This window comes from Budorcas taxicolor, chromosome 4, assembly GCF_023091745.1.
Source record: "Budorcas taxicolor isolate Tak-1 chromosome 4, Takin1.1, whole genome shotgun sequence".
NCBI classification, from domain to species: domain Eukaryota; kingdom Metazoa; phylum Chordata; class Mammalia; order Artiodactyla; family Bovidae; genus Budorcas; species Budorcas taxicolor.
Genome location: NC_068913.1, coordinates 61,556,527 through 62,709,944, shown reverse-complemented (window position 1 = coordinate 62,709,944; position 1,153,418 = coordinate 61,556,527). Strand labels below are relative to the sequence as shown.

The window sequence follows — 1,153,418 nt, the reverse complement described above, 5'->3', positions numbered from 1 at the left end:
GGAGGTAAGAACCTTTTAAAAATAGCAAATGCATATTAGTTTGAAGCTATGGCTGCCGTCAAATAAGACATGTGGACATGGGGGATATTGTGTGAGATTTGGGGGTTAAATGTTTTATTTAGAAGACTTAATCACATGGTTTATGTTTACTGAGTTACTATAGATGCTGTGTGATGCACATTTCCATGGAATACAGGCTTTTAAAAATAACTATTTTTGCTATATAGCTTACAGGCTCCTCAAATATACCTGGCAAATTACTTCTTTCTGCTCCTGTAATAAGAATAACTGTAAATTTGAAGACCCCTTATGTAAGAAAAGTAAACCTCACCAAGCTGCTATGGACTAATACTTTGCTTGCCGAAATTCTTGTCTTTTTTTTTCATATCCGTATATGACGGTGTCTAGAAACCCATTATGAGAATCACTTGAAAAACTGTTAAGTCATGTGTTACCTTTAAAAGCCTAATGCCTTTTTTTTTTCAATTATTAAAGATTATAAATGTAAACTACAGGCTCAACTTTAAGTACACTTTCAATTTCTTCTTTGAATTGTTGGTTATTGATGGCCTCATTTATAAACACTAAATTCTGTCACTTCCTGTCATTTTATTTTGTATTCATTCAAATGTGTTTTTTCTTGTGTATATTATAAAACTATATTTTATGATCTCCTACCTAAATAAATACTTGCAAATGACTTAAGGAATTAGCTGTTTAAGAAGTACTATTGACTTGTGCTGTACAACTACTCTGCATTCTAGGCTGTAGGCTCCCTCAAGGAATTGTACTGACTTCGTGAGGATATTTCACCATCTTTTTACCTCTAGCCCAGTGCTTAGCCCATTGTGTGTTCTTAGAGTCCCTGTTGAGTGAGGAGGTGACTGAAGGATCCATTTCTGAGTCAGTTTTCATAGAATATGGTACTTGGATGCACATCTGAGGAGATGGAGGATGAAAATATTTACAACATATTTGATAATCCAAGAAGTAATATACAAAATATATAAAAAGCTTCTTTGATTGGCTATCATCATTTGAACATTTACTATGTATCAGGAGATATTCTTGGTGTTTCACATACATTATCTCGTATAATCTTCATGTGACTGTATGAAATAGGCATTGAATGAGGAAACTAGAACTTAGGTAAGGCAACATGCTTGATAGCAAGTGGCAAGCCAGGATTTGAACCCAGAATCCACATACTTTATTATTACACTGTGATGTTTCTCGAGTTAATAAGAAAAAATTTATCCTAAAAAGGAGTCAAATATCACTAGTAGAAAATGCACACACATACACACACACAAATCCAAAGAACCAACAAAATATAAAAATGATACTAATAAGCAAAAACACAAATTTAAATGGCAGTGGGTTATTGGCCCTCAGATTGTTGGAATAGTCAGTGTTGCTAAGAAACCTGTACTCTTGGTGAGAATGGAAACTGCTACAACCTTCTTGGATGACAGCTTGGCATCCTCCAGTAATCTCTATGCTAACACACAGGATCAGTATGTCAGATCATACTTCATGCATCAGAGATCTTATCCACATAGAGCTTTATTCGTAATTTCAAGAACACAAGTGATCAAGGCACTGGCTAAGCAAGAAATCTGAAAAATCCTGCATACCTCCTGGACCTTTCATTCCTGCTTTGAACAAGTAATAGATAAGATCGCTCATGAGATTTGTGAGACATGAAGCACAGCAGGGAGCCTAGAGGCAAGGCAACATGTCCATTTTGTGCCCTATATAGTTATATAGCTGGTGTGACTCTCAGAAGTCTTGCCTCATGAATCCATAAATTCTGTTTACCATAAGCAATTCTTAACCAGCCACATCCTACTAAGAGCATTCCATAGATAAGAGATCTAGCAAATATCTTTAGTCTTACCAGTCAGGAGGTCATTTTCAGCCCATTTGCAAGAAATTTATGTGTCACCTGCCTTCTTTCTTTCCCAGAACCCCAGATACTTTAACTCCTTCCTCCCCACTCTCTTCAGGTGAACTTTCAGGTGAGCAGACACATAAAAGGATGATCCTTACTATACTGTTTTTAAAGAGGAAAAATAGAGATAAAAAGGGAAGAAAATTGGAAATAGCAGGAAATCATGGCACACCCTTTCTACAAGAAGAAAAGGAAACCATGTATATGTATATTGATATAACTTTTCAGAACATCTTATGGGGAAAAAGGGTATGCCCTGCAACATGAAACTGTATATGTAACATACAAATACACAAATACCCAGATGAAAGTGGGGAAGGAACCGCACCAAATTTTATATGGAAAAGTGCAATGGAAAGAGGTTGGGAGTAGTTAGTGCAGGATGGAGAAATGCTTTGACTTTCGACTCTATTTCTAGAATATTTGATTTATTTACAATGAAAATATTTTCATTTTGTTCATGTTCATGCACTTGTAAACACTTTAAAATTTAAACTCAGAATGAAACTTTGAGTGGAAGACTGAGTAAAAACCACAGGGTATTGGATTGAGAAGGGAAAGGCACAATGAGACAGTAGTTTGGTGGGGAAATGTTGAGGAAAGATATTTGTTACTACACTGATGGGGAAGAGTCAAAGGTGAGGGAAGACCTGAGGGTAGTGGTAAAAAGGAATTTAAGAGATGGAGGAGGATGAATTTGTGAAGCAGGATGAAGGGTGACAGAACCTAGATGATAAGCGGAGTTTAGTCCCCATCCCAGCAGTCAGCATGTTCATGGGAACTTTGTGACTAAGTAATGAAGAATTGGAGCACCCAAACTACACAGTCATGTAGGACTGGACATGACTTTGAAGTGATCTGTAGGTTTTACTCCTCTTTCATGAAATATGCTGGCTACTGGGAGCCACGTGAAGGCTGAGGCAACTGCAATGTGGAAAATTCCACAACTGTTTCAACATGAAGCTGGAGCATGACTAACTATGGCAGAGTCTCTAAACCCTAACAGTTTATATCATAAAAAGAGTCTGAACCCTAAAAGCATGTATGCCCCTCTCCCATTTTCAAGGACCACCAGCAGGCCCTGCCACTACTTCTAACTCCTTCATTTTCTCTTTTTTTTACATAGGCTTTACAAAGATGTTTGTTTCATGGAATTTAAGCTGCTCATTTTGTCAGATGAAAAATTAGAGGTGAACAATAGCTTACATTTCTAAAACAGATAATCAGTTCTATTCCCCTAGTTCCATAAAAACAATGTAAATACGAGTGATTTATACATCTTGCTGGGGAATTCACATAATGCTGGGGAATTCACATAATGCTGGGGAATTCCCTGATCCTTAGGCTTCCTCTCCTTCCAGTTACTCTGATCTGTTTTGATCACTGGCCACAGGAGTGGAGTGGCGTTGGGAGTCTGTGGTTATTTGATATGGTCATTTGTTTTATTGCTTGCCCTTTCAGTTCACTCTCATTTCTCCAAACATAGAATCAAAGTTTGAGATTTAAGCCCTTAAACCTGTAGGAATCCCTGTCGGCTTTTTGCATAGGCATTACTCAGGTTCTGAATGGTAGTGAGTCTGGTGTGGAAGGTGCCCAAAGCCAACTAACTACTCCCATAGAGACAGCAACCCAGAAGTGCTGGTCCTGCCCTCACGAGGAATCACCTGGCGTTGCTGTCGCCGTCTCGGCTGTGTCCACGGGTCCATGGAATTAGATCCCAGAAAGGCAGTTCCAACTTTAAATTGCTAAAACCTTTTGGCAATGGGCTAATTGCTTTAAAAATGGGGAGAAAATAGTAGATCCACTTTAAAGATCTTGCAAGTGGAGAATCTGCAAAGATTCCAATAAAAGTTAACTGAAAAAACTGATTGACATGGGTTACTAAGGACTAACTAGGAAAATGTCAGTAATCAGATCTCAGTAAAACCAGGACGATCAGTTTATAGTTCCCTTAGTTTTCAGATTGTCACAAGTGTCGTTAATCAAACCAAAAAACTAAAATAAAAAATAAATGTGGGAGCCATAGGGATAAATGCAACCTCATCTGTGGCGAGGGAGCAGATTGGTTACACTGGGGTTCCCAGGTGTGGAGCAAGTGCCCTGTGGGAGACTGGCCTGAGGAGGGCAGCAGTCAGTGATGCTGAAGCCAACAGGAAGACATTCCTTCTCCATTGCCTGCTCCTGACTGTTCCAAGAGGGAGTCTCAGTTTGGGTCTGTGTGCTTGGATTACTATTCTTAACTAATGTCCCTAACAGAGAATCGGAGGACTCAGGTCACACACCCTTTATCTGGTAAACTGGCTCAGTCCCTCCCTGGGTTGTATTATTATTGTCTTATATATTGTATTAATACAATATAATACAATACAATATATTTTATTATTTATTTCACAGTTGCCTGTCATTTACAGCAACTGCTAGTAGCTTTGCTTTTTTAGAGCTAACTCCTGTTTTGTTAAAAGCAGAGATAGGAGAGCCACCTGAGTTGCAGAATGGCTGCAGAAAGGATTTGTTATTTTGCCTTGAGAGTCCAGGAAAATGGCTGTTTGAATTGTCCCTTTTATTTTAGTTTTGGGAGGTTTTTACACACCAGGAAAATGACATAGACTCTACTGATAACAGTAAGTGTGTCTTGTTAAAGCTGTTCAAGCGTTGAAGTCTCAGCTCCCTAGCAGGCCCTTGCATGGGTGGTGGTGGGACCATGCTTTTTTCTGTAGTGTTTGGCTGGGATAGGGTAATTGTTGTCTAAAAGTTTTCTCTCGCCAGACTGTCTTTTCTGGTCCTTCAGCTAGAGAGAGAACTGGTTTTTCTTGGGCTTTTCTTGCTGCCATTGGCCCCTCTGGGTTGCCAGCTTCTCCAGCACCCAGTTCAGAATATACAAAAGTCCAGAGAACTCACCATCATGTTGTTCTTTGGGTCTCGAGTTCTCCAGAAGGGCTTCCCTTTTCTTTTCACCTCTCAGAGCCTCCTGGTGTTTGTTTTACATACAATGCCCAGGGCTTTGACTGTACTTACAGGGTGGAATAGGAAGAAATGTATCTATTCCATCTTGGTTCCACTGAGAGTTTTAGCAGTCTGTAATTTCCAGAGTTCTCAGGCACTTCAAGTGGGCTTTAATTATGTTAATTTAAACAATCCTTTCTATTATGGAATAACTTTTTTCTTTGATTAATTCTATTAAGAAGTGTCCCAAAAAACTGATGAAGTTTTTAAATCACAGGCAATTTTGATAGATTCAAGTGAGTTTCAATATCTTTTCATGTGTTTGTTAGTCCTGTGCATTGCTTCATTTGTGAATTCCGTATTTACACTGTTTGCCCACATTTCAGTTATCCTTATTATTTGATTTGTAAATTTATATGTTAGGGAGGTTAATGTTTGTTTATATGTAGCTGCAGGAGAAGGTAATGGCACCCCACTCCAGTACTCCTGCCTGGAAAATCCCATGGACGGAGGCGCCTGGTAGGCTGTAGTCCGTGGGGTTGCTGAGGGTCGGACACGACTGAGCAACTTCACTTTGACTTTTCACTTTCATGCGTTGGAGAAGGAAATGGCAACCCACTCCAGTTTTCTTGCGGGGAGAATCCCAGGGACGGGGGAGCCTGGTGGGCTGCCGTCCGCGGGGTTGCACAGAGTCGGACACGACTGCAGCGACTCAGCAGCAGCATATGCAGCTGCATCGACACTCGGTTCCTTTACTAGCTGAGCATTCTTCAGCTACAAATTGAATATTTTAGTACCTACAACATAATCTATTGGGAGCATTAAATAAGACAATAGATACTAAGGCCTCAGACCAGTAAAAAGGCAAAGGAAATTCCTAATAAGTGGCAGTGATTGTTTATTGTGGAATTAGCTGCCCAAGAAGGTCTAGACAGAGGCAGATGTAAATCTGGTTAGGCTAGCTGCCTTCCCAACACCAAGATTTCTGTTCTTGTCAGAACAGAAGTTAGAAGTTGCTGGGAATTTAAAGATGTCTAGAAATTCTCTTGGCAACAAATAACATTTTACAGCATTTATTGAAGTTTTGTCATAGAGAAAATAATGGTAATGATACAGTTTTAGAATCGCCTCCACTCAATATAACATCTCTTTCTTGTTTTTTTTTTTTTAAGACTTCCTTGAGAAGTTAAAACAACTTTTACTTTTATAAAAGTGGAAAATGGACTGAATCTGCTTTCTTCCACAAGTTAGATTTTCATGTGAGTGAAGTCATTTAAAAAATATGTACTTCATTACTCAGCCGTTAAAAAGAATTCATTTGAATCAGTTCTGATGAGATGGATCAAACTGGAGCCCATTATACAGAGTGAAGTAAGCCAGAAAGAAAAACACCAATACAGTATACTAACACATATATATGGAATTTAGAAAGATGGCAATGACGACCCTGTATGCAAGACAGCAAAAAAGACACAGATGTGTATAACGGACTTTTGTACTCAGAGGGAGTGGGAGAGGGTGGGATGATTTGGGAGAATGGCATTGTAACATGTATACTATCATGTAAGAATCGAATCGCCAGTCTATGTCCGACGCAGGATAACAGCATGCCTGGGGCTGGTGCACGGTGATGATCCAGAGAGATGTTATGGGGAGGGAGGTGGGAGGGGGGTTCATGTTTGGGAACGCATGTACACCCATAGTGGATCCATGTCAATGTATGGCAAAACCAATACAGTATTGTAAAGTAAAATAAGGTAAAAATAAAAATTAAAAAAAAAAATATGTACTTCACAAGATTCAGAGGTTTAGGTATAGTAAATGAGGTTTAACAAAGCAGGAGACTCCAGACTGGTAAAATGAAAACTTAGATGGCATAGTAATCTTATGGGATTACTTAGATGCTCCATATTACCTGTTATTTTGCTCAGTTCTTGGAAGTGTTATTAGCCCCCTGGGACTGATAGGCAAGTTTCAATTTGCTTGACTCCACCTCCCACAGTGCATTTAAAATAACATTGTAGAGAGAACATCTTCCCATCTCCTAGTTACAAATTGTTGTGGAAATTTGTAATGTAATCTTAAAATAATATGAAGCCCCTAACACTGTAGTGTAAGTCAAAGCTCAGTGTTAAAGCTGATGAGAGTCACCATAGCTTTAATTGTCCCAGTGAAATGAAAACATTTAGAAATGTAGGAAATCTTACATAAGAAATCTTCTGAGAATAAAAACCAAAGGAAAAACAAACTGATCAAATCATTTATCTGCTTTTTGGCTAGTCTGTTGAGAAAGGAATAGAGTAATGGAAGAAAACACCTTGGCACAGAACACCAAGTTAGGAAAGAAAAGAAAGAAACTTAAGTGTAAACTACTTTTCTATAGCCTACTTTTATGCTTGCGTGCTCTGCGCAGTTGCTTTAGTCATGTCCAACTCTTTGTGACCCCATGGACTGTAGCCCACCAGGTTCCTCTCTCCATGGGATTCGCCAGGCAAGAATACTGGAGTGGGTTGCCATCCCCTCCTTTAGCAGATCTTCCCAACCCAGGATCAAACCCGCTGTCTCCTTCATCTCCTGTATTGCATGTAGACTCTTTACCACTGAGCCACTGGGGATTTTTTTCGAACTACTTTTTTACTCTGAGCCTCTGGCTTCCTGGTTTGTGAAGCGGAAACAAAACTCTGAAGGTTTTATGATGTAAAAATCCTTTATGAAGCTTGACCTTGGGGCATGCAGCTTCAGCCCCTTAATGGAAACTTACTGATCCTTAAGTGAGGTGATGATCACACGGAACATGGTGTGTGATACACAGTTGGTGCTCGATATATGTCTACCAAATGAACTGCATTAAACCAATTAAAATCAATTGCTAATTTTTAAAATTTATTTTTAATTGGAGGATAATTTGCTTTACAATATTGTGTTGGTTTCTGCCATATATATGAGTCAGCCATAGGAATACATCTATCCCCTTCCTCTAGAAGCTCCCTCCCACCTGCCACCCCTTTAGATTGTCACACAGCAACAGATTTGAGCTCCCTATGTCATACAGCAAATTCCCACTGGCTGTCTATTTTACATAAGGTGATATTTATGTTTCAAAGCTATTCTCTCAGTTCATCCCACCCTCTCCTCCCCCTACTGTGTCCACAAGTCTGTTCTATGTCAGTGTCTCCATTGCTGCCCTGCAAATCAGTCCATCAGTACCATCTTTCTAGATTCCATATATATGCATTAATATACAATATTTGTTTTTCTCTTTCTGACTTACTTCATTCTGTATAATAGGCTCTAGGTTCATCCACCTCACTAGAACTGACTCAAATGTGTTTCTTTTTATGGCCAAGTAATATTCCATTGTATATATTTACCACAACCTCTTTATCCATTCATATATGGTCTGGCATAAATCACACTTATATAATTCTCCTATAAAATTAGCAGGTAACATTAGGAGATCTTAGGGTGTTCACACAGAATTCTAGCATGCAAAGTTTAAAAAACTGTATTTTAGCAGTAGCCCAGAGTTTCTTTGGGATAGCAAATGTCCTTGTTTTGGAAAATGCCTTGAAAGGTATGACAGAGACTGTAGTGATCCCCTCTTTATGTAGTGATAGAGCTCAAAGAATGGCATGTAGCTGCTCAGAATAAAGACTACATTTCCCAGCTGCCCCTGAAGGTTATAGTGGCCATGAGACTGAGTTCTGGCCAATGTGATGTAAGTGTAACTTTTGTTGCAGCTCTGGGGAATATTCTTCTGGAGACACTTGGCTTGTGTCCTTTGTACTTCAATGTTCCATCCTTCTTCTAGCTGCCAGCATCATACAGCTTGAGAAATAAAGCCAGACCCTAGGGTGCAGAGCCACCTGGGAGCAGAAAGGTGCTCCATCTGTTTGTAACAGTGGTAACTACTGTTATGATCTGAACCTCATGTCTTGTTGAGGCTTGGAATACATTTTCTCTTTTGCCCACAGTCTTCTCTTGAGATTTTCTCTTCAAACCTGCCTTCTGTCATTCCTCCTGCCCACCTGGCAGACAGTTTTCCATGATTCTCTTGCATTTCTGCACAACTTGTACTTCCCTTGCAAATTAGTTCTAGACTGTCTTCCCTCAGATGTTGTATAGTGGAAATCCTTGGAAGAAAAAGTATCTGCCTCTGGAGCAAAGAACAGGTTTGTTTACAATCTTGGAAGATAGAGATAGTGTCTTTCTTGAGCACAAAAGTCAGACATACTGATCATTATAAAAGATGCACTTTTCTTAAGTGCAGGGTTCCTCTCCTGTAATGCAACCAAGAGGATGCGCAGGTGTCATCTGGTCCTCTTTGCATTGTCCTGCAGGAACTGGGGCTTAGGTAACTGGCACAAATGCTGTTACTCTGATTACTGTTATTGCTGTAAGTAATACAGTCCTTTATCCATAATCCAGGGCTGTCTTCTGTCAGCACCCATGAATCTGTGGCTGGCTAACTGGTTAGATTGCAAGTAGAATAAAAATCTCAGACCATTGGTCTGTCTGAGTTTGTCTGATCTGCTTTATGTTTCTAAACCCCAACCTGGGGTAAATACAGAGATGCAGGGAACAAAAAAAAGCAATCCAGGTTGTCAGAAGCAATGCTCATCAAGCACTGAGTGAAGGACAGACATTTTTAATGCGGCCTTTGGAACATGTGCTTCTGGCTCAAGCACTTGTACTAATTGTGTTTCCATTTCTGCCATCTGCCTGTTTCGATGGGCATGATGAGAAAATGCAGTGGGAAATTTACTGTTGTATACTTTGCTGTGATATTTCAAGGATACATACTACAACATTGTGTAGTGTCCTTTTTAGGAAAGCCCACGGGAGAAATTTGTCTCAGGTATTAGGAAAAGCTGCATTTCTGTTGAACAGCTGTGGTATGTTTGTCCTATGGACACTATAAATCTTGTAACTGATTGTGTATCTCAGCACCTTGGAAGAATGGAGCCAAATTTGTGGCTCAGCTTTTAGAATTAATTGAGGTCAGAGAGTATGCATTTGATATACTAAGTTTATTCCAGGTTGTTTTCCTCAATCTTTCCTTCATTTATTTATTTTTATTTTGTTGCAGTATGCCAGGTTTTCAATTTTTATTTTCAAATTTTAAGGGCCTGGAATTTCTACAAAGTTTGTTATAAGACCAGCACATCCTGTTTCCCCCCTTCTCCTCCCTCTGGCTCTTACATCCTATCTCTTCCTCTCCTGTGGGTTAAATCCTGGTTTTGGTGAAGCATCTGCGAAAGATGCTGGAAGGTACATTCATGAGAAGTAACTTGTCTGATGTCATTGGTTTACCATCATACTTCACTGGTAATTAGACTAGTTATAGAATTCTAGGCTAAAAATATATTTTCCTTGGATTTTGAGGACTTTGGTCCATTGCCTTCTAGTTTCCAGCAGTTCAGCTGTGAAGTCCAAAACCATTCTGATTTTAATCCCTTGCTGTGACTTGTTTTTTCTCTCTGGAAGCTTTGTTGGGTTTTCTCTCTATTTCCAGTTTTCTGAAATTTCAGGAAAGTGATGAGCCTTTGTGGACTCTTTTTCCATTCACTGTGCTGAGATTTTGTAATGTGAGAATTCATGTCTTTCAAATGAAGAGCATTTTTCTTTTTTTTTAATTTTTATTTTATATTGGTATATAATTGATTAACAATATTGTGTTAGTTTGAGGTATACAACAAAATGATTCAATTATATATATGTATACATGTATATAATGTATACACGCATACATTATACGTGTAATGTATAAAGGCAATGGCACCCCACTCCAGTACTCTTGCCTGGAAAATCCCATGGATGGAGGAGCCTGGAAGGCTGCAGTCCATGGGGTCACTGAGGGTCAGATACGACTGAGCGACTTCCCTTTCACTTTTCACTTTCATGCGTTGGAGAAGGAAATGGCAACCCACTCCAGTGTTCTTGCCTGGAGAATCCCCGGGACGGGGGAGCCTGGTGGGCTGCCATCTATGGGGTCGCACAGAGTCGGACACGACTGAAGCGACTCAGCAGCAGCAGCAGCATACATGTATCTGTTCTTTTTCAAATTCTTTTCCCATTTAGGTTATTACAGAATATTGAGCAGAGTTCCCTCAATAGACGAATAAGAATACCTTTATTGAAGATGACAACCCAAAGACTTGGATTACTCTTCTAGGCTCTTGTTGCCACCACTGTGGCTGAAGCAAAAGTGAAGCACATTGTAATTGTGTTAAAAGTTAAGATAACATCCATGGCCATATCTTCCAAATCTCAGGTATCCAACACACCGGCATCTACCAACAATATCTAAGTATTATTCGTTACCTCCACTCTTTACTTGTGGAAGTGTCTCCTTCCTGGAAAATGTACACTCAATCTTTGCACACATGTAAAGTTTTGAAAATCACTATCAAAATGATTTGAAATCATTTTGTCAAAGTCAATGTAGGCATAGACCATTAGTGAAAATTCAGATATTTGCTGTAAACAATCTGTTGTTCAGATTCACTCTTCCCCTGGCCTTTAACAGTTAACTTTTAAAATTTTCAAAAATACAGAAAAATTGAAAGAATGTCACAATGAATTTTACTCATAACCCTACCAAGGAGATTCAATAGTTGTTAACATTTTGGTTTATCTCTACTTATATATATTTAAAGCTAAATCTATATCTAGATCTTTTTTTGTTTTTGCTCACCATTTGAGTGAGTTTGCAGACATCAGTTTTTTACTCTACATGTTCTATATTTCCAAACTATGTTTTACGTGGTCATGAGAGGGCCAAAGGCACATTTCATAAGTGTTTTTAGCCCAAGAGTGTGTGGCTTGGAGGCAGGTCTTCAGCCTTGGTGTGGGTCAGGTGAAGAAAGAATACAAAGAAGCAGTGTTACAAAGTCAACTGCAAGGGTATCTGTATTTTGTTGGCCCCAAATAGGGAAATGTTTCCTTTGTTCCTAAAATAATGAAAACTTAAACTAAACCAAATCAGTTCAAAAGCATCTGAGCCTTAATGTTGACTCATATATTTCTGGAAAGATTTTGTTTAGGCAGGTGACAAACTTGTCTTGGTTTGTCCAAAACTTACTTGGTTTTAGCATTAAAATACTAGGAAAGCTTTGTGGTGACCTAAACGGGAAGAAAATCCAAGAAAGAGGGGTATATGTATATGTGCAACTGATTCATTTTGCTCTATGGAAGAAACTAACATAATATTGCAACTATACTCCAATTTAAAAAAAAAATCCTGGGAGAGCCCTCTGTCGCAGACAAAACTGGGTGGCCAGTTACCCTACATAAAATTATTTTCTGAAGTCAGGCAAGTTGGTTCCTCCAGTTCCATTCTTCTTTCTCAAGATTGCTTTGGCTATTCGAGGTTTTTTGTATTTCCATACAAGTCTTGAAATTATTTGTTCTAGTTCTGTGAAAAATACCGCTGGTAGCTTGATAGGGATTGCATTGAATCTGTAGATTGCTTTGGGTAGTATACTCATTTTCACTATATTGATTCTTCCAATCCATGAACATGGTATATTTCTCCATCTATTAGTGTCCTCTTTGATTTCTTTCATCAGTGTTTTATAGTTTTCTATATATAGGTCTTTAGTTTCTTTAGGTAGATATATTCCTAAGTATTTTATTCTTTTTATTGCAATGGTGAATGAAATTGTTTCCTTAATTTCTTTTTCTACTTTCTCATTATTAGTGTATAGGAATGCAAGGGATTTCTGTGTGTTGATTTTATATCCTGCAATTTTACTATATTCATTGATTAGCTCTAGTAATTTTCTGATGGAGTCTTCAGGGTTTTCTAGGTAGAGGATCATGTCATCTGCAAACAGTGAGAGTTTTACTTCTTCTTTTCCAATTTGGATTCCTTTTATTTCTTTTTCTGCTCTGCTTTTTAGCTGTGGCTAAAACTTCCAGAACTATGTTGAATAGTAGCGGTGAAAGTGGGCACCCTTGTCTTGTTCCTGACTTTAGGGGAAATGCTTTCAGTTTTTCACCATTGAGGATAATATTTGCTGTGGGTTTGTCATATATAGCTTTTATTATGTTGAGGTATGTTCCTTCTATTCCTGCTCTCTGGAGAGTTTTTATCATAAATGGATGTTGAATTTTGTCAAAGGCCTTCTCTGCATCTATTGAGATAATCATATGGCTTTTGTCAGGCTCTACTACAAAGCCACAGTCATCAAGACAGTATGGTACTGGCACAAAGACAGAAATATAGATCAATGGAACAAAATAGAAAGCCCAGAGATAAATCCACACACCTATGGACACCTTATCTTTGACAAAGGAGGCAAGAATATACAATGGAGTAAAGACAATCTCTTTAACAAGTGGTGCTGGGAAAACTGGTCAACCACTTGTAAAAGAATGAAACTAGATCACTTTCTAACACCACGCACAAAAATAAACTCAAAATGGATTAAAGATCTAAACGTAAGACCAGAAACTATAAAACTCCTAGAGGAGAACATAGGCAAAACACTCTCCGACATAAATCACAGCAGGATCCTCTATGATCCTCTTCCCAGAATACTGGAAATAAAAGCAAAAATAAACAAATGGGATCTAATTAAAATTAAAAGCTTCTGCACAACAAAGGAAAATATAAGCAAGGTGAAAAGACAGCCTTCTGAATGGGAGAAAATAATAGCAAATGAAGCAACTGACAAACAACTAATCTCAAAAATATACAAGCAACTTATGCAGCTCAATTCCAGAAAAATAAACGACCCAATCAAAAAATGGGCCAAAGAAATAAATAGACATTTCTCCAAAGAAGACAGATGGATGGCTAACAAACATATGAAAAGATGCTCAACATCTTTTCAACATCCATTTATGATAAAAACGTCACTCATTATTAGAGAAATGCAAATCAAGACCACAATGAGGTACCACTTCACACCAGTCAGAATGGCTGCGATCCGAAAGTCTACAAGCAATAAATGCTGGAGAGGGTGTGGAGAAAAGGGAACCCTCTTACACTGTTGGTGGGAATGCAAACTAGTACAGCCACTATGGAGAACAGTGTGGAGATTCCTTAAAAAATTGCAAATAGAACTGCCTTATGACCCAGCAATCCCACTGCTGGGCATACACACCGAGGAAACCAGAATAGAAAGAGACACATGTACCCCAATGTTCATTGCAGCACTATTTATAATAGCCAGGACATGGAAACAACCTAGATGTCCATCAGCAGATGAATGGATAAGAAAGCTGTGGTACATATACACAATGGAGTATTACTCAGCTATTAAAAAGAATACATTTGAATCAGTTCTAATGAGATGGATGAAACTGGAGCCGATTATACAGAGTGAAGTAAGCCAGAAAGAAAAACACCAATACAGTATACTAACACATATATATGGAATTTAGAAATGGTAATGATGACCCTGTATGCAAGACAGCAAAAGAGACACAGATGTGTAGAGCAGACTTTTAGACTCTGTGGGAGAGGGAGAGGGTGGGATGTTTTGGGAGAATGGCATTGAAACATGTATACTATCATGTAAGAAACGAATCACCAGTCTATGTTTGATGCAGGATACAGGATGCTTGGGGCTGGTGGACGGGGATGATCCGGAGGGATGATGTGGGGTGGGAGGTGGGAGGGGGGTTCATGTTTGGGAGCTCATGTACACCCTTGGCGGATTCATGTCAATGTATGCCAAAACCAATATAGTATTGTAAAGTAAAAAAAGTAAAAATAAAAATTAAAAAAAAAGAAAAAGACATTAATATGAAAAATAATAATAATAATTTTCTGACTTCACCTCCCTACTAAAAAGAGTTGGCATTTTCTTGATTTACTTAACAAACCCTTACTGGACAGCCATTGGAGTAGGCCCCAGGCTAGATCTGGCCATGTATTGTTGACTGTGAAATGGTCTTTGCTTTGCCAGGATTTGACACTGTCCATGGGTCGCAGAGTTGGACACGACTGAGCGACTTCACTCACTCACTCACTGTATTGGTGACTCAGTGGTTAAGAATCTGTCAGGGGGAGTGTGTAATTTCTTGGTTCTGTCTTGTCACAACACAAATTTAAGGGACGGACCAGTGTTACAGCTCTGTATCACAGCTCAGTTTTATTTAGAAAGCAAAGGAAAATACATCCTTGAGGCATGACATCAGGCCAACCCAAAGGGTGTAAAGAGAAGAGAAGGCACTGCCCCCCCCCCCAGATTCAACTTTGGCTCCTCTTTTTATTTGCTTTTTCTCCTTCCCCTGAGTCTGCCCTATGTAAATTGGGCTAGCCAGGAGGGCTGTTTGTTTTACCTGACCTGACGCTTTCACTCCCGTCCTGAGACCTTCCTTTGTTCTATTTTCATGGGCTTTTCCCTTCTTTGTCTTTTAGCCACTGCCATTCTGGACTTCTTTTTCCTATTCTGCTGCTGCTACTGCTAAGTCACCTCAGTCATGTCCGACTCTGTTTGACCCCATAGATGGCAGCCCACCAGGCTTCCCCGTCCCTGGGATTCTCCAGGCAAGAACACTGGAGTGGGTTGCCATTTCCTTCTCCAATGCATGAAAGGGAAAAGTGAAAGTCAAGTTGCTCAGTCATGTCCGACTCTGTGTGACCCCATAGACGGCAGCCCACCAGGCTTCCCCGTCCCTGGGATTCTCCAGGCAAGAACACTGGAGTGGGTTGCCATTTCCTTCTCCAAAGCATGAAAGTGAAAAGTGAAAGTCAAGTTGCTCAGTCGTGTCTGACTCTTAGCAACCCCATGGACTGCGCCCTACCAGGCTCTTCCATCCATGGGATTTTCCAGGCAAGAGTCCTGGAGTGGGGTGCCTTTGCCTTCTCCAATGCATGAAAGTGAAAAATGAAAGGGAAACGCTCAGTCGGGTCCGACTCTTCGCGATCCCTTGGACTGCAGCCTACCAGGCTCCTCCGTCCATGGGATTTTCCAGGCAAGAATACTAGAGTGGGGTGTCATTGCCTTTTCCATTTCCTATTCTAACTACCTAACAAATCCACCTGCCAGTGCAGGAGATGCATTTGATGAGCAGTTCGATCCTGGCTGGGGAAGATCCCCTGGAGAAGGAAATGGCAACCCACTCCAGTATTCTTGTCTAGAAAATTCCCTGGACAAAGAAGGCTGGTGGGCTACAGTCCATGGGGTTGCAAAGAGTAGAACACAACTGAGCGACTATTACTATAACACTATATTGTGTTTGCCATGGGTAGTTAAAGACAAAGCTTTGCGTTTTGAAAGTGAAATTTCTTTTCTGTTTTGGAGTTGCAGGTAGAAGAAAGTAACCATGAGAATGGTTTTACAGAGAGAATGATCTGGATAGTTCAACACACTTTGTGCAATTGTAGGGGGATTTAGCTGTTTTAACTTTACATTTCCACTCATGGTTCCCTAACACAAAAAAGTTAGTGAGGAAGATAAACTTGTGGCCACAGTCTCTTGTTGTCTCCTGAAAGCCTTCAAGATATTAAGTTACTCAGTGCCCTTTGGGGTAAAAGCAGAAGGTTTTTCACAACCCAACAGTCCATTTGTGGAAAAGAAGAAAAAAAGCTGATGGCAGATTCCTGGCAGGTTGTGCTTATGGCTTAGAATGAGTGTCTCTGTCCCTGAAGAAGGTGACAGTATCACAAGTGCCAGATTCTAGGCTTTATAGCCTGGTAGCTTTGAGCTTCTTTACTAAAGGGTTGAGAAATGGAATATTTCCTGCCATATCAGTAAACAAAGATGTCACAGTCATCTGCAATTGCGGCCCTCCAGTGTGAGCTGGTGAGCCCTGAGGAAATGCAGGAAAGAAAAAAGTACCTACCGTTGAGTAGCTATCAGACTGCAGCCACTCCCTATGTTCAGACCTGAGGAAACTTAGGAAGTGAAAATACAGGATACTGGCCCCAGGTAGCTGAGATGCATATCAAAGAAATGATTTCTGTGAGCCCAGACTCTTGCATCTTCCTGTAAGTAGAAAAGTGTTAAATTCCTTACCTTGGGTTATCTGGTTTTCTTTAATTAACAATAATCTTTTGATGTTCCTATCTGCCCTTTGTTGCAACAACCTATACATCCTAGCTCCCCTCTTGCCTTCTCAGAGAAGTTTCTCAGAGCTATCTGAAATGCTGTCTCCCAGGCGGCAGTCCTCATTTGCCCCAAGTAAAACTTGCAACTCTGGTGTTGGACATTTTTTTCAACAGGGTACTACTTCTGAGATATGAAAATGTTGGCAGCCACCATGTCTTATTATTTTAAAATACGGAGTGCTGTCTGATCACCATAAGGCCAGGTGTTGGGTTTCTTCATGCCTGTATTTCCAGCTCCTTCCCAGCACTTGGTTGGGAGGAGAATCTCACTGAAGTTGTTGTTTCAAATAGATTTGGATGAAAAAGGGAAAAAAAAGAATTCAGATCATTTTACTAAATATAAAGTGTAATTGTCAAAACATAAGGTGCAAACATTTTAAAGGATAGCCCGATTGTGAACTGGAGATATTGTGGGGAGTAGATGATGTTAATGGTGAATTCACCTTCTGTTCCATTTGATTAGGTTCTGTCTTCCCAGGTGGCACTAGTGGTAAAGAGTCACTGGGTTGAGAAGATACCCTGGAGGAAGTCATGGTAACCCACTCTAGTATTCTTGTCTGGAGAATCCCATGGACAGAGTAGCCTGATGGGCTAGAGTCCATGAGGTTGCAAAGAGAAGGACATGACTGAAGTGACTTAGCACACGCACACTATTGAAAACACTTAAGATACAAAGGTTACTGTTTTCTTGTTTAACTAAACAAACAAAACTCCCAAGTAAAAATTTGAAGAGCCTAAAGATGCCCATTTTTACCTGCATAGGGCTATTGTGCATCCCACTTCTGAGGATGAAAGGCCAATTCTGTGATTCAGTTCTCAAATTCAAACCTTTGAGGAATCCTATTACCAGCTCCCCTTCATGGAAACCAGCAGTCTTTGTTACAAAAGCTATCAGTAAACTCTCACTTGGAAACAAAGATATTCACTCACTGAGACTGTTTCATATTGTTTGACTCTGCGAGCTATTATTATTCCTTGTGGACCAGGCAATACTATTATTCCTACTTAACAGATGAGGAAGCTGAGTCTCAAGGAGCTTATGTGATTTGCTGAAGATCATGCAGCTAGTAAGTGACAGAATCTAAGTGTTCTAGTTCCACATCAGTGGTCATTCCATCAAGTTTCTCCTATTTACACTGGAGACATGAAGACTGATAATCTATAATTTTCAAGAAGAAAATATCATGATTCATATAAAATGAACATATGTCAGTGATTTTCTGTAACTCACTAATTCATGGGAAAACTGGTAAGACACTAAAACCAGATGAAAGAGCACTCAGGAATAAGATATTTAGAGACTGTATTTGGAAAGACTGCTGTGTTAGATAAAAAACTGGTTAATATCCAGCAGGACAATAAGTTATTCCCTTTGATGTTATCTGTTCTAATAAACATAAACTATTTACATCTCCACTGAACAAAATCTTAGAAATTAAACTTTGTTCCCAAAGATTTGTGAAATAGCCTAATTAATAGGAAGTCAAGCTCAGCATGACACTATAAGAGCACTCTATAATCTTTTCTGCCTGTTACAAGTTTCAAATGATTTCAGATGGTCTTTCAAATGTGACTTTTGGTTGAATTTGACAGATAACATAAGAAAAAAGGAAGAAGATATTTGTGCCACTCTCCTTACACATTGTAGAGTTTCTTTTCTTATGCCATTACTTTTGTTGATATATGATACATTACTATTGTTGACAAGTAATATACATACCAGTTCAGAACCTGCAGGAAATTTGTCATCATCTTTATTGTGTAAAGATAAAGCTTTGTAAAGCCATCACATGTATTAGGAAAACTGACTTGACACACTGTATGGAGAAGGCAATGGCAACCCACTCCATTTTCCAGTACTCTTGCCTGGAAAATCCCATGGATGGAGGAGCCTGGTAGGCTGGAGTCCATGGGGTCGCTAGGAGTTGGACACGACTGAGCGACTTCACGTTCACTTTTCACTTTAATGGGTTGGAGAAGGAAATGGCAACCCACTCCAGTGTTCTTGCCTGGAGAATCCCAGGGATGAGGGAGCCTGGTGGGCTGCTGTCTCTGGGGTTGCACAGAGTTGGACACGACTGAAGCGACTTAGCAGTAGCAGCAGCATGATTACTACCAAAAACATCTACTGTTCTTGTGGTGGTGGTGGTTTAGTCGCTAAGTCATGTCTGACTTCTTGTGACCACATGGACTATAGCCCACCAGGCTCCTCTCTGTCCATGGGATTTCCCAGGCAAGAATACTGGAGTGGGTTGTGATTTCCTTCTCCAGGGGATCTTCCCCACCCAGGGATCACACCTGGGTCTTCTGTACTGCAGGCTGATTCTTTGACTGAGCCACCAAGTGCTCTTGTAGTAACTCACTAATTTTCTAGAATGTCCTACAATTCTAAGGACAAAGTGGATCTTTTCCTTTATTCAACAAATAGTATTTATCTGGTTATATTTCTCTGGTATAGTGGAAAGACAGGTCAGAGTTGGACTATCTGTCTGGTGCCAGTTATGTTAACTTGCTTGAACTTTAGTTTCATTATCTGTAAACTGGCAATAATGTTAAACCATGTGTATTCCTAAGTTTAAAAGCATTAATAAATGTTCTTTATATCTGTGCCATAAGCAGCGAAATATGTAACCGAAATATAACTGGATCATTTTGATTTTTAGATATCCTGCTATTTCCTGGGAAGATTCTCTTGGGGGATGTGACTCCTTTGACCAACTAGCCACAACCGATGAAGGCCCATCCATTTAACTGCCCCTTAAAGTTATAAGTTAACTTATAAAAGCTGATATGGTGTTGAGTGTACATGTGTACGTGTGTGTTTGACCTGATAGAAGATAACCCCAAACGTTATGTTGTTGTTGCTCTAAAGGAAGTTAATCAATTTTATATCTAACCTGACATTCTCATTTTTGCTTTCATTTTCTCACTATTATAGTCTTATTTCTCAAATGCTTTTCTTGCCCGCTCTTTTGTCTCTCTGTTGACATCCTCATTAAGTAGTTAAGTAAAGCTTTGTTTTATGTTTTCTAATTGTAAGAGAAAAAGGTCTTTTTAATTAGTTTGAGAATTAAGCTTTTAACAAACTAAACAGAAACAAACAAAAACCTCCAAGCAACCCAAACTTGGTTCCAGAATCTTTGAAGAACAATGGAAACTGTCGCTGAATATTCCCAGAGACAGGGTAGAGGGGATTATCATGCCAAATTGTCAAAATGTGCCCTGTAAGTTTCTCTGACTCCTTCAGGTCCCAGATGCATAATTACCTACCTAAATTCTGTTTGTCCCTCTCCCAAATCAGTGTCTTGCAGTCCCCGCACAGTCCCCAGGCTCTGCTCTTGTCACCTCTCCTCTCCTCTGGCAGACACACCCTAAGGTAACTCCCATGCAATGACATGGACTTGTTTGACCTTCTCCTTGAGTGAGGGTGGGAGGAACCTCTGACTTCTTTCTAAGCAGTAGAATATGGTTGATGTGATGAGATGTATTCCTGTGGTCTCATTACCTAAGACTATTTTAGCAGATTGGAAGGAGAGTCTCCTACTGGCCTCAGAGAAGCCAGATGCTATTATGTGAACTGTCTCTGAAGAGAGCTGTGTGGCAGAAAACGGCAGAGTCCTCTGTGAGCTGAAGACCTCCATCCTATCACCATAAGGAATGCAATTCTGCCAACATCCATGTGAGCTCAAAAAAGGACCCCAGATTTCAGGAAGGAAGCTGACCAGCTCTCAGTGCAGCTGGGTGAGACCCTGAACCAGCTAAGCCAGCCTATACTTGATCCTTTGTGAGTAGATCAAGTGAGATAAATCCAGAATGAGATAATAAATGGGTGAGCTTTCAAGCTGCTTAGTTTGGATTAATTTGTTACACAGCAAAACCCTCGAGCTCTCTTGGCTTTTTTTTTTTTTTTTTCAGACAAAACCCTCTCTTTCCCTTGGTTTCTTTCATTTGCATTCCTATAAATCTTCTCCTCAGGAAAACTAAAGGATATTCCTTAGCACCACACTCCTGAGAAGCCAGCCAGGGAGTGTGTGTGTGTGTGTGTGTGTGTGTATGCATGCATCAAAAACAGACCAAAAGTCTCACTCCACTATCTGATTATATTAATTTGCTCATCCCCCTGGCAAAATCTATTGACTAATAACTATCCAGATGCCAGTAGGCTGCTCTCCAGTATGTGTGTGCATTTCTGCTTCCACAAGCAAATGGAAAAAGAGTCAATGTTGTTTGTTCCCAAATCTGATCATGCCAGTTGTAAATGTTATTGTAAATGACATAGTTAAATATTACATAAACTGAAAGAGGGAGAGGGGAATTTTTTTTTCCTATGAGAACTATAAGTTCTATAAAGAACTACTATCATATTAAGCAGAAAAGATGAAAGTAAGAGAAATCTAGGATAGTACTCTGAGATGACTTTACAAGTGTCTCTAAATTCTGATTCTTTTTAGGGACCTGAACATTGCATATTGGTTGTTTATGTAAGGCAGAAGCCCTATAGCTCATTCTGCACACTTCTGCTCAAATGAAAGGCCTTGTCCTCACAATACCCTGGATGAATGAAAATGAATATTTGAGATGTGTGTGTAATCTTTTATAATGCTTTCCCACTATAATTGACTTTTTCAATTATTTGATTGTGTTAGATAAAAGGGCTCCTTCTGAATTTTAATTTTTAACATTTTTTCTGCTGTCACAATAAGACTACATACAAGAAATTGTAAGTAAAGGAATGTTTTGAGCTTACTGGCTGAAAATATTTTAAGAAAAATCTAAGGCCTTGTCATAAAGCGAATTCTTGGATTCTACTGTTTATCTTAGAATAGCAGCAAAAATAGCTGAAAAGTTAAATGATAGGTTTGACAACAAAACAGGAAAGTTATCTCTAGGTGGTAGCTCTTGATATGTTTTCAAATGAATAACATAATGTGGTTGAAAGATACTGTTATTGCTGACCTTGACAAAGGATCAATGGCTGTTGGGAATTAATTTATAAAAGGTAAATAACAAAGGACTCCCAGAGAGGACTTCCTCTGCCCTTCCTTCTTTCCTGATTCTTAGCTCTACAGTTTATAACCCATGTTTATCTTAAGGTATAATGAGATGCCAGACTTATTCCTGATGGTCAGTACAAGAATACAGAATGATCATATCCCTGGAACTAAAAATCCAGACAGTTGGTTTACCAGTGGGATAGACTAATTGAAACTGTGGTATTGATTTCACTTTTGCTTTGGTTTTATATAAAGAAGAGCTTGTGACTATTGCTAAGAGCATAAGAATCTGATTTTGGACACTGCCTGAAAGGTTGCCTGTATTTCTTTTCTGTCCTTGGGCAGGCCTTTGGAGAAGACAAATACCTTTCTTAGCCGAGGGAGTATTCAAAGTCCTGCTCCAGAATCTGCTAGGATAAGAGTCTCTTAGGAGGCAGGACATGAGCATAGTAGAAGATTTGCTTCTTTATGAAGACTCCTGAAAGTGGCTTTCCAGACAATAGGCTCCTTCTTGGGCTCCAGGCTCCAGACACCTGCCTCTTCTTGCCCTGGTCCACATCCAAACATGCACTTCCTCTGTCAGGCCAAGGGCACATGTCCACTCAGAACCTGCACCTCCCCTCTTGGGCCATGCTCCTGGCTTCTAGGTCCTTAGAAATTCCTACCCAAATGGCCAGAGTAGGCTTCAGGGGGCTGTATGGCTCTTTGCTGGGTCATCCTCTCAGAGGTCAACCATGATGATATGCTTCCTTGACCCTGAGGGGTGGCTGTTTAGAGGGTGACATGAATAGGGACTGGAGGTGCGGGTGTCTACATGTGTGAATGCATGGCCCCCTGAGTGTGGGACTCAGGGATTGAGAGGGAAGAGGTCAGCCACAGGCCAGAGATTGCTCACCAAGTTGTGTGGTATAACTGAGCAACCCATGATTTCTAAATTCAACCTGGAAGTTATGGTCCTTTGAATATTTTTCACGACATTAAAATAGAACATATATACTTTATTTAGCAGCTTGTGAGCTTAATTTATAAGTTTTACATATACTTTTCTATAAATGTTATGTAAGTCTTCACTGTCCTTTGTCCCACACTCTGTGTATAGTTGCACTGCTGGTAAAAATACAAATTAGTGCAACCCCTATAGAGCAAGCCGGCAATATCTGTTGAAATAAGGAGACACAGCTTTGGGAAATGTTCCTGGTGTTCTCCGTACTTTCTGCAAGTAATAAATCCTTCCTTCTCCCCTCTCCAAAAGAATCTATCAAAATTATGTGTATACTCTATGGCTTGGAGCTTGTCAGGTGGCTCAGTGGTAAAGAATCCACCTGCCAATTCAGGAGATGCAGGAGATGGGGTGTTTGATCTCTGTTTGGGAAGATTCCTTGCAGGAGGAAATGGTCACCCACTCTAGTATTCTTGGCTGAAGAATCCCATGGACACAGGAGACTGGCAGGCTACAGTCCATAGTGTTACAAACAGTCAGATGCAACTGAGCATGTGTGTACCCTATGGCCCAGAAATTTCACTCCTGGGAATTGCACAGATGAGTCTGTACAACTGCAAAATAAAATATACACAATGCAATTTTGAAATAACAATTGAAAACAACACATGTTCATCAGTGAGTGGTGGTTAAATAAGGTAGGGTACATCGATACAATGGTACAATGAAATATCACCATCCTGCGTGCATGCTCAGTCGTGTTCAATTCTTTGTGACCCATGGACTATAACCTGCCAAGCTCCTCTGTCCATGGAATTTTCCAGGCCGGAATACTGGAGAGGGTAACTGTTCCCTTCTCCAGGGGATCTTCCCAACCCATATCTCCTGCTGTGGCAGCCTAATGCTTTACCACTGAGCCACCTGGGAAGCCTTACAATGGAATATCATGCAGCAGTAAAAGATGTTCAAGTTTTCCACGAACTGATGTGGAAAGATGTTCAGCATTTATCACTAAATATAAGAGCAAGCTGCATAGAGGAGAGGGTGTGGATTCGTATTTGCTTATACTTGCAAAAAGGAAGATTGGAAAAAATGAATAGAAATTATTATTTGTGTGTATTTGGGGATGAAAACAAGATTCTTTACCTTTGTATATTATTTTTATTTTTCATCTCCATGAATGTATTATCTATTACAAATAAAGGTAGATTTTTTTCCCCCTGGAGAAGGAAATGGCAACCCACTCCAGTATTCTTGCCTGGAGAATCCCATGGACAGAGGAGCCTTGCAGGCTACAGCCCATGGGGTCCGCAAGAGTCAGACATGACTTAGTGACTAAACCATATGTTTTTCATTTTTATTTTAAAAATAAAATATTATTTATATTTATTTTTATAAAAGTTAATGAATAAAATATTTCCCATTTTTATTTCTAAAAGGAAGAAATGTATATATATTATAAAAGAAAATTGAGGTCCAGACTGTGGTTTGAGCTCTGGAACTCTTAGTGAAATGGGCATCTGTGTAAGTTGAGGCAGGCGGCTGTGCTGCTTCGGAGCGATATCTGTCCTCACTTGGGTCCCAGGCAGGTGGGGCCTCGTGGCTGCACCTTGACTGCACTGTACCCTCACTGTTCACCTCAGTCCAGGGACCCTCCTCCCTGGCATCCTGCTTCTGGCTTCTCCCTACCCAGGGGCTCAAGCACAGTTTCCTCAGGAGACCGGAAGAGGAGCCTCTGAGCAGCTTCTGCTCAACCTGGGGCCTGGTTATCCCCTCCAATGGGGTGCGGGTGCATGAGTGTGAGCTCAGTCGCGTCTGACTTTTGGTGACCCCGTGGGCTATAGCCCTCCAGGCTCTCTGTCCTTGGGATTCTCCAGGCAAGAGTACTGGAGTGTTTGCCATTTCCTCCTCCAGGGGATCTTCCTGACCCAGGGATTGAACCCGCATCTCCTGTGACTCCTGCATTGGCAGGCAGATTGTTTACAGCTTGAGTGAGATTGGGTGCCAACAAAAAGCTCTGAGGAAACAAATAGTCTCCTTCATTAGGATTCTTCTGTGGCAGCAAACATTGAGCTTCTAAAAGCCTCTTCACAGCCTTTTTGTCTGTGAACATGGACTTAAAGAACTCCCTGTTTCCAAGAAAACCATTGTTGAGGGGAGTCAGCTACTTCTGTTTGGCACCCACGGGCCCAGAAGGGGCCTCTGAAGTTCTGAGGGAAGTGGGAGGAGCCAGACTCTGTGTCCAGGAGGCCTGGGTCTCCAGCCACTGCCCTGGTGGCAGCTCCCAGCCCAGGCCTCTGGGGAGTTTTGCCTCCCTAACCTAGGCAGAGACTGCTGGAACCAGCACATGGGGAGACATTGAGGCCCAGAAACTCAGGACACAGGACAACGACCAGATTCTCTAAGAGATGCTGACTCCCTTCTCCCTACGACTCAAAGACACATGGGGTGGAGGTGGGGGGGTTGGTCAATAGGAGCATGCTTGGTCTGATGAATTCCCTTCTACCCAGGGTCCTATGAGTTTCCCTGCTCCGAGGGGAGAAGGGGACCTGAGCCTCTCTGGTTAAGTGCCTCAGAGGAGAAGTTAGAGGTTTTATTATTTTTAAAAAATAAATGTATTTATTTTAATTGGAGGATAATTACAAAGTTAGAGTTTTAACAGGGATGCTGGTGTGGAGAGTTGTTACTATTGCTCTAAGTGAGAGTAACACTGGCCAGCGGCAGGAGCTTTTTAATGCTGTTTTGGACATTGAAATATTGTGTGTTTTATTCTACATGCTATTTGTTGTTTTCTCCTTAGTTCCTCCCATCCTTCTTTATTGTCTCAAAAATGTACCAAGAGCAGGGGTTTAACAGACTGCAGCCTCTTGTCTGCTCAAGGGGAACTGGGTGCAGTGATGTGGACCCAGGACTTGGCTTTGATGCACTCATGACAGGGCTCCTGTTTCTCAGGGTCCAGCTTCTCAGCTGTTGTGTTTGGCTTGAGAGACTGCATACACAAAACAGACAATGAGCAGACTACACATAAGAATAGAACTCTGCCCCATGGTCTGCAGCAACCAGCCAAGAAAACCCGCTCATTATCTATAATAAGCAGCCTAGGAAGCAAGTTTGCTATCTGGATTTGTAGAAAGTGGAGCCATATCTCTAGTAACTGTTCCAGGAAGCCAAACAGTAACCTCTCTAACAATCAACCCCAGATGGTCAAGACTTGATTAACAACTGACAGCTTCCCTAACTTCTGTCTCCAATTCCAATGTAGGACCAACCTGAGAAAGCTAAACATGTACTCCTAACCAATTGCAGGTAGGATGCTGTGCTTCTAGGTTGCCTGCCAAAGCTTCCCCATGCCAACCACCTCGAATCAGGGCACTCCTGAAGCCTTCCCCTTTTCCCACCATAAAACTTCCCCACTCCTCAGTCTGTCTTTGAGTCTCAGCCAACGCAAGTGGAAGACGGTGGCTGACTCCTTTGCTATAGCAATTCTTGAGTAAATTGTCTTTGCCTGTTTCTCATTTGGGTAGCCTTTGTTTATTTCCATGACTGCCACAATTTTCCAAATCTCTCTAATTCTCACATCTAACCCAAAGGCAACACACGAATGCTAAGAAAGATGACTGAAAATATTTATGTCTTTATTATTTACTTGATACACGCAAATACTTTTTGAAGTTTTCTGAGGTGGAGTGAAAGGATTAAAAGTATTTGAATGTTGGGAACCTGCAAGTATATACACGTGAGCATGTATTTTGAGTCTTATAAAATAGTTCCTTATAAAGCTTTTTTATGTATGTTTTCTTGTAATGTATATATAACAATAGAGCTTTCCTAGTGGCTTGGACAGTAAAGAATCTGCCTGCAATGCAGGAGACCTGGGTTTGATCCATGGGTGGGGAAGATCCCTTGGAGAAGGAAATGGCAAGCCATGCCAGTATTCTTGCCTGGGAAATCCCATGGGCAGAGGAGCCTGGTGGGCTACAGTCCATGAGGTCACAATGAGTCGATATGACTGAGTGACTAACACTTTCACTTTCAAACATGACAATATCTCAGTTTATTAGAGTGAATTTACAGAGTTGATTATAGAAATTTTGGAAGGAGTTCAGCACTGGAGGAAGTAACACTGACTTAATCATATAACCTCTTTCAGTCTAAGGATTGAATTTGTAGCAGCTGAAAGTGGTACACGAATACGTTTGTAGCTTTGAGTTTCACCAGAGGATGGCGCCCATACTTCTCTGATAGGTTTTGCCAAGTTGGTTTGGCATCCTTTCAAGCCGTATCCGAGAGACATTTTAGAGACTGGTTACCTACACTGTTAACCAAATTAAGGCCTTTATTATTAATTCAGTTAAAATGAGTGTAAGTGTATAACATCTTCAGAACAATTTATGCCAAAGAATTAAGCAGGCTGAGATGAATGGAAAGTTACTTATTTCCTGTAACTGTACTCACACTTTATATTTAATTTATACAACTTTTAAAAACCAATTTCTACAAGTCAGATCTTTTAACATTTTCATTTTCTTGCCATCTGCTGCTTTGTAAACCAGCCATTTAATATGAAAACTTGCTCAGAAGCTGTACTTTTAATGCACTTACTAGCTCATCAGGTGATATCTCTAACTGAGCTGTTTGCTCCTCAATTGGGAGGCAGAGTGCAAGTTGCTGGTCTGTTTTCTCAGCTTTCCTGGCAGACTTGAGCCAAAAGTATGGTCATCTTGTTTTCTCTTTCTTGATCCCCTCATTTGTTCAGTGGTGTCTTCTGAACAGGAGTGACCTAACTTTTCCTCCTTAAAGCTGTACCCTGGATACTCAAGGGCTGTCTGGAGGTAGCAGAAGCCTGTGCTCAGAAACCGTGCTTCGCTCTTGAACATGACCCCAACCTCACTTATATCGTACATAGATTTGCTTAGTTCTCAATCGTGTCTGACTCTTTGCAACTCTATGGACTGTAACCCACTAGGCTCCTCTGTCCGTGAGGATTCTCCAGTCAAGAATACTGGAGTGGATTGCTATGCCCTCCTCCAGGGGATCTTCCCAACCTAGGGATCAAACCTGGGTCTCCCGCACTGCAGGCAGATTCTTTACCATCTGAGTGCATCAGGGAAGCACTTATGTAATAGAATCCACTCACATAAAGCAACCACAATCAGCTCACATAAAGTCTTTCAACGTAAGTTAAATCCATACATAGAAGGTCTTGCTGTGCCATGACGTAGGACTAGGGACTCTATAAAGTACTAATAAAATGAAGATGTCAGATAGGTTCACAATCCCATTTGTGAAATTCTTAGCACCAGATGTGCTTTGGGATTCAGAATATTTTGAATTTATAAAGTTAATCTGGTGTGTAAACCACATATTATATAATACTCCAGAAGGGTCTAGGGCAACACCCCCTACTCAGAACAGTAATACTTCTGCAGAGAAACATGAATGTTCTCATTAAGTGGGATGAAGACTAAATGGCCTCGGGTCAGGTCAGCCTTCGCTCCCCAATAGGTTAGGAAAAGCTTTTGGTTATTTGTGGATTTGAGGAATGTAGATACAAGTGTTGTGGAGTTTTATTAGGTGTTTTCCATGTGCTATTTCATTTAAATCTCAAAGATGTTCTGTGTTAACTGCAAGAATCTGAGAATGCAATTTAATTTAATTTAATGCAATATTAAATGCAAGAATCTGAGACCCAGGAATCGGAGGGTCAGAGTGGTTAAATAACTTTCCCCAGATCACACAGCAGAGTCAACGTTGTCAAATTTTGGCTTTACTCCAAAAGGCAAAATGTTGCATTGTCTCCCACAGTTTAAAATTTTGAATATTCTAAAATGCTTTAGCTTCCTTGCCAATTTTGAGTTTTCCACCCATATTTTGTGCTAATCTTTATTTTCTTTGGAGTCTGTGACAGAGAATATGATGGCCCAGTGAACTATTCCACCATGATGGAGAGAAGTAAAGCCCCTCTCTGGCATCTTCAAGGAGCAGCCTTGTTTGGCTGGGAAGCAAACAGGGCTGCAGCACTGAAAAGCAAACAGTCAAAGCTGCAAATGTCAGATTTTCCAGTGATTAGACATTTCCCTTGTGGTCTTGGTCCACACAGCTACTCAGCTTTGACATCATCTGCAGTATAAACCCAGGATGTAATTAATGCCTTGCACTTTTCTTTGGCAACTGTTTCACCAGCCTGGCCTCCCATAAAGGGATTCTGCTTCTTTGAATGGGGACTGCTAGAAGTCATTTGGCTTAATAAAGTTGTCAGCTGGCCAGGGAGGAAGTTTGGCTTTATTCTGTACCTTTTCTCAGGATGGGAATGAATTAAGATAATTGTGTTTTAAAATTATGCTTTCAAGGTAATTCATGAGCCATGTTTTTTTTTTGCATCCTAATTATCCTTTTTCTCTTTTCCCTTATGTCTTTCCTTCTTCCAAGTTATGATCCCATTTATACTCTAAAGTTTAGGAGCTTACAGTCTTTTTTTTTCTTCTAATATTTCTTTCTTATAATTAAACCAATAGCTTAGCAATTGCATAAACACAAAAAACTCTTTATATGTCTGTAAAAATATTACAATTCACAATTAACTGTGAAATATTTGAATGGATTCTTCCAGTGACCTTTTATAGACTCTCAAGATTTGTTAGAAAAATGATTCATCGATAGATGTACATATAACTATATGTTATCCTTAAGGTATTAAAAAATCCTCCTTGACATTTTTATAAAGATTAATAGCAGTTATAGGTATCAGTGGATTCACTAGCTTCCCACCGGTGTGTAAAATTTACATACAACGATGTATGGAACAGACTTTTGGACTCTGTGGGAGAGGGAGAGGGTGGGATGATTTGGGAGAATGGCATTGAAACATGTATAATATCATGTAAGAAATGAATCGCCAGTCTAGGTTTGATGCAGAATACAGGATGCTTGGGGCTGGTGCAGTGGGATGACCCAGAGAGATGGTATGGGGAGGGAGGTGGGAAGGGGGTTCAGGATTGGGAACTCATGTACACCCATGGCGGATTCACATTGATGTATGGCAAAACCAATACAGTATTGTAAAGTAAAATAAAGTAAAAAAAAATTACATACAACAAAGCGCACAAATCACGTACTTTATTGTTTTTTATGTTGTATTTAAAATATATTACAATTTTATTTGTCAATTATTTCTCGATAAAGCTGATCCACTACAATAGGACACAACTTCAAACATGTTTGGATGGCTGTTATTTAAAACAAATAAAAATGGAAATTAACAAGTGTTGGTTGAAGACGTGGAGAAATTGGAAGCTTTGTGCACAGCTAGAAGAAATGTAAATTATTGCTATTGCAGTTACAGTGAAAAATAGTTCAGTGGCTCCTCAAAAAGTTAAATACAGAATTATCATATGATCCAGAAATTCTCCACTCCAAAGAATATACTCAAAAGTATTGAAAACAGAGACTCAGACAGATACTAGTAGGCCAATGTTCCTAGTAGTATTATTCACAATAACCAAAAGGTGGAAGCAACCCAAGTGTACATCAGCAGATGAACAGATTAGCAAAATGTGGTACATGCATACAGGCTGAATATTTTTAGCTCTAAAAAGGGATAAAATTCTGATACATGATATAACATGGATGAACCTTGAAAACATGATGCTAAGTGAAATAAGCCAGACACAGAAGGACAAATATTGCATGGTTATAATAAGTACCTAGAATAGGCAAATTCTGAGACAAAAAGTAGAATGAAGGTTACTGGGACTAGGGGAAGGAGGAAATGGGGACTTATTTTTCAATTAGTACAGAGTTTGAGTTTGGGATGATGAAAAATTTCCTAGAAATGGATAGTAGTGATGGTTGCAGACATCATGAATGTACTTATTGCCACTGAATTATACACTTAAAAGTGGTTAAAATGAACCAATACAATATTGTAAAGCAATTATCCTCTAATTAATAATAAATATTAAAAAGTTAAAATTGAAAATATATATTATTAAACAGAATAAAAATGAGAAGGGCAAAAAGAAGAACACTTCTAATTATTTCAACTAAAAATATACTTAGGGCTTTATTACATATATTCTTACTGAGTTATAATTACATATAAAATCATATTAGTTTCAGTTTACAATATGATTCATATATGTATATATCATAGGTGACATATAGACCACAGTAAGTCTAGTTAACATCTATCACCATATCTAGTTGCAGTTTTTTCTTGTGATGAGGACTTTTAAGATCTACTCTTTTAACAACTTCAAGTATACAATGTAGTATTAACTATAGTCAGCAGGCTGCACTTTCCAAAATGTGATATAGCTGGTATCATATAATACATACCCTTTTTTTCTTGTTTCTTTTTTTTTTTTTTTTTGGCTTGTGAGATCTTGGTTCCCCAACCAGGGATTGAACCTGGGCACTGGCAGTTAAACCACAGAATCCTAAAGCCTCTGTGTAGCTTTTTTGGCAGGGCATTTATCCTATTTGGTGTACTCTGGGATTCTTAGATCTGAACTTTGATGTCCAACCACTGGACTGCTAGGGAATTCCAATATGTATCCTTTTCAGATTAGCTTCTTTCACTTAGTAAAATACATTGAAGTTTCTTCCATGTCTCTTCATGGCTCAATAGCTCATTTTTTAAAGCACTGAATAATATTCCATTGTTTAGTTGTATCACACGGCTAATTTATCTATTCATCTACTGTAGGACATCTTGACTGTTTCCAAGTTCTGGCAATGATGAATAAAGTTGCTATAAACATCCATGTGCAAGTTCTTGTGTGGACCTAAGTTTTCAACTCTTTTGGGAAAATGCCAGGAAGTGTGCTTGCTGGATTGTATCATAGGGTATGTTTGGTTGTTTAGTTTTGTAAGAAACTGCCTGTCTTCTCATATAGCTGTATTATTTCATATTCCCAGCAGCAGGGATGAATGAGAGTTCCTGTTACTCCACGTCCTCACCAACATTGGGTGTTGTCAGTATTTTGGATTTTTGTCATTTAGGTTTTTGATGATAACATGTTGTTTTAATTTGCTGTTCCCTAATGACATATGTTGTTGAGAATCTTTTCATATGCTCACTTACAATTTGGGTATCTTCTTAATTGAAATGTTTAGATTTTTGGTTCATTTTTTAATTTTTTTTCTTATTGTCAGGTTTTAAGAATTATTTGTATATTTTGGATCACAGTCCTGTATCAGATATATATTTTGTAAATAGTTTCCTCCAGTCTATAACATGTATTCTAATTCTCTTGACAGTGTCATTGAGCAAACATTTTAAATTTTAATGAAGTCCAGCTTATCAATGGTTTTTTTCATGGATTGTGTCTTTGGTGTTGAATCTAAAAAGTCTTGTCAAATGCACGGTCGTCCAGGTTTTCTCCTATTTATGCTTTATAGTTTTGTGTTTTATGTTTAGATCTATGACCCATTTTGAATTAATTTTTGTGACTGTGTAAGGTTTGTGTCTAGATTCATTTTTTTGCGTGTGGGTATCCAGTTATTCCAGTACCATTTGCTGTCATTTTCCACTGTCGTCTTTCAGAATTTTTTATCTCCTATTTTCTGCAATTTGAAAATGATGTGACTCTGTGTAGCTTTTTCAGCACAGGGCATTTATCCTATTTGGTATACTCTGAGATTCTTAAATCTGAGCTTTGTTGTCTGACATTAATTTGGGGTAAATTCTTAGTCACTGGGCTTCCCTGGTGGCTCAGATAGTAAAGCGTCTGCCTGCAATGTGGGAGACCCAGGTTTGATTCCCAGGTTGGGAAGATCCTCTGGAGAAGGAGATGGCAACCCACTCCAGTACTCTTGCCTGGAAGAACCTGGTAGGCTACAGTCCATGGGGTCACAAAAGTCAGACACGACTGAGTGACTTCACTTTCTTTCTTTTCTTTCTTAGTCATTATTGTTTCAAATATTTCTTCTTTTTTTTCTCTTTCCTCTCCTGGTATTCCTATTATATGTATATTATACCTTTTATACTTGCCTTACAGTTCTTATATATTCTGTTCTTTTGTTCCCCATCTTTTTTTCTTTAGCCTTTATTTTAAAATTACAGCTATTTTAAATTTCCAGTTTGGTAATTTCAACGTTCTTGTCATATCTGAATTTTGCATGATGCTTGCTCTGTCTTTTTAAACTGTGGGTTTCTTTTTGTTTTTGCCTTAATTAAGTCTTCTAATTTTTTGTTGAAATCCAGACACAATGTACTCTGTACTAGTTTCCTTGTTGTGAGATGTGATTCTCTGTATCTGCCTGTCTCTCCAACTTTGGGTGGAGTGGTTTGCTCTGTGACCTCAATTTTCTGATAGATCTAAGAGGTTTTTAGTTTGTTCGGCTTTTTACTTGTTATTAGGATGGAGTGACAACTTACGAACTCATTATACGCCAGACCAGAAACCAGAAGTCTCTCAGGGCAGTTTCATTTTGTATTTATCCAATTATGATCGAAATTGGACATACTTTCCTATTTTCCTCTGCATAAGGGGCATTTGATCCTTCTGTAAACTTTTCCACTCATTCTCTGCCAAGTTCAAATTTGAATGATCTTTTTCCTTCTCTATTTTTAAGAATTCTCCATATGTTGGGAAGATGACTAGCTCTTTGTGAAATGAATTGAATTCCCTCACCTACATTTTTCTATTTGTCTTTTGACTCTACTTGTGGTTTGTGTGCGTGCTAAGTTGCTTCAGTTGTGTTGGACTCTTTGCGACCCTATGGACAATAGCCTGTCAGGCTCCTCTGTCCATGGGATTCTCTAGGAAAGAATACTGGAGTGGGTTGCCGTGCCCTCCTCCAGGAAATCTTCCCGACCCAGGGATTGAACCTGCGCCTCTTATGTCTCCTGCATTGGCGGGCAGTTTCTTTGCACTAGCGCCACCTGGGAAGCCCACTTATGGTATATTTTTGCCTTATAAAACATTTTACTTTTAAAGAAGTAAATTTATAAATGTGTCAGTGTTTCTAGTATGGATTCTAAAAGATTTTGAAATGCATGAAAATAAAGAAGAATTATTTACTGTTATTATTCCAAACACCATCTTCCACAGCCACTTCTGTCTCCCAAGGGAGTGGCATTCTTTCTCTTCAAAGTAGATTTTTTGGTAATCTCCCTAATGAATCCTGTATTGTGAAAAGATAGACCTCAGAGGAGTAAGGTGAAGAGAGGAGAAATAATCTGCTCTGCACAATGAAGTAAAAATTGATACATTTCCAGGAATACCTCAAATAGGGAGCTGAGAACCTCAAGGGAGGAGCTGAGAACTGACCAAGATGCTAGGTGGCCGGTGAGCCTGGAGCAGGAGACCAGTGGAGGATTTCCAGGTGGCAAGGGTGTTGTTGCAAGGCGGGGTGGGGTGTGTGCAGTTTTATGTCCCTGCTATGCTGCGCTACAGTGTAACCCCTGCATTACTTCCAGCCGCAAAGTGAGCATAGACAAGCCAAAATGAAGAGAGTGGGGTGAAGTGGGAGCAAGAGAGCAGAGGCCCCAAACAAACTTTCAGAGAGGCAGATAAGAGGCTGAAGCCAGGGTGACTCAGGAGTTACTCAGGAGACAAATTCTTTCCCCTAAATAGCCTAGAGCGATCATTTGCCAAACTTGGTTATACATTAGAATCACTAGCAGGAGGTTTTCAGAATCACAAACTCCTGGATTTCACCCAGACCAATTAAATGAGAGGCTCTGTAGGTGGGACCCAAGCTTCAGGAGGCTTTAGAAAGTTCCCCAGGTGATTCTGACATACAACCAGGGTTGAAAACCGCTGTTCTAGGTCACTGCTTCCCAAACTATTTCAAGTATGCAAATAAATCATCTAAGAATAGTTATAATTCAATTACGAATCATTAGCAGGTGGCCCAAGATCTTGCATTTTTAACAGGCTTCTGGTTGATGCTGATGACGCTGGTCTGAGGACCATATTTCGAGTAGCAGGGGATGGAGGTAATTGACATGTGGGTTACTGGTAATGCTCAGTTGCCTTCCAGGGGGTTCTAATTTACCCTGAGTTGAGACTGCTAATTTTCCTATATCCATCTTCCCTTCTCTCCTGATAGTAAACTCCTTATTTTCAGTTGCACACTTGGCTAGATGGAATTTTTAGCTTTTAGCTGTCTTTAGAGCTGGGTGGTCACGTGACTAACGCTTGGCATACTAAGCTACGAGTAGAAGTTATCTTCCAGAGAGGAGATGTGGCTGATCCTCTTCTCACCCTTCTTCCCGCTGGCCCAGGAGCAGTTCAGGCAGCAGCTGCTCAGGAAACCTTTCTGAACTGAGTGGAAGCTACATGCTGAAGATGGCAGTGAAAATAGAGAAGGAGTCTGGGCACCTGGCAACACAGAGTCTCGTTCCAGCCTGGTGCCACCTACCACTGCAAGTCACTTATGTGAGAAATAACCTTCTTTAAGCAGATGCAGGGTTTGGACATCCTGGCTCTTTTGTATATTTTAAAAATTTATTTAGCTGCACCGGGTCTTGGTTGTGGCATGTGGGATCCAGTTCCCTAACCAGGGAATGAACCTGGGCCCCCTGCGTTGGTAGCATGGAGTCTTAGCCACTGGACCACCAGAGAATCCCCCTAACCTTCTCTCTTTTTAAAGCATTATTCTTTGGGGTTTCACTCATAAGCAACTGAACCTTGTCCTAGAGATAATTATGCCTTCTGGCAGATTGTGTGTCTGTTCTGTATCTTCCCATCCGTGACAAAGACAAGGTGAGCTGGATCTTGAAGAACAAGCAGGAGTGTTCGTGAGAGAAAGGCCGGAAGGCTGAGGAGAGAGCAGATTGAAAGACATGGAATTGCGAGAGGGCTTGGCCTGAGTTCGCTTCACTGTTGCTGTAGAACAGCCCCCTGGAAAACTCAGAGGCTTGAAATGAAAAGATATCCCATGATTCTGTGGGTTGGCTGGGCTCCATGCAGTCTTGCCTGGGAATGCCTGTCCAGCTGCATCCAGCTGGTGGAGGGCTGGTCTAGGAAGTCCAGGAAATCCTCTTTCACACCTGTGAGGCCTTGGTGTGGGCTGGGGCACCTTGGATCTTCTCCCTGTGACCTCTCTCTTCCACATGGTGTCTCATCCCCCAGGGCCTCCCGCGTAGCAGCATAACCTCGACCATGCAAGGCGATTCTGAGACCTGAGAGGTAAAAGTGGTAGCTTGTCCTCCATAGTGTTAGGCCTGAGTGTGATCGGCCCACCTGCACCTCCTCCTCTGGGCTGGGCTGGCTTGCAGTGGTGGGGATAGGGGTTATGTCTCTGTGGAAGGAGTGGCAGGGAGGGCAGCTGGTGGAGACTTACCCACTGCCTGCGCTTGTAGTGACAAATTCCCTGTGGCTGGGATGTAGGCTAAAAGAAACAGGCAGGAAAAGAGTGAGCCTGTAGAGGCCCAGGCTGTGTCTGTTGATGAGTTCTGGCTTCCTTCATATACAAAGCAGACTCCAGCCTGTGTGGTGGCCAAACCACACCCTGGCTAGAGAGACAATGAGAGCAAGTGTTGATCAACCACTCGCCATGTTGTGCAAGCATTATCTTTCACAATAAAGGTGGACTTACCTCGTGGCTAACAGCACGGAGCCTGGAGCCAGATGGCCTGGCTTCAGAGTCCTGATTCATCATATATTAGCTGTGCAATCTCAATCTAGTTACTTAATTACCCTCTGTTTCTGTTTCCCTCTCTAAAAAAATGGATAATCATGGCAGACCTACCTTATAACATTGTAAGGATTAAGTGAGATAATACATGTCACATTGCCCTCTGTATGCATCTGCTCTTGTCCTTAATGTTCTCAATAATGCTGGGAAACAGGTGTTAATGCTCTCGTTCAGAAGAGAAGTAACTGAGGGGCCAGAATCTTAAGTAAGATTCAAACCCAGACAAGTGATTCCAAAACCTGTTGCTTCCTGAAATTCGCGCTGGTTGTGTTTTGATGTGTCCCGCAGCTCCAGGAGACAGCAGAATGGTGTTTTGTCCTTATCATGGAGTTACACGAGCCTGGAGTCTCCACTTACCTCAGCAGCCTTCCTCAATGTGCAGGCTCGGGCTGATGTTTGCAGAGGTACAGTGTGGAGATCACTGTGAAAATACTAACACCTGGGTCTTTTTTCTGATCCTGTGCCAAGTGTGCATCTCAGAGGGCAGAGTCCTCAGGGGTAGACTGAAAGTCTCCCGGGTTGGAAGCTGCTTTGAGCATGGGCCACCACAGAAGCCCTTGGTGCACCCACTCGCCCATCTTTCTGCTGCAGTTTATTGACTGCAGCTTCGTGAACCCGTGAGTTACATTTGCAGCGCTCTGAGGCTGAAAGGGTTCCTATAAATGGTCCACGTAATTAAGTATAAACAAAGCAGCCAGCCGGGAGCACAATGCCCAAAGAAATCCTTAGCAAACCTCATTGTGTTCTCTTTATTTCTCCTCTCCGTTTCTATCCATCCAAGAGCTTCAAAAGTGTAATCTTCTTTAATGACAGATTCATGATGGTGAGGCTCTTATTTTTTGGTACTGCAGTTTTAAGAAGTGACCCAGAAACAAGCTTTTAAAGCAAGCTTTTAAACCCACCCCCAACTCCTTTACCCCAAGCAAAGGACCCGATTAAAAGAGCCCTGGCTTATGTGAATATTTATGCTAGGCCCTCTACCAGATCAGATTTGAGGAGTTCATCCCACTAAGCAAACGCAGGTTCTGTACTCAGATTTAGTAAGAACACTGACATGTTAATAGCATATTGATGCATTCATTTATCAGGAAATCTATACATTTGTCTCAGGGCCTAGGAGAAGTGCTGCCTTAGTCATTTTTAGTTCTACCAGGAAAGCTTTTGTTGCAATGAGAGGAATTCCAAAGACATCCTGCTTTACTCAAGAGATGAGGAGTGGGGGTTCTAGTCTAAATACACCTGGGAAATTCTCTATTGATACTGCTGGTGAGTGTGTTAGAAGTTAATTCCTTTTAATAGCATCTTCCAAGGTGTTTCTATAGAGCATGATGACCACAGAGTGTTAATAGCTCTCCTTTGCGGAGAAGGGGCTCTAGGTAAAAAAGTTGGGTAAATGATGAGCTAAACAGAGCTTTTTACTGTAGAACTTTCACCCTGTGACTTCCCAGGAAGCAGATAAATTCTGCTGTGCTCCCAGACATTTTAGACTGTGGAGTTCTTCTCAAAGCAGAACATCCCAGAACATACAACTTTCTGTGTATCATGCAGCCCCTTGGCAGGCTGGGGAAGCTGGAGATCCCTTCTCAGAATCTAAATCTTGTTTTAATTGCAAACACAAAGGATTACAAAAAGAAACCCTTCATATCGAAATGAAAGTATCACAGTACTAAAAATATTTTGAAATATTTTAAAATGAGCATCCGTTATTGGGGTATAGCTGACTCACAATGTTGTGGTAGTTTCAGATGAACAGTGAAGGGACTCAGCCTTGCATATGCATGTACCCATTCTTCCCATACGTGCTTCTTTTACAGTGGATCTAATAACAACCGGTGTTTCAAAGTACTGATGGCCATAAATGATATTTCAAGATATGGTCATTCCTCCTTATTCACAAATTCTGGATCTGTAAATTCACATACTGGCTAAAATTTATTTGTAACCTCCCAATTAACACTCACGACACTTTTGTGGTCATTCGAGCAGTGAGAAATTTCCATCACCTAACCTGCATGTTCCCATGCTGAGATCGAAAAAGGCAGGACTTTGACTTCTTGCTTCAGTTCTCACAATGAAAACAAGAGTCCTTTCTACAATGTGTTTACTGCCTCATTTTGGTCACGTTTATGCTTTCCGTCGGTGATTCCACTGTTTAAAATGGTCCCTGAGTGCAGAGCCCAAGTGCTACATTGCGTGCTTAAGTGCAGGAGACCAAGATGTGCCTTATGAAGAAAACAGATCGGTAATTAAGCTTCATTCAGATGTGAGCTCTAGGGCTGTTGGCTGTGAGTTCAATGTCAGTCAATCAACTATAAATTTAAAAAGGTGTCTTTAAAGAAAACCCACACATTAAAAAAAAGATTATATATTGATTGACCATGATCCTGTGACCAGATTCTCACAAGTATGTAATCCTGTATTTCCCCTAGGACCAGTGGTTCAGCATTTGCTAATTTAGCATCCAAGGTGACTATAGAACATAACTGTCCTGAGTAATGAAAATTGATTGCATCTGCAACAAAGTGATATGAAAATATTTGTGATAGACTGCTAACAATACAGCTATAAACATACAGTGTTTTGTTGCCCCATTCATAATTAAAGGAAATGGTGAATTTTACCCAGAGAGTACTACAGACATTTTTCCCATTCAAGTTTAAAGGCCCTCTTAATTCTGGAAGAGAGTGGTTCCCACAGACTGCAGTTCAGAAATCATTCTCTTGTGAGACTAACTCAGGGAGAGGGTGGAGTGGCATAGCTGCTGCAAATTCCTGGGGGCTCTGGTCCCATTATGTGTGTGCATGCTAAGCCACTTCAATGGTGTCCAACTATTTGCAATCCTATGGATTGTAGCCTGCCAGGCTCCACTGTCCATGGGATTCCTCAGGCAAGAGTCCTGGAGTGGGTTGCCATGCCCTCCTCCAGGGGATCTTCCCTACCCAGGGATTGAACCCACATCTCTTATATTTCCTGCATTGTTGTGTATCAATACAAATCTTAGATAAGATTGTTTAAATTGATTTGCCCTTGCTTGGGGTCTGATTTTATTTTTCCACGAGAGCCTGAACCCCAAAGTCTCTACCAAATGAAAAATGCCCAGAAAGTGAGGATAGAAGTTCTTGATAATTATTTATGTGGAAAATGAACCAAATTTCAGTAGCAAAGGGTGAGAGAAGTCTTTAATCTGAGCAAAGGAGAAACAAATGACAATATAGTATTGGGGTGTTTAGATGAAGATCATGCCTCCCCACCACGGGGGCCCAGAAAGGAAAACATTCGCTGTGTTGATTGCTTTTCTTTTTTACCTTTCTCACCAAAAGGAGTGTGATTCAATGGGACTAACTCAAATGTGGCAGAAAAATGCTCCTTTTTTCACCTAAATAGCAAGATATAAGGAAGTGTATCCTGGAGAGCAACTCTAATATCTCATTCATCCTTTCACTTAGTAGCACTTATCGAGCACTTCTTCATGGACAGGTATTGTTGTAGGGCTGTGTGTACAGAGTGAACCTGACTGGCCAGGTTCTCATCTCGTGGAGCTTCAGTTCAGGTTCAGGTGCTTGTCTCTAGGAGGTCACTCCAGGATGGGGGAAGGGCATGGAGAGGGGTGCCAGCCACCCCAATAAAGGCGGTGCCTCTCAGAGGGCAGCACCCACATACTACGATTCTGAAACACTGGAGGCTGACAGTAGCAGCCCCAGGGGACACCAGATAGACCTGTCCCCCATGGCGCCACGATCAATTCTGGACACTCAGAGGTCATCAGAAGCACACACAGCACCTCACAAGGACAGGAGAGCCCCACGCCAGAGAGAAAGCCACAGCTGGATCTCAGAGAAAGAACATGTCTGGATTAGAGCATATAGAGCACGCCCTAAGTGGACACGCCTCCCTCTGGACTCCCAATCCAGGGGAGTGGACCTGACTTGGGAGTCCAGTTTTTGTGGAGACAGTAGTGATACCTAGTATTTCTTTTGTGCAGTATTTGTGAGGAAGGAGTACCATCTTCTCCCATCCTTTGGCTTCTTGGTGCTGTGCCCAGGAAGGAGGCCAGGGCTCAGAACCCAGGGGCCTCCATTCTCCCATCTGAACTGGTTCACATGGAGATTGAGAAAGATGGAACTTGTTAAATAATCTCTAAGGTGGGAGTTCAGTCTCTAAGAGAATTTAAACAGGAAAAAGGAGCAAGGACAAAGATGACATCTGGGGTGGGAGACAGGAGGTGATCAGACTCAGGACAATCCTCCCTGGGAACCCCCTCCCTGGATCCTCTAAGTCTCCCTAGACCCTCTTCTAGTTTACCCCGATAAAAGAACTCTATTCCTTCAGGGCCTTCTGGAAAAAGATCAAGGCCTAAAATGAATTCTCCATGCCCCCAACAACAGCAAAAGCAATATAAGATGATCAACTTCACTGGTACTCTGGGAAATAAAAATTAGAATAGCAATGAAGTAACTTGGAAGCATTTTAAACAGAGGGGATTGAATAGAATTCTTTCTAAAGGAATACGGAATTTTAGTGCAGTGTTCTCTGGGTATATTTTGAGACTGAATGATTTAGATTTCAGATTAAAATAAACAATAACAAAACAACACGAGTGTTGGTATTTTAGTGCTTAGAAGTAAGATGAAATGTTGAACCATCAGAACCAGGAGGAGACAGGTATACCAGGTGTCCACAGCCCAACACCTCACATCTTTAATCTATTCTCCAAGTTCCCTTGTAGCTCAGTGGGTAAAGAATCTGCCTGCAATGCAGGAGTCTGCCTGCAATGCAGGAGACCTGGGTTCAATTCCTGGGTCCTGAAGATTCCCTGGAGAAGGAAATGGCAACCCACTCCAGTTTTCTTGCCTGGAAAATCTCATGGACAGAGGAGCCTGGTGGGCTCCAGTCCATGGGGTTGCAAGAGTCGGACACGACTTAGCAACTAAACCACCACCACAGCCCAACACTTCACATCTTTATTCTCCAAGTTTGTATTTCCTGCTTCAAACAAGCAGCCTCCTGAGGGCTTGTTGGTCACCTGTTGATCCACCTCCTGAGGACATGTGCTGGTCATTCTGAGCCAAGGATCCTACTCAGGTGACAGAAATTAATGGGTTGACAATAGTTTAAGTGTGTTGGCCCTCCAAACTGAAGCTCACACAAACCTGGCAGATTAATCTTGTGAGCAGAGATGGATTTACCATAAGTCTAAGAAAGATTAAGTTTTAGAGTTTCTTCCAAAGCCCTGGAAGGGGCCCCAACAATGAGTTCACAGGGTCCTGTGCTTTGTAAAACTGGCAAAAGTAAGATATTTTAAACACATTTCCTCTCTGTCACAATTTCCCTTTTATCTGGTGGCTCTGGAAAAGCCATGGGAATTTTCGGGAAGTTGAAATGGAGATACATTTAGGTTGCACTATGTATGTGGTTAGCTTTTATTTCTGTGCAGGTTACTGCCAGCCATCCTGGGGCAGGAAGGACTTCCAGGTACGCTCCTACTGTCCACCAGCATGGAGACAACGTGCAGGGCTAGCAGTCAGATCACAGGAGGAGAAAGTGTACCACAGCTCCTGGCACGGGAAGTATGGGGATCACGGAGGAGAAATGTGTGAAATGTACAAACTGGGAGCTAGTCTGGGGTAAGGTCTTCCAGTCATGGATACAATGACTGCAAGATGTGGTTCATGCTGGTGCCTGGACAGAAGAGAAGTATCTCCCTATCAGGAATAAATAATTAAAAATAGTAAAGTAATAAAGCATACACAATTATACACATACTGTCATTATAATTTCATCTTTATTAAGACAAAAATTTGGGTGCAGGCGGTTTATTTGGGGAGTGATCCCACAAGCAAGGAGAGTGACACAAGGAAGGAAGAAGAGTCATGTAAGGCGATGCTCCTGTGAGCAGAGGAGGCTGATTCTGTTGAGACCCCCTGAGAAGCACACAGAATATATCCCCAAACTGAGCACTAATCGAAGAGGCTGGAGCCTTTATTCACCGGCCCCTGAGAACCCTGGCCAGAACTGGCCCACTCTTTGGGCTGTGCCAAGCAAGCTCCTAAGGGCAGAATGTAGAAAGGCAGGCCTGCCCTGAGGTGGAATGCTGGTGGCACACAGACACTGACCCCCATATCCATCAGCGCCGGGAAAGTAACACATGGATGAGAGGATGTGCAACAGAATTTATCAAAATTCTTGTATGTGTGCTTATATGAACACAAAGCTTTACCAGCACTACCAATAGGGTGTGTGTCTTTAATGACTCCTCCACAAAAGAAATTTGATCGAGGTCTTCCCATTTTGAAAACAATCCTAGAAATTTACACAGCTTTACCAGTGATGAGTTGTGTAGCTGAAAGAAACTCATCTAAACTATCAATAATAAGAAAAAAAAATTTCTATCTATAAACAACCATATTACAAAAGCATTATTATAGGAAGAAGTAATCAGATTATGTAGCCAAAGAATGTAAGAAAATCTTTTAAAGAAAGAAAAGTTGTCATTTTTTTCCCTAGACTTTGTGGAGCTTATATTTGTTAACTTCTAAAAATTTGTAACTTGTGATTTCTTCTCTCATTCTAAATAAGTATTTAAATTGTACCTAATTTTGTGTTTGTGACAAGCGGCCCCTATAACCGTTTGTTGAATGAGTTTACCCAGGTTGCTGCCTCCCCAGAAGCACATGTCCTTGGGGCCTCAGTGCCCCCCTTGGTCTCCAAACACCTCCTCAATCTGGGGATTGAATGGATTCTCCTTTCCCAGGACGTGAGGCCACTGGTGCTGCATCTTCTTCCAGAAGAGATCTGCCAACAGCTGTGAAACCACCTGCAAGCAAGAACCCAAAGGAAAAGGAAAAGGGGGATTATACCAAAGTAAAGAACTTATCGGCAAGATTTACTCTATTCTTTGAGTGGTGGGCAGACCTTAGGCTGGCTCCCAAGGATTCCTACCTTTGAGTCTTCGTATGATCCCCTTCCTTTGATGTGGGTGGAACCTATCACCTGGTTCTAAGCAACAGCGCACAGTAAAGGATGTCCTTTCAGTGACTGTCGCGTTATCTATGACTCTGCTTTGCTGGCAGATTTGCTCTCAAGACCCTCCTTGCTGGGCTGATGAAGTTAGAAGGCATGTTGGGAAGCCACATGGCAGGGAGCAGAGGGTGGCCTCTAGCTCACATCTAGTAAGAAGTTGGGTCTTCAGTCCTACAGCCACAAGGAAATAAATTCTGCCAACAACCCAAGTGGGTATGGCTACAAATCTTCCCCAGTTGTCTCCAAGTGAGAACACAGATGTTAGTCTGTGAAATCCTAAGAAGGGAGCCCAGTGAAACTGTGCCAGCACTTCTGACCCACAGAAACTGAACCAAGTATGTATTGTTTTAAGCTGCTACCTTTGTGGAAATTTGTATTTGGTAAAAGACAGCAAATATACTTTCTCAGAAAGCCATTTATTCACTTACCTGTGGACAGCTAACACTTACTACAGGCCTAAGGCTTTGGTTTTGGAGATAAACAGGATGAATCCTTCCTTCAAGGAACTCCCAGCCTAGTGAGGGACTAAGACTTGCAGAATGATGCTACCAAAGCCACAGGGAGGGCGGAGAGGGGTGCTCACACCTGGAAGGGGAAGAGGTGGCAACTCTGTTGGGTGGGAGCAAAGGCTAGGTCCTCTCTGAAGAGTGTGATAGCTGAGCTGAATTTTCAAGGAGGAATTCACCAGATGGATCCAGAAGGAAGTAGTGTACATGATGGAGGGTGCAGCACACCCAAAAGCTCAGAGGCACAGAAGAGAATGGCCCGTGGGAGGGGACCCAGGGGTGCCTGGGACTTGAGGCTGAATGGGTACCCTGGCAGGCTGTGGGCATGAAGAGTGTGGCTGGAGTGCCAGGTTGAGGAATGTAGTGGCTCAACTCCCAGGTCTGTCCCTGCTGTCCCAGCCCAATGCCCACTCGCTGGTTCCATTGTTGTATGTCCCTTTATTCACCATGTCACCGGGACCCATTCTTGGTGTTCAGTCCTCTGGCTTGTCATTAACGTGTCTTTGATGAGGAGTCTTTCTCTGCAGATAATGCCTTCATTTAGCAAATGGGGCTTGGACAAGCCTTCAGGCCCCAGATGGCTACATCTCCCTGGGGTTGGGTAGGGGGTGGTTAAAGCTGAATGAATAGAGGAATGTGATTGCTGAAGGCTTCAGAGGGGAACATATTGTTCAGCGCGGATGCTCAGTGATGTCCCTGACTTATTCAGAAGCACATGGACATTGTCTTCAAAGGGCACATCCTGTTCATCTTGCCAGTAAGTAGTGCTGCCAGCTCCCTGTGGATGTGGGCAGCCCTCTTCTACTCTCTGGGCTGAAATTCTCTCGTTTGCAAAATGAGTGAATGATCTAATGACTTATCTGGGTCTAAATTGTGCAAAAGATTTTAGCACGTAGAAAAAAACTAGAACTGGTTGAGTCGATATATTAAACATCCTTGGTATTTTAATACATTCTGAGCCTTCTGAGGTGGATCCCAAATTCCATCCATCCACCAATGTAACCTTGATTATTTCTGTGTGGTGTCTAACACACACCCACCCCACCTGCCACTACCACGTACTACATGAACAACACACACACACACACACACACACACACACACACACACACTCAGACCTAAAGAGGCTGTCAGGCCAGCAGGATTACTGGAAGATCTGACCATCTCTCACATACTAAAGCAGTCAGTGTTTTTTCAAAAGAGAGGACTGGTTTCAGACTGTTTTTCCTGCCGCTTCTCAACCAAATAGCCTCCTTCTAGTTCTGTGGAAAATTACGGGTTCTTATTTTTTGATTTTTGCATTTTACCTTGATATACCTAAGCAGTCTTCCTAATAATTATGTGGTACCAAAGTATTTGTGGTCATTTATTTCCCAGTCTGAATTAATAAGGGAGGAGATGGGGATGAGGATAAGCAGAGGAAAGCTACCAGGAGAGAACTCAGATCTGAGTACGGGTAGCTGTTTGGTTTGAAAGCAATTAGTCGGCTGTCACTCTAGTGGAGATTAAAACATTCATGGGTGTGCACCGCTGATATTTTGGACCTAAAAGGAAAGCAGCATCATTATTATTAAACTAGACGCTTGTGATAAAATCACCCACTATAATTATTCATTTGTCTGAGAAACGTGTACTGAGCACCTACTATGAGCTTCTTAAAACCAACCTTCTCTGGTAACTCCCATGATACACTGTTCAGGACAAGGCTCAGCTATCCTTTTTACCCCGGGTGAGCTGGTCCTTGAACACAAATATCTTTTGTGCCTCCCTATTCACAATTTAAAATATTAATGCAATACCTATTCAGTTGAGAAAAAATTTAAAAGACAGTTAAGCAAAAAGGAAAACAGGATACAACGCATCTTAATTGAATAGAGAGTCACTGTCAGCACTGAAACTTTCTGAGCCACACACATGCACACACACACATACATATACTGGATCCCTCTATAAATATTTTAAAATCTGCTCTTTTTGAGAAATAATTAACACACAGTAAAATTAACTCTTTTTGGTAAACAGTTCCATGAGTGTTGACAAATGCATTCAGTTGAGTCATCATCCCACCAATCTTTAATCTGCTTTTATTAATTTGCTCTATATTACAAACCTATTTCCATGTCACTGAAAGCAGATCTCTATCATTTTTATTCATGGCACTATACTCCATCAGATAGATGTAAACTAATTTATTTCACTGATAGAGATTCTTGCCACACATCTCCCTAACATCTGCCCTCAGGACAGGGGCAGAGACAGTTTCCTGCTGCCGGTGCGTACATCTGCAGCCCAGGGTGGGTTCACAGGCTGCCTCATTCACTACCCCTGCTAGACACGTGCACGGAATGAAACTGGTCCAGCAGAAAGCTAGGGGACGTAGGGTCCTGGGTAAGTGGAATGTGGTGGTGAACAGGGTCGGGCTCTTCCTTGTCTCTTCCTCGGCAGTGGCCCAGCTGCCTGTGCTCTCGCAGGGCCCCAGCTGCAGAGTCCAGACGGTTGCCACCAGGGCGCTGCTGCTCTTGTCCAGGTGCCCCTCGGTTCCAGCAGTGCGGCCCTTACTCTGGGTAAGTCCGTACCACATGGGCACTGGTGCCGATCTGCAGGCCCCTCTGCAGCCCCAGTGCTTAGGTGGGGCACTGTCACCCACTCATCTGCCTGCTGCAGAAGCCCGCAGGGTAGCAAAACCACGCGATGGTTGTTGGCCCACTGCAACGTTTCCTCTTTGAAACTCTCACAGAAGGGGTGACCAAGCAGGGTAACTTAACCTCCCATTGTTTTATGTATTTAGGTGAGCAGCTTTCTCAGTTTTTACTTGTAGCCTTTGCTCTCCCTAGGATGCGGGCATGAGTCCATGGAGAGGGGAGTTGGAGGGTGGGGACTGGTGCTGTTTCTTGATTCAGTCCTTGGTGACAGCCATCATGTGGTTTTTAGCATTGTTCTCCCTTCTGATGACAAGTTAACATTGAGCCACATTTCTTTGCCTAACCATATTTGTACTTATGATGAGTTCTTCCCCAGGCAGTACTAGTCCTTCAGGCAAATATACCATGCCAAATTCAGCCCACATGCTCATGATCTGCTCCCATATGCAGGCATGATAGAAGCCCAGCAGTGGTCATAGCTGGACATCATCTAAGATTCCTCCACACTCCCACTTCAGAAGATATTTGTATAGACTTTGTTACAAAAATGGAACTCTTTAGTAAGACAACCATAAAAACAAACCCCAAACAGTAACTACCTTTTTGTAATATAAATATATACTTTTAATTTATTTATTTTTTAATTGAAGGATAATTACTTTACAGAATTTTGTTGTTTCCTTTTTGTAATATTTTTAAAGAAGAATTTCTTGCAATTCAGAGCAAGATTATATAGACTTCACCAACAATTTATGACCAACCTTTTAAATTGCTAAATTTAACACTGAGGTTCTACCAGACCAAAATGAAAAATCTCTGAATTTATTTTTTCTGTAGGAAGAACACATCCAGTCTATCTTGGTAAGATTGATTTTAAATGCCTGCAGGGAAGCCCTCACCACAGGGAAGGCACGGTTTTATTTCTCTGGCCTCTTAATCTGCTCAGAAACACAATCTATTGGACCTGGTTGCTTTTGTTCCCAATTAATTTTAAATTTGTAAGCTTACAATGTGATAGTGGTGTGAGATGTATTCTAAAACATTTAAGGAAAAATGTAAGTTTCCAGCTGCAGCCCGTCTGTGCTGACTCAGTGTGTCACCACTCAAACCACTGCTGCCAGCTGGTGTATAAAGCAAACTGACCAAACATGGCCCTTCATTCCTGGGTGACCAGCCTAAATGACCGCTATTGGAGGGTTTCCTGGCCAGAAGGCCCTTTCTCTTCTCTTTCCCCACTGCCAGCAGAGATGCCTTCTTTGAGGGACTCCACAAGTCTGCCATGGACCTGGAGTCCCAGGGACTTACTTGTTGAGACAAATAAAGATCTAGAGGCTATTAAACTTATTTAAAGCCAACCTACTGATTATATATATAGATGTTTGCTTCCAGCAGTGTAAATGGATCAGGGCTCAAGAAAGAAGAGGGAGTTGGTGTCATGGAGATTCACTGCCTGCAGGGAGAATTTGAAGAGGTTGGTTTGAGTTGCTCCTTGCCTGATAAGAGATGAGGCTGTTTTGCAGAGACTTTGTTGGATGGAGTTTCTAAAGGCAGGAGGTGTCAGGAATGTTTAACTAGAGAGTCTCAGCATAGCCAAGAAAACTGGACTTGGTATGTTTGTGATTCTTTCAACATTTCCTGTTTACTATTGTCTGATTTTAGACTCAGAGATGTTTTGAGTGCCTTTTCAGATATTTAACTTTGCAAAGATTTTAAAAGGTAGACGTTGAACATATAGAATTGCTGCACCTTCCACAGGCCACAAATCTAGGTCTTAGGTCTTTACCATGATGTTTCTTTTCTAGGACAAACTTTCTTTGCATTTTGTCAGTAGTTTGACTGCTATTCCCAACTCTCTGCTACATCAGCTGTCTCCGGAGGCATCTAGTGATCTCCCAGGTCTTCCTTCCAGTGGGTCCTGCTGGGAGGGCCAACAGTTCCTGCTTCATGGCAGTCACACCTGTGTAGTCCCTCTCCTTTGAGTGTGGTGGAACTTGACACTTGCTTTTAACTTCTAGGATATGGCAAAGGTGATGGAACGTTACTCTGAGATTAGGTTGTGTACCACTGTGACTTCTGTCTTGCTGGCAGATACTCTCTGTTGCTGTTTTGTACTCGCTGATGAAACAGGTCACTCAGGTGGCCTCTGAGCAATAGCCAGCTAGGAACTGTTGCTAGCAACATTTTAGTTCCACAAGCCTCAAGGAACTAAATTCTGCATATGAACTTGGAGGCAGATCCAAGTTAAGCTTTCAAATGACACCCAGCCCTGGCAGACACCTTGATGGCAACCTGGGAGAGACAGGGGAGCAGGATACCCAGTTAACCCATGTTGCCTAGATTCCTGGCCACAGAAAATGCCAGATAAGTAATGTGCATGGTTTTAAAATCATTTGGTATGCAACAGTAGACAACTAAAACACCTTCTCAATCTTAATCCTGTTTGATCTTTAATTTTTCTTCATAATTTGATCCCTTGGGCCAACCTCATCCCTGCCAGTGTCTCTTACTCTCAACTAGAAGCAGGTGATTCCCAAATCTGTGTCTCCAGGCCAGACCCCTCTCCTGAGATCAGAACTCATAAACTTGATCTAGTGACTGGATATAATGCAGGTACCCCAAATTTAGAATGTTCCAATCTTCTCCTGACAAAATGTGGTCCACTGCAGAAGGGAATGGCAAACCACTTCAGTATTCTTCCATTGAGAACCCTGTGAACAGTATGCAAAGGCAAAAAGATAGGACACTGAAAGATGAACTCCCCAGGTGGGTAGGTGCCAAATATGCTACTGGAGATCAGTAGAGAAATAACTTCAGATAGAATGAAGGGACAGAGCCAAAGCAAAAATAACACCCAGTTGTGGATGGGACTGGTGATAGAAGCAAGGTCTGACGCTGTAAAGAGCAGTATTGCATAAAAACCTGGAATGTTAGGTCCATGAATCAAGGCAAATTGGGAGTGGTCAAACAGGAGATGGCAAGAGTGCACATTCTAGGAATCAGCAAACTAAAATGGACTGGAATGGGTTAATTTAACTCAGGTGACCATTATATACTGTGGGCAGGAATCCCTTAAGAAGAAATGGAGTAGCCATCATAGTCAACAAGAGGGTCCGAAATGCAGTACTTGGATGCAATCTCAAAAACGACAGAATGATCTCTGTTCGTTTCCAAGGTAGACCATTCAATATTATGGTAATCCAAGTCTATGCCCCAACCAGTAATGCTGAAGAAGCTGAAGTAGAACAGTTTTATGAAGACCTACAAGACCTTTTAGAACTAACACCCAAAAAAGATGTCCTTTTCATTATAGGGGACTGGAATGCAAAAGTAGGGAGTCAAGAAACACCTGGAGTAACAGGCAAATTTGGCCTTGGAGTACAGAAAGAAGCAGGGCAAAGGCTAATAGAGTTTTGCCAAGAGAATACACTGGTCATAGCAAACACCCTCGTCCAACAACATAAGAGAAGACTCTACACATGGACATCACCAGATGGTCAACACCAAAATCAGATTGATTATATTCTTTGCAGCCAAAGATGGAGAAGCTCTATACAGTCAGCAAAAACAAGACCAGGGGCTGACTGTGGCTCAGATCGTGAACTCCTTATTGCCAATTTCAGACTTAAATTGGAGAAACTAAGGAAAACCACTAGACCATTCAGGTATGACCTAAATCAAATCCCTTACAATTATACAGTGGAAGTGAGAAATAGATTTAAGGGACTAGATCTGATAGACAGCGTGCCTGATGAACTATGGAATGAGGTTCGTGACATTGTACAGGAGACATCAAGACCATCCCCATGGATAAGAAATGCAAAAAAGCAAAATGGCTGTCTGGGGAGGCCTTACAAATAGCTGTGAAAAGAAGAGAAGCAAAAAGCAAAGGAGAGAAGGAAAGATACACCCATTTGAATGCAGAGTTCCAAAGAATAGCAAGGAGAGATTAAAAAAAAAGCCTTCCTCAATGATCAGTGCAAAGAAATAGAGGAAAACAATAGAATGGGAAAGACTACAGATCTCTTCAAGATAATTAGAGATACCAAGGGAATATTTGATGCAAAGATGGGCTCAATAAAGGAAAGACATGGCATGGACCTAACAGAAGCAGAAGATATTAAGAAGAGGTGGCAAGAATACACAGAAGAACTGTACAAAAAAGATCTTCATGACCCAGATAATCACGATGGTGTGATCACTCATCTAGAGCCAGACATCCTAAAATGTGAAGTCAAGTGGGCCTTAGGAAGCATCACTATGAACAAAGCTAGTGGAGGTGATGGAATTCTGGTGGAGCTATTTCAAATCCTAAAAGATGATGCTGTGAAAGTGCTACACTCATTATGCCAGCAAATTTGGAAAACTCAGCAGTGGACACAGGACTGGAAAAGGTCAGTTTTCATTCCAGTCCCAAAGAAAGGCAATGTCAAAGAATGCTCAAACTACTACACAATTGCACTCATCTCACACGCTAGGAAAGTAATGCTCAAAATTCTCCAAGCCAGGCTTCAGCAATATGTGAACCGTGAACTTCCAGATGTTCAAGCTGGCTTTAGAAAAGGCAGAGGAACCGGAGATCAAACTGCCAACATTCACTGGATTATCAAAAAAGCAAGAGAGTGCCAGAAAGACATCTATTTCTGCTTTATTGACTATGCCAAAGCCTTTGACTGTGTGGATCACAATAAACTGTGGACAATTCTGAAAGAGATGGGAATACCAGACTATCTGACCTGCCTCTTGAGAAACCTATATGCAGGTCAGGAAATAACAGTTAGAACTGGACATGAAACAATAGACTGGTTCCAAATAGGAAAAGGAGTACGTCAAGGTTGTATATTGTCACCCTGCTTATTTAACTTATATGCAGAGTACATCATGAGAAACGCTGGGCTGGATGAAGCACATGCTGGAATTAAGATTGCCAGGAGAAATATCAATAACCTCAGATATGCAGATGACACCACCCTTATGGCAGAAAATGAAGAGCTAAAGAGCCTCTTGATGAAAGTGAAAGAGGAGAGTGAAAAAGTTGGCTTAAAGCTCAAAATTCAGAAAACTAAGATCATGGCATCTGGCCGCATCACTTCATGGGAAATAGATGGGGAAACAGTGGAAACAGTGGATGACTTTTTTTGGGGGGTCTTAAATCTCTGCAGATTGTGATTGCCACCATGAAATTAAAAGATGTATACTCCTTGGAAGGAAAGTTATGACCAAACTAGATAGCATATTAAAAAACAGAAACATTACTTTGCCAACAAAGGTCCGTCTAGTCAAGGCTATGGTTTTTCCAGTGATCATGTATGGATGTGAGAGTTGGACTATAAAGAAAACTGAGTGCCAAAGAATTGATGCTTTTGAAGTGTGGTGTTGGAGAAGACTCTTGAGAGTCCCTTGGACTTGAAGGAGGTCCAACCAGTCCATCCTAAAGGAGATCAGTCCTGGGTGTTCTTTGGAAGGACTGATGCTGAAGCTGAAACTCCAATACTTTGGCCACCTGATGCGAAGAATTGACTCATTGGAAAAGACCCTGATGCTAGGAAAGATTGAGGGCAGGAGAAGGGGACGACAGAGGTTGAGATGGTTGAAGGCATCACTGACTCAATGCACATGAGTTTGGGTAAACTCTGGGAGTTGGTGATAAATAGGGAGGCCTGGCTGCTGTGGTCCATGTGATCACAAAGAGCTGGACACAAGAAGCGACTGAACTGAACTAAATCTTCTCCTTTTTTTAAGTTCCTTGACTTGGTATTTTCACCTCTCTTCATCCAGGTGTCTAATTTTGTGAGTCATCTCCTTCCTACTCATGAAATCCATCAATCAGCAGGTCTGGCATTATACTTTTCTAGTCCCATTACCCCCTTAAAATGAAGAAGGTATTTCTTAAATTTCTGTTCTACATTTTGGAAATGAGATAAAGAAGTGATTATTAGTATATCAGGCTTTTTTAAAAATATTTGCTTACTTTCACTTAGATGGTGAATACAATGTGGCTCAAAAATTAATATCTACCATAAATTTGAACTTTTCAACAAAATCTGTGTTTATACTTAATTACACTTGTCTCTCTGAGAGAACTGGAACAGTTGAATCAATAGTGATTATACACTGTCCCCCTCTGCTTCTCCAGCAGGGTTTTAGAAAAAAATAGGCCAATAAAATAAAGCCTGCTCCCCTCTTGGTGGTGAGGGGCCAGTAGCAACTGTCTTGCTCAGATGTACAGGAACTGGTGAGGGGCACTGGACAAAGGTTCGTGGCTACTCTTTTGGTTGGTATTATGTCTGCGCCATCAACATGAGGTCCTGCAACTCAGCCTTGACCAACTAGCTCTTTCAAGATGGAAAAGGGGTGGATTCCTCTAGCTTCCCCATGGTCTGGAAGAATACATTCACATGGCTTCTGCTATAGGGCACGCCACTGGGAGGAGGGTATATAGGGACCTTCAGAGGCTCCCTTAAAGGCTTCAAGTCACAACCGTGTCCTGATGCTGCTCACATCTGTATCTCCAGCTCAGATCCCTTCCTGAGCTTGCTGCAGAGACATCCTATAGGATCTTTAAACTTTTACTAACTTTCACTAATGCCTCCTCAAACCACCCTATCCTCCTAAAGGTGTTCTTGATCTCAGCAGGCAATGGAATCATCTATCCAATTTCCCAATTCACAAAAGAAGTGTCATGCTTAGCATCTCTTTCTCCTTCACCTTTACATCCAATAAACAACCATGTTCTGTTGATTTAACTGTCCGAATCACTCCAATAGAGGCTTTCTCTCTCCCACTCTCACTACCTCTCAGGGACCACACTCTCCCACACAAAAGCATCCTCCAAACAGGTCTCCCTCCCTCTGGACAAAACCATTCTCCATGCTGCCACCTCAGGTATCTTTTTAGAGCACAAAGTGAAAGAAGTGAAAGTGTTAGTAACTTAGTTATATCTGATTCTTTGCACAACCCCATAGACTGTAGCCTGCCAGGCTCTTCTGTCCATGGGATTCTCCAGGCAAGAATACTGGAGCAGACTGTCATGCCCTTCTCCAGGGGATCTTCCCGACCCAGGGACTGAACCCAGGTCTTCCACATTGCAGGCAGATTCTTTACCATGTGAGCCAGGAGGGAAGCCCTAAGTCTGGGTATTTTTCCTGCTTGCTGAAAAAACCTTCAATGGCTCCCCATTCTCCATAGCTGAAAGGTCAAATCCCATACAGACCCTATGTGATCTGTCCCTAAATCTCTCTCTTGATCCCTCTCTCTTCGCTCCACTCTGTGTCTCAGCCACACTGAAACACTTTTATTTCCTCCAATGTGCTGTGCTTTCTTTTGTATTCAGGTCCTTGCCCTTGCACTTCTTTGGCTCAAAACATTTTCTGCAGCCCCTTCCCTCTTCCTGTCACTTGACAAGTTTATGGTCTTAATTCTGAGTTCCCGCCTCCAAAAGTTTTTTCTCATATCCCTTTGCTCCATCCCATCTCCCATAATGCTCCCTTAGCATCTGTGCTAGCAAATTAGAGGCATTGACTACTTTACATTTAATTATCTGTTTACTTCTCATTCTCCCACTCTATCCTATAATCTTCTTAACAGGCAGGGATAGTTTCTTGTTCATACTTGACTTCTCACTGTATTTGATACTGGATAGGCACTCAGTAAACATTCTTGGATGGCAATTTGCCATCTAGACTGTTCAGCTCAACATACAGGATAAGTAGGCGGGCTTTAGGGATGTCTCTCCATTGTCATCCACTTTAGTCATAGCTCCGCCCACTGTGGCCCACTCTATCACCCACTCCCAGCATGTGAATGAATTTCTCAGGAATGACTTAAGGTTATAGCACACACTGATTTTCAGCTTTTGACTCTGTTCACAACAATCAGTTATTGGTGAAACTGTTTGAGTGCAAGAAAGAGCCCCAGTCTGACAGAACTTGAACCCTAATGCTATTTTAAGTCAGGGACACAGTACTCTTTTGATAGATCAGACAGATATACAACAAAGCTGTCTTTGACCCTCTTCTTTTTAGTTTGTTCCTCATTACTCCCTATCTGACCATCTCCTCTCGTCCCTGTTCTCTGTAGAATCAGAGGGTAAAATTCTGTGATGTACAAAGAATGATAAGAACGACTACCTCATTACTGCCAGAAAGCAGGTCTCCACGTGAGCTATTCTAAAACCAGACATCATTGAGGGGAGGGGCAAACTCTAATATTTAGGCAGCTTCTAGCCAATGATTCTCTTGGATCAACATATCCAGGTGAAACACAGGAAACTTAGATATTCTGAAGTGCATTACTTAGATTTTTTGGGTTGTTGCTATTTAACACATGGGCGTTTAATATTCACTTTAAAATTTACCCAGCATCTATGGGACTTCATTGTCCATCTATCTGGTGATGGAGTGGCAGTCTTCCTTTTCTTTTGAGATAACTCTTAGCCCTGCCCATGGGTACTCAGGGGACCTAGAACTCGAGGGAAGGACAGCGTGGTTCTCTTCAAGCTTCTGAGGCGATGATCAGGCCTCCCTGTGGCCTGACTCACCAAAATGTAACAAGTGGCAGCGCTACCCCGCCCCTGGTTCTTTTGCTAATTTCTATATAAAGAGATATTATGAAGAAGTCCAGTATATAGAACAGATAAAAGAGGAACTTCCTGGGCAACGGCCAGAATAATGGACAGAATGAGGACAGGAGGGGACAGCATCCCACCTTCCAGCTCTCCTTGCTCTGTGAAGAGACCAGAGCAGAACTACTTTCCAGAATTGTCCCTTGGAATCCTAGATGGGGAACAGCTTTTACTGCAGGATATTGTCAAGGACATTGTTCTCCTCTCATACAATTCTCCTCATTTTCTAGAATGATCTGTAGAAGAAATTTCTCACAGGACTCATTTCCAGGAATCCTTCTGATTTTTTTTTCTGAGTACTTATTTTTTTTTATCTTTTGAAGGCCATGGCTTATGCCTCTCTTTGCATCAGCCCCTTGGAAAGCCTGGAGCTGATTTTGTGGGTCCTTGCAGGGAGTACCTTAGGAATTTCTGGGACAAATCATGAATTGTAAACATTAAGTCAGGAATCCAGGCATCATTTCTATCTCATTTTCCTTTTACTCTGATTTTTACTTTATTCTTTAAAATGAATATTAAATTATGTTTATCTTCTATCTTACACATGCATGTACATCACTTCAAACTTTCTGGAATAAAACAGGATAAAAATGAACATATGGATGCATTAATTATAATGAAAAAAATAACAACTTTCAGCAACCATCACATGACTGCTCTTACCTCATTAGGGTGAAATCCATCCACGGGTTCGATGAGCTGCCAGGGCTGCCCACCTTTCTTTTGCCACTCCTCCGTGACTGCAGGGCAGACACACACAGAATTAGAGACAGGCTTTTCCGAGCAGTGGTCAACACCCAGAATAAGGGGTGTGAAGGATGCTCCCCTCCTGGGCTGATGTTTACCCAGCCACATCTGCCTCTGAGTCATTGTTTCAGTTTGGGGGTTTTCTAAACAGAAGTGATCTTTCCATTGTATCATTTTCCCCCTTTAACTCAAGAAGAAAAACGTGTGATAGTGTTGGATGAATGTGGTTTGTAGAATAAGAGGGGTGGGAGGGAAGGGTGAGCTGTAAAATATTCAAGACTGATTTAAGTCCATCTCATTTCTCAGTGACCAGAACAGAATTTCAGAAACAAGAGGAAACTATTAAACTAACCTTTCCTTTCATGGGTTGCCATTTCCAGACACTGCCTGCATATATCAAGCCATCATCATTAAAACTCACATAGTTCTCAGAAATAAAATTACATAAAATGATCTCAACATCACATGTAGAGTGAGGATAGCTACAGAGAAAACAGTATGAGCCTTAAAATGATGAGCAGCAATAAAACTGTTCTTCAACAGGGGTGAAACCCAGGAATGTCAGCTGCCCCAAGGCAACAGCACAACGAACTCTACATTGTGATATCATATTGTCAATAAGGATTTCTCAAGGAAATTTCAAATCCCCAGAAAACCTCCAGAGAGAAAACTGTGAGACCTACCGTTCCTAGCGTAGCCCACCATGTCCTTACTTCCCTGGTGTCCTGAGAAGGGAGTGGGCACAGCTGTGATTCCCCCCACTCCTCCCTCCTCGTGCGTATGTGTTCAGTCACCTGGTTGTGTCTGACTCTTTGCAACCCGTGGACTGTAGCTCATCAGGTCCTCTGTTCATGGGGATTGTCCAGGCAAGAATACTCGAGTGGGTTGCCATTTCCTACTCCATCTTCCCTCTTCACTTCGCAAAAACTCAAGGGCAGGGATCTGCGCCCTCTTGCCCCACCCCCAGCTTTTTATCTCCCTTTGCCCCAAGGGAAGAATGAAAACTCTATTAGGGGCTCTGATTGGACAAGAGAAGCTGGACTTCCCTGGAGCTGAATCAATACTATGCTGCTTTTGTAATTAGTTCTAATATCACGCCAGGCCATCTATACTTACAGTCCAACCCCTGTCCCCAGAGGGGCTGCAGATACTGCTGCGCTTCTCAGAGCACAGGAGACATCCCTGCTGGTGGTTTGGAGTCTTACACTGGATTACCAGTTCCTGTCGGCTTTTCCCCTGCCTGAATGGCCACCACTGAGCCACTCTGTTATACTTTGTGTTTTACTGGGTTTTATTGGAGGGTTCTAGAAGAAACAGCTATTGGAAAATGGCCTTTGCATTTGTTGTGACACTCAAATCAAGGACATTGTCCACGGTGTCCTCCATATGTGGTCCCAAGGGAGAGACTGCTTCATGCTGGTAAATGATGTATCTCTCTGAAGGAATAGTATATATCTGATCTTCTGATAGGAAGCTTAGAGTTGCAATGATGCTGAAACCACACTAACCCTTATGAAGACTTATTCTGCTGAACCAGCTTGCAGACCTCAACAGTTTCTTGCATTTGGCCACAGGTACCCTGTGAAAGACAGAGCCTTGGGCCAGCTTGCCTGGCTCCAGCTTCAGTCTGCCTGGCTGTTCTGGTTTTCAGGCATGACCTTGGAATCATATTTTCTGCTTCACGTTAAATTCTGGCTGCTGCACCTGAACCTCTGGACCTGAAACTGAAGCACCTGTGGGGCTATGCTGGCCTCCTGGGTGCATGATGCTGTTCCAGCCCAGCTCTGCTCATCTGGCTTCCCTGCTGCGAGTTCCTAGTGTTTGGTTCAGGCTGTTCCTTCTCCCCTTTGATTGACCAGGAGACGATAGGCCACTTTCCTACTAACTTTTTTGGGGGGTCCTACTTTTCTACTTCAGAATTTTACGCTGATTCTCTGAGTCACTGCCAATCTGAACATCTAACCAATTACCCTTAATGGAGCACCAGGCATTTGGAAGGGTTTCTTCAAAGTCAGTGTCACCCATTACTGAGCCCCCTCCATACTTTTTGCTCTTCTGTATGGTCAGCCTTATCCCTGTCTTGCAGTCCCAAGAGTTTCTAAAACAAAAATCAATAATGATGCAGAAAGGTCCAGCCCAGGTTGAGACATCAGCCTCCCAGGTTATCTGTCGCAGGAGAGGTGACCTCGCTTCTATGCTACTTGTGCTCTTTCACCTCACCCAGGTTCTCAATGAGCTTTTCCATCCTTTCTCTTGCTTCTCCCTTTATTTTTAGTTTGGTTTCCCTTATGCCGAACAAGTGTGAAAAAGAAGAGAAAGAGAGAAAGAATCTCTATCCAGTGTTAAGTAATTCCTGGTCCATGTTAGGCAATGGGAAGCAAGCCCCAGTGAAGACCTCGGACAGCCTGCTGAAAAGCTGTAGGGTTGGATGAATAAGACATGAAGATTGTATTAACAAGATGGACAGCAAGGCATGGGTGTGACCTGGATACATCCTCTGATCCAGCGGAAGCAGGAAGTTCCTTACAGTATTTTCTGGCTCTCCTTGTTTGCAGAGAAGGTTAATCAACAAATTCAATCTAAACGTGTGCCTTTACTGGCTAAGAGAACATTCAGAAGGGAATTAGAGTGATCTAGAAAGCTGGAAAATCCACAGTGGAAAGCAAATTTGAGCCCACAGTGGAAAGCAAATTTGAGCCCATAAGTGAAACAAATTTGAGCCTATAAGTTTAAGCCAAGATGGTGTTCCTGGAGAGAAATGTTTACTGAGAGCCTCATGTTATAAATACCAGACTTCTTATACCCATGTTTCTCTCTCTAGTGTGATTGAATGCTAGTCTTAACCAAGCTTAAAGTTGGTCTAGGCTGTTTCCATTTTGATTTGAATTTCATGTGCATTCAGTTCAGTTCAGTTCAGTTGCTCAGTCGTGTCTGACTGTTTGCGACCTCATGAATCACAGCACACCAGGCCTCCCTGTCCATCACCAACTCCCAGAGTTCACTCAGACTCATGTCCATCGAGTCGGTGATGCCATCCAGCCATCTAATCCTCTGTCGTCCCCTTCTGCTCCTGCCCTCAATCCCTCCCAGCATCAAACTCCCCTCCAAGGAGTCAACTCTTCGCATGAGGTGGCCAAAGTACTGGAGTTTCAGCTTTAGCATCATTCCTTCCAAAGATGTCCCAGGGCTGATCTCCTTCAGAATGGACTACTTGGATCTCCTTGCAGTCCAAGGGACTCTCAAGAGTCTTCTCCAACTAACTACTAAATGAAAAACTATTTCCCTTAGAGGAAGGGAGAGGTGGTGATGGATATTATACTTCAGGGAACAAATTCAGTCATCAGAATTAATGACTGTTTTTTAAATGAAAAGGAATGGTCATTCCTTCTACTCCCTTGGAGGCTTGATCTCATGATGTAGGATCATTTTCTCACATGATGGTTCTGTCTTTGAGGGTTACCAGTCACTAAGTATCTGTAGACACCAGAATTACAACACTTAGAGGAAGAGTCAGTAACTCACAGGCAAGAGTTTAAGGTTTCCCCTGTGTTATGACCAGACAGAGTTAGATAGAATGACCCTTTTTAGTTTGTTTATCTCAGGGTAAAATTTTGCTCTTTAGAATAAATACAATTGTAGACAGTGGTCTGTATTTCTTCCTGACTGATTTTGGCACGGGATGTCCAAGCAGGGTATTATGGTAAATTGGTCAGTTTTCTTCCTGCCTTGGACCATAATTAAAAATAGGTATACGAATTCCAATTTGTTCTTTGGAACAGCTGATTTAAAGCTCTTGAATCAGCATGAAGGATCTCTTGGGATATGGTATGTACTGTATTTTCTTTCTTGGTAAAGTAAAAACTTTGCCAATAACCAGTTTTTCAGCGATGCAATAGAAATCACAGGAGAAGACTCATAGAACATTTGCTAGCTCCTTGATAAACAGCAATATTAGCAGACACTTAAAGAGAAATCTGAATTCTGGTCAGATTTCATGGTTATTGGTCATTTTACAAACACACATGGGGGAACAAGTTTTATTCTAATTGAGTTGTCTTAGAAGCTGAGGGCAGCTGGTAGAATATTTAAAGTGTCAATGAAAAAATGGCCTTGTCAGTCAAGTGGCATTTTCCTTCCCCCATTTGGGAGGTGTGGTAGAGATGAAGAAAAAGGACATCACCTGCTCAAGCTGGCATTTCCTGAAAGGAGAAAAAAAATTACTGCTTCTGTTTAGCTCATAACCAGTTGGAGGATGAGTCAGCGAGAGACAGAAAAAGTCTTTGAGGTGAGCAATCATCTTTTAGAGCTGGACTGAGGCTGTCAGAGTGGAGAACAGACAGGTCTCATGTCTACCCTCGAGGGACAGGGACCCTCAACAGTCATTTGCTCTGTCTCAAGGTGTAAAATTGTGAATTACATATGAAAGTAACATTTGTGATGCTCAAATGCAGTATAGAAATGAGAGCAGAGATTTTCATGGGACTACTGAGACTGCAGACTTAATAAATGACTCCATCGAGTTTCCCAGGAGGTACAGTGGTAAAGAAACTACCTGCCAAGGCAGGAGACACCAGAGATGTGAGTTTGATCCCTGGATTGGGAAGATTCCTCCAGAGGAGGGCATGGCAACCCATTCCAGCATTTTTGCCTGGAAAACTCCATGGACAGAGAAGCCTGGTGGGCTATAGTCCACGGGGTCGCAAAGAGTTGGACATGACTGAGTGTGTGTGTTGGAGGCTATTCATGGAGATGGATCTAGAGTGGATGCGCCCTCTGCCTGCCCTGGAAAAATGCTAAAGTCTCAAGGCAGGCATTCTTTTTGGAGTAGTCTAACACTGGGCGTAGGTGAAGATGTCAGCATAGACGTTCTGAAAAGAAGATAGAGATTCCAGCTCTTTCAGAAGTGCACGTGCTGGCACATAGCTATTAAATGTGGGATGCTGTGTTGGATGTTTCCAGAGGCAGGTCCCAGGGTACCATTTCCTCTGTCACCCCTCTCCCTCCCACTGGGTCTTCTCTAGTGGAGACTAACCTCATATGGAGAAGGCAAAGAAATCCCTGTACCAAAACTGGACCTTCAATATCAGGGAATTGAAAAATTTCAGGAAATTCCTTGGACTACTGATGAGAATTGACAAACAAGGAGAGATACCTGGGAGGTTTCTCAGTAAGGTGATCAATCACCATGTTGATGCAGCATGTTCAGTTTAACTGAAACTTTAAAATTGCATTTACTGCTGCTCTGAGGATAAGAATGTGCTGAGGAACCTCTGCTTCCAAGCATGTGGAATGCTGGTAAGGATGGGGTCTGGGAGGAAGCTCTTTTCTCTATATCTTTCATGAAGAGAAGGACTGTTTTGTTTTGTTAACTATATTCCCAGCACCTGTACAGCACATAGGAGGGCTTAGTAAAAATATGATGATTAAGTGACTAAGTTCTTAATCTTGGAGCATTATCAGAGCCCCACTGATTAAGTTTTAATGAGTGTATGGATCATCTGTGGATTATGTCCAGATGCAGACAGATTCTGATTAGGCAGGTCCTAATTAGGAGTGGGGCCTAGGGCTCTGCATTTGCTGTATGGAGCCTGTTCATTCTGAGCTGTGTATTAAGTGGCCACGGTATGAGCAAATGGTGCTCTTTCCTAGGTGCTGGTTATGTTCTAGGCATGGCATTTAGGAGGATTATACGTTATTTCAGAGAAGGCAATGGCAACCCACTCCAGTACTCTTGCCTGGGAAATCCCATGGACAGAGGAGCCTGGTAGGCTGCAGTCCATGGGGTCGCGAAGAGTCGGACACGACTGAAGGACTTCACTTCACTTTTCACTTTCATGTATTAGAGAAGGAAATGGCAACCCACTCCAGTGTTCTTGCCTGGAGAATCCCAGGGACGGGAGCCTAGTGGGCTGCCGTCTATGGGGTCGCACAGAGTCGGACAGGACTGACATGAGTTAGCAGTAGCAGCAGCAGACATTATTTCACACAATCATCACAAAGACTTGTTATGTAGATACAGTATCTCTGTTTCCAGGTCTGGAAAGGAGAGTTTGAAAATGTTCAGGGAATTTCCAACAGTCCCCAAAATAACAAATGACAGAGCTAGAGATTACTGTGGAAATGGGAAAGTCTCTAGTGAAAGCTAGGCATTATTATATTTTTAAAACCTTTATCTACATTCAGGGTTGGTGATGATCAAAGATTGCTTAGTGGTACATTTGTTTTCACCAGGAATTCATTAATGAGGCTTTAACTCTGCATTTTAATGAGAGGTTATTTATCAAAATGTCTCTCCCCATGAGGGAAATATGTATCACCTAGGCAGGAAATCTAGTTAAGAGAGATCAGTCTTGTTGAAAAGATGTTCAGAATTGAAGTACTAGAGTCTACAATGCAAAACGTGTCAGCTAATGCAATATTTGATAATTCATGATGGCCATCTGCTTCATCCCAGACGCTGGGGCTGGGGGAGCTGGGGGTGGGGAGATAGAGATGATAAACTCCTTATGAGAAATTGTCCATCCTTTGCACATACTGCAAAGCTTTTCGTTAGCATCATCTCAGCTGGCAGTCAAACAACAGAGCCTTTTGTCTCATATAACAATTACTTAGAAATGAAAATGGGACTGGAAGGATTAAAGTCAATAGATAATAATTTTTCGGAGTCAAGATGTAAAGGATAAATCCAGTAATCATGCTTGCTTTTTTGTGACCACTCATCAGTGACCCCAGTGTTTGGAGAGAGTGCTAGAAAAGCAGCAGCAATGTTCTTTCCAGAAAGCTGGGATATGGTTTGTCCATTTTGCCATAGGCATCTGAAGTCCCTCCCTTTGAGACTCTTCTTTGTTTCATCATGTGAGGGGGCTGCGAATCTGCCTTGCTTTGAGTCTTTAGGGAATCCAGTGCCCATGAGAAGAGACATGGGCTTATCCCTCAGGCCTGTCACACTCATCCTTAGCCCATTCATAAGCAGGGCATTACTAAACTGTCAAGAATAAGTAAGATGATTTCACTGACCTATTGGCTCCCAGCCCAGAGCTGTTTCTGACTGGTCACTGGCTCTTTTGCTGCAGGGATTCTAAAATAATGATGAAATAAGGAAGTGATGCTAAGCTTCCACCTTTCCAGAGAGAGTCTCATACTTTATTTCTTCCAATACTCAGAGCTATTAATGTGTCAGGATGGGCAACAGTGACCCTGTCCACACTACTGCCTGTTCGCTTGTAAACAAACACCTCGCCCAGGCAGGCTCTGAACGGTGGCTGCTGCTTTTGTCTTGTGTCAATACCTAAACCAAGCAAAACTTACTTTCTTGGAAGTCAAAATCTAAGTAGAAAAGGTCGAAGTTCGTAAATTTCTGGCTGGTTGCAATTTTTTTCAGCGTTTTGGAGAGTTGTTCTGCTCTCTGAATGCAAAGGAAACAGGGAGAATTTCATGAAACCTAGACTTGGGCTTTAGGGAGATAATTCAGGCAGAACAAAGAAATCAATAGTTCCCACTCCCACCCCCACTGCAAGTCATCAGCAGAGAGCAGCTCTGCATATTAAATTCTGTTCATGCACAAATGGCCAACGAACGAATGTACAAAACTGTTAAGATTCATTAGGAACCAAATCAGTGCAAATTAAAGTAATAAGATACCATTTTCTCCCCATGGTATTGTCAAGGAAAAGATGAACAATCGTGATAATAAAGAGTATTGCCATGGGATATGTGATTGAGAATGTCAATTTGTTTAACCTTTCTAGAGAACAATTTGGTGATACGGATCAGACCTGGTGTACTCTTTGGCCCAATAATTTTCTAGGAATTTATCTTAAGAAAACAGACATGCCACACAAAGACATACATTTTTATATATAAAAATGTTCATCACAATGCTATATATCATAGTGGAAAATTAGAAACAACTCAAATGTCCAACACCAAGAGATGAAATAAACCATGGTATGTTCATGTACTCTGTATTCTAAAATGATTACAAAATTACGATGTGGAGGAATAATTATGAACATTAGAAGGTATAAAACAATGCGTGTGTTCTGATACTATGCAGGCAAAGTCCCCAAAATAACTAGATATGAAAGTAATACTGGAAAGATATACATATTAATTTTGGGTGGTGAGATTTTGAGTGATTTTTGTTAATGTTTTTTGTATTGTTTTACATTCCAAATTTTTAAAAAATTGAAACATATTTCCCTTGTAAAAACTTTTAAATAAATTCCTTACAAAGAGATTATTTACCATCTGTGAAAGAAATGTGGGAACCTTTCTCAGAGAAGAAAGGAAGGCTCTGGGGCATCTGGTCCTCCCTTGCCTTGGCAGACTTCCAGCTCTGTGTATACCTACCCTTGCTCATTTCTCTGACTCTACAAATATGTCTAGGACAAGCTTTCACAGACATCTCTGTGTGTGCGTACATGCATAACGTGCATCCAAGAGAGAGGCACACAAAGAGAAACTGGCAAGATGACAGGCTCAGTGAGGCAGAGTGGGGAGACAGGGCACCCCACGTTCTCTTGGCTCCTCAAGCATCCAAGAGTTTGAATTTGTCTTTTTCTAATTCACCAGCTTGGAGGCCATTGCCCTGCCAAAACCCCATCCCCAATGAAAGTCCTTCAGCAAACACGGAGAGAATGCTCAAAGATGGGATTAAAGGACCCACGACAGCCCTACCTCTGAAGTGAGAGTCCGCAGAGTCTTGTTGGAAGACATCCAGCTGCGGCAGGGGCTGACCTGAGAGCAGGAAAACACTTTGAATACGAAAGAATGGTGCGGGTCATGGGAACAGGCCCTTGGAAGGAGTCAGCGTGAGCTCACCTGGAGACAGTTCAGGAAGGAGTAGAAATGCGCGTAGGTCACGTCCTTGTTGAGCTGGCCTGGAAAACAAAGGGATCTGGCCTGTGGCATGCACTCAGAGATACAGCAGCCAACTAGGGACCCTGATGGGTGATCCTGCCTCCCTTGAAGATGGCTGGTGTCCCCAGGGATCTTCCCGGGTTTTGCACTTGGTATTGCTCTTGAGGAAGCCTAGGATTTCTTTCTTTCTGAGCTCCCTAGACTTTGAGACCCAGAGTTGGGGAGAAGCCCTAAGGAGTTCACTCCCATCTTGAGCTCTTATCATGGGCTAGGGCAGGACTCCGGGGAGAGGGATACAGGGCACCATATGGACCAGAACACCACTAACGAAGGACTTGGCAGAGCAGCGGGTTTCTCCTGGCAATAATATCAAACATGGGGCCCAGGGAGCATGCAGGGTGTAGTTGACCAAATCCTCCTTTTGTGTTTATGAAACACTGACGTTTGACCCAATTAAATAAATAAATATTCCAATTACGAGAGGACAATTGAGTGTCTGAAGGTCTGATGATGCTCTGTTTTATAGTTTGGTGAACTGAAGTTTTCCACAAGTGCTTGGGCAGCCATTGAATGGGAGCAGCTAATATGTTATAGCCCTTCATGGCCCACCAGTTCTCTTACTTGAGCCCTCATTAATAGACAGGCTCTGTTTTTGGTGCAAGTTAAAGAAGTACATAAGAATAAAGTGATAAGCACCAAATGCAAGCTCATGCAGAGTCTTTCCAAATATCAACTCTAGACCCAGAATCTGGGGGCATAATTCATTTTCTCTTCACACCTCCCACCCCTGGCCCTTCCACCATATCCCCCACTCCCCACCTGCTCCCCCCCTACTTCACCCCAGAGGCAATTCAACTTTCATGCTGCAGCTGGGACACAAAATCCAGGCTCTCCCGCATTTCAGGGGTGAATGACTGATGTCTTATCCATTAACACTTCTCTCACGCCCAAAAAAATAAAGGAAAATAATAGGGCCTATCTCGGAGCGAAGAGAAAGATTGAAGGTGATAGAACACAGTCTTATTTTTCACTTATACCTCAGATCAGTTAGACTGAAAGATAGATTCAATTTTCTTGTCGTAGAGGAAAAATATATTATGTCTCTGTGTGGGTGAGTGAATCCCAGGACTGGAAAACCGCAGGCTTATTATCGCCATTAAAGTCACAGTGACACGCAGGGCCTTCTCTGTGCTCCAAAGGTGTCTGCGTTTTCACATTTTAGATGAATCCCAAGCTACTGGGTCTTGTCTTCACTTTCATTTTATAGACTCCCCATGGAGCTCTCAGCCCCCATCTTTCTCCAAGACCCTGCTCTCCATCACTGAGTCTGCTTCCCTCTGTGTGTGTGTGTGTGTGTGTGTGCACGTGCGTGTACTTTTGCAATTTGCCTCCTTCTGTGTGTGTCCCTGCCTGTCTCAGCCTAGCCCAGCTGCAAGGACTGACACCTCCAACCTGCATCTCCACCCTCAACTCTCCACCGCCCGGAGGCCTTGGCTCTTGCTGATCCAGCCCCTGAGTGCCAGCCTTCCCTCTGCAATCTTGTTTCTCTGTTGGTACGGGGGCCATGTAACAAACCTTGGAGGGCTTGGCTGGGGCCCTGACAACCTGCTTGGCCCTGACTCTCACCTGGTGGCCTCTCTCTCTCTTTCCCCTGTCTGGTGGCTGAAGTCTCTTCAACCTGCCAGAAGTGGCACCTCATGTCTGGCCATAAGAAACATTTCTACACCCTCTTCTCCCTCATCTGAAAGACTGGACTTCACTGATATCCACAGGGACTGGGGTTTATCCTGCTCCTGGGTGCTGGAGAAGTCATCTGCTGTCTCCCCTGTGGGGGCTAAGCTGATCCATAGCCTTGCTGCTTCCCAGATTACTCCCCTCTTCCTACTATGCTACTGCGGAGGTCCCAGCACACGTTAGGATTAGACCACAAGGCATATCCTCCTCTGCCTCATCTCCCAGTCCCTGTTCCTTCCCCTCTATCTCCTGGCTATTCTGGTTCTGTCTCTAATCAGATCAGGTTGACGGAGAGGAAGTTCTTAGGTGAGTAGGTAGGTCTGTGGATGGGATAAGGGCACATTAACTGTAGTTAGAAGATAAATGGGAGAGATGTAATAGGTTGGTTTCCCCTCTTTCTGGTATTTCTGCCTATTAAAGGTTAGGGTGTCTGGGTCTGTTCATATGAAAGGCTGACTGAGAGTGCTTGTGATGGGCTTATGGTTGAAAGATGGGGAAGAATGAAAATGGTTCTTATGCTTTTTTCCACTGATTGAAACTGTCAGTTTGTTATTCACTCTTTCTTTTTATGTATTACTTTTTATCCCTGTTACTTTAATGGTATTTTTCCATATCGAGGAGCCCTGGTATAAAGACTGATCCTACCTAAACGTCGTACCTACATGCAAAGAGGTTGTCTCTACAACTCCTTGTAGAAAGTAAATCTGATGAAGAAAGGTGGTCATGAATGCCCAGGAGAGGGACAAGAGGGCTGTCTCACAATAGTGGAACAATCTGTGTGTGTGTGTGTGTGTGTGTGTGTATGTGTGTGTGTGTGTGTGTGTGTGTGTATAAGGGCTGGGAGCCCATGGGTTGGCCCAGTGGATACCCTATACTCCCTTTTAAGATCAAAGGGTATCTTCCACCCCAGCTGCTATAGCAGCAGCTCATGTCTCAGTTATGTGTAAGTTTTTTATGGCAGTTTTTGGAGTGCATTTAATGTTGGGACCATAACTGAAATTTTGGTACTAATAAAAGCTTGGTACTAATAAATAAAAACAAAAGTTGGTGCTAATAAAGGCCTAGTACCAACAAAGATCAGCCACACCTTCACAAAGTACCATCTAAGTGTGTTAAAACTTTGTACAACATTAATTTAAACAGAGATGAAGCTAGTAAGAAAACGGAAGGTGGGGTATTTTAAAATGTACTAGGTTTCAGTTTAAGAATAACTGAGGCAAAATGAAGTTATTGCCAATGTTTTATGGCAGAAGCCCTTCAATGAAGGCCATATGGCAGACTTACTTGTAGCCAGCACTCCCAGATTTCTTGACCACAGTCTAACCCTTTGGGTAGCTCCCAGAATGCTTGTACAAATGTCGTTGGCCCCAGGGTAATTTTACTGTCAGGATCTGTATAATCTTTTCCCCAGTGTAGTTGTCTTTTCCCTCTCCTTAGAGGACAAGAACTTTACCTTAGTATCATCTTTAGATAATTAATATCTCAGACATATTAACAGAAAGATTGCCTTCCTCATAGGCTGTGCCTGAGAGGACACATTCCTGGTCAAGTATAAACTTTCTCAAAAGATCTATGCAAGTACAATCCTAATGTGTGAGACCTACTTTCTCACCAGGAATTCTAATTGCTAGTAGAGATTGTGGGGCTGTCACAGCCCTTGGCAGCCAGGCAGTTACTGGGTGGTGATTCGCAAACAAGGCTAAGAGGAATGATGCTAAGGAGGGTGTCCTAGCTCCTTCTTCCCTGGTGGGAGTTAGCTAGACACCCATTCTTGTTCTGGGCCTCCACTGGCTGCTGATCTGATGCTGTGGCATTTAACCTCTTTCCTGAATAGATGGGCTGAATTCCCACTTGTACTATTGAGGCAGCAGAGAATGTAATCACTGACCTAGGGCTTCTTCCCCAATCCCTTTTGCTCCCTGGCCTCTTTCTTAATCCTTAAGGGGCGGCTAAAGTCAAATCTACAGATTATCATCATCATCATGTTTCTTGGCTCAAAGGCAGAAATAAATGGAAACCCCCTCTTAATTTCTTGTACAACCCTGAGCACTATGACCCGGGAATCAGACTCAGGTGTTTGGCTATTGATTAAGATGAGATTCACCCTAACCTGGGCAGAGCAACCAAGCCTTGAGACTGACCCAGCATTAACCTGTTTCACTGCTGGTTCCTGTCTTGCGGGAACAAAGATCCAAAGATTGGAGGTGGAGCAGAAACAGAATGGAAAAGATGTGAAGGCAGCAGCCCCCTACTCAACTGTGTCGTCTTATGTGAGTTAGGAGCCTGCCAGAGGAGGAATGAGGATGCTGGGTAAATCCCACCTCCTTCCCCAGTCTGCCTAGGAAGGACCCTGATGCTTCTTGAGGAATTCAACACTTATTTCCCATAGCAACCAGACAGCAGGGATAATTTAAGATATGAATAATAACTGAAAAACATTAGAAATTTTAGGTGATTTCAACTTTCTCCCTAATTGGATCCCTCTCCCCCGCCCCAATGCACCAAACTAGAGTTGTTTATAGAACACACTTGTTCCACCTTTTGCTTTTGTGCTGTGAAATGCCAGTCTAGATCAGCGGCTGGAGGGAGGCTGTTTGAGGATAAGACAAAGCCTGCTGCTGCTGCTAAGTCGCTTCAGTCGTGTCCGACTCTGTGCGACCCCATAGACGGCAGCCCGCCAGGCTCCCCTGTCCCTGGGATTCTCCAGGCAAGAACACTGGAGTGGGTTGCCATTTCTTTCTCCAATGCATGAAAGTGAAAATTGAAAGTGAAGTTGCTCAGTTGTAGCCAACTCTTTGTGACCCCATGGACTGCAGCCCACCAGGCTCCTCTGTCCATGGGATTTTCCAGGCAAGAGTACTGGAGTGGGGTGCCATTGCCTTCTCAAGACAAAGGCTAGAGCTGGGTTTCTCAGCCTTGGTACTGTTGACATTCCTGGTTGTGAAGGGGCTGTCCTGTGCATTGTAGGATGTTTAGGAACATCCTTGGATTCTAACCCTTGGATACCAGTAGCACTCTGTATCTCCAGGTGTGATATGATAATGCGTGGGATTGGCTGGGTAGTCCCTGGATGAGAACCACTGGCTGAGAAAATCCTCCAAGTGATTGAGTTCCTGATCAATCTCCTTTTTCCTTTCCTTGCTCTCTTCCAAATTACGTGGAGTCATTTTTAAATACTATGATTGAGTCAAGGGAATTGCATGGCATATCTGAAAAAACCTATGGATACAGTCTAACTGCAGTTCATGGAAAGGGAATAGGATCTGAAGTCAGAAAACCCAAAGTCAAGTCCCTACTGGTGTGATGGAGTAAATTGGGAGCACGTTTTCCCTGCCTCCAAGTTCCCTTCCTTAAGCATTTCTTAGCATGGGTGAAATCTAGGAATCTGAAAACATCTGTTGTGCCATGCTTAGTCACTCAATCATGTTCAACTCTTTGCAACCCAATGGACTGTAGCCCACCAGGCTCCTCTATCCATGGGGATTCTCCAGGTAAGACTACTGGAGTGGGTTGCCATGCCCTCCTCCAGGGGATCTTCCGAACCCAGGGATCAAACCCAGGTCTCCTGCATTGCAGGCAAATTCTTTACCATCTGTGCCACCAGGGAATCTGAAAACATTTGTTAGGGGAACTGAAATTTTCATCCCCAATGGCTCAAAGAGATATTCTCAGCCCAAGTGGTTGTCCTTTACATGTCCAAGGCAGCCCAGAATGGAGTAAAGTTCACTGGGAAATCACACAATCATTTCTTAAGGGTGTGGTCGAAGCCATGTGAACAGGTGGAACATGCTTTACTTATGAGAGGCTAAATCTTAGACAATAATAACATTCATAGTACATTTCATAACTGAAGAAGAAAATGACATTAGTCCATTGGTAGGGAGTGTGGTGTGTGGATATCTCCTATCGTCCCCCAGTAAGGGAAACTCAGTGAAGGGATCAGAGTCCTTTGAGAGCTGGTTAAAGGGTCCCTGCTCTTTTCTTGTGTGGGGAGGGGTGGAACTTGCTGAGGGAGGTGGTAGAGAGGTTGGATTAAACAGGAGCTGCAGGAAGAGGCCACAAGAGGACAGGGATGTTACGGATGCAAGGGAAAGCTCTCTCCTCCACCCACTATGGAGGATACAAAGGAAGGAGTTTTGGGTCATCCCTCTCTGAATTGCTTATCTGACCCACAAGAAAGTGCTTGCACCTCCAGGGTTGGTCTAAGGAGGCAGACCTGGCAATACCAGGGAAGGGACAGTCTCTTTCCATGAGAGACTGGCACAGGTGCTGTCAATATGAGGCTGAGATGATGGTCCCCAGGCCTCTCCTTGGAGAAGGCAATGGCACCCCTCTCCAGCACTCTTGCCTGGAAAATCCCATGGACAGAGGAGCCTGGTGGGCTGCAGTCCATGGGGTCGCTAAGAGTCGGACATGACTGAGTGACTTCCCTTTCACTTTTTACTTTCATGCATTGGAGAAGGAAATGGCAACCCACTCCAGTGTTCTTGCCTGGAGAATCCCAGGGACGGCAGAGCCTGGCGGGCTGCCATCTCTGGAGTCGCACAGAGTTGGACATGACTGAAGCGACTTAGCAGCAGCAGCAGCAGCAGGCCTCTCCTTGTAGATGCCTCTCTGAGAGGCCTGAGACCAGCGCTTCCCATCTGCCCTTTGTTTAATTTTCTCTAGTAACACTCAGCCTTTTCCGACTTTTGGAATCTTTTTCCCATTGTAACCTAAGCCTATGCTGGCTGAGATTTTTGACTATAATGTTCACTTCTGGTGTCTTGAATAGCACATGGCATACAATGAGTATTTTTTTAAAGAACATTCTTCCCTGAAACACAAAAAGAACCCTGCTACACCCAGGTTACATATACAATAAGCTGTGCAACATTTGGCAAGCTACGTAACCTTTCTGAGCCTTAGTTTTTTTCATCAATCAAGTGGAATTAATAGAAACATTTATCTTACAAAATTGTTTTAAGGATCTGCAATGGCAGCTCTTCCCAAGGTGAATTACTACTACTTTCACAGTCTTTGTAAAGCGTCTGGAATGCTACATGTGCTATTAGAAATTTCCTGGAACTTTAAAGCATTTCAGAGCCAAGGACTCCAAGAATGTAGAAGCAGGGACCAAAGCTTCTGGAAGACTGTGTTCTATAGAACTCCCAACTGGTCACTAGAGTACACAGAAAGTAAAAGTGAAAGTCACTCAGTTGTGTCTGACTCTTTGTGACCCCATGGACTATATTGTCCATGGAGTTCTCCAGGCCAGAATACTGGAGTGGGTAGCCTCTCCCTTCTCCAGGGGATCTTCCCAACCCAGGGATTGAACCCAGGTCTCCCACATTGTACGCAGATTCTTTACCAGCTGAACCATCAAGGAATCCCAGGAACACTGGAATGGGTAGCCTATCCCGTCTCCAGCAGATCTTCCTGACCCAGGAATTGAACCAGGGTCTCCTGCATTGCAGGTGGATTCCTTGTCAGCTGAGCTACCAGGGAAGATTCAGGGTGCACAGAATCCATTAGAATTCTGGCCACCAGGGGGCACTCACCACTGAGGTCTAGAGAAATCCTTTCTTTGGACTTGTGTGTCCCCTTTCTGTCTCTTGTTTGGACTTTGTTGGCTTGCTCTGTGTTCTGTATCTCACCTTCAGCGAAGGAGTTTCCTTATTTAAACTCGTACCTTTCAATTTGTCCAAATTCTATACTAACTGTGTCTGCCCTGTCTGACTTTGATATGGTTCTGGCCACCTTTGGATACTGACCTTTAGATCTTGTACCTGGGTACTCTCTCCTTGATTTGTTCTGGTGACATTTTAGGTGTATTCTTATATAATTGAGCTACATATATTTGAACTATGAATACACTGACATTGTTAAAGAGCAAAAGAATCTCTGATACCAAGAGGATGATATCTGTCATGCAAATGATCCCAGAGAAATCTTCCATCTGGTAAGCCATATAAAATAACATGACTGCCGTTTGGCAGGTGGGAATTTAGATACTGCAGAGTCTGCATGACCTTGGAGTACAATTTCTCAGGAGTGGTCATTTCTGGGAGAGGATCAATATGCCTGTTGGCAAAAGAAACAGAAAATATCTTAGTAGGCTATAAGGATAAATGCATGCAAATACACTTCCCTGCCCCTGACACACACACTCTCTCTCACACACACACTGATTATTTATTTGCAAAATATTTCTGACTTTGGGACTCCCTTGTGATTAGGAGGGCCACTGACAGGTCTGGCCTACGCGTTGTGAGCAGAAATGACATTTGCCATGTTTGGTTGTATGAGAGCCTCTGGGATGTCCTTTCTCTTTGCCACGGGCCTGAACAATGTTCTAGAAGGCAGCTGCTCCACCAATGAGTACTGGAACAGAGCTCCATGGTGATCCCTGATGGACAATGTAGTGTGAGTGAGTAAATATTTATTGTTATGCTATTAAGATTTTAGGGGCTGTTTGTTCCTGCAGTATAATGTCACTGACTCTGACTATTGCACACAGTTAATGGAATCAAAGAAGCCTGGTACTGCTTATTATTTTTTGGTGCTTTGAGATCTGCAACTTGGCCTTTAAAATTTTTCATCTATGCCATAGTCAGGGAAACAGACTTTCACTGCAAAATGAAGTGACATTATGTGTGCACACTACATCCTTCCTTTCTGCACTAAACGTGAACTTTCATGAATTTCCTGATCGGCTGCTATTCCAGGCTGCACCCCTGCAACAATATCTGTCAGCAGACAATTCAGATTTTCATCACTGCCTTTCTCTATGGTAGTGCTCGTGCTATACAGAGGAAATTTAAAATTTTATTCTTATCTTTTTGTTCCATAAAAGTTAGTGAAAACAGAAAATGAAAGTACTGAAAGTAGTTATAAGAGCATGGTCCTAAAATCAAAGAATTTAAGACAAAGATGTAAATCGTAAGTGAATTAAAAGTAGCAAATCTTTAGCTTCAATCAGACATTTATTGAATTTCATTTGTCTTGGAAAAGAGCAAAGAACAAAGATAAGAAATATAAAAAATACTAGAAATAAATCATTGAAAATCTCATTTAAATCTCCCTTCTTTTCTTTGTTTATCTCTCTCTCTCTCTTTTTTTTTTTTTTTGTTATGTTTAAAAGGCAAGGTACAAATAGGGATTCTAGAACATTTTTTGGATTTAATATATAAGCCTACTATTATTCATTTTTTGCACAACTGAGTTTTGTACAAGCCCTAAGTACACATCAGATTTGACTTAAGACACTAACCTGCATTAACCTGGGAGAGAATATAGAATTTTCTGATTTTCATCTACTCTTTTGGCTTTAAACTGCCTGTTGTTAATCTAAATGGAATCATGTTCTCTAAATTCTTGAAATTTCAGATTTACCTAATGATCCTGTCTATGGATTGAATAGCATCCCTCAGACTGTGACCTCATTTGAAAACAGGGTCTCTGCAGATACAATCAATTGAGATGAGATCATACTGGATTAGGATGAGCCTTAAATACAATCATTAGGGTTTTTTAAGAAGAGGAGAGACACAGATGTAGGGAAGAAGGCCATGTGATGCTGGAAGTGGAGACTGGAGTGATGCTGCCACAAGCCAAGGAATGTTGAGGATTGCAGGGAGCCACCAGAAGGATGAAAAGACAAAGAAGGACTTTCCATGGGCACTTCAAAAGGAACCTGGCCCTTCCCACACATTGATTTTGGACCTTTGTCCTCCAGCACTGTGACAGAATGTCTCCTTTGTTTGAAGTTACCCAGGCTGAGGTATTTTGTCACTGCCACCCTAAGGCGTTGAATGCAGATTCTAAGCCAGAAAAAGTAAGTTCATGACTCACAGGTTGGACCAGACATAAGAGACATGGAAAGAGGGAATAGAAAGAAGTCCTGGGAGGGAGGGGGGAGGGGGGTTCAGGATGGGGAACACGTGTATACCTGTGGTGGATTCATGTTGATGTATGGCAAAACCAATACAATTTTGTAAAGTAATTAACCTCCAATTAAAATAAATAAATTTATATTAAAAAAAGAAAAACTAAAAAAAAAAAAAAAAAAGTCCCTGGGGTATTCACTATTGTCACTTTTAAGGGATCTGCTCCTAAATGGATATCAGTGGTGTCATTTTGGAAGGAATTTTTCAAAATGTATCAAAATTTGAAGTTGGCTTAACTATTAACCTTGGTTGACATTTCTCTTTTGGGAAATTGTCCTTTAATAACGTTTTCACAAATGTGCAAAAATGTACATACAAATATTGCAGCATTTCTTGGAATAGAATTAAATTGGAATAAACTAAAAAGTCTGGCTACCTAAATTATAGTACACCCATGCAGCCATTCAAAGGAATGAAGTAACTAGATAAAGGTGATGGTTGCACAACATTCTGAATGTACTCAATGCTACTGAATCATTCACTTTAAAATGGTTAATTTTACAGTATGTGAATTTCATTGCAATAAAACAAAATTTTTAAAAAGAATAATCTAAATGTATTAACATGGGAAAGACTGCTGAAAAGTATTGTTGATCAAAAAGAACAAATTGCAGAGCACTAAGCATAATACTATTTCATTTCAATGAATATTAATCACCCTGTAAGTTAGAATTTGAATAGAAAAAAAAAAATCTGGATGCAAATACAGGAAGCTGTCTCTATTGGTTAGCTCAGAGCAGGCTCGTGGGGGCTGGTAGGGAGTGACTCTGGCATAACTCTCCCTTCCTAAACCCTGTATTATTTGAACTTCTTACAACAGATGTTATTTTGTGATCAGAGAAACAATCCAAATGAAAGGGGTCTTCATATTATTTTATTCTTTCTAAAATAAGAGATAAAACTAAGTTTTGATGGGAGGGGCAGAAAACATTGTCATCTTATGTCATTTCCGCTCTACCTATTTCTCTTAGCCAAATAAAACTTTCGCACTGTTGCTATCCCAAGGGTGGCAGGCTGACCATCGTGTGAGGGTCACATGGGCCAGTTTGTGACAAGCATCATGTCCCCATCCAGAGGAAAAGGTGGAGCAAGTCTGATGTTTGGGGCGTTTGTTGCGGTTGGTGTATATGCTTCTACACTAGGTAATGAGTTCCCTGGACTTTGTGATAAAGAGATAGGAGGAAAGGGGAAAAGATGCCCATTTTACAAAACCCCAGCATGTAGAATAAAATTCTATATTTATGGTTTTTATTACTTTGGGAAAAATTATATGGTTTTAAGAACAAAAAGGCTCTGTAACCTACAAAAAAAAGTACTCAGAAGGATTTGAGAATAGGTTGCCTACCTACTAGGGGAAAAAGACTGGTAACCAGGCTTGATTTGCAGATGTCCAACAGCACTAGAAGGACCCCAGTGTGTGGAGGGGATTTGGGCTGCCCTCTGGGCTTGTTCAGACCCGGATAATCCACCCAGAGTAACCAGGTTTTACCTTCACTGTGTGTCTGGAGTGCAACAGCAGGGGTGAAACAAAGCAAGTTGGAGTCTGTGTCCTGTCTTCTGTCAATGGTAAAGCTAGCATGCACACCTATTAACTTTTGCCTTGGCAGCTCAGGTTTTGTTTTTTCTGCTGATACAACAGCAGTTTGGCACAGAGCAGTTATGCTGAGCTAAGCCTCTCCTACCACCTAAAAGCAAGATGAGTTAAGAGGGAGGAAAGTCTCCCAAACTCCCTCCTTAATGATTCTTTTTGAGTCAGAGACACAACCCTGATGATAAACAAAGAATCTCAGCTAATTTGTATTATGAAAGTAAGCAAGCTTAACCAAAATGGTTTGGAGTCAGAACAGAAGCCATGATGCTTCTGGAGAAGCATCATGAGACTGCTGGAGCAGTCTCCAGTCATCTTTGCTACATCATGTACACCTAGACAATTTACATGTGTGCATTGCTAGGTATGCCCTGCCGTGAGCATAGCAAGCTCAGGCAAGTTCAGAAGGGTCTGAGTGGCAGATGGTGGGTCACCTCTTCTGAATGCCATACAAGGTCTCTATGACTCTGTATCTGAAAAATTCTCAATGCCATTTTTACCTGTGTACTCTTTCTCCCCTCACTGCAGATGGTGACTGCAGCCATGAAATAAAAAGACGCTTACTCCTTGGAAGAAAAGTTATGACCAACCTAGATAGCATATTCAAAAGCAGAGATGTTACTTTGCCAACAAAGGTCCATCTAGTCAAGGCTATGGTTTTCCCAGTGGTCATGTATGGATGTGAGAGTTGGACTGTGAAGAAGGCTGAGCGCCGAAGAATTGATGCTTTTGAACTGTGGTGTTGGAGAAAACTCGAGAGTCCCTTGGACTGCAAGGAGATCCAACCAGTCCATTCTGAAGGAGATCAGCCCTGGGATTTCTTTGGAAGGAATGATGCTAAAGCTGAAACTCCAGTACTTTGGCCACCTCATGTGAAGAGTTGACTCATTGGAAAAGACTCTGATGCTGGGAGGGATTGGGGGCAGGAGGAGAAGGGGATGACAGAGGATGAGATGGCTGGATGGCATCACTGACTTGATGGATGCGTCTGAGTGAACTCCGGGAGTTGGTGATGGACAGGGAGGCCTGGCGTGCTATGATTCATGGGGTCGCAAAGAGTCAGACATGACTGAGCGACTGAACTGAACTGAGTACTAGCATTTTAGTGATCAAAGAGTTCCAGCGGTTTGCGGAACACCTCCCAGGCCTTGTGGGCATGCTAAGTCACTTTAGCCATGTCTCACTCTTTGCGATGCTATGGTCTGTAGCCCGCCAGACTCCTCTGTCCATGGGATTCTCCAGGCAAGAATACTGGAGTGGGTTGCCATGCTCTTCTCCAGGGGATCTTCCCATCCCAGGGATCGAACTCGCATCTCAGGTCTCCTACACTGGCAGGCGGATTCTTTACCACTAGCGCCACCTGTTGTCAAAGACTGACTGGACTGAGCTGAAACTTTTAACCTCTTCCCCAGGATGCTCTGGAGCCCATGTCAGATCCATTTTGCCATCCTGGGTTTGCCTGCCACCGCGGTGCCTGCATCCTTCCCCACCCACTGGTGAGCTCACACCAGTCACTCGTGGAGAGGTAAGGGGTTGCGGGGACAGAGCTTAGGGGAGAAATATGAAAACCAGATTGAGAGACATGACGCTCATGCCAAGAAAATAATGAAAGAGAAAATGGTGCCCAGCACATGCTCTCACACGTCAGGACCACAGGGGCGGGCTTGGAACAGATGATGAGCCTTGCCTTTGGGGTGGCTCAGACTCTGTCTTCATCCTAATGAATTGTGCCCGATCATGCAAAATAAGCCTCATGACTTGGGTGCAGGGCCAGCCACCATCATTTCATTAGCCTGGCAGGTGTTTCAGCCAGATTGCACCTGGTTGGTGGCAGGTGTGCCCCTTCTTGAGGAAGAAGGCAAACAGATTCTGTAGAAAACATTGCCCAGAATCAGAGCAAGAGCCCAGAGACTTGTTGTGGTTGAGTGTTCAGATTTCACCCACAGCTAGCTTTTGTGCTTTTGAAACATCCAGGTAAGAGAGGGCTTCCCAGGTGCTAGTGGTAAAGAATCTACCTGCCAATACAGGGGATGCCAGGGACACAGTTTCAGTCCCTGGGTCAGGAAGATCCCCTGGAGTAGGGAATGGCAACCTGCTCCAGTATTCTTGCCTGGAAAATTGAGGCAGCCCTTTTCTCCAGGCCCACCAGTTGTAACCACATTACTGACTTACCACCCAAACTCTTTGAAGAGGCCTCTTGACATTGACGGAGAATGGGGTGGGGACTCACTGGGCCCACATTACCTGATGCGTAGAGGTCCTAGGGCCCTTAAAAGAGTATGTGGTCTGGAACATCCTGGCTGGTTGAGAAACTCCTTGGCCACCCCACTTCCACTGAGGAGGCTGGGAGAGAAAATTCCTCTGAGCAGGAGTTCTTTCCCTTCCCTTCTCTATTGGTTTTCTACCCTTGATTGGATGGAATGGATTGTTTTCTGGCAGCTGAACTCCTAGGAGTCTGTTATCTATCAGCACCTTGGCTGCTTCGTCTTAATGCAGTGCTGACCAGCTGTCCTGGATGACATCTGAAACAATGGCACTGCAGAAAAATGCTTGGGAGCTGGTGACACAGACAACCTCTGTAGGGTGGCCTTGGCTCTCTCCATTAGGTAAAAGATATTTAGTTTATAATTTCTAGGTCCACTCTAAAACATGGAACTAAATCCATTTCTGTGGCTAGTGTTATGTGCTTATATATATATGTAGCTCTCTCTCTATATATATATATTTATCACATTTCCAGTAATTATGATATTCTTTTCAGTGATGTCATGTTGGGATACTGGGGAAGGTTTGTAATCACCCTTTATGAACTGAGGCTCTTGAGGCCACTCTCATTTCTCAGTACTCCTATTGCTACCTAGCTGCTGTAGTTCACTCATACTGGCCCTATTTCCAGGAATTTTTTCTGTATCACTCACATTCTGCAGTTTTTGAAGGCAATGATAGCAAAAGCCCAAGTAACCTGGGTTAGTTTAAGCCCAATCAAATAGAGTTACAATGACAAAGCTAAGTTTGTCTATTTTACCTTTTTTCTCAAATTCCTGATGCTAAAAGCTATTTTCCAATCCTGACCTTCATTCATTTAACAAGTACTTATTACCTACAAGAGTTTAAATAATAGAGAAAGAAGCAGAGAACTAGCATCTTCGTTTAAAAAAAAGAAAGAAAAGAAAAAAGTCGAGCAAATATCCTAGAAGTTTTTTCAGGACGAACTTATTATGCAATTTGTTGCTGGCTTGAGCTTTTTATGAAATCACTTTGCTCATTTGGGGTAATCTCTTCCACCTTGATGTTCTGGCAGATGGGAAGCATAGTTGCCATCTGTCTTTATTTTTCTAACCCCTCCACAGGACGTTGCAAAATGGGCACCATAGGGACACCCCACACAGCCAACTCCATTCTTTCACCCAAATGCTTGCTGTTTATTTGCCCAGACCCCCTGGGGGGAAAAAGGCTGGCATAGGTCTCTGGCTGATGTCTACCTGCCCTTTAGCTCCTTGGAAAAGGAAGAGCAGGGCCAGGCTGGAGGGACCTTTGCGTGTGCAGCTTCTGCTGAAAACATGCAGTTTCAGGGATTTGGGGCTCTTGAACTAAAAGTCTTTCTGCAGGTGTTTTTTTGACTCAGTATAACCAGCTTGTTCTCTGTCCCCTCCCGGGGGATAGGATCCAGAGATTGGAGGGGCACTGGCTGATCTGACCATAGGTTTTGTTCTTTGATGGGACTAGGGGCTGACGCTCCTTGCTTTACCTTTATAAGCTCTTTGAGGTCAGGGATGGTGGCCTCTTTGCTACTGTATCCTAGAGCCAGGCACAGAGCTTGGCACATCATAAGTGGTCAATACATACTTTTAAAAGCATGTGCATGAAAGAAAGCAAATGAGACAAGTATGGACTGTAGAAACAACACAGAATTTAGCCAGAGAACCTTGTTGGGCTCTCATCTTTGCTCCTCACTATGGAAGTAAGTTTCTTAATAACCTTGCTGAACGGTTTCCTCATTTGTTAAAAGGCACAATAGCACTTGCCTCTTAGGGCTGCTGTGGGGATGAGATGATGCAGAGAGTGTTGTGGCTCTTGGCTCATGGAAGGTTTTGGGGGTGTTTGCTATTTACTGGAGAGTACCAGGTGGCTCATCACAGAGCTAACTTGGGTCCCCAGAAGGTGGCCTTGGCAGACTTGGGATTCTAGGGAGAGTGGTAAACCAGCCTAGGGGCTGCCAAGGCAGGGCACATGAGTATCTCTGGGTTGCAGCATGGAATCTCCTGCCCTGAACTCACTTCACTGATTAGGTCTACACCTCCTTCACCAGAAGGGTTCTGAGGCTCTCATGGAGGTATCCATGAGGGCAAACACAATTTCATAATATTCAACCATGTTTTTAGCACAAACTTAAAAAGCTCTTGGTGAGCGAAGTATAGAAAAACAAAAGGTGGGCAGTGATCAGGGTGGCCTGCTTCTAGTACCTCTTGGGTTTGAGTCCAGCTCTGCCATCCGTCACTAATTGGACGAGTCATGTCACCTCTCTTGGCTTTGCTTTTAGGTTTTCCAAAATGATGCGTGGGTGGCTATTGGGGAGTTGTTTTAGATCTGATCTCACCTTTTTTTTTTCTTTTTGGCCATGATCACAGGACAGATGGCATTCACATGTGCGGCATATTCTTAGGGGTATGCACAGACTTTGAGAAGCCTTCCAAAATGTTGTGGGGGAACGAAGGCATTCAACATTTTGAAATCACTACTGATATTAGCAGTTTAGCAAAACCACTTTCTTACTATGGGCGATGGGCACAAATAGGATTGGCTGTGAATCATGTGTAGGTTTCTTTGCAAAGCTCTAAGTCTATGCTATCTCAGCCACACGAGTAAGTAAATCAGAAGATGAGTGAGGAAGCTGTTCTTATGGGATAGCTGTGATTTTGCTTTATTTCAAAAGTCACGCTTCTCAGTCTTGGATTTTTGGCTAGCAGTAGCATATTTTTTGTGATGTAATTCAGAGTTGATCATGACACACCCATTTGTTGTGAAGCAGAGCAAAGAATTAATGGGATCAGATATTTTTCAAAGGGTCTTTCAGATTTATAGGTTGATTCTATTGAGTTGACATGTGTCCAGGACTTGTTAAGATAGGGAAGTAGGCTACTATAATGGAGTGGAGATGAGGGGAAGCTCAAAGAACCTTCCAAACATTTTTAGTAACTCACCCACTGCAGACATCATTTCCAATCATGGCATATATGACAATGGCTGGATAATCCAACAGCTGGTTCCTAGATAAACTGAGAAGCCATAGATGGAATTTGAATATCGAACACTTGGAAACCTAGCTTTGGAACCAACCAACATGTGAAAGAATCTTCAAATGGCCATCCTCTGGGTAACTTTTTGCCTTTTTTCTTTCATTCTAGTGTCTCCATTCCTACTTCCCCTCTTCTCTATAATCTTTAACCCACTTCTCCATTAGGAAAAGACCACATAAATACATACCTACATTTAGAGTAGGCTGAAGTCTCCAGTAGGGGGACACGCTACCATCTTTCACAGTAGTTGTCATCAGTAAACCCAGATCAGTTTCCTGAGGCACTTACGTCCAGATGTGTAGGACTTTATGACATTACGACAGCTGTGGACATAGCCAACTTTGAAAAATCAAGGGTTTCTCAAGCTTCCTATTTTGGACACCCCAGGCCTTGCTAATGAATTTTAAGTCAAATATGAGCCAAAACTTGTTTTCTCATTCATAAAGCAGGAATAAGAAACAGTCTTTTTTTGGTCTCGTTCAGATACTTGGGCCAGACCGAAGTTTTATCCACTTTGTATACATTTTTATGATCCTTTTGAAAGTATACATGTAAATTAACCACATCCTGTGGTCACTGGCCCAAGAAGTGAAAATTTCCCACTGTTTGGAAAGTGACTAACAAGTTATGGATGTTCAGTATAAGTGGCTACTGGATAGTAACAGAGAGGTTTTTTTTTATAATTTTTCAAAATAGAAACCCAACCTAAAAACAACTTATATCCCTCCCTTTTCCACTTACCTTTCTATAAATCTCCCCAGGTTTTGGGAGGATGCACCTGAATAGTTAAAATTGAGAAAATAATTAAAGTTAGTAAATTCAAGTCAGCACTATCAGTATGAAAATTTGACTGATTGACGGAAATCATGGAAGAACCATCATTGTATGGTCAAAGGTCATCCAAACCATCATACTGATGGGAATGACTTCATCCTACAACTTTCTTAATGGGCCTTCTGTTTACTTGGCATTATATTAACATAATCCTAACATTTTTGGATTCACAGGTTTCAAGACATTTACTGAGCATGAATGGGTACACTTTCTAATAGATGTGAGAAAAAAGTACAAATCTATCAGCAGAGACAGAAACTATTCAAAGATTAAAGAATGCGTTAGGGAATGAGTTCAGTTCAGTTCAGTCACTCAGTCGTGTCCAACTCTTTGTGACCCCGTGAATCACAGCACACCAGGCCTCCCTGTGTATCACCAACTCCCGGAGTTCACTCAGACTCACTTCCATCAAGTCAGTGATGCCATCTCATCCAGCCATCTCATCCTCTGTCATCCCCTTCTCCTCCTGCCCCCAATCCCTCCCAGCATCAGAGTCTTTTCCAATGAGTCAACTCTTCGCATGAGGTGGCCAAAGTGCTGGAGTTTCAGCTTTAGCATCATTCCTTCCAAAGAAATCCCAGGGCTGATCTCCTTCAGAATGGACTGGTTGGATCTCCTTGCAGTCCAAGGGACTCTCAAGAGTCTTCTCCAACACCACAGTTCAAAAGCATCAATTCTTCGGTGCTCAGCCTTCTTCACAGTCCAACTCTCACATCCATACATGACCACAGGAAAAACCATAGCCTTGACTAGACGGACCTTAGTCGGCAAAGTAATGTCTCTGCTTTTGAATATGCTATCTAGGTTGATCATAACTTTTCTTCTAAGGAGTAAGAGGGACAGTAAAAAGGATTATTCAAGAACTGCACATCTCCCTGGAAACCCCATTTAATAGCCTGCTGGTGTTCCCGCTCATTCCTGAGACTCCTCCTAACTGGCTGGCCTGTGCGAGTCAGATTGTAGAGCTGATGTATTTAAGCTCCCGTAGTGACACATATGACTTCCTTCCCCTACTCTAGGCACCACCAATAATGAATCTCTTATATGAAAATTGTATTCATTGAATATTCTTTTTATTGTCAACACTCTGTTAAACACTTATTGATTCATTTCGGCCTTAGCACCACAGTACGAGGTAGCATTGTGTGTGTGTGTGTGTGCGCGCGCGCGTGTGTGTGCCCACGTGGGCGTGTGTACTTGTCTCTTGCATCTTTCATATTGGCAGGCAAATTCTTTACCACTGTGCCAGCTTGGAAGCCCTAGGCATAGTAGGTCTCCATTTTATAGAGGGGGAAACTGAGGCTCACTTAAAGTGACTTTCCCAATGCCACACAGCTAATCATTTGGAGAGTTGCACTCCAAAGTCTGTCCCTTCTGTAAGGCTGAGCTCTGGCTCCCTGTGTGACACGGCTTCTCTAGACTGGGTGCTAGAAAGAGTTCACTGTTTCAAATAAGTTCACTGTTTCTTTGTCTGTTGGAAGAGAGTCTGCAGTAATTAGCGAGTAATCCTCAGGTAGGTGGTACAATTCAAGTGGCAAGGGAGATTTTCCTGTAACTTCTAGCCTTGGAAGCTTGGGGAGAAAGCCAGTGGGTTTCTTGTGGAAACAAATGGGCCAAAGGGCAGTGCACAGCTATTAGGAGCTAACTAGCCCATGTCCCCTCGAAATTGTGTGACCATGCAGGGTAGGCCTCCTTTTCCACATACAACTAGATGCAAGCTATATGTGCAGCATTGACGTTCTCTTGGCTGATTCAGGAATATTAGCATAATAAACGAACATTGCTTTATTTCCCCTCTCATTGTGGTAAAATATACAACACATAAACATAACCATTTTAATCCTTTTTGAGTGTGCAATTCAGTGGCATTAAATACATTTACGTTGTTATGCAACCATCATCACTATCCTTTTCTAGAATTTTCCCATCATACCAAATAGAAGCAGTCTCTGATAACACCACTCTACCTTCTGTTGGTATATATTGAACTATTCTGGGTACCTCAGATAGGTGGAATCATACCTTATTCATCTTTTTGTGTTGGACTTATTTCACTTAGCATGATGTTCTCAAAAGGCCTCCATTTGTAGCCTGTGTTAGAATTTCCTTACTTTTAAAGACTGAATAATTTTCCATTGTATGCACATCCCACATTTTGTTTATCCATTCATCTGCCAATGGGCATTCAAGTTGCTTCTACTATTTGGTTATTATGAATATGCTGCCTATGAACATCGGTGTGCAAATATCTGTTTAGGTTCATTTAGGTTATTGAAATCATTGGACCATATGGCAATGCTACATTTAATTTATTTTAGGAATCGTCATACACTCTTTGCTTCCTTTTTGTGGTGGGGCTTCCCTGATAGCTCAGCTGGTAAAGAATCCACCTGCAATGCGGGAGACCTGGGTTCTATCCCTGGGTTGGGAAGATCCCCTGGAGAAGGGAAAGGCTGCCCACTCCAGTATTCTGGCCTGGAGAATTCCATGGAGTATATAGTCCATGGGGTCGCAAAGAGTCGGACACCACTGAGCGACTCTCAGTTCAGGGTAGTATTAAATATGCACACAGACATGCAAATTAGGGGCCGTCAGCTCACCTTAGCATGGAAGCATTCATTCACCCTGTCCATTCATTTGTTGAGAACCTGCCATATGCCCGACACATAGTAGGGAATTAACAGGTGAGCTGGACACAGCCTATACACCCGAGGATTACCATCTATGGGGGCAGACACATAACTGAGCACTAGAGTAAGGTTGAGTGCAGATCCAAACCAGAAAACTCAATGTGATTTGAGCCTATTATCTCTGCTCAGAGAAGGTGCCAGGTTTTACAGCACTGAGTCCTAAACATAGACTCAAAGTACTTCTGGGTGTGAGGTTGTTCTCTTTTGCTCTCAAGAGGGAAGATAAGAAGGACAGCCACTGGGAGCCTACAGTGGCTGACTCATCTCATCAGCTGGGCCCTTCATTCAGTGCCAGCTCCAGGACTCTCAACTTCCCATTTTCAGTAAGATAATAAATCAAGAGGTGTTTAATTCTCACTCTTTGATTTTTCTCTTAATGAGAAATGAAAACTCAAGCCATGAGTGGGAAAAAAAATAAAGGGCCAGGTCAGAGATTGTCAATAATTTCCCTCATTATCCAGAGTACAACTGGGAACTGAGGTGCAGAGTACCCACAGAGCTTGAGGAAAATGTTAATGAAAACCTGTCATGGCATGCCATATGGAAAGCCCCTCCCTGGGCCCGCATCCTCTGATCTCTCTGCTGCCAAGACAAAGATGGCAGGCCAATGGCAAAGGCTTGAGGTGGATTTAAAAGCAGCAATCACAAACATCCACCCAAGGAGAGAGGAAGTATGTATACTTCTTTATCCAAATGTTTATTTTTTTCTGGTGGGTGTTTGCAATAGGAGCAAAGTCTTTGCTCCAAAGTTGTTACACTTCCATGATTTCCATTTTCTTTTGGAAACCTCAGTTTTATGGGATTACATAAAGAGTTTACATAATTCCCATGTTACTTTCTCTTCTGAGCCCCTCTTTTCTGTAGTCTTGCTACACTTTCACCAGCCACATCATCATTTGGTATCTCTCTCCCTCCCAAGCTCTATTTTCTCTCTTCTCCTGTACGTAGACTTCCTCCAGGCTGCTGATTTTGTTGCTGCTACTGCTACTATTACAGAAAATACTTAGTAAAGCAGTTGGAGCTGAAAAATGTGAGCGGGAGAGAAAGATAGCTCCTAGCCTGTGGAATGTGGCAAAACAAGAGCAGCTTTCAAAGAACTGGAGATGCCCTTAAGAGGCCCCTACCTGGTCTCTACAGTGATAGATCAGAGAAATGGAAAAGTTCTGGCTATGAAATAGGGACATTTAATTTATTTGTCAAGGTAGTCCAATGGAGAATCTACCTATCATCAAGAAAGGAAAGAACAGGGTCCTTATTGGCCACAAGTCTGAATTATGGCTCATCTTTTTTAAATAAGGCACTGTACATTGCAAGTAAAGAAGGGTTTCCCATAATGTCAGTGTTGGTTTTCCTTTCATGAGTAAATTTCAGCTTACAGTTTCGCTGGTGGATCAGTGTTGATTATAGCAGCAAGTGCTTCATATTCTGGACATTCAAATCAACTGGTAAGACTCTCTTAACGGTCTTTAAATAATCTGTAATTTTTAAATTGTGTGCTTGGCCAGATACTTTTGGATTTTGTGGGAAAAGTCCAGGATGGGATGATTTGAGAAAATAGCATTGAAACATGTATATTACCACATGTGAAATAGATGACCAGTCCAAGTTTGATGCATGAAACAGGACACTCAAAGTCAAGCTGGTGCACTGGGGCAACCCAGAGGGATGTGATGGGGAGGGAAGTGGGGGGAGGGGTTCGGGACGGGGCACACATGTACACCCCTGGCTGATTTATGTCAATGTGTGGCAAAAACCACCACATTTTTCTAAAGTAATTAGCTTCCAATTAAAATAAATAAAAGCAAAAGATCTAGTTCTTATATGAGAACCTATAAAAAAGGACGGTAAGGTGCATTTTACAACCTCACTATACAGATTTTTTGTCAGATAGGTCCAACATTTTGGCATTGACATCTGTTAGTTTTCTTTTCCCCTGCAAGTTGAGATTTTTCTGGTTCCTTATGTGCTGAGTAATTTTGGAGTTTATCCTTGGCATCTTGGATATTAAAAGACTCTGAGCCTTGTACTTTTGTCTTCTTAGGCAATCCACTCAGGTTCAGGAGGCAAGTTCTACCCAGCCTTCTGGGAGGTTATGATTTCAATGTCCATTCCCCTCTCAAAGCCTCTGTAGTATTACTCTGATTAATCTCAGGTCTGTGCCACTGAGTGGGACCTAGACAACAGTCTTTGTCGAAGTTGAGTTCTCAGAGTCCTTGGTATGCAGTTAAGGATCAGATCTGTGCATGTTCAGCTCAGGATTAAGCCCAGGAGTTCATACACTACTTTATGAGGTTGCTTTCCCAAGTTCCTTCCACTCTAGAAGCTCCTTGGTCCTCTCTGGTTCCTTGGGCTCTCCTCCATCGTCCCAAAGCCCCAGTTTCCACTCCCCTACTCTCATGTACACTTCTCAGAGATTAACTCATTATGCTGCTGCTGCTAAGTCGCTTCAGTCGTGTCCGACTCTGCGTGACCCCATAGACAGCAGCCCACCAAGCTCCACGGTCCCTGAGATTTTCCAGGCAAGAACACTGGAGTGTGTTGCCATTTCCTTTTCCAATGCATGAGGATCTCATAATAAGAGGACAGAGTGAGAAAATGAGCAACAGGGGATTCGCCTTACCCTTCTGGGACTACAACTCTTGTCATTAGAGAGGCTGTCCCTGGTGGCTCAGATGGTAAAGAATCTGCCTGCAGTGCAAGAGATGTGGGTTTGATCCCTGGGTTGGGAAGATCCTCTGGAGAAGAGAATGGCAACCCACTCCAGTATTCTTGTCTGGAGAATTCCATGGACAGAGGATCCTGTCGGGCTACAGTCCATGGGGTCGAGTCGGACACAACTGAGCGACTAACTGCCCTCACTACCACCGAGAATTCTAGGCACCTCCTCACTGCTGCCCTGACACTGAGAAGAAACTCCCTTCCCACTTCTAGAGTGAGAACTAGAGGGTTTCTTCTAACTCAATCAGTTCATGCCACTCTTCACTTCTGGATTTTGGGCAGTATTGGGTCTAGTTTGGAAGATATCAGAGAACAACAAAATGCCAACACCACTGCTGGTTTGGCTGTACTCCTGATTCTGGTTTTCTTCTTCGGTATACTTTCCCAGAGTCCTCCAACATCTTTTCCATACATTCTGTCTAGGTTTTATGGCTGCATTTCTTGGGACAGACAGGGTGGAGTGTGCTTACTCCATTATACCCAGAACCAGAAACCTGAATGCATTATAGAGAGTATAAATAGTTCATGAAAAATGTGGTGTTGTACAAAGACCTAAAATAAATTTAATAATGTCATTTAACTTTAATTAAATTTTAAATAATGCATATTTTGCTTATAAATTTAGGAAGCATTTTGAAGAGCACAATTTGTATAATCTAGTTTAAAAAAATCAGCGATAAGAAATTTAAATTCTTTCTTTTCTCTAAAAGTGTTGCTTGTAATAAGCAGAAATATTCAAACTAATACATTGACCTCCAACTCAAAATAGTAGATACTTAATAATTGTTTGTTGTGACAGTTTCTGATGGTGTTTCTACTACTGAAAATGCTTTCAAATTCACAAGTGTGGTTCTGAATTTCTGTGACAAACTAGATAAATGATTCCACAAAACATGTATTTTTAGAAGAATATAATAACCTCCCCAGAGTGGCTCTAATCTACCTGCTAGTCTCAAAACTTGACATAGCTTCACAAGTATCCTTCAGCTATGCTACACTTCTCTCTCCTTTTTCCCCAAAGATACTATGTCCTTGGAGCATCTATGCACCGAGTCACCATCTCCCCCATGGTTTTTGGATTTCTTTTTTTTTTTTTTTCTGCAAAGCTCTCTGCTCAAATGTATCTTCTCTGAAGATTTCCTCTCCTCCAGGCAGAGCTAAGTGGCTCCCACCTTCAGAAGGCCTCAACCTCCCTCTATTTTAGTGTCATTTTATAAGAACCCTAATTGTTTCCATCTTGTCTCTCTTTTCTGCTTACTCATGATCTCCTTTATGTCTTGTTCACCTTTCTGTTTCTAGCACCTACTGCAATATTGGAGAGGAAACAGAGAGAGTGGTGGGGCAAAATCCAATGGAGCATGAGAGGAAGGGAAGTAAAAGAGAAGAGAAGACCCGTGGTAAAAGGCACAGCCTAAGATGCTTTGAAACTGACAAAAAATCCAGCAAGTTCATTTCTAAACACAAGTAGCAGTGAACTTTCCCTGTGATGGCCTTCATCTTGAGCCCTAAACAAAAGGGATTGATTGAAAAGAGACCCCTTAGGACTTCAGGAACACTTGCCACGCACAGTTACATATAAAAGTGTAAGATATGCTTCTGAATCTGTCCTTTGCAGGTGTGCTGATTCAAGAAGTACGGAATGAAAATCTTGACCTAACAGAAGAATCTCAAGCATACGCTCATCACTCTTCGTATTATAATTGTTGTCAGTTATGCTGCCCCACTTTGATGTTTGCATGGGACAAGCAGAAGCCAGAAAGGGCTGTGTAGATAAATCCTAAGAAATAGTCCCACTGGAATCAGAATATCTCCATTCTTTAATGATTCTTTGAAATTCCAGAAAGTATTAAAAATTGGAATGATGTCCTCTAATAAATGGAGGAAAATGTATCCCTCTGTATGACATATGTCAGACTAAAATAGAAACTTTTGAAATCACTCTTTCAAAAGTTTCTATTATAGTTAAGTGCTGTATCTTGGAAGTATTTTTGGTCTTTGAGAGAAATAACAAGTTTTGATGCCTGCAGTCCTATAGTATATCTGTGTGCATTTGCCTTTTAGATCAAGCATCTCAAAAATCGGTATTAAAATCTTTGCTTGTTGTTGTGATCACACTAGATAATAGCTCCTAAACAGAAATGTCCTAGTTGTTTTATTATAAATAATTTCTGTTATTTCCTCTCAACATCTTGGGTTGAGACCAAATATTCCACCCAGTGCATGGGTTCATCAAATATTTACTGAGGGCCTATTTCTGTTTGGCAAAGGTGACTTCTTTGCTTCTTTCAATACTCTGTGGCTTTAAAAATTGTCTTAAAATTTTCACTTTGAAATGATTTCTAAAAAGTTGAAATAATTTCTGTAAGTTAGAATGCTAAACAAAAAGTTACAAAAATAGAACAAAGGATTTGCACATACCCTTTCATCCAGATCCCTAAATGGGAAATGTGAGCATATTTCATAATCATAGTACAGTGATGGAAATCAGGAAATTCACATTGGTTCAATACTATTGACTACTCTACAGACCTCATTCAAATTTCACTAATTGCCCCACTGATGGCCAGGGCCAGCATCCAATTCAGGATTACATGTTCCATTTACTTTCATGTTTGTCTTTTTTTTTTTTTTTATGTCTGTTTTGCCTCCTTTTAATCTGTGGTGATTCCTTAGTCTTTCTTTGTCTTTCACAACCTTGACACTTTTGAAGGGTGCTGGCCAATTATTTTATACAATATCCTTCATTTGGGGTTTGTCTTATGTTTCTTCATGATTTAATTCAGATTATAACCAAATACTACAGTAGCAGTAGACTGCAGTAGACTACAGTAGCAGTTGCTCAGTTAAAGTAAAAACTTTTTTCCTTCTAATACAGAGGTTTGGAGGAGGGGCTGGGAGGGTATATAAATAATAAGCCCTTGTATATATAATTGAATTCAGCTAAGCCTGAATTAATACTTCATTTGTAGTTTTTCTCTTAATCCTTCTTTTACTTTTTCCTGGTCTCCATCCCTTTCTGAGAGGACCACTTTTGACAAAGAAAGCTGACACAGAATGCTGGGTCAAGGTATCTAATTCTGACATTCACCTGGCCTCCAAGGCAGGTATTGGTGTCCCAGCAAGTAAGATGGTGGCTTTAGAGACTAGAATTCAAAAGCGGGACAGTATGGCCTGGTGGGGGGACTGGACAGACATGCTGGCATGCCCAGTAGGATACAGGCACAGTTTTCAGCTCTAACAAGCTAATGGACCATGGGCAAGTTACTTCTCCCCGCTCCCTTTCACTCTGATTCTGCTCCAAGCCCTCCTCTTTGGAGAGGTGTCTACCTTAGAATTGCATCCTCACCCCATCACTACCCAGCTTTCTCTTCTCCTCCCCACTCCACCCATTCAGCCTTCCTAAGACCCTATCCTGTAGATGGTCTGAATGTGAATTCCACATGCAGCCCTGAATTTTGCCCCCCTGTTTTAGTTTCTCCAGGTCTGTCAGATTCTCTCCCATTCTCCATATGGTTTAACTAAAGGCTAAACAGGGGAACCATCAAGATGAATTCTTTTTATTTTTTTTTGGAGGTGTGGGGGCTGGGGGCTGGGTAGAGAAGCCAAGAAGTTCAAGATTGAATCTGGTTTGTGAGAAGGGGCTTGGGGGTGGGTTGGGTTGGGTAGATGAGTCTGTAAACACATGCACTTTGGCAAATGTTAACATTCTCCACTTTTCATATCTGTATGTTTGCAGTCAGTCCCTTGTGCCCCACTCTCCCACTGAGTGGGTTAACATATGGGTGTACAGAGAGAGGCAATCTCTCACTGTATGGATGGGCCCCTCAAGAAAACACACTCTTCAGCACTTTTGACTTTCTGAAAACAAAACAACCCCAAACAGGTGTTTACACCAGCTTTGCTAAACTTGCAAAAATAAAATGAAGGAGGTTGGCGGCAGAAAAAGACATTTTATTTCAAGCTAGTAAAGTCCCGTTTGCAAACTGTAAAGAGATCCTCAGTGCAGCCCCTAAGCCGGTCAGGTGCCCTCCTCGGCAGGCTGTGGCCATGGAGATTTAGGGCTGGGATTTGCTTGTTTCTTAAAGCAGAAGAGTCTTGTTTATTTTGGAAGGTGATGCCTTATGAATTTTTATTTACTTTAAAATACATACTGATATTGAATACCATGTTAACATTTGTTTTTCTTCTACCCTTTATTTTAGATGGAGTGTAATCTTGTCACTCAGAGTTTTTGCCCACCATGGAGGTATTCAGGTTGGCAAAAGATTAGTGTGTGTGTGCTTTTCCTCTCTTCAAAGGTTAAATGTAACCCCTGAGAGTTATTAGTTTAAAAAAAGCATGTTGGGTTGACAGGTACCTACTACATGCAGCAGAGTCTGAGCTCAGGGTTGCGGGTGCATATCCTCAGTGTCAGAGGGGGAAGCCAGACTTGGAGCAAATGACTCAGCTATAAGCGAGGAGATGCAGACACAGAGGCAGGGACAAAGGGCTTCAGTGAGGGTTGAATAAAAGCTAGTATTTATTTTTTAAATCATACAATCATTTTTAGATGAACTTTTTTCCCCCTTTATTTTTGGTTTTTATTTGTTGGCTGCACCGTGCAGCATGTGGGGTCTTAGTTCCTTGATCAGGCATTGAACCTTTGACCCTGCATTGGAAGTGCAGAGTTTTAACCACTGGGCCATCAGGGAAGTTCCCAAAGCTAGTATTTATTCAGTCCTCCCTGAGCACCAGGCCTGAGTCCCAGTGATGGGGTCCCAAAGACTAGAACATGCAGCATGGGTGTAGGAGGTGGTTTCGGGGTCCATGTTTGCTGTGTCCACCTTCGCAACTGAATACTGACTGGCATCCATGCTTAGAGCTCTAGTCTCTGATGGGTGATCATCACTAGAGAAAAGGTGAAACCCCTCATCTGCTTCTGCTCCTTCCAACATGTTCTAGGCCTTCCAGCTCAACCAGCTAAGGCTTGTTCTTCAGTCCCTTCCAGCCATGGCTTCTGTCTCTTGCCCCACCCATCTCAGTGTGGGGGTCCTCCACTGCCCCACCCTCAGCACTTTCTTTCTTGCCTTAACCCTTCCCTTGCCTGCTGTCTCCTCCAGCCTCTCTAGGGAGGCTGTATCCACCTTCCATTCCCCAGGGCTCCCTCTGCAGTTCCCTCATTTCTCCTCTACCCTTCATCCCAGCTCCTCTCTGTCAGGCTTAGACCTGCTGTCTATCAGTCTCCATCACTTCCCACTCCTATCCCTAGCCCGGCTTTTTCCTCCCAGAAGAAGCTCCCTTCTTTCTGCCAGATTCTCCAGGTGGGGCCGGCTGCCCCTCACCCATCTCCATTACCTTCCTGCTTGCCACTGTTTCCATGGGCCAGAAAACTCAATGCTAGATGCCCCTCTTTTTGCCCTTGAGCTCTGAAAGCCTTTTTGTCATGAACATGTGTCTTTTAAATTTATTTTTGTTTTTTCATATCTGCTTACTTTATAAAAAGTGTTATATTGAAAAAGTGACTGATTTTTTAAAATGCTGAGTAAATAATAGGCCAGGTGATGAAGTTAGCAACAATAATGAATGATCAAGAAGCAATGTATTTTCTCATTCAACCTTACCACAGCCTAGTGAAGTTCAAGTGTGGACTGCTATCACCCCACTTTGCAAAGGGAGCCTCATTTGGGTTTTGTGATGAATTCCTTCATGTCACACAACATAGTTTAAGGAATTGGCTTTACTGGGGAAAGGCAAACTTACAAGGCTGGGTTTGTCCCCTGAACTCCATCATCCTACTGAATTTAGGTGCAGCCTTTCCCCCAGGAGGATGGGGTGAAGAACCCCACTGCAGCTGGCTTGTTGTCTAGGCAACCAAGAATGAGATGCTGGTATCACCTTTGGCAGTTGTGCTCATCGAACCATGATTCCCATTTTGTAGATGCAGAAATAGACCAGAGAAATTTAATAATTTGTCCAAGTTACACACCAGTTCCAGCGCCTAAATTCAAAACCAGTCTATTTTTTACACAAAGGAAAAAGATTCTATGAAGCAACAAGGAGGGGAAGACCTCTGCTCTCTGTTCTCTGGGCTTTACTTTGTATCTCTGAGAAGTAAGGTGCTATTCTGTGAGGACCCAGACCACTCCACACCCTACACTGACCCCCACCCAACTCCTATGTTGTTCTGGAAGCTGTAAGGGGTGCTGCAACCCCTCCCCTTTGATGACTGTAAAGAAGGCTTAGCAGGAATCTTGGTGTGCCTAACTAACCCCCAGTGCCAGAGAATGAGTACCCAAATTAAAATGACTTCAACAGTTTACATTTTAAAATGCCATAAAATTGCTGACAATGGTTCATGGTAGAGGTATCTATAGAAAGTTTTGAGATCTTGTATATAAACATCAAAAGGAAAATAGGAGCTGTTTCTTTGATTCTCATTATGCAATTTTTAAGAAATGCTTTCATATTTCATTCAACTCTTTCTTCCCTTTTTCCTCTTTCTCTCTCACTGGTTCTGAAAAATAAGTGTATCCATAAGTATGCAGGCTGTAGAAAGCTGACTCTTTCTATATCTAATAAAAACCTTGGGGAGTAATTGAAATAACTCGGCTCCGGTAGTCAGGTTACATGCTGCATAATATCAAAGGAAAAACCCATATTGAGGAAAGCAGCAGAAAACAGGAAGAGGAGCTGGAGAATAAAGCCAGAACATTAAATAATGAGTAACTATGAGAAACTTTAAAATTTTTTAAAAAAATTACATCCTTAGAAAAATAGTCAAGAAGCATTTTCAAAGAACTTATACTAGACAGGGTGTATGCTCTGTGTATTTCTAAGGATTGTGAATTTAAAGAAAAGAAAGGAAATACCACCCCCCCCATCCTGCAACTCCACCCCAGCATCTATTCATTAGATAAAAGTCTGACAGAAGCCATGGGTTTCAATCAAATTTTGACACGCATGTTTTTTTATGATTAGGCTCTCCTCCCATATCCTTTCTCTCTTTTTATCTCCACAATCTGAATTTTAAAGAAATGCTGTCAAGACAGTGTACCACAAAAGGAGAGATGTCTACTATAAATTGTACCAAGTACTTTTCAGAGAATTTTACTTTGGTCTTTTTGATTTTACAAAAGATGGCTGCATTCATTGTGGGTACAAAGTGATGTGGAGACGACATGCCTGGGTCTTGTGAGAGAGAGATGCTGGTGTTGCAGGCACACGGGGAGAGCACAGCTTCCAGCTTGTGTTTCTGGCCAAATCCTGTTCCTTATTCTGCAGCTAACATGTACCCTTAGCAGGGGACCTTGGACAAGTCCTTTATTTTGCTCGGTTTCCTTCTAGATTTTTATTGTTGTTGTTGTTATTTCTATATAAAACCAAAATCTTTGGGAAACAGGTTAAAAAAAAAAAAGAAAAAACAATCACCCATAATTTATCAAACATTATGATTTTGGTGTATTTTCTTATGTGCAGCTATTTGTTTTTCTTTTCTTTTAAAAATATAGTAGAAATTAAAGCAATATCCAATTTTACATCCTGAATTTTCTTTTGGCAGTGTTTTTCTTTCTAAATAAAAATATATGGGGACTTCCCTGGTGGCCTAGTGGTTAAGAATCCACCTTGCAATGCAGGGGACATGGGTTCCATCCCTGGTCAGGGAACTAAGATCCCATGTGCCACAGAGCAATTAAGCCTGTGAGCCAAAACTAGAGAGACTGCACACCAAAATGAAGATCCTGCATGAGACAAGGAAGATCCTAGGTGCTACAAATAAGACTTGAAGCAGTCAAATAAAAATTTTAAAAGTACAAATGGGAAGCAATGGCTTCCTAGTTGGTCTAAAAAAAATATATTGTTTTAAGGCTCATTTTCTAGAGCTGCATAATATTCCATGTGGGTGTTTTTGTTCTTTGATTTTTACAGTCTCTGTTGACAGAACTTTTGACAACACTGGAGCTGTTTGAATATCTCACTGAAGGAAAAAGAGAGGTCAACAAGCGGCCAGTGTTCACTTTATGTCTATGATGATCCTTGGCCAGATTTATTGACAACTTCAATAAACTATTGAGCATGTCCATACACAGAGAGACAAAGCTGATCTCTTTCTGCAGGATAGTCTCAGATGATAGACTGGTGACTGTATCATCTTTGCTGGTGTCTCAGTGGAGTGAGACAAGCTGGGTACAAATTCTGGATCTTAACTTCTTATTGATGGGATCTGAACAAAATTTTGGCTTCTCTACACCTGTTTTCTCAGCTGTAACAATGTGGATATCATTCAGTTCAGTTCAGTTCAGTTGCTCAGTCGTGTCCGACTCTTTGCGACCCCATGAACTGCAGCATGCCAGGCCTCCCTGTCTATCACCAACTGCTGGATCCTACCCAAACTCATGTCCATTGAGTCGTTGATGCCATCCGACCATCTCATCCTCTGTCATCCCCTTCTCCTCCTGCCCTTAATCTTTCCCAGCATCCGGGTCTCTTCAAATGAGTCAGCTCTTTGCATCAGGTGGCCAAAGTTTCAGCTTCAACATCAGTCCTTCCAATGAACACCCAGGACTGATCTCCCTTAGGATGGACTGGTTGGATCTCCTTGCAGTCCAAGGGACTCTGAAGAGTCTTCTCCAATATCACAGTTCAAAAGCTTCAATTCTTCGGCGCTCAGCTTTCTTTATAGTCCAACTCTCACATCCATACATGACTACCATAGCCTTGACTAGACGGACCTTTGTTGGCAAAGTAATGTCTCTGCTTTTGAATATGCTATCTAGGTTGGTCATAACTTTCCTTCCAAGGAGTAAGCGTCTTTTAATTTCATGGCTGCAGTCACCATCTGCAGTGATTTTGGAGCCCCAGAAAATAAAGTCTGCCACTGTTTCCACTATTTCCTCATCTATTTGCCATGATCTTAGTTTTTTGAATGTTGAGTTTTAAGCCAACTTTTTCACTCTCTTCTTTCACTTTCATTGAGAGGCTCTTTAGTTCTTCTTAAGTTTCTACCATAAGGGTGGTGTCATCTGCGTATCTGAGGTTATTACTATTTCTCCCAGCAATCTTGATTCCAGCTTGTGCTTCTTCCAGCCCAGTATTTCTCATGATGTACTCTGCATATAAGTTAAATAAGCAGGGTGACAATATACAGCCTTGACGTACTTCTTTCCCTATTTGGAACCAGTCTGTTGTTCCACGTCCAGTTCTAATTGTTGCTTCCTGACCTGCACACAGGTTTCTTAAGAGACAGGTCAGGTGGTCTGGTATTCCCATCTCCCATAGAATTTTCCGGTTCATTGGGATCCACACAGTCAAAGGCTTTGGCATAGTCAATAAAGCAGAAATAGATGTTTTTCTGGAATTCTCTTGCTTTTTCAATGATCCAGTGGATGTTGGCAATTTGATCTCTGGTTCTGCCTTTTGAGACAGACTTCCCTTGTGGCTCAGATGGTAAAGCGTCTGCCTGCAATACGGGAGACCCAGGTTTGATCCCTGGGTTGGGAAGATCTCCTGGAGAGGGAAATGGCAACCCACTCCAGGATTCCTGCCTGGAGAATCCCAGGGATGGAGAAGCCTGGTAGGCTACAGTCCATGGGGTCGCAAAGAGTCAGACACGACTGAGCGACTGTCTTTGCTAAAACCAGCTTGAATATCTGAAAGTTCACGGTTCACGTATTGCTGAAGCCTGGCTTGGAGAATTTCAAGCATTACTTTACTAGCGTGTGAGATGAGTGCAATTGTGCGGTAGTTTGAGAATTCTTTGGCATTGCCTTTCATTGGGATTGGAATGAAAACTGACCTTTTCTAGTCCTATGGCCACTGCTGAGTTTTCCAAATTTGCTGACATATTGAGTTCAGCACTTTCACAGCTGATCTGAAATAGCTCAACTGGGATTCCATCACCTCCACTAGCTTTGTTCATAGTGATGCTTCCTAAGTCCTCCTTGACTTCACATTCCAGGATGTCTAGCTCTAGGTGAGTGATCACACCATCGTGATTATCTGGGTCATGAAGATCTTTTTTGTACAGGTCTTCTGTGTATTCTTGCCACCTCTTCTTAATATCTTCTGCTTCTGTCAGGTCCAGGTGGATATCATTAAAGATCCTAAATTCTGAGAAATGTATTTTAACACATCTGATACTGGGTTGAGAGCTGTAATCTGTATGTTGTTGTTTAGTCCCTAAGTCATGTTGAACTCTTTGTGACCCCTCATGGGCTATAGCCTGCCAGATTCTTCTATTCATGGGATTTTCCAGGCAAGAATGCTGGAATGGTTTGCCATTTCCTTCTCCAGTGGAGCTTCCTGATCCAGGGATCGAACCTGCGCCTCCTGCATTGGCAGGCAGATTCTTTACCGCTGAGCCACTAGGGAAGTCTCTGTCATTTTCACCGCCTTAACACTCCACAGAGCTAACACAATCAGTGGTATCTTAGAATTGAAGAAATACAATGTGATGTGAAATAATATAGTATAATATGTTATATATAGCAAATACTTGCAAGAACAATTAAGTGAAATATTTTACATAAATTGTTATTAGCATTCGGTAAGAGATTAACACCAGCTATTATTTCATCAGTAAGAAAAGAGCTATGTTGTCCTTACAAGAGAACATTTGTTCTGTGTAGAATATATATTATAAAAATGTTATTTGTAGGTCATATACTTAGATAAAACTTGTACTGCTTGGGAAATTCTGTAATACTCTTGTTGATTAGAGATGGCACAGGGATGGCAAATAGGTTTAACTTTCCGTGCCAAGTCTAATTTGTTGATGGTGTCTGTCAGATGAGCTGTACTGTGAGAATCACTGAGGTGGAATCTGAGTGCATCAGACAAGAGTGCCAAGGTGTATTAGGAATATTTTCCCCAGGCTTTGGAAGATGGAGTGGGAACACACACACTAAATGTTTGCCATCTTTGCATTATTGTCAGAAAACATTACTTGGCAGCTCATTAGGCAGTAGCCAGGCCATGGTGTCATTGGAAGGAATGATGTTGAAGCTGAAACTCCAGTACTTTGGCTACCTGATGCACAGAACTGACTCGTTGGAAAAGACCCTGATGCTGGGAAAGATTGAAGGCAGGAGGAGAAGGGGATGACAGAGGATGAGATGGTTGGATGGCATCACCATCTCAATGGACATTAGTCTGAGGAAGCTTTGGGAGTTGGTGATGGACAGGGAAGCCTGGAGTGCTGCAGTTCAGCACCATGTCTGGGTCACAAAGGGTTGGACACGAGTGAACGACTGAACTGAACTGAACTGAAGGCCACGGTTTATCAATCAGGAGTTTCGTCAAAATTGTGTGGCTACGGACTGAATCTGGGTCCAAGGTGGGAGGTGAGAACCATACAGGGAAGAAGCAAACCCGGAAGACACAGATGTCTGGGACACACGGGAAGTGGATGGAGACCTGGAAGTCATGACGACACTCTGAGAACAGTTCCTTTTTTTTTTTTTTTTAACTGTTTAAAGGTAATTCTTTATTAGCATTTTGGTATATATTCTCACAGGCTTCTACAATGCATACAGAATATAAACTAATAAGTTTATTACACATTATCTTATTAATAATCATGAATTATTTAGCATCCATTATTCTACTCAGAGTTCTAAGGGAAGCTCTACCCAGATTACTTGGGATCCTCAAAATTTGGAAATGTTTTGACTTTCTTGTTCATCCTCTTCTTATGTGCTCTATCAGTCTCATTCTTTTTTTTCCTAAGTTAATGGCTGCATATATATTTTTCTTTTGTTTGTTTGTTTGTTTGTTTTTACAATACTGTTTTGCCATACATTGACATGAATCCGCCACGGGTGTACATGAGTTCCCAATCCTGAACCCCCCTCCCACCTCCCACCCCATATCATCTCTCTGGATCATCCCCATGCACCAGCCCCAAGCATCCTGTATCCTGTATCGAACATAGACTGGCGATTCGTTTCTTACATGATAGTATACATGTTTCAATGCCATTCTCCCAAATCATCCCACCCTCTCCCTCTCCCACAGAGTCCAAAAGTCCGTTCTATATATGTGTCTCTTTTGCTGTCTTGCATACAGGGTCATCATTACCATCTTTCTAAATTCCATATATATGTGTTAGTATACTGTATTGGTGTTTTTCTTTCTGGCTTACTTCACTCTGTATAATCGGCTCCAGTTTCATCCATCTCATTATTCAAATGTATTCAAATGTATTCTTTTTAATGGCTGAGTAATACTCCATTGTATATATGTACCACAGCTTTCTTATCCATTCATCTGCTGGTGGACATCTAGGTTGCTTCCATGTCCTGGCTATTATAAACAGTACTGCGATGAACATTGGGGTACATGTGTCTCAATTCTGGTTCCCTTGGTGTGTATGCCCAGCAGTGGGATTGCTGGGTCATAAGGCAGTTCTATTTGCAATTTTTTAAGGAATCTCCACACTGTTCTCCATAGTGGCTGTACTAGTTTGCATTCCCACCAACAGTGTAAGAGGGTTCCCTTTTCTCCACACCCTCTCCAGCATTTATTGCTTGTAGACTTTTGGATCGCAGCCATTCTGACTGGTGTGAAATGGTACCTCATTGTGGTCTTGATTTGCATTTCTCTGATAATGAGTGATGTTGAGCGTCTTTTCAAACACATGAAAACAGTTCATTTTTAAAATGGCTTTTGGGGATTTCAGCCACAAACTCTTAGCTATTTTTCTTAAAACCCCAAGCCGAGTAGAAATGTGGGTGATGCTGCACCATAGGGAAAGCAGAGTCTTTGCAATGACCTGGATTTCAATCAGCCCTTGTTCTGCTAATGCTCACTTAGTTCTGGCCTCCTGAACCTTGATGTCCTCACTTTGGCCTTTCTAGAACTTTGCTGTTGGATGACTGAGAGGCCCTTGTAGTCTCTGCCTTGACTGCATCTTGTCTCGTTCTCTTGTGCTGTGGGTGAAAGGCTTTGAACCCAAGGCCCCCTCTCAGAAAAGGCAATGGTATTAGAAAGGGAATTTGTTCATCTTAGTCTTGTTATCTAATTCTCTGCTCTTGGGTACTTATGAAATAAAACCAATTGTTACAGGCACATTGGTGAAGATTTAAATGGAACACTACATACCATTTTTTGAAATATTCTGATAGTCCCTGTGATTGCAGCGGTTTCTTTTCCGTAAACGAAGGTAAATAGAATTTTCTTTAATTCTGAAACAAACATATATGTGTATATTTAATTTCAGGACATTTACATGATAGAGTTCAAAGAAGCATGTTTTTATTGTGATTTTTTAAAATGTGAAAATGAACTCAGAAAATCAAATCTCTGCAGACACATTTTCTCTAAATTGTCAATACATTACTAGGAATTGTTACAAGAACAGTTCTACAAAATGGGTTGCATTGATGTGATAAGTTCAAACTTCTTTTTTTTAATGACGACTTCCAATCATCCCTTTCTAACCTTTCAACCAAGAGCTGTTTCAAATCTCTTGAGGAATTGATCATTTTTACCAGCTTGATTATTTTAAACCTGACCATGTTTCCTTTCTGCTTTTGGTTGTTGTGAAGCTCTGGCAGACACTCTTGTCTTTCAGATTCCTTTCTTTCCCTTCTTCCATTTTACTTTTCAATTTATTTTAATTTAATTAAAAAAATTTTTTTTTAGCTGTGCCATGTGGTACATGGGATCCCAGTTCCCCAACCAGGGGTCAAACCTGTGTCCCGTACATTGGGAGCAGGGAGTCTTAACAGGCCCACCAGGGGAGTTCCCCCCACCCTCATCCGTTTTAATAGAAATTTTAGTAGGACTCATGTCTGCCCCCCGAGCGATGATGGCTTTACTCATCTTTACCTGCAGCTAGGAGCGGCCACCTCACTAAGCTTTGGACCATGAGTGGAATTCTCCAGTGATGGCTTCTGGGAATGCATCTCAGGAAACAATTGTCTGGTGACCTTGCTCAGTCCTTTTTCTCCATTCTGCTGTCAACAATAGGATGGCTGCCATTTTGGACTATGGGGATAAGTTCTACACTGAGAAGGCAGAGGGGTGAGAATTGAGCTCCCATATCAGACCTGGACTGCATATGTGAGAGAAATAAACTCCTTTGTTATCTTATTTAAATTCTCAGGCATTGAGTTTTTCTGTTACTTATAGCTGAATCTATTGGGTTAGCCAAAGAGTTTGTTTGGGTTTTTCCATAATCTCTTACTTAACATTCAGTAATACTAATGGACACAGATCTTAGAGAGGAATTTTCAACCAGTAGCAGGCTATAACTGCACATGTTTTAAGTCACTTCCTTGGCTCCTCTTTGCCCCATCTTTGATTTTCTATCTTCTTTTGCCAAATTTTAATTTAATTTAAATGCAATTTAATGTTATGTTCTCCATACTTTCATAGGCTTCCTAAAATCCTTTTTGAAACCAGGCCAGGTATAAACTAAGGAATAATAATTAAACTCAGACATTTTCAATTATCTTCTCAAGTGTATTTTATCTTCTCTTCATTAAAATAGACTTCCTGTCTCACAACCTTACATAAATCATTATTTATTTTTAAGTGTTATATAAATTTCACTCATTGTATTAGAGTGCTTACCAACTGTCTCAGTGCTTCAGACAGGTAAGCATGTATCAGGTTTGGGATACACATTTGTATCCCAAGTGTGTACATATTTGGAATGCACTGCAAGTAGTGTTCTTTCTGAAGTCTAAGAGAACTAATGATAATAGAAAACAAACTTGTGGTTACCAAAGGAGAAAAGGGAAGGGGGGAATAAAATAGGGGTTTAGTATTAACACATACACACTACTGTATGTAAAACAGATAATGAAAAAGGACCTAGAGTACAGCCCAGGGGACCATACCCAATACACTATATTCAATATTCTGCAATAATTTATAAGGGAAAAGAATCTGAAAAATAATATGTATATATCTGAATAACTTTGCTCTACACGTGAAGTTAATACAACATTGTAATCAACTGTACTTCACTTCCCTGGTGGCTCAGACTGTAAAGCATCTGTCTACAATGTGGGAGACCTGGTTTCAATCCCTGGGTCGGGAAGCTCCCTGGAGAAGGAAAAGGCAACCCACTCCTGTACTCTTGCCTAGAAAATCCCATGGATGGAGGAGCCTGGTGTCCATGGGGTCGCAAAGAGTAGGACACGACTGAGCGATTTCACTTTCACTTTCATACTTCAATAAAGTATGTAAAACTCCAAATCCGCGCCCCACCCCACTCCCTAAATCTTAATGGCCTGTATGTGTCAGTCCTGTTCTACTCTTTGCAATCCCATAGATTATAGCCCGCCAGGCTTCTCTGTCCATGGGAATTCTCCAGGCAAGAATATTGGAGTGGATTGCCATGCCCTCCCTCCAGTGGATTTTCTTGACCAGCGTTTCCTGGTCGATCAAGGATTTCCTGCATTGCAGGCGGATTCTTTACCATCTGAGCCACCAGGGAAGCCCCGAATTATAATAATATTTCTTAATGTTAATGGAAGACCAAGGTCTCTGAGCAATACTTTAATTATAGGATTTTTGCTCTGTGGTAGAGTTTTGAGGTAAGTGACTTATTTTACTTTTTAATATCAAAGCGACCCATGCATACACTTTTCAAAATCAATTTATTTTACCTGAGTGATATTTATTGACCTTATTATGTTCTATGTTCTGTATGTTCTACAATTGCACTCATCTCACACGCTAGTAAAGTAACGCTCAAAAGTCTCCAAGCCAGGCTTCAGCAATACGTGAACCGTGAACTTTCAGATATTCAAGCTGGTTTTAGAAAAGGCAGAGGAACCAGAGATCAAATTGCCAACATCCTCTGGATCATTGAAAAAGCAAGAGAGTTCCAGAAAAACATCTATTTCTGCTTTATTGACTATGCCAAAGCCTTTGTGCCAAAGCCTTTGACTGATCACAATAAACTGTGGAAAATTCTGAAAGAGATGGGAATACCAGACCACCTGACCTGCCTCTTGAGAAACCTATATACAGGTCAGGAAGCAACAGTTAGAACTGGACATGGAACAACAGACTGGTTCCAAATAGAAAAAGGAGTACGTCGAGGCTGTATATTGTCACCCTGCTTATTTAACTTCTATGCAGAGTACATCACGAGAATGTTGGCCTGGAAGAAACACAAGCTGGAATTAAGATTGCTGGGGGAAATATCAATAACCTCAGATATGCAGATGACACCACCCTTATGACAGAAAGTGAAGAAGAACTAAAAAGCCTCTTGATGAAAGTGAAAGAGGAGAGTGAAAAAGTTGGCTTAAAGCTCAACATTCAGAAAGCTAAGTTCATGGCATCTGGTCTCATCACTTCATGGGAAGTAGATGGAGAAACAGTGGAAGTAGATGGAGAAACATTGGAAGCAGTGTCAGACTTTATTTTTTGGGGCTCCAAAATCACTGCAGATGGTGACTACAGCCATGAAATTAAAAGATGCTTACTCCTTGGAAGAAAAGTTATGACCAAGGTAAATAACATATTAAAAAGCAGAGATATAACTTTGCCAACAAAGGTCCATCTAGTCAAGGCTATGGTTTTTCCAGTGGTCACGTATGGATGTGAGAGTTGGACTGTGAAGAAAGCTGAGCACTAGAAAACTGATGCTTTTGAAGTGTGGTGTTGGAGAAGACTCTTGAGAGTCCCTTGGACTGCAAGGAGATCCAACCAGTCCATCCTAAAGGAGATCAGTCCTGGGTGTTCATTGGAAGGACTGATGCTGAAGCTGAAACTCCAGTACTTTGGCCACCTCATGCGAAGAGCTGACTCATTGGAAAAGACTCTGATGCTGGGAGGGATGGGGGCAGGAGGAGAAGGGGATGACAGGATGAGATGGCTGGATGGCATCACCAACTCGATGGACATGAGTTTGAGTGAACTCCGGGAGATGGTGATGGACAGGGAGGCCTGGCGTGCTGCAATTCATGGGGTTGCAAAGAGTCAGACATAACTGAGCGACTGAACTGAACTGATTATGTTCTATGCACTGTTCTAGGCATCTGGATTATACTGGCAAGTGAAAAAGACGAAGACCCCTGCCCCTGTATCACTGACATCCTGGGAGGGGAAAAAAAACCCCACTAAACATCACGCATAAGCAAATTATAGAGGATGCTAGAAGACAGTAATTGCTATTAAAAAAAAAAGAGGAGACATGGGAACTAGGATCAGAGTTGTCAGAGCAAGAACTATTGAAAAAGTGAATGTGAGCAAAGACTTGAAGTTGTGGAACAAAATAGTTGAATTATTTATCTCTACAAGCCTTGCAGTGATACACAGCAATCTCACATTCCTCATCCTGCCTGTTTCTCCATTTTGAGAGGCAATTAATTTCAACCTTATTTGGCTGAGCTTTTAAAATATTTTTTAAATTATTTATTTAGTTTTGGTTGCGCTGGGTCTTTGTAACTGTGTTCAGACTTTCCCTAGTTGCAGCCAGTGGGGCCTACTCTTTGCTGTGGAGCAGAGGCTCTAAGCACATGAGCTTCAGTAGTTTTGGCTCCGCGGGCTCTGTAGTTGTGGCACAGAGGCTTAGTTGCTCCGTGATGTGTGGAATCTTCCCAGAAGAGGGATTGAACCCATGTGGCCTGCATTGGCAGGTGGATTCTTATCCACTGTACCACCAGGGAAGTCCCTAGCTGAGTATTTTTGTATTTTCTTCCTTATTTCTAAATAAAATACTTCCAAGGCTACTCCTTGACTTTTAGTCTTTGGCATTATCTACTCACATCCCACTATCAAGAAGCGTCAGCTATTTACAGCGGATCTATGGTTTTTTCTTCTCTTCACAGCTCTTTTATTTCCCTGGAGTTAATAGCTGCTTTTGTTTCTCTGCTTAATGTTCTGAAGTATTTAACATCAATTTACCCTTAAACCTTTTTATAAATATTTGATCTCCTTTCAATATGCTCTGATATATCATATAGTTTAGTAATTGCATCTTCTTGTGGAATTCTCTCCTGAAACCTCTTGACCTGCTTAATCTGGACTTGTTACTCTCTCAGCCTGGGGTGCAGCAATGTCCTGGGAGCTCCCTTCTTCATCCTCCTGGGGGTTTTCTTCACCTCTTTCTGATTTATTGGATATCTCATTTCCTGGAAGGCCACATTTTTCTTATTTTTGATGAAGCATACTTTTAAATATTATGTTTGAAGGATGTGTGGGAAGTAAAATTATTATTAGCATTTGCATATCTGAAACTGTTTTTACTTTTTGACTTGGTGAGGTATAGGGTGGTGAGGTATTGTTGGTGAGGTGGAAGGTGGGCCCAGAATCACAGCCTGTCACACCATAAGTACAAACACAAATAGGGTTAATAGGACTTACTGGGGAAAAAATTCAAATAGAGAAGAAGCAGTGTTCATTTGGTTTCTGAACTCTCATTATCTCATAAAAAGCTGTCTCCAACAGTATATAGCTAGACTAGCACATCTATATATTTTTAGAGAAAGAAAACTCTTGAGTATATAAGTCATTATGTAATTGTAATAATAATAGATTTCTGGGATAGGTAATTGGTTTGTTAAAAAGGAGGAGTCCCTTGGCGTCTTGCTAAGCTACCAATAGGAAGAAGGAAATGGGCTTCTAGGACCATCAGAGTTTGCTCACTGGCCAATGTGGTGGATTTAAGAATGGCTTCATATCTTTGGCAATCCTACCCTTAAATCTTGGCTGTTGTGTTACTTCTTTCACCAATAAGATGTGGTGGAAGTGACACTGTGCCAGTTCTGGCTTGGCTTTTAAGATTCTTGGCAACTCTGGTCTCTTAGAGCCCTGGTCCACCATCTGAGAAGTCTATCTTTCTGGAGACGTCATGAAAAAAAGCCTTATAGCGGAAGCAACCAAGATGTCCTTCAATAGGTGAATAGACAAATGAACCAGGTCTATCCATACGATAGACTATTAGTCACAGTACAAAGAAGTGAGCTATCATGGCATGAAAAGCCAGAGATAACTCAAGTGCATACTGAAAAGTAAGAGAAGCCAATCTGAAAAGGCTATATACTGCATAATTCCAACTACGTGACATTCTAGAAAAGGCAAAATATAGAGACAGTAAAAAAAAAAAAAAAAAAGGTGGTTTCCAGGGGTTATGAGGAGAGAGGGGAAGATTAACAGGTAGAGCACAGGGGCTTTTTAGGGCTGTGAAACTAATCTGTATAATATTGTAATGGTGAATATATGTCATTACACATTTGTCAAAACTCATAGGAAGCACAGCACAAAGAGAAAACCCTAATATGAACTATGGAGTTCAGTTAATAATACTGTATCAATGTTGACTCTTAATTTATAACAAATGTACCATACTAATGCAAGTTGTTAATAATAGGGGGAATTGAGAAGATGAGGCATACATGGGAACTCTCAGTACTTTCTGCTCAATTTTTTCTGTAAACCTAAAATTGCTCAAAAAATTAAAATCTATTAAAAAAAAAAAAAAAAGCCCTACCTGGAAAGGAAGAGAGGCCCAGCTATATCCAGCTTTCTGGTCACCCCTTCTCAGGCACTCCTTTACATGAATGAAGCCATCTTGGACGCTCCAGCCCAGCACCAAGTGAATACCGTCAAGTGTCTATGGTTAGTGCCACATGGAGAGGAAGAATTGGCCAGTCAAATTCTGCCTGAATTCCTGAATTTCTCACAGTGCCAAACTGTGGGATATAATAATGACTTGTTTTAAGCCACTGAAGTTTGGAGTACTTTGTTACACAACAACAGATACCCAGAAAGGATGCTTATAGCATTCTAGGTTAATTTCATTTTCCCTCAGAAGTTTGAAGGAATCAGTTCATTGGCTCCTGGCCTCCTAGTGTTGTCTGAAGTTATTCTGTTACTCTCAATCCTTTAAGAATCTGGGTAATGTCCATTCTAAGTGTTCTGAAGCATCATGATGATAGGCTTGGCGTGGTTTTATTTTCATTCAGTGTTAGACATTTGATGGACCCTTTCAACCTGGAAATTCATGTCACTCAGTTCTGAGATATGTTCTTGAATTATTCCACTGATGATTTTTTTCCTTTCTTAGAACTCCTGTTATTTAGGTGTCGGGTCACCTAGTCTGGTTCTCTGATTTTTCCTAGTTTTTCTGTCCTATTTTGTATCTCTTCGTCTTCTACTCTATTTTCTGGATAATATCCTCAACTTGATTTTTTTCAATACATCTATGAAAATCTTGAGAGTCCCTTGGACTGCAAGGAGATCCAACCAGTCCATTCTGAAGGAGACCAGCCCTGGGATTTCTTTGGAGGAAATGATGCTGAAGCTGAAACTCCAGTACTTTGGCCGCCTCATGTGAAGAGTTGACTCATTGAAAAAGACTCTGATGCTGCGAGGGATTAGGGGCAGGAGGAGAAGGGGATGACAGAGGATGAGATGGCTGGATGGCATCACTGACTCGATGGACGTGAGTCTGAGTGAACTCCGGGAGATGGTGATGGACAGGGAGGCCTGGCGTGCTGCGATTCATGGGGTCGCAAAGAGTCGGACACGACTGAGCGACTGAACTGAACTGAACTGATGGAAATCTTCCTATGTCACTGGTATAATTTATCTTTTTTTGTTACCTGAATTAATATCTCCTCTTGTCTTTTTGAAGATATTCACTTAAATTACTTTTATAAGTGGGATATTGTTGTTGCTGTTCAGTCACCAAATCAGGTCTGACTCTAATTAGAGTTAAAAATTGTTTTTTTGGAACATAGTTTCTGTCTTCTTGGAGTTATTTTTTTCTTTATTTTATGTTGTTTTTTACATTTGAAGTTTTTCTAATATATCTGATGATCTTGGGTTGTTGGCTTATGTTTAAAAGTGGAAATTAGTTGAAATCTTAAAAGTGGATTGGAAAGTAGGCCTTCTGGGTGTGGCTTGCTACCTATGGTCCTTGCTAGTGGGTGAGCTGGCTGGGTCTTTTTCTTGGACTGCTGTCAGAGTCTTGGGGGCTCCTTCCTCTTGGGATGTGCAGGTTCCCCAGAGAAGGGTCTTCTAGTCTCTGGGTTGCCAGCTTTCTGGGGCTAGCAGTGGGTAGACCTTAGATTCAGCATGCTTGTGTTTTCATAGGGTGTTCCTTACCACACTTTGTCTAGTGTCTCCCAGTCCAGAAGCTCTTGATCTTGGCATCCCCAGAGAATAAACCCTAGTCTCATTCAGAATAAGGGAAGGGAAGCTTCTTATCTGAGGATCTTACTACTTCTTCAGTAATCTTCCAACTACCACTTGCTTTTAGCCTCACTTTCATTTCTAGAACTACTATATTTAGCCAGTTCCCAAGCCCTTTGGGATTCTGCAGTGTAGACTGATTAACTTCTCAGTCTTCCATCCTCCTAGCTTAGGAGGCAACTTTCCTGAATCGACTAAGTCAGTTACCACTTGTCCTTGTGTTTCTGGCTTTCAACATTTTGTGATTGGCTCTTTCTGTTCTCTTTGTCCTTGTGGACAAATTCATTTTCTGTCATTTTACTGGGGTTCCTCAGGGGAGAGAAGTAAATGCTTTGTTCAATCTGCTATTCTACCCAGAAGCCTGAAATGAATACTTTATCCACTGCACCATTTATGGCCTCTGCATTGACTATTTTATTATATTTCAAAAAAGCAGATGGGAAATGCACATTAGATCTGAGTTCAATGCTAAAATAAGTTCACAGTCAATAAAGAGGGGTTATTTTCCTTTGGGAAAGTAATTGTTACCAATATTTAGCCAGAAATATATTTTTGACATCAAAAATCATTTCTAAAAATAGAATTTATGTACCAAAATACTGTTTTGCTCTTGACCTGCTCATGGAGAGTAAATACTGTGGATATTAATAATATAGGTACAGAAAGAATATAGACTTCTTTACCAATAGCTGAATAGTTCCATTACTATTTCTGACCACAATTACTATTTCTGAATTTTGGAGATGAGGTTTTGTACTAAGTACTAGAAACTATTTCACCTAGTCAAAGACTATTTTCTTTCATTCTCATTCTCAATACATAATCTCCCTTATAAATTTTAGGAATTTAATTTCTCATGCAGTGCTCAGGGATTCTAAGAAGACAGAAGGATCAATACAATATGTTGAGAAGCCTATAATACAATATTTGAGATGCCTACAAATTGAAAAGATTGCTTAATAGAAAGTTATTTATGTACAGGGTCAGTGTAACTTGAATGAATAGGCTAAGCTGAGGATACCATCCATAGTAAGGTTAACTGTGATCACCATTCTGGTTTCACAACCCCCCCCCCCCCCCCCCCCGCCCCCCGCCGTTTGCTCTCCCCTCTCTTCTTGGACTCAAGTTTCCCATATGATCTTTATTTCTCTATTTTTCCTCTGTTCTACCCAGTCCAACAGAGGAAAACCCAGTACAATGGGTTAGTAGAAGAGGTGACAGCTTCAGTTCTGCAATTGAGGAGTGCGGAGGAGGAGTGTGGAGAAGCTGTGCTTAAAAGTTTTTTTTTACACCTTCCACACTGTCTAAGAAAGGCGTGTCCTTAACATCCAGAGTAGGCTTGAAAGTTCACCATATTGAAGTCCCAGTTTTATCAGACCCATCTATTGTAGGGCCTGGGAAGTACAGCCATTTCACTGATACACTAGTCAGATTTTGATTTCTAATACCAACATTCAGAACAGATAAATCTCAGATCTACTAGTGGCTTTTCCCAACATGGGTCCAGAAAACACGCAAAAACCCACTTTATCTAGGAACCTTCTAAGGACCACCACCCCTATTCCATTTCACTATGACTGAAAGAAAAACACAACAAGAGAAAGAGTAAAACCAAGAATAAGCCTCAAGAATAATGCAGACAAATGGGTGGCTTTAAAACTGAAAAACGGTCACATCCTTTGTTGACTCAGAGCAGAACCCATTTGGAGAGAGGCAACAAAAACAGTTTCCCAAAGGGCTTAGCATATCAGAGGTTTTGGGGATAAACCAAGGATAATGTTATTGAAGCAACAGAGATGTATCAAATCCTTATGAAGATTCTGAATCTATTTCTGAACTCTCATCAGGAGCACAGTCAGTTTGGGTACAAATTCTGAGATACTATCAAGCTGAATATCAGGGAGTAAGTCTCACACAAAAACACTGGTGTTTGGAAGGCTAGCAACAGGGTGCTGCTGCTGCTGCTAAGTCGCCTCAATTGTGTCCGACTTTGCTAAGTCGCTTCAGTTGTGTCCGACTCTGTGTGACCCCAGAGACAGCAGCCTACCAGGCTCCCCCGTCCCTGAGATTCTCCAGGCAAGAACAGTGGAGTGGGTTGCCATTTCCTTCTCCAATGCATGAAAGTGAAAAGTGAAACTGAAGTCACTCAGTCGTGCCCAACTCTTAGTGACCCCATGGACCGCTGCCCACCAGGCTCCTCCATCCATGGGATTTTCCAGGCAAGAGTACTGGAGTGGGGTGCTATTGCCTTCTCCGAGCAACAGCGTGAGGGAGAGATAAATGGTAACATTTGATGTGAAGGATTAGGACAGGGGAGTATACAGGGATGAAGGTGGATAACTTAGAGACTACACAGACTTTATTCAGGGACCTCTACGACTAGGAAGTTTTAAGAAAAGGGTGAATAATTTTCTTTCCAAGTGGTTGAAGGTCAGGCCAGCATGGGGCCAGGGAGATAGATTAAAGAATTTTTAAAATTCCTTCTAGTTCTTTGATACTAGCCACAGCCCAGAGCCCTGTATAAGCCTTAATTCACTGCATCACAGAAGAACCAAGGTTTCAGCCTCAGAGAGAGATAAACATGTAGAATATGACTCATTGTGTATTCAGAGAGTCTGGCAATGGGCTAATTATGCAGGGGGAGTTTGCAGGGGTGAGGATGATTGCAGAGGAGGTCCTAGGAGTTCAGACTTGAAAAGATTAGCAAGACAGCATGATAGATTTTGAATCTGGAGCGGCAAAATAGTACAGGGAAATAGACTTCATGGGCATCATGTTCAATAATTCATGAGCTGCTATACTCACACGAAGCTTCTTACCTGTTAACTTTCCACTAAGATTCCTTTCTCTGACCTTCTCTGAGCTGGCAGCATTATAACTCTCTCCATCCTTATGTTTGCAGCCTCAGATATGACTGGGCCACTGTATCAGGGTAAACATTAAACTGTGATAAAACTGGGGGATTTAAGCCTGTGGATATTTATAAGTCCGAAAAGATCACTTGTGGCATAGAAGAAGATTGTTTTAGTAATCTCAACAGTGTTTCTCAAAGGATGCTCTGTACAACACTAGTTTCTTGAGATGTATCTTTCTCATAAAACATACACACATTACATAGCTCTGTGGTCAAATTAGTTTAGGAAATGTTTCATATTATACCTTGGAGCTAAGCAAAGCTTTTGGGGCTTATTGAAGGCTCTGATAAACCTTACACTGATTAAACTTGTTTTCCTTTATTTAAATCAGCATTTCCAAAACTTATTTGACCTAGGAATCTTCTTAAAAATGTGTATAATACCTTTTAACATCTTGTGGAACTAGTGCTTCACAGAACAGGTTTTGAAGAACATTGATGAATTATCTCTGTGATCTATATTTGAGCATTATGGCATGGCCTAAAATCTCAAGTTCAGTCAGCTACAAGAATCCTACTAGAAAAATTTGGAGGTTGTACATATACTTTGATCAATCTAGACTGCAGTCAAATTATATCATTCCAGACAAAAATTCACATCAATGGTTAATTTCTTCAAATAGCAGATCTTTCCTTTGTTTTCTTCTTTCTACTTGACCACTGAATGGATAATTTTACTTTAAACTTATTTTCTCCAATTTGTTGACTGCAGTTATTTTAATATTGTGATGACTTTTTGCTAATTTCTTGTAGAACATATTTATTTTAGAACACACTTAGAAATCCAAGGGCTTAAGTTACACTGATTTATTTTTATATGCATCCCGTTATGCAGCTGGTGATTCAATTCATGCTGTTTATACTCCTCCTCCCTTGTCCCTGGCGTTTTCCCTAAAATGTTAATTCCTGCAAATCTGATTTGATTTAGGCAATCTGAGAAATTGCAAGGGAAGGAGGTTTGTAGATTGTACCACACTCTGCAAACGTAAAGTAATGTCATTATGAACTTACTCAGTGATTCTTATTACTGAATACCAACCACAGCACCACACAAGGTGCCAGGGGTTCGGGCTTCAGAGAGAAGTCAAGCCTGATCCCTGTACTGGAGATGCAGAGTCTGGTGTGGGGTGGGTGGAGTGGTGAGACAGTGAGTAAACACTCATGACAAGTGAGATGAAATTGGTATTGAAGGAGCAAAACAGGAGCACAGGAGAGAATCATAGAGTCAGATGGGGGTTAGTATGAAGATGCTGTCCAAGAAATTGACTCCTAACTTTGGTTGGTGAAGTAGGAACGAGAGTAACTAGATACGACAAAGATGAGGCTTAAATGCCTGTGAAAAATATTCAAACTCACCCGTAATCAAGAGGTTACATATGAGAACATATGTAATAAAATAAAATGCAATTATAAAACAATATGCAATAAAATACTTTTTGTTAGATTGGAAAAAATTAAGAAAATGGGCAATATTCAGTACTGACAAAGGTGTGGGGCAACAAGTATTCTTATGCAATATTTTGGGGAATCTAAATTGGTGCAGCCCTTTTGGAAAGATTATAATAAATGAAAAATGTATACCTTCTGATCCAGCAACTTATTTCCTAAAGACATTCTCACATGTAGTCATAAAAAGAACCATAGGAAATTCATTAGAGAACTAACGAAATTTGTGAGGACTTGGAATTAAGTTGACTGACCGTCAACAGGAGAATGAAACAACCATACTATGAAATATCATGCAGAACTGCATCAGAATGGAAAATGCTTCAGGAAGTATTATGGAAGCATTAACTTATAGTCTGTTATGCACAGTATGATGTCATTTATGCGAAAACCCCAACAAAGCATTTATTTCTTTATGTACAAACACATAGAAAGAGTCTGTTAGGGAACCACACTAAATTGATAACAGGGCTTCCTTCTGGGAATGGGAATGAAATTAGGGGAGGGCTTTGATTTTTTTATTACATACCTCAGTATTTTTTGTAAAATAAAAATGTGTTCATGGTTTGAATAAATAAATTAAAAAATAAGTAGGGTTAAAGGGGACATTGTCTCAGCGCAGAGATTGGTCAGAACAAGGCAGGAAGAGTCCTGGGCTAGGAGTCAGTCTCCTCAGATGGCCCCTCCTGCCCCACGCCGTGCCTCCAGCGCCTGCACTCCGTCCTTCCTGCCTTGTCTCCTAGCTGTTCCCGCCTCTGTCTGCCTTTCTCCCTCTTTTGGCTCTTTCTATCTCTACAAGCATGTGGCAGGATTTCTCATCTAAAAATGTCTCTCTTAGCTCTTATTTCCTATGAGCTATCACCTCACTTCTCTGCTCCCTTTGATAGTAAAACCTGTTTAGAGTCGTGTATGTTCACCTGCACTTACTTCATTACGACTTGAACCTATTCTCTCCCATCAGACTTCCATCTCTGCCCCACGAAATGTGTCTGGTCAGAGTGTCACCAAGATCACCATCTGGACACTCAGTGGTTCTTCTCAGGGCTCATCTTCCTCTCCTTCTCCCAGCATCTAGCTTCTGGGCACTTCTCCTTCGGATATATTTTCTTCACTTGGCATCCAGAACACTAACTGTTTCTAGTTTCCTTTCCCTTTTAGGGTGGTTCCTTCTCTTCCCTAACCTCTACCTGATGGCATCCCCAAGCCACTGTCTTCAGCCACATTTCTTTTTCACACTCATTCCCTGTAACAACAGGTCTCAAATTTTTGCTCTCAGGACCACTTTATGTTCTTCAAATTATTGAGAAAATCAGAGAGCTTTTGTGTATGTGAGTTATAGCTGTCAATATTTATATACTGGAAATTAAAACTTAGAAATTTAAAAGATAGTTTAATTATTCATCATTTAAAATAATAAATCCATTACATATTAACATAAATGAAACATTTGTTTTCTTTTTTTTTTTTTTTTTAACATTTGTTTTCTAAGAACATTTTTTTTCCCCAACTCCTCCCCCAATTAGTGGGAAGAAAGGCATCATTTTACCATTTGGCTAATGTCTTTAATGTCTGACAATAGAAGACAACAGGGTTCTCAAATCTGCTTCTGCATTTGTCTGTTGCGATGTGTTCTTTTAAGGGAACTATATGAAGGAAAGCTTGTCTTAAATATACATTTAGGTGGAAAAGGGAGTAAAATTTTAATATCCTTTTTAGATAACAATCAATTGCCTTCTTTGATTCTATACCAAAACTCAGCAAGTAGTTATCTCTTAAAAGGCTGATTAATTGCAATCAGTTCAGTTCAGTTCAGTCGCTCAGTCGTGTCCGACTCTTTGTGACCCCATGAATCGCAGCACGCCAGGCCTCCCTGTCCATCACCATCTCCCGGAGTTCACTCAGACTCACGTCCATCGAGTCAGTGATGCCATCCAGCCATCTCATCCTCTGTCGTCCCCTTCTCCTCCTGCCCCAATCCCTCCCAGCATCAGAGTCTTTTCCAATGAGTCAGCTCTTCTCATGAGGTGGCCAAAGTGCTGGAGTTTCAGCTTTAGCATCAGTCCTTCCAAAGAAATCCCAGGGGTGATCTCCTTCAGAATGGACTGGTTGGATCTCCCTGTAGTCCAGGGGACTCTCAAGAGTCTTCTCCAACACCACAGTTCAAAAGCATCAATTCTTCGGCGCTCAGCTTTCCTCACAGTCCAACTCTCATGTCCATACATGACTACTGGAAAAACCACAGCCTTGACTAGACGGACCTTAGTTGGCAAAGTAACATCTCTGCTTTTCAATATGCTATCTAGGTTGGTCATAACTTTTCTTCCAAGGAGTAAACGTCTTTTAATTTCATGGCTGCAGTCACCAGCTACAGTGATTTTGGAGCCCCAAAAATAAAGTCTGCCATTGTTTCCACTGTTTCCCCATCTATTTCCTATGAAGTGATGAGACTAGATGCCATGATCTTATTTTTCTGAATGTTGAGCTTTAAGCCAACTTTTTCACTCTCCTCTTTCACTTTCATCAAGAGGCTCTTTAGTTCCTCTTCACTTTCTGCCATAAGGGTGATGTCATCTGCATATCTGAAGTTATTGATATTTCTCCCGGCAATCTTAATTCCAGCTTTTGTTTCTTCCAGCCCAGCGTTTCTCATGATGTACTCTGCATAGAAGTTAAATAAGCAGGGTGACAATATACAGCCTTGACGTACTCCTTTTCCTATTTGGAACCAGTCTGTTGTTCTATGACCAGTTCTAACTGTTGCTTCCTGACCTGCATATAGGTTTCTTAAGAGGCAGGTCAGGTGGTCTGGTATTCCCATCTCTTTCAGAATTCTCCCCAGTTTATTGTGATCAACACAGTCAGAGGCTTTGGCATAGTCAATAAAGCAGAAATAGATGTCTTTCTGGCACTCTCTTGCTTTTTTGATAATCCAGTGGATGTTGGCAATTTGATCTCTGGTTCCTCTGCCTTTTCTAAAGCCAGCTTGAACACCTGGAAGTTCACGGTTCACATATTGCTGAAGCCTGGCTTGGAGAATTTTGAGCATTACTTTACTAGCGTGTGAGATGAGTGCAATTGTGCAGTAGTTAGAGCATTCTTTGGCATTGCCTTTCTTTGGGATTGGAATGAAAACTGACCTTTTCCAGTCGTGTGGCCACTGCTGAGTTTTCCAAATTTGCTGGCATAGTGAGTGTAGCACTTTCACAGCATCATCTTTCAGGATTTGAAACAGCTCAACTGGAATTCCATCACCTCTACTAGCTTTGTTCGTAGTGATGCTTTGTAAGGCCCACTTGACTTCACATTTTAGGATGTCTGGCTCTAGGTGAGTGATCACACCATTGTGATTATCTGGGCCATGAAGATCTTTTTTGTACAGTTCTTCTGTGTATTCTTGCCACCATTAGTTGCCATATGGAATCTGAAATGGACTTTTTGCACCATGTTACATTCAAATGATCTAGCTTGTCCTTTGAATGGCATGATTTCCTATATCAAACATTAGTCATTTAGAAAATATTTGTTCACTGAGTTATGCAGATTTTCCAAATGTTGATACAATGTATGATGTTGTTGTTCTTGTTCAGTCACTAAGTTACGTCTGATTCTTTGTGACCCTGTGCAGCATACCAGGCTTCCCTGTCTTTCACTATCTCCAGAGTTTGCTCAAGTTCATGTCCATTGAGTCAGTGATGCCATCCAACTATCTCATCCTCTGTCTCCCCCTTCTCTTCTTGCCCTCAGTCTTTCCCAACATCAGGGTCTTTTCCAAAGAGTCAGCTTTTCCCATCAAGTGGCCAAAGTATTGGAGCTTCAGCTTCAGCATCAGTCCTTCCAATGAATATTCAGGGTTGATTTCCTTTAGGACTGACTGGTTTGATATCCTTGCTTTCCAAGGGACACTCAAGAGTCATCTCCAGCACCACAATTCGAAAGCATCAATTCTTCAGGACTCAGCCTTCTTTATGGTCTAACTCTCACATCCACACACAACACCTTATGACACAATATTGAAAACTCATACTTGTTGCTAGCACCATGTATAGGACTCGGAGTAATAGGAAGTTGTCAAGTTCATAGCAGAAGATACAGTTTTTCAAAAATTCTAAATTTTCTCTGAAAGCTCAAATTTTATGGTTGGCAACCAACACTGTCAGTTGTTTCCCTTGAAGTGACAAGGTCATTTCATTCATTGTAGATTATAATACCTGCCATATATCCAAGTCTAAATAACTATAATTTGTTTTCCAGTCTTTTTCAATAAAAGGTGTTCCATGAAAAACTGACTAATTCAGTTTTCAACTCCCTCACACAAGTGCTTTTCTTTAGGCCAAACATCATGTTTTGTTATGCAGCAGAAGTGCTCTATGCATATTTCTGTTCCATCAGATGACATTCTTAAAAATCATGTACTTACTTTAATAAAATTAATATTTTTTTTCCTATTTTATAGGTGACATTTTCAAGGGCAGATGTCCCCTCTCTTTTAATCTAGGAGGTGTGGAGGTGAAGACCACTATGATTATTAATATGGCTTTAGTGCAATTTTGATTTATGCTCATATGTCAGCAGTCTTACTCACCATTGCTTTTTTACCTCAGTTAAATGGCTACACAGGCAAAAGACAACTACTGTCTTAGCATTGTTGTTCTTATCCTGTGGATCCCCTGAAAGGGTCTTAGAGACCCACCCTCAGAGGTTCATGGACCACACCTAGAAAATCCCTCATGGAGTCTATCTCCTACTCCAGTTGGCCTCACACAACCTCAGATTACCACCTCTCTGGCTAATTATTTGTTTTGCAAAGTATAATTATAAGACGGCTAATCATTTGCAATTATATCACATATAATTTTTGAATAATGGATTTAATAAGGTTATTAAGCCCATTAGTGCCTCGTATGTACATGTCTTCTTTTTTTTTTCCAAACAGGAAATTAGGTTAGCAAATCTTAGCTTCAAATCCCATCTCTCCAATTTTATGTTTTTAATGCCCCAAGTGACTTGATTTGGAGTTATACACTGCTTTTCAAAATTGTTCTCTCATATAATGTCTATTGGATTGGAGAGAATAGATAACCTTTAACACTCAGATTCTAGGACACTTCTCATCAAAGATGTGTGTTTAAATGTCCTTGAATAGCATTACTGTGCCATTTATAACAATGGCTTTGTCTATTTCTTTCTATGTGTTTGCCTTGTTTCTGGCCCAAATAGCAAATTTAAGTCAGAAGAAGATGGAGCAACAGCTACTCTAGAAAATTCCATCTACTTTGCACCAATTTATGTTGGCCCACTGGCCTCACTCTTATCTCTCTAGCTTGATATGGTAACTTTGGTCATTGCTTTTGGTTCTTTTTGCTTTTGTGACTTTTTAAATTTATTTTTGGCTGTACTGGGTCTTCATTGCTGCGCTTGGGCTTTCTCTAGTTTGGGCAGGCGGGGGTTACTCTCTAGCTGCTGTGTGGGGACTTCTCATTGTGGTGGTTTTTCTTGCAGAGCACAGGCTCCAGGGCATGCAGGCTTCAGTGGCTCATGGGCTCACTCTGTGGCATGTGGGATCTTCCTGGCTCAGGGATTGAACCTGTGTCTTCTGCACTGACAGATTCTTGTCCACTGAGCCACTAGGGAGGCCCTGGCTTTCATAACTTTTTAAGGCTAACAGCAGTTTCTTACTTTTTAAAAAAAAAGTTGTGATTGTTGCCTTGCTCTTCCTTCCAGCTGGTTCTGCCTCCCAGCTTTGAAGAACTTCTTTATCATTTAGCCCTGGCAGGCAGAACTTCTTTGACTTCTGGCCTCACTTTCAGAAGGGGAGTTGGTTAACCATAAATGCTCACGTTAGATGTGTTGGGTTCAGGTGATTATTTCTGTTAAGGATTTGGAGTCACCTATTTCCCTCTCTGGCTGTTGCTTGGAGAAAATAGTATGCATAAAAGATAATAATGGAGAACCACTTTAATTAATAGCTGGTCAAACACCTAATGCAGGGCTTACTATGCATGAGCTCGACTTCTGTTGCACAGTAACCCTGGCCCTACAGAAATTTGGTTCTTAGAACATTTCAGACTCTGACCCACAAAATTAGTCATGAGCCACAGTTAGCTAAGGGTTGGAAAAAAGCATAGGAGGTGGCAAGAAGGAGGAGCATCTCTCCCCAGCAGTTTTCCTAATGGTTCTAATGCAAGCAGCAGCTAAAGAAGGACACGGACTCAAAAGTCATGTTGCCCTAACAGCAACCAAACTTGAATAACAGAGAGAACTTCAGAGATCAGCAGGTGCAATGCCCCTTCATCACATAAATGAAGTCCAGGAATGCTAAGTGTTCTACCTGCAGCCACACAGAACCAGCACTCTTTCATCTGTAAACACAGACTTCTTCCTACTCTACCATATGGACTCACAGTGCTCTGGAATTTTAGATGCTGCTTTTTCTGACACACATTACCATTTAAGTTAAAGATGTACAACATAATGATTTGACTTACATCTATCATGAAACGATTATCACAATAACTTTGGTAAACATCTATCATCTCTATGTGCTCAGTTGCTTAGTCATTTTGGACTCTTTGCCTATGGACCGTAGCCGCCAGGCTCTCTGTCCATGGGATTTTCCAGGCAAGAATACTGGAGTGGGTTTCTATTTCCTCCTCCAGGGGATCTTCCTAGCCCATGGATCAAACCAATGTCTCCTGTGTCTCCTGCATTGGCAGGCAGATTCTTTACCACTGCACCAACCGGGAAGCGCCATCATCTCTTATAGATACAACATAAAATATTACTTTCCTTGTGATGAGAACACTTAGGGTTTACTGTCTTGACAACTGTCATATATAGTGTATAATAGGTAACTCCAGTACTTTGGCCACCTCATGCGAAGAGTTGACTCATTGGAAAAGATGCTGGGAGGGATTGGGGGCAAAAGGAGAAGGGGATGACAGAGGATGAGATGGTTGGATGGCATTACTGACTCGATGGACATGAGTTTGTGTGAACTCCGGGAGTTGGTGATGGACAGGGAGGCCTGGCGTGCTGCCATTCATGGGGCTGCAAAGAGTCGGACACGACTGAGCGACTGAACTGAACTGAACTGAGTGCTAATTATATTTATGATTTTGTATATTATGTCCCTAGTAATTATTTATCTTATAACTGTAAGTTTGTACCTTTGTACCTTTTGCCTGTTTTCATCCAATTCCTCCTCTTCCTATCATCTGGTAACCACAAATCTGATCTTTTTCTATGAGTTTTTTTTTGAAATATAATTGAATATAACACTGTGTTAGTTCCTGATACACAACATAGTGATTCAATATTTTTATGCATTTCTAAATGATCACCATAAGTCTAGTTACCATCTATCATCGTACAAAGTGATTACGTAATTATTGACTATATTTTCCTCACTGTACACTTCACTCCTGAGACTCACTTAGTTTGCACCTGGAAGTTTGTATCTCTTAATATCCCTCATCTATTAATACATTGCTTTTAAGCAAGAAGTTCTTCCTTCCTGAAGTTTTGGTATTGTTTTATATCCTTCTATACGGGTTACTGGGCCTTGGCTTCTTTAACTGAAATAGGACTTTCCTGTTACATTCGTTGCATTTTAAAGTGTTCTGAACACAAATAACTATTTTTAATCTTTAAAAAATGGTTTTTTCTTCTTGCTTCTAGAGTTCTCCTGTTGTCAGGCTCCCAGCCCCTAAGCTGCCAGCCTCGTTTTTTGTTTTTGCCTTCAACCTACTCAGTTTCTTTCAGAAAGCACATAGTTTTAAGGGATATTACTTTTTGAATTTTCTGAAGCCTGAGAGTCAAGAGAACAGATTTTATTAATGTTGATTCAACTGAGTGATGTAAAGATTTATAAAACTAAGTTGTTATGTTGTCTTTAAATGCATGCATGTAATTTCAATTAGAGTTACTTTCATCTCATAAAGGAGACATTACATTTTGAGTAGGTGGGGGGTTTGACAGAATAAAGAAAGGAAAACAACCACCTTCTCTTCCAAATGACATTTTTTTGCTTTCAAAGGTACATTTTCAAAATAACACTGTGAACATCCAAAGGGTGAGGCAAGAGGTACTTTCCAGAGATCCAGTTGAATAGAGAAATCCATAAATTTCATCCTATATTGATAAGCATTTGGACCCAAAGGAACATTTGCTCAAAATGCCTGAAGCAGCTGCCACATCTCTCACAAACACTGCTTCTAAGTCAATGTTCTACTTATTCTTTTGGTTCTGCCAGAAGAGGATCCTCATTCTAACGCCAATCTCTCTTTAGTGATTTTTACACACTTCATAACCCTTTGTTCTTTAAAGGAGACTGGCCTAGCATAGGTTATCTGAAGGAATAATTTGCAATCCTTTCATGGATCCCAGCCTTGTCGTCATTCAAAGGGGCTCGCATAACTCAGTGGAGCTATGAGCCATGATATGCAGGGCCACACAAGGCTAAAGTTCATAGTGAAGAGTTCTGACAAAATGGGTCCACCAGAGGAGAATATACCAACCCACTCCACTATGTTTTTGCCACGAGAACCCCATGAACAGTATGATTCTCAAAATCCTTCAAGCTAGGTTTGTTTCAGCAATACATGGACTGAAAACTTCCAGATGTACAAGCTATGTTTAGGAAAGGCAGAGGAGCCAGAGATCAAATTGCCAACATTTGTTGGATCATGGAGAAAGCAAGGGAATTCCAGAAAAACATCTCTTTCTGCTGCATTGATTACACTAAAGCCTTTGACTGTGTGTGTGAATCACAACAAACTGTGGAAAATTCTTAAAGAGATGGCAATACCAGACCACCTTCCCTGTCTCCTGAGAAACCGGTATGCAGGTCAAGAAGTAACAGTTAGAATCAGCCATGGAACAATTGATTGGTTCAAATTGGGAGAGGAAGACATCAAGGCTGTATATTGTAACCTTGCTTATTTAACTTAGATGCAGAGTACATCATGTAAAATGCTGAACTGGATGAATCACGGCTGGAATCAAGATTGCTGAGAGAAATATCAACAACCTCAGATATGCAGATGAAACCACCCTAATGGCAAAAAGTAAAGAAGGACTAAAGAGTCTCTTGATGAGGGTGAAAGGGGAGAGTGAAAAATCTGGCTTAAAACACAACAATAAAGAGACTAATGAAAGGTTGTTGCTGAACCACAAAAGACGCTGGGATTCTTGGCATCCAGAGGAGAAGAATTCAATCTGGGGCCAGAGACGAGGCTTGATTGCTCAGAGCTTTTGTGTAATAAAGTTTTATTAAAGTATATAAGAGATAGAGAAAGTTTCTGACATAGACATCAGAAGGGGCAGAAAGAGTGCCGCCTCACTAGTGTTAGCAATGGAGTTATATACTTTTTAATTAGTTATTACAGTGAATCAAAAGAATGTCTGGAGGTTATAAGTTCAGTTCAGTCGCTCAGTTGTGTCTGACTCTTTGCTAAGTCACTTCAGTCGTGTTCAACTCTGTGCGACACCATAGACAGCAGCCCCCAAGACTCCCCCATCCCTGGGATTCTCCAGGCAAGAACACTGGAGTGGGTTGCCATTTCCTTCTCCAATGCATGAAAGTGAAAAGTGAAAGTGAAGTCGCTCAGTCGTGTCCGACTCTTCACAACCCCATGGACTACAGCCAACCAGGCTCATCCGTCCATGGGATTTTCCAGGCAAGAGTACTGGAGTGGGTTGCCATTGCCTTCTCTGGTCCGACTCTTTGTGACCCCATGAATCGCAAAATGCCAGGCCTCCCTGTCCATCACCAACTCCCGGAGTTCACTCAGACTTATGTCCATTGAGTGAGTGATGCCATCCAGCCATCTTATCCTCTGTCGTCCCCTTTTCCTCCTGCCCCCAATCCCTCCAAGCATCAGAGTCTTTTCCAATGAGTCAACTCTTTGCATGAGGTGGCCAAAGTACTGGAGTTTCAGCTTCAGCATCATTCCTTCCAAAGAAATCCCAGGGCTGATCTCCTTCAGAATGGACTGGCTGGATCTCCTTGCAGTCCAAGGGACTTTCAGGAGTCTTCTCCAACACCACAGTTCAAAAGCATCAATTCTTAGGCGCTCAGCCTTCTTCACAGTCCAACTCTCATGTCCATACATGACCACTGGAAAAACCATAGCCTTGACTAGACGGACCCTAGTCGGCAAAGTAATGTCTCTGCTTTTCAATATGCTATCTAGGTTGGTCATAACTTTTCTTCCAAGGAGTAAGCATCTTTTAATTTCATGGCTGCAATCACCATCTGCAGTGATTTTGGAGCCCCCAAAAATAAAGTCTGACACTGTTTCCACTGTTTCCCCATCTATTTCCCATGAAGTGATGGGACCAGATGCCATGATCTTCGTTTTCTGAATGCTGAGCTTTAAGCCAACTTTTTTGCTTTCCTCTTTCACTTTCATCAAGAGGCTCTTTAGTTCCTCTTCACTTTCTGCCATGAGTGGTGTCATCTGCATATTTGAGGTTATTGATATTTCTCCCATGCCTAAGGTAAGAGAAACCCAAGTAAGATGGCAGGTGTTGCAAGAGGGCATCAGAGGGCAGACACACTGAAACCATGCTCACAGAAAACTAGTCAATCTAATCACACTAGGACCACAGCCTTGTCTAACTCAATGGAACTAAGCCATGCCCGCAGCACAACCCAAGCCGGGCTTGTCATGGTGGAGAGGTCTGACAGAATGTGGTCCATTGGAGAAGGGAATGGCAAACCACTTCAGGATTCTTGCCTTGAGAACCCCATGAACAGTATGAAAAGGCAAAATGATAGGATACTGAAAGAGGAACTCCCTAGGTCAGTAGGTGCCCAATATGCTACTGGAGATCAGTGGAAAAATAACTGCAGAAAGAATGAAGGGATGGAGCCAAAGCAAAAACAATACCCAGTTGTGGATGTGACTGGTGATAGAAGCAAGGTCTGATGCTGTAAAGAGCAATATTGCATAGGAACCTGGAATGTCAGGTCCATGAATCAAGGCAAATTGGTAGTGGTCAAACAAGAGATGGCAAGAGTGAACGTCAACATTCTAGGAATCAGTGAACTAAAATGGACTGGAATGGGTTAATATAACTCAGATGACCATTATATCTATTACTGCGGGCAGGAATCCCTCAGAAGAAATGGAGTAGCCATCATGGTCAACAAAAGAGTCCAAAATGCAGTACTTGGATGCAATCTCAAAAATGACAGAATGATCTCTGTTCATTTCCAAGGCAAACCATTTAATATCACAGTAATCCAAGTCTATGCCCCAACCAGTTATGGTGAAGAAGCTGAAGTTGAACAGTTCTATGAAGACCTACAAGACCTTTTAGAATTAACATTCAAAAAAGATGTCCTTTTCATTAGAGGGGACTGGAATGCAAAAGTAGGAAGTCAAGAAACACCTGGAGTAACAGGCAAATTTGGCCTTGGAATGCGGAATGAAGCAGGGCAAAGACTAGTAAGAGTTTTGCCAAGAAAATGCACTGGTCATGGCAAACACCCTCTTCCAACAACACAAGAGAAGACTCTACACATGGACATCACCAGATGGTCAACACCGAAATCAGATTGATTATATTCTATGCAGCAAAAGATGGAGAAGCTCTATACAATCAACAAAAACAAGACCAGGAGCTGACTGTGGCTCAGATCATGAACTCCTTATTACCAAATTCAGACTCAAATTGAAGAAAATAGGGAAAACCACTAGACCATTCAGGTATGACCTAAATCAAATCCCTTATGATTATACAGTGGAAGTGAGAAATATATTTAAGGGCCTAGATCTGATAGATAGAGTGCCTAATGAACTATGGAGGTTATAAAGACCTTACTAGACTCACACCCATAATTTACATTTTAAGATAACAGGATTAGCCAGGTTTTTTTTTTCCAGAAACTGTCCTCAAGCAAAATACATTATTGTTATATAATCCTAAGGAATGTAGAGGAAAAAAAGGTTTGTCCTTTCCTCCACCTTGAGAATTCCAGACCCCTCTTTCCTTGGGGACCCCTGGACTTCTTATCAACCTGCCTAGGAATTGACTCTCTCACTAAGATGATGGCATCTGGTCCCATCACTTCATGGCAAATAGTGGAAGCAGTGACAGATTTTATTTTCTTGGGCACCAAAATCACCGTGGATGATGACTATAGCCATGAAATTAAAAGATGCTTGCTCCTTGGAAGAAAAGCTATGACAGACTTAGGCAGTGTATTGAAAAGCAGAGACATCATTTTGCCAATGAAAGTACATACAGTCAAAGCAATGTGTTTTCTATTAGTACTCATAGCTGTGATTCATAAAGAAGACTGAGTGTCAAAGAACTGATGCTTTTGAATTATGGTACTGGAGAAGACTCTTGAGGATCCCTTAGACAGCAAGGATATCAAACCAGTCTATCCTAATGGAAATCAACCCTGAATATTCTTAGGAAGGACTGATGCTGAAGCTGAAGTTCCAATATTTTGGCCACCTGATGTGAAAAGCCAACTCAATGGAGAAGACCCTGATGCTGGGAATGATTGAAGGCAAAAGGAGAAGGGGGCAGTAAAGGATAGAATGGCTAGATAGTGTCACTGACTCAATGGACATAAATTTGAGCAAACTTTGGTAGATAGTGGAGGACAAAAGAGCCTGGTGTGCTGCAGTTCATGGGGTCACAAAGAGTCAGACGTGACTTAGCTTTTAAACAACAACAAAAATAATTTGCATGACAGTATATGAGGTGGTTTAACAGAAGCTACTGCTGCAAGGGACATACTGAATGGTAACACCCTGGGACCATCATGCTGCTGCTATGTTTTTGCTTAATAGGGATCCACTGCAACTCTTATTCCAGATAGAGAATTCTGTTTTCTATCAAAAGGAGTTAAATATATTCTTTGTCATTGTAGCTATATGGTAGAAAACACAGAAACAGGTGGCAACTAGACACGAAGAGAAAGACAACCAGATAGCTTGAAGTGAAGTGAAGTCGCTCAGTCGTGTCCGACTCTTTGCAACCCCATGGACTGTAGCCTACCAGGCTTCTCTGTCCATGGAATTTTCCAGGCAAGAGTACTGGAGTGGGTTGCCATTTCCTTGGGCCCCCACAAATATAGAGAGAAAAAACCTCACAGGGCAGGTGGCCAACCAGCCAGGGTGTGCACCTTCTTGGAAATAAAGCTGATAAGGACAGTGCTTAGAGTCAACGTAGAGCAAGTTCTGTGAACAGAGTGTGTTTTGTAAATAGCAACATACAGCCTAATACAAGAAGGTGCTAGGTCAGCATAGACTAGCTCAGGATAGAGATGATTTTCACATAGGCCACAGCTAGATGGTTCCTTCCTTTGTGTCATGCAGTCAGAATCTCTCTGCAAAGCCTTTATAAGAATTATAAGCCATTTGTGTCTGAAGACTCACAACTTTTTCTCTCCCTTTTACCTCTCTGACTTTCTAAGGAGGATCTGTCTGCCTGCTGGGTTCTGACAGGACGATGGGTGGAAACTGCAATAGGATTGGGAACTAGTGGGATTTCATATTGATCAGAGAGAAACCCCCTGGTCTGAGGACAGAATAGATGCAGAAAGGAAGGGGGGCACTGGCTGTTCCCAGGCCCCGAGTCAACACCCAGGGATACAGAGCATGCTGGGTCTGTGTGACACTTAAGACTTGCCATGCATCATGTCTACTTTCAACTTCAGAGCATAAGGGCCAGAATGATTCTAGGACTTTGAGACTTGCCTATTATCTTTAAAATGTTCATGTATGTATATGAGTGTAAATAAGAAAGTCAACTTTGTCTCTTGAGTTAGAAAAATTCAGTGGTGTGCTAGAGTCTTTTTTATCAGAGGTCAGCTCTAGAGCCCCTGAGCAGGAGTGCTCTTTCCTTGCCAGCACAGATAGAATTTAATTTGCATGATACTCCATCACAAGGCAGACCCTATGTCAATGGTGGGTTTGTTGTGTCACTTGTGTTCCGGAAGCAATTTCTAATGATTCTCATTTTAACATCTTGGGAACAAAGCCCATCTCCTATTGTTTCTTACATAGACACATTGACATGTTTGAAGGTGTGCAGACATACATACCTGGTGGTGGAGTACAGAAATCCAGTAGTACCTGATAGCTGGGGCCAGTCAAGCTCGTTGGTAAGAGCTATTGGTAAATTGAAGAAGGATTTCTAAAGGAAAAACAAAGTAGTAATTATCAAAATGGTCACTAGCTTTCAACAGGGAGTAAGGTTGTCTATTGCTCAGGCATTGCCCTCTGCCTCTTTCTCTCTCTCTCTCTCTCTCTCTCACTTTGTTAATCTCTTTAAGGGACTTTGCATTTAAAGCATATGCCTCTTAAGGTTAACCATCATCAGAAAATTCACAGAGATCAGCATCCACTTAAACTGGCTTCCATTCAGCTCCTGTGAAGGATGTAGAAGCATGGCATCTCATACTCATCCCTCATTTGAGAGAGATGCTTCAGCACATGGGTAAACTTTCAACTAGTTAATTTCTGAGATTTTCTCCATTTTTAAGGTGGGGTAATCAGAAAATTGATCGTCTGAAAACTAATAATACTCAAGCCTCCAGCAAAAATGCCTTCCCTGAGTTCACAGCTATGCCTTCAGTTATTAGGATGGTGTCTCCTGACATCCTTGGGTGGGTGGGGGTTCTTAGACACCTTTGCAAAATCTTACGGTTCCTTTTCTCATGAAGATACACATATATTCAACATGGCTTGTGATTTTGAGGGCTTCACAGAACTCCTGCAACTCTTGCACAGCTTCCTGTTCAGGAACTCCTGACATGGAATTCTAATTCTAATTTAAATTAGAATTCCTTTGAACCACATTCTATGACTTGTGCAAAATCACAAAAGAAAGTTGCTAGCTATGTCTCCTGATTGTTCCTTAGTATAGATGATATCCGGGATAAACCCCTCCTCTGGTCTAATTCCTAGAAAAAGCTCATCTAGAATAATGTGTTTGGAATAGGCTTACCAGATTTAGCAAATAAAAATGCAAGTGCTCAGTTAAATTTGAATTCTATAAACAAAATGTGGTATACATATTCAATAGGATACTACTGAATCTTAAAGCGAAAGTGAAAGCGTTAGTTGCTCAGTCTGACTGATGACCGCATGAAATGTAGCCTGCCTTTGTCTATGGAATTCTCCAGGCAAGGATACTGGGGTGGCTAGCCATTCCCTTCCCCAAGGGATCTTCCTGATCCAGGGATCCAACCTGGGTCTTCTGCATTGTAAGCAGATTCTTTACCATCTGAGCCACCAGGGAACCCCATTCAATCTTAAAGAAGGAAATTCTGACACATGCTACAACATGGATGGATCTTGAGGAAATTATGCTAAGTAAAAGAAGTCAGTTTATAAAAAAAAAAAAAACAACTCTTGCATAATTCTATTTATATGAGGTATCCTGTGTGTGTGCACAGTTGCTAACCAGGGATTGAATATGAGGTATTCAATTCAGTTCAGTTCAGCCACTCAGTCGTGTCCGACTCTTTGCGACCCCATGAATCGCAGCACACCAGGCCTCCCTGTGCATCACCAACTCCCGGAGTTCACACAAACGCATGTGCATCGAGTCACTGATGCCATCCAGGCATCTCATCCTCTGTCATCCCCTTCTCCTCCTGCCCCCAATCTCACCCAGCATCAGGGTCTTTTCCTGAGGTATTAGGGGTAGTCAAACTCATAGAGACAGAAAGTAGAACGGTGATTGCCAGGGATTAAGGGAAGGGGAAGTGGGAATCGCTGTTTAATGAATATAGAGTTTCAGTTTTTGCAAAATGAAAAGTTACAGAGGTTGGTTGTACAACAATGTGAATATACTTAACACTACACTACTGAGTGACTGAACTGAACTGACAAAATTGTTTAAAATGGTTAAGATGATAAATTCTATGTTATGTGTATTTTACCACAATTAAAAAAATGAATATGAAAGAAACTGAATTTAAGTTAAACAGGGAATAATTTTTAGTATAATTATGTCTTGGGCAATATTTGGAACATACTTACACTTAAAAAATAATTCGTTGCATATCTAAATTCAAATTTAACTGAGTGTCCTGTATTTTACCTGGGAATCCCCATTTGGATAAAATCTCTAGTCCAGTATGACTCAGTTCAGTTCAGTTCAGTCACTCAGTTGTGTCCCACTCTTTGTGACCCCATGAACTGTAGCACGCCAGGCCTCCCTGTCCATCACCAACTCCCGGAGTTCACCCAAACTCATGTGCGTCGAGTCGGTGATGCCATCCAGCCATCTCATCCTCTGTTGTCCGCTTTTCTTCCTGCCCCCAATCCCTCCCAGCATCAGAGTCTTTTCCAATGAGTCAACTCTTCGCATGAGGTAGCCTAAGTATTGGAATTTCAGCCTCAGCATCAGTCCTTCCAATGAACACCCAAGGCTGGTCTCCTTTAGGATGGACTGGTTGAATCTCCTTGCAGTCCAAGGGACTCTCAAGACCACTCTCCAACACCACACTTCAAAAGCATCAATTCTTCTGCGCTCAGCTTTCTTCACAGTCCAACTCTCACATGCATACATGACCACTGGAAAAACTATAGCCTTGACTAGATGGACCTTTGTTGGCAAAGTACTGTCTCTGCTTTTTAATATACTATCTAGGTTGGTCATAACGTTCCTTCCAAGGAGTAAGCATCTTTTAATTTCATGGCTGCAATCACCATCTGCAGTGATATTGGAGCCCCAAAAAATAAAGTCTGACACTGTTTCCACTGCTACCCCGTCTATTTCCCATGAAGTGATGGGACCAGATGCCATGATCTTCGTTTTCTGAATGTTGAGCTTTAAGCCAACTTCTTCACTCTCCTCTTTCACTTTCATCAAGAGGCTTTTTAGTTCCTCTTCACTTTCTGCCATAAGAGTGGTGTCATCTGCATATCTGAGGTTATTGACATTTCTCCCAGCAATCTTGATTCCAGCTTGTGCTTCTTCCAGCCCAGCATTTCTCATGATGTACTCTGAGTAGAAGTTAAATAAGCAGGCTGACAATATACAGCCTTGACATACTCCTTTTCCTATTTGGAAGCAGTCTGTTGTTCCATGTCCAGTTCTAACTGTTGCTTCCTGACCTGCATATAGGTTTCTCAAGAGGCAGGTCAGGTGGTCTGGTATTAGGGGTTCTTATAAGAAGAGGAAGAAGAGACATGGGTACTGGATGAAGGCCATGTGATGATGAAGGCAGAGACTGGAGTGATGCTTTCACAAGCCAAGGAATACCAAGGATTGCCAGTGGTCACCAGAAGCTAGAAAAGAGGCACAGGACAGATTCTCTCTCAGATCCCTTAGGAGGAATGATCCTGCTAATATCCTGATCTCCAACTTCTAGCCTACAGAAGTATGAGAATAAATTTCTGTGGTTTTAAGCCACCCAATTTGTGGTGCTGTACTGTGGTAGCCCTAGGAAATGATGACACGGCTGGACATTTTGCTTATAGTTTTCATGAGGGTCCAAGATATAAACCCTTCTCAAAGTAAGTCATGTAGTAACTATATTCACACAGTGGTTATCCCATGGTGTCCTTCACTTTTCCCCGTGGTTCTGTGAACTTCCTTCACTCCCCTTTCCTCAGTCATCTCCTCCTTGCACATGCCAATCCCAAGTTCCCCAGCATTATTATTATTCTGAGTGAGATTTCCAGCACAAGTGGAAGCTGGAAGGGGGTGGGAGGTGGTTGGGAAGGATGGCTTCTTGGAATAAAACTGTATTGGTTATGTTTAGCAGTGCCAAAGGAGCAGACACTAACTCATGGAGGCTCCCAGTAAGTCTCCACAGTCGATGGAATTCCAGCAACTGATACTTTGTCCCCTCTTGGCAGGAAGCCCCCACCACTTTCTGCTCTAAACTCCACCATTACCATGACTCAGCTACTCTCTCTTTTAGTTTCTGTTTCTCCTGACACTAAAATAAAATTCTTTCTCTGCTTTTTCATCTTATTTTTACCCTAGGTCTTTCTGCTTATAATATATGTTTGCTGTAGGATTTGAGAATATTCAGTTCTACTGGAAAAGACAAGAAAAACAAATAGAGTGGATGAAACTCATAAGATGTGTTAAGATAGTGAGGAAGCAAGTGGTTTGTGAAATGCAGGCAGAATTTATGAGCTGTGCTAAGTAAGTTAGCAGCCTGTAAAAACACATTAAAACTCTAAGAATGACACAATACACCCCCACATTACTCTATCACCATTTCTTCAGTCATCTGCACAATGAAAACCCCAGATTTTGAAAACTGAGTATGGAACTGAACTTCTGATTCTGGGTGGGTCTGCTTTCCCTTTAGAAGAAGATGGTAGGCAAGAACTCTTCAAACATAGGGTGGTATGTCTGCTATCCTCTACAACCTGGAAGAATAATTTCAAGGATGGTAGTTCTGAAGTGTGCTAGTAGAGTAGGGGAGGGAGTCTGTTCTTGGAATCAGGAGATCTGATTTTGATGTCTGACTCTACAAATTCAGTACAATTTCATGGTTTGGATATGACATACTGCAAATGGGTTCCATACTCCATGCAGCTCCCATTCTCAATCAGAGGTGGGTAAAAAAAATTTTATCCTCCTGGTTGAGGCAGAAAAGATGTTGAGAAAGGGGTAGGACTGGTGAGGAAATGGCCAGCAAACCTATCTTGAGAAGGGAGGATGGTCTCCAATCCCCAGTATTATCCCAGTTGTTCTCTCTGGATCAACCTGAAAAAAAATGGTCTCAACTACCTTGGAGAATCCTGGACTCTGCTGCTCTCCAGGAAGCCCTCCCTCACCAGTCCTGGAATTATCCCCATCAGGAGTGGACAGCGGCTGGTGCTGAACTGGCACTGGGATCAGGGTGGATATGTGTGCATCCCACAGCTGGAGCCCTGAAAAGCCCAGGAAGGTCACCTGTATAGGCATATCCTGGTTACTTGATTAACCTTGAAATAATGCAAATCTGTGTTTTCCTGGTGTAATATTTCAGACTTCATTTACGGTGTTATGGCAAGGCTTTACTACTACTAGCTGTGCAAAAATAAGGAAAATATAGCTTTACTAGTGTTCCAGTTCTGATATCACTGACTATTCTCCTATGTACTTCAACAAGACTGTTGGGAGGATCAAGACAGCATCATATTTAGAGGATGGATCACCTACCATCTCTCTTTCCAAGTGGGTTGTTTCTGGTTTTAAGAAGAATAAAGTTTATTGCCAGAAATAATAGAAAATATTTGAGCAGACAAATGGAAACCTCACATATTTTTTTCTTCCTTAGTAAATTTGGTAGATAAAAATGAAAAGTAACAGCCATTAATAGCAAAGGTTTTATAGACCCTAGCATAAAGAGAATGTTTAAGTCATATCACATTAAACACTAAAAGCCTTATTCACGCAACATTATACTCAAGATATTTCAGGCATTTAAGGCAGGAAAAATGCAAATTAAGATCTCCCTCATCAACTCTTGCTTATTCCGCTGGAGCATTATGTTCTCAGGAAACTCATCTTAAGTGTACCTTAAATGCACATACGTGGAAAGACTTAATATTTACCAAGAAAAAATTTCCAAACTTGTAAACAGCACCAGAAACTCAGTGAGTATTAAATCAACTACTGCAGTGCTTCAAATTTTCTTCTGACTTTATCAATGACATAAAAATGTTTTATATCATAACTGGCAGGTGTATAGCATTTTTGTATAATATTTTCACTTAACATTACTTTGTGTGTATTTCCATACTCTGAGAAACCTCACTGGTTCTCATTTTAATTAATTTTAGTATGTATAATACTTTGGGTTTGGGAATATTTTAAGCCCTAGCTTCAATAAGCAACTTATATTTTCATTTCATAAAGCCACCTTATGTGCAAGAAAGAGAATAATGGCATCCATCACCCATACATCTGGTTCTGCCTGCCTTTCAATGACAAAGGGAATGTTCTTGCTACCTTTATTTTACTGTTTACATTTGAGCCCTCCCCATCCAGCAAGGCTTTGCACAGTGTATTCTTTAAAAACAAAACAAAACAAAACAAAAAACTCTTAACTGAGTTAGACCTAAATTAACTATTTTTGAAAAGTACAAAATCACTTGGAGAAATCAAAGTAGCTAACTGTTATTGGAAAAAGATACCAAAGATATATCATCAACAGTTAAGTCTTTTTAAAAATTTATTTCCCAGGAACTAAACTCTCAAAGAAAACAAGTTTGTTGTTGGTCTTTTCATAATGGAGTGAGAGTCTCAAGACCTGGGAATCAGAGACAACAGCTCTATCTGTTTAGCATTTGAGACTATGGGGCTCCCGGTCCTGTTTGGTCTGCCGTTCTTTCATCTGTCCTGCAGGTGGCATAGGTGAGGTTTTCCCCTTGCTTTACGCCTTTCAATCCCACCGTGCTACTGAACTGCTTCCTGCCTTCTCAGGAAGGTCCTTCCTCACTGCCCCTCCTTTGCACGTTCCCCCCCCCCCCCCCCCCCCCCCACAACCCTAGTGGCTTTTTCTTACAGGAATACCGAATCTATGAAACTTTACGGGTCTTCCTTGACTCGCTCACACACTTTCTTCTTCTGGTCCCATTCTTTAGGCTTTGCTTTGTGCGTAAATCTGAGAAACGGAATATTTCCTGCCATACCAGTAAACAGGGATTTCACAGTCATCAGTTACTGCAGCTCTCCTTTGCGAGCAGGTGAGCCCTGAGGAAACTCAGGAAGGACTAGAATACCTGCCATCTAGCAACCATCAGACTACAACCACTCCCTCAGGTGAGCCCTGAGGAAACGCAGGATGTGAAAACACAGGATACAGCCCCAGATAGCTGAGGCGCATGTCAAAACAAAGATTTTAGAGAGCCCAGACCCTTACATCTTCCCATACATAGAAAAGTGCTAAATTCCTTAACTTGGAATATCTGGTTTTCTTTAACTAACAATAATCTTATGATGTTCTGACTACCGGCTCTTTGCTGCAAAGCTCCTCTGTATACTCGTTCCTGCCTTTCCTCCTTGGAGCAGTTTCTCAGAGCTATCTGAAATGCTGTCTCTCATTTTGCCCCAAATAAAATTTAACTTGCAACTCTCACACTTTGCATTTTTAAAAGTCAACAAACCCTATAAATGAATGTACACCCATTTTTGGTGCTTGAATGTGCTGTTTCCCAGATAACTTTTGCATTTTAAACCAGAGTGGGAAAGGGAACAAATCTCAAGTTCTCCTTACGTGCCAGGCACTGAGACAGGAAACTTATGAAAATTGTTCAACCTCATGGAACCACTCTGCGAGGCAGGGATTAGTTTTTCTTCCTCTCTTTCTCCTCTCTCTATTCCACACATGCTTTTTGAACAACTACCATTATCAGATGCTGAAGATTACCTCTTAAAATGAACAAGTACCCAGGTCTCATATGAATAGCAGTGAATTAAGTAACCATGCTTTATCCCAATCAAAGATACTGAAAAAGGGCCTCTTAAATGGCACCCCCCGCCCCCATCACTGGTTCCAGTCTGAGGGAGATTTCTGTATTTTCTGTTAGTCAATGAATCCCTTACACTGGGCAGTAGGGCCCAGAAAAACTACTGTGAACAGAATTTAGAGGGAGTTTGGACAACTGCCAAATCACAGAGCTGGTAAATAGTAGGGGCTGGGATTTGAACCCAGGTTCTGGTGGAACAGGGGCTTCCCTGATAGCTCAGTTGGTAAAGAATCTGCCTGCAATTCAGGAGACTCTGGTTCTATTACTAGGTTGGGAAGATCCGCTGGAGAAGGGACAGGCTACCCACTCCAGTATTATTGGGTTTCCCTCGTGGCTCAGCTGATAAAGAATCCACCTGCAATGGGGGAGACCTGGGTTTGATACCTGGGTTGGGAAGATCCCCTAGGGAAGGGAAAGGCTACCCACTCCAGTATTCTGGCCTGCAGAATTCCATGGACATGGCTTTTCACAGCCTTCTTGTATCTGGTCCTTTCGTTTTTTTTTTTAAGCTGCCAGATCTTCTAGAATCACAGCATTGGCTAGCTGGATTTGTTGGAAATGAAGCTTCCTGCTGAGGAATGGTCTCTCAGACACTGTTTCAGGTAAAAAGTTGAGAAATCTATACATAACTCTAGAGTTGCCTCCTCTGTCTCTTTTATGGAAGGCATGCATACCTTATGAAGAATGCAGAATGAGTATTTTGCAGATAAATACTGTAATTATATGTGTACCCTACATAGACACCTCTGTAAACACTCTATTCACATTCCCAGGGCCTGTTCTGGCCTGACGCAGGCCGAGGAAAGGCAGCCACAGGGAAAGAACAGGGCATTCTGCTGCTCTGGAGGTTTATCTTCCAGAGGGACCTGACAGATGAAGTTGTGGGGGAACAAGGAGAGGACATTTCATTGGGTTTCTGCCTCTGTAGTTGCAGGCGTTAACCAGAGCAAGCAGCACTGTTCGTTCAGTGAATGCTTTTATATAGACAACTTCAAGAATGTAGTGTAGCTTTGAGTTAGATTGGCGAACTTTAGAATTTCATGTGCAGTGGGATAAGTCTATTGTCAAAGTCCCTGTGGTCCTATCATTCATTAAATAGTAGAGAGAGAGAGACAAAAAAGAGAGAGAGAGATTGAGAAACACAGCAAGTGCCAGCCTGGCATTCTGCCTAGAGGGGCTCAGAAAATAAATACTTCCCAGCTGGGTAACCTGGAAGACTTTGCTTAGCTCCTCTGTATCTCAGTCCCTTGTCTATAGAATGGACAAATAACAGCACCTATATCACTGGAAGGTTGAGAGGATTAGAAAAGATAATCTACACCTAAAGTTTAGAATTGTAAATGCTCAATAAAAGTTAGCTGTTAGTAGTATTGATAAGAAAGAAGGTCAGGGTAATAGAAAGGATACCTATTCCACATGTGGATATTTAGAGAAGGAATCTTAAAAGAAGTGTTATCCAATGTAAGCCCTGTAAGGTTAGTAAGAGGAAGCCAGTCAAAGAGGGGTAGGGGAAAAAGAGTTTAAACATTAGCTATGCCATATGCTTCAGGTGGCTTGGTGGTAAAGAATCTGCCTGCTAAGCAGGAGGTGCAGGTTTGATCCCTGGGTTGAGAAGATCCCCTGGAGAAGGAAATGGCTAAACCAACTCCAATATTCTTACCTGGAAAATCCTATGGACAAAGGAACTTGGTGGGCTACAGTCCATGGGGTTGCAAAGAGTTGGACCCAACTTAGCAACTAAACAACAACAATGTCATATGGAAAAATCACAAAGCTAAATTCATCATATTATATACACAGAAGACCAGTAAACCACCCTCCCCAACCAACCCCAAACACCAAGTTTGCCAGTTTCTTACTGCTATGTAGCAAATTACCTCTAAATTCAGCAGCCTATAACATACTATATACAAGGAGATCAGTAACAATAATTTCTCTGCTCCTGGGATGACATCTATTCAATGAACATTTAAACTTTAACTTGAGCTAAATAAGTGATTTTCAGGGAGGAGGTATAGCATTTCATCTTTAACCCTATGCCAGTCCAGAAATTTAGGGGGGCAGTGAAGATATAGTCAAACATAGAATTCTAGCAAATATGACCAGTAAATATAAAGAGGACAGTATGGCAGGCAACAATTTTTCATCATTTTGCCTGAAAATAGCTCTTTTATTTTTTAATTTTTATCTCATCAGCTCCTTGTAGTCTTTTCCTTTTCCCTTTTCTATTAATTACTGTTTAAGCTCTAACCCCATGATTGATTTATTCAATGAATGAATGGAGGGATGTGTTTATCTAAGTGCTGCATATCCAGTGAAAATGCATTGTGTAGCTGGACTTTTCACACAGAATTAAATTCTTTCCATCACCATTTTGTAACTTCCCTGGTGGCTCAGTTGGTAGAGAGTCTGCTTGTAATCCACGAGATTCGGATTTGATCCCTGGTTGAGAAGATCCCCTGGAGAAGGAAATGGCAACCCACTCCAGTATTCTTGCCTGGAGAATTCCATGGACAGAGGAGCCTGGTGGGCTATAGTCCATGGAGTTGCAAAGAGTCGGACATGACTGAGTGACTAACTTACACTTTCACTTTCATCATCATTTCCAGAGGGACTGGAGAACTATATCCAAATTCATAACAGTGAGAAAACAAGAGGTCAAAATGTCATGTTCTTACACAAAGATAATTGCAAATCAATTTTTGTGGGGCCAATGAAAAAAATTCTTTCACAAACAGAAAAAATAACTCCTCTAAGGGCCAGGAACAGATAACAATGAATGAATATCGTAAAAGTCCAGTCTTCAGATACCATCACTGGATTTTCTAAAGGTTTGGTCATTTCTGAAGCAGTTAGGCTGCCATTTGTCTGGGGTGGGGTAGTTTTCCTCTTTCGAGAGGCAACATCCAGCCTTAGATTCTAGAAGAAGCCCAAAGTCCACAGTCAAATTGCAGAGGTGAGGAGAGGGAAAGCCGTTACTTGGGCACCTAACGAGCAGGCTTGAGCTGCGCTCTCCATCCCACTAGCTCAGTCACAAAAGTGCTCTCATTTTCATTCTCTCCCCTGTTTCACCTTTGCCCAAGAAGCTGTCACACAACCTCTCTCTTTCTATCTTTCCAACTTAAGTCAGTGCTGCGGCCAGGGTCCCTGCCTCCTCACACTCCCCCACCATCTTCAGCAGTGTATCCCAGAATCTCATGGGGAGCTTCTTTAAAACATGGATTTTGTTCAGGTAGGTTTGTGCTGGGGCCCTAGAATCCTTATTTTTCAAAAGTGCCCTAAATGGCTGCAGTCACTAGCCAGATTTCGGAAAGGCTGCTCTACAGGTTGCTACAGTTATTCGACACCATCCTCACGTGGCACCACCCACTGCCCCAGCCTCTTCTCCTGGTCCTCTCTCCCACCAGTCAACCACCTGCAGCCCCTTGGACCTCAGGGCTTGTCACAAGCTCTTCCTTCTCCTTCCTCCTTTAACCAGTTGTTGTTATTGGTCAAGCATTAGCTAAATCCTGACGTTCTTGACTGCTCTGACCTTCCTTTGTGAGGTACCCTCCTCCAGCTCTCATCACTCCTTATTATATGAGAGGAAAGTATGTTTCCATTGTAAATCACTAATTTGGAGATTCTTTCACAGTAGCTGAGCCTATACCCTGCTTGATTAATAAGTAATCTTTTAAGAAGGGATGACCTACCCTTCCTTTTTTTTCTGGCTAATATGTTATCAATGTGAAATCATGACCTCCTTGGTTCTTTTTTTAATTGAATTATAGTCAGCTTGCACTGTGCTAGTTTCTGGTGTATAGCAAAGTGATTTAGTTGTATATACATATTACATGCATATACATATTATTTTTCAGATGCTTTTTCATAATAGGCTTTTACAAGATATTCAATATAGCTCTCTGTGCTATGGGCTTCCCAGTGGGGCCAGTGGTAAAGGACTCATCTACCAATGCAGGAGACTTAAGAGACCTGGGTTCAGTCTCTCAGTTAGGAAGATCCCCTGGAGAAGGGCCTGGCAACCCACTCCAAAGGAGGATCCCATGGACAGAGGAGTCTGGCAGGCTACGTGTCCAAAGGGCAAAGAGTCAGACACGACTGAAGTGACTTAGCACGTACCCTGTGCTATGCACTAGGTCCTTGTTGTTTATATATTTTATATATGGTAGTGTTTATATGTTACTCCCAAACTCCTACTAAATTTATCCCCTTTGGTAAACATAAGTCCATCTTCTATGTCTGTGAGTCTATTTGTATTTTGTAAATACAACATTTTTTAGACTCCACATATAACTGATAGCATATGACATTTGTCTTTGACTTACTTCACTTAGTATAACAATCTTTGGTGCATCCATGTTGGTGCAAATGGCATTATTTCATTCTTTTTAATGGCTGAGTAATAGTCCATTGTGTATATTTACTCTTTGGTTCTTCTTGATCTACTTTCCTTTGGATTATTTATCAGCTAGGCTTTAAATTCTTGGTGATACCATCTTCACTTTCTGCTTCTAGAATCTTTGAAACTTGTATTTAATTTTTTTCTTTTTCTTTTTAACACTGAAAACATTTTGTATTGGGGTATAGCCAATTAACCAGAGAAGGCAATGGCAACCCACTCCAGTACTCTTGCCTGGAAAATCCCATGGACAGAGGAGCCTGGTAGGCTGCAGTCCATAGGGTCGCTAAGAGTCAGACATGACTGAGCAACTTGACTTTCACTTTTCACTTTCATGCATTGGAGAAGGAAATGGCAACCCACTCCAATATTCTTGCCTGGAGAATCCCAGGGACTGGGGGAGGCTGGTGGGCTGCCGCCTATGGGGTCACACAGAGTTGGACACGACTGAAGCGACTTAGCTGCAGCAGCAGCAGCATAGCCAATTAACAACGTTGTGATAGTTTCAGATGAACAGAGAAGGGACTCAGCCATACATAAATATGTCCCCATTCTCTCCCAAGTCCCTCTCCCATCCAGGCTGACACATAACATTGAGCAGAGTTCCATGTGCGAAACAATAGGTCTTTATTGGTTATTCATTTTAAATATAGCAGTGTGTACACGACCTTCCCAAAGTCCCTAATTATTCCTCCAATGCACCAGCAACCATGAGTTCATTTTCTGTGAGTCTCTTTCTGTTTTGTAAGTAAGTTCATTTGTATCGTTTCTTTTTAGATTCCATATATAAGGGATGTCATATGATATTTCTCCTTCTCTATCTGACTTACTTCACTCAGTATGACACTTTCTATGGACCTTGTATTTCATAATGCTCCCCATAATTCTCTAGAATAGATGGTTTAGCTCCTACCTCTGACCAATCCTCCAGTCATTGCCTTAAGTAGGAAATCCCCAGAAAATCACACAGAAGCCAGACTTGACTCCCAGCCCTTGGCAAGGACTGGGCTGGGTAATCCCCAGGAGAGGCATGGAGGGAACTATTTGAAGGAACCAGTGAATGAATGGTATATAGCGATCAATTCCAACCACTCAGAATTATTTTTAAATGCTAGAATTGTCTTCTTCCCCCATGCCAATGGATTTGAGATTCTAAGTGTTTCCTCTATGAAGCATCACTACCATGAACCCTATTTTATGGCCAAGAAACTTGAGGGAGAGTGAAGCAAAATGGAAGATATAATGAGCTGGAGGGCAAGGATTGTTCTCTGGTCTTAGCAACACACTGGATTGCACAGGTGTTTCCTGACTCATGCTGCCTCTCTCTGTGGAGGTCTCTATCGAACATGCCGGGGGAGCAGGCATGTGGGCTGAGTAATTATAAATGCCTTTCAGAAGTATGGAGCTTAAAATAATTTCCTCTTGTAGTTTTTCAAAACAACCACTGTTTGTGTCTTTTTAATCCTTACAGAAGGCATAGCGGGCTAAGATCATCAATGATTTCAGAGGCATGAGTCTGCAAGAAAACCTGACTTTGCTGTCACGTAAGAGACACAGATGCTCACCTTGAGCAGGAAGAAAGGGGCACTGAATTGATCAGGACTGAAAGCAACAGCCCGTCTGCCCTGTGCCCATAAACGGGGAGAGGGAACAGAAGAACATTCTTTCTCATGTGGCCTGATTGCTGTTGGAGAAAAGGATTAGCCATGGTACACAGAACTCTCTTTTCCTGACAGAATAAATGAGAAATAACTAGGATTGGGGCTTCATTCCTCATTGTTTAGCATCTTTAATCCATCAGCTTTTAAGATGTCTGAGGAGCAGAAAATGTAATTTTATCCAGTTTTATTAGACAACAGCTTTCCTCATCTGAAAAAATAATTTTAAAAGTACTCTAACTCTTAATAGTTCTGGAGTCGACATGAAGTTAGTGGAGGTAGAATTTCCATATTTTATTATGCACCATGAAAATCAGCCTTTATGCTTAATGGAAGCTTTATGCTCACTGATAAATCAAGAGAGCGAAGGCAGGGCTGGGTAGTGAGAGGCAGGGTGAGAGCTCAGATACCGGCTCTCTTGTCTGTGGGCTAATAAAGGGTAGACTAGCTTGATTTACAAAATCATCTCCAAGAGAGGAAAGAAGTGCAGAGGGGCTTGAAAGACTGGAGCTGCTTTGCTCTCGGGTGAATATGCATTTTCTGCAGCCAGATTAAGGATTCATTTTGTCCTTGACACAGCACGAAATTCAATCTGCACATACTTACCCTACAGACAACAGCCTGCCAGGGGTTGTGCGAAGATTTTATAATAGTACAGGCAACAGTCTTCGCCAGCAAAATAAACATTTGGGAAATTGTATTTCGAAATCATTTCTTCTTCTTCTCTCCCCACCAATCCCCAGCCCGTCATGCAATTCTGGCTCAGTGAAACACAGCATTTAATATTTTGGAAATAATTTTCAAGCAGATGGGGGAAGAGGCAGGAGGGCAGCTTCTATTACTAGCCTTGATGATCTCTCTACCTTCCCTACTTTGTCAACAAAACAACTCAAGCAGTGATTGTTTTTCCTTTGAAAGAAAATAAAATAAGACAGCATGAAAGTGTTCTCAGATTTGCTCTCTGTTTGCTTCTGAAATCTTTCTACGCTGAGGTCTTCTGTGTGATATGGAAAGCTCATTTTGAACCTGACTGCTGAGGACATCTTGGAGAGATGCTAAGGTGTGTATGTGTTTGTTTTCTTTTTTTTTTTAAAGAGGAAGAGGGCAGGGTTTTCTGTCTCTGGCAGAGTGAGCCTTAGAACCCTTTGTTTCTGTGTAACAACGAGGGTGATTCTTCACACTCTCTTTATTGAACTATAAATATCTTTCCAGATGAACACTCTCCTAATCTAATTAGCTGTAAACAGGCCTCCTGGGTGCCACACTGCTTTACTAGGGGATGGCATGAGCAGGAGGGGAGAGGGACTAGTGCAAGAAAGATGTCCATGACTGTGAGTCTTTTTGATGGGCACAGTTGGGATGGGTGATGCATCTGCAGAAGACTTTTCTGTCTTATAGGGAGACAGAAGCAAATAAATCGACTAGTCTCCTAAAGGGCAGAATGGCCTACTATGAACAATGAAAGCTTGTTTTTCTACAGCATTTAACTGCTCTTCCCAGAATATGACTTACTAGTTAGTATAGCAAAGGAATGGCATCAAGCACGCTGGGGGATCCTGACGGGTCTTGGCTGATTAATAGGCATCCCCACTGTCAGACCCTGAGAAAGGCCACAGAGCCAAATGTTCACTTTGGAAGAGGTGATCCCACTATGGTTCCTGGTGGGACACCAGATCATGAGGGATTACAGGGTGGGGTTAGGGGTCAGTGGGTACTTTCAAGTTTCACAGTCAGTGGTACAGAATCCAAACTCAGAACCTCTGTCTGTGCAGAAGGTTGGAGAAAGGTCGCACAGCTTCATTTTTAAAGACAGCTTTCAGTTGTTCACCCTTTTCATGCCATTTTGGAAAGGATTCCTAAAGAAAGTTGAGGTGATGATCTGGCCTTTGGTGAATAGCAGCCAGTGGTGAGGGGGGAAGGGTGGGCTCCCTGGGTGAGGCAGGTCCTAGGTTAATAAGAACCTGAATAAATGAGGCTCCACTGGGTCGAGGTTATGCCGACCACCAGCCAGGCCTCCAGTTCCATGGGACCCACAAGGTTGAATAATCACTACTCGCCTCTGACAGCTGTTTCCTGCCAATCATCCAGCCTTGAGCCAACAGATATGATTTCTGTTGTACTTCAGCCTCTTCGGACATCCCTGATTTCTGGTGCCCAGTGTTGGCTGGAATGGATTTCAGACTTGTTCTGAAAGGGTTTGAGTCACCTGTACTCAACTTAACACCAATGGCTTCTGGGCTCCAAGCCCACTCCGCTATTCTCTGCTCTGTGCTATGGGGCTGGACTCTGCAAACTACTCTTCCCAGACTCCTCTGCATCTCCCTGCCAATGAGAGGTGCAGGTGGGAGATGGACAAGAAGGTCAGGAGAAGGAGAGGAGGAACTATTTTCCGGCATTTAGCTGAGGTCAGCATTCTTCAGCAGCCTCTAGCCTCCAGCCTCCTTTGCTGCTTCCGTCTCCTCTCTGCACTCCTCAGTGGTTCAGAGGCAGCTGGTCCACGTGGCTTCAGCAGTGAAAGTACAGGCTGTGCAGTAGTCCAAGCACTAGTTGCACCCCTCCCTCTGGATTCTGGTAATAACTCTTCCTCCTGTTGTCCTTTAGCTCTGGAATCAGCAGTTGCTTCTTGCCATGATTTAGTTCAGTTCAGTTCAGTCACTCAGTTGTGTCTGACTCTTTGCGACCCCATGAATCGCAGCACGCCAGGCCTCCTTGTGCATCACCAACTCCCGGAGTTCACTCATACTCACGTCCATCAACTCGGTGAAGCCATCCAGACATCTCATCCTCTGTTGTCCCCTTCTCCTCCTGCCCCGAATCCCTCCCAGCATCAGAGTCTTTTCCAATGAGTCAACTCTTTGCATGAGGTGGCCAAAGTATTGGAGTTTCAGCTTCAGTATCAGTCCTTCTAAAGAACAGGACTGATCTCCTTTAGAATGGACTGGTTGGATCTCCTTGCAGTCCAAGGGACTCTCAAGAGTCTTCTCCAATACCACAGTTCAAAAGCATCAATTCTTCGGTGCTCAGCTTTCTTCAGAATCCAACTCTCACATGCATACATGACTACTGGAAAAACCATAGCCTTGACTAGATGGACCTTTGTTGGCAAAGTAACGTCTCTGCTTTTGAATATGCTATCTAGGTTGGTCACAACTTTCCTTCTAAGGAGTAAGCATCTTTTAATTTCATGGCTGCGATCACCATCTGCAGTAATATTGGAGCCAAAAAATAAATAAATAAATAAAATAAAGTCTGACACTGTTTCTACTGTTTCCCCATCTATTTCCCATGAAGTGATGGGACCAGATGCCATGATCTTAGTTTTCTGAATGTTGAGCTTTAAGCCAACTTTTTCACTCTCTTCTTTCACTTTCATCAAGAGGCTTTTTAGTTCCTCTTCACTTTCTGCCATAAGGGTGGTGTCATCTGCTTATCTGAGGTTATTGATATTTCTCCCAGCAATCTTGATTCCAGCTTGTGTTTCTTCCAGTCCAGCGTTTCTCGTGATGTACTCTGCATAGAAGTTAAATAAGCAGGGTGACAATATACAGCCTTGACATACTCCTTTTCCTATTTGGAACCAGTCTGTTGTTCCATGTCCAGTTCTAACTGCTGCTTCCTGACCTGCATACAGATTTCTCAAGAGGCAGGTCAGGTGGTCTGGTATTCCCATCTCTTTCAGAATTTTCCACAGTTTATTGTGATCCACACAGTCAAAGGCTTTGGGATAGTCAATAAAACAGATGTTTTTCTGGAATTCTCTTGCTTTTTCGATGATCCAGCAGATGTTGGCAATTTGATCTGTCTGATAATTTTAGCATCCCCCCCTTTTGTTCTATGGGGCTTCCCTTGTGGCTCAGCTGGTAAAGAATCTGCCTGGAATGCGAGAGACCTGGGTTTAATCCCTGGGTTGGGAAGATCCCCTGGAGAAGGGAAAGGCTACCCACTCTAGTATTCTGGCCTGGAGAATTCCATGGACTATATAGTCCATGGGGTCACAAAGAGCTGGTCTTGACCAAGCGACTTTCACTAACTCATTTTTGTTCTAAAGTCGGTATAATCAGTTCCCTGTATTAAATCCATCAGTGTAGCCAGTATCTTGTATTAAATCTCCTTTGTTGGAATGCTTTCATTTTCTTGACTGACCCCTGATAAATGTTGATTCTGACACTGACAAGAAACCCAGTTTAAAAGGGTTCCACTTGTTGAATTAGCAAAAGGTTGGAGGCTTTCTCCCTTTGTGGTGACATCACTAAAAGAGAACCCATGGGCAGGGTGAGGACTGAGGACAGTCAGATGGGCAGAGATGCTCTCCTGGGGAACTTCACACTCTCTAACATCCTCCAGAAATATTCAGGTTGAGAGATGAGCCTACACCATGCTGATGGCTTACCCATTTTGCCCTACAATGGTCTGTCTTAGAGTGCTTCTTCCTTGGCATTTCTACATGTGAAGAATTTTGAAAACTACACTGCAGTACTCTACAATCACATCTTTCTTTTATAAATCCTCAAAGTTGGACAGTGGAGGCAGTGGGAAAATGGCAGTGGTTCTCAAGTATAGTCTGAGGACCTGTGGGGAATCACTGAAACCCTCAGAAAGTATTCATGAGATCACTATTATTATCACAATAGTAAGACTTGATTTTGGAGAAGGCAATGGCACCCCACTCCAGTACTCTTGCCTGGAAAATTTCATGGACTGAGGAGCCTGGTGGGCTACAGTCCATGGGGTCGCAAAGAGTCGAACACGACTGAGCAACTTCACTTTTACTTTTCACTTTCACGCATTGGAGAAGGAAATGGTAACCCACTCCAGTGTTCTTGCCTGGAGAATCTCAGGGACGGGGGAGCCTGGTGGGCTGCCGTCTATGGGATCGCACAGAGTCGGACACGACTGAAGTGACTTAGCAGCAGCAAGACTTGATTTACCTTTTTCATTTTAATTCACTCATAAGGGTACAATGAGATTTCAAGAGGTTACATACATGGATACAGAAACAGATGGTAGGCAGAAGCAGATATTTCAGAAATTCAGCAGAATTTCAGTTCAGTTCAGTTGCTCAGTCATATCCGACTCTTTGCTATTCCATGAACTGTAGCATGCTGGGCTTCCCTGTCCATCACCAACTCCTGGAGCTTGCCCAAACTCATGTCCATTGAGTCAGTGATGCCATCCAACCATCTCATCCTCTGTCATCCCCTTCTTCTCTTGCCTTCAATCTTTACCAGCATCAGGGTCTTTTCCAGTGAGTCAGTTCTTCCCAACAGGTGGCCAAATTACTGGAGTTTCAGCTTCAGCATCAGTCCTTCCAATGAATATTCAGGACTGATTTCCTTTAAGATTGACTGGTTTGATCTTTCTGTTCAAGGGACTCTCAAGAGTCTTCTCCAACACCACAGCTCAAAAGCATCAATTCTTTGGCACTTGGCTTTCTTTATGGTCCAAATCTCACATCCATACATGACTACTGGAAAAACCATAGCTTTGACTAGACAGACCTTTGTTAGCAAAGTAATGTCTCTGCTTTTTAACATGCTATCTAGGTTTGTCATAGCTTTTCTTCCAAGGAGCAAGCGTCTTTTAATTTAGCTGTCTTTTATTCAGATATCAAGGAGATTCACAAAAGTAGAAAAGAGTGCTATTATTCTAATTTAACTTTTGTTTTGGAAAATAAAGTTATTTATTATAAAAATATGTTATTTATGTTAATATGTTTCTTATTTCTACTTTCTAGTGAATTAATAAATCCTGGTGTGGAGTTGGTACATTTTCTTCACTTTTACTAATCACTTAAGTTTCATGCTCCAGCCCCTGGTCATCTGGAGTTTAGTCCCCACATGGATGTCAAATCCAGGGAAATCATTTCCAAGATTTTCAATGGCCCAGGCTGGTTCTCCCTTCTGGGGGCGGGGGGAGGAGGGAGTCCATGTCCTTGCCCCAGGACACATACTCTTCCTGTCCTGATGCTTCAGTCACCACCCTTACATTACTCACAAGAGTGTCAGATTCCAGCTTTTTTGACCCCAGTTTTAGGAGACACCTGTCCAAGTCACTTAGTGGCCTCCCATAGTGAGGGGAAGCATCACACCCTTCCCCCATGGGGACAGCTGAGCCCCGATGCCATGCTGACACTAGCCAGCCTCAAGCTACAGGTTGCAGAAATAGTTTTCCCTCTCTTCTTCTGTGGATGCTGCTGCAGGCCTTCTAATATTTGACTGTGGAAGGTGGGAATAGTTGACCCACATTATCTTGGGATCTCAGTTGAAAGTTAGGTAGAAATAACTAGTCCAATTTTTAACATCTGTCATAAAATCATCCTGAATTTCTAATGAAATATCTCTCATTATTTATATATTATACATGAAGAAATTAAAGTTCAGAGAAAATATTAAGAATTAAAGGTAAGTGACCAAGCCAGGATTTGAACTCTGGTATGTCCAAAATTGAGGGGGGCATGACAACCCATTTCAGTAATCTTGTCTTTAGAATTCCATGGATGGATAAGATATAGCCTGTAGTGTTGCACTTTATGCATATTGTCAAGTTGCTTTCAGAGAAGTTCTAGCAACTTAAGCTCTCATTAGTGATGAATGAACATGTCCCTTTCACCATATTCTTGCTAAAAGTAGGCCTTCATCACTTTTTAACCTTGCCTATTTATCAGACAACAGATGATATCTCATTGCTGTTTTAACTTGTTTTTCTTTGATTACTACTGAAGATGAAACTGTTTTTATATTTATTGGTCATGTTCTTGATCATTAAAAAATTAAATTTTTTTTCCATATTGATATGCAGGAACTCTATTATTAGAGGATTTAAATCTTGTCATATGCTATAAATACTGCTCTAGTTTTTCACTTATTCAATTTTATGAATTTTTTGACATTGCACACATTTGAAGATTTTATGTAATTAAACCTAGTAATACTTTTGTTGGCCTTCCCTTTGTAATATCATGCTCAGAGAAATTGGAATACTTCCTAAAATATTTTTTTCACGAAGGTATAAATCTATTATGTTCTCTGAATCTTTGGATGACAGTGAATATGTTTCTGTGACTCTCATACAGGAACAGTTGGAGCATTTTTGACACACCATCCTCAAAATGCTGTAGAAGCTATTCCACTATTTTCCGAAATTTACTGTTGAGAGAGAAGTCTGATACCAAAAAGACTTTTGTCTCCTCTTATGTCCCCAGTTATTTGTAAGAGCAGAATGACTGCAAGATTATTCTTTATACTTGGAATAAAAAAGAAAAGCCAGACACGATGAGGAGAGTCTGTTTTACACTTTCTGGAGTTCAGTGGGTTTTGGATTAAAGGATTTCTTCAACTAAAGAAAATTATCTTTCTTTTTAGTTTGGTCACCACTTCTCTGTCTGATGTATTCTCTTCTTCTGGGTTTCCTAGTCAATCTCCAGGACCTGTCCTATATGCCTCTTATATGAGTTTCAGAATTTCCCCAGTGGGCTGACTGTTTTTCTCACCCAGTTTGTTTCGTGTTGTCCAACTTGCTTGTCAGTATGGCCATCGCATTTTTACATCAGGCAATTATTGTTTCACCTAAAGTAGTCTTCCCTGATCTCAGACTCTTTCTTTTTCACGAGTGCTGTCTCCTCAAATTATTACTGAGAATCTGATTTAATATCTTACAAAATTCACTTTCCTGTTGCAAGCTGTTGAAAGAGCTCTCCTCTTTGGAGATCATGAACATTTTTTCTATATTCAAATGTTTCTCTGTTTTCTCATCCTTATGAGGGAGTGCTGTGTTTGCCCAGTTTTGGAAACTGGAAGAGGCCCAGTTAGAGAGTGTTCAGGTTCATGTCTGATTTCTTCAGTGTGCAAAAAGGGATCAAGGAAGGATCGATCATTTCTGTAGTTTAATTTCTCTGGATCAGCAGTCCCATTTTCTAGAAGGTTGAAGAAGGAACCGCATCCCAAGGTGGTCATGTGACAAGCACTTCCCCACTGTGCCCACACTCCTTCCCACCTGTCAGGGGCGCCATCCTCCTTCTCTAATGGACAAGATGGTCTTGTGAGACTGTTGTTCTTATCACATTGTTTGAACTGGACTGAACTGAAATGGCAGCGGATTGTGCTGAGAAGGGAAATTAGCACCTGTTTGGAACTGGCATTACATTTATAGAGAGCAAGGGGGAAACAAACACAAAGGCCAGCACACTGGGGATGATTACTGCCAAAATTACTTACCAAAGACATCTGCGAAGCTGTGATCCAGTCAGGAGGGATGTGGAAATGAGCCCCAGCTGAGTCCCCCAGCAAAATGACTCCCCTGGGCTGTGAACCTAGGGGGCACAATTTATTTGCATTATTTATGCACTCAAGTAGTTTGGAGCCTCCAGGTTAGGTAGTTAGGTGAACACATACCCTGGTGTGTATTCCATGCATGGAGCATCATATCAGTGATACATTGCCACTTTTTGAGTGTTGGAGGATGAGGGGCATAGCATTTAGGAGCTGAATGAAATTTCTAGGCCACTGAAACTGCCAACTAAGCTGTAGAGATGCAGGTGTGTTTCCTAGCTCCGCATAAAACAAACTGCTGTGCAACCTCTTAAGTGAATGATGGATGAATAAAAACATCAGAAGTTTATCTGAACTCAGAAATATGCCCAGATTTTGGTCCTGAAAATTGCTTTTTTGGAAAGCATACCCATTTCTATTATAATTCACTTTAGGAATTAGTGATATCATGGAGCAATTTTGATTTTTCAAACATGTTATGGATTTTTAAAGTCCTGAATCTGTAAAGGCAAAAGTGCCGAATGGACAATTATGGCTGATCGATGGAGAAATGGAGAAATAAAGTCACTGTGCAGCCTTGTAAATCTGAGATTACAAATCACTTAATCTGATTCTGAGGAATTCACCCATGGGTGGTGCGTGTAACTCTTCCAAAATTCTTAAAGTCCTGAAAGAATCAAGTGATTCCTCCCAGAGTCAGAGAGGAGAGCCTCCTTTCCCCACCTACAAACCCCCTGAATCAAGCCAAGGATGGTCCAGGCTTCCTCTAGTGCTCCCTATCTCAGGACTCCGGGACAGCTAGCATTTGGCTATGCAGCTGGGGACTGAGAAGGCCCAGGACACTGAAGAGGGGATGGGACTTAGGGAATCCAAGAGACTTCCCATAGTGAACCCAGAGCCTCACACCATGGTTTCACTTAGATGCTTATTTATTCATTTATTTGTTAATGCATTCTTTTATTCATGCAACAGCATTTCTAAATGGTATGACATATATTGGGTCCTTACATTTTCTACCTCTATCCTACTCCCCTGACAGCTTAGAGACAGTTAGACTTTAAGTTGATTGAGGACAAGGACTATATCATGTCTGCCCATGAAAACTCAGAGCCACGTATAGTCCTTGATGCATAATAGGAATGAGTATTCATGAAATATCCTGTTGAGTGAATGAAATATTTTTAAATGTTAGGAAAAATCACTGCAGAGTTCCAAAGAATAGCAAGAAGAGAGAAGAAAGCCTTCTTCAGTGATCAATGAAAAGAAATAGAGGAAAACAACAGAACGGGAAAGACTAGAGATCTCTTCAAGAAAATTAGAGATACCAAGGGAACATTTCATGCAAGGATGGGCTCGATAAAGGACAGAAATGGTATGGACCTAACAGAAGCAGAAGATATTAAGAAGAGGTGGCAAGAATACACGGAAGAACTGTACAAAAAAGATCTTCACGACCCAGATAATCAGGATGATGTGATCACTAATCTAGAGCCAGACATCTTGGAAAGTGAAGTCAAGTGGGCCTTAGAAAGCATCACTACAAACAAAGCTAGTGGAGGTGACGGAATTCCAGTTGAGCTGTTTCAAATCCTGAAAGATAATGCTGTGAAAATGCTGCACTCAATATGCCAGCAAATCTGGAAAACTCAGCAGTGGCCACAGGACTGGAAAAGGTCAGTTTTCATTCCAATCCCAAAGAAAGGCAATGCCAAAGAATGCTCAAACTACTGCACAATTGCACTCATCTCACATGCTAGTAAAGCAATGCTCAAAATTCTCCAAGCCAGGCTTCAGCAATATGTGAACCGTGAACTCCCTGATGTTCAAGCTGGTTTTAGAAAAGGCAGAGGAACCAGAGATCAAATTGCCAACATCTGCTGGATCATGGAAAAAGCAAGAGAGTTCCAGAAAAACGTCTATTTCTGCTTTATTGACTATGCCAAAGCCTCTGACTGTGTGGATCACAATAAACTGTGGAAAATTCTGAAAGAGATGGGAATACCAGACCACCTGACCTGCCTCTTGAGAAACCTGTATGCAGGTCAGGAAGCAACAGTTAGAACTGGACCTGGAACAACAGACTGGTTCCAAATAGGAAAAGGAGTACGTCAAGGCTGTATATTGTCACCCTGCTTATTTAACTTCTATGCAGAGTACATCATGAGAAATGCTGGACTGGAAGAAACACAAGCTGGAATCAAGACTGCCGGGAGAAATATCAATAACCTCAGATATGCAGATGACACCACCTTTATGGCAGAAAGTGAAGAAGAACTAAAGAGCCTCTTGATGAAAGTGAAAGAGGAAAGCAAAAAAGTTGGCTTAAAGCTCAACATTCAGAAAACGAAGATCATGGCATCCAGTCCCATCACTTCATGGGAAATAGATGGGCAAAGAGTGGAAACAGTGTCAGACTTTATTTTTTTGGGCTCCAAAATCACTGCAGATGGTGATTGCAGCCATGAAATTAAAAGACGCTTACTGCTTGGAAGAAAAGTTATGATCAACCTAGATAGCATATTTAAAATTAGAGACATTACTTTGCCGACTAAGGTCCGTCTAGTCAAGGCTATGGTTTTTCCTGTGGTCATGTATGGATGTGAGAATTGGACTGTGAAGAAAGCTGAGCGGCGAAGAATTGATGCTTTTGAACTGTGGTGTTGGAGAAGACTCTTGAGAGTCCCTTGGACTGCAAGGAGATCCAACCAGTCCATCCTAAAGGAGATCAGCCCTGGGATTTCTTTAGAAGGAATGATGCTAAAGCTGAAACTCCAGTACTTTGGCCACCTCATGCGAAGACTTGACTCATTGGAAAAGACTCTGATGCTGGGCGGAATTGGGGGCAGGGAGAGAAGGGGACGACCGAGGATGAGATGGCTAGATGGCATCACGGACTTGATGGACTGAGTCTGAGTGAACTCTGGGAGATGGTGACGAACAGGGAGGCCAGGCGTGCTGCGATTCATGGGGTTACAAAGAGTCGGACACGACTGAGTGACTGAACTGAACTGAAACAAAAATAGCGATTCTACCGTAGGGTCTTGTTTGAGGCTCTTTGGGCATCAGCAGTACCATGTTTTCAGTACTATGTGGTTGGTATTAGTAAGTTTCTCCTAAGAGTACTGGTGGGTTTCCCTAGCGGCGCAGTGGTAAAGAAACCACCTGCCAGTGCGAGAGGTGTGAGGAATGCGGTTCAGCCCCTGTGTTGCGGAGAGCCCCTGGAGGAGGAAATTAAACCACTCCAGTACTATTGCCTGGGAAATCCCATGGACAGAGAAGCCTGGCAGGCTACAGTCCATGGGGTCTCCAAAGAGCAGGACATGACTTAGCAACCAAACAAAGAGTACAAAGACTACTGGTGGCCCAGGTGTCAGTGGCATTTGGGCATACAGAACACAGAGCATTTGTTCAAGTGTTTTTGGGAACTCTCAGCAGTTATAGTTTGGCGGCCTCCCTCAAGTTACCCACATACAAGCCTTTAACCCATTTGACACAAGGGACTCTGTCAGTACCAGCCCAGATGTCTGACCTTATGGTGTATTGAGAAGGACACAGAGCAGATTGAAAATTATCACCTCCAATTATTTTTTTATTTGGAGAAGTGCTGGATTTCAGTTACCATGGTATCTATTTTACAGCCTTTAAGAAAAAACTGAATTTTATATTTGTGTATAGTTGATTAATAATGTGTTATCTTCAGTTGTACAACAAAGTGATTCAGTTACGCATATACAAGTATCTAGTGTTTTTCAAATTTGTTTCCCAATTAGGTTGTTACGTAATATTCAGCAGAGTTCCCTGTGCTATACACTAGGTCCTTGTTGGCTACCCATTTTAAAAGTAGTAGTGCGCACATGTCCATCCGAAACTCCCTAACTATCCCTCTAATAACTTTCCAGTCACCCAATAAAGGAATCAGTTAAACTCAGTTTTTCTTTGTCTAGATTCTGCCTCATTTCTATAATCTTTTTCATATATTTTTCTAATTTGTCATGAAAACAAATGTAAACTGGTCAACATTATGCTGTAGCACCAGGCATTTCCTCGTTTGTCTGTTTGATTCAATTTGACTCAGACTAGAAAAGAATATTCTATTAGGATAAGTACACCGACTTTTACCATTCATACCTTCACAGAATTTCTTCTCGTATGGGATTCCATCTTTTGGATCAACACCCTTTAAGAGAGAAATAATGAGATTAGCAGTTTGCTTTTAAATTTATGAGACACAAGTACAGAATCCTCCCCAGATGGCTTTTAAAGCACAAAGGCAAATCAGTAGATAAAATCCTTTAAAGTCTCTTGAGCCCTTAATCCAAGGTAGCAACATTTTAGGCTTTCAGGACTTGGGGGCAGGAATAAGAAGAATCCAAAAACTGGACCATCTTGTTCAGAAGAATGCAGGGCAGGGCTCTGAGTGCTGGAAGTGTCACTGGAGGGAGCACTGAGGGTCCAGTCAGTGCTGGGACACAGGGTCAGAGTGGGTTCAGCGGTCTCTGAACTGGAGCGCTAAGTATCCTGACTTCTCCAGTGCCTAAGGAGCGATGCTTCTAGAGCAGTGATTCTCAACAGGTCTGGTTTTAAGGCAGCCCCCTACCCGCCCCTGCCCTGCAACCATCCCCAAGGGACTTTGGCAATGTCCGGAGACATCTTTGGTTGTTACAGCGTGGGGAGGGGGGAGCTACAGGCCTTTATGGGGAGAGGCCTGAGATGCCGCTGATCATCCTACATTTTGCAAGGCAGCCCAGACCATAAGACATCATCCCAAATGCTGATACAGTGAGACCGAGAAACCCGTAAGTGAGGTTGAGCTTGTGAGTTGGACAGGGTTACCATCGCTGAGGGCACTTCCTAACACTGAATGCTAAGTCTGTGCATTAGTAGAGTAACTGGTCCTTGGAAGGTTCAAGCAGAGTCTGGATAACCCTAAGGAAAAGTTAATACACATATGTAGTTATGTTTTTTCCTTTGTTTTGCTTGTCAAACTCTGGTCTGGAGAGCACTGGCATTCCACTAGATAGTAATAGTATTAACAGTATTCTAGGAAGAGCCTGATGGTCAGAGATATATTGGAAACAGTGTGTTCACTCTCTTGGTCTTGGGGGCTCCCAGTGTGCAATAAAACATTAAAGATGCTGAGAAATTCGGAAGTAAAGAAAACTGTTTAGGCTTACTTGACCCAGTACTTTCGAAACCTGGGTATAGCACCCCTCCTCCTGTATCTTTTAACCTCCCACTCGACAGCAGAGTTCCTAGACACAGTTAGGAAAATGTTGGACTTGGTGGTTACAAAATCTTCTCTGAGTTCAAGATGATTTTGTGATTCTGGGAGTCATTTTTCCTCTATGGAAAGGGATAGGTGTGAAGGTCATGTGTCTTTTTCCAATTAACTGATGATGAACTCTGAGTCTTGGCTCTCTGGGCTCCTGGTGGATTTCCACTGGTATAGCACAGTCTCTTACTGGCCTTCTGTATGTAGGAGGGGTCACATGTCAGAGGAAGGGATGGGGTCATGGAACCAAGATAGGAGCTTCACATACTAATAACCTCCGTGTCATCCAACAGGACAGCTGAGCTTGACTCTATCAGAACAAGAGCTGCCTTAGGGGTCCTGACATCTCCATACCTTAAGACTAGGGGTGATGTCTTCCCCTCCTCATGAGATGGCAATTTGACTAATGATAGGGTGGTTGGGGTGGGCTATACGAGGTACAATCTGTCTGGCTCTCCATCTCCCAGAAACAATAGACCATCAGTGTCCTGGAGAGAAGAAACTACAGAAACTTTCTCCTCTTCATCCAAGCAGACAAATTAGGCAGCCATTCAGAGGCAATTTATCTTGAAGCTGGGGAAACTTAAACTTCAAGGCCCCTTGCTTGTATGATTCCTGCCTGTGTGAGTGCTGGGAGCAGCTGGGAGCTGTTTTAGGTGGAGAGTGTTTTAGGTGGAGAGGAGTCTGGCTGCAGTCAGAACAATGTTTCCACTTAAGCACTCCTGGTAAATTGGAAAAGAGATCTCAAAAGAAAGGGACCTGAATTTCCAAGACTCCAGGAATTTGTTAAGATTTCTTTTATCATTCTAGTTATCATACGTTTATACTTGATTTTGTATTTGGTATACTTTTTCTTTTATGCTGCTGCTGCTGCTGCTAAGCTGCTTCAGACGTGTCCAACTTTGTGCGACCCCATAGATGGCAGCTCACCAGGCTCCCCCATCCCTGGGATTATCCAGGCAAGGACACTGGAGTGGGTGAGAACCCCTCAAATCCTATAAGTTCAAGACCTCACAAAATTTAGATTTGCTGCCATTGCTGTCCTCAGATAAGTGTTTGGCTTCTCTCCTTCCTTCCCTTTTCTCTACTGGAAGCTACTAATCTATTATTCATAAGGAACCAGGGTAGCAGCATAGATGCTTCGGGATGTAGGTAGTGGGGAAACTACAGGTAATTTCCACTCTGCCTGGCTAGCTTTATGAAACAGGACAAAAAATGGCTGCAATGAAATGGTGACAGCATGTGGTTTGCTCCACCAGCTGTTTGGGTTGCTGTAAAAACTTTGCTAACACCACGATTCATTTAATTTCACACTGTTTCAGACAGAACCAAGGGGTTAGATGTGAGTGACCTTAAACAAGACTTACAGTAGCTGTGACTGAGAGAGCCTCAGCTCTCATTACATCATTGACACTTTTCACGTGTGATTGGATTCTATGCCTCTCTTTCAAACAGCAGAAAAAGAGTTGCCTTAGCCTACCATCTTATCTTCTTCCTTAGGTCTGACTAAGCAAACAGGCAATGGGCTTGTGAAGAGGGCAGAAAGCCAGAGAAGAGGGTTAAGTCTGAATTTAGTTGCTTACCCAAATGCCATTACAGTTGGAATCTTGATATGAGTCCCAGTTGTCTGGCCTACAGAGAGGACAGCCACATTAGTCTTCAGCGTGCATGTATCACTCTGAATGTCAGCTTCACAAATGAAAGAATGAATGAATGAGTGCTACACCAAGTGTCACCAACAGCCAACAGGTTCTTCAAGGGAAAATGCCACACGCCATTGTGTGTTGTGGCCCACAGAACCCCCACTCAGCCTCTTTGTCATTCTCTTGGCTTTGGGTGTTTGCTGGGAGCTGGGGACCAAATGCAGCCTTTTCATAACTGACTATGTTCGTGGGTGGTATTGTTGGGTAATGGTGCTGATGAGCGTAATGAACACATCTGTAGTCTATTTTCTTCAGACAGGCGATACCATTAAAGTTACGCCTCTAAAGTCCCAAACATCTGGTTAATGCTTCAGCACTGTAGTCACAGCTAAGATGAAGGCTGGCATATCCAGTTTGAGTTCTGAGATGGGATTGGCTGCACATCAGCCTGGGACTAAAATGAAACTCGCACTCCACTCCCCGCAGCCCTTGCCTTATTCTTGGTGGAAAAGGGCTGCCCTTTCTGGGCCCAGGGCTGCCTGTAGAGCTCGAGCAGGAGGAGGGATAAACATCCACAAGAACCTGTCTACTCACTTGTTCCTTCCACTAGACTGTAAACTCGTATTTCTGTTTGTTTACCACACAGCATGATGCAGAGTGCTTGGCAATGCTCCATGAGCATTTTGGGGGGCAATAAAATGAACAATTACTGTTTTTTTTTCATTGAGTTTTACTTCAGTGAGGACACGGAAGTCCCTTCTCTCTGTTAGCACGAATCCCCTAGGCTGGAGGAGATAATTATGCCTCCTGCCTCCTTTTCAGAAGGTAATTTTCAAAATCAGTGATGAGCAGAGACCATTACCTTCTGCCTGGGTATGCCATCTTGTTGCTGTCGTTGCAATCTCTCCCTCGCCAGTGAAAGCCCCGCAGTGTCTGGAAGTGAAGAGCACACATAGGAAGGGTCAGTTCTGCTTTGATGCTGTCCACGGTGAAGGCCAGTCAGAGCTGTCAGAGGGGTAGTGACATCTGCGGTTTCAAATTCAAATATAGTCTGGGAACACCAGAGATCACTAGGAAAATTAAAATGAATATGCTAAGACCTCCCAAGTGAGGTGAAGTATAATATGGTGCCAGGGCCAATCACAGGTGTAGCATGCACACACCACGTGTGTGTGTGTGTGTGTGCTGTTGTGTATGTGCCAATATGTGAAAGTATGGGGGTGCATCTGTGTGAATTTGTAAATACGTGAGCATGTGTGCATTCACATGGTTATGCAAATGCATGTTTCACACATGTGTGTCTGTGTGTACATGTGTGTTCATGTGTATGTGTCTATGTGTACTTCCACACACAGCAGGGCCATCCAACTCCCTGAACTTTCTCTATTAATCATCAACCTTCTCAGGCCCCAAAGCAATTGGTTTATTTTGTCCAACGATTAATAATTTTACTGAATAATTAAAAACTCTAGCCAAACTGGTTATTTGCATGGATTTATTGTATTTTGACATGTCTGATTCAAAAGGATCAAGAGCCATGATGATGTCAAACAATGCTTTTATTTCTCAAATTGCCAGGTAGAGTATCTGAGATCCCATCAACTTTGGAAAGTTTGTGACATCTGTTACTTGCTTGTTGAATTTCACAGAGAATATTATGATATCCTAACTGTTCTAAATCAAACATGTGCACACAAACACATATACACTTTTAAAAAGTAAGTTAAAATATATTTAAGAATTTTGAAAATAATTCATGACGTTTTCAAGATAACTGTTATCCCCATGGAGAATTCCAGCTGGGAATGACTTCAGGAAATGAAAACAGTCTAGGCCTAAGATCCACTTTGATGGTCCATGTGGAGATAGCATAAAGGTATAGAAACATTATAAAATGGTGTATTACCAAATTAATAATACATTCAAATGGCATTCAATCTTGTCTTATTAAAGGAAAGAAATTTATAGGAAGCAATGCAATATTTACTGAACATCTGGTTACTCTTAACAATACTTACTGGGAAATCACTATATTTGTCTGAATCGGCATCACTGAATGGCACAGAATTTTGTATAGCTCTAGAAGAAAGAAAATGAAACACCTGTGAGCTAAGAAAAAAGAAAGTGTGTTTGTGAAAATAAATACAGACATGTTTAGATATGACTGTGTTGATTTTACTTAACAAAACCCCACTCTAAAAATAAAATTAAGGGCCTAAATAAAAATTTTAAAAGTAAAGATAAAATTGAGTACCAGCCCAAATTTACTTATTTCTGTTTGCCACTCAACAGAACGATTTTCTCTCTGACATTTTTCTTGGCCTATATGGGTAAGTAAAATATAATGAACTCAGGTTTTAGAGGGCATGGGATATGGCTGTTGAGGTTCTCAGGAAAGCAGACTGCATTTTTGGGCCAGTCAATGAGCTTAGTACTAGAGATTTTACACATTTTACACATTCTGGGACAAAAGTCTTTTCTTAAGAGTCTCCTCTTTTAAATCACTGCATCTGAGAACTGTTAGGCATTTGGTTGTCAATCCCCTTCAAGAACCGGGTGTAACTGATGTGACTGATGATCGAGCAATTAATGCCAAAAACTAGATACCTCCTTTGAACGAGGATTTCCCTTAAATCTTTACCACCAGACTCTCCCCAGCTTCCAAATGCCAAACATTGTTTTCCCTTTAGGAGAATCACTTACAGAGTAGCAGGCAAGTGCCATCATACGGCAGAGTGAGGTTACTCTTGGAGCTTAGAATGTAGAGAGAGTAACACGCTCCCTTATAGGTTTTAGTAAATGGTCTTCTGAATCAAGAGCTTCTCAGCAGTTCTGAGAGTCTCAAGGCTAGCGAATTCAGCCAGAGCCAGCATGGAGCCTAACTGCTGGTGTAGAAACTGTCTTAAGAGCTCTGGGATGGTGGAGCCACTGGAAGTCTACTTTATAGATCTCTTGGGAGATGACATCCCCTGTAAAAATAGGTAGCGTTCTCCTATGTATGTATTTGACCTCTTGGATAGCTGTTTTAGGCTCCTAGTTGAGAAAAGGAGGAAAGACACAGAGCAAGAGAAAGAATAAGAGGAAGAGGGGGAGGGAGAGGGATGGGTTAGGTAGGAGAGAGAGGATGAACAAACCCAAACAGCCATATTATCAATCTGAGAAAAAGCACTGGGTAAAAGGTCTCTCTCAATGATGTCAAAACTATCTCCTTCTACCTTTGCCACCTTAGGGGTGAGAGTTTGTCCTTGAAGGAAGGAACAATGAGTTGTTTCTAAAATTGGAACACTTGGTCATTAAACTAACCTTTACTTGTTTATTTTAAAGGCTCAAAGTAGCTAACCAAAACCATACATTCTAGACATGCATAGGTAGATTGGCCATCCTAAATCTCATAAGTTGTAATTTACATAAACTCCACAATCCCTTATTCATAGCCTGCATATCCAAACAGTCCTGAAAACCAAGAGTGGTTTCTTATTTTCAATGTTGAAGCTAATTTATTTGGTGGCAAAATTTGACCTAAAGCAATCTAAGGCAATTCATAACCTGCTGCTGCTAAGTCACTTCAGTCATGTCCGACTCTGTGCGACTCCATAGACGGCAGCCCACCAGGCTCCCCCATCCCTGGGATTCTCCAGGCAAGAACACTGGAGTGGGTTGCCATTTCTTTCTCCAATGCATGAAAGTGAAAAGTGAAAGTGAAGTCGCTCATAGCCTATACCCTACTTAATATGACTATCCATATATTTCACTGCTGAAATATAAATGTGTTTAATCAGGAGTGCTAAGAGTGTAAGTGAGTGTGGTGAATTATAGTATATGCATGATATGTCACTTTCTTAAAATCTGGGAAATTCTGAATTCCAAATTACATCTGGCTCCAAGGTTTTGGACAAAGTATTGTTGACTTTTACCATCATTGCTTCTGCAAAACTGTATAAAATATGATACATTGTGTATCCTTATAGGTGCCCGGTTGTATGCCAAAATATTCATTCATTCATTCCATAGCTATTTTTGAAGTCCCTACCATGTGCCAGACATCATATTAGATATTAAGGATGAGTATTAGATACATTTCCTATGCTAGAAGAGCTCAGTGATGGGTGGGGAAAACAATGCATTAATAGATAGGTACAGTGCTATGGAGAAAATTCTCTAAGAGAGTTGTGCACGCAGAGGGAAGACATTTCCCTCTCTACAGGGAAGGAGACAATCTTAAGGTGAAAGTTAAAGGATTAGAAAGTATTTTCAAAGCAAGTAATTGGGTGACAGGCATTGAGGTAGGAAGGAAAAATATGGGAAGCCCTTTAACATAGCTCTAGGTTCTGAAATTAGACTCCTTGGATTTGAATCCCAGGTCTGCTGTACATAACCTTAAGGCAAATTATTTCATCATTTTTACATCTGTTGGCTCATTTGTAAATGGGGTCAATGTCAGTACCTGCTTCCTTGGACTGTTGCAAAGACTAAATGAGTTGTTACATGTGAAGTGAGGAAGACCTTTGCCAAGCATGTGATGAGTATTCACAAAATATTAGCTCTTTTCTTTATTATGCACAGTGCTAACAGCTATCCCAAGGGTGGCTTCTAGGACTGGGCAAACAGGCCTAAGCTGTCTGCTCTTATGACATTTTGGTTTCTGGATATATCCCCAATTCAACCCATGGGTTCTCTTCAGATTTTCAGGTTCCCAGCCATACAATGTCCAATCCAGTTATGCATGTCTATTATTTTTAGATATTTTTACCATAAATTTCTTTGCTGTAAGTACCTTCACAGCAAACAAAACATTCTCACTGTGTAGCTAATTGGCCATAAGACAATTTTGCCATAAAAGGTAAAATGACTGGTTGATAGTTTGTTTTGATATGTATCATACGAAAATCATGACAAATGATGATGATTTGCCCCAACAGCCAGTTTCTTATTTCTAAACACATTACAGTAGAGGAGAAAGAGCCTGAGGGCCTGAAAAAGTGCAAGTTTGAACTCACATTTCCCATAAACCTCTGGAATGTTTATCAACAGACATGTGACCAGATGCCAGGATCACACAACAGTATAGAGGCTTTCATAACAGAATACAAATGTGTGTGTGCTCAGAGGTGTCCGACTCTTGCAGCCCCATGGACTGTAGCCCACCAGGCTCTTTTCTAGGCAAAAACATAGGAATGAGATGCAATACAAAGCTTGGGTATAAATATGCATCCTAATATTTGGAAATTGATACTTCCTCTAACAAAGGAAGAAATTTTAGCAAAAAGAAAAACTGTGATGCCGAATGAGGAGGCGAATCAATGTATAAAGCACTAAGAATGAAAGACCTGGAAGACAAGTGCTCAGGTACAAGTCACAAAATAAGGTCAGTCATCTGCACAGTAGTGCCATTAAATCTACGCACCCTTTAAAGGGACTTCCGTGGTGGCTCAGATGGTAAAGCATCTGCCTACAATGTGGGAGACCTGGGTTCAATCCTTGGATTGGGAAGATCTCCTGGAGTAGAAAATGGCAACCCCCTCCAGTACTCTTGCCTGGAAAATCCCATGGACAGAAGAAACTGGTAGGCTACAGTCCATGGGGTTGCAAAGAGTTGGACATGACTGACTTTCACTTTTCACCCTTTAAATATATTCAGATATTTTGTATTTAGTAATAAAGTCTCTTTAATTTTGTAATTAGCCTCATGGCTAATTAGTTATATGGTGAAACTAATGTTTGTGGCAGCAAAGATGTTTAAAACAGGAAACTTATAGTGAAAATACCTAGAACTCCAGTTGGCTGGTGCAGCTAATCACCTGTTTGCTGCTCCTGCCCTTTGCCTGGGGTCTAGCTGACAAGCTTGACCCAGTGAGCAATTGTGACTGCAGCTGAATGTTATTCATTACATAATATTGAGCTATTCAAGCTCAAAATGCCTAAAACTATGTCATGAAACTGGGGCATTACAACAAAAGAAAACTAGGGAAAATAAAGTCTCCATGAGTATCTGCCTCACATTTGAATCCCAGGCAGCAGTGCAGGCTCAGAGTGGCTCTGTTTCTTCAGCACATGGATGTGTTACATGCATCTCTGTAAGATGCAATGAAAGCAGAGAAAACCATGGAAAGATCCATCCTGACATAGTTACATGGCTCACCGTGTGGCGGAGATAGGGACGGAGGTGCGTGGCAAGAGCAGGGCAGAAGCAAGAAGGAACAAATGAGAAAAGCCGAGAACGATGAATTAAAAATGTGATTAACATAGCATATGATAGCCTGTGTGAATTTATGTGAAATAATAAATAGGTGGGCTTGAGCATTTGGAAATTCAATAAAAAGAATAAATTATCGATATTAAGAGGGGACCCTCCTGACTCACCATTGCTGCAATTAAAAAAAAAAATTGGGCAGTGTATAGGCACTGTGAATTCTGATCAGAACAAAACAACAAAATCCTTGGTTGCCCCATGGTAGTAGCCTAGTATCCTACACATTTGTGTCTATTAAATTAGTGTTTTTTCTTTGTTTATTCATTTGTTTCTTCACTGAGTCCCTACTGAGGTCAAGCACTGTGGTAGCGACCAGGGCTAAAAAGTTTACCAAGAAATGGTATCCTCACTCTCAAAAGCTGTTGGTAGGTGTGGGAGACTGGTGGGGAAGCAGCCAGGGAAGAACAGGGTGCAGGATCAGGTGCCAGGGAGCATGGGGGCACCGAGGAGGCTAGCTACGTGGTCGAAGACAGGCTGGGAGCTGGAAAACTTCCCATGGGTGGAGATGCCACCATTGCATTTTGAAGGCATTAAAACAAACAAGGGGGCACAGAGAGAGGCAAGGAGCAGGAAAGACGTTCTTATTGGCGGGGATTTTACGGAAGGGATAATGCAGTAGAAGACACGTAGGTCTTTCTCTTCTACCTGTTGACTGTTGCTGGATCAGGCGTTAAATGAACTAGAACCAACCTGTTCATCTGAAAGTGGGGCTCAGGGTCAAGGGACAGACAGTGTAGTGGTTCTGGGTCCAAATGTCATGTGTATCCATGACTAGTTCTGTGGGTTTGGGAAAATAACTTTACATCTTTAAAAAGGGGGACAAAAATGGGGTCTGCTAACAGGACTGCATTTACAAGAGTTCCCGGTAAAGAGACAGTACTGGGTTATTCTTCTTTGTCATTATTATCACTGAGCCACAGGTTATTTGAAGAATAAATGAGGTTGCATGTAAATGTGATTTATAAACCAAACAGCACTGAATAAATTGTGACCTGGTATGAATTATACTAGAAGCACAATGGTTTTTAGAAGATGAAAAACATATTGCTTTTGCTTTTTCATAAAAAGAATTTCCCTTTTAAATTGGGCCTGATAAATCTCTGGCCACAGATGCTCTTGAATTCAGTGTTTCAAAGGTGGTTCAATTGCAGAGATGTCGTTTTGGTCCTGCAGGCCCACGTTTGACACAGAAAATGTAATGATGATTTCAGCAAGGAGGAGACAGGAGTCTCAATTCAACAAGAGCTAGGCATGATGAAATGATCAGGGGCCTGGGGACCTCGGGACCTGGCTGTCTATCAGCCCCCCAGCATCTTCTTTCATGTCTGATATTCCCCCTCCACTCCTCATATCCTGATGCTGTCCGCCTCCACCTCTATTCATGAAAAGCAGTGTTGATAACTGTTTCTGGGATCTAGGCCAGCACTTCGCACAGCTGGCTTACAGGAACTCATGTGGGCAGATGAACCAGGAAAAGTTTTTAAACTAAGAGGTTGTGAATGTGGGTCAGAAGCACAGCCTTCTCCTCTCCTGAGATACTTTCAAAGCTATTCAGTGGCTTTAGCTTCTATGAAGCTGATGAGATGAAGGATGGAGGAACATAGGAAAAGTGCCTCTGTTGTGGGCTCAACTGTGTTCACCAAAGAGAGCTGTTGAGGTTCTAACCCCGGGTCCCTGTGAATGGGAACTGACTTGGAAAGAGGATGTTTGCAGATGTTGTTAAGTTAGGATGAGGTTATTAGTTCAGTTCAGTTCAGTCACTCAGTCTTTGTCTCCCCATGGACCTTCAGCACGCCAGGCTTCCCTGTCCATCACCAGTTCCCAGAACTTGCTAAACTCATGTTAATCAAGTCGATGATGCCATCCAGCCATCTCATCCTCTGTTATTCCCTTCTCCTCCTACCTTCAGTCTTTCCCAGAATCAGGGTCTTTTCCAATGAATCAGTTCTTCAAATCAGGTGGCCAAAGTGTTGGAGCTTCACCTTCAGCATCAGTCCTTCCAATGAATATTCAGGACTTATTTCCTTTAGGAGGTCATTAGGATGGTCCCTACATTACCAGATGGCCAACATTGAAACCAGATTGATTATATTCATTGCAGCCAAAGATGGAAAACCTCTATACAGTCAGCAAAAACAAGACTGGGAGCTGAATGTGGCTCAGATCATGAACTCCTTATTGCCAATTTAAGACTTAAATTGAAGAAAGTGGGGAAAACCACTAGACCATTCAGGGATGACCTGAATCAAATCCCTTACAATTAACAGTGGAAGTAAGAAATAGATTTAAGGGACTAGATCTGATAGACAGAGTGCCTGATGAACTATGGACAGAGGTTCATGACAGTGTACAGGAGACAGGGATCAAGACCATCCCCAAGAAAAACAAATGCAAAATAGCTGTCTAAGGAGGCCTTACAAACAGCTGTGAAAAGAAGAGAAGGGAAGAGCAAAGGAGAAAAGGGAAGATATATCCATTTGAATGCGGAGTTCCAACCAATAGCAAGGGGAGATAAGAAAGCCTTCCTTAGCTATCAATGCAAAGAAATAGAGGAAAACAACAGAATGGGAAAGACTAGAGATTTCTTCAAGAAAATTAGAGATACCAAGGGAACATTTCATGCAAAGATGGGTTCAATAAAGGACAGAAATGGTATGGACCTAACAGAAGCTGAAGATATTAAGAAGAGGTGGCAAGAATACACAGAAGAACTGCACAAAAAAGATCTTCATGACCCAGATAATCATGATGGTGTGATCACTCACCTAGAGCCAGACATCTTGGAAAGTGAAGTCAAGTGGGCCTTAGGAACCATCACTACGAACAAAGGTAGTGGAGGTGATGGAATTCCAGTGGAGCTGTCTAAAAGATGATGCTGTGAAAGTGCTGCACTCAATTTGTCAGCAAATTTGGAAAACTCAGCAGTGGCCACAGGACTGGAAAAGGTCAGTTTTCATTCCAATCCAAAGAAAGGCAATGCCAAAGAATGCTCAAACTACTACATAATTGCACTCATCTCACATGCTAGTAAAGTAATGCTCAAAATTCTCCAAGCCAGGCTTCAGCAATATGTGAACCATGAACTTCCAGATGTTCAAGCTGGTTTTAGAAAAGGCAGAGAAACCAGAGATCAAATTGCCAACATCTGCTGGATCATCAAAAAAGCAAGAGAGTTCCAGGAAAACGTCTATTTCTGCTTTATTGACTATGCCAAAGCCTTTGACTGTGTGGATCACAATAAACTGTGGAAAATTCTGAAAGAGATGGGAATACCAGACCACCTGACCTGCCTCTTGAGAAACCTATATACAGGTCAGGAAGCAACAGTTAGAACTTGACATGGAACGACAGACTGGTTCCAAATAGGAAAAGGAGTACGTCAAAGCTGTATATTGTCACCCTACATATTAACTTCTATGCAGAGTACATCATGAGAAATGCTGGGCTGGATGAAGCACAAGCTGGAATTAAGATTGCCAGGAGAAATATCAGTAACCTCATCGCAGATGACACCACCCTTATGGCAGAAAATGAAGAAGAACTAAAGAGCTTCTTGATGAAAGAGAAAGAGGAGAGTGAAAAAGTTGGCTTAAAGCTCAACATTCAGAAAACTACGATCATGGCATCTGGTCCCATCACTTTATGGCAAATAGAAGGAGAAATGGTGGAAACAGTGGTTGACTTCTCTTTCGGGGGCTCCAATATCACTGCAGATGGTGATTGCAGCCATGAAATTAAAAGACGCTTTTACTTCTTGGAAGGAAAGTTATGATCAACCTAGATAGCATATTCAAAAGCAGAGACATTACTTTGCCAACAAAGGTCCGTCTAGTCAAGGCTATGGTTTTTCCTGTGGTCATGTATGGATGTGAGAGTTGGACCAAAAGAAAGCTGAGTGCCGAAGAACTGATGCTTTTGAACTGTGGTGTTGGAGAGGACTCTTGAGAGTCCCTTGGACTTCAAGGAGATCCAACCAGTCCATCCTAAAGGAGATCAGTCCTAGGTATTCATTGGAAGGACTGAGGCTGAACCTGAAACTCCAATACTTTGGCCATCTGATGCAAAGAGCTGACTCATTTGAAAAGACCCTGATGCTGGAAAAGACTGAGGGCAGGAGGAGAAGGGGACGACAGAGGATGAGATGGTTGGATGGCATCATCAACTCAATGGAGATGAGTTTGGGTAAACTCAAGGAGTTGGTGATGGACAGGGAGGCCTGGCGTGCTGCAGTTCATGTAGTCACAAAGAATTGGACACGACTGAGCAACTGAACTGAACTGAATTAATCCAACACGACTGGTTATAAAAGGAAAAGACAGACGCACAGGGAAGCTGTCCATGCACGAAGAGGAAGGCAGAGATGGACTGATGCAGCTGCAAGCTCAGGGTTGCCAAGGATGGAGAGCCACTGCCAGAAGCTAAGAGCTAAGGAGGATTCCACCCAGGGTCTCTGAGGGAATATCAGTGGGACTAGAGTCTCAGAGGGACCTTGCCCACACATTGCTTTCAAATTTTCAACCTCCAGAACTGGGAGAGAATGCATTTCTATTGTTCTAAGGTACCCAGGTTGGGGTATTTTAGTACAGCAGCCCTAAGAAATGAATATAACCTCTCAGTTCAGGTATAAGTTCTGACTCTCTCATCTCTGGAGAGTTCTCCCCTCTATCCCTTCACAGCGAGAGCCAGGCTGGACCAGAATGCACTCAAGTGATAGGAACTGCCTGCAGGAGAGTGAGAATGAAAGCAACAGGGGCCCGGGCAGATGGCATGGTCTCAGTGAATATGTTACAGAGAAGGAATATTATTTTGAGTCATTAAAGCATTATCTGTACATGTAGCATCTGTGGTCTGGCTCCAGAACTAGAATGTGAGCACTCGGGAGGACACAGTTAAGCAGGAGCCTCGGAACCTGCCATGTTCCCCCACCAGGGCTCATCCAAGAGTCTGCATCTTTAAAACCTCCCAAATGGCTCTATAGCTTGAGTTGAGACATGGGAAAAACTGAGGTTCGGAGACATGAAGCGGCCGAAGTTCTCAAATCTGGCTCAAGACACAGCACTGCAGAGGAGTCCAAAAGGGGATGTTTCCAGAGAACAAGCGTGGTCCAATATACCTGGGGGTGTGTGTTGGGTCCTTGTGGCTGGGAGAAGTTACCTTTTTTTAAAACTTTTTGGCTACACCACGTGGCAGGTGGAATCATAGTTCCCCAACCAAGGATCAAACCCATGCCCTCAGCAGTGGAAGCAGAGGCTTAACCATGGGAAAGAAATCCTGGAAAAATTACCTCTGTAAGACTCAGTTTCCTTATCTTCAAAATGGGAATAGTGATGGAATTATGAGAATTCTGTGCAGAAATGCAGTGAAAGTTCAGTATCTGGCCCTGGGAATAGTGGCCGTACAGTGGCAGGCAGCAGCCCTGCCCCAGTGACAAGGGAAGGAGCTGGGTGGAAGGAGACCTATGCTATTTTGCCTCAGTCCAACGTGCCTCTCAGGATACTGTTCCGTCTTTCAATATTCTGGACAGTAGTTGCTATGACACCCAGCACAATCTTAGAGTGAGCTGGAGCATGGGATTTTAAACTGAGACAGGAGGGCTTGGGAACTCTGGACAGTATCCCTGCATTTGGCACCCTGTTCATAAATATTAGCACTAAGGTTTTTAGGTAATAGGTTGCGCTCTTGAAAACAGAGGTCCTTTTCTAGCCTCATGAGTGCCTTGCACTAAAGATGCTCAAAGAGTCCTCATCATAATGGGTGGCTGACCTCGTCCGGATCTTACACAGCAAGGAGGGGCTGTCCTGCTCCGGTGTGAGCAGGCAGGCTGTGTTCCAGCCCAGGACTGTTAGTCAGGCTTGGAGGGTCAAAGATGCTGGTATTCAGTATACTTCCAAAATGATTTGTTCTAAGCTAATTTGTCTTCTAGTTTCTATACAAGTCATGAGCAAGAAACACTTTCACCTTCAGAAAGATGCCTTTTAACTTGAAGATTATTTTCATCATTAGAAAACAGAAACCACTAAAGATGCTTTCCCCTGTTAGTGCTCAGGAGGGAGCATTCATATACATACAGTTTAATCTTCTGACAGATCTTGGCCAAAAATGGGAGTGAACAAATATCAGAACCACTTCTGGAGTACTTCTGGAGAGAAAAGCAAAAACAGAAAGAGTTATTTATTTCAAGGAATGGTTCTCCAGTTTCTAAAGGTACATCCTCTCTTCTTGGCTCCACATTTTGAATTTCTGGAATCTTCTTTCTCCTGAATCTGGGCCATATTACTTAACTCAATTTACCCCTTGTTCCTGTCCCCACACTTCAAATTCATTGCACCTGTGTGCTGGCTCCTGAGCTTGAAGGTCTCCCTTTCCCCAGCCAGCTAGTCCCATCCTCTTGTCTTTTCCAGCTCTTCCCAAAAGAAGAGGCCCATCTTGGTCCATTCTACTCAGACAGCATTCTTCTCCTCACTATCTTCAGTGGCTTTAAAAAAGGATTTGGAAAATAAAGACTGTTTTCAAATAAGATAATTCCATCCTGTTAAGAGATAAAATAAAGACTAACAGGAGAGATGGCTTAGGAAGAAGGAAGGCCCCTTCCCTGGGGCATGGAGGGGTTGAAGGGGTGCAGATGAAGCCCCCAGAGTTTCCTGAACAAAGGGATTTCAGACAGCAGTTTACATAAGACTCTAGCTGGGGGATAAATTAAACACCCTGGCTTTCTTTTTTTTAATTAAACAGTGCTTTTAGACGTATTGCAGTTCCTATGATGCTTTTCACAGACAAAAGGAAAAACAACTGGGTAGAAAAAGTCAGGAACTGGCATTTATCAACAAAGAGAGAAAGGGAGACAGGTATCTCCTGCTTTTTTAACGTTTACTTCACGCCACCTTGATTCGATGAAAGACCTACGTTAGTATCTATTTTCATGAACTGAAAGAAATCCGAAGAGGAGTTTTCACTTTCATAAAAACTAGGAAAAAAAAAAAGTGAAAAGCAAAAATAGTGTTCATCATCTGTTCTGCAGGAGCGAGAGTGGAGCCAGTGAGTAACCCCGAGTACTGAGAGGGGCCCCGCCCAGCTCCTTCCCCAGAAACCACGCTGAACACCTCAGTATCAGGCAGCCATAGCTTTGAACCATGTCTGTGAGCTTTTGTGCTTGATCTCCACTTATTGTGTGCATCTGTTAGCAAGATGAGTCCTAAGGTAGCTGCTGCTTAGCCTTAGGAAAGACTTCATAGGAATGGTCTACTTTTGGATAGCGGGGAAGCATGTGGTAATTCTCACCAACCTAGAGAGTCCTTCAGGTGGCTGTGAGTGCTACTAACAGTTGTCAGTATTCTGACCCTAGCAAAGGCAGACAAGTAACCTTTTCTGGCTACAAATGAGATGTTTAAGGATCTTTGTGATCTTTGTACAACTTTCTAGAATGAGGAACAATTCTGACTAGTGCCCTCAACTAAATGCAAGAGGTGGAAACAGAAGAGGCTGTCCTTGTCATCATGGAGCTTACTGTCTAGTGGAGCACAGGGGTGGATAATCCCAGCTCTTAGCATGCTCTGTGAGGGCTGCCATGGTCCAGGCATTAATATGGCTTTCTAGGAACTGGAGGAGGAGGCAGGCGAGAAAGGAAGAGACAGATGCTCCACGCTTTTCAACTCAAAGGCAGTTTGCAGACTTGGCTACAAATGTAATTCGTGGGCTCCACCACAATCTACTGACTCAGAAAGCCTGGGGAAGGCCTGGAAATTTGTGTTTTCATAGCTCCAAGTCATTCTGATGCTCACTAAGGTTTGAGAACCGCTGCTCTAGACTCTGGCTGAAGAAAGTGTGATCACAAAGCAGAAGCATTGGATGTCATCCAGGAACTTTAGGACTAAGAGCCTCTGGCCACACAGTTGACCTGTTGAATCAGAATCTGTATTTTAAAAATGTCCCAGGTAGCTGGAGTCCACACCAAAGCCAGAATAGCAGAGGAAGCACCTGGCACAGGGCTGTGGGCATATGAGTGGGACTGGCATCTTGCAGGACATTTCAACCTGGCTGGAGCATAAGGAGCCAGGAGAATGCAGTGGACATGGAAGGAAGGACACATTAGGATGAGCCTGGAAGGCTGCATCATGTTCTGTCTTGAGGGCAGTGGGGAATCCTGGGAGAGATCACATTGCATTTCAGAAAGACATCTCCGGAGGAGACATGAAAGCCTGGAGGAAGCAAGAAGGGACAGAGAAACCCATTGGCAGATAAAGACTCTAAGGCCTGGTCCTGGGCTTTCTAACCTCAGCACTATTGCCATTCAGGGTTGAATAATTATTTGTTGTGGGCTGTCCTGTGCATTGTAGGCTATTTAGCAGTGTATCTGGCATCTAGCCGCTTAGTCAGTAGCCCCCAAATGTCTCCAATTGTTGCCAAATGTCCCCAGGAGAGGTGATGGGGGACAGCTTTGCCTGTGGTTGGGAACCACTGATGGAAGGCGGGAGGAGGGGGATCGGGGTACAGAGACGGGATGTTTGGAGAACTGGTAACTGAGTGAGCTGGGCAGTGTAGACATACTGTGAAACACACTCCGGCATGCAATTATACCATAACATGGGTGCCAATTGGTAGAGACACATTCTAAGATCCAGAGTCAGGTTGCATTTGAAAGTTTGAGTCACTTCTTTTTATATTTACTTTGTCTGAAGGCCTTGGTCTAATTAACCTAATGGCAATGCAGATTTTAACACAGATGATAACCAATACATCAAACATTTTATAAGGACAGGCTGATAATTACTACACAGGAGATACAATGGAATAAAATGCACAGCTGTTCACTGTCGAAATTCAGCCTGAAGACTGCAGCTGTCTTTGACATTCCTTGTGCAGAAATTGAATCTAGGATATAGGCAGAAGGTGATGTAACTTGTCCAGGGATCCCCAGAACTCCTTCTGTTAAGACAGATGTTTTGATCATCCAGCCTTCTCATCACATGGTATGGGAAGGACTAACGTCTTCTTACAAACTTGCAAAGGGAATTTAGATGGACACAGAGCACACTGCAGAGACCCTCACTTGCATATTTGACAGCACCTTCCTTTCAGTTCAAACCTTACTAGACAGAGGCAGAATGGGGACTGTTATTATCTCAGAGATGGATTTAAAACAGCACATCTGGCTGTATGTAATCCCATCTAAAATGAAAGTCCCAAATCTGGGCTGTCCTGGGGCATAGGATTCAGGCAGCATTTCATTTTTCCCATCTATTTAGCCAACTTCTATTTGCATCTGGAGCTTTGCACACCCCATGATGTTAAATGAATACAGAACAATAAGCAGAGGTTAAATAAATGAGAATGTGGTGACTGGGGTAAATAGAGGCTCAAAGGGGGAGCATAACTTCTCTTCTGCATTGAAGGCAGATTCTTTACCATCTGAGCGACCAGAGAAGCCCCCTTCTGTACATAACCAACTTAAAATTGAATTTCTGAGTGATATAGTACTTTTAGACCATTGTCATATATTATTTTACTTGAATTTGTATGTGTGCTAAATTGCTTCAGTCATGTCTGACTCTTTGTAGCCCTATGGACCATAGCCTGCCAGGCCTCTCTGTCCATGGGATTTCCCAGGCAAGAATACTGGAGTGGGTTGCCATTTCTTCCTCCAGGGGATCTTCCCAACCCAAGGATTGAAGCTGTGTCTCCAGCTTGGCAGGTAGCTTCTTTACCACTGAGTCACCTGGGAAGCCCAGGGTGAGTCTGAACAGTGGCAATTTTTAAAGTCTTTCCAGATGGTTCTATTGAATAAGTAGGTTTACCATCAGGGACATCGGGTTCAGCTGTACAGATTGTACACTGCACAATTTTAATAGTCATACAGCCTGTGATGTGAATGGTGCTTCCTGAAATTCAGTACTGAGGAGGTCTGGTTGAAAGCTATTGTAATGGTGGAAAGGTTAGAAACTGGGCAGAAGCTAAACCTGGACTTAAATGATGAGTTTCTCAATTACAAGCTATGTGGAATGAGGAAATTACTTAACCTATCTGATTCTTAGTTTTCTTATCTGTAAAATGGGGTTGATAACAAAAATATGCTAGCTCCTTTTAGGCATTTTTGTGAGGACAAACTGAGGACATAACTCAAGTATTCTAAACATTTAGATGCTCAGTATCTGCCAAATCCACAAAGACCTCCCCCTCCACCCCCCGACCTGCCTCCCCAGCCACAACACTTAACTCTTCCCCAGTCTGGATTTTCTGACAGGTTATGCTGAAATGATATGCAACCTACTGTGTGTTTCTCTGCATTTTGGCTAGGTCTACAGTTACATCAGCCATCACAATGGAATTAATTGCAGGCAATATCCTCTGAGCAGTTTTTAAAAGATTCTTATTTGCATTTCCTGATTATTTTTTCTTTGATAGCTTTTATTCAGAGAGTAAATAAATTGGAGGATATTTTTGAGGAGCTTTTTTTTATTGTTGAATTGTTCAGTTGACTTTTTTTTTTTTGGCTTCTTGCAAGGCATGATTGGAATCCTGCCCCATGAATTATGCTGGCAATTTTGGTGACAGAAATGAAAAATTGTAAAGTCCTAATTAGCCTTTGAGTCAATGCCAAGGCAGTTTGTGCTAGTGAAGTAAACAAGGCTCTGAGAATAAATTTGTAGATGCATATTGAGAAGAATTAAAAGAAAAATGGTATTATTCTCCAGTCTGTTTAGAATTCTGAAGGTGGTGGTCAAGGTTTCATGTGAAGCTTCAATTTCTTGTTCAATGTCTTAAGCGGATTAATTGAACCAGTTACGGTTGGCCTTTAATTACTCACTGAATTAAGTAATAATTGACGATGCAGGCATTATGATTGCTTAATCGATTGTGTAGAAATGTCTTCGTGCTATCATTCAACATGTATCAGACTTGTACATCAAAACCCATGTGCCCCCCTCAAGTAGGGTTGCCAAATAAAATATTGTGCTGGACATACTTATACTAAAAACTATTCATTATTTATTTGAAATTCAAATTTAATCTTCCGTTTTTATTTGCTAAATCTGGCAGGCTGAGCCACAAGGAATTTTCCTCCCCTTTATTTCCATGTTGCCAAATCAATACTACTTTGAATGTATTGCATCAGGTGAAGGATAAGCTGGGCCAGCAGGGAGAAGCCAAGGATGAGGGCCATGTCCTCTCATCTCTGATGAATGTTTCCTTCCTGCCAGAACTGCTTAGCATCAGGGGAGACACTTCTTCAAAGGTTTACCTTTCTGCTTCCTTTTCATCTGGGGCTGAATGACCACCAGGGCCCAAGTCAAATACTTGACTTAATGATAACCAGTTTGAACTAAGCATTCTGTCTGTTGAATAAAACTATGATTGCAAAAAGGAAAAATTAGGAGAAAAGAATAATAATGGTGATGATTTTAGCTAGCATCTGTTGAGTGCTTGATATGTCCCAGGTATGATACTAGGCACTTTACACACATGGGCTCTCTTAGGTCCTGATACCTAGCTTTGAGAAAGGAATGCTGTCATTGTCCCTATCTCACTGATAGGGGAACTGAGGCTCAGCCTAGATCACATATTTAGAAAGTGATGGAGCAGGCGGTTACAGTCTCCTCCAATATCATCTGCTGGAGGGCAGCAATTCTCAACAGTGAGCGCCAGAGGATATGGCCAGACAATGCCAGAAGACATTTTTGCTTGTGGTGACTATGGGGGAGGCAGGTAGCATCTAGCGGATAGAGGACAGGGATACTGCTAACATCCTACAATGCCCTGGCAGAACCCACAACTAAGGATTATCCAGCTCCAGCTGAAGGTGAGAAATGCAGCTGTAGAGAGAAGGGAGGAGAGAAAGGAGAAAAAAAGAGGATGGGGCTCATATTCCTACGTCAGTCCCAATTCAGCTGTGGAGTGCTGTGGGCCTGTGTCAGGAGTAGCCCCTGGCCTTCGGAGTGGGAGAGCAGAGGCCAGAGGGAGGTGAATGTGCCAAGGACAATGCTGGCATTCTGCCTGTCAGTTGCTTACCAGAGCTGGAGATTTCTTGACAATCTGTCTGGCCTTCTCAAGTGTAAATGTCCATGCCTCCTATAAAAATAAAGTTAGACAATATTACAACTTGTATCCCATCTTTTCTTTTTCTGGGTTTCCAAAGTTAGGTTTTTTGTTTGTCACTTAGCAATAAATGCATTATTCTATAGCTTTCTGATAAAATAACTTATAGGAAAGCAATTTCATGTTAATAACTCTCTTTAATAAGGGATTTGCTTTGTGCCAGATGCTATGCTAACTGCTTTGCAAATATTATGTTATTTAATCTTCACAGCATCTCTGAGAGATATGACCTTTTTACAGATGAAGAAATTGAGATGCATAAAAGCTAAGAAATTGGCTGTAGATCTCAGAGCCAGTGTCCAAAAGAGACACCATCTGAACCTTTGTCTTCTTGCCTGCTATGCCAAGCTCAGTGACTTGTCTTTGAGTCTGAAAGCCCCAGTGCAGGAGGTGCAAATTTCTGTTATGATTTCCTTTTTGGCGGCCCTTGTTAGCTTAAAGTTCATTCTCCACAACATTGAGGGTGGTGTTCTTCTGCCTTAATTATGGGTCCCCTGTTTCTCTGCTTTGGAAATATCCCTTTGAATTTGAGGCCCATCTCAAGCATCTATAGGGTCTAGCACAGTTTCTAATCCATTGTAAGTGCTCAATAGATACAGAAATAAAAGTGAAAGAAAACATTTATGATATTGTGCCAAGCAAAGAAAAAATAGGTTATCAGATTTTGCACATACAGAAAATAGGTTATCAGATTTTGCACATACAGAAAAGAAAAAAATCCTGCAAATGTGTGCGTGTGTGTGCTCAATCGACTCTTTGAAGCCCTGTGGACTGTAGCCCACCAGGCCCCTCTGTTCATGGAATTTTCCAGGCAAGAATACTGGACTGGGTTGTCATTTCCTACTCCAGGGGATCTTCCGGACCCAGGGATCGAACTTGCATCTCCTGTGTCTCCTGCATTGGCAGGCAGATTCTTTGCCACCATACCACCTGGGAAGGCCCTTGCAAAGAAATATGCCATAATAATCGTTGGTGATAACTTTTTCCTAAATTTTCAATAATGAGCACAAATTCAACAATAAATGCTTAAAAAAAAAAAAAGAACTCAATACACATTGCCCTGTTGCTTATTAAAAATGATCTGTTCCCAGTACAGGGATGTGGTGAGGACCCTGAGATCTGGGGGCGAATGGACACTCCTGTCTCCTGAAATTCCCATTCTGGAAAGGAGGCACCAGGAACAGGTACAGTAAGCACAGTAAGTGGAAGTGAGATGAAGCAGAGAGAAGGTGCTGGCAACATCTTTTTAGGAAGGGCCATTTGGATCCCCTTGAGAGAACTGATCTGATTTTAACCCAGCTCAGTTCTCTAGGGAGACCAATGTTTAGTGAGGAATAAACACAAGGAAGAAAAAGGAGGAGAAGAAGTGACAAGGGTTTTACCAAGTACCTTCTGACCCCTTAGTGCTGGGCATAATTGCTGCTTCTGGGTCCCCCCTAGAACGCTGAGGGCAGATGTGTATGGTCTTGGCTTGACAAGAGCAGCACTGTCTCCCACAGTTAAAGTGCAATGCCATCATAAGAGAAATCATGGTGCTTTTAAAAGATGCTTTGGGTAAAGCTAAATCCTATGTATTGGAAAATAGTCACCGTAGGATATAGTGGAACACAGATATAATAACAGACTGCAAATTCCACCCAAAGGTCAGACATGCCACTATTTGATAAAAAAATTAAAAGCAGAGGAGTTCCCTCCATTTGTCTTCCTACATAACAGGAATGGCCTCAAAGCCCCATTTGTCCTTTTCTCTTAACTCTTCTGTCTTCCACTGGAATTATTTATGCATTTACTACCTCCAGTGGGCAGTCAAGTCCTCAGGAACAGCTTCTTTCAAACCTTGCTCCATTTGTGAATGAATTTATGTCATTAAATTTGGGAGTGAGGAGCAGTTTGTCCTAATAAACTTTTAGAAAAGATCAAGAGTAGATCAGTGAGCTTCTCCCCACCCCTAAACCCCCTCATAAATGCCTGCTCCTTGACAATAAAAAAATTTCATGTCTAAAAGCATCATTTTATGTCCCAGGGGGCTTCTTCCTTTGTGGGAGCTTGTCACTGCTGTCAAAGTGTGATGTGAAGAAAAGGCATTTTCTGTAATTTTCAAATCTACTGCTGCTATAATTGATAGCAGAGAACTTGATCACTAAAAGTTATTCCCTGTAGAAACTCATGTCTAATAATACTATGTTTCTTTATTTCCTTTACTCCTGAGTGTACCAGAATTCAACTCTTTAACATCACAGAACCTGAGAAGGACCAGTCTGTGACTGTGTCCTGTCTAATTCATACTCCTGAAATGTTGAGGTACATTATATTGAGATCTGGAGCATCCCGTGTGTACCGTATTCTCTGCATGTTTCCCCATCCTTGTCAATATAGTGCAGTGTGCTTTGGCTGCAACATCTGAATGTTTGGGAAATGCCTTTCCAAATGGTACTCCTTACCCTAAAGTGGCTCAACCCCTTGCATATGCTAATATGTACAATGGCTCTCCCAGCAGGGAATTTAGTTTACAGACTTCCCAAACTTTTAAAACTTAACAACAACTTTCTTTTCTAGCACACTCATTAACATCTCCCAGAGTGGGAGTAAAAGCAAGGCTTTCTGTGTCAAACATGTCTCATTTGAATCTGAACAGAGTAACTTACTGGGTCTGCAACTTGGGACAAGTTATTTATCTACGCTAAGCCTCGGTTACCTCATCTATAAAATAAGGATAATAGTAATTACTACTTAACACTTTCTACATTGTAGTCTTACCAGTTTGCTGTCATTCTTCTCTCCCAGGATACAAAACCCTTGATGAGAAGGATTATGTGTATCCCTAATATATAACTCATGGCACGACACAGATACTTTAGAAGAGCTTGTGGAACGAATGAATGAATGATTGCACATAGAAATGACTGGTTGAATGAATATTTCTTTTTTCTTTCATTATCAATCATATGCTTGTGACTACACTTGTCCCTGGGTTACATGAATTTCCACACAGGTGGAAAGGTGCTAGGCATACAGAGCTAGCACTCTTCCAACCATGTGATCCTTCACATTAAATCATCCACATGCCATAGGAGCTAAATTTGCCATTCCCCTGAGCCTTGGTGATATTATCTGGCTTGTGTTAAAATTTCAGACATAATTTATTCTTGGAAAACAGCTTGACAATGGTGGGAAATGTGCTGGAATTCAGAGACTTGGACCACGTGCTCTGTTTGCAGACTGCCATGGTTTAATGATATAACCTCCAAATCTCTGTTATCTGTAAAATTGGATGTAAAGACTCAAAGACATCTGTTAAAGCTATTTGTTTGCTTGTCTTAAAGACAGGCAAAGGGGGCAAATTGTAATCAACATGAAAATGAAGATAATTGTTCTTACCTTGGTAGCATTTTCCACTGTTGGTGAAAAAAAACCTAGCATTTTTAAGCCATTGTTTCTAAAGAACGAGGACCACGCTTCTATCTTCTGGAAAACTACAACTTCGCAACTGTAATCAGTGATTGGAGAGAAAGTTGGGGAATCGATTGTGAGCCAGATATAAAACTCTCCTGGCTGGAAGCCCTAATGATGTTTCTGACTCACTGAGAGCAATCATCTGAGCATAAGCAGATTCTCCATCAACAATGAGGGGCTTGGTTCTGGAAATACTCATTTGATCCTGCAATTTGTTATGGTCAAATCTTTTCAATTTCTCATTACTTTCTCCCTTTAATTGCGGTGTTTCCTTATTCCAGTTTCAAATCTCCTTCAGAGTCTCATGAGTGAATTGCAGAGGAAGCCATTACATGGGCTCACAGAGATATAAGCCCTCACTCTTGAAGCTTATAGTCCAAAGAACCATGGATATATATATTGCATTTTTTTACTCAAGGACTTAGAAAATTCCAAGGACAACATGACATGGCTCCCTAGCAGTCTAAAAAAGGGGAAAGGCCAACCCTTTGCTTGATCATCAGAGCACACAGTAGTATATACCCATGGAAGCATTGCTTATATAAGTTTGTAACAAATAGTAGCCTGTCCAACTGGAATTTTCTGGTTTATTACATTATCTGCATTCCACTGTAACCTATAGTGGCTATTTTCCAACATGTAGGATTTAGCTCTCCCAAAGTCCAGTTTGATTTTGATGTTCCTACATTTCCCAGTTTTATGACTCTGGAATATGTGAAAAAAATCACATCAGGTTATGTCATTTTCTTCTTCTGGGGACCAAAAGGTAGGGGGGGTGGTACGGAAATAGAGAGAGAGAGAAAGAAAGAAGAAAAAACTGTGAAAGTAACTGAAAAACACCACCACTTTTGAATGCATTCCCTTATGCTGTTAAATATCTTTGCTTCATACACATTTTACCATTAGCTAAATTTCCTCTTTTTCTTCTTCTGGGTCAATTTTGCATTGTGGACCTATTAGTATCATTTGTACATTTAGTCACACAGTCTCTATCCTTTTTCTCCAGGAAATACCTTTAAAAAAAAGTCTTATTTTAAATAACACTATTCCCACCCCACAACTTTTCCTGTCATTTCCTGCAGTTTCCAGAGAGAAATACGTTCCTTGCCTCTGGTCTCTAGCAGCTATACACATTCCTTGGCTGATGGCCGCCTCCCTCTGATCAATGCATTTGTTATCACAGTCTTCTCCCATGCTGATCCTCCTGCCTTTCTCTTATAAGGAACTTTGTGATTACATGGGGTTCATCCAGATAATCCCAGATAATCTCTCCATTTCTAGATCCTTAATTTAATCATACTTGCAAAGTCTTTTTTGATTCTGAGGATTAGGATATGGACACCTATGGGGAGGCCATTATTCTGTATACCATACTGCTCACTCAACAAATGTTTATTGAGAAATTAATATATGCAGTGAAATGTGCTGGGCTCTGGGGAAGTCACAAAGAATTTAAAAACTAAATCAGCCAGATTATCTGCTTTCATGGAGCTTACACCTTAACAGAAGGGGCAGACATTAAATCACAATTTTACAGTTATTTATCTTATTGTACAACTGTTTCATTACAATTATAATTTCTAGAAGCATGGCGAGCCATGAAAGGAGAGAAATCCTAGAGGACCTAACTTGGGGCATCAAGGAAAACTTCTTAGAAGAAATGATTTCTGATCTGAGCTCTGATGTGGGTGATTAATTAGGTGAAGATGAGGGCCAAGAGTGGAAGCTGAGAGACTAGTTATTAAAACTTTAAAACTCAAAGTATCTTTTAGAACTGTTCAAATTCACTAGGGTCATTAGCTTTCCTTGAGCTAAGGGAAGAAAGCATATTCTCAAGAGAGATACAGTTGCCATTATTTTTAAACTTCTCAAAAGCAGGCAAGAAAGGTTTACAAATTTGAATAGCATTTAAGTACCTTCCTTGGAATTATTTGATTTCTTCTCCTTATCAGAAGTCAAGGGTAACATTTGCATTATTAGTGCTGTCCACTGAGGATTCTTGAGATCTCCAAGAGTTTAATGACCTCCAAATAAGACTTAAAATTTAAGTCTGAGTAGACATATTCTCCAAGCTTCCAAATGTGGGCTTAAACTAAAATGCAGCTTGGAGTGTCTATCAAATCCTTTGAAATGCTGGGCAAAATGACTGAATAGCAGACTGTACATTCGAGAATGGTGTTAAATGCTATTCTCAGTTCTGTTAGAGTTTTAAACCTTCAAGTCTTCGGGGAGTGATTTAATTTAGTGGTCTCTGATATTTACAGCCTTTCTATTTCTGTGATAATTTCTTGTCTAATGATCTTCAAAGAGTATTGTGGAGGCAAAATACATGAGGTCGATGGAATCTCATTTAATTTTTACTTTTTTAATTATGAGAAAAGGATCATCATTTCTCCCTATATTTTTGGCCCTTTGATCTTTCTCCATAAGCCATTTTTAAAATTCTTGCCTTGCTCTGGTTTTGTGTGTGTGTGTGTGTGCGTGTGTGTGTGTAAGAGCTGTTTGAATCATGGAGAAAATAATTCATAGTGTGGCATATTACAAAAATGCTTTCCCAGTTTGCTATTTGTCTTCTGACTTTGTATATGTCAGGTTTTTCACCAGTTACATGCATTCACATTTCCCTTTGTGACTTTGGGATCACAAATTACAAATAAAATTACTTAGGTTTTTCTTCTTTCCATTCTTTATGACTCAACCTTTAATTCATTTGGAATTTATTTTGCCATAAAGAATAGACAAGTATCCACCTTAAATTTTATTCCTAAATGGCTAGTCTTTAATCCCACCCATTTACTGAATACGCCAGTGTTTTGTCACTGATTTGAAATGCTATTTTTTTAAATCAAAAACAAAAATCTCAAATGCATTTGAGTTTATTTTTAGACACTATATTCTGTTCCAATTTAAGCTTTTAGGCTGACTTTTCTGCATCTAGATGGCTATATTCCCCTGTAATTTATCTCATTGCTTATAGTTTCCCGAGATGTTTAAAGAGGAACTTTAGAAACACTGTCAAATAAACAACTCCACAACTGACAATTTACTTGAATTTTGATTTCTCATCTATAAAATTGGGATAATGGAATAACTGCAATTGTATGAGAGGATTTTCAATGATGTATGATAAGTACTTAGTCCAGCTTTTGGTGTGTTATAGTCATTCAAATTGTGGTTGTCAATTACCTTTCATTTTTCATCCCCTAATGTGTACCTATCATACAGTAGGGGCTTAGTAAATGTATATTATGAGAATAACAGAATGACTGTCCATGACTTGAAAGTCTATCAGTGTCAGTCAAGACTTTTTCACCCTAGTACTGAGAGTTGGACTATAAATAAAACTGAGCGCCGAAGAATTGATGCTTTGGAACTGTGGTGTTGGAGAAGACTCTTGAGAGTCCCTTGGACTGCAAGGAGATCCAACCAGTCCATCCTAAAGGAGATCAGTCCTGGGTGTTCATCGGAAGACTGATGCTAAAGCTGAAACTCCAATACTTTGGACACCTGATGTGAAGAGCTGACTCATTGGAAAAGACTCTGATGCTGGGAGGGATTGGGGGCAGGAGGAGAAGGGGACAACAGAGGATGAGATGTCTGGATGGCATCACTGACTCAATGGACATGGGTTTGGGTGGACTCTGGGAGTTGGTAATGGACAGGGAGGCCTGGTGTGCTGCGATTCATGGGGTTGCAAAGAGTTGGACGTGACTGACTGAACTGAACTGAACTGAACCATTCCTGGCCTCAGGTATCAAAGATATGTTTGTCTTACAGGGATGGCATTAATTTATTAAGTGAGGTAATTTGGAAAACTTTATTAGGTCTTCCAGAATATTAAGGTGCACAAAAACTGTTCTTGGATGTATGTTCTCTTCAAAAATAACATTTAATTTTCTAATAATTTGCCAAGTCAAAGTTGAAGAACAGCTATTACTCAAGAAGGAAATTTCCTTAACCTAAAACTCCGATGATCACACAATTGACTCCTTTTTTTATTTAATAATTTGTTTTCTTCTAGACCTGGATTTGTAAGAAAATACTCACATACTATACAGAATTCAGGTGGAGAACAGAAGAAGAGCAAGCTGGGTAGGTTGACTAAACAACCGAAGGAGAAGAGAAGCTTGATTTTATTCAATTTAGTTCAGGTTTTGAGCTACTAGTTTGCTAGAGTTGCCTGTGGTAGTAGTAATGGAGGCACCAATGTAACAATGATGACAGAGGAAGTAATTTCCTTTCCTTGTTTGACATAGAAATTCTGCTAAACTGAGAATACTTTCAGTTTTATTTTATATGTACCTGACATAAAAAAGTCAAGTCATAACAACACAGATAGATTAAAGAAATTTACCCAAACACACACACACACACACACACACCCCATGTCGAAAAAAAAATGGAGCTCAGGATCAGAGATTACTTTTATTGAATAAGAACAAAGGATTAACTGCTGGTTACTAGAAAACATTTTGGTTTTAAATAGGAGAGACTGTAAACTCCACCCTCTTGTCAATTTGATTTTAGAGCTCACTCATGGATTCATTTTATTTTTTTTTAATGTCACCATTTATTGAGCATCTTCTTGATTCCAAGAACTGTGGTAGCCTCTGTTCTGTAGCAGCCTTTGGAGGTATATTCTTATGCTTCCAAAACTCATTCAAGTTGAGGCTCCTATTATACTGAACTCTAGGTTGTTACAAGAGGAGAATAACACAGAGATGCATTTCTGGGGGATAATTATGTTCTTGTTCAGAAAGGAGGAGTGGAAAGGACAGAATGGATGCCCATGATGAGTCATCTGGAAGATTAGTGACAGGAAAGCCCAAGTCTAGATACACATTCTTTAAAAAAAAATTAAAAAAAACTTTATTGCTAAAAAATGGGATCAAGGCATCTTAAGGATTAAGATTAAGACCATCTTAAGGATTGGTCTGTTAAAGAGATAAAGAAGAAAACTCACTGGAAGTATAGACACTAGCTAGTGTTGGGAAGGAATGTAGCAAGAAGAAGAATTACAAAGGCATTACTGTCCTATTTCATAGAAAGAACTGGGTTCAAATGTAATCCATTCATTCAATGCACATTTATTGGGCAGTGTGCCAACCTCCTAAACCCAGAACAAGCAGTGCGGAGAGAGAACTGGCTCAAGTGTAGTCCCAGCCTGACAATTATAGTCCAGCTGTCAATCTCATAGCTTCAGACACATAAACTAACATACAAGCTGGAAACTGCAATTCTAGCTGTTAGGATATAGCTGTTAGTATCACGGGGACAATGAAGAACAGAATATAATCCTCACTGGAGTAGGAGCATAGGTGTCCAATGGTTTCTTGAAGAAGGTGACGGCTGAACTAACTAGATCTTAAAAGATGACTCAGGGAAAGGGCATTACAGGTGCAGGGGAAAATAGAACAAGGTTGGGAGGTGAGAACAAGCAGGATGTGATGGGAATGATAAGTGCTGAGCTGCTGCAGAGAAGTGGATGAACCAGTTACTCCACGAACAAGGCTGGGGAGGTAAGGACAGGCTAGTTTATGGAACTCAGGCTTTGTCTTGACCTTGATGGATGGCTGTGAGGGATTCAAGCAAGAAAGGGAGCATGTCAGATTTGCATTTTGAAAACATCACTTGGGTGCCTGGATTTGAGGGTTTCAAGGTGGGAGGTGGAGATATCAATCACAAAGCTGCTGCAGGACTCTACCCTAGAATGATTTCAGTTGCTAAATCGTGTCCAGTTCTTTGTGACTCCATGGACTACAGCATGTCAAACTTCCCTGTCTTTCAGTATCTCTTGGAGCTTGCTCAAACTCATGTCCATTGAGTCAAAGATGCCATCTAACCATCACTCATCCTCTACTGCCCCCTTCTCCTTCTGCCCTCAATCTTTCCCAGCATCAGGGTCTCTTCCAATCTTTGCATCAGATGGCCAAAGAAATGATAAGTCCCTGAATGAGGCAGGCAGAATTGAGGATGAAGAAGGGGAATAGACTAGAAAGAACCATTTAGAAGGGTGAAGGCTGGTGTCAAAACTGAAATATGCAATATGGGAAGAATAGCTGATGTGGGGAAAAGGTAATAGTCCAGTTTCTAACATGTTATGTTCAAGCTGTCTTTGGGACCTACAAAAGAAGATATTTATCTGGCAACTGCATGCAGTGGCTGAAGCTCTGAGGAAAGTCTTGAACTTTGTGAGGCTTAATAACAAGAGCAAATGTTTTGTATGCTTATGATGATCAGTCACTATTCTAAGAATTTTCACACATGCCAGTTTGTGTAGTCTTCACATTAGCCCTTAGAGGTAGGCTCTACTCTATTCCTCATTTAACATATGAAAAAACACAAGGCAGTTAAATGATATATCTCAAATCACTTAGCAAGAACATGGTGGGGCCAGGGTCACTGATCCCCGCAGGATGGCATTGGGCAGTCTGTGCTTAACTGTCAGGCTGTCCTGACTATAATTACTCAGAGAGAAAGCCCAGAGTGAGCAGAGTCCTGGCTGGGTGGGTCCTGGTGCTTAGGAAGGGAAGGGTAGCCTCAAGGAGATAGAGCAGTGCAAGGAGAACCAGGAAAGAGCAGAGAAGTTTCTGGAAGGATGTGGCAAGCAGTGTTAAATACAGGATAATGGGCAAGAATGATCTTGGATTTGATGTTTAGGAAGTCATCAGTGGCCTTAAGGAGAAGTGTTTCATTAGAGTGATGGGGCTAGAGGCCAAGCTGCAATAACTTGAGAAACAAATGGGAGAACAAAAGCTCTCCTCCTTTAAAAGATAGCTGGAAGTTGCTGCTGCTCCTAACTAACACTTATTAATGCTTATTATAAGCAAAGAAAGCACCATCCTAAAACTCAATCTCCTGCCCCACTATAAAATGCATATACACACTTACAGGTATATATGTATATACATACACCTGGAGATATATATTAAATTGTTAAATATTCACAACTACCCTATAAAGCCTGAGTATTATGTCCACTTTACAGATGAAGAAACTGAGGCCCAGAGCAATTGAGCAATTTGTTTAAGGAGAGATAGAGTGTAAGAAATGCAGCCAGGTTTTGAGCCCAGGTGGTCTATCTCTAAGATCTGTGCTCATAACCACAATATTGAACTACCCCTCAGTTAGAGGAAGGAAAAAATTAGATAGTGGCTGGAGAAGAATGGGAGTGAGTCCTGGGGTTTATTTTTATATTAATTTTTGGAATGGGAGCAACCTGAGCTGGTTAATAGGTATCTTCCTTTCCCTCCTTGGGTGTAGACAACTTCAGTGCCATTTAGCACAATTAGCAAACTGTTATGAGAAAATCCATAAAAAAGGAGTAAACTCTAAATATATTGTTTCTAAAACCTTCAGTTCCCTCAGCCCTTCTAAGAGGTCTTAGCAGTGGGGGTTTGGAGACTTAAAGCCCATAAACAGAGTTTGTTAATGAATCCATGAGAAAAGGGGCAGAAGTCAAGGAACCAAGGATGAGGCTGGGGGTAAATGGAGACATGTGACTTTGGGTGTCTGGGAAACTAACTACCAGATGACAAAGAAAAGGCCAGCAGCAGGAGGAGAAACGATATTTTCAGGCTTGTTGATGGCAGCTTTCAGGCTTGGACCAACAGTTTTTACCCTTTGAAAGGTCAGGGCACGGTCAGGATGAAGGGTCAGGGCAAGGTCAGGATGAAAGGTCAGGGAAAGGTCAGGCATGTTGAGGCATGCCCGGGCATGTCGGGACATGTCCCAGCAGAGGGCACTGCAGACAAGCCCCGGAGACGGGCCGGCAACCAAGCCGACCAATCAGGAGCCGACACGGAGCCCTTGGACACCAATCACCGCTGAGCCCGCGTTTTCTTCCTTATATGGGAGCCCCGGCCCGGGCTATAAAACCCTTCCCCACCCCCTCACACCTCGCAGACTCCACAGACTCCTTTTCCCCCTGCAGACTCCCTTTACCCCGCTGACTCCCTTTGCTTCGCAGACCCCCCTCGCTCCCTTGCTTACCCGCCCCCGGGAGTTCTGCCCGAGAGCGACCGCCCAATAAAAGGCCCTGATCAACGGTCCATAGGGGTGGTTCCTTCTTCCCGCGGCATTTCTTACACCCTTCAATGCTCATTGGAAGTTTTGTAGAAGTGCAGCTGCTCAAATCACACCCCCGAAGTACTGAACCAGATGCCCTTGGGTGGGACCCCACACGTATTTCTAAAAACTGCTTCATGTTCTAAAATCAGCTAAACCTTTTATACTCTGGTATGTTCCACTGAGACCAGATAAACCCTTGCAAGGGAGGAAGTAAAGCAAATATATGTTCAGAAAGGCCCTTTCCATCTTGTCTTTCATGTAACAAAACTTATAAAGCACCTACTATGTGTCAGGCATTGCACAGCCCTGGAAACATGATGGTGAATGGAAACAACATGGTTCCTATCCTCAAGTGCTATGAAAGAAACAAAGTGCTGTGTGAGAGCACATAGAAGACCTTCAGATGGAGTGTGAGGAGGGACATTTCAACAGAAAGCTGAAGGAGGAGAAGTAGCTGACTGTGCAGAGAACTGGAAGGGTTCTAATCCAAGTACCCAAAAGCAAGGGCTCTGAGGCGGATGTAACCAGAAGCCTGCATATGTAGTCAACACCTGCTGCACCGTGGAGGTAGCCATCTCCACTCCTTTCCAGGGAGAGCCCAGCCCTGCTCTGCTGAGCTTTCTGTTCCTCTTTGCACCCTCTGTTAGAACACTTGTCTCTTCATCAGAGTTTGTTTACAAGTCTGCCTCCCTTGTAGAATCACTATTTGCATCGTGACTGCCTGCCTCATTTACTGGAATACTGTCCTACATAATTCTCTCTCTATAAATATTTGCTGCCTAGGGGAAAAAAAAAATCATTCTGTAAAAGCTACAGGACTATAGGCAAGTCTTTTGATCCTCCAGGTCTCAGTGGACTTATCTATAAAACGGAGGAATCATATTTGTCCTGCAGATTTGTGATGGTTAAAAGAGATAGCTTACTCAATGTGCCTTGCAGTGGGGCTAGCACACAGTAAGTGCTCAAGAAATGTTTGTTGAGGTGTGGCTGGCTATGTGAATGACTGACCAAATGATTTAACCGGTAAGGAGAAAGTTGGGATCCTTGGGCAAGATACTTAGAACTTAAGCTCTTCATAATATTTCCATTAAAACTAAAACCAAGAGATGTTTACTTTCTGATATTGAGAACTGGCTACTTTGAATGTGCTTCATAATCTCTGCCAAACACACATGTGCTGAAGTGAAGAGTTGCAGGTCTGAAGTTCGAAGCCCCAGGTTAAGTTCAGGTTCTACTCACTAGGTATGAAACCTAGGTCAAGCCCTTAAGCCTCAACTCCAAAATATGTTTAATAACTATATCTATAAAATAGAGTTTGGCCCTGTGATACTATCTAAAGTTGGAGACATCAGTACACACACACACACACACACACACACACACACACACACACACACACTCACACACACACACACACAGATGGATAGATTCATAGGCCACATACATACATACTTTACTAAATTCTCCACCAGGAGGATCTAGAAGCAATGTCATTCCAGCAACAACTTGAATACCCAGCAACTAGATCTTGGTTTCTAAACACCATTTTCCAATAAAAGGAACCAAGTCATCTTAGAAAATGGTGAATTTTAGTGTTGGGGCAGAAAAAATACAAAATGACAATACAATATTCATCTGGCATTACCAGAAAGTAAGGACGTTTGAAAGGAAAAGAGGAAAAAATGAAAGAAGGAAGAAAAGCAAAGGAAAAAAAAAAAAAAAGAAATGGCACTGTGTTGAAAAGAACACAGGGCAATCTGAAAGAAATCCTAGTGGCCAACACTGAAAAAAATCCGAGCAAGAAAATAAGTAACAATACTGGATTATAACTCAAGTATAAAATACTTATATACAAGTCTATATTGACATAAGTGAATAACTGAACAAATAAGTAGGAAAGAAGAGACACATCTTTGCAGAAGAATTTCAAATAATGTATGTAGATAGATACTCCCTTCTCCAGGAGGAAAGCTTGGAGCCCCATTCCGTTAGATTTAGTGACTCAGTTCTAAAGAATAAAGAAAAGAAAAAGGTAAAGATAGTGACTTTCCAGTGAGGAAACCTGGTAATGCCACCTTAGCCGACTGATCAAGTTTAATATCCCCCTGAATATAGCATGGGTATCATGTATCCCTGATAAAATGTGATGACCAGGGCACTTAGCCTCTGTAGTTTTCCTTCCAAAAACCTGTAAGTCTCTCTACTCAAAATAAAGACATCAGACAAATCCCAATTCGAGGGACACTATATGAATATACTTAATCAGTACTCTGAGAACTGTCAAGGTCATGAAAAACAAGGAAATAGTGAGAACCCGTCACAGACTAGAGGAAACTAACGGAGCACTAAGTGCAACATGTGTCTTGGATTAGATCTTAGAACAGAGAAAAGGACATTAGCAAATTTATAAAAAAGGCCAAAACCAAATCAAGTCTAAACTAGTAATGACTGATAGTCATGTGTGCACGTATGCTCTGTCACGTCCGATTCTTTGTGACTATATCCACCAGCTTCTCTGTGCACGGGATTTCCCAGGCAAGGATACTGGAGTGGATTGCCATTTCCTCCCCCAGCGGATCTTCCCAATCCAGGGATTGAACCCATGTCCCTTATGTCTCCTGCGTTGGCAAGCAAATTCTTTACCACTGAGACACCTGGTAAGAAACAGTCATGTGACTACTGATTAAGGACTAGTGCATGACAATTACAAGGAAAATGTGGCTTCTTTAGTTTTGACTAAGTAATGTTAAAATGTTATCATTATGGGAAACTGAACTTGGGTGAAGGTGTACTCTCCATGGTATGGTATGATATTTTTACAACTTTTGGTAGATCTGAAAGCATTCCAAAATAAAAAGCTTATTAAAAATAGTTTGGGGGTGATTAGATGATAATGTATCTAAAAGCTTTTTGTGAGCTCACAGAGCTGAGCATATCATTATGAATGGAAAGGTGCTGTCCATTGTAGGATGAAATTTAGTGCATAATAAATCTTAGAAAATGTCAAATTTCCTGCTCATCTATAATTTTTTTCCTAAACTCTACTACCTTCCATTAAAAAGATTCCAGATATTTTATTAAGATCAGATATTTTCTTAATAAACTTAATGTTTAAAAAATATAAATTCCTGAGGTCAGCTTGTTTATTCCTCAATTGAACAAGAATTTGTCCTGTGTCACTATGGACCGTAGTGCTCCAGGCTCGTCTGTCCGTGGGATTCTCCAGGTAAGAATACTGGAGTAAGTTGCCAAGCCCTCTTCCAGGGGATCTTCCCGACCCAGGGATTGAACCCACACTCCTGTGTCTCTTGCATTAGGGCTCCCCAGGCGGTGCTAGTGATAAAGAACCCACCTATCAGTGCAGGAGACATAAGAGACACAGGTTCCATCCCTGGGTCAGTAAGATCCCCTGGAGGAGGGTATGGCAATCCTCTCCAGTATTCTTGCCATGGACAGAGGACCTGGCAGGCTATAGTCCATAGAGTCACGAAGAGTCAGACACAATTGAGGTAGGGCTTCCCTTGTAGCTCAGTCGGTAAAGAATCTGCCTGCAGTGCAGGAGACCCAGGTTCGATCCCTGGGTTGGGCAGATCCTCTTGAGGAGGAAATTGAAACCCACTCCAGTATCCTTGCCTGGAAAATCTCATGGACAGAGGAGCCTGGTGGGCTGCAGTCCGTGGGGTCGCAAAGAGTCGGGCACGACTGAGTGACTAACACTTAGTACACATTGGTAGGCAGGTTCTTTACCAGTGGCGCCACCTGGGAAGCCCATCACGTTCTCATAAAAAGTGCTAACCTACTCCTTCCGAATCTGCTTATGTCAGCTTCCTTGTTGTTTGGATTCCAGGGAAGCACAGATTTCTTGTGCGTGCCCACAGGCCCACACACTCAGCACTGGAGAGTTATGGTGGTTTCCTGCAGAAATTGGATCAGAGTGCTGTGAAGTAAGTCTTGAGCACGCCTTAGAGGTGCTGGTAGATGCAGCCTGTTCCTCCAGCCCAGGGGTGGTGAAGAAAGGGATCTGTTCAAAACCACCGGGTCTGTTTGGGGATCTCAGAGTTAGGGGACCAGGAGGGAGCAGCATAAAACTGACGAGGCTCCAGGCTGCACCTGGCCCAGTCGAAGCATGAGCACATGCACTGTAATTCTCTGACCCAAAAATGAGAGGTTCAAAGCCAAAGGGCCCACATGGAGGAACCACATCTGGTTTTCAGCTGGCGAGCTGTGGTATCAGCATCACGCTTAGGCACATGCACGCAGAGACACACAGCAGCAGTAGGCAGGGCCTTGCTTGGTGTGTGAACGCGAGGAGGGATGATATAAATAATCCCCCTAAAGTAGGTGACACAAAACCATCTGGGTGGTCTTTACAACACAGCCTGCAGGTTTCCTTTTCCTCACCTCTTCCCCCCTCTCTTGTTTCTCCTTGTCTTGTCCTCGTCTCCCCTCCATTCTCCTCTTCTCACTCCATTCTCCTGTGCCCACTGAACACTGCAGATTATTTCTTGCTTCAATTAATTATGGATGGAATTGTCGTTTTGGAGCACACAATAGAAAAGAATATAAACATGTGGCTGAAGGACTGGCAAGAAGTGGGCTGAAATTTCAATTTCACTGCAGATGATGTAGGTTCAGGGGATCCCTACAAGCTGTTCTACCTTTCGCTTTTGCCCCCACTAAAGTCAGAGGTCCATTTTTCTACACTGTGGAGCTCCCCCTGCAAGCCCCTGGAGCAGAGAGATTTCTTCCCTCCACTCTGTAAAATGTGTTTCACAGGGACAATGGCTTGCATCACACTACATTTTACCAGCATCTGAAACACACACAAAGCAAGACCTCAAGTGTGTAGAGTCCTCAAGTGAGGAACTAGCTGGCCCAGGAGCAGTGGTTTGACTCAAAATACCAGTACCCCAGGAGAATCAGTGAAGCACAGAGCGCAGTGGGAAGAACTTGGGCTCAACGACAAACAGACTCAGGGCTGAAGCTTCTCATTGCCATTTACTAGCTGTGAAACTGGGAAAAACTCATCTTCTAGTCTCCGTTTCCTCATCTGTAAGATACATATACTCCCCCAAGAGCATTGCTAAATGAGATCACCCATTTACAGTGCAGTGCCTGGCACATTCACTCATGTATCAAGCATGTGCCTGGCATGACGGAGGGGACAAAGATGGGCAAGATGCAGAACCGCTGCCTGATCTATTTACACGCTAACAAGGAAACCTATGTACATGTAACATCTTCCTATCTCTGTGCCTCCCTTTCCTCGTCTGCAATGTGTGGCCGACAGCCCCACCTACTTCTTAAGGTTAATTATGTGTGAAGCATTTAGGACAGCACCAGCACATGGCAGTACTCAAAAAGCACTTCATGCCGATGACTGAGAGGACAGTGAGCATTCTGTCGAGAGGATTAGGAGTTATTTCACAGAGGAAGTGGCAGTGAGATGAGCTAGAAGGATGGGCTTGACGTTGATGGGTCATTCTAGGCAGAAGGGATTATTAAGAACAAAGGTGCAGGGAAGGTGGGAAGGTTGAGGCAACAAATATTTCTTTGTTATGTATAAAGCATTGTCCTACACATTGGGTATACAGTGTAAAGAAGATAGAATCTGACCTCCTGGAGGTTATAGCCTACTGGGAGAGGCACACAGACAATCACACAGGTGTGTCATTCAAAACAAAGCAACTTCAAAGAAAGAAAAAACAGGAGCTCTGACAACAGGAACGTGTAAAAGGATCCAGGGTAGGCTTCCTCAAGCTTCAGGCAAAGGTATTGGGGTGGGGTGACAAGATCATATCTATTTATAGAAAGACATTTCTGGCATCCATGTGCAAAATTTATTGGCAAGAGGGCAAGATTTGGTTGGACTAGAAGGGGGTATGTAGCAGGAGTAACATCAAAAGATGATTGTGTGACTACTTCATACAACGATACTGTTACTCATAATAACATGGATGAATCTCACAGACAAAAGAAGCCAGACACAAAGAAGAATATATCATATTATTCCATTCACATGAAATTCATGAGTAGATCTTCATACAAATAAACTACTCTGTGATGGATTTCAGAGTAGTGGCTGTCATGGGGGGTGTTATTGACTGGGAAAGGCTTCTAGGGGGCTGGAAATTATACCTGTATCTTTACTACTAATTCACACTCGCTTTGCAGGTTAATTTTTGTATCATGAGAAAGAAAGGAAGGTCTGATATGTACCATTTAAAAAATACATACTCAAAATGTAATATTGAGGGGGAAAAGTAAAATAAAATATTGTAGATACAACAGTATCATAACTCTCAAAGAAGTTAATATAATTTATTTAATACTAAAAGGAAAGCATTCAATATTTTAACATTGGTTATTTCTGGTGGTGGGATTTCAGTTAACTGCTATAAGGAGACACCCCGAGGGGATTTTCAAGAAACACTGACATAAAGGTTAAGAGATCAACCAGCCTCTCTGAATGAAGGACAGGGACATGAATCTCAGTTCTGGTCCTTCCCAGAGGAGTGAGTTTCAAGTTCCATAACCTTTCTAACTATCAATTTCCTCATTCTTAGAAAAGGGGTCATCCAAGGGTGCCTCCATGCTAGGGGTATTTGGGAGATTAAAGAGGACGAAGAATAAGCACAGTGAGTGCTCAGTAAATACCTGTTACTGCTATTAAATGAAATCGTGGAGGCAGATAGATGACTGTCCACATTGCACCAACTGCTCCTCTTTTCTGGGTCATCTGTACAGCTGGAGGTTGGCAATGCGGATTTGAGGAGGAAACTGATCATTTCTGAGATGAAATCCTCTAACTTCCTCTTACCCAGAAAGGATGGTCAAAATGTTCCCGAATTGGGTATTGGAAAGAGGTGGTGTGCTCGCTTCAGCAGCACATATACTAAAATTGGAACGATACAGAGAAGATTAGCATGGCCCCTGCACAAGGATGACACGCAAATTCGTGAAGCGTTCCATATTAAAAAAAAAAAAAAAAAGAAAAGAGGTGGTGATGGGAGGACAAGGAAATGCTATTTTGAGTATAAATTCTACAGAGTATAAAAGTAAAGAATGCCATTTTAAATGGGATAAAGTTGAACATTTTGTGACTATGTATAGCTATGAGTGTGAAAATATATAAAATGATGTTATTTAAGGAAATCATGAAAACCCATATCACTTGTCTTTGTACATAGAGACGTTTCTTCTGTACATTATCAAATAGTGAATATTGTAATATCATATTTGCATGCTATTTGAATACATGGAAAATTTTTAATTAAAATTAACAAACTCTTCCAGACATCAATGGAGCCAACAGCTTCTCAGGTAGAATTAACGGAAATTTAACTAGCAGTTTAAGTCAATCATCAAGGTAGCATGAAATGCACATGTACCCCAGATATTTACAACTCTATCTCTCTGCTCAAGGAACAGGCTTATGATATTTAATATTTATTGTTTAGTCACTCAGTTGTGTCCGACTCTTTGTGACCGCATGGATTGCAGCACGCCAGGTTCCCTGTTCTTCACTATCTTCCAGAGTTTCCTCAAACTCATGTCCATTGAGTCGATGATGCCATCCAACCATCTCATCCCCTGTCACCTTCTTCTCCTCATGCTGTCAGTCTTTTCCAGCATCAGGGTCTTTTCCAGTGAATCACAGCAGGTGGCCAAAGTATTGGAGTTTCAGCCTCAGCATCAATCCTTTAAATGAATATTCAGGGTCGATTTCCTTTAGGATTGACTGGTTTGATCTCCTTGCAGTCCAAGGGACTCTCAAGAGTCTTCTCCAGCACCACAGTTTAAAAGCATCAATTCTTTGGTGCTCAGGCTTCTTTATGGTCCAACTTTCACATCTGTACATGACTACTGGAAAAACCATAGCTTTGACTAGACAGACTTTTGTTGGCACAGTAATGTCTCTGCTTTTTAATATGCTGTCTAGGTTAGTCATAGTTTTTCTTCCAAAGAGCAAACATCTTTTACTTTCATGGCTGCAGGCTCCATCCAAATTAATTTTGGAGCCCAGGAAAATAAAGTCTTGTCACTGTTCCCATTTTTTCCCCATCTATATGCCATGAAGTGATGGGACTGGATGACATGATCTTCATTTTTTGAATGTTTTAAGCCAACTTTTTCACTCTCCTCTTTCACCTTCATCAAGAGGCTCTTTAGTTCCTCTTCACTTTTTGCCATAAAGGTGGTTTCATCTGCGTATCTGAGGTTATTTATATTTCTCCCGTCAATCTTGATTCCAGCCTGTGCTTCATCCAGCCCAGCATTTCTCATGATGTGCTCTGCATATGAGTTAAATAAGAGGGTGACAACATACAGCCTTGACGTATTCTTGACATACTTGACCCAATTTTGAACCAGTCCATTGTTCCATGTCTGGTTCTGTTTATTCTTGACCTGTATACAGGTTTCTCAGGAGGCTGGTAATGTGATCTGATAGTCCCATCTCCTTAAGAATCTTCCGCAGTTTGTGGTGATCCACACAGTCAAAAACTTTAGGGTAATGAAGCAGAAGTAGATGTTTACTGGAATTCTCTTGCTTTTTCTATGATCCAAGGGATGTTGGTAATTTGGTCTTTGATTCCTCTGCCTTTCCTAAGTCCAACTTGTACATCTGGAAGTTCTTCATTCACGTATTGTTGAAGCCTAGCTTAAGGATATTGTATTACCTTGCTAGCTTGTGAAACGAGTGCAATTGTGCAGTAGTTTGAACATTCTTTGGCATTGCCCTTCTTTCGGATTGGAATGAAAACTGACCTTTTCCAGTCCTGTGGCCACTGCTGAGTTTTCCAAATTTGCTGAGAAATTGAGTGCAGCACTTTAACAGCATCATCTTTTAGGATCATGATATTTAATATTTCAAGTCAACAAAACCATGCCAAGGCCAAAAATGTATTAAACTGGCCTTTTTTTCAATAAGAATAAAAAGGGAATGACAAGTTATCAGAAGCCTGTTTTGTTATACACAGAAAGACTACAATTATGGGAAAGGGGGCATAAAATTTTGTTTTATTTTATTTTCATAGGAAGTTTCTTAAAATCATTATTTTGATTCCTAACCGGATCTAATCTTATACTTTCATTCATAGCATGGGTAAGGCTTCCCAGGTGGCCCTAGTGGTAAAGAGTCTGCCTGCCACTGCAAGAGATGCAGGAGATGCAGGTTTGATCTCTGGGTCAGGAAGATCCACTGGAGTAGGAAATGGACAGTGGAGCCTCATGGGCTACAGTTCATGGAACTGCAAAGAGTCAGATATGACTAAGCACACAGCATTAGCAGGAAATTGTGTCAACACTTGCCTGTCTCTGTCTGCATTCCAAAAAATTTTGTCCAACAGAATATAGTGCACACAGGGTATCCTGAACAGCTATCTCTGAATAATAATAATATTGGTAATAATTATATTAGCTACCATTTTATTAATACTTATTTACACAGCTGGTATTGCACTAAGCATTTTATATGTATTAATTTACCTACTTCCCCCAACAAATGTTGTAGGGAGGTATTGGTGGCTTAGATGGTAAAGCATCTGCCTACAATGTGGAAGAACCAGGTTCGATCCCTGGGTTGGGAAGATCTCCTGGAGAAGGAAATGGCAACCCACTCCAGTATTCTTGCCTGGAGAATCCCACAGACGGAGGAGCATGGTAGGCTACAGTCCATTGGGTCACAAAAAGTCGGACACAACTGAGTGAGCTTCACAGTGAGAAGGGAACCAAATGCCTGAGTTTTCCCAGGATGTGGGATTTCCATTGCTGATACCAGAAATGTCCTGGGCAAAATACATGAATTGGTCACTCTATAAAAGTAACTTGCTTGAATTTTAAGGGGTACAGAGGGATTTAACCTCTCCTCACCTGGTGGGCTGCCATCTATGGGGTCGCACAGAATCGGACACGACTGAAGCGAATTAGCAGCAGCAGCAGCAGCAGCAGCAACTTGGCTGGCCAGATTTCCTATGTACTGCCCGCCCAAATCTAGATTACAGTCCAAAATAAACAGCAAAGACATTCTTTGGCAGCATGGGAGAGGCATCTAAGTTAAACTTTGGGAATATTATTCTGGGTGATGTAATGGAAAATGTCATTTTGCAGGTCCCTGTCCCAAACCATGGAGCCAGTGAAGCTGAACCTCCCTTTACAACATGTCCAAAGGGCTTGCATGTCATTGTGATCTGACATTCAGAATGAAAAACCACTCACCTTGGGAAGGGGATAGAGGTGACACAAGGGTTGGCCAGGATCCTGTTTACAAAACTCCAGGGTGTGACATACCACATCAGCATTCATATCTGCTCTGAATCTGGAGGGAAATAGGGTAAAACAAAGGCTATTTAAAAGCTCTCAGGCATTAGAAAACAGAAGTAATTTCAAAAGAAGGTAAAACCCCGGAATGGATTCTGGCATGGCCTTTGAGTCCAGTCCTCTGTAGCTGCTGGATCATAACAATTTCCTGCCACTAGCATTCTACTTTTACATTAAGGTCCCGGGGGCCGGGAGAGAGGGGCTAAGAGCACTGAGCTGTAAGCCAGTCTCTTGCATGGGCACTGGAATGCTTTTCTGGAAAATCCATAAATAAAATTGAGATAGGAGAAATGGACAGGGGTGTAATTTGATGGGAAAAATATTTTAAAGTCTGCTGAGCTTTATAGCAAAAAATATCTTTATGATATGGCCTTAAACACCTGAAATCATTTTCTTAGGTGTAATCAAAGCACCTCTTTTCCTTTTAAAGTAAATTTATTTTTTACCTTCGACTTTTTCCCTGGGGATGGTGTAAGCATAGTGTTCTTCAAGCATTTTGGTTTCTGTTTAGGTTTGAAGGGGCTAAAACAAATCTTCCGTATTCAGTTTCTACCTGCCATTCCCAACACACTTCTTAAACCAAGAAAATGAATAAAAAAGAGTTAAATGATACCATAAAAAAGAATGAAATAATGCCATTTGCTGCAACATGGATGGACCTAAAGATTATCATAAGTGAAGTAAGTCAGACAAAGACAAATATTATATGATATTACTTATATGTAGAATATAAAAAATAGTTCAAATGAACTTATATACAAAATAGAAATAGACTCATAGATATAGAAAACAGACTTAAGGTTACCAAAGGGGAAGGGGGGAGGGATAAATTAGGAATATGGGATTAACAGATGCAGACTAACAACCAAAATAGATAAATAACAAGGTTTTACTGTGTAGCACAGGGAACTATATTCAATATCTTGCAATAAACTATAATGGAAAATAAAAAAAAAGAAATATATGTATGACCAAATCACTTTGTTGTGCCCTTGAAACTTAGACAATATTATAAATCAACTATACTTCAATAAAAAATAAAAAAAAAAATTAAAGGTCACTAATATAGGTGAAAACATAGGCTAAGATCATGGCTTCCAAATTTCATTGCAGCTGAATGAGACTAACAATGTGACCGGCAAGATGGCTTTTCCGCCTTTTGTGAGAACCTGAGTTAAGAGGGCAAAGTGAGATTATCATGAATCATCCACTTGGCCCCAGGGTTTCTGCATGGGAGGTGGAGGGGAAGGTAACCAACGTAAAGGTGGCTAAGCAGTGGGACAAGCTGTTTGTGACACACAAGGTCCATTACCAAAGTAATATCTACCCAGGGTCAGTAAATCAGGAGAGGGTGACTGTTTTCACACATCTGTTCTCGATTTAATGGTTCATTTATTTAACTGATGACTGCTGTCTTTGTGGGAATCTGGTATTTAGTGGACTCAGAAGGGTGATAAATAGGGCTCTGTTTAATTTTTTTTTTTTTTTAACCTAAGGCCAATATCCCATCTGTGGCAATTCAGAACCACAAGAGCCAACTCATCATATGGTGTCCACCTACTCTTTTTCCCCTGCAAATAGAACACAATTTCAAGTAAATGAACTTGAATATGAGAATGAAGATGGGGGCCCCTCATTCAGACTGGTGTTCTCTGAACTGAAAAATAGGAGAGGGAGGCTGGGCGTGTGGAATCCCTTCCAAATCCTCTAAGACCAGAGTTTTATCATCAGTTCAGTTCAGTTCAGTTCAGTCGCTCAGTCGTGTCCAACTCTTTGCAACCCCATGAATTGCAGCATGCCAGGCCTCCCTGTCCATCACCAACTCCCAGAGTTCACTCAGACTCACGTCCATCGAGTCCTTGATGCCATCCAGCCATCTCATCCTCTGTCGTTCCCTTCTCCTCCTGCCCCCAATCCCTCCCAGCATCAAAGTCTTTTCCAATGAGTCAACTCTTAGCATGAGGTGGCCAAAGTACTGGAGCTTCAGCTTTAGCATCATTCCTTCCAAAGAAATCCCAGGGCTGATCTCCTTCAGAATGGACTGGCTGGATCTCCTTGCAGTCCAAGGGACTCTCAAGAGTCTTCTCCAACACCACAGTTCCAAAGCATCAGTTCTTAGGCGCTCAGCCTTCTTCACAGTCCAACTCTCACATCCATACATGACCACAGGAAAAACCATAGCCTTGACTAGACAGACCTTAGTCGGCAAAGTAATGTCTCTGCTTTTGAATATACTATCTAGGTTGGTCATAACTTTTCTTCAAAGGAGTAAGCATCTTTTAATTTCATGGCTGCAATCACCATCTGCAGTGATTTTGGAGCCCAAAAAAATAAAGTCTGACACTGTTTCTACTGTTTCCCCATCTATTTCCCATGAAGTGATGGGACCGGATGCCATGATCTTCGTTTTCTGAATGTTGAGCTTTAAGCCAACTTTTTCACTCTCCTCTTTCACTTTCATCAAGAGGCTTTTTAGCTCCTCTTCATAAGGGTGGTGTCACCTGCATATCTGAGGTTATTGATATTTTTCCTGGCAATCTTGATTCCAGCTTGTGTTTCTTCCAGTCCAGCATTTCTCATGATGTACTCTGCATATAAGTTAAATAAGCAGGGTGACAATATACAGTCTTGACGTACTTCTTTTCCTATTTGGAACCAGTCTGTTGTTCCATGTCCAGTTCTAACTGTTGCTTCCTGACCTGCATACAGATTTCTCAAGAGTTACAAAGAATAGCAAGAAGAGATAAGAAAGCCTTCTTCAGTGATCAATGAAAAGAAATAGAGGAAAACAACAGAATGGGAAAGACTAGAGATCTCTTCAAGAAAATTAGAGATACCAAGGGAACATTTCATGCAAAGATGGGCTCGATAAAGGACAGAAATGGTATGGACCTAACAGAAGCAGAAGATATTAAGAAGAGGTGGCAAGAATATACGGAAGAACTGTACAAAAAAGATCTTCAAGACCCAGATAATCATGATGATGTGATCACTAATCTAGAGCCAGACATCCTGGAATGTGAAGTCAGGTGGGCCTTAGGTAAGCATCACTACAAACAAAGCTAGTGGAGGTGATGGAATTCCAGTTGAGCTGTTTCAAATCCTGAAAGATGATGCTGTGAAAGTGCTACACTCACTATGCCAGCAAATTTGGAATACTCAGCAGTTGCCACAGGACTGGAAAAGGTCAGTTTTCATTCCAATTCCAAAGAAAGGCAATGCCAAAGAATGCTCAAACTACTACACAATTGCACTCGTCTCACACGCTAGTAAAGCAATGCTCAAAATTCTCCAAGCCAGGCTTCAGCAATATGTGAACCGTGAACTCCATGATGCTCAAGCTGGTTTTTAGAAAACGCAGAGGAATCAAAGATCAAATTGCCAACATCTGCTGGACCATGGAAAAAGCAAGAGAATTCCTGAAAAACATCTATTTCTGCTTTATTGACTATGCCAAAGCCTTTGACTGTGTGGATCACAATAAACTGTTTTATCATCAGAAAGATTGAAAGTAAGAAGCACTCCTTTGGACAAGAATAGAAAATGCTGAGCCTCATATGTCCAGACAAGTGTAACACGACAAGGATGTGCAAGTTGGAAAGAAATGGCAAAGTAGCATGTGTGCTCTTGACCAACCTTAGGACAAAGGGCCTAGGCTACACAAATTTTGTGAAATCCTTAGGAAATCTCCAAATTTCCTACCAGGGGCTTCCCTGGTAGCTCAGCTGATAAAGAATCCACTTGCAATGCACGAGACCCTGGTTTGATTCCTGGGTCGGGAAGATCCACTGGAGAAGGGACAGGCTATGCACTCTGGTATTCTTGGGCTTCCCTGGTGGCTCAGGTGGTAAAGAATCTACCTGCTATGTAGGCGACCTGGGTTCAATCCCTGGGTTGGAAGATCCCCTGGAGAAGGGAAAGGCTCCCCGCTCCAGTATTCTGGCCTGGATAATTCCATGGGGTTGCAAAGAGTTGGACATGACTGAGCAACTTTTCCTTTCACTTAGGAAATCTCTAAACGTGTAATAACTATTCCCACCCAACATTGCTTTCTCTTTTCCAGAGCAACAAATAAGACCAAATGGTCACATTTCAATTTATATCCTTTTACGACCTTTACAGGAGTGAGTCTTGTGGGCAGGAAACTTCAACACATTCGGCAGAGCTAATTAACAAATTTAATTAGGATCATGGTAGAATGAAGTCAATGCTGATGATTGTTCATCATCATCATAACTCAGAAGAAGGGAGCAAGGTCAGGGTTAAGTTTGGACAGACAGGTAGAGTGATAGCCTATGGCAGAGAGCAAGGACAGGACCTTTCACACATGAAAGCTCTCAAATTTAAACCTTTGACATCACTTCCAAAGGAGGATTTATGCATTAATATGTAGTCACAGAGACACAGTCATAGCATTGAAAAAAGATCTTCCTCAGATGACTTAACACTTTTATCCCACTTCTGGACTACACTCTTTAGAGTGTACTATGAATTTAATCATTTATAGAAATCTTGTAGTTGTCTTTTTTCTTATTTACTCTTATTGAATTATAGCTGATTTACAATGTTGTTAATCCCTGTTATATAGCAAAGCGATTTTCTTATATATCTATCTATCTATATATATATATATATATATGCTGTTTTTTAATTATTGTTTTCCAATTAGGTTTATACTAGGATTTTTTTTTAATTGGAGGATAATTGCTTTACAATGGCATGTTAGTTTCTGCTGTACAACAATGTGAATCAGCTGTTAAGTATACATATATCACCTCCCTCTTGAGCCTCGCTCCCACCCCCTTGCCATTGTCCTGTGAATGGCTCAGTTGTAATACTTTATATTTTTGTCCATTAAAAATACATTAATTACACTTAAAGTGTATCAAAATTGTTATAAACTCTGTTTTGCATTTTTCTTCTAAACATGTTAGTAGTTTAGGCCTCTCCTGATCTCTGAGAGCTCTTATGTTGCAATATAGGAATTTATGATTGAGAGCATAGATACTATGAAGCAAGGGAGATGAGCAGAAGACCAGCATCAGGTTTGATATGGCAATATTTGGCACAGTGGATGTCAAAACAAGGAGGACTGGGCACATGGTTGCTGGCTGGGCCAGGTTGCTCCTGGAAGTAGCCCCACCCTCTCTGACCTGGGTTCTTGGGGGAATGAATGCCTGAGTGCTAAAGTGCCCCACTTCCTAACAATATCTTGTGGTTTGCCAGTGGGTAGGAAATGTAATTGCTGAATAATTAGTCCATGAATCACTGAGAATTGACTGGTGTGAAATAATGAGGAGAGATGCCCTCTGGGTTAGGAAACACATTTAATATTGGAAGCCTGAAATTTAGGTAAAACTAAATTATAAGACTGTCATGTTCAGGGTCTACATCAACCCAGAACTTCATGTGATTGATTAAAACAAGCTGTAAGAAGAGGCCACCATAGGAAGAGAAATTTCTATCAGCAAACAACTAATATGAGTCCTGAAAAATTACTCACAAAAAAAAACTAACAGTGGATGTAACCACAAAGAGGGATTGCTTATTACATCCATCTTTCTTCAAAGTGGCTTATCCCATGCTAGTGAGTATTAGCCATCTTATAACTTTGAGTCATCTCAAAGAAAAAACTTTCCTCCTTTCCCTATCACCTACTCTTTCAATGGCTTGCTGGGCTCCCTCTCTCAACTCTCTGTGTCCATTTGTAGCTATTGGGGGTGGGGACTGTCTCTTGTACAGTCCATACCTATAGTGCTAGTGCAAAGTCTGTCCTCCCTTTGATCCCATGCTTACCTGGCTCTGGCACTCAGCACCCTCCAGCCAGCTATAGAATAACAATGGATGTCCCAGTGAACACAGGCCACTTCCCTATTACTCCCAGCACACTTGGTAGCTCATCTCTGATATCCTTTTTTAGATATCTGTGTGTACTGCCCTTTTTGGCATCTGTGACTCTCTGGTTCTCTAATCCAGGTCCAAGAAAACCTCTCTGGCCAAGCTGATGTTTCCCCAGTGCACCTGGCTCAGACTAGGTGTGTAAACAGATTCACTCTAGGCTAATTTTTTTTCTTTTTTTATATGTTCAAGTAATTTTCTTTGGAGCAGTCTAGTCAGAGTTCATCTGTGGTGATAATTTTGTTTTTAAAAAGAATTAATCAATTTAACAAATATTTACCAAAGAGTTTCTATGCTTAAGTATTGCCCCAAGCCCTGGAGTTACAGGCTTCCCTGGTGGCTCAGATGATAAAGCATCTGTCTGCAATGCAGGAGACCTCGGTTTGATCCCTGGGTTGGGAAGATCCCCTAAAGAAGGAAATGGCAATCCACTCCAGTACTCTTGCTTGGAAAATCCCATGGACAGAGAAGCCTGGTAGGCTATAGTCCATGGGGTTGCAGAGTCGGACACGACTGAGCGACTTCTCTTTCTGGAGATACAAAGATCCCTCCTTCCTTCTGTATATTCAGTGTTTTGCTTAAGTATTAATATTTTGCTTAAGATGAAAAAATGTAGTCTTCGTTCTCAGAAGTCTTTCAATCTCGTTAGCAACTCAGAAAAGTAAATGGAGAATTACACTACAAACAGATGCGAAAAGCACACAGGGGTTTGCATAGGAAAGGAAGAATTTGTGTGAGTGTGTGTGTGTGTGTGTGTGTGTATGTGTGTGTGTTGGAGGTATCTATCTTAGCCTGGGGCGAGTCAGGGAAACTTCCAGAGGAAGTGACCCTGGAGCTAAGAGCCAAAGAAGTAGGAGATGAGGGAACATTTCATGCAAAAGTCCCGAAGCAAAAACCTTCTGGTGTGTGTGTGGAAAATTACAACTGTTTTGGACCGTGGTATGCTAGAGAAGAGTCAGGGATGAGTCTGAACATGTTCTCAGAGATCAGGTCATAAAGAACTTCATGCAGGGGGCTAAGGAATCCTGTAAAGTGTGTAAAAAATTTTATGTTGGAGATTGCCATAGTTAGTTTTGCATTAAGAAGCTATTTGACCAGCTAGAATGTGGATTATGGACTTGCAGGGCAATGGGGGATCCAGCAGGCCTGGAGTCCTGTTAGGAGGCAGTGGCGGTAAAAGAGATATGAGCTAAGAAGATGGGAATCCCTGCCTTCTAAACACTCCCAGTCCAGGGTCCCTGAAAAATCACTGACCACAGTAGAGTGAGATTAACATACATAGAGGCAGGGGCACAGCATGATGGAGCACTGATTGTCCCTTTGGTCTGTATTGGTTTAAATTTCTTTTGTCTTTAGAAATCTTTAACTGCAGGCTACCCTGCTGTGGGGGTAGTTTCTCTGAGCAACTCTGCTCTGAAGCCAATGGCATATAAAAGAGGAACCATGTAAGAATGTTCACAGCAGCACTTTCTTCACAAGAGAGAAAACCAGAAAACAAGCCAAACACCCCTCAATGGGAGAGTGAGGGAATAGACTCTTGTAGAGACACAGTGGGATATCCTATGTACTCAGAGTGCATGAACTACAGCACTGCCACAAACCTATGGATGAATCTTAGACATACAATTTTAAGTGGCAGGCCCCCAAAGATTATGAATGATGTGATACTCTCTTCGTAAAGAAATAACTAAAATTTTAAAATATGCTTTAAAGGAATATGAAAGTGAAAGTGAAGTCGCTTAGTCGTGTCCGACTCTTTGAGACTCCATGGACTGTAGCCTACCAAGCTCCTCTGTCCATGGAATTTTCCAGGCAATAGTACTGGAGTGGATTGTCATTTCCTTCTCCAGCGGATCTTCCCGACCCAGGGATCGAACCCAGGTCTCCCACGGTGTAGACAGATGCTTTACCGTGTGAGCCACCAGGGAAGTCCTTAGAAAATAATTATAATAGATTTTAATAATTACTTATATATTATTTTATGATTATAATGTATTATATTAATAAAATATACATATATAAAAAACTATACCAAAAGGAAAATAAGAGCATGGACTTTATTACTTGGGTGGAGAAAATCATGAGAATAAAGAGAGAGACCCTGTGGTTAGGGTAAGTTATTGTCAAGGTCCAGACTTTGCTTTGGGTGGTAGTTCAGTTCAGTTCAGTTGCTCAGTCATGTCTGACTCTTTGAGACCCCATAAATCGCAGCATGCCAGGCCTCCGTGTCCATCACCAACTCCTGGAGTTCACTCAAACTCACGTCCATCGAGTCTGTGATGCCATCCAGTCATCTCATTCTCTGTCGTCCCCTTTTCATCCTGCCCCCAATCCCTCCCAGCATCAGAGTCTTTTCCACTGAGTCAACTCTTCGCATGAGGTGGCCAAAGTACTGGAGTTTCAGCTTTAGCATCATTCCTTCCAATAACACCCAAGGCTGATCTCCTTTAGAATGGACTGGTTGGATCTCCTTGCAATCCAAGGGACTCTCAAGAGTCTTCTCCAACACCACAGTTCCAAAGCATCAATTCTTAGGCGCTCAGTTTTCTTCACAGTCCAACTCTCACATCCATACATGACCACAGGAAAAACCATGGCCTTGACTAGATGGACTTTAGTCAGCAAAGTAATGTCTCTGCTTTTGAATATGCTATCTAGGTTGGTCATAACTTTTCTTCAAAGGAGTAAGCGTCTTTTAATTTCATGGCTGCAGTCACCATCTGCAGTGATTTTGGAGCCCCCCAAAATAAAGTCTGACACTGTTTCCACTGTTTCCCCATCTATTTCCCATGAAGTGATGGGACCAGATGCCACGATCTTCATTTTCTGAATGTTGAGCTTTAAGCCAACTTTTTCACTCTCCTCTTTCACTTTCATCAAGAGGCTCTTTAGTTCCTCTTCACTTTCTGCCATAAGGGTGGTGTCATCTGCGTATCTGAGGTTATTGTTATCTCTCCTGGCAATCTTGATTCCAGCTTGTGCTTCATCCAGCCCAGCATTTCTCATGATGTACTTTGCATATAAGTTAAATAAGCAGGGTGACAATATACAGCCTTGATGTACTTCTTTTCCTATTTGGAACCAGTCTGTTGTTCCATGTCCAGTTCTAACTGTTGCTTCCTGACCTGCATACAGATTTCTCAAGAGGCAGGTCAGGTGGTCTGGTATTCCCATCTCTTGAAGAATTTTCCATAGTTTATTGGGGGCTAATGACATTATTCAGAATAACTAGGTAAATAACTAGATAAGAAATACAAGAAAGCCAAGTTTGGATTCTTGATGAGAAAGTGCCATGAACAGGAATGTGATGTGTCTGATTCAGTGTCCTGAGCTCAAAAAAGAAAGAAAGGTAGAAGAAAGGAAGCAGACAGAAAATGACAATGGCACACATACAGGATCCTAAGGGGCAGGGGAGAAGGCCAGGAAACCAGCAAGTGGGAGGCAAGAAGAGAAGAATCTGAGAAGCGTATGGCCTGAGAATGAGGAGGGAGTGTGGGGAAAGCTCAAGAGAAGGGGGCAGACATCCAGTCCCAGCCTCTAGGATCTCCTCCTTTATTGGCATTATTGGTCAAAATTCTTCCGAATGGCTCTTGCAGAGAAACTGAGCCAAGTTGCCACACAGTATTTGAAGGGAGCCTTTGCCTAGGATGACGATCTGAGTCAGGTTTGAATTTTCCACTATTAACTAGAACCAGATAGGACTTATGCCCATGTACAGTAAGTACATCTGGCTGGAAATGGAGCCAGCCATCTCCCAGTTTTCTCCTCTCCTCTCACCATGTCCCAGCAACTGAATCAGGTGAATGTATCAGCATACTCACAGTTTTATGATGTCTGGTCCAAATATATGTACCACTAAATAGCAAGTGGTCTTCAAGAACAGTTTTTCTAAGAAAGATAAAGCAGGGGAAATAGATTATTATGATGAGTTTAACACATGAGTCAATAATGATCTTTACTAGGAACTGAAGCTGAGTGCTTAATTTATCATTAATTCGAGTGATTAATTATAAAGATTTGGGAGAAATGTTACAGTTATTGTATCCATGAAAATATCATTTCCAGCTCTGATTTATATAAATGCTACTTTGCTTACTGTACATGCTAAAGAATGCTAATTTTTGATAAAAAATACAGTTAAATTCCATAGTCTCATTTTCTTTTGTGTAGCAGGGAACATCTGAATGGTGGTGAGGATCTCATCTGTTGATGACAGAAACGGGATTTGCTTGAAAGTAAATAATCTGAAGTATTACTTTGTTGAAAATATTCTTCTCTGGTATTCATTTGGTGGGGGTGGGGAGGGGAAGACTTGACTTTGACTATTTAGCTTTTGCTGTTGGTATCCCAGATATAAAAAGATACTAACAGTCACAGGTGTCTCTGCATTGCCATCTACAAGAGAGAACACACACATGTAGACACACAGAAACCCACGACCTAAACAGTCTCCTTCCTCCTGCTTCCCCTGTTAGGAAAGCACAGGAAGGCTTTGTGGATCAATCTGTTTGCACAATGAAACCTGTTAACTCTCTGGTCCTGTTTCTCTGCTTTGTCAGCTTCTGTGGAACCCTCGTAATTCCAAGGAGGACTTTAGCAAGGTTAGGACAGATGGACTGTCCAGGAACAGATGGGAAACCCTCCCTGGGAATTTTTCTTGTCATGTTTACCTCAAACTGGGCTACCAGTTATTTGGGGAGTAGGGTAGTGGAGCAACAAGATAAATATGGGAACTCTCCCTAGCACTCTTGAGGGTGAAAGTATTCATCGCTTTTTCATGTTCCACTCTTTGTGACAGCATGGACTGCAGCCCACCAGGCTCCTCTGTCTTATGGAACTCTCCAAGCAAGAATCCTGGAGTGGGAGTGCTGGAAAGAGGGCCAGCACTCTTGAAAAGTGAAAGTCACTCAGTTGTGTCTGACTCCTTATGACCCCATCGACTGTAGCCTGCCAGGCTCCTCTGTCCATAGAATTTCCCAGGCAAGAATACTGGAGTGGGTAGTCTATCCCTTCTCCAGGGCATATTCCCAACCCAGGAATTGAACTGGAGTCTCCTGCATTGCAGGCAGATTCTTAATGGTAAATAATCATAAGGGAAGCCCAATGTAAATACTACTTTCATATTAAAATAGTTTCATGGGACTTTTTTTTTTTTGTGATAAAGCACAAGACTTCAAACTCATTATGCTTTTTAAGTAGGAACTTAAAACCAATCACACATTACTATTGACCTTATAGAAATAAAAAGAATGATAAGGAAATACTATGACACCTGCATGGCAGCAAATTAGATAATTTAGAAGAAATGGACAAATTCCTGGAAAGACAAACTGCTGAAACTGACTTAAGAATAAATAGATAATCTTAATAGAGATATAACAAGAGATTTAACTAGTAATCAAAAATGTCCCATAAAGGAAAGCCCAGGGCCAGATAGCTTCACTGGTGAATTGTACCAAACATTTTCAAAATGCAACTGACTAGATATTCTCCAAAGAAGTTACACAAATAGCTAATAAGCACATGAAAAGATGGTCAACATCATTAGCTATTAGAGGAAAATGTTAAAAACCACAATGAGATGCCACTTCACACCCACTATGATATGCTAGAATAAAAATAAAGATAAGCACAAGAAATGATGAGGCTGTGAAGAAATTAGAATCTTCATATTCTGCTGGTAGGAATATAAAATAGTACAGCCACTTTGGTAAACAGTCTGACAGGTCCTCAAAAGGTTAAGTATAGGGTTACTATGTGAGCCAACAAGCCCACTGCTGGCATACACCCAAAAGAATACAAACAGTTCCACACAAAAACTTACACATGGATGTTCATAGTGGAATTATCTTTATACAAAATCAAATAAGTGGAAACAATTCAATCCAAATGTCCATTAGTGACTGAATGGATGAAAAAAACAGTCTATCTATGCACAACAAAATAGTATTCAGCTATAAAGAGTAATGACTTTCTGATACATGGTACAACATGGATGAATATTAATTATGCTAAATGAAAGAAACGTATTTCTGTGATTGCATTTATATGAAATGACCACAATAGGCAAATTCATAGAGACAGAAAGTCAATTTGTAGTTGCTTAGGTCTGGAAGGAATGGATGGTTAGGAGTGGGCAGCTGAGGTGGGTAGAGGTCCTTGTTGATATAATGAAAATATTCTTAAATATATGGTGGTGATGGACGTACAACTCCATTCAGCTGGTAGAGAATCTGCCTGCAATGCATGAGGCCCTGTTTCGATTCCTGGGTCAGGAAGATCCCCTGGAAAAGGGATAGGCTACCCACTCCAGTGTTCTCGGGCTTCCCTGGTGGCTCAGATGGTAAAGAATGCACCTGTGGTGCAGGAGACATGCGTTCAGTCCTTGGGTTGGGAAGATCCCCTGGAGAAGAGAATGGCTATCCACTCCAGTATTCTTGCCTGGAGAATTCCATGGACAGAGGAGCCTGGCAGGCTCATGGGGTTGCAGAGTCAGACACAACTGAGTGAGTTAATTATTAATTGAAGTATACACTTTAAATGCATGTATAATTGAACTAAATCTCAATACTAGTGCTATAAAATAAAAACAGCACCCCCGTGAGTGTTCCTTGTTAGGGGTCCTAAGGAACTTTGATGCTCCAGAACTTAGAGACTTGGGTTTCAGCACTGGGTAACTGGCTTTGACCTTGGTCAGGTTGATTTCCCTTCTGGGTTTCAGTTTCCTCATCTGAAAAATGTAGGAGTAGGATTCAGTTCCCTTCACCATGTTGTCCTGGAAGTTTGGAGGATTATATAACTGACATTCAAAATTACATGGACTTGTAAAGCACTTTGGAAATGAGTTTCCACTGTTGTTCGTGTAGAACTAGTTTAGCCAAGAGCAGAGCAATTTAAAAATTGACACCAGGTGTTCTTTGATACACTTGCGGTGTTGCCTGAAAGGCAGAGAACAATTTTCTTCTTTCTGGTAAAATAAGAGATGCTTCCACGCGCATGTGTGTGTGTGTATGTGTGTATTTTTCCTAGAATCTTGCTTTGCTCAAGTTGAAGTGAGTGGCAGCAAGACTTTCCTAATCCTCTGTGCAGGGCCAACAATCAGTTTCCTCAAATTCTGTGATGGTTAAGAATGAGAGGCTACTGTAGAAATGGCTAATGTGGGAGACGAGCTGGATTTCTGAGAGCTAAACTCTAGACAGACCTAGAAGACTACAGAGCAGAGATAGGTAAAGTCTCCAGAAAAAGCCTGATTGGGCCCAGTCAGCCATAATTAGACGATAACCTGTTACTGCTACCACTGAACAAAAGATTGACACTAACATAGTGCTAGTAATCTATCTGATGTAAAAAGTCTACAGTTAAATTGTGCTTGTGACCAGGAAAGTACAAGAGCATTTGGTTTCTACAGAATGAAAAGGACTTGAAACAGCATACCGATAAAAAGGTATGGCCACTTCCAAGGGCAAAGGAAGGTTAAAAAAGGAACAATTGACAGTCATCATATGTTAAGTGTATCCATATGTATGGGTGTGAATAAAACCTAGAACATTTCAGGTAGTAAGTCACCTTTAGGTTTACCATCACTTCTTTTTTCATAAGAAACTTTTGAGGGAGTGGTTTTTTCACCCTCATTCTATGAGAAGAAACTTTGAGAACTGAAGGCTTCCTCAAGGGTAGAGTGGTTCAGTAAGAGATTAAAATCTTTTATTCCAAAAGCCCAAGTTATTTGCAGTATGCATTTCAATGTATTTAGGACATTTTTTGATGCCTCATCTACCTCAGTTATGGCAAGTATATACCAACTTACTAATTAGAAATTTAAAACACAGTGAGTTGACCACCAAGATAGTTCTGTGGCTGTGTGTTCTAAGGCTGCATGTAGATTTTCAGAGCCTACAGAATGCGAGGAGAGTTGCCTTTCTCATTTTAAGTTGACATCAGTTTTTAACTATCATACTCCACAGAGATAAGATTTCTGCACAGGTGACCCAAGAAAGTGAAGTTCTAGCAAGACACTGAGGGCATAGGAGTCTGCTGACCCCTAGTGAGAATGATTCTATTAATCATTTTTCCATTAACAATTCTGAGATTCTTCCAAGGTGTCTACTAATGAGAGCCAGAGGCAAAAGCAGCGGGTGAAACTGAAGGTCAGAAATATTTTGCACGATTCGAAAAAACTGTCTTCCCAGGCACAGGAAAGGCCAACATGATTTACTGGGTGATTATTCTCAAGAATGTTGCTGCATGCTTTTTTCTGCTAAGGTTATGTTTTATAAACTTATTTAGCTTTGAAGGTAAAAGCAGTATTACTTAAAAGTAATTTTAAAAATCTTAACTGTTGCTGTGCATAATTTGACTTCCCCTCTCTCCCATTCTCCTGGCTCTCCAGAGAGAAGGCAACACTGGGTGTACTCAGGCAGTGTGGATGTTTTCATATTTCATAAACAAAGCAGTCCTATGATGTCTTCTAGAAGGAGAAATCTTTAGCCAATGGTCAGACTGTCACTAGGAGAAGGCAATGGCACCCCACTCCAGTACTCTTGCCTGGAAAATCCCATGGACGGAGGAGCCTGGCAGGCTGCAGTCCACGGGGTCGCACGGAGTTGGACACGACTGAGGCAACTTAGCAGCAGCAGCAGCAGCAGACTGTCACTGTCACCCTACACAATTTGCATGACTGTTCTATATGTTTTTCCGCCTCCACAAAATGGAAACAGTAACGTCCACTCTACCTTCCTGTCTGTCACGTAAAAGAGCCTTTAATCTGAGCTGAGCACTTTATTTCCATCCAGACATAAATGTTAATTAATAAAATGAAAATACTCCCAAGTAGGCTTATGAATTCTTTGAAAATCTCCTCTAATTGAAAGGTAGCCCACTACTGAAAACAGAAATACCTCCTTTGCTTCCCTTTGGTGATGTGCCAGCTACTATTTTACTGGAATCTGACTTTCAGCCTCTCATTTTACCTGAACAAAAATTTTTTGTTAAGAGTCAGAAGGAGCCAAGATGGAACCTTGAATACCAGCAATTTTGGTTCATGCATTTCTATGTTTTGCTGGTACATTATAACAGGATCATCTGAGAAACAGGATTTTTACTCATGCTTTCACCTTTGAACAACAAAATTTTGCCAAAAAAGAGAAAATCAAACTCAAGGCACAAATGGTGATATCTATCAGTGTGGTCTACTACACAGAAATGAAAACTAGTCAAAACAAGTCTTGATAATTATGACTATTTATTTTTTTCCTTGTAAAATGATAATAACATTTTCTTCTTCTTCCTCTAATTCAGAGATGTGAGAATACAAGGTAAAGTTTATAATAGATGCTGAATGTCCAACAATAAGGGGATGGATAAATAAAATAAGGGACATTTATATGGTGAAGGACTGTAGAATAACTTAGAGGCTCGACCTAAGTCTATGTATATCTTGACATGTATAGATCCAAAAACATACTGTTGAGTGAAAAACAGAAGTTTCAGAGTGGTATATACAGTAACTATTGATGTAAAAATGAGATCCCCACAAGGGAGGATTCTGGAAAGATGGTGGTGGAGGCAGTAGAGTTTTGGTATTTCACTGAATCTGAATTAAAATAATAATAATAATAATAATAAAGCTTCTGAATAGGAAAACCAAAACACTATGAACATTAGTTACAGCAAAACTAGATATCTCCATGAGTCCCCAAATACAATTAAGGCAACAAAAAAACCACTCACAACTGTGAGACTTGGGGGTTATCAAGTGTGGGAGAAAGTAAAGGGATGCAAGGGATAAATAGATGAATCGCCAAAGCAGCCTGGATACTGATGACAAAGTATGGTGGGCCAGTTAAGAATATCAGCTGAAAGTGGGAAAGGCGGGGATGAGGTTTAGCCCACTTCTGTAGCAGATGAGTACAGAAGACTCAGGGTTAGAAGGACAAAGGCATTTGAGTGGTGAGGTATCTCTGAATTCTAGAAATTCATCTACCAGAGCTCCCTTCCAGGATAAGGCACACACTAAGGAGAAATTAGCTGGATAGAAGCAAAACAAAGAGAAAATCCAGATAAAAGTGGGCAGGAAGATAGAATCAGAAAATCTCAACATGCAAGCAGCCATGTGTTTATTTTTTAACACCAACAAAAACAACAGAGGAAGGAATTCTGTGCATTTGCTGTCCTGAACCACTTCTCTTTCTAAGAGTTTTGGAAAAATAATTTCACATAAAAATGAGCAACAGAAATGTATCTAGGTCAACTCCCATACAAAGTTATTATAAGAAGAAAAAAAAAATAAGGAACAGAATCACATCCTTGCAGATAGCAAAAGCATGCCAGAAAATTGTGCCAAAAAGAGGATTAAAACATAACGGGATTTTAAAATGAGTGAGAAGTATTAATAAAATGATACAAGACATGAAAGAACAACAGAAATCAGAACTGAAGAAACTCAGAAATGGAATAAAAGAATTCAGGGAAGAACACAAAATTATAAAAGAAATGACATCCATATTAGAATGAATGTGAGAAGAAAGGCATACAATAGCTCACATTGTAAGAGAAATAGAAGATGAAAAAGAGGAAAGCTTTCAAGATAAAAAAAGATAAATGAAGTGATTAAGGAGTATTCATCATATATTAATGTATATATATGGAATCTATAAAGATGGTACTGATAACCTATTTGCAGAGCAGCAATGGAGACACAGACGTAGAGAAAGACTTGTGGACACAGGTGGAAAAAGAGAGGGTGGGATGAATAGAGAGAGCAGTATTGAAATATACACATTATTGTATATAAAATAGGTAGCTGGTACGAATCTGCTGTATGACACAGGGAGCTCAAACCTGCTCTGCTTACCTAGGGGGTGAGATGGGGTGGAAGGTTCAAGAAGGAGAGGACATATGTATGCCCATGGCTGATTCTTGTTGATGTATGGCAGAAACCAACACAATATTGTAAAGCAATTATCCTCCAATTAAAAACATATAAATTTCTTGGCCTTAAAGCCATCTTTTAAGAAACCTCCATGTCACGAGAATGAAGTGGAGGAAGAAGTGAACGCACAAGCTGAAGCACAAAAGAATGATGAGGCAGAGGTCCAAGTAAACCTGTATAGCCATGGAAACCACAGAAGCAGAAACAAGGGAAGTTGGAGGCCAGTGATGCTGGTACAAGTTGTTGGATGGCATGCCTACTGTCTAGAACTTATCTCAATGGACCTGGAACATTCATGGCTATTCTGATCACCTTGACCACCTTTGAGAGACCCATCTTGCTTATGTCAAAGGAGTCCCTTTTGGCCCTTTGCCCTGGACCTGTGATTTTTGGACTGAATTGTGGCTGAATGTAACATGTATACAATAAATCATCTCTTTTGCTGTCTTAGCTGTAGAAAAAAAAATTGTTAAATTATTCATTCAAGAGATAGGCAAAATCATTAATACAGGCATACTGTAAATCCCTGAAGAAGAAAGCCAAATCAAGAAAACTGAGCAAATACTAAAAAATTTGTGAGATTTAAAAAAAAAATGCATTTGAAGCCACACATTGAGAGAGCATACCGTGTGCTTGAGAACATCAATATACAACAACTGACACCAAGATAAAGTCTAGTTAGATGACTAAATTATATAAAAATGAAAAAAAAATCATTTGAATTAGGTAAAAACAGTAAATGACTTATAAGAAAAGGAAAATCAGATTATGATTAAACTTTTAATAACATATTTAAGACACTTAGGGAAAGAAATTACGTGCCAAGGATTTTTATATCTGGAAAAACACCGACTTTCAAGTATAAAGGACAAGCCAGCTTGTTATTAACATGCAAGAATTCAGGGACTATTGTTCCCATGAGTCCTTTCTGAGGAATGAATTTTAGACAGTAACTCGACTAGAGAGACATCTGCGTAAGGGCTGGTGGTGAACATCAGTCTTATAGTTGCTGATGGAACTAAAACTAAATGAGGGTGTAAAGGGAATGTATATATTGTATGTAATGGCTGTATGCTAAAATAATGCAGTACAATGATTGAAAAGTGTAGAGATGTGGGGAAAACACACATTGAATATAACATTGTTATATTCAAATAATAATTTAACTGCTCTCAAAGATTATAAAATATATTAATAATAGTAGAATTAAGATTGACATCTTGAACCTCTTGTATGAGAAAAGGAGGACAGGTAAATGAGTAATCATGAGATATTTTAATTTAATCAATCCCCTTGTCCATGAGAGTTAGAACTTCAACTGTGGAAAGAAGATACAGATATGAGACAGAAGATGCAAAGAAAAAATCCTGCAGTCCTGAATTTGAATTTAAAGTGACAGGATAAACTCATTAGATGTTTTATCTTAAAATAATATACGTAAATATATATATATGTATGTTTTCTATCACTGTCAACAGAAGTCTAGAAAGAATGACCGACTCAGTAGCAATGAGATTCCTATGCACTCAGACCTTGCGGTCTTAGTACTATTTCCCACTAAAAGAAACCAGAGCATCTAAGAGAAATGACTGATTTCAAGCCTTGGCTTGGAAATGTACAAGACAGACTAGTACAGCTGTCATACCAGTTGGTGAGGAAGCATTCAAAGATTATGTAGACTTATATCAAAAGGATGTAGGAGTCAGCTTACAGAGGTTCCCACTGGTCAAAGATGAGACAAATTTGAGCTTCAAAAGGATAATAACTGAAGTAGACTGAAACTCATCAACTGCATATAAATTCATGGGTTCATAATGATACTGTAAAGGAAACCTAGGGACAATATTTTGCCAACTAAGGTCCGTCTAGTCAAGGCTATGGTTTTTCCAGTGGTCATGTATGGATGAGAGAGTTGGACTCTAAACAAAGCTGAGTGCCAAAGAATTGATGCTTTTGAACTGTGGTGTTGGAGAAGACTCTTGAGAGTCCCTTGGACTTCAAGGAGATCGAACTAGTCCATCCTAAAAGAGATCAGTCCTGAATATTCATTGGAAGGACTGATGCTGAAACTTCAATATTTTGGCCACCTGATGAGAAGAACTGACTCATTTGGAAAGACCCTGATGCTGGGAAAGATTGAAGGCAGGAGGAGAAGGGGATGACAGAGGATGAGACGGTTGGATGGCATCATCGACTCAATGGACATGAGTCTGAGTCCATTGTAAATGAGCTATGGAATCTGCCCTGTAGTTTCTGCATTTTGCTGGTGATGGACAGGGAGGCTTGGCATGCTGCAGTCCACAGGGTCGTAGAGTTGGACATGACTGAGGGACTGAACCAAACTGAACTGAATTGAACTGAACTGACTAAACGACTAGTTTGGGATGATACCACAAGGGCAATAAATTATTTCTCTACCTGGCAAGTAGAGAGAAAGAATCAAGCATTTACCCTGCCTTTCTTAGAATAAATAGTACCATTAGTAACTGTGGAGAAAAAATACATGCAAGAATTCAGGGAATATTGTTCCCATGAGTCCTTTCTAAGGAACGAACTTCAGACAGTAACTCAACTATCTAATGGAGAAGGCAATGGCACCCCACTCCAGTACTCTTGGCTGGAAAATCCCATGGACAGAGGAGCCTGGTAGGCTGCAGTCCATGGGATCGCTGGGAGTTGGACACGACTGAGTGACTTCACTTTCACTTTTCACTTTCATGCATTTGGAGAAGGAAATGGCAACCCACTCCAGTGTTCTTGCCTGGAGAATCCCAGGGACAGGAGAGCGTGGTGGGCTGCTGTCTATGGGGTTGCACAGAGTCAGACATTACTGAAGCAACTTAGCAGCAGCAGCAGCAGCAGTAGCAACTATCTAAAAACATCTCTAAACGATAATGATGACAAGGGAAACTGACTTTAAAAATTTTCAGCTACTAAAGGAAATATAATTGATATATTAGAACAGTACTATTTTGTAACCTCCAATGAAGTAACAGATTTAGTCATAGAGCATCAACAGCGCAAATATCAAAAAAACAAAACAAGAGGAAAACACTTATGGCCTCCTGATGAAAGAAAATACCATCATTTATAGCCTTGCTGAAGAAATCAAACTGGAGTCTGGTCAAGCCTCAGATCTAGCTGCCATTTTCAGGAAATACAGACACAGAGAAACACATTCAATCCTACCACAGGGGTGCCACCAACAAAATGCAGAAACTACAGGGCAGATTCCATAGCTCATTTACAAGGAAAAGGAAGGGATGTAAAAGAAACTGGTAGATTAAAATGGGACTTAAAAGACACATCAAAAATTTAAAAACTGGACAAAACTATGGTGTCTGGAGATACCCAGTAGGATGATTAAGTTATAAAGCAATATAAGAAGATGATTATAGTAACAGGCAGATTTTTTTTTTTTTTTAGGGAGGAGGAGTTTTTGATGGGATGGAGCATGTGGATGGGACTTTTGGAGTAGCCACCAGTGTGTTCCTTTTTGAACATAGCCTTGTTCCTTTGGACTATGTTTACAAAGATGTTCACCTTTCAATAGCTGATAAAACTATACATTTATTTTGTGTGGTTTTCTGCATTTGTTTCCTTTTACCAGGAAAAGATTTTAAAATTACCCATAGATAATACTACACATCAGACAATGAAGTGAATGTAAAAGTATAAAATTCGACAAAGCTAATATCCATCAAGTTCACATGAATGGTTCTCTCTAGAGAGGTAGAAGGAAAATGGAACTGGGATCAGGGGAGGCCAAAGTGCCTTCTAGTTTATTTGTCACATTCTAATTCCATGAAAGAAAGATGATGCAATTATGTCAAAATGTTAGCAGTAGTCAGACTGGGACATTGCAAGCACATGTATTTGTGTATTATCTTCTCTTAGTTTTTATTTTTAAATACAAAAATGAGCTTATGAGTGTACATTGTGACTGTAAGCAATAAATTTTCTAAAAGTGCATTGATGCCATTGACACAGCATTTGTTAAGTCAAAGATAAAACTGTCTTGAGTCCAACTATCTTACTTAAAAATAATAATGTAGGCATCTTTGGAGAATTAGTTCCTTAACATAAAGTGAATGAAAATTTGACTCTCAATGAAGTTTACTCATTGTGACTGTACATCTAAGAATATTCTAATATAAGGGAAATAGAATCAATATTTTCATTCTGATGAAATTTAAAACAACTATAAAATTTGCTTAAGGGCTTCCCAAGTGGCTCAATGGTAGACTATCCACTTGCTAATGCAGGAGACGTGGGTTCAATCCCTGGATCAGGAAGATACCCTGGAGAAGGAAATGGCAACCCACTCCAGCATCCTTGCCTGGGAAATCCCATGGACAGAGGAGTCTGGTTGGCTACAGTCCATGGGGTCGCAAAAGAGCCAAACACAATTTAGCAACTAAACAACAAGAGCACACAATTTGTTTAAACCACAGATCATTTCCTTCTTTTGCAGGATGTGTAAGGGATTTTATTGAGATCCAATTCATATCAATGGAGTGTTCCCAGATTATTTTCCAGTTTGGAATTTTAAGATCCATTATCTTTTCAGACTAAATAAAGCTCTGTGTTACAAGGGATGTATGTGCATTTGAGAATGTGTATGTGGTTAAATTAACATAAATCATTGAAAATTATTTATTATTGATTTTTTTGCCTTCCTGGTACTTAAGGTCATGATCACTAGGTGGGCAAATCATTATAAATGATTCATAAAAAGATAGGCCATTTGACATTTTACTCCCTAAATGTCCACAGCAATCTCATTCTGCTATGATGGAAAATGAATGTCTGGGGAAAAAATGCCTAGAGTGTTCTTTTGTGTGTTTCTTTTAATTCCTATGATCCCCATAAGAATATCAACTCACAGAAAGAACACAGTCAGATTCTCCTCTGTAAACTCATGTAGGGTATAAATTCACTCATGATGGCTCATGAGTGAGAAAAGAATCAGACCCATAGCCAAGTGACCCTTTTTACATTACCAGGCAAGTAGCTGCACAGTCTCTCCATTGAGATTTGGACCGTCGAGTTATGAACTTGAGTGAGCTGTTCAATCATAGACACCACCAGCACACACCCTGCAGGGAGCAGAAGAGATGTCAGCTATGTCACATGGAAAGCTTCTCTAGAGACTGGAAGAAGAAAGGGAGATATATGTGTGTCCTTAACACAAACTTTTCCAAAACAGAGAAATTTTCTTTGCCATGATTTTTATAATTGACCACATGAATGAGTGAGCTGAGTTTTTAGTGAAACATGGTAAGAAAACTGTGACTTTGGGGGTCAGAAAGACAGGTTATCAGCTGACTTTTGTCACTTTTAAGCTATGTGACTTCAGGGAAGTAACTGAATCTTGCTTTATTTCCATTTCATTTTGATCATATGGGGGAAAGAGGTGCCATTTATAGGAGTTGTGTATAGAAAACAGCCAGCCAGCACTGAGGACAGGCTCACTGGACACTGGCCTTTGCTGTCTGCTCTCCCTCCCTTCTGTAGTAGACAGCTTCACTGTGAGTAGGATCATTCCCACCTTACACATGCTCAGCTTATGACCTAGGCTCAGATTTTTAATTGCAGAAAATCAGTGGAAATTGCCCAACATTTGAGTCAGAAGACCTGGGACTGAGTCCTGCCCTTGAATCTTGCTCTTATCATGTATCCTTTCTAAGCCTTGGCTTCCTCACTGCAAAGTAGTTAAGTTTCCTGTAGGGCTGCTATGATGATTAAATGAGATAATAGTACAAATGAAGATGGCTTTGAAATCAAAACACTATTGTAAAATATTATTTTACCTCCCAGCTATAAAACACTCTGCTTGAAAGCATGTACCAATACAATAGGTGTCTAGAAGGAACCTTGGATTAAATTAAGAATATATTTCTCAAGCTACCTTGATGTATGATAATGGTTAAGGCTCAGAATTGCTAGGCTAACACCCCTAGAAGGTTCTGTCACCAGCCTAAATTGCCAGGGAAGACCAAACTTTCTTTGCCCAAAGGGAGGGGACTCTCTTCTATACACAAGGGGTTGGTTGTTCAAAGATCAGTAATTCTGAGAAGAAACTGTTCAGCTTCACTGAGATAAGAGGAGTGGCATCTATTAGCAGATGCTGGTTTCCAAGGAGGCAAAAGAAGGACTACATCTAAAATAAAGAAGTTCCAGCGTGGCTGGCCCAGCAATCAGCTCACTATTATCCATCTGCTCAAGAAGCTAGGGACCCAAGTTCACATGCAGTGTCATTAAAACCAAATTCCCACTAGGAGTCCTTGAGGGAAAGTGGCTGATAACAGATGTGAGTAGTACAACTGGGCTTCTCTAGACAGAAAGAAATTAAACCTCCCATAGAATGAGAGATTGCCAACAAAGGAGAGACTTCCACCTTTCTAGACGTTGCAACACCTGATCAAGCTTTGGCCTCCCTTGTTCTGTACCCTTTGGCAAAGCTGGGCTCACCAAGTCTGAGATACTTCAACCTTGATAACCACAGTCTTACTGCTCTGGGAGCATCTTCCTCTGGGGCATTCAACTTCAATTACCAAGGTGGATTAAGTGTGCTTTAACCTAATCCATGCATTGAGGGCTTTATTACATTGCAGTAAATTCAGTAGCTGATACTTATTAGCACTTTACAGTCTTAAAAACATTTTCATATATATTTTGTTTTATTTTTACCAATAACTTTTCAAGAAAGGGGGCTTTTCTGGTGACTCAGATGGTGAATCTGCCTGCAATGTGGGAGACTGGGGTTCAATCCCTGGGTTGGGAAGATCCCCTGGAGAAGGGAATGGCTACCCACTCCTGTATTCTTGCCTGGAGAATGCCATGGACAGAGGAGCCTGGTGGGCTACAGCCCACGGGATCACAAAAAGTCAGACACAACTGAGCAACTATCACTTTTTCAAAAGATGGATGCAATGCAATCTCATTTCAGAATATTTTAAAAATATACAGCAGTATTAAAAAGATAAACATCACTTAAATCATCCAGAGATAAACAAGTTTCACTTTTAAACACAAAATATATATAATATACGTGCTTTTTTAACATTTATAATGCACTTTTCAATCTTGATTTATGTCTCTGCTAATCACTTGTTAAGTTAGGTGGAGCTAAATACATTTTAATAACTGCAATTTAAAATAATTATAAGTAATTATATTGCAATATAATGAGGATACAGTGTGGTATAGTTGAAAAGGGAGAAGCTTTGAAATAAAAAATAAGCTTTTTTAAAAAACCAAGTTCAAATACTGGATTAGTCACTTAAAATGGTGTAACTTTGAACAAGTTACCTAACCTTCTGGAACTTATTAAGAGTTTACAAAGAAGACATACAGATGGCTAACAAACACATGAAAAGATGCTCCACATCACTCATTATCAGAGAAATGCAAATCAAAACCACAGTGAGATACCATCTCACGCCAGTCAGAATGGCTGCTATTAAAATGTCTACAAACAATAAATGCTGGAGAGGGTATGGAAAAAAGGGGACCCTCTTACACTGTTGGTGGGAAGGCAAACTAGTATAGCCACTATGGAGAACAGTGTGGAGATTCCTTAAAAAACTGGAAATAGAATTGCCTTATGACCCAGCAATCCCACTGCTGGGCATACACACCGAGGAAACCAGAACTGAAAGAGACACATGTACCCCAGTGTTCATCGCAGCACTGTTTACAATAGCCAGGACATGGAAGCAACCTAGATGTCCATCAGCAGACAAATGAATAAGAAAGCTGTGGTACATATACACAATGGAGTATTACTCAGGTATTAAAAAGAACACATTTGAGTCAGTTCTAATGAAGTGGATGAAACTGGAGCCTATTATATAGAGTGAAGTAAGTCAGAAAGAAAAACATCAATACAGTATATTAGTGCATATATATGGAATTTAGAAAGATGGTAATGACACCCCAATATGCAAGACAGCAAAAGAGACACAGATACAAAGAACAGACTTTTGGACTCCATAGGAGAAGGTGAGGGTGGGATGATTTGAAAGAAGAGCACTGAAACATGTATATTACCATATGTGAAACAGATGACCAGTCCCAGTTCGATGCATGAGCCAGGGCGCTCCAAGCCAGTGCACTGGGCCAACCCAGAGGGCGGGATGGGGAGGCAGGTGGGGGGAGGTCTGGGACAAGGGGACACATGTACACCTGTGGCTGATTCACGTCAACCTACAGCAAAAACCACCTCAATATTGGGAAGTAATTAGCCTCTAATAAAAAAAAAAAGGGTTTACAGTTAGAGTGTAAGTTCCTTGTGGGTAGGATTGGGGTCTTCCTATTTCTAGCTTTGAGTACCTGGCTGGGAGGAAGGAGATAAGAGATGTTGGCTGACTTGAAGCAAACTGACTAGAGAGCCACCTGAGGGACAATTCAGTTGTCACTTGGTGGAGACCTCCATAGAAAAGGGTTAGTGAATGCAACTGACTTTGTGTTCTAGCTCAGTCATCTCACGGATGACATTGCTTACTCTTTGTTCCATGTCATTACAGGACATGGCTCCACTTCTCATCTCGCTGTGCAACAACCAGCAACCTCTCTTAAGTCAACCAGCAGATTCTATAGCAAACAGTCACAACACACAGCTCAGGATCAAAGAAGAACGCAGTAGAGGTTGGGTTGAGCTCTTGCATAGCAGTCACTTCATAGAGTCTCATCAAGGAGCTGTGGCATTTGTCACCCAGAGTGGACTTGAAACACACAGGTACATACCTGTTTGTTTTCATCCTTGGCATGGAAGGATAAATGCATAGAGAATTATGCTGCTTGAGACCAACCTGCTTCTTTGTCCTTACAGAGGTGAGGTTTCCTTTTACTCAGAGCAGTCCCAACAAGGGCTGATGACTTTCATGGCTCCTTAGCATTACTCACTTATATAGGAAATCATTAGATAGTGCCACTTGGGAAGTCCTAAATAAAAAGGAACCCCCTCCCCCCCAAATTTCACTGTCTCTAAAGATTGGGTATATCTTGCCACTATCGCCACTCTGCCTAGTGAAGAGTTGTTAGGATCAAAAGAACTCTGCAGAAAAGCAGGTAATGGGGCTTGAAATATGTAAACGCCCATGCTGGGCTCAGCTTTGATTTGAGTCCCACTCACTTGGACATCCCCGCCCATTTCCACTGAGCTCAACTCCCCTTGGGTTGTTAATTTAGGGTCTGCAGTGAGGTGTGTCCTGAATCCTTTAGTAACAAGAATAGAGAAATTGACTTTGCTATAGTTTCTAATAAGAGGTTTCACTGTCTTGACAGGCTGAAAAAATGTTTTCCCTTGGAGAAATGCATGAGCAGAGTAATTCTTCCCATTATAGACTATTCTCTGGCTGCTAATAAAAAGGCCTGGGTTTGCTGAAGCAAGTTTGTCCAAGCTACTATTCATTTAAGAAGTGATGAGAGTGGGTGAGAACTACATGTTTTGCTCAGTGGTCACCATCTGAAATCTTCCATATGGAAAATCTATTCTCACCTGGCAACTGAAAATAATGAGTATAATAGAAACAGACACCCCTGACATTGTAAGAAAAGAAGCAAATAGGTTAGAATAAAAACACCTGCCACAAGAATCTGCTTCTAGACACACATCTCAGGTAGACTGCAGACTGTACCATGGAATCTTTTTGAAATGAAACAGAACTCTTAAAACTCTAATTATAATCATATCTGTGCTGGCTGGAGATGCGGCCAACTGCAGAGAGAGGTCTGTTAGATTTCCCATTTGTCTGAAGCCTGCACTTCATCAAGAAGCCTTGAAAGCACCTGGCAGTTGTCAGAACCAGAGTCAGCATGACAACACTTCCTTTTTGACCCTGAGTTGGGGCATAAATAATTCATTACATGGCTAGAATATTCTTTGCAGATTTCAAAGAGTTTTGCATACATTTTCATCTCATTTAAACTTCACAAAACTTGACTCATCACTGTAGAAATTATTGCTCTCATTGTACAGACCAGAAGTCAGAGGCTCAGAGAAGTTAGGTCCTTGCCAAGAATATAGCTAGTGAGCAAGGGAACTGAGACTGGAACCCAGTATGTAGTCGGAGTCCCTTCTGGATGCCAGGCACCATGCTGAGCTGTGAGTACACGCTGAGAACAAACTGATATGGTTCCTGCCCTCTCAGAGATTATACTCCATTAGGGAAAAGTGATCATAAACAAATAGGCATGCATGCACTTATAAATAATTTTAGGTCTAATGAAGAAAAGGAACAGGGTGAAGTAACAGAAGGCAATGAGAACGAAGATGGTGTAAAACTTAGCTAGAGCTGATAGAGAGAGAAGGCTTCTCTGAAGAACACACACACACAAAGGCTAATATAATAGAAAGGAGCAAACAGTTTGATGGACCAGGAAGGCTTTGTAGGCAGGAGAAGCTGATACCCACTTGATGGCAATGAGACTGGGAAAACCTGGCATTAGGAGATGAGGTGCAGACATAGGTAAAGGTCAGGACTGTGGGTTTTGTAGATGGCAAAAGAGGTAAGGATTCAACTTGAGAGGAATGGGGAGCTGTGAATAGGTTTTGAGGATAGGATTGTTTCCATTTGATCTGTGTCTTAAAAATATCATGCTGGCTGTCCTGAGGAGGAAGGTTTTTACAGGGCAAATATGGGGGCAGAGGGCTGAAGAAGGAGGCTATTTTGGGCCTGGGAAGAGATGATGGTTTATTGGATAGAGTAATGAGTGGGAGTGGAGGAAAATAGACAGATCTGGGATCTACTGTGGAAGTTGACCCAAGGGGATTTATTAATGAACTGATGAGAAATGTGAGGAAGGTAGAATCAAGGATGACTCTTTCATTTCTGGTTTGGGTACCAGAGAAGTGTAGAACACAGGTTTTAGAGTCACAGCCCACTTGGATTTTTGTCCTTGCATCCCTGTTGGACCAGCATGACATTTTCAAGTTCATTTCCCATATGGCCTATCTCCCCCAGCCTGGTGCCCCTCCGCAAATGCCTAAATTCTGTTCTCAGATTTTCCTAATAGGGTGGGAGCACAGGATATAGTTTTTTATATGTTGTAATTCTAACCAACAACCTTTATCCCCAGACTTTCTCACTTTGGTGAAAAGGAAATAAGAAAGAAAGGTAGGAAAACAATCACTTAAAATGATCCTACAGCCAGCCTTGTTTCCCTAAGATATTGTTTACCAAGCCAGATAGGGTAGCACACAGCCCAGCTGTGAATACTACACTTGCACCTTTTTTGTCTGCTTTCTTCTCTCAGTCTGGACATGGATAGGGAGAGAGGGTAGGAGAGGAAAAGAGAGAGGAGGGGAGGAAAGAGAAGGGAGAAGCCATGGTACAGTAGAGAGTGAAGAATTTGGGGCTCAGACAGACCTGGATTCAAATCTTGCTTCTATCACTTATGAGTTGTTATATTTGGTGGGATTGTTAACCTCTCTGAACCCAGATTTTTGGTACCCACAGAACAGAATAATAAAGCCCCCTTGTGTGGTATACATTAAAAATGGTCACAGACATTTTACACTTCCTCCCATGAAGAGGTGATGTCTATTTTCCAGCCCTTTGAATCTGGCCTTGTGACCTTGCTTTGATCAGTAGAATGTAGAAGTGACAGCTTTTCAGATCCAACTCTAGACCCCAAGGGCCTTGCATCTTCCATTTTTCCCATTTAGAATTTCACAGCCATGAGCTTGAGCTAGTCTGCTGGAGAGGCCACATGAAGGGAATGTCCAGTAATAGTCTGCCAACTACCAGGTTTGGGAATGTGTGTGTGTGTTAGTTGCTATGAGGCCATTCTAAATATCCAGCTCATCATTCTACCATCTACCAACTGAGTGCAGCAGCAGTAGTGAGCCTACCTAAGACCAGCTCAAGGGCCACTGAACAATGCCCAGTGTAAAAATGCCAACCCACAGGATTGCGAGCTAATAAATGATTACTGTGTAAGTGCACAGAGGCTTATAATTTGTTAAAGGCTATCTGAAAACCTGGCAAAAGTCTTGAGAGGATTAAGTGATACAACACGTAGAATGCACATGGTGCCTGGTGCAGAGTAGATGTTCAAGGTTAGTTTCTACCCCACCTGCTGAGACCATCATAGGGTAAAGAACATATCTTCCATGACTCTTTTTTTTTAAATAGAAGCAGTTCTATTTCCACTTTTTTAAGGAATCTCCTCCCTGTTCTCCATAGTCGCTGTACTAGTTTGCATTCCCACCAACAGTGTAAGGGGGTTCCCTTTTCTCCACACCCTCTCCAGCATTTATTGCTTGTAGACTTTTGGATCGCAGCCATTCTGACTGGTGTGAAATGGTACCTCATTGTGGCTTTGATTTGCATTTCTCTGATAATGAGTGATGTTGAGCATCTTTTCATGTGTTTGTTAGCCATCTGTATGTCTTCTTTGGAGAAATGTCTATTTAGTTCTTTGGCCCATTTTTTGATTGGGTCGTTTATTTTTCTGGAATTGAGCTGCAGGAGTTGCTTGTATATTTTTGAGATTAGTTGTTTGTCAGTTGCTTCATTTGCTATTATTTTCTCCCATTCCGAAAGCTGTCTTTTCACCTTGCTTATAGTTTCCCTGGAGAATGGCATTGAAACATGTATAATATCATATAAGAAACAAATTGCCAGTCTAGGTTTGACGCAGGATACAGGATGCTTGGGGCTGGTGCACTGGGATGACCTAGAGAGATGGTATGGGGAGGGAGGTGGGAGGGGGGTTCAGAATTGGGAACTCATGTACACCCGTGGCGGATTCATGTTGATGTATAGCAAAACCAATACAGTATTGTAAAGTAAAATAAAGTAAAATTAAAAAAATAAAATAAAATAACCTTTGTGGAAAGGGGGGAAAAATAGAAGCTCAGAAAACTATTTTTTAAAAAACATTCAATATCACTAATCTTTTTCCTTTTCTATGGTTGAATTTACTTTTATTATAGATACCTTGTATTTTCAATGTATTTGGGCAGATTAGGCTCTGTGTCCTAAACCGATCATCACCTGGAATATTATTTTTATGAGAAAATGCTCAGTGAGTTTCAAACTGCCATCTCTCCCAAAAACACTGGCAGTGAAAGAGGCACTATATTGGACAATTACTGGTGAGAACAAAGCTAAAGGCATCCAAGTGGGGGCAGAGTCCAAGCAAAGGAGCAAGAGGAAATTAGCAGACTGTGCTGAGAAATACAGAATAGTGTACTTGGCTAATTTAGAAATATATAAAAAAACAATGATAAAGAAAAGACAGTGAGGACACTGGGAGTCAATCCATCCTGTTCTTATTCAACACATACTTACTAACGTCCACTATGTGCTCAGAGGCTTGAGTATACAAAGAATAAGAGAAATCACACAACACTAGGAAATGCTGAAGATTAGAAAAATAATCTAGTTATTGCAACCTGCAAGTGTTTGATGGAGGGACCTGTTAGTGCTTTGGGAACACATAGGAAGAAGAAACTAATGCTGCCTTTGGTAAGTAGAGACATTTTCCTGGAGGAGTTGAGTGTTACAAGATGGGAGGAAAGGCAGCAAAAGGCAGGAAAGGACTTCAGGAAGACAGTAGTAGTATTTCTAAACATTTGAGTGTGAGAATGAGAAGAGCTGGCCAAGACTAGAGCCCAGGCTCGATGGGAAAGGACGAGTAAGAAAGTTAGGAAGGAGATAGATCCTGAAGAGGCTTGAAGGTCAGATTACAGACCACCAGCTTCATGCTCTAGAATATGCTGCTGCTGCTGCTAAGCCACTTCAGTCGTGTCCGACTCTGTGCAACCCCATAGAAGGCAGCCCACCAGGCTCCTCTGTCCCTGGGATTCTCCAGGCAAGAATACTGGAGCGGGCTGTCATTTCCTTCTCCACTAGAATATAGATCAATGGTTTTCAAACATTTTGCTCTGAATCCCCAAAAGAAATTTGAAAAGCTATGTACCCTTCTACATTTTAATGGATGTTAAAATATTATTAAGGGGTATAAGTTCCATTAGTTGCAAGGGGTACAATCCCAGGAAGATTGTAAATATTACAATAGAAAAAATACATTAATCTTCCGTATGTATCCAAAAGAATCTAAATATTATAATGACTTATACCTGCTCTCATCTACTTTAAAAATATGTGATCAAATTCATCTTTCACAGTGAAAAATTTCCATTGATAATTCCTTTCCTTGAACTCATATTTCAGTGAAAAGTCTACTTCACTGAATTTTCCTTCCACTAGAGTTTTATCCCAATATAATGTATTTTTATGGTTGAAGGTATTATTTCACACTAAAAATATGTATAAAATTAAATAAAACCTTTACTTTCTTGTGAATAAAACACTGAAAGTATTTTTAAAATTCTTCTGGATAGAGTTTTCTTTATTAGTAAAATTAACTTATCTAAGCAATATGTATTGTCAATTTGATAAACAATTTCTAAATAATAAAGGTAAAATTTTCTTGGAATTCCATCTTTTAATGAGATGGTTGGACTATTTCAATTGATACCTATATCTTTGAAAAATATTACTCATGTAAAGACACAAGGTTCATGTCAAGTATCATGTCTTTTTTTTTTAATTGAAGTTGATTACAATTTGTGTTAACTACTGCTATACAGTAAAGTGATTCAGATATATATATGTATGTGTATACATTCTTTTTTAAATATATACTTCTCCATTATGGTTTGTCATAGAATATTGAATATAGTTCTCTATGCTACACAGTAGGACCTTGTTGTTTATCCATTCTATATATAAAAGGTTTCATCTGCTAACCCCAATGTTTTTATTTTTCATTTTTAAAGATGTAACAGCTGAGAAAACATGCTTACTTAAATAAGTAAGAGAGAATGAAAGGACTTCTGATATGGTGGTGTCATTCAATTCTTTATCTCTTCTGAGTTAAATGTCAAAAATCTGAAAGTGATCAATCACTGAAAATTATTAAGTCTCCCTTCAATTGTGTTGAAAGCAAAAAACTTGATAAAACTGAGTTGCAAAAACATTTGCTGCCCAATCAATGGAGGCTTTCACTTTCTCAATTTCTGAGAAATATAAATTAAAAAGTTTTACTAAGACTTACCTTTTAATTCTACCTACTACAATTTCACTGAGAGACCTTGTTAAAAACTAATATGCTCAGAAACAATTGGCAAGATGAAATATTGTTCTTTTCAATACACTCTTGCCTATACAACATTTGAGGTAAAATTCTTTATCTTATTGTGTACCTCACAGACATTTTTGTCAAATGTTGGAGCTGCAGATATAGTACATTAAAGCTATGAAAAATGTCCTCTGTATAAACCTAAATGGCAGATTTTATTATCAAAGAAGTTAACCAATCAGATTTTGTTTCAGAAGAGTTTAACTTTATTTTTTCATTTACTTTTATATTTGAATTTTAAGATAGAGGATGGGTGGATAGAAAAAGATGGATTAATGGGTGGGTGGATAGATGGACAGATGGATGAATAGAAAGAAGGGTAGACAAATAATGAGTAAATGGATAGATAGAAAAATAATCTTAGACTATGCCCAATCATTTTTATCCACAAACTTAATTGCTAACTTGAGAAGTTCTCACCTGCCAGCAACAGCTTAATACTGCCAAATTTCTCACATTTTGTTGAAAGAAAAAGGTGTTTACTTTTACTTGTCTACTTAACAATCCAAATTTAGAAATTAAATAAAACAATAAAACAAGATCTAAACTCATTATAAATATAAACCTAGATGGTTTTGCGAGGAAATATACCTGAATATCAATAGTGATCATCTGAGTTTGGGGACTACAGTTCATTACATTCTTTAAAAATATCTGTATTTTCTAAAATCTCTATGGAAGTCATATATTCTTTTATAGCTACAAAAAAAAACCCAATAAATTGAATTTTATCAAACAATTTCTCATTGAATAAGCTTTTTAATAGTTGCTTTCTACTGCAATAAGTTTTAGGAGATTATGAAAATACCTTTGTTCTTTCACCTCTCTACTAGGTGTTTTCACAAACTATACCTCATTTAATCCTCACAGCAACCTCATGAGATTGGTACTTCCCATTTTACAGATGAGAAATATGAGACTCAGAGAGGTTAAGCAATATACCCGAGGCCTTTCAGACAAGCACTGATTCAACCACTCATGGGCTAGCTAGTGATTCCTACCCAGATCTATTGAAATTTGAAATTTATACACTGCTGAGTATCACACTGCATACATTAAAAGTTTGGATTCTGAAAGTGAAAATTATCATTTGTGTTAACTAAAATAATAATCGCTGTACTGATGTCTATATGATTTGTGAATATAGTTTCTTAATATTCTTTTCACTTTCTAATGATGTTTTCTGGAGAACAAAGTGTTTAATAAAGTACATCTTATATTTTCTTTTTGAATAGTTCTTTTGATGTCATATCCAAGAGTCTTCACCCAGTCCAAAATCACAAAGATTTTTCTTCTGTACTTTTTCTGAAAGTTTTTAGTTTTAGTTTTCACCTTGAGGTCTAAGATCTATTTTGAGTTAATAATTATGTATGATTTGGAATAAGGAATCAAATAGTGTCAGCTCTCCAACTGGTTTCTTTGAAATTTTTGGCCATTCTGGCTTCTTGTCTTTTCTATACAAATTTTAGGATCAGCTTGACAATTTCTACAAAAAAAAAAGACGTTAGGATTTTGAAGGAATTAATCTATTAGATCAATGTGGAGAGTATTGCCATCTTAACACTACTGAGTCTTCTGATCCATTAGCCTGAAGTATCTCTCCTTTTCTGTAAAGCACCTTTAATTTCTCTTTACAATGTTTTATAGTTTTCAGTGTAGAGTAATTGCATTTCTTTTGTTAAATTTATTCCTATTTTTATCATATTATAAATGGAATTGTTTTCTTAATTTCAGTTCTTAAACATTTGCTGTTAATATAAATAAATATAATTAATTTTTATATTAATCTTGAATCTTACCACCTTGCTAAACTTGCTAATTCTAGTACTTTTATTGTAAATACCTCAGGATTTTATATATTCAGGAACATGTCTGAAGATATAGTTTTACTTATTTCTTTCCAATTTGCTTGCTTAAATTATTTTTCTTTCTTTATTAAGCTGAATAGAATCTTCAAAACAATGTTAAGTACAAATGGTGAGGTAGACATCTACCATGTTTCTGATTTTCAGAGAAAAGCATTCAGTCTTCCCTCATTAAAGATAACATTAGTAATAAGTTTTCATAGATGCTCTTTATTATGTTAAGGAAGTTCCTTTTTCTTTCATAACTTCTTGAGTGGTTTTAACATGGGTGAGTGATTGATTTTGTCAAATTATTTTTCAATTTCTACCAGGATGATAATATAGTTATAGCTTCTATTCCACTAATCTGGTATATCCTAGTAATTGATTTTCAGATCTTAAAACAACCATGCATTCCTAGGATAAATGGCACTTGATCATGGGGTATAACCTAGTTTATATGTTGCTGGATGCAGTTTTTAAAGGATTTTTGTGTCTATGTTCATACAAGATATCGGTCTCTTATTTCCTTTTCTTGTGATGTCTTTGTCTGGATTTGATATAATGTAAAAGATGGAATAATCTGGAAAGTATTCCTTCCTCTTATATTTTATGAAAAAAAGGGAATGAATTTAAATGGGTTGGTGAATACATTCAAAATTGCGGCTAAGTTGGCGTCACTTTTCTTAGGCTCTTTCAGGTCTTCCCAACACTTGTACAGTTTCCAAATCAATCAGGAATGTGTGGAGACCTTATCTTGGCCTTCTATGATGCTCACATTACTAGGGCTTCACTGTTAAATTTCTGGCTGATCTTCATTGTCTCACCTAGGGCCAAAACCTTAAGCTAGCAAACTGCGTGTTCTCCTTGTTAATTCCCAAGAGTCCATCACTTTTAGCCAACAAAGCCATCTTTGAATCCTGGCTGAATCAAGTCTGTCCCATTAGCAGTAGACCTGCTGGTTTTCGCAGACAGCTCCACGATAATGAAACTTCTGTTCTCACTAACTAAGCTGAGGGCCAGAGTAGATGGAGCAGCCTCAGGCAAAAAGGTCAAAGTTTTACTGCTCTTCCTGAAGTGCAGGCAGTTTTTCAAGAATAAACATTCCTCAATTCATTGTGGTCTGATGGTTGATTTTTAGTGTCCCAAAATGGTTGCTTAAGACAGTCTTTCCAGTTTTATGCTTGACCTTTTGCACAGAGGGCTCACCAGCCCCTCATACCATAATAATCAGAATTCCCTCTTGTACTTGTTTATATCTGAAAGAATCTGGGGCTTATGTTAAAGGGCAATATAATCTGTTTTAATTAACATTTGACATTTTTAAATTGTGGGAATCATACTTTTAAAAAAAGGACTTTGTCCAGGGAAAGATTCGGAAGATTTGTCCTCTTTGTTAACATTGAAGAACAATTAGTTTATGAGAGAAAGGGAATAATAGTGGAGTAATTTGGTTTTTTTTTTCAAATTCTGAGTGTGAAGGCCGGGAGAAAAAAGCTTGACCCTTATCAACCCCTTCCCCGTCAGAAACAAAACAAAACCTTCAATCACAGCATTCTCTTCATCTATTAATTTCCACTATATAGTCATGTCACGGAGAAGGCAATGGCACCCCACTCCAGTACTCTTGCCTGGAAAATCCCATGGATGGAGGAGCCTGGTAGATTGCAGTCCATGGGGTCAGGAAGAGTCGGACAGGACTGAGCGACTTCACTTTCACTTTTCACTTTCATGCTCTGGAGAAGGAAATGGCAACCCGCTCCAGTGTTCTTGTCCGGAGAATCCCAGGGACAGGAGAGCCTAGTGGGCTGCCGTCTATGGGGTCGCACAGAGTCGGACACGACTGAACAACTTAGCAGCAGCAGCAGCAGCAGCAGTCATGCCTATTTGGTGAATCACTTTGGGATTAAGTCACATACATTCTCTTTTGCAATACTCTTCAGCATTTAGTTTGGAGACTTTTCTTTTTTAATCATTTCTATGAGTGGTTGGCAGAATGATAAGATTAGTGAGGGCAGAACCTTAGAATGTGATTGGATATCACTTCTGTGATGATGTTATGTTCTGTGACAAGAGAGGGGCTTCCCATTTGGTGCTAGTGGTGAAGAACTTGCCTGCCAATGCAGGAGACATAAGAGACTTGGGTTTGATATCTGGGTTGGGAAGATTCCCAGGAGGAGGGCATGGCAACCCACTCCAGTATTCTTGCCTTGACAATTTCATAGACAGAGGAGCCTGGTAGGCTGCAGTCCATGGGGTCGCACCGAGTTGGACATGACTAAAGTGACTTAGCACACAGGATAAGAGAGATTTTGCATATGCAGTTAAGGACTTTAGTTAGTCTACTTTGAGTTAGTCAAGTTTACTGGACCCAACATAATCAGGTGAACCCTGTAAACATGGAGGATTTTTTTTCCTCTGCTGCTGCTGCTGCTAAGTCGCTTCAGTCGTGTCTGACTCTGTGCAACCCCATAGACGGCAGCACACCAGGATCCACCATGCTGTTCTTAAAGAAATAGGTATGTTGTTAACTTCCTTTGTAAAGGAGTAGCCTCTAAGAGCTGAGAGTGATCCTGGCTGACACCTTGTAAGTACATGGGAACTCAGTCCTGAAAATCCAAGAAACTAAATTCTGCCAACAACCAGCAAACTTGCAAGAGGACCTGAGTCTCAACTCACATTGCAACCCCAGCTGACATCTCAATTTCAGCCTTGTAAAATTCAGAGCAGAAAACCCAGTTATGTTATGTTCAGATTTCTCATGTGCAGAAATTGTGAGACAGTAAATTTACGTTGTCTTAAACTGAAGAATGTATGGCAATTTATTACACAGCAATAGAAAGCTAATAGACTATGAAATCTTTTTTTTTTTTTCGTAAGTGAATCTTTCAATAAGATAGCCAAGATTTGAGAATCTGTAGTTACACAGATAAAGATTGACAAGTAATTATTCAGTTTGCTCGGGCCTCTTTGCTTCATATTAGGTTTAATTTTAGGCCTTCTATAGCATATTTTCTACTGTTTTTTACTGATTTCCCAAAGAGTACATAATCACAACTCCTTTGGGTACTTGCTATGTACTGAGCACAGTTGTAAGTCCTTCATGTGTATTTACTCCTCATCACCCTGGCTTCCCAGGTGGCTCGATGGTTAAAAAAAAAAAAGAAAAACAAAACCCTGTCTGCCAATGCAGGAGATGTAAGATACCAGGGTTCGATCCCTGGGTCAAGAAGATCCCCTAGAGGAGGAAATGGCACCCCATTCCAGTATTCTTGCCTGGACAATCCTATGGACAGAGGAGCCTGGCAGGCTACAGTTCCGTGGGGTGGCAAAGAGTCAGACACAATGGAGGTATGAATATATACCTAAGCCTCCACACCATCCTAGGATGCAGGTCCCATGTAATCTCATCTTATAGACAGGGGACACGAGGTACAGAGGGTGAAGCTGTGCCCTTATGTCACATATGTACAGAGAGGCAGAGTTAGGACTCAAATCCAGCCAGTCTGAGCCCAGAGTCCAAGCTCTCTTACTCTTAACCACCATGTCTTACTATCGTTTTTGCAAGCTCATCTAGAAAATGTGGAATATTCAGAAAGTGCTGAAAAGAAATTACAAATCATTTGTAACCTCATTACTCACCGATAACCACACAACCACAATTAGCATTTCACTGTTCATCCTATCTGGGACAACAGCTATATAAACAGAGAGGTGGGTACATTATAATTTCTGGGGGATTTCACTCCACTTAATGTTTTGCAACATTTTTTTTTCCTCTTTCTCATAGTATATTTAAACTATGATCTAGTTTACTGTGTCTCCCTTTCCCTCCAAAAAAGAATTTATTCACTTTCTTCTTGAGGAAAAGCATACTGTCCACTGTTTTTCAATTTTGCACACTTTGGGATCTTTCCCCAGAATTGTGCCCCTCTCTCTAGAATGTCTTTGTGGGTCTTCTCTGCAGGGGTATGACCCCAGAACAAGCCAGAAAAACAAAAGGCAGATGTGAGCTTAGTGAAAAATTGAGGTGATCAGAAACGTACCATCTGCGCAAAGGTTGGGGTTAAATTCTATGATAATCTAAAAAAAAAAGTAGAAGATTTAGGAGAGGGGAAATGGGAAAGTGAGGGACAAAGTGCAGAGGGTTGCATGAAGCTGCAGCTGGGAACCAGAGGGCATATGGCTACACCTCGAGCCTCAGCAGGGCCTGAGGGTAAAGGTGAGCAGGCATCAGCAGGGAGTGACTGTGGACTGCCAATGCCAGCCAAAGAACTGCGCCAGCCATGACCCTTCAATGTGGGAGCTCTGAGGGCCAGGGACTGTAAGAGTCAGGGTGACACACAGTCTCTCCCCAAGAACTAGAGCAACCCTCAGAGAGGGCAGAAGGAAAAGAGCCCTGAATTTTCCAGAGAGACTAAATCTAAACCTGCGAGTGGAAAGATGAAATGTTTTCTGTCCTCAGCAGTGACTGTGATGGTTTATGAACAAGTGTTCAGATACAGAAAAATAGAGAAAATAAAATTTCTGTCCATGTAAATTGTTATCATAGATTTTCAACCTTCTCTGCTGGCTCTGTCTAGATCTTTCCTACTTTTGTCAGTGACATTGTTACTTTACCATTCCTGCTGGCTGAACGCTTAGGATCACTTCCTGTTTATCATTCAAACATAAAGTCATCCCTGACCATTATATGTGTAATGTGGGGGTTGGGAGAGGAGGTTTTAACTTACTCCCAAGGCATTTTATATATTTAACCAAACATTAATGATGGAAAAAAGGTTGTTTTTTTTTTTTTTCAACTCTTTGAAAAGCTTCCTGAGCACTAAATAGGGCTTAAATAAAAACAAAAAACAAAAACAACCTCAAAAGTCAACGAATACATTTAAATGTCAATGACTTCAAGTGTAAGGATTATTTTGCCCCTAAATCACCCATGTAAAGAAAACAATGTTTTGCAAAAATGAACATGACTTAATATTGATTTCATAACATTTGAAAAGCACCAGAAAGGGGCCCTGCCCATTCCAGCACAGTAGAATCAGAGTTTGCTTGGTGATCAAATGAACTGTATAGTTCAGTGCAAAGAAATTATGGTAAAACTTGGGAAAGAGGCCATTAGGGTTTTGCATGGCTTAGTTCTGATTCTGGAATATGTTCAAGGCCATGGCCTCCAGATCTGCAGGTTGGTTCCCACTGCAAAGCTCGTCCTGGCATAGGCGCTGTGGTTGGTTGCTGATGTTGGGGATGTTGGCTCAGTCACTCAGTGACTTCTACAGTGGCTTCTTGTGGAGCATCTCTCCAGTCACGACAGCCCCCACTTCCACAAGCATTGCCACCTCCCTCCACGAAACTGGTAGCCACATCTGCACTGTGAGCTCTCTTCACTCCCACCTGCCTCTTATTCACTGACCTAAAGACTTAGCCAAGATTCTCTCTTCCAGGAAGTTAGTTTGACAGTCAGAAGGATAAACCCTCTCTGTGTGGGTTGACCTCTTATGTGGAAACTCTGGATTATGGGAGCCAATGAGTTGGATGGTACATAGTCTTGCTTTTTCATCTGAAAGTTGTTGAGATTAGCAGAAGTCCAACTGGCAATTCCTCCTTTATTCCCACCCTCTCCAAGAGGCTCTCCCTCTTACCACCAGCTGGGAGTGCAGTGAGCTTACTTTGCTGCTTCTTAGGACACTTCCACATTTGGCCAGTGACTAAGGGCATCCTCAGGTCCCCTTTCAGGAGATACCTCCCACCACCACAACTGCTGAAGGCTCACACTTGACCCACAAAATTGTGGTATGACAAAATGGTTATTTTAAAATTTGTTTTGCAGTAATATATAATCAAAACAACCACATCCTAGGATCCCCTCAACACCTCTTGCTAACTCTCTATGCCTCACTGGGAATGGAGAAGGAAAGGAAATGAGTGTATTCTGTCTACTTTATGGAAGTGGAAGACCAAGTATCTCAGTTCAACCATCCTAGAAATAAAACTGATTTCACTTAAGCCTTTCTCAAGAGCATTTCTGTTTTATAAGCTTGAGGTATTTGTTTTGAGAAAATAGAAGGTGGTAAATCATTATTGGATGGAACCAAATATTGAGTGGGACAACCTCCTAGGCATGTTTCCAATGGGGCCACAGATCTCTGCTTCGAGGCCTGTGGAGAATAGATTCTCATGGAATCTGGGCCTTAAGGTTTTAATTTAAAAGAAGACTCTGAGACCAGGGATGTGTTCTTTACCGTGTATAATGACCAGAAATCATGATTTTTTTTCAGGAAATAAGACTAAATCAGAAATTTTCTCTATAGTCTCCAGAAATAATTCATCCAAACTTTTCATTTGTAAGAGATGGCCACTATACTTATCCCTCGAGTTCTTTTCTTGGCTTCTTAAGCCAGGATTTAATTTGGGGATCTGCTCATCGAATAATTACTACTCAGACTTTGGCTCCAGGGACTGACCCTGTGAAAGCCTGTTGGGAATCTCCAGGTATGATGTGAATATCAAAGGTCTTACCCTACTTTTACTCCTCTCCAAAACAATAACAACAACAACAAACAAACAAAGAAAAACACCAAACAACAACTTGGAAATAAAATACCTCAATAAAAGTTAAGTGAAAGAGCCATATCTCAGTCAGTGTTCAATGTTTTCAGGTGACTGTTTATTGCCAACCCTGGACTCACTGACAGAAAGAAACAAAACTAAGATTGCTGAATCCTTACTGTGTGCAAACACCATAAATTTACATGTACGATCTCAATTCTCACAGCATCCCCATGAAGTGGGTAACACAGAGGAATGGAAGTGTTAAATAAGTTGCTCAAAGTTTCAGATTGTACAGGATGGAGCAGAGGAGGAGGGGGTGGCGGCAGTTCAAAGGTCAAAGTCTACCTTCTTTCTGATATGTAATGCTGCCTGTTGTCCTGAAAGGCAGCTGAGAATTTCAGGCTCTTACAGTTGCCATCCAGGGGGAAAAGATTTCAATCACCAATGAGGTGGGTCACTTTTAATTCAAGCTAGCAACTATATAGCACACTTCTATACGCACATATTTGCATACAGAGTGAATGCTTACCTTAAGACTCAAAATTTTTCTCTGCTAGTGAGGTTATTGATACGTTAACTGGATTCTTTTGGCCATGGATGCCATTAAATAGGTGGTTTTCTATGAAAGCCAAAAATTTGACCCCATGATGTTCACATTAAAAATACACAGAATAGGACTTCCCTGGTGGTTCAGTGGTTAAGAATCCGCCTGTTAAGGCAGGGGACACGGATGTGATACCTGGTTCAGGAAGATTCCACATGTCTCATGGCGACTAAGCAAGCACTCCTCAACTACTGAACCTGAGGAGCCAATGCTCTGCAACAAGGGAAGCCACCGCAATGAGAAGCCAGAACATCACAACTACAGAGTAGCCCCCACTGACCGCAACTGGAGAAAGTCTGAGCACAGCAATGAAGACCCAGTGCAGCCAAAGATAAATAAATAAAGTTATATATCGAAAAAGAAGTAAATAAGAAGTAAAAACAGTTGCTGCTAAGTAGCTTCAGTCGTGTCCGACTCTGTGCAACCCCAGAGACGGCAGCCCACCAGGCTCCCCCGTCCCTAGGATTCTCCAGGCAAGAACACTGGAGTGGGTTTCCTTCTCCAAAACAAAAAACAAAAAACAAAAACAGTTGAGTTTGTTTTTTAAAAAAATGCACAGAATAATTACTTACCTATGCAGGCATTGGAGTGTCTGGTGTCAGGCCAGTTGCCATAGACTGAAGAGGCCAGGGTGTGAAGGGTCAGGAGAAAAAGCAGAGGAAGAGCCATACGGATTTTCCAAGGAGATTTCATCTCGGAGCTATTATATCAGGAGACTTCAGGCTGGCAACAGAAGCTGCAGGCTGAGGGATGCTGGATTTGAGGCCCAAGAACAGATTAGTCTCTCTCCAATTCTCTTTTGTCCTCTAACACACACACACCACACTCACATGCACACTTTTCACTACGTAGAACCCAGAGAGGGAGCCACACGGCTTGGGTCTGGGAAGAGCTGGAGGAGCCCCTGGTGCACAATTCTTCTAAGCTGCAAACTGAAGGAAAAACTGCCGCAGGTTGCAGCTGAGGCAGCCAAGAGTGCTTTTGCACTTGCTGGCTGAAGTCAGTGGCGGTGAACCCTAGGAACCTTGAAGCCTCCCAGAATCATCCTGTGACCTGGTTAGGCAGCTCTTCCTCTTTCTTTCTTGCAAAACAATGCTAAACTAAAAGTAAAACTGAAGAAGAAAACCTCAACCACAAACACACAGCACTTTAGCAATTTGATAGCAGTGTTCAGACTGTAGAAATTACCATCTGTTATATTCAGAAGTTATATCGTTTTGCTTTAAACTGTTTTATATGGTGAGATTTGGCTCCTTTGCTGGTTAAAGGATGTTCTGGTCAAGTAGTCACTTTCCTTTGGAGATGTTGGATTATTCCTTCAAGGCTCAAGTTTTCCCAGGGCCTTTCATTGGTGTTCAGAAAATGAACAATGAGATAGTCATGGGGCACTTGGCACTGGTGGATTTTCAATCTAATTTAAAAAAAATGAGCTGAAATTAATCAACTCATTTTTACTTGTGTATGATACATCTCTTTTCTGAAGAATTTCAAAGTATGTTCAGATCCCTCACCTGAGAATGATTCATTCATTTTTGAGAGGCTGGTTTTCTACTTTGAAGATGAGAACTGAATGCTATTTTTATGAGGAAAAAAAAAAAAAAAAACCCACCTAACTGAAAACTCAACCAGACTATAGATAAAGACATATAATCTAAATGCTTTGTTCTAAAATAGGATAGAGCAAAGTCACAAGCTATTTCTTATCCAATAAGATAAGAAGACTGGGGCAAAGGGCCACAATCTGATGGGCCTAGGGATCAAGCAATTAACATTCTCCCTGTTTAGGCTCTGAAGAAAGCTTGTTATAAACTTTATAAAATATTATAAAAGCTATCAAGGGACTTCCCTGGTGGTCCAGTGGCTGAGATTCCACGATCCCAATGCAGGGGGCCAGGGTTCTATCCTTGATCAGGGAACTAGATCCCATATGCTGCAACTGGGATTCTGCATGCAGTGACTAAGACCGGGAGCAGCCAAATACATAAAAATATTAAAAATTATTTAATTATTTTAAATATTTAATTAAATATAATATTTCTAGTAACATTTACTAGAAATCAAAATTGGTAAAGATTTCTTCTCCTCCTCCTCCCCCTGCTTTTACTTAAGGAGTAACATTTTAAGTAGCAGGTAGAATTTTAGAGTTGTATTCTTTCTAGGATGTAGGAGATACCAATTTTTATGGTTTGAAGATTCCTTGTGTAAGCATTAGTTTAACAAATGCCAATTTGTCAAATCTCTGAATCTGTGACAAACACCAGAGTGTTTCCCTCCTTAAGTCCCCAGCACTGGCTGGATCAATGACTACCAAAAATGTCTTGCTCATCATGGGCCCTTGACTTCCTTTGAGGCTGATCTGCTGGTTTGCAAGGTCCCTGACCCTGTGGCCAAGGGAAACTCTAGAGGTCACCAGAACCACCAGAGGTGTCAGGACCTAGGGAAATTCTAGAGAATTCCTGAGGAGGCAGAATCATAGAGTTATTACTAGTACTGCCTGCAAAGACAAAAAGATACTTGTTCAGCTATCCTGTCTGATGGTCACTTCTAGGTCAAGTATTAGACCAGTGGTGGAACCTTTCTAAACCTTTGGTTTCCTCATTTATGTTGGGATAATAATATTTATCAGGATTCCAGGAAGGACTAAAATAGACAATGGATTCACGCTATAAAGCAGTGTGCCCTTCAAGAAGTGTTTGGTAAAACAAAGCTTTGGTTACTGCTATCCCAGCAGGAGTATGAGGAAATCTGCACCCGAGGCCAGATTTCAAGAGAATTATTGTAAGACATTCACAGTAGTTGCAGGCCAAGATATAAGAAAATGATACTGCCTGCATTTATTAAAGGCTGCACTTATTGAACACTGTCTGTGTGCAGGACAGCCCTCCAGGAACACAGAGGGTAGTTTGCTAACAATAGGTGGGTGAGGAATCTTTGCATAGGTTCAGAAAGAGCCACTGGCACAGGCTCTGGGCCTGCTGCAGCTTATCTGGTAATTCAGCAGGAAAGAATCTGCCTACAATGCAGGAGACACAGGTTTGATCCCTGGGTTGGGAAGATCCCCTGGACGAGGAAATGGCAACCAGTTCCAGTATTCTTGCCTGCAAAATCCCATGGGCAGAGGAGCCTGGAGTGCCACAGTCTATGGGGTTGCAAAGAGTTGGACACTACTTAGTGACTAAACAACAACAATAACAAACTGGACCTCTTGAGGGTCTCCTAGTCTAGGTATATAGCTGTGAGCCAGACTGGGCCACCTCAGGGTGAGGGAAATTTCTGTGTTAAGACAGTGGGCAAGTTTTAGACCCGTGGTCATGTGTGCACAAACTCAGGTAGTTTCATCCACAAGCACTCCTGGAATCATGGTCCTGAGGCAGACTGGATGCTTCGGCTTCAGGCAGGGCGGGCTATACTGGGAATCCTGGGCTTAGTTGTGCAGTGTGGAGACAGTCCTTTGCCATTTCCAGGGCTGAAATTCCTCAGCTGTAGGGGAATGTCAGCATATAGTCGGTTTCCCCTAAATAGAGGTGATTTTCATGCTTGAAGGGTGAATTCTTAGTTGGCAGGGTCAAAAGAGGAACACAGAAATCAGGAAATGACTTGCTAATTGATCTTGAAGGGAGTGCATGTGCCTATACACCACTAAACAAACCCTGCCTCCAGCTGCCCAGGTGGAGGTGGAAGTTGGGGTGGAGGCGGTGGGCCCTACCGTTTGCACAGACTCTCTCAGACTGCCTGGTCTCCTCTCCCCTGGCCATCTCACTGGGCCCTGAGAGCACGTGGCCTAGAATCTCTGCACAACTTGCTGAAAGGCCCTGGACCTATGGCGTGGTTTCTCACAAAAAAAACCCTTGTTGGACCCTGTATAACGTCCCCTGAGGACCCCCTGCTGTCAGAGGCCCCAATTCTGATTTTCTCAAAATCTTTTTTTTAAGAAAATGAGATTTCTTCCTTGAAGCACTTTGTTACTTACTTCACCAGAAGAGTTTGGATTCGAATCACAGTCTGTCCTGCTGGCAGAAGGCTGAGGATTTATAAATTCTTGAATGTAACACCAGTGGTTTGTTGTGGTTTGTTCTATTTGAATATGCTTCCTGATTACTTTTCGAACAGAACTGGCCTCAGTCACCTCATTCACAGCAAGTTCCTTAATCAGAAAAACAAAAACAAAAGCCCCAAACAAAACTGACCTGGGTGACAGGAGATACTGTAAAATCTGGTGCTCTCTCAAAAGCGCCTCTTCTCTTTGACTTTCTCCTCTTCTCGACGCCAAGGATCCGTCTCCATGCTTCTGGCTTCCCAGGATTCTCTGCGGTGACCCTCTGTTCAAACCAAGCCCAGATCCTTTGCTGGCCCCTCCTCTGCAGTCAGAGTTTATTTATTCTACCTTCATTCAGTCTCTTCTGTTCCCTGCTACGGAAATCCTAAATTAATCCATGACAAGGGGGCATGCCGGCTGATTAAAAGCATTCGGGGCCGGGGGGGGGGGGGGGGGGGTGGGGGGGGGGCGTGACTCAGTGGTAAAGAATCCACCCATCAATGCGCGAGACATTCCTGATCCAGAACGATCCCTCATGTGCAGAGAAACTAAGCCCGTGTGCCACAACTATTGAGCCTGTGTTCAAGGGCCCAGGAGTTGCAACTACTAAAGTCCACGTGCCCTAAAGCCTGTGCTCTGCACCAAGAAAAGCCACAGCAATGAGAAGTACTGCAGCTAGACAGTAGTCCCCACTCGCTGCACCGAGAGAAAACCCGCAGAGCAGTGAAGACCCAGCACAGCCAAAAATGATTAAGTAAATAAAATTATTGTAAAAAAGCATTCTGGCCTTAGGATCAGGTGAGCTTTCATCTTCATCATGGTTTCAGCACTTACTGTATGTTCTTGGGCAAGCTGATCCACCTCTCTGAGTATCAGCTTATTTAACTATAGAATGGGTTATATGATGCCAAATATTATAGGGAAATTAGTAGCCATCATGGTCAACAAAAGAGTCTGAAATGCAGTACTTGGATGCAATCTCAAAAACGACAGAATGATCTCTGTTCATCTCCAAGGCAAACCGTTCAATATCACAGTAATCCAAGTCTATGCCCCAACCAGTAACGCTGAAGAAGCTGAAGATGAATGGTTCTATGATGACCTATAAGACCTTTTAGAACTAACACCCAAAAAAGATGTCCTTTTCATTAGAGGGGACTGGAATGCAAAAGTAGGAAGTCAAGAAACACCTGGAGTAACAGACAAATTTGGCCTTGGAATGTGGAATGAAGCAGAGCAAAGACTAATAGCGTTTTGCCAAGAAAATGCACTGGTCATAGCAAACACCCTCTTCCAACAACACAAGAGAAGACTCTACACATGGACATCACTGGATGGCCAACACCAAAATCAGATTGCTTATATTCTTTGCAGCCAAAGATGGAAAAGCTCTATACAGTCAGCAAAAATAAGACCAGGAGCTGACTGTGGCTCAGATCATGAACTTCTTATTGCCAAATTCAGACTTAAATTGAAGAAAGTAGGGAAAACCACTAGACCATTCAGGTATGACCTAAATCAAATCCCTTCTGATTATACAGTGGAAGTGAGAAATAGATTTAAGGGCCTAGATCTGATAGATAGAGTGCCTGATGAACTATGAAATAAGGTTCGTAACATTGTACAGGAGACAGGGATCAAGACCATCCCCACGGAAAAGAAATGCAAAAAAGCAAAATGGCTGTCTGGGGAGGACTTACAAATAGCTGTGAAAAGAGGAGAAGTGAAAAGCAAAGGAGAAAAGGAAAGATACAAGCATCTGAATGCAGAGTTCCCAAGAATAGCAAGAAGAGATAAGAAAGCCTTCTTCAGTGATTAATGCAAAGAAATAGAGGAAAACAACAGAATGGGAAAGACTAGAGATCTCCTTAAGAAAATTAGAGATACCAAGGGAACATTTCATGCAAAGATGGGCTCAGTAAAGGACAGAAATGGTCTGGACCTAACAGAAGCAGGTGATATTAAGAAGAGGTGGTGGCAAGAATACACAGAAGAAGTGTACAAAAAAGATCTTCATGACCTGGATAATCACGATGGTGTGATCACTCACCTAGAGCCAGACATCCTGGAATGTGAAGTCAAGTGGGCCTTAGAAAGCATCACTACGAACAAAGCTAGTGGAGGTGATGGAATTCCAGTTGAGCTGTTTCAAATCCTGAAAGAGGATGCTGTGAAAGTGCTGCAGTCAATATGCCAGCAAATTTGGAAAACTCAGCAGTGGCCACAGGACTGGAAAAGGTCAGTTTTCACTCCAATCCCAAAGAAAGGCAATGCCAAAGAATGCTCAAACTACCGCACAATTGCACTCATCTCACATGCTAGTAAAGTAATGCTCAAAATTCTCCAAGCCATGCTTCATCAGTACGTGAACTGTGAACTTCCAAATGTTCAAGCTGGCTTTAGAAAAGGCAGAGGAACCAGAGATCAAATTGCCAACATCCTCTGGATCATCAAAAAAGCAAGAGAGTTCCAGAAAAACATCTGTTTCTGCTTTCTTGACTATGCCAAAGCCTTTGACTGTGTGGATCACAATAAACTGTGGAAAATTCTGAAAGAGATGGGAATACCAGACCACCTGACCTGCCTCTTGAGAAATCCATATGCAGGTCAGGAAGCAACAGTTAGAACTAGACATGGAACAACAGACTGGTTCCAAATAGGAAAAGGACTCTGTCAAGGCTGTATATTGTCACCCTGCTTATTTAACTTCTATGCAGAGTACATCATGAGAAACGCTGGACTGGAAGAAACACAAGCTGGAATCAAGATTGCTGGCAGAAATATCAATAACCTCAGATATGCAGATGACACCACCCTTATGGCAGAAAGGGAAGAGGAACTAAAAAGCCTCTTGATGAAAGTGAAAGAGGAGAGTGAAAAAGTTGGCTTAAAGCTCAACATTCAGATAAATAAGATCATGGCATCCAGTCCCATCACTTTATGGAAAATATATAGGGAAACAGAGGAAACAGTGTCAGACTTTATTTTTTTGGGCTCCAAAATCACTGCAGATGGTGATTTCAGGCATGAAATTAAAAGACGCTTACTCCTTGGAAGAAAAGTTATGGCCAACCTAGATAGTATATTCAAAAGCAGAGACATTACTTTGCCGACTAAGGTCCGTCTAGTCAAGGCTATGTTTTTTTCCAGTAGTAATGTATAGATGTGAGAGTTGGACTGTGAAGAAAGCTGAGTGCCGAAGAATTGATGCTTTTAAACTGTGGTGTTGGACAAGACTCTGGAGAGTCTCTTGGACTGCAAGGAGATCCAACCAGTCCATTCTGAAGGAGATTAGCCCTGGGATTTCTTTGGAAGGACTGATGCTAAAGCTGAAACTCCAGTACTTTGGCCACCTCACGTGAAGAGTTGACTCATTGGAAAAGACTTTGATGCTGGGAGGGATTGGGGGCAGTAGGAGAAGGGGACGACCGAGGATGAGATGGCTGGATGGACAGGGAGGCACCGTTTCAGTTCAGTTCAGTTCAGTTCAGTCGCTTAGTCGTATTCAACTCTTTGCAACCCCATGAATCACAGCACGTCAGGCCTCCCTGTCCAATACCAACTCCTGGAGTTCACTCAGATTCACGTCCATTGAGTCGGTGATGCCATCCAGTCATCTCATCCTCTGTCATCCCCTTCTCCTCCTGTCCCCAATCCCTCCCAGCATCAGGGTCTTTTCAAATGAGTCAACTCTTCGCATGAGGTTGCCAAAGTATTGGAGATTCAGCTTTAGCATCAGTCCTTCCAAAGAACACCCAGGACTGATCTCCTTTAGAATGGACTGGTTGGATCTCCTTGCAGTCCAAAGGACTCTCAAGAGTCTTCTCCAACACCACAATTCATAAACATCAATTCTTTGGTGCTTAGCTTTCTTCACAGTTCAACTCTCACATCCGTACACGACCACTGGAAAACCCATAACCTTGACTAGATGGACCTTGTTGGCAAAGTAATGTCTCTGCTTTTGAATATGTTATCTAGGTTGGTCATAACTTTCCTTCCAAGGAGTAAGCTCTTTTAATTTCATGGCTGCAATCACCATCTTGGAGCTCCCCAAAATAAAGTCTGAGATACATTTAAAACTAACAATGAATTAACACTATCCTTCTCCAGTATAGGAATATTAACATGTTTTACTTTGTATATTTTCTCAGAACCTTAAAAGGGCTGTCCATTTTAGTAATGTACTTAAGTAGATACAAAGTAGAAATTCAGAACACACTAGAGGAGTGGCCAGCCATGGGTATTATCAGTGGAGGGAGAGAACCTTGCAGATGTATTATAGCAAATAACCATGTGATAAGAGAGAATGTGGAAAATCACCCCAGGAGGTACACTTGTAACTTCCAGCAGGAAAAGACACCCATCAGAAAAAAAAGCCAGTGATCCTCAATGTGTTAACAATGGAGCAATGGCAGCAACACTGTGACCCAGACACACAATGAGTTCTGTACTCCAACACTCCTTTCCCGCTCCCCATTAATTGTATCCCTCATTCCTGCACTCTGACATTCTTAAGATTTTTAGAGATAAACATTCACACTTGTTGGCAGAGGTATGCCATTTATAACTACAACTGCTTTCTAAGGAGAGTGAATTCTTTAAAATGAACTTCTTTTGTCTGCCGGTCAGCTGACAGTAAATTTGGGAAAAGGAACTGTGGCACGTGAGTTGCTTTTCATCAGTGAGGCAGTAGAATTTGGACATGATGTAAAAGGAAGGAAATAGGAGCAGAGAAGGGAGAAGCAGAATCAGATGAGATACTGGGGTCTTGCTGACTGAAGAGCCAACAGAGAAGTGCTGGGACATGGGGGTGACAAAAAACCCTGAGCTAATAGGAAGTTGTGATATGAAGAGGAAGTTGTTTGCTGTACCATGTGAGAGATGATGCTTTGCCCAGATTCTGAATGGATTCTTGTGGAAATCAATGAGGAAATGAGTTTCATGTTTGGATCAGAGCTGGGCAGAGCAAAGAAGGCATGGGTAGTAACAGGTCCAGAGGCAGAGGGAGCAGGAGTTTATACACTCAGGGATTCACAGGTATCTTGGGGAGGGTTTTGGACTTTCTCACGTTATAGATAGTATCATATGCTTTAGACTCCCATATTCTATAGACTGGGGGGAATATGGGCTTAAACTAGTTTTACCTAGATCTGCAAAGTGTAAAGTAGAGTTCGAATGCACAAAACAGAATAAAATAAACAGGTGAAATAAGCTTGAAGCACATTCATTCATTCTTTTTTTTCTTTTTGAGTTTTTTTTTTTTCTTTATTTTAATTTACAATACTGTAATGGTTTTGCCATACATTGACATGAATCCACCACGGGTGTACATGCGTTCCCAAACATGAACCCCCCTCCCACCTCCCTCCCCATAATGTCTCTCTGGGTCATCACCGTGCACCAGCCCCAAGCATGCTGTATCCTGCGTCAGACATAGACTGGCGATTCAATTCTTACATGATAGTATACATGTTACAATGCCATTCTCCCAAATCATCCCACCCTCTCCCTCTCCCTCTGAGTCCAAAAGTCCGTTATACACATCTGTGTCTTTTTTGCTGTCTTGCGTACAGGGTCGTCATTGCCATCTTTCTAAATTCCATATATATGTGTTAGTATACTGTATTGGTGTTTTTCTTTCTGGCTTACTTCACTCTGTATAATCGGCTCCAGTTTCATCCATCTCATTAGAACTGATTCAAATGTATTCTTTTTAATAGCTGAGTAATACTCCATTGTGTATATGTACCACTGCTTTCTTATCCATTCATCTGCTGATGGACATCTAGGTTGTTTCCATGTCCTGGCTATTATAAACAGTGCTGCGATGAACATTGGGGTACATGTGTCTCTTTCAATGCTAGTTTCCTTGGTGTGTATGTCCAGCAGTGGGATTGCTGGGTCATAAGGTAGTTCTATTTGCAATTTTTTAAGGAATCTCCACACTGTTCTCCATAGTGGCTGTACTAGTTTGCATTCCCACCAACAGTGTAGGAGGGTTCCCTTTTCTCCACACCCTCTCCAGCATTTATTGCTTGCAGACTTTCGGATCGCAGCCATTCTGACTGGTGTGAAGTGGTACCTCATTGTGGTTTTGATTTGCATTTCTCTGATAATGAGTGATGTTGAGCATCTTTTCATGTGTTTGTTAGCCATCCGTACGTCTTCTTTGGAGAAATGTCTATTTAGTTCTTTGGCCCATTTTTTGATTGGGTCATTTATTTTTCTGGAATTGAGCTGCATAAGTTGCTTGTATATTTTTGAGATTAGTTGTTTGTCAGTTGCTTTTTTTCTTTTTTAGATAAAAGAAGTTCAGAATGGGCAGTTTAGGGCTGTTGGGGTTGTCCCATGGTGTCTTCAAGCACCCAGGCTTCTAATTTTCTGTTCGACTATCCTAGAATTAATAGGGCAGAAAATTTTAGACCAGATATGGCTGCTAGAGCCCCAGCCATCATGTCTATGTTCCAGAGCAGCAATAGAAGAAAGCAGAAGGCTAGTGAAGCTTACACCTTTCTTTATAAAGAGCTTCTTTCCAAATCTTCCCAACACTCTTGCATACATCTCATTGGCCACACATGGCTACCAGGGATGCTGAGAAATAGAGTAATATAACCCCTCCTAGCTTAAGGAAGCTGGGGCAGGTGGTCTTTATTCTGATGGCAACATGCTCAGTGAAAATCCAGAGTTATAAGCAGAAGGAGAAAGAGAGTTATTGGGAGGCAACTGTCTACCATGTGTATTATATATAAACATATGTGAATATTTTTCTGTCTCAATTGAATATATTTGATTACCTTGCATTATGAGCTTTTGGAAGATGGAACCCTATTCTTCCCAGTGGTATTTTCTTAACAATATGGATAGCAGATGCTCCCTAAAGGCACTTTTCTCTCGAACTCTTGCTCTGGACAGCTCATGGAAAAACATGTTGGCAAAAACTTTCATGAAATCACAGCTGAGACTGAAATGAGACAGTCTAACCTGTGGTCAGGACTGTCGGGAGTAAGGCAGGGTCCTGACTTACTAGGGAGTTTGCCACTACATTTAAAAAGTATGGATTAGTTAAATCTCTTCTGGGGATATGTTCATGGAAGAAGTGTAAATAAAATTCACTAAGCTTCTAGCTAACCATGAACGAAATGCTAAAAGAAGCTTCAAGCTACATGTGGAAGATGTAGGGCATTGCAGCTGCAGAATGATCTCAGAGGCAAAGCAGCTAAATATAAGGAGACCTTGAGACCTTGTCTTGAGCTGCTGCTGCTGCTAAGTCACTGCAGTGGTGTCTGACTCTCTGCCACCCCACAGATGGCAGCCCACCAGGCTCCTCCATCCTTGGGATTCTCCAGGCAAGAATACTGGAGTGGGTTGCCATGTGTTGAGCTAAGTGTATACTATTTTATTGCATGAGCCCCAGATGCACACAATGAGTTCAGAGCAGTCTATTACAGGCTTCTTTGGAGTTCTGCATTTGGTTCGAAGGTCTCTCCCTGATATCCCCAGTCACTGTGTCAAGAGTTAGTAGACAGAGAGTAAGGGAAGAGGAGAGAAGATCATGAAATTGCTTCACACAGTGTCTGGCACAGAGCAAGATGCTTACAATGTTGCATCCAAATCCACATCCAAACTCCTGCCAAGTGCTTCCAAAGGGAAGGTGACGGAAGGGAAGCAAAGGGAGAGATGAATATACTTTAATAGATTTTTAAAAAATAAATAACCAGAATAAATATATCCATGAATGACCTTATGTTATGACAATATGGGCTTTTAGAGAAAAAGAAAGATACAAGGAGTTTTATTAAAGATGAAATTAGAGTTGAAGGAAAATAGTAATCTTACTAAAAAAAACAGTAGATCATATTATCCTGATGCTTACAACCCATCATGGCTCCCTATGGTCCACCAAATAAAGAGTGAATTCTTTGGAAGGGCTCACAATTCTTCTCCTCAGTTTGAGACTTCATCCTTTCAGTCACATTTCTCATCACTTTCCCATGTGTCCTATGTCCTGCTGGCATCAAATTACCAGTGTTGTGCCTACACATGCCCAGCTGTTCATGCTTCAGTGTCTTTGCAAGAACTTTCACTCTGTCTGAAATATCCTTTTCCTTATCTTCCAGGACAACTTCTCCTTTCTGTTCAAGTTTACTTCCTCTCAAAAACCTTCTGTGTCCCTTGCAAAGAACAAGTGTTTGATCCATTCTCACTGTTACCAAGACACTTCAGGCAAGCCTCCACTGGCCCTTGCCTCTGTGGCCTGGACATTCGTGTGGGCGTCTGATACTTCTTCCCCCCTACCCCCACCACTGGATGCTGAGGGCAAGTTGTTTAGCTCTATCACTATGGAGTATGCACCTACTCATGGCAGGTATTCAATAAATGAATCACGGAGGGGAAAGGGGGGAGCAAGCCAAAAGAAAAACTTTAAAAATATTATAAAAAATGCTATGAACAATTTAAAGATATTATGGCAATACAGTGGAACAGATGACATTTTTTAGCATGTTCTCAAGAGTATTATGCAAAAGGAAAAGCATTAAAGGGATACAATTTTGCGTTCAGAATTAAACCCTAGTGTAAATGCTGCAGAATCATATCAGCAAAGGATGCAAAGGAGGCTGAGCACCTGAGTTAGGATTTGAAAGGTAGTCCCATAACTGTGTAGCAGAAAAAACAAGAAGCGACAGTGTTATGCTGTCAGAGAGAGAAGTCTACAGTCATGCAATTTCCTCCTGATTTGTCATGCTTTTCTAATAAGATGGCAGAGTTGATTTCCCTGCAAGCTATGAACCTGCCCAGTTTGCTCTGATCAAGGGTGACCCTCTTCAGACCCTCATCCCTCTATCTTCTCCTGAAGTCATTAATTAGACAATCTGCTTCCCCTGGTGTTTTCTGCTTTGCTGTAATACATTTCAGGAGTGGTTTAGCCTTTCGGGAGATACCATCTCACTGTTCTGTCGCACTGACACCCCTACCCTCCCAGTATTCAAGTCAAAAAGAATGGAAACATCTAACCGGTGTTTCCTGTACACCCGGCTCCTTTGAAGCATCTCCCTGCAAACTGCCCAGTGGAGGTAAAGCAACCATTTGGCACCTCATTTTAAAAGCTCTGGTGAGATATCTCTCCCAGGAGGTTAGAATACCTTATGGCTGCAGGCCATGAGATAAGAAATCCACTTAGTTTTTGATTCAGAAATTTCTTTTCCACTCTTTGATGTGAGAAAGTGCTCAGACTTTAAAACAGACCTGTGGGTTTAGAAGGCAGACCTGACTCAAGATGCACATGTGGAATTGATCTCTGCCAGGCTTCAACCAGCTATACCAAAGACAATCCCATTAGCACATAGCACCGTGAACGACGTCCTTGAATTCCATCACGCAGGAAATAGTTCATTCTCAATCAGCAACAGCAGAAAGCTTTAATCCTCACATTGTTAGCTCTGAAACTTAGAACTTTTACTTCCATGGAGTCAGAGGTCCTAAATTACATGATTATTAATGGGAAGAATCAAGTAGTGGTCCTTTCTCTGCATTTTCTTTCATATGTAAATTTTAATAAAAGTATAAGGAAATATTGTATTGATGAAAGACAAGATTTTTCAGTAAACAGCTTTCAGACATTCAGCATGAAAACAATTATAATAAAATATGACAATGTTTGATTTAGGGCCAATATGTGGCTTTTAAATAAAACCAAATATATTTCCTATTAATTGTTAAGGAAATTTAAAAGTCAGCCTGATTTGACTGGATCCAAAGTCTTCAAAGGGTTCTAGAAAACTCTTCATTGAGTCATTCAACAGATTTATTGATCATCTGTTACTGATTGCCATGTGGCCAGGTAATGTTGCAGGCATGGAAGTTAAGAAAACTCACAGATTCCCATCCTCAGTGAGTTTACATTCTGTGGACTCACAGTGGACCCCAAGTGCCATGACAAATCAGTTTATTTAAATATGGTTGAGTTAAGGCAAATTGGAAGTGGTCAAACAGGAGATGGCAAGAGTGAATGTTGACATTCTAGGTATCAGCAAACTAAAATGGACTGGAATGGGTGAATTTAACTCAGATGACCATTATATCTACTACTGTGGGCAAGAATCTCCAAAAAATGCAGTAGCCATCATAGTCAACAAGAGTCCAAAATGCAGTACTTGGATGCAGTCTCAAAAATGTCAGAATGATCTCTGTTCATCTCCAAGGCGAATGAACCACTGAATATCACGGTAATCCAACTCTATGCCCTGACCAGTAACACTAAAGAAGCTGAAGTTGAATGGTTCTATGAAGACCTAACAAGACCTTTTAGAACTAACACCCAAAAAAGATGTCTTTTTCATTATAGGGGACTGGAATGCGAAAGTAGGAAGTCAAGGAAAACCTGGAGTAACAGACAAATTTGGCCCTGGAGTACAGAATGAAGCAGGGCAAGGCTAATAGAGTTTTGCCAAGAGAATGCACTGGTCATAGCAAACACCCTCTTCCAACAACACAAGAGAAGACTCTACACATGGACATCACCGGATGGCCAACACCAAAATCAGATTGATTATATTCTTTGCAGCCAAAGATGGAGAAACTCTATACAGTCAACAAAAACAAGACCAGGAACTGACTGTGGCTCAGATCATGAACTCCTTATTGCCAAATTCAGACTTAAATTGAAGAAAGTAGGGAAAACCACTAGACCATTCAGGTATGACCTAAATCAAATCCCTTACAATTATACAGTGGAGTGAGAAATAGATTTAAGGGACTAGATCTGGAAAATCCCATGGATGGAGGAGCCTGGTAGGCTGCAGTCCATGGGGTTGCTAAGAGTCGGGCATGACTGAGCGACTTCACTTTTCACTTTCATGCGTTGGAGAAGGAAATGGCAACCCACTCCAGTATTCTTGCCTGGAGAATCCCAGGAACAGAGGAGCCTCGTGGGCTGCCATCTATGGGGTTGCACAGAGTCGGACATGACTGAAGCGACTTAGCAGCAGCAGCAGCAGCAGATCTGATAGACAGAGTACCTGATGAACTATGGATGGAGGTTGGTGACACTGTATAGGAGACAGGGATCAAGACCAATCCCCAGAAAAAGAAATGCAAAAAAGCAAAATGGTTGTCTGAGGAGGTCTTACAAATAGCTGTGAATGAAGAGAAGGGAAAAAGCAAAGGAGAAAAGGAAAGATACAAGCATCTGAATGCAGAGTTCCAACAAATAGCAAGGAGAGATAAGAAAGCCTTCTTCAGCGATCAATGCAAAGAGATAGAAGGAAAGAACAGAATGGGAAAGACTAGAGATCTCTTCAAGAAAATTAGGGATACCAAGGGAACATTTCATGCAAAGATGGGCTCAATAAAGGACACAAATGGTAGGGACCTAACAGAAGCAGAAGATCAAGAATACACAGGAGAACTGTACAAAAAAGATCTTCATGACCTGGATAATCACGATGGTGTGATCACTCACCTAGAGCCAGACATCCTGGAATGTGAAGTCAAGTGGGCCTTAGGAAGCATCACTACAAACAAAGCTAGTGGAGGTGATGGAATTCCAGTTGAGCTGTTTCAAATCCTGGAGGATGATGCTGTGAAAGTGCTGCACTCAATATGCCAGCAAATTTGGAAAACTCAGCAGTGGCCACAGGACTGGAAAAGGTCAGTTTTCATTCCAATCCCAAAGAAAGGCAATGCCAAAGAATGCTCAAACTACCGCACAATTGCACTCATCTCACATGCTAGTAAAGTAATGCTCAAAATTCTCCAAGCTAGGCTTCAGCAATATGTGAACTGTGAACTTCCAAATGTTCAAGCTGGTTTTAGAAAACGCAGAGGAAACAGAGATCAAATTGCTAACATCTGCTGGATCATGGAAAAAGCAAGAGAGTTCCAGAAAAACATCTATTTCTGCTTTATTGACTATGCCAAAGCCTTTGACTGTGTGGATCACAGTAAACTGTGGAAAATTCTGAAAGAGATGGGAATATCAGACCACTTGACCTGCGTCTTGAGAAACCTGTATGCAGGTCAGGAAGCAACAGTTAGAACTAGACATGGAACAACAGACTGGTTCCAAATAGGAAAAGGAGTACATTAAGGCTGTATATTGTCACCCTGCTTCTTTAACTTATATGCAGAGTACATGATGAGAAATGCTGGGCTGGATGAAGCACAAGCTGTAATCAAGACTACACAGGAGAAATATCAATAACCTCAGATATGCAGATCACACCACCCTTATGGCAGAAAGGGAAGAAGAATAAAGAGCCTCTTAATGAAAGTGAGGGAGAGTGAAAAAGTGGCTTAAAGCTCAACGTTCAGAAAACTAAGATCATGGCACCTGGTTCCATCACTTCATGGCAAATAGATGGAGAAACAGTGGAAACAGTGGCTGACTTTATTTTTTGGGCTCCAAAATCACTGCAGATGGTGACTGCAGCCATGAAATAAAAAGACACTTACTCTTTGGAAGGAAAATTATGACCAACTCTGCATATTTTCATACTGTTCATGGGGTTCTCAAGGCAAGAATACTGAAGTGGTTTGCCACAACCAACCTAGACAGCATATTAAAAAGCAGAGACATTACTTTGCCAACAAAGGTCTGTCTAGTCAAAGCTATGGTTTTACCAGTAGTCATGTATAGATGTAAGAGTTAGACTGTGAAAAAAGCTGAGCGCTGAAGAATTGATGCTTTTGAACTGTGATGTTGGAGAAGACTCTTGAGAGTCCCTTGGACTGCAAGGAGATCCAACCAGTCCATCCTAAGGGTGATCAGTCCTGGGTGTTCATTGGGGAGACTGATGTTGAAGCTGAAACTCCACTACTTTGGCCACCTGATGCAGAGAGCTGACTCATTTGAAAATACCCTGATGCTGGGAAAGATTGAGGGCAAGAGGAGAAGGGGACGACAGAGGATGAAATGGTTGGATGGCATCACTGACACGATGGATATGGGTTTGGGTGGATTCCCGGAGTTTGTGATGGACAGGGAGGCCTGGCGTGCTGTGATTCACGGGGTCGCAAAGAGTCGGACATGACTGAGTGACTGAACTGAACTGAACTGAGATGGCATATTAAAAAGCAGAGACATTACTTTGCCAACAAAGGTCCGTCTAGTCAAGGATATGGGTTTTGCAGTAGTCACATATGGATGTGAGAGGTGGACTCTAAAGAAAACTGAACACCAAAGAATTGATGCTTTTTGAATTGTGGTGTTGGAGAAGACTCTTGAGAATCCGTTGGACTTCAAGGAGATCCAGCCAGTCCATCCTAAAGGAGATCAGTCCTGGGTGTTCATTGGAAGGACTGATGTTGAAGCTGAAACTCCAATACTCTGGCCACCTGATGTGAAGAACTGACTCATTTGAAAAGACCCTGATGCCTGAAAAGATTGAGGGCAGGAGAAGGGGATGACAGAGGATGAGATGGTTGGATGGCATCACCGACTCTATGGACATGAGTCTGTGTAAAGTCTGGGAGTTGGTGATGGACAGGGAGGCCTGGTGTGCTGTGGTCCATGGAGTTCCAAAGAGTCAGATATGACTGAGTGACTGAACCTAACTGAACTTAACTGAGTCACTTTTGCTTTTTTGTCATTATTCATTCACATGATCAGAACAGCAGCTGTAGGGAGAATACCTCCTTGGGAAACTCACAAACCTACCATTTCCACAGGGCAGGAAACTGGCATCCTTTATATTACTCTGCCCTTGAGTGGTCCTGAGGCTGAGCTCTACAGTTCACATAGATTGGTTCATATGTTGATTTTTAAGTACATTTCATAGATAAAATGAAACAACTTCTTGTATCAGTAATTTAATGACATGAGGCCTTTTCTCTGATCACCTGATATAAAATATCTTCTATTTTATAGTCATAGACCCTTTGGAAATCTGATGAAAGACTATGGATCTTTTTCCTGGGGAAAAAACATGTATAAAAACACACAATTTTACATGTTAATTTTAAGGCATCATAGATCCTTGAAACCCATTTATTTATTTTCTGGAAATTCATGGGTCCTAGGTCAAGAACCCATAACTTGGAAGATCTTACTTTTCTCAACTTCTTATTCTGCTTTTCACAGTTGTGAAATTCCCATGAACTGGTGTTTTCCTCTTTAAACTTATCCCCTTGGGTTGAGAAATTTTGTAAAGTTTAAAAGTGAAGTGAACGTGTTAGCCATTCAGTTGTGTCCAACTCTTTGCTACCCCAGGGACTATAGCCTGCCAGGCTCCTCTGTGGGATTCTCCAAGCAAGAATACCAGAGTGGTTTGCCATTCCCTTCTCCAGGGCATCTTCCTAACCCAGGGATTGAACCGGGGTCTTCCGCATTTCAGGCAGGTTTTTTTTTAACTGTCTGGGGCATGGCTATTTCCATATTAGCATTGTGATAGAAGCTCTTCCTGCTAAGCAAGGCAGTCAAAATGAACATCAGCCCTATGTCTGGCTGCTGTCATTAAGCAATGTGCAGGCAACTCCAGCCCAAGGGCCAATCTTTCCCCACACCAAATGTCATATACTGGCTTTCAGTTCTTCTTTCCAGTTTGTAGCAGTAACATCAAAGTTCTTTTACAACTTTTCTTTGCATATTTGAGCAAGCTCTGTTATTTCAGTTTGTATTCTTCTTTTCGCCTTTCGTAAAATCTGCTCAATAACTTATCATGGTCATTCAGAGAAGAGACAGTCTCCCTTTCCCCTGCCATGAGGGAATGTTTGCAGAGGACAAAATGGTGACTTTAATTTAGAATTGTTTGTGAAATTCATTTTTCAGTGTGGTAGCCTAGATAACGGCCCTCCAAATATATCATGTCTTAATCTGGGTATATTTTACTTCACAAGGCAAGAGATTTTGCAGATGTGATTAAGTTAGAAATCTTGAGCTAGGGAGATTACTCTGGAGTACCTGAGTAGGCCCAGCATATTATGAGGGTCCTCATAAGAGAGAGGCTGAAAAGGCAAATTAAGAGTAGAAGATGCAAAGGGCAAAGTTGGAGTGATGCAAAAAACGGACCAAAAGCCAAGAAATATAATGCTTTTAGCCTGTAAAAGCTGACGAGGAAAGGAAACAAATTCTCACTTAAACCCTTCAGAAAAAGTGCAGCTCTGCCAACACTTTGAGTTAGCATCCAAAACCCAGTTTGGAATTCTGAGCTCCAGAACTGTAAGGTAATAAATTTGTGTGTGTGCATTTTAAAATATTTATTTATTCATTTGACTGCATCAGGTCTTAGTTGCATCATCTGGAATCCTTCATTGTGGTGCATAGCCTCTCTAGTTGTGGTGTGAGGGCTCAACAGTTACGTTACGCAGGCTTAGCTACTCAATGGTATGTGTGTGCTTAGTTATGTGACCAAGGATCGAACCTGCATCCCCTGCTTTGCAAGGAGGATTCTAAACCACTGCACCAGAAGGGAAGTCCAAAACTTAAGCTCCTAAGTTTGTTGTAGTTTGTTACAGCAGCAATAGGGAGTTAATATAGTCATTGACTATTTCATTCAAAAAGAACAAAAGAGTAAAGTAGAAACAAGACCAGCCTTCCAGAGGAACCTACCTGTGCTCTGTCTGGGAAAACACCTGGAATGCAAGGTGTCTGGAGTTTGTCTGTGTGTATGCGGTTGTTTCTCCTCACTGACTGTCTCTAGACGGTTATGCCTTCATAGTTCTTTGCGCGTCTGCCTGTCTCCTCTCTGTCGTCTTACAGTGTAGATGCTTCCCTGCTCTCATTTAATGTCATTTGCTTGTGGGCTGAAAACCAAACAAATTGTGATTCACTTTAAAAACAAAAGAAAAGAGGCTTTGAATGAGAGCTCACAGAATCTATCAAAGGGCCATATGACTTTTAAAGGTTTTACTGTGGCATCTGTTTTGACCCTAGAGGTTCCATAGCTTGTCATCTTTGCTTAGAATAGTTTGATATTCTGGATAAGAATTCTCCAAATAAAAGAGAGTTAGCTCTGTATTATTAGATATAAATCTCACAAGTAATTTTATATCAATGAATAATTACTATGGTGCCATGCTATCAGAGGTTAAGAGGAAGTTAATTGGAAGCCTGCTTACCTTTGTGTTGCCTTGAAGCATCTTGAAGCAATCTGAACCTGTTTCTCCCGCTATAAAATGGGCTTCATAGCACCTGCTCTCTCTTTTTCCTTACTTGATTCTTACAACTGTCAGATGAAATACTTTATGAAAATGCTTTTTAGCTGCAAAAATGTGATAGAATAATACTTGATAGCTAAAGTGTTTATGTATTTCAACCAGTGTTTTGATATATCAAGGTTTTCTTTATGCGATTTGGTAGAAATTCATTCATCCATTCTTTCATCATTCTTTTATTTATATAATACTAGCTGAGCATGTTTATATTTTTATTTTGTAATCCCTAACTCAACTGCCTGCAGCTTTCATATTGACTGAAACTTAAAGAATTCAGAACATATCTCCTTCCAGTGACCTTTGTCCTAGGGCAGCCAGGTCTTGAGATTTACTGGCCTAAGTAAGTGGAAGAAAATGACATAAGAGGATTTCAGATCAAACAAAAAGGAGAGAGGGAAGCCTGCCTCTTCTGTGCCAGCAAAGTAGAGGAGAAGGACATCAGAGGTGAGTGATCAAGCAGTCATAAATATATACACAACTTCTCTTCATCAGCCAAACTAAGGGTCCTAGGTGTCAGAAAGATTGGGGGGTGGGGAGTCAGAAGCAGAGAGGTTTCACCCTGCTTTGGGACTGTGAGGGGACACCATCCCACAGAAGGAATCTCTCAGCTGCATGAGGTGCCTGTGGCTGAGTAAGAGGTATGGTGAGGCAGGTCTGGCAGGGAGGAGGTCTGAATTAAAATTCCCCAGTTTCTTTCCTACCACCCTGAAATCTCCTTGTTTCCCTTCATCCGTTTGCCATCTGGAACAGGAGGTGGGGTACTTTCCTGGCAGTCCAGTAGTTAAGAATTCGCCTTCCAAAGTAGGGAGTGTGGGTTTGATCCCTGGTTGGGAAGCTAAGATCCCACATGCCTCGGGGTGAAAAAACCAAAAGATAAAACAGAAGCACTAGTGGAACACATTCAATACATGAAGGAAAAAATGGTCCACATAAAATAATGTTTTTTTAAAACAAGGAAGTGGTAAGGAGGTCTGGAAGGTTGAGTGTTTCTCTAGCAGACCTGATCACTTCAGAGAGATTATTCAATCTCATGGAGACTGAGATTTTACCCACTGACACGTTTAAAGTGTAACCTCCATGCACATTATCTACAGGATGAAAGGGAGATTCTACCATTAGGAGAAAGTAAGGAAGCAGTATCTTGGTCACATAAGCTGGCATTGTATACAATTTTTGACCCAAGTTAACCTGGCAATGATACCAAGAATGGAGGGGCTTGTTGTGGGGTGACCCAGCCCTTGCCCTGGAATAAACTCTGTTAGTTCAGGCTTATGAGTGACCAAAGGCAGAAGGACGAAAGGCCGAAGGACGAAAGGCCGTAACTGGAGAGCCAGGGACCACTGAGCCAAAAGGTGGCTAACTCAGCTCAGGGAGCAGGGGGGCTCCACCGAGGGGGGCCGTCTGATTACTGGAGGCAGGAAATGTGTTCACATCTTACAGGAGTGAGGCTCGCGAGGGGGCAGGGAATGTGCTCACCTCTTACAGGAGTGAGGCTCGTGAGGCCATGACACTGGACTGCAGAAGCCTGGCACCTTCCTCAGCCATTTCTAGTTGTAAGTTACAGGAATCTGTGGGAACCAGTTTAAGCAAAGTCTACATTTCAATGGCTGGGTAATACAGAAGCTCAGGGATACCAAGGGCAGAGATGCCGCAGGACTTAAGGAAGGCACAGGACCTGGGGACTATAAGAAATCCAGAATGGATGTCCTCCCTGTTTTTCTCTGAGCCTTCTCATCACTCTTCCTTTTGGCTTGGACTGTCTTCCCCTACCCATATTCAGCCGGGACAGCCACCAGGAGCACATGAGTTTATACGTTTCAGGGTCAAGTTTCTCTCTCTCCCAGTTGAAATTGTGACTCATTTGCCGCCTCATCAACTCTGGCTGGGAGAATGGGCGATCAAGTGCAAAATCGCTCCCAAAGCAGTGTGGCTTGCAGGAGGGGAGTGGCAGTGGGCAGAAGAGAGCCTGTTACCCGTGGACTCAGGAAAGCAGAGTCAGCACTCTCCCAGCCATAAGTCAGGAAACACAGCTGTAGGCGCTGACATTTTCTCTCACTTTTTTTTTTTGTCACCTTAAAAAAAATGAAGTGGAACTGTCTATGAGAAAAACAAAATTAATTGTAGGGAAACAAACTAAATCAGAAAATTAGTTTAACATTGGAGTTTCACAACAGGTTGGTGTACTAGTTTTCTCACGGCTCGTTAATGAGTTTCAGGGAAAAAAATCATGGTATAATTTTAATGTGATTTTGATTGCTTTATTCTCAGGTCAACCTGAGAAGTTTTTTATGATGCTAAATTATTCTTTTTTTTAATATAATAAGCTTGCATAGATAAAAGAATAAGTACTGGGGTGTCTGGGAGTTTAGAGGAAGAGGATAGAGAAAATAAGTGTGAGGAGACAGTGAGAGGTGCCAGAAAGAGGGGCTTTCTCTCTACTCCATCATAGCCAGAGCTGGACGTACTCCTGTGTTTGGTTTTTTAATTTATTCAATATTAGAGATCCATTCAAAATTCAAGATGAAAAATGTAAAATATTTTCTGTTATTTCTATGGATGTTTTAATTTTTCTGCCTTAACATTTTGAAGTATGTACACAGCAAAATGTGCAGATTAAACATGCAGTTCAGTTAGTTTTGACACATATATATATGTATCATTTTATTTTTAAATGTATTTTCTTCATATGACCTGACTTAATCAACCCTCAAATAGCTTTAGCATAATAGTCAAGATTCATAAATCAAATGAATCTTTGTAATTTTGAATTTCATGAGGCTTATTGAAGCAGCTATGTGAATTACCATTTTAATGCCATGCTCCCCACACCAAGTTCACAACCATGTTTGGCTCATAGAATGTGAATAAACTTCTCCTAGTTTGAATTAAATTGTTTGCTTTATTCATAAAATTAAGTTGCTCAAGTCTTTGCCTCTGGTAATAAATAACTCTTAGTTTGGCAATTTTGAGTTATTTTTAACCACACTTTATTATAAAGGTAAATCATTTTTATTGTTCAAAGGTGAAAAAAAATGTAGAAAGGCTTCCCCCCACATTTCCTCACTAGTAAGTCTATTCTAGATATAACAAATATTTATAGCTTGGTATACATGCTCCCTGGCATTTTATGCATATTAATTTTTAAAGTAAAAAAACTACTGTCATACATTTTTATAAACTGTTTTCCCTTTACATTCACCAATAAACATTTGTCTCATGTCAACAATTATATTTCTATACTTCCATTTTAAATAAATGCATATTAGAGCATGGAATTTGCTTAAAAAATAACCTATTGTTGAAACCTTGGAGTATTTCCATATATTTGCCATTAAAACCCACATGATGTTATACATCCCCAAAGTAAAAACATTTTCCAGTCCACTAATTATTTCCTTAGGATAAAATTAATTATATCACTGCAATTGCTTAGTCAATGTTATACACTTTTTTTTTAAAGGCTGTTTTTCATATAGCAAGGTTTCCCATGAGAAATTCTTCACCAATTTGGGCTTCATCAGATGCATAGAATAGGTTTATATTCTCCTCTTATTTCACTAACAAAGGAAGAAAATATGTCACTCCTTTAATTTGTATTTCTTTTGTTACTATTTAGGTTGGGCCTTTCCCCTTATGTTTATTCTCTCTACATATATATTTTCTCATTTTATTTTTAGAAATTTAAAACACAAATCTTCATTTGTATTTCTTTTTGGCTGTGCTGGGTCTTCATTGCTGTGCACAGGCTTTCTCTAGCTGTGGTGAGCGGGGACTACTCTCTAGTTGCAGTACAAGGCTTCTCACCACAATGGCCTCCCGTTTTTCAGAGCATGGACTTCAGTAGTTGCAGCTCTGGGGCTCTAGAGCATGGGGTAGTTGTGGAATGCAGGTTTAGTTGCCCTGCAGCATGAGGGATCTTCTGGGACCAGGGATCGAAACTATGTCTCCTGCATTTTCAAGCAGATTGTTAACCACTGGCCCACCAGGAAAGTCCCTATATTTTTATTTTTAAAAATGCTCATTTATGTCTTCTTTGTCTTTTTGGATGGCTCATGTTTTTCTTATTGTTGCCGTTTAGTTGCCGCGTTGTGTTTTTTGCAATCCCATGGACTGTAGCCCACCGGGCATCTTTGTTCATGGGATTTCCCAGGCAGGAATACTGGAGTGGGTTGCCATTTCCTTCTCCAGAGGATCTTCTCAACCTTCTCCAGGGATTGAACCTATGTCTCCTGCTATGGCAGGCGGATTCTTTATCATTGAGCCACCCAGGAAGCCACTGATCTGTAACAGGTGTTTGTATATAATATATGGAAACCGTTGCACTTTCATATATGTTGCAGACACTGTTCCCTGCTTGTCATTTGCCTTCTGGTTATGTTTCCTGTTGCAGTTCTGGTGAAGAATTATAGGTCAGCCCTGCAGAGTCCTAAGCATGGAGTGTAGCAGATCACCTAAGAGCTGGCCGCTCACGCAAAGGATCTTGGAGGTTCTACTGAAGAGGGAGGGATTTAAACATATCTAGGGAGTGAATTTTGCTGACTAGATGAGAGATGTGAGAGTGAGGGAATTCTGGCTCAAATAATGAGGCAGAGAGTGATGCCTTGAACTAGGTGAGGGCCATCAGGTGGAAGCAAGCATGGGAGGAAGATAATGAAGATTATTACATGGAGTTATCATCTTTGGATTGTCTGCAACACCCAGGTATAGTGGACCTTCAGAGACCCACAGAAGAGTTCAGTCTCTGGCACATGGTGGATTGCTCAGTGGGTCAGATCAGCCTGCATCTAGTAGGGTGTTCTCCTTGGTGCCTTTTGATCTCTCAGTTCTTGGTGCCAGCCCCTCCCAACTAGTTTCAATAATCTCAGTTCTGCTTCTTCAGAACCCACAGATCCCAAAGAGAATAAAGGTCACAAGTGACAATCCCTTTACTTCTGACTGAGGGCCAGGACTGTCCCTAGGAGCTTTGTTTCTTTTCTTTTTCTGCTCTGGGGTTTGTATGGCTTTCCCAACTAAGGTAAATATTTGCGTGGATCTGCATGGATTTCCTGGTAGAATTCAAAAAGTGGCTTTTACCCCTTTCTAATCTTCAGCAAGTTCTTTGGCTCAGGTGGAGCAACTCATTTGAACTGTCTTTCAGCCTTAGAAGAGTTAGATGGTCCCTAGAGAAGGTAGTGCTCTGATTAGCAATGGCGTGAAATGCCGCTACCACCCAGCAAGTGCAGGGAGCTGCAGAGCATCCCGTGGGTGCTCATGGGTGAGAGAAGCAGTGTACTAGCTCTGGGGGAACAAAGGTAGGGGGTTGTTAGGTGAGTGGATGGAGGGGAGAGTATTAGAGGGAGGGATCTAAACAGAAAAGCTTGCAGGACATTCAAAACAAAACTCACATAATTCTATAGTTTTCAAAATTCATTGCAATTATAAAGCTCACATTTGGACAAATTCTACGAGTCATTAATCATCTATTACTAGCTATACGGTATTTGTGATCACATTAGAGCTCCATGAGCAATTGAAACTTCCCCTTTGTGCGTAGAATGGCCTGACTATAAATCTCAGAAGAGTTGGTCCATCTAGAAAAATGGTATAGATGATGATATTTGGAAGCAGAAAGAGACACAGACAGAGGAAAAGATACCACAGAGAAAAGAGGGGGGAAAATTGGGAAATTGGGAATGACGTATATACGCTGTTGACTACTATGTGTAAAATAGATAACTAGTAAGAACCTACTGTACAGCACAGGGTGACCTGTGCCACCACTTTCCCCTCCTCCTCCTCCTCCCACAGCAGCTTCCTGGTCTCCAGGTAGTCTGGGCAAGCCCTTCCAGGCAGCCTGTTCAACCCCCACATCCACAAGTATTCATGACCCCATGCAGGCTGCAGCCCTGGGTCTGGACACAGACAACGTCAGGGTGCCTGGAGCCCCGCTGGCTGTTGAGGTGGCAAGGACACTCACCAGTGATGGACTTTGCATATAAAAAGCCAAGGAGTGGGTTAACTGCATTCAGATCTGGGAGCTCAGGGATGTCGTCAGGTTCAGTGCCCCCCTCTACCTCTGGTTCTGCTTCCCTGGGGTGGCCTCCTCCTCAGGGGACCCCAGCACCATTAGGCTCCCTCCCTCCTTCCTCCAGCTCAGCTGCAGAAGAGAATTGTCTCCTAAGCAAGTTCCATGCAAAGAGCTTCCCTGGTGGCTCAGATGGTAAAGAATCTGCTTTGCAATGTGGGAGACATGGGTTTGATCTCTGGGTCATAAAGACCCTCTAGAAAAGGGAATGGCAACCCATTCCAGTATTCTTGCCTGGGAAATCCCATGGACAAAGGAGCCTGGCAGGCTGCAGTCCATGGGCCCACAAAAAGTAGACATGACTAAGTGACTAACACACATTCAAATATCATGCTCTCCTTCAGCCACTCACAAAAGTATGCAAATTATGGGCAAGCAAGCTTCCTCTTAGGTGCTAGAGAGGGTTTGGAGGTCAGAGGAAGCAACATGATCTACCTCATCCCTTTGATATTTCATGCTGTTGCTTCTCTTTCATTCGCATTTAAAACATTATTGAGCACCTACTTCTGCCACGCCATGCCAGTCGTGGACATCTCAGAGATGAATAAAGCACGCTTTGTCTCAGAGAAGCCAATGGGCAGTAGGAGACCAGAGGCACATCAGAGCTTAGAATCCAGTGTCACTGTTGCTGTGCAGATGCATGAACAAAGTTCTATGGGATCACCAAAAAGAATGAAAGTAACTCTGTGTGTTGGGGCTTCCCAGAGGTCTATGCAATGCAGACTTGTGCAGGTGAAAAGGATTTCAGCAAGAGAAAAGTGTGGAGGGAGAAGCTGTGAAAGAGGAGGGAGCTTTGTATGCAGATGTATGGAGGGTTCCTGAAGACGGTGGCTGGAGCAAGAGAGGGAAGAAGGGAGTGGAAATGTAGGAAGGCTGCAGCATGGGAAGAACTTGGGACCAAGCGTGTGCATTTTCTGCTGAAGAAAGAAGTGTTGCCCCTTGGGTTATCTTAGGTTATCTGAGGTGGTTCTGAAAGACCTTGAGGAAGTGGTTATGGCATAGAGGTTACTTCCCATCCTTTAAACAAGACTGACAGTAGAAACTGAAAGGTTTTTTTCTATTAGCTTTTAATTCCATTTCATTATCAACATCAAATATTTATGCAGATTCTGTAAGGAAGTGAGTCCTACAGTCAGTGAGGGGTAGGAGATACAGAGGTTAATCAAAAGATACAGTCCTTGAGTCTTTATGTTTGCAATTTAAATTAGAAATGCATGATAAGAATTAATAGTAGGACAGATATATGACATTTTTGTTAATCAAATGTTAGCTATAAGGTTTTGCTAGATTCTTTTATTTTGTTTCACCTTAGCACAGTGGCTTTCAAAATTTTAAATCATGACCCAAAGAAATTCATTTTATACTGTGACTCCAGAACCCATAAGAAAATTTCATCAAGTACTATTGAGATGCACTCTGATGTTTTATATCCTCTTGTATTTTACTATTTTTAAAAAAATGCTGATCACTGACCCTCTAAATTGATTTCATGACCCACTGCTGAGTTATAACTTGCAGCTTGAAAATTCCTATCTTCTCATGTCTTCGAAGGGGTGATGAGTATGTAGGGAAGAGGAATGATATCACAGGTAGGGGGGAGAAAATGCGAGCATGTCTGTCATTAGTAAAGAGGTGACAGAAGCAATCACCACTCTAACTTTCTGTGCCTTAAGAGGGGAGTGAATGACCGAGGAGGCTTCACTAGGAAGAGGGCTTTATTCCTTCAAATTAGAAGACAATCTTTTGATATCTGGTACCAGCAAATTTGGAAAACTCAGCAGTGGCCACAGGACTGGAAAAGGTCAGTTTTCATTCCAATTCCAAAGAAAGGAAATGAAAAAGAATGCTCAAACTACCGCACAATTGCACTCACCTCACTTGCTAGTAAAGTAATGCTCAAAATTCTCCAAGACAGGCTTCAGCAATACGTGAACCGTGAACTCCCTGATGTTTAAGCTGGTTTTAGAAAAGGCAGAGGAACCAGAGATCAAATTGCCAACATCCGCTGTATTGTGGAAACAGCAAGAGAGTTCCAGAAAAACATCTATTTCTGCTTTATTGACTATGCCAAAGCCTTTGACTGTGTGGATCACAATAAATTGGAAAATTCTGAAAGAGATGGGACTACCAGACCACCTGACCTACCTCTTGAGAAATCTGTTTGCATGTCAGGAAGCAACAGTTAGAACTGGACATGGAACAACAGACTGGTTCCAAATAGGAAAAGGAGTATGTCAAGGCTGTATATTGTCACCCTGCTTATTTAACTTATATGTAGAGTACATCATGAGAAACGCTGGACTGGAAGAAACACAAGCTGGATTCAAGATTGCCAGGAGAAATATCAATAACCTCAGATATGCAGATGACACCACCCTTATGGCAGAAAGTGAAGAGGAACTAAAAAGCCTCTTGACGAACTTGAAAGAGGAGAGCGAAAAAGTTTGCTTAAAGCTCAACATTCAGAAAATGAAGATCATGGCATCTGGTCCCATCACTGCATGGGAAATAGATGGGGAAACAGTGGAAACAGTGGAAACAGTGTCAGACTTTATTTTCCTGGGCTCCAAAATCACTGCAGATGGTGACTGCAGCCATGAAATAAAAAGACGCTTACTCCTTGGAAGAAAAGTTATGACCAACCTAGAAAGTGTATTCAAAAGCAGAGACATTACTTTGCTGACTAAGGTCCGTCTAATCAAGGCTATGGTTTTTCCTGTGGTCATGTATGGATGTGAGAGTTGGACTGTGAAGAAGGTTGAGTGCCGAAGAATTGGTGCCTTTGAACTGTGGTGTTGGAGAAGACTCTTGAGAGTCCCTTGGACTGCAAGGAGATCCAACCAGTCCATTCTGAAAGAGATCAGCCCTGGGATTTCTTTGGAAGGACTGATGCTAAAGCTGAAACTCCAGTACTTTGGCCACCTCATGTGAAGAGTTGACTCATTGGAAAAGACTCTGATGCTGGGCAGAATTGGGGGCAGGAGGAGAAGGGGACGACCGAGGATGAGATGGCTGGATGGCATCACTGACTCGATGGATGTGAGTCTGAGTGAACTCCGGGAGATGGTGATGGACAGGGAGGCCTGGCGTGCTGCGATTCATGGGGTCGCAAAGAGTCGGACACGACTGAGCGACTGAACTGAACTGAACTGAAATGTATAGAGTAGTGTGGATAAAACTATGCAGTGTGAAGTATTCTGAGGTAATCATGGACATTCTTTAAAAAATCAGATGAGTGATGAAATAAGTTTGAGGAATGTTAAAATTTATATACCCAATTTTGATAGCTTATTTATCCATTTTTATCCAATGGATATTTATCCATTAAATGTCCTTCCATATTTATAAGCATATTTCAAGAGCTGAAAATACTTCTGGTAACAAAATAAATTTCATCCTTTTTCAAAAATCCAAGAGTTGCTCTTCCTAGGCCTACTAGTGTCAGTGGCAGCAACAAGTGTTGGCCACATCTGCCAGGTGCAGGCCATGTTCATTTCCAGCACAAAGATCATGAAGCCCAATGTAGAGAAGTTGGAGGAGTCTGAATCGGGCATCTCCCACGCCCTCTTGGAACTGGAGATGAACTCGGACCTGAAGGCCCAGCTGCGGGAGCCGAACATAACGGCTGCCAAGGAAACTGAAGTTGGTGGTGGCTGGAAAGCTATCATCATCTTTGTTCCCGTTCAGCAATTGAAATCTTTCCTGAAAATTCAGGTGTGGCTGGTGCACAAGTTGGAGAAGTTCAGAGGGAAGCACATCATCTTCATCACTCAGAGGAGAATTCTGTCTAATCCAACTCAAAAAAGTTGTACAAAAAATAAGCAAAAGCATCCCAGGAGCCACAATCTGACTGCCATGCATGACACCATCCTGGAGAACTTGGTTTTCCCAAGTGAGATTGTGGGTAAGAGAATCCCCACAAAGCTGGACAGCAGCTGACTCATAATGGTCCATTTGGATAAAGCACAGCAGAACAACGTGGAACACAAGGTTGAAACATTTTCTCGTCTCCATAAGAAGCTCATGGGCAAGGATGTTAATTTTGAATTCCCAGAGTTTCAGTTGTAAACAAAAATGATTAAATAAAATATTATTCACAATAAAAACCCAAGATTTAATTGATTAAAGAATCATTTGTGTTCTGTCGCATTATCCTCTTGCAGACCATTTGGGAAATGCAGATATAAACGGGCATCATTGCAGAAGACAAAGTTGACAGTGCAGAGTCAAATGGGAGACTATTTGCATCCACGGTGGTCTTTTTACTAATAAAGGGACTAAGCCAGGAAAATGTCTTCTGTAAAGAGCCAGGTAGTCAAGATTGTAGGCTTTGGGAATTCCCTGGTGGTCCAGTGGTAAGGACTTGGTGCTTTCACTGCCACAGGCCCTGATTCAGTCTCGGATCAGGGAACTAAGATCCCACAAGTAAGTAAGTAAATAAGAATATTGTAGGCTTTATTTTTGTTGCAATTACTCAGGTCTGCCATTCTACTGTGTAAGCAGCCATAGACAATACATAAGGGAGTGAGTAGGCTGTGTTTCTGTTCAACTTTATTTATGCACAATGAAATTTAAATTTCATATGATTTTCCTACATCAAGAAATCTTATTCTTCTTATGTTTTTCCTAAGCATTAAAAAAATGTAAACACCATTCTTAGTTTGCGGGTTATGCAAAAACAGACAGTGTGCTATGTGTGGGTCATAGTTTGCCAGTCACTGGTCTAAATCTTTAGGTTTTGCTTCTTTACAACTCAAAGGAGAGATTAAGAGTCCAAGTGAGGACCTGGAGAGGCCAAGAGGCTGGAATCTGGGGGAGTCCACTCTAAGAAAAGTTGGTTGGAGGACATTTGAGGAGCTAATTTCTGGGTTACAACTGTGTTATAACCCTCAGGAAGAGGGAGAATATTATTAGAAGTCAGCTGTATTAGTTGTGGTAACACTGGCTGCTTAAACAACCCCTAAAGATAATTAAAGTTTATTTCTCACTTTCCAAAATAGAAGTTTCTGATGATCAGCAGTGGTTTTCCTTCAAGTGTTTATTAAAAGACCTAGGTTGCTTCCTTCTTGTGGCCTCATCCTCTTTATCCCTCAGTTCTCCATGCTCTGTGTTCCCTCGCATTAGTCTATAGATGGGAAAGAGCTTGGAGGATCTTATGTGAGAGGTTCTTATGGATCAGGCTTAGAACTGGCACACCTCACTTCTGCTCACATAGCATTGGCCAGAACTCAGTCACATGGCTACAACTGACAGCAAGGGAGTCTGGGAAATATAGTCTTAACCTGTGTGGCCAGGAAGGAGAGGAAATGAATTTGATGCACACTAATTAATAAAGATGGAGAAGGCAATAGAACCCCACTCCAGTACTCTTGCCTGGAAAATCCCATGCACAAAAGAGCCTGGTGGGCTGCAGTCCATGGGGTCGCTAAGAGTCAGACACGACTGAGAGACTTCACTTTCACTTTTCACTTTCATGCATTGGAGAAGGAAATGGCAACCCACTCCAGTGTTCTTGCCTGGAGAATCCCAGGGACAGGGGAGTCTGGTGGGCTGCCGTCTCTGGGGTCGCACAGAGTTAGACACGACTGAAGTGACTTAGCAATTAATAAAGAAGTAGGGAAGGCATTCCAATAGAGGAGGCAGCATAAATAAAGGCACAGAGAGGGGAAAGACTGAGGCAAAACAGGGAGCTACATGCCATTTGGGGTCGCCAGGAGTGTTTGTGGAAAGGAGACGTTAGAGATGGGATGTCTGCGGTATAGTGCTCAACACTACCCACATCTCCCACCCCCAAACCCCACCTTGCATGGGATAGAAAAGGTTATGCATTTAATGTGAAGACTGAAATGAGTATTTGTGCAGGATGTGGGGGTGGGGGCTGCTCTCTCATTTTCTCTACCCCCTTGAAAACAAAGATCAGTGATCTCAGAGTGGGTGCAGGGAAGAAGAGGCCAGGAGCAAGGCTTGTGTTTGCTTAGGTTCCAAGCCACTGGGCTCTGCATGGTCATGCGCTTCCTGACAATCTAGTGTCTCAGTCCATCAGACAGAGACTGGGAGCCCATGTTCCAGGTGTGAAGAATCAGCATTTGGTTGGCATATTCTTTGCCTTCTATCCCAACAAGAGCTTCTGATGCACCAGTAGATGACTGGACATAGAAAACAGCGGCAGGATCAGGTTTTAACATGACTACCAGCAGGCACACCCACCTTGTGCTAAAATCTTTCTCAGGTTCCTGCTGCGCTGTTTTATTTCCTCTTTTTTCAAATGCTTCGAGGAAAAGTCCAGAGCCTTCCAGGGAAGCTGTGATATCCTCCTGGGAACAAGCTCCAAATTCAGTGTGAGAGGCATTAAAGGGTGAAGGAACCTGCCATCTGCATTAACTTCTAAGTCTAGTCAAGAAAATTGTTTCTGTCTGCCCGGGCTTGACAAATCAATCAATCTATCACTCTGTTTCCCGAGTTTCCTGAGAGCAAGCTCTCAGCTTTTCTGTACAAATACATCCCAGTACTGAGCTCGAGTAATAGGCAGGAGGTTATCAGCAATCATATGAGAAGAGAACCTTTCTCTACCATCATTCTCAGCACTAAATTGTTATCAGCGCAACTTACAGGGAGGAAACTGCCCTTATCCACTAAGCATCCTTCCTTTAGTGATGCTGTCCCTGTTGCTCCTCACAGGCTGCACAGTTACACCACTAAAAGTCACTGGTTGATGCCACCATCTCCCTTTGAGACCCTTTTCTCTCTCCTTGCATTCCCTTCAGTGATGTTTATGCACCTTTTTCTCAGTCTCCTCTCCTGCCTCCATTAAGTCACAACAGAAACATCCCAGAGCCACTTGAGCTCGTCCATGCAATGATGGACAGGCTTGGCTATATAATTTGCAGGTCCTTGTGCAAAATGAAAATGTGGGTGCCTTGTTGAAAAAGCAGGAAAAAAAGAACCATATGTTGATTCGGTCATGCCATGAGTAACGGGAGAGGTTTTGTCTTCCTGTTTTAGTTTGCTAGGGCTACTATAACAAGATGCCACAGAGTGGTGCCTTAAATATCAGAAATGTATTTTCTCACCATTTTGGTGGCTTGAAGTCCAACATCAAGCTGCTGAAAGGTCTGGTTTCCCTTGAGGCCTCTCTGCTTAACCTAGAAATGGCCACCTTCTTTCTAATCCCTCATGTGGCCTCTTCTCTGAGTCTATTCCTCTTCTTATAAGAACACCACTCCTGTTGGATTAGGGCGCCATCCTAGGACCTCACTTAATGTTAATTACACTTCTTAAGGGCTTCCTTGGTGGCTTATATAGTAAAGAATCGTCTGCAATGAGGGCAACCCAGGTTCGATCCCTGGGTTGGGAAGATTCCCCTGGAGAAGGGAATAGCAACACACTCCAGTATTCTTGACTGGAAAATCTCATGGACAGGGTCCATGGGGGTCGCAAAGAGCATGACTGAGCAACTAACACACATACACGTGTGCATGCACACACACACACACACACACACACACACACACTTCTTTAAAGGCCCTGTCTCTAATTACAGTCAAATGCTGATACACTGGGGGACAGGGCTTTACCATATGGATTTTGGGAGGACACTGTTTGATCCATAACACTCCCCAAAGTAAAATGTGATGTTGTCCCCAGATGAAGGGAAAGAAGCTGTCAGGCAAGCAAGAGCAACAGAGGGATCCAATCTTGCTCATCTGTACCCTCATTGTAGCACAAATGTGTTTACCCAGCCCCAACTTTCTTTTCATACTGGTACAATTTTGTTTTTTAATGGTATAAATGTATTAGGGTCAAGGGAGGAGATTTAAGAGCCTGAAGGAGCGCCAGTTAATTCTCAGTTAATCTCAGCCCCGTTAACCCCCTGCTGCTACTGCTGCTAAGTTGCTTCAGTGGTGTCTGACTCTGGGCGACCCCATAGATGGCAGCCCACCAGGCTCCTCTGTCTACGGAATTCTCTAGGCAAGAATACTGGAGTGGGTTGCCATTTCCTCCTTCCATTCACCCCCATGTCTGCTGTAATAGTATAGGCTGAAAGAAGAGAAATAGATTCTGAGTAAGGTGGGGGAGACTCAGGTTTATTAACTGGACCACAAGGGCCCATTTCAAGTGTTGGTCACTTTTTTCCTTAATCTTTAAGGTAAACTATACGCTGATACTTCTGTGAGATTTACTAGCACAACAGTCAAACAAATTCTTCACTTTTCTTGACATAAATTAAATCTTCCCTGGTGCCTCCCTGTTTTCTTTCTTCTTTCCATACCTCAGATTTGTCCCAAATCCTCCCTTTAAGATCTATGGAAGATTAGAGATTTATCACTATATATCAGCTCTTAGGTTTGCCTTCTTCTCTGCCTAGTGCTTTCTCATTATCTGCAACTCATTATTACGTGTATTCAGCAACATATATTTATTGAACACCAACTATGTACCAGCAATTGTTCTGGGTAATTTGGAAGCATCAGGGAGCAAAACCAGATGAAGATGTATATGCTAGGAGGGCTTACTTTCTACTCGAGAGGTAGAGAATGCTCCATAAGTGTAATAAATGGATAGATCACATATTGTAGGTGCTGACAATGCCATGGGAAGTGAACAGATAGAGTAAGATAAGCAGAATGGGGAGTTCCAGGGCTTGGGGACATATTGATATATGAGAGTACTCAGAGTGGGTCTCCTGCTGAAGATGATGTGCTGGACAGTCTTCATTAGCCCTTCCAGATCTACCCTTCAATTTTCATCCTGCTCTGTGCCCAGGGAGGATGATCTATATGGGCTGTATCAACGGGCCTCTCTCTGTGTGACTTCTCATTGAGTTGGGCCAATGGATGACACAGGCAAGGCATTAGATAGCAGGAGTGCATTGAATTCAAGGTTTTTATTCCCCTGGCCACTGCATTTCTAGGCTACAGATTGGCAGCAGCTATAATCCTTACTGAAGTTTAAGCTCTTTCCAGGTTGCCTCTCTTGAGTTCCAAGGGGTGCCCCCATTGCTGCTAACCCCATGGCGCCTCCTCTATTCCTTATTGGTTTCTATTAAATCTGTCCACATCTTTGTAAAATGTCCCTTTATTGCACTCTCCCATTATCCCCATTTGAATGTACTACTTGTTTCCTGACAGAATCTTGACTTATATAATAATTAGTAGTGAGAGAAGTGCCCCTGGGACACAGCCTCTTAAAATGAGATTTTGTGATTGAGTTGCCTATATCTGAGAAGTATAGAGACAATCTCCATGATGGGAGGAGAGGGAAAGGGATGAGACACTGATCATCCTTGGCATGCACAACTGTCTCCTCTTAACCAATTCTCATACTCTAGTTATTTTTCCATTCCTAAAAGTACAGTGAGAACTAATGTACTCAACTGGCAGAATACACACATTAGCTCCCTATGGTGTGAAATGAAGATTACATTGATAGGAAGAGCCAAGTAGAAGCCCCCAAATAATCACCTTAATGCAATGTGATATCCCTGGAGGAACTGCAGAGATTAGTGCCATCATCAGAGATTTAGAAGGTGCAGGGTGATTAATTCTACCATATTTCCATTTAACTTGTCTGTTTGGCAGGTGCACAAACCAGATGGGTCGTAGAGAATAATTGTAGATTGTCCCAGACTAAATCAGGTGGTTATGGAAATCGCAGTTGAGATTTTGGATGTGGTATGATTACTGGAGCAAATTAATAATTACTCCTAGCACCTGGTTTTTAGCTACCAACATGAAAATGCTCTTGATGGATAGTGGGAAAGGTAGCTGTCAGTCATTCTCCTTCCTCGGCTACATTAGTACTTCTTCAATGAGTCCATGTAGACCATGGCAACAGAGACTAAGATGGAGGTTTAACACGGACTTCTCATTCCCAAGGTTGACTTGGTGAGAGTCAATATGGACTGCCCAACTTTTCAAGTGCAGAGGCAACTGAGTCTTAATAAAACATCATTCCCTGAAGTAAGCAATGATTTATCCTCTCAGGAATAAATATATATCCCAAACACACATTTGCCTTCCTTTCTCAGAACTCTTCTGCTGGCATTCCCACTCATGGGTCTACAAATGCCTTATCCGACATAGTTTCTCACAAAATGTTGTATCCATCTAATGCACTTATTTGGTGGTGAAGGAGGTGTGGCAAAGGGCTCTTACTCCTGTTACCCCAAAGCAGATGACTTGATAGATTGCTGGAATGGTCTGATGAAGAAAGTTCCTTACAAGAAGGTACCATCTTCTTCAGTGTGCATGGACCTAAGAACCAAGAGAAATGAGAGTGGCTTGAGTAAAGTCTGATGTTATCACTATCTTGATATCTGTATTCTATGACGGGATGTTCTGTCAGAAAAGAGAGTTCTAGTTCAATTAAATCAGGAGCTGAGCCTATTCCCCAGCCATTTTTAGGCTCCTCTTACCAGTGAACTAACAAAGAAGGTGTGGAATGCACAGTACTGGCTGGGGGAGTTGATATAGGGATATTGTGAAACTAATTTCTGCAAAGACTAGAATAAATTCACAACCAACTGAAATAAATGTTTAAGCAAACTAAAGCCACAAAGTATCACAAAAGGAAATGGTTTATGTAAAATATATTAACAAGGACTTTTTCTTTAGAGAAGCGGAAGGTACGGTCTTATGTAAAATATATTAACAAAGACTTCTTTAGAGAAGCAGAAGGTACGGTCTTATGTAAAATATATTAACAAAGACTTCTTCTTTAGAGAAGCAGAAGGTACGGTCCCCAGAGTCAGTAGGTAATTACACTATTCTTTTTCTCTAAGAGAAGCATCTGCCAAGATTTTCTCACATCCTGGCATATATTCCTTTGAAATATGCAAGGTTTCCACAGCCATCTTTGTAATTTGTTCTTCATATTCAACATAATCTTTATTCATAGCTACATCAGAGTTTGATGATTGGACCATAAAGTAAACATCATGCCAGAAACATAAAGGCTTTAGCCAAGAGAAGAAATTGCCCAAAATTCTTGTTTGGGGAAGAAGGCATTTTTTAAATTTTCTATCGGCATCAGTCTTCTGCTGTTCTTTGCTGCACAGGATGCTTTAGGCACCATGATTCTGCAGAAAACCCTGCACTGACTTGACATCAGCAGGAATAATCACTAAATCCCTTGGCCTGCTGGGTACTGGTCTGCCAGACATGGTGTGACTGAGACTCAGTGGTGTCAAGGTCATGACTCAGGAGTGGTAAGGCAGTATCAGTGAGACACAACATTGTCTGGAGGCTGGGTTATTGTCCATCATTGGAGACAGACAGCTTGGCAAGAGAATGATTTGGCTGTTCTTTGGCTGAGTGTACACAGTCTCATCCAGGGAATCTACAAAGCTGCAATAGGAACCAAGGGCAAAGGAAACTTGTGATTATAGCAGCTAGACTAGACCCAGGGGTATCATGGTTTCAGTAGTCACCTAAGTGCTATTGCCAGCTTTTAAGATAGAGCTACCTGCCCAGCCCTGCCCTGCTTGGCCAGATCCTACAGATTTAAATGGTCTTTGATCACTATGCCCTTGCTGTTCATGTCTTCTCCAAAAGCACTATTGCCAGTCAGCTGGGGCTTGAGTTAAGAGCAAAAATCCTAACTCTGACATCTACCAGCTGTTGTTCCTAAGACCAACTGCATGGAATTTCCCAAAACTCAGATTCTCATAAGAAAAATGGGAATCATAATATCTACTTCACAAGGATGTTGTAAGAATTAAATGAGATCATGTTTGTAAAGCACCTTCAATAGCATCCATATCGAGGCTCAATAAATGATAGTGGTGCCAATCAGTATCATCATGAAGACGGTTTCTCCAGAGTCCAGAAGAGCAGAAGATTCAAATGGCCCTGGGGATAGTCTTCATTTTGATGAATCTTTCATGAATTAGGTTGGGCAAGAGTTACACTAATAGGACTCCAAGATGATGAAAATGAGAGATACGTATTTGAGTCACTGGCATTGAAAATAGTCAAGACTCTGAGGACTGAAGACTGCCTGTATGAGAAAAGGAAGAGATACAATACATAGCATGAATTATCTTAGGAAAACGACCAAAGTTAAAAGAACCAGAGGAATCAGAAAAGCAGGGAAAGAGAGAGAGAGACTGGAAAGGGAGCCTAAATGATATTTCCAAAGGCAAAGGAGAAGTGATGAGAAATCATCATTAAAGGAGAAATCATCATTAAAGAGGTGATGACTAGTAGAGGGGTCATGCCAAATGAGGACTGAGAAAGCTGTTGAATTAGACAGGAAGGAATGAACAGTTTCCAGGAAGTGGCACATTTATCAGTCAGGGTTCAATAAGAGAGGCAAAAGTGGTAGGATACATATGTTGTTTATAAATTATCTGTCAATTATAGATGTTAATATTAATGTATTATTTATTGATTATGTCAGTGATCAATATATTATTGAGAATAAATATTAATGTTTATGATTATATGACATTGTTATAATAATATGTTAATTCTCATTAATATATTTCAGCATTTATTATATGGAATTGGATTATACAATTGTGCTGATTGGCTCAGCTAACCCAAAGTCTATAGGGCAGGCAGTCCGGCAGAAAAGACCTCCAGCAGGCTGACACACTGTGGGGCCAAGCTGAAACTTGTTTACAGTCAGAGAGTTGGGAAAAAAGATCCAATGGGAAAAGAGAGCAATTGCAGGGCCAACTGCTGTTTGCAACTCTAGCTCAGGAAAGGCCTACGTCCTCTTTCAGAGGTCTTACAACTGATTAACTCAGTCCAACCCATGATAATCTCCCTTTTGATGAACTTAAAGTCAGTTGATGAGGCAGCTTACATCTGTAGAATCCCTTCACCATAGCATCGAGATTCATGCCTGTTTGCTGAGGTAACTGGGACAACATGGGAAAACAGCTACTTCCTCTCTCAGTCCTCCAGTTTGCATGAAGCAATGTCTTTTGCAGCCTGCACTGATGGGAAATACCAGAAGGAGACTTCTCTGGTGATTCAGCCTAGACTAGTTGACACACATCACAAGGCATTGTGTGGTGGCTGTGTGGTGGCTGTGTGGTGCGGTTGCAAAGACAGTGTTTCTAAGAACTTTGGGGAGAAAATGGGAGATATTCACAACAAAAGAGAGAAAAGAGCCTGAAGAAATACATGCAAGGGAAGATTTCAATGCAGAGCAAGGGAATGAAACTGTGGTTGGAGAGGATAAGTAGGAATAAGACTTCAGTATTGTCAAAGGAAGATCTCAGTGCTGGGGAGGGCAATCCACCATGGACCATGGGCCTCCCTGCACATTCCTGGTGGGTATACCCAAAGTGAAAGGCCCTGTCTGCTCTTTATCTAAGCTGCTTCTCAGAGTAGTGTTTGCTGTAGGCAGTTTTGAGGGATGAGGTAACATCCCCTCTAGACGAAGAACAGGTTTGCTTCCACTTGTCCCCCTCTCATAACGCAACCCATGGCACGTGTGGGCACCCACCATGAACTTTCTTTGCCACCCTGTGGGACTTGGTGGGGAGAATATCAGTGTTGAGAACCAACCAACACAAACCAATGTAAACCTCTGGCTACCTCTTCCACCATGAGTAATACAGTTCTTGGTCTCCAACTGGGAGTCTTGTATCCTCTGCCAGCATCCATAGACTTGTAGCAGTCTAAATTATTTACTTGCAAGTAAAGTCCCAGACTTTTTACAATTCTTGACAAGAAGAGGAGGAGATAAATATTCCTATTTATGACGGAAAGCACTAATTAGTCTTTAAATCTGACAGAAAACCATTCACAATTAACTTTTAAAAATTTAAATAAATGAATTCTTTGATTCTTTAAAATATTAATTGATTGGTTCTTCTAATCTGGAACGAAAACTATGCGTATCCTTATCTAAACCCCAAAGTCTACCTTCAAATGTATTATCAATGTATAATCTAGTGATTTGGTTGTAGAATCATAAGACTTGGGCTTGAATGTAAGCTTTGAGCCTTATTTTCCTCAAATATGTAACTGGGACAATACCTGACTCTTGCCGTGTAGCTTCATGGGTCAAGTGAGGGCTTGTCAGTACACAGGTGAGATATTGTGGGCAACTCACAAAATAAAATGGTTTTGTGAGTAAAAATGGTTCTCTCTTCTCTCTTGCAGCTCTTAACTTACACACAGCCTTAGAATTATTTTCTAGTTTTTGCACAGAGTTTTCATATGTTTCTACTTAATCAGTGACCTTCAATATTGTCAGCTCTTTTGATAGTTCATAGAAGAGTCAACCATTTACTGAGTTTCCTAGTCCTCTCTCAAGAGTTCAGCTACTTTGGGCTTAACATTACCTTTCTAGTCTCAGTTTCAATTCATAGTTTTTTAAATGTGCTGCTTTCCGTGTAATAAATGCCATTTGCAAGCACTTAACATTTACAAAGAACACTCACATTTATCATCTCAGGTGAGCGTCCCTTAGTGCATCATGTTTTATATGACAGCGAGATCACAGTGGTCCACTCTGCAGATTGTTAAATGGAAATGCTATGCTGTCACCCAAGATCACAGCTTACCAAGGTCATTGGCAAGTGGCAGAGTTGGAACATAAACCCTGGTGCTCTAACTCTGAGTCTGATTCTCTTCTCACTTTGTCTTACTGTTTGTCGTATCCACTCTTTTCTCCTCTTTTTCCTGTTTTGCCTACATTTGGGCTGGATTTTCTGAGGTCTCTTTTTGACAACATTTCTTTGCCATGACTCTGTATTAGCCAGGGCTCCTTCCATTTCAAGTGACAGAAAACCTACTTGAAAAAGATTGATTCATGTACAGGGAAGAATGGGGAGTAAGTGAGACAGGCAGTGCAGGGTCTGAGGGCTCACAAATATCATTAGAGGTTTTTTCTCCTTCCTGTTTCTCATCCTGCCTCTTTCTGGTCTTTGGCCTCATCCACTTCCTGCAGATGTTTCCTTTTTGTGGTAGCAAGTATGGCAGGCAACAGCATCTATGTGTGTCACCACCACCCGCTACTCAAGAGTAAAGAGAGAGTTGCGCTCTCCATCTGTCTGTATGAGATTAGCTCTATTAAAGTCATGTGCTTATTCATAGGACCAATCACTGGCCAGGCAGTGGGGTATTGTGATTGGTCAGGTCAGCATCACATGTCTATTCAACCAACCAGAAGCTGAGGTTTTGTGTCTGGCAGCTCATTGGAGTCAGTTGATTAGAACAGGAGAAGCACGGCTCACAGAGAAAAAGTAGGGAAGGGGCTGTTCAAGAGCAAAGCAAAACAAAAACAAAAAAACCACAGATGTCAAACAAACCTTACATTTCAGATTGTCATAGATAATTCAAATGCCAAAAATTATAAAAACTGATATATATTTTCTTTGAATTTTCACTTGAGGTTTGTCTTTGCAACAAAGATTATCCACTAAATTTCATGTGATTTAATACCAGTGTAAGCCTTTCATAAAAATAAATTAAAACTCGGGAGAAAATACATTTGTCAGACCACACATCCGGTTTTAGAGCTCAGTACACGTGGTCTTGGTGAGTAAGGACAGTAGGATCTGTGGCAGGGTGTGTCTGTCATCCCTCCACCTGCCCACCTATGGGACTCCATTTCTTCGCAGGGAAGCCAGCCTGCTTGAGCACTCGTTGAATATATATTTAATGGTGTGACATTTACACGATGCCAAGGGGACTTTGAAATGACTAAATTTAAAATAGATCTTAATACCTAAAGCAAGAGAGAGAAAGCAGAAGGAAATGAAGTACATTCTGTACGTTTAAAAGACAGTTTACAACAGAGCTAAACCAAATATACCTGAAGATTTCTGAGACAGATGTTTATTGTTTTGTCTTTTTTTCCTCTGTCTCTTCCTTCCTCTCCAGTCACAAGTACTAGGCAAATCAGTGAACAATAATAACAATGAGGATATTATTAATAGTGATTACTACTGTTTACAGAGTGCTTACCATGTGCCAAGCACTCTGCCAAAATCTTTTGGTATAATATCTAATTCAGTCCTCAAAATCACAGAAAGAATGTTATCCCTACTTTACAAGAGGAGACCAAGGTATAGGTAGATTAAATATTTTGTCCAAGTTCATTCAGCTGATAATACTACTTCTATTAGTTTCCAATTTCTTCTGCAACAGATTACCGCAACTACAGTGGCTTGAAACAACACATATACTGCCTGAGGAGAAGGTTCAGCTAGTTAGAGAAAAGGCTAAGATAAAGCAGTAGAAGACCTCACAATTGTTGTTGTTGTTTAGTTACTAAGTCATGTTCAACTCTGTACAACCCCAAGGAGTGTAGCCCGCCAGGCTCCTCTGTCCATGGGATTTCTCAGGTAAGAATTCTGGAGTGTGTTGCCATTTCCTTCTCCAGGGGATCTTCCTGACTCAGGGCGTCAAACCCCCATCTCTTGAATTGGCAAGCATTGGCAGGCAGGTTCTTTATTGCTAAGCCACCAGGGCATCCCCCACAATACAACACCCCAAATAATATGGACTTTTATTTCCTTCTCACACGGCTGTCTTGCTGGCCTAGGTTGATGGGCAGCTTTGCTATATGGGAACCATCTCATCACTTTGCCTTTGCACAGTTGAAGATGGGTCACAGGCATGTCTGGTTCTAGCTTAAGGAGACAGAAAGCAAGGATGTCTGGGGCAAGCAATTTTCTTTTACACAAGTAAGACACAGACTTCACCCCATGGCTACACCTATCCTCATGGGAAATGTAGTTGTTAGCTGGAGAGTGCCAGGAATCAAGAGGAGATTGGTTATGGGAGACGACAAACCATCTGCTGCAGCATGAAAGGAAGACAGGGCTAGGCTAGGAGGACATTGATGGCCGTGTGAAAGCACTTAAACTTTACCCCGAAACCAGTGGGATATCATTAGCAGCAGTCCCCAGACTTTTCAACACCAGGGACCAGTTTTGTAGAAGACAGTTTTTCCATGAAAATGGAGGAGGCTGGTTTTGGAATGATTTGAGTGTATTACATTTATTGTGCACTTTATTTCTATTATTATTACATCAGCTCCACCTCAGATATCAGGCATTAGATTCTGGAGGTTGGGTATCCCTGCATTAATGAATGACAGATTTAATCTCAAAAATGCAAATTCCTGCACAAGTGAGGACAGTAAACTGAACAAAGACAAGAGAAGGATATAGGAATTCCATTCAGGATGTATTTAGCAGTTACCTAGGGCAGAAATGATAAGGAAAGAAAATAAGAGATGGAATTGAGAGCTATTTGGGGAATCGACTAGGCTTGGTGATTGCCTTACTGTGAAAATTGGGTGAGAACAGGGGATTAAAGACAATTCTAAAATTTCTGTCTGAGTGAATGGATGTGGCGTTCACCCAGATATATAACTAAATGGAGAAATAAATTTGGGAAGAAAAGAAATAAAATGAGGCAGTTAGATTTGTGTTTTGAAACTCCAGAGAATGATTTGCCCTGAAAATATTGATGTTACTGTGCTCAGTGTATGAGTAGTCATCCAAATCATGGGAGTGGACAAGATTTCTCAAGGAGAGAGGGTTAAGTAGGCAAAGACCCAGAGATGGAACTTTGCAGAACAGATATGTTTAAGGAGGCAACATGGAGGAAAAGCACTCTAGTAGGAAAACTGAGAATGTGCTTCAAGAATAGCAGCAGGAAAACCTGGAGACAGCAGTTTGTGGAAGCAAATATAGGAGAGCTTAAAAACTGAAGATGTGTTAAATTGTTTAATTCTGCAAAGAAGTCAAACAAAATAAGGGCTGAAGATGCACCCGGTGGATTTGGCATTGGGAGGTCATTGATCAGTTTGGTGAGAAGGTGTTCAGTGAAATGTCAACACAGAAGAGGGTGGAGAATTGGGGATACAAATATAGATGATTCTCCAAGACATTTGGCTTTGAATGAATGAAGACATATAGGGCGGGAGCCTTTTTTTTTTTTTTAATATGGAAGATTCAGGAGAGGGAAAAATTGAAGATAAATATGACCAAAGAGTAATTAATTAATCAAAATGATTAGGACAGAGAGAAATCAAAATGGAAGAAATCAATTCAGCAAGAAAAGACAGACCCGGAGCAATAAAGCAATCCATTTTCCCCTTCAATTGAGACTGCAGTCCATTGGGTCACTAAGAGTCGGACACGACTGAGCAACTTCACTTTCACTTTTCACTTTCATGCCTTGGAGAAGGAAATGGCAACCCACCCCAGTGTTCTTGCCGGGAGAATCCCAGGGACAAGGGAGCCCGGTGGGCTGCTGTCTATGGGGTCGCACAGAGTTGGACACGACTGAAGCAACTTAGCAGCAGCAGCAGCAGAGAAAATGTTAGAGTGGCCATCAACTCTCAGTATAAAGGTAGAAAATAGTAAACCAAGAATGGTGAGATCTCATCCATGATCTAAGGATTTATTTCTGGTTTTGAAGGTTAGGACTAGTTGCTAGACATAAACCAAAACTTGTATAATTAGGGAGTCTTCATGGACTAGTCAATTTAACCATAAGGCAAGGTTACAATATGAGTTGAGTCTAAGTGTTACTCTGAGATGTAATTCCCTGCAGGAACAGAATTATCTTAACAGCAAAGAGATGAATTGGAATGTCAGTTTGCTTTTTTCCATTCTTTTCCTCCCTGCAAGTGTTTTCTCCTAAAGTGAATTCTGTACTAAATCACCTTAATGATGTGCCCTCTCTGACTTGGTTGTTTTTCTGCCAGTGGTGTCCTTTTCTGCTTTCCTAACTCACCGAGTTTCACTTTGCTGTCTAAGCATTTCTCTGGGGAGCTTTTAGGTTTCTACATCCTAATTTCATTTTAGTATCTTCACTGTGTCTTTTGCATTATATCAATCATCTGTTACTTTTGGACTTTGCCTTATGGTACAAAGCTGATTAATATATGATTTTCAAAATGCAAATATGCTTGCATGCAACAAAGTGCATCAGAGTCCAAAAACCAAAGAAGCAATTTGTGTTTGCCTACAGACTGCAAAACCATGCAGTACAGCATTGTACTGAGTCTATAAAGTATTGAGTCTATAAAGATGAATTTGGACTTGGTTCCTGCCTACCCAAATGATGTTTGTTAATTTCCCACAAGAGTGCTGAGTTCATCACAGGTACATATTCAAATGCTGGTTTTCTTTCTTCTTTCAATCCCTCACAGAGTTCGCTATCAAATGGAGGAGACAAGCCTAAATAAATACTTATAAAAGGAGTGGAAGGGAATTTTAGAGAGATGGAATTCCTTTTGAGAATGAACTGAGGTGTTAAAAAGCACTTTGCATGGAAAGAAGAGTGAGTAGAAACAAGTCCACACACTACAGTGTTTTCCAGAACCTTGTTAACAACCACACTTGGATTTGGGGAAATCACTTTTAGTAACATTTACATTTTTGGGTGGGATGGGTCACCTGGATTAAATTTCTTTGCTTCACGAGATCACCAAATGAGGATCTAGGCTATTAAATTTTGTTGCAGAGGATTTTTTTTGGCCAAATATAGTCTAAGTTTCATCCCTCAATATTCCTTGGTGGCAAACTGTTAGTGAAAAAGTCCTAATCGGTCAATCATGTCAGACTCTTTGCAACCCCTTGGACTGTAGCCCACCAGGCTCCTCTGTCCATGCAACTCTTCAGGAAAAATACTGGAGAGAGTAGCCATTTCCTTTTCTGGGGTATCTTCCCGACCCAGGGATCAAACCCAGTTCTTCTGCATTGCAGGTGGATTCTTTACTGTTTGAGCTACCAGGGAAGCCTCAAACTTGTTGGTAGCCTTTGCTAAATATGCTCTGGTATATGACACCTATTACCTGCTAGGCTTGTGATCCTGGTCAAGTTGCAAAATCTCCCTTCCTCAGTTTCCTCATTCCCACCAAGTTGGAAGTGGGCTTCAGTTGTTCAGGTTTTTATGTTTCTTGAATAATTTGTATGGGATAATGTCAGCAGGATAAATGTCTGTAAATTTTTGTTTCATGTATTTTGAAGCTCTCTTATTAGACATAAACAATTATGATTGCTTTGTCTTCCTAATGAATTGCACTGTTATCATTTTGAAGTGCTTCTTTTTAGCTCCAGTAGTCATTTCTGTTTTGCAATTTCTTCCCCCTGATATCAATATTGTTACTTTGGTTTTCTTATATTTATTGCTTATTTTCTATCTTCATGGTTCAACTTCTGTCCCTTTTTACTTCTCCGTCTACATTTCTGCTGCTTCCATGTAACTTCTCTACAGATCTGTCTGCCTCCTAGTATCTTCGGCTTTGTAGTTTTTGTTCACTACCTGCTTCTCTGGGTTTCCTGTCTTTCTTCACTCATTTATTCCGCAAATAATATTACTATTGCTACTGATTGTGCTGCTACTACTACTACTTATCTAGCACTCTTACTACCACTTATACAGCACCTACTATGTGCCAGACTGTCCTAAGTGCTTGACATGTGTTAATTCATTTAATTTGTTGAGTACCTGCTACATCCCCGACAGTCTGTATTTGGGTATGAGTCTGTGTGAGGCCTGGAGGAACCTTTCACTTTTGCTTACTACTGAAACCTGAGCACTTACCATGGTGTTAGGTATACAAAGGGTGCTGAGTTTTTGTTTTTGTTTTTTTTTTTAATGCCTGAGCCTCTAGTTAATTTGCATTGAAATCTGCAGAACACAAGTTCCAGCCAATCTGATAATCATTCTGTAAAAGGCAGGCTCCCTGCCAGCAGAAATGTTAGTCAAGCTGCTCTTTGAGCCTTAGGCCAGCTTTAGTTGGGGCCTTTGCACCATCTATAGTGAATCTATGACTTGCTAGGTTGTAATCAGCATAGTGGGGTAAATAGTACAAAACATGTGGTTACCTATGAATTCTTTTGATGGAAACAGTGAGGACAGCATGAGCCACCCAATGGAGACATTCAGGTATATACACATGCATTCGCATGCCAATTTGTGAAGTGTCTTACACACAGTTCATAGATGTGGATAGGGGGAGAATTAGAAAAGAATGCATGTCTCCTTTAATTTTACTGCTGTGGATTCATTAGAAAAAAGAAATATTGAATAAAATATTAACTAGTATCTCAAGATTACCCTGTCAATATTGCAATATGTGGGGAAAAGGTTTTGGTAACTGACAGGACCTAGGTTCCAGAAGTGACATTAGATTGAATATATAGATTCTATCCCTTCAAAACTGAGCTTAATCTATGATTATTGCATCTTGCTGTAATCACAACCATACCTCAGAGGAAAAAAAGTTAACCAATTGCCCTTACACTGAAAAGTTTAGATAATAACAGTAGCAAGCAATTACAAGGATTATCTTTTACAGTATTGTTTAAAATGGGGGAGTATTGGAAAGAATCTAAATGTCCAACAATTGGGAACTGGGTAAGCCAACAATGGCAAATTCATACTATAGAATATTTTTCAGCTACAAAAACACTGCTGTGAAAGGGTGGGCAATAAACTTGGAAGGATATTAAAACATATTATTAAGCGAAAACAGCAAGTTATAAGCCATCTACATTTGATTAGTTTTTGCTAGGAAATATCTATCTGTTCACTTAGCTAGCCATCAATCAGCATCTACTGAAGGATTTAGTCTTTTAGTGTATAAACTGGTTATCTTAGGATGGAAATATTACGGGTCATTTTAGGTTTTATTTTCCTTTCGCTTATCTTTATTTCTGTGGTATTTTTTCTTTCCTATTTATTACTTCTTAAAATAAGTAACATAATTGGAATGTATTATAATAAGAGAGAATAACAGTGAAACAGAGCAAGTTCCAGCATGCTAGAGAGTGTGTATGGGAGAAAAGAAAGAATGCATTAATTCAGAGATGGACTGGTGTCTCCAGGCTACCACCTACCCACCCTAACTTTGAACATGACACTGGCTTTCAACCTGCCTCTTTCACTAAAGCAATTCAAACCATGTTCCTGATGACTTAGGATGACTAGTCCTTTTGTTTATGAGGTGTCTCCCAATTGCTCATACCTGTAACCTGACATCGGCTCATGCCTGTCTATGTTGAGCTCCACTTGGATTCTACCTCTCTCAGTCCATGTAGTGATAAGATTCTGTTCTATAATGTCAGAAATTGGACTGTAGGTGATGCATCAGGCCGTATAAATCTTACAATTGGTTAGGACTGCTTATGGGCTTCTCTGGTGGCTCAGTGCTAAAGGAGCCACCTGCTGATGCAGGAGACGTGGGTTCGATCCCTGAGTGGGAAATATCCCCTGGACAAGGAAGTGGCAGCTCACTCCAGTATTCTTGCCTGGGAAATCCCATGGACAGAGGAGCCTGGTGGGCTACAGTCCATGGGGTCACAAAAGAGTCCAACATGACTTAGCAACTAAACAACAACAAGGACTGATTATGGTACAAATACATACGTACATGTAGCAAACTTCCTTTCTATAACAGAGGTCCAAGCTGACTGCCCATTATCATTTATTAATGCTCTTTTTTTTTGACACCTAGATCAGTTTTCTCAATTACTTTAACTGCCCCTGACATATATTATATAAACATGAATGCAAATTTTTGTATATTGAAACTTATATTTAAGTCAGATCTCAATTGCTGAGATTTTCATATTTGGGGAAGTGATTTTTATCTTTATAGATTTATTACTTAATGTCAAAAATTATACACTCAAAATTAAGTTGGTTTTCTAATTCTTTTCATTTATCTAGCTGTTTCATTTGTCAACGTAATGAAAAACAAAATTTAACTTGCCTGGTTCAACTGAGCAGTTTAATGAGGAGATGGTGCTATGGGCTGAATGTTCGCATCACCCTAAATAGATGTTGAAATCCTAAACCTCAAGGTGATGGTATTAGGAGGAGGAGGCCTTCGGAGGTAAGAAGATCATGATGAGATTAGGGCTCTTACAACTAAGAGAGATTCCCTCATCCCTTCCACCATATAAAGTTACAACAAAACCAAAATGGCTATCTAGGAAGTGGGCTCTCACCACAGAATCTGCTGATGCTTTGATCTTAGACTTCCTAGCCTCCAGAAATCTACTGAGAAATAAATTTCTCACTAAGCCACCCAGTTTACGATGTTTTGTTATATAGCAGCCCAAGTTGACAAACACAAAATTGTTGGGCAGAGCTGAAGAAACCAAAATGGATGTGGAGACAGCCAGGAAATAATAATGTAAGAAACTGTTATTAGCCTTAGACCTAAAGGGTCACAAGGAGAGAATAATGTTTCTGCAATCCAGTGAGAGCTGGTGCCATGGAAGAAGAACCACCTCGTGGGAACTGTGGTTGTAGGGGGAAGAGAGCCGCACCGGAGGCAAAGTGCAGAAGGAGAGGGGAGTGAGAAGAGGTTCTCAGTGTGTCTCTCTTTCCATCTGCCAATCTCCTGTTGCCTGTAGCCATTGGGCATGCAGCAAAAAATGCCTGGATAATGCATTCCATGGGTGTCAGGACAGAGACAGGCAGAAGAGGATGGAGAGTGAACGTGAGTGGCAAGGGGGGAAATGGAAATAGTGTATTCACTCAACAAATATTTTTTTAACTCATTGTTATGTTCCAGACATTGGGCTAAGTGTACTTGACACATTAAGCTTTGTCTGGGATTTGTAAGTAGATCTATTGGGCATAGATCTAGAGGCAATTTCTTTTTGCTTGAATATTATTTCTATTTACAGTATTTCAATAGGGACAGCTCTGTGTGGATTAGACTTCAATGAGGTTTGCTACCTCTTGCTTCTGTTTGCCATTCTACATAATAGCACACTTTGAAAAGCTGTAAGTATAGAGCAGGCACAAGTTCTTATAATTAAGCCGAGAAACAAAATACACAATTGAATTTTGGAATTTTACATAAGGGACTTTTCTAGGCTCTTTGTTGGCTTTAAAGAAAAAGCACAAATAAGGATGCAGAACACAGGAGACTGGAGGCAGGAACAAAGCAAATAACTTAATGAGCTATTCAAAGGGGAATTCACAAACTCTGCTTCCTGAAGACCTGATGAGAAAGATGGAGGCATTTGGGTGTGAATTCATATTGCTACTGGGAATGTGTTGTATGGAGTAAGGCAATGAATTCTCAAAGGAGAAGGCTGCTGATAAAATTCAAAATCAGAAATTAAGGAATATGCTTCTTCATCCAGAGCTACACAATCCAGGATGTGAAAGGGAAAGTCACTTAGTCATGTCTGACTCTTTGTGACCCCATGGACTATACAGTCCAAGGAATTCTCCAGGCCAGAATACTGGAGTCGGTAGCCTTTCCCTTCTCCCAGGGATCTTCCCAACCCAGGGGTTGAACCCAGGTCTTCTTCATTGCAGGCAGATTCTTTGTCAGCTGAGCCATTAGGGAAGCCCAAGAATACTGGAGTGGGTAGCCTATCCTTCTCCAGCGGATCTTCCCAATCCAGGGATCAAACTCGGGGTCTCCTGCATTGCAGGTGGTTTCTTAACCAACTGAGCTATCAGGGAAGCCCGCACAATCCAGTCTGTGGAATAGTAAATGGACTTGCATTTCTCTCTTCTACCCTCTGGCAGGAGGAGAACGGGACGACAGAGGATGAGATGGTTGGATGGGATCACTGACTCGATGGACGTGAGTTTGAGCAAGCTCTGGGAGTTGGTGCTAGACAGGGAAGCCTGGTGCGCTGCAGGCCATGGGGTCGCAAAGAGTCAGACTCGACTGAGCAACTGAACTGAGCTGAACCCTCTGGCGGTTTTAGAGCCCATTCCTTTGTATTTTAAACACTGCCTTCCTCCCTTTCCTTCATAGAAGCCAAGCAAAAGAATTCAGATAGTACAAGTGTATCTTATATCACACAGTCGGTTAGTTACTTTGATACTTAATGTAAATTTGTCTTTCTTAATTAATGTGTGAAGCTTGGGAATTAGAATGTCCATCTTCTGGTTCAGCAAGTGTCCATCTTCTTCCACTGTGTAAACTTGGGCAAGTCACTTACTTTCTCAGAACCTCATTGTCCTCATCTGTGAAATAAGGGTGATGGGCGAGGATCAGCTGGGAAACAGGGGGCTTCCCTGGGCTTTGGGAAGTCACTGATTGCATGAATTGTATCGGCAACTGTATCTGTAAGTATCTGTGTGTTCACGGTCCCCCTTGGGAAGAGAGGGTCAGTGTATTTCACTAGATTCTTTTAAGAACTTTGTGATCCCTAAAAACTATTATGTAATTCCAAATCAAAAAATTTTTAACTAAAAAAAATTCTACAACTTCATAAACATCTTTGGTTTAGGTTGTAATTTCAGAGCTGCCTCAAGACCTTCCCTTGAGCTTCAATTGGCAGTGGCTTTGCTAATTCTAGGTTTAAGTTTCTACTTTCTTCCCTGTTTCAATGATCTTATAAACACGTAAATCAGATTCTTAACAAGGACATAAGCCATCAAATATATTAGAAGCATTCATATTTAAAAGATTATTTTTATGATGTGAATATTCATGTCCTGTTTTATCTATTATTAAAATCACCATTTGAATGCTTTGTTTCTCATAACATGCAAGGAACTACAGCTTGAGATATTTAATAGAATTTCAGAGTAAAAGAAGATCTTGCAGCAGCATCATTCAAAAGAACTTTCTGAGATGATGGAAATTTTCTATAAACTGATACTGTCTGGTATAGTGACCATCAGTCATAAATTTGAGCAATTGAAATATGGCTAGTTCAACTGATGAATCAAAATTTTAATTTAATTTAATTTTACTTTACTTTAGACACACACGGCAAGTGACCGCCTTATTAAACAACATAGTAGTAGAGAATGTCCCATATAACCCATTTCAGGAGCTGAAAGTCTCAACACCTCCTAAAGCAGTGGTTTTCAACAGTAACACTATTGAGCAAGGTCAGATAATTCTTTGTGGGGCATGGGGAGGAGGGCTATCCTGTGCATTGTAAACTGCTTATTGTCATCCCTGGTCTTTACCCTCTCAGTTCGGTTCAGTTCAGTCACTCAGTCGTGTCTGACTCTGCAGCCCCATGAACCGCAGCACGCTAGGCCTCCCTGTCCATCACCAACTCCTGGAGTCCACCCAAACCCATGTCCATCGAATCGGTGATGCCATCCAACCATCTCATCCTCTGTTGTCCCCTTCTCTTCCTGCCCTCAATCTTTCCCAGCATCAGGGTCTTTTCAAATGAGTCAGCTCTTCGCATCAGGTGGCCAAAGTATTGGAGTTTCAGCTTTAACATCAGACCCTCCAATGAACACCCAGGACTGATCTCCTTTAGGATGGACTGGTTGGATCTCCTTGCAGTCCAAGGCACTCTCAAGAGTCTTCTCCAACACCACAGTTCAAAAGCATCAATTCTTCGGCGCTCAGCTTTCTTCATAGTCCAACTCTCACATCCATACATCACCACTGGAAAAACCATAGCCTTGACTAGACAGACCTTTGTTGACAAAGTAATGTCTCTGCTTTTTAATATGCTATCTAGGCTGGTCATAACTTTCCTTCCAAGGAGTAAGCATGTTTTAATTTCATGGCTGCAATCACTCTAGGTATCATTAGAACCCAATCCCCAGTTGTGACAATGATTTCAGATATTGCCAAATGTTACTTGGAAGGTATAGTCACCCCAGGTTGAGAAACACTGCCTTTGAGTTAGTTGTCCTTGAGATTTCTTTTTTTTTTTTTTAATACCCAAGGAGCAGGTACCTCATCAGCTAGACAAATTTTGTCTTGAGTTCTTGAAATTATTATGAGGTTATTCCATACATACGGCTGCCCATAAGTTTTTGTCTCTCATCTTTGCACTTGTTGGCAACCCTGGTAAGCTGTTGAGGAGCAAAGTGAACAAGCTAGTTGAAATGTGTATTAACAGGAAACACAATACATAGTGTTAAGAGTGTGAGCTCTAGAACTAGAGAGATTGGATCCAATTTGTGCCTTATCAGGAACTAACTGGGTGATAATTCCAAGTTAATTCAGTTCTCTATTTTTTAGTTTTCTCATCTGTAAAATAAGAATAATAATAGTAACAAGGGTAATTTGGATTTAATAAAATCATGTTTATAACACGTTTGGTTATTATTACTAACAGTAATAACAATGATACCCCTTGCTCTCCTGTTGTGTTAATAGCTGTTTAATATTTTATCACATGTAATCCTTCCAGTGATTTTGTTATTCCTATTTGATAAATAAAAAATGTTGAGGCTCACATTGTTTAAGAGATATGCCTAAGGGCATGCTTGGTAAGAAAGCTAGGATTTACGTCCAGTTCATCCACTCATATGTGGAATATAAAAAATATTAAAAACAAACAAACAAACAAAAATAAAGTAAATGAACAAACCAAAGAAACACATAGATACATAGAACAGAGTAGTGCTTACCAAAGGGGAAGAGGTAGAGAGGGAGGTTGAAATGGGTAAATGGATCAACTGTATGGTGACAGAAGGAAAATAAATTTTAGATGGTGAGCAAATTATGGGATATATAGAATAGAAATAGAATGTTATACACGTGAAAATTATTAAAATGTAGTAAGTCAATGTTACCTCAATAAAAATAAAAGATAAATCCAGTTCATTTGGTACCATTTTTACTGTTCTTTCTGCTATAAAGAAAGGACTCTGCCTGATCTCATGATCTTACATTCTTTGCCGGTGAGGGATCAGTCTATGTGCTCTAGATATGAAAAGTTTTACATACTAATCAGGGATTTATGTAACCTTTGGAAGAGCCAGGGTGCAAAGATCAGAGAAACCACTAGCCAAAGACCTAAGCATGAAATACTGAAGCCAGAAGTTCTGCATCTGCCCTGGTGTCTAGATGCAACCACCACTGCAGGATAAAGGTCTCTGCTTCTCTTCTTCCTTCCAAAGTTCTCTCACAGCTGCTCTAACCTGGATCCTGTAGGGAATGGCATTCTGGGAAATGTAGTTCTTGCTTTTCTTTTGCAGCGCAGAGCCGACCTAGATGAGGATGGCAACAATACTGAGTTGACAATCAACAATCCAGAACACAGTCAAGGGATTCATTTGGTCACAGTAGGTTATAGGAGTCAGGATGATCTGTGGGAAAGTTCCTGAATCCACATGCCCCCTTCGGCATCATAGTTATGAGTGGGCAAGCAACTTCACCTCTCAGGCTCTTTGCCTATCAGGATTATGGAAAATAACAACAACTAAATGATTCTCACAGAGTCTGGAACACAGTGGATGCTCAGTACTGGTTCTTGGTCCTGCCAGCTATAAACAGACTAGTGTCTTCTGTGAGCTATTTGCCCTTAGTCCTCTTAAATACTTCAAGGCAAACACTCTTTGGGTAGAGAGGACTCCAATATCCACTCTTCCTTCCTCCATAATGATAGAGGCCCTGGGATATCTTCAGATGAAAATCACATTTCTGGACTGTTTTGAAGTCAAGTCTGGCCACAGCTTCCTTGGTGGCTCAGACGGTAAAGCATCTGTCTACAATGCAGGAGACCCGGGTTCAATCCCTGGGTTGGGAAGATCCCCTGGAGAAGGAAATGGCAATCCACTCCAGTACTATTGCCTGGAAAATCCCAGGGACAGAGGAGCCTGGCAGACTACAGTCCATGGGCTCGCAAAGAGTCGGATACGACTGAATGACTTCACTTGTGGCTCAGCTGGTAAAGAATCTGTCTGCAATGAGGGAGACCTGGATTTGATCCCTGGGGAGGGCAGATCCCCTGGAAAAGGGAAAGGTTACCTATTCTAGTATTCTGGCCTGGAGAATTCCATGGACTGTATAGTCCATGGGGTCACAAAGAGTCAGACATGACTGAGTGACTTTAACTTCACTTCACTGGCCACAGTTCACCTGTGGATATGGGTGAGGAGTGATCCATGCAAATTCCAGGTACGGCCTTTGAAAGGAATTGGACCAGCACCGCCCCTCCCTTCTCTCCCTTTTTCTGCTGCTTGTGATGCAGCCATGTTGATGAGAGCCAGACAGCAGTTTAGACCGTGTGTGGGTTCGCGGCCATGGATTGAAGGCAACAGAGCACCAAGAAGAAAGAACTAGGCTCCTTATACCTGCAGGACTGCAGGGTCCAACAAGACAGCTTGGGTTCAGACTACTAGATGAGAAAGAAATAAACTTCTGTCTAATTGCCACCACTGAGATTTCTTTGCTGTAGCCTGTCTTCTAACTATATTTTGTTGGATTCAGACGCTCCTACATAATCCCTCAATTATGATATTAAAGCAGCCTTGTGTAGGGGTGTGAATGCTCACTTGAGACAGATTTTAAGCCAGAATCGCCAATGTCTCACTTAGCCAGCTAATTGCATTTTGAAGACAGATCCTGAAAATGGTAGATGAACAAAAGAAGTGCAGAAATGGGGAGAGGTATGAGCACAGCCTGGATGCCCTGCAGGGGAAGCAGTGGCCCTTTAAAGCAGCAAGGTGTGCTGGCCAGGATGACAGGATAAGGAATGCTTTAAATGCACAAGTCAGCGTTATTTTCCGGGCTTTCATGAATACTTACAGTGTTAAAAAACAATCTTGCTGGATAGAGTGATGCTCTCCTTGGTTGATGCCTGGGTGATCATCTGTGTTTAGCCAAGCCACATGCATACTTTTACCAATAATCATAATTTAAAGATTGCAAGTGATAAGAGCATCACACTGAAATATCTGTTGCCTTTATAGACATGAAGAACTGGAAGGTACAGCCACAGTCATTGGGATCTTGGCTGGCACGTTTATTGTGGCATTAACAACGTTGTAACCTCATCGGTTATACAGACGTCCTTTCTCTAGAATGTGAACCCTCTGTGACTTATTTGCCTTTGTACCCTCTGCTCCCAGGATGGCCAATAAATATTTAAATGGTTGAATCTGTTCAGCCTTTTCACTTTGTAGTACCTTGTTCAGAGTCAAAATTAAAAATAGAGAAAAAATCTGCTTCTTTTTTTTCTTCCAAATGGAGAGTTCTATTTCTACTTTCCCCATGGCCTGGATGGTTAAAACAAAACTCTTATTAGGAATACTAGAACCCAGGTACACATATACACACAAAACATATACATACATATACACAGGTATGCAAAAAACCCCCAAACTGCTGTAAACACAGAGGCCCACACATAACACACAAACATGTGGGTTTCACACCTGAATTTCAAGTAAACAATGAGTTCTTATTTTAGTATAAGTAAGTCCAAAATATTGCATACACTAATACATATGGAGCATACTTATACTAAAATAATTATTTGATGTTCAGTTGAAATTTAAAATTAGCTGTGGGACCTGTATTTTTTTCTGCTAAATATAGCAACTCTAGTTGAGCTATTTCAAATCCTAAAAGATGATGCTGTGAAAGTGCTGCAGTCAATATGCCAGCAAATTTGGAAAACTCAGCAGTGGCCACAGGACTGGAAATGGTCAGTTTTCATTCCAATCCCAAAGAAAGGCAATGCCAAAGAATGCTCAAACTACCGCACAATTGCACTCATCTCACATGCTAGTAAAGTAATGCTCAAAATTCTCCAAGCCAGGCTTCAGCAATATGTGAATCATGAACTACTAGATGTTCAAGCTGGTTTTAGAAAAGGCAGAGGAACCAGAGACCAAAATTGCCAACATCCACTGGATCATCAAAAAAGCAAGTGAATTCCAGAAAAACATCTGTTTCTGCTTTCTTGACTATGCCAAAGCCTTTGACTGTGTAGATCACAAAAAACTGTGGAAAATTCTTCAAGAGATGGGAATACCAGACCACCTGACCTGCCTCTTGAGAAATCCATATGCAGGTCAGGAAGCAATAGTTAGAACTGGACATGCCAAAGTCTTTGACTGTGTGGATCACAATAAACTCAAAAATTCTGAAAGAGATGGGAATACCAGACCACCTGACCTGCCTATTGAGAAACCTATATGCAGGTCAGGAAGCAACAGTTAGAACTGGACATGGAACAACAGACTGGTTCCAAATAGGAAAATGAGTACATCAAAGCTGTACATTGTCACCCTGCTTATTTAACTTACATGCAGAGTACATCAAGAGAAACGCTGGGCTGGAGGAAACACAAGCTGGAATCAGGATTGCCAAGAGAAATATCAATAATCTCAGATATGCAGATGCCACCACCTTTATGGCAGAAAGTGAAGGGGAACTAAAGAGCCTCTTGATGAACTTGAAAGAGGAGAGTGAAAAAGTTGGCTTAAAGCTCAACATTCAGAAAATGAAGATCATGTCATCTGGTCCCATCACCTCATGGCAAACAGATGGAGAAACAGTAGAAAGAGTGACTGACTTTATTTTGGGGGGCTCCAAAATCACTGCAGATGGTGATTGCAGCCATGAAATTAAAAGACACTTACTCCTTGGAAGGAAATTGTGACCAACATAGACAGCATATTAAAAAGCAGAGACATTACTTTGCCAACAAAGGTCTGTCTAGTCAAGGCTATGGTTTTTCCTGTGGTCATGTATGGATGTGAGAGGTGGACTATAAAGAAAGCAGAGCACCGAAGAATTGATGCTTTTGAACTGTGGTGTTGGAGATGACTCTTGAGAGTGCCTTGGACTGCAAGTAGATCCAACCAGTCCATCCTAAAGGAGATCAGTCCTGAGTGTTCATTAGAAGGACTGATGCTGAAGCTGAAACTCCAATACTTTGGTCACCTGATGTGAAGAGCTGACTCATTTGAAAAGACTCTGATACTGGAAAAGACTGAGGGCAGGAAGAGAAGGGAATGACAGAGGATGAGATGGTTGGATGGCATCACTGACTCAATGGACATGAGTTTGGGTAAACTCCGGGAGTTGGTGATGGACAAGGAGGACTGGCGTGCTGCAGTCCATGGGGTAGCAAAGAGTCGGACACGACTGACTGACTGCACTGAACTTTCTCTGTAATCTTACAAGCACTTCTGGGACAGTTATCTCACCCCAGTTCCAGTATTTTGAAGAAAGGTCCGTGAATTCCTGATGCTGAGTTCTGACTAGGCTTTTTTCTTTTGATTCTGTGATTTATTCCAATAGAAAAATAGGAATCTCCCAATGGGAAGCTCCTGGAGAACTGGGGAATCCTTTGAATATATTCAAGAATCAGCTTTTTAGCTTTTTGCAACTCTTAAGTTTCTTTAAACTTAACAGAAACACTTCACTTATTTATCTTGAATCTTTCTCCCTTAATAATACAAGCATAAACACTATGAATTTCCCCTGCATACAGTTTTCACTAGAATGTGGTATAGTCATCATTAGTATTTCCTAAATAGTTTATAAGTGCACTTTCAACTTATTCTTTGATCCTAGAGCTATTTGGGAGAAACAAGACTCAAAAGCTTGATGATTTTTCCTATGTTTTTTTAAAATTTCTAAATTTTCTGGCTTTCTCACCAGTATCTAGCATATTGTTTGTCAAAATGGTAGTGCCCATTAAATAGTGGATGAATGAATGAACAAATGAATAAATGAGAAAATGAAGCCTGTGGATTTTTCCATTCTTGAACTTGTTGATGTATGTTAAAAATTTTTTAATGTATTTTTGGCTGTGCTGGGTTTTCGTTGTTTTGCATGGACTTTTTGTAGTTATGATGAGTAGGGGCTACTCTTCATTGTGGTGCCCGGGTTTCTTATTGTTGCGACTTCTCTTGTTATAGAGCACAGACTCTAGGTGCCCAGGCTTCAGAAGTTGCAACCGCAGGCTCAGTAGTTGTGGAGCACAGGCTTTGTTGCTTGGAGGCACGTGCAGTCTTTCTAGACCAGGAATTGAATACCCGTCCCCTGCACTGGCAGGCAGATTCTTACCCACTGAGCCACCAGGGAAGTCCTGTTGGTGTATTTTAATCTAATTTTGATGAACTTTTGTAAACGCTTTAAGGATAATTCATTCTTTTGGTAGGATTAAAAAGTTCTTTATTTATTGAACAACTTCAGTGTATGTTTCAAAACTTCTAAATCCTGATGTATCTTTGATTTCTCAATTTATGAGAAAAATGTTTAAAACATTCCCATGATTTAATGTGTCAAAACTAGTGATGAGTATGTTCTGGGCATGACTGACTTCAAGGTGAGAATCTTTTAAAAGCAATGGTATAGAGATGATGGCCTCAAAAACCAGAGTCCAAACAAAGCAAGATGAGGTTCAGCAGATAGTATGCAAAATGGGTTTAATCTCTCTGCTAAGAAGGAAAAAGAACTGCTTTTCTCTACTTCTGTGCAGTTGCAAACTCCCATCTTAGTCTAGTGTGAAAGTCACTCAGTCGTGTCCGACTCTTTGCTACCCATGGACTGGAGCCCACCAGATTCCTCTGTCCTTAGGGATTCTCCAGGCAAGAATACTGGAGTGGGTTGCCATGCCTCCAGGGGATCTTCCCAACCCAGGGATTGAACCCAGGTCTCCCGCCTTGCAAGAGGATTCTTTACCACCAGGGAAGCCCCGGAATACTGGAGTGGGTAGCCTATCCCTTCTCCAGTGGATCTTCCTGACCCAGGAATGAAACCAGGATCTCCTGAATTGCAGGGAGATTCTTTACCAGCTGAGCTACCAGGGAAGTCTAGTTCCCTTAAATCAAAGAGGGGCACAAGGAGTTTGCCCTGACACAGAAGTCACCCTTGACAGGCTTTACTAGGTAGCTAGTTCAAAGAGGTTGGAATTCTGTCCCCTTTTACTATTTCTCCTGGCATGAAATTAGGGGGCCTAAGGATGACAGAATCATAATGCTATCAGATTTGGAATGCTAAAGGACCACCTTTATTTTTTGTTTTTCTTTTTCTCCAATAGATACATTAAAAAGCAAGCAAGCTTCATTTCCAGGCAGAGGTAGAGTGCTCTAAGGAATTTTGTAAACATTATATGGTCTCTCTGGAAAAGAATATGGAGCTTCGAAAAACTGCCACAGTTTATTATTTCCATTTGTTTTCAAAGAGAAGAATAGTTTTTCACATGGAAATGCTGAAGAGCCCCAGGCCATAAAAAGAGTTTGTTTTTGTTTTTTAAAGAATTTTCCTATAGCACATCTTAGTCATGATCTCCTGTTTTTCTGGTCTTTTTGTTTGTCTCTCTCTGGGCTATGTTATTCGACACAGAAAGGTGCACACCTGCTGTATTTCCACTGTGACTTGTACTTTTATCTTTTAAAAATAGGTTTTTTGTTTTATTTAATCCTTTTGCCCTGGATTCTACTCTGTCAGATAATAGTATCACTCCTACCTTTTTAAGTATTTGCATTCATTTGGTAGATCTCTACCTCCCTCTTTCTTTTAAAACATGCTGGTTATTTGCTATTAGATGCATCTCTTAAAAAATCTTGTAATAATGTGAGGACTATTGTCTTATAACAGGGAAAGTAATCCATATTCAGTGTTTGATCTTGTTCTTGTCATCTCTAAGAATTTAATTTTTTCCTATTTCTACAATAATATATATATATTTTCATTTCTAATGTGTATTTCTGTTCTCTCTCCTTTATGTCCTTAGTCTACTCAGAATTAAATCTCCATCTTTTACTTGTCAATTGCTCTGTTTCGAATTTATAAATTTCAATTTATATGTTTATTATTCTTTTTCTTAGGTCAATATTGATAGAAGCATCAGTTCAGTTCAGTCGCTCAGTCGTGTCAGACTCTTTGTGACCCCATGAATCGCAGCACACCAGGCCTCCCTGTTCATCACCATCTCCCGGAGTTCACTCAGACTCACGTCCATCAAGTCTGTGATGCCATCCAGCCATCTCATCCTCTGTCATCCCCTTCTCCTCCTGCCCCCAATCCCTCCCAGCATCAGAGTCTTTTCCAATGAGTCAACTCTTCTCATGAGGTGGCCAAAGTACTGGAGTTTCAGCTTTAGCCTCATTCCTTCCAAAGAAATCCCAGGGCTGATCTCTTTCAGAATGGACTGGTTGGATCTCCTTGCAGTCTAAGGGACCCTCAAGAGTCTTCTCCAACACCACAGTTCAAAAGCATCAATTCTTCGGCGCTCAGCCTTCTTCACAGTCCAACTCTCACATCCATACATGACCACAGGAAAAACCGTGGCCTTGACTAGACGGACCTTAGTCAGCAAAGTAATGTCTCTGCTTTTGAATATACTTTCTAGGTTGGTCATAACTTTTCTTCCAAGGAGTAAGCATCTTTTTATTTCATGGCTGCAGTCACCATCTGCAGTGATTTTGGAGCCCAGAAAAATAAAGTCTGACACTGTTTCCACTGTTTCCCCATCTATTTCCCATGAAGTGATGGGACCGGATGCCTTGATCTTTGTTTTCTGAATGTTGAGCTTTAAGCAAACTTTTTCGCTCTCCTCTTTCACTTTCATCAAGAGGCTTTTTAGTTCCTCTTCCCTTTCTTCCATAAGGATGGTGTCATCTGCATATCTGAGGTTATTGATATTTCTCCTGGCAATCGTGATTCCAGCTTGTGTTTCTTCCAGTCCAGCGTTTCTCATGATATACTCTGCACAGAAGTTAAATAAGCAGGGTGACAATATACAGCCTTGACATACTCCTTTTCCTATTTGGAACCAGTCTGTTGTTCCATGTCCAGTTCTACCTGTTGCTTCCTCACCTGCATACAGATGTCTCAAGAAGCACAGGTCATGTATTCTTATTCTTTTAAAAATGTATTTGATAAAGCTTTGGCTATTGTTGTTGTTGTTAAATCACTAAGACGTGCCGAACTCTGTTGCTGCCCCATGGACTGTAGCCCGTCAGGCTCCTCTGTCCATGGGATTTCCCAGACAAGAATACTGGAGTTGGTTTGCCATTTCCTTCTCCAGGGAATCTTCCCAACCCAGGGGTCGATCTAGCGTCTCCTGCATGGCAGGCAGATTCTTTATCACTGAGCCACCTGGGAAGTTCCCAGCTTTGGCTATATTGCATTAAAATTTGAGATTTATTATAGCTGCTATAATTTTCTAAATCATCCTTAATTGCACTTTTAGTTTCTTCTTGTTTATTTATTTTTGGCTGACCTGGTTTTTGTTGCTGCTCTTGGACTCTCTGTAACTGTGGCCAGTGTGAGCTACTCTTAGCTACAGTGCACAGGCTTCTCATGGCACTTGGCTTCTCTTGTTGCAGAGCCCGGGCTCTGGGGTGCACAGGCTTCAATAGTTGCAGCGCATGGGTTCAGTAGTTGTGGCTCCCAGGCTCTAGAGCACAGGCTCGATAGTTCTGGCGCATGGGCTTAGTTGCTCCAAGGCATGTGGGATCTTCCCACATCAGGAATCAAATCTGTTTCCTGCATTGACAGCCAGATGCTTTACCACTGAACCATCAGGGAAGCCCTTAATTTCTTCTTTGACTTCAGTGTTACTTAGCTGTGTCTTTTCAGTTTCCAAGTAGAATTTTTAAAAGTCATTTGCTATTAATTTTCCCGTTTTTTGCAGTCATGAAAAATTGACTAATATAATGTTTCTTTGGAACTATTGAGATTTGTTTTGTGGCCCTAGATGCCAATTTTTATAAACAAACTATGAATAGTAATAAGTGCTATTCATGATAGACAGTAAAGGTCCAAGATTATAAGTTATATTAATTTTTTATATCTTTAGTAATTTTCTCTATTACTCCAAATTCTAAGCCAGGCATACTAAAATTTCCTATTAGACACATTTTCCCCAATTTCTCCTCTTAATATAATTATGATGTTTTAATGCTAGTCACTCGTTGAATAGATTCAGTCATTATTCATGAGTATTTTATCTTTATTGGAAATGTTATTCAAAAATAGGAAACAACCTCCTTTGTTTCTTTTAGCTATTGTTTCTCTTTATTTCAACTTTATTTGGTATTATTATTGCCACCCATATATGCTTTTTTGGTCAAGTGTGTTTTTATCCAAGTCATTATTTTAAGCTTTTCTTAATTAATTTTAGTTGAATCTCTGGAAAATCCCATATACTTCAATTTTTAAATTTAAATCTGATTTTTTTCTTGTTTTTAAAACTTCTATTAAATATGCATTGGAAGGACTGTTGCTGAACTCCAATACTTGGCCGCCGGATACAAAGAGCTGATTCGTTGGGAAAGACCCTGATGCTGGGAAAGACTGAGGCAAAAGAGGAAGGGGGCAGCAGAGGATGAGATGGTTAGATAGCATCACTGATTCAATGGATATGAATTTGAGCAAACTCTGGGAGATAGTAGAGGACAGAGGAGCCTGGCATGCTACAGTTCATGGGGTCACAAAGAGTCAGACATCACTTAGTGACTGAACAACAACAATAAGTAATTTAATATATTCATGTTCATTTTAATAATTAATTTCTATCACCTTGACTTTGTAATCTTATTTTGTACTTTAAAACATTTTTCCTCATTTTCCACTTTTTTTTTCTTTTTCTACTTTTTCTTTTTTTTCACATTGGTCAAACTTCCCTAATTTTTTTTCTTTAAAAACTGAAATTTGTAACTTCGCTCTACCAGTGACAGTCTTTAAACTGAAAAAAATGTATTTCCCAATTAATATCAAGAATAAAACAATGTATCTTTTGGATACCTGTATAAGCTGTGGGAGATAAACACTCTCACACTTTCTTCTTTCTTCCTCCCTTCTTGTCTACCATCTGTCCTTAATTTTGCCAATAGACAGTGGAATTTCCATCCAGATTAATAATGATAATTTTTAAATGTTATGAACATTAAACTTAAAGATCTATTCTTTTTTAAAATTGAAGTATAGTTGACTTACAATATTGTGTTAATGTCAGGTGGATAGCAAAGTGATTCAGCTATATATATGTTTTTTCAGATTCTTTTCCATTATAGTTTATTAAAAGATATTGAATATTTTTTCCTGTGTTATATAGTAAATCCTTGTTTTTCTGTTGTATGTATAGTAATTTGTATTTGTTAATCCCAAAATTCTAATCTATCCCTTCCCCCTTTGGTAAACATGTTTTTTCTCTATGCCTGTGTGTCTGTTTCTGTTTTGTATATTGATTCATTTGCATAATTTTTCAGATTCCATGTATAAGCAATATCATATATTTGTCTTTCCTTGACTTCCTTCATTAAGTATAATATTCTGTAGGTCCAATCATGCTTTAAAGAATTATTCTTCAATTTGCATTAAGTTCTACTCCAAGCTAATATTAATTATTTAATTCAAAATTTTACTTCTTTTATTGCTCATCACCATTAATTTCTTATCCAACCTCCAGACTCAATTTCTTGGCTTGGAGAATTTGGGCATCAGTACTTTAAGTAATTTTTATTAAGGAAAGGACATGGATTCTATGCTTCTTAGTTCTTACATGTATGAAACTCTTTTCTGATGTTCTTGTGCATGCTAAATATCACTTGCCTGGATGCAAAACCCAGAGGTCACAATATCTCCCTCTCACATGCTCTGGTTATTCTCCTTTGATTTCTGGCATTTGAGATTTTTTAAGAAGTCTGGCGCCAACTGAAATATTTTTATATTTGAACTACCACCTGTTCTCAAGCCCTGGGCGTCTGTAAGACTTCTTTTTTTTAATTCAAGTTTAAAAATTCTACTATATAAACATGCATTTCTTTTGCCTGATATTAAAAACACTTTTTGTGCTGAGTCTCATCTTTATCTCATCTTCTTATAAATTCACCTATGTTATCCCATCTTCCAAGGGAAACTTCTATTGTATGTTTTAAAAGAACACACGATAGACTTATGTTTAATATTTAATAATTCAAGTAGCAAACTAAATCATCTCATTGTTAAAAGTTAAAGCTAGTCAAATAAAATGAAAACTGCCCTTAACATTTCCCCAACTTACTTCACTTCCCCAAATTAAAAAGACATACATATTGTTCTGTATCTTTTTCTGTGAATTTACCCTCTTATCAAAATGTATGGCTTTCCCCACTATTATTTGCATGGAAAATTTCTATTCGTAGTGTTTTGCATTTTGCTCTTTTCAGTCAACAACAGGTAGTGGAGGTCTTCCCACGCCAGCTTAGATCAGGTTTCCTGGGAAACAGAAGTTGAGAGGAAATCTGTGTGTAGGAGGCTGATTAGCTGCTGCTCTTGAGAATAACACCTGGGGGAGAGTAAAGGGAGTGTGACTGGCCAGAAGAAGGCGAACTGCAGCGCAGCCCCAGCAAAGCTCACAGCCATCTCGTGTGGGGCTATGGAGACCCACGTGGATGGGAAAGTGGATGTGAACAGCCCGCTGGCCAAGGGCTGCTCCTTTGGATGGACTTGGCTTTGAAACATTAGCAGGAAACCCTCTGGGCAGCTGAGGAAACAGACAAAGCATTACAGCACCCACCACACACACCAATACTTACAGATCTAATACAACTGAATTTGTGTGTGATAACTTTAGGAGTAAGTAGATAGTCCGAAAAAAGAATGCTCTGTTTCGGTGGCTGGTCACTGTGATAGTAGATCAATGGCAAACACTAAGATGTCACTGATACAATAAAAATAGTTAAGATGAATATTTTCAGACACCAAAAGGTAGAGAGAAAAGAACAATAACCCTTATTAACCAGCACCTGGATTCAAAAATTATCAATATATAGCAGCATTTTCTTTCTTTATTTTTATTGTTATTATTGTAAGGTTTAAAAATAGTCCCACCTAGTATCCAGCATAGTGACTGTGATTAATAATACTATATTGTATACTTGAGAGTTGCTAAGAGAATAGACCTTAAAACATATCACCCCCCCAAAAATGGTAACTATGTATGAGAATAGAGATGTTAATTTACCTTTTTGTGGTCATCATTTCATAATATCATTTTAAACACCTTAGACTTATGTATACTATATTCATAATATAAAATCTCAATAAAGTTGGAAAAAATTTAAATAGAAACTATTCCAGTCATCATGTTGTTTTATCCCTGAACACCAAGTCTAAAATAAGATGAACATTTCCTTAGATATAACCACCATGCCACAATTACATCTAGTAAAATTGAAAAAAATTCCTTAGCATCATACAATATCCAATTTCCTAATCAATGTTCTCAGAATTTTTTAAAAGTCCTTTTGCCATTGGTCTGTTCAAATAAGGATCCCAACAGGGTCTGTGCACACCATTGTTTGTCTTTTCTCCTAAGTCTCTTCTAGTCTAAGCAGCCCTTTCTCTCCCGGCTTGTTTTATGCTGGGCAGTTGTTTTCTAAAATGTCCTGCAGCCTTGTGGTATCAACTGACTTGTCCTTTCTTTCTATACCTACATTTTCTACACATAGCTAAACTTTAAAATATTCTATTAGATTCTGTTTCTTCTCTTTTTTGGCCAGAGTCCTTCAGAGGTGGTGTTGTGTGCTTCCCATGGCATCATATTTGGAGGTGCAGATTGCCCACAAGAACAGCTTCAAGTGATGCTAAGGTGATTGACTGTGCGGATCACAACAAACTGTGGAAGATTCTTAAAGAGACGGAAATACCAGACCACTTCACCTGCTTCCTGAGAAACCTGTGTGCAAGTCAAGAAGCAACAGTTAGAACCAGATGTGGAACAATGGACTGGTTCCAAATTGGGAAAGGAGTACATCAAGGCTGTATATTGTCACCCGGCTTATTTAACTTATATACATCATACAAAATGCTGGGCTGGATGAAGCGCAAGCTGGAATCAAGATTTCCAAGAGAAATATCAATAACCTCAGATACGCAGATGACACTACCCTTAAGGCAGAAACCTTAAGGAACTAAAGAGCCTCTTGATGAAGGTGAAAGAGGAGAGTGAAACGCCTGGCTTAAAACTCAATATTCAGAAAAGTAAGATCATGGCATCTGGTCCTGTCACTTCATGGCAAATAGTTGGGGAAACAGTGACAGACTTTATTTGTTTATTTGGGCTCCAAAATCACTGCAGGTGGTGACTGCATCCATGAAAGTAAAAGATGCTTGCTCCTTGAAAGAAAAGTTATGACCAACTTAGACAACATATTAAAAAGCAGAGACATTACTTTGCTGACAAAGGGCCATATAGTCAAAGCTATGGTTTTTCCAGTAGTCATGTATGGATGTGAGAGTTGGACCATAAAGAAGGCTGAGCGCCACAGAATTGATGCTTCTGAACTGTGGTGTTGGAGAAGACTCTTGAGTGTCCCTTGGACAGCAAGGAGATCAAACCAGTCAATCCAAAAAGGAACCAATCCTGAATATTCTTTGGAAGGACTGATCCTGAAGCTCCAATATTTTGGCCATCTGTTGCAAAGAGCTGACTGATTAGAAAAGACCCTGATGCTGGGAAAGATTGAAGGCAGGAGAAGGGGATGACAAAGGATAAGATGGTTGAATGGCATCACCAGCTCAATGGAGATGAGTTTGAGCAAGCTCCAGGAGATGGTGAAGGACAGGGAGGCCTGGCATATTACCATCCTCAGGGTCACAAATAGCTGGATACGACTGAGAGACTGAACATCAAATGTGATCACTGGCACTGTTAGTCCTCATTTCAGCCTGAGTACTCCCTTTATAAAGTTCCAAGCAACCTTTGCTCTTATGAAGCCGCATTGTCTAAATCAGTCCGTGCATTTAAAATCCACTAACCAAGTTTCAACTTTTTCACTCTCCTCTTTCACTTTCATCAAGAGGCTTTTTAGTTCCTCTTCCCTTTCTGCCATAAGGGTGGTGTCATCTGCATATCTGAGGTTATTGATATTTCTCCCAGTAATCTTGAATCCAGCTTTGTGTTTCTTCCAGTCCAGCATTTCTCATGATGTACTCTGCATAGAAGTTAAATAAGCAGGGTGACAATATACAGCCTTGACGGACTCCTTTTCCTATTTGGAACCAGTCTGTTGTTCCATGTCCAGTTCTAACTGTTGCCTCCTGACCTACATACAGATTTCTCAAGAGGCAGGACAGGTGGTCTGGTATTCCCATCTCTTGAAGAATTTTCCACAGTTTATTGTGATCCACACAAAGGCTTTGGCATAGTCAAGAAAGCAGAAATAGAGGTTTTTCTGGAACTCTCTTGCTTTTCCCATGATCCAGCAGATGTTGGCAATTTGATCTCTGGTTCCTCTGCCTTTTCCAAAACCAGCTTGAACATCAGGAAGTTCATGGTTCACATATTGCTGAAGCCTGGCTTGGAGAATTTTGAGCATTACTTTACTAGCATGCGAGATGAGTGCAATTGTGTGGTAGTTTGAGCATTCTTTGGCATTGCCTTTCTTTGGGATTGGGATGAAAACTGACCTTTTCCAGTCCTGTGGCCACTGCTGAGTTTTCCAAATTTGCTGGCATATTGAGTGCAGCACTTTCACAGCATCATCTTTTAGGATTTGAAACAGCTCCACTGGAATTCCATCACCTCCACTAGCTTTGTTTGTAGTGATGCTTTCCAAGGCCCACCTGACTTGACATTCCAGGATGTCTGGCTCTAGATGAGTGATCACACCATCATGATTATCTGGGTCATGAAGATCTTTTTTGTACAGTTCTTCTGTGTATTCTTGCCACTTCTTCTTAATATCTTCTGCTTCTGTTAAGTCCATACCATTTCTGTCCTTTATTGAGCCCATCTTTGCATGAAATGTTCCCTTGGTATCTCTAATTTTCTCGAAGAAATCTCTAGTCTTTCCCATTCTGTTGTTTTCCTCTATTTCTTTGCATTAATCACTGAGGAAGGCTTTCTTATCTCTTCTTGCTATTCTCTGGAACTCTGCATTCAGATGCTTATATCTTTTCTTTTCTTCTTTGCTTTTTGCCTCTCTTCTTTTCACAGCTCAACATTCAGAAAACAAAGATCATGGCATCTGGTCCCATCACTTCATGGGAAATAGATGGGGAAACAGTGGAAACAGTGTCAGACTTTATTTTTGGGGGCTCCAAAATCACTGCAGATGGTGACTGCAGCCATGAAATTAAAAGATGCTTACTCCTTGGAAGAAAAGTTATGACCAACCTAGATAGTATATTGAAAAGCAGAGACATTACTTTGCTGACTAAGGTCCGTCTAGTCAAGGCTATGGCTTTTCCTGTGGTCATGTATGGATGTGAGAGTTGGATTGTGAAGAAGGCTGAGTGCCGAAGGATTGATGCTTTTGAACTGTGGTGTTGGAGAAGACTCTTGAGAGTCCCTTGAACTGCAAGGAGATTCAAGCAGTCCATTCTGAAGGAGATCAGCCCTGGGCTTTCTTTGGAAGGAATGATGCTGAAGCTGAAACTCCAGTACTTTGGCCACCTCATGCGAAGAGTTGACTCATTGGAAAAGACTCTGATGCTGGAAGGGATTGGGGGCAGGAGGAGAAGGGGATGACAGAGGATGAGATGGCTGGATGGCATCACTGACTCGATGGATGTGAATCTGAGTGAACTCCAGGAGTTGGTGATGGACAGGGAGGACTGGCGTGCTGCGATTAATGGGGTTACAAAGAGTCGGACACGACTGAGCGACTGAACTGAACTGAACCAAGTTTCTCGTATCCAGTTAATATTTTCTCTCATCATCTTGATCTTCTTTCACTGGGGCAACATCCTCTTGCATCTTGTCAAGATACTGAAAATACATCTTTTCAAACATTTATTTGTATGTGGCTGTTTTTAGTTTGTCATGTATTTTCCTTAATTTCTCATATAAAACCCCTCTTATTTGAACTGCTGAAACTTGTCAAATATGTGGCGATTTTTCTTTAGTGAGAGATGTGTCTCTTTCTGAAGTATGGATAATTGTTGTGATTTCAGTCCCTGCAGAAAGAGACAGGCATTTCAAAGGTAGTAGGAGGAAGGGCTATGGTCTGGAGGTGAGTGAACCACACTCCTGGTGGTTCCACATGCTAGTGGGCTGAGGTCTGCCACTGCCTCTGAACCCCAGGGAGTCCCCTTGCATCGGGGGCTCTTCTCTGTTGAGATTGTGGGTGCTAGGGGCTCTGAGTTTGTCCTCTCCACCTTCTAGACTGTTTTTTAGTTTTTAATCTTTGTCATCGAAATTAGGGAGGAATGGGGGTTAAACATGGGGTCTCCCATAGACCACATCAAATTTATCAGCTTAAACAAGGAACCATTATTTATCAATATTTATACAAAGACAAATGGATCAGTGAGCCATAACTTTTGCTTAAAGGCTATGCAATGCTACAGTTAGAACATGTACCAAAAAAGTATAAATAACTCCTGTGTATTATAAGTTCCATTGCTAACTTAGCTGTTGAAGATTTTCTGTTAATGTATTTGCTTCCTCATCTTTCTCCCATGTATGGGCTTCTCAGGGCTATTTCACAGTTCTTGGTCTTTTACAGCAAGATGAACTTTTGCTGTGGAATAGAGATGTTCATTATTTCCCTTACCCATTTTAATTCCCCATTAAACTCCAAAGTGTATAATGGTTTTTACTTTTTCTCTCTGTAGAGTGGAGCACTGCCTACAGCTTGTCTCTCTAGAGACACTCCTGTTTTTTCCTCTGCTGTTTCTAAATAGTCTTTAATAAGGTGACGTATGATGTCTATCTCCTACTGCTCCTAATTTGGGTTCTCATTTCATCTAAATAATTGATATAATCTGTCAATAAGAAAAGCCAGACCTATATATCTATCTAAGGTTCTGGTACTATCTATCTATTTTATTATTTTGAAAATATTCACAAAAATAAAACATAGATGCCATCCACCCATTACTGTGCCATGGGCTGAGAAATTTTTTACACTGGGTCTTGCTTTCTAAGGAATTAACCCTGAGCTATTCCATTCAATTTCAACCCAGCAACATCTTTACTTTTTCAGGAACTCCCACCATGATGTTACTGCCTGATATAAATATGGTTGGTGGACTCACAAATCAGGGAATCATGGGACCTACTAGCTCTCTTCCCATACAAAAGTCAGGATTACAGAAACCTCCAAGAGGTAGACATCTCCAAGGGAAACTTTAAAAAAAAATCATAGAAAGTGAGCATGAGAAGTGGAAATAAATTGGAATGGTAGTGCGGTTTCTTCCTCAAAGTTCAGTCTTACTGAGTCTCATTTTCTTCATCTATGGAGTAAAGAAAATGATATCACCCAGCACAGGTCAGAGAAACATGTGTACCTGCTTGCTCAGTCATGTCTGACTCTTTGTGACCCCATGGACTTTAACCCGCCAGGCTCCTCTGTGCGAAGGATTCTCCAGGCAAGAATACTGGAGTGGGTAGCCATTTCCTTCTTCTGGGGATCTTCCCGACGTGGTATTGAAACTCTGTCTCCTGCGTTGTCAGGCAGATGCTTCTTCACTGAGCCACACGGAAAGCATAGGCCAGGGAAGAGTCTCAGCTAAGTATCTGCCCAAATCCCCATCCTTCAGTAGTTCTCCATTTTTTATCTTGTGCAAATAATTTACTGGAATCTGCCTTACTACTTTTCACTGTGAAAATAATTTTAAAAAAAAACAACTGTCTTTATGAGCACTTTTAATGTATGTCTGGTTCTGCTCTAAGCACTATACCTGTGTTGCTTACATTTATCCTCCTCACAGTCCTAAGAAATTGGGGTGCCATTATTACCCCCATGGAAATAAATGAAGACCAATCAAATGAAGACAAACATTCAGTGCTTGCTGTGGGAAGGGAGTTGGCCCCCATCACTTGCACCTGTCAGAGACTCTGGGCAGTCAGGGGAGAGGGAAAGCTATAAAAGGGGGGCAGGCTTCATGTCTGCTCTGATTAGAAGCTGTTGGCATGGAGATGCTGTAGGTAGGCTAACTAGAAGTGGGGCATCTTTTGTGATTTGTTTGAGGAGTATATTCAGCTTTCTCAGGTTGGTTGTGAGTTGAAAGGAAGGACAAAAATCTAGGGAAGCTGGCAGTCTTGGCCACATCCTGACAGTTCTGAGCCAATTACTGTACAGGTGATGGTTGGGCTTCCTGGGCTGGTTGCTATAGAGGTAACAGGCCAGAGTTCTACTGTCATCGAGAGTTTGACCATTGTTCATTTGCCTGTTGTCTCATTCCTACATTGCAGGTGAGGAAACCAAGGCACAGAGAACTTAAATGACTTGGCCAAGGTGTTGTAGCCAATAAAGGCAGATTTGGGATTTGGTGCAAAGCCAGGGATCAGGTCACCAGGCTCTACCCCACCTCTGCCTGCCACCTTTCCCAGTCCCTCTCCTTGCCAGTGTGATCCAGAGTGATTTGCTTCATTCTCCTTGCCTCTCTTTCCTCTTTTAACTAAAAAACAAACAAACAAACAAAAACAAGCCAATTTCCTTGCAGGGTTTTGTGAGAATTCAAGGAGCTAACAGCTGTAAAATACCTGGTGTATGACAGATACTGGGAATATGTGTCTTACTTCTGAGAGAACAAGAATGAACTTTGTAAAAATAGATAAGTTTGCAAATAAGATAGATCATTATTTACATTCCCCAATTTTTTTGTTTGTTTTTGACAAGGAGATTTGGAGAGTTTATTTGAAACACTTCAGGCTGCTTTACTCTGAAAGGAGTAAGCTTTATGTCTCCACACCCCCACTACTAATTTAATAAATTGTCTAAAAACTTACCCATCATTTCTGCAAATCCTTTCCATTGAAACTGTCACAGTTTAAAGTCATTTATGCTATTTTCCTTACTCTGGCAGTCCCCACAGAAGCATACGCTTTCTATTTACAGAGTTAAACCCAAAGACCATGAGCTGGTCTGATTAATTAGAAATGACCAGAGTAGGATGCCCTCCCCAACACAACAGTGACTCTTCTTCATACTCTCAATAACTAGTTCATATCCCCCAAGTTTTCTTGGTGGTTCAGATGGTAAAGAAATCTGCCTGAAGTGTATGAGGTGTGGGTCTGATCCCTGGGTCCAGAAGATTCCCTGGAGAAGGGAATGGCTACCCACTCTAGTATTCTTGCCTGGAAAATCCCATGGACAGAGCAGCCTGATGGGCTACAGTCCATGGGGTCGCAAAGAATCAGATATGACTGAGTGGCTAACACTTTCACTTTTCATACTCTAATTTAATGCATTTGGTCTTCATAGTTGGTTTATTTCAGGTCCAGAGAACAGTAATTTGCCCAGCCGCATTGCTGATTACCCAGGGGGCTGCCTGAGCTTCTTTGGGGAATGAATAGCCCAAATCAAAGCCTCTGAGAACCTTGGAGAATCGAAATGCAGAAACCTTGATATTTGCAAGCAAATAGTACTGAGCTCACAGGGAAAGAAAGCACAGGGTAATAAAGGTTGGATGAGACTTAATGAGTTATTTACAGCAGAAACTTACCTGTGTCTCTGCACACTCTCTGTGTGACCTGAGTTGATCATAATCTTCTTGAAAACAGCACTCACCTCCCTGGGTTGCTATGATGTTTAAATGGAATAATAGATACAATGTGCCATAATAAACTCCACACACTCTGGGGGTAGCATGCTATTTTCCAACAGCTGTGTGACCAAATAGTACCAAGATTCCACAGGGTGATTCACCAGCATAATTCACAATCATAGGCATAGATTTGGCTAAACTTATAGTCAAAAGAGGGCTTCCCAGGTGGTGCTAGCGGTAAAGAACTGGCCTGCCAATGTAGGAGGTATGAGTTTGATCCCGAGGTCAAGAAGATCCCCTGGAGGAGGGCACGGTAACTCACTCCAGTATTCATGCCTGGTGAACCCCATGAACAGAGGAGCCTAGCAGGCTATGGTCCATAGTGTCCCAAAGAGTCAGACATGACTAAAGTGACTTAGCACAGCACACATGTTGTCAGAAGACCCTTTGATTTTTCTGGAAAAGAAAAGTTCTTTAAACTAGGTCTTTCTTTAAGCTGGGTCCAGATGCCCACTGTGAATGGGCAACCAGGATGAGGGCTCTGAGAGAATATTTGGGAGGAGAGGAGACTAACATTATTCCTGATGTGCTCTGATGTATTGGGAGGAGATTTAGAGAACTGACAGTCTGGGCAAACACAAAGAAAACTACATTTAAAAGCAAGCCTGCTATTCATTTTATAAACCAATAGTTGTGCATATTCCTATATGACTCATTTAGAATACTGTTCGTGTGATTATAATGCTAATATTAAATATTGAATTAATAAAACTTTTCATTCAAGTATAATTGGGATTTGAGGAGAAATGTGTGTGTGTGTGAGAGAGAGAGACAGACATACATGCACAGAGAGAGAGATGGGAGGAAGAGTGAAAAAGAACTTAATCTTTGTTTCCATAGAAAGAAGTCAATTCATGCTGCCTAGCACTAAAAAATCACAAGTAGTGTTAAAAAGTATGTAATTGAGGGGTGGTCCTAAGGTGGTGGAGGAATAAGATGGAGAGACCACTTTCTCCCTCACAAATTCATCGAAGGAACATTTGAACGCTGAGCAAATTCCACAAAACAACTTCTGAATGCTGACAGAAGACATCAGGCACCCAGAAAGGCAGTCCATTGTCTTCAAAAGGAGGTAGGGAAAAAATAAAAGACAAAAAGAGAGACAAAAGAGGGAGGGACAGAGATCCATCCTGGGAAGGGAGTCTTAAAAAAGAGAGGTTTCGAAACACCAGGAAACACTCTTACTGGCGAATCTGTGGTTAGCCTTGGAACCTCAGAGGGCAACATAACTGTGGAGAACAATAAATAAATAATTTAAACTCACAGATTATATGCATAAGGCTACTCCCAGCGGAGAAGCAGTGTGGACGCTTGCATCCACCACTAGCAAATGGGGGCTGGGCAGGGAGGCTCAGGCTGCATTGCTTAGGGTAAGGACGGGCCTGAATGCCCCAAGGGCAATCTGAGGGAACTAACTTGAGATAGCAAACCAGACTGTGGGATAGCTATCCTGCAAAAAGCCCTGCAAAAAAAAAAGATATCCTTTTCATTATAGGGGACTGGAATGCAAAAGTAGGAAGTCAAGAAACACCTGGAATAACAGGCAAATTTGGCCTTGGAATGTGGAATGAGCAGGGCAAAGGCTGGCAAGGGTTTTGTCAAGAGAACGCACTGGTCATAGGAAACACCCTCTTTCAAGAACGCAAGAGAAGACTCTATACATGGACATCACCAAATGCTCAACACTGAAATCAGATTGATTATATTCATTCCAGCCAAAGATAGAGAAGCTCTATACAGTCGGCAAAAACAAAACCAGGAGCTGACTATGGCTCAGATCATGAACTTCTTATTGCCAAATTCAGACTGAAATAGAACAAAGTAGGGAAAACCACTAGACCATTTGGGTATGACCTAAATCAAATCCCTTATGATTATACAGTGGAAGTGAGAAATAGATTTAAGGGCCTAGATCTGATAGACAGAGTGCCCGATGAACTATGGAATAAGGTTCATGACATTGTACAGGAGACAGGGATCAAGACCATCCCCATGGAAAAGAAATGCAAAAAAGCAAAATGGCTGTCTGGGGAGGCCTTACAAATAGCTGTGAAAAGAAGAGAGGTGAAAAGCGAAGAAGAAAAGGAAAGATATAAGCTTCTGAATGCAGAGTTCCAAAGAATAGCAAGAGGAGATAAGAAAGCCTTCTTCAGCAATCAGTGCAGAGAAATAGAGGAAAAAAATAGAATAGGAAAGACTAGAGATCTCTTCAAGAAAATCAGAGATACCAAGGGAACATTTCATGCAAAGATGGGCTTGATAAAGGGCAGAAATGGTATGGATCTGACAGAAGCAGAAGATATTAAGAAGAGGTGGCAAGAATACACAGAAGAACTGTACAAAAAAAGATCTTCATGACTCAGATAACCACGATGGTGTGATCACTCACCTAGAGCCAGACATCCTGGAATGTGAAGTCAAGTGGGCCTTAGAAAGCATCGCTACGAACAAAGCTAGTGGAGGTGATGGAATTCCAGTGGAGCTATTTCAAATCCTGAAAAAGGATGCTGTCAAAGTGCTGCACTCAATATGCCAGCAAATTTGGAAAACTCAGCAGCGGCCACAGGACTGGAAAAGGTCAGTTTTCATTCCAATTCCAAAGAAAGGCAATGCAAAAGAATGCTCAAACTACCGCACAATTGCACTCATCTCACATGCTAGTAAAGTAATGCTCAAAATTCTCCAAGCCAGGCTTCAGCAATACGGGAACTGTGAACTTCCTGATGTTCAAGCTGGTTTTGGAAAAGGCAGAGGAACCAGAGATCAAATTGCCAACATCTGCTGGATCATGGGAAAAGCAAGAGAGTTCCAGAAAAACATCTATTTCTGCTTTCTTGACTCTGCCAAAGCCTTTGACTGTGTGGATCACAATAAACTGTGGAAAATTCTGAAAGAGATGGGAATACCAGACCACCTGTCCTGCCTCTTGAGAAACTTATATGCAGGTCAGGAAGCAACGGTTAGAACTGGACATGAAACAACAGACTGGTTCCAAATAGGAAAAGGAGTACGTCAAGGCTGTATATTGTCACCCTGCTTATTTAACTTCTATGCAGAGTACATCATGAGAAACGCTGGACTGGAAGAAACACAAGCTGGATTCAAGATTGCCGGGAGAAATATCAATAACCTCAGATATGCAGATGACAACACCCTTATGGCAGAAAGGGAAGAGGAACTAAAAAGCCTCTTGATGAAAGTGAAAGAGGAGAGTGAAAAAGTTGGCTTCAAGCTCAACATTCAGAAAACAAAGATCATGGCATCCAGTCCCATCACTTCATGGGAAATAGATGAGGAAACAGTAGAAACAGTGTCAGACTTTATTTTTTTGGGGCTCCAAAATCACTGCAGATGGTGATTGCAACCATGAAATTAAAAGATGCTTACTCCTTGGAAGAAAAGTTATGGCCAACCTAGATAGTATATTGAAAAGCAGAGACATTACTTTGCCAACAAAGGTCCGTCTAGTCAAGGCTATGGTTTTTCCTGTGGTCATGTATGGATGTGAGAGTTGGACTGTGAAGAAAGCTGAGTGCTGAAGAATTGATGCTTTTGAACTGTGGTGTTGTAGAAGACTCTTGAGAGTGCCTTGGACTGCAAGGAGATCCAACCAGTCCATTCTAAAGGAAATCAGTCCTGGATGTTCTTTGGAAGGAATGATGCTAAAGCTGAAACTCCAGTACTTTGGCCACCTCATGCGAAGAGTTGACTCATTGGAAAAGACTCTGATGCTGGAAGGGATTGGGGGCAGGAGGAGAAGGGGACAACAGAGGATGAGATGGCTGGATGGCATCACTGACTCGATGGACGTGAGTTTGAGTGCACTCCGGGAGTTGGTGATGAACAGGGAGGCCTTGCGTACTGCGATTAATGGGGTTGCAAAGAGTCGGACACGACTGAGCGACTGAACTGAACTGAAGGAAACAAAAGAAATATATTAGAAAATTATGAAACACTGGTGAAAGAAATCAAAGAGGACACAAATAGTTGGAGAAATATACCGTGTTCATGGATCAGATGAATCAATATAGTGAAAATGAGTATACTATCCAGAGCAATCTATTGATTCAGTGCAATCCCTATCAAGCTGCTGCTTCTGCTGCTGCTGCTAAGTCACTTCAGTCATGTCCAACTCTGACCTCACAGACGGCCGCCCACTAGGCTCCGCAGTCCCTGGGATTCTCAGGCAAGAGTACTGGAGTGGGTTGCCATTTCCTTCTCCAATGCATGAAAATGAAAAGTGAAAAGTGAAAATGAAGTTGCTCAGTCGTGTCTGACTCTTAGCAACCCCATGGACTGCAGCCCACCAGGCTCCTCCGTCCATGAGATTTTCCAGGCAAGAGTACTGGAGTCTGGTGCCATTGCCTTCTCCCCCTATCAAGCTACCAATGATATTTTTCACAGAACTAGATCAAATAATTTCACAATTTGTATGGAAATACAGAAAACCTGGAATAGCTAAAGCAATCTTGACAAAGAAGAATGGAACTGGAGAAATCAACCTGCCTGACTTCAGATTATACTACAAAGCCACAGTCATCAAGACAGTATGGTACTGGCACAAAGATAGAAATATAGATCAATGGAACAAAAGAGAAAGCCCAGAGATAAATCCATGCACCTGTGGTCACCTTATCTTCGACAAAGGGGGCAGAAATATACAATGGAGAAAAGACAATCTCTTTAACAAGTGGTGCCGGGAAAACTGGTCAATGTCTTGTAAAAAAATGAAACTAGAACACTTTGTAACACCATACACAAAAATAAACTCAAAATGTATTAAAGATCTAAATGTAAAGCCAGAAACTATAAAACTCTTAGAGGAAGACATAGGTAAAACACTCTCCGACATAATTCACAGCAGGATCCTCTATGACCCACCTCCCAGAATATTGGAAATAAAAGCAAAAATAAACAAATGGCACCTAATTAAAATTAAAAGCTTTTGCACAACAAAGGAAACTATAAGCAAGGTGAAAAGACCAGCCTTCAGAATGGGAGAAAATAATAGCGAGCAAAGCAAATCTCAAAAATATACAAGCAACTCTTGCAGCTCAATTCCAGAACAATAAACGACCTAATAAAAAAAATGCGCCAAAGAACTAAACAGACATTTCTCCAAAGAAGACATCCAGATGGCTAACAAACACATGAAAAGATGCTCAACATCACTCCTTATCAGAGAAATGCAAATCAAAACCACAATGAGGTACCATTTCATGCCAGTCAGAATGGATGCTATCCAAAAGTCTAGAAGCAATAAATGCTGGAGAGGGTGTGGAAAAAAGGGAACCCTCTTACACTGTTGATGGGAATGCAAACTGGTACAGCCACTATGGAGAACAGTGTGGAAATTCCTTAAAAAACTGGAAATAGAACTGCCATACGACCCAGCAATCCCACTGCTGGGCATACACACCAAGGAAACCAGAATTGAAAGAGATACGTATACCCTCAATGTTCATCACAGCAGTTTATAATAGCCAGGACATGGAAGTAACCTAGATGTCCATCAGCAGATGAATGGATAAGAAAGCTGTGGTACATATACACAATGGAATATTACTCAGCCATTAAAAAGAATACATTTGAATCAGTTCTAATGAGGTGGATGAAACTGGAGCCTATTATACAGAGTGAAGTAAGCCAGAAAGAAAAACACCAATACAGTATACTAATGCATATATATGGAATTTAGAAAGATGGTAATGATAACCCTGTATGGGGACAGTGAAAGAGACACAGATGTATAGAATAGTCTTTTGGACTCTGTGGGAGAGGGAGAGGGTGGGATGGTTTGGGAGAATGGCATTGAAACATGTATATTATCATATGTGAAATGGATCACCAGTCCAGGTTCGATGCATGATACAGGATGCTTGGGGCTGGTGCGCTGGGATGACCCAGAGGGATGGGATGGGGAAGGAGGTGGGAGGGGGGTTCACGATGGGGAACACATGTGCACCCATGGCAGATTCATGTCAATGTGGCAAAACAAATACAATATTGTAAAGTAATTAGCCTCAAAAAAAAAGTATGTAATTTATTAATGGTGGTAGTGGTGGTTAGTCACTAAGTCACGTCCAATTCCTGTGACTCCATGGACTATAGCCCACCAGGCTTCTCTGTCCATGGGATTTTCCAGGCAAGAACACTGGATTGAGTTGCCATTTCCTTCTCCAAAGTCTCTATCCAATCCAGGGAACAAACTCACATGTCTGCATTGCAGGAAGATTATTTACTGCTGAGCCACAAGGGAAGTCCAATTTATTGATAAATGAGTTAAAAAAAAAAAAAAGTAGGAGTTTAAAAAGTTGCAGAAGGTGGTCTCCTAGAAATAAAAATTTGAGATTGTGGGTGATGACTGTGGGATTGTTTTGGTTTGGTTTGATTTTGTACTCTTTAACTCCATATGCATACATACTTAACCTTGATAAAAAATAAAAACTAAGTTATAAAAATTATGGTATTTGATCTGGAGAAAATCAATGACAATTTTCTTTTTTCCTTGGTAATTTATTGTTCTGAATGGATTCCAAGACTGAGTAAGGGAGACAAATTTTTTCTGCATGTGACCATACAAGTATATTGTGTGTGTTTGTGTGTGCATATGTGCATGTGCACACACAGGTGCATATGTGTGTTCATGGGTATATAACATGCTTGTTCACTTACATTTGCTGAAATGAAGGGATATACATTCATACATATTAATGCAGCCTGGCTTGTAAGAAGCAAGAGAGTAAATAATGTGATGCTTATTAAAAAAGATAAGAAGCAATCTAAAATAATGGAATTCATAAAAGGAGCCATAAGCAGAGATTAAATTTTAAAAATTCTAACTGAACAATTCTTTAGAATGTAACAGCATTGCTTAGATTAAATAATTGAGGTTATGGAAACAAATAATGGTTTACTTTGCATTTATTTTCTATAAATAGATCTAATGATTATCACTGTTAAGAATGATCTATTATTCATTATAAAACTTATAAACAGGATTAACAAGTTCTTATCAGTTTCTAGATCAAATCAAAGAAAAAAACACTGAAGGAAATAAATATTTAAATGCCATCTGATATTTTTAAAGAGAAAATTTGTATTCAAAATGTATAAATTTGGTTGATTAAAAATTAACAGGAGTCTTATAAAGACTTGTGCAGTAGTGTGGTATTGGAGACTGCTGCACACTCCCAGAAAGAAATAAGTTGTCAAGATAGAATTCTGGAAGGGAAAGTGTGCACTTGATTTGAACCCTAGGTACCATGCAGCCCTAGAACTTTCTAGCTCAGGTAGCATGGAGATGATCAACGATGAACCCACCCCATTAACAAAAACCACCTATAGTTGACATATATGTACACATATGTATATATAATTAATTATGCAAAAGTACACACAGAACTCTGATGTTAATCCCTGGCTACTTATCTCTCTGAGAAAGTAATACAGCCATCCTTGGCCAGTTCTTTTCCTGGGTGTTACACATTGTACTTGACTCATAAAGGAGATGACCAATTGTTCTCCTTTGTTGTAATACTTAGTTAGAGTCTTAGCATTTGACTGTGTTTCCTACAGATATTAATATCATGGTTACATGCTGAATCTTCATCACTGATTTCTAGAATGGGGATCGCTTGCTTTAACTCACTTGGCTGATGCTGTGGGTATAGATTCTGTGATTATCTGTTCTGGCTGTTACACCCCATGCTCTCAGCTCTGATGACCACGTGCTTGGCATACTGTAACAAGATGAAGAATGCTTTAAATTCCTTTAGGAGGGAAAAATCATTTCTGGCTTAGAGCTGGAGATGAAATCGTTCCTTTATTGTAAAGAAACACAGGCACTGAGATATTTTCTATGCAGGACAATTACACCCTCCCAGGAGCAGAGATTCAATGTGACACTGTTCAAACGTTTCAAACTTGGTATCATCCAACTTGCAGTGGAATATTTAACTTGTTCTTTTTTCCTCTTTCCAAGCTGGAGAGATGATTGTACAATGTCAGTAGTTGCCAGTTTCTCCAAGGTATGCATTCACATTGGTTTTTATTAATTCTCCTGTCCCCATATTCTGATAACAAAACTCCCTTTACAGTTGAGAACACATTCCATGAGATTTATGAAACTGACTTCTCTGTCTTACTGCCCCTACAGGAAAAGGGAAAAGATGTATATTAGGCATTTAGGGAGTAGAAAGAGAGGGAAGGCCAGTGTGGTAGGAAATTCCATCTTCAGGACTTCACCCAGGTAAGAAGTTACAGGGACAGGCAGCATCTCATTTGCTTCCAAGACCTTGGTCTTAGCACACGTGAATTCTGATATGACTGTTTTAATGACTCTTTATTACTCTCTATTATTATTTTTGCCTGCCCTGTTTCCAAACTTGTTTGATGATCAGGCTCATCTGAAGAACTTTCAAGTAAACAAGATGAACAAAATGAATCCAAATCTTCTGCAAAGAGATCTAGGCAATGAGTATTTTTCAGAAGCTGCCCAGGAGTTTCTTAGCAGGAGCCAACTTTGGAATTCACTGACCTGCATAGGCAGTGTCATCCATTAATTAAACCATGAATTAAATGACCAAATTTCTGATTGCTGCAGAAAGTGGACAGGATGATGTGACATTTTACAGCATCCATGTGTGTTCCTGCCACAGGGAGGGCCTGTCTTCAGCTCATATCAGGGAGAGCAGAATAAATTCCACTTCCCACTCTATGGAGGAGGCTAAACCTACGACAAACTGAGCAGAGAGGCTATATCTTCCAACAGAATGTAGTTTAAGATAAAAGTCATTTAATTAATGGATGACACTGCTTATGCAGGTCAGTGAATTCCAACATTAGTGCCTAATGCTTTCCAGGCTGTATTGGAGAAAAGTAAAATCTCTATCATTGAAAGTGTGCATAATTAAGGTGATCAGTGAACTAGTTCGTAAATTGAGGATGCAGGACTTTGCTTCAAAGCAGGCATCTGATCTCAAGGCAAATGATCCTGGAGTAAGAATAGAACAAGACCCACTACAGATGGCCAGCAGATCTTAGACTATCCGGAGAGAAGAGGAAGCCAGACCAGAATGGAGAAAACTCTTTGCCATATGGGTAGCCAGCTTCCAAGATGGTTTTCAATGACCCCTGTTTTCTGATATTTATACCCTGGGGGAGTCCCTCTCACATTGAACAGGGTTTATTTTTTATGAGTCTAGGTTGTGAAAGGCTACAGCTTCTATCTTGGGCACTCTTCTCCTCTGCCTATTCTCTTTCTCTCTCCTGGTCTATTTGCTCCAAGGGGAGCCAGGTTGTGGGCAGTTCTCTGGAGAGACCCTTATGGGGGAGGAACTGATACCTTCTGCTAAGAACTGTGTGACTGGTCTTGGAGGTGGATCCTTGAGCCTCAGTCAGTTCTTCAAAGACTGTAGCCCCAAATGACACCTGGGATGTAATGTAACCTCATGTGAGACCTTGAACAGGAACCACCTAGCTAAGCCACTCTCCAATTCCTGACCCTTAGAAACTATAAGATATTGAAACTATTTGTTTCAAAGCAATAGATAACTGATAAGCAAGCCAGCTCCACAATGAGAAGGGTCTGTAAACTTCTTGTCAGAAAACGCTGTCTATTTTTGAAGCTTGTAATTTGCTGATTCTTTAGTCAATTTAAAGTGCATAGTTTATATTCTAGAATGTTGGCCAGTAATTCTTGACTAATCTTTTTGTCACTATGATTCACTTATTTGGTAAGCATTTAATCACCTACAATACCAGATCTTATTTCGGGCTCCATGAATAAAACACGAACAAGACTGACAAAGACCTTACCCTCACACAGTTTATTTTATTGATGACCATAAAAAGTAAACACATAACTTAAAAGGTATTTTCATGTAGTGATAATTTTCATGAAGAAATAAACACATGCACACACACACATGTAGGTTCTTGGTGGCTCACACAGTAAAGAATCCATCTGCCAACGTAGAGGACATGGGTTCAGTTTCTGAGTTGAGAAGATCCCCTAGAGAAGGAAGCGGCAACCACTGTTGCCTGGGAAATCCCATGGACAGAGGAGCCTGGTGGGCTACAGTCCATGGGGTCGCAAAGAGTCAGACACGACTTGAGTGACTACCACTTACTATATATATGCACAAATGAAAAACCTATATATGTATATAGTTGTTGCTGTTGTTTAATTGCTGAATCATGCTCGCCAGGCTGCTCTGTCCATGGAGTTCTCCAGTCAAGGATACTGAAGGGGTTGCCATTCCCTTCTCCAGGGGATCTTCCTGACCCAGGGATGAAACTCAGTTCTCCTGCACTGCAGGCAGGTTCTTTACCATCTGAGCCATCAGGAAACCCTATGTCTATATCTATATCTATCTATCTCTCTGTCCATGTATCCGAATCACTTTGCTGCACACTTGAAATTACAAAATTGTAAATCAACTATGCTTCAATTAAAAAATAAATTAAAACTTTAAACAAAGAAATAAACATGTGAGCTGAATGAGAGTAGATGCAGAGCCACGGTGAGACAACATCTCTTGATCAGGGGGTTGGGGAAGGTCTCTCTAAGGAATGGAATTTGAGTGGAAATCTAAGGATGAAAAAGAGTGAGTTAGGAAGGGCCTGAGAAGAGAAAACCAGGCAGAAAAGAGCAAAAGCAGGGCCCTACAAGTGGCAAATGGGACTGTGAAAGAATACCATCCTTACATGGTCTTTCCTACCTGCTAAGGATTCCTAGATGTTGGTACCCAGGTGAGCAGATTTCCCTTCAGCAGGTTGCTAATTTACAGCATCCAGGTGCTTGCCTTGGCACATTGCTAATCATCATTTTTCTTCCCTCCAACATCCTTGGTGCCCTTTCTGAAGAGTGAGAAGAAATACTCTTGTAGATAGCTTTATTGGAATCTTGTTTCACAGACCAGAAAAAAGAGGCTATTGTCCACTTTACTAGACAGTGAAACTCCCTGCTCTTCACACATAGTAGTTTTTAATAAGCATTTTTTATATTCTTAGCTCATTATCTATCTGTGTCTCCCAACTCTGAAAGAATTGAGAGTTTTGGAGACAAGAGCGAGCCATTCTCATACCCAAGTCTCTGGGGAAGCAATCTCATGACCCTCAGTCTTAGCACTCCAACCTGCCATGTGGATGAAGGAGTGCCACTGGGGCAGGCGCATATCACTCTGAGCCCTGCCTCTCATTCCCTTGCTGTTGCTAATCCTCCCCTCGGTCCCATTTTGTGAGTCTTTCCATGCTTCTTAACAAAGCTTCCCATCTTTAGGACATGAGTTTGAGTGAACTCCGGGAGTTGGTGATGGACAGGGAGGCCTGGCGTGCTGCGATTCATGGGGTTGCAAAGAGTCGGACACGACTGAGCAACTGAACTGAACTGAACTGATATGCCATGACACAAGTGAATCTCACAAAAATAGAGTTGAGTGAAAGAAACAAGACACAAAAGACAACGTAGTGTAGGATTTCACTTGTATAAATTTCAAAAACAGGCAAAACTCATTTGCAGAGTTAGAAATCAAGATAATGGCTGTATTTGGAGGGTGACAAGGGGCTGGAAAGGGGCTCATGGGGCTTTTGGGGTTCTGGTAACGTTCTGTTTCACAATCTGAATGCTGGTTACTCATTTGATAAAGATTGATCGAAGTGCACAATAAACATTAGTATAATCTTTCCCAGGTGTATTCCATAATAAATTAAAAGTTAACATTAAAAACCCTCCATAGATGAATGGACAACCAAACTGTGGTGGATTCATGCAATGGAATACTATTCAGTCATAAAAAGAAATGAAATTCTGATACATGCTGCAACAGGGATGAACCTTAGAAATATTCTGCTAAGTGAAAGAAGCCAGTCACAAAAGGCCACATGCTGTGTATTTCTATTTGTATCAAATGTCCAAAATGAGCAAATCCATACAGACTGGAATGGAAGCAGATTAGTGGTTGCTATGGGCTGGAGGCAGGGCAAGTGGGGAGTGGCTGATGATGGGTATGAAATCTTTTTGTGGGGCACTGAAAATATTCTAGACTTAGATAATGGTATTGCACAACTTTGTGAATATACTAAAAATTACTGAATTGTACACCTAAAAAAAAGAAAACTAATCTGGGCTTTCCTGGTGGTCGGTCCACTGGCTGAGAATCCACCTTGCAATGCAGCAGACACCAGCTCAATCCCTTATCCGGGAAGATCCCACACACTGCAGAGCAACTAAGCCCATGGTCCATAAGTACTGAGCCCACCTACTGCAACTACTGAAACCCCTGTTCCTAGAGCCTGTGCTCTGCAACAAGAGAAGCCAGCACAGTGAGAAGCCTGCACACTGCAATTAGAGAGTAGCCCCCACTGCTAGAGACAGCCCACTTGCAGCCATGAAGACCCAGGACAGCCAAATATAAATAAAAATTTTTTAAAAAGAATCTTACCATATGTGAAGTATATCCCAATTTTTATAAATCCTCTGGAGTATTGGCTTTTCTACAACCATCAAGACACGTAGGTCCTTTAAGTTATTGATTATCTGACACAATTTGTCCAGCTCTTTCAAACTGTAGATTCCACATTAGTTTGACTATCCTGGGTCTGGAATCTTAAATTTTTATTTTACATAGAGTGTGGCATTATCATTGAAAGCTTTGTGGATCACCAAACTGTTTTAAATATTCAAAGCTAAACCAGTAGATTGAGGGGAGTCAAGTGTTATGTACAGTGACAAGCACTAAAGCTCCGCTCTGCTCTTTTTTTCTTGGCTGTGCTGGGTCTTCATTGTGGCTCACAGGCTCAGGAGTGTGTGGGCTCAGTAGTTGAAGCACATGGGCTTATTTCCTCCATGGCATGTGGGATCTTAGTTCCCCAACCAGGGATTGAACCCACATCCCCTGCATTGGAAGTCAGATCCTTAACCACTGGATTGTCAGGGAAGTCCTTGCTCTTTCTAATAATTTGTATTAATATGCCCGTAAACATATGTGTTACAGAATATGCGTGTGTGTGCTAAGTCACTTCAGTCATATCCGACTGTTTGTGACCCTATGGACTACAGCCCTCCAGGCTCCTCTGTCCATGGGATTCTACAGGCAGGAATACAGGAATGGGTTGCCATTTCCTTCTCCAGGGGATCCTCCAGAGCCAGGAATCGAACCCTCATCTCCTGAGGCTCCTGCATTGGCAGGCAGGTTCTTTCCCACTAAGCCATCGGGAAAGCCTGTGTTACAGAATGTTTTTCTATGATAGATTATCCAGTGGGAAAAAGCTAACACTTGTCTAATTGAATAGACATACATTAAGATTCTCAAATTTGTTCATACTCTTTGACCTAGTAATTCTACTTCTAGGAGTCTATCCTAAAGAGAGAATTAGAGATGTTTATTCATATTAAATGCCCAAACAATAAGGAAAGAGCAAAGAGGGGTGGAGGCAGGGCCTTCCAACACCCAAGAACAATTCTGGGCACAGAGTCTGAGGGAGTCAACCTGCTCCCCAACTCCCCCCCACACACACCCCCACATGTTCCCTGGAGTTAGAGGAATGTTGATAATAGAATTTCACAGATACTGAGGGAGACATGCCGAAGTCACTAATCCAAGCAGTCCACCAAGTATGTGACAGCATTTCCTGTCTCTTCTCTTTTCTCTTGCCCGCCTCAGTCTTCTAGCTACTCTTATCCCATTTGCTCAGGGCCTGACCCTGGCTAACATCCCTAAAGACAATATTGACAAGCTTTTGGCCTTGACCAATTAAAGTCAGCTGGCTAGCTCTGATCCGGAAATCCCTCTTGAAGTGGCATGGAGCTGTGTAAATAAATATTTGGAAACAGGACAATGAAAGTAGTTGGAGTGTTAAAACAAGGACATCTTCACTCATTCGCACCAATGAATTCTCTGCCAAACGTTTGATCTCCGTGCTGTAGACACATAGAAGCTAAGTGAAAGGAGTGGAAGGAAGAGAAACTAGCAACTTCACCCCTCCTTGTTTAGATTCCAGTTCTTTGAAGAGGAACACGGCAGGGCCAGAGCAGGTGAATTTCCTACAGCCGTGCTCCATGGAATTCCAACATCTGTCTTAATGTAGCAGGAGACAGTGTCAGTATTTTAGAGGCTATGTACTTGTAACTTGTTCTGTTTTCTATCTTAAAGTCGAAAGAGATCCAGACAGCATAGGAAAACATCCAAAGGCGTGTGTAATAACTTTAAACATTATTTAATTAAAATTATTGTTATAAATGTAGCACATGTTTATTATTTAAAAAATTATATTTGCCCCACCATTCTGTCTCTCTCCTCAGAAGTAACAATTATTCATAATAACTTCAGTGGCTTTGTATGTATCTATTATGCAGATACAGATGGATAAATTTTAGTACAATAAAGCACTGGTTCTCAAACTTTAATATAAGTGATCATCTGAGAAACCTGTTAAAAATGGAAATGGGGCCTAGGTTGTTTTACAAAAACCTCAAAGATATTGATGCAAGTGGTCTGCAGAGCAGACCATTGAAATCTCTCTAGTCTTTTACTCTTTGAGTTCTTTGGAGTCAAAGATGATCAATCCCATGCCTCCTTGTAATGTGGTGGAGAGACACATCATTCCAACTCTTCAGATGTGTATCTGCAGAAGCAGCTTTCTTGACTGGGAAGGGATTTCATTTTATAAGGTAAGAGGGTGTGTGTGTGTTTGTGTGTGTGTGTGTGTGTGCAAGCATGGGTGCATTTGCACATCTAACTTACTTTAGAATTGTTTTAGAATTCACTTAGAAAAACCTATATGGCAAAATTTTGCAAGGGCAGACAGAAAGGAGGTAAGGTATACGGTTAGAACGGAGAAGATGTCTATTCTGTTTTTCACAGGAAATAGGGGAATTCTTTCCAGGACCTTGAGGCAACAATGAGGAAAACAACAACAAACAGCAGGAGCAATGACAGACAATGTTAAGAATAAATGAAAGAGAAATTAAAAAGAGAAAACCTAGTAAGAAAATGACTGTAAGAGATGGGCTAAAAATTTAAGGTAGAAAATTTGAAAATGAATAAAAGAAAAAATTTCTTTATGAATCAATAAAATGATTAAAGTAAAAATTCAAACATGCAAAGGGAAGGTTTGGAGATAAAAATTTAAACAATTGAAAATAAAATCTTCTGCTCAAAAGCTGAAATGAAAGTCAAAACAAATCCAAGTTTATATAATGTAATGTAAAGTACAATGTTAAAATTAAAAACAAGTAAGAATAATAAAAGGGGACACTCTGAGCTCAGAAGGTTAAATGTTGAATGGGAAAGCAATTAAATAAGACTTGCTGTTGTTGTTTACTTGCTAAGTTGTGTCTGACTCTTTTGGGACCCTGTGGACTGACTGTAGCCTGCCAGGCTCCTCTGCTCATGGGATTTCCCAGGCAAGAATACTGGGTTGCCATTTCATGACATAAGAAAAAGCCATTTTTAAGTTGAGATATTAAAAATAACAATAATAATGTGAAAAATGAAAAGCATAAGCAAACAAGTAATATGCTGCTAGGGCCGACTGTGGACTCTTCTAGGCCTCAAAGTGAAAGTGAAAGTCACTCAGCCGTGTACCACTCATTGAGACCCCAAGGACTATACTGTCCAAGGAACTGCCCAGGCCAGAATATCAGAGTGGGTGGTCTTTCCCTTCTCCAGGGGGTCTTCTCAACCCAGGGATTGAACCCGGGTCTCCCACATTGCTGGCGGATTCTTTACCAGCTGAGCTATGGGGGAAGCCAGGTAGGAGTCTTTCAGCACTGAGAGTGAGGGTCTGCCTCACTGAGCTTTGGAGACTAGATCTGCAGCCCAGTCACTGTTTCAGAACTTGAAGACCAAGTCCCTTTTGTCAAGGTCAAGTTTTGGTGGGTCTGCACCCTCAAGGAAGAAACCAGTAGCCTCCTTCCTCTCCTATCTCCCCCACCACTAAAAATCTTTCTTTAAGACCATGGCTTGTCATTTTCGTTCAGGTCACCTTCCCTGATTTGTGCAGACAATGGATCAGGGGGCCAGCTTGTTCAAGCAGTTGAGATTGTGGCAATCTTCTCTCCTGGCACAGGTCCTGGGGTGGCCCTGGGTTTTCGAACCTCCAGAACCTAAATTGAGATTGAGTCACCCATCTTGCCCCAAATGTGTTCCTCCCAGTCCAAGTTCACTCCGGTGTTTAATGTGTAACCATTGCCCTGATCAGTGAAGCAAGCCACTTCAGTCACTCTGGGCTGCTTCCTTGTGTTCACCCCTGCCAACAATGGGTCTCCGAGTGCTGCATCCTTTATCTCTCACACCTCTGTTCTATCTTCATCATGTATGCACTTTACAAACCTTCATTGTAACTGAAACGGGTGTGAAGAGATAAGCAAGGGTTTTGTGTTTTTTGTTTTGGAGCTGGGAATTCATGAAAACAGTAGCTTGCAGAGATGTATACCATCTCAAAGGTGAGGGTAAAGAGAACTGGGAAAACTGAGCATCACAGAAAAGATTGGTTAGCACTGGACCCAGGCAGATGTGCAGATGCCAGAATTAATTCCACAGCACTGGCTCTGCTCAGTGCCACCCTACTTGGCACGCTTTTCTGGATGCGGTGTCATCTTAAGCAGCGGAGGTGGACAGTCAGCTTCTCCATTGATTGAATACAGTCTAGAAAGATAGTCTTCAGAGTTCCTGTCTTGCTTAACATTTGTTTTATTCAAAGGAAGACAAAAAGCTCTGAGAGACAACAGAACGCCTGGGGCCAAGAGGCTTTTTAGTAATTCTTATCAATCCCTCTGGCTTTCCTGGTTGTGGTGGCTCAGCAGTAAAGAATCCACCTGCCAATGCAGGAGATGTGGGTTTAAGCTCTGGGTTGGGAATATCCCCTGGAGAAGGAAATGGCAACTCACTCCAGTATCCTTGCCTGGGTAATCCTGTGGACAGAAGGCGCCTGGTGAAATACCATCCTTGGGGTCTCAAAGAGTTGGATACGACTTAGCAACTAAACAACAACAATCAGTCTCTTACCTTTATCTCCCACAATAGAGCAGAGGCAGCACAAATCACATATTACTGCTTTTAATGCAGGAGGCTTCAAGTCAAGGGGCTGCAGGACATGGCCCAGAGCCTTTTCTCTTACTAACCTGATTAGATACTCAATCTTCTGAAGTTCTCTGAATCAGGCCAATGCTTATACACCACTGCGTTTCTGGGCTCCCAAGAGAAGCTCTGGACTTAGCTCACATCAAAGCACTTTGAGTTTAAGATGCTGTGAACTGATAGTATCTGGAGAGGGTTACAGGGGTGGGAGATGAATATGTGGTTGCAGAAACTTCTGGCAACAAATTCTGACATGGACATCTTTAGGAAAACACTGCCTCTTGTTTGAAAAGCAGCTCCAAGTGGATGTCATGCTGACAATAATCAGATTTAAAATTAGCCTTAACATGCCTTCATCAAGGAGGCTTAATTGCAGGGCCCAATCAGAAGACAAAATAACTGCCACGGCAATTTTGCTGACAAAGTAATTCTAAACAAACCATTTCAGAATGAGCAAAATCTCCTGTTTGGAATCACTTAGTTTTTGAAGTCACTCAAGACTTCCTCCCTTCAGGCCCATCTCATGCTCCAGGTTTTTTTATTTTAAATGTACAAATTCCGAATTTGCATTATTTCCTTTCTCCAAACTCTAGGAATTCTTGTTTTTTGGCTGGATATAGCACTGTGGTGTAGGGAGCACTCCATTTACCTGCTCTGTGGTCCTGGGCAAGTTACTTATCCTGAGTCTGTCTTCTTACCTGTAAAGCGGGGGAACAATGCTCACCTGAAAGACTGCTAAGAGGTTTAAAATAAATGGAGTGTGTAAATCCATTTTTATTTCCTTTCTCTTTCCCAACCCAAATGGCTCTGGGTGTGCTCAGCCTAATGTCCCTAGGGACATTGCTGCTGGAATTTTTAAATCATTTGAAAATAGAAATCGTTTGATGTCAGCAGCAGCAGAATATCCCCCTGTCCTTAACCCCTATATCTACTTTAGTGATTCTCAACCAGGGAGAATCTCAATTTTTGGCCACCCAAGGGACATTTGGCAATATCTGGAGACATTTTTGGTTGTTGCAACTTGCTGGGGGTGGGGGACAGGTACTACTAGAATTTAATGAGTCCAGGGAAGCTGCTAAACATCCTACAAAATGTGGGGCAGCCCCACATAACAAAGGATTAACTTGCCCTAAAAATCAGTAGTGCCCAGGTTGAAAACTTGAACCTAGAGGATATACTCTTATTTTCAAGGTTATATACTCTTGGTACATACTCTTATTTGTGAGTTCCCTGAATGTAAGGCATGTGCCTTATACATCTTTCTTTCTCATAGAGAAGGTTTGAAAGACAGTTGGGAAAAATACTCCAGTGGGATTGCTCTTATTGTTGAATGTCGGGGGAAGATCTCAATTCAGCACGACTTTGCCTGTATTTCTTTTCTCTTTCGTGAAGTTGGGCTCTGTTAGCTTTTCTCTAACATCCTACATTGTCTCATTTCCTTTTGATTTTTTGACTTCTACCCATTTGATATACAGGATTTACTCGAATTCATTATCCTTCTCCTCTGTTCATACTGGATGCTGAGAAGCATAGAAGCATCCATATAGGAAACTTAGGAGAGATATTCTGGTGTGTGAAGTTGAGGATGCCCAGATTGACCAGGGGAGTGACCATGTGAAATGAGATGCCAAATATTAAAAGAAGCTAAGTAGAATCACTAGATGAGACCTCAAGGAAACCTGGCTACACTAAGGACGCAATTGTATGGATAGACTTATTTTCCCTAGCTGATTCCATTCGGTTGACTATACAAACACTTATTGATGTGTGGAATTATACAGTATCTGTTTATCTATTAACTATCATTTACCTGTCTAATATATGGATAAATGCCTGGAAGGGGCATATATTGAAATATTAATGCTGGTTATCTTGATTAGAACTCATTTTTTTCCCCTATATACATGTTCCCAAATATTCTAGATTTTTTGTGAGTATTTGATAAATTGAAAAATAATAGACATAGTTTCAGAAGAATTTGAAGAGTTGTTTTCAACATGTCTGCCTGAACTTTGTATGCTGAGGATTTCTCCTCCTCTGTAAATTTCAAGTTAGATGTTGGCAAGCTGCTGCTAAGAGATAAATTGCTCTCCCACCGCCCCAGCTGAGAGTCATGTCTGGGTAACAGCTGCTTTGATAATGACTTTATTTTGTGATGGATGAATTCTTGGTTGCTTTACAGATGTTGAAATGACTTGGGCCAACAAAATTGCACGTATGCCTGTTCATTTCTCCTCACTCGTCTCACAGTGGGTGTGGGAAACAGATAGCCCATTACAGGACAGAAGGGATGGTGTGACCTGGCCTTCCTCTCCAGAGGCAAGCGTCAGCCTTGGGCACTTGCTCTTGGACAGCTGCATGAAGCTGGCAAAATTATGCACCAACGCAGCGATATTGCCCCACAGTAGGCTCTGCTGGGGTACAAAACGCCACTCCCATCCTTCTCTTATTCCCTCTTCCATTTTGCGTTCTGCAGTGATAGAAGATTGCTCTTTTCCAAATGTAAACAGAAAAATGCAAAATCCAGTCTTGAGAAAAAATGGTCTCACTTCTGACCTTGCTCTCGTTGGTTCTGCCTGACTCCTAAGTATGTTGACTTAGTTTCCATTTTTAGCTTTCTTTCTGCTGGTTGGGCCACTGGTCCTGGTTGTCCAGGTAACGTCCAGGGTCTGGTCCATTTGTTCAACATCCACCACTACCACACAGGAAAGTGGAGGTAAGATCTAAATGGTGGAAATGAGACAGTAGCGATTCACGTGGGAAAAGTGCAAATGATATAATAGAAGGATCCACATGGTCATCAGCTAGCCTAGAAAGAGGAGTGGAGTGTGGCTTGATTCAAACTCAAGCTAGAAAGGATTCAAATGGACATGTGTTTGATTTTTTGGTATCAGAAAGGTCTAGCTATGAGTATTTACTACTTACTATTTTTTTGAGTATTTACTATACTGAAGATATTGTGCTGTGAAGCTTATGAACACGATTTGAAATAATCCTTCAATAGTTGTTATAAAGGAATTGTATAGACAAAGTGTTACAAACAAGGAAAAAACTAGGTCACACAGCAAGGAAGCTTTGGAACTGGAATTTGATGTAGGATTTCACAGCTTATATATTCTTAACAACTGTGTAACCATAACATTGCTCCAAAGTTGGACTTCTCCTCAGCACACATGTACATTCTCATTTTCTCTCTCTCTCATGTGTGTTTTTCCTGGTATCATATTTTGTGCTTTTGCTTTTAAAAATTATATCTAGTAGCATCAGTTCAGTTCAGTCTCTCAGTTGCATCTGACTCTCTGCGACCCCGTGCAGCACGCCAGGCCTCCCTGTCCATCACCAACTCCCAGAGTTCACCCAAACTCACGTCCATCGAGTCAGTGATGCCATCCAGCCATCTCATCCTCTGTCGTCCCCTTCTCCTCCTGCCCCCAATCCCTCCCAGCATCAGAGTCTTTTCCAGTGAGTCAACTCCTCACATGAGGTGGCCAAAGTACTGGAGTTTCAGCTTTAGCATCATTCCTTCCAAAGAACATCCAGGACTGATCTCCTTTAGAATGGACTGGTTGGATCTCCTTGCAGTCCAAGGGACTCTCAAGAGTCTTCTCCAACACCACTGTTCAAAAGCATCAATTCTTCGCCGCTCAGCTTTCTTCACAGTCCAACTCTCACATCCATACATGACTACTGGAAAAACCATAGCCTTGACTAGACAGAACTTTGTTGGCCAAGTAATGTCTCTGCTTTTGAATATGCTATCTAGGTTGGTCATAACTTTCCTTCCAAGGAGTAAGCGTCTTTTAGTTTCATGGCTGCAGTCACTATTTGCAGTGACTTTGGAGCCCCCAAAATAAAGTCTGACACTGTTTCCACTGTTTCCCCATCTATTTCCCATGAAGTGATGGGACCGGATGCCATGATCTTCGTTTTCTGAATGTTGAGCTTTAAGCCAACATTTTCAGTCTCCTCTTTCAAGTTCATCAAGAGGCTTTTTAGTTCCTCTTCACTTTCTGCCATAAGGGTAGTGTCATCTGCATATCTGAGGTTATTGATATTTCTCCCAGCAATCTTGATTTCAGCTTGTGTTTCTTCCAGTCCAGCATTTCTCATGATGTACTCTGCATAGAAGTTAAATAAGCAGGGTGACAACATACAGCCTTGATGGACTCCTTTTCCTATTTGGAACCAGTCTGTTGTTCCATGTCTGGTTCTAACTGTTGCTTCCTGACCTGCATACAGGTTTCTCAAGAGGCAGGTCATGTGGTCTGGTATTCCCATCTCTTTCAGAATTTTCCAGTTTCTTGTGATCCACACAGTCAAAGGCTTTGGCATAGTCAATAAAGCAGAAATAGATGTTTTTCTGGAACTCTCTTGCTTTTTTGATGATCCAGCAGATGTTGGCAATTTGATCTCTGGTTCTTCTGCTTTTCTAAAACCAGCTTGAACATCTGTAAGTTCACGGTTCATGTACTGCTGAAGCCTGGCTTGGAGAATTTTGAGCATCAGATCTTGCTAAATCTCTTAGAATTTTTGGTTGATAGCATTGTTTGTTTCCAAAAATGAAATGAAGTGAAATGAAATGAAGTAAAATGAAAATAAAATAAAAATTGATTATGTTCTTAAGATTTAATTCTGTAAGAATTCTCAGAAAATTCAGTGAGGTCTTACTTGCTAGACTGCCACAGTTTTAAAAAAAACTGTGATTGGCTTCAAGAGACATTTTAAATGGAACACCATCAAACCAGAATTTATTTATTGAAAGTGAGCTACAAACTATGTATTTTAGTCTGTTCAGGTTGCTATAACAAAATTCCATTGACTGGGTGGCTTATGAGAACTTTATTTCTCACAATCTGGAGCCTGGAAATCTAGGGTCAAGGTGCCAGCTGGTCAGATTCTGGTGAAAAGTCCTTTACCAGTTTGCAGTGACAGCAGTATTATTCTCATCAGTTATATCCAAATGGTAAATTGTATTAATGTTAAGGAGTATTACAAAATCACTTTCTTTTCCCACAGTTTTACTTGCCTGATATTTACCTGCCCATGTGTACCACAGTGAAAGTGTATTTGCTGGTATTTGCCCATCTCTATATTTTCAACTATTCCATGTCATTTTATTTTAAGCAGATATCTTATAACCAGTATTTGTCCTGATTTTGCTTCTTCAGCCAATCAGAGAAAGATTTGGTCTGGTTTCTATTTTTGTTTTTATATATTATACTTCAAAAATATGTCATTTTCCTTTTTCTGTCCTTGCAATGACAATCAATTTCACCTTTATCACAGTACACACATTCTTTTCTGAACTCAGTTTGATCCTAGTAATTTGATTAATAAGCTAAGCCTTCTTAAAACTGAGGCATCCTTACTTCCAACTGTAAAATAAGTCATGGGATGTAATGTACATCATAGGGAAATGTCAATGATATTGTAATAACTCTGTACGTGACAGATGGTAACTAGGTTTATCCGGGTGATTGTTTCTTAATGTAGAAGAGTATCAAATCACTATGTTACACACCTAAAATTAATATAATATTGCATGCCGATGACAACTCAGTAGTAAACAACTAACTAAATAAAATGGCTTGGAAAAACAAAGAAGGAAAAGCTGGATCCAGAGAATCTGGATTCAAATCCTAGTTTTGTCTCTCACGTTTCCGCTAAGGGACTTCTTCCAGTCACATGTTATTGCTGCATTGGCAGAATGTTGTAATGATATTGAACTTATATGAACAAAATTATAAAAAGTTTTAAAAAAAGAATGAGTCACCTTGGACACACATTTAATCTGGTCTTGTTGCTTCTAGATCCACTCTTTCTCAACTTGTCTCTTGTGCTGTGGCCAGATCGAAAGTGGTGATCTTAAAATGCAAATCAGTTCATGGCCATTTACCGAAGTATCTGTGTCAGTGGCTTTGGCCACACAAAGAATATAGTTCCAACTTCTGGGCCTTCCATTCAAGGTCCTTGCTCTCTTTTCCAAGCTCATCTCTTACTGTTCTCTCTCTCACACTTGTGTCTGTTCTAGCCATAATCCATGCCCTCTTTCTAATGGCTCATGCCCTTGATCACTTCTCTTAGAAAGTGCTGAAGGACTGCAGTTAGGTGCTCAGCACTGGGTTCAAGGTGGGGCATGAGAGTGGTGAGAACCACTGGCCAGATGTCTTCTTTTATGGGGCTCCCAGCAAGTGAGGAAGACAGTGAAAACTCATATGATCACCACAGGATAGGCAGAGGTGGTTGTGGGAGCACAGAGCAGGAGCCCACAACCTTAACTTTGATGGCTAGGGAAAGTGAGGACCAAACTGGAACCCAAAGGATGAGTAGGGCATGAGCCTGGCCTTCTTTCCCCAGTCACCCTTCCAGGCCTCTCTCAGGCCTTACTCCCTCTAAGTGGAAGCAGTTGCCTCCTGCTGTGTGTTAGCTCAGTGTTCTCTACCTTATGGCCCTTTTAGCCGTGGGTTGCACTTATTCGTCTGTCCTTCCTGTTCTAGGCCGTGAGCCTCTGTGAAGGCAGAGTCATTTCTTATTTACTTTTGTATCCCTGTGCCCTGTGCATGGTGCACAGTGAGTGCCTGATCAAAGTGCATGAGATTTGGTTCCTGGATCCTGCTCTTCTCTGCCCAGCACATCTCCTAGTCCTGGACCCACTCCATACATTCCTGAACCATTTTCTGGCCAGACTTTCCTTGGTTGCTCGGCTCCCAGAATTCTCTTCTGTTACTCTGTCCCTAAACTGACTCCAGCATTCAGAAGGCTCCTTCTCTGGTGCCCCATTGCTTTCACCCCTCAAAGGGCTGCAAGGGTAACTCTTTTCATTCCACAAAATACAGAATGACAGACAAATAGCACCTACTGAGAAGTATTTATCGATGGTGCTTAGTCATGTTCAAGGCTTTGCAACTCCATGGATGTGGCCCACCAGGCTCCCCTGTCCATGGGATTCTCCAGGCAAGATACTGGAGTGGTTTGCCATGCCCTCCTCCAGGGGATCTTCCCACTCAGGGATCAAACCTGGGTCTCCTGCTTTGCAGGAAGATTCTTTACCTTCTCAGCCACCAGAGAAGCCTACTGAAGGTGATAAGTGCTTTTAATAGCATGTCTTCTCTGAGATTTGGTGCCTGGGAAAGGATATTTTCTTATGAGGTGATAGAAATTTAATTTAAAAAATGAGAGCTATATATCCCAACTTGCTTCCTTGTTTACACTGACTTCCAGGAAGCCCAGATTTAGATTTAACATTCAAGTGTATCACCTCTATTCACATCATGTTTCTGGTAGAATTATCTCCTTCCTTCATTTGGGTGTGTTTTGATTATTTTTCTGAATTAAAAGAAAAAAAAAACACTCAAAAGTGTTCATTTTCTATTTTAAGGTCAGAAAAAATTTAATTCTGTTAAAATAAAAATATAGAATATTACTACATTTTCATATAGAATTATACCATATTTGCTCCACCCATCTACACCCAAATTTATTTTAAATTGTGGTTTTATTGCAAGTTCGGAGAAGGCAATGGCAACCCACTCCAGTACTCTTGCCTGGAAAATCCCATGGATGGAGGAGCATGGTAGGCTGCAGTCCATGGGGTCACTGAGGGTCAGACACGACTTAACAACTTCACTTTCACTTTTCACTTTCATGCATTGGAAAAGGAAATGGCAACCCACTCCAGTGTTCTTGCCTGGAGAATCCCAGGGACGGGGGAGCCTGGTGGGCTGCCGTCTCTGGGGTCACACAGAGTTGGACATGACTGAAGCGACTTAGCAGCAGCAGCAGCAGCAATCATTCAACCACTGTGTATCAAAAAGGAAAGGAGAGGATGTGTGAGACGGAGAGGGCATGGATAGAGGACCAAAAGGATGGGAGGGGATTTAGTTACTGAATGATGACAATTTCCAGCCCCATCATCCACAGGCTTCTCAAGTCATGAAATTTCCATTTTAAATGAGGTCAACAGCTCTCATTTCTTTGTTTGGAGATCAGCAAACTCACTGTCTCATGATCCCCTCTTGCTATCATTTCCTAAAATCTCCCATCCCACCTCCCTTCAAGTATTTGGTCTTTCAATTAAATTACTTGATTATAACTTTTCTGATTTTACAAGTTTTATTCTTGTTGCATTCCTAGTATCTAGCTCTAAACATTTTTGATTATTGTATGAATATTTATTTCCTTTAAGTTAAAGGTTTATGTTAATTCTCACCCAGGAATTGAACCCGTGTCTTTCATGTCTGCTGTGTTGCAGGTGAATTCTCTACTCACTGAGCCACTGGGGAAGCCAAATATTTCATAACTATGACAAGATGGAACAAAGGTATATATGTCAGCTACTCAGTTCATTATGGAACAGGCAGGCAGGAAGATGTTTAGCGGATAGTTCGAAAGTGGTTTAGAGTGACTTTGCAAATAGACTCCAGAAACATTCATTCATGCACTTTTTCTTCTGCGATAGTCATCAGATTTTCCTATCCATAGTAGTCACTTTTGAGTTTGAGAATGCCAACTAATTACCCTTCCCCCTATAGCTTCTGAATAAGAGCAAGAGAGGAACTAAAGTATCAATAGATTAAAATTCAATGACTAATTTTATTTCAGGTAAAGCTGAATTGGAGAATGCAGCTTAGCCATAATGACAAAACTGGGCTCTTCCTTCAGTGTTCCTTTGGCTTGGCTAATTTGTCCAGGCTTAGAATCCTGTGGGGGATGGGGGCTGAGCTGGGGGTGGGAGGCTCACTGGCCGGGAAAGCCTTGGGCAGTGTAGGTTTAGAAGATGGGGTGGCCAAATGTGGACAGTAACCCAGCACCATGTTGCCACAAAGTGAAGGAATGAGGTCACACTCTCAGGATCTCACTAGTCCTTGAGAGGAGGGTCTACAAGGTGGCAGAATACTCCTTTTAATAGCCATGAAAGGGTTGGTTTCTATTTAATGCACCAAAGCAAGAGGAACAGAAGAGAGAAGGGCTCGTTCCTCCCAGCAAGAGTCCCTGGATCTCAGGTACTTGGTCCAAAAAATTCCCTTTTTCATAGATGAAGTCTGGTAACTCCTAAGTAACAAATGGTCTGACTCTTGTCTCCTTTCTTTTACCTACCATTTATCATTTTATCAGGCTGATGGGTAAATCTATAAATGCTCCTGATGTGAAGGACATACATGTTAATATCATCAAAACTTAATGTAAAGGAAGCTTCAACCTGACACTCAGGCATGAGTGCATTGATGGGAAGCATAATTACTTGGGAATTACTATGAATCATAAAGGAAATTTTTTTCCTGTAATTTATGGAGGGTTCATGTCATCTCAACCCAGGTTAGCCTGTAATTGCACATCTTGGTGACAATAAAGAGCAGTGACCTGAAGGCATCTAACACTTCTGTCGTGAGTCAAGAGTGGCTTGTGCTGTGAATTCCACATCATTTGGACCTTCCTGATATTTCTTCCAGCTGTTGGAGTTTATGATCCAGATATGCCTCCAATGGATATAACCTCAGAAAAATCCTTTGCTAGGCTCTGACCCATATTTCATTAATTCATGGTTAGATTTATCTAGTTCTGGCTTGATTTATTTCTGGTCTGTGGGTCTGCATTCTTTTCCATTGATAAATTTGTGCCTTCAAAGTGTGGTGTGTTTCATTTGGACAGTTTTATAAATTATATAATGGTAAGGAAGAAAAAATAAAAGATAAAGTCAGTCAGGAGGCAACAGTGTAAAATGAATAGATTATAAACACATATTTTTAATTTTTTTAAATATCTGTTTTTTAAAAAGTATTTAATATGATCACTATACAGCATGTGAGATCTTAGTTCCTTGGCCAGGGATCAAACCCGTGCCCCTGCAGTGGAAGCGCAGTCTTAACCACTAGACCACCAGGGAAGTCCCTACATTATATTTTTATGAAGTAGGTCTGATTTTCTAGCTGACTTGAGATGGTCTTCTTAGAAGGATCATTCTTTACTGATGCTCAGAGCCTATCGTGATCCAGCAAAGGTCAAGAGTCCCCAAAGGCAGTGGTTCTCAACCTTTAATATGCATGAGCATCACCTGATTCTTCAAGGTTGGGGTGAGGTTTAGATTCTGCAGTTTCAACAAGCTCTCAGTGATGCTGATGACTGAGCAGCAGAACCTAAATTACCAAATCAAAACATCAGCTCTCCAACTCATCACAATTAATTTTATTCCACAGCATGTTTAGAGGAATGTTATTCTCAGGAAGATGTTTAGGACTCAAATAATTAAACAAAAAAACCTGGAAAGTACACACATTTATGTATTCTTCTTTTCATTAAATATATATCTGTTTGGCAAAAAATGTTAGACTCTTTTATACAAAAACAAAGCAAAAAAAAAAACAAACCAACCCCCAAAACCAACAACCCAAACCCTTTGCAAATTGTCAATACCTGTAATAACTACAACGATGTAAACTTGGATGTCTGACAGCTTGACCATCTTGTGGAACCTGTGTTGCAGCAGAACCTCCCAGACCCTTACATAGCAACTGCCTATCATTGAGGCTTTTAGATTTAGTACATTAGAGATAAAGCAGGACGACTGATTTCAGCATTGTGCTTTCAGCTAAGGGGCTGGAGGAGTGTGTGGCAATGAAGAAGGCAGGTCAGGGCTGGGGCAGGGAGCAGAAACCCAAGACTAGCGGAGAGACAGAAAGGGTGGTCACAGTCACAGGGCAGACGTGATGTGGCCACGGGACCCTCAGATTGTGTCTGGTGACCCAACGTTTGCGAGAACTAGGATGAGGCAACCGCTGCTGCTCTTGGGACCAGAGAGGAAGTGGGCAGGCAGAGGCCAGAATGGGGGCGGGGGGGCATTTAGAAGCAGATTTCAATTCACATGGAACTGGTGGTGTGAGCAGACCCTAGAGAGAAGGGGAACGAGGAGTGGTGTTTGTCAAGTAGCTAGATCGTTTCCGGTTCTTCCAGACCCAGAGCTTGAGGCACACCCCTGGTGTCTGGCTGCAGATTGGGAAGAGGTCTGGGCTGCTGGCTTGGAGCCTCTAGGAGGGGAGGACTTGCCTGCTGGAATGAAAATGGAAGGGCCCTTTGGCTCTCTCATTGGTGGTGGATTTTGCTTTTCTCCCACCTCCGACTGCAGCGACGGGAGGTGACCTAAAGCAATGGAGTCTAGAAACAGAATCGGGGTGGTGAGCAGGATGCCACGGAGGGGCAGAAAAATGCCAGAGTTAGAGGAGGCAAGGCCAAAGGAAGTGTGGACCCACAGCGTCCCTTGACCACAGCGGATTCCACGGTGTGGGCGCCTTTTCATTCTTCTCTCCTATTAGCTAAATCTTCCAGTTTTGGAGGGGGTGCATCTGGGCCCAGGGTGCTTCAATTACAGTCATAGACGAAGTCATAGTTGCTGGGCTCCTTGGGGATGGGTGGAGGCGCGTCAGGGATCTGAATGTTTTCCAGGTCCAGGAGGCGGAGCTTGATTTCCATGCTGAGCAGCGTGTCCAAGTCATTCCGTGTCAGGTCACTCATCATGTCCTTCCCCAGCAGCGCATTCAGCCCATCTGTCCAGATACAGTACTGGGGAGAAAGAAGGTGACAATGAGAATGACTGATGACAACTGCAAGAGGAGTAACAACAGCTAACACCGACTGATCACTCAGCAAGGGCTGGGCTCTGTGCTAAGGGCTTTGCCTACATCATCATTTGATAGTCAGCACCTCTATAAAGCTGACACTTCTGTTAGCATCTCTGTTTTACAGATGAGGGAACTGAGACAATGAGAAATTAAGTCACTTGGCAGTACGTGGAGTAGGTGGGATTTGAACTTATGCAATCTGCCTCCATTGTCTGCACTCTTCCATATAAATAATGCCTCCCTACACAGCAGCAGGAGGATTTAAGTTTTTTTCTGCCTGTGCAACAGAATATCTCTAACATCCCACCAGTGAATCAAAGAGTTAAAGGTATTGGTAGAATATATCCTAACACTCCTGGACTCGACATCAGATCAAACTCTCCTGACTCCGAGCAAAGTTTTAATCTAGCGTTAATATCTGACTATCCTGTTTGATTCCTGCACTCAAAACAATAGTCGAACCCCACCCTGGGGCTAACGGTGGTCCCACCTTTGTATTTCTTAGCAAAAGATTTAGGAATAGCTCAGTGCTGCCCAAGGTCTGCTGGACAAAATGGCTAAAATTATTGGGTGATTTTAATGGAAGGTGGCTTAGCTGCCAGTCTATGGACCTCTTCTGCCTGGGTTTCTGGTTTCTAAGGGTTTTCTCCTCCACGTCTTTGGAGTCTGATCCCTGGGGACATCACCTGTTTTGGAAAGCACTCCATAGTAACCAACCAAGAATTTGGTTCAACCCCTCTCATTAAAAATTAATCATGCCCTTTGATTCTCCAGTAGGCTGCTTCATTTATCTGAGGACCTGCCTTGCTCTTGTCAGCTTCCCTCCAGAGGCTGAAATCCTGCCCTGACCTGGTATTAAAGCCATAATACTTGGTGAAGAACTAGCCTCTGCTGCAAACATCAGAAAACTGCCTGCATTCTGGATGTGGTGCTTGGTTCACCTTTTAGGATGTCCTAGTCCTATACAGGGCTTCTTTGATACCAATTTCACTGCTCTTCCTGTGGGACTGGTCTTCCTTCTAGAATGTGTTCTAGATTATCCCCTCTCTTGCCCTTACTGGGTCAAGTTGCAATTCCAGACCCTACTTAGCTTGTCTTTTGCACTGTGGTTACCTGGGCTATGTTCCAGAATATGACAGCAGATCTCAACGAAAAAGCACTACAAGTTGGCACGCACTATACAGATCTTAAGTCACAGTGATGGCTTAGAAATCTACCCTGATGCACACTGGGGGCGCCACTTGTTAAGCCGAGAAGGTGTACCATGGGTGTGTTATTAAGTCTGTCCGAGTAGGGCAGTCCTGAACTGTAGAGCTTCGGTTCGGCCTTGACTATGGGATTTCAGCCAGAGCACTTAACCCATCTAAATATCAGCTGAGGGCTAAGGGGTTTCTGGAAGTATTAGTTATCTTGTGAATGCCTTAGATAGATTCTAAACACATCTAAATGTTTGTTTCTTCATAAATAATCTTGATAAAAATAGAACCCAGGATCTACTCTGTAGATCTTGATCATACAAATCTTAGGTCACGAAATTTTATTTAGACAAGCTTCCAGCTAATTCTGATGTATCTCCATTTAGAAGCACTACTGAACCCCATGCTCTTTGAGGCCCCTTCCAGTTTAGACACTGTTTCATTGTAAATCCCTAAGTGCTGGGGTTGCCACTCTTTGTACACAGCCTTCCCAGTCCTGGCTAGCTTCCTAGTACAGATTAATTTAACACTGGAACACTTCTGTGGTGCTTTTGAGAAGCAGCAAGCACAGAAAACTTTTTAAAAAAGCATCACGATCAATAAATAAAAACTGTAGTACTGAATCTGAGTTGGAAATATCAATATAAATGTATGATGTATTTTGTCTTTTAAAAACATAACTCCAAGCTCTGTCTACAAAAATGCCTAAAAATAATCACCAACTCAGTAGTAAAAGGCACACTGAATGTCCAGATTCTGGTTGCTAAATACCAAAAGGAGTCAAAACTCCATAGAGAAAAGGCAGGAAATGCACAAGAAGAACCTGGAGTATCTTGTCATGCCAGAATGCCTGAAAGCTTCCAGGGTCATCTGTCAACAGGACTCAGAAGCCAACCAGAGGTATTCCTACTTTCTCTGTAGTTGTTCAGTTGCTCAGTCATGTCTGACTCTGTGCCACCCCAAGGACTGCGGCATGCTAGGCTTCCATGTCCTTCACTGTCTCTTGGAGTTTGCGAAAACTCAGGTCCATTGAGTCAATGATGCCGTCCAACCATCTCATCCCGTTGCCCCTTTTCTCCTCCTGCCCGCAATCTTTTCCAATGAGTTAGCTCTTCACATCAGGTGCCCAAAGTATTGAAGCTCCAGTGTCAGTCCTTCCAATGAATATTCAGGGATGATTTCCTTTAGGATTGACTGATTTGATCTCCTTGTAGTCCAAGGGACTCTCAAGGGTCTTTTCCGACACCACAGTTCAAAAGCATCAATTCTTTGGCACTCAACCTTCTTTACGGTTCAACTCTCACATTCATACATGACTACTGGAAAAACCATAGCTTTGACTATACAGACCTTTGTTGGCAAAGTGATGTCTCTGCTTTTTAACACACCATCTAGCTTTGTCACAGATTTTCTTCCAAGGGGCAAGTGTCTTTTAATTTCATGGCTGCAGTCACCATCCACAGTGATTTTGGAGCCCAGTAAAATAAAGTCTGTCACTGTTTCCATTTTTTCCTACCATCTATTTGCCATGAAGTGATGGGACCAGATCTACTTTTTCTAGATAAGATAATTTGGACACTGATAATGACAATAATGGCAACCTATTGAAATCTAGGACTTCCCAGGTGGCGCTAGTGGTAAACAAGTCATCTGCCAATGCAGGAGACATAAAAGACATGGGTTCGATATCCTGGAGGAAGGCATGGCAACCCACATCAGTATTCTCACCTGGAGAATACCATGGACAGAGAAGCCTGGCGACTTTACGGTCCATGGGATCTTTAGAGATGCCCAAGGGGAATATTTACAAATAAAATGATGACATCTGGATGAGCTTTGAAATAATCTGGGGTATGGCAGCTGGGTGTGGGCGGGGGTACAGGTGAAACCTCATTGGCCATGAGTTGATAATTGCTGAAGCTAGGGGATGGACACTGGCAGGAAGTCCTGAGTCCAGGTTCTGCTTTCTTCTTTCCAAGCCATGCAGTACAGGGCTCAGACAGAAGGTGTTTCTGGAACAAGACCCCTATTGTTTAAATCCAGGTTCTATCACTTACTACTTGTTTGATCTGGAAAAAGTTTCTTAAGTTCTCTGTGGCGCATTACTTTTTTTTTTTTTTTAATAAAATAGGAATAACATTAGCTTGTTTCTTTTACAGTTACAGAATGAAGATTGAGGGAGGTGAGGCACACAAACCATTGAATGGTGCCTGGTTCAGAGTATTCCAGTTATAATTACTATTGTCTTTACTATTGTTGAGGTAGTCAGTTTTGGGAGGCTTCTCTCTTCTCCTTTGATCAGTGAGGATCAAAGAATCCTCACTGTAATAGAACTTTCTGCTTTATGGAGCAATTATGCAAATAAAATGAGGTAATAGATATGAAAGTGGTCTGAAGAAATTAAAAGTATTCACAAGTGCATGGCATTTTTCTCCTCACTGCATCAATAAAAAGTGGCAGATATGAATAAAAATTTGGCAGTCTCAGAACATTTATCCTTATCTGGAATTAATGTACACTGGGCAAAACAGCCTTGTATAGATTTAAATAGCATCCACAGTTCTACTATTTTAAGTGGTTTCCTATAAATCTGTATATATCTTGAATATGGTGGCCTGTGTACAACCACAATTTTATTTAAAAAGAGAAATGGTAGGACACGGTATCTATTTGCAAGAAGATGAAGACAAAGTCATTCCCTTCCATGAACTAAATGTCAAGTAACACAGAATTATATTTAAGCACCACTTTAAATGCAGGATTTGCATCTAATCTTTCTTCTCTTTTGGGGATGTACAATTTTATTCAAAAGCTTCAAGCCAGTAAAAACAAAAACAAATACAGAATAACTTCTAAATGAGTTAAGTCTCCCTAGGGAAATGGGGAACAAAATTCAAGTTCTATTAAAATGTTCCTTCCTTTCTAAAAGCTTTTTATGTTAACACATGCACAACAAAAATTTCAATGGTATCATCTAAAAATAAGAGTTTCAAGCATGATGTTGGGTTCTAGCTTACAAGAAAAAAAAGTTAAATCAGCCATAGCTGCTACTTCATCTTACAAATGCATTTTCCTAGATTTATGCAAAATATTTTAAATATAGCTGACAGTGTACTTTGAGAAGAGAAACAAATTATACATATAACAAGATGTCAAAAAGGAATAAAAGCATCTCAAAAATAAAATTCCAACAGCTGAGACAGTCCTAAACCTCTTAAAACAACTTAAACATGATAAAAAATCTAGTTCTCAAATGTTTTAAAGAATTGAGACAAATTTAGCATGGGAAAATTTTGACCAAAACCTAAATATTCAATAAAAACCAAGCAATAGCTAAGGATGATATTTTTTCTGTAACAGTTATGTCCTTACTATGAAGCACTTATACCTTCTTCTTTACCATAAACTCTTGATTAAGCTAAGAAGAAGCTGAATCTGTTTAATTTGCAGTTTTTCGAGAGGTTTTCATTCTATTCTAAGTCAACAAAATGTGCCTTTGCTCATAATTTTTCTCAGGCAGACTTAAAAAAAATTTCTTTCCAGTATTTTTTTATCTGCTGTTTTTCTCAAGAAAATACGACATTCTCTCATAAATTAACCCCTGGAGACCTTTACCTCATGCTTGTCAGGAGCTATGAAGTTCAGTTGGCAGTTTGAGTCATACAAGATCGAGAAAGCGAGTTCAAGTACCTCCTGCAAGAGATTAGAGAAAACACCACATTGAAGACAATTTGCACGTTTTGTTTTTCACTTACAAATGGCTGCAGATTGAACATGGAATAGCGCTTGTAGTGGGTCTAGGCAAGTGGAGTGGTAGTGAGGCTGATAGGAAGAAGGACAATATTTTTCAAGATTCACAACACATTTCCTTCTGTTCATGAGAGGGCTGCATGAACCAATTCGTTCAATTCTCAAGACAGTGCATGGAGCAAGTGTTATCATTCCTCTTTTATGGGAAGGAGCTCAGAGAGGTTAAGTGAGTTGTCCAAGGCCACACAGCCCCAAAGCTATGCTACTTTCCTATCTTCAGCACCTCCCTCCCAGGGAGACCATGGAAGTAGTAAACTCTTTCGCAATCAGCAACGTTATGGGCTGCTCTATCTTTCATCATTTCCAAAAAGACAGATGTTCATAGTGGGTATAAACTTCCTAAAGCATGGAAGCTACATAGGAGGTAATGAGGCTTCCGGATGACTCCACTATCTTTAGGTAGTATGTCTGCCCTTTGAACTCTGAACTACTGTAGAGCAAAGGCTATACAAAACCTGGTTTTATCCTAGAGTTAGCTGCAGGGTATAAAGGAGAGTATGGGCATGAGTGGCAGAATAGCTGGATTCATCCATTGGTGAATGTCTCTTCATTCGAGTGCCTGGGTTCGTTCATAGTACAGACTATGAGACAGACCCAAAGGGCCAAGGACTGAGTGATGCTGTCATTCCATTGTAGCTGAATGACCTTGGCCGAGACACTCAGTGTTGTACCTAATATGTACACTAAAATATGCTTCTCAAATTGTACATACTATGCAATAATAGATATAATGATTATTCTACTGGATTGAGCAGTCAGCAGGTACAATCTTTGGAAGATGAGGGTCACTGAACGTCTCAGCACCCTGTATTGTGTTTGTGTGCATGTGCTAGTCATGTCCAACTCTTTGTGACCCCATGGACTGTAGCCCACCGGGTTCTTCTATCCATGGAATACTCCTGGCAAGAATACTGGCGTGGGTAGCCATTTCCTTCTCCAGAGGATCATCCTGATCCACGGATCGAACTTGCATCTCCTGTGTCTTCTCCATTGCAGGCAGATTCTTTACCATCTGAGCCACCAGGGAAGCCCCTCTCAACACCCTAACAACTCCTAATTTGGAGGAAAGAGCCAAGTGAGTCCACATCAATGCTCTGCATCAGTACAAAAGACATGTGTTAGTCTACCTTCTGTCTCTGTGTCTATTAGGCACCACTGATGACTGCCCCTTTCCCTCATGGTATGATCTGGGAGCTGCATTCTCAGTAACCACCCACAGGCATTCTTTCTTAGGGAGGTAGACCTCTCCATATCCTTCTCTACCTCAACACCTGTCAGAGGATTTGTCTTTGGCCAGTGACTCACAGCAAGAACGCTCCAGAAAGAAGATGGCAGGGAGAAAGATGAGGTCACTGCCTCTAGATTTCAGAATTCCAGATGAGAAAGAATTCTCCCAAGCGGACTCCAAAGGCTCAGCATTAGGTGTATGCCTCTCCTGACACAGTCAGCCATGAGGCTATTTGTGGCTCTCATGAATTCTGTGTTTGGCTCGACTCTAGCTGTCCCCTCATTAAGGGAAAGCAGCTTTTGTTCTGAGCCCAGACCTACCAGCATCTCATCCTCTTAGAGTATCCTCACCCTACCAGAAATAGAAACAAGTGAAGGAAAAACTGCTGAGTCACAGACCAGGATCTCTTCTGCAAGACTACCCAGTCTGAATTTTTCATTCTTTTTTTCCTTAGGATTCTATTCAAGCCTACCCAGTAAAGATCAATAAAATTGGAAAAGAGGTCACCAACAAACGAAAACAATTTCCCCATAAGTTTAGCATCTCTTTCGGGTCTTTTAGTGCATAATGAAAATGGTCATGGGTCCTAACAGTGGTACCATAATTGGTGTCATCCTTTTAAAAAAGCCTGTAAGGCAGCCCATATCAAGAACAAGCTGTCTCACTTTTGGAGTTACTCCTAAAAAAATTCAAAAGGAAGCAAAACTGTATATACTATTATCTGTAAGAACATAATAGAACAGAAAGACAGAACATTATGCTCAATCATGTCCAACTCTGCGACCCCATACACTGCAGCCTGCTAAGCTCCTCACTCCATGGGATTTTTCAGGCAAGAATACTCGAGTGGGTTGCCACTTCCTTCTCCAGGGGATCATTCCATCCCGGGGATTGAACCTGGGTCTCCTGGGTTGCAGGTGGTCTCCTGCATTGCGGGTGTATTCTTTACCAACTGAGCCACCAAGGAAGCCGTAAGAATGTAATTTGAGGAACTAAATAAATGTCCTCCCTTGTTTGGGTAAAACATTAAATAAAGAAATCACAAATTAGCAACCCTGTGAAATATATGGTGCTAGGCATTAAGTATAATTACAAACATTCGATTTTAAGTGGAAAAACAAACAAGAGAAATGAACATTATTTACATACTGATCACAACTAGGAACAATGTCTAGCTGTGGTTGGAGACAGGAACTGAATATGTGAAATGAAAATAATTATGTTAAGGTGCTGGGATCATAGGTGATTTTTTTCTTTTAAAAAACTGAAAACATTTTTCAACAAAATGTTAAGCTCTAATTTCCTAAATTCATAAAAACTGTTCTTAGATGAGAAACATTGATATAGATGATGATTTCTTTACTAATCTTAGTGTCATCCCCTGGAAAAACTCTGACAATCTATTGATTGAAGAGAAAGGAGAGGAGGGGCTTTGCTTCTGGACACCCAGTCAGTACATCACAGCAGCACCAGGTGACCTTCAGACGTCAACAGGAAACAACAATGGATTTCTGATTGATGCTAGCCCATGCCTGCTGCTCTGCTTAGGGCAGTCACAGAGCTAGTCATCCTCTTGCTTACGACAGCAGGTGTGAGCATCCCCAGAGCCCAGACGTGGCCTCTTGACTAGGTGCTGAAGTCACTTGAGACCAGAGTGTCAGTGTGGTTGTCCTTTGTGACACTTTCTCTCCCACAGGGCATGGAGCAGGAAGAGAAAGGAGAGGGGGCTGCCAACTTTAGGTTTTGCCCTTCTAAGGCATTTACCAGGGAGGATGTGAATGAGAGGAACTGTCATGACCTAGATTTCTGATAAACACAGGCAGGGAATAGGAAATTCGTGAGAATGTCAATCCCCACTTTAATTTCACCAAAGCTGCCTGGGAGGGGTTGGAGGAATTACTTCTCTGAGTCGCACGCCTGCGTTAAAGCCTGCTATCACTTATAATGAGTTTTATTGACGTCCCCAGTTGGCTGTCATTGAGGCTTTGGTGGAGGTCAGCTCTCCAGCACTTTGAGCCGGCAGGCTGCAGAGCTGGCAGCGACGGCCTCTCCGGCTAACACTCAGAAGCAGCCACCTGTCCAAACTGTCTGTGAGGGAGAGAGGTGCCAGGAGGTGGCGGAGTAAGCAGTTGTGGATCTGGGGCAGCATCCCCCTCGGGGCTTCTTGTCACACACCACAACACTCTCTTAAACATATGATGCTCTGCGGTCTTGCTACTCACTACCTAAGGTCTTTCATTCACTCTGGATCTAAGTCAGTGAAAAATCATGTCCAGGAGTAGCTTATTTCCATCCTCCGTCTCACTAATTCATCTGTCCTCCCCTCACGTGTGGAGGAAGGCCTGGGATAAGCGAGTTCCGTGGTTGGAGGATACAGGAGGAACTCACGCTATGACTTCTGACCCCACTCAACCTTCTGGCCCTGGGTCTACTGACAAGGCATACAGGGTCAGGGGATGCTCAGAGAAATTCTGGGCATGATGGTGTCTTGATTTGGGGATTTCCACCTTCTAGGGTCACGTGATGGGCTGATGGAATATGAGAGTAGAGTTTTATACAACATAATTTCACTGTAAAGTGTTGGCTGCCACTCCTTACTTTGTTTTGGGGTGACTTGTCTGGTTTGGCCATCTCACCTGGCATTCACTTTAATTATGTTGGTTCTCCAGCATCTGTCCAGGTTATCTTGAGGGCAAAGCATTTCGATTACAGATGTGGATATAACTTGGCATGTGTGTGTGCTAAACATGGCCAGAGAAATAGTAGATTTCATAGCTATAAACACTGCGGTTCATCTATACACCTAGGAGTTTGACTTTCTATTTTAGAAGGCAAAATCAGTCATTCATATATGATATAGTGAGAGGATCTTGCCTTCTGCAAAGTAGCTTTATGTCTGGGCCCCATCTCTCTGAGCATTATTAGCCAATAGTTCTCCAACCCATTTTCGTCTCTGTCCCGACCAATCCTACCATGAATTCAATGTTTCTCAGTCAGAGGATGTTCATCAGATGTCAAAAGGTCCCATGCGCCTTTCATATATTGTTTCCTTCTCCTAGAAGGTCTTCCCCTCTCTTCTTTTCAAAACCCAGCTCAGACATCACTCCCTCCATGAACCTTCTCAAAATCCCAGGCTCCCCTTGTTTCTAAATTTACTGGGGCATAGGCACCATTGGATCATAATAGCATGGAGATCGTTAAATCTTGTATCTGCTCTAGACACAAAATATCAGGGGCCAGGTCGTATTTATCTTTGGATTCCCAGCACCCGGCACAGTTCTGGTATAAAGAAAATACTCAATATAGTGTGAGTATGAATGATGAATGAAGTAACTCTGAATAAAAGGCTTTTTGCTTAAGATCAGGATTATCATCTTCTAATATAATCTGCTTCTTATTTCAGGTACATTAATCATACTGGAAAAATAAATCTGGGCTCTGGGCATGGTGAAATGGAAGCATCTCTCAGGTCAAACATATTCCTATCCCTTTCACTGATATCTGGTTAGAGTTTTCCTCCAGTGATTACATGCTAACGGGAGAAGTACCAGGACTGCCCACTTTCAAAAATACAGTAACAAATCAACTTTATTTCATGAATCACAGAGTCTGAATTTAGAATCCTTAATCCTTAAAAGTCAAATTCTTCCAATTCGATTTCCATTCACCCATGAAAATTCTGTTCAAGTATCAGGGATTTCCTACTCTCTGTGTGAAGAAGCCAATACTTTTTGTGTCCACTGAAATTTGTCTGTTGCACCAACTTCTTTTAAACAAGTTAGACAGCTCCAGGAGGACAGGGCCATGTCTGCCTGTGCATCACTCTGTGCCTACAGCCCTCCGATCTCAAGGGCTCTAATGCTGACTGAGTGAAGGTCTCTATGGAAAAAGACCTCTGCCTCAAGGGAAAGGATTAGTCCTTTTCCTTTATCTATTTCTTGGACCTTAGACTGTGCCTGGCATGTCAGCTGTTGAATGAGCAAGAAGTACTACCAGTTACCAACAGATCTGAATGTCCAGTTTGCCCTGCTCATAATTAAGCTAACGAAGAGTCCTGGGGCATAAAATGTCAGAATCTACTGTCTAGCTGGAAAAGCTGAAGAGCCAGCAGCAGGCCTTGGTTGCTGTCCACTGCCATGCCCTGACAGACCTCCTGTGGACACACTTTGGCCAACCCTCCTTTTAAGTTGCAGGTCTCCTCTTTCCACCTCATCCCATCTCATCCTCCACTGCCCCCTTCTCCTTTTGCCTTCAGTCTTTCCCAGCATCAGAAGGTATGGTTGGATAGCATCACTGACTCAACGGACAGGAATCTGAGCAAACTCTGAGAGATAGTGGAGTACAGGACTTAGTGACTGAATGCAACAACTCCCCTTTCCTATCCAGAAGTCCCAGAGGTAGGGAGGAGCAGGCCTCTGGATCCCTGGGGAAGGGGTGTGAGTAGGTTGAGGAAATAAATTATTAGAATTTGGGGTTTCCTTTCTGCTTTCTTATATTTTCCCTGATGCATCAGATATATGAACACTATTAATTACAAGACAAATTATTTTCATACAAATGAAAGAGCCAGGCTAGCAGAGCTACTACTACCTCTCTTAGCCCTCTAGGTTAGCAAATCCCAGAAAGCAGCCTTCATCTGAAGTCTTATCTATGTGTTTACAGCAATGTGTCCCATTTATCAATCCATTCTTCCATCATCCAACCACCTCTCCATCCATCCATTCTTCTATCACTCATTCATCTGCCCACTTGCCCAGTTTTCTATAAGTGTCATCACAAATTTTAAAAATAAGGTTGGAAAAGTCATTCATTCAGTTTGTTTTGTTGGTCTCCTCTAAAGGGAGAGGAATTGCTGAAACAAGAAGGCCAAAATCAGCCACATACATCCTAGGCTCAAATGAGCTCATTTCCATACCTGTTTTGATATTGATAGCTTGTATCTTTCATTTTTTTTTGGTTAGTCAAGCTAGAAATTTCAATTTCATTTATATTTTCCAAGGACCAAGTTTTGCTTTTGTTGATTTTCTCTACTATTTTCCTGTTTTCAATTTCATTGACCTCTAATATTTATTGTTTCTTTTCTTCTGTTTTCTTTAGGCTTAAATTACTCTTTTTTCTCTAGTTTTGTAAGGTGGAAACATTACTGATTTTAGACTGTTCCTCTTTCCTAATATACGCATTTAATGCTGTACATTTCTGTTTCATCACAACCCACCCATTTTAGTAAGTTATATTTTCATTTTACTTAGTTTAAAACATTTTGTTATTTCTGTTTAGACTACCTCTTTGAACTATGGGTTATTTGGAAGTGTGTTCTGAAATTTCCAAACATTTTGGGGATTTTCCATCTATCTTTCTGTTATTGATTTCTAGTCTAATTCCATTGTGAATTAGAATATAGTTTGTACGATTGTTACTTCTACATTTGTTAAGATCTATTTTATGACCCAGAATGTGGTCAGTCTTGGTGAAAGTTTCTTGTGAGCTTGGGAGAAATGTATATTTTCCTGTTGAGTAGATTTTCTATTAATGTTAATTGGATCAAGTTGATTGATGGTGCTGTTCAGGTCATCAATATCCTTATTGATTTTCTGCTCACTTGATCTATCAATTACTGACAGAGGGTTACTGAAGTCTCCAGGATAATAATGGATTTGTGAATTTCTTCTTTCAGTTCTCTGTTTGCCTCATGCATTTTGATCTTTGTTCATCCCATTACTTTCACCTCTCTTAGTTTTTATATTTAAGTGGGTTTCTTGTAGGAAAGCAAGAAAATTGCTTATCTACTTACCTACTTGCTTCTTATCTACTCAAACAATCCCTGTCTTTTAATTGGTGTATTTAGACCATTGACATTTAAAATGACTATTGACATAGATTATGTCTGCCAAGTTTGTAACTCTTTTCATTTGTTGCATTTGTTCTTTATTTTTTATTTTCTCCCTTTTCTTTTTTTTAAAACCTTATCCTGTTTTGAGTATCCTTACTTCTCCCTCCTGTACATTTTGACTTTTCTGTCATTCATTTCACTTATCCAGATGCTATAGATATAACACATTTTAAAATTATTATTTTAAGTACCGAGTTACCTTTTAGATTAATTAATAAGAAAAATATATATATACTTTTCTTTTACCTTCACATATCCCTTCCCTAATACTCTTCCATTCTTTATGTAGATTCAAGTTCCTATCCTATAGAATTTCCCTTCTGGCTGAAGAATTTCTTGCAGAGTAGGTCTGCTGGTAATGAATTCTCTTGATTTTGTTTCTGAGTAGATCTGGTTGTGAACTCTGGAGTTATGTGACTCGATGTATCCAGATTCCATGGTGGTGGTCTTCCCCTGCACCATCAATTCTAGGGTGGAAGTGACAACTCCTAGGCTCTTTACATGTTTGAGTTGAATGAGAAGTGTTTTAAATAATTTTCTGTGCCTGCTTAGAGCTCTTGAGTCCTGGCAAGTTGCTTTGCTGCCAACTACACCGCCCCTAGCCTTCTTTAAATTACAGACTCTTATTGCTTCCAAGTTCCCCAAATTGTGTCCTGGTCAGTTCCAAGTGTTATATAACCACAGGGACCTCAGCCGGAGCTGAGCAGAGCTGGTACTTCCCAAGACTATACTCTGACATCAGGTGGTCTGGAAAGAAGGCAAATCATGAAGGCTGGGGACTTGCTGCTTTGGTTAAGGATGCTCTTCTGGAATCTGATGAGCTGTTGGATCCTTGTTTCCCCACGTTGTGGAGAAGAAATAAATGCTGTGTAACGAATAACCTACAGATCCTAAGGTATGCCCTTATGTGGCCCAGTGCTTTATATGATGGCACTGTGATAGGCTTGACATGGAAGGAATTCTTATGGACTAGAGGTGAATTATATTTAATGTAACTTAAGAAGCAAAACTCTTGTTATCAGTCTCTTTGGCTGTATCCTCTCCTTTATTTTCTTCCTAAATAGTACTTTTGTAGTACTTTTGATTTTCCTTAACCATGGATCTTATGCAGACATAGATTCACCTTCATCTTACAATGATTGAGACTACAGGGCAGGCATAATTCATGTCAACTCTGATTGATAAATAGGATATGTATAATGTTTATACTCTTCTTAGATACTGGCACAGGACAATAAAGAAGCAGCCTACTGATCAATGTGATATTTTTGGTACCAAGGTGTCTGAAGCCTCCAGATCAATCTGATTAATCTTGTTCATATGTGGATACTATGGATCACAAAATGCCAAAAGGTGACAAAAACTGCTCCCTGATGGCCCCTCCAAGGGCAAATGCCTCCAAACTGGGGACAAGGGAAATTCCTCTACCTTTTCAGATAATGCTGCCCCCCACACCTTCTGTTACGGGATGTAGGCTGTCATGGTGAACAGCATGGTGGGAAGGGTGAAAAACATTGCAATGTGGAGTATTCAAGCAATATACACCTTTGGGAACATTTTCTCCCTTAAGCTGAATCTGAACGGTTTGACAATATTTCCCATGATGTTGACGAATAGTAGGCCTTGACAATTTTTCTCATATTTTTGGGAGTCATCTGGTCTCTCTTCCATTTCCCAGACTTCTCTGAGACCCCACAGGGGTAACTAAGAAGAAGAAAATGGAAGAGATTGGGGAGGAAATGCAGAAGGGAGACTATGAACATAAATAGGAGGGTAGGAGGGGCCCAGAGGATGGAGACGAGGGGAAAGACTTGAGAGAAGACTGGTCACATCAGTGAGGGCAATTCCTAGGGCTGCACATGGACAGGAAGTGGGAGAATACAAGACGTGGTAGGGATTCAGCAAGTGATCAGTGAGAGAAAGAGTAAGACTGAGAGATGTAAAAGGAATCAGGGAAGGAAAGGAACTGAGTTTAAGAGATGTGTAACTGCGGGGCACATCTGTGCACACACACACACACCCCAACCACACAGGCATAGCTACCAAAGAAGGGCCCACTGTAGTCACTAACTGCATTGTGCAGACAGAACTACTTAGAATAATTTGGAAATCATACCTTATTTTGTTTAAGGGCACCCTTCTCTTTCATATGAGGGCAGTCCTTTCCCGTCACCACAGCTTTGATATCTGCCACCGGCACTGAAATTCGTAAGAGAAAATGAAAGTAACTACATCATGTGACAGCGTAAGTATCCATGAAATAGCAAGACTAAGCATCATCAAGTCTGTTGGTACAGCAACCATTCCCAGACACTATAGCAGGAAGAGAAAAGAGATGAAAAGAGAGAGAAGTCAGGCAGGCTCCAGGACAAGGAACTAAAATATACTCTTAATATTCTGGTAGAAAGCATTCCTGGGGAGAAAAATCTATGTTCATAAGTAGAATTTGTTTCAAGAAAAGAAATACCTAAAAAAAAAAAAAGATTGCACACAACAATAAAAAACCCATCATAGTTGTGTTAAAAGTGATGGCATTAGAAGAAACAATAATGATAGTAAGTAATAGTGGTACTGATACTGATTTTATGGACGACATCTATGTGCCTGGAGCAAATGCCAAGTGCTTCCTATAGACTGGTATCTCTTACTATAGTAGTGACATCACTTTAGTTTCTGAGTTTTGGATAATAAGGGGAGGTAACCCTATGACAAAAAAATCTATCCGAACATAAACCATTCTGAACTCTCACTCTCCAAATTCTCCCTCTTGCCATCTCATTAATTCTCACAACCATTCTGTGAGGCAGGTTTTGTTATTCCTAGTTTATGGACAACAAAACTAAACTCAATTAAATAAAGGGAACATTCCTTTCTGTTAGGGAAATGGTAGCTGGCACTTATCTTGGAAATCCTGAGAATAATGCAGTTAGATAAAATGATGTTATCTATCATCTTATTCAGGACTTGTGGGAAGATAAAAGATATGGAAAGGCTTTTGCCCTTAATGCTTTTGTTAAGATCATCTGATGGAGAGAAGGCTACAGGATGGTTTGGAAACTTAATTTTAAAAACTGCAGAGTTATCTGTCCCTTTCCAACTCCTAATCTTTCAGTCCCTCAAGGGACTCTAGGGGCTCAGTTAGGATGTGCAGAAGCTTTGATTCATCAATTCCTTGGACTCCTCCAATGACGAAGATAATGAGAGATATCACAATTAAAGTTCACCTACTTTTATTGGGGCATTCGGTTCTGGGGGTGACATTTAGATGAAGATATAATTATAAAATTTGTAGAATATCAAAATGATATAACAGGAAGGCTCTTTAAAAGCTAACATTTTCCGGGTACCCTAAAGTTGCTAAGAACTGTCCAAATCCGTGATACCTCCAGAGCTCTCTTGAACCCTAGCGAAGAGTGGTGCTGTGATGAAATCTTCTAGGATTCTCTGACGGCATCCCCTGCTCTCGGTCCCACCACATGGGCTCCTCTAGCTTGGACTCCTGGTTCTAGATTCCTTGGTAGATAGGACTTGTTCTCACTAATAACGGTTCTGGGCACATGGAAGACCATGCTTCTCAGCAACTTTTGCATTTAGGTGGGGCTGGATAATGATTAGCTCTGGTAATGAAACATGAGAGGAGATGGCCTGGCTCTTTTTCTGGCTGAGGCAGTGAGAAGCCCACGTCCATCAGCCTCTCTTTCCCAGCTGCAGGGACTGATCAGGCCACGTGGTCCCTCCAGATGGTGCAGCTCTGGGATGTCAGAGCAGCCGTCAGCCTGTGTCCCTGATCATGAAGAGCAGTCCTTTGAAAGCACATGTCAGTTATATAACTGAGGAGCGAGAAATAAACTCCTGTTGTGAGCCAGCGAGGTCTGGGGGGTTATTTATTCCTGAAGCTTCATGGCAATGCAGCCTCTTCTGAGTGGCCTGACCCTTGACCTTGGACCCCCTTCTTCCCCTACCTGGCTGCTCGGATCGGCATCTTCTTGTAGACAGTCCCTGTGATTCCTGAACGTTCCTTTGATCACAGCCACTGACTTCAGCTCTTCTCAAATCCATTTTCATAACCAACAATCAACCCTGTTCTCAGTGGCCAACCTGGCTACCTACTTGCTATTCAGGGAGGAGATACTTGGGCACTTTGGGAAGTTGGGTTTACTTAAGTGTTTACTTTTCAGTGGAAGATGTACCACTGAAGTGAATTTGTGATATAATTAATGTACAAACTCCAAAACCCTTCTCAAGCTTTAGATGGAGTTTGAGTAGTAAGCACCTCCTAGAAAGTCTTCTGCTGTTCAAATACGTAATGTGCTCTGTGACTGAGAGAGCGTGTCTATGACCGGTAAATAGTAAGTTACCCCTTGGCTTTGAAAACCCATCACGTGGAACAGGACAAGGGGAACACAAAGGTCTGTTGTGGGAGCAGTCTTCAGAATTCTAATAAGAAGGCAGCAGGGGAGAAAAGGCATGCTTCCACCGCGCTGGTGGCAGTCCATATTTCATGTTTCATATGCATCGCCCCTGTCAAGAAGAAAAGCTGCTGTATTTCTCACAGGATTGTGGCTAAAAGGAAAACACAAAATTCTAAAAATCTAAAGATTGTTCTTTGCAGAGTTTGTTGTTGGATGCACTGGAAAATTAGGCATTGGAAAGGCCAAAATGTCACCCACCAGCAGAGCTGGACTCACAAATTTGGAATCTATACTCTAGGAGGTGACAGAGGGCTCTTGATTACTTCAAAATAGGACCATTTCCATCAGGTCTTTTTTTCATGTGGGAGCAGCATAATAAAGTGGGGTTCAGAGATATGAGAACCACAAAGGTCACCATTGGTTCCCTAGCCCCCACTCTAACTCCTTGGGGCCTGCCCTCATATCTTTCAGTGCCATTTTCAGTTTGAGCTGGATTGAGACAATCTAATCCAACATTTCCATTTTATAGATGGGAGGACTGAGGCCTAAAGAGAAGAAATATGTCACACAGCTAGTGAGGGACAGAGCTGAGACAGCTGCTTTTTCTTCTATTCCATGGTCTCTTGCTAGGCCATGATTTTGTCCTATGTTTGGAAGATGTCAGCTCCTGAGATCATGCTAAACACATGTCAGACACAGCCCTGGAAGTGGTTATCACTTCAGATATGTTCAGGAAGCTCTTTAATGGCTAATATCTGTGGGAGAAATTTTAATTGTGATTTATAACAGAAATGCCACTGAAAAAGTAAATGTGGCCATCATGATAAAAATTGTGCTAGCTTTCACCCTTGGGAACGAAAAAGTTGAGGCAGAAATCACCTCAGGAAGCCAGTAAATTGAGGCAGAAATCACTCCAGGAAATAGCCAGTAAGCCATGATCACTTGCTGTATACATAGCTCCTCTGTGGCAGAGATACAGAGGAGGGGCAGGCTGATCCCAGGACAGTTCAGTAGAGGATCTGGCCTCTAACTGGGCAGTCTGGAGTGGCTGGAAGAATCACAGAGCCTGGATTTGAATTCTAGATGCACCTACTGGCTATACCACTTTGGGCTTAAGTTCTTGGAGCATAAGCTTCCTTGTGGGTAAAAATCTGGACCAGGGGTTGGATAGCTGCATTCAGGTCTTTGCTCTGTTATTTACTAGACACGTGGCCTTCAACAGGTTTTTTAATTTTTGTGTACCTCTGTTTCCTAATCTGTAAAAGAAGGGCAATGGTATCTACTGCTTCAAGTCACGGGGAGGATAATTTGTTATTATGTAGAGCTCTTAGCACAGTGCCTGGTATAGAGTAAGCACTCCAAATATATTATTTGCAATTATTCTTATTATTAATAATCAGAGTTAATTCTCTTTGTAGATTGAGGGCCCTGAATTACTTAGCATGCTTTAATGACCCAAATCGCCCCACTCTACTTTGCTCTGGCCGCTGCTCCTCTCCTCTGTGGTAAGAGGCTTAATGGTCTTGTGTGAGGGACTGAGCCCTCTCCTCCCGGCCCCTTTGATGCAGGAGTGAAGAGCACTGGCCTAGATTCTCTCAAAGGGCGGTTCTGAGAGGTGGGGGCGCTGCTGGAAAGCAGTGGAGTCTGGTTGTAGTGGGGTGATGAGAGTCTGCATACCTGATGGGAGGAATGTGGGGCGAAGGGAGGTAAGGAGATGTGGACTTTTCAAGGGCCGTGTTTCCTGCCAAACAAAAGGAATATGAGAGAAGAGATTTGCTAAACTTTTAGGCACGAAGACAGCTGAGTAGCCCTCAATCTCCACTTGCACTCTCTGGATTAAGAGGGTTCAATTACACTATTTGATTCATCAATATCTCAATATTCAGCTGGTTAACTTAAGGGGTGGAAGACAATTTTCCCGTTGGGTCTCAAGAGAGGGCAATCGTACATGGCAAGAGCAATGGCACTTGAAATTAATTAAAGGAACAGCTCATTTTTCTAGTGGAATGAGGTTTTTGACTTTGAAGGGCTCCAAGAGGATGGATTATTTTGCTCCAGGCAGAATGCAGAATTAGAATTAAATGCAAACCAGGTGGCAGGCCTGAAGCAGCAAACTTTGGTTTCCTAGGCTGGGGCCTTCTCATTTCCTGCACAAAACAGCTTCATCTGATTTCATTACATGAATATTCCTCCTCCCTGGCCCACCTGGCACACAGATATAATCTCTTTAATACACATACATCTACACACAAACACCTGCACAGGTATGCATTCTTGGTTTATCTTACAGTGGGTAAACTGTTTGTAGAGCACCTCTTCTGGAACTCTGAATTCCTAGATTTCTAAGGCCACACGGGAAAGGGCGGACAGGAGATTCAGAGCCACAGTCGGAAGGGCCTGCTGCAGTGCTTTCTCTGAACAAGCATCACGGCCATGACCAAAAGCTCTCCAGAGATCTGCAGCTCTGTCCTGGCTCTTCTGCAACCACCCTGGCAAGCTGGCTCTCCCTGGCATCGGCACTCCAGTTTCCAGTCCTTGGAGATGCAGGTCTTGGTAGAGCTTGGGGTCATCAGCTTGTGGACAGTCTAGAGACGGCCCCTACACAAGGCTTAGGTGCTGTCCATGCCCTGACCTTCTCTAGGGGGAGAGCTACTGACTTCCTAAGCAGCAGAGCCAGCTAGAAGGAGAGTGCTCCATTTAAACTGCAATCTATGGGTTGAGAAATGGATTAGATCCCTACAAATATGGGGATAAAGAATACAATCAGTGCGTAGGAGAGCCGACTCATTGGGCCATGTGGGTCAAGAATGAACCCAGATGTGTTTCCTTTTTTCCGGCCTAGACCACTTTCTCTATTTCCTGGCCAAGTTAAGAGAGAGGCAGTGGGAGAGTCTGTAGAGAGCTTCTGGTTGCTACGGCCAACAGTAACCTCAAACGCTTCATTTTACCACCTTAAAGCTCTGATTCCAAGTGGCTGGCCTTTGCACAGTTCTTTTGAGCTCATGAGAGAGGATTCTCAGTGAATTTTTCACCAGTTAATAGCAAAGACAGGAAAATGAAGACACTCATTTTTAGAAATGCCATGAGATTTTCATACAGCTAATTTAGTGCAAGGGACTGTCCTTTATTCCAAGGTTAGGCCTTTCTGGTCTTTCCTTTTTTTTGTGATCGAGTTTTTAAAATGAAGGGAATGTGATATTAAATTTTAGTTAGATTTTCTTTTTTCATAGCTTTTCTTTTTTTCCTTGCCAAAATCTGAAGTTGGCAACCCACTATCCACTCAGTTTTTTATTCTTTTAAAATTTTTATGTATTGGTGAAAGCCAAATTTAGGGACCCACTGGGAAGCATATCAGACAATATCTAGCCCTGCAGTTCTCACTTTAAATGCACATGAGAATCACCTGGAGGCCCCATGAACCCAGAGACTGCTGCTCCATTCCCAGAATTTCCAATTCATCAAGTCTGGGAGGAAGGATCTTGGAATCTGCATTTCTGTAAGTTCCCAGGTGATGCTGCTGCTGTGGATGGTCCAAGGAACACAGTCTGAGAACCACTGTTCTAGCTTGTCCGTGGTGGGATGGAGGTTTTCTGAGACTTAAAGGGAGGGTCCTTATCACAAAAACAGAGGCCTAGAATGACCCCACAACAGGAAAGTATGTATAGACACTGTCCCAGACTCTGCAGTACTGGGTTTCAGATTTCTTTCCTTTCCTATTAACAATGCTAATAACATGGGCTGAGGAGGCAATGCTCCCATGAAAGGAAATAAGATTGCTTTCTGAACCAAATGACACTACAAGGACCAGACTGTCCCATTTTTAAGCTGGAGGAAGAGAGAATATTCCAGGTTGTCTGTCTGATATGTCAGCCTAGAGCCTGAGTGTGTCAGGAATTTGCTACTCGTGTTTTATTTTCCCCTGTGATGGCTAAGAGCTGCAAGGAAGACAGTACAGCTTGGACATCCATGGGCTCTGGGGCGATTTTGGGGAGGTGCCAGGATCTAGGGGTAAGGATTTTATCTGTGAATTATATGATTCACGGCAGGGTCAAGGTGACTTTAAAGAGTTATTTTTAAGTGTCTTTACTTTTTCCTCACTGTTTGATTTCTCTACCTGAGATATCCTCTGACGCTATGTTTAACTTTATCTCATTTCTCTTCCAAATTAATTCATTACCTTTGTGTATTAAAAAAATTTTGGGGGGGCCATGCGGTACATGGGATCTTAGTTCCCCATCCAGGGATCAAATATACACCCCCTGCATTGGAAGCATGGAGTGTTAGCCACTGGGCTGCCAGGGAAGTCCCTACCTTTATGTATTTTAATGTTTCCATAATACTTTGTTTAATTTATATACCTTGTTGTTGTTTAGTTGTTAAGTCATGTCTGACTCTTTTGTGACCCCATGGACTGTAGCCTGCCAGGCTCCTCTGTCCATGGCATTTCCCAGGCAAGAATACTGGAGTGGGTAGCCATTCCCTTCTCCTGACCAAGGGATCGAACCCTTGTCTCCTGCATTGGCAGGCGAGTTCTTTACCACTGAGCCACCATTCAGTCAACTATAATGAATAAAAGTGGTAGGGTATCAAACACACAATTCAGGTGAGATTATTTTGGATCATCAGAAAAAGACAGCTGACAATCAGGTTTATGCTGGTTTTGTTTCTTAGAACAGCACGTGGACAAGAAATATAAAAGTGGATGTTGGAACTCCAGATTTGTATCTTTCAGGACAGATGGGTGAGTATTCCTTTCCCAAACCACAAATCCACCAAGGTCTTGTGCTTGATGAGATGGCTCAGGCCAGGACTAACAGCAAGGTGGGCCACGCCCAGTGGGTTTACTTAGGTTAATAGTCTTTCTGTATGATATTCTGTGACCAGCAAACAAACAACCAACCAAAACTCAGGCCTCCTACACAGAAGAGACACTTACGTTTGTCCTGCAAGGAATCATGGGGCACTTCTCCCTGGGGACTTTCTTCCAGATCTCCATAGTGCAGGACCTTGTGGTTTGGTGAAAGCCGACAATACCAAAACTTGTCTGAGGGAAGGACAAAAAGAAAAAGAGAAAACATAGATTTACCAGGTAAGTGATTCTGATTTTCAAAAAATATTGACATCCTTATTTCCTCAGCGCCTTTCCTGACAGAATAGGCAGTTTCTTTGATTTTAAATCTTCAGAAAGGTATGAATTCTAAGAGCCCTGGCAGTCGGTCCCTTCTCAATTTTTGTATGCAGTTAGCTCCTGTCCTTCCAGGTAGACATTTGGTGCCACTGGGAAAGTTACCAGATCCTTTGAGGACAATGGCAACGAGTCTGAGGTGGTGACTTCCAGAGGAGTATTTCATCAATATCTATAATGAGGAGGGCATGATTAATTATTCAGTTAGGCCTGACAAAGTAGGGAGAGAGATGAAGAAAAAAGAGCTTTCTCAGAATTTTTCTGCTTCTACTTCCCTCTGTGAGATTCTAAGACTATTGAGATGTTTGTGCCATATCTCAGCTGGCATAGTAAAGCCTTCACCCCTGAGGCCCGTACACACAAACTAAACATGAATATGTTATTAGGATGCTAGTAATCCACACACAAGAGGTGGGATTCATGAGGAACCACCCCAAGTCAGAAATGTATCCAAGAATGAGGATGTCACATTCATCTCCTCTCTAATCTGTAGAGTTTAGCTCTTTTGAATAGGCTTGATGAGCACCTTAGGGTCATCCTTATAAATAACTCCCTCAGCTTAACTTCATCTGCTCCCCCAAAATGTAATAACAAGTTTTGAATGAGCTTGTGAGGTAGTGAGAAGGAGGTAAAGAGTGCTTTTGCTAGATAAGAAACTTAAATTGTGATAGTGATCTTTGTGTAGCTCTCAGGGTGGGGGGAGACGCTGCCTTCTCTGGGAAGCCCTCTGTGATTACTGCAGCCAAGGGGACTCTCCCCACCCTCTTAGCTGCTCCAGTGTCTCCTTTGATGATTGGTACCCTCATAAATCCCTTAGTATTCCCATTATCTGCCACAGAGCTTAGGCAAGCAACTTGCCTAGCGGGGACATGATGAACAGTTATTAACCAAAGAAGAAGACTCCAGGACACGTAACAGTCCCGACAGTGTGGATGGCCAGGGCGCTCCGACGACAGCCACGGCCTTCACGGCTGCACTGCACCGATCCCTTGGCACAACGCCTGCCATGGAGAAGCTGCACAGTTGCTATGGCTAAATTGATAAATGAAGACCCAAAAGGGCTCAGTCAAGATGTGTAAGTCACAAAACATCCATGACCTGTAAACCCTTTGTGCAATTACGTAGTTGGCAAACATAGTGGCCTGCGTCAAATCACCCTATTACTGTGTCTACCAATACAAATTGTTCTGAAGCCAATCTGACCAGAAAGCGCTCTATACCATTTAACAAAACTGTTCTTTTATCTAAAATTGCTTTCACCAAAAAATTATGTCTTAACTACAGTTCTTTTAGTAGAAAACCAAGTTTTAAAAATGGAGACAAAAGTCACACAGTGAACAAAGGAAACGCCCAACTTGATCCACAAAAGCAAAATGCCTCTGTGATTCCTTTCTCAAGTAGAAATAGGGTTTGAGAATTCCTGAATGTAGGCTGTCTATAGCAATCCATGTATTAAAAAAAATCTAAACTCCAGTGGAAAAATTTGAGAGGAAAGAAAATGTTATTTGAAGGCTAGGAAAACATCTGGAATTGCTAAATTTTCAAAATTCTGTTATATATATACACTCAACACAGGGAGGGCATTTCAAAGGGAGAAAATAAAATCATTCCCTGAATAATTCATAACCACTTCAATTAGGCAGCTTTCCATGAGGAGAACATATTTGAGAGTTTGACTTGTAATTCACAATCAGAAAACTGCAATTTGATAGAAGTGGTCTAAGCTTCAGCCATGAGCCCCAACAGTGTTCTTGGGGGCCTGGCATGATGGACTATAGAGATCTCTTCAACCCAAAGGACTTTCCACCTTGTCTAAATAAACTGTGATGACCACCGCTGGAAAAACTTCCTGGAAAAACTTGCTATAGTGCTTTCCTTCCCCTGCTACCTCTGAGGTGGGACTTTGGTGAAGTGAGCAACTGTAACAGGGTAACAGAAAGCTGGGAGGGAAGTTGGTAAGCAGTAGCACTTGGACATGCTGGTCTTATTTTGAGTAAGGTCTTAGCCTGTTCTTTCTAGAAATCCTTCACTTCTCAAGCTGAGGTAAACTCAAGAGACTAGCAGTGCTAACATGAAGCCCAGAAGTCAACATGACATAATCAAAGAAGACTGTCATCCTCAACATATTTGGGGGAGCGTTAAGAAAGTTAAGTGGTACAAACATATATTGTGGAGCTAAATGCTGCAACAAATTGCTGCATATACTTTCATGGCTTGTCTATTTAATAGGTTAAGTCTGTTTCTTCAGTGACTATTTGCAGAGTGCCTACAGTGCTCACAGGACTCTACTGGATATAGCAAAAGTCATCAGGATGAAAGGCAAACATGAGGGACAAAGCCAAAAAGCTCAAGGAGAAGGAGCTCCCTCAGTTCTTAGTGGCAACTTAAAGAAAGACGGTGGAAACACTTTGTCTCAGGTCTGGGAAATATGGACAGTGACTCAGCAACTCTGCCTGTACTACAGGGAAAAACAGAAAAAGGAAAGATCTCTGGTGCAGCATATTTCTACATTCAGAGACTACTGGAATCAGTGGCTACTTATCATGATGGTTGAAGATAATCATCTTCTTTGCAATGTTGTAGTTGCTATTTGTTTAAAGAAACACAAAAGGCTACCTGGAAACCTGGAAATCTACCATAACACTACAGTGTAGAGCTGATAGATTTTCCTCCTTCCAGAGGACTAAATTCTCTTGACTTCTTTTTTTTCTTTGTTTTCAGATCTGAAATCCCTGGGCTTCCCAGGTAGCTCAGTGGTAAAGAATCTGCCTGCCAACATAGGAGACGTGGGTTTGATCCAGGGTTGTGAAGATTCCTGGAGAAGAAAATGGCAATCCACTCCAGTATTCTTGCCTGGAAAATTCCATGGACAGAGGATCCTGGCAGGCTATAGTCCATGCGGTTGCAAAAAAGTCGGACTTAACTGAGCATGCATGGGCACCGGAAATCCCTGGTGTGTATGTATTTATTTATATATTTATTTATTATTATTGGAGTATAATTTCTTTACAATGTTGCTTTAGTCTTTGCTGTACGATCAAGTGAATCAACTATACATATATATACATCCCTTCCCTCTTGAATCTCCCTCCCACCCCCACACCTCCCTGCTGCCCCGCTCCATCCCACCCCTCTAGGTTATCACGGACAACTGAGCTGTTTCCTGTGTTATACAGCAGTTCCCTTTAGCTATCTGTATTCCACATGGTAGTGCGTATATGTCAAAAAATTTTCCCAATTTGTCCCACCCTCTTCTTCTGCCCTGGAATCTCTGGACTTTTAAGACACCACTATCTTTCGGTTTTCCTTATACCTCTAACTACCTCTTCTCTTATCCCACAGAAGTTCCTCTTTCTCTCTCTACCACTGAAATGGTAGAGAGCAAAAGATCTGTGCATCATCAATGTGAGTGATGTTCTGCTCCTCCCATCAAATAAGAAGTCTTGGATGGATGACAGAATATTGGAAAAAGGGCTGAAGGGCTTGGGAAGGTAGTTCTGATTCATAGACAAATGAGTGGATGCTGAGCCAGTCTCTCCCGCGGGATAAAGGCTGGAGTCATTAGCTCTGGGAAGGTTTAGAGGCATCATAACTTGGGTGTCCGTCTTGAAGGCAGAGCAGCTATAAAGGAAGCAGAGAAGCCGGCTCCAGCCAGCATAGCACACTGACTTGTTGGGTGAGACAGTTTCAGCGTTAGCCACTGGTGGCAGCTTGATTTGTAGTTTCTTTTATGGTAAGCAAAACATGTATTTTCTTTTCAAAACCCAGCATGATGTTACTAGTTCCCCAATCCCTTTGGGCAATGAATGAGTGGATTGTGTCACTAAAAGCAATTAGCAAGAAGCAGTGAGAACATTAGCAAAGATTGTTTACTAGCCTTTAAAGAGAAAGTAGGAGTTAATATGGAGGTCTTTCAGTCAATTACAAATGTTACTACATTAATAGCCATTTTTAATTCCCCAAACTAAAAAACTGAAAATATGGAGATAATTTTGTGCTTCACTTTTTTCCCTGTGTGTATGTATGTGTGTATGTGTGTGTGCATGCGCATGTGTGTGTATTTGAAGGATCAGAGAGAAAGGCTGGTTTCAAAGCTCACAGCCTGATAAGAAGGTCTCCAGGGATGATTAAAGTTATTCCCAATGTCACATAGATCATTATGGAGCTAATCACCCCTGACAACTGTAATTCTTGCAGTAATATTTGATAGAAGTTTCTGCACCACTGCAAATACTCTGCACCTGCTTTATTTAATAGTAAGAAAAGAAATTTTGAGTTTTATTTAATTTTAATTAACTCAAATAGCCACAGGTAGCCATACGGAACAGTACAGTTCACTGCCTGTCTTCGTATCCAAACTGCAGACAAGTGTAGAGTTGGCCAGCAGGTCTTTAGGGCAGATGGGCAAGCTGAATAATACCTACCATTGTTGAGCAGGAAATGTGGTTTGTAAAGTGAGGCACAGGCCACAGCAGGAACTGAGTCCTGATTGCCTACATCATGGACTCAGGGACATCCTTGCTTTGTGTGCAAAGCCTACAGCTGGCAGCTGGCTGCTGGCCCAGGGGGCCCTAGGAATCCTGTGTTTGGGAGACAAGTGACCTTTACTAAAGCGAATTCTTATGGCACTTCCACTAAGATTTTGAGTCTTTCCTAGGTTAACCTACAATGTGCAATGTCTTCAGTGTGCTCAGGGGAAGGTCCGCTTCAAACCTTCCCACGTTACAAAAACAAAAGTGATCCTAGCGATGTTTTTGAAGGGAAATATTCTTGAGTTCAGTGAAGGAAGACAACAACCACAGATCCAGAATGAAGGTCATTCTGCCTTTCAAATCTTCCTCACTACACTGAACATTTTTCAGAATAGAGACTCCTGTTTTGATTCAGAATTCTGCCTCCCCGGAGACTCTCGTTTCACAGCAAAAGATAACTCCAGAGCCCTGAAGACATCTTCAAGATGGTTTAGCTTAACAGATGCTTTGGAGTCCACAGACCTTAGTTACACACCTGGCCTTGACACATCAGCTATGGAGTCTTGGCCAAATTATAAAAATTGTTATGGACTCCTATGGTTCCTTTGTTAGATAACACTAAAAACTATATGAGTAAAACATATAGAGAGTACCTGTCATTCATCTTTCACAGAGCCAGCTCTCAAATATCAATACCTTGCTATCTTTCAGTTAACAGTAACCCCTCTCATCCACACTACTGGATGATTATCTGTTATTCTGATCTATTGGAAAGTGCCTTTTTTCCTGAAAATAATCTGGCTTTTATTCTTTTGACAACGTACATTTTATATATATTTGCCTTTTTTTGTAAAAATGTGTTATGATAAGGTTTAATGAAATATTAAAAGAAAACTTAAGTCCAAGAGGAAGAAACAACCGGTGCCCCCAAATGGTTCGAATGTACCACCTGACTGTAGGTCTTTGGAGTGAAATGAAAGGGCAAGCAGGTACAGCAACTGTGGCTGAAGCGCAGGAGCATGCCAACTCCTCTGGGTGCTCGTTTTGTTCATCCCTGGGTTTCAAATTAGATTTGTCTAGTTAATGCTTAGAGAAGGGATGCTGGTCAACAAAATGGGCACTGTCTTCAAAGAGAAGTAGAAATTTCATGCTATGATTTGTTGAAAATGACACTCCAGTGTGTAGCCCTGGGCTCTAATCAAGACTATTCAATGCAAGTGATTCTGAAAGACCCTAATCTCTGAAAAGGAAAGAAAATAGGAGGCAGTTCCGAGCCTGTAGAGTCTCAAGAAGCAAATAATGGCTCGAATGTAGGCAGCTTCTCAGATTCCATCTTAACTCTCTTGAGAAGCCCAGGGAACACAGACGCAAGGCAAATATATCATAAAGGACTATGGACAGAGGCTTTCACACTCCACGGTGAGTGCGGGACAGAGTGAAGCAGATACGTGACAGTCACTGCCAGTCCATGGCCTATGTTTAAAAACCTATATTCTAGGGACTTCCCTGGTGGTCCAGTGGTTAAGACTTTGCTTTCCAATGCAGGTTCAATCCCTGGTCGAGGAGCTAAGATCCCACATGCCTCGTGGCCAAAAAACCAAAACATAAAACAGAAACAATATTGTAACAAATTCAATAAAGACTTTAAAAATAGTTCACATCCAAAAAAAATCTAAAAATCGAGACATAAGAATGTATATTCTGAGTAACTATAAATTAAAATACTAAATATCGTTAATGAATGTTTGAAAATGTGCTGAGCACTGGACTAAGTGCTATGCATGCATGATTTTATTTAACTCTCAAAACAATTTGATGTAGAAACTGACATCCTCACTTGACAGATGGGAAAGAGAAGCACAGAGAGATTTATTAGGTTGCCCAGGGCTAACCAGCTAGCAGGCAGGGAGGCAGGACATGAACGCAGCATGGAGCATCTCCCATGATTTACTGCTTCTCAGTTCTTCTGTGGTCAAAATCCCCAGAAATCCACATTTGTATATATCTCTATTGGACTAACCAAGCAGCAGAGTTGCACATGAGGCAGACAGAATGATGGGCAAGTAGAAACTCAGGGACCTTCTAGCCAAACATGGCATGATAAAGGGCTCTACATCTGCGCCTCCCCTTTCCAGTTGTGTGGGACAGGAGGCTCTTTCCTACTTTCCCCTAGAAAGTTAATATGTAAATCCACTCATCTGTGTCTAACTCCCTGTCAGACAAGTTTAGAGGGAGTGTGGTCATGCACGGGCCCTTTGTACTTGCTCTTTAACCAGAGATATATTTCATGGGTGTCCCCGTCTCATATCTTACCTTTCTCAAAGGGACTTTGAGAAATAATTTTACTTCTCAAATAATTTTACACCTGCTGCTGCTGCTGCGTCACTTCAGTCGTGTCCGACTCTGTGTGACCCCATAGACAGCAGCCCACCAGGCTCCCCCGTCCCTCGGATTCTCCAGGCAAGAACACTGGAGTGGGTTGCCATTTCTTTCTCCAATGCAGGAAAGTGAAAAGTGAAAATGAAGTCTCTCAGTCGTGTCTGACTCTTAGCGACCCCATGGACTGCAGCCTACCAGACTCCTCCACCCATGGGATTCTCCAGGCAAGAGCACTGGAATGGGGTGCCATTGTCTTCTCCATGTCCTCATTAATGTGTGTAAATCTGAATGGAATGTTTGGATGGGGTGATAGGAAACCAATTTCAGCACAGTCTGCTTTGAATCTCTATTTTTAAGCACACAAAGCTAGTCACCAGATTTTAAATCAATTTACCAAACCCTAAAAAGCCTTCCTTTCTGCACTTGGAAGGATGATTTTATACTAAACACAGATGGTCATGCTCCCTAGGGAGTTTAACTAATAAATTTATAGTCTAGATGCTAATCATTTTTTGTTCATTAGGTAATTCATTTTTAGAAAACTGAAAAAGTTGAACATTTGGAAATAACACTTTTTTAGCCAAAAAAACTGTATTTATGACATCCAGAAACAGAACTATTCTAATAGAATCTACTCATTTCAGCCTAGAAAAGGAAGTCTTGTGTTGGAGTAGACTGGAAGGCTAAATTGGCTTCTTTGAATTATCATTGTATTCAGAAGAATTGTATCAGTAGCTGGCTATGAATGGGGGCATTTGGTTCTATTTGCTACCTTTCCCCTCCCCCACTTCTGCGGTCTCTCCCCAGTGTCAAGTAAACAAAAACTTTATAAATTACCTAATGTGGGCAATACACCCTGACTATTGATTTTGCCAAAGGCAAAGAGGCGATCCGGGCATACAACAGGCAACCCAGCTAATGACATAGCAGACCATCTGATCTTGTACTCCCACTTCAGGGATGAGGAACTGTGGGCCTGAGAGGTCCTGTGTCCTGCCAAAAGACACTCAAGTGGTTCCTCGCAGAGTTGAGAAGCCTAGAACCAAGCCTACTCACCCCCAGCTAGCTCCTTGTTCTTTCCTACACGGTCTTCCAGAATAAAAGAGCAACTACCTTCTACCCCCCTCGCCCCGCCCCCTTCTTTTTTAGCTGCTTTCCAAGAGATGCATTCACGACCAATTTTCTTCCTCACAGTAAATTCAGGAGACAAGCACTGTCATCCCCATTTCACGGGGGAGCTGCCCAAGGTCATGGAGCTGGACAGAGGAAGAGGCCGGACAGCGCTCACTTCATCTGGCTCCAGGGCTCCTGTTCTCCTCACTGTACCACACTCTTCCCTGGAGGAGCATCCACTCTGATGAAGGTGTCCAAATGCAGGGGATGCAGCGAAGAAGGGGCAGTGAGCCAGTCCTTCCATGGCTGAATGGAAGAGATAAGTGCCTTCCTCCCACTGTGAGCCTTTCTCAGTCCCAGCTGTAACTCAGTTCTTTCTTATTCTGCCCATTGTCCTCTCCTGAGGCCCAGCCTGAAGCTCACTGTCATCAGTGAGGGTTTCTTATCCCCTGGGAATGATCTGCATTTTCATTTGTCACGGAAGTTCTGCCTTTGGACATTTCTTAATATGATTTTTAATGGTTGCATTTGAAATACTTTGAATTTACTCAATATTCAGCACAAAGCCATTAAAAGTAAATGGCTGGGAGGATGGGCTCAGTATAAACATGAAGTGATGTATGTCATTAGTGGACGGGCACTGTGTCTAAGCAGGGCATCCATCAGGTTTCAAAAACATCTGCCAGGGTTTCTCCAGGGCCATAACTGATGTTTGTTCTTGGTACAGTTACTAATGCTTATTCTTTTTCCTGACTGTCCCCCAATCTCTTCACCTCTCCCTGAATCTTATATTTCAATTTTATTTTCTATTTGTTTCTGGGACAGTATGATACAAATACCTTGACTTTGCAATGAGCCATATGTCAAGAAAGCAATCAAAGGAGTTTATCTTCCTGGCTAAGAAACAGCTGGACATGCTTCCCATCTACTGGAACTAGTTTAATGGCACCCATTTTGACTCAATATTTTGGGCTTAAAATTTATAGAGACAATTCAGAAATTTCTCTTGCAAGATTAGGAAAACTGATTCTATCCTAACTTGGTTCACTGTTATACTATGAATAAAATATTCTGACCTGGAAGAGAATCAGTATGAGGATTCGAAAACAAGGGCCATCCATGCTGAAAATTCCAAGATCAAATCCAACAGTGGATGCTAGCACTCCTGACAGCATAGTGAATCATTAAAAGTTAGGGCCATAGAGATGCTGGAGTTTAAATCCCTACTCTTCTGTGACTGGGCAAGTTACTTTGTACCCCACTGCTTTAGTTTCCCTCAGTGCCTTAGTTTATCTATCTGTAAACTGGGTGTAATCACAGTAGCTACTTCATAAGGTTACTGGGAAGATGACATGCATTAACATGGGTCAAGTGAGAGCCTGGCACATGGTAAACACTCGGTAATGATGGCTGTTGTGGGACCACTACTGGCAGACATGAGGCATGAAATGGTTCAGGTGACTCTTCAGTTCCATGGGTCTTCTGCTGATTTTAGATTTTGATTCTTCCTGAGTCTACATGGGAAATTAAAACTTACCTGGAATAAGTTACAGCTATTCTTGTTCTGAGTACAATGCGGCTTAGCCAACCTTTAAACCAACACCCTTATCCATGTGATTCCTTAGGGAGCAGGCCACTGTTCTTCCTTGCTAGGTCTGGAAACAATACCTTGCCTCCGCCGGCAGTTGAGTTTCCTAAAGCAGGTCCCTTCTACGAGGCGGTTCAGGCGTTGTTGTTTGATCAGCTCCAAGATTTCTGGCTGAATCTTCTCCTTTAGTTCCCTGTGAAAGGATAAACACATATTCCACAACGCACCTTGAGAATAGCACTTGGCTGAAAGGGCACCATGGCAGAGAGGGCAGGTGCACAAAAGCTCCATCTTTTCCTGAACATCCCCAGACCTCCTAGGTTGGTGCTTTAGAGAATCATTTATTAAGCATCAGTAAACAGGGTTATCTGTTGTGGTAACTGTATAGATTCTCTGACATTTACAGAATACCCACAAGAGCCCCAACCACTTCAGTGACGTTTTTCTAGACCGATGTCTCCAGAGACATTTGTCTCTTGTTTTATAAAGTCACAGATACAAATTTATGCAAAAATTCACTTAGTTCTTCTGAGACAATGAATCTCTGGTCATATTCTACTCCTTACAGCAGATAGATAAACTCCTAGACTACATGTGTGGTCTGACCAAACAGGAGTGTTGGACAACCATGCGGTGACTATTGTACAGCAAACAGTGTCGGGTGAAGCAAAGGACCACTTACAAAGGGGAATAACATATCATCTGAGATTTTAGCCCATAGAGATTGGGATAATGAGGGCATAAATTAAGGATTAGTTGCATCTTGTCTCAGGCTAATACAATGTAATTTAGGTTTAGATGTACTACACTATAAAGATATAATAATGAGTACAGTGGGTTGTAAACCCTTTTTTTTTTCCCAAGAGCAGAGATTTTTTTATCTTGTGAAATTTTAGGTAGCACCCTCATATTTGAGTATATTAAAGCTAGAGTTTTTCTAGTTGAGGATGTACAGAGAGACCTACAGTCTAGCCCTCAGAGCAGTGTTAAAAGCACTGACCCAAACTCAAAAGACCAGGATCTCCATCTAGGCTCTGCTCATGACTGGCGTTTCATGTAGCGCCTCTAAGTCTCCCCTCATCCATAAAACGGGACCAAGAATGCTTCCTCCCAAAGGGGACAGTGTGAGTATAAGCGAGCTGTAAGCGCTGGGCAGGAATGCCGAGCGTTTCTGGATTTGCTTAGATAATATTCTCACCTTTCCTCAGGACAAACATTTCTTGTGCCCGTAACACACTGTAGTCAAGGCTCACATTTTTCGTAAGCTTCAGCCTTAACTCTGGGCTCCCTCTGGATCGCAGGCAATCTATCCTCACGTGGTATTCTGTTCCCAGGTATGAAAGGCCCTACACATTCAGTCAGTGTGTGCTATGAGCTAGGTAGTGTACTAGGCAAATGTAGCCCATTTAACACCCTTCTCTCCTCCCCACCAAAGAACCCCTGACTTTTGGGAACAGGTATTAATTTCATCAGGCCCATCTCACAGATGGAGAAACAGCTTACAGAAGTGAAGCCCTGAATAGGAGCACACAATCAAGTGTTTCTTGTGCAAACTGCTTCTATTCACTCCTGAGAAAAAAATAGAGAATAGAAAGTGATATGAAAGGGTCTGGCCATCTAACCAGGCATGCTAGTAAGCTGTTGATACATATTTGGACTTGCTGCTAAGTCGCTTCAGTCGTGTCTGACTCTGTGCGACCCCACAGACGGCAGCCCACCAGGCTCCCCCGTCCCTGGGATTCTCCAGGCAAGAACACTGGAGTGGGTTGCCATTGCCTTCTCCAATGCATGAAAGGGAAAAGTGAAAGTGAAGTCGCTCAGTCGTGTCAGACTATAGTGACCCCATGGACTGCAGCCCACCAGGCTCTTCCGTCCATGGGATTTTCCAGGCAAGAGTACTGGAGTGCGGTGCCATTGCCTTCTCCGTATTTGGACTTAAATGGCCTCAAATACCAGGGCACTTGATCCTGTTCCATCTGACCAGTTTGAAAGCTGAGTGTGGATATCCACCCCAATGGTACAGCTTGGTGCATTTGCTCTATGCGCATTTGCTTTTCTGATGTGGGTCTCACAGGGTCTCATCTCAGGCATTCAGATTACTAACATTACCTGTTATCAGTGTTCAGTTTCTGTAGAATGGACTCAGAATTGCAGCTTTGATGAACCCTGCTCTGAACGGACAAGAAGGTGGGAGATAGCCAAGGTAGTCACACATGACAATAAATCACTGCTCCTGGCTTCAAGTTGGGGTAATGAGGTGGAGAAATCATGGGAGAGAGAAACTGGGAATTTCATCAATTTTTAGGTTAGAGATGCATCTTTAAAGGATAGTTTTCCTAGGCTAGAGTTACCTATTAAAATGGAGATGAAGATGCAGAGATGAGGACCAAAAGGAGGAATAACTGAAAGAACTCAATGATTTATGATTTTTAGTGTAAGAGCCAGATGTTGCCATCATAGCACCTTCTGTTATGAACCATCTCTGGGGATGGACGGTCGGAATAAGTGGATCTGCTGCTACAAAGGTTACCTTTTCTTGTTATGAACCCCAAGGACTCCGAAACATGTTTAAGCAATGAGGGAAATGGAATAGCCTTTTTCTTTTTTGTAAGTGATGTCCTCTTCCTTCCCGCAAATGGGCTCAGTAGCTGCAGACTTCATTCATATTAGGAAAACATATGTAATCCCTACATGGTGTTTCTGTGAATGAGATATGACCTCTGGGGGAATCCTGGTAATAACCATGGGCTGAAATTGGGCTTTGACATTCTCAGCTTGGGGTCAGTGAGGTCAAGGTCATGGGTTCACTAGCTCTGCTTTGATAAATATTCCTCTATTTCTAGCTAAAAGCTTTGTAAATAAATAAAAGGAGGAAGATTAAACAAGGTAGAATAAATGAGTGTGTGAAGAGCAGTTCAAAGTCTAGCAGTGTTTCCAGAAGAGAATTCCAAGTCTAAGCCCAATGAGGCCGGTGACATACGCAGAGGACAGACAGCACCACTAGACTGGTGAGCCTCCTTCCTGGACCTGGTGCTCATCTAGAACAGAGGCTGCACTGAACACAGGCATTGGCTGTGAAAGCCATGAGCAAAGCTTGTGACCAGTCTTTAACAAGGATGTAGATCTGCAGGACAGGCAGGAGCCATATTTCTGGCTCTACCTGCTTTTCCTTTTTCTTCCTCACCTACTTGTACTGGACACTCCAGGATAAGATGAGGTGTTAACGAATATATCCACAGTGTCGATTTTACCATTTCTATGTTGACAGTGAGACAACTTGCTAAATTCTGGTTATCGACTCATAATACGAGTGACTATTTCTCAGAGTGTTTGTTAAGTGCAGGGCATATACTAAGGGCTTTTCATGTATTACTTCACTGAGTCCTCTGAACAACTCAACAATGTAGACATTTTATCAACTTAGTTTTAGAAATGAGAAAAACAGGTTTAGAATGGGTGACGGAAGTTGACTGAGGAGCCACATTTGCAAGCGATGGCCTGGGAATCTGATCCCGGGTCTGTTAGCTCCTGGGTCTGCATTTTCCACATTTGCTACTCTGCTTCCATGGTGTTTGTCCCTGCAGCTCCCCTCCCCTCAACATCATGGCAAATGATCTATTTGGGGACTTTTTAAACTTTTTATATCCATTAATTCAGATCAATTGTGCAGATGAACTTATCCTCCCCATAAAGTCACACGATGGAGAAAAGGATGGCACCCCACTGCAGTACTCTTGCCTGGAAAATCCCATGGACAGAGGAGCCTGGTAGGCTGCAGTCCATGGGGTCGCTAAGAGTTGGACATGACTGAGCGACTTCACTTTCACTTTTCACTTTCATGCATTGGAGAAGGAAATGGCAGCCCACTCCAGTGTTCTTGCCTGGAGAATCCCAGGGACAGGAGAGCCTGGTGGGCTGCCATCTATGGGGTCGCACAGAGTTGGACATGACTGAAGCGACTTAGCAGCAGCAGCAGCAGTAGCAAAGTCACACGAAGTAGAAAGTAACAAATACCTCCTTCTGAAATAATTAGTCAAGAGCTAAGAAAGAAAACAGAGCTTCTTCAACCCACTGAATACACAGTCTTCCAAAATATTTGTCCACCCAGAGCTTGCATTTCTCTTCTCAGGAAATATAAACATTTTATAAAAATGAGATGCACGCCTCGAGGAATCTTCGTGGCTCTGAGATTTGCCTCCATGCTGTGTGCAGCAGCCAGGCGAGGGGGAGGGGATGGTCAGCAGTGTTCTGCACCAGAGATCAACCATCCAGCCCAGCCACTGCCCAGTCTGCAAAATGAAAAGCTTGAACTGGATGACCTTAAAGTCACTTTTCAGTTCTAAAGTATGAATTCCTAAGCCCCATGCTTGGGTTGTCTCCTATGTGCTCTTGTGACAACCCACCCTCCTGCGCTTCCTCTCACCTGGCACAGTCCCTGCTAATCCCTGCTAATCTCAGCTTTAAAGCCTGGTGCAAGGACAGCCAAGTGTCTCTGGTTCTCTGCCTGTCCCAGCACCTCGGGACCTTGCAGGAAGGAGTTACTCAATACATACTTGTTAAGTGAATGAATGAATGAATGCAATCATACATGGTTCTCTGCATTTTCTTTGTTGTGGGTTTATCCCATGAGCCACTGCGGCAGCATTTAGACTTCATCCAACTACAGCAATGAGTTCCTGTCTAGCAGATCATTCTAACAGACAGAGCATCACTGGAGAAGCAGCTGGAGGCTGGTAGCCTCCTGCCTACTTCAGGGGCCAGGATAGGGACCAGGTTGGTTCATGACCTCCCCCATGAAACAGCTCTGACAAGTTTTTATGACTTTACTAGAGCTCTGGTGGATCATGGTGCTTTTTAGTCCCATGCCCAAGTGATGATGCCAATGTATATACACACAGGAGATTTCTTTTGTATTTTCATAGCTTCTCTCTATACAGGTATATAATAATAAATGTAAAGATAAGAGTTTCTTATAATAAAGGGAAAGCAAGGGAAATGAAACTTCAGAACGTCATTGCAGAGCCTTGAGATGTAAAGATATGAAGTCAAAGCAGGAGCAAAATGTTTGTACTTGACAAGCACTTAACAGTCTTATTTGGAACAAAGTCATGGTCAAACATTAATTTAGAATCACTTGGCCTTTTGGATTTAACTGAAGTGGTCCCTTAAGACTCTCTTTAGGCTTTAAGAATTGTTGTCAAAAGCATAATAAAATCTTCTTGTGTTCACACATCTGCTGAAACAAACATTATGAAATCCAACATTTCAGTACTGTGGGTCCCAGGATGGGGCAAAGGGCCTCTGTCCCTCCTTGCAAGAGAGAAACTGCATCAGGTATCACCTCACACCAATCAGAATGGCCATCAATGAAAATCTACAAATAATCAATGCTGGAGAGGGTGGAGGGAAAAAGGAACCCTCCTGTGTTGTTGGTAGGACTATAAATTGATACAGTCACTATGGAGAACAGTATGCTGCTGCTGCTGCTAAGTCGCTTCAGTCATGTCCGACTCTGTGCGATCCCACAGACGGCAGCCCACCAGGCTCCCCCGTCCCTGGGATTCTCCAGGCAAGAACACTGGAGTGGGCTGCCATTGCCTTCTCCAATGGAATACTAGTAAGTCATAAAAAAGCATAAAATAATGCCACTTGCAGCATCATGGATGGGGCTGGAGATTATCATGCTAAGTGAAGCAAGTCACACAGAGGAAGACAAATATCATTTAATATCACATATATGTGGAATCTAAAAAAAAATGAATGATATAAATGAACTTATACCCAAAACAGAAATAGACCCACAGACACAGACATGGCCACTTGCGGTTACCAAAGCAGATGAAGGGGATAAATGAGTAGTTTGGGATTAACATATACACACTGCTATGCATAAAACAGATTACCAGCAAGGACCCACTATATAGCCTAGGGAAATATGTTCAATATTTTGTAATAACCTATAAGGGAAAAAAATGTGAAAAAGTACCTATCTATCTATCTATCTATTACTTTGCTGTACACCTGAAACTAACATGACATTGCAAGTCAACTATGTTTCAATAACAAACTCTTTTAATTAAAAAGAAGAAATAAACTCCATCTCTGAGGAGTCAGCTCTTTACTCAAAGCTCTTTCTACTTGGTATTCAGGGGCTGTTATCTTCGTCTATTAATAGCTGATGACCAAAGCAAAACCCCAGCTCTGCCTCTTACAAGTGCTGACTGCTGCTTGACGTGGATATGGCTTAGGTTTTACATAGATGTGAGCTGCCAAAGGGGCTTCCCAGGTGGCTCAGTTTTAAAGAACCCGCCTGCCAATGCAGGAGATGTAGGAGATGCGGGTTTGATCCCTGGGTCAGGAAGACCCCCTGGAGGAGGAAATGGCAACGTACTGCAAATGACAACCTGCTCCAGTATTCTTGCTTGAGAAATTCCATGGACAGAGGAGCCTAGCAGTGTACAGTTCATGGGGTCCGAACTGTCGCATGCAACTGAGCGCCTGAGCATGCGTGAGCCACCAAAGGCCCTGAGGAAGCATTTCCCCTCCCCTGCTGCCTAACCTCATCACCACAAAAGCCCACAGTTCTGCTCTGCAGCTTCTAATGATGCTTCCCAAGGCCTGAAAACAAACACAGAGTAGATGCTATAGCTTGGCTATGTTTTTTTCTGTGCACTTTTTAAAACTTCATCTTAGCCTTGCACTTGGCAAAGCAGCTCTGGTAGGGGAAATGAAGAATTAGCTAAGGGATCTGTGGGCTGGAGTTCAAGTCCTGGATCCTACACTTGCCAACAAGGTCCTCTCCTCTCTAGACTATATTCCGGTCCTCAAGTAGAAATAAGACTTGCCTTCCTCACACAGGTGTGAGGACACGATATAGCATAAGGAACACGAGGAGGTACTTTGCAAATCGCCAAGCACTAAACATATCAGATATATTGGAGCAAGAAACAGAAAGCAGGGATAAAGAAAAGGAATCAGAGAGAGAGAAAGAAATGTTGAAGAGGTGCTTCATGACACCAAGGATGTAAGATGGTTTCATAGGAAAGTTCAGAAGAAGCCACATTCAGTCTTTCGAGGGAAGAATGAGAGTAAATGTCAAACACCTTTACTTCCCATCCTGTTTCCTATTTTCTTTCCTATGAAGTATAAGGTAACAAAACTGACCTAGTTCTAAGAAAAGGACACAGGAAGATAAACAGGTCAATACTAAGAAAAGATAAAGGGAACAACAGTCTAAAACAGTGTTCATGTTCAAGGTTTACAACATCATAAAGATGGAGATGAAATTACAGAACCATTGCAAATGCACCTGATGCAAAGTCCTGTGAAAAGGAGCCCCCTGATTCTTCACCTGAGGCCTCTGGGTTGATAGCTACAAGAGATGTTCTGCTGATAGCCACATGAGATGCTCTGATGCGAAGCAGAGCCAATGGGGCAGGGAGACAGTGGGTCGCTCCCTTTCAAGCTCACGCTCCCTCCCACACATGACACTTCAATGTTCCTCTTGTTTTAATTATCACTAAGTCTCATTCTGGCTGGAGCAGAACATCTTGCCATTCAAGAGTGCCTACATAGAATATAGCTTTATGGACAAAACAAAAGAGATTGTCCCAAGTATTAGAAAAGTTTCCAGTCTTTTCAGCTGCAAATCCTGAGAGGCCTCATCAGTAACTGGGTCACCTCTTGGCTTAGATTCTCCTGCCAGCACCTCCTGTCTCCACCTCCCCGTAGCCCAGCCCTGCCCAGCCTTTCTCAAGGAGTTGCTGAGACTTCAGGAACTGAGTAGAGATCTTTCATTGGCTTTCCATGCAACACAGCCCAGCTGGGTGATGGGCTTTCACTCTAGAAACGGTGCGTCAGAGCTGTTGAGAAGGCAGAGGTCAGAGGTAACTTACAAAATCGGGCGAGACTGGAAATCTTCCTGGTTCATCCTCTCAGACTGGCGGATTTTCAGGATTTCTGTGTAGCTCAGGTTCTGCAGTTTGCTCTTGAACTGGTCCAGGGAGCTAGGCTTGGTTGTAAGAGCTCTCATAACCTGTTCCTTCACCACCTGCATTACCTGTGAGATTGAAGGAAGACCATAATTTTCCTGGGGATTGACCTTACCCATTCAGAAAAATCTTTCACAGATTATGGTTCCCTAGCCCTTTCATTTGCACTTTTGGCCCTAACTTGGAGTGTGCTTTTCCAGAGAGTCAACTACTATGATATACAGCTTCCATTTCCTCCTATACTACTGGAATTGCAAGGAAAAGGTGGATTGACTAACTCTGAATTGGGAAGGGAGAGGGAGACTTAGGGTGGGAGGGTATATACCTATTCATTTGCTTGATGTATTGTATGACTGTAGAGGATGCAAACTCAAGGAAAAAAGGAGTCTAAGCAACAGCCAGAAGTCTGCATAATCATTGTTTTTTTCCAGGAGAAACTCTGAGACACAATTAACTGTGGAAGTTTGGTTGGCACTGGTTCAAGTGAATGTGAAATAATACCTACACCCGTCCCTCCTGGATTGCTTTCGCCATGTAGTTAAGGTCTGAGGGTTCATACAGATGATATATCCAGAAATGTGTATGTGGTATTGCCTCTCTGAGCCAGGCCCTGAAAAGAGAGGTCTACTGAATTAGAACTGACGCATCCCATTGGAAGCCTCAAGAAAAAAAGAATATGGTAATTGGCTGCTTCAGGACAGGTCCAGGCCACAAGGAGGCAATTAACCACTGCCTCTATTAATGCGGATTCATCTTCATCCAAATATCTAGAGCAGGAAAAGACCAGAAAACACACAGAGGCATCCAAGAGACTGTAACCTTGCTGCTTCTTTTTTTCAAATCCTCCATTACAGATGCTAACGACAATTGTTGCCTTTGATAACATACCTACTATGAGCCAGGTACTACAAAAGGTACTTCACATGTATTCTTTATTTTAATCTACTCAAATTCAGGACATAGATATCATCATTATTCCTATATGCAGAAACTAAAGTTTGAAAACCTTAACTAGTCCAAAATTCTATAGATGATGGGTAGGTGGTTGAGTTGAGATTTGAACTTAGGGCTGACTGTAAATGCTGTATTTTACTGCCTTCATACCAACATTCTGGGGCTATCTGCAACTTAAAAATAAGAGTAGATCACCAGTGCACCTCAATTATGTGCTAGGTTCGGTGTCAGGCACTTTGCTGATCATCAACTCATTTAATCCTCTTTTCAATACAGTAGAGTATATGTTTTTACTACTACTTTAAAGATAAGAAAATGGACTCAATATTGGGAAAAGAATCTGAAAAAGAATAGATATATGAATATGTATAATTAATCACTTTAATCACTTTTCTATACAGCTGAACTAACACAACACTGTAAATCAACTATAATATTAAGTACAATGTTTAAAAAATATATAAGAAAATGGTTACTGAGAAGGATTGAGAACTTCTCAAAGGTCACACATATCTAGTTGAGATCTAAGATACCTGTATGGTGAACAGAACATACACTGAGTGTTGAACAGCCCTGGGGTACCACCTATCCCATCATTATGAATGTGATCTCAGTATGCTCCTATGGCTTCTAAACAGTTAGTCATTCAAAAATTCAAGCACAGTAGATAGTAATTGCTCACTGATGGGAAAAAAAAGAGTATTAGCTGCTTGTCGTGTCTGACTCTTTGCAACCCTATGGAATGTAGCCTGCCAGACTCTGCTATCTATGGGATTCTTCAGGCAAGAGTGCTAGAGTGGGGTGCCATGCCCTCCTCTAGGGCTTCTTCCTGACCCAGGGATCAAACCCAGGTCTCCTGTGCTGCAGGCAGATTCTTTACCATCTGAGCTACCAGAGAATCCCACTCACTGACTAGTCCCACCAAAATGTCAATATTTCATGAAATGTTATTGAACAGAAGTAACAGTTTTACAGGATGGAAAAGACTATGGCAATCAGAACTTTCAATCTCGAGTGATGGCCAGGTGATGGGAAAAAAATCTCACCATCTCAAGTAATATTAGGCAGCTGAAATGTCCTTTACACACTGGACAGCCCGTTGCACTGGCTGAGCTCTGTTTAATGGCATTGCCCCTCTCTGATGGTACAGGGTGCTTTCTCCAACTGGATGTCTCTCACATAGCTGTCCTATTACAAATAAGGACCTGTCCAGTGATCTGCTGGGGTCCAGAGGCTTTGAGAGGCAGAAGAAGAAAATGAATCCTTCTTGGTAGCAAAACCAAATGTGCCCTCAGAAAAACCAGAGCCTTGGGGGAACCCATAAGCCCATGAGTCCTCTTAGCTCAGGGATGTCTGATAGCTCACTCTTTAGCCATCTGCATACACATTGCTTGCCCTGCCCTCGTGTAACCAGGAATCCCATGTTAACCACATTTTCCTTTAGTCAACTGAACATGGCTGAACCAAGGGTAAGGTGAGTCATAGGTGGCCGGGAGACCAACAGGTCTGTCTATTTTCAAGTGCTATCAACCTTTATTTTTCCTTATATGCTTCTAACCTTTAAGAATCCATGCCCACAGTAAGACTACCCACTACTAGGTGATCTATTTGCATTTTCATAGGGACTATCAGGCACGAAGTATTTTATCACAAGAAATAAATCTAATTGCAGGAATCTTGAGAAACTTCAGAAGAAAATGTGAAGGATGGCAGATCTATATCATTCACTATGGAGCTGCTTTATCCAGTAGGCAACACTGTTCTCAGAGGACTGTGTGCCATGCTTGCCCTGTAAAGAGGTTGCTGGTGATACCTCTGATGTAAGACTCGAGAGTCCCTTGGACTGCAAGGAGATTCAACCAGTCCGTTCTAAAGGAGATCAGTCCTAGGTGTTCTTTGGAAGGAATGATGCTAAAGCTGAAACTCTAGTACTTTGGCCACCTCATGCGAAGAGTTGACTCACTGGAAAAGACTCTGATGCTGGGAGGGATTGGGGGCAGGAGGAGAAGGGGACAGCAGAGGATGAAATGGGTGAATGGCATCACTGACTCAATGGACATGAGTTTGGGTGAACTCCGGGAGTTGGTGATGGACAGGGAGGCCTGGCGTGCTGCAATTCACGGGGTCACAAAGAGTTGGACATGACTGAGTGACTGAACTGAACTGAACTGAAAGGCATGAAGGCAACTGTCCTCCAGGCCACTGACTCACGGGACTTTCTGCGGCCATGGCTGGATTACTCTCTGCAGTGTAATTCCATGGGTTTTTAGGGTTACCGCAAGTCAGACTATATTTTAAAAAATATTTTTATTTATGTATCGGGCTGTGCTGGGTCTTAGTTGTGGCATGCAGGATTTTTATCTGTGGCATGCGGAATCTAATTCTCTGATCAGGAATCTCTGACTTAGCCCCTGTGCATTAGGAATGCAATTTTAGCCAATGGACCACCAGGGATGTCCCAATCAGACTGTATTGATAGAAACTTTTAACAAAAATTTGCTCGAGAAGCATCATTTGTGAAATCAACATAACAAACATTGCTGAGTGCTCATGGCAAACAGATGGAAACAGTGACGGACTTCATTTTTTTGGGCTCCAAAGTCACTGCAGATGGTGACTGCAGCCATGAAATTAAAAGACGCTTACTCCTTGGAAGGAAAGTTATGACCAACCTAGACAGCATATTAAAAAGCAGAGACATTACTTTGCCAACAAAAGTCCGTCTAGTCAAGGCTATGGTTTATCCAGTGGTCATGTATGGATGTGAGAGTTGGACTATAAAGAAAGCTGAGTGCCGAAGAATTGATGCTTTTGAACTGTGGTGTTGGAGAAGACTCCTGAGAGTCCCTTGGACTGCAGGAGATCCTACCAGTCCATCCTAAAGGAGATCAGTCCTGGGTGTGCATTGAAAGGACTGATGCTGAAGCTGAAACTCCAATACTTTGGCCACCTCATGCAAAGAGCTGACTCATTTGAAAAGACGCTGATGCTGGGAAAGATAGAGGGCAGGCGGAGAAGGGGACAACAGATTATGAGATGGTTGGATGGGATCACCAACTCAATAGGCATGAGTTTGAGTAAACTCCGGGAGTTGGTGATGGACAGGGAGGCCTGGTATGCTGCAGTTCATGGGGTTGCAGAGTTGGACATGACTGAGTGACTGAACTGAACTGAACTGAAGGCATGGTCTTTTCCTTGTGTGAACTAAGGGTCTAATAAGAGAACCAGGATGAGCAAAGATTACGTCAGTTGAAATGTGGATGTGACAGAGCAGACGGATGGATAAACATTGTTGGCAGATGGGAAGGTATTTCAAAGAAGAGGATGTCACATGAATTTAGAATGAAGTATGCATATTCAGTGATGTTGAAATAGGTAAATAACATGGAAACTACCACATCTTAACTGCTTGAAACCTGGGCTGTGTCTGAATTGGAACCAGTTACATAAACATTGTTTCATGCCCCCAGTGTAACGGAAGAGAAGAAAATTTCCAGTTGACCTTCCACCTGATCTGCTTCTTTTTTTACTCAGGCAAAATGCTAAATTTGGAATGCTTTACAAATTTTGAAATTGTGACCATCTCATATCTTGCAGTATAAATGGTGGCTAAATATGGTCAAGGCTGAATTATAACACTTTGTAGTTTCATGTGAGGGGCACTGCAGGAGCTGCCCCTTTCCTCATTTAGAGAAACTCAGAGTTGAGCCAAGGTTGTAATTGTCATCTCCTAATGTTATTTGACCTTCTAGCTGGAGGTAGGACATGTAAGAGAGACAAAGATATAGCAACTAGAACACCAAAAACGAAGAGGTTTTAAAATAGAATTAGGTTAACGCTGGGGGAGTCTTAACAGCTCTCTCCACCTTCCTCATTTTATAGATGAGAAACCACAGGCTCAGAGGGCCAGGTGATTCTCTTATTTCATGAGTTTCTTAAGGAGCTGTCAGAGATGACAGTCACTAGACTACGTGTGACTAGACACAATGATAATGCTAGTAAGAGGGCATGTAGCATGAACTGACCAATCAACATCCTTCCCAGACTTTTCTGACTCGACTTTAGGCAGAGTTGCTCTTTTCACCTCAAATTGAGAACTGTGAGAATGTCCTTTAACATACAGCAGAGTGGAAGATAATGAGCCAGATGCCAGTAGAATCAGACACAAGAAAGTCAGAAGCATGCGCACGTGTGTGTGTTGGGGTGGAGAGAGAGAGAAAGAGAGACAAAGAATGTGTTAATAATGGTGATGCCATGTGCATGTATTAAGTCACTTTAGTTGTGTCTGACCCTTTGTGACCCTTTGGACTGTAGCCTGCCAGGCTCCTCTGTCCATGGGGTTCTCCAGGCAAGAATACTGGAGTGGGTTGCCATGTCCTCCTCCAGGGGATCCTCCTGACCCAGGGATCGAACTTGCATCTCCTGCATTGCAGGCAGATTCTTCACCACTGAGCCACTGGGGAAGCCCAATGATGAAGCCATGCTGCTGCTGCTAAGTCGCTCTGTCTGACTCTGTCTGACTCTGTGCAACCCCACAGACAGCAGCCCACCTGGCTCCCCTATCCCTGGGATTCTCCAGGCAAGAACACTGGAGTGGGTTGCCATTTCCCTCTCCAATGCATGAAAGTGAAAAGTGAAAGTGAAATCGCTCAGTCGTGTCTGACTCTTCGCAACCCCATGGAGTGCAGCCCACCAGGCTCCTCTGTCCATGGGATTTTCCAGGCAAGAGTACTGGAGTGGGGTGCCATTGTCTTCTCCAACCACAAAGTCAGTTCAACCCTGGTATTTGCTGGTTTGATTACATAAGCCTTTTTTCTGGAAATGGTTTGAATGGAATTCTTGTCACTTTCAACCGAAGATCTCAATGAACGTAAGCAATGAAGTATGCAGGAATACCAATTTAAGAGGCTGACGTTGCCCGGATTAGAGAAAAAATAGGAAAAGGGCACTGGGTAGGAACAATAAAGCTATTTTGAAAACAAATAAGTTAAAATCATCTTCATTTATATGCTCATGGTTGTACCTTTGCATGGAAATGATAATCCCTTATGCAAGTATGGGAAACTCTTCAGCTTCTACTTATACTCTGCACTTAAAAGCCACTGTTAGAATTCCATTTCTTTTGCTTAAGACTTTGATCCCTGCTAGATGTAAGCATCCATAAGTGGAACAATCCTTTAAATCCCCAACAATCATTTACACTTCAGTTTGAAGAAAATATAGCCCTTTTCTTAGGAGTAGGTTGATAAGCGTGAAGAGGTGTGGATGGCACTGGCCCCAGGAAAAGGGAAGCAAGCGGTAGGTATACAGGATAAAACAGCAGCCAGATATTGGTTTTGCCTACCTCACACTTTTTTGGCATTGGCCACTGTTCTATGACCAAGAGCAGTGACCTGAGCGACAGATGTCATTGTTTCCTTAAGAAGGGGCAAAACAGCCAGAGGGGTCAACTAGCCTTCTATTCCTTTGCAGCATACCTTCTACAAGAACTAGAATTAATGATGTGAAGTCTCTGTTAATGCTTTATGTGTGCAATTTAAATCAGGATACTCACAACCACCATCTTTAACCCCATCCTCTTTGGAAAACCTTTAATCATTTTCTGAAAAACCCACAGTGGTGTTGCAGAGGCATGAGCAAATCAATGAACTTAAAACTTCTAATTACAACATGTGCTTTGCCACAGACATCAAAGAAAACATACTCTTAGAATTTGCATTTGGTATTGACTGATTATTCAATCAAGGTCTGAACCGTGCCTGTGGTCTGAAGCGTGTGTTTCTGGAGTCTTCCCAGCACACGCTGACTGTAGTAACATCATATGTTACAAAAGAAGTGGGGGTCCCACAAGACACTTGTGCTTTAAATGGAGAAACCTTTTAGCTCCTTGGCAGAGTGGGTTAAAGGTGTAAGTGCTGGGTATCCCTGAACAGAATCAAGCATGCTGGCAGTCTAACGGTGCTCCGGTTTCATTGTTGTTAACTGCAATGAGCTTCTGATCCATGGAGCCTCTGTGCCCTCCCGGTCTCATCAGCTCTTTGACCCTGACACACCAGTTACATCTTTATCCAGCATCATTCATCCATTCATTCAACAACTGTTTCTGAGCATCTACAATGTAAAAGGCCCTAAGACTGAATGTGCTTGTGTGGAATGAGCTCCCGGCCTGGGAAAGTGAAAGATTTGCAACTCCATCTGCATCTTCCAAGAGAGGAAGTGATGTCATAGTGGCGCATGGGCAAGATATTCATCCCTCAAATATTTCCTGAGCCCCTCTCAAGTGCCAGAGGGCTGAGGGTGCAGCATGGGGACTTTGGCTGGGATTGAAGGAGAGGCCAGATATGGACATGAGGAGGATCAGGGAAGAAGCCGGTCTTAGTGGAAGAAATGGCACGAGGCAAGCTCAGAGAGAGGAGAGAACAGCTCTGGGTGGAGAAGAGTGGCTGGTGGTTTCATTTAATTGGAGAAATGAGGTGGAGCTGATAGGGAAGGCTGGGAAGACGGTAGGTGGCTTTACTGACTAAGATGAAAAATGTGGATTGTTTTTTCTATTACTAATGATAAATCATCAGAGGATTTTGGGTGGTGTGATGGATTTCAGTAATGTATATTGGGAGACAAACAAAGGTATCTTTCTTCCTGGGCCAGCTGGGGAAAGGAGGGATGTCAGCAAAGTACACGGTTGAGACAAGCCTGTTGCTGGGACTTGAAGGATAAATGGGAGTTACGATGTAATGGAAAAGGAAAATGTCCCTCCAGGAAGAGGGACTGGCAAAAGCAAAGGCAGGAGGTAGGCAGTGCATGACTCAGGTATTAGAGAAAATATGCTTTTGGAGTTCACGTTAGTAGTTTTCAGCCAATGGATGGGTACTGGTTGCAGGGCAGCTACACAGCCTTTAGAGCTCAACACACACAATTTCGAAACCAGGCTGCCAACTTCCTCAAGACACTCAATCCCTCCCAGACTCATTTCTGTCATCTGTAGGAGAATGAATCACTTTAGATTCATCAGCGTGCTAGTGATAAAGAATCCTCCTGCTGATGCAGGAGATGCAAGAGATGTGTGTTCAATCCCTGAGTTGGGAAGATCTCCTGAAGTAGGAAATGGCAGCCCACTCCAGTATTCTTGCCAGGAGAATCCCATGGACAGAGCAGCCTGGCAGGCTACAGTTCATGGGTCTGCAAAGAGTCAGATACAAGTCAGCAACGAAGTGCACACACACACACACACACACACACACACACACACTGTTTATTGTTAATGAGGTAAAGCCTAAAACTGCATGGTATATTGTAGATAGTTAGCAAACACTAGTTCCCCTTCTCAAGCCTCAGTTTCCTCACTGTGAAGTGGACATAATAGCAGAGTCCACAGGGTTGTTATAAAATCTAAAGATATTATGTGCAAAGCATCTGACACAGTGAATGGAACATACTAGATTCATGACAAATTTGAGTCCCCTTACCTTCTGAGAAAGAAATTATGTCAGATGTTTCTCCTATAAAAATATTCCCAGACCACATCTGTATTACCTGGCAACTTGCTAGAAATTCAGCTTCTTAGGCCCACCCCAGGCCCACGGAATCAGAAACTTTAGGGTTGGGCCCAGGAATCAGTGTTTTAATAGCTGCTCTAGGTGATTCTGATGCACCTTCAAGTGTGAGAACCTCTGATCTCAGCAGATGTCCAGCACCACTTCTAAGCCTTTAGTGTGGCCTCTATAGAGATTCTTGTCATATGCCTATAAAGCAATGAAGTTAATGAAGGTAATGACTAGTGTACCTGAAACCCCATCTAGATTGTAAATCCCTGGAAAGCAGGCACTGTTTCTTGTTTGTATTGTGGTCCATGGTACATAACAAGTATCTTCCAGGCTGTAATGACTGATAGGCTCAATAATGAAGATTCTCAGGCTTCTACCATTCATCTATAGAATTAAACAAATGCAACCTTAACAGAACTCTAAGGCTGCTAACACACCTCTCAGAGAGCACTTTTCCACAGCCTAAGGAATAACGTCTGTGGCTTTGAGATGGTGTCTTAGGGTTCCAGAGGTCATTCTGGGCTTTCTTCCAGAGGTGAGCTGGAAGGGGCTGATCTGAAGTTGAGTGAGGGGTTTTGGAAGAAGCCACAGCAGTATACCACTAAAAGGGATGCTTACAAACATACAATTACCCAACCAGTGGTGCCCGTTAAATGGATTTATCTCCATGATGAAGAGAAAAGGCTGTCTTAGAGAAGACAGATGCCAATGCGGCCCAGCTTTAAAATGACACATGAGGGAGAGTTCTCATTGCTGGGTTTAAGACTGGAACCATTTTTCTTCCCAGAAATGTTCTTTACATAAAACAACAGAAGGCTGAGAAAACTTGAGGGATTCTACCTGGAGAGGAGTCTGGGGGAAGGGAGACCCCAGATACCCATGTATAAGCAGGATACTTTTCTGGAGACTGGGACTCACTCTAGGGGGCTACTCTCCAAGGTTAGAATGTGGGGAGAAGTGGCCTTGCCTAGAAAAAGTTCAAGAAGTTAGGGTGAAAACTGGTGACTTACCTGGCAGGGACAGTTACTGAACCAGATGTAGGCTGTCAACTGACCTCCATCCTTTAGAGGTCTTTAAACTTAGGATAGCTTCTGGAAACTAGAGATGATTTTACTTTATAGTTCTGCCATAGGTAGGGAATGGACTGCCTGAGTCAGTTCAAGCAAACAAGAGTTTTTGCTGAGTACTATCAAGTGTATTGGCATGCTGCAGCCAATGGGGTTGCAAAGAGTCGGATACGACTTAGCGACTGAACAACAGCAAATCAAGTATATTAAATGAAAGAAAGAAAAAATAAAAGTGATTTCTTAGCCCAAGGAGCCGGATTTAATTTTTCTGTATTTATCTTGGGGCAGTTTGATTTACAGCAGAGGTTGGCAAACTTCTCTTAAGGGCCAGATAATAAATATTTTAAGCTTTGTGGACCATATAGTGTCTGTAGTAGCTACCCAGCTCTGCTGTGGTGCCATGAAAGTGACCACAGATAATAAGAAATGATGAGCATGGCTGTGTTCCAATAAAACCTCATTTGACAAGACAGCTGGTGGACTGGGTATACAGCCTGCAGGTGGGAGTTTGCTAACCCCTGGTATAGAAGAAAAATGCCTGGCTTTAGAATTAGGCAGTGCTCATTTCACAATCTGACTCCATCACTCACTTAACTGGGCAAATTGCTCTAGCTTCTCTCAATCTTGTTTCCTTGTCTATAAAGTGGAGGTGAATATCTCTAGTTAGGATTAGAAGATGCACAGTATTTACCCCATTACACTATACCCATCATTAGGAGGCTTCCTGTGAATCACCAACAGCTTATTGAAGGGAAAAAAAATCTTCCTTGCAGCATGCAAAAATCCTCATGACAACCCGGGGGGTTCATAACATGTGCAGGGCAATTCAAGATTATATTTAGGTTGCACTGAATAGAAATTGATTCAGACAGATTAAAGAGTTGCTTCTTTAAACAGTTTTCTCAGCTCTTCCTCATAATGGTTTCAGGGACTGGAAGACACTCTGGCCCATCCTTGCTTCCTTCTACCACACCTCCTACTGGGGTTGGACAAGTGCAGGCCCCTGCTGATGGGCCTGACTCTCTAGGGCCTCATGGTATCAGGCTTAACGTAAGTGAATAGAAACTGTTCTGAAATCACAAATCATCTCAGCTGGTGTGCAACCTCCAGCCCATTCTCGATTTCATCCTATGTCCTCAAATTATACCAGATGAATGTGAAATAGTCTGTTCATTAATAAATGCAATAAAGTGTCTCTGCACTTCATAGAGGACATGATCTAAGCCTGGCATGTGATAATCATAAGAACCAGCAAGCTATTTAGCTTCTCCCTGCCTCTGATGCTTCAGCGGGTCTTAATAGTTCTCTGAGCTCCTGTGAGTATCCCCCAGAGGGGGTGTCGATGACCTAATTCTGAGCCAAAGCCCAGTGCTGTGTGTAATGTGGGCTGTGAGGTCACCACAACCGGACCGCTCTAAGATGGCATTTCCGAATCCAGCAAACACTAGGTTTACTATGCATCAAATCTAAAGCCAAGATATGAACCCAGGAGCTGAGAATAAGAAGAGTTCACTGAAGACTGGGATGTTCCATTGGTTTAACTCCTCCCAAGTCAGAGTCTGGAATGCAAACTGCTGACAGTCTTGTTCCTAGGGCCCCATGTATCTGTACTGTGCTGGTATTGCAACTCGGAGTTTCATTATGCCTTTGACGAGTGATGAAAGACAAAGTAGCAATGATCCAAACGGTGGAACTCTCTGGGCTGGGGAAGCTTAACGTTCATGAAAGTTGGGAATTTTGCTAAGAGGATTATAGTTTTCAGAAGTGTGAGATGCTCATTCTCCTCTTAAATATCTATTCTTTTCTTCGACTTCACATTGTTATCACTGACCCACCCCTGGAGCCCTGCCTCATCACCTGATGTGGCTTCCCAACAGCCTCTGGCTTCAACTCTGCCCCTTCCAGCCCCTCTACATAGAGGCTGGATTATTTCCAAAAGGTAATCTCATCACTGCCTGTTTGTGAAGACTGACTCTGTCAGTGTGACCACGTGGGCCCTCCTGGTTCCTTCCACTCCCCTCCAGCTGATGCCTTCTATACTGCATCGCCCTTCAGATTCCATGATCCAGCCACACTGAGATCCTCCCAGTGCCTTGAACTTCATCCTGTAGCTTCACTTGTGCTTATTTCCTCCCACCTGTGACTAATGACCTCCTTCCAATACCTGCTCATTCTTCAAATCTAGAAATCCATCTCTGACCTGCTGCCCTCTCGCTAAAGGCAATGTCGGACCACCTATTCTCCCCTCATAGGACTGTATCATAATGTTATGGGCACTGTCCTTCTTGGTGATGACTCTTGTATATTCAGAGTCTGCATGATCCGATCACATAGGAATTTACAAAAGGTCTGTTTAATATATGACAGATGGACAAATGATTAAAAGAAGAAATAGCCTCAAAATTAGTAATTCCCAACCCTCAGTCTACAACAAAATTCAAAATGAACCTTTGCCTGGCCTCACCCCCATAGATTCTGATTCATCTAGCTGGGAATGGGTTTCAGAACTGAAAACCCACTGGCACGCTCTACAAAGCTCCCCAGGAGGCACTAATATTCAGCTGAGGTTGAGGGCTACTGGTCTTAAACAAGGAGGCATAAGAAGGTAGGAAGTAGCAATGATGATTGCCATTTCAGGGAAAAGAGAAAGGGACGTTCAACTTACAGATGAGGAACCCAGAGCTTGGCTTGTTACAGCCCTCAAGGGCTGGCCTTCAGGTACTAGCTACAGTGTGGACAGGGTGAGTACTCTCACCTGGGACAGTCAGAGAGATGGTCAGGAGACTGCATCTGATCTGAGCAGGCTTGGACAGGGCTCTCGGATGCCACCCTCACTCGGGGGCTGGGTAACTTTCCCTGGGCTGCTTCTCACTGAGGCGGCCCTAGTCACCATGGTGCAGGCATCTGCTACCTGGCTCAGGTGCTGCTCAGGGACCCACTTTAGCAAGGGCAGCCACCGCCTTCCCAATAAGCCCACAGTCCCCCGAGCAGCAATCAACATCAGCATTTCCAGATACGTGGCAGATGCCTGAGTGCCAACACTGAGTGAGCAAGCCTGTGGTTGGCAGTGTCCAGACGGGCCTGGGGAACCTGATGGAGGGCTATTATTAGAGAGTCTATGAAAAATAACTTTTTTAAACTCACCCCGAGAGCAAAGCAGATGGCACCAGAGCTGTTAGAAACGGAGCTAGCTGCTTGGCACTGCCTTTTCCTTGCTCAGAACTTCCCCTGGTTTAACTACAAATAAAGCAGGAATCAGATGGCAGGGGGTAGTGATGCTCAGGCAGGTTCAATCATCCTGAGAATCTGATCATCATCCAAACTAAGAGCTCTGAGGGCTTTGCCATCAGCCCCCAAATAACTTATTATATGATGTCTGATCTGTGGTTCCGTGCAGGTGCTAACTGGGTGATTTCACATCTGATGATGAAGACACAGGCACTAACAGCTGCCCTGCTCTTCACAAGAAGGCATTTTAATTTAAGGTTTCAGGCTTCTTTACAGCCAGAAAAAAAAAAAAAACATTTCAAGTAGCAATTCATCTCAAAATCAATTAGAGCTGGCTTTGTGGAAGAACAATGGATGTGGAAGAAACATCCTTCTCAGTTTCTCCAGCATCCACAGGGAGCCAGTTCAAAAGAGGAGGCAGAAAAGGTGAGGGCTGGGATTAATGCCTTCCCTCTGCATCCTGCCCTTAGAGCAAGGAAGATCAAGAGGCAAACAGTCCTGTGACCAAGCTTCTTTTCCCCACTGAAACAGGGAGCCAGATTAATACAGCCATCAGGCTAGATTTGCTGGTTAGCTAATTGAAGGCTCTGGTGGACAGCAGGGAGCTATTTTCACCAGTGTCTGAGGATGCTTGCCTCAGGCAAGCAAAGTCCTTGCCAATCACATTAGTGGGTGGCATTTAATTCCATGGCTTTGAATAAACAACATGTCAAGTAAGTCAGTCAAAATGCATGACCATGTGTGGTGAGAGAGGCAGAAACCAATGGGGCTGGTTTTCAGGCCATTAAAGTACCCTGAAAAGTACGACAGTATCGTACAACAGCCGACATTCAGGGGCTGGCATAGCGTGAGCAGGAAAGAAGAGTTAATGACTGGAGGAGGGAAAGGAGATGGAAGATGGTAGAGCTGAAGGATCATCAGTAATAGAAGGTGGAAGGCAAGATGCCGTTTCACTCACGCTAGATACTCATGGCACACACATTCACATCTTTGAAATTTCACAACTTTGAAGGTTCTTATGGAGAAGACTTACTGTAAATGTACTGTGTACTTACTGTAAATGAGGGTGAATCTTGAAGCCTCCCACATTTGGCCCTCCTAGCAGGTTTGCATAAGCTATTAAATAGTGACAAATGAAAGAGGACAACCCACCCCTCTGGAAGGGAGATTGAATAAACTTTTCATAAGCAGACTCCTCAAGCAAGAACACAGGGGAAATGGGGTAGAAAAGCAAGGTCTAGGCTTCTATAAACCAGCCTTGCCTGGTGAGGCAAGGCTGCTGAACTCTGAAGACATGGGGATCACCGCTTCGACAAGTCATTCCGGAAGGACAGTGCACCAAAGTGAAAGTGCTGGTGGATGCCTCTCAGCAAACTCTGCAGGGGGATGGCCACGCAGCAGAGCTCACTGGTATAAACTCTGACATACAGGAGGGAATCTTCTTGCCATCCTTCTCCAAATACTTTTTCCTTTTCAGTACTCATCAAATTAAGAGTGTGATATTTTTTCCCTCTCAGTGGTCTTATTTCATTAAAAAAGTAATTATAAACTTCAAAATTATGAAATATTTCAACAGAAAATAATACAGCAGATACTCATCATCCACCATATTAATTTTATTTGTGTCAACATTTTGCCATTTTTGTTTTAGAGGTCTTTTTTAAAGATATAAAATGCCATAGGTGTCATCCTTTCCTCATTCTACCCTTGCCAGAGATATATTCCTTCTATAGATATTTTTATAATTCTACATATGCCTGTATCCATAAATAACATGTAATATTTTCTTGTGTTTTTACAGTTTAAAGCAAATGGTATATCAAATGTTTGTTTCTATAGTTTACAGTGTGATATTATAAGTGGACCATTCTTCCTTGAGAAATTTAGAAATGCTTTTTACTTTCCAAACAGATTCAGCTGAATCATCAACAAAACATATGAAGAATAAATATGTTTTTATTTTCTAAATTTTCTCTAATGAGTTGTCAATTCCGGGTATGGCATTAGAAGCTTTAGAAGTACAGTTGACTGTTGAACAACATGGGTTTGAACTGTGCAGGTCCACATATTTGTGGATTATCTTCGAAGGAAATACTACAGCTACATGATTCAGAGCTGGTCGAATCCTTAGACGTGGAGCCACACTTACAAAGGAAATGCCCAAACTACATATCATATGTGGGATTTTGACTGTGCAGAGGGTTGACGTCCTAACCGCCAGGTAGTTCGAGTCAGCTGCACGTATTCAGTCCCGAAGTGCTGGAAACACAAAGAACTAGATGCTCAATGCTCACTCTTACAGAACTCAAAGGCAGTCGGGAGGAACAAACAGATGTGAACAAATAATAACAGCGGCCCTCAATAAGTGCTATGGATGTGAGTTACCAATATAATTTGGGGGCAGGGCAAGCAAAGAGGCGATTTAGCATACCACTGTTTTTTTGTGCATACAAATATGTTGTTGCTCTTGTCTGATCACTTCAAGGACTTCACTTCCCAGAGTGTCCTGAAATTATGTATTCACTGCTGGTTTCCCTTTGAAGGAAGAGACTATACCTCATTTTTCTTCTCATTGCTAGTAGGTTTTAAAATTTCTCATACCTGGAAAATATCCCCTTTGGTGTAGTAAACCAAAGGTCAATTTGACTGTATTTCTGAATTACATGTTTTAAAACATGATTTCTGGCCCGTCCTGATGAAGTCTGGGGTCAAATCTGTGTGATAGTTTTAAACAGAGGGAAAGAGAGGGTTTGTACAGTAGCAGTGATGGATTAACTCTGGTTAAAACACTGATGTACCAACGTCCTGCTGTATTTCTCCCAGATGGTTGTAAATTGGGACATCTCATAAATCCCCAGGCCTTTCCTTTTCCACGGCTGGTTATTACAGAGTTCCAGGGCAGAAGAGCACTTTCCAAAGTAAAGTAATTGTGAGCTATTTATTATCTTTAAAGGAGAACCTGTCAACCACCATGGCCACAAAGCTCAGACAATTAAAACCGCCCAAAGTGCCCTGATTCTGCAAAATCCTTTCAGTCTTTTGGTGGTTTGGATCTAATGCATCCAAGAAGGCAGCTACTGTCATAGAAATCCACTGGGTCTGCCCTGTTTTCACCTGAATGTGACACCCCCTTGCCATGCCTACTGATGGGTCCTTTGAAGGAAACAGCCTAGATGGCAATTATATAGCACGTATCTCAGCATTCTTCTCTCCCATGACAGTGGCAGACATGACTAATCCATCATGGCATTTTCTTTCCTGCTGAACCAGAACTCTGTCTGCAGGCAAGTCACTACCAATCAATTGAATTTGGTATTCACAATAGCACTTATCTATCATCTCTGAAGGAAATGATGTTGGTCAGCAATAGTTAATTTTACCTAACACATTTGATTGTTCAATAACTTTGGATTAAATTTTCTTAAAAGCCCCAGTGCCCCAAACCAAATTTCTTGAGAAATAGCTCAAGTTCTTTCAGGATCTGAACTTACGTTCAATGGTATGTCCTTGTGAAAGTTGTTCAACCCAATAACTAAACAGTATTTCTATCTCACTTACTATCTTGGCAATTTGAAGTCAACAATAACACCTCTGGAAATGGTGTACTATTCAGGGAAAGAACTTAGTTACGGGTCTAAGAGCAATGCCAAACACTCAGGAGGGGCCAACACATGTTTGTTGAATGTATAAAATAGTGGGAAGACATAGGTCCCCTTGTTCAAACTGTAGACCTTCTGATGTTGAGCATGCTCACCTTTTCCTTTCTTTTCAAATTTCAGTTAGTATGAACATCTGATAGGTGAAGAAAGTGAAGTCACTCAGTCAAGTCTGACTCAGTGACCCCGTGGACTGTATCCTGCCAGACTCCTCGATCAATGGGATTTTCCAGGCAAGAATACTGGAGTGGGTGGCCATTTCCTTCTCCAGAGGATCTTCCCAAAAATCTAGGGATTGAACCCAGGTCTCCCACGTTACAGGCAGACTCTTTACCATCTAAGCCACCAGGGAAGTCTGACAGGTGAAAACTGGGGTCCAAGAATTTTCTGGGGGATATGAGGGGAAGACAATGATATCTATTTTTCCCAGTGGTGTCTGCTGATGGGATAAACAGAACGATTTTCTCCTAGAAGGAATGCTTGAGAACTTGTAAGAACCAAAGATGTTAGGAGTCAAAGGGGACAAGTGTCACTGAGATGGTGCAGAAGACGACACTCCTTTGAAACCAAACTTGAAACCTGGTGACTTCAGTTACTTGGTAGCCACCTATATTTCTATACAGGCTAGTAACTATAGGCTAGTATGTACAGGTGCACAAGGATTGATGAAATGCTGAATAAACCATGATACTGCAAATGTTACAAACTGTTTATTGGTATTTGTTCAAACTTCTTTTTCTGAAATCTCATATTCTCAAAGTGACTTGTCCTTTTGGTTTCTTCTTTGAGTATAAAAAAAATGAAAAGTTCTTACCCTCAGGGCAATAATTATTGCCCAATAATTTTGCCCAAACCAATAACTATATTGCCTAAAAGTGGAAGTGAGGCTTCTAGAAGATCTCAGGAAGGATCCTGGAAGTTATAGGAAACTTCCGTGCTAGTAATAAATAAATAAATGGATGAGTAAGTGAATAAAAGAGACAAGCAAATAAAAGGGAGTGTGATAGAACTGAAGAGTAGATGTGGTTCGCCACACCATCTGTGTGCCGCTCCTTCTGCCTAAGGCACTGCCCTTGGCTCAGATGGTAAAGAATCTGCCTGCAATGTGGAGGACCCGGGTTTGATCCTTGGATTGGAAGATCCCCTGGAGAGGGGAATGGCAACCCACTCCAGTATTCTTGCCTGGAGAATCTCATGGACAGAGTAACCTGGCAGGCTATAGTCCATTGAGTCGCAAAGAGTCGGACACGACTGAGCGACTAACACACACACATAGCCAGTGGGGAATGGGGGTGAGACAGGCACAGAGGTACAGGACTTAATGCATACAAGAAATTATATACATGGCATAACTTCAGAATCCTAATTTTTTACATTTACTAGTTTATTAAAGATATGGTAAAGGATACAGATGAAAAGCCAGATGAAGAGAAACATGGAGTGAGACCTGGAAGGTGCCAAGTGCCTTCTGTGCCCATGGAATTGGGGTATATCACTCTCCTGGTGTGGATGTACTCACCAACTCAGAAGCTCTCCAAACCCTGTGCTATTGGGGTCTTATGGAGATTTCTTCATGTAAGCATGGCCAACTATTACTGCCATTTCCAGCCCTTGTCCCCTATCTGGAGGATGGGGCAAGGCAGAAAATTCCAAGCTTCTAATCATGGCCTTGTCTTTCTGGTGACAATTTCCATCCAGGAGTCCACCCAGTCAGCTCAGTAGAATAAAAAATTCTCTAAGAGCTCTTATCACTTGGGATTTCCAAATGATCTGGGAGCCTTGTGTTAAGGAAGGAGCCAAAGACAAATATTCAAACAAGAAATACATTAGTGATCTGATCTCACAAGAAATTAAAAGGGTGTTCAGAATCCTAAAATTTTTAACTGAGTGGAACTCTAGAGGTCAGGTTGCAGCATGTGTCAAGCTAGAATTAAATGATTTACTCAAAAATCACATACTGGAGAGTGGCATAGAGCCCAAAGCTCCCAATTCCTACCTGGCAGGTGAGACCATTTCCATCTGGGGTGGTTAGGAAGCATCCTATGAACAAAGCAGATTCTGGTGGGGTTCTTCAGGATGGGTTTGATTTAGACCTAAAAACAGAAGCGAGGGGGATGGGCTTTCCAAGCCAATTGAAAAGCAGTTTCTTAAGATCCTTTGGGCTTTAGTGAAAAGTCAAAGGAAAACAGCGACCAACTGGAGGTCCCACAGAACTGGGTCTGATTCATGGTTCTCTTACTTTTGCCATCTGTGTGTCCTAGAGCAAATTTTTTAACTCTCCAAGTCTCAGATCCCCAGTAAACTGGAGATCACAGTATAAACATTGCAGGGTGATGTAAGAATTAAAAGAGTATTTGTTGAGCAGCTTTTACAAGACCATACATACATGATAGCCGTTGTTAATTCACTTAGGGAGGTGGTGGTGGTGGTGGTGGTGGTGGTGGTGGTATAGTTGCCAAGTCGTAGCCCACTCTTGAGAACCCATGGACTCTAGCCTGCCAGGCTCCTCTGTCCATGGGCTTCTCCCGGCAAGAATACTGGAGTGAGTTGCCATTTCCTTCTCCCTCACTTAGGGAGAGGGACAGGAAATAAGCTGTGGGAGACAGGACACACTCAAACTATGGATGCCTATAGCTGCCAAGTAGAAGAATCTGAGCTCTGTCTTGCAGGAAGTGATGAAAAATTAAAATCTTTGAGTAGAGGAACAAAAGTCATAAAACCAAACATTAATAACTAAGCCAGGATACCTGGTGAATTTTCTTGTCTCATCTCCTGTGTAACCTTGGAGTCATCCTCTCATCTCTGGATTTTCTCCACCCAAATGGATTTGGGCATCCTTATAACTTTTGAATTAAGCATTTCAGATAGGTTAGTGAAAAAATGCCTTCTAAACAAGGGGATTATTTATCTTCAGGAAATACATATCCCTAAAGATTCTAGCGAGAAGTTGGCAATGGAACTTCAGAAATATTTTCTGTCAGTTCTAGGTCAGTAATAGGGAAAAAAAGTCTGTTCTAGAAAGGACAAAATAAAGTACCATGCCCAATTTTGGCACGCCACTAAATGGATAAGACTCCAGTTAGCACCAAGATATTTTCTCTATAACTTCAAAATGAACGTCTTTCTTCCTCATTGTCTCACATAAAGGATAGAAAAAGGCAAAGAGGAGAAGTTTTGAGTAAAGAAATGGATGCTAAGCCAACATGAAACAACAGGTGAATGAAATGAGAAGGAAAAACAAGAGGTACATAAGGCAAGGAAAACACTATAGACAAAACTTTTGTGTGTGTGTAAAGTTCATTTGATAAAGAAAAAGTAAAGCTGCAAATGCTTGCTCTTTGGCATAAGATCTTCAAAAGGGACATCTCAAAATACTCACACGAGTGCCTTCTGTCTGAAGATGTGGCTGAGAAGGCTCCATAAGCAAGTTATAAATGGCAGGTCCCACAGCATAGGGAAATGATGCAGTCATGCAAGTATATCAGTAACATGCCTTACACAGAATTTGGGGTACCTACCAAGAAACCACACCCCAAGGCATTTATTTTGACTGCAGAACCTGCCTCTTCCCTAGTTATGACAACCAAAAGTCATACCACTGTTTCCAAATGACTCTCCTTTCTCAAGGGTCCACCTGTGCTCCCTCAGCCAACTTTCAGCTATCTGTCTTTGGCTAACTGGGCTTCTAAGATGGGTCTGCAAATGGCTTATTCCATACACATCGTTCATCAGTGCCAAGCTAAACAGGCTTGGCTCATCACCCCAACAACTAACAAACAAACATGAGTGATGACTACTGGGCCAACACCAGGCAAAGAACGCAAGGTGCCCAAGTGAGTCTTGCTTTAGATGTTACACCTAGCAAGGCTGCCTGACAAATACTGATAGCCAATGTAGAACAACAGGTGAACGAAATGAGAAGGAAAAGGAAGAGGTACATAAGAAAAACACTATACATAAAACCCTTTTTGTGTGTAAAATTCATTTGATAAAGAAAAAAGTAAAGCTAGAAATAAATGCTTGCTCTTTGGCATAAGATCTTCAAAGGAACATCTCAAGATACTCATATTAGTGCCTTCTGTCTGAAGGTGTGGCTGAGAAGTGAGCTTGTTTCAGACATGTAGTATTAATAATGTACCATCAGGTGAAGCTTGCTGGCTTTCATTTAAAGTGTTGGGAGTTCCCTGGTGGTCCAGTGGTTAAGAATCTACCTTTCAATGCAGGGACCGTGGGTTAGATCCCTGGTTGGAGAACTAAGATCCCACATATCCTGGAGTTACTGAACCTGTGTATCACAACTAGAGAATCAGTGTGTTGCAACAAAAGATCCCACGTGTTGCACCTAAGATCGAATGCAGCCAAATAAATAAAGTGTTAAATCATAAAAAGGTTAAAGCTTGGGTCATCTATTGAGCATATCCAGTGACCTGTGTGACACTGGATAAATGGATCTAAGCTGTCATAATTGCCATGCAGTAAAGGAAACTTAAGGGTGGCTTTGTCAGCAGTCTTGTTCAAAAGGACATGAAAAGGCACTGAAACATAAGAAAAGGTGCCTGCTATGTCTATGCCTTATTAAGAAATGCTCATGCTTTAGGACAAAAGATGGCATGCCCATCGAAAATCAACCTGTAAAGGCAGCATATTTAATTATCTCTAATATTAATGCTACCAAAGATGGGATAAATCACGGGAGAAAGATAGGAGCCAGTTGCTAAGCTACATCCAAAGGGATTTATTTTTGAAATTATCATAATAGAAATGATAGTTAAAGCTGGTAAGGTACAACCCCTAGGGATGGTCTGGGTATAAACTGACCCATAATGGGCAGGGCGAAAGAGATAAATGAAGTGGAGAGAAAACTGGAACACTGGGCAGTAACTAAATGGGTCATATGCTGTCTCACTTCATTATTTTGATGTATTTCCTAAGGTCCTTTAGCTATGTAGATTGGAAATATCATGAGTTTCACAAACAAGGAGCTCTTCAGTTAATTTGTCATCTCTGAGTCTTAATTTCTAAATTAAATTAGAAAAGGCTAATTAAGCCTAAATACAGGTAGGAGCATTCAATTAGAAAGTCTAAATGAAAGTATCTAAAATAATTTCTGACACATAATAGGTACTTAATAAGTACGAGTTTCCCCTCTGCTTTTCTTCACGTGTGAGGCATGTGTTACTTCTACCTCCCATTAAAGCTTATTTTGTACATCTTCATTAAGCTGTCAAAGCTTCTCAAATTCAAGATTTGTCCAACTATTTACCCCTAAAGCACCAGGAAGCCCACTCAGGAGGGGGGCAATAAATGCTCACACAAAAATGACTGAAAGACTCAACCCATTACGCAAGGGGCATCCCTGCATGCATGTTTTTATAATCTCCTGAGTTCAACACCTCTACTAACATAATGATCACACTGTGTGCAATTTATAAATCCACATTTGCCTCTTTCACTAGACTGGAAACCCTCAAGGGAGACCTAGTACCTAATACGCACCCAGTAAATAATAGATGACAATATCTTTAATGCACCTTTGTATCTTCTGGGGGGACTCTGTTGATCTGAAGCACTACTCAGTGCATTAGAGGAGAGGAATGCCAACATTCCTCAGCAGGAGAACAAAATGTGTGAAAAAGTTTATCTTCTGAGAACATGTACAGAGCTTGTAGAAAAAGAGTTAAAATACAGAGACAAGCTGTGGGATGTTTATACTTTCATCTAAACAAAAGTGAGTTGACTTCTGGACACAGAATTTAACCAACTTGAGCAGACAATGCAGTGGAAGATGACGTGAGGTTGTTCTCACAACAGCTTTCTCAGCTTATGAAATGACCTGGGACAAGAAAGACTACATTTGTCAATAAATAGTAACAGAGTTTGAACAACCTCACATTCTGTTAGCCGCGTTTTGGAGGAAAGTCGGAGGAGGAGTTTACAACACAGGCAAAGAATGGGGTCATAAAAAAGATATGCGTAGTGTACAGAAGAGTTAAAACGAGCCTGTGCTCCAATTTTTAGGTATATAACTGCCTGTTGACGTCCTATTGACTTGGGTCGGTAATAAACCATGTGGTTGCAATTGGACTCTGATCATATAGCAACAGTAGAATATCCTTGACTGTCTCTCAACATGTAACTTGGCAGCTCAGAGATTTGCATCGAGTTTTAAAGTTTCGTGTCCCATTTAAAGCAAGGAGTATTATCTTGGAGCTCCTCAAATTACCTGTAATTGTGTGTCACGTTTTATGAATGTGTACATGTGCTTTTCTACCCCCAGGGAATCCGTGGCTGTCATCAGACCCTTAAAGCTGGTCATGATGAAGTCCCAAAGAACCACTGATTTAAACAGAGTATCAAAAAAAAAAAAAAAAAATTAATACAAACCAGGGCAGAAGCTGTGTTTCTAGCTTTGAGATCTAAACTGATTTCTTTGTTTAAAAGCATTGTCTTAGAAGTGGCCCATAAATACTTCTCACACATTTCTAAAATAGAACTTATTATCTTCCTCTTAAAACTGCCCTGCCTACAGCATGTCCTATAAGGATTTATGGCGTCCTCCTTTGGACTAAAAATACTGATGTCATCTTGGACACCTTTCTATTCCTTAGCCTCTGTGTCCAGTCTTCAAGTTGTGGCTCCAGCTTCTTCATGGTTCTCAGCTCTGCCCTTTCCCTTCTACTCCCACTTTGTCTCTTGAGGCTCCACATCCCTCATCTGGATGACTTCAGAAGCCTCCTAACTCCTTCTCTTCATGTTCAGATCCTCCCATCCCTTCTCCACAGTGTTATGAACTCAATACAAATCCAACCATTTGGATCCAGGTGCTCAGCAGCATAAAAGATAAACTTTTCCATGTCAGAAAAGATGGCCCCCATCACAGGGCCTCTCCTTGTGTATCTTCTAGTCTCACTAATTGCCATTTCCCAGTTCAGATACTGCCTTCCAGAAACACCAAGTTACTGGTGATTTCCTTGTTCTTCCATGCTGATGTCTCTTTTTGAAATGTTCCCTCTTTAATGGGCTAACTACTCATCCCTTACGCAAGCAGGCCTGTCACCCATCACAGCCCTGATCTCATTCTATTAAAAGGCTTAGTTTAAGGGAACACCCCTTCCACCTCCACCATACTGTCATATTCTTTGGGCAAGGAAGTAGTTTTCTATTAATTGTGTTAGCCCCAATACCTAGACTATTGCCTGGCCAACTGAGAATCTGTGGCATACTCATTGTCTTCTGCTTGGGGTATCCTGAAGACATAATGGCTGCTCTGTAGGCTTAGCTAACAGAGTCAGCTATAGGAAACCATTCTGAAGGGAAAACAGGTCACAAAGGCTCTACTTTTGACATGGAGAATATAAAATCCTGCTTAATTCCAGGAGTTCTGCCCCTCTGATACTGACCTGAGTGTCAGCCAGCTGAACGATAATTCAGTCTTACCTGAATTTTTTATGTGCATCAGCTTCTCCCAAAGTATAATATTATTTCTTCATCAACAGCAGTATTTGTGGCATAAGGAGCCAATGACTTGCACAGCTAGGTCTGTGTGACCCTGCCTAATCTCCTCATGCACACAGTTATTTTTTAAAACTCATGTTCCTTTATACAGCTTAAGGCATTTTGCATCTGAACTTACTTAGGTGAAACAGGGATGATAAAATCTACCCCAGAGTAATTAACATAAAAGGCATGGTACATATGAAAGTACTTCATAAAGTGTAAGGTGTTATGCAAATACCTTCTTGCTTTCTATCATTTTAGAATGATCATGAACATTTGAGTAAATGGCTTCTTGGTGTAAAATGCAAGATCCCAGAAGTTCAAGTTGTGAAAACCAACAGCTTTCATTGAACAGAGTGCAGTTTCATTTAAAGATTGGCCCTAGGAATAAAAGGCCCTAGGAATAAAAGATTAAATATACCTAGTCTTGGTCATCTTGCTCAGAACACCAGTCATAATATATGCATATTTGAAATAAAACTACTCAACAATGTTATTCAACATATTTATTCTTTTATTTAAGCAACAGGCAGGAGAAAGACTGATTGTGTACATGGGATTCTGGTCAGAAGAGTGAAAACAAAGATAATCAATGCTGACACCACATTTGGCCCCTGTTTGTGTCCCAGATGCACACTCTCTGAGAATAGAGAAGAAGCTTTCAATCATGTAAACCTCCTCAGCTTGCAGCCCAGAAAGAATTCATGAATGAAGACAGAAAGCCAAGTTGAATCAACAACTTTGGAGAACCAGAAGGCTGGACTGCTGTTTTCCAATCTTTCTATCTGAGGCAAAACCAAAAATAGCAGGGGCTTGTGTTGGAAACCCAGGAAATCAAAGCAGGAAAGATGCTGAGGGCTGAGTCATGGCAAGTGACCTCATCAACAAGAAGGCTGAATGTAGCTATAAACGACAGATGATGCGGCTCCGTCTGAAAGCAGGAGGTAAGCACCAGAGAGATGGAGAGGATCAAGGCATTGATGTGATGCCCAGCGTGAGATGGAATGACTTATGAAAACTTTCCTTCCAAACACAACTGCTTAAATGAAGTTCAAGGAGGCTAATCTTTAAAAGATGCAATGTTTATGTGGAGGCATCCTTAATGCAGTGGGAAGAGTCCTGGTTTTGGAGATTTGCAAAGCTCTGGGCTTTGGGAAAAAAACCTTTGGGCTTTTCCACTTAAGCTGATGTGGTTCACTTTCATCACCTCTAAAATGATATAATAATACCTCCCTCCCAGAGTGGCTGTAAGGTGAAACGAAATGAGGCACCAAGCATGGTGACTAGACCAGAGCACGTGTTCAATTAATGTGTGGAGTCTCCTCCTTCCTTCCCCAGCAGACAAAACGCTTAGTGTAGCCAATTACTGTAATGTTACTTTCTTCTCTGATCATTCCCAGTTATAACATCTTTGCCCAAACACAGAGATTAGATATGGTCTGGTTCTGCCTTCAACCTAAGCTGGTGATAATCTCGATCATCTCCTGACATATGGCCCTTCAGCCTGCCTGCTAGAACAGGCAGGTGCTGCAAGACGGAACTTTAATTGTGAGAAAATTCTGCCGCAGCTGTTAAAATATGCCTACCTCACCAGAGTTTATAAATTCAAGTAATGTCAGTGTTTTCCAAAATGTAAAGCACTATATAAATGTAACGCAAGCAAAGAGATGAAAATATATCAGTTTATATTAAGTAGTCTAGTTCTCTAAGGCAACGCTTCTCCCCCTCCTCCCCCTTTACCAGTAGAATCCCTTTCAAATAGATCTTCTGTATTACCCGGTACTTTACACCAGGGCTTCCCTGGTGGCTCAGATGGTAAAGAATCCGCCTGCAACGTGGGAGACCTGGGTTCGATCCCTGGGCTGGGAAGATCCTCTGGAAGAGGGCATGGCAACCCACTCCAGTATTCTTGCCTGGAGAATCCCCACGGACAAAGGAACCTGGTGGGCTACAGTCCATGGGGTCTCAAAAAGCCTGACATGACTGAGTGACTAAGCACAGCACATTACTCAGTACACACAACAAATGAAGGCAAAGCTTGACTGTGTAAACTGGAAGAGGGGCCTGTGTGCCCTTCCAGTCCCCAGCTCCTTCTTCCATTTCTCTTATACTATGAGACACTTTAACCGTACTGCAGGGCTCCTTGGAGAAAGGAAGCTTGAAATCGCTTGTTCTAAGGAGACACAGAGCTCTGATATCAGCCTTGTACTTTCCTAGAAAAAGGCAGAGATGTCACAGAGAAAGGACTGGTTTATAGTGTTATTTGAGCGAAATGGCTCAATTTGAGTCCAAGTAGTAATTAGCTTAATGAAGGCCAAAGCTGTAATTACGACCAGCCTGGTGGTAATGCAGTCTGAGATACTTTGCAAGAATTTCAGGGCAGAAAGGAAAATTCAGTGAAATCTGAGGGACACAGGCTGCAGACTGGAATTTTTGAGAGATCTCTGAGTGAAATTCACAGAATGTCTTTAGTGCAAATAATACTTACCAGTTTAAAAGTGTTGTGGGCACCAAAATTTCATTATTAACAGCTTATTATTAATAGTTTCAAATCTTGCTGTTAACTGATAGTTATAAACACTGGGATTCCATTTCCTTACCTACAAAAATGGGAATCAAATCCTTATTCTGGGTGGGAAAGTACTTCATAAGATCCTAAAACCATTAACCTTTAGATGAAAAATTGTTGGATTTACCGACATTAAATAGTAAGGATATTTTAAAAGATACTGGTAAGTTATCAGGGACAAATAACAAAACTGGGAGTTAATTATTGCAGCAGCCAGAGCTGACAAAGAATTAATACCTAGAATTTAAAGAAATAGGAAAGTGGATGAAGGGCATAAAAATGCAGTTCTTAGAAGGTAAGGTAAATAGGTAAGAAGCACAGGAACAGAAGCTCAAATTCACTAGTTTTTCAAGGTATGAAAATTAAAACAACAATGACGCACGCTCTCAGCAGTCAGAATGGCCAAATGTTCACACCCAACGCTGGAGAGGGTATAGGGAGGGGAGACCACTTGTGCGCTTATTCCATTTATTAATATAGGAACAATCTGAAGCTAATAATCATATCACATGACTCTGAATCCCAGCTCCTGGGTATGCATCCCCCAAATAATGCTTAACACGGGTACCCAAGGGTTACAAATGAGGATGTCTGTTGCAGAATTTTTCGTGACTAGTGGAGATCTGGAGGTGGGATAGATGTATATCAACTGGAAGGATATAAATAACATGAAATAATAGCAATGAAATATTATGAAAATGTTGGGAGTCTACATAATAATAGGGATCTACCTGAAAATATAATGTTTGGTAAACACTAAGAAACATTCTTACTTTTTATAGCCTATTTGTACTATCGATTTATCGTTTACAAAAATGACAATATACACATACACCAATAATAAGATACATTTTATAAAGACACATGCACATTTGAGTTCCAGAATATGTAGGTAGTTCTCCGTTGGGGAGGGGAATGGCTTTGGGAGAGATGGTGAAGGGGAACAGTAACAAAACACAAGGTAAACCTTAGGAGTGCGATGGGGGGACAGAAGGGAGGCTCAAGGGGGAGGTGATATATTTATAATTATGGCTGATTTGCATTGTATGGCAGAAGCCAACACAACATTGTAAAGCAATTTTCCTCCAAGCAAAAAAAAATAAAATAAATAAATACAAGGAAAGTCTTCCATGGACTTACGGTGATAAGCTATGGACTGAGGAGTATGCACAGCCCAAATCTGTATCTGAGGGCTAACTCCAAATGTTGGCAAGTCCTTGTGAAAATTAGGTTAAATCTATAAAACAAATTACCTGGCATATTGGAAACACCTATTTGGTTCCTGTGACTCAGGAAGTATGAAAGGAATGGGGTTTTCTTCCCTTAGTTTCTCTAATAATTTAATCTATGAAAATAAATGAGTCTCAAGAAAGCGAGGAACTAAGAGTAGGACTCAGATATGGGTATAGAAGATTTGTACTCAAATCTGGATGCATATCAGAACCACCCAGACGATTTACAAAAAAAACACAGATAACCAGCCTCCACACCCACATCTCCCAGGATGGAGGGGATCTTTATCTCTACATGGGGGAGGCAATGGGGATCAGGGCTGGGGTCTGAAGAGCTGCATTTGAAAAGCATTGCCCTCATGCCTGTCTGTCCACTATATTTCAGCCACTTATGTTCTTTGGATCATTGCTTTTAAAACCTTTAACAACTTTTGCTAAAGAAAGCAGCACTGAATTGCTCAAAAAGAAATATATTTCAAAATATATGACTAGTGTGTACAGTATGGTACTCCATCTGCTCTTCCAAAATACTTGAGTTTTAGAAAATAATGTGTAGATAGATCTATAAATTGCTACCTCCCACAAAACAAAGTAGACTCACTTTAGGGGGTATGGGAAAATATATTTTTTCTTTTGGTTTATCCATAGATAAAGATTTATCTGTAAGAGCAAGCAAACCTTGCTTCCTTCCTTCCTTCCTTCATTTATTTAGTCATTCAGTCAACACCTAATGATGGTTCACCTAACTCAAAGTAATTCAACATCTGTAATAAAAGTAACTTGCACAAACTCAGCAACTTTTCTTCTCCTAGCTCAATACTCAGCACGTAAATGTGCATCTTGGGTTGGATGGTCCTAGAAGGCAGAGAATGCAACTCTCTCTGTTGGATGTCACTGTGTGCTCATGGACTCCAGCACTATGTCTGACGCAGGATACAGCATGCTTGGGGCTGGTGCATGGGGATGACCCACAGAGATGTTATGGGGAGGGAGGTGGGAGGGGGGTTCATGTTTGGGAACACATGTAAGAATTAAAGATTTTAAAAATTAAAAAAAAAATAATAATGACTAGGACAATCATTCTCTTCTAAGATTCTTTTCTTTCCCACAGTATTTAGTACCATGCAGTTTCTGCCTTTCCCAGTGCTGTTCAGATACTAGCTTTGAGCCTTGAGGCTCAAAGATGAGGCTACCTACCCCTCATCTTTCCCGAACCAATCTTTGTCACCAGTGAATGAGGTTTTGACTGCCTCAAGAGAAGTGGCATTTAGTAAAAGAGAAAGAAAGTCAGATAACTCTGGGTTTGAAACTTGGCTTTATCATCTACTATCTGAGTCTCAATCTCTTCATCGGTGAAATGGGATAATGACATCAACTTTGCTGGGGTGCTGTGAGCATCACATAGTGAATGCACAGTGCCTGGAACAGAGGAGACCTGGAAAATACGGAAGTGAGGCTGCTGCTGCAAGTGTATTGCTACAAAACCAATATCTAGTCCTCATGTGAGCTCTGGCCCCCCAATGCTCACAAAGCTCCAATCCATAGCTCAATGCTTTGTGATTCACGCTGGGCTCCTGTGGAACAGTTTCTTCAATCCAAAGTTCTCAGGAAAATGGAGCCCACCCCTGCACCATGATACTATCTTAGCTGCAACTGGAACAACCCATCTGGCCATTACCAAACTTCTTTCCTTAGAGGCCTAGCCCCTGTCATCCAACCATCCAGCCTGTCATCCTTAAATCTCTAGCCAATGTCTTAAATTGAGATCTTAGATTCTATGGACCTCTCAGAGCTATACTGCATCACACTGTGAACACTCCACGGGTTGCCAAAAGCCCCCAACCCCTTTTAGACACCAGCAGTAATCTGATCAGGATGCTTGTTCTTCCTGCTGGTCATTCTAGCCTGAACTAATAAATATCTAATAGCTTTCACCTCCAGGGGTCAGCTTTAGCCTTCAACCTCTAATCTGGCCTCTGAGACCTAGATCTCACCCCTTCTACTGTGTGTAATATGCCCATTGACTGAGCCTTTCAAGAACCAACATATAGGGTTCTGGACCTACACACAAAACAATTTGTTGAATATGAGTCAGTGAGTCCACGGAAATGTATGATGGAACAAACAAATGCGTCACTCCTCATTTACAAATGAGATTTGGATTGATTGGGTAGCTGGACTGTTGCCCAGAGCAGGCAACTATCACCCGGCACTGCCTCTGGAGAGAAACACTGATCTCATGTACCTCTGAAAGGCTCATGTTTTCCCATTGTGCTGATTTGTGGATATTTAAAACAACTGCTACAACATCCAAAACTAAAAACAATGTTCTTTAAAATTAAATCATAACACAGTGTTCAGTTTATACCCTAAAACATACTCTCTCGCTCAATACATTAATTTTCATATCTGCATAATGAAATTCACGTGTATACATATGTGCATATATTTTAATGAATATCAATAGATCATTATGGTTTTATGCAGGAAAGGTTTTTTAAAAATCTGGCATGAAACATATACATATTAAGTCACTCTACAAAATGGTAATTTATGAACAGAATTTTCCATGTTGTTTTCTGCCATTTAACTTCTCTGTTGTTAGACTGACGATCTTGTCTCTCTTGAAATGTCATCTGTTTTGAGACGTCCTTTCTGACTCCCCTATGAGTCACTCTATTCTCCGTTCACCCAAAGCTCTTTTTATAGGCCTCTATGAACATATTTAGATGATAATTTCCATGTCCATGAGAAGCAGTGCTGCCTTGTGGTTAGGAGCTGGACCACAGGACCAGATCTGCCTTTAGAACTTAGCTCTGCCATGTGGTCTTGTCAAGTTACTTAACCTCTCTTCGGCCTCAGTTACTCCAACTGTTAAGTGGGGATAATAACAGTTGTTCAGTTGCTAGGTCGTGACCAGCTCTTTGCTGTTACTACTATTATTATTATGACTACTCCCTTTCCACCTTGTCTGTGATCTCCCTGACAGCTGATGAGGGTCTGTTTCTTGCACTTGGCTCAAGAGTCAAGTATAATCATTGGTGACTGAGTGAATGAGTGAAGTCGCTCAGTCGTGTCCGACTCTTTGCGACCCCGTGGACTGTAGCCCACCAGGCTCCTCTGTCCATGGGATTCTCCAGGCAAGAATACTGGAGTGGGTTGCCATTTCCTTCTCCAGGGATAATCATTGGTATATTGTAGGTATTCAATAACTATCAAATGAACTCTACCAAATCCCTTATTTTCAACACAGAAAAATTCCTAAGTGTTCCTCAATGGAGCAAGGATCCAGATAAGATTGTGTTTTAGTCTGTTTGAACTGTTATAACAAAATACCAGGAACTGGGCAGCATATATTCAACAATAGAAATTTATTTCTCACAATTCTGGAGTCTGGGAGTTTAAGATCAGGGTGTCAGTATGCTGGGTGGGGGCCCTTTTTCCTGCTTCATGGCTGACATCTTTTCATCGTGTCCCCACGTGGTAGAAGAAGCTAGAGATCCCTGTGGGTCCTCTTTTATAAGAACACTAATGCCATTCATGAGAGCAGAGCCCTCATGACCTAAGCCATCACCTTCCAAAAGCCCTTTTCCTGATACCATCGTCTATGGGGTTTGGGTTTCAACATATTAATTTGGCAGAGATACAAGCATTTGGACCATAGCAGATTCACTGTAAAAATCGCCATATTTATGGTAGTCATTTATCTTTCAAAGTTGCATGTCTCTTGAAAAAGTCCTTGGAAGAAGGATCACGTTGACTCGAGGGCATTTGCTGGGCTTTAACTATGAGAAAGTGCCCAAGTGTGGTTGTTCCAGAGACTGGCAGGACTTCTTTGCATGGTGCAGACCTCCTTCCCTTTCTTATGGCACTCATCTCACACTCTATCAAACACTTGGAATTCTCTAAAGTTGCTCTTTGCTAATTATTTTTTTGCCTGTTCCCTTATGAAAGTGAAAGGGTTAGTCACTCATTCGTGTCTGACTCTTGGCAGCCCCATGGGCTGTAGTCTGTCAGGCTCCTCTGTCCATGGAATTCTCCAGGCAAGAATGAGGCAAATTTCAGGGAAACAAAGTAAGGTATCTATTTACAGTAAAATGGTTTAAAGTTCCAATAATAATACGTAGGTGGTCAAGTGTCTAATTGTCCAGCTGAAACACTTTAACGTAACAGAGGAGGCTAAATTGAACAATCTATTCTTGAAAGAAAACATTTTCTCTCAACCTCCAACTACACAGAAGCTCATGAACTTCTATTTATTATTTTACTTGCTATCCTTAATTATTATTATTTTTTTTACTTTTTCCCTTTTAAAGTCAGATATCACAGACTGAAGAAGAAACAACAGATAATTGAGTTTCTTTTATCAGCCTCCTCCACCAGGCACTTTAAGAGACATTTTATTTATTCCTGGCTTTTGGGAAAATTTCAGCCTACGGATTATTTGTCATTTTTCTCATTTTGGTCAATTTGTCATTTTAATTAGTTTTATTCTTGGATTCTGGGATCTTTTCCTTCTGAAAATTAAGAAATCTTCCCAAACATGACTTGAAAGAGGAGGAAAAGCAAAGGGAAACAAGGAAGACAAAGAAAAATATGGAAACTTCCATCTTCGAATGTGTGCTTTGTGCTAAGTCACTTCAGTCGTGTCCAACTCTCTGCAACCCTATAGTCTGTAACCTGCCAGGCTCCTCTCTCCATGGGATTCTCCAGGCAGGCATTCTGGAGGGGGTTGCCAAGCCCTCGTCCAGGGGATCTTCCCGACCCAGGGATCAAACCTGTGTCTTCTATGTCTCCTGCATTAGTAGGTGGGTTCTTTACCACTAGCACCACCTGGGAAGCCTGGTGGGACTATACCTTTCTCTTTTCTACATCCCCTAGATGCCAATTAATTAATTAATGAAAATTAAGGGAGATTATTCAAACTTCGAGAATAGAATACAACTTTGAGAACTAATGGTTTCACTAACCTGAGTGAAATTTTTTCTGAACTTGGACTCACATCTTGCAGGATAATCTTCTATGTCAAAATTACAGCCTCAGGTAGAAGAGTAAAAGTAAAGAGGAAACTTATTTTCAGTTTAGAGAAAACAGTTCCAAGAATGCCATGGCAACTGAAAATGACAGAAGGGAAACCATGACAAAAACCCTGTGTTGACTAAATTTGTAGCAGTGGAGGACCTGGTCTATGGGTTTAGGATTGGCAAAGCTTTCCAAAGAGCAAGAGGTTGGGTGGGGACCTTGGAATTTTCAAGGTACCTTCTGGAATTTAGAACTGCAGGGAATGAATTTTTTAAAAAAAATTTTCTCAAGAACATCAAATTCTAAATTACATCTTTGGGACTGGGATCATGCATTAACTCATTCAATTACATTCAGGGGATGTCCACTTTATTCTCAAGTACTAGAAATTGAGAAAGGAATATAAATAATTATAATCTGGCATGAGGAAAACCATAATAATACCATAGGTTATTAAGCAGGGAAGTAGCACCAAAGATAAGATCTTTCAAGTTAGGTCAAGTAGGATGAGTAGGAATTTCCCAGGTAGAAGGGAAAAGAGGAGAGACATTTCTGGCAAAGTTATGAAAAACCCTGGCATACTGGCAAAACTGAAAATAGTTCTGTATAGCTGGAACCCAGACAGTGAGGAAGCTGGCCAGTGGAAAGACTGGCAACGAGGCTTCTGTGGGCAGATCACACAAGCCTTCTGTTCCAGGCTGAGAAAGCTGGATTCCCTCTGCAGGAACCACCAAAGCATCTAAACAAAGAGTGAGATGCCCTTCTGAGCTATGTTTTGGAAGGTTCCCTACTCTAAATTCTACCTATTACAGCTAGGTTTCACTTCCAATTCTAAGTTTAGTCTTTATTAAACATTTACAATTTAGACTGTTACCCAACAGCCCTGATCTTGTCTCCATGGTTAAGCTCATCTTTCCTAGGAGAAATGTCCTTTTTTCTTCTTTGGAGGTATGTTGGATCTGGGAGCAAGAAGCTTACAAGTCCATGGGCTGGAAGCCTCGGACCACTTAGTATGAATCTCCACCACCTTACAGGTAGAAATGAGGGTAAAACAACCTAAGCAGTACAAAAAGAAACAACAACCTCTTCCAACACCAAAACAAACAAAAAACAACCCCTCTCACACAAAAAACTCCCCCCTCAAAAAACAGAACCACAGAGATCTTAGGACTAATATATCCTCTACGCACTGCCTTAAAACATAGACACACACACACACACACACACACACACACACACACACACACACACACACACACACACACACAGGTAAACAAAACCAAATGGAAACACGGAGTGGAAATGTGTTTTCTCCCACTAAAGCGACACATTTGGCAAACGTCTTTAAAGAACATATATTTGGTAAATACAATGCAAATATTTCATGACAAAAACAGTGTGCATTAAGCTTACTACATGTTGTGGGGGAAAAGAGGAGGGTGGAGAGCATTTGTCTTGGAAAAAATTAAGAGAGTGGAGGGGGAATGTTGCCCCCACGGGGTGAAGTGGATGCAAAGTGGGCCCCAGGGAGACCAGTGGTCTGGGGGACAGCTGATCATTTAAGAAAAACTGAAGGCAGGGGCCATGGGAATGGTTGTGTCTTCTGGGCAGGGGTCTCACCGTGGGATAATTTTGCCCATCCCCCACCCCATGGACCATTTGGTAATGTCAGGCCACAGCAGGTGGAGGTGGGGTGTGCTCCTGGCATCCAGTGGGCAGAGCCTGGGAGGCTGCAACACACCCACAGTGCAGAGGACAGCCCCACGACAAAGGATTATCCCAAATGTCAACAGCATTGAGGCTGAGGAACCCTTGCACTCATTCTTGGCTGCACTTCCCATGGCTGCGTCTGAAGACTACTGCCAGTAGATTTTTTAAAAAAACACTGTAATGTCTAAAAATAAAATCATTTTTATACTTCAAGGAACAAACAGAGGGATCATTTTTTTTTTCGTGACTCTCTCAGTGCTTGAACATTTCCAAAGGCTGGAAGAGCAACCCTGCCTTCTATACATAGCTCCCAGGCTCTCGGATCCTCTCTGAGCTGGGCTGCGCCAGCCCTCTCTGGGCCAGATGCTGCTGCTGCAAAAGATAAGACCTTAATTTATAAAAGGATGCTATTCCTGGCAGGTAATGGCCAGAAATTTCCAGGAAAATCATCCTTTCTTATCTCCAGCCTCCCTCCCACTCCATCATGTAGCCCCTAGCATTTGATCCCTATTTTACCCCCTACTCATTTCAATTTTCCTGGACCCCAGTTCTGGGCTCCAAAGCCTAGCAAGCTTTTTCGCCTTTTCTTTCTCTTTGCCCCAACTCCTCTGACTCTGAATGCAAAGACAGGCTGGAAAATGAATTTTCTAACAAGCAATTTTTTTAAAGGCAAAAGGTCCATGTGCCATTAAGAATCCAGAGTCCGGCCTGACTATTACCTCTGATAAATCACCTCCTCCCAATTTTCTTCCAACAAATGAGGGCTGTGAGGGCTGCCGGGCTATAGCAGAAATTTGTTTAATGACAGTCTCTGGAAAATTAGCCACTGAGCAATGGTGAGGGAGGCCTCTGCCTTCTAGCCCCACCCCTGTGGCCTCTTTTCCACCCTAGACTCAACAGCCACAAGGAGGACCAAATACGTGAAGCCTCAGGGCCCGAGGAATCAATCTGGATTTTCTGTGTGTTCTGCTCCTTCCCGTATCCCTCCAAGTCCCCTTCATTTTCATTCCTCCATCCCCGGAACCCAGTGCAGTACTGGCTTGGCTATACCTGCAGGGTGGTATTTTTACCTTCCTGCTCTCCTTTTCCTGACCCAGTTACATAAGGAATATCCCGGCTGCCCAAGGCAAGGAGGTGGAGGGAGGGAACTCGGAATTCGTGACCGACCAAGACTCCGTCCTCATTTCTGCTCTGCTGTGTAAGCCTCAGTACAGTTCCCTGTTGTCAGGATGATGGCAGACTGTCCCACGGGAGGATGGGGCTACGACTAAGGCCTATCCCTTTGTTTTACAGAAGTGCTAGGCTTGGGCCTGGAGTGACTGGCTCAAGATCACACATTTTTTTAGTGGCGAGATTAGGGCCCAAGTCTCACTGGATGCCTGTCTCTGAAGAGCACAATGGGCAATTTTTCCTTTTGTCTCACGTGTGGCAGGGTTAGGGTAAGTCTTTGCCTGGGCCCCCAGAGTTTCATGGGGGAAAGGACCCACTCCAACTAGCAATAGAATTTCAGATCTTTGCCCTTTTAACTTTGGGCTTCACTCAGTTGTCGTCCAGTTGCTAAGTTGCATCTGACTCTGCGACCCCATGGACTGCAGCATGCAGGCTTTCCTGTCCTTCACCATCTCTCAGAGTTTGCTCAAACTTGTGTCCATTGAATCGGTGATGCCATCCAACCGTCTTATCCTCTGTCATTCCTTTCTCCTCCTGGGCTTCACTCAGAATTGCACTTAAATCTCACATGATTAAACCTTCCCATCTCCTCCTTCTCTTCTTACTGTGAAGAAGGAGAGAATGGAGAGAAATCCAGTACTTGGCACTTGGCACCTTGTTCTTACTCTACAGAAGGTTGCATTCATGCATGCTTTCATTATGGAAGGGCAAGTAGGAAACATATCTGCCCTTGGTAATTAGTACTATCATTTCACACAGTACTTTCCGAAGCCCAGAGGTTGTCCTTCAATGTTTCCAAACTATTATGTTCAAACTCCTATTTGACTCAAAATTTGTAGCTTTCTATATAACTAATGCCATGGAATCCCATAATTCATTGTGTTTTCTACCTTTTAAATTAATTTTGACCTAATTGCACGCATACTGGGGAAGAAGAAACTAATTTTGAAGCAAACAGCAAACAATTATTCCTGAAGAGATTGGTCACCATGAAGTTTTCTGCTGCTGTCGTTGCTTAGTCGCTAAGTTGTATGCTGTTCCTTTGTGACCCCATGGACTGCAGCCTGCCTGGCTCCTCTGTCCATGGGAATTCCCAGGCAAGAATACTGGAGTGGGTTGCCATTCCCTTCTTCAGGGGATCTTCCTGACCCAGGGATCAAACTGGTGTTTCCTGCACTGGCAGGCAGATTCTTTACCACTGAGCCACCTAGGTGCTCAAATACCCAGTCTTCTAATCTGAAAAATTATAATAACAGCAATACTGCCCCTTAGAGAGCACTGACCACATCCTAGGCACAGTTCCAAATGTTTTATATGGTTTAATTCATTTAATAGTTTTCAACAGCCCTAGGAGGTAGAAACTATTATGACCCTTGTTTTAGAGATGAGGAAACAGAGCAACTTGCTTAGGACCAAACAGATGATGAGTGGCAAGATAGGGATTTGAATCCAGGCTATTTGGCTCCAGACTCCTTAACCACCAGCCTACCCTGCCTCAAGAGATGCTCTTCGGCAACAAGCTTAATGGCCAAGGAAAAATACAAAGAATATATTACAAATTTGTAGACAACTGGCAAATTCAAGATTCTTTGCTTAACCTAGAGTTCCCTCAAACTTGTTGGACTATGAAAACTTCTTCCTTTTATACCTGCTTACAAAATCTTGAACACATATTTCATGGGATGTAATTTAGAATCTGCTGCTCAGCAACAATCCCACACACAGGAATCCTTATTTAAATTAGTGCTAGTAAAGTTGCAGAGCCTTCCTAGGCTAATTCTCACACTAACAGCAAGCAGGGAGCTATAATAACCTCTTGAGAGAAGTCATTATTAGCTGTCCACTGTATGGCTTTAACACACCTCTTATTGCTGAAGAGTCATGCAGATATCCTAATTAACCAACTGATTTCCCTGGATTCACTCAACCATTTTTGGCAGAGTATTTAGAAAAGTGTAAAAGGTCGCACTATTTTATATCAAACCAAAAAATGAGGGGACCAGGACTTGGGAATGGACCAAGGAATGATTGGGACATTTCATGTGTCTATGTTCCCCTTTTCTTTCTCAATTTCCCTTCCCAAAATGGAAATTGCTCCTCTCATTTTCCCTTTGAGTGGATTTTCGTTTCCAATTTAAAGAATCTGAGTAACTCCTGCCAGATAAGACTGGTGAATAGAACATCAATGCCCTTGCTGTCTGTGGCAAACTAAACCCGTGTCCCAGCCAGTGGGAGAGAAGCAATACCACAGGCCATTCCTTGGACTATGGCTCCAAGCCTCACATCCGGGGCAGCTACTGCTGTTGTTTTTTAAAAAATCAATTTCCATCTTCACTTGTGAGAAGGACCCACAACTAGTAAGATTTACTCAGACATTTCAAATCACCAGCTGTAATCCCTAACAGCCAACTGTAATCTGGGAGTTTCCAGGTGGTTTCTGAGCTCTAAGAAGGATGAACTCTGATCTATGGGCACATGCACGGATATATGTCAGGCAGAGCTCAGTCTGATTTCTAAATCCACCACTTTTTAGTTGTACAACTTTGGGTGAACTGGGTAAAACTTTCTCATACGTATGTTCAAAACACAATTCGCAAATTCCTTTTTGATGTGGTTTGAGTAAAGGCTGTGTTTGCGTTCCTGACGACTGCATGGATGTAGCCTGACAGGCCCCTCTGTCCATCGGATTCTCTAGGCAAGAATATTGGAGTGGGTTGCCATTCCCTCCTCCAGATCGTCCCGACCCAGGGATCAAACCTGTGTGTCCTGCATCTCCTGCACTGGCAGGCGGATTCTTTACCACTGGGCAACCTGGGAAGCCCACAGAGTGGAGAGATCACAAGGCTATTTCATAGGGCAAGAAGGGGTTATGTGACCAATAGTAAACACTTGAGGAAATTCCGTAATAAATATTGGTCATTTTTATGGAAACATATTTTCTAACTCTAAGAAGTACATATTATATATTATTACATGTATTTTGAACAGTTTTTAATGAAGATCTAGTTAACGTGTAAGCAACCAAAGAAGGCACAGATCAATGATAGCTTGTTGAGGTCCATAATTTTAGAAAATACCTTAATTGGCTTCTAACATTCTTTTCCACAGGAGAGTGCTTGCCCTCCCTTCCTCTTTTACAGAGCAAATTTACCTTAGTAAACTAGATTAAGAGCAGCAAGGTGATAAAGTAAACTTACACCGTGTTCATTTATAAATGTTGACACAATCCTTTTTTAAAGCTGCAGATAGTAGTATACAGATCAGATTTATTTCTGAGAAACATCAGGACATTTATAAGAACAAGTCACATTTCAGGCTACAGCTGCCTTTTCTGGATCCCAAGAGCAGAACACCCAAACATAATACTGGACACCAAGCAGTAAATACATAGTGAATCGACAAAGCCTGTATCTATGAGCACCCTGTCATCCCCCAGTGCAGCTGGGTATACCGCTTCTCTCTTTTACCTGCAGTCTACTACATCTTATTGAAGATGGGGATTACACAAAGCTCAGAGCTGGAATAGCAGATTTGGAAGCTTACAGTACACAGCTAGACAAAACTACCCACTGTGGTATCACATCCAGTTCTACTTTTGGGAGACCGTACCAAACCATTCTGTTTATTTATTTTTTTGCAAAACACATGCCTCTTCTTTCCATCCATGAGTACAGCTCTAGAAATCAAACTTGAAGGAACTAGTTCATACTAGAGTATGAATGATTGCTAGAGGCCCATAGGCTGCTGCTGCTGCTGCTAAGTCATTTCAGTCGTGTCCGATTCTGTGTGGCCCCATAGACGGCAGCCCACCAGGCTCCTCCGTCCCTGGGATTCTCCTGGCAAGAACACTGGAGTGGGTTGCCATTTCCTTCTCCAGTGCATGAAAGTGAAAAGTGAAAGGGAAGTCGCTCAGTTGTGTTTGACTCTGCGACCCCATGGACTGCAGCCCACCAGGCTCCCCCATCCATGGGATTTTCCAGGCAAGAGTCCTGGAGTGGGGTGTCATTGCTTTCTCCATATTTAAAGGAATTAGTTACTTTTTAGGACTGTCATTTCAACTACTGCAATAGGCTCAAGGGGGAGAGATTTGGGGGTTCAAATTCAGAAAATAGGTGACTGGTCTCTCAACTCGTCTGGGAAACCAGACTTAAATACAACCTGAATAAATCATATGAACTTCTGATTATTCAGAAATCCAAACTTCCTCTCTTCATGCTTTATCATTTTCTTTGGGTATTGGTAAGTCCCTGATAATCTCAAAAGGCAAATGAGGGAAAAGAATATTCAGAAGTTTCATTTTTTGCCACTTGTTAACTAAGAAGATAAAGCTCCTTGGTTCAAGTGAGGCTTCAGGATTAACTCCGGCATTCATAAATGTATCTTTCCTCTGCCCCAGAAAATAGAAAGCTGACTGTCTCTTGCCACCCGCACTTCTATCCAAGAATAGGATTATTTTAAGACATTCTGAATCTCCTCCTACCTTCTACCCTGCAGACTCCAGGGCTTTGACAGTAACGCTTATCCTTCTCCATCCAATCAATAGGACTTTAAGCAAATCATTCAGTGTAACCAGTTAAAAGGAACAATCTGTATAAATCAGGTGCAGAAGGCAAGTCCAACAGCATTAGTGACACATAAACAGCATTCTATACTTGAAAAGTTGAGTCTCTGATAAAAGCGGTGTGTTTTGCCATCTTTTTTTAAAACCCTGATCCAGGAAGCACTGACGAGAAGAGCAGCAGGGTAGTGACACCCTGCAACCAAAAGATAATGTCGACATCTATTTCAGGCCCTGCTTGGTTCCCACTGCCTCGTTAATAACACTTGCCTCCAGAGTCGGCCAACCATCCTCCATGCCTATTCCAAGTCCTGGCCATAAATACTAACTATGGTTTAAAAATGTAGTCAATCTTCCCACCCATTGGGCCAACTGGAATCAGACCACCAGGGAATCAGAGGACCCTTACTGAAGAGCTTTTTCCTACTAGACTGAATGTGAAAGAGAGCTTTTCTGAATGGCAAGAATGTACCAAAGTGTGCATTTTATACATCTGACACATACAGAGCTGCTCAGCATGTGTGTGAACGTGTGTGCATGTACAAATGTGGACAAAGGACTAGAAGCACAGGAGTGACAGACAGTAATGGCAGCATAGCCATACCAGCCACCGAAACCCAGCACTCATGGGACGTCTTCTCTGGCTAGCTACTGAATAAGCGATGCACCTGCCCTAGTAATGATGTTCTCAACATCACATTATCAAGAAAAGATAACTGAGAGGGGTTAAGAGCTTTACTCAAGGTCACATGGCTAGTAAGTAGCAAAATGAGAACCAAAGATGCATAGGACATCAAAGCCTGCACACCCTATAGCTGCCTTCGAGGACTGACCTCAGTGTGGGCAGCTGCAGACTGGGGTGTGGACTCACTTCCAATGTCCAAGGCCAGCCATGTTGCTGAGCTTTGCCCTCCTCTGCAATATGAATGGGAGAGTAGGTGATGCCATCTCCTCTTAATCCCCTAGGATTACTTCTGGTGAACCTCCTGCCTCCCAAATCAGTTTTCTGAAAGAGGGTGAATACATTTCAAAGTGTTAGTTAGAAAATTCCTCACTCCAGGTTGGAATTAAAATTATCATGTCACTGTTCCTTAATGGGCAAATATACCATGACTCTTAGCATCACATTTTAAACCTTTACTAAGCATCTTAAAGTCCTCCAGCTGAAGGCTCAGTGTGGTCCAGCTCTGAATGGGTTGGCACCCAGTCAATATTTGTTGAATGAATGAATAATGAATGGTTCAACCAGCTGATAAATTTAAAAGAGGATATGACTTAAAATCACTGTAGCAGAACAATATAAAAGTAGCTGGCAAAAGTATATTGAAATGTTAAGTATTAAAATCTATGGTAGCCAAATCCATGTTACTGGTTTCCAAATGCACTTGAAACATACCAGTGCTCCATGAGTTGCCTGGATATGGGCCAATGCTTATCTGGTCAGTGACTGACTCCCAAAGTGTAAGGAGGTTCACCAGCTTTGCACACCGCTTTGGGGACAATTGAGAAAATGAATAGCCTGTTGCTCGATGAGATCTGAGTGGCCTAATGAAATAATACACCTCCACAAGGGCCTAAATGATGTTTGGGGATTCTGTTGCTCATTAGGTAGCATCCTGTTGTGAAAAGAACTGGTCAACCCACAGTGAAGAGTGGTGGGAAGCATACCTAGTCACTGAGCAGCCATGAGCTTGCTCCCTCTCCCTTTGTTTCTCTTGCAATTGAACTAAGTACCATGGTATGTGTGATTTCCCAGCCCATGGCCTAGCTGACATTGACCAGGGAGTAGCCATGGCCCCAGATGTGTTTAGAAACTTCAAGCGGGCTATTTGGGGCCCAAGACAATTTTGTTAACAATATCAATAGCAGGTCAATGTTATGAAATTCAAAAACTATATTTTGCTTCCAAATTCAGTGAATTTTATTCCACACGCCTATACTTGGCATATTTTAGGATGTGCCTTTTTAAGATGAAAAGAGTTAAAAGCCTACCGCCCTGCAATTCCCTCAAGTTAAAGCTATTTTAAGTTTCCTAACCTTTGAAGGTTTGTTTCTCTTATGCTGTCATTAAAATTACTTATGCTTTTAATTTGCTGAGTTGCATTTAGCAGGAAGCCTCCCAAGCCACATGCCGAGCTTCGTTACTTCCTCCTGTCTTCCACAGCACTGTTCCCCATAAGAGTAAGCCCTAATTGAAATGTCCACTAAAACAGCGTAAAATCATCTTCTACAGAATATGCTCAGGTACACCACATTTTAATGCTGTGTTTTTAGACACAGCTCACTGATTTTTTAAAATAAACTTAACTCACTTTTCCCCTTTCACTGAGAAAAGTCCATCATCCCAATCACATCATATTTGCCATTTCTGCTGTTTTCCAATCAAGCAAGTGGAAAAAAAAAAATCAAGTTTGTTCTCCACGGTGGGAAGGGCGTGCTTCCTTTCTTCTGCACAAGGAGGGCAAACAGACAAATTCAGTGGACATTTCCAAACAGCCTCACCTGTGAGATGAGTGTATGGGCACTTTCAGTTTCTTTCTCTCTGCTTCCTTCTCCATAATATTATTAGTCAGTAGAAAGGGTTAGAATGAAAATGAGTTTCTGGCTTTCCAAGAGCACTTGGTTCATTAACATCAATTTGATAGTTGATGCCTTTATTCTTAACGTTGAGTTTGAATAATGTGGAATCTCTGGACACCATCACTCTAGTGAGAATCATTTTACAGTGAGAAAGACAGACGTACGTTTGGAAAGAAAAATGCTTTCTTTAGAACAGGTAAGGCAGCTTTGGGGGATTCATCCCAAAGAGTCCATCTTCTAGGACTAGTACTGGCTGTGTGAGCTGTAAGAAGCACCATTTGAGGTGGGCCTGTCAGTATGAACTCGTGACCTTAAATAAGACCTATTTATCTTTCTAAGGCCCCAGTTAATCACAACACTAATAAAGACTCTGTAGAGTTGTTGCAGGATTAAATTATAAACACATGGACAGCACCTAATGGCACATCCAGCACATAGCAGATCCTCCGCATATGTAACCTGAACATAAATCCAAAATGTGAGCTGTGACCTTGGGCACACACAATAACCTCCCTGAAAAAGGAGGATGGTGCTACCTATTTTAAAGAATTCATTTAATGACCATCTGTATGTATCAATTAGTAACTAGTCTAATATTATGTGCTAGGAACTTTTGTGTGTTTGTGGCTCTCTTAAAGATATGAAAATCAGAAAGTTCTGTATGATATAAGGTATTATTTCAGGTAACCAGATACTAGACACAAAAAGCTGTGCGGGCCCAGGTGGTAAACACATGCTGAGATGTAACATGACCTGCTCTTTAGAGGGTAAACCTTATTCATTCATTCATAAAACATTTTTGTGGGTAAGTTAAGAGGCAATGGCAACCCACTCCAGTACTCTTGCCTGAAAAATTCCACGGACAGAGGAGCCTGGTAGACTACAGTCCATGGACTCGCAAAGAGTCGGACACGACTGAGCAACTTCACTTTCACTTTCACTAAGAGGCAGGCGAGGCGTTATTTAGACCCAGTTTAATAAAACATGGTCCTTGTCCACACACAAGAGAGGGCTCCCACACAGTTCTTGGCTCAGCATCCTTCATAGTCAGTATCAGTTTCCTTTTTTCCTTCCTCAAGGAGATCTCTAATTAATTGGGAGACAAATGAACATCAGTTCAAGGACTGGGTAATAAGTGCTTAAAGAGAGAAATGTGCCTAATGGTTTATGTATGGGAGGGGAAGGGCTTCCCTGGTGGCTTGGTGGTAAAGAATCCCTCTGCAACGCAGGAGCCACAGAAGATGGGGGTTTGATCCCTGGGTCAGGAAGATCCCCCTGAGGAGGGCATGTCAACTCACTCCAGTATACTTGCCTGGAGAATCCCATGGACAGCGGAGCCTGGCAGGCTACAGTCCACGGGGTTGCAAGGAGTCAGACACGACTGAAGCAACAGAGCAGGCAGCCCAACCCTGGTCTCAAAAGAGTGTGCAGGGCTGAAAAGGGCCTTTTATGCCACTCACTCTGCTTACAAGTCCAGGCGGCAGGCTGGGAATGTCTGTACTCCAAGCTCGCTTAGAAATGGGCTTTCCTGGTGGCTCAGAGGGCAAAGTGTTCGCTTAGATATAACTATTTACAATGTCACAGACTTTCCATAGCTAAAATTTTGTGGGAACAGAGTGAAACTGTGATATTTGCAAGGACACTAATCCGCTTGGCTCAAGACACCCCAGACAGGAATGACTACTCACTTTCTTCCCGGAAGACCAGGTCACTTTCTCCTTTAAGAACAGGAAGAACTCTAAGTCTATGCTTTTCTCTTGGAACTTGGATGTAAGTAGATGAACTGTAGCTCCCACCAATCCTCTAAGGGGAGAAGTTAGTTGAAATCACAATTGTATGAACAACAGTGACCTATGCTTGTCTATCCACACATACCTTGAAAGCTCCTTGGGAAATACTTCTGTGCTCCAGCGAGCTACAGTGAGAGGTGCATGACCAATACAAGCCCTTGGAAGGAGACAGCTCCAGAAGGAGGCAGTAGATGAGGCTAACACTCTCATGCACTCAAGGGCTCCAACTCTGTGAGAATAGGGCAATTCCACAGGAACCTTCCAGACACATGTACAACCTGGGGAGTTTGGAGTCTAACTACTAGGCAGGGAAGGCAGGGGCTGGAGAAGAGAATGCAGGGAGGCAGGGGCAGGTGAGTCCCAGCCACACCAGAGGGCTCATGGTTTCAGGTCTGTGATTTTTACACTGTGTTCAAGAGATATGGAGGGAGTCACCTCAGAGAACTGGGGGTCAGGGCATCATTTAAGTGACAATAGCTCTGCTTTTAAAAGTTCTCCCTTAGACATCTACTTCCTCCCCTCCTTCTTTATTTCTTTTTCTCTCTCCTTCTTTATTAGAAAAGTTTTGACTGTGGAAATGTTTGAAATTTGCTAATTCAGCTTTCCTGGTCCATTCATTACTGGAGAGAGCCTCATGGGAGTGAAGCCAAGCGTTGAGAACAGGTCTTACTCTTAGAGGATATTTGCAGCAATAGGAAGAGAAAGTAAGGTCTCACAGAGATTGGGACAATACGACAAGGAGCAAAGATGTAGAGAATTGGGGACAACTCAGGTGACAAGTCATATTCCTGGCACCCTATAACCCAGGTTTATTATGTGCACATTTAAGTCAGCTCTTCACCACCCGGGACAGCGGGATCAAAGATAATGAAATACTTTCCCAATTGGCTCAGGAGCCAGAGAGGTCTGAGGAGTGGACAACATCTGCCCTTGCTTTAGAAACTCTGCAGGAAGGGAAGGGCATGAGCTGTACAGCACTTGCACTATTTTCCACTCCCTGAGCACACCTGTGAAGCCAAACCTGCTGGGAGTGCCTTCCAAGGGAAAAGAGAACCTTCAGGCATGGCTCGGTAAGGCTAAGAGCTGTTTACTTTGGGGCATTATAAACGTTAATAACATTTGGGATTATTTCTGCTTTGGATGCAAGTAATTGAAATGATTGAAATGGAAATGAAAACATGTGCTTTTGATGATTAGGAGATGAAAAAAGAAACAATTAGCATGAAGGTTAATAATGGGCAAAACAATTTTTTTCCTTGACAATACAGATGCTCGCAAGAGGAAATGTCCTTGAGAAACTTTTGGATTTTGTAATGCTCCACTGGTATCGCTAGAAAAAATACTTAAAATAGCCAAGGGCCAGAGAAATGCTAAAGGAAATTCACAGAAGTAGTTCAACTAAGGGTTAGAGATAAATACCCAAGCTGTCCCCAAGGTCTGAGCCTGAGGAAACTCACTCTCATTTCTCTTCACTTGAGTGAGATGCTGGGCATGCAGGAAAGTTTCAGTTCTTCCATCTTGGACATTGTTTCTTCTCAACCATAATAGACACCACCACAGTCTCCCTCACTGCAAGTTGTCTCTTGAGAGGTTATAAAGGTATTACCTTGTCTCTTGCAAAAAAGAATCCGATACCTAACTGGTCTGACTGCAAAGTTGGAGGGTACAACTTCACCATCTCCATTCTTACTTGGGGAGTCAGCCTACCTGCTATCTTGCTCAGAGTGCATTAAAGCACAAAAAGGAAGCCAGTAATGCAGTGGTTTTATTAAGGGTGTCTATTCAGGTGAGGGGAGAAGGCAATGGCACCCCACTCCAGTACTCTTGCCTGGAAAATCCCATGGGCAGAGGAGCCTGGTGGGCTGCAGTCCATGGGGTTGCTAGGAGTCAGACTCGACTGAGCGACTTCACTTTTACTTTTCACTTTCATGCATTGGAGAAGGAAGTGGCAACCCACTCCAGTGTTCTTGCCTGGAGAATCCCAGGGATGAGGGAGCCTGGTGGGCTGCCATCTATGGGGTTGCACAGAGTCGGACATGACTGAAGCAACTTAGCAGCAGCAGCAGCAGCAGCATTCAGGTGAGGGGATTCCCTAATAGCTCAGCTGGTAAAGACTCTGCCTGCAATGCAGGAGACCACGGTTCGATGGAAGATCCCCTGGAGAAAGGATAGGCTACCCACTCCAGTATTCTTGGGCTTCCCTTGTGCCTCAGCTGGTAAAGAATCCACCTGCAATGCAAGAGGCCTGGGGTCGATTCCTGGGTTGGGAAAATCCCCTGGAGAAGGGAAAGGCTACCCAGTATTCTGAATACCCAGTATTCTGGCCTGGAGAATTCCACGGACTGTTAAGTCCATGGGGTCGCAAAGAGTCGGACATGACTGAGTGACTTGCACTTTCACTTTTTCATTCAGGTGGGGAATCCATTCTCCTAGCCAAGGCCTCCTAGAATTTTCTCTCGACACTCAACACCTCAACAGCCTTATTCATTCACAGAAGCACATCACGTGAGGCTCTTGGCACTCTTATAAGAAGGTGCACAATCAAAGGTGTGGAGACCAAGTTTCTAAGAAGCTGAGACTACGTAACTAGTCAAAAAGGCACACAAAGAGCTCAGCCACTCCAGTAAGGGAGGTGGTACCTGCTACATGAGAAAGCCAGAGACATTTGGTGATGAACCTTAGTCTAACACTCACAGCCTATGTCATTTTGGAAAGAAGTAATCAACCTCTCTAAATCTCTGTTATTTCATCTCTACACCTGTCTTGCTGAGGTGGACGTTAGTGGTAACTTACATAGTCATTGCCCCCTTTTCTTTCCTAAGAGAAGCCTCATTTTATTCAGATATCCACCTATCCTCTGGGAAGTCCTTGAGCCTGAGTTAACGCTAACGCTAACCCAGTCACCCTGACTGCAGGTGCCGACCTGATTGGTCTCCTCCCCACGCTTTTTAACACTGTTTGGTTTGGAACAGGGTGTGTATTCAAATTCAAGCCAAGGAGACAAGCAGAGCTTTGGCTAGGTGCTTCCACAAATATTCTCACTCCTTTTGGGATCATATTCTAAAATGACCCCTCTCTCATGGGGTGTTGTGTTGTGCAATGTCCAGCACCAAAGCTGCCACACAGATAGGGGCAGAACCCAGGGAATCACAAAACGGGAATCCAGGGAATCCAGAGCTGCAGCCACTCTGGACTGAGTCAGCTCTGAATTCAGTCTACATTTCTAGCTTTCAATTATGTGAGCCAATACATTTTCCTCTTGTTAAAGATAATAAACAACTGCAAATTTTCTGTTACTTGAAAATTAAAGTATATAAAATAATAAACACCTATAACAATTTGGCAGAAGATAAATAAAAAGGAGATGTCCTGTGCTTAGTGTAAGACTAAGTACAGGGTTTGCATTTAAAACATGGTAGTTCTTTTTGCTGTAGTGTCTGTCCTGGCTGCACTGCCTTACCTAGATTAAGGGATTCTCCCAGAAGACTTATTTTGGTTTTATTCAAGCACAGGGACATCAGTGGCCTTATAAATGTTGAGAGGCTTTGTTTTGTTCACTACTGGTGTCTAGGAATTGAGGGTGCTGAGGACAGGGAGAAAAATACTATGGATTGAATTGTGTTCCCCCAAATATAGATCAAAATCCTGATGCCAGTACCTCAGAATGTGGCCCTATGTGGAAAGAGGGCCATTACAGATGTAATTAGATAAGATGAGGTCACACAGAGTGGGGTGGACCCTCAGTTCAGTATAATTGGGTTTCTTATGAGTACGTAGTGATGTGAAGACATGGACACACAAGGAAAATGTCATACGATGACAAGGGCAGAAACTGAAATCATGTAGCTGCAAGCCAGGGAACTCCGGGACCACCAGCAAACCACCAGAGGCTGGAAAGAGGAAAGGAAGGATTCCCTCACTGGTTCCAGGAGGAGCATGGGCCTGCTGACACCTTGATTTTGGACTTCTAGGGTCCAGAACTGTGAGACAGTAAATTTCCACTGTTTTAAGCGACCTTGTTTGTTGTGCTTTCTTAAGGCAGTTCTAGGAAATGAATATAGTGCCTAATCAGAAACATGTAATAGAAAGAAACCAGGTGGAAAGCGAGCATTTAAAATCATCTCTTTAAAAAAGGAAAACTTTAAAATGTTATCAGGTGTCCTCTCTCTACAGCAGTTTATGCCAGGTTGCTAAACTCTAAAAATTTCTCCCTAAAAGCATCCCAGTGGCCCTTATTTAAAAATACAATCATTCTCTAAGTCTTTTCTTTAAAAATGGAATTAGATGCAGCAGTCAGATGTATAAATTAGATAAAAGCACAGCTCCTACAGCTGAAGAAAGCTGGGGAGATTCAGACCTGCTGCCAACTCTTTATAATGACCCCTGAGTGCCCCCAATACAATCATCTGGGTTCCATAGCACTTACGCTGAGAAACACTGTTCTAGGGCATGCAAATAATGGGTGCTTATGGCTATATTCAGAAGTACAATAGGAGTTCTCATAAATGATTGCCGTGTAACTGACTTGCCATATTAAGAAACACTCTCCATCCTTTCTGTTAATATACTGACTGATGCTCAAGCTGATGAAAAAAAGTGAAAGTGTTAGTCGCTCAGTCATGTCCAACTCTTGCAGCTCCATGGAGTGTAGCCCATTTGGCTCCTCTGTCCATGGAATTCTCACCAGGCAAGAATACGGGAGTGGGTAGCCATTCCCTACAAGCTAATCGCCTAATTGCTGTTATGCCTCTGTGTTTTGGGCTTCCCCAGTAGCTGAAAGGGTAAAGAATTCGCCTGCAATGCAGGAGAAACAGGAGACATGGGTTCGATTTCTGGTCAGGAAGATTCCCTGGAGAAAGAAATGGCAACCCACTCCAGTATTCTTGCCTGGAAAATTCCATAGCCAGAGAAGTCTGGGGGGCTATAGTCCACGGGGTCACAATGAGTCGTACTCGACAGCACACACAGGCACAGCTCTGTGCTTCTGCTTCTACCAGTTGTGGAGTGAGATTTTAGGGTCTGCCAGTTACACTTGTTAGTGTTTCCGCCAGTTATACTTGTTAGTGTAATTATGCAATTTGGTTGCATATTATATACACTGATGAAATGTGGGTGTGAAAAAGAAAATGCTCTCAGTTGCATGATTTAGAAGGCTAGGGGAAAAAGTGGCTAAAATAAAATCAACCTGCTGTAAGGTTAGGTGTGGGTGGGTCATCACAAAAGACTGGAATCTTCTGTACTTGGATTGGTTCCTAAGTGCCTTCGAGATCTCATTCTACTTTAAGAAAACTGAAACTGGAAATCGTGGATGATGTCTTTTCAGCCTGGTTTCTCAAAGACTGGTCATTAAAATTTCCAATCAGCAACTCACATTTTTAAAACGTGAATTGATTTGCATTTGTATTTTTCAAATTAAAGTAAAATATTTAAGGCCTATCTATATCATGTTACCATAACCATTTCCACGGTCTTTTTTAAAAATTAACTAATCTGATGCCAATTCCAGCTGCATAGGATAAGAGGGCCCTTAATGCAGTTGCTTCATTTTTTCATCCTTTGTTCTTAGATGGGCAAATGCTGTTTTGTTTTCTTTCTGAACCTAGTTGTCATCAATGGTCATCTAGAATGTAAGTTCCATTAGGGAGGGGATGTTTGCTTTGTTCAATGAATGATGTTCTAGAATAAAAAAATTCTATTGATTCAAACATCAAAGACTTTGTTAATTTTTTTAAAAAAGGAAAATGTATTTACTTGCATAATTTTTAAAGCTATTAGAAAATAGAAAATGACCCATAAATCACCTTCTTTGTAGATAATTATACCTTAGGAGTGAGTCTCAGGAAAGACTTTGTTGATTTCCTGGCCATATCATATGTAGGTCAAAGACTTTGTCACTTCCCAGAGACAGAAGCCTGAGGCCTGCTCCCTACCCTGACCCAGGCAGGCGAGGGCCAGCACTCTTAGAGCAGCTCTACATACAGATTCGGTATGTTTCACCTCCTGCAAGTGGAAGTCTACAGAGTGCAAACCCCATTCCAACATGGATTTCTGTGTTTATTGTATTCACTTACCCAGAACTGCGTTTTCTGAATTTCTCAGGGATGACACAGTAATAAAACATATCAGCAGTATTGTGGTGGTTTTGGACTATTCCACATGCATATAAGCGTCCTCATCCCCATTCAGATTGCAGATAAACTCTTCCCCTGGGGAGCTGCAGCCACTCTGAGAAAGTCAGGCCAGAAAGGAGAGAACAGGGAGTGTCACGGTGCACTCCCCTGCTTTTAGCTGAGGAGACTGGGAGCCAGAGGGGCCAACAGGCTGGCCCACAGCGTGCATGAAATGGTATCTGACCTAGAGTGAGAACGCAAATCTCCTGTTCTAATCTTTGCCACACTGTATGCCCCTGGAAAAAGGAAAACAGGAAGAGGAATCTAAAGAGTATGAATGAGTTCAAAAGGCCACCCTGTCCTTACATGTGGCATGTACACAATAAATACTGGTTGGTTTAGCTGCCTGACTGCACAGGTGGCAGAAGGCTGAATATTATGGGGTGTGAACAACATCAAGACTTTGTAAATGAGAAGAAGCTGGAATGGCATATGATCTTGCCATCCTCCAAATCCCATTAGCAGCTGGGCAAGTGGAGATCAAAGAGACAACCTTTCCCCGTTCTGAGACTGTAATCTCTGGAGGGACTTCTGAAAGGAGAACATAGCCTAGATTGGCAATTAACCCACAACTTCACAAGGGTTTACAGTCATGGCAGGGCAAATCTGGTGGAAGCAACATCAGACAGAGCAGGCCAAGGAGAGCTTTCCGCACTCCAAGAGTAGGAGGAAGGGCAGTTGCCTGGGGGCTTACAAGTCTTTCATTTACAAGGGTGATTATCTCCATGGGCTTCCCTCATAGCTCAGTCGGCAAAGAATCTGCCTGCAATGCAGGAGATCCAGGTTCAATTCCTGGGTCAGGAAGATTCCCCTGGAGAAGGAAATGGCAATCTCCACTAGTATGCTTGCCTGGAAAACCCCACGAACAGAGAAGCCTGGTGGGCTACAGTTCATGGGGTCGCAAGAATCAGACACAACTTAGCGACCAAACCACCACCGCAATCTCCACAGAGGGACTTACAGAGAACAGAGAAGCACAAAGGTACCACTGAGGCTGCTTTCCTGGTTGTGAGTGTTTGTCTATTCATCAGCCCCTGAGAGGGTCATGCTTACTGATCTGAAGCACAGGCTTGGGCAAGAGACACCCATAGTTTAGAATACTGGTTCTGATGCTGAGCAAGTTATTTAGCATTTCTTAAAGCTTCAGTTCCTTTATTTGTAAACTGAGGGGAAAAGACAACTACCTCAGAGTTTTGTTGTGAATATTAAAATAAATAATCAATGCCAAGTGCTTAGCACATAGTAGATGTTTAACAAATATTGTCTAATGAATAATAAATACATGTGCGCTAAGTCCTTTCAGTCGTATCTGACTCTTTGAGACCCTATGGACTATAGGCCCATATTCTCCTCTGTCCATGGGATTCTCCAGGCAAGACTACTGGGGTGGGTTGCCATGCCTTCCTCCAGGGGATCTTCCCAACCCAGGGATCGAACCCAGGTCTCCTTTGTCTCCTGCATTGGCAGGCGGGTTCTTCATGACTAGTGTCACCTGTGAAGCCCAATAACTAAATAATAATAAAAACAGGATATTAATAGTCTTAAGGAAATATGAGAAACTTTCATCATCTGAGTCAGTCACCTGAGTGCCTAGCACAGGCACACTCTCTAAGCACTCACAAAGCACAGGCATTGTGGGGCTCTAAGAAGCACTCCACAAAAGGAGTCTCTTCACCAGCAGGGGAGTTAAGCCATGTACATAATTAGCTTTTAAGTGAGGTAGAAGATTATAAATGCACAAGACAGGCTCAGTTAAAGTGTGATAAGAGGTTGGGAGAGGAAAAGACAGCTTCTAGCTGGGGAATTCAGAGCAGCTTCATGAACAAGGTGGCACTGTCCCTCAGCTACGTGGTCATATAGGGTTTTCTTAGAATAAATTCTACTGCTCTTTGACACCATGCCTTTCTATTAGCACAGGTGTAAAAAGCTAAGAGTAGTTTCTTTAGGGGCTTCCCAGGTGGCCCAGTGGTCAAGAATCTGCCTGCCAATGCAGGAGACTGAAGGTCAATCCCTGGGTTGGGAATATCCCCTGGAGAAGGAAATGGCAATCCACTCCAGTATTCTTGCCTGGAAAATCCCATGGACAGAGGAGTATGGTGGGTTGAAATCCATGAAGTCATATAAGAGTCAAACACAACTTAGTGACTTAACAACAAGTTTCTTTAGGATTCTCTGCGTCAGCATTTCTCAGAGTATGCTTTGGGTTACACTAGTTCCATGATATGCTCAGTGGAGTAGGGGAAAGGAAATTGGATAAGAAGGAAAGAATTCTGTGATGTATAATTTTAAGAAACGTCAGTTATTATACCCTCCTCCTGGAGGCTCACTATATGTATCAGGATATATGAGTTAAATCTAAGATACCACAAACATATTTGGTCATGTAACACCTTTTATCTCTTAGTATAATACCTACTGATTTTCTAGTTCCCCTTGGAAATTGTTGCCTTGAATGAGTTGCATGCAATGAATACCATGTCAAACCTAACCACATTCAGGCAATCTAGAAGGAAAGTCTGTAGCTTCTGGCTTTGTGCCTTGTGACCACACTCAGGGAAGATAATCAAACACACACTTTCAAATGATTTAACTCATCTTCTGCATCTTCTCTGCAAAACACCCTTACATGGCCTGTCACAACACCTTGTGAGGTGGACTTTGTCTGTCTCCTTTCCACAGGCGAGCAAACTAAAGCTCAGAGAAGGTAAACCAATGTGCCTAAGACTGCACAGCTGAGCAGGACTTGGGATCTGTGTCCTAAGCCTTCCTGGTCACTCTACCCCAGTTGTCTCAGATGTACAATAGTGCTATAAAGCTAGGATCACCTTAGTTTAGTGCTGGGTGATTCTAGGGAATAGGGTTTTAAGGACAGACATAAGTAGTAATCTATAAATTATACAAATCCAGTGGACTATACGGTCATCACCTTATCAACAGATGTTCAGAAATCCACTTTTTTAAGGTCCAACAGTCCCAAGCACTCTCCTGTTCGGCCAGATCTCCACACACTGCTTCACCACCTGGTGGACACTGACCACAGAATTGCAGGGTCACCGGGCCACATCCCACCCTAACTCACTAAATGGTCCCCTCCTCTGCCACATCTGGAAAATCTCTCCTGTTCTAGGAAGCACTACTGCATGTTAGTCCTAAGACTCCTCAGCTATACATGGAAGCAACAAAGCGATTTTCACAAAACATCAGTCAACAGCCCTTGAAATAGAAGCATGAAGTAATTACAAGTGACGGTTCTCCAACTGTGCTAAGACTCAGAAGCGGTGCTTTCCCGGTCTCAGGGGACCAACTGGTGCCACTACCATCTGAGAAAACCTACGACGTGGGCTGAGAATTTCAGAAGAGTTACGGAGAAGATGTTTTCTTTGCTATAGACAACGAATTATCTCAGTTGCATGAAATCCACAGATTTACACCATGAATGAGAAAATCTGGACAAATGGCATGACTTACTCCCCTTAAAGGAAGTGATTCCTTCGACGGAGGAGTCACTGTATTTTAGTTTGAAGGGGTCTTAACAGGAGATCATACATGGCCTTGCATGTTAATTAGGAGGTTTACTGCTCCAGCCAGGACGCTCAGACAGTAAACAATCTGCCTACAATGGAGGAGACCTGGGTTTGATTCCTGGGTTTGGACAATCCCCTGAAGAAGGGAATGGCAACCCACTCCAGTATTCTTGCCTGGAGAATCCCATGGACTGAGGAGCCTGGCAGGCTATAGTCCATAGGGTCGCAAACAGTTGGACACAACCAAGTGATTAACACAACACAGTACCAACTGCCCCAGCCAGGACATTTTTAGGCTCCATGAAAAACCTACGTAGGATGAACACTTGCTGAGAAAAGAAACACAAAGTACAGGAAGCCTAAGAGTTGTTATACTATCTGGTAAGATGCTCCCAGAAGGAGGGAGGAAGAGTTAGAAGAAAAAGGGTGGCTGTTTCAACATACCACTGAGAGTTTCCAGAATGTGCTTGCAGGGATAAACTGCCATGACAAGCCACCTTCAGATCACAGCAGCAGCAGGCTGGCCTAGCAGGATGGTGCACGGTGACAGAGACCTCAGCTACCCGTGGAACCTGAATTTCCATCTCAGAGGTGCTCTCTATGAATTGCTCCCCCCTTATTTTGAGCACCAGATTCTTTATTTGCACACCAGGGAAAACCTTTACCACATGGTTAGAGGATGATGAACATGCAAAAGAGAATGAAACAAATTCACCAAAGTCCTTCCCATGTATGCACTCATGGTCACTTACTTAGGTGGGTTATGTAATTCTGAGATTGTCAACGATATTTTTAAGTATTAGACAAACTGAAATTATCATTAGTATTTGTATAAATTCAACCTTATTTGCCCCACATCTGTTCTTAAGCTCTGCCTTAGCTTAGGTACTATGCTAGTCCTAACACAGAGTTACTCACTTTCCCCTTGTCTACGGTCCCTTCTATAGTGTTCTGGATCATCACTCATGGACAGGTCTTCATCCAATTGTTTGAGTCAGAAGGACAATGAAGGACAGACAGTCATTCAGTTTCATTAACTGATATTACCAATTAGATTAGATTTTGAGATCAAAGACAGTCTTGCTCCTACTTCCATCCCCAGCACCTGGCATAGGACCCAGTGTCCAATCGCTGCATAAGAGGGTTTGGCTAAATGAATGATTGGAGCATATATCTATATCTTGAATTATGGAACTGTATTATATGCCTCTAAATAATATACTCACCCCTTGCTAGGTAAACAAGAGTATTACTTTGGATTTTGGGGAATACCTTGCAATTTTTTTCAATTAAAGAACATATGTTCATAACAATAAAAAAGAAACGAGACCTTTGCTCCAGCTCTACATAACAACACTCACCCTCCCTCCTGGGGCCTCAAAGACCCCCTTTCTGGCTTTGTGTGGAAACTGGCACAGGTGCCGTCTTGATAAGGCCTTATGTACTAGACAATAGTTGTGCAATTCTTTATAAAGATGCCAACGATGTGACTGGTTTCATAGTTAACAAAATGATCAGGGAATTGTTCAGAAAGCCAGGGGTGAGTGAGAGAGTAGGATGGAGGGAGCAAGTACCCCAGGTGGGCATCTTTTCTCAGTGCCATCTGACACTGTCACAAACACACGCTTATCTCATGCTGTTTGAATCACTCTCTCTATAGGAATTACTTATTCACCACAGCAACACTCCCCATTTTAAACATAAAGAAATTTAGGCACAAAAAGTTAAGGAATTTGCTACAGATCTCTCAGCAAGTAAATGGCAGAAAAAGGAGGTGAGCCTGGCCATGTGGCTTGAGTTCCTTCTTGCAAGGTGACATCCTGCTTCTTAGATATCACAGTCCTGAGAATTCGATGGTTATTCTCATCTGTATCATAACAACTGAGAAGCTGAGATTCAAAGAGACTCAAAATCTTTCCCAGAGTCCACCGATTCACATAAGGAGTGCACAACTCAAAATGAAGCCTGTCTGATTACAAAGCTCTTACACTTGGCAGTATCCTACTGGGGCTTCCTATATGGTATGTTCGCTCCTTCTTACAGTTTTAGTGGAAGATGCCTCATTATTTCCTAGGCTGAGCACCTGGCTCAGCTATACTGTTGAATATCGAGCTGTAATTTTACCAGGAAGAATTTTTCTGGTCTCTTCCCTAACATGGAAATGAGATTCCCTGATAATAAGAGCTCATAGAGTCAGCTCCACTCCCCAAACATTGGTCTGTTGCCTGCTGGCTGCTGGGTGCTGTACAGATTGCTCTGGAAGCAGGAGGCCTGGACAAGCCTGGCCTGGGAGGCATTCAAATCCCTTATTGGAAACAGGCCTTTATCCATGGAGACAAGGCTTGGGAGGAAAAGCCCAAAGCCCTAAACCCTAATAAATCAGTAGTCCTGAGCGTGGAAGTATAACTAGAAGGTAACCAGACCAGAGAAGCCAAGGAGACTGCTAGTGGTGATCAGTTGCCCAGGAGAGGAATGAAAAGCCCTGAATTCACTCTGTGAACACAGAGCAGAGCAAATATACGTGCTATATTTTATACTGATGGCTGACTCCTATCAGCTTTGCTCTCCTCTCTTGGGATAAGACTAAAGGGAAAACCCAAAGACAACATTGCTGTCGTTGCTTCATTATTGCTTCATTATTTATGTGTTATTTCCTACTGCAGTTCTCCACAATATCTTTCCTCCTAATTTCCTATTTTGAATTGTTCAATCGCACGGTATCTATTGGGTTTCCCTGGTGGTTCAGAGATAAAGAATCTGCCTGCAATGCAAGAGATGCAGATTCGATCCCTGGGTCAGGAAGATGCCCTGGAGAAGGATATGGCGATCCACTCCAGTGTTCTTGCCTGGAAAATCCCATGGACAGAGAAGCCTAGGGGGCTGCAGTCCACAGAATCATAGAAGAGTGGGATACAACTTAGTAACTAAACAACAACAACATGGTGTCTATTATTATCATTTGCTTTCTCAATACCTTTTTTTTTTTTTCTGCTTTGCTGCACTGTGAGGCTTGTGGGATCTTAGTTCCCTGACCAGAGATTGATCCCAAGCCCTCGGTCATGAAAGTGTGGAGTCCTAACCACTGAACCGCTGGGGAATTTCCATCAAAACTTTCGTGGAAGGGGAAAAAAATAATTTTTGATTACTACCGCTATCTTAGGCACCTTCTAGAATCATTTGCCTCACCTTATATGATTTATAACTTGTCTGCTTCCAGAAGGAATTGAAAAGGCTTATGACAACACAGTGCACTAGATCAGTGAGCCTTCAGAAATAAGAAGACGCAGGAAATAAACATTAGAGAAGGAAGGAAGTATACTCCAAACCAGAGCCCAGCCACAGTGACAGAGTGTTTAATTTAGCACGAAGCTTTCTGGGCATCCTTAGAATGATCATTTAGAATGCCATTACTTTAATCCACATCATTCCAGCTATGAACACTTAGCCCCAAATTTAAGAATAAGAAGGCCTCTATATTTTTCCAAGAGTGGCTTACTGCATTCTCCTGGGTGTGGATGCACTGAGATGACCACTGGGCCAACTTCTTCTGCAAGATGACTTGCTGATGTAAATGGTTCCTCACCCCACCCATTCTCTTTCAGGTCAGCAGCCATGGTGTGCCCACACACAACACCCAACATCTACCCAGAGCCCTTGAAGGCACTATTTTTAGCGAAGCAGCCACACAACACACAATCCAGAGTGACTGTGTGCCTCACTTCACCTGCTTTTCTTTCCAACAGGATGAACTTAAATTAGAAGGGGCCAAAGAATCCCCATATCAGACAAATTTCCACTCTGACTGCCAAACCTGAAAGAGCGACATTTTAAAGAAACCCTTTCGGAATCCTGGAAGGAACGGCACTGGAGGCAGGTTATTGAAATGACTGATTTCCACCTGTCCCTGCCTCTGCCTGCCAAAGGAGAATGGGACAGGGACAGGCTGCTGGCACAGCAGAGGTGGCCCGAGCTCATAGCAAGAACAGCAAAGTTGACAGCTGTGCTTTTCTGCACCGAACACCCTGGGAAAATCAACACTTGGGCAGCCCTGCTGCCATCTGTGGAGTTTCTACAGCAGACAGGTTATTTATAGAAACTTGTTTGTGCAAAGCCAATATTTACCTGTCTGGGCTGTCAAAATTTACAATTCATCTGTGCCATTACCCTGCTGTTTTCCTGTTAATAATGGAAATTTCCATCACCGGGAAGAGAGGCTTGGGGTAGCTATGAGGGCTGCACTGTGTCCCAGTAGGTAGAGGAATGAGTAGTATTAATGGTTACAGGGAAAATACATCTGCTGTCCAAGTGGCCACCTACCCTCCTGCTTTGCTGTGAAGATAAAGGGTTGTCAGGACAGAAAAGTGGAATTCTCCCAGTCACTTCATTATGGTTGAAGCCTTAAAGCCACCCCTGGCTAAAATCAAAATGGCATTTGATGCAACAACCTTTATGTGTGTGTGTTGTGTGTGTGCACGTATGTGTGTGTGCATACAGGTGGGTGTGTGTTGGTCTGTAACTTCTAAAGGAAGATACCGATAGTGAGGATAGGGGTGGGGTGGTTTTCCATAAATTCCTATCCTTTCTTTCTGAAACCATCAAGACTCTATTTGTCACTGAGAACAGCCTTCTCTTCTACCTCACTAATCATCCTCTTCAGTATCTTTTGTGAGTTTGTGTTCATCTGCATGTCACTTGGATGCAGTTACAGGTGTAGAAAGTGAACTGATGGCTCCCAGGGTGTAAAAGGCGGGAGGGACAAACTAGAAGATTGGGATTGACAGATAAACACTGCTATATATAAAACAGATAACTAATAAGGGTCTATTGTATAGCACAGGGAACTCTACTCAATATTCTGTAATGATCTATATGGGAAAGGCATCAAAAAAGACTGGATATATGTACATGGGTAACTGATTCACTTTGCTGTACACTTGAAACTAACAGAACACTGCAAATCAACTATACTGTAACAATAATTAAAATAGAAAATAAATGCAGGTGCGCAGTCCTGGAGCCTCTTTCTCTTCTCGCTCTCCACCTTCTCCCTCAGTCTCCTTATTCAAATGATTCACAGTTCTATCTCATGCTTCTGAAATCAATTTTGTATCTCCAGCTAATCCCACTCACCGTTGCTCATCAGTCCCTCTAGCTCTGCACAGGACATGACTTCCATGTGTATGCACACAAATCCCTTCTCATCTAGATCAGAAACTGAACTCATCTCTCCCCCAAATCCTGGTTTGCTGTTATTCCCATAATTCTCTACCTTGGTTGGAGGTTCCAATATCCACCAGAAATCATATTCAATGTCTCACTTGCCAACTCACTCTCAATTACAATCAACAAACCACCCAGCTCTGTTGATTTCATAGCCTAAACATTGATTCCATTTCCATTTTGGCCTGTACCTTGATTCAATCTTGTATCATGTCCTCCTTGGATTAGCAACCACCTCCTAAACCTCCTAAACTGGTCTCTCTTCTAGTCATCTGGGACTTTTCAATCCAGAAAGTTTTCTTTCTAAAGCACAAAGACCACAATGTCTACTTGGCTTAATATATTTCTGCAGTCTTCCATAACCCTGGGACAAAGCCTGAATCCCACAGCAGGTTGTACAAGGCCCTTCACCAGCTGACCCAGCTCACCTTTATAGCTGTATTTCTTGACGCTTTCCTGCCCACACATGGATCAGTGATCTGGAAGCATCCACAGTGGAGCAACCACATTCCTCTTCCTGGAATATCCCACAAGCACCTCTGCCCTCAGGATTCTCTCCTCCTTCAGGATGTAGCCTGAGTATATCAACTAAATCAACTATGTTCATGAAAAAATTCATGAAGGTAGGGCTCAACTGACAGAAGATGAGCGAACACTTGTTTGTGACAAACAGCCAAGTGGAGGATTAAGTGTTCTTTTGATTTAATTTTCCCAGCTTCTGTGACAGTTTGTAGCATGCAGTAGATGTTCCAGAAATGCAGACTGAATAGAGAAGTGGTAAAAAGTGGTGAATAACATAACTAGAATGAGTAGGATCTTGATTTTATATGGAATTTATCTTACAGCAGCTTATAAGCACTCTAAAGGATATTTTGCCTTTAAAATTGTCTGGTGAGATAAATGGGGGAGAGAGAGAGAGGGATGTTCTTCTGTGCACTGATGGGGAAGGTAAGGGAAACTAAGGCAGTCTGTGGGATCCAAGTGCACATAACTTTGTGCAGAAGAAGCTGGACTCCTTTGGCTAAACTCTGGAGCAAGAAGACGATCTGTCATCTGGCTAGTAAGTCAGCCAGGTATAGGAACTCTGCATACATTATCATTTTATCCTTACAAAGGTTCTACAACATAGATGAGAAATACAGAATTTTCATTATGGCCAGCTAGATGCTCCGTAAATGGGCTGGGCTTACTCAACTGCTCACCTTCTCGGGTTCTGGCTTTTTTGGTCCCAAGCTCTCTGTTCCCCCAGTGCTTCGTTACATCTCCTTTTCATCCCTCCTGTCTATCTTACCACTTTTTCAGAGTTTAATTTTAGAAGATGAAACCACTGGCATTTCCCAAATGAACACAATTTGAGCAACAAAATGCTATGCATGGTGTCCAAACAATGAGGTACATGGCTGATGGGAAGTGATTGACTCCTGACTGGCTGGACTGGCTGACAGGCCCATTATTCACAGATGTGAGAGAGGAGGCGACATTTCCTTTAGCCTCATGAGTGAGACTCAGGAACTGAGCAGCCCACAGGCAGCTTTTTATGTAACCAGCCCACCATCTCTGCAGGAGACATGAGGAGTTAAAACATCTGTTTTCCTTTCTCTTCCCTCCTGCAGTTCACTTTTCATGGTGGGTGACTGGGCAAAGGGTCACTCACCATAAGGTCTCAGGTTTCTCAAATTTCCTCCTTTGCCCCTAGCCACTCCTATCTTCTGTCTTTTGGTCCAACCTCCCCTGGATTTGGGTTCAACCTCCCCTGGATTCCAGGGCCGGCTGTGCTTCCTGGCTCCAGGCAGTTTACCTCTTTCTCTCTACTTCTTTGCTCATTCCTAAGGGGACAGTAACAAGTGTGCACCTCTCAGCAAGGCTGGGGACGGACTCAGTCCTTCTTTATTAGCAACACTGATCTACACAGAGATACAGCCATTTAGGTATTCCTCAAACCTTTGTGCACACAAGACACGGTGCCTTAGGGACAGAGTCCTTATGGGGATCAGCTCAGGGCGTCCTCTGTCAAGGCTCTGGGAGAGACTGAAGATATAGCCCGAGAGTTAAGCTGAGGATAGGCTCCAGGAAGCTGTTACAGTGGGATGTGTGCCCAAACAGTTGGGAGCAGGGGGCTGAGATAAAGGCCAGGAGGGTATGCCTACCTACTGGCCCTGCAGAGCAGTAGATGACACCTCTATTCCCCTGTCACTCAAGGCAGAAATGGAGGAGGCAACTGTGACCCCTCCCACCTCTGTAACTTCTCTCTACTCATAGCGGGACCATCGGCTTCTCTCTAAAATATATCTTGGAATCACTTTCTTACCTCTATGCCCTACTGCCTTGGTCCAGGCCACCATCACCTACTGCTTGGACCACTGCATCAGTCTCCTCACTGGTCTTCCTACTTCCACTCTTAAGCTGCCCCTATCTGTTCTGGGTTCAACAATGGAGATCATCTTAAAAGTAATTCAGATCTCATGTAAACATATATCTCTGCTCTATCTATAGCTGATTCACTTTGGCGTACAGTAGAAACTAACACAACATCATAAAGCAATTATACTCCAGTAATAAAGTAAAAAAAATTATATTAAAAATGTGCAGGGGCAAACTTCAAATTAAAAACAAGTAATTCAGGTGAGTGCATCATGTTGCTTAACATGCCTCAATGGTTTCTCACGTTGCCTAGACTGAAGTTCAACCCCCTCACCCTGGTCTACAAGAATCTGCATGATTTGATCCCTGCCCAAATCACCAACATCATCTGCTGTCACTTTCCCCCTCATTCTGCTCTGGCTAAAGTAGTCTTGATATCACTTCCTTGAACAAACCAAGCTCTTAAACCAAGCTCTTTCCTGCCTCGGGTCTTCTGCACCCCCTGCCTGCAATGTACTCTCCTCCACACACTTTCACATAACTGCTCTGGTAAATACAGACTGCACCAGAGGTCAGGGGTTCAGTCGAAGGACCTGCCTCTCTAACAGGCTGTAGGTGAAACTGATGGTGCTGGTCCAGGGACCACAGCTCTCTCTGACCACGCTGTCCAAAAGAAGGTTTCCCCTACCCCTGGTAGATTCTGTCTATGCCCCTTTTTGGTGTACTTCATAGTACTTTTTACATTTGAGACCATTCTGCCTTGTTTATTCTTGTGTTGCCTTTGCTTGTCTCCCCTTCTAGACTGTAAGCTCCATGGAAGCAGAACCATGTCTCTTCGGCTCAGCATTGCATCCCCAGTGACTGGTGCAAGGCCTGGCAAATAGTAGGTGCTCAATAAATACTTGTTCAAGGAAAAACAACACAAAGCGGGATATAAAGGCCAGAGCAAGAGACTCTGAACTCAAATACCTCTACATGAAATTAGCAAGGAGATTGTAGCAGGAGCTGGTTGGGAACCAGAGAGAAGGGTCTGGGCACCAGCAGGATGTTCCCAGGCAAGGGCCAGTGACTGCTGAACAGGTGTGTCCCTATGGCAAACCCACTGCACACAGATGCTCAGTGTCAGGTGGAGGCCCATCTCCACCCCTGGGGACTGCCGGGCTCAAAGCAGAACATGGATCTTAAGAAGAACCTCCCAGAGGATCCAGGTAGATTTTAAAGGAAATCAGTCAAAGAGGCCATCAAAGGCCCTTTAATTAAGTGTTCTGCTTGGTAACCTCAGTGATTGTTCCCTGTCCCTGCGGGGTCAAACACAGCACCTGGCCATGGCGGGTGAGAGAGACATGGAGTTGGTCCCGGAAGCTTCAGTGGCATTTTAATGAATGCTACAGAGAATGAGAGGGGTAGGCAGACAAAAGCCGTGAAAGATGACACTAATGAGTCTTATCTAGCTATCTGGATTTACGTGATGAGTGCCCAGCACAGAGGAAACGTTTGATTAATAAGAGAGCCTCTCTGTATCATCACTCTCACCTTAGAGTCTCCAGGTAAAGGGGTGGTTGTAAAGGGGCTGACTTGCTTTTAAGCAAGGTTCAAAGAAAAAAACAATCACTCTAGACTCAGCTATAAAAATGAGTGGAGGGAAAGTGGGAATTGTAATGGTGCTTTTGGAAAATAAAAGGAAAAAAAGTCTTAACACGTTCTTTCCTATCACAGAGAATCTTAAGAGAGGTCTACTTACATAAGAGAAGTTCTACTGGCATGTGAATGGATGGGGAGGGAAAAGTACAGACATCAAAGAAGACGGGGGTTCTTTCTGCCCTTGGAGAAGACAAATCTCTTCATTACCCCCAAAGCACTGGTCACGGGACCCACAGGAAGGTGACAGGACTCTTACGACATTTTAATACCATGAGGTCAGGGGTCGAATGGTGGAAGATAGGTACTGCTCTCTTCATATAAACATGAACATCACACACAAACCCCAAATTAGTTGTGCAAATATTTTTTAGGTCTGCAGTTAATGTCTGAAAACCCCAACTGTGACAATCTGTTAGATATATTTATGACATAAGTATGCTAAATTCAATGTAATTAAGTTAGAATAGATAGCAATATTTTAAAATGTGATCCTCAATGTAATCATCTACAAAAAAAAACAGTATTAAAATTAAAAATTTTAGTGCACATCTTTATAGAACTTTTCATAAGAATAGGTTTAGCATAATATTGTACATATTGTTTTTAAAACCTTTTCTATATAACAACATAAACATCTTTTCTATATAAAATCTATGCTAATGCATCAACATCTTTAAGGAAAACAGTTTTCTATTTACTTTTTTCCTATTGCTGAACATGTAGGTGGTTTCCAATTTAACCTGTATTGAATGTACCCACAGAAGAGTTTGGCATGTTATGGGGATGTGTGTTAACATGTTGCTGAATGAATGACTAGATTTCACCTTTCCTTGCTCCAGACCTGGGGAACAGTATAGTGTGTGTGTGTGTGTGTGTGTGTGTGTGTGTGTGTGTGTGTATGTGCGTGTTGGTCATCTCAAGGGTAATTTTGGAAAAAGGAGAAGTAAATGTTTCAATCCAAAGTTACTATCTTTATTCAGAAGCTAATACATCTGTACTGAAAATTTTAATGCTCTGGACTCGATGCCTAAAACTTGGATACTTGCTCTGAGTCTCAGGCAGGCTTTCCAAAAACACTGCTGTTGCTCATAAGTGCTTAAACACACAAGTTGCTGGAAGGCAAGAGAAGCCCATGTGCAGGCTTACACAGAGCATTAAGCCATCTCCCCTCATCTTCATAGCAGTGCTGCAAGCTAGGTGTGTCGACCTCCTTTACAGTTGAGAAGTGGAAACTAGGAAAGTAAAGGAATTGCTGGAGGTCACAGAGCCACCAAAGTATCAGGGTTAAAGTTCAGACTAAGTGCTCAGAGCGCCTTCTACTGATGGCAAATGCCCCTGGGCAAGGCTGACGAGAAGCAAGGGGAAGGACAGGCATCTCTGGAAGGCAGTCCAGGGATCGTTGGACTGACAAATGAAGGATGAAGATGATGGGCAAGGGCCAAGAGGCCCAGGTGCAGGAGTCTGTGCTCAGTAGCAGGTAGAGTTTTCGGTCCTCCACCCCAAACACCATCACAGAGCTTCAAAAAAGTAGTGCCAGCATGCATGCTTAGTCCCTTCAGTCGTGTCTGACTCTCTGCGACCCCATGGACTGTAGCCCTCCAGGCTCCTCTGTCCATGGCATTCTCCAGGCAAGAATACTGGCGTGGGTTGCCGTGCCCTCCTGCAGAGCATCTTCCCAACCCTGAGATCCAATCTATGTCTCCTGCATTGCAAGCGGATGCTTTACCTGCTGAGCCACCGGGGAAGTGCCCCCCCACATCCTCCAAAAGTGGTACCTTCTTGTTTTGGCCTAAGGCAGTGAGGCAGACTTCAGGTATGGCACGTGGTCAAAATGAACCTCAGACCTCCACAAGGAGTATGTGCACTTTCTCTTAGAAGATAAGAATCCAAGGTTCTGTTAACAGGCAGGCACTTTCTGGCCTGATATTGCTAAGTGCATGTATTTTTTCAGCTCTTTGAAACTGTTTTTCTAAAAATGGTTTCCTTGAACCACCTTCCACAGGGCATTTGTTTGTTTGTTTTTTTAAGGCAGATTCTTAAACCGTATCCCTATTAAATCCTACTGAATCAGAAATTTTGCAGGTGGTTTCCAAGATTTGGCATTTTTACAAGTATACCAGGTGAGAAATGTTTCTAGGTACTAAAATTTGAGAGTCATTCTCTAAATTCATTGTACAATTTCTGACTTTGGGGTCTTAACAAGACAAAGTTTATAACTGAAAGATTAGAGTCAGTATCAGCTGTCATGTCTATCATGCTTTAAGGCATGAAAAGGCTTTCATGTTACCTCATATATGGTCTCTGTGTAGTTCCGCTTACACAGAGCAAGAAACAAATGCCAGGAGGTCATGTGACTTTTGGGCTCACGGCTCCTAACTGCTCACAATAGGAAGTAAACCCTCTTCTCTCGGTGCAAATCCTCTGCTTCTTTTTTTGCATCCTCTCATTTCTCTTAATTCTCACCAGTATACCGCTTGGTCTCATTCCTCAAAGATGGAGAATCCATTTTTAAGAGCAAATTCTCCAAGTAAAAGCACTTGGAAAAGCAACACGCTGAGCGGGTATCTTCTTTTATGAAAACACTTCGTGATGTCTTGGAAGCATGTATATATCTTTTTGCTCCCCTTAAATTCATCAAACCTGCCATGCAAAGGATACCAATTAGAGTTGTGATATCTGTCTGTCCCTTGCTGCCTCCTCGGGGTCCCAAAGGCTACCCTATTCATGCCTCTAGCCCTCTACTCAGGTTGTTGCTTCTGCTTTGAATTCTCTCTCGCATGACCTCCATCCCATTCCTATGGAGGTGGCAAATTCTGAATCATCTACCAAAGTCCAATCCAAGTATCTTCTGCTCTTCGTAGGTTCTCAGCTGCCCCTGCCCCATCCCTTATCCACTTTTTTACCTCCAAGAGGATTAACTGTTTTCACATCCTCTACTTAAGTCTAATGGAATTCAACAGGGCAGCTGGTTTATGTCCGTCTCTACTGCTAGACCACTTGATGCTTGAGACAGATCCTTTTTTCATTTTTATGTCTCTCTCTCTCTCAGTCAGTACTTGATGCATAAATAGATGCCTGATTCAAATTTATCTCTCAATATTTGTTCCCTTTTTCAAAATCTTCTTTTGTCTAGGATGTCCTTAAGGCTATAAACATTTTGATTCAGGAAAAAGTCAGAACAAAAATCAATAATTCTCTCCAAATTCTGCATTTTTTTCTTCTCTTTTTTGAAAGAAAACAATTAAGTCAGAAATTTTCCAAACAAGGCCTTGGTCTCTTCTGTATCCAAGACGTAATTTTAGATCCAAATGCCATCAGATCAATCCATGTATTACATGCTCGTAAAGGACAATTCTGAAACTGGCTAGGTTGCTTATAAAAAAAAGGTCAGTTTATCCAAGAAGTCTTGTTTTACAGCTTGAAAATGCACTGAGGTATACAAGAAAATGAGATTGACTTTGAGACTACCAAGTGAGGCCATCTCGCAACAGCCTGTAGAGGCAAGGCTTTTTAGCAGTTGTTGGAAAGACTATCATCAGAAATATGTTGTGCTTACATACAAATGATTAGCCTACATAAACCCATCAGTTGGGAAATTTTTCAAAACAAATAATGGGTGGTCTATAGGTTTGATTATAGGGCAGAAAAAAAAAAATAACAAGAAATTATTAACTGAAGTGAGTCTCCACTGTCCTTTCACATCAGCTACTTCCCTGGTAGTCTGAGTTTCCCAAGTCCAAAATGTCTAGTGGTGAGCAGAGGAAAATATAATCTCCAAGTTATGTTCTAAGTAATGTTGTCAATTTCCCACCAACTATGTTCACCCCAAGAGATAGCCAAAGCTATTTAAATGCTATCAGCCTTGTTTCTGTGGAAAAGATGACACCAATTCTTTTCCAACGTAAATTTGAAGCACACTCCATCAAAACAGTACTTGTTAAAGCATTCAACTAACCTAGTAATTCTGAAATACATTTGGGCAAAGACCCCAAATATCACTGGATGGTGATTTTCTAATCTAGAGAAGATAATGGACAACTGAAGGTATACGGTTTCTGGAAACCTTGAGGTTGCCCCTGACAGGTGGGAGGCAAAACCCCTAGAGCTCCCCAGCCTCTGTCAGACCACGGTCCTTGGCATCCAAGGAGCCTTCCAAGTGCTCCCGGTTTCTGGTGCAATTTCTGCTCTTCCTCCTCCAACCGTTCCCACCTCCTCATGAGAACCACCAATGAGACCAGTCCCAGCAAGGAACTCCTGTCAGTACTGAGTAGCTCACTCTCTCTGAGACTCCACTCGAATCAGACTGCCACACCTCTCATTCCTGTGTGTCTCAGTCAAGACTCCAGCTCACTCCTCATCACCCAGACTCTCACAGATCTGCATTCCCAAAAGTTCTTTGTATTCCCTACTTTGCCTGAAGCTCTGGTCACCCCCTCCTATTAGCTTCAAACCTTTCCAGTGTGCCCTCTGAAACCCAAGGTCTGTCATCAGTAAATTCCCCTGTGTCTTCTGAAAGCATTTGTTTCTCTTTCTTGCCCCGATGGAAATCTGGATGACTTTCTACGAGACTGTTTCTCTTCTGTAGGCTTCTCTAGTTCTTCCTTCTACCTCTTGGTACTACTGGTCTTGGACATTGGATAAGTTGTCCTTTTTTGCTCTCCCTGGCTGCATCCAGACCACTGTCCTTTCTACTCCTTAACCCTTGTCCAGTTCCTTTGAGATCCCATCAGATTATACTACTCACTAGCCCTCCTTGTGTTATTTACTCTCCTTCCCATCATGCCCACAATTTATTAAAGATTTTCTTACCCTCTTCCCCATTGCCATCGTTCTGTTACTATTCTTAGTAATTCCAATGTCCTCGCAGAGGATCCATCCAGCATCTAGCTTCTTAGTTCCATGGCCTCCTCAACCAATGATCTTGTCCATTATACATTCCAAAGTCACTCTTTAGTGTGATCGTATCCTAAACATTGTCATTGCTGATACAGAACATTAGCCAAAGTTTCAAGTTGACAACTACTATCGCAATTCATGGGGTCGCAAAGAGTCGGACACGACTGAGCCACTGAACTGAACTGATCTCATCTTTACAACTCACTCTTGCTAATATGTCCATTCTGAACATTCTCTGAACTTACCGTGGCTTCTGACATTATCATCATTTCCTTCCCTATTCATGTCTTCACTTTTTTATATCATTTACATTTCATTATAATTATAATCACTCCCTTACATTTGCTTCCAAATACCCAGCACCTCTGCCCTCCATCATACTTGCCCAGCAAATCACCGATCTTCCTTAAATCCTCTGCTCTGCTCTGCCCTTCTGCAGAGCTGGGTGGCTGAAGGAAAGCATACAGTGGCGCAGTCTGGTGTCATTTAAAATCTATGACCGTGGCTAACAAGGGAGTTCTTAGTTCTGTCCTACTGTGCTTCCCCAGCTGATCCACTCTTCATAACTTCATTCTACTCGCAAACCTCCAGGGCCCCACCCCTTCCCTCTTAGTTTTCATCAGGTAACTGATTCTCATTTCAATAAGAAAGTAAAACCAATCACAAGAAAACTTCTCTAACTAGGCAGTGAATCAGAGCTGAAACTGCTTTAATCATGAGCACCAATGACCTCCATAAGGCCCTTTCTGATAGATAATTTACAGTCTTCATTCCACAATAGTGTTTGAAACACATGATTACTGCCTCTTCCTAAAAAATTCTTTCTTCTCCTGACACTCATAATACCACATTTTGTTGTTGCCTGTGTGCTTTCTATTTTTTCTTAGTATCTGTTATTGAGTTTCTCTCTCTCTCTCTCTCTTTTTTTTTTTTTTTTTGCCATATCGGATGGCATGCGGACTCTTAGTTTTTCAATCAGGGATCAAACCTGTGCCCCTTGCAGTGGAAGCACGGAGTTTTAACCATTGGACCGCCAGGGAAGTCCCTCATCTTTCCGATCTCTAATTGTTGGGAGTGCCCTGAGTTTGGTTCTTGAAGCTTGACTGTCACTCCCTAGATGAGCTAGCAATTCTCAAATTATGTTCTGGTCCCAACCTCTTTGTAAGAGTCAAATGCATCTATTGCACTGCTCTCTCCACATCTGTACTTGGATGTTTGTCAGGCATCTCACACCCAACAGCTCGAAACTCAACTTTTTCTTCCTCTTCCCTCACCCCAGATCTGTTCTTTCCCAGTGTTCCTCAACTCTATAAATGGTGCCATCAGAACCGAGAGTCATGGTTAATTTCATTCATTCTGCCCCACCCCTACTCCAGTCAGCATATCCTATTGGCTGTGTCTGGAACACAGATTAAAATGCGACTGCTCTCTGTCATCTCCAACCCTTCCACCTTAGTCTAAGCCACCATATCCCTTGCCTGCTGATCCCTGCAGCAACAGCATCCTCTTCTCTTGAGTGACCTTTACTCCTCTGTAGTCACAGTGACCCTTTAAAACCTATCAGATCCTGCCACTCATGTGCTCACCATCTCCAAGGGCTCTGTGTCTCACCGAAAACAAAAACCAGGGTTCTTTCCATGGCCCTGCAAAGTCTGGGCCCTGACTAGCTCTCTGACTCAGTCCCTACCACTCTCCTACTTGTTTACTACCCTCCAGGCACACTGACTGCCTTGCTGTTTTTTTAAACACCAGGCTTGCTCCTATTCCAAGCCCCTTGAGCCTGATCTTTTCTCTTCTCAGATTGCTCTTTCTCAGCAATAATTACATAGCTTTCTCTCCATAGCTCCAGCGTCACTTCCTCACAGAAACCACCCAAGGGAACTCCAACCAAAATAGCAGCCCCAACCTTTCTCTAAACTTTCAGCGTTGTATAAGTTTTTCTATGATGTTATATGGCATTATCTATCCATCTATACATAGACATAATTAATAACACTAAATTAATTAGCACATAACTAATTATTGGAGAAATAACTATATAGAAAAGTTATGACCAATCTAGATAGTATATTCAAAAGCAGAGACATTACTTTGCCAACTAAGGTCCGTCTAGTCAAGGCTATGGTTTTTCCTGTGGTCATGTATGGATGTGAGAGTTGGACTGTGAAGAAGGCTGAGTGCTGAAGAATTGATGCTTTGGAACTGTGGTGTTGGAGAAGACTCTTGAGAGTCCCTTGGACTGCAAGGAGATCCAACCAGTCCATTCTGAAGGAGATCAGCCCTGGGATTTCTTTGGAAGGAATGATGCTAAAGCTGAAACTCCAGTACTTTGGCCACCTCATGCAAAGAGTTGACTCATTGGAAAAGACTCTGATGCTGGGAGGGATTGGGGGCAGGAGGAGAAGGGGACGACAGAGGATGAGATGGCTGGATGGCATCACGGACTCGATGGACGTGAGTCTGAGTGAACTCCGGGAGTTGGTGATGGACAGGGAGGCCTGGCGTGCTGCGATTCATGAGGTCGCAAAGAGTCGGACACGAATGAGCGACTGAACTGAACTGAACTGAACTGAAACTGATACTTTTAAAAGGCATTTTGAGAACTTCCCAGGTGACTCAGTGGCTAAGACTCTGTGTTCCCAATGCACGGGGCCTGGGTTCAATTCTTGGTCAGGTAACTAGATTCCACATGCCCCAGCTAAAATATCCCATATGCCACAATGAAAATCCAAGATTCTGTGTGCTACAACTAATACCTGGCACAGCCAAATAAATAAATAAATCTTTTATCGAAGGCAGTTTGGAGATTCCTTGAAGTAGATAAGACTTTGATGAAGATCAGTGCTGTTCAAGGTGTGGTTGTAGAGCAGTGTTAGTCTATGAACTGTTTGAGATTTGACCACAAGATGAAGAGCTTGCATGAGAAATCAAGCCAATGTGCCGCTTCCTTCATTGAGAAACTCTTACTAGGGAAAAGGTATAAACTGAACTACACTGTATGTTTAATGACATAGTTGATTTACATTCTGTTGCAAATCAGTTACAAAGAACTCACTCTGAGTAATGCTGATGTAGACCATCTGTCCCAGTATCTCTTGCAACTTTTTCTTACCTCTGGTTTTGAAAACTATTTTTTAATCTCTGAGCATGCCCAGAGATAATTAATTGTCCCTTCCACATACATATGAGGCATACATTGGTGACAATTTTGGAATATATGTATTGATGATGTATATCAAGAAAATAGAGGATAGATATGAAAGAAGACAAAAGAGATTTTCTATTGAGAATCATGTTGCAATGTATATAGCATGATCATAATTGGATAGATCCAGTGGGCTAGAAAAATAGGTTATGTCTACTATTATAAGCTTCTTTCAGGTTGAGTATGAAATTTCTTTCCTTTTATATCTCCATAGAGGAGTATATTACACAAAATCTTCACTCTTTGGCTTGCAAACACTAACTCAGCAGATATGAACAAGGACTTCCCTGGTGGCTCAGATGGTAAAGCATCTGTCTACAATGTGAGAGACCTGGGTTTGATCCCTGGGTTGGGAAGATTCCCTGGAGAAGGAAGTGGCAACCCACTCCAGTACTCTTGCCTTGAAAACCCCATGGACAGAGGAGCTTGGTGCAGGCTACTATCCATGGGGTCGCAAAGAGTCGGGCACGCCTGAGCGACTTCACTTCACTGATGAACAAGGGCCTGGGGACCCACAGCGAACAAGAGACAGACTCTGGCTTTGTGAAAATTACATTTTAGTGGAGACAGAAAGAAAAGTAAACAAAATTGTTTTAAAATTCCAACTCTGTATCTTCTAGGAATAATGCTAATGATATTAATGACTATATAGGTGTTCATATTACCTCGCCTGAGAATTACGGAATTTTAGTCCACCAAATTCCTTGAGGATTAGCAAGCTGCTGCTGCTGCTGCTCAATCGCTTCAGTCGTGTCCAACTCTGTGCAACCCGATAGATGGCAGCCCACCAGGCTCCCCCGTCCCTGGGATTCTCCAGGCAAGAATACTGGAGTGGGTTGCCATTTCCCTCTCCAATGCATGAAAGTGAAAAGTGAAAGTGAAGTCGCTCAGTAGTGTCTGACTCTTAGCGACCCCATGAACTGCAGCCTACCAGGCTCCTCCATCCATGGGATTTTCCAGGCAAGAGTACTGGAGTGGGGTGCCATTGCCTTCTCTGAAGGATTAGCAAGAGATGGGTTAAATAAAGCTCTATTATAGCAATGTCCTTCATTTTCACAAATGTGTGTTTTCTTTAAAAACTCCACCATAAATCTCAAGAAAACATACAACTGTTCCAAAATCTTTTTCTTTTCCTTTAAGTTTGATGATACTTATGAATATCATTTTCTGTAGGAAATATAAAACATTCAGTGATTTTTCAGTATTTCTCTAAGAAAGCTATATTTTAAATATCTTAATTGAAAAAAAGTTTCACATGGTGCCTTAACCAGATTTAAATGAAATGACCTCCTGCGCTTCTACCCCACGAAACAATACTTCATACTTTTACACAGCCAAACATGTAGCAGTCTCTAGAGCCAGTCTCTAATTTACACTACCTGTTTTGTATTAGCTGTGAAACAAGAAATCCTGACTCAGCAGGAAAAAGCCTTCATAGCTTCAAAATTGTGTCACTTAATTAAATTAGGCTTTCTAAATGGAAATAATTTTCTAATCTATACTTGCAAACATGCTGCTCTTTGGTAGAATGCTTTAGAAATTTTTCCTAAAATAATCACATTGTGCTGGATAATTTTAAGCCGTGGCTGAGGGAAGTTTCCAGCTGTCTCTGGCCTCCTGCTTTGCAGTGGGTTCCAAGCAGATCAGTGCTTCCTATGTGCCCATCTTGGGCTTCATGAAGGGTCACGCTGCTCCCATGGAAATCACAGGGAAGGTTTAAAACATACATATTCTCAGGACTCAGCCAGGTTACCAGGCCCAGAAACACACACCTGCAAGCCAAGCTGCAGGGTTAGAAAGCAATATGGCACCATCGCAGATGTGGAGGTTGACCACGGCATCATCAGATTTACATTACAACAAAGTATGAAAGATGGGTTAGAGGGTAAACCAAACCCAAGAAGAGGAGAACATTTTAAAAATTCTATAGGGATTCAGTGGCAGATTTTATTTTCTTAGGTTCCAAAATCACTGTGGATGATGACTGCAGCCACAAAATTCAGACAATTGCTCCTTGGAAGAAAAGCTATGACAAATCTAGACAGTGTATTAAAAAGCAGATACATCACTTTGCCAACAAAGGTCTGTATAGTCAAAGCTATGGTTTTTCCAGTAGTTATGTACAGATGTGAGAGTGGAACCTTAAATTAAGCTGAACACTGAAGAATTGATGCCTTCAAACTGTGGTGCTGGAGAAGACTCTTGAGAGTTCCTTGGGCACCATGGAGATCAAACCAGTCAATCCTAAAGGAAATAAGTCCTGAATATTCATTGGAAGGACTGATGCTGAAGCTGAAGCTCCAATACTTTGGCCACCTGATAAGAAGAACTGACTCATTGGAAAAGACCCTGATGTTGGGAAAGATTGAGGCTAGGAGAAGAGGTGACAGGATGAAACAGCTGGATGGCATCACCGACTCAATGGACATGAGTTTGAGCAAACTGTGTTAGATAGTGAAGGACAGGGAAGCCTGCTGTGCTGTAGTCTACGGGGTTGCAAAGAGACACAGCTTAGCAGCTGAACAACTAACAACAGGGATCCAGGGTCAGTCATCTGGGACCAATAAACTAAATGGAAGAAGTCAGTGTACAGATTTAGGATATTTTTTAGGAGACAGAATGTAAAGAACTTGGTAACTTATTGGATGTGGTAGGCTTTGAGAGATGAGAGGAGCTGATAATGCCGTCCATGGTCTGGCCTGAGTGACTGATTTAAAGGACTTGATGGCACTGGGGTGGGAAGAAAGGAAAAACAAATGATAATTTAAAATTCAGAGACTCATATATGAGACAAATGATAATTTAAAACTCAGTGTTTTGAAGCTGCCTTCCTTCTGTGTAAAGGATGGCTTCACATCATCTGCAGTTAGAGTCAATCAGCAAAGGTCTTAAGAAAAAGTTTTGGGTACAGGTGTGACTCAGTTAGAACTGGGATAGTTATCCCAAATCACTGTTCTCTCCACTTCTAGAGAATTATTACAGAAAAGTATGAAAAGACGTAAAGATTGTTCATCCCAGCATTGATTCTAACATTGAAAAATCAATAACAACTCATGTGTCAACTCTGGAAGATTGGTTAAACAAATAATGATACACCTGTACACTAGAGTGCCACATAGCAATTACTAATGATATCACTGAACAGCATGTCTCTATGTTTAAAGAATGAAAAAAGGGGACCAGGGGACCACATAACCAGTATAGATAGTGTGATATTCTCATAAACATACATAGAATAATGTCTGAGGGAACAAAGATTAAAATCAACAGTGTTTTCGTTTGGATAGATGAATTATAAGTGTTTTTCCTTTAGGAATGCTTTCATTTTCTATCTTTAACTATAAACTTCAATTAGTTCTGAAAAAGTGACAGTGAAAGCCTTAGTCGCTCCGTCATGTTCAACTCTGCGACCCCACAGACTGGAGCCCGCCAGGCTCCTCTGTCCATGGAATTGCCCAAGCAAGAACACTGGAGTGGGTTGCCATTCCCTTTTCCAGGGCATCTTCCCCACCCAGGGATCAAACCCAGGTCTCCTGCATTGCAGGCAGATTCTTTACTGTCTGAGCCACTTACCAATTAGTTCTACATGAATTAGTTCTGCATAAAACAAACACTATTAAAATACAGTCTTTTTCTTATTAAAGAAAAAAAACACTATTCAATTTTCATGATGTCAGTTTTTCACCTACACATCTGTTATCCAAAATACAAGTGTCTCTTCAGTTAGCAACACCGGTGATGTGCAACTGAGGCTCTGACAAAGAGTCACCTTTGAACTGAATGAGGACCAGAGCCTGTATGTGAGGTGCACAAGGGCAGAGAAAGCCAGCGCACAGAGCCTGCCCTCCGTCCTGCCCCAGGGTGCTTTGTGTTAAGTCCTTGGATTATAGGAAAGCTATAAACCTGGCTGGGTACTTTAACTCCTACCTTTAACCATGAAATTCTTGTAGAATCATGCTTTAATGCTGTGCCTGTGACTGACATAAAATTCCATGAAGACCCATTTCTAGAGACTCTGAAAACTAACTTATATTTGTTTTATATCTTACTTTGTAGTATAGTTATTTGTGTATGTTTGCTATGCACCTTATTAAACTGCAAGCTCATGGAAGGCAGAATTTATGTTTGATTATGGTTTGTATTCCCTAGAGTGTCAATAGTTTGCATACATTAGGTATTCAATATTCATAAAGAGAATTATTGATGTTTCTTGTATAAGACCCAATGGAATACATTACGTTCGAATTTATTTTAGAAGTTCCTTCCCTTAAGAACAGATAGCCTTCCCTTTTAACTAACCAAAATTACATAAGCCATCATTTTCTTTCTTTTTTTAACCCTGGCCCTGAGGAAACAAAGAACTACATTTAAAATTCTCAGTTCCACTATTACTTCATTCTCCCTCTAAATGGTCTTAAGCTTGAATGGACTGTGTTTAGGCATCATACATGTAAGTTACCTCAAAGCCATTTAGAAAGTTGATGGAATAAAAATATGAAGAGCTTAATCATAAGTGGTTTAATAATAAATAAGCCAAAATGAAAAGTAAATTTAAACTAAAATGAGAAATACTGAACTTCCATCATGGGTCACCAGACAGTCCATCAACTAGCTTCCTTATCTTTGACCTCTCTACCTGCCACAACCCCCAGCTCCTCCACATCCTCGCGGGGCTCCAGCTGCCTGGCTGTCAGACACATCTTGAATACCTTTGCTTTAGGGCTTTCAGAAGCTTTCTTTGCCTGAAACACTCCCACGCTCTGGATAGATGTGACCACACCTTCTCAGCATTCTAATTCCTTACCTGACTGTTCTTCCTGTGTTAGCCCTCTCTCTAGGACCCGTCTTTTCATCCATCATTCTTTACTTTTGTTATAGCACCAATCACCTCCCGGTTGCCTGGCTGTCTCTCTCATCGTCTCCCTAAGAGCAGACTCTTGGTCCCTTCTGTTCCCTGTTGCATCCCCAATGCCTAGAAATGATGGCTTACAACAGGCACTGGAAAAAATATCTGTCTCATCAAAGAATGAATGAATAATTAAAGGCATTTCCTCCCTAGGTTATAAAGAAGAAACCTTGTTCTTTCTCCCAGCAGACTATTTGCAAACTCAGCTACGGGGAGACGTGAGGAAAACACTGGAAAAAAGCTGGGGGGAGGGAAGGATCTCTGAGATGTTGTCCAACCTCATTTACATCACAGAAGTGTACTTTCACGCTGTTTACAGTATGGGTTCTGTGGCTAAAATAAAATGTGAAAAGCAATGATCAACATAAACGATAAGTCTGCAAAAGAATCCTGTCTCTAGTTAGTACTGAAAATTGGAATGGCATTGCTATAAAAACATCATCCTTAACACTATATGTTGCAGTATAAAGATGGCAGTGGAAAGGTTCAAATGCTACTGAAACCCATTTAGAACATCATTTCCTCCGAATTACCTAGCAGATCATTAACATCTCTTTGAAACATCCCGTTTGCCTGTATGATATGACCTTAATTGGAATCAGGCATATCTCCCCACATGAGGAGTGTTAGACTATTAAACATATACCACTGGATAGAATGCTTTCATTTTCATGTCTTGATCCCCCCATACTGCCTGTGTTAGTATTTCATTTTTTTTTTTTCTTACAGAATGCCTTCAAAGAAAAGCTCTGAAGGAAAAAATGAATACAGTTCATTTATTTTTAAACTCTGCCAAATCATCTCAGTCAGGCAATAGAAAGGAAAAGCGGGAAGTGCTTGGTGTAATAGCGCCATATTTTTTTCTGCAGCTTTTCCATTAATTCTCAGGACCTCTGGCTGCCTTCCTTTCAGAATGAAACCTCATTTACATCTTACATTATCTTGCCTACTTTCAGTCATTCATTATTGCAGAAGTCACGCTACAGTGGCATTCTGCCAACATTAGTTTTAATGTCACTCTTACATGACTGAACTGTATACCTTGGAAGCCACTTGTGAGATGGGAATGAGACTTGAATCAATGGGTAAGCTCAAAGGTTATTTATATTTGAAATCCTTGAGTCGCACTGAATATTAGGACCACAGGTTTTTCAGGTGAGACTTCTGAAAACCTGATCCATACATGCTACTCCTAAGATAATGCTCTTTCACATGCTAAGAATCCTGCTTCCCAAAGCGGAGGCAGTGATGGGCACCACCTGTCTGTGATTCCTCAACAACAAGGCTCTTTCCTCTCTTAATCAATAATGATGACAAATCTATTCTCTAAAACTTTACATGGAGATGATAAATGATGAGTAATGTGTTGATATTAATATGAACAGTCTCTTCTTCCCTGCAAGTACTATTAACACCAATGAATTGAATTAATGTGCCATTTGACAGTTTTGAACAAGGAAGGGGTGAAAAGGGATTACCAAAGACTACAAAGAAATAATGAACAGAAACTTTGACCATGAAACAGATTATTCTACAAAAGGGGCCAGAATAGACACACTGGTTAGAATTAGGGCCAGTTTTGAGACCCATTAACCAGCTGGAGAATGTTATAGGCAGCATGTTGATGAAATCAGCTGGCTGTTCTGAACGGAATGGCAGTCTAGAAACTGAGAAATCTAAGGCATGGAGGATGTTTAGAAATATGAATTGAGAATAATGAAGCAACAATTCCCAGGAACAATTGGCCAGTCTGTCATTTGTACGCATATACTGGTAGGTAGTATGAGGAAGAAAAGTAGCAGCACAAGTGTTCAGTGTAGAAAATTAATACAAACACTTCTGGCTAGTTTATAAGAATTTATTTCTTCTCATGTTGCCTTTCTTTTCTATACCATAGCAGAATACATACCCTAGGTCAATAGACCCAAACTTGAGTATTTTAATGATGCTTGTTAGATGAAGCATATATTTTAAGGTATACCCTTATGACGTGGAGCCCAGCAATATGTTTCATTAACAAGTCCCTCCATTAACCCAGCCTGGCACCAGTTTTCAGCCCTGGCTCTTGGGTAAGTCATTTCAGGAGATTTGTTAAATTGCCACTAGGGGGAGTGTTTGCCAAATTTTGTGCTTCTGGAAAAGGGAGGGTGTCCATTGCTTCTGGAAGCTCAGAATAACAAAAAGAAAGGATAAAGGATCAAAAAAAGGAAAAGGAGTCAGTGTTCCTAGGTGAGTAAGAGGCATTTTTAGTAGGAATTTAAATATCTGGCAAGAACAGCTGACTTCCTAGGGATTAATAATGAAAGCCCATGATGGAAGCACTGGGACACTATAGACCTAGGGTTTTGGAACCTTCCGCCTTTTGTATGTTCTTGTGCACTAACTGAGGTTTACCTAGGATAGTATAGCATTTTGACACCCCTAAAATTCATTAATACTGTTTGAGTCACCCAATGCCTGCTTTCATCTCATTTTCAATGATGAGTTTTTCAATTCATGTTTCCCCTATATTTTCTTTGATACAACTGTCAATGGTTATTATTTAATAGAAGTAATTCTTGGATTCACTATTGTTTCTGTTTCCTAGTTTATTGTTTTTTATCTTTCTTCTTGCCCCTTCTTTGTTCCTTTGTTATTGTTTTCTAACTTGTCCTTGATTTATTTTCATTCTTTCTATAAAAATAATGATTTTTAGGGCTATAAACATAACACATAAAGACAGTTTTGCCTGTATCTTGTAAGGTTTGGCATGCCATGTTCTCACTGTAACCATTTTCTAAATAGCCTCTAATTGTAGCTTTTATTTCTTCTTTAACTCAGTAGTTACTGAAAAGCCTGTTATGTGGAGAATTTATTTAGGATCTTTGGCCATGTGACAGATTTTCTCTAAAAAGTTGCATAGATCCTTGAAAAGAAGGCATACATTCAGTGTAAGGTGTCAGTTCAATGTGTACCTACTGGGTGATACTTATGTTTTTAAAATATCCTATATATTTAATTTGATAATATATTAAGAATGCAGTGATGTTTTATCACAACTATTTTCACGCATTCTTTTTTTCTTAACTTTTCCTTTTCTTTTTGATGATATTGATATGTTGTGAATAAAGATTCACGACTATTTTTATTTTCACTTGAACATTTTATCTATGAAATGATTCTTTATCCCATTTGATGATTTTAAGCTTAATTTCTTCTTTGATGTCCATATTGCTATTCCTATTTTCTTTCTTTCCAACTTGTATGCTCTATTTTTCCTTCAAAATTTTTGTCTATCGTTTATTCAGGTGGTTACCTTGTGACTAGAACATGATTGTATATTGGTTTATAATCTAACTTAAGGTTTCTATCTTTCCTTAGGAAGTTTCACTCGGCGTGTATGTGGCCACAGTAGGCGGCAGTTTTCATCTCTCGCTTCCTCTCTAGCTCTGTACTTTAAGTTGGTGCACATCAGAATCACTTGAGTAAGCTGGTGGTGGTGGTGAGGTGTGTGTGTTGTTTTTAAACACAATTAAGCCTCACTTGCAATTCTGGTTTATAAAGTTAAGGTGTTCCAGGGGCTGGGTCTCTCAATTTTTAAAAGAATCAATAGGTAATTATAATGTGCACCAAGGAATGAAATCACTGCTTTAAATATTTCCAAAACAAACTCTAAATTATGTATCTTCCATAATTAAATTCAGAGTAAACACACTTTCCTATATTGATAATACTGTAAAAGGTTTTTATTTTTACTGTCAGTAAAGAATCCATCTGCAATGCAGGAGACCTGAGTTTGATCCTTGGGCCAGGAAGATCCCATGGAGAAGAGAAGAGCAATGCACTCCAGGATTCTTGCCTGGGAAATCCCATGGTCAGAGGAGCCTGGTGGGCTAGAGTAAACGTGGTTGCAAAGAGTCATACACAACTTAGCGACTAAACCACCAAGACCAATATTTTATTAAGATTTATATTTAAAAAATTCACTTTGATGATTAAATTAAAATAAGTATAAAAGTCATTGCACACTTACAGCAAAAATATGTACAAGAGAACATCATATTAAAAGTACAAGCCTTCTTCTGGGTTCCTCCATCTCATTCTCCAGTTACGTATTCTTGACATTGTCTTATTCATTTTCCAGACTTTTTTTCATATATGCAAACAGAGACAAATACATGCATACACCCAACACACACACACACACACACACACACACACACACACACACACACACACACACACAAATACCAGGGGTAATATGCTGTGTATTATCCTTCTACCTTTTTTGTTCACTGAGAAATATCTCTTGGTCATTTTCCCATATAGAATATAGTTCATTCTGTATAATAAGCTCATATTATCATAATTCATTTAGACACATGCCACTTGGGTATCAGACATGATAACTTGTTTTGAGGAAGCCCATGCAGGCGTAGAGTGCATTGCTCTTTGCCATGAGATATTTTTCCAAACATACAAGTGACAGAATGGTGGCCTACGACTTCATCTTTTTGAAGCTCTCAATTTTGTTATTAACTGGACAATACCGTTCAAGATGATTTACTATCTCATAAATTTTTTCACTCTTTTCTAAGATCCTGAGAGCAAAACCTAGATTGTATTCTCTTTGGATTCTTCCCATTTACCAAACACAGTACTAGGCACTTAGTATTCACTTGATAAATGTTTTGTTGAATCAATGCATATTGATGACAATGCAAAATGACCACACTTCTACTACTCTTCTAAGATAACAGCAAAACCATTTCTTATTTTCTGTTTCCTCAAATGCAAGAACAAAACCCCAAACCCAGCGACTTAGGTACGTGGTTGTTTAATGTCAGAGCTGGGCACTCAGCCTAGAATCCCTTCACCAGAACTCTGCCCTGTGGGATCAGGAAGAAGCAGCGGTCACTCAGAAGAACACAGATGCACAGTGTAGGCTGCCTGTGCGAGGAGACATTGGGGAAGAAGCCAAAAGAACTGGATACCATGAGGGGCTCACCATTCCAGCTGTCACTACCAAGGGGATGGCCCTGCCCCACTGAGAAGCTCCTTGCAACTACTGAGGACTTGATGGTCAGGCTGTCTAGAATTTCACAGTGAGAGAATAATTTCAGCTGAAGGGAGCTTGAAGGGTTACCTGGAGAGGGCATCTTTAGCAAAGAATGAAAGGAATAACATTTTGAGTTCCACCAAACACTATCTAAGAAGATATGCCAGTTATCTACAAGTACTTAGCAGGCTTTAGCACCAAGGTGAGGCATGAACTGTGTAAGGTGCTTTATAGAGGTATGAGAAAGTCTTGGCAGGTGGTGGTAATTACATTTGTTGTTGTTTTTCAGTCGCTCAGTTGTGTCTGACTCTTTGTGACCCCTTGGACTGCGGCACACCAGGCTTCCCTGTCCTTCATTATCTCCCGAAGTTTGCTCAAATTCATGTCTGTTGAGTCGGTGATGCCATCCAACCATTTCATCCTCTGTCCTCCCCTTCTACTCCTGCCTTCAATATTTCCCAGCATCAGGGCCTTTTCTAATGAGTAAGCTCTTCACATCAGGTAGCCAAATTATTGGTAATTAAATTACATTGAGAAAACTTGCATTTCAGCTGGGGCTGTCGGAAAGCCTCCCTTATCTGTTACACAAGGGTCCCAAAGGATATGCTGAAGTCATTTAAAGCCAAACCGGACCAGTTATTTGAGAACATAAGAGAATAACTAGTTTTAAATGTGGGGTGGTGGTGTTAGGAAAGGAGGAGATAGCTAGTTTAATTAGTCACATATGTCCTATTGCTTTGAAGGGTTGTAAACACCTCACTTCCAACTCTAGCTAGGAAAGACAAATCATCAAGATTTTAGTGACTCAGAAAAGCAGTATCATTGAGAGATCTAAGTTAGCTTGGCATTATTTACCCATCAAATCTACTTTGAGATGTGTTTGGTCAGCTGTGCCTGGCTTCTCTGACTGGCTGTATTTGTCCAAAGGCTAATTAGCTCGAAGGGTAGAAAGATCAGCGAGTTAATCCATAATCTCAAGTGACTGATGAAATCTAACTGCCAACTGGTACCAGAGCAGATACTTTTTCTTTAAAGGATTAATAGGGCATGCTGGCGATTCTCAAATATTAGCCTTTGCAAGAATAAGACAGGATAAAGCAAGAGAAAAGATGATTAGAGATTTTTTTCAAAAACCCACTTCAAACATGTATATGGTCATTTCACAAATAAAACTTCCAGAATTCCAGAGGAGCATGCAGGTAGTACTTCCTAGGTGATTCATGGGTCCGAGGCAGTTGTTCTTTTGATCTCCAATAATGAACACTTCATTGCTGAGCACTTATTATGTACCATTCTTTCACGTGGTATTATCTCTCTTGGTTCTTACAATAACCGTATCAGTTCAGTTCAGTTCAGTTCAGTCGCTCAGTCGTGTCCGACTCTTTGCGACCCCATGAATCGCAGCACGCCAGGCCTCCCTGTCCATCACCATCTCCCGGAGTTCACTCAGACTCACGTCCATTGAGTCTGTATAAGGCAGGTAATATTATTCTTCTGTGAGTCCTCATGGCTCAGAGGGTAAAGAATCCACCTGCAATGCTGGAGACCCAGGTTAGATCCCTGAGTCAGGAAGATCCTCTGGAGAAGGGAATGGCTACCCACTCCAGTATTCTTGCCTGGAGAATTCCATGGACAGAGGGGCCTGGTGGGCTACAGTCCATAGGGTCTCAAAGAGTTGGACATGACTGAGTGACTAACACACACACACACACACACACACACACACACACACACACACATTATTCTTCTGTTTAACAAGTGAGGCTATTTGGTCCTGAGGTCACACAGCTGGTAGGTAGGATTTAAAACTCAAAAGCTCTGGCTCCAGAGTTTTTTATCTGAAATACTCTGTTGAACTTCTCTAAGGGAAAGGAAGGAGACGAGGGGCCAGGACCAAAGCTTCCCTGGTTCCACGCCTCCATCCTCAGAGGTACTCTGGTAACAGCTTGTGTCTTCTCTTGTGTCTTTTCACGTCATCTTCCCTTCATGCATGTCTTACCTCTGGATCCAAATTTCCCCTTTTTATTGGGACACCAGCCATCATGGCTTAGCGCCCATTCTAATAACCTCATTTTAACTTGATTACCTCTGTAAAGACCCTACCTCTGTATAAGGTCACATTCTGAGGTGCTGATGGTTAAGACCATCATAGCCTTTTAGAAGGAGGACACAATTCAACTCCTGACATACACCAAGGTTGCTGCTGCTGCTAAGTCACTTCAGTCGTGTCTGACTCTGCGACCCCACAGACGGCAGCCCACCAGGCTCTCCCACCCCTGGGATTCTCCAGGCAAGAACACTGGAGTGGGTTGCCATTTCCTTCTCCAATGCATAAAAATGAAAGTGAAGTTGTTCAGTTGTGCCCAACTCTCAGCAACCCCATGGACTGCAGCTCACCAGGCTCCTCTGTCCATGGCATTTTCCAGGCAAGAGAGAGTGGGGTGCCATTGCCTTCTCCGACCAAGGTTGCTAGACAGGTTTAAACATCGCTTGTCTAGGACAACCCACAGTCAGGGCAGCTAGAGCACAGCACAGCCTCCCAACAAGTCTGCAGGTACATCATGAAAAGCCCAGCCTTCTACCTTCTCAAAGAACACGGCTGGCTGTCAGAAAGGCCAGTACAGAGGCCCCTGAAGGGTATTTCTGATCTGAAGGACTGAACCCAGATGTCTAAGAAATCACTCTTTAGCACTGTTCTACTGGAGTCCCACACTTCCATCAGCTAGCCCTCAAGGTTGTTGGAGAATAGCTTGATTGAGGGGTGACATTTACACTTGGGGCTCAGTTTGCCCCATGAGAAGAAAAAAGATTCCCTCCATCACTGAATGATCTTGAACTATGGAAAGCCCCATCCCTGATCCTGTCTTCTAGAGCACTGGTCTCCTAACTCTCTATTTTTTAAAAATCTACATATTCGTTAACACATTTTTTTATTGACTTAGGAAAAATTTTTATTGAAGTTGAAACAGTTGCAAAAAAATATAATTTTCAGTGTATCACAGTGTTGATATTAAAAATATAAAATGGTTGCATTGCTTTTAAAAGTGTATCCTTGGATATGCATACAAAACTGATTTGATATCCATAATTGCTCATTTAAACATATGTGAATAAGTTCTTCTTTAATAACTGGAAATTTTACATCTTCATTTTTCTCATTTAATACAGGTCAGCAAACTTTTACTCTAAAAGGCCAGATATAATTTTAAGCCTTCCGGGCAGTCTCTGTCAGACCTAATCAACACTGCTATTGTAGCATGAGGGCAGCCACAGACAGTACATAGACAAATGGGCATGGCTAGATTCCAACCAAATTTTATTTAGAAGAACAGGCCATGGCTTGGATTTGGCCCATGAGTCACCTTTGCGAACCTCTATCTTAGAACTCAAATTCTCATACTGTTTCCCATTTTTCCTATTCTATCTTGATTCTACTCATAAACTGTGTTTTCATAATAGAATTTTATGCTTAAATGTTAGCTGTTAATTATGCTATTGTACTTCTCCGAAACAGAATATATATGTGTGTGTGTGTGTGTGTGTGTGTGTGTGTGTGTGTGTGTGTCAACTTGGAAGTCATATATATATACATATATATATATATATGTTTTAAATATATATGAAAGCCTCATATATATATGTGACTTTCAAGTTGACTTGGAAGCCACATATAATGACTTCCAAGTTGATATAGGAGGCTTGAGAGTCAGAGAGACCTGGATTTGAACTCCATTCTTCCACTTACTTTCCTGGTGGCTCAGACGGTAAAGACTCTGCCTGCCACTCCAGTGTTCTTGCCTGGAGAATCCCAGGGATGGGAGAGCCTGGTGGGCTGCTATCTATGGGGTCGCACAGACTGAAGTGACTTAGCAGCAGCAGCAATGCAGGAGACCCAGGCTGAATGCCTGGGTCAGGAAGATCCCCTGGAGAAGAAAATGGCAACCCACTCTAGTATGCGTGCCTGGAGAATTTCATGGACAGCGGAGCCTGGTGGGCTATAGTCCAGGGAATCGAAAAGAGCAGGACATGACTGAGGGGCTAACGCTTTCACTTTCACTGCCATTTACTAGGTGGATCATAAACTAACTCTTCTACATCTCTGTCCCCTTACCTGTAAAAGGGGACATAATGTCTTTTAACATTGCTGTTAGCACGATACTGAGACTATGTTAGGAAAAAGGATGGAGACCGAGAATCACACTAAAACCTCCCTAATTCTCGACTTCTATTCATCCTTTGAGTATACAGGGATGCATTTTTGGTAAAAACTTGTATCCTGATAGACCATGGCATGTGGTAATTTAAAAATAAAAGTTACACTAAAAATACTTTTTTAAAGGTTTGAGAAATTCCATTAAAAGGACCTAAGAATATGTAAAGTGCCTAGCACAGAGAAGGCACAATTCATATGCCCACCAAAACAAATGTTTCTAACATTACTCTGGCCTTGAAGCAAGTGACTGGGAGTGAGTTTATGAAGGACATAAATTAAGCAGGGGCGGAAGAAAATGATAGTTCGCTACACACAGTGTGATTATTGTATAGTTTCCTAGAGTGCTCAGATATCAAGCTAAAAGATTTTCCTATCCACTGATACTTATACCTCTGCCCAGGAGACATGGAGTTGCCACAGCTCTCGATCACCATAGCTGCATTATTTCTTCTTTGACAATTCTAACAGCTCAGAAACCTCTGGTAAAGTGAAAAAAATCTGGTTCATCCAAATTTCACCTTGTAAGTTGTTTTGCAAAACTAAAAGAGTACACAGCTCTTGTGTTTGCTCTTACAATTCAGCTCTTCTGTGTTCATTTCTAACTCTGTGCCAGCAAGGCCATAAATGGAGACCAGGAGAAAAGAAGGCAGAAGGTAAGGACAGTTATTGGCCAATTTGTTTTCATCAATTTCTTTCAAGTTTTCAAACAGCTCTTCCAAGGCCCTAATTTTTGAAAGTAGATATTTATTCTTTATGCAGATGGGCATGGAAATAAATGCATAAGTGAATGCATGAATGAATTAATGAATATACAAATAACTTGTCTGTCAGAAATTTTTCTTATCATAGCCTCTGTATTTTAGGCAATTCCAGTTTTGACACTAATGATTGCATTAAAAATAAACCTCCGTGCAGATTAATCCATAGATCGTCATAGATTATCTATGTTCACAGATAATACTAAGGCCTAGAACTCATACACAGTAGGCATTCAGCAAGTATTGATTGTTGAATAAATTGAGAGAGCAAGGAAGTGTGGCCACTGTCCTTTGTTAACAGAGACATATTAGCAAGTCCATCAGTTTCTCCGAGCCCCATTTCTTCTATTTGTAATAAGGTAATTGCATGGTGCTGCTCCCCTTCCCATCCACAGGACCACTGAACCCAGATGCAGAGCCCCGGTAACTACCTCAGTACCCCCAGGCTGTCACCAGATTAGATTTATTTGACATTCTGGGACTCAGGTTTCCTCAAGATCTAGGATGTTACAGGAATACAATAAACAGATCACCAGATGTTACAAAGGAAGAAATCGCACCTCCTCTCTTGATAGAATGTATAATTCAGGGGTATGAAGTTCATGGCTGGTGGTGGTAGAGGGTGGGCAGGGGAGGGGAAAAAAGCTATCAAGAAGTGTCTGAGAACTTGCATAGAGAAGAACTCAAAATATGCATGCTTTCAAAGCTTTTTCTTATGTTTTCTAGAAGAAGGACAGAATCGGTGTTGTATGGCTAAGGCTTGGCTATCCAGAAAGATTTATGGGCCATCTGCAGAGACACAAGAACATCTTGACTTACAAATGTAAACACCACCAGTTATTTATGGCAGTTCACAGTATCCCTGAATGCCACAAGGCATCTGCCTAGAAGCACAATATCGTTTGATCTTGACTGGCTTCCAAAATCAGGAAAGTATACATCATCATCCTGGAGCTTCTGGTACTCTGCTTCCAGAAACATCTTCCCAATTATCCTTCCTCAGAAAAACAAGGCTGAGTCGTTAGGAGATATTAGATTTTAAATAATAATAGTAATACTTTATGTCATAATTCACAAAGCACATGGAACATGTTAATTCATTTGTTCTTTAGACATTTCTATTTGTCAGATTAGTGTAAATAATATTTATATTTTATCTGTGAGGGAAGAAAATACTAATAATTGGAGAGGTAACATGGCAAGACCTAAATCTTAGTAGTGGCTAAGCTGGGACTTTTATCTTGGGCTTTGGTGCTAAGGGCTTCCCTGGTGGCTCAGTGGTAAAAAATCTGCCTGCCAATGCAGGAGATGCCAGTTTGATCCCTGGGTCAGAAAGATCCCCGGAAAAGGAAGTGACAACCCACTCCAGTCTTCTTGCCTGAGAAATCCCATGAATTACAGTGGGCTTGTGGGCTACAGTCCATGTGGTCACAAAAGAGTTGGCTACAACTTAGCGACTAAACAACAAACAACGGGGTTCTAAGGGCAGTGCTCTCTTCTGGGTGGCCTCCAGCACTAGCAGAGCTGGGATAGCCTCTGTGGTTTAAGGAGAATGGCCCGAGAGCAGACAGCAAGCGCCCTGGTTGTCCAAGTAGAGAATCTTCCATAGCCAAAGAGTTCTGAGCTAGAGATTCTATGAGACATGAAAAATACATGGCTTCTACCCAAGGAGTATAATCATACTGTTTTCTCCTTACGTAGTGTATTACAGCATACTAACCACTCACACAGACGTCACTCTAATTTTCACTCAATAGCCCTGTGAGTTATGCATCTTTACTCCTGTTTTAACAAGATAAGGAAAACTAGGACTCATAAAGGTTAAATAATCATCTACACAGTGCTTGGAAAACTCAGAATGGACAGGGATGGTCTATAAGGTGATCTTTGCAAAGTTTGTTGGGTCTAATTTGCTAAGGCATTTGAGCCTGGATCATGGAGTCAATGAGGGTTTTGCCCCTCAAATCCTACCACTCTCTATAGCTGGAGGGGTATGGCCCTACTCCCATTCTTTGGGGTACTAGAAAGAGTACCAATGGACAGTACCAGCATAATACCCCCCAAACCCGAGTCTCAACTTAAAGCCTTAATGTTGAGGAGGCTAGGGGGAGTACCAGTGTCAGTGACTTTCAGATGCTTCCTGCTTTGAAATCACTCTTTGTACATGATAAAGCTTCTGAAATGCAGATTTCACTTTACTGGCCCATTAGACAGGAGCAGGCTCTGCATCACCGGCTGGGACCTCTGGACTGGGCTGGCTCTAGATAGAAATGATTTGTCCCAAGAGGCTCTGACTGAGTGAAAGCCAATAGCTGATGGGTGCTTCATTCCAATCAGGCAATTGGATGTTAGAATTGCCCCAGATGCTATCTCAAATGTTCAGCTAGAAGAATTCCAACCAAGTCAGAATGAAATTTTATTTCATTATGCTTCCAGGTCTGGGAATGATGCCAGTGAATTGCTCTCCTTGACAGGTCCCTCATCACTTAGAGCTCAAAGGAAGAGAGAAGTGAGCTCCCAAAGTGCCAGGCTGCAGCCCTCGCTGTCAGATGGCAACACCTCCATGGAACAGCTGAGCAAGGGGCTGAGGCAAGAACTGTCATCCGCTTATTGCTGAAACTCTGCATACTGGTGATAATTCCCTGCATGTTCCTTTCCAAAGTCTTACACAAGGCACTGAGCTGATGAAGCGGCCTAGGAGAGGATGGAAAATCCGTTTCAGCTTTAAGCCAATTCTGATCCTTTGGCAGTGTCTGACTTAGCGCTGTGTTAAGAAGGATTCTGAAGCTCTATCTGGGTACAATGAGAAAGACTACTATAATCAGTGGAGCATGGGCCCTCGAGGACTCAATGTTTCCAACTTGACACATACATGACCTGGGAAGTCACCAAGTCTAAACTCCTCCTTACCCATGTGAAGATGCTGAGGGGCATAAGGGTTAAAGTGACTTGTAAAATTTAATTCTTAAAGTAGAGATGACAATACGAGACTATTGCTCTGTCCTCTACATGATACTTTTCTAGTCCTGACTTTCTAGGCAAAATAAGCCAGTGAACTTCTAAGTCCTGTGGTAATGCAAAAGCAATTACTGTAATGATAATTTTACTTATGTAACATACAGCTAGTTCCCAGTGTCTCTGTAATTACTGAAATCCCACAGCACTTCTTTTCATTCATGATTGAGTGGATTAGCTCTTGGCTTGGCCAAATATCAGCAGATTCACATACCAAGTCATCTTGCTCTCAAGAATCAACACTGCCAATGGTTTAATCTACTTGGTTTGCCACTGTTGTCTCAGAACAAAAATTAAGTCATGTCATAGAAAGAAGGAAGTTGCAAAGGACCCACACAATTTCACCCAACCAACACTTGTTGAGTGCTTAAGTGCACAAGGCATTCTCCTTAACGGTTCTGTCCAACATGCTAGAAATGGGTCGAGTTGAACCAGAAGGCATCCCCATTTCTAGGGATGGTATTTAACCGTATGGAATTTTTTTCCTTTCTCAATTTTTTCTATTATTTCTAAAAGAGCTCTTTATTAATGGAAGGCCTAAAAGCACCAAGCTTGGAGTGAGCTTTATCCTTCCACTGGCAGACTGGGCTGAAATTGTCAATGTCAAGATATCTTTAGGAGGCTGGAACTGGATACTTCTATGAAGACTTTGTAGCATCATTTTGATCTAGTTATTGAAGAGGTTGATTCTGTTTTCATGATTGCTTTTATATTTATACAAAGGAAACTTTAGATAAGGATGCCATCTGATGTTGAAGGTAAAGATCTTAAGACCAAATTAATTGGAGGAACTATTCAGTCATTAATTTATGTGTTGTTGTTGCTCAGTTGCTAAGTCGTGTCTGACTCTTTTGTAACCCCATGGACTGTAGCCCACCAGGCTCCTCTGTCCATGGGATTCTCCAGGCAAGAATACTGCAGTGGGTTGCCATTTCCTTCTCCAGGGGATCTTCCTGACCCAGGGATCAAACCCAGGTCTCCTGCATTGGCAGGCAGGTTCTTTACCACTGAGCCACCAGGGGAAGCCCTCAATAACTTTTATAGGTAAATAAAATTTGCAGAATTGAATAAGATGACATCAGTTAAATCATCCCTTAGCCTCAATTATGCAAACAGAATTATCTGTTTGCAGTAAAGTTACCTTCTTATTCTGGTTTGCTTAGCTTATTATTAAAATAAAACTCATGTTCCCTGAGCATATTAAGTTGAAGGAAGTAGTGCCAAAGTGCAGCAAGTGGCAAGGCCAAGATATCTGAGGACTGAAAAATGCCACGGATGGTGTGTTGACTTTCTGCAGTGCGGAATGGCACACCTTTTAATTCCCCCATGCCAAACAGTGCAATGGAGCAACCAAGATTTAGCTATATGCTGGATGTGGCACAATGGTTAAGGGCAAAAGTAAACACATCTGTGAATACTAATGTGTGGCTTTTCTCTTTGTTAGCAAGGCAAGCCTGCTTGGTACCTAATGGAGGTAAAAGAGATCAAGGTGCCACGGCCTGATGAGTAAGTGAGAAATCTAACTGACCTAGTTTATATGGAGAATTCTCCGAGGGTTCAACACTACACCGTCCAGGGGAGTAGCCATGAACCACACATGGTCGTGGGAACCTTGAAACATGTGGTTCGTGAGACTATGCAGTTGAGGTGTTTTGTTGTTTGATTTGCATTTTTTTTGAAATTAGAAATTTTATTTAATGTTAGCTAATTTAAATTTTAAAATTGATACTTCAGTTATTGGAAAACTTCTAAGTATGTTTAGAACAACTTCTGTTCCTGAATCTACTTTTGTAACTGTAAATTTTGTGAAATCTAAATACAGATTTCCCGTGAAAATTCAGTCTCCAAATTGTGTTGTGCTCTAAGTGTAAAATATATGTCAGACTTCAAAGGCTGAGCATGACAAACTTGAATATAAATATTTTGTTAATAATTTTGTAGTTTCATATAGAAAGGATAATATTTTGGACATACTGGGTTAAATAATATAATTTATTAAAATGAACAGGTTTGGAGTTTGGGTTTGTTTTTTTTTAACTTTTTTAATGTGACTACTAAAAAAATTAAAATGATATAAATTGCATTGTATTCCCACTAGACAGTGCTGCTCTAGAAAGAGATCTGGCATATTGTCTCTGGAGGACATTGTTTATTGAATGGCTGTTAAATGTGTCTTCTACACATATGAATTGTTGCTGTTGCTGTCGTGTCCAACTCTTGTGTGACCCCATGGACTCCTATGTCCATGCAGTTCTCCAGGCAAGAATACTGGAGAGGGTTGCCATTTCCTTCTCCAGGAGATCTTCTCGACCCAGGGATCGAACCTGCATTTCCTGCATTGCAGGCAGATTCTTTACTGTCTGAGCCACCAGAGAAGCCACACATATTAATACCTGGTATAATACTAGAAACTGCATACTATTAGACACGAATAACAAATAACCCATGTTTTTAAAAGCTGCTATTAAGACCCCTCCAGATTTCTTTTCCATATAGCAATGTAAGCTTGCTTTTATGCTGCAGTCTTTCATTTCTTTATCTGCCAAACTGAAAATTTTGAGGTCAATACTTTTTCTTTTTCCTTCTAGGAACCCAACCTTTCAGGAACCCAACCTTTCCTTTCATTTTTCATTAGTAAGGCTTCAGTGAAGATTGCCAGTTTGCAAAACAGACAGAATGTAGATGCTGTGGTTAAAGTGGGAACTGAAGACTCACCCCTCTTCCACATTACCCCAGTTCTCTCAGTGATGGCAACTCTGAGGTGCATGTTTTGAAATCTATGTCACTTGATGATTTCCAGGCCTAACCTTGACCTTTCAGTTGCTTCGTCTTTGTTTGTCCTCTATCACTACCTGGAATCTTTCTGAGCTGGGGCATCACTCCTGTTTGCCAAGTCTTCAGAAAGCATGGTAGCCCTGGTGATTCCCATAGCCATTGTGGGTCATGCACACCCTGGCTGCTCTATTGTTCCTGGCCGTTAACAACCCTCGCCATTGCTATGGCAACTGCAAACCATTCCTGGCAAATGCAAGCAAAGGGCAGCCATGGAAAGGGTGAACTCCTGCCTCTCACATATGGCCGAGGAGGAGCTGGTCTCATATAGAAATTGACCCGGTTAATACCAGTCAAATAAATACTCTGCAGAATAAGGTGGCGCATCATACAGGAGCATGGTGTGGTGGTGGGGTTGAACAAATGCAGCATTTTGGTGACAGGCTTTTACTTAGTTCAATTTTTTTTTTCTTAAATGGTATTATTAAAAATTGACTCAACCACCCCACTGTGCCTTTCTAATTTGACTTTAATTACTGCAATGACTCTTTAATTCAACTCCCTGGGGTCTGACTCCACTAGTCAGACTCGATGACCTAGGAGACCGCCTTCCTCTACCCACTTGGGCTCCGTCCACCCATAAATTCAGCAATGTGGTAAATCAATGTGTGTGAAAACACCAAGCACTTGCCAGTTTCTAGCTGGATAAACGGAAACAAGTTCTCTACATTTTTGGTGACTCCATCTCCTCACTTAGGAAGTAAGGAATGCAAGTAGTCCTGTTGGGCTGCTATAAAGATTCGATGAGCTATTACATCTACATAAAATATATTGAACAGTGCCTGGCACAAGGCAGGTTAACTACCCCTGTTGTAACTGATTTTATTCCAACTGCTGGGAGAACTGAAGAATCTTATCATCCCAACTCAATGCTAAATTTCAGGCATTAGATTCAATGTATTTATATTCAGTCTGACTTATATTGGGAAACTCTGACAGTCACTTAAAAATCTAAGGGAATTCACTTTTTGGTCTTTATATTTATCTTTCTTTTTAAAAAAATATTTATTTATATATTTGGCTATCCTGGGTCTTAGTTGCAGCATGCAAACTCTTATTTGCACCATGTGGGATCTAGTTCCCTGATCAGGGATCGAACCCAGGTCCCCTGCATAGGGAATGTGGAGTCTCGGCCATTGGACCATCAAGGAAGTCTCTACATTTAACCTTGTAATATGTCCCACATCCTACAAATTCCAAGCAGAGGTAGTGGGAAGAAACCTTCTCTTCCAGGAGCAAACTAAACAGTTACAAACATGCAACTAATTCTGGTCCTTGAAAGAACATTTTCAAGTCCCATAATTCTAGCTTCACCAACCCTCTAAGCTCAGGAGTGAGAAAACCACCATGATCTATAATGATTTCCAAAATTTTTTAATTCAGATCTTAGGTGAGAACATCCAGGGCCTCATTCAGATACCAAAATCATTGCTTAAGCCAGCAGTTGAGTGAGACATGGCTGTAGCAGTACATAGTGGACCCATTTGCAAAAAGGGGACAATGAACTTGAGCGCATAATAAATTCTTGGCTAGTCACACAGGGCAGAGATCTTACTTGACCCTGAAATGGGCTGTCCCCAAAATGTTATGTGATTCGGCATAAAGGTATTTTCTTAAGCCAGGGGAGAGTTTCATAGCTTTCAAATTCTTAGACTTCCATGACAAAAAATAGGCTACTAACTACTCTTATTCTTTTTTTTTTTCTTTACATTTTGACTGCTTCCATAAAAGGCTATTTTTTCTCATTCGTGCCAACAGGTGCCAGGACTTCACTCATGTCAAATGACACCAGAGGGGGAGAGAAGAGATCAAAAGAGGATGGAGGGTCATTCTAATGAGGTGACGGTCACTTAATGCAGAGCCACTAGAAACCAGACTTCGTCCAAATTGTGCCTATACTGAGGTGTACGGTGGGGGTGGGGGGTGAGATGCAGCAGAGAGACGCTCACACTCGCCTCCAATCAGGTGGAATTCTCAATCAGCACACCATCCGGAGCAACTTGGGCTCACAGGAAAGCCTACATTTCTAGAGAGCTTCAGTTAACAGACAAGACACTGACCTGGTGCGGCCAGCTTTCCCCTGTGTTGGATGCAGTCACGCGGAGTTGGGAAACTCTCCATGGTCTCCAGAGAGTCAACCCTATCTCTTTACTGGTCACAAAAGCCGAAGATCTTTCCTAAACACCCAATCACCCTCTCTCTGGTTTCAAGTTTTCTACAGGCAAAACCTTCCTACTCTTTTGTTTCTTTACCCGTTCATCACTGAATCCATTTAGGGCACAGCAAATTCCATGCTAGAGCCATGTGAAGATATACAACACTCTTCAGTCTATAGGACCTTGTTTTAAAGGACAAGCCAATGAGACTTCCCATATATGACTACTTCACATGCATCTATTTATGAACCAGGTGATAATGCGTTTTTCCTCTGTTATTTGAACCCAAATGGACTGTAAATAGAAGACATCAGTGCTGTCAGTCTCCCTGGCACATAACGCGGGAAATCGCGTTAAAAAAAAAAGTCACAGTAATGAAGCTTCAATATCAACAGAGATGCTGGGGAGAGGCTTTTAGGTAGAGCTGGAAGCCCCAAGTTCAGCCCCCACTCGCTGCACCCAAACCAAAGGCAATGCCTCTTCTCTCCACATTCGGAAGGACTGTAGTACCCCTGGAATCCTACCTCCTGCATCTGAGGATAGTGCTTGAGTTCCGTTTCATCACATATATATTTAAGTTTGCAGCTAGAAGGGTCCCTAAAGGCAAAGAGTTTCTCCTTTCACACGCCGCCCCTCCATTGCCTGTTTACAGCATTGCTTTCTTATTCCTCCTTTTTCTACTCAACAAAATTGAAAATTTCATCACCAGTGTCAGAAAATTAAACCCCAGGGAGCAGAGCACTAGCTCAGAGCATCGGTTCCCTGGCAAAGAGCCAATCCTTGAATTCAACTTTGCAAACCTTCTCTGGCTTTATAGGATGCAAAACACAGTCATTTAGAAGCATGCTTCTTGACAGCCGGAATCTCTCTGACTGTACTCTAACTCTTTCTGCAATTAATTTTTTAAAAAGAGAGAGAACATATTTCAATTTGGAGACAGATTTCATGAAAGAAGAAAGGGACCCGACCTAGCTCAGCTGCATACTTCCCGAGCAAGAACGGCAGTGCACCCAGCAGAGATGCTCCTTTCTTTGGCTGAGGGTCTGAAGAAGTGTTTGACAGACCATTGTAATAGCATCTCTCTTCACAATGCAAACACCGGCAACACGGTCAAGCAGCTCGCAGCTCAGCTCTGTGCCTGCACCCTTCTCTCTCCTCCCAGCCATGCACAGGACTGACTCTCATAAATTTAGTTTTAAAAGCTTCCTCTTTTGAAATGGATCCGTGCCCAGGAAGATAAAGCAAAACTCCACTCCTTACACTGATCCTAGCAAGACAAACCAACATTCCAGTAAAACACACAGTCAACTACAAACCCGATCATACCCGAGCGATGCATGCAGTCTTTGGACTACAGAGGCTCACACATCATGGGAACCCCAGCCTAGAGTGCTTATTCTTATGTGTGCTTGTTCCAATTCACCATTTTCTTGGCAGATAATAAGACAAAGCTACATTTTAGCTCAGGCTGCTAATACCAGCGGACAGATGTGTAAGACTGAGGTTTACTCACCAAGCCCCCGTAAGTCCATCTTTCCCCAAATACAGATACTGCTTCTAAGCTGCAGTTGCCACCAGATGACTTAAAGTTGACATCCAGAAGAACAACGTGCTGGAATACTGGATGGTTCCTGAGTGAGCTTGTTCACAAAATAGATTTCCAGTTGAGCCATGTGAATGGAGACCCGCCGCACACCTTTGAATGGTATACACTTCAAGTCCGGAAAAATAAGCATGTAGCTTTGCTTATGTTTATGGAGCTGGAACCCGGGGGTGCTCTGATTGGCAGAAGTCGCAGAAAGATCAGCCAATCAAAGGGAGCCTCCATTTCAGGGAAACTCCTGCTCATTTATTTAGCATCTTTAGAGATCATCGGCTTTTCGAGGAAGAGCTTTTCTCTTATAGCACCACAAGAGAAAACAATAACTTCATTTAATTTTAGTGCCCTATGCTCTTCTATCAATAAAGAGATAGCTCCTCTTCTTGGTACTCCTCAGCACTCCCCCTTTTCTTGTAAAGAACTAAAAACAAAAGAAAAAGAGGAAGAAGAAAGAGCTAGTGGTGGGCTGGAGATAGTTCATATTCATCAGCCTCCACCTTGTTGGGAGAAAGGAGGGGGGAGCTCCCAGGCTCAATAATTACTGATTCTGTTGCCATGGAAACAGACTGGCTGCAGCAAGTTGGATTCGTGTAGAACATCTGCTGCCAGACCCACAATCTAACTGCAATCTCATCTCTCCCCGCTCCCTACTTTTATTTGATTGTGAGTTTGCTTTCCCCCTCCTTTTCTTCACATACAGTTTTTGTCCAGAAATGTCATGTAACAGCCTCACTCTGTACACACAGTACCAGCACGCCAGGGGTGCTCACATACCCAGAAATGCGTTCATGCAAGAGTGCATCCCAGCAGGGCTCCCCAGGGAGGATTCATCCTCTGATTCATACTCAGGATGTAAACAAACACGCACAGCCCTCTCATTAAAATTTACTGTAAGTCACCTATAGAATGAGTGGAGTATCTTTTAAAATATTTGTCATCTAACAGCGCTAAAAGCCCTCAAATAAAAGTTTTCGGTGGCATTTCTCGAGGGCACTGTGGTGGTTCCTAGCAAACCTTTGGAATGAAGTGACTAAACCAGGTGCTTGTGGAAGAAAGCTTGCACAAACCCTTAAGCTCAACTTCTTCTTTGCATTAGCACCTCACCAAGGTACCCTCAACGCTGGATCTCCTCCTGGGGATTTCCTCAGCCCCTTTACAACCCCTCTGACTCCTCCCTTTGCAGGCTCCAAATTCTGGTTGCACGACCAGTTAGTCACTTTAGATATGCTGTTATATTTCTCTATAACAGCAGGGGCCGCCACTGAGCAATGAATGGCTGCTTGGTCTGGTCAAACCCAGGGGATCTCACACCTGGGTCTGCAGGAAGCCCTTGACATGATGGAATTCTACAGAAACTGATGGAAAATGGCAAGTGTCAAAGGAGGTTATAATTCTGGCTTAAGTTAGAGAGAAAGAAATTATTTTCTGTCCCATCATCATGAATCTTAAGAAGAATCTTTTCTTTCTTAACCATCTCTACAAGCCTGGTGACCTCAAACCATTAATGACACTGGCCAGCCTTCCTAGAGGGCTACAGTCCCTTGCTCTTGGAGCCAAGGTGAATTATTCACTACCACACAGACAGTGTCTAACAAGCAACAGTAGCCCTGCACCGCCTTTATTCCTTAACGACTCTTAGTCCAAGCCATCTGTCTCCAAGTGCTCAGCTCTGGCCCAGTGGTCTTGATGTTATATTTGCTCTTTCAAGAATCTGAGTCCTGGCTTTCCATTTTGTTTCTTTGTGCCACTGTGAGCTTGGGAAGGAATTCTCACCTGGGTTCTGCCTCTCAGGCACCCAGCAGTCTTTCTCAGCTCTGTCCAGACTACCTCAACACTCCAGGGTCATGCATATCTCAGATTTCCTCTACCACCTTTCTGGGACCTTTCTAAGCTCCCCTGTCTACCTTCCTCTGCCATGGGGACATCTGCGCATTGCCCTCTCACCCTCCTGAGATTATCCAAATTGCTATTGTTTTTATGCAGAAACGTCATTCCAACCAGGTCTTCTTCCCTGGTTGGAAATTTAATCAAAATTGAATCATTTGTTTAACAAATATTTAGTGAGTGTTTATGTGCCAAAAGTAACTGTGCTCATGACAAAACAAACTAGCCCGTGTTGTGCCTTACAGCACAATGACCCTAGCAGAGAACACAAAAAATATTAGAATGTAACTTTCATATGGAGAATGAAGGAGAGCTGTGTGCTAGGAGCACAAATAATAAAAAGGCTGAACGTAGCGAGGTAAGGCAGAATACTTCGGAGGAAGAGGTATCTGAGCTAAGATCTAAAGGAAGAGTAGAAGGTAATGAGTTGAAAGCAAGGGGAACAGTGTCTCAGACATAAGGAATAATACACGCAAAGGGCCCTCCTAGACACACACTGCCTACAAGGGAGGGTGACAGTTCTGAAAACCTGAAACAAGCCAAATGCAACTGATCAGAGTGAAAATGATTAAAAGGTTGGCCTGAAATGAACCCAGACAAGCAAGCACAGGCCAGATCTGCAGGGTCTCAGAGATCATGTCTCGGAGTAGGTTTTTATCCTATCACAATGAAAAGCCACTGAAATACTTCACTCAATGACTCCCTGACTTCATCCCTCAACACACCTACGTAACTCAATATATTCCCCAGTTAATCTCAACAAGTTAACAGTCTAAGTGAAATAGCTGATTTCAAGGCATGCATAACATGTTGAACTGACCTAGCTAACATTTACGAGTTAATAGTCTGGGTAGCACTCCATCTGGATTAACCAATTTAAATCTTACAACGACCCAGTCAAGTATTATTATGGTCCCTATTATAACAGTGTGAGGAAATGGAAGTTTAAGGAAGTTAAGTAAGGTTACCAAGATAAAAAGCAGCAGAGCTGGGATGTGAATCCAAAGATTCCAGCTCCAGTTTCTTTAAAAGAGATCTACAGGGACCACCTGGATCAGAATTACCTGGAGCTCTCGGCCAAATGTGGATTCCTAGGATCCCACTGTATCCCTCCTAACCTACAATCTTAGGAGTGGAATCTAAGAATGTTTTCCCAAGCTCTCCAAGGGATTCTTGTATACACCACAGCTTGACAATCACTGCAAGAGGGGTTAAAATAAGGGGAAAAAAAAGACTAATCCTAAATTAATCTTTAATGCATAAAATGGAGAATGGCATGTATATGTGTGTGTGTTTTTGAGAATGGGGGTGGGTCTCACTACTCCAAGCCAACCCAAAGAACCCCTTTACATCAGAACAAAATCACATTCCTTTGACTATCAATTTTGAGTTGAGAGTAGGTACCATACACAGCACAGTTTGGGGCTCAGTAGCTCTGCTGGTGTTGAAGGGCTTCATCTTTCAGTGTCATATCTTTTTGCCTTTTCATACTGTTCATGGGGTTCTCAAGGCAAGAATGCTGAAGTGGTTTGCCATTCTCTTTGAGTCTCTTGGACAGTGAAGAGTTCAAACCAGTTAATCCTAAAGGAATCAGTTCTGAATATTCATTGGAAAGACTGATGCTGAAGCTGAAGCTCCAATACTTTGGCCACCTGATGTGAAAAGCTGACTCATTGGAAAAGACTCTGATGCTGGGATAGATTGAGGGCAGGAGGAGAAGAGGGTAACAGAGAATGAGATGGTTGGATGGCACCATCGACTCAATGGACATGAGTTTGAGCAAACTCTGGGAGATAGTGAAGGACAGGGGAGCCTGTTATGTTGCAGTCCATGGGGTCGCAAAGACTCAAACACGACTGAGTGACGGAACAACAACAACAATAGCTGCTGGTGAGCAGGCATCTGAAGAAAGAGCATGTAAGCTCCTGAAGACCAGATTCACCAGGTAGTTAGAGATGCTATCAGACCTGCTGGCAAGAAGACAGGTAGAGCTCTTATAACCTGAATGCTATGAAAGTGTTTTAGTTGCTCAGTTATGTCTGACTCTTTGTGACCCCGTGGACTGTAGCCTTCCAGGCTCCTCTGTCCATGGGATTCTCCAGGCAAGAGTACTGGAGTGGGTTGTCATTTCCTTCTCCAGGGGATCTTCCTGACCCAGGGATCAAACCCATGTCTCCCGCATTCCAGGCAGATTCTTTTACACCTGAGCCACCTGGTGGCTCAGATGGTAAAATGCTAAGAACTGTCATAAATTTTCTTTGGGTAATTTTTTTCTAGAAAATTCATTTTTAAGACAAAATTTGCAAAGACAACAGAGAACACTTTTTGGCCTTCAGTCTGATCTACCCCCTCCTCTATTTAAAAGTTAGCAAACAGGCACTTTGGTTCACCTAGCTACTTCTGAAAAATAAGCAGCTTTATCTACATTTCCAGAGGAGTCGCTTTATACAGAATAGCTACATAATCTTCAGAAAATCTTCCCGGGATTTTTCCCATGGAATGTTGTCTAGTATTTTTGTTACTGAGATTCCAGACTGGGTTAATCAACTTGGCCATTATTGGGTATTCTTCCCTTTCTGCGCTTTGTAATGAAAAGAGTATATACAAGCTTAAAGAGCTACTGATGGATATAAACTATTATACAGAGAATGGATAAACAACAAGGCCCTGTATAGTACAATGAACTATTTTCAATTTCCTGTGGTAAACCATAATTGAAAAGAATATGAAAAAGAATATAACCGAATCATTTTGCGGCACAACAGAAATTAACACAACATTGTAAATCAACTATATTTCAATTTAAAAAGAGACAGCTGCTAATGAACCTCAAAAAAAGGGAAACCTAGATTTTACTGCCTTGATATGTGAACTTCTGCTTGTCAAGTCCCCAAGAACTGGTACGGAGCATACATTTAATGGACTTGTACTCTAAAGGCTCAAAACATATTATTGGTAGCATATCATCAGCTATGAACACGTTCATATTTATTATGTGCTGCCCACGGACAGAAGAAGGAAATCACAGCATCAAATATCTGGAAAATTCTGGGAGAAATAAATGCCACCTGGGCATCTGAATAATATCAGAGAAAAACATCTTTCCATTTTACCCCCACATTACAGCCTGTGCTCTGTTTCATTCCAGGTAGGCACTGCTGGTGCCATTTGTCCTGTGTTTTCTAGGGGAAGATTCAAGCTAATTAAATTCTATTCCTTTCCATAAACATGATTTATCAAATGTATTATTACCAGATTTGATGTAAGTCATATAACTTTGCAATACTTTAAAAATAAATACATAAATCAAAAAGGATTCTGTTAGGTGACAATATATTTTGGGATCATAAGATATAGAGATTATGGTGGAGTGATTTCTAAATTTGCAATCTACATTTTCCTCAGTCTACCTACAGGTTTTAGCTAAAATGAACACCGTTTATATTGGGCTGAGGAAGATTCCATTTACTGAGTTATAAAGAAGTGGCACTAATAGCAAATCCTATCTGCCAACCCCTGGTCCTAAACAGGTCACTTCCACAAGCCGGACATCAGTTTTGTTAGGATGCATGTTTCATTGCTGGCAATGTACATGATGGTAATGACCACCTTAATTCATGATATGGTTACACTGAGATCAAGAAGATAGACTCCCATAAGCAAGGCGTCTAGAGCAGATTCAACTGCCCCACAAGCAACCTAAGACACGTAATTCACGTTATGAGGCATTAGTATGAAGTTTATGTCCCTGAACCTTGCTATTTTTGTGTTTCCCTTAGAAATGCTTAAAATATAAGCAAAATCTACAAACACTTAAACAAAAGTAGACCCACAAAATGCAAACCCATCCATAAACAGGTCTCTAATCCATGCACTTCTTCCCTCTTTCAGAGCAACTGACCTCTGACAGGTTGTAGCCATGATTTGGATTCATAAGGTTGGAGAGTCAAGGTCTAGAAGTCCTTGGGTGTGAAGGACTTAACCAAATGAAATCATCTGACCTGAGAAGAACATGGGGAGCAGAAGGTTTTTTTTTTTTGAAAAGTTTGAAAGTGGAAGTTGCTCAGTTGTGTCCAACTCTTTGGGACCCCATGAACTATACAGTCCATGGAATTTGCCAGGCCAGAATACTGAAGTGGGTAGCCTTTCCCTTCTCCAGGGGATCTTCCCAAACCAGGGACCAAACCTAGCTCTCCCACATTGCAGGTGGATTCTTTACCAGCTGAGCCACCAGGGAAGCCCATGCATACTGGAGTAGGTAGCCTATCCCTTCTCCAGTGGATCTTCTTGACCCAGGAATTGAACTGGGGTCTCCTGCACTGCAGGCAGATTCGTTAACAGCTGAGCCTGAAAAGGGGCCAGAAGAGTAAGGCCTAACATCATGCAGCTCTTATAATTTTGTCTGTCTTTAAAGGAATAGTGGTGAATTCTGAAAGTGTATGGACTTGCCAGCTCAAATTTTTCAAATATACTATGAAAGTGCATTCCAGAATTGCAGGCTGATGAAAAATCATGCCAAAGGGAAAATGAAAATGCCAAAATTCTCAGCTCAGCCTTGCCAAGCATGTCCACTGCCAATATGGTGGCAGAGAGCTGCTGGGCCAATGGTAGGATATGCTCTAGATGATACAAAATGGGAAACAGCTTCTTCACCACTTGGAAAAGGGATGCTTCTGGGCTGTCATCACATTCTTCTTGATTTTTAGATCTAATGCATAAGCAAATCTCTCCCAATTCTGAGAAAACATAGAATTTCACAAGCAAATAATTCTATCTTTTGAGAATAAAATTAGCTTCTGATATTCAGTAAAAGGACCAATTTCATTTCAGTCAGCAGATATTATATCTATTGTTTTGTCAAATGGTTAACATTGGATGCCCTCATTCTCTCTGCTCTTTCTGCTCACAGATTCACAGATAAATTATGTGTCCTGGTCTCTAGTTATAACAGGCATTACACTGCAACATAACATGGTAAACCAGGGATGAAGTGGAAAGTAGGAGGGTTTGCTGAGCAAGAGGAAAACCAAGAAGATTAAGAAGATAAGTAGATGTGGTTTATTTAGGCAAGGAGGGAGGAAGAGGAAGGCGTACAGACATCAGTTTCTGGGACGTCAGGTTCTAAGATGTGGAAGCGGATGCTGCAAAGCAAAAGGAGTTTAAGGGCTTGAATTGAGGTCCAAGAGGTCTTACAGAACCACATAAGAAACCACAAGGGGAGGACACCCACAGGACCAAAGGGATTCAACGTATGAAATTCTACTCTGAGCCCTATTTAAACTCAATTATTTTGCCTTTGTCCCTTAATAAAGACTGTGTTCAGAAGCCAGACACATTACAACCATGCACCCACCATTTCAATACCAAAACAACCCAACAACTCTCTAGGAAAACCAACTCTGAGTGTTGTGACCACTCATGGCAAACTGGCATCACCACTATAAGGACAGACTCGTTCTGAAATTCAGCCCTTCAATATTATCAGCTTGTAAGAGCCAGATTACTTGCCAACTGTTCTCTATTCTACTTCCAATTAAAGAAAGCTATGAAATGTGAACCATGACCCCTAGGCAAATGATACTAACAGGTTATTCCCAACTCTCAGGAAGAAGGAGCTCTGCAACCTAATTTGTGCAGCAATTAAATTCAGTCCAAAGTATAATTTTGTTTTATTGCTCAGTACTTGCCTTCATTTTTTAAGTCAGTAATTGCAGGAAGGAGTTAATTTGATAATATAAATAAAAATTGGCCCCAAAGGGCAATAACCCATCCATTAAGATGCGAAAATGCTCTCCCTCCAAGTCATTCCACAGCAAATATGAAACATGATTTCCAAAATGCATTGCCTGTAATACTCTTAACGCAGTGACAAGCAAAAGAATTGTGAAGCAGATATTTCAAACAATGACATATGTTCAACTATGAATAAGTGCTCTTGTTTACATTTTGGGGCAATCTATTGTGTGTCAGACATCTTAGTTTTTCTGTTCACACGCTGAAAAAATATCTTTCACCAAAGAACTCCAGTTTGTAATTAAGGAAGTGGGCCTCCATTCATTCAACTAATATTTAGGAAGTACTTATAATGTGCTTTCACACGTTTCTTTAAGGTTGTTTTTTTCAAGTCTTGGATACTGAAGAATACAGCTTTAATATCTTAAAAACAACAGAGCTCTGTTCATTAAGTTTTCTCTTCATGTATTCATTCTATTTCATTTCTTTTCCCCGCCAATTCTGTTCTGCTTACCTGGTGTCTAGTCATACATTAAAACCCTCCCAATAGAGTGCCTCTCCCATATAATTCCTCCTTTGAATTATTTCCATACAATGTATATAGGTTTTTGCTGTTGCATATGTCATGCTATTTTTTAATTATCTCTTTCCAGGGCTATGACCAATTCTGTGAACTCCTTAGAGTCTGATTTATTCACACAACACTAGGAACACCGTCTCCACATGTCTCTGATACCTTAGCCAAAAATATGAAATCTTTTTGCAAACCTTTACACTTAGGGAAGTGATAAAATCCTTCTGAGTACTTCTCTGTTATTCTACCCAACCTCAAGGATAAAGTTATGAGATGAGGATATCTTTGAAAACATCTCAGTGACTCATCTCATGTTTTCTCCCATTCCTTTCTCCTCCTACTTCTGCATCCCGAGGGGCCTCAGAGAAATAGAAAAGAAGTTAGATACCTCCCCTCCAGGAACCCATTTTACAAGCAGCCCAGGTGCTGGGACCCTCCCTCTGTGAACTCGCTCACTTTCTCAAGGATGTCACATTTGCTTAGAACTTTTTTGCAGTTAATGAGTCTTCCTCGAATGGAGCCTCAGAGGGTTTTGATCTTAGTACCAATCAACTTCAGGCTGAAGATGCCGGGCGCAGGCTCAGCTGGCACAGATGGCTCAAATACATGCTTTATTTTAAGGAAGAATAAACGAACTTAGCCTGAATTGATAATGTGGGCTGTTGTGGTCAGAGAATTCCCCCTAGACTAGCACCACTTAGCAGATCACAACTGGAGCTTGATGACAGTTCTGTATTCTCATACTTTAAAGTTGTTTATAATGATATGACTGTAAGAACATTCATGCTCAGTAGAGAACATGCTTAACATTATAAACTTAGTAAAACAGAAAAAATTACTATTAATCACACAATGAAGAAGAAACCATTGTTAAAAGCATTCAAATTTCATGTTGAAAACTTCTTAGTTTACATTTTTACTTGGTTAAGATATAGTGTTGCATCCTGCTCCCCCCACTACATTTAATGTAATATTTTAAAATGTTTTCACAAATATCATCTTTAAATGACTAAAAAAATTTGACACATAAATAAATGTGGCCATAAATTAATTTTTCATGTTCTCATTGCTGAATTATTGAGTTAATTTCCATTTTCTTGCTGCTGTAAATAACAATGAAATGAGCATCTATATGTTTTCATTTTTTCCCTGGAATGTCCATGATTCTAAACACCTGTATTGTAGTGCATGACTTTATAAATTAGTTTATCAATTATTGGTAGATTTCCCAATAGGAAATTTGTCCCAACTTGTTTCTTAAAATTCTGCTGAAATGTCAAGATTTATGCCAGCAAAATGGTAGCAAGCAGCCCTCTAATGTCATTGTGGATGCCAATTCCTTCTTTCCTTTTTGCAGAGGGAGCTCCGGGTTTTCCAACTGATATAAACAAGGGAGGAGAGGAAACGAGGTATTCAGCCTCACAAACAACTGGGGACTAGGTCTCCCAGGCTCTGCTACGGCCTGTGTTTGTAACATCTCATGCCCTGATCTCTGAACAGGAGCACACACCAGCACAAAATAATCAACTGGTTTTTGTCAAGCACTAAATACCATCAAAACCAAATGCAAAGCTGTTTTTAAGGTGTACACACACACGTACACATAATTTCTTTTCTTTCTCTTCTAGAAGTGCCTGAATTTTCTTCCTGGTCCAAAGAGAACTCATCACTCTGTAGTATCTTCCTTCTCCTGCTCATCTTAGCTACTCAGTAATACCCTTCACTTAAGATTGACTTTATTCCATAATTTTCCAGGTTTGTTCTAGGGTGAGCTTTCTAGCTTATTAAAACACAGAAACATTATCAGTTTCTTTTTTCCCATTTGTGGCTGGATAAAAAATTCAATCCATTTAATTCCCTGGTGGCTCAGATGGTAAAGAATCTACCTGCAATGCAGGAGATGCAGGCTTGATCTCTGGGTCAGGAAGATCCCCTGGAGAAGGGATAGGCCACCCACTCCAGTAATCTTGCCTGGAGAATCCCATGGACAGAGGAGCCTGGTAGGTTACAGTCCATGGGATTGCAAAGAGTCAGACATGACTGAGTGTCTAACAGTTTCAATTTCATTTCAATATTTGTTGAGTACCTGTATAATTTTTCGTAGGCACTTTGGGATAGAAAGGCAATACAGAATTTTTCCTTATTCTCTGGAGTAGAGTGAAGAAGGAGAAAGTACATGTGACTAACTATAAACTAAGACCATGGTTTTCATGGGTCTTTTTAGGGTTCTTCTGTATTGCTGTAGGGAGGCATTAGGTGGGACAAAATGTGGCTAGGGACCGACTTGAAGCAAGATAATCGACTAAAAGAAGTTTTCAAACTCAATGTATGGCCAAGGATGTGAAGTGCTACAAGAAAAGGAAAAATAAAGTGCACCTAAAAGAAAAAAATTAATTCTACCTCCTTGGAAGGACTCTGCAGAACTCATGGGCTGAGTTCTGAAGGATGGGCAGACTTTCAATAGAAAGAGTGATGGGTCTTCCTTGTTGAGGGAACATGGGTAGAGACCTGGACATTCCAGGCACATTGGAGGAGCCATCAATATGATGAATTACAGGTTAGTAGGGGGTGAGTTGCAGGGTGTAATAGACATTTCATTTGGAAAACTGACTTACAATAAAATATTTTGTCATCATGCTATAAGAAGAGGAAACCAAACGCTTCTGAGTGCAAATATGTTATTAGAAGAACTGTGTTCTAAAAAGGTATTTCTGGCAGCTAGGGAAAGAGAAATTATAGGTGGGCCGAGTGCAGATTCAGGGAGAACGTTAAAAGACAAACAGGCTCCACAAGAGATAATGGTGGCAGGAAGCAGGTTAAAAGTGGTAAAAGCCAGATGACCCTTACTCATACACTCCTGGACCCACAGGATCTGGGGACTGGGTAGGAGAAGAGGTGAACAAAGCCAGGGACCACTGTAAGGTTCCAAGACTAAGAGACGAGGGGCCACTCCTAGAGTTGATGGATGATTGAAGATGAGAGGCTGTGGGACAAGAAAAAGGCATAGGGGAATGCCTAACCATAACAGTTGAGCAGTGGTTGCAGTGCTTTGCGAGTCAAGCGATGGAGATGATCCCAGGAGGCACAGGTGGGGACACAAGCCAAAGCTCTAGGGTCATGGAACAGGATGAACATATGGAAACAGGTCGTCAGACTTGACACTCAGGGGTGACTGCCGACCTAAATAAAGCAAATTCAGTAGGTGGACTTGGGTGAATGTCAAACCACAGCAAGTGGAGGAGGTGGGCAAGGAGATGGTGATCTCTGCTGGGAAATCTGGCAGAGAGGGGACAAAAGAGCCGTAAAGAACCTGAAAGAGGAATCTTGAAGGAAAGGAGAGATTTTTAGGTGAAGAGAAGGAACTGAAGAGGGAGGAGGAGAGAGAATGTCAATAAGTATAAAGGAGAAAGGGATAAAAGATTTATTTTTATACATTTTTTGATGTCTTTTTTCATCAGAGCAGAGATTCTTAACAATGTGACTTCTTTCCAGTCTTAAATTAGAACTCAACAATTCTTCTCAATCTCCACTTGCCTCTAAGAAATCCTGTCTTTTATGGCTAAAGAGGTTTTCAAGTATTCAAAATGTGTATTAGTGCATTTTAGAGAGTCATATTTCTCTTCTCAAGATGTTATATTTTTAGCTGCCTTTAAATTTTTTTGCCTAAAATATCACTTGTAACTGGAACAATGATAATTATTTTACTTCATTTAATATATACCGTGTATTGTATATATACCTTGTGCATGTGTTCATATCCAAAGCCACAGTAAGATAGTTTTTAAGAAAACAGCGACTAACAGGGTCATGTGCTTCAAAGAAGGCAAATACGAGAGAGGATTTTAAAATGTCCATCAGAGGTAATTCTTGACTTTGTCAAAACTGGAGGCTTTTGTGGCTAAAGAGGTTTCAAGTATTGACAATATAATTTGTGTATTTTAGAGTTCTACTTCTCTCCTTTTGCTGAATTATATTTTTAGTGAGGGCAGAAGACAAGTTGCAGTGGATTAATGAATTAATAGGAAGAAGAAAAAAGAAATGATACATAGATGGAACTATATGAGGAAACCTGGCTTGAAGTGGATAGAGGATCAAGGAGTTACTTGTTTTTGTAAAATGCAACAGATGTGAGTACCTTTTTATCATGGTGAGAAGACAGCATACAAGAGGATGATACTGATGACGGGAAGATTAGAAGGGACACTGGTGCAGATGACAAGGGAGGGAATTCAAAGCCCAGAAGGAGGAAGCTGCCTCAGGGGCCACCTCTGTCTAGACAGGAGACGGGTGATAAGTGCAGGTGTAGGAGAACCATCCAGGGTCAAGCACTAAATGCAGAACTGGACTAGAATCCACGCCGCCCACATCTCATCTAGAGCAACGTGTAATCCTTATGGAAATGGCCCAAGTGCTTTATATATAGATTAGGATGAACCATAAAGAATGTTCAATTTTGTAATTCAGAAATGGTCAAATATCTGCCATTTCATATGATCAGGCTCATCTTGGCTCATTTAACTACATATTCAATACAATATAACTATATCAAGTTGTTATATTACATAAAATATCTATATTATTTCACAGATAAGAGATTGAGAAACAAGGCAAGGTAATTAATTGATCCACCCAAGATCACCCAGCAAGGAAATAATGGCGCTAGAGTTTGAATCCCACTCCTTAGGTTCTGGGTCAATGCTGCTCTTGACTTACTGAACTTACTGACTACATTTCTTCTTTCTTTGTGAATTTCCAAACCCTCCTCTTGGTTCCTCAGCAGCGGGAGGGGGTTGGGAGTGGGGAGGTGAGTAGAGTGAGGGGTAGGGGTGGGAAGTCAAGGTTGCAGCAACTTCTAGGGTCTTTTATCAGCCAAGTCTGTCCTGAAGTATTCTATAACATGAAAGTTTAATGAATACAAAATTTTAGTGAACTGCATCAAAAAACCATCAATATCTTTTATTCACAGTCTCATGTTTTCTGGTACATGCACGAGTGAATTTTATCTGTCTAAAACCATCTCTACATTTCTAACTGATATCTGCTTAGTAGAGGCTTGGAACAAATATCCAGAGTTACTCAGTGCCCGATAAACAAGCCAGATATCTTTTTCTAACACATTTGAGGGCAATGGCATCTCCATTTTATATATATTTCTTATCGCAATAGACACATTTTAATAAGCAGAGCATCTCTGAGACATGGTTCTTATCCTTTTCTGCTTTTGCTTCAAGAACACACAGTGGCCTGGGAGCTTTCGGACAGAATCCCATGCTCTGTGATTCAAAAAATAGAAATCTGGCATTATATGCCAATGACATTTACTTCTGTGGCAGCTCAAGCGGCAAAAAGCCATATGCCATACACCTCGATTCCAGCCAAGCCACACAAACGGGTATGTGAAAGAGAAATAAGGAAATCAGGACCAGAAGAGTTCTAGGGACTTGACTGCACTTTAAACACACAATAACTGTGGCAAGAATCAAATCTTCCTACTCTTATGAAGCTCTTAGGGAATGCAACTTTTTTTCTAATTTAAGAGAAATCTGGGAGGCAAAGGTAAAATACAAAAGATAATTTTTATAAACTGTATGATGTCCTCACATTTACTATCTGACATGCAAGACAGGTACAGGTTTCTTGGGAGTGCTTGGGTAGAGAGTAGTCATCTGAGTGGGATGAACTGCTGAAAGGCTTGTCTGTCTTCCACACTGGCCATCTTGTGAAAAGATAAATGCCATTATTGGTATTATTTTCCCCTGTGGCCTGGAGAAGAAACAAGACTAGGGGGAAACAGAATACTCCTCAAATGGCCAGGGTATGTGGGTTAAGCAAATCCAATAGTGGATATAAGAAATAAGGTGAAACAATTTTTTGTTTTGTTTTTGTTTTAAACCAGGGTGGGGGAGGGGGGTCCAACAACTCTCCCTGGAAAAAAGAAATTTAGCTTATTTTGCAACTCTTCAATATTTTTGAAGCTTTCTCTTCATCTTATTTTAAGTTACAGATTTGGAAAAATAATATTCATTTTTCTTAAAACATGAATGGCAAAATCAGTTGTAACTCCCACAAAGTTCTGACATCTGAAGAGGAGATTCAGAAAGAAGGATCTAGAAGGGTTTTTCAAGATCTACTGGAATCCGGGACAAGAAAATTCCTTATCCTGTAGAACTGCAGAATTCTTAGTAACTGTCGTCTCTAGTAATTGAACAACAGTGACCATCCCACACAAATGATATAAATTAATTCAGTTTATTGGCTGGGTAGGCCATTATAAATAATGAGTAAATTAAACATTTCTGGCCATTTATTCATTCAGTCTTCAACCATCCAAAAAATGAGACGAGACTACTTTAAAAATAACAGGAAGATATTAAGATTTAACACTATAGTTCTTGTTTCCAATGACAAATTTAACTTAGCAGGGCAGATTTGTAAATACACTACTACTCTTAGCTCAAAGATATTTTCCAAAAGAAATTTTGAATTCCATGTCATGGGGGCAGAGGGGGCAGAGGTGCAGAATTTCAATCTGAATGAAGAGGAGACAGTAACCATCTTCCTGAGGTGGCGCTGGTGCAAAATCCTGAAGTAGAATTTCAACAGGCAGATGGCGGAAGGTATTTCTGGCAGAGGGAAGGACGATGAGCAAACACCTCAGCTAGGAAAGTATGATGGTACATGCAAGGAATGGTGGGCAGTTCAAAATAGGCAGAGCTTCAGATAGGTACAGGCGAAGATATGGGGATGAAGCAGGGAAAGTATTTTAGGCTAACAAAAGAGAAATGTGAACATCTTGCTAAGGTTAGGAAACTATATAAGTCAGGCAATGGACAGCTATAGATGGATTAAAATCAAGAATGATACAGATCTACGTTGGAGGACATTTGGAAAGTGGGAAGGTTTTAAAGCCAGGAGAAAAATTACTGAAATAGTTGGTTTCTTAGTCAGCTATTAAGAGTGCTGTGTAACAAATAATCCCAACAGCTAAGAAGTTCTTCTGTTCACAGGTCTATAGGTCAGCTGAGGTGACAGTGTTCAGCAAGCTGTAATTTCATGGGATAGGTCAGGAAATTGCAGTCTATATGCCTCATCTGGGAACTACAACAAAGGATTAGTGGCTGCCCAGGTTATAGACTTTATTTCACAATGAAGGTAGAGTGCAAGAGCCCAACCCAACCACAGAAGCCATAGTCAGGCCTTGGCTCACTTCCCATCCATGAACATCTCACTGGCCCAAGCAAATCACTTGTACCAGATTTGGAGAGAAGAGGAATATCAGAACCAAGGCAATGATGAGAAGGCAGAGGACCCAACAGTGGTTGTATTGACTCTGGTCACTGACTGGTGGTTTCAGAAAAAGGGACCGGTCCATAAACTTCCAAATAGAAACACATTAGACTGCCAGCTCCACGAGGGCAGGAACCACCAGTCTAGTCCTTCTCTGTATTCTTAGTGCCTGGGACAGTGCCCACTGTGTTGCCAACACACAATAATATTTGTTGAAAGGATGGGCAGCATTTATTTAAAGTGCAGTTTGGATATTAACACTAAAGAGATGGGAATACCAGACCACCTAACCTGCCTCTTGAGAAATCTGTATGCAGGCCAGGAAGCAACAGTTAGAACTGGACATGGAACAACAGACTGGTTTCAAATAGGAAAAGGAGTACGTCAAGGCTGTATATTGTCACCCTGCTTATTTAACTTCTATGCAGAGTACATCATGAGAAATGCTGGACTGGAAGAAGCACAAGCTGGAATCAAGATTGCCGGGAGAAATATCAATAACCTCAGATATGCAGATGACACCACCCTTATGGCAGAAAGTGAAGAGGAACTAAAAAGCCTCTTGATGAAAGTGAAAGAGGAGAGTGAAAAAGTTGGCTTAAAGTTCAACATTCAGAAAATGAAGATCATGGCATCCGGTCCCATCACTTCATGGGAAATAGATGGGGAAACAGTGGAAACAGTGTCAGACTTTATTTTGGGGGCTCCAAAATCACTGTAGATGGTGACTGCAGCCATGAAATTAAAAGACGCTTACTCCTTGGAAGAAAAGTTATGACCAACCTAGACAGCATATTCAAAAGCAGAGACATTACTTTGCCGACTAAGATCCATCTAGTCAAGGCTATGGTTTCTCCAGTAGTCATGTATGGACGTGAGAGTTGGACTGTGAAGAAGGCTGAGCGGCGAAGAATTGATGCTTTTGAACTGTGGTGTTGGAGAAGACTCTTGAGAGTCCCTTGGACTGCAAGGAGATCCAACCAGTCCATTCTAAAGGAGATCAACCCAGGGATTTCTTTGGAAGGAATGATGCTAAAGCTGAAACTCCAGTACTTTGGCCACCTCATGCCGAGTTGACTCATTGGAGAAGACTTTGATGCTGGGAGGGACTGGGGGCAGGAGGAGAAGGGGACGACCGAGGGTGAGATGGCTGGATGGCATCACTGATTTGATGGACGTGAGTCTGAGTGAACTCCGGGAGTTGGTGATGGACAGGGAGGCCTGGAGTGCTGCGATTCATGGGGTCGCAAAGAGTTGGACATGACTGAGCGACTGAACTGAACTGAACCAAAAGTGGACTACTAATGCAGCCATGCTGTGTATATGATGGTTGTGGGAGAGTAACATTGAATACCTTCTATATCCCAGATATTGAGTAGATACCAATAATACAAGAAAAGCAAGGCTCTACTCACTAGAAACCTCACAGTTAGACAACTGCATTTCCTTGTGGTGAGTTTTAGATATGGGTATTCACAAGGACAGAGCAAGGGGAGCACTTGAAGAGGATCTGCATGAGTTGTTGCCAAAAGCCAGAGTGGCTTGAGAACTTTCCTTAGGGAGAGCATTGACTGGGTGTAGGAATGATATCCGAATTGACTACCCACCTAAACGACTTCCTCCCATGTACTTCACTAAGCACTCACTGTCATTTTTAATTTTACCAGAACTTCAAGGAAAATACATAGAAAAAGCAAAAGAAAGGGGAGAGGGAGGAGAGGAAAAGAAGAAACTAGCACTTTGGAATTCTCATCTCTCATTCAAATTTCCACATTGATTTTTCTCTCTGTAACAAATAGCTAGAGAGACTGTGATAAAATTGAGCCTTACTGGGTACCCTCTTTTTTGCCTCTCAATCTTAGCTTGTGGTTTTGACCTGTTAGACCCAGTAGCTTATGTCTGTGCTTGGAGATGGAGTGAGCAGGCCAGCCTCTGGTGTCATGCCATGCAGGTAACTGCTTTAGCTCCTATTTAGGAAAGTGAAGGTGGAGAGTCTTGACTCATCATTCATGGCTGCTCAGATGTAAAAGCATGACTTTGAGAAACCTACACAGGCACAGAGTAGTGTAAATGAGCAGTTAATCTATGTGCATTTAAATAATTAAATATATATTTTTACTCCTGACCTCCACGATCTAGTATTTTCACAGCAGGCATGTTGAAATCTCACTTGGGATCTTCTAACTTCTCCTACCTCTTGTATTGGAGTCTTTGCAACTGGCTTCTGACACTTCTGTCTCATTCTGACTCTTAATCTCATTTTATCTAGGGCCCCTCTTTGCCCTCTATCCCCTGCCACTACCCAACATCTAGCCCCCTCAGGTGGCAAGGAGTGCCTTACGTACTCCTGTTCCACCTTATGATACACGGGTCTCTGAGGCGTGTGTTCTCAACTCCCTTTTAACATAATTTACTGTGGTGTTGGAGAAGACTATTGAGAGGCCCTTGGACTGCAAGGAGATCCAACCAGTCCATTCTAAAGGAGATCAACCCAGGGATTTCTTTGGAAGGAATGATGCTAAAGCTGAAACTCCAGTACTTTGGCCACCTCATGCGAAGAGTTGACTCATTGGAAAAGACTCTGATGCTGGGAGGGATTGGGGGCAGGAGGAGAAGGGGACGACCGAGGATGAGATGGCTGGATGGCATCACGGACTCGATGGACATGAGTCTGAGTGAACTCCGGGAGTTGGTGATGGACAGGGAGGCCTGGCATGCTGCAATTCATGGGGTCGCAAAGAGTCAGACATGACTGAGCGACTGAACTGACTGACTGACTGACTTTGCAAATACAAGATAAATATTTTCTTTTAAATCAAAAAGGACTTGGCATTTTTTGAGAGATTCCCATCAAATGGTACTCTTCGTAGCTATCCGTCCCTGTTTCCTATCTGCCCTTTACTTTAGAATGCCTAAATCTCATTATGCCTAGCTTAAAATACAGGTAATTTCCTTTTAATTGGATGTATACTAATAAAATGGTTTCTGTGCCATTATCAAATCCCTCACATGATCCACCATGGAATATGGAATTCAGGTCATAGAAACCAGTTAGCAACTCATACAGTGCCCCAAAGTGTAGTTAATAAAAGGGAAAAGAAGCTTCCAAAGTCATTGAATAGAGTTATAGAGAACAGTTAACTTAAAGAGTTGTCATCATTTTCATGTTCAGGAAAGGTCTGCAGTTGAACCAAGAGACATATACATGGCGGTATAATGTGTCACATAGAGAATATAGTCAATAATATTGTTTTAATTCTGTATGGTGACATATGGTACTAGACTTGTCATGGTCATTTCAGAACATATAGAAAATTTAATCACTATGTTGTATCCCTGAAACTAATGTGATATTGTATGCCAATTATAATTCAGTAATATATATATATATACTTTTAAAGGAACTGATATGTCTCACCACTGTCCAGTAGAAGAACTTATCAATTCTTTGCTTCTCATAATTGGCAGATCTTAATTTAGCATACAATCCACCTGCCAGTGCAGGACACACAGGTTTGATCCTTGGGTCAGGAAGATCCCCTTGGGAAGGAAACAGCAACCCACTGCAATATTCTTGCCTGGGAAATCCCATGGTCAGAGGAGCCTGGTGGGCTACCGAACATGGGGTTGCAAAAGAGCTGGACATAACGTAGTGACTAATCAACAACAGCACATTCAGAGAAAGATGCACCGAGTCTATGAAGACTTTGGAAATGAGAAAAGCCTTGCGCACATAAAGGAAACTTCAAGATGTATATTCACTATTGTCAAGCTTTTCCCCAAATAATTCATGAGACTCAAACACAGCAAAGATTATTTTTTAAATGTTTCGGTTTTAGAAAATGTCAAGAGAGCAAAACACGTTAGCTGTGTTTCCAACCAACTAAGCCTATCAGACAGCTTTTAAACAAATTGTAAACAGTTTAACCATTTCTTGTGAAAATTACAAGGAAAGAGTCAACAAAATCTAATTCTTTCTGGATGATTCAGGATCCTTGTATACAACCCCTTCAAAAGGACATACACTCAGGCTGTTAGTGACACAACCTCAGGATGGTCCCTGCAAATGAGCCACTTTACAGTCACCCCTGCTTTCTCATCAAAGTTGCACGGACCTTGTGCAGCTGGGACCACTAAGATGGACATTCTATTATGCTAGTCACTTAAATCACAGGGAGAAGCCTGAAATCATTTCGTCGTCAGCTTTGCCATGAGTTTTCGTTTTCTTTTTCAGAGGAATTTAGAATCCTGTGTCACGTGGTGCTTGCGCCAGGCCAGACTGAGCCAAGCAGTTTTGTGCCTGACAGGGCCCGGGGCTCAGAGCCCAGGTAGCTGTGGTACTGCTTCTGCTGTTCCCTCACAGATGAGGAATCTGAAGCTGACAGGGCTGAAGCCCTTGCACAAGGTTAGCCAGCTGACAGTAGGGGACCTGGGCTCTTGAAGGACCAGTGTGTCCATCTCTGAGATTCTGCTAAGCTCCTGCATCACCTGTGGTACATCTGTGGGCAGGCTGGGGACAGCATCCCTCATAACCACAAACTGCACAAGAGGACTTCCTCCTCACTAAGAAATGTGCCCCACTGTGGTCAAAATCCCCCTTTGCGGCTAAACCAATGGAGGAGGAAACGGCAACCCACTCCAGTATTCTTGCCTGGGAAATCCCATGGACAGAGGAGACTGGTGGGCTACAGTCCACAGGGTTGCAAGAGTCAGACATGACTTAGTGACTAAACTACCACCACCACCACCCTGGGAAATCAGAGCTGCTCAATTATACTGCACAATCCAAATGCAAATTACTGTTTGTCCCTTGAGATCAGCACCTCCCATATGTATGGGGCAATTTACAAACCTCACTGAGGGTCTAATTCTGTGATTCAGGGAAATATCATTGTTATTATTATTATTACCGCTACTCAGCTTACAGATGAGAAGGGACTTGGCGGCTAAAGGACATGTTCAAGGTTACATTTCAGGTGAGAAGCCATGCTGGGACTGCCTGCAAGCTCTTCTGTTGCTCTCCCCCTGGGGAGGTGAAAATTAGTTCTTGGAGGAGCAAAAATTCTTAGTCTTTTAACATGGAAAGTACAGATATACATATATAAACAAATAACAATATATCTGCATAATTGAAATTTCAGGAGGAGGGTGATTAGGTTTGAAAAATATGTCTGAAAGCTCCTTAATGGGGTTGTGATGCAAAACTGGAGAAATACTGCTTCACACTGCAGCAATCTTCCCATCTTAGTAAGGACAATGTTACCTATAATTAATACATTTCTGCTTAGAAAGTGTACACGCTGAGATCTATTTAAGAAGATATCTCTTGAAAACAATAAATTAGTACAGTTGATCTTTCTTGGTCTTTTCACTGTCTCTCAACAGCATAATTGATATTGATGAGGACATGCCATGATTACTGTCCAACAGAAAGTGGCAAATTACATGAAAAAGGGTAATACCACCTTAAGTGGATACCTTAAACACACTGAAACACAAACATACGCACACACACACACACACAAACTATTTGCTACCTATGCAATGGAAAACATCAAAGGAAAAAATAAACCTGTTCATATAATACATTTGCTTCTGGAGATTTGATTTTCTTCCTGCCAAACCTAAAGACCTGTGTGAAACAGGAGAAGCCTTTTGAATAAATACTTGTAAATGGCCTAGACAGCTGAAAAATGGATAATCCCATAGGAAATGAGGGCCCTTTAAAAGACTTCTCCTCTACTTAAATATTCATGTTTCAATTAAAACATACACCTACTTTATTAACCACACCAGGCCTGGGTTCAGATCAATAACGGCAGCACTAGTTGGAATTCTAATGAAGATAAACAACGCTGAGTCCCCCCCAGCTTCCCCTGGGCACAGATGCACAAAGCCTCCTTTCACAACTTGCTCCAAGATATTTTACAGTCACCTGCCTCATGCAAATGAGGAGATTCATGTTTATTCATGGTGAGAGTTACAGACCACCTTTCATTCCCTAGGCCAGCTCAGCTAACCAACAGAGCGCTGTCTGCACCATGACGAAGTTGAGCTGGCCTAGGAAGGGGACTTCTGAATAGCTAATTGCCCCCTGAAAAGCATGCATAGAAAGTCAGTAAGCTGGAAGCGGTTTGGGAAGAAAACATATTCCCCTTTTTCATTTATGCGGTCACCGCCTTTGAGCTTTCAAACAATCCCTTTACTATACCACATCATAACCCATCAGATGTGACTATGGCCCTAGATAGTGGTTATTTTCCATGGATAACCTTCCAGGGACTTCTCAGGATGTGTCCGCTGTCTTGTGTCTTGTTCTCCAATCCTCCCCACTGTATTTTCACCCACTGACTTGGAAGAAGCTGGTAGCTGCGCCAGAGGCAGCTGCAGCTTTGTGTGATGGGCCTGGGTTCTCCCCGTGCACAGCCTCTCCTCTTTGAAGGGACGATTTCTCATCTGTGAGCCTGACAGCATACACTCTATCATGTGTGCTTTGCTTATTACGCTGTTGGGTAGCATTTTAAAATAGTGCTTTCACTCTAGAGTGACTGCATTTTTCAAATCATTAGTTTCTTCAGTTTTGGTAATTTGAAGGCATGGCAAAGTCATTTGATTTTGGTTTTTAATGCCCATTTTGACAGCATGTGAAGTAACACTAATGCTGTGAACAAATATTTTGATGGTATCTAGTAGGCTCAGCCACCCTGCGGAGAAGTCTGGACAACAAGGTAATTGCTGGAGAGGCCTTAACTCTCACCAGACATTAAGTACATGAAAACTATACCCGTTGATTTTTAGGCTGCTACTCATGGCTTGTCATGGGGAAAACCAAGGTACCTAATAAAGACGTTTGGAGAAAAACACCGCCAAATTTTCAGCTTCAACCTTGTTTCCACCAAAGTTAGATGAGTTGTTTAATTCAGTTCAGAAGTTAACTGGGGCTACATAGACAGCTTCACTTTGCTTTCTTCCCCCTCCCTCCTCTTTTTTTAAACATAATGGCTAAAAAAATGTCTTCTTGTGAGAAAGCAATTTACTTGTATTTCAGAGACAGTATTTATCTTATTACATACAAAAAGAACACTTTACAACTGCATATGATATTTTACTTCCTCAAAGTCTTTTTACATTTATGACTTCACCTTGAGATCACACCACTATAAGAGAAAGTGATGGAATTCTGGTATCCACTTTTTTTTTTCCTCCAATTTTCAGGCATAGAGCTCCTGAGTAACAGAGTCAGGATTAGACCCTGGGCCTTGTAGACTGACAGACACACCACTTCATCAGCACAAGTCATGAGTTGGTGAAATGTGTTACATGCGTCAACTGATGGTAGCTCTATGGACATGATTTACCTTTAGTGATCAAATCTACCTTAATGAAAATCCTTAATAGTGCTGGCTCCACCCCCCAAAATTTAAATTGTCATGTGGTACAGTTGGACACCGGGATAACAGAGCTTTCAAAAGCCCCCTAGGTGATTCTAATGTACAGGCAGGCTGAGAAATGCTGTTATTCATAGATACTGAGTTTGATGTATACATATCCTTGTTCAAATTTTTCAAGTGGAGCAGTCCGACACAAAAGCTTGAAATGAGATTCCCATACCTGAAATATCCAAGTCACTTGCATCCTCCTTCCTAATCCCCAACTCAAAAGTAAAGGCTTCAGTGAAATGACTATGGGGCCACTTGCATTCTGGGGGATCCAGCTGTGCTTTAGCTCTTCTCTAATGCCCATGACAATGAGTGATGCATGCTCTGAAATATTGGTGATCAAAGGCAAAAACACAGAATACAAACTCAATGGCCTGAATCAATGGATAACTCTGCAGAGACTGCTATATTGAGAAACTGAAAGTACTTTCAAAGCATAAATATTGTAATCACTCTCTAATTCTACTTCTCTTGAATAAATAAAAAAAAAACAAACACAAAAACATTGCATCTGCTGCTTCCCAGGTCTGGAGACAGCTGCTTTTCCAAACACTCACTTTCAGCAGCAGTGTTAACTTCCAAGCATTAGGTATCTACCAACGAGTGTCCTCAACAAAGTGGGTTGTAGAAGAGATTCCTGGGTCTGCCGGAATCTTGTATTGTTTATTGGGAAGAAAAATCAAAATTTTAGATTGAGAAATACTGCTTCTCCACTAATAAACCAAAGGAGGCAAATAGTTAAGCCTTTCTTAGAGAACACTGTATCTCAGGTCAATGATTAAATTCACCACCCATGTTTTCATTCAAACAGGCAAAAGCTTGAGAAGATGTCCAAGAAAGTTCAAAGAAACTGTGTCTTCCGTTAGACTCGTAAAATACTTCTGAATTTCCATTTGTATAATCTTAGGAAACAAGAAAAACATTAAATCTACCAGTAACACCAAACCCACATTTGTTCCTAAACTCAGTCTCTTCTGCTACCAAATTAATAACAAGAAGAAAAGTGAACTGATTATAATTTCAGCATTTCTCTTTTCCAAATTATTATCTGGTAAAGTGAACAGTGGCTGACAGGCAGCAGGAAAAAAATCAGAGAAGACATTCTTCACATTTAAGTAAAAGCTCTCACTCAGAGTCCTTCCCCACCACTCCCCCCACCCCCCGGCCCTTTTTTCTTGTTTTTGTTAAGGCCAGCAACAAAAAAGAGAAATAAAAGAAAAAGGACATAATTATACCTGCCTTTGAGCAACCACTAGCAGAACTCTGCAACTGGTATTATGCTAGTCTACCAGAAAAATAAACACCAGAAAAGCTCATCTTTTCATGTTTCATTGATTTAAACTGATACTCACAGATACAAATCTATTATATTTACAACTTAAGTGCACATTATGGTAAGCAGAATAATGGCCCTGTGTTGATGTCCATAATCTAATCCCCATACTCTGTGAATGTATTTCCTTTTACAGCAAAGGGAATTTAGATTGCAGATGAAATTGAGGTTGCTAGTCAGCTGACCTTAAAATAGGAACGATTACTCTGGATTACCCAGGTGGTCCAGTGTAATCACAGGGGTTCTTACAAGTGAAAGATGGAGGCATAAGAGGGATCATAGTGAAGAGAAATGTGGTAGAAAGGACTGAACTTGCAATCACTGGTTTAAAGACGGACAAAGAGGGCCATGAGCCAAGGAATGCAGGTGCTTTCCATAGCCTGGAAAAGGCAAGGAAATGAATTCTCCCCAAGAACCTCCCAAAAGAAACATGGTTCTGCTGACATCTTATTTTAGCCCTGGGAGACCTGTTTTTGGCTTCTGAACTATGGAGCTGTAAGATAAACAATTTGTATTGTTTGTGCCGCTACAATTGTGGCAATATGTTACAAAAGTATTAAAAAACTAATATACATGTGATTAAAAGTATATGATTGATACACATCTCTGGTTACAAAAGTAAGACATGCACAGTATTTAAAAGAAAAAAGCAAACACAGCAAACATTTGATGTAGAAAATTTAAATGCCTTGTCACACCCATCCCTGATCCTCCGCTGATATCCATTCTTGACCAGTGGGCATGTGGAGTAGGGCTCTCTGCCTCTCAGGCCTCCAGTTGCCTACCCACAACCATAAATAACCACCTCTACTTGGCAGCAGATGTGTAATGTCAGAATTAGTTTATGATTTGTTGCTTAGCCGCTCAATCGTGTCTGACTCTTTTGTGTCCCCATGGGCTGTAGCCTGCCAGGCTCCTCTGTCCATGGGATTTCCCAGGCAAGAATACTGAAGTGGGTTGCCATTTTCTTCTCCATAGTTTATGATTGTCCAGTGCAAAAAAATGACACTAAGGCTACAATAGGAAACTGTATTTGAACCTGGCTCTTAGATCTTGCTGAAGAATGTTTCTGCAACCATATAAGTTAATTAAACAGATTTTCACATGACCCTTTGGGGCCCTTACTGTCACCTACCAGGACCTCATCCTATGCAAGGAGAAAATCATCTTCATCCACCTGAGCACATAGCTGCAATGAACAAAATGCATCTGAGAGCCAGGCTCACCTCCTCCCTCCAGCCCTGCTCAGCACCTCCAGACCGAGGCCTCTGATTTCCTTTGTTACCGATGTATTCTTGACTTCATGTCCTAAACTTATTAGTTCTACAGTAATTAAGTACTTAAGTCTAAGTACTCATTCCCTTGAGCCATTCCTTTGCAGGAATTTGCTAATATTTTCTATACACCTCATCTGTGCATAGATCAGTAGCAATGATATTATATTTTAACTTTCACAAAAAATGCAGATATCTAAAATTCTGGGGAAGAAGGCTAGATGAACCCCCTCAGAAAGCAGATGGATACCTGGTACCAGAACACATGGGAGCCAGTGACATCTTCTCCTGAGGAATAGGTGTCTCCAGGACACAAGAGCTGAGGACTGAGTGACTTTCAGAAACAGTGCAGCGCGGGAAGAGCTGCATTGACCCAGAGCAAGTGGCTACAGCACTCTAGAACTCTCAGAGCCCACTGATTTAACTCTCCACTTGGTTTGGTTTGATTGAACAAAGGTCTCCGTGCTCCTTCTTTCCCTCTCTCCTAGAGATAATTTGCACCTGATTTGCAAAGTCCCTCATAATCAAGTAGAGTACACTTAGGAGGCTGCAGTTATAATCATAAGGGAATTAATGGGCTTCTTCTTTCTCACTTCCCATCCCAAATCATGTCTGTCCTTGGACACAGTTGCTCAGACACTTGCAGCTCTAGCACACAGTCTATAGACTAGTGTTTTCCACAGAGGGGAGTCTCTGGGGCCAATTTCAAGGACTTCAATAGATGGCCCAAGCGAATATACAAAAGGATTGAAGATCACTTAAACAAACCAGTACACAGATTAAACAACAATTAAAACGTTTCTAGAAGTGGTTATAACTACGATGAACTGCAATAGGATAAACATGAAGATGTAAAACAGGACATCAAAGTCACAAAATGTGGGGGAGGGTAAAAAGGTCCATCTTTTAGAATGCGTTTGAACTTACATGACTATCAGTCTAAAGCAAGCAGATAGAGTTATGGGTAAGCTTTCTTGAAAACCAGGGTAACCACAAATCAAAAACATATAACAGATTCACAAAAATAAAAAAGAAAGGAACTGAATAGGTGGCCCAGAATGACTGAGATGGAATGGTGTTCATTCTCTGTTACAAGTGCAGGTAAGATCATTATGCTGATAGAGACAGGTTCTAACCTTGGGGAAGCCTTGGGAAAAGTGTCCTTTCCCTGGTTTTCTTTCTTTTTAGCCAATATTGGTTCAAGATGCCATGAACCTGAAATATGGTGGAAAAGAAGGACCAGATAGACGTAAGTTCTGAGAAAAGGGGACTGGGAGGCAAAGACCATGAGAATATCAAGTGACACCAGAATTCAGATATTATGTTATGCCCCAAGCATAAGCTCATGAAGGCCCTGCAGGATGACTCTGAGACCAGACACTTAAGACTCAGGAACAGTTCTGTTCCCAGTACCAGTCCAGGGAACATGGGTGATGGGGGCTAATCAAACCCAGAGCCATATACATTAGCAAATCAGAATTATTAAAGTCCTATGCACACCTGCCCCAACCACCAGTTGTTAGTAGCTACGTCATAATTGCTAACAAGGCTTTGATCTAAGGTTTAAGATTTTGTTTATCTTGAAAAGTGCACAAGATGTATCCCCTTTCTTTAAGTTGATCAACACTCTTCTCTCCACCCAACATTCACTCACAAGTGGAAATGTGAGATTCACACTCTCCACAAAAACCAAATGCTTTCTGTAAACCAAGAAATGTTCCATTTTAACTTCCTCAACTCCCTCAAAGAGGTCTTGTATTTTAATAAAAACTCTTTGTGACAGAGAAAAGGGCAGTTATTTCAACCCATCCATAACCCAGAGAGACACCAAGTGACCACAGCAGCCTTCCTCATCTCATTCTCTCCGTAGCAGTCACCTGCACAGGTGAAAGGGAGGGATATCCCCCAACTAGACCTTGTACTAACAAGGCATCCCAGCTCAACACCATTAAAGGCAAAGTTCACCTTATCAATATTTCTCAAGAAAGAGTCTCTGCCTGTGGCTTCTACTTCGTGAGCCAAAAGGAACAAACTGTTCCAAGCTTATCCCTAGAGAGATAAGAACATCACTGGCACACAGGCTCCTGTCTGTACAGGTATGCCTTCCTTTTTCCATCCTCAAAGCCACCTAAACTCATAGCCATCCTCATTCTCCTTTCACGCGCCACAAAGAGACCATGCTAAGGGTGGGGAGGAGCCTCTTCCGGGACATAGGAAGCTGCTGCCTCTGCCTCAGATTCCTCTTACCTTGTTGAAGTCTTCAGAAGTCGCCCTCATTTCCTTCCATGTCTTGTTCAGGAGCTGGATACAGATGCAGAAAAACTCCTCAAAGGATCTGTCATGGGTGAAGAACATCGGGTGGAAATCGTTGCAGGTCTCACTAGCTGGAGGAAAGAGGAGGGAAAGAAGGGAGGAAGTTGAGAAGGAAAATGAAAAGACACGGCCACATCCCCCAAAGGGAGACAATGGGAGGCACGTTCACCTCAAGCCACCGTGGAAAAAAGGCACTTAGAAAAGGCAACCAGAGGCTAGTCCCCATGAAACCTTCAAGTTTAAGGTCAGATGGTCAGACCTACCCTTACGCACATATGTTGACTGAAGGAAGCTAGCTCATAACTCTTCCCATGTCATGATCATTACGGCTTTGGTCCAGGATGGCTGGTGTTGAATATGGGCTCTCCATCTGCCTTATTGATCTTATAAAGATCATTCAAACTGCCCTGTCAGTCACAGCGCCTCCATCACCCGTAATTTCCCATTTTTCAATGGAATAACTGGCAGAAGATGAGCTTTCCTGAATACACAATTAATTGCAACTTTGAAAATAGCATCCTTGAATTATTTCTCCAGGGGGCTCTTTTCCCTCTTATGGCAGTAAGCAGGGAACATCTGAGATCATTAAGCATCTGATACCATTAACCATTTGTTTGACATTCCCAGATACAGATGGCTGGGGGTCAAAGCAGCCCAAGTGTCTTTGAAGGTTCAGTTCTGGACCAAACTGTGAAGTCAGTAAGACTGCCTTCAAACCACCTCATTACAAAGCTTCCTTTGTCGTGGTCAGACCCAATGCTCTGAATTCTAGGTGTGGCCACCTGTCTCCTCTTCCCAGACCAGCACACCAGCCCCTCCCTTCTCCTCAGCTCTTTGTCAAGCTTACATTTTTACAGTCCTTTTACATACATTCATTTGCTCTTTAGAATACCTCTGACTGTTCATGTCATATGAATAAGGCTACTGGAGCCCAAGGAAGTATGCTTTGTGACTCCCCTATCCCTGATTCCCCAGGGCCAAAACAGGATTCTACATTTTTTTTTCTTTTAATATAGGCTGTTGCTGCTGCTGCTGCTGCTAAGTCGCTTCAGTCGTGTCCGACTCTGTGCAACCCCATAGACGGCAGCCCACCAGGCTCCCCCATCTCTGGGATTCTCCAGGCAAGAACACTGGAGTGGGTTGCCATTTCCTTCTCCAATGCATGAAAGTGAAAAGTGAAAGTGAAGTCGCTCAGTCGTGTCATACAGTGAAAGAATTTCTATTTTAATTGAACTCTATTTAAAGGCCAGTTAGATCTCAAGGCCCCAAATGGTTAAATTTCAAGCCCTGGAAGCCCAGGAGGGCAGGAGGGGTGGGGCAGGAGTAAGGTTTACAGCACTTCAGGAAGGTCAGGGTGCCCTTCATGTAGTTGAACACAGACATTATTTAGAGAGAATCCCCTGGGGAAAGCTCCTGGTGAGTGAGCCCTGATCAAACCCACGGGGACATGCTCTGCTCTGGTAGGGGCACACCTATACACAAACCTCTTTTGTCTTCATCCTTTAGAATACGTAGTAAATGCTGCTCTCTTCCTGAGAAGGCAGGGGCATAGGCTAGCAGCAGCCAGCAGTCACACTAAAAAAGTTTGGGTCTGAGGGCAAAAGATTTGGGTTCAAGTCCATCCATGACAATAAGGAGCTCACTTCACCTTTATGACTCTTGATTTTTGAAACTAATAAGTGGGAATGAAATCTCCACTGCTTTCCCCATTCATGGGAAAGTGCTTTAAAAAGATACAAAGAGACATAAATATGGAAAAAAGCGGTGGTGATGACAATGAAGGTTGTACCAGCAGATCATTTCTAGGAACATGGGATGTTCTCTGATGGCCCTCAATTCTTAGTCAAGCCTGTTATTACATCTCAGAAATTAGAGGAAAGAACATATAAAATTAGAGGAAAGAACTCCAGCTCATGTTAGTGGTGACTGGCTGACTGTTAGTCACAATCATGTCTGACTTTTTGTGACCCCATCACTGTAACCCATCAGGTTCCTCTGTCCATGGAATTCTCCAGACAAGAATATTGGAATGGGTAACCAACCCTTCTCCAGGAGATCTTCCTGACCCAGGGATCAAACCCAGGTCTCCTGCCTTGCAGGCAGATTCTTCACCATCTGAGCCACCAGGGAAGCCCATGATAGTGGTAGAGATGGCAAAATTGAAGAAAGTGAAGTCCTGACCTGATATACAAAGCTATTTAGGGAACTTGAAAAGTAAACGCAGGAGGGTTGTGTGTTTGCTGCCCTGGGCAATGAGCTGTCACTCTTACTTTCATAAGCACTGAGGCCAGTAAAATTTACAGGTCTACAGCAGCACTTTAAAGCGCTATCACCATACAAAAACTTATTAATCACATTATCACAGTACCTTTTTCAGGACTGGTGTGATTATATGTGTACTTTATGCCTTAATTAAAGTTTTATGGGACTACTGGTGCTGTGCAAGCCAGACAAAACTGAGAACAAAGAGCCCTGCTCTTGCTTGGGTGAAGAGGGATGAAAACAACATCCTTAATATTAGGGATCAGGTGGTAGGAGATTGTGTGTAACTCACAAGGGCTCAAGGGGTCTTATCTTCATAACAACCCAGGAGGTAGGCATGATGCTTATTCTCATTTTATATATGCTGCTGCTGCTGCTGCTGCTGCTAAGTTGCTTCAGTCGTGTCCGACTCTGTGCGACCCCATAGACGGCAGCCCACCAGGCTCCCCCGTCCCTGGGATTCTCCAGGCAAGAACACTGGAGTGGGTTGCCATTTCCTTCGCCAATGCATGAAAGTGAAAAGTGAAAGTGAAGTTGCTCAGTCGTGTCCTACTCCCAGCGACCCCATGGACTGCAGCCCACCAGGCTCCTCCATCCATGGGATTTTCCAGGCAAGAGTACTGGAGTGGGGTGCTATTGCCTTCTCTGATTTTATATATGAGAAAGGTGAAATTTGCAGAAATTAAGCCTTCCATCATGTCAACTAAGGCAGGCGGCCCCAAACGAGCATTGGAAACCTACAGTTTTTGTTGACCCAGCAGCAGCTTCCTGCCTTAGTTGACACCAAGAGCACAGGGCATTTCCATGTGATTGATGCTTTGAAAGTTAATTTCTCCACCTACTCTCCTAGATCTCCTTGGATTCTTCCTTCAACAGAAACCACGATCTTGATGCACAGCCCAGTGAGGCTCACAGCAAGTACACAGCCAGCACCTGTTGATGGATAATACCTGGCCATGTGACAGTACCAACAACAGCCATACCACTGTCATTAGCCACATTTCAGGCCCTATTTTCCTCTAGGAAAATAACATCAATTTCTTTTTATTTAAAATAGAAACAGTGTTAGAAGGGTTATGAAAGTTGTCCACAGTCACCCAGCTTTCAAGTGGCAAACTCAAACTCAGTTGACTTGGCTCCAAAGTCCATCATCATTGCCCTTACATTGTTGTAGTGACAGCCCATCACTGTTGTACATCCAGCATTCTACACCAGAGCCATTGTTTTCAACCTCCATAAGAGAACGGCTTTGCCATTCAAGAACCTTGGGACTCATCCCTTGTGATGAGAAATGGGCATACAACAAATCAAAAACAATTTGCTCCCTCACATGTTACCAAAGAAACAATGAGAAGACTGATGTATTTTGGGATTTATAATTCAAAGGTGTTCCTACACTGAAGGCAAGCAAAAAGTGATATTTTTTTCCTCAAAAATATTCAAATTGCAGATATTCAGGATTGAGGATGATTGAGCAGGAAGGATTGGTCCAGATTATCTGACCTATTTTCCTCTTTCATTTTTCAGGTAAGAGCAGTGAGAAAGGCAAAATGGCTTGTCCAAGAGTTCGTGATGGCAGAAAGCAGGCAACGATGCTGGGAGTCAGGCTGCTGGGGTTCAAATTCTGGTTCTATCACTTTCTGCTGAGTCAGCTGGGCAACACATTTCATCTGTCATTGCCTGAGTGTTCTCATCTGTAAACTGGGGGCAACAATAGAACAAACTTCATCAGGGGGCAATGGGGATCAAAAGGGAACATGACTACAGGAAGTAAGCTCAACGCAACTATAGGCCAACAAAATTATGCTGCTCTTCATCCCATAGCAAGTGGGCTTCAGCCCAGGCTGTCCCGGTGATAAACTAAACTTGCATCAGCTCACAGAGGTGGCCTGATTCTCATGAACAGGGTCCTCAATCTGGAGATTTAAACAAACAAACACACACACAGATAAAAATAGGGAAGGGAAGGTTTATTACTGTTTTTTAAGGAAAACAGAAACACTTTTTAAAGAAAAAGAAATGTTGAATTTGTAGGCAATGACTTTATAAATGGAATTTAAAGAGTAATTTTAAATGAGACAAAAATAGACTTTTTAAAAAACCAAGTTGTTTTTAAGCACACTATTTTTAACACAATGAGATTCTCTTTTATTAAAAAAAAGGATCAACTTACTGTTCTTTTAAGTCAGGAATATGAAGGTATTTTCAGGGCTGGGAGTAAATGAGTGCTTATTAATTTGCTGACATTTAATTCACTTTTAAATAGGAAGCTTAGAAAGCTTCTGTAATCCACACACTTTTGTTTCTAAAATGAAAAATAAGAATGCTATACACTTATGTAGCATTTTTGCCTTGGAGCCTCAAAGAACAATGGCTTTTGTAGGGTAGCAAGTAAACAATGAAAAGTGAATACAAAGAAAGGGATCTAATGCTGCCCTGTGACCTTGAGAAGGTCATCTCAGCTCCAGGGCTCCAAGTTTCTTACCTGTAAATGAGACCACCTGGTAAGGTTCCTGCCAAATCTAAGATCATAAGACTACACACACGTATACACACACACACCATAATGTATTTTGAAGTCCCTAATGTCCATTAGTAATTATAGAACTTGGAGATTACACCTGCATTGAACTTTATGTCCTAAATTATTATTTCCTGGAATGACAGGGTGGCTACACATTTCAGTAAGGTATTAGGGCATCAGAGTGGCATTTGATAGGCTTAGAAATGTTTGATAAGCTAGTATTCAATCTTTCTTTCATAAGAAAAGTGTTAGTTGTTTTCAGCCCCTTTCAATCTATTAATATCACTGAATGCAGACCATTACATAAGAATATTACACGACTAAAGATAGAATGACAAGATGACACAGGAAAATGCATATAATTTCTGCTCTTTCATGGGAATTTTCTCAGACAAATGTAATGTTTGAGATGCTGAAAAGCTCTGTTCCTGGTTTCGATGACCCTTGTTATACTCAGACTGTGAACTCACTTGCGAGTGACTAAAGGGACATATTTTGGTGGCACTAGGCAAATTCTGAGTATTTTTACCATGAAATAATGAGCCATTTCAACTAAACCAGTCTTTGGAAATGGCGCACTTTTGAAAGAGAGATAAGCACTGGCCTAACACAAAGGGCATTTTGTTTTAAAATTCTGAGCTACAGGAAGAAGGGGATAAATCATAAACACAAGAGTGCCGTGAAAACTGTCAGAATGGCTGCAAAATCTTACTAGGTAGCCACAGCATGGAAACTAGAACTATTTGGCTCTAGGGTCAGTCTGGGAAATATACTGATGAATTCACAGATGCAAATGTCTATTTATACCTCTGCACAAAATCTTACCCTTGTGGCCTTTGAATTTTCTATTTTTAGACTGGGTATTCCTTAACAGCTTGGCTTTGGAGTTTTGGTGCTGTGTGGGAAGAGGCTCAAAGTTGAAAACCTTTTGTAGGTGGGAGAGGTGAAAAGGGGCGAGGAGAGTGAGGGCAAGGAATGTGAAAAGTTCCCCACTGCTGAGCTCCACCAGTGCAGAAGCTTTCACCCCAGCTATTTCAGGATAGGGGATCAGATGCTTGAAAGCTGCTCAGCATTTCCCAGCTCCTGAAATCTGGTTTAACAGAACTCTGGATATTCTTTTCTATCCTCTCTCATGCCTAAAAATAGTATGAAATTGACACTAAAAAGACATATCGTCTAATCCAGTGCTCCATTGTTCACTTTCCTTCTGGGCTTTTTTTTAAGGACATGGAGAGAGAGAGAGAAAAAAAAAAAAAAAAAAAAAACCAACTACTGTTAGGGCTAAAAATCAGACTCTAGCATTTAAAGATAAACAATTCACCAAGAATGACCTGAGGCCATAGCTGAAGCTCACAGTTGTGTATTAATAAAAGAGCAGAGATTCTAGAGTGAGGTTGATCTGGGTGCAAATCTTGGTGTCACTACTGAATATCAATGTGACCTTTACCAACTTACTCTTCCTCCGGGGCTCAGTTTCTTCATTATAAAAAAGATAATGCATCTTACCTCATCAGATTGCTGCTAAGATTAAATCTAAAGTGATACATGATTCACATATTAACTGAGATAACATAAGCATTAGTAAGTGCTAGTTGTTACCAGTTTTAATAGCAAAGTAATTATTATTGTACTTAGCTAAAATGGCAAATTTGGAGGAATTATACTTGCAGATAGACATTATGAAACTATAATAATTAGAACAGCTTGATATTGGTCCATGAATGGAAAAACAGAACAACAAAATAGGACAGGGAGTTCTTATCTTCAAGATATAGTCTTATATGTACAATCACTAGATTTATGAAAAAGGTGACACTATAGTGTAAAGACTTTTCAAAAACTTGTGCTGAGCCAATTACATATGCATCTGAAAAATGAATTATAACTCCTTACCTCATACCATCTACAAAAATCAACTCAAAGTAGATTATAGGTCTCAGTGTGAAAGGAAAAACAATGAGGCTCCTATATAATACAGGAGAATAATATTGATAACTTAGAAGTAAGCAAAGATTTCTTAAACAGGACCAAAAAAATCATTAACCCTAAAGAAAAAGATTTGATCTGCTTATATTAAAATCAAGAACTCTTATTTATCAAAGGGTACAAGAAGGATGGCAACTTCAGGGTAGGAGAAAAACTTGCAGCATTGTCTGGCAAAAAACTGATATCCATGGTATATAAATACCTCTAATAAATCAATAAGGGAAAGAAAGAAATTCAACAGAAAAATAAGCAAAACGTAAGCAGATACTTCACAAGATATCTAAGTGTCCAATGAACACATGAAAAGATATTTGGCTTTTTTAATCACCAGAAAAATGCAAATTTAAACTACAATGAGATACTTTCAAATATCACCAGAATGGCTACAATGAAAAAATTTTAAAAAAATAATTAAGTGTGGATAAGAATGTAGAAAAAAAATAGAATTCTCATAAACAGTTGTTACGAGTGTAAATCCACTTTGAAAAGCAGTTTAACAGTATTTAGCCTGCCTAAGAAACTCCAGTACTTTGGCCACCTCATGCAAAGAGTTGACTCATTGGAAAAGACCCTGATGCTGGGAGGGATTGGGGGCAGGAGGAGAAGGGGACGACAGAGGATGAGATGGCTGGATGGCATCACGGACTCGATGGACGTGAGTTTGAGTGAACTCTGGGAGTTGGTGATGGACAGGGAGGCCTGGCGTGCTGCGATTCATTGGGTCACAAAGAGTCGGATACGACTGAGCGACTAAACTGAACTGAAAATATTCATACTCAATGATCCAGCAATTCTACCCAAACATATAGATCCAAAAGAAATGCATAAACTGGTGCTGCACAAGAAAGGTATCTGAATGTTCATAGTGGCTCTATTTGTTATAATCAAAATCTTGAAAGTCAAAATATCCACTCAATATGTTAAATTTTAGTTTATTCCTATAGCAATATTTGTTGTTCAGTCGCTCAGACGTGTCCAACTCTTTGCAACCCCATTGACTGCAGCACTCCAGCCCTTAAATTAGTTTCTCTTAAATTAGTTTCCTCCCTCCATCCCTCTCTCATTTCCTTCATTCATCTATAGATCCTTCCTTCCTTCTTTCTTTCCCTCCTTTCATCCATGCATGTGCATGTCCACCTATCTGTCCATCCATCTGTCCACTGACCCATTGATTCGTTCATCCATCCATCCATTCATCCACTCATTCATCCATCCATCCATCCAACTAGTAAGGTGGTTAAGAACAGGGTCCTGGAGCCAGTCTGCCTGAGTTTGGACCCTGGCTCTACCACTCATTATCTATATGACCTTGAGCTCAAGAAGAAGGAGAAATGAGTAAAAGCTGAAGAAACCAGCAGGCATCAGATCATCTAATTCTTTGTAGAACACATTAGGGAGCATGGGCTTTATTCCACCTGCAATAAGAAGCCATTAGCAGGTTTTGAACTGGAGTGGAATAAAGTAACAACTTCCTATCACCTTTCTTCTTTACCTTTTATCTCTTTTTAATGGCATTAAAATTCAGGTAATTTGAGGATCCCTGTTATTCTGGACTCTACTTGATACTTCAGTGTATTAAGGGCGAGTGATGAACTACAGAAAAACATTAGTGCTAAGTAGTTGGGAGTCACCAGAACTGAGGCTAGAATTCTTTCTCTATACTTTCTCAACTGAGTCCTTTATGTCACCAAGTCTGTGTTATTATGGTGATAATAACAGTAATTTACATCTGTAGAACTGAGAAAAGATATAGTGAGAGGAGTCCCATAAAACACCTAGCATAGTTCTTGGCATATAATAAGCACTCAATAAATGGTAGCTATAAAATGCTGTGCAGAATACAAATATGATGTGCAATTTTCCCCAAAATCTTAAATTTAGATTCACACAGGTTTAGTCTGTGTGAAATCTTGTTCACTTGAACCTCCCTTCATGAAAGTAACAGATCCCCTGGAAAATCATAGAGCTGCATCTACCAAATGACAAAATGTGCAGAATTTCCAGGAAATTATGATTTCTAATAAGAATGAGCTAAGTGACTCCTAGATGTTGGCTTATAATTGAAAAATGGGCTTTCTGACATGCTCTGTGTTTGTGCTTCTTGGTCCTCTGGCTGAAACTAAGACCGGCAGTAAAACAGATTCTGGATCCTGACACCTTCTCTCTTGACAAAATAATTGCTTCTGGATTCATTTATAGGTCTCTGAATGGTCTAAAGGAAAGAACATAATAGGAAAAACTGACTTCTTTGGGAAGAGTATCAAGTTTGTAGTATGCTTTAATAATACCAAACCAAAATAAAAAATCTAATTTGCCGACCTGGGTGAGGTATGGCTGCAGCATTGGTAGGCACAGCGAATGATTAGGAAAGAGGAAAGTTCTAGTTGGGTGGTAAATAGTCCAAAGCAGGGCAAAGGAGAGCACATCCAAGAAGTGATTTCTGCATGCCCTTAATTGAAATTTCCTTTATAAGGAAAATTATTCTCAGAAGCGACATATTAAGAGACTGTCATACAGCAAATTTAGCATGGATATAAATAATTGCCTGTTCAACCATGTGAGATGGGCACTCGAGGGTTATGTTGGGATAGAGGCTGATTAATGAACGGCTGGGATGTGCCTCACCGAAGCCCCAGCAAGAAAGAGCTGTGTGCGATCACATGACCATGGATGACATCTTTACTGGAGGCTCAGAGCCTTAACCAGGGCTGGGGAGCTGGCAAAGAGGCTGAAAATAAGTAACCCTAAGTCCAAAAAATAGCAAATAAAGGAAAGAGGACATGTCAAGTCTTGCTTATCACATACATTCTTTCATGTCTTTGGTACTCAGTAATTGCTGCTACTGCTGCTGCTGCTAAGTCACTTCAGTCGTGTCTGACTCTGTGTGACCCCATAGACGGCAGCCCACCAGGCTCCGCCGTCCCTGGGATTCTACAGGCAAGAACACTGAGGTGGGTTGCCATTTCCTTCTCCAATGCATGAAAGTGAAAAGTGAAAGTGAAGTCGCTCAGTTGCAACCCCATAGACTGCAGTCTACCAGGCTCCTCTGTCCATAGGATTTTCCAGGCAAGAGTACTGGAGTGGGGTGCCATTGCCTTCTCCACTCAGTAATTGAGTCCCCTTAAAAACTTAGTGATTACCTGTAGGTGTCAGGATAAAATGCAAATGATTTAGCAAAGCATTCAACACTTTCCAGTCTGCCCCTACTCCGTTCTCCTAACTTTTCCTAACTGACCTAGGAATGAACATTAAATTCAACAATAAAGTCATCAAATAAACTTCTCCATTTATATCTGCGGGGCTGCCCCATGGCTCAATGGGTAAAGAATCTGCCTGCAATGTAGGAAACGCGGGTTCAATCCCTGGGTAGGTAAGATCCTCTGGAGGAGGGCTGGCAACACCCACTTCAGTATTCTTGCCTGGAGAATCCCACGGACTGAGGAGCCTGGCGGGCTACAGTTCACAGCATTGCCAAGAGTTGGACGTGGCTAAGCAACTACACAGGCACACACACTTGTATCTGCACATGTTAAGCTCCTGGGTTTCCCTCTTCATGGAGCCCAGTGAGTCAACCTTCAAAGTCCTTCCCTTTGCTAAAGTCATTTCCCTCCAGCCCTGCCCAACTTCTGCTTCCTTTGCATTTCCAGACCTTTTATTTCTTCCATCTGTTTGGAATCCCCACACTTGATTATGAGCCTCCAAGACACAGGAATCCTGATTCAGTAATTTCTGCATTCTTCACAGTGCTCACATGGCCAGCCTTCCACAAACACATGCCCACAATCCCTTCTCTGGTTTCCTCCTTCTTCTCCCTCCCTAGACCTGCTTTTCTTCTGTGTGGTTTCCATTTCACCCCACTTCGTGCACTGTTAATAAAATGGGATAAGAGAAGTTCCCAATGTTTGTATAACACACATTTCGGCACTCTTGCTGTGATAGGGCCACTTTGGAAGGCCCCACACATGCTTCACCCGCTACTTTAAAATAAATTGTCCAACCTACAAAATGACACAGTCCTCTGTATTCTCTCTGCCAATATCCTGAAATCCAAGTATAGGTGCTCTCTTAATAGAAAACGAGCTATGGAGTCTAGAGTTAGCATGTACACACTGCTATATTTAAGCTGGAGAACCAACAAGGTCCTACTGTATAGCACTGCTGCTGCTGCTGAGTCGCTTCAGTTGTGTCCGACTCAGTGCGACCGCATAGACAGCAGCCCACCAGGCTCCCCCAGCCCTGGGATTCTCCAGGCAAGAACACTGGAGTGGGTTGCCATTTCCTTCTCCAATGCACGAAAGTGAAAAGTGAAAGTGAAGTCGCTCAGTCATGTCCAACTCTTAGCGACCCCATGGACTGCAGCCCACCAGGCTCCCCCAGCCCTGGGATTCTCCAGGCAAGAACACTGGAGTGGGTTGCCATTTCCTTCTCCAATGCACGAAAGTGAAAAGTGAAAGTGAAGTCGCTCAGTCATGTCCAACTCTTAGCGACCCCATGGACTGCAGCCCACCAGGCTCCTCCGCCCATGGGATTTTCCAGGCAAGAGTACTGGAGTGGTTGCCATTGCCTTCTCCGCTGTATAGCACAGGGGAACTCTCCTCAGTTATGTGGCAGCCTGGATGGGAGAGGAGTTTGGGAGGGAATGGATACATACATATGTATGGCTGAGTCCCTTTGCTCTGCACCTGAAACTATCAAAACATTGTTAAAAAGCTATACTCCAATATAAAATTAAAAAGTTAAAAAAAAAGAAAAATGAGGAATTTTAAAGAGAAGCAGATTAATCACATAAATGTAACAACAACAACAAAAACGCCTCAAATCTGGTATGTACCCAAATTATGGTATATAACCCTCCTCTGTAGATCAACTGCCAACAACTAGTCCTGCCCTAGGGTAGGGGCCTCTTTTCCTCTCCCCGCCCACCTCATTTACCACATGTGGCTTTGAGCAGGAGCACCGGAACTCAGTGCTGATCTCAGGCCCTCGTCAGACTTCATTACAAGGAACATATGGCCTCAAAAATTGCAGGACAGTGTTAACAACGTGTCCCCCTACCCAAGGGGAATTAAAGGGAATATGGGGGATATGAACAGAATAATCCAGGGACAATCATGCTTTTGCCAATGTGGGCTTTGAGAGGATGAAGATTTCTATCAGTGATCAAAACAGACTTAAACCCCTAATTTTTTGCCTATATATAGTTCCATCAATCCTCTTAAAGAAGAGTGCATATAAGGAGTACGGCTCTCTCCTACCCAGGGTCACGTGGGCAGGTTTGTGCAGAGGGGCCAAGCAGTGCACCCACAGAGCACCAGCCCAAGAAATGTATCCTCAAGCATCGTGTTAATAATGTAGGAAAAAGGCTTCACACAGGCACTTGACTGAGATTTACCCCAGAAAAGAGGAAACGAAAGGATAAAGCATTACATATCAAACCAGTAACAGCTGGCTGGAAAACTTGAAAAGGACATAGTCTGATTTACCAGTCACTTGGGAAATCTGCCAGAGCAAGTTAGAAGGTGAGTAGCCTAGAAAGCTGTTGTTTACTTGATATCATTGCAGTGACCATGCAGAACGGTTCCAAGCTCCTGACAAGTATTTTCTCATTTAGTCTTCATAACAATTGCATAAAGGAGGTACAGCCATTATCACCCCAACTGTACAGATGAGAAAATGAGGCACAGAAGAGTGATGTTGCTTGGTTCACAGAGCTAAGAGGCAGAGCCAGGATTAAACAATAATTTGGGTCCAGAGTCCTTCTTATCAAACTACTCAACACACATTAATTTCCCTCTATGGAAGATTTTTACAGCAGAAAGTTAATTCTCTCTAGAATGCCTATTTACTGTGATATAAAAATAAATTTAATTCCATTTCTTTCTTCTCCAAGCCATTATTTTAATGAACACTTAATCTTAAAAACTAAGGTAATTTTTGGATATGCAATTCCTACAGTTGGTAAGAATGGTGCATTTTCCAATTTATCTATGGCAGACATGTATTCCCATGAAAATGTTACTGTTTTAACGCCAGGGGAAAATTCAACAATTCACAGACTTTTAATTTCAGGAAACTTTTATTTGTTCATTGGTTTCTTAATAAAGAAGATAGAAAATTTGTCTCTTTTAATGCAAGGAAGATTAGGAAAATCAAGCTAATGAGACCAATTTATTTTTAATCAAACAATTCTATAGCACTTAATATACACCAGCCTCTGTTCTCTGTGCTTTACAACTATTAAATCATTTAATTCTCATATGAGAATTCCATATGAGACAAGTTCGATTCTCAACTCTGTCTCACAAGTGAGGAAAATTGGGGCACAGAGAGGGTAAGTAACTTATTTGAGGTCACATAGCCAGAGAGAAACAGGGCAGAATGTAAGTCTGGAGGCCTTCAGCCTGCAGAGGCTATTCTCTGAATATGTGTGTAGTCAGTGTACTTGGAGGTCCCCTTGCCCCAGTAGCTTTCTAGTTGCTGCTGCTGCTGTCCTAACCATTATGGAATGAGAGCTTCATCAGTATTCACATAATAAGGCCATTGAGCTCCTTTGACCCTGAGTGATCACACACATATCCATAACTACCCCAGATGTCTCAGGTTTAGGGTAAGTAGCCAAATTATATTACTTCTATTTGTTAAAAATAGCCCCATGCACTCTGATTTCTTTAAAAAAATTATGTTAGAACTGAATTTCTATTTCACAGAAATAGCTTCAAACAAATAAACAAAAAACCAGGCATCAGTGTTTTGGTGGTATTTGGGGAAATAAATTTGAGTAAAAATGTGGCACACTCACTCTGGGTGTGCTCCCAGAGTGCATCTCATTATCTTGAATACATGGACATCCAAGGAGTGAATACAGTTTTTCAGTTGATAAAATTATTTTCGCTATTAAAGAGCACTAATAAAATGAGGTTTAAGTTCTTGTTACTGCTTTAATGAGACTAGTTTTTCATCTTACAGACTGTGGGGTTAATTAGTATTCCAAGGAATGAAACGTTGGTTTCTTGTTGCCGGGCCTATGAGACAGGTTCACATACATAGCTTCTGCTTCAAGAATGTGTGTCTGTAGTCAGTCTTAAATGGATGGCAAAGATACATTTTAACCCTTTATTATTCACATTCTTTTTATATTGAATGTCTGTAACGTTTTCCTCCATGGTCTTGCTGACATATAATAAAAATTAACTTCTAAAGTTTCTCTAATATCCTTATATATTCAGGTGGTTATTATCCAATGACAGACTGCCTGCCGTTGAACTTGTTCTAAGCCAAATTCAACAAAGGTTATTTTGGCCTTCAGCTTCTTAGCCATCATCTTTTTCTTTCTTTTTAAACTCTCACCAAAAAGATGTCGTTTTAGATAAGAACATATCTTAATGAAAAACCGAACTAAGGATGAGACTAAAATAAGATGCTTTTAACTTCAGAAGGATGATTTTCTGATGAAAATTCTCAGCCCTTCCTTCCATATGAAATAAAATTTAATGCTCTCAGACACTTTCATTTCCTCTCTTTGTAGACAGTTATTTTATTTTACTTTTTGGTCATACGATCTTATTCTTCATGTTTTGAAATCATTTTCTCCCTTGCCTGGGACAAAAGCATTTGAGAACTTTGATTTTATAAAAATTCCCAATTCTCTAAAAACAGAGGGTGTTTCTGACATTACTTCCATTCTCTTACACACATAAGTGATCAGGCCATCTCCTGTGGTCACTAGAATGTACACAGGATACCCAATACAGGTACCTATGTTTCCTAGCAAGAAGGACATTATATCTAGCATGTGGAGTCCTTATAAATGCTTTTGAGGTTATTTGGCAGCTGTTAAGACTCAAGAGGGTAAAACCTAATAACAATAGCCCATTAGCACTGGATAATTGTTCTTCTTCCCAATCTCACTGTTCTTTCTTGTCTTCTTCATAGACTTGTTTTTTGTTGTTTGGGATGGGGGTGGTGCTTTTCTCTGCCCAAGGTTCTGTTCTCATCTTTCTTCTTTCTCTTCACTCTTGCCCTAGGAGAACTGAATTAGTCCCACGGCTCCCATGGTCACCGTTGTCAAATCTCGTTTTTGAGCTCAGAACTTTCCCCTGAGCTTCAGACAACCAGTTGCTTACTGGACATGCCTGCCTGGATACCCCTTAGTCACCTCACACTCCAAATGGCCCAAACTGAACTCATTCCTTCCATCTAGGCTGGTGCCCAGTCTCAGCAGTCTGCTATGCTTAGTCATCCAGGGTCGGATGGACTCCTCTCTCAGTCACCTTAGTATTCTGAATATATTTCCTCCTTTCCCCTCCTGCTGCCACGGGGCAGGGTTCAAGTGTTCATTGTCTGCTGTGCCAGATGGCAACAAAAGGCCTCAAGACGGCTTCCCACCCTCAAGACAGGTTCATGCTCCTCACTGCCCCACATGAGGAGTTCATGAAAATCTAACTACTGCCATGGCAAGACACAGAGAGAGCAATAGCAAGTATTTAAACTTATTATTATTAGTGCTTTATCATAGTGAAAATAAGTCACTCTGCTTAAAATCCCAGCTCCTCTCAAAGTCTTTACTGTGTGTACCCTGCCTAGCCCTTAATAGGCCCATTGCACATTTTTTAAAAATAAAACTTTCAGAATGTATTTATTGGGGAGAGGGAGAAAACAATTTCAAATTTTGAGAAGAAAATAGAATGACCAAACATATGAAGTCAAATAAGCTGTTTACAAGACTTCTAGACTTAAAGATAAATTTCTCCTCTGCCTGAAACACCCTGCCTTGTCTCATTCCCTGGTTGTTGTTTAGTTGCTCAGTGGCGTACGACTCTTTTATAACCCCATGGACTTAGCTCACCAGGCTACTCTGTCCATGTGATTTTCCAAGCAAGAACACTGGAATGGGTTGCCATTTCCTCCTCCGGGGGATCTTCCTGACCCAGGGAACAAACCAGTGTCTCCTGCAACACCTGTGGATTCCTGATCACTGAGCCACCTACTCAGTGACAACTCCAAAGGTCTTTTAACATCCGTGCCGTTACCACCTCTATGGGATGCCTTTGTTCTCACTACCTATAGTCTGATACCTCTAATTGTCTCCATCTCACCCTCCATCGTTCACACCATTCTCCATCTGTTTTTGTGTCTTTCCATAAAAATTCTAAGACTCTGGAGGTCCAGGACTAGGCCTTTTCTGTCTTTAGAGTCTCCAAAAACGCTTATGGAATGCATGGTTAGATGTGACACACTACTTGTCCAGGGGACATTATTGAAGCTGCAACTTTCAAACAGTCTCCATCTCCTTGTTACACTGAAGCACAGCACTGAAATCTCATATTCTTGCCAGCACTAGTTAATCATTAAACATTTCTCCCCACTAACAAAACAAAACATGACCACAGGAGAAGGCTCTGCAGAGACCGTGCCCACACATTTCAATGCCTGGGCTAAAATAACCATGTAAGTGTGTAGGACTCTTCATCATATCGTACCAGGAAACGCGCCCTCCCGTATTTAAAAATACACTTGTTTGGCTTGATTCAGGCTGTTCCTCATTCCACGCCTGCATGAGTCATTGGAGAAACATCCTATTAGAGGGCACCCCACAGACTGGCTTCCTTTGTATGTTTTCGATGAGTCAGGACGTATGAGTCACAGTTCACTCTTATGACAAAAGGAACCTGTTCTCCCTTCCTTTTCATTACTAATATTTAGTGGGCTTCATTGGCACCTTTTAGAAACATCTAAGGGAGCCAGGGGCAGCTGGAGAAACGGCATTATTTATTTTTCGCAAGCTACTCTACTTAAAGCACCTTTCACCAGAACAGCAGGATACAGTGGAGCTCTAGCACATCCAGAGCTGACGCGGCTCCCGGGAGGCCTGCATGTGGCTCTTGCTGCTTCGCCATGCCATTGAAGGGGGCAGGAAGGCTCACAGGAGGCAAAGACACGGCACAAGGCCCCTTGCAGGACAGGTACCTAGAAACGGTCTCCCAGAGCTCCTGTTGATAAAAGGCCAGTTGGCTTCTCTTTCTTGGCCATGATAGACAAATGCTTGGCTAAGGAGAGTGACATTTCTCAGCATAATCAATGGCCAACTAGTGAGCACAAAGCGGAGTGGAAAGACAGTCAAAGAACTGCAATCATCTAGATGTCATCCAGGACACTCAGAACCTGCCAATGGAAGAATTTTTAAGCTCCATGAGAATTAGAAACAACAGAGGTTAATTCCTTTCATTCCATTCCAGCAAATCTTTCAAGTGGCTATCCACAGAGCTAAATCGGGCATGGAATCAGTGGCAGAAGAAAGTACAGTGAGTTATATACGCCACAAAAGAAGAATATGCAAAGGGTCATGAGAGTCCTGGGGAAGGCTAAGTTTATTTTCTTAGAGGAATTGGCATTTGAATTGGACCCAAGGATGATAGTTCTGAATGTGTTTTTCCTTCAGAACCCAGTCAGGCTCATTTCAAATTTATTTACATTCAGACTCCAAATTCCATAATCAGCATCTCTGGGAAGCCATTTAAAAGCACGCATAGAAGCCTGCCTGCAAGGGAGATGCTTCAACCCAGTTCTATCAGGAATAGTTTTACAGTGGCCAATAAATGAAATAGAGAAGAGACTCACTAAGTCCACATCGTTCTGCTTTCCAGGGGATCCTGGTGCAGTGAATTCTGCTTCTGCTTTAATAGAAGGTGATAAAAATACTTGCCACCCACTTACCTCAGAGGAACACTGCCGGGATGCATAATGCTCAAAGCACTTTGAATTTTTTAGGTGAAAAGTGCTTTTTGAAAACAAAGCTTTGTGATCATGAATGTTTGATAAAAAGGAAGCAAAAACATTGTCTAGAGCATGTGTTTGTTGGGGTCGGGGGAAACCAGACACTAGATTATAACTTACAAGAAAGTCAGCATTCTACAGTCAAGCCCTGAAAGTCCTTTCCCAAGAGGTAAGACCATAACTATTCAGGGTACATTTAATATATCAAGAAATGAGGCAAAATTGGTGTCTTTGATGATAGAGGTTTCTGATAAGAATAAAGAATAAGCAAAAGGAATTGCAATTTGTCCCATGATGAGGTATGGAGGACATAAATTTTGCAGGCCGAGATAATCAGAATTGACTCTTAAAAAGCCAAAAAAAGAACACACAGAGGACACTGGGAGAAAAACTTTGAATGCCCAAGAACGAACGGGGTAAGTGATCCAAAATATTCAGTACTGCAGAATAAAGACAACAGAAGATAAAAGAAAGTTGTAAACAGTGAGTAACTCTCTGAATTAGACTACAGAGCTGTGTAGAAGGAAGAAATTAGACCCTTAGAAGGCTTAAGTGATAGTCCACTCTCTAGTACCAAGCAGATATATGTTCTCTATGTGAATGACTTAATTTCTCACAACTTCACACAGCTGAGAGAATCAAAGGAGAAAATGTTAAAAAGTATCATCAAAAATGTGCCGCTATCTACAGACATCAGGGGTGGTGATAATGGAGCTGAATTGGTGGGAATGACAAAAAACCAGAAGAAAGTCCACAAAGGAGAGCCACACATTTTGGTGGTAGAAATTTTTCTTTTTTAAAAAATACATGCAAAATGCTGGTGTTGAAGGAAGACTTCTGGAAAGGATCTAGTAACCCATTAGGGATATAACCAGGGTTTGGACTTCGATGACAGGGAAATACTCAGGACATATTTTCAACAAATTGAATGGGGACGAGAAGACAAAAGAAACAAAAATCATGTCGAGAGCCTATGTGTCTGCAGAAATTGTAGGAGAACAAAGTGGCCAATGTAAACGGGAAGCTGAGGAAAGAAGGTGGTAAAATGGTGGGGTTATTAGAGAATAAAAGATAAGCTTCTAATAAAATAGTAATGTGTAAAAGTGAAAAAATACTAAAAGTGAAGTCGCTCAGTCGTGTCCGACTCTTTGCGACCCATGGGCTGTAGCCTACCAGGCTCCTCTGTCCATGGGATTTTCCAGGCAATAGTCCTGGAGTGGATTGCCATTTCCTTCTCCAGGGGATCTCCCCAACCCAGGGATCGAACCCAGGTCTCCCGCATTGTAGACAGACGCTTTACCATCTGAGCCACCAGCGAAGTCCAATATTATAGAATAAAACATAAGCTTCTAATAAAATAGTACAATGAGGGGTTAAAAATTTATTTATGGAATTTTCTGCATCTGCTAGTTAGCCTCACCGAAAATAAAATGGAAACTCTTTTATGTAAAAAGAGTAGAATATGCCCTTTAAGGTTTCAAGAAAAGCAGATCTGCAGTGAAGAGGTGTCTCGTGGGATTATGTTGACGTCAACAGTTCCTGTGCATCACGTTTTCTGTTATTTTCAATAACCTCAAAAGCTTTTTAGTTTTACTCCAGAGTAATATTTATGTTTGCATTTCCTTCCCCAATTCATCCAAAAACCTGATTAGGCGTTCTTTCACTGGGTTCTAGCCAGTTCTATCCACTCACGCCTATGACCGAGGAGCCTGTTATCAGGGGAAGACACAGTCATCGCCTGTGATAAGAACTCAGCAAGAGGGGCCAGGAATCAGGCCATCAGATGGCCTGAGCAGAGTGGACACAGGCTTGCAGCCATTGGCAAAAACCTTGTAACACAGACTAGAGAGGCCAGCTTTGTTTTTGAGAAAATTCAGACATGAAGAAGAGGGATAGGGTAGTGAGAAATGAACTGAGGGAAATAACAGTCTGTGACCAAACGTATAGGAATCAGGCATTAGCCTGCAAAACCCGAGTCAGAAGTCAAATTTGGTCTGTTTTCTAAGTACATGAAAATAGATATATGACAATGGGTCAGCTGGAGCAATACATTAAATTTATATCTATAAATATTTCTTTCTATCCCTACTAAGTTCTAGACTTTTCCTGAGTATTTTTCATGTATAATACAGAGATTCTTACTAACAAGATGGGTCATTTTCAAAAGCTTTCTTGTTTTTGCTTTAAGATATCATCTTATTTTGACTGAATGAATGATACTGCAAAATATACTCAGATACATTAATCTATAGCTTTAGGATATGGCTAATCTGGGCAACTGACACTTCCCAAAGTGTTAATATAGAATAAAGAAACTACAGAAATTATGGAAAACACAATCTATATGAAACACAGATTGGACACTGCAATCAAGAGGACAATAAACATTTCCAGAGAGGACAGTCCCAATTTATCAGACACTATGCTTAAGCGGACCCATCTGCTCTGCCCATCATTCCCCATATCTGAAAAATATACATTCTTTAATTCACTTGTGTGGCCTATGCTTTTCAATCAGGGGACCACACAAAGACTACCTCAATGGAAGCCAAAGAAAAAATAAGCATGAAGGAAGCCATGGGCCCCTTGGCAACAATTGCCTCGGCCCCTCCACTTCTACGTGTATCTCTCACCACCCCTTCTTTAAGACAGTTTCATCTCTACTTCTTCCTACTTGGCTCAAATACCATGTGCACTCAGCCCCAGACTCATCCTGCCCCTGGAACCTTTAGGTCACTGACCTGCCTGTGCAGATTCTTATACCCTAGCACTCTACCCAGGTGGTGCCCTGGTTTCTCAGAACAGTTTCTCTTAATTTAATAGAAACTTTGTTCAGATTATTTTGCTGGTGACACAAAAGATGCTCATATTTTGGAATGGATTTTCTTGTCTCCCTTAATTCTTACCATTAAAATTGTAACATTTTCTGAATAATCTAAGCATCACCTACACCTTGGTAGCTACAGATGTTGGTATGACAGGTTTCTTTCTTGCTTAGAGATTTTCCTTCTAATATCACTTTTCTAAGCTCAGGAAACTTTGACATTCTTTTGTATTCTTCAAAGGATTAGAAAAAATTCTGGATGAGGTTTAGTGAAACAAATCATTGCTGCTTTAGGTAAGTACGATTTAGTTTGCAAGGACACTCACCTGGGCACACTAGATCACAAAATGGGGGGCACTTTACATCATATGTTTATGAAGGGGTGAGATGTACAGACGTATGATATGCCATGGTCTGAGGTAAGGTTAGTTTTGTTTCAAAATGTCAATGCTCTTTTGATGATAACAGCCATATTCTCTCCATGCTCCCTGAAGCCTCCTTGGCACTCTGTCCATAGATCATGAAGAAGAGAGACATGGATGGCATCTACACCAGGGCATTTCTTGCCCTGAATCTCCACTGTCGGTCTAGCTAATGTGGGTGGATAGGATGTTCAGCCATCTGTATCTTGGCCCCTTTCCCCCACAGAATTGGAAAAAAGCATCATCATCATATTTTTACTTAATACTGACCAAGACATGAGGGGAAATTGAAATTCTGTGAAGGCAATTTTGACCTTTGAAGTTAAAGAGTCACCATCAGAAGCAAGAAATACAGAACACAAAGAATGACTCGACATCATCAGAACTAGGAAGGAAGGTATGTTTTGGTGGTCACTACGCACTTTCCTTATGGAAATCTTCCCATAGCCTGATTCCAGTTGATTCAATCTATGCCTAATTCCTCCTGACCATTTATAATCAACACTATGACCCACATGATTCACTTGGATAAATGAATTTTTTGGTTTTACATACTCTTGACTTGTATTTATCTCCTCTCTTTACAGGAGCAACATAATGTTGATTTAAGATAAAATGTAGGCTCCAATACAAAATCACTGGAAATGCAATGAATTAAAAAATCTCATTTTACTTGGGAAGGGTGTTGCATTATAGTGTTTTCCAGAAGAACTTCCTGTAATCTTGGAAGCATGTGTGTGTGTGTGTGTGTGTATCTAGTGAAGTGAAAGTGTTAGTCACTCAGTCATGTCCGACTCTTAGTGACTGCGTGGACTGTAGCCCACCAGGCTTCTTCATCCATGGGATTTCCCAGGTAAGAATACTGGAGTTGCCATTTCCTTCTCAGGGGATTGTCCCAACCCAGGAATTGAACCCAGTTTTCTTGCATTGCAGGCAGATTCTTTACTGTCTGAGCTACCAGGGAAGCACCTGGAATGTTGCTAGTATGACTGAGAAACTAAATTTTAAAATTTTATTTATTTCTACCTAATTCAAATTTCAATAGTCAGATGTGGTGAGTGGCTAACCTATTGGACAGTGCCATTTTAGAAAGATGGATATTCGGCTTAGGCACCACCTACTAGGCAAAACCATCCTTGGAGCACAAAACTGAAACCAAGTAGAAATAACCTGAGATCATTTTTCTCTTCAGTAGCCCATTTGCCACAGACTGAAGGGGTGATGTTCAAAGCAGCTGTGATGGTGTACAAAGAGTTCTTGCATAGATCTTCCAACCCACAACCAACAGAAAGGAGACCACATGGAAAGGAGTTAGCATCATTATGATAAAAACATTAACTGACACAGAAACAGCAAAAATATGAACACTAGTGCACTCGACTGTGATCAGTGTGTGCCTGATACGATAGACAGCACTGTAAGAGTGACACACGCCTCCTCCTCCCCAAGATAGGACTTCATCGGCAGTGTGCCCTGGTACAGCAAAGCCAGTCCCACACCTTCCAGCTCCTCCACACCACACTTGAAGGACTCATGCTTCTCACACTATGCTGCCACCACGTGGTGTATCTCTCTGCCAGCGAAGGAGAAATAGGACATTCTATTGCCCACCCCATCAGTCAAAAATGGTGGGTATAAGGAATAAATGCTGTGTTTCTTTCTACTTGTATCATTACCATTCAATATAAGTCTAAAAGCTATTTGCAAATAGGAAGTTGGGGAGATCAGGAAAGAGTGTAGCATATATAATAGGTAATGTCAACATCCTGTATAGGAGAGGGAATAAGGAGAAACAACACTCAGGTTACATGGTTGCACGACCTTGGCTGTCTCTATAATGTCCTTAGGGGAAGGGAACAATGTGAAGATTAATGTTGCCATTTGTCATTTTATAGCCATAAGCCTGAACACATGAAGGCCTTATTCATCATGCACAGAGAGTAGGCCCCTGAAATATACAAGGTATATTTCAAACAGGAAGGTCTTTGCCTACATTGCTGAACTACTGTGGGCTGCTGAGTTATCACCGCAACATTTGAGGTCTGTATGTGGCAAAGGAAAGCAGAGGCAGGGGTGGGGAGGTGGGGTTGGGGAGGTCGGGGGCAGTGCGTTGAACAACGGCCATTGTGTTTATGATGCTAAGGACAGTGTGGACACCTAGAAAAGATGAGTACTTATTTGGTCACCTCACACTGCCCACCACCATGGCAGGTACAGGAAGTCTGCCCTCCCTGATCAGTGCCTCAGAATCTCCATTCGCTTCTCTTTCCAAACCACTAGTAAAACAGAGAAACAGCTGCAGAAAATTGGAAGCAATAGATGGGCCTTCTCTCAGCTAATAGAGCATAAGCATGAAATAAACTGATTGATTTCCTGAATGTATTAACAGAACACCTCAGGTTTCCTCTCCTGTGTCCCTGAATTTTAACAAAGGCTGGAAGGCAGCTCTGCTGACCATGTTTCTGAACCCTGGATGCATGCTATAATAGTCTACTTTAAAAAATACCAGTGCCACTGAAAACAGATGAGTGGTCTACAGGGCGTGGGGGAAGAGGCTGACTGAAAGTGGCCCATCGATTTTTAGGGTGATGCAAATAATCAGTGTGTTGACTGTGGCACTGGTTGCATGACTGTATGTATGTCAAAACTCACCGACCTGTACACAAAGAAAGAAGAACTTTGCCAAATGTAAATTATGTCTCCATAAACTTACCCTCAAAAAGCTACTGATGTTTGGGCCTAACCCAGATAAATGAAATCAAAACATCAAAAGCATGAGTCAGGACATTATTGAGAAGCTTCCTAGTGATGATTCTCACATGCAACCGGGACTGAGACCAGTACAAGTCTAGAATTTGTGGCCATAGGGGAGTCACATGAAAAAGGGGCTGGGCCAAAGACCAGCGGTATGGCTGGCTCTAGAGAAAGAATTCAGGTTCTCAGTTTTGAGTTTGTGAACTACACATTTCTGCCTCTTCATTATAGGAATGGCATCCCCATTATCCAATGAGGGACTAGGAACAGTCACTCTCTTGTATACTCATCAGACTCAAGGGAGGGTGGTGATGCATGGGATGTTTGTAAGGCAAAGTGCTACAATCCACTCATTTTGTCGAACAAAGACAAACAGGTGCTTGTTTGTTTGGTTTTGATTGTTTCTTTTTTTGGGTGATACAGCAGATAGGCTTTTTTGGGGCAAATGTGAAAATCCTCCATGAGGTGTGGTTTGGGAAGAGCTCTGTCCTAGCAACCTTACTACTCTCTAACCTCTCTGAAGACGAGTGTCCTTATCGTTAAACAAGGACAAAGATTTCAATGGCCACTGCTTTCCCTCAGATCACCTGGGACGCTCAGAACAGCCAACCTGCAAGAAAGTGATCTATCAACTGTATCCCATTAAAATAGCTGGTGTGAATTGCACATTTACTGTGCTAAGCATTTTCACATCATTATATACTCATCCTGAAGTATCATAGCTAAGACTATTAACTGTCTTCAGTTAAGAATAAGGATGTTGGGACTTCCCTGGAGGTCCAGTGGTTAAGACTTTGCATTTCCAATGCAGGGGTCAAGGGTTCAGTCCCTGGTTGGGGAACTAAAAGATCCCACATGCTGCATGGTAGGGTCAAAGGGGGAAAAATGAGAATGTTATGGCTTTGCCACCATCTCCAACATGCCAATAGTATATTCCACATTACCTTTTTACTCTTCCTGAACATCCCTCTTGTTTGATGTGGTGATCACATCCCCCCTTCCTCTTGGCTCTTTGGACAACTGGTTGCCTGCTTACTGGTTCCTCCTCCCATTCTTAACCTCCAGGCCTAGTGCTCAGTCCTGCACATCTAGGCTTCTCTAGCTGTCCTCACTCCCTGGGTGATGCAGACTCATCAGTCTCTGGGTGCTGAGCCCTCTCCCTGCAGCCAGACGCGTATTTTCACTGCATAGCTGTCAGCACCATTCAGGTATCTCACAGATACCTCAGAAAGACAGCCAAGCCTGGGTTCCTGATTTCCATCCTCACGCTCTCCCCACCCCCAGTGTTCCCTTCTGTAGTAACTGACCAAAGACCTGGAGGCATCTTTGGCTCCTGTTCTCTCAAACCCACATCCAATACACAAGCAAATTCTGCTGGCTCTTTCCTGAAAATAAATTCAGAACCTGACTACTGGTCACCATCTCCACCACTACGTGGTTTAGCCTCGTCACTAACTGCCTCATGTGGCCCCCTAACTAGACATCCTGTTCCACTCTTGCTACAATCTCTTTTCCACAAAGAATCCAGAGGGACCCTTTTATAATGTAAATAAAATTAGCAATACAGAAGGGAATAGAATGAAAACTCCACAAGACAGGCCTCTGCCTCTTCCGTTCATTTTGTACCCCTAGTGTCAACACAGGCTGGCTGGCACTTTTGTGAATATTGGTTGAGAGGATGAATGAGTTTGCAGTGGCTCCATGTTCTGCATCCGGTCACAGTGCTGACCCAGGATCTAGCAGGCTCCGTGACTTTCTTCTGCAGGCTGTATGGTCTCTTGGTGGAATAGTAAGTCACAACTATTGAGCTGCTTGATTACTTCTAGCTTTACTTCTACACACTACACAGAAAGGTTCTAGAAAAGCTACTGTGAGATCAGCAGAGCCTAGAGTTAGATGCTGAGTTTCACTACTATGTCCTTCAACACATGTACATTGTTGTTATCCTCATCATAGGTGTCTCTACTCTTACCATTGTGCTGAATTCAACAGCTACTAAAACCACTAAAAGAAGAATTCTTTTGTCCACACTATCTTCTGGGTCTTCAGTCTGAGATTACTGTAGAATTTCAAATAATCCTCAGCTATTTAAAGGTTTAGACACATTCTGAGTCAGAGTTTGAAGCCTTCAAAATAGTCTATAGTACCAAAATGGTTAGGAATGTGTGTAAAATCAAAATAAATAAGTATGAATTATAAAAGTAATACTGGAAGTGGTGTGCATGAATGTAGTTGGCACTCTGTTATTTACTACAACTGTTTCAGGCTATTTTTTAAATTCCCATGCTAGTTTCTGCCTGTGTTTTGCTCAAACAAAGTGGCTACACAGCTGGGCTCTAGGCGGAGGTAATCTAGAGCTAGAGTCTCCCAGTATGAGGCTATGAATGCTTTACTAGGATGATCAATAGAGACCCTTAGAAAGAGTAATTAGTTTAACACAGAGACATACTATAAGCTAGGACTGACTCTGAGCCACCTAGAGTACAAATCCATGATTAAATATAAAGTGTGTTCTGGGTAGGCTTGTGGAACAGAAATGGAACATTAGTTAAAAACCAAGGAAATCTGAAAGTATGGACTTCAGTTAATATTATATTATTGATGGAAACAAATGTAATATTCCAGTGTAAGATGCTAATAATGGCAAAAACTGGGTAGTGGATATGTGTAAATTTTTTATATTATATTTGCAATTTGCTTTAAATCTAAACTTTACTAAAAAATCAATTTCATTAAAAATATTTAGTGGCACAAGAAGGTAAGATTTTGCATTGTCTGCTTACTGCCCCCAAACTTATACCATTATTATAAAATTTTCTTTATTTGGACAAGACAGTACATATATTTTTTTCAAATGACAATGGTTCAAAAGCTTTTTTAAAAAGGTCCTCTTGCTGACTGCTTTTGCTCTGCAGCAATTTGCCTGCCCTTTATTCTCTATTAAATCTTAAAAATACCACTTATTTGCAAGAAGGAAGAATTATTTATATATTCATGCACTGCCTCATTCTACAAAGGAATCAAGGAAAGGAAAAAGAGTTAAATAAAGTCTTTCTTTTTCTAGAGTCCCTAAAATAGCCTACAAGACAGTCTATATTACCATGATAAAAAAGTATATTTTATGCAATAATTCAGAGTTAACAAAGTATTTCCCCACAGATTAGCATACATTAGGTAACCACTGTGAGGTTGAGAATTATCTCTTCTTTAGGGACAAGAATACTGAGGCTCTGAGAGGCAAAGTAAAACCTTCTAACCCATGCAGGGTTTTCTACTTCCTGCAGACCTCATGACCTCTCTTTCATTCAGCTGATCCTGGAGCCACTGCCATCACACCAGATGCAGCCTTCAATGAATTAAATCCACAGACACATCTTGCCAAATTCTAAATCAATCCTCGCTACGTCCACCTTTGCATATACACCAGTCCCCAGCTTTCTGAATGTAAATAAGCCGAGAGCCGGCTGATCTTTCCTTGTCACCAAACACATATACTTTACCTGTCTCCTTTTAAAATTATACAGTGTGTATAACTGTCCAACAATTATACACAATTTCAACAGATTAACTCAAGGTCAGCCTTGGAAAGAGAGAAAACTGCTTTCTGTACATACACAGTCATGTTTGTTAAAAGTCAGAACCATCTCAGATGACTGGAAGAAACATCAAGTATTCTTTGCATAAGGAATCCCAAGACATTTAGCACTTACTGATGAGAAAAGAAAGGGGGCCCAGGCCTCTGCCCAGCCACCTTCTTGTTGGAGAACACAGCGCTGTGCGCATCCCACTTGGAGCTGCCTTCTGGGCTTCAGATCAGCTGAGAGAGAACCCTGGTGTGTCTGCTCTCATTACAGCAGCAGTTTAGGTTTGATGTTTTTGACATGTCATAATCATCGAGGAATCAAATGGAGGAATGAGAATGATGAAAACAAGACAAAACAAAAAAATCAAAGCGTGAGATGAATCAAAGACTGAGGCAAACGTCTGCAGTTAACCCTGACGCTCTGAAACTCATGGAGAGATCAAGGGGAAGGTGACAATATGTACCTTGCTTGAGATTTTGACACATTGGGAAAGGAGATCTTTGAGAGATCAAGGGAGTTTCGTGAGCCAAATAACAGCTAATGTAAATTTGCTTTCTGATTTTTTAAAGAGAACCTGGGAACTCTCTTTGTGCAATTCCAGCACAAAGCACAGAGGGGTTTTTCAGGATCCTTTCAGCTTGTGGAAGAGGCTGTGAAATGCTGGGAACAACTCACTAGGTGCCACTAATGAAACAAATTCTCCTTCTATGTTTACAACTCACAGATTGCCATATTAAAAAATTACGACTTAGGATCAATCAAATGTTACACTTAAAAAAAAAAAAAAGAATCTGCACAATTTGTCAATGGTAGCTGTTGATGCTGCTGCTTCAGCTTGCAAAGGAGAAAGAGAAAGCACTGAGCCACAGAACTGAATATCTAGAGGGGCATGGCTGGGACTGGCTACCTTTCTCTCCCCAGCCTCTAGCGAAACATGTTTGTTGAATACAAATGATCTGGCCTTCCACTTTAGAGGCCAATTGAACAAAATAGCTTCTTACATACAGAAATGGCTCATTAATCAATGTACCTGCCTGTCAAAGAATTTCCTCTCTATTTATCTGATTTTTGCTATCTTGCGTAAGCTTTGAAGCACACAACTGAGAGAACTGGACTGACCACAAAAGAAGGTTCAATAATGGAGAAGAATGCCAGCTTGGCCCCAGTTAACCTGGGTCCATTTTAGCTTATGAGAACTTGAGGTATTCAAGGGGTTTACAGGAGAACAAATGCACAGTGAGTGGATGCAGTTACCCAGTGTCAACTGTTCCCCATGGGATTAATATATCACTCTTCAAGGATCTTCCCCAGTAAAGAAATTCTGGCTGCACCACAGCTGCCAACTCTTCCTGGCTGGGTCATGTGACCTACTCCAGTTAAGGATCTTAAGTATAACCATGCATGCCACCACAAATACATCTAAACTGTGCCTTAGTTCAGTTCAGTCACTCAGTTGTGTCCGACTCTTTGTGACACCATGGACAGAAGCATGCCAGGCTTCCCTGTCCATCACCAGCTCTTGGAACTTGTTCAAACTCATGTCCATTGAGTCACCGATGCCATCCAGCCATCCCATCCTCTGCCGTCCCCTTCTCCTTCTGCCTTCAATCTTTCCAAGCATCAGGGTCTTTTCCAATGAGTCAGTTCTTTGCATCAGGTGGCCAAAGTATTGGAGTTTCAGCTTCAGCATCAGTCCTTCCAATGAATATTCAGGACTGATTTCCTTTAGGATTGTCTAGTTTGTTCTTCTTGCACTCCAAGGGACTCTCAAAAGTCCTCTCCAACACCACAGTTCAAAAGCATCAATTCTTCAGTGCTCAGCTTTCTTTATAGTCCAACTCTCAAAAACCATAGCTAAATTAAAAATAAACGTACCCTGTGCATGAGTTTGACAGACTTCCCTAAATGAAGTATATGAAATTTAATGCTTATTTATTTATCACCAAGAGACCTTTCTGCACTCTCTTTCACAGATGGGATATGAAAGGATTTTCCTCAGTGAGCCTAATGGATGTGATGTGGTCAGACAGGCCCACCAGGAAAGCAATCACTAGCTTGATACTCTAACATTTTTGCCTTTTGATTTACTTGCAACTGCTTTACTCATAACAATTTACAGTGATTTAATTTCCTTTTAAGTTGTTTTCTCTGTCTTCAGATTGGAATGTCGACCTTTAAGATAGAGACCACCACACTTGTCTTGTTAATGGATAAATACAAGAACACACACTGTACCACCTCAGACACAGCTGGCACATAATACATATTATTGAATGAACTTGATAAATAAATGCAGGATCTGAGTTGGGAAGAGGTGCTTCCTGAAGCCTGACCACTGCCAGAGTTGCTCTGGGGTTCCCGGGATCCTTTCCCCAAAAGGTCCCTAGATCAGCTTTCCCAAAAGGATTCTCTCTGACTGCATCACTTCTCCCTGGAAAGACCATTCTGCTGCGGAAAGGGTTCAGTGGGGTGGCCTTTTTATACTTATTAATATATGGGGCATATTCAACACCCTTCATCTTTGTGCAACCAAGCTTTCCTATTCTAAAGGAAACCAGGTGGCAGAGGCAGGGAGGAGGAGCTTAAAGGTGCAGAACTGTCCAGCTTTCCTTAAAGAACTTGCAAATTTTGATTTCCAACCACACACTTGCAAAAATGAATTAGCTGATTTTTGTCTCTAGATCAGCCCAGGGAAAGAGGCAGGCTTATTGAGAGAAAACAATGAAATCAATTTCCTTTAATACATTTTTGGGTGAAGAAATACATCCTGAAATGAAATGGTCTCTACAAGGGCTATTTCAGGCTTTGAACTTTCATACTGAAGACTTACTTCTACTAATATCGTCAGAACAATCATATCCTGCTATTCCCAAGGTCTAGCCTTGCTGAGGGCTTTCTCTAAGTTAAGCATTCTGGTAGATATTTTGCATACATTAATCCAATCATCCTCATGAAACCAAAGGAGAAGGTATTTTTATCTCCATTTTAGAGACAAGAAAACTGCTATGTAGAGGGCCACCCAACTATTAATGGTAGAATTATGGGGATGTGAACCCAAGACATTTTATCCTGAACACCTGTTCTGTTGGAAAATAAACCTTTTCATCTGTTAAAAAATTAATACCTTTAATGAGATACAGTTTATGTACCATAAAATTCACCCACCTAATGGTGAAATTCAACATTTTTTACTGTACTTTGAGAGTTGTGTAGCTATCATCATTGTATAATGTTAGAAGATTTTCATCCCACCAAATGAAACTTTAGACCCCTTAGCAGTCAATTTCCATCCTCCTTTGTTTTTAAATCTTATTTTCCACTTTCTGTCATTCTGGCCACTGAAAACAATTTTGTTTTCTTTAATAAATTAAAAATGTTGAATCCTAGCAATCAGTTGACACTTTTCTCTCCAAATGCGGCTTTCTTTTGGGAGTGTGTCTTATCATTTTCTTGAGAACAATTGGAGAAATCAAGAGCTTAGGTCAGCAACCCTATTTGCCACATCAGATCATGGGGTTTAAACACAATTGCCCTCTGGTCCTCCCCTTGAGGAGATGGATCCATCACAGATTTTACTTAGTAAGAAGATGTAAGGCCTTCAAGGACAGATGATACCTAGGTGTTTGGTAAGAATGAAAACTACCTCCCAGTCCTCTTTTTCAGTAGTCTTACAAGAGCCTTGAAAGAGCAGGTGGAAAGAGAGTCAACAGTTGCTGTGTCCCTACAATGATCCATAACGCCTTAGAGCAAGTCTGCTGCTGCTAAGTCACTTCAGTCGTGTCCGACTCTGTGCGACCCCATAGATGGCAGCCCACCAGGCTCCCCCGTCCCTGGGATTCTCCAGGCAAGAACACTGGAGTGGGTTGCCATTTCCTTCTCCAATGCATGAAAGTGAAAAGTGAAAGTGAAGACGCTCAGTCGTGTCCGACTCTTCACGACCCCATGGACTGCAGCCTACCAGGCTCCTCCGCCCACGAGATTTCCCAGGCAGGAATACTGGAGTGGGGTGCCATTGCCTTCTCCGTAGAACAAGTCTACATGGTAGTTAACTTCTATCAATGGTTGTAGAAGCCAAGTTCAGAGGCTGACTTGAGGTATTTTTGTAAGAGTCTCATCTGTACTGTGGAAGAAAGTCAAATATTTTTTGATTGATATTTAGCTTGCTCTAAATGAGGTTAACTACCCTCCAGGGGAACACAATTTAACCACAGAAGATAGCACAAATGGAGGGCCCAGTTTACTCTAGGGGCTTTGGGCAAATGCCCTGCTGTAAATGTGGAATCTCTCATGAGAATTCTTCCTTTGACATGTTCAGCTTCCTTCCTCCTCTGGCTACTACATGCTGCTTGATCAAATATTGTTTCCTTTCAGAGTGGATATATGTAACACCAAAATGTGTAAAAGAGCTGTAGTGCTAAAAAGCCGGAAGATGATGAGAAACAGGCCTTGTGTACTTGGCCTCCTAATCACATTGGGTAAGATATGATATAAAGAGCTTTCCAAATGGACACCAGGATATCTTTACTCTGGAGATTATTCTTCTCAGGGGGGGAAAAAAAAAAAAAACCTTTCAAAGAGAATTATTCAGTAAGTGGACCAACTTTTTAGTAATTTGTATAATTTTTCTAAGCCTAATATATCTGAGCTTGAATTTGACCAGATGTTTAAAAAATGGCCTAAATTTTGAATGAGCATAATTTCTTTCACCTCAAAGTTCTTTATGTGAATTCTTATTTAATCACAAAACCTTACAGGATGAACCTTGAGGATTAACTATATCATTTGTTATATTTCGTAAAATCAAGTTTCTATTTTTTCCCCTTGATTTTAGGGAGATTTTTCTCTTTCTATCCATCTCACATGTATCATAGAAAGCATTTACTAAGTGCATAATTGGGTATAGCAATGTTCTATAACTTAATAACTAGTGAAATCTGAATGAATCCTTTCCTCAAGGAATTTTACATTTAAATTCTAGCTATAAAATTTATGAATCTTAAATGGTTTGGCTTCCATGCAGGGCTTTATATTAGTTACCATTATATATCAGAGATTTTCCAACTTTTCTCTCCATTATGCTTTATGTTCCTTTTCTCTGTTAGTAGTTCCTTTTCTTCTTTTAATTTCATGTTCACAAATTTTTCTCATTTGAGCTTAATCATAGATCTCTGGGTCCATAGAGAAAAATGCTCATTTCAGACAATTTCTCTGTGTCTGGTGAGACCCCATAGGAGGACAGAAGTACCTTCCCCCTGTGTGTCCAGCTGTGTCCCTGTCTTTTCTGCAGAACATGGCTGTCTACTCTGCACAGCCTGAGTTTATCAGATTTCTGCTTCTGTGGTCAAGATGTTCTGTCAGTAAAGTTCCTCTAGTTGTCATGTGATGACCTTTACTCAAGCTTTTCATTCTTGCAAAAACCATGGTAAAGAATTGATATCTCCAGCCACCAGAACAGGACTTCGTATATATAAGAGAAACAAAAACTGAAGAAAAATTCTAGTTTAATATCGAGTTTATCAGTGATGTAATCAAACCCTTAATATGCTTTCTCAGCCACATACCCATCTAATCCAATATTTGCCTCATGTCTAAGTCTACCAAGAATTAATGAATATATACCATGAGATGATTTTGTATATTATTAGAAATGTAATTAATAGGTCAAGAGAGCTCTAAGAACATCATGTTTCATCTACTGAAGCTCTCTCAAAATCTCAAATCTCTTCCATAACTGATCTATCTTGAGAAGTCAGTGGACTGGGGTCAAGGCAGGCTGGGTGCCAATCAGATTTAAGAAAGGCAGGCAAAATCGTCAGAAAGCTTGATGTAAGGGTGTGATCTATATGGTATGGAGCCATAATCCTGAGGGATGACAACAGGCAATGGATGCAACCTGAATTGTTGCAGGGCAGAGATAAGTAAGGGGCTTCCCAGGTGGTGCAGTTGGTAAAGAATTTGCTTGCCAATGTAGAAGACACAGAAGATGTGGGCTTGATTCCTGGGTCAAGAAGATCCCCTGGAGGAGGGAATGATAATCTACTCCTGTATTCTTGCCTGCAGAATCCCATGGACAGAGGAACCTACTGTGCTATAGTTCATGGGGTTGCAGAGAGTTGGATATGACTGTCTGGAAACACACACACACACACACACACAGAGAGAGAGAGAGAGAGAGAGAGAGAGAAGTAAAAAGCAAACCTTAGCCTGGGGGAATGCCTGAAAGGCCCTGCCTTGATTCAGCACCACAGAGAGCACCAAACCACATGCCCTGCTTACAGAGATTCTCTGCGTGTACCAGTTAGTTGCTCAGTTGTGTCCAACTCTTTGCAACCCCATGGACTGCAGCCCTTCAGGCTCCTCTGTCTATGGAATTTTCCAGACAAGAATACTAGAGTGGTTGCTATTCCCTTCTCCAGGGGATCTTCCCAACCCAGGGATTGAACCCAGGTCTCCTTTATTGCAGGCAGCTTCTTAACCATCTGAGCCACCAGGGAAGCCCTCGAGGTCCTCTAATGATGACAAACTAGTCTCCTCCACAGAGAAAGCCTGGAACCAGCACCTGTGGTTTATAGGATGTTCAGCAAGTGTCTTGGGATGAGTGTCAGGTAGAAATAATCAAGTTCTCATTTTTTTTTTCTATCCTTGGAAGTAGGTTTGTTAGAATATTCCTATAAAAATCTGCATTTCCAGACATGTGGAGAATTCATTTTTAAAAATTTCATAACTAACAACAACTATGAAATACTGTCATGTAATTTTGGTTCAAACATGATGAACAATACCTCAAGACTTTGCAGTACATATTCATTTGTTTTAACAAAACCAAACAATAGACAAAATCTGTGGTTTAATTTCCTAAAACTCTACACACATTGGTCCTAGTTTACCTCTAGAATTACATGTGGTAAATCAGACACTTTTTCACTTGGCAATCTTTGAAACAGTTGAAGAAAGTTCTTATTTCTCCTCTTAGCTTTTTCTACAAAAGGCTAATCATATCCCATTTCTTCAACTGTTACTTACAGACATCATTACTTTCTTCAATATATGCTTATTTGCCAAGGACAGTCTTAAAATAGGTGTCCCAGAATAATCCCTAGTATTGCAGGAATTGTCTGAGGCAAGTGTATCTATCATCAGACTATTAACTCTTCTTGGATTTGGAAATTATTTTGGTGAGTACAGCCTGAGACTGAACTGGTTTTACTTAACAATCATTTACTAAGGGCTTAACTGACAATGTCATCAAGTAAAATGCTCAGGTTCTTCACCCAGAAAGATTGATCAAAGTCATTCCTCTGGTTTTAAAATTGTGGAACTGATTTTTTTTAAACTGAAATGCAGAATTTTGTCAAAGGTAATTTTGATATTTATCCCACTGTTTCAGCCTACTAGGACATAGAAAAATCTTTAATTTTGAAAATCTCCTCTTGATTTGGATATTCTGAAAAGTCTGATAAGTATAGTTTGCATTCCTTTATTCAGACTATGGGTTCAATTTCTTAAAAAGATACAGCCAAAGACAGACCCATGTACTCTCCAAGAAAATGATTCTAAGAAATTCTTAAAACATTCCCTCTCTTAGACACTAGATACACTATATTTAAAGGCACCTGTCTAATTTATCATATTAATACTTAGGACAGAAAAGAAAGTGATTTTTGGTAAAACTGAATTAGGGAACCCAAATGACTCCAAGTATTTGCTACTTTCTCTTATGAAAACCAAAACCTAGGCTTTTTCAATAATCCATTTAAAATTTTTGTCAGTGGTAATAGTTTCCAGAATCCACTTTTAAAGATAATGAAAGTGATAACATTCACCCCCAGTCCCTTAGCATACACTGATTAACTGCCTGCCACAAAGACATAAAAAATGGGTTATATTTTCAAAGATATGGGAAGAATGGGGAACAGGTTATGCGCACCATTACATTGGTGTTCGTAACAAAAGGCAAAATGTGCTAATATTTTATTAAATACTTTTAAGAAATCATAAGAGAGTATGTGAAATAGAAAATTTTTAGTATTTTATATAATCTCAATTCAAGTTAAATTTAAGAATTTATGTTTATTTAAATTATACTCAGCATACCCAGGGGATTTGTGTAAGATATATTATATAATTAATCCATATTATATAGGGATCTTCCCTGTAGCTCAGATGGTAAAGAATCTGCCAGCAATGAAGGAGACTGGGGTTCGATCCCTGGGTCGGGAAGATCCTCTGGAGAAGGGAATGGCAACCCACTCCCAGTATTCTTGCCTGGAGAATCCCATGGACAGAGGAGCCTGGTGGGCTACAGTCCATGGGGTCACAAAGAGTCAGACAGCACTGAGTTACTAACACTATACCACTATACTATATATTATGTAATATTTTACAGAATCATAGGATTTCAAAACTGGCAATAATGTTACCCTCCCCTTGCAAACAGCATGCATGCCTGTAGTAATTTGGAGGAAGGCACCACTATGTAGCAATCTCTAATTTTTGGCACCTCTCCAATCTTCATTGAAAATCTGCTTTAAAAATTTCAATTTTCATTGCCTGTAAATGTGAAATAGACAAGCTTCTTTGGTTCAAACATCTTTCCAACTGTTCATGCACATATTAGCATATGTATTGCATTTCTTGTCCTAGCAATAATGCTACTGCTTATAAACAATGGAGTTAGGCATATTCCATTACCCAGGGAACAGATTTCTAAGGAGCTTATCATTTAGCTTCCCCAAGATACCCATGTCTCCCTGTCAGCCATGTCACAAGCAGTTGCGGCTCATCCTGAAATGTAAACACTGAACATTAAAATGAATATCAAAAATGGCTTCTGTGGCCAGTGAATAAATAGAGAAAATGATAAGAAGCAAACAGCTGGAGTGTCTATAAAATAACTTGTCCAAACTAGAAGCGGGAAAGTATACTGCATAAACACAAGTTTTAAAGATTTAGGTGAACTCCTTCTTGACCACTTACTAGGAATGGGAATTTAGGCAATTTGAATCCCTCTCTGAACCTTGTCTCCTTCGTCTTTTAACAACTGATGCTACAGCAGGAGCCAAAGACCCATGAGTCCACACAGGTATGTGTGCCAGCCTAAAATCAAAGCTTTAGCACTCAAGATACCAACCCACCCCCTGCAGACTTCCCAGAACTAACAAATCATGGTCTCCACCATCCATTTGCAGTATCTGCTCCAACCAGCCTGTGAGTCAGTGTTCAACACAGTGTTAGCTCCAGTCCTCCCGCAGGTGAAAAGTCTTATTAGGTCTGTCTCCTGAGATTTTGAGGGTAAGAAATTGTTTGGGGAATTGTACCTGCTCACCACGTCTGTAATAAGTCCTATAGTCTCAGGTCTTGCTGTGCCCACAGATGCATTACTGTGTACAACTAAGCTGAGCCCAATTCTAAAGAGCACCAGAACCACCAGGGCCATGTGAATGGTGCCCCCTACAGCTGGGTAGTACCCAACTATACACAGTGGGCTGCCACAGTCTTTCTAAGGCGGATGCCTGCTCATAGTCTGGGCTGAAAGAGCAACCTTAGATTTCCATATTTCATTCTGTACAATCCAGTAAGATTTAGCATTGATCTTAATAGTAATCAGCAACCAACCAATCACAAAATATTCAGTAACCATTAGTGCTTAGAGAGGAACAAAAGAAATGCAAAAGTACAATCCTACCTGGAAAGAATTTATAATACTCTTGTCTCTCTCAATAATAATTCAAGAAGAGTTTAGTTGGAGTAAAATTTGTGGAGTAGTTTTTATACTTTGGAGGAAAGGTGATTTATAAACACAAGCTATTTTATTGACTACAGATCCTGAGCTGGTTCTTTTTATGAGGTCAGTGTATCCTTGAGGAAAGAAATGCAGTGATTCAAAAGCAACAACAGTTGCAGTTTCTTCTAAGTGACTTTCTTGACAGGAGCACTAGGTAGGGTCTGCTTTTCACACATGAGTTCACAACAAGATAACTAATTCTGGGAGCACCATCCTTCAGAACTCCCACTGCACACACTGTGATTAGACCGAGAACAGCTCCCATGGAAAAGCTGAAACCCAACTGTGATCTGTTAGATGGGGGTGTGCTGCCTGTTAAAAAACAAAATAGGATATCCCTACCACAAAACAGGTCTAGTTAATCTGTCAGTTTTTAAATACAAAAGGTTCCTCTGTGTCCAAAGGGATCCCGCCCTGGTGCCTTATGATCCAGGCTAAACCAGGTAGTCAAATGCTTGCTCAGAGAGAACCAGACAAGAATACTGGAGTGGGTTGCTGTTTCCTCCTCCAGGGAATCAGTGAGAGCCAAGCACCATTTACCAGAGCATGATGCCACCTCGTCTTCAGATAATCTCAATACAGGAAACCCTGGGGTGGCTTGCCAGGCCAGGCCAGCCGCTGGATACTGAATGTGGTATACAGATCCCCCTGGAAAACCAAGAGGCCCTGATTTCACAGGGGCAATATTCCTATCTGAGAATATTTGGTGGAAGGATTCCACAAAGACTGTGAGCCATTAGAAAGTCCAGAGTTGTGGTCTAATTTAGCACACAGCCTAAAAGGATTTTTCAGAGATTTCTGAAACCCAATAAAGGACAAAGGAGAAGTGTGGGGAGAGGCCTGTGTCATCAGGCATTATGCTGCTATACATGAGGCATCTATCAGTTTGAGATGTCCTGTCCAGGCCATCTGGGGTCTCTGTAGGTGAGAGTCTCCAATAAGAACTGGATGCTGGAATCTTTTCCAAAGCCCAGTAAGCCACCCTGAGACAAGTTCCCTTACCTTTGCTCTTCTGTGTTTTCTGTATTGATGAAGTCTCTTAATGAACCCAAGTCTGGATTCTGATACGCTCAGGGAAACCATCACATCAGTTAGGGGCTTTTACAGGAAGATGTTCTATAAGACGGGGAGCCTGATGACCCACAGTCCCCTGCAGTGCTTGTTGTCATGAGTGCCTTAACATAATTTCAACAGGAATATGAACCAATGTATCAGCTTCCTGCATACAGGACATCATAAAAATCAGATGTATCAATAGTAACAGTAGTAGTAGCAGTAGTAGCAGATATTTTATGGCCTATTAATTAGCTGCTCTATTTTCCTCTTGCGTTGTATGGCAGAAGCCATTTCTGTGTTTCATTGCTTTACAGTACAGCCATCAATAGTATCTCACAGAGCCAAAGAATGATTCAGTACTATGTTAGTCATTAAGAATTATTCTAACTGGCAAGGAGATTAAGCTTTTAACTCCCACTTAAGGAAATATGGCTTTGAAGTCATGTGAAGGAGGCCCTAGATAGGACAGCTTAATTCTAGGCAGGTTTCTTTTTTCCTTTATTATCCTTTGCCTCCCTCAAATTTTCCTGCATGAGGCCTCATTCCACCAGAGCAATAATAGCAATGCCTTCTATTTTCCTATTAGTTTCCAATGGCACCAAATTACCAATCTGAGTTGGAAATGGAGAAAAAGCAAATTAATGATGAATAGATGACTTACCTAAGGGCAGGCATGGACTGTACCTTGATTATCTGTTGGCATGTAAGTTTTGACAACAGTCACTTTTAGAGGTTTCCATATTATCATTGCAGGAAGAAGTTGGCAATGAGGAGTGTTATGTACAAGGAAAGACATATATTGAGCACCTTCTATGAATTAGGCCCTTTGTTAGGGACTTTCATATCTGTGACCTCTTTTGATCACAACACAGCTATGAGATGAGACATCACTGTTGTTGTTCAGTTGCTAAGTCATGTCTGACTCTTTGTGACCTCATGGACTGCTGCATGCCAGGCTCCTCTGTCCTCCACTATCTCCCACAGTTTGATTAAATTCATGTCTATTGAGTCGGTGATGCTATCTAACTATCTCATCCTCTGCCACCCCCTTATCCAGGTCTTTAACAGCTGGTGCAGCAGGGCTTATGAAAGTACTCATCTGAGGTCACAGAATCAGCAAGAAGCAAAGCAGGGATTTAATCATCTAACCGAACCCTGGCGCTGAGAAAGCAACAGGAATGTTTTTAATCGGGCATAGTCCCTTTTCCTTTGTCTGGTTAGAAATGGGCCCATAAAATTCTATAACAATCAACCAAAACTTAAACACTTAGGTCAACAATTATTTTGTGCTTTACATCTGACATAATGTTAGACCATTATCTTTATTTAAAGTATAACTAAACCAAGTAAATTAACTTGTCAAAAATGTGGGTTAATATCCCAAGTTCTAGCCCAATATGGTGATGGGCTGGGGACAGGGAGGAACAGAACAGGAGGAGCAGGGAACTGACACAGGTTTCTGACCTCCAAGGCTACTCAGGCTAAGTCTGATTTCCTAGAGCACATCTGAATGACCATTTTGATCCATTTCAGGTTCTGACCTCCAAAATTTGCTTACTGTTTTATATTTGCTATTGGGAAGGAGATACCTGGCATAATATCAGTTGTGTTTTAGGAAAAAAATGTGTCACCCCCAGTTTTCACTGACTAACAGAACAGAGAACCAAAAAATAGTTGGAATAATGGTGATAAGAGGATCGTTTTGTATGGAAATCAAGTAAAATAAGGGTTTTAAGGAAGAAGGGATTAGAGGACTTCTCCGGTGGCCCAGTGGTAAAGAATCCACCTGCCAGTACAGAAGACACAGATTTGATTCCTGATCAGGGAAGATCCCACATGCCGTGGGGCGACTAAGCCCGTGGGGCGACTGAGCCCCTGCGCCACAGCTGCTGAAGCCCGTGCAGCAAGAGAAGCCGCTGTCCCGAGAAGCCTGAGCCCTGCAGCCAGGGAGCAGTCCCCACATGCGTGGCAACTAGAGAAACTAGCCCTTGCAGCAATGAGGACCAAGAGCAGCCAAAAATAAAGTAAAACATAGATAAAATTTAAAAATAATTTTAAAAATGTCCATGCCTGGGCTCACACCCAGGGGCTCGAAAACACACACACACACACACACACACACACACACACACACACACGCACACACACAAAAGAGAAGAGATTAGAAAGGAACAGATTTAAATGGTAATAAAGATCTTAGTCTACCACTCACTATTAACTATCACGAGAGATTTACAGAGATGGCCTCCTTTCTAAGCACTAGATACAGTCAGCATTTATAGATGGAAAAAATATATGTTCTAAAGAGAAACCTTTCTTTCCTCATACAGTAAACCTAAAAAACAGTCAAAGAAAGTGACTCGGGTTGCCCACAATCCACTCTCATGGTGGAAGTACCTACTGGCCCACCCCTTCCTGCCTCCACCTTCCTTCTCCCCTTTCCTCCCTGCTTCCCTCTCGGCCTCTTTCCTCCCTCCCTATGTTCCATCCTTCTTTCCTTCCACAGTGCTTTCTTGCCACCATATACAGAACAGATATCAAGTTGGACTCGAGAACAGAGTGATAAAGCAGACAGTGGTCTTCAAGAACTCGTGTCAATAAATAAAGTCATTTAGCAGTGGGGTGACTTAAAGAGGCAGTATTGTCTGGTGCATTTTACTATAAGAATGGATTATGTTAAAATTAAAAAAACAAAAAGAAAGTATGTTTGAATCAGTACAATAAAAGAAATAAATACTCATGGGACTTTGTGACTCAAACATTTAAATGATTACCAACCTTAAGAGTTTCCACATTCTAATATTTTTCAATCAGGCTTTTATTCTTTTAACCCCTAATATTCTGCAACTAATATCATCCCAAGTATCAGCTTCATCATCTAAAAATTGAAAATCACACTGAAAGACAACTCATGACTTTGGACAGAAATAAACTCTGCCCAGGTTATATTTTATTCTATGGAAAGTGTTCAGCATTCAACCTGCAGCATCCTAGTTGACATAGCAGCATCCTGTAATTACCTCTAAAGGCCATTTGATTTGATAATATATTCACCACCATGTATAATTTACATAATGTTTTACAATTATCCATTAATATGCAAATGTTAGGCTAAAGATTATGTGGCCTAGAAATGCAATGCAAGTACTTCCCTGATAGTCACACTCTGTGTGCATATAGATATCTAACCCAAGAGGCCTTTCAGTTTTAGCAAAGAAATGATTCATGCTGGTGGAAATGAAAGGTGAATGGACAAAAGTTATCACCATACACAAAGCCATGTGACATTCAATCAACAATTGTTCAGTTTGGGGCACAAGGTTGGGCACCCAGAGTATGGGGATGAACAATATTTTCCTCTCTTTCAGCAAGGGCCTCTGTGATGCTAGAAAGCCTGTCAAAAGTAGCACCAACCAAAGGCAGGAGGTAAAGGTCAGACACAGGCATTCTTGGACTTGTAATTACCATGAAAATAACTGGCCGGGTGAACACTGTGACACACTAATCAGATAAACTAGTCTGAAAATCAATCCTCTTCTCCTTTGCCCAAGAGTAATCCATCTAAAAGGATAAGGAAATGAAAGTGGGAAAAGGAAGACATACGTATATCACTATAGCATCACTGTTGATGTGTTAAATGTACTAACACAAGGAAATTTAGTTATGTTCCCATAGCAACTGCAGCTCGCCTCTTGGACCTGGTAAATTAAGTTATGGAAATTAATCCTATTTAGAGCACAAGGAAACACTGCCCCTAAGCAAGGGAAACCACAGTTAGGTTGATCTTCATATTAACCAAGTAGCCGACACTCCTCGAGAGGAAGGCCGGGAGGAAAGACTCACATTAGGAACTCATTATGGACTGTTGCTCAGGGAAAACACTTGCGTTAGCAACTCATTAAAGGCTATTGTTCAAAGCTATGGTTTTTCCAGTAGCCATGTACGGATGTGAGAGTTGGACTATAAAGAAGGCTGAGAGCTGAAGAATTAATGCTTTTGAATTGTGGTGCTGGGGAAGACTCTTGAGAGTTCCTTGGACTGCAAGGAGATCAAACCAGTTGATACTAAAGGAAATCAACCCTGAAAATTCATTGGAAGGACTGATGCTGAAAGCTGAAGCTCCAGTACTCTGGCCACCTGATGCAAAGAGCTGACTCACTGGAAAAGACCCTGATGCTGGGAAAGATTGAGGGCAGGAGGAGAAGGGGGTGACAGAGGATGAGATGGTTGGATGGCATTACCAACTCAATGGACAGGAGTTTGAGCAGACTCTGGAGGATAGTGAAGGACAAGGAAGCCTGGCAAGCTATAGTTCATGGAGTTACAAAGAGCTGGACAGGACTTAGCAACTGAACAACAGAGTAATAGAAATGTTTTCTTCCACCATCACCACTTGACTAGCTGGGGAAGGTACAGTGCATGTGGGCCCAGAGACATCAAAGAGAATGAATAGACACCTTTGCCCTGAACGCTAGGCAGTTTTATGTCATCCAGTCAGTAAGAGAAGGATCCCACAAAATGCACACTGTAACATACTATTTATTTGTGAATGCCAATTCCCTTTAGGTTTGATTAGAGTCCAAGAGAGAAAAGAAGGTCTGGATCTGAAATGTGTGTGAAAGACAGAGTTTTAAATCTTATGTGATTGTCAGTTCACATGATGTTCACCCTTGAACAAAGTCTGACTGCAATATCTGAGGGGAGCTGAAGACTGCATTTTAAATCAATAAGTAGCTTTTAGGGAATATCGAAACCATGACTAATATTAATCCAATTAGGATTTCTTTATTATGCCAGCACTCATTTTCAGGTTCAATAAGGAATCTAAATCCTTAGAAAAGTTGCTTAATAAAAGATTCCAAACTTAGTACTGAATAAAGTTTAAAATATTTTAAGACATGCTTGTACTTTCTCTCTCTGATGAATACAACAAACCTGCATGGTAAGTGAACTGCAAAACTGTCAGCCAATGCCAGCAATATCCAAAAGTTACACATGCAAAGATGTCAAATGACAAGTTATTTAATAATACATATTCCAGAACCAAGATCATAAGTCTTTCTCTTCACCAGGATGTCTGCCTTCATCCTGGACTCCTTTTAGGTCCACATATATGACCCTTGGCTTCTGTGCTTTCTGGTTCTGCCCCTCCTGCTCCTGCCTCTCTTTTGCATGATCCTCCTCTTCCTTTGAAGTGAAGGGAAAGTGTTAGTCACTCAGTTGTGTCTGACTTTTTGTGACCCCATGGACTACAGTTCACCAGGCTCCATGGGATTTTCCAAGATTCCCTTCTCCACGGGATTTTTGAGACCCAACGATTGAACCCGGGTCTCCTGCATTGCAGGCAGATTCCTTACTGTCTGAGCCACCAGGGAAGCTTTCCTCTTCTTCTACGTGGTCCCTAAAGGAAGGTTTCCTGCAGGTTTATCTCCTAGACCTACACTAGTCACTCTCCAAATTCCCTCCAGGCAATCTTCCCAACACCATGACTTTACCACCAACTCACAGGGCGATGACTCCCAAGTTAGTATCTCTAGCACAGGCTTTCCTCCTGCGTTCTATGATCTGAATATGTATCTATTTGGACAGCGAAAGCACTCCTAGAAGACTGGAGGAACAAACCAAGAACTGGAACACTGCCTACCTTGAACAGCAGTCAGGCCATCTGGGAAGAAGGGACAGTCAACCATATAAGACACTGAAGGAAGGTCTGGAGCCAGACTTCCAGGGCGTTGGAGGTGCCTGAGTTTTGCAGTTACCATCGGGAGTGGCATGTCCATTAATGGAAATGTTTATGCACTTATGCTTGAGCTTTGGAATCTAGTATTTAGCAGTTTGAGAACAATGGCAAAAACTAGGCAAAATGGACTCTTCCTTGGCACAACGTGACTCTGGGGTCATTCTCTGATAAGGCTGTGACTTCGGGTCAGTGGATTTTAATGCCTCACATACTGATACTGAGAAAACTGGACTCAAGGGCTCATGTCAATTTTAGGGTAGAGCAAAATTAATAATAACAATAAAGGAACTGGAGAGCAATGTGTTTGAGACTTGTTTCCAATACTTGAAAATCCACTTGCATTAGCCAGTTAGGAAAAACTAGGAGGGTACAATCACCTGCAGGAAGAATTACAACTGATTGGACAGAGATGCCAATAAAAAGGACTTGGGAATAAATTCTCTATCTGAGCAATATTCAGGACAGAAAAATTCTGCACAAGCTGTATTGATGAAGCAAACTTGATCAGAATTTAAAAAGGATTCCATAAAGAGGGGATCCATGTATTCTACAGAAACTCATCCATTTGTCTTTAGATAAAGCTGTTAAATCCACAGAGGTCACTGGTTCCTGGTGGGCAGGAGACAGCCCAAACATTCATCTGCAGATACAATGTTTCAGAAGTGAACATTTTAATCAAATGATGCCCTCTCAATTGAAAAGAATGAAAATAATTTACATGATAAAGATCACCCATTGTACATGTATGTGCTGAGCAACTTACAACTTTCAGGAGGTCTCTAGGATGTGGGGTTACAATGATGAGCAAGATTTCTAAACACATATGCACCAAAGACTGGCAGAAATGCAAAGAATATTAACAATGACTACTGGGATGATGTTTTATATTTTATTTTCTAACTTAAAATTTTCTAATTTCACTACTATGTTTAGGAAACTATTTCACCACCAGAAAAAGAGCAGAGAGGTTTAAGAAAAAATAAGGAGATAATTTCAAAAATGACTTTAGATTGTTAAATTAAAACATCTTTGTTTCTAAGTTATCTCTATTAACTTTAGAATCAGAAAATGAACAAACCAAAAATAGAAACTGTTAGTCTAGAATATCTTGAAAACTCACATAAAAAAGTTCTTAAATGGAGAATTTCTCTATTACTAACACTGTAAAGGTTTAAAAGTTTCCTAGAAATGAAGCTGATCAGTATGTTCTTATAGGCTCTCCCTAGACTAGATTAATTCACAAATCTCAAAAGAATGAGTTTGAAATGATTCTAAGCAGGTTATCCTCACCTAGAAATAAAACAGTTCATCCTCTACCTGAGGTTATGAGAATTCCAAATTCAATATGATGGACATAGCCACACCTTCTTCCATCACAGTTGACACTGTGCCCCCTCCACTAAAGCATACAAATCTTAACATTTGTTTGAGTAAAACGTAAATAAGGAAATTAACCTTACAAAAGAACAAAACAGTGACAATTCAGCTAGCTCAGACATCAGCATGATACACATATTTAAACTTACAGAACTGATGGGGTAGGGCACTAACAATGAGACACAGGAATGTTCAGGCTGGGTTTCCAAAGGAGGAGATGGTGCTGCCGACAAAAAAATGGGGATTCTGAGGGGTCCTAGAGAAATCCCCTTTAGAAGGTCTGGGCCCCTCAAGTAAATATTGCTCAGTAATGGTTCTGCCCCTGAGGTCATCAGATGGTTCCTCAAATTATTTGAAGACTGAAGATCCTAAATACAAAGGTGGCTGATAGAAATTAATTATAAAATAACCAGTTTGAAATTAAGTAACAATTCTGCCTCTGAATATAAAAGTGTTGATGACTTCATTTTAAAATGATTGGTGGGTCTCTTGTCCTCAAATGCCTGGTTACTCCAGTTGAAAGTCAGAACCATGACAATCCAGCAGTGGCCTCTCCCAGGACACACCACCGCTCACGTGTCTACTGTTGCAGCTGCTGCTGCTTGGGGAAGCTCCAAGTGTAGAAATGACTCCACTCCAGCTCTGCACTGCCTGGAGTGGTGAGAATGATTGCTTTTACTTTTTACTCCACCATCTGGACAGAGTCTCTGCCCTTCCTCCCCACTGGGTCCAACTAGAAAAAAATGGGGATACATATGAAAGCTTGCTTTATCCATACCTTGCAGTTCTGTTCCTAAGATGGATCTATTTAGAAGAAAAACTATCTGACAGCTATGTGTGTCAGAACTATCTGACTATCAGAAAAACTCTCTCACTGTGCTCTGTGATGGGACAGGGGAGGGGTAGGAGGGAGGTTTAAAAGGGAGGGGATATATGTGTACTGTTGTTTGTTGTTTAGTCGCTAAGTCATGGCTGACTCGTTGGTGACCCCATGGACTACAGCCTGCCAGACTCCTCTGTCCATGGGATTTTTCAGGTAAGAATGCGGGAGTGGGTTTCCATTTCCCTCTTCAGGGGATCTTCCCCACCCAGGGACTGAACCTGTGTCTCCTGCACTGGTAGGCGGATTCTTTACCACTGAGCCACCAGGTATACACGAAGCTGATTCACTTCGTTGTACAGAAGACATTACACAACATCGTACAGCAGACATTAACACAACATTGTATAGAAATTACACTACAATTAAAAAAAAAAATTTTTTTAAAGAAGAAGTATCTGTTTCTAGATCCAAACCACTTCGATCAGACTGGCAAAGAAACACCAAATTCCACTCCATTACTTCCTAGCCCCTTCATCTATAATACTGGATAAAGAGCCAGAACTGAACGCAGAAAGGTTGTGGGCTACAAGTATGAAATGAAGAAATTCCAACTCTCAACCTGTGCCTTAGTGAAGCAAAGAAATGTGAACTACTAATAGGCACTGAAATTTCTGTCTCCCATATCATAACATTTCCCAAATTTTTAATTTATTCCATAACACGTATTTTTATATCAATGTTTGGGAAAATTACTTCAAATGGAGCCTAGCTCCAATTTTATACCAACAGTTAATGAGAAAATTGATCTCAGACTTAGTAATTAGCTTTGCTAGAATGCTCCTACTCATTCTGTTAAAAATTATGAATTGGAAAAATTTTGAAATCTGATTATGGGTTATGTTCTATTTTGCTCCATCTCACTAGCATAGTCGAAAATTTTCTTATGTGAAGTTAGTCCGATTTCACCCTTTTTAACTTTGAGAACATGAGTTAATTTGCGCGCTCCACTCTGCGTATTTATATCTAAATCCTAGATTTGCTTGGAAATGTGAATTTTATCAGTTGTCAGAGGCAACTCAACATGGGATGGTGAGATGGGGAAATAATCAAATTATATTCACACAAAACTTAAGCTGCCTCCCATCTGGCTAAACTTAAAGCTTAAAATAAATGTAATTTTCTCTTCTTCACCTCATCCGATTAGACATGGGAGACATTCACTTGGGGGGTGAGAAGATAGTAATCAAGGGAGGTAAAAGAGAAGAAGCTGAAACTGCATCATTTTAAATCCTCATTACCCTACCTTCATAGCACCATTTGAAGGCAGAAAAGACTGTACTGCTTAACTCTCGTCACTCTGCAGTGCTCCCAGGGCCTTCCACCTCTTGCAGGAGTGTGATAAACAGACCTAAAGAGGATACTGTAGGCTGAGAAAAACTCATATGAAGATGCAATCTTCTTTTAGTCTTTATTTCTTTTTCATCAGTAGGAGAGGGCTTAGACCTAAAACAGGGGTTATTTATCAACTAAATAAGCTCACTAAAAATCACACCCTCTCTTGACTCCCATGGACCTCTGTGAAGTTTGTGGGCCTATGTGTGCTTGTGTGTACTATACAAATTTGGATAGTATCTATCAGTTTGGAATAATGATTAGCAAAAGGGATGGGTTCATCTTCATGTGATCATCTATAGCCCCTTGTTTTCTTGAGCATGTGTTCTGGCCATTATTGACTTCTAGAAACAGATGGTGTGATGCATTTCAGATTGCAGGGCATGATTTTTGCACTGTTCTCAGGGAAAGGTTCTGGTCTATCTCATAAAACTACCATCTAAGATTAAGCAAAGTGTGGTAATCCAGTAGAGAGAAACACACGCCATCTCTCGTCTCTACTGTGACATTCCTTTTTATATGCCTAACAAAGGGTGGGGGGACACTCTCACCAAGGAATAGTTGTGTGATTCTAAAAGTTGAATAGATAAGATTGCTGAAGGCTTATGGCAATCAGGTTAGATTTAACTTCACCAGCTCCCCCCACTACCCCCTGTAATCTCCCAACCCAACTTCCTATTGGCTAAGGACTATTTATCAAAGGCAAAATCAACTGTCAAGAGAACATTCTGAGGGGAGATGGAAGTAGTCTCTATTCTGATTGAATCAGTTCAGTTCAGTCGCTCAGTCGTGTCTGACTCTTTGTGACCCCATTAACTGCAGCACGCCAGGCCTCCCTGTCCATCACCAATTCCTGGAGTTTACTCAAGCTCATGTCCATTGAGTCGGTGATGCCATCCAACCAACTCATCCTCTGTCATCCCCTTCTCCTCCTGCCTTCAATCTTTTCCAGCATCAGGGTCTTTTCAAATGAGTCAGCTTTTCACATCAGGTGACCAAAGTATTGGAGTTTCAGCTTTAACATCAGTCCTTCCAAAGAACACCCAGGACTGATCTCCTTTAGGATAGACTGGTTGGATCTCCTTGCAGTCCAAGGGACTCTCAAGAGTCTTCTCCAACACCACAGTTCAAAAGCATCAATTCTTCTGCACTCAGCTTTCTGTACTCTCACATCCATACATGACTACTGGAAAAACCACAGCCTTGACTAGATGGACCTTTGTTGACAAAGTAATGTCTCTGCTTTTTAATATGCTGTCTAGGTTGGTCATAACTTTCCTTCCAAAGTATAAGCGTCTTTTAATTTCATGGCTGCAATCACCATCTGCAGTGATTTTGGAGGCCCCCCAAATAAAGTCAGCTACTGTTTCCACTGTTTCCCCATCTATTTCCCATGAAGTGATGGAACCAGATGCCATGATCTTCGTTTTCTGAACGTTGAGCTTTAAGCCAACTTTTTCACTCTCCTCTTTCACTTTCATCAAGAGGCTCTTTAGTTCCTCTTCACTTTCTGCCATAAGGGTGGTGTTGTCTTCTTATCTGAGATTGATATTTCTTCTGGCAGTCTTGATTCCAGCTTGTGCTTCTTCCAGCCCAGTGTTTCTCATAATGTACTCTGCATATAAGTTAAATAAGCAGGGTGACAATATACAGCCTTGACATACTCCTTTTCCTATTTGGAACCAGTCTGTTGTTCCATGTCCAGTTCTAACTGTTGCTTCCTGACCTGCATACAGATTTCTCAAGAGGCAGGTCAGGTGGTCTGGTATTCCCACTCTTTCAGAATTTTCCACAGTTTATTGTGATCCACACAGTCAAAGGCTTTGGCATAGTCAAGAAAGCAGAAATAGATGTTTTTCTGGAACTCTCTTGCTTTTTCCATGATCCAGCGGATGTTGGCAATTTGATCTCTGGTTCCTCTGCCTTTTCTAAAACCAGCTTGAACATCTGGAAGTTCACGGTTCACGTATTGCTGAAGCCCGGCTTGGAGAGTTTTGAGCATTAGTTTACTAGCATGTGAGATGAGTGCAATTGTGCAGTAGTTGAGCATTCTTTGACATTGCCTTTCTTTGGGATTGGAATGAAAGCTGACCTTTTCCAGTCCTGTGGCCACTGCTGAGTTTTCCAAAGTTGCTGGCATATTGAGTGCAGCACTTTCACAGCATCATCTTTCAGGATTTGAAATAGCTCCACTGGAACTCCATACATGTATTAAAGTTAAAGAACTGAGTGTAACACAAATACCATATATTAACACATATATGTAGAATCTGAAAAAATTGGATATAGATGATCTTATTTACAAAGCAGAAATAAACACAGATGTAGAGAACAAATATATGGATACCAAGAGGGGAAGAGGGGGATGGGATGAATTGGGAGATTGGGATCGACATATATATACTATTGATACTATGTATAAAATAGATAACTAATGAGAACCTATTGTATAGCACAGGGAAGTCTACTCAATGCTCTGCGGTGACCTAAATGAGAAAGAAATACAAAAAAAAGAGAGGGGATATATACACATGCATAGCCGACTCACTTACTATACAGTAGAAACTAACACAACATTGTAAAGCAACTACACTCCATTGCAGAGCAACTTTAATAAAAAATTAAAAAACCAAAACTATACAATAGAATACCTAAAATGGGTGAACTTTACTGTGCTATTTATACCTCAGCAAACCTGACTTAAAAGGGGAAGCAAAACAGAACAAAGCTCACCTGTCATTAAAACAGTAGGTGACAACCTAGATGACTCTCAAAAACACTGTATTAAGTGAAAGAAGCGATGCACACAAGGCTACATACTGTATGATTCCATCTATATGAACTGTAGGTAGAAGTGAATGAATCATTCATCTCTTCCACCCACATACACATCTCATACTCCTCACCACACTTGCAATTCTAGGACAAAAATCGTATTTTTCCCAAAGCCGGCCTCATGGTTTGAGGAAGAAACTAGCAGGATTTCCTGACTGTATTTTAGAGTCTTGAAACGATTATAGTCCAAAGACAAAATCAGTTTTGGACATTGTGATTAACTCTCTAAGAGAATTCCAGAGAACGCTCCTTGAAGATGCACTTTCCCTTATTACTTTCCTCCCCAAATTTAATTCGGTTCCAAAATTTAAATAAAGAGGACAATATAAGTTTGATATCATATTCCTCTATTTGCATCTTCCTCTATTTGACATAACTTTAAAAAATACTCATTCTACCATATCTTCTCTACTAACATTAGTTAAAAAGGTCATCTCCTGGAACCCTCAATTTCTCCAAAATGATTAAAATAAACAAAATGCCCTGAGGTAAATCTCACATTGCTTGTGTTCACATTTCAAACATGATATTAGGTCTGACATTATTCTGGAATATTGCCCAGCTATTAAAACTAATGAGTTCTATAATATCACACACACACAATACATTAGTCTATGCAATCAGAGAGGACCAGACAAGTTCATCATACCAAGATTACTGCTGAGATGTGGGACTCCAGAAGCAAACGGAGGATGGAGAGGGGAATTCATTCTCTTCATTTTAAATCTACTATATAATTTAAAGTACTTTATAATATCATGGGCTACTCTTTTAATAAAAGTATTAAAAATAAAAAAAGAATAAAAAACCTTAACAAATTAAATACTATCCTATATAGGCCTTTGGCCACTCAATAATGAGAAGAATGTCTCCCAAAGTGGTTCAAACCTCTACAAAGGGACTTTTTTTAAAAGATCCCTCTGACAATAGGGTTTGGATTGCCACAACTTAATTTCAGAATGCTAGTTAATATGTAGCTCCTCTAAATATTTTTAAAGCAGTCTAAAATACATAAAGTAAACTGATCACCCTACATATGTTTTAAATTAGAACCACCAATTCTCCTTTATTTCAAAGACTCGATCTTAGTCCTCACCTAAAAATCATGTGCCACCTGATAATGACATCAGTTTCTCTTATTTATATAACATAAAGAAAGAAATAAAGTGCAGTCTCTTAGTCGTGCCTGACTCTTTGTGATGCCAATGGACTGTAGCCCACCAGGCTCCTCTGTCCATGGGATTTCCCAGGCAAGAATACTGGAGTGGTTGCCATTCCCTTCTCCAGGGGATCTTCCTGACCCAGGGATTGAACCCAGGTCTTCTGCTTTGCAGGAAGATGGTTTACCATCTGAGCCACCAGGGAAGCCCCAAAATATGTATTACATGTATGTGTGCATGCATGCTAAGCCACTTTAGTTATGTCCAACTCTTTGCGACCCCATGGGCCATAGCCCACCAGGCTCCTAACATAAGGCATGCACAATTCTGTAATTGGGATAGAAGTAATCATTTTGATACATAAAATATAAATGGCTAATCCATACATCAAAAAATGTTTAACATTTCCCATAAAATAGCCAAAATTGAGGTGATATTTTGAACTCTCAAGTGAATGATGAGAGGTCTTGGTTTTGTTCTTTTACAGTAGTGTAGTGAGCAGACACTCTCTTGCATTCTGTTGCTGCTGCTGCTGCTATTGCTGTGTCGCTTCAGTCGTGTCCGACTCTGTGCGACCCCATAGATGGCAGCCCACCAGGCTCCCCGGTCCCTGGGATTCTCCAGGCAAGAACACTGGAGTGGGTTGCCATTTCCTTCTCCAATGCATGAAAGTGAAAAGTGAAAGGGAAGTCGCTCAGTCATGTCTGACTCTTAGCGACCCCATGGACTGCAGCCCACCAGGCGCCTCCATCCATGGGATTTTCCAGGCAAGAGTACTGGAGTGGGGTGCCATTGCCTTCTCCACATTCTGTTGAGGGGGAGGCAAATATTGAGATAACCTTTTCAGAGGGTAGTCTGGCAACAAGTAATCAGAACTTAAGGGTGTACAAGACTAGCAATTTCACTTCTAGGAATTTATTCTAAGTAAAAGACTAAAGATGAATGTCAGATTTATTTACAAGGATGATGATCTCAGAGGTGTTTATGACAGTAAAAATTAGATAAAACCTCAACATATAAAAAAAGACATCTATTAAATAAAGTATGATGTATGTACACAGTGGAATGGTATCCAGTCTTTAAAGAATATATCCTTGAAGGATATTTCAAGAAAAAGAAAGATGTTATAGATATGATAATTCTGAGCAAAGAGAAAAATAGGATTCTGAACTGCAGAGGCAGAAAAACCTTACACTTTTAATATGTGCATATTTCTGCACACATATGTGTATTTACAGATAATGTGAGGATATAAACATAGAGACAGTAGAGGGTAGAAGGACACGTATCACTTTGCTTATAGTTGTAATCATGGAGTGGCAGAATAGTGAGTGACTTTAATTCTCTTCTTTAAAAATCTTTCCCATTTGCTGGCCACACTATCCAATGCAATCTACAGATTTAATGCAATCTCTATCAAATTACCCACGATATTTTTCACAGAATTAGAACAAATAATCCTAAAATTTATATGGAACCACAAAAGTCCCCAAATTGCTAGAGCAACATTGAGGGAAAAGAACAAAGCAGGAGGCATAACGTTTCTAGACTTCAGACAACACTACAAAGCTACAGTAATCAAAAGAGTGTTGTATTAGCACAAAAACAAACATATGTATCAATGGAAGAGAATAAAGAGCCTAGAAATAAACCCACACACCTACGCTAAATTAAACTCTGACAAAGGAAGCAAGAATATACAATGGAGAAAAGACAGTGTCTTCAGAAAATGTTGTTAGGAAAGCTGGACAGCTGTATATAAATCAATGAAGTTAGAACACAATCTCACATCAAACAGAAAAAATAAACTCAAATGGCTTTAAAGACTTAAATATAAGATATGACACCGTAAAACTTTTAGAAAAGAACATAGGCTAAACATTTTCTGGTATAAATCGTACCAAGGTTTTTTTTAGGTTTTCTTGCCTCCCAAGGCAATAAAAATAAATGCAAAAATAGACAAATGGGACCTAATCAATCTATGTGTTCTTGTACAAGAAAGGGAATAATTAGCAAAATGAAAAGGTAATCCATGGACCAAGAGAAAATATTTGCAAATGATGCCACGGATAGGAGCTCAATTTCCAAAATATATAACAGCTGATACAGCTCAATGACAGAAAAAAACAACCCAATCAAAAAATAGGCAGAAGACCTAAGCAGCTGTTTCTCCAAAGAAGGCAGACAGATGGCCAACAGGCACATGAGAATATGCTCAATATTGTTAATTATTAGAGAAATGCATATCAAAACTCCAATGAGGTATCACCTCACACTGGTCAGAACAGCCATCATTTAAAAGTCTATAAATAGAAATGCTAGAAGCGGTGGAGAAAAGGGAACTCTCCACACTGTTGGTGGGAATGTAAATTGGTGCAGCCACTGTGGAAAACAGTATGGATGCTCCTCAAAAAACTAAATATATAGAGTTGCCATATGATCTGGCAATCCCACTCCTGGGCATGTATCTGGACAAAATTATAATTAAAAAAAAAATGCATGCATCCTAATGTTCATTGCAGTACTACCATGGCCAGAAATGGAAACAACCTAAATGTTCATCAACAGATAAATGGATAAATATGTGTTATGTATACATAATGCAATATTACTCAGCCTTTAAAAAGAATGAAATAATGCTACATGAAGCAACATGGATGGACCCAGAATTAAGTCGGAAAGAGAAAGACAAATACCATATGATGTCACTTATATGTGGGATGTAAAATTTGACACAAACAAACTTATCTCTGCAACAGAGATAGATTCATAGGCACAAAGAAGTTACAAGGGAGGTGGAGTGGGGGAAGCATAGATGAGAGTCTGGGAGAGGAAGATGCAAATCATTATATAAAGAATGGATAAACAGTGGGTCCTCCTATATATAGCACAGGATATATTCAATATCCTGTGATAAATCATAATGGAAAGAATATGAAAATATATGTATATAAAACTGAATCACTTTGCTGTAGAAATTAATGCAATTAATTAGAAATTAATGCAACATTATAAATCAAATAAACTTCAATAAAATAAATTTTTTTAAAATCCCCATTTTCTGCAATTTCAATAATAGACATACTGTTTTTAAAATTTTATTTTTAATGTGTTGATTTTATAATCTTTATATATATACATATTCATGTGATATGATACTTTTTTTTGTAATTTTTTGATAAAGAAATGGCAGAGAAATATCAAGGGCAATTATTATATAATCATTTATTTAAAAATAAAATCTGATCCTATATAAAATTCACAGTATCATAAAGGAAATTTAGAAATAAAATGTAAGCTACAAAATATCACTTGGCTAAACCAAAGATAGAAACCAAAGACTAGTGAAGTCTGTTGTTTCTATGGAATGCTTCCTTGTTGAACAATTTAAAACGATGCATGGAGATTTTGTTATATCTCTAATAAATGGTTTTATTCACATGGCTGCACTGATATTAGACTATAAGTTAATGAAAAGCACAAAGATAATTCCACGATTGACTTCTATGTTATCTTCAACAAATCAGCCAAGTTCCAGTACCAAGATCAAGATGTGTGACATTGAAGATGCTCAGTAGATACTGTCTAATAATTCTGTATGTGGGCTTCTCAGGAGGGGCAGATGAAGAAACATGTGTTTTTTGAGCCCAGTTCTTGAGCCATGTAAGTGCTCTACAGAAACCCACTGAATTCAAATTAATCAGGAGGGTCCCCAAATGTTTTGCCAATATCCTGGACCATATAGGCTGGGTTGAATTAGACAAAAAACAGTTATGGAGGAAAGTGCTAAAGAGCCAAGGAACAAAAGAGGTAGTTTGTTTTTTTAAGGTACTGCAAATGGCCTATATCTAAAGGAAATGCAAGCTGGTTGTGGCAGCTGCTTTAGGGTTTACGTTTTTTTTTTCTTTTCTTTTTTCTTTTTCCCAAGTTGTATAGAGAATAAGGTTAGAAAAGCAGACAGAAGCCAGATTATGGAGGTTTTAAAGGTCCAAAGCAATAGGGGATTTTCCACAGTCCTAAGTTTGAGTGAATGGAAGTGAATGACTATTCAATGATTTTCTTATTAGTCAGGACCTCCAAATTGCTTTCTCCTGTCCCACTTATTTTTATTCACATTCCCTCGATTGCATGAAGGGAGCCCAGGAGGAAGGAAGGGTATTTATCGTTTAGCCAGACATTTCTGTTCGGGTTTTACATACAGGCTTTTACATACATGGTGGTTGAATGGCTTTCCATTTGGAACTGTTTAAAACAGAATATTGTCTTTCAGATACAACATGGGTAAAACAGTGAAACAAATCAGAAACACAAAAGCTGTTTTAAGGCTCCAATCATTTCTGGCACAAAAGACTGGACACTGCCCTTTCATTTAAAGATCTATCTTGTGGCTCCCTCTCATGTACATGTAAGAAATATCACACATAAAATTCTCATTTTCTAATCTGTAAAGATGGAGAAGGCGATGGCACCCCACTCCAGTACTCTTGCCTGGAAAATCACATGGGCAGAGGAGCCTGGTGGTAAGCTACAGTCCACAGGGTCGCTAGGAGTCGGACACGACTGAGCGACTTCACTTTCACTTTTCACTTTCACGCATTGGAGAAGGAAATGGCAACCCACTCCAGAGTTCTTGCCTGGAGAATCTCAGGGATGGGGGAGCCTGGTGGGCTGCCGTCTATGGGATCGCACAGAGTCGGACACGACTGAAGCGACTTAGCAGCAGCAGCAATCTGTAAAGAAGCACTTCTAAATAGCCTAGAAATTGGGGCTATCACCAAGAGCTAGAAGTGGTACCAAGAGAAAAGATGGACGTGGTGAGCAGAAATCATGCAACAGATGCTTATGGGTGATGATCAGCCTCACTCGTATCATTGTGAGGTAGGCAACTCATCCGTTAAGATAAACTCTATTGGAATAACACATCTGAATAAAAAAATATGCAATGCATACATTAATATAAAAACAGACAATGTTCTATAGTGCAGGTAATTTCAAGGTGAATTGCATTATGAAGGGGCAGGGGAGGAGGCTTTTAAACTTTTTCAACCATGACCAACAGCACAAAATGCATCTTGTATCCCAGTACACATGCAGATGAAACTGATCTAATGAAACACTTGTCTCTGCTACTTGTGAAGCACTCTAAAAATTATTTTATTCCATTTTTTAAAATGCTATTCAAAATTCACTAAAGTGATTTCGTTACCCAAATGAGTCACCATTCGCAATTATTTCAAGAGAGTAATCCATTTGACTGCCTCCTTCCTGATATTTTATTCCTATTTCTTCAGATAAGATGCTTATAACCACATCTCATGAACTAATCAAAGTTAGAAATCAAATGACTCGAGGCTATGACCCAGAGGAATATTCAGAACAGTAGAAATTATGCTATTATCTTAAGTATAAATACAGGCAGCCACACAGCATAGAGATGGTTAAAAAAAAATGTCCACAGGTCCCCTCATCAGCTACAATGACCAAAGTTATAAGAAAGAAGCAAAATGGGCCAAAATCTACAGGGTTAAATATATTTTGGTTTCAATTTTTTTGTTTGTTTCCTCATCTTCTGAAAACCCTCTAGCCAGTCAAAATAGCTATAAATGTCACTGCCTATGCTTCCAACTTTTTCTCAAGACTAAGAGCAGCAAAGAAACTTGGGCTCCACTCTTACATAAAGAGAACAGTCATCTTGCTCCTATGGGTGATGATCTAAACATAGCAGGATTCACCTGCTGGTTTCTAACCTCCAGCTGACTGACACAGTCATATCAATCTGGGCCTGCCCCACCATCCAGCAGGCAGGCCCCCAGCAAAGCATAGGGCTAACCCTGGGGGACCAGATTCCCAATGTTCGCCTTCTCTAGGATGAAGGCAACAGGCAGAATCTGTTGAGCTCTTATGTCTGTCAGACACTATGGTTAAGACCCATCCCACTGTCTTCTTCATCCCATATGACATCGCTTGTCCTGATTGGGAGGTTTCACTGACTCCCATCTGTCCAAACCATAGTCCCAGAGTCAACGGATTCAACTTTAAAACAAAATTTGTCTTTCCTCCAGTTCCATATGGTGCCCACTAGCTGTCCCTCAATGCAGCCTCTGTGTGCTTTTCATCTATGCTGGATTAATGGAAAGCCTTACATAAGAATCTGGATGGAACTGTACTATAAAGTAGATGAAGCGGAAGGGAGAAAGTGTGCAAAGACAGACAAGGAAATGTCATTTCCACGTATGTGAATGTGCTTCAGTGGGGGAAGTTCAGGCCTCGAGTCCAGTCCTGTGGAATGCTGCTGTCAGCAAGTGAGGGCTGAAGAGTGAGTCTGATGTGGGGATGCAAAGGAATAAAGGATGGATGCTCTGGAAGGAGCCTATGTATGTAAAGGTCCAGAGTGAAGAGGAGGAATGTCATGATGGGATTTCCGGAGGGCAAGGGTAGTAAGGCATTGGTTGATTTTCCATGCCTTTCTAGTTGTGGCTCAGTGTCCTACTCCTCTCCTTGGGAAGGACTTTTCAAGCTCCCTTGAGGTCATACTCTGGTTAGGAGGCCCTGAACAGCCCCTTATTTTAACCCTGTCTAAGACCAGCCAAAAGAACAAGATTCTATTCCTGGCCACATTCTACAAGGAGAAAATCCTTCAGTATGGGACAAAGGAATCCCTGCTGCTGCTGCGAAGTCACTTCAGTCGTGTCCGACTCTGTGCGATCCCATAGACGGCAGCCCACCAGGCTCCCCCATCCCTGGGATTCTCCAGGCAAGAACTCTGGAGTGGGTTGCCATTTCCTTCTCCAATGCGTGAAAGTGAAAAGTGAAAGTGAAGTCGCTCAGTCGTGTCCGACTCTTCGCGACCCCATGGACTGCAGCCTACCAGGCTCCTCCGCCCATGGGATTTTCCAGGCAAGAGTACTGGAGTGGGGTGCCATTGCCTTCTTCTAAGCAATCCCCGGATGGGCTGTTAACACCCAACCTGTACGAATCAGCCTTGGACCAGAAACTACTTATCCTAACAGGAAAAAATATCCTATAAATTTGGAAGAGAAGAAGGGTTTACAACCCCTTGTGGGTGAATTCCTAAGGCATGACCTTTTGGTAATCTACCAGTCTCTGTTGCAACACTCCTATTCTACCAGTTGTTAAGCCAAATGGGGAATACAAGACCTTACAGCAGTAAACAACACAGTGATCCCTATACACCTCCTCATGGCCTTTCTTTATAACACATTAACCCAAATTCCTGAGGATGCTAAAAGGTTTACAGAACTGGATCTCAAGGATGCTTTCTCCTGTACTCCAGTTCATTCCTCGCCACAATATCTGTTTGCCTTTGAGTGGACTAATCTTGACTCAGGCCAAATGCAGCAATATAACTAGTTGCCTCAGGGGTTTTGGGAGAGCCCACCTGTTTGCCCAGGCCTGGGAAAGGAAGTAGGGCTTCCCAGGTGGCTCAGTGGTAAAGAATCTGCCTGCCATGAAGGAGACGCAGGAGACGCGGGTTCGATCCCTGGGTCAGGAAGATCCCCTGGAGGAAGGCATGGCAACCCACTCCAGTAATCTTGCCTGGAGTATCCCATGGACAGAGGTGCCTGGCAGGCTATGGTACATGGAGTCACAAAGAGTCGGACATGACTGAAGCAATTGAGATGCAAGGGTAGTAAACAGAAGTTTGGATTTTATTCTGAGAGAAAACAGGAAGCAATGGGAGCCATCTTATTTTAATAAATCAGATTAAACAGATATGATTTATGCCCTAGTTAAAGTCCAGGTTGCAGGATGGAGTAGGGATGGATTAGAACAAGCAAGTGTGGAGGCAGTACCATGGTGATCTAAATCAGGATGATGGCAGTGCAAACACAGGGAAATAGGGAGACAGAAGTCTTAAGTGGTCAAAAGGCACAAACTTCCAGTTATAAGACAACTAAATACAGCATGGTAACTACAATTAACAACACTGGACTTAAGAATGTTGCGTATTTGAAGAATGCTAGAAGAGATCTTAGAAGTTCTCATCACACACACACAAATTTGTAATTACATGAGGTGCTGTATGTTAACTACACTAACTCTGATCATCATTTTGCAATATATACATTTATCAGCTTCCCTTCCCAAATTATTACATCATAAGGGCTAACACTAATACAAACTGACATGTTGACTGTATCTCAATTTTTTAAAAAAATCTAGAAAGAAAGCTTTAGGTGCTGACTTGACAAGGCTTGGTCATTGACTGACTGTGGACCTGAGGCTGTGACTAAAGATGACCTCAAGTTTTGGAGTTTTTGGGGGACAACTGGGTAAATAGAGGCAGGGATCAGAAATAGCAGCAAGTTTGAGTGGGAAGCTAGAAAGGTTTTACCTTCACTTTTACCAAGTCTTCTGTTATAGTCCACTGGTGGGAAGGAAATGGGATGGAACATATGGGAAAAGAATGTATATTCTCCCTTTGTGACTTAAGTGGAGTGAAACTACTTAGGGACCATGAATATTTATAAATTTTGTCTGACATTTTTCTCTTATTTTTTTCATAAGTCATATCAATTCATTATTAAAATTACGGAAAGCATAATCAGGGCCAATCTATCCATGGTGCTTTGCAGGCACAGTTCTGAGGGCCTGTGGGAATTAATACTCTCCAGCCCATGAAACTGTTCCCATCTGAATTGCTTTAAAAAATTCACCTTCCCTCCTAGGTGGTCACCACAAAACAGAAAAACGTTAGAAGAAAAACATAAGGAGGATAACAACTAACACAGAACAGTGAATCCAGCCTGGATTATAGTCATCTTTATGACAATGTAGTCTTTTTTGCAGATTTTCACTAATCTTTTTAAAAAATTTTATTGGAGTGTAGTTGATTTACAATATTAGGTTAGTTTCTACATATACATATATCCACTATTTTTTAGATCTTATTCCTATGTAAGTTATTACAGAATATTGAGTAGACTTCCCTTTGCAATACAGTAGGTCTTTATTAATTATTTTATATATAGCAGTATGTATGTGGCAATCTCAATCTTCCAATTTATCCCCACCTTTATCCTCTAGTAAGTTTGTTTTCTACATCTGTAACTCTATGTGTGTTTTGAAGATAAGTTCATTTGTACCTTTTTTTTAGATTCCATACGTAAGTGATATCATACAGTCTTAAAATATAAATTTTAACATTGTTTTACAGAATAAGCTGCCCACAAAGGCAAAAGCACCTGGGGCTTACAAAAGTCATAATGTGTCTGTGATATGGACAACTATATGTCATATCTAGACCTATAAGCCTCTGTCATATACAGTAGATCTATGAGATACATGTCCATCTATCTGAGCAACTCCCTACATATCACCCCAGGCCCCACCATCTCAACTAGGTTGCTTGCCCCACTCCCAATTTTTTCAGTAGTTTAAAAAACTGTCTTAAAGCTTGTATCTAAATCTTCATGACTGCTCAGTAGAGTGCAAACGCTTCATCCTTTCTATGGGTAAATTGTAAAGGAATAAGAAACTTTAAATTTTCAGATCATCTGACATAGAACTTCCACTAAGAATTAATCCTCAGGAAATAAAATCAGATGGAATTACAAAGATGGATATCACAATGCTATTTCCACTAAAAAATGGAACATCCCTAAATATTCTGTAATAAGAGTCTGGTTAAATTAATTATAGTTGATCCACACAATGAAATACTAAGCAGACATTAAATAATACATGTAATTATATATTTATTGTAGGAAGATAGTCACAACATGTGAAATGGAAAAAATAAGGTATTTCATATATTATAGTTTAATCTCTTCATAAAGCAAAAGATAGATACCAATCTATTTTGGTGGTGGGATCATGGATAATTACTAGTTTTGCTTCTCTGAATTTAAAAATTTTTCAACAATGGGTATATGTTACATTGGATTAAAAAATACTAAAAGTATGTACTCTTTGATTCAGGATCTGCTGGTAGATATTTAACAAGAAAATTATTACAGATGTGTGCACAGATTTAGCTACAAAGATACAGTTCTCTGTCATCATCAGTTTTTCCCTCTCTACTGAATTTTCCCATGAGCATATATAAGTACCATAATTTCTCCCACTGTTAAAAAAGTTCCACTTTAATGTAAATTAGTGTAGCCACTCGGAGAAGGCAATGGCACTCCACTCCAGTACTCTTGCCTGGAAAATCCCATGGATGGAGGAGCCTGGTGGGCTGCAGTCCATGGGGTTGCTAAGAGTCAGACACGACTGAGTGACTTCACTTTCATGCATTGGAGAAGGACATGGCAACCCACTCCAGTGTTCTTGCCTGGAGGATCCCAGGGATGGGGCAGCCTGGTGGGCTGCCGTCTATGGGGTCGCACAGAGTTGGACACGACTGAAGCGACTTAGCAGCAGCAGCAGCAGCAGTGTAGCCACTAACAGAAGATAGTATGGAGGTTCCTTAAAAAACTAAAAATAGAGTTACCATATCATTCAGCAATCCCACTCCTGGGTATATATCCAGAAAAGATGAAAATTTTCTAATTTGAGAAGACACATGAACCCCAATATTTATAGCAGCACTATTTACAACAGCCAAGATACAGAAGCAACCTAAATGACCATCAACAAATGAATGGACAAAGAAGATGTGGTATATATAAACACAATGGAACATTACTCAGCTATGAAAAAGAATAAAATAATGCCATTTGCAGCAACATGGATGTACTTAGAAATTATCAGACTGAATGAAGTAAATCAGACAGAGAAAGACAAACAAGCATTTACAGTATAGCACAGGGTACTATATTCAATATCCTGGAATAATCTTTAGTAGAAAATAATCAGGAAAAAAAAATATATAACTGAACCACTTCACTACACAACTGAATTAATGCATATAATATAATGCATAACTAATCAACTATACTTCAATAAAAATTAATTCAAAAATAGGTAATGAGCCCATTAACAGTAGTTTGCTGACTCCTTTTCTAGAACATGTATTAAAAAAAAAAGACTAAAAAAAAGTCACACTTGACACTTGACTGTAACTTTCCCTCCAGCTTCCACTTTATTTTTCTGCTCTGCCGTAAAGCAAATCATTTTTCAACAGCCCACATCAACACCCATCAAACTCTGTGTAGTAAAGGACCAGTTTGTTTTTCTTTTCTAATCTGTGACTAGAAACAGATACTTGTGGAAAATGAAATAAAATTAATCAATAGAAAAATGATCCTGTGCCTAAATGTCATGACCATGTCAAAGTGCTAGAAAAGTTTCTAAAAGCTGACTTTGTACTATTAATACATCCCTGCAGCGATCCTCAGACACGCTGAGCAGGACTCTTCTGTACTCACTGTCCCAATCCTTCTGCCCTATTTTGCTGCTAACCCATCCAGTCAGGCTCTCTGCCCATCCTTGCACTGAAACTACCATTGCTCAGATCACCTCGAGCTTCCACACTGCTAAAATCAATGCTCAAACAATTCTCTTTTAACTCCCAGTCTGCAGCATTTTATACACGCAATCTCTCCTTCCCCTTTAATTGAACTTTCTCTTGATTATCTTCCTACATCCCTATGATTCTACTCAGAGTCATTCTTCTTCTCCCCAGCCTTCAACTTTGGGGTGCTCAGAGCTCAGTCGTGGAACCTCTTCACTGTTCTCATCACTTTAAACAGGGTCTATATGCTGATGATGCCGAAAGTTAGATCTCCAGCTCAGAACCATCCCTTGAATTCTAGACACACACACACATCCAATATTTGGATGTCTAAAAGGCATCTCAACATTAACATGACCAAAACAGAACTGCTATCTTCTATGCCCTTCATCATTCTCAATGACAGTTTCTTGCTTCTAACTGCCCATCCTTGACTCCTCTTTTTATTTCCTGGAATTCAACTGCTTTTTAGCATCTCCACTGCTAACACTGGTTTAAGACACCATTATCTCTCAGCTTGGTCACTGTAGTGGAGTATATTAACTTGCCTTCCCCCATAGTCTAATCTCAATAGAAAAACCAAGCCATTTTTTCAATTCATAAGTCCCATAACAGCATATGCATGCTCAATCCATCCCACGGCTTCATTTTTCACTCAGAGTAAAAGCTAAACTTGTTACAGCGGCCTACGAAAGGCCTGCAGAGTCTCTCCTTCCTCCGACCCTCTTTATCTCCTGCTACTCTCCCCGGGTTCCACACTGGGATCCCTGCACTTTTTTTCTGCTGGATACATCTGCTTCAGGGCCTTTGCACTGCTGTTCGCTCTTTCAAGAAAGCTCTTGCTTCAATACTACCTTGATCCCCTCCCTCACTTCATACTTTTGATCAATGTAATCATCTTAGTGAGGCAATGTCACGCATCTTCCCTTTTCTGTCTGATCTGTCTCTGTTGTATTTTTACCACATGACATACTTCTTCACTTGCTTATTTTCTGTTGGTCTCCAAGTAAAATATATGCTACTTAAGAGAAGGGATGGCGTTCTGTTTCATTTTACTGTCACAGCCCCAGTACTAAGATGCAAACTGTATTTATTGAGCAAATGTTCATCCTGATGCCCTCCATAAAAAAACATTTTTTTAAGCAATTTAAGTATCTTATTGGAGAAGGAAATGGCAACCCACTCCAGTGTTCTTGCCTGGAGAATCCTAGGGACGGGGGAGCCTGGTGGGCTGCCGTCTCTGGGGTCGCACAGAGTCGGGCACGACCGAAGCGACGCAGCAGCAGCAGCAGCAGCAGCAGCAGCAAATATCTTATTGATATAAGAGATTCACACTTTCAGAAAATGGGATACTATTTATATCTGTATCTACATGATGGCCATAGATATGAAATGGAATACTATTCAACTGTTCAAAGTTTGCATGTACTGCAAATGACTACATTTACTGAGAGGAAAGAAGCCTGTAACATCTTAAAGAGAATCAGATTACCAAGTAATACACATGACATCAGCTCATTTCTTAAAGGAAAAGTTTTTAAAGTATAAGCATCAATGTAAACTCCTAATCCAAAACATTTTTTAAAAAATGATCAAAACAGTCAATTCCACAAGGCCTCAAATCCGAGGTTTCCTCTGACAACATTCATGACACAGAAGAGTAGCAGGATGGGTTCTGATCGGGCCATGTTGGGATGGTCTGTGCAATTTGGTGGGATTCCATGGGCTCCAGTGCAAAGCTGCTCCTTAGACCATTAAATAGCCAATAAAAGCCATAGAACCATCAGAGCTGTGCTTCTCCAAGTGGGGATAGGAATGACTTGCAGAAATGTTAAGTAGCATTTGGATTTAGGCTTGTGTCTTCTTCCAAGTTTCTGGATTATTTAAACACTCCTGTTTCCAAGTAAAGATGGGTAAGGCAGCTGCTTCAGCCCCCGACAGCCCCACCTCATCATGGAGTGAGGCAAGAGCCACCAAACCCAGCTGAGAGGATGACAAGGTGGGAAAGACACGGTGAAATCATCTAGGCAGGGAAGACTGAAATGAGAGGAAGGTTTTTTTTTTTTTTTTTTGGCTATTTCCTTTATCTTTTCTGGCAAAATTAAGGTTTAATTCTTTGCTGGCAACAAAGTTGGTTTTTTCAAAGGAGGAAAACACTCACAGAGAGAAAGCACATTTAACTAAATTTTATGTTTAAAAGGTGAGTGCACTGATATTTGCAAGTCCTCTGGTCCATGCTGAGAGGTTGCCTTATCTCTAGGAGTTCCTCCTCACAAGTTCGCGCTTCTCTTTAGTTCTCTTACACAGAATCCACTAACCAATCTAGGTTGTATACATGTAATTAGAGAACTAATGATGGCGAAGTTCTAATTAACTAATGCAGTGGTTAGGGTCACCTTCTCGGGTTCATAAAAAGGATTCTGCTGAACATAGCAGTTTTGGACCTGGTGGCCACTTGGGCAATAACAATGTTTTCACTAGAGGAAACTGAGGACCACATAGGAGAAAATATTTATCTAGAGCTGGTCAGTAGTGGATCTATTAATAGAACTAGATTTCAGGTCTTCTAGGTGACTCAGACAGTGAAGAATCCACCTACAATGCAGGAGACCTGGGTTCGATCCCTGGGTTGGGAAGATCCTGGAGAAGGGAATGGCAACCCACTCCAGTATTCTTCCTGGAGAATCCCCATGGCCAGAGGAACCTGGTAGGCTACAGTCCATGGGGTCACAAAGAGTCAGACAGGACTGAGTGACTAAGCAGCAGTACCCAATCTAGGGCTCTTAGCACTCCATAAAGATAACCGTTTAACTGGGATCCAAATTACCACAGTGGGGAGAAAGGGGGTTGAAAAGAGATTCCCAAACCTAGGAGAGGCCAGTCTCGCTGCCTGGAAATGAACTGGGGAGTTTATAAAATGTGCTGATTTCTGGATTCCATTGCAAGAATTTATATATCACAGACGTTGCCCTCAAGTAAATCTGATGCACAACCAAGTTCAGGAATCACTGGCCTGGGTTATACAAGATAGAAGAGCATAGAACCCAGCAGATTTCTATTAAAAAAAAAATGCAAGTCATTCTCCTTACTCACTCTATGAAAAAAACAACATAGAAATATGCAATTATAAAGCTCAAAATAGCTTCTTCAGGAGAAAAAAAAAATGATTCACACTTCTAAAGATGCTCAGGCCACAGCTGCAATCTGTTCTTATGGCCAAAACCCTTGGAAAGCCCAATTAAGGGAAGCCACGTTGGGCTTGGTTGCCAAGACCCACCCAAAGCTGTGTTGTTCTCTCTGGAGACAGGGAACAATGACCACACCCTAGGGAGACATGCAGACAGCTGACACCCACCTTCAAGGAGCTGGAAGCTTGGCTTCCTAACCTAAAGCTGTCATCCCATGGGGCCTCGGGCTCCCTTCAGGTCCTAGAGGCTAATGCACATGCTTGGGCAGGAGGCATCTCGGGAGGAACAGTTTACTGGCCTTTCACTAGAGTCCAAGCTCTGGGCTGGTTCAAGTCCACCCCATTTCCCATAGCGAGGGGGTGGGTAGAGAAGAAGAAGAAGCAGGCTAAGAGCTGTCTGGAGGCAGACGGGGAATATAATAAATTAGGAAGTCACACAGCTGTGTGTTCTGAAACACAAGATTGAAAATAGATCATGTTTTCCTCTTTGGGGAACATACTGTGGTGTTGATATTTTCTAATTCAAATTTGGACCCAGGAGGCCTCCTCACCAAATTACCCCAAGGCGGAGGAGGAGGAGGAAGGATGAAGAGGAGTCTTTTGGTATAATTCATTTTTACTTCCTTTGGAAGAAAAAAGGATGCTGTTTAAGAGGTTTGGGGATAAAGCAGAGACATCATAAAAAATTTAGTGATATCTGAAAAATATTTTTGGAACTGATTCTGAAGCAAATGGAAAGTTACTCTATTTGTATGGTAAATACTTTTTTATTTTTTTTTAGACCATGCCACATGGCTAGTGAGATCTTAGTTCCCCAATCAGGGATTGAACCCTGACCCTCAGCAGTGAGAGCACGTAGTCCCTACCACTAGATTACCAGAAAATTACCATTAAATATTTTTAAAATGCAGATTTATGTAAAGCACCGGACCAGAGGCAAAGCTAGAACATAAATTCACTCTGAGCCTCGTTCTTGGAAGCGCTTACAGTCTGTAAGGAAGATAGGGCATTCTTTAAAAAATGAAGGCAGTATTGATAGTTAAAAGTAAACAGCACAATAATATCCCATAATAATTAACTGTATCTGATGTCTTTATGACCTCAGCCTACTTAACCTCTCCCAGAGTCCCAAGTCCTTCGATTGTAAATGGTGATGCTATAAGGGTTAAAAGAGTACTGACCTCACGAAATTGCCTGCCAAATAGAAAGCATCTGAAAAATGGTAGGGGTCTTGTTTTGCCTTTTTTTTTTTTTTTAAATAGATTCTTTCTACTCATCTTTAAAGATCAACAAATGGTTTTTGATTGAAGTTCAAGTGCCCAGAGTTGGGAGATTCTGTTGGCATTCATCTTCTAATCTACTCCAGCAACCAGGAAAATCCATCCAAAGCCCTCAGAAGCTTTAAAAGGCATCCTAGAGCTTCTGTCCATTGCTGTTCTCTCAACCAGTGGGGACTCCCTGGGGGTCAGTCCAACACCGTAGGAAGTGAACTGAAGACTGAAGGTGTGGGTATCCTCCTGGATTTCTTGTGTGTTTGTTTTTGTTAGGCACATATATGTTTTGGTTTTAAAACCTTATATCTTAGCATCTCATCACTATTTCAGTGCAGTCTAACATCTTGATTGTGTTGTTTTAATTCCTTTCTTTTTCTGATCTATTTTATACAGCTTTACCATCTAGTTGAAACTTACAGCATTCTACTTAAAATGCTTTTTCTCTAATTTCATCCCTCCCAAATTAATATTCTATTTTTACAACATCCTAGGGTCTTTTAGCTCATAACCTGGTGTGATACAATCCTACAATAAGTTCTGCAAAGTGTGATTAATGCTCTGGGGGAAAAAAAACAAACAGCCTATGGGTCTAACCCTGGGTTTCGGAAGAGACAGACATCTGCAGAACTAGAGGAAGATGGTTTTCATGTGTCACATTTTTGGAGTGAGACTAGTAACTTTAATACTAGATTGATTTCCCAGATGAGAACTGAAGACACCATCCATTTAGACAGCCTGCTTCATCTACTGGGATTACTTTACTTTAATGGTTTTAAAAAAATGATGTTTCTACTTATATAAGAAGCAGCATGTCCTGAAATCCATAGTTTTTCATGTATGTAACCACTGGATTTTTGGTAAGCCACATCCGCGGTATTGTTGAACAGGATGGAAGACAATGAAACTCATCATATATGCTGCTGACCTGCGCTGAGAAGGTGGCAGGTAGCAGTGAGCCTCTCCCAGACTCCCAGTGGTGAGATGTTCTGAGCCCGGCTCCTGCCACTGCTCTCATCATGATGCCTCATCCAGTGACATCCCAAACTTTCCTCCCCACAGCCATCCAAGGAAGCCTCCTGTGGGCAGGGCTATGGGCACTTTTTGTTCTCTCTAAGAGACAACAGGCCAGAGCTGGATCTAATTTAAAATCATTTTTATTTATTTGAATTTTTTGAAAAATATATTAAAATTTTTTCTGCAACAAGACACATTTTTTTCATATTTTTCACATACTCCCTATTGTGAATATGTGTACATATGTACGTATGTATGCGTAGACGGAGAGAGAAAGAGAGAGAATGCCAAAGCAGATATGGTAAAATGTGAATATAATAGTAGGTGAACCAGGGTGAAAGGTATATGTGAATGAATTCTTTGGACTCTCTTGCAAAAAAAATTTTTTTAAAAAGAAATACTTTTACTTCCACTCGTTTATCATTGCTCTTACTTATCAATTCCTACTTACCAATGTTTACATTATTATTCTTCCAAATGAACTCTACCATCTCTCTGTGACATTCCCATCCCAGAACCCATTGGTATTTTGGAGCAAGATATGAGCCTGTACATTGACTGGGGAGCTTAAATCTTGATCATAGTATGTATGTTTTCCTCCCAGGAATAAAACACTTACATAGTTATTTAGAATTTGTGCTTCATATCTTAGTCAACTCTTACAGTTTTCTTCACATTAGTCCCAAGATGTTTTCTGTTAGGATTATTCTGAAGCAGTTTACATTTTTATTGCCACTGCTAGAAAAACCCCTTTTATCCATTTTATAATTAACTAATTATTGCTGACATATGGAAATGTTTGTTTATCCACTATGTAGCTACTTTTCTAAATTATATTAATCGGAACATCTTTTCCATTGCTTCTTCAGGGATTTCTAGATAGTTTTATTGTCTATAATTTAAAGTACTTTGTTTATATCAATGCGTTATACCTCTATTTGTGTCTATCAGCATCCTTTGCATCCTACTCTAGTTCCAGCTTTTAATGGCAAAGCAATTTTGTTATTACCATTTAAAATACCATGTTGGCTTGTTGCATTGTAGTAGTTTACAAAATGATGCTAAGAATGTATCCTATTCCGTATTTAACAGATGATATTAATGCTATCAAATACCATTTTGGATTACTTGAAATTATCATTTCAGTTTTCATATAGAGTTTATTCAGATGTAATGGGCACTGTTCTGTTTTCTGTTACTGAGTTGCTTTGGCTTCCCTGAGACAAATGGATCTTTGAGCCAAATTCAAGGTCCACTGCTAGTAATTATCAATACAAAGGTCTTTATAACATGTACTTTGAAAACACTCACAATCTATTTTTTTCAGTTTTATTTTTTAATTGCTTTTGTTTTCACCATTTAATTATCTTCAAGTTATCTTTACACTTCTCAGTAAACCCCCTCAACTTGTAGGGAAAACAGGGCCACAAATAAGGTAAAAACTCTTAATGTAGTCAAAAGCACAACAGAAGAGACACAGATAAAGTGCTTTAGGAGTTTAGAGGAGGATGTGATATCCTGTTATAGCTGGAGTTCAGGGAGGAATCAGAACAGTCACCCAAATGGGATGTTAAAGACAAACCTGGATGAAAAATATTGCTACAAGGCAGAAGCAGGTGACAACGGGCATCTGTGTTCCGTCAGTGTGTCTGTGTCTCTCCTCATCATGAGGCGGCAAAGCTACCAGGCTTCCCTCTCAATCTATAACCTAATTTGATAGGAGGAATGGATACTGATTATTTCCAGCTATGTATCTTCTCAAAAATAATGTAAAATAGGGCAAGTCCTAAAAAAAGCCTATGGTAACTATAACTTATTTTCATCCATTTATAATTGAGATGTGCTTGATATATTCTTTCAAACTGCCAGACGTAATTTTTCTCAGCAACCACGTGTCTATGGAGACAACCATTACACTGTGATTCAGAAGGATATACAAGGACAGCCTTCTGACACACCAACAAAACACCCAGAACTTCAGATTCGTATGACAGCCACTGGATGCACAGAAAGAGTTGGCTTTGCTATGGGGTGAGATGCATTTCAGTGTCTCTGAATCTTTGCATATTTGAGTTACTTCCTTCAATAGGACAGCATTTTATAGTTAACAAAATGCTTTAACTGACGTTCTTCCTCTGATTTTCAGATGATGATGATTTTCCCATGCTACAAATGGGAGACTAAGGAGCAATATGTCTAGCCATCATGACAAAGACAAAATCACTGATGTCTATCAACCAGGGCTTCTGATTCTGGATTCAGGAATCAGGCCCTCCCTCTCATGGTGCTACTATTATAAATCCTGATATCAACTGTTCAATTTTAGTTTTAGTGGAGTAGAACTGCTTTAAAAGGTTGTGTTAGTTTCTGCTGTACAGTGAAGTGAATATGCACTATATGTATGCATATGTCCTCTCCGTCTTGAGCCTCCCTCCACCCCTCCCCTTCACTCCCACCCCTCTAGATCACCGCGGAGCACTGAGCTGGGCTCCCTGCGCTATACAGCAGCTTCCCACCAGTTATCTAGTTTACACACGGCAGTGTATATATGTCCATCCTACTCTCCCAACTCGCCCCACCCTCTCCTTCCCATGCTGTGTCACATGTCCATTCTCTCCATCTGAATCTCTATTCCTGCCCTGCAAACAGGCTTGTCTGCACCATCCTTCTAGACTCCAGGTCCATTCACATCACAAATGACCTAATATTGTTCCTTTTTATGGCTGAGTAATATTACATTATATATATATTTTAAACTACCACTTTGGAATGACTTTTATACTCTCTCCTATGACATTTTAAATTGAGGCAAAAGTGCATGTAACTTCCTAAATCCAGGCTCAGGCCTTGAATAACTTTTGCTTATTTGCTTACATTAAACTTAAGGCTGAAATAGAGTATGAAAGTATAGAATATAAAGAAGTAGAATATAAACATTTAAGACAGAGTCAAGATCTGAGAGGCTTCAACTTGCCATGGATCATGGGTACAAGCTAGTATTAGGAGGAAAAATGTCCTTACGAGGCTTAATTGTTAAAAGCTAATTTCCTTGAGTTTGCTTTAGCCAGGATGTTCTAAGAATGAAAGTGATGGATGTATTTCTCCAAGTACGAAAACACCAATGTCCCAGAGTTAAGTGTCTATTTTAATTGCTGTGCACTCCAGAGTCCTTCAGATTGCTCATCTGTGTTATTTTTACTTGCTAAAGCAGAGGTGTCTGGGTGATGAATTATACAAGGTGCTTCACTCAGCACCACTGGTATGTGATAAGAAATATTTCCACTGAAAGACAAGGTAAGAAAATGCTTAAAATTTTCATAGTGTGTGATGCAGATTTTGTTCTTGTATCTTTTTTTTTTAAACAGAGAAGTAGCTATTAAATTTTAATGTAATTATGGTATAGTCAAACAGCTGAAATGGCAAAGTTATTTCCGAGAAATATGAAGGCTTCAATCATAAATGTATGTCCATCCTGCCCTTCAGAACACACTGGAGAATAACACACACGAAAGCATAATTGAGGAAGTGGAATATCCATTTGCTAAAAAGAAAATAAGGTAGTGGAGTTCTAGTAGCGAAGTGATGAAAAATGAAATACATTATAATCAAACTTCGATTTCCATTTGTCGGCAACCTTTGATATTGTGACCTAAAAAAATACAGTGTATTTCCTCAACTCCCAATAAAGGCAAAATGACAGAGGGCTATAATCTGAATTCAACTGGTTATAGTTTTTTGCAGCAGTAAAGAAAATGCAGAAAATAGGTTTCAAAGTAAAGGGATAGAATTAAGGGTTTGAGTAGTTTCCCGGTTTTCTTTAGCTACGCATCATCCTATGGCCACTCAGGAAAGACTAGTTTCAATCTTGGGAGAAGCTAATGACTGCTATGACCTTTAAATGCTCGAGTTCCCTCTCAGTGATTGAGTTTGACACAAGCACATGGTCATAGTGCTGGCCAAAGATACATGAGAAAAAGTTTGCTAAAGGGGTTTTGGACCTACAGTCACACCACCCTGAACACATCTATCTTATCTGAAGGGCTTTCAAACACATTTTATACACCTAAAAAAGATTCTCTGGAAGACACAGCCTCTTGTTCCTCTGGACCATGTGATGATAGCTGCCATTTTGAGATAAGCACGAGAACAAATTTGGTATGCCAAGAATGGTAGAACCAAAAGATGGAAAGAACTTGGGTCCTTGGTGACATCACTAAACAGATAACCACCCCCAGAGCCTACTCAGGCCTGAAGTTGTGACATTCAATAAATGTTCTTCTTATGTTGGCCATTTTGAGTTGAGATTTTGATTACTTGAAGCTGAAAACCTCCTAATCGACTCTCCATTCATCATCTGTGCTCGGCTAGAGTAAGATAAGTTTGTCTCTGGTCCTGGCACTGCATATTGTCATGCTTGCAAGGTCTTGTCACACCCAGAAAACATTATCTAGTTCTAGAATTTCATGCCTAGGACTGCAACATTTCTTTTTATTGTTAACGTTCTTCTACTGGTTCCCACTCCACTATCTGGTGAAATCCAGACACCTCCGTGCTGCAAATCCTTATACCTTGATCCTTGCCTCTCCTGTCAGAATCTCCTCCATTTGCCTGCTCTCTCAAGCTTCCTGCTTTTGCCATACTGAAGTACAAGCCCTCCGTATCTGCAAGGGACTGGTTCCAGGATTGGCTGGATCCAAGGATGCAGAACCAGCAGATAAGAAGAGCAGACTGTAGAATTCTTCGAACCTCCTGGTCTTTCCACCTACAGTTCTCACCACCTGGAATTTTCAACAGCTTCGCCCCCCTGTGTCTGCCTGGTTATTCTTTTCTTTATCTGCATGATTACACACACTCAGATATCTCTTCTTGAACAAGATGGCGGAGGAGTAGGTGGACGTGGAGTACATCTCTCTCCAAGGATACATCGGGAATACATCTTCAGACACAGCAGTACATGCAGAACATCAGCTGAGAGCAGACAGGAGTACCTGACCAGCGGGAAAGAATATATAGACCCATGCAAACTTGGTAGGATGAAGGAAATAGGGGGGGAAACAGGAGTGTTGGTAGGACTGGACCTGCCTTGGCGGGTGGGGGAACTGAAGCAGGGGTCTGATCCCCACATCAGGGCAATTGTCTGAGTCCGAGGAGAAACATTTAAGGCTGAAAGTGAAACAGCTGATCTGTGGCAGCCTAAATGGAATGAGAATCAGACATTCCTTGCCGCAGCCATATACACCCCAGACAGGGACGCAGGTCCCCTGGAAGGTGCAGCGGCTAGGAGCTAGAGTTTAGAGATTCTGGAGCAATCCCAGGGCGAGAGCTGCTGTTGACTGTGGAGAGATGGATCGAGGGGATGGAAGGGAGGAGACTGTGGTGGGAAATGCCTGTGGAAGAAAACGGGCAGTTGTGGTAGCAAGGCTATACTGCTGAGTCACATGTAGTGGGTGGAGACATCACCATAGCCTCTCTCTCTCCACACACCAGCATCAGCAGTTGAACAATAGAGAGACTAGCCCATCAAACCCCTGATGAACTGAACTATAGAGTAGGATGCCACCCAGGGTGCCCCTTTAAGTGCCAGATGCACCGATCTACAGTGTAGGACCCCAGCCAGGGGGGCCCCTCTATGTGCCTGACGCTCTGAACAACAGAGAAGGATCTCAGGAAAGGGAGCTCTTAAGTGCCTGAATGGGTGGAGCTATGGAGAAAGACTCGCCAAACAGGCCTTCTGATTGGCAACTACAAGAGGCTCAAATAAAGACTCTGATGGGACCATAACTCCTGCAGCAGAGGCAGTCCATGTCCCTGCACACTTGGCACCGCCAGGGTCCCTGTAAGCTAAGCAGCTGCCCCACCTTCATGTTCAACTCTCACTGGGGCAGAGCTGCCACAGGCAAAAAAGGCTTGCATCTATGCATGCAGGGTCACTTTGGTAGTGTCCGACTCTTTGTGATCCTGTGGATTGTGGCCTGCCAGGCTTCTCTGTCAAGGAGGGGGGTTCTCCAGGCAAGAACACTGAAGCGTATTGGCCAATGCTGGTTGCCATACCCTTCTAGAGCACTGTATTTCCTGCTGCCCTAGCTGCCAACTCTCTGAGTACCTGGTGCTGCCAGAACACCTGCGACCCAAGCAGCTGCACCACCTCCACACCTGGTCTTCACAGGGGCAAACCCAAGTCCTCCAGGGAAGCCTCAGGAGCAAACCCCAGTAGACGACCCACATGCAAAGGTGGAAATAAAACCACAGTTGAAACCCAGGGGCAGTGTGGCTAAGGAAGAAGACCCAAAACCTTCCCACCAGCTTTAATCTACAAGCTGAAGATTAAATTCACACGATCAATTAGGCAGACTCTGTATCTATGGAATATATAAAAGGTCATTGAGAATTCTCACAAAAGAAAACACACTAGTTCTGATAGCTGTGGACATTGGAGGCAAGAAGACACAGGAATAGGACCAGATTAGAATCTGAGCTGCCCTCACAGCAGGTCCAGAGATGGAGGCCAGGTCCAGCACAGTGTTGGGGGGCATCCTAGGGAGGTAAGGCGGACTGTGACCCCCAGCGAGGGAAAGGACTCTGACAGCAGTGACTCAAGAAAAACATTTATTATTCTGTTTTGACGTGTTCTGTAGATTCTCTTGGAATTTGTTTTCCCCTTTTTTCCTCTTCTGTTGTAGCTGTGGATTTCATTGGCGCTATGAAATCTAATTAAGCTTTGGAGCTTTTTTTCCCTCAGTTAATTAATAACTAATTATTATTAATTATTATTTCATTGTTGTTAGAAACCTCTGCCTCTACACTGGGCTTTTACAGTTCTGTGGCGTTTTCCTTTTTTTTTTCTTTTCTCTTTTTTTAACTTTAATTTTTAAACCTATCATTATTTTTTTCTACATTTATTCCTTTGTTTGTTTTTTTCTACTATACTTTTGCCCTTGCAGTTAATCTTTAATGTATATAAATCTTCTTTATCTACCTCTATTTAACTTTGCATATCTATTCTTTCTTTTCTTTCCTTTCCTCTTAACATATTAGTTTTATTTTCATTGCTTTATTCCCCAATTGGCACCTTACTTTGGTTTTATTTTCCAGTTTGTGCTTTTGTCAGTTTTGTTCTGGTAGATACAATTTTTGGTTTCCTTTGTTCACTGGGTAAATCTATTGTACTTTATTTTTGTTGGACTGTATTGATTTTGTTTTTGGATATATATATATATATATATGTACATTCAGTCACATTTTTTATTGTTGTTATAAACCTCTGCCTCTACACTGGGCTTTTGCAATTCTACGAAGTTTTCTTTTTTTCCCCCTTTTTTCTTCCATTTTTTTCCCTCTTTTTTATAATTTTAATTTCTAATTTTAAAAAGTCTATTATATTTTTCTACATTTATTCCTTTGCCTTTCCTATTGTTCTTTTCCCCTTGCAGTTAATATTTAATGTATATAAATCTTCTTCATCTACCTCTATTTAACTCTGTATATCTATTCTTTCTTTCCTTTCCTCTCAACATATTTGTTAGTTTTGTTTTCATTGCATTATTCCCCATTTGGCACCTTGCTTTAGTTTTGTTTTCCAGTTTCTGATTTAGTTAGTTTTGTTCTTAACTGGTAAATGTAATTTTTTATTTCCTTTGTTTGCCGGGTCAGTCTATTGTATTTTATTTTTGTTGGATTGTTTTGACTTTGCTCATAGGTGTATATGTATACGTGTATATCCCATTATTTTAATTATTATTTGCCTGGTTTTGTAACTGCCATTTGTCTAGGGTTCATCTTTGGTTTCTTGTCTTTGGACATTTGTTTTAATCTCACACTTAATGCCATAACAAACCACTTGTAGACTCTTCGTTCTTGACCAGAGATCAAGCCCTGAGCTTTGGAGTGGGAGCACTGACTCGAAGACCCTAGACTATCAGAGAACTAATCCTAGGGAGTATCAAATAGTGAGAACTCACACAAAAGAAACCACTTCTATACAAGACCCAGCATCACCAAACTACCAGTAGCACCTGTAGTGTGCAGGATGCCTCATCCAAACAACTAACAAAACAAAAGTGCAAACACAATCATCAGCAGACAAGGTTACCACCTCACTCAGCCTTGCCTGTCAGAGGAAAAACAAACAACAAACAAACAAAAGTCCTGCACAAATCTCACCCTATATGAAGCTTACACAAACCACTGGACCAACCTTAGGAGAGCAGAGACGAAAAGGAAGAAAGAATTCAGCCTTGAAGCCTGGGAAAAGGAGACCTCAAACACAATAAGTTAAAAAATAATATCAATGAAAAGGCAGAGAAACACTACACAAACGAAGGAACAAACTAGAAACACAGAAGTCCAAATACATGAAGAGGAAATAGGCAAACTACCTGAAAAAGAATTCAGAATAATGATAGTAAAGATCATCAAAAACCTTGAAAACAAAACAGAGAAAATGCCAGAATCAATTAACAAAGACCTAGAAGAATTAAAGAATAAACATACAGAGACAAACAACACAATTACTGAAACTAAAGCGAAAGTGAAGTCACTCAGTCGAGTCCGACTCTTTGTGACCCCATGGACTGTAGCCTACCAAGCTCCTCTGTCCATGGGATTCTCCAGGCAAGAATACTGGAGTGGGTTGCCATTTCCTTCTCCAGGGGATCTTCCCGACCTAGGGATCGAACCTGGGTTTCCTGCATTGGAGGCAGATGCCCTAACCTCTGAGCTACCAGGGAAGCCCAACTGAAACTAAAAATACTCTAAAAGGAATCAATAGCAGAATATCTGAAGCAAAAGAATGAATCATTGAGCTGGAAGATGAAATGGTGGAAATAATTTCTGAAGAGCAGAATAAAGTAAAAAGAATGAAAAGAACTGAGGACAGTCTCAGAGACCTCTGGGACAATATCAAACACACCAACATTCAAATTAAAGGGATCCCAGAAGAAGAAGAGATCTCTTTCCCATTCTGTTGTTTTCCTCTATTTATTTCCATTGATCGCTGAAGAAGGCTTTCTTATCTCTTCTTGCTATTCTTTGGAACTCTGCATTCAGACGCTTATATCTTTCCTTTTCTCCTTTGCTTTTCGCCTCTCTTCTTTTCATAGCTATTTGTAAGGCCTCCCCAGACAGCCATTTTGCTTTTTTGCATTTCTTTTCCATGGGGATGGTCTTGATCCCTGTCTCCTGTACAATGTCACGAACCTCATTCCATAGTTCATCAGGCACTCTATGTATCAGATCTAGGCCCTTAAATCTATTTCTCACTTCTACTGTATAATCATAAGGGATTTGATTTAGGTCATACCTGAATGGTCTAGCAGTTTTCCCTTCTTTCTTCAATTTCAGTCTGAATTTGGTAATAAGGAGTTCATGATCTGAACCACAGTCAGCTCCTGGTCTTGTTTTGGTTGACTGTATAGAGCTTCTCCATCTTTGGCTGCATAGAATATAATCAGTCTGATTTCGGTGTTGACCATCTGGTGATGTCCACGTGTAGAGTCTTCTCTTGTGTTGTTGGAAGAGGGTGTTTGCTATGACCAGTGCATTTTCTTGGCAAAACTCTATTAGTCTTTGCCCTGCTTCATTCCGCATTCCAAGGCCAAATTTGCCTGTTACTCCAGGTGTTTCTTGACTTCCTACTTTTGCACGCCAGTCCCCTATAATGAACAGGATATCTTTTTTCGGTGTTAGTTCTAAAAGGTCTTGTAGGTCTTCATAGAACCGTTCAACTTCAGCTTCTTCAGCATTACTGGTTGGGGCATAGACTTGGATTACTGTGATACTGAATGGTTTGCCTTGGAGACGACCAGAGATCTTTCTGTCGTTTTTGAGATTGCATCCAAGTACTGCATTTCAGACTCTTTTGTTGACCGTGATGGCTACTCCATTTCTTCTGAGGGATTCCTGCCCGCAGTAGTAGATATAATGGTCATCTGAGTTAAATTCACCCATTCCAGTCCATTTTAGTTCGCTGATTCCTAGAATGTCAACGTTCACCCTTGCCATCTCTTGTTTGACCACTTTCAATTTGCCTTGATTCATGGACCTGACATTCCAGGTTCCTATGCAATATTGCTCTTTACAGCATTGGATCTTGCTTCTCTCACCAGTCACATCCACAGCTGGGTATTGTTTTTCCTTTGGCTCCATCCCTTCATTCTTTCTGGATTTATTTCTCCACAGATCTCCAGTAGCATATTGGGCACCTAATGACCTGGGGAGTTCCTCTTTTGGTATCCTACATTTTGCCTTTTCATACTGTTCATGGAGTTCTCAAGGCAAGAATACTGAAGTGGCTTGCCATTCCCTTCTCCATACTAGAGATCTCTTCAAGAAAATTAGAGATACCAAGGGAACATTTCATGCAAGGATGGGCTCGATAAAGGACAGAAATGGTATAGACTTAAGAGAAGCAGAAGATATTAAGAAGAGGTGGCAAGAATACACGGAAGAACTGTACAAAAAAGATCTTCATGACCCAGATAATCATGATGATGTGATCACTAATTGAAGACCTAAATGTAAGACCAGAAACTACAAAAATGTAAGACCAAAACTACTTAGAGGAAAACATAGGCAGAACATTCGACATAAATGAAAGCAAGATCCTCTATGACCTACCTCCTAGAGGATCAGAAATAAAAGCAGAAGTAAATAAGTGGGACCTGATTAAATCTAAAAGCTTTTGCACAGCAAGGGAAACTATAAGCAAGGTGAAAGACAAGCCTCTAAATGGGAGAAAATAATAGCAAATGAAACAACTGACAGAGGATTAATTTCCAAAATATACAAGCAGCTCATACAACTCAATGCCAGAAAAACAAACAACAAATCAAAAAGTGGGGAAAAGACCTAAACAAATATTTCTCCAAAGAAGACATACACATGGCTAACAAACGCATAAAAGACGCTCAGCATCACTCATTATTACAGAAATGCAAATAAAAAATACAATGACCTATCACTTTACACCAGTTAGAGTGGCCATCATCAATATGTCTACAAACAATAAATGCTGGAGAAGGTTTAGAGAAAAAAGAACACTCTTGCACTGTTGGTGAGAATGTAAACTGATACAGCCATCATAGAAGACAGTATGGAGATTCCTTAAAAAACTAGGAATAAAACCACCATATCATCCAGCAATCCCACGCCTAGGCATATACCCTGAAGAAACCAAAATTGAAAAGGACACATGTATCCTCCATTGTTCATTGCAGCACTATTTACAATAGTTAGAACATGGAAGCAACCTAGATGTCCATCGACAGATGAATGGATAAAGAAGGTGTGGTACATATACACAATGGAATATTCAGTTCAGTTCAGTTCAGTAGCTCAGTTGTGTCCGACTCTTTGCGACCCCATGAATCGCAGCACGTCAGGCCTCCCTGTCCATCACCAACTCCCAGAATTCACTCAGACTTATGTCCATCGAGTCCGTGATGCCATCCAGCCATCTCATCCTCGGTTGTCCCCTTCTCCTCCTGCCCCCAATCCCTCCCAGCATCAGAGTCTTTTCCAATGAGTCAACTCTTAGCATGAGGTGGCCAACGTATTGGAGTTTCAGCTTTAGCATCGTTTCTTCCAAAGAAATCCCAGGGTTGATCTCCTTCAGAATGGACTGGTTGGATCTCCTTGCAGTCCAAGGGACTCTCAAGAGTCTTCTCCAGAACCACAGTACAAAAGCATCAATTCTTCGGTGCTCAGCCTTCTTCACAGTCCAACTCTCACATCCATACATGATCACTGGAAAAACCATAGCCTTGACTAGATGGACCTTAGTCGGCAAAGTAATGTCTCTGCTTTTGCTTTTGAACGTACTATCTCGGTTGGTCATAACTTTTCTTCCAAGGAGAAAGTGTCTCTTATTTTCATGGCTGCAATCACCCTCTGCAGTGATTTTGGAGCTCAAAAAATAAAGTCTGACACTGTTTCTACTGTTTCCCTATCTATTTCCCATGAAGTGATGGGACCAGATGCCACGATCTTCGTTTTCTGAATGTTGAGCTTTAAGCCAACTTTTTTGCTCTCCTCTTTCACTTCCATCAAGAGGCTTTTTAGCTCCTCTTCACTTTCTGCCATAAGGGTGGTGTCATCTGCATATCTGAGGTTATTGATATTTCTCCCAGAAATCTTGATTCCAGCTTGTGTTTCTTCCAGTCCAGCATTTCTCATGATGTACTCTGCATAGAAGTTAAATAAGCAGGGTGACAATATACAGCCTTGACGTACTCCTTTTCCTATTTGGAACCAGTCTGTTGTTCCATGTCCGGTTCTAACTGTTGCTTCCTGACCTGCATACAGGTTTCTCAAGAGGCAGGTCAGGTGGTCTGGTATTCCCATCTCTTTCAGAATTTTCCACAGTTTCTTGTGATCCACACAGTCAAAGGCTTTGGTGTAGTCAAGAAAGCAGAAATAGATGTTTTTCTCGAACTCTCTTGCTTTTTCCATGATCCAGTGGATGTTGGCAATTTGATCTCTGGTTCTTCTGCCTTTTCTAAAACCAGCTTGAACATCAGGGAGTTCACGGTTCATGTATTGCTGAAGCCTGGCTTGGAGAATTTTGAGCATTACTTTACTAGCATGTGAGATGAGTGCAATTGTGTGGTAGTTTGAGCATTCTTTGGCATTGCTTTTCTTTGGAATTGGGATGAAAACTGCCCTTTTCCAGTCCTGTGGCCACTGCTGAGTTTTCCAAATTTGCTGGCATATTGAGTGCAGCACTTTCACAGTATCATCTTTCAGGATTTGAAACAGCTCAATTGGAATTCCATCACCTCCACTAGCTTTGTTCATAGTGATGCTTTCTAAGGCCCACTCGACTTCACATTACAGGGTGTCTGGCTCTAGATTAGTGACCACACCACCATGATTATCTGGGTCATGAAGATCTTTTTTGTACAGTTCTTCTGTGTATTCTTGCCACCTCTTCTTAATATCTTCTGCTTCTCTTTGTTCCATACCATTTCTGTCCTTTATTGAGCCCATCTTTGCATGAATTGTTCCCTTGGTATCTCTAATTTTCTTGAAGAGATCTCGTCTTTTCCATTCTGTTCTTTTCCTCTATTTCTTTGCATTGATTGCTGAAGAAGGCTTTCTTATCTCTTCTTGCTATTCTCTGGAACTCTGCATTCAGATGCTTATATCTTTCCTTTTCTCCTTTGCCTTTCACCTCTCTTCTTTTCACAGCCATTTTGCTTTTTTGCATTTCTTTTCCATGGGGATGATCCCTATCTCCTGTACAGTGTCCCGAGCCTCATTCCATAGTTCATCAGGCACTCTATCTATCAGATCTAGGCCCTTAAATCTATTTCTCACTTCCACTGTATAATCATAAGGGATTTGATTTAGGTCATACCTGAATGGTCTAGTGGTTTTCCCTACTTTCTTTGATTTCAGTCTGAATTTGGTAATAAGGAGTTCATGATCTGAGCCACAGTCAGCTCCTGGTCTTGTTTTTGTTGACTGTATAGAGCTTCTCCATCTTTGGCTGCAAAGAATATAATCAATCTGATTTCGGTGTTGACCATCTGGTGATGTCCATGTGTAGAGTCTTCTCTTGTATTGTTGGAAGAGGGTGTTTGCTATGACCAGTGCATTTTCTTGGCAAAACTCTATTAGTCTTTGCCCTGCTTCATTCCACATTCCAAGGCCAAATTTGCCTGTTACTCCAGGTGTTTCTTGTCTTCCTACTTTTGCATTCCAGTCCCCTATAATGAAAAGGACATCTTTTCTGGGTGTTTGTTCTAAAAGGTCTTGTAGGTCTTCATAGAACCGTTCATCTTCAGCTTCTTCAGCGTTACTGGTTGGGGCATAGACTTGGATAACTGTGATATTGAATGGTTTGCCTTGGAGACAAACAGAGATCATTCTGTCGTTTTTGAGATTGCATCCAAGTACTGCATTTCGGACTCTTTTGTTGATCATAATGGCTACTCCATTTCTTCTGAGGGATTCCTGCCCGAAGTAGTAGATATAATGGTCATCTGAGTTAAATTCACCCATTCCAGTCCATTATAGTTCGCTGATTCCTAGAATGTTGACATATTACTCAGCCATAAAAAGGAATGCATTTGAGTCAGTTATGATGAGATGGATGAACCTAGAACCTATTATACAGAGTGAAGTGAGTCAGAAAGAGAAAGATAAATATTTTATTCTAACACATATATACAGAATCTAGAAGAACGGTACTGAAGAACTTATTTACAGGGCAGCAACAGAGAAACGGACATAGAGAACAGACTTATGGACATGGGAGAGGGGAGAAGAGAGTGAGATGCATGGAAAGAGTAACATGGAAACTTACATTACCATATGAAAAATAGAAAGCCAACAGGAATTTGCTGAATGGCTCAGGAAACTGAAACAGGGGCTCTGTGTATCAACGTAGAGGGGTAGGATCGGGAGGGAGATGGGAGGGAGGTTCAAAAGAGAGGGGAAATATGTATTCCTATGGCTGATTCATGTTGAGGTTTGATAGAAAACAAAAAATTCTGTAAAGCCATGATCCTTCAGTAAAAAATAAATTAAAAAGAAAAAAAAAAATCTCTTCTTGAGCGATGTCATATCCCTTCCTCAGCCTGCATGGCTCTCCATGAACAAAATAACTAAACAATGCCCCTAGGAACATTAATGTATCTTAAATGTAATCTACAAGTAGTAAGATGCTTTATAATCATTTGTTTACATGAAAGACTCTCCAGTCAGCACATGAACTGCTAGAGGATGAAGTGTGTGCTCCAAGTCCTTGTCATCAGTATAGGTTTCCCAGGTGGCTGCATGGTAAAGAATCCTCCTGCCAAGCAGGAGACCCGGGTTCAATCCTTGGGTCGGAAAGATCTCCTGGAGAAGGAAATGGCTACCCACTCCAGCATTCTTGCCTGGAAAATTCCATGGACAGAGGAACCTGACTGGACCCATGGTGTCTCAAAAGAGATACCACTTAGTGACTAAACAACACCATAGAAGAAGGGCTTTAGCTATTGAATGAATGAGAAATAAAAATAGATATCCTAGCTCTAAGTGTAATTGGAATATAACTTATCTGTTGAGGATAAGTAATGAACCTATTTGTATCAGAAATCAAATTTGTATCAGAAATCAAATTTTCTTTGCAGTCCTCAAAAGCTTATTATTGCCTTCGAAACAGTACTACAACAGCAAAAACAACAGTTATCATTGTTAGCTCCTGTTAGGAGCAGGGTTTCTTCATAAGGAATCGATTAGCCTGTATTATGCCTCCTATCCTTTGTAAGGAAACCATTTCCTGCTTTTGTCTATTCTCACCCACCTCACATTCACAAACACACCTCTCCTTTTGAAAACGTTCTCCCTCTACTTGAATCTTCTTCTACATGGGGCTGACAATTCTACAACCCAGGCCATGGGGATGTGAGACTACCTCTAGGTCAATAGGATTCTTCTTTTTGTGATTTTTAGAAATGAAACTAAGAGAACATAAGTGCCTCAAACAAGCCCCATGAAGAAAGCTGGCATCAAACCAGTCAATTCTAAAGGAAATCAATCCTGAATATTCATTGGAAGGACTGATGCTGAAGCTGAACCTCCAATATTTTGGCCACCTGAAGTGAAGAGCCAATTCATTAGAACAGACCCTGATGCTGGGAAAGATTGAAGGCAGGAGGAGAAGGGGACGACAGAGGATGAGATGGTGGGATGGTATCACTGACTCAACAGACATGAGTTTGAGCATGCTCCGGGAGATGGTGAAGGACAGGGAGGCCTGGTGTGCTGCAGTCCGTGGAGGTCACAAAGAGTCAGACATGACTGACTGACTGAACAATAACAACAGAATGTACAGAATGCAGAAACAAAGGACATGGTTCCAGATCTTGCTTCCAGTTGTCACTTAAATCAGAGCACTTTCCCTCCTTGGCCTAACTTGCAGTTTGTTTGTTTATGGAAAGTAAAATCCTATCACTTGAAAAAAAAGACTATCATCTTCCAACTAAAGCACATCCAAGATCTCATTTAACCCTCCCAACAACTATATGCAGTAGACAGTATCTTTATTTTATGGATAAGGAACCAGAAAGCTCAGAACAGAGAGAAGGATGCCCAAGGCATCTGATTAATAGCTACGATTCAGATTAGGTCATTCAAATGCCAAAATGCAAACACTTGACTTCCCTGCCGCTTTCTGAACCACTCTTTGAGCAAACTGAGCACCAATTTGAATTCAGTGACCTTAGACAATAAGCAGAAAGCACAAGTCTTCTCTTCATTAATAAAAATAGATGCTATTGATCTTGGTTTAACTCCTGGGGGTATTACAGACTTCAATTAAATACCTTGATAAAGTGCTCTGAGATAATAAATAGACATTGTTTTATAGACTATACTACTAAACATTTGCGTCTTACAATGCCAATAATTGGGATGCAGAAAAATAGTGCTTTTTTAAAAGTAATCCAAAAAAACCTTGTGCATAAATATTAGGTATTAGTAATTTAGCTGAACATTAATATGTTTGCTTCAGACACTACAATGTAATTGGTATTTCAGAAGTGGGTTCCCTCTAAAAGACCTTAAGTTAAATCAAAAGGCAAAACATTTCTAGAAAATTGCATCTTCCTACTATTGTAGAAAAATGAGTTAGAATTTTAATTGGTACTTCTTTAGTCTCAATACTTGCTCACAGACATAATGTGACCGTGATCTTCCCGGTCAATTATTAACACAAATCATTGATTTGGGAATGGAGAAAAGCAAACACACACAGACCAAAGGGAGATGGATTTATGTGTGAACCCAATTTTCCTCAGAAGAAAAACAGACATCTCCTCCAATGTAAGGGTATGTTTAGATTTACTTTTTCTATTAGTAACTTATTTAATATGGCAACAAACAAAAGGCAATCCATTAAAAAGCAATTTTCCTCTTACTCCAGGGTGTTTCATCATTTGCTATCCAGCACTCAATCAGAATGTAGCAATCCTTTAATATTTTATGAGTAGAAAACAACCAATTTGGGCATGTAGACTTCAGAAACGTGGGGGTCTTTGGTAGGCTTGCAAAATGTCAGAAATGGGCTCTGCAGTCAGTAGAGGGTGAACACACGTCAACCTGAATGCTCAGACTATTGAAATTTGAAAATTATGCTTTAGATCAGATAATGGGTGTATATATATGTATATGTATATATATATATATATATATATATATATATACACACACACATGTATTTATGGATATATAAACACACATTTATAGCTAAGAGGAAAAATCCTCAGTTTCAGCTCATATACTTTCTCAAGTGGAAGACTGATTCCTGGGGACAGAGACCATATCTGGTTCACCTTTGCACCTACAGTGTTCAACATAGTCTCTGGCATATTGTAATTAATCAGTAGATTTTTATTAAACAAATGAATAGATGCATTTGTCATCTTAGACAAAAGGAAGCCTGCCATGGAGATGTCAGAAACCAGACCTGATCTGGTGCTAAGCAAGTTGCAGCAGCATATTGGAGGCCTTCTCTGCAGCAGAAGGTTCTCACCTTCTGAAATGGTGCATAGCGTGTGGAACACCTCCAGGGATCCCAAAGGTATTTGCCTTCATTCTTGGTTACCTCAGCCCATAGAATGGGATTCTCTCTTGGTTCCTGGCTTGACTACCAGCTCTTCAAACATCTGGAGAGGGTGCTCTATACCAGGCAGAGGTCAGCCTCTAATCTATACCAATTCCCTCCCTCAAAGCACAGAGCGGACATTTACATGAGCGGCATGCTCTGCTTAGACTCTTGTCACAAAAGTTCTTGTCCACACACCAGATGGGGCACCACTGACAGGGAGGAGAGTCCAAATCAGATACACATTAATCTTGCCCACATATAGCCTGAAATGTGGCCATCTTGTCCAAGTTAGCTTCCCTGGGTTGAATACTGCCTGTTCCTAGGCTACTCCTCTCATACTTAACCCTTGCAATTTCAGACACCAAAGTTACTTGTGATCAAGCCAAAATGAATGCAACTACTCAAACCATCAGCCCAACTCTTTCTGGGGAAATGTAGGAATATGAGCACGTAGTGAAGTCTGCTACTCGTTATTCAAGGACACAAATGTCATAAGTAGCCAAGACAGAATCCTGCTGCCTGTTGTCCCCAACATTCTCCCTCTAGTCCACCATATTTCTGCTCTGTGCTAACTTGTAGCATAATGGACACATGTCCATTGGGCAAAGGAGAAAAGCAGAAAGCCGGGTATGACAGTTAAAGCTCAAGAGCATACCTTCTGCCATCATCAAGATGAGAGTAAGATAGCCAAAGCAGGCCTCTGGGGAAGACAAAAATGAAGGCAGGACAAGAAAAGGACATTGCAAGGCAGTAATCTGGACACAGGATATACGAGCCAAGCATAGCATGACTGTTCTCGTTTCTGAAAATCTTGGGTAGTCATCAGTGCCTTTTAGCAAGTGACTTTCTATACTTTTCCCCATCAAATTGAGATAAACAGGAAATAGTCATGCTTATCAGACAGCAATTCAGGAGGATTTTTTTGATTCAGGACTTTAATTCTTTAGTGGAATACTTAGTAAGCTACATAGCAGACATAATCTCTACAAGTTAGTGAAATGAAGAGTAGGAAGGATAACTCAGGTCAAGGATTAAAGTAAAAATGAAATGTTAGCATTGGTGATAAGTGAACCCAAGCAGACTACACAGACATCTCTCAGGATAGGTTGTTACTCTTTTAATGCAAAAATAACCTAATTTGGGCTCATAAGTAATGAACTTTTGGGGGAGTTCCAGACCCAGTTTGGTTTCTTTCCCCCACCCACATTGGGAGGATGGTAACACTCACTGTGCTTGGTCAAACAGGCTCAAATTCTTAGCTTTTTTCCTTATTAAGTTCTGCATTTTAAAAATTTACCTTAGCAGTGATGGTAGTCAATTTTACACTGTAAATAAAACATAACCCCCTTTCCAATTTCATCTTTAGATTCCTTCCCATCAATCATTATAGACCATTATTTTACACTCTCAAACAGGTGACTAAATATTTATGCTTTCACAATAATACCAAACACTAGACATTCCTCTGGTATAAATAGCTTTTGCTGATGCCTATGTTATTAAGTCTACAAGAAAAGATTTATATGTGTGTCGGCTCTATAGCTGTTATAGGGAATGGAATTTAGCTGCTACAGGGAGACTCAGTGTTAACTATGATTGCAGGCCTGGTTAAATCAGATTGGCCTTAACTGGTTAAAACCAAATTATGCAAGGGAGCAAAAGTCAAGAGGATTATCATGCTCTCTATTGCTAGGTATCCTCTCTTACATTCTGTAACACTGTGTAACGGAGGAAAAGAGCAATAAGCATCTTTCTGACCACACAGCTACTCATTTCCTTCAATAATTCTATCTTTCATAGAGAAAGGATTCTAAGCAAGTAAAATACTGGAAGCAAGAGAATTTCATTAAAGTGTGCATTTTTCTTTATATAAGAAAGATGTTTCAAAAAGCAAAAAGAAAATGATCTACTGGTAGCTTAAAAACTGGAATTTTAAAAAAGAAACCCATAGATCTTTTCCTAAACAGAGCAATATACACTCTGACAATATTTTAAGTTTGGTCACAATACCTGCACATTTTTCCATTCCTGTAGATTTTAATATTTATTCCCAGAGCAGACATGCAGAAATACATACACGGGAAACCTGAGTTAAAGAATGTTCAGTCCATGGGAATGATGCCCATGCTTAGCTGTCAGCACCTTGGGAACCCTGCAAGTAGGTAGGCAGCCCCAGAAGCTGGATACCCTGTGGGAAACGAGGATACTTACGCAGCTCGCCCACTTTCAGGATTTCACACAGCATCTTGGTCAGCTCTATACTACTGCGGCCAAAGGGACATTCATGCTTATCTTCTCGGCTACTGTTCTCAAGCACAATCTGCAAGCAGGAAAGGCAGGAGGTCAGAAAGGGAAGTCAGTTTACAGAAAACATCAAAAGTGTTGGCTGTATTGTAATAGAGAAACAGATCTACTCCAGACCACCAAACTAGGTCTCTTGGGAGCAGAACAAAATTGTACTCTAAGTATAGTCTCTGTATATAGGGCTGAAGACTCTCTTGTTTTCCAAATCTCCTAAAACCACTTCCAACTCTGTAAGAAGATATTTTGCTCATCAGTTTCCACTTACCCAGAGGTGCCCATGGAGAGTTTTTAAAAATAGTACAATAAAGACTTTTTACTTAAGTAACAAAACCACTCTCTTATTTTCCCAGTCATATCTTCCCTTTCCTGGGAAGAGTAACTCTCCTTTAATGACTTCAGCTCCTACAGTTTCTTTCTTTTTTTAAAAAAATATTCTTTTCCACTATGGTGCATCATAGGGTATAGAATACAGTTCTCTATGCTATACAGTAGGACCTTGTTGTCTCTCCATTCTATATCTAAAAGTTTGAAAGAAAGTGAAAGTCGCTCAGTCATGTCCGTCTCTTTGCAACCCCATGGACTGCATAGTCCATGGAATTCTCCAGGCCAGAATACTGGAGTGGGCAGCCTACCCCTTCTCCAATGGATCTTCCCAACCCAGGAATCAAACCGGGGTCTCCTGCAGTGCAGGCAGATTCTTTACCAACTGAGCTATCAGGGAAGCCATGTAAAAGCTTGCATCCTGCTAATCCTAAAACCTGCCACTCCATCCCTCCCCTCCAATCCCCTCCCCCTTGGCAACCACATGATTCTGTTTCAAAATAGGTTCATTTGTTTCACATTTTAGACCCCACATAAAAGTGACATCATATGGTATTTGTCTTTCTCTTTGACTTACTTCACTTAGTTTGATAAACGCTAACTGCATCCATGTTGCTGCAAATGGTATTATTCCATTTTTTTTTTAATGGTTCAGCTCCTATACTTAATCACATATTTCCCACAGGAGTTTCCATGTTCTTACAAGAGCTCACCCTGGCATTAGTTGACCAAGCACACCTAACGGACATGTGACACAAAAATGGACCATCCAGAGTTCTTCCCTGAGACTTAGCACCAAAATGGGGAAAATTGGCCCAACTATGCTTATATTACCCAAGAGGTATGAGTGTAGGAACTACCTGAAAGTGAGTCTGAAAGAAAAAAAAGAAAAAGAAAAGCAAGTCAAAATGCAAGGGAAAACAGAGCAGAGGCAGGGGTGGCTGTGGCAGCATTTGAGTGCTGAGCAAAACTACCTCCCCAAATTTATGGTTTATTTGCTCAGCCCTCCCTTTGAAAATTATTTGTGCCATCTAACAAATTCTCTTCTTTCCTTAAGCTGGTTTGAAATATTCCTACTATAACTAAGGGAGCCATTTAGCACATTCATCAAACAAAAGTAAAACATAAAAGGAAAAACTCTACTTCAGGAATAAAGGGCTATTAGCCAACTGTTCTAAAGCACACAAAATAATAAAATAATAAAAAATTAAGGTTGCCAAACTTCAAATTCATATGTTGACAAAAAGAATAATCAGCTTATTCATCTCTGAAGCACCCTATAACTTTCCCAGTGGGGTTGTCTGGAATGTCCTTAAAAGCTATAGGACCCTCAGTAGGTGTCTCCCAGAAGTGTTTACCACAATGCAGGGACTTATGTGGTTTTCCCCCCAGACTATGACTTCTTCAGTGAAAGAAATGGTGTTTTATTCATTCAATCAATAGTAGTAATTGAGTACCTATTAGAGCAAGACCAGGGCTCTGACCTATAGGAGCATCCACTCTAACCATGGCAGACAGACAAAACAAAAGAGGCAATTACAGAGAGAATAGCACTGATATATATACACTATTATGTATAAAAGAATTAGTGGGAAGTTGCTAAACCACACAGGGAGCCCAGCCTGGTGCTCTGTGATGACCTAGCACAGAGAAGTGTGGGGTGGGGGTAGAGGGAGGGAAGGGATACACACACACACACACACACACACACACACACACACACACACACACATATGACTGATCTGTGTTGTTTTACAGCAGAAAGCAACAGAAAATTGTAAAGCAATTTTCCATCAATTAAAAAATTAATATATTTTTTGAAAAAGAGGGAATTATAGTTTATAACAAGTGCTACCAAAAAGATTAACTGGTTGAGGTGGTAAAGAGTAACAAGAAAGACCTGGAGAGGAGAGTACAGATAACCAGGTGACTATTAGGAATCCAGGGGTGAAATAGAGTTTGCCATGTCAAGGTCTAGGAGAAAGAATAGTCCAGGCAGAGCTCAAGGACAGAGCCGCCGAGTTGAGCATGGTATGTTTCAGACACAGTCTCCTCCCGTGGTCTGGTCTACAATGCGGAGGGGTCTGGAGCTGTGCAGGGCAGTATTAGGATTCCAGGAGCCTGAGCAGGGAAGAGAGAGCCAAAGGGTGTAGAGGTTGGCTAAAACCACTGCCCCAGGGCTCCAGCGGGTGTCATTTTCAAATTCTGAGATGCTAACCTGGAGAAACAGAGGAAAAGAACAGAATGGGAAAGACTAGAGATCTCCTCAAGAAAATTAGAGATACCAAGGGAACATTTCATGCAAGGATGGGCTCGATAAAGGACAGAAATGGTATGGACCTAACAGAAGCAGAAGATATTAAGAAGAGGCGGCAAGAATACACGGAAGAACTGTACAAAAAGGATCTTCACGACCCAGATAAATCATGATGATGTGATCACTAATCTAGAGCCAGACATCTTGGAATGTGAAGTCAAGTGGGCCTTAGAAAGCATCACTACGAACAAAGCTAGTGGAGGTGATGGAATTCCAGTTGAGCTGTTTCAAATCCTGAAAGATGATGCTGTGAAAGTGCTGCACTCAATATGCCAGCAAATTTGGAAAACTCAGCAGTGGCCACAGAACTGGGAAAGGGCAGTTTTCATTCCAATTCCAAAGAAAAGCAATGAAAAAGAATGCTCAAACTACCGCACAATTGCACTCATCTCACATGCTAGTAAAGTAATGCTCAAAACTCTCCAAGCCAGGCTTCAGCAATACGTGAACTATGAGCTCCCTGATGTTCAAGCTGGTTTTAGAAAAGGCAGAGGAACCAGAGATCAAATTGCCAACATCCTTTGGATCATGGAAAAAGCAAGAGAGTTCGAGAAAAACATCTATTTCTGCTTTCTTGACTACACCAAAGCCTTTGACTGTGTGGATCACAAGAAACTGTGGAAAATTCTGAAAGAGATGGGAATACCAGACCACCTGACCTGCCTCTTGAGAAACCTGTATGCAGGTCAGGAAGCAACAGTTAGAACCAGACATGGAACAACAGACTGGTTCCAAATAGGAAAAGGAGTACGTCAAGGCTGTATATTGTCACCCTGCTTATTTAACTTATATGCAGAGCACATCATGAGAAATGCTGGACTGGAAGAAACACAAGCTGGAATCAAGATTGCCGGGAGAAATGTCAATAACCTCAGATATGCAGATGACACCACCCTTATGGCAGAAAGCGAAGAGGAACTAAAAAGCCTCTTGATGAAAGTGAAAGAGGAGAGCGAAAAAGTTGGCTTAAAGCTCAACATTCAGAAAACGAAGATCATGGCATCCTGTCCCATCACTTCATGGGAAATAGATAGGGAAACAGTGGAAACAGTGTCAGACTTTATTTTGGGGGCTCCAAAATCACTGCAGATGGTGATGCAGCCATGAAATAAAAAGACGCTTACTCCTTGGAAGAAAAGTTATGACCAACCTAGATAGTATATTCAAAAGCAGAGACATTACTTTGCCGACTAAGGTCCATCTAGTCAAGGCTATGGTTTTTCCTGTGGTCATGCATAGATGTGAGAGTTGGACTGTGAAGAAGGCAGAATGCCGAAGAATTGATGCTTTTAAACTGGGGTGTTGGAGAAGACTCTTGAGGGTCCCCTGGACTGCAAGGAGATCCAACCAGTCCATTCTGAAGGAGATCAACCCTGGGATTTCTTTGGAAGGAATGATGCTGAAGCTGAAGCTCCAGTACGTTGGCCACCTCATACGAAGGGTTGACTCATTGGAAAAGACTCTGATGCTGGGAGGGATTGGGGGCAGGAGAAGAAGGGGAGCACAGAGGATGAGATGGCTGGATGGCATCACGGACTCGATGGACGTGAGTCTGAGTGAACTCCGGGAGATGGTGATGGACAAGGAGGCCTGGCGTGCTGCGATTCATGGGTTCGCAAAGAGTCGGACACAACTGAGCAACTGAACTGAACTGAACCTGGAGGTTGAGACAAGTGAGCAACATGGACTGATTTGTTTTGAAAGATCTACAAGTGTAAAGAATGGATAGTAGGGCCTAAGAAAGAAAGTGCAGTCCTTGCGGAGGGCCTATAGTATCCCTGGCAGAGACGAAGGTGGCTCAGCTCTGACTGCAAGGGTGTACTCATTACACAGTAAGTGATTAAAAAAGGCAAGGAGAACACACAAAAAACCATACGGAAAGTGTTTAGGAAAGACAGATAACAGGAAGACTATTTGGAAGAAGTGAAGAAAAAAGGAGAAAATTAACAGGGGAAGAAGGAAAAGTAAATGAAAGTGCTGTTTTATTTACACAAACTGGGTTCCAAATAGCAAAGTAACATGAGGCAGCACAGGATATGGAGAATGGTTTAAAAGCAAAGGAGTAGGGACTTCCCTGGCAGTCCCGTGGCTAAGATTATGCCTTCCAATGGAGGCAGATCAGGTTTGACCCCTGGTCGGGGAGTTAAGATCCCACACACCTCACCAGCAAAAAGTAAAAAAAATAAAACAGAAGCAATATTGTAACCAATTCAAGAAAGACTAAAAATAGTTCACTTCAAAAATAAATTAATTAAAAAGACCCAAAGGAGTAGAATTTCAAAACAAATGTGCTCCCATTGTTTTCCTCACAAACACTATAACAATAGCACACATAAATATACACACACATAATCATACACATTGACAGTATCACACAAACAAATCAACCATTTCCATTTGAGCATGTTCCTTCCAGCATCACAGGTATACCTAACCCTAATCACAACAGAAACAGTTCCACCTGCAGCATCAGAGGCAGTTTCCAAAGGCTTCGTCATTGTGGCTTTATCACCCTTATGATTGTCCAAGAAGTTGATGAACTATCCCATTTTGTGGGACTTGTCAACTGTTTGCAGCACGTGCGTGCTTGCTCAGTCATTCAGTCACGTCTGACTCTTTGCAACCCCATGGACTATAGCCCTCCAGGCTCCTCTGTCCATGGAATATTTGCAGCACATGCTCACATAAATAATTATGCATTGACTACCAGCATGAATCTAGCCTTTGCTGTCCTTAAGATTTATCATAAAAATTCTTTCTTACAGTCTCCTTAGCCAACACACATTCTTTTTCTCTCAGAAAGCTCATCATAAACTCCAACTAAATCCCTTTTCCTGCCAAGCAGAAAGGACCAGCACTGGAGTCCTTGAGCGGCTCTGCCCCTGTTCATGATCTTTTCTGGAAATCTGCCTGAATGTGAACAGTCTCATTCAACTGAGCCTGAATCACCTTCTTCCTTTTAGGTGAATCTTTTCTGGTTTTAACCAGAAATTCCAGTTAAGAAACACAGAAGGGAAGAACAACTATAGTCCCATCTATCAGTGAATTTTCATGTCTCTTTGAAAATATTTGTATCTGAGACAGCCCCATCAAGGAGCAAATCTGAACCTGTGGATGATGGGGAAATGAAGGGAGGAAACACAGCAGAAGACAGAACAGAAAGAAAAGACAGGAGACAGGTGGTTTTCAGGCAGCCTGTAGCTCCCACCGAGGACATTCCCTGGCATTTCACATTAACATTCTGTCAACATTTCATGAGCCCATCAATATTTAATGAGGATGTGATCTGAATACACTGCACGTGGTGGAATTACTGCAGCCAATAAATGTTCTGAAAATATTTCCAAGGCACTGTTTATTAGCAGGCACTAAATTAAGGAGTAATTTAAGTAACCAATATGTAAATCAGCTTGGAAAACCCCTACTCTTCACTTTTTAATGTACCATCCATCTTATCATATTTACCCACCTGAAGAAAAATAAACTCTCCTTCTTTACTGGTTTTTTTAGACAAGACTGACACAAATCATTCAAGTTAGTTACCTGCATGGGCTTTAAGGTCAACATTGTCACAAAAATATTCAGAAAACACTAAATTATGAATGTTACTAATAAGATATTACCATAGTGAGAGATCATTCTTAGACTAGACAGTAGTTTTTTAACTTAATATACTAATATCTCTGTTTTCAATTTCAACATTCTGGTATTATCCATGTTTATCTGACATACTTGGGCTTCTATCTGGAAATATCAAAGCATATTTTTTATCTTTATTTTTTCCCCTCACTGTTCAGTTTTAAAAGCAAACAAACTGTAACAGAAACCTCGGTGTATGGAATACATATTTAAACTTGCTATTATCACTTACCTTAGAATATTTCATACAGCAAAAGAAGTTGTAAGTGTCTGCATATTTTATAAAACACTGGATATTTATGCAATATTGAGTATAAAACATTTGATCAAATACTTGAAGTTTACAGAGTATATTTACATATATTCTGTCCACTGACCCCAACAAGTCTATAAGATCAATGAGGCAGATACTATTATTATTCTCTTAGGAAAGCTGAAACAACAGGAAGAGGTGACTTGCTTAGATCATACCTAGGTCACTCCTGAAACTCAATTTTTAAGGTCTTCAATTTCCAAATCTCTTTCTGCCCCATTATAGCTTACAAATTGCCTTCACATACACTTTGCCATGAAACTCAATGGATTTCATGTCTCAAGAGGCTAAGGGAACTTTGATCAATTTCGTCTATCTCACTGAAGTGGGTCTATAAATCCCAGGCCCTCCTAGACAAAGGTATAAGGTTCTCTCTTGGCTCATTTATCCCCTGAGGGTCAGTAACAATTACTCGGGTGAATGACTTTGTGCAGAGTGTCCCTACAGGCTTTGTTTCCATGCATTTTGAGTTCTTCTTCTGCATTGGTGCGGATGAGAAACCTCTCTGGCTTGGGAGTGACTATTAAGAGCTGAGAACAAGGCCAGCCACACTCTGGTAAACTGCCCTTCTCTGGCTCCTGGGACCACCCTTACCCCTTAGCCTCAGCATCACATTGCTGACATTTACATTGTCCCTGGCACACTTTCCTCCGCCTTTTCCTGAGTGAGCCTCATCTGGGGTGAGTCCGGTTCATTCTGCTTTCCCTGTAGCCAGCCCTGGAGCAAGCCTCAGGGACTTCCTCCATCTCCTCTCATCTGTGGACACTTCTTGTTCACGCCACTTCGCTCTGAGTGTCACAGGAAGCCCCAAGGTCTCCTCACAGGCCACCAAGGACAGTGTGTGAACCTACTTACACCAGAAATACAAGATAGAAGGTCTGAGGTGCCTGTATTCAAGCAGGCATCTTCCACGGGGTTATACAAGTTATATACGAGGTTATACAAGTTATACACGAGGTTATACAAGTTATACACAAGGTTATACAAGTACTGCTACTGATGCTGCTACTGCTGCTAAGTCGCTTCAGTCATGTCCGACTCTGTGCGACCCCAAAGACAGCAGCCCACCAGGCTCTGCCATCCCTGGGATTCTCCAGGCAAGAATACTGGAGTGGGTTGCCATTTCGTTCTCCAATGCATGAAAGGGAAAAGTGAAAGTGAAGTTGCTCAGTCGTGTCTGACTCTTCGTGAACCCATGGACTGCAGCCTACCAGGCTCCTGAGTCCATGGGATTTTCCAGGCAAGAGTACTGGAGTGGGTTGCCATTGCCTTCTCTGTATACAAGTACAGACAATGAGAAAGGACCCCGAAACACAAGTCACAGTCTGATAGTTTGGGCCATAAAATCCCAAGACTAAACAGTTACAGTCACCATAGGAACCTGTCCTTGGAGTCTTATCAACCCCACAAGCTCTGCAAAAACTTGTCTTTTCACCCACCAAAGAAAACGCCAATCTTCTCCCATGTCAAACCAATAAATAAAAAATAAAGACCTTTACTGTATTAACAAGTCCCCTCCCTACCCCCAACACAGCGGTACTTCTATATTAGTAACAGAATCATGGAACACCCCAGAATGAAGTGTTAGCCCTTAGATCTCATCATCGACATCCAGATATTTTCTGAATCAACGTGTAAGGCCACCCTGGGGGGTCTTACATCCACAGAGATTTGGGAGACAAGAGCAAGCCACCTTCTACATTTCCCTTTGTACCAAAGATAATGGTGATTAGTACCAGAAAGCCAGAGGGAAAGCTTTAGAAAGAGCACTGCTGCTAAGTCACTTCGGTTGTGTCCGACTCTGTGCGATCCCATAGACGGCAGCCCACCAGGCTCCCCTGTCCCTGGGATTCTCCAGGCAAGAACACTGGAGTGGGTTGTCATTTCCTTCTCCAATGCATGAAAGTGAAAAGTGAAAGTGAAGTCTCAGTCGACTCTTAGCGACTCCATGGACTGCAGCGTACCAGGCTCCTCTGTCCATGGGGTTTTCCAGGCAAGAGTACTGGAGTGGGTTGCCATTGCCTTCTCCAGAAAGAGCACTGAGCTACCTCAAACGAGTTGCACAAGACCTTAATCATGATCATGAATTTTGAGCAAGTCCCTAAAAATTAAATAGACATGCCAAATCCCTAATATGATTTTAAGTGTGCAGAGAACAAAGGAATATTACAACCACAGAAAGTATGCCAAGCAGGAAAATAAACCAGAGCAAATCAGAATCCCAGGCGGTCAGTCTACCCAATCTACCACCAACCACTTCTTCACAGATAAGCATAGTGAGCCCCAGAGTAAATAGCTTTAAAGGCACAGACAAGATGGGAGAAAAAGAGAAACAGAACCTAATATTTATCAAGAACTTTTATTTCCCAGACTTTGTTCTAAATGATTTCACATTATGTCATTTAAGGCACATGTACTACTGTGAGACAGGAATACTGCATTGTCCCACTTTACAGATGGAGAAACTGAAGCAAAAAGATGTGGTATAATTTGCCCAGGGTTCATGCAACACAGAAATAAGCAGACCCAGCTCAGGGACTTAGGGTTTCTAACACTAAAGCACACATTCCTGGTTACTGACTCCTACTGAAACACATGATACCAACTCTTACTGAAAAAGGACAGGGTGAGATAATTATAATACAGCTTTGATCAGGAAAGTCCTTAACAAGGTAACAAATGACTAGAAAATGCGGCTCTAGACAGATATGGTTTCCCTGCATCTACTTCTAATAGATTTGGTGACTTGATAATGACTTTCTTAATCTCAGTTTTCTCCCACAAAAACAGAAATAGGAATACCCACCCACAAAGGGCTATAAAGATTAAATGAAAACAGAAAGTGGAGGTAAAGATCTCAGTGCCTGAGACATCTCAAATACTCAATGAGGGAGACGACTGATCTACTATTATTATAGTAATTGCATGAGCTCTTGTCTTACTGAAATATTCTCATAACTCTAGGGTAAAGATGTTGAAAAAAAAATCAAACAACAAAAAACCAGTCACAACTGGTATTGAAATTATTAATCTTGCTCTTTGGGAAAGTAAGAACTTGGGTGGAATAAATATTTCTGACTTAGATAGGTTTCCTAAAGTTCTTTCAGCATCTTTTTACAATGGTAGTTCTCAAACTTGAGTGAGCATCGGAATTATTTGGGGGCTTATTAAACACAGACAGCTGGGTTGCTCCCCCAGAGTTTGACTTAGCAGGTATGGGATAGAATGTAAGAAAATATAAAAGCAAGTGAACCATACTGTAAATTCTTTGGAGATACTGGGGGGATTAAAGGAGGAAGTGTTAGCAAAGCATTTTAGAGTTCATTTAAAAATTATTTTTAGCAGCATAGTCTTTAAGAAAGAGAAAACAACTTCTTCCCTGAACCTTAGATGGCCCTTTAGAGATCACTGTCCATGGTATGCCCAGGGCTGAAAAGCCAGACCTCTAGGCCTTCCGAAGGGCCAGTGATACCAAGCAATTCAAATGGAGCAACCAGAGTTGGAGTGGGAGTAACAGTAACAGATCACCAAGGAAAAGACCATCCGCAGAAGAGTTTGCAAATACTTAAGGAGCAGTTTCCAAGAGCAAAAGAACAATGCATCTCAGGAAAAGGAGAAAAAGTATGTACAAAGGGTCAGACTGGCGAAAAACCAAAGTGGAAAGCACACACAGGGAACTGAGATAAATAACAATCTGGACAAATGAGAAGAATGGTATAAAACCCAGTTAATGAGGTGAAATTCTTCCAGAATAAAATTAGGCAATTGCACATACAGAGGCATAATAAAGGCCATAAATATAAAATGGCAAGGAATTGACTGGGTAATGGTGTAGTAATTAAAGCCTGGAGGTTCATAATAGACCTCAAATGGAACATTAATCAACCAAAAAGAAATGCTGCCTGCACTTTGATATAGTGCAACAAAAATAGGATGTGTGAAACACAGCAAGCAATCACATCCACACGCTGCTGAAAAGTCCTCCCTTTAAACATGAAGTCAGGGAGCACCAAGAGGGGAAAGGATTAAATAATAGCAGAGATGACTTGTGTTTGCATCTGTGCCTGCCCAATGATGCCACTGTCACTGGAGGAAGTTGAGGCAACAGCTCTGTTGACTGTTCCAGGGGCCAGAGGATAGCAGGAGAAATTCCCTAGCTGATGCCTGCATCAGAGAAACCAGGTTGGAAGATCTCCTCTCTCCAGGTTGGAAGACCACCTCTCCTAGGCCAGTACATGTGTTCTTGGGCCCAAGGATGGTAAAGGTGTGAAGGCAAGTGTCGTGACCCATAGACGCCTGGAGAGGTAACATCTAGTTTATTTAAAGCAGTGGTTCTCTAACTGAAGCAGGCATTAGAATCATCTGGAAGCTTATTAAAACTCAGATTGCTGGGCCCCACCCTCAGAGTTATGATTCAGCTCTTCTGGGGCAAACCCAAGAATCTACATTTTCTAACAAGTTCCTAGGCAATGTGGATGCTGCTAATTTGGGACCTCATTTTATGAACCACTGTTTTTAAAGTTATACCACGTCTCTCCTTCCAGTTTCCATCATTAGCAAACCTCCTGTTTTTAAAGATGTGAAAAGCAATGAGAGTAGAAAGAAGAAGAAATTTTAAAATCTGAGTTTTTTTGTTTTTTATTTTCTGTGACTAATAAAACATTTTATTAATAAGAGTGAAATAAAACCCATAGAAAGAGAATGCAGTTGGTAGCGGCCAGGGGCTGGGGGGGAAGGAGAATGGGGAACAACTACTTAATGGGTATATGGTTTCCTTTCAGGGTGAGGATAATTTATGTCTTAAAACCAGACAGAGGTGATGTCTGCATAACATAGTGAATATACCAAATATCACTTAAAAGTTCACTCTGAAATTGTTAATTTTATGTTATGTGAATTTTGCCTCAGTGGGGGAAAGAAAAGAGTGAATATATATGGACTGATTACTATGTGCAAACTGTTAAGCGTTTTAGCTCTCTTAGTCTTCATAAGCCATCAAAGCAGGACATGTTACACATAAGGAAACCACACCTCAGACATTGAGTAATAGTTAAAATGTGATATGCCAGCAAGGTATAATTTCTACACTGCAGTTTAAACAGTTTCTTGGGTGACATGAAATGTGTCTGTCTCCAAACTGGGGCTTAGGACTGACCAGATATGGGCACTAGAGGAGATAGTTCCAAAATGGCTCAGGATGACAGTCCCACAGGACACCCAAAAACAGCCACACTCAAGGGAGTGAAACATGAAGGCCTTACAAAGCCCCCAGTATACACTGATGAATAAGGGCTCCCCTGCATATGGCATAAATGCAAATCACATAGCCTTCCTTGCATTTATTTGTGAAAGCTCACATTTTAAATTATATTGCAGATAAACAGAGGACAACTGTAGGTCGGCTCAAACTTTCAAGCACTCACTGCTCACCTGAAGATCTTGTTATAATACAGATTCTGATCCAGCAGTCTAGGGTAAGCCTGAGGTCCTGCATTGTTAACCAGTTCCCAGAAGATGCTGATGATGCTGGTCCAAAGATCACATTTTGAAAAGCAAAGTACTTCCCCAAATGTATCGTCTGAATTTTAGCCCCACTCTCCCTCATACCCTTTGACTGACTGATTCATCCAACAAGCATTTCTTTAAGCATTGATTATTGCTAAGTAACTTGCTAGATGCTAAAAATATACACATGAATAAAATACCTTTTTTAGGGACTTGTAATCTATTTGGAAGACACAAAAGGATGGCAGGTCAGATATTCACTTGCAGGGCAGATATTCACTTGCTATGTACCTCTTTTGTGTCCTTCTATATTGTTTGCATTTTTTTACACAGAAATAGGACTTTCTGGGATGAAGGTACATATGAGATGCAGTGGGTAGGCAGGCTTAGCTTCATCAAGAGGGTGAAACTTGAAGGAAAAGAAACTGATTCCAGACTATTCTGAGGCATCTCTTTAACATTCCAAACCAGAGGTGAGCTATGGAATGTAATAAAGATTAATTACAACTGGGAAATGGATGCCGGATGAAGGCAGAGAAGCCCCTCTGTATCTTGGGCAATATTAGCAATAAATCACATGAACAAAAGGCAGAATTTTGACTCACTCAGCGTTGCATTACTGAATACAAATGACTCCTGTCTCCTTCAGTGGAATACAAAGACACCAAGATGTTTGGCATTGTCTGACAGTCACTTTTAGATGAAAAATTAGGCTTGACATTTCTCAAGCCTGATTTCTTACTGAGAAATTGTCACCACTGTCTTAACAGTTATTGCAGTCTTAAAGCTATGTTACACTCCACATATATTTGCCTGAAATGTATTTGGATATAACTTGCTTTACTAAACAAACACATTTCAGGAGAGCTAGTGATGAAATAGATCACACCTGTTTTCTCACTTGGCTTACAGATTTATAAATTCACTCTGTTTTGGAAGTATGGACATGAAGGGATGGAAAGGTGAGGAAGACAATAATAAATCGGCCTTTGCAGAAGCATTTTCAAACAGAAAAGAGGGTCAATTTTCCAATTATATACATATTAAGTTAGCTACAATGGGAAAATTATTTATTGAAATCTAATTAAATTAGGTCATACATTGTTTTACTTCAAGTTAAAGGCATGTGAAAAGAAAATCTATCTGCTATTAAATCTAGCTTTTTAGACGCAATTCATCTCGTTATATCTAATTCTACATACGCATACCAAGCTTTGGCTACTTCTGCCGAATGAGAGGTCTCTGCTAGGAGACAGCCCTTCTTTAGAAGTAGGTCCAGATGCGGGTTCCCCGCAGTCCAGAGCTGCTTCCCCTGACACCTCCCTGCCGCCCCCTCTCCTCCTGTGCCTGTCTAAATTGTCCTTCTCCTTTGCACCCAAGCCAATGCTACTTTCTCCATAAAATCTTATGCAATTCCTTTGTCTAAAACCTCATCCCTTTATCTGTGAGGAATTTACCTTATTTCTCACTGCACTTCTCACTTTCTGCTCCAAATGTGGCTCAATGGGTAAAGAATCCACCTGTAATGGGTGAGACTTGGATTCGATTCCTGGATTGGGAAGATCCCCTGGAGAAGAGAATGGCAATCCACTCCAATATTCTGGCCTGGAGAATTTCACGGGCAGAGGAGCCTAGCGGGCTACAGTCCATGGGGTTGCTAAGAATCGGACATGACTGAGCGACTTTCACTCTCAATTTTCGTATATGCCTTATTTCCCCTAATGGGGCTGAGCCTTTAAGGTCAGAAACCACATGTTAGTCACCTGTGGATCTCCCACACTGCAGCAGAATCATACATAACACTCAGTTCAGTTCAGTTCAGTCGCTCAGTCGTGTCCGACTCTTTGCGACCCCATTAACTGCAGCATGCCAGGCCTCCCTGTCCATCACCAACTCCCAGAGTTCACTCAAACTCATGTCCATCGAGTCCGTGATGCCATCCAGCCATCTCATCCTCGGTCGTCCCCTTCTCCTCCTGCCCCCAATCCCTCCCAGCATCAGAGTCTTTTCCAATGAGTCCACTCTTCTCATGAGGTGGCCAAAGTATTGGAGTTTCAGCTTCAGCATCAGTCCTTCCAAAGACTAGTGCTCATTAATGAACAATTATCAAACAACTGAATGAACAGTATAGGGTACAACTCCAGCCAGGCCCACTGAGGGCCCTCACCATCCTTTATGGTGACCACTAGCTGGGGAGAATTGAACATGGGAGTTTCCATCATCTATTATTTCTGTACATTCACATGCAGCCTGAGTTCTAATCATCTTCTTATCCCGTCACCCACATTCCCCATCCTATTTCAGAAGCAACGGCTTCTGTATGCTCCCAGCAACCTCGGACCTCACTCCTTTCTTCATCATGGGGGTACTCAGGACCCAGAAGTTACTTGCCATCCGGCCATGCAGCTAGGAATCCAAGCGGAGGGGGAAACTTCATTTAGAAAGTCTCTTGAGAAACTACTGCTTGTGCTCGGACAACATGGCCAGATGAAGGCAAACTCAGAAGGGAATTCTCTCTGGACCAAAGCCCACATTTCAAAGGTCTGCTCAGGGAAACTGTGTACTCACCTTCTTTGTGCATTGTGAAAACAAACATTTACAGAGCACTGGAATGTGTGAAAAATGTCCTTAGTTGGATGTTTACAGAAAACACTTGGCAAGTATTTGCTATAAACGCTTCCTATAAATGCTGAGAATGAAAACCAGCAGAAGAAAAATGTCTGTGATGTGTCTGGGAACCAGCTTCCATAGCAAAGGAATATGCCCTCCACATACCCACCAGGCTCTACTTCTCACCCTCCTGTTACCATGAAGGGGTGGCACAGAATCTCCCCTTTTGGGTTTAGGTGATTGGGGCAGGGGAGGAGCAACATTCCAAGGCCTTGAAGTCCAGCATCCCAAGTTGAAGTCGTGAAAGAGAAGCCTACTCCTGTTTCCTAGGTAGTGATGCTCCCATAGGTTCCTTCTCTTTTGTGCACACTGGGCACCAGCTCTGATTCTAAGTCCCCTGTTCCTGGAAACAGTCCTTCCATACAAACCCCAATTTACTTGCCTGATGATGAGCCTGTCCCTAAGTTAATTTTATGATTTGCTGTTGTTAGTTGCTAAGTTGTGTCTGATTCTTTGCGACCCCATGGACTGTAGTCTGCCAGGCTGAATAGGATTTCCCAGGCAAGAATACTGGAGTATGTTGCCATTTCCTTCTTCAGGAGATCTTCCCAATCCAGGGATTGAATCTGTATCTCTTGCACTGACAGATGGATTCTTTACTACTGAGCCATGAGGGACACCCAATTTTTTATGATGCTTTCAGGTAAAACATAAAAAATGGGGAAAAAAAGACTCAAAGGATTCCTGTATAGCAAGATTAATAGGGACACTTCTTCTAATTACTCTACAATTGACAAAGATTGCTGAAGATATGGGTGGAGAGGGGAAGACAGTATTGCAGGCTAAAGCAATGAATGCTTGTGATTTTCCCAGGAAGCAAACTTGACCAGCCCCAAGCTGCCCTTTGGAATGAACCAAGCTCCTCTTGTGCCACCTGAGGTACATGTGGGGACCAAAGAGAAGGTGGCCACTCTTGTTTCCAATAAGCTTACATGACAGTGTTAAGTGTGTAAGTATTAGGGAGATAAATGACCTCCCAGTTGTTATAGCCCCCAAAAGACTATTTTTTCCTTCATTTCAAAATCCTTTCTTTAAAAAAAAAAAATGACACAGCTCTTAATGCACTTAAAGCTGCCAAGGCAAAGAAATGCAGCTGCCTGGCTGTATTTGCATTTTCAGGGGTGCCAAGTTCTGTTCCTTCACTCATACTCTTGTGTGCAGACACCTCCTGTTAACCAAAGGTCCTCTAAACTGCATGTTATTTGAAGCTAATGATAAAACATCTTGCACAGCAATTGTTTTGCTTACTTATGAAATTATTTCCTGCAGAGTTTTCCTGGTGTTGAGATGGTAAAGAATCTTCCCGCAATGCAAGAGGCACAGGTTTGATCCCTGGGTGGGGAAGATCCCCTGGAGAAGAGAATGGCAATCGCCTTCAATATTCTTGCCTGGGAAATCCTATGGACAGAGGAACCTGGCAGGCTACGGTACACGGAGTCGCAATGAGTTGGACATGACTGAGCAATTAACACTTTCACTAACTTTTCACTTCAAGTCCATTACTAGAAAAGGAATTAAGTCAAAAGAGCTTGCTTGCTTAAAATACATTTGAAGCTTGTATCTCTTTATACTCCCCAAAGCAATGGGAGAGAAATACCATTAAAATCATTTCACCACCAAAATCCAGAATACTGACAAAACCAAATGCTAGTGAGGATGTGGAGCAATAGGAACTCTTACACACGGCTAGTGAAAATGCAAAACAGTACAGCCACTCTGAAAGACCATTTGGTGATTTTTAAAATAAAACTGAACATACTCATATTATTCTGTCCAGTGACCACATTCTTTGATATTTATCTGAAGGAGCTGAAAACTTATCTTCATACAAAAGCCTATCCATAGATGTTTACTGCAGCTTTGTTCTTAATTGCCAAAACTTGGAAGCAACTGAGATGTCTTAGAGTAGGTGAAGGGATAAATGAACTGCAATATATCCAGATTACAGAATACTATTCACTGCTGAAAAGAAATGAGCTATCAAGACATGAAAAGCCATGAAAGAAACTTAAATGCATATTACTAAGTGAGAGGAGCCAATCTGATAAAGTCATGATTTTCACGATTTCAATTACGTGACATTCTAGGAAAGATAAAACTATAGAGACAGTAAAAAGATAAATTCTTGCCAGGGGAGAATGAGGGCAGTGAGGGAAAAGAGAGGCAAAGCACAGATAATGTTTAAGGCAGTGCAAATACTCTATATAATACCATAGTGATGGATACATGTCCCTATACATTTGTCCAGACCCACAGAATGTACAACAAGCGTGAACTGTATGAAAACTGTGGACTTTGAGTGATCACGATGCATCAGTGCAGGTTCATCAACTGGAACAAGTACCACTCTGATACGGATGTTGTTAGTGGGCGAGGCTGTGCATGTGTGGGGGCAGGATATACATGGACATCATTGTACCATCCCCTCAATTTTTCTATGAACTTTAAACTGTGCTAAAAAAAAAACATAGTCTTAAATCATTCATAGGGCCCATCTGAACCTAGGATGGAAAAGGAAAATCTATATGTCCTTGACATTTTTTCCAGCAGGAAAAAGAAGTGAGTAGTAAGTACCAACCTGTCCCAACTACCCCACAGCTCCAGGCTGCATCCCCAGCCATGGCAGCAGCCACTCCTGAGTTCTACAAAGCTGCACCTTTCACGGGGTATGATGGTGACGAGAGTAGGAAGGGGGGTTCCCTTGTAGGCTCTCGAGGGGAGAATTCCTATGGAAGTATGCTCAGTTGTGTCCTTCTCTTTGCGATCCTACGGACTATAGCCCACCAGGCTCCTCTGTCCACTGAACCCTCCAGGCAAGAATCCTGGAGTGGGTTGCCATTTCTTCTCCAGGGGATCTTCCCAACCCAGGGATTGAATCCAGGTCTCTTGCATTGCAGGCAAATTCTTTACCATCTGAACCACCAGGGAAGCCCAAGTACAAATTACCAAATGCAATTAAGAAAATTCTGGATTCAGAGAAGCTTCATTCCTCCTCTTTCTACTTCTAAGGCATTCTAGTACAAACAAAGTCTCACATCACTCAGGGGCCTCTCTCTTCCTGCCCAGAATCACCTTTTGTCAGTTCCTCAGCTTTGCTGACAATAGGTTCCTAGGGGAAAAAGGTCCCTGCTCAAAAATGTCTTATTTGAGAGAAATGATGATTAAATAATAAAACATGTAATTATAGAATTCCAAATTGAGTCAGTGCTCTATAGGAAGTAACAAGGAAAGAAAATCAATAAAAGAGGAGCCTTCAGGATGAAGTACTAAAGAATGAGAGTTATGTGGGCAAGAAAGTATGGGCAGAGAAAAGTGGGGCTGAGACAATGGGAACGGCATGTGCAAGAGCCCTGTGGCACAGAAACAGCACCATTCAAGACATGAAAGTGCAGCCGACTGACTTCCCTGATCTTGGTAATCACAAGTTTATGGACAGGTATGTATGACATATATCTGTGTCTTCCAAAAGCCTCCAAGTATAAGGACCCTTGTACTTATTTACAGAATAGCATTCAATAAATCAGAGAGAAATTAAGCTGTTAAGGCTGTTATATCTGTTACTAATAGTATTTCAGCTACTTTATCAAATACAAGAAAAATATTGTCTATGATTTATACTAAATTTTGGAATCTTAGTCTTTTTCCTCAAGACAAAGGAAAAATTGATAAAATTGAGATCAAAATTAAAGCTACCTGACAATGTCAAACACTTCTGGGTGTACCAGGTGTACTGCACAGTTCCTAAGGGGAAAGCTATTTTTACTGAAGACAATGGGACATTCAGGAACACTACCATCTAAATTCTATTATACCAACACAAAATGCTTTCTGATTTGGTAGTCAGGCTGCTGATACTGGCTAGACTCTAGTCACATGAATACAATTTAAAAATGAAAGTCAGCAGTGATTCACCCAAGTATAAGCATCAGCATATCTGAGGCAAGGCCATCTTGGGGCATACCTCTATAACTGCTAATTTGATTTCTATTCCAGAATGGAGAAAGGACAGAAGGACAGCTGCAGTTAGCATATTCCAGATAAAAATCCATCTCTGTGGCGTCTTACCTTGGGGTGACTGGCGATCTGGCCAGGAGGCAGAACATAAGCACCCACTCGATTCAGACACCCACTTAACAGATAAGTGATATAGAGCACGTAAACAGCATTACATTTGGAGTAAGACAAAGGAGGTAAGGTGGATGGGAAAAAAAGGATGAAATTACAGTCTTATAATTGGTGGTGAGAAGAGGCCACCCTGAATCTAGAGGAAGTGAGAGCCAAGGTACGTGGCTAAAAGGGGAGCAGATTCCCTGGAGAGGAAGCAGCAAGTACAGACAACCCTCACAGATATTAAAGATTTGGTTCCAAACCACTGCAATAAAACAAATACCAAAATAAAGCTAGTCACACAAACTTGTGATTTTCCAGTGCATATGAAAGTTATGTTTACACTATATAGTCTATTAAGTGCGCAATAGCATTGTGTCTAAAAAAAATGTACATATCTTAATTTAAAAAAATATTTGATTGCCGACAAATTCTGACCAGCAACTGAGCCTTCAGCAAGTCATAATCTTTTTGCTCCTGGGGTTCTTGCCTAGATATTGATGAGTGCTGAGTGACCAGTGTGGTGTTACTGAAGGCTGGGGTAGCTGCGGCAATTTCTTAAAACAACAATGAAGTCGACCCCATTGATTGACTCCTCCTTCCATGAATAATTCTTCTGTAGCATGCAATGCTGTTTGATAGCATTTACCCACAGTAGGACTTCTTTCAAAATTGGAGTCAGTTCTCTCAAACCATGCCACTGCTTTATTCTAAGTTTATATGATATTCTAAACACTTTGTTGTCATTTCAGCAACCTTCACAGCATCTCCACCAGCAAAGGATTCCACCTTAAGAAGCCACTTTCTTTGCTCATCCATAAGGATTTTGTCTCTTAAAGGTTTATTATGAGATTGCAGCAATTCAGCCACATCTTCAGACGCCACTTCTGATTCTGGTTCTCTTCCTATTTCCAGCACATCTGTTGTTACTTCCTCCACTGAACTCTTGAACTCTCATCCATGAGAGCTGGAATCAGCTTCTTCCAAACTCCTGTCAAGGTTGATATTTTGACCTCTTCCCATGAATCACAAACCTTCCTTATGGCATCCAGAATGGCAAATCCTTTCCAGAAAATTTTCAATTTAGAGATAACAACAGAGGAGTCACTCACTGTCTATGGCAACTATAGCCTCATGTAACGTATTTCTTAAATGATAAGACTTGAAAATGGAAATTACTCCTTAATCCATGGGCTGAAGAATGGATGGTGTGTTAGCAGGCATGAAAACATTACTCTCCACCACAGCTCTTAGGTCAATTGTCAATGACCAGTATAATTTTGAAATGAAATTTTCTTTTCTGGGCAGCAGGTGTCAACACAAGCTTAAAATATTTAGGAAATCATGCTGTAAACAAACAAGCTGCAATACAGGCTTTGTTGTTCCACTAATAGAGTACAGGCATAGTAGACTTAGTATTACGAATTCTTCAGGGCCCTCGGATTTTCAGAATGGTACATGAGCATTTTCATCAAGTCACCAGCTGCATTAGCACCTAAAAAGAGCATTCTTTGAAACTTGATTTCCCCTCTCTAGCTATGAAAGTCCTAGATGGCATCTTCTTCCAACAGAAGCCTATTTTGTCTTCATCAAAAATCTCTTGTTTGGTATAGTCACCTTCATTCACTGTCTTAGCTAGATCTTCTGGATAACTTGCTGCAGCTTCTACATCAGCACTTGTGCTTACCCTTGCATTTTGATGGAGATGACTTCTTTCCTTAAACCTCATGAATCAACTTTTGCTAGTTTCAAACCTTTCTTCTGCAACTTCCTCACCTCTCTCAGCCTCTACAGAATTGAAGAAAGTTAGAGCCTTGCTCTGAATTAGTCTTTGTCTTAAAGGGAATGTTGTGGCTGGTTTGATCTTCTATCCAGACCACTAAAACTTTTCCCATATCAGCAATAAGTCTGTCTAGCTTTGTTATGATCCATGTGCTAATGGGAGTAGCACCTTTAATTTCCTTCAAAAAGTTTTCCTCTGCATTCACAGCTTGACTAACTGGTTCAAGAGGCATAGCTTTTGGCCTATCTGCCTTTGAATAGCGGTGCTGGAGGAGACTCTTGAGAGTTCCTTGGACTACAAGGAGATCAAGCCAGTCAATCCTATAGGATATCAACCCTGAATACTCATTGGAAGGACTGATGCTGAAGCTGAAGTTCCAATACTTTGGCCACCTGAATGTGAAGAGCCTACTCATTTGAAAAGACCCTGATGCTGGGAAAGATTGAAGGCAAAAGGAGAAGAGGGCAGCAGAAGATGAGATGGTTAGATAGCATCACGGATTCAATGAACATGAATCTGAGCGAAGTGTGGGAGATAGTGAAGGACAGGGAAGCTTGGCGTGTTGCAGTTCATGGGGTCACAAAGAGTCAGATATGCAATTGAACAACAACAGCTTTCAATATATCTTCCTAACTAAGCTTAATTATTTTTAGCTTTTGATTTAAACCGAGAGACATGTAACACTTCCTTTCTCCTGAACATTTACAGGCCATTGTAGGGTTATTAATTGGCCAACTTCAGTCCGGAAACATATAGCATTTATTGCTGAAGTTTGTCATCTTATACAGCCATGGTTCATGCAACCCTAAACTATTACAATAGTAACATCTAAGATGACTGATCACATATTATATATTATAAAATATGATAATGATGAAAAACCTTGTAAAGTCTGAAGTATTACAAGAATTACCAAAGAGACACAAAAGGAACAGATGCTATTAGAAAAATATTGATAGACTTGTTTGACAGAGAGTTGCCTCAAACATTTAATAAGTTAAAAAGATAATGCCACCAATATCTGCAAATATCAATAAAATGAGGTATGCCTGTACCAGACCCAGAGATTGGAATGCACCTGGAATGTACAAAGTAGACAGAATGCTATGAACTGAACAGTATCTCTCCCTACCCCAGTGTGTATGCTAAAGGTCTAACCCTCGGTCTTCCAAAACGTGATTATATTGGGAGATAAAGCTTTTAAAGCAGCAAGAAAATGAGGCCAGTAGCATGGGGCTCAAATCCAATACAACTGAGGTCCTTATAAGAAGAAGAGAAAGAGACACCAGGGATGTGAGTACACAGCAGAATGGCCACAGGAGGACATAGTAAGAAGGCCCCTGTCTGCAAACCAAGGAAAGAGACCTCAAGAGGAACCAACCCACTGGCACCTTGACCTCAGAACTCCAGCCTCCAGAATTGTTAAAGGATATGTTTCTATTGTCTGAGCCACCGCATGTTTTGTTATGGCAGTCCTAGCAAACTAATAACCAAGGGGAACTTCATCAACTTGATAGAGAACATCTATAAAAACTCTACAGCTAACAACATCCTTAACGGTAAAAAAACTTAACTCTTTCCCCCTAGCATCAGGATTAAGGCTGGATATTCCTTCTGACTTATTCAACATCTTATTGGAAATCCTAGCTAATGCAATAAGATAAGAAAAGGATATGAAAAGTACACGGATTGAGAAAGAAGAAATAAAACTGTTGGTGCACATGATTATTTATCTACAATCTTTCAAAGGACAAAAAAAAAAAATCCTGGAACTAATAGTCAATTATAGCAAGACAGTAGGATATTGGCTTCATTAAATCCAACAAAGTGCCACATTAATTAGCAAGATGTTAAAAACATGAGAGACTGTGTGGGAGAGGGACTGAAGCGGTAATATATGGGAACTCTTGGTACTTGCTGCTTAATTTTTCTGTTAACCTAAATCCGATCTAAAAATAATGTCCATTATTTAAAAATAACTTAAAGAGCTAAAGAGGCCTATAACACTTTCCACTTAGATACAAAGAAGAGAGGGGATTCCCAGAAACTTTTCACCTCTTAAAGGGACAGGCAAAAGTGAATAGCAGCTCTTGGAACTTTACAGCATGGCACAGCAACTACAGCAGAAAGAGGAGCAGCCACACCATACCCCCAGCACAGCAGCTACTCAGCCCTCCACAATGAAAGTAGAAAGTGCATAATTAAAAGGGAAACTTAGCTGATGACAGCAGAAAGGAGACAACCTGTCACAGAGCAGGTACTCAATAAAAATGTATTTGTTTAACTAGAATAATGAGACAAACAATGGACAATGTGGACTGAGAAAGAATGGATGTGGAGAAGGAATGAGAAGACATGACTGGGTCTAAGGATAGACCCAGGACAGCCCCTGTTGACTAAGGGTTTAGCTGATACCCTAATGAGCACAGCGTCATCCACACATGAGGCTGCCTGCAGTTTCTAACCTTGCAATTCACACTGGGCCTCGTTTGTACTGTGTCAACTGCATAGAGTTCCTTCTATTGGTTGGTTACATTTTTTTTTATCAAGCAATCCATCCTTGTGTTTTAAAATCCCACTATGTTTTACAGTTTAAAAACAACAACAACAACAACAAAAGCCCTTTAGATATAGCTAAATAAAAAGTTCCAAACCTAATACCCAGCTTGGGTTGGTGCAGAGGAAAACGGAACAAGTAACTACCAGGTTTAGACCTGCTTCAGATTCCAGTTACTGAAGTAGGTACCGAAAGAACCCAGGTGGTGAGAACTCAGGGCAGATGCACTGCTCTATCTAGCAATTGTTCACGCGTGTGGAACCTGCCTTCACTCCTAAGATGACGGGTTGTCTGAGATAAAACCAAGCTCGTGCTGAACAATGATCTCATCCTGAGGCCTGAAGTATTCCATTCAAATCACTGGATTTGGAAGTCAGAAATTCTGCTTTCCAGTGCAATTAGTAAATCTAATCACATACATTCACACTCTCAAGGGGTCCTGATTGTTTGGCAGTAACAGCTTGGTTATTCACAATCAATGAAATTAATGCCACTATTTTTAAAACATGAAAAAACTGTACACAAAAATAAGCCTTCAGGCTGCAGACCTTGGTCAAAGAAAGAGTCAAAATAAAAAGTAAAGACTAAAGTATTTAAATGAATAATTAGACAAAGATTAAAGTCCCAGCAAGGCTTTGCCTTGAGGTCCTTGTTATCCTATGGATTCTGTGCCCCAGATCACCTAGACAGAAAATATCACCCTAATAAAAAAGGTTCCTTTACATGAAAACTCTGTGTTTAACTGGCAACATAGAATTTCATTAAAAAAAAAAATTAGGAGCAATTGCTGCTGTAAAGCCGTTTCAGGGACAAGGGGAGGGAGGGATCTGTCAGCACTAGGGGAACAAAAAAAAAATGATGTGCCACCAAGCTTTATTCCAATCATTTACTTCATAGTTAAGTTTAATTACACATTACACACTGTCTTGTAATTATGCCACTTGGGAAACTGCCAATTTTCCCCTTGAAATGTTAAAAGTTCCTTAATTTATTTTAAAGGCTCATCATTGCCTCCATCAGAACCCCGTTAGTGCATGAGGGATACTCGGTTTCTGTGCCCCTTTATGTGCAGGCTGTGGGCAGCAAGAATTCCATTGCGTGGTCTGACACACAGCCAGAGGGCTGACTGTGTGGAAAGCCCCCAGACACTGGGCTCATGTATTTATAATCATATCTGATGACTTTTTTTCTTTAATATTTACAACCAGAGAATTTGAGAAGCATGCCTAATCTTTTCCTCTACTCTTGGGAGGTTGAAATTAAAGTCCTTTATTCTCAGCAAGAGAACAAATACCGAATACAGGATGAAGCACCTGCTCTCCAGGAGCTGACAAGGCTGGAAAGACAACATTCAGCACAGAAATATGAAGCCCCCAGGAGACAGGACAGTAACCAAGTATAACTTTATGCACCAGGAAAAGAAAAAGTCAAGTAAGAGATGTTGAGCACCCATTGTGTGATGACAGTGCACCCAGAAATTCACAAAGGTCGCCAATATCACGGCCACTAAGTCTGGTCCCTCAGGTAGCAGGCAGACAACTAGAATTCATAAAGCAGCCAAACAGAATGTAACCGGGAGTCCTGGAGCTCGCAATTCTTTTGGACAGAGAGTGCAGGCCCTGCCACAGGCAATTTAAATTCTCTTTTCATTAAAAATACTGTGTCAGGTGAGCAAAATAACTCCTTAGAACTTACTTGATTTGCAGTTGCAAACTCTATATGAATCTATGACCCCTAAAAGGCACAGGGTATGGACACGAAGTATGGAAGCAAACTCTTCAGTGTTAAACTCAGCTCTAGCACAAGCACTTCCTTCAGTTCAGTTCAGTTCAGTCACTCAGTCAGGTCCGACTCTTTGCGACCTCATGAACTGCAGCACGCCAGGCCTCCCTGTCCATCACCAACTCCCGGAGTCCATCGAGTTGGTGATGCCATCCAGCCATCTCATCCTCTGTTGTCCCCTTCTCCTCCCACCCCCAATCCCTCCCAGCATCAGAGTCTTTTCCAGTTGAGTCAACTCTTCGCATGAGGTGGCCAAAGTACTGGAGTTTCAGCTTTAGCATCAGTCCTTCCAATGAACACCCAGGACTGATCTCCTTTAGAATGAACTGGTTGGATCTTCTTGCAGTCCAAGGGACTCTCAAGAGTCTTCTCCAACACCGCAGTTCAAAAGCATCAATTCTTCGGCGCTCAGCTTTCTTCACAGTCCAACTCTCACATCTATACATGACCACTGGAAAAACCATAGCCTTGACTAGACAGACCGTTGTTGGCAAAGAAATGTCTCTGCTTTTCACTATGCTGTCTAGGTTGATCATAACTTTCCTTCCAAGGAGTAAGTGTCTTTTAATTTCATGGCTGCAATCACCATCTGCAGTGATTTTGGAGCCCCCCAAAATAAAGTCTGACACTGTTTCCACTGTTTCTCCATGTATTTCCCATGAAGTGATGGGACCAGATGCCATGATCTTAGTTTTCTAAATATTGAGCTTTAAGCCAACTTTTTCACTCTCCTCTTTCTTAGCTGTGTGTAATCCTGCCTGTGTATCAGTTTCCTCATCCACAAAATAGAAATAATGACAGTGTCAACCTGAGTGAGTTGATGTTGAATGTGAATATTGAAAGAGATTTCTCTTCCTTTGCCTGTGTGCAATTGCTTCAGTTGTGTCTGACTCTTTGCGACCCTACAGACTGTAGCCTGCCAGCTCCTCTGTCCACGGGATTCTCCAGGCAAGAATACTGGAGTGAGTTGCCATGCTCTCCCCAAGGGAGTCTTCTCAAACGTGAGATTGAACCGGTGTCTCTTCTGTCTGCTGCATTGACCGGCAGGCTCTTTACCACTAGCACCACCTGGGAAGCCCCTCTCTTTGCTTTGATGCTTTTTAGCAACTGCGAACGGAGAAAGCAATGGCAACCCACTCCAGTACTCTTACCTGGAAAATCCCATGGATGGAGGAGCCTGGTGAGCTACGTCCATGGGGTCGCTAAGAGTTGGACATGACTAAGCAACTTCACTTTCACTTTTCACTTTCATGCATTGGAGAAGGAAATGGCAACCCACTCCAGTGTTCTTGCCTGGAGAATCCCAGGGACAGGGGAGCCTGGTGGGCTGCCGTCTATGGGGTTGCACAGAGTTGGACACAACTGAAGCAACTTAGCAGCAGCAGCAGCATCTGAGAAAATGAACTGTTTTTTATTTTCAGTGTGAATATGTCTCCCTCTGAGAAAGATCGGAGAAGGCGATGGCACCCCACTCCAGTGTTCTTGCCTGGAAAATCCCATGGACAGAGGAGCCTGGTAGGCTGCAGTCCATGGGGTCGCTAAGAGTCAGACACAACTGAGCGACTTCACTTTCACTTTTCACTTTCATGCATTGGAGAAGGAAATGGCAACCCACTCCAGTGTTCTTGCCTGGAGAATCCCAGGGACGGTGGAGCCTGGTGGGCTGCCGTCTATGGGGTCGCACAGGGTCGGACACGACTGAAGCGACTTAGCAGCAGCAGCAGCTGAGAAAGATATAAGTAATAACAGAAACATCTCATTTGTACTCTTTTGGCTGTTATTGCAGCATATTTAAATAGCTTATCTGACTTTTTTAGGGTCTAGGATTAATGAACAGCATGCTTCTGTCTGGCTATAATGCCAAGAGGTTTTGAACCTTCTGAAATTCTTCTGCTTGTCACTTCTCCTGTCACTAGTCTGAAACTAATGACCACATCTGCAATCTGGAAAGCTTTGTAGTGATTCCTTCACCAGGCTTGATTACCCCTTTAAATAGCATGATGTGAGTAGCAATCAAATATGTGGTTATATGACAATATATAGGAAAAAGACAGCCTCGGTTTTCAAAGGATTTACAATCTAATAAAGAAACTGTGATATTTATATAAAGTCTGTAGTAAAATGGAAGAAGTTGTCACCTCTCTTCCTTTTAGGAACAACCTTCTGATCATGCTAGATTTAGGAAAATCAGAACTGAGTATAAACACTTGTTTGATGGTCCCATCAACTTCCTGTGTCTTTTAAGCATTCCTCTGATTCTGCCCCTTTAACCCATCATGTCAGGAAGAACAGACCTGTTGTATTCATCACAAATCCAAGCCCTGAGAAAGAAGGCTGCAGAATGCAAAGAGCCTAAGATTTGGAAGCCAAAACATAAGTTCAAAGTCAGCTGGTCTCCTGGCTGTTTGACCTCTTGAGCTCTTAATACTTCTTTAAGTCCCAGTTCCTGAATCTATGTGATAACACATCCATCTCACTTGAAGATGAGCTAAATATATGGAGCACATCTTATGTTACCAAACCTGTACTAGGTACTTATTTTCTCTGAACAATCAGGGGAAGACAAGTATTACCATAAAGAATTACTTCCATCCTGAAATGACCTCTTTAGTTTAGCATTTTTCTCAGGTATTTTTTCCAATCCCAGTTCCTCCCCAGACCTGACCATTGTGTGTTGGGAATCCTTAGTTTTTTCCTTATGACCTCCTGCTTTGTGGCTAAATCTTGGCTCCCACAATAGCCAGTATGTGTCTTGAACCAAAAGAAAACAAGTCATTTGGCCTCAGTAGTTTCCAGTGAATAATTAAATACAGCAAGAATATATGTTCTAAGACCAAAGGTTTTATTTCCAATGGAGTCACTAAGCTTCTTTCTTTCAAGATACTAAGAATTGTCATTCCAGGGAGTAAAAAGAAAAGCAAGATGAAACAATACACTACATGCTGTTATCCGTCTCTGAGTGACAGCAGAATCATGGGAGTGAGCCAAGCGCCACCCTCCACCTCTCACAGAGAGTGCCTTGGGTGGGGGGCTCTGGGAATCAAGCATTTCCAGAAAAACAAAACAAAACAAAACAATTATGCCCACAGTAAATAAGACTCAAAGTCTGAAATTATGCTATGCCTTCGGATTTTACTCTGGGCACAGTGTGATGCTCAGATTTGCAATTTCTGCTTGTGTTCTGTGCCCATCCAAGTGTGGGTTAATTCAATTACGTCTGCTGCTTTCATTAATACATGGTTACCAAGTTTATTCAAACAATACATGAAAAACCAGACTGCCCATCTATAAATTCATGTTGCAAAAATATACTTTTATATGATTGTTAAGAGAACCAAAGACCATGATTCCCAGATGATAAAAACGAATTGATCACTGGCAAGAGACGATCTAAATAAAACTAAAGAAACTACTCAACAAGCAATCATTAAAATCCACTATGTGCCAGGTACCAGAGGTAGAGTTGTGGGCCAGGGGTGGTTCCCAAAGCGTTCTGAGCTGTGGTTAGAAAAATCTTTCTAGCAGCTAGCCTAGAAGGTGGGTTCAAAGAGTGCAGGCTTTAGCAGGGAGGTTATTAAGATAGTATTGTAACAATCTACATGAATAGAAAAGAGGGAGAATAGATGAGAGGAAAAGAGAAAGTTCAGAATGGAGAACACAGAATGTGGTATCTATATAGGTTTGGGCTCACTGCCTATTAGAAACGAAGACCTGGACAGGTGTCCCATGTACAAATAGAGTCTGGATATCTCCAAAGGACTATCCCCTCACAGCGTGCAGATCTATTTCATCTATGACACCATTGTCCATCCACTCAATCCAGTATTTCTCTCATCCTTGGAGAGAATCAAATTTATCTCAGCTCCAAAACAGTTCATTCCAACTGCTTCTCCCCAGTGCCACAGCTACTGCCCTCATTCAGGTGACCATCGTTTCTCGATAATTTCTCCAATTTCATTTTCACTGCTAGTATTGATTTTTCACGTTTCTTTTCTGGCAGGAGAATGATTTTTCTAAAATTGACTCTCATTCTCCTTCCTTAAAATAGTGCAGAAATTCTTCACTGCCTTTGGGTTAAGGCCCAAACAACTTAATACTACATGAAGGGTGTCTAGCGAACCAGCCCACAATTATCTCCCAAGCCATGATCATATCTGCCACTCCCTGCCTTAACCATGCTGTGCTATTTGTGGTTCCTTAAAGCTAAGCTAAGTCACTTCAGTCATGTCCGACTCTGTGCGACCCCATAGACGGTGGCCTACCAGGTTCCCCCGTCCCTGGGATTCTCCAGGCAAGAACACTGGAGTGGGTTGCCATTTCCTTCTCCAATAAACAAAGCACACGTCTTTATGCCTCTGTTTGCATGTTTCCCTCTATTTAGAGTACTTTCTCACACCCTTTTCCCCTCACCTGAGAACTAGTACTACCCAACAGGTCTAAGTGTTATGCCACTTCTTCCAGGAAGTCCTCCTTACCTGACATCTGTGTTTGTGATGCTCCTCTGTGTCCCCAGTATCACTCCTACCCAATCAAAATCCACTGAGTGGCTTGGAAAGTGCTGGTATTTATCTCTTCCCCCAGCTCCCCCTACTTGCCATCTGTAGACAGTAAAATCCTCAAGGACAGGACTCATGAGTGACTTGTTCCTTGGGGAACTCCTGTCTCCTCACTCACTGCAGGCTATTTGACAGGTTACTCAGTAAATGCTTGCAGCCTGAGTGCCTAAAGGAAAATGGTCCACAGACTGAGTCACGAGGATCATGTGCATTTGATAAGCAGGCAGAAGGAGAGAAACCCACCAGAGACTAAAACAGCCAAGGGGAGAACCAAGACAGACACCACAGGCTGCAGGCAAAAAAGGGAGAACCGGCCAACGGAAACAGTGTCCAGTGTCAATGGGAGGCCAAATGAGACAAAGGAGGAGGTGGGGGCTCTTCACGTAGCAGAACAGTTTCCGGAAAGTGATGGGTACCAAGTTTTGAAAAGTGAGGGGCAGGTGAGTTAGAACATGGGTCAAGAAGACAACAGGGAGAAACACACAGTGCTCGAGGGAACACAGTAGCTGGAGGGTGGTAGAGTATATCAAGGGCAAAGAAGGAATGTGTGTGTGTACATTAGAATTCTTTTTAAAAACCTCAGCCATAAATCTGACTGGCAAAGTGAAAAGTGAGACTATATATTCAGGTAGAGAATACATGTTTACTGAATGAAAGATATAAATAATAAGTAAATAGCTGCATTTAGATAGGAAATTTACCATTAAAAAAATTTTATCAAAACGTAAACTTATTAAAAACCCAAGAGCCCACTATTATATTTCAGAAGAGACCACTCAGCTCATAGACCAAAATCTATAATTAGCTGCTGAAATGACAAATTTCATTGTCTATATTTACTGCCACTGGGACATCTGTTTTCGTGTGTCTGTGTGTGTGTGTGTGTGTGTGTGTGTGTGTGCTCAGTTGTGTCTGACTATTTGCAACCCCACAGACTGTAGACCACCAGGCTCTTCTGTCCGTGGAATTTTCCAGGCAAGAATACTGGGGCGGGTTGCCATTTCCTACTCCAGAGAATCTTCCTGATCCAGGGATAAAACCTTCTCCTCCTGCAGCTCCTACATTGGCAGGAGGATTTTTTATTACTGTGCTACCTGGGAAGCCTGCTTTCAGAGTCACCACGAAACTTCCTTGCGGGGACTTGCCTGGTGGCTCAGTGGATAAGAATCGGCCTGCCAATGCAGAGGGCGCAGACTCTATCCCTAGTCCGGAAGGTTCCACATACCACAGAGCAACTAACCTCGTGTGCCACAGCTGTTGAGCCTGTGTTCTGAAACCCATGAGCAGCAACTACTGAAGTCAGGTGCAGCCAGAGCTGATGCTCCACAACAAGAGAAGCCACCACAGGGAGAAGCAGGCACGCTGCAACTACAGAGGGGCCCAATCTCCACAACTAGAGAAAGCCTGTGCAAAGCAACAAAGACTCACTGCAGCCAAAAATAAGTAAATTAATAAATAAAAATTAAAAAAAGAGAAATCTAAAAACTTCCTTTGAAATGCCTCAGATTTTATATATGATCCTGTATTCCTGTTCATTCAGATAAACAGCTTTAGCTTTCCAAATAGCAGTTAATGACCCCGAAGTCAGATAGGACACAGAAAAAAACATCAAGAAAGGGACACTTTTTAGAAAACAACGGATATCTCCGTTATTGGAATGTCTAACCAGAGAGTAAAGTGCATGTGGATGAAAAGGGCCACACTTTTCTTTCAAACAGGATTTTCTTTCAAGTTCCTATCAGATATAAAGTTCTATCAGGTTGCTATGATGTTAGTTTAACTTATGATGGTTTAGAGAACACATTGAAGAAAATGGGCTTAAAATATTATATTACTCTTCTTGAGACATATGCTTCTTATGCAATTAACAATACATTGAGCATCAATATTCTAATTTTAGAAACATTCATCCACAAACATTAATCAGTTAATGCTAAATTCAATTTCTAATAGGCTTCTTCTTTTCACACTCAACTCTCTAAGGCTATACTACATGGTATCTAAAAAATATTAATTTATTTACAGTGGGAGCAATTACATTCCTAGAAAAAAATCTGTGTAGTAAATGTATGCAGATATAAAACAAATTAAACTTTTTGAAAAAACTATTTTCTTATGGAAAATTATATTTCTGAGTACCTGAGAAATGCATGAAACTTTCAGAGAAATGCATAAAATCCTTCATATAATTAAATTATAAATAATGCTTCAATATAAGTCAAAGCTTGTCAAATTGCATATATAGAAAAACAGATAAAGTTAAAATATTTGAAAAGACCCTGATGCTGCTGGGAAAGATTGGAGGCCGGAGGAGAAGGGGCCGACAGAGGATGAGATGGTTGGATGGCGTCACTGACTCAATGGACATGTGTTTGAGTAAACTCCAGGAGTTGGTGATGGACAGGGAGACCTGGCGTGCTGCAGTCCATGGGGTCGCAAAGAGTCAGACACGACTGAGTGACTGAACTGAACTGAACTGATAGTGCTTACGGAGAACTCAGATCTGGTGTGACTTTTTTTCAAAGGAGTCACTACCAGGTAGGATAATTTTTCATGCTGCAGACTGTCCCATGTTTTAGAGGGTTGTGGCCAGTAGAACCCCAATGGGCATGGTGACTACCAAAAGAAAAAAAAAGCATGCCCACACATTTCCAAATGCTCCCTGGGGGAATAAAACTCCCTAGTTTGGAGGAGAAACTGTGGCCCATTCAAAAGGAATGGTCCACATTTATATCACCAGGTAACAACAGTGAAAGGTCTTGAACCCTGGTCTCCAGAAAGCCAGTGCTAAGAGGGACCCAACAGAGAAGGTCTAAGGTAAATGCTCACGTGCTAAGTCACTTCAGTTGTGTTCGACTCTCTGCCACCCTATGAACTATCGTCTGCCAGGCTTTTCTGTTCACGGGATTTTCCAGGCAAGAACACTGGTAGTGGTTGCCATACCCTTCTCCAGGGGATCTTCCCAACCCAGGGATCGAACCTACATCTCTTAAAGTCTCCTGCACTGGCAGGCAGGTTCTTTTACCACTAGCGCCACCTGGAAAGCCCCATACAGGCTCATATCCTACTCCGATTTCAGCTTTAGCCTTCGTGCATTAGGATTTTCATTCATTGACTGTTTTCTAAGCTTATATCTAGTCATCACTTAACCATTCACCAATTCTCTTGCCCATTTATTCATATCCTCCTCCATCTCAATCATGGATCTATATTCCTCACCCAACTGTGGTCCTCTCTCTAGAGACTGAGGACAGAGGTCAACACAAATCCAGAGCCTCCAGGGGAGCAGCCTTGATGGGCAGACCTTCTCTGTCACTGTCTCCATGCTCCAGTTCACTCACACTCTGTCTTTCCTGCCGACGCAGAGCTGGGCACCTTCTACTTTCCTTCAGCCCCACCCACAAAGGAATCTGCCCTGGTAGCTGGTGTTTCACTAATCTGTTATGAAATGCAAGAAGGCATTTCTCCTCCCTCCCCATCTCTCCCACACTTCTCTGTTTATCTTATTGCATCTCCAGCATTAGATTGAACAGAGCAGTACTAGACAGAATCCTGAGACTCTTCTCAAGAAGTCAGAGAAGTCTTAAGAGATTTCCATTTCTCTTTGTTATTTAAGGATAAGAGATTTTGCCATAATCAAATAACTGAATTATATAAAATATTTTTCCAATATCTAGTATATGTTTAAATTGTAATCTTGTGAAAAAAAACTAAAAGTTAAAAATCCCTACTTGGATGTTCATTTCATTTCATTTTCATTTTTTACTTTACTAAATAACAGAAGCAAAACTCTGGGGCCACTTATCTAACGGGTAATCCCTCCATATGTACAAGTTAGAAATTCAAATTCAGCAGAAAACCTACAACAGTTGAAAGAGGCCACATGCTTACCCGGATATAGGCATCCTGATGGTGCTTGGCGAAGTACAGCATGTTGTCCAGAGCTAACATCCCAGGAGGAGTCTGGGTAAAGTCCATGGCAGGGTTGACATGATTCTGTGATTAAAACAAAAGGTTTGATCAGGTTAGTTCTTCAGTAGATTTTATCAACAACCACTAGAGGTCTGGTTTCCCTCCACAAGACCACAAAGTACCACAAGACAAGCTCCAAATAATCAAGTAGGACATTTGCTATCTCCATGTGAGCCTGTTGGGGTGGCAATGAGGGCTTCTTTCTACACGTGCATCAAAACCAGCTTCTAGACTCAGGGTTGGGAGACTCAGCTGAAAATCAAAATATGGGATTATTCTTAGACATGTGACACTGTAAGAAAAGAAAATAATGCAAAAACAGTTATTTCTGGTGGTTGTGCTCTACTGGAACCAATAGTATTTGGGAAGAAAGACCTGGGATAAAGCTGTATGTCTGCCGTTTACCTTTCTGTACCTTAACTTCCTCATCCTCATGAGTGAGGGTAAAGTATGGTCACACCAGTCCATGGTGTTTGTGAACTCTCCAGACTTACAGGTCTCTGCAGACACATGACTTTAAAATTCAGAGGTTCACAGGGTCCTAACGTCTGCCTTCTTCCAGGGAGTGCTCTGGCCTTCTCACCCATACAGTGTCAAGAACCACACACAAAAAACCCACAATACTTATAAATATGCCCAACAAATTGTCCATATGCTCAAGATCACTCAGTAAACACCACCAGAGACTCCTAGTCAGGGCAGTAAACCACTTTCCACAGCCAATTGTTGAAAACAATCACCAACATCTGTCTTGAAAATTCAGATCTAAATGGCTAATGATTTGGGGGGCTTCCCAGGTGGCACCAGCGGTAGGGGACCCGCCCACCAATGCAGGAGATGTAAGCGTTGAGGGTTCCATCCCTGGGCTGGAAAGATACCCTGGAGGAGGGCATGGCAATCCACTCCAATATTCTTGCCTGGAAAATTCCATGGAGAGAGGAGCCTGGGAGGCTATGGGCCATAGGGTCCCACAAAGTCAGACACGACTAAAGCAACTTAGCCCACATGCAAGTGATCTGAGGGAAGTCATTTTTCTGCTAAAGAGATGGAAAAGAAATGCTGAAGAGATATTCAAGAAACTACTCTTTCCTCATAATCTAGGTAATTTGTATGAAATAACACATTTTTATTTTGTTCCTGAATACTTTTTAAAAACAGTCTGACTCTCTGCTATGCCAGAGAAATTTTGGTCAATGGTATTTTTTCTAATTTACATACACGAAGAATTTTCTGTTCACTTGCTCAAACAACCCACACTTTTCTACCTCCTTCAAGAATATACAGAAGCTGTCTTTTGCATGCTGATTTGACATTGCTTTATGAGCTAATAACATCAAAAATTATAGGACAGTGGCTGCCTACTGGCCACAGTTCCACAATTTTCAGAAACCTCTGTCCATATCTGTAAAGCAATTTGGGCCAATGTAGTGACTTCAAGGAGAAAGCAATGGCACCCCACTCCAGTACTCTTGCCTGGAAAATCACATGGGCGGAGGAGCCTGGTAAGCTGCAGTCCACGGGGTCGCGAAGAGTCGGACATGACTGAGCGACTTCACTTTCACTTTTCACTTTCACTTTTTACTTTCATGCACTGGAGAAGGAAATGGCAACCCACTCCAGTATTCTTGCCTGGAGAATCCCAGGGACGGGGGAGCCTGGTGGGCTGCCGACTATGGGGTTGCACAGAGTCAGATATGACTGAAGCAGCAGCAGCAGCAGCAGTGACTTCAATATTTTATTTTAGCACTTTAACCTGATTTGTTTGTTAAGATGTTGAAAAATTTTTTAAATACCACTAGTATTTGTACTACTAGTTAGGATAAGAAAGATATATTTCATAAAATAAATAAAACTGTAACAAAAGTGAAAATCACTAAGCATGTCAAATGCAGTGAGATTCAGCCTTAATCTGATACTCACTGGTGTACAAGAGTGAGACCTGTATTCAAAAGTGAGGGGGTGGGTGAAGCAAAACGCTGAAAATAAATGATCAAAGATGTAGTCTAAAAAGTAACTTGCAGTGAAAATCTTGTAATATTTTCAGTTCTTTAGAAGAGAATAGTAGAACTGCCCTCATTATGTGTACATTTTTATTTTGACTTGAATGTATTCAATTTTCATGAACACAAGTAACATACAAATGTTACTATCTGCTGAGTACTCTTCAGGGCTAGCGCTAGTTTGGGTTTCACTAGGGTTCTCTCATCTAATAAATAGGTGGTGGGCACTATTATTCTCATTTTATTAATTTTTAATAATACAATGCTGTTTTATTTTTGTTTAACTCTGGAGTAGAAAACTCCAAAATTCATCTCATATTTTTCCTTACATGTACATTTTATTGAAGTATAGTTGATTTACATCATATTGATGTCAACATTTAAAGTTATTAGAAAATATTGGCTATATTCCCTGGGCTATACAATATGTCCTTGTATATTTTATTTTCTCCATAGTAGTTTGTATCTTTTAATCCCATACTCCAATTCTGCCCCTCCCTGCTTCACTCTCCCCACTAGTAACCACCAGTTTGTTCTCTATACCTGTGAGTCTTTTTCTGTCTTGTTCTAGTCATTCATTTGTCTTCTTTTTCAGATTACACACATAAGTGATAGCATACAGTATTCGTCTTTCTCCATCTGACTAACATCCTCCAGGTCCATCCATGTTGTTGAAAATGGTGAACTTTTATTTTTTTTATGGCTGAGTGGAAATCCATTGTATGTATCTATGTGTGTGTGTGTATACACACATATATCTACATCTACGTCACCTTCTTCACCCATTTGTTTGTGGACGGACACTTTGGTTGTTTTCATATCTTGGCTATGCTGCTATGAACACTGGGATACATGTATTTTTTTGAATTAGCGTTTCAGTTTTCTTTGGACATATACCCCGGAATGGAATTGCTGGGTTATATGGTAGTTCTATTTTTAGTTTTTTGAGGAAGCACCATACTGTTTTCCATAGTGGCTGCATGAATTTTATTGATGAGGAAACTGCAGCTCAGATGAGATAAGACTCTTGCCCAGGAACTTGCAACTTGAACTTGGAAGTGCAGGCAATGTCTTGCTTGGACAACAAGTTTCCACATGCTTTTGTTTCTACTTTTTTCCTTTACACGTTGAATGCATTTATTTTGGTACTGCTAGCCATTTATACTTTATATAGCCTGAGAAAAGCTTGAGAAAAAAGTAGGCTAATCAATATTAGCTGCTACACAGCATGGTCGAGCCAACAAAGGAGAGTGTGCCAGATAAAAGAGAAAAACATGACATTTACTTCAGACTTATTTCTAGTGTTGGTCTATGAATCTATTCCAAAAATAAGTATATGGAAAGACAATCATCTGAAAAAGAAATCAGTTTCTCTGAATCTAGTTTGAACAACCCTCCAAAGCTATGTGTTAGTGAAGCTGACCAAGTAGAAGGCCCTGTGGGTCAAGGGTCATCAGTCTTGTTTGAACAGTGCTCCCAGGACCCTCTAGAAACCTCTTTCAGTCAATTACACACTTCCTTAGGCATACAATGGGGGTATCAAATAGGGCATTGCTGCTTTCAATGGTCTTACAGTAAAGAAAAATTATATTTTTATAGCTCTTTTAAAGATTCATGTGGCTATTTAGCAAATAGTCCCAATAAAATAATGCCTGCTCTCTGCTAGGTGTTATATGACGCACCCTGAAGGTGCTAACTCTTAATCCTCATAAAATTCCTACAGAGGGGGTCTTATTATTCTCCTCCATTGACAGTAGAAAACTGAGGCAAGGAGCATCTGGGTAGCTTGCTGAGTTTTAGAGCCAGGATGTGGCAGAACCAGAATCTGAACTAAGGTCCCAGGCTTTAAACCAGGATTTCAGTGTCACGTTGCTGTTCAACCAGACACCTTTGGAAATTTTACAGAGATGTCCAATGCAGGTTCTCAGTCATAGTTTTCCTCAGTCAACGCTTTGTTCAGGCAAAGTGGGCCTGTGATCCATCCTTTTCAATAAAAGCTCTAATTTCTCCATCCCCCCCCAGATATAACAGACCAGAGTCTCTCTCATGTTCAATAAACCAGGTCTTATTGTCTCCAACAAATAGGCTCTTATTAAACCAAAGTCAATTAGAAAACTGCCTTTGATTTTCTATGACTTGCTCTAAATTATGAAGCGTCAATGCATTTTAGATTAAAAAATAACTTGCCTTATGAGTGAACTATACTCTTTTTCTGTCTCTGTCTTTTTAACTCTGGTTATTATTCTTTCAGCCTCTCTCTCCTTGAAATGATTGTTTCCTCTTTCTCTTTTTGTTTTAACAGCCAGTGAAATTATTTTACAAGCATAGATTCTGATAATGGAAAAAGTATAAGAATTACTTGCCAAAACATTCGAGAGCTCTCTATACTGTGACGAAAATAATCTGAGAACCCAGCAAGGCCAACAGTTCCCCTGTTCCTTCCTTATTTATGAGATGCTCTGAATACAGATTTATTTTCTTTTCTTGTTCCATGTTATTTTTTTTCCACCTGTCTTGAAATGGAAGCTGCAAGTGCTTTGATAAATGACTTGAAAATTTCCCTTGTTTTACTGCAAAGCCTGTGTACCTCTGTACATCCTCCTGAAATGCCATTTGTTAGAGCCTGTAGAAGTGCTGCTCCTTGAATCACATCAGACAGCTCTAAGCCCCTGGAGAAAGGGGGAGCAGCCACTTGTGTTTCCAAGGCACCAAGAATTTTCACTCTGGGAAAATGGTACCAACCAACTGAAGATAGCATGATTTATTTTATAGCGAGCACCCTATGTACGGTTTGTGTTTAGTGTTCCTAGAGATCTGTTTGTCTTCTATTATCCTCATGCCAGTTTTTTAAGTTGAATTGTTTCAATCACATATCCAACGTCTAAGACAGAGAATCTTTAAATATGTTCCAGGCCCAAATCACTGGAGGTCACTGGAGAGTTGTGCACTTCAAATATAAGCTAGATTGGTCATCTGATTTTGTAGTTAAGAAAACTAAGCACCTAGTGAACAGTGGTGCTCCAACTTAAGCAGAAATCCAAACCAAATCTCCTGAAGCCTCTGCTGAAGCACCAGTTGCTGGCCCCTCTAATTCAGGAGGGCTGGAGTGAGGTCCAAGGATCTGCTTCTCTAACAAGTTCCCAAGTGACACAGATGCTGCCGGTTGGGGACCACAATTTGAGACCTACTGATGACTGCAATGACTCATCTCAAATAACACAAGTAATATCAAAGTAAGATCTGGAATCCATATCCACTCATCCCCTGAGTCCCATGCAGCTTCTCTGAGTATCCCTGAGTCCCATGATCCCCTGAGTATCATGCTTTAAACTGACTGGTTCCAGGGTGTGATGCATTATAAATATACTTGCTGTTTATCTGCTTTGTGCTTTGGCCTCTTATTGAGAAAACAGAAATTTCCATTTTAGAAAAAGAAATTATAAATTAGAAGCCTCTCACTTCTATTTCTCACATTTCTGACTAAAATAATATATATTAGTACCTCCACAGGGAAGGGAGGAACCTGTAATCAGTCAATATTTTTTACTCCTGAATGCTTTCTGGTTGGGGAAGCAGTGCTGGCACGAGCCTGAATGATTTTTAAATGATCTGTGTTTTTCAATTACCAATGCCATGCTAGTCCTTCATTAGTGTGGATAATAAAGAGATGATTACAATAATGCCTGCCAGATGGCATATCGCAGAGAAAGCCTATGAGGATTTAGGAGTTAATATTTGTGCTATATGAGTGCCTACATTTGCTGAACAAATATAGCATTAAAAGCAACCTTTAAAACAAATCACATTGAGTGAATATTCATTCAGTCTAGGACAAGCTCCATCAAGGCTATTTCTTGAGGCTGGTAAATTAAGGTTATGTTCTCCAAGGGGAAGCAGGTTTTGATGGTTGCACAAGGTCACGTGGGAGTTGTGCCAAACTGTGCATGCCTTCCACTCCTCCTCTTCCAACCCAGGAGAAAGGCTATGTGGGCATTTCAACAGGTTCCTACAACAGCACTTATCCATCTGGGATGCCCCTGAAAATCCCCTTTGGAGCTTTGAAAAATTCTGATGTCCAGGCTCTACCCAAAATCTGTGAAGTGGAAACCAAGCAACTGGATTTCTGAAGCTCCAATGTTCAGCCAAGATTGAGAACACTTTCCCAAATCATTGGGTCTCAAATTTGAGTATGATCAGAATCAAACAGAGCATCTGTTCAGTTAGATTGCTGGTCACCACCCCCAGAGTTTCTGGTTGAGGCCTGAGAATCTGCATTCATACATGTTTCCAGGGGTTACTCTGAACCATACTTTGAGAACCTCTGCTCTAAAGGCACAGTAACGCAATGCAAGGGAGTTCTAGGGACCTATACTCACCAACTGATGGAGTTGGAACTTTGATTCCCTGTATCAAAGTGTTTGGTTTGGCAGGGACTTTTATTGTGATGTCTGCTTTAGGGAGGACGTGCACTCTTCACATTGATACAGGCTCAGTACTCTCTCACCTGGCTGCTTCACACAGTTATATGAGGAAGTTCCTAACAGTATCTGACTATCTGACCCCCAACACAGCTCACTGTTTCAAAGTCCTAGACATAGCCCTTAGAAATCTTTGGATTCTGTCCTTGGTTTCTTTCCATTAAATTCAATAAAAATGAATAGTTTGGATGAATACAGAGTAGGCAGCTTATTAAATCTGACCTAAGAGTGGGCAAGATGGTGAATATATTGAAGAGCAGAAAAATAGCTGTGACTGGGTACAGGTGGGCATTGTGCCAGGTACTCCAAAGGGGTGATTTAATTTAATCTTCCCAACTACCCAATGAGGCAAGTTATTAAGGAGGTAAATGTTATTCTTCTCTGCCTACAGATGACAGTGACTCGTGCAAGATCCTGGTTAGAAGTGGCAAAGTCCCAACTTCAACCCTGTAGCTTTTTTTTTTTTTTTTTTTTTCCTATTTAGGTTCAAAAGGTCTTTGGAGAATAGGAAGATGGGTCCCATTAGCAAGTAGAAGTTTAATCGGAGAAATGTAACATCCCATAAAAAGACTGTTTTAAAAATTCAAGAACAAATCTACTACAGAAAAAGGGAAATCTGGCTCACAAATAATTCATGAGATTCCAGCTCCACATCATTAAAATTTGATTCTTTTAGGTAAAGCACAAAGGATCTACATGAAAGAAATACTCAGAAAGATGCTAAGGGTTCAGGTCAACAGACTGTCTGGCTTCCATGCTGGACCTCCCTCTGAGCTGTGCATTCTTTTCTCTTGGCCTGGCCTCTGGAACACTCCTACACCTTTGCTTGTCTTTCTAATATCATTCACCCACCTGTTACTCTTTGGTTTTCCTGACCTTCAGCTTGGCTCCATTTATCTTCCTTCCACAGGTCCACAACTAATCTTTTAGGGAATACCTCTAATTTAGTTGAGCTGTGAGACCATCCACTACTATCCAGTGTCACTAGGAACCCCCTCCCTGGGTCTGTTCTGCAACCTAGGGGAGTTCATGACCTATTCTATATTAAGAAATACGAGTTAGAGTTGGTAATATAAGTCTAAGATGAATCAATTTCAAGTGGCAGGCAGGAGGCTCTGACAGGCTGGGTTTTATTAACAGGAGCATAACCAGAAGAACAGAAGAGAATTCCATGATCCAGGCCCAGCTGAGACCATACCTGTACACAACACAGAGTTCTGGGGGGCCCCCATTGTGAACCAGCTCCTGACACATAAGAAATTATACAGAGGAGCAGCCAGGAAGAAGCAGAAATATCTGGACAGAAAGATGTGTCAGAAAAGTTGGGGGGGGGGGGGAACTTTAGATCTTTAGCCCAGGGGGAAAAGTATATGTGATGGTGGTGGTTTGTAGTAGGATGGGAATTGTGGGTTTGATCACTACTGTCCTCAGGCATCTCAAGGATTGATATCATTGTAAGGGCAGCTATAGGAAGCAGAATTGGCAGAAAACAGCCTTTTCAGAAATACTGAAGCAAGGACTGGATGTCCAGCCAGAATGGTTTCCAGAGAACTAAAGGGTAGAGAATTGGAGCAAAGGACAATAGATACTTAGCAGCCCTGGCTCATCCCTTTTCTTATCAAATAATTTTGGATTTCTACTACTGTGCAAGGCACCATGGAAGACAAACATGATAAATTTCATCCAAAGATTAAAATAAAATACTACTTGGCTTCAAGAAACTTCTGTTTCAGAAGTGAATTATTAAAAGCCTTAACAATACAGCTTTGAAATATGCACACATGGACATACACACACACTGTGCATGCACACACACACCACATGCATACTGTGGAAGCTCCCACACAGAAAATTCTGGATTTAAGGCAATTTCCTTAGTCAAAAAATATGTATATGTATGGCTGAGTCCCTTTGCTGTCCACCTGAAACTATCACAACATTGTTAATTGGTTATACTCCAATATAAAATAAAGTTTTTTAAAAAATTGTCCTTTTAAAAATTACTCTTAAAAGGTCAGAAAAGGCTATGCAGTGCTATGCATACAATTTATGAAAAACTGGGCTCACTCTTACTTCATTATCTTGAAGAAGCAGAGTTGAGACTGATTGAATAAAAGAATAAATTCTAATATTGTTTATTTGGTATGCTGATTTAACAGTCAATACAAAGAATTACCATGAAAACTCAATTAAAAATGCCTTGGGAATAAATCTCCTTTAAAATGAAGCTGGTTACAGTTTTTAAAAAAAGTCTTCATGAATAATGAAATAATGCTGTCAAGGTTTATAAAGATATCTGTAATTTTTCTACTGATCTGAATGCATGCAGGATTCTCAATGACCCAAGCACCGTGGCTCTTGCTAGCAACACCCTACTCTTTCTTCCCTGAACTCCCACAGCTTTTTCACTGCTCCTTTTAGAACTCCCTTTTTGCCAACCTTCTGTAGTTTTAAAACAGGAGGTGAACTAGCATCAGTTATGCACAGGGGGTTTTTCTGTCTCCCTCTTTCACCCATCCCCAGGAAGAGCACAGGCTAAAAGGTCCATCAAAGGACACAGAACGTGTGCTACCCTCACTCCAGGGCTGGGCCTGCTAGTCACGCAGGGAACCCGTTCCCTCTGAGCCTAGCACAGCTCTCCAGGCAGCCTCTGATACGGGCACCATCGCCGACATGGGAGACAAAACCTCTTTTCTGTGATGGAGCCAGGAGTTGGTCAAGATGCTGCTGCTACAGATGGATTCTCAGGAGATCAAAGGGATGCAGGGGCTTGTGTACTACAATCCCCACCACCTCCAGGACCTAGCACTGCATGGTGCTAGTGATGATGGTGATGACAGCTCTAATCATGGAAGTGTCACAGCTAACACACACACAGCACTTAATGAAGGCTGAGGACTATTCTAAGCCAGGGGTTACTTCTGCCCAGGGGCCAGATTGGGTCCACCACTCTATTCTGTAGAGTTGTGAGTTTAAAAGTGTGTGTCCCTTCTTATATTTTTAAATCTTGTTTTTATTCAAAAGGAAAATAATTACCTCTGACACATGAAAATTATATGAAATTAAAATTTCAATGTTCATAAAGAAAGCTTTGTCAGAAAACAGCTATGCACATTTATTTACATATTATCTGTACCTGCTTGAGCATTTGGCCTACAAGCCCTAAAATTTTTACTTGCTGACCCTTCTTTTACAAGAAAAGTTTGCCCACCCTCTTTCTAAGTGTTTTGTTTTCACAGCAGTGCTGTGAGTTAAGAAAAATAATGACTCTTTAATCAAAGTTAAACATCTCAACTATCAAAGAAATGCTAATGTTTGGTAAATGTTTAGTACCTGGATAACACAAGCCCTAGGAAATGTTTAATGTTTTGCTCCCCTGGAAAATATGGTACTGATTTTAAAGATAACTAAATTTTAACTGAATAAATCCTGTGTCTTGAAAATGTTAAGTTGAAAGGAATGTTTTTAGTAGCCTTAATTTGTGATGCAAAGTCCCACCTTGGTGTCTTCAGATCCTTTCTCCTTCCCAACCAAAGGCAAACCTGCGAAGAGACCTTTGACACACTTTTATATAAGACTTTTATACTTTAGATAACTTTATGTAAGACTGCCTACAATTTTGATGAGTCAGGGATCTGGATTGTGTCTCATAAGCATTCTCCTCCTTCCCCTTTCAGCACAGCTGAAATGGCAAAGTCCTGGCTTTTAAATTTGGAGACTGTGTTCTCTTTTCCACACCAGTAGAATTCTTATGGTTGTTTTAAAGATGAAGAAATTGAGGAGTAGACAAGTTAAGTGTCTTGCCTACATTCACACAAACATTATGCTTAGACTTGATCCCATAAGTCCAGAGCCCATTTCTTAATGGCTATTCTAAAAGGAGAACTAGCTAACTACACAGTGGGGGTGGGGTGGGGTGGGAATCACTTTATAGAATATTGTATGTGTGCACGCTCAGTCACTACGGTCATGTCTGACTCTTTGTGACCCAATGGACCTTAGCCCTCCAGGCTCCTCTGTCTATGGGATTCTCCAGGCAAAAATACTGGAGTGGAATGACATGTCCTCCTCCAGGGATCTTCCCCACCCAGGGATTGAACCTGGGTTTCCTGCATTGCAGGCAGATTCTTTACCTCTGAGTACTAGGGAAGCCTGATAGAACATTACACAGCCTTGAAAAATTATCTTCATAAATAGAATAGACAAACCATTAGCCAGACTCATCAAGAAAAAAAGGGAGAAGAATCAAATCAACAAAATTAGAAATGAAAATGGAGAAATCACAACAGATAACACAGAAATACAAAGGATCATAAGAGAGTACTATCAGCAACTATATGCCAATAAAATGGACAACTTGTAAGAAATGGACAAGTTCTAAGAAAAGTATAACTGTTCCAAAACTGAACCAGGAAGAAATAGAAACTCTTAACAGACTCATCACAAGCATGGAAATTGAAATAGTAATCAGAACTTCCAGTAAACAAAAACCCAGGACCAGACGGCTTCACAGCTGAATTCTACCAAAAATTTAAAGAAGAGCTAACACCTATCCTACTTAAACTTTTCCAGAAAATTGCAGAGGAAGGTAAACTTCCAACTCATTCAATGAGGTCACCATCACCCTAATACCAAAACCAGACAAAGATGCCACACACAAAAAAGAAAACTACAGGCCAATAACACTGATGAACATAGAAGCAAAAATCCTTAACAAAATTCTAGCAAACAGAATCCAACAACATATTAAAAAGATCATACATCATGACCAAATGGGCTTTATCCCAGGGATGCAAGGATTCTTTAATATCTGCAGATCAATAAATGTGATATGCCACATTAACGAATTGAAAGATAAAAGCCATATGATTATCTCAATAGATGCAGAGAAAACTTTTGACAAAATTCAACATCCAGTTATGAAAAAAAAAAAAAAAACCAGAAAGCAGGAATAGAAGGAACATACCTCAACATAATAAAAGCCATATATGATAAACCCCAGAGAAGGCAATGGCACCCCACTCCAGTACTCTTGCCTGGAAAATCCCATGGATGGAGGAGCCTGGAAGGCTGCAGTCCATGGGGTCATTGAGCATTGGACACGACTGAGTGACTTGCCTTTCACTTTTCACTTTCATGCATTGGAGAAGGAAATGGCAACCCACTCCAGTGTTCTTGCCTGGAGAATCTCAGGGATGCGGGAGCCTGGTGGGCTGCTGTCTATGGGGTCGCACAGAGTCGGACACAACTGAAGCAACTTAGCAGCAGCAGCAGCAGCATGATAAACCCACAGCAAACATTATCCTCAATGGTGAAAAATTGAAAGCATTTCCCCTAAAGTCAGGAACAAGACAAGGGTGCCCACTCTCACCACTACTATCAACATAGTTTTGGAAGTTTTGGCCACAGCAATCAGAGAAGAAAAAGAAGCAAAAGGAATCCAGATTGGAAAAGAAGTAAAACTCTCACTGTTTGCAGATGACATGATCCTCTCCATAGAAAACCCTAAAGAGTCCACCAGAAAATTACTAGAGCTAATCAATGAATATAGTAAAGTTGCAGGATATAAAATTAACACACAGAAATCCCTTGCATTCCTATACACTAACAAAGAGAAAACAGAAACAGAAATTAAGGAAACAATCCCATTCACCATTGCAATGAAAAGAATAAAATACTTAGGAATAAATCTACCTAAAGAAACAAAAGACCTATATATAGAAAACTATGAAACACTGATGAAAGAAATCAAAGATGACACAGATGGAGAACTATACCATGTTCATGGATTGGAAGAATCAGTATAGTAAACATGAGTATAGTACCCAAAGCAATCTACAGATTCAATGCAATCCCTATCAAGCTACCAAGGGTATTTTTCAGAGAACTAGGACAAATATATGGAAATACAAAAAACTTCAAATAGCCAAAGCAATCTTGAGAAAGAAGAATGGAACTAGAGGAATCAACCTGCCTGACTTCAGACTATACTACAAAGCTACTGTCATCAAGACAGTATGGTACTGGCACAAAGACAGAAATATAGGTCAATGGAAAAAAATAGAAAGCCCAGAGATAAATCCACACACTTATGGACACCTTATCTTTGACAAAGGAGGCAAGAATATACAATGGAGAAAAGACAATCTCTTTAACAAGTGGTGCTGGGAAAACTGGTCAACCACTTGTAAAAAAAAGAAACTAGAACACTTTCTCATACCATACACAAAAATAAATTCAAAATGGATTAAAGATAAGACCAGAAACTATAAAACTCCTAGAGGAAAACATAGGTAAAACACTCTCTGACAAACATCACAGCAGGATCCTCTATGACCCACCTCCCAGAGTAATGGAAATAAAAGCAAAAATAAACAAATGGGATCTAATTAAAATTAAAATCTTTTGCACAACGAAGGAAACTATAAGCAAGGTGAAAAGACAGCCTTCAGAATGGGAGAAAATAAGAGCAAATGAAGCAACTGACAAAGAATTAATCTCAAAAATATACAAGCAGCTCCTGCAGCTCAATTTCAGAAAAATAAGCGACCCAATCAAAAAATGGGCCAAAGAATTAAACAGAATTTCTCCAAAGAAGATATCCAGATGGCTAACAAACACATGAAAAGATGCTCAACATCATCATTATCAGAGAAATGCAAGTCAAAACCACAATGAGGTACCATCTCACATCAGTCAGAATGGCTGCTATCAATAAGTCTACAAACAATAAATGCTGGAGAGTGTGCAGAGAAAAAGGAACCCTCTTACACAGTTTGTGGGAATGTAGACTAATACAGCCACTATGAAGAACAGTGTGGAGATTCCTTAAAAAACTGGAAATAGAACTGCCATATGACCCAGAAATCCCACTGCTGGGTACACACACCCAGGAAACCAGAATTAAAACAGACACATGTACCCCAATGTTCATCGCAGCACTGTTTACAATAGCCAGGACATGGAAGCAACCTAGATGCCCATTGGCAGACAAATGGATAAGAAAGCTGTGGTGCATATATACAATGGAATGTTACTCAGCCATTAAAAAGAATGCCTTTGAATCAGTTCTAATGAGGTGGATGAAACTGGAGCCTATTATACAGAGTGAAGAAAGTCAGAAAGAAAAACACCAATACAGTATACTAACACATATATATGGAATTTAGAAAGATGGTAATGATGACCCTGTATGTGAGACAGCAAAGAGAGACAGATGTAAACAACAGTCTTTTGGACTCTGTGGAAGAAGACAAGGGTGGGATGATTTGAGAGAATAGCATTGAAATATGTATATTATCATATGTAAAGTGGATCGCTGGTCCAGGTTCAATGCATGAGACAGGGTGCTCAGGGCAGGTGTACTGGGATGACCCCTGGGGGATGGGATGAGGAGGGAGGTGGGAGGGAGGTTCTGGAAACACATATGCTCCCATGGCTGATTCATGTTGATGTTTGGCAAAAAGCACTACAATATTGTAAAGCAATTAGCTTTCAATTAAAATAAATAAATTAAAAAAAATTATCTTCATAGAATACTTAGTTAGGAATATAAAATATATGTTGTGCTCTGTGTAGAATTTCAATAGTAGTATATATTCCTTGACATTGTGTATTTTATGTAGAGTACTCTCTATGTATTCTTATTACATATATATATATATATATATATATAACAGACATATACATGCAGGCAATATCAAGATATATACTTAGCATGTACTTGTGAGTTTGTAAAAACTGGAAGGAAACTTACCAAAGTATTAATGGTAATTTTTTTGTAGTGGTAGGGAGATGGAAGACTTTTTTCCCTACCTGTCCATATTTTTCAAATTTTCTCTAATGAAGATGCATTGCTTCTTACTTACATCTGAGTAGAGGTGTGCCCACTGTTTTCTAAAAAGAAACAGAGACCATCTTGCAGGAAAAGATGAGAAATGGATTGGAGTCTCACCCTGGACTCCGCCCACGCCTTTGCTGAAGGCCCCCTGCAGGTCATGTCCAGCTGTGCCCAAGGTTACACACCTGGGCAGAAAGGCTCATCTCCACCTGGTCAAGTGAGTCCTGTACAGAACAGCTTGCCTCCTGAATACAGCATTTCCCTCAGAAGAAGGCCAGGAAGAGGTCCCTTATCTGAGTCAGGCAATCTCAGGTCCTGAGGCCCCCTGGCTTGGACCACTGCACGACATTTGCTCAATTTGCCAGCCCTACAAAAGGTACAGCCCTCTGGGCTTAAAGGACTCCCCTTCTTTAACCCGATCCTTTTAAGCCAGCATCTCCTGGAGCCTGACTGTCCACACCTCACTTCACTTAGTCAGGAAACTACAATCACAGCTTCAGCCTGAGTGAGGCACTTCACTACTGACTGGGCAATCCTGGGCCAGCCCAGGGGCGGTCATCTGTAACTGCTGGCAGTTGGACAATATTATCTTGATGGGACCCTTCAGCTCTAAAGTCTTCAGAGGTGTAAATGTTCAGGGTTCCCCAAATATGTAGGGAAACTGTGAAACTGCCAACATCTGACCATTTGTGACCTGCAGTAATGGAATTTCACATGGTTCAATCTAAAAATAGTCAAGCTAAATAGAGGCATCCACCCCAGTTATCTTGAAAATTCTTGACAGAAGATGGCTTCCTGAAGAATGTAATGGAAACAATTCCAAAGAGAATAGCTGGAGCTGAGGATAGAAAGATCTGAAGGAGTGCCACAGTTTTAGTTTGAAAATCAGTAATAAAATAGATTTTTTTTAAAACAAACTTCTAAAAATGCATCTTATGACACACCTCCTGCCTCTAAGAAATCAGCAAAACCATGGCAGAAATATCTCCCCTCCTGGCTGTCACTCATAGGAACCAACAGAAAAGCAAGTGACCTCTGCTTGATTTGGTTTTGCTCACATTAAATATAACCATCTGCAGATACAATGACTGTGACTGTCTCAGTCCTGAGAATAAGGATCTGAAAAACAAGAATTTGAGACCACTACCAACGAGAGAGCAATAAACCCTGAAAGAGGATAAGAATTATTGAAAATGTTAGATAAATAGCATGTGAATGCCATGTTGCCCCTAACCTTAGCAAACAGATTGAATGGAATTATTAATAAAAACTACCACATTAAAAAAGAAAACACCTCCTGGTTATCTTGCAAACATCACATGCTCTAGGAACTTGGTCCTAAAGGACCCCCAGCGTGCAAGGATCTGTCGGGTTACTCAGAGACTGAGGGCAGGGGTGAAGGACAAGAGAAACTGAAACTAACTTCTTAAAGTCTGATTTATTTTTTGGTGGTTATTTTAACTAAATTCAACCTCCTCTAACAACTGGGTCTTTTTTGTAAAATTCTATCTCAGAAAAAAATAACTTCAAACATACACATTATGATTTTAAACTGATAATGTTATCACAAGACATATATGTAAAGAAAATTAGACTCAAAATTTCTACAACCATTTTTTCAAAGTACAAAAACATGCAGGGAAGTGATATGCATCATGATAAGACAGTAGAAGGATAAGGACAGGTGGGGAGAGAGGGGGACATGGCCTTAATCTGTAATGTCCTGTTTTCTTAATCATGCCTCCTCCCCAAATACAGTTGAATGTTGCTGCTGCTACTGCTAAGTCACTTCAGTTGTGTCTGACTCTGTGCGACCCCATAGACGGCAGCCCACTAGTCTCTGCCGTCCCTGAGATTCTCCAGGCAAGAACACTGAAGTGGGTTGCCATTTCCTTCTCCAATGCATGAAAGTGAAAAGTGAAAGGCAAGTCACTCAGTCATGTCCGACTCTTCACGACCCCATGGACTGCAGCCTACCAGGCTCCTCCGTCCCTGGGATTTTCCAGGCAAGAGTACTGGAGTGGGGTGCCACTGCCTTCTCCACAGTTGAATGTTACTATCTATTAAATCTGAATTGTAAGTACACACATGAACATCTTTGGTGGTGGTGGCAGCTTTGTCACTCAGTCGTGTCCAACACTTGCGATCCCATGGACTGTAGCCCATCAGATTTTCCAGGCAAGAATACTGGAGTGGGTTATCATTTTTCCCTCCAAGGGATCTTCCCCACCCAGGGATCGAATTCAGTTCTGCATTTGCAGGAAGATTTTTTACCGTTGAGCCACCAGGGAAGATCAACGTTTTATCTTCAGTTATTTTTCTTTGAGTAAAATAGTTCATCATTACAATGTAAATTTAGAAAGGCTACATTTTATTAATGTTATTTGACTACAGCAACTGAAGTAGGTTTAATAATTTTAGGACTTTGCACCTTAAATATGAAGGCATAATAAAATGTAAGATGAAACGTAGTTGTGACCAGAACTGTAAATGGGCACTAACATTTGCTATTACTTTCATACTGATTATGCTATCTTTTCCCTCTGCTGTATCCTGGCATGTAAAAGAGAAATGAAATGTATTTTTAACAACAAAAGAGGAAACCAAATATAAAAGAAGACCCTTGGAGATCAGTTTTCCTATTACCTTTAGTGAAATTCAGTTGATACCTCTGTTTCTCTTAGATAAGGAATATTAATAGGAACATTTCAATCCTCCACAAATAGATCTTTCTTCAACAGAGTGAGTGCATACATGGGCAGTCTGTAAAACTATTCTGAACATATATATATATATAAATTCCTCCCTTTTCTACAAAACAGCATAATTTCCTCTCCTAGTCTCTCATTTTTCTAGTAAAGGATCAATTTTCTCTTCAGCACCCTGAAGGGAAGAAGCTTTGCCAAGTTCTTACATATCAGACAAAAGACAGAGGAGCTAGAAAGAGTCTATTTGTTCACAAAGTGCTCACTCTTCATCAGTAAAGTTGGTGCAGGTGGTACCTCCCTCAGTGGCACTGTATGCAGGGGGTGAGATGGGAAAAATCGAGGAACAGTTCAAAGGGAGCACAGCTGGCCCCCCCAAAAGACCCCATAAAAGCCCACCTCTAGGACTACAGTGCAGTGCTGGGAGAACATCCACCTGGGCCCTGTGCCCACTATGTTCAGGGGCTTATTCTCCAAATAATTCACCCTAAATGGCTTTGAACAGGCAGGAAAGTCTCTTCAATTCTGACAAGTACTTCCTCAGTAAAGGGCCTGGCTAACCACAAAGGGCAAAACAAGCACCCGTAAAGGGCAGCAAGGGGTATGGTAAGTAGCACAGACTTGGAGAGACACCAATGCGGGTTCCAGTGCAATATGCAAAGTCAGCTGATGCTCTTAGAAAAGAAATAGCATCACTGACTCAAGGGACATGAATCTGAGCAAACTCTGGGATATACTGAAGGATCAGGAAGCAACAGGTAGAACTCGACATGGAACAACAGATTGGTTCCAAATAGGAAAAGGAGTACATCAAGGCTGTATATTGTCACCCTGCTTATTTAACTTATATGCAGAGTACATCATGAGAAATGCTGGGCTGGAAGAAGCACAAGCTGGAATCAAGATTGTCAGGATAAATATCAATAACTGCAGATATGCAGATGATACCACCCTTATGGCAGAAAGTGAAGAAGAACTAAAGAGCCTCTTGATGAAAGTGAAAGAGGAGAGTGAAAAACTTGGCTTAAAGCTCAACATTCACAAAACGAAGATCATGGCAACCAGTCCCATCACTTCATGGCAAATAGATGGGGAAACAGTGGAAACAGTGGCTAACTTTATTATTCTGGGCTCCAACATCACTGCAGATGGTGATTGCAGCCACGAAATTAAAAGACACTTGCTCCTTGGAAGGAAAGTTATGACCAACCTAGACAGCATATTAAAAAGCAGAGACATTACTTTGCCAACAAAGGTCCGTCTAGTCAAGGCTATGGTTTTTCCAGTGGTCATGTATAGATGTGAGCGTTGGACTGTGAAGAAAGCTGAGCACTGAAGAATTGATGCTTTTGAACTGTGATGTTGGAGAAGACTCTTGAGTCCCTTGGACTGCAAGAAGATCCAACCAGTCCATCCTAAAGAAGATCAGTCCTGGGTGTTCATTAGAAGGACTGATGTTGAAGCTCAAACTCCAATACTTTGGCCACTTGATGCGAAGAGCTGACTCATTTGAAAAGACCTTGATGCTGGGAGGGATTGAAGGCAGGAGGAGAAGGGGACAACAGAGGATGAGATGGTTGGATGGCATCACTGACTCAATGGACATGGGTTTGGGTAAACTCCGGGAGTTGGTGATGGACAGGGAGGCCTGGCGTGCTATGGTTCATGGGGTCGCAAAGAGTCGGACATGACTGAGCAACTGGACTGAACTGAACTGAGGGAAACCTGGTATGCTACAGTCCACGGGGTTGCAGAGCTGGACACAACTTAGTGACTGAATAACAATAACAAAAACCCACTTCTTCACCTATAACTCTATGTAGGTATTCTCGCTCATTTGCTTAGTGAAGATCAAGTGAGACAACATATAGAAAATGTTTTGAACAGATCAACAGGTAAGCCCCAGGGAAATGGTTGCTGTGGGTTATTCACTTTCCATCTAGAATTGCATCAGTGTCCCCTCTCACGTTCCACCAAAAGATCTCTTATTCAGAAATTCTGGTCCTTTTTCTAGTTCTGGTTCCCTTTAAGACATCAACGGTCCTTGCATTCTTAAGCTTCAGCTTCCATTAATTCATCCTTCTCACTGGCCCCACAGAACTGATTCCCAGACTATGCTCAGCCCACACTTACTCAAAGATCTCACCAATACTGTGCTAAAGGGGCCTTCTTCCCAACACTGTTGAATCGTCTCCTCACCCCAGGATTCTGCCAACAGAATCAGAAAAGAATTAAAGAATCAAAAGTTCCCCAAAGATCCTGGGGGGATATTGTACCTTCCCCATCTCCTTGCATTCAAGTGTGGAAAATTTCAGTCTCCCACCTGCATAGTAATTTGTTCTATTTATAGAGACTTCTGGCAGAAAAGATTCAATAGCATTTTCATTTTCCACTCATTTATACATTCATCAACATTTTACCTGAATTCCAGGTGCTGAGTTACATAAGATAATGCAGCATTGTATGTTGAGTATTCTGTCACTTCAAAATAAGTGTCCCTAAGCCACCATAAATCTGAGATACATTAATTCTCTTCTTAGGAAAATGACTTAGGTACACAGTTGAGGTGATCAATGCAAAGTTCAAATACATATGAAATTTCCCTCCACTGATTTGTGTGTGTCTCATTGCTTGGCATTTACTGCGCTTGTAAGACATTATAAAAAGCCCTGAAGTAATCAAATAAATATATATCTCAGTTAAACATGATGTCATCTGCCATACCATTCCAAGTCAGGGAGCATTCCTTAATGGATAGACAGGCAGAGAGAAGAAAGAAGAAGAGGGAGAAAATAGGACTGATGGCAGGAGAAGGATAATGTGAGAATAATCAACGTGTGGGAGGGTAAACCCAACTAAATATATTTAATGTCTGATGATCCCTAAAGGACGAGGGTGATAACTCCAGGGAACAACTGCATACATGGTCAAGGGCTTAGAAAACCCCACTCCTGCTGCCAAAGGAGTAAACACAAAATCTACCTCTGTAGGGCACCCCTGAACCCCCAGGGCTGTTCTGAAAAGGCTCTCAGGATTCTGTGGACAGTTCCAGCTCTGGCTAGAACAATTCCCTACACAAGCCCAACTCCAGCTCCTGAAGCTTTTCCATTCACACAAATAGAATCATTTGCTAATCACGTTGACATCACTGGGTAAAAGTCTTGCTCACATACATCCTCAGCAGTCTACTTTTGAACCTGGTAAATATGCATTATCATGCTTTTGGGTTGCTATGAACTACTATCACACACTTGTCAAGCTACAAATATATTTCATAGTGACTGGTAATAACTGTTTCACAAGAGAGATTAAAATCTTGACAAAGGGAAAGGTTCAAAACTTTAATAACAGGACTTCTGTAAAAATATAGAACAAACATGGGTCAAGATTTACTCAACTCAGTAATGAAGAAACCAGTAGGATGATAAAGCTGGTTCATAGTGCATTTGAAGAGCATGGTGTTTGTAGCATCTGCAAAAAGAATATTAGTAAAAGATTGCTAGCTTACTTATAAAGCCAGTTAATGTCCTACAGAGCATTATAATATTTGGGGTAAGATTTCCTGCTAGGCAGCTCTACCAGCTAAAAGCTAACGCAGTAGTGTACCGTTTCCCACTCACTAGGCTCTAGTAACAGTAAACAACACAGTTAAACACAGGAATGCTCTCCTGGAGAATGGAATCATCTTTGGCCAGGCTTTTTTTTTTTTTTTTTTAATGCTCCAATACCACACTGAAAGGATACGCCAGTCTAGTCTTTGCCTCCTTTCCAAATTCTGAATTTTTTTCTTAGTAACGTATTGACTATAATACTACACATTTCAAATAAAGGGAAAAAATAGCTGTGACTTAAACCAAGTTGGGTCGCAAATTAGAATTTTCTCTCATTGTTTTTCCCTTTTTCTATTAGAAGATTATTCTTAAATCTGATCTCTGAATTTCTTAGTGTAAAACAAATAGCTGACTCATTAGGGGAGAAAAGAAAAGAGTTTTTAACCTGTCGCTTAAATATCAAACTAACTCACTTCAGATGTTCTGAAAAAGAAATCTGCTGTCAATATTTGTGAGCATAAGAGGGAAGGGAAGGTTCACCCTTATGAATCTAAGACATGTCAAAATCTCAAAGCTTAGTGCTTCTGACTTATGGCTTTGATTTATGAGCCTTGCAAAAGTCTACAATCTAGAGATAATTCTCATCTGAAAGCATAAAACTTCCAGAAATTCCATTTTTAATTAATAAGACTCAGAATTAAGGTTATCATCTTCATTAATTCTAAGATGTACATGTTTTTCATATTTTAATAGTTCTAAATCTGGGTAGAATTTCATAATCAATGGGATCTTTGACTTCTCTCTACCAAACATCAGTCACAAGGTAATTTTCTCTGCATGAGCATGTGTGAATATTAAAAACCCAGCATCACATAGCAGAATGGGTATCAGGATCTGCAATAAAAACCTTGAGACAATATTGGAGGTTTTCTTTTTTAACCCCAAGCCCCAGTGGTTGTGGAAAGGGGTAGAAGCAGAGGCAACTGAGCATGCTTCACTACATTTCCTGCCTGGTGGGAGCCAAGAGTGCCAACTCTACAAAACTGAAAGAAGAAGGATAGTTTAAGAGCTCAGCACCATTGACTTTCATTTTCAGATTCTTTGTAAACTGTATCACCAAATGGTTCTTGACAGCACATGGGGCAAATTGTGAAGAATTGAGGTGGAAATGATTCAGAAGAGGTGGGTCCATGGATAGAAGTTTCAGGAATGAAACATCTATTTTCCTGCTACTTCCTTTTATGTGCTTTCAAGAGTGTTAAATAATAAGCATCTATATACCCAGGGATTAAACCCAGGCCTCCAGCATTGCAGATGGATTCTTTACCAGCTAAGCTACAAAGGAAGCCCAAGAACACTGGAGTGGGTAGCCTATCCCTTCTCCAGCAGATCTGCCCAACCCAGGAATCGAACTGGGATCTCCTGCACTTCAGGCGGATTCTTTACCAACTGAGCTATCAGGGAAGCCCATCTATATATCAGTAAGTCGAACTGAGCTCTTTAAATAAACATAATATTTTAGAAAATACTTAAATAATTGGAAATGAAGTGTGAAAGTGTTAGTTGCTCAGTTGTGTCTCTTTTCAACCCAAGGACTATAGCCTGCTGGGCTCCTCTGTCCATGTAATTCTCCAGGCAAAATACTGGAGTGGGTAGACATTCCCTTCTCCAGGGGCTCTTCCTGACCCAGGGATTGAACCTGGGTCTTCTTCATTGCAGGTGGATTCTTTACCATCTAAGCCACCAGGGAAGACCCAAATAATAGGATTACATAAATAGATAATATTAAGTATTGTATGCAGGTCAGGAAGCAACAGTCAGAACTGGACATGGAACAACAGACTGGTTCCAAATAGGAAAAGGAGTACGTCAAGGCTGTATATTGTCACCCTGCTTATTTAACTTCTATGCAGAGTATATCATGAGAAATGCTGTACTGGAAGAAACACAAGCTGGAATCAAGATTGCCGGGAGAAATATCAATAACTTCAGATATGCAGATGACACCACCCTTATGGCAGAAAGCGAAGAGGAACTAAAAAGCCTCTTGATGAAAGTGAAAGAGGAGAGTGAAAAAGTTGGCTTAAAGCTCAACATTCAGAAAACGAAGATCATGGCATCTGGTCCCATCACTTCATGGGAAATAGATGGGGAAACAGTGGAAACAGTGTCAGACTTTATTTTTGGGGGCTCCAAAATCACTGCAGATGGTGACTGCAGCCATGAAATTAAAAGACACTTACTCCTTGGAAGAAAAGTTATGACCAACCTAGACAGCATATTCAAAAGCAGAGACATTACTTTGCCGACTAAAGTCCGTCTAGTCAAGGCTATGGTTTTTCCTGTGGTCAGGTATGGATGTGAGAGTTGGACTGTGAAGAAAGCTGATCAGCGAAGAATTGATGCTTTTGAACTGTGGTACTGGAGAAGACTCTTGAGAGTCCCTTGGACTGCAAGGAGATCCAACCAGTCCATTCTGAAGGAGATCAGCCCTGGGATTTCTTTGGAAGGAATGATGCTAAAGCTGAAACTCCAGTACTTTGGCCACCTCATGAGAAAAGTTGACTCACTGGAAAAGACTTTGATGCTGGGAGGGATTGGGGGCAGAAGGAGAAGGGGAGCACAGAGGATGAGATGGCTGGATGGCATCACTGACTCGATGGACATGAATCTGAGCGAACTCCGGGAGTTGGTGATGGACAGGGAGGCCTGGCATGCTGCAATTCATGGGGTCACAAAGAGTCGGACATGACTGAGAGACTGAACTGAACTGAACTGAAGTATTGGTTAATAGTTCACTGGTTAGGTTATTTTCAGTCTAAGTTGTAAATAAAGTGTATATCTCCCAGTAAATAACATCTCTGACAATGAAATATGGAGATATAAATGTAATACAGTAGCAAGAAGGTTTATCCAGGAGAATTCTAGGTAAATTTATGTGATTAGCTAAATATAATCCATTAACTTATTACTGTCACTAAGCCTTACTTTCTCTTCAAATACATTTTAAACTGATGGGAACCAAAAAAACACATCTAGCATAACGAGATAGTTAAACTCCATGAATTCCTAAACACATTCATATACATACCAAAAGATAAAAATAAGAACAGTGACAACAGTATTTGTCTCCAGGGAAGAGAAGAGGAAGGCTGGAGGAAAGAGGTAGCAGGAATCATTTCACCATTTTTTTTTTTTCCATCTTCTGTGCCTTTTAAGGGCTTCCTAGGTGGCTCAAGTGGTGATGAATCTATCTGCCACATCGGATGATGCAGTTCAATCCCTGGGTTGGGAAGATCCCCTGGAGGAAAAATGGCAACCCATCCCAGTATTCTTGCATGGGAAATTCCATGGACAGAGCAGCCTGGTGGGTTACAGTCCATAGGGTCACACAGAGTCAGACACAGCTGAGCACGCTCACACATATACCTTTTGAATTCTGTACTCATCCTATTCAATATATAAGAAAAGATAATAAGAATTTTTTTCAATAAAAAGTTATCATTTAGAAGAACACTGTTTTACCATTTAGAAGATATCAATCATTGAACAATGGTAGATGTTAAGAGTTAAAAGAGCCTCCAATGACCATCCTGTAACAACATTCTCAAAGATGGAGCTGAGTTTTTAGGACTTCAAGTACAATATATAGAGGAAAAGAAAAAGGAATTCCATATGGAGAGTTTTAATTTTAGATGACTTCTCTTGTCAGCTTCATTTCTATTTCTCCTCTTCTTTGAAATTCTGTAAAGGGTTGAGGGTGGAGAGAGAATTGTCTGTGCTTTCGTTTAAAAAAAAAGTCATTTCATACTGAAATCCTCTTCTGAGCCACTTGAGATATTTCAGAAAAGAAATTTACTCTCAATAACTAGGAAGTGTTTTCTGAGTATATCTTTTTTACGTAAGAAAGGCCAAGTGAGATATACCAATGCATCCCTCATTTGAGATATACCAATGCATCCCTCATTTTGCTTCCTTCCCAAGCCTCTCTCCAAAATACTACAACACCCAAATCAACTTATCGTTCTCCCTATCCTTTCAAAGATTCTATCAGCTAAGCTAAAAAAAAGTAAGATTTGATATGATGTTTATGTAAATTTAGGATCTAGCCTGCTACCAAGAAGTACTAACAGCCTTGATTACCATATTAGATTCTACAGCAAGTGGCCAAATGCCTTATCTTAGGTGGAGGGCACATTAGCAACAATACAAGAAGTATAACTCAAGTTAACTACTCAGTTACTGCATGTATATGCTACGCCTAGAAGGAAAATGGCCATCTTAAGTTGCAACACTGGAGCTAAATAAATAGGTTCCATGTATGCATATAAGTACACATGCTTGATACAGCAAATAGAGGTTTCCGTGGACTATTTTCATTGATCCCCAATTTCCCACAACTGGAAGAAGGCTCTTAGTCATCTCAACAAGCTGTTAGCAGACTAGATTTTCTACTGTGCAAGGAGTAGAGGGCAGCAGGGAACACAGATCCTAAAATAATGAGAAAATTGAGTTGAAACAGACACACAACAACCTCCTGTTATAGTAAACAACTTTCATAAGACTTGACTTTCCTCTCTGATGAAATGTGAAATAGCATTTCCTGTATCTTAATTCAATCTGCTTAATAAAATGTCTCAAAGGATTACCTCATCTGTAACTGTTCAGAATTTAAGGCAAACCCATTTAACTCTGGAGATACACTCTTTGAAATTAGGTCCAGTGGCCTCAGTAATATCTCCCTATTCTCAGACCCAGCCAACATGGGCACATGGGAATGCACCATGTCTTCTTATACTCCACCTGGAAGCCTCATCGCGCCATCTGAGGGTCCAAGGAGAGGGGCTGCTGAGGTGGGTGGAAGCCAAGTTACAGTGGTCCCCTTTGATGGAAAAAAGCAGTGGAGCTGCTGCTGCTAAGTTGCTTCAGTCGTGTCCATCTCTGTGTGACTCCATAGACGGCAGCCCACCAGGCTCCTCCATCCCTGGGATTCTCCAGGCAAGAACACTGGAGTGGGTTGCCATTTCATTCTCCAATGCATGCATGCATGCCAAGTCACTTCAGTCGTCTCCAACTCTATCGACCCCATAGATAGCAGCCCATCAGGCTTCTGTGTCCACAGGATTCTCCAGGCAAGAATACTAGAGTGGGTTGCCATTTCCTTCTCCAAGCAATGGAGAGGATGACTGGAAATCCCACTGATTTGCCTTTGAAGGTATTATTCCAAATCTCCCTTTGATTTTACATGAAGCCAATTATCAGAGAAGGGCTTCCCTGGTGGCTCACCAGGTAAAGAATCTGCCTGCAATGCAGGAGTCCCAGGAGATGCAGCTTCGATCCCTGGGTTGGGAATATGCCCCGGAGGAGGGCATGGCAACCCACTCCAGTATTCCTGCCTGGAGAATCCTATGGATGAAGAAGCCTGGCAGGCTGTAGTCCATAGGGTCTCAACAAGTTGGACATGACTGAAATGACTGAGCACAATTATCAGAGAATTCATTTCAAAGTAAATAATGAAACTAAATTGCGAAAATTTAAATTGCCCATGATGACTACTTCCCCTGTCCCCATGGTGGCATCTTCCCACAGGTAGGCTCAATGCATAAACTCTAGGTGAACTCCTTCGGTAATGCATCTTGTGTTAAGCTCAAAACTCATTCGGAGAAGAGATAAGAAATGCTTTCCTTTAAAGGACCTCCCTCTTTTTTTTGGCTCCTCTCAGGACCACTCCCACCCCCAAACTCATATGCACAATGCAGATGGCACCTGCTCTGTTGGCTTTCCTGAGGCTGGACAGAGAAAAGCCACAACAGTGATGGCCCGCCCCCAGGTTCCTGTAATTCCAGGTTACTAATTGACTACATGGCCATATCTGCCCATCTTCCGGTGAAACCAAAGTCATCTGTTTCATGTTCTGAATAAAATTTTAGTGATCACTCGAAGCCTGCTTACATTTAGTCCCTAAATCTGTCTGAACCACCTTGCCAAGCTCCTTAATTAGTAAATGAAACCATGATGGGGGTGCAAATCTTCTGTTCTGTACCCCTTCCCATCCTACCTCAACTTATTTTATGCATCTTAAGCTAATGAGTATTATCCATCCCAGGCTTAATACCATCCCCACTTCTTTTTTTTCTGTGTACGTGCTTGGCAGTCAGTTCGTGGTCTGTTAATCAATACACAACACAAAAGCCATGAAAAGGACTGAATCTACAGCAACACTCATCAAGGGAGGCAAGCCTACTTCACTATCTGAATCTCTGAGCAAGATGTTTGGGGTTTGGGGAAATCTATTCAGAAGTCTAGTTTAATCACCAAAAACTAAGCCTCCCAAGCTTCATCAGGAAAATAAATTAAAGTGTATTCTGATCATTTCTAACAGCCAACACAGATGCTGAGCCTAAGAAGAAAAGGGTCAGTTTGCCTCTGGGCTTCTGGACACGTAAGCCTGTAGCTTCAGAGCTCATCCGCCATCTGTAGTGAGCAACTGTCTAGGGACACACGTTAGAGCTCTCATAACCCAGCATCAGGCAATGGAGCTTAAATGTCACTCCTGGCTAGACATCCAGGCACATCCCATGCCCACTAGTCCCACGGTTAAGACAAACTTCAGGCACCAGTATGTAGTATTACTCATTGAACTACACTCACTTTATGATCTGCGGCTGGCACATTGTTAATTACATGGCAAAGAAAGGTCAGAATCAGGTGACAATGGAATCCAGCTGCCCCACAACACAATCGAATTCATCTGAGACACGGGACCATCACCCTTAAATCACGGCCATAAGCACAAGCTCCTGCAGCCTGTCTTTATCAATAAGCCATAAAACGCAGTCCCTGAATCCTGCAGTTTCTCATTATGAAATGACATTCCCTTAGCATACTTAAAATTTAAAGCCTATTTTCCCAAAGGAAAAAGAAGGGATTTAAGAATGGCAGAAACTAAGAGGGAAGGGGAGAAGAGTGATAGAGAAGAGGAGAGAGGAGGGATGGAAGGAGAGAGGTAGGAGGAGAAAAACAGCATTGGAAATACCAGAAAAAGAGACAACAACAGAAAGGGAACGTAAGAATGCAAGGACAGAGGGAGGGGACTTCCCTGGTGGTCCAGGGGTTAAGACTCTGCACTGCCACTGCAGGGGTGGTACGCTTCCAGGCATGGGTTTGATTCCTGGTTGGGGAACTAAGATCCTACCTACATGCTGCGTGGCACAGCCAAAAAAAAAAACACCCAAAATCATCATAATAAAATTTAAAATTAAATTTAAAAACAATGACAGAGGGAGTAAAAGAAAAATAAATGTGGGGTAATTTTTGAGATGAACATATTAATAAAATGCTTATCACTTCCAAATGTTGAACATGGGCTTCAAATCAAGTTGCCATCTACTATCATCACCTCTCGCAGTGCAAATTAGTAAGTACTCACAGCTCTTTAAATTTGTTCAGCATATTCTCCATGGCTGATTGGAATGAGACAGCAATGGTAACCAGTCACAGCAGGCACTGTTGAGTTACCTAGTGAATCCTCCCCTTAAGATGACCAAAACCAAACAGATATTAAGAAAGAGGACGCTACTGTGGAGTTACATCAAGGCTCATCTTCAACCACCTCTCTCAACCCTACAAGGACACTGCTTTCCCTGTGTTCCATGCCCAACTCAAAATGGCCCATGGTCACAGTAGACAACAGGTTTCTACTCTCTGTGAAGAAGAATGTAGCTATGTTTAATTGCAAGTTGGATTGTAATACTTGAAAATGATTTTCCACAGCAGATTGAGATTCCGGTTAGACATAAAAGAAAACTTTCAAATGATATTTGGAATGATATACAGGATACCCAGCCAGCTTTTAAAATAGTCTTTGATATTGTTGAGAATATATTTTTCCTAGAAAAAATTTCAGTATAGATTACAGCAGGCCGGCGAATGAATTTCGAATTGACCTTTTAAATCCCAACAATTTAATCATCTCCCCAAAGATTCAATGGCTGGTTTGCTTTCACTATCACTTCCTAAAAGATCATTTTCAGAACCCCAATAATAAGTTCACATGGAAAGACTGCTTCCAAAATGGACTCCCTTATCACAGCCTGATCCCAAGACATTGACAAAATGCCTTCCTATAAATGACATTGTGCTAAAAACAAACACCAACAAAACGCAGCACTGAACCTGAGAACAACGAAAATATCCAAGTACTTTGTTAGTGACCTACCTCAGTGAAATAATTCAAAAGAAAAGCAAAAGTCATAAACACAAAGATGTAAAATAGAACATTATTCATAAATAGAAAAATACTGCAACAATAAATGTCCAGCAATTAAAACTGTCTAAACACATGACAGTGTATCAACTTAATGACATAAACAGTCATCAGGATGATGGCAATATTAACAATATGAAAAAAATCCTTTTGATGTAATGCTCCAAGTAAAATATGAAATTGTCTTTTAGCATTATAATTAGGTAAACATTACATATGTGACCAAAACTAGAAATAGAGGACAAGAATTGTTGGTCCACTGTAATTTAAACACAGAACTCAATTTTCTTTTGTTCCCTTATTACTATTATGCCACTGTTTGTGCAATAAACAGAAATTGGAAAAGAAAAAAGAAGGAAAATGGCGAAAACAGATCACAGCTTTTAGAAGAATATACTCTCATTGTCAGACAATACTGATATAAACTAAGATGGAGTATACAGCTTAATGAGAAAGCACAGAGATGGCATAGCAATTAAATATGCTAAAGGAAGAAGTGAAGACGTATACTCCAGTGAGGAAAGAGACAAACTCAGAAAGAGACATAGCACATTAAAAACTAGAGAGAAAGGGACAGAAGAGATCTCAGGGGCACTGACATTAAGAGCTTCAAGGAATCACCAAAGATCACCTTTCCAATTAGGAAGGTCACTCATCAGTACTTTAAACACAGCATGTTCTAGTAGAAGACGGAGGGTGCAGAATATCTGAGATTTCCTTTTCTCTGCCCTGTCAGGAAACTTTCTGAACATATGTGGCTTATGAAAGCTCATGGTACTCAACTTGGTGGCAATGGCTGCCAAATACATTCACACATCAAGTACGAAATACCAGCAATTGAATACATCATCTGCAAGGGGAAGTACAGAGAAGTGAGGTGGAAATAGTGCTTGTTTCAATAGTTCTTGAACTTCAGAGCTAATTAAATTTCTTTTTTTTCCCTCCCAATTGGAAGGATAGGTAATTAGCAATATTCAAGCTACAGCACAGTAATTTAGAATGTGTTCTGGGAGCCATAATTAGAATTAAATCATACGAAGCAAACAAGAGTGATCTTCCTTCTAAAGATGAATGTTATAAAAAGAAAACTACATATTTATTTTCTTTTGTTTTATGTTTTATTTTATTTGTCACTCTATGTTTGGGAGGACATTATTACAAAGATTTTATGCATTAAATACCAAACAATTCTGTACACCTAAAATTAAACATAATGTCTTATGTCACTTATACTTCAATAAAAAGGGGGTATTTCTAAAGTAAGCCACTAATGAGAGAAAGATTGAGAGTGACAATTTCAGCTGCTGGTGGTCATAGACTGATTATAGCTCGTGGATCACTTAGGCCCTTCCTCATTTTGGCTCATTGTTTAAATTGAATATTTCTAGGACCCAGATAATTCATGAGTGAATGGAAAATGAGATACAATCCACATCCATATTATTCCTTATACTGGCAAGAGAAGTTTATATTAAGATTAAAATCAGCTTTCTGAAATATCCACAGATGCTCTGAGCCAAATAAAGCCCCATCTCTAGAACTCAGAGTCCAAGTTCAGCAAGGAGTTAGGCAGACCAGGACTCAGTCAAGCACGTCTATGTCTCTAGCATGCTTTGTTCCAGCGCACAAATCTGATACACTAAAAATAACCTTAGAAGAAATCTGAAGATGTGCTATGCTTTGTCCAAGACTCTAAACACTTTAGAAAGTGGCGTACCCACTGTCAACTTAAAAAAATAGTCACGACCTAAAAGTTGAGAGTTACATTTTATTTGGCAGGAATTGTTAGGATTTCAAACCCAGGAGACAGCATCTCAAGTAACCCTGAGAGAACTGCTCTGAGGAGGTACAGGAAGGAGTCAGGTTATACAGAAGTTTTGCAACAAAGGACGGGCAGTCTGAACATCAAAAGATTATTGTTAATTAAAGATAACCAGATAATCTAAGTTAAGAAATTTAGGACTTTTCCACATATGGGAAAATGCAAGAGTCTGGGCTCACTGAAACCATTCCTTTCATGTGCATCTCAGCTATCCTGTGGCCAGAATCCTGTGTTTTTCACATCCTGAGTTCCTTTGGGGCTCAACACAGGGAGTGGCTGTAATTTGATGGCTGTTAGATCGCAGGTATTCTTCTTCTTCCTGAGTGCCCTTAGGCTCACCAGCTCACACTGGACCACTGGAATCACTGATGACTGTGACATCCTTGTTTACTGATATGGCAGGAAATATCCCACTTCTCACTATGCTTTTCAAGTGGAGTTGAGAGGTTGAAAGTATTTGAGAAAGAGGAAACCGTGCCTGCATTTGATTTTCTTTCACTGAAATACCCTATGTTATACAGAAAACTTAAATGAGCTCTGGGGATTTTATGGGAACAACCAAGTAACTGACCACAGTATTCAATTTTTAAAAAATAGTTGTAACACCATGGAAGTGAAAGTGAAAGTGAAGTCGCTCAGTCGTGTCCAGCTCTTTGCGGACACCAGGCTCCTCTGTCCATGGAATTTTTTAGGCAAGAGTACTGGAGCAGGTTGCCATTTCCTTCTCCAGGGAATCTTCCTGACCCAGGGATCGAACCCAGGTCTCCCACATTGTAGGCAGACACACTTTACCATCTGAGCCACCAGGGTAGCACCATAAAGAGAGTTAAAACCGCAAAACAGAGAAAGAGTATAAGAAAATTATAAAAGTCAATAAAGAAACCATATATCCCAGATATAATGTGATGAGATTCTCTGAGTAGAATGACATTTCATTTCCATCATATTCTTTCCTAAAAACCATAACCACCCCCCCAAAAAAGTCATAAATCCAGTCTAATCATGAGAAAATATCAGAAAAAACACAAATTGAGGCACTTTCTGCAAAACACACAACTAGATTTCTTTTTAAAGTGTCAAGATTGCTACAAAAAGGAAAGGCTCAGACATCACCACAGGTTGGAGGAGCCTAAGAAGACAGACAACTAAATGCATTCTGGAACCCTGGAAAGAAAAGAGGATATCAGAGGGAAAACTGGGGAAATCCTAATAAACTCTGTGGTTTACTTAATAGTATCATACTAATATCAATTTTTAGTTTTGAAAAATATACTACCATTGTGTAAATGTAACATTACGGGCAGTTACACAAAGGGTTACAGTAATTCCCTGTACTATAGTCCCAACACTTCTGTTCATCTAAAATTATTTCAAAATAAAAAGTTTAAAATGGAAAGAGAACAACGGAGGAATTTTTCTTAGTGGGAACAGACTGCTGAGGGGAATTTTGTCCATGTGGCTTAAAAATAATCCAAATCTAATCTGCATATATTTGCATATAGCTTTTTCATTTCAACTTTTACAACAAAAGCCAAAATCCTTTTAGGAAAAGCTGAGTTATCAAATACAGCAGGATGGGGGAAAGGAAACACAAAGATTTGGGAGAGGCTGCATAAAGGGAGGAGAAAAAAACATAAAGACAGTCACTTCTCTGGTTCTGATAGCAGCTATAACACTACTAATAAAACAGTCTTAAGAAATTATCCATGTATCCAAACTGACATTGTTGATTTGCTTTATAAACTCAGGGTAGTAATGCTTTTATTCTTGGCAGAGGGAAATTCTACTGCCAAGGAAATAAAATGTACCATCCTCCCTGGGAAGGGGTACAAGAGTCGAACAAGCAGCCTTCGCCATGCCCTAGAAGACTGGCTTAATTATCTTTACAATTTACATGGCAAATTGTCATTTTCTCACTTAACATCTGACAAGTGAATTAACATACAGGGAACTCCATTTGGCTCCACGATATCAAAAAACAATGATTTTTAACACAGAGGGCTACACAATATGATTCTGTCACTGCCCTCCAGTCCTGAAGCATGAAACTCCTGATAAACAACTCCTAAATCCTCATTCTGCAGATTTCCAGTGGTCTCAGGGAAACTAAACCCAAGCCCACAGGGGTAGGGCAGCTTTGCAATGTAGAGCTAAAAAATGCCATCTACACACAATTGCTGGTTTTTGAAGAGATAGTATGAGATAAACAATGTTACCATGTCTAGCCTTTAGAAATCAGGACTCATCTTTCCACAGTACGGTATAAAATGTAATGAGAACTTGAATCCAATGGTGAAAAATATTAGCCAAACTCAGGTTGAAAGACAATGTATGTAATAACTGGCCCATATCCTTGAAAAACGACCAAGGTTGGAACATGGGAAAAAGCATAAGAGCCACTCCAGATTAAGGGAAAGCAAAGAAGATGGCAACAAAGTGCGGATCTGGACTGAATGAAATGGTATAAAGGACGTGTGATTAAGTTAGAGGAAGGACTGGACAGCAAAATAGTATTTATCAATATTAAATACTGAGATTCGGGTAACTGCTAGGTATCCTTTCAGAAAAGAAATATATACTAAAGTTTTAGTGGGAAATAAAGTTTAAGTTGCAGTTGTGTTAAGACTGCATGTTCCGTACTGCAGTCCTGAAAAATAAAACGGGTGTTCCCGGTAGGGGAAAGAATTCTACAATACACAGAACACATCCATTCATATAAAAAACCAAATACTTTAATGTGCGTGCTAACATAGGTTATGCCTCTCACTACCCTCTTCTTCAAAACACTGACTGAAAATCATTTTGCACTCATTTAGCCCAATTAAGATTGGGTCATCTGGCTTGGAAAATAAGAGGTGAAGGTCGATTCAGGTTTGGGTTCGATTCCTGAGTCAGGAAGATCCCCTGGAGAAGGGAATGGCAACCCACTCCAGTATTCTTGCCTGGAGAATTCCGTAGACAGAGAAGCCTGGAGGGCTACAGTCCATAGGGTTGCAAAGAGTTGGCCAGGACTGAGCAACTAACACACAAACTTGATCCACTTGGGCCAAGTATGGCCCACTACCTCAAATGCCCGCTAAATTGAAAGCTATGTGGAGATGCTGCCCCCTGGTGTCAGCATGAGGCAATTGGAGCAGCACAGTAAAGATGAGTTTCTCATCTTCTAGGCCATTTTATAACGTTGGCCATGCATCTTATATACCACTGCATTTTATACACTGGAAAATATTGGAGGATATATCTGTATAACAGTGCCATAGTTAGTCACTTTCTTTTCAACATGTTCTTGAGAGTGAGAGACAAAGAGGCAGCCTAAGAGCTTTCAGGCCAGAAGAAAGAGAGATGTACAAAATATAAATGAATTCTACCATGTGCTTTCACAGTGGGAAAAGGTTAAAAATTATTATACCAGAAGCTGAACCAACCGCTCATGCTCCAACATCTCCTCATTTGCATTCCTGAGTCCTCTTAACCTTTCATTTCAGAGAGAAGCAGTATGGTTCAGTGCCAAACAGCAGTGGCCTGGGGAATGAGACAAAATTATCACTGAATTTCTGGTGTCACTTCTTACGATCTGTGAAACTCTGGGCAGGTTATTTAACCTCAATATTTTCAGATATAAAATAAGGGGAAAACGTCTATTTCACAAACTGGTTATGAAGATTAAATGAAAAAAAAAAAATCATCTCAAACACTCAGGAGAGGACCTGCTACAGAATAATAAGCAGACAAAAGAGGCTGAGTTTTTCTTCCCCCCCTGGGGTTGATGAACCAAAAAGAAAACTCATACCTCTGCTACTTGTTCTTTTTTTTTCTCTTCAAAGTCCTACACAAAGTGTCAAAAAAACAGCTCACACATGGAAGCGAGACTCAAAATGCAGTGACTAAGATGCATTTGGTAAAAGTGACTGGTGTGTACACGTACTTCTATGGAACCACTTTGTGCTTAGTCACTCAGTCATGTCTGACTCTTTGCAACTCCACGGACTGCAGCCTGCTGGGCTCCTCTGTCCTGGGAATTCTCCAGGCAAGAATACTGGAGTGGGTTGCCATGCTTTCTTCCATGGATCTTCCCAACCCAGGGATCGAATCCAGGTCTCCCACATTGCAGGTGAATTCTTTACCATCTGAGCCACCAGGGAAGCCCTTAGAACCATTTTAAAGGAGACTCTTTTAGAGATGGACATCACAAAACCTTCCCAGAAGGACCAGTAAAGGAATTGAAGGTGGAACACAGGTGTGGAAGAGTAGGAGGAGGAAAGACAGATCTACTTATAGTGCTTGACCCTTTCATTTTCATCATGATTAAATATGCTGGGCAAAATTAAATGCTGATGATAAAGGAAAATGGCAAACATTCTGACAGGGCACTCAGTAAATAATGCTGTTTCAGTAATTATGCAATTTCTTGTAAAGCACTCTAAAACACTTGCAATAAAGACACAATTCCAAGAAAAAGGCAAGGAGATAACAGCAGGAAGTGAGGGACCCAAAAGCTTTATTCATTCACTCAGTGCCCATCCATTCTACTCCTATTACAGAAAGAGATAAGAAAGACCTAGAAGCTGACCTCCTGTTATTTAGGACGCATCAGGGGAGCGAGATAAATTGGGAGATGAATCGGAATTTGCTCTATGAAAAGCAACAAATCTGTGCACAAAGCACTGAAGTAGCACAGAAGAGAGAGGAAGAGTATTTGCTACAACACCCCCAAACTCCTCAGCTTTCTCACCTCACTGCTCACCTTCCAGAACTTTCTCTCTTCCTCAAGGTTAAGGATGATAAAAGTTAGAAGAGGAAAAGATGGACAGAGTTGCTCTGCTTCTATTTCATTAGTAAAAAATGTACTAAAATAAGAGCAAAATACTTTACTGTTTTTCTTATAAGTAATAGCTTCAATTTGCAGGTTTATTACATACTGAGAATCTCAGTGGTTGGTTTTTTTTTTTATTCTAGACTGTCCATTTTGTTCTTTCCTATGGTTTTTATTTCTCTACTGATACTTCTAATTCTGCTAAGATTTTCAAACATTGAAAATATGGTTTGCTTTTTTCACTGTGGACAGTTTTCACAAACATTTTAAATTCCTTGTCCTAGTTTCAACATTTGGTTCATCTTGGAGTTGGATTTGAGAGAATTTTGCCTTCATTCCTCATATATCAGAAAACATAAGATTGTTTTCCAGCCATTATGAATGTTAAGTTGCAGCGAGTCTGGATCCTGTCATTATTCTCTAAGGAGTGTTGTTTCTTCTGTTTTGGCAGATAATTTTCTTGCTTGTGCTTGAACTGCTAACTGTTTGGAGGCTGCAATTCTGGTCTCATTTCAGACTTTTTGTTTATAGCTACTGTTTTGAGTCTGCCCCATGTACAGGTGGTTCTGAGGTCAAAGATGAGTGTAGACAGAGTTTGGGGATAGCTTCTCTGGCTACCAAGGTGGTCTGGCTCCAGGCACTAAAGCTATAACTGCAAATACCTGTAGATATGGGTTCCTACAAATTGCTCTATATAAAAAGGGCAAAAAGCCCTAAAATGTAGCCTGGGAAATCATAATCCCTGCAGAATAAAAATACAGCAAACCTAGACCAAAATATTTATCCAAATCAACCCGCGTTTGTTGAATTGTCTGCATACATTTAAGTCCATCACAAAGCATGAAATTATTGTTTTTCCTCTGTTCTACATATTTGACCAATCTTCATGGGCTTCTCTTGTGGCTTGGCTGGTAAAGAATCCGCCTGCAATGTGGGAGACCTGAGTTTGATCCCTGGGTTGGGAAGATCCCCTACAGAAGGGAAAGGCTACCCACTCCAGTATTCTGGCCTGGAAAACTCCATACACTGTATAGCCCATGGGGTTGTAAAGAGTCAGACACGACTGAGTGACTTCACTTTTCATGTCTATTACACAAAAATCCTCTCAACTTTTGAAGTCACAGCATATGAAGACTGACGATCATTTCTCCATTAAAATAGGGGAATAAACAGAGAATGGGCTACTGGGAGGCACTCGCCATTCCCTTTCCCATCATGTCCTTAAAGACTTTCTTTCTAAGGAGTTATTCTGGATGAAATCTGATAGCCTAAAGGCAAGCAAACTGCATCTTCTGTTGAATTTGCTGTCAGTCTCTATTTTTAACAAAGCAGCAAATAAAGTTTTAAAATAGAAACCATTTCTATACTTTTTAAAGAGAGTACAATGAAATTTGATACAGTCCCAGCATAATAAAGAGGTCTAACTAGTATCATTTATGCAAAGGAAGGCTTTGATAACACTTATTGTTTCCATTTGTTAAAATAATGCTATTTTAATAATTACAAGGAGCATTGAATATCCCTTAAAAAATTGCTGTGGTTCAGTCGCTAAGTCATGTCTGACTCTTTACGACCACATGGACTAGGGCACACCGCACTTCCCTGTCCTTCACTATCTCCAGGAGTTTGCTCAGTTTCATATCCACTGAGTTGGTGATACTACCTAACCATCTCATCCTCTGCCAGCCCCTTCTCCTTTCGCTTCAATTTTTCCCAGCATCAAGGTCTTTCCCAATGAATCAGCTCTTTGTGTCATTGGCTATACTAAAGCCTTTGACTGTGTGGATCACAACAAACTGTGGAAAATTCTTGAAAAGATGGAAATACCAGACCATCTGACCTGCCTCCTGAGAAATCTGTATGCAGGTCAAGAAGCAACAGTTACAATAGGACATGGAACAATAGACTGGTTCCAAATTGGGAAAGAAGTATGTCAAGGCTGTATATTGTCACCCTGCTTATTTAACTTCTATGCCAAGAACATCATGCAAAATACCGGGCTGGATGAAGCACAAGCTGGAATCAAGACTGCCAGGAGAAATATCAATAACCTCAGATATGCAGATGACACCACCATTACGGCAGAAAGCAAAGAGGAACTGAAGAGCCTCTTGAAGAAGGTGAAAGAGCAGAGTGAAAAAGCTGGCTTAAAACAACATTCAAAAAATGAAGATCATGGCATCTGGTCCCATTATTTCATGACAAACAGAAGGGGAAACAATGGAAACAGTGAGAGACTTTATTTTCTTGTGCTCCAAAATCATTGCAGATGGTGAATGCAGCCATGAAACTAAATGACTCTTGCTCCTTGGAAGAAAAGCTATGACAAACCTAGACAGTGTATTAAAAAACAGAGACATCACTTTGCCAACAAAGATCCCTATAGTCAAAGCTATGGTTTTTCCAGTAGTCATGTATGAATGTGAGAGTAGGACCATAAGAAGGCTGAGCACCAAAGAACTGATGCTTTTGAACTGTGGTGTTAGAGAAGACTCTCAAGAGTCCCTTGGAGAGCAAGGAGATCAAACCAGTCAATCCTAAAGAAAATCAATCCTGAATATTAATTGGAGGGACTGACAATGAAGCTGAAGCTCCTGGGCGATGGCCACCTGATGTGAAGAACTGACTCATTAGAAAAGCCCCTGATGCTGGGAAAGATTGAAGGCAGGAGGAGAAGGAGAGGACAGAGGATGAGATGGTTGGATGGCATCACCGACTCAATGGACATGACTTTGAGCAAGCTCCAGAAGATGTGAAGGACAGGAAAGCCTGGCATGCTGCAGTCCATGGGGTCACAAAGAGTCGGAAACAAGTGAGCGACTGAACAACAACTTTGAGTCAGGTGGCTGAAGTACTGGAGTCAGCTTCAGCATCAGTCCTGCCAATGAATATTCAGGGCTGATTTCCCTTAGGATTGACTGGTTTGATCTCCTTGCTGTCCAAGGGACTCTCAAGATTCTTCTCCAGCACCACAATTTGAAAGCATCAATTCTTTGGTGCTCAGCCTTCTTTATGGTCCTACTCTCACATCCATACATGACTACTGGAGAAACTATAATTTTATTATAAGCACTTTTGTTGGCAAAATGATCTTTGCTTTTTAATAAATGAAAAATATATAAATACCCCCCCAAAATCAATATTTATGTGATCCCCAAGTTCCAAGCCAAAGTTCACTTGCTGGGCAGGGAGCTGCAGTGGACACACTAAATACTACACCCTACGTACATTCTCTTGTTGGAGAAACAGCTCTGGATATAGTGTGGAAGGACCACAATACCCTGGGCAGGTCTGAGTGGGCCAAGGTGGGCATTTGACTCAAACTGGACAAGAATTTCATCTAGAAAATTTGAAGTACCTCCCTCAGAAGCCATCAGTCATCAGTGAGCGCAGGATTGACTATGTTATGTAAAGCTAGAGATGGCACAGCCTTTTCCTGCCATGTTCAAGCTGAAGAAAGAAAGCTGCAGGTGGCAAAAGGGACCAGTGAAACAGATAAGCAGAGAGATACAAAACTGCTGGCTGGTATTCAGAGGAAGATGGAGCACAGTGGTCCCCTGGGGTCTACCCTGAGGACAAGAACTGGATTACTACACAATCCTGAGGTAAACGAGTTACCATCCTTTATTCAAAGTGAGAAAAGTACTAAGCTCTGGGCTGTGCCTCTTGTTAGAAAGACAAATTAACAGGCCAGTGGAATAATAATAATAATAAATAAGTGCAAGAGAAGACTCTAGGAAGATAGGCAATGCGGCTGTGGAGGTATAGAAAAAAAGCATGTTAGGAGATTTTTCTTAAAAGCCTGTAAAATTAGTGACGACAAAAAAATATTCAGAGTTACTGAGGATTCAGTCAAATGAGTACTTTCTAAGGTTCTTGGTGGAAATGCAAACTGTTATAGTGCTTCTTCTAACAAACTGTGCAATATACATCAAAATCCCTAAAAAGAGAGTATGACTAAATATCGTTGTGCACAAAGATTGCTTGGATGTGGCCACAGGAGTTGCCTCCACGACTGTTTCTTCTGTAAGAAGCTTCTATGAATACAAACAGAAAAGACAGGCTTCATCAATAGTGCTTAGCTCCCATATTTTTTAATATTTTCACTAAGTTTCTGTCAGATAAAGCTAAGCATATGATAAGATGGCATCAAAATTCTACTACATTTTCACTAGAAACCTTAAAATAAAAATTCACTTTGAAAATTTTAAAAACTAGAAGATCACATTTAGAGAAAGTATACTTATTTACATAAGCATAGAATATACCTGGAAAAGATATGCACCAAAATTGTAACTATTTATACATGAAGGAATATGATTTGTTTTTTTCTAAATAATTTTAGTTATTTTTATGGATTCTCAGCACTATGCCTTTGTCTCAGAATTAGAATAGTTTAAAAAAAGAATTCAAATAAAGTAGGTAGAAACAATGTGAATAAAATCAATTTAATGGACAGCAGGAAGAATTTTAAAATAGGAAGTACAAATAAACAAAATTAAATTAGAGTTTCAAAAATATCTGTAAACGTTGACCCAAGTGTCTAATAATTTCTTCTAAGGAAATAATTCTAAATGTGGACAAATAGTTATGCACAACATAATCATCGAATCATTTCTGTAATTTATTTTTAAATGTCCTTAATTATTGGAGGAACATCTAAGTAAGTTATGGTTTAAGTACTTACTGCAGAGCATCAGTCACTAAACATGATCTTTATCAAGGTTTACATGTGACAAATGGAAACGACTGGAAATTTAACATAAAATTTAATCTCAAATATGAAAAGAACAGAGCCCATAGACAAAGCAACTAAGGAAAAATACTGAACAATAACAGTTTGCTATCGGAGGGTAGGATTACAGGTGTTTTGTGTGTGTGTGCGTGTGTGTGTGTTTGTGTGTGTGGTTTCCTGTGTGTTTGCTTTGCTTCTTCACAATTTCCTCTCCTTTCCTTTCCACAATAGGGAAGTACTAAACTGGCCTGCAGAAAGAAAGAATTTTAAAAAGTAGCAAGAGAAAGTCTGTGGGGTAAAAGTACAAAAACCAAAACAAAACACTGCACATCCCTGTTCAGATCTGCGGAGAGGATTTTTTTGGAGGGCTTTGAAGGATTCAACCTGACAAGTAATTATCCGTTTACCATGTCTGCCCAACCTTGCGAGAACTACCAAGGACTGATGAAGTCTTTGACCACCTCCCTCTTGGTTTATCCAGGAGGCAGGGGGGGAAATGCATGTCAGAAGCAAGGCTGGGGACAGGCAAGCACACCTGAAGCCCCCATACCTGACGGGTCACAGTGCACAACCCCCAAAAGACGCTCATCCACCCAAGGGCCCTGGCCCCCTGTACTTCTACTAGGCTGACATTTTCACTTAGATCGCTTTTAAGACGGAGGCCATTTTTTTCTGACATGTGAACTGAATGAAGACAAGCTGTTAAAGAAGCAGCAGGGGAGGACAGCGAGGACGGACAGAACTGTGGACCACGGGATGCAGCTTCACAAGCCACCGCCAGGGAAGGCCCTGCAGGACTGGGAGCCTGGAGGAGGAGCACCCTTGGTAACCAGCAGCCTTAGGCGCAGACTCACACCCAGCACTAAAAATAGGGCAGGACTCTCTATACCTTGTTGAGTCACTAGGAAGAGTATCAATTTTGTTTCCTAGCTCTTAAAAACAAATCAGACAGTTCCTATGTTACAGGCCAACCAATTTTTCTCTTCTCGTCAATTTCTATTCTGCGAGCAGATGGGCACACACCTGTGCACACACACATAAGCACATACACATGTATGTGTGTGGGGGGGGGGTAGTGGGAACCCCCAAACAAGGAGCCTGGGTGAGGGATTAGCCACAGAAGCCACATATCCCATAACTGGGGTATGGGAGCTGAAGGGGGGCTGGGGTTTGGGGGTTCTTGTGGGAGTGAGAGGATGAGCTAAATAAACTAGTAAACCTAATACGCATCCTCTGCTCAGGGAAACCCACACTGGGTATTCAAATCGTACTATACCGACAGTATTCCGGCCACTGGAAGGCCTACAATAACCCTGTATGCACACAGAGAAAAAGGGCTGCAAGAATCTATTCCAAAACATCTTTATACTACCGTCAAAGTGAAATCCTCATCTTTAACCACATACTCTCCTAATTTAAAATGATCAAATATCACCCAAAACCCCGAGCACAAATTGCTCATGACTTGTTGTCAAAGGAGCACTTCCTTCACATTTTTCAGTTGTCCTTGCTCATCACTCATGCGCCTCCTTCTCAGCCAGGGCTAATCCGCACTGGTCCCCTTGTTTACCCTTGAATTCCTGCACGTCCAAACACCTCCCCTTCTATGATGCCCATCTCCAGTGTCTGCGCCACACGAGTCCACCTCTAAAATAGGAAAGTCATGGCTGTGCCTCGTGCCTTGTGGAGGCTCCACTGCACGGGAACCGTTTGGCCCAGGTCCCTAGACGGGCTCAAATGCTGCTGCGAGTGGGGTGGTCACTGTGGCTGTTTTGTCATTGATATAAGACCAACGGAAACCCTAGTGGGCCTCCTTAACATGACATAGACCCAGCAGGCTAATTAGTTTGGCGAACATTTTAAAGAGGAGGAGCAGGAATAATAAGAAAGCAAAGGGTTCATGCACACCCATTACCCTTTTCTGACTACAGAAAACTACAAATGTTTTGCCTCCAGAAACATCTCAGAACTGCATGTCATCTCTTACTGGTAAGCTTGCGGGTTTTCAAGGGTGCACAGAGAATACCTCCTGTTCCCCTTTCTTTCCTCTTTGGAGTGAACAACACAGGACATGTGCCAAGATGCCTGAGCCGGGACAGTTCTTACATAACCACCTTATTCTCAAATTGGTTCTGGTCCCTTCCATTGGAAAGGTTTTGACAGCCTTCCTACACATACAAAATGCCATTCCCAGAATTAGAATCCCACACCACAGAGCCAGCTCCTGGTGTATAAATTACTTCCTCCCAGACATAAAACAGGTCTGCATGGCTTGTTCACACCTCCTCTCCCAAGGTCACATTACACCAAATTCAGAGCTATGAGACACACTGACAAATGGTGACCATTTGGAAAAAAGGACAAAAAAAACAGTCTCAGGAAAGAGAATGAGAATAGAAGGCCCACTAACTTGACCTGGGGCTGTTCAATTGCTGTCCAAGGCAAGGTTGACAGCAAGCAGGCGATTGCACCAGGGGTCTCCGTACTGGCGTTTCTTCACCCTCTGGCCTGCACCCCAGAAGAGCCAGCATTGCTTTTCAAGACGCTCTGATACCAGCCCGTGCTAAGTCGCTTCAGTCGTGTTCAACTTTTTGCAACCCCACACACTGTAGCCCACCAGGCTCCTCTGTCCATGGGATTCTCTAGGCAAGAATACTGGAGTGGGTTGCCATGCCCTCCTCCAGGGCATCTTCCTGACCCAGGGATGGAACCCACGGCTCTTATGTCTCCTGCATAGGCAGGCAGGTTCTTTACCACTAGTGCTACCTGGGAAGACCCCTGACATCCTACCAGGGGCAAAATCAAGAGGCTCAGCCACGAAGCAGAGCATGATGGGAAGAGATGCTGGACATTTACAACAATCCATCATAGGTACCAGAATCCCATAACTGCTTGTCCTTTTTAAGACTCTGATCAAATGCTCAAGCTCTAGTGCAGTCTAGCCTAAGTCGAAGGTACTCTAAAGGGCTACCCTGTATGGAGTCAGCCAACTGAAAAGCGTTTCCTGTTGTGAACAGCAAAATTTCTTTGATTTACATTGTGATTTTGAGCCCTTCTGCCTCTTGGAACTCCTCACAGGAGCAGGTGTCTATGAGGACTGAATCCCCAAGGACATACTTAGCCATGGGCCTGAATGTTAGTTCCTGAGCTGCTATTCAAGGAGAGGAAAAGGACTTCTCTCTTCACTAAACACTTCTTGAAGATTATAAAATTTCTGCCTTGCCAAACACTTTTAAAAATTCTCTAGAATTCATGGACTTTGGGACCTATTGTATGTGTGTGCATACTCAGTCATGTTTGACTCTGTGCAACCAGAGCCCACCAGGTTTCTCTGTCCATGGAATTCTCCAGGAAAGAATATTGGAGTGGGTTGCCATGCCTTTCTCCAGGGGATCGTCCTGACTCAGGAATCAAACCTGGTCTCCAGCATTGCAGGAAGATTCTTTACCATCTGAGCCACCAGGGAAGCACTCTTGGGACCTATTATCCCTCAGATTAGCTCCACTTTGAAGCCACTTATTTCTACTCTCTGATACAACTAGTTCTAGTCAATTGGAGAACTGTCAAAGTCAAAACACAGACCCCACACTCACTGTGGCCACCCAACCCAAAGGGTAACAGCAGTAATTAGAATTTATTAAATTTCTCTCAATGTCAGGCAGGATTCTAAGAATTTGATTTCTGTTAACTCATTAATCTCAACCACAAAGCTTAGGTAGGAACTATTATTATGCCATTCTTACTAAGGCAGAGATAATGGGATAAAGAAAGATTAGGTAAATTATCCAAGGTCACGCAGCTGAGGAGCAATGGAGCTGGGATGCAAAACCAGGCAGTCTGGCCCCAGACTGTGTGTCCGGAGAGCAGTGCTATATTATCTCAGATGAAACTGACTTGTTTATATATCAGTAAGTCCACATTAGGAAAAGGCAATGGCACCTCACTCCAGTACTCTTGCCTGGAAAATCCCATGGACGAAGGAGTCTGGTAGGCTGCAGTCCATGGGGTCACTGAGTCGGACATGACTGAGCGACTTCACTTTCACTTTTCACTTTCATGCCTTGGAGAAGGAAATAGCAACCCACTCCAGGGTTCTTGCCTGGAGAATCCCAGGGACAGAGGAGCCTGGTAGGCTGCCGTCTATGGGGTTGCAAAGAGTTGGACACGACTGAAGCAACATAGCAGCAGCAGCAGCAGCAGCAAGCCCACACGGAGCTATTTCAAATCTTAAAAGATGATGCTGTGAAAGTGCTGCACTCAATATGCCAGCAAATTTGAAAAACTCAGCAGTGGCCACAGGACTGGAAAAGGTCAGTTTTCATTCCAATCCCAAAGAAAGGCAATGCCAAAGAATGCTCAAACTACCACACAATTGCACTCATCTCATACACTAGCAAAGTAATGCTCAAAATTCTCCAAGCCAGGCTTTAGCAATACGTGAACTGTGAACTTCCAGATGTTCAAGCTGGTTTTAGAAAAGGCAGAGGAATCAGAGATCAAATTGCCAGCATCCGCTGGATCATGGAAAAAGCAAGAGAGTTCCAGAAACATATCTATTTCTGCTTTCTTGACTATGCCAAAGCCTTTGACTGTGTGGATCACAATAAACCGTGGAAAATTCTGAAAGAGATGGGAATACCAGACCACCTGACCTGCCTCTTGAGAAATATGTATGCAGGTCAGGAAGCAACAGTTAGAACTGGACATGGAACAATGGACTGGTTCCAAATAGGAAAAGGAGTACGTCAGGCTATATATTGTCACCCTGCTTATTTAACTTCTATGCAGAGTACATCATGAGAAACACTAGGCTGGAGGAAGCACAAGCTGGAATCAGGATTGCTGGGAGAAATATCAATAGCCTCAGATATGCAGATGACATCACCCTTATGGCAGAAAGTGAAGAACTAAAGAGCCTCTTGATGAAAGTGAAAGAAGAGAGTGAAAAAGTTGGCTTAAAGCTCAACATTCAGAAAACTAAGATCATGGCATCCAGTCCCATCACTTCTTGAGGAATAGATGGGGAAACAGTGGAAACAGTGGCTGACTTAGTTTTTTTGGGCTCCAAAATCACTGCAGATGGTGATTGCAGCTATGAAATTAAAAGACGCTTACTCCTTGGAAGGAAAGTTATGACTAACCAAGACAGCATATTAAAAAGCAGAGACATTACTTTGCAACAAAGGTTCATCTACTTAAGGCTATGGTTTTTCCAGTGGTCATGTATGAATGTGACAGTTGGACTGTGAAGAAAGCTGAGCACTGAAGAATTGATGCTTTTGAACTGTGGTGTTAGAGAAGACTCTTGCAAGTCCCTTGGACTGCAAGGAGATCCAACCAGTCCATCCTAAAGGAAATCAGTCCTGAGTGTCCACTGGAAGGACTGATGTTGAAGCTGAAACTCCAATACTTTGGCCACTTGATGCGAAGAGCTGACTCATTCGAAAAGACCCTGTTGCTGGGAAAGATTGAGGGCAGGAGGAGAAGGGGATTGCAGAGGATAAGATGGTTTGATGGCATCACCGACTCAATGGACATGAGTTTGGGTGAACTCCGGGAGTTGGTGATAGACAGGGAGGCCTGGTGTGCCACAGTACGTCGGGTTGCAAAGAGTCAGACACAACTGAGCGACTGTACTGAAGTGAACTGAACTGAAGCCCACACTCCCTGTGCATCACCCTGTACCTGCTGAATGGTAACCATTGCTGCAAAATCCCATGTACAAAGAAAGAATGCCAGGAGAGGGGAACTTGAAGGAGTTCGTGACTAACACTGTTTAATAAGTTGCCTCCATAGTTTTGTTTTCGAGGAGACAAAATTCTTGTGGGTTTTAAGCTAAAGTTTAAGGCAGACGGCTTTGGCTGGCCCAGGGTTCAATCTTTTAAAAATTAACCCACCAAGTACTCTGCCTTCTAACAGCTGCTCTTCATAGAAAACATCTTCTGTCTGGAGAGCAACTAACACACATGCCTTTGTGTAGAGCGCCCTCTCGTGGCTATAAATCAGCACTACTACTGCTGCTGCTGCTGCTGCTAAGTCGCTTCAGTCGTGTCTGACTCTGTGCGACCCCAGAGACGGCAGCCCGCCAGGCTCCCCCATCCCTGGGATTCTCCAGGCAAGAACACTGGAGTGGGTTGCCATCTCCTTCTCCAATGCATGAAAGTGAAAAGTGAAAGTGAAGTCGCTCAGTCGTGTCCGACTCCTAGCGACCCCATGGACTGCAGCCTACCAGGCTCCTCCGTCCATGGGATGTTCCAAGAGTACTGGAGTGGGTGCCATTGCCTTCTCCAAATCAGCACTAACAGGAGATAAATGGCCCACCTTGGGTACAGTGATGCTGAGAAAGCTTGAGGGCAGGAGAAGGGGGTGACAGAGGACGAGATGGTTGGATGGCATCGCTGACTCAATAGACATGAGTCTGAGCAAACTCCAGGAGACAGTGAAGGACAGGGAAGCCTGGAGTGCTGTAGTTCATGGGGGCGCAAAGAGCTGGACGCGACTTAGCGACTGAAGAAGAACAAAGGCACAGTGAGTCCTGAACAGGAGGAGAGTGGGGAAAACAGAGCTGGAGAAACCCATCCTCTCACTCAGTTTTCAATAGTCCCCCGAGAGATTCTGCTAGAGTTAAAATTAATCACATTAAAATACGAGAGGAGAACAAAGCTCAAAGATTGTCATGGCAATGAATCACAGTCCATTTGTTTGTAAAAATTTTCCTTTACAATATTTCTTTTAAAAATATAAAGCACTGCAAGAGCACAATTATTCACGTGTCCCTTATAGGGTTGATGCACTTTTCCCCATCTTCACACGGCATCCATGGGTAACAGCTGGCTCTTGGGGGCTGACTCTGAGATGAGACTGTCCCCAGCTCTTCTTGCGCCTCGGCGCTCCTCTCCCTTGCTAGGGAAGGGAGAAGGGAAGCAACCTGTCATGTGCACGAAGTCACCGACCTGATGGAACTGCAGCGACGGCACAAGTCCCGACACCGCAGTCAGGCAGCGGTAACGGGCCCACCCGTCAGCCCCAACGGTGACGGAGAGCCTGCGCGGGGGCTGCCCCTGCAAGCCAGACTCACCGCACCCATCGGGACGGTCCTTGCCCACCCCAGCCAGACAGCCGAGGAGGAAGAAGAAACGAAAAGTCTGCAAGTGCTCTACACGGAACTTCTGGACGTCTCTGCATCACCAGCAAGTGTGATGGTGCGACCCTGCGGGGAAGGCGGCCCTACAACCACACCAACCAGAAAAGCCCGCCGCGCAGCAGCTCTGCCCAGGGATCTGCTCCCCTCAGTTCAATGACGGAGAAATGAAGCCCAGGATCCCACCTTCTGGTTCTGCCAGAGACTTTCGGAAGCTAACTTTTATTCTTCTATGTGCGCGTAACTTCAACAATGCTCTGGTCTCAGCACTTAAAACCAAACGTGAAGACAATAGATGCTACACTGTGCATCATTGATCGGAAACATCCAAGACAGACACTGCAGAGCCCATCCTGGCCACAGGGTCCTCTCTTTACCTGTAATGAGGAGTTGCCACACTCTTACCTGCCAATCAAGGAAGTGACTGACAGAACTGCCTTCAAATTCTGGCTTAAACTATGAGCATCCTCAATGAATGCCCTTCTTTGGCTTTCCCGTTCACAACCCCCTTGCTATTTGTTGAAGTGAGGAAGAGAAAAGCAGGGATAAAAGGGAAACAAACGTTCACGAGGTTCAAGTACCCCATACCATCAAGATGGGAGTCTTGGTGATATCTCTGAACAATTAATTCCAGGAATGGCTACTTAAAAGGGGCTTTCCAGGTGGCACTCTGGCGAAGAATTAGCCTGCCAATGCAGGAGACACAAGAGACACAGGTTTGATTCCTGGGTTGGGAAGATTCCCTGGAGGAGGCATGGTTACCCACTCTAGTATTCTTGCCTGGAGAATCCCACGAATAGAGGAGCCGGCAGGGGGGTGGGGGTGGGGGGGCTACAGTCCACAAGGTCACAAATGGCTACTAAAAGAAAAAGTTGAAAAATGAATCCATAATATTCTACTCACCTGAGAAATACATATCAAGAATCAGCTCAGACTTCCACAATAGCTTTGTACCACGCCCCAGCTGGTTCATTTTTACTCTGCTACACACTCCAAGTTATTATTGTTCCACATTTTAATTATGTATATTTTTAACCCCCCAAATACATTATTATTATCATTGTTTCTACAGTCAATATTCATCTGGATTTTCTATTTACAATGGGTTCTTTCTTGTATTTCCATGTTAAGACAGAAGAAAATATTCGATGTATAGACTCTTACGCCCCATATAAAATATTTTCAAGACAGCATAAGGAAAAATAATTGGGAATGAGCATCAGGAGATGTGGGTGCTACACATAAATGCTCACTGGCTATGAACAGCAGGCCAATCTCACTTAACAAAGAGGCCAGGTGGGCATCTTAGAATGGTCCTAGCTTCTGTAGGACCTTGATGAAGGCTAAGCAAACCTCCTGAAGATATCCTAAGGCTTCTTGTCTTGGCCCTACAGTTTCAAATTCTGCAGGCTGACAAGCAAAGCTGTAATATAATTGGGTGTCCCAGTGGCTGATACTCCTGAGTTTGTCGGGGGTGAGGTCTGATTGAGAGTCGTCAATGGCTGTGGGTTTACTCCATCTGCTGGCTGATTCTGCTCAGGCTTCACTAATAACTGTATCTCTTGGCTAGTTCAGTAATGCCTGACTCTCTGTGACCCTATGGACTGGAGCTCACCAGGCTCTCCTGTCCATGGGACTTTCCAGGCAGGAATACTGACTGGAGTGGGCTGCCATGTCCTCTCCCAGATGCACAGTGCTCTGTTAGTTTCCTTTCAGATGGAGCAAGACTAGAAATGATTAGGACTGGGGCCTCACTGCATTTTGAATAGGGAAAGGGGGTTTCTGAACAGAATGGACCAGAACACAGTGTCCATGAGGCAGAAGATAGAAGATGTGGTTCTGGGCAATAAGTCCATTTGGTAACTGCCTGTGATTTCATCCCGACTGAACCTAAACATTCAGGGAGTTCAGTTATCCCTTCATCACAGTCTGTAAAAGGTCCCTCCCTCGGGTAGAAGGGGCAGGCTGGGGCTGGGTGGACTGACTAGGACTTGCCAGAGCTTCCGTGCAGAGCAACCCAGACTAATTAGTTGTCTCTTTTTTATGACCTATTTTTCATGGGGCGTATCTTTAACTATTTGAAATTAGGGTTCTTGGTTAAGAATACTATTCCAATTATTAAATCATCCCTATGGGAAAAAGTGATTTTCTTTGTTAAAATCTGCTTTAATTTGTGGTTCCAGAAATGCTTGAGAAAGGGGGTTGAACACAGCAAAGACTAGGTAAATGTTAAAATTTACTTTACATATAGTCTAGATTCTTGCTAATGCTGTCCTTGTAGTCCAAGGGACTGGATCACATTCTCAATGACAAAACCTTTAAGAAAGTCCTGTTAGGAGTGATGCTGAAATATAAGCCAGACCCACCCGAGGCTGCATTCTCATCTATGCAGAATGAGTTTGGAATGAGACTTGATTATAGGATGAAAATTCACCTAACTACAGGGATGTAGTATTTGGTACAGCAGCAGTTTCAAGGCAGCTTCTTGAAATAAATGCCTCAAGTCACAGTAGGTTATAGTATTCACACGCACCCCGATTGTCCTGAGTGGTGCTGTGATTTGCAGACATTTGTTGACGTCTCACACACCTGTGAGTTCTTGAAGGATGGGCCAGCTCTTCCCAACTTGGCATGTACAGGACACGTGGTGAACACAGAACTGAACCTAGGACCACCTTAGCTTCTCCCCTGCATGGCTCACCCCTGCCTGAAAGCTCTCCAGGACCTTACAGTACATTGATTCTCTTCATTTCCTGTACCTACGGCCCATGAAATCATCACAGACACTGAGCCACTGTTCCTAAGGGCAGTACAGGTTTAGGTTCCTTTGAGCCCCTGGTCACAAATTTTTGTCAATCGATCAATATATAACCTTGTTTTATGTGCATGTCTGTTTAAAAACTCACTATGTAACATATTATTGATGCATTAACACAACTCACAGCAACAGCAGTGTCGCTCATGCCTGAAGTAAGTTTATCTAACACACGGGTTTTCTCCATAAGGCACGTACATCACAGCCTCTACAGGCAGCAAGGCTAGACAGCACTTCAGCACAAAGTTTGGGGCCATTTTAAATGGCAAAATCACCAAGAGAAAGCACATCATTTCGGAAAGTGTGTCCTTGGCTGGACTGCAAAAGGGATACTCATTTAAGAGTTGAAACAAGACGGCAGATACCTTGCTGATCTCATGAGACTGCCCAGTAACTCAATTTTTTTGCCACTGTGTGCTTGTCTGCAAATGACTGTGGAAGCCCACGATGACTGATTTCAAGGTTACAAATAAATTGTAGGGAATGGGTGACTATTCAGGTCTGGAGGCCGTGAAGATTTACTGTCTATTTTAACCCCTCTGAATCTAAAATTCTCTATAGTTGGTCTCTTGCTTGGAATGCCAACTCTACGTCTCTGCCCCAGGGCAACATGAACACTGGTCACGACAAATTTTCTTGCAGTTTCCCAAGCACACGTTATTCCCTCATCTTCAACTGTTATTTTGAACCATGCATTTTCTCATTATCTTCCTAAGAGCAACTTACAACTCTCACATTCCCCCATCATTGTCTCTCACAGTGTCATGGGACACTGGGCAACATTCCAATAATAATATTAATAGTAGCTGTAACACTGTCCAAATTCCTATGCCCGGGTATCGTTCTGTACGATTTATAAGTGTTTACTCATTTAATCCACACAACAAACCTACAGACAGAAACAACTAACATGCCCCATTTTAAAGATAAGAAAATTGAGACATGACAATGTCAAGTACCTTGCCGGAATCACTCAGCCTGTGAGTGGCAGAGTCAAAGACAGCCCTGGACAAGCGTAATCCCAATGTCACACTCTCCTAGTAGCTGCGGATTTCCAGCAGCATTTAGACTAAGACGCCGTCTTCTGTGGTATGGGAACAGAGATGGAGACGGAGATGGAGGAAGAGATATATAAATATGCATCTCATTTCATATCCTGCCATCTGTATTTGAGAAAAAATATATTAAAATGACACCAAGCACTGCATATATAATTATGGATAATTATACTTGTGCATAAGCATCTTCTATCATCCAAGAAGGTAAAAAAAATCCTTTAAAATTTGAATGTAAGTCTGTATTCATCATTTGTTTTTCCATTTTCTTTTATTTTCTGATGCTTTGGAATCTTGGGTCCTTGCTGACATTGGAGGGGCTCCCCTTTGCAGAGTGACCTACTTTCTAGAGATGAGAAGGCTGCCTTCATCCCCCAACAACCTCCTTTCTCAGTGTTTACACTCGGGGCACCATCCACCCGCCCTAATGAATACAGGGCCAAGTACGGGACAACGCAGGGTAGCGTGCAGGCTCAGAACTCAGGGAGATTATTCAAACCAACCAGTTCTGAGTCTGCTTACCCGCTGTGCCTTGGCTTTCCTGTAGAAACCACGACAAAGGCCATTGCCTGTGTTTCCCGCTTGCTCCCTCAGTCTCCTGACTGACCCTAGTGCCCCCTTATGCTCCTGTGAGGTCACATGCTTCCTCCTCTTGGGATCTATGAATAACAACCTGCTTGTTCTACAACAACCATCTCCAGGGGCAGGGCTGGCCTTATTATACCTGAATACAATAAAACCTACATTTTAAAAGAGTCTTAATTCTGAAATAGTATTTTTCCCACTACCCACAAGTTAGCCATGTTTTTTTTCTGCTAAGACCATCTGAAAATGTTAAGGTAAATGCTTATCAAAACACTTCAGATTAAAAGCACATTATGCTGTTCAGAAAGAGTTTCTTTTTTAAAATGAGCTTATTTTATCCCCAGTCAAGCTCAAGAAGAAGAAAAAGACAACTAAGGAAAAAACCCACTCTTTTCCATTTTCTGACATCTGCCTTAGTCCAAGAGGGTTCAAGAAAAAAGAACTACAGATACCTCCTTTTAGACTCGACAAAGGTAAAATCCACAAATAGAGAAGCAATCAATTTGACATCAAGACAGTCACGTTCTGAAGGGTCTGTGGCCAGGAACTCAAACTCTTCTCAGAGTATGCAAAGCATTCTGCACAGTTCCTGGTCATTATAGTCAATAGGGCATGGTCTGTATAAAGGTATTTCCTGTGTTTTCAAAATAAAATCATTCTAAAAATGTGAATCTGCCTTCTGTCAGGTTGAGAAGCACACATGCCCCTCCTTAGAAGTTCCAATAAGATTAGTATTAACCCAGACATCCTTGACTCCCTCTTACCAGGGAATCTATAAGCATGTCCATTTTGCAACTCAGAAACCATTAACTAAAAGATCTTGGAAGAATAAGCAGCTTTGTGTTAAGAGCAAGTGCTTTGCTGTGTTATGACTAACCATACAAGCCATTTAGCCACTTTAGATTGGGACTTCAGAATGATTTCACCAGAAAAATCTGCTCTGTTGGGATGCTGCACTGAGAAGAAATGTGAGGCCCATCTGCCTTCTCGAAAGTGTCGTGCTTTATTATCCGGTAACAAACTGTTCTTCTTGCCTTGTTGGAGCAACGGCCCCTCCACTTCGGAAAACTTAAAAAGCTGCCTATGATTTCCTTGAAATGTGCTCTCCGAAAAGAAAGGGAAGGAGGTGCCATTTGCTGGGTGCCTCTGCCATGCCAGGTGCAAGGCCCGTTGCTAAAAGATGGTCTTGCAGGGCCCGCCAGCAGCTGCGAAATAGAAGAGCATCTGCCCAGTTTCATCCTGAGGAAGCTGACACCCAAACAGGTTAAATAACTGCCCCATGCTTGCATGCTAAGTCGCTTCAATTGTGTCCAACTCTTTGCGACCCTATGGACTGTAGCCCATCAGGCTCCTCTATCCATGGGATTTTCCCAGCAAGAATACTGGAGTGGGTTGCCATGCCCTTCTCCAGGGAATGTTCCCAACCCGGGATCGAAACTGCGCCTCCTGTGTCTTCTGCTTTATAGGCGGATTCTTTACCACTGAGCCACCAGGGAAGCCCAAATAACTGCCCTACTGGCCAGTTATTAATAAATGGCTCACTTGTAGTAAGTGGCTTTTTAAGTGGGAAGCATGGAATTAAAATCTAGCCTCACTCAACTCCAAAAATTTGTCACTTAACGTTTCCTGGGCAATGCCTACTCAGGAGATGTAAAAACGAGGAATAACCATCTTATATGACTTGAACTTTTCTTCAAAGAGATCCAAAAGGTTACTCAAATCTCAGACTGTGAAGGAGGTCGCTAAGGAGTTTACAGACAAGATTACTCCTCCTTTGGAAGCACAGAGAGAATCCTTTACCAGGACAGTTTCCAGCATCCAGAGCTTTCCGGGCCAGACACTTGAGGTCCTTAACCAGCTTTCTGCGTTTCGCACAATGGCCTCTAGGTGGCACCACCAGCCTGTCTTTCCATTAGCGAGGCCTGTCTATTTCTGCTGACAGGTAGTCAAAAGAGAAAATTTCTGCTTGTGAAAGTGGTTGCATCATTTCTAGCGTTAGAAATCATGACTAACTAGTCTTTTCAGTTTCTCCATTACCTGATGCAAGATTGTGGCCTGGAAGAAGTTTCAGAGAAAGGACTAAAATGGAAAGCTCAAAGAAAGTACCAGGGAAAAATCAACACTCCGTTTTGGTTATTCTCTGTTCAAGATTTTTGCTTTTTTTAAAATGACTTTTCAAATCCTTGGAGTGGAGGCCACATGAGTGCTGAAGGCCTTAGAACAACATAATTTTAACTTTTACTTTAAAAATGCAACATTCTTCATAAAGTACTCACAAAGTACTCAAAAAACACTCAGCAGACGTTGAAAGCTAAGACAGAGACAGACCCCAGAAGCCAACTGTGGAAGGAATTATCAATCATGTTATGACAGATGGAGCTCTATCGAGAAAAATCACTCAAGAGTTTGGCTTGTGGGATACCCTGGAGATTTCACACAGGACTAACGCATAGAAATAAAAAAGGAGGTGCCTCATACCTCCCACCCTCATTAAGTCTATCCTTGCTAGAGACCTGCAGTAACACAAAAAGCTGGGATAATCCAAGTCCTACAGAGTGGTCTTTCCTCAACTTCCCTCTCTCCTCCATCCCTCAGACAAGAAAACATAACACTGTGTGTTCTGGGACCCAACTGCCCCCGAAAAAACCCACTAGGACCTGGGTCAGAGACACACTGTGTCCAGGGATCAGTATGTGTAAAAAGCTCACTTTGCATTTTCCACATTGTTCAAATGCACTAGAAATCCAGGTCGTATCAAAAGGAGGAACATGAATGGCAGTAACTCAAGCGTACCCTAGCACCAGGCTCTCCTCCAGGATAGAATATCAGGATCGAGGGGAAGCAGTTCGAAATGTACACACCTTGGTCTGTTCCCTGCCATTCTGTATGACCTAAGGGTAAGAGATTGGATGATTTTGCACAACTTCCCAGGTGATTTGCATATGACTCCTGGCTCAACATGGGGCTTCCCTGGTGGTTCAAAAGGTAAAGAATCTGCCTGCAATGCAGGACACCCTGGTTCAATTCCTGGGTTGGGAAGATCCCCTGGAGAAGGAAATGCAACTCACTCAAGTATTCTTGTCTGGATAATTCCATGGACATAAGAGCCTGGCAGGCTCCAGTCCACGGGGTCACAAAGAGTCAGACAGGACTGGGCGACTAACTTTCACTTTCACTTTCCTCACTCAACACATTAAAGTAAAACCTGGAAGGAACCGTCAGGGAGGTAGAATGTGAGCTGCATCCACAATTCGACAGGCAACTCCCTAGCAAAGAGTCTGCCAACACACCGGTGGGTGAGAGCAGGACTGGGGCCACCTTGGAACCTTGATCATCGACACACACCAAGCACAGGGACTCTCACCTCTCCATCAGTCTTGGAGTTTTTTGCTAAAATTTAGAAAAACAGATTCAGCTAAAAGATCAAATGGAAGGTCAAAGTCAAAATTTGGGATATGACAGCATAAAAATGAAGCTCTGTAAGCAAGTTGCAAAGCTGAATACAATGCTTCAGAAGTGTTCTTCTTAGAAAAAACATGTTAAGACTACCAGTAAAAAAGGAATAACATTAAATTATTATTTTTTTTCTAGTTTTACAAATATTATTAGAGAGGTTTATAAAAAAGTTACTCTGATGCACCAATGGTTAAAGTAGAAATTACCCAGTGTTTATGGAAAGCAATTTGATGATATCAAAAGCTTTAAAAATATATATCATAGAAATGCTAGTTTCATGGATTTATCCTAATGACATGATCAAGGATGTACATCAATACTGAGAGGCAAAGATGTTAATTGCTGACTCATCTGTAATTTTAAAACACTGAAATACTCAGTAAAAGAGCTTGGCTAAATAAACTGTAGTACACTCATATAATAACAACTCTTTAGTAATGAAAACAATGCATATAACTGATGTGGAAACATTTTCAAAGAATTCCCATAAAAGATAAGGTTTTCCAAATAACAATAAAGCATAAATACCAATGTGTACAAATGAATATTAACAGTAGTGTGTGTGTAAGTATATTCAAGGAAAGAGTATTCGCAGTTATAAATTAATGCCCGATGATTTCTAATTACTGAAGACAAAAGTCTGATTTATGTTGGTTATGAAGGAGGTAGAAAGAAACCCAAATTTACACCTGCAGAATTTGAGGTTAATAAGCCAAAGGTCATATAGAAATGTGATAATGATGAACGCAAAAATGGACCGGAAGCAGAAACAAAAACAACAGATTATATTCAGGACAAGGCTGTGTTCTGATCTGCAAACTAAGTAAAAAGAAAATCTAGGTGGTAACTAATTAGCATCCGTAGCAAGACAAAACTTTTAGGACAATATAAACTGCATGTCACACCATGATTAAATTTCAGGAGACTCTCAATCCGATTGTGATATGGAATCGGCATATGTGAATAACTCAGTCACCAGTCCCAAATCAGGTTTCTCCCACAATTGCCATTACCCATTTAATTTAAATAGAATCTTCAGCCTCCTGTGAAGTAGAAAACGAAGTCTAGATGCTTTCCGGGCTAACTACTCTTGGTTACACTTAATCAGAACTGAATAAACAAACTCAGTATTAGTCACACTTGTACAAGTTATTCCACTCCGCTGCAGCCAGAAGAGATTTTCATGTGATCCTGTTTAAACCAGCTAAACATCTGGAAAATGTGGAAACTATTCTGTAAGGCACAGGAGGACCACACGCTCGGAGGAGACATCGCTTATGAGGCTGAGGTCAGGCCCCCGGGTGCTGGAAGGAGAGAGCTTACTGGAGATGGCTTACTTACTATGAAGCCAAGTTTTTTATAATCCCGGGTGTACATGGACTTGCGCTTCTCCATGCTGCCACTGCTGTTATTTGGTTCAGACTCGGCATCAAAAGCAATTCTTCGAAGTTCAAATATGATGTCCCGCTGAGCCTGAAGGGGTTAGGAAGGAAAAAAAGGGAGGGAGAGAGAGCTGCCTTCATTCTGTGATGTTTCATCTGCTCCCTCATTCCCCAGGGTCTAAATGAATCACTGGGTACAGGCAAAAGGAAAACAGATAAAGGGCAACCAGTGTTCTAAGTTACAGCTCTGTGAACTTTTTCCCCCCTCCTGCCACTCTCCCTGCTGGTCAGCCCTGGCTTTATTCCATAATTATCCTCATGGCTAAGCCCCTTGAAGCTCTGGTATCAACTGCCCTGTGACATTCTCATTGAGGGCCCCAAATATGATGGAAGGCTTGTGATTGGAAAAAGCCAAGTTAGAGGATCCTGAAGTCCTGTACTGTCAGAAAAAAAGTGAGAGCCACATAAGGTTTAAGAACAATAGGTAGGTGATACGGGATCCCTAACTCCACTGAGAAGTGACTTCATAGAGACAAATCTGAAAAATGGTTAAAACGGTAAAGGTTCTGTGATGCATGTTTAACCACAATAAGAAAAAGGCATGTATCTTTTACATAAATAGGAGGAGGTTTTCAAGAAGGGAGGGCTGTTCCACCTCTGGACGCATTGCCTTTCGAACTAGAAGTCATAAGGCAGTCTCGTCTCTCTGTGATGATTGCACTTGGCCGTGCCAGAAGTGTGGGGCACGTTAGACGGCCTCTGGAAGCCTCTGGATCATTCTTAATCGCGTGGCCTCACGCCACGAATGAAGTGCTGCAGCGGTTACACACTTCGCATGTGTGTCCACATCTGCCAGAGATCAGACCCTCACGTGCCAATAACGAGTGTTTTCCTTTCCAAAGCTGCAGCGCTGTTTAAGCTGCAAATATGCTACAGCAGCGCTCCCAGCTGTTTCCTCTCACTCTGTCTTCACACAGTAAAGTTCCCCCAGAGCCTTTTGGATCAAGACTTAACCTCTCAAGCACAACAGCCAGAGACCTAGAGAGATCTATAGCAGAGAGCCAACCGACAGAAATGGAAGCCCAGAAATCAGATGTAACTTGGGGCCTCCATGGCTCTGACCAATGGAGAATGGAAATACTCTCTCAGCCTGTAGAAGCCATATCACCAGAGCTGCCAAGTGGCTCTGTGTCCTGGGGACTTGACTCCAAAGCTATCACCAATGAAAGCACTGGAGCCAAGTGTCAGTATTTTTAGTCATGCGACATCAGGCTTTCTTATCCAATAAGGAAAGAGTCTGCATGTGTTCGATACATTAACAAAATAATTCATTTATTTTATTCTATGATCCTATGCATGCTTAGTCACTTAGTTATATCCAACTATTTGTGACCCTTTGGACTATAGCCTGCCTGGCTCCTCTGTCCATGGAATTTTCCAGGCAAGAATACTGGAGTGGGTTGCTATTTCCTACTCCAGGGGATCTTCCTGACCCAGGGATTGAACCCCTGTCTCCTGTGTCTTCTGCGTTACAAGAGTTTTTACCCACTGAGCTGTCAGAGAAGCCCTCTCTGATTCTAGATTGATCAAAATTTTAAATCCATTTCCCTAAGTTCTGAGGTGATAATAATATTATCATCATCAAAAGCCTCCTGGTTTCTAAGAAGCTCAAGAAAAGACCTTTAAGGATGTTCTTTCCCTCATACGCTTTGACTGTTGTCTAATGAGCACTCACCTGGTCCTGTGGGTCCATCTTGGTCATCATCCTATCTTCCAAAAGGTTAAAGGTCAGCACCTGCAGCACGTATAGCTGGTGTGCCATTTCATTGTTGATGGCCCGCTGAGCTCGGATGACATGCTAGGGAGATGGTTCATGAGTGAAACTTTTTTAAACAAAGGAAGAAAGTAACAGCAAATAACCTAATTTACCCAGCCCACCCTCATCATGATGCCAAGTAGAACCTCAGAAGACCTCATTTGGAAGCACGGGGCATGAAGGTGGGTGGAACCACTTTCAGGAGAAAGATGAATGCACAGGTGACCCTGGAGTTTTCCTTTACATTTCAGGACCCAGTAAGGTTCCTGATCTTTAGGCCAGAACTGGGGAAAGACCTATTGTGTTCAGGGAAGAGTGGAAGTGCAGCAGGAAATGGACATTTGGTGACTATTACAGCCATATAAGAGAAGGTATGCCTGAAATGGGAGCATCTTGAGGAGAGCTATGGATTTCTACAACAGAAGCACTCCTTGCCTGCTTGCCTTGCCAGAAAATAAATGGTACACATGTACTGTAAGCAGTTCTGCCATCCTCTTACCCTACAGCTGTCTCCAAGAAGTGATCCCACCTCTAAACTGGGAAAGCTTTAGAAGCATCACACAAAGGCAAAGTAACTATCAGATCTGTCATTAATTCCCTGTGGACACTATATAGTGGCCACTACCCCCACAATGCAGTGAGTGAATTTTTTTTTTAGAAAATTCCCTTCCCCTTAGAAACAGAACCAAAATGGAATAAATATAAAAGGAGGGGCAGGAGACTATAATATGTGGGCCTTTGTCCTGTCAAGGGCTGGGTTTGAAATGGAATTCAAGACTTGGACCTAATATGCATCTGCTTTGGCAGAAACCACAGCTGTGCCTTGAACATGCCAGTCAACTAGAGATTTTCCTGGTGGTTCAGTGGCTAAGACTCTGTGTTCCCAGTGCAGGAGGCCCAGGTTCGATCCCTAGTCAGGGAATTAGATCCTGCATGCTTCAACTGAGACCCAGTACAGGCAAATAAATAAATAAATACTTTGTAAAATGCCAACCAACCGGTCAAAGTGGTGAAACACCCACTCGAATGAGTTATTTTGAATTGCTAGGCCCAACCATGTCTTCCTGTCTCAAGGAATTTTCTCTGGGTACCCTGAACCTGGCGAGTACCTGGACCCCACAGCCTGGCTCTGAGCACCATGATGAAATAGCCAATTAAAGGAGAGGTGGAGTGAAGAACAAGACATAGAAGGAAGTCGCTGAACCAAAATCAGGTGGGTTGCAGGGTGGGAAGCCAAGCAATGCGATGGGGAAAAATCAAACCTCATATCTTCCAATCTTCCCAACAGAATGTTAATTCTTGGTATATGCTTAATGTCCAAAGTGTATGGACACTAAAGCATATGGCTATTTATTTTATTAGCAACTCAACAGTATCTACACTCCAAGTTCTTGCCAGAGAATACCAACCAATCTTAAACTTCCAATCATCAAGGTCTCATTTAAAAAGTCACGTTGAAGTAAACTGATCTTTGAGACATGGTAGCTACAGTCATTTCACCCACTCTATCTATGGGCATTCTAACTTCAACTGCCACACCAAGGTGATATCAACAACAGGCTAAGACTTTAATCCCAGGTTCCGACCCTTTCATCACCCTACTCTCCACCCCCTACACAAATACCTTCATTTCTCTATGATTAATATTGTTGCTTCCACTTTTATTGAGAGTGAGTATAAAAAATAACCGTATTTTGAATCCCTCTGCAATTTCTACAAAACCATTCTTGGACAAAGAATATATTAGAATGTTCTGACAATCCCCGTTTCAGATTCCAGTTCCAGGGGGTGGAAATATGTCATCCTCCAAAGACCTAGGGTACCCCTTTTATCAAGTAATGAAAAGTACACTCATATGGTTTCTCTTTATCCTTAACAGCCAGGAAGTTTAACATCAAACTTGATGACAAATCATAGTTATTATTATTGACTTTGGATTCTAGAATATTTATTTTATTTGCCCCCATAGGTTTTTAATTTTTAATGGCCTCATGGTATTGGAATGTGTGTGTGTGTGTGTGTGTGTGTGTGTGTAACTGTATGCTTGCAGAACTCCTTTTTGGAATTACACAAGCATAAATCTTTATTCTTTTTTTTTTTTGGTAAGCAGAAGAATCAATCACACATGTTTCTTTCAGCCTTTAGTTAAAAGTCAAGTAGCAGATAAGGCCTCAAGAAATCTTGCTATTTGATTTACTTCTAAACATTTACAACATAACATGTAGAGCCTCTTCTTGACTGAGGTTTCAGGTATTTTTTGCATCACAGTGAATGAATGGGTTTCATGCCTGACCTTTCTGCCTTTCTCTGATAAAGTGGCCCAGGAAACTGATGGTCAAAATTTCAGGACTTCTCTCAGAGTCTGATATGTTTCTCTTTAGTTTCCTCATTAAAAATGGTATTTGCTCATATTGGTGGATTTGTTAAAGTCAGGGAGTCCCTAATTTCCTTAAATACAAAGCTAAAGCTCTGGTGAGTTATAATAAACCTGCCACAAGGCATTTCTCTCTTCCAGGGACCCCCACCCTCCAATCACAAGGCCATCCCTGGGGGAAAGCTTTATTTATTCCATTTCCAAAAGCACACTTTTACCTCCTTTCTACTTCCCACTGCTTGATCACAGAAGCAAGTCACAGAACAAACCAGAAAACCACACCGAAAGAGGAGATCAATAAATCCACCAGACCCTTCTTCCCCAGCAAGGTGCTCACAGCACACAGGTACTCACCGTTAAGATGATGGAACGCAATTGCTTCTGAGCCAAAATATTCGCCATCTCCTGTGGAAGAAAACACGCAGATAGAAGAGCATCAGTTAGAAAGAAACATTTCCACGTGGCCCCAGATGACTTTATTCTGGGGTGTGCTTCAACACTGGATATCAGCAGTATTTCTTACCAAAGAAAGGGCTCAAATGGACAGTACTACTCAACTGAGTTTGTGAATGTTGTTCAGATAATACAGCAATGTCCAAAAACAAAGGAAAGAAATTTGGCACCGGTGACTTCTTTCTTTCTCTTTTTGTTTCTTTTTTTGAATTTCTTCCTTCCAGGAAAAGGTGAGTACTAAATCAAAATCCAAATGAGAGCATTGGCTCTCCACTGAAATGGCTCATCAGCTTTTATTAGAATATATATGTGCAGAGAGTTGTTACTACAAGGCAACATATGCCCGCACCTAAGAGATTTCAATACTAGAGAGCCATCACTTTAAAGATCTAAGACTTCTAAAAGCCATTTCATCTGCATCTGTGCAAAACCAAACATTGAGTAGTATATACCCCAAGGCTTAATAGTCTATGCAAATGAATTGAGTGAAGTTTTAGCAAAGGACAGACATCTGGGCAGAGCTATGCTCTAGGTCCACACCCAGTCTCCCTGGGCCTCAGTTCTGCAGACTGTGCATTGGTCTACCTGACTGGCATAGAGGTTTTGCAGATGATTTTATTAAATGACATGATTTACAGATGCTCTTTCTAAACACTGTCAAATAGACACTAAGGGAAAATTAAACGGTTGAATGCAATTGGGGTACAAACATCCAAAAGGAAAAATACTGCTCATATTCAGGAAGTCACTGGGATGTTTATTGATGAAGGGGGTAATTTGAGGGTCACCACTCTTACTGAGTAGAGAAGAAGCTAAGTTATAATTTAAAAACACAACCGTGAATTTGATCAAGGTCAAAATAAACTTGTAGAAAGCAAGGCAAACTCAGAACACGGGGAGGAAGTACAAGGGGGTGCACAGGCAGGGCTGGACAGGAGCAGAATGAGGGTGCAGGGCCTGCTGAGTGCTGACGAAGGGAACGTGGGGACTTACAGTCAGAGGACACTCAAGGATGTCAACACTGCTGTCTACACCAACCTAACGGCCATCGCCACCACAGAAGGAAAGCAGGTAGGAGAGAGAGGGATGGAAATTAGGAGCACTCTGTTAGACATCACAGCTTAATGTTAACGTCCCCGCTCATCCACAGCATTAAAGAGACACTCGTACAAATAATCTACGGTGATCTAAAAAGGCCAGAGATGGCATCAGTCAAAATCCAATGCTGAATCCTCTTCCAACCTCTTAAAAACAAGAAGGCAAGGACAAGAACACCTTCAGAAATAAGTTAAATGGTGATCCAGAAGGACTGCCCTTCCACAGGGTGAAGAAAGCATGCCTTCTTCATGATCAAAACAGAAAGAGTCCGTCTTTTTTTTTTTCGCTTGGACCAGATGAATAACAAAGGCCCAACATTCCTTTCATTCCTTTTCTTTTATATAAATAAAAGTATTGCTTTATTGGCACACACACACAAATCCTCTGTGCCTATGTTAGCCTGAGGTAGATGTGCTTAGTCAATAAGTCAGTCGTGTTTGGCTCTTTGTGATCCCATGGACTATAGCCCTCCAGGCTCCTTTGTCCATGGGATTCTCCAGGCAAGAATACTGGAGTGGGTTGCCATTTCCTCCTCCAGGGGATCTTCCCAATCCAGAGATCAAATCCATGTCTCCTGTATCTAGTGTATTGCAGGGAGATTCTTTACTGCTGAGCCATCAGGAAGTCCATATTAGTCTATCAACTTATAAAGTTTTAAAATAAGTTAGAAGGAATGATATACTTCCAACATCTACTAGATCAGTTATTATAATGATCTGTTTATGATATTTATCTTCTGCAGAAGAGTATGGTCCTCTCAAGGGCACACAGACTGTCCTTTTCATTTTTGTATTCCCAGCCCACAGCACAATGACTGACACAGCGTAGGCAATGAATGTTTGATAAAACAGTCTGCTACCCTCTTAAAGGAACTGGAGCGTGATCAGAGAGAAAATGGAGAAATCCTTGTCCTTATCATGGATTCTTTTTTGTCCAATATTAAAGAATGATTTCAGAGAACTTGAGAATCTATGGACAATATTTTATATCATTAGGATGATATAAAAGTATATGATTTTGGTTTAGTCACTAAGCTGTGTCTGACTCTTGCGACCCCATGGACTGTAGCCTGCCAGGCTCCTCTGTTCATGGAATTGTCCAGGCAAGAATACTAGAGTGGGCTTCCACTTCCTTCTCCAGGATAAAAATATATATCCTGGATATAGACAAATATAAATATGGATATGAATATAATCATACCTCAGAGATATTGCAAGTTCAGTTACAGACTGCTACAATATAGCAAATACCTTGATTAATATTAGCTCACACTAATATTTTGGCTTCCAAGTGCATACAAAAGTTATGTTTACACTATACTGAGGTCTATTAAGTATGCAATACATTATATCTAAGAAAACAAAGTACATAAAACATTTTGATCAGAGAGAAAATGGAAAAATCCTCATCCACATCATGGATTTTTTGTCCAATATTAAGGAATGGTTTGAGTGAACCATTAAGAATACTTTATTGCTGGTGGTTGCAATGGTAAAGAATCCACCTGCAATGTGGGGGACCTAGGCTCGACCCCTGGGTAGGGAAGATCCCTTGGAGGAGGACAAGGTAACTCATTCCACTCCGCTTGCCTGGGGGATTCCCATGAACAGAAGAGTCTGGTGGGCTACAGTCCATGGGGTTGCAAAGAGTCGGACATGACCGAGCTACTAAGCACAGGACAGACTGCTAAAAGATCGTAACATCGTCTAAGTCTTCATTGACTCATAGTCTTGTTTGCTGATGGAGAGCTTGAAAATTTGCAGGAATTACCAAAGACGCCATGTGAATAAATGCTGTTGGATAATGGTGCCAGTAAACTTGGTTGGTGCAGGGTTGTCACAGACATTCAATTTATATATATATGTTAGTATCTGTGAGGCACAATAAAGCAAAATGCAGTAAAACGAGGTCTGCCTGTACAGATATATTGACATGGAAAGATGTCCACAAAGTCATGTTTAGTGTTAAAAGCATTTTTAAGAATAAACAGTGCACGCAGGATGATCACATCTAGTGACAAATGATGTCTGAGGGGAAGTCTTTGCACAAAACAAGCAGGAAGTAGGACCATGACAGCCCCACAGGGGTGAGTAGTGGCAGTGTTTCCCTCTCTGGGGATGCAATTATAGGTGTTTTTAAAACAGATTCCTTTGGAATCTGTATTTTCTGATTTTTCTACCAAATCTTTCAGCTAAAGGGCTTGTTTTTTTTTTAATAATGCTTATCAAAACATAAGTGTTTGTAGAGAAATTTGGAAGCGATTTGACAGACTTCATCATGGAAATAATAAAATGAATAATGGCAACCAGTTGTAAAAAAAAGGATCCATATGCCCACCTAACAACAATCCCCTCTCCCATAAAACAGCACCCTTTCCCTTCATTTGGGCAGGAAAAGGGAACTTTTCCAATATCTGAGAGGCAGGCATGACCCAACCCCTGACCTCACAGGGAGGGTGACAGGGTACCATCACACAGGAGGCAGTTATACCCCTGCCCTGAGCTCAGTGCTCCCTCAGGCAGGTCAACTCCATGAATGCAAAACAAAAACATCGCTCAGGTTTGCCTGCCAAGTAAAAAGATTTGGCTTTGGTGGTATCCTTCTTCAGTAAAAGTAGAAATAAGATATAGGTATTCAAAATCCTTCCAAATTCATTAACATTTTGAAAAAAAAAAACAAAACACCCAAATAATGGAGTCCTACCAATGTGTCTGACCCCGAGTTGGAAAGAGATGTTGAAATAAGTAAAAATTTTTGACTGAAGTGGAATTTATCCAATGTCTAAAAGCTTTAAAAAAACAAACAAAAAGGGACATTCCTGTAAATCCAATAAATAAGTGTTAAGGTTATGTTTTAATCTAACTGGAGTAAGAAAATGGGCTTGATGTCTCCCAAGTATCAGGAAGTTCTTTACCAGACAAATACAAGGCCATTCTGCAGGAGATGCTTCCTTGACCAGTATTCAGTGGGATGCTTTGCAGATAAGAGGAAGAATAAGGCTGGGATTCTAACATGGACTCTTAATCAGCTCAGCAACCAGTCAAGTTCCTGACCTCTTTGACTCTCAATTTCCTCACTTATAAAATAGAAATAATAAGATTTTCTATAGATGTGAAGATTAAATGAAATGACATAAAACATGTTTGCAAGGCAGACTCTCAAATATTATCAGTGACAGGCTTTGGCAAGTTTTCTTATTTGCCAAAAATTTCAGAACTTTCAATCTTTAAAAACATAAATCAATCAATAACAAATATATAATATACAGCAAGATATTACCAATTAGCTTGAGCGTTTGCTTTATCAGACTCCACTGATATTCAAAAAATAATGACAAATAAGCTTTTCTTCATTATGAACTTGAAGTAATTTTTAGGGCCAACTCTCTCTTAACTCACTAGAAAGTATTTTAAAAATTAAAAATCAAAATACTCCTTTTCTTGACAAATAATAGTCACTGATTCATCCTAAATTCAACATAGTCTATAAAGTCCAAGTTAATTTTCTATTGACAAGTATTGCCATTTTTGTTTCAAAGACTAAAATCTGAATTTTCTGCTGGTTGATAAATACTTTTTCTTAGTTGAATTGTTTACTTAAGTGATTTAATGTTATTAGACTACCTTTTGTGTTTTAGTATTAATATAGTAATGTATGTACAAACTGTGCTATGTCAGTTTCATATAGCCTAATTTTTCAAAAATAAAAAAGATCTGATTATCAGAATTCAAGCCTAATGTTAATGGCATTTCTAGCATAATGGTACTCCATTTTATTTTCATTGTTATCATTGCTCTGGAGTCAGCATAGATTGGCATCTAATTCCCTATTTCTTCATGGTCATTCAATTCCAATTAATCAGATTAACAGTAATTTTAGTGTAACAGAATGATGCAAGGGGTCTGCATCTTACTTATGCAGAGGTCTGAGTGAAATCGTAACACTTGGGGTGAGTGTGAGCTTTCCTTTCCTCTAATCTAGCCACAGAGGGAAAGACAGTTTCAAGAGTCTAGGTCAGTTTAGTCAGAGTCTTAGTTCTGGCCTGGCTCTTGACCCCACTCTACAAGCAGCTATCATTGGTCTGGCTAGGCATCCCTGGTCTGGCTAGCAAGAATTGAGCTTCTCTGTGATGCCCATGTCAAGCTTGTGAACATATGCAGGCAACTTACTGGCCTGATGGGAATTATCATGCTCCCAGTATTTAGATATAAATATAAAAGGAGCAGCCCTACCCATGATCCCACTTAAGATCTGCAAAGCTGCCCTGAAATATCCAGCCTGGAAAATAAGCTTGGGGAGGGCAGGCACCTCCTGGTTTCAGCCAATACCAAACCAAAAGCACAGGAAATTAGAAAGCCACTCTGCTTATTGTGCAAATGTAACTCCTAGGAATGAGCAAACAAACCTAAATGGAAAACAAACCAGAAACACTCATATTTAGCCACTGAGGTTTAAAATCCCTGGCAACGAAAAAAATAAAGTAAAAAAAAAAAAAGTAAAATTCTTGCCACAGTATTCAGTAGCATGCTAACCTTCTAAATTCTTCTAAAACAATTTATTAGTAACTGTCATAAGCTCCCCAGTATACTTTCTAAACGCTGGAAGATCTCATATTTTCATCTAGTTTCTAAAGGGAGTCAATTGTGACCAAGGTAACAAGTATGTTATGTTGCTGGGGGAAAAAAAGAAAGGATTCTGAGATGTGAGCCAAATTCTAAGACATGCAAAAGCGCCACTTCTTCCACAGCCACTTTATAATAGTCCTTTCCCTCGCTGAAGAAGACAAAGGGCAGTATTGAAGGGTATGTTCCAAGCAGGTACTTTGAAGGGGTTCTTTCCTTCTGATGACACAGAGGAGAGGAAATGAAATGCTCACTCTTCCTGGGCACATCCACACATGGACAGCAGAAATATCACTAAGCAAAGAGCCTCTTACAGATGAGAGGTTCTCTCAACTGCGGCAGCAATTTACACATTCCCTTTCCCATCTGCCCACCTGGCATCTCCCCCAGCAAAGGGTGACAGTTCTCAGAGTCTAGCTTTCCTCATCAGGAAAATGGGGGCAATCCCTCCCTGGCTCCAGCGAGTATCCAGTGAAATGACGGAAGACCACAGGGACTTCTAACTCTGCATCCACCACAAAAGCAGTTTCCTCTTTCTTTCAGCTCTTTGTTTGGGGCTTCTATACTGGGTTTTACATGATGAAAGGGCTTTACCTCTGAAATACTTCATCTCCAACTAGCTCCCACTGGATCTGTGAATGATCCCAGTCTGGCCAGGCAAACCGCCAAGAAGCAGAGAACCCCAGAGGAGTTCCTGGGATTGGAAGGGGAGGGCTCTCCCTGCACCAAAGCTTGTCAGCCCTGGGCACAGGCTTTAAGGCAGAAGAAATGCAACTTACCTGCCTCCTCTCATCAGGGGCCTTCAGGAAAAGTGCATTAATCACTGCAATGGTATAGGTCTGGATTTCTTGATCTGTCCTGTAAAGACACAGAACAACATCAAAGTCAGAAAAGACCACCCCTCAGTGAGACCATGATAAGGGTCATGATTATTTCCCCAAAAAAGGTGAGAGAGAAAGGCAGGACCCAGAGAACGCAGTCAGCACTGTGTATTTCAACCATGAAAAGCTGGAAACATGTGAGGAGACAATTACTATTGCTAGCCGGACAAAACATACTCACCCAGAGATATAGGTGGCCAGCTGGCTCTCTTCCCCTCTCCTCTATTAGAGTTAAAAATATGGACCAGTGTGTGTGTGTGCGTGTGTGTGTGTAATTTTCTGTCTGATGCAGGAAGTACATCTGGGAATAGTCCTGGGTGTCCCCACATTCCTGGGCTTATTATAGAGGAGACTGCCTTGTCTCCATGGCAATATTACATATTCTAAAAATCTATTTTCAACTAGAAATCTGAAAGAACAAGAAGGATAGGTTTCTATGTTTACAAATTTGCTTTTCACAGGAATGAAATCAGAAATTCCAAATGAACCAAGATCTACAGTTAGGTGCATGGTAAACAGTAAATATTAAGCACAGCACAGCACAAATAGTAAATAAAAGAACCAAGGGCATAAACAAAGAGCAGAGGCCAGTGAGCTACATTTAGAGATAATGTAGGAAGAGGCAGAGCTTATTACACAGCCTCAGGAAGGAGGAGATTTTAAGCCCAGTGCCCCACTGGCTGGCTGTGTGGCCTTGAAGTTCACAGGGTGTCCCTACACAGCTTCCTCATCTGGAACACTGGGTAAAAACACACTCATTTCAAGGAGCTGCTTTTAGGATAAAATGAGGTAATGCACATAAAACCTTTAGTACAGCTCTTGGCAAAGTGCACTGTAAATGCACAATGATGCCCTTGAGATGCAGAAGAAAGATACAGACTTTTAAGTTGATACAGGTCGCATTCAGGGACACATGAAATTGGTACCATTTCCAGAGTGATTTCACACAAAATCATTTTAGAGCACGGGCTAGTTTTCCCTGAGGCCATAGTCTATAGCTTGTGTGACTTACAATTTTACACTCTAGTCACCATCTCCTACCCCCAAATGAAGGAAACATCTAATGCCCTTTGGTAATTGAATATAAAGTTTAATTATAAACACATAGTCAACATTTTTGGTATATTGAGACCTACTGAATACTCTCTTGAATTCTCATTCTACACCCCCAACCCAAACAGGCCAATCAGGTTTCCTCTTGAAAATCTGCCAGTGTGACCTGAGAGACCAGGGGCAGCACTTACTGGGAGCCAAGTCACATTACTGCCAGCCAATATACCAGAGAAAAGGCCTGTTGTGAGAACTCCAAGGAAGCCATAGTTTCTGTCCTTCCCAAGGCTTAGCTACTCAAGTCATTCCTCGGGTCTATAAAACACCCCAGTATCCTTTCAATAAACTCCCTGTCCTAGCTCAGGATGCTTCTTGCCACCTGCGATCCAAAATACTTTCATTGATCAAGTGGCATCCTACAAGCATTCCTTCTCAGGCTCGCATCATCAGAGGCAACCTTACTAGTTATCTAAGGGTGGGGAGGAGAGATTCCCCCAAAACCCAAGGCTGCTAGGGCAGCTATTTCATAGCTCAGGCGTCTTAAAATTTTGTATTTTATAAAATACACAAGGAAAAGGTTATTGTAATCACCTGGAGACAAATAAAGAAGTCTGGCTTTAAAAACTCCTAATTAACTATGAAAATTCTCATATTGCAGAAAATACTGTATGATTAAGGATAAAGACCCTATTGAGAACGTAAGAGAACAAATTGCTTTATTGTATCTTATTAAAAGCAAAGCTCTACACTATCTAGCAACATTTATCAGAACTGAGCCCCTTACCAAGGCACTAAGGACACACTAGTCTCAACAACAGGCAAGGGGCGCACCCAGGGCTAGTCACTGTGCCATGTCAGTGTGATGGAGGACAAACATGATGCATGGTTTCATTATATACCAGATCAAGATTCTTTTTCTGTATATATTTAATCAAACCAATACCAAATCGTCATGGGAGCTGTCTGCCTGAAGGACGTTCCCTCCCCCTGTGGCGGCGTCGATCTCGCTCACCCTTGGAGATGCGGAATGAGTTGGCCGATGGTGATCTCCTGTGCCACCTTCTGGTAGAGGTCGTGGCTGTTAAGCACCATGGACTCCAGAATGGCCAAGGACCGCTGCAGGATGGAGACATCTATGGCCGACTTGTTGACAAAACTTGCTATCTGAAAACCCAAGAGGGACACAATTGATTACTCACGGTAAGCAGAGCAGAGAAGGGAGCAAATGAAGTCAATCGGGAGCTCATTTAAGAAACACCAGACATTCAGTATGAAAAGTACCTGGAATTATAGCAGGATAGCCAGAAATGTACAGTGTCAATAATGACTGTTCACCACCTTATTACAAACCGCTATTTATGGCCTATTTCTCTAATTTGGTAATAAGCAATTTTAAAAAGGAGATGGTTTCAAAGAATTATTATGTCTGGTGTTTTTGGAATGGTTCTTCTGAGTTTCAGCTTTCAGGGGCAGATAATTTTAACACATATATTGTAAGAATTCTTGTGTTTCTTTGAGACAGCAATTTCAACATATACTAATAGCCACTGCCTCCCATTTCCAGGCTACTCCTTCACCCACACAACCCATGGTTTTTATGTTCTTACTATGCTTCTGTTACATTCTTAAGGGACTCACACAAATCACACTTGTCAACACAGTTCAACTGGCAACTTTTCAGTCACTGGCTAATCTCCTTTTTATTCCTCAGTGAAGCAGTCTTTTCCCCATTCTTCCCATTTCTTATGGTTAAAATAAATACTTCTAATCACTCTCAAATTTAGCAAACAGGAAATCAATTAAATTAGAAGTGCTAAAAGTTAAAATAGTCGTTTAAGCTCTATTACTAAAGCCTCAAACATAATAAATCAGAATGTAAGAGGGAAGTAAAATAAGGGTTAGAATAATGGATCACAGAAACCCAAACACATGGGTACCATAAAGGTTTTATTTTAGAGGCCTCATTAAATGTTATTACTGTTTGCTGACAACTCACATTAAAATGCTGTTATTATATCATCATCATGACTGCTTTCTTAAAAGCTATTTGGTTCCATGACAAATTGACACTTATAGCTTCCCCTTATCAACACGAATATTTCCCTTTTTGCTATTGCATTGACCCCTTCTCCTCATTCCCTCTCCATCTTTGCACAAGATAAAATTCAAAGGCACCATGGCAACTTACAGTTACTAGTTCAACCATTTATAGTCCAATGACTGCCCAGTGAAAGCAGAGGGTACAGTGAAAAACAGAGGTGGGCAAGTACAGTTATCAATATGCTCTCTGCCTCCAGATACACCTGGATTTTGGGGGTAGAAAATACACGACATAAAGAAGTAAAGTAACATTATACGAGTATATTCCAAAAGGGTACTATTTTATAATACAGACTATAGGAAGAGTATGAGATTTTTAAGATTCTCAAAAGACTGCTTTAGCTCCTTTCACAGCTACTAAACTTCTTCAATGTGTTTACTGTCCCTGGCAAGCCCGTGCCTTAATCCTCACTGTCTGGGTCTATTCCCCTATCAGATCTACCACGATGAGGCCACTTTTCTTTCTTTAAGTCCATCTTTCTCCCACAGAAATCCAATGACCCTCATACTGTGCTTAGGAGTAATGCCTAACTTAGACCTATTCTAAATCCAGTATTAATTCCTTGACTTCCTCATCAACGCCACACCAAAAACTTTTCATGATCCCAGTACAATTCTTGACACTTACTGGAAAAGAGAAGAACTCACAAAGAAATATGTTGACAATACCACTGATTTCTCTGCACAGATTCTATTTTCCTTCCATGCTCCTATTCTTATTTCCATTTAGTAAATTTGGATGTACCTCTAAGACTCTGTGGAGAATCTTCTAGCTGAAAGTTTATGATCAAACCCCCTCCTCCACCCTCTTGCCTTCATCCCCTCTTTTCATTCATTCAGGTAATAGGTGTTGACCATGTACTACAAAACAGGCTTACACTGACCTAGGATCTGGAAATCAAGCGATGAGCAAACCCACATGATTTTTAACTTCAAGGACCTTATAATCTAGCACAGATGGACACACAACAGTCATGTACTATAAAGTACATTACATGCTTATTCTTGGGTCTCCTGTATTGCAGGCAGGCTCTTCACTATCTAAGCCACCAAGGAAGCTCTGTGCAATGCCTACCCTCTCATATACATGCAGCTATATATGCACATTGGCACACTGTCCAGCTCATTCCTGGGTTACTATGAGAGCAGCTTCTTCAATTTCCTCTATATTCAGGATTTCCCTCTGATACAGATTTACCCTCTACTTCTATAAATATGCCTTGACAGTATTTCCTTTCTTGAAATAATCAAAATGCTCAATGTTTTCCTGATACAAAGCACAGTTTCTTACAATGGCTTTAAAATTCTCTACAAATTATTAATTCTCACCTGCTCCCAACAGGCTTACACAGGGGTGGTAAAAAAGGTAATGGCCTATGTTTAATTCAGACATTGTATCCCATATACATATTCCATTTGCCATTTTTATATATTTATCATAAAAATTACCCCTTACCTTCATCAAAGTATTGTTTAAAATTAATTTTTTCCATTATTTCAGCTCTTCCTTAACATACAGAGACCATCATTTCAGCAACCCTAAAGTAGCTTACAAAACTTTGCGTAACACACTACGCTGAATACTGCCTAGCAGAAAGCATGCATATGACTCTTTAGAGTCTAATGTACAATTCTGTAGGAGATACTAGTCGTCTTTTGAAACTAACTTCTATCTTTTGCCTTATTTATCAGTAGTTTTAACTTGACATTTAAACGAACCAATACGTTCATCTAATGAATACTGATAAACAAGGTATCAGGGCTGACTGGGCAAACATGATGACTGTCCTCATTGGTGAATGGACAACTTCGTGAAAGTTTAAATGTTACTTTCTATGTCTAGTTTAAAAACCACAGGTCACAGGATAGCTATAGCAGGTTAAAAATCATCTTGTTACATTTTAATTTCCCTTGTCTTCCTCAAAATCAATTGTGACTTCCTTTGCCTTTAAATTTTTTCCAGCTCCATTTCTGTACTTTGGCCAACATGGGTGAGCCAGCCTAAACCTGTCAAAGTACAGCTTCTTGAAAGCAGGTCTGTATCAGAGAGAAAAAGGAGGAGGAGGAGCTAACAATAATTATATCTATTACTTCCACATGCTTTGACTCATTTAAAAATGCTACCTAGAACTTTGGGAAGGTAATACACACAACGCCGTACTTAAAATGGACAACCGACAAAACCTACCATGCAGCACGTGGAAGTGCTCAATGGTATGTGCCGGCCTGGATGGGAGGGGTGTTTGGGGAAGAATGGATGCATGCATATGCATGGCAGGGTCCCTTCACTGTATACCTGAAACTATCACAACATTGTTAATTGGCTATACCCCAATAAAAAATGTTTTCAGTGTTAAAGAAAAAATTAAAAGAAAAGTAAATAAATAAAAGTGCTACTTAGATAAAACATAGGAATATTTGGGTGACTTTTAAGAAGTTAAGGGGCATCACAGGGTATGAATCAATAATACAACTTTTTAAAATCACAGAAACACTTTGAATTACTTAGAAAGAGACCTTAAAATTATCCTCTGTTGTCAAAACTGCAAAGATACGTGGAGAACATGGAGCCCCTCTCCCATACTTTAAGTTATTCAGGCAGTGGTCCATAAATCTCTCAAGCTTTTAAGAGGCAAAAATGACTGGGTCTCTAAACTGAAATTGGCTGGATGTTTATTTAGGCACTGAAAATACTGCAGAGTGAACCAGGCCCTCCTGCAGAGCTAAGGTTTCAAGAGCATTTGTATAAAACTTTCCTTCCAAGAAAAGGCTCTGATGTTATACTTGGCTAGGGTAAAACCAACTCGTAACACAGAAAGTTCTAGGTTGTTTTTCTTTTATTTCATTTCTTTCTTCTCCATGCCTTCTGACCCTCTCTCTAAGTCACCAAGTCTTTAAAAAGCAGCAACATTAAAGATTGGCATCAAGGGATGCCAAGTTTCAAAGTGTTCATGAAATGATATTACTTATTACAGAAAAACTTTGTAAACTAGACTCGAGACCCACACATAACAAAATAGATAGCAGAGAAGGATATCAGGGCTGGCAGCGAAAAAATATTTCTCCAAAGTCGTATGAATTTGGCATTAATAGGAAGCCAAGTCTGGACCACAGAGATAAGCATCTTTTGTCAGCACATTTCCTAGCTGATTTTTGTCTAGATAAAGCTCCATTTAAAAGACAGTTGCCTGTATACAATTCCTGGGTTGTCAAAGTGCTGAATTTGATCCAGCTAATGAATAAAAAGATAACCTTACAAAAACTTTCAATTATAAAGTCATTTTCTGATGACCACTTTTTAAAATTCACATAAGGAGTGGAGCTCAAAGTGGCAATGCAAAGGAAATAGAATGGCTAGGAATGAGGATGGAATACATTATAAACGTGTTGTCTTCTGAAAAATACTCAGTGTTTAATTTAAACTGCCAAGACTGCTAGTCTTTGCTTCCTTGAATCCAATATGATTTTTTGGTTAATTTCAGTGAGCAAAAGCCATTTTCATAAGCAGTTAGAAAATTAGATTATTGTCATTCTCTCTAACCACATCACCCATTTAAAGAAAGCTACCTTTGTAATTCCTTTCCATTCATGGCTGAAATTTTACTTGAAATATATTCTAAATATGGTGGCACTGTATTCTTTTTTTTTTTTCTTCAAGTTTTAGAGTTTAGAAAAATACTTCCAAAGCAAATTTCATTTATTCATTTTCACAGAAATGTATTAAGGTCTGACTCTATGCCACGCCCTGAGGAGAGAAGCCAGAAGGAAGCCATGGTTCCATCCTGGCTTTCTTGGAATCATGGTCTTGGGAGAGCCAATCAAAAGAACAAAAAATTCACAGGAGAGTGGTAAGTGATGGAACAGGGGCATGTACAAGATTCAAGAAGAATGGAGAGCGGAAGAAATCAGTTAACTCTGCCCCAGTGAGGTCAGGGAGGGCTGAACAAGAGGCAATGCTGTTTCAACAAGTCTGTCCTCTGTCCTTCAGAATCTCTTCTTTCCAACATCTAAAGTGCAGGTGCATGCTGAAATGGGGGACCAACGACACCCACTCTCCATACATAACCTCATTCTACCTCCCCAAGCCTCTGTGTCCTCCCCTCCTGACCAGGAACACACACTTACTGCTCTCTTCTGCAAAGGATTGCTACAGGAATCAAGAGATAATGTTGCTGAAAGCACAACCTAATTTCAAGGAATTCACGTTGAGAACAGCATTGTTTTTATAGCAAAAGAGGCTCTAATATCAGAAAAGCAAAGCAATTTGAAAGTAGAAAAGAAAAGCCCACCATAAATTCAGAATGAATTAAAAAAATATAAGTATAAAAAATGTCCGCAAAACCCAGTATGTTCAAATTTAAAGTTGCCTCCCTAGAGCGTTTTTTTTAAATTGGAAATATAGTTGAGTTACAGTGTTGTGTTAGTTTTAGTATAGCAAAGTCATTCAGTTTTATATGTATATGTATTTACATGCATGTGTGGGTGCTCAGTCTCTCAATCGAGTCTAACTGCGATCCCATTGACTATAGACCTCCAGACTTCTCTGTCTATGGGTTTCTCCAGGCAAGAATACTGGAGGAGACTGTCATTTCCTTCTCCAGGGGCTCTTCCTGACAGAGGGATTGAACTCTCATCTCCTGCACTGGCAGGAGTATTCTTCATCATTGCCCCACCTGGGAGGTCCGTGTATATATATACAGACATATTTTTTCTTTTTCAGATACTTTTCCATTAAAGGTTACTAGAAGATATTGAATATAGTTCCTTGCACTATATAGTAAATTCCTATTGTTTTCCTATTTTATATATAGTAGTGTGTATCTGTTAATCCCATATTCCTACTTCATCCCTCTCCTCTTTCCCCTTTGGTACCCATAAATTTGTTTTCCATCTCTATAAGACTGTTTCTGTTTTGTAAATACATTCATTTGTATGACTTTTTAGATTCTACATGTAATAATATCATATAATATTTGTCTTTTTCTGTCTGACTTCTTCACTTAGTATAATAATCTCTAGGCTCACCCATGTTGCTGCAAATGGTAATATTTCACTCTTTTATGGGTAAGTAATACTCCATTTCTCTAGAACTTTTATCTTGGAAAGACAAAACACAGTAATTTTTTCCTCTGCATTTAAAACCTAATGCTTATATTAATTACCTGCTACCACCAAAGGAGAGTACTTCCTAACACATCTGGATTACCTTGGCTTTCTCTTCTACACTCATTTATCTCTCTCTCTCCTTTTCTTTTTTTCTAAGCAATTCATGCCACTGACAAATACAGGCAAAAAGAGGCTTCATCCTTCTTTGTGTGTTTTCTTAAAAGTGAAGAAAGTGAAGTCCCTCAGTTGTGTACAACTCTTTGCGACCCCATGGACACCAGGCTCCTCTGTCCATGAGATTTTCTAGGCAAGAGTACTGGAGTGGGTTGCCATTTCTTTTTCCAGGGAACTTCCCGACCCAGGGATCAAACCCAGGTCTCCCGCATTGTAGACAAATGCTTTACCATCTGAGCCACCAGGGAAGTTCTTACTACTCTTTTTTTTTTTTTTTTTTTTTTTTTTGGCTTTATGCCCTTATGTAATAAAAAAGGATTCAGCGGTACATCAAGAAGACCTTGGGTTCCCAAACAGTTCTTGCCTGAAATAAATAGACGACAGCATTCAGGTTTTCATTCTGTGAGACTTACATTCCAAATATCCTCATTCGACAGACTAAGGGCTCTCCTATGCTCTTCAGTTTAAGGCAGTAACTCCCTCCAGGTACTGATTAACTTCAAAAGGAAAAGATGTAACTTCAGAGTGGGGAGACCCAGTGGTATCTGCTGGGTCTCAACCACATAATCAAGATCATCATTAATAAGAGATATCAACATCACATATTCTAATGCGATCCTCTAAAAAGGGCACATTACTTCTCTGACATTCTTGCCAAAAATGCCTAACCTTGATTTAAGGGAAATATCAAACAAACCCAAACTGAGGGACATTCTACAAAATAACTGGCCAGTATTCTTCAAAACTGTCAGTCATGAAAGACAAGGAAAAACTGAGGAACGACCATATTGGAAGACACCAAGGAGACATGATAACTAAATGCAGTCTTGAGTCCTTAACCAGAGAAAAATGGTGAAATCAATTAATAGTGATAGTCTTATAGCACTGTTAATTTCCTAGTCTTGATAATACTGTTATTATGCAAAATGTTATAATTAAGGAAGTTGGTTGAAGGTCATTTGGAACATTTTGTACTTTTTTTGGTGCAAATTTTCTATACGTTTACCATGATTTCAAAATAAAAGCTCTTAGAGAAATGCAAATCAAAACCACAATGAGGTACCACTTCACACCAGTCAGAATGGCTGCGATCCAAAAATCTGCAAGCAATAAATGCTGGAGAGGGTGTGGAGAAAAGGGAACCCTCCTACACTGTTGGTGGGAATGCAAACTAGTACAGCCACTATGGAGAACAGTGTGGAGATTCCTTAAAAAATTGCAAATAGAACTACCTTATGACCCAGCAATCCCACTGCTGGGCATACACACCGAGGAAACCAGAATTGAAAGAGACACATGTACCCCAATGTTCATTGCAGCACTGTTTATAATAGCCAGGACATGGAAACAACCTAGATGTCTATCAGCAGATGAATGGATAAGAAAGCTGTGGTACATATACACAATGGAGTATTACTCAGCCATTAAAAAGAATTCATTTGAATCAGTTCTGATGAGATGGATGAAACTGGAGCCGATTATACAGAGTGAAGTAAGCCAGAAAGAAAAACACCAATACAGTATACTAACACATATATATGGAATTTAGAAAGATGGCAACGACAACCCTATATGCAAGACAGGAAAAAGACACAGCTGTGTATAACGGACTTTTGGACTCTGAGGGAGAGGGAGAGAGTGGGATGATTTGGGAGAATGGCATTCTATAATGTATACTATCATATAAGAATCGAATCGCTAGTCTATGTCTGACGCAGGATACAGCATGCTTGGGGCTGGTGCATGGGGATGACCCACAGAGATGTTATGGGGAGGGAGGTGGGAGGGGGGGTTCATGTTTGGGAACACATGTAAGAATTAAAGATTTTAAAATTAAAAAAAAATAAAAAAACTAAAGAAAGAAAAAACAAAACAAAACAAAATAAAAGCTCTTAAAAACTCAAGTGACTCAGCCTGGATTTTGTTTTTATTTTCTAGCTTTCACAATGACTCTCTGAAATTCTTTATTTTAGACCACTCTTCCCAGGAATCTAGACCTATAAAATAAATATATGAATTCCAAATATCTCTTCATTCCCAGTAACAGCAGAAAGAAAGATGCCAATACATTTAGAAACCATTCCACAAATACAAAGAGAGGAAAAATAAGTTAACAAATTAATAAGGACGATTCTTGATTTACTACTACGTTCAACAGTTGAAAGGTAAAGGCTATTCATTTTGGTTAGAAGACTGGAAAGAGAACTGTAAATTTGCAGATGTGTTTGTATTACTATTCACCTGCTAGGAATGGTGGGGGGCTCTTCTGCTCTCTCTCCTCACACCAGGTCCACTTTCGCCTGCCCCTTTGCTAGCTTCCTCCTAAGGACAGTAGGAGCCAACTGAACTAGCTGATCCCAGAGATACTTACTACAACAAGATTACGCGTGAGCAGGCTTACTCTGCCTAAGAGGCATGGACCCAAGCACTGCTTTTCCTCTTACATTTCTGCTTCAGACCCAATCATGTAGCAGCCAATATATTTTGCCTCTTTCCCTTCTCCGAAACACCTAGTTGAGAAGAGGTTTAGGAAAGATACTAGGAACTCTAGTTAGGGCTTAAAAACAATGGAATCCAGAAGAGGGGTTTTAACATGTCACCTTGACTTCCCTCAACTAGGAGTTCTCTTGTACAGCCCTTATGATCCTGCTGGGGAGAAAATGTCATTTTTATATAGAATTTAGGCCCTCAGACCACCATATATATATAATACTATCAAAAATAGCACTCACCCTTTAACACAAAGAACAAAAGGAAACAACTTTGCGATATGCTCAAAGCATAGAAAAATATCTGTAAAAAAAGTAGTGGTGTGAGCTTGGGAAGCACAATCTGAATTACCTTCTTAATGAATGCCACCGAAAACGTATCCCAGGACACTATTCCATGGTCCATCAGTTCCACAAAGGCCGTCAGGGTGAAGGACAGCATGTCTCCAAAGCTGGAAAACACAAGGAGGCGTGAGGGTGATGGGCCCAGGAGTTCAGCACAAGGAGAGACGGGAGTGAGAGAGCTTTAGAAAGATGAATACAAGCAGAACTGTACAAGATCACTGGGATAAGCAGCTGGGCCACAGACAACGTCTTACACACGTGGCTCACTAGGAAGGAGGCATGTAGCTTCACAGTGAGAAGCCAGGGCCTCTGGGGGACAGACCTGGATTCACAGTCTCACTCAAGTGAGCTATGTTGCCCCTGAGCAGGTCCCTAAGATTCTCTAAGCCATCGTCTTCCCCACTGAAAACTTAAAATCTGTTTCATCACAGGGCTGCTGGTAGAGCACTGAATAAAATGCAGCATATAAGCATTCAGAAAATGATAGCTTAAAAAAGCTCCTCAGCAAACAAATATTAGGAAGAGGGCAACACACTTCTCTTTTATCTCTGGGTATCCAACAGGGAAGGTTATAAATAATTCTATTAAAATATGAGCACTTTGCAAAAGATTCATATAGCCCATATATACCTAGGGGTGTGTGTGTGTGTGTGTGTGTGTGTGTGTGTGTGTGTGTGTGTATGTTTGGTGAGTGCATTTACACACATACACACACTCACAGATACAAACATATATGTAAGTAAGCATATTAATTTCTATGTTACACTGTCCAGCATTTTAACTTTAGTTAACAGGCTTTATAGAATACCCTTCTAGAACATTATAGATAATAATGATTTGCTGGCCATTGACTTGCTGTGATTCAGAAGCTGTAGGAAGTGTCTCATGAATGAGTTAGAAATCTAAACAGATCAGGCAAACTCAGGTAAAGGAATGCCTTCTATAATAGCTCCACCCACACCCCTTACCAGACAACAATCTGGTTTCTAGTGCTTTCAAAACAACTTTGAGAATCTTTTACAGAAACTCATCTCTACTGTAAATTATCACCATAATAGTATTAACTTAAAACTCTCAAGGTAAGTTTTGTCTCTTCAGGTACATGAAATTACGCCCATCAGAATCTCCATACTGTATACAACCATACTGATTCTTATGCTTGATTTTTTAAAAATAAATTTAGTAGTTCAGATTTTTAATCTGTAGACTCCTATATATCATGATTGCTACTTTACAGAGTTTCATAAAGTGTTTAGATGGAGTCTTCCCATTCATTTTCAATGAACAGAATAGAAAACTGGCTCCTATTGCTTTTAAAACACCTTTGCAGTTCCCCTTCTCCCCAGCCTGGCCTCCATGGAGGACCTTGGAAATCTTGCATCATCTCAGAAGCTGTGATACTGAAAATAAATCTACAAAAGAGGAAGTGACTCTCAGGCAAGTACTGTGATCCAAATGTACCAGACACCAGAGGGGATGAGATGTGCTAGATGGAAATGGTTCAGTGGGTGGCTTTTGGAGTCAGACAGCAGAGGTGGACAGCTGTAAGTGGACAAGTCACTGACATATTCTGTGCCCCAAGTTTCCTCATTTTTTAAAACAGAGGATGACAATGATGCTGCTAGTGGTGGTGATACTTTGCTCAGAGAATTCCTGGGGAAATAAAAGGAGTTACCACATTTACAGCCCTCTGAGCTGTGTATAACACTTGGAAGGCAGCATATGAATATTAGTTATTGTCATTATGCAAAGAGGTATTTTAAAAAGGTACACGAAGCTCATGATTTTCAAATATCTGTCTTCATTGTGACAAGAATTCTCTGTCCTTGGAACCAGAAAAAAAAATGCAAGGAAAGCCAAACGTTTCAAGTCAGACAAAAAAAGCAGCATATATTTTAAAAAGACTTTTCTGAGTCACAGACAAGCAATCCCCATCTTACAGGTTCCCCCTAGGTGGCATCAGAGAATCATGCCCCAAAAAGAAATTCCAAACCAGAAAACTCAAGCTTACTTTAAGAAAACAAAAAAAGTAGATAGTCAGGTGGAAAATGGATTAAAAGGACAAGTAAGAAAGGTTATTGAAAAATTCCAGAATGACTCTTCCTACAACGAGTCATAAGAAAATCTAAACACTAGCTTGCAAAAAGACAACGAAATTTCTTCAGGAAAAGAAGAGAGCCAGGAAATAAAACCAATTAGTAAGAGTTATTAACAGATTATTAGATATTAGTATCACTGTGAAAACAGTACATTATTATGTATAGAATTTTTAGTGAATAATATTATGTAATTTATTACTTTGTTGTATTATTAGTGGTAAACAATATTAACTAACTTCCTTTGTGGCTCAGACGGCTTAGAGTATCTGCTTGCAGTTCAATGCCTGGGTCAGGAAGAGCCCCTGGAGAAGGACATGGCAACTCACTCCAGTATTCTTGCCCCAAGAATCCCTATGGAGAGAGGAGCCTGGCGGGCTACAGTCCAAGGGGTCACAAAGAGTTGGATGTGACTGAGCAACTAACACACACACACAAACAATATTAACAATTTTTTTTACTCAAAAAAAGGAAAAAAAGAAACACTAAGTGATAATCAACCTGGAGTCGGAAATGGCAATACGCTCCAATTCTTTCCTGGAAAATTCCATGGACAGTGGAGCCTGGAGGGCTACAGTTCACAGGTTTGCAAAGAATCAGACACGACTGGGCACACACACACATGCACAACTGATAATGAATGGTTTGCATTTCTTTACACCTGGCATGCTGAAAGACCTCAAATGGTAAAAAATGTACATGACATTGGAGGACGGCATTCATAGGTTCCATGGCGTGTAAAAACACTGCCTTGGTGTTGTCACTTAAGAGAAATCAATGGAAACAGAAAAAGGAGTAACACATGGCTAGAAACAAACTCTTCTTTATATTCCCTATATCTTGGACTAAAGACAGTATCATCTTCATTAACTGCTTTAAAAGCAAAAGATAAATTGTACTCATGCGCTCTGATTATCTGAACGCAGCATAACTTTGTTCCTCGCTCAATGGACTCATAATCCAAATGGCCTCAGTGACATCTTGGGATACTCCCTCTTCCTCAAATGCCCCAGAACTCTGCCTACAGACTCCTCAAACAGGCTCCCAGGACCTGGGGCAAAAGATGCAGAAAAAGAGAAACAGTATTGTTTGGTTTCTAAATCTCCAAGCTGCTTTGGGGAACTAGTGTTTAAATCTCCATGGTTGGAACTGGAGCACTGTTTCTGAGACCGCAGCTAGGGCTTTCTGTGCTTGGCAATCACCAGTTAGTATCAATGGTTGAGAAGTGAGAGAAGTTTCTTTACATCACACACCAAGGTGTCCAGAGCAAGGATCACTCTCTTGGTCCAAAAAAGTTTTATATAGATGTTATATTATGTGTGCTCAATCACTCAGGAGTGTCCTACTCTTTGTGACCTTGCCAGGCTCCTCCGTCTGTGGGATTATCCAGGCAAGAATACTGGAGTGGGTTGCTATTTCCTCAATTTATACTTATATACTGATTATCTAATAACACTTTCTATACTTGTGAAAGTGTTAGTCACTCAGTCGTGTCTGACTCTTTGCGACCCCATGAACTACAGCCTGCTAGGCTTTTCGGTCCATGGTCTTCTCCAGGCAAGAATTTGGAGTGGCATGCTGTTCCCTTCTCGAGGGGATCTTCCTGACCCAGAGATCGAAACCATGTCTCTTGTATCTCCTGCCCTGGCAGGAGGATGCTTTACTATCTGAGCCACATATATAATTATAAGGGGGCTTTCCCAGTGGCTCAGCTGTAAAAAATCCACTTATAATACAGGAGACGCAGGAGGTGTGGATTCAATCCCTGAGTCAGGATGATCTCCTGGAGGAGGAATTGCAACCCACTCCAGTATTCTTGCTTTGAAAATTCCACGGACAGAGGAGCCTGGTGGGTTAGTGTCCATAGGGTTGCAAAGAGTTGGACACGACCAAACGACTGAGCACACACACATGTAATTATAAACTCTACGTATTAATGTTACTAGACATACATAGGCTATATAATCCTATGTATGTATATGTATCTTATATAATATATAAAATATATTATTAGATATATTTATACATACACATTATATATGATGCAATATATTGTATATATAACGTATATCTTATATACTGTGTACATATAATACATATATAATAGCATATTTTATCTATTATATGATACATACATATATGATTATATAGAATATGCATATAATATATTTTATTATATATACTATATATATGACATATATAATTCATTATAACTGGTTGCTAGATGGCATACTACCTTTCCATGGGAGACGTTTTTCAAACTTCAACTTTAAATCCTCAGTTGCAAGGAAAGGATGGCAGTGCTAAAATGTTATTACCTTCCATATCAAGGGACTCACTCACCTCATCTCAACTGAGGCAGCTACAAAAAGCTCTTATTGAACCCTGACACAGATGTTTATTTCCACTGCTAGAGGAGTGATTCAAGTTCCAAAGAGGAAAGGCAAGAGACAAGATCCTGTCTCTGAAATCAGTGCTGGGTGCAGAAGATCAAGGCTAAAAGGATTACCAATATAAAGCAACCACATGGCACATGCGGGGAGCATTTTTATTTGTTTAGTTTATTTGTTTTTTTTATAAAGTGCTAAGCTAGAGATTTTGCAGTACTGGCTGCCACAGATTAAGCTGACTACAAACTTTACATGCTGGTTGAGAGCCATGTCACAGCCAACACACCATGTGTGCTGGAATGATTCAAATAAATGTTTCTCATCAATTCAGTAGAGACCATCTTCTTTCCAAGAAAATTCAGCCAATCTCAAAGCATTTAAATTTTATGCTGTTAGTTTTATCAAATAGTGCTTCCAAATGTTTTTACTGGGTGCCATGCCCAAGAGAGAAGCAGAGAAAAGATGAAAATAGAGACCACTTTTAAAGTTATTAATAAATAATACTGAATATATCCCTAATTGCCAAAGTTAATAACTTTATTCCACCCTGCCTGTTAAGTTTTTCCAAGTATTTTATTTTTGTGGTAAAACTTATAGATGCAGAAATGCATGGATTTCTAAACTGCCCCATTGGACATTCCCTTTAGAATCATAGCATGATATATCAACATACATTCTTTCAGCTCGTTTGTTGAAAATTTAGCTGTGGATCAATGTTAGAGTCTTTATTCTATTCTATGGATCTGTCTATCCTTTTATATCAATATCACAGTATGTTAATTACTGACTTTGTAGGAAGTCTTTAAGTCAGTTAATGAAATCTTCCAACTTTATAGATTTTTATGGGTTTTTCAAGATTGTTTTGGCTCTTCTAGGTCCAATGCATTTCCTTTAAGTTTTTAGGGTTGGCTTGTAATTTCTTTTTTAAAAACTGTATTGCATTAAACCTAATTTGGGGAGAATTGCTGTCTTAACAATACTGTGTCTTCCAATCCATAAAATGCCGTATTCTCTACTTATTTAGGTCTTCATTAATTTCTTCCAGCAATATTTTTTATTTTTCAGACAACAGGTATTGATGTCTCCTGTTAAAATTAATTCCTAAGAATTTTATCATTTCTGACATCTGTAAATGGGAATTATAAAATTTCATGTTTCAGTTGTTTGCTATTAAAGTATAAAAATATATCCCTTTTACATACTAATGTTATATTCTGAAACTTTGACAAATTCAGTTATGAGATCAAGCCATTTCTTTGTAGATGCCTTAGGATTTTCTATAGATAGAGTTGGTTTTACTTCTTTTTTTTTAATATGAGTAGCTTTAAAAATTTATTTATGTTTGGTTGTGCTCCGTCTTCATTGCTGCGCAGCTTTCTCTAGCTGCAGCAAGGGAGGCTGCTCTCTAGTTGTGGTGTGCAGGCTTCTCACTGCAGCGGCTTCTCTTGTTGCAGAGCGCAGGCTCTGCAGCGCATAGCTCTCAGCAGTTTAAGCTCCTGGGCTCTAGAGTACAGGCCCAATAGCTGTGGCACGCAGGATTCGTTGCTCCAGATCAGGGGTGGAACCCGTGTCTCCTGCACTGGCAGGCAGATTCTTTACCATTACCATTAAGCCGCCAGGGAAGCCCCTATTTCTTCCTTTCTGACCTTTTATTTCTATGCTGACTTATTGCTAAGGCTAACAACTATAGTACAATGTTGACTAGAAGTGCAAAAAGTGAATATATTTGCCTTATTCCCAGTTTTTAGTGGGAGGAGTGGGGATTCATCTTCCAACATTAAGTATAATGCTTTGTTTTTTTTTTTTAGATAGTCTTTATCAGGTTGAGGAAGTTCCCTCTGTTCCCAGATTGCTGAGCATACTTATGAATGAGTACTGGATACTATGAAATGCTTTTTCTGTATCTGTTATCTATTTTCTGTATCTATAAAGGTGGTTTTTCTGTTTAAGTTTTCTCCTTTATTCTTCTAAATCATGGTGACTGATTTTCAGATGTTAAACTTCCAAGATAAATCTTTGTTGCCACAAATCTTCTTTATACCTTTCTTGATTATATTTGTTCATATGTTTCTGGGGGAGTTTTGTACCTTTGTTCATTAGGTGGCCTATAATTTTTATTTCCTAAGTTAGCTTTGTCAGGTTTTGTTATCAGAGTGATACTGGCCTCACAGGCCTCATGAAATGATTGGGAACTTTCCCCCACCATCTCTCTTCTCTGAAACCATATGTGTAGAGTCAGTATTTCTTCTGCATGTGCATAATAAAGCTCACCAGTGTAACCAATTTTCACTGTGTAACCCCTCTAACAGTCTGTGTTTATACTGAGCTTCCTACTGGGTTAGCTGGGACTGTCAGATCTACACCCGCTTCCTCTTTTCTTCTTCCTTTCACAGGCATCAGCTCTACCTCACTATCTGAAAGGTATTCACAGCCAACCTCACTTTGTGCCACAAAGTACCACCCATCCTCCAGTAAACCTCTTACTCTCCTTACTCCATCTCAGCACTAGCTGCTCAGGGGACTAAACTGACACACCAAAACTGACCCACAAGGAAACAAAAAATCTGAATACCCTTTGGGGTTCGCATACACACATGTACCTTCACACTTCAGTGATCAGTGATATATTTGGGCAGAATTCATATATATTTATGAGGGTTTCATATCCTCTGAGCCTCCTTTCTTTCATGGATTTTCCTTAATTATCTAGTTGCTCTGCCAGCCCCAAATTATGTCGCATGGACAGAGGAGGTATGTACCACCAGTAACATTAAGACTGAGGGTTTTTATCACTCCATGATCCCCGGATGGGTCTTCCCAGGTGGCGCTAGTGGTAAAGAAACCGCCTGTCAACTCAGGAAACATAAGGCATGTGGGGTCAGTCTCTGGTTCGGGAAGATGCCCTGGAGGAGGGCATGGGAACCCACTCCAGTATTCTTGCCTGGAGAATCACCAAGGACAGAGGAGCCTAGCAGGCTACAGTCCATAGCAGGCACAGAGTCGGACACGACTGAAGTGACTTTGCACACATGCAGAACGCATGCTACCTGGATGAGCAGGGATACTCAGGCAAAAAGCTATAAACACACAAATCTCATCTAGAGCCAGTTTGTTCTCTCAAAGACTGACTTACTTTTTTCTGTCTGTTTCAGTTGCAATTTAGTTCCTTAAATACTTGTTTTTAGATGTTTTTGTTTGCAATATTTTGTCTAGAGGTCATGATTGTTATCTATGGTCCTTAGTCTGCGTAGGCTACTTTGCCATTACCAGAACCAGGATCCTGAGCACTGATTTTGTCCATCATAAATAAAAATCATGATTCACACTTGCAATGCCCCTATATACCAAAAGATTAAAACTGCTGACAGATTTTGGCTGGAGTCCAAAATTTTACATTAACAAATTGTATGAGGTTATTAGAGAAGAAATAACCAGTCTGAATTCCAATACCACCTCACTTTAACTTCTGCATCAAAGAAATAATGCTAATTTTACTCATCTTGTGTTGTGGATAAAAGTGTGAATTAGAAGTAACAAGTGTAAACATTTAAACATTGAGACAGTGCCCAGGACAGAGTAAATTCTCAACAAAAGATGGATTCTATTGTCTTTACCATTAAGTGTTTCTACTGTATTAAAATATATATCAAAATTAGATTTAAGGAGCTTTATCCTAAAAATTCAATGTTTCTATCTTATTAGAATTTAATGACTGAAGATTTCCTGCAACTAATACTTTTTCTAGTGGGACGGGTAAGGGAACATGAAAGCTTAGAGACCACTATTACACTGTTCAGCATTTTCTCTGGAGGCTTAAAAATAAGGTGCACATTTTCAGATGCTGTTCAATCTTCCTTCTCAAGCTGAAACTATATGTTTAACAACTGGGCAAAATGGAAATTCGTTCAGCCTATTACAGAGAGTTTATAAGATCCTATTTGGACTCCTCTTGTTTAGTGAATAATAAAGGCACTGAGGAGGGAATACTCTGAGAAAGAAGTTTTGAGATCTCCAGACACAATTATCATGCAATTCACAAATATATGGGTGACTGAACATTTTCTCAGACTGAAAGTAAATCATTTTCCTTCCATACTTCAATCTTCAATATTTTTATGTGGATCTTTTTCTTCCCACGTCATTGAAGAAAATCAAAGATTTTTGACTTTGAACATTACATAGGCCACAAAAAAGAAAGGTTTTGTTTAAAGTAATACATAAAATTATGCCTAGCCTTGCTCCAAGAGAAGGGTAGCAATCCTGATGTGATCATTCTGTGGTTACAAACATAAAACACTCTACCACAAAGGAAAAAGAAAAGGGAAATAATTTTTTTTAAGAACCTGTTTATAAGAACATCAAAAACAAAGCAAAAAAAAAATCACTCAAAATATCTAGACACATAGTTACACAATCAGAGGACAGAGTTTAATTGTTCAGAGAAGAAGGAAGTGTTACATCATCTGTATTAACAGATCAGAAATTCTTACCAAGGCTTCATGATCTTCTGCAATTTCTGGTATCGTCTGTAAAGTTCAAAAACAACCATGTAAGGCGCATGCATGACAGCAATGGATTTCACACAAATTACATATCATGAAGAAAGCCCAGAATGAGCTATATGACACTTAATTCATTTCAAAACATTTCTCCAAGTAATAAATTTGCATTTATTAATGACACAAAACAATCAAAAATAGGGATTAAACTACTATAACCAACCTAATGCAATTTACTTTTGAATAAAGGCAACAAAGGGGGCTTCCCAGGTGGCTCAGTGGTAAAGAATCCACGTGCAATGCAGGAGCGACTAGGGACGATGGGGGTTTGATCCCAGGGTCAGGAAGATCCCCTGAAGGAGGAAATGGCAACCCACTCCAGTATCTTGCCTGAAAAACCTCATTGGCAGAGGAGCCTGGCGGGCTATAGCCTATGGGATTGCAAAGAATCAGCCACAACTTAGTTACTGAGCATGCACACAAAGGCAACAAAAACACTCCCTTTGGCTCAGAATGAGTATATATTCAACTAAGGAGGACATCACTAGAAATAAGGGGGAGCATATTTTCAGTGAAAAAGTAGAGCCACAAAGCCTTAATCCAGTTGTTGTTTAAGTATATGCTCAACAGGAGAGAAATAGTTGATTATCTTTCTTTGGTAAAATGCCCACTAATTCTACTTCCTCTTTTCTTAGAGGAAAAAAAAAAAGTGCTTCATCTGAAAGAAGACATTATGAGACAGTGCAGCAGTCTTGGATGACAGCTGGACCTCAAGGATCAGAGCCTGCAAAACAAGTACACAATCAACAAAACTTGTCTGCAAAATAGGACACTTAGGCTTCTTAAAAAACTAAAGATTGGGTCAAAAAAATTAGGTAATAAGTGATTCTATCCTTATCAAACCACTTCCCATTCCTCAAGCCTGCCAAATCTGTCTGGCATTAAGTGTATTCGTCCCTCAGTTGGGGGAATACCCTTCCCCTCCTTGTCAGACTAGCTAAACCCTACCCCACATTCATTCCAGGCTCCTCTATGAAGCCTCCCTGACTGGACTGAGTGTGGCACCCATGTCCGCAGTGCTGAGAATACACCAGGCATTTGACTTAGGACATCTCACAGCCCTTCCAGCACCATGAAGGCAAAGGCTGGCTCTGTAACTCAACTACTAACTATACCATCAGGCACCTCCAGAGTAGGCATTCAATTCAGAAGAAGTTAAATTTCACATTCCAACCACATAAATGTAAATGTAACCACTTCAGAAACCCAAATGACCACGAGGTGATCAGATCTAGTATTTGGTAAAACTGGGGAGTTAAAAATGTATGTAATCTTGCTCTTCTCCCCTCTTTCTCCTCTTTTACTTAGCTTTATCAATAAATAATATATATAATTAATTAAATAGTATATTATATATATATTCAGTGTATATATATATACACTGAATAAATGCACTACCTGAAAGTTGAGGGTTTTGTTCTATTTGAAGGACTTGGACTGAAGCCCACAGTACAGCCTCTCAAGATTGTTTCTGAGGGACTGCTCCAAGGCCTTAAGGGAAGAATCAGTATCCAAAGGAATTTTTGCAACAAAAACCAGTAGTCAGAACATCAAGATTACTGTTAAAGACAAATCAGACTTCTTAAGCTAGTGGAGTTAGTGCTTTTCTAAGTACTAGAAGATGTAAGAGTCTGGGCTCATTGAAATCATTCCTTTGATAAGCACCTTAACTATCTAGTGAAGGAAATGGCAACCCATTTCTGTATTCTTGCTTGGGAAATCCCATGGACAGAGGAGCCTGGTGGGCTACACAGTCCATGGGGTCGCAAAGAGTTGGACGTGACTGGGCGACTCTCCCTTCACTTAGCTGTCTAGGGCCAGTATCCTGCTTTCCTCCATCAGGAATTCGCACAGGGAGGGGGTGCAGCTGCAGTGGTTTATAGTTTGATGGCTCTAATGTCTTTTTTTTTTTTTTGGTGATCCAGTGGTTAGGACTGGGCACTCTTGAGAAATCTGTATGCAGGTCAGGAAGCAACAGTTAGAACTGGACATGGAACAACAGACTGGTTCCAAATAGGAAAAGGAGTACGTCAAGGCTGTATATTGTCACCCTGCTTATTTAAATTATATGCAGAGTACATCATGAGAAACACTGGGCTGGAAGAAGCACAAGCTGGAATCAAGATTGCCGGGAGAAATATCAATCACCTCAGATATGTAGATGACACCACCCTTATGGCAGAAAGTGAAGAGGAACTAAAAAGCCTCTTGATGAAAGTGAAAGAGGAGAGTGAAAAGGTTGGCTTAAAGCTCAACATTCAGAAAATGAAGATCATGGCATCTGGTCCCACCACTTCATGGGAAATAGATGGGGAAACAGTGGAAACAGTGTCAGACTTTATTTTGGGGGGCTCCAAAATCACTGCAGATGGTGACATGAAATTAAAAGATGCTTACTCCTTGGAATAAAAGTTATGACCAACCTAGATAGTATATTCAAAAGCAGAGACATTACTTTGCCCACTAAGGTCCGTCTAGTCAAGGCTATGGTTTTTCCTGTGGTCATGTATGGATGTGAGAGTTGGACTGTGAAGAAGGCTGAGCGCTGAAGAATTGATGCTTTTGAACTGTGGTGTTGGAGAAGACTCTTGAGAGTCCCTTGGGCTGCAAGGAGATCCAACCAGTCCATTCTGAAGGAGATTAATCTTGGGATTTCTTTGGAAGGAATGATGCTGAAGCTGAAGCTCCAGTACTTTGGACACCTCATGCTAAGAGGTGACTCATTGGAAAAGACTCTGATGCTGGGAGGGATTGGGGGCAGGAAGAGAAGGGGACGACAAAGGATGAGATGGCTGGATGGCATCACGGACTCGATGGACATGAGTCTGAGTGAACTCCGGGAGATGGTGATGGACAGGGAGGCCTGGCATGCTGCGATTCAGGGGGTTGCAAAGAGTCGGACACGACTGAGTGACTGAACTGAACTGAATGTCCTTTTTTAGCTGAGATGGCTGGAGGACATTTTTCATCCAGATCTACAGTAGCTTCCTTTTCTTCTCCTTCAAATTGTCATGGGCAGAGTAAAAGAAGTAGGTGGCCATGAAGAGGCAAGGCTGAGCAGAGTTTGGGCCCTTTCGCAAGAGCCAAATACTACCCTCCACTAAAAGGAACTGGGGCTCCTTGGAGAAATGACTCTGGCCAGGATTGGGTCTAGAAAAGACCAAGAAAAGCCCAGAACATTTCGTTGAGCCAAAAAGTACAGAAATGCTCAAATAATAATGGGAACCAAGGTAGGACACAGAAGACAGCTTGAAGAAGTTTCCAAAGCCATACTGGGGACACACTGAGCCTCAAGATAAATAATAATGGTGATGAGTTATAGCCCAAGGAATAAAAGAAGAACAAATGGGCCTACACTGCTTTAAAGGTAGTGTGCTGGTACTGTTGGAAGAACTAAATCCTGGGGGAAAATATATAAATCTGATTTGTACCACTTTCCATTTCCCATGGGTAACTACTCAAGATTCTCTCTTAATTATTTACAAAAGGGGTAAAAAGCATTACTGGGAGATACTTGGAAGGCACTATCTTAACAAGTGGTCAAAGTGAACATCAATAATAAGAGAGAGATCATGCGCCATTAATAGAATGCAAAGAAACAAACACAAGCATTTGTGATATTCTAGCATGTTTCAGAGGGAAATTAGTGTCCACAGTTATGTCTAGTGGTGAATTAACTGACTTCTTCCCTGCAGGTGAAAAACTAGTTTTGTCTCTATTGCAATTCAACATTCCTCTGTTTCACGCAAATTTGTGTCCTTTGACTCTTCCTTTGAACCGTGAAAACATCTGCCCAGTTCCCTCATATCAAATGAATAACATACATTGTTGTAACATATGCTCAATTTTATATCTGTATGAAAGCCATGCTTTTACCTTTTAATTAACTACTTTTTAATAAACCTCAATTGGAGAATATTCTAAAGATGGCTGACCTATGATCTTGAAAGTGTCAAAGCCGTGAGAGAAAAGGAAAGATTAAGGAATAGCTCCAGATCCAGACTACAAGAGATTGTACTAGGGAACCAGTGATTGAAACTTACATGAGTTGTCTGGCAACAGGAGGCCCCAATAAGGAAGAAAGTGCTGCCACTAAGAACTAACCAGGAGAATTCAGGAGGGGCCCAAAGGAGGGTGGAGAAGCCAATCCATATGTCCCACCAGCCTCCCGAAATCCTTGCTGGAATCCATCTTGGCTGAGAGATTGCACGCACAACCAGGAAGTATGCTGAGTCAGACCAAATATGGGCACAAGCAAGATGACTGCCCAGAGACAACCCAGAAACTACGCATAACCATAAAACCTGAGACTGTGGTCCACAAGGCAGAGCAGTTATTCTGGGTTCCTGTACCACCTTGCTGCTCTCTGTCCAGGCACCCCTTCCCAATAAAGTATTTTTTCTTTTATTTTGTCAGTACTGTGTCTCCTAGAACAATTCATTTTTGAGTGTTCGACAAGCACCTACTGTCCAGACCTGGAAAAGGTCCCCCTTCCTAAAACAATTAGGAGAAGGCTGGACAACTGGGTGCAAGGGGCTCTCTGGGATTAGATCTTTGGAAGGGACACAATCAGGACAACTGTTGAAACTTGAGCTTGCAGCTTTTCCATTAAATTTGGAACTGTTAAACTAATTGAACAAGCCACCCTTTAGAGGAGGCGGCTCTAATACTCTGGCTGCCTACATAATCAATCCAAAACTCGAAACCTACAAATGCCTCCAGGTTAGGAAATGCAAACCTAAGGACAAGCAACCAGACTTGACTAACAGTCTAACAAGGCCCTTGCTTGTTTCCACGTCTCTGTAAGAGACTCTTCCCTCCCCAGCTAGCTCCTGTGGATAGTGTTCCTAACCACTTCCAGTCTGGCACTGACCAATTCTAAATGATTTCTGTTCAAATATACTCTAAAAATGTTTTGCTATGGGTCAGTTAATCTTTTAAGAGGACTGCTTTAAAATTAATGCTTGTCAGAGATGTGTGTGTGTGTCTGTGTGTGAAATATATAAAGCAATCAGAGCAATTTTTCAAAATAACCTTCTGGCCTCAGGCCTGTGCATCCTTAGGTATATATAAGCGTGTGTGTGTGTGTGTGTGTGTGTGTGTGTGTGTGTGCGCGCGCGCGCGCGCACGCACGCGCTACACCTGTAGCAGATTCTGGGTTTAGAAAGTTCTTTACCAGAGTACAGAGAGAGAAATTCAGTGTTTCTCACTTCTCTACTTCCTCACCTTGGCTTCAGAGAAACATAAGCAGAAGAGGAATTTTCTGTTGTGATGTCTGTTTTTTATCTGAAGTTCTCTCTCTTTCTCTCCTCCTTCTCCCTCTCTCTCTGTCTCCATATATATCCACTTTAAATAAAACATAATCAGGAGAACAAATGATTCTCCAAAAACAATGCTTCACAGTGATCAGAAGCCCCTCACCTTAGCCCAAGCTGTGGCATCCTTTCCCCAGCAGAAGACAAGCTCTCCTTTAAACAGGCTGTATGACCCCTTCTTATTTCTATTATGAGAGTGATGAACAAAGACACAGAGACAAAGCAAAAAGGGATGGGGAGGCGGAGTTTCAGCATAAAGAATTTTCTGCCACACAACCCCCAACAAAACCCAAGAAGGTCGGCCCCTTTGGCATTAGTGATGCAAATTCCTGGCAGGGCCCCAGAAGGGCTGCTCCTGTTGAAACTCCCTGAGCTCTGTGTCCTGCAGCGCCAGGAAGGCAGACTGAGGGAGCTGGAAGACTCAGCCAGCTTCTCAGCTGGGGCCCACGGACCACACAGAGCTGCTTCTTTCTGGTTCAGCCTGGGGAGCCGCTGGCTCCTCCTCGTGGCCTCTGTCCGAGGTGAAGTACAGGACACGCATGGTGTGACCTGCGCTTGGCGGCTGGCAGAGATTCCCTGATCAATCGGGCCTGGCCTGGACCTTCCACAACAACCACGGTTTATAAGAAACACTGAATTCTCAGAAGCAAGAGCCTGAGTTAGAGCCAACAAGTCGTGTCCATGAAGCTTAGCAAAGTCACTTTCAAAAAAGAAATTTATCTTTTGTGTGAAGACAAAAAAGGTCACACATAGTCCCAAACTGTCATATGCACAACTGTGTCCTCCCCCTCCCCACCCAACAACACACACGTTCTGTGTCTAACCCAGTGTCAGGAGTATCTGGCATTCAAAGAATACATACTTAGCTAAATGAATAAAACCTAGAAACCCATTCTCAAGTGTGGGTGCCAGGCAACATCAAGGCCAAGACATCCTTTTGCTTAATTTAGATCATCACTGAATTTCCACACCTGACACACAATCACAACTCTGACTCCAGCCAGCAGAAAGTGATCTGAATCCTCAAAGTTTAATATGAAACTGTTTGTATATTAACAATGACAATTTATATAAACAACACACATAGCTATACACACACCCGAACATCCTCATCTGTGTCATCTATATGACAGAATGGGGAGGAGACTGACAATTTATACAACAAATGTGGTTTGTTTTTAGGACAGTTATTTAAGGGCTTTGCTGTGCTGTGTGCTTAGTTACTCAGTCAGACCTGACTCTTGCGACCCCATGGACCATTGCCCGCCAGGCTCCTCAGTCCATGGGATTCTCCAGGGAAGAATACTGGAGTGGGTTGCCATGCTCTCCTCCGGGGGATCTTCCCAACCCAGGGTTCAAACCCAGATTTCCTACATTGCAGGTGAATTCTCTACCATCTGAGCTACCACGGAAGTCCACTTAAGGGAAAGAGTCCCATAGTTATTTTAGATATCTAAAGTAACTATGGGGCTCTTTCCACTGTTGCTAGTATAGCCAAATTTTGGAGAAATGACATCAACTAAGCAAATAAAAAGTACTTGTAAATTCCCCAGATTAGTGAAAACTCCTCAAATACCTCACTGCTATTTTTCTTAGGAAAGCCAGAATCCCTAAGGAAACACCAGTCCAGTATTGCCCAGAGTGTTAGGAATGGACATACTCCTACAAGAAGGGTAAAGTACAAAGTAGGACATGTCAGCAAGCTATGGGGCTGTTCTTATTTTAAAACAGCTTGAATATGTGCATAGCCACTGAATTAGTAATTTTATTTCAATAAAATAATTATTCACAAAGATTCTGCTGAAAGAAAAACTGATGAGAGAGTGTTCACAATCATAATAAAACCTCAAAACAGTAAATATCCAACAACAGGGGAACAGTTAATTCCACTCTGCATGTCCTTCAAATTATCACATTACACTGCTTACCAACTGCACTTTAACAGAGCTTCAAAAATGAATTAATAGGTAGACAACAACCTAGAGGGGAGGGATGGGGGGATGGGAAGAACGCTCAAGAGAGAGGGGATAGATGTATACACATATAGCTGATTCACTTTGTTGTACTGCAGAAACTAACATAACGTTGTAAAGCAATTATACTCCAATAAAAAATAGGCAGATAAAAATTACGAAGGGAATAATATTTAACGACATGGCACTATTGCTAAGCACAAAAAGCAGATTACAGAGACCATTAATATTATAATTCTACCTTTGTAAAACCTGTGTATGTGTGTGTAAGCCTGTGTGTGTGTGTGTGTATCTATAAGAATGTACAAAAACAATATACATCCAGATGTTAAAAATATTTGCCTCTGGTAAGGCAGAAGACAAATGATTCTTATCTGTTTCTTTCCGCTTACTTACATTTATTTTTAAATAATAAATGAGTTTTTGGTAAATATATGGATTTAACTTTTTTCACTCTTAACTTTTCTGCCCAGGGTGGTGCTACTGCTTACTCATATTCCAAGGGCGTAATTTGCCTGTCATATTGCCAAGTGGGAAACTGGAAGGATCCTGCCCTTTCATTCTTGGAAATGTTCCTCTGTTCTTCTGATTGTTGAACAGCAAAAGGGCACAGAGTAAACCATCCAATTGTGTGTGTGCACAGCAGCATAGACAAAGAACACGGTGTTTAATTAAAACCCTAAGAAAAGCAGTGTTATTCACTACAATGGATTTAAAGTTGCAGGTACAATTTTTTTTTTCTTTTAAAAAAAACAAAATGTATCATTTCCGAGAATCTTTTAATATCTATCCTTAAAAAAAAAAAAAAAAAACAGAAAACAAAAATAATTGCCCGTTCCTTAATGGATACCATTTCCTGACTCAGGCTGGAGAAACAAGTTTCCCAAAAAATGTATATGCTTCCACATCTATCCTTCAAGCTGACACTAGGAATGGAATTTCAAAATTATACAAGAATGGAAAAATGAAATTCAACTTTTAGACACTGTGTTCTGCCAAAGTGTCACTGCCTCTTGCTCCTTTGTTGTTCATTTTTTCCCTGTAGTCTCTCCTGGTACCAGCTGGAAAGAGACGTTAAAAAGCTCAGCCTTGGGTAATGGCAAGCAGGCAAGCAATCTTTGAATCTCATTATAGCTCAAAGTAAGAAGAAAAATTCCAGCTACATTTCTTCAGCGTTTCCTAAAAATTTCCACAGGTCCTGCTCAGGAAACTGCTGCCTTTCCCACCTGGAAGTCTGCCCAGGAGTCATAAGTAAATGCCTTCCAAATTGCAGGATCTATTTAATTTGTGCAGCTTCTTTCTATTCCAAAGGTTTCCTGTTAATTAATTAAAGTCTTGTTTAAGTTAATTGAGAAGCTGAGTTTCCCTATGACAAAAAGGTCCTTCTCTTTTCCTTTTCATCTGAGCAAAAGACCTGAAAATAACTGTTCATCAAATGAGCAGCTTCCTAGCATGAATGGCAAGACCTTGCAGAAGGAAGGCAGGAAGGTTGTACAGCTCCGGTGCCCTCTTTACTCCTTCCCTATGAGTAGTGTGACTTTGAACTTATGCGCAAAATGGTGATGAGGGCACACACCAAGGTCACTCAGAGAGATATCATCCCTTCCCAGTAATATAGTTGTGACGGGAAAGTGTCAGAGACAGTGCAAACCAGAACACACTCAAGATCTGGTCTTGAGTTCTGTTCATCTGTCTGCAATCAAGTTGCATATAACAGACTGGGATGGCTTACAGATTATAAATAATTAAAATATGAATGAGTATGATACACTTTGGAAAAAAAAGAATTCAATTACTGTGGTTCACATAGAGTAAATTCAGTATTGACATGTGAAACCTAGTGATATAATTCAGATCTGCTGTCCCCAATGTTCATTCTGTAGGCCACTCTGTAAGTCAAGATAAATTACAGAGTAAGGCAACAGCACAGATGAAAACCACTAAGGTTGACAAGGCCATACATAGTATCCGTTTTTACTCTTTCTCCTCTCAAGCACAAGTGGCAGTGTCTCCTTGATGAGTGTCATGGGGTGAACTGTATCCCCTGAAATTCACATACTGAATTCCTGTCCCCTATACATCAGAATGGGGCAGTATTTGGAGATAAAGCCTCTAAAGAGGTGATTAAGTTAAAATGAGGCCTGTAGGGTCCTAATCCAGTCTGACTGGTGTCCTTGTAAGAGGAGACAAACTGGACAAAGAGACACCTCGGATGCTTTTGATTAGAGGAAAGAGTTTGTAAGGACATAGGAAGAAGGCATGCATGCCAAGGCACGTCAGTCACGTCCAACTCTTTGCGACCCTATGGACTGTAGCCCTCTGGGCTGCTCTGTCCACAGGATACTCTAGGCAAGAATGCTGGAGCGGGTTGCCATGCCCTCCTCTGGGGGATCTTCCCCGGACCCAGGGATCAACCCATGTCTCTTAAGTCTCCTGCATCGGTAGGTGGGTTATTTACCACTAACGCCACCTGGGAAGGCCTACAGGAAGAAGGTGACCATTAGCAAATCAAAGAGAGAGCTGCAGAAGAAACCACGCCTGCCAAAACCTTGAGCTTGGACTTCCAGCCACCAGTACTGTGGGGATAGAAATTTCTGTAATTTAAGCCATCTGCTCTGTGGTATTTTGTTTCAGAAGCCTTAGCAAATGAATATAATGAGAAACTAAAAAATTAAAGCTCCTAGCATGCATTCTCCCTCATTGTCAAGTATATAACTGCCAACCTCCAGAGGTTCTGGAGCTCAGCTCCAGTCCTCTATTTAGGGTACAAATCCCATGCACTCTGGTTTTCAGTGTATGGACCATTGTAATTGTAATTATGATTGCAGTTCTAATAAACCTGGAAGTATTAACACAGTGTCATTCTGAATATGCCATAGCTTAAGCCCCTGGATACTTAGGTATCTGTGGCAGAACCACCTAATATTAGCAGGTTCCACTGAAACTGGTTCTAGTACATTGTTTTTGATATGTCAATGGCTGAGATTTAGATAAATCAATAAATGCAGGAACACATTTATGTTTTTGTTTAATGTATTACAAATGTAATGGAGGCAGAAGCTCCCAGGGCTCACTATCCCACCAGAAGCGGTAACGGGTGTGAAGCAGGGCCTACCGTGTATGGCAAGCTCATGAAGTCATCCACAGTCACCAGTGAATGTGTTTGTAATCACAACTCGCAATCCACTGTCCACTAGTAACAAGAAGTGAGGAATCTGATACACTCCTCACTGGATTCTAGTCTGGAGCTTCCGACAGACAGAATCCTCTTTCTCCTTTTCCGTGGGTGAGCCTCATGGATGGCTAAACTTAAATTCAACTTCCCTTCAAGTTGCTGCTTCAAGCACCAACTCCAATTTACAGTAGCCACTTTGGATTTTGATAACATCCAGAATCTGAGATTCCCTGTCCTACTCCAAGTCCATGTTTGCCAAAAATTTAATAAGCCGAGTTTTAGTCATCATTTTAAAAATAGATAAGGAGAGAGTTGGATGCATCACTGACTCAGTGGACATGAATTTGAGCAAGCTCTGGGAGACTTGAAGGATAGGGAAGGATAGGGAAGCCTGGCATGCTGCAGTCCATGAGGTCACAAAGAGTCGGACACAACTGAGCAGCTGAACAACAATAACAAAATAGATAATATTGTCTACAACTGACCCTTTCCAGATCACCCAATCCTGATTCACAGTCCTCTTGAATTAGACTCCCCCCCACCATTATTCACTCCTAGATGTTTTCTCTACTTGTCTGTGAAGTAAGACCCCCCCAACTCCAAACTCTGGAGAACATTCTAATATAGGAGATATTTCTATTATTATAAAACATGCTTTTTGAAATAGAAAGAAAGAATCTTTTATTAGCCAATAGCAGAGGCTAAATAATGCCAAGCGTAGGAGGAGACAGGAAGGAAGAAAGGAAGGAAGGAAGGCAGTGGGCTGAGACAGGTTTCTACTATGTACAGTCATCAGGTCATTCTTTAAATCACCACATACTGAAGACAGATTTAAATGATCCAGGTTTAAACTGCAGTTCTCAGTGATATTTATTCTTTCCTAATAAATACCTACCCCAGCTCTGCACATTATTCATTTGGCATATTACTATGTAGTTGGCTGGCTCAGCATCCCCACAAGGTCTAACTGGCATACTCTAATAGTCTTTACCAGTAGCACCTGACCATATAGAAATGAGCAGTTTCCTGTGGACCCTAAGCTGTCATTCTGTGGTCAAGGGAATGATCTGTCCACACATATAAAAGCTAGGTCCATCTAGCTTCTTAGACTCCACAGTCACACCACAGAATCAAACCTTTCCCTAAGAAGATGAACTCCTCAATCAGAAATGCCCATTCCTTCCTTGCTCAGGACAGAACTCAAACTCCTTAAAGCCCATTCACTGACACCCTCCTGTAAGGTTCCATGAGATATAACTGGTCCAACCTCTAGACTCCCAGTCCTCAAGAGGAATTGCACCTCAACTGAATTCTGCCTATAAAAAGTTTTGGATGGCAAGATTCACATCTTGTAAAATTTTCCTGACTTCTAATTTTTTGTACACAGGGGGTACCTAATAAATGCTTATTGTGCATACATGCTAAGTTGCTTCAGCTATATCCGACTCTTTGCTACCCTATGGACTGTAGCCCACCAGGCTCCTCTGTACGGGGGATTCTCTAGGCAAGAATACGGAAGTGGGTTGCCGTGCCCTCCTCCAGGGGATCTTCCCGACCCAGGGATCAAACCCATGTCTCTTTACATCTCCTGCATTGGCAGATGGGTTCTTTACTGCTAGCACTACCTAGGAAGCCCAATGTTTATTGTACTTAATGGTAAATAACTAAATACATATATTTGATCAGTCAAATGTTAATGTAAAAAAACAATTACTTTAGGGATGCTATTTAGACCTGATTTAAGACTCTGAAATCTAAGGAGGTATTCTAACTTTCTTTAAAAATGGAGTCAGGGGAGGAAAATTCTTTTTGCAGATAAGCAAAGGATGTGAGGGATTTATATTTTAAAGAACTAAAATTTGTGTTGGAAAGGCCCTTAGAGATAATGACCTAATATTTCTCCTTCTGAATCTGAAATTTCAGACTGTGTTAGATACTGACTAGTTGGTGGGTGGAGAACGTAGTGATCCTTAACAAAACCACACCCCACACACTATCTTAAACGCCATTTTTTTTCCTGAGCCTAGACAATTTCTGTTATTTAAAACTAGAAATTCTAAGAACAAGGAAAGTATACCCAGAATGAAGTCTAGATAAAAGGTGCTTACTCGGTGCCGCTTTCCACCATCTGTGTCAGGAGAGAGATGCCATCCAGATTTATAAACTCCTGGGCAAACGTGACGTCCCGGGAAAGGCTGGCCAAGTCCTTCAGGGCTTCCAGCTTGGCATCCATACTCGATGACTGGATTCGCTCATGGAGCTGCTGGGCATTTTGAGCCTCACCGGAGAGAAAAACAAAGCAAGGAGTGTTCACAGAGGAAACCACCACAGATCAAAAAAAAAAAAAAGAAACAAAGGCCAAATGCACAAGTTTAGTTAAGTATTACAAACCAAGGGAGGTTTCCAACCATAATGACTTCACCTTCAGGCAACGCTTGTCAATTTCACAACAAAAATCAGTTGCCTTTCTTTGACAGGACCCATATTCCCATCTCAAGGAGAAGCAAGAGCCCAAGAACAGCAAAACCCTGGAAATGGAGTGGGTATGGCAGTGTGGAGGGGAAAAGGGGGAGAATGTTTACTTTTTAAGTAAAATTATTATCTACAAATGACAAAAAGCTATTTGCTTAATTAAGCAATTGCACAAATTTATACAGCATGTTCAGCCGTTCAGTCAATACTCTGAGTAATAACTGCCTACACAAAATGTTCAAAAGCGTCATTAGACACCCAAATAATCTTTCGGGCTTACTGAAAATCTTCCAGCACAATACAACAGAGTTTGTAAATTCCACTTTTCAACAACATGTGTTTCATGCGCATTAGTTATTTACAGCATGAATTTAAAACAAAGTAACTAAACAAGCAAACAAAAATACAAAAAATAATTTAAAACCACATTAGCAGCTTTGCCTAGAATTAGAGTTCTCATTTTTAAGGCATTGGCACCTGGCTTCTTGTCCCTGTGGTTTTCAGGGACAAGCAGCCTAAGAAAGCAACATTGATGCAGGGGTCTAATGGACAAAAACTCAGCCACACTGGGGAGGGGCCTCAAGAAGGTATGTTGAGCAGCACAAACGGTTGGTGCAAAGGAAAACCAGAAGGAACAGGCCTGGGATGTCTGCAGGGACAGAAAGAGGACCAGTGTGCCTGGGGTTGGAGGGCAAAAGGTAGCATGTAAGGAGGTGGGGACAGGCAAACAGACTGGGCCAGGTGGCCTAAGAAGTTCATGAGCAGAAGCAGCAGAGCTGGAGGAATCCTGGGTGGTGATGATCTTCCCTGACTGATAGGATGAATTCAAACATCTAGACAAATGTGTGGCACCTTTGGAGCTCTTAAAACAGCTTTCATATTCATAAATGCACACATATTTGCATAAACCTGACCCAAGGAAACAAATCAAGATATAGCCCACTGTTATTGATAAATTGTAATGGTCTGCATAATTTTTTGTTGCAAGCTTCACTTTTCAAATTTTCCATGAGTCTGTAATATCTTTATATTTGGGGGAAATTTTACATTATTAAACAATAAAATAGCCTTAGTTTTGATTTTCCAAGCAGTTAGAACAACTGAAAAAGACTCTAATAGCTGTGCGGGTGATTGTATCAGAGAGTAAGTATTATTTTCCGGCATTGTCCTAGGATAGAAAACAAGTTTCATCTTGAGTCACTCAGATAGCACGGTGTGGCTGCCTAATGTCCTGGGATGAGAAAGTTTGGGGCCCAAGCTCAGAGGCAAACAGCCTCTGAGGGATCACCAGTGGACACAGAATAGGTATCCACAGTAGATGTGTGCCAAGTATTTACCATCTCTGCTCTTTAAGGTCCTAATTAGAGCTTTTCCCAAGGAATTTCCCAAATGGTTCTGGGTCCATGATACCAACTAAGAAGTAATCAAAAAAGTCTATAGGTTCACAGATATTTTCAAATGTGCACACAATATTGCCCAGCAATCCAACCAAGTTTTCCTGGACTGTCTGCTGCGTGCGTACTAAGTCATCAGTCATGTCTGACTCTTTGTGACCCTATGGACTATAGCCCGCCAGGCTCCTCTGTCCACAGGATTCTCCAGGCAAGAATACTGGAGTGAGTTGCCATGCCCTCCTCCAAAGGATCTTGCCAACCCAGGGACTGAAGGTGTGTCTCTTAGTCTCCTGCAATGGCAGGTGGATTCTTTACCACTAGCGCCACCTGGGAAGCTCCCTCCAAAATGACTCACACATTTTCTTCTTTCCTTAAACTCCCTCATTTCCTACTTCCCTCACACTGGTGATCTTGCCTTACATTTTATTGAGGAAATCAAAGTAATCAGCCAGGAATTTCTGCATCTTCCTATTTCAAAAAGCACAGAGTTCCTTCAGCTTGCTGCTTGCAAGGACACAGCCCCAGGGCCTCTGTGCTCCTGCTCTGCTTCTTTCTGAGTCCATGCACCTGACCCCTGTTTCCTGTCCAAGGTCAATCGTCCCCTCATCCCCGGCTCTACAGCGGCCACCCTCTCACCTCTTAGGCACTCTGCCCCTACTGTGTCCCCCTTTCTTTTGTACATCAGTCTCTGTGCAGTAGATCAGGTCCAGCTGCAAACATCTCTAACAGACCCTGTTTTAAAAACAGTGAAAAGGTGTGTATATTTGTCACACCTTTGTACAATGAGTCAATTCTCTTCCAGGCAGGCCCTCGTTTCACGGCTTCCATTTTCCACAACAGTTCTGGAATTAAGAGTGGGTCTAAAATTGCCACGCACCTCACCTCACATTCTCCTCCTCGCCTCCTTCCACGAGCTTCCATACTACCCCCCTCTGCCCAGACAACGTCTCCATGACGCCCTGTCTACCTCGCTCATCTGGCCCTCCTTACCTTCTCAGCAGACCTCAGCACACCTAAGTGTCCCTAACAGACTCCTAACTGCCTGGTTGACGTGTCCTCTTGGACACAGGACAGGCATCTCCAATTCTTCATCTCCCGCTTCCTAAACTTTCTATTCCAGTAAGCAGCACTGCTACTGATTGTGCCCAAACACCAGGGACATCCTCGCAGTCTCCCACAAGGAGAACCACAGCCCCGGGATCAGGAAGTGCTGGGGCTCGCCCTCCAACCCTCCTTCAGACACTCCACGTCCAGACCACACAGGCAGCCCGCGCCATCGTCTCCAACTGGCACTGCAGCCCTGTCTCCTAACCCGGCCCCTTGACACTCGCAGTCTGTTCCGGGGCAGCACTCAGAGTGATCCTGTCCCCTCTCTGCCTAAAAGCTTCCACTGGCTTCCCTCTGTGTTAAGCTCATAGGGCACCGGCAAGAAACAGAACTTAAGACATCCTACCATTTGCTTTGGGTTTCTCAGCTCAGGAGAAAGAAACTGGTTCAAAAAATCATTAACAGTCTGACTGTTAAGAATCTCTGACAACCTGAATCCACAGAGTGACTGAGGTAACACTGTTTTTCTTTTCGCCACAGTAACTGGCCCCCCAAATCAGCACAGCAGGCTCTCTAACCCAGATACTTCTAATATCAGTTCCCCAAATGCAAGAGAGCAGAAGGCAGGGTTGCGCTTAAAGCTGACGAAGCAACAGCAGATGCTTAATAAGCAATTTTATTTAATTTGTCCACATGGGCCAAAATGAGGGATAAGAGGCAAGAAGAGTTCAGGTCATATATAAAAGGGCTCTTAAAAATCTGATAGTTTGGAATACTGGAATGGTTTTAGCATGGAATGTCATGATTCATCTCTCGTATACTGTAGTGACATTAAGAAATTTTCAGATTTATTTAATTAAAAATAACATCAGCAGGGACTTCCCTGGTGGTCCGGTGGCTGATTCCGTGCTACCACCGCAAGAGGAACAGGTTCAATGCCTGATCAGGGAAGATCTCACATGCTACAGGGTGCAGCCAAAATAAAATGAAATAACAGCAGCACATGGTACAAAAAATGTAAGTATTATCAGAAGTTATACACTGAAAAATAAGAGTTAGCATAATGCTAACAGTTTCTTGTGATATTCCTTGGGAACCATTTCTACTCTTTTATTGACATATACCTATTTCCCCTGTGCATCAGGGGGATGACTCTACACACCATGTTCTGCAACATGCTTTGGCACTTAGTAAAATTCTGAGGTGCCTCCGAGGCAGCACATGCCACATTCTTTTTCACATCTCACAGTATTCTGTCACACAGTTATCACCTAATGCATTTAACTAGTCCCAACTGATAGTTAATAGGTTCCAGCTTTTGATTATTGAAAGCAATGATGCATACAGCCCTGTATGGATGTGTATGGGGTGTGTGTGTGTGTGTGTGTGTGTGTGTGTGTGTGTGTGTATCCTACAGTGCTTTTGTGAGACTATCTATTGAATAAATTCCCAGCAGTAAAATTGTCAGAACAAAGACACATGCATTTTAAGCTTGGGTGAATACAGCTAAATTGCCCTCCAAAAAGGCTGTAGCAATTTATACTCTTGACCCCACAGCATCTTTGCCTCGTGCCTTGATTATCAAGAAGCGTAAATTTTCATCTCTTTTTTGAGAGGAAGATTGAGTTTCTTCTTTCACAGCTATAGCTATATAGCCATATATAGGTCTATGTAGATCCTGCTTGGCAAGATAAGATAGATAAATATATAGATTTATAGACAGAGAGAAAGAGATCATTTTTGTTTATAGATTTTGGACCATCTATTTTGGGGGCAGTTTATTTACTCACAAGGGATCCTGCAAGTTGAGGAATTAACTTGGAAGAAAAGTTATGACCAACTTAGATAGCATATTGAAAAGCAGACACATTACTTTGCCAACAAAGGTCCGTCTAGTCAAGGCTATGGTTTTTCCAGTGGTCATGTATGGATGTGAGAGTTGGACTTTAAAGAACGCTGAGCACTGAAGAATTGATGCTTTTGAACTGTGGTGTTGGAGAAGACTCTCGAGAGTCCGTTGGACTGAAAGGAGGTCCAACCAGTCCATTCTAAAGCAGATCAGTCTTGGGTGTTCTTTGGAAGGACTGATGCTAAAGCTGAAACTCCAGTACTTTGGCCACCTCATGCAAAGAGCTGACTCATTGGAAAAGACTCTGATGCTGGGAGGGAGTGGGGGCAGGAGGAGAAGGGGACAATAGAGGATGAGATGGCTGGATGGCATCACTGACCCGATAGATGTGAGTCTGAGTGAACTCTGGGAGTTGGTGATGGACAGGGAGGCCTGGCGTGCTGCGATTCATGGGGTCACAAAGAGTTGGACACGACTGAGCCACTGAACTGAACTGAACTGAACCCTCCATTTATTACTTACATTGCCAATAGTTTTTCTTAATTTGCTATTTTTTACTTTGTTTCTGGAATTTTTCTCAAACATTAAAGTTCTGTGGTGTTGTTTTTATTTTTGGTAATCAAATGTATTAATCTTTTTCTTTGTAACTTCTGAGTTTTGTGTCCTATTTAGAACTTAGAATGGCTTTCCATATTCCAAAACTACAAATATATTTACTATAAAAACTTTCCAAAACAAAAATTTCAGGAATGTGAAAACAATGGTCTGGAAACCTAGGTTTCTTCTATTAATAAGAGGAACAGTAGTCAAAATTTATGTAAAACATGCTTCATGCAACATGTGACCTCAGGTTAGATTTCCATAGCTATTATTAGTATTATCATGACAGATACAAGGAAATACTACTTAGCAGCATAATCTGAAGGTCTTCAAACCTTTAAATGCTCAAAAACTCACACATATTCACACACATTTCTGGGGTGGGTTCATGGCTATATTTTCACACTACTGGGGGGATGGATAAGGATATGACATCTAAAAAATACATATATTTAAGATGGTCAGTAGAGAGATTGTCTGAAGATATGCAACATAGCCAAGTGTTGGGCTATTAAAAGAATAACTATGCAGTTTTTAAAAATCTTTTCTTATTAATGCCCTATTTTGTTAGGAATAATCCAACTAGTTTTATAACAGGGTAAGACTGAAAATAAATCCATCAAAATGCCATTGATAGAGTGGACATGAGCTGCACATTACCTAAAACAAGAGTGTGTGAATGCATGCCTCTATGCGTGTGGGCGAGTGTGAGTACTGTGGCCACAGGAAGAGTTCAGCTGAGGTAGATACAAAAACTTGTAAAAGTTAGCACAACACCATTTGCTGCTTTCTTTATGGTACTCTAACACCTCCTTGCAAATTCAATAGAGGCAGTTCTCAAAAATATATTTTTATTGTGTATATAAGAAGTGACAGAGTTAGCATATGCTGACCCATATTTTTTCAGTCAAACACAAAATCTTTAAAAAGAAAATCTACCAGCAACAAACAAAGTTTAAAGATCCAATATGTCTTGCTTATAGAGTAATCCCCAATGCTAGACTCCATGGCTACAGTCAAACCATAAAGTACTTACTTAAAGTGCAGGTGCCTGGACCCTATTCTAAGATGTCATTATTCAGCTTCTCTTTAAAGGCCCAGACATCAGCATTTTTAAAGTTCTACCAATGAGTCAACTTTGGGGACCACTATTGTCTGGAAAATGTAAAGTAGTCTCTTGCAGGGGGATTCTCTTGTAGAGTGTTGTTTCGTGCACTGGTGTTTGCACGTCTCCCCCCAGTGAAGCCAAGTCACACCACAGTGTCAGCACGTTGGCTTTCTGGGTGCTGAGAAACTTCACCCTGACAAACATCTAACCTTCTTGCAAGGAGTAGCTTGGCACTGCAGAAATTTTGTTCATGAAGCCAAGGCATAGATTAAAAAAAAAAAAAAGTGGTGCCTTTCTAATTCTGAGATGAAACAAAAGTAAGGTATACTCTTTCTGCCCATCAACCAGATGAATAATTTCAACAGGATATATAGGAACTACAAAACCCAAATGAAACTATGGTCTCTAAAGGTCAAATTAACATGAATTCATGCTGACTGAAGTAAGGTCAGTGCTAAGGCAGACAAAAATGTCTTGGCTCAACATGAAGTCACTGAAAAATGAGTGTGAATGATAATTTCCCTTAAGTGGGAAAGAAGGTACCAAAAGCCAGTTTGGCCAACTCCAGCAGCGTATTCTATTGAGCCCATCACTGTGTTTAGGCTCAAGATGTTACTGGGTAAAATGTTTAGGTGTTTGTAAGTCTCTCTAATGTAATTTTCAACAAGAAGAATTTGTGGTGGTTACAGTACCCACAATTTAATTTTAGCCAGATGCTTTTCCCAATTTTTAAATTTATTTTTAGCCTAGCACATGGCTTCAGTGGAAACTGAAAATGAGAGCTAGACACAGTTTTCATCACATATGCAGAGTGAAAATAGTAACACTTGGTGTATTTTGTGCAGATTATTTTTTAGGAAAGTGATAAAATGCACTGTGAAAAAAACATAGTTTAAATATGCTAATGTTACTACCCAAAGTCTCTATAAGCAAGTAAGAAAGATCAAGTTAAGCAATACAGTTGGCTACAGTAATCTAAATATACTGTAGCATTTTGTTTAGCAGTTTTTATTTGGAAAACTTGAAAGGGTTTTTTTTCTAGGATCAGCTGTCAGTGAAACAACATAAGCAGCAAATATTTCTTAAACCATATTTGATGAATTGTCACAATAACTGACCAAACCTTAGGAAATGCTTAAACATTTTCACTCTGCCATACACAGACAGACACACCTTTTGACTTTCAAGGGAAGTTGAACAGGCTGTCTCTAGTTGTGTTCGCTTTGTTTGTTCAGATAGTCTTCGGTGGATCTGTGGGTAGGTAGGTAAAACCAATTCGCAGGGTAGAGTTATCCTATCTATATTATGAGAACTGCTGATATGACCACAAAATTCAAACTTTAAAGTGAATTTACTTGCACATAACCTGGAACAAAAACTTCCTTTTCTATGCCGGGAAATCGAAGGGGGGCATTCCTGCTACTCCAGAATAGGGGAACACTCCAAAAATCTTTTGTTTCACATGAGTTAGCTTGAAAAATTAATATCCCATAATCACATATAACAGACCGCAAATCACAGAACCACAAACAAGCATCAACTTACTGGAGATGTGGTTAATCGAAGGATAGTGCCATTTTTTATTTCATTTCGATTCTGGAAAAGAAAAAAAAAACTGTAAATCTTCAAGTGGAAGCTTGGGAAAGAAGAACACAAAGGCAAATATCACTGAGCAGAGATTCCATATACAAATAATATGCATTCATACGATTCGGTCTATTCTCACTTGAATAATTTTTAATTCTACAAAGAACTTTAAACTGGGTCCCAGATGTGTTATTTCCCCCTTCAATTCTTTTTTTAAATTTAATTTTTATTTTATTTTGGAGTATAGCTGACTTATCATGTTGTGATAGTTTCAGGTGTATAGCAAAGTGATTCAGTTATACATATGCATATATTCTTTCTTTTTCTGATTCTTTTCCTATATATGTTATTACGGAATATTGTATAGAGTTCCTTGTGCTATATAGCAGGTCCTTGCTGATTATCAGTTTTATATGTAGTAATGTATACATGTTAATCCTAAACTCCTAATTTATCCCTCCACTCCTCCCTTTCCCCTATGGTAACCATAAGTTTGCTTTTGATGTCTGTGAGTCTATTTCTGTTCTGTTTCTTTATATCATCATGGGCAGCCTACACTACAGAGGAAGTGAATATGAACCCAGAGAATAGAAATATGGGACACAAGGATAGGAATCAAAACAAGCAATTTTAAAAGGTTATTAAATGGAGTATTATCCAGCAAAATCATTCCTACATAAATACCCAGGAGAACCAAAACTATATAACCATACAAAAACTTGTACCTGAATGTTCAGAGAAATTTTATTCATAACGGCCAAAGTATGCTGCTAACTCGCTTCAGTTGCATCCAACTCTGTGTGACCCCAGAGACGGCAGCCCACCAGGCTCCCCCATCCCTGGGATTCTCCAGGCAAGAACACTGGAGTGGGTTGCCATTTCCTTCTCCAATGCGTGAAAGTGAAAAGTGAAAGAGAAGTCGCTTAGTCGTGTCCGACTCTTAGTGACCCCATGGACTGCAGCCTACCAGGCTCCTCTGTCCATGGGATCTGCCAGGCAAGAGTACTGGAGTGGGGTGCCATTGCCTTCTCCAACGGCCAAGGTATAAACAACCCAAATATCCATCAGCAGATGACTAGATAAACAAAACATAGTGAATCCATTCAATGGAATATTACTAAGCCATTAAAAGAAACAAAATATGGATTCATGCTACCACATGATCTTGAAAACATTAAGTGAAAGAATTGAGATGCAAAAGCTATGTATTTTAAGATTTCATTTGTCAAAAGAGGTCCATCTATAGAGACAAGGAAGCAGACTAATGGTTTCAAGGGGCTGATGGAGGAGGATTTGGGAGTGAGTGTTAACCGGCACAGGAATTTTTTTTCAGGGGTGATGAAAATGCTCTAAAATTGATGGTGGTGATGATTTTAGAAATCTGTGAATATAGTGATAGCCAACGAATTGAAGAATTAAAAGCCAATGAATTAAAGAGCTTCTTGATGAAGATGAAAGAGGAGAGTGAAAAAGCTGGCTTAAAACTCAGCATTCAAACAACAAAGATCATGGCATCCTGTCCCATCACTTTATGGCAAATAGATCGGGAAACAATGGAAACAGTGAGAGACTTTATCTTCTTGGTCTTCAAAATCACTACAGATAGTGACTGCAGCCATGAAATTAAAAGACACTTGCTCCTTGGAAGAAAAACAATGACAAACCTAGACAGCATATTAAAAAGCAGATATATTACTTTGCCTACAAAGGTCCATATAGTCAAAGCTATGGTTTTTCCAGTAGTCATGTAGGGATGTGAGAGCTTGACAATAAAAAAGGCTGAGCACCGAAGAACTGATGCCTTTGAGCTATGGTGCTGGAGAAGACGCTGAAGAGTCCCTTGGAGAGCAAAGAGATCAAACCAGTCAATCTTAAAGGAAATCAACCTTGAATATTCATTGGAAGGACTGATAATGAAGCTCCAATACTTAGGACACCTGATATAAAGAGCTGACTCACTGGAAAAGACCCTGATGCTGGGAAAGATTGAAGGCAGGTAGAAAAGGGGAAGACAGAGGATGAGATGGTTGGATGGCATCACAGACTCAATGGACATGAGTTTGAGCAAGCTCTGGAAGATGGTGAAGGACAGGGAAGCCTGGTGTGCTGTAGTCCATGGGGTTGCAAAGAGTTGGACATGACTGAGCAACTGAACAACAACAGCAGCAACAGATTGAACACTTTAACAGGTGAATTTTTGGTACGTGAATTATCTCAATGAAGTTGTTCTCTTTTTTGGGGGGAAAAAAAAAGAAGGAATCTGGTTTCTGGTTTCTTAATATTTGCTGGTTTCTATTGAATGTTGCCTTGAAGTTAAGAACAAACAGCATATATGAGCAGATTCCAAATTGGTCCATCTCCACTCAGCAAGTGTATTGGAAGTGAGTGTTCTGAAGCTTTCACTTAGCGTCTTTGGCATGGAAAGGAGAATTTCACTGGCAGTTTTCTCTTCTGCCACCAGAGTACGCACCATGCTCAGCTTTCAGAAGTTGACCTGGGAGTCACACCACAGCATCCCCCACCCTGGAGCACCGAGCCAGGAGGTTAATAAAGTGCCTTGTGGGTCAATCTCCTGCACCATTTCCGACAAGCCACAAGCTAGAATTTGCTCAGGATGCAGCAGGCACATTGGAGTAGTAGGAAATTTCTCAGAATGAGATGCCATAAACACAGAATACTCACTCTCACCCTCAGCCAATTCTGATGACTTATTGGAAAATGAATTTTCTAGAACAATTATCTGAAAGCAAGCAGGCCTCAGGCCAGTACTTTCTCCCAAAGAAATCCTAATCTGAACGTTTTAAACTGAGTTCAGGCAGGCCTGAAAGCTCCACACTGCTGGATCCAAACTTTCCTCAGGCAATTTCAGCCCAATTTAGAGCATCCCCAGCCAGACACCCTGGGCCACCTCTTGAGAGAGCAAGGTCTTCATTACCAGAAGTGTGCAGGCAAGGGTTGAATGACCACTGGGCAGCCCGGTTCAGTTATGAGATGGTGAAATGAATTTCGGTATTTTTTAAAAGAATCTTTCAACTCTAAAATTCTATGCCTCTAAGAGAAATGGAGAGGAAAACCACAAATACTAATTATAGAATATTAAGGAAGCCAAATAGATAGCTACATCTTTCCCACTCAGGTTTTATATGAATCAAGAAATAAAGGAGTCAGAAGGTGAAAGCCTAAAATATCTCCTTTATTAGTGATTATGGAACACAGAGCTGAGAATGATAACCAGCAGACAGCTAACTAAACCCTCAGATTAGCATACCTGTTGAGGTTAAGACCAAAGGCAGGTTCCTTCCCAAGAGGAAAAGGGGGCCTAGTTTATTCTTCCCAAGTAACAAATCAAGCAGGAAAAGAGGATGTAAAGAGGCCAGGAGGGTTTAGCAATAATTTCTCCTCGTGAAAATTAATAGTGGTGATGAAGCATTCCTAATAAAAGCAATAAATTAACATTTATTGAAAGGCACTGGGGTGAGGGATTTGGGGTTTTGTTGGAATGGTTATTTAACCATCATAATAATCTTATGTTGACTTTAAAGATAAGAAACCAAATCTGCCAAGAGGATAAGTTATTTGCCCAACATCAAGGAGGGGGAGGGGGGACTCAAACCCCTCAGGGTTGGGGGCAGACGACATCAGAGGCTGTGCTCCCTCTGGAAAAGGTAAATAACTTAGACCTTGCATTCATCATTAGAGGGGTGAGCTCATCATCTGATTGCCATATATGAGAGCAAAGGAATAAGTGTGGTATTAACAAATGCTCTGCAGATTCCCAGGTGTTCCCCAGGATGTCCTGGACATGAGGCACTGGGTGGAAGTATGGCTGGGGTGACCTCAAACAATTGACCTCCAGGTTGACTCCTTCGACACAGACTCCTGACTTTCTGGGATCCAAGAACGAGTTCTTTGAAGAAAGGATCTTGAGGACTGTTTATTTAAAACAAAAGCAGTGTCAAAACCACTGACAGAAAGGGCTGGGTTCAAATTCCATCTGACTCACACCACCTTGTAAGCTCAGTGCAAGCTATTCAACCACTCCAATCTAAAATGGGAAGAACAAGTCACTGCTTAGAGAATGTAGCAAGAACCAGATGTGATGTATGAGCTGTGCCTGGCCTAGAATTCATTCAAAATGGGACTGTTACATTGAGAGCAGCACGCATCCCTTCTCAACCAGCAGCTAATTTGCTTTCTGTCTCTTCCTTATCCCCAAAATACATTTTTAATCAGTGTTTAGTATTTTGGAACAATAGATAACAACAACAACAACAAAACCAGAACAGCCACAAATATATGCATTAAAAACTTTAAGGTCCCAACAGAAGGGCAGATCAAACTCAAAGAAGGAGCCAATGGTAGACATCTGCTTCGGAGACTTTTCCATCAAGAAAATCCCCTGGATGCCACCTCTCATGCCACTGACTGATGATGACGCCTTTTGCTCTCCAAGGAAGTCAAACTTGGGATGTAAACACAGGAAAAGGCTTGGACTTACTTTTATTTCATAAGTCTCATCCAGACAATGTAGGGCATCACTGAAGAGTTGGGTTTCCAGCTAGGATAGTCTGAACTAGATCCACATCTCACTTCTTACCTGGGGAATCCGGTACAAGTGACATAGCTCCCCTCTGTGTCAGCTTGTTCGTGTGTAAAATAAGGATAGCGCCTGTCTCCTAAGGCTATTCTGAGGATTAACTGAAATAATCCATTTAAAGTGCTTAGGACAGAGAATGGCACCTTGCAAACACTCATGAAAAAAGTTAGCTTATTGTTGGCTCATGAAAAAAGTTTATTATTAAGTGCAAAAATAACATCCGAAAAGCACATTGCTGCATATGCTTATTTGTTTTGAGCTAGTCTCTATATGTAATCCAGCCAGTAATAATAATAGTGCCATCTAGGCAATCCTGAGTCTCAGACTTCAGGAAGTCAACAGCACATATCCAGCGGGATAACAAATGCTATCAACCATACGCCTATTCCATCAGCAGATCAGCACGGCTGAGGGGAGGTCTGGCACACAGCATGCTCCACATCAAAGGCTGAGGACCTGGCACCCACTCTTTTATCATACTCTCGGGCCTCTACGTCTGTTTCAGAAGGGACTTCTTTGATGCAGTCCTCCAAGCATCCAGCAAGCAGTGTGTGTGTGTGTGTGTGTGAGATTTTACTTACTTATCCTGCCCATTGGCTGTGTCCCTCTACCTCCTGTCCATTCCCTCCAGTTTACCCTGACCAATTCACCTCCATCCGCTGATACGCTGCCCCAGCTGGCATGGATCCATTCTTCCTTAGTGAACTGAGAAATACTCTAGCCAGCTTTGTCTGATCAACAGGTTATATCAGTGACCTTTGGCAAGCAGATTTCAACAGGATCAATCCAGCAGCATTCAATAGAGGCACCCTTCTCAGGCCAGACAAGGAACATCATTAAATGACTTATAAAAGCATGTGTGTGTGCGTGGCAGGGGTACTTCCCTGATGGTCCAGGGATTAAGGAAGAAAAAAAAAAAAAAAGACTTTGTACTTCCAATGCAGGGATTGCAAGTTTGATCTCTTATTGGGGAACGAAGAACCCACATGCTTTGTGGTGTGGCCAAAGAAAAAAAATTAAATTTTAAATTTAAAAAATAAATAAATAAAAATTTTAAAAGATATGCTCCTTAAAGAAAAGCATGTGGGGGAAGGAACAGCAACAGCAAAAAAAGTGAACTCCCTCCCTCCAAACAGAGGGGGGGATTCTGCAAAACTAAAGAATGTATTCATCAACTCACAGAGCCAAGAAACTGTCCCATGCCCCTCTCTGGGAAATCAGCCTTTAATCCCTGATTCTCATGGGATCTTCATACCACTGGCTTGAGAATCACCATGAGTATTAAAATGCAGATTTCTGGGACTCCCCAGCCCACCAAGCCACACACTCAGGGGCCTCAGCGGCTACATTTTCACTATGCTTGCAAATAATTCTGCTGCACAGTAAAGTTTAGAATCATCCCAGTCTAATTCATAAGACCATGCAGCACATTTAGAGTCAGTGTTTGGAATTTCAAGGTAATAAAGTAAGGCAAACAAGACTAATGGCAGCTCCTCAAAAATGAAGGAGAGAGAGCAGCAGAAAGAACATTTCTGCAGAGAATGTCCTAAAGTAACAGCACACAATGTACGGGAAGAATGACAAGGGGCCCAGTGAAAGCTGCTAAACCCCTCTGTCACAGCTACCGCCACCCAGCAGTGGCAGACTGTACTAGCCCCTGACATTCACAAGCATCTCCATAGGATGTCTTTGTGCTTCTTCACAGAACCAGCTCAGTGACTCGGCCTCTGTGTGGATCAGATAATAAGATTCCTCAGAAAAATGTCACTGTTGTCATATTTTTCCTTCTGAAATTTTGTTTATCTCAGTAGGCCAACTTTCTATGTAGCCAGGCAATGTTAAGAATTATTCCCTGTCAAAAATTCCAAATTCTACCCCCTTCCTGTGACTGAGAAAGGAAAGCAGGAGGTCAGAGGAGGAGGGGGCACTCACTACCAGACCCCTCAAGTCCAGGCAGCTTCAGGACCTTTTCTCTGGTTCTGCCTTTGTCTGTCACTGTCTCTTTCTCCTGATGTGATGGGGTCTTTACTTAGGAAATAATACCAGGAAATAACGCTGTTCTTTGCATCCATTACTCAGTCATCACAGAGGCTGATTTTTCACTGTAAACCTGATCCTTTCTATCCTTTATGTGTCCATTTGCATGATCTTCAAATCTTTGGGCTGAGGGAAATAACTGAGGACCACATATGACAGGCCGGTTGCTAGGTTACAGAGCAATGCCTCTAGACAGAGGACTACCGGTCTAACATTTGAGGAGGAGCATAGAAATACCCTAAAATAAATCTGAACCCCCAAAAGCCAGGAGAAAAAGGCTGAGAGGTGAGGTGGGGAAAAAGAATAAGAAAGAAAGGGTGGCAAACTCTTCTAAATGCACATTTCCCATAACTAATATTGCAGACTTCCCTGAGGTCCTTACCATCAAGGACCATGTTCCTTCCCAGCCCCACACCGCAGCTCCATATATCTGCAGCAATTCATCATCACCCATGGATGGAAGGAGCTGGATTTGACTTCTTTCCACTCTTTTTTCATGCCACTAACTAGATTCTATGCTCAGTTACTGTCTTTCTTTAATCAATTTATTTTTCATAACACTCATGTACCATTCACACAATTCCCCAAAGCAAAAGAAGATGGACAAGACAGGTGACAAGGAATATTTGGCTAATTACCTATCTGTGCTGTGTAAACACAGACCACGTTAGGGGAGAGCCTGTTCCATGAGAATGCTTTGTTCTCTTTCTACCTGTAATAAGATCTGGGTAAAAGGAGTGGAGAAAAGCTGGTAGACAGTCCTCAGGAGCCCAGGGAATCTGTGGGATGTAGTGATCCCAGGGGAGGAGCCAGAGGAGAATGGCTGTCCCCCTTTTCGTTTTCATCAACTGCTTGTAGGAGACAAAGAACAATGTTTTCTGGAAATGAACATGCTTATCTTAAAGGAATAGGCACTATTAGATTTCACTGCTGCTTGGAAAGAGGCACCTTTTAGAAAGCCAGGGAAGATGCTTGCTGTCTCAGCCAATTTCGTATGGCAAGAGTGAGACACATCTACCTTTGCCTGGTGTCTGGGCCCTAGGACCAAAAGCTCAGGGTAGAACCCAATCCATGTCTCTGTCCCTCTAACATCCTAGAGAAAGAACTGATTAAGTGCAATCTGTTAAGAAGTAATAAAAGGTCACTATGTAGATGGTGACTCAACCTTGAAGTCAGAGCAGTCGGTCCCCTTGAGCACAGAAGGTGAGGGGGATAATTTTGGTAATACAGACAGTGGGGTAAGCACTAGCAACATCTCAATACAATAAACAAAGAGAAAACATTTAAGGCTTTTGAACACTATGACCAAGGGAAAGTTTCAGAGAAATAAATCTGTCAGCAGCAGTGAATTAGAATGGAGAGTAAGTTAAGGAGATTGGGCAACATGGTGGAGGGTTGCAGCAATACACAGCTGCTTCCATCTCTGCAGGGCTTAGCACTCACTACATTAGACCCCGGATTCCAACCACAGGACTCCTGGCTGGGAGCACCTCCTATCTCCAAGTTAACAATCCAATAGACCCAAGAACTGAAAAACTAGTAATAAGTTCTGTGACAAAAATCTGTGCCTTTCTTCCTACACATGACTTGAAGGACAGTGAACAGAGACACATTTTTCATGGGTGATTTTATAATGTTTAGCAAAAGCCTTAAAAATCAAAATCAAATTCTATGAAGTTTTTTCCTTTGGAAACACCAGAAAGGCAAACATTTTATGAAAGATGTCCACCAAGGCATCATTTATAACAGAGAGAAAACAACTAAAAGCAAGCCCAGATACTTTAGTTATTCATTTATTGTCTCTCAACCTGAAATCTAACATTCTTGGCCCAACTGCATACTGGAGCTGGGCCCTGCAACCATTTCCCTTTTGCCATCTAGGAGAATGTTAAACTTCACCAACAGAGAGCATCGGAATGATCCTGCCTGGTCATCAAAAGTCAGTTCTCTTTTATCATTATTATTATCATTACCATTATTATTACTATTATACAAAGAAGTCCACAGGCCTCATCCACCCTCAACCCTTCCCCTAAAATAACTTGTGATGGTCTACCTACCTTTTGGAACCCTATCCTAAAACAACCTAGGATTCTGTAAGGACAAATATTTTCTGATTCAGGTGAGTCAATGACCATTCTCACCAGGCACTTTTTAGTTTTTTTGGCTGCGCTGGGTCTTCATTGCTGTGAGTGGGATCTTTCTCTAGTTGTGTAGAGTTGGGGCTACTCTGTAGTTGCAATGCACGGGCTTCTCATTGCAGTGAATTCTCTTGTTGCGAAACACAGGATCTAGGCACATGGGCTTCAGTAGTTGTGGCCTGCAGGCCCTAGAGCGAACAGGTTTCAGTAGTTGTGACACACCGGCTTAGTTGCTCCGTGGCATATGGATTCCTCCTGATCCGGGGATCAAACCTCTGTCCCCTTCATTGGCAGGTATGGAGTCTTATCCACAGCGCCACCAGGGAAGTCCTCACCAGGCAACTTTTAACAACCTTGTGGCTTTTTGTCTTTAAAAGTTCCTGACTCTCTTCCTTGGAATATTCTTTCATGTTTACCCCAAACCTGTGTCTTCTGAATTGCAAAACTTAAGGCCCCAAAAAACTCTTTTCTAATATGCAGCCTCCTGCATTATTTTTAAGTTATCACATAAAAAATGTAGGTTGCATAATAGTATTGCAGTATGAATCCAAATTGATGGAATATATTATGTGTGTATAAATGGATAAAATGCTGATGTCCGGGTAGATCCAGTAACAAGTGGGCAACAATGCTTTTCACTTACAACATATGAAAAAAAAGAAAAGAAATTTTTAAAAACGGCTGATATTGTGAGTATTTGCCCACTCAAGTTAATGAATATTGGTTACGTTTCTAGGGGAGAAAGCAATCTCTATGGTTTTGGACAGAAAGATTTGCACAAGCTACGGTAAACCACGTAGACCAGGCCTCCCCTACAGTCTCTTTTTTCTATTTGAGATAGAGATTTCATTGCCAGCCCCTCCTGCTATCAATTTTAACATAACCCCCAATCAGATGGCATGTGTAAATGTTTAAACTTGGATTGTGAAGAACAAATCTCAGTGGTCTCAGAAATCCACAAAGTGCTGGAGAAGAGAGCTGCACTTACAGGAAAGAAGCTCATGCTTGTGAAGAAGAAAAGACTTTAAAGGGTCATTCCGGTGGCATTGACAAGCATCACTAAGGATGCTGCCTGTTTATCTTTGGTCACATGAGTCACGTCTGACTGTTTTGTGACCCCACGGACTGTAGCCCTAGGCTCCTCTGTCCATGCAATTTCCCAGGCAAGAATACTGGAGTGGGTTGCCATTTCCTTCTCCAGGGGATCTTCCCGACCCAGGGTTCAAACCCCCATTCCCTGCACTGGCAGGCAGATTCTTTACCACTGAGCCACCAGGGAAGCCCAAGGATGCTGCTGCTGCTGCTGCGTCACTGTCTGACTCTGTGCAGCCCCTGAGACGGCAGCCCACCAGGCTCCCCCGTCCTTGGGATTCTCCAGGCAAGAACACTGGAGTGGGTTGCCATTTCCTTCTCCAATGCATGAAAGTGGAAAGTGAAAGTGAAGTCGCTCAGTCGTGTCTGATTCCTAGCAACCCCATGGACTGCAGCCCACCAGGCTCCTCCATCCATGGGATTTTCCAGGCAAGAGTACTGGAGTGGGGTAAGGATGCTGCTACAGCTAGGAAAATACAGACGCTACGGCCTATTCTAGGCAAAGCCAATGCAGACAACAGACTATGGAGTGAGAACAAGATGCAAGCATTTACGGTGGAGAGGAGAGCTACTGAATAAAGTGGGATGGAAGCATCAGAAAAGGAAGAGTAACTGAGCTTGCTGCTGGTTTCAAAGAGACAGTGTGGTGTCTGGCATCTCGAACACAACCTGCTGTGAGGTGAGCCACCCTAACACTGGTATCAGATGGGACCGATCCAAACCTTGGCATCACTACTGACAGTTTTGTCACCTGGGCATTTGGCACAGAGCCTGGCACATAGCAGGTGCTCAGTGAACATCAGGTCAATTAATACATGGGCATGACAGCTCCTCCGAGCCCCCCTCACTGCTACAAGGAAGATCGTCACACCTAGACCGTATGGTGTTGTCATGGGATTAAGTTAGACAGTGCTAATAAAGGCTCTGCCTGGCACTGCGTAAGGACTCGATACATCATTCACAAAGAAGGGGCAGCTTGGGTACTGGGTACTGGAAATATGAAAAATCTGTCAGATCAAGAAGTGTGAAGAGAAGCTCAGGCAGAGGAAACGCAGTTCAGGCCATTAGGTTCCCCTGCCTGAGATCCTGTAAGGCAGAGATTTAAAGAATCGCTTTTCTTTTTGCCCCCTGTCATGGATGTTTTGGAAGTCTAGTGAAGCCTATGGATCACTTCAATAAATAACATTTTTAAATGCATAAAATAAAATACAGAAGTTTGCAAAGAAACCAATAGTTATCCAAGTTTTTGAATTGTATCATATGCTACTTTTTCAATATCAGTTCAGTCGCTCAGTCGTGTCCAGCTCTTTGCGACCCCATGAACCGCAGCACACGAGGCCTCCCTGTCCATCACCAACTCCTGGAGTCCACCCAAACCCATGTACATCGAGTTGATAAAGCCATCCAGCCATCTCATCCTCTGTCATCCCTTTCTCCTCCTGCCCTCAATCTTTTTCAGTATAGTTATCAGCAAACTTTTTCCATCAAAAACCAGTTACTAAGTATTTTAAACATTGCAAGGGAAGAAATTTTCTGTTGCAACTGTGATACATAAATGAATGGGCATGGCTGTATTCCAATAAGTTTCATTTACAAAACTAGGTGGCAACCTGGATTTTGTCCACAAGCTGTAGTTCACTGGCACTTTTATTAATGCGTAAAATAACAAGATATATTATAAGCGCTAATAACTACTGTAATTTATAATTAATGTAATGATCATAAATGACACTTTGAGATCATTGCGATAATAGCAATAAATGGAAATATCTATCATTTCTACCTGTAACACAAACACAGATATTATTTAAACTAGCATGGGTTGTTGTCTACAGTCTCATTGAAATAATGTGATTTTTTTATTGTCATACAGTTATAACTTTCTTCCTATACAAATTCACAGACCCTGGGTTAAAACAGTGGCATTCCGTGTACTTAGAAGAAAATCCCAGTTCCTATCATGGTTTAAAAGACTCCCGATATGGCCGTGGCCAACCTCTACCATCATATCTGACACTCCCCCAACTCCCCAGCTCACTCTCCTATTCCCTTTTGTCACTTATCACACCAAGTTCTTCATGCTTCAAGGCTTTTGTACTGGTTGTGCCTTTTGCTGAAGTGCTATGATCTGCCTCCTTGTTATTCTTCAGCCTTGGCATGAATACCACCCCTTTAGAAAGACACTTCCTGATGCTTTACAGCAATCTTGACCACGGACGGACATCTGGGGCCTTGCAGAGGGATGCAGATTGTCACAGAGCTGGCACAATCCTAAAGTAAAGACCCAGAACTCAGACATTAAGCTTGAGGAGCACAAACTCGGAGCCTTAGAGGAGGAGTATAAGTTGGTTTCTTGGGGCACATAATTGGAGAAGAAGGGTCATAAGCCCCCAGTTCTGGAAACCAGGTCCACTCTCCTGCAGCCTTATTTCCTCTATATCTGTTTATTTGGAAATTTAAAACAAGTCAAGTCATATTTCTGACCCATTCTTGAACCTAAATTACATGGCTAGCCTGGCAGACTGAGCTCCATAGCCAGGCCTGCCTACCACACTCTGCTCACAAATCTTTATCACATTACCTCACTTATTTTGTTTCAAGTCTTTACTTCAATCTGAAAAATAAATACCTTGTTCATTTTTTAAAAAATCTCCTCTCTCCACCCACGCCCATGAAAACATATGCATCAGAGGAGTGGGCATCTTCAAGTTTTTTTCATCATCAGTGCCTAGAACAGTGCGTGGTATGTAAAATGTGTTCAATATATACTTTTTAAATGAATGCAATGGCTATTTTAATCATAATTTGGCCTGAAGCAATAGTCAGAATATATCTGTAAACTAAAACTAACTGTCCACTTTTTTCCTCAAAGATAGAGATACTGTCCCTTTCTTCCTCCCACAATGCAAATAAATCTCAGTCCATCTTTCTTTCTTTGCCCTGTTTTACAAACTGAAGTCATCAATGGCTATTTATTTCATGCCTACTATGAAATCCTTGTATCATTTTTTTTTAAAAAAAGGGAAGAACAGAGATAATAATTGCTCATGTTCCACTATCAATTCTTATGTCCCCATAATGTCCTGAATGGATGTTCACCTAATCCACAGCATCAGGCTGCCCTAGCACAGAAGCAGAGTTACAAACAGTCCCTGCTGCTGTTGCTGCTAAGTCGCTTCAGTCGTGTCTGACTCTGTGTGACCCCATAGATGGCAGCCCACCAGGCTCCGCTGTCCCTGGGATTCTCCAGGCAAGAACACTGGAGTGGGTTGCCATTTCCTTCTCCAATGCATGAAAGTGAAAAGTGAAAGTGAAGTCGCTCAGTTGGTACCCCTTGGACTGCAGCCCACCAGGCTCCTCCGTCTGTGGGATTTTCCAGGCAAGAGTACTGGAGTAGGGTGCCATTGCCTTCTCTGACAAAGAATCCCAGACATCTACAACTGAGCACTGGGACTCACAAGACCATCCAGAACCACTCCTAGAAACTAAACTGTTACAATCCTAAGAGGAATTGCCCAATTATGAGAAAAGACCAGATAGAAGCCTTAGAAAAGCAGGATATGGCCTCGGTGTTAGAAGTGAAAATACCCAACAGAACATATTAGAGAAAGAATGGGTTTGAGCTTGAATCCCGCTATAGGTTTCTCCTTTCTAGCCTATCTCTTCCTTCTTGCACTAGGAAAAAAAACTAGATTTTAGGTAGATCTCTCTAGATGAATTAGTATGGATGACAAATGAAAGAGAATGAAATTAAACAATCAAAACTTTGAAAGTATTACCATAAAACTTCTGGAAGAAAACGTAGGCAGTAAGCTTTTTAACATGGGTCTTTCTGGGACTGTTTAGATTTGACACTAAAATCAAAGGCAACAAATATAAAACAATAAACAAGTGGGACTACTTTAAATTAAAAAGCTTCAGAACAGCAAAGGACACCACCAACAAAATGAAAAAGCAACATACTGAATGACAAAAACTGATGTACAAATAATTTACAAATCATGTATCTGATAAGGGGTAAATATCTAAAATATATGAAGAGCTCATGCAAGTCAACAGGAAAAAAAAAAAAAAAAAAAACAATCCAATGGAAAAATAATGGGCAGAAGTCCTGAGTAGAGATTTCCTTAAAAGAAAAATGGCCAAGAGGTACATGAAAAGATGCTCAACATCTCTGATTATGAGGACAATCCAAACTAAAACCACACAATAAGGTAACGCATCACACCTGTTTCCACTGGCTATCATAAAAAGATAAAAAAAGAGTGATTACAAAGATGTGGAGAATAGGGGATTCTAGAAGGAAATGGCAATCCACTCCAGTGTCCTTGCCTGGAGAATCCCAGGGACGGGGAAGCCTGGTGGGCTGCCGTCTATGGGGTCGCACAGAGTCGGACACGATGAAGCGACTTAGCAGCAGCAGCGGCGGTGCACTGCTGGTGGGAATGTCAATTGGTGCAACCACTATAGGAAATAGGATGAAGGTTCCTCAAAAAATTAAAAGTAGAACTAGCATATGACGCCACAATCCCACTTTTGGGTATTTACCGAGGAAAATGAAACCACTCCACTTGAAAAGATATATGTACCTCCATGTTTACTGCGTCATTATTCCAAGTGAAATAAGTCAAAGGTAAATACTGTATGTTTCACTTATGTATGGAATCTAAAAAAAAGAAAAGGAAACAAAACCTAAGTTCATAGATACAGAGAACAGATTAGACTGGCAGTTGTCAGAGGAGGGGAGTTATCGGGTGGGCAAAATGGGTGAAGGGGGTCAGGGTGTAAATTTCCAGTTATCAAATAAGTAAGTCATGGACATGTCGTTATGGCATGGTGACTACAGTTCATAATACTGTCCTGTATACTATATGACTCAGCGGACATGAATTTGAGCAAACTCTGGGAGATACTGAACGACAGGGAAACCTGGCGTGCTACAGTCCGTGGGGTCCCAAAGGGTTGGACATGACTTAGCGACTGAACAGCAACAATACTATTTGAAAATTGCTAAGAAAAAAATGTTTGTAATTATGTAGGTAAGGGATGTTAACTCCTCACCTCTGACAACTGCCAGTCTAATCTGTTCTCTGTAACTATGAACTTAGGCTTTGTCTTCTTTTTTCTTAAGATTTCACATATAAGTGAAACATACAGTATTTATCTTTGACTTATTTCATTTAGCATTCACTTAGACTTATTGTGGTTACCAATTCACAAAATATACAAATATCGAATCATTATTCTCTACACCTGAAATTAATGTAGTGAGTGAGTGAAAGTTGTTCAGGCGTGTCCAATTCTTTGCGACCCCATGAACTGTAGCCTGCCAGGCTCTTCTGTCCATGGAAATATCCAGGCAAGTGTACGGGAGTAGGTAGCTATTCCCTTCTCCAGGGGATCTTCCCAACCCAGGTATCAGACCCAGGTCTCCCACATTGCAGGCAGATTCTTAACCATCTGAGCCACCATATAAAGTTATGTCAATTATATCTCAATTTAAAAAGAAACTTACAATTATTAGAAAGTTCATCTACATTCTCGTTTTTCACTGGAGCGCCTGCCCTGCACTTGGACCTCTGGGCCTTATCTCTAGAAGCTGTTTGTCTTGATGGGAGGACTAACCCTCTTAGCACAAGTGAAGTAGAGAGCAAGAGAAAGAACACACTGGCAATTAGAACAGGTGTTTTCCTTAAGAGTTGATTTAAAGATAACTGCCAGAGGAACATTTATTTTATACACTTCTTCTCTTCCATAGATGTGTCTATCCAGATGAATCAGCTAATTGACATGAAGGAACTTCTACTTGGTGAAATAAATGCTTTTTTCACATAGAGACTCTACAATGAGATTTTTGTTTTTACTATAAAAAGATACTACGAAACAAGGTGACATACATCAGAGAAACATTAGCTGATTTAACAGGAAAGGCTTTTAGCAAAAGGTAAAGAATTAGATAAAACTAAGTTAAAATCCAGGTTGTACAATTAGTCATATACAACCCTCAACTTAATCTCTCTGATACTTAATTTTGCTAATAATAAAAAACAGGAAATACACTAATAAGTATATCTAGCGTATTTGCAGAAATTAAGCTCAGTAGAAAACTTTTTACATAAGAAACACTCAATGAATTATACATAAATAGGTATAAAGAGGAGAAGTGCTTAAAAACAGATACAATTTATGATAGACATAAAATTGTGGGTCATATATCTTACTAAATATATATAAGAACTTTGAGGGAGAAATTATAAGAGTGTGTTGAAACATTCTAATAAATGGGAAAATATACTGTTTACATGGATGAGATAGACAGTATGCTAATAAAAGCAAATTCCTTCTAAAATTAATCCATAAGATAAATCCATTTTAATCAAAATGAGTATTAAAACTTTCTAACTTTTGAAAGAAAATAAAAGAGAATACCTTTATAATATATGACTAGAGGAAGTGCTATTATAAAAAACACAAGAAGCCCAAGCAATAAAAGGAAAAGTGATTAGTCTGGTCATACCGTGTTCAGACACTTAGTCATGTCCGACTCTCTGTGACTCCACGGACTGTAGCCCGCCAGTCTTCTCTGTCCATGGGATTTTCCAGGCCAGAATACTGGCATGCGTTGCCATTTCCTCCTCTCGGGGATCTTCCTGACCCAGGGATCAAACCCAGGTCTCCTACATCTCCTGAACGGGCAGGTGGGTTCTTTGCCACTAGGGCCGCCCGGGAAGCAAAATCATACTAAAGCAGTCTTATTAACATCTATTTAACAACAGACACCATTAAACAGTTATAGACTAGTGGACTAGGGTTTCATAGGATTTCATACAAATGAAATCCACATGCCTTCACCTCCATCCAGTTAGCTAGCATCAGCAGGACTATGGGGTGACAGAGGAAGAGATGGCTGGATGGCATCACCGACTCAATGGACATGAGTGGGCAGACTCCGGGAGATGGTGAGGGACAGGGAGGCCTGGCAGGCCGTGGTGTCACAGAGAGTCGGACGTGACTGAGTGGCTGAAGAACAAAGCCGTACTATGACAACAAGTACTACTGGGTAAAAAGAAGGGAAGAGGACTCTGCTTTGTGAGTGGGACTAGACTAAAAAGAAATGCTTTGGAAAGCAGTTTGGCAACTCCTAGTAAAGTTAAAGATACAACTCAGCAGCTCCCTACATTCTATTCTACAGAAATGTTCAAATGGGGTCACATAAATATATGAACAAGGATATTCATGACAGTACTATTTAAGTACAAAAATTGGGGAAACAACTTCATTGCTTGTCAGCAGAAAAATGGTGATCAACTGTGTTCTAATAAATCAACTGTTTTGTTCATGCCATGGGACATTACCTAGCATTTATCTTGAAAATATAGCTTTGAGTGAAAAAATAAGTTACCTTCAGTATGATACCAATAATTTAAATTTTAAAGCATAAAACAATTCTTTATATTATTCAAAAATACATACATACATAGAAAATTTATAAAAATTCATGAGAATAATATACATCCATTTCTGGCTAGAACTGAGGGAGAATTTACCTCTGGGGAGGCGAGACAGTAAAAAAGATTAAGCAGGTTGTAACAGGACTTGCACTTTTTTAAATAAAACTTGAAGCAATAGGCAAAACGTTAACATCTATTAACATCTAGATGATTGAATATATGGGAATTAGTTATGTCATTTTCTGTACTTTCTGATGTTTGAAATACTGCATGATTTTAAAGTTTTAAATTACTATTTAAAAATCCATCACTACTGCAGAAAACCATCACTACTGCAAAACTCATCTGTCTGACTCAAAAGTAGTGACTGGATTCCTTACATCTATGTATTATTTAGTAATGAGGGAACAATTAAAGACAAACATATATTTAAAAACAATGTGCTGACTATAAATTAGCCTCACACAATCCCACTTTTCTGTTCCCTGCCAAAAGTTACATTCTTAAAACAACTAAAATGCAGTCTTTTTAAAAAGTGCCTATTAGTCAAGCCAATGATTTTCAAATAATGAAATATTTTTGTTCTAGAAAGGGAAAAGAAATCCCTCAGAACCGAAAATAGACAGAGGTTTTGTATTAATATTATCATGTTTTTTGTGCTTAGGTTTGTAAATGTTTATTTTATTAAAGCTATCAGCAGGAATAATGAGGCTTTTTTATTAACATAAAAATTCAATATCTGGCATTATGGATGGTCATTACAATAATACAACAAATTTCTACATTCAATTTGCTTCCGTGTTTTGTTATTTTATTCAATATAGAGAAAACCTGGATACATTCATACAATATGCTAGTTTTCTATTGTTGCAGGACAAATTACCACAACCTTAGAAACTTAAACAAATGTGTAATGTCACAATCTCTATGGCTCAGGAGAATAGCTCATTTTACCTGGGCCCTCTTTTAGGGTTGCGCAGGGATAAAATCAAGGTGTCAATTGGCTGCACCCTTATTTGGAACTCAGAGACCATTTCCAAGTTTATTCCAGTTGCTGCCTATTTGGTTTCTTTGGTTGTTTGACGAAGATCCCGCTTCTCCCTATTTCCCCGACAGCTGTTGCCCAGGGACCATGTTCAGCTCTGAGAGGTGGCTCTCAGGTCTTTACCCTGTAGTCTTCTCAGCAACCTGGCAATTTACACTTTCTCAAGCCAGCAGGGGAGCATCTCTTTAATGCTTCACCCTTTTCAAAGGGTCCATCTGATTAAGTCAGGTCCACAAAGATAGTCTCCCTTTTGATGAATCCAAAGTCAACCCAAAGTCAAGTGATTAAGGATCTTAACTGCATCTGCAAATCCTCTGGCATACAGTGTGATGTAACCACAGGAGTAAAAACTATCATATTCCCAGGTCCAGACCATACTCAAGAAGACGGAATTACACAGGGCAGGCAACAGTAGGGGATGGGAATCTTGGGAGCCACCTTAACTTACAATTCTGCCTACCATACCTGGATACGTATTACGTAATAGCTATAAATGATGACCTTTAAGATATCACCTTGAAGTCTCAGGAGTTTCTCAAGATGGTTAGAAAGGGAATAATAGGCCAAATTTTTGCCAAATCTGTATTGCTGTTGTTCAGTCATGTCCGACTCTTTATGACCCCATGAACTGCAGCACGCCAGCTTCCCTACCCTTCACCATCTCCCAGAGGTTGCTCAAACCCATGTCCATTGAGTTGGTGATGCCATCCAAGCAGCTCATTCTCTGTTGTCCCCTTCTCTTACTGCCTTCAATCTTTCCCAGCATCAAGGTCTTTTCCACTGAGTCCATTCTTCCTATCAGATGGCCATGTACTGGAGCTTCAACTATAGCATCAGTCCTTCCAATGAATATTCAGGACTGATTTCCTTTAGGATTGACTGGTTTGATCTCCTTCCTGTCCAAGGGACTCTCAAGAGTCTTCTCCACCACCACAGTTCAAAAGCATCAATTCTTTGGTGCTCAGCATTCTTTATGGTCCAGCTCTCACATCTGTACATGACTACTGGAAAAACCATAGTTTTGACTATACAGACCTTTGTCAGCAAAGTAACGTCTCTGTTTTCTAATATGCTATCTACAGTTGCCATAGCTTTTCTTCCAAGGAGCAAGTGTCCTTTAATTTTATGGCTGCAGTTACCGTCTACAGCAATTTTGGAGCCCAAGAAAATAAAGTCTGTCACTGTTTCCATTGTGTCCCCATCCATTTGCCATGAAGTGATGGGACCAGATGCCATGATCTTCGTTTTCTTAATGTTGAGTTTTCAGCCAGCTTTTTTCACTCTCTTCTTTCACCTTCAAGAGGTTCTTTAGTTCCTCATTGCTTTCTGCCATAAGAGTTGTATCATCTGCATATCTGAGGTGATTGATATTTCTCCCAGCAATCTTGATTCCAGCTTGTGCTTCTTCCAGTCCAGTGTTTCTCATGATGTACACTGCATAGAAGTTAAATAAGCAGGGTGACAATATACAGCCTTGACGTACTCCTTTTCCTATTTGGAACCAGTCTGTTGTTCCATGTCCAGTTCTAACTGTTGCTTCCTGACCTGCATATAGGTTTCTCAAGAGGCAGGTCAGGTGGTCTGGTACTCCCATCTCTTTCAGAATTGTCCACAGTTTATCGTGATCCACACAGTCAAAGGCTTTGGCACAGTTGATAAAGCAGAAATAGATGTTTTTCTGGAACTCTCTTGCCTTTTCCATGATCCAAAGGATGTTGGCAATTGATCTCTGGTTCCTCTGCCTTTTCTAAAACCAGCTTGAACATCAGGGAGTTCACGGTTCATGTATTGCGGAAGCCTGGCTTGGAGAATTTTGAGCATTACTTCACTAGCGTGTGAGATGAGGGCAATTGTGCCATAGTTTGAACATTCTTTGGTATTACCTTTCTTTGGAATTGGAATGAAAACTGACCTTTTCCAGTCCTGTGGCCACTGCTGAGTTTTCCAAATTTGCTGGCATATTGAGTGCAGCACTTTCACAGCATCACCTTTCAGGATTTGAGATAGCTCCACTGGAATTCCATCACCTCCACTAGCTTTGTTCATAGGGATGCTTTCTAAGACCCACTTGACTTCACATTCTAGGATGTCTGGCTCTAGATGAGTGATCACACCATCGTGATTATGTTGGTTGTGAAGATCTTTTCTGTATAGTGCTTCTGTGTATTCTTGCCACTTCTTCTTAATATCTTCTGCTTCTTTTAGGTCCATACCACTTCTGTCCTTTATCAAGCCCATCTTTGCATGAAATGTTCCCTTGGTATCCCTAATTTTCTTGAAGAGATCTCTAGTCTTTCCCATTCTGTTGTTTTCCTCTATTTCTTTGCATTGATCAAAGGCTTTAGCATAGTCAAATCTGTATAACTAACCTCAACTCTCATTCCTCATAATAAACACTAGAAGTCAAGCAAAAGGCACCCAAAACTTACTGAAAGGAATAAAATTAGGTCTCCCCCTGTTACTGGACACTTGACATGTACCCAAGCCATGAAGCCTGAACTATCCCTTCTGTACATGAACCAGGCACTCAGGTTCTGCGGCAATAAATCTGCTGGGATGATTTTACTTGAGTGGGCCGGTTCATGCTTGATTTAAAACAAAACAGTCCAATCTTTCCAGTCAATGACACATTTGTAAGAAGTGTAAATATATTCACAGGGATGAAGGCAACGAAATGTTTCATATTAAGGTTTGCCTAAAGGCAAGTTAACCTGAGAGGTTTAGTTAAGAATAATGGGGCTATTATTAGAGTTTATGTTGATTTTTTTTATTCATGTTGAAATATTTCAAAGCAACAGTTTAAAAAAAAGGCCGGATAATTCAAATATGTCTGCAATTCCTAAGCCATCTCTAAAATCCTCTGAAATGGAATCTTCTTCACAATAATATAGAAGATATCAAGTTCAGTTCCAAAGATGACACTCAAAGTTGTGTGACCTAAAACTCCAAGCCTCCCCAAGACCCCTGTGAACCTTTAATGCTTGAATGAAATCACACAAGAACATGCCTGACACACAGGGGTTCATCAGTAAGCAGTGGCTGTATAAGTCAGGATAATCCAGTTTGATTCTTCATTCAAGTTCTATTGATAGTTTATAAGGAAATAGTTAAAGAATTACTAAAAGACTTAGTTTAAGGAATGGCACTTTAGCATCTTAAAAAAGAGAGAGGGGAAGAAAGAAAGAAAGAAAAAAAAAAACCTAAAATACAAACAAAAAGAACTAATTCAAAAACTGAGTTGGATACTTCTCAGCCATTAAGAAAGTCTGACAAATAAATGGGAAATACAACTCACTGAGGGATGACCATGGGCAAAGCGCCTGGCATAGTGTTTTACCAGCATTATGCCATTTAGTTGTCATAACATAGTGAAGTAGGTAGAGTGTATTAACGTGTCAAGATGCATATTATACATTAAGTTAAAATGCAAGTTATGAGAAGAATGTATTTGCAATGATCCTATTTTGCAAAGCAAATTATGCATACTCAAATATCTGAAGTATTTACATTAAAATGTCAGTGGTTTTCTCTGAATACTCGGATTCTGATAATTAAAGCAATTTTTACTCTTCTTTTTTACTTCTAATATGTCTCCAATGTGTTTATCTGTGTGCATAAATTTTTTAATGAAATTGAAAATTTCACATCTGTTTGCTTAGGAGTAGCAGATACCAAAAAAAGGAAAGTTTTATGTAAGTTTCATTATTAGTAAAGTGGCACCTCACTATTTTTTATATCTAAACTCTAAATACTCTATCTAACTACAGTGCTTGCAAGTCTGAAGTTTCAAGAGAGAGGGAGAGAAAGAAAAGTTGAAGAAGAGAGACTAGGAAGAGAAATTTTTAAAAAGATAGTTAATATTCTAAAAAAGGAGATGGTAATGAGGAAAGATGGAATGAAAGGTATCAGTAGGAAGAAAAGGGGCCACAGGAGAATTAAAAAGAAACATTGGGAACAGAGAAAGAATGAGAAAAGAGAAGAAATACATCAAAACAATAAGAATAGAGGAGGAACCCTCCCTTCCTATTCATCTCTAAATGAAATGGAAAAACTTAAATAAGATCACAATGAATCACTCTTAAAGCTATTTTTTATTTTTTGTAATTTTCCCCTGTAAGAGTGAGAAGGGGTTGAAGAATGTACTTGATAACCAAAGTTAATTCGTCCGACACCAGCCCAGAACCTGGATAGGACTGCAATGAACACACCAGGTATTTTTTAGCTTTCTCTTTAGTCACAGTACCAAGCACAAGACTGTCTTTGAAAAATGAAGAGTAGTGACTGGGTTACAGGTGCTGCTGCTGATAACAAAACACTTATTTTTTAACTATAGTCTTCAGACATGGTAAAGGAAGTGAACCCACTTCCCCAAAAATTATACTTAAAAGAAGGTGTAAATATCCCAGTGCCTGATTCTAATTTCCTCTGAACACTTGCTCAACTTACCCAGCTTCCTCCTGCCACCCTTAAGAAAAAGAAGCAATAAATCATTCTTCCACCTGTACCCTTTGTCAACATGAAAAATAACATCGTTGATGCGCTATGCTTTAATGAGGTAAACTTTCTTCAATTTTTCTTATTTTAACTATCTTGTCTTCTTCCTCTTAGCTTAAAACATTAAAATCTAGCTAAAGTAAAAGATTGAGTTTAGTTTTTGGATAACTTCTGGAAAATTGTAACTCCGCTAACAGCTTTTCCCTGAAGGAGAAAGGTAAAGTGATGTGGCATGTGGTGGTTTAATTAAAAAGCCCCAAAGTTGTTTGCCATCCTTTCCACAGAAAGAAGGGGCCCATATCTTCTCCCCTTGAATCTGGGCAGGCCTAGAACTGTTTTCAGCAACAGACTAGAGCGGAAGTTTCAACAGAACTTACCAGTCTAGGTCATAAAGCGTCAAACATCTGCTCTATTCTCCTGGAATATTGGTTCTCAGGAAATACCCTTCCAGGGAGCTCCTAGGAATATTGCCACCATGCTGTGAGGAAACCCAAGCCTCATGGAAGGACCACAGGAAGGCACTCCAGTGTACAGTCCTACTAGAGCTCAGCCTTTCAGTCACCCCAGCCCCGGAGCCAGACGTACAATGAAGATGCTTCCAAATGATTCCAGCCCCCAGGTATTTGTGTCTTCCCAGATGGGACTCCAGACATCATCCCAGACAGGTTATCCTTGCTTTGCCATGTCCAAATGGCTGACCCAGTAAGTATAACTAATCATCTCTGCTGATAAAAGGTTTTTGTTTTATGTTACTAAACATGGGGTATTTTTAATGCAAAAATGAATGGGAACTATGGAGATAAAAAAGAAATGATCTTGCAATAGTTATTACTGCAACTTAACTCTGATTACAGTAGAAAGTGGGCATCCTAAAACCCCAAATGTCACAGAGGGCCATATCCAGAAAACACTGAAGACAAAACACCTTTCTGGGGTTGCGACCAGATCTCCTTCCTCTGCCCTCTTCCCAATCTTTCTACCAAACTTTTAATCTTCGTTTTATTTCTCTTCCTCCTTTCGGTCATGCCTGCTCCTCAAGTTTGCCTTTAAGTCACTACACATTATTGCTTTGGGCATCATTCTTTCACTAATTAAACTTTTAAGCATTGTTCTAGATACTGGGATAGCAAAGGTGAGGATATCTAACTTTGTCTGTGACCTTGTAGAGCAAAGAGTGTAACGAAATGCTTTTCACACTACGGGTCACAATCAGTGACAGTCATGAAGGCATCCTGACGGGGCCTAGCAAACACTTTTAAAATATAAAACAAAACAGAAAATAATAAAAAATAATAAAATTAACAACATCATGACAATTGTTTCATGACTTTTTTATGTTACCTTTGGCACACAGAATGTTGTGGTATCTTAAAACTTTGAGAAATATAGTCCAATAGCTATTCAGAACTAAACCTCATTCTTAGAGTTAAAAAACATGAATGGAATTGTGGTCAGGAAATTTGCAATTAGGTTTCTGGCTTTGAAATACAATATGTCACAGAGCCGTTCTCAGAATCTCCTCTACTGATACAGGTTTTTGCTTTTTACTGTTTTTTGTTTTCTTTACAAGGGTATTCTGGGTCATTTTTGGTAAATAAGTGCCTGCCTTTGCGGGAAACTCATGTGTCACTCGTTCTGTATCTGAACATTACAGTTAAATGTTTCAGTACTTGAGTCAATCTATTCACTGGTTTAATAGCTGAACTGGAGAACATGGAATTATCATGACCTCTGGCATTTATTTTTGCCTGCAATTCTAGAAGCAGCCGTATCTTACCAAACACAAGCTAGGGAGCCTAAGCAAAAAAGTTAGCTGCCTGTATAATCATCTTCTTATAGCCTCTATCCAACAGTCAGTGGTAAACATTAAATAACATGTCATAAAACCCACTGACATCTGAGTAATGCTGGTGGCAGTCGGTACCCACCCTCTCTTGCTCCCTCTCGTTTATATGACTCAACTGAGACTGGTTTTTTTTTTTTTTCTTCATACTGAAATAAGTATATACTCTTCCAAGTCTTCTCTGGAGGAAAAGCACCAAATGATTTAAAATGATAGATCCTGCCCAATTCCTAAACTTTTAATTAGAAAACTCTAAAAAAACACCCCACAGATGTTTTCAGAGATTTCAGAAAGTCTAATGCCAGTTTAGTTTGAGTCACTAAGAGCAAAGATACCAGGAGAGGGAGGGTGACTGGGTGGCTGAAGCCTAATGCCAGGGCTGGATAGCTCCTGGGGAAATTTAGAACTGTCTGATGCTTGTATGCATACATACCAATGTGTGTACATATTTCCATTTTCACAAGTTGGGCTTGATGAACTGAGTGAGAAAGGTCTGAGGGAACCCAAGAGTAGTACCTATCATTCTATCCCAACAACACGCCAGGAACCAAATACCCGAGTAGCACGTGGCTACCATCCTGCCCTTTTGTCTTTGACAACTGAACTGGGAAAAATCCAGTATGTCCTTAAAGTAAATATTAATAATATTCATAATCTTTTGGTTCCTGACTTGGAGAAACTCAAAATGTAAGGTCCAAGGGATGATAATAACATTTTATGGGTTCACATGTGGCATGTGCTACAGACTGCATCACCCTAAAAGTCATTTGTTAAACCCTAATGCTCGATGTGATGGTATTAGGAGGTGTGACCTTTGGGAGGCGATTAGGTCTTAAGAGCAGAACCCTCGTGAATGGGATTAGCGCCCTGATGAAAGCTGTCTCTCCCATTCTGTCTTAGGAGGGCCCAATGACAAGACGGCCATTTATGAACCAAGGAGCAGTCCCTCACCAGTTGCTGAATCTACCAGCGCCTTCATCTTGAACTTCCAACTTCTACAACTGTTGTTTTTAAGACACTCAGTCTCTGGCAGTTTTGTTCCGCAAGCTGAAAGGTCTAAGACACAGCAAACACAATATGATAAATTCCAAAGTGCTTTTCCTATTGGTCAAGACTCTCGCTACAGCTTCTGTTCTTAGTGACTTGCTTTCACCATGTGTGCTGTGGGCTTAGTCACTTCAGTCATGTCTGACTTTGTGACCCCATGGGTTATAGCCCACCAGGCTCCTCTGTCCATGGGATTTTCCTGAAAAGAATACTGGAGTGGGTTGCCTTTTCCTTCTCCAGGGGATTTTCCTGACCTAAGGATCGAAACTGTGTCTCCTGTGTCTCTTGCATTGCAGGCCAATTATTTACCACTGAGCCACCAAGGAAGCCCTGTTCTCACCACATGAACATATAATCCCAACAACAACAGCTGCATTCACTCGTGCCTTGGTTATTGGCAAATCCGTCACCACAGTGGACTGTGCCTATCCTGTCTCGCCTTCATTTAATGAAAAAGAGTGTGGGGGGAGGGCAGAAAATGCTGACAAGGTTTCAAAGTTACTGCCCCTGTTTTCCTTCATGGAAACTCTAAAGCATGTATTTAAGCCTGGAATTCTCTCTGCTCTTCTGTGATCACTGTTTCAAACAGAGTTAACTGCCTGATAAAGAACCAAAGATGGGTGAGCCGCAAGAATATTAATGGATCCCCCAGGGTGAAATAAAGTAAAACTCAGTTTCTCAGAACTGAACAACAAAATAAATCACAAAATTTGGGGTAAATTTTCTGTCACAACTACAGTTTGGTTCTTAGAGGTTGTTGCCTGCTACAACAAAAATACATGATCATACTGACTTTGAAACTGTATTACTATTTGATGATCTGCCTAATGATGAATTATTTGTATAACATGAGATACCAAAGGGTCTCTTATTTTTCCCTTCCGATAGCTATTGCTGTGAGTTCTCAAAAACAGGTCACTGATTCTAAAGAAAGAGTACTGAAATCCATAGGACTGGGTTTAAGTATCATCTTGTGAAATCTCATGAATCTTTAAAAATTTTAGTCGACATCCAGCACAGTATAAATATTATGTGTGTGTATGTATGTACGTACATACTTATTTTGGGAAAGAAAATTAATCAGTCGTGGAGTACTGAAAGCCAACTTTGTAACAGTGATTTAAGACTCTTAAGAGGAGCATTAAGATTCATTTATTCACTCTAGGATTCCTCCACTGTGAATAATCTGGAAGTGTATGTGCATATTCTGGTAATTGAATTAACCAATATCATACATAATTTATTAAGCAACTAATTGTACCTTTTATCTTACACACAAAAAAACTGCATCACATAAAATCCACAAGCAATCTTCGAATACCTACAGAATGTGTTCAAGGAACCACATCAGACACTGCACAGGGCCCCCGAGGTGAAAAATGAAGGTTTTGATTGTAAAGTACTTGCAACTTGGTTGGGGGGGTGGTTAAAAATTAGCCCACAAATAGTTAAGTCACACTTTAAGGCAACAGTAAAGAGATGCAGATCCTGCTTAGCTAACAAATGAGTCTAAGAGATGATAAACTAAAGAGACAATCATTCCTACAACAACGGAGACAAGGGAAGGTATTTAGAGCTAAGGACTGAATGAAGACACTAATCTCCAACACTGGGGTGAAGATTATTTCAGGCAAGCACCCAAGGTCTCTTCCAGCTCAGATAATTTAGGATTGGTAGGGACAGAAGGGTTGACTGTTCTGAAATGGCAGTTATTTGAATGGCATTATTTCCCATGTGTATTCCTTGTTAAGACTCACCTCCCCCAGAGGCAAGGAGTCTGCCATTTCATCTCTTTATACACAGCATCTAATCTAGTACCTGAAACAGAATAGGAGGGAGTGCGGGAGGTTGGGCAGGACTGAACTGCAGGTGAATACAGCTACCAGGGAAGTCAGAGCAAAGTTTATTTGGAGAACATCAAGGCAATTTGGCTAAAGCAGAGAGAACAAGAAAAAGACAGCAAGTGGAATGTGTTGACTGGGGCTAGACTGTGACACACCTTGACAGCCAGGTTAGGAAGGAGGCTGGACCTCATTCTCTCTCAGCAACAGTGGAAGTCAAGCAGAACGCTGTCTCCATTATCAGGGAGCACACAGGACTACAAGCTGGTAAGAATTCATAATATGGGTTTTCTGCAGCCAAAAACACTGCCTGCCATTCTCGTAAACAAATGTTGCCCCCGATAAAGTCATCAGCCACAGTAGCCAGTTTCCATGGCGTGCCCTGAGGGCAATTTAGGATAGAGGAAAAAACAGGACACTGACCCTAGATACTTAAGATGCATATCTAAGGAATAATTGCAATGAGTCCAGACTCTGCATCTGCCCAAACATAGAAAGCACTAAAATCATTAACTTGAGATGCCTGGTTTTCTATGACTAGCAGGAATCTTTGATGTTTGACTAAATGTTTGCTGTTGTTTTTCAGCAAAACTCCCACATATCCTAGTTCCTCCTTTATCTCTTTGGATAAAAGCTCTCCGAGAAGCCGGTGTCCTGTCCTCAGTAAAGCCCCTGAATAAAACATAACTGATAACTTTTAGGTCATGCATTTTTCTTCAGCCGAGACATGCAGGAATAAAGAGAAAGGTCCAGCGGCTGCTCACACTTCTAAGGAGTAATGTTCAAATGTGGCTCTGGTGGTACCACTGGGACTTGTTAAAAATATCTGAAGCCCAGACTTGATCTATTGGATCTGCATCTCTAGATCCGAGGCCATGATCTATGTTCACATTGAGAGCGGCTAGATCGGAACTGAAAAATGACATGAACAGAAATGACGCAGCTTTACTATCGAAAAAATAAAGGGCTGTACAGCTTTGTATATATACTAGAAACCACTGCACACTTAAACGGTAGTTTTTACGTGTGTGAGTTGTATCTCAATTAAGAGGCTAAAAAAATCTCAAGCTTAGGACAGTGCCTGGCACATACAGGAGACCAGTACAAGTTACTTTTCTAAAGTGCATGCATGCATGGCTCTTTTCCCTTGACAGCCTTGGATTATGAGTTGGTAGATCCGGGACAAGCAGGCTCTAGAAGAGTCCAGTACTTTCTAAAGACTGGTGACAGGCATACAAGCAGCCAGCAGGGCAAGGAGCATCCATACCAGAAGTCAGGTTCAGTTACAAATCAAAAAAAGAAGAATTCAGCAGGAAGGCACATGTGAATGTAGAGTGAGGATCAAAAGCAGACAGGCAGCAGAGTGTGAGAAAGGCAGGAGATGGGGCAAAGGGGCAGCGAGAGAGAAATACTGGGAGTCAGAAGCCTCAGAAGAGCTGAAAGGCCAGGGCAAGCCGAAAAGCAGGAACATCTGTCTCTGCCTGTTCCTGCCTGCTGAGTGCCAGTCCCGGATCTTTCTTTGCCCGTCCTTGCCTGCTGAGTGCCAGTCCTGGAGGTGCTTCCCCAGATCAGCAGGTCGCAGCCCATGCTGGTCACACCTGGCTGAGGGACAACTTGCTGAGGCAGCCACAGTGGCTTCTATTGAACAAATCCAGAATCTTTCACCATAGGCAGCAGAAAAGGGGATGTCTTGTAAGGAAATTTACAACATTCCCGCGCTCTGGTTTGTTCAAATTAAAATGCCTGTCCCAGTGAAAATTCTTTGAACAAGAGTAACTGAGACCTGCATACAGTGGTTTCAGAGGCAGAACTGAAATGCCACAGCAGATCCCCTCACAGGGATGTAAAGACAGAAAACAGAACAGAGAGGAAATAGGATTGGAAGCCTCTCCCTCTCCCCCTCCTCTGGCTTCCTCACAGGCCTTCAGCCCCACCCATCTCAAGCCCCAATCCTTTCTGCAGCCCGGTGTTCACCTTGTAGGAAGATGCATTGCCTTGACACCACAGTAGTTTTGACTCCATTTGTCCTTTCTGTTCTAGCAAACAACATCACCCAACTCACCTCTCAAGTTCAGATTTCCAGGAGAGAATGTAAGGGGGCAGGGCTCAGCTAGGGAAAGGCATCAACTTCCAGTCCCTTGGCTGTTGGGAGCAATAGAGAAGGGACACACGACCTCCTAGGAGCCAGTGGAGGGGCAGATTCCCAGGAAAAGACATGCCTCAGTTTGCTTTGTGTTTTGTTGGGTGGCAATGGTAGTCGGTGTGTGGGTGTGTGTTTGTGTGTGTGTATTCCACTCTTCAACAAAGAAAACGTTCCAAACATGAAACTTCCTTAAACTACTTAATATTACTTGTATTTATTCTCTCGAGTGAATCCCCACACCTCATAAATATTTTCAGTGACTTTCAAACATTTTTGACCCCAGGATAAAAAATAAGACTAAATGTATATTACATATGAAGCACACGAAACAAACGTTTCACAAAACAACACATGTAATGCACCCTGATCTTTTCTATCCTGTTATAGTCCATTTTAATGCTCCTTCAGCCTGCTAAGTTGATTTAACACCCACTAACAAGTGGTGACCAGCGATTTGAAAAACCCTACTGTTACCTCTATCATCTGTAATTTTATCATTTAAAAACAATTTCACACTTTTCACATTATACTCATATAGAAGAAAATTCCCCAATTCTTTCCCAATAATATCCTAAACTCCACAATATTGTAGACAGTTTTAAAAGATGAACCAAGTTCATAAGAGATGTCTAATGCTTTGAATTGTCTACACAACAATGTTCTTAAGCCAGTCACACGACACCCCTGTTCTCAATCTGTTTAGTGACCAGTAGGGACTCATGCACTTGTGTAAAGTGTCAACCAACCTAGCTAAGCACCACCCACTGTCTCTGTACAAAGCCAACCTGCCCACACAGGGATGGAACCAGCTCCCTTGGGCTCACCAAACTTGTCCCAAAGGGGAAAGAAATTCTGTTGGTAATGTGTGTATCTCTGGGGAATTTCTAAGGCAGATTACTTTGTTCAGCAATGCCGATGCAATTGGGTTATTGGGTCATGGATATAAATAGGCTCAAATGCTTTGTTGGAGGACCGAGAGGTAGCAGAATGAGGACTGTCAGTAGAGGAAGCTAGGGAGGTAGAAGAGAGGGTGGAAAGATGGATTTCCATCTCTAGCACCAAGAGCCGGTGTGACTTCCATCTGCGGCACAGCATGTTGAGAACTGCCGAGATTCCTGCCTGTCCCACAGCATGGCCCAAGAGCATGGGACACTGGCTCTTCAGTCAGACCTGAGCCCATCCCTGATCTGTTACTGATGTCCCCTGAGCCTCAGCTGTGCCCTCTGTAGAATGGAGCAGGTACCAATAAACCCAGTTCACAAGCTCCCTGTGAAGACTCAAGTACAAGAAAGAGCCCATGTGAAGCGCTAAGCCTAGTGCCTGCCACAAAGCAAGGATCCAACACATGTTCCGGACAGTTGTTACCATCCCCCAACTAACGCCCCAGCTCACCTGCCAAAGGGCTTAAAACACACAAGCAGATGTCTGTCTTTGAATGAGTACTTTTCCCATTAGCCTCTCTAATCTCTTATCAGACATGGTTAGCCCACTCCAGGACCTTTTTGGATCCCTTCTCTCTTCTATAATAACTTGATTCCTTCCTCTTCTTTCTCAAAACCTATGCTCACTTCAATGTTTTCTCCTCCACTAACCCTGAGATCCATGGATACAGAGAATGAAAGGGACTCATCTCACTAAACTATTTATAGTGCCCAAAGCTTGATAGTTCACAACAGTCAGACTGAATTCCACATAATAACCAAGTGGTCTCCTGACCCAAGGCAGACACACAAGTACCAGGGATACACAATCCCTGTCTGCCCAGGGATTCTGGGATGCTCAAGGCCTGTCTGAGAATCCACAGCATCTAGGAAGTAGGAATGGCACCGAAAAGGGGTGCCCTTCAAAGATGCCACTTCCTTCCCAAAGGTTTCTGGGGCCAGCTTCAAAGAGGAGTCTGGATGAGGCATGGCCATCTCTATTTTTACAAAATGAGAACTTCCGGAAATAAGATACTGCCAAGGTATATTACTATACTTCACACATTCTGAGGTAGGTCTTAGCACATGGGGACCAAATACCATTGTGAAATTGTGCGAAAACTTCAAGGGTCCACAAGTGAATGATCTCCTAAAGGTGCCTTCTACCATGCCCCGTGCTTTCAGGGAACCTACCTGTGTGCATGCTTAGGGTTAAGGATAACAAGGCAATTTTCCTGTTTCCTTAAAAAAATATGGTATTAATGCAATAATACTACCTTAGACAATCCAGATCAAAGGCAAATGAAAATGTATTTGCTAATCTCTACTGAGTAGAAGACTATCTGTTATAACTTCCTCCATGCCATCTTCTTAAGGAATAAGTAGGTCATAATAGGGTGGCTCAGTGGTAAAGAATCCACCTGCCAATGCAGGAGATGTGAGTTCAATCCCTGGGTCAGGAAGATCCCCTGGAGGAGAAAATGGCAACTCACTCCAGTACTCTTGCCTGAAGAAGCCCACGGACAGAGAAGCCTGGTGGGTTATTGTCCCTGGAGTTGCAGAGTTGGACATGACTGAGCGTTTGAGCATGCACACGGACTAAAACTCACAGGTTGTAACAGCCTATATTTAGTGTCCTGAGGCAATTATTAATACCATCAGGATCAATGGCCTAGTGTCAGCAAAAAAAAGGGGGCATCATAAACAAACTAGGGCCCAGGTGGTAGGGACTCCAGGATTTCCAGGAGGTGACATAGGTAGATTGACAAAATGAAAAGGCAACCTACGAAACAGAGAAAAGTATTTGCAAATCATATATCCGATAAGGGGCTAATATCCAAATTAAATAACAAGTTCACACAACTCCATAGCAAAAACAAAAACAGAAAACACTCCAATTTAAAAAAATGGGCAGAGAAAGTGAATAGACATGTTTCGAAAAAAGATAAGTAGTCAACAAGTATATGACTAATCAGTATCACTCATCATTAAGGAAATGCAAATTAAAACCACAATGAGAAATTGCCTCACATCTGTTGGAATAGCTACTATCAAAAACAAAACATAGAAAGAGATACGTATTGGTGAGGCTATGAAAAAAAATGGAACCCTCATATACTGTTGGTGGGAATGTAAATTGGTGTAGGTACTAGGGAAAACATGAAGGTTCCTCAAAAAAAAAAAAAAAAAAAACAGAATTAAAACAGGATCCAACAGTCCCATTTCTGGGTATACATCCAAAGGAAATGAAAACATGATATTGAAGAGATATTTGCATTCCCACATCCATTGAAACATTACTCACAATAGTCAGGATACAGAAACAACCTAAGAGATGTCAATGGATGAATGAATAAAGATGACTGGTAGAAATATACAACAGAGTATTATTTAGCCTTAAGAAAGAAGGCAATCTGGCCATTTGTATCAACATGGATGTACCTTCATGGCATCATGCTAAGGGAAAGAAGTCAGACAGAGAAAGACAAATACTGCATGGCATCCCTTATCTGTGGAATTTTTTTAAAAAAGAAAAAGGCAAACTCATTGAAGCAGAGAAACAGAGAGTAGAAAAAGCGGTCACCAGGAGCTGAAGGGTTGGTAGAAATAGAAAGAGGGTCGTAAAACGGTACAAAACCTTAGATTATAAGATGACTAAGGTCTCAGGATCTAATGTAACATGTGATGACTTAGCTGATAACACTGCATTGCATAGCGATGCGCCAAGAGATTAGAGGACTTCCCTGGTAGATCAGCTGGTAAAGAATCCGCCAGCAATGCAGGAGACCCCGATTCGATTCCTGGGTCAGGAAGATCCCCTGGAGAAGCGATAGGCTGCCCACTCCAGTATTCTTGGATGTATTCCTGGGGGCTCAGTATTCCTGGTGGCTCAGACAGTAAAGAGCCTGCCTTCAGTGTGGGAGACCCAGGTTCAATCCCTGGGTTAGGAAAATCCTCTGGAGGAGGGCATGGCAACCCACTCCAGTATTCTTGCCTGGAAAATCCCCATGGACAGAAGAACCTGGTAGGCTACAGTCCATTAGATCGCAAAGAGTTGGACATGACTGAGTGATTAAGCACAACACAGGGCAAGAGACTAGAACTTAAATGTTCTCATCAAGTGAAAAATTAGAGGGGATGCCTGTGTTATGAACTAGATAAGCATCATTTCATAATGTATATCAAAACCACCATGACATATGCTTAAATATCTCACAATTTTATTTGTCCAAGTATACCTCAATAAAGCTGAAAAATACACAATTCACTTTTTATTTTCTATTCTCTCTCTCTGTCTCTGAGCCATCACTCTGAAATATGAAAGTTTCTGGGGCAGAATCTGAACTTGTAAATAGCTGAATCTTAATGTTCTCTAAGCATTTGCATGCTATGCTTCTGCTGAACGCTGCTCGACAACATGACATTTTTTTCCCCTTGTGCTGAAAAACAAAAGTTAATGGCCCAATAAGCAAATGAAGACAATTTCAGAAAATGGGCTTGGATAACATGAGAAAAGCAGGGGAGGTGCCTTCCTGAGGATCTTAGAAGACTGTCAACAGCCATCAGTTAGAGAATATGTTAGCTTGTCCTGCCAGAGCTGGAGAATTTTTCTTCTTTAAAATTACAGGTGATATTTTATCTCTGCCAGTGGGAGGGGGAACCACCTCATATACAAGGGAAAGTCAGTAACTAAGAATATGCACAAGTTTCAAAAATTAGTCACTGGTTACCATGGTAACGCAAATATTGCCTAACAACTCACTGGGCTGTAAGTAACTAAGATGATGCTAAATACATTACTTCAAAATGGGAAATGGACTCTATTTTTAGGAATACTTGCAAAGAACTAGATGGACCTAACCGCAGACTGAAGGTGGCTCAGATTTACCCCTGTGGACCCAGGATTCAAGGTCCATCTCCTGCCCTGTGCGCGTCAAGCTCTGTGTCACACGCGTGTGCTATGCCCAGAGACAGCTGCAGGAGGAAGAGTGATGACATTTTATTTACAAACAAAAAACGACCTTTCTCATTCCTTAAACTTTTAGTAAAGGAAGAATCCTTGCTATTGGGCAATGAAGACTGATAACAGATTTAGGTGGCAGTCCCTTTAAATTCAAGGTTAAGGAACTCCTCAGGCCAAACAAGATTTCTCAGAAAATAACTAGCATGCCCAATAAAATAATAATTTTTCCATTGATCTAAGTAGTTTGAATTTTCTAAGTAGATATTAATGTTAGTTAGAATAAAAGTATAAACAATATATGAATTTTTAAATTATTCTAACAACTGACCGTACATCAACACCCTCCTAAATGAAACTTAGCACGTGACTTCTGTTCATGGTACACAGTGCCTGGGACACTGGGGCCCCAAGTCTTCAGAAAAGTGGTCCCAGAGCAGTGTTCTTCCTAATGGTCCCTGAGTACCTGCATCAGAATTCCAGAGGGCCCTTACAGTGTAAAATCCTAGGCCATATTTAAGGCCCACCCATTATGAGTCTCTGAAGTTGGGATCTGAGAAATCTCCATTTTAAAAAGATGCTCCCTGTGATGTTTATGTTCTCTGGTCTGAGAAGTCCATCCTTAGCAATCACCAATACATTGAGGTCTCCTGACAATGAAGACAGAAGACAGGACAGTCATCAGGGAACACAAACCAACACCGTTTATCAAAGACAGAGCTGTTTGTGACTCAGTGGCTTTTGGGCCACAGCCTAGGGTATAAAACCAGCACAAAATACTTGTATTATACATGTGTGTGTATGACCCAAGTTTTTCAGAAACAACATGGGTCATGTACTCTGGCCTACTCTATTATATTCTAATTTTAATGTTACAGCAACCAACTAAATTGATTTCACATCCCACTAATTGGTGGTGTTTGAAAAACTCTATTGTAATATTTGTTGTCCTATATTTTTATCACTTAGTAATTTAAAATTTTTTTCATATCATATCCTAAATAGTAGAAAGTCATTCAGTCTTTTCCAATATACCCCCAAAGTCACAATATTTTAGTTACCTTTAAAAGGTGAATCAAGGTAAAGTGAGACAGTCTTCTGTTTAAGGGAATCAACAACAATACATTCAACTGCTAGCATTTAACTTATATTTATTTACATCTTCTTTATCTCACAAATAGCATGCAGATTATATAAGTATAAAATAAATGAAAAATCTTAAGAAAGTGAAGCAAGAAGAAGAGAAAGACATAAAATTGAGTGTTTACGGAATAAATCAAAGGAACAAGTACAAGTAATAAAGACAACATAGGCCAGGAAATCTAGGCTACATGTTAACTCTCAGCTTTCTGGCCATCAGTGTGCAGAGGAAAACATGATCAGTTATGAAAATTCCAAGATCCATCTGGCTGTCTTCCCTTCAGGCTGGACTGAACACTTGTTGCCTCCTCAGGGTAGAGAGGGCAGTCACAGTGGGACAGACCCTATCAGTGCCTCCACCTTCCACCACCATTTGATTCATAGGGCAACTGAAGATCCTTCTAAGGACTGGGACGAACAAAGCCAGGAGCCATAGGCCACCCGGTTCTCCCTTTTCTTGGAGCACTCTGTATTCACTTCTGTCCCAGAGCTGGCCAGCTTCCTGTGATGAAAGCTGTTCACAGACCCATCCTCTTCCTCCTCGCCAACCCCAGAAGGCGACCAGCTCCATGAAGACAATTTTGGTTCCTACGCTTGTCAGTGAGCTCTCCATAAAACCGAGCTGAATACTAAACTTCTCCAGGAATTCCCCAAAGGAAAGGTGATAGAAGCACAACGATCTGAATTGGCTTCTTGGTTCTATGGCTTATCACTCCTGAGATATTAGCTAAGCCATCTGACTGCTGTGATTCAGTTTCTTATCTGTTAACCAAAGCCAACGCGGTTTCCACCACAGGGTAGGCTTATGGATGAAATTAACAAACAGATGTAATGAGGCGGGCCCAGTTTCTGGCACACAGCAGGTGCTCAATAAATGTTACTTTTCCCTTCTCCTAAGAGAAATCTCTAGGATATTAACTGTACTTCCTACCAGAGCCACTGTAGTATTCACAATCCTTCTCTCACTTCCAAGTTTCCTAGTTAAAATCACCCACGAAGAAAGCAGAGCTCCCAAGGACCACAGAACACTCAATGCCTACACAATGCCACCTTCAAAATGGTTTTTGTCATTGTTTCAATAACTTTAAGCAGGGCTTAGAGGTTATTCTGGAAAAAAAAAAAGTCTGAGAAAGGAAAGCTTGACTAAGTCATTAAGTATCAAATAAATGCTTAAACCAAGCAATAAGGAAGAGAGATAATTAGTAAATTCACTGTTAGAAGGCAAATGCTGTTGCTAAAACAGAACACAGAAACATATTTGGTCTTTACTCTTGAATGGGCTAAATATCCCCTTGTTAATACTAAAGTAGCGGTTGGTTGCTTTGCAGACTCTGTTTTCATGAGAGATGTAAAATTTAGACCAGCATGTTTAGTCTTGAGCAGAGAAAACATCAGCTATGTTTTAATTTCCTTTAAATATAAGTGTTCCAGATTAAATAACGTGGTTGACCTACCTTTTCTGTGATATAGAAGTTTGAACTATCAGCATGCTGCAGTGCAAAGTATTCATGGTTTGCAAGGGACCACCTGAAAAATGCAAGCAAAAGCTGATTACAAAAAAAAAAAAAGGATCATTTTCATGTCCATATGATAGAGTTAGATGAACTTAGCACCCTGTGTGGAGAAGGCAATGGCACCCCACTCCAGTAACTCTTGCCTGGAAAATCCTGTGGACGGAGAAGCCTGGTAGGCTGCAGTCCATGGGGTCGCTAAGAGTCAGATACGACTGAGCGACTTCACTTTCACTTTTCACTTTCATGCATTGGAGAAGAAAATGGCAACCTACTCCAGTATTCTTGCCTGGAGAATCCCACCAGGGACGGGGGAGCCTCGTGGGCTGCCGTCTATGGGGTCGCACAGAGTTGGACACGACTGAAGTGACTTAGCAGCAGCAGCAGCACCCTGTGACTGGAACTGGGCCAGTACCCAAGATACGCACAGTGCAGTTCCTTAAACAAAATGACGTTAGCCCCCTTCTCATGACCCTGAGACCAAGATCTTATTCCAAGCCTATTGTTCACCCTTTAAGTATTTTATCTTCACAGGTTTGAGGGAGGGCTCATTAAATATAAAGTTCCATTCCTCCCTATGATGAAGGAGTGAGTGGAGCAGAGAGAGGAAAACAAAGGAAATGAATGCAATTTAAACTTTTGATAACTGTTACATTTTGGTTGTCTGTAGTCTGCCATCCCCAGTCAGTGTGCTGGCTGTGGACTGGAGCATTTCAGTTAAGCATTGTTGTTGTTTAGTCACAAAGTTGTGCCCCACTCTTCTGCGATCCCACAGATTAACTCACCAGTCTCCTCTGTCCATTTAAGGATCACAGGCCTTAAACAAATTCCAGGTAAAATTCTATTCATAGTTCTGCCTTAAAAATTAAAAAAACCTCAGGCAACTTCCATATCCATGGATTGTTAGAGCAGCCCAAGAGAAGTAGGAAAGCTCTCTATCTTTGTGAAGTTCCATGTGGCAGCACAACCACCCACTGACCTGTCTTTTAAATTATTTTATCTTCTGTGGGGACCTGAGTGGTCTTCTCATTTTATATCAGATGAAGTGTGCACTTAACTTCAGGAACTTAGACTGCTTCCTGCTGAATAGGATGAATGAACCACATCTTTTCAAAGTAAATAAGATCAATCCCAATGTCCACATATCAGGACTTCTACACTTCCCACTCTTTGAGAAACAGAATGTTTTGGGAGAAAAGACATGGAAATATTACACAGTACTTCTTGGTGTCTTTAGGCAGGTCAAGTAGTGACTTAATGAGTAATATTTAATGATTGCACAAGAATATTTTATTTGCCTTTCAATATGCTGACTGGAGCTCCCTGGATAAATCCTGAGTAACACTTACCCATCACAGACTTCCTTTATTATTGCAGACAGTGGTTTTTTCTGAAAAATAGAAAAAAAGGAAATACTTTCTGTTAGTTTCATTTCATCATTTTAAGCTCTAAAAAAAAAAGAAGAAGAAGAAGAAGAGGCCTAATAAAGACACTTAAGTAAGAACAATTTACATTTGCTATTCTTGGTTGTTGTCAGTGAGTTTGTTTTTCTCAAAGTAACAATCGACCAGACATCACCACCAACTGCATTCAGTTCAGTTCAGTCGCTCAGTCGTGTCCGACTCTTTGCGACCCCATGAATCGCAGCATGCCAGGCCTCCCTGTCCATCACCAACTCCTGGAGTTCACTCAGACTCACGTCCATCGAGTCAGTGGTGCCATCCAGCCATCTCATCCTCTGTCATCCCCTTCTCCTCCTGCCCCCAACCCCTCCCAGCATCAGAATCTTTTCCAATGAGTCAACTCTTCGCATGAGGTGGCCAAAGTACTGGAGTTTCAACTTTAGCATCATTCCCTCCAAAGAAATCCCAGGGCTGATCTCCTTCAGAATGAATTGGTTGGATCTCCTTGCAGTCCAAGGGACTCTCAAGAGTCTTCTCCAACACCACAGTTCAAAAGCATCAATTCTTCAGCGCTCAGCCTTCTTCACAGTCCAACTCTCACATCCATACATGACCATGGGAAAAACCATAGCCTTGACTAGACGGACCTTAGTCGGCAAAGTAATGCATTAATGATGTATTATCCTTTGGGTCCTTTTTTCTATACTTAACATGCGAGTTGAACAAAATATACATCATATTTCACTTGACAGTGAAAGTGTTAGTCACTTAGTCATGTCCAACTCTTTTCGATCTCATAGACTGTAGCCCACCAGGCTCCTCTGTCCATGGAATTGTCCAGGCAAGAGTACTAGAGTGGGTTGCCATTTCTTTCTCCAGAAGATCTTCCTGACCCAGGGATTGAAACCAGGTCTCCTGCATTGCAGGCAGATTCTTTACCATCTGAGCCACCAGGGAAGCCTCAGTATTTAACTTAGCCGCATTAAAGTCAGGATGAAACATAGTTTTGGTCAAAGATCTCACAGGCAACAACAATCTACAAAGTCAATTGATCACCAGAATTCCTCAAGAGTAGTACATGGGTAGGGCAACCAGTAGTTTGGCTTTTTGCAAACAAGCTTGGATGTAGGGTTAATTTTATGAGAACATGAGGCAAGTGGAGTATGAAGCATAGCGACATTGTACCTACAAAGTACATAGAATTCTTCCCACAACTATGGTCCCCCAGTTGTCAATCATGCCGCAGCTTGAGCAGGACACATGCGCGTAACGGGACCGTGACACCATGTGCTGTGGTGTCAACTGGCGGCTGACTACAGCTGTACTCTTGGCCTAACAGCCACAGCTGTGCTCTGCCTGCCTCCAGATAGAAAGAATGTAGTGAAGAGACACACACAGCTCATCTAGACATGTCGAAACTCTTTCTGCTTTGGATGTAAACAGACCCCAGCTGTCTCCTGGGATGGGCAGGAGTGTGTCTACCAAAGGAACACATCACAGACAAGAAACAAATGGGGAAGAGAAATCAAAGAAATACAACACACGGTCCTGGATTTTCAAATACAACCACAGAATAGCAGCTAACACTTTCTCCTCCTGTCCCTCTGGGCACTGAGGTATGGCAGAAGGAATCTGAATCAAGCAGAATTGGTTTAAATCCTAGCTGTGTCAACCTGCCTGCAGTGAGACTGACATCTTCCTTAATTTGCTGAACCACAACTAGCTTATCTGTAAAATGGGCTGAAGACCTACCCACTCCTCAGGGTTTTCATAAGAATTAAATGAAAATTAAAATAAAGGGCAAAATACTCAAAAAAGGGTTAGGGCTCCACTTCTTTACCCTCTCGTGTCACTAGAAGAGCTTGATTTCCTCTTTGCATCCTTGCCCTCGGACCCAACGTTGCTAGGGCCCCCTCTTGGTTAATTCCAAGCACTCCATTCTTCACAGTCCCTTCCTAAGGGCTTCCGGGCCCTGGTAAAAGCTCCAATGCTGCCCTCAGTGTTCCTCCAACACTCTCCTGCACTCTGGGGCGCTAGGGTCTATGACTAAGCCCACCACCATGTTTTCAGAAGAACGTCTGCCTACAACTATAAATGCAATGGGCAGAAGAGGGACCGAGAATTGTGGAGGGGTGGAAAGACAGTGCATATCAGCATCTTGAGTTAATCTCTTCTAGACTAAGATTAGAAATGGAGATTGGGTTCGACATTGAGGTTACATGTTACAACTTGAGGCCTTCGCAAGAACTTGTCCATTGTTTATGGCTCTGGCTGCGAGTCAAAGAGCAAATGTACACTCCCAACCAAAGGAGAAAGGAGCTTTAGGAACAAAACTTTTTCCATAAATTGAGGATTTTGCACTTCCAGCTGTCAGAGACCTCTCCAAGCTGTTAGTATTTCATGAGGACCTACCAGTCTCCTAGATTAGCTGCAGTCGTTCAGATGGTAAAGAATCTGCCTGCAATGCAGGAGACCTGGGTTCAGTCCCTGGGTTGGGAAGATCTGCTGGAGAAGGGAATGGCAACCCAATCCAGTATTCTCACCTGGGAAATCCCATGGACAGAGGAGAAGCCTGGCAGGCTACAGTCCATGGGGTCACAAAGAGCTGGACACAACTGAGTGACTAACACTTATTTACCTACCAGTCTCCTAACTCCCCCAATCTTCTTGCATCCTCAAAACTAAAATATAAATAACAGGGTCAAATTTCAGACTTCAATTATATTGAAAGAACAGATCGAGCCAAGAAAGTATTGCTAATGATGTAGGAGAAGGCATTTAAATTACTCCTTTCAGAATGGGAATTCTTAAAGTCTAGGTAACTTAGAGGAATTCAGATTTTAATCCAGGTCTGATTCATAGTTTCAGAGTCAAATTTGAAAAGATAGAAGTGGGCTTCTAGAACTATTATATCTAGAACATTCTGAAGTTGGCTATATGAAAGGAGTAAAGACTCTGGAAGAACAAAGTTTAGAGATTTAATAGAGAAAGATTAGAGAAAAACTTTAAACCCCAGAGGAAAAGGACTCACAGTTAACATAACTGCAGCCTCACCAATTAAAATGAATGTTGTGTAAGCACGGGCTGGTCCCACGGCCCGCATCCTACACCTGTCCCCTCCCTTCTTTACGTGTTCCAAAGAAACACTGAACTCCACCCCCCAAACCTAATTCCAATGACTTCACAATTTTCATCTCCCTTAATTCATTCACATTTTTAATGTCATTACTACCTTCTTTTTGAAACCATCTTTCCAGAGTTGCTGTATTTCCTTCTATCTCCTACAGTTTTAAGCAACAATCCTCCGATAAAATCCAAGAGATTCTCCATTATTTGTTTTACTTCTAACTTCAGATTTATGTTCCTATCTCTTCTGTTTTCATTCAACTGGTCAGTTCCTCGTTCATTTCAGCTGTCCCAAGTCTGTAATCTGATTCCACTCTTAGAAATCTCTGGCAGTTTGTTAGAAACAGCATGTTAACTCTCCTTCAAGAATCTTATTAAATGTACAAACAAAAATCATTACTCTCACGATTCCCTAACCCAATAATAGCATGTCCCCACCCCCAAATTCTCGCCATCTCAGTCATGACTTTTTCTGTCTCACTATGATACCACTACAGCCCAGAGCATCATTAACCTTTATTTCTTCACCCTCCGGGTCTGATTTGTTACAGGTGGCATTACATCTTCCTCTGTGACATTCATATCATTACTTCTCACCTCTTCCAAATGGCTCTTCTAAGATCTTGGCATTCCTCATTCCAGTTTCTACCAGATAAATCATACCCCAGTTCCATCACTCTTAATTCTGCTTCCTCAGCCCCAGGGCCTTTCCTGAGGAACAGCCCATCATTACTAGCATTAACTACTTGCCATAAATTTCCAATCAAATATTACACTGGCCTATCAAACACAGATTCTGATCTTGCATCAGTTCCTATATTTGTATTACCTACGTCTAGTAGTTCTTTCATGTGGATTTCTAGAGAACTTATCTTTGCCTTCTCTATTCTGTGATATACAGATATCTACAAGACACTGAGTCTCATCATTACTTCGCAAACACCTCTCTCTGCTTTATCCCTTCCAGACCTAACTACTACCTTTGGTTAAGAATTCTCAGTATCCTGGCATCAGATCCTTGCAAATAAGTCTGTACATCACCAGTTTCCTTCTTTCTAATTCCTGCATTAATTATAATTAGGTAAAATTAGACTTTCCCCATAAACTTTGCTCATGTTGTTCTTTTGCTCTAATATCCACCATAGATCTTCAATGACCATCACCTGCATTGTATAAATCTCTTAGCTTGTCATCCAAGGCCTTCCACAATCTGGTCTCAAGCAATCAAACTGTCTACTAATGTTGTACATGTTCCCCATGCTTTTGGATTAGCTAATGATTCATCCAAAAAACCCCACCCCCATACTTCTACTTTATGCCATTTTTTTAAATATTATTTTTGGCTGTGCTAGGTCCTCATTGCTGTGAAGGCTTTTTTCTAGTTGCAGCAAGTGGGGTCTACTCTCTATTTGTGATGTGCAGGTTTCTCTTTGTGGTGGCTTCTCTTGTTGCAGAAAAGAGCTCTAGGGCTCGCGGGTTTAATAGTTGCCACTCCCGGGCTCTAGAACATGAATTCGATAGTTGTGGCACATAGGTTTAGTTTTTCCACCGCATGGTGGGATCTTCCTGGATCAGGGATCAAACTCATGTCTCCTGAATTGGCAGGTGAATTCTTTACCACTGAACCACCAGGGAAGCCCCAGTGTTCAGGCACTAAAGTTGTGCCCGACTCTTTGTGACCCCATGGACTATGGCACCCCAGGTTCCTCTGAACTTCCACCATCTCTCTGAGTTTGCTCAAATTCATGTCCGTTGAGTCAGTGATCTCAACGTCTGTTGGCCTCTTCTTCTCCTGCCTTCAGTCTTTCTCAGCATCAGGGTCTTTTCCAATGAGCTGGCTCTTTGCATCAGGTGGCCAAAGTATTGGAGCTTCAGCTTCAGCATCAGTCTTTCCAATGAATATTCAGGGTTGATTTCCTCTAGGATTGACTGGTTGGATCTCCTTGCAGTCCAAGGGACTCTCAAAAGTCTTCTCTAACACCACAGTTCAAAAGCATCAATTCTTCAGCCCTCAGCTTTCTTTATAGTCCAACTCTCACATCCATACACGACTACTGGAAAAACCATAGCTTTGACTAGATGGACCTTTGTTGGCAACAAAGTCCCTCTATACTTAGCATATGAAATGAATCACTCCTAAGGACCTAGTATATTTGTCTTATTTTCTTGTCCCTTGAAAACAAGGTATCTTAATTCATCTTTGTGACCTTCTCCACCCCTCAGTATTGCACAGTTCACAGATGCTAACAGGATATAAGAGGAAACTCAATATATTTCTGTTAAATGGAAAATTCACTTACTTTATTAAAAAAAAAGAACCAACAGAAAAGCCTTGATTATAAAAGTAATCCATTTCCTAAATGCCCATCAATAGATGAATTGATAAAGATGTGGTATACATACACAATGGAATATTACTTAGCCATAAAAAGAATGAAATTGAGTCATTTGTAGAGATACAGGTCAACCTAGAGAGTTTCATACAGAGTGAAGTAAGTCAGAAAAATAAGTACTGTTTATTAACACATATATGTGGAATCTAGAATAATGGTACAGATGAACCTGTTTGCAAGGCAAACATAGAGACATACATGTAGAGAACAAATGTGTGGACACCACAGCGAGGGGAGAAATGGGGGATGGGACGACTTGAGAGGTTGGGATTGACATATATACTATGACTACTGCATATAAAATAGGTAACTAATGAGAACCTATTTCTAATGGAGAATCTTCGTTGGAATGACGGATGCTGAAACTGAAGTTCCAATACTTTGGCCACCTGATGTGAAGAACTGACTCATTGGAAAAGACCCTGTTGCTGGGCAAGACTGAAGGCAGGAGGAGAAGGGAGTGACAGAGGATGAGATGCTATTCAACTGGATAGCATCACTGACTCAATGGACATGAGTTTGAGGAAACTCCGGGAGATAGTGGAGTCAGAGGAGCTTGGCCTGCTACAGTCCACAGGGTTGCAAAGAGTCGGACATGACGGAAACAACTTAATATACACACACATGTGTATACATATAGCTGATTCACTTTGCTGTACAGCAGAAACTAACACAACATTTTAAAGCAAGTATATACTCCCATAAAAACTAAGAAAAATGATTAATGCATGTTAAAAAGCAAAACAAAAGAAAAAAACAACCAACAACATCAAAGTAAACCATTTCAAAGTATAGCCTGGATTAACCAGCACAAATCCCACTTCCTACCATGTAAACCACTGTGGGGTGGCTATAAGCAGCTGCTTAGACATGTGAAGGTTGTCACCACTCCCCACACAGACCACTCTGTGATTCACAGCTTTGGAACAGCATTGAGCCAGCCAGCTGATGAGCAGTATAATTCAACAGGTGATAAAACAGATACCAATCAAATGACTGTCACCATCCTTTAGCAAGGCCACACAGGTGAGCAGGAACTATTGCTGTAAACAGGGATGGAACGAGATACTCCCAAATACACTATTTTGGTAGCAGTGCTTTTCTCACTTTCTATATAAAACATTCAACTTGACGTGAGCTCCTTGCCTAACTTAAATTCTAAACTGAAGATCAGCTCTATGTTTTAGTTAATATTTGTTCAAGTTACATAAGATGTTTTTATAATAATACAAGTTTCACCTGAGGAAAAGAAAGCTTCCAAGGCATGCTTGGAAGTTCACTAAAACTTTGGAGTAGGGAGACAAGCACATTCCCTTAGTAGCTTTCTATGGACCCATGTAATATTTGCCTTTCATCTCATTGAGAGAAAAGCCCAGAAGAAAAGAAACTTTGATATAAAAGGATAAAAACTGGTTCTTCTCTGAGTCCATAAACCATAAAGGAACTAAAATAAATTCTATACTCTACAGGAATATATCTCCATGTAAAATATCAAGGAAAAAGTATTTTAATTGCCTGACCATGTTTTTGTAACTTAACAAAAATCATAACTAAATCCCTTAAGCTTTTTGTTTTGAAGGTCAAATCAGCCTTCTCAGATTCAGTAATGAACTAAGATGGAAAGAATAGAAATGTTTTTAAGGATAACCCAGAGGGTTAGTCAGTTACCAGATTTCCAAGTACAGGTGACTGGGGATTAAATAGACTCTCTACTTGTTCCCTTTAGCAATGGTGAGGTCATCGTTCACTACATGAAAGTATTTCTTCTCTTTATACTAATTTGAGAAAATTTCAATAATGACACAAATATTTTTATTCATCAAACAAAGTATGCATTTCGAAACGAATTTTATTGGCAAAGTACCTTGTGCCAACAATTATATTCGTGGAGTAAATAAGCTTTTTATTGTTGGGTTTTTTCTTTAAATTTATCCCTCTCTTTTAAACTCTTGCTCTCCAAAAGAATTCCTTTATTCAACTTAATTTATCATAGACTACATCCAGAAAGCAACTTTCCAGTACAAAAAATTTTTTATTTACTTTTCATAAAATCACCTGAATTCCTGAGAATGGTCAAATTCACTAGCAATTAGCTTGTGATCTATATCTCTGTCTCTGTTCTCACATGGTGTTCTCTCCTCTTCTTACAAGGATGTAAATCCAGCGTGATTCCATCACAAGATACACAATTATATATATAAAACACCTTTTTCAAGTAAGGTCACCTTTTCATATTCCAGGTGGTATAATTTGGACATACCTTTGGGGCCACTGTTAAAACTACTGCAAGTGGGTAAGAAAAAAAAAATATTTTTTTAAGGATTAGGGAGAAAAGAGAATGCATCCTTTTCTCCCTAATCCTTAAAGTGGGTGTTGGTCCTTCACTTTTCTTCCTAAACTCTCTCTTGCTTTTAATGAAATGCCAGTGTCCTAAATCCCTGAATCCATGCCTCCCACTATGACCCCTCTTCTAAGGTCTGATCCTGCATTACCAACAACCCTTGGTGCGGGGCCACGTGGACGTCTCTTCAAGATTAGCGCTACATTCTCTTCCTCACTAAAGCAGATCCTCCTCCTGTCTCACTTTTATCTCAGAAAATATATATGTGTGTGTGTGTGTGTGTGTGTGTGTGTGTGTTTATATCTCACTCTCCCCGCCCAAAGCTCAAGGTTCCTTTCAGACGTGAGAGGACCCCCCGAAGAAACATCCTTGGGGCTCTCCAGTTGTTTATATCAGAGGCTGTGGAGTCCAGCCTGCCTTGAGGCATGTTCCCCAGACACAGTCCAGCTGTTATCCCTCGTCAATGTCCCCTCGCTGATGAGTGCAGTTCCCATTCAACCACCTGTTCCTGCCTGTTGGCAGGGCACCTGCCCTGGGGATACTATGCGACCCAAATGCTCACCTCAGAGCTCGCACATCCCCACTGCCCACATTTCTGCCTTGACACTGGCCTGTGGAGGCTGATATCTCCCTCATCTGAAGTGATACACACTTGTCAGCAACTATAAATTGTGGGCTGCTGTTCTGACCTCTGACATCCACTTCTTAGGCCCATGTCTGTCCTAAAAAGAGCATCACATCAGAAAGAAAGCTTGGCTTCTTCAAAACCGTATTTATTTCAAATGTTTTTAAAGATATGGGGTGGGGGTATGCTTATGAGATAGCAGTAGGGACACCAGAAAAGCACTCAGAATGCTGAATTTTTATCAACAACTTGCTTTTTCTACATCTTACCCCAACTATGAGCACTGGAATAACTTTAGAAAATGATTTCCTGGGGTAGAACCCCAACTTCTGCAGCCCCTGGTTTTGTAGCTTTAGGCTTACTACTTCTCCTTTCAATGTTTCCATTTTCTTTTCTGAAAATAAAGTAGCACCTCGTACATTGTAGGGTAGTGAGGATTAATTGAGAGGATGTTGTATCAGTCCTCAAAACTGCACCTGGTACACAGCAAGGCATGTTACCTCTGAATAGGTTCTTTCATTCTGTGCATCCAGCTTGGACACTTTGCAGGTACTTTCTTTAAATGTTGGTTAAGAAAATTAAATACATGAATGAATGAATATCCAGTTCTTCTTCCTTCTTCCTGGAGTGACTCCAGCCCCCAGTGCTGCCTTTGGCACTCATCTCATCCTGTTCTTTACTCTTCAATGCATTTTTGTTTCCTCTGCTAACCAGATTATACACATTTGGAGGGAGACACTGCCTCTGAAACTCACCTCTGTCACCTCCCAAGCAAATGGCTGCTAGGCTACAAGGCGTGCAATTAATGAACTTTTTTTAAAAATTAAAAACACATCTTTTTTCAGACTTTCAGCTTCTTTCCCTTTCTTCTGGTCTCTTCCAACTGCCTCTGAAGCTCAGGCAGAAGCTAAAGATGGAAGACAGCAAGAGAAAAGCAGGAGCAGTCTCCCATCACCACCTCATAGCTACTCTGCCAGAGGGCCATTGTCAGACAGCTCTGTAACTGCAAAACCATTTTCACCCAAGACTGAAAGTTCTTGGTCCCAGACTATTATAAAGTCTTTCTCCAGTGCTTTAAAAGAATGTGACAGATGCTTTGTTTTGACACTTTGAGCTGGTACAGCACAGCACCTGGGACTTATGCTTTCCTTTATAGATGGAAATTCATTGAACATATTCTGCCCAGCAGTTATGAGTAATGTTGGTCTAGAAAGAAAAGAAACCCAGCTCCTAAATGTCAGGACACCTCTGAGAAGCGATATATGCATGTTGACTGAGACGTAGCCTACAATGTGACTTGGAAAAACTTTCAGGTGCAATAAGTAATCCATCTAGTTCCCGGAGGTGCCTCCTGACACCACGTCAAAAACACCGGTCATTTTTATAACAGCTTTACTCCTCCTCCAATGAGCCTGGGGACTGCTCTCCATGCTTCCAACCATATACCTTTAATATGGAGGAATCAGATGTCTCTGAGAAGTGTGTATGAATATTCTGTTTTCCTAATAGCTGCTTAAATAAACTGAAAGTTAATGACAAAAACCACACTTCCCTGAGGCAAATTTACTAATAGCTGGTTCTTGGAAAGCAAACATCTTGACAACAGTTCCAATGGATATCACTGACACAAGATTCCAGTGACTGTTAGAAATGACAAAGGCAGGGGGTGGGGGGGAAAGGACTCACAACTCTATCTCCAAAGCAGTAAAAACTATGTATCCCATTAATTTTAAAAATAGAAAGATGACAGGCTATGACACCTTTTTCTCGACAGATGATTTGTTTTAAAAATAGTTTACTAAAAATGACTTGTTTCAAGCTTTATGAATCTAATTAAATATTAGATTCAGCAAGACCAAGTGCAATCTTTGCATCATAAAAATCACCAGACTATGTAAATGAGCAGACACAAAAAATAATCGGTACTCTCATTAGTAATGAGTTAAAGAGGAGGAGAAGGTCCTCTTTCTCTTTTAGGTTCTCCGATATACCTCTGCTCAGTAGAAACGGTGTTCTCCTTCAATTGGAAGCAAAACTGCAATTTTAGAAAATGACAAAAATGTAGAGATGAACAATGCAAAAATAAAGCCCTACTCACATCAATTATCTTTCCTGAGTCTTCTTCCTTCTTCTTGACTATCTTACATTGTCCTAATACCAATGTTGCTATGGATATACTTTTTTTTCCAAATTTCAATATCTCAGGCAGCAAAAACAACAACTTTCCCAACTACTATATCCTTCTCTACCTTCCTTAACGGAGAAGGCAATGGCACCGCACTCCAGCACTCTTGCCTGGAAAATCCCATGGACAGAGGAGCCTGGTGGGCCGCAGTCCATGGGGTCACTAAGAGTCGGACACGACTGAGCAACTTCACTTTCACTTTTCACTTTCATGCATCGGAGAAGGAAATGGCAACCCACTCCAGTGTTCTTGCCTGGAGAATCCCAGGGACGGGGGAGCCTCATGAGCTGCCGTCTATGGGGTCGCACAGAGTTGGACACGACTGAAGCGACTTAGCAGCAGCAGCAGCAACCTTCCTTAACATCTGTCTTTTCCAAGAAGTGCTCCCAGATAATTCCACCCTGTCTGGTGGGCCATTTCATTCCACCACACCTTGAGTCAGTTAAGTTCAATTCAGTCACTCAGCCGTGTCCAACTCTTCCGGACCCCATAAACTGCAGCATGCCAGGCTTCCCTGTCCATCACCAACTCCCAGAACTTACTCAGACTCATGTCCATCGAATCAGTGATGCCATCCAACCATCTCATCCTCTGCTGTCCCCTTCTAGTCTGCATTCAATCTTTCCCAGCATCAGGGTCTTTTCCAAGGAGTCAGTTCTTCACATCAGGTGGCCAAAATATTGGAGTTTCAGCTTCAGCATCAGTCTTTCCAATGAATATTCAGGACTGATTTCCTTTAGGATGGACTGGTTGGATCTCCTTGCAGTCCAAGGGACTCTCAAGAGTCTTCTCCAACACCACAGTTCAGAAGCATCAATTCTTCGGCGCTCAGCTTTCTTTATATTCCAACTCTCACATCCATACATGACCACTGGAAAAACCATAGCTTTGACTAGACGGACTTTTGTTAGCAAAGTAATGTCTCTGCTTTTTAATAGGCTGTCTAGGTTGGTCATAATTTTTCTTCCAAGGAGCAAGCATCTTTTAATTTCATGGCTGCAGTCACCATCTGCAGTGATTTTGGAGTCTCCTAAAATAAAATTTGTCATTGTTTCCACTGTTTCCCCATCTATTTCCCATGAAGTGATGGGACCAGATGCCATGATCTTAGCTTTCTGAATGTTGAGGGTATTTTTTGTTTTTGTTTGTTGTTGTTGTTTTTTTAATTATTATTATTTTTCTTTACTTTGCAATATAAGTATTGGTTTTGCCACACATCAACATGAATCCACCTCGGGTGTACACATGTTCCCAATCCCAAACCCCCCTCCCACATCCCTCCCCATACCATCCCTCTGGATCATCCCAGTGCACCAGCCCCAAACATCCTGCACCCTGCATCGAACCTAGACTGGCGATTCGTTTCTTACATGATATTATACATGTTTCAATGCCATTCTCCCAAATCATCCCACCCTCTCCCTCTCCCACAGAGTCCAAAAGACCGTTCTATACATCTGTGTCTCTTTTGCTGTCTTGCATACAGGGTTATCGTTACCATCTTTCTAAATTCCATATATATACGTTAGTATACTATATTGGTGTTTTTCTTTCTGGCTTACTTCACTCTGTATAATCGGCTCCAGTTTCATCCACCTCATTAGAACTGATTCAAATGTAAGCGAACCTTTTCACTCTCCTCTTTCACTTTCATCAAGAGGCTCTTTAGTTCTTCTTCACTTTCTGCCATAAGGATAGTGTCAACTGCATACCTGAGGTTACTGATATTTCTCCCAACAATCTTGATTCCAACTTGTGCTTCATCCAGCCCGACATTTTGCATGATGTACTCTGTATATAAGTTAAATAAGCCGGGTGACAATATACGGCCTTGACGTACTCTTTTCCCAATTTGGAACCAGTCTGTTGTTCCATGTACAGTTCTAAATGTTGCTTTTTGACCTGCATACAGATTTCTCAGCAGGCAGGTCAGGTGGTCTGGTATTCCCATCACTTGAAGAACTTTGCACAGTTTGTAGTGATCCACACAGTAAAAGGCTTTGGCATAGTCAATAAAGCAGAACTCTCTGGTACTCTCTTCCTTTTTTCGATGATCCAATGGATGTTGGCAATTTGATCTCCTTGAACCAGAGATCAAATTGCCTTGAGTCAAGTGTTCTCTTTTATATGGAAATGAGTGAGTGATTCACTCTGTGACTCAACTCAGGTCCTAAGGTCTGCCTACCTTCTCTTCTGTGAAACAGTGCACTTATTTGTGCTAAGCTCATATGTGGAAGGTTAATCCTATTTATGTGCATGGTATGAAAGTATTGATAAAAAGTCAGATACGCTTGATAGAATAAACAGAAACGACTGCTGACTGTGATGGATAAGGTAATAGCAGACCAGATAAAGCCAGATAAGCTCTGGAGGCAAAGTAGGGTTCAAGTTCAATTTAAACACAGGATTATGAATGTTTATCAACTGCGAAGAAACTGACATCCGACGTAAGAAAGCTGTCAAAAGAATACTAAGTCATGGCAAAGAGAGTTTTAAGAAGTCAGTTTACTTTTTTTACTTTCTAGTTCCCCCTCTTCTACTTCTCGTCTCTCTGTGCCATGGAGTTGGTTTACTGTTGAGTGGATGAGTGGTTTACCGTGAGTGGATGCACTAGCACCAATTCACCTTTCTTTTTGAAAAAGTTTATTTATTTGGCGGCATTGTGTCTTAGTTGTGATGCGTGGGCTCAGTTGCCCCACAGCACCTGGGATCTTAGTTCCCTGACCAGGGATCAAACCTGGGTCCCTTGCACTGGCGTGCAGATTCGTAACCACTGGACCACCAGGGAAGGCCCCCATCCTTCTTTCTTCGGTGGTAATGGATGTGCTGAGAAACATACCAGCAAGTAGTGGAGAAACACCGGCTTCTAAGTCTCAAATATATGTCCCATGAGTGTGATCATGACTACCTGAGGCTAAACCACAGCCTGGAAGAACAATAAAACAGGCTCTTCTGGGAGGATCCGAAATAGGCAAACGTCTGACTATATCAACAACTTTTAAACTTGCCCTACCTTTGACATGTCATTAACCCACACTTTCATTGTCTATTGTCATTTGGTCAGCCCTTCCGATAATAATGATAATAGCAATAGCTATCATTTACTGAGTGACTACCATATCCCCACTGCAAGATGATGTTACTAAGCCTACAGTACAACTGAGAAAACTGTACGAGGATCTCAAGATGTTAAATAGCGTGCTCACTTGTCTCACTTCTTTCTGTATCCTCTGTCACTGTCCTGGGCTCTGCTAAGTCACTTCAGTCGTACCTGACCCTCGGCGTCCCTAACTGTAGCCCACCAGACTCCTCTGTCCATGGGATTCTCCAGGCAAGAATACTGAAGTGGGTTGCCATTCCCTTCTCCAGGTCACCATCCTAGGCCATGACATAATTATTTCTCACTTGGGCTACTGCAACTAATTACTGTCTAACTAATCTCTCTTATTTAATTTTATTTCTCAGAAAACAGTTCTTAAATTTTGACCCTCTAAAAATGCAGATCACATCACGTGCACTGAAACCTTCTGCTGAGAAACATTCCCTTTTTTTCATGACTCTTGGACAGAGTATTGAGTCCATACAGTTCCTCATGACACACCCTCTATCTATCCAGCGGGCCAGATCCAGAGGCCCATGTGGAATTAAAGTGCTAGGCAGGATCTCAAATATTACCTCTCCACCATTTCTTCCATTCTTGTTCTTCATTAGTAGGATTGCCAGTTGGACACAGGATGGGACTTCTTAACCTGTCCTTTCAAGATAACTTCACATTTGTATTTTTTGTTCCTTTATCTTTTGGAATATATTCTGGATGTATTTCTTATTTCCAACGTCCACATTACTGGTTCTCTCTTTAGCCAAACCCACCATGGAATAACTCTATGTATTTTACTGCTTTTTTCCTGTTGTAGAGTTTTTCTTACATTTTATTTATTACTTTTACATTTCTGAGATTTTCAATTGTTTCTTTCTCAAATTTATCTATTCTCAATTTATATCTACTCATTTTATGTGCATAATTTCCTGTTTGTGAAGATACTATTCTCTCTCTTTTAAAGTTTTTCCTTTGAGGGCCCCTGACACACTTATTTTTAAGCCCTCCCTTGAGTGCTACGTTTCCCTACATTTACCGGATGGAACAGAGCCACCAAGCAGCAGCAGCCTGTGTGATAAAGAGGGACCAGATGCAAGTTTTCTGAGGTAACGGACTGTACAGAAAAGCTGAGGGAAAGAGGAGAATCTAGGAAGACATGTAGTTGCAGCTTCAGCAAACTGGGTATATGTTCATGTATCACTGAGAAAAGAAGATATTAAGGAAAGCAAAACTGCACAGGTTTGGGGGTGGAAGGAGCAACGAGGACTGATTTTGACTATGTTGAGTTTGAGGTGCAAGGGGCATCTAGATGGTCAAAACAAGTAACAGATAGGCAGCTGTTCATATGGGTCAGGAGGTCAAGAATGATGTGACAGTGGAAATTATGAGCATCTTACGGTGATAAGGCTGATGAATGCAAATATATCACCACAAACGTGTTGCAGTGTAATGATCCATCTATAATCATTCTGAAAATTGATATAGCTTATCTCAAAGTCATTTGGCTGTCTTTTGATTATGGGCTTTGATGGAAGGATAAAAATAGATCTTCATAAAGTCAATTCATAAGATAAAACAATATATTTAGAATGCGTGGTGGGAACAAGGGGAGGGACGTTCTTCTCAGAGGGCCACTCCTTTCATAACTGTATTTAATTGCATCATCAGACAGAAAAGGTATAAACATCACCTGTTTCCTTTGCTCCTATTCTTATGACTTTCCCACACATCAGGCACTGTACTAGGCACTGGGAACACACACGGCCTGTGCAGAGCATCACACAGTGAATAAGTGGAGCCATATGGACTGTTACAAATGCATATAACAAGGGCCTTCATCTGATCTGAGAAATCAGATGACTTTTAAGAAGTGTACATTTCATCTGGGATCAAGAGGGAACAGGAGTTAGATGAGTGGAGAAATGAAAGGCTGGTAACTTCCAGTTAGAAGAAAAACACATTTGTAAAGGCTCTGAGAAGTGTGCAGCTATGAAAGAAAACAAATCACTTATAATTAGAACCAAGATAGGAGTTTGGTGGAAGTTGCAATAACTCTAAGCAAAGCTGGTAAGGTGAGCAAAGGCTGGGGATAGCAGGTTCGTAGCCAGAACGTCTGGATTTTATTCCAAGCACAGTGGGAAAGCACTGAAGGTTGCTAGGCCTGGGAGAATGCATTAGAGGGGAAGTAAGAGTGGTGACCAGAAGGCCAGCCAAGGAGGCAAGTGGAGGCAAGCGAGAGCAGTGAGGATCAAGAAAAGGCAGACAGAATCAAGAACCATTGAGGAGGTAAATTCCACAGGATTTGCTATTTGAGAGACTTTAGGAGTTGCAGGGGAGGTGGTCCAGCACCATGGTGGTACCACTGACTCAGAGGACTCATGAGTACATCTGATGGAAATTCTAGAAAGAAAAAAAAAAACAGAAAAGCACATGTTTTTTTTCCCCTGAGGCTGCTCTCATTCCCGAGAAGTTCTGGGCACCTTGCACAGGTCTACACATCCCTAGAGACAAAATGCAAGCTGCCTTTCTCTAGAACAAAGCACCTTTTTATGAGAACCCAGAGTCCTGCTTCATGCTGAAAGCTACATAATTATATACCCCAACACAAACTGCCAGTTGACCTAACAGGAAAACGAAGTACACAGTGTGACATACACGAAAGGTTCTAGAAATGTGAGATGTCTTAGTCATCAAAATCTTAAGGAAACATGGTTGATAAAAGGTTCTGTCCTGAGTTACCCAATCTGCTCTTAGTGACAGAGCTGAGAAAGGGAAGTAGACGGAGGAGAATATCACCCCTACCTACCTAGAAAGCAAACTGAAATCTGCAGATCATCTTCAGAGAAAAAGCAGAATGCTAGAGTTCATGCTTGTGCAATTAACCTGGGTTCTCAGCTGAGGGGAAACATGTTTTCCATCTTTCTCCTCCAAAGCATGGCAAACTCTAAGATTTTAAAAGATTATACACACTCTCACATACAAAGGGAGAGAGCTAAAACCAGAAAGGGAAGTTCTTCAGTCACTTTATATTAAAGGAAGTTTAAGAAATAGCTGTTACGATACCAAATCCAACAGTTGCAAAAATCAGATGAGCCATGACTTTTCCTGTCTCAGTATCATTCCACCTGGTTACGACAGCACAAAACCCAGCAGTGTAACATCACACAGGCTTCATCACACTTTTCTTAAGCGGGACCAAATAAGCTCTTGAAAGTGTCATGTTTGTATTCTTTATTAAGTAAGAAAAAGTGAAGAATTATTAGGACCATTGTACTGAAGGAAGCATTAAGGACTCCCTAAACATTACTGTGGGAACCAGAGGCAGCATCAGCAGAGAGAAATGTATAGGACCGCACAACAACAATTTCTAAATCTGGGTCCAAGAACATCAGCATCCCTATGAAGCTTGAAGAAACAGGAATCCCCAGCTCTTGAACCACATCTACAAATAATCCTCTCTGTGTTCAACATGTGCCATAAACAATTCAGATGCAGAACCAAGCTTGGAGCCACTGATTTAGTCCCTCCTTGATAAGAGGAAATTTGTCCACCACTCAGGGGACACTGGCAATGTCTGGAGACACTGCTGGTTGTCACAGATAGGGGAAGGAATGCCACTGGCATCTAGTGGGTAAAAGCCAGGATGCTGCTAAAACCCTCAAATGCAAAGCACAGACAGCAAAACTAAGAATTCTCCAGTCTAAAATGTCAATAGTGCTGAGATTGATGAAGTCCAATGTAATACAACCGTTTAGGAAAAGAGTTCAGGACAGGCACAAGACTTTTCATTTCTGCAGGGCAAGGGTAGAAACTTGCTTTCCAGAAATTCAGTCTCATTTTCTTGATTCTATGGGATCTTTTTTATTACGATCACTGTGCCAAAATATACATTACATTAAAATTACAGTCTTAACTATTTTTAAACATGCTGCTCAGCACTGTTAAATATACTCAAGCTGTGTATTCTATGTGATTACAGGGAAGTCAAGAGATACCTGGAGTAACAGGTAGATTTGGCCTTGGAGTACAAAACGAAGCAGGGCAAAGGCTAATGGAGTTTTGTTTAAGAGAACTCACTGGTCATAGCAAACACGCTCTTCCAACAACACAAGAGAATACTCTACACATGGACATCATCTGATGGTCAACACCAACATCAGATTGATTATATTTGCAGCAAAGATGGAGAAGCTCTATACAGTCAGCAAAAACAACATGGGGAGATGACTTTGGCTCAGATCATGAACTCCTTATTGCCAAATTCAGACTGAAATTGAAGAAAGTAGGGAAAACCACTAGACCATTCAGGTATGACCTAAATCAAATCCCTTACGATTATACAGTGGAAGTGACAAATCGATTAGATCTGATAGGCAGTCAATCCTGAAGGAAATCAGTCCTGAATTTCCATTGGAAGGACTGATGTTGAAGCTGAAACTCCAATACTTTGGGCACCTGATGCAAAGAACTGACTCACTGGAAAAGACCCTGATGCTGGGAAAGATTGAGGGTGGGAGGAGAAGGGAATGACAGAGGATGAGATGGTTGGATGGTGTCATGTCACCGACTCAATGGACATGAGTTTGAGTAAGCTCCAGGAGTTGGTGATGGACCGGGAAGCCTGGAGTGCTGCAGTCCATGGAATCGAAAAGAGCTGGACACGACTGAACTGAACAGAACTGAACGTGATTGCATCTGAATTCAGAATCTTTATTTGGAGCTCAACTGTTGTTTTAGTTCACCAGGCTCTCAATATTTAAATGTCTTGGGAATTACAGGTTTTTAGGCTGAAGAGATGACTTTAATGCACTTAAGGAAAAGTTTGTATTATCGGTTCCAGTCTTGCTTGAAACATAAGAAAATGGTTCTATTTCATGTATGACCCTGAAAAAAAATCATAATTGGCTCAAATGATTATTAAGCAGGGCGCTGAGCGACTACCTCACTGAATCCCCACAAAGTCAGGAAGGACCTAAGAATATTGACAGTTCGTCCTTACAAAGCAGGAGGCTTGTCCCCTGTCATATGGCACTCAGTGGCAACCCAGATTTTGAGTCCAAATAAGCCCATCCAAAGGCTGTGCCTGTAAGCACCAGGCCAGTCTGCCTCTCCCAGTGTCCAACCCCAAAGAAACCCCCACGTTTCAAGGCTCTGTCTCATTTCAGGTGGGCTCCTTCAGTGATAATCCAGACCATTCACCATCTTTTCCCTAGTTTTTAAATAAATTCAGACTTGGCTTTCATCATACAATGCATCCCTAGAAATCATCTTGTCAGTGGATGGAGGAGGCAAGCTGGCAGTGGTAGAAGTGTCTGTTTAAACAAGGCTGTTGTTACTGGTGTGAGCCATTAAATGGAGCCATAAGGGGTGGAGAGACCCAAACAGAAGTACCGAACACACAAAATAAGACAGACAGAGAAGGACAAATACTGGTTTGATCCCTGGGTCGGGCAGATCCCCTAGCGGGGGCAACCCACTCCAGTATTTTTGCCTGGAGAATCCCCATGGACAGAGAAGCCTGGGGAGCTACAGTCCATACGGTTGCATGAGTTGAACACAACTGAAGTGACAAAGCACACACACAATATCACTCACAGGTGGAATCTACAAAAAAAAAAAAAAATCAATTTCCTAGAAACAGAGGGTAGAAAAGAAGTTGCCAGAGGTTGGTAAGTGAGGGAAATATTAACAGATCAGTCAAAGCATACAAACTTTCAGCTGTAAGATGAACATGGCCTGAGGGTTTAATATAAAACATGGTGACTACAGTTGATAATACTGTACTGTATGATTGAAACTGTCTAAGAGAATAGAACTTAATTATTCTCCAGACTTCCCTGGTGACCCAGTGGCTAAAACTCCACGCTCCCAGCACAGGGGGCCCAGGGTTTGGTATCTGTGATCCCACATGCCGCAATGAAGACTGCAGAGCCTGCATGCTACAACTAAGGCCTGGTGCAGCCAAATTAATAAATAAATAATTTTAGAGAAAAAGAAATGAATTGTTCTCACTATATGTCAATTGTACCTCAATAAAGCTGAAATGAAATTTAAAAAAGAACTATTGAACAGATTTATGATTTAGTACAAACGGCCTGGATTTTTTAGTGTCACCCAAAAGTGAAAGTGAAGTCGCTCAGTCATGTCCGACTCTTTGCGACCCCGTGGACTGTAGCCTACCAGGTTCCTTCCTCCATGGGATTCTCCAGGCAAGAATACTGGAGTGGGTTGCCATTTCCTTCTCCAGGGGATCTTCCCAACCCAGGGATCGAACCGGGGTCTCCCGCATTGCGGGCAGATGCTTTAACCTCTGAGCCAACAGGGAAGCCCAATCTGGATTCAAATCAATAACATCCTGCCTGTGTGATCTCAGGTAACTTGGAAAAATTATGAAATGAGAAGTGTAGAGCCTGCCTTGCTAGGCTTTAAGAAGGGGACGAGGTACTCCATGCAGGGCACTTATGACACTGCCTGGCACATCATATGTGCTAACTGGATGGTATACATTATTATTAATATTGCCACTATTACTAGTACTATGTATAGAATGAGTTAAACTCCTGTGTCATGCACCAAAACTTCAATGCGCTTTATGCAATGAGTGAGCCATTAAAAGGTCTTGGGTAAATCAAATTTATGCATATTGAATTATATCTTAAATATATTACAGAAATAGGATAGCTTAAATATACTACAGAAATCAGATAGTTGAGGGAAAACCATGAGCAATCATTTTGTGCACGCTTGCCTAAAAACACATGCATATGTGTTCTTTTTAGAAAAATAAAATCTGCAACCATGTATGAAGAGGGGTTGCTATTGTAATTTCTTTCTCTTTGAAGAATGGAGAATACCAATGTTTTATTCTTATCTTAACTACTCACGATTCAAGCCAAAAGTCATCCCACAGAAAGAGACCAATGTGATGGCCAGCAGAATACAAATGTATATAAAACAGACTGACCACCAGAAGCTTATAATCTACTTCAAAAGACATAGGCACATTTTAAAAATGTAAATAACGGCAGGCTCAAGTTATGTTAACTGTAAACAAAATCTACAGGCGAAGAAAATGGTATAAGGAATTAAAAGGATGGGACTTCCCTGGCAGTCCAGCAAGCAAGACTCTGTGCTTCCACTGTAGGGGGTGATGTGAAAGTTTGATCCCTAGCCAAGGAACTAAGATTCCTCGTGCTACGTGGTGCAGCCAAAAAGAAAGGAGGGGCAGGGATTAGAAGGATGGAGAAACAACTGCGTTACAACAGGACTGAAAAAGACTTAGCAGAAAGGAGGCTCTGTGTGATGCTAGCAAAGCCAAGATTTAGAGTGGAGGGAGTAAGACAGGGCAGAAGAAACCCAAGCAGTTGGCTGTTAGAAACCATAAGACATGGGGAGAAAGAAAAGTGCAAATATGGGCAGGGACACATTCGTAAAGGGGCAGCTTGCCCAAAGCAAGAGGGTACTTGAGAACTGCTCACAGCACGTGCAAATACCTTGAACCTGGGATAATGTAAGAGAAAAATCACAGCAGGACACGAAGGCAGGTCAAAGAATCTGACAAGTCTCAGGGTCACCAGGAAACTCAAGGATCATCCGTGACTTTTTCTTTTAATTGTGGTATATTTTCTTCAAACAGAATCTTTCCCCAAAGCATCCAAAAGTGAGAAAAGGTCAACAGCTGCTGCTGTGGCAAAAGTGAGCATGGAGAGCCTGGACGCCTATGGCACACACCCCTCACCCTGAACCATTTGAGGAGGATCTGCAGAACTGAGGAAGAAAACCATGCATCTCTTCCCATCATCCCTTCTGGGCAAATACACAGCAGAGAATATCTGAGGCCCAGATTGGAGTGGTGGCTTTCTAGCTTCAGTGAACTCCTCGTTTGGCAGGGGAGGGCAGAACAGAGGCAGGAGAAAGACAGTGCATCAAACAGAGGAGCTGCTTCCCAGAATATTAGCAGGTGGCCAAGAGGTGGGAGAAAATATTTTGGAGAAGTACTAGGGAGCCAGTGAATATTCCATAGCATGAACTTGTTGTGTGGCCAATTCGCATGTTCCTTTATTACTAGGTGATGCCTCCCTCCCACTTGCCCTTTAACTTTTTCTCTTTCCTAAATATTTACAAAGTCATGCAGAAAAAGAAGGAGAAAGGTGGGAAACCGTTCACGATGGAAGGGCAGGTAAAAAAGCAAACCTGAGCATCTCATTCTCTTATTGGATGAGAACTTGCTTAAATGAGCAGCAGTAAAGCCTTTGCATGCATGCTAAGCCACTTCAGTCGTGTCTGACTCTTTGTGACCTTATGGACCATAGCCCACCAGGTTCCTCCATCCATGGTATTTTCCCAGCAAGAATACTGGAGTGGGTTGCCATGCTCTCCTCCAGTGGATCTCCCCAACCCAGGAATCAAATGCACGTCTCCTGTGGCTCCTGCATTGCAGGCAAATTCTTTTACCGCCGAGCCACCAGGGAAGCCCAACAATGCCTTTACTGCATAATTCCTCTGAACTGGGCAGTGTCCTATTCTTTTCATATATTTTCGTTAATGTTCACAATGATCATAAAAGTGGTGACTTATCTTGACTTGACAAGACGAAGATAATGAGGCTCAAAGAGGCTAACTGGGCTCTCACAGAAAGGGGGCCGCTGGGCCCACCCCACAGGTTTAAATGTCCCAGAGCCCATATTGTGTTTGTTAGGACACACTGCATTATGCCTCTTGTCAAAGAGCTGGGGGTTCTACACATTTGACAAAAAAAAATCTGTTCAGAAAACATTAGGTTAACGGGAAGAGTGGACAGGAAGCCTTTTTGGCTCTGTGTATCCAGACAATGATCACCTAAAACCGCAAATGGTTCCTGAGGCTGAAAGCCAGCAACAGACAGTGAAGACAGGAGCAGAGGCCGCCGCTAGGAACAAAGAAGCTGGATGACAGCTCTTTTGAGAGCCTCATATAATAGAGCAGACTTCACTTGTAAAAAGTTCCTTGGGGCTTTTCCTGTGGAGTAGAAACACAGAACTGTTTCCTCAAAATTCAGAATGAAGATAAACCAATCCACTCCAAGTAGACATCCCCTGCAACCGAGATGGGCCCTAACTGAGCAGAAGCGATCCCCACTCAGGAATCTCCCTCTCCCAGCTAGTCATTAATTACTCACTTATATAGAAAGGTTGGTCAACAGGCACTAGAAAAAAAGGTATTCAGAAATGGAGTAATTCAGGCTCCACGTGGTTTCCTCTCGAGCTCCCGCAGGATCCAATGAGGGTGACTCTGCTCTAGATTCATTTAGTGCTCATCACAAGCCAGATTAAGGGTCCACCCCTGGTTGGCAGAAACACAGTCTCTGCAGTGCCTGGGATGTTTGTTTCTCACAAGCTGCCCTGACACACTCAGGTTTGAGGACCACCAGTTTAAGTTGATAGATAAGGACAACACAGTGTGATAAGTGGAGGGATACTGGGGGTTTGGGGGAGAAGACGGAGCAGCCATGCTTGACCCAGCTTCCAGAAATACCTTGTAGTGAAATGGTAGCTAAGAAAAAAGGAGCAAAGGCAAAATGTGATGGGAGAGAAGCAGGTGATGTGATCTTTATTGAACAAGGTAGAAGATTAGGAGAAAACTCTGCCCAAGTCTTCCTTGCTTGTGCAAATACATTTCTGATGCTTGCGCCAACTTCCAACTCCATCAAGAAACAACACCTGATAGCAAGGCTGCCACTCACTCCAACTTCAGCCACTGCAGGGCAAAAAGGGACTGGGTCTCTTAACACTGGAGGTCTCCATATGGCATTAGCAGGAGGCCTACAATGTAGCCAATGGTTGAAAAGTTCAGTCTTCAAAGTACAGGAGGCCTGTGTTTGTGTTCTGGTCTCATTGAGTAGGAAATCATCTAACTTCTAAGAACCTCAATATTAGCATCTGTAAATTTAGAACCATCACAAAGAATGAGACAAAGTAACTTTATGTACCTCTTGATGTGATGCCCTGAGGAGGACCCTCATCTCTCCTTTCTGTCTGCCAAAAATGCAAAACATGCATCTAATTGGAAAGAAACATCGGAGAAACCCAAACTGAAGGCCATCCCACAAAATACCCTGGTAGGCTGCAGTCCATGGGGTTGCTGGGAGTCAGACACGACTGAGCAACTTCACTTTCACTTTTCACATTTATGCACTGGAGAAGGAAACGGCAACCCACTTCATTGTTCTTGCCTGGAGAATCCCAGAGACGGGGGAGCCTGGTGGGCTGCCATCTATGGGGTCGCACAGAGTCGGACACGACTGAAGCGACTTAGCAGCAGCAGCAGCAGCATACTCTACAGAACTTTCTAGGTCAGGAAAGATAAAGAATCTCTAAGGAACCATTCAAGAGCCATAAGACCAGAGGGACATGACAATAACTGTACTGTTATGATTGATCCTTTCAGGATCCTGAAAGGATGTCAGACTGAGGAAAACACTTATCAAGGATCTTATTGGAATAACTGATGAAATATGAATATGGGCTTTGAGCTCTGAACTAGGTGATAATGTTGAACTAATGTTCTGGTTTCTATAAGGAGAATATGGTTATGTAAGAGAATGATTTTGTTCTTTAGGAGGACACATTGATTATTTAGGAGTAAACAGAGATGCTGCCTCTAAGTCACACTCAAATGGTTCAAAAGGGGATGTGTATACAAGAGATAAAAAATAATGAAGCAAAATATTAATAATTAGTAAGTCTGGATAAAAGGTAGACAGGAGTTCTTTGTACTATTCTTGTCATTTCTGTGTGTGAAACTGTACTGAAATACATTACTCCTCAAAACTATCAGGCCACAAAAAACAAGGGAAAGACTTGGAAACTGTCAAAGACTGGAGAAGACAGAGGAAACAAGATGGATATATTACAGTGCAATTGGTATTCTTGTATTGGATTCTGTCACAGAAGAGGAACATTAGAGGAAACACTGATGAAATCCTCATAAATTTTGTAGTTCAATTACCAGTAATCCTGCATAGTTGAGGCAAATGTACCACAGTTATAGTAAGATGTTAACATTAGGATAAACTTAGTGAAGGTTGTACAAAAACTCTCTAAAAATCTTTGTATTTTGTCTGTCAATCTAAAATTGTTCCCAAATAAAAAGAATATTTTAGAAAGATTATTGATACACATACAACAAGGGCCATCCCCAAAGGCAGGGACAGGATACTGATTCCACAGGCCCCTAAGAGTGCAGGTCAGGAATTGCTGTCTTAAAGAAGAGGTTTCCAAATACCCTTGGACATGGCAGAATCAAAAAGAAATAGTTTACCTGAACCACTGACTTAGAATCTCTGGAGATGGGGCCCCAGAGAACATTTGAACAAGTGCCCCAAGTGGTTCTGGTATGGCCTCAGGCTTGGGCACAGGTGTCCAGTTCAATATTTCTCAGACTTAACTATACAAGGAATCCCCTGGGGATCTTGTTAAAATTCACATCTGGGTCAGGAGGTCTGGGTAGGATCTGAGAGTCTGTATATCTACTGAGCTCCTAGGTGATGCTCAAGCAACTGATCCTCAGCCCCACCTGCAGACAAGGCAAAGCAACAAGACAGAATGGGCCTAGGTCCATGACACTAGAGCACCATGCCAGCCCAGGATGGCCCTGTGGACTTGAAAGAAAGAAAGAAAGAAAGTGAAGTCACTCAGTTGTGTCCAACTCTTTGCGACCCTGTGGACTGTAGCCTATCAGGCTCCTCCATCCATGGGATTTTCCAAGCAAGACTACTGGAGTGGATTGCCATTTCCTTCTCCAGGGGATCTTCCCAACCCAGGGATCAAACCCAAGTCTCCCACATTGTAGCCAGATGCTTTACCATCTGAGCCACCAGGGAAGTACAGTGGACTTGAGAAGTCCTGTGGACTTGAGAAGCCAACTTCTATCTCTTTGAAACAATTGTTCTCTTGGGTGGTAGACAAACATAATCCTAACAACATTAAGTCTTCACCAAGTAGCCCCAGCCATATCTTGCAGTAATATTCAATGTGTATCCTCTCTCAAACAGCACATGAAAAAGTGTAAACAACTGTTGCCTGACACAAATGTATATAAAATTACTGAGCGCACTTCTCTACTTTCATGGATTGCTTCTAAAGTCAACAAAATCTGCCTCAAAGAGCAGTTACAATGACTATGACATGTTGGTCTGATGACACCTTTTTTACAACAAAATTTACTCTTCCTTACATTCATGCTCAAACTCAACTAATTCTCACTTGACCTTTATAATTTAATGAATCATTTGGATGCACACAATATCTTTCAAATCCTCTAGAAGTCTTCAACCAGATAATAAAATCTGACCAGAAAAATAGTACAGAGCATAATTATAAAATAGTATTGAGTACATAAAAAGTAGAGTTGCCATGGTACCCTAATTTTGAAAATGTAGAAAGCCATCCAGAACCCCATACTACATGCTTTATGAAACCCTTAGGCATATACTAGGTCTTGAACTTTTTTGTTTTTAAGTCATTTACTCTAGAATGACAAAAGTAACCTCCCTGAGATTGCCTGCAATCAATTACATCATAAGACTCAGTGCCCAAGCTAAAGGATGCTTCCATAGGTAAAACCATGCTAAAAATCTTTGTGATACTTTCTCATGCAGTAAAAATTTACTGAGCGTTTTTCATATACCAGACAATACATTAAACCCACAGTGCATTTAACTCTAATAATGAAATGACAACTGGCTAGGACCCAAGACCCACCCCTCTATGCTAATTTCATAATCAAAATAGTAATAGGACAGAGTCACATTGTACTTGTTGGCTGCTTCTGCAAAAGCCAGAGAAGAGTGACCCCCAAAATTAAGTTTTGTGTTGTCTATAATAAAACAATCTACTCATAGTCATGAGTCTCTGCAAGGCGGTGCTGGGACAGCTCCACTGCATCAGCTGCCCAAGTCCAGTCCCCTTGTCCCGCCCGCCTCCTTCACAGCTTCGGACACAAACCCTGTATTGACTCACCCTGAGTAGATGTTGGACAAGTATAAAAACCCCATCCATCACCACTACATGTGGTACAGAAATCAAACTATACTGTAACTATTATCACACCGATTTTTCAACACAGCCAGAGACAGAACAGGAGAAAAAAGAGCTAAGTCTGGGAGAAATTCAGAATAGAAAGGAAACTAAAATAACCGCCAAATGACTGCCAGTCCTACTAACCTGGTCGATCTCCATGAGCTTGGGGTAGGCACCCGGCCATTCTATGGCCACCTTGACGATGTCCGCGGGCGGCGGCATTGCAAATTCCTAGAACGTCCTAAGCCAGTGGAAGTGGGATCCTACGGTGTAGACGGCTGCACGTGTCTATACCTAATGAGGAATGACAAAAAGAGAAAGAGAAGTCGCTCAGTACAAATACAGGGTGAATTTTGCTTTATCACTTCCTGTTTTCACTGGTGGTTTAGGTACAAGAAACGGCTCTGGGTGCAGAAGACTCAGGGCGCCAACTGCACCACTCAGTGGCGGCTCCCCAGGAGGGAAGGCAGAGGAGGGGAAGATACCAATGCCCTGGGGTCAGAGCCACCAGGAGATGAGGCGCTGGTGAGGGATAGGCTCCCAAGTCCCCAGTGTGAAGCAAGGTGGAACCCTTACCGCCCAGTTCTGCTCTGAACGGTGCCCAGGGTCTGAATGCGCCTGGCTCACTCTGCCCAGAAGCACATGCAAACTCCTCGTGCTCAACAGTCTCCGGAAGGACAGATTGCCCAGGAAGTCATGGCCAGGAAGCAGCATTTCTTTAAAGTGTTTTCGGGGTGTCACAAATAGAGCTCTGCACTATAGCAACCAGGATATCATGAGGAAGGAGCCACGCCCCATGGTTCACACACATGTACACACACACTCCCTCCCCAAGGCCAGTTCACAAGATGCCAAGAAAATTAACTGTGCTGGTTAATACAGCATTCAGAACAGACCTTGAATTCTCACTGGAATGAATAGTGTTGCTTACACAAAAGAAGTAAGATTAATCCTCTGCTGCCTCTCTCTCCCAGACTCCCTCATTTCTTTAAGAACATTTTTTTAAACATAATATTCTGGAACAGGTAAAACATTCATGCAATTCAAAACGAGAGAGAGAGAGTGTGTGTGTGTGTGTGTGTGTAAAGACAGGCTGAATCTCCCTCCTTCTGAACAGATATAACTTCCATCCCCATCCATCCAGCTAGCCACTGTTAATTTATGTGTCCCTTCAGAATTTCTTCATGTAAGCCAAATGGTAAACACATATTTCCCATTTTATTTATACAAAAGGCAGCATTCTAGACCCTGTTTTATTCATCTCCTGTGTCTTCTAAAACCTTCTATATCAGTATAAACATTGTGTCCTGGTTCCTTCTATAGCTGCATAGTCATCCTTTGTATAGAAGTGTCTTATCTGAAGAGCGAGTCCCCTGCCATGAGCCACTGGGTGATCTCTCACCTCTGGCTGTTATAAACAAGCCCCTGGTGAATAATCTTATGCATACATCATTGTGCTCACTTGTAAGTATATCTTTACAGTAGATTCACAGAAGTAAAATTGTTGGGTCAAAGGGTATAAGCAGTTTTAGATTCTGATACCATCTCCAAATATCCCTCCCTAAGGAGAGTTGTACCAACCTACCCTCCCTTTAGCAATGGATGAGTCTGACTATTTACACAGACTCACCAACAGATTGAACTTTTGCACACCTCCATGCATTGAAAAAATATATTTCAATGTACTTCCAATGTCTATTTCTCTTATTGTGAGGGAAGTTGAACGTAAAGATGTAAAGTCCCATGTCTACTTTACTGTGAACTGAAGTGATACTTTGCTCTTTTTCTACTGGGTTCTTGGTCTTTTATTCAGAAATTGATCTCTGTATAAAGCTTCCAGTCAAACATATGCAACTGATTCTTTATCAAACCAGAGTGGGGCTTGTCAGTTACTAACCCCTGTCTGTGGCAGTTGGACATGCCTAAGATAATAGAGATAACAGAGCTAATAGTGGCAGCCTCATGTCAGTTAATAATAACAACACAAGCAGTGATATAAATAACTAACTTCACCAGAGCTGACAAGTAAGGGAAATGAACCAAAACAAAACGGCTGCCCCTCTGGCCAAGGAAGATGAAGCCAGCCTGGTGTGAAGATAATCAGTGCTAACCAGCAGGAGCATACCTCCAAAGCAGTGGTTCAGTGGCTCATTCAACAAATAATTGTTGAGCCCAATTCTGTGCCAGCTGTTTCCTCAGTGCTGGGGATACAGCAGCAAATCTGCACCTTAGGTGGCATCGGGGACATGGAGAGAAACAAGTCAGGGAAGGAGGATCTGAAGTCTGTGAGTATATCTGTGGGGGAGGGGCAGGATGCAGTCTTAAATAGGGAAGCCAGGGGAAGCTTCAGTGAGAGGCAGAATGTGAGCAAAGGCCTATGAGAAGTGAGGAGGTGAGTCATGCGAACACTTGGGGAAATCATGTCACAGGCCAAGAGAGCGTGTTGACTGAAATAAAAATGCACAACCTAAAAGTTGAGAGTTATGTTTTATTCAGTGGATGTTCTTAGGACTTTGAGCCCAGGAGGCAGAATCTCAAATCACCCTGAGTAAACCTCTCCCAAGAGGAAGTAGTGAGCCAGAATATATAGGAGTTTTTGCAACCATACCAGGAAGTCAAAACAATAGATTACTGTTAATAAAAGAATACTAGATATCTCCAGTTAAGGAATTTAGTGCTTCTCTGTATATGGTAAGATGCAAGAGTCTGGGTTCACCGAAATCATTCTTTGATGCGCACCTCAGCTTTCTGGGGCCAGAAGTGCTTTCTCATAGAGGAGGGGAGTGGCTTCACTCTGATGACTGCTAGATGGCAGACATTCTTTGTTTCCTTCCTGAGTTCCCTCAGGACTCACATTTGGGCCAACTGTTACGTGGTGGCTAGATCCTTTCCTTACCAATATGGCAGGCAATATTTTATTTCTCAACTAGCAAGTGCAAAGGCCCTGAGGGAGGAGCATGCCTTACATGTTCCTGCAACAGGTGAGGGGCCAAAGTCAAGTAAGTAGGAGCAAGTGTAATAAGAGAACGAGTTCCAACAGTTTGGGGTCACAGTGTGGTAGGTTCGCTCACTATACTCTTGACCCTCCTAGACATTCCTACGCCAACTCTTGGTCATAATTTCTAAAAAAGAAAGTTCATATCCATGCATATCTGTCTATTCTGAGTATAAATTAGTACAACTTTCTAGAGGTATCTTTGGCAAATTGTACTCAAGGCCTTAAAATTTTATATTCCCTTTGAGTAATTTTACTTTTCTAGGATGTTTCTTTAAGAAATAACTATTAACTCAACCATAACAACATCAATTGCCATTTTGGTTATAATTCCCAAAACTTGAAAACAATTGAATATTCAACAACAGAGACCACTACATAATTATGGGTCTCATAAGTGCAAATACAAGCAGGCAGTCTGCACTGGGACAGATTTCTTCATAATCTGTACACTCTTTTAATTCACTTGAGAATTCCAAGGGTAGTGTATTTTATCTGTACCACATCGCTTCAATTCAGGATCCATATTGAATTACATATCCTAGAATAAGAGTTAAGAAAACAAGTTCTAATGTGAGAATAGACTCAGTGCAAATATCAGGTAACACTATTCAAACCAAAGAACACATAATCGTGGTGTTGAAGAGAATAGATAATAGACAGTAGAAATAAAAATGCATTTTGAGCAATTTCCTCCCAACTCTACACAAAATAGTCTAGAGTTACTTTGAAAGAGGTCACCTGGCCTTCCAGGAATCAAAGGCCAAGTGTGCTTTTTTCCCCTTTAAAAGATATTTATTTCTCAAAGACTGTTCAGACAAAACCTGTTGAACAGGTGAGAACAGAATAACACAGTTCTTCTTGGGCCTCCGTGGAGAACAACATAAGAGCGGTGTACAAAGCAGCCATTGAGAGCAAAGAGGCTGGGAGCACCCCTTGGGAGCTCACCTAAGCAGCCCAATTAGTCCTCATCAGTTTTCCCCACATTAACAAGCAGCAGAGATGGGGTACAGCCAGGTTCCCATGGGTAGAGTCAGGTGTGCAACTACAGAATGAATAATCCCATCCACCTCATTATCCTCAGAAGTCCACATTTTATCCTCTTGAATTTATATTTCCATGAAGAAACCGTTAGCTTCTATATATAGTCATGTTTCTACTGTTGAAATTCAGAAGAGAACGTTTCTAGCTCAAGTTTTCTCACCCTTGTAAGATGTTTAGCAGCATCCTTGGCCTCTACCCACTAGAGATCAATAACCTTCTTTAGCTGTTACATAAATGTCAGAAATGTCTCCAGACATTGCCAAATGTCCTCTGAGGGGAAAATCATCCTCCAGTTCAAGTGTGAGCTGCCAAGTTCTCAGGACTTCCCTGGTGGCTCAGATGGTGAAGAATCTGCCTGCAATTCAGAAGACCTGGGTTCAATCCCTGGGTCAGAAAGATCCCCTGGGAAGAGAATGTCTACCTAGTATTCCTGATGCAAACAGCCAACTCATTAGAAAAGACCCTGATTCTGGAAAAGATTGAAAGCAGGAGGAGAAGGGGGACAACAGAGGATGAAATGGTTGGATGGCATCACGGACTCAATGGACATGAGTTTTAACAAACCCTGGAAGATGGTGAAGCACAGGGAAGCCTGGTGTGCTGCAGTCCATGAGGTCGCAAAAAGTCTGACATGACTGAGCACCTGAAGGACAACAAATTCTTGCCTGGGAAATCCCATGGACAGAGGAGCCTGGTGGACTACAGTCCATGGAGTCACAAAGATGAGTGACTAACACATGGGGAGTTCTCTGGGCAGATACTAATGATCAGGGCAAGCCATGGCTGAAGCGACACAAGACAGGCTCACCAAGAAACATGAACATTCAGACCCAGTGCTTCGTCAGGCATCACCGAGATGCAAAAGTATTTGTAAATTTCAGTCAACAAATGCAGTCTCCTGGCATCTTTGCATTTTCAGACACAGTGCTCACAGCTTTTGAGTCTTCTGGTCAAATTCCCCCAACCACAGCTTGGGGCACTGTAAGGCAGGGTACACATCCTGATCACAGTTACACACCAGGGCCCACAGGCATCTCATGCATGGTGTTGGTTGAATGCATCCTTTCTGCAACAGACATCTCATCAGAGCTACTGGCAGTAAAACTAAGTCTAGTCAAAATTGCCCAGTAAATATAAGCTGCATGAATTTATGTAATAAACTCCTTGATATAATAATTCTTATACAAACTGAAATTCCAGAACCACTAAAGGGCAGTGTAGGCGAGATCTTTTTTAACCACTCTGCCTTGTGGTCCTCCCTACCTAGGGAATAAGTGGAGAATTCCACAAGGTTCTGGCTTGGTTGCTGATTAATTTACTTTATTCCAATACTAAGGCGGCTGCGACCGGCGCACTAAGCGCAGGCGGCTGCGACCGGCGCACTAAGCGCAGGCGGCTGCGACCGGCGCACTAAGCGCAGGCGGCTGCGACCGGCGCACTAAGCGCAGGCGGCTGCGACCGGCGCACTAAGCGCAGGCGGCTGCGACCGGCGCACTAAGCGCAGGCGGCTGCGACCGGCGCACTAAGCGCAGGCGGCTGCGACCGGCGCACTAAGCGCAGGCGGCTGCGACCGGCGCACTAAGCGCAGGCGGCTGCGACCGGCGCACTAAGCGCAGGCGGCTGCGACCGGCGCACTAAGCGCAGGCGGCTGCGAAGAGCTACCGCACGTCCGAGGTCAGGGGCAGAAGCCGGGAGGACCCCATGCCCGAAGGGCGATGGTCAAGAGGAGTTACCCCACATCCAAGGTCAGGGGTAGTGGCCAAGAGTACCAGGCTGAGACAGAGCAGGAATAGCCGAGAGGAGCTACCCCATGTCTGAAGTCAGGGGCAGCAGCTGGGAGGCGCTACCCGGTGTCCGAGGTCAGGGACAGCAGCCAAGAGGAACCACCCCACATCTAAGGAGTGGTGGCGGCGCAGGCACAGAAGGGCCTAGAGGAGCCCATCCCACGTTGAAGGTCAGGAAGGGTGGCGGTGAGAAGATACCCCATATCCAAAGTAAGGAGCAGCAGCTGCACTTTGCTGGAGAAGCCGTGAAGAGATACTCCACGCCCAAGGTAAGAGAAACCCAAGTAAGATGGTAGGTGTTGCAAGAGAGCATCAGAGGGCAGACACACTGAAACCATACTCACAGAAAACTAGTCAATCTAATCACACTAGGACCACAGCCTTATCTAACTCAATGAAACTAAGCCATGCCCGCAGGGCAACCCAAGACGGGCAGGTCATGGTGGAGAGGTCTGACAGAATGTGGTCCACTGGAGAAGGGAACGGCAAGCCACTTCAGTATTCTTGCTTTGAAAACGCCATGAACAGTATGAAAAGGCAAAATGATAGGATACTGAAAGAGGAACTCCCCAGGTCAGTAGGTGCCCAATATGCTACTGGAGATCAGTGGAGAAATAACTCCAGAAAGAATGAAGGGATGGAGCCAAAGGAAAAACAATACTCAGCTGTGGATGTGACTGGTGAGAGAAGCAAGGTCCGATGCTGTAAAGAGCAATATTGCATAGGAACCTGGAATGTCAGGTCCATGAATCAAGGCAAATTGGAAGTGGTCAAACAGGAGATGGCAAGAGTGAACGTTGACATTCTAGGAATCAGCAAACCAAAACGGACTGGAATGGGTGAATTTAACTCAGATGACCATTACATCTACTAGTGTGGGCAGGAATCCCTCAGAAGAAACGGAGTAGCCATCACGGTCAACAAAAGAGTCCGAAATGCAGTACTTGGATGCAATCTCAAAAACGACAGAATGACCTCGGTTCGTCTCCAAGCAAACCATTCAATATCACGGTAATCCAAGTCTATGCCCCAACCAGTAACGCTGAAGAAGGTGAAGTTGAACGGTTCTATGAAGACCTACAAGACCTTTTAGAACTAACACCCGAAAAAGATGTCCTTTTCATTATAGGGGACTGAATGCAAAAGTAGGAAGGCAAGAAACACCTGGAGTAACAGGCAAATTTGGCCTTGGAAGGCGGAATGAAGCAGGGCAAAGACTAATGGAGTTTTGCCAAGAAAATGCACTGGTCATAGCAAACACCCTCTTCCAACAACACAAGAGAAGACTCTACACCTGGACATCACCAGATGGTCAACACCAAAATCAGATTGATTATATTCTTTGCAGCCAAAGATGGAGAAGCTCTATACAGTCAACAAAAACAAGACCAGGAGCTGACTGTGGCTCAGATCATGAACTCCTTATTGCCAAATTCGGACTTAAATTGAAGAAAGTAGTGAAAACCGCTAGACCATTCAGGTATGACCTAAATAAAATCACTTATGATTATACAGTGGAAGTGAGAAATAGATTTAAGGGCCTAGATCTGATAGATAAAGTGCCTGATGAACTATGGAATGAGGTTCGTGACACTGTACAGACACAGGGATCAAGACCATCCCCATACAAAAGAAATGCAAAAAAGCAAAATGGCTGTTGGGGTGGGTGGGGGGGCACTTACAAATAGCTGTGAAAAGAAGAGAAGCGAAAAGCAAAGGAGAAAAGGAAAGATATAAGCATCTGAATGCAGAGTTCCAAAGAATAGCAAGAAGAGATAAGAAAGCCTTCTTCAGCGATCAATGCAAAGAGATAGAAGGAAAGAACAGAATGGGAAAGACTAGAGATCTCTTCAAGAAAATTAGAGATACCAAGGGAACCCTTCATGCAAAGATGGGCTTGATAAGGACAGAAATGGTATGGACCTAACAGAAGCAGAAGATATTAAGAAGAGGTGGCAAGAATACACAGAAGAACTGTACAAAAAAGATCTTCACGACCCGGATAGTCATGATGGTGTGATCACTCATCTAGAGCCAGACATCCTGGAATGTGAAGTCAAGTGGGCCTTAGAAAGCATCACTATGAACAAAGCTAGTGGAGGTGATGGAATTCCAGTAGAGCTATTTCAAATCCTGAAAGATGATGCTGTGAAACTGCTGCACTCAATATGCCAGTAAATTTGGAAAAACTCAGCAGTGGCCACAGGACTGGAAAAGGTCACTTTTCATTCCAATCCCAAAGAAAGGCAATGCCAAAGAATGCTCAAACTACCACACAATTGCACTCATCTCACATGCTAGTAAAGTAATGCTCAAAATGCTCCAAGCCAGGCTTCAGCAATACGTGAACCGTGAAATTCCTGATGTTCAAGCTGGTTTTAGAAAAGGCAGAAGAACCAGAGATCAAATTGCCAACATCCTTTGGATCATGGAAAAAGCAAAAGAGTTCCAGAAAAACATCTAGTCCTGCTTTATTGACTATGCCAAAGCCTTTGACTGTGTGGATCACAAGAAACTGTGGAAAATTCTGAAAGAGATGGGAATACCAGACCACCTAACCTGCCTCTTGAGAAATCTGTATGCAGGTCAGGAAGCAACAGTTAGAATTGGACATGGAACAACAGACTGGTTCCAAATAGGAAAAGGAGTACGTCAAGGCTGTATATTGTCACCCTGCTTATTTAAATTAAATGCAGAGTACATCATGAGAAATGCTGGACTGGAAGAACCACAAGCTAGAATCAAGATTGCCAGGAGAAATATCAATAACCTCAGATATGCAGATGACACCACCCTTATGGCAGAAAGTGAAGAGGAACTAAAAAGCCTCTTGATGAAAGTGAAAGAGGAGAGTGAAAAAGTTGGCTTAAAGCTCAACATTCAGAAAACGAAGATCATGGCATCCAGCCCCATCAATTCATGGGAAATAGATGGGGAAACAGTGGAAACAGTGTCAGACTTTATTTTTTTGGGCTCCAAAATCACTGCAGATGGTGACTGCAGCCATGAAATTAAAAGACGCTTACTCCTTGGAAGAAAAGTTATGACCAACCTAGATAGCATATTCAAAAGCAGAGACATTACTTTGCCGACTAAGGTCCATCTAGTCAAGGCTATGGTTTTTGCAGTGGTCATGTATGGACATGAGAGTTGGACTGTGATGAAGGCTGAGCACTGAAGAATTGATGCTTTTGAACTGTGGTGTTGGAGAAGACTCTTGAGAGTCCCTTGGACTGCAAGGAGATCCAACCAGTCTATTCTGAAGGAGATGAACCCTGGGATTTCTTTGGAAGGAATGATGCTAAAGCTGAAACTCCAGTACTTTGGCCACCTCATGTGAAGAGTTGACTCATTGGAAAAGACTTTGATGCTGGGAGGGATTGGGGGCAGGAAGAGAAGGGGACGACAAAGGATGAGATGGCTGGATGGCATCACTGACTCGATGGACATGAGTCTGAGTGAAGTCCAGGAGATGGTGATGGACAGGGAGGCCTGGTGTGCTGCAATTCATGGGGTCACAAAGAGTTGTACATGACTGAGCAACTGAACTGAACTGAACTGCAGATTCTACAACCTTAATATGCATGTCAAAGGACTTGTTTACAGCTAAGTAAATTAAATAAATAAAAAAGGAGTCACTTCATACTTGGAAGTGAGTTACCAAAATCCTCATGTCAGATGTAACCCTGAGCAAGCTGAAATTGTCTTTATTATGCTGCTGAATGTCTCCTCCTTATCTTTGGGTCATGTCTCTGATACAATGGAGAGAAATCGCTCTTGATTCCTATCTAGAAACCTATCACTGTGCATTGTTCTCAGCCCAAAGTGCTACATGTCTGTGTTGGAAACTCATTCCACAAAGTCTCCTAAAGATGTGTCATGTCTCTGCACGTTTTTCCAGGCAGTTTGATTAGATCTTGAAGTTCATGAAGTTCCCAAATATCTGACCCATTTTTTCCCCTGAATTTTCCATAAGAGTTTTAGCTTTGGGTCTCTGAATGGCTTTGAACTCTTTTATCTTATTTCTAGCCTTCCTGTTACACCAGCAAACCCTATTAAGAGAATAGAAAATCAAGCCTATAAGGATGTTCTATAGGAGTTGTGTAGCGGGAAAGTTAACACGATTGTCCTGTGAACCATGTGTCCCCACAGCTGTACTGAAAGAGCCTAACAGATGGACCAGTAGAAGTCAAAAGGCAGATCGATGGGAAAGAGATAGCAAACAGCTGGAGAAACAATTTGCTTCAACTCCTCTGTCTCTTCCTTTCCTCCATAGGCAAGCTGTCCCCTGCTCCACTCACCATCATTATCTACTTGTGACAGATAATAGGTTTATAACGAGTATGGGAATAGTGGGGAGGGAGAACTGGTTCCAGATTTTAAATGTTCAGTGGTCCCAGATAGAAAAAGAGATAGACAACATTTTCCTGTGGTATCCAAGTTATGTAAAAAGGGAAAGGACCTCTGAAAGTGGCTCTGAGAGTAGCCTTTCACTGTAGAGAAGGGGACAAAAATCCCCTTTCTCAATCCTCTTAGGTTCTTCAGCTGGGGACTGCAAATTAATCTAACAAAAGAATTAAAAGAAGAAAATGAAAGTTTATTTATTTATTCATACAATGACTGCACATGCCGAAGAACTCAGAGATGAGTAACTCAAAGAGACAGTTAAAATTTGGAGCTCATAACCATCTTAGCAAGGGGTGATTAAGCGAGGAGAAAAGGCTAGACAAAGGAAGAGGGGTTCAGGACTTCGTGGATGCAGGTGGAAATGTATGTTGTAGAAAGGTAACTTGGAAATGCACACTAAGAAAGGGTTGTTTACTAAGGTTTGTTATGCAGTCATGTAGATGAGCCGTGATCTCCAGGGACCATGGGAGCAGGGGGAGTAGACCTGTGTTTCCCACACTGTGGGGTCCAGATGGAGTGACACATGGTGGGGATGCCATTTCAGATTCTCCATCTCCATTAGAAAACTGTTGGACATTGCGGGAAGAGCAGAGGGCCCAAGGAGGAAGCTTTATGACTTCATAAATGGGGGAAAACCCTGTGCAAGACATAAGCATTCAGAAGAAAGTGAAGAAAAGAGAGAACTGAATCAAATGCAAAACCCAATATCCCATTGTATGGATATGCAGTGCATGAAAACCTCATATGGTATTTCACTAATAACTTGGTCCATTTACTTGCCAAGTGGGGGAAATGTGCTATTAGATACCTTTGGCTTACAATAGGTTGCAAACTTGCAGAGAAAAATGCTTTCACAGAGGCTTGAACTGTCATCACCGAGGCTATGGGACAGCTGGCAGAAAGGGGCAGGGATGAGCTGAGACCAAGCACTGGATTGGGCATTTGAAATACATACTTTCTCACTCATTCTTTACCCCAGCCTCAAGTGACAGTTGGCACTATCTGCAATAAATAAATGAAAATACAAAATCTCAGCAATTTGAACTACTTTCTCCAAATATTTACATACTCTCCAGAGGATGATACCTCTCCTCTCGGTCATGAAACCTACTGTGGGCTACTGCATTTATTTTCTCCTCCTGATGAAAGTGAAAGAGGAGAGTGAAAAAGTTGGCTTAAAGCTCAACATTCAGAAAACAAAGATCATGGCATCCAGTCCCATCACTTCATGGCAGAAAGATGGGGAAACAGTGGGAATAGTGGCTGACTTTATTTTTCTGGGCTCCAAAGTCACTGCAGATGGCGATTGCAGCAATGAAATTAAAAGATGCTTACTCCTTGGAAGGAAAGTTATGACCAACCTAGACAGCATATTAAAAAGCAGAGACATTACTTTGCCAACAAAGGTCCATCTAGTTAAGGCTATGGTTTTTCCAGTGGTCATGTATGGGTGTGAGAGTTGGACTATAAAGAAAGCTGAGTGCTGAAGAATTGATGCTTTTGAACTGTGATGTTGGAGAACCAAGGAAGTCCAACAAGTCCATCCTAAAGGAGATCCGTCCTGCGTGTTCATTGGAAGGACTGATGTTGAGGCTGAAACGCCAATACTTTGGCCACCTGATGTGAAGAACTGACTCACTGGAAAAGACCCTGATGCTGGGAAAAATTGAGGGCAGGTGGAGAAGGGGACGACAGAGGATGAGATGGTTGGATGACATCATCTACTCAATGGACGTGGGTTTGGGTGGACTCCAGGAGTTGGTGATGGACAGGGAGGCCTGGCGTGCTGTGGTTCATGGGGTCACAAAGAGTCAGACACGACTGAGCGACTGAACTGAACTGAACTAGATTCACAGGTTGAAGTCGCAACTCCTAGTATCTAAGATTGTGACTGTAGTTGGAGACTGGGCCATTACGGAGATAATTAAATTAAAACGAGGTCATTAGGGCAGCCCTACTTCGTCTGATCGGTATCCTTATAAGGAGAAGAATTTGGACCCATGTACAAAGGGATGACAATTTGAGGACACAGTGAGAAGAGAGCCATCTTATCTCGTGGCTTGATCATTTGAGCACAAGCCAAGAAGAGAGGGCTCACTTAGCCAAGCCTGCTAATACCTTGATCTCAGACTTCCGGCCCCCAGACTGTGAGACAACAAACCTGTGCTGGGTAAGCCAGTCAGTCTCCAGTACCTTGTCATGGCAATCCTACCAAGTGTACAACACCAAAAACAGAGAACATAGGGAAGGGGCTGATAGTTGTTTTGAAAGATGCTTAAAATTTTCTGCATTCCACAACACATGATAAAAATTTAAACACAAAGTACAATCTGAGAGCGTGGAGTCCTAGCCACCGTACCAGTAGGAAAGTCTCAATTCAGGGAGCCCAGGTTCCATCCCTGGTCAGGGAATTAGGTCTCACATGCCGCAACTGAAAGTTCCCATGCCACAATTGAAAAACACCACATGCTGCAACTAACACCTGGCAGAGCCAAATAATTAATTAAGTATTTAAAAAATTGCAATCTGAGAAAGTATTTGCAATAACTATGACTCAACCTGAGATAGAAATCCCATAGACAGAGGAGCCTGGCAGGCTACAGTCCATGGGGTTGCAAAAAGTCAGACACAACTGAGTGACTAATACAACTACTATATTGTTACCATCAGGGAAAATGTAAAAGCAAAAGCCCTTTAAAAAAAATTACTTTGTTTTTAAACCATAAAATTTAGTGTAATAAATCTAGCCATTATAATTTCTGCTCTGATGAAACCACTAAAGTAACATTTCTTTAGTGGTTTATTGACCACTGATCTATTGACATTTTGGACTACATCCATCCTGAGAGACTGTGGATGTCCAGTGATATCTCTGACTCCATCCACTAGAGCCAGGAGCACTGCCTCAGCTGTGACCATCAGAATGTCTCTAGACATTTGCCCAGTGTCCCCTGGGGGAAAAAATCACCCATGGTTGAGAACTAGGTCACTCAGGTTACTGAGTTTAATCTTGCTTTTTTAAAAAAAAAAAAGCTTTATTTCATAGAGACCAACTTTACAAAGTGGATATTAAGTCATACATATGATATTTTAACTGCAAAAAAAAGGGAGATGAGATATAAAGATAAATTGAAGAAAACCAACAGGAAAGGGAAGGTGACACAAAAACATGAATACCTTGATACCAGTTGAGAGTAATTCTGTAACATTTTACTCCAACATATTTCCTTCACACACATCTCTAATGAACCCTTGTCATTTGTCAAATAAAAAGATGCATAACATGAGAGTTGCCAGTTAAGATTTATTTGGGACAAAATGAGGACGGCAGCTCTGAGAGGCTGCTCCAGAGACACAGTAGGAGAACGTCAATATATAAGCTTTTGGTGGAGGGGGGTGTTCATGCAATCAAGCGCTTACTTTACAAGAGATCTTCTGCGAGTCACGAGGAGAGGATGTCACCATGAAGAGATTTAGTGCTTTTCTAGACATGAAGAGATGCAAAGACAGAGATCGTGAAATCAGTCCCTGAAAATACCTAGGCATCTGAAGACCTGTTCCACCAGATTCCCTGGCGAACAGAGTGTCTTACTCCACCCTGAACTCCCTCAGAGGGTGTTGAAGGTCAACAGGAACAGCAGCACAGGGCTCAGTCTCCTCAGAGGCAAATGGCAAATGCCCTTGTTGTTGTTGTTCAGTGGTTGGCAAATGCTCTAGCCAAGTGCCAGTTTGTAGTTGACAGGCAAGTGCCAATTTACAGTTGACACACTCCAATTTTTCTGTCTAGTGGTCTAGCGAGCTCTTCCATCTCATTTCTTCACGTATTAGGTCCTGTCCCACCAGCTATTAAGCAAGAGTAGGCATGCGGCCAGGCCTGGCCAATGACAGCCCCCATCTCCTTGGGAACAGTGGCTGGCCCATAGGACAGACATGGTCCAAGCAAATCGATTTCTGGGGATTGATTTATGAGGCCTGGAAGGAGAGTGTTCTCTCTTTCTGCAGGGCTTGTTGAGTGAAGCTGTCAGTAGACATATCCCATCTGTTGGGGGGGTGGGGGGGAAGGGGTAGGGAGGGCTGTCTGTTAACAGGAAGGAATGAGGCAAAGAGAAGCAAAGACAATCAGAGAGGAAAGACAGGAGGGAGAATAAGAGGCCAGGAGTCCTGACTATGTAGAGTTTCTGTCTTCTAGCACTTTTCCTTCCACTCTCTGATCTATCTTAATATTCTTCCTAGACTTTTGAACTCTTAAATTCACCATTATGCCAAGTGAGTTTGGGTTAGGGTTCTATCACTTGTAACTGAAAAATTCCTGACTAAAAAAATCACCTCTATCATAACTGTTTATTGCTCTGAATTAGAGTCGTGTTGTTCCCTTAGAGATGACTGGTACATAGAACACACACTGAAGTTACACAGTCTAACTTAGCAGCCAAGTGGGAGGGATACTTTGCTCTCCAATGCTGGAGCTGTGATACCTGCACGTCCGTATTTCTGATGGAGCCCTCTCTGCCTAGGACCTGCCTTGGCTCTCCTGGACTGCTAACAGAAGTCGTTAAAGCATATATGTGCAATCTAAAAAAAAAAATGGTACAGATGAACCTATTTGCAGGGCAGGAATAGAGTCACAGATGTAGGGAACAGACGTATGGACATGGGCAGTGGTGGGGAAGGGGAAGGGGAGAGACTACCATACATACACTTCCATGTGTAAAATAGATAGCTAGTGGGAAGCTTCTGTATAACACAGGGACCTCAGCTCAGTTCATGATGACTTAGAGGGGTGGAGTACGGGATGGGAATAGGAGGGAGACCCAAGAAGGAGGCAATATACGTACACATTTAGCTGACTCACTTCATTGTACAGAAGAGACTAACACAACACTGTAAAGCAATTATATTCCAATAAAAAAAAGTCACGCCTGCATTTTAGGAATTAGTCTTAGGCAAGCATTTCCCACAAACACTACTTCTTTGATATATTAATTAACATAAAGCAAAAAAAAAAAAAACAGTCAAAGCTCTTGCAAATCATTGAATGGATAATAGCTAATAGTAACAACCAGTCCATTCTAAAGGAGATCAGTCCTGGGTGTTCTTTGGAAGGAATGATGCTAAAGCTGAAATTCCAGCACTTTGGCCACCTCATGCGAAGAGTTGACTCATTGGAAAAGACTCTGATGCCGGGAGGGATTGGGGGCAGGAGGAGAAGGGGACGACAGAGGATGAGATGGCTGGATGGCTTCACTGACTCGATGGACGTGAGTCTGGGTGAACTCCGGGAGTTGGTGATGGACAGGGAGGCCTGGCGTGCTGCGATTCATGGGGTCGCAAAGAGTCGGGCACGATTGAGCGACTGAACTGAACTGAATAACCAGTTCATGGACTTTACATACCAACCTTATGGAATAGGTACCACTTACTAAACCATTTTACAGACAAGGAAACTGAGATGCAGAGATACTAAGTTGCTCAAAGTCCCATATCCCCCTGTGGAGCCCAGCCAGAATGCAATCCACATCTGTCCAATTCCATAGCCCATGGTTTTAATTGCTATCCCATATGTTGAAGAGGGCACATTTACTACAGGTCTTTAATATAATGCACATGTACTGTGAAATCTTCGTATGCAATACACAATATTTCCCAAATGTACCTATCCGGAAAACTGATTTTTCATGGAGCGTCTAGTGACACTGGTTTCTCATGGGACACACTTTGAGAAGGGATGCTTTGAGACCATTTTCCTCCTTCACCTCTCAGGGAAAAATGAACTGTTGAAAAGTCTTGGCCAGAAATACACTGGAAAGTGACAGAGAAAACTCTTTCCTTTAGTCCCATATTGAATTATCATCACCTGTGTCTATGGGATTGTTTCCAGGAAAGAAGCCCTGTTCTTTGAGTAACTCTTTCCAATTCACATAGGAATTCAACTAACCACAGCTTCTACTGTGCAGGTCATGAGAAGATAAATAAAAAGAAACAGAAGATTTGTATTTGTGATAGCTAGATTCTGAACATCTCACATCTCACTTTAAATCTCCGGCAGGTGATTCCAGGCACATAAACCTTTCTGGCGCCCACCTGCCTCTGAGCACCACACCACCAGGGTACCCTTCCCCATCAACTGTATCCCTGCTCCCCACCTGCTCAGATGCAGGCAATAACAGGTTTTCCCATAAGATCATCAATGATTCTTTTGCAGTGTCTGGTGGTAGCACTTCTTAAAGAAGACAAGTCCCAGACTGGCCAGGTCAGGATCGCTCTCCAAGTGTATCAAAATCTACTGAGGGGAGAGGGCCAGTCCTGAGAAAAAGGCTGGCTATCTCTCTCCTATCAAACTGCTGGCCATTTCCTGAGCTTGCCAAATTTTTGCGGCTCCTGCTTCTGTTTATAGTGTTCCCTCTGCATTCCAGAACGTCTCTTTCTCTCCCCCTGGGTTGACTTCAAAAATTCCCACCTAGCCTTCAAAGCCAATTTCATGCACCCGCTTCTCTGACTCCATAGACTCCAAGGCAAGAAGGAATGGCACTCACATCTGTCTTCTTAGGTGCTTACAATGCACTGGCCAGAGCACCTTTCCACCTTTCCTTACGCTGTTAGTTAATGAGTTCCCTGAGGGCAGCGATCATCTTACTCATCTCTGGACCTCTGTTCCTGACCAGATGGCACGGCAAACAGCAGCTCAGTAAATATTTTTCAGACAAGTGAATAAATAAATCACTCTTTCCTTAAAAGGAAGTTCAGAGTTTTTTGGTTTGGGCTTTTTTTTTTTTTTTTTTTTTTTTTGATGTGAAGGATTACTCAAGCCAAGGATGCATTTTTAAAAATCCAGAATCCTTTGCATAGAAAACCTTTAAGGGTTTCTTCAAGCAGCAACTGTTCATTTGTCTCATGGGGCAGAAACAGAAATGGAGGTGCTCCGAGGTGAGAGCAGGGTTGATTCTGAATTCATTTTCCTCCCAGAGAAATTCTGTCAAAATACAAGATGAGATTCAAGCCACTGATGCTCATCCCTTCAACTCTGAGCTCTCTCTCACACTTTAGGGAATCAGCATCTCAAATGGAAAGTTCATTATTTTCAAACTAACATACACACTTCCTCCCTTGTTCTGGTTTTTGGATATTTGCTTTTCAAATTCTTTTTTCAGCTGTTGCAATGCCAGTGTCTGCTCCCCACAACTCCCCAGCATCTCCCCCAGCTCCCTTCCTCCTCAGGCAATTCCTATCACTCTGTGAGGTGGGCCAGCATTCCCCAGTGGGGCAGACAAAGCTCAGGCCCAGTTTCCTATCTCAGAGCCCAGACTTGAGGCCACAGGAAACGCTGGAGCGTTTCCACCATCCTGTGAGCCAAACACTCAAAGTTTCCAAACCTGCTGATCAAAAAACAATATGCAAAACTTCTCTCTCCCTCCCTTTCCAGCAACAGCAGAGCCGTAAAGGCCACCCTAGGAAATTCAATTGTATCGGATTAGCAGGGAGGGCCTTCTGCAGAAGGTGGGTGTCCGGCTGCACTTCCACAGGCTTCCACTGACAACTCAGCACAGAATTAATCATCCTAAAAAGCGGTGCCTGATGCAGTGCCGAGCACCCACCAAACAGGATGGCAATAGCCTCTGCCTTTTTCTCCCTCCTCTGGCCCTTTAGGTTTCATTCTTCAGATGAGCACAGACATGTGAGTGAGCGTGCTCAGAGGTCCACCTGGGTTAATCCTGGTTCTCCGCATCCACAGCTCCATGACTCTGGACAAGTTACATTCTATGGCTCACCTGCAGTGTCCTCATCTGTAAAACAGGAGCAACAGTGGAACCTTTCTCATAGGTCTGTTGTGAAGACAAAATGCATAAAGCAACTAGAACAGGGCCTGCTACAGCATTCTGACGATTATTAACTCACCAGGCATGTGGTACCTGGATGATGAACCAGGGGATTCTGTCATCTTCTCTAGTGACATACACAGCATTCCAGTGTGTGTGCTCAGTTGCTCAGTTGTGTCTGACTCGTTGCAGCCCCAAGGACTGTAGCCCGCCAGGCTCCTCTGTCCATGGAATTCTCCAGGCAAGAATACTGGAGTGGGTTGCCATATCCTCCTCCAGGGGATCTGGCCGACTCAGAGATCGAAGGCACGTCTCTTGTGTCTCCTGCATCTCCTCTAGTGAAATACATGGAGGTCCGACCACATGGGAATTCTTTTATCCCTCAAGCATCATAATGGAAGTACACAAACTGTTAGGAGGGTAGAGAATGGTAACTCGGCCTGAAAGTCTGGGGGTGGGGAGTGGGTTATAGACGAAGATTTTTCCTGGATTTTCAAGGATGAGCAGAAGTTTCCAGGTGAGTGACTGGGTTGAGAGGATCTGGAGATGAAGACTAGAGTTAAGATTCAGGAAGGATCAACCTGCACTGCAAAGACAGAGTCGCAGAGAACTGCCTGAGCAGACAGCCTGCTGAAACAGGCCCAGGCCTCCCAGGAAAATTCTCTCAAGTATAGGGAGGTGACTGGAATTCAACTCCTCTAGATACTTTCTCCCCAGGGAGAAGTGGATGTGGTCTTCAGTTATAAGGCAATTAACAGTCCCTAAATGTCGGGAGCCACGTTAGGCATTACTGACAAAATGGAGGCACGGTCCCCAGCCCCATCTCCTCATTCCGCAGGCACGGATCCCGGGATGAAGGATATAGGCCTTGTAATTCTGACTTGTTTTTTCCTCTCCTCAGCTGAGTTGACTGAAAAGGAATATTAAGGTGCTTATTGTTCTTGAGAGGAGCATGAGAAGGCACAAAGCCTTCTGCAGCATTGCTCAGAAAATAATTCATGAAGTTAATCATTGACATTTGTCCAAGGACTTTTACAAAAAAGTGTTCCAGGATGAGCACATAGGCCGCAGCTTGAGGCCATGGGAGAGATTGATATCTGAAGCCTATTTGCAAGGAGAATGTTTATGGCAAAGGAGTTTACTGAATTTTGGGCTTAGAAATAATTAAAATAGTTAGAAGTTAAAGATTTAAGGAATGTTGTAAAGTTAGCATATTTTACTATAGCTTATAGAAGTTAGGAATTTTTAGAGACACTATAGCTAGAAGCCTTTTTAAGAGATAGTGAGCTCAGAATGTTAGGAGCAAACAGGACTTAGGAAGATAAGTAGTAAACTGAGGAATGTAGCATGAGTTACAACGTAATCACAAGTTAACTATAGGACACATTCAGTTCAGTTCAGTTCAGTTCAGTTCAGTTCAGTCTCCCAGTCGTTTCCGACTCTTTTCGTTTCCGACTCTTTGCGACCCCATGAGTCGCAGCACGCCAGGCCTCCCTGTCCATCACCAACTCCCAGAGTTCACTCAGACTCACGTCCATCGAGTCAGTGATGCCATAATAGATGATAAGGTTGATTCCAAGAGAATCACTGAAGCAGGAACTGTTTGAGGAGCAATAATGATTTATTGAGATAATAAATCTGGGAGAGGGGGAACTGAAAATGTCAAACCTCTGGCCTAATGCTTTTGTGAAAGTATAAAAGAGAATCTTAAACTTGGAATAAACAGGCAGTCCAAAGAAAACTGAGAGGCTGTCTCATTTCTCTCGCCGACACCGTCCATCTCTTCAGGCTGAATCCCTGACTGCTGGAGCTGGGCTCCGGCACCTAAAGAAGATGCCACCACCGTTATGGCAGAAAGTGAAGAGGAACTAAAAAGCCTCTTGATGAAAGTGAAAGAGGAGAGTCAAAAACTTGGCTTAAAGCTCAACATTCAGAAAATGAAGATCATGGCATCTGGTCCCATCACTTCATGGGAAATAGATCGGGAAACAGGGGAAACAGTGTCAGACTTAATTTGGGGGGGCTCCAAAACCACTGCAGATGGTGACTGCAGCCATGAAATTAAAAGACACTTACTCCTTGGAAGAAAAGTTATGACCTATATAGACAGCATATTAAAAAGCAGAGATATTACTTTGCCAATAAAGGTCAGTCTAGTCAAGGCTATGGTTTTTCCAGTGGTCATGTATGGATGTGAGAGTTGGGCTGTGAAGAAAGCTGAGCACCGAAGAACTGATGCTTTTGAACTGTGGTGTTGGAGAAGACTCTTCAGAGTTCCTTGTACTTCAAGGAGATCCAACCAGTCCATCCTAAAGGAGATCAGTCCTGGGTGTTCACTGGAAGGACTGATGCTGAGGCTGAAATTCCAGTACTTTGGCCACCTCATGGGAAGAGCTGACTCATTGGAAAAGACCCTGATGCTGGGAGGGATTGGGGGCAGGAGGAGAAGGGGACGACAAAGGATGAGATGGCTGGATGGCATCACCGACTCGATGGACATGAGTCTGAGTGAACTCCAGGAGTTGGTGATGGACAGGGAGGCCTGGCAAGCTGCAAGTCATAGGGTCGCAAAGAGTCGGACACGACTGAGCGACTGAACTGAACTGAACTGAACTGAAAGAAGGACTAAAGGGGTGTTCTCTGCTCAGCAGGGGGCCTGCCCCAATTACTTTACAGCTTCTCCAGCTGTCTGTCCTTCCAGCTTGGCAGAAGCAGGGGTTTTAGAGAGGATGAAGGTACAGTGGCCAATGATTACACAGCTCCTCTCCTAGCTTTAAACAGAAGCACCTCAAAATGTTTCTCAGGAAAGATTCCACTAGAAAACATGAATCTCCCCTATTTTCAGGGTTTTAGGTAGTTTATCCTCTGGTTACAAGGTACCACCCCACACCCTCAGCAAGACAAACAAAAACATAAGCCTATAGGTTTTTCGGTTTTATCTCTTCCACTTTAGGAGGTGCTATCAAAACTCCCTCGATTGCAAGAGGAAGTCTCTTCCTTCTGTTTTTTATCTGGGTTCCCTCACAAGTTTGCTGCAGTTTGTTTTAAGACAAAATACTATCAGGAGACATGCTATCAGGTAGCCAGGCTTTGAAGAGTGTTTCACACAAACATTAAGATAACAATGGGTCCAGTGAGTGGGCCAGTGTTCCCTGTGGATGGGAGAACAAAAGGATTTCGCTTCCATAGACATATATTCAGAAACTGCTTACTGTTTATTTAAAAATAAAGCCAGGTTACAAACTGGGGGAAAGGTAGCCTGCAGTTCTATTCTGAAAGCCAGTTTTACTGATTACACCCTGAGGTTGTTAACATCCCAAAGATCACATTCTGGATGGATTTTTTTTTTTTTAATGCTTTTGCCCTTCACTTTTCACTGGGCAGAGCTTCTCTACAATCTGTTTGCATGGCCCTGGGAAGCAGTAAGATTAAAAACTGGTAAGAGGAAGACAGAGGATTCCAATTCAGTGCTGACTGTTTGCTAAATGAGGACCTTTTAAAGTTTCTGTTGGTCAATTAACAGGATGCTGATGATTTAGGATTCTTTTTGGTTAGCAGATGCAAGCTATTTTATATCAAATGGATAAATAACAAGGTCCTACTGTATTGCTCAGAGAACTATATTCAGTACCTTGTGATAAATCATAATGGAAAAGAATATTAAAAGGAATGTATGTTAGTGTATGATTAAATCACTCGGCTATAAAGCAGAAACTAAACACTGTGAATTAACTACATGTCAGTCTAAAAAAAAATTAAGATTCTTTTCATCTATACATAGTTGTAGAATACTTGGGACTCAATCTGCTACTATCTACTTTGATAAGGACTCGGTCATGCAAAAACTAACAAAATGATAATAATAAAAACAACCCTGCACACACACGCACAAAGCTAGCTAGATTAGTGAAGACGACTGTGGAAAAAATTAGGAAGAACTTCCATGTATCTTAAGTTCTACTGCAATATACTTTGCCTTGCCTAGAAAAAAGGTCATATATTATAAATCTTTGTGGGACACTTGAGTTCTGCTGACAGATCTGATAATGGGGTCAGACACTAGAACCTAATTATCTGAGGCATGAATTTAATGAATGAGGTCAAAGAAAATCAGATTCTACTTGATACCTAAGAATCTTACTTTTTTCAGTTTTTCAAATCAAAGCCAACAGCTCCAATGGGGCAAGATGACATAAGAAAGAAGATAAGTTTTAGAGTCAGACAAAACTGGATCTGAATGCAAAAATGGGTGGTGTTTTAAGTCAGGGCACAAGAAAAGCAGATTTGCATTTTGCCTCAGCCTACAGGAGAACAGACACATTGGACAAAGAATAAACTGATAAAAAGCCTGGTAAGATTGATGGCAATGGCTTGGGGGGTTAGCCTTGTAGATGGAGAAGGTGAAGGATTTACAAGCTATTTCTGAAGATTAAAAATCAACAGAAGTCAATAATAAAATGGATCTAGGGGACAAAGGAGAAGCTGTAGTCAAAGGTGAGCTGGCTCACTCTGGATGAGCCAGAGTGATGGTGATGTCATTACTGAGCTAAAAGTGAAAGTCACTCAGTCATCTCCAACTCTTTGAGACCCCGTGGACTATGCAGTCCATGGAACTCTCCAGGCCGAAATACCAGAGTGGGTAGCCTTTCCTTTCTGCAGAAGATCTTCTTAACTCAGGGATAGAACCCAGATCTTCCACACTGCAAGCGGATTCTTTACCAGCTGAGCCACAAGGGAAGCCCATTACTGAGCTAGGACTATTCCAAAAGGAAGATTCATGCCAGCCAATTTGTTGACCACTACCAGTAAGACCCACCTGGAGGACCCAGTGGTAAAGTCCAAGGCACTAGTATAAGAAACATCCTCTCCCCTCTTCTTTGTAAACCTAATCTGCTTTACTACAGATTACCTCTAAAACTCATGGCCATTTCCTTCTTATTAAGTTGAGAGGCAGCAGAGGATAGCAGTCATGGCCACAGACTGAACTCAGATTGCATGAATTCTAATCTCAGTTTCATTGCCTCCTAGCCTGAGGTCTTGGGAAAATTGTTCTCTGTGCCTCAGTTTACTCAACTCCAAAATGGGGGAAACCACAGTAACTATCCCACAGCTTTCTTGAGATAAGTAATATGATGATGGTAATAGCTAATGGTTGTTTAACTTACTATCTGCCAGGTACCCTACTGAACAGTTTATGTATTTTAACTCATTCAATCCTCCCAACATCCCTCTGACATAGGTGCCATTCTAATCTCCATTCTAAAAATGAAGAAATGGAGTCAGTGAGAAAACCAGCCACTAACTTGGCTGGTTAGCAATCTATCCAGTCCAAAGTCTGTGCTCAGAACCATTATAATCAACTTCCTCTGACTATAACATACACAAAATGCCTAGAACAGGGCCTGGCAGAGAGTAAGGCCAACCATTAACCCCAGGAATCAGTAAATCCAGGCTTTTACAACCATTGTGCTTCACCAGAAAGAAGGAGGCCTTAAGACACTTTTTGTATCGTAGATCCCTACTCCACCTTCTCACCTACTTCTTATATAATACTGATAGTGATTTCCTGAATTGGCTTCTGACTTTGACCCCATAGACAGGAATCATACAGTGTGAAATTTTAAGCTCATCACAGACATATTTGTTGATGCTGTGACAAAACCTGCAACTTGAAAGGAACTCTGAGGCACACCTCAGCAGAAAAAACACCCCATGGCTACCTTCATTACTTCCGGTGAGTTTAGACAAGGATCTTTTCACAATCTCTAACTTTTTACCTTTTCATTTAATGAGTAGATAAACCTTGTATGAGTTTATTCATCTCTCTCCCAGAGAAAGAACAGAAGGACTCTTTTATAAGCAGGTAACATGATTTTATTTCCACTAACAAGGAATAATCTTAATTGACATCTAGCTCTGTCAGAGTACAGCCTCAGAACAAGTACTCAAAACTGAAATAATGACTTTTTGGTAGCAGGCCTCAGCATTTAATGAGCTTATTATGGCAAAGAACCTAAATAGCAAATCAGTTCACTCAGGTACAAGAGAGTTCACTGGGAAGTTATACAGCTTAAAATGAAAGTTTATGAAACTCCACTGAGATTAAAAAAAATAATAATAAGGTAGACATTTCAAACATCTACTTAAAAATTTTCCAGGCAAAAATTAATTCAGCCATGCAGTAAAGCATAAAACTCCTGGAGGCCAAGAGACAGAAATTATTTATTTTGAGAGAAATCCAGGATCTGTTTGAGGGTATTCTTTGGCATATCCACCAGGAGGTAGGGTGACTGCCTATTCAAAAGTAGGATCAAATTAAGCTCCTCAAATTTCAAAAGGATTTCTACTCAATCCCCAGATCAACTGACTAGTTAAGGCATAGGTGGTTCCAAGCAACTGCCAGGGATGAAGAGAAATTGCATTCTGCAGCCTTATCAGTAAGAGTAATACTGAACTCACTGCCATCTACACAGATGGTGCACTGCACTGTCTTCAATGGAAAAATGTTAGAAACAGGCATAATGTTTACTAACAGAAATTGATTTAATGGCTTATGATAAAACTTTAAGATGGAATAAGCAGTGGTAAAGGATACACTCTCCCAGGATGCCAATCTGGAACCCTCAATACATTTTTCCTTCGAAATCAAACTCTCTGATCAGTGTTTATCTCTATCTTTATTAATACAAAATGAGACTTCAGGGATACTCAGGAGACCCTCATATGACTGTGTGTCTAATATCAATTCTGCCAAATTGGCACAGTGGTAAAGAATCCGCCAGCCAAGGCAGGAGATGCAAGAAACACAGGTTTGATACCTGGGTTGGGAAGATCCCCTAGAGAAAGAAATGGCAACCTGCTCCAGTATTCTTGCCTGGAAAATTCCATGGATAGAGGGGCTTGGCAGGCTACAGTCCAAGGGGTTGCAAAGAGTCAGACACGACTGAACAAGCATGCACTGTATTGAATATATGACTAAAAGGGTTCCAAATTTCAGACAAAAATCTAGAGTGTTGAAATCTAGAGAGTTAAATTAAAAATCGTCTGAAAGGTTGTACTCATACTTAACCATTTTTGCTTTCACCTAAATGTTATTCCAATTAGAAAAAGGGATTTCTTCCCATATTTATTCATGTGTTTCAAAAATCTTTAAAGTATAGAAAAAATAATAATAAAGGAGTTCTATAAGGCATGCTTTAGTGCTTTAATTCTGGTCTTTATTTCTGCTTTGAAATTTTTTTTTCCCAGAATCCTTACTTTTAGTAATTAAAATTTTTAAAAATTCATGTCAAACCAAATTTCTTCAGCCTTTCTTTTCACAGTCTTAAAGTTTGGCAATGTTTGCTTGAGAAACTGGAGCACACTAGAGTACTTCTGTGGACACATCCTATTTTACAGGTGCAAGACAGCTCAGGATAATTACTGTTCCATCACCATTGATGGAAAAATAAGATAAAAGATAAATCCTATTGCAGATGGGCCAGAAGCATCTTCTTAACAAAGCTCTGGTGTTTTTATAAACTCTTTTACGTCTCGCACTTGGAACTTGTTAAAGATGAGCTCTGAATGGTGTCCAAACATCTTTACATTTGACATTTGTGAATGACTGTCATAGCTTGAAAGGTGAGAAATGCAGGTAAGCTTTTAGCCTTTATCAAATGAAAAGCTCTTCAGCCCCCACAGGTTTACATCTGAGCCTGCATAATGTGGGAAAGCAATCTTAGTTTTCCTGTCTCTTCCCATCTGTTGGGAAACACATCCACTTTTAGTGAAAGGACTTCTAATATCAGGCCACATTTCCACTTTGTGTTTTAAATTCTATGATGTAGTCCTAAATTCCTAGAGTAATCAAAGGCTGTGAAACCTCACAGAGAAAAGAGTCTTTTAAATGGGGATCTGAAAATAAAAGTTGTTTTGGTGAAACTCCTCTGTTCCCAAGCTCACTACAGGAGATCATGTTGAAATGTGAGGAAACAGGAGTGAGGGCAGGACTCAGCCCTCAACAGGGAAGAGAAGTATCCAATCTCCCTCCATCAGTGTTGGCCAGCACCAAAGCAGCCGCAGGACAGAAAGCCAGTGGGAGATCTACTCAACACGGGTCCCTGGAGAGGCACTCCACATTAGAAAAAGCAGAAGAAAAGACTGTCTTCTGCTGCAGAACCGACAATTCTCAACTACCAACTACCCATCTCAGTCATTAATTCTAAAAGCCAAAATTTTGATCTCAGTGATTGTAAAAGTTCAAACCTAATGTAAAGACACAGAAAAAAAAAACTGTGGCTTCTGGGGTAAAGTGAAGAGTTGAAGAAGTAACCAAACAGTTAATCAATACACACCATCTGAAGAATCTTTTCCTCAATAGTAGACTCTTTTTTCTCCATTACTTGCAATTATCCCAACTCATGACTTATCTTTCGATAGGCAGATAGAGACATACGAAAGTATCACCATGAGCACCCTTCTCTTTCCTATGTGGTCACAATATCCACCATATGCAATGATTTTAAGCTTCATAACGATGGTGTGATCACTCACCTAGAGCCAGACATCCTGGAATGTGAAGTCAAGTGGGCCTTAGGAAGCATCACTACGAACAAAGCTAGTGGAGGTGATGGAATTCCAGTGGAGCTATCTCAAATCCTGAAAGATGATGCTGTGAGTGCTACACTCAATATGCCAGCAAATTTGGAAAACTCAGCAGTGGCCATGGGACTGGAAAAGGTCAGTTTTCATTCCAATCCCAAAGAAAGGCAATGCCAAAGAATGCTCAAACTACCGCACAATTGCACTCATCTCACACGCTAGTAAAGTAATGCTCAAAATTCTCCAAGCCAGGCTTCAGCAATACATGAACCATGAACTTCCAGATGTTCAAGCTGGTTTTAGAAAAGGCAGAGGAACCAGAGATCAAATTGCCAACATCCTTTGGATCATGGAAAAAGCAAGAGAGTTCCAGAAAAATATCTAGCCTTTTTGAGCCTTATGATGGGGTTTTCTGCTTAGAATTTAGAGAAAATTCTAGGACACTGTAATAATGGTAGGAACCTCACTGGTGGAAAACTCCCTGTAAGTGGTAGATGGAAGTGAAATCTTAGTTTGGTGACTCATCCATCTGATGTTTTCTTATCAATGTAGTGGTTGTTATTTTTAGTAGATTGTTGTTGTTGTTGTTGAGTCACCAAGTCAGGTCTGACTCTTTTCGACCCCCTGGACTGTAGCACACACAGCTCCCCTGTCATTCACTATCTCCCAGAGTTTGCCCAAATTCTTGTCCATTAAGTAGGTGATGCTATCCAACCATCTCACCCTCAAAAACGCTAAAGAATGAGAGGGAAAATTCAGAAAGTTTCCTTACTTTTGCCCCTCAATTTTCATAAAGGTGCCATTTTTCTAAAAGACAAAGGAAGAAACTATAGTCATATTTCGGTGGTGTCAGTGGACTGTCCAGTGTATTTTTTCTTCAAAGTTAGATTATGTTTCATAGAAGAAAAATAAATTTATTAGTAACAACTATTTTATGTCAGACTGTAATTATTTCTCCTATATTAAAACAGGCAAACAGTCCTTCCAACATCCATCTCATATCATCATATATAAAATCTCTGTGAAGTAGGTGGGCAAATACTATTACACAAATAGAGAACTGAGGCATAGAAATTAAGACCCAACTCAAAATCAGATTAGTTCCATTCCCTAACACCTAGTGTTCAGAACAGTGGCTAAAGTAAGACAAAGTTATGGAATCGTGAATGAATCATTTACATTGTCTAAATTATGTTTCCACTCAAAGACAGGAAGTCAGATTTTGAGAACTGCCAATAGTGGTAAAGAATCTGCCTGCCAGTGTAGGAGATGTAAGAAATGGGGATTCGATCCCTGGATCAGAAAGATCCCCTGGAGGAAGAAACGGCACCCCACTCCAGTATTCTTGCCAGGAGAACTCCATGAACAGAGGAGCCTGATGGGCTACAGTCATGGGGTGGCAAAGAGTCAGACTTGACTGAGCATCTGAGCATTCATTCATTCATTCAACCCTCACATTAAGGAGCCTCATCTACGGAGCACTTCAAGGCTGGAAAGACATCTAGCTTACATCTGCCCCTTTCCAAGTTACATTCCTCTAGAGTCTCTGCAGAACAGCAGCATCTCCCAGCATGATGCAAAGAACCTGCCCCAGTTCAGTGACAGTGTTTCTCAAACTCCTCTAAGGGAAAAAGAGAAATTCTCTATTCATTTCATAATAAATAACAAGGGTCTTTCCTTCCATCATTCACGGAGCTTAGAGTCTCTGATACAAGAGTGAAAGAAAGTCAGAATTTACATTTTTATTTTCAACAACTTGATAATGGACTGAAGAAATCAATGAGACAGTAAAAGAACAGAAAGATACCAGATGCTACTAAATTACTTTACACTCACCTAGTTCCATTATGTCAACAAGAATCAGAAAGCAAAATCTATCTGATGAGTTTTTACAAGCCCAACATGTTCTGGCATCTGTCTCTTTCTCTGTCCCCACCTCCTACTCTGCTTATTCTCTTCTGACCACTCAGGAAGTCTTGAAGCTATTCAGATTTATCACACTTTCCACCCACTGTTCCCACAACTTCCCATAGCTGACATGTTCACCGAATTTAGGACACAGCCCAAATGTCGTCTCCTCAGGGAAGCCTTCTCCACATGACCTAATGCCAGTAGAACTGGCATACACACCCCAGCATACACATTCCCAGTCATCTTTCCCTCTCTCATTCACGCTCCTTTACTCTCATCTATCACTACCTTGTAGCATATTATGCACTCATCTGTTTGTTCAGATGAGAGTTCAGACTCCGTAAGGAGCAGGGGTACTGTCATCTTCACCATTATGTCTCTAGTCCCATAGTATATTCTTAATGAATATTTGGTGAATTAGGAAGTGAAGAAATGAATAAACTGATTAGATTTGGGGGAAGCCATTTATTTCTTAGATGCTTTAAAACAATTCCTTGGCAATACAGTGAAAAATAACAGGTTCCAGATTAAATTCAATAAAGGTGTAACCTAGAGAGACTGAGGAAGACAATAAAAGAAAGAATTAGTTAAGCAAAGTGCAAATTAAGTATCACCAGGGTGTAGTAGGGGAAAATGATGGGCATCAGACATGGGTTCCAGTCATATTTATGAAATCAGAATTCTCTAAACAAGAAAAAGAAGCTGGAGGACTTCCCTGATGTTCCAGCGGTTAAGAATCCACCTTGCAATGCAGGGGACATCAGTTCAATCCCTGGTCCGAGAAGATCCCAAATGCTGCAGGGCAACTAAGCCCATGTGCCACAACTGCCAAGATCATGTTCTAAAACATTCCAGCCTCAACTACTGAGCTCAAGCACCACGTCTACTGAAGACCACATCCCCCAGAGCCTATGCTCTGCAACAGGAGAAACTACAATGAGAAACCTGTGCACTGCAAATAAGAATAGCCCCAATCACATGCAATAATGAAGACCCAGAACAATCATATAAATTAATTAATAAAAAACAAAAAACCTGAAAATAATAACCAAGATGTGGTATTGTAAATGAAATTGTTTTATAGCATATAAACAATGAGAAATAAGCATACAACAGTCACATGTTACTTCCTCTTACCTTTCTCTCTCCACTAACATCCACTGCAGATACATTCATCAATCATTAATAATAAACTTAACTCCTTTCTGTCATAACTAAACAGGGCATCAGAATCACCAACTCATTAGTCAATCATAATTTTTTAAAGCCTTTCAACAAAGTAGACAAACTAGAAGTAGAGGGGAATTTTTCTCCTAAAGAATGTATACAAAAAGCTGTCATAAACAACAATTTCATTTTTTTTAAAAAGTTGGAAAATATAGTTTATATTTGTGTAAATCTAAAAAAAAAGGAAATCATTAATAAACCATTGAAGACAAAGGTTACAAGACTGAAGGAAGGGTAAGGAATCAGGACTTCAAAGGCATCAGTGATGGTGATGTTCTATTTCTTAGGTTGAGTGGTGGGTACCTGGCTAGTAATTTTATTACTCTTCATTAAACAACATATATGAACCTAACAGAAGAAGAAGACATGAAGAAGAGGTGGCAAGAATACACAGAAGAACTATACAAAAAAAATCCTCATGACCCAGATAACCACGATGGTGTGATCACTCACCTAAGCGAGACATCGTGGAATGTGAAGTCAAGTGGGCCTTAGGAAGCATCACTATGAACAAAGCTAGTGGAGGCTATGGAATTTCAATTGCAAATTCTAAAAGATGATGCTGTGAAAGTGCTACACTCAATATGCCAGCAAATTTGGAAAACTCAGCAGTAGCCACAGGACTGGAAAAGGTCAGTTTTCATTAGAATCCCAAAGAAAGGCAATGCCAGAGAATGTTTAAACTACTGCACAATTGCACTCATCTCACATGCTAGCAAAGTAATGCTCAAAATTCTCCAAGCCAGGCTTCAACAGTATGTGAACTGTGAACTTCCAGATGTTCAAGCTGGTTTTAGAAAAGACAGAGCAACCAGAGATCAAATTGCCAATATCAGCTGGATCATCGAAAAAGCAAGAGAGTTCCAGAAAGACATCTACTTCTGCTTTATTGATTACGCCAAAGCCTTTGATTGTGTAGATTACAACAAACTGTAGAAAACTCTGAAACAGATGGGAATACCACACCACCTGACCTGCCTCCTGAGAAATCTGTATGCAGATCAACAAGCAACAGTCAGAACTGGACATGGAACAACAGACTGGTTCCAAATAGGGAAAGGAGTACGTCAAGGCTGTATATTGTCACCCTGCTTATTTAACTTATATGCAGAGTACATCATGAGAAATGCTGGACCGGATGAAGCACAAGCTGGAATCAAGACTGCTGGGAGAAATATCAATAACCTCAGATATGCAGATGGCACCTTATGGCAGAAAGTGAAGAAGAACTAAAGAGCCTCTTGATGAAAATGAACGAGGAGAGTGAAAAAGTTGGCTTAAAGCTCAACATTCAGAAAACGAAGATCACGGCATCCAGTCGCATCACTTCATGACGAATAGATGGGAAAGCAATGGAAACAGTGAGAGACTTTAATTTCTTTGGCTCCAAAATCACTGCAGATGGTGACTACAGTTCCTTTTCATGACATTAAAAGATGCTTGCTCCTTGAAAGAAAAGCTATGACAAACCTAGACAGCATATTAAAAAGCAGAGACATTACTTTGCCAACAAAGGTCTGTCTAGTCAAAGCTATGGTTTTTCTGGTAGACACGTATGGATGTGAGAGTTGGACTATAAAGGAAGCTGAGCGCCAAAGAATTAATGCTTTTGAACTGTGGTGTTGGAGAAGACTCTTGAGAGACCTCTGGACTGCAAGGAGATCCAGACCTCTGGACTGCAAGAAACTATGCATAATGCTGAATCAATAAATCAGAAGGTATAAACAATAATGAATATTTTCTTTCTTAATGAAGTAAGGAGCATATTTTCTAGTGATGCATAGTTTAAAACCTTGAGATTCTAACAGCACAGACTAACTGCGGTTTCTTCCTGGTTCTCTTAACCAGTGGCATGTTTCTTATTCTTTTCCTGAAATACCCTCCTCTCATGAACCACCTGCATCACTCCCTTGATGAGCTGATGGCCTGTCATGTGATTACTTAGCAACTCCAGGGAATGATGGGCTGGGGGTGGGGGTTCTTACAGAGAGAAATGAGAAAGCAGTTGAGCTGTAGGCTCAGAAATAACTTCTTTCCATGTCCCTGTTACTAAAACTAATCAAAAGTAACTGTCAAAAGTAAAATCCTGGAATGACTTAAACTGCTACAAATACTTGCTAGTAATTGCCATTTAGTCATTCTCTTGACCTTTTGTAATGAGTATTAGGGTGAACATTAGCTCTTCTCAGTTTCAGTTAAAAAAAAAAAAGCAATGAGCTTCTAGTTCCAAAACTCTCTGATTAATCACAAATAATCTAATCCTGATCCCTAATTTTAAAATTAAGAAAACTAACCGGAGAAGTTAAATGACAGAGGAAACAAATACATCTTCATGTGTTTAAGACCACAACTTCTGAAATCAGGAGGCCTGGCTTGGAATCCTGGCTGTTACCAACTAGCCAGGTGACTCTGGGCAGATACTCTCCCTTAAGCTCTCCAGACCTCAGTTACTCATCTGTAAAATGGGAATAATACTGCTACCTCACAAGGTTGCTATGATGATTAAACGATGCCAAGTGCTCCCATGAGACCCTACCACACAATATGTTCAATAAATGATTATTATTTTTATTTTCCAAGGTCACAAAGCCTGCTGGTTCTGAAACAGAACTTTCTATAGATTTCTTTTTTTATCCACTTGACCCTAACCTACATGTCTCATATTTAAAGTTATGTCAGCTTCATAATAAATTTTTTATAACTCCAAACTGTAGTAATATACTTTTCTCTCCTTCCCAGGACTAACTGGAACATAAGTAAGTATATTTCAAACTAATAAAAATGCAGGAATTCAACAAAGAACTGTCAGTCTACTTTCTGCCGATCCCTTCAGTCTAGTTTACACATTTAATGGGTATTTTAGTCTGTTTTTCTAGATAAATCCTTCACTCATACAGGGATTTGGTGGTTGTTTCATAATTATCTTTCTTTTCAACCTGGCATAGAACAGAAGGCAGGTTAAGATTAACATGAGACACCCCCCACCTCAGTCAGACAGGCTTTTATGATAGAAAAATGCAGCTAGAAGCTCATCCTGAGGCTTGTAAAGATTCCCCTAGTCTTCCACCCAAACCCTCAGTGCTGAGAAATAGTCACAGCATGCTATAACATCTCCAGGAAAAGATCACCCTAAAGATTATCACCTCAAATCCTGCCTCTCCAGCTGCTCTGCAAGTCAGCATTTCCTAGGACAGCAGGAGAGTCAGGTGTAAAGATGAAGATGGCGCTGGGGGAGGTCTGTTCTAGGAAGGGCACGGTTATTTACCCTAAACCCAAAAGCAAATAATCTAACTAAGCCAATATGCAAAAGTGGTTGTCTAATAAGTACAGATTTTTTGTGGCAAATCCCTCTGTTGAGTATTTTGCTTTATTTTTTTTATTATACGAAGTCTAAAGCTTGTTTGTTCATGGTGCTATTTTAATTTAAGCAATGCTTTTTCTTTTAAACAACTTTACATGTTATCATAAACGCTTAATGGCTATGCAAACAATTTTTACTCACTTTAAACCAACACAACTACTCATGGAAGTACAAAATGTAAATAGAATCAATGCATAAACTCCCAGTTCTCTCCTATCCTTGCTGCCTTAGGAGACCTGTTCTGAGCTCAACAAGGGCTCATGTTTAAGGCACTGACAAAACTGAAGCATCCAATCAATGAGAAAATAAAACATTATTTGTTACTTATGAGTTCTAAAAATAAGCTGAAGTCTCCATCATGAGAAAACATGCACTATGTTGGATTTTCTGACACCACTTTATGATTTATTTTTCATTTAAATTACAGCTGGGGTATGGGTACCATGTATAAAGTTCCTAAAGAGCTCAGCTAGTCCAGGCCCAACTTAAGCCAGTTTTTCTTAAGAGCTGTCGTTTATTATACTCTGAGATTGCATTAACACAGCCACAGGGGCCCAGTGACCAGTCAAAATGCACTCTGCCCCCAAGGGACCAGTATACCAGTAAGTGCTGGCTGAAGGCCAGTGCCTTGGACACCCAGGCAGCCCCAGGAAGGAAAAAGAGGTGGTGACTGCTGAAGCTTTGCTATTCTTATGTAATCATTTGTATATAACTGTATCAGCATTCAGGTCCCATTTCTCCACATTGTCCAAGAAACCAAGACCTTAATAATAAGTTTTTGGAAGTCTTGCAAAAGCTCAATACATTATATCCACAGCATCATTACCACTTGCCAGATGAAAAGAATATTAATTATGTTTTTTAAAAAATTGAGAACTTTTACATAGTAATTTTGGTTCTTTGTTCCTATCTCCCTGACTCCTCTAACAGTTCCTCTTCTTGGAAGCAAAGCAGAACTCAAAAGTATGCATAATCACACTTTAACAGGTTACCATTTCCTTAAAAACCTGGTAACTGAAAAAGAAGGAAATTCTGTTTTTACAGACCAGTAATCAAACATCAGATTTATCCTGATCAAAAAGGACCAGCTCCTGCAGTCCAAGACAGAAAAGCTGAACCAACCCAGCAAGTTTCAGGATTATACCTCTGAACAGAGACCTGACCTTATAACCACTATTTTGTAAACATTTTTGTTTATCCAAGATCAAAAAGTTGCAAGAAATCTGTGAACCTGTAATTCATAGCATCCTTTCATTATCCATTAGTTTAAAATAGCCATATCCACAGGATGTGGCAGGTCTTACAAGTTTCAAGAAGGGGAAGCTGCTAGGCCATGAGTTTTTCTTCAGGTCACTAGAAACAGATCTTAGTTCAGAGATGAGTCAACTCTGTGGCCTCACACAATTATGCAAATGAGGGGTGAGACACTAGTACCTCCCCAGGAAAGGGAAGGTCATGACGTTTGTGAATTGAAAGGGTTACCCCTCCCAACATTCCTTGCTAGGCACAGCACTTCAAAGGGGAGAAGATGGATAAATTTGCATAAGGATAAGGAGTTGCCTTATTTTATTGGGTTTCAAAATCACTGTAGATGGTGACTGCAGCCATGAAATTAAAAGACACTTGCTCCTTGGAAGAAAAGCTATGAACAACCTAGACAGCATATTAAAAAGCAGAGACATTACTTTGCCAACAAAGGTCCATCTAGTCAAAGCTATGGTTTTTCCAGTGGTCATGTATGGATATGAAAGAGGGACCATAAAGAAAGCTGAACACTGAAGAATTGATGCTTTTGAACTGTAGTGTTAGAGAAAACTCTTGAGAGTCCCTTGGACAGCAAGAAGATCAAACCAGTCAATCCTAAAGGAAATCAATCCTGAATATTCATTGGAAGGACTGATGCTGAAGCTGAAGCTCCAGTACTTTGGCCACCTGATGGGAAGAGCCAACCCATTAGAAAAGACCCTGATGCTGGGAAAGATTGAAGGCAGGAGGAGAAGGGGACGACAGAGGACAAGATGGTTGGATGGCATCACTGACTCAATGGACATGAGTTTCAGCAAGCTCCAGGAGTTGGTGATGGACAGGGAAGCCTGGCATGCTACGGTCTATGGGGTTGCAAGGAGTTGGCCATGACTAAGCGAAGTGACTGAACTGAAACTAATAGCAGAGCCTCCTTAAAATACAGCTGCCCTCCACCTCCCCTTCAGAGGGAAGACAGACTCTCACGACCAGGAAGTATGAATTCTGCTTCCATCAGCATCAAAAAGCTCAAGAGAACTCTCCATACTTTCCCACTGAAGCTCTAAACCCTACACCACTTTTTTCTTAAATTGATGCATACATCTTTACCTCTGGACACTTGACAAATTACTTCTTACTGAGTACTCCTACAAGCACAGGTAAATAAGCCTTCTCTTTTCTCCTGTTAGGACTTCCCTGGTGGTTCAGATGGTAAAGTGTCTGCCTACAACACGGGAGACCCAGGTTCAGTCCTCTGGAGAAGGAAATGGCAACCCACTCCAGTACTCTTGGCTGGAAAATCCCATGGACAGAGGAGCATGGTAGGCTACAGTCCATAGGGTCGCAAAGAGCTGGACATGACTGAGCGATTTCACTTTCACTTTTTCTTTTCTCCTGTTAAATCTGGCTACTAACTGACTTGCAACTAATATGGGTAAAAGAATGTTCAGAAAATTGATATGAAAAATAAAGAAATAACTGACCAAATTTGAATGCTAGTACATACAAACTCACAGAGAGTCAGACAGGGAGAAAAAAGAAAACCAAATAGTCTAACAACTTTTATGGCTAGAATAACAAAAGTGGAAAAGAAACTAATATCTAACAGTGGTTTTCTATGTAAATACACATATCTAATTTGCTACATTCTTGACTCTGCTCCCTACAATATTTCACCTTTTAGGGAATGAAACATCTATCCAAGCAATCTAAGAGTCATTCCTAACTCTTTCTTTTCTTGTCCTATACATTCATATTCATTGTCATGACAAGCAGATCTGACCTCCTAAGCATCTCTCCCTGTCTTCTTCTACCTACACTGCGGCCACCTCCACTTCCTCTGGGACTTCTTATTTTTCTTAATTTTTATTGGTGTATAGTTGATTTACATTGCTAGGACTACTGAAATAGGCTCCTAACTGGCCCCTGGCATTCACTTGCTTCTCCTGCTACTCCCAATTCCATTCACTACAGAGAACTTTTAAAATAGCTTATCACTTCTGATCTCAGAATCCCCCAGTGGATTTCCAGTGCTCGTAGAATCTTTACTATGCACTTATACTTGCATCATTCTCTCCTTGTTCATTACTTTTCAGCCACTAAGATCTTTCTGGAAAGGGTCAGGCTCTATCCTACCTCACTCTTTACTTGGAAAGATCAAATGAAGCTCATCATCTGATCTCAGATTAAATGTCTCCTTTTCAGAGACCTCTTTGCTGCCTTACTGCTTGTGGAGGAAAACTGCCCCCTGCCATAGCAGTAAATAAAGAACATTGCCTTCAAGCCTTGAGCTACTACAGCTGCCCCCAACTGTGCATCCTGAGAGGACTCAGAATGGGAGAAAAGATAGCTAAGGTACCTATCAAAGGAACGATTTCAGTGAGCCCAGACTCTTGCCTCTTTCCATACATAAAAAGGTACTAAATTCATTAACTTGAGATGTCTGATTTTCTTTATCTAAGAGTCATCTTTTGACATTCTGACTACTTGGTTTTGTTGCAAAACTCCTATTATATACTAGCCCCTCCCTTTGTTGTTCAGTTATTAAGTCCTGTCCAACTCTTTGTGACCTCGTGGACAGCAGCACTCCAGGCTTCCCTGTCTTCCTCTATCTCTTGGAGTTTGCTCAGACTCACGTCCATTGAGTTGGTGATGCTATCCAACCATCTCGCCCTCTGTCGTCCCCTTCTTCCTCTGCCATTAATTTTTCCCAGCATCAGGGTCTTTTCCAATGAGTCGGCTCTTCACATCAGGTAACCAAAGTATTGGAACTTCATCTTCAGCATCAATCTTTCCCTTACCTCTTACAAACAGTTCTTCAGAGCTGAGAGGCTGCCTCCTGGGCTCAAAGTCTTCAGAAAGTTCATCGAATAAAACATAATTCTCAACTTGTAGGTTGTGCATTTTATCTTAATCGCCACATCCAACTTCAAAATTAAGTATTTATTCTCTACAATTAAAACCTATAGAACTGGTTATAATTTTCTTTCACAGAATGGGCCAAAATGTGTGACAATATACTTCTTTGTGTGTGTGCCTATTCACTCCCCTCCCTTCTTCCAATACAGAGTAAACTCCATGCAGGCAGGGGACATGGTGCTTTTGTTTCCACTGATACCTACTGCCCAGTACAATATCCAGCACCATATGTGAGGATCAAGAAATATTTGCTGTCTGCTAATGAAATTGGGTATTTTAATCTCCACATTACCTGTTATAAGATGACCACGTGACCCAGTTTGCGTGACACCGTCTTTGTTTACACCTGTTGCACTAGCATAATGATTGACAAATTCTCACTTTCATTCCGGGCTTTAAGATGAGTAGTATAGTTACTCTGTCTATAAGGAAGTTGACATTCGGAGAGATCAAATAGACTCAATTCTCCTTATCCACGGCTGTTATTCTCTATAGAGTCTTCATGAACACTGAATTAGCAAATGCTGAATCCCTGCTCCAAGGTAAAATGCAGAATTACACTCCCCCACCCCAACCCAGGGAGTGACTGGTTAAAATACTTCCTTCAGCCAATCAATAAATAACCTGGCTTCATGTGTGTTTCTGTTTAAAGACACTTTATTTAACATGTATTGTTGATCCATTACGGAGAAGGCGATGGCACCCCACTCCAGTACTCTTGCCTGGAAAATCCCGTGGATGGAGGAGCCTGGTAGGCTGCAGTCCATGCGGTCACTAGGAGTCGGACATGACTGAGCAACTTCACTTTCACTTTTCACTTTCATGCATTGGAGAAGGAAATGGCAACCCACTCCAGTGTTCTTGCCTGGAGAATCCCAGGAATGGGGGAGCCTGGTGGGCAGCCGTCTATGGGGTCGCACAGAGTCGGACACGACTGAAGTGACTTAGCAGTTGATCTATTAACCTTGAACTCATGGCATCAACATGCTTACTCATGTCTGTACAAAGCTAATTAGTTTACACAGTTTCTTTTTAAGGTACAGCACAGCCTTCTTGCATTTGGGAACACAGAGAGCACTCCATCACTATGCTTTGGGCTAATTTTAATAGTGAAATCACAAAGAAAAAGCATAAAACTTTGGAAAATGTGACAGTAAGTAGACTATGGAAAAAAAAAGGACATTTGTTTACAGTACAAGAGCAGAACCAAGAAGGCAGAGCACCTTGTTTGACCTCAGCTGGGAACTTGCTCACTGGGCAATTCCAAACGTTCACTGCTCCGTTCATGTCTTCGAGTACTACAAAAGCACCCTAAGCACCAATTTGAGGTTATAGATAAATACTCTCAAGTAGGCAAAGTCACAAAAATGGAATCCTCCAATAATGAGGATGCACTGTAGCTCGTCTAAAGTGATTACAGACACTGTAGAGCGAGGACAGACCCCAGAAAATGTCCAGCTTCACATCCACTCATTAGACCAGTATTACCAAGGAAAGAGCTGCTCTTTTTGAAGCAAGGCACCACTGCTCTAGATTTCTCGTTGTTCAGTCTCTAAATTGTGTCCAGCTCGTTGCAACCCCATGGACTGTAGCCTGCCAGGCCCCTCTGTCCATGGGGTTTTTCCAAGCAAGAACACTGGAGTGGGTTGCCATTTCCTTCTCCAGGGCAATCTTCCCAGACCAGGGAGGGAACCCACCAGCCCTGCATTGGCAGGCAGATTCTTTACCACTAAGCCACCAAGGAAGTCCATTACTCTAGATGGATTGGTTATAATTATTAAAACCCCTAGACTGCCAGTTTATCAAAGTTTCAGTAGAAAGTACAGAAGGAGTTTTGCCTCTCTCACAGAATGGACACCAATCTGTATAAGACTAGTGAGCAACTGACAACTCTACACTCCTCAAGAGTTAAACTGTAAGAACCAGCTACTAATAAGTGACAACTCACAAGGGAGTCCCAAGTTATTTATAATAACAATAGGTGACTTCAGAATAAGATGTGGACCCTAAGATTTACCAAAAGAATGCAAATTTATGAGAATATAAATATTTTAAGACTTAAAATTTGAACCACCCACAAACTAATGTACAGGTAAGTTGATCTACAGACCACGAGAAATCCAGTATCTACGCCTCGTCCTTGTCCACAGGGGAGGAAAAACTCTTGAACAACGTTCCAATACTTGATTACTCTCACTATTTAGGAAATCCTCTCTATGGTTTCTCACTTCTTATTGAATTTCTTTTTACTCTTTCACTTTGTTTTTGCGGGGGGTAGGGGGTGGTTTGTGGCATGTGGGCTCTTAGTTCCCTGATCAGGGATCCAACCCACGCCGTCTGCATTAGAAGCTCAGAGCCTTAGCCACTGGACCACCAGGAAAGTCTCTATTTATTCTTTTAAAACACATCCAATCACAAGGGTTGAGACCAGCCTAAGTTTATGAGAAGTATGAATAAAAACAGTGTAAATTACAACTTAGTTTTCAATTTAGAAATTTAAAAAACTATTTAAGAATTCAGCATTAGACAAATACTTCCTACTGGTCCACTTTATGCTAACTGGCTTTGTTACCATGTCAAGACATACACTGCTTTATGCATAGAAGTCATAATATCTGAAATAGCTAATTGATATGAATCTAAGGCAATTTCTAGATAAACTGCTTTATACTTTTTAAAAAAAAGTCTTCTTCCTACTATTTAGAAACTAGAGAGGGTTTAGACAGGGTTTTGAAATTTGGGAGAAAATTAAATGTTCTCTCCTAAACTCAATTTAGAGTTCATGATTTGAAATAATTTCAGACTTACATAAAAGTTTCAAAATGATCAAAAAAATAAACAACCCAATTAAAAATGGGCAGAAGACGAATAAACACTTTTCCAGAGAGGACATGCAGATGGCCAACAGGCACATGAAAAGATGCCCAACATTGCAAATCATTAGGAAAATGCACATCAAAACCACAATGGGGTATCACCTCATAGCTGTCAGAATGACTATCAGCAAAAACAAAACAAACAAAACAAAACACCCACAAATAACAAATGTTGGCGAATAAGTGGAGAAAAAGGAACCCTCATACGCTGTTGGTAGTAACATAAATTGGTTCAGCCCCTATAGAAAACAGTATGGTGGTTTCTCAAAAAAATAAAAAAACTGGAACTACTATATAACCCAACAATTCTACTCCTGGGTACATATCCAAAAACAACAAAAACAGTAATTTGAAAAGATGCACGTACCCCAATGTTCAAAGCAGCATTATTTACAATAGCCAAGAAATGGAAGCAACCTAAGTGTCCATCAACAGGTGAATGGATCAAGAAAATGTGGCATATGTTTATCTATGGGCTTCCCAGGTGCTGCTAGTGGTAAAGAACCTGCCTCCCAATGCTGGAGACGTAAGAGACTCAAGAGTTCCATCCCTAGGTGAGGAAGATCCCCTGGAGGAGGGTGCAGCAACCCACTCCAGTATTCTTGCCTGGAGAATCCCATGGACAGAGGAGCCTGGTAGCTACAGTCCATAGGGTTGCAAAGAGTCAGACATGACTGAAGTGACTGAGAATGCACATGCACATGTGTGTGTGTGTGTATCTGTGCAAGCATATGCACAGATACACACACACACACATATATACACACATACACATATATACACACGCACACATATATACACTCCCATGCATATATATATAGATATATACACACATGTATGTATGGGTTTCTCCATGGGTTTCTCCAGGCAAGAATGTTGGAGTGCGTTGACGCACCCTCCTCCAGGGGATCGTCCCCCGCCATGGATGGAACTCTGAGTCTCATTCTCGAGCACCGGCAGGTAGTTTCTTTACCACTAGCACCACCTGGGAAGCCCTAAAACAGAACACAACTTCTCCTTACAAAGGTGTCCCTAGCTTCCCATACCCAGAAGGGAATAGCAACCTTATCACCTGAGATGCGATGGCACCAGATGGACCTGCACAAACAAACTCCACTAATTTTGACCCTTACCTTCCATTAGTTTCCACATAGCTTTACTTTCCTACATTTTACCACCCTTGGAAGCCTAACACCCTTTTCCTTCACCCTGTCACTATTCTAAATATTTTTGTTCTTTTTTAAGATACCATCAGAGAAGGCAATGGCACCCCACTCCAGTACTCTTGCCTGGAGAATCCCATGGACGGGGGAGCCTGGTGGGCTGCAGTCCATGGGGTCGCTGGGAGTCGGGCACAACTGAGCAACTTCACTTTTGCTTTTCACTTTCATGCATTGGAGAAGGAAATGGCAACCCACTCCAATATTCTTGCCTGGAGAATCCCAGAGACAGAGGAGCCTAGTGGGCTGCCGTCTATGGGGTCACACAGAGTCGGACATGACTGAAGAGACTTAGCAGCAGCAGCAAGATACCATACAAGCCCAAGTTCTAACCACCCCTGTGAGTCACTCTTCACTGAGTTTCTCCTTTATGTATGCATGCTGCTTGTGTCAATCAACTCATGTGTTTTTCTCTCATTATTCCATCTTTTCAATCTAATTTGTAGGACAACTGGAGAACCTAGTTCCTCCCCTGTAACGCTGTATATTGTCACCCTGCTTATTTAACTTATATGCTGAGTACATCATGAGAAACGCTGGACTGGAAGAAGCACAAGCTGCAATCAAGATTTCCGGGAGAAATATCAATAACCTCAGATATGCAGATGACACCACTCTTATGGCAGAAAGTGAAGAGGAACTAAAAAGCCTCTTGATGAAAGTGAAAGAGGAGAGTCAAAAAGTTGGCTTAAAGCTCAACATTCAGAAAATGAAGATCATGGCATCTGGTCCCATCACTTCATGGGAAATAGATGGGGAAACAGTGGAAACAGTGTCAGACTTTATTTTTCTGGGCTCCAAAATCACTGCAGATGGTGACTGCAGCCATGAAATTAAAAGACACTTTACTCCTTGGAAGGAAAGTTATGACCAACCTAGATAGCATATTCAAAAGCAGAGACATTACATTGTCAACAAAGGCCTGTCTAGTCAAGGCTATGGTTTTTCCTGTGGTCATGTATGGATGTGAGAGTTGGACTGTGATGAAGGCTGAGCACCAAAGAATTGATGCTTTTGAACTGTGGTGTTGGAGAAGACTCTTGAGAGTCCCTTGGACTGCAAGGAGATCCAGCCAGTCCATCCTAAAGGAGATCAGTCCTGGCTGTTCTTTGGAAGGAATGACGCTGAAGCTGAAACTCCAGTACTTTGGCCACCTCATGCGAAGAGTTGACTCATTGGAAAAGACTCTGCTGCTGGGAGGGACTGGCGGCAGGAGAAGGGGATGACAGAGGATGAGATGGCTGGATGGCATCACTGACTCGATGGATGTGAGTCTGAGTGAACTCCAGGAGTTGGTGATGGACAGGGAGGCCTGGCGTGGTGCGATTCATGGGGTCGCAAAGAGTCGGACACGACTGAGCGACTGAACTGAACTATATATGAATAAGTCATAGACATGATATCCCTGTACCCTAAATATTTCAACATGTACTTCTGAAAATCAAGAACATTCACTTATAGGGAATTCCCTGGCAGTCCTGTGGTTGGGACTCCAGGCTTTCACTGCCAAGAGCATGAATTCAGTCTCTGACCAAGGAACTAAGATCCTACAAGCCATGCAGTGAGGCAATAAAAAAAAAATTCAATTACATAAATAGAGCGTAGTTATCAAAATCAGGAAATTAAAATTGATACAACACTAGTAAATAATCTACAAGACCTATTCAAATTCCACTAATGAGCCCAATTATTTCCCTTATCATACAAAAACAAAGAATTTGCTTCCCTGCCTGGGAGCCAATCCAGGATTGCTAACAGAATTAAGTTTTTCATCTTTGGTCTCTTTCAGTCTGGGAGATTGCTCAGCCTTTGTCTTTTATGACCTTGACATTTTTGAAGAGTACGAGAAAAATCTACAAAAGTTACTTTTCAGAATGTCCCTTAATTTCGGTTTGTCTAATGTCTCCTGGCAATGAGATTCTGGTTATGGATATCTGGCAGAAATACAACAGGAGTGATGTCACATTTCTTATCAGGTGGCACCTGCAGTTCGTTTGTCCCATTAAGGGAGGTGTCAACTTTGAGCACTTGGTTAAGACTGCCTGCCTGGTGAGTTTACAATTTTTTACTTGTCAATTACATTACAAGCATCTGACACAAAAATCTCAAAACACTTCACAAATGAGTCCACTTATATAGTTTCTACCGTCTGTATTCTTTGTTACATTTGTAGAGATTCTCTTTGGAGGTTTTTCTTTATTTCCTACCTATTTAATTATTTATTTATTACTGACATGTTTCTATTACTTTTCCTTTCTTATAACGTGTTACAAGAAAAATATCTAAACAGATTTTTTTTTTCAGGCAATGTTCAATATGATGTGGGTTTTAGGTAAATTTTGACATCCCCGGGTTTTGTTGGTTTCTTCTATATTTTACCTCTAGTATGGATAGAATATGCTGCTTAGACAGTCGAGTGGATTCCAGTACCTACTTTGGCCATAGAAACAGAAAACAAATGCACATACATGATATGCTGATGTGGACACTATTTCAGTCCATCAGGTCCATAACAAAGTATCATACACTAAGTGGCTTATAAACAACAGAAATTTACTTCTCACAGTTCTAGAGGCTGGAAGTCATGGAGCCTGATTAGATTCTAGTGAGAGTCCTGATTTGCAGATATGGCAACCCACTCCAGTGTTCTTGTCTGGAGAATCCCAGGGATGGTGGAGCCTGGTGGGCTGCCGTCTATGGGGTCGCACAGAGTCGGACATGACTGAAGTGATTTAGCAGCAGCAGCTCAGCTGGTAAAGAATATGCCTGCAGTGTGGGAGACCTGGGTTCGATCCCTGGGAAGATACCCTGGAGAAGGTTACCCACTCCAGTATTCTGGCCTGGAGAATTCCATGGACACAGAAGCCTGGTGGGCTACAGTCCATGGGGTCGAAAAGAGTCAGACACACCTGAGTGACTTTCATTTTCTTTCATTTTACTTCACCTTTCATCCTCATTGTAGCAGAAAGTAAGAGCTGGCCGTCTTCCTGGCCTCTTCTTACAGGGGACCATAAAAGAAGGCCAAGTGCCAAAGAACTGATGCTTTGGAATTGTGGTGCTCTTGAGAGTCCCTTGGACAACAAGGAGATCAAATCAGTCAATCCTAAAGGAAATCAACCCTGGATATTCATCGAAAGGACTGATGCTGAAGCTGAAGTTCCAATACTTTGGCTATCTGATGCAAAGAGCCAATTTACTGGAAAAGACCTTGAAACTGAGCAAGACTGAGGGCAGGAGGAGAAGGGGGCAACAGAGGATGAGATGGCATCAATCACTGACTCAGTGGACATGAGTTTGAGCAAACTCTGGGAGATAGTGAAGGACAGGGGAGCCATGTGTGCTGCAGCCCATGAGGTCACTGCAAGTCCAACACAAGTTAGTGACTGGACACCATAACAACAACAATCTCATTCATGAAGGCTCCACCCTCATGACCTAATCACCTCTCAAAGCCCCTACCTCCAAATCCCAGTACATTAGGATTCCCTCCAAATCCCATAACATTAGGATTAGGCTTTCAACATATGAAAAGGGTAGAGGGGAACATGGGCTTCCCAGGTGGCTCAGTGGTGAAGACTCCGCCTGCCAATGCAGGAGACACAGGAGACTCAGGTTTGATCCCTGGGTTGGCAAAATCTGTTGGAGGAGGAAATAGCAACCCACTCCAGTATTCTTGCCTGGGAAACCCATAGACAGAGGGGACTGATGGTCTACAGTCCATGGAGTCACTAAGAGTCAGACACGATTGAGCAACTGAGCACACACAGAGGGAAACAGAATTATTCAGTCCAAAGCACACATTTAATTACTTACACTCGAACAAGATATATGAAGTAACACAAATGCAAATAAAAAGTGCAACTATTCAGAAAAGATATATTTAAATGAATGATCAAAATAATTACACTGTGGTAAGAATTTCTGTTTGTCAGGAAAACACTAAGGTCTAGAACAACTCAAAAGGCTGCCCAGAAATTTGGCCTTGATAAATTAGTTCTTTCACGCTAATCTGTAATAAAACCAGCAAGCATTGTACACACACACACATACACACACACACACACACACACACAAAAAACATGAATATAAATGCACACAAATTGGTTTGAGGGTGTGACCTTGTTCAAATAACATTGCAGGTATCATATTTGAAAATATATGTAATTATTTTACAAAATATAGACTATACATTCCATACTTTGCTTTTAATAAGCACCATCAACATGGCTTAGGGATAAATTCAAAGATTTAGTTTAATATTTTCTTGCAGCAAATGCATAAACTTCCTTGTACACTGCCTGAAAGTCTACCTCTTAGCAGGTCTTCCTTATTCTACTCTCTCTTGGGATAGTTAATTCTCCAGAATGATCCATCTAAATACAGATCAGATCAGATCACTCTGTTGTCCAAATCTCTCAGAGGCATCCCATCATACTTAGAAAAATATTCAAAGCTGTATCAGCCTCTCTGATCTGGCCTCCAGGCTCTCTCTGCACCTCCTTCCCTTGTCTCTCCCTCCATTCAAGCCTCTCTGGCCTTGCTGTTCCCCAGGACACCAAGCTTCTCTGCCTAGAACATGCACCCCCGCAAACTGTCCTGTGGCTCCCTCTCCCTCTTCACTCAAGTTCTAATGTCACCTCCCTGGGGAAGCCTGCCTTGGCCCCTACTTAAAATAGTGTCCCGTCCTTCCCACCTCCTTCCTCAACTTCATTTTCTTGCTGATGCTTCTCAAAGCAGGATAGCATCTCAGGGATTTGTTTGCTTGTTTATTTTCTGCATTCCCCACTAGAAAAGAAGCTGCTTATGAGCATGGGTGTTTCATTCACTGCTGTACATCTAGAATAAGGCCCAGCACATATACAACACACAAATGTGTGTGTGTATGAGTGTGTATCTATGTGTATGCTCAGTCACCCAGTCAAGTCTGACTCTGTGACCCCATGCACTATGAAGTGAAAACCGAAAGTCCCTCCATTGTGTCTGACTCTTTGTGACCCCATGGATTGTATAGTCCATGGAATTCTCCAGGCCAGAATACTAGAGTGGGTAGCGTTTCCCTTCTCCAGGGGATCTTCCCAACCCAGGGATCAAACCCAGGTTTCCCGCATTGCAGGAGGATTCTTTTCCTGCTGAGCCACAAGGGAAGCCCATGGATTATAGCCCTGATGCCTAATAAATATGTGTTGAATAAAGCAATTAATGAGTGCCTGTGTACACACACAGAGTGAGAATATGGAGAGTAGAAACTCTGTCTTTACATGAAAATGGCCTTGCATCAGAACGGAGTTTTGAAACTCCAAACATCAGGTCCAATCCCTGGAGATGCCAGTGCACAAGGGACTCACACTGTTCAACACTTCACAACTGATTCTGATTCAGAACCAAAAGCCAAAAACCTCTCTCAAAGGCTGAGCTACCTGTTAACTGAAGATCTTCAATTTGAGGGCTCCAAGGCAGAACTGAAGTTGCTGGCTCTTGGCTGGAAACGACTTCAGCTATATACAGTTAATGCCTACAGGCCACAGTCCTGGGGGGCCATAATGACCCTATCCCCAGCACTGGAAATAAGAACACTTCTTAACTAACATGTTTGATTTGTAAAGAAACGGTGTGCCAACCAAGAATGCAGGTTTCCTTTTCTTTAGAAGCCTACTGAATGTTGTGATTGTTAGGAGCAGAACTTGGGGAGGGAGAAAGGAATAAGGAAAGAGGAATCAAGGCTTGGAAAATGAATGGGCATAAGGTAACAAGACAGGATATTCCTATCTCGGGAGTCTCACTGAGGAGGAAGGGGAGAATAGGATTGAAGCTTTACTGATGTGTCTCCAATGGTATAATGCTTGTCTCCCAGGCCCTGAACTCAAAGCTTCACACACGATTCCTCCATGAACCATCATGTTACAGGCTGAATGTCTGCATCTCCAAATTCCCCACATTGAAACTTTATCCCAGGGTGATAGTACTGGAGGTAGGGTTTGGAGGAGGTGATTAGGTCCTGAAGGTGTAGCCCTCATGAATGAGATTAGTGCCCTTTCAAAAGAGACCTCAGAGAGCTCCCTGCCCTCTTCTACCAGGTGATGACCCAGCAAGAGGATGAACTTATTGTCCTGACAAGTCACAAGCACAGTTGTCTGTTAAAGGCCCAGAAAAGGCCTTCAGTAAAGCAGTCTGTTGACTCTGTTTTTCCCAGTGTCTGTCAAACTTATTTGACCATGGAACGCTTTAACCATCACATCTGTTAATGACCTGTGGAACACACTTTAGGAAACATCTTACACGCTTGTATGGAATGTCATGATGAATTAAAACCTCACACGAAGGTGAAAGTATCAGCACCCAGGAGTGGACAGGCTAATATGGAGGCCTGGGTTTCTCCCTGAGCAAACATCCATAGGAACTAAAAACAAAAGATAAATTATCATGAACTGCAATTTTTTAAAGTGCTATTTATCATAAACAATCCTGACTTTTGTTCTTCAATCTATGCAGCTGATTTTCTGTAATATAATAGTTCACGTGCCACCACACTTTGCAAAATGACAACATTTCAGCCTTCTGGGAAGTTGAATTTGGGGAAAGGAATATTATAACTTGGGGCAAGACATGTTGTGACTGAGGAAACCAAATGTCATCTTGTCTCCCTGCCAATATCAAGTTATTGCTTAGACTGAAGCGACTTAGCAGCAGCAGCAGCAGCAAACAGAAACTGGAGAAGGTAGCCTGCCCTGCCCTGCCCTGCCCCAGCCATTAGAAATCTGTCCTGTACATGAGATGGTCCTGCATTTACACAAGAGACCACACAAAATCCTGCTGCCACCTGCTCGAACAAAATGCATTCTGAATTGCAACAAAAACTTGAGAAAACGGTAACTTGAAGTAGCACACATAGTCATCCAACACACAGTGTGGCTTCTAAAAATAAAACCATGTAATTTACATATTTCTGAAGCAGGACGTGCTCAAATAGTTCCCTGAACACAGGGAACCATAGGCCATTTAAACTGAAAGGATTGAGTTTTTCAGGTTTTCTCTTTTGAGCAAAGTACACCTTCTTTTCTTAAAACTTTTAATTCAAGAAGTAAATTACAATGCAATGCCAAAGCACTATTTTCCACGGCAGCAAATTAGAGAGGGCTAATTTGTGGACACAGCCATGCCCTGTTATCTGTACCTTGTCACTTTATTTTAGCACAACCAAAACCTCACCATTTCTTTCATTTTTACTTCTCCACATTGCAGAATTTTAGCCTTCATGCTGGGTTTCAAAGAGTCCAAAATAAAACCAGCACACATTAACCAAAACAGACACATAAGACCTGTCCTTTATGTTTGAAGAAAAAGACTTTCAAAGTTCAGGAGGAGGTTTTTTAAAAGGCACTAAGTAGTCTTGGGAAGGTTTTTTAAAGTCTATTTTAAAACACTGAGATTTATTCCCACCATTCATTGACATGAATGTGAACAGACACGTGTATTTCTTCAAACAGAAGCAATGAAGTTGTTTCTTGAAATCTGCACACAATAATCCGTTGTTAAAACATCTCAGCTATGCAAGAATCTCTAAGAGTCACAAATTATCAAAGTTAAAAGATAAACCTATACCATCTATCGTACATTACAGGCAAGAATGATAGATTGGGCTCAGAGCTAGTTTCCAATTCTCAACATCCTGTTCTTACAATAGCAAATCCAGCCATCTCTCAACCATAGGAAATAAGATTGTCAAGTTGCAGTAGACCCAAATGCTTCCACCTTCACCTATGGGCATGCGTACAGCATGAAGCATGGGTGCCCCCAGGATCCTTAATTAACTCTCTGGCACATGCAACCCTCAAGAGCGAGAGCTGCTGTTTGAGACAAAAATCAATAATCGTAAACAGAAATATATGTTTTCCACACAGCCTCACGGGTGTCACCCAATTTCCAAAACCTCATCATCTTCTTTCCCCATACCACCTTCCTTTCTCACCCCTTGAAATTCAGAGCATATCCCACGGCCCTTTCATCCCCCAGGCAGCAAAGCCTTAAGTATCCATCACCTGTGCTCTCATTCCGTAAATCAGTTGCTTAGAAATATTAGCAACAGTGGATGGCTATGTACGGCTACCACAGTGACAAGTTGTAAAAATGTACCACGGACATGAAAATGTCGACTCTTTTGAAACTCAACTGGTAATTGGAATTCAGAGCTAGTGCCCCACCATAAATCTGTACTTCGCAGCTGTCACTGGGAGTAAAAAGTCTGTCTTTTGACTGAGCAGGGACCCAAAGCCCATTACAGGGAGCGCTTCCTTACACAGCTGTCAGCCTCCAGCCCCTTCGCCACTTGGAGGAGCAGGATCAGTTTCACATCAGTTTCACATCCAGCTATCCCTCCTTCCCCCTTGTCCTGGCCAACTTCACCTAGCAGATGCGTGGCAGAGCTGGAGAGGGTAGAACTCCTTCTAACAAATATGAAATCTGACTAACAGAGGCATAGCTTAGTAAGATACCCCAAAGAACACATTTCTTGTTCCTGCTTGTCCTTCCCCGCCACCCCCAGCCTCCAGTCCCTGACGCAAGGAGGCCTAGGGACAAGGTAAAAGTGAAAGTTATAGGTCCCTAAGCAGACCACAGGGCCTACCTGCTTTGAATACATGTTTCAGGTGATTCTATTTCTAATTCTTTTCACTGGTCCACAGAGTTTGGTACTTACCACAGCCCCTGACCCTTAAAATAAATCAAACAGATGGCAAAAACTGGTGCCAGAATTCACATGGGGCTTTTTGTTTTGTTTGCAAATGGAAACCAAGTCTCTGTTTCTTGAGCCTTGCAGGTGCTCACCACTCCACACTCCAAGCTATTGTTTCTGTCCACCAGGTGCTAAGGGCCATGAATTGCTCATGAGGCAGCACTTTTAGAGGAGAGGACGATCTGGTTGCCAGCATCTGCCACAGAGCACAGATGGCCAGGCTGGAAACCTGGTGACCATGTAGACACCCCAGCTGAACATGTGGTTCAATGTCCACAGTGTAGAGATGCAAAGCAGGCATGTTCCAGAAAAGAAGTAGTTATCATTTACAAAGGCATGTGTATGAAAGGTCTTATCATGGTATGGGCAAAGCAGTAAACAAAATATAAAATTACACTAAACTGAGGACCCTGAAGTTGGACCAGGGTGGGCTAGTCCATGTATGTACACGTGCTTCCTTTGTAAAAATCAAAACAACCTTCTACACTTTATTTGGGGAATATAGGGTCCATGCCTAAGAACTCCTGTGGTCTTCATCACTCACAGAAGGATTCAGATCCTCTCGGCTCATCTCTAACCAATGAGCCACACAGAACCATTGCTGCTGGGCTGCAGGCAGACGTACTTGCATGCCAGGTTTCCAGTTACCAGCACCCCAGTCTACAACTGGGGAAGTTAAATAGAAGATAGTAAGATATTCCAAGAACGTAAGCCTCTTAAAAAAAAAAAAAAGTTTTCCTTCCTTTAACATGGCTTAAAAAAATAAATAACAGAAAAGAGGGAAGTTGCTACTCTACAGTCTCTCTCTAACCCAAGTTCCCATGTGGCCAGTGGCAGAAAAAAAAAAAAAAAGATCTCTAAGGAAACTGAATAAAGTGGTAAATGTTCCTGAGAGTGAACCTATAAAATCAGCCCAGAAGGAGGTCACACAGAATCACACACAAGCAAAGGCATTCAGGGGTCTTCAAACTGCCTGAGGCTATTTCCGTATCTAAAGAAAGAACAAAAGCAGAGAGGTGGCCAACCACGAAAGCAGACCAAAACTGAAGTTTGGCCACCCCAGCTGTACCCAAGGCAGGGCAGGCCCCACCCCAGACTCAGGCCGCCACGTAGCATTACCAGGTGCGAGGCTCCCATGCAGAATGCAGGAACCAGGCTGCCCCGGACCGGATGCCTCTGGCCTTCTGAGCACACTGGCCAGCTCCTCGCTCTGTGAGTCGTTATTTACGAAGCAGTCTCCTGACTGCACCTGGCTTCCTCCTTGAAGATTTCCTACAGGGAGGAAATCTGCTAGTCAAAGAGTGCCAGTGGCCTTGAGTACATTTCCCACAGTCAATCATCAAATTGGCATCTCTCTCCCCAGTCCCCAGAAACTTGCTAATTGCACCTGTCCCTGGGAGGTAGCTCTGCTCTCCTGGAGCTGACAGTCTTTCTTCTGAGTCTGTTTTCACCCGCTGAGAGCTGCTGAGGTGCAGGCTTGTTCCTAGCTATGCCCTAGGCTTCACCACCTCTTCACTCCTAAATCTTCTCAAGGAAAACCAGAACCCCATTTCCCTAATTTCCATCAGCATATAATGCAAAGCAAATCTCATCAGGACAATTAGTCTGTGGAAAGAAAGTCCGAGTTTGTTTATTAACATTTTTCTTTAAAAAACTTGTTTTTAATTTTCAAGCTATCTCAAAGTTACCAAAAAAAAGGCAACTAAAGTACAAAAAGCTTGCTTCCTTTCTGAAACACTTGAAAATAACTTGCCAAACAGAAGCCCCATCACTCAGTGACATTTCAGTGTACATTTCCTACAACAGTGACATTCTCCACAACCACAACAAAACCATCAATATCAGGAAATGAACATTTAATACACTCTGCATTTGCTCCTGGACACTATTCAAATTTTACCCAATGTCCCAGTGTTGTACTTTATAGCAAAGGGAGTCAGTTCAGAATCACACAGTGCACTAAGCTGTTGTGCCTCTTTGTGTGTGTGTGTGTGTGTGTGTGTGTGTGTTTATGCATGCTAAGTCACTTCAGTCATGTTTGACTCTTTGCGACGCTATGGACTGCAGCCTACCAGGCTCCTCTGTTCATGGGGATTCTCCAGGCAAGAATACTGGAGTTGCCATTCCGTTCTCCAGGGGACCTTCCCAGCCCAGGGATCGAACCTGTGTCTCCTGCATCTCATGCTTTGGCGGGTGGATTCTTGATCACTGCACCACCTGGAAAGCCCGTTATATCTCTTTAGCCTCCTTTATTCTAAAACATTATCCTCAGTCTTTCCCTGATTTTTCTGACCTTGACGGTTTTTATGATTACAGGCTGTTTATTTTGGATAAAGTCCCTCAATCTGGCTTTGTCTGATGCTTCCTCTGATTAAATTCAGGCTGTGGATTTCTGGCAGAAAATCATGGAAAAGTGATGCTACACCCTTTCCCTCGAATGTTATCAGGTGATCCATGATTTTGAATTGTCCCTTTGCTGGTTATGTTCACTTTTTTCCCTGGCTTGTGTGTGTGTGTGTGTCTGTGTGTGTGTGTCTGTGTGTGTGTGTGATGTGCAAATCCCCACAAGTCCATGAAGATTGGCCTGTCTAACCCAAAGACAGGTGGAGCAAGTGAGGGCCCAGGAGTATCTCTTGGTTTGTATTTGGTTGGCCAAAAAAATTCATTCAGATTTTTTGTTACATTGTGTGGAGAAACCCAAACAAACTTTTGGGCCAGCTCTGTATCTTCTTTGCCCTCTATTACAAACAGCGCTCCACTGCTCGGCCTCCCCCTTGGAAGGAACAGTAGTGATGGCAGTGAAAACAGATTTACAGAGATGGGTATACAAAAATGAGACATACATAAAAGGAAAGAAGAGAGATGAGATGCTTTTGTGGACAAATAACAGAATTCCTTAGGTCCTGCTGCTAAGTCACTTCAGTCGTGTTCAACTCTGTGCGACCCCATAGACAGCAGCCCACCAGGCTCCGCCGTCCCTCGGATTCTCCAGGCAAGAACACTGGAGTGGGTTGCCATTTCCTTCTCCAATGCATGAAAGTGAAAAGTGAAAGTGAAGTCGCTCAGTCGTGTCCGACTCTTCGCGACCCCATGGACTGCAGTCTACCAGGCTCCTCCATCCATGGGATTTTCCAGGCAAGAGTACTGGAGCGGGGTGCCACTGCCTTCTCCGTCTTAGGTCCTACTCACACAATTTTTCCCTACAAGTAAGTTGCATTCACTTCCTCAAGCAAAAAAGGTCTCCCTTCACTTATTCATTCACTCAATCTACAAAGAAATATATGGAGAGCCTCTCTGTTAGGCATGGGGATACCAATACACAGAGGACACCACCCTGCCCCGAAGGACAGAATGGTCCCTTACAGAAATACTATAAACAAACAACTACAGTGCGTTATTGAGAAGGAGAACCTAGTTTAGGTTCACAGGAAAGCAATCCAGCATACAGACTGGCTAGCTCAACACAGTCTGGCATGTTCTGCTGAAAGCAGATGTAAACAGATCCCTGGTCAGCCTGAGAGCAAAGGTGAGCAGCAGGAGACGACAGATTGGAGAAAGAGGGACACGGGGACTGGGTCAGATAGACCTTGGTAGGTTTAGCAAAAGTCTTCATTACTCATCACTAAAGCCGTGAGGAACCACTGAAGGGTCTGAAGCCCAGTGGCAAAATCATGCAGATACTTTTACAACAATCTGAGGAACTGTGTACAAAGAGGAAGAAGGGGAAACGGAAGGGAAGCTAAGCACACAGAATATATTGAGGAGACAATTGCAGTCATCAGCCGGACCAGAGGCTGATGAGGGTTAATCTGGGGCAGGAACAATGAGGAGGAAAGGGGACCAGATTCCATGGAAACACAGGATGCAATATCCAAGGGATTTTGCAGGAGCATGAGAAGTAGGAGATCAAGACATATCAGAAGTGCCTGGGGGCTTCTGGATTAAGTGGATATGAGTAGGATGCTTTTAATCAGAATCTAGAATATAACAACAATAGATATTGCTAATGACACTTACAGACACAAAACCAATTTCTCAAACTCTTAAATCTGGTATCCTAGTGAATTTATACTCATCTGGGCTGGTAGAGGATTTCAAGGACTGTTTGCTGTTACAGATAGATACCACAGCATGCTGAGTTTCAGCCCTAGTATTTTAATTATATTTGAGTTCCTAATGTTACCTACTGCAGTGACTATTGTGGGCATAGCTGGGAGTGATTTTACAGTAAGAGAAAGAGTGAGAGAGACATTTAAGACTTGTTCATCCTTGCCTCACTCACTGCCACCTACCACTTACACTTCCCTGCTCATTTTCAGAAATGTTAGAGTTGAAGAAGCCTATTATTGACTTAATGACACAGCACACTTCTCACACATTTTTAATAGGAATTATAACCAATTTTGTATTGGGAACTTTAAGAGGTAGATCATGGCATCCAGTCCCATCACTTCATGGCAAATAGACAGGGAAGCAATGGAAACAGTGATGACTTTATTTCATTGGTTTTCAAAATCACTGCAGATGGTGACTACAGCCATGAAATTAAAAGACGCTTGCTCCTTGGAAGAAAAGTTATGGCAAGCCTAGACAACATATAAAAAGCTGAGACATTACTTTGCCAACAAAGGTCCATATAATCAAAGCTGTGGTTTTTCCAGTTGTCATGTATGGATATGAGCTGGACCATAAAGAAGGCTGAACACCAAAGAATTGATGTTTTTGAACTGTGGTGTTGGAGAAGACTCTTGAGAGTCCCTTGGACTGCAAGGAGATCCAACCAGTCCATCCTAAAGGAAATCAATACTGACTATTCATTGGAAGTCCTGATGGTGAAGCTGAAGCTCCAACACTCTGGCCACCTGATGTGAAGAACTGACTCATTAGAAAAGACCCTGATTCTGGAAGACTGAGGACTGAAAGCAGGAAAAGAAGGGGATGTCAGAGAATGAGATGGTTGGATGGCATCACTGACTCAATGGACATGAGTTTGAGCAAGCTCCCTGAGATGGTTGGTGATGGACAGGAAAACCTGGTGTGCTGGAGTCCACTGGGTCACAAAGAGTTGGACACGACTAAGCGAACAACAACAGGAGAAAAACTGGAAACACCCTACAATGTTCAAAAGTTAAGCTTAGGAACTATACATTTACACGGTGAAAGATGAAAACTCTATGTTTGGCTGAAATCTAGAAGCAATGGTTCTTCTCCTCTCCCAATGTTTTGTTTGTCCTGCTAATGTAAAGCAAACACCTCTGCTATGTCTTATTTTAAACTACTTCTCTCTATACACCCAATAAGCAAATATTCAGGTCTGAGGTAAGAGATGGGGACTTTCCAAGTGCAAATCTATCCAATGAGTCAAAATAATTGCACAGACCTTTTACACAGATTGTTTTTGATTTAAAAAACAAAAAGCCCAACAGTAGCATAGCTTTTCTGTAGGCAATCTCAGCCCTTTTCCTTAACTTATTTCTCCCTTTTATCTATATTCTTTGGTGCACAATATTGGGTCACCCTCAGCCACACTTTGCCATCACTCACCTTGGTGAGAAGCATTTGAGTTTTCTGGACAACACAGTGAAGTATATAATCAGCAGTTGACCTTGATTCATATAAACCTGGGCTGATCTGGTGCCTCCACATTACACCCTGTCCACCCTAAACTAAGTCACTCGAGCACTCTTAAGCCTGTTTTCCTAAGTACAGCGATGATAATGATAAGCTCACCTAAGAAGATTTATGTGAATATTAAATCACAATGCAGGAAACAAAGATTCTCTCCTTGCCAAACTTTGGTCAGCCTCCCCTGAGCCCTCTGCTTCCATCTCTGTCCTTGTAGAACCCAGTTTTAATAAGAATTCTGCTAAATTAGTTCAGAAAGAATTCTTAATATCTGATCAAATTCCTCATCATTCAGTTGAACCGTGATCACCCTGGCCTGCCTTAAGCCAGAATCCTGCCATCCTGTCAATTCTTGCTTGGTTTAGCAAGAATCTCATATTCTTAGATTTTCCCCTTAGTGACTTTCCTTCTACTGTCCACTCCCCAGCCTGCTGCACACGTGCACGCTCAGTCATGTCGACTCTTTGAGAACCCATGTACTGCAGCCTGACACGCTCCTCTGTCCATGAGATTTTCCTTGCAAAGATACTGGAGTCGGTTGCCATGTCCTTCTCCAGGGGATACTCCTGACCTGGGAATCGAACCCATGTTTCTTGCATTTCCGGCATTGCAAGCATATCCTTTACCCTCTGAGCCACCTGGGAAGTTCTCCCAACCCTGTTCCTCAGCTATAAATCTCCACTGTCCCTTGTTGCATTTGGTTGGAATTGAGCCTAGTTCTATACTGAGGCCTCTTTTCCCCCATTGCAATAGTTCCTGAGTAAAATTAGTTTCACAGCTTTAACTACCATCCAGTTCTGGTTTTACTTTGAAATGGGTGAAAGACTCTAACATTGTTCCTAGTGTAAACAAATTCCAAAATGTTATAAAATGACCCTTGTAAAATACATATTAAAGATGCATTTAATTCCATGAGAAAACCAACAGAACAGAAATATTGTTTCAAAGGATTATAAGAGAAGATAAATATTTATATATAGTCACTGAAAGAAAGAATGCTGAAATTAGGTTGTTAAAGTAGATATAAACTTTGTTTAATGACTTGCAGGGCATCAAAATTATACTTTTGGGTTATCTTTTCTAATGGAAAAGAATCATTTGCATTGTACCATTTTCTGTAGGCATTCATCTACCCTTATAGACTTGTAAAATATTTTATCCAACAGTAAACAGTAAATCTAAGGAAAGCAAAGAAAGGCACACAGGCCTAGAGAATTAGATAATCCTTGGGTAGGGATTATATAATCCAGTATGACTTTGAAAGGACACAGACTCATCCTTTTGCCTGTTTCCAAGTTTCAGGTATATATATATTATTTCTTTTTCTTTTTTTTGTTCAGTCACTCAGTCCTGTCTGACTCTTTGCAACCCCATGGACTGCAGCATGCCAGGGGTCTGCAGGGTATATACATATATATGTATATACCTTCTACACTAGAACAACACAGGTGTTCAATGTATTAGCGAGAAACTATTTTGAGAAAACTATATAGGAATTCCTATAGGACTCAAGTGCTGGAGAAGTCTCCTGAAAGTCCTTTGGATAGCAAGGGGATCAAACCAGTCAATCTTATGGGAGATCAACCCTGAATATCCACTGGGAGGACTGATGCTGAAGTTGAAGCTCTAGTATTTTGGTCATCTAATGCGTACAGACAATTCATTGGAAAAGTCCTTGATGCTAGGAAAAATTGAGGGCAGAAGGAAAGAGGGCATCAGAGGATGAGATGGCTGGATGGCGTCACCAAAGTAATGGACATGAACTTGGGTAAACTTTGGGAGGTGGTGAGGGACAGGGAGTCCTGGTGTGCTGCAGTCCATGGGGTTGCAAAGAGTTGGAGAGGGCGACTGAGCAACAAAAGAAGTAATAAGAGGAAAGTTCACAGCATCAAATGATTTCATTAAACAAGAAACAAAGGGAGAGTAAGAATGACTGCATTGTGTTATGAAGGAATATTTGTCTAAATCTGATAATATAACCCTAAGACAGAATGGTGCAGACTGAAGATAGGGATTTTCATGAGAAAGAAACAAACTGGGTAAAAATATAAAATTAGTCATACTCTAACCATAACGAACAGAGTAGAATGTCTGCAAAATGTATAGCCAACTGAATTTTATTTAACTTACTTATATATTAAAACAAGACTCAAGGGAAACTCAAGATGCTTTTTTTATAATCTTTTATAGTATAAAATTTCTTAATTTCATTTCTTCTTTCTCTTTCTATCCCTTTGAATAGCAATGCTTAAAATACTTGATGCTCGAAATAGGAAGATTCAGTTATCAAAGATTAAGAAAGTTGAAGGGTGGTTCATGTTGATGTATGGCAGAAAGCAACACAATTTTGTAAAGTAATTATCCTCCAATTAAAAATAAATATCAGAATACTTCTTATTCTGAAAACCCTATAATTAAACTTTAACAAAAATTATTCAAGCTCACCTTTGAATCAACATTTGAGGTATATGTCTTCCCTGATGGCTCAGATGATAAAGAATCCTCCTGCAATGCAGGACACCCAGGTTCAAATCCCTGGGTTTGGAGGATCCCCTAGAGAAGGAAGTGGCCACTCACTCCAGTATTCTTGCCTGGATAATCCCATGGACAGAGGAGCCTGATGAGTTACAGCCCATTGGGTCGCAAAGAGTTGGACATGATTGATTGACTAACACTTGAGGAATACATCAGGTAAAAGCAATGGCTATAAAAGATATATGTAAAATAGTCTCTTTCGGTAGCACAGGTACACCAACAGGGTTATGAACAGCATGTTTGTGAAAACAGAGTTGGAATCTGCACATCCATTTACCAGTGATTTTCCTGTAGGCAGCCCACATCACCTCTCTGAACATCAACTGTCTCATCAACATGGCCAATAATATACATTTCATTAAGACTCCTTTGGGATTTCTTGGAAGGAATGATGCTAAAGCTGAAACTCCAGTACTTTGGCCACCTCATGCAAAGAGCTGACTCATTGGAAAAGACTCTGATGCTGGGAGGGATTGGGGGCAGGAGGAGAAGGGGACAACAGAGGATGAGACGGCTGGATGGCATCACGGACTCGATGGACGTGAGTCTGAGTGAACTCCGGGAGATGGTGATGGACAGGAAGGCCTGGCGTGCTGCGATTCATGGGGTCGCAAAGAGTCGGACACGACTGAGCGACTGAACTGAAGACTCCTTTGAGCATCAAATGAGCTTACGTCACACAAACTCCAGTCTAGCCCTTGACACGTGGTAGACACCAGAGAATAAGTACTACCTTTTTATGTAGTACTTATTCTTTACATAGAGATGTATAAATACATGGAGGAGGGATGTATAAATACATGAAAAGCAGTAAAGGACTTTTGAACTGTATTCTAAGTAACCTAGAAAGTAAGGAGGTTTATTTTTTTATTTTTACTTTCCCTTCCTATCTCCAGGACTTTCAAGTTTCTTTCACAGGAAAATTCAATCTATATATTAGTTTTAAAGTTGTTAATTAACCATGACACACTCTTTCTTCTGAAGCTCTGTTTGCTGCTTAATTCAAGTAACTCAGATGACAACCAAAAAGGGACTGATTTCACCAACCTTGTTTATCTTCCTGCATTGTTTCCATTATTTTATTTACCTCGTGACATATGATTCCTGGACCCTTGAAACAAATGAAAACTTTTCTAAGGAAGCCAAAAGGGGAAAAGTTTCCTCCCCAGGGAAACAAGAAAGAAGGGCAAGAGAGCAGAAGATAGCATGGGCTCTGGTGCATCGCTGTTACTGTCACCTCATGGTCTTCCAGCCTCACTTTCACCCATTTCACTTTCACTCTTGGAAAATGACAGAAAGGATGATCTTAATGGAGGCACACTGATACTTCTTGGACTCAGTCCCCCAAAAGAAGTGATAAACAGGTCTGTGACCTCTGTGTGTGTCCCTTGATCACCACCTCCATCCTCAACCCAGAGGCACAAGGGGGCTTCTTTCAAGAGTCCCTATCCCATTCCTGGGCTCCTTTCTGGGAAGCATCACACTCAGCTTAAGATTCTGACCTCCTAAGAGAATCATCCCCACCTTTCAAGGATATTCTAACCCAGTACTGATTTGAGATACACTGGATTACTAAAGAGAGCTAGTCCAAACACAGCTTCATTAATGCTGATACTTAATGTGTCAAGGAGCAGCCCCCTCACATATATCCTCACCAATCCAACAACTGCTGGCCAGACATGTGCCCCTGAGACTCTCCAACCTGGACATCACATTCTGCCACTTGGCTGGACAGAACTCCTCAGTCCCCAGCTGGTTTATTCCCTCCCATCTGCAACCCAACTCCATCCACGAAGCACACCCATCCAGGTTCAGGCTCCTCCTCCATCTGCCTTGCCTCGATGTCATTACCCACCTGGGCTCTACCAGGACAGGACAAGGAGGGCTGGGAGCACACCCTTGATTCAACTCACTGAGCAAACCCCTGGGGGGAAGAAGGGTGGGAGGAAAACTATTTTTTTCCAAGACTTGGGGAAATGGAGCATCAGGCAATTTTGATTCAAATGTCACAATGTGCCAGCCCATCATATCCTCTACTTCAACTTAGTGCAAGTAGAGGGGGAACCCAAGTACTCTGACTGTAAGCCACTGTGAAAGTGTGTGGGAAAAGAGGAAAGACTGAACTTTTTATCTTTTCCTTCCAGTAGACAGACATTCACCATCCTTTTGGACAGGGCATGGCACTGTGCTACACATAAAAGGAATAAGCTGAGTGACTTTGCTTGGTGGGAATTGTATGAATCCACAGAGGCCAGAAACTCTATTATCTGCAGTTTCTTGCAGTACCATTACTCCAACATCTTGAGCAGATTTTCACACGTCCTTTAAAAGACCCATTTCCTCTAAAATTCTCAATCTTCAATTAGCTGTGACTTCCCTGTTGGTGCTAGTGGTAAAGAGCCTGTCTGCCAGTGCAGGAGACATAAGAGACATGGGTTTGATCCCTAGGTTGGGAAGTTCCCCTGAAGGAGGGCATGGCAATCCACTCCAGTATTCCTGTCTGGAGAATCTCATGAACAGAGGAGCCTGATGGGCTACAGTCCATGGGGTCGCACAGAGTCAGACACGACTGAAGCGACTTAGCAGGAGCAGTGGCAAAATGGGGAAAATGCTGTAACTCCCACTGCAGGTATTGGCATAAACTCTCTTTCCCCTAGGGTTGATATGAAGATTAAATATTTAAAATATGCAAATTATCTGACCCAAAAGAGTATTCCAAAAATTGATCATTCTCTCTTTTCCCTGCATTTATGTGAGATATGCCAATTAACTGCAAAAGGGTAGAGCAACTGACTCAGTGGCAAATGTTCAGGCTTCTGGGAAGACTACAGCTCCAGCTCTGCCATTTCCACTGCAAAATGTAATAACCTCTGCTTTGAAGAGAGTTATGCATCATAATGAGACGATACAGGACTGTGTAGAACATCAGATGGCATATGCTCACTTAGAACTGAGGCCCTTTGTCTTGCACACAGCAGGGTTCCTCTGTCTAAACCCGGATCCAATAAGACCTGAAAAGCAACACGCAGCCCAGGATCAGGGGGGCATTCCTGGATGGAATCAGCATCAGCATGCTGTCCATCTATCACAAAGTACTGTGCAAACTACGAAGCCACTGGAATTATTAAAAAAAAAAAAAAAAGTCAGCTTCACTTAGCAGTCAATTCATCAATTTGTCCTTAGGGAGCACAGACCTGGTTTGTTTGTTTGGTTGTTTTCCTTTTCTTCTGCCAGTTTCTTTGAGAAATGGGGCTTCCCTGGTGGCTCAGCTGGTAAAGATTCTGCCTGCAATGTGGGAGACCTGGGGACCTCGGTTCGATTCCAGTGAGAAATAACTGACAATTTAAGGTGTACAGCATAATGGTTTGACTTACATACATCATAAACTTATCACAGTAAGTTTAGTGAACATCTATCATCTCATATAAGATACACAATTAAAGAAATAGAAAAAAACTGCTTTCCTTGTCATGAGAACTCAGGATTTATTCTCTTAACCTTCGTATATAACATATGTGGTGTGCATTACATACCATATTGTACATTACATCCCTAGTACTTCCTTATGCTTCATTGAAAGTGAAAGTCGCTCAGTCATGTTAAACTCTTTGCAACCCCATGGACTCAAGAGAAGCCCAAGAATACTGGAGTGGGTAGCCTATCCTTTCTCCAGTGGATCTTTCCAACCCAGGAATCAAACTGGGGTCTCCTGCATTGCAAGCAGATTCTTTACCAACTGAGCTATCAGGGAAGTCCTTACTTACTTACTTAAGTACTTACTTATCTAAAAACTGGAAGTTCGTACCTTCTGACTGCCTTCATCCAATTCCCACTTCCCCCATGCATCACCTTTGGTAACCACAAAGCTGATCTCTTTTTTGTGTGTGAATTTGTTTGCTTGCTTGACGTATAATTGATCTACAATACCATGCTAGTTCCTGTTACACAAAATAGTGATTTGATATTTCTGTACATTTCAAAATAATCACCACAAATCTATTACTATTAATAGTAAATCTATTTGATCTGTCACCATACCAAGACATAACATAATTATTGACTGCATTCCCCATACTATATATTTCATACCCCTGACTCACTTATTTTGCAACTGAAAGTTTATACCTCTTAATCTCCCTCACCTATTTCTCTCCTGCCTCCGTCCCCTCTGGCAACCACCTGTTCATTCTCTGTATCTATGACTTTGTTTCTATGTTGCTATATTTGCTCATTTGTTTTGTGTTTTTTAGATTCCACAATTAGTGAAACTATACAGTATTTGTCTTTCTCTGTGTAACTTATTTCACTTAGCATAAATACTCTCTAAGACCATTCATGTTGTAGCAAATGGCAAGATTTTATACTTTTTAATGGCTGAGTAATATTCCGCACGTGTGTGTGTGTGTGTGTGTGTGTGTGTGTGTGTGTGTGTGTGTATAGTAGTTCTGTTTTTAATATTTTGAGAAATCTCCATACTGTTTTCCATACTGGCTGCACCAATTTACATTTCAACCAGTGTACATGAGGGGTCCCTCTTCTCCACATCCTCACCAACGCTTTTTATTTGTTGTCCTTTTTTATAACAGCCTTTCCAACAGGTGAGGTGATATCTCACTGTGGTTTTGATTTGCATCTGTACTCTTTCCTGGAGAATCCCCATGGACAGAAGAGCCTGGCAAGCTACAGTTCAGGGGCCACAAAGACTCAGACATGACTGAGCGACTAAGCACAGCCCAATGATTAGCAATGTTGACCATCTTTTCATGTGCCTGCACGTCCTCTTTGGAAAAATGTCTATTAAAATCCTCTGCTCACTTTTAAAACACAGACCTATTTGTGTGTGTGTGTTTTTTTAATATATTCTCTTTTCCTAAAATTTCATAAAAATCACTTCAGGGGATAAATATTAATTACAAAGCATTTTAACTGAAATAATTTTAAAAGCCCACAACATTTTTCACCATAAATGAAATAGCTACATCAAAGGTAAAATTTCCATCTGAAAAGCCCCCCAATTTCACATAAACATGGAAAAGAGTTCAAAGAGGATAGGAGAGAACACATCCTTTTCAATTACAGGGCCATTTGATTAATTGTGCTTGAAAAGATCAAGGAAGATCAAATTTTCTCCTTTTAGGGGTAACACTCAGGCTGTTGACCACTATTTTATCTTCTACCTCCAAACACGTCTCCTTGTCAAGGAAGAAGTAAGATTTAAACCCAATTAACAAATGGCAAAGTCCTCCTCCTTTAGGACAGAGGACAAAATCTATACACAACATGTACATCTGGTAACATTTTCAAGGCAAAAATCCTAAGAATTTCATGAAACACTTAGGAGGAGACTGATAGCTTTGTCTTACTTTGGTCCAAAAGTTTGACTCTCAGAACTGAAACATTCACCATCATCTAATCCAGACTGCTTTCATCCTTAATTTCAGTTGCAGAAGCCTTATCCAAAGGAAACCCTTCAGGAGTCCTAATCTGTGAGAAAGCTGGAAGAGTGCTTATCCAGGAAGAAGTGGGAGGCCAGAGCCTGGCTCACCCTCCCCGCCCCCACTCCCTCTACAGGGACCTCTAAGCTCATCTTCAGACAGTCTGGGCTCATGGAAACATAGTTTGAAAGGAACTGATATCACTTATATCACAGATTAATGAGGATGCTAAGGCCAAAAAAGGGGCAAGTAGCTCCTACAATAGTCCCCACGATAAATGAGTGAGAGCTGGTCAAACATTCAAGGGGCTCAAAAAAGCCATTTCCTGGCCTCTGTGCAGCTACAGTGACTAAATGACCCATGTGAGCCCCCAAAAAGACACCAGAGGAAATCTGCTAAAGGTCATTTTTCTAATACAAGAGACAAAGGGAGAGGAGAACTACTGGTGTTTCCCCTTCCTCTTTCTTTCTTCTAGGGCTGTGAGGTCATAGTGCCTGGTGCTACAGCAGCTGTCTTGAGACTATGAAGCATGAAAAAAGACAAAGGGCCAACATATTCAGTATGGCTGAGCAGAAGAAAAGATCTTGGGTCCCTGATGATTTCCCTCAGCTACCTGATGAATCTGAAGCCACTTGGCCCTGACTTCTGGTTAAGTAAGCTATAAATGTCCTTATAGCAAGAGACTGTTGGTCAGGTCTTCACCTACCGCATTCTACCCAATATAAAACACTTCTCTAGATATTTCAGAATCAAGTGTACTACACATTAAGCAGCACCTACATTTCCCCACAAATTATCTCTAAGCTCTGCTCCCAAACTAAAGTCATGTGGAAAGCTCAAAGCAAGGCGAGAAGGTACAGTCAACTTGGAAGACAGTTTGGCATCTTCTTACAAAGCCAAACTCTTAGTCTACACCATAGAACCCAGCAACTGTGCTGGAACTATCAAAGCATAACATAATGCGGATGAATCTTAAATGCATATTTCTAAGTGAATGGAGTCAGTGTGAAAAGGCTCTAGACAGTTTGATTTCAACTACATAACATTCTGGAAAGGCAAAACTACAGCGAACAGTAAAAAGATCAGAAGGTGTGTAGCTGTCAGGGGTCTGGAGGACGGGGATGCAGGCAGAAGGGACGGGAGAGCAGAGTGATGAACAGAGAGCACAGGAGATTTTCAGGGCAGTGGAACTATTTTGTATGCTATTATAATGCTGGCTACATGACATATGCAGTTGTCAAAACCCATAGAATGTACAACACAAAGAGAGAACCTTAATGTAAACTGCAGATGTTAATGGATATTAATGTATCAATTTTGGTTCATTAATTTTAAAAGATGTAAGATGTTGCTAGTAGGGAAAACTGTGTGCAGAAAGGGGAAGTATATTGGAACTCTCTGTACTATCTGCTCATTTTTTCTGTTAAATCTAAAACTGTTCTAAAAAGCAAAGTCTACTAATAGAAAAAAAGGAAAAGGAAAGAGGGAACTACTAGGAGAGGGGAACAATTTCCAAAATTATGTTTTTTGGGTTTTGGTTTTTCTTCTCAAATCAGTACAGAAACTCATCCAATTTAAGGAGGGTGTGGGATGAGCATCTTCCATCCTCACTGGTCCACAAAATACCTCTCTCCCTTCCACCAAGACCCATCTCTGAACTTGACCCTGGGGGGCTCCTCCCTTTCACCTTCACTTCACTCCAAGGAGTGCACTTTACTGCCGATCTGCTCTGTCAGCTTTCCAGGGCATCCCTAGGGTCCTCAGCTTATTTTTACTTCTGATAATGATCTCTGTGGAAAAGGAGGCATCCTTCAAATGTGTCTCCACATTAATGCAAGTAACATCCTAGTAAATAATAGATAAATTCCCTGGGGCCCTTCAGGTTATTTACATTAGGGTTCTCTTATACCCAAAACACTGTCCAACCACTCCCCAACTGCAGCACCATGAATTCCAATCTGTGTTGAGATCTAGCTTCTCTGTGGAGAGGTAAGTAAAGGTTCTGAATTCAGCATGAATAGAAAGAGGTCTCACACTCCAGTCCCAAAAGTTTCCTAGATCTTTTTTTTTTTCCCCATAGTTTTCTATGGCATCTGAAAGGCTGGCTTAAAAGTTCAGTACTAAAGAGACTGAGGCTGTGGCTGGATAATTGTTTTGATGACAAAACAAAATATCTATTTAAAAAAACCAGCTATTAGTTGGCTCAGATTTCTTCCCTTCCCCTCCCCCCCGTTTTTCATCTTTTCTAATTAAAATGCAAATGGGCACATGATCAGGAGTCCTCCCTAAAAGTGTGGACACTATGAAATTGGCCCCAGAAGGAGGCATTTGCTGAGCAAGCATTCCCTGGGGAGCAGTCACTGTGGCCAGATCAATGAAGCTTTGGTAATGCGGCCACCAGCTGGGGGCTGAAATGCTTGTGTAACACAACATAACTTGGGGGTGATAGTGGGATTTTATCCAAATGAATCATTCCCAGGAGTAGGGCATGGGTGTTTTAAATACATCTAGACCAAACAACAAGAATGAATACTAACAATTCTTCCCCAAAGGTCAGGATTTCTCACAATCCCAGCCTTAGCACATTCAGTTCCTCTGCCTGGAGTGGCTTCCCCTTTCAGCCCAAGCCAAGCCTCAGTACCATCCTCACCCCCAATCTTTGTCATACTCACACATTTTTCAGGATACAGCACGAATGTTCCTCTGGGAAAACCTGGAAGTTACCCAAAGTGGTTATTCAGTTCTTCCTCTCTGCCCCCTATTCTCTGCATGTGTCTCCTTTCTCAACGACTGTTAGCAAATCTTTGTCTTCACTTGATAGAGGGTTCCAAAGGCGGGACATTCCGCTTAGTTCTCTTCCTAGCTCCAGCCACGTGACAGTATGCTGCCCATAGTAGGTTATCAGCAGATGCCTACTCAAAACACAGATCACAGAAGAAATGAACACGCAGCATCCTGCATGCAGTGGCTGTAAAAAAAAGCCTCTAAACAGAATCTCAGCAAGAAATATTTTTTCAGCTTGACAAAATATTAACATGCATTACGTGCATCATTTAGCATAAAAATAAGCTCACAGAGTTTAACTTTGGGGAAAGCCAGCTTATCTGCACTTATTCTCCCAAATCACAAAATAAAACAAATACATTTCCATGTTGTTTTGACTGACACAAATACCTGTGATGAAATGAATTGCACAGAAACACAATGCTAGCCTTGAAAGTAATAAGTTTCTTCATTTCATATCTGAGGCAATCATACAGCAATTAAACTTGCTTGTGCGTGGGGCACTGAAATCATGTCTGGCAGGCTTACTGGGACTCGGGATGCTGGGTTCATTAATGGGGATGAGGTTTTTGGGAAGGCAGGCTTATTAGAGTCAGGACAGTTACAACAGAGACAGGCATGACCTCTTCCAGTCTGGAGGCCTTACAGAGAAAACCACATGTCCCTCAGGGGACAGTGCCCACACTGCTCTGCCCACGAGGGTCAACTGTCTGATCTCAACAGCTGGCCTCCAGGAATCTCACCTCAAGAGGGGCAGACCTTGGGAGCATGGATCAAAATTCACCAGGAAGTGCACCCAAATAAGGAAAATATTGACACTTCCTTCCCTTCTTAGTAATTCCCAGGTCTGCTGAGGCTATGAGCAGAATTAGGAAATTAAACTTAAGATGCAGAGGAGATGAGAAAAACAAAGGACTAGATGCTGCTAGGATTTTGTCTTCTGCTCATTACATCTCAGGGTTCACTCCATCATTCATGCAAACATCTGTGTACCCTCCTCGGTTTAGGTCCTGTGCCTAACATAACAAGTTCAGTAAACAGCCATCTTCTTGCGGTGGCTGGTGAAAAAATATTGCAAGGAGGAAATCTATACTGTCAAAATCTTTAATTTTTTTTCTCTATACATTTCCTGTCTTCATTGAAAATGTGAAAGATTTCCGTTTGATTTGCTCCTGAATTCAAAATGACAAAACAATGAAGGGCATAAAACAATGAGGCAGAAAAATATTCTTAGTGAAGAAAAATAAAGGTAAGAAAGAAGTAAGAAAATATTCTTAGTCTCATTTTGCCATCTTTAAAATATGTGTTGACTGGAAAACTCCAAAGGTCCTTCCAGGTTTAAAACTTGATGACTCGCTAGTAATCAGTAAAATGTAAATTAAAACAGCAATTAAGATAGCATGGTCATCTTTCAGATGAACAAAGGTTAAAGAATTCTACAATATCAAGTGTCAGAATGTGGTATAAATAGGATCGCACATACTGCCAACTGGGAGTATAAATTAATATAACTTGTTTGGAAAGCAATTTGGTCATTTATAGTAAAGTCGAACAAATTCTGCAGACGGAGGAGCCCGGTAGGCTGCCGTCTATGGGGTCGCAAAGAGTCCAACATGACTGAAGTGACTTAGCAGGATGATCACATACACTCTCAGGGTGACATGGATGAAAATAATCACTGAGGAATAGTTTTCTATGGCAAAATTAGAAACAACTTACATGCTCATCAACAGATAAATAAAAAGTGATACAGTCTAAAGGGAGCTTCTCAGGTGGTGCTAGTGGTAAAGGACCTGCCTGCCAATGAAAGTGAAAGTAAAGTCACTCAGTTGTGTCCGACCCTTTGTGACCCCATGGACTGTAGCCTACCAGGCTTCTCCGTCCATGGGGAAGAATACTGGAGTGGGTTGCCATTTCCTTCTCCAGGGGATCTTCCCAACCCAGAGACTGAACCCGGGTCTCCCACATTGTAGGCAGACGCTTAACCGTCTGAGCCACCAGGGAAATCTTGTAATAGATGCAGGTTTGATCCCTGGATTGGGAAGATCATCTGGAGAAGGAAACAGCAACCAACTCCAGTGTTCTTTTTTTTTTTTTAACTCCAGTGTTCTTGCCTGAAGAAGCCCATGGACAGAGGAGCCCAGTGCGCTACAGTCCATGGGGTCACAAAGAATCAGACATGACTGAAGTAACTTAGCAGCATGCATGGTCTAAAGGTGACCCAATATACACCGATTAAATATACATAAACATTGGAGAAGGAAATGGCAACCCACTCCAGTGTTCTTGCCTGGAGAATCTGAAGGACGGAGGAGCCTGGTGGGCTGCCGTCTATGAGGTCGCACAGAGTCAGACACGACTGAAGCGACTTAGCAGCAGCAGCAAACTATAATTATATACATGGCTGAATCTCAAAAACATTAACAAATGGACAAAAGATGAAGATCAATATATACATACTATACCATTCAGGCAAATTAGGCAAAAATACTAATGTATTCTTCAAGGATATATGTATTTGTTTATACATATATCTATATATACATCTATATACAGACATTATATAAAATCAGTGGTTGTCCAACAGTAGTGGTTCTTCCTCCCCTAGGGTCAATTGACAATGTCTGGAGATATTTTTCTTTGACAAAACGTGGGTAGAGGGTGCTACTAGAGAGAGTATTGGCCAGATATTCTGATAATTTCCTACAAGCCAAAGAACATCCCTCCAACAACAAAAAATTATCTGGCCTAAAATATCAATAGCACTGAAGTTGAGAATCTCTGCTCAAGAACTATGAAATATAATGGTTTTTACATATTAATTGTTTAATAATTTCCCAGCACAAATTTAACTTTCTCAGCATATATAAACCTCTTCAGTGGCCACTGGCTAGAGTTGGAAGGCAGTAAGCTCCAAGACACACAATGCCATGCTTCCTTTTCTTTAAAATAAAATTAAAAAATCACCAGTTGGTTCTCAAATACATTATTTTGTCTTTTGAAATGAGAGATTAAAATGTTCCCAACATCCACAATCAATATCTTTCATGGGTTCCAACACTACAGTCAAACACCATTCATCAGGCCTGAAACAGGCTCACATTCACAAGCACTCCTTCCTCCCTGCATCCCGTGTTCTCTCTCTCAGGACTCTTCCACTTACTCACAGTGCTATCATTTGCTGGCTAGTAAATACCCAAGGGAACTTCATTTGAAAAATTATTTGTAAATTATGTTTCAGTAAATTGAATCATGTTTTAAATGAACTAAAGTAGGTCACTACTTAAAGGAACTTGCTAATAAACATTTAGTGACATTATAATATTTGTATCTATTATATGATGCAAATAATAATGAAAGCCTATTTTTTCTGCTGTGTAAGGAATCATGAGTGCATTTCAGGATCTGCAGCAAAGCACACGAATATTGAAGTCAAGCCTGTCCCAAGTTCCCAGTGTTCTCACTTTACTCAGATTCACTAAACTGTGACTTTTTGCATTACCCATTCCAAACCTTAAAGTGCACTGTGCAAACATGGTCTATATGTACAATGGAATATTACTCAGCCTTTGAAAAGAAGGAAATCCCCTCACATGCTAGAACATGAATGAATCTTATGGACATGACAGCAAGTGAAATAAACCAGTCACCAAAGGATGAATACTGCATGATTCTACTTACATGAGAGAGTCAAACTCTTAGAAATAGAAAGAAGAAAGTAGAACAGTGGTTGCCATGGGTTGGGAAGATGGAGAACAGGGAATGGGAGTTGTTGTTAAGCAGGTATAGAGATTTAGTTCAGATATATCAGCAATCTATTGCACAACAGTGTTCATATAGTGGACAGCACTGAACTACACCCAGATGGTGCTAGTGGTAAAGAACCTGCTTGCCAGCACAGGAGATATAAGAGTCACAGGTTCTAACCCTGGGTCAGGAAGATCCCCCGGAGGACGGCATGACAACCCAGACTCCCACATTCTTGCCTGGAGAATCCCATGGACAGAGGAGCCTGCCAGGCTTCAGTTCACAGGGTCACAAAGAGTCAGACACAACTGAAGTGAGTTGGTACACACAGCACAGCACTGAGCTAAACACTTGAAAATGATTAAGATGATAAATTTTACATTATGTTTTTTGAACCACAATAAAAAAGCTTTTAAAACATCAGAAGCAGGACTTTCACAAAACATTCTAGAACTTTAAACACTGATTACAGGTCTGGTTGTGACACTGAAAAACTCAGTGAAAACTCTGACTCAACAGAGGATAGAGTCCAGCACAGAGTCAGCATCATAAACGCAGGAAAAAAGGACTCCAGGAAGCTGACACATGACAGATTTGGCAAGTGACAGAAAAGCAAACAAAACAAATTTCCTAAAAACTACTGCATACCAGAAGTTCACGGTGGCTGGAGGGGGGAATTTAGGTTGTGACAGAACTTTGAATTAATACTTATTTCTGCTTCTCAACTACCAACAATAATGAAAAAATCTTAGTGAAGCATCAGTTTTGTGCCAGTTTATATGCATCATTTCACCAAATCTTCTTGGCAACTTTATATGGTAAATGTCCTGGTTACTTATTGCTGTGTAACAATAAGTAACATCCTAAATAAATATAACTTCCTAAAACTTAGGCCTTCAAACAACAACAGTCATTTACTTTGCTCATGAAACTACAATTTGGCAGGACTGGGCTGGCATGGCTGCTCTAGACTCCATGTGAAGGCAGCCAGGGCTTGCATGGGGCTCATGAAGGATCCAATTTTCAAGATGGTTCACGCATATGCTGGAGAGCTGAGCTAGCAGTCAGCTTGGAGCTCAACTAAGCTTGTGGGTCAGGGAGCTCAATTACTCCCACTTTCTTACAGCAGGGTGGCTGGCTTCTGAGAACAAACACTACAGAGCAAAATGGAGAGGCACAGCACTCCTGTGATCTAGCCTTGCAAGACAGATAGCATCACTTCCGCTCTATTCTGCTGGTCAAGGGGGTCACAATATTCCACTCCAGATCAAAGAGAAAGTACGTAAACTCTATCACTAGAGGCAAGGACTGTCAAAGTCACACTGTAAAAAGCAAATATGAGGGATCAGACTGAACATCTTTAGAAAATATTATCTTCCACAGTGGTCCATGGAGAAGGGAATGGCAAACCACTTCAGTATTCTAGCCTTGAGATCCCCATGAACAGTAGGAAAAGACAAAAAGACAGGACACTGAAAGAGGAACTCCCCAAGTCAGTAGGTGCCCAATGTGCTCCTGGAGATCAGTGGAGAAATAACTCCAGAAAGAATGCAGGGATGGAGCCAAAGCAAAAACAACACCCAGTTGTGGATATGACAGGTGATGGAAGTGAAGTTTGATGACGTAAAGAACAATATTGCACAGGAACCTGGAATGTTAGGTTCATGAATCAAGGCAAATTGGAAGTGCTCAAACATGACACAGCAAGAGTGAATGTCGACATTTTAGGAATCAGCGAACTAAAATGGACTGGAATGGGTGAATTTAACTCATATGACCATTATATCTACTACTGAGGGAAAGAATCCCTTAGAAGAAATGCAGTAGCCACCATGGTCAACAAAAGAGTCTGAAATGCAGTACTTGGAACAATCTCAAAAACGACAGAATGATCTCTGTTCGTTTCCAAGGCAAACCATTCAGCATCAACGTAACCCAAGTCTATGCCTCAACCAGTAATGCTGAAGAAGCTGAAGTTGAACAGTTCTATGAAGACCTACAAGACCTTCTAGAACTAACACCTAAAAAACATGTCCTTTTCATTATAGGGGACTGGAATGCAAAAGGAGGAAGTCAAGAAATACCTGGAGTAACAGGCAAATTTGGCCTTGGAATACAGAATGAAGCAGGGCAAAGGCTAATAGACTTTTGCCAAGAGAAAGCACTGGTCATAGCAAACACCCTCTTCCAACAACACAAGCGAAGACTCTACATATGGCCATCACCAGATGGTCAATACTGAAGTCAGATTGATTATATTCTTTGCAGCCAAAGATGGAGAAGCTCTATACTGTCAGCAAAGACAAGATTGAGAGCTGACTGTGTCTCAGATCATGAACTCCTTATTGCCAAATTCAGACGTAAATTGAAGAAGGTAGGGAAAATCACTAGACCATTCAGGTATGACCTAAGTCAAATCCCTTATGGTTATACAGTGAAAGTGAGAAATAGATTCAAGGGATTAGATCTGATAGAGTGCCTGAAGAATTATGGACAGAGGTTCATGACATTGTACAGGAGGCAGGGATCAGACCATCCCCAAGGAAAAGAAATGCAAAAAGGCAAAATGGTTGTCTGAGGAGGCCTTACAAATAGCTGTGAAAAGAAGAGAAGTAAAAAGCAAAGGAGAAAAGGAAAAGTATACCGATTTGAATGCAGAGTTCGAAAGAATAGCAAGGAGAGATAAGAAAGCCTTCCTCGGTGATCAATGCAAAGGAATAGAAGAAAACAGTAGAAAGGGGAAGACTAAAGATCTCTTCAAGAAATTAGAGATACCAAGGGAACATTTCATGCAAAGATGAGCAAAACAAAGGACAGAAATGGTATGGACTTAACAGAAGCAGAAGATATTAAGAAGAGATGGCAAGAATACACAGAAGAACTATACAAAAAAAAAGATCTTCACGACCCAGATAATCAGAATGGTGTGATCACTCACCTAGAGCCAGACATCCTGGAATGCGAAGTTAAGTTGGCCTTAGGAAGCATCACTATGAACAAAGCTAGTAGAGGTGATAGAATTCCAGTTGAGCTATTTCAAATCCTAAAGGGTATGCTGTGAAAGTGCTACACTCAACATGCCAGTAAATTTGGAAAACTCAGCAGTGACCACAGGACTGGAAAAGGGCAGTTTTCATTAGAATCCCAAAGAAAGGCAATGCCAAAGAATGCTCAACCTACCGCACAATTGCAGTCATCTCACATGCTAGCTGGAGAAGGCAATGGCACCCCACTCCAGTACTCTTGCCTGGAAAATCCCATGGACGGAGGAGCCTGGTAGGCTGCAGTCCACGGGGTCGCTAAGAGCTGGGCACGACTGAGCGACTTCACTTTCACTTTTCACTTTCATGCATTGGAGAAGGAAATGGCAACCCACTCCAGTGTTCTTGCCTGGAGAATCCATGGGACAGAGGAGTCTAGTGGGCTGCTGTCTATGGGGCTGCACAGAGTCAGACACGATTGAAGCGACTTAGCAGCAGCAGTGGCACATGCTAGCAAAGTAATACTCAAAATTCTCCAAGCCAGACTTCAACAATACATGAACCGTGAACTTCCAGATATTCAAGCTGGATTTAGAAAAGGCAGAGGAACCAGAAATCAAATTGCCAACATCCATTGGATCACTGGAAAAGCAAGAGAGTTCCAGAAAAACATCTATTTCTGCTTTATTGACTATACCAAAGCCTTTGACTGTGTGGATCACAACAAACTGTGGATTCTGAAAGAGATGGGAATACCAGACCACCTTACATGCCTCTTGAGAAATCTGTATGAAAGTCAAGAAGCAACAATTAGAACTGGACATGGAACAATAGACTGGTTCCAAATTGGGAAAGGAGTACAACAAGGGTGTATATTGTCACCTGTTTATTTAACTTATATGCAGAGTACACCATGAAAAATGCTGGGCTGGATGAAGCACAAGCTGGAAACAAGATGGCCAGGAGAAATACCAATAACCTCAGATATGCAGATGACACCATCCTTATGGCAGAAAGCAACGAACAACAAAAGAGCCTCTTGATGAAAGTGAAAGAGGAGAGTGAAAAGGTTGGCTTAAAATTCAACATTCAGAAAGCTAAGATTATGGCATCTGGCCCCATCACTTCATGGCAAATAGATGGGGAAACAGTAGAAACAGTGACTGTCTTTATTTGGGGGGACTCCAAAATCACTGCAGATGGTGACTGCAGCCATGAAATTAAAAGACGCTTGCTCCTTGGAAGAAAAGTTATGGCCAACTTAGACAGCATATTAAAAAGCAGAGACATTACTTTGCCAACAAAGGTCCATATAGTCAAAGCTGTGTTTTTTCCAGTAGTCATGTATGGATGTGAGAGCTGGGACTATAAAAAAAGTTGTGCGCCAAAGAATTGATGCTTTTGAACTGTGGTGTTGGGGAAGGCTCTTGAGAGTCCCTTGGACTGCAAGGAGATCCAACCAGTCCATCCTAAAGGAAGTCAGTCCTGATTATTCATTGGAAGGACTGATGCTGAAGCTGAAACTCCAATCCTTTGGCCACCTGATGTGAAGAACTGACTGATTTGAAAAGACCCTGATGCTGGAAAGACTGAAGGAGGGAGGAGAAGGGGATGACAGAAAATGAGATGGTTGGATGGCATCACTGGCTCAGTGGACATGAGTTTGAGTAAACTCTGGGAGTTGGTGATGGACAGTGAGTCCTGGCATGCTGTAGTCCGTTGGGTTGCAAAGAGTTGGACACTCCTGAGCAAACGAACTGAACTGAACAGTAAGTATTATCAGTATCATCTCCATTTTGTAGATGGAGTAACAGAGGTTTGGAGTGGAAATTAACTCCTGCCACAAAAAAATCACAAAGCTATTAAGTAATGACTCTAAAATCCGACCCAGATACCCATGACTCCTAGAGTCTGAGCCCTTAATTACTCTTAACTATTCTGCTTCCCAGTTTGTCCACAATTCTCTCTCTAATTACTTCCCTTCCAAAGATCTTTACTTTCTTTGCATATAAGGGGCTTAGTTCATATCTGTGCTTAGTGGCCCAGTTGAATCCGACTCTTTGCAAATTAACATGAAAACAAACGAACTTTCCAACTACACTAGTTGGAAACTATAACTATAAACAATCTATAACTTTTCAACTACTGACCCAGAGGTAGCTCTCTAAATATTTGCTAAGTTAGTTGCCTTCTTTTCTGTGCTAAACAATCAACTCCTTGAAAGAAATGAAGTTCAGTAAAACCTGATATCTGTATGATATTTGATTTACCTTCTTGCATACATCAGGAGTTTCATAAGTACTTGTTTGAAATGGCCTACCTGTTTACTTACCTGTCTCTCCAACCCTCCACCAGACTGTGAAATACTAAAAGGCAGAAAGACAGGGGGCTGGATGCTAAGATCACAATAACTTCCATGCCTCATGCCCCACCCAACACACACACAGCCCTACAGAGTGTGCCTTCATTAAATGCTATCCTGAAGAAATGAATGAATCACATACAGAGATGAACAGGTTTATAATAACTGTCCTCATTCAAACAAGAGAAACGTTCACTCAAACAAGAGAAATGAGATCCCATTGATTGGGCCCACTGGCCTAGTCCTAAATGAAGGCAACCAGAATTATTTTGGTGGAGAAAAAAGAAACAGTGGGTTGCATGATAGACCTGTAAAGGGAAGAAGACATTAGCTGAAAATTTTTTCAGCTGCATGAAGAAAAGATACTATTTATAAGCATCTTATAAATGCTTTTTGACACCCTCCCAACTTAGATGTTGAGGTCAGTGCAGAAACGCATGAGGAGAAGAGGAGGAAGGAAATTTGTTTCCTGATGCTATTCTATGTCAGTCACTCTACTGAGAAAGAGCTCAGGCTTCCACTCCCACAAGTAATACTTCCACATAAAATCTAGAACAGCTGGAATAGGAAGTAGAAACAAAAACTAGTGTGGCATTTTGCTAGCTCATAGCAAATGATTTTAAGAAGCAATTGTGGAGATACAGCAACTAATTTCTACCCTAGCAATACTCTAAATGGGAAATCCCACTGGTATGAATACTGATTGTCAGTTCAGTTTAGTTGTTGTCCAACTCTTTGCGACCCCATAGACTGCAGCAAGCCAGGACTCCCTGTCCATCACCAACTCCCGGAGTTTACCCAAACTCATGTGCATCAAGTGTCTGATGTCATCCAGCCATCTCATCCTCTGTCGTCACCTTCTCCTCCTGCCCTCAATCTTTCCCAGCATCAGGGTCTTTTCAAATGAGTCAGCTCTTAGCATCAGATGGCCAAAGTATTGGAGTTTCATCTTCAACATCAGTCCTTCCAATGAACACTCAGGACTGATCTCCTTTAGGATGGACTGGTTTGATCTCCTTGTAGTTTAAGGGACTCTCAAGAGTCTTCTCCAACACCACGGTTCAAAAGCATCAATTCTTCAGCTTCCCTGATAGCTCAGTTGGTAAAGAATCCGCCTGCAATGCAGGAGACCCCAGTTCAATTCTTGCGTCGGAAAGATTCCCTGGAGAAGGGATAGGCTATCCACTCCAGTATTCTTAGGCTTCCCTTGTGGCTCAGCTGGTAAAGAATCTGCCTGAAATGCGGGAGACCTGGGTTCGATCCCTGGGTTGGGAAGATCCCCTGGAGAAGGGAAAGGCTACCCACTCCTGTATTCTAGCCTGGAGAATTCCATGGACTGATTGTCAGTGGATGAATTCAAAAAGCAGTCGTCTCCTTTCACACACACACACACACACACACACACACACACACACACACACACACACACATCTTTGTAAAAAAAATAAATGAAGTCTCCCTTCTTTCATTTACCACCCAGCCTTTGGTTTCTTCTAGGCTTTCTATATCTGCTACAACATTTCTTTATTTTCAAAAGAAATCATTGCACCAAGCTTTATACTCTTTCTTTTCCAGGAACAAGTGGGTAAAGTGGATTGTAGCAGCAATAAAAGTGGAAAGTGATAGTGGAGAAAAATTAATATCTTCATGCTTTTCATCTTCAAAATTCTTTAAATAAAATTTAATTTTGCTAACTATTGCCCTTTAATGTGCTGAATTAGAGAGAGGTAATGCACTCTGCCTTTCCAATTTCTTTATTGTATTAAGAATCTCTTTTCCTGCAGTCTACAGAAATATTTTTTTGGGAGGGGGGAGTGTGCAGATTTTAGCAAGTATATTGTTGTATTAAGAAAACTAATGAGTCATGAGTAATGAGCATATTTTTCCTTATCAGGTTCATAAAAATTTCCCCTGTTACTTCTGGTAATTATCACAAACACTCACACCAAACACACATATTCTCCACTTCTCAGAAGTTTGCCTCCCACTCCAGCAGTCATACTGTGATGGTTCAAGGTCACATGGTCATGGATGGCTTCTAGTTGTGATACTGACATGAGAATGGTGCCTCCCAATTTTCATTGCTGTCACTTTACGTTTCAATCCCAAGTGTGTGTGTATTTAACTAATATATGTGCTCCACAGAGGGGAAGATTCTGCTCAAATTAAAGTTCCCGCCTCACTCTCAACTATCTCCCACCACCAGCCACAAGACAAACATTTTGAATGAAATAATACTAACCATCATTTGGTGTCATGATTCAACTACATTATTTAAATGACAGAAAATAAATCTTACCCTAAGAGTACAATTGACAAAGCAATTCTAAATTCCTGAATAAGGAAGAGTTCTTCAAAAGAACAAACTGAATTCTCAAAGGAAATCGAAATTTGGTGGCTTTGAAAGTGAGAACTATTCTCTGGGTTCAAAGCATTTATTGGGTCCTCCTGGGTGCTGACTGGAGGCTGCACCCTTCCTTCAGCACCCCAGCTGAGTCACTTCTGTGTTGTCTCACTTATGTAGTAAGTTTCTGCTACAAGATAACTTTTGAATAATTTACCAATTTTTATCTTAAATAACTAGTTGAGTAGATGAAAACATACTTTTAATATCATTGATACCATAGTTTGCCAATCAAAATGCTATTTTTTCCAGTAGTCATGTAAGGATGTGAGAGTTGCACCATAAAGAAAGCCGAATGCTGAAGAATGGATGATTTCAAACTGTTGTGCTGGAGAAGACTCTTGAAAGTCTCTTGGACAGTAAGGAGATCAAACCAGTCAATCCTAAAGGAAATCAACCCTGAATACTCACTGGAAGGACTGATGCTGAAGCTGAAGCTCCAATACTGATGCGAAGAGCCAGAAAAGACCCTGATGCTGGGAAAGATTGAGGGCAAAAGAAGAAGCGGGTGGCAGAAGATAAGATAGTTAGATAGCATCACCAACTCACTGGACGTGGACTTAAGTAAATTCTGGAAGACAGCGAAGGACAGGGAAGCCTGGCATGCTGCAGTCCACAGGGTCGCACACACTGAGACATGACTGAGCAACTCAACAACAACACACCAATCAAAACAGTCTAGGCTAGCCAACTAAGATGAGCAAACACGGCGGCAGAGGAAACTAAAGGAAAACCACTGTGAGGCAACTATTGTTTTTGCTCCCGGCTTTTTTCAATAACAGCAGTGGTTTTAATACTATGTGTGCACATTCTCTGACACTCTTCTCTTTAAAAAAAAAAAGACTCCTAGTTCTCCTCCCCTTAGAATGGCCTTTTCTAAAACACAGAGTGTTTGTGATTTCCAAGGCTAGATCATAAAAAGATATAGCTGCCACTTGACTATCTCTCTCCCAAAAGTTCACCCTGGGAGAAGTCAGCTGTCATGTTAAGAGCACAGGAACCAACCGACCAAGCATGTGAACGAACCACCTTGGAGCCAACCTTCCAGCTCCCATCAGGCCTTCAGATGACTTGCAGACCCTGTTAACATGTGTCTATGACCTCAGGCCAGACCCTCAACCAGAACCCCTCAAGATGCTCCTGGATTCCTGGCCCACAGAAACTATAGAAGAGAGTAAAGACTGTTGGTTTAGCCACTAAGTTTTGGGCTACTTTGTTATACAGGAATAAATAACTAGTATAAGAATCTTTTTTTTTTTTTAACTGCTTCACAGCATTTAGACTCTAGCCAAACTAAATCACCCTTTTCCCAGCTCTTCCCTTCTCTAAAGTCCCCACTTTTTCCCCTTCCCCCACCCACAAAGGACTCATCTCCCCAGGAACCTTTCCCTCCTCTTAGCCCCTTAGACTTTTTTCCTGTGCCTCCCTCCACATTTGGCCCTCAGTATTAGCTATTTGTGTGCCTGTCTCATTTCCCTGACCAAGCTGAAAGACCAGGAAGGCTATACTTCTAAGAAAAGTCTCTCAATCAACTTAGACTCAACAGAGTAACTTGCACAGAGCAGCCACTTGGTCCCTTTACTAAAGAAAAAGTACCAGTTGGTACAACATGGCAAAAAAGGGCAACCACCAAATGAATTAGGTCATCTGAAGGTACTTCTCACTTCTCAGAAGAAATCCCCAGGGCCAAAAGCGAGTGTCCGTGTGACACGCAAACTTACAGCCCTTAGTTCTCTTTTTCTTGCTGCCTAAAACCCCAGCCTGCCATTCAGTGAAACATCCTTCAGCATTATTATATACTGTATCGATACATACAAGGTGAAGAAGAAAGGAGATTAATATACTATTAATTTAAATTAGAGGTACCCAAGTCACTGGCCAGGGTGGACATTTGTTGGCTGCCTCTCAAACATCCATGCTCCCATTCACTCTTCTAAAAAATCAGATGTTTGTCCTGCCATTCTTATGTGATCACTTTGCTCATTAACTAGAGGAATTTGTCCCTTGCCCAACTCCAAAGTTCAACTCTGGCAGAGAAAGAAAAATGCCCAGCTCCAAAGTTCAACTCTGGCAGACAGAGAAAAACAAAAAGAAACCAAACCCTAAATGACCTACAGAGTGGCTGAATCAAGCTATTAATTAATTCTACATCTTCCTATACCTCTAACCTTTTCATTTACATAAACTTTTACTGTTTAAGCTACTTTGCACAGGGTTTTCTATTACTCACAATCAAAGTCATCCTAACTGCTAGAGTGGAAAAATCTAATAAAACACATCATAGGTGAATTATGACAAAATCTTATCTGCCAGAATAAATGATCAGATAATTGTCAGGGACATTCCAAAAACATTTAATACTCCTTTTTTTAACCTTCTTGGAGACTGAAATGTACATAGCATACATATAATAAAGAAGGCCTAGAAAATTTTCTGAAATGAAAAAAAAAAACTTGTTAAACCAGTTACCTAAGTTGATTTAACTTTTCTATTGTTTATTACATAAAACCAAGCAACACCCTATCTTCTGAAATGCATACTTTGGGCCACAGTTTTCATCTTGATAACAACTGAGTCAATCTCAAGGATATCTATGTATGAAGCCTGTGAATTTCTTAATTGCACGCTAATGTATCTTGCAACCCAGAGCCCTACTGGGGTACTTCCCATGTTTCCAGTTACTGACTGTACAAATTAGCATGATATCAACTTGAACAAAACAAATTAAGCAAAGTGAATTAAACCACTGGCCTGAAATGCATATTACATGGAAATGTTGAGGTCTTCTGATTCACCGAAAAGTTCTAGATTGCATCTGTAGTTCTCTCCTCAACTGCAAAGATCTGCTTGTATCTGCAGTATCAAGGGTATATGGTGAAGGAGCAAGGGATTCTAAGCCAGAATACCTATGTTCAAACCCTGACTTCATCACTTACAAAAATGTAGCCTTGGCACATCTTCTCCAGGGCTCAGATCCCCACTACAAAATGTGAATTCTAACAGACATCACTCAAAAATCTAGTAAAGACATAAAAATTAAATAATAATAATCTAAAGCAGCACTGCCTGGCATAAAATAAGTGTGCAATAATGTTCACTGCTGAAGTTATAGTAATTAACACTGAAAAGGAAAGTAATTAATATGCAAAAAGGTTTATCTTCCTAAAGATACATCAGAACTTCAAGGAAAAAGTAACATGAATTAGAGTAATAATAACTCTCAATATGAAGTAAAAGGATCTCACTTAAAGTTGAATGTTAATCCTTAATTATTCACTTTGAGAAGAAAAAAGAAGGGAGTACATTAAAAATAAATAGCACCTCAACAATTCATAAACCAGATAGCAACAGCACATCTTCAACACATCCTAGAACAAAATTCCCAGAACAGCAACAGACCCACATGAAATTAAGTTCAAAGTATGTTCCATAATGAAACTACCACCTTTCTAATAACCAGCATTTCAGCTGATCAGCACCACTAAATGAGCATGCAAATTCAAGCCTGTATTTTCAGACTTGCAACTGACTTGTACCAGAAATAAGTGAACTAACTATAGATAATTCCTTTATTGGACTTCAATCTAAAGCTAAGCTTTATTTAGGGCTTCAACGTGTAGAATCTATTTCCTAAATCAGATGTGCTGCCAACTATAAAACTGACGACACCAACCTCACAGAGATGAATCAGGGAGAAAAACAGCAATTTGACTTGCAGTCAACTCTTAGGTGGTACCCTGCTGAACAATATAATAGATATATGTGTCCTCCAAAGGTAGGGACGGTGGTTTAGAATCTTGAGAATCCCGTTTCTATTGAATAATTAAGTCAGCAGAATGTGGTTCAAGTTTCACCCCAGGACTATGTTACTTGTAAACCTCATGTTACCCCAAGAATGACCCAAGGCCACCTTGCACAGGGCCCAGCCAGGCGTGCCTCAGCATTCACACAGACCACACTGCACCCCAGAGCTGAGTGGACACAAGCCAGGTGTCTTACAGGACCACCCTGAAAGGATAAACACATTTGCTCAGTCCAGCTAATGGCCTAGAGTTTCTTGAACTTGCCTAACAAGGTTATTTTGCATTCCCTTTAAAGAGCAGCAGAGGAGATTTCCATCAAGCAAATACTTGAGCAGAAGTAGAGGTGACAACTGCCCTGGAATCAAAATTGGTCTGCAGATGAGTCCTGTGGGCCACAGCATTGGAAGAGTTAACTTCTGATTTCCCATAGTGTTACTCGGTGTGGGGCTCATTCACTTCCTCAATTTCTCCATGAGATAGCTTGTGAAATCCTGGACTGGAAATGACTGGCCATAAAAGCTCACCCCTACTGAGCACCTTCTATAAGCCAGATACTATCCAACTAGCCTTTTCTCATTTAATTCTCACAGCAACCCTCTAAGAAAGGCTATTATTATCTCCACTTTACAGCCACCAAAACTGAGACCCAAAGCAGTCTGGCTGGTGGTCACACCCCTTAAGTGGGCATCGAGGACTGGATCATAGCAGGTAGTTATGTGTTGAATTGTGTCTCCCCAAAAGCTATATTCCTAAGCTTCCATATTCACGAATGTGACCTGACTTGGAAACAGGGTCTTTGCAGATATAATCAAAGTTAAGATGTGATCCTTAGGGTGAACTCTAATCCAATATGACTGGCATCCTTTCAAGAAGAAGAAAACGTCATGCCAAGACACACACACACACAAAGAAGACAGCCACAGGGAGATGGAGGTAGAGACTGGAGTCACACTGCACAAGCCAAGAAATGCCTGGAGCTACTCAGAGCTGGAAAAGCCAAGGAGGGAGCCTCCCCTAAGACTGGGTCCCAGGGAGCAAGACCCCTGACTTCTTGATTTTGCACTCTTAGCATCCAGAACTGTGAGAGAACAAATGTCTGCTGTTTTAAGTCACCCAGTTGCAATTTGTTAGGGCCCGGCCCAGGAATTGAACCCTGAAGTCTGGACTCTCACTGACTACTCTTTCCCCACCCACATTTCCACTTAACCTGACCTGTCTGTTAAAGAAGAGACACGAAAACTGCCATTCCACGATACTTTCCCAGATTTGAGGCTGTTATAGATAGCAAGTGCAACATCTTTTGAACTGTCTTGAATAGTATGTTTACTCAAAATTGAAATAGGAGTATCCTACCCCACTCCCCAACTTCCAGCCCATCCAGCAGCCTGCAGTTCTGCTGTCTTGTAATGGCTTAACAATTTAAAAACAGGTTGTCTTTTCAAAGCACAGTATCTGGTGACCTGGCCCAGATCACTGCAATGAGGTACGATTGGAATCTCTCCCATGAGAGATTCCATAACCTGGAAGTGGATCTGCCCAGACCCCAGGGATGAGCAAGGCTGAGAGCAAGGACAGAGGCAGCTGAGGTAGCTGGGAGTGCACTGCCCCAATGGAACTCGGTACCTGCTGAATATCAAGGCCAAGGATGCCTTAGAGTCAGCTCAAGTAGCCGCATCAGCTGCTGCAGGTCAGACTGGGGACGAGAAACATAAAGCAAAGCCAGGTATGGAGAGGGCCAGTCAAAGATACACAGGATTCCCAGGTACAGGCAGGTGGTCAGAATCAGGGAAGTTTTCACCCGAGAGGGTGAAGTCAGTCACCAACACGGTGCAGACTTCAGCTTCCGCAGTTGGAAGGCCAGAGAGGCAGGAAGGCGAGACTGGTAGGAGTCCAGGGCCCAGCTCTCATTAGGTTCTCCCAGCAAGGATTCGGGCACTTGGAACAAAGCAGAAGCCAGGTACAAAACACCAGTCAGCCAGGAGAGAGAGACGAGCAGCCAGGGTGACCTGATCAGGACGTGTTGGTCCCTGGTCCTAGAGACCCCTTCAGCAGTCCACCCGCCAGCTTCAAAGGCTGGGCCTGCAAGGGAGGGAGCGGTGGGGAACATGGAGCAGAAAGCAGGCAGGCTCTGATCGAAAGTGAACTTGTCACCTCCTAGATATGCAGAAAGTGTTTTTGGGGAGAATGAGGCTAAGGTTCAAGCTCTACTCTAAAACTTTCCATGAAGAAATAGTCCAGGCTTCCCTGGTGGTCCACCGATTAAGAATTTGCCTTGCAATGCAGGGGACATAGGTTTGATCCCTGGTCCCGAAAGACTCCCACATGCCCTGAAACAGCTAGGCCCCTATGCCACAACTGCTGAAGCCTGCATGCCCTAGAGCTCATGTTCTGCAACAAGATAAGCCACTGCAATGAGAAGCCTGAGCAACATAGCGAAGAGTAGCCCCTGCTTGCTGCAACTAGAGAAAGACCGTGCACAGCAACGAAGACCCAGCGCAAACAAAAATTCGGTTCAGTTCAGTCCAGTCACTGAGTCGTGTCCAACTCTCTGCAATCCCATGGACTGGAGCACGCCAGGCCTCCCTGTCCATCACCAACTCCCGGAGTTTACTCAAACTTCTGTCCATTGAGTCGGTGATGCCATCCAACCATCTCATCTTCTGTCGTCCCTTTCTCCTCCTGCCTTCAATCTTTCTCAGCATCAGGGTCTTTTCCAATGAGTCAGTTCTTTGCATCAGGTGGCCAAAGTATTGGAGTTTCAGCTTCAGCATCAGTCCTTCCAATGAATATTCAGGACTGATTTCCTTTAGGATGGACTGGTTAGATCTCCTTCCAGCCCAAGGGACTCTCAAGAGTCTTCTCCAACACCACAGTTCAAAAGCATCAATTCTTCGGTGCTCAGCTTTCTTTATAGCCCAACTTTCACATCTATACATGACTACTGGAAAAACTATAGCTTTGACTAGACAGAGCTTTGTTGGCAAAGTAATGTCTCTGCTTTTTAATATGCTGTCTAGATTGGTCATAACTTTCTTCCAAGGAGCAAGTGTCTTTTAATTTCATGGCTGCAGTCACCATTTGCAGTGATTTTGGAGCCCTCCAAAATAACGTCTGTCTCTGTTTCCACTGTTTCCCCATCTATTTGCCATAAAGTGATGGGACCAGATGCCATGATCTTAGTTTTCTGAATGCTGAGTTTTAAACTAACTTTTTCACTCTCCTTTTTCACTTTCATCAGAGCTGTGAATAGAAGAGAAGCAAAGACAAATGAGAAAAGGAAAGATATACCCAATTGAATGCAAGGAGAGATAAGAATGCCTTCTTCAGTGATCAATGCAAAGAAATAGAGGAAAACAATAGAATGGGAAAGACTAGAGATCTCTTCAAGAAAATTAGAGATACCAAGGCAACATTTCATGCAAAGATGGGCAAAATAAAGGACAGAAATGGTATGGACTTAACAGAAACAGAAGATATTAAGAAGAGGTGGCAAGAATACACAGAAGAACTAAACAAAAAAGATCTTCATGACCCAGATAATCAGAATGGTGTGATCACTCACCTAGAGCCAGACATCCTGGAATGCGAAGTCAAGTGGACCTTAGGAAGCATCACTAGGAACAAAGCTAGTAGAGGTTATGGAATTCCAGTTGAGCTATTTCAAATCCTAAAAGATGATGCTGTGAAAGTGCTGCACTCAACATGCCAGCAAATTTGGAAAACTCAGCAGGGATTACAGGACTGGAAAAGGTCAGTTTTCATTCCAATCTCAAAGAAAGGCAATGTCAAAGAATGCTCAAACTACCACATAATTGCACTTATCTCACAAGCTAGTAAAGTAATGCTCAAAATTCTCCAAGCCAGGCTTCAACAGTACGCCAACTGTGAATTTCCCGATGTTCAAGCTGGATTTAGAAAAGGCAGAGGAACCAGAGATCAAATTGCCAACATCCGCTAGATCATAGAAAAAGCAAGAGAGTTCCCAAAAAACATCTACTTCTGCTTTATTGATTATGACAAAGCTTGTGACTGTGTGGACCACAACAAACTCTGGAAAATTCATAAAGAGATGGGAATACCAGATCACCTTATCTGCCTCCTGAGAAATCTGTATGCAGGTCAAGAAGCAACAGAATGGTCCCAAATCGGGAAAGAAGTTATGTTGAGGCTGTATATTGTCACCCTGTTTATTTAACTTATATGCAGAGTACATCATGAGACAGCTGGACTGGATAAAGCACAAGCTGGAATCAAGATAGTCAGGAGAAATATCAATAACCTCAAATATGCAGATGACACCACCATTATGGCAGAAAGCAAAGAAGAACTAAAGAGCCTCTTGACGAAAGACAAAAATTAAAATAAATTAATTAACTTTTTAAAAAATAATTCAAACTGATAACTGTTAAATACTTGTGATTGAAATTTTAAACAGAAAACTACATAAATTGAGAAGACAGTTGTCTTTGTTCCTTTTTTTCAGTGCTTGGCAAACAGCAAAAGTAATTAAAAGGACATGAGGCAGGGATGGAGATTTCTGTGATGATGCTATCTGGAAATTTCACCCAATTGAAAGTTTTTCGTGGTTGGATGGGTTTGTTTTGTTTGATCTTTTTTCCACTAGAAACATGTTTTTTCCTTTGTTGTTCTGTAAAGAGTTGTGGTGTAAATTACGTGTGATCGTTCTTTGGAAACAATAAAATTTTAGGATGACTGAAGACTGCAATACTGCCATTTATAAGGCAGGATCAGCAATATCATTATTTAAATAAATACATACAATTTGCCAGGTGCAGAAACTATAGCTGAGCATAAAGTTTGGTCCTTTGTCTATCACCCAGAGATGACCAATACTAAGGTTTTCCTAATTCCAGCACTTTTTTATTTGCTCATTATTTACAGAATTCAGGTCATACTGTTTCATATCATTCTATTTTCACTTTTATGAGCATTTACTTGCACAAAAAAATTTATGATCATTTCTAATTACTGTAATCGTCCTTTGTATGGAGACATAATTCAAGCATTTACCTGTCATTGGACAATTAGAAAGCTTTCATTTTTACACATATGACAAGGCAGATTGAACGTCTCCAAACATAAATCTTTGCCTAGTGTGATAATAATTTTAAAAAGACAATATGGATTAAGCTTTTATTAAGTTCTAGGTACTAGGCTCAGTGCTTTCAATGCATTAGCCCAACGAATCTGGATACCAGCTCTGAGTTATCTGCTCTGCTATGTCAGTTGCATCAATCTGTGGCAGACATTTTAGTTTGGAAAACCCAAAGAATTTGGAGCAAACAATGGCTGGGATTCAAACACCCTGGATCTCTGTCTAGACCCATACCCTCAGCCCCTTGCAGGCACACAAAAGCAAAGGCCACTGAGTTATAGCAGGAGACAAGTCACAGGCTCTCCGCACGAATAGCTGAGAAGCTCCCCAGAAAGACTGGAGCAATTCTCACCCTGCAGGGCAGCATGAGATAACTGGCCTGCCACCCCCTCACCAGCACTAACGGCTCCTTGGGGGCCCCAGGCAAGTTGGGGAAAAACACATTTTATATGCAGACATCTAAGAGAGTAACAGAAGCTAGCACAGCGCCTCTCATCCTCTTTCTACTGCGTCCTTTCCATCCTCTTTCTATTAATAAATAAATAGATGTTCGCTTGTGCACCTAATTTTGTGTAAGTTTCCAACATGATCCCCAAACTTGCATAAATGCCAGGCCTCACAAAATTTGAATCCACAACTGTCTAGGAAGAACATTAAGAGTTGTGGTAGAGATGATGCTATATGTTCAATCACATCAATTGCGTTTTCCACAGGCATATGGCAAAAATGTATTTCCCAGCCTCCTCTGCATTTGGCCACATCTGTGCTGAGTCCTGGCTAAAGGAAGCCAGAAGATGGGGAGTGTGTTGGGTAGATATTGATGCCTAGGCTGACCTCATTGGACTTTAGGGTGATCAAAAATTACATTCTTATTGTGGTGCTATTGATAGTTGGGGGTCATTGTAATGGCATTCAGGGTTAACCAAGGGAACAAAGCAAAAGACTGCAAAGACTTTGCCACACCTTTGATGGCTCTCCTTGCATGCCTATGTCACAATTATCTTGCTAACTTGGCATCTTTCCCTCTTATTTCTAAGCAAGCAAGTAAAGCAGATTTGCCCCAAGAACGCACGCTTGTATCTGACAGCCTTAGATTTCACTGCTAGGAACTCCTCTGCCACGTGGTATGCAAAAGCAAAGCCCAGAGCCATAAGCCACGTCTTCCTTTTAAAAACACACTCTGTGCAGCAGAGGCTCAACTCTTAACGAGGAGACAGAGTGAGTGGCAGTTACACATTTTCCACCAAACACTTTGGAATCCTGAGTTTTCTGCAAAGGAGCACAGATGTTCATATCTGTGACAACAGCCAGAAGCTTCTTGCCAACACATCAGCCCATTTCAAGAGAAAAACAGACACAAATACCAAATATATGCCAAGTTCTCTCTAAACAGCAATTTCCCCCTATTTCCTTATTTTAGCCAACTTGACTCTTTCTACCTTGCCCACCACATAGTTTCTGATTTCTTGGTGCATGTTTATTTTGTGAATATCAGCCAAGAGGGTTCAAGATGGCTTGTATCCTTCAGAAATCTACCCTCTTCTATATCCAGCAACTTCCGCAAGCACCTTATCAAGATAAATGCCGCAGTCCCTCTGGGTCACAGTGCTGTTTCCCCCGAAGTCAAAAATCTTTCCCTAGGAGGACAGTCCTCCAGATTTCAAAGCTGAGCAAAAAAGGCTGGAAACTCTCTACTATAATCACAACATCTAAACTTCAGGTCGTCCTGAAATTATCATCTCAATTTAACCCCAGCTTCTTCGGGGTTGACTATGCAGCACATGGATGAAGCTGCAAAGAGAAAGGATGGAAAATGAAAGATTTATCAAAATAAGAAGGTGCAATGGGTTTTTTCTGAATGCTCTTTCTGCCGGCAAAGAGAAAAGAGCTATGCCTCATAAACAGCAGAAGAAGAGGACGTGCGAGAAGGGTTAACCACTTTCATTGGTCAAAATTAGCCCTTGCTCTTGAGGCTTACAAATGCACTGGGATTTAAACTCAAGGAGCTAAAGCCACAAAGGATGGCCAGTAGTGTTTCTGCCCTGTGTAGGGCCAGGGAGCCAACCTATGCTCCCAAAACACAGACAAGAGGTACCTCTGTCCCCATACACAAGTCGACCTTTAAAGATTACAGCTCATAAATCCAATTGCTTTGTGCAACTGAGATATTTGTGGCCTAGTCTGACTGGTTAGCTCTGATGGTTAGACCATCTGGCTAATAACATTACAGTCAGTCCCAGCATAAGAAAATTAGCTTTCTTCTGTTTCAACACCACAGATTCATCTCTTTCCCAACTTGAAACAATTTTACAAAGCCAGCAAATAAAATTTATTGATTACCAATTATATACATAGCATCCAGAGAAATAAATTCAATAAAAAGAGGAATTTGCATTATTTATCAGTCTTTTTCAGCCCTGAAAGTCTTCTTTCTGTGAGTTTAGACAAAGAATTTACATCTCTCTGGCCAAGAGGCTGAATGTTATTGGCTTAATTCATCAGACTTCCCCCCATCCAAATCTGTGCTTCCTTTTGGCCTAAGGGACGTGGTACAAGTCCCAACACATCAACAGCATTAGAAGAGAGAAGCTCATGTGGTTTTCCTGCCTCTTTCAGACGATTCAGCTGTTGGCAGGAATATACACTTTCAGGGAATTTTGTTTAGTCATGAAGCAATTGGCTTTCATAATTTTAAATGTTTTGGTGGATTTTTAACTGCTTAAACAGGTGTACAAATAGTCAGATGAAGCAGGCAACACCTGCCTTGCTATTTAGGAAAAGGGTTTTAGAATTAGTTAACTGATTGTAAGAACTCCAAAATGTGTTTCAGTAATGATGCACTAGAAGATTTCTTTGGAAATAAACAAAATCAGACAAGCATGATGCCACACTCAGTTAAATCACAGGGTCCACAGCACCTCAGCAGGGCATTTCACAGCTCCCTTCCAGGTGTGGTGGGCATCACTTAGATACTTTCCTATTTATAGTTCCTAATAAAAGCTACCATTTACTGGGCACTCCTTGTGCCAGGCCTCTTAAGCACTACCTAGCATCCTCCAGAAGTCTGTTTTATCGTCTAAATCTTATAGCTGAAGAAATTGAGATTCGAAAATATAGCATAACTTGCTTAAATTTCCATATCTAGTAAATGGAGAAGGTGGGGTTCAGGTCTGGCTCTTTCAAGCTCCAAGTACCATTTTGACCTTTACCACTGTCTTCCATATTACAGCTTATTTCCTAAAACTATGGAAGGGAAACATGTCCACCATTTCCCTTCTAGTCATTTTCTATGTAGTCAGGCATTCCTCTCACAACCCACAGTAAATTCCTATAGACACGATTAAGCCTGTGTCTCCATACTTAACCTCTTACAGCTTTGCTTTCATTTCTGAGACTAAATAAAACTTGCAGCTTTCCATTTTATACAACTTCTCAAACATCTATCCCAGTTATTAATCTTTTTAAGTTTTTTTGGTTTGTTTGTTTTTAACCTCTTTGCCTAGAATTAAATGTCTGATTTTGCTCTGATCCATTAAGACACATAGGATGAAATAAACAATTTCTTCTCAGGGAAATACCCTCTTGGGGAAACCCAGATTCTCATGAGAAATGTAGAAATGAGTTTGACAGACAGTGTCAGATTTATTTCCTTTTCTCTTCTTTTAAGCTGTAAGTGCCCTCTGTCAGAGAGATGGCATTTCTAACCACTAAACTATCCCTATATAAAACTGAGGATACCCTTCTCCTAAATTAAATGATCTGCTTGAGATAAAGTGTTCTCTCCTGAAGGCCATGCTGGTAGACCTCATGAGTGAGGGCCGGTTAGAAGCAGAGTCCCCTGCGGAATGCAGAGCAAGGGCTAGCATGATACTCCCCCGCTTCCCAGGATAAGAAAGCAAACTGTAAAAGATCCATGAGCATACCAGCATTAGATCATCATTTCCTCCATAGCAGAATAATCTTCCTCAGTTACAAATCCCTTTTCCAGTGGCAAAGCCATTGGCTTTGTTGACCTTTGTCTTCCATCTGAGCAGCTCAGAACCATTAGCCCAGCAGACTCATCGATCTTTGTACTGTACCAACATCAGCCATTTTTTGTATACTTGAAACGTATAAGTCACAGAAGATTTGCATCCTTCCATGAGTCCTTTTCAGTATCCATGAGCAGAGATTTACAAGGCCACAGTGTGCTATATAGTTCAGAAAATCACCAGATGGACACACTACCAGTACCCACAGGTAGTTCTTCCAAACTGAAGCCATGAAGGGCTCGCCATCTGATACGATTCTGTGTCCATCTCTATTATAACTGCACAAACTATATCTTCCTCAGGAATCCATTGATATTAGCAATTTGGGTAGAACCTTAGAGAATCTGGCACTGTAGCACATGGCCCAAAGCCCAGGAATCAAAAAACAGATGTGATATGAAACTCTAGCCAATGAAACAATTTAGCAATGCCGAGAAACCTATAGAGATGATTTTCCAATGTGACTTCTTTCATAAATAATCTGTCTTCTAATGACTGTCTAAGGTCAATGGTTTCAGAACTGGACTTCTTAGCAAGGAGAACAAACAGACTTACTTCAAGTTCTGGAACAGTTTATTTTTAACATCCCAAAGAGCAACACGTAGCCCAAATAATAGCAATAGCAGTTATATACATTGGATGTACACCCACTGAATAAATTAACAAATGATACAAACTCTGCCAACAACTAGTTTTGACTTTGGTCAAATCATCATGGACCTTAGATTTCTCATGTTTAAAATGAGTTACAAGGATTAAGTGAGGTGCCAAATGGGTGCTCCACAGAAAACTGGTTCTACAAAATGTGATAGGTGTTATCTAAGAAAGAGGGAAACTGTGGTTAATTGATTTTGAAAACTGTCATGTTACAGAAGAAAACAGACTTCTGACTGCAGGTTTCTGAGCATTTAACATGCTCATACATAAAAATAATATCCTCAACTAATTTTTATGAGAGCCACCCACTCCAACAAAGCTATAAAACCCTTAAGTCACAAGAGTCTCCAGGCAAGTCTCTGGATGCCCAGTGCCTCACAGTTTAGCACACTTTTAAGCTCCCAGCAAACATCTGCTCCACAGGCCTTCAAATCTCCTAATCAAAGGACCCTTCTTCAAGGTCATCTTTGATATTAATTATTTTCAGTGACCTAAGATCAGATAATGTGCAGTCCATCTTTCCCTTCAGTTCTGCCTCCTTCTGGCTCTATGACCTTGGGCAAGCTATTCACCCTCTCTAAATGTTGAGTTTCTTACCTATAAAATAAGAATATTAATAGTAGTTACTCAAAGGACTGTAGTGAGAACTAAGAGAGATAATGTATATAAATCACTTTGCATCACATATAGTAAATGCTCCATAAAGGTTATCTGTCCTTGTTATTATTAATATTATTCACTAGTGTAACACATTGTTGGGATTCCTGTCTCAACGTCACCACTAAGCAGCCTTTGGTGAGCTGGTTTGTATATAGCCTCATCTGCGGCAAAAGGCAGGCTTTGGATTACATGAGCATTTCCCATACTCTAGCTCTTCAAAGCTCTTATTTCACCTTAGTCTCACCCTACGCAAGAAAGTCTGTGAAGTCATAGGTTTGATGTGCTTTTATACTTTTTCCAATATGCATTAAAATGAACAATTATTTAAATACCTTTTAAAAGCCAGCATTAATACCTAATTCATCTTCAACATCTTCCCACCAAGTAACTGGAAAGCAGTAACGTAGGATCTCTAAGATCATTTCAATAGAAGATACTGTATCATCTCTGCTGAAAAACTACAAACAGAATTTTGGAAAAGCTAACCTGACCCTCTCAAGTATCATGGTTCCAACCATCAAAGGGGTCCTTTTAAGAAACTAGATTCAAATCATTTAACAGCTGGAAATCCAAGATGGCAAGGGGCACAGAGTTGCCTGTGACTTTTCAAAGCAAAAATGGCATTTAAGATCCTCTCCCAAGTTCAGATATATGTTCTTTTTCTGTCAAGCATATTAACATGTGTACTTATTTGGAACAAAATGGTTTGCCAAAATGGACAACTATTCTCTAGTTCAATTCACAATAGAAGAAAAGATATCTCTAGGATGTGCTTCATTAGCTGAGAGGTGGAGAGATGCTTTTAAGATATGTTTGGGCTAAGACATTCTCAAATTCCAAAACTGAAACTCGCAAAAAGCACATAACAGGCAGAACAATGCCCAGGCAGGAACAGAGCACCTTTCCCACCCACCCACCCCACCCTCAGGAAAAGCGCATGATGAACAGCTCTTAACATTCAGATGAAATAACCCCCAGTCACCTCACCCCAGGTTGGCAGCAACCATTGTTGAAAATGTGTCACAGCTCACTCCAATGTAATGTCACCCTCCTTCAAATGTCAGCAAAAGAAAAGCCACTAGGAGATGGAGAAAGACATAAACAGTACTGTAGACTGGTCCTTAAGAGAAAGACCAAGGATACTATTTTGTAAACATTTAATGGACTCCAATTCAGCCCTTTCATGAGCAGAAACAAGTCTAAGTGGTAGTCTATAATATCTTTGCTGTAATATCTTTACTTTTAACTGCAATCATTCTAAAGTTCTTTTAATAGCTGTCACCTATTCATTTCCAGGCTCTGGCAAATTATAGTTAGAGGAGACAGCTGCTGACAGCTTCCCTTTTTCTGTGAATGGCACGCTCTCTTTCTTGCAAGGCCATGGTCCTCCTCCATGGCACATCTACCAGGAACACAAAAGTCCTGCTTAAAAAAGACAATAAAGACAACAGTGCCCAGGTCTGCCAATTCAGAGACCCTGGTTACTCCACCTCTATCTCACAAGACCAAGGCCTCTCCCTCTCCCATGCCAAAAGGAGGAGAAAAATCAGTTTTCCCCATATATACTCCAAAGGCATTTTAGCAACATAAAGGATGAATGTTTGGGAAGGGGATGGTGTGTGTGTGTGTGTCTGTGTGTGTGTATGTTTTGGAGGAGGATGGGGACAGTGATTCCACTTGAAAGGAATCAAACTTCCAAGTATTACTAATATCATAAACTTCATCCCCTCAGGACACACATCCCAGGAAAAAGAGAACTGGGTCAAAGGCACACAGCAGTCCATAAAAAAATAAAATATTTTGAAGCTAAAATAGTACTTAATAAAAAAAGAAAAAACTGAGTGATCACTTTTGGCACCTGGAAAGTGGTACAGCCTGTCCCCAAATATTAAAATTGTATGAATACAAAAATAACTCTTCAGAGGAGCATTCAGAACTCAGGCTAATAAATCCAGTTATATCGCTCCTTAACTGCCTTGATTAAATGGAACATTCGACTTTGAACGGGGATGGGGCAGAACCAGTGAAGAGAGTATATGCTTAAAGTCCTGTCACATCTGTGTCACAGGGACGACAATAAGGAACCAGAACCTTACGGTGACATTTCTTTCTTTAACGCTGGTTCTTAAGTCAACATGTAGCCTAAAAATCAAAACAATCCAGTGAGAAGGCACATAGGAGAGAACCCTAGGAAATATTTTTCAGTCTTTATGTTTTCAAAAATTCAAAGACTCAACAGATGAAAGTACAGCAATACACAAATTAATAGCTGCTCAGAAGATGAGCTTTTGACTTTTCAATTCATCTGTCCTTAACACCAAAGCAGAAGTAAAACATACAACATACAGTGCTTACGTACCTCTATGGCCAAGTGTCACCTTTTTCCCGGGGCTTTCTTTATCCTCCTGTGAATGTGTTTAAATTTAAGATGCAGTCTTGGCAGTATGTGTAGCTCAGTGATGCAAATAGTGTGGGATGGCGCCACCCAGAACTCTGTGAGTAGGAGGGCAACCAGGAAATCAACTTTCCTTTTCTCAGTGTGACTCTATTCCATCCAGAGGAGGGTTTGGGCACACATATTGTCAGCTGTCTTTTTTAATTGGGGAAGGGAGGAGGCCTAGGGAGGGAATGTCAAGTCATATATTGAAAGGGCTTGTATTAGCAAAACACCTGAATTTAAACCATCAGTAATTTCCAACTTGTCTTCCCCCTACCTCACTTCTCTCGGTGATCCTACATCCATCCTGGGGGGTCTCAAGGCTACAGGATGGAATCCCGTTATACTTCTGTAACAGTCAGATATTTGAAAAGGAGGCATCAGCTCAATGGGCCATGGCAAATATGTTGGAGTGATTTATTTGAAACATCTCTTAAATCTTTTCCAGAAGTGCTAACAGGCTGAGAGAAGGGCTAATCTTCAGTTTCACTACCCTCTTATCTTGCTATCTTGAAAAATGCCCCTTTGGGCACATTCTACCTGCCAGGCAATGGGCAGGGCACAGAGGATGCGAAGATAAATATGGAACCTTCGTTATATTCAGGAGCCTCCAGGCCAGTAGGGAGACAGAAAAGTAAATAAGTGCAAATTGATAAGTTTTATCATTCTTTTTTTGCACAAGGCATGAATTAATTCTCTATGGTGGGCCGATCAGTCAGAAGTCAGAAGGCTTTCTGAAGGAGACATTTAAGAGGGCAAAGGTTGTAAAGGATGAGGAATGGAGCAATAGCAAAGAAGAGGCATCAGAAGTCATCCAGGGATTCCCCAAGGGGGCTCCACATCACAGTTAACTAGGGCAGGAACTCTTTGTTTAAGTACAGATTTCCGAACCCACCTAGAATCCAAATTTCTTGTGTTGAGGACCCAGATTCCAAGTTTTTGTAACTGCTGAGATGATGGTAAAGCAGCTGACTGATTCACAGATCTTTGATTGGGATCCATCAGTTACATCCAGCTCCCTTCCTCCATATTACAGAGCTAAGAAAACTGGGGCCATCAAGGAGGGCACAGATAACAGTGAGTTACAACCTCCGGACCAAGACTCTGGCCTCTTGAACCTGAATTCCATGCCTGGACCATCAGAGCCCACAGACCTCATGAGGCACAACATTTTCCTTGAAGCAGGACAATGACCAGTAGCAACAGTGGTTGGTGCTTGCCTGAGAGGACCAGCCACACTGAGTTACTCGTGTGTCCATCACTGCCTCTTCCCCCACTAGGGGGAGGCAAGTCACATTCTGTGCACCACCACTTCCCCGGCATCGAGCGTTTAAAGAAGGATTCAGTGGGGCTGCCCTGGTGGCTCAGTGGTAAAGAACCCACCTGCCAATGCTGGGGATGTGGGTTCAATCCCCGGTCCAAGAAAATCCCACATGTATCACAGACAACTAAGCCAGTGCACCACAACTCCTGAGCCTGTTCTCTAGAGCCCACAAGCCACAACCACTATACACCGACAGTGTACACGCACACCTACAGCCTGGCACCACAAGAAAAATCACCACAATGAGAAGCCCATGCACTGCAACTAGAGAAAACCCAAGTGCAGCAACAAAAACCCTGTGCAGCCACTGATAAATAAAAATAAATGTTTTTTAAAAGAGAATGAGTCAGTGAATGAAGTTTACAAATGGAGTCTACAAACAGGACTCCCCACAGCATTGGGCAAGTACTGAGAAGGTCCCCTGTCCTAGAGACCTTATTTTCTCGAAAGGATCTTCTAAAAGAAGACCCGTGAATCAAAATCTGGTTGTGGAAAACACAATGAACTTTAAGTCTCAATGCAAAGAGCATTCTTAAGAACACTATTCTTAATGCAAAGAACAAACTTCATGAAATGCTTTTGTGGACATAACCAATTCTAATGAAATGGCTTTTTCTCCCTACAAAAGTTAAAATCAAGCACGTGTTTCAGAGTCAGCCAACCAGAAGGGTGTGGAAAGATACAGGAATGGTGCATCTTGTGACTCCTAATTCCATCTCTTCTAACCAACCATTGGCCTTGCACACACAATTTTTGAAGAGAGGCTCAAAAAGTATGTATCCTTTCACATCTACTGCATGCTGGCTGGAGCCAAGGAACTCTGTTCTTTGGCGACATCTTTCATTTTCTCATGACATTACATGGACACCATTTCCATTTATACAAGAGGATATGGAAGCTATGAGAGCTTAATGAATTTGCCCACAGCAAGTAGGGGATGAGTAATTTCAGACTCCATCTGTGTAGTCGTGGCGATCCTGCCTCCGTCACTCCCCCAAGGCAGCTCAGCAAAGTGTCTAAGAGAGCGAGGGCGTCAGGCCTGAAGCCAGTCAAGGGCTCTATTTAAGGACCTTCTAGTGTTGCGCGATTCCCATATAGACAGCAGAATCAAAGCAGCAGTCAGAATAGTCAGCTTTGCACAGACCTATGGGGTTTGACTCAATGGATAAAGAATTCACCTACAATGCAGGAAACATAAGAGATGTGGGGTTTAATCTCTGGGTCAGGAAGATTCCCTGGAGGAGGACATGGCAACCCACTCCAGTATTCTTGCCATGGACAGAGGAGCCTGGCGGGCTATAGCCCATAGGGTTACAAAGAGTCAGACACAATTGAATCGACAGTATGCACATGGTATTGGTGAGTCAATTACGATATTTCTAAAGGTGAAATAGGCAGCCTACTAAATCCTTACTGGAGCCTAGAAGCAGAAAAGCTCTAGGTCAAGTGAATGCAAGTCCAACCTGAACCATTAAAAACAGAGTCACGGCCCTTCCATCAATTCCCCAACTTGAACCAGTTTGTAGACACAAAAATCCCTTAAATAAAGATGAGCTGGGTCCCCTTGAGGAAGGGCCCTGGTACATTGCTAAAAACATATACTGTTAATCTTTCTCCTAGCCTTCCCCCAGAGGGACTGACAGCCTCTTCAGGGAGACTGTGCAACGGGGAAAGGGAAATAATCAAACCTTTGGGGGATTACTGGTCACTGACTCTGAAGTGACACTAATTCCGAGAGACCCAAAATGTCCCCAGTGGCCCACCAGTGAGAGAATGTGCTTATGGAATTCAGGTGATCAGTGGAGTTTCAGCTCAGATCCATCTTGCAGCAGGTCCCCGACTCCAAGTTTTGGTTATTTCCTCGGCCCCAGAATTCATAATCCAAATAGACATACTGAGCAATTGGCATGATCCCCACCCCGGGGAAGCAAGGAGTTGTTTGGTTATTTAACTGAAGTTGAAAAGGGCTGGGGAAGGTCTGAGAATGTGGCTCCAAAGGCCCAAACTCACTCCACCTCCAGAGTGAACTCAGAACACTTAAGTTTGGGGTTTACTGTGTGTGTGTGTGTGCTATCTGGCTTAAAAGAAATGGGCTCAGCTCAGCACTTGACCATCAGGATAAATCGTTCCAGCAATGAAGAGCCACGACACCTATCAAGTTTCAATTGCTAGCTGAAACCCTTGATAGCTGCTAGAAAAATAATGTGCGATTTTAGCTGAGAAACATAAATTATCAAGGCCATGATACTCTCAGAACGTAATAAATGAAATGTAGGTAACCACAGATGTGGTAAGGATCCCAGCCCCCAGCATGTGTCATGAATGCTTGGTCGCCCACAGGCACCGGGAGGAAGGAAGAGAGAAACAGATTGTCCAGATTCAACACGGGCTGAACCGTGGATGAAGGCACAGAGCGGGTAGAAGTTTCAGGGTGGAAGCCAAGAAATGTTTTCTACATTCTTCCAACTTATGTTCTCCTGATATCTCCGCCCCATAGGCTTTCTGGTGACCAGGAGAGAATTACAAGCAGACACACGAAGTATAAATACTTCTGCAGGCAGTAACGCGCTGACAATGTTGGTGTCCTCCTCTGGAACATTCATTACACATGTCTGGATCCAGTGGAATGAGAGAAAAGCAGTAACCACTGCCACCACAGGATTAGGGCACTGCAAAGCCAGCAGCCGCTCGCCTCCCACATCTGACATCTGTCTGGCCCGTGCCTCCATCACAGTGACCTCAGGCGGGACCAGTCTTCAGCAAAACTGAGAGCGATGAGTTCCATGCCAGGCATTCCCGAACCACGTGTCCCTGGGGCCCTGACTCAGCGATAAAGAAGCCATTTTAAAAGGCTCTTCCAAAAGGACGCTGGGCTCATGTGCATGCATCACAGCGCTTCTTCCTGCAAATGCTCACTGAGCACCTGCTGCGGGATCAGCACTGGGAATATCTGCCCTGGACCTCCAGTCGACCCAGGAACAAAGACCGGAAGCGCAGTGTGAAGAGACAGCACAGAGAAGCAACAGTGCATCCCAGGAGGGCATACCGGGAAATCACAGCGGGCTCCCAGAGGAGGTGACCACTGAGCTGGGTCGTGTTGACCAGAGGGAGATGTGGCTTCGGGGTACTTCACTCTCTCTTCTTGCCACCTGATGCCTTTTCCGTCACTTCTTTTCTGCTGTAAATTTGCCCTTAATATTCATTTCCACCTGATTTCACCTGATAAGGAATTCTGGGCCCTTATACTCCCCTGGGGAACCGCTGTGAGCCCACTCTCTTCCTCATGATTGGTTTCCAAGCAGAATTTTAAGACGGCACCAGAACAGGGGAGCGAAAGGAGATGCCCTCCCCAAAAGGACTCCTCCTGGTATCCCTGGCCCTTTACATCCCTGGAAAAAATTCCATCTTGTGGCAACTATGGGCTGACTGGTCTCTCCCCTGCACAATGTGCCAGTCTCCTGCTGCAGATGGCAAACTGAGCAAAACCCATGGACGGGCTCTCACCACCTCCTCCTCGGGGCAGGCTTCCCACCACCTCCCCACCTCATAGCTTCATTTGGGCCTTATCTAAGAAGATTCTCGGCTTCCCAGGTGGTGCAAGTGGTAAAGAACACGCCTGCCAATGCAGGAGATGTAAGAGAAGCAGGTTCGATCCCTGGGTGGGGAAGATCCTCTGGAGGAGGGCACGGGCAAACCAATCCCATATCCTTGTCTGGAATATCCCATGGACAGAGGAGCCTGGTGGGCTATGGTCCAGAGGGGCACAAAGAATCCCACACAGCTGAAGTGACCTAGCATGCATACAAGAAGATTCATATTAAATGGCAACAAAATGAAAAGTAAAATATCAGAGACACAGAAGTAGTAAGCCATAGATCTGAGAAAACAGCTGCATATGAAAGGATTAGGAAATAAATGAGAAGAAACCCAAAGGATTTAGAATCCATTTCAGGTGTCCTGTAAGAAAATCCCACCAGTATGGGGAGAACAGGCCCACGCTAAAATCCAGGCAATAAAGAGGTTCTATCCTGGACTGGCTGCCTGATAATGTTTTACTTTGAGGTTTATAATTCTTTTTTCACTCCTTAGCACTTTCTAGGATGAGGCTTCTTAAAGTGGAGAGAGGGCCACTTGCATCAGAATCAACCTGAGGGACTTGTTAAAATGCAGTTTCTGGGTCCTGGGTGATTCTTAGGCATTTTGAAGTCTGTGAACCACAGAACTAGGGACTTTATCCTTCTTAAGTGGTTGAGATATCCATGCTAAATCACTCAGTTAAATTGCTCTTTAAAATCTGAAGGAGACACTAGTGGCTCAATTGATTCTTTTAGAAATTGTGAAGATTCTAAAAGTAGTAATAGTGAGGTCACGTTGTGACCAGTTTTAAATGATGTAAAAGTTAACACACTGAAGTCAGAAAGATCTTTGCAAAGCATAAATGTGATCACATCACTCTCTTGGGTAAAACGCTTCCGTGATTGCTCATTGCTCTTTTGAGAAAGGCCCAGACCCTGGTCCCAGTGAGCCCTCTTTTTCAGTCTAATCCAGGCCTGGAGAGTTCCCTACCCTGTGTTCTAGCTTCAGTTCCTTCAACACCCAAGTCCGCCCTTCAGATGACCTTCACACACACTAGCCATAGGCAGGGAATCTTCTTTCCCCAGTAAAATCCGTTCTTTCCCTTCCCAGCTCTGGCTGTATTAATCCCTCTGCTTCAGGCGCTCCTAGTATCAGACCTTTTCCTCCATAGCCCTTGGCACAGTTTGAATGTCACATTTTTTGTGTGATTCTTTGATTAATGTACACTTCCTCCACTGAGGGGTAAGAAGTCCATGACATCAGCTACAGGCCTATTTTTTTTTCCCTAGGAAGCAGACCCACCATTGTTTATGTATAATCTAGCATACCCATGGTACATAGCTGGTGCTCAATAAATATTTGTGGATGAACAAAGGAATTAAAGAGTATTTCAAAAGCAAACACTGGCAGCTGATGCAGATCCCACAGTAGCCACCAAGAATTTAAACATACTCTGATCTCGCTCCTAAAGGTTAAAGGTTCCAGGGTCTCTCTTGCACCAGGAAGACTCAAGTCCTCTAGCGGTTTCCCTTCCCCTGCCTATGTTACAAGATACCTTCCTTTGCATTTACCATTTCAAAAGGATGAACCCAACTCTTCCTAATGCAGTTCCTAGAATTTGAAAGAAAAGTGGAGTTCAACATTAAATGCTATTACGTCATTTCTCTGGGTCTTGCTTTGATTTTGCTGTAAAAAATTACCCTAAAGCCTGTTCATTGTCTAAAAAATATATGCTGAAATAAAAACAGACCTCGGGGTTTTCACAATGACTTACTTCCTATATTTTTGTACACATTCATGAGTCTTATCATTCTCAGCTCCAGGTGCCGATTCTCAGACTGTTTCAAGGCATTTTCAAATGCTGGAATTGTTACCAGCATATCTGAATGATTTCAAATGGCCCTAAATAAGCTGGCAATAATCACAACACAATTTCTACTACAGCAGAATGAGGCTTCACGAGGATATAAATGAATCCACCACTACTGCCCTTTCCTCTCTGCCATCTTGCCAGCAGTTGGCCCTGACTCAGGTAACGGGGGCTTGCGGCCCTGACTGTACTCTTTCACATGTTCCTGAAGCAAAGTTCTCACAGCATTGTTCCCCATCCTTCACCAAGTAGACATAATATTCCAATGCAATGGGTTCAAGTGAGGCAAAAATGAATTAGACAAATCAACAGAGACACGGCAGCAAGAAAGCATTATAGTATTTGATGTGCTACAGAAAAATCCTGGATTTTGAAAGAAGAGTGAAATTCAGCATTGAAACTGCTATTATACTGTTTCTCTGGGCCTTGCATTGATCTGCAGCCAGTCTCCCTGACATATATTATCTATAAAATGGGTCCAAGGCGAATAAATATGTTTGAATCACTGTTAACCTGATCTATATTTTGCTATGGATGTAACTCTCCAGTGACTTATCGTAAATTTATATTTCACTATATAAATCTTTGAACGGGTCTTTAACACTTATTTAACATTAGTGAAGTCGCTCAGTCGTGTCTGACTCTTTGCAACCCCGTGGACTGTAGCCCACCAGGCTCCTCCATCCACGAGATTCTCTAGGCAAGAATACTGGAGTGGGTTGCCATTTCCTTCTCCAGGGCATCTTCCTGACCCAGGGATCAAACCCATGTCCCCTGCACTGCAGGCAGATGCTTTAACCTCTGAGCCACGAAAGCTACACACTAATCCTGATAGACAGTAAAGAGGCCTTACCACACAACTGACAATCAGCAATGAAAAATCCATACTTATCACCCTACCTGGGAGAAGAGAAAGTGACTGGGGATTTTGTTGTACACTAAAGACAGTGTATAATTTGTCAGGTACCGGACAAGATTTGATTATAGTGATTAGATAAGAGACTTCTCATGACTATAGTAACAGGGGTGTGGGGACTATACTTTTCAAAGCATAGACTTGGAGAAGTAGTTTTCACTTGGCACATTTCTCTCATACACCCATACTTCATGGCAATTTAGTGTCTATGTTGAGGTTGTTTTTTTTTCCAACCCACTTCATAAAAGCCAGTACCAAGTGGCAGCTACGAGCTACTGCTTAATGAGCTGGTGAGCTTTTCAGCTAGTTGTTGCCATCCTGAAGGAGCATGAAGTAGAAAAGGCATCCAAATAAACTGGAAATGGCCAGGGAAAATGAGTAGAAATGGAAACAGGTGGCTTCTACTCAGGTGGCCATAATGAACCGTCCAATCTGGGGCACTTTTTAAAGAGAAACTTGGTACAATTAATCACACTGGGATGACAGAGCTATATTGTGGCTGTACACTCAGGATTGTAGACATTCTAGTTTTATTTTCCTATTGTTTATATCCAGGATATTTTCTAATCTGATTTATAGGCTCAAATTAAAGAAGAAAAATGAATACTTTCTTACCACTCACCTACCTGCCAGTGAACATTTCAACCATCCCCTACTCATGAGAAGTTCCAAACGACTTAGAAAGGGACAGTCACAAAGCATTATTGGAATCACTGAGCTAAGTCCTTAACATGCAGCATAATCATATGAAACCCAGTTCAACTGAATGAAATTCCTGCCAAATACTTCTCCACTATTGCTCCACAAACTGGGGGTTTCTCACGGGGCTCCCATCCACACCAAATAAGAACAAACAGCCTCAGGAAGGCTAAATTCAAGGAAAGGGAAAGACCCCCAATTAGCAACCTCAATTCTCTCTACCCAAAGTAAAATAATAATAAAACAGTAAAATTCCAGGTTAGTTGTCAATGAATGGGGGATAGAGACCCATTTACAAGAGGTTTTATTTGAGGGCCCCATGTTGCTAACATTATTCATTATGTCAGTTCTTTTAATTCACAATTAATGGTAATTTTCCCTAACCTACAGTCTATTTCTCCTGTATTCCTGAAGAAAAGATATGTAAATCAACCTAACAGTCTAGTCAAGATTTTAGGAGGAATTCCTAAAGCTACTTAAAGAATATAAAATAATAAATGTATGTCCTTAAATGATTTCAGCAAAACATTTGAATAAAAAACTTGAATCAAAACTACCGCATCAGTACTGGTAACATCAACAATCATAGCAAATCCAACCCAACCCAGTACTTTTGGGGTATCTTACTTTACAATCATTATTATGTTTAGTTACCTCAGCAACTCTAAGAGGTAGGGACTTATGCCCAAGGTATAAAATCTGAGGCTGAGAAAAGAACCCTCAACCAACACATATTTATTTAGATTTAAACCTCGAAGACTCTTCCCTTTTTCCCAAATCCATTCAGTCACCAAATCTTTTATTTTCATCAATGCCAATATTTTTTCCTTCTAGCTTGAATCCAGCCTGGAGAGGGGGAAGGGTTGGCCCTCTGAAAGTTGTCTCTTCAAAGGAAGAGGACTGGCCCACTCCTCAGACTTGAAAATGGAATTGCATTTATACAGGAAGCTTTATTTACTCATTTGACCAAGACTGTGTGTTTCCTCGGGTTGGCCTAGAAGGAAGTGGCTTACAGCTTCCATCTTTCCTTGGCACTTCCCTCCTGCTGTACCATCTAATCTATCTTCCATGTGGCCTTGGGACTTATGTTCCTTATTGAATTCCAATTGTGTCTTTTTCTTAGCTAAAATCATTTAGTATTCCTTTCCACTCAATCCAAATGCCCAGCTCCCAGAAGAGTTGACACAAGGCCTCTCTCAAACTTTCTCCCCACTACCCTGATTGCTGTATTCCCCAGACTTAACCAGTTTTTTAACATTCAGCTTTCCAGAACATTCTCAAAGTCATTTCATTGTGAACTCCTTCCTCTGTGATCTACACACACTCTAAACATACATTTGTCACACTCTATTATGACTATCTATTAATGAATTTGTTTCCACGACGCTCCCCTCACCCAACTGCTCATCTGAAGTGGGTCTTATAAGGACCAGCAAGAGTCTTGATTGTATGACATAAAATGCTATCAAAATGGCTACTGAATGAATGAAGTATTACGAAGCGTGCTATAAGCCCACTCACATTTCAACTTAAAAATATTCATATGCATATTTAAGTATAAGGCACACATTTAAAACATTCTCACTGTTGTTTTAGTCACTAAGTCATGTATGACTCTTTTGCAAGCCCATGGATTGTAACAGCCTGCCAGGCTCCTCTGTCTATGGGATTTCCCAAGCAAGAATACTGGAATGAGTTAGCCATTTCCTTCTGCAGGGAATCTTCCCCACCCAGGGATTGAACCACATCTCTTCCATTGGCAGGAGGATTCTTTACCACTGAGCCACCAGGGAAGCCCATTTAAAAATATATACTACAGTAAATAAATAAACTTTTATTGTGCTTCTCTTATCTTAATCCAGGCAAATGTTTCTCCAAATCCTCAAAGAACAGGCAGTAATTGAAAAAGTAGTTCTAACGAGTTGAAGTCACTACTTGGCAGGAAAGTAAGTTTAAGGATGATGGAAACATATACATTCCTTGATAAAAGTTTTGATTTAATGTGATTTATACTGACTTGCTATAAAAATAAAAATGATAAGCACTGGAGAAAACAGGATTTAGCAGGTAATAGAAGAGTTTCTTTGTTCATGAAGATCTGTCAATATTAGGAAAGCTACATGGATATATGTGTGTGTGTGTGTGTGTGTGACAAAAACATACACACACATACATACACACACAACAAACATTTACTATTTAGTGTACGAAGGATCAGTCCTATCCCCCGAATCTAAATGTCTGAATACTTGGCCACTTCTACAGAATGGTGTGTGGTTGGAATAACGAGGGCACATGGTCCACTATAAAAATGCTCTGAAAATGATGGGGTGGGGCAGTGGTGAGGGTGGGCAAGAGTCAAGGCAAAACTAGTCTTACTGAGTGTTATTGGAATTCTCTCTTCACTCAGCCAAAAATACGCAATCTAACCAAAGTCCCTCCACTGGCTCCACCTCCCAAGCCACATGCCTTCTGGGGGCCAAGGGCAAAGCCAGCTGTGGCTCTGCATTTGGATAAAAGAGCCTGAAAACAGGGGGGAAAGAAATTATTTTGAAATGCATTACGCTTCGAAATTAAGGGTAATTGTGTGTAGCAGCCTGGAAAATATAGCTCATCCAGGACTGCTCAGCCACAGAACCCCAGAGCACAAAACACTGGCTTTCTAAATGCAATCTCAAACTAAAAAAAAAAAAAGGCACAAAGGGCGGAAGGAAGGGTGGAGGTTGGCTATAGGGCTGTGACTTATAAGAAGGCGGCTACCTCAGGGAGATACAGCTAGTACATGAGCTGGCAATATCTCTACATCGCCTAAGCCACTAGATGCTGCCCTGCTCTAGCAGCACAACAGTGAAGGTAAATAAAAGGTTGACAGATAATTACATAAGAAAACAAATGTGGCAAGATTAGGACCGGAATCTAATGGACAGAGTGGAAAAGGACTCCACATCTAGCAGCATCTTAAAGCAATGTCCTGGGCACCGTACCGGACCATTAGTATCTATCACTACCCAACTAGCCAAGGTGTATTTTACCGGCAGAGGAGGCATTTCACCCTCTTAACTCATCCCCACACAGACAGTTCTTTAATCTCGCGACAGAGACCTATGAAGAAGCCCAGCTGAGTTCTGCAACCACGTTCCTGTTTCATTGATTTTATTCCATTATGTGGAGGATATAGCTAACACCGTAACCATGGGCCAGAATTCAAGACCTTGTGAGGAAACGGAGACATAAAATCACTAGCTACAGTTTTTTTCAACGGGGGGGGGGGGGGGGGGGGGGGGGGGGGGGGGGGGCAGGAGGAAACACACATGAAACTGACTTGAAAGCAATTTGGGTTGGGAAAACAACTGCAGTTTTAGGAGAGGAAGCTAGTGAGGAAACTTCGAGAACTAGAGGAAATAAATGAACATAAAGGGTGAGACTACCCACATGTGAAAAAGCCACCTTAGGGCAAAGGAAATACCAGTGAATAGAAAACTGGGGCACTTATAACTGCTGTCAAAAGTCTAGCCTGTTGGATAGCCCAGAGTTGGACTAATTCATGCAAGAAAACCAAACAGTGGTTCTTACTATGGGAAGGGTACTGGCAACTGATGTCTAGAGACATATTTGGTTATCATACCGGTGTGCTGCTCCTGGCATCTGGTGGTAGAGACCAGAGAAGCTAGTAAATATCTTAGGAGTCACAGGACACAACAAAGGATCATCCAGCCTCAAGGGTCAACAGTGTGAGGTTGAGACTGCCTGACATAAAAGATCAACATCGAATTGGCAATAGCCTGCAGGAAGAAAAAGAGAATTTGCAGTCTCAGCATCACCCAAGGGAAAAACCATCCTGGCTAAAGACTCCAGTCTCTGGTTCCCTTGGTTGGTATTAATATATGGAGCAGGAGAAGTAGCAAAAAGGTATGACTAGCTGGAAGATACTTTAAATGTATTCCTTCCTCCAAGTTGGTCCCCATCACCACCACCATCAAGTCGTTCCACACTTTTGATTTCATCATGACTCATCCACAAAGAAAAAAAACGGTTGGTTAAAGAATATGTGTTTATTCTCCTTGGCAAACCTCAGTCTCATCTTTGATTAATGAATTGCATTCTGGCTTATATGCTTCAATATCATGAGCTTAGGTGATGGGCATGCTCTCCCTGAGAGAAGGATCACTGACTCCCAGGACTAAAGAGGTCAGCTCTGGAATGTGATATACAAAGTAAGGCACTGAAAAACGGCCTCAGTGATGACAGCCACATCCCTAGGTGCCATGGCAACGAGGGCACATCCATCAGTACCCAGGGCATTTCTACTAGCATATAGGAGTGAAGGGTATCTGGATGGGCTGCAGCATAGCTTGACATGGGGGTCCTGGCCTCAGACTAGGCTAGTCCAAGAGAACCAACAAGAAGAATAAGCAGTCAACATAAGAGTCCTGGGGCATGTGAAAGAAACAGCAGCATAAAGTCAGGAAAGGCGGATATCTGCTCAGATCTACTCTCCAAGCACAACAGTGACATTTCATTTCTCCAGGCCACTTCTATAAAATGGATAAGAACATTGCACCAGTTCCTCCCCACCATCTCCAAAACAGCATTCCTGGAGGAAGCGTGTCAGCTGCCGGCACAAGGAGGAAGATGTTGCATGACTCCTGTGACTCCAAGGCCACTGGGGCAATGCTCAGTCACCGTTTACTCACTCCTGCCGCCCTCCAACCTCTGCTCCTTATCCAGCAAGTATAACCCACCCAACCCACAGCAGTCTGGGAGCCCAACAAGTAGTACGCTTGCCAGTGTTTTCTACTGAGGAAAGTTATGTCCCCTGCATTAACTGTTAGACCTAAAATAGCCAAAACTGTAGCCTCAACTCCTAAAATTAAGGTTCTAATAATAATCTTGCTCAGATTCTGGAAATCAGTGTCTGTGGGGGCCCAGAGCACTGACTGAGACTCATCGTCTCCTTCTATTTATACATGTGACTAATGTCTCTACTCAGTAGTAGGCCAGGTTGTTGCCGTGGTTAATATTGTTTGATGATGTAGCATTCCCTCTCCCACACAGATTCCTACCGGATACTTGGCTGTTCACCCCACCTTAGGCTGGTGACAAAATTCTGCTCAAACTGACCTGCACTTATCTTAAAAAATTTCAGAAATCATAGTGCTAAGTCACAAGTTAAATTAATCATGGATCCTAAGAGTGATCTGAGGTGTTCAGTTCTGGCTATTAAACATAAGCTCCAATTGTTGACAGTCGGACAACCTAAATTATCCAGGGATCCAAAAACTGCAACCAGTGTGTACATTGTGCTTTCAGGCTGGCTTTGCTGTATGTAAAAGTGCTGCACTAGGCATATTCAAAGGCTTTCATAGGCCACACACATTTCATGGGAGCCACATTCTGTTCCCTGGATAACTGGTCTTCAAAATCCTGATGTTTTGAATGGTACTGAAGTTCTCAGCCTTTTTCTTTTTTTGGTTGGTCAGTTTCAAGCCCTGGTCAGCTAAGAAGCTTAATCTAATTGTGTATCACAGCAGTGTGGCAGCCACCAGACAAGATTACTTCTGTCTTTGCAAACCTCTGAAAGTAATTAAAATCATGCATTTGAGAACTGTGAGGTGTAGAATATGAAAGAAAAAGTTCAGTGGAGCAAGTTCCAAAGACCTCAAAAGCTTAAAGACCTCATAAGCTCTAAACTAAAACTTAGCCAGAAAAGAGTATTTTCACTCATTTTATGCTAAGTTTAAAAGTTATTACATAAAATCTACTGCCCTTCCATATTACTAAAGTGAAAACGATACACTTGGATCTCCAGCTTTGTCAAAATGGCATTCTTGGGGCCTAACAGACCATCGAGTTCTATGAACAGTAGTATTTTAAAGGCTGAGTCAATGGCTGATGCTTTTATTGCATCTGATTCAACACTGGGAAATAGCATCTCTTGCAGGAGATTAAACTAATAGTATTTTGTAATGAGGGAGGGTGCTAAGTGTTTCTTAAAGTATGACCTCGTAAACACTTTCATCACTATCCTTGGCAAATGGTTTAAAATGTATATGCCTAGCACCCCCAAAATTATTAAAACAGACTTTTTTCAACACAACTCATATTAAGTAATACATTTGACGTTTAGATTTGGTGTCTGTTTTGTAAAACACTCCATTTTCCATTGTACTCTCTTCTATTTCATGTTTTCAACTGCTAGTCTGGACCTAAGAAACTGATGTTATGATCCATTCCTTGTTGCAACCCTAAGCTTTAAAAACACTAGTTAACGAAAACAAGCAGAAATGGAGTTGAGTAATTAGCAGGAAACACTTGGGCTTTGTGATGTAGAGAGGCTTTGTGATGTCTTAAAAATCAAATGATCCACCTGAATGGTTTCAGGCATTAAAAAGTGGTTGCAGGCTTCAGTTACAAACCTTAATGGTACCTATTGTCTTAGATCCAGACAGGATATGTCCTCCATAGGAATGATTACCTATAAACCTACAGTGTTTAGAAAGATGATAATGTCAGCAAAGTGTGTGTTCGGAGCCCCTTGGCACACCCCAGCCACATCCTCTCCACAAGGGCTTCAAAGCATTCCCTTCCTCCACCTTTATCCCCACCCATTCACACCCAACACCCAAAGGGGGGTTATTTATTACTTTAAAACACTCAAATGTTGTCTTATCTCAATTTAATAAATATGTATGATTTGTTAACACCACTGTAGAAGCCCCTTGTCCCATTTCCTCTCTTTCGCTTTTCTTCTCTTGGGCTTTTCTCATCTCTCTTCTCCCCAGCATCTGCTACCCAGCTCCATTCTATCTTCCTCTCCTTCATCCTTTATTCCCTCTCCTCTTCTTCACTCCCATCTGCTGGGGAAGTGGAGTGGCATACAGTGGCTGTCTCTGACTTCACTCTACTCACAGTAATACCCTTCTTCCCAGGGGAGTCTTCCTTTGGCGAAAGTAACACACACTTTAAAAAGACATTCTCCAAGGAGAGTGATGAAACAGATATCAGCTCTAAAGCGGTTATGTGTTATTAATAAACTGTACTGGTTGTTCACTCTCCCAAGGAATCATTTCTCAGTTCCTTTCTTCAGGCTGAAATTCTACAGGGAGGAGTTTACTCAAGGCAGAAAGGCATCTGCAAGAGGTGCAGCTGAGCATGGGGAGATGACAGAGGAAAAAAGGCTTACTACTACCTAATGCTGTAGTATTTTCTTGGCATATTTCCCTGGTGAGCCTCTCCCATGAAGGCCCATCTTAGTCAACAAGTATTTATTGAACACCTACTTGGTAGGAATCAGTCTAGGTTCTGGCCCTGTAAATAAGACAATACTTCTGCCCTTGTGGAACTTCCATTCTAATGGTCAAGACAGACAATAAGCAGACAAACAAACGAATATATTATATCAGAGGGTAATAAATGTTAAGAGGGAAAACTGAGAGACTGAAAAGGACCAGGGAGTGGCTGGTTGCTATTTTACGGCAGTCAGGGAAGCCTGCCTATAAACTGACAACTGACCTGAAGGAAGCATTGGAGTGAGCCCTCTGGACATGTGGGGAAAAGTTCCTTGTGAAAAAGGAATAATATGTGCAAAGAGCCTGGGGACAGAACTTGGGGAAAAACAAGAATGTGAGGCAATCAGAGTTGCTGCAGTCAAGAAGGGCAGAGAGATGAGACAGAAGAAGGGGTAGACGTGTCTGCTCCCAAATTCCACCATCTCAGGTGTGGGCCAGCCTCGCAGCCTGCCCCTGCCTGACACCTACCCAGCTTCTTCACAGTTCCCTTCCCTCCTGCACAGTCTGAACACTCAAGGTCATTCCCTCAGATTTTCTGAGAGGACATCCAGTCCATCTAATTAAAAACAAACAAAACCAAGTCATAAGCCATTGTAAGAAAGCAATATATATGCACATTTAACCACAGCCCTTAAGAGATAGGAAATCTATCACAGTGAAGAGCAGGTGCAGAAGGTCAGCTACAAGAAAAAAAAAAAAAGTCCACCACTTGACAGCCAGGGATCTGACCTTCAAACTCACAAACTGGGGAACAATAAACTTTGAAACAACCTTGGGCAGTAGGAATGGAGGTGAGATACTACGGAAACCCATGATCAGAGGAGGCTGATGGTAATGGCCACTGACACCTTTTGGATCTGAAAGTGAACCTGACTGGTATTAGGCCCCTCTAGTTCCCAAAGTTATCCTCAAAGAGTTGATATATAAATGCTGGTCATTAATTACTTTTATTTTATAGACCAAAAAAAGAACAACTTGGAAATTCACCCCCAAGTCACTGGCAGCCTTACCGTGGGGTGCACCGCGGCCTCTGTCTCAAGGGTGGAGAAACCCTTATCACAGATTCTCTGAAATCTTAAATATAACGATTTAAGTTCGCGTCATTTAAGGCCAGTGATGTTAGCAGGCCCAATTTTGGGGCACTGGGCATACAGAGTATGCCCTGTGAGGCTCCGGAGCTGTCCAGAGACCCGCAGAGCCGGGTCACTACCGGGGCCAAGCGATTGGCTTTAGGTCAACGCAGGTCCCACCGTCAACAACCCTTGTCCGAACCAGTCAATTTCAAACAGCACCTAGGCGGCAGAGGGTCACTCGGCGGCGTGGACTCCACGGCTCCAGAGCCCCTCTGGGTCTCTCGGTTTCTCTCTCTCTCTCTCTCTCACACACACACACACACACACACACACACACATACACACACACACGCTCGCCGCCCTCGCGCGCGCCCGCGGCACCACACGGACTTCCCAACCCCAAACACACGCGCGCACCCCACGGCCGGCTGAGTTCTGTATTTCCTCTTCCTCAAAGCTACTCTTGCGATCTTAGCCGCCCGGCTCCGATTCGGATTCCAGGGCCGCCAGAGCTCGGCTACCTCCCTTCCCTGAAGGCGCGCCCGGTGCGCCCCTCCTCTGATGCCAGGATCATCCATCGACTTCCCCCACCTCCTTTCCGGGTCCCAGCCGGGACTTCTGAGTGTCCCCGGGAGGCGGGTATTTATTAACAGTCGTCCGGGGCTCCCAGCTGCCCCTGCCGCCCCTTCGCGTCCCTCCAGGCCCTCCACCCTCTAGCCCATCACCGCCCCCTGCCAGGAGCGCGCTCGCCGGGGGATTCCCTCCCATCTTCGAGCGCCTGAGAAAAGCCGGGAGTCCTCGCTGCCAGTCTTTTCTCCCGCGCACCCTCTGTGGTGCCCAAGCCCCCAATCCCACTCTCCCCTCTCCCACTGTCCTGAGTCCCCAGTCCCCCGGCTCCAGCACCGCAACCCCAGGTCGACCCCCTGCAACCGGCCCTGGCCGAAACGTCTCGGCTGGTTCCCCGGTCACGAGCCCTGCGCTCCCTCCTCGGAGCCCCTCGCTCGGCTCCCATTCCTCCTGCCGCCTCCCCCTCTGCCCTGACTTCCCCAACTGCGGAGTGCCCAGGCGCGCCCGCAGCCTTCACCCCGCCGAGCCCGGGGCCACTCCCGCCTGCGACGCGGCGCCCCCAGAAAGGAAACAAAAGTCTCCGCGGCGCCCAGAGTCCCCCGGAGCAAGACGCCTCCTCCTCACCCCAGCCCCAGGTCCCTCCCGGGCCGCGCTGAGGTCAGCGAGTCAGGGCGCCACGCCAGCCCAGGAAACTTTACGAACCTGCCCGGGGTCGCAGCACGGCGGCGGCGAGGGTTCCCAGCGATAAGATCTCTGGCGACCCCGCGACTGTGGAAGGGGAGCCGGAGAGTCTGTCGCCCAGCTCAGGGCCCCGGCGGTGTGAGTGGCTCTGCCTCTATCTATCCCGTGCCCATCCTCGCCCGCTCTCGCTTGTCCGAGCACACGCACTTACACTCCGGGTCGGCCGGCTGCTGCGCCGCCGGCTGCCGCTGCTCTCACTTCCTCTTCCTTCCTCCTGCTGGCCAGAGACACATTTTGCATCTGCAAGGCATCCCGAGATTAGCCGCGAACTCTCCTACAGAGCAGACGCTGCGGAGTGGCCGCCGGCGCCCCCGGCACCTGCGCCGGGACCCGCGTGGTTGGCGCGTTCGCTGCCAGCCGGCGCCCTGCTGCCTGCCCACCGCACTTGGCCTGGGGGGGATGGGGGTGCCCACGACTTTTTGAAGTCCCCCTACTTAAAGAGAAATGTCAAACACTATGCACGCCTCAGTTCTGCTATAAATAATATGTGTGCAGAGCATGACTTCTCGAATGAGCTCACAAGCGGCGTTTTGCAGGCACTAATTAACTCCGTCACCCTCATAGCGCCACCTCCGGGAGGCCGGGAGTGCGTGGCATTTTTTTTTACAAGCTTTCAATTTTGGCAGTTGGTTTGGGATTTTGAGGGGAAACTTCGGTGGGCCGTTTTAAAGCTACTCGAAGAGGCTGATGTTTGTTTTGACATTCTGCCTGGACTCTTGGACAGCGCGACAAAATTAACGACAGAACGTTTCCTCCTCCTCACAGTCACCTGTGCGCTTACAGACCACGGGATTTATTTCTCAACAATTAAGCCAGGGATTCCCTAATTTTGCATAACTTTGCATAAAGCAAGACGTTCTATCCCCAATTTGGTCTGTAAGGTACATTATTTGATTCATACAACCTACTTTAGTCCTTTTCAAAGCAGAAATTAAGCACGTTAATTGAGTTGCTGCCAGAAGGGAAATGACAGTTGTTGGAAGGTTGCAGGAGAAACACCTGTCCTCTCCAAATTCTGAAGTATCTATGCTGGCTCTACCAGAGAAGGAAAAGACAACTGCTATGCATTCCCTGCAAACTGGCAAAGGAGATAAAGTGGGACAGGGAAGCATTAGAATGTAAGCAAAGATGCTTTTTAGGTTTCAATCCCACCCACTCCACCACCTAGGCCCCAAAGGAGATTTAAATTTTAACCCTGCACTGACTGCAGCCATGAAATTCAAAGATGCTTGCTCCTTGGAAGGAAGGCTATGATAAACCTAGACTGTATTATAGAGCAAAGACATCACTTTGCCAACAAAAGTCCATGTAGTCAAACCTGTTCACAGTAGTCATGTCCAGATGTGAGAGTTGGACCATAAAGAAGGCTGACTGCCAAAGAATTGATTCTTTCAAATTGTGGTACTAGAGAAGACTCTTGAGAGTTGCATGGACTGCAAGGAGGTAAAACCAATCACTGCTAAATAAAATTGACCCTAATTATTCATTGGAAAGGCTGATGCCGAAGCTGACACTGCAATACTTTGGCCACCTGATGCAAAGAGCCAACTCTTTGGAAAAGACCCTGATGCTGGGAAAGATTGAGTGCAAGAGGGGACAGAGGCGGCAGAGGAGGAGATGGTTAGATAACATCACCGACTTAATGGACATGAATTTGAGCAAACTCTGGGAGAGAGTGAAGGATGGGGAAGCCTGGTGTGCTACAGTTCATGGGGTCAAAAACAGTTGAACACATCTTAGCGACTGAATAATAACTGTCCATTAGCAGCCAAGAGCTCCAAGCAGCTATTGAATGCTTGAAACATGGCTAGTGCTAAGATGTTCTGTAAGTGTAAAATAGACACTAGATTTCATGTGAAAATAGAAGATGAAATAGCTGGTTAATAATTTTAATGTTGATTACATCATTCCAACAAATGATGATAGTTTAGATGTGATGATTCAGTTGGGTTAATTATTGGGTTAAGACATAAATGTATGCTATATATACTAATTTAAAATAATTTTACTGGTTTTACATTTTAAATGCAACTACTAGAAGAAATAAGATTATACACATGGTTCTCATTAGTGGCTCACATTATATTTCTAGTGAACCACTCTGATCTGACCCCTTATTATATGCATAACCCCAGGAGTTAGTATCAGGAGCGTGAATACTTGGGTGCAGATCATTATAAACCAATAACTTAAAGCAGGATGATTCCAGGAAAGTAATTTCACTTCTTTATTTCCCCATCTGTAAAACAGTAATGATATAGTAATAACAGTCAACAGGGCAGCTATCAAATGAGGTAATTTAATAAGCAGTCAGTAAATGGGGCCTTTACTAATGATGATGAGATGCTTATAATAATAAGTATGAATTTGATCCACAACTTTCTAGCTCAGGCACATAAAGACAGCGCAGACATCATGAACATTCAGTAAATGTTAGCTGTCATAATTGTTCCAAAGGTAGACAGGGAACTTCTCACAGCAATTAGACAACTCTACCTCTTTGTAACCTTTGGTCCCAGTTCTGCCCTCTGCAGTTAACACGGAGTAAGTCACATCTGTCCTAGGGAGATGACCTTTCAGATCTCTGAAGATAACCCTAGAATCTACCTACACTTTCTCTTCTGAGGATAAACATTCTCATCTATCTAACTCCTTTTCAGGTGATAGGGCTTCAAATCTCTTTCACCTTTTTGTAAAGGACACCTGTCTCTGTCTTTTAAAAAAGGTAATTGTTATATAAACGAACTAACTAGACATTAAAAGCAGTTTATGAACTGTGGTGTTGGAGAAGACTCTTGCAAGTCCCTTGGGCTGCAAGGAGATCCAATGAGACCATCCTAAGGAAATCAATACTGAATCTTCATTGGAAGGACTGATGCTGAAGCTGAAACTCCAATACTTTGGCCACCTGATGTGAAGAACTGACTCATTGGAAAAGACCCTGATGCTGGGAAAAATTGAAGGCAGGAGGAGAAGGGACAACAGAGGATAAGACGGTTGGATGGCATCACCGACTCAATGGAAATGAGTTTGAGTAAACTCTGAGAGTTGGCGATGGACAGGGAAGCCTGGCATGCTGCAGTCCATGGGGTCACAAACAGTCAGACATGGCTGAGCAACTGAACTGAACTGATGTAGCCTAAGCTCTTGGCAGTTATTTTTCAGATTCATCCAGTGCAAGGGGAAGACTGATTGGGAGCTTGTATACACCCGTGGTGGATTCATGTCAATGTATGGCAAAACCAATACAGTACTGTAAAGTAAAATAAAGTAAAAATAAAAAAAAAAAAGAAAATTCTTTGCTGTGTTACCATTAGGCAATGTCCATGCTTACGAGGTTAGTCTTAGAAACCAATGTCTCTGGTCCACCATCTCTAGGTCTCTTTGGATTTGATTCAGGTGTCCAGTGTCTCTCCATGTCTGCAGGTCAGACAGAATGCTAAGGTTCTGGGGGATACCCTATTAACAAACTACCTCTGCCATTGTGGGGATCAGCATTCTTTGGGTTATCTGGTTCATTCAGTTACTAATAATAACCCTCTTAACTGTGCAATTGCCAAGCCTTATTTTTCTATTGTATTCATAAAAACATCTTAGATGTGTCAAATGCCTTAGAAAAATCCACCTTTACCCTGGGCTAGCTGGTCTGCAGCAGGCACTCTGTGCAGAGAGGGCATTGTGGTGGTATCATGTGAAAGGGCTCTATCTCTGGACTTGGTTGTTGGACATAAATTTCAGCATTGACATTTACTAGCTGCATTACCCCATGCAAGTGACTTAACTCATGAACTAAAACTATATCTACCTGGGAGCGTTGAGTAAGGATTAAATGAGTTAATACAGTAAAGCTCTTAAAGCAGGGCTTGGCACGTACAAGCATTCACTAATTGTTAGCTTAGCTATTATTATCTAGAACAGCCCTCGAATCAGCAAATAAACAGCAACATCTCCCGTTTCCTACCTATCAGTTTCTATCCACAGGGGAGGAAAAGAGCTAGTATGAATGACTCTGATTTTATTTTAGCTCCTGGTCAGAGCCCAGATCATTCAATCGTCAGGACATCCTGTGTTAGAGAGAGGGACCACTTGATAATAACGATCAGAATCTAAGTGCAGCCCATCACTCGTACCTGCAGGAATTCCACCAGGGCAGGGCTAGGCTCTCTGCAGATGGGCCAGCCTGCGGGTAGGGAAGTGGACTCAAGATCTCCTCTGTAGGACCACCCACCTCAGTCTCAAGATGGCTAGGAGAAAAGGAAACATGGAAGAGAGGGCTAGATAAAGAACAAAATTCACTGAAGCCTCAAGTCTAAACTGCCTCCCACAACTATGCTTACAGGACAGCTTTGTACTGTTGAAGAATAGAGAGCCATTTGGGTGAAATACCCAGATTTAATAACTCTATCCTGTGTTTCCCACCTCTTTATTCTCTGTTGTGCTTACAGAACTCCAAGATAACATGGATGAGTACTCAAATGTCACCATGAAAACCCCAAGTGCAAAAATGGCCTGTTATATTTTTAATCAATGATGACTCATGTTGATCAACTCTCCTTCCTAAGCATTTACAAATATTCATTTCTAATTCATTTTTTAAAAACCTTTATTGGACTGCAAATGGGTCCTGTGCGTTTAATAATACATTTCATAATTTGCTTCAGAATTCTCCCTCAAATCAGCCTCAACTTCCTTGATCTATAACTTGAAGAATCTGTTCTCTTTTCCTGTCTTAGAATCAGGTTTATGTTGGCTTGACTCCAGTCTTGAAACAGCTCTGGGGGTAGAGAGAGTGACCTCAGCTCCAGGAAGCTTCTGTACCAGAGATAACAAGGTCTGTGGAGCAGGCAGGCACCTGCAGTCCAGAGCCACTGGGGTCAGCCCTGGGACAGACAGAGTGGCAGGGAGGTGTGTGTGCAGAGCCTTCTTTCTCTCTATCATCCATTAATTCAATGTGTGCTGAATGCCTTAAATGACAGCCACTATGAGAAGGGAGGCTACAGTGGTGTGCATGAGAATCATGGGGCTCCCCCTCCTGGCACTTTCAACCTAGTTAAAAAGAGAGACTATAGTAGAAGGATACAGTAACAGAAGGCTGCAGTACCCTAGGGGGCAGGGTTGCCACCATGATCTGTAAACCCTCCTGGGGAAACTCTGCTAGAGCTGAAACCCAAAGGGTGAGTGAGTAGGTGTTAGCCAGGATGGGGAGGGGTCTGTGAGCTGGGTAATGGGGAGGGGTTCCAGATCAAGAGGAGCAGTTTGTACAAAGGTCTATAGATGTTATAGTGCTTTTTAAATTGACCTTTAAAAAGTCAGTTTGGTTAAAGTGTGAGAATATCAAAATTGAATCCAAGAGCAGAGGGCAAAATCTAAAATCTGGAAGCCCTTGGCATTATTAAGGTTAATGGGAAGGCACTGAAAAGCTTTTTGTTTGAGGGGTTTTTGATTTGTTTTCCAAGTGAAATATTTTAAGCAGGAGACTGGTTTTTTATATTGATGGTTCATCCTATCAAATAGAGAATGGATTAAAGGGGACACCAAAAGGCACAGGGAAGAACAGATAGGGAGTTATTGCAGTAAACCAAAGATAGAGAGGATGGAGCCTAAGACACCAAAACTGAGAGGCTAGGAAGAAGTGGAGAAGCAGAAATGATACAAAGGAAGCTGAGGGCACGTAGAACAGATGGTCATCCATCCCAGCTGTAGAAGCCCACAAACAAGGATTTGCTCGCCTTATTGCCTCGGTGCAACCAAACACTGAACTTATATATTATTATGCATGGCAGAACCAAGTAGTATGACTGTACCTAAAGACAAGGAATATAATCTTATGTCATTAAGCCAATCACTCCTGAAGAGTAATGTGTCAGGAATCAAAGGCTGAACAGATTCTCTCTTCTGGATTCTGTCCGATTCCCACAATTTGGGTATATTTTCATTTACTTCGTGGAGGCATCACAACTCTGTGGTTTGCCCTCCTTGGAGTCTTGAAATTGCCAAAACATATTAAAGTCTTCCATACCCTTGCATGTGGAATCCACTTTACTCTTGAAGACATTCTCCACAAAGCCTTCAGATTTTCCATCCCAACATCACTTATTCCCTCACTGTATTCCCAGGATTTCTTTTCATTACTCTTTAGTTATGTCCCATGTTTCCTGAATACCTTGACTTCTGCTTCGTAAGATTTGTTTCACTGAATTATGTAAGAAAATTGATTTTTTAGAAAGTATGAATGGAAGATAAACATTTCTGAGAAACTTCATGTATGACAGACAATATCCTTTTTAATGTTTTTAAGTTTGATGTGTTGATATATAGTTGCTTTACAATGTTGTATTAGTTTCTGCTGTATGACAGGGAATCAGCTATATGTACACACATATCGCCCCTCTTCTTGGGCCTCCCTCCTAGCCCCTCAAGCCCTGTCCCACCTGTCTAGGTCATCACAGAGCACCAAGCTAAGCTCCCTGTGCCATACAGCAGGGTCCTACTAGCTGTCTGTCTTACACACGGCAGTGAGTATATGTCAATCCCAATTTCCCAATTTATCCAGCCTCCTCACTCTCCCGCCCCATGTCCCCATGTCTGTTACCTGCATCTGCATCTCTATTCCTGCCCTGCAGATAGGTTCATCTGTACCATTTTTCTAAAATGCCCAGATTAATGGGTAAAGAAACATGTGGTACATAAATACATGTGTGTATGCTCAGGCTCTTTGCAACCCCTGTAACCTATAGTCTGCAAGGCTCCTCTGTCCACAGAATTTTCCAAGCGAGAACACTGGAGGGGATTTCTAATTCCTACTCCAGGGGATCTTCCTGACTCAGAGATCGGACCCAAATCTCCTGCAGCTCCTGCTTGGCAGGTGGATTCTTTATCGCTGAGTCACCAGTGAAGTCCTTACTCAGCCATAGAAGGGAACGAAATTGGATCATTTGTAGGGATACAGATGGACTGAGAGTCGATCAGACCGAGTGAACTAAGTCAGAATAAGATTATCTTTATTTGCAGGTACATTTGATTGGAAGATTGGTAGCCATCAGAACGCTAAAAAAGCATGGCTTCCTGTCTGCCAGCTGATAAAAAGTGAGAGGTCAAAATGATCTTTCTCTCTTGTGGTTTACTTCATGCGTCTGTGTATGTGCCCATGTGTATGTGTGTTTTCATTTCTCGAAGCATTTAGAATCTTGTCTTTACGCTTGGCATTCTGAACTGTTGTCAGGATGCAAAAGGGTGTGGGTATTTATCACCATTCTCTCTTGGCACTACATAAGCCTTTCAAAAGAAAGGCTTGTCTTTCTTCAACCTCAGGAAATTTCTTTCTGTCTTTTCTTTATTTTCATCTCATTTTTTGTATTCTCTTTTCTGGAAGTTCTATCTAAATCCTTGTTGGATCTTCTATATCATATCTCCTTATCTCTTACCTTTCTTCCTTTTTTTGCTCTGTGCTTTTCTAGAAGATTCCTGACTTTATCCTCTGACCCTTTTAGTGGATGCTTTTAGCATTAGCCATCAATGGGCTTCCCTTGTGGCTCAGCTGGTAGAGAATCGGCCTGCAATGAGGGAGACCTGGGTTCGATCCCTGGTTTGGGAAGATCCCCTGGAGAAGGAAAAGGCTACCAACTCCGATATTCTTGCCCGGAAAACTCCATAGACCGTATAGTCCATGGGGTCGCAAAGAGCCGAACACAACTGAGCGACTTGGTATTTCTGATTGTTCTTTTTGTCACAGCAGCCAATTCCTTTTCTAAGGACACATCTCTTGAACTCTCTTCTGGGATTTTAATTAAAAACTGATTTGTTTTGTTTTTAAATTCTCTGTTTCCTGATTCATCTGTTAATTTGAGGTTTATTTTTTGTTTGTTCACATTGGTGCTTGTCTCTGGGACTGATGATTTTCTTTGATAGTCTAGTGATCACAGATTATTGGTTTATATTCCCTAATATTTATATCTGTGAACATGAATAGTATTTTCAGGCAAATCTTTTTGTTTCTTCAGACAGCAACTTCCCAGGTGGCGCTAGTGATAAAGAACCCACCTGCCAATGCAGGAGACATCAGAGACACAGGTTCGAACCCTGGCTTGGAGAGATCTCCTGGAGGAGGGCATAGCAATCCACTTCAGTATTCTTGCCTGAAGAATCCCACGGACAGAGGAATTTGGCAGGCTGCAGTCCCTAGGATCACAAAGAGTTGGACACTACTGAAGCAACTTAGCATGCATGCAAAAAGTATTGCTGCTGGTCATCCTCTAAATATAGATGGGACCCACTGACCCAGCTGTTCTGTACCCTGTCCTGGATATTGCTTGATTAAATTCCTTGACTATTGCTCCGCAGTCCATTCTTGCTCCCAGAGCCTGCAGCCTCTAAGCCAGTATGGAGTCCGCTGCACAGATCTGTGTCTGTGTCTTTGTATCCCCTTTCCCCCTGGGTCTCTTCCCAGTATTAGCTCCCTGCACTCTGATTGATCACCATATAGATCCACTCTACTTGCCATACTACATAATTTCATCAATACTCTGGCTACTGGTCCCCCTTCTGTTCTCCCTGTGGTTTCCTATTGATCACCTTTCGTATACCTTTACTGTTATTTCAATGGGAATTTTGGACAAAGGTGAAAAAAAACAAGTGCTCAGGCTACGTTCTTCAATCCAGACTTCCCTTTATTTTCTAAATCACTATACTCCAACTTACCATCCACTTACCAAATTGGCTAGAGATCCTGTCTCAGTTGATCATACACGTCCATCACCCCCTCCATGATCATATGAGTGGATGAAAATGTTTATGGGTGACCCCAAAGAGTTTTTTGGTCTATGGCATCTTTATATTGGAGCCTTTGTATTGAGGGCAGACAGGGCTGCTGGTCTTGAAGCTCACTCTGAGCCCACATGGAGATCTTGCTTGCTTTGGTTTCCAAAGCCCTGGTGCTCAATTCCCCATGCTCTTGGGCCCCGATACAGTCAAGCTTTCCAACTCCTCATGCACAGGAGAGATTACCTGGACTCTGCAAAATGTCAGTGTCATGACAATTTTGAAAAGAAAGCAGAAAAAAACAGTAAGGAAAAAATAAAGAGATCATTCAAAACTATAAGAGATAAAGAGGTCAATCACACATAAAGACTGGAGAAGACTCTTGAAAGTCCCTTGGACTGCCAGGAGATCAAACGAGTCTATCCTTAAGGAAATCAACCCTGAATCTTCATTGGAAGGACTGATGCTGAAGCTGAAACTCTGATACTTTGGCCATCTGATGCAAAGAACTGACTCATTAGAAAAGACCCTGATGCAGAGAAAGATTAAAGGCATGAGGAGAAAGGAGTGACAGAGGATGAGATGGTTGGATGGCATTACTGACTCAATGGAATGAGTTTGAGGAAACTCTGGGAGATAGTGAAGGACAGGGGAGCATGGCATGCTGCAGTCCATGGAGTTGCAAAGAGTCAGACACGACTTAGTGACTGAACAACAGCAAGACACATAAATAATACAATAAGTAAGTTTTGATTAGATCCTGATTCACTGAGAAAAGCTATTAAACATATTATTGGGACAACCTGGAAACTGAGTCACTAAATCAGTTCAGTTCAGTTCAGTCACTCAGTTGTGTCTGACTCTTTGTGACCCCACGGACTGCAGCATGCCAAGCCTCCCTGTCTATCACCAACTCCCAGAGTTCACCCAAACTCATGTCCATTGAGTTGATGATGCCATTCAACCATCTCATCCTCTGTCGTCCCCTTATCCTCCTGTCCTCAATCTTTCCCAGCATCAGGGTCTTTGCAAATGAGTCAGCTCTTCGCATGAGGTGGCCAAAGTATTGGAGTTTCGGCTTCAGCATCAGTCCTTCTAACGAACACCCAGGACTCGTCTCCTTTAGGATGGACTGGTTGGATCTCCTTGCAGTCCAAGGGACTCTCAAGAGTCTTCTCCAACACCACAGTTCAAAAGCATCAATTCTTCGGCGCTCAGCTTTCTTCACAGTCCAACTCTCACATCCATACATGACCACAGGAAAACCCATAGCCTTGACTAGACGGACTTTTGTTGGCAAAGTAATGTCTCTGCTTTTCAATATGCTATCTAGATTGGTCATAACTTTTCTTCCAAGGAGTAAGCGTCTTTTAATTTCATGGCTGTAATCACCATCTGCAGTGATTTTGGAGCCCCCCAAAATAAAGTCTGACACTGTTTCCACTGTTTCCCCATCTATTTCCCATGAAGTGACGGGACCAGATGCCATGATCTTCATTTTCTGAATGTTGAGCTTTAAGCCAACTTTTTCACTCCCCTCTTTCACTTTCATCAAGGGGCTTTTTAGTTCCTCTTCACTTTCTGCCATCTGCATATCTGAGGTTATTGATATTTCTCCCGGAAATCTTGACTGCAGCTTGTGCTTCTTCCAGTCCAGCATTTCTCATGATGTACTCTCTGCATATAAGTATTCTTCTCCTTGCATTTCTCATGATGTATTCTGCATAGAAGTTAAATAAGCAGGGTGACAATATACAGCCTTGATGTACTCCTTTTCCTATTTGGAACCAGTCTGTTGTTCCATGTCCAGTTCTAACTGTTTGCTTCCTGACCTGCCTATCGGTTTCTCAAGAGGCAGCTCAGGTGGTCTGGTATGCCCTTTTCTTTCAGAATTTTCCACAGTTTATTGTGATCCACACAGTCAAAGGCTACTAATAATGTGTGGGGCCCAGGCAAATCCTCTTATAGAATAGCAAACACTTTGGATTTGCCTGTTGCCTCTGGCGTCATTTTATTTATCCCTCTATTCTTTGTGCTTCTGGAGGAGTTTGGTGTGATGAGCTTCACATTAAACATTTGGGCATGAACCCTTCATGGGTGACATAGGTAGTTGGCACTGCATCCCATCCACATATGCATCGTTAGTCTGTGTCACTCTTGGGAAGGTTGTCACCACCAACTAGATTGAGCCAGTGAAAAAGTTCTTTTCTCCCTTTACAATTAATAAGAAATCTATGAGAGGACACTTTACACTGTACAAATATCCTATTCCAGAACCATCTTTTACCCAGTAGTTTTAGCATCTGCAGATAATTCTCCCCAACTCCAATTTAATTCCAGCTTGCTTCCTGTTTCTTTTACTTTGTTTCCCTAGTTCTGAATTCCAGTAACTGTAGCTCACTTCTCTTTCACCTCCAATCTCCCTGGAATGGATGTTTATCCCTGCTCTCACCTAGATTTGAACCTCTTTTCTTTTGTTCTCTTTCAGACTCAATTCACACTTCCAGTGTTCCATCATTTTTCCTCCAGTTTCTCTCCCTACAACCCAGGTAAGTACTGTCTCCTTCAAGGGTGGAAGGGATTTGGCACATATAATGTGATAAAGAGGACTTACTTTCGTCTGAGTATGCCATTTACTGGACTTCTCTGGTAGCTAAGCTGGTAAAGAATCTGCCTGCAATGCAGGAGACCCCGGTTCTATTCCTGAGTTGGGAAGATCCCCTGGAGAAAGGATAGGCTACCCACTCCAGTATTCTTGGGCTTCCCTGGTAACTCAGATGGTAAAGAATCTGCCTGCAATTCAGAAGACCTGGGTTCGATCCCTGGGTTGGGAAGATCCCCTGGAGGAGGGCATGGCAACCCATTCCAGTATTCTTGCCTGGAGAATCCCCCTGGACAGAGGAGCTTGGTGGGCTATGCAGTCGCAAACAGTCGGACATGACTGAGTGACTAAGCACAGCACAGCACATGCCATTTACTACATCAGCACTGTAAGTTTTTTGGAGGAATAGAGAGGGCTTCCAGAAGGACATTGGTGGAAAATATCACAATGTATTTCATCATGAGAGAGACCCAACCCAAGAAAAGCAAAGAAATTGTTCTCTGCTTTCTGCTATTAGAAGTAATTTCATGTCATAACCAATTAATGGAATCAGAAAATTAACCCTTTCAAGATCACACTTGCTGTCCCAATACTTGTGTGTCCTGGGCTAAATTCTCCTACAGGACCCAAAGAAAAGCAACTCACACACCTGTGTAAAGACCACAAGCTAAGGAGGGGGAATTTGCATATTACAAACTTAACAATAAATAGATTAAGCTCACATCCTGGTGTTGCAATGCTCCAACCAGCTTTCTGAAGTTTGAAGCCTTGTTATACTTTTCCCCCAAATTTCCTCTGTTTTCATATTTGGGGTTCATTATTCATCCATACCTTGATTCTTTAGGCCTCTATTCCTACCTCACTCTTTTCCTAGCCTCCACAAACAAGTTTTTTTTTTTCATCAGTTTCTTGACTTCTGTGAAAGGGAAGTCTTTTTATTCTGAGCAATAGATTCTCTTCCAGGTTGAGGGTTTAAAACATTCTCTAACTACGAAAAGCTTTCTCATGCCCCTTTGCAGTCAGTCTCTCCCCTCATTCACCCAGGCCTCAGCAACCACTATCTGCTCTCTGACACTTGGGTTAGTTTTACCTGTCCTAGAAACCCATATAAAAGAAATCGTAGAGCATATGCTCTTTTATGTCTTGTCTTTTTTCACTATGGGTGACATTTATATCAGTAGTTCATTTCTTTTTACTACCGAGTAGTATTGCATTGTACAGATACATCATTATTTATTCATTTTTATTCATCTGTGGTTGGTCATTTGGATTTTTTCTAGTTTTTGAAAGAAAGTGAAGTGAAGTTGCTCAGTCATGTCTGACTCTGCAACCCCATGGACTGTAGCCTGCAAGGCTCTTCTGTCCATGGGATTCTGAAGGCAAGAGTACTGGAGTAAGTTGTCATTTCCTTCTCCAGGGGATCTTTGTTACACTGGGATCAAACCCAGTTCTCCCACACTGCAGGCAGACTCTTTACCATCTGAGCCACTAGGGTTTTTAGCTGTTATGAATTGAACTGCTACAAGTATTCATGTAGTTTATGTGTGAATGTATATTTTCTTTTCTCCTGAGTAATTGTCCTATTTATTGATTTCAGCAACAATTCTGTGGGTATTTCAATTTGTCAAAACTCATCAAAAACTTAAAATTAGTACATTCTGTCCTTCATTAGGGGACTGGCTAAGCAAACTGTCATCATCCATACCATGGAATAATACTCAGCAATAAAAAAGAATGAAACACTGATACAACAACTTGGATGCATTTCCAGGGAATCATGCTAACTAAAAAAAAAGTCCTACCATAAAAGGTCACACACTGTATGATTTCATTTAAATATTGTTTCTAAAATGACAAACCTATAGAAATGGAGAAGAGATTAGTGGTTACCAGGGATTAGTGGTGGTGGGTGGGAAAGTGGGGGGTGAAAGAGGTGTGTGATTATAAGGGCTGCATGAGGGATCCTTGTGATGGAAATGCTCTTTTTTCCCAGTGTAGCAATGTCAATATCTTTTTGTGATAGTATATTATATATATTTTTAATACATCTTCTTATATATGTACATCGTATACTATATATATAAAATACTCACCATATTTTATAAAATAACATTGTGATATTTTGCTGTGACTTCACTTGGCTACCAGCTTAGGTAAATAGTTCATGGAATCTTTCTGTATTATTTCTTATAACTGCGTGTGAATATACAATTATCTCAAGATGAAAACGAAAAATTTCAAAGAGGTGAATCTTTTAAAAGATATGTAAATTACATCTCATTCATGTTGATTGTTTTGAAAGTTCTCCTTTAAGTCTGTAGAACTCGCTTGCCCCCTCCAGAGAACAGTCAGAATTTCCCTGAAGATCTGTTCCCACTTTGTGATTCACATGACTCATGAATCAGGCCCTCTGAGCCATTTTGCTCTTCCACTTCTTTCCTTACTCACATCTTCTCCAAGAATCAGGATCACATTTTCCACCTTCCCCTCCTGGGTCACCACACAAGATTCAGGGCCAGCATACCTGAGCTCATCTACTACCTTGGTCCCTTCAAAGACATACATACCTGGAGAAATTTAGCTCATCTATAATTCCATGTACATTGATTTTGGTTTTGGATTGAGGTCCTAGATTTTGATTGAAGGTTACTTTCTTTAAAAGCTCCATAGTAAGTCAGACAGAGAAAGACAAATACATGGTTTTGCTTATATGTAGAATCTAAAGAAAGTGATACAAATGACCTTATTTACAAAACACAAAACAGACTCACAGTCTTAGAAAACAAATTTAAGATTACCAGGGGAAAGGATGCAGGAGAGGGATAGATTGGGAGTTTGGGATTGCACACAGTACTATATTGAAAATAGGCAAGAAGGACCCACTGTATAGCACAGGGAACTCTGCTCAGTATTCTCTAATAACCCAAATGGGAAAAGAATGTGAAACAGAATAGATACATCTATATGTATAACTGAATCACTCTGCTATATACCTGAAACTAACACACCATTGTTAATCAACTATTCTCAATTAAAAAAAAAATATATCCTCCATGGCTTCCCTGGTGGTTCAGATGGTCAAGAATCTGCCTGCAATGCAGGGGACTCAGGTTCAACCCTGGATCAGGAAGATCCCCTGGAGAAGGAAATGGCAACCCATTCCAGTATTCTTGCCTGGAGAGTTCATGGACAGAGGAACCTGGCGCACTACAGTCCATGGGGTCACAAAGAGCTGGACCCAACTGAGGAGCTAACACTTCCGCTTTCTTTCCATGACATCAATTTTATTTTAAGATCAAAGTCCCAAGTTTTTCAATTTTTTGTCAACATTCTATATTGTTTGCCCCCAAACGTGACCTTATCTCTTCTTTTCATTTCAAAAGAAAAGGGAAGGATTAAATGTGAAAAGATATTGAATACTTTAAGGACAGTGTAGTAATTTTACCATTAATTGCCAATTTTAAGGATTTGGACTTGACGTGGTTCTTATGTAATTTTTTTTAATTTTGCTAAATACTTTGATAAAATTTGGAGGAACAATATTAGGTTTTATATTAATACAATAACCTTTTTTTTTTTTTATAAAATACAGCAATTACTCACTTCTAAGCATGTGAATTTATTTCCCTAGTGAATCTAATATTGAGGGCACGATCCAGGAAGGTAAAGGGCAAGTAGGATTCCTTCTTTATATATTTGCCCAAAGGCAAAAATCTTAAATAGCATTTGATTCCATCAGCAAAAGGTTTTAGATAAACCTAAAGAAGGTAGGCCCTCTTTTCTGGGAAATCCACTACGGATTTTAAGATAAGTTCAAAGTAGGTTATGTAAATAACATAATTATGTTATCTTGAGTACTCATAATTGAGGCGAGATCTTCAATTTGCATATGCAGTTATGAAAATAGGAAAGTTTTATGATATTTGAAGGAAATGAGCTGTGGTTTATTCCAAAGAGACTAATTATAAAGGCAAAACATTTAAGCATTTTAGGCAGTGGGTTGTGGGTATATTACTTCTAAGTAAAGTAAAAAATAACTTATTTTTGCTATTGATATTCTTTGTCTGAAATTTCTAATCCTGAAAAGCAAGGATTAAGCAATGAAAGGGCTTTTGTTTGTGTTCAATTCCACAACTAAAGGAAACAACACATTTTATTGTCCCCATTTTAAATATGAAACAGAGACTCAAAGAGATTATGTGACTTGCCAAATTCATACCACTATAAAGTGACAGATGAGAATTGAAAGCAAATGTCCCAGTCCCGAGCCAAGATCACTCTGCTATAGTAGAAATCCAACAAGATTTGCTTTAGAAACTCCACTGTGATAACAGTCTTACAAGTATCACCAGGGTAAGACGATAGATGGATTAAAGTGAAGGAGGAGGCACTCTAGGTGAAGGGTATTTAAGTATATTATGAAGCTATTTCAAGGTTTATAAATACAGATGTACATCATGATACTTGGTCACTTCACAGTATTTCATCTTACACAGTAGTTCATCTTATGAATTGTTGGACATTTAGTCTTTACATTTTCTCTATTACATATGGCAATTCAATGAACATCTTTGAACATACAACTCCAAACATATATCTATTATTTCTTTAATAAATTCCTAGGAATGAAATTGTAGGGTCAAAAGATGGGTATGTTATATTTGTTGCCACAATATCACCAAATTGCCCTCTGGATATGCTGTACCAAAGCAATAAACTCGTAACTGAGTTTTCTGCTTCTAGTCTCTTTCCAGTCCATATTGAACATTCTAAGGCTAATGTTTTGTTGAAGTCTAAAACTTTCAGGTTACCTGTTATCCACAAATAATTCTAAACTCTAACACTAATGCCTTCTGCTATCAGCCTGTCACCTCTTACAGTTTTCTCTCTCCTACTTTTCTATACAATTACCAGGATTTAATCAAATAGTTCACCAAACAAGCACATACTGGAAAAGATAGCTTTATGTTCCTTTAATAAAAGTTGCATAAACACTTTCAATCTATTGAACTCTTCACTCATCTTGGCCTATTTTATTCCTTCCTCTGAGAAAGAAATGTTGACTCTACTTCGTTCCATAATTTAGTTTTAAGTTTAAACATTTTAATTTAAACATAGAGAAACTTAAAATCATGTAAGTTAAACCCAGGAGACTGTAGAGGAGGCTCTTGCAACAGTCCAGGAGCTGACTGCAAAGGTCTTTGCCTGCAATCCATCTTCCTCTCTACCACTAGGTCTCCATTTCCAAGAAGTGTATCTGCTTGTGTCACTTGTTTTAAGCCTCCAATAGTTCATCACTGCTTGCAAACAATAATGTTAAGTATGAGCTATACACAGCCCTTACCAGCCCACTTTTCATTCGCATCTGCCAGAATGGAGAAATACACGTGTCTGGAAATGCCACACCCATTTCCTCCCACAGGCATTAGGTGTTTTAACACATCCCTGCCTCTGTTTCTGTCCTATTTTGTGGACCGAAAGCACAGACAAAATTGAAAGGCAAACTATTAATGAGGGAGATGTCTGGAAATATGTGTTATAGGTGTTATAAAGGATTATCATTCTTCATATACAATGAACCCAAACACATCATTAAAACACTAAAACTCCAGAAAGCAAATGAGCAAGGATATTAACAGATAATTTATAAAAGGGAAAATGCAGGTGGCTAATGGAATATTAATGGAATTTAAATAAAATCTCTAAGAATTCAAATAGCTTTGAGTAATCGTTTTCTTCATCAAACTAACAAATGTATTTTTTATAAGATTTTCATTATAGTGGTCCAGAGTTTTGTGAGATAGACACACCTATATATTCCTTAAAGAGGTAGAAATTGCTTCAGTCTTTCCAGAGACTCACTGACCCTGAAGTTTCACTTACTCCTGGTGATGTATACTTAAGAAAATGATAAGAGATAGAGACAAACACAATTGGCATGAACAAGTTTATCCCAGTTTATCCCAGCTATCTTATAGCTACAACAATCAAAAGTTGCATGAAACTCAAATGGTCAACAGCAGGGGCAATGCTTAAATAAGTTAGTTTATCCATACAATGGACTATAAATGCTCATTAAAATGACATGTATATATGAACAATTTTTAATGATGTTGGAAATTATATCATGTGGTACAGAGAAAACATATCATTTTACAAAAATGAAAAAGAGATAGACATTTGTGCATTATATTTCAACTATATAAATGCATATCCAAAAATATATCAATGCTCTCTGAGAATGAATTGTGTGTGTTTGTTTTACTTCTTTTGTTTGTAATTTAAACACTGGACACATATTTCCTTTAAAAATTTGCAAAAATTAAAAAAAAAAACTAGGCCTTGTATTCTTTAATGTTAATGTCACTCTATGTCTGTCACTCCTTTGGTACTTGGCAGATAAGGTAAAGAACTCTTCTCTCCATGAAGATCATAAATTCCTCAAGAGTTTGCACCTCTTCTTTTGCAATGGTGAGTGCTTAGAAAAACTCAAAACCATTTGTGAGATGATGAAATGCAAGGATGATTGAATGGCTGTCTGCCTTCAACATCTCAAGAGTCACGTTGAGTCATTTTGCTCTCTGAATGCATAGAGTAACTATTGATTTGAAGATCCAAATGGGTTCTGTTTTAGGGGGTCATCCATCTTGTGTATGCTCACACATCCCACGAGTCATTTCTTTATGTTTATGCATTTGGTGATATCTTTAGGTAACGCATGAAACTCAACTTTTCTACCTGGATATTGCCTTAATGACTGATGGAATGCAAGGGTTCTAGTTCGTCAAATGTTTGGGGTGCCTACTTTTTTTGTAAACATGCCTAAAAGCTACTGCTATAAACACATTTCCATAAATCCAGTAAATAAAACATGTACTACTACTTTTACTCAGACAGTTCTCCTACGACTATCTGGGGCATATGGTTAGAGACATTATTTAGAATATTTAAGTCTTAAGTATCCAAATTTAGTAGGAAGGTTATGATGTTTCCTAAATCCCTTTCCTTCTTGCATTAAAAAAAGAGAAGGACTCATACCTAAGGCCTCCATTCATTTATTCTCAGCTACCAGCAGAATTATCTAAATTACTGCTAGGGATTATTCAACAATGACATGAATCTTGTTATCAAAATTTTTAGTGAATAGAGAAAGACCATTTTTCTTTAAATGAGAATGGCTAAGATTCTAGTTTTATCTTAAGTCATTAATACCTTCTTTGTTTCTCCATCTCTCTTGCAAATGTTGGGAATGCAGACCCTGGATCTTTGTTGGGTCTTCATTCTGCTTCTACCACTCACTAGCTCTGTGGTCTGGTGTAACTGCTTCACTCTCTTGGATTCTTCATCTCTAAAATGGGATAGTATTTGTCTCACAGTGTTGTTAGGAGTATTAAATAAAGTATTATATTTTAATTATGCATGTGTGTACACTCAGTCTTATCTGACACTTTGTGAACCTAGACCGCCAGGTTCCTCTGTCCATGGAATTTTCCAGGTAAGTATACTGGAGCAGGTTACCATTTCTTTTTCCAGGGGATCTTCCCGACCCAGGCATTGAACCCACATCTCTGGTGTCTCCTGCATTGGCAGGCAGGTTCTTTACCAGCTGAGCCACCAGGGAAATTATAATTTCCTTTAAGATGTCAGCTATTATTGAGTTGTATAGGATAGTACAGAAACAAATGAAGAACTACTGTGACTGACCAAGGGCTTGTGTGTCCACAGCACAGAAAACCAAACTCTGACACAGGTGTTTGCAGCCAAGTCAGGGTTCACTGTAGAGTACCAAGCAAGGGAGCCCGAGAGGAGCTTCAGATCCACTCCAGCTTGGTCTTTGAGTTAGTGGCTTTTTAGAGGGGAAGAACAAACAGGTTGGGGTTAATCAGTCTCGTGCCATTTCCTAGCTGTAGTTTTGGTCAGGTCATCTATAGTTTAGGAGTCTCTGGTCTGGTAGCCCATGACTTGGGGATCTGTCAATTCATTTTGTCTAGGAGAAGCAACCTGTTAATTCATTTTGTCTAGAAGCTAATGTATGAGCCCCCATACATTAGCAGTGTTATTGACAACAGCAATGTTAGTCATCTGACTCTGGATGTTTAGCACCCAGTTAGCACAATATTGAGGTCAGAAGAAACAAGAAAGGGAATAAAATTTTGGATAGAAAAGTTAATCATAAACTCAGCAGGGAAACTCAGTTTTAGGGGCATTCAGCTTCAATACTGTGATTAAAGGAAGACGTCTCCCAACCACACCATTTATTATAAATATTGCTCTTTGGTCTGTTGATTCTTTCTGTAGTTTTGAGCATACTGAAAAAAAAAAATCTGCCTGCTAACTCAGGAGAAAACAAGAGACAGAGGTTTGATCCCTGGGTCAGGAAGATCCCCTGCAGTAGGAAATGGCAACCCACTCAAGTATTTTTGCCTGAAAAGTTCTGTGGACAGAGAAGCCTGGTGGGCGACAGTGCACAGGTCTCAGAGTCAGACATGACTGAGCACATGTGTACAAACATGCACATTAAAAAGGAAGCATTATTGTGTGTTCAAAAACAGTATGTCCCACACGTGTTTTGGAGATAGTCAGAAAGTGATTTCTCTGTCCCCTTCACAGCAACATTTGTTTTGAATGCCAACTCCTTCACCATCTCTCCTCCCTCTACAATCCACACCAATCTGACTTCTGTTCTCACCACCCCATCAAAACTGCTTTTGACAAGGTGGCCAACCACCTGGGATTTATCAGTGCAGGACATCTCCTATCCTCCTTGACTTGCCGTGCCAGCAGCATTCCACACAGTGAGCTGTTTTCTCCTTCTGAAATACTCCCCTTTTGTTTCCCTTCAAGTCACACGCCCCGCCCCGCCCCCCCTCCCCCCCCCCCCCCCCCCCGCACCCCACATTACTGGCTTCCCTTTCTTGGACTGCTTTGCTCTTTTTCCCGCTTCCATCTGACCTCTAAATGATTGGTTGCCTCAGGACTTGACCTGGGTCCTGTTCCATTCCTTCCAAAATAATCTGTTCCTGTCCCATAGCCTGAAATACCATTAGTTGTGATTACCTCCCAAATTAAATCTCTGAGCCAGACATTTCTCCTGAAGAGTTCATAAATCTGCCTACCTTATTGACTGTTCCACTTGCAAACACACAGTGCCTAAACCCCACCCCCAACATACACAAACTCATTCCATGCCCCACCCTCTTCCCAATTTTGGTAGGTAGCGCTACTGTCCACCCAAATATGTCTCATAACAGTCCACTTCCACAATGATCTCTTAAAAATAGAAATGAGGCAATGGCACTTCTCAATTTAAAACCCTTGAGTGGGAACTCATGGCCAATGGAATCAAGTAAAACAAAATCCCCCCCATTACCCCTATCAGGGTCTGCCTGTCTGACCTCAGTTCATGTCCCTCCTCTCGTCTGCAGGTGATTCTCACCCTCTGCTCCAGACACACTGACCTTTCACTCTTCCTTGAACAGAGCAAGCCTGTGCCTTTCTCAGGGCCTTCGTTTGTGTTCTTCTCTCTGCCTGGAAGCCATTCACCTGATTCTCCAAATGCAAGCTCCTAATACTTCAGACCTTGGCCTTAGTTTCCCCTCAGGTAGTCCTGCCTTAATCACCAATCAGAACAGACCCTGCCACACTGAGTGTATTCACTGTATTTGGTGACAGCCTTTCTTGCTGTTGTTTAGTCACTAAGTTGTGTCCAACTCCTTGCAACCCCAAGGACTCTAGCCCCCCAGGCTTCTCTGTCTCGGGGATTTCCCAGGCAAGAATACTGGAGTGGGTTGTCATTATCTTCTCCAGGGGATCTTCTCGACCCAGAGATCGAACACACATCTCCTGCATTGGCAAATGGGTTCCTTTTCACTGAGCCACCAGGGAAGCCCTGGTCACAGCTCTATTTGGTCCTTATCTTATTAAACAAGTTTGGGATCTACTTGAGGGTAGTGCCATGACACTATTCGTTACCTGTTCAATGTCACATCCTGGGAGTCTGATGGAGGGCTTGGCACAGAGTCAACTCTCAGTATACTGAATCGATCAAATGTTTATATGTCATCGTGTTCTAGGAATGGAGTTGGTATGAAGGAGACAGAGGCCCTGCCCTGCTTGAGAAACTCTATCATAATGACCACACAATGTGTAATGGAAACTCATGGCTGGAGAAACTTCATGGGAGAGGTTATATCAGAATTCAGATGAGCATAAATATACTGGGGGAAAAGAGGTGTGGGCCAAGCGAATAGCATGAGCGAAGGCCTGGAGCTGTGAAAATGCAGGTCAAATTTAGATTATTGGCTCAAACAAGTTTTCTGAAGAAAGTAAAATTAATGCAGCTCTTTAGAACTTGGGGGAAGAAAAGTCAAGACCTAAATAAAATCAGGTGGAAAAGCTTTACATGTAAGCAAAGAAAATGCAATTTTACAACTATGGCTCATTTAAGCTACTGGTAACTAAAAGCACATATAGTATCAAAGACCACCTTGGTTTCACAGGTGTGAATAAACTTAAAAAAAAAAAATGGAGGGAGGAATAGTTTGAAATAGCTCAAGATGCAACTAAAGAAAGCTGAGTGAGTTCAATACCTTTTGTCCAATAATGGGAATGAGCATGGTGATTGCAACAGCCACTTAGTAGAATAATTTCATTTCACCTGGGATAGGTAGTGGGAATAGAAAAAGAAATATCTTGGGCTTCCGGGAGACCACAGTCTAATAAAAGGCCAAAGTATGTGAATAATTGCCAATCTAGGATTTCAAGAAAATAACATTCTATATAACCCCAATAAATGTTCTAACTAGTTGTCTAACGCAATGCAGATTAATTTTTCCAAAAATCTTACTGGAAGTTTGTGCTAAGCCCCATTTTCTCATAGGATGTTTAATTTAGTCTGCACATGACGACAGTTCTGATGGTGAATTATACAGAAAAAACAAACACTGGTCATGGAAACCAGCTAGAAAATGCCAATGAATTCCTTTGCATTTATGTATGAGAGACATCTCTTTTTTAAGAATAAAACATTTTATATTTAAAGATAATATATATTCATTTTAGAAAACACTAAAAATTTAAATGAAAATAAATACATGCCTATTACACATACATTTTAATAGATGTTTTTAAAACAAAACCTAAGCTCACATCATAACATGTTTGCACTTGTCTTTTCTGACTTGAAGGTTATATATTGGGCATTTCATGTTGTTATCAGTTGTTTTGAGGCCTTCCCAGGTGGCGCAGTAATTAAAGAACCTGCCTGCCAATGCAGGGGACTCAAGAGGTGCTGGTTCAATCCCTGGGTTGGGAAGCTCCCCTGGAGGAGGGCATGGCAATCCACTCCAGTATTCTTGCCTGGAAAATTCCATGAATAGGGGATCCTGGCGGACTATAGTCCATGGGGTTTCAAAGAGTCAGACACAACTGAGCACACACACACACACACACAAAATCTGTTGTCCTTACATTTTTAAAATGACATTAAAAACTGTAAACTTTTTATATCAAATTAAGAATGGAAAGCAATCTTCTGAGTCCTCATATGAAATGTAGAATTTAAAAACATTTGTTTCTGCCGTAATCACCCTAATTCTTGAATTTTGCAACATAATTTTAAGTTTTAGGAACTACATGATTTTGAGAATTAAGTGATTCTTTTGTCATATATATCTTGTTTTTCAAAAAAATTTCTAGACTTGTCTCTCTGGTATTGTAACTAAATTCTCAATAGTTATTTGTACTAAGTGGTACCTGTTTTATCAGCTGACCTTTTTCACACTGTAATATCTAGTCATAGATTAGTGTCACAGAGGCCAACCTAACTTTTCTCCTTTGCACATTATCCACTTTTTGCCATATATATATATATATATATATATATATATATATATTCTTTCTTGTAGTTCTTACATATCAAGTATTTGTCAGGATGTACCTAAATTGTCTAAGAATGTGATGAAGCCTACTGAGTCAAATTCTCCAGTATTTTTGGTCTGGGAGAGTGTTACATATTTATGTCTGACTCATGCTCTTGTTCCATCTTCGTGTTTCCTTCCTCAGGTCCACCACAGAATTGCTCAGCTGAATCTCTGTTCTCTGTCATAGACACGTCTCCTCTTTCTTGTCATTTTTTTCTTTATTCTCTTTGTCTGTTTTCCTGAAGAGTTTCTTAATCGTGCCTTCTCTACACTGATTTGATTTTCTGACCGTTTTGGTTTTTTCTCAGTAAGTGCTGTGGTTTGGGGTTCTGCTATTATTATATTTTTAGTTTTTCTGAATGCCTTTCTTATCTTACCCAGTTCCCTTTTCATCTCAGACTCTCCTATTTTTTAAATCTGCTTCTTTTCCATGAAAGTTATATCTTCTTTCATTCTGTTGAGGTTGACAGTTTTTAAACAATTTCTTTTGGTTTCTGAAATAAAGCCATTTCAGAGACTTGTTTTCCCTCTGGAGTTTTTAGCATCATGTCTGACAATTTTTATTCGTTGCTGATAGTTTAAATCCATGGGCATATTTTGCTACTGTTTTTGCTTTGCTTGCTTATCTGTTAGGTGGTTAGAATAGGAAAAAAGAGTCCAAAATGGTGGTGGCTAAATGACAAAGAAAGGGAAAAGCCCACAAAAAGGGAACAAAGGAAAAATCCACGGACCTGAGTAAGAACCTGAGGTGAAACAAACACGCCTCCTTCCTGGCTAGCTCTGATTTACATAGGGCAGGCTCAGGAGCAAGGAGAAAAATGTATAAAAAGAGGGAGCCAAGACAGGTTGAGGCCTCTCCTTTGGGGCTGGCCCACCCTCACACCTAGAGGATGTACTGTGCATTGTTTACCGAATAAAACTCTGAGCTGTAACCAAGCTGCAACACTGGTCGACCATTTCAAGTCGTTGTTGTGGTCAGACAGAACTGAGGCAATTACACACTCTCTCGACATATCCATTCCAGAGGAAGATATGTCTATATACTGCCTTCTGGGTTCCACCACCCAGAATATAAGCACTGTAAGAAAAAAGCAAGCTCTTCTTCAGTTCAGTTCAGTTCAGTTCAGTCACTCAGTTGTGTCTGACTCTTTGCAACCCCATGAATCGCAGCACGCCAGGCCTCCCTGTCCATCACCATCTCCCGGAGTTCACTCAGACTCACATTCATCAAGTCCATGATGCCATCCAGCCATCTCATCCTCAGTCGTCCCCTTCTCCTCCTGCCCCCAATCCCTCCCAGCATCAGGGTCTTTTCCAATGAGTCAACTCTTCGCATGAGGTGGCCAAAGTACCGGAGCTTCAGCTTCAGCATCATTCCTTCCAAAGGAATCCCAGGGTTGATCTCCCTTCAGAATGGACTGGTTGGATCTCCTTGCAGTCCAAGGGACTCTTAAGAGTCTTCTCCAACACCACAGTTCAAACGCATCAATTCTTCGGCACTCAGCTTTCTTCACAGTCCAACTCTCACATCCATACATGACCACTGGAAAAACCATAGCCTTGACTAGATGGACCTTAGTCAGCAAAGTAATGTCTCTGCTTTTGAATATACTATCTAGGTTGGTCATAACTTCTCTTCCAAGGAGTAAGCGTCTTTTAATTTCATGGCTGAAATCACCATCTGCAGTGATTTTGGAGCCAAAAAAAATAAAGTCTGACACTGTTTCCACTGTTTCCTGATCTATTTCCCATGAAGTGATGGGACCAGATGCCATGATCTTCATTTTCTGAATGTTGAGCTTTAAGCCAACTTTTTCACTCTCCTCTTTCACTTTCATCAAGAGGCTTTTTAGCTCCTCTTCACTTTCTGCCATAAGGGTGGTGTCATCTGCATATCTGAGGTTATTGATATTTCTCCTGGCAATCTTGATTCCAGCTTGTGTTTCTTCCAGTCCAGCGTTTCTCATGATGTACTCTGCATAAAAGTTACATAAGCAGGGTGACAATATACAGCCTTGATGTACTAATTTTCCTATCTGGAACCAGTCTGTTGTTCCATGTCCAGTTCTAACTGTTGCTTCCTGACCTGCATATAGATTTCTCAAGAGGCAGGTTAGGTGGTCTGGTATTCCCATCTCTTTCAGAATTTTTCAGTTTATTGTGATCCACACAGTCAAAGGCTTTGGCATAGTCAATAAAGCAGAAATAGATGTTTTTCTGGAACTCTCTTGCTTTTTCGATGATCCAGAGGATATTGGCAATTTGATCTCTGGTTCTTCTGCCTTTTCTGAAACCAGCTTGTACATCAGGGAGTTCACAGTCCACGTATTGCTGAAGCCTGGCTTGGAGAATTTTGAACATTACTTTACTAGCATGTGAGATGAGTGCAATTGTGTGGTAGTTTGAGCATTCTTTGACATTGCCTTTCTTTGGAATTGGAATGAAAACTGACCTTTTCCAGTCGTGTGGCCACTGCTGAATTTTCCAAATTTGCTGGCATATTGAGTGCAGCAGTTTCACAGCATCATCTTTCAGGATTTGAAATAGCTCCACTGGAATTCCATCACCTCCACTAGTTTTGTTCATAGTGATGCTTTCTAAGGCCCACTTGACTTCACATTCCAAGATGTCTGGCTCTAGATGAGTGATCACATCATCATGATTATCTGGGTTGTGAAGATCTTTTTTGTACAGTTCTTCCGTGTATTCTTGCCACCTCTTCTTACAAGTTAAATAAGCAGGGTGACAATATACAGCCTTGACGTACTCCTTTTCCTATTTGGAACCAGTCTGTTGTTCCATGTCCAGTTCTAACTGTTGCTTCCTGACCTGCATATAGATTTCTCAAGAGGCAGATCAGGTGGTCTCCTATTCCCATTTCTTTCAGAATTTTCCACAGTTTCTTGTGATCCACACAGTCAAAGGCTTTGGCATAGTCAATAAAGCAGAAATAGATGTTTTTCTGGAACTCTCTTGCTTTTTCGATGATCCAGCGGATATTGGCAATTTGATCTCTGGTTCTTCTGCCTTTTCTAAATCCAGCTTGAACATCTGGAAGTTCACGGTTCACATATTGCTGAAGCCTGGCTTGGAAAATTTTGAACATTACTTTACTAGCGTGTGAGATGAGTGCAATTGTGTGGTAGTTTGAGCATTCTTGGCATTGCCTTTCTTTGGGATTGGAATGAAAACTGACCTTTTCCAGTCGTGTGGCCACTGCTGAATTTTCCAAATTTGCTGGCATATTGAGTGCTGCACTTTCACAGCATCATCTTTCAGGCTTTGAAATAGCTCCACTGGAATTCCATCACCTCCACTAGCTTCAAATTGACATTCATTGAATGAGCCACTGATTATAGCTTTCAATTCAATTTCATCAGCTTTAGTGCTGGAGAGAATTCTTTACAAACTCCAATAATATATTGGTAGGAAATCTTAGTTTTTGATGTGGTTGAATGTTTCCCCCTCTTTTGACATCTTCATCTGGATTTTATTTTTGGAATTTAAGAGCCTCTTAGGGCCAATAACCTGATGTCTTTTTTTTCTCCTCCATGAAAGTAATTTCCTGCAGACCCATTTCTCCAAGGCTCTGAACTTCTATTGACTGTTAAGAGCTTCTACTATTGATGTACAGGTCAGAGTTTCACCTTGCAATAGAAAGAAAATCTCCCTGTTTTCATCAACAGTTCCTCAACCATCCTTTTCCTTCATATTGTGACAAGCTAAAGGTTAATAATGAAATATAAAGCATTCTTCTCCTGAAGAATTTTGCTTAGTATTCAGAGAGGGCAAATCCCCAGGGTAAGGATGAGAATGGTCTCCAGGCAGTAGAAGCAGTTTATTCATGTTCACTGAGGAGCTCTTTTTGATTTTGGATTTTTAGGGAGCCTGACCTTCCAAAAACTGAAGTTCTGTGCTATGATAGAAATCACCAAGTGAAACATTTTACTAGTCCAATAAACTGAATCTATGTAAGTGCCTTTTGTATGAAGCATGTCTGTTATTCTCTGTATTCTGATGCTTTGACATCTAGCCTTGCTGACCTTGGAGGGACTAACCCTACCAGGGCTAACCAATTCCTAGAGACAGTGAACAAATGACCAGTGAGCACACCTTTCAAATGCAAACCAATCTATGCAGAGCCCTTAACCTCAATCACAGCCTTTAATCAGCGTTTACATTCTGGGCCATCATCTACTTGCCCCAAGCACCACAGGTTCAGGTACTGAACAACTAGGGACAGACTCTATGCCGTGGAGCCCATTGAAATGATCCAAATTAGCCAATTTTAAGTTTGCTTATTGTGCCAGACCCATTCCTTCCTGCAGAAGTCACAATAAAGGCTCTTGTTTACAACTTTCCCTCTTCCTCTGCCTCCTGACAAACCCAATGCTTCCCTAGAGAGCCCTCCCCGCCATGTTGTGGTGTTTTCCCACTTCTTGGCATCTGTAAATATAATAAACTATCTTTTCAGTGGCAGTTGTCTCTAACCTGGAGGCCTCCCCATACTCATAAAGGATAATAAAATCTTTTTTTGGCAACATGGTACAACTTACTGGATCTTAGTTCCTCAGCCAGGGATTGAACCCGGACCCTCATCAGTGAGAGTGCAGAGTTCTAAGCACTGTATCACCAGGGAATTCCCCAAACCCATGTTTTAAAGCACCTTTGAATGGCAGAATTAAAACTAGTTTAGCCTCTTCCTTCATGTTTATCCCTCAAAGCTAATGAAGCAAAAGAATAAGTTAGACATAGGAGTCATAGGTGCTGCTGCTGCTGTTGCTAAGTTGCTTCAGTCATGTCCAACTCTGTGCAACCCCATAGATGGCAGCCCACCAGGCTTCCCATCCCTGGGATTCTCCAGGCAAGAACATTGGGTTGCCATTTCCTTCTCCAATGCATGAAAGTGAAAAGTGAAAGTGAAGTTGCTCAGCCATGTCTGACTCTTAGCGACCCCATGGACTGCAGCCTACCAGGCCCTCCGTCCATAGGATTTTCCAGGCAAGAGTACTGGAGTGGGGTGCCATTGCCTTCTCTGGTCATAGGTGCTAGGACAGGGAGAAAAGTGAAGAAGACCCCAGAGCTACTTTGAACTCCACCTAGACAGAAATCACCTATTGGTACTCGTGATTTTGATGCCTTTTCCTAAAATAAGTAGGTTCTAGAGTCATCATCAGAAGGTTAGTGAGTAGTCTCCCCCTTGTCTGGAGAGCAGGAAGCAGGTAGTGCTGTAAGTGTTCTGAGGGCAATGCCCACATTTGCAGGTGGAGCGGTGTGTGCCAAGCACACTGCCATGCAGGGCTGGTCTCCCTGTTGGTTCCAGCTCACTGTGTTTCCCCACACTTGATTCTGTTCACCAGTTTTCATTCTCTAACCTTTCTATTCTGACATTAAACACAGTATTTCTTTTGTTCCCATTTAATTCTTTATTTTTTTTTTCACAAATTGAATTTTCCCAAGTGCTTAAATTAATGCATGGCTTTAAGAAGTAATTATTTTTTCCTTCCTTGCAGTGTCAGCGGTGCTGACAGGGAACCCAGCTCAGCTCCGGCAAATGAGCAGGCTTGTTAGCACTGGCTTCGGCTTGGCAGGGAGAGGACATGGGGCTGATTCCTTGAAGGTCACTAATAAACAAAGTTCCTTTTTATTTTAATTCCTTTGCTGTTAAATGGACTATTCTTTCATCAAGCTCCTGCTTTTGTTACTCTAAGCTCTTGGTGAATTTCATGATAAAATTCTTCATGAAATTCTTCATCAATTATTCCATGCCTAAGTTCTCTTCAAAAACTAAATGCAAATGTGATTAGAAACTGATTGAGACCCTCTTTATTTTTTTAAAATTGGTTACATACAAACATTTAAACAATGAATATTAATTGAGTGTTTACTCTATGACTGGGCACTGTTCTTAATTCCTTCTATCAAGATTTAAATTTAAGATCATTTCACCATAGTGTTGGCTAACAGTGCAAAGAAGAAATGTTGCCAAAAATATAGAGATAAAAATCTATAAATCCAACCTTTTCTACCTAAATTGATCTGAAAAGATTAGTATATTCCGACACTTTGGCTTCCCAGACCGGGTAAGGCAGAAGAACACTTGTCCAAGATATGGCTGGAACAGACTCAGATCCCTGGGTCAGGGTGGAAAGGATGGGTTTTTTAAATTCCCAAATGTTGGCTAGATTCTGCTAAATCTAGTTTCAGTCCCATGAATACTAAACTCCACTAATGAATTAGTGCAGCTGCCATACATAGTCTGGTAGTAGGTAGGCTGTCTGTCTGAGGGTTCATTGCTCTCTGAGTCCCAGTGGGCATTTCAGTGGAAAACTGGGGGAGGCCAAGTAAGAAACTATTAGTTAAAATGCCACTTGAAACCAGCAGTGACGGATTTGGGGAGTTAGAATTTCAAAAGCCGGTCTTTGTTTTTGTTTCCTACAAATAGGTGATAGTCCATTCATCTTAGAAACCCCATCTAAAGCTACATGAGAGATGCAGACATAGAGAACAGACTTGTGGAGACCGTGGGATAAGAGAGTGGGATGAATTCAGAGAACAGCTCTGACATAGACGCACTGCTCTGTGTAAAATGTCTATCCAGTGGGAAGCTCTTATATGACACAGAGAGATCAGTTTGGTGCTCTGTGATGACCTGGAAGGGGGGGGGGGGGGTAGGAGTTGGGGTGGGAAGGAGGCTCAAGAGGAGGGAAATGTATATGTATATTTACCGCTGATTCACGTTGTTGTACAGCAGAAACCAATACAACATTGTAAAGCAACTATCTTCTCAGTTCAGTTGCTCAGTCATGCCCGACTCTTTGCGACCCCATGGACTGCAGCATGCCACGCTTCCCTGTCTATCATTAACTCCTGGAGCTGACTCAAACTCATGTCAATTGAGTCAGTGGTGCCATCCAACCATCTCATCCTCTGTCATCCCCTTCTCCTTCTGCCTTCAATCTTTCCCAGAGTCAGGGTCTTTTCCAATGAGTCAATTCTTTGCGTCAGGTGGCCAAAGTATTGGACTTTCAGCTTCAGCATCAGCCCTTCCAATGCATATTCAGGACTGATTTACTTTAGGATGGATTGGTTGGATCTTCTTGCAGTCCAAGGGACTCTCAAGAGTCTTCTTCAAAACCACAGCTCAAAAGCATCAATTCTTAGCTTTCTGTATAGTCCGACTCTCACATCCATTCATGACTACTGGAAAAACCATAGCTTTGAGTAGATGGACCTTTGTCAGCAAAGTAATGTCTCTGCTTCTAATACGCTGTCTAGGGTGGTCATAACTTTTCTTCCAAGAAGCAAGCATCTTTTAATTTCATGGCTGCAGTCTCCATCTGCAGTGATTTTAGAACCCCCAAAATAAAGTCTGTCACTGTTTCCATTGCTTCCCCATCTATTTGCCATGAAGTGATGGGACTGGATGCCATGATTTCAGTTTTCTGAGTGTTACATTTTAAGCCACCTTTTTCATTCTCCTCTTTCACCTTCATCCAGAGGCTTTTTAGTTCCTCTTCGCTTTCTGCCATAAGGGTGGTGTCGTCTGCATAACTCAGGTTATTGATATTTCTCCCGGCAAACTTGATTCCAGCTTGTGCTTCATCCGGCTCAGCATTTCTCATGATATACTTTGCATATAAGTTAAATAAGCAGGGTGACAATATACAGTCTTAATTTGGAACCAGTCTGTTGTTTCATGTCCAGTTCTAACTGTTGCTTCTTGACCTGCATACAGATTTCTCAGGAGGCAGGTCAGGTGGTCTGATATTCCCATTTCTTTATCTTCTTCTAAATAGAAATAAATTATCTTCTAATTAGAAATAAATTTAAAAATAAAGCCACATGATGAAATATCTAGCTTTATCTCTTATCTAAGTAAAGATTTTTTTAATAGCCAGAAAATCTTCTTGTTATGTATTTGTGTTGGAAGGATTAGGGAGAATCATGTTTCCTCCAGTAGGGTATTAATGGCATTCTTTAAAATCAGCAGCTGGTAAAAAGTGACTGGAAAGATAGTCTTTCTCTCACAGTGGAAGTGTTAACCTTGTCTAGCCACAAGAGCTAAGTCAAGGATGAGGGCAGTGCAGAAACTCCATACCTGAAGCATGGCAGAGATTTGTATTATGCCAGGCACAGAGCTGCTGCTTTTTTGAATGTATAAATGGTGACCTGTTCTTAAGAGTATGTAAAATGTCTCTCAGAACCCTCCCAGAAATATTTAGGGGTGAAGGTCCTTTATTGGAAGCAAGTCTTGCGTGAGCTGGTAAGACCTCCTCTGTGAACGATATCAGGACCTGAATGTGATCTTTTTTTATGTCAAAAATCTTGTAAGGATGCCTCTGTGAATGAATATGGTCTAGATCCCTAGGTTTCAACACTTGCTTTAGCAGAAACTCTGATAAATTTTTTCTCAAAGCAGAAACTCTGTATTTAGAACAGGTAGAAGCAGAGATTCCCTGGTGGAGGACCTGCAGCATATCTTCCCTGTCTCTCTCCCTGCAGCAGCCTCCATGGGGCACAGTCTCTGAAAATACTGGTCTGAAGATACATTTTGGGCTCATTAGCTAGATCCCATGAATAGGCTGAACTATATTTTAATCTTTGTCCTTACCCTTCCTGATTCAAGAGTTGAGATTTCAGTTGTTTGAATTCATCTTCAAGATTCACTGATTGCTAATCAAAATCTGGGAGATTACCCAACCTGTATTCTTAGCTTCATGAAGACAAAAAGAAAAATACTATCAGGTTGAGGCTCTGGAGGTGAAACAGTGTGACGAATGCCATCTAGTAGTTGGCTGTTTGATACCAACTTCACTTTGCGGCTTCTAATTTTTGAGGCAAATGTATGAAGGATCAAAGTTCTGCTTGAGGAAAAAAAAAATCTCACTTATATAAGACCCCATCATTAAAATTCACACCATGGTGCATGAGCCTTAGGGGATGGATTAGACATTAGGATGAGGTTTCATTTGAGCATTTTCTTTTCCTTTTGTCCTGAACTTTTAATTCACCAACAATTTCATTGATAGAGCTTTGTTTGATAAGTAGTTTGAGATTTCTAATGGAGTTCAAGATCATGCTGATTGCTTCTTGTTTTCTTTTGCAAAGTGTTTTTGAAATAATAATTCACATACATTACCCATTTAAAGTGTGACATTTGATGGCTTTTAGTATATTCGCAGAGTTGTGCAACCATTATAATAGTCAATTTTAGAACATTTTTCATCACTTCAAAAGGAAATCCCTTATCTTTTTAGTTATCACTCCTATATTCTCCACAGACCTAAACAACCACTAATCAACTCTCTTGTCTTTAGAAGACACTTCATATAAATTGAATCATATGATATGTGGTCTTTTTTGAGTAGCTTCTTCTACTTAGCACAATGTTTTCAAGATTCATCCATGATATAGCATGAAATCGGCACTTAATTCCTTTTTATGGCTTAATAATATCCCATCGTATGGATAACCACATTTTGTTTACCCATTCATCGGCTGAGGGATATTGGGTTATTTCTACATTTTGGTTATTATTAACAATGCTGTTATTAATATTGTGTATAAATTTCTGTGTGGGCATATGTTTTCATTTCTCTTGAGTACATTTCTGGTGTGGAATTACTGAGTCAAATGTTAATTCTATGTTTATCTGTCTGGCACAAAGCTAAAAACTGTTTTCCAAAATAGCTATACCATTTTACATTCCCAGTGGCACATTTTCTCCACATGCTTACCAACGCTTATTATTATCTAACTTTTGGGTTACTGGCATATCTCCTTTCATTGCGCTTCATGGATAGTGCATTTTCACAAATTGAAGGCTTGGGCAACTCTGAGTTATAAGATGATGGTTAGCAATGAAGCATTTTTAAATTAAAATATGTACTTTTTAAAAGATATAATGCTGTTAACACTTAATAGACTACAGTGTAGTATAAACATAACTTTTATATGTACTGGGAAATAAAAAAAATTGTGACTCCCTTTATTGAGATAATCACTTTATCTCAGTTGTTTGGAATCAGACCCGCAAAATCTCCAAGATATGCCTGTATCGCTATTCTAGTGAGTGTGAAGTGGTATCTCATTGTGGGGATTATTTTTTTTTTGGTTGCTCTGGGTCTTTATTGCTGTACGGGAACTTTCTCCAGTTGTGGAGAGCGCGGACTACTCTCTCCTCAAGGAGAAAGTAGCTGCAGTGCCCAGGCTGCTCTTGTCATGGAGCACAGGCTCTGGGGTGTGCAGGCTCAGTAGCTGTGGCGCACGGGCTCAGTTGCCCGACAGCATGTGGGATATTCCCAGACCAGAATTGAATGGGTGTCCACTGCACTGAAGCGTGGATTCTTAACCACTGGACCACCAGGGAAGCCTCTCGTTGTAGTTTTGATTTGCATTTCCCTAATAACTAGTATATGCAGAGTACATCATGAGCAACGCTGGGCTGGAGGAAGCACAAGCTGGAATCAAGATTGCCAGAAGAAATATTAATATGCAGATGACACCACCCTTATGGCAGAAAGTGAAGAAGAACTAGAGTCTCTTGATGAAAGTGAAAGAGGAGAGTGAAAAAGTTGGCTTAAAGCTCAACATTCAGAAAACTGAAAGCATGGCATCTGGTCCCATCACTTCATGGCAAATAGATGGGGAAACAGTGGAAACAGTGGCTGACTATTTTTCTGGGCTCCAAAATCACTGCAGATGCTGCAGCCATGAAATTAAAAGACCCTTGCTCCTTGGAAGGAAAGTTATGACCAACCTAGATAGCATATTGAAAAGCAGAGACATTACTTTGCCAACAAAGGTCCATCTTGTCAAAGCTATGGTTTTTCCAGCAGTCATGTATGGATGTGAGAGTTGGACTATCAAGAAAGCTGAGCACTGAAGAATTGATGCTTTTAAACTGTGGTGTTGGAGAAGACTCTTGAGAGTCCCTTGGACTGCAAGGAGATTCAGCCAGTCAATCCTCAAAGAAATCAGTCCTGAATATTCACTGGAAGGACTGATGCTGAAGCTGAAACTCCAATACTTTGGCCACCTGATGCAAAGAACTGACTCTTTAGAAAGACCCAACTCTTTAGAAAGACCCTGATGCTGGGAAAGATTGAAGGTGAGAGGATAAGGGGATAACAGAGGATGAGATGGTTGGATGGTATCACCAACTCAATGGACATGAGTTTGAGTAAGCTCCGGGAGTTGATGATGAACAAGGAAGCGTGGCCTGCTGCAGTCCATGGGGTCACAAAGAGTCAAACATGACTGAGTGACTGAACTGAAGGGTTCTTTATATATTTGAGATTCAAGGCCCTTATCAGATATTTGATTTGCAAATATTTCCTCCCATTCTGTAGGTTGTCTTTTTCATTTTCTTGATAGTATCTTTTGAAAGTACCTAAGTTTTTAATTTCAAAGAAGTCCAGTTTATCTATCTTTCTTTCTTATCTTGCTTATGCTTTGGGGTCATATCTAAGGATCCTTTTTCCAACCCAAGGCCACAAATTTACAGATTTACTCTTATGCTCTCTTGTATAAGTTTTATAGTTTTGGCTCTTACATTTAATCCTGTGGCCCATTTAGAGTTAATTTTTGTATATGGTTCTTGTTTTTGTTATTTATTTCTTCTTTCACTTTTAGGGCTTCAGAGATACAAAAATCAAATTTAAGGCAAATTGGCTCAATAATATGTGGAAATATTCATAAACTGGTTATTAGTGTGTTGAAGGGGGAAATTTAGGCAATGGGGTTAGTTGGTTTTGAATTTGTATTTATATTATGTGATCTACACATCTAAAATTTACTGGATAAAATTGTGGCCAAACGATATTTAGAATTTCATCTTCACTTCCTCCTTGCAAATGAACACTTCTTCCATTTTACTTATGAATATTCATAACTTGTTTCCATTCTTGCTATACAAGCCATTTCAAATTGTGCTGCTTACATAACCCAGCTTTTGTTTTCATTAAAAAAAAAAAATCTGCTTTCTATATAGGCATACTGTCTCTCTCACACACACACAAACACACACACACACACAAACACTATTCCTTCTTCCCAATATGTTCATGTTTTTGCTGGCACAGATGTACCTGTAATTCCCCTCTTCTGTCACTCACCTTTCAAGTTATATACACATCTGAGGTTTCTCCATTATTTTTACAGGCACAGTTCAGCATGGGGGCAATCTGGATGATAAGAAAAAAAATCACAAGGGAAAGGAAGGGGAAGATAACACACTAGCGTATTTAGTCGTTCCTTTGTGTTTTAGTATAGATCCTATGCAGGATTTAGCCATGGAGTAAGCATAATGTATAATTATCACATTGGGATGCTAAACACAGACACTGCATTCACTCTGTGCATAGAGTAAAATCTGGTTCATGGAAAAATGCAGGTTTTGCATTTTTCCAACAAAATAACTGAGTGGGGGTGGAAGGAGACTGACATTCTGATGATTATTTCAGAATACTAATGCCTACCAGAGGCGGTGGCAATGCTGGCAGGTCTCCTCTGCATTATGTTGACAGAGAAATGAGGCTGTTCCTTCCCTCTTTAGATGTCTCTTATGGCAGCAGCCCAACAGGTACTTTTGACCAGCCAGCAAGTAAGTCTTTTATACCTCTGTGGAAAGAAACATTGTCCAAATAGTCAGGGACAACCCAGCCAGGAAAACTGAAGCAATACTCATGAAGTAATTGGAGGACAATTGAGCATCAGATCGTGTGATCCTGAATATGAGGGCTGAAGAAGTACGGAGGAGGGAGGTCAATGAGCCTTGGAAATGGGGGTGGTGGGGTGTCAAGAAGCTTTCATAGAGAATGTAGGCTGGGATTAGACTGTGAAGAATGAAAACAATTTTTTAAAAGTAAAAGGGAAAAAAAGAGAGGGTGTGCCATACTCAATAAAAGGACAGAAACAGCCTTTCAATGGATCAGGCACTAAGCAGAGCCTTGTTGTGATCTCACTTGGTGCTGTGCTAAGTCACTTCAGCCGTGTCCAACTCTTTGCGACCCCAAGGACTGTAGCCTGCCAGGCTCCTCTGTCCATGGGATTCTCCAGGCAAGAATACTGGAGTGGGTTGGCTTGCCCTCCTCCAGGGGGTCTTCCCTACCCAGGGATTGAATGCCTGTCTCTTAACATCTCCTGCATTACCAGGCAGGTTCTTTACCACTAGTGCCACCTGGGGAAGTGGTTGTAAGTCCCCATTTGAGGAGTTTAATAACTTGATTCCTGGTCATGCTGCTTCTAAGCAACCATACAGTGTTTGGATCAAAAGTCTTCAGTCTTCCCAGCAGGGCACCCTGTAACTGCTGTCCTGCAAGTACAGAGACTGGAGTTATGATCAGTGGTCTCTGCATCAGTTTTCATTCCTCCCTACTGTTCTGTCTCTGACCTACTGGCAACACAGATATTGAGAATCACTGTTTCAGGTTTTGAGTTCTCAATCTGTGGATCCTCAGAATTATTTTAGTAGCTAAAAAAAAAAAAGCAACCTGTTTCAAAACCCCACTCCATACCTAATGAAACCAACTACCCAGAGATAAGATGCTTGGGTCATTTCCAATTGTCCTCCAGCACCTCACATAGAACCTTGGATAAAGCAGGCATCAATAAATGTCTATCAAATGAATGAATGCCTCCATTAAATCATTATTTTATTTACTAATTTGTTGATTGTGAGTTCCTGGTTGCCTTGGTTTATTTCTTCTGTGTTACACCATGATGATTCTTTTGTGGAAATATCTGCTTCTGAGTGATGAAAATGAGGACTTATGGGCTTTTTCCAGCTTGGAGTCCATTGTGAACCTAGAGAACATTTTTTAAAAATTGAAATACAATTGACATACAGCATCATATTAGTTTCAGCTGTGCATAATAGTAATTCAATATTTATATAGATTTTGACATGGTCATCATAATAAATCTAGTTGCCACCTGCCCCAAAGTACATTTGACTAGGACTTAAAGAAAGCAGATGCATGTCTCTGGAGCTGGGTGAATACACAGCTTTCCTCTCCTTATTATCCAGGCTCTCTTTTCATCCTAAATCTAAACCTCTGTGTTAAGACCAGCCTTTACTGTTTCTCTTTTTCCAGAGTTAAACATCAGTTTTTTAAAAAAAAAAATCCTCTTTATAACTTTTGTGCTATGGAATAGACCCTGTTGATTTTCCCGAACTGACCCAAATCACTTTTGTTAGCTGAGTTTCATAGTGTGGTGGAAGACGGAGTTAGGCAAGTAAACTTATGTGGTCTTTATTAATTACATTTGTAATCTGATTTATGTCAAGAAGTAGATGTGTTTTGGGTTGGATTGTATTCATCAGGATAATTTAAACATTGCTTCATCTGGTTCCAAATTGAAGTGCTTGATAAAGCGGTCCTATGATTTTCCCATCACTTTCTTCCATCCACTTCAGCATGCTACCAAGGCTTCCACACTGTATCATCAGGTTCTCATATAGACAAATGATTGGAGAAATGTGATACCATGATTAGAAATACTGGCGTTCTCCAAGTTTAAGAGTGCTTCAGTCATAGCCATAATTATTAGTGCAATAAAAGCAGGAAAAGTCTAATTGAGATTCACCCCTCTTTAGCATCAATGGATCTGAGATTATATTTTAGCTTTGCTTCATTTTCCCTTTTGCATTTATTATTCCATTATTATAAAATGTCACTTTGCCTATAAAATATTTTGCCTTGCTGTCAAGTTTTATTTGGTTCAGCTTTTAAGTCAGTAGCACTTGTGGCTGATCAGTCTGTGCCAAAGGAATTTTCCAAGCTATAGTGTGCGTTTGTTTTGGAAACACACACATTGTTTTTAAGGTAGCTTGGGAACAAACATTCACTTAAAAAAAAAATCATACTTATCCAAAAGACACACAATCTGACGAGGGTCTGAGGGGAACATCCTTTATCATATAAACCAAACTTTAAACATTGCTCTTAGAACTGATTTGAGTGGAAGAAAAAAGGCCAATAATCTATGCCATTCATGGGACAATTTGTCACCAGGGAGAATAGCAAACTGTTTGAAGCAAAAAGAAAAGAGTTCCTTAAAGGCTTGAACATGTATGAGATGATTCAGTTTTGCCGTATTATTCTGGTCTACTCCACTTTCTCACCCACCATTTCAATTTCAGTGACCTCCTTATCATCCATCTTTCAAAACTGTCATCCAAATTTCCAGCTGCTTCTCCAGCATGTAAAACTCCGTCAGCCTGGTGGAAGCCCCAACTGTTTGCCTTTCCTCCTACTGCTTCTTCCTAAATAGAAACTCTTCATTAAATTAATTCTCTCTATATAGTTTGATGAGCAGCTGCTTGTTAGCAGGAGTAGCAGGAGTATACCCTTAGTCTTTGAAAGGGAAACAAATTAAAATACTGTTTTGAGATAAGAAACTATTTTTGTAGAAAAAAATCGAATAGGAGCTCTGGTTAATTTATGCACTCAGTATGTTTTTAGTTCATGCTTATGAGATTTGCATGACCACACAAATTTAGTATTCTATCTACAATCTACCAGATTGCTTTTCCCATAAAATAAACCTTTATTGCTGATGTTTGCTGTGCATCTCTTCCAGGCATAAGAATAGACATGAATTATTTTTGAGGAAAGCCAGTGATTCCCATCTAAAACCAGTTTTCAAGTGTTTTGTCAATAGACAGGATAGCTTACCATTACCTCTAAGGGCATCAGCACTTTTGATAAAAGTGTAACAAGTTAATAGATTTTCCTTTTTTTTTTTTTTTTCGAGAAAAGGTTTTGCTTTGATGAGGTTTTTGTCTTTGCTAAATTCATTGTGGATGGAATTCTTACCTTTATCACCGCTCTGGACTTGCTCTTAGACCACCCTTTAGAATGTATCACAATGGCAACTGTCAGCTTTCAATAAAGACAACAAATGAGGACCAACGATTTATGGCCAGTGCCACCCTGGTCTGTATGTAGTTATGGATTGTCTCCATTTCAGACTCCCTTGCTCTTAAACAGCTTGAGTTAGAGGTCATTCACTATGATTGAATAACTATATGTGAAGTTGCAACATTATTGTATAAATAAAGGCTAATGCAAGGGAAAGAGACAATGGAGAAGGAAAACCCCAAACCAAATGTGCTAAAAATACTCCACACATGATTAACTTATAATATAGTTGGAGGCCTTATGATAGAGCCCCAGTCAACTTCTCACTGAAAAGTGAGGATTTGGGCTCAGAAGGCATTTCACGTGATCATGACCAAAGCCGCAGATAGATATCAGAAGGAAAAGGGGAAGAAATGCGGTGCCAGCTGTAGGAAGGAGAAAAAGCTAGGAGGAATTTAATGTCAAAAAAAAAAAAACAGGTCACATGAAAAACAGTGGGCCCATGTGACATGCTCTTGCGCTCACATCATTCTTCAGTAGTTTAGACCTTCAGGGGCAGAAGGGAAAGTGAAGGTGAGCATCAGCAACTTTTTCAGTTGGTCAGTTTTACAGTTGAGTTCAAATGCCAAGAGCCATCAAATGTCCCTGTCTCAGTCAGATGCCCCGTGAAGGGCAATTTGCAAAGGTGGATTCCGGTACTGGGTCCAATTGTCTTGATAAATTGTGCAGCTGATGAAAACCGCCTGGCAAGGGACTTGTGGTAATTGAATAGATTCCCAGGCTGGCTGCCATCTGAGAATACAGTTCCAGACACCCACTTGCTTGGCAGGGCCACTGGGCAAAGGTGCCCCTGCTCCCAGAGCTAGAGGCTGGTCAGGGGTGCCCCTGCTCCCAGAGCTAGAGGCTCTATTCTCATTTTAAAGGCATCTCATATCTCCATGTTACCCAGAACAATTGTGCTCAGCCTTCAATGTGCCTGAGAAACCACTGAGCTTGCCTTGCTCCAACTGGCCCCGTGCACAGAATAGACTGATTTAATATGGATTTTCATTTCTGCCTCAACAGAATGGGTTTCCTGCATGAATCACGTTTATTGTGTTCTACCCTGGGCCACTTAGCCTTGTTATAAATGATCTTTAGAGGCACAAAATAAATCTGCTGCCCCTTTGTCTCACCAATTCTACAAACTAAAAAAGCTTGAGCTTATTTAGCGATCTATTTCCAGAGAAGCCAACAGGCCTTTGGTAGGTTGACGGCAGAAGACAAATGGGAAGTTTCAGGGCAGCCTGTGATATGGCTCGTACGAGAGCTCCTTGTATTCCCTGCCCCGTCATTCGTCTTCCCGGATTCTGTTAGCAGGTCTTCTGCCATCTCTGAATATATGCCGTTTGCAGCATGCAACTATCTTTTCAAAGTTGCAGCCTTTTTCCCCCAAATACCACCTTCAACAGGTTCCTCTACTACAAACTGGGGACAAACCCCTTTATTTGACACAGCATTTCTGGGCAGGATGCATCAAAGTGAGTTCCAGGAACTTCCAGGATCAGCCTCATTAACTAGACAAAGCTGTTGAGTGTTTCCCTCTTCTCCTTCTTAAGAAAAAGATTGCATTTCAGACAGGTGCCTCCAGAACAAATCGTTCAATGTTTTCCTCGCGCTTCCTTCAGTTCTTTACTGCTGCTGCTGCTGCTAAGTCGCTTGAGTCACGTCTGACTCTGCGCAACCCAATAGATGGCAGCCACCAGGCTCCCCTGTCCCTGGGATTCTCCAGGCAAGAATACTGGAGTGGGTTGCCATTTCCTTCTCCAATGCATGCATGCATGCTAATTTGCTTGAGTCATGTCCGACTCTGCACGACCCCATAGATGGCAGCCCACCAGGCTCCTCTGTCCACAGGACTCCCCAGGCAAGAATACTGGAGTGGGTTGCCATTTCCTTCTCCTCAGTTCTTTACATCAGTATCTTATTTTGAGAACTGTCCCTAGTTGCTCAAGGCATTTTACAGAGTAAATTTCCTGAGGGAGTGTGCAGCATCCTCCTGATGACTAAGGACCTGTGCCCTCCTGGGGCTCGGCTCAGGACTGGCCTTGATCTTCCACTCAGGATTGCTTTGCTTTTCTCTCTACAGCACACTCTGTTCCCAGAACCCACAGTCCTGTGATCTGTCCTTGTCAAGATTTGAAGTTGATACATATCGATAAATAAGCAGAGGCAGCGGTCAGGCAAGAGCGTGACTACTTCCTCCCCGACAGGAAGGAATTTTGGGCTCAGCCTTGTCACCTAGTGAGTGCTTCCTGTTCAGGGGGATTAGCGGTAGTTGGGGTAGTTCCACAGCAGGCTGACTTTCATTTCTAATGAGGCTTTGAGAGGCAGCCTGGTCCTCAGCTAGTTTCCTGGAGAAGGGTATGTGGTTGACCCTCAGATGCAGGTTTATGGACATGCTCTATTGTCCCTAGTATGCTGACAAATTGTGTCTACACAGAAGGAGAAGGAAGCGACAGAGGATGAAATGGTTGGATGGCATCACTAACTCTACGGACATGAGTTTGAGCAGACTCTGGGAGATAGTGAAGGACGGGGAAGCCTGGTGTGCTGCAGTCCATGGGGTCACAAAGAGTTGGACACGACAGAGTGACCGAACAGCAACACACATCAGTGATTCTTCAAATCGCTGGCCAAATCCTGAAGAGGAAACTTGACCGGATGAAAGTACCAGCTGCAAAAGTCAGAAGTTCATTTCCCTGGCAAAATGTAAATTTGGCAATAGCTTGAAACTTTGGGGGGACTTCCCTGGGGATCCAGTGCTTAAGACTCCAAACTGCCAATGCTGGGGGTTCAAACCCTGGTCAGGGAACTAAGACCCCACATGACATAAATAAATAAATACAACTTTTTACTTTGAGATAATTAGAGAGTCATGAGAAGTTACAAAGCTAGTACAGAGAGGTCCTGTGTTCTCATCACTCAGCTTTCCCCAGTGACACTGGCTTAGATAATATATCAATATTACATTAATATGACTAGGAAGCTGGTAGTTTTTTTATGGCAAGAGAGAATGGGTATCAAAAAAACCTGAGATACACTTAATATTTGGAGTTCTGGTCCACTATTTGTTAAAGAATGACTATAAATTAGTCACACAGGAACACTCGATATGTCATGAAAAAGAAGGATCCCATTAAAAGCTATCACAGGCCACCTTGAACTCTATTCCTACACAGAAAAACTTTAATGTGTTATGCTTGGCAGGAGGGGAGGGCTCCTTTACCCCCCAAATAAGAGATTTACAAACAATCTTAATTATCTTGAAAGACAAGTGGTTTTGGCTAATTGGGTCACTCCTCACATCTTTTTGTGGAATCCCAGTTCCCCAGACATCTTGAACACTATGTAGGCAGAATGAAGCTTAGGAAGAATAGAGGAGTCAGCCTTATTAATAGTTATGTAGCTAGGATGGGTTGGCAAAATTTAATTGACATTTATTTATTACATAGGAGTTAAGAGCTTGGATCCTGAACTCACATAGGTCAGGTTTAAGTCCCAGGCTTGCCACTTACCAGAAGTTAACTTTGGACAAGTTACTTGATTCTCTAAGCCTTATTTTTCTTATACATAAAATAGGGACTACATAGCACCTGAGAAATCAGTGTTGATTGACTGGAAACTCTCAGGTATCTAGTCTGTGCTCAGTAAATTTTAGCTGTTGCTATGAATAATTATCTCTGATTACGGTATTCTAGGAAAAGATTTTTATTCTATTCAGTTTCTTGGACTTATTTCCAAAGCTGATCCAGATAATTTGTGAAATACTTTCCAGTCCTTTCATGAGGCTGGATGAGAGTAGCTATTCATTATATTTGGAAAACCATTTTGATTCTCATTACAGTAATTATTTTAAAATAGTAATTGCTCACTATCCCATGATGCATCATAAATCATTGTAAAATTTACAGATTATTGGCTGTTTGTTAAGTTACTTACATTATAAAGTAGCCTAAAATCAGATCAAAATCATTTCCAGAATTTTAAAATCTAAAGTCATTAAAATCCAGGTCCATATAAATAACCTAAAGTTAATGGGTCTAGACTCATAGTTACCTTCTTAAAAAATGTAACAGAGGCCACTGGAGTTGTTTGTGACAGCTAGTCAAACATCAAGAAACATTAGTTGTTTTTGAACAGTTTTTATTTGTTGTGAAAAGTAAATCTATCTGTTACCATGGTTGCCTGTGTCAAGCTTATAATTGTAGGTTTTCTTTTCCTGGCATATTAGCAACCAATAGCAACTGTACCCTTTTCAACATCAGCCCTACTTTAGTTGATAATTAATTAATAAGTCATAAATCACTGAAAATTGCATGTAAATAATTTTAGGCTTAGATTTTAGGGTGGATGGAGAAGCTTTGTACTGGTTTCCATAAATATGTTCTTTTTAAACAGAATATTATACTCCCAAATATGATGACACAAATTAGTAGAATGAAGAAAAAATGGTTTATATCAAAGCTTTTATGTGAAGAATTATCAGCAAATAGTGTTGGCAAAATGAAAGAAGCCTAATTTAGCATTAGGAGGCTTTCTGGCCATTTAGTGAGATGCTTTGTAAACAAAGACTGCTCTACAGCTGTCAAGCTCAGAAGGCAGATATCTCTGATTAAAAGTACATCCTGCTAGGGCTTAAATTTTAAAAGCAACCCCTCATCAGTAACTAATCTTTTGGTGTCTCATACTGAGAACCAGCCCAAGTGAATTATAGTATAGGAAGGGGGAACTTACACTGGTGACACCGAAACAGAATGCCTGGAACCAAAACTCAGTCCTTTGTATCAAGTCGTCATCAGCAATGTGTATCTATGCTTGCATTGCTTCCCCATTCTTGGGCCAGCCATGGGGTATGAGGATGGGCAGACAAAATTGCTGCCTTGAAATTTCTATGAATTGTGTTTTCAGAGTACCAGAAATGTTAGAGAATACTTGTTTCCACTTGATTCTAACAATACAATCTTGGAGAAAGAGAAGAAACCCAAGTCTATCAGGAAGATTTTCTTTTTCAAGGAAAAGATACAGTTTTTTAAAGAAAATCTAAATTAATATCAATCTGATATCTGCAAATGGATTACTTTCTGGGTATAAAAGAAATGGGAGGAATTGCAAAGAGAACTTACAATATATTTTACTGCTTGAAAATGAAAAACTTTCAGATATCCCAAATATAAATACAATTAAATACCAAACAGGAACAATATTTAACCACAACAGACACAGACAAATAAGAATATTTTTAATACTTAGTAAGCTTATATTAAAAAAAAGAAGAGTCACTAAGCAGCAAATGATGGAAACACAATTCACACTGGATGGAAGAAATACAACTGGCTAAATAGCTATATCAGGAAAGCACATAAAGTTGCTGATATTAACATAATGAAACTTAGGAACTACAATGAGATACTGTTTTTTCTTCTATATAGTTAGCAAAGAATTAAAATGCCAGATTTAAGGGGTATCTTTCAATGCTGCCAAAGATTCCTTCAGTATATAGGAAGGGCCAGGGCTCTGGCAACTGATCACATGGGTCCAAAAATCCAGTTGTATGAGTCCGGGGAAGTTTGTAACCTCTTTGTGCCTCAGTTTATCATCTTTGCTGCTAAGTCACTTCAGTCGTGTCCAACTCTGTGCGACCCTATAGACGGCAGCCCACCAGGCTCCCCCGTCCCTGGGATTCTCCAGCCAAGAATACTGGAGTGGGTTGCCATTTCCTTCTCCAATGCATGAAAGTGAAAAGTGAAAGTGAAGTCACTCAGTCGTGCCCGACTCTTAGCAACCCCATGGACTGCAGCCCACCAGGCTCCTCCATCCATGGGATTTTCCAGGCAAGAGTACTAGAGTGGGGTGCCATTGCCTTCTCCAAATGGGTATAAAATAATACCTACTTCATATTGCTATGGGTAAAGTTAAATGAGACAACACACACATAAAGCATTTAGTATGGTACCTGGAATATAATAAGACTTTAAAAAAAGGTTAGCTGCTATCAGTTACTATTAGAGTCTCATTCACTGCTGTTAGAAGTTTTGAGTCAGGAGGCAGACAGGCCTCAGCAGGGTAGAGCAATTGGAAATTCATTCTCTGTTGACTGGAAACTCCAAGATGAGAATAGCAATTAAGGGAGGAGGCTGGGCCCTGTCCAGACCACACATCTCTCATTCCCCGAAGTCAGGAGACCTCCCCAGCCACACAGGCACAGAAGGGCTCCTTGCAGGCAAAAGTGGGGAGCACTGTCTAGAGATGCTCTACCCAGACACCTTTGCATTAAGATCCATCTTGGCTAAGAGATGTGTGTGCACACATGGAAGGATGCTGGGATATACCAAATAGGGACAGTGAACCAGGCAAATAAAAATGACTGGCCAAAGGAAAACCAGAAGAAATGCCCCATATAAGTGATTTAAACTGCCACTCAGGCACAACTCGGGGATTCTCTGTCTGAGTCTGCTTGTGTGCCTATCCACACATGCTGTACTCTTTACCCTCTTAAAAAAACACACACACACACAAACTTTACTTGCTTCACTGCTTTCTGTCTTTGTGGAAGCTCTTTTTTGCAAAACCAAAGGGCCAAAGCCCTTGTCACTGACCACTGATCTAGAGGTTAGAATCTAGTGCTTTCAGTGCTGTGACCTAGCCCCATCTCTGGGACCAACCCAAGTCCCACTCCAAGCCATTGCAGGCCAAGGCCACCTGAGATCCATTTATTCTACTAATTGTAATAAAACCAGAAGGCAGTGTGGTAGTACTTAAATCAAAAGCCTTAAAAATAATCAAGTATATTTTTAGGAAAGTGTTCCAAGAACTCAATCTGATGTTCACAAACATTATGTGTAAAGATGATCATGAAGATAAAAATATTCCAAGTGATCTAAGTGCCCAACAGTAAAAAGAAAGAAAAAGAAATTAACCTGATTATGGGACATCTCTCTACGGTGGCATACAACATGGCTATCAAGATTATGTTTTTTAAGAGGTTTTGATGATATGGCTGTGGTCCATGTGGACCACAGCCTTGTTTAACTCAATGAAGCTATGAGCCATGCCATGTAGGGCCACCCAAGATAGATGGGTCATGGTGGAGAGTTCTGACAATATGTGGTTCACTGCAGAAGGGAATGGAAAACCACTTCAGTATTCTTGCCTTGAGAAACCCATAAACAGCATGAAAAGGCAAAAAGATAGGACACTGAAAGATGAACTCCCCAGGTCAGGTGAGTGCCCAATATGCTACAGGATATCAGTAGAGAAATAACTCCAGAAAGAATAAAGAGATGGAGCCAAAGCAAAAACAACACCCACTTGTGGATGTGACTGGTGATGGAAGTAAAGTGCGATGCTGTAAAGAACAGTATTGCATAGGAACCTGAATGTTAGGTCCATGAATCAAGGCAAATTGGAAGCGCTCAAACAGGACACAGCAAGAGTGAACATCGACATTTTAGGAATCAGCGAACTAAAATGGACTCACATGACCATTATATCTACTAGTGTGGGAAAGATTCCCTTAGAAGAAATGGAGTAGCCACCATAGTCAACAAAAGAGCCTGAAATACAGTACTTCGATGCAATCTCAAAACCGACAGAATGATCTCCGTTTATTTCTAAGGCAAACCATTCAATATCACAGTAATCCAAGTCTATGTCCCGACCAGTTACGCTGAAGAAGCTGAAGTTGAATGGTTCTATGAAGACCTACAAGACCTTCTAGAACTAACACTCCAAAAAGATGTCCTTTTCATAATATGGGACTGGAATGCAAAAGTAGGAAGTCAAGAGATACCTGGAGTAATAGGCAAATTCGACCTTAGAGTACAAAATGAAGCAGGGCGAAGGCTAACAGAGTTTTGCCAAGAGAACACGCTAGTCACAGCAGACACCCTCTTCCAACAGCACAAGTGAAGACTCTACACATGAACATCACCAGATGGTCAATAATGAAATCAGATCAATTATATTCTTTGCAGCCAAAGATGGAGAAGCTCTATACAGTCAGCAAAGATAAGACCAGGGACTGACTGTGGCTCAGACCATGAGCTCCTTAAAGCCAAATTCAGGCTTAAAGGAAGAAAGTGGGAAAAACCACTAGACCATTCAGGTATGACCTAAATCAAATCCCTTATGATTATACACTGGAATTGAGAAATAGATTTAAGGGACTAGATCTGATAGACAGAGTGCCTGATGAACTATGTATGGAGGTTCATTTCATCGTATGAGAGGCAGTGACCAAAACCATCCCCAAGAGAAAGAAATGCAAAAAGGCAAAATGGTTATCTGAGGAGGCTTTACAAATAGCTGAGAAAAGCAGAGAAGCGAAAGGCAAAGGAGAAAAGAAAAGATACACTCATGCTGAGTTCCAAAGACTAGCAAGGAGAGATAAGAAAGCCTTCCTCAGTGATCAATGCAAAGAAATAGAGGAAAATAATAGAATGCGAAAGACTAGAGATCTCTTCAAGAAAATTAGAGATACCAAGGGAACATTTCATGCAAAGATGGGCTCAATAAAGGACAGAAACGGCATGGACCTAACAGAAGCAGAAGATATTAAGAAGAGGTGGCAAGAATACAAAGAAGAACTGTACAAAAAAGATCTTCATGACCCAGATAATCACGATGGTGTGATCACTCACCTAGAGCCAGACATCCTGGAATGTGAAGTCAAGTGGGCCTTAGGGAGCATCACTACAAACAAAGCTAGTGGAGGTGATGGAATTCCAGTTGAGCTGTTTCAAATCCTGAAAGATGATGCTGTGAAAGTGCTGCACTCAATATGCCAGCAAATTTGGAAAACTCAGCAGTGGCCACAGGACTGGTGAAAATCAGTTTTCATTCCAATCCCAAAGAAAGGCAATTCCAAAGAATGCCCTAACTACCGCACAATTGCACTCATCTCACACGCTAGCAAAGTAATGCCCAAAATTCTACAAGTCAGGTGAACTGTGAATCATAAACTTCCAGATGTTCAAGCTGGATTTAGAAAGGCAGAGGAACAAGAGATCAAATTGCCAGTATCCGCTGGATCATCGAAAAAGAGAGTTCCAGAAAAACATCTACTTCTGCTTTATTGACTACACCAAAGCCTTTGACTGTGAGGATCACAACAAACTGTAGAAAATTCTGAAAGAGATGGGAATACCAGACCACATGCCCTGCCTCCTGAGAAATCTGTATGCAGGTCAAGAAGCAACAATTAGAACTGGACATGGAACAAGAGATTGGTTCCAAACTGGGAGCAGAGTACATCTAGGCTGTATATTGTCACCTGTTTATTTAACTTACATGCAGAGTACATCATAAGACAAACTGGACTGGATGAAGCACAAGCTGGAATCAAGATTGCCAGGAGAAATATCAATAACTTCAGATATGCTGATGACATCACCCTTATGGAAGAATGTGAAGAAGAACTAAAGAGCCTCTTGATGAAGGTGAAAGAGGAGAGTGGAAAAGTTGGCTTAGAACTCAATATTCAGAAAATGAAGATCATGGCATCTGGTCCCATCACTTCATGGCCAATAGATGGGGAAACAATGAAAACAATGAAAGACTTTATTTTCTTGAGCTCCAAAATCACTACAGATGGTGACTGCAACCATGAAATTAAAAGACGTTTTCTACTTGGAAGAAAAACTATGATCAGCCTAGACAACATATTAAAAAGCAGAGACATTATTTTGCCAACAAAGACCTGTCTTGTCAAAGCTATAGTTTTTCCAGTAGTCATGTATGGATGTGAGCGTTGGACTATAAAGAAAACTGAGTGCTGAAGAATTGATGCTTTTGAATTGTGATGTTGAGAAGACTCTTGAGAGTCCCAAGGACTGTGAGGAGATCCAACCAGTCCATCCTAAGGGAGATCAGTCCTGGGTGTTCATTGGAAGGACTGATGCTGAAGCTGAAACTCCAAAATTTTGGCCACCTGATGCGAAGAGCTGACTCATCTGAAAAGGCCCTGACACTGGGAAAGATTGAGGGCAGGAGGAGAAGGGGACGACAGAGGATGAGATGGTTGGATGGCATCACTGACTGAATGGAGGACATGGGTTTGCGTGGACTCCGGGAGTTGGTGATGGACAGGGAGGCCTGGCATGCTGAGTTCATGGGGTCGCAAAGAGTCGGACATGACTGAGCAACAGAACTGAACTGAACTGAACATGTGGATGTGAGAGTTGGACTAGTAAGCTGAGTGCCAGAGAATTGATGCTTTTGAACTGTGGTGTTGGAGAAGACTTTTGAGAGGCCCTTGGACGGCAAGGAGATCCAACCAGTCCATCCTAAAGGAAATCAGTCCTGAATATTCATTTGAAGGGCTGATGCTAAAGCTGAAACGCCAACATTTTGGCCACCTTATGCAAAGAACTGACTCATTTGAAAAGACCCTGATGCTGGTAAAGATCGAAGGTGGGAGGAGAAGGGGATGACAGAAGATGAGACAGCTGGATGGCATCACCAACTCGATGGACATGAATTTGAGTAAGCTTCAGGATGATGATGTTCAGGGAAGCCTGGCATACTGCAGTCCATGGGTCACAAAGATTCAGACATGACTGAGTGATTGAACTGAACTGAATGAGATGGCATATGCTTAAGAAATAACATTTACATTAAAAGCAGAATATGAAATTATATTTATAGTACCCAATTCTGTGAATATAGATATAAATTAAAGATATAAATACAGAAAAATATGAAGAAAACAGCAAATATTTTAGTGGTTCTTATTTCTGGGCAGTGAGATTGTGGGTATTTTCAAAAATATACTTTTCTACTGTGAGCCTGCATCACTTTTTCTGCACTTAAGATGGAACCTGAATTCAGAGAAGGAGATTTGAGATGGCACAGTGGAACACGTCATTGCTCCTCATGAAATTTAAAATAGGTTTTCAGAGCTATGTGAGGGGAAACAGAGGAAATAAATCAGTAAGACACACAAAAAATCACATTTATGTTTTGATCTGACTGATCCCATTAATGTTTCAAGTTAATCTCAACCCACAGATGAGTTTCTGTTTTAAACTACTGTCAGTCAGTTGATTAACAATGTTTATCATGGGCCTACTGTGTGCCAGGCACTGGGTCATGCTGGACAAACTGCGTGGAGGAAAGCAAATCCAGTCTTCACCCTCCTGCAGCTCATGGTCACATGGGTATTTAGTAATTCCAGATACAAATCTCAACAAACAAACCTCATGTATTTAGGCATTTATAAATTTACTGGAGTTGTTCTTTAATGTTAAAAGAACATAATTTTTTTCAATTAGAAGAAATTTTTTTAAATCAAAAAGAAAAAGCAAGGTGTTCAATTTATCTGAGATGCTGTAGATTGTAGATGTGGCTGGAGGAAATGTTAATGTGGGTCTTCAGGAAGGAGTTAATGTTTGAGGATCCAGTGTTACCAGCTGTGCTCCAGGTCACAGAGAATGCCATTGTTCTTTCTTGGGAACGGCTGCTTTTGTTCATCAACTCCTCCATCTTGCCCCTGAGAGAACAGACAAACAAGTCCAGTCCTGGTATATTGCTCCTTTGTAAACTACTCTTATTCCTGCTTTTGTGGTGCTTCTACCATGGAGTGACCTTGATGAAGACAATTAAGCAAGGAAAGTAACTCAAATAAAGCAGATTCGTGTGAAGTCACTTCCCAAAGTGGAAAAATGGCTCCTTTTCCTCTCTGCCCCATACTGTAGACACACTCACATATATGCATTTATATATGCATGTATAAACACATATACATAGAAAGCAATGCATGTATGCTCTCTCATAAATGAACACTCAGAAGCACATTTAGATTTTTTAAGAAAGAAAATATGCTCTGCTATTAGCAGATGAAAAATAAAATAATTAAAAGCATTTATATATTTTAGGGGGCTGCAAAGCTTTTCTAGAAATGTTATAACCACAAGTAAAAGTAGATTCAGAAGATTTACTTGAAACAATAGTTCAACTACCTACAGTCTCCCCCATGGGAAAAACAATCAAGAATGAGGAAACGATTAGAAAGCACTGGCAGAGTAGATATTTCAAAGTATCTCCTACTTCACTGATTCAGCATTCCTAACTCCACTGCGTTCCTACTCTCCTTCTTACTCTGCACACATTCCTAACAAACTAAATGTGGTTATTAGCCTTCCAAAACTTCTGAAGATTAGCAATAGAAAGAGTCCTCCATACTGCACTGGTGTATTGATAGGGACATGAAATAACAATTGAAAATAAGGTGAAAAATAAGAAAACCTTACCATTTAGGTACAAGAATTCAAAGAGCAAAGATGCCTGTGTTAATGTACTATAGGGGCAAATAGCCCTCACTGGACTACTGGCAAACTCTACAGAATACACTTTCACACAGACTGTGCTAAGTCTTAACACAGTGGTTAAATTTTATTCTGTATACTCAGTCAAAGTTGGAGTGGTTATCTGAGTATATTATCCATTCAAAAATACTTTTGAACAAGTGACTTTAAAGGAGCAAGCTTTTGATGCTACCAAAAAATTCTTATCTAAAATAAAACTCAAGAGCTTCCCTGGTGGATCAGTGATAAAGAATCCGCCTGCCAATGCAGGAGACATGGGTTCAATCCCTGGGTTGTGAAGATCCCACATGCCATGGAGCAACTAAACCCGGGTGCCACAATTATTGAGCCCATGTGTGCAACTACTGGAGCCTGAGTGCCCTAGAGCCCCCGCTCCACAGCGAGAGAAGGCACAGCAGTGAGAAGCCTGCGCGCCACAACCAGATAGCAGACCCTACCTGCTGCACCTAGAGAAATGCCTTCGTAGCAGCTATGTCCCAGCACAGCCAAAGCTAACTAAATAAAATTATTTAAAAAAGCAAAAGCAGAAAACCCAGAACACTCATTTCAGGAGGTTCTAGGGAGCACAGAAACACACACACACACACGAGCTTAAGCACACACACATACACATTCCTCAGAATGCTGCTGCTGCTGCTGCTGCTAAGTCGCTTCAGTCGTGTTCAACTCTGTGCGACCCCATAGACGGCAGCCCACCAGTCTCCCCTGTCCCTGGGATTCTCCAGGCAAGAACACTGAGTGGGTTGCCATTTCCTTCTCCAATGCATGAAAGTGAAAAGTGAAAGTGAAGTCGCGCAGTCGTGTCCGACTCTTCGCGACCCCATGGACTGCAGCCTACCAAGGATCCTCCGTCTATGGGATTTTCCAGGCAAGGGTACTGGAGTGCCATTGCCTTCTCCTATTCCTCAGAATAATTCGCTGCAATTCACGAAGACGCTTTTCTCTGTGACTTGAACTAGAAGGAAAAAAAAAAAATACTGCTTTGGTTTTTTAAAAGAGGTTTGGAAAATATCCGCAGGGAATAAGCAATACATTTCTCTAACTCCAGAAATCAATGTAATTACTTCAAAAGGCAGATCAATGTGGTTCGACTTTTGAATACCTAATATAAATACCACCCATTCCTCCCAGAAGAGATTCATTTTCATTGCATTCTATAAAACACATTTTTCCCATTTTACAAAGCTCAAACTGCTTTCCAAATATTCTGTTACATACAGTGTTGAACCTGCCACTCTGAATTTTCTTGGGGTAATAGTAACTTAGCCAAAATTTATCTGGAGACTTTAAAGTGAAACCTACAACTGCTGATTTTCAAGATAGAAGCTATAGGAGGCTGAAAACAAAGTTTCTGAACATCAAGAACTTTTCAACCAACTGGGATTCCTTACTACCAGGCAGATTTAGAGCAATGTAAATCTAGTTCTTAGAATTTTGCATAAAAACCATATGTTAGAAAAACATGTTCAGGTCTCTATCCTCACCAGTCTGATGTGATAATTCTGCAACGTGGCAGTGTGGCTTAGGAATGTGTGTTTTAACTGGCTCTCCTGATGGTAGGTGGCTTACTCGTAGAGAATCCCTATTTAGAGATATTCCCAAAGCTATTTAAACCACTTTTCCGTACTTCTCTGACTCAGCCTGTTTTCTTTATCAAATGCATTGGAATTCTATATAAAATAATTACCTCTTTCCAAGTTTAAAATGATCTTCTCCATTTCTTTTGACCTTGCTAAATCAAATGTATTCATCCATTTAATAGCTTTTTTTGGTCTTGAGTCCACCACCTAGCGTGAAAGGTGGTAATTATAGGTTCTTCTGAAAGTGCAAAATGATTTGAATACTACTTTAGGTAGAGATTTAAAAACTGGGCTTTTCTGTCTGACATTCCAAAATGATTTGGATTCCTTATAATTTCCTTACAGTATCTTTATATAACCTCCATTTAATCAAATACTAATAATTATTTATTATTACTTGAATAAAGATTCTATTTAGGGTAAAATTTCTTAAATATTTAGAATGGCATTTTACCATTTTGTAGATGATGCATGTATATTTTATGGTACATTAGGTGCCTCTGTATAATTAGCATGTTCAACACATGTAAGATTTTGTGTCCGATGCGATGCCTATGTCATGGGACTTATAGCAGAGTGTTAACCTTCTCAACAATTACCAAAGTTAACAGTTGAATCTGCGTTTATGATAAGATGTTGGTCAAAAAGGTTGTCTGCTCTGCATTTGGTCAGTGTTATAACTCTCAGCGTTCATGTTATTCCTTCTCCGTAGTGACAATTTGTTGGGTGACGTCAGCATGCAGTGGTTTTAAAGATGGGCTGCCTTTATAAGGGATGTGGGGAAATTACTACTTTAAAAGATGACTTGACAAATGACACCAGGCAGAAAACTAATTTTGTGCTGAAGATGCAGCCACAAACAAATGATAGTGTAGCATTTCCTGTGCTAAGATTTCATGAATAAAGTAAAAGCTAAATTGTCCTTATTCCACCCCAAGTTTTAAATTAGCAGTGCATTTTGGTATCTACTCCCCAAACTGTGCCTTAATTTTAGAAAAGCTAAATGGAAAACATGTTTTAAATATGATACTATGCACAAATATGATATAAATATGAACACATGGTATTAGACATAAATCTCATATTATAAAGAAAAGGGGGCTTCTCTGCCCTTTTTTTCCTCCTATTTGTGAGACATCATCCTCTCCCAAATCATCTCAATCAATTGCCCACCATAAGCATGACTATTGTCACAGATGGGTGCTTTTCAAAATAGTGAACAATCCTTTTACACATGCCCCCCAAAAGGAGATAACATTATTCATTGAATTAGAAGGACTGCCTGTGACAGAAGAGCAGAATTCTTAGGATTGGAAAAGATAAGCTAGGTAGTCCTCCAACAGAGTACCACATGGAATGTGTCGACTGCTTCTTCTTTGCTGTGGTAGGAGCACAATCCACTCCAACCAAAATCTTCCACGGATGCTGGGACATCTAGGTCTGACCTGTCCGCCGTGTAAAGGGCTGGTTAGAATAAGTCATGCAACATTTCTCAAAACCTGTGTCCACAGAGTAGGTAAGTCTGCGTCTGTTCAGAAGTGTACCTGGCAAAACTGCTTCATGGTAGGATATCTGTTGGAACTACTGTGTTCAAAAGTGTCTGCGGGATTCTTAGTGTAGGATATCTCAGAATATTTGATTTCAGCTTTCTCTTTTTCATTGAGTAGCTCATGAAACAAACATTTCTAGGAATTTGCTTTGAAAATTGTTGGTATTTTGGGTTAATTTTAACTCAGGAGTATTTTGTGTACACACACACATATGATGTGCGTATATATATTAAACATGATTTTGAAACAACTGAGCCATTGTCTTCTGTGCTGTATAATTTGTTACATAGTTTACTGTTAATTTGAGAATGTTTTTAAAGACATTTTAAACTATCCACTATAAAATGGAAATAATCATTTCATGGTAAACTCTCGAGTTAGGAATGACTACACCAGCACATCAATTCTGTTCTGAATTGTTCACATCAATTCTCAGTTGAGGGGGAGCTGGGAAAATGAAAAGGGAAACTTCATGAAAACAGAGCTGGGAGGCCAGGAGGGGAGCTCTCATGCATATACCATTTGTGCCAGCACAGATCCCAGTAGGAAGAGACATACCTTGCATCTCTGGCAGAAAGTGACATTACAGGGCCAGCAGGAAGAGGAAAGATTTTCTTTTTGCCTGACAACAGCTCAGCCAAAAAAAAAAAAAACTGCTGTGCTTTGGACTTTGTGTTTATAACAGCTTCTCTCCCTTGCTTTACCTGACTTGCATGTGCTTCATCATAATTGCATGTCCAGAATTGCAATTCTTGGCTGTTTCCAAGTAAAAACCCTGTTGTGCTGGAAAAATAACTGGACCTTTTATTGTTTTAGGTTAACAGAAAAGAAACAGACCTGGGAAGAGAGTTTCAGTGCAATGGGGAAAGGTTTTTTGAGCTACTGCTACAGAACGCTCTAGGACACCACATGAATGGGTTTTTACTTCACTCAATGGACAATGAGTCTTGGAGGAGACAATGCTTGTGCTGAGTACTGAAGAATAAACAGAATTAGTCATTCAAAGAACTGGAGTTGGTGGGACATGTGAGCCTGAGGCATGGAAGAGCACATGGTATAATAGGTGGGAAGTTTATTTTATTCGGAAGGAAAGGGGGGAAAGTAAATCTAAGCTATCCAGCTAATACCTGGACCGTGTTCCTTTGTGGCCTGTCAAACCCTTATAGGATTTTGGAAATTATCACCACCTGAAACATTCCCCACTATGAGGACACAAGATAACATTTCTTTGTTTTTGGCATGGCTTGTTTAGGCACACTGGAAATCATACTTATGCCCTATTTGTTAAAGGGAAAGAAGACATTCAACCCTAGAGTGTTTCAGAAAGAGGTAAATTTAAACAAATAAAGCATGCAAAAAGGTGGGAATAACAAAAAAAAAAAAAGGAAAAGGGGAAGATGAAATTGTAAGTAGGGGAGGAGTTTGAATAAAGTAGTATCTTATTTTTTTAAATTGTATTATGACTGTTGTTAAAAAAACAAAAACAATTTTGTATGTATTTTAGTGGAAAATTAGAGAGTCTTTCAGGGACTGGTAGTCAGATGTAATTTTTAATCAATTCATTTGAAAATCTGTAGCAAATAATGAAATCCATGAGCTACTTATTGCTTTAGAAATCAGCACAGCTATTTATTTGACAATTTTCACATGAAAAGCTTAGTTTTTAGAAGCATATTATTAAAAACATCACTATACACAGGACACTTTATTCTAACGTTTATATCCACTTGAACCTTGTTATAATTTTGAAGTTAGTGTTAATAGCTGCATTCACGATTGCTTGACTTTTTTCCAGATAAAATTGTGAGATTGGGGCAGACTCTTTATGAAAAGTAGTGTGTGTGTGTGTGTGTGTGTGTGTGTGTGCGTGTGTGTGTGTGTGTGTGTTGGGGTGTGTTTTGCTAGGTGACGATCTTATAAAATTTTCTTAAAATAGCAGGTGAGTTTCAGGTCTAACTGAAGATCATCTGACCAAAAACCTATCATCAGCCATTTTCTGCCCATAAACATACCAGAGATTCTAGAATAGATGGAGAGGTTGGCATTTCTGGTTTGAGCCAAGAAAATAAAAAGGCCAAAGTATCAAGCACACCACGTTCTGTAATAACAATCACATTCTGCAAGGTCATCATACTCAAGGACGTCCTGAAGTGGCTATTGTTTTATTTTGGTAATGTCTTTGGCTCTTAACTCCAGTTTTTGAAAACGGATTTGTCTCCAAAACAGCAGTATTGACATAAGTTATAGCCACCAGAGTGCCTAAGGGTGAATGCCAGCTTGGCATTCCCTGGAGGTGAATATATTTATATATATACATATACATATTTTTTTAACTTTTCAAGTTTAATCACCATCCAATTTCTCTTGATTTAAATGAATAAAATGTCACCTTATTTATATGATCATACTGTTTTAAAATGCTAATCTAACATATATGAGTCTTTATAAACCAAATGACTTTTCAGCCTACATAGATTTTATTCGAAGAAATCTACAAATTAGACATCATTATCGTCCTTATTTTATAGGTGAAAAAACTGAAGACTAGAAGGTCCCAGACTCTTGGGAGGTGGAACACAGGATGTGAACACTGTTTCTGTGACCAAGGTCTTTGGGGTATCTTCCCCATTGCAATAGTCACTGAATCTAGACTTGGTTAGAACTTTTTTCTCCTAGATTGGAAAGGCTTCCTTTATTTTTTCACAGTAACAGCTTAGAAGACATCGCTTTATTTAAAAACTTTATAAAATCTGCCTAACAACATTATAGCATGTTTATTTAATATATGGGGGTTGGGAAGTGTTTAAATGCCAATGTGGAGGCCCACTCAGATCCCTAAAATTAATATAAAGATTATTTTAAAATAAAGACATTCTAGATTTAACAGATGTAGAAAGAAACCTTCCTTTGGCATGGAAAGCAGAAACTTCTGGGAGTGAGACTGCTAAGAATTCCCTAACCAGAACCTTTATGGCCATGAAGGAAAAATCTGAGATGACCGCTCCCACTTGCATAAACAGACATTATCACAAACTTCCTTATCTCCCATTTGTTCCCCTAGAAAACCATTTGTTATTCCCACTGAAGATTTTTCTCTCCCACCTCTCAGCCCCCACCACTAAGTTAGGGATATAAACTCCCATCTTAAGCTATTTAGAGAGCCACTTTTCTTGGTGTATTTTTGTGTGCATATAAATAAGCTATTTTTTTTTAAATAAATAGTCTATAAGTGCAAAGATTAGTAGCCACCAGCTCCTCTGTCTATGGAATTTTCCAGGCAGGAATACTTGAGTGGGTTGCCATTTCCTTCTCCAGGAAACTTTCCCAGTCCAGGGATCGAACCTGCAACTCCTGTTGCGTCTCCTGCATTGTAAGTGGATTCTTTACCACCGAGTCACTAGGAAAGCCCAGTTGTTCCCCTAGAAAACCATTTGTTCCTGCCATAGAAGATTCTTCTCTCCCTCCCCTCATCCCCCACCATTAAGTTAGGTATATAAACTCCTATCTTTAGCTATTTGGAGAGCCACTTTTTTGGTGTATTTTTGCATGCATATTAATAAGCCATTTTCCCCTGTTAAACTATAAATTTATGTTTAATTTGCACACGCCAGTACTAAACCTGAGTAGAAGAAAATATTTCTCTCTGACACTATTACACCAAATCAGATCACTTTTTTTTTTACCATAGTAAAAAACACATAGCCTAAGTTAGATTGTATCCTTTTATATATTTCAGTCCAGCTCTGACATTTTTGTAGAATTTTCAATATATCTGTATCTTTTTAGATATAAGTAATCATTCCTCTAGATAGAATTCATTGAGTACTACCTGGTGCCAATAAGTGGGATAAGTTGCTTCATATTTTAGCTCATTTAGCTCTCCTAAATCTTTAAGGTAGGTCTTAACTCCCTAAGGGCATGAAAGCAATGAAATATGGGATGCACAGCTGGCCTGAGAAAGGCAACTGTGTACCAACTCGTGTATTTCATGATAAATAGGATGTCCACATGCATGTAATAAGATAGTGTAGTTCTTCCATTTCACTGCTTCCCAGTTGGGTTTGTGTTTGGACTTTACAAATCAAAAAACCCAAACTTTGAAAATGGATCCATCAAGGAGTCATAAAGTGAAACTCATGAATCAAGATCCAGGGAGGTAAAGTGATCCAGCCAGGAAGAAATCTTGTGGTCCTCGGGTGCCATGAGAAAGAGGACCATCTCTTCTGGGGGTAGGATGCAGTAAAAAAAAGGCTCGTTTACCTACTTGATGTGTGGCTGTAAGTAAATTCTGATCTCCCTGGGTCTCAGTTTTCTCATCTGAAACATGAGGATAATATCCTTTTCAAAGAGCTGCTGGAAGGACTAAATCAAGTAATATGGTAACATATCTGCAACAGGATGATACTCAGAAAATTCAGGATGGCACCTTTTCAGGGAAGGAAGGAGGGAGAAGAAAGGACTCAGGAAGGGAGCAAAGGGCGCTTCTGTTTTAGCTGGAATATTCTGCATCTTTTATACAATTGTACGACGATCTGAACCAAGTAGAATACAATACTGATATTTGTTAATCTGGAAACGGTGCTTGTTAAACTATTTTTGTACTTTAAATTTTTTTAATGAAAATTTTTTAGTGCCTGTCACATAGGGCACAGGGAGTATGGATTCAGATCCTTTGCTACAGACCTTGTCAGAAGCTAGAGACTCTACTGTGATAAATTTAAGTGCGACCCAAGGAAACAGACCCTGTGGTGAGCCTGAGCTGAAGTGGAGTGCGCCTGGGGAGCTGGGCGTTCACCTTCTACAATGGAGTTCAACAGACAAGTTCACCCTCCTCTGCAGACTGGATGAACACAAGCTCGCTGCACTGCCTTCCTCAGCTTCGCCACTCAGTGCAGAGACAGAGTGCTTTATGCGGTCTACATTCTACAGCCACATTCCATTTTCCATATGGGATCTTCTAGCAAGGAAAGCTGTTTACATTTTAATTTATTGTAGCATGCAGCTCCTGCCAACGCCATGTGTCACCATGATTTCCATATGGGAGCCCTCCCTTCCCCACAATGATGTTTATTTGGTCTGTACAATTTGTTTAGATTCTCCTCATGGAAATTCAGGATTTGGGGTTTTGAAAATAACTCTTCCAGAGCTCCTACATGTGGTGAACTCCACAAGAAAGTGGGTTTTCCTGAACCTTATGGTAAACCAAGCGATTACCATATATAGAAAGGCAACCGAACTTAGAGAGGACATCGACTCATCTTTATGTTGCCACATAACACACAACACAAGGTAACTCAACTCAAGAGGATTTGCAGCCTCTGAGAGGCCTGAGGGCTATTCAGTGGTCTAGTTCTTTTTTGGTCTCCGAGCTTTCCACCCTTATGCCCTCTCACTCTCCCCTCACCTTGACTCTGAAAAAGGAAGAGGGAACATTCTGGAGACAGAAATTAAATTAATTAAGCCTATCCTACCGCGCTTAGTGATGGGTTCCCCCGTCATTTCTTTTCTATAGAGAAAGGCTCATGGTTCACACACGCGGGTCTTTGAGAGCAGTAGTCTTCCACTGCTGGAGAAAGAGAAAAATAGTTTTCTTTTCTATTTGGGGGGTGGGGGGCAGAATTGATGCAGGGGACACGTGACTGTCAGCTCACTCAGGATATGCACAGAGGAATTTCAGACTGCTTTAGACGTTATAAAATTGTAAGTTAACAGCCAACAGAGGTATTTACGGAAATTAGACCATCTTTCAAGTCATTTATCAGTGTGCCTCCAATTCCCATTGCAAGGCAGGTGAAATAATAACGGATTTGGGGAACTTGAATCATATTCAATGCAGGAAAGAGAAAGCTATCTGCTTCCAGATTATCCAAATAAAGGGAAGAACTAGAATTGCCTGGGCAGATAATGCTGCTGCCCTCAGTTTTAACTGGGGGAGGATTCCGTGCAGCCTCCCAGGGAGAAGGCAGAGAGCTAAGGCTCACTGATATTACACAAAACCCTCCTGGAGAATCCCAGTGCCAGCCCTGAGCCTCCCAGGCTGCTGGAGACCAGAAGTCAAAAAACTTCTGGTCAAAATTCAAAAAAAGTCAAAAATCTGCAACCTTAAATGCGACAGCAACGCGTTTGACTTCCTTTGAGAGAGGAGAGAGAAAACTCTTGTCATAAAAATGCTGCTCTCTGCCTTTAAAATGATTCCCTTGGTGTTTTAAAATAATAAAATGGCAATATCCTTTTAAGCCAAAGAGCAATCTCCCCAAAGTAATTACTGCGCATCAAGGATAATTGAAAATATGTAGAAAATCGAGGGAAAGAAAAGGTATATCTTCCGTTAAAGTGAATGTAAATGGCAGCACTTTTATGGCATTTGGTTATGACAGTGTAGCTCACAGCTGCCAAGAAGGAAAACACCGAAATACCTGAATCCCATTAATTTTACAATAGTATTTCCATAGGGCTTCCACTGAGACTTAGTCTAGTTCTTACTGTCCTTTCGTGGGAACACCAATACAATTATTCACGGAGAACTTTGCAAGAAAAGATGGAACTTGGCACCACCAGAAAAACCAGCACAGAGCAGTTATTTCCATGTCATTTAAATGATGTGATTAACTCAGCGGAAGAATTGTTTATCCTCTGTCCTCTACTGTGTTGTCTTAGAAAGACTTTCTCTTTTAAAGACAATACCATTCATTAAGCAGCAAATTAGAAAATGAACACACAGCCAAAATTGAAGGTGAAACGCCTCCTTGACTCTCTTCTGCCCTCTGCTGGGCACTGTGTATCTCCTCTTTGTCCAGGGGGATTAAAAAAAAAGGGTATTTTCCCATCTCAAATCTTTCCAAAAGATAGTGTCGAGGTGGGTCTGGATGTGACAAATCACTCTATTCTGACGGATCTTGTAGGTAAACTTCTTAAGAGTGCGCCAAGTGTTTGCTTACTGTGTTTCTATTTGTTTAAATCATGCATCAGGTCAGTTCAGCTCAGTAGCTCAGTCGTGTTTGACTCTTTGTGACTCCATGGACTGAGGCACGCCAGGCCTCCCTGTCCATCACCAACTCCCGGAGTTTACTCAAGCTCATGTCCATTGAGTCAGTGATGCCATCCAACCATCTCATCCCCTGTCGTCCCCTTCTCCTCCCGCCCTCAATCTTTCCCAGCATCAGTGTCTTTTCAAATAAGTCAGCTCTTCACATCAGGCGGCCAAAGTATTGGAGTTTCCGCTTCAGCATCAGTCCTTCCAATGAACACCCAGGACTGATCTCCTTTAGGATGGACTGTTTGGATCTCCTTGCAGTCCAAGGGACTCTCAAGAGTCTTCAACACCACAGTTCAAAAGCATCAATTCTTCAGCTCTCAGCTTTCTTTATAGTCCAACTCTAATATACAGCACATAAAATTTACCATTTTAACAGTACACGGTTCAGTGGCACTAAGTACATTCCCATTGTTGTGACACCATCACCACCATCCATCATCAGAATTTTTTGCATCTTGCTAAACTGAAATTCTATATCCATTAAACACAACTCCCCACCGCCCCTCCCCACCCCCCACACCTGGAACCCATGATGACCACTCTTCTACATTCTGTCTCTATGAATTTGACTATTCTAAGTACCTCCATATAGTATTTGTCCATTTGCAATCATGTGTTAATTATTACTTATAATAAAGAAGTAAAAGCATATGTAGGTAACAGTGAGGGGAGATGAAACAGAGTATGTAACTAGTTTGTATTTGACAAGCATGTGAAGGAGACAGGCAGTCAACATAAACAGAGTGACACACAGAGAGCAGAGTCACAACTCCTGGCAGGTCCTTCACTCTTACAACCCGGTGGCAACTAAAGTGCACGAGGACACAGCTAATAGGAGGCAGAGCTTGGTCTGAGCTAGGATTTACAGATTGCAAAGTTTCACTGCATTGGTATTTTTATCAACCAGTATCCTCCTGGGCACCTCCTTATCTTTTACAACATTAAGAAATTCCCCAGGGGTAAAGAACATGTCTTGTCCTTACTGTTCTCTCATGCATGGAGTAAACTATCAGTTCATTGAGTATGTTTGGCCCCGAGACCTGAATCTTAAATATCTCTCATCTCACTTTTTGTCTGAAACACTGTAACAGAAGGGTGGTTCCTGACTCTAAGCTTGGACTCATTCAAGGCTCCAAGATCTTGACAGTCATTGTCATCTCGGTCTACTCCATTTTAGAAAGATGCTCTGAAGGTGCCTGAGAGGTTTCTAACCTGGAGATCTGTAAAATCAACCCAAGAATTAGTTGAGACAAACTGGGTCTACAGGAGGTTCCCTTTTTATTAAATGCAGGTATAGCCAACAAGCAAGCAACAAAGAGAAAACTAATTTTAGGTTTGATGAACAGCACACCTTGTTGCCGTCCCATTGGAGAACTGGAAATGTTGCAAATTTAAAATAAAAATGTTCTCTGTAACTTGCCTTGTAAATGTACTAGCTGTTTAAAAACAAGCAAACAGTCTATCCTTCTCATTGTTGGTGCTGGTGTCGAGGGAAATTTCTAGTTTCTACCATATTTTGGTGGGAAGAGAAAAGAGTACTTCCCAGACCTTATTCTATGGTGGCTTCCCAGACAGGACTGTCAGTGCCACCCTCCTGCATAGCAACGAGATTCAGAAGTATCCTTTGCTGCTCCTACAAGAGTTTATTTTGGTGTTTGTTGAACGATGTTATGCCCAGTGATAACATTTACAACTGAATTGTTGTTTCTTATTAAATGGTTAGTGCTTGAATAGACCATTAGAGAGGACTTTAGTTAAAATATTTAAGACAATATTTCTCAGAATATGATCTACTCTCATCCTTTTATATGACGATAAACTGGATTATAGGAATCAAAGGCCAGTTACAGAGAACATTTTTAGTTTAAATTAGGTTTGTCACATAACATTTATCTTCCCACTCTGGTTTACAAAGACCAGAGAGTACGTTATAGTTAATATCTAATAGTGAACTGCCTCTAATAATAAGCCAAGAAGTGTCTTTATTTGATCTTGGTAGGATTGCCTCCTGGAGTGCTCTTCCTGGGATGGACATCAGTTTGCCCTGGTCAGTACAAAGCTGGCCAAGCGATTTCCCCACTAATTTCTGGTCTGTTGAAGCTGTCAACCCTGAGAACAGTGACTGTATCTTTAGCTCCATCAGCATGACCCTTGGCTTCATCAGCATAGCCCCCAGCCAGCTGCAACTGACTCTCTGTCTCAACCTTCTGAAAGGCATAGCAAGTGTCCTGAGCTCCAGTTCTGTCTCTACCCTTCCAGAAAGGCATTCAGACCCCATCTCGCCCTCTCACTGGCTAAAAGACCTCTGGCAAACCACTTCCCTCTCAGTGGTGCTGGGTGCATCCAAGCAGGTGACGCTCTAAAGTCCTACCTCGGTTCCCTGCACCAACCACATGCTCGTTTCGTACATCGGGCTCTCTCTGGACAGCTGAAAGGTGTCCGGGCTTCCAGCCTGGGGCTCTGCCTTTTGGCTCCATCCCTCATTCTTACTTTTGTCTTTCTTCTGAAAACCGTGCTTGTTATGGGTGAGGCCCTGCCACTCTTTTCCTTTGTAATACAATTCTAGGCTGAACAATGGCTTAGCTTCCTGGAGACATATTCACTTATTACCACATCTTCAGTTATCATCTTCCTGGGTGCTTGGGACTTTCCAGATTAAAATGACCTTTTAAAACAATTGAAATAGTCTCTGAAGGGGCAGTGTGGGACTACTTGGGTCCCCACTCCAGCTCAGCCTTGCAAAGTCAGAATGAGCTTTAAGAAAGTCCTTTCTCTTCTGTGTGCTTCAGTTTACTCATCTGTAAAATGGGGGCTAATTGTGCTTCACGGGTACCTGTGAAGATCTGATGACCAGGTACATGTAAATTGTTTTAGAACACTACCAGACTGTGTGGTTAAATGGGACGGTCGCTGTTTATGCCTTTTCTAAACAAAGCGTTCCAGTTTGGGGTTGCTTGGTAATGAGATATGTGGAGGACACAGAAGGAAGAGGAAGTAGGCAACAGGGAGACCTGAGGCCCCAGGGAGGGGCCAGGCGGAGTCTGACATGGTGGGGCTGACATGTCACCGCAGCCTGAAGCGAACACATTCCTAAGGCACAGCCTGTTCTGTTCCCTGCAAAGGCTGACTTGGTTGTACACGACCCTCTCAGAGCAGTTTGTCTCAGAACTGTTCACACCCATGGTGATGAGGGGACATGAGATACTTTTAGAACATTTCTGTGATTTCAGGATTTGTGCAGTTAGTTAAGGGGCCCCTGTTATCAGCTTGTCTTCCCTGAGAGCACTCAGCCTTACTCTTTTTCTTCTAACTCCTTGAAGGATGTAGTTTAACCAAGAAAGTAACTTGATTAAACATTCCAAATACCCAGCTCCAGAAAGCCATATACATAGTTCACCCTAAGCATATTATTTAGCGACTAAATTCCTAACATTCTCTATTGTAAAACAGAGATGATAATATCTGCCTTACAAAGGTTGTTTTGAAGATCAGACAGAATTACATTGGTGCTAACCATAGAGGTTGGCATAACTGAAAAGACGGATGAACATTTCTTGTTGCTGATCCTGGGGAGGATAGTGGTTATAGCAGAGGTGCGTGCCCTTCGAGGACACTGAAACTAGCATGTGGATGGCCTCGATCAAGCTTTGTATCGCACTCATGCATGGTGCTTTTCTAGCGACTTAGCAGAGTTTACAAAGTACTGGCAGGCACCTTGTCCTAATGGCTCCTCCTAATGTCCCTAATGGGACAGAATAATAGTCAAACAGTCGGGCTTCCCAGGTGGCGCTAGAGGCAAAGGATCTGCTTGTCAACGCACGAGAAATATTCAACCAGCCACAGTGTAAGCCCTGGGGGAATGGGAAAGGGAGGGGTAAGGAGAGGGTGAAAGGTGAGACCTGCGTCTTTCCTGGATTCTTCTGACAGCTTGATAAATTCACCAAGTAGTCAAATTTAAAATTTCATTAGACTTTAACATTTGGAAAGCAATGACCCAGTCTCTTGGTTTTTGGACAGCCCCATCGTCCCATTTGGGGCTTCCCTCATAGCTCAGTTGGTAAAGAATCCACAGGCAATGCGGGAGACCCTGGCTCGATTCCTGGGTTGGGACGAGCTGCTGGAGAAGGGATAGGCTACCCACTCCAATATTCTTGGGCTTCCCTTGTGGCTTAGCTGGTAAAGAATCCTCCTGCAATGAGGGAGACCTGGGTTCAATCCCTGGGTTGGGAAGATCCCCTGGAGAAGGGAAAGGCTACCCACTCCAGTATTCTGGCGTGGAGAGTTCCATGGACTACACAGTCCATGGGGTTGCAAAGAGTTGGACATGACTGACTTTCACTTTCACTTTCTCTTTCATCCTCCCATTCACCCTTCACTTTCTACTCTTTCTAGATGGTGAACCTCCTATGGCAAGTGTTTAATTGGTGATCTGGTAAACTTTGTCAAGGAACAAACTCAATCAAGGGCTTGTCCCAGGGTTGATCTTGCAAAAGCCACTCCCAGGGAACAGAGCGACTGATTGCTGTCTGGGAATCAAGAAAAAAGCCTTTCTCTTTTGCAGGCAGTGGAAAATCAGTTCAGAAGGACTCAGACACTTCTCCGTTTTAGGCAAGTGGCCAGGAGCCACCTTCCTGAGCCTCAGTGTCTGCATCTGTAAAATGGAAGTAGTGTTAACTGTCTTGTCTTAGAAGGATTAGAGATAATGCCTGTGTATATATTAGGAACACAATCAGTGGCAGTTAACTATAATTACCTCTGCACTTCCAGGGTGGCGGGATGAGGGGTTGGAGAACAAGGGAGAAAGAGTTGTGTTGCAAAGACATCATTGACTGGAGACTATTTGTGTTTATTTAGGGCCTATCCATTTTCTGAAATCCATCTATCTTACAACCTAATCTAGACTATTAGAAAAGAAAAATAAAACACCCTACTAAACACACACCTTTCCCAGGTTTAGTTTTAAAGAGTGTGTGTGTATTTATTGGAAAACAAGATGAGTGCTCTGTTAAAAGCCTGACTCGAGTCCTGTGTTCCAAGGACACCTCCACAGCTCCATAACATAGATCATCCCCTAGGAAACCCAGCAGAGATCTGTAGCCTTCATGGTGCTCATGTCCTCTCCATTTATAGCTGACCTAATTTTTCTCTAGATGAAAGATACACACACCACGCAGCTCTCTGTGCAAGCCCATGGTCGGAAGCTGATTCTCCTTCCATCCTGAGGCCAAGTCCCTGGCTTACAGCCCTGTTACCACACACCTGCCCAGGAAGGGTGGGGTGGGGGAGAACTAATGAGATGGGGAACATTTTATTCTCTTAGTGGTTGTTGAAGAGTTCCTCTTAGAAGAGATCTACTTCGATGAAGAAATGCATTTAAGATTTCCACTTGAGTAGAAACAGTTCTAGGGTTGGAGAAAGGAGAAGGGAGGGGGAGAAGCTCTGTCTTGGTGGAGGTAGGAGTGAAGAACATGAGGCAGGGAGGGACGACGGAGGTGGCAGATGGAGTGGGCTGGATGAAGCTAGCTTTCCCTCACGTACTCCAGATCTCTGTACATGTAACGGCCATAAACTGCTTGTTGTGGTTAGTTTCTTATAAAAAAGCTGTCGTAGATTAATTTTTGGTTGTCACCAGGTTAAACCAACACAGCAAAGGACGACGAAGGGGCAAGAGGAGCAGGACATGGAGAATGTTGGGTCCAGGACCTGGGGGAGAGCCTTAGATGTTTCCAGGCCTGGATGTTATTGGCATCAATTTTGATTTGAAATTGATTCACCTCCGCTCTCACTGCTATCTCTCTTGCTTCTCTGCAGCCCAACACTGGCTGCTCCCCAGCCCTGCACAGGGCATTGCTACCAGCTGCTCCCTCTCCAGATACTCGGCCTCTCGTATACCTGTCTCCCTGAATGGGACATTCCCCAGAAACCTCTCTGCCGCCTCATCTAAGATTGCACCTGCAGTCATTAACTGTTAGCACACGCCTTCTTTAATTTTCTCGGAGCTCTTATTACTCTCAGACATTTATCATACATCAATTTATTTATTCCTTGTCAGTTTCGCCTGACCAGTAGACTTGCTGTCTGGGGGCAGGGAACTTGCCTTTTCTGTGTATTTCCATGTCTCCAGTTCAAGGGCTCTCAATAAATATTAGTTGAAAGGTGACATCTGGGGGCACAGTATTGAAGCCAGAGTCCCTCCTCAGGACAGATCATATTCAGCCTGCTTGGACTGGCACCAAGCTCATTTCCCAAGGGCTGCCTGCTGACCTGGAAGATGGTGTGGTTATTTTGTCTCTTCTCTCCTCTACCTTATCAACACATTTCTAGAGCCTTTGGGATGCTCTTAGCCCCTTTTCTACCTGCTCTCGTACATATCCCTGCAACATGACGTGGAGGCTATTTCCTTTCTCTTCTTTACATCACTGACTCCAGGCTGCCCAGCATTCTCCTGCCTGGGCACACACATATTCCAGTGGCCTCTTGCCCCTTGATTTGTTTTTTTTTTTTTTTTAAAAAACGAACAAAATTTTTATTATTTTTATTTTTTTTTATAAAAATTTATTTATTTTATTTATTTATTTTTTTTAATTTTAAAATCTTTAATTCTTACATGTGTTTCCAAACATGAACCCCCCTCCCACCGCCCTCCCCATAACATCTCTGTGGGTCATCCCCGTGCACCAGCCCCAAGCATGCTGTATCCTGCGTCAGACATAGACTGGCGATTCAATTCTTACATGATAGTATACATGATAGAATGCCCTTCTCCCAAATCATCCCACCCTCTCCCTCTCCCTCTGAGTCCAAAAGTCCGTTATACACAGCTGTGTCTTTTTTCCTGTCTTGCATACAGGGTCGTCATTGCCATCTTTCTAAATTCCATATGTATGTGTTAGTATACTGTATTGGTGTTTTTCTTTCTGGCTTACTTTTGCCCCTTGATTTGGAATTTGCACTTTGATCTGCTCTGGGTTTGAATCTTGGCTCTTAGCTGATTAAGGATTAGACCGTGGAAATGACTCCACCCCTCTGTCTCAGTTTCTAAATCTGAGTCAATGGTTTTATCAACCTCAAAGGATGAGTGAGCTCCTCCCCCATGCTCCCTCCTAAACCAGCAGAGGGCTTGGTAAGTGACAGCCGTTGTTGTCATTCAGCCTCTGGAGCACGTGGAGAGCTCCCATACAGGAGGATGGAGCAAGGGGGACATTCAAGTCTACTTTCTCTTGATAAATGTTATCATGAAGTAGTTCGACATTAGCCAGACATCGTGGCAGAGATTCAACTTGTAGCCTCAGCATCTTCAGCAGTTATTCTGACACACTCCTCATGACTCATGGCCCCTTCCAGCAAGTGCACCTTTGGTCTTGCTCCCAGGGTGGTGAATTTCTAGCTTAGAAAGGAAAAAAAAAAAAAGAACATCTTTGTTCTTTTTCAGATCGCCCAGAGGTGGATTCTGAGGCAAGTACCTCAGTGTGTATATGGACTATAGCCTGACAGCCTCCTCTATCCATGGAATTCTCCAGGCAAGAATACTGGAGTGGGTAGCCATTCCCTTCTCCAGAGGATCTTCCCAACCCAGGGACCAAACTTGAGTCTTCTGCATTGCAGGCAGGTTCTTTACCATCTGAGCCACCAGGGAAGCAAACACCTCAATGCTGGTGGCTTACTGGGAGGTGATCCCAGGAAGCAGAAGCAGGTATGAAGCAGTGCCAGGAGACGAAGCAGTGCCGGGAGACAAAGCAGTGAGACAGAAGAGAAAGCCAACAACATGTCCATGGGCAAGGCGGCTGCGGGCACAGCAGAGACTTGGTCCACCAGGGCCTCTCAAGAAACTGTGGAACGTGTTTCAGGACTGTGCCAGCCAGGCATGGGGAGGTGGGCATTTATCCTGGGTCCTCCTGGGGGAGTTAATCCCCCATATGCCCCTCTTGTACTTGTATACAACCTGTATTGCTAAGAAAGCCCTGGGCAAGACACCGAGAGATGCAGGTGCTCCAGGGTGGAAGCTGTCAGCCTCCAGATTGTCAGTCTCAGCTCTAAGTCAACATGGAGTTGGGCTGAGGGCACAGGGGAGTTGCCACAGTTTGGATTCCAGGAAGCTGACTCTGAGATGGAGATTAGTATGCAAGATGTATTATAGGAAGAGCTCTTGGGATCAACATCCGCAGGGGATGGTAGGAAGGAGGCATGGGCCAAGAGAGACTTTTATTTGGCTACGATGCAGTTTCAAGGGAGGTGCAGCTGACCCCTTGGGGAGCTTAGAAACAAGGATGGCTCTTTAGAGTTGTTCTGAGTTGGAGCAAAGGAGAAGAGTATTTATATCCCTCTGTGGACAAATCACTGGATGAGGGTTGTCCATGGGCAGTTCCTAGAGAGGGCTCAGAGCTGAGTGCTTATTGGCTAACTGCCCACTGAACAACCAGGAAAACAAGCCCTTAATTTCTGAAGGGAGACCTAGGTTATACATCACAGCATCTTCCACGGACATCAGCTGCATCCGCATCATGCAATTTGGAAGGGAGAAGCAGAGGCAGAGAAAGCTCAAGGTCCAAAGCCCAGGTCTTTGACCGTGAATCTGGGCTGGAGGCCAGCAGTTGAGAGCTTGCTTTCCCTCAGGATAAGAAAATAACCAAAGCCCCACTCCTATCCAGACTCTAAAATATGATATGCACATCCATCTAGGATTGTCAGATTTATTTGGATTCATCACTTGATGTGAAAATAATAGATCTGGTTTCTCTTAATTCATTATCTGTGGTGGCAGTGGTGGCGATGCCGATAAAAAGTCATGAAAATCACAGTGACAGCAGGCTGAAGCCAGGTTCCCTAAATCCATTACGAGCCATCTGATTTTAAGGTGGCTTCCAATAAATATACTGGCTGGTGGCCGCTGAGGGAGGCATAAGAGCGAAGATCCAAAGTGGATGAGTGGCCACGGATGCTTAGGTTTTTCTGACAGCGAGAACAGCACTTTGTGGGCTTGTGGAAAAGGACTTAAAGTGATGACTGTGTTCATTTAGTTGCTCTGCTGCTGCTGCTAAGTCGCTTTAGTCGACAAAAAAAAAGACAAAAACAAAAACAAAAAACACCCCACATTTCCCTAAAATTCTTTTCCAGCTTCCCTAAAATTCAGACTGGATTAAAAGATGTTAGAGATTACCTCTGAGCAGTTTTGCTGTTGTTTCTTGGCCGAAATAAAATATGTCTTGTTGACATAAATAGCTGCAATGATGATACAAGTATTTCTGGGTCCTGAGTGTCCTCAGAAGATCCAGAAGTGCCTGTGAATCATCTTATTAGCATTACACATCTGCCTTCACCTCCGTCTGCCCAGGGCACATTTGCAGTTTGATATCACAGTAATGGTTTCTTGGCTAATTTTTCTTGAGCTCTACACTAGGCTGCAAAGGATTCCATGATTTCTGAGTTTGAAAAAGCAGTTGACAAATTCATTAAGGTAAGGTACCACCCACACTGAAAACTATTTGTGAAATGGAAACTCTCTCTCTGTATTTATGATTCATTCATTGACGCTTTGACCAAAATACTGTGTCACAGGTTAACAGAGGATATGATGGGGAAAGACGGCAAGAAATGTACTCTTTTGCACAATCCTGTGTTGGGGTTGGTGGGAGTGGGGGCATCCCAAGGGCCGTATAACTGTGTGCTACTCTCTGCAGCTCAAGGTGGGCTTTGTAAATGAGGAGGACTTGGTGGCTTTGAGTGAGGTCTTGGGATACCATGTTTAAAACTCTTAGTCTTAAAGGCAGGAAAAATTCTCCAAAGGTGGTAACACCAGCCCTGCAGGAGCAAGGAGGGAAGAGTCAGGCAAATAGTTTTGTTCTTGGGGTGGTTTTACTTTAGGGACAAGCAGAGCGGGACATCTAATCACAGTTTGCATGCTGTGCATACTAAGTCGCTTCAGTTGTGTCCAACTCTGTGCAACCCTGTGGACTGTAGCCCTAAAGGCTCCTCGGTCCATGGGTTCTCCAGGCAAGAATACTGGAGTGGGTTGCCATGCCCTTCTCCAGGGCATTTTCTTATCTCAGGGATTGAATCCACGTCTCTATGTCTCCTGCATTAGCAGGCAGGTTCTTTACCACTAGGGCCACCAGGGAAGCTAATTACAGTGTGGGTCTCACCTATCGTGTGCTCAGAAATATTCAAGTCACTTTTATGCTAATTTGTATTTTAGCAGGAGCTTGGGTCTGTTAGGTAGTTAGAATAGGAAAAAGGAGTCCAGAATGGTGGTGGCTAAAAGACAAGGAAGGGAAAAGCCCATGAAAATAGAACAAAGAAAGGTCCGAGGACCTCAGGCAGAAGAGACAGCACTCCTGGCTAGCCCAGGTTACACAGGGTGGTCTCAGGGGGAGAAAAAACATACAAAAAGAGGCCAAAGGGCCAGGGGCCTCTTTCTCTCCCGTGTGCGCTCCCGTTCTCTCTCTCTTCTCCTCTCTTCCCATCTTTTGGGTCAACATGCCCTCACGCCTCGAGGATGCATTTTCCTTTATTTTATAAAGGAAACTGATCTGTCCAAGTACTATAACACAGACTGTTCAAGAGGTGTGATGTGCTGAGGCTTTAATTCCGTTGCTTCAAATCTTTGTTGTGATGAAACAGAACCGATGAGATTACACTTCCCTAACAGGTCCAGAAAGTTAGGTTTTGGGGTAGGCAAGAACAAAGTGTTTGGAATATGATATCAAATATGCTGACGCAAATATTCACTGGCTTCTCCTCTAGGTACTTGGCCACAGTCCTTGGTGGAGGTCTGGGGGCCTCAAAGGAACCACATCCTTATAAGAAGACACCTCTGTGCCTATCAGAGCAGCATAAGTAATTTTGGAAATGGGGGTGTAGGAATTAGAGGTGCCAGCCACACGAGGGGTCTTCTCTCCATCCTGATCATCTCTTACCCTCTGGATTGACATCTGAGAGCACTGTCACTTACTCAAGTGATTCCATGTCACAGGCAGGACAACAAGCAGTAGACCAGGAAATGGACCTGAGAATGGTTGCAGTTACTCACTTTGGGCAAAAGAGTTGTAAATGTCAGAGCAGAGCACAGAACCAGGACTCGGATTCCAGTTGTGTTGTGCTTTCTGCCAAGTGGTGATGATTTGTGTCTCCTCTGAGGTTCAACCTTGCCTTCCATTTCTGTATACCCAGACTGCTCTCTCTCCCTATGTGTCTGTCTATCTACCTACCTATCTATCTATCCACCTATCTTCCTATCTATCCATCCATACATACATGTACAAGAGGGTCTAACATACAAGCTAGTCTTTTAAACAAGGAATGAAGTTGATTGCTGGACAATAGTCAAATAGCTATTACTGGTGAAATATTTCATTTAAGCTACACAAATTCATAAATTTTTTAAATATTCCCCTAAATCATAATATGAACTGTCAAGATGAAAATAATCAGTGAGAATAATTATAAAAGGGGATAGTTTTAATTTAGAAAAAAAATTAAGAACTTTAGACATTAACAAACTCCTGCAATTAATGTTTGTTGCTGTATATAAACAATTAACGTAGTAAATACCCTGACCATCAACGCCAATTTAGCAAGGTCTCAATTTGAAAACACTCAGTTGATTATTTCTTTGAGTGACTCTATCTATTAATAGAATGAAGTATGATGTTATGAAGTGAAAAAGAACTTGAGAAGATAGTTTCTAACAACAAGGCTGTTGCTAGAAAGTGTTATTCTATCATAGAATTAATCAGACCCCAGCCTTTATTATTAAAAAGCAGAGAACAATAGCCCTAGGAGGCCATACGAGGATGCCATCTAGCCTCCAGGGAAGGCATAAAGCTTCTTTGCATTATCCCCACTACATCCCAGATCAGAGGAATCTTATGTGAATGGATCTGAGTCCAAGGATATTTAATGACTCCAAGCAATTAGAGGTAGAGATTTTTGAGAGACAAGGAAATAAGTTTTGATTGCAGCTCAGAATGGAAAGTTTGCCCTTCTCTTTATTGCAGATTTATTCTCCTTCCTCCAGAGACTGTCTCTCTGAAAAGAGTGAGGCTCTGTGTCCTCTTACAAGCTGTTTCCTCTTGGCCTCCTCCTACCCCCATGGGCCTGTTCGCCAGATTCATACTCCACCTCCTTCTTCCTTGTTTTTACTTGGCATAGTTTTCCTTGGAATGGCCTAACCTGGCCATTCAACTGGCAATAATTAGAGGGCTAGACTATGAGATTGGACCCAAAGGAAATGCACAGAGGAAGTATCTCTCTCAGCTTTGCCCCTACATCTCATAGCTGTCAAATGTAAGCAAGAACAGTCACTGAGTCTCCATTAAAGGTTCCATATTGGGTCTAGTCCCAAAGTCCCACTTAGTGATAAAGAGATACTTTGCCTAGTCATCTTATGCTATGTGTGTGGATCCTTGCTGCATTAAGTATCTACGGCTAGATAATAAATTACCCCAAAGATCCCTGGGTTGAGAAGATCCCCTGGAGAAGGAAGTGGCAATCCACTCCAGGCCTATTGCCTGGAAAATCCCATGGACAGAGGAGCCTGGTAGGCTACATTCCATGGGGTCACAAAGAGTCAGACGTGACTGAGCGACTTCACTTTCACTTTAATAACTTAAAACAATAAACATGTATTGTCTCACATAAATGTTTTTTGAGGTCTAATCCAAGTAGCTTTGCGGGAGGCTTCTGGTATAGCCCTCTTGTGAGACTGCACTCATAAGCTGGGCTGGGGCCACGATCATCTGAAGGCTACATTGGGGCTTGAATGTGAATTCCAAGATGGCCCCCTCTTGGGCTTGTTAGGCGGAAGTCTGGCTCAATGTATTGCTGTTCATGGGCAGGAGTCAAATTCTGTATCAGTTTAACCTCTCTATAGGACTGATTGAGTGTCTTTTTGATGTGGCAGCTGGCACTTGCTCAGAGTAAGTGACTCCAGAGAGAAGACAGAGTAAGCAAGGAGGAAGCTACAGTGCCTTTTATGACCCAGACTTAGAAGTCACGCAGTGTCATTTGTATGTGTTAGAACTTGAGCCCACACTCAGGGGTAGGGGAATTGGGTTCTACCTTTAGAAGGGAGGAGCATCAGAGAATTTGTAGGCATATTTAAAACCACTGCACAACCCAAAGACTGCTACTGCTCACCAGCTTCTGTGTGTCTCCTGTTATGTTGGGCACAAAGCTACGTCTTAGATCCTCATCCCTTTCAGTCAGTGGAGTCAAAGGAATGTGAGCAGAGGGGATGCACGCCTCTTGTAGATAAGCCTGTCCGTTCAAAGGCTCACACTGCCCCTCTCCCTCCCCATAGTGACCTTGGAGACACATCACAAATGTTGCTCTGAGCTTCTGGCATCACAAGCTGGGAGGAGCCCTGGAGTTCCAACCAGAATCTCTTTGCTGTCAGCAGTGGTCTGTGATCTGAGAAAGCAATACCCTTTATCATTTTAACATGCAGATTTCTGGGTTTATGTCTTATGGTAGCTGGATTTATTCACTCTAACAGAACCTCAACAGGGACTTACAGAATTGATGTTGGATATGTGTATGAATGCATGGAAGCTGTGTCATTTTTTACATATCGGCATGGAAAGTTTCTGGAAAAAAATACAAATTCTGATGTTATGATAATTTGGGGATAACTTTCCTTCTTTTGAATATTTTTGATGGTATTTTCTGATGTTTGTCATAAAAATGTAGCTTACCTTTATTTTAAAAAATTTTTCCACCTCCCAGAATACTGGAAATAAAAGCAAAAATAAACAAATGGGATTTAATTAAAATTAAAAGCTTCTGCACAACAAAGGAAACTATAAGCAAGGTGAAAAGACAGCCTTCTGAATGGGAGAAAATAATAGCAAATGAAGCAACTGACAAACAACTAATCTCAAAAATATACAAGCAACTCCTGCAGCTCAATTCCAGAAAAATAAATGACCCAATCAAAAAATGTGCCAAAGAACTAAATAGACATTTCTCCAAAGAAGACATACGGATGGCTAACAAACACATGAAAAGATGCTCAACATCACTCATTATCAGAGAAATGCAAATCAAGACCACAATGAGGTACCATTTCACACCAGTCAGAATGGCTATGATCCAAAAGTCTACAAGCAATAAATGCTGGAGAGGCTGTGGAGAAAAGGGAACCCTCTTACACTGTTGGTGGGAATGCAAACTAGTACAGCCACTATGGACAACAGTGTGGAGATTCCTTAAAAAATTGCAAATAGAACTGCCTTATGACCCAGCAATTCCACTGCTGGGCATACACACCGAGGAAACCAGAATTGAAAAAGACACGTGTACCCCAATGTTCATCACAGCACTGTTTATAGTAGCCAGGACATGGAAACAACTTAGATGTCCATCAGCAGATAAATGGATAAGAAAGCTGTGGTACATATACACAATGTAGTATTACTCAGCCATTAAAAAGAATACATTTGAATCAGTTCTAATGAGGTGGATGAAACTGGAGCCGATTATACAGAGTGAAGTAGGGCAGAAAGAAAAACACCAATACAGTATACTAACACATATATATGTAATTTAGAAAGAAGGTAATGATAACCCTGTATGCGAGACAGCAAAAGAGACACAGATGTATAGAACGGACTTTTGGACTCTGAGGGAGAGGGAGAGGGTGGGATGATTTGGGAGAATGGGATTGAAACATGTATACTATCATATAAGAAACGAATTGCCAGTCTATGTTCGATACATGATACAGGATGCTTGGGGCTGGTGCACGGGGATGTTCCAGAGAGATGATATGGGGTGGGAGGTGGGAGGGGGGTTCAGGATTGGGAACTCATGTACACCCGTGGCAGATTCATGTCAATGTATGGCAACAATACAGTATTGTAAAGTAAAATAAAGTAAAAATAAAAAAATATTTTTTATTGCGGCTTAATTGACAAATAGTATTATTTTGGTTTCATGTCATGATGTAATTATGTGATAGGCTTATAGGATATATGATCACAATAAGTCTAGTTAACTTTCCTCATTCTTATACATAATTATAAATTTTTTTCCCTATGATTGAAACTTTTAAGATCTACTCTTTTAGCAACTTTCAAATATGAATTACAGTATTATTAACTATACTCACCATGCTGTATATTACATTCTCTGGGACTTTATTTTATACCTGGAAGCTTATACTTTTTGACCTTCTTCACCCATTTCACCTACTTTCTACTTCTGGGAACCATCAATCTGTTCTCTGTATCTATGAGCTTTTTTTTTAAAAAAAAAAAAACTATTTCACTTATAAGGAAGATCATACAATGTTTGTATTTCTATGTGTTCCTTATTTCACTTAGTATTATGCCCTCAAGGTCCATCCATGTTGTCTCATGTGCAAGATTTCTTAAGATTTCATTCCTTTCCATGGCTTTATCTTTATCCAAGCATCCATTGATGGATGCTTGGATTGTTTCCATATCTTGGCTGTTATAAAGAGTGCTGCAGAGAACATGGGAGTCCAGATTTCTTTTTGAATTAGTGCTTTGATTTTCTTTGGATAAACACCCAGAAGTGGAATTGTGAGATCATCCAGTAGTTGCATTTTTAATTTTTTGAAGAACTTTCATACTATTTTCCGCAGTTGCTGATCCAATCTACTTTCCCAACAGCAGTGCACAAGGGTTCCCTTTTCCCCACATCCTTGCCTATCATTTTAATTTGCATTTTATATTTTTTGCCTTCTTGTATTTTTATATTTTTGCCAGTTCTGCAAGTTCCCTTTGCGTCTCTTCTTCCATCTCAACCTCTTCTGTTATAACGATTCCCTGATCCTGTTTCCTAGAGGTCAAGCCCTCGGGGTCTTTTTGAAGACACCAAGCTAATGTCCTCTATAATTTTCTTTCCTCTTCTTTTCTTCTTTCTTCCCTTCCTTTCTCCTTCTCTCTTTTGTTGTTGAAAGCCATTTTTAGATATATGCTTTTCTGTATTTTCAGGGAGCATTACCTTTTCCATATGTTTCAAGATGTTTTATGAATTACCTTGTGGTTTTCATTTGTTTTTCTGTTTCCATACACTTCAATAGGAAACATATATATATATACATATATATATATATATATATATATATTTTTTTTTTTTTTTTTTTTTTGCCCCTAGCCAAACAGATAATATGCTTTGCCTTACAGGATCTCAAAGAGAAGAAAAGTAAGAAGGGTACCTACCACCCGGGCCCACCATGTCAACCTGTATCAAGACATTCTAACAATTGGAAATGCTAAACCTCACATCAAAGGGACACCTGGGGTATTCTGGGGTTGTAGAGCAGAGAGCAAGTAATACTGCCTAGAAGAATCAGGGAAGCTTTGAAAAGAATGTTGAATTTGAGTCTTGTATTGAAGAATGGGTCATAACTCAGTAGAGTAGAAAAGGAAAGCATATCAGGAAAGTCGTGGAGATGAAGAGAGAGTGAGAGTGGGTAGTTGGGGATCTTGATCATATGTGATGATATTTGAGGGCAGGAGATGATGGCAGAGGGGTAGGCAGAGGCCATCATGAAGGGACTCATGGGCCATGCTGATGACTGTAGTGTTTACTTGAAAGATGAAAAAGGAGCAACCATTGGAGGGAGGCTGTGAAGAGCTGTGCATTTGATAAATCTCTCCAGGGGGCATGAGGGCTGTGTGGAGGATGGAGAGAGGCTGTCATTGGAGGAGGGTGATTCCCACATTCCTAAGGGATTTCTGTAGATTCAAGAGTACCTGGGCAAGAAGCTGCCAATTATTGTGAAAATACATTTGAATGATACTTCATTCAAAAGAATCCAATTAACCATTTTTCTTCCTTCTATATAAATATAAATATTTATACTATATGAAGCATTTAAGACAGCCCTAGATTGATTTTCTAGTTAAAAACATATTTAATGTGTGATGTGCACGTACCTTGTTGGCAAGAGAAAGGGGAGACAGAGATCAGACAGTGGATGTCATCACTGACTTAATGGACATGAATTTGAGCAAACTCAGGAAGATAGTGAAGGACAGGGAAGCCTGGCATGCTGCAGTTCATGGGGTCACAAAAAGTTGGACATGACTGAGCAACTGAACAACAATCTTTTTGCAGGCTGTCTTTGCCTGCTCCCTTGTGGTTCAGATGGTGAAGAATCTGCCTGCAATGCAGGAGACATGGTTTTCATCCCTGGGTCAAGAAGATTTCCTGGAGAAAGGAATGGTTACCCATTTCAGTAATCTTGCCTGGAGAAGTCCCTGGTGGGCTACAGTCCTTGGGGTTGCAAAGAGTCGGACACAACAGGGCAACTAACATATATACATTTGCCTTTGAATAATCTGAAAATCTCCTCAGTGGTTAACGTGATGAGAAGCGTTTCATTTCACCTTAAAGCACTTTCATGCCAATTTCACCTCTCTGTCTCCCACGTCCCATTCTCTGACGTTAACATTCAAGTCAGTGTGCGTCTGTCGCCTGGGCTCTGCCTGCTAGGACCTGGGGAGGTGTGTAAACCTGCCAATTCCCATCCCAGGACCTCATACTCTCTGCCCCATCGTGGCATCTGCCAGGCTGTGTTTGTTCACTGGGCCTTTTGGCAGCTCCAGTTGCTTGTGAAAATAAGATCATTTGTGTTAGACAAAGAAGTGCTGCCAAAATGTCGAGCTTTGTGCTGTTGTCAGGTGGCGGCAGGTGCTCTGCATGGAGTGCCGGCTGTGTCATTAGCGGTTACCTTATGGCAATTTTGTTATGTGGGTAAAACCTTTCTCCAGAATCCCCCCTTTGCATAGGAGCAGAGATGCCCGGGGAGCAAAATTGTCTGGCCATGTTCCTTGGCCCCTAGGGAGTCTTTGTGTGGTTGGGATTAGACAATATCTTTCCTGTCGATGATCGTCATACTATGGGATGCTTAAAATCAGCAGGAAGGGAGCTTCTCCTTGAAACCCAGAGGTCGGTGAGGAATAATCTTTGGGGCCAAAGGTGTCCCAGAAACGTCTTACTCTGAAGAAGCTTGTGGGGAGTTCTACTGCATTGCAATTTCTCTCCGTCGCTGAGGACCTGTTTGGGCCTCTCTGGTTTATATTAGTTGGCTAAGGTCATCACAAATGACTACAGACTGGGTGGCTTAAACAACAGAAATCTATCTGTTGTCTTGAAATTCTGGGGGCTGTGAATCCAAGATCAAGGTGCTGTTGGATTGGGTTGTGGTGAGACCTTCTTCCCATCTTCTCACTGTGTCCTTATTTGTCCTTTCCCTGGTGAATTCAAGCTGGGTGAATAGAAGTTTCCTGGGACTGACATCTTTAATGTGAACTGCATGTAAAACAACACATCTTGTTTAGTTGTATCGACTATTTGATTTCACTGCGAAGGAGAGAAAACAGCTAAGATTTGCTCAGAGGTTACATGGGCTGGGTACTCTGCTGTGAGTTTCTTTACAAATCTTCTCACTCCACTCTTACTCCACTATGAGAGAAGTACTATGCTTATCCTCTTTCTACTGATAAGGAAACTCGAGGCTTAAAGATGGTAAATATATTGATTGATTCAAGGTCTCACAGGTTAAAAAAAAATGCCTTAAGGAGGAAATAAAAGTGGCTTGAGGCCTTCTATTAGGTTTAGAGATAATAATATTAACAACAATAATGACTTACTGAATGCTTACTATGTATCAGTTATGGTTCTAAGCACTTTTTGTGTATTAATTTCTGTAATTTTCACCTTCACTCTGAGAGATAGGTGCAGTTCTGATCATCTCTGTATTTTAATTGAGGAAACTGAGGAGGAGAGTTGAAGTAATTTGTCCTGTACCATCCAGTAACACAGGCAGAGCGAGGTGTTGAACCCCAGCCGTCTAGCTCCAGGGCACTTTCTCATGACCTGTGGTTACAGGATCCACACCAGGGTGAGAAAAGTCCAGCTGATTTCATGTCATCTGCCTCTTCTCCAGTCTACTCTTATCTTACTAATTCAGGGAAATATGTACTTCAGGTGAAACCAATTCATAATAGATACCAAAGGATGTTTATGGATAAAAGTAAGTCACAAAAGTACAATGTGGGGGATGTGCTGGACAAAGTGTGTGTGTGTTTGCAACCATGATTGCATTGATTTGCCATTGCAATAGAGCTGATGGGGTTTCTGTATGTAAAAATGTGTCAGGCTGCTTTTTGTACTATATTCTTTTTCCTATTAGCTGCCTCCCTGAGTCATTCCCCCAACGTCAGTCCAAACTCTGGGGTGGGGAGAATTGCCCTCGCTCATCTTATACTGGAAATTGTTCTGCATGTAGTAATGTTGCTGCTGCTGCTGCTGCTGCTGCTAAGTTGCTTCAGTCGCGTCCAACTCTGTGTGACCCCATAGATGGCAGCCCACCAGGCTCCCCAGTGCTAATGACCAATCCACAGGACATCTAAGTGGCGATTGTGTGGGTGTGGAAGGGAGGGGCAGCTTAGACCTCAGCCTGAGAGTTGATGTGCTTTGGGAGTGAGGGCAGGGCTGAATCTGAAGCAGTGTTTCACCAACTATGTGCCCATCAATCACCTTGGGATCTTGATAAAATGCAGACTCTGATTCAGTGGGGCTGGGATGGGGCCCATGATTTGACATTTCTAAAAACTCCTAGTTGATGCTGATGCTGCTGGTGCAAGGACCACATCTGGAGAAGCAAAGTCTACCTGTTATAGACAGAATAGATGCTGAGTACCACTTCTAACAGACAGGCTAGTGACCTTTAGAGCAGCTGATGGAAGAAAGAAGAGCAGATGAGCCAAAATGTAGCAAAAGCCAAGCCATTTTGCCGATTTTTCTCACCCATGACAGCTCCCAGAGCTACTGAGTAGCGTGGGATAATAATTGATATTGTTGAGGGGCTAACTTTCTTTTGAAAATAAGTCGTTATCTTCTGGATTATACACTGAATAAATTTGGAAGGTGTGAAATATCTGTTAAAAATATTTCCATCAAAATTTCTACATTAAAAACAAAAAGTGAGAGTTGCAGGTAGTCAACATCTGTTGGAAAGAAAAAAATACCTCTGTAGATTTCCCAAAGGATTAGGTCAATAAAGTGTTATTTAAACCTGTAAAGCCATGTGTTAAGGTCTTGTGGTGCCATGGGTTCTGAGCGGTGAGATAAAATTTCAAGAAAACAACAGATGTTCCTCCCTTTCTTCAATTTGCTGGTTGTTCCCAGATCGCTCACCCATTGAGCCATCCATGGTTCTGGGAGATGGTGGGTTCAGATCAGACAAGTTTCTGAATAGAGTTAACTATTTTGAAAACTTCCAGTAATAGAGCTAGAGCCAAGATTTGGAGAGAAAAAGTTTTTTGAATTTTTAGAGAATGAGGAAGTATTCAGTATGATGGAAGAGCCTGTTTTGCCTCCTAAGGAATATTCAGTGGTGTGTGACTCATTGGTACAGGAGGATGCTCAAGGCAGACAGGGAAGCTTTGACTCTAGTATTTCAGCAGTTTGGTGGCAGTGGGGTCAGATATGCCTATGAACCAAGATTCAATAGGACAAGAACACTGTCATAGATGTCAGCACGCCATGGGCCCATATGGAGGAGGAGGAGGCAGGGACCCCTCACGCTGCATTGTAAACCTCCACGCCCCAGAAACTAAGCTCACCTCCAAGGAGAGGGCCAGTGAGTGGGGTAAAACATTATATTGACTATTTACCCAAAGAAAAGTCTGAGGAAAAACCCAGAAGAGAAAGGTCTACCTTGAAATGTAAAATTTTAGATTCTTTCAACCAGTAAAAATTAGGGTTTGAGTATAAAATAAATTATTGCAAAATATTTTCATTTCTACATACTCAAGTTGGTGACTTTAAATCTTGTGCCTGCACTAGAATTTGGTAGTCTGAATAAAGTAACTGCTAAATAAATCCCCATTTGTATCCAATGGATTTTTATTGAATTCCTAGTATATGCCAACCACCATTCTAGGTGCTGGAGAGATAGCAGTGAACAAAATTAAGTTTCTTCTCCTTTGGGTGAGAGGAACAGATTAAGTAAAAAAAAAAAAAAAATCTATATGCCAGGTGTTGAATTCTGTGAAGAAAAGTCAAGTAAGGTGAGTATAGATTGTGCACATGATGTGGGTCCTTGTGTTGTATGGGCGGGGGAATGTCTGAATGTGTGTGTGTGTGTGTCTGCTGGATGTTCTCTTGTACAATTTTCCATCAGCTGATCTGGGAAAACCACATAGAAAATTATTGTCTTTATTTTGGAAAAACCAAACCTCTCTTTTGGGGAAAGTATTCCAGGCAAAAAACCCAGCAAATGTCAAGGTTTGAGTGGACTTGAATGAGTGAATGACTCTGCTGCTGCTGCTGCTGCTAAGTCGCTTCAGTCATGTCCAACTCTGCGCGATCCCACAGGCGGCAGCCCACCAGGCTCCCCCGTCCCTGGGATTCTCCAGGCAAGAACACTGGAGTGGGTTGCCATTTCCTTTTCCAATGCATGAAAGTGAAAAGTGAAAGTGAAGTCACTCAGTCGTGTCTGACTCTTAGCAACCCCATGGACTGCAGCCTACCAGGCTCCTCCATCCATGGGATTTTCCAGGCGAGAGTCCTGGAGTGGGTTGCCATTGTCTTCTCCCGTGAATGACTACTTTCCTTAAAAAACATCACTAATTCCCCATTCTCCCAAATTTATTGTTTGGTTTTTCCTATTTTTGAACTTTGTACATTTTCTCCTGTGACTTGTTTTTTTCCCCTTGCTTAGTATAAAGTTTTGAGTTTCCTTCATAGTGACATGTTGCTGTAGTTCACCGATTTTCCTTACTGCATCCTATTCCATTGAATGATCTCACCACCCTTTATCCATTCTGTGGTCAGCGATCTTTTGGGTGGTTTTCTGTTTGTTTACTACTATAAAGAATCCCGCTATAAAGTACGTTCTTGTGTATTTTTCATGCAAAAGTTTCTCTTTAATGCTCTGCCCCTAGAGCCTTCATGGCATACACTGAAATAGATGGTATTTGTTTAGCACATTGGGGTGAGCTGGAGGGGGGTTGGGGGCACCTTCACAGGTATTCCCTGGTGGCTCAGAAGGTAAAGTGTCTGCCTGCAATGTGGGAGACCTGGGTTCAATCCCTGGGTTGGGAAGATCCCCTGGAGAAGGAAATGGCAACCTACTCTAGTACTCTTGCCTGGAAAATTCCATGGACAGAGTAGCCTTGAAGGCTGTAGTCCATGGGGTCGCAAAGAGTTGGACACGACTGAGCGACTTCACTTCACTTCACAGGTATTGGTGAAAAAAGAACTATTTTTATGTTTCACAGTTATGTTAAGCATTAATTTTTTAAATATTTCATAATCATTTTAGGAAAAAGTGTAACACTTCCGCATACAATCTTTTCACATTTTTTAAAAAGAGAAACTTGAGATTTCCTCCTTAAATATACTTTTCTAAAAAAAATCAAGTTTTCTGCATGAAATAGTTACGTGCAATTGTGATCAAGATTTTAAATGATGACCTCTTTAAATTTTGATAGTCATCATGGACAAAAGCCATTACTCTCAAGGTTGGGAATAAAATTTTAAAATACATAATAATAATTCAAGAAGGATACTTGAAGAATCAAATGGCTTTTTTTTTTTCTTTCACTGACAAATGTTAGGTTGAAAAAATCCCTTGATAATGGGACTTCCCTGGCAGTCCAGTGGCAAAGACTTTGCCTTCCAATACAGGGCGTCCCGGTTTGATCCCTGGTTGGGGAGCTAAGATCCCACATGCCTTGCAGCCAGAACAAACAAACATAGCAAAATGAAGCAATATTGTAACAAATCAAATAAAGACTTTAAAAAATTGTTCACATAAAAAAAGGGGGTTCTTTCTAAAAAAATTAAAAATGCCTTGATAATGCAACTGGATTTCAAATTCAATTGGGATTTTTTATATCAGCTGTTGCAAAATTGGGGTTTCCCAGGTGGTGTTAGAGGTAAAGAAATCGCCTGCCAATGGAGGAGACATAAGAGATGTGGGTTTGCTCCCTGAGTCTGGAAGATCCCCTGGAGAAGAAAATGACCACTCACTGCAGTATTCTTGCTGGAGAATCCCACCGACAGAGGGCTGCATTCCATAGGTTTGCAAAGAGTTGGACATGACTGAAGCAAGTTAGGACAATTGCAAAATAATGAGGAAACACTTATTTGCTGTGGAGGCCTGTCTAGTCAGAGCAGTCCCCCTATAGCTATATGGACGTCATAAAAGAGAACATCAGCTACAATCCTATACTTGTCCCCTCCTGGGAGTCCTGCCCCACAACACAGAAAGGCCCATCCCCATTTTGTACAGTTTGAGCCAAACTACCTGACTGTGTGTAAAAAGTTCATGTCTGTGCCTTGGGCAAGTAAGGCTACTGGAGGACTTTACTTATTTTGTGACCTAAGAGGTAGACATCCAGAGTGGAGAGGACCCCTCTCCTGGAGGAAATGCCTATGGGAGGGAAGCTTGTGTGGGGTTTTGCTCACCACGCTCACATCCTGCCAGATGGCTTACCACATCTGGGCCTCCTCCACTTCAGCATCCTCTGAGGTGCAATCAGAGGTCACAAGCAGGGGGTTCCACTGGCTTGACTGCATGTGGGAATCATCTGAATGTTTTAAGATACTGATCCCTTGGTCTCACCCCTAGAGATTCTCATTTAATTAGTCTGGGTGCAGTCTGGGCACAGGATTTCTAAAAGCATGCCAGGTGACGGTGACATGCAGCAAATTTGGGGATCCACTCTAAGGAGTGGACTTAGGTTGTAGGGTTGTGGGTTTTCAGTTCTTCTTGGCAATACCTAGTTGTGTTACAAATGGTGATACCCAGTCACCTCCCTCCAGCAGCACATCTGAGTCCCAGATCATTGCTGTTTAGCCATGCTTCATAGTTTATCAACTTGGTGGGTATGAAATAGCATTTTATTGTGATTTTAACTTGCATTGTCTTGTCTTCTCACAACATTGAGTATACTTTCATATGTTAGTGAAAGTCTTCTCTTCTGTAAGATACCTGTTCAGAATTTTGCTCATTTTTTTTTGTTAGTCTGTTTGCTTTTTTCTTATTGATTTATGGACATTCTTTTATACTGGACATGAATCTTTTGCCAGTTAAATGTATTATAAATCTCTTTCCCCAGATGGTGCCTATCTTTTCAATATTTTATGCTATCTTAATGAGCAGAAGTGCTTAATTTTATGTAGTTGAAAACAATAGCTTTCAAAAAATAGTTTCTTTAAAAAAGTCTCCTCTAAGACCATAATGATATTCTCATATGCTTTTCTTCTAAAACATTAAAATTTTTACTTTTCATGTTTAAGCCTTTAATTTATTTCTATCTAGATTGATTTTTTTTATAAAGTAGGGAAGGAGGGCTCTGTTTTCATTTCCTTCCCATGGGGGTCATCAATGGCCCCAACATCATTAGTAATATATTCATTCTTTCTCCACTGATCTGCAATAGCCTATCTCTCAAGTCAAGGGATAAGCTATTGTATGTCAAATCCCATGACGCACATGATTCAAATTTGTGCTTCAGAAAGATTATAAATATCATTAGCTCTCGCATATTCACTACTGTTCTTGTCCTCACAAAAATCATATGAAGAAGTATTCTTTCTCACGTGCTTTTTAGCAATGGCAAAACAGGCTCAGAGAGGTTGTCAGCAGTCCAAGGTCACACAGCCAGGGTTGAAATGCAGGCTGGCTCCAGAATCTGTGCCTTGACCACTGTGCTTGCTGTGCTGCCTCTGTAAATGACTACACATTCTGAACCTTTTCAGCTCCTCACTCATAATTAGTAATCATTAGTGCCTCTACTGTATTGATAAATGACATAGAAGTTTAAATACACAGATTAGGAAACATAAGATAGATGATTCCTAAATGATGCCCTTTAAAGAACCACTCTATTTTTAAGCATTCAAAAACAGAACCCAAGAAATCTACAGAGGCCTTCAGTTCTCCAAGTCTCTATTCTCAGAGTCTCCTAACGACTGTAAACAGCCTGTCACTCAAGCTGGCAGGTCACTGAGTCCACAGATATGCCTCCCTCTGCCAAGTTCACCTTGAGAGTTAACACTGCAGGTCTTGGTTATTTTCAAAACCTGAAAACAAAAAATCATCCTCTGTTTTAAAAAAGAAAACAACTTAGAGAAGACCTGGTTCTTCTAAGCACTAACTGGGCCCAAGAGGCTGGGGACTGAGTGGGGTGCGATGGGGCAGGGTGGACCAGATGTCAGAGGGGAGGCAGGACTTTGGTCAAAGGCACCCACTGGGCTGAGACCAGGTCTCTTCTGCTGGAGGGGTCGGTTAGAGGCCCACTGAAGTCAGAGCATAAGGAACAGCTGTTTCTCCTTTCTGAAAGCTGGCAAACAAGTAAATTGATCTGAGACCAGAGGGCTTTTGTGTGTGATAATTGGGTTCTCCTGCAAACAAGCTGGCGGGCAACATTGGCTGTTGGCAATCCTAAGGACCTTTTTGGATGACTATAGAAAAAATTGCCAAATGGCTCTAAAATAGCTGTGTATTCTGACATCTTCATCAGTCTTTTTCTGAACATTGTTTCCAGAAGAAAATACATGCAATGATACTGATGTCTACGAAGCCTTTTACCCCAGTGCCTTGAAGAGACCAGGCGCTGTCTACCTGTCTCCATCTTCCACGTCAGCTCCAGGGGAGACCTGGTTCACAGATGTTGGAATCCCAGCTCATTTTGCATTATCTTTGTTGACACCAATTGCTGCCAGTGCTGGTGGGTAGACAAGAGTTGAGTATTTAATGCCTTTCTGTCTCCACTCCCACTTTCCCCAGATAAGAAACAATCACACATAAACAAACCCATCCAAATGTCAAGCATGAAACAAAAGTTAAAATTCCAGATCTTTCTGGGAATCACCATTCCTAAAGATGGGGTGAAAATAACAAGCTTTTGTTCTACAAATGGATGGATTTTTTTACATCAAAATTCCTGAAGACTGGGAAAAGATGCGTTCTTTCTTTCGTATATTTTTCCATGAGGCTGAAAATTAATGGTTCTCTACATAATTCCTTTATGTAGGGAGCAAAGGATTTGGGGAAGAAGAAATGGGACTGGATGTGGGATTCGCATAATAGTTGGTTGCTGTTGGGGAGAGGATTCCTGCTCATCACTAATAAGAAGGAAGTGAGTGGGCCATGGGTCCCACTCTGATTTCCTTGGGTAGATGAATTTAATGTAATTTTGTTCTTTGTCAAGGCAATTAATTAGAGGCTTAACTAAATATGATTTGATTGTCTTATGTTTCAGATTATTTGAAAATTCAAAAATCTCTTATAAAACAGATTATGCATTTTGGTCAGAAAAATGTACACTGTGTCTGTCTATCTGAGGCCCTTCTGTTCAAAAGCCTGAGGGTGGGCTTGTCCAGGACCTGCTGGGCAGTTAAGGTCAGGATCAGCACAACATTGCCAAAACAACCTTTTCTTCTCCTGGGTGAAGGTGTCGACTAAAGCAACGGGGTGGGGTGGGGCGGGGGTGAGGCCGTTTGTAATGAGAAAGTTAGTAAAGAGAGCAGGAGTAGCCTGAGGGGTGAGCCATGGCTCAAGAGACCTCAGCAACACCTGGGGACTCAGGAGATCCATGGGTTTAGTGGGAAGAAGAGAGGGCTCCTGGTTTGAAACCCTTTTCTCATGAGCCATACATGTTCTCTCTAAGAGAGGAGAGTCGTGCATATCCTGTGTTGCCTTTGTCATTCCATCACTTTAACAAAAATGTACAAAACCATTTACTCTGAAGACATGGAAACCCAGAGAAGTTAGACAAATTGTCCTAAGAAGAACAAGCTGTTGATGGCAGAGCCAAGTCTTAGAAACTGAGTCTTAGGACTCCTGATACAAGGTTACCTCCAGCTCCATACTGCTGAGTGCTAAGTGCCTTGTGCTTTTAAGCCATTTTGCTGTAGGAGCTTAGCCTTTATACCAAGAAGCGACCAACGTATTTTGGTGGCTGGAGACAGGGAGGACAAAAGAACATATAATAAAGGTAATATTTCTTTTCTTAGTAGACTTCAGAGCTAGGCAGAAGGGACTGGGGAATAAATAACTTAAAAACTATGAGACATGTTGAAACCCACTTCTTCCTGATCTACGAAGCTAGCCTCTGTGACTAGACACAAGGCTTCCACCTGCCTTGTTTCCTCCGGGTAGTTTTCTCTATGATTCTTTCTGCTGAAATAAAGATGCTTCTTACCCAGTCCAGTGGTACTTAATGCAAATATGTGAATTTGAAATAGTGTGGCCTGGAAGTAATAACAAAGTCTCGGTTGGTTACTCAAGTATGAAAAAAAAGCTATCAATTCCTCAAATTAAAAACAAATTCACACAATTTCAAAGCAGGGGGCCTATATGAATTGCATCTTGCGTTCACATTCTTGCCAGGCGACAATGTCACTTTAGCTGCTTAATGGAAATACCCTGCACGCTCAAGAATGTCTGCAAGGAGTTTTCATCCATTTTGCACTATTATTTTAATATTCATTGCTACTTAAACATCTAAAACTCTCTGTATCACATAACAGTATCATCGAAGATGTCACTGTCATATTGCTTGTGCAAGTGCTGAAAATCAGTAACTTTGCAATGAAAGGTACATAAAAAGCTACTACATGAACCAAATGATCACTGAGATGGGCCAGGCAGTAACTATAGTGAGTCTCCAAAGAAAAATACTAGACAAGATACTGAGAAAAAGAAAAAGAGGAAACATTAACAAACTAAGTGATAAATATATTTTGAGATAATAGTCCCTCCACCTTGCCCTCAACTATTGTTTTTCCTTTAGAAAAATTACTTATGAAAGTTTCATATCATATGAGGTTTTTAGGATGTATTTTTGACACAAATAAGGATACATTGTACCTAAGCGTTATGGGTTAAGCTGTGTACCTTGCAATAAGTGTTGGTTGTCCTATCCTCCAGGACCTGTGAATGTGATCTTACGTGGCAATGGGGTCTTTGCAGATGATCAAATTGAGATGAGGTCCTTAGGACAGTCCCTAACCCAGTATGACTGGTGTCCTTATAAATGGGGAGATCTGGATGCACAGACAGATGTGTACAGAAGGAAGGTGATATGAAGACACAGGTTGAATGCCATGTGCAAGCCAAGGCGTACCTGAGGGTACACAAGCAGGGGGAGGGGCATGGGGCAGGTTGTCCCTCACAGCCCGCAAAGGGCAGCAAGCCTGCTGGCATCTTGATTTCAGACTTCTGGCCTCCAGAACAGGGAGGTAATAAATTTCTGTGGCTTAAGCCACTCAGCTTTTGACACTTTGTTATGGCAGCCCTAGCAAACTAATGCACTGACAGCTGTACTGCTCAGTCGTGTCCGTCTCTTTGTGACCCTGGGACTGTAGCCCACCAGGCTCCTCTGTCCACAGGATTGTCCAAGCAAGAATACTGGAGCGGGTTGCCGTTTCCTCCTCCAGGGCATCTTCCCAATCCAGGGATCAAGCCACATCTCCTGAGGCTCCTGCATCGGGAGGAGGATTCTTTACCACTAGTGCCACCTGGGAAGCCCCAGTGCCCTGACTGATCTTTGTTTAAAGGTCAGTTTTGCAGAGGGCACAGAGGTTCCTGGACCATAAAGAAGGCTGAGCGCTGAAGAATTGATGCTTTTGAACTGTGGTGTTGGAGAAGACTCTTGAGAGTCCCTTGGACTGCAAGGAGATCCAACCAGTCCATTCTAAAGGAGATCAGTCCTGGGTGTTCTCTGGAAGGACTGATGCTAAAGCTGAAACTCCAGTACTTTGGCCACCTGATGCGAAGAGTTGACTCATTGGAAAAGACTCTGATGCTTGGAGGGATTGGGGGCAGGAGGAGAAGGGGACGACAGAGGATGAGATGACTGGATGGCATCACTGACTCAATGGAAATGTGAGTTTGCATAAACTCCAGGAGTTGTTGATGTACGTGGAGGCCTGGTATGCTGCAATCCATGGGGTCACAAAGAGTTGAACATGACTGAGTGACTGAACTGAACTGAACAAATGTTCCCAGTGTTTGGGCCAATGGAGGACCCTGAGGAATTCCTACCTGTTAGGTTACAGTCCCGAAGGGGAAGCCTTTTCTTTCTCACAAGTCATTTACGTGTCAGTGTGACTAGTCCATCAGATACACTTCTTGGAGGCTGATTGACTTTACGGGGAAAGGGAGGCTCTTAACTGGGGTGAGCACATGTGAGCGGGAATTTGGAGCACTGCCCGGATGACCATGCACACATCCTACATCTGACTCACACTTATAATAGAGCTGGAGTACACTGGTGGAAACAATCAGGAAACTGAAGTTTGCCTAGGAAGGTCAGAGGCAGTATCAATGACCTGCATTTGGGTCAAGAGCCAGGTGTGTACAGGTACAGAAGAGCATGGCTAGATGGGGAGGAGAGGGCAGAGGTGGGCAGGTTGAAGGGAGGAGTTGAGGCTGAGGCAGTGAGGGGGGGTGCAGCAGGCGGCATCACAGCCTGAAGTGTGGCACAGAGGTGGTACCCCAAGGGGGATGAGGCTGGAATTGCTGGTGGACAAACACTGGGTCGGCAGGGATGCAAACGGAAATGCTTCTGTCTGTGCTTGGCCAAAGGTGAGTGCAGTGTCAACCAAGGTAGAAGGGAGGGAAAAAGACAGCCTGGGCTGTCCGCACTGAGCAATTCTGGAGTTACGTGTCTAATTATTCCCAGAACAAGATGGTTTCTTGGGATGATGCATAGTTCTTATGCAGGTTGGTGATTTTGGAGATAAAATCAAGTGTCAGGCTGCTGTTATTTCTGAAGCAGAAGTGTCTAATGAGGACTCTGTGCTCAGAATACAAAAGAGAGTTATCAAAGAGGCTGCTATACAGATGGATCTCCTGATCCAGGAACAGCTCAGACCATTTCTAATGTAGCAGGCCCTAAGTTTTTGCTTCCATTTCTTCCGTGGTCTTCGTCTCTCCCCCAGCCCTTATAGGAGCAAGTATGGAGGCAAGCAGACGTGTCGTGGGACAGAGGGTTATGTGTCTTTCGGGGAGGGTAGCCATGACAATCACAATAATAGTAGTGGGAATCGGGGTCAAGGATATTTCCTGAGAACTTTGCCAGTCCTGTGCCTGGCCCTGGACTAGGTATGTTGATTCTCACTGTCATCATGCAAGGAAACTCTTACTATTCCTTCCCCATAGACAAGAAGGCAGTGTTTCCCAGGCATTAAATAAATATTCTATGCTGCACAGACGGTAAGTAATGGACTATAATAATATAAGATATTATAGTAACATATAGGAAATAGAATCTGTGGCCTGGGTTTTTGTCATCACAGGTGTCAGCATAAAGAGACATGAGCCACACTAGTCCCTTACCACAAGCTGTGACGGGGTTGGAGAGTAAAGCTCACAGGACAGCTGGCTCTGTTTTTCCTAGCGAGGTCTAAATGAGAAGAAAAGTAGAAGTAGAGTGTGTAAGTTTGGGGGACAAAAAAAGGCAAGGCAATGGCAGTTGCACAAATGAAGTTCATGTTCTGGTCCTCTTGTTCTGACTGTGACTTGCTGTTCCTGTAGGCTGAAGCTCTCAGGTCATCCTGATGAAATTTCAGAAACGGTCCCTTTGCCCATTATTTAAGACAAATTAGAGAGGAACATTTCCTTATCAAACACTGTTTTAGGGATGTTGCTTGCATTTGAGTTCCTCTTTTGCCCCATTCCTCAGCTGCCAAATGCTGGCCGAGTTTCGGCAACACTGGCTTGGGCAGTATTAGGCTGTCATTTGGGTGATAAAGGGGAGGGAGTCTAGCTTAAGCATATGTTCTCCAGCACCTCCAGGAGCATTCTGGCAGCTAGAACTATGAGGAATGATTAGGCTGGTAGTGAAGTTAGACTATAGAACTTGGCTGAGGTCAAGCTGGGCCTGAAGGGTGGCCTACAAGAGGCCATCTGAAGGTTAAGATGATGCAGTTGAGTGGAGGCCCAGAGGAAACCAGTCGGGGGCTCCCTGCTTGAGCTGCAGAAACAGCCCCGTGTCAGGGAGAGAGTCTGAAGGGCGGGTGGCAAAGCAATGGCAAGGACCTGGGCCAATGTCCTCTGTGGCGAGCCATGAACTGATTCTTCCTCTGGCCAGCCAGAGCCACTCTGTAAACACTTGTACTGTAGGCTGCTGTATTAGTTTCCTGAGGCTTTGTAAAAGTGATCTGAAGCTTGGTGGCTTAGAACAGATGTTTACTTTCTCATGCTGATTTTCTGCGGGCCAGTTGAGGGTCCTCCCCTGCCTCGGCTAGCTGCTGGTGGCCGTCAGCCCTCCTTGGCCTCTGTGGCCTGCATCTCTCCAACCTCTGCCTGTGTGGGCACAGTCCCTTCTCCTCTTCGTGTGTCATCTCTCCTGTCTCTTATAAGAATACCCATCACTGGATTTAGGACCTACCTGAGTAATCCAGAATGATCTCATCTCAAGATTTTTAAGTATTTTTGCAACGAACCTTTTTTGAAATAAGGTAACATTTCCAGGTTCTGAGCTTGAAGAAATGGATAAGTCTTTTGGGGCCCACAATTCAATGCATCATAGATGCCAAAAGAGAGAACTATGAGGACTTATATCTTTGGTGTTTAAAAATAGATTAAAAAAAAGCTTCCATGTCACATGTATTGCCTGGGGTTCAATTTGTGGGTGGCATTTAGAGGCCAAACTTCAGAATGGCTTTTAGCCAAAACTATGCTCCTGGGTGACCTGTAGGGGACTATTCTCTCTCTGGAGCCTCCCAATATAATCTACAGCTTCTGCTCTGCCTCTTCCCTTCATCCCATGGTGGGCACATTAGGATCAGTAACTATTAAGAATGGAAGGGTCTTCAGAGACCATAAAGAAGGCTGACCACTGAAGAACAGATGGTTTCAAACTGTGGTGTTGGAGAAGACTCTTGATAGCCCCTTGGACTGCAAGGAGATCCAACCAGTCAATCTTAAAGGAAATCAACCCTGAATATTCATTGGAAGGACTGATGCTGAAGTTGAAGCTCCAACCCTTTGGCTACCTGATTTGAAGAACGGACTCATTGGAAAAGACTCTGATGTTGGGAAAGAGTGAAGGCAGGAGGAGAAGAGAGCAACAGAGGATGAGATGGTTGAATGGCATCATCAACTCAATGGACATGAGTTTGTGCAAACTCCAGAAGACAGTGAAGGACAGGAAAGCCTGGCGTGCTGCAGTTCATGGAGTTGCAAAGGGTCAGACACAACTGAGCGACTGAACAACAGCAATCAGAGACCATTTGAGTACAAATGTTTAGCACAACTATAACCAGCTCTACCCTGGTCAGTTCAGATCAGTTTCTCAGTCGTGTCCGACTCTTTGTGACCCCATGGACTGCAGCACACCAGCCTTTCCTGTCCATCACCAACTTGTGGAGCTTGCTCAAACTTAGGTCCATCAAGTCGGTGATGCCATGCAACCATCTCATACACTGTCCTCCTCTTCTCCTCCTGCCCTCAATCTTTACCAGCATCAAAGTCTTTTCAAGTGAGTCAGCTCTTTGCATCAGGTGGCCAAAGTATTGGAGTTTCAGCCTCAGCCTCAGTCCTTCCAATGAACATTCAGGACTGATTTCCTTTAGGATGGACTGGCTGGATCTCTTTGCAGTCCAAGGGACTCTCAAGAGTCTTCTCCAACACCACAGTTCAAAAGCATCAATTCTTGGGCGCTCAGCTTGCTTTATAGGCCAACTCTCACATCCATGCATGACTGCTGGAAAAACCATAGCCTTGACTGGATGGACCTTTGTCGGTAAAGCAATGATCATCTATTTATTATGACACGAGGTGGCGATAGTGGTAAAGAAGCCACCTGCCAGTGAAGACGTAAGAGATACTGGTTGGATTCCTGGGTCAGGAAGATCCCCGGGAGGCGGGCATGGCTCCCCATTCCAGTGTTCTTGCCTGGAGAATGGGGTCACAAAGAGTTGGGTAAGACTGAAGGACTAATCACATCATGACACCAGCCCAACTGGAGCCTCAGATTCCCCAGGCCAGTCCTCAGCCACCGCCAAGGGTTAGAGTTAGCACCCGAAGGGAAACTTCTTTGCCATCTCTGACCTGAAACAAGCCTCATTTTCTGAATAAGGAAACTGAGACCCAAGGAAGAGGTAAGAACTGATAAAAGTGGTACTCTATGCAAGGGGTACTTCAACACTTCATTTCCCATCTTAAAAAAAAAGATCCGATTAAAAATCCCTAGATTCTCCAGTTGTGATTTTTTTTCATCTTCATAACACCTAGGTGTTGACCTGATTTTCTTTTTGTTTTTTTAATGGCTTCCTACTCCCTGCAGACACATGGAACCTGTCACCCTACCAATGTGACTTATAACATTTTGCACATCCATTCTGCTCGGCAGCTTCCAGGCCCCATCTGCTAACTAATATAAAACAAAATTTATATTAAATGGTATATTAGAAAAATCATCACAGCCTAAATTGAACACCATTTGTCAGGAAACAGTGCATATATTGCCAATTTTGCTTCTGATTCTTGGCTTGGGCCCATCTGAGTTCTAGGTGGGAAGAGGACAGTCCCCCATTGTTCCCTGCAGTGTTGTCCCTGACAACTCCATTTCCTAGAACAATTTTCACCTTGAGGCTGAGTGGCTGAGATGCTGACCTCCTTAGTAATTTAAATTGGCCTTTTTTTAGACCTAATGTTAGAAAAGAACAGCCCTAAAACATCACATTCAACTCAGTTTCTCCTTTAGTTCTTGGACTGCTACGTCTGGGGAAAATTAGCAGTGACAGCTTGGGCAAAGGGTTAAGAGAAAAGAAATGAAGCTGTAAAATTAGAATCAATATTTAACTTGGTTTCTTTGCTTCTTAGGGACTTGTTCATTTGACACATGGGATGAAGGAACATTGATGGGGGGTGTGAGGTAGAAGGGACTGCAGTTTTCAATGACGGAGGGGCCATGTACAATACTCCATGTTAGGTGCACAATAACTAGCTAGGATAGCTGTTCTTCCACCCGCTCAACAGAGCGGGAAACTAAAAGCGGAAAAGTTTGTTATTTGCCCAACATCAGTTAGTAAATGGCAAATGAAGTAATGGATTTCCAGTGTTTTCTTCTAATTAAGTAAGGTATACCAAGAGGAATCTAGGGGCTGTTTTCCTTCTTGCATATGGCATTTCTCATCTAGGACTAAATGAAATGTGACCAGTCGTTGAAAGGAGGAGTCGGGGAAGACTTCATTGCAGGTTGAGAGCTGAGATGTGGTACAGATATGAGAGGACAGTTAATGAAGTGTATTCCCTTCATTCATCCCAAACTGGAGTTTGTTGATTTCCTGAACACGTTCGTGAGCTCTTCTGATAATCTGAATTTTGCTAATTTCACTGGCATTGTTTGTTACATTTCCATTATATTTTGAGTGACTATTAGGGCTACTGTAGTAGGTGCTTGGCAATAGCTAAGATTAAATATCTCATTTAGCCCTCACAACAAGTTGCGGTGGATGGAGTAAGTACTGTCATTTCCACTCCATAGCTCAGGAAACTAATGCAGAAAGTTACATAGTTTTTCCCAAGTCCCAGTCCTCGGGCAGAGTGGGATTTACCTCCAAGGTTATGACTCTCCAGTGTGTTCTAGGTAATACCCTCTGGTTTGAAGCTCCACTGAAGGCAGGAAGAGTGGCTTGATTTTGTTTGTTTGTAAGTTTCCCTGTAATTGGAGAATAATGTCTCATCAGTGAGTCCCTTTCTTTGTTCCTTGCTGCCTTTGTCCTTTTAATATCCACAGTCCTGACTCATTCCACTTTGATTTGGATTTCAACCAATTGAAATCTAATCCCTGACCCTCTTAGCTAGGATAGAACATCAAATATTAACCCTCCAGGGAAAGTGTTTTAAAAAGAAGACTCTGAAAGGGCAAAAGGCCTTTAAGATTCAGATGCTCTAACAAAAGCTGAAGCAGGCTGATGGGAAGATGCTTTTGAGAGGAAAGATCTCAGAGCTTGAGAACAGGTAGAGAAAAAGGTGTGGCTCATGGTCCTGCAGCATTGCCACAATTTGGGAGCTCATTAGAAATGCAGAATGTGGGGTCCACACTTCCACAGGATCACCAGGTGATCTGGGAGGACGTCCACTACAGTTTGGCAAGTACTGGTCTAATCCATACTCTGACTTTGTCTGAACTTAGGGAATGGGCTGGGCTCAGAGCTCGAACTTAAAAGGTGAATTTGAACCATCTTTTTCAGGTGATCAGGCAAGAGGGAACTACAGGCAAGGACAGCAGAAAATCAGATGTAGGCCTACAGGAGCCGGCAGTTTGTCGGGAAACACAGCCGACTGATTCAAAACCGAATAAAGGGGCCAACCTCATCGTGTGGTGGATGAGTTAGCAAAAATCTACCCATCAAATCCAGTCCACAGTGTTTTAGCTTTAGATAAGCAATTTCTAGCTTTCCCCCCATGAGGGTAAATGTAAAATAGTCTAAAATTTGTATAGCAGTTGGTGAGTTGGCCAGATCCCTTTTCCTCTGGGAGCCAGTGCATTCATTCCTCTCACAGCTCAGTTCATGAATTAACTATTTCCCCTGGAATTGAAATTGCAAGAGCTTCGCTGAGCAAAAAGCAATTTTGTTCTCCCCTGATTTTTTTCTAAGTGCAGGTTTGCTTGAAGCTCCATGCCACCCTGCTCTGCAGACATGCTCCAAGCTGACCTGTTCCTCTCTCCCCACAATGTCATCTCACAGATAAATCAGAGCTTAAGAATCAGAAGAAAAACCACCCTTAGAATTTGGCATTTTCTCGGCTTATCACACTGAGTTCTTGGCAAATCTTTTAAACTTTAAGTGTTTAAAATTTTCTGTAATATAATATCATTTACCTTGCCATCTTCTCTAGGGGGTGAAGGTTAATGAGATGATGCAGCTGCTTTAATGTCCTGGGGAGAAAAAGAAGCCTATAAATTTATCACAGACAATGATGAGAACAAGATTTTTAAAGAAAGGATAAATCATTAACACAATTACAAATCTTCATTAACCATGCTATGTCCAGGCTGGTCTCATTTACAAGTGTGGCCATCGAGGTTATTCTGATGAGAAAGGGCTTAGAGAAGGTTTTATCTCTAGCACAGAGGATCCTTTCCTTCTCCTATCGCACACTTTGTAATGTGTCCCCATTGCCTTCCAACATCCCAAAACTTCCATTTTTGTGTTCTGACCTTTGTTTACCTCTTCAAGCTCAATTTTTATCACTGCCTATCTCTCCTTTCACTGTAAGACTATTTTCTGTTCTTTCACACACCAGGCTCCCTCTTTCTCTCTCTCTCTCCCTTCAGGGTAATTTCTTAATGACATTTACTATTCTCTATGGTCGGAATACTCTTCTTCTCTCAGCTTCTCAACATCATCACCTGGGCCAATCCACAGGGCCCCTTTGGGCTCAGCTGCCTCCTCAGGGAAATCTCTTAGGATCTCCCAAGCTAGGGTAGAGAGAGGGTTGCACATGATTCCCCTGCATCAGGGATTTAAACCCTTTCTAGTAATTCCCTGCTTATTCACCATTCTCTCTCTCCAGACTAGTGGCTCTCAGCTGTGGTGGCACATTTCGTGGGATATCTGAGGACATTTTGAAACTGCAGACATACAGATCACAGGCTAAGGAAATTACAAGCTCTTGGAGTCAGATTCAGGTATCAGCTCTCCTGACGATTCCAGGGTACAAGTCAGTTTGAGAACAACTGTTACGTTTACACTATGTTGGAGCTCAGATGCATCTGACTCTTTGCCATCTCATGGACTGTAGCCCACCAGGCTCCTCTGTCCATGGGATTCTCCAGGCAAGAACACTGGAATGGGTTGCCATTTCCTCTTCCAGGGGATTTTCCTAACCCAGGGACTGAACTCGAGTCTCTTGTCTCCTGCACTGGCGGGTGAGAACCACCTGAGAACCACCATAGTGAGTGAAGTCACTCAGTCGCGTCCGACTCTTTGCAGTTCCATGGACTGTAGTCCACCAGGCTTCTCTGTCCATGGGATTTTCCAGGCAAGAGTACTGGAGTGCGTTGCCATTTCCTTCTCCAGGGGATCTTCCTGACCCAGGGATTGAACCCAGGTCTCCTGCATTGCAGGCAGACGCTTTACCCTCTGAGCCACCAGGGAAGCCCATACTGAGCTGTAAAATCCCAAGAGTGGAGAGGGCCACCACAATTGCCATAATGTTTGGTATGTAACTGGCATGCAATAGAATCTGCTGAATGAAAGAATGAATGAGGTGTTTAGTCTCAGTTTTGCAGATCCTAAACTTTGGCTCCTGTGTCACCACCAGAGGATCAGGTTGTTAGGTACCTGAGGTTCTAAGATTCATATTCAATGGAACCCAATTAATTTCATTTTTAGGAAATGCAACCAAATCAACCAGATACTTTTATCACCTTTCCTCTCCTGTTCCCAATCATGAGCTCATTCTTTTCCCAGTATGAAAGTCTCCTTAGAAAATCAGCTTAAGATTAGATAAGAAAAGGGAAGGAAGGTGAAGGTCTTACAGGATATTTTTATTTGGCTGGGATGCTGATAAACATCAACTTTCTACTATAGAAATTCCATGGATATGCTTGGTATTTGAGATAATTTATCTGGAGGGGCTTTGAGACCATAAAAACAGTATTGTTGTTAGTATTACTGCATTTCACTTATTCCCGTAACAAATATTTGGAGGGCCTTTATGATTGCACTAGATAATAGGAGTATAAAATAGAAAAAGGGCTGTTGCTGCTTCTATGGGGAGAGCATGCTAAAGTGTCCTCAGAAAGGGTCGTTGGCACCCAGGGTGGTGAATCCAGGAACTCAGAGAAAGTGAGTGCTGTCCAGCTATGTCTTCTCCTGGAAGGTTAGTATTGTAAGGGGAGAAGCCATCCTACTGGTGTGCATTTCATCAAGGACTCACACAGTAATTATATCCATTACTAAGATAAATAAATTATGAGCCATTTGGTAGTTTGAATGCTTGAGTTCCAGGTACTAGAAAACCAAATAGATTCGCTTAAGTACAAAAAGATTTAGTTGAGGGATCAGGGTAGTTCAGAAAGTCAAAACCAATATCGGTAAAAAACCGCAACATAAAAGCAGAGCCTTAGGAGTGCTGTACCTAGGGCTCTTCTGAGGACATTTATTTTTATTTTTTTTAATTATGAACGCATGGTAACACAATTACAGGAGACTTGGAAAATGCAGAGCAAATTTACATATAGTCCCACTATATATTGCCATTATTTTTAAGTAAGTAAGATTTTGAGTTTGAGATTCAATATCATATTCTCAAAAATTAACAGAATGAATATACAGAGAAGTAGAGGATTACAGCACACCTGAAAAGCACTATGAACCAATTCAACATAATTAAGATGTATACAATTTTCATACAACAGTAGGATACAAATTCTATTTCAGTTCCCATAGGCTGTAAACTAGGAGACATTGGAATATATCCAGGGACACTAAACAAGGTGCAAAAATGGCATGGTGTAAAGGTATTGAAATCACACAGAGTCTGTTCTCTTATCACTATGAAATTATAATTATGTTAGAAATCAACATCAAAAGATATCTGAAAGTAGCCTGCATATTTTCAAGTGTAATGTGACGCTTTCTTCTGAAGTCTTTTGAGACTGGGAACTTGGGCCCCCTTGGTGTCACTCACCTCTTCTTCTCTTGTTTGTAACAAAGTCCTTCTTTCCTCCTACAGGTGGGCTTGGACAGGCAGTGGGCCCAGAGGCAGCAGAGGGCTCTGGACTCACATTTTCCCAGTCTTACCTCCAGAGTGGAAAGGGCTGTCTCTGCTAAGGTCAACACACACGTTCCATGGGAAGGACTCCAATTTTCCAGGATGAAGATGTTAAAACCCCCCGACTAGTCACAGAGACAGAGTACAGGTGTTACCTGTATGAGGACCAGAGTGCGGGTCCTCAGATAAGGCTGATGATCGTCTCAGAACAATACCACCTGCAGGCATGTGGTCATCAAAGGAGACTCCTGAGTCAATCAGATAGTGTTTCCAAACTGTGGGAAACAGGATTCACAGGCTGAGGCTATTATTAATCTGTTATTGCAGATCTTTAGGAAAGGAACAAGGAGTTCTACTTGCCTCTCTGTAGGCGATTACAATTACAGTTGTTGGGGGAGTGTGTAATTTCCTTGGTTCTGTCTCTTCACAACAAAAATTTGAAGTGACGGACATTAAAGCCCTCGGTGCATCACAGCTCTTAGACAGTGTTACAGCTCCATGTATGCTCAGTTTTATTTAGAAAATAAAGGAAAATACATCCTCAAGGCGTGAGGGCATGCTGACCCAAAAGACGTGAAGAGGAGAGGGACAGAGAGGGACCACGCATGCGCACACGGAAGAGCGCCCCTTCCCGCCCCCAGCCCTTTGGCTCCTCTTTCTATATGTTCTTTCCTCCCCCTGGGCCTGCCCTATGTAAAGTGAGCTAGCCAGGAGTGCTGTTTGTTCTGCCTGAGGTCCTCACTCTGGTCATTGGACCTTCCTTTGTTCTATTTTCGCAGGCTTTTCCCTTCCTTGTCTTTTAGCCACCTCCATTCTGGACTCCTTTTTCCTATTCTAACTACCTAACACAATGAAGGAGCATGTAACTTTTGCAAACCCTAGACTCAAAGTCCATCTGTTTAGAAATTGTGCTGACTTACTTTAATGGTTCCAGCAAAATTAGGATGACATTTATTTCATAGTGTCCCAAATCTGGTAAGGTGAGTTATGATCATACCTTTGGGCCTGAGTGAAATAGCAAGAGGGTAGAGATGACACTCCTACGCTGGAAAGCCATTTCAGTATTGACAGAGTTTTGGTTGCTTTGAAGGCCATGACCTGCTGACTGGGGCTCCCTGCAGGTCTGCAGCTGAAGAAGCCCTTCTTTATCCAGGAGTGCAGGTGCTATTTACTTATCACCTGGTACTTCATTTAATAAAGGATAGGAGAGTGATACTCTTGAACAAGTTTTTATTTCTTATTGTCCTGAAGCTTCCATTTTAATGCAAGCAAATGACTTCAACACGACCTTGCTCATAACAAAGTGTTTGGCTGGTCTTAGACTGGAAATGTTTCCATGGTTCTTTCTGATGGTTCAGAGATTCCAGAAGCAAGGCAGAGAGTGCATGTCACTCAAAGTGGAGGACTGGTCTAGGCCTCTGGGAAGAAACATCTTGTGGGAGCTGGGATATTGGAGGAAGAAATGACAGGGAAGGGATGATGTTCCTGAAGGCTTTCATAAGGCTGATGGATGGAAATTGTGATTGGCAAAAATGATATGAAAGCAGAGCTCACTGAATCCAGCTCATATGAAGCCAAATGGATTAGACAGAGTGGGGACAGTGCAGAGAGAGCAGATTTTTACAGAACCAGGATAGATTCAGAACAGGTCCAGGATCCTGGCAGAGGAGGAACAAAGCAAGACCCCCAAAAGGAGTTGAGATTCAGGTCAAAAGAGTCTGAATAGAACTGAAGAGGCTGAATAGAGCTGCCAGTGGGAGGGCTGAGTCAAGAATACCAATGATAGTTGGGCATATCACCGGGCTGGGAAAAGGGGGTGGGGGCAGAAGGCTTTACTTTCTCAATTGTCTGGTCCCAGGCTAGTAACTCAGGAAGATACAATGACAGGAGCATTCTTATAGCTCATTTTAAATAGGACTGCCTTTCTGCTGCACAGCCTTCACAGACAAAAGGTTCACATACAAATTGTTACTGAGCATTTGCCACATTTTAAATAGGGTTCTTTGGTGAAGCCACAGTTCAGGGTAGCAACAATTTTTCTAATTGCTATTTAAACAAACACTGCATCTCTGTTTTTGCCCTCTGCTAGCATAATTGCTCTGGAGGGGGCAAATTTTTTTTTTTTTTTTTTTTTGCGTAAGCAAATGAATTAATATATCTGTGGTTCTATTGAGTGCAGTGCTCCCTCCTACCACCCAGAGACACAGGGTTTGGAAGCAAAGGACAGAATATAGAGAACTGAGTGGTTTTGCATGAGAAATTGAGTTGAATTCAGAGTTTGCGACGACAGAGAGAGGAAGGGGTATGGGAGGAAAGGGAATCAGCTGAGCATGTGACATGAGGCTAGGCTTCAGGGAAAAGTGAAAAGCAGCAAAAACCCTTAACCTGGCCCTCCTGATGGGGGGACTGGCCAGGGGACTTCTAGAAACAGCAATGGCCATCCTTCAGTTGTCTTACTTTATTGAAAATATTACTTCAAGAGTAAGATGTTAAAGTGCATGACATTTTAAAGCCATAAAGGAAAACAGTGTTTATAAGTTTGATTAAAAAAAAAATTCATTTTCATTCATGTCCTTTGGTGCTCTGTAACGTAAGCCCCTTTCCAACCATTGCCCCAGGATCTTTGGTCCAAGGCATCCCAGGTGGCACAGTGGTAAAGAATCTGATCTGCCAGTGCAGGAGATGCAGAAGACATGGGTTCGATCCTCTGGTTAGGAAGAGCCCATGGAGTAGGAAATGGCAACCCACTCCAGTATTCTTGCCTGGAAAGTTCCGTGGACACTGGAATCTGGCAGGCTACAGTCCTTTGGGTTGCAAAGGGTCAGACAAGCAAAGAACAACTGAGCATGCATGCACGCACACATTATGCAGGGGGTTTTGTGAGAATCAAGGAAGCAAGGGTCATATTCCATGTTTGGCCCATGTTTGGCCTATATTGGGTGCAGAGAAGGGAGCATCAGCAAACGAGGAGAGAAGGATGAGAGGATCTGGCAGCGCAGGAAGTCAGAGCAAGTTAATGCCTAAGAGAAATGTGGGAGGCAGAGATTTCCCATCCATTGGGGAAGTGCCTTGATGCACTTTTTCTTGCTTTGTATTATTTTTGAAAGATATTTCAACCTTTTGTAAATGAAAAGTTTAAACATCCTGAAATATTGAGAGAATAGCACTCCGACCTTCTTATGCCATACATAGAGTCAAGAATTACTGACAGCCACGACTGCTTTATACATCTTTTCTATGTTGTCATTTAGTCGCTCAGTCCTGTCCAACTCGTTGTCACCCCATGGACGGTAGCCTGACAGGCTCCTCTGTTCATGGGATTCTCCGGGCAAGAATACTGGAGTGGGTTGCCATTTCCTCCTCCAGGGATCTTCCTGACCCAGGGATTGAACCCGAGTCTCTCATATCTCCTGCACTGGCACTTTGCTTTACCTTTCTTTTCCTACTATTTCTAATTAAGCATATACATTTGATGCAACATGTATATGTCACATATGTACATGGGGCTGTGTATGTACATGGGAGTGCAAAGGGAGTTTATTTGTAAGCAATGGTGAAACAACACAGAGGTATCCTGGCAAAACCATGCATGCTGCCGAATGCTACCACATTGCCTGGCCACACAATAGATTTAATCCAGGGGTTTATTCCAGGCCCTTCTTTGCTGCAGGTACTCTTTAAACCACATATTCTAAATGAAGCCTTGATAGGTGGGCAGCCACCTGGATGAAATTTCTCATTTCAAAACTGAAAATAAGATGTGTTGTGGTGTCAACAGCAGAAGCAGACGACTTTCTAAGTGTTTTACATTCAGGCCAGGTCAGGTCTATCAAGCCTTTTGCCTCAAGCATTTGGCAGGGAAAATGTTTCAGTGTGAGCACAGGGAGGACAGGAATTTCACCAACTTGCCAGAGACCACAGTTGAGAGGTATGGAAGGTGCGTCACTTGACTGTCTCACCCCAGAGAAGCTCCCGCGATCTGCTTCTGGTTGGCAGGGCACTCACTTTGGTTTGTCATTATACACTCATCAGTGTGATTACATTTTCCTGTGAGACCACAAGCTCAAAGAAGAAGACAGAGACTCTGTCTAGCACAGTGCTTGGCACACAAAAGACTTTCCATCGTCAGAAGGAGGAAAATGGATATTTGCTCACTACATATTTATGAGTTCCTGTCAACTGAATGCTAAGTAGACAACAAATGTATCATTATCAAATGTAGCTAGAGAAGAACAAAAATGTTTGAATAATTTGGATCTGTAAATTTTGTTTCATGCTCTAATTAATCTTTCTCCTCTAAATTGATATTTTAAATAAATCCTTTTATTTGGATTTTGAGTTTGCTTTCTGTGGTGCTTCAATAACAATCTTGCATACAATTGAGATATGTATGTGCAATAAAAGAACGACACTGTGAGTTTTAATATTTTGCAAGACATTAAGCAGAGGTTGCCCTTTTAAAAAACAAAATATTTGATTATGAACAAACATCTATTTTCTAAATGGTAGCGCAGTTAAAGTTTTTTTTTGTAGAAGGACATGAAATAAATGAAAAGAGAAGGTAAAAGCATGAATTGACCAAGAATCACTCAGAAGCCAAAGGAAACTAAACGTAGGGAACAAAGGGTATGATTTGAGCATGAAAAATTTCTTGAATTCACTGAATACATGCTGAACTGGAAATGGAAGAATAACATGAATAAAGCTTCATTGACGAAATACGAGTTATTGAAATAGATAGAAAAGGCAGGGTATGAGATCAAATACAATTCACTTGTGCTGAAAAACAATGTTAGTGGCAATGTTTCATACTATGCTTAATATAAAATAAGTCATTATTTGAAAAGAAGAAAGCAAGCTCACCTTATTACATCACATCAATAATGCATTTTCTGGAAGCTCATCATGGTTCTTTCCATAAAGGCCAGATAACACAAAGAAATCATCTTTTATGTCTGTTTCTGCCTTCCTGCCTAGAAGGGTTCATTTCATTATTCTGTTTTGGCTCAACCTATCAAAATTCTCAAGGAGTTTCAGTGCAGATGAATCCAGGCACTCTACATGTAGCCATCTAAAATAATTCAAGACAAAAATAAAAAGTAAAATAAACAACCTGTGTCTATTAATGGTTCCACTCTCAACCTCATCCTCAGAGCAAGGTGCTTTTTATTTTAACAATCCAGATAATTAGCGCATATTTTCACTTAGCTTTGACTTTACATAAGTGGCTGTAGAGTACAAATGTTCTTTTATTCTGTAATTTTTAGCACTTACTACATGCCAGGTGCTATCAAGGGTGATCCAAATTCCTAAATTCTTGGTCCTTTTAGCTGGAAAAAGGGAGCAGTAAAGCATATTTCCTTGGAAATGAACAGAAATCACTCTGTCATTTTTGAGATTGCACCCAAGCACTGCATTTCAGACTCTTTTGTTGACTATGATGGCCACTCCATTTCTTCTAAGGGATTCTTGCCCACAGTAGTAGATATAATGGTCATCTGAGTTAAATTTGCCCATTTCAGTCCACTTTAGTTCACTGATTCCTAAAATGTCGATGATCACTCTTGCCATCTCCTATTTGACCACTTCCAATTTGCCTTGAATCATGGACCTAACATTGCAGGTTCCTGTGCAATATTGTTCTTTATAACATCGGACTTTACTTCCTGTGCCAGTCACATCCACAACTGGGTGCTGTTTTGGCTAAGGCTCTGTCTCTGCATTCTTTGTGAGTCATTTCTTCACTCTTCTCCAGTAGCATATTGGACACCTACTGATCTGGGGAGTTCATCTTTTAGTGTCATATCTTTTTGCCTTTTCATATGTTCATGGAGTTCTCAAGGCAAGAATACAGAAGTGGTTTGCCATTCTCTTCTCCAGGGGACCACGTTTTGTCAGAACTCTCCACCATGACCCGTCTGTCTTGGGTGGCCCTACACAGCATGGCTCATAGTTTCATTGAGTTAGACAAGGCTGTGGTCCATGTGATCAGTTTGATTAGGTTTCTGTGATTGTGGTTTTCATGCTGTCTGCCCTCTGAAGGATAAGGATGAGAGGCATATGGAAGCTTCCTAATGGGAGAGATTGACTATGAGGGAAACTGGGTTTTGTTCAGATCGATGGGGCCATGCTCAGTAAATCTTTAATCCAATTTTCTGTTGATGGGTGAGGCAGTGTTCCCTCCCAGTTGTTTGAACTCAGAGCAAACTATGGTGGAGGAAATTTTCATTCCAATCCCAAAGAAAGGCAATGCCAAAGAATGTTCAAACTACCACACAATTGCACTCATCTCATACACTAGCAAAGTAATGCTCAAAATTCTCCAAGCCAGGCTTCAACAGTACATGAACATTGAACTTCCAGATGTTCAAGCTGGATTTAGAAAAGGCAGAGGAACCAGAGATCAAATTGCTAACATCCATTGGATCATCAAAAAAGCAAGAAAGTTCCAGAAAAACATTTACTTCTGCTTTACCAAGTATGCCAAAGCTTTTGACTGTGTGGATCACAACAGACTATGGAAACTTCTTCAAGAGATGGGAATACCAGACCACCTGATCTGCCTCCTGAGAAATCTGTATGCAGGTCAAGAAGCAACAGTTAGAACTGGACAAATGGGACAACAGGCTGGTTCCAAATCAGGAAAGATGTCAAGTCTGTCTATTGTCACCCTGCTTATTTAACTTATATGCAGAGTACATCATGAGATATGCTGGGCTTATGAAGCACAAGCTAGAATCAAGATTGTTGGGAGAAACATCAATAAATTCAGATATGCAGATGACACCACTCTTATGGTAGAAAGTGAAGACGAACTAAAGAGCCTCTTGATGAAAGTGAAAGAGGAGAGTGGAAAAGTTGGCTTAAAACTCAACATTCAGAAAACAAAGATCATGGCATCTGGTCCCATCACTTCATGGGAAATAGATGGGGAAACAATGGAAACAGTGAGAGATATTATTTTGGTGGGCTCCAAAATCACTACAGATGGTGACTGCTGCCATGAAATTAAAAGACACTTGCTCCTTGGAAGAAAATCTATGACCAACCTAGACAGCATATTAAGAAGCAGAGACATTACTTTGCCAACAAAGGTCTGTCTTGTCAAAGCTATGGTTTTTCCAGTGGTCATGTATAGATGTGAGAGTTGGTCTACAAAGAAAGCTGAATGCCAAAGAATTAATGCTTTGAACTGTGGTGCTGGAGAAGACTCTTGAAAGTCCCTTGGACAGCAAGGAGATCAAACCAGTCAGTCCTAATGGAAATCAGTCTGAATATTCATTGGAAGGACTGATGCTGAAGCTGAAACTCCAATACTTTGGCCACCTGATGTGAAGAACTAACTCATTGGAAAAGACCCTGATGCTGGGAAAGTTTGAAGGTGGGAGCAGAAGGAGACAACAGAAGATGAGATTTTGGATGGCATCACTGGTTCTATGGACATGAATCTGAGCAAGCTCCAGGAGTTGGTGATGGACAGGGAAGCCTGGTGTGCTGCAGTTCATGGGGTCACCAAGAGTCAGACATGACTGAGCAACTGAACTGAATTGAATGCTTATTTCATAAACCTCAGTTGGTATTCAATGAGATGAAGTACATGAGGTGTCCACAGTAAGATATGATACACAGAGGCTGGTTCCATTCATTCTCTTACTCATTCTTAATCTCTTTTGACAACAATAACTGTTGATCACTGATTAGGTGTTTCCCAATAGGAATTTAGAATCAAATATGTGAGAAAAACAAGCAAACAAAAAATAGTGTGTGAGTAATACATGAACTGTGAACTTCCTGATGTTCAAGCTGGTTTTAGAAAATGCAGAGGAACAGAGATCAAATTGCCAACATCTGCTGGATCATGGAAAAAGCAAAAGAGTTCCAGAAAAACATCTATTTCTGCTTTATTGACTATGCCAAAGCCTTTGACTGTGTGGATCACAATAAACTGTGGAAAATTCTGAGAGAGATGGGAATACCAGACCACCTGACCTGCCTCTTGAGAAATCTGTATGCAGGTCAGGAAGCAGCAGTTAGAACTGGACATGGAACAACAGTCTGGTTTCAAACAGGAAAAGGAGTATGTCAAGGCTGTATATTGTCACCCTGCTTATTTAACTTCTATGCAGAGTACATCATGAGAAACGCTGGGCTGGAAGAAACACAAGCTGCAATCAAGATTTCTGGGAGAAATATCAATAACCTCAGATATGCAGATGACACCACCCTTATGGCAGAAAGTGAAGAGGAACTAAAAAGCCTCTTGATGAAAGTGAAAGAGGAGGGTGAAAAAGTTGGCTTAAAGCTCAACATTCAGAAAACAAAGATCTTGGCATCCGGTCCCATCACTTCACGGGAAATAGATGGGGAAACAGTGGAAACAGTGTCAGAGTTTATCTTTTTGGGCTCCAAAATCACTACAGATGGTGACTACAGCCATGAAATTAAGAGACGCTTACTCCTTGGAAGAAAAGTTATGATCAACCTAGATAGCATATTCAAAAGCAGAGACATTACCTTGCCGACTAAGGTCCGTCTAGTCAAGACTATGGTTTTTCCAGTAGTCATGAATGGATGTGAGAGTTGGACTCTGAAGTCCAACTGTGGTGTTGGAGAAGACTCTTGAGAGTCCCTTGGACTGCAAGGAGATCCAACCAGTCCATTCATTATGAAGGAGATCAACCCTGGGATTTCCTTGGAAGGAATGATGCTGAAGCTGAAACTCCAGTACTTTGGCCACCTCATGCAGAGTTGACTCATTGGAAAAGACTTTGATGCTGGGAGGGATTGGGGGCAGGAGGAGAAGGGGACAACGGAGGATGAGATGGCTGGATGGCATCACGGACTCGATGGACCTGAGTCTGAGTGAACTCTGGGAGTTGGTGATGGACAGGGAGGCCTGGCGTGCTGCGATTCATGGGGTCGCAAAGAGCTGGACGTGACTGAGCGACCGAACTGAGTGAATGCAACGGTGTAGCTATGTGCAGGTCACCTGACCCACCAAGCTGGGTGCTGAAGGTGAGGGGGTGTGAGTGCTCTAGTAAAAAAAGTTGTGAGAAGTCGAGAAGGTGCATGTGGGCAGGAGCAATTGCCCCGAGAGTGAGAGTGAGCTTTGCTGTGTTCAGAGTACTGAAAGTCATTCTGTCCAGCCCTGGACTGTGGTAGAGGAGATAGTAAGAGAGACCTCTCATTTAAATAAAGGTCAGATGATGAAGAAATGGGCTTCCCCAGCAACTCAGTGATAAAGAATCTGCCTGTAATAAAGGAGACTCAGCTTCATTCCCAGGGTCAGGAAGATCCTCTGGAGGGCATGTCACCCCACTCCAGTATTCTTGCTTGGAGAATCCCATGGACAGAAAAGCCTGGTGGGCTATGGTCTTTAGGGTCACAAAGAGTTGGACACATCTGAAGCAACAGAGCTGATGAAGAAATACATTCCTTCTAACGAAATTTGAACTAATTTATGAGGGCAGTAGAGAGCCTCTCAAGAGTTGTTTAAAAAGGCAAACAAACAAACAAACTAGTATTGCTTGTTTGCAGAAGTTATACCTCTTCATTAAAGGGAAAAACAGAAAAGTTTATAAGTGAAAACATAAATGAAAAGCCTCTACAGTCCTCTGATTATGAGATAACCATCAACTATATTCTGGTGTAACATTACTGATGATTGAGACAGTACAGTTTATTGTTTTTGATCTTGTTATTAATGTTGCATATTACTTGTAAAAAGAAATTAGATAACCGAAACAAATTAAAATGAACAAAAAACTTTCTTCCCATAGCTACATTCAACAGCTCATGTAATATATTATATATATTATTTGCACACTGAAAAGGTCCAGCTTTTCTCATACCAGTCATATATGTCTGCACCTCAGCCACTGATGTCATCAGGTTTTTTAATAGTTAACAGTTTTATAGATAAGACATGGTAACTCATTATTGTCAATTGCATTCCTTTGCTTAATAATGAAGTTAAGCATATTTTCAAGTACCAGTTGGTTAGTTTTCTCTTCTCTTCCAAACTGTGTTAATGAAACTTTGCCATGTATTGTATTAATTATTCTCTTATTAATTCTTTTTAAGGAGATTTACCATTTGTAGTATACGCTGAAAATGTTTGTATTAGTAAATAGTCTTGTGTCAAATTACGTTCATGGATATTTTGTTGCCTGGAAGCTACAGCAAAAAAGTTTTCAACATTTCAATAACTGAATTCATCAATCTTTTCTTTATGCTCCTTTAGGCTCAAGGTATTGGTCTTAGAAAGGCATGATTGCCTGAGTATTACCCATGATTTATCCTGGCAATTGCATTTTTTATCCACGTGGAATTTGTATTTATGTAATGTGTAATGGAAACCTTTAGTTTTCTTCCCCCACCACGTTCCACCCTGCTTAGCCACCATCACCATATGTGTTGACCAATCCAACATTTCATCCTTCAGGATACAGGACGCTTGGGGCCGGTGCACTGGGATGACCCAGAGGGATGGTACGGCGAGGGAGGTGGGAGGGGGATTCAGGATGGGGAACACATGTACACCCGTGGAGATTCATGTTGATGTATGGCAAAACCAATACAATACTGTAAAATTTTAAATAATAGTAATAAAATACCATTCATGGCTGATGCTGTCATTACTATTTACAACCAATTCTCATGCTTTTCTGGACTAGTGGAACCCAATTGTTGGGAGCAATGGGCCCATGTTTCCTCGCAGCTGACCATGTGGGTCAGAGAGCAGAACAACTGAGGTTTCCAGGACGGCTCACATTTTCTCAAGTGGTGGTCTCACTGGAAGGTGTTTCACCTCTTCTCTTTCTTGTTCCTGGAATGTGAGGTGGATCCTGTCAGTCAGTGGGTCAGCCATCTTCCCACTTTGGGGGCAAATGTGGTTGGTGAGGATGGTGGGGCAGGAGGTCAGAGAAGTCTGACCCCAGGCGACTTTCTCCAGTAATCATTCTAGCTCTAGACATCTTCAGCGTGAGAAACCCAAATTCCTCTTTGGTGAATTCCCCATAATTGGATTTTAGTTTCATTCAGCCAAATTTATGTTAACTGATAAATCATTTTTGTATTATAATTATTTTATATGCACTAGAGGGTGTGTCAAGGCCTTCTAATATGTGTCATGGATCTGCACGCCCTGTGTTATTCTGAAAGTGTGCGTACGTGTGCTCAGTTGCTTCAGTTGTGTCCTACTCTTTGCAGTCTTATGGACTGCAGCCCGCCAGGCTCCACTGTCCATGGGATTCTCCAAGCAAGAATACTGGGGTGAGTAGCCATGCCCTCCTCCAGGGGATCTTCCCAACTCAGGGATTAAACCCACATCTCCTGCATTGCACGTCGATTCTTTACTGCTAAGCCACCGTGAATGCCCGTACAACCATACAACCCAGGCCAATTAGACAGATCCAAAATAACCTGGCTTCTTATCACAACTGCCCTGTGAATGTTACAACCTTTCTTTCCTCCAAATTGAACCTAATCTCATGTGAAAACAGTTACTGTGGGAGAACCAGAAGTCTGGCCGTGTGGCCAAAAGTAAAGTGAAAGCAGGAAATTCTGTGCCTCCCAGTGGGCTTCTCTGCTTTTCTTAGTCTTGCTTTCTGAGTCCTTGTTTTTCCGGTGATCCATTTGCTCTCAGTAGGTTTGAATACACCATTTGAAGTTTTTTGGTGCCCACTACAATGCTAATCTGCTTTTTCCTCAAAGGAGCTCTTAACAGACCCTTGTCCCAGGCCTCAGAGGCCTCCATACAACCTTCTCTTGGTTTGACCATCACATCGTGCTACTTCAGGGTGATAAACTAGCTGCCTTGTCACCAGCAGTTCTGGTTGGGTCGGGTGAGTTCTGTAAGGAACCGTCCTGGTGCTGCTGGCTTTGCCCCATCAGCCCACTTGCTTTTCTTATACTGCATTTCTTTACATAACTTGATATTCGTTTCGTCAGATTCATGTTGTCTCTCCAGCTATCTGAACCTTCGTTTATGTCCCTCACTGGAGCTGAAACATTTTATTCAGGTCCATGATATTTCTTTTGTTTCTTTCCTATTTTTTGTGGTTATTGAATATTGGAAAAAATTTCCATTTCCTAATAGCTTTTTGTTGTTGTTAGTATACTTTTGATCTTTTCTTTGGTGATTACCTTATTGAACATTCTTATGATTTCAACATTTACTGGTTGGCTCCTTTGAATTCTTTTCCTGATAACCAGTCGTTATAAACTAACACTATATTATTTTTTCCTCCTGTATTTGTACCTGTTATTTCTTTTCTTGCATCAGTACCCTAGGTGGGAATATATAAGCATTCTTATATAAACGTACTTTTTTCTTTTCTTCTGACTTTAGCAAAAATGCCTCTAATCCATCATTCTGAAATTTTATGTTGCCTCTTAGTTTTGAGGTACTCTCTGGTTTCTGGTTTTCCAAAGTTATTCAGAAAAATGAACTTTGAATTTCATTATTCCTTGTTGTACCATCTATCAAAATAATCACCTGCTTTCCCTCTCTCCTCTATTGACAGTGTTGAGTATTTTTCAAACTGAGTTATTAAGACATTACTTTGAACATTAAAGAAGATTTTATAATCAAGTAAATTTGGAAAGACTGAAGACAGTTGCTCCTTCATGTATATGAACAAATTAAAGGCACTGAGAAGACTCGCAACCAGGAAATTTCTTTGACCTTTTCAGACCTTTCCCTATTTGAAATCAGCTCTTCCCCCTTTTCTTATCCAGTCACCTTAGATTCCACCAGACATTGAGAAATGCTCAAGTAGTTAATAAATTTAATTGAAATTATAATATTGATAACTGAATTTCTGAAATGTACAGTAATGTTGTATGCATGCTCAGTCACTTCTGTCGTGTCTGACTCTTTGTGACCCCATGGACTGTATCATCAGGCTCCTCTGTCCATGGGATTCTCCAGGCAAGAATACTGGAGTGAGTTGCCATACCCTCCTCCAGGGGATCCTCCTGACCCAAGGATGAAGCCGGCGTCTCTTATGTCTCCTGCATTGGCAGGTGGGCTCTTTATCACTAGCACCACCTGGGAAGCCCTTAGCCCTTAGTACTGTTAGATTTTCTATTTTTCTTTAGGGCTTGTGAATTAACATTAATAACATTAAGATTCAGTTCAGTTCAGTTCCGTCGTTCAGTTGTGTCTGATTCTGTGCAACCCCATGGACTGCAGCACACCAGGCCTCCTTGTCCATCACCAAATCCCAGAGTCCACCCAAACCCATGTCCATTGTGTCGGTGATGCCATCCAACCATTTCATCCTCTGTTGACCCCTTCTCCTCCTGCCCTCAATCTTTCCCAACATCAGGGTCTTTTCAAATGAGTCAACTCTTTGCATGAGGTGGCCAAAGTATTGGAGTTTCAGCTTTAATGAACACCCATGTCTGATCTCCTTTAGATGGACTGGTTGGATCTCCTTGCAGTCCAAGGGACTCTCAAGAGTCTTCTCCAACACCACAGTACAAAAGCATCAATTCTTTGGTGTTCAGCTTTCTTTATAGTCCAACTCAAACATCCATATATGACTACTGGAAAAACCATAGCCTAGACTAGATAGACCTTTGTCAGCAAAGTAATGTCTCTGCTTTTGAATATGCTATACAGGTTGGTCATAACTTTCCTTCCAAGGAGCAAGCATCCTTTAATTTCATAGCTGCAATCACCATCCACAGTGATTTTGGAGCCCAGAAAAATAAAGTCTGAAGCTGTTTCCACTGTTTCCCCATCTATTTGCCATGAAGTGATGGGACCAGATGCCATGATCTCAGTTTTCTGAATGTTGAGCTTTAAGCCAACATTTTCACTCTCCTCTTTCAATTTCATCAAGAAGCTCTTTAGTTCTTCTTCACTTTCTGCCATAAGGGTGGTAAGGTTATTGATATTTCTCCCAGCAATCTTGATTCCAGGTTGTGCTTCCTCCAGCCCAGCGTTTCTCATGATGTACTCTGCATAAAAGTTAAATAAGCAAGGTGACAATATATAGCCTTGATGTACTCCTTTTCCTATTTGAAATCAGTCTGTTTCTAACTGTTGCTTCCTGACCTGCATACAGGTTTCTCAAGAGGCAGGTCAGGTGGTCTGGTATTCCCATCTCTTTCAGAATTTTCCACGGTTTATTGTGATCCACCCAGTCAAAAAGACTTTGACATAGTCAATAAAGCAGAAATAGATGTTTTTCTGGAACTCTCTTGCTTTTTCCATGATCCAGCAGATGTTGGCAATTTGATCTCTGGTTCTTCTGCTTTTTCTAAAACCAGCTTGAACGTCAGGATGTTCACGGTTCACGTATTGCTGATGCCTGGCTTGGAGAATTTTGAACATTGCTTTACTAGCGTGTGAGATGAGTGCAATTGTGCGGTAATTTGAGAATTCTTTGGCATTGCCTTTCTTTGGAATTGGAATAAAAACTGACCTTTTCCAGTCCTGTGGCCACTGCTGAGTATTCCAAATTTGCTGGCATATTGAATGCAGCACTTTCACAGCATCATCTTTTAGGATGTGAAATAGCTCAACTAGAATTCCATCACCTCCACTAGCTTTATTCGTAGTGATGCTTCCGAAGGCCCATCTGACTTCACATTTCATGATGTCTGGCTCTAGGTGAGTGTGAGCGATCATACCTTCATGATTATCTGGGTCATGAAGATCTTTTTTGTACAGTTCTTCTGTGTATTCTTGCCACCTCTTCTTAATATCTTCTGCTTCTGTTAGATCCATACCATTTCTGTCCTTTATTGAGCCCATTTTTGCATGAAATGTTCCCTTGTTGTCTCTAATTTTCTTGAAGAGATCTCTAGTCTTTCCCATTCTATTGTTTTCCTCTATTTCTTTGCATCAATAGCTGAGGAAGCCTTTCTTATCTCTCCTTGCTATTCTTTGGAACTCTGCATTCAAAAGGGTATCTTTCCTTTACTCTTTTGCCTTTCGCCTCTCTTCTTTTCACAGCTATTTTTAAGGCCTCCTCAGACAGCTATTTTTCTTTTTTGCATTTCTTTTTCTTGTGGATGGTCTTGATCCCTGTCTCCTGTACAATGTCACAAAGCTTTGTCCATAGTTCCTCAGGTACTCTGTCTATCAGATCTGGTCCTTTATATCTATTTCTCACTTCCACTGTATAATCATAAGGGATTTGATTTAGGTCATACCTGAATGATCTAGTGGTTTTCCCCACTTTCTTCAATTTAATTCTCAATTTGGCAATAAAGAGTTCATGATCTCAGCCACAATCAGCTCCCAGTCTTGTTTTTGCTGACTATATAGAGCTTCTCCATCTTTGGCTGCAGAGAATATAATCAATCTGATATTGGTGTTGACCATCTGGTGATGTCCATGTGTAGAGTCTTCTCTTGTGTTGTTGGAAGAGGGTGTTTACTGTGACAGGTGCATTCTCTTGGACGAACTCTGTTAGCCTTTGCCCTGCTTCACTCTTACTCCAAGGCCAAATTTGCCTGTTACTCCAGGTGTTTCTTGATTTCCTACTTTTGCATTCTAGTTCCCTATAATGAAAAGGACATCTTTTTTGGGTGTTAATTCTAGAAGATCTTGTAGGTCTTCATAGAACCGTTCAGCTTCTGCTTCTTCAGCATTACTGTTTGGGGCATAGGCTTGGATTACCATGATATTGAATGGTTTGCTTTGGAAATTAACAGAGATCATTCTGTCATTTTTGAGATTGCATCCAAGTACTGCATTTCAGACTCTTCTGTTGACTATGATGGCTACTCCATTTCTTCTAATGGATTTCTGCCCGCAGTAGTAGATATAATGGTCATCTGAGTTAAATTCACCCATTCCAGTCCATCTTAGTGTGCTAATTCCTAGAATGTCAATGTTCACTCTTGCCATCTCCTATTTGACCACTTCCAATTTGCCTTGATTCATGGACCTACCATTCCAGGTTTCTATGCAATATTGCTCTTTACAGCATCTAACCTTCCTTCTATCAACAGTCCCATCCACAACTGGGTGTTGTTTTTGCTTTGGCTCCATCCTTTCATTCTTTCCGGAGTTATTTCTCCCCTGATCTCCAGTAGCATATTGTGCACTCACCTGACCTGGGGAGTTCACCTTTCAGTATCCTATCATTTGCCTCTTCATACAGTTCATGGGGTTCTCAAGTTAAGAATACTGAAGTGGTTTGCCATTCCCTTCTCCAGTGGACTACATTCTGTCAGATCTCTCCACCATGACCTGGCCATCTTGGGTGGCCCCACACGGCATGGCTTAGTTTCATTGAGTTAGACAACACTGTGGTCCATGTGATCAGATTGGCTAGTTGTCTGTGATTGTGGTTTCAGTCTTTCTGCCCTCTGATGCCTTCTCTCAGTGCCTACCGTCTTACTTGGGTTTCTCTTACCTTGGACGTGGGGTATCTCTTCAGTGCTGCTCTAGCAAAGCACAGCCACTGCTCCTTACCTTGGACATGGGGTAGCTCCTCTATGCTGTGCTCGGGATGCAGTAGGTTTTGGTTTTACCCTCTATGTTATTACTATTAGAGTTAGTAATCAGGATTATGTGAGCTTTTTAACATTAGTAAGGAAGATTTTTAAGTTCAAAAGAAATCTAAACAGCAAGGACATATTTTTCTTTAAGATCTGAGCAAACTTGCCTGAGAAATGATCCCTGGGGGCAGCTGCTTCTATGTTTTGACAGCTTCATCTTTTTCTTCCATGATTATTGGTCAGTTTGGGTTTTTGTTTTTTTTTTTTCTTGTTTTAATTTGGTTTCTTGTTTTTCCTAAAAGGTCATCAATATCAATGAAATTTTCAGTAATTATATGTGAGAACTTTCACTTTTGAGTCTTCTCATTCTACTCAGACACTGCCACTCTGCTTACCAGGAGCTGCTGCTGCTGCTGAGTTGCTTCAGTCATGTCCGACTCAGTGCAACCCCATAGACAGCAGCCCACCAGGCTCCCCAGTCCCTGGGATTCTCCAGGCAAAAACACTGGAGTGGGTTGCCATTTCCTTCTCCAATGCACAAAAGTAAAAAGTGAAAGTGAAGGCGCTCCAACTCTTAGCGACCCTATGGACTGAAGCTTGCCAGGCTCCTCCATACATGGGATTTTCCAGGCAAGAATGCTGGAGTGGGGTGCCATCGCCTTCTCTGGCTTACCAGGAGACACCTCACTAAATGGTTTTGATAGTGTATCATTCTGAAAATGGAGGTAAAGGAAAAAAACAGGAAGATGAACAAAGAGGAAGAATAAGATGGACTTTTTAATTAACGATGTTGACAAAACTAGATACCTATTTGGAAAGAGACCAATCTATTCTTCTACTATGTACTAACATAAATTTAAATTTATTATAAAGTTAAATGTGAAAAGTTATTTAAACACTAGAAGAAAACATGGATGAAGTCCTTTATGGACTAGGAATGTGGAATACTTTTCCACTTATGACTCAAATTCCAGAAGCAACTTTTACATGATAAAGAAAGTAAAAAGACAAATGACTGACCTGGAAAAATACTTCAACTTTTTTATCACCTCATGTATAAAGGACTTCTAGAATAGAAAGGGAAAATATTTAGAAAAAAATTAAAGTAATGCAAATGGTCCTGAAGTGTGAGAAAAGATGATCAATCTTACTCAGAATATGAGATATGTAATTTAAATTTCACTGAGGTATCATTTCTCACATAGCAGACTGGTAAAAATCCAAAAGTTTGACAGCATGCATTGTCAGCAGGCTGAGAGAAAACAAAAATTCTCATTCACTGTTGGTGATATTTAGAAAAAATTACATATGCATTTACCCTTTAACTCAGCCATCCTATTGTTAATAATCTATCCAGAAAATACCAGTAAAGAATCTGCCTGCAATGTAGGACACCACCTGCAGTGTAAGAGACCCAGGATCCCCTGAAGAAGGAAATAGCACCCACTCCAGTGTTCCTGCCTGGGAAATGGCATGGACAGAGGAGCCTGGCAGGCTGCAGGCCATGGGGTCACAAGAGTTGCAGACAACTGAGCAACTAAACCACCACCAGAAAACACACTAGTAAAAAAATGAAAAGAAAATATAGTGCAGACTATTTATTGCAGCACTGTCTCTAATAGTAAAAGCTTCGAACCAGCCAAACATAGGTAGTAGAGGCATAAGTCCTAGTAGATCAGGACACGGAGGACCAAGCAACATAAAAAATTGTGAAAGCTCCCCGTGTATCACTAAAAGGGGATCTAGAATTTTTCATGTAATGAAAACAAGCAGTCTGGAGTCAAGCTTATAAACTATGCTACGTTTTACCTAATAAAGAAGAGGATACAAATATATGTATACATTTGCTTATATATAAAAACCAATCACTGCAGAGGGTGATTACAGCCATGAAATTAAAAGACGCTTACTCCTTGGAAGGGAAGTAATGACCAACCTAGATAGCATATTCGAAAGCAGAGACATTACTTTGCCAACAAAGGTCCATCTAGTCAAGGCTATGGTTTTTCCAGTGGTCATGTATGGATGTGAGAGTCAGACTGTGAAGAAAGCTAAGCACCAAAGAATTGATGCTTTTGAACTGTAGTGCTGGAGAAGACTCTTGAGAGTCCCTAGGCCTGCAAGGAGATCCAACCAATCCATTCTGAAGGAGATCCACCCTGGGATTTATTTGGAAGGAATGATGCTAAAGCTGAAGCCCCAGTACTTTGGCCACCTCATGCGAAGAGTTGACTCATTGGAAAAGACTTTGATGCTGGGAGGGATTGGGGGCAGGAGGAGAAGGGGACGACTGAGGATGAGATGGCTGGATGGCATCACTGACTCGATGGACATGAATTTGAGTGAACTCCAGGAGATGGTGATAAACAGGGAAACCTGGCGTGCTGCAATTCATGGGGTTACAAAGAGTTGGACACAACTGAGCGACTGAACTGAACTGAAAAACCAACGGAAGGATAAATCTAAGAATATCTGTCTCTAGGGGGGAGCAAGAAAATAGATTGGAAGGAACAAAGACAGAAGGTAGAATTCTTTACATGTATTTTATTTAGTGGACTTTATTTGGAATCATGTATATTCTTTACATTATTATGAACAAAATGAAGTTGAAGTCTAAAAGGCAAAATCACACAAATGAAACTGTGTATTGAGTTGGTGGTTTTGCCAATAAGAGTAAAATTATTTCAACTAGTTGTAAAACATGGTAATTTGATACATGCACATATATGTATATATACACACTGCTGCTACTGCTGCTGCTAAGTCACTTCAGTTATGTCTGACTCTGTGCGACCCCAGAGATGGCAGCCCACCAGGCTCCCTCGTCCCTGGGATTCTCCAGGCAGGAACACTGGACTGGGTTGCCATTTCCCTCTCCAATGCATGAAAGTGAAAAGTGAAAGTGAAGTCGTTCAGTCGTGCCCAACTCTTAGTGACTCCATGGACTGCAGCCTTCCAGGCTACTCCGTCCATGGGATTTTTCCAGGCAAGAGTGGGGTGCCATTGCAACCTGGGATTGAACCCAGGTCTCCCACATTGCAGGCAGATTCTCTACCAGCTGAGCCACAAGGGAAGCCCAAGAATACTGGAGTGGATAGCCTATCCCTTCTCCAGAGGGTCTTTCTATATACACACTAGGATAAAGTAAATAAGCAATTATGTTAATGTGGTTAAGAGTTAATATTTAAAATCAAAGAAATTGTGTAAAAACCCATAGGCCAAAATTTGAATTGGAGATAATACAAACTTTATAAAAACCTGGGATTCTCCAGGCAAGAAATTAAAATTACATATTTTAATTTTATAAAATTACATATTTTCTAAGTTTATCCACTGAAAAAGATTAGAAAAAATTATTAACTCAGAGCAAAGATCATCCCAAACATCCAGACAGTAGTCCCTAAATACTCATTTCCATAAATGGAACAAGAGCTCTTTGGAGAGATGGCTGATACCAGGTCTGTGGCAGCAAATGTACAAAATTAGCCTGAAACTTCAATCTTGAAAGTAAGGAGAAAATTGAAAATCACTGGAGCCATATCAAAAGGACTCAAGAGGCAACTTGAATTGGCTTCCATTTTGTCTCAAAAATGGAATAATTGAGCCATCAATAGGGATAATAATACAAGAACTGAAGCACATCGAACATGCTTAAACCCATGAGTTCATAATACTTTGCAGGAAAACAAACAAACTTGTGATCGCTGTTAGAAGATGCTCAGGAATCAGTTCATTCTGAGCACTGAACAAAAGAAAAGCAATTATCCTGTAATTGGTATACAAACCCTAATAAAGACTATATACACACACATATTCAACTTCATTGATAGAAAATATTCTTTATAAAAGAGTTTTAAATGAAAATGCAGAAAAAATGACAAAATTAGAATATCAACATTTCACAACCCCTAATGAAAACTGAATCTAGGCAAAGACTATTAAAATCATTTGGTGAACAGGTAATAAAATCTTTATTGCGGACTGCTCAGGTGGGCAACTCTTGGATCTACTGATCAATTTTAACATAACAAAAAAGAGACAATCAGATACTCTGTGACTCTTAAAGTGCTGTAAAAGAAAGTACAAAACACGAGCTATGAAGTAGAATAGCCAAACGTTTAAAACAAACCTATGAAGCCTACAACTGTACAGGCAACACAAGGGATAGAAAAGCATGTTAAACAGCACCCTAGCGTCGTATCAGCGAAAAACAGTAAATGAGAGACTTTACAGAACAAATAATCCGCTTCTTCAAAAGATAAATAAAATAAAAACACAAATAAAATTACAAAGGAGAGGGGAACTATTGGTTAAAAGAGATGTAAGGGATGTATCAGGGCTTCCCTAGTGGCTCAGTGGTCAAGAATCTGCCGGCAAAGGAGACATGGGTCCAATCCCTGGGTCAGGAAGACCCCCTGGAGGAGGGGATGGCAACCCACACCAGTATTCTTGCCTGGAGAATCCCCATGGACAGAGGAGCCTGGAGGCTACAGTCCATAGGGTCGCAGAGTCAGACACGACTGAAATGACTTAGCACACACACATGCATATAAGAGATATATCAACCAATGCAAGATATGGACTCTGGACTTTGCTTCTAATGGGCCAACTGTAAAAACAAACAAACAATAACAACACAGAAACAACCAACCAACTAGCCAACCAACCAATAAGCAGTAAAGACATTTCTGTGATATGAGATTAGAGTATGTAGTAAGATACTAAGGAATTATAATTTTTTAAGTACAACAATGGTATTGTGATTATGTTAAAAAGAAGAGTAATTATCATTAAGACTGTCACATTCGTGGATGAAATAATGTAATACCAGTGATTTGCTTCAAAATAATCTAGTGTTATGGGCTTCCCTGGTGGCTCAGAGGTTAAAGCGTCTGCCTGCAATGCGGGAGACCTGGGTTTGATCCCTGGGTCGGGAAGATCCACTGGAGAAGGAAATGGCAACCCACTCTAGTATTCTTGACTGGAAAATCCCATGAGTGGAGGTGCCTGGTGGGCTACAGTTCATGGGGTTGCAAAGAGTTGGACATGACTGAGCAAGCGACTTAACTTATGGGAGAAATGGTGGGGGTATAAATGGAAGATTTTTCATGTATTTAAAACAATTGAAGTTTGAGCCATGGGTGCATAGACTTATTGTATTAGTCTTTCTACTTTTGTATTTATTTGGAGTTTTCCATTGTTTGGAACAAACAAACAAAATTTAGAGGGCTTGTCTATGCTGAGGCCAAACAGCTTTCTTAGGCAATGTCTCTAGAGGCATATAACATATCAGCTTTAGTTTTAGATGCACATAACAGGCATCTCCTTATTTTTGCCTATTCAAATCTGGTTGTTTGTTCAGTTAGCTAAGAACTTATTTCAGTGATTAATTAACACACATTCTTATTTGCCTTCTACTTCAATTCTTTCTACTGTAGCACTAAGCAAATTTAAAAAAAATCAGCATTTTATTCCAGCTACAGTTCTCTCTTCTAAATCACTATGTATAAAACATGTCCTCATAAGTCCCCATTAATTTTGCCTGTCTACGGCTGCCTGCATGTCATAGGACCCTTCTTTTCATGCACTAGTTTCTTTAACAGGAATTAATATATAGAACACAATGCTTGCTATACATCCCAGACTGACCTTCAGAACAGAGAATAAACAGAATTACATCCTTCCCTTCAAGGAAATGGCATAGGCAAAATGCCTGGCCTATCACCTGAGAGCTATGGGTGGTGATGCCCTTCCCCTTCTGTGTGCCTGCTGTTGTTCAGAAGGGCAGGCTACATAGTCATAGAACAGAAAGAACAGCTCACATTATCCTGGGTGGTGTATGCATGCTGCCACCAGACAACGTAGTACGTAACATGTGTTATTGTGTTTTTAGTTGCTCAGTTGTGTCTGACTCTTTGTGACCCCATTGACTGCAGCCTGCCAGCCTCCTCCATCCATGGGATTTCCAGGCAAGAATACTGGAGTTGGTTGCCAGTTCCTTTTCCATATGTAACATAGGTTTAACCTAAGGATTGACCATAAGGTATCTGAAAAGCATCCTTGATTTTCCCTAAGACCCTGGCTGTTCTCCTCACTGTTCCAGTGAATTCCCTTGTTATGGGGACATTTTAGCATCACCCAAGGGGGTTGAAGGCTGAGCGCCAAAGAATTGATGCTTTTGAACTGTGGTGTTGGAGAAGACTCTTGAGAGTCCCTTGGACTGTAAGGAGATCCAACCAGTCCATTCTGAAGGAGATCAGCCCTGGAATTTCTTTGGAAGGAATGATGCTAAAGCTGAAACTCCAGTATTTTGGCCACCTCATGCAAAGAGTTGACTCATTGAAAAAGACTTTGATGCTGGGAGGGATTGGGGGCAGGAAGAGAAGGGGACGACCGAGGATGAGATGGCTGGATGGCATCACTGACTCGATGGACGTGAGTGTGAGTGAATTCTGGGAGTTGGTGATGGACAGGGAGGCCTGGCATGCTGCGATTCATGGGGTCACAAAGAGTCGGACCCGACTGAGCGATTGAACTGAACTGAACTGAGGGGGGTTGAGGCTTAGGAATGTTTATGAGAATGATTCTTTTTAGTGGGTCATTACCAATACTTTTGACTTCCCAGATGGCTCAGTGGGTAAAGAACCTGCCTGCAATGCAGGAGATGCTGGAGATTTGGGTTCAATTCTTGGGTTGGGAAGATCCCCTGGAGAAGGGAATGCCAATCCACTCTAGTATTCTTGCCTGGAGAATCCCATGGATGGAGGAACCTGGCAGGCTACAGTCCATAGGGTCACAAAGAGTCAGACACGACTAAAGCAAGTTAGCACTTGCAGCACACCAATACTTTATTCATTCAACAAATGCACGCCTGCCTACCATGTGCCTGGCACTGTAGTCAGTGAGGTGACATAAAGGAGAAGAAAACAAAGCCTTTATTGTTCTATAACTTATGGTGTTGAGGATAAGGCAGATGTTTATCAAATACATACACACACACACACACACACACACACACACACATAAATATATAAATTGTAACTTGTGACAAGTTAAAGAAAAGGTATACTTTCTGTTTTTAGAGTGTGTAGCATGGGAACCCAATTCTCCTAAGCAGTTGACTGAGATCTGAAGGCTGCACAGGACTTAACTAAGAGGTGAGACTGTGCAGAGACTGGGATGAGGGAAGAGTCCCTAGGAGGTGACAGGCAACGTGGCAGAGTGTGTATTAAAGAAGTTGAGACGGGGACCACAGCATCTGTAAAGACATTGCGGCAGAGAACAGGGGGCAAGCACCTGGAGGGGCCACGCCAGGCATTACCTACAATTGCAAATTATAGGTAACTCTAACCTGGGAAATACATGCAGACCATAACACAAAGATAACCAACTCAGCTTGGTTGTTAAATACTCACTGAAATGAGGGAATGTTGTGGGCTGATAAACAGAGCGGCTGGCAGGAGAGAAAGATGGAGTTTTAAGAGAGCAACATGCATTCCGGCGAATGCTTTTTCACTCATCTCTGTTTGCCCGGAAACCCTCTGTTTCCTTCTCTTTTTAGTTTTGAGAAGCAGGTTACTAAGATTCTATAGAAAAATCTAAGTCATTGTTCTTCCAGGAGAAGAGAGATAGTGATACTTTCTTTAAGGCATCAAAATATATGTTAGATCCAAATCAAAATAGAAAAGTGGATTTCAGAGTTATCTCAGGCATGGGGCCAAAAATCAGGTTGAGATAAGGAAAGAGGGCTGAACCAAAATAATCTAGGAATCCAGGGTTTACTGTGTGTTTGAATGAATGAATGGACGCTGTTAAGAACTTTATATGTATATAGTATTTATAATGTATTTATATGTATAATACACACCACACATATAGTTTCTTTAAATTCCCCTAACAGCTCATTGTAGTTGTTATTTTTACCAAAATTTTACCAATCAGGAAAGGTAGCTTATTCAGGTTACCAGGTTAAATATGTGTAATTTTTTTTTACTAAACTTCATAGGCACAAGGATTGCATAAGCTTTCTTAGCTGTTTTGTCATCCTTGCCCATACTGTCCATTTGGCTTGGTACAGTGCTTGGCCCTTGCCTTGCACCCTGTATGAGCTAACAGCCCACATTGCCCAGTGTCATGCTAATGAGAACAAATGTCCTCCTCTGCCAAGGCCAGTCAGGAAGCAGGTCTTTGTGTTCTCACAGTACAGACACTTCTCCTGTGTGCAGAAGTGGCTGCATTTTTTGTAGATCTTGCTTTGCAAAGCTGTAGTTTTTCCCTTGGGTCCTCCCATGTATATGCAGGACAGGTTCTGTTTATGAGTCTTTTATCATCAATTTTTTATTAGACTTTCATATCTTTGGTGAGTTGTTTAGATTACAGGCTGAAAAGCTTATTTTTTAAGCTGAAGTCAAGCCAGCATATTATCCACCCCCCCTAAAGTGTCTTTTATTAAAAACAAAACACACAGGCCTCACAGGGAAAAAATTCTTTGTGCCGACAGACCCATCAAGGTCTTATTGTGTATTAGAAGTGAGGCACTGTTTCTCCAGGCAGCATCCTCCTGGATGCCCCTGGTCTCCTTGGAGACCACCAAGAGGAGAAAAGCAATGTGAAAGTCATGGGAGCTTCATGGGCAGTGGAATAACAAAGGCTGATTGCAGCCTCCTCAGGTGAGGAGCGGCCCAGAGGAAGAGCCCAGAGGAACAGCATGATTCAGACCCAGGAGCAGTATATAATTTTGACTTTACCACTGACTGGCTAAGGAGATTCTGCAAATCACTGAATTCTTTATGATGCAGCTGCCTCATCTAAAAGCTAAAAACAAAAGATATTGTTTCATCTTTCTTAAGCATGGTTTATTAAAACTCTTAAAAGATATATTTTCCAAGTGATTAAATTTGCACACTCCACAAAGGATTCCAAGAGTTTGGTAGTCATTAGTCAATTTAATATTGGCTGCTCTGAACCACGTGTGTAAAACAATCCTTAGCTGAGATGAGCTCATGTATTTGAAACACTTACCAAGTAATCAAAGTGTAAACACACTGGTACCCAGTAAACATTTCCTATATAATTGTTAATATTGTAAGACAGAGCATGATGCAATGATTTTTATAAACTACATGGTTTGCAAACAGACAAGCCTGGGTTAGATTCTTAGTCTGCCCGCATTTATGTGGGTGTGTGTTCAGCCACTTTAGTTGTAGCTGACTCTTTGTAACCCTGTTGACTGCAGCCCACCAGGTTCCTCTGTCCATGGGATTCTCCAGGCCAGAATACTGGAGTGGATGGCCATGCTGTCCTCCAGGGGATCTTCCTAAGCCAGGGATGGAACCTGCATCCCTTGAGTCTCCTTCATTGCAGTTGGATTCTTTTCCACTGAGCCACCAAAGAAGCCCCCATTTAACCTTGGTACAATAATAAACCTTGCTGCTTGAACACTTTTTTAAGTGGAGAAATCATTCTATTGTGAGCAGTTACTATGCAAAGTACTTAGTGCAGTGTCTGAGGCATAGAAAGTGCTCAAGAAATAGTGGCTTCTTTCTAAATATTCATGCACCCATCCATTATGTGTCTATATCTACAGTGTAGCTTATCATATTCTGTAAAACCTGGTTCTCTGAGACCTAATCACTTTGGAAATATTGACTCACTGAATTCATAGAGCTGCATCCCAAATTTAACCATTTTCCAAAGAAAAATATTAAGATGAGAATATGTAACAAAAACACCTCCTCTTTTCCTTGAAAGACTACCCGCTTGGAAAATTCAGGGCTCTGTGCCTGCATAGCGCTGTGGAGTGCATAAACGGTAATAGTTGCAGTATTTTGGATAATTATTAACATGTATCATCTCTGCTTCTTTGCACCACTATCTGTTTTCTGCTATAAATCTGGATGTTTTATTTTTCATTCGTGGTAGTAATTTGGCCCAGCATCTTTGGAGTTTAGTGTTTTACTCTTACTGAATTACATTATTACTGAATTACTCTTACTGAATTATCAGTGAGAAAAAGCATTGGAATTCCTGGTGCCCTAAATGTCTGAAATCAATTTATAATGCTGGGACAAATCCCCATGCTCAGCACATAGTAACTGTTACTGTTCTCTTTCCCCTCTAACCTAATTCGCTTGTCAAGGAAGGATATGTAGTGTGATTTAAGCAAAAGGATGATTATCTGAATAGGTGGAATCTCATCACAGCCAGCATAATGGCCTGTCACACTTGCTTGGTTCTATCTGGAATCTGTGTAAATGGGTCTATATTGCTATTATATATAATGTACTTGATTTAAAAACATTTCCACAGAGGATTTCCTGCAAGTGCCTGCTCTTTTCTTTCCTTAACTTTATTAATCAGTACTCTCTCTCTGATTTTTACATATTAAAATTAAATTAAACTAAAATAAATTAAACTCTTATTGGAACAACAAAATTTATCTGTCCTGAGGCTATCAGATTTTCAGATCCTGAAATTTCTACAAATACTTTACAGAGTTTATCACAGTAAAAAACTCTTGCATTTTAATACTGCTCTAGCATTAATGCTAAATTTAAAAATAACATTAGGTTTGATATTAGTATTGAAGTCAGCACCTATTTAGCAGAACTATGTGTACATAACAAAACAGAGCACTACTTACTAATAACAAGGTAACTAAAACATGGGTTTTGACGTCAATGAATATAGAATCCTGGGGGTGTGTCTGTGTGTTAGTCGCTCAGTCATCTCCAACTCTGCTACCCCACGGACTGTAGCTCGTCAGCCTCCTCTGTCCATGGAATTCTCTAGGCAAGAAAACTGTAGTGGGTTGCCATTCCCTTCTCCAGGGAATATTCCCAACCCAGGGATTGAACCTGGGTCTCCCACATTGCAGGCAGATTTTTTACTGTCTGAGCCACCAGGGAGCTTCAAATCCTATAGCTAATTAAAAATTCTAAAAAGTCATGTCAACTGCATCTGCTAGTGTAGAATTCTTTTAATGGTATTTTTATCATTGGCTCAGCAAAGTATTTTCCCTCTAGGCTATCTAATTCTGAAAGCACACAGAATATTAGAAGCTAAAATATTTGATAAAATGAGTTTCAAATGATATAATCTCATGTACAGAAATGTGGTTAAACATATTGTGTAAAGATATTAGTAATTAAAATGAAAGTCATAAATTAAAAAGATGAATTTTGCTGATGGAGCTAAAGATTATACCTGCAATATAGACTATAAGGCTAAAAGTAAAATACTCTATTGCTTAGTTTAATGATTAAATAGACGTCAGTAGGTTTAATCCCTTTAGCAAACTGAGAATGAACTCATATTTACAAGAAAATCACGACTCATCCAGTTGATCTCTTGCTATCTGTTGTACTATCTTGAAGATGAGAAAAAGAAAAAAAGTTGCTTTTAAGTTCAGACTATATCTGATAACTCTGTATTGTATAATTGAAATTTATTAAGAGAGTAGAACTTAAATGTTCTCAGTCCCCTGTCCCAAGAAGAAAAGAAAAGATGAATAAGTGAAGTGATGGATATAGATGTGTTAATTAACTAGACGAGGAAAATCCTTTCATGATGTATACATTTATCAAATATTTTAATTATATTAAAATTTTATATGTCAATTATGTCTGAATAAATGGAAATTAGAAAAAACAGTTCAGACCTTCATTTAATAATGTAACAGTTTTAAAATAATGTAATAGCTTTAAAACCATCAATTAATGGCTTTCTATTTTTTATTAGAAATCCTGAGCACCTGTGCTGTTTCCTACCCCCTAATCCTCTGCCAGAGACTTTTGAGTTGGGGAAGGAGATTTTAAAAGATAACATTTTTTAAAGGTTTTAGAAGATACAGCAACATTTCTTGCTCCACAATAAAATAATTAAATGAGAATTTCTGAGAAGTTGCCAAGAACAACCAAGAAAGATGTTGCTTTTTATGCAGAGTACTTATTGAAGAATAGCTTCACATCTTAGTCAATGAGCAGATTCTTATTAGTTATTTAGGTTTATCTGGCAGCTATTCTCTGAAGGGCTCATTAGAGGAAATTACTCCAAGATCATATACATTTACAGGCATTTTATTTATCCCTATGTTTACTTTCATATTTTTTCAGATTTTTACCCATAATTGTGTCTTGAATCTAGTCACATTTCTCTGTCCATACTACCATAAACTTAATCCAGACTATCAGTCTTTCACTTAGCTGAGTGGCATTGCCTGTAACCTGGGTTTCCCATCTCCACTTTTGCCTGCTCCATCTGTTCTCTATCCCACTGTCTCATGATGACTCTTCTGCAAACAAGCCAGCTGGGATTTTGGTAAAGATGATGCTGAATTCATAGATCAGTTTGGGGAGTATTATCATCTTAATCGGAGAAGGCAATGGCACCCCACTCCAGTACTCTTGCCTGGAAAATCCCATGGACAGAGGAGCCTGGAAGACTGTAGTCCATGGGGTCGCTAGGAGTCGGACACGACTGAGCAACTTCACTTTCACTTTTCACTTTCATGCATTGCAAAAGGAAATGGCAACCCACTCCAGTGTTCTTGCCTGGAGAATCCGAGGGACTGGGGAGCCTGGTGGGCTGCCGTCTATGGGGTCACACAGAGTCGGACACGACTGAAGAGACTTAGCAGTAGCAGCATCATCTTAATACTACTAGGTCTCTGATCCATGAACATGAATATATTTCCATTTATTTAGGTTTTTTTCTAATTTCTTTCAGTGATGCTTTATAGTTTTAGCAGTGCAAGTATTGCAATTCTTTTGTTAATCCTACACCTAAATATTTTATTCTTTTTGATGCTATTTAGTGAAATTGCATTTTTAAATTTCATTCTTAGATTGTTCATTGTTGCTATTGAAATAAAATTGATTTTTATAGGTTGATCTTAACTCATTAATTAGTGGGTAAAGGGATAGTGCCATTTGAAACTAGAGTTAGTTTTACTTCTTTCTTTGTAATCTGGATGTCTTTTACTTCTCTTCCTTGTCTAATTGCTTGGTCTAGAACCTTCAGTACAATGTTAAGAGAGGGTCAGCCATGTTTTGTTCCTGACCTTAGAGGGAAATAACCCTGATAGCTCAGCTGGTAAAGAATCCGCCTGTAATGCGGGAGACCCCAGTTCAATTCCTGGGTCAGAAAGATCCCCTGGAGAAGGGAAAGGCTACCCACTCCAATATTCTTAGGTTTTCCTTGTGGCTCAGCTGGTAAAGAATCCTCCTGCAATGTAAGAGACCTGGGTTCAATCCCTGGGTTGGGAAGATCCCTTGGAGAAGGGAAAGACAACCCACTCCAGTATTCTGGCCTGGAGAATTCCATGGACTAATCAGTCCATGGGGTCACAAAGAGTTGGACATGACTGAGCGACTTTCACGTTTAGAGGGAAAGACTTCAGCGCCACCATTAAGTGTCGTATTAGCTGTGAGATTTTTGTAGATGCTGTGTATCAGAGAGAATTCCTTTTTATTTGCAGCTATTTTTTTTTTCATGAAAACATGTTGAATATCATCAAATGTTTTTTCTAAGTATATTGAGATTACCATGATAGCTGCAGGGGATTGGATCCAGAACATCCACAGATACCAAAATCTAGTCATGCTCAAATCTCTTGTATTGAGTAGTATAACAGGGTCTGTCCTCCATACTTGGGATTCTGTATACATAGATCCAACCAACCTTGAAATACGACCTGTGGTTTTTGCATCTGAGGATGTGGAACCAGCAGTTACAAAGGGCTGACTATAGATTTTGTCCTTTTTCCTTCCATTCTTCAGATTATGTAATCTCTATCAGTCTATTCTTTCTTCTGACAGTTCAAATCAGTTGGACCAATTCAGTGAATTTTAATTTAAGTTATTGTACTTTTCAACTCCACAATTTCCATTTAGTTATTTGTCATACCTTTTGACATTCTTTATTTGGTGAGACATTGGCATCACTTTTTTTTAACTTCTATAACATGCTTCTTTATAATGGCTGCCTTCAAGCCCTCAAAGGTAAATTTTGTTGTCCACTCTTTTTTTCTGTTTATGGGCAAAAATTTCTTGTTTATTTTTATGTCTCATCCTTTCTTTGTTCTTGAAAATCGGACAGTTTCAATAATATATCATTGCAAACATGAATATCAGTTTGTCTCCTCCCCCACCTTCTTTGATATTCTTATCGTTTGCTTGTGTATTTGTTTGATCACTAATTTAGTGACATGGCTGGACTAGTTCAGTGAAGTCTGTTTCCCAGGCAATGTGCGTGCTCAGATGTCACTCCCTAAAGGGCGCAGCTTTGCATATGTGCAGTTTCACAGACCTCCTTCCTCAGAGATGTTTATGGTTTTAACTGGTTCTCTGTTTCTTTCCCTTAACCCCCTGTTAAGCTTCAGGCTGGTTATTGTACTTAGCTATTAGCCTCAACTATTTGCCAGCTGGTTTCTCTATTGTTTTTGACAACACTCTGGGGCATAAACTGCTCCATAGTCTGATTCAATTAGAGTTGGGCCTCTTTGCAGACATAACTTTGAGGCCTCAGGAGAGCTCTTCTTAGCTAGCTTGTTCTCAGATTCTCTCTGCTACACTTCTAGTCATTCTATGATTTTTCTTGTTGCTATCAAGGAGACGTCTCTTAATTGCTCACCTCCAATAACTCTTTTGCTTTTATCAATGCCCTTGAGCTTGAACGTCCCCTTGCTCTGTGACAAAGAGATGCCTTGACAGATATCTCTATTTAAATTTACATTACCTGTCACTCTCTCTTCATTTGCCCTACTATATTTTTCTTCATAGCCCTTACACAGACTTGACATTAGATTACATATTTGTTTATCTTATTGTCTGTCTCCTCCATGATAATATAAGCTCCCTGAGGGCAGCTTACTGCTATATACACAGTTTATATACCATACACGTAGTTCCAATAATTCCATCTAACACTCAGTAGGCATATGAAATAATGGTTGGATAAGCAATTTAGTGAATAATGAAGGAATACATACATCAATAAACACCACTACCCAATGAAAGGAAAAGGGAAAATTTGCAGTGAAAGTCAAGTCTTTGCATACGGATGACTATTCAGAAAATCTTTGAAGTCACTGATCAAAAAAAAAAACAAACCATGTTGAGAAAATGAAAACTATAATGGGATGAGTAGGACTAATGCTCTAAATGAAGATGAATTCAATAATAATGATGATATTACTAATGACAATAACAATACATGAACTAATGTGAATAGAAACTCTTGCTTATAGAAGACTGAGTCCTGTGCTATGTTTGAATCCAAGATTTGATTTAATACAATGATACTTTGAAGGAGGTACTACTTTGCAGATGTGTATACTGAGCACAGGAAGAATAAGGAGTAAGGAAGTCAAGAAACACCTGGAGTAACCGGCAAATTTGGCCTTGGAATACGGAATGAAGCAGGGCAAAGACTAATAGAGTTTTGCCAAGAAAACGCACTGGTCATAGCAAATACCCTCTTCCAACAACACGAGAGAAGACTCTATACATGGACATCACCAGATGGTCAACACCGAAATCAGATTGATTATATTCTCTGCAGCAAAAGATGGAGAAGCTCTATACAGTCAACAAAAACAAGACCAGGAGCTGACTGTGGCTCAGATCATGAACTCCTTATTACCAAATTCAGACTCAGATTGAAGAAAGTAGGGAAAACTGCATTCAGGTATGACCTAAATCAAATCCCTTATGATTATACACTGGAAGTGAGAAATAGATTTAAGGGTCTAGATCTGATAGATAGAGAGTCTGATGAACTATGGAATGAGGTTCGTGACATTGTACAGGAGACAGGAATCAAGACCATCCCCATGGAAAAGAAATGCAAAAAAGCAAAATTGCTGTCTGGGGAAGGCTTACAAATAGTTGTGAAAAGAAGAGAAGTGAAAAGCCAAGGAGAAAAGGAAAGGTATAAGCATCTGAATGCAGAGTCCAAAAAATAGCAAGAAGAGATAAGAAAGCCTTCTTCAGCGATCAATGCAAAGAAATAGAGGAAAAGAACAGAATGGGAGAGACTAGAGATCTCTTCAAGAAAATTAGAGATACCAAGGGAACATTTCATGCAAAGATGGGCTCGATAAAGGACAGAAATGGTCTGGACCTAACAGAAGCAGAAGATATTAAGAAGAGGTGGCAAGAATACACAGAAGAACTGTACAAAGAAGATCTTCACAACCCAGATAATCACGATGGTGTGATCACTCATCTAGAACCAGACATCCTGGAATGTGAAGTCAAGTGGGCCTTAGAAAGCATCACTACGAACAAAGCTAGTGGAGGTGATAGAATTCCAGTAGAGCTATGTCAAATCCTGAAAGATGATGCTGTGAAAGTGCTGCATTCAATATGCCAGCAAATTTGGAAAACTCAGCAGTGGCCACAGGACTGGAAAAGGTCAGTTTTCATTCCAATCCCAAAGAAAGGCAATGTCAAAGAATGCTCAAACTACCGCACAATTGCACTCATCTCACACACTAGCAAAGTAGTGCTCAAAATTCTCCAAGCCAGGCTTCAACAATACGTGAACCGTGAACTTCCAGATGTTCAAACTGGTTTTAGAAAAGGCAGAGGAACCAGAGATCAAATTGCCAACATCTGCTGGATCATAGAAAAAACAAGAGAGTTCCAGAAAAACATCTATTTCTGCTTTATTGACTATGCCAAAGCCTTTGACTGTGTGGATCACAATAAACTGAAAAATTCTGAAAGAGATGGGAATACCAGACCACCTGACCTGCGTCTTGAGAAATCTGTATGCAGGCCAGGAAGCAACAGTTAGAACTGGACATGGAACAACAGACTGGTTCCAAATAGGAAAAGGAGTATGTCAAGGCTGTATATTGTCACTCTGATTATTTAACTTCTATGCAGAGTATATCATGAGAAACACTGGGCTGGAAGAAACACAAGCTGAAATCAAGATTGCCAGGAGAAATATCAATAACCTCAGATAGGCAGATGACACCACCCTTATGGCAGAAAGTGAAGAGGAGCTAAAAAGCCTCTTGATGAAAGTGAAAGTGGAGAGTGAAAAAGTTTGCTTAAAGCTCAACATTCAGAAAACGAAGATCATGGCATCCGGTCCCATCACTTCATGGGAAATAGATGGGGAAACAGTGGAAACAGTGTCAGAATTTATTTTTGGGGGCTCCAAAATCACTGCAGATGGTGATTGCAGCCATGAAATTAAAAGACACTTACTCCTTGGAAGAAAAGTTATGACCAACCTAGATAGCATATTCAAAAGCAGAGACATTGCTTTGCCGACTAAGGTCTGTCTAGTCAAGGCTATGGTTTTTCCAGTAGTCATGTATGGATGTGAGAGTCGAACTGTGAAGAAAGCTGAGCGCCAAAGAATTGATGTTTTTGAACTGTGGTGTTGGAGAAGACTCTTGAGAGTCCCTTGGACTGCAAGGAGATCCAACCAGTCCATTCTGAAGGAGATCAGCCCTGGGTATTCTTTGGAAGGAGTGATGCTAAAGCTGAAGCTCCAGTACTTTGGCCACCTCATGAGAAGAGCTGACTCACTGGAAAAGACTGTGATGCTGGGAGGGATTGGGGGCAGCAGGAGAAGGGAACGACCTAGGATGAGATGGCTGGATGGCATCACTGACTCAATGGACGTGAGTCTGAGTGAACTCCGGGAGTTGGTGATGGACAGGGAGGACTGGCATGCTCCGATTCATGGGGTTTCAAAGAGTCAGACACGACTGAGAGACTGGACTGAACTGAACTGAACTGACAGGAAAGTAATACAACTAGCAAATGGAAAAATTGGGAGTCCAGACCAGTGGTTAAGTTTCAGAGCCTATTTTATCAAACAAGCTAAAGTGATTGTATGCTTAAACATACATGATATTAGGAATTAAGGACATGGTAAAAAAATTTTTTAAAGAAATAAACCCAAAATCTTCATAGATCCAAGAGCTGTGGTTAAAAGTGAGGCCATGTTACTATTAATTGTCAAATTATTTTGGCTTATTACCTTGTTTCTTGGAGTATGACCCTGGTCCCGGGTGAAGTTAGCTTCCTGCAGTCTCCCCACAAAAGTTCTGAGGAACCCCCACAAAGTCTCTCATTTGTCTCACAATAATTAGAAGTGCATTTCAGGTATTGCCACTTTTCTGCACATGTGTCCAGCGGGCTTACACCACTTCCTGGTGGGCCTCCTGGTCTCCGTGGGTGTGCAGTCACTACTCTTGGCCCCCATCATCAATGCACTAGTTCACAGGTCTAGAATCACCATAGTTAATGGGCTCTGAGCAGACGTGAGGATCATGCTCATGTTACTCACTCTGTGTTGCATTTTATCTATGGTCTGAGAAGCCAAGCGACCCTACCCATTCCCCAGTCTGAAAGTGTTTCTTGTAAAAAGAGATTTTAGCCTCTACAAATTTAAAACTGGGCCCATGGACTCAGTCTTGGGAAGATGCTTGAAACTGTTTCCATCATTCCTTTTTAAACCCTTATGTATTCATATAAACCTGCCTGATAGCATCCTTTCTTCTCTTAAACCAAAGCCAAACTGCTAGCATGAATGGATCTCTGTGAACTGATACTATTTACACACTAGTTTCTAATTATCATCAGACACTGTTGAATTCCAGCATGGTGCAGCCTCAGCTTAAATTGGTTGCTCCTGTTTGTCTTCAAAGTTGCTGCTCCTGACATTACATTTCAATTTTGTATCTGGTTAATTTTCCAACTTGTGTGTTACGTTAAGTTTGTGGACCATGGGAAGAAACTAGAAAATACAAAATGGAGGCACATTGCTTGTCCCTTCTGGGATTCTAGTCTCCAAAACTCTTATCTGGACACTCCTGTCCAGAACGGATTACAGAATATGCAAATGACCACTTGGGGAAATGCCTCAGGCTAGAGCCAAGGGATTGCAAGAATGTCAAGTTTCCTTACATTGCAGTGGGAGAGAGCGGTGTCTTAACTCTAAAAAATTAGAGCAGTTGTCAGCTCTGATGGTATAGCGTGGTGAAAACTGTATACTCTGAAGTCAGACACACCTGGATTATAGTCCTGATTCTTTCACTTCAGTTGATTTCAGCAAACATGCACCGAGTACTTATGCTATGTTTCAGCCACTACTAGGTACTGGGCTGCTTCCCTGGTGGCTCAGACAGTAAAGAATCTGCCAGCAACGCAGGAGACCTGGGATCCATCCTTGGGTTAGGAAGATCCGCTGGAGAAGGGAATAGCAATCCACTCCAGGGTTCTTACCTGGAGAATTTCCCATGGACAGAGGAGCCTGGTGGACTAGGGTCCATGGGGATGCAAAGAGTTGGATATGACTGAGTGCCTAACAGTTTCACTAGGTACTAGTGACAGAGATGAATAAACTATTATCCTGAAATTATACAGTTCAAAGTCTAGATGGGGCGAAACACCTAAAAACAGAAAAAAATAGATAAAAAGATGTACTAGGTCAAGTGTAGTACAAAGATATCTATTGCTGGAAATTAGATCAAGTTCATTGTTCTTAAGCCTCAGTTGAATCTTTCATCTATAAAATTGATCATAATAATTTAAAAGATCATATTAAGCCTTGGAAAAAATATATCTATACACATGTGAGCATGCGTGCCAAGTTGCTTCAGTCGTGTCCAACTCTTTGCAACTCTAACTGTAGCCCACCAGGCTCCTCTGTCCATGGGATTCTCCAGGCAAGAATACTGGAATGGGTTGCCATGTCCTCCTTCAGGGGATCTTCACCACTCAGGGATCGAACCCATGTCTCCTACGTGTTCTGCACTGGCAGGCAGGTTCTTTACCACTATTGCCACCTGGGAAGTCCATGTATACACATACACACACAAACACACACACAAAGACAGAATAAGATGGAGAGTAAGTGATAAAGCAAAACCTTACATCTTTATCAAGATTTGCCTTTTATTAACAAAGTTAAATAACCTCTTCAAACTACTGCTGTAAGTTGAAGGATGTAGCACTTGCATCTCTTTTTTCTTCTGTCCAAAATTTCATTGACAGATCTGAAACATGCACTTCAAAAGAAAAATTTCCAACAGCAGTAGAAAAAAATGAAATTCTGCTATAAGTAGAGCAGAAGTCTTGAGATATTGCAGTTATGAATCAGAGCTAAAGGAATACAACACAAAATACAGGTTGGAGCAAAATAGATGAGATTATTTCCTCTCCAAAGAAATCCAGAAAAAATTTAAAGTCACGGTCAACAAATGCAACCAAAGCAACCATTGGCCTAATTGATTGAAGGTCTTCAAAATAGCTGGGCTAGTTGGGGCTTGCTGCTTCTCTACTTACACTGCCCACCAGTGAGTTCCCTGGGGAGACCGGGTTGGACTAAGAGGCAGGGCAGAGGTGGAGATAAGGTTCTACCCTTGGGTGATAGCTGGGAATTAAAAATGGAAAAGGAGCAATCGACACCAAGCTTTACCCCTAGATGAAAGCCAAGGGAGGATTTTCTACCAAGAAAGTCTTGACTCAGAGATTCCCAGACAAGCATTTGGTTGATAGGAGGATACGAGAGTCCTACTCTGCTCACTTGGCCTTCTGCCCGCTCTAGCCAAGCTCTTCCCCTGTCCCTTCTCTCGACAAACACCATGAGTCCATGATCAGGGCTTCTAGTCACAACAAAGGAATGAGAACTCTTTGGGGGAATGAAAATAGACCTGTGACCAACAGGGTTTTAAGTCTAAACCCTCAACTCAAAGTAGGAGCATAGAGTTCTAAATCTTCAACATTTCAATAAGACTAATAGTGTGAAACAGGTTTCAGGGGTTAGTTCTGACGCTACACAAAAAGATAATTCTCTGACTCATGACCACTATCAGCAAAGCTGGTGTTTGATCTGTGTTTCAGGAGCTAAAAGCGAAGAAGGGGTCCAGGCAGGTTTTAGTATTAATTGGATAGGCTTTATATTCCATAGATGTAATTTTTTTCATACTATTTCCTTCTCTGTGTTAAGGCTTTATGGCTAGCCAAGAGAACGAGAGCCTGAAAGTGCTTCCCAATGTGAATGTAAATGTGAATCAGCCACCACCATCCATGGCTCACAATTCTTTTCTAAGATCAGCTGGGCAGTTTATGCAAAAGGCCTTGTAGGGAGAGTTATTTCTAAATGTCTTCTGGTGGATGGCTGAATAAGAAACTGGATCTCAGCTTTCCAGTGTCTGGTACCTACTGAGGAGAAGAAAAAGGCAATCTCCAACTCTCTGCTCTGCTGGGGCTCATAACCCACAGTGGATATAAAATGCAGATGTTGTTTTATTAGAGAAACTGTTAATTTTATGACAGCAACTCTGAACTATTTAAATGGTAAACAAAACAAAACAAAACAAAAAACCTCATACAGGAGTTTGCCACAGTTTCACACCCCAGCCTGACGCTTCTGTAAATGCTATGGGAGCACGCTGTGAGATCGTTAAAACGGAGCTGGCTCTGAGTGTTTTCCCAACGAGCCACCTGCGAAAACCAGCCAAGTTGGCTCAGACAGTAAAGCGTCTGTCTACAATGCGGGAGACCCGGGTTCGATCCTTGGGTTGGGAAGATCCCCTGGAGAAGGAAAAGGCAATCCACTCCAGGACTATTGCCTGGAAAATCCCATGGACAGAGGAGCCTGGTAGGCTACAGTCCATGGGGTCGCAAAGAGTCGGACATGACTGAGAGACTTCACTTAGAGACTTATCTGAACCTATGACCCAAGATAGAACTTATCTGAAAGTACCCTCTCTGATGAGATTAACGCATGCTTCCCCCTTAGACTGCTTATGTGAATAAAGGTGGGGTTTTTGTGTGTTTGTTTTTTAATGACAGAGCTCTCTTAAATTATCATGTGCTGTGCTCAGTCACTCGGTACTCTTTGTGACCCCATGAACTGTAGCCCACCAGGCTCCTCTGTCCATGGGATTTTCCAGGCAAGAATACTGGAGTGGGTTGCCATTTCCTTCTCCTAAATTATGATAGATAATTTTAAAAGACATTTACTATTTGGCGGGTGGGAAGGAAGCATGAACAGCCAAGATGGGGTTCAGTTTTATTTTGGCACATTTTAAGAAAAGGAATGGGAAATTGATCAGGGAATAAACTTCAAAACCTCTAAAGGTATGAGTTTCTAAAGGCTTATATATAATGAGATCATTTTGTTTGTGATGACTCAATTAAGGTAAGTATAGTTGGTTGATTTAGCAAGACCCCAAAATTTAAAATGGATGAGTTAACAATTTAAAACTTATTTCAGAACAAAGTGTCCTTTCAAGATTATAACTGGCGACAATTTGCCATCAATCAGACTAATTAATCTCCTGAGAGGCCTGGGAGACTTTATGCATCATGGGAGGCTAGAGAACAGTGATGAAGCCCACTATGTACCAACTGAACAGATGTACAGTTCAGTTCAGTGCTCAATCATGTCCAGCTCTTTGCAACCGAATGAAACTGCAGCACACCAGGCCTCCCTGTCCATCACCAACTCCTGGAGTTTACTCAGATTCATGTCCATTGAGTTGGTGATATCATCCAACCATCTTATCCTCTGTTGTTGCCTTCTCCTCCAGCCTTCAATCTTGGTCAGCATCAAGGTCTTTTCCAATGAGTCAGCTCTTCACATCAGGTGGCCAAAGTATTGGAGTTTCAGCTTCAACATCAATCCTTCCAATGAACACCCAGGACTGATTTCCTTTAGGATGGACTGGTTCGATCTCCTTGCAGTCCAAGGGACTCTCAAGAGTCTTCTCCAACACCACAGTTCAAAAGCATCAATTCTTATGCACTCAGCTTGCTTTATAGTCCAAATCTCACATCCATACATGACTACTGAAAAAAGCATAGCTTTGACAAGACAGACATTTGTTGGCAAAATAATGTTTCTGCTTTTTAATATGTTGTCTAGGTTTATCGTAGCTTTTCTACCAAGGAGTGAGCGTGTTTTAATTTCATGGCTGCAGTCACCATCTGCAGTGATTTTGGAACCCAAAAAATAAAGTCTGCCACTGTTTCCACAGTTTCCCCATCGATTTCCCATGAAGTGTTGGGACCAGATGCCATAATCTTAGTTTTCTGAATGTTGAGCTTTAAGTCAACTTTTTCACTCTCCTTTTTCACTTTCATCAAGAGGCTTTTTAGCTCCTCTTCACTTTCTGCCATAAGGGTGGTGTCATCTGCATATCTGAGGTTATTGATATTTCTCCTGGCAATCTTGATTCCAGTTTGTGCTTCATCCAGCCCAGTGTTTCTCATGATGTACTCTGCATATAAGTTAAATAAGCAGGGTGACAATATACAGCCTTGACGTACTCCTTTCCCAATTTGGAACCAGTCTTTTGTTCCATGTCAAGTTCTAACTGTTGCTTCTTCACCTGCATACAGATTTCTCAGGAGGCAGGTCAGGTGGCCTGGTATTCCCATCTCTTTCAGAATTTTCCACAGTTTATGGTGATCCACATTGGTGGCTCAGACGATAAAGTGTCTGTCTACAATGCGGGAGACCCGGGTTCGATCCCTGTGTTGGGAAGATCCGCTGGAGAAGGAAATGGCAATCCACTCCAGTACTATTGCCTGGAAAATCCCATGGACAGAGGAGCCTGGTAGGCTACAGTCCATGGGGTTGCAAAGAGTCGGACACGACTGAGCGACTTCAATCACTCACTCACATAGTCAAAGGCTTTGGCATAGTCAATAAAGCAGAAATAGATGTTTTTCTGGAACTCTCTTGCTTTGTTGATGATCCAGCGGATGTTGGCAATTTGATCTCTGGCTCCTCTGCCTTTTCTAAAACCAGTTTGAACATCTGGAAGTTCATGGTTCATGTACTGTTGAAGCCTGGCTTGGAGAATTTTGAGCACTACTTTGCTAGTGTGTGAGATGAGTGCAATTGTGCGGTAGTTTGAGCATTCTTTGACATTGCCTCTCTTTGAGATTGAAATGAAAACTAACCTTTACCAGTCCTGTGGCCACTGCTGAGTTTTCCAAATTTGCTGGCCTATTGAGTGCAACATTTTCACAGCATCATCTTTTAGGATTTAAAATAATTCAACTGGAATTCTGTCACCTCCACTAGCTTTGTTCGTAGTGATGCTTTCTAAGGCCCACTTGACTTCACATTCCAGGATGTCTGGCTCTAGGTGAATCACACCATAATGATTATCTGGGACATGAAGATCTTTTTTGTACAGTTCTTCTGTGTATTCTTACCACCTCTTCTTAATATCTTCTGCTTCTGTTAGGTCCATACCATTTCTGCCCTTTATTGAGCCCATCTTTGCATGAAATGTTCCCTTGGTAGCTCTAATTTTCCTGAAGAGCTCTCTAGTCTTTTCCATTCTATTGTTTTCCTCTATTTCTTTGCAGTGATTGGTGAGGAAGGCTTTATCTCTCCTTGCTATTCTTTGGAACTCTGCATTCAAATGGATTTATCTTTCCTTTTCTCCTTTGTTTTTCGCTTCTCTTCTTTTCACAGCTATTTGTAAGGCCTCCTCAGACAGCTATTTTGCTTTTTTGCATTTCTTTTTCTTGCGGATGGTCTTGATCCCTGTCTCCTATACAATGTCACGAACCTTTGTCCATAGTTCATCAGGCAGTCTATCAAATCTTGTCCCCTAAATCTATTTCTTACTTCTACTTTATAGTCATAAGGGATTTGATTTAGGTCATACCTGAATGGTCTAGTGGTTTTCCCCACTTTCTTCAATTTAATTCTCAATTTGTCAATAAGGAGTTCATGATCTCAGCCAAAGTCAGCTCCCAGTCTTGTTTTTGCTGACTGTATAGAGCTTTTCCATCTTTGGATACAAAGAATATAATCAATCTGCTTTCAGTGTTGACCATCTGGTGATGTCTATGTGTAGAGTCTTCTTTTGTGTTGTTAATAGAGTTTTGCCAAGAGAAAGCACTGGGAGCCTTTAAGTTGAAGGAAAAACTTGAAAAGTGTTAGGACCAATATTTATTCTAGTAAAATTATTAAACTAGAGGTTCTACCTATTTTATATGCTCAAAGATAATGCAGAGGAAGGAAAAAATGAACCAAATAAACTCAGAAGATCTATACCTACTCTCCCACAATTTCCCTGGGCAAGAAGTCAGAAAGGCAGTGCTTTAGTGAAATATTCAACGTACCAGATTTTGTATTATAGTCTCCAAAACTGCTTCAACATATGTTTGCCTTAGAACCCTGCATCTAACTACAATTATTTCAAGACTTTCTGTAGGTCCAGTGGTTAAGACTCCATGCTTCCAATACAAGGGACATAGGTTCAATTCCTGATTGGGGGACTAAGATCCTTCATGCTGAACGTGGCTATAAAAGAAAAATAAATTTAAAAATTAAGATTAAAAATATTTTTTTAAAAATGACATAAAAAAGAAACATCATATAACTACACTTGTTTCTGTTAGTAGCAGAAGGCCACTACCTATGGCCCACAGACCAAACCTGGTATGCTGCCTGTTTCTATAAACTCAGTTTTAGTGGACCACAGTCATGTGTATTTTCCATGACTGCTTTTCACTTGGGAGGCACATTTGGGTAGTTTTAGCAGAGCTTATATGCCCTGCATAGTCTAAAATATGTACTATTTGGCCATCTTCAGAAAAAGCTGGTTGACCCCAGACTAAAGCATCCCAAACCATGATACATGCTTCGTGAAGATGCTCATTCAAAATAGGACACAGAGTGGTGAGTAATAAAGGCCACAAAAGATGAGTGCATCAGTACAGATAAAACTCAACTCAAACTACATTCACCTTTGTTGTGAGTCTGTGCAGTGGAGAACCTAAGCCTACTGGGGTCACTATTGTGACGCTGGCCCTGTTATGGGGTGTGCTCACAGGTAATGACAGTCTGTTGGCACCACGGCCATAGGAGGTTTAATTCTCTGTATATCTATATAGTTGTGATGCAGCATTAGCTGGTGGGAGACCAGCCTGTACCACTGAAGATCTGTGTCCTTGATGAACATCCTTTTTCACAAGTCTCGCTGGAGCTGGTGCCCAACCGTCCTTTCGGCATCATCATATCAGGATAAAGGCTGACCAGGAACGAAGGTATACCATTTAGATTTATGTTTTCAAAAGGTGAAATATTTAATGACTAGAAAAGAAATGTGATTTTCTATAGTTATCCTAGGGTCACTCCTCTTTAAAGCAAAGTTCTTGATGAGAGTGACATCAACACAGTGGTGGCAAGAGTCCTTCCCTTTTTCTCTTCTTTTGGTTCACAATTAACCAGACATCCATGATCCAACAGAAGTGCTCAGTAACACCAAGACACCTGAGAGATCCGCCCACCTGAGGGAAGTGAGTGGCTAGAACTTCAGAGGGAGAGATCCTGGGGAATCAGTCTACTGATCCCCACTTGCCACCACAAGGAGCAAGGCAACCTGGAGGGTGCAGACCTGGGCACTCATGGGAGACAGAGAAGTTGTGGAGGTTCAGCCCGCCTGACAGGAGAAATCAGCAATCCATGGAACAGGAGTTTGGAGGAGGTGCAAAGTGAGTGTGTAGTGTGCAGACTCAGGCCAGTTAAGAGAAAACAAAACCTTGCGTTACAGCACCATCTTCTGGAAAGCAAAAGAAAGGTTTCTGATGGCTGGATGGTTGATTTGCACTTCTCTTGTAATTTGTATTGCTGAGAATCTTTTTTTTTTTTTACATTGAGCTGCATGAACTGTTTGTGGTTTTTTTTTTTTTTTTTTTTTTTGATTAACCCATTGTCAGTCACAAGTTTTGGAAGTATTTTCTCCCATTCTGTAAATTGTCTTTTAATTGTGTTTAATAATTTAGAAATTTCATTGATAAAAAGTAATAAAATTAAGGAAGTCTTATATCTTTCTCCTCACTTAACCAATTAAGCATGTACACTGTGATCAAAAGTGTGTGTCTATAGCATATGTAATAAAAACTGGAGAGAAAATACCAAACAATAATTATTATTTATGATCATGGAAATATGAGTGAATTTCCTTTCCCTTTGTGTTTTTCTGTAGTTAAAAGAAATATTCTGTAGTAAACACATAATGCCTTTTCAATCCAAAAACATTAAAAAATTAACATTTGGGTTTCTTTTTGTACCATTGGAGGGCACATTTGTCCCTTCATTTTTTTGACTTCAGCCTACTGTCCCCACTCCTCAGTTTCTATAATTTCCAATATCTTTTTTTAAATTTTTACTTTATTTTACTTTACAATACTGTATTGGTTTGGCCATACATCAACATGAATCCACCACGGGTGTACATGAGTTCCCAATCCTGAACCCCCCTCCCACCTCCCTCCCCATACCATCCCTCTGGGTCATCCCAGTGCACCAGCCCCAAGCATCCTGTACCCTACATCAAACCTAGACTGGCGATTCGTTTCTTACATGATATTATACATGTTTCAATGCCATTCTCCCAAAACATCCCACCCTCTCCCTCTCCCACAGAGTCCAAAAGTCTGTTCTATACATCTGTGTCTCTTTTCCTGTCTCGCATACAGGGTTATCATTACCATCTTTCTAAATTCCATATATATGTGTTAGTATACTGTATTGGTGTTTTTCTTTCTGGCTTACTTCACTCTGTATAATCGGCTCCAGTTTCATCCACCTGATTAGAACTGATTCAAATGTATTCTTTTTAATGGCTGAGTAATACTGCATTGTGTATATGCACCACAGCTTTCTTATCCATTTGTCTGCTGATGGACATCTAGGTTGCTTCCATGTCCTGGCTATTATAAACAGTGCTGTGATGAACATTGGTGTACACGTGTCTCTTTCAATTCTGGTTTCCTCGGTGTGTATGCCCAGCAGTGGGATTGCTGGGTCATAAGGCAGTTCTATTTGCAATTTTTTAAGGAATCTCCACACTGCTGTCCATAGTGGCTGTACTAGTTTGCATTCCCACCAACAGTGTAAGAGTCTTCCCTTTTCTCCACACCCTCTCCAGCATTTATTGCTTGTAGACTTTTTGATTGCAGCCATTCTGACTTGTGTGAAATGGTACCTCATTGTGGTCTTGATTTGCATTTCTCTGATAATGAGTGATGTTGAGCATCTTTTCATGAGTTTGTTAGCCGTCTGTATGTCTTCTTTGGAGAAATGTCTATTTCGTTCTTTGGCCTATTTTTTGATTGGGTCGTTTATTTTTCTGGAATTGAGCTGCAGGAGTTGCTTGTATATTTTTGAGATTAGTTGTTTGTCAGTTGCTTCAATTGCTATTCTTTTCTCCCATTCAGAAGGCTGTCTTTTCACCTTGCTTAGAGTTTCCTTTGTTGTGAAGAAGCTTTTAATTTTAATTAGGTCCCATTTGTTTATTTTTGCTTTTATTTCCAGAATTCTGGGAGGTGGGTCATAGAGGATCCTGCTGTGATTTATGTTGGGGAGTGTTTTGCCTATGTTCTCCTCTAGGAGTTTTATAGTTTCTGGTCTTACGTTTAGATCTTTAATTCATTTTGAGTTTATTTTTGTGTATGGTGTTAGAAAGTGTTCTAGTTTCATTCTTTCACAAGTGGTTGATCAGTTTTCCCAGCGCCACTTGTTAAAGAGATTGTCTTTAATCCATTGTATATTCTTGCCTCCTTCATCGAAGATAAGGTGTCCATAGGTGTGTGGATTTATTTCTGGACTTTCTATTTTGTTCCATTGATCTATATTTCTGTCTTTGTGCCAGTACCATACTGTCTTGATGACTGTGGCTTTGTGGTAGAGTCTGAAGTCAGGCAGGTTGATTCCTCCAGTTCCATTCTTCTTTCCCAAGATTGCTTTGACTATTCAAGGTTTTTTTGTATTTCCATACAAATTGTGAAATTATTTGTTCTAGCTCTGTGAAAAATGCCGCTGGTAGCTTGATAGTGATTGCATTGAATCTGTAGATTGCTTTGGACAAAGTATAGTTTTATATGACTTGGATTTTTAAGGAAGAAATATATTTTAATATTTTTCTTACTTCTCAGTTATAAATGATAAGAATGCTAATAGTTTAAAGTCAGGAAGGTTGATTCCTCCAGTTCCATTTTTCTTTCTCAAGATTGCTTTGGCTCTTTGGGGTCTTTTGTGTTTCTACACAAATTGTGAAATTTTTTGTTCTACTTCTGTGAAAAATACCATTGGTAGTTTGTTAAGGATTGCATTCAATCTTTAAATTGCTTGGATAGCACGTCATTTTCACAATATTGATTCTTCCAATCCAAGAGCACGGTATATCTCTCTGTTTGTGTTATCTTTCATTTCTATCTTCTGTGCCTCTGGTGGTAGGTGGCCCTCAGGTATCTATTCCCTGCGCAGACAGGAAGGGGCAAAAGTAGCAGCTTACTAAGGCTCACTTGCACAGTTGGGCTGGGGAGAGGAAGGGATGTGGCAGACACAGTTAGGGTGTGTGGGGAGTGCCCACTGCGGCTGAGACCTGCAGGAAGTTGCCACAGTTTGAGACAGGTTGTGCGCTTCCCCAGGGGAGTTGGCCCTGTATTGTGGATCCCTCAACAGAGCAGAGCCATTAACAATAAAATAAACCTTAACCAATACCCAAGTATGAAAACAATTTTTAGCACAGCACAGGCATGCCTTTACACAAAGATTCGATAAAGCCAAAGGAACTAAGCAATCAGAAATCCTTCCTATTTACCAAAACATTACATGCAATGTTTTGTAAAATATTTTTATTTTGTGGGTTTTTTTTTCAAATATTTTATGGACAGTGTCATTTAATCCAGAAAAGCTTTCAGGAAATCCATTTATTGTTTGCTTCATTGATTGTGCCTTGGTGTCAGACCTAAGAAACCACTAAAATAGACAAGGTCATGAAGATATGTGTTTCCTCATGGATTTGGAAACAATTTCCAGTATAAGATTGAGTAAGAGTGGTTTAAGGCACCATCTTGACCTTATTTTTTTATCCCATGTAGGATGGTGCACAAGCAGACGACAGGTTCCCCAGCAAAGGCAGAATCAAACCTAACAGGCAGCTTCTGGAACTCTGCTGTTAAGTGGCCTGGTACCATGCAAGTATTTGTTGACTAAATTAATAAATTTATCCTTCAAGCAAAAAACGTGCTCTGGAGATACAGCTACCAAAATGGAGAATTGAAACAAATATAGTAAGTAAACAGAAAACTTGGGAAGATTAAAAAAAAAAAAACAAACAAACCGTGAAACTTTGGGGGCTGCTGAAGGAAAGGTCTAGGACTTCCCTGGTGGCTCAGTGGTAAAGAATCAGCCTGCAATGCAGGAGACCTGGGTTCGATCCCTGGGTCGGGACGATCCCCTGGAGGAGGGCGTGGCAACTCACTCTAGTACTCTGGCCTAGAGAATCCCATGGACAGAGGAGCCTGGCAGGTGGCAGACCATAGGGTCGCACAGAGTCAGACACCACTGAAGCAACTAAGCAGCAGCAGCAAAGGAAAGGTCTGTTGCAACTGTTACTTAAACGTCTCTGGCAAGAGCTGGCCATTCTCAAGGAAACTCACTGAAACTCTCCCCTGAGGATTATTAGGTAACCAAGGAAAGCATCATTGATGATAAGCTCCAGGTTAGTGCTTGATCAAATGGGGTGGTTTCCTGGAACTGAAAAAGCCAAATCTACCTTCAGCTACAAGGGATAAGAACAGAAGACAAAGCCAAACAGGAGCTAGGTATATGTAGAAATGGATGGTGAGGCAAGAAGTTAAGGTTAAGATCAAGAGAAGAAAGCCCAAGGCTGTTTTTTTTTTTTTTTTTTTTAACAGTGTGGGAATATGTGAATCTTAGATTAGGTGCTGGCCTGGTTTAGCCTAGAATAAAGGATTTTGGTGATCCAGTTACTAGATCTGTCTGTGGGGGGTGTGTGTGTTTGAAATGTATTGATGAATAAACACACTGAAAACTAAAATTCTTCACCCGTGTTCTAAGACTTCCTGCCTAAGTGAAAACACCCTTAGATTTCTTATCTATTTATAGGAGTGTGGTCTCCTACAGTGCAAGGGCTGATGCTCTGCTTCTAGAAAAACAAGTTCTGTTTTAAAAATGGCACCATGAAGCTTGTTTCCTCTGAATTACATAGGCCTTGAATCCAGTTTCCTTCTGAGAGGAAGTACAGATTTGAGGTACATTTATATTTCCTCATAAAATTCATTGGTCACCCTAGCAACTGTCCTGAAATGCCTTATAATATCCTGACATGCAGACAAATAGAACTCATGCTATGGGAAGCCAAGTGAGTGTTATTGTTATGCCAACAACAGAAGTATTAACAGCGTGGACTTCAGGGTGGGCCATCAGTTTCATTATCAAGGGCATGAGCATCATCATCCTCCCTATGGTTGTTATCATCATTATCTGCTCACATAACTGCATTTCTTCACAGGTGGTAACCTTTTCTGTGTAAGTATAGTGTCTGAATGCATTAACCTGTGAAAATCTTGAGACTTTGCATGGATGGGGACGTTTGATGGTCCCCATTTCAGAACAGTCTCTATGTAGAGTCATGGAATACCTTACAGGGAAAACACTGGTTTAGACAAAGTTCATACACATTATAAAACAAATTAAAATTCTATAGCAGGGGTCTAGGCAATTAGCCCATTGTCTTATTTAGCAAGATGAGGCTCAGAGAGTCTGGATGTTTTTTGCTGAGGGCACTCAGCTTACTACGTGAAACGGAGGAACTTGAACGCAGATGAACCTCCAAATCGTTGTGTTCTACTGTGAGTACAGACTCCACAGGCTAATTCATGTGGCTGGAAGGTTAAGCTGAGTGAGGAATATTTTGGATAAGATATCAGAATGAAGATAAAAATATTCATTACACAAAGTTTATGTGGTTTTCATGCAGGCATTTAGCAAGCTCGCTGCTGGCCACATAGGCATTCTGGAAACACAGGCTGTGTGATATTTGGAGAAGAGCTCTAACTGAAGGACATACATGAATGGACTGGTGCCCAGCTGGAAGTTTTCAGGTGGCTGATGAAGGCCTTGAACTTCAATTCTGTTCTGTTGGACATCTTGAAAGATGATGCAGTGGTCAGATTTAGGATCCAAAAGAAAAGGTGTGGAAAACCCTGGAGCAAAGTAAAGTTTAATAAAGATCAATGCAAGGATCTTCTCTTGGGTCTAAAAGCACAAGACGGTTAGAAGATATGTTTGTAGGCAGCTCTTAAAGAAAGCACCATGTATTGTTTCACAGGATAGAGCACAATGACGGCACTGGGTGTCATCTGGATAAACTCTGAAAAAGAAGTTAAATAAACTGAAGGGTATTGAAGGAAGTGTGGCCAGGAGGGTGGAGAAACTCAAAGCCACCTCAGACGAGTATTGTTTTAACAGAACACAGCTCCAGGCATTGAGAAGACAGACTGGACTAGTCTACTGTCATCAGTATTTACAGCACTGTCATATAGAAAAGGGTTAAGCTTTTTCTCTGTGGTATAAGGGGAACTGAACATGTGGGTAGATGGCATAGTGAGACAGTTCAGCTTGTGAGTAATGAGTAACTTTAAATGTCAGAGCTGTCAATGAACAACTAGTCTGGATGATTGCTTGGAAGATGTTTCTAGTATCAGTGCATATCTTCAAACACTGAAATTCTCTGCTTCATAGATCCATCCTCTGCTCTTTAAATACTTGACATTTTATCACCAGCCTCATTTTTTTAGGGGATGCCAATATTGGAAATCATTCTTTTTATGCGATTAAGATGATTTCCGAAAATTTGCAGCGGAGCTCAGCTAGAGTTTACTTTGCATACTGATGTAATAGGTAAGAGCTGGAAGCTAACAAAAGCCACATGCAACTTTTTTCTTGGCGAAGAGGTAAAAGTCGCTCAGTCGTGTCTGACTCTGTGACCCCATGGACTCTATAGTCCATGGAGTTCTCCAGGCCAGAATACTGGAGTGGGTAGCCTTTCCCTCCTCCAGGGGATCTTCCCAACCCAGGGATCGAAAACAGGTGTCCCACCCTGCAAGTGGATTCTTTACCAGCTGAGCCACAAGGGAATGAGCTTTAAATATGGGTTTGGAACTAATTGTTCTGATATTTATTTCAGTGGAGATGAAGAACTGATCACACATATTTCAAAAAAAAAGGAAAGAGAGAGAGAAACATTTCCAATATTTCCCATTAAAGCATGATGTTTGCTATAAGATGCTGTAAACATTTTTTTATTTTTAGTTTGTAGGTTTTCTTTTTTAAAATCATAGATAGATGTTGAATTTTACTGAATGATTTTTCTGCCTCTATTTAAGATGATTATGATTCTTTAATCTGTTTATTTGGTAAATTGCCTTTATAGATTTTCACATGTTATACCATTTTGCTCTCCTGGAATAATTGTCCCCTGGCCATAATGTATTATCATTTTTATATATCACTGGATTTGCTAGTATTTTGAGAGTTTTGTTCTATATAGATAAGAAAGTAGTTTCCCTTATGCACTTTAGTGTAATGTTCTTACCAATATTCGCTACCAACGTAATGATGACCTCAAAAGATGACTTGGGAAGTTTTCCTCTTTTTCTGTCTCTGGAATAGTGTATGTAAGATTGATTTCATTTCTAAATGTTTGGAGGAATTCACTAGTAAAACTACCAGGCTTGGAAATTTTTTTTCAAAGCATTTTAGTTACAGATTCAATTTCTTTACTACATATTAAACTGTTCATATTTTATCCTTCTTCTTGTGGCATTTCAGCAGTTTTGGAAAATTATGACATTTTAAACCTTTTAATTATTTTATTGAAATTGTTACCCTGAAACTTTTATGACAGTCTCTTGTTTTCATTTTCTTAACTGTGGGATCTATACTTAAATCTCTCCTTTGAAAAAACTCATTCTTGATACTGGTGTTTTATGACCTCTTTACTTTCTTCTTGACCTGTTTTTCAGGGATTTATCAGATTTTAAAACCAACTTTTAAAAAAAAAATCAACTTTTAGATTGATTTCCTCTAGTGCATGTTTGTTTTATATTTTAGTGACTTTTGTTTTTATTTTTATTATTTGTTTCCATTTGCTCTCTGTAGATTTATTTTAACTCATGGAGCTGGATGCTTAGAGAATTCATTTTCAGCTTCATTCCTACTGTAAGCATTTAAGTATGGTGTTAGTTGTGTTCTGAAATATTTGACAAATTTAGTTTTAATTACCATTCAAAGAAAAATTTGCTGATTTTCATTGTATTCATTTTTTTAGCTTTGAATTATTTAAAAGTAATTATATCAAGTAATTTTCAAACATGAGAAGATTTTAATATTACCTTTTTTATTGATTTCTAACCTAATTGTACTATTGTCAGAAAATGTACTCTGCATAATTTTAGTTTTTAGAACTTTGTTGAGATTTGTCTTATACCTATCACTTAGCTAATTGATATTTGATATGAATTTTGCTTTTGCTGGGTATAGAGTATGTAAATTAGGTCATTTATTGATGGCATTGTTAAAAATCTGTTATATTCACATGGAATTAATGTCTTCTTGGTCTATCAATTACTAAGAGATAGCTGTTAAAATCTCCCTATGATAATGGGTTTGTCCATTTTCTTTTTAGTTGTGTCATATTTCCTTTAGTTGTGTCATTATATATTTAGAAACTGCACTATTAAGTGCAATAAACTTAGAATTGTAATATTTTAGAAAGATCGTGCCATTCGTTATAATGAAATTCTTATTGTTTATTGCCAATAATGTCTCTTACCTTATTATCTAACTTCTCTCTATAGAAATATATAGCTATACTGAATTTCTTTAAAATACTTTTTTATTTTACATATATTTTATCTTTTATTTTAGATTTTTTTGTGTTGCTGCATTTTAGGTGTGTCTCTCTTAATCAACATTAAGTTGCATGTGGTTTTTTCATCTGATCTAAAAATTTTAGTTTTTGACTGCTCACTTATTTACATATTATATTAAGGGTTTTAAAGTTACCCTCTTACCCTTCATTTCATACTTGTCAACCCATTCTCGATGTCTTTTCCTTTGCTTTGAGCATTTTTTTGGATTAATATTTTTATGATTTCTTCTATATTATCTTGTTAATTATATGTTCTATTGTTATTCTTTTAGTGGCTACCCCAGAGATTACAATGAGTATTCTAGACTGACTACAATTTGAAATAAATTAGTGTTTTTACCACCACCAAGAAGATGCAGAGGTGTTAGGACACTTTCATTGAATTTAGCTTCTTCTCATGTTTTATTCTAATATTGTCATGTATGTTGGTTCTCAGACTTCCCAGGTGGCTCAGTTGTAAAGAATTGTCCTGCCCATGCAAGAGACGTGGGTTTGATCCCTGGGTCAGGATGATCTTGCATCGGGGGAGATCCCCTGGGTAGAAGATGGCAACCCACTCCAGTATTCTTGCCTGGGAAATTCCATGGACAGAGGAGCCTGGCAGGGTACAGTCCATGGGGTTGTGAAGAGTCAGACACGACTGAACAACTGAGCACATATTTTGTTTTCTCTATATTTTGAAACACACAAAGCATTATAATTATTGTTACCATATATCTTCAAATTTTATTTAGGTTTACCCATATTTACTCCTTGTTCTGCTTCTTCCTTTCTACATGCAGTACTGACTTCCATCTTGGATACACTTTTGCTCTTCGTGAACAACTCCTGCTCATTCCCTTAGCAGGTTATAAATGTCTGCAGGTTTTAAATTACCTCAATTTTGATTGATCCAGAAATGTTATATATTGCCTTCAAGATAATTAATATATTCATCGAATAAGGAGTTTTAAATTGGTAGTAATTTTCTTTCATAGTTTTGAAGGTGTTCTTTCCTTTCTTTTGGGTTTCATTGTAGAGAAGTTTATTTTTACTTTTATTGTTGCTCTTTAAAAAATAATTTTCCCCTTCAAATTGATTTTAAGATTGTTTGATTTTGGTTTTGGTTGTTAGCAATTTTTCTAGATACAACTAGGTGCAAAGTTTCTTCATTTCTGCCCTGCTTGAAGTACATAATGCTTCTGAAGTCTATGTGTTTTTAAAATTATTTAATATTTAAATTTATTACCTCTTTAAACATTGTTTCTGCCCAATTCTTTCCTCTCTTTCTTAGGACACCAATTATGGGGATGCTAGAACATTTCTGTTTGTCTTTTACATTTAAAAAACACCTTTTCCTGTGTCTTTTTTCTGCTTCCCTGTTCTTCAGCCTGATGTTTTCTATTGAACTAATTTTCGTCTTCTGGGTCTAATTTTCTCTTAGTCCCTACAAGTTGGGTATTTAATTTTAGCTATCTTATCTTTTAATTTCAAATTTTCCATTTGATTTTAAGAGATAGATTCCAGTATAAAATATAAATCCTCTATATTTTACCTAATTTCTTCTGGCTATTGATCACAGTTGAAGTCCCTCAATCCTTTATCTCCTTGCGCATCTGTTTCTATCTTCTATTTATTTTCATGATTTTGGTTATTTAATCTTATCTTCTGACATGCCTATTAATATTTATTGAAATTTGGACATTGTGCGTAAAATATCTGAGAGCAAACTTGTTGATCTGGATGTAGATGTAGGCTGTTATAGTGGTGCTAAATTCCCTAATCTGCTCAATGATTATCTAATTACTGCACCTACTGATTTAGTACCTTGGGAGAAGGAAAAGGCAACCTACTCCAGTATCCTTGCCTGGGAAATCCCATGGATAGAGGAGTCTGATGGGCTATAGTTCATGGGGTCACAAAAGAGTCTGACACGACTTAGCAACTAAACAATAACAACTAATTTAGTTGATTTAAATTGAACTTCAATCTTGTGATGGCACAGTATTTCTAGTTAATGCCTTCTCCTGAGATATAGCCGTGCAGGGGTTCCACCTGCAACCTAGGGTGACTATAAAGGTACCACCTCCTTGGTAATTTCTAGGCTCTAATTTTGCTCCCTAACCCAAGTATCCTTCACTTCTGAGCTTCCTAGCTACCCCTTCCTGCTTGATTTTTCTGCTTCTGAGTAGCCAGTTACAAACAGGAGCGCCTTGAGTAAAAAGAGAATAAAAAATGAGGGTCACCTTTTGTATTTCTCTTCTTCTGGGGATTTGGTTTCTTCAGGTTCTCACTGCCTGGCCAGCTTTCTGAAGTGTTGAAACCAATAAACTTATATTCTATCCTTTTTTTTTTAGGCTGTTCTCAGAGGGTGAGTTTATCTAAAACAGTCTTCTCTACCATTACTGAAAATTGAAATTTCTCCAGCATGAGTTATTTTGAAGCATATAACATTTTTATTCCTGTGACACAAATGGTGCACACCTGCTGAAGCTGAAGATTTTCCAGATGTAAAATATTTCCCTTGTGATTGAAAAAAAACAAAATCAGGTGTATTTGTAGCATTATGTTTGAAATTAGAAATGTGAACAATAAGAAGAACTGAAAAATGTTTGCCTAAAATATTAGTGTTCCAACACTGCAAAGGACACCAGAAATTATATGAAATAACCAAACTCATAATTCTAATTAGGGCCTTTAAAGTAGAGAAAACTCAGGGATGGTACAAGTTTGATGCTCCCATAATTTTTTTAAATAGAGAAATGTCAAATTAGAGTTTAAAAATTGGAGTCATGTTTAAAATATTGATATTTAATAAATTAGCATTTTAAATTCACAGATATCTATATATTATTATATGATTTACAAGATATAGTATTTATAAAATATTAATTTACAGGTTTGATATCTGGTTCGGGAAGATCCCCTGGAGAAGGAAATAGCAACCCACTCCAGTATTCTTGCCTGGATAATTTCATGAACAGAGGAACCTGGCAGGCTATGCAGTCCATGACATTGCAAAGAGTTGAACACAACTGAGAATGCACACACACATAGTGTGGCATAAAATGACAGGCAAGTTAGAGCAGTTTGAGGAACTTACATACTTTCAATATTGGCAACATAGCTTTATGATTGTATGTATGGTTTCTGATGAGGATAATGTTAAGGGTCTAAAAAATGAGGCTGTGAACAGACACACTTCCCTCTTCTGACATTTTATAGACTATCATTCTAATATTTTCTTTCTTAACTCTAATTAAATGAGCTGAAGTTAGTGTCATATTGTAGTCAATATTATATACAATGACAGAGATAATCACTGAAATACATTATGAGAGTAGTAATCCCACAGCACAGAATTCATCTCTTCTTTTCAGTTTTGATAATATCACTGTCTTCCCCCACTTCCCATTCTCTACAAAATTCAGTTTGAATGCTTTTAAAAAATGGATTCTCATAGTAGTCCTAAAACCTTAAAAAATATTTGACAGTTGGCCTTCCTGTAATTTTGCAACTTGGTGTTCATCTTTAAGAACTTGGTTTTTCAATACTAATGTGTCTGAAATGATCTTGAGGTTTTGTGGTTGCTGGTGATTCTCTGCAGAACTTAAAACACTAGCTTCCTTTTGTTTGGTGAACTGTCTAGGCTGTGTGAGTGCTTGCAGGCCAGGGAAATGCCCAGGAAGCCTTGTTATTAAAAAAGAATTCTATTTGGAAGTCTGTCAGGTGGCCCAACTCTGCACATTTCCCTGGGAAATCTGTCTTATTCAGGTAAGTGCAAAAGGTTTGAGCTGGGGGGCATGTATATGGAGGTCACCCATAAAGAGAGCATGCTGGACTTGCCAACGCTGTTCAAATTCAGAATCTCCACACAGTCTTACTGTAGAAAAACAAGTTTATTTACACTGACCACAACTCCTCATTTTAGAAAGAATTGATCTGTTCTTCTTGTGTAGTACACATGATGCTGAGTGTGACACTCAATTTTTATTAGGGCTTAAATATGAACAAAAATGTTCTCAGAATGTGTCAGAAAAAAAAAAAAGAATTCTGGCTAAAAACATCATATAAGAAGTCTTTAAGGAATCTGGTATTGTTTTCAAATAGTATTCAAATGTTTATCTTTGAAGCAGTTTAGTATTTTTATTATGAAAATCTTTAAACTCTATCATTGGTAATATTGTCATACATACTTTGAAACCATTCTGGCAACCCTAACTGATAGAAGAAATCAGTAGTAATTAGGTACTTTGAAATTTCTAAAAGAATATATTCAAAATAGCACATGTGATTTTGTAATAATAGTTATCATAATTCTTTGTATTTCATGTTTATAGTACTACATTACAGAAGAATCTGAAAATAACCTTAAAAATCAGTTAATTAGAAGTTAACAATAGCATATGTTCAAGTATTTTGCTTTAAGTAAATTCCTTCCATACCATTATTTCTGTTTACAAAAAGTATTACATTTCAAACATGTGGTATAGAAAATATTCAAAGTAAAAAAACAAGTAACACACTATCTGAGTTTGAGAGCTTAGTCTTGCTTCTTTAACAAATTTGTGAGGATTTTGGGTAGGTCACTAAGTTCTCTGGATTTCAACTTCCTGAAAAATGTCCAATTATTTATCTAGGAAATTATTTATTAAGTACTCCAAATATACAATTTCTTGTTTTCTTTTTATTGGGTTTAATTCAATCAATAAGTTAGTCAATATTTTAATTATCAACAGGAGTAATGAGAGACCAATGGATGAGAAATCAAGTATGAATCAGGTATGAATCCTAGTCCTCTATTTTATAGTAACTGGCTGAGTGATTTGAAAAATATTTTCTAACCATTTGGGAGCAAGGATTAGCAATTTTTTTTCTATAGGGACTAGAAAGTGAATAATTTAGGTTCTGCAAGTCAATAGGTAAAATTGAAGATAATGTACAGACTCTTACATAACTGTTTAAAATGTAACTATTTGAAAATGTAAAAGCCATTCTTATGTCAGGCTTTAAAGAAGGAGAAATGTACCAGATCTGGCTTCAAGGCCATAATTTTCCAGTTCTGATTCTTGGGAATGATTTTTAACATTTATAAAATGGAAGATACAGACTTACTCATGTGACCCCAAAGGAGTTCATGAATGATACTTTAAGGTAGTTCACCAATCCCCTAACATTGTATACAAAAATCTGAGTGTTTGTAAGTATGTATTTTTTTAATGGGAAACAAACTTCCACAGATTTCCTTAAGAGCAGGAAATCATTCTTTTAGGATGATTTTTTTAAAAAAATCTTTGTATTCTGGAATGGAACTTCCCAGGTGGCACAGTGGTAAAGAATCCACCTGCCAATGCAGGAAGCACAAGAGATGCAGTTTCGATCCCAGGGTGAAGAAGATACCAGGAGTAGTAAATGGCAACATACTCCAGTATTCTTACCTGGGAAGTCCCGTGAACAGAGAAGCCTGCTGGGCTCCAGTCCATGGAGTCGCCTGACTGGAATCGGAACCAACCGAGTAACTGAGCACACATTCTGGAATGGTGTTTGTGACATACTGACTATTCAACATCTCTGGAATGAGTATATAAATGAATGAAAGGATGAATGAATGGAAAGTTAAAGACACCATCATTGAGATTATGTAGCATAGATACTGAAGGCTTAGAGCCCCAAATGCTCTAAAAACAGTAGTTGCTAAATCCAAAGATTGCCTTTTCTTTTGAATTTGGATGTAACTGGGATTTCAAAATACTTGGTCAACTAAAGTTTGCAGTTCCTGAAGATTATGTCATTTTTTAAAAAGAGTGAAGTTGGTTGAATTTAATTGACACATTATAGGTTTTCCCTGTAACCTAGCCTCTGGGATCGGGGAACTGGAGAATGTTTTGTTAATGAATAGTGGCACTCTTGGCATCAGGCAGGAGACTGCACTGGCTGGAGCGCTACACATAAAAACGGAAGGTTTTCCTGGGCAATTCAAAAATCAGACCTAATAGAATTTAGGATAGCACTCTGCTCCTTGACAGAGAAGTTCAGTCTGGCCCTCAGTGCCTGGTTAACTGATGGCACCAAATTCTGAGCTCCGTTGGCTGGGGAGTCCCCACAGCTACCTGGAGTGGGAAATGGCTTGAGATCCAAACATCCCTCTCTTCTCTCTGTATGAATAATTTCATTTTCTGAAAGAGCAATTCAATCTACAATAGCTGGTTTACTGTTCATTCATTTCTTTAGGGAAATTTAAATTCTAAGATTGAAAAGAATGTAAGAAATGCTTACTGAAAAACCTACACAGCTTTGTATAATCTGGTACTATGCCTGAAACATCCTTATTCAAAGAGTGCACCCCCCCTCCTCCCCTGCCTACACTATCCCTCCACCTCAGAAACAGCAACTCGCAGTTTACTTTGTGGTGTGTTTACATACTGCGCCTGTGCAGTATCTGTGTATTCAAGGGTACCATGGTTAGGTAGCATCACTGACTCAATGGACATGAGTTTGAGCAAACCCCAGGAGATAGTGAAGGACAAGGAAGCCTGGCATGCCCAGTCCATGGGGTTGCAAAGAGTTGGATATGACTTCGCTATGGAACAACAATAATAATTTGCTCAACTACGTAGAGGTTGTGCTTGAGTCATGTCCCGGGATCTGTTAGGGGTTAAGATTAGTCCCAGACAGAGTCCAAAAACCAAGGCCTTCATGCGTGCAATCACAAATACATAACTCATTACTGTTCTTGGTCCAAGGTCCCACTTAAACGATGACAGGACGCTCAGTCTCTTCTTGAGGATCTCTGAGACCTGGTTTACATACTCTACAAATCCGAGACCGAGGGTGTCCCTCACTCTTACTGCCCTCCGGTCTGTCTGTGGGCCATCTCCCCACTTGTCTGGTCTGCTTTATTCCAACAGGTAGACAAGGCCCTTCCGATTCCCTCTCGCACACAACTAACTTGAATCCATGACACCCTTTGTTGGGACAAACTCTTGCTGGGACCAGATAATCAGTATTTTAGGTGTTGTGGGCCATACAATCTCTGTTGTAACTACTTCATTCTCCAGTTGTAGTATAAAAACAGTCAGAGAAGATATATAAATAAATAAGCATTCCTGTGATCAGATAAAAACTTTGCACACATGGCTGGCCCATGGGCTATAGTTTGCTGGCCCATGAACTATATTGAAGGCTTGATAATAGCTTAAGAAATTACAATGTTTTAGACAGAAATGAACAATTCCAAACCTAGGGAGTACCTTCTTCCCGATAGCCATTCTCATTAGTCCTTGTTTGAGGCCATGCTGCTGGGGCCTACTTATAATCCCAGGCAGAGGTCTTCTCTCTTCTTTATCCTTACAACCACAAATCAAGTCACTTCCTTCCTGCATTAATCACCAGCTCAGTTCAGTTCAGTTCAGTCGCTCCATCATGTCCGACTCTTTGCGACCCCATGAATCGCAGCACGCCAGGCCTCCCTGTCCATCAACAACTCCCGGGGTTCACTCAAACTCATGTGCATTGAGTCAGTGATGCCATCCAGCCCTCTCATCCTCTGTCGTCCCCTTCTCCTCCTGCCCCCAACAGCATCAGGGTCTTTTCCAATGAGTCAACTCTTTGCATAAGGTGGCTAAAGTATTGGAGTTTCAGCCTCAGCATCAGTCCTTCCAATGAATACCCAGGACTGATTTCTTTCAGGATGGATTCGTTGAATCTCCTTGCAGTCTAAGGGACTCGCAAGAGTCTTCTCCAGTACCACAGTTCAAAAGCATCAATTCTTCGGTGCTCAGCTTTCTTCACAGTCCAACTCTCACATCCATACATGACCACTGGGAAAACCATAGCCTTGACTAGATGGACCTTTGATGGCAAATTAATGACTCTGCTTTTTGATATTCTATCTAGGTTGGTCATAACTATCCTTCTAAGGAGCAAGCGACTTTTAATTCATGGCTGCAATTACCATCTGCAGTGATTCTGGAGCCCCCCCAAAATAAAGTCGGACACTGTTTCCCCATCTATTTGCCACAAAGTGATGGGACCAGATGCCATGATCTTAGTTTTCTGAATGTTGAGCTTTAAGCCAACTTTTTCTCTCTCCTCTTTCACTTTCATCAAGAAGCTCTTTAGTTCCTTCTCACTTTCTGCCGTAAGGGTGGTGTCATCTGCATATCTGAGGTTATTGATATTTTTCCCGGCAATCTTGATTCCAGCTTGTGCTTCTGCCAGCCCAGTGTTTCTCATGATGTATTCTGCATATAAGTTAAATAATCAGGGTGACTATATTCAGCCTTGACATACTCCTTTTCTTATTTGGAACCAGTCTGTTGTTCCATGTCCAGTTCTAACTGTTGCTTCCTGACCTGCATATAGGTTTCTCAAGTGGCAGGTCAGGTGGTCTGGTATTCCCATCTCTTTCAGAATTTTCCAAGTTTATTGTGATCCACACAGTTAAAGGCTTTGGCATAGTCAATAAAGCAGAAATAGATGTTTTTCTGGAACTCTCTTGCTTTTTTGACCATCTATCGGATGTTGGCAATTTGATCTCTGATTCCTCTGCCTTTTCTAAAACCAGCTTGAAGGAAGTTCATGGTTCATGTATTGCTGAAGCCTGGCTTGGAGAACGTTGAGCATTACTTTACTAGCATGTGAGATGAGTGCAATTGTGCGGTAGTTTGAGCATTCTTTGGCATTGCCTTTCTTTGGGATTGGAATGAAAACTGACCTTTTCCAGTCCTGTGGCCACTGCTGAGTTTTCCAAATTTGCTGGCATATTGAATGCACAGTTTCACAACATCATCTTTTAGGATTTGAAGTAGCTCAACTGGAATTCCATCACCTCCACTAGCTTTGTTCGTAGTGATGCTTCCTAAGGCCCACTTGACTTCACATTCCAGGATGTCTGGCTCTAGGTGAGGGATCACACCATCATGATTATCTGGGTCGTGAAGATCTTTTTTGTATAGTTCTTCTGTGTATTCTTGCCACCTCTTCTTAATATCTTCTGCTTCTGTTAGGCCCATACCATTTCTGTCCTTTATCGAGCCCATCTTTGCATGAAATGTTGCCTTGGTATCTCTAATTTTCTTGAAGAGATCTCTAGTCTCTCCCATTCTGTTCTTTTCCTCTATTTCTTTGCATTGATCTTGAGGAAGGCTTTCTTATCTCTCCTTGCTATTCTTTGGAACTCTGCATTCAAATGGGAATATTTTTCCTTTTCTCCTTTGCTTTTCACTTCCCTTCTTTTCACAGCTATTTGTAAGGCCTCCTCTGACAGCTATTTTGCTTTTTTGCATTTCTTTTCCATGGGGATCGTCTTGATCCCTGTCTCCTGTACAATGTCACGAACCTCCGTCCATAATTCATCAGGTACTCTGTCTATCAGATCTAGTCCCTTAAATCTATTTCTCACTTTCAGTGTATAATCGTAAGGGATTTGATTTAGGTCATGCCTGAATGATCTAGTGGTTTTCCCTACTTTCTTCAATTTAAGTCTGAATTTGGCAATAAGGAGTTCATGATCTGAGCCACAGTCAGCTCCCGGTCTTGTTTTTGCTGACTGTATAGATCTTCTCCATTTTTGGCTGCAAAGAATATAATCAATCTGATTTCAGTGTTGACCATCTGGTGATGTCCATGTGTAGAGTCTTCCCTTGTGTTGTTGGAAGAGGGTGTTTGCTATGACCAGTGCGTTTTCTTGGCAAAACTCTATTAGCCCTGACCCTGCTTCATTAGGTATTCCAAGGCCAAATTTGCCATTACTCCAGGTGTTTCTTGACTTCCTACTTTTGCATTCCAGTCCCCTATAATGAAAAGGACATCTTTTGGGGGTGTTAGTTCTAAAAGGTCTTGTAGGTCTTCATAGAACTGTTCAATTTCAGGTTTTTAAGCATTACTGGTTGGGGCATAGGCTTGGATCACTGTGATATTGAATCCCCACGTCCAAGGAGTGGTGGCTGCGCGGTGCAAGAGGGCTGAGAGGAGCTACTTCACGTTCAGGGTCAGGAGGGGCAAACTAGTCCAAGGTAAGGAGCAGCGGCTGTGCTTTGTTGGTGCAGCTGTGAAGAGATAGCCCACGTCCAAGGCAAGAGAAACCCAAGTGAGATGGTAGGTGTTGTGAGAGGGCATCAGAGAGCAGACACACTGAAACCATAATCACAGAAAACTAGCCAATCTGATCACACGGACCACAGCCTTGTCTAACTCAATGAAACTAAGCCATGCCGTGTGCAGCCACCCATGATGGATATGTCATGCTGGAGAGATCTGACAGGATGTTGTCCCCTGGAGAAGGGAATGGCATACCACTTCAGTATTCTTGCCTTGAGAACCCCATGAACAGGATGAAAAGGCAAAATGATAGGATACAGAAAGAGGAACTCCTCAGGTTGGTAAGAGCCCAATATGCTACAGGAGATCAGTGAAGAAATAACTCCAGAAGAATGAAGGGATGGAGCCAAAGCAAAATCAATACCCAGTTGTGGATGTGACTGGTGATAGAAGCAAGGTCCAGTGCTGTAAAAGGAAATATTGCATAGAAACCTGGAATGTCAGGTCCATGAATCAAGGGAAATTGGAAGTGGTCAAACAAGAGATGGCAAGAGTGAAGGTCGACATTCTAGGAATCAGCAAAGTAAAATGGACTGAATGGATGAATTTAATTCAGATGATCATTATATCTACTACCATGGGCAGGAATCCCTTAGAAGAAAAGGAGTAGCCATCATGGTCAACAAAAGAGTCCAAAATGCAGTACTTGGATGCAGTCTTAAAAACGACTGAAAGATCTCTGTTCGTTTCCAAGGCAAATCATTCAGTATCACAGTGATCCAAGCCTATGCCCCAATCCCCAGGTAGAGGATGTGAAAAATTAGTTCATATCATAATCATCTCTGAAGAGCAAGTCCCATTGAACAGAACTGTGGTCCATCTAGGTCTGAAGCATGTTCAGGACTCACAGTGGCACTTACCTTCCATTTGTACAGCTAAAAGACTCACCAAAATTTTGCTTTCTTGATTAAAATCACAGTCTGCCCTAAAAACTCTTTTCATAATTTTTCTTACAATTTTGGTAAAGTATACATAACAGAAAAATTACCATTTTCACTATTTTTATATGTACAGTTCACTGGCATTAAGTACGGTCATTGCAACTAACACTCTCCAGATCTTTTTCATCATCCCAAGCAGAAACTCTATGCCTTTTAAACAATAACTTCCCATTCCTCCCTGCCCTGGCCCTTGGTAACCACCATTTTATTTTATGTTTCTTTGAGTTTGACTATTCAAAGTTATTCACATAAATGGAACCATAATATCTGTTCTTTTGTGTGAAAAGCAAATTCTGGCTTGTATTCTTAAAATTACATAAAAAAGTAAACTACCTGTCTATTCTGGCTTCCAGCTTTCTCTTGACTAGAAATATCAGGGACTAGAGAACCCCTGACTCTATCAGTCAGTTCAGTCACTCAGTAATGTCCGACTCTTTGCAACCCCAGGACTGCAGCATGCCAGGCCTCCCTGTCCATCACTAACTCCCAGAGCTTGCTCAAACTCATGTCCATCCAGCTGGTGATGCCATCCAATCATCTCATCCTCTGTCGTCCCCTTCTCCTCCTGCCTTCAATCTTTCTCAGCATCAGGGAGTTTTCCAATGAGTCAGTTTTTTGCATCAGGTGGCCAAATTATTGGAACTTCAGCTTCAGCATCTGACCTTTCAATGAATATTCAGAACTGATTTCTTTTAAGATTAACTGGTTTGATCTTATTATTGTCCAAGGGACTCTCAAGAGTCTTTTCCAACAGCACAGTTCAAATGAATCAATTCTTTGGCATTCAGCTTCCTGTTTGGTCCAACTCTCACATCGATACATGACTAATGGAAAAACCATAGCTTTGACTAAACAGACCTTTGTTGGCAAAGTGATGTTTCTGATTTTTAATATGCTGTCTAGGTTGGTCACAGCTTTTCTTCCAAGAAGCAAGCATCTTTTTATTTCATGGCTGCAGTCACCATCAGTAGTGATTTTGGAGCCCAAGAAAAGAAAGTCTGTCACTGTTTCCATTGTTTCCCCATCTATTTGCCATGAAGTGATGGGAGTCCCATGATCTTTGTTTTTTGAATGTTGAGTTTTAAGCCAGCTTTTCACTTTCCTCTTTCACTTTCATCAAGAGGCTCTTTAGTTCCTCTTTGCTTTCTACCATAAGGATGGTGTCATCTGCATATCTGAGGTTATTGATTGATATTTCTTCTGGTAATCTTGATTCTGGCTTGTGCTTCATTGAGCCTGACAGTTCTCATGACGTACACTGCATAGAAAAGTTAAATAAACAGGATGGCAATATACAGTCTTGATGTACTCCTTTCCCAAGTTGGAACAAGTCCATTGCTCCATGTCCAGTTCTAACTGTTGCTTCTTGATCTGCATACAGATTTCTCAGGAGGCAGGGAAGATGGTTTGGCTCTATACTTTTCATGAGTTATATCCCAGTATTCTCCTGTTTGTTTCCTCAGCATCAACAATTAGGACATCTCATTTTCCCCAAAATGCAAGTGGCACATTACATTCTTTGGAATATTGGGATCCATAACTTTAATGCCACCAAATGGCAATGGTTTTAGGAGCTCTGTGAACCAGGGGCGGAGTAATGTGTTTATTTATTATTTCACAGCAGGTACAGTGGTACTTATGATTAATTCATCATGGACTGCATAAGATTATTTTAGTGTAGGTCTTATCTTTCCCTACACTGTAATCTCTTTGCAAAGTCATGACCATATCTAATGAAGATTATTCTATGCAAGGAGTTAATTTAGAGAAACTTTAGTTGGGATTTGAACATAAATTCAAGAATTAAGAAAAAACTGCCACATTCATCAGTTACCTCCTTCCTTTCTCCCCTTCTCTCAATCTCTTTCTGTCCATGCTCCTTTAAACATAATCTACCCTATAAACGGGCTTCCCAGGTGGCTCAATGGCAGAGAATTCACCTGCCAATGCAGCAAATGTGGGAGATGTGGATTTGATCCATGGGTTGGGAAGATCCCCTGGAGAAGGAAATGTCTATCCACTCCAGTATTCTTGCCTGGAGAATCCATGGACAGAGGAGCCTGGCGGACTCTAGTCCATGGGATTGCAAAAGAGTCGGACACTACTTAGTAACCAAACAATACAATACCCTATAAACATCTCTACCAAGAGGAATATTGTTGAATTGGTCTGTTTCAGATCTCTTCCCATGAAGAAAATTTGATGTAAAATTCTTTAGTTTCTCTTGAGTTTTTAGGAAAAAATGTAACAAAAATATAGGAATTATATCTACTTCACTCTTTATACTATTGTGGAAAGAAAGACAAACAGATATATTCAAACATTTGTTTATGTTCTCTGCTTTCCAGGAGGCAACAATATAGCTGGAAAGACACAATTTATCCATGTGAAAAAATGCAAAGGTCATAAGTCATTATGAGTCAAGCCATCAGTGGTTTGACTGATCTACCTGGGTGACTATGAAGGCTTGTGGATAGGTGGTTGAGTCTTTCTTATTTCATATTCCTGATCTTGTATTTTAAGTGCTAATAGCAAAGACATAACCCACAGCTGCTCCAAGGGGTTAAGTCTAAGGGAAAGAGGAATAGAGAAGGTTCTAAGATGTTCAGAAAGACAATCTATGCATCCTGGCCCCATGCCCAACATGGTGTAATACATACAAGAGAGGCTAACACAGGGGAAGACAAAGGCTTTATTCTTCACTACATTGGCTTTCTTTAGAAAAGACAGTGATTCTCTCTGCCATTATACACTTCTAAGTGACACACACATCTGCCATGCCCCAGACCCAGATGACTCAGTGGTAAGGAATCCTCCTGCCAATATAGTTCAATCCCTGGGCTGGGAAGATCCCCTGGAGAAGGAAATGGCAACCCACTCCAGTGTTCTTGCCTGGGAAATCCCATGGACAGAGGAAACTGGCGGGCTATGATCCAGGGGGTTGCAAAGAGTCAAGCACAACTTAACATACACACAGTGAAGAGACCTAGTCAACTTCAACAGTCCTCAGCTTCTGTGTCAGTAAAAGGTAGATCACAATATCTAACTCAAATGAGAATTATGAAAAAAAAAAAAAACACTTAAAATGCCTGACATAGTATTATTCAATAATTATTAATTTTCTTCCCTATAACCACCACTGTACACTTTATAGTTTTTAAAGTACAAATAAAACAAACTGACATTATTCCCATCTCACTGTCCCATCTGTCAGTGACTTTCAGCCAAAGACCATAGGGACACCTGTAGCTGGACAACTTGAGTTTATGATTCACTGCAGGGAGGGGAAGGTCTAAGGATCTGTGGGGTTCACTCTATACTGGATGCTGTCAGAAAGCAGAAACAATTTTATGCTCAGCGAGGAAAAGGAAGCCATTAATTTTTAACCAGGAAAGGGGGGTATTTGTCATTTTATGGCTAGTCCTGTGACCTTGTGTTTGCCTGTGCTTAGACAAAATTACACAGGGACCTTGTTTTGTCTCATTTTATCAGAGCAACTATACTCAGGTACTTTCTTCTGAGATGAAACAGAATGTAGGGGAGAAGTTGATATTTACTTAAATATTTATTTAAATGAAGAGATCGAACATTTGGCAGGTACTTTCAGCATCAGGCCTAGCTTTAATCTTCCCAACAGTCTCACATGTATATTATCTACATAAGGTGGGATATGAAGCCAGAGCTAGCTGAATTCTAACTACAGAAACTTCTAGTCTGATGTGTTGCTGCCTTATTGAGCTGTGCTTTGGACATCATTGGATTTCATGAATAAATTCCTGTCCATCACTCTCAATGGATCACCTTCAACTTTACTTCCAACAGAAAAGATCCTTTTTATCTATAATCAGAGACTGGCAGCACTTTTTGTTGTTGTAAAAAGATAGATAGCAAATATTTTGAGTTTTGTAGGCTAATTTGGTCCCTATCAAGACTACTCAACTGCCATTGTCACAGGAAAGAGCCATAGACCACACGTGAACAGATGCATGTTTAACTCTGAAAATTTGGGTTAGGGTGAATGTGGAAACTGACATTCAGTAACATCATAGCATCTGAAGAAGATTGCATGTCCACTCAACCTCCAGTTCCCTTTTTATAGATTCCTCTTTTGGCAAGGCATAACATAGTGTCTGAGTTAAAAACAATGATCACCTACCATCAGCATATCAGACTGTCTTCATTTTTGGGTGGAAAGATGGGGTGAGGCACATCTCAGGAGATGTTCTACTCAATCTTCCCAAGCATATGTGATGTCACTGCTCTGGTGAAAAGAGATTTTTTTATTAGAATCTCCCATTCTTCAAATGTGCAGAAAAATGCAGGTGTGTATGGGTAACTGACACATATATTTTTATAATTTCATACTTAAAATTGCATATCGCACAATGATATTTTTCAGGTAAATTGAAACAGTACTATAATTTATATATTCATTTATATTGTTTATCTAGATCCTACATATTTCTATGATATTGCCTAATAGGCAACATTGTTTTTTATAGAGGAGTCCAACCTATGTTCTCCTCCCAAAAAGCTTAATTTACAATGCCTCTGCCCCAGGAAATCTATGAATAACCTAGCCTGGGTGCTTCATCCTTCCTGTTTAACCAGGATTTGTACCTTCCGTTTAAAGTACAAATAAAACAGACTGAAGCAAATATGGACCCCAGTGATGCATGAAACTGTATCATTGTGATGGGACATTCTTATAGTATATATACTTCTAAGAGTTCCATTTGAAAATTAGGGACAATAAATCTCACAATTCACTTTTAATTAGGTAAGTTAAAAATAAGTCCTCTAAGCGCTCAAAATGGAGTACGGCAGAAAGAGAATGTATTAATATTTTCCCTGATAAGCCCTGTCATCTCAACTCTCTTTTAGTTTATCCCCACCTAGAGTTGCCAAATTTAGAAAATAAAATTCAGGACTCCCTGTTAAATCTGAATTTCAGATAAATGTCAATGGTTTTTTTTTTTTTTTTTAGTATAGGTATATCCCATATATTGCATGGGATACATATACAAAAATAATTATCTGTTACTTATCTGGATTTTAAATCTGAGTACTCTGTATTTTATCTGTCAGCTCTACACACAAATCCTTAAGGTTCAGTTTTCACATAGTGAGTTTTCTGATTTGACAGAATTTGATTCAATTTCCTGTTCAGCCACATAAGAGCACTTAAGCAACCTATTAATACTTAGCCTGGAAGTAGTAATTCTCATTGTGAAGAGTTATCATAAGGATTGCAAGGAGAGAGTGGAAATAAACCACACGCGTGAGGGCCAGGAATAAACAGTTGTTCGACAAGGATTGCCCAAATGTTTATTTCCTTTTCTTCCTTGAACTTTTTTCTCTTCTTCCCCAATTTTTCTGAAAAGAATTAGGTGCTACTCTCTAATAGACTGTACCTATTTCATACAGCATTTATTATATATGACTTACAGCCTATTTTATAATGATAATGGATACATTAACTTTTTTCTTCCATCCCTTCCTTTCTTACTTTTTATTTCTTTAGAGTTTGCCAGGTATAGCATTTTAATTTTTTTTTCTTTTAAGTTTTCCAGGCCCTTTTATTTAAGATGTATCTAAATAATGGATTCGAATGGATTTTTTTTAATTTTTATTTTTACTTTGTTTTACTTTACAATACTGTATTGGTTTTGCCATACATTGACATGAATCCGCCACGGGTGTACATGAGTTCCCAAACATGAACCCCCCTCCCACCTCCCACCCCATATCATCTCTCTGGATCCTCTCCGTGCACCAGCCCCAAGCATCCTGTATCCTGCATCAAACATAGACTGGCGATTCATTTCTTACATGATAGTATACATGTTTCAATGCCATTCTCCCAAGGAATTTAGAAAGATGGTAATGATGGCTCTGTATGTGAGACAGCAAAAGAGACTCAGATGTGTAGAGCGGACTTTTGGACTCGAATGGATTTTTAAATATAAATCTGAGAATCTTTTTTGACTGTGAACTTTGGTCTACTTAAATGAATTATTAATGAAATGTGCATCTAGTTCTACCTTTAAATTTTTTGTTATCTATTTGTACACCGTGTTGTAGGTTTCATTTTTTGCCCCTTCCTTCCTTCTTCCTTTCTTTCCTTCTCTCCTATGTTCTTTTCTTTTGGACTAGCTGAATTTGCTTTTTCTTCACTTCATTTTCCCCCATTACTAGTTTGGAAGATAAGCATTCTATTTTTACTATTCCAGTGTTGTTAAAGAATTATGAACTTCCATGTAGTTCAAAAACCCTGGAATAAAACAATGTCTTACTTTCATCCTAAGTAATACACAGATCTTAGAACACATTGACAGAGAACCCCCTCCCAATTTGTATTTTTGTATGTAAAACTTCAGTGATGTCATTACCCAATATTTTAGTATTGTCTTGTATTTTTATCCAATAGATATCTTTAATATTGTTATTTTATACAGAATCTGATTAGTCTTGCCATATATTTAGTTTCTTTGATTAACATTCTTTTCCACTGTAACTTAGACTTTCCTTCTTGTATAACTTCATTTCTTTCTTAAATATATCCTATACATGTTCCTTTAGAAAGAATATATTGGTGTTACTCTCTTTCAATTTTCATTTGTACAAAAGGTCTTTTTCTTGTCCACATTCTTGAAAGACAAGTTTGCTGTGTATGCTTTGTAGGTTGATGGTTACTTTCACTCACCATTCAAGGTAATATCATATCATATTCTTGCCTCCACTGCTGCTTTAAAAAACCCACCTATCTCTGTAAAAACTTTTCTTTTTAGGTGATCCATTCTTTCTAACTGGCTGCCTTAAAGATCAGCATATCTTTTTCTTTAGTATTCTGCAGTTTCACTAGGCTGTGTCTAGGTATGGGTTTCTTCTTATTCACCGTGCTTAAGATTTTTTGACCTTACTGAACCTGACAGTCAATGTTTTTCATCAAATCTGGAAAATTCTCAGCCATTATCACTGACAAAATTGCCCTTACTTTGCTCTCTATCGTTTCTTCTGGAACAAATTTAACCTCTATGTCACTTCTCTTTTGTGCTAAGGAAAGCATACAATGGGCTTGCTCTTATTATTTTCCTTTCTGAGCTGCATTCTGAGAAAGTTTTTTTCATATCTATTTTAGAGCTCACCAATTTTTATTTTCTTTGTCAAATATGTCTTTTGAGATTCTGCTTCTATTGATATATGTTTCATTTTCAAAATAGATTTTCAGTTATTTGGCAAACTCCATAATCAATATTTTAAAATCACTTATGTTAAAGATTTTATTTGTTTATATATTTATATTTGCATTGGCATTTGTGTCTGCCATGTGGTTTTTAGCCAGATATCCAGAAACCCTAGGCCAGTTTGAAAACTGCTTATACCGGCCTTTCTTCAGTTTGCTGGGAAAACACTGAAGGAGGGGATAAAGTGAGCTTCTGGACTTGTTAAATCTAATTTAAAATGACAAAAAAATGAAAGTCTGATAGAAAAGAAATGAAACCCTGAGGTTGGGAATTCAATTTGAGATTGAGACAGTGGTGTTCATTCTTGGATGCCCATTGGAAATATCTGAAGAGCATTGAAAAAATATGGATACCTAGGCCCCTTCCCAGAAGTAAAAACCATGCATTAGTGTTTTCCAAAAACTTTCAGGCAATTCTACCATGCAGCCAGCATTGATGCATAAACCAGAGTATCATGGAAATAACAACACTCTAGGTGTTCCAAACAGGGAGGAACTTAATATAGAGGATGAGAGGCTGCAACAGCATTGGAAGGGCTGTAAGAATAAAGATTAGAAGCAGTTGCTGATTTTTTTTTTGAAATCAGGAGGTACAGGAATCTCACGAAAGCACCACTGAAAACTACAGCTATGCATGATCCAAGGAGGGTTATTCAGAGGAAGACTGAGACCCTTCATTAGCAGGGTTTATCTACTCTTGTCTAAGTCCTCAGGCTGGATGTTGTTGACACAGGAAGAGTCATGGCGTGTCTTCCATTTCACCTTCAGATTGCCATGGGGATACTTACTACTGGTGGCATCTAACACTAAACCCTCTGGTCAGAGACCCCAAAGGATGCAGAGAAGGGGGGAAATGGTGCAATTCTGTCAACAGATTGAGAATCACTGGTTTGGGATCGGTGAACCTCCAAAATTCAGAACTCAAAGGGACTCGAGCCTGTCAGTAACTCTGAATATCAGAATGCTTGTAAAAGATCCATGAAGGCAGTTTGAGGTTAAACTGCCTCAGTGGAGAGAAATTTTCTCAATCCTCCAGATTTCTGTAAGTACTAAGAGGAAGTGGAAATATTTTTTACCACCGTACAGTGCCTTTAACTTTTCCAACAGTGCTAAAGAATTCACAAATGAATCATGAAAAGAATCTATAAGAAGAGTCTTAGTCACATGAATCAAAAGCTATACTTTACAGAGACAGCTGAATCTGGTATTCAAATGGAGAGGTTTAAAGATGGAGACCATGAAAACGCAACTATTAATAAAAGGAAAATGCATCTTTGTTTTTCATGCCATTGCCTCTTAATAAGCAGGTTACAGAGTGAATATTATACGGCTATTTTCTTTCTTTCTTTTTTTTTACATAAATATTATAGGCCATATCGCTCAGTCATGTCCAACTCTTTGCAATCTCATGGACTGTACAGTCCATGGAATTCTCCAGGCCAGAATACTGGAGTGAGTAGCCTTTCCCTTCTCCAGGGGATCTTCCCAAATCAGGGATTGAACCCTGGTCTTCCACATTGCAGGCGGATTCTTTACCAGCTGAGCCACAAGGGAAGCCCAAGAATACTGGAGAGGGTAGCCTATCCCTTCTCCAGCAGATCTTCCTGACCCAGGAATTGAACCAGGGTCTCCTGCATTGCAGGCAAATTCTTTACCAACCGAGTATCAGGGAAACCCAGGCTGGCATGGGTTAAGAAAAATTTTAAAAAGCTGTGGTGGTTCTTCTCCTGTTCCCTCTTTCTGAGAGTAACCACTCGCTTGGTGTGTTCCCTAGTTCTCTATCATGGCTATGACCTCTTCCTCTTTCTCTCCTACACTTCCTCAACCTTCTTCTCTTCTTCCTGTTGTCTCCTTCCTGTTAAAGTGTCTGATAGTGGAGCCAGCCAGAGATGTGGTCAGATCTGTATGGGGTTTATCAGAGGTGGGGTCAGCTCAGACTCTGTGCCTATGGGGAAAATATCACGCTAGAGTTAGACAGCTGGTACCTCCTAGACCATCTCCTGTCATAACAATATTGAATGCACATTGTGTGTCAAGATGTGCTTAGAACCATGATTTGTACCTACTTAGTACCTTGTATATCACTATTACTAAAATGTTCACAAAAGCTTTACGAAGTGAATAATCTTACTATTCCCATTTTATGCATGAAGAATCTGTAGGTTTTAAACAGATTGAATAACTTGCTCAATTTCAAGTGGCTAACATCCTAAAAGATGCTTACTCCTTGCAGGAAAATTTATGACCAACCTAGAGAGAATGTTATAAGGCAGAAACATTACTTTGCCAACAAAAGTCCATCTAGTCAAAGCTATGGTTTTTCCAGTAGTCATGTATGGATATGAGAGTTGGACTATAAAGAAAGCTGAGCTCTGAAGAACTGATGTTTGTGAATTGTGGTGTTTGAGAAGGGACTCTGTATTATACATTGTGTCCCTTGGACAGCAAAGAGATCCAACCAGTCCATCTTAAAGGAAGTCAGTCCTGAATATTCATTGGAAGGACTGATGCTGAAGCTGAAACTCCAATACTGTGGCCACCTGATGTGAAGAACTGACTCATTTGAAAAGACCCTGATGCTGGAAAAGATTGAAGGCAGGAGGAGAAGGGGAAGACAGAGGATGAGATGGTTGGATGGCATCACCAACTGGATGGACATGAGTCTGAGCAAGCTCTGGGAGTTGGTGATGGACAGGAAGGCCTGGTATGCCTCAGTCCATGGGGTCACAAAGAGTCGGACATAACTGAGTGGCTGAACTGAACTGAACATCCTGATCAAGTGGTGAGCATCCCAGTGTGTTCTGAGTTTTCCTGATTATGTGTATGCTTCCAGTTCTGCCACTATAATTTAAGAACGACACTGGCAAACTAGAATGTCCAAATCATCTTGCCATATGAGGAGGTGCTGGAAACCATCACCTTTATCACATATATGGAGTGCGGTGTCTATTCCTAATCTTATGATGTGTTTTATGTAGACTATCCCCATGCAAGTAAAATATTTAGAGCAATAGCTTTGTGAAATATGTAATATTATAATCTTCCAACTGACAGATAAGGAAAATGAGGTATGGGGATATTAATTAAGTGGCCCAAGATGGCCGAGCTAGCGAATAATAAAGCCAGGACTTCAGTGTCAAAGCTTATAATCCCACATTATGCTGGAAACCTTAGTTACTTGTCTGAATAAGAAGAGATGACAGCATACAGAAGTTGAGAGAAAAGGCAGATGACAGGAATATTCAGTTGATGAAAAATATAATTTTAAAAGGAAAAGTACTTTTTTCAGTGCTAACTTCCCTTCTGTATCTTATGAAAATTACTGTTCTCCCTCTTCTCCCCTTTTTGTTCTTAAACAAAGTGAAAGTGACACCTCAAAGAAAATAGGAAAAATGTTTATGTTGTAAAGATCCCCAAAATAGAACTATGACTATAGTGGGGTTGTTAGAGGAAGGTAGATTTCTGTTCAATATAATAAAGAACGTTACAGCTATTATTTTTATCTAACAATACAACAGACTGTCTTAAAAAATGTGAATTTTATGAAGCTGAAAGTATCTTTGTGGATATGAAAGAAATTTCTTAAATTGAAAACATACACTTTGGAAAGTGTATGACCTCTTAGATAATATGAGACCTCTGAGATGCTTTGGATCTAGAAGTTAGCTCATTTAAACCATCACTGAAGCCCAGTAGATTTAAGAATGCAATTTTATACGTGGCCATATTGAAGCATGATGAGGAAAAATGGCTGAACCTAGGTAAAGGGCTAATTTAGTCATTGAACTGAGCTCTGATCTAGTCTTTTATTCCATCAGCAATTTTTGTCCAGTTGTTTCCTAACAAATTACTTGGCAAAAAAGCTGGCCAAATGCAGTCTGTGTTCCAATTATACACAGAGTTGCTGTTCTTCCTAAATTTATTTTTGTGCTAAGAGACACATTTCTTCCTCCACAGCTTAATGGGAGTTCTAACAGTGTGGTGACAAAGGAAGGTATCATCCCCAGGGAGTAGTGAAAGCTAAAAGTGCCCTCCTAAGACCTGGAAAAATGAGTAAATGATGTCATGTCTGAGCAGAACTCAGTGTTGCAGGAGAGGCATGAGTCCCTCTTGGGAACAGGTGATGACTTCAGGAAACTGGTGATGCAGAACAGGAGGACAGGTGCAGGGCCTGACCCCAGATAGACAGGATCCTATCTTTGTATAACCTTTGGCTTCATTATACAAGAGGGTTTGCACAGAAACAAAATGTCAAAGTCCAAATGCCTTGCTTAAAGTACTCATTCAAAAAAATAATAATAATAATGGCAGTTTTCATGGATTACACTGTATGCTCAGGTATGGTGTCTTACCCACATCTTGTCAACATTTTATATTATGTATACAAAGGAATGAGTTAGACAAGGCTATGGTCCTAGTGTGATTAGTCTAACTCAATGAAACTAAACCATGCCTGGGGGCAACCCAAGACGGGCTGGTCATGGTGGAGAGAGCTGACAGAATGTGGTCCACTGGAGAAGGGAATGACAAACCACTTTGGTATTCTTGCCTTGAGAACCCCATGAACAGTATGAAAAGGCAAAATGGTAGGATACTGAAAGAGGGACTCCCCAGGTCGGTAGGTGCCCAATATGCTACTGGAGGTCAGTGGAGAAATAACTCCAGAAAGAATGCAGGGATGGAGCCAAAGGAAAAACAACACCCAGCTGTGGATGTGACTGGTGATAGAAGCAAGGTCTGATGCTGTAAAGAGCAATATTGCATAGGAACCTGGAATGTCAGGTCCATGAATCAAGGCAAACTGGAAGTGGTCAAACAAGAGATGGCAAGGGTGAACGTCGACATTCTAGGAATCAGCGAACTAAAATGGACTGGAATGGGTGAATTTAACTCAAATGACCATTATATCTACTACTGTGGGCAGGAATCCTTTAGAAGAAATGGAGTAGCCATCATTGTCAACAAAAGAGTCTGAAATGCAGTACTTGGATGCAATCTCAAAAACGACAGAATGATCTCTGTTCATCTCCAAGGCAAACCATTCGATATCACAGTAATCGAAGTCTATGCCCCAACCAGTAATGCTGAAGAAGCTGAAGATGAACGGTTCTATGAAGACCTACAAGACCTTTTAGATCTAACACCCACAAAAGATGTCCTTTTCATTATAGGACACTGGAATGCAAAAGTAGGAAGTCAAGAAACACCTGGAGTAACAGGCAAATTTGGCCTTGGAGTACAGAATGAAGCAGGGCAAAGACTAATAGAGTTTTGCCAAGAAAACGCACTGGTCATAGCAAACACCCTCTTCCAACAACACAAGAGAAGACTCTACACATGGACATCACCAGATGGTCAACACCGATATCAGATTGATTATATTCTCTGCAGCCAAAGATGGAGAAGCTCTATACAGTCAACAAAAACAAGACCAGGAGCTGACTGTGGCTCAGATCATGAACTCCTTATTACCAAATTCAGGCTTAAATTGAAGAAAGTAGGGAAAACCGCTAGACCATTCAGGTATGACCTAAATCAAATCCCTTATGAAGTGAAAATAGATTTTAGGGCCAAGATCTGATAGATAGAGTGCCTGATGAACTACGGAATGAGGTTCGTGACATTGTACAGGAGACAGGGATCAAGACCATTCCCATGGAAAAGAAATGCAAAAAAGCAAAATGGCTGTCTGGGGAAGCCTTATAAATAGCTGTGAAAAGAAGAGAAGCGAAAAGCCAAGAAAAGGAAAGATATAAGCATCTGAATGCAGAGTTCCAACGAATAGCAAGGAGAAATAAGAAAGCCTTCCTCAAGATCAATGCAAAGAAATAGAGGAAAAGAACAGAATGGGAAAGACTAGTGATCTCTTCAAGAAAATTAGAGATACCAAGGGAACATTTCATGCAAAGATGGGCTCGATAAAGGACAGAAATGGTCTGGACCTAACAGAAGCAGAAGATATTAAGAAGAGGTGGCAAGAATACACAGAAGAACTGTACAAAAAAGATCTTCACGACCCGGATAATCACGATGGTGTGATCACTCATCTAGAGCCAGACATCCTGGAATGTGAAGTCAAGTGGGCCTTAGAAAGCACCACTACGAACAAAGCTAGTGGAGGTGATGGAATTCCAGTGGAGCTATTTCAAATCCTGAAAGATGATGCTGTGAAACTGTGCACTCAATATACCACCAAATTTGGAAAACTCAGCAGTGGCCACAGGACTGGAAAAAGTCAGTTTTCGTTCCAATCCCAAAGAAAGGCAATGCCAAAGAATGCTCAAACTACCGCACAATTGCACTCATCTCACATGCTAGTAAAGTAATGCTCAAAATTCTCCAAGCCAGGCTTCAGCAATACGTGAACCATGAACTTCCTGATGTTCAAGCTGGTTTTAGAAAAGGCAGAGGAATCAGAGATCAAATTGCCAACATCTGCTGGATCATGGAAAAAGCAAGAGAGTTCCAGAAAAACATCTATTTCTGCTCTATTGACTATGCCAAAGCCTTTGACTGTGTGGATCACAATAAACTGTGGAAAATTCTGAAAGAGATGGGAATACCAGACGACCTGAGCTGCCTCTTGAGATATCTGTATGTAGGCCAGGAAGCAACAGTTAGAACTGGACATGGAACAACAGACTGGTTCCAAATAGGAAAAGGAGTACGTCAAGGCTGTATATTGTCACCCTGCTTATTTAACTTCTATGCAGAGTACATTATGAGAAACACTGGGCTGGAAGAAACACAAGCTGGAATCAAGATTGCCAGGAGAAATATCAATAACCTCAGATATGCAGATGACACCACCCTTATGGCAGAAAGTGAAGAGGAACTAAAAAGCTTCTTGATGAAAGTGAAAGAGGAGAGTGAAAAAGTTGGCTTAAAGCTCAACATTCAGAAAACGAAGATCATGGCATCCAGTCCCATCACTTCATGGGAAATAGATGGGGAAACAGTGGCTGACTTTATTTTTCTGGGCTCCAAAATCACTGCAGATGGTGATTGCAGCCTTGAAATTAAAAGACGTTTACTCCTTAAGAAAAGTTATGACCAACCTAGATAGTATATTCAAAAGCAGAGACATTACTTTGCCAACTAAGGTCCGTCTAGTCAAGGCTACGGTTTTTCCAGTGGTCATGTATGGAGTGAGAGTTGGACTGTGAAGAAGGCTGAGTGCCGAAGAATTGATGCTTTTGAACTGTGGTGTTGGAGAAGACTCTTGAGAGTCCCTTGGACTGCAAGGAGATCCAACCAGTCCATTCTGACGGAGATCAGCCCTGGGATTTCTTTGGAAGGAATGATGGTAAAGCTGAAACTCCAGTACTTTGGCCACCTCATGCGAAGAGTTGACTCATTGGAAAAGACTTTGATGCTGGGAGGGATTGGGGGCAGGAGGAGAAGGGAACGACCGAGGATGAGATGGCTGGATGGCATCACTGACTCCATGGACACGAGTCTGAGCGAACTCCGGGAGTTGGTGATGGACAGGGAGGCCTGACGAGCTGCGATTCATAGGGTCGCAAAGAGTCGGACACGACTGAGCGACTGAACTGAACATACAAAGGAAGCTGAGAACTTAAAGGCTTATAAAGACTGTATTATACATTGTTTGTTTTTTATCTTCAAAATGACCTTGAGATAGAGCTGTTATTGTGGTTTTAACTAAGCTAAAGAAAGCTATATATAGATGTAGAAAACATAGGGGCTATTCTGAGTATATCTAAAGCCGTTGTTTGGGTCTGTCACCACAGTCACTATCATCAGGCAGCTAAGAAATACAGGGAAAACTAGAAGGTCCCACTATATAGCACAGGGAACTATAGTCAATATCTTGTGATCAATCATAATGGAAAAGAATATGAAAAAGAATGTATGTATATGTGTATATAGATATATACCTGTATATAAGGAAATGGCAACCCACTCCAGTGTTCTTGCCTGGAGAATGCCAGGGATGCGGGAGCCTGGTGGGCTGCCGTCTATGGGGTTGCACAGAGTCGGACACGACTGAAGCGACGCAGCAGCAGCAGCATAAAAAATGAATCATTTTTCTATACAGCAGAAATTAACTCATTGTAAATCAACTATACCTCAATACATTAAAAAATTTATTTTTAAGAAATTGAAATGAGAATGGAAAATAAAGAAATACAGGGCAATTTTACATGATGGAGGAATTACTAGAAGAACTAATGGTTTTAAAATACTTTTGTAATAATGAAACTTATATTCATATTACTGAAGAAAATTTGGCAAACACTAAAAAAATTTGCAGACAGGGAAATAAATAGTATTCATGATCTACTTTCCCAAAGCAATTGCTCAAATATTTGATAAAATCACTTTCAATAAATACATTTATTTAGATAATACAGTAGAGATCATAGTGTATAAACAGTCATTTATCACAGGAATTTTCTATTTCATTTAATATTTCTTTATGCACATTATTTTAGTGACACAGTAGGTCAGAGGTATGTAGCAGAATTAACTTTTTGTTAGCAAGTCTCTTCGCATCTAGTGTGTACACTTTGCACACATTGCTGGTATTGCTCTTAGTAATTCCTAGCAGAGGGTTTAAGGCCTCAAAGAGCGTTACTGCTATTCATGAACTTGCCATACACTGCCAAATGGATTTCTAGAAATGTGGTCTCCATTTCAACTCTAATGAGCAGTGTTACCTTATCTTTGCCAGCACTTTGTCACAATATTTCACTTCACTGGATGAAGAAGATCTTATTGCTGTGTTGGTTTTCACTGATGGCAATGATTTTCAAATACCTTGTCAATACAGCTCACTCAAAACACAGATAAAAGTATCTGTGAAGGGCAGTCTTGAACTAGATGTTTCCTGAACTTCCTGGTGAAGTTCAGACAATCACGTCACCCCCCACTGGGCATGGGTGTGGATATTGAGCGCAAGATCAGGGGCGCACAGTGGCAGGGACTCCAGTGTGTCTGTGAGCTGGCCTCTCCTCCCTCCACCAGGAGTGTTTTTTATCAAGTGAACAGTCACTGAATGCCTGTTATGTGCTCAGCAGGCTTGCACTAAGCTGCATTTTTTTCATAGCACAGATTGTATTCACAAAGCTCTCTCTTCAGAGGACAAAGCAGGGATGCACTCCTAGAGAGAAGCTGAGAGTACTTGGTGATCTGGAGGGAGCCCCACTGGCAATGTTTCCTTTGGAGGCCTTGGATTTTATTGTATTCACTCCTCATCAGAGAAAATGGGAAAATATATCTATCTTTCACCATCGTTTGTCTTTTTTAAAGGAAATGTTTTCTGTCTTTATTTTTTTCTTTTCAGATTACTAATTAAAAGTGTCTTTATGGAAAATTTCAATCATACCTCACAGTGAATCCATATAATCATTGCCTAGCTATGCTTAGCTATGGTGATGCAACTCACAGCTACTCTGGTTTGGTTTATTCCACTTCCCCTGAAACTGGATCATTTTGAAGAAAACCCCAGAAAAATCCCCAAAGTAAAATCATCTTATCCATAAATATTTTGGTATGTATCTGTAAAAGATAAGAGCTCTGTTAAAAAGAAAAAACAAAAACATAACCATAATACTATCATTTTGCCCCCATATAATTCTTTAATATTGTCAAATAGCCAGTTACCACTCACATTTTTTTTCTACACAACCTTTCTCTGCATCTCTGGATAATGTATCTGGTTATGAATCAAAACTATTTTTTAAAAAACCCATAAACTTGATACCTGAAAGATAGCAAAGAATAGTTGTCTTTCTGGTGGCAATACGTGAGCAGATAGGGACATTACTTTTAAAAATAAGACACCTATTAAAGACATTGTGTTTGGCTAGACATTGCCAGCAAAATGTTGTGTGATAAGTCATCTCAAGACTCAGAAACATTACGAGCAAGTGTTTATCCTTTTGGAACTGTGTATTGGCTAAGGGTCAACCAACTGGTCTAGGCCCAGCTGGTTGGCTTTCCAAATCTCACTTGATCTTGCTCCAGCATCTGTGTCTGCTGCCTGAGGCTGGACTCTGGTTTAGCTCCACTTTCTATATCTCTCATTCTCCTCCTGGGACCAGGTACTAGGCCAGCATGCTCTTCTCAGGGTAATGGCAGAGCCATGGGGATGGGCAGAAATACCAACTCTTAAGGTCTAAGTGAGAAACTCTCACACTGCCATTTCCGCCTTAGTCTTTGGGCCAAAGCAAGTCCCTTGGCCAAATGCAAAGCCAAGGGAGCTGTTTCTGTGGTGGGAAGGACTGCAAAGTCACACTTCAGAAGGTGTGCATACAGGGAAGGGTGAAGAACTGGGCAAAAGTGCCCTGTCACAAATATATACAGTTGTTATGCCCAGAGTCTGAGTCCCCAAAACTGAGAGAATAAGACGTCCACAGCAATGCAAAAGCATAGAGGGGTTTATTACCAGCTCGAGCCAGGACCCATGTTTCATCCAGCACAGTGGAATCAGACAAAGGCCCCGAGCTCTGAATCACATATACTTTTATGCAGATGGTTCTTTGTTTCTGTAACAGCATAGCTGATTGGTTAAACCGTATGTGCGCGAGGGGCTTTTAAACCTTGCATCCCTATCCGGATTGGCTCAGGTCTGGCACGGGCTGGGGGCTACGGGGATTTTTTTCTGATTGGTCGAGCTACACTGCCTGCAGGAATTCCCAGAGCCTCAGCTTTTCTCAGGCCTAGCCCGCCCCTTAGAGTCTGTCCTGGCTTCAGTTTGGTCCTAACATAGTATGATACCAATCAAGTCAAACAACATTACATATAAGAAAATTCAGATAAAATACCATTAGATTTTGATGCTAATTTATAATGCTTTCTTATGGATAAACTGTTGAAAAAAATCACACACACATTAACTTTAGCCAGGGTCTCCAAGGCATATCTCGCAGGTCTTGTTTAGATTTCTCTTCCTTTTTTGCTGTCCAGACTCTTCTAAGTGTTCTTCTGGATTTTAAGTGGTTCCAATGTTAAACGTGTCTCTGTTGAGCCTTATTACTTAATGAAAGTTCCCAGACTCTATATGTGCAATTGTTCCGTCACTTTAAATATGTCATCTTCAATATATGTTGCTAAAGAACCTTTAATTCACTGTGCAAAATACCCATTAATTACATATTTATGTGATTGAAACCTTCTTTCTCCACGTGACTATTCTGTGTCATTTCAGCTACCATTTATTAAGAAGTTCTTAATGCAAGCCTCTAAACTGGACCCTTTACATCTCTTTATTGTTTCATTTAACAATTCTGCAATGTTGTTAGTATAATCTCCATTACACAGAGGAACTGAACCCAGAGAGATTAAATAAATTGTTTAAGTTCAAATTGATAATTTTATAGTATCAGATTTAACATACGGTCATTTTTGGCCACAAAGCCAATGGTTTTTCTACTATTTTCTGCATGTCTTTTGTTTCACCCTCTTCTTCCCTCCTGGACCTGAGTTTCTAGATTTTCCTCTGTGATACAGTGAGGAATAGGTTTTATGGCAGGTATTCTGGTGGCAAATGTTGGTAGGATCATTTTTTACTCTCTTGAGAGCCTATGGTTTTGGCAGGGCATGTGTTATTATTTTCTATAAAGCTGAAGGTGTATTTTAAAGTGAAGAGATGTACACAGCCAACAAGTGGCAGCGCCAGGACCCAGACTCAGGCTATTTTTCTCCTATATCCTGTAATTTATTACATTTAATTATGATCATTAAAAGAGTGATAGTTTATAGTTTTGCTAATGGAACTAACAAGTTAACTTGACTATTTAGAACTATATTTTCTTTTAAGGCTCTAAAAGAATTCAGGAATAAAAACAGAGTTTTTCTCACATTACGACAAAATAAAAGGTAAGTTGGTAGAAGATGATTGCTATGTAGGCTTACAGGCTGCTGGCTTCCCTGATAACTCAGCTGGTAAAGAATCCACCTGCAATGCAGGAGACCTGGGTTCGATCCCTAGGTTGGGAAGATCCTCTGGAGAAGGGAACGGCTACCCACTCCAGTATTCTGGCCTAGAGAATTCCATGGACTGTATAGTCCATGAGATTGCAAAAAGTCGGACACGACTGAGCGACTTTCACTTTCTTTCCCTTTACAGGCTACTAGATTCTAGAGTATTAGGTTTGTAATAGGAGTTTTGGAACTTCTGGTAACTAATTGCTGGTTTTACAACTTCTTAGGCAGTTCAGGTTAAACAATAATCCAAATAGAAGCAAACTTGAATTTATCCAAATATCCTTGAGTAAATCAAACCGAAGTTTCTTCCTGTACATTATCCTTATTGTACTTTTTACTGCAAAGATCTAATTCAAGAAATTGAGAGTTTATATTTCTTTGTGTCTTAACCTGCCCTTTGTGTAGCAAATACTGTTACACCATGGTTTGTTGTGTAGAAATAGGATATAACTCATTAGGTTATTTGCAATGGTTTCACATTAATCTGTGTCTCAAGCACTAGGAGTCCCCAAAATAATAGAGTTCTGGTTTGGGTTAGTTGTCTCCTCATGAAAGTTGGAGGAAGAAGTTTCATTCCTAAGTATTATTTATTTTTATTCTGAGTTCTTCAGAACATGCTGTTATAAGAATTTTGAGTTATTGATATATTTCAGGGTTTTACTGTTTTTTGTTTGTTTGTTGTTTTGGAAAAAGACCTCTAGATAGAAAAGAACGGGAAACTAATGAGGTTTATAGGGTGGCCACTGAGGGTTAAGGCACGTGCTGAGTGCTTTACATACTTTATCTCATTATTGGTTCCATATTACAGATGAGGAAATGCTGTAGTAACAGTTTTATGAAGGCACACTAGATAAAACTTTAACTTCTTTAATTACCAGATTTTAGTGGTACAAAATTTGATTAGGGGATCTTCTGGTTTTTTTTTTTTTCCTATTAGAACTTATTTCACATACCAGATAGCTAAATGTCTACTGCCAAGCCACCACTTAATCAGTATCAAGAGCCTAAAATATGTTGATTTCTGTTATGGTAGTAAAATGACTGTAACACTTCTAAGTCTCAAATATATTCACTCTACTTTGTAAAAAAAAAAAAAAACAAAAAAACAGAATTTGGAGACTTCCCTGTCAGTCCAATGGTTAGGAGTCCACGCTTCCACTGCAGGGGGCATGGGTTTGATCCCTGGTCAGGGAACTAAGATCCTGCAAACCGCATGCTACGGTAAAACACTCTCACACACACACACGAAGATTTGCATTTTCCCCGAAGGAATCTTGAAAGTCTTTCTGAGTGGACCATCTGAGTCATGTGTTCATATTGAATCAATTATTTTAATTAGGTATAAGGTGAGGAATGAAATATACCACTCAGTTTACCTTAACCCAAGTTTAGTATCCCATCATGAAGTTGAGGCATGAAGTGAACATCTTGAGAACGACACAGATGCTGAAATGGAAATGATGGGCTTTGAGGAATGCAGAAATGAAGTCTGAGGAGGCAGGCAAACACCACTGTCCACAAATCATTTATCCTTTTGATGAACCATGGAGACAGCAGTCTTGCTAAGAACCAAGGCAGAAGCTGAAAAGACTTAGACACAGCTCCTGCCCTGGGAGGTCTATATTTTATTAGAGAGAGGGAGGAGTTAAATTAATAACTATAATCAAACCTTGAGATGATGTGAAACAAAAGTGGTACAACCAACTATTAGAGTGGGAAAAATTCCTCGGGAAGGAATATGGAAAATTCTTAAAGAAGTGAAAAATTACCTAGAGCATAAAGGAGTAGTTAGAACTTTTGGGGGGACCATGTTTAATATATTGCTGAGAGAAACTGGGACACAAGGGGAAAAATAAGTTTTATTAGGGAATAGGATGGACAGAGATTAAAGGAAATAATATTCAGGGCTTTGGTAGAAAATGTAGCACCCTAAAGAACAAAAATTACTTTATTTCACTGTTTTATTTGGGTCTGTTTCCTCAGTATGGGTGGTAAAAAAAAAATATAGCGTGTGATCAAAAGTATCATTTCTTGCTGGCTGAAAATGGCAACTTCTGTATTCTCAGGTGAGTTTGTTCTGTTGCTCAGGAATCCGCCTACCACAGAGCAAGTTTTTCTTTCAGTTTACATAATTCCCTTCTAAAGAATTTCTATTTCTGAATGAAGTTTCAACTTCATTTACTTGGATCTCATTTGTTATAAAAGAGGACATAACGTTGCTGACCTTTCAACGAGGTTTTCAACTCAAACTCTTTGTATCTGAGCATTAAAGGAAAGGTTTCCCCTTACAGTCTAGAGATGCATAGGTGCCTCCCAGGAAGCCAAGCCCATTGTGACCATTTATTAGGGTACAGCTCTATATAAGGTGTCCAGGAAGATATGTGGAAAGTGCCTTAGCCAGAGAACCTCAATTTTCTGTGATGGATATTATCAAAATGGAGCAAGGCCACGTGCAAACTATGAATGTTTCTGATTACAGACAGATCTTTCTAATTGTGGGTTTCTCTAAGATTAAAATTTATATCATTTTTAAAACACATAATAACTGTCAGCAGGGAATGTAGGCTTGGAAAATGTGGACTGAGGCTTGAGAGAAGAATGAGTAGCTGCTTTCAGAGCTATGAAAGGAAAAAGCTATGCATCTTTCTTCTAGTCTAAAGCATATGGTCTAAAACAAACTAATAAAAGAGAAATACAAGTATATCTCTTACTGTCACCACCCTTCTCTCCAAAAGTAAATTGCATTGAGGACATCTCTAAACAGCCAAGACTAGAAAATCACAATCTATGGAGGTTGGGTGTTTGCTGGTTGACACATTCAGGCCGTAATGGAGAGGACCGTGCTGTGTTTCTTAACAAACCCTTCAAAGTGTGGTGTTTGTTCTTTGTGGTTCTGGCAGTTCGATCCCTTGAAATTTCCAGTCTCCTTCTCCTTTCATCTTCTCTCTTTCTCTGCAAAATCCTTTCCATCCTTAAGTTCCATTTTAAAAGCAGTCTCTTCTGTGAAGCCTCCCTTGGTTCCTCCTTTTCCTAGTGTGCCTTGTTCTCCCCCCACCACTGTGCCCTCAAGGCACTATTTCATTCCATCTGCATGTATTTCTGCTACACATATCTGTCTCTTGCACTAGGGTATAAGGTACTCAAGGCAAGGCCTGTGTTTCTTTTTACTTTATTTTCCCTCCTTCATTACTATATAATCTTTATACATCTCTTGGGAAAACATATGCATCTTAAATATAATTACTCAAAGACAATAACTATACTAGGAAATGGGTCCCCTGGTCTCACAGCTTTGTAATGTATTCCTTCTTCTCTCAGGGATAAAATATATCAATTATATTGAAAGTTTCCACCATTGAAAAATTTGTACCTAGTAAGGGAGATCAGGAGTCTTAAATTCAACAAATAGTCAACAAAATATTTAATGTTTAGTATGGACCTAGCATCATACTCAGAGAAGGCAATGGCAACCCGCTCCGGTACTCTTGCCTGGAAAATCCCATGGATGGAGGAGCCTGGTGGGCTGCCATCTATGGGGTCGCACGGAGTCGGACATGACTGAAGCGACTTAGCAGCAGAAGCAGCAGCAGTAGCAGCAGCAGCAGCAGCGTCATACTAGTAATGAACTAAACAGTTATGATCACTGCCTCATGGAGATCCTTGTCTAATGATCAATCAGTATAGAAATTAACAAATAACTAGAATTTAGGCGTTGCATTAAGTGCTATGAAGAAAGTGAGTGGTGATTCTGGATAAAATAGAAGCTTCAGAGGAATTGTGAGTTAGAAAGTCTATTCTGCTGGTAAACCTGAGTTGAGATGAGCAGAGTGACAACCATTCAGGGAACTTCTTGAAAGAGCCACCAGTAGGCAAAGGAAACAGGATATTTGCCAACCAGTACCTCATCTGCACAAACCTTGGCTCTTCTGAAGTCCCAAGGGTAATAGAGAATACAAAGATATCACTGACTCATAGAACCTTATGGAATTTTTTGAAGTCTTGGATACCCACCAACAGCATGGAATTTGAAGATATAGTATCTTAAGCAGAGCTTAGTTTCGTAATCTTCTTTTATTTTAAACTTCTCTGGTAAGTAGTATGTGCGTTTTTGTGTGTGTGTTGGGGTTGGGGTACAATACAGAGACATGCAAAGTATACTATTTGTAAACAAGGAGTTTCATCAAATGTTCCTAACTTTATTCTGTAATCTGTGAAGGCAGTGGTGTGGAACATAGTCAGTTTGCACTTGAAAATGTTCGCACAGATCCGGGTGGTTCTAACATTATAGACTCAGAGGTTCAGCTACAATTCAGTTTGTCTTCTCCTGTACCAAATAATGTACCAAAATAATACCCTATATCCTGGTGGTGACATAACAAATCACCACAATCTTTGTGACTTAAAACAACAAAATGTATTCTAACACAGGTCTGGAGCTAGAAGTCTAAAATCAAAGGCCCAAAATACAAACAAGATAAATAAAATCAGAGGCCCACAGGGCTGCACTTTCCTTGAAGGCTCTTTGGGAAAATCTCCCCTTGCTTCTTCCAGTATTAGAGGCTCCAGGAATTCCTTTGCTTGTGGTTGTATAAGTCCAACCTCTGTCTCTGTCTTCACATGAGCTTCCCTTCCTTTTTCTGTGTGTCTCTCTTCTGTGCATCTTTTTAAAAGACACTTGTCATTGGATTTAGGGCCCACGTGGATAATCCAGGATGATCTCAACCTTATCTTGAGACCCCTAATTTCATTACATCTACAAGAATTCTTTCTCCAAATAAGGTCACATTCGTAGGTTTCTGAGATACTAATTGAATGTATCCTTCTGGGTGCTGGCCATCATTCTACCTCACTACACCATCTTATTCAGAAAATATGGGAAAGGCATTTCTATTTTTATTGTACATAGCTATATATTTATATAAGAATATAAAAGATAATCCACAATACTAGCATGTTATCTGAGATGAAGAAGCATCATCCAGGGGGAAAATATTGAGGACAAGTCAATGACACAGGTTTTGGGTCTCTGGTGAATGCTTTCCCCTGTTGGTCATTCACAGAACTTGAAGGTCCAAGTCCTTTTTGAGCATTCTGTCTTAAGAATAATTCTTCAGCCAGAATCCAGAGAAGCTGCTGATACCGGTATTTGGTAGCTTTAAGAAGCTGAAGGGTGAGCTTCCCTGGTGGTTTCAGTGGTAAAGAATCCAAATGCCAATTCAAGAAACATGGGTTCAATCCCTGATCCGGGAGGATCCCACATGCCTTGGAGAACTAAGCCTGTGCGCCTCAACTACCCAGTCTGTGCTCTGGAGCTGGGAGCTGCAACTGCTGAAGCCCACACATCCTAGAACCCACACCTCACAAAAGAAATGTCATCCCCATGAGAAACCCGTGCACCACAACTAGAGAAAAAGCCTTTGCAGCAGGGAAGAACCGGCACAGCTAAAAAAGTAAGAAAGAAGCCGAAGGGTGAACCAGAAGCCTAGAGAGAAATGCCTTTGGCTGTTTGGTAGTTAGACCCTCACAAGGTAGTTCTGTTGTCTGAGCCTAAAGCGGAAGTCTGGTGAGTTAAAGAGATGGAAACTGAAAAAGCCAGATCTTTGTTAAATTATAGACTCTCAGAATTGGTCATTTTATCTTATCAGATTCGGTGATGAGTTTTCTGTACAACAATCTGTCAACAAGCTTTCCAATCCATGTTTAAATATCTGGCACTTCTTGTTTCATCTGGTACTATGGTTAGGTGTTTCTTCCACCCACTCATTTTAATTCTAACATGGATTTCACCCTGTGTTTCATAATGAACAAGCTGGTCCTCCTCTTCCTGTATAAAGGACCAAAACTTTCTTAGCAACTTAGTTCCTCTCTTCGAAAATATTGAAACTTACCCTTTACCACCTGTATCCGCGAGTCATGAATCACTTTTGTTAAGAAGGGACTAAATTGTCTAATCTTAGAATTCACCTTGGCTGTGGTGAGAACATGCTGTTCAGAGGCAGCTGGGTAGCAAACCAAAAATAAAGGAGTTGGGGAAGCTGAGAATTAGGTGGGAAACTGAGGAAGTAAATGGTACCTCCTCCAACTCTGGGATTCCTGTAAGAAATTACTTCAGCCCCTGTTGGGTGGGATAGCAGAAAAACTTTGAAGGAAAGAGGTACGGGAGTAAGTGCATGGCACAAACTTGAATTCTTCCAGAGATTCTATTAGGAATAAAGCAACGATGAGGGGAAGCAGAAGCAGCCCTTGGAATCAGGCAGAGTCTTTCCTGCTGAGCCACACCAGGGAAGCCCTCATCATCAGGCAAGAGTACCCAGATCCTAGACCTCTTGGGAGGATTATAATTGATATAAATGACTTTTCCATCATAGTGCCAGGAACCGAGGAAGACCTGAGGACGTGGCAGCTATGTTATTGACAAACTGTTCTAGAATCAACACTCTCGTTGTTGATGAGGAAGCATAGACCCAGAGACACCTGGGGCTGAAAATGAGAGAAGGGAGAGCCGCAGCAGATTGGTCTGGCTAATTTCTCAGTAGTTTTGACTTGTGGAAAGCCTTACTGCTCTAAGATATTTCACATTCACCTTGGAGGTATGGTGCCTTCCATCTGTAGCTGTTGATGAGTTCTCAAATGAAAAGCTATCTTTCTCTTAATAAAGAGGCTCAACATTCTCTTAAGTCATTTCCCACTCCCAGTCTCCCCAGGTGTTCTGTTGGGATGGCATCTTGATTTGTTGACAGACTACATTGAGCTCCAAGACAAAGGTCAATGATTTTTCCAAAGCTCTATTTAGATGAGACACCAAGACAAGATTTGAACAGGAGAATACCTGTAGAACTTCTGGAATGCTTTTCTTGTTGGCTTAGCTCACTGAGGGCTCAGGGTATGATTTCAAGTGGCAATGAATTACTTGAGGATAGCATTTTATCCAAAGCTCCTCACTTAGTCCATTATAGGATTCCGCCAACAAAAACAACAAATAAAGATTGCTGGCTGATTGGAATCATTTAGATAAAATATATTAAAAAAAAACCTGCTTAATAGAAACAGCTTAAATTAGAAAGCAGGAATAAACTTTTTACTTTAAATGAATATTTTGTCAAAAAAAAGGTCAATGTAAAACAATTTGACACTATAAATATAAATCCATAAATATTTTCATGTCATACAACCACTGTTTTCTTGGATACCAGGGAAAAAATCCAAAACATGTAAAATACTTAATTCACAAAAATGTTCATCATAGAAGTATTTATAGCAACAATAAATTGGAAATGTCCCACTGCTGAAAATTTAGTTAGATAACATTGAAGATGACCACTTGATGGGATGTTACACAGTCATTTAAAAGTACAGAAGCTTAAAGGCTAAGTCCTTTCATATATCACTAGTGAAAAATATATGCTGAAAATTGAGGTACAATATCATTATACTATCTCACTAACAGAGATGCAGAGAAAGATCCCAGCAGAAAATATACTAAAATAGTCAAGAGAGTGGAAAAATTCTGTTCATCTACTTTTCCTTTAGTTTTTTCTTTTAGTTTAGTTGCCTCTTTTTGTAATAAAACAAGACAAACATACCAAAAAAAGAAAAGGAAATAAGATAGTTATTATGAAGGAAAAAGATAACGGGGAGGGTGAACAAGTAGATAGTTAAGCACAACATGGTCCGAGCAGCGCAAAAAAGAAGACAGCCTACTTGTGATACTCTTGATGAAACAGCATGAATCATGTGAAACGAAAATGTGAAAAACAGCCTCTTTAGTGATATCCCATGCTTCCTCTGTTTCAGTTCTTCACTGGGCTCAGTGGGAGCTTCCGGTGTGGAAATCACTAACATGGCTGCCTACGAAGTTTTGTCTATTGGAAGTCGCCCTTCCTTGCCTGACAGGTTGTTCCTGTCTTTGTGAGTGGAGTGGATTAAGTCGACCAGACTCCGTAGTGAGACAAGAGGAAGATCATCACTGCAATGGGCATACAGCAGTTCCAGGAACACTCTCCCACAGAGTTAACATTTCCTGAGAACAAACAATTATTGGGCAAGAAAGTCTTAGTATCTCTTTTAAGCAAAGATTTCCAGGAGGTGAGGGACATATGTGAGGGTCAGAATTCATAGCACATTTTAGTAACTATAGATATGAGAAAAGCTCCCCCTGGGAATGGAAAGAACTCACAGAGTGCTTCTTATTTTGTGGACAGCAGGTGGTAGAATAGCATGCTGAGGTGACTTGCAGGCACTGTGGCCCTTACTTGTACAAACACAAAGACTCTTTCAGTCTCATGGGGATTCTATCTCAGCTTTCGCTTCTCTTATGGGTCACCGGAAGTTAACAAGTCAGGAGCAAGGTTTAACTCCTCAAGTGAGTGCAAAAATAATAGCTCAACCCAGAATGCTGTTATTGTTTGAAACGATTTTTTCATTCGAGAAGCTGCAGATTTATAACTTTACTTAAAATTGCCTAAGCAGGCTTTTCTTTTCTTCAGTTTTAGTTGAAGAGTTAGGAAATTCCTTTCAAACTTCAGAAATAGGATAAGTAAAGGAAAATGACCACGAAAGAGGGAATCTGAGGGGAAAAAATAGGGGTGGAGTGACTGTTTAATATGTTATGTAGGCATATAATTCTTTCAAATGGCTTTCTTTGGAGTTTACTGTATCTATTTTTTTGTTTCCCACCTTTTTTCTGATATTTCAGCAAGTGTTTTTTTAGCTACCCTGAGGTAGTTAGTTCTTAATATGGAGCTGTCATTACAGAGTCTTTTCTCAAAATGCTTTGGATAAAATGCTGCTTGATTTTCATGATTAAAATGAACGTTCCTATTTGGTTTCAATAGAAAGAACAAAGCGTAATTTGTTCTAAAGCTGAACGTGGTTCAGTAAAGAATCTGCCTGTGGTGCAGGAGACCTGGATTTGATCTCTGGATCAGGAAGATACCCTGGAAAAGACAACGGCAAGTCTAGTATTCTTTGGAGAATTCCTTGGACAGAGGAGGCTGGCGGGCTACAATCCATGGAGTCACAAAGAATCAGACACAACTAAGCTACTAACGCCTTCACTTTCAAAGGTGTCTCAAAGGCAGGGAAGCCATCAGTCCACCAATGGCCTTTTCTCCCTCTCTGCCTCTTCTAGCTGGAGCTGAATATTCACTGTGACTCCTAACAGGTATCCTTGAAGAGGGGTATATGGGGATGGGCCTAAAGCATGGCTCTGCCACAAAGACTCTGCCTTTCACCTCCCTGGGCCTCTGGGGTCCTGTTCCAATGATGTTGTGTCATGGGATTGGTTCTGGACTGGAATAGGGAAACTAGGGTTTAGCTAGTGACTCCTGAGTTAGGTAAGGAAGGTCCTGGCAGTGTTTTCTTCCGTTTAATGGTGCGCTGGACACAACAGCCTCTAGGTTTCTCCTGTGTTAAGATTTCGTGATTTTTGTCTTCTGATCCTTGGTAGAGGTGTTCCTCTGGGCCTAAAGACACAGTGGTAACTCATACAGCTTTTGTGGATCTTTTCTTTCCAGAAGGGTGCAAATGTGGGTGTGGAGGGTGACAAGGAAAAAGTGAGATGCCAATGATGAGTGCTCTGAAGAAATGACTATGGTTGCTTTCTCATACTGAATGATCAGGAAGCTGAATCGCCCACAGTCCCTTCCATTCAGTGGGCAGCAGCAGAAGCTGGTGATTCAGAGATGGAGTGGGAAGCAGAGAGGAATGAATAAGGTCTGGGGGACGAGGCCTTTTATCACGAGCCTGGCCAGGTCACCCAGAGTTCTTAGTTACAGACACAGGAACCACTGTGGGTCACTTCACTACTCTGCTCCCGACCTTAAGGCAGCCACTTAGCACCACCAATCCTCTGTATTAATTCTTGCCTGCCAATGCAGGAAAGGTAAGAGACGTGAGTTCAGTCCCTGCATCAGGAAGATTGTCTGGAGTAGGAAATGGCACCCTACTCTGGTATTCTTACCTGGAAAATTCTATGGGCAGCCCAACAGGCTACAGTCTATGGGGTTGCAAAAGTGTCAGACATAACTGAGTGAATGAACACACACACACACACACATACACACACACTTTTATTTTGGGTTACTACTATTGTATTTCTTATGGTAACATTGATTTATGACATCATACAAGTGTTATGTGTACAACATTGTTTTTACTTGATTATATTTCTACCACCGTGACCACCACCAAAAGTTTAGCTTCCATTTGTTACCATACATTTGATCCCCTTTATCCAGTTTACCCTCTCCTTCACACTTTCCCCACTGTTAACCACTATTCTGCTCTCTGTATCTATATGTTTATTTTGGTTTGTTTGGTTTGTTCATTTGCTGTGCTTGTTTTTTATATTCTACAAGACATATATTCCTAACTCTTCAACTAATGAGGGAAATTATATATTTGTCTTTCTGGGTCTGACTTATTTGGCTAAGCATAATATTTTCAAGATCCATTCACGTTGTCCCAAATGGCAAAATTTCATCTTTTTTATGGCTGTGTAGTATATGGCAGCCCACTCCAGTGTTCTTGCCTGGAGAATCCCAGGGACGGGGGAGCCTAATGGGCTGCCGTCTATGGGGTCGCACAGAGTCGGACACGACTGAAGTGACTTAGCAGCAGCAGCAGCAGCAGTATTCATACACACACACACACACACACACACATCTTCATTCATTGATTTGTTAATGGGCTCTGAGGTTGTTTCCATATCTTGACTATTGCAAACAATGCTGTGATGAACACATAGGTGCATATATTTTTTTCAAGTAAGTGTTTTTCATATTCTTTGGATAAATACCCAGAAGTGGGATAGTTAGATCATACTATAGTTCTATTCTTAAGTTTTTGAGGAATCTCCATACTATTTTCCATAGTAGCTGTAGTAATTTATATTCTCACCAATTGTGTGACTGACGCTTTAGCTGAAGCTCCAATAATTTGGCCATCTGATGCAAAGAACAGACTCATTAGAAAAGACCTCGATCCTGGGAAAGATTGAAGGCAGGAAGAGAAGGGGGTAACAGAGGATGAGATGGTTGGATGGCATCACTGACTCAATGAACGTGAGTTTGAGCAACCTCCGAGATATTGTGAAAGACTGGGAAGTCTGGTGTGCTGCAGTCCACGGGATCACAAAGAGGTGGGCACAACTCAGTGACAACCAATAGTGTACCAGGGTTCCCTTTTACCCACATCCTCTACGACAGTGTTATTTCTTGCTTTCTTGATAATAGCCATTGTAACAGCTGAGAGTGACTTTGGTCTCCCTTCATTTTGAGCCTATGTTTGTTGTTAGAGCTGGGGGAGGCATATAATTCTGTCTTATCTTTAAATCCACCCAGTCACTGTGTGTCTTGCTTGAATTCAATCCATTCATATTTAGTGTGCTGATTGATAAAAGAGGACTTAGTACTGCCATTTTATCTTTTGTTTCATGGTTGCTCTATATCTCCATTGTTTCTTTTTCCTTGTGTTTCTGTCTGTCACTTTGGCTTGATGGCTTTTTAAGAACGTTTACTTCAGTTTCCTCTTTTTCTGTTTCATGTCTCTGCTCTAGACGTATGTTGTATGGTTGTCATGACGTTTGTACAAAATGTCTCATAGATAACAGTCCATTTTTGTTGATAGTATCTTATCTTCATTTATCTATGAGATCCATCCTTCTTTTTTCTTTTTATTGTCTCAAATTATCACTTTTTATGCATTTTTAATCCAAATTGAAGTAGCTATCATTATTCTTTCCGGCTTTTCTTCTCTTAAAACTTCATGCTTGAATAAAGTACTCAAAAACATATGCTGATATAGAGTTGCAATTTTCTAATTCTATTTACCACCTTACTCAAATGTCTATGTATTTTTGCCTTTTTGTTTGTGATAGAAAAGCTCCTATCAATATTTTTTATAAAGCTGGTCGCTCAGTCGTGTTCAACTCCTGGCGAACACATGGACTATCACCCACCAGGCTTCTCTGTCCATGGAATTCTCCAGGCAAGAATACTGGAGTGGGTTGCCATTTCCTCTTCCAGGGGACTTTCCTGACCCAGCAATGGAACCCGGGTCTCCCACATTGCAAGCAGATTCTTTACCATCTGAGCCACCAGGAAAGCCCCATAAAGCAGGTCAGGTGTTGATGAACTCCCTCAGCTTTTGTTCATCTGGGAAAATCTTTATTTCTCCTTTGTATCTGAATGACAATTTTGCTGAGAGTATTCTTGGATGACAATTTTTATCTTTCAGCATTTTGAGAATATCATCCCAGTCCCTCCTGGCCAGCAAAGTTTCTGCTGAGAAATTTGTTGATTGCCTAAAGGGAGTTTCTTTTTTAGATTAGTTTCTTTTTATTTTTTACTGGCTTCCTTTAAAATTCTTTTTTTGTTGTTGACTTTTGATAGTTTTAATATATTGCGTCTTGGAGAAGGTCTTTTTCTGTTAAACTAAGTAGATATTCTTGCAGTGGCAACCCACTCCAGTACTCTTGCCTGGAAAATCCCGCGGCGGAGGCTGTAGTCCATGGGGTCACTAAGAGTTGGACATGACTGAATGACTTCACTTTCACTTTTCACTTTCATGCATTGGAGAAGGAAATGGCAACCCACTCCAGGGTTCTTGCCTGGAGAATCCCAGGGACGGGGAAGCCTGGTGGGCAGCTATTTATGGAGTTGCACAGAGTCAGACACGACTAAAGCGACTTAGCAGCAGCAGCAGCAATTAGATATTCTTTTAGCATCACAGTCTTGTATATCCAGTCCCTTCCCCAAGTTTGGGAAATTCTCAGCTATTATTTCTTTAAATATTCACTCTCTTCTCCTTCTAGGATGTATACCCATTACCCTAATGTTGCCCCTCCTAAAAGAGTCGGAATATTCTTGGAGAATTTCTTCATTTTGGGGGAATCTCAATGTTCTTTCCTCTTCTATCTGTATCATTCCTAGATTTCTATTTTTGAGCTCACTAGTTCCCTCTTCTGTATGGTCCACTCTATTTCTAATGCTTTCTAATGTATTCTTCATCTTATTTATTGAGGTCTTTAGCTCCAGAATTTCTGTTTGGTTATTTTTTAGAGTTTCAGTCTCTTTGGTAAACTTTTCCCTCTGATTATTAGTTTTATTCCTAAGCTCAATGAACTGCCTTTCTGACTTTTCTTGTAGCTCATTGAGTTTCTTCATAATAGTTTTTGTTTTAATTCTCTTATCAGTTAGATCACAATCTTATGTGACGTAAAGTCTGGTTTCTGGAGAATTGCCATTTTCTTTTTCTAGTACCATGTTACTTTGGTTCTTCATGCTGCTTGATGACTTGTTCCTTTGCTGGTGCATCTGAACTATTCAACATCTTTCTTTAGGTAAAGTCCCTTTTTTTTTTTTTTTTTTAACTTGTCTCTAAGAATTATCCAAACAGTCCATCCTAAAGGAGATCAGTCCTGGGTATTCTTTGGAAGAACTGATGCTAAAGCTGAAACTCCAGTACTTTGGCCACCTGATGCGAAGAGCTGATTCATTGGAAAAGACCCTGATGCTGGGAAAGATTGAGGGCAGGAGAAGGTGACGACAGAGGATAAGATGGCTGGATGGCATCACCGACTCAATGGACATGGGTTTGAGTGGACTCCGGGAGTTGGTGATGGACAGGGAGGCCTGGCGTGTTGCGGTTCATGGGGTCGCAAAGAGTCGGACAGGACTGACTGAACTGAACTGAACTGAAGAACTCAGCGGGTGGAACTAGAAATTAGAGGCCTTTCTTTTGCGTTCCAGTAGGTGGCGCCATACCACGATTTTGGTTTCTTTTACCTGCGCTGCCTCTGGTTAAATTTGAGAATCGGCACTTTTCACCTTTCAGGGCCTCTGTCAAAGGGACGGCCCAGGGCCCTCATTATCACTCCAGGATGGATCAGTGGTGCCTTGTTGCTGCTGGTGTCACTGGCATGACTGGCTGGGGCACCAGACAGTGGGCTCTTCCACCAAGCTCAGGATCTTTTGGGTTGTGGGCTCCTGAAGCACAGGGGAAGGGGAAGGTGATAGGGAGCTGGGTGGTGCAGGCACCTCGGCCATGTCTGGCTTTGTCAGGTTCGTAGGCTCTGCTGCTGCAGGCAGAGGGTGTCATGGGTGTCTCTGTGACAAGGGACCCATTTTCCTGTGGCTGTGTTTGCACGGTGGCTGGGAGGCTCTTGCTGTCTGCACCTCCTCCTCAGCTGCTGTGGCTGGTGAGCTGGGATTGCAGGCGCCATCTCCACTGTGTTTCTGGTTCTCCCTCCTCTGTTTGTTCTAGTCCACCCATGTTTAGATACAGATAATGTGGAATGCCCCAGCACCCTGGTACGTTGGGCAGAGACACCTTTGTTGAGTTGTGGACTTTTTACTGGTTGTTGCTTGAAGGGGAGAAACAAAGAGAGCATTTCACATCACTGTGATGCTGGTGTCACTCCCCCACTACTTTGTTTTTGGTAGCCCACATATCTTTTTTCATTTTTAGAATATACATTACTCATTCAAGGAAAATCTGAGAGAGGTAAACTTTCTCAGTGTATATGTATTAGAATACATGCTTCCTTTTCTCTCCATCTCAAATGGTAGTTTGGTTGAAAGCAGACTTCTAAATTCAAAATTGTCTTTCAAAGCCATTCAAATGTTTTCTCCAGCATTCAATATGTCCAAAGTCTGATGTTGATTTGTCTTAAAACCTTTTATAATGCATCTGGGTTTTTTCCCCCTCTATGAGAATTTTTAGTATGTTTCATTTCATTCCTTCAACAATTATTGATATTTATTAGGAAGGTATTATATGCAAAGCACTATTTCCAGTGCTGGAGGTAAAAAAGTGAACAAAACAGAATTTCTTGTCCTTCAGGAGTCTGAATCATAGGGGAGGGAGCAAGAAGGCAAAGAAACAAACAACAAAAACGTATGGCATGTCAGCGATAAAGGCTGTGGAGAATAAAAGAATAAAAAGAGAACGAGGTGTGCTGGGTAGAAGAGGTCAAGTGTTGATATTTTAAATAGAAAGGAAAGGAATCAATGAAGCAGCTTTGGTCAGAGATGTGATGAGGGTGAAGGCGCGAGTTGTGCAGATATTTGAGGAGAGAACACTCCTAAAGAGGAAACTTCATGTGCAAAGACCCTGAGGTGGGAACATATCAGGGAAGCTTGAGGGAAAGCAAACAGCCCATTATGTTTACTTGGAATTCACCAAGAGAAGGGAGAGTTACAGGAGATAACATCAAAGAAAGAGAGGATGGGGGGAGAGGGTTAATATGCTCCTGTAGGGCATATTAGGCATTTTCCAAATTTTGACTTGACTCTGGGAAAAATGAGAGGCCATCAGAGTTGTGATGAGACGAACAACCCCTTCGTTGTTATATTTTGAATTATATTTTGAAAGATTACCTCAGTTGCTCAGCAGGAATAGACTATGTTGTTGTTGTTTAGTTATTAAATAGTGTTCAACTTTTTTGTGACTCCATGGACTGCTAGTTTCCTCTGTTCACGGGATTTTCCAGGCAAGAATACTGGAGTGGGTTGCCACTGCCTTCTCCAGGGGATCTCCCCGACCCAGGGGCTGAACCCGTATCTTCTGCACTGGCAGCCAGGTTCTTTACCACTGAGCCACCTTGGAAGCCTGGGGAATAGACTATAGGGGAGGCAAAAGTAAAAGAAGGGAGAATCCACAAATTTGTTATAATATTCCTAGTGGAACGCGATGTGGTTTGAATTACAGTTGTTTTAGCAATGTAAGTGGTGAAGAGAAGACACAACTTAGACTTATTTTTTTTTCATTTTTCAACATAGAAAAATTTTGTATTTCTAAAAACCTTATACAAATGGTTCAAAGGACTCCAACATATCCTTAACCCAGTTTCCCAGTTGTAACATTTATCACATTTGCTTTTCACTTTTTACATACATATATTACAATATTTTGACCCTTTTGGAAATAAGTTGAAGATATGATACTTTTATCTCTGTGACATGCAGTATATGCTTCCTAAGAATAGTACATTCTCTTATATAACCACATACAGTGACCAAAGTCAGGAAAGCAACACTGATGCAATTCTGTTACTTAATCTATACATTCTGTTCAGATTTTGTCAATTGTCCCAGGAATGTCCTTTATAAAAAAAAAATCTGGTCCAGGGATCCTATGATAATTATTTTGAAGAAAAGACGATAGGACTGGAGACCAGTTTGGGGAGAAAAAGAGGAATCTAGGATGACTTTAAGGTTTTCACTCAGGCAGTAGAGAGTGGAGTTACTATCACCTAAGACTGGAAGGACTTTGAAAGTCACAAGTTTATATGTATGTCTGGGAGGTGGGGAAGAAAGGTATAGGAGTTCAGCTTTGGATATACTAAATTTGAGATGTTTATTAGACATCCACGTGGATACACAAGTGTGCTGTTCTTTGTGGTTTAAAATTCCATCTTGATGTCTCTAAACGTGAGTCTTTTTTATTAATTCAGCTCAGTACTGGGTAAAAGCCTTTAAAGAGGTCATCTTTTTTATTGTAGGAGATGGTCTTCAATTATTTGAGCGTCCCATTCCATTCTGCTCTCTCCAAACAATGCTGGAATTTTAGATTTATCCTAAGTGCTTTGTAGCATTCCCTTTCAGTAATCTCTCTTGGCTACTTTTTGTTCCATCTGTGAGAATCTTTCTGAACATTTTTATAAGCTCACCAATTGTGTTTCTGCTACATCTTTTATTCAGTAACTGTAATAGAATTTCTTTCACATCATTTTCTTCTTACTGAGGGTATTGATTACATTTAAAGTTACGTTTCATCCTTTGTCCTTTTAGCCAGCTAGCTAGTCTGTTAGTTCATTTGCCTGAGGAGTTTGATTTTTTTTTTAAGTGGCATTTGTTTTCTTTAAACATTAGTGATTATTCCTGTCTTTTTATTGTTGATTTGACATATAGATGTCATTACTCGCTAACTGATACACCTGAAGTATACAATGTCCTCTCAACCCCTAGAGTCTTCAATTTTTGTTTAGTTTGGGGGTTAATCTTCCCAGGTGGTATCAACTTGTACCAGTCCATGTATCATTTAAACTTAATCAGCATAATAGCCTACTATGGTATCAATTTTTTGTCCTGACTTCCCCCAATCCTTCCTTCATTCTGTTGCCAAAAGTAAGCTTTTTCAATTGAAATATTAAAATGTTGATATTTAAAATTTTGAATCTCTTATAATTTTCAGGATACAGTAGGAAATCCTCAGAGTGGGAACATGTTTATTTGGTAGGCCTCATCTATAGATATTCACTTATTTTTCTACTCATTTACTAATGTTCCTGGCATATCAGATTATTGGTATTTTCCTGAACATGCATCCATGCCTTCTCTAAGACTCTTGTCTTCACCCAGAGTGCTCTACTTCTTCCTCTCTGCATCTAGAACTTCAGCACATCCTTCAGGATCCGGCACCTGGTATATATCTGGGCCCCAGCATTATCCATTGCTATATTTTGATGCCTCCACTTTCCACTATTTGTTAAATACATTACTCCCCTTTCCTGATTCTTGTGGCATTTTAAATGTACCTGTAGGTGTTGTTGTATTGACAAATAATTTATGTACCACTTTCTCCCCTTCCAGACAAAAGGAGATTTAAATGCAGGGAGGGATGGGATATGTTTTATTAATCTCAGAATATTAACTACCTACTATATGAAAGATGCTTTAAATGATGTGATTTGTTTATTAAATGAAGTGAAAAATCCCAAAGTAGATTCTAGATGCTCTTCTTGAAAGGAGGGGTGGTCCTGAGACCTGTAATCTATGCACTCATGAGGAAATAGATTGCCTAATGCCATTTTGTAGGACTCTACATTTTTTTTTTTTTTTAGGATTCTCATTTCATAGACTGGCCTCTGATATTAGTTCTATCATGGATTCCTTATCAAACAGCCACAGAAGCCACTTCTTGTCTCGCTGCTAATACTGAGGTAGTCTTCCATCCAAGGGCATTGACCACTTGGCCACCAGGGAGTTCCCCCAAATTAGGAGAATGAGAGAAGGCAGAGACTGGAGTTTGAGGTCCAGCTGTACTTCAGGGGTCAATCACAGAGATAAAGAAGAGCTCACTGTCCAAGGTAAGGAGGTTCCCAGAGGGCCAGGGAGGTGGTCCTGCTCTTAGGAGACTGTGCTCTGGGCCATATTTATTCTAAGATCCTGACATCAGCTATGGAATTAGATCCAAATTTGGTCCTTCCAAAGGTATGCTTAATAAGGTCAAGGTGGTTTTTCTACCCTTATCTCCCATTCAGTTAAAAACTCATGCTTACTATAAAAAATATCTTATTAGTTCTGAAAGAAATTCAACATTAAAAACAGATACACAGATGCCTAAAATAAAGAATTAAAATGAGAATTAAAGAAGAAACAAACAAACAAAAAAGGAATGAGATGCTTAGCTGAAGCAAGAAAACAGCTGAGAATGTATAAGGGGGTGGAGGGTGGGGGCCTGAATGATAAAGAATCTGGTTTGGACCTCAGAAATGTTCAGGAGAGAATGAACAGGGTAGACTATTCGGGCAAGGGGAAACACAGTGAAGACATATGGGTGACATATCTGAATAACAGCAGCAAATAAGCGCTATAGATATTGCTCTAGAAACTTCCCTGGCTCCTTGGATTTACAAATGGATCATCTCCATGGAAACATAAACTATATCCCTTACTTTCTTTCAGGTATTACAAAGGTCAACTGCACTCTTTTGTAACCAGTTCATATTATATTAGACAATCAACTGGGTAAATCATTATATTTGTATTATTTCCAGGTATAAAAACTCTGATGCCCGGAAAATACTAGTTAGCTCAAGGCCTGTAAGTGATGATGGCATGGCTGGCTGGGATTCTTAGAGCCTGCCACCTTCTTCTTCTTCTCTCCCTCTGCCTTCTTCTCCTTATTCTTTTCATTTTTCCTGTTGCTTCTCTGTCCTTCTGTCCCCCATTTTCTAGATTTCTCCCTTTATCTTTCACAACCTCATTCAATCATTGCAGGTATACTTGCCACTTGTGCGTGTGTGCCTAATAAGTCGCTGCAGTTGTGTCTGACTCCGCAGCCCCATAGGCTGTAGCCCACCAGGCTCCTCTGTCCATGGGGATTCTCCATGCAAGAATACTGGAGTGGGTTGCCATGCCCTCCTCCAGGGAACCTTCCTAACCCGGGATTGAACCCATGTCTCCTAGTTCCTGCACTGCAGGGAGATTCTTTACCACTTAGCCACTGGTTACCATGCAGTAAGTTATTGGGCTGAGGCTCACATTACTTTTTTCTGCAAGAATTGGGGGTGAGGTGGAGTTCTTTTTAAAGGACTTAATTTAAGTACTCCTTTAAAGGAGTTAATTTGAGCTAGAGCTCCTAACTGATAATAACCAGTATGTCTCAGACATTTGATCTGGCTCCCTTCTGTGTTCCAGGTGCATCCTCTTCAAAATGTCTTTGTCCCAAAGCACAGGGCAAATTTCCAAACCTGAGCCCGAACACTTAAAAATCCAAACACACAGCATCTAAACTTGACATTCAGGGAAAGAGACAGCTTCTCAGTTAGTAAGAGACTATGCGCTGTCTGTAGGGGTTTGTCAAACCTCGCTTGGCGAGTTCTGCACGTAACGCACATCGAAGCCCTTGGCTGAGCTTGCTCTTGAGTGAGCACTGTGACTGTGGGTGCTGGTTCGGTTGTTCCAGGTCCCCAGGTACTGTCTTCCAGGCTCATCTGTCACAGATCTCACTGCTTCTCTCAGCCATCCTCTCGATTTTCCCCATGTAGGGACTGTTCTGACTAGCAAGCTATTGCTCTGTAGTGAGGCACTGGAAACATTCCTGAATGGCATTTACTATTTTCGTGTGTGCTCAAGTTTTTGAAATGAAGGCATTTCTTTCTAAGACTTTTAAGCTTTGAAATTCCAATTTTGTGCAAAAACTTGAGATACCCCCACTCTTTGTGGGTATCCAACTCTAACACATAAAGTAATAGATGAGGAAAGATTTAATTGTCCATGTTCAAACAGATCTGTTTACTTTGTTTAAACTGATGTTGTTATTGAAGTAAACTGTAGAAAGAAATTTGACATAAGAAAAATATGACATTGCTCATAATGCTAGTGAGAACTTGTCTGCAGGTTTCAATATTTCAGCTTCCATTTGCAGAATAATTCCCTAATGTAATATTCATAAAACAGTGCTATTCATCCAGGTGCCCATCTCTTCTCAAGCATCGGGATATTGTGAACATGTGGCATGACCCTGTCCCTGCACTGGTGCGGAAGGGACTCACAGTGTGGTACTGGACATACACAGTCATGGCTACAAGCGAGTCATGCATGTGGGAAACTTAAGGGTTTCTCTTAGTTCTTAGAAAGGAAGAAGGAAAGGAGAAAGAACTTTTTTATGCTAACTAATTTAAAATGTCTGTTAATCACTGGAGTAATATCCCACATGCACAGGAATACTTCTTGGACACATTGCTTTTTTTTTCTTCCGGGAAGAAACTGAGCCCAAATCCATATCTGATCTCCCTTACTACCTGTGACTCTCAAAAGCCTTTACTGCTTCATTGTCATCTTTCTCTAGGCTCCATTCTAGTTCTGTTTGGCTTTCAAAAGCCAATGAGTCATCCTGGTGGTAGAGAACAATCCTGTGGAATGGAGCAGTCTTCAAGAGAACAAAAAACAGAAAGTGCCATGGAGGAGGGGGGCAAAGAGGAAGAGAGTTTTAAAAAAGAAGAACATGCTCTAGGAAGAAAGAGCCTTTAAACGTCTCTTCTCATTCTGTTACCATAGTGGAGCTGGGTTCCTTGGCAGCGAAGTGAATGAGAGAGTGTCCCCTGCAGGCAGACTGAGAGAGTGCATGGCACAGCTTAGCTGAAAGAATGATAGGGCAGAGTGCAGCAGCTGCCAACTAAGGCAGACCATCTGGGGGTCTTGCACAATACCTGATGAGCGCGAATGCAAAAATGCTTAACAAAATATTAGCAAACTAAATTCAATAGTACATTGAAAGAATCATACATCATGGCCAAGTGAAATTTATCCCTCTATGCAAGAATGGTTCAATATACAAAAAAACCAATCTATGTGATACACCTTATGAGGGATAGAAATCACACGATCATCTCAAGAGATGCAGAAAAAGCATTTGATAAAATTCAACACATTTTCATGATAAAAACTATCAAAAAATTATGTGTAGAGGGAACTTAACACAATAAATGCCACATATGAAAAATGCGGAGCTAAAATCAGACTCACTGGTGAAGAGCTGAAATCTTTTCCTCTAAGATCTAGAACAAGGCAAGGATGCCTATTTTTGCTGTTTCTATTCAGCATAGTAGTGAAATTAAAGAGAAACTTTAAAAGCAATTAAAAGAAATAAAAAGATCAAGGAAAAGAAACAAAAAAGCATATAAATTGGAAAGAAGTAAAATTGTCTGTTTGCAGATAATGTTACCTTATATGTAGAGAACTGTAAAGATTCTACAGAAAACCCTGCTAGAACTAATCAATGAATTCATTAATGTTACACTATACAAAATCAACATACAAAAAGTCAGTTGAATTTCAATAAGCTAATAATAAAATACTGAAACAGAAATTAAGGAAACAATCCCATTAACAATAGCAGGAAAAAAAATGGAATAAAATAGGAATAAACTTAACCAAGGGGGTAAAAAACTTGTGCACTGAAAATTATACAACAGTAACGAAAGAAATTAAAGCAGAGAGAAATAAGTGGAAATATTCTGCATTCATAGATTAAAAGATTTAATATTATTAAAATTACTACCTATGGTAATCCATACTAGTATAAGTGATCTGCAGACTTAATACAATCTCCATCAAAATCTCAGTGGCATTTTTTTACATAAAAAGAAAAAAGTCCTAAAACCCATATGAAACAACAAAAGACTCTGAGTAGCCAAAGTCATTTTGAGCAAGAAGAACAAAGCTGGAGGCAACAGACTTTCTGATTTCAAAATGTATGACAAAGCTACCATACAAAGCTGTAATACAAACATATTACAATGTAATGCAAATAGTATACTACCGGCAAATAAGCAGACACATAGAGCAGAATAGAGAGCCTAGAAATAAACCCATGCATGCATATCAACTGATCTGTGACAGCAATACTCGATGGGAAAAGGGTAGCTCTCTTTAATAAATGGTCTTGGAAAACCGAATTCAAAAGAATGAAATTGAAGCCTCATCTTCTACTACATACAAAAGTTAACTCAAAATGGATTAAAGACTGAATTGTAAGACCTGAAACCACGAAACTCCTAGAAGAAAACATATGGTAAAAGCCTCTTGACATTGGCCTCGGAAAAGAATTCTTGGATGTGACATCAAAAGCACAGACAACAAGAGCAAAAATAAACAAGTGGAATTATGTTACACTAAAAGGTATCTGCACAGCAAGGGAAGCCATCAACAAAACGACAAGGCAGAGACTGTGGGGAAGGGCAAACAGGGAAGTGTTAGCCAAAGGGTACAACATTTTAGTTATACAGGATGAATAAATCCTAGAAATCTGTAAAGCATAGAGACTATAGCTAGCGATACTGTATTGTAGTCTTAAAAATTTGCTAAGGGGATAGATCTTATGTTAAGTTTTCATGAATAATAATAAGTAAAGAAGGCAGGATGATTTTTTTAATTGGAGGATAATTAGTTTACAGTATTGTGATGGTTTTTGCCATACATCAACATGAATCGGCATTAGGTATACATATGTCCCCTCCCTGTGAACCCTGCTCCCACTCCACTCCTCATTCAACCCCTCTGGGTTGTCACAGAGCACTGGCTTTGGGCTCCCTGGGTCATACATGGAATCCACACTGGCTATCAATTTTACATATGGTAATGTTATGCTTCAATGCTATTCTCCCAAATCATCCCACTGCCTAATACCTTCACTGTGTCCAAAATGTCTCTGTCCTCTTTGCTGCCCTGCAAGTAGGATCATCAATACTATCTTTCTAGATTCCATATATATGTGTTAATATATGATATTTGTCTTTCTATTTCTGACTTATTTCACTCTGTATGATAGACTCTAAGTTCAGCCACCTCATCCACCTTAGAACAGACTCAAATGTGTTCCTTTTCATAGCTGAGTAATATGCACCACAACTTTGTTATCCATTCATCTGCCAACTGACATCATAGGTTTCTTCCATCTCCTCGCTGTTGTAAAGAGTGCTGCAATGAACACTAGGGTACATGAGTCTTTTTCAATCCTGGTTTCCTCAGGATACATGCCCAGTAGTGGGATTGCTCGGTCATATGGAAATTTTTGAAGGTGATGGACCAGCTTATGGCATGGATGATGATTGTGGTATATACTTATCTTTAAATTCATTGACTTGTATACATGAATGTGTATAGCTTTTGTATGTCAATCATACTTCAATAAAATCTTTTTTAAAAAAAAAAGAGCAATGGAAAGAAAACTAAGTGGGTAAATATAAATGTCTATTGATTATTAACCATACAATACAATGATAATATATTGTGGAGTTTAAAATGTATGCAGAATTAAAATATATAACAATAAAATAGAAGTAGAGAGCAAATGGAATTAAAATGTTCTGAATTTGTATCAATAGGAGGGAAGTGACTAGAGTAATAATTTATATTAGGCTTGTTGTTTGGTTGCTAAGTTGTGTTCGACTATTTGCCACCCCATGTACTCACCAGGTTTTTCTGTCCATGGAATTCTCCAGGCAAGAATACTGGAGTGGGTTGCCATTTCCTTCTCCAGGGGACCTTCCTGACCTGGGGCTCAAACCTGTTTCTCCTGAATTGGCAGGCAGATTCTTTACTGCTGAACCACCAGGGAAGCCCATAATAGGTAAAAGGAAGCATGCTATATCTCTAGGGTTATTACTACAAAAAAAGGAGAAAAATATATAACTAAGAAGTTAATAGAGGAGGAAGGGATGAAATAAAACATACTTGAATAATCCAAAGGAAGGCAGAGAAAGAGGGAAAGAGACATTACATGGATGGTTGAGTCAAACAGAAAATAAAATTAAGATGATATATTAGACACAACTTCAATCAGAAGTTCCGTCAAATGTAAATAAACAGTTGAAATAAGAAGAGCTGTTAGACTGAATCTAAGAAACAAGACCCAACTATATGATATTTACAAAGACACATTTTAAATGTTAGAACCATAAAGGTTTACAAATAAAAAGATAGCAAAAAGATATAAAGTACAAATAAATACTTAACCAAAAAAAGGCTTTGCATATTATAGAAAGTAGATATTAAGGAAGAATAATTTTGGAAATAAAGGGGACATTTTATGATTAATATATACAATCACTATTTTAAACTTTTATGGTCTAATAACATAGTGTAGAAACATATGAAATAAAAGTGGATGGAATGAAAAGAATACTGCACAATCTATAATAAGAATATAAATCTTAACAAATCACTCTCAATTGCTGCTAGAATTGGGAGACAGAAACCCCCCACAAAACAGTGTATATATGAAAGATTTAGATAATAAAAATAAATTTCATCTCAGTTGAATACCTAGAATACTGAAAGAAATAACCTCAACTGTACACAAAGTCTTTTAGAAAATGGTAAATGAGAGAACATTTCTAAGCTCATTTAATGAGACCAGCAAAACCTTTTTATACCTGTAAGGGCATTGAGGAGAGAATTATAGATCAATCCCTCTCATAAGAGAAGCAAAATTCTATACAAAATACTAACACTTCAAATTAGCTGATATATTAATGAAGTTCATATGTAACATCAAAGTGTGTGTTAGTTGCTCAGTTGTGTCTGACTCTTTGTGACCCTATGCTCTGTAGGTCACCAGGTTCCTCTGTCTATGGTGTTCCCTGGACAAGAATACTGGAGTGGGTCGCCATACCCTTCTCCAGGGGATCTTCCCAACCCAGGAATTGAACCCTGCTTCAAAATGGGTTTTATTCCAGCTTCACAAGTATGGAACATGTACAAATCAATCACCAATCCACCACACTAAACAAAAAAGGGAGAAATATCATATGATTATCTCGAGCAATATTTTTTAAAAAAACATACAAAACACTTCTATATAGAAAATCATAACAAGTCATTGAGACAAATTAAAGAAGATGTAAAAACATGGAGGGATACATTATGTTTAGTGATTAGAAGATTCAGTGTTGAAAAGCTATTACTATCTGTTTAAAGCTATCAGTATGTATACTTTTAATGTAAATTCATTAAAAACACCAGAAGTTTTATGAATCAGATTTTAGAACTTGTATGGAAATGCAGAATATCAAGTATATCTCAGGGAATCTTATGGAAAAGAAAGTTAAAAAAATTAGACTACCTGATATGAAAATTTACTATACCACAATAGTGATTTAAACAGTGTGGTTCTGGCACATATGTAGATCAACAAACCAGCAGAATATATCAGAGAGTTAAAAAAGGTCTAAATTGACTCATATGTGGTCACCTGATTTATGACACAGTTTAGTGAGGGTGGGAATGATATTTCCAATGAATGATTCTGAGTCAATTGCTTATCCATGTGGGAAAAAATAATCATGGCTCCTACCTTACGTTATATTAAAAAATCACTTCTAGATAAACTGCGTATGTTAAAAAAAGAAGAAGGTGAAAATACTAGTATACTAGGTTAAGATAGTATACTATCCTTATTACTTCTGAGTAGCCAGGCTCCTTACCAGGACATGAAGGTGCTGACTCTGAAGGTGCTGACTCTGTTAAATTACCAATTTAACAAACTGGTAATACCAAAAAGTAGATACTCTGTTCATCACAAGATACGTATTAAGAAGGTAAAAGGGAAGTGGAAGAAGATATTTATAATGCATATCTCTAATAAAGGAGTGATATCTAGGCTACATAAAGACTACTACCAATCAATAAAAAAGAGGCAGACTACCGAATAGAAATATGGTGAAAGATTTCAACAGGCACTTCACAAAACAGAATATCTAAGTGTCCCACAGATACATATGAATGTGCTCATCTTTATTATTCAGTAAGCTACATGCAGATCAAAACCACAGTGAAATACAACGACATCTACTACAGTGGAAAAAATTAAAAGGACAGAAAATTCTGAATATTCTGGAGACTGTGGAGCACTGAAACTCTCCTGTACTGTTAATGAGAATTTATATCAGAAACTTTCTGGGTTTCACTAAAACAGAACAAATACACACCCTACAATCCATCAGTTACATATTTAGGTAAATTCCCAACAGAATTTGGGAATTTATTTATTTTCACAAAAGATGAAATGCATAGTTATTTTCACAAAAGAAATTTATGAGAATGTTCAAAGTAGCATTATTTATTTATTTATTTTTATTTTATATTGGAGTAGAGTTGATTTACAATGTTGTGGTAGTTTCAGGGGTACAGGAAAGTCCCACTCCAGTTTTCTTGCTGGAAAATCCCATGGATGGAGGAGCCTGGTAGGCTGCAGTCTATGGAGTCGCAAAGAGTCGGACACAACTGAGCGACTTCAGTTTCACTGTTCACTTTCATGCATTGGAGAAGGAAATGGCAACCCACTCCAGTGTTCTTGCCTGGAGAATCCCAGGGACGGCAGAGCCTGGTGGGCTGCCGTCTATGGGGTTGCACAGAGTTGGACCCAACTGAAGTGACTTAGCAGCAGCAGCAGCAGCATACTTATATCTGGCTTCCCAGGTGGTGCTAGTAGTAAAGAACCCGCCTGCCAATGCAGGATACTTAAGAGGTGCTGGTTTGATCCTTGGGTCAGGAAGATACCCTGGAGGAGGAAATGGCAACCCACTCCAGTATTCTTTCCTGGAAATTCCATGGACAGAGAAGTCTGATGGGCTACATACAGTCCATGGGATTGCAAAGAGTCGGACACAACTAAAGCGACTTAGCACAGACATATATATCTATTCTTTTTCAGATTCTTTTCCCATATAGGTTATTACAGAGTATTAAGTAGAGTTCCCTGTGCTATACAGTAGATCCTTGTTGATTATCTATTTTATATGTAGTACTGTGTATATGTGAATCACAAACTCCTAATTTATCCCCCACACTCACCTTTCCCCTTTGGTAACCATAAGTTTATTTTTTAAGTCTGTGAGTTTATTTCTGTTTTGTAAATAAGTTCATTTGTATCATTTTTCAGATTTCACATATAAGTGAAATCCTATGATATTTGTCTTTGTCTGAACTACTTCATTTGATATGATAATGTCTAGGTCCATCCATGTTGCTGTAAATGGCATTAATTCATTCCTTCTTTGGCTGATAATATTCCATTGTATATATATGTACCACATATTCTTTATCCACTCATTTGTTAATGGACGTTTAGGTTACTTCCGTATCTTGGCTATTGTAAATAGTGCTGCAATGAACACTGAGGTGCATGTATCTTTTAGAAGTATGGTTTGCTCTGGATGCATGCCCAGGAGCGGGATTTCTGGATCATATGGTAGCTTTATTTTTTTTTTTTTAAGGAACCCCCCATAGTGTTCTCCCTAGTGGCTGTAACAATTTACATTCTCACTAATGGTATAGGATGGTTCCCTTTTCTCCACACCCTCATGTGCTTTTTGGCCATCTATATACTTTCTTTGGAGAAATGTCTGTTTAGATCTCCTGCGTATTTTTTATTTTTTTATATTGAGCTGCATGAGCTTTGTATATTTTGGAGATTAATCCCTTGTTGGTTGCATTGTTTGCAAATATTTTCTGCCATTCTCTGGGTTGTCTTTTCATTGCTTATGGTTTATAGTGTTATTTATAATAGCTCTATAAGTGGAAATACTGCTATTGTCCATCAACAATAGAATGGGTAAATTGTGAAATATTCATGCAATGATATAAAGAAAACTATACACATGAATGAATCTTAAAGCATAATGCTGAGTGCACTAAACTAGATACACACAAAAAAGGACACTGAATTTATATAAAAATCAAAGTAGACAAACCTATTATATGGTTTTAGCTGTCAGGATACTGATTGTCTTTGGTGAGGGTAAGGTTAAAATTCATTGAACTATATACCTATATCTGAGCACTGTACTATAAGTATGTTAGTTTTCAATGATAATGTTTACATTAATTTAAATAACTTCATTAGATTATATGAATACAAAGGAAAACTCAGTTCTTCCCTCCTCAATCTTGTTTGGAAGGCAGAAATGTAACTGAGTGACACAGTAGAGGTAAGCATGATTGGTATGTTCCATGGGACAAAGGGGGATTACATACAACCTGAATTGAGAATGGAGATTAGTAAGGCTTCCTGGGGGAAACGATGACTCAATTGATCCTTAGAATAGGAATTAACAAGGTATATCATAGTTGTTACCTGCAGACAATAGAACCCACTTCAGCTGGTCTAAGCAGAAGGTGTTTATTAGAAGGCAACAAGTTACAAAATATCATGGAATATCTGGGAACCAGGCTGGGCTGCTACAAAGACATGATCCATATAGACAGAGAAAAATACCTCAATATTCAATATCCATGAAATTAATAGCAGAAACATCACTGACTCTATTGCTTTCTGAAGTCCATGATATATAGTACTGGATTCCTATGCCACTAGTGTCTCAGAGAAATCAGACATTTCTACTACTGTCTTGCCAAATAACCTAATCTCTCTATACAGTGACATCCTTCACTTTTGCCTCCAAGTTTTGCAGTAGTGCAACAAACTAGTAGAAACTAGCTCACTTACAAGCACTATAACTGTACAGAAATTTTCTGACAGACCAGAAAGTGTTGGAATGGATGTTGAATGAGCTAATGCATGGCATCTGCTGTAAATCAAGTAAAAGGAATAGGAAAGTAAGAAATCCAAAAAGAAGGAAGGGCAGCTTTAAAGATATGTTGGCATACAGCTATGTGAGTAGAACCAAATATCTTCATGGCCTCCCCTCCTTCTTACGTTAGAAGCTGCGCAACTTGCTTCTCTATGACGCAGGAGTTTGTATATTTCTGAGTGTGTGTGTGTGTGTGTGTGTGTGTGTGTGTGTGTGTAAAACTCTGGAGAACTTGGTAAATGATATCCAGACTAAGGCTTAGTTTCTTCATTTGAAAATCAGTATAGTGATACATACTGATACACAAAGCCCAGGACTGCTTTGAGGGTTAAATGAGCCCACGTTCAGGTAAGCATCTCATGTAGTACCTGATATATACAAGAGATGTAATATAAACTTCTTTTATCTGAAAGAGAGAGATTATGGCAGTTGGTGAGAAAGGAGGACTTGAGACGGATGGTGTGTAACTGATCGTATTTTCTCCTTTTAGAAGCTGAAACTTCTAGGCAAATAACTGGAAAAAAAAAATGACAAGCAGAGCTTACGATGGCACATTCCTCCTTGATTCAGATACGAACAAAATATAATTTCACATCTACCTGATGGAACTACTTTTCTACAGAGAAAAATAAAAGGTGAGTGCAGAGATTACACATTACAGAGAGCCAGTAAAACAGGAGGCAAGCTTTAATGTCGGTTACATGGAAATCCTATTCCATACCCAGGAAAGCAGAGGCTCTCTGGGGCCAGGTTATTATTATTTTTTAATTAGTCCTATTGAGCTATAAGTTATATGCAAGAAAATTCACCAATTTTAAGTGTACAGATCATTGAGCTTTGACAAATAACTACAACACAATATAAAATGTCCCATCATCCCGTGATTTCCCCCAGGCTCCTCTGAAGTAAATCCCTTCACCTGCAAACTGGGCCCTGAGCTACACTGATCCTTCTAACATATTGGTTTTGATTTTCTAGAAAAAGAAATCATTTAATATGTAGTCTTTTGTGGCTGGCATCTTTTATTTAGTGTGGTGTTCTCCACTTTATCACTTTCCCTCTAAAGAGCCTTTCTATACCTATTTCCCTAATTATCTTTCCCCCTCTTATGAAATTTTAATACCATAGATATACTTTTTGTGTGTTTATATACTACATGTATACCTGCATTTTATACACTAAAAATAAGATTTTTCACACCCCCAGAACAAACATTTTTCCCCTTGGAGCCAATATTGCCCAATTGAGAATACGTGATTTAGTATGATGCTTTTTTGATTCATCAGTATTATATCAGCAGTTGGTTCATTTTTATTGCTTTGTAAGTTTGATTGTATGAAGAGACATTCAAGAATGAATAGAATAATTATGAATGTGTTACAAAGGTCAGGTATTAGCCACATAATTCAACTACTATTCTCCCTTAACTTTGATGCTTGTTGTCCCTGGTATTAGTAAACAGACCTCTCTTATCAAACAGTTGTTCAAGCAAGAAATCTAGGAGTGATTGAGGTACTTCCTTTCCCTTCATTTCTCCATATACAATTAATGTCAAATCCTGTCAATCTAACCTCTAGATTATTTGTTGAATCTGGTCTCAAGGGATTGGATTTTGCTATAACCCAGAACATGCTAAACATGTTAATAATTTTGATTTTTACCTTCAAAGAAATGGGAGGCCACTGAAGGAATTTAAATAAGAAAGTGCAGTGACTTGATTAGCGTGATTAAAAATTAATACATCTTTTATTTAGTAAATAGCAACTTAGATGTAGATAATAATTAAATCACATTCCAGGTGGTACAGTGATTAAGAATCCACCTCCCAAAGCAAGAGACGGGAAAAATGGGGGTTCAGTCCCTGGGTCAGGAAGATCCCCTGGAGGAGGAAATGGCAAACAGTATTCTTGATCACATGGACCACAGCCTTGTCTAACTCAATGAAACTAAGCCATGCCATGTGGGGCCACCCAAGACGGGTGAGTCATGGTGGAGAGGTCTGACAGAATGTGGTCCACTGGAGAAGGGAATGGCAAACCACTTCAGTATTCTTGCCTTGAGAACCCCATGAACAGTATGAAAAGGCAAAATGATAGGATACAGAAAGAGGAACTCCCCAGGTTGGTAAATGCCTAATATGCTACTGGAGATCAGTGGAGAAATAACTCCAGAAAGAATGAAGGGATGGAGCCAAAGCAAAACCAATGCCCAGTTGTGGATGTAACTGGTGATAGAAGCAAGGTTTGATGCTGTAAAGAGCAATATTGCATAGGAACCTGGAATGTTAGGTCCATGAATCAAGGCAAATTGGAAGTGGTCAAACAGGAGGTGGCAAGAGTGAACGTCAACATTCTAGGAATCAGCAAACTAAAATGGACTGGAATGGGTGAATTTACCTCAGATGACCATTACATCTACTAGTGTGGGCGGGAATCCCTTAAAAGAAATGGAGTAGCCATCATGGTCAAGAAAAGAGTCCAAAATGCAGTACTTGCATGCAATCTCAAAAACGACAGAATGATCTCTGTTCATGTCCAAGGCAAACCATTCAATATCACCATAATCCAAGCCTATGCCCTAACTCCTAACGCTGAAGAAGCTGAGGTTGAACGGTTCTATGAAGACCTACAAGACCTTTTAGAACTAACTGCCAAAAAAGATGTCCTTTTCAATACAGGGGACTGGAATGCAAAAGTAGGAAGTCAAACACTTGGAGTAACAGATAAATTCGGCCTTGGAATGTGGAATGAAGCAATAGAGTTTTACCAAGAGGATGCACTGGTCATAGCAAACACCCTCTTCCACCAACACAAGAGAAGACTCTACACATGGACATCACCAGATGGTCAACACCAAAAACAGATTGATTATATCCTTTGCAGCTAAAGATGGAGAAGCTCTATACAGTCAGCAAATACAAGACCGGGAGCTGACTGTGGCTCAGATCATGAACTCCTTATTGCCAAATTCAGACTTAAATTGAACAAAGTAGGGAAAACCGCTAGACCATTCAGTTCAGTTCAGTTCAGTCCCTCAGTCGTGTCTTACTTTTTGCGACGCCATGAATTGAAGCACGCCAGGCCTCCCTGTCCATCACCAACTCCTGGAGTTCACTCAGACTCACGATCATTGATGTGGTGATGCCATCCAGCCATCTCATCCTCTATCGTCACCTTCTCCTCCTGTCCCCAATCTCTCCCAGCATCAGAGTCTTTTCCAATGAGTCAATTCTTTGCATGAGGTGGCCAAAGTACTGGAGTTTCAGCTTTAACATCATTCCTTCCAAAGAACACCGAGGGCTGATATCCTTCAGAATGGATTGGTTGGATCTCCTTGCAGTCCAAGGGACTCTCAAGAGTCTTCTCCAACACCACAGTTCAAAAACATCAATTCTTTGGCACTCAGCTTTCTTTATAGTCCAACTCTCACATCCATACATGACCACTGGAAAAACCATAGCCTTGACTAGATGGACCTTTGTTGGCAAAGTAATATCTCTGCTTTTGAATATGCTGTCTAGATTGGTCATAACTTTCCTTCCAAGGAGTAAGGGTCTTTTAATTTCATGACTGCAATCACCATCTGCAGTGATTTTGGAGCCCCCAAAAATAAAGTCTGACACTGTTTCCACTGTTTCCCCATCTATTTGCCCCAAAGTGATGGGACCGGATGCCATTATCTTCATTTTCTGAATGTTGAGCTTTATCCTTGGAAGAAAAGTTATGATCAACCTAGATAGCATATTCAAAAGCAGAGACATTACTTTGCCAACTAAGGTCTGTCTAGTCAAGGCTATGGTTTTTCCTGTGGTCATGTATGGATGTGAGAGTTGGACTGTGAAGAAGGCTGAGCGCCGAAGAATTGATGCTTTTGAACTGTGGTGTTGGAGAAGACTCTTGAGAGTCCCTTGGACTGCAAGGAGATCCAACCAGTCCATTCTGAAGGAGATCGGCCCTGGGATTTCTTTGGAAGGAATGATGGTAAAGCTGAAACTCCAGTACTTTGGCCACCTCATGGGAAGAGTTGACCCATTGGAAAAGACTCTGATGCTGGGAGGGATTGAGGGCAGGAGGAGAAGGGGACAACAGAGGATGAGATGGCTGGATGGCATCACAGACTCGATGGACGTGAGTCTGAGTGACCTCTGGGAGATGGTGATGGACAGGAAGGCCTGGTGTGCTGCGATTCATGGGGTCGCAGAGAGTCGGACATGACTGAGCGACTGAACTGAACTGAACTGAAGCCAACTTTTTCACTCTCCTCTTGCACTTTCATCAAGAGGCTTTTTAGTTCCTCTTCGCTTTCTGCCATAAGGGTGGTGTCATCAGCATATCTGAGGTTATTGATATTTTTCCCGGCAATCTTGATTCCAGCTTGTGTTTCTTCCAGTCCAGCATTTCTCATGATGTACTCTGCATAGAAGTTAAATAAGCAGGGTGACAATATACAGCCTTGACATACTTCTTTTCCTATTTGGAACCAGTCTGGTGTTCCATGTCCAGTTCTAACTGTTGCTTCCTGACCTGCATATAGGTTTCTCAAGAGGCAGGTCAGGTGGTCTGGTATTCCGGTCTCTTTCAGAATTTTCCACAGTCTACTTTGATCCACACAGTCAAAGGCTTTGGCATAGTAAATAAAGCAGAAAAAGATATTTTTCTAGAACTCTCTTGCTTTTTCAGGTATGCCCTAAATCAAATCCCTGATGATTATACAGTGGAAGTGAGAAATAGATTTAGGGGACTAGATCTGATAGACAGCGTGCCTGATGAACTGTGGACGGAGGTTCGTGACATTGTACAGGAGACAGGGATCAAGACCATCCCCATGGAAAAGAAATGCAAAAAAGCAGAATGGCTGTCTGGGGAGGCCTTACAAATAGCTGTGAAAAGAAGACAAGCAAAAAGCAAAGGAGAAAAGGAAAGATATAAGCATCAGAATGCAGAGTTCCAAAGAATAGCAAGGAGAGATAAGAAAGCTTACTTCAGTGATCAATGCAAAGAAATAGAGGAATACAACAGAATGGGAAAGGCCAGAGATCTCTTCAAGAAAATTAGAGATACCAAGAGAACATTTCATGCTAATATGTGCTCGAAAAAGGACAGAAATGGTATGGACCTAACAGAAGCAGAAGATATTAAGAAGAGGTGGCAAGAATACACAGAAAAACTGTACAGAAAAAATTTTCACAACCCAGATAATCACAATGGTGTGATCATTCACCTAGAGCCAGACATCCTGGAATGTGAAGTCAAGTGGGCCTTAGAAAGCATTGCTATGAACAAAGCTAGTGGAGATGATGGAATTCCAGTTGAGCTATTTCAAATCCTGAAAGATGATGCTGTGAAAGTGCTACACTCGATATGCCAGCAAATTTGGAAAACTCAGCAGTGGCCACAGGACTAGAAAAGGTCAGTTTTCATTCCAATCCCAAAGAAAGGCAATGCCAAAGAATGCTCAAACTACCGCACAATTGCACTCATCTCACACGCTACTAAAGTAATGCTCAAAATTCTCCAAGCCAGGCTTCAGCAATACATGAACCGTGAACTTCCTGATGTTGAAGCTGGTTTTAAAAAAGGCAGAGGAACCAGAGATCAAATTGCCATCATCTGCTGGATCATGGAAAAAGCAAGAGAGTTCCAGAAAAACATCTATTTCTGCTTTATTGACTATGCCAAATCCTTTGACTGTGTGGATCATAGTAAACTGTGGAAAATTCTGAAAGAGATGGGAACATCCAACCACCTGACCTGCCTCTTAAGAAACCTGTATGCAGGTCAGGAAGCAACAGTTAGAACTAGACACACAACAACAGACTGGTTCCAAATAGGAAAAGGAGTACACCAAGGCTGCATATTGTCACCCTACTAATTTAACTTATATGCAGAGTACATCATGAGAAACTTTGGGCTGGAAGAAGCACAAGCTGGAATCAAGATTGCTAGGAGAAATATCAATAACCTCAGATATGCAGATAACACCACTCTTATGGCAGAAAGTGAGGAGAAACTAAAAAGCCTCTTGATGAAAGTAAAAGAGGAGAGTGAAAAAGTTGGCTTAAAGCTCAACATTCAGAAAACTAAGATCATGGCATCTGGTCCCATCACTTCATGGGAAATAGATGGGGAAACAGTGGAAACAATGTCAGACTTTATTTTTTTGGCTCCAAAATCACTGTAGATAGTGAGCGCAACCATGAAATTAAAAGACGGTTACTCCTTGGGAGGAAAGTTATGCCCAACCTAGATAGCATGTTCAAAAGCAGAGACATTATTTTGCCAACAAAGGTCCGTCTAGTCAAGACTATGGTTTTTCCAGTGGTCTTGTATGGATGTGTGAGTTGGACTGTGAAGAAAGCTGAGTGCCGAAGAATTGATGCTTTTGAACTGTGGTGTTGGAGAAGACTCTTGAGAGTCCCTTAGAGTGCAAGGAGATCCAACCAGTCCATGCTAAAGGAGCTCAGTCCTGGGTATTCTTTGGAAGGAATGATGTTAAAGCTGAAACTGGTTAAAGCTGAAACTCCAGTACTCTGGCCGCTTCATGCAAGGAGTTGACTCATTGGAAAAGACTCTGATGCTGGGAAGGTTGGGGGCAGGTGGAGAAGGGGATGACAGAGGATGAGATGGCTGGATGGCATCACTGACTCGATGGATGTGAGTTTGAGTGAACTCCGGGAGTTGGTGATGGACAGGGAGGCCTGTCATGCTGAGATTCATGGAATCACAAAGAGTCAGACACGACCGAGCGACTCAACTGAACTGAACTGATAGGAAAATTGGGAGACATGCTATGGTCTCAGGGGGGCCCATGATAAGATCTTAGTCAAGCACTCACTATTCGACGATTATGTAACTGTGATGAGAAATTCAGATAAATCCTCCTATTTCTTGCTGCTACCTTGATTTAGTCTTTTTCCTTTTCACCAAACAAATAATATCTTTAAAAAAATAAAGTATAAATATTCTTGGATCACTTGCTGATGAGTTGGAAGGAATTAGAGAATTAAATGATACTTAAAGGAAAAAAACATTTTGTGTACTTAATGCATCCACTTTGCTTTCTGTCCGTCTTAGGATATTACCCGCCCCCCTCCCCCAGTTGTTACTGCAATACCAGTGTCTATGTATCAACTTCAAATGGTCCGAAATCAAGCTTTATGCAAATAGTTTTGACTATGTAGATATACATGTATCTCTGAGGGCCTCTTGAAGTGGTCTTTAACCTATTAAAGGTCAAGAATCAATAACTTACTGTGTTTTCAGTGTAGAGTCCCCAGAAATGCATATGACAATAGTTCTCATTCTTAAGGCATATAAGGTTTACATCATGTAAACAGAAAAATGACAAAGTCACCCTGCCAGTTTAATGGAAACAAAATATGAACGAAATTCTGGAAGCTTGTTAGTTACACGGGTGCTTTATCTCTTCCAGGTGACTTCTGAAGCATGGCTGCCCACAATACTTCCACCTGCAATGACCCTATATTGACACCCCATTTAACCAGGCTCTACTTTGTAGTGCTTATTGGAGGGCTGATGGGCATCATCTCCATTTTGTTCCTGCTTGTGAAAATGAACACCCGGTCTGTGACCACCACAGCAGTCATTAACCTGGTGGTGGTCCACAGTGTTTTTCTGCTCACAGTGCCTTTTCGCTTGACCTACCTCATCAAGCACACTTGGACATTTGGGTTGTCCTTCTGCAGATTTGTGAGTGCCATGCTGCACATCCACATGTACCTCACATTCCTGTTCTACATGGTGATTCTAGTCATCAGGTTCCTCATTTTCTTCAAGCACAAGGACAAAGTGGAATTCTACAGAAAACTACATGCTGTGGCTGCCAGTACTGCCGTGTGGCTACTGGTGATTATCATTGTGGTACCCCTGGTTGTTTCTCAGTATGGAATTCGTGAGGGCTACGACAGCCACCACTGTTTCAAATTCCACAAGGAACTTACTCATGCATATGTGCAAGTCATCAATTATATGATAGTCGCTATTGTCATAGTCATCGCAGTGATTCTCTTGGTCCTCCAGATCATCATCATTGTGTTGATGGCACGGAAGCTCGGACACTCCTTACTGTCCCATCAAGAGTTCTGGGCTCAGTTGAAAAATCTGCTTTTTATAGGAGTCATCCTTATTTGCTTCCTTCCCTACCAGTGCTTTCGGATTTATTACCTGTACACTGTGGCAAACTCAAGAGACTGTAACTACAATGTTGCATTTTATAATGAAATCTTCTTGAGTATAACAGCGATTAGCTGCTTTGATTTGCTGCTTTTTGTTCTTGGGGGAAGCCACTGGTTTCGGCAAAAGATAATTGACCTATGGAATTGTCTTCTATGCCATTAGCCACAGACTACAGTATTCAACATTACCTCCTTAATATTGACAGTAAAAACAGGAATGGCTATTTCATTACTCGATTAAAACCATGTCTTGATGCAACCAAACAAAAGGACTGTAAAATGTCAGAGCATTCATTTCAGCCTTTGTTTAATTCTTATCATCTCTCAATGATACATATACACAGACTAGTGATGTTCAATCTACCTGGAGTTGCAATACTGCATTATTTTCCAATATAAAATGTCTACTTGGCCCATCCAGGTACTATGGGTCCAGTGGTTTCTGAGTTTTACCTTATTTTAATTTCCTCAGTTTGAAACATGGCCTTTCCTTAGGTTTTGAACTGGACTCAGCCCTCTAATTCTTTTCATTCCCTTTGCTGCTGCTGCTGCTAAGTCGCTTCAGTCATGTCTGACTCTGTGCGACCCCATAGACGGCAGCCCACCAGGCTCCCCCATCCCTGGGATTCTCTAGGCAAGAATACTGGAGTAGGTTGCCATTTCCTTCTCCAATGCATGAAAGTGAAAAGTCAAAGTGAAGTCGCTCAGTTGTGTCCGACTCTTCACGACCCCATGGACTGCGGCCTACCAGGCTCCTCCGTCCATGGGATTTTCCAGGCAAGAGTACTGGAGTGGGGTGCCATTGCCTTCTCCAAAACTTAGGTAAATTAATCCTAGTCATGATTCTACATCAAAGACAACAAACTTCACTTGGCTAACCAGATGAGATGACCATTCAACTCAAACCCTCACACACACACACACACACACACACACACACACACACACACACACACAGATGAGGGGGGAGAATAGTATTAAAAAAAAACAAAAAAACTTTTTTAGATTATCAAAACTCTGATGAGAAGTCACTAACCTAGACATCAAGAGAAACAGAACTCTTTGTGACTAAACAAGGTACCTAGATTTGTCTTTTGAAAGATAAGTTGTAAGAATGAGATCACTTTCCTCAATATCTCCAAAAATCATTTAAAAACTTACTGAATATATCTAAATAATGGTGAAACTGTAACTTAGAGAATAACCCTGACCAATATGCTGCTAGGCATAAAAATTAGTTCCCAAGAGAAGTGATTAAATCTCCCCCCTTTCTGTTTTTTGAAGGATTTCTAGTTGTCTTGGGCCACAATTTCGATTTTCCTTGGAGACAGAAAGTTATACTGAAATTTTAGAGTTCCCTTCCTCCCTTAGTTATGCGTCTTTAAATAAATGAAAACAATATCCTAAAAAAAAGAACTTCTGAGAAATACATAGAAAAACCATTAAGCTAGACTATGAGATTAGACTGCTAAATTGAAACATACGACTATGGATTTTTCCCCTCATGCTCACATTTCTACTATTTCCCTCAAAGTTTCACAGTCTTGCCACTTAGCAAAGAACTGATCCTGTTTCCTATTTGATCCTTCAAAATCTGAAGTGATTCTGGGTAGGAAGAGAAGAAATGAGTGAATTAAAGTAATTTTTTTCTTCTCCCAGCAAGGTAAATGTTTAGGATTTAAAGATTTTTCTTTATTTGTTATACCCTCTGCATTCACAAATTCACCAAATGAATAAGAGATATCCTTGTGAGGTTTATGATCACTGAAATTGCTGAGTCATAGAAATTAATTTTGAGGAAGAAAAGTGACAACATACTGCACAGATGACTTACTCAAATTTTTTTCCTGTTTTACATTTTCTCTTATCCATCTTTTTTTTTCTTTCTAAGTTATAATTATTTAAAAAATTAAAAAATTATTTATGAGAATTACATTGTTTCTCTCCTTGCATATCCAAGTCTTACTATCATAATGTCTTGTTAGCTTGTAGATTGTATTAATATTATAGTTTCTTTCAGTCTTTAAGTATGTTGAGGTCAGGCAATTATGCTTTTTTCTGTATTATCATATATTATAATAAAGAGCCTGTTTTATGGGCCTATAAGAAATGCTATCCCAAATATAGAAATGCAATATATAAAATGTCTTATTCATTAATATTTACAAAATAAACAAAAATTTCAGTTTGTCGGTTCTTTGTCTCTAACTGCTTTGAAAGTGAATCTCATGCAGGAGTAGGAGTGACATTGGCCTCTCAGGCTACTTCTGGATATCACAATTATAAAAGAGTACTACTGGCATTTGATGACTGGGATTAGAGGCTAGCCTTGCACTCAATTAAAAATTATAAAGGTGTGCAGCCTTGCACACCTTGCCTTGCACACAATTAAAAATTATCCAGTCCGTGAAGACTACCCTGATTGTCCAGTGGCTAAGATGCCATGCTCCCAATGCAGGGGGCCCAAGATAGATTCCACATACCACAACGAAGACCCAATACAGCCAAAGAAAGAAATATTAAAAAGAAAATTATCAGGTCTTACTCAGTACTAGATTGTTCTTCAAGACATTCATGAAATAAAACACATGATCATAATAATTGGAGCAGTTACTTAGGTTTTATTCACTTCACATAAACACATAGTATTTGTGGTATGGTATGAGGTTAATTTTTCAAAATTTCCAGAAGCATAGCTACCATGGATATTGAGGAAAGATTTTATTCTGTTTTCCTCAGAACTTTACCAAGAGTTGTTCATACTTTTGGAAAATCATATTGTCAATGGAAATACCATCTATGACATTAATATACAACACACACACCTATAAACAACATTTGTAGTTGTATTCAGGTAGATATTAAATACAGGTGCCAACATCAGACTGCCTAATTTGTCTCCTTTGAGATCATGTCTGAGCATTTACACACTGAAATACGTATCTTTTATTGCAAATAACTTTCTCTTTCATTGCTCATTTATGTTACACTTAGAACATTATATATATATATATATATATATATATATATATATATATATATATATGGGTTACATATATATATATATGGATTGTATTATGGGTTGTATTATCGGTGAATTTTATTTTAGAATGGTAAAAGTACTGCTAAATATTTGCAATAAAATTAAGACATTGGGTCTGCAAGAATAGGCTGAGCGCCAAAGAATTGATGCTTTTGAACTGTGGTGTTGGAGAAGACTTTTGAGAGTCCCTTGGACTGCAAGGAGACCCAACGAGTCCATTCTGAAGGAGATCAGCCCTGGGATTTCTTTGGAAGGAATGATGCTAAAGCTGAAATCCAGTACTTTGGCCACCTCATGCAAAGAGTTGACTCATTGGAAAAGACTTTGATGCTGGGAGGGATTGGGGGCAGGAGGAGAAGGGGACGACAGAGGACGAGATGGCTGGATGGCATCACTGACTCGATGGACATGAGTCTGAGTGAACTATGGGAGTTGGTGATGGACAGGGAGGCCTGGCGTGCTGTGATTCACGGGGTCGCAAAGAGTCGGACACGACTGAGCGACTGAATTGAACTGAACTGAACTGAACTACCACAAATAGCATCAGTTTAAAAGGAAAGTGAAAGTGAAGTCGTTTAGTCGTGTCTGACTTTTTGTGACCCCGTGGACTGTAGCCCACCACGCTCCTCTGTGCATGGGATTCTCCAGGCAAGAATACTGGAGTGGGTTGCCATTTCCTTCTCCAGGGGATCTTCCCAACTCAGGGATCGAACCCAGGTCTCCTGGATTGCAGGCAGACGCTTTGACCTCTGAGCCACCAGGGAAGCCGAAGTTTAAAAGGGAGCATTGCCAATTATGCCATTATGAACTAGAAAAATACTCCTATATTTTGGAAATAACCTCAGTGTTATTCAATTGTGTTTTTCTTCCTACATCAAGTGGCATGTGGAATTTCCCCAACCAGAGGAAGACCTTTCCTGGTGGCTCAGATGGTAAAGAGCTTGCCTGCAATGCAGGAGACCCAGGTTTGATCTCTGGGTCAGGAAGATCCCCTGGAGAAGGAAATGGCAACCCACTCCCGTATTCTTGCCTGGAAAATCCCATGGACAGAGGAGCCTGGCAGATTACAGTTCACAATATTGTAAAGAGTTGGACTTGACTGAGAGAACCAGGGGGACCAGGGATCAAATCCATGCCCTCTTCAGTAGAAACACAGACTTAAGCACTGGACCACCAGGGAAGTGCAGAGTGATTCAATTCTAAATTATTTTTTTTTATTACTGTAGTGATTAAAAAAGTAAATACAATTTCCAGGAGAATACAAAAAGAATATATATGTATTTCTTCCGTTTTGATATGACAAAGGCATTTCCCTGAACTGCATAACTTCCAGATTGGCTCATGATCAGTATCTAAGATTTTGAACCCATGGATAATGGTAATTTTTTTTTTAATGAAATGAATTTTGTTTGAATTGATTCAAAAAGTGCTGAAAATCTTCAAATCTTTCTCAAATCCATCTGAGTGGGACTGCCATTAAAGCTGCAGTCCAAGATTAATATGGCAGTTCTTCGGAAGGCAGTTCAGTTCAGTTCAGTTGCTCAGTTGTGTCCGACTCTTTGCGACCCCATGAACTGCAGCACGCCAGGCCTCCCTGTCCATCACCAACTCCCGGAGTTCACTCAAACTCATGTCAATCAAGTCGGTGATGCCATCCAGCCATCTCATCCTCTGTCGTCCCCTTCTCCTGTCCCCAATCCCTCCCAGCATCAGGGTCTTTTCCAATGAGTTAACTTTTGGCATGAGGTGACCAAAGTACTGGAGTTTCAGCTTTAGCATCAGTCCTTCCAAAGAACACCCAGGACTGAGCTCCTTTAGGATGGACTGGTTGGATTTCCTTGCAGTCCAAGGGACTCTCAAAAGTCTTCTCCAACACCACAGTTCAAAAGCATCAATTCTTCGGCACTCAGCTTTCTTCACAGTCCAACTCTCGCATCTATACATGACCACTGGAAAAACCACAGCCTTGACTAGACGGACCTTTGTTGGCAAAGTAATGTCTCTGCTTTTGAATATGCTGTCTAGTTTGGTCATAACTTTCCTTCCAAGGATTAAGCGTCTTTTAATTTCATGGCTGCAGTCACCATCTGCAGTGATTTTGGAGCCCCAAAAATAAAATCTGACACTGTTTCCACTGTTTCCCCATCTATTTGCCATGAAGTGATGGGACCAGATGCCATGATCTTAGTTTTCTGAATGTTGAGCTTTAAGCCAACTTTTTCACTCTCCACTTTCACTTTCATCAAGAGGCTCTTTAGTTCCTCTTCACTTTCTGCCATAAGGGTGGTGTCATCTGCATATCTGAGGGTATTGATATTTCTCCCAGGTAAAACCTCTTCAATTAGCAGCTCTTGAGGGTGTGAGGTCAATGAGGTGAATGTTTGCAAAACTGTCATTTCTTAGATTTGGTAGATTTTGCCCACTCAACCTCTAATGAAATAAGGCATAGACCAAGGACTCTCATACCTACTGGGGCTGACGGGAACAAGGAAACTTTGCTTGGAATGAAAAGTGAAAGTGAAAGTTGCTCAGTCGTGTCCCACTATTTGTGACCCTATGGACTATAGAGTCCATGGGATTCTCCAGGCCAGTTTACTGGAATGGGTAGCCTTTTCCTTCTCCAGGGGATCTTCCCAACCCAGGGACTGAACCCAGGTCTCTGGCATTGCCGGCAGATTCTTTACTAGCTGAGCCACAAGAGAAGCTCAAGAATACTGGAGTGGGTTACCTATTCCTTCTCCAGCATATCTTCCTGACCCAGGAATTGAACTGGGATTTCCTGCATTGCAGGTGGTTACTTTTCCAGCTGAGCTATGAGGGAAGCCCCCAGCTTGGAACAGTAGCTGACTAAAGCACTTTGAAAACAGCAAAAAAACCTTATGGTAAAGGGGCATGGCAATGATGAATTCACTTGAGTAAAGCTGCAAAATCTCAGAAGGCCAAAGAGCATCTACAGATACCAGAAACCGGGCCTTGGCCAGGGAACCTGAGAAGGATTTTGGTCTTGGGCATGGCTGACCATCGTTCCATTTCTGTGACAGAACCAGAATGCCAGGCATTTACCAAAATAAAACTCAGGAAAATGAGCAAGTTCTATTTTCCGAAGGGATATACATGTCAAATGGAACTTCCAGAGATAGAAGTTGGGCCCCAGTGTCAAACTGTACATGATGGAGGCTTCAACATGAGACACATTGTAAAAGAAATAGCAATCAAAAAGTATGCCCTTTGTAATAAGGATGTAAAAACAGACGCATAGATCAATGGAGGAGAATGAAGAGCCCCCAAATAAACCAGTGCATATATAGTCAATTACTTTATGACAAGGTGCCAAGAATATACAATGGAGAAAGAATAGTCTCCTCAATAAATGTTATTGGGAAAACTGAAAAAACCAAATGCAAAAGCATGAAACGGGACGCCTATATTGTACATATGCAAAAATAAACTCAAAATGAAATAAAGACGGATTCAAGATCTGAAACTGTAAAACATCTAGAAGAAAACATAAGGAGCAAGATGCTTGAGAGAGGTCTTGGCAAAGATTTTTTTGGATTTGTCACCAAAGGCAAAGGCAATAAAAACAAAAATAAATAAGTGGGACTTCATCAAAACCAGAAAGCTTCTGTACTGAGAAAGAAACCAGCAATAAGATGAGAAGTTTCAGGATGAAGAAAATATTTGCATATATTTACATATATCTAATAAGGGGTTAATATCCAAAACAAAGTACTCACACAGCTCAATAGCAAAAACTCAAACAATTCAATTAAAAAATGGATAGACGAAGTGAATAGACATTTTTCCAAAGGAGACATACAAATGACTAACAAGTATATGAAAAATTCTCAGCATCACTAATTATCAGGGAAATGCAACCAAAACCATAATTAAATATTGCCTCACATTGTTCACTTTCACTTTTCACTTTCATGCATTGGAGAAGGAAATGGCAACCCACTCCAGTGTTCTTGCCTGGAGAATCCCAGGGACGGGGGAGCCTGGTGGGCTGCCGTCTACGGGGTTGCACAGAGTCAGACACGACTGAAGCGACTTAGCAGCAGCAGCAGCAGCACATTGTTAGAATGGCTTTCATAAAAAAAGAATAACAAATGTTAAGGATGTCAAGAAAAAAAGAACTCTTGTGCATTGTTGAAGGGATTGTAAATTGACATATCCACTATGGGAAATAGAATGCAGATTCCTCAAAAATGAAAATGGAACTATTGGATGCAGCAATCTAATTACTGATTTTTAATATCTAAAGAAACTGAAAACAAGATCTTAAAGAGGTATTTGTACTCCCATGCTCATTGCAGCATTATTCAGTGACAGCCAAGATATAAAACAACCTTAGTGTCCATCAACATATGAATGGATAAAGATGTATCATATACATATACTTATATGTGTGTACGTTTACAGGGACTAGGATGGTGGGGAAAATAGAAATATTGGTCAGAGGGTACATATTTGCAGTTATGTGAGTATGAATAAGTTTAGAGTTCCAAGGTACAGGTATGATGACTATACTTAATACTGTATTAAACAGTGGAAATATGCTGAGTATAAATTTCAGGTGTACTTGTCACACACAAAACATGATAACTATGCTATTAATACTAGCTCGATTATAGTAATCATTTCACTATGTATATGTATATCAAATTTCATGTTATATACCTTAATATATTTAACTTTTATTTAAAAAATTTTAATTATAGGATTAGCTTTTAACTTCTGTCATTTTGAAAATACTATGTACAAAATTTTTCAAAAGGAAAAGCCAAACATGTTCTTTAACACTAGATGGCAGCCAAAAGTAGCAACTTGCATCTGCTTTTCAAAGCTTTGTTACTTGAGTCTGAAGCTTACTTTTAAAAAGGGGTGGGGTTGAGAAAAAAAAACAAAATGAAATAATAACAGTGTTATATGGCTTTTGAAACTGTGCTGGATTCTCAGGTTTTTTTTTTTTTTTTAATTAAAAGGGATATTTCAGAGTAACTTCCTGTGGGAAGTAGACTGAAAAGATATTAAAATATATCTCTTTAGCTATAAGAGCAAAAATAATACTAAAAGCAAATATTTTGGCTTAGGTCATAGAGATTTTCATGCTTTATTTCAAGAACAGTTGTTGTTGTTGTTCAGTTGCCCAGTCGTGTCTGACTCTGCCACACCATGGACTCCGGGTCCCTCACTGTCTCCCAGAGATTGCCCAAGTTCATGCTCATTGCATCGGTGATGCTCTCCAGCCCTCTTATCCTCTGATGCCCTCTTCTCCTTCTGCCCTCAATCTTTCCCAGAATCAGGGACTTTTGCAATGAGTTGTCTGTTTGTATCAGATAACCAAAATACTGGAGCTTCAGCTTCAGCATCAGTCCTTCCAGTGAATAATCAGGGTTGATCTCCTTTAAGATTGACTGGTTTGATCTCCTTGCTGTCCAAGGGATTTTGAGAACTCTTCTCCAGCATCACTGTTCAAAGGCATCAATTCTTTGCTGTTCTGCCTTCTTTACAGTCCAGCTCTCACAACCATATAGTAGCTGCAACTAATTTTTGAACCCAGATTTTGTTGATTCTTGCAAATAATTTGTAAAATACACAGTCGTTTTTATAGAGGATAGAGATTTAGGTGACCTATTATTATTTTTTAATCACTGCAATTTGCATAGTATTTGAATATCTTTAACACAAGATTCCAGGAAAATTCCCTACGTCTTAAATCCTGAAAAGGCTGGAGCATATGAGGAAAAGTATCTTACTGATCTTCCCTTTCAATGACAACCTTTGATTAGTTCAGGGAAACTTTTATTCTTCTAACTTGTAAATGGTGTGATGGAGTATTTCTCCAAATTCTATGCTGTATGATTTATAATGGCTGAAACCTATATCAACCAAAAATTAAAAAAAAAAAACTAGGAAAGAGAAAGCAAATTAATTTTATCCTCTCTGGCCCAAGTTTGCATGTGTGGTGTCCATTGGGTACCAAGGAAAGAGAAGTGCTTATGAGGATTACTGATGTGAAAACTTATTTTGTGTTGTTTTAATAATCTCAAGCATTCTCAAAAGTTATAAATAGAACACAAATAGCTTCTTTTTCTGAACCATTTCAGGATAAGTTGCTGACCTGATGCCCCATCTTCCTAATATTTTAGTGTGAATTTCCCACAAGTAAGACTTTTGTCTCCTATAAGTCATTCTACAACCTTAATACAAAATCAGGAAATTAATGTTGATTTATTCATTACAATCTAATCCACACATCCCATTTAATTATCATATTTCCTCAGTCACTTCCACTCTGGAGCAGTTCTTCAATCTTTCCTTGCCTTCCATGAACTTAGCACAAACAAGAATTTTTTTGTAGTTTGCCCCTCAGTTTAGATTTGTCTCATGATTTAGTTCAGTTCAGTCAACTCAGTCATGTCCGACTCTTGTGACCCCATGGTCTGCAGCATGCCAGACTTTCTTGTTCATCACCAACTCCTGGAATTTACTCAAACTCATATCCATCAAGTCGGTGATGCCATCCAATCATTTCATCCTCTGTCGTCCCCTTCTCCTGCCCTCAATCTTTCCCAGATTCAGGGTCTTTTCCCATGAGTCAGTTCTTCACATCAGGTGGCCAAAGTATTGGAGTTTCAGCTTCAGCATCAGTCCTTCCAATGAATAATCAGGACTGATCTCCTTTAGGATGGACTGGTTGGATCTCCTTGCAGTCCAAGGGACTCTCAAGAGTCTTCTCCAACACCACAGTTCAAAAGGATCAATTCTTCGGTGCTCAGCTTTCTTTATAGTCCAACTCTCACATCCATACATGACTACTGGAAAAACCATAGCTTTGACTAGACAGACCTTTGTTGGCAAAGTAATGCCTCTGCTTTTTAATAAGCTGTCTACATTGGTCATAACTTTTCTTCCAAGGAGCAAGTGTCTTTTAATTTCATGGCTGCAGTCACCATCTGCAGTGATTTTAGAGCCCCCAAAATAAAGTCTGCCACTGTTTCCATTGTTGCCCCATCTATTTACCATGAACTGATGGGACTGGATGCCATGATCTTAGTTTGCTGAATGTTGAGTTTTAAGCCAACTTTTTCACTCTCCTCTTTCACTTTCATCAGGAAGCTCTTTAGTTCTTCCTCGCTTTCTGCCATAAGGGTGGTGTCATCTGCATATCTGAGGTTATTGATATTTCTCCCAGAAATCTTGATTCCAGCTTGTGCTTTATCCAGCCCAGCGTTTCTCATGATGTTCTCTGCATATAAGTTAAATAATCAGGGTGACTATATACAGCCTTGACATACTACTTTTCCTATTTGGAACCACTCTGTTTTTCCATGTCCAATTCTGACTGTTGCTTCTTGACCTGCATACAGGTTTCTCAAGAGGCAGGTCAGGTGGTCTGATAGTCCCATCTCTTTCAGAATTTTCCACAGTTTATTGTGATCTGCACAGTCAAAGGCTTTGGCATAGTTGATAAAGGAGAAGTCGATGTTTTTTGAAACTCTCTTGCTTTTTCAATAATCCCACAGATGTTGGCAAATTATTCTCTGGTTCCTCTGTCTTTTCTAAATCCAGCTAGAATATCTGAAAGTTCACAGTTCACATACTGTTGAATCCTGATTTGGAGAATTTTGAGCATTACTTTGCTAGCATGTGCGATGAGTGCAATTGTGTGGTTTTTTGAAGATTCGTTGGCATTGCCTTTTTTGGGATTGGAATGAAAACTGACCTTTTCCAGTCCTGTGGCCACTGCTGCGTTTTCCAAATTTGCTGGTGTATTGAGTGCAGCACCTTCACAGCAGCATCTTTTAGGATTTGAAGATGATGACTAGATTAGATTCAGATTACCTATCTTTGGTGGTAATATCACAGAAGTGATGTTGTTTTCTCATTATATCTCATGAGGTTGTCCTTAACATTAATCTGTCCCATTACTGATGATATTCACTTTGATCACTTAATGAAGGTGGTGTCAGATTTCCTCAATGTGAAGTTCTTTTTTCTTTGTTGTAAGTATTTTGTGGGGAAGTATTTTGAACCTATGGGTCATTCTATTCCTCATCAAACACTGGCCAACTATCATGAAAATATGCTCACTATCACTGTTGTAGAGAAGTCAATTCTGACTTTATGTTGAAACTGTTTCTTTCACTTGGTTTTCATTGCTTTTGTTATTATGTAGTGAAAGTCACTCAGTCGTGTCCGACTCTTGCGACTCCATGGACTGTAGCCCACAAGGTTCCTCTGTCCATGGGATTCTCCAGGCAAGAATACTGCAGTGGGTTGCCATTTCCTTCCCCAAAGGTGATCAGCTTAAGTCAGGTTTAAATCCCTTATGAGTTTACTGATGGCATTTTGTTGATGCTGATCACCACAATTCTTTCTTTGAACTACCATACTACAATGCCCTGTAATTTTTTTTTTTTTTAAGGAGTCAGGTGTTTAAAAATGGACTCATTTGTTAGTTTCTTAAGACTATTCCACATAATGTTACTAGTGGGCTAATGATGCAATTCAGCTTGCCACCCTGCCAGGCCACTCTCCAAAGCAAGTTGCTTTATAGAACTTTCCCAACTGTGTGAGAATTTTGGAGTTAACTAGCAACAAGCCCGAAAATTTGGTTATGTATGTAAGTACAAAGCTGGTTCATCAAATCCCTGTTCTGGCCCTCAACCTAGTGCATTTTAACTAAGGTGTCATCTACCTCCTTCTTAACGTTTATGAGATACTTGAAAAAGTGACGTCCAGCCACTCCTTGGAGATGGTTCCCTTCTTCAGACCCTGGGCTGCTGAAGGGCTCAGGAACCTCGTGGTCCTGGGCTCCATTACCAGAGTCTTTACAACCTTCCAGAACCTCCATGTTCCCCTTTTCCTCACTCCTTTCATCCTCCGTGGGTTCTGGGTTTTCCTTCTGGGAAAGCGAGTCCTGGCTGGGGCATGGCCCCCCACAGTGGCAGACTTGCTTTCTGGTGGAGCAGGGCCCCCCAGGGCACTCTCCTGGGGACCTGGGCAACATCCTGGCTACTGCCAGACTCTTTGGGGGGAGACTTTTTCTCTTCCAAGGCTTTGATCAAGTTCTTGGGAGCTAGGGGCTCTTCTCTCAGTTTTCTCACTTGGTCTCTTTTCTTCCTCCTTAAGTGAATCCAGGAGATTTCTGTGGCTGTTAGGAAAAGGCTGATTTCCTCCTTTCCACAGGGAACTCATTTATGCTGTACCTTTAGATCAGTGAGGATTTTTTCAATCCATATTGTCACAACCATGATGCCTTCCACTGTCTCAGGGCCCAGAGATGATGCTTTGAGGGCTAGTTCTTTCATTACAGACCCCAGGACTACAAACATAATATTATAATCACACATAACAGCCTGCCTCAGAGGACTCTGCCCCTCAGCCTGACTGTAAATACAAGTGGCTTTGTTCAGTTCATGGAGAGATAATCTGACTCTGTCCACCTGTGAAAGCTACAACAGAAAGAAGAGATTAACAAGCTACTTCCAATCCTGGAGATGTTTTGGAAAACCGAAGACTCTTTCATTTTACTTCCCCACTCCCTCTCCCTCTGTAGGCTGCCTTTCGACTTTAGTTCCTCATATCTTCTCTCTCTCTCTGACTCTATAGAAGAATCTGGCATCCAGACACCAACAAGATGGTTACTCTGAGACATAAGTCTGCCATCTTCTTCTTCAGCCAGCTTTAGAAATAAAGTCGTATGCCTTGCCCCAATATCTCAGTCTCTTGGATTCATTGGCCTGTAGTGGAGCAAACAGAGCAAGCTTGGACTTGGTAACACCACTAGCATTCAAGTAAAAGCAAATAAGATAACAAAAGTTTTTATTGTAAGGCTTTTTTGAAGTTAGATAAAAGTCTCTTGATGATGAAGGTGAAAGTCAACATTGTTAAAAGGCTTTATTAGTACTGCTTTTTGGAGTGCAATTTGGAAATAATAAAATAAGTTTTAAAGGTATACATTTCTTGGTATACATTTATAATTCTATTATATGTTGGTCCTTAAAAAAATGTGCCTGTCAATGCAGGAATTCTATGACTTAACTGAAAACAAATCGACGTATATGTTTTAACTTAGAAGAAGACCTCCATAATACTAAGTAGGGGAAAACAAGTTGGATCCCTTCTCCATACCTCATGCTGTATCTAGTCTTTCAGTGGATCCTGTGAAAATATATCCTGAATCCAACTACTTCTTATCATCCTCACTATTCATTTCAGTTCAGTTCAGTCACTCAGTCGTGTCTGACTCTTTGCAACCCCATGGATTGCAGCATGCCAGGCTTCCCTGTCTATCACCAACTCCCAGAGCTTGCTCAAACTCATGTCCATTGAGTTGGTGATGCCTTCTGTTGGGGGAGTGTGTAATTTTCTCGGTTCTGTCTCACCACAGCAAAAATATGAAGCGAGGGAGGAATCCCTGTTAGGCTCAGTTTTATTCAGATAAACAGGATAGTACACTCTCAAGGCGAGAGGGTGGGTCAACCCAAAAGACAAGAGAAGAGAGGCTTCAATCCTTCTAGCCTTTCTCTTTTTATACCTTTGTCTCCTCCCCCTTTGGCCTGCCCTATGTAAATTGGGCTAGCCAGGAGGGCTATTTGTTTTACCTGAGATCCTCACTCCTGTCCTTAGACCTTCCTTTGTTCTATTTTCGCTAGTTTTTCCGTTTTTTTGTCTTTTAGCCACCACCATTTTGGACTCCTTTTTCCTATTGTAACTAACTAACACATCCAACCATCTCATCCTCTTTCATCCCCTTCTCCTCCTGCCTTCATTCTTTCCCAGCTTCAGGGTCTTTTCTAATTAGTCAGTTCTTCCCATCAGGTGGCCAAAGTATTGGAGTTTCATCTTCAGCATCAGTTCTTCCAATGAATCTTCAGGATTGATTTCCTTTAAGACTCACTGCTTTGATCCCCTTGCAGTCAAAGGGACTCTCAGGAGTCTTATCTAACACCCCAGTTCAAAATCCTCACTATTATCCTGTGCCATCGAGGGTCCAGCAAGATATACGTGGCTCCTTAAAATCAGGTAATTTGAGGAGTATATATTGAAAAGACTGTTTAAAGATATGAGTACAATTTAGGAAACTCCACAAGGGTTAGTATAAAATCTTGGGATTAGCAGCAGTGCAGAACCCTAACACTATAGTCTAAAGGGGCGACTGATGGGAGATGTTATAGAACCGGGAGAGAGCAGATATTTGGAGAGGGTTGCCCAGGAAGAGCTATGGTAGAAGAACAGCCAAACTCCTGTGACCCTGAGGGAGTGAATCTGGAGAATAAGAACCTTCCTCACTCTCCTCCTGCTCTCCAGTTTCAGACAGTATCTTCTGCTGACTGAATCAAACCAGTCTTCTGGGGACAGAACACCCATGAAGGATTGAAAGGAGATGGAAATGCAAACAGAAAATATCCAGCACACATCCTAATCCAGGTATAGCCTTCTAACTGCTCTTAATTGTTCTCAGGGCTTTCTTACTTGCCCCTATTGTCATTTAAGGAGTAGGTAGAGGATTTTTTTATTTTGCAAAAGAATACTCAAACTACCCCACAATTGCACTCATCTCACACACTAGCAAAGTAATGCTCAAAATTCTCTAAGCCAGAATTCAACAATACATGAACCATGAATTTCTAGATGTTCAAGCTGGTTTTAGAAAAGGCAGAGGAACCAGAGATCAAATTGCCAACATCCGATGGATCATCAGCAAAGCAAGAGAGTTCCAGAAAATCATCTATTTCTGCCTTATTGACTATGCTGTACTGAAAGGAATCCTTCATTTCTCTGCTCAAAAATTTTTAAAAGTGTCTCATCGCAGAATAAAACCCAAAGATATCAGCCATCTCTCCAATGTCATTTCCAACCATTCTTCTTGAGGTCAATCTCAGTTCAGTTCAGTCGCTCAGTCATGTCCGACTCCTTGTGACCCCATGAATCACAGCACGCCAGGCCTCCCTGTCCATCACCAACTCCCGGAGTTCACTCAGACTCACGTCCATCAAGTCGGTGCTGCCATCCAGCCATCTCATCCTCTGTCGTCCCCTTCTCCTCCTGCCCCCAATCTCTCCCAACATCAGTCTTTTCTAATGAGTCAACTCTTCGCATGAGGTGGCCAAAGTACTGGAGTTTCAGCTTTAGCATCAGTCCTTCCAAAGAACACCCAGGACTGATCTCCTTCAGAATGGACTGGTTGGATCTCCTTGCAGTCCAAGGGACTCTCAAGAGTCTTCTCCAACACCACAGTTCAAAGCATCAATTCTTCGCTGATCAGCTTTCTTCACAGTCCAACTCTCACATCCATACATGACTACTGGAAAAAGCATAGCCTTGACTAGACGGACCTTTGTTGGCAAAGTAATGTCTCTGCTTTTGAATATGCTGTCTAGGTTGGTCATAACTTTCCTTCCAAGGAGTAAGCGTCTTCTAATTTCATGGCTGCAATCACCATCTGCAGTGATTTTGGAGCCCCCCAAAATAAAGTCTGACACTGTTTCCACTGTTTCCCCATCTGTTTCCCATGAAGTGATGGGACCAGATGCCATGATCTTAGTTTTCTGAATGTTGAGCTTTAAGCCAACTTTTTCACTCTCCTCTTTCACTTTCATCAAGAGGCTTTTTAGTTCCCCTTCACTTTCTGTCATAAGGGTGGTGTCATCTGCATATCTGAGGTTACTGATATTTCTCCCAGCACTCTTGATTCCAGCTTGTGCTTCTTCCAGCCCAGCGTTTCTCATGATGTACTCTGCATATAAGTTAAGTAGGCAGGGTGACAATATACAGCCTTGATGTACTCCTTTTCCTATTTGGAACCAGTCTGTTGTTCCGTGTTCAGTTCTAACTGTTGCTTCCTGCCCTGCATATAGGTTTCTCAAGAGGCAGGTCAAGTGGTCTGCTATTCCCATTTCTTTCAGAATTTTCCAAGTTTATTGTGATACACACAGTCAAAGGCTTTTGCATAGTCAATAGAGCAGAAATAGATGTTTTTCTGGAACTCTCTTGCTTTTTTGATGATCCAAAGGATGTTGGCAATTTAATCTCTGGTTCCCCTGCCTTTTCTAAAACCAGCTTTAACATCTGGAAGTTCACGGTTCACATATTGCTGAAGCCTGGCTTGGAGAATTTTGAGCATAACTTTACTAGCATGTGAGATGAGTGCAATTGTGTGGTAGTTTGAGCATTCTTTGGCATTGCCTTTCTTTGGGATTGGAATGAAAACTGACCTTTTCCAGTCGTGTGGCCACTGCTGAGTTTTCCAAATTTGCTGGCATATTGAGTGCAGCCCTTTCATAGCATCATCTTTCAGGATTTGAAATAGATCAACTGGAATTCCATCACCTCCACTAGCTTTGTTTGTAGTGATGCTTTCTAAGGCCCACTTGACTTCACATTCGAGGATGTCAGGCTCTAGGTGAGTGATCACAACATTGTGATTATCTGGGTTGTGAAGATCTTTTTTGTATAGTTCTTCTGTGTATTCTTGCCACCTCTTCTTAATATCTTCTGCTTCTGTTAGGTCCATACCATTTCTGTCCTTTATCAAGCCCATCTTAGCATGAAATATTCTCTTAGTATCTCTAATTTTCTTGAAGAGATCTGTAGTCTTTCTCATTCTGTTCTTTTCCTCTATTTCTTTTCACTGGTCACTGAGGATGGCTTTCTTATCTCTTCTTGCTATTTTTTGGAACTCTGCATTCAAATGAGAATATCTTTCCTTTTCTCCTTTGCTTTTCATTTCTCTTCTTTTCACAGCTATTTGTAAGGCCTCCCCAGATAGCCATTTTGCTTTTTTGCATTTCTTTTCCATGGAGATGGTCTTGATCCCTGTCTCCTGTACAATATCATGAACCTCCGTCCATAGTTCATCAGGCACTCTATATATCAGATCTAGTTCCTTAAATCTATTTCTCACTTTCAATGTATAATCATAAGGGATTTGATTTAGGCCATACCTGAATGGTCTGGTGGTTTTCCCTACTTTCTTCAATTTAAGTCTGAATTTGGCAATAAGGAGTTCATGATATGAGCCATAGTCAGCTCTTGGTCTTGCTTTTGCTAACTGTATGGAGCTTCTCCATCTTGGCTGAAAAGAATATAATCCATCTGATTTCCATGTTGACCATCTGGTGATGTCTATGTGTAGAGTCTTCTCTTGCGTTGTTGGAAGAGGGTATTTGCTATGACCAGTGCATTCTCTTTGCAAAACTCTATTAGCCTTTGCCCTGCTTCATTCCGTACTCCAAGGGCAAATTTGCCTGTTACTCCAGGTGTTTCTTGACTTCCTACTTTTGCATTCCAGTCCCCTATAATGGAAAGGACATCTTTTTTGGGTGTTAGTTCTAAAAGGTCTTGTAGGTCTTCATAGAACCGTTCAACTTCAGCTTATTCAGCATTATGGGTCGGGGCATAGGCTTGGGTTACCGTGATATTGAATGGTTTGCCTTGGAAACGAACAGAGATCATTCTGTCGTTTTTGAGATGGCATCCAAGTACTGCATTTTGGACTCTTTTGTTGACCATGATGGCTACTCCATTTCTTCTAAGGGATTCCTGCCGACAGTAGTAGATATAATGGTTATCTGAGTTAAATTCACCCATTCCAGTCTATTTTAGTTCACTGTTTCCTAGAATGTCAACATTCACTCTTGCCATCTCCTGTTTGACCACTTCCAATTGCTCTGATTCATGGACCTGCCTTCCAAGTTCCTATGCAATATTGCTCTTTACAGCATCCAACCTTGCTTCTATCACCAGTCACATCCACAACTGGGTATTGTTTTTGCTTTGGCTCCATCTCTTCATTCTTTGTGGAGTTATTTCTCCACTGATATCCAGTAGCATATTGGGTACCCACTTACCTGGGGAGATCCTCTTTCAGTATCCTATCATTTTGACTTTTCATACTGTTCATAGGGTTCTCAAGGCAAGAATACCAAAGTGGTTTGCCATTCCCTTCTCCAGTGGACCACATTCTGTCAGACCTCTCCACCATGCCCGCCCATCTTGGGTGGCCCCACAGGGTATGGCTTAGTTTCACTGAGTTAGAAAAGGCTGTGGTCCTAGTGTGATTAGATTGACTAGTTTTCTGTGATTGTGGTTTCAGTGTGTCTGGCCTCTGATGCCCTCTTGCAACACCTACCATCTTACTTGGGTTTCTCTTACCTTGGACGTGGGGTATCTCTTCATGGCTGCTCCAGCAAATTGCAGCCACTGCTCCTTACCTTGGATGAAGGTTATCTCCTCACTGCTGCCCCTCCTGACCTTGAACTTGGAGTAGCTCCTCTCAGTCCTCCTGCGCCCGCACAGCCGCCCCTTGCTGGACATGGGGTAGCTCCTCTCCACTGCTCCTGCGCTGTCACAGCCGGGCATTCACGACCACCTCCCCTGACCTTGGACGCGGGGTAGCTCCTCTTGGCTGCCGCCCCAATCTTATGCTATTCCTTGAATTTACCCATTAAGTTCCAGCCTCAAGATTTTAGACTTGCTGTTCCTGCCTGTAATATTCTCTCTCCAGATATTTCCATGGATTTTGAAAGTTTTTTAAATTAAAAAGATATTTTACTTATAAACATTTAAAAAATTTTACATAATTTTCAAGATTTCTATTTGCAGTTATTAAAAAATATTGGCTATATTCACTGTTTTGTTCAATACATCCTTGAGCTTGTCTTACATCCAATAGTTTGTACCTCCCACTCCTTTCCCTCTCCCCAGCTCCCCACTGATAACCACTATTTTGTTCTTCTCTCTTCAGATTGAATGTAAGCTTTAAAAGGGGAGGAAATGTTTTTCTGGTTTGTTTACTGTTACAAACCTAGAATACAGAATAGTTCTCAGCAATACATGCTCATCAAGTATCTGTTAATAAAGAAATGGATAAATTAATGAATCCTCCAGAGCACAGGTCTAAGCAAGAGTTTTTGCAATGAATACAAATAATCCACAATATACTTTTTGATATATACCTAAACAACTAAAAATAATAGCTTTTAAATTAAAGTTTTTATTGAATTACAATGTAATTATGTCACAAAACAATTTGGTTTGTTCAATGGGTAAAATATTTTTATATCTTAGTAACCTCAAGGGATAAAATAGATTTTCTATCATTTTTCCAACAATGGTTGCTAAATACAAACCACTCTACTATTGACATGGGACTTTGCGAATCTAGAGAAATCAACACTTTTTAAAATGGTCATTATTATTAACTGATTTATGAACTTATATAGATTTCGAGCTTTGGGATAGATATAATTTGTTTATAAGCCATTTTCTTTAAAAAGTCTCCTCTGTAGTCAATGACTTTTGTTAAAACCATAGAAAAGATTTTAAAAATTGACCTTCTGAGCTAATAAAAGGCTGGAAGTTTAACTCATGCAACTCAGTTTCCTTTCAGTGGGCATATAAACACCATTTTATTTTCTTCATTAATCTGAACAATTTTGATAGTACCACCATAAAGTTAAATGAAAAGAGCTCACTTTTTAGAAGCATGGCATCCATGTGCGGCTCAGAGTGATTTTTAATATGCCCCAAGGAGATGATCCTTTAATGGCAACTATTTCTCGACACTATTTTTGTTTAATGAGAATGATCTTGCTTGAGCAAGAAAGGAATCGATGACTTTAGATATTGACTGTATTTTCTGTTGCTATACAATTATTCTTCATTAAAGAATAAAAAGGAAGATTAAAATCTCACAATAAACATATTCAATTACTTTACATATAGTTTTCAATTAAGTTCTCAACAAGCCAAATTAGGTATTAGGCTTTTACTAAAAGTAATTTATGATCCAGGATATTCTTTTCAAAGCACTAGAGATTTGATTAAATATAGCACTCATTTTTATTTGTATGTTCATCTTTGTTGCATTGATTATGATCCTCTCGGCTAAAGCAGCTTGCAAAGCTCAGTGTAACTTTTAAGTTGCAGAGGGCTCCACAGGTATCCAACATAAAGCCTTTTAAACTGGGAAAGGTCATTCATTCCAATCCCAAAGAAGGGCAGTGCCAAAGAATGTTCAAACTACCAAACAACTGGTTTGCATGCTAAAGTAAGGTTATGCTCAAAATCCTTCAAGCTAGGCTTCAGCAGTATGTGAACCAAGAACTTCTAGATGTACAAGCTGGATTTAGAAAGGCAGAGGAACCAGAGATCATATTGCCAACATTCGTCGGATTATAGAGAAAGCAAGGGAATTCCAGAAAAACACGTTCTTCTGCTTCATGGAGTACATGAAAGACTTTGACTGCATGGATCACAACAAACTTTGGAAAATTCTTTAAGATATAGGAATACCAGACCATCTTAACTGTCTCCTGAGAAACCTGTATTTGGGTTAAGAAGCAAAGGTTAGAACCTCACATGGAACAACAGACAGGTTCAAAATTGGGAAAGGAGTATGAAAAGGCTGGATACTGTCACCCTGTTTATTTAACTTAATATTCAGAGTGCATCATGTGAAATGATTAATCATAATCTGGAATCAAGATTACTGGGAGAAATATCAACAACCTCAGATATGCAGATGATATCACCCTAAAGGCAGAAAGTGAAGAGGAACTAAAAGACTCTTGATGAGGGTGAAAGAGGAGAATGAAAAAGTTGGCTTAAAGCTCAACATTCAAAAAACTAAGATCATGGCATCTGGTCCCATCACTTCATGGCAAACAGAAGGGGGAAAAGTGGAAATAGTGACAGGTTTTCTTTTCTTGGGCTCCAAAATCACTGTGGTGACTGCAGCCATGAAATTAAAAGACTCTTGCTCCTTGGAAGAAGAGTTATGACCAACCTAGATAGCATATCAAAAAGGAAAGACATCACTTTGTCAACATAGGCCCGCATAGTCAAAGCTATGGTTTTTCAGCAGTCATATATGGATGTGAGAGTTGAACCATAAAGAAGGCTGAGTGCTAAAGAGTTGATGCTTTTGAACTGTGGTGCGGGAGAAGACTCTTGAGAGTCTCTTTGTTAGTAAGGAGACCAAACCAGTCAATCCTAAAGGAAATTAACCCTGAAGATTCATTGAAAGGATTGATGCTGAGGCTGAAGCTCCAATTCTTTGGCCACCTGATGAGAAGAGCTGACTCACTGGAAGACACCGATGCTGGGAAAGACTGAAGGCAAAAGCAGAAGGGGGCAGCAGAGAACGAGATAGTTAGATAGTATCACCCACTTAATGGATATGAATCTGAGCAAACTCCAGGAGATAGTGAAGGACAGAGAAGCCTGGAGTGCTCTAGTCCATGGGATTGCAAACAGTTGGACACAACTTAGCAACTAAACAACAGCAAGAGAGATTCTTTCAGAAGAAAATGCCCTATCACAGATTCATTCAATCACAAGGTATGTTAAAAATCATTCTAAAATCTGAGCTAGCTTAGTACGTTTTCCAGCCATAACCTCACAGCTCAACACTTGCATTGCTACTCTAACATTTCCTTATACATGAAGATGCTTTTATTTTCTCTTCAAGATAATACTGAATAATCTAACCTGTTCATTATAGCACCTTGAATGTAAAAACAAGTCAGAATTAACTGAAGACCAGAAAGTGTCAATCACCTTAAACTCAAATAGCTGTGTTGTCAAGAACTTTTATAATTTTTAGAAATTATAGTCTCATTCTCGCACTGTGGAGAGGAACAAACTTTCTTAGGATATACTACTTAATATGGCAGATTTGCTGGTGGCATTTTTCCAGATTCTTTCTCACCTAGTCTGAAATATTACAGCCATATTTATGAGGCCAGATAATAGAGATGTTTGCCTCTATTTATACAAGTCATTTTTCTGGTTATCTTCTCTGTGTCACAATCCCAAACTTAGTGGTTTAAAACAAACATTTTATGTACTTACAATATCATTGGTCAGGTATTCAGGTATGGCTTAACTACTGTTCCAATGTCACTGACTTAAGTCACTTAGTGAATTCAGCTGGTGGATAGGCTGGTCTAGAGGGTTCAAGATGGCTTCACTTCATGTCTGGTGCCTTGGTAGGTATGGCTACAACGGAGGCTCAGATTATTGACTAAAGTATCTTCACATAGCTTCTAGAGCATAATAAGCTCAGAGAAATCTGCCTTCTTACATAGTAACTTGTTTCCCCAAGAATGAGTGTTGCAAGAGGCCCAGACAGAAGCAGGACTTTTTATAATCTACTTTTGAATATTCCAGAACATCACTTCTATCACATTTTATTCATCAAGCAAGTCATTAAGGCTAGCCCAAAATCAAAGAAGAAAAGGAATGTGCTCTTTCCTCTGTCTGTTGATGGGAGTATGGCATGCTTGTATAGGGAAAGAAGAAATTGACGGCAGCCCTCTACCATCATGACAGTACTGGAATCATGATGACTATGGTCCAACACCAAGCAGCTCATCACCAAAAGACTACTTTACAAAAAAAAAAAAAAGTGTCTTTAAAATACTGCAATCTGTAGCAGCCAGGATCTGTAACTTTCAGTTCTAGGCCTGAACTATCTACTAGTATTTTTGATAATAAATTAATCCAGCCAAGGATATCCAAGACACATATGATTTGAATTTTATTTGTTAGTTTTTTCATCCCAGTGATAGTTTTGAGACTTTGTTAAATAAAACTTTGTAAGATATTCCAGGTAAACATACACATAGGAAAGCACAATACATTGCAAACCAGAGCTAACGGTAAATCACGACACTTAAGCCAGCATGCGATATACTTCATTACTGGATCTTATTTTCCTACATGAAAAGAATATTAAAGATGGTCCTTGACTCAAGGGTTGCTTAATAACTGGAATAAAAGAGGGATAGATATCATTACAGGTCCTATAGACATTAAAAAGGTAATTTTGTGAACACCTATATGCCAATAAATTTGACAACTTAAATGAATTGAAGTCTTTGAAAAACATGATTTACCAAAACTAGTACAAGATCACAAAGAAAACCTGAATACCCTTGTTTCTATTTAAAAAATTGAATTTGTTTTCAAAAACTTTTCCACAAAGGAAACTTCAGGTCCAGGTTATTTTGCTGGTAAAGTCTATCAAGTATTTAAGGAAGAAAATGAGACAATCCATCATGAAAATGAACAATCTTCTAAATAAAGGACATTGAAAGAATGGGTAAAAACAAAGTAAAATAAAAAAGTGTTTAAAAATAAGTGTGAAACAAATTTTCCATAGGTTCTCTATAAATCCCCCATTGGAAATGAGATAAAACAAGTTTAGGAGGAAAAGATAATCAAAACAAACTTGCTAGAGACATATCTTAGAAAAAACAGTTCCAACATGTATTTTGTTTCATTTTTGTCTTACTTAAAAAACACAAACTGCCAGAGTTTATGTGGAATTTGATGCTACATTTAAAACAACAACAACAGACATATTGCTAAGACAAAGCAGTTGAATTGAATTATTCCATAAAATGAATTGACATAAAATTTAGGAAGATCAGTAAATGAAGTGTGGTGGTGTTACTCATGTTATGATGTGACATTAAGAAAATCCATATTGAACGTAGAACTTGTTATACAGTGTGAAGTAAGTCAGAAAGAGAAAAACAAAAA

At 41.2% G+C, this 1,153,418-nt stretch overlaps 3 protein-coding genes, 1 non-coding gene and 1 pseudogene across 4 annotated transcripts; 3 read left to right on the top strand and 2 right to left on the bottom strand.

Annotated features, from left to right (window-relative positions):
* Positions 1-43,233: 43,233 nt before the first annotated feature.
* On the bottom strand, positions 43,234-237,789 carry AOAH (acyloxyacyl hydrolase). Its single transcript, XM_052639026.1, has 21 exons — positions 237,669-237,789; positions 217,941-218,036; positions 205,829-205,895; positions 196,008-196,107; positions 174,180-174,239; positions 168,245-168,315; positions 157,945-158,005; positions 156,789-156,859; positions 155,867-155,915; positions 153,140-153,188; positions 148,958-149,052; positions 127,301-127,392; positions 100,812-100,894; positions 82,234-82,270; positions 81,397-81,471; positions 72,570-72,742; positions 64,907-64,965; positions 64,763-64,822; positions 63,392-63,488; positions 56,000-56,076; positions 43,234-43,362 (listed from the first exon to the last, which is right to left on the bottom strand). The coding sequence occupies exons 1-21, from the start codon at positions 237,787-237,789 to the stop codon at positions 43,234-43,236; spliced, it is 1,722 nt and encodes a 573-aa protein (XP_052494986.1).
* LOC128047114 (U6 spliceosomal RNA) lies at positions 192,661-192,767 on the top strand. The gene has a single exon (XR_008199302.1). It is a non-coding gene; the product is annotated as a U6 spliceosomal RNA (small nuclear RNA).
* A 29,015-nt stretch (positions 237,790-266,804) lies between the features above and the next one.
* Positions 266,805-267,416, top strand: LOC128046811 (40S ribosomal protein S7-like; annotated as a pseudogene).
* A 70,499-nt stretch (positions 267,417-337,915) lies between these two features.
* ELMO1 (engulfment and cell motility 1) lies at positions 337,916-911,087 on the bottom strand. Its single transcript, XM_052638458.1, has 22 exons — positions 910,906-911,087; positions 798,346-798,495; positions 771,323-771,363; positions 769,917-769,989; positions 732,669-732,719; positions 724,762-724,931; positions 712,122-712,157; positions 703,153-703,252; positions 693,944-694,095; positions 691,780-691,858; positions 685,182-685,232; positions 682,373-682,495; positions 680,597-680,728; positions 623,913-624,017; positions 590,379-590,487; positions 502,319-502,455; positions 378,340-378,503; positions 370,525-370,637; positions 360,644-360,751; positions 353,412-353,494; positions 343,983-344,060; positions 337,916-339,112 (listed from the first exon to the last, which is right to left on the bottom strand). Exons 2-22 carry the CDS (start codon positions 798,421-798,423, stop codon positions 338,912-338,914), a joined length of 2,184 nt encoding a protein of 727 aa, XP_052494418.1. The 5' UTR covers positions 798,424-798,495; positions 910,906-911,087; the 3' UTR covers positions 337,916-338,911.
* A 217,974-nt stretch (positions 911,088-1,129,061) lies between these two features.
* LOC128047072 (probable G-protein coupled receptor 141) lies at positions 1,129,062-1,129,973 on the top strand. Its single transcript, XM_052639266.1, has one exon. It carries the CDS (start codon positions 1,129,062-1,129,064, stop codon positions 1,129,971-1,129,973), a length of 912 nt encoding a protein of 303 aa, XP_052495226.1.
* Positions 1,129,974-1,153,418: the final 23,445 nt, after the last annotated feature.

Coding starts and splice junctions, on each gene's coding strand:
- AOAH (XM_052639026.1), bottom strand. CDS start 237,789: ATGAAATCTCCTTGGAAAATCCGTATGGCTCTTCCTCTGCTTTTTCTC. Junction 81,472..82,233: donor CTGGGGAGATTTATAGAAAG/GTAAGTGGAAAA, acceptor ATGGCTTCTCAG/TTTATCTAGGAACCAGCTGT. Junction 63,489..64,762: donor TGCGGACTCTCACTTCAGAG/GTAGGGCTGTCG, acceptor CTTTGCATTCAG/AGAGCAGAACAACTCTCCAA.
- ELMO1 (XM_052638458.1), bottom strand. CDS start 798,423: ATGCCGCCGCCCGCGGACATCGTCAAGGTGGCCATAGAATGGCCGGGT. Junction 685,233..691,779: donor CCCCTGATGAGAGGAGGCAG/GTAAGTTGCATT, acceptor TTTCTTCCACAG/GAGATGGCGAATATTTTGGC. Junction 624,018..680,596: donor ATAAAAAACTTGGCTTCATA/GTAAGTAAGCCA, acceptor TTTTAATCACAG/AATCATGTCAACCCTGCCAT.
- LOC128047072 (XM_052639266.1), top strand. CDS start 1,129,062: ATGGCTGCCCACAATACTTCCACCTGCAATGACCCTATATTGACACCC.